Raw genomic sequence first — 1,153,433 nt, 5'->3', positions numbered from 1 at the left:
GTTGGTGGATAAAGTCCTCTTGGATGTTGGGGTCATTGGGGGCCAACAAGCTCTCCTATTACCTCCAGTAAGTCCCACAGAGCGAGATTGCTGAGAGGACTTTGGAGGTCACGCCCCCTTTCTCCACTACTCTGCAAACCATGCTTCCTGGAGCACTGTTGGTTGGAGGACAAAGTCCCCTTGACTATAGAGTGTCTTTGGGGACCAACAAGCCCTCCTGTTACCTCCAGTAAGTCCCACAGAGCGAGATTGCTGAGAGGACTTTAGAGGTCATGCCCCCTTTCTCCACTACTCTGCAAACCATGCTTCCTGGAGCACTGTTGGTTGGAGAACAAAGTCCCCTTGACTCTAGAGTATCCTTGGGGACCAACAAGCCCTCCTGTTACCTCCAGTAAGTCCCACACAGCGGAATTGCTGAGAGATCTTCTGAGGCCATGCTCCCATTTTCCACCACTCTGCAAGCACTCCTCCTGACGCATTGCTGGTTGGTAGATAAAGTCCTCTTAAATGCGGAGGGTTCTTGGGGCCCAGAAGCCCTCCTGTTATCTCCAGTAAGTCTGACACAGCAGGATTCCTGAGAGCTGGTCGGAGGCCCTCTCCCTTTCTCCACCACTCTGCAAACAAAATTCAGTTAAAAAGAAAAATGGTTTCCGGGATGTTATAATTAGGAAATAGAATTTGAAAAACCTTAGCCATTCACTTAAAACAGGATTAGACCAAATGTGGCAGGAAGCTAGATCTTGGTCTGTAGATTATCATATTTGTGATTTGGTGTAAATCCGTTCAGTAGTTTTAGAGAAATTAAGGTTTAAATATATTTCTAAATCTGGACAGTTGGGTCTGCGAAAAGCTATTGAGAATTAAAAAATAGGACGTTCTGATTGGCCCAGTAGGTTTCTTTTCCCTTGGGCATCTTCTCACAGGAGAGAACGCTCTCATTGGGTGCCAGCTACATGAGAAAAATGTTTCTGGCAGCCCTTACAGGAATCAGGGATTAGTCCACTGTTATGTTATGTTATGTTACAAATGCTTGTAAAATGCAGCGGTTACCCTAAGGTGTCCTGGCGCTAGCTAGATATCCTGAAGTTAAAAAAAATGATTTAAGCGGGCAGAGTAGAAATACCCAGCCCTCCTAGACTCTATTGGGGGGGGCCTGAGCTAACAAAGTAAATCAGCAAATTTTACCTCGATCCTGCGGGATTCCTGCAAGATCGCTGCAATAAAAAAAAATGCTGGCCACCATTTTTAAAATATATATATTTGGGGGGCATCAGTAGGGCCCCACTCCCCAGCCATTTTAAGGCCAAGGGGACCTCATCCCCGGGGTCAGTATATTTAAGGGCAAGGAGGTACGTTGCCCCCTCCCAAGCCGTTTTCGGCCTCGGGGACCCCATCCCACAGAGGCCCTAAAAAGTTGTTCTGAAATAGGCAGAGCCAATCAGAAATAACATGCATCTTCCATGCATTAGTTCTCGGTCCATCTGCTCTGGTCTGTGTCAAGTGCACAAATCAGGACTCTCCTGATCCCACACTTGCCTTGCAGTTATGAGGATTCGTTCCTCCCTCAGGCCCTGTCATTGAGTGATGTGGCATTCCATCCCTCCTGAGATATTTGTAGTACCAAAAGTTAGAAGACAGGGACCAACAAACACAGGGGTGGCCCAAGAATTATTTTGTAGAGCAATCTGGGATGAAAACGGATGTAGAAGCATATACTTTAGAGGCATGTGATCAGTCCTTGTATTCTTCACACTTTCAGCTTGTTCTTTACTCACATACAGTACATGGTCTCCAGTTTACTTATGTTACTGTCACCATGTTTAGCAGATTAGTGTTTTGATTTTTCTAGGCTGGCAGTGAGCTGGATAACGGTGTGCTCTGGGTGGGGGGGCTTCTCTAATCCCTGCCCAGTTGATAATGTCTCTTACATGAACCTACTACTATAGTACAGATTTGTCGGATAATACCCTCGAGTCACTCTCTGCAGGAGGTTACTTTAAAAAAATGTATAGGCTTTTCATAGGTTAAAAAGTTGTATTCACTGGGCGACAATTTAGGCATATCCATTTGAGCAATTAAATAGCATGGCAAACATGCATTATGTCAATCACAGTTACATGCAGTCTTCTTAGTAAGTATTGCATTTATTATATACATAAAAGTATTTATAATCGTCCTGCAATACTTATAATCGGTGGTTAAGTAGAATGTGTGTCGCTGGCTAGGTACATGCACAGTGGTGACCAGATATTGTAGTATGGGTTAACCACTCCCTATGTACAACGCTAAGTTAGCATAACCTCGTCGGCTGTTAGAAAGCCAGCTTGCCGCTTTTGCTGCTTTTGCACGCGACACTATTGTTACATGTTATTCATTCGAGAACTGCTGACTCGACTTTGCTTCACATGAGAACCGTCTGTTGTTTAACATCCTTAACAGTGAGCAGTGACCTTGGTCTGTACACCGTGTAAAGAACGAGTCTGGGTCACTAGACGGTACAGGTTGTTGTGTTCAGGTTGATCGTACCACTTCTTAGCCATAACATACATACAGCTGCCAATACCTGAAAGACGAGTCCTTTAATATTGCAGAGCAGCATGTTTTCTGTTACATTCGAAACGAAGAGCTGTTGCAGGAGAGAGCCTAGCTGATCCTGTGATGTGATTCCACTAAGCTGATCTATAAGGTATGGGGTCCCCCATGCAAGCCTAAGAGACCTTCTATTAGTCTAATAATAACCTATTAGTTGCTAGAGAAAAGAGGGTGGTCGCTTTCCACTTTCATTATTATTATGATTGCTCCTTTCATTTTCTATGGTATTGTAACAATTCTGATGGTGCTGATCTTAACCATTTGTCTGCTTGTGTTAGCCAAAGTACTGCATCTTAGGACGCGAGGTTTATAAAATAAACTCTTTAAACTTTACCGTGTCTTTGTTATTCTGTTGTGGACTGATATATAGCTACCAACGGGTATTTCGGATTCCCACCACTCCTGAGAGTATCTAAGTCGCTTGTTCTGGGTTGTCTATACATTGGGACCGCCGAGCTAAATCTCGGATAACGAATGTGACACTGAGCTAGTCGGATAGGGGTTCTTGGTTCTGAGGGGAGTTTCTGGTACACCACAATTCTCTGAGGTCCTGGTTTCCTGCGCATAGTTCTGTGCATAAGCAGAATCCCTGCAACAGGGCGCACCTAACGTTTGGTCTTTTGATCTGAAACACCTTAGTAGTGCTTTTATTAGTCCACAGCGCCCTCACTCTGGTTTCCGGACAACGGGAGTGACGGCTTAACCTACCTAGGTTTCGACTAAAGGTTCTTTCAAGCTTGATAATTAAAAAGGTTTTCTTTTTCTGAACCCCAGTGCTACTGTAGAGCTTGTTGTTGTTCTTCTGTGTGTCCCGATGGCGGTCAACGTTGCCGCGCATAGTCGGGTTCCCCTGACCGCACATTTACGGGTCTATGGGGTTCCTGATGATGGGTTGGCTGTTATTTTTGTGATAGCAGCATTCCCGTATGAGTTGTTTTACTCTTGGGTGACGTTCGATGCAGTGGATGCAAATGACAATTTGTTCCACGAATATACTGCCACAGCGATTCCTGCAGCCTATGCCCCTTATCGGACACTTGAAATTCCTCTCACTGCCTGGCAGCATACTATTTGGTTTAATGGCGCCCTTCCCCATGCGGTAGTACCGGCGAGAATGGGCCCGTTGTCTATTGCAGGGGCCACATGGCCGGTGCTGGCCGGTTATACACTCCATCCCCCCTACATGACTGTGGCGGTGGCGGAGTTGCGTGTGCTACACACTGCCCTGATTACGGTCCATAGGACGTTAGTGCAGTACGTGTCTCGCAATGTACAGGTGGGGGCACCTGTGGTTGCGGGCCACCCGACTGACTATCACGCGGTGGTCATCAGTCCAGTTATGGTTAATGCGGTTGTCGGCAAGCGCCCCCAAAATAAGGATGAATTTCCTTACTGGCTTGCTGAAAAGTTTGATCAATTAGAAGCCGTGTTTCCGCATACTTCTCCTGTGGATAAACACAGGATACTCACTATTACTTTGCCGAAGGACCTGGTCCCGGATATTGTCGACTGTGACAATTGGGGCAAGGTCTTTGCTGCGACCTATGCGAAGTGCTATGGCACTCCGTCTATGTCCGTACTACCCTCTGTCATCAAGAAGGTCCAGGACAATCATGGTGCAGAGGCAGCAATTGAGTTGGGAATGAGGCTTGTCGACAGCTTTGATGTGGTGTGTTCCATGGTAATGGGCAACCTCAAAGGAGATGCCATGCAATTCCAAGTGTGCAACATGTTGGCGCTTGTGGATCCGGCCGACAGGCCAAAGGAATTCGCTAAAATTATAGCGAAAGCCTACAGAATGGTGGGTCGTAGCGCCTTGGGTGTGAAGCCCACCGTGATCATTCCTACTGTAGTACAGCAACCTAAAGTGAGTTCGTCTACCAAAGACGAAAAGCCCAACTTTCCAAAACAAAGTTGGCGAGCCAAAAAACAGGGGAAACAGCAAGTGAAACGGAGGTCTCGTTCTGCGTCGCCGGTGCAGATACAAAGTGAACGCACTTATGATTTGCGCGATCGTTCTAATATTAAGTCACCTGATAGATTTCAGGTTCCTGAACAACGCTCTCCTCGTTCTTCACAGGAAACATCGGCTTTTCAATTCGGTGGCAGAGATCGTGGGAAAGGAAGGGGTGCTCAAGGTCGTGAGCAGCCCCGTCAGACTGACGGTAAAGGCAAGCAGGACGAATCTGCACGTCAAAGACCCCCGTTTCAGAAGAAAAAAGTTGCTGCTCTAACTGCGAGATATGCCTCTTATGGTACGGACACAGCTTCTGAACCAGACATGGGCGCTAACGCTGCTAGACAGTGCGGCGGAAGTTACAGTAGTGCGACAAGCGCTGCGTCCATATCTGGAGGCGACAGCAACTGATACATTTGTAAGTGTTGAAACTGCTGATACTCGCGTATCTCCCCCTGAACGGATGTTTGAAATTGTCCTTATAATTGAGGGTGACATACAACATAAAATTAAAGTGGTATTTTGGGATAATCTAACCTCCACCTATGATATCCTTTTGGCGGAGGCGGATTGGCCCCCGGCTTTCGTTTTAGATGCTCCTAGAGGGGAGGTAGTGATCCTCACGTCCTTTGGGCACACAGTGCCACTGGAACATTCTAACAGGTTAGCCGGGGAGTGGGCGCAGGTGCTCGCGCCTGCGTTGTACCTTACTCAGGTGGGCTGGGACAAATTTTCTCCCAATCATACGATTCCGTTGCGGTCAGAACCCCAGCCACAGCCCCAATACCCCATGCGTCGCGAGGCTCGATCTCACGTCGTGTCCATCCTTGAACAATTGGAATATCAGGGAGTAATTGAAACATGTGTGTCACCCATGAATAATCCTTTATTCACTGTGACGAAGCCTGACGGATCGTACCGCCTAGTTTTGGATTACCGGCACTTAAATTCGCACTGCCGGACATGTGCGGTACAAAATACTCATAGTTCGGCTCTCGTCGACAGTCTAGTGAGAAAACGGTTTAAAACCACACTTGACATCTCCAATGGCTTTTATAGCCATAATCTGTCCCCTCACAGCTATGAGTGGACGGCGTTTACCTCGGGTGGCAAACAAAAGAAGTTCAAAAGGCTCCCGATGGGCTATAAAAATAGCCCCGGGGTCTTTGCTGCTCGTGTGGTTTCTCTCTTGGAGATGGTTGACCCGGAAGCATATTCGTATGTAGATGACATCTACCTAACGGACGACGAGTTGCTTCCACACCTTGCTCGCGTGGATAACATAATAACTATGTTTGCTGACTTCGGTTACAAGTTCAACTTTGCGAAGTCCCACATTGCCGAGTTCACAGTGTTGTTCTTGGGGTACGAACTCAATCATGAGGGTCGAGGCTTGGCTCCGCAGTTCCTTGAGAAATGCGCACGCCTTAGTGCTCCTACGACACTGAAGAAATTACAATCTTTGCTGGGTTTTCTGAATTTCGGTCGTTCCTACATTCCTGATTATGCCCAGCGTATCAAGTCGCTTTATGCCTTGGTACAACCTACTTTTACCAAATCTTGCTGGCTGCCTGAGCATTCAGCTGCATTGCAATCTTTGCAGTCTGATCTTCTTGCTTCGAAATTCTTACAAACTCGTGATAACCACACTAACCTGGTCATTAGAATCGTACCGGGTGCAGTGGGTTTCACCTACTTGATGTTCAATGAGGGCGACACCGTCCCCATTGCCTACAAATCTCATCTGTACACTTCGGCTGAGCTGCACTTCTCCGCTGTCGAGAAAGTGCTGACAGCAGTTCAGATGGCGATCCTGAAAGAGCGAGCGCTATCACAGGGAAATCCCATGCTGGTGGTAACACCGTACCCTGCTCTTGAGGCGGTCACTAAGGCCAGTGTACCGAATTCTAAGGCTTTGCATCCAAGGTGGATACAATGGGCAACCTCCTTGACCTCGCCTGACGTCACATATATCTTTGACGCAGCATTACAGACACAGGAGTTTTTGGAGTATGAATTTGTTCATCCGGCTCCTCTGACTTTGCGCCCCCTCGAGGAGTACCATTGTGTCATTTACACTGATGGGTCTGCGCAACCCGCGACTGGATCAAAGCACGCCTATTCAGCGGCCTGCGCAATTGTGGTGGGTACTTTTGTGAACGGTGAGTTCCAATCTGATGTCATGCATACGCAGTCATTGGGTGATTGTACCGCGCAGTTAGCAGAACTGAGGGCTCTGGTGCTTGCACTGGAGTTTGCTGATCCTCGAGTCACTACTCTTATAGTGAGTGACTCGTACTATTGTGTTCAATCATAAAACGAGAATCTACTCTTTTGGAGTCACAATGACTTTCGTGATTCGAAAGGTAGCACAGTAAAGCACAAAACGCTCTGGGTTCGAGTGGCAGAACTTAAAGAAGGTTTGCCCCTCGTGAATGTAATTCACACTCTTGGTCACCAACGGGTTGGTGTCTATGCTGTCGGTAACAGTTTGGCTGACGAGGCAGCAAAAACCGCATTGGCGACATATTTAGTAGCAGCAGTTACAAGATCCAAAACTAAGATTGATGATGACATCTTGGCAGCTATTGCTGCATCCAAGACAGGGACGGGCTTTCCGAAAGGGTTCCCTTCTCGCTACCATTATCGCTTAAGTCCTGATAACGTCCCGTTAGTGAGGATTAACGACGTTGGTGACAGATTGATTCCCAACGCGGACAGCAGACCATCTCTGATTTCAGCTGCCCACGAAGGTGTTGCGTCTGCGCATGCCGGCGTTTCGGCTACTGTATCTCTTTTACAGCAACGTTACTGGTGGTATGGTTTGTACAAACAGGCGCGAGCTTATGTCCTTTTATGTGACATTTGCCAGCAGATTAAACCTTCTTCTGTCGCGCGTCCACCACAAACGCAGCTGTATATATCTAATCAACCACTTGCGTGTGTTTATTTAGATCACTGCGGTCCTTTTTCCTCTGATACTGCGTACAAGTACATCTTGGTTGCAGTGGATTCGTGCACACGTTTTCTGTGGGTGTGGCCGCAAAGGAGTACTGATGCCCAGACGGTCATCAAGGATTTGCGTGTCTTTATTGGGAGTTTTGCATGTGGTACCCTTCATTCTGACCAGGGCCCTGCGTTTGCCTCTAGGGCTTACAAAGAAGCCATGAGAAGTTTAGGGGTCCAAGTCAAATTTTCGTCTCCATACCGGCCTGAGGGCAATAGTGTTGTGGAGCGATTGAACCGTGACCTAAAGCAATCTTTGACAGCAAGGGTTTTAGGTACAGGCCGAAGCTGGCTAACCCACTTGTACGACGTGCAACGTACACTTAATAATCTCCCTAGAAGGTCTCTGGGTGGGCGGACCCCATACATGATGCTCTTTGGAGTACGAATGTTTGTTCCGGACCTTGAGGGTCTAGCCATGGCGGCGGCTGCCGCGCCTTTTGACCTAGATGATCACTGTGCTGTATTGCAGAATCTTCAAGAAGCCAGAGACACTCTAGCAAAGGAACATGTACCCTCTACATGCGAAGCTGAGCAACAGATTCCGGTAGTCGGCTGGCTACCTCGAGTTGGTGACCTGGTCCGTGAGAAGGTGGAGAACAAGAAGGAATTTGGCCCCTCTTATCGTGCACCGGTCCTGGTGCTTGGAGTCCAGGGTACACGTACAGTTATTTTACCTCCACTTCCTGGTCGCAAGGATAACAGGTACATCTCGATTGACAATGTCAAGCTACAGCGGGTGGCCGATTCTCCATAGTATGACACCTTCAGTTTCTTGCCCTTCCATTCTGCGAAATTCTGTTGTGATGCCGCCCTCGAACATCATGCCTGAGGTTGCTGTTGAGATGCATGCAGTTACTGCTACTTCTATGCCGCCTACTGCTGGTAGTTTGCCTGATGATCCTGAGTATGCTTATCCTGCAGGTGTCCCGTTGCCTCTGTTACATTCGACAGCGATTAACCAGTCACGTTCTTCCTTTGACACTGAATCAATGACTTCCACTGCCCCTTCCAAAATTTCTGTATTTTTTGCCTGGTTCAAGAGACATTTTTTGGTGGCACCATGGACTTACATCTGGCTGGTGCTAATATGTATTTATTTGTTCATGACAATTGGCTTTGTGGTAGTGTTTTTTAAACTTATCAATGGACACTACCTGACTGAAAGATCTACGATTAGATTAATTGATGGAACTTTGGCCCCTCATTCCTCATCACACATTATGAAAAGGGACCAAACTTTTGGGAACATTACTGCCTGGCCTGTGCGTGATGGGATCGCTTGGGATGCTGTTAAATTTCAAATTCATGGACCTACCGAAGTGATTGATGTGCCTAATGTCTTTCGTGTTTATATGGGTGATGTAGTTAAACAGAATATCCGATCTGATGATTGGGATGTACAAGCAATAGAGGCACTATTTTCTGATCTAAAATATTATGCTGCATTTGATGCTGAAGATTTGTATTTAAATTCTGCTAATTATGGTGAACAATTTTGTTAACAACATTATGGCACACATTTCCTACACAGAGCAAATACCTTTCGTAATTTTGTTAATTACACCCAATGGGAACACTGTCCGGCCCCTTATTATGGCAGTTCTGCCACATTAGTGAACAAGTTCACATATTTTTCAGATTTTAGTGTGTCTAGTCCGACCTCCTTTTATTTTAAAGTGGCGGCTGAGACCGCCTCTAAGGTTAGGTTGACACATACCAAATTGTTATATTCCAAGTCCTTTATGGACGAATTGGCTATTGGAGGCTATGAGCTATGGAAAGCTACTATCGATCTTAAATCGGTTTGGGGTACTAAACCATGGCAGGTTCAGGGAACAGAAGCTTTGCATCGCGCTTGTCTTATCCCAAACCACATTTTGTTTAAACGACAAAATTGATCTAAATGATTTTATTAAAGGTCCTGCAACTGGCAGGTCCAAAAGATGGGTATATGCTATTTACAACAAAGTTTGGAAAATGTCGCAAATTGAGGCTGCGTCCAGACTACGTGCTATTGACCAGGCCAATATGGAAAAAGTATTGGCTGTGATTGATAATAGTATAAATACCTTGTCTTCTAGAATTTATACTTTAGATAATATCGTTTCATCTGTCGTAGACATTGTGCAGGATGATTTGTCTGTATTGTATCATGGCCAGAATCAGTTGCGTTCTGTTATGCAGTTTGCATGGACTTTACAAACGTTAAAGGCAGGGAAGGTCCCATGGGATTACATGAATGTTTCCTCTTTGTTCCTCCCTTTTAATTTAACTGCAAAACAACAGTTTATGTCTATGAAGGATGCTACTTATTCATTACTGCACATTGAGAAATTAGAACCATTGCCTTTCTCTATTGCTGAGTTAAATTCGGCCGTGTGGCTTATCCACGGAGTGATCACTTTACCTTTTCCGCTTTTTAAGTTTAGTTCGTGCATGAAACACTATGCTCTTGGCAGATATGAACAACTTGGTAGTGCGTTCCTGCACAAAGTTTGGTCGCTCCCGTTCACATATAGATGCATGCGGGAGGGCAAAGAGGTTTATTTGAAGGGTGAGGAATGCACTTCTGCTCCTGATAATTCTGTGGTGTGTAGGCACATACAATTACATGGTGCTTGCAATGTACACGCTCCTAATTTGGCTTGCGTCCTGAAAGGTACACCGGTGCCGGTAATAACCCCTTCATTCACGCTGCTTGCTAACGGTAGTTATTTGCTTTTAAATAATGAGGATTGCTGCGGGATGCTAAAGGGCATACCATACATAGTGACTGTTTCACAGCGTGTTGTTTGCTGTAAAAATGTCCTTTTCCCACCCCGCATGGCCGGCTCGATGTTTCTATCTGGCCTTCGATTCCAACCTTGAACGCAGAGTTCAACCAGATGAGCAGAATAAGGGCTCTTTTGTCTCAAAGGGAGGTCGCTTTGACTTCGTCCCGTGAAACCTTTCTTCTTCACGTGGCAAACACCTGCAGGCGCTTTTGAATATTGACCTCCCCTTCCATTTTGGAACATTGATACAGACTATCTTTAATGCCTCGTCTACGACTGGCATAGTTCATTTTTTTAAACTTGTGGGCTCTGGCCTCGTGACCTCCTTTCAAACTATTTTTGGTGTGATTCCCGCATTTTTTCATTCTATTTTTTCCAGTGTCTTCAGATGTCTCCCTTTGCTTCTCGCCCTTATAGCTGGAATACTTCTATTGGTTTGCGTACTACGCAATGGCTGCGCAACTTGCGTACCAAGACAACATGCCCCGGCTGTTACATCTGCGTAACCGGATGCTTGAATACTATGGCACCTTACCCCTGGCGACCTTAAGTGTCGCATATGGATTGTCCTTCCGGTTTCCATTCTTTACTTGTGTGCAGCCAGTCTTTCACTGCCTGGATTGTCCATTCCAGTGGGCTCTGGATTTATGCCTGTCAAACTCGGTGTCACCTGTCCCGGATTTTGGTCAACTAATGGGCCCCTTAACGGCTCATGAGTTTGAATGTTCTGGTGTCGGGTTTATGGCCTTGGGTGCGGCACATGGAGTCCTTGGAAATTGGGCCATCGAAGAGGCTGCGATTGACTTCCTGGAACGAAGTTATGTCGAGGAACCTTCCTGTTGTCCTCGTGTGATGCTGGAAGCTCCAATTGTGAGTGAACATGTGTGTTCCTTTCCCTTGCTGGATTGGATGGCGGATAATTTTGAGGAACGCTCCAATGATTTCCTCTTGGAAGCTGTTGCAACTATTTGTGCCTATACCTTGATGGATTGACCCTTTGTCTTGGTCAACTCATGGTGCATCCATCGATGTCATTTTTCCCCATTTTTTCATGGTTTTTTCACTGACGACATCATTTTTCCATTTTGACATTTTTTTTTTCTTTTCAAACTTTACACTTACCTTATATGGACTTATAGTTCATGCCCTTGGTTCCGTTCTTTCTAACTTGAACTCTGCGTTCTTGATAAGTGCGCCCCTAGTGGTTAGTAGTCCGATCAAGGGGGGGTGTAGTATGGGTTAACCACTCCCTATGTACAACGCTAAGTTAGCATAACCTCGTTGGCTGTTAGAAAGCCAGCTTGCCGCTTTTGCTGCTTTTGCACGCGACATTATTGTTACATGTTATTCATTCGAGAACTGCTGACTCGACTTTGCTTCACATGAGAACCGTCTGTTGTTTAACATCCTTAACAGTGAGCAGTGACCTTGGTCTGTACACCGTGTAAAGAACGAGTCTGGGTCACTAGACGGTACAGGTTGTTGTGTTCAGGTTGATCGTACCACTTCTTAGCCATAACATACATACAGCTGCCAATACCTGAAAGACGAGTCCTTTAATATTTCAGAGCAGCATGTTTTCTGTTACATTCGAAACGAAGAGCTGTTGCAGGAGAGAGCCTAGCTGATCCTGTGATGTGATTCCACTAAGCTGATCTATAAGGTATGGGGTCCCCCATGCAAGCCAAGAGACCTTCTATTAGTCTGATAATAACCTATTAGTTGCTAGAGAAAGGAGGGTGGTCGCTTTCCACTGTCATTATTATTATGATTGCTCCTTTCATTTTCTATGGTACTGTAACAATGCTGATGGTGCTGATCTTAACCATTTGTCTGCTTGTGTTAGCCAAAGTACTGCATCTTAGGACGCGAGGTTTATAAAATAAACTCTTTAAACTTTACCGTGTCTTTGTTATTCTGTTGTGGACTGATATATAGCTACCAACGGGTATTTCGGATTCCCACCACTCCTGAGAGTATCTAAGTCGCTTGTTCTGGGTTGTCTATACATTGGGACCGCCGAGCTAAATCTCGGATAACGAATGTGACACTGAGCTAGTCGGATAGGGGTTCTTGGTTCTGAGGGGAGTTTCTGGTACACCACAATTCTCTGAGGTTCTGGTTTCCTGCGCATAGTTCTGTGCATAAGCAGAATCCCTGCAACAATATCTTTGCGTCTCGAGTGGACAGGTATAAGTATGCAAATATTGCCCGAGATGGTGTTGTAGTAAATTGCGGCCATTATTTATAATTTTTTCATGTAGCACAACGCAGCAAGCCACCTTGCTGCATGAAAGGGCAGGAATGCACCGTATTTAACATTATATGGCGCATTCCTGCCCTTTCCCAGCGCTGGCGCACTTTTCGCTGCCTAGCACCAACACAAGCACCCTTGCATCATGCTTCAGAGTTGTTTTTGTGCCGGAAGGAGCACCTTCCGGCACAAAATTAATTATCATAAACATTTCCTCTGTCTATGTGTGCTGCAGAATACAGCACATTTAGAAGTAGAAACAATGAGGAGAAAAAAATATATTTTTCCTTGTTATGCCTTACCTAGCGAGGCATGACATTTTGACGAAGTCCAAGGTCCACCACTAATGACAAATCTGGGAATGCGCCAAAATCTATGGGTGGGTGCGTGGGGACACCCCCACTTCACCAATGCAAAGGCATCCTGGGGCAGAGTAGTGCAAGGCAGCGATTTGTGCTGCTTTACTTTTGTGGCTTGATAAATCTCGCCCTTGAACCCCTTTGCATGGTGCAAGAGCAATGCAAAACCTTGATAAATCTGACCCTAAATCTTTAATCCAATCGGCAATTGTAGTCACAGTGCATCTTCCCCAATGCATTACAACTCTCCATTTAGCTACTAGCAAGTTCATAGCTGTGTATTTACGTGTTGGAGCTGGTTTATCTTTTTTTTTTGGTTTTGCCTGCACAGTGCTTGCGCTGTGCTTTGAAATCTATTGTTTTTAATATAAACTTAAAAGGGGCTTACATCCTGCCTCCTCTCTTTCCTGGCTTTTCATTGGTTCCTGTGCTTGCCACTTACTTTTCCTCCGTTTCTATTGGCTGTACCATATTTTCCTGTAGTTACTAGTGCTTGTTCCTTGTCTGCTTCTCTTATCAGTTTCCCTTGGCCAAAATACTGTTAACATCTTCTTTGGTGGAACTATTTTTTCATAAAGATTTGCCTCTTTATGGTTCTTTGCCTTATGTGGTACTTAAAATGAAATTGGCAGCTTATTAAAGCGTAATATATCACCTGAAGAGCCACTGAGATTCAAACCTGGATCCCCAGCTCTCATGTCAGCAGCTCTGGCCGCGGCGCCACATCCTCTCCTCTCCTGTGATACTTGTTTCTTAACATTTTGCCGATTTCTGGTTTTTTGTCTATTCAGTACTTTAAATTAAATTAGCAGCTTTATATAGCCTAATTTATCACCCGGAGAGTCCCTGAGGCTCAAACCGGGATCTCCAGCTCTCGCATCAGCAGCTATGGCTGCTGCGCCACATGCTCTCCTCTCCTGTGATAATTGTTGTAGCCTGCACTCGCTATGTGTTGGGCTTTCTCCTAGTCTCCGGACTTTCTAGTCAGAGACCAGCAAATAGGCGTGTCAGTTACATCCGTAGTGGGCTTTTACAGAGACATTCTACGTTGGGTGCTTCTCAGCCATTGGCGCTATCCTCGCCTTGCTGAAAAAGCTCAGAGGAGAGCTTATTTTTCAGTGGGACTCCACCACCGACCGTACTCTGTCACATATGTATGGGATGTTAAGACAGAACAGCGCCCGTACTAAAAGCGCATACCTACAGGGCCTCGTTGAGATTTCGGCATTTGGGGTATTTGGACACTGTTGCCTAATTCCTGCACTGTCGAGAGTAAAGGCACCCTCATGGACAGAGGTGGAACTAAGATAAGTGCTATGCAGTGTGCACGCACACAGCGCTACTTTCCGCTTGTACTGTAGGGGCCGTATATGGTTTTCCAGAAAGTAGGATCTCTGTGATACAGGACTTTAGTGTTTCCTCTCTCTTTGTCTTGTTGTCCTGTTGTCCTCTAAATGTCGTTTTGGAGTTCATATACCCTGTGGTCACGGATAGTCATTCTGTCCATTTTCGTTTCTAAGGACAGCAAGCTACACCACGCGAAGACTGAGCAGTCAGAGCACCTCCTCCTCCACTCTGTATGCTTTACTAGTTGCTCAGTTCTTTTCTTACTCACCGGAGTGAGTCTTGTGGCCTCTAGGTCATCCCTGTGCTCAATGTCTGTCCTCTGCACAGAGCTGGATATTCATTGCAGGGGATCTCCTGAACTTCTGTATTCCCCTTACCCTTTGCCACTGCATCGTTGGTTGGTAGACGAGCACTTCCTGTTTACTCACTATGTTCATTGTAGTCCTCTCATGCCTGGAGCTTTCTATAGTGGCTCCTACTGGATGCTCCTGGTGTGGTTTCTCCTCTGGGGTATCATGGGAATGCAGCCACCACATCACAACGGCTGTGTCCTAAAGCTTCATTTGTCTTTTTAAGTTGAGTCTGCAACAGTACATGTGCTCTTGTTTGAAAGAGGCATTGTTTACAATAAAGTGCTTTGAGCGCGCCCATTGCTTACCATTCGTTGGCTTCATTGTTACTATTCTTTCCAGACTCCTAATTGGCCAGCGCATGCCAAGCATCACTTGCTTTTCATTCAGTGGAGGGTGGACTAAGCACAGATTGATTCAACTTAATCAGTGCCCATCTGCTGCTCACGCTATGTTTGAGGTTCTATTTCTTCTTCCTCCCATCCACTCCCCCTGGTGCATGGTGCTTCTTTCCCCTCTCACCTATCTCTTCTCCATATTGCTGCCCTTCATCTTGTTCTCCCCCCCTCCTCCCTCGCTTTTTTCAGTGATGGGATCTGAATAGGAGTAGGGACTCCCCTGTGCCATAGAGAGCCGCCATATTGAAGGTAACAGGCACTCTAGTTGTTGGTGGGGGATGTCCCTTGAGTATTTAAACAGAACTAGTGTGCAGACGCTCACCAGGTTCGCTGCCGAAACCTACTCTCAGAGACCGCTCACCCTACACACTCACCTACCATTTACTCTGCACAGTCACCCTGACATTGCGCTGGCAGTCAAATACTGCTCACTCACCACTCACACAGTGCTTACTGTACTAATACACCACTGACATACCTCTCACCCAGCGCTCACATTCCTCTCAACCTCCACCCACACCTCTCACCCTGAACTCAAACTGCTCATCCTGCACTTATACAATTGACATTCCCCTCACCCTATAGTTGCACACCTCTTACCTTCTACAGGGTAACGGCTCTTAGCCTGTACACTCAAACAGTTCTCATTCTGCACTGAACACTCATCAATCACATTTAGGCACTTTCACCCTGCACTCAGGCACCTATCAACCTTCATTCATGCACCATCCACCCTGCACAAAAAGTGCACCATTCTCCCTGCACTCATACACTGCTCCCAAACCTCTTAATTTTAATCCCATAGGCGAAAACCAAAGCATTTACCAATTTTTGTTTTTAACTGTGTTTATTTGCATTTCAGTAGTACAACTAAACATAGACTCACATTTCCAAATGTGCAACTTGTATCAGAAGTACATATAGAAGAGGAAGTTGCGCGACAGTTACACTACTCGCAGTTCCTGCATCCTTTGGCCTTGTTAGGCTGGTGTATCTTTAGCGTATCCCAGCAGTGTCATGAGAGGAACAGGTGTTACATTCACATCTATCGTTTTCTGGGAGTCCAATAACTGTACATGTCTGGACATGTCCATTCTAGGTCAGAAAGTCTGCAGCATCTGCGCCACAGCGCTGACACCTTGCGTCCACTCTCGGCCAAATCTATGTGATCTAGTTGGACTGTAGTAGTATCAGTACAGGTATATGAACTGCAATAACATATGTTTTGCATTCAAAGAGATATTTTAATAGCCGGACAACAGAATCCCCATTGTCCATCTGTAATTTCGCCATCTATTATGTCATTCTGCCTGCCTTGTCGTGATCTTGCAAACATTGGGGGCGTAGCACTCCCGGACAGCCATAGAGGTGAGAAATCATGTTTCAATGAAGTGCTTTGTGTAAGGAGTTTTAATAACTGGAAAGGATCAGGCTTTGAGGGAAAATCTGGTGGCAGCGTGTGGGGCGTACTGCATATCCTGACGTACAAGAACATGTCTAACGCAGTGACGTCATATGCTAGGCTCCTGAGCTGCTCTAGGATCATGAAGTTCATAGACAGCCGTCTGATACTTTCTACATGGAGCTTTGCAAGTATCGTTCGCATACCTGCCAACTTACAAAGTCACTTCAATGTGTCAGGAGTGGGTGGGGCCTTGGAGTGGGCGGGGCCTTGGAGAGGGTGGGGCCTTGGAGAGGGCGGGGCCTGGTGCCGAGAGTTATCTAAGAGGCACTCTGCCCCTCACCAAACTCCCCACCCCGTCCCAAAATCAAATCAAAACAAAGGGTCATTGAGGCTGTCGCCGATGTCCTGGGGTGTTTTCACACCTTTTAATCAGTGGTGGCTCGGAAGAGAGTTGCCCCACTTCTAGAGCAGGATTAAGGAAAAATAAAATTATATTAACTCTGTTATTGTCATTTTATTTTTTACTACGTGCTGAGTTGGGGTGGGGCGGGGCTAGTGGCACGGGGGGAGTGGTTTGCACACTCCAAGTGTGCATGACTGCTTAGCTGGCCGTCTTGGGCTGGCCAGTCATGCGCACTTTGCATGTTCCCCAGCATGACACAGCCTGGTGGGGAACATGCCCAGCCTCTCATTTCCCATCTGAGTGCCAAACCATGGCACTCAGACCAATCACAACGCTGCATTGGAGCATTGTGATTGGCTTAGGGGCAGGGCCGGACTGGGAACCAAAACCGGCCCTGGCAAAGTGCTCGGCCGTTTGGGGGTTTGGGGGTGCCGCCGAGCTCTTTGCCAGGGCCGGCGTTCGGCCGATTTTGTTACAGGGCCGATTTTGCAGCTATGCTGCAAAAACGGCCATGTAACAAAAACGGCCCCCAGGGGCCCAAAACCGGCCCCCACCCGTGCGGCGCACCGGGGGATTGCCCGGTGCCCGCTACGGCCAGTCCAGCCCTGCTTAGGGGAGGGAGCCTGGGTGCTTCCTGATTCCAGAAGCTGAGGAGCGATGGCGGCGTCAGAATGGACTGAGACGGTGGTAGGCAAAAGGTAAGTGTTCTTTTTTTAAAACAATTGCCCCCACCCCGCCATTACTGTTACCTGCCAGCTGCCACTGCTTTTAATGGACATTGGCAGTTTACAATCTCCGAAAGCGAGCTGGTAATCCACTGTTTACGGTGGTTTCCCGCTCATTCTCCCTGCCACCGTGTGATTTCGGCTCCTCACCCAGTGACTGTGTGAAGGGAGCGTGACACGGTGGCGCCGTGTGAGTTGGCGGGTATGCGTTCACGTCTCCTTTCCCAACCCACCGTGAGCCAGTCACACAATTCAGGTCGTGCGTGCGGGGAATAAAGCATCTTGCCCCCACATCTCCTCAATAGTCAATGCCACCCATATACCGTGTTACTTACCAAATCTATGCTGTTGAACTTTCCAGAGGGTACCTGAAAAAACTCTTGGGTCAGCATTGTCCCTGTTCATCCACAAATGTGAATGATCAGATGAGGGACGTAAGATTGGGTCCGAACAACATTATAATACCTCTCAGTCTGCAGATTACTTATCACATCACTCAGAGGAAACAACCACTCCAGGCCTCCCCTCTGTGGTAATGCAGTTAATCACGAACATAACTTTCCTACTAATCATGATGAAGTGAGAGAAAAAGGCCACTCAACACTGGCCACTTTTGCTTTTCCAGGCAGCTCCGTGAAGCCCCTTGCAAACGGACCCTGGGGATGGCGCAGGACAGTGGCTGTGGGTGATGGCGGATCTGCTCGACTCCAGCTGCGAGTTTCCCAGATTGCCCGCATTCCTCCTCTTTCTGCTCTAAAGGTTGTCTTGCGCCGTCCCCCATTATCCTTCCACTTACCAGCTGCTGGCGACCCCTCTGATGAGTCTCCTCCCGCATCCCTCAGTCTATTCTTAGTCTCGTTCGCATCGGTGCAGGGCGACATGACCTCAGGTGCAGGCCTCCCCTATCCGCGGACCTCAGCTCGATACAATACAAGACCCTGGCAGGACGAAGAGCTGTGTATATCTGCCCAATATATTCATGCATCAAAGTTATTATACAACGAGGCCATTCAGCATTTAAACTCATCTACACGGGCCAAGCTGATTAACCATTTCACTCCACCATGGCTTCCGCACACTAACTCCTATAAACTACACAACGCTCTAGCAGCAGAACATATCACATCACTTATCGAAAACCGAGAACCGCTCTGATCCTCACTTGGAGGGCACAACCCCTCCAACACTCATTTCAGCACGGATGTGACATCACACACAGAAGATAATTATGTAAGGTCTCATGTGCAGAGGACACCACGTGACCGAGAGGAGGCAGTCACCAAGAGGAGACAACTTAGGCAGGCGCACACGTTGGAGGGATACCGCCCACCAAGTGGACACAACCAATCCAGGCCTGACGTTTGTGGCTCAGCACCACGTCCAGGGGTGAAAAGTTTATTTCACCTCATGGAGCTCCCACTTCTCTAGCAGGAGGCATCCACTGGGGTCTGCTGTCTATAGCAGCAGAGCACTTCACTCACAGGGGCCACGCCCTGCTGAAGAATAGACATCAATATTCAGAGGGGCCAAGAGTGTGTGTCTTCAGTGACAGGTGGGTTTACATGTCTGAAAGTAGACAGCCTCTCAAGCTCGATTTGGAGCTGGAGCTGAACGTGCATTGATTTGGCTAGACAAAATGTCATCTAAATCCGTGTTTTTTTGAATATTTTGGGAATTAAATAAAATATTAACACGTTTTGAATTCGTTGGACTTATGTGTATGTTATATAATATATCTGACTACCTTCCTTCACTGCAAGGCCTGGCGTGTGACGTCACTAGGAATGATGGATTGAATACTGAGAGCTGCTCCAGGTGGCTTCTGTGTAACTTGTAACCTGTTTAAATAAGCATATTTGTGCGTGATGGGCGGGCCCCGGCACCGACGAACTGGGGCGTAGCTTCCACTGGGACAGCAGGTGCAGTGGCACCGGGGCACAGAGGACTGAGGGTCCCATTGTACCCTGATTATTGCTGTAATTTGTCATTCAAACAGCAGCCAGTGGGAAGAAACAGTTTGAGTTTAGCACCTATAAGAAGAGCAGAGGGGTTCACCAGTGTCTAATCACATCTGACAGGCTCACCAAAGAACCTGTGGTTCAGCAGATGGTGAAACATTGGCTAAACCAACTGCTTGAAGTGAAGGTTGACCAGCTGGGGAGTCTGCCTATGGTGCAAAGTAAGCCTCAGCAACCCCTGCGGTGGGGTGGTTCTGCGGCCCCTATTTTGGGCAGTCATTGACAAAGTCCTTTATATATGTGTGTGGAGGCCAGGTTAAGTAATATATTAGGGACTCTACACTTATATTTGTTGGGAGGGCATCATTTTGAGTTACATCAGTGGGTCTGGCTAAAGTTGACGAACGTACCTGGATGGGGCATTTCCTGCACAGAGCTTCAGCGGTAGCTACGGAGTCAAAGCAAAGCCGGGCACTGAGCTGGCAGTAAAGCAGGTGATGCTACTGAGTTCAGAGTGAGATTGCAAGGCTTCTGCCTCAGATCAACAACTTGACTGATGTGTGGGATTTCTATATGGTGACCAACACTGGTGTTATGCGGTGTGGCAGGTGACCACGTCTCGAACTTGTCCTGCTATTGGTGAAGTTCACGTGACATGTCTTCAACAGATTGGGTGCATTAGGAGTGCACTCTATCACCTCCCTTCCAGGATGTTCTGCTTGAATTCTATCCTCACCAAGAAGACTTTGCTGAACTACCCATGATGGACACCGAGAATTTACTTTACTCTCTTGAGGCACCTCTAGGCCCTTATCCTGCTCACATCTTCTCCATTTCAGCTCCATTACATCTCTGCAACCTGTCCCTTAGGACCGCCTCAGTCCCTCTTTACTGGAAGCATGCTCAAGTCATTCCTACTGTTAACAACTTTAAACTGCCCCGGCCAGTTAGGATCCTCCAGAAAGCAGTAAACAAACGGCTGTCCTTTTATCTGGAAAGCGACGGTCTCCTTGAAACTGCCCAGTCTGGTGTTTGGGAAGTCAGATCAAATATCAAAACTGCCCTGCTTGCTGTTACAGAAAGCCTTAGGTGCATGCTTGATGATGGCAAAATGGCCGTTTTGGTCCTACTGGACCTCTGTGCTGTGTTTGACATGGCCTCTCTTTCCACTCTCATCTCCAGTCTCTTCAGGACGGGTACCTGCAAGAGGGTTCTGAAATGGCTTGGCTTTCATCTGAGTGACAGAACTCAAGCAGTTTCTCTTCTCCCCTTTCATTCTGGCACTCCTTGTCTTCTGTATGGGGTGCCTCAGAACTCATCCGCAAGCCACACCTTTGGTGTTTACATGCAGCCTCTGATCACCATCATCCATTTGTTCAGAATGTCTTATGCTGATGAAACAGATTCGTTTTGCCATCTTTGAAGATACTTCCAGCACAGTTCTAACTCCTGTGCCTGTGTGGAAGCAATAGCCTTCTGGATGAACCAGAACTGTCTTTTATTAAAGAGAGACAAAGTAGGGATAGTGCTCTTTGGCGAAAGTACCATTAGCTGGTCCCCATCCTGGTGGCAGCAAGAACATGGCCTGCTCAGGTTTCCTCAGAGCATGTAAAAGACCTTGACTTTCTGATACGTCAAAACTTTCTTTTCTCTAAATAGATCAGTCTGCCCCTTGTTCCCTCTTATAAAAATTCTGAGGAATATGTTCCCTCTACTTCCTATTGCCACACGGACCACTGCCATCTACGTCCTCATCACCTCTAGGCTAGATTACAGAAACACTCTTTATTTGGGAAATCCCTGCCTGTTCATGTGGTCCAAAACTCAGCTGCTAAAATTGTCCTCACTATTCCCCTCAGCTAGAAGTCTCCGTAGTCTTATCCCACCACTTTGATTTCGACTAAGCTTAAAGAATTTCGCTGGTTACCTGTTAGGAAACGTTCTATCTAAAAATCCTTTGTCTTATCCACCACGCGATACACAAGAAAGGCCCGCTATTCTTACAGGCTAAATTTCATATTCATATGTCTAGTTGAGTCCTATACTCTGCTTTCAGATTTCTTCTGCCGATCCACCATGTGAAACACGCCAGGCCCAGTGACCGCTCATTCTGCTATCTTTCCAGCAAGCACTGGAATTCCATGCCCAGCTCAATTTGGTCTATCTTCAATCTCTTGACTTTCAGAAACCTTCTCTAAACTTGGCTATCCTAACATTTCTATTACACATATTTCCCCTTGGCCCCACCACTCTACTTTTGTATCACCATGACGCCCTTGGGATATTCGCCACTCTCCATAAAGTCCGACATACATAACATACATGATGAAGAAGTATGTGGATACGTTTAGATCGCGTACTTTTTGACTGGAAGGGAAGTTTGGTTGTGTTCTGCGTTTTTTTCAGTTCATCCTTTATCAGTTATGTAATTTTTTTCATAACATATTTTATTCAATTTTCTGCCATAGTATTGCCCAACAGAGCCACAGGTATATAAGGAGACAAACATATATATCAGCATAATGTCACCAATTGAGGATACAAACACTGAACAGTGCAACATGCTGTTATAAAACGTGTCTGAGTCTCTTCTCTTCAACCCAACACTGCAACCCCACCCTTCCAGGTGTCGAACAATATATCGTGTTACGTATCCCACCTAAACCACCTATATGATCGAATCTCCACATCAAGTGTTAGAGCCATCGATGGCTGAGGCTCCAAAGTGAGACCACTGTAGTTTGCCCATCTATCTGCTTTTGCAACTGATATAGTTAGCGAGTAAGGGATAGCAGCGGCAGTCCTGACCAAGATCTAATCTCGGTTTTGACCCTATCTAATATTGGATTTATGCTACGTTCTCAGGACACCCACTGTGTATCTGACAAGAAAAGTCCCAGATACCTCGTGCCCTCATTGGTCTGCAGCAGATCTCTCGCCCATCGGCCATTGCCGAGTGCCCCCTCAGTGGCCAGATGATGGATTTTCCTACATTCATGAATAAGCCCGACGTCTCACCGAAGAGACACATAATCTGAGGGATCCTAGGACTGGATCTTATCAGTTATATTTTTAATGCAATTTTTGGGTCTATTTGTGATAATTCATCAAATCAGTCCTGTGGCTTTCCAGGTGATGTCGCCTCGTACCTGGAAGATTCATTTTGTTTTCCGTTCTTTTCAACAGCCCCCACTCCTTATCCCTGACATCCATCTAAACCTCCTCAAGAAATTGTACTAGGACATCCTGAATAAGAGTTTAAGAAATGTGTGACTCAGAGGTTTCGAGGTAAACTGAATTTCTTTTGGAAGAGGAACCCTCCAAGTGGGGATTCTTAGATAGATGTTTCATTCCCCTCTCTTAATCTGCCGTCTCTACAGCCACAATCCAGATTAGCCTGGAGCTTCCAGAGGGCACACATGGGCACATATGTTGGGATGACAGTACCAAGAATTCAGCTAAAGCCAAAAAGATTCAGAAGAGGAATACCATTTTGCAGGTTTCGCATCAGTTTGTTGCACAACATGTTGTCCAGTCAGATCAGATGCCGAGTCCCCATCCCCCCAGGAGCCTCTCCACCACCTTTCAGAGCTTACTCCCTTCGAGTTAAGTTGAATCGCTTGCGCGATGTTAGGCCGAACTCAGCCACGCCCCTTTCCTGGGAGGGATATATGTATGTATGTATGTATATATATATATGGATGTATGTATGTATCATGTGTATTACCTACTGGCGGTCGCCAGTAGGTAGTTATAGTTAGGACCCTGTTTCCATAGGAAATCTGCAACATTCTATTTGGAATAACTTTGGCGCCGGTCGACGAATCCTCGCGAAATTTTCAAAATAGGTGGGGCGCTACGCTCCGCTCCTACCCTGAAAGTCTCGGGGAGATTCGTCAAGCGGGGGCTGAGAAAAAAGGGGGGTCCCAAAACGCGTTTTTCCCATGCATTTTTCCATAGGACCTTTAGACACAGCTACAGCGCGAACGGCTGAACAGAGTTACTTGAAATTTGGCAGAGAGGTAGTCCTCAGGTCAAGGAAGTGCCTTTTGTAGGTCTGGTGTAAATCTGTTCAGTAGTTCCTGAGAAAATAGCATTTAAATCAATATATATATCTGAGCCAGCTTACGGTGCGCTTACCGTGCGCTTACGGTAAGCTTACCGTACGCGTACAGTGACGTGCGCGAGCGCGATTCTGATTGGCTGTTAGATCTTAGTAAACATTCGAATCGGTCGAAACCAGGAAGCGGCGGCCGTCATTTTGTGTGTTTCACTCAGAAAAAAAGGGTGATAACTTGAAAAGGGGGCAAGGAATATAGTTACAGACCCCCTAACATTTGAAAGGGGGTCAAAGAAGGACAGAAAAGTACAAAAAAAACATTTATTAATTTTAAAAAAAAATCGCGGGGTACGCGTACGGTAAGCTTACCGTAAGCTTACCGTACGCGTACGGTAGAAAAAAAAAAGAAAAAAGAAATAAAATTCAGATTTAAGTGTTTAGATATTAGGGGGCTCTAAAAAGAGCCGTTGTGTTTATGAAGTGATTTGGTTTTTTAGTGGTACCTACAAGTAAGTACCGATGCAGAGTCTAAGGTTCAAGAGGAAGACTCTGTTCCCTTCATCATTGAAGTGTACACCATCTCCTCTATAAATGTCTTGCATGTCGTAACGCAAGTTGTTGTGGTAAATGGAACCCATACCATAGTCTCGGAGGAAAGCAGAAACAGATTTGTTGACGTGCTTTCTTGCTTTGTCAATCTGCGGACAAAATTGATTGGACCAGTTCCATTTTTGCCTTTGGCATATGTTAGAATACACAAAGGCAGTTTTAGGGAAAAGTGAAAACAGTTGTGCAAAGGTGTCCTTCATAAGCATTTCCAGACCTACCCCAGTCAAAGTGCCTAGGTCATTGCCACCACAGTGCACTATTATGAGGTCAGGGTGTTGGATTTGCATGAAGGATTTCACCAATGGCATCAATTGGTGCCACTTTAACCCTCTCTGACCAATCCATTTAATGTCTACATTTGGCAAAGCAAGGTCTCTCACCATACCTGTTTTCTCTGCATACTTTTCACTCCAGAAGACATAGCTGTGTCCTACAATCCACACTGTGAACATCTTCCAAGGAGATAGGGGTGCACTCAGGAGGTGTAATTCAGTAGAATGGTAAAAAGAAATGAAAGACAGTTTGGAAATGGAGGCATACATATTTTTTTTTTTTAAAAGAACTGATTGGCTGTTTCATACCATTCTACACTAAAAACTAGGCTGTATGTGTAAATTTATAGAAGCATGTTTTGTATTGGTACAGAAAAATGTGTTACCAAAGAACAGTACTATGGATTTGCTGTTAGGTTTGAAAAGTCAAGCACTCCTGCTCTTTGGAAATGAAACATTGTGTGGTGAACTTCTGACCTAACTCTACACAGCAGTGTTTCAAGAGCAGTTGCTATGGTAGCAGGCAGAAGTCAAGTTGGGGGAAGGGTACTAGGCTGAAGTCAAGTTGGGGGAAGGGTACTGTTGGAAAAGGGTTGGTTTTCAACCAATAGAAATGTGTGATTACATTTGAAAAAAAGGGGGAAGCACTGAGATTTGAAACTAACATGTATATGTGTGGAAAAAGAGAGGGAAACATTGCCATTATCTGGTTCTGCTGAGAGGAGAGAGGTGTACAGAACAGAGATCCTGGCTCAGATAATCTGCTGTTTGAGTGCCACATTTCTTTCACAACTAACTAATTTTAAAGGTGAGTTAAGAGTTTGAGAGGGGATGTATATGGTAAATTAAGAAATGAATAATAGAATTGGAATTCCTTTTGTTGAAGTTGTGTTTATCATTTTGTGTTTTGGGAGAAATTTAAATGTGAGGAACATGTAAAATAATATGGACTATGTTTTCACCATAAATTAAGGTGTACTGGTATAAATGAGGAATACTTTTAGGGTTTGAGGTTCAAGTCAGTAATGCAAATACATTCAGCATCACTAAGGCTGGTTGCCCTTGCTGGAGTGTAGTCAGTCACCCAGGTTACACATGTTGCTGGTCTCAGAAAGCTGTTTGGTATTGCTCTGGTGATTTTACATTTGCATTAGATGGAAAGGGGGAGCTATTTTTTTATGCAGAAGCAGACTCTTAGCACACACCCAGCTGCTTATCCTGTGGAGTCATGTACAGTATTTACAACCGAGTGGGGTTTGAGGTTGCAGTCAGTAATGCAAATACATTCAGCATCACTAAGGCTGGTTGCCCTTGCTGGAGTGTAGTCAGTCACCCAGGTTACACATGTTGCTGGTCTGAAAAAGCTGTTTGGACATGTGCTTTTTTAAGAATCTGAAAAGTGGATTCAAAATGTGTCAGACTGTAAAAGTACTTATCACTTGCCAAAAAAAAGAGTAGTAAGTGTGCTTTCAAATTGGCAAAGAAATTTCGTTTTCTGACTAATATGAAAACATGACTCTGTGTGCACAGAGGAATTATAGACAGAGATTTATTGCGTATTGCTCTGGTAATTTTACAGTTGCATTAGTAGGAAAGGGGGAGCTATTTTTTTGTGTAGAAGCAGACTCTTAGCACACAGCCAGCTGCTTATCCTGTGGAATCATGCACAGTATTCACAACCGAGTGGGGTTTGAGGTTGCAGTCAGTAATGCAAATACATTAAGCATCACTAAGGCTGTTTGCCCTTGCTGGAGTGTAATCAGTCACCCAGGTTACACATGTTGCTGGTCTGAAAAAGCTGTTTGGACATGTGCTTTTTTAAGAATCTGAATAGTGGATTAATAATGTGTCAGACTGTAAAAGTACTTATCACTTGCCAAAAAAAAGAGTAGTAAGTGTGCTTTCAAATTGGCAAAGAAATTTCGTTTTCTGACTAATATGAAAACATGACTCTGTGTGCAAAGAGGAATTACAGGCAGAGATTTATTGCGTATTGCTCTGGTAATTTTACATTTGCATTAGATGGAAAGGGGGAGCTATTTTTTTCTGCAGAAGCAGACTCTTAGCACACAGCCAGCTGCTTATCCTGTGGAATCATGCACAGTATTCACAACCGAGTGGGGTTTGAGGTTGCAGTCAGTAATGCAAATACATTCAGCATCACTAAGGCTGGTTGCCCTTGCTGGAGTGTAGTCAGTCACCCAGGTTACACATGTTGCTGGTCTGAAAAAGCTGTTTGGACATGTGCTTTTTTAAGAATCTGAAAAGTGGATTCAAAATGTGTCAGACTGTAAAAGTACTTATCACTTGCCAAAAAAAAAGAGTAGTAAGTGTGCTTTCAAATTGGCAAAGAAATTTCGTTTTCTGACTAATATGAAAACATGACTCTGTGTGCAAAGAGGAATTATAGACAGAGATTTATTGCGTATTACTCTGGTAATTTTACAGTTGCATTAGTAGGAAAGGGGGAGCTATTTTTCTGCAGAAGCAGACTCTTAGCACACACCCAGCTGCTTATCCTGTGGAATCATGCACAGTATTCACAACCGAGTGGGGTTTGAGGTTGCAGTCAGTAATGCAAATACATTCAGCATCACTAAGGCTGGTTGCCCTTGCTGGAGTGTAGTCAGTCACCCAGGTTACACATGTTTCTGGTCTCAAAAAGCTGTTTGGACATGTGCTTTTTTAAGAATCTGAAAAGTGGATTCAAAATGTGTCATACTGTAAAAGTACTTATCACTTGCAAAAAAAAAGAGTAGTAAGTGTGCTTTCAAATTTGCAAAGAAATTTCGTTTTCTGACTAATATGAAAACATGACTCTGTGTGCAAAGAGGAATTACAGACAGAGATTTATTGCGTATTGCTCTGGTAATTTTACATTTGCATTAGATGGAAAGGGGGAGCTATTTTTTTCTGCAGAAGCAGACTCTTAGCACACAGCCAGCTGCTTATCCTGTGGAATCATGCACAGTATTCACAACCGAGTGGGGTTTGAGGTTGCAGTCAGTAATGCAAATACATTCAGCATCACTAAGGCTGGTTGCCCTTGCTGGAGTGTAGTCAGTCACCCAGGTTACACATGTTGCTGGTCTCAAAAAGCTGTTTGGACATGTGCTTTTTTAAGAATCTGAAAAGTGGATTCAAAATGTGTCTGACTGTAAAAGTACTTATCACTTGCCAAAAAAAAGAGTAGTAAGTGTGCTTTCAAATTGGCAAAGAAATTTCGTTTTCTGACTAATATGAAAACATGACTCTGTGTGCAAAGAGGAATTACAGGCAGATATTTATTGCGTATTGCTCTGGTAATTTTACAGTTGCATTAGTAGGAAAGGGGGAGCTATTTTTTTCTGCAGAAGCAGACTCTTAGCACACAGCCAGCTGCTTATCCTGTGGAATCATGCACAGTATTCACAACCGAGTGGGGTTTGAGGTTGCAGTCAGTAATGCAAATACATTCAGCATCACTAAGGCTGGTTGCCCTTGCTGGAGTGTAGTCAGTCACCCAGGTTACACATGTTGCTGGTCTGAAAAAGCTGTTTGGACATGTGCTTTTTTAAGAATCTGAAAAGTGGATTCAAAATGTGTCAGACTGTAAAAGTACTTATCACTTGCCAAAAAAAAAGAGTAGTAAGTGTGCTTTCAAATTGGCAAAGAAATTTCGTTTTCTGACTAATATGAAAACATGACTCTGTGTGCAAAGAGGAATTATAGACAGAGATTTATTGCGTATTACTCTGGTAATTTTACAGTTGCATTAGTAGGAAAGGGGGAGCTATTTTTCTGCAGAAGCAGACTCTTAGCACACACCCAGCTGCTTATCCTGTGGAATCATGCACAGTATTCACAACCGAGTGGGGTTTGAGGTTGCAGTCAGTAATGCAAATACATTCAGCATCACTAAGGCTGGTTGCCCTTGCTGGAGTGTAGTCAGTCACCCAGGTTACACATGTTTCTGGTCTCAAAAAGCTGTTGGGACATGTGCTTTTTTAAGAATCTGAAAAGTGGATTCAAAATGTGTCATACTGTAAAAGTACTTATCACTTGCAAAAAAAAAGAGTAGTAAGTGTGCTTTCAAATTTGCAAAGAAATTTCGTTTTCTGACTAATATGAAAACATGACTCTGTGTGCAAAGAGGAATTACAGACAGAGATTTATTGCGTATTGCTCTGGTAATTTTACATTTGCATTAGATGGAAAGGGGGAGCTATTTTTTTCTGCAGAAGCAGACTCTTAGCACACAGCCAGCTGCTTATCCTGTGGAATCATGCACAGTATTCACAACCGAGTGGGGTTTGAGGTTGCAGTCAGTAATGCAAATACATTCAGCATCACTAAGGCTGGTTGCCCTTGCTGGAGTGTAGTCAGTCACCCAGGTTACACATGTTGCTGGTCTCAAAAAGCTGTTTGGACATGTGCTTTTTTAAGAATCTGAAAAGTGGATTCAAAATGTGTCTGACTGTAAAAGTACTTATCACTTGCCAAAAAAAAGAGTAGTAAGTGTGCTTTCAAATTGGCAAAGAAATTTCGTTTTCTGACTAATATGAAAACATGACTCTGTGTGCAAAGAGGAATTACAGGCAGATATTTATTGCGTATTGCTCTGGTAATTTTACAGTTGCATTAGTAGGAAAGGGGGAGCTATTTTTTTCTGCAGAAGCAGACTCTTAGCACACAGCCAGCTGCTTATCCTGTGGAATCATGCACAGTATTCACAACCGAGTGGGGTTTGAGGTTGCAGTCAGTAATGCAAATACATTCAGCATCACTAAGGCTGGTTGCCCTTGCTGGAGTGTAGTCAGTCACCCAGGTTACACATGTTGCTGGTCTGAAAAAGCTGTTTGGACATGTGCTTTTTTAAGAATCTGAAAAGTGGATTCAAAATGTGTCAGACTGTAAAAGTACTTATCACTTGCCAAAAAAAAGAGTAGTAAGTGTGCTTTCAAATTGGCAAAGAAATTTCGTTTTCTGACTAATATGAAAACATGACTCTGTGTGCAAAGAGGAATTACAGGCAGAGATTTATTGCGTATTGCTCTGGTAATTTTACAGTTGCATTAGTAGGAAAGGGGGAGCTATTTTTTTGTGCAGAAGCAGACTCTTAGCACACAGCCAGCTGCTTATCCTGTGGAATCATGCACAGTATTCACAACCGAGTGGGTTTGAGGTTGCAGTTAGTAATGCAAATACATTCAGCATCACTAAGGCTGGTTGCCCTTGCTGGAGTGTAGTCAGTCACCCAGGTTACAGATGTTGCTGGTGTCAAAAAGCAGTTTGGACATGTGCTTTTTTCAGAATCTGAAAAGTGGATTCAAAATGTGTCAGACTGTAAAAGTACTTATCACTTGCCAAAAAAGCAGTAGGAAGTGTGCTTTCCAATTGGCAAAGAAATTTCGTTTTCTGCCTAATTTCAAACCATGACTCTGTGTGCACACAGGAATTGTTTTTAGATATTTAATTTGTGAAGGTGTTATTGTGATTTTCACTTGTAGGAAAGGGGTACTTAGTATTTTAAGATTTGAAAAGATCATAAAAAATGTAGTAATATATTTAAATTAAATAAAGGAATTTTTTTTTAGTTTTTTTCAGGTATTGCTGAAGAGCAGTGAACAAAATTTAAGATGCCTACAAAATCCAGACTAAGGAAAAACCACAAAAAAAACTATATTTGAAGACAACTGGAGGACCTAAGTTAGTTGGAGATGCTCATGTTGGGAAAAAGAGAAAGTCTTCTGGTAAGCAGACAAAAGATTTTTTAAAGAACATCTTCAAAAAAAGGAAAAATGTACAAAATGTCCGTACTGGAAAGAATGTTTTAAATAGAAAAGAACAGGAAAAAATTGAGCATTTAGTTAATGCAAATATACCTTCAGAAATAATAAAGATTAACTTAAACAGAAAAACAGCGTTTAAAGAGATACGTAGAAAAATGTTTCAGAGAAGAGTTATGTCCAATTTGATAAAGGATGTGAAGAAATATAAGCAAAAGGCTAAATTTTATAAGAGAAAAAAAGAAATTGAAGCCATTGCAGCTAAGGCATTAGAATTAAAAAGGAAACTATTCATTTTAATTTTGAATAGGATGCGTACATTAGATAACATGGTTAATGTACTGAAATCACAAAGCAAAAGGAAAAGAGTAGTGAAAAGAACAAACTTTTGTAAAGTGTTTTTAGGAGAATGGATGCATAGTTCAAGTAGTGAACCTTTTTTTAATGAAGAGAGTTATTTTCAAAGTAATAGTTTGCTGCATGCAGTTGACACCAGAGGTCGTGCTTATGAAGTGAAAAATGGTTGTATAATGGAGAAGGAGAAAATGGTTCCAAGAGATGAGGTACAAGTGATGGCGGATGAGGCTATGGGGAGACGTCCTAAAGCCCCAGTGTACACTTGGAATTGTAGTAGTATTTGCACTGTGCGTCAGGAATCTATTGATAAATTTCGTGAGTTTCTAAGAGAATATAGTAAAAAAAAGTGTAAAACAGAAGATTAAGGTGCTTCAAAGTCTAGATCCATGCAGAGTGAGAGAGAATACTGGTTTGCAGGGTCATTCTCTGGCTTGTCTATCTAGAAAAGTGTGTAAAAGTGTTTTTCATCATTTTAGGATGCTGGCTGTTCATCATACTGAAATGAGAAAGTTTGTGAGACGGTTGTATTTTGCTAAAAGTCCAGCAATAAAGTTAGATGAATTGAATAGGGCTCTGTTCCGTGGATCGGTATCAGATGTAGAGAAGGTTACTGATGAAATTCAGTTTTGTTACTTTGGTCCTGAACAAGACAGTGCAGAAAAGGACACAGTAAATGAGGAAGAAGTGGAAGAGAATGTAGAACCCTCTGTAAGTAAGACATTTAATGATCACATAACAAAATTTGCAATAATCTCTAATGAAAGACCAAATATTACTTGTATTTGTTGCCGCAGAACTCATTATAGAAAACAAACTAGGAATGTTGATCTCTACAGAAAAAGTGAAAATGAAGATAATTATAAGTGGAAGGATTTTGCCACATATATATTTCTTGAAAATTGTTTTGAATTGGGTGAAGATCAGCGTATTTGTAAATACTGTTACAACAAGTTAGAGGAAAATAGAATGCCGACCAGAGCTGTACATAATAATTTAGAATTGGATGTTATTCCTGCCGAACTTTCTGAATTAAATACATATGAGTCTATACTTATTCAATGTGTTCATCCGTTCCAGACCATAGTACGTATGGAGCCCAAAACTGGTAAATTACCTCCTTCAGATTTACTGAGAGGTTTAAAAGGAAGAGTGGTGTATTTGCCCTTGGATTTGAAAAAATATATGGAAACTATTGATGCAGATACTTTGGAAACTGAACCATTAGTTATTCTGGTTAATGGTGTACCTACAAAGAATAAGAAGATTTGGCAGGAGCTGGTAGATGTACGGAAAGTACAAAGAGCAAATTTGTATTTGAAAAGGAATAACAAATGGTATGAATCAATTTATATAGAAGAAGAAGAAGAAGATTTACAAGAAGACACAGAAACACCAACTGGACAAATTGAAAAAGTGGACAAGTCAAAGGAAGAAGAAATTTATGAACATTTTAGCATACATCCTCTTCATTCAAAAGAAGTTATGGGAGACAATATTGATCTGTTTCAGATGAAGTAGCAAAAGGAACTCCCGTGAGTGTATGGGAGGAGAGCTTGGAAGCTCGATGTTTTCCCCAGCTGTTTCCTACAGGAAAAGGAGGACGATACGATGAACGTCCAGAACAGATTCCAGCTCCTGAGTATCGAACTACAAGACTATATGCAGAAGATCCAAGATTTCGACAAAGTATTCCTTATTTGTTCCATCTTTTATTTGAAAGCGACTTGTCTGCATTATCATATGCAGTAAATCACATTTTAAAAAGTGGAGTACATTTACAAAATGTGTCTGCTAAGGATTTTATGGAGAAAGTGCAGCACCGAGATGATCATTTGGAAACACAACTGATCAATCTGATGGCTTGTCAGCGTGGGACAAATGAATATTGGTACCGACGCCATGGTGAATTAAAATGCATGTTACGAAATTTAGGAACACCAACATGGTTCCTTACTCTAAGCTGTGCTGAGTACGCTTGGGATGATTTACTGGATTTTCTACGAGAGGCAAATTCAAACATTAAAAACATTGAATACAAGACAGCAGGAGAACTGTGCTCATTGGATCCGGTAAATGTTTGCAGATATTTCAATCATAGATTTGAGGCTATGATGTCCTTCATCTGCAATAAAAAAAATCCACCTCTTGGAGAAGTAGAGGATTTCTTTTGGAGAAAAGAGTACCAGGCAAGAGGTGCTCCTCATATTCATATGCTGTTGTGGATCAAGGATGCCCCAAAGTTTGGAACAGATACTGATGAAGCAGTGTTATCTTTCATTGAAGAATATGCAACATGTGCTATACCAAAAAGCACAGAAGAGAAAAAGTTAAAGGAGCAAGTTTTACGTTTCCAAAGTCATCGGTGTGGAAAATACTGTCGACGGAAATACAAGAGCAAAGATAAATACTACACTAAATGTCGATTTGGATTTCCTAGACCTGTTCTTTCAAATGGAAGAGTAAACAGTTTTATGTCATCTGTGAGACATACTATTACAAGAAAATCACCTAAAAATACCTACAACCTTAAAAGAAAAGAAGAATCAAAAAATATAAATGACTACAACCCAGTCATTTTATCCATGTGGAATGCTAATATGGATATACAGTATGTAGCTGACAATTCCATTGCTGTTGCTCGATATGTAACGTCTTACATTACTAAATCTGAAAAAACTGAATTGAAAGAAATGTGGGAAGAGATTTCTCACGAGAAGACTGTCAGTAAGAAGCTGTACAGTTTCAGTTTAAAGATGTTATCGCATCGAGAAATTGGATCCTACGAATGTTCAGATAGGTTATCTTCTGCAAGTCTTTACTCGAAATCCAGAAGAATAATTTGGGCAAGTTTAGGCCTTGCAGCAATGAGAAATCGGGTACTGAAATCTGTTGGAGAAATTGAATATTTGGCCGAGAATGACCCAGAAAGTACAGATATTTTGAAATCAAACATGTTGGACACATATTATGCCAAGAGAAGTCATCATCTGGAGAACATGTGTCTCTATGAAGTGCTGCAGAACTACATTTATTCACGGAAAGCCGCAGAAGACATCAACAATGGAAAATATAAAGTCATTGGTGAGGAAGGATGTTTGGTGAAGCAAACAAAAGGAAGTTTGATAAATCACAGGAAGCTGAGTTGCGACACTACTGACAAAAAGGAATTTTACTACTTGGCTCTTTTACAGCTGTTTAAACCATGGCGTACAGAGGATGAACTACTGGGAGAATTTCAAAGCTATGAAGATTCATTTAATGCTTGCAAAGACAGCATAAAATGCAGTACATTCACAAATTATGTGCAAATGTTAAATGAAGAAATTGAACAGGAAACTACAATTGCAGCTGAAGTAGCTAGAGGCAGTTCTAAAGACAGCCAAAGTTCTGGAACGCTCAGTCAAGATCCCCTAGGACAACCAATCGTAGAAAATGAAGCTGCAATAGCTATGACTGAAGTGGAAACGGCTATGAATCAAGCTCAAGAAGAAATAATAGACTTACCAAATTTGGAAAGACAACTGAATGAAGAGCAGCAACAAATTTATGAAGAGATCAGAAACAAAATTGATCACGGATTACTACATGAAAAAAAAGAGTGCTCATGCACATCATTTCATCCAATCAGGATGTATGTAAGCGGACAAGCTGGAACTGGAAAAAGTTTCTTAATAAAAGTCATCAGAAGCTACCTACAGCAAAAAACGGATTCTACTTTGTCTTGTGTGGTTACTGCTCCAACTGGGTTAGCAGCATATAACATAAAAGGAATCACCTTACATCGTTTGCTAATGTTACCAGTGGAGCATGAGAACAAAATACAATACCACAAGCTAACTGGAGAAGCATGCTTGGAAGTTTCAAGAGTATTGAAGAAGATGCAAGTTCTCATTATTGATGAAGTGAGCATGGTATCAAACTTAATGCTTGCCTTTGTGCATTTAAGAATGCAGCAAATTCTAAGGACAGACTATGACGTGTTATTTGGTGGAAAACATGTCATAGTTTTTGGGGATCTTCTACAGCTTACTCCAGTTAAAGGACAACCAGTGTTTAATACTGTGACACATGAAGACACAAAGAAGTCATTGGGAAGCATTGGTAATGCAAATATTTGGTCCTTCTTTGAGTACAAGGAACTTACTACTAATATGAAGCAAGCAAACGATGAAGAATATGGAAGTATTCTGAAAGATATCAGAATTGGATTACTGACTGAAGCTGGCACAAAAGCATTACAGAGTCGGTTGCTACATATTTTTTTCCAAAGGAAGAAATAGTTGCAGAGAAGATATACAAGAACATTGCAGAAAAGAAAAGTGTTATCTGCTTAATGCCAACTCTACGTGAATGCTCAATATTCAATGAGGAGCTTTTGAAATTGGAAAAGGAAGATATCAGGAAATTGGAAGCAGTGGACAAAATTCAAGATGGAAGAATTACTATCACATTAACAGGCAAACTGAAAAATAAATTGGATTCACTAGAGAAGAACATTTCCAAAACTGCTGGATTAGAAAAAAATCTATATGTTTGCATGAACTGTAGAGTATTTTTAAGGAGAAATTTGGATGTTGAAAAAGGTTTAGTTAATGGAGCTATGGGAAGAGTTGTGGGTTTTATTAATTATCAGAAAAAAGATGGAATTGAATGTTTAAAAATAAAATTTGATCAGATAGAAGAAGTTATAGACATTTGTCGTTGTACAGTTCGTTTTATGCTTGTGAAAGACTTATATGTACAAAGGAAACAGTTTCCGTTTTCTCTAGCATATGCTGTAACTATTCACAAGTCTCAAGGATTGACTGTAGATTGTGCATTTGTAAACATTGGTTCAACTGTGTTCAAAGAAGGTATGGCTTATGTAGCTTTGTCACGAGTGAAAACATTATCTGGTTTATTCATGATAGACTTTGATGATTCAAAAGTTAGTGCTGATACAAATTGTGTAAAGGAGTATAATAGATTAAGAAGAACCTATGCTCCTCATTTAGGTCAGTATCCTGTGTTAGAGAAACGTGTAGTTTCTCGTAAAAGGAGAATTGAGAATATCTGTAATGAGGATGTAGAGAGGAGGAAAAAAAAGAGGAGTGATGTAATTGCAAGCAAAAAGAAAAAGGAAAATGAAGAAGAGGTTGTAGGATGTCATTTTGAAAATAGCTCTGGTGTCAACTGCTACGCTAATGTAGTGCTGAATGTTGCATTTTATCTGGAAAGTTTGCAAGAGCAGATAATAGTAAATCAGAGAAAAAGATTCTGTTCTGAGTTGAGTCTCCTTTTTCAAAAGCTGAGTAATGATAAAACTCAAATAGAAAGTGCTACTGAAATTAGAAAACTTTTAGATGTATGTTCAGGACGAACACAGTTTTCTCAAAATGTACAGCAAGACGCACAGGAATTCTTGATGTATTTTCTTCAGGTACTGGAAGAAGAAGGGGTTCCCATTGAAAATATGTTTGGTGTCTCTTATAAATGGGAACATAGTTGTGAAAACTGTTACAATACATGTGGCTCTAATGTTGATTCTGAAAGGTTTATTTATTTAACATTGCCAGACAGTAAAACAGTCACTTTTGCTAAATTAATTAAAGATGCTAATCATAGCATGGAATGCGGTGAGTGTAAATCTGAAATGTTTTCAACGTTAATTTTAAAGGAATACGGACAGTATGTAATTTTAATGATGCAACGATGTAAAGCTGATGGTTCAAAATTAGATACTTTAATAAAGAAGTTTACAGGACAGCAATTATCAATTTCAGGAAAAACTTTTGTAACAGTTGCAATAATTTTCCATGAAGGACCTACTGTTACTTCTGGACATTACACAGTTTATCTTAAATGTGAAAAAGGCTGGACACTGTGTAATGATTCCCAATTGATTTTCAAGCAACGTTTGCCTTTTGATTTAGCAAATTCCTATCTAATCTTCCTGAAACCAAAATTTTAGAGAGACTTGGCAAGATCTGTACAAAACAATTTTACCATTTTATTGGATTACCATTGGAATTTTAAAAAAAAAAGATTTTTCAAATTATCATTTGGCCTAATGGAAAGGTAACCAATTGTAATGTGGACTTTTTTAATTTTTAATGAAACTTTCGAAAACCAAAAAGTTAGAGAAAATCGGTAACATCTGCACAATTTAAATTTTGGAATGTTATTGGATTACCATTGGAAATTTATTCAAAAAAGATTTTTAAAATTACTATTTGGCCATAAGGAAAGGTAAACAATTGTATTGTGGACTTATTTAATTATTAATTAATCTTTCGGAAACCAAAATGTTAGAGAGAATCGGTAAGATCTGTACAATTTAAATTTTGGAATTTTATTAGATTACCATTGGAAATTTAATCAAAAAAGAATTTTAAAATTACTATTTGGCCTAAAGGAAATGGAACCAGATGTATTGTGGAGTTATTTGAGATATAATATTTTTGTGATTATGCTTCTGAAACAAAATTGTCAGACGGTATTTTATAGAAATAATTATTGTTATTAGATGATATTTTATTAGAATATTATGCATTTCTATAATGTTATGCTTAAGTAAAAAGAGATTGTGGGCTTTTTTAAAACAATCTTTGAGAATGTTATTTTTTTTTTGCCCGCTGTTAAGTGATGAATGCAATTGCTTTCACAATTTATAGTGAGATGCAATATATTCTGAAAACAGCAAAAAAAAGGCAAATTTTTTGGGGGGGAAAATATGTAAATACGTGTACTGTGTTATATAATGATTTATTAAATATTAATACTTTTTTCTTTTTTTCAGATTGTGAAAGAAAATTTTCGAAAAAAACCAACCATTTTTTCAAGTAATTTCAATTACATTTTAATTAAAAATTAAATTGTTGGGTGGGTCAGGTAAGTCAGAAATTAGATGGTCCCTTTCTTCCACTTTATCTCAAACAGATTTTTAGTATTTAGTTATTAATTCCTCAAGGATCTTGAGATGTGGTAATTGATTTTTAAAAAAAAACAAAAAAAAAAAATACGCTTACCGTACGCGTACGGTAAAAAAAAAAAAAAAAGTTTTAAAGAAAAAATAAAAAAAAGTTGAGAGGTAAGGTTGGCTCTTAAAAGAGCCGTTGTGTTCATGCAGGGACAGAGGAAAGGAAGAATGGGAACATTAGCTGGTAGGACAAATGTGCTGGTCTATTTTGTTGTTAATGAGGGGAACACTGGTCTCCCTATGAACAATTAGACCATGGCAAAATGAACACCGCATAGTAACCCTCGCAAACCGATGGTTTGTTTCCACAGGATCAGAAAAAGGTGAATCTGCCCCCACAGATGAAGGGCTCTGCTGAGTTTCCGAAGAAGAACTCGGCTGAGCTGCTGTGGATGTGCTTGGTTGACTTACTGAAGGGTTGCCTCTAGTATGTCGAGCATGTGTCCTAGGGTGTACATCGTGAAGGTGTCTCAACATAGTGTGATTCCCGAAGGAATACTTCTTGTTGGGATTACCTCGCGAAAGTACACGCTGGCACAGCTTGCAAGTCACCAAGGCAGCATTGACTTTTTTCTCACCCTCAGGAAAACTAAAATACTCCCATATAAAAGAGCTCTTCTGTTTCCTCCTTCTCTGCCTGATGGTGGTGCTGCTAGCCTCACTCTCAGTAGAAGAGTGCTGGTCTTCCATCGTATCACAAAGACAAGTCAGCTCCTTCTCCTAAAGGATCACAAGCAGAAATGAGGGGAATGGGTGTGGTGTAGGAGAGTTCTAGAACTGAAAGTAGTTTCAACCAATCAAAAGTTGTGTTTCATGATCACATGACCCACCGCGCGCGTACGTTACGCTTACGTTCCGCTTACGGTGCGCTTACGGTGCGCTTACGGTAAAAGTACGCATGCGCGTAAATAAGACACGCGCTCGCGCGCATGCGCATAACAGTCACTCCCCAACACTTCCGCGTAACGTGCGCGTGTAGCGTACACGCTTACGCGCCCCATACGTAGTACGCACGGCTACGCAAATTGCGTATCTATATGCAAAAAGAGTAGATAAATTACGAACATTACGTAAACCGTACGCTTACCGTACGCTTACCGTACGCGCACTAAAAAAAAAAAAAAAAAAAAGATTTTCTATGTTATACTAATATATCTTACCTGTTTGGTAAAAAAAAAAAAAGAGAAAAATTGATATATTGCAGATTTTTTTATAAAAAAAACATAGTGTTTTAAGAGAATAAAAAGTTAAAAAAAAAAACTTGCTTTTTTTTTTAAAAAAACACATTTAATATAAGAATTTATAATAAAAAAAATCATACAAAATCAATAAAAAAACCATGGGAATCACATATGTTATAGGTAAGAATTAGCATTTAAAAAACCATACAAATTCACTGAAAAAACCATGGGTTTCACACACGTTATAGTTAGAAATTAGCATTTAAAAAACCTTGCAAATTCACTGAAAAAACCATAGGTTTCACACATGTTATAGTTAGGAATTAGCATTTAAAAAACCTTGCAAATTCACTGAAAAAACCATAGGTTTCACACACGTTATAGTTAGGATTTAGCATTTAAAAAACCTTGCAAATTCAGTGAAAAAACCATAGGTTTCACACACGTTATAGTTAGCGGACATTTCACTCATAAAAAACCATTGAAATTCCCCCGTTATAGTTAGTTAAGCTAACTATAACTCGCGCACCCGCAATCCACTGCTGATGACGTAACATATTACATCACTCATGACATGGTCAGTGACATCACTCATGACATCACTGATGACATCTCAAATGACATCACTGATGACATCATCCTTGTGACAGAGTGGTAGACCTCCTCTCACCCTAATATAACGTTTGATACAAACATTCAAAAATAGAGACGGAAATTTTCAAAAAAATGGACATACCAATACCAATTACAACAACCTCTTCAATAATTCTAAGATCCACATACACATCCACTCATTCACCAACAGTCCTGTACAGTCACTCATACGTGTACTCACTCATCATATGTACTCATACACCTATACATCCTGTTACACAATGCCTCTCATCCATAGAGTTACTCACACACATAGTCACTCATGCTAATAAAGAATCAAACATACATTAACTTGCATATACAGTTATACACACACCACCACACTTACTTCTACGGAAACTTACACATACTTACTCTTTTAAATAATCACTTATAAAAACACATACTTATTCATACAGGAACTATTTCAATCTCTCACTCTCACACATATACACACTTATATACACCAATAGTCAAATATACTTCTTAAAAACATATTTAGAAACTCATAAAGACACAATTGAGACAGTCATTCACTCAATAACACACCCATACACACACTCATCCACCCATACAGACATGCACACATGCTGTCTTCAAAACATACAACCAGAGAGTCAATCATTCATGCACCTATGCACTACGTAATACCCCCCACCAAACCATGCAAACACTCACACTGATACTCAAAAAAAACCTAATATCCTATATAAACACCCATGTAGCTACTCACCAACCCATGCAGACACTTATACACAAAGTGAGAGACTGATACAGATAATTACATATTTAAACATTACTCAGTAAGCCATGTATTCACTAAGATACACTTAATCAGTCAGTTACACAATCAATTTTTCAAAAACAAATCATCCTTTTAGACACTTATATACCCATTTATTCTTCCATCGACCTTGAGATATACATATATAAAACATATTTAATTTTTATAAAAACACACATTCACTGGATGATGTCATCAGTGATGTCATTTGAGATGTCATCAGTGATGTCATGAGTGATGTCACTGACCATGTCATGAGTGATGTAATATGTTACGTCATCAGCAGTGGATTGCGGGTGCGCGAGTTATAGTTAGCTTAACTAACTATAACGGGGGAATTTCAATGGTTTTTTATGCGTGAAATGTCCGCTAACTATAACGTGTGTGAAACCTATGGTTTTTTCACTGAATATATCTATATATCTATATATATCTATATATATATATATATATATATATATATATATATATATATATATATATATATATATATATATATTTCAACCAAACCCGACTTCCTTTGAAAAAATCAGACACCGACACTGGAAATGCTTTCAGCCATCCGGCTTAGGTATTTATTTCTTTTCGGAACGCGTTTCGGCACAACTGCCTTGCTCACACAATTTAACGCGAACAGATCAGTTTCTTTTAAACCTAAGTCACATAGTCACATGGTTAGCTCCTCTCTGAACATGGAAGACAGACTATTACTGCTGTAATGCCGATTTGTTACTCACTTGTTTGTTATTTTGACATAGTGCCAAATTCTCTCTTATCATGATTTGCTTTAATTTAAGTAAATCAAATGGATTAGATTTAAAAAAAGTACATAATATTTCATATATTTACAATTTAATCGAAGCATCCACTTAAAGAAATTTATAGAGAGAATAGCATTATTTGAAACACAGTTGAAAAAAAAAAAAACTCTATATCATGATTCACTAATATAAAGTATTTGTAATTCCATACTCAACATTAATTGTAAAATCATTATAGAATAATTTTAGAATAATTTTTGGTGAGTGCCCCTTTCCCAATTTTCATTTTATCCATCTTTCTTTGGTCGGGCAACCCACGATGACTATTTCTTTTCAATCCACTGTTGGGTCCTTAACATCCAACGACGGAGGAGAAAAAGGAGAGGATGACATATAATAATAATATCTATATATGACACATATTTCATGATAATAAGTACTTTCAATTCAATAATAATAAAGTGCTAGTGCTTTTCTCAATACAAACATATGTGCAAACAATGCTAAATAAAGTGCTAGTGCCTTCATTTGTGCAAGAATTGCAATATAGTAGCAATAAAGTGCTAGTGCATCACAGTACTTTACCTTAAAAACAACTGTTAGTAAACTTTTTATTTTGTGTCCTATCAATATTTAAAACTCTCCTTAAAACAATGATTTTACAAATGTATATAAAGGGAGCAATCTATTCTTTTGTGACTTAGTACAGATTAAAATTGAAGATAAAAAACTTTTTTTTTAAAAACAAAGTGGTTGGGATGGATACCTCTATTTCAAATGTACATGTAAATCTTCTTCAACATTCATTCCATGTGGGCTTTTCGTATTAAACATAAGAATATATTTAGACTCCAGTTTCCTTAATTTCCCTTCTCTATCGCCCCCTCTTTGATCCTTAGGGATTTGGTCAATAGCAAAGTATACTAGTTCACTAGTGTTGCCTTTATGGAATTCGTTCATGTGGCGAGCAACTACATAATTTTTGTCATTGTTGCCTACTGCCCTAAGATGTTGCAAGATACGCACGTGAACCATATGAATGGTACTACCTACATACATCTTAGGGCAAGAACATCTCAAAACGTAAACAACAAAATCACTCTTACAATTTAGAGGTTTTCTTATTTTCCAAGGGCTGTTCAAAAGAGGAGAGATTACTTGTTGTGTAATTTTTACCATGCCTACAGGCCTTACACTTAAAACATTTATGGAAACCTGGGCTTACTTTTAGCCAACCACCTCCTTTTTTGGTTTCCAAATTAGTTTTAAACAAATCATCTCCCATTGATTTGGCACGATTGAAAGTCACCAATAGACTTCGTGAGATTTTCCCTTGTAGAATTGGATCCTGTTTAACAAGGTGCCAATGTCTACTCAGGCTGTCTCTCACCCTAGCCTGGTATGCACTAAAACCTGTAATCATACGAATCTGATTTTGAGTGTGTTTCCTCTTTTCTTCAGCTTTTTTAGTGTCTGGTTTTAATAATACACTTCTGTCTATGCTCTCTACTTTCAATTTTGCCTGACTCAATGTTTCCATCTTGTATCCTCTTTGAAGGAATCTGTGTGTTAAAGCTCCCTGGGCCTGCCCCAGAGCATCCACCTCACTACAGTTTCGCTTCATTCTTAGATTCTCTGCGTAAGGGATACTCATTTTAGGTTTAGAAGGGTGGAAACTAGCCGCGTGCAAGATTGAATTTCCAGCAGTTGGTTTCCTGTAGGTACAAGTTTGGATTGAATTCTGTGCAATGTAGACCTCTAAATCTAAGTAAGTTACTCTCCCTATACTTATTTGCTCAGTAAATTTTAGATTTAGCTTGTTAACGTTAATGCTTTCAATGAACTGTTGTGCTGATTCTATAGATCCGTTCCAAATGATGAATAAATCATCAATGAATCGGATCCACTTAATAACATGATCTCTCCATTCACCGATGTAGTCAACTCTGAGCACCTGCTCCTCCCACCAGCCCATGTGTAGGTTGGCATAGCTGGGGGCGAAGCAGGTGCCCATCGCCGTGCCCTTGAGTTGCCTATAGGTGTCACCTCCAAAAAGAAAATGATTAATATTAAGACACAACCTACACATCTCCAACAACATATTAGTATGTTGGTAGAGGTTGAGCGGTCTCAAATTCAAGAAGTGCCTCATTGCCCTTAACCCATCCTCATGGGCAATGCTGGTATATAGGCTCACGACGTCTAGTGTTATGAGGAGATAAGAATCTTGCCATCTTACGTTTTCCAATTTATTCAAAAAGTCCCTCGAGTCCTGAATATATGCTGGTAGTGCTCTCACATGTTGTTGTAGGAATGAATCCAGGTATTTGGAGGTTGGTTCAAAGAGACTGCCTATGGCAGAGATAATGGGTCGTCCTGGTGGTTTATCCTTATGCTTATGGATTTTCGGTATCAAGTATAATATAGGTACCACTGGTTTATCCACTCTCAAAAATAAATATTCTGATTGATTAATTAAACCAATTCCTCGCCATCTTGCAAGGTCCTTTTCGTATTTAAGTTTAACTTCAACTAAATTACTGTGAGGGACCAATGAATAACAATCTTTGTCTCTTAATTGTGAGGCTGCCTCACAGTTATATGCTTCAAGGGACCACAATACCAAATTACCTCCTTTATCTGCCTGCCTTACTACTATATCTTGTCTACTTTGTATTTTAACCATCACAGATTGGTATTTTTTATCAAAACCTGTTTCATTTTTCAAAAATTCTTTACTAGAGCTTAGGGATATTTCCTTCAAGTCTTTAATTACCAGGTCAGAATATATGTCTAGTGCATCTTTAGGGGTGTTTGGGGTGAAAGTCGATTTTGGTCTAAACATGGTCGCAGAACTATCAAAGACATCAAGACAAAAAAGTTCATCTGCCTGACTAATTTGGTCTACCACATTCTCACCATCCCCTTCTCTTATAAGTTGCTGACAATCAAATAGTACCTGCATATCCCCAACATCAAGATTGCCAGGTTCTTCACTGACCACTTGTTTCCTCTCCTTTCGGTTAGTAATTTTCGTATCAAAGAATTTTTTCAATTTAAGTTTCCTCACAAATTTAAAGAAGTCAATACGCGTTTGCGTATAGTTGAAATTAGTACGCTTACAAAAAGAAAGACCAAGTGAAAGGATTCTCGTTTCTTCATCTGTTAGTATAAGATCCGTTAGATTTATCACCGTTGGTGCTACTTCTTCCAACCCTTGCGCTGGAACTGCTTCTTCTTCCCTGATCGCAACTCCATGCCTGCCCCGTCGGTTTTTTCGTTTGCGTAGTTTTCTTTTTTCTGAATTTGAAATGGTGGACGTTGGTTTTAAGTCCGGTCCTGATAGAAAAAACCAAATTCTTCAATCACAGACGGGGGGTTTGTCATTGCCAATGGTTGTGATGCTCCATCTTCAGAAAGTGAGTCTACATCAGAGCTTGCTAATGAGCTTATATCGGAGGCTTCACCTGGGGTATTTGATGACACAATCATTGTTTGTTTGCTCATAGATGCATTCACCCTAGAAAGACGTTGTTTGCGAATGGTGTCAAAACGACGTGCAAATGTGTAGATCTGGCCAAGCAAGTAATCTTGTCTATCCCGGTGAAATTTTGTAGCTTTTCGTGCTGTTATTGATTGTTCATATTTAGTAAGGCGGGTGTTGAGTTCGGACTTGAATTTGTTTATCTCCTCCTCTCCCAAACATTTTAATAAATCCGCTTCCAAAGTAGCGATTTCAGCTAGTATTTTCTCCCGATCTTTCGCAGCATATTTAATCAAGATTTTCATCATGTTCTCCGATGCATGCGCGTTGTTCATTGCCCACTCCTTGAGCATTTCAGGATCAGGGTTTTCATACGTGGGGGCTGTCAGTACTCGCAGTCCTCGGGGAACCCTCCCCACATCCAGGTATCTGCTTAATGACTTTACCTCCCACCACTTTGAAATCTCGCTCCGATGTAGTTTTTCTATCTTTTTCTTTAACGCATGAACGTTATCGTTTGACTCCTTCTCTGTCGAGTTCATTCCTGGTTTTGAAATTACCGCTGTGTCACTCCTTTCGCTAAATATGGAGTCAGCGGTTGCCTCACGTTGCTGGATTAAGGAATCCATTCTCAAACATTCGTTCAAATGAGAGCGTTCACTTGTTAAGTAAATATTACGCTGAAAATAACCTTCGCCTGCTTAGCATATTCCGCCTGGCTTCATTTAGCCCTGGCTCCTCTCCCCGCTGCCTGAGATTACTGACCGTTGCTCTCCTTAGCGTTTCACTTCAGCGTCCCGCTTCCGTAGAGGCTCGCCGCTTTCAGTAAAGTCACTCGGCACACCGATCACAAATTCAAAAGGGCGGCTTGGAGGGGGCTTCCTCGTAGTGTTAACAACACTCCATACCAAATTAGCCAGAAAGTCGAGGATGCACCTGAACGAGGTCGCGTCGGTTTCTCCGCTGTTCCAGCAATTCAACGGCTTAGTATTTCAACCAAACCCGACTTCCTTTGAAAAAATCGGACACCGACACTGGAAATGCTTTCAGCCATCCGGCTTAGGTATTTATTTCTTTTCGTAACGCGTTTCGGCACAACTGCCTTGCTCACACAATTTAACGCGAACAGATCCGTTTCTTTTAAACCTAAGTCACATAGTCACATGGTTAGCTCCTCTCTGAACATGGAAGACAGACTATTACTGCTGTAATGCCGATTTGTTACTCACTTGTTTGTTATCTTGACATAGTGCCAAATTCTCTCTTATCATGATTTGCTTTAATTCAAGTAAATCAAATGGATTAGATTTAAAAAAAGTACATAATATTTCATATATTTACAATTTAATCGAAGCATCCATTTAAAGAAATTTATAGAGAGAATAGCATTATTTGAAACACAGTTGAAAAAAAAAAAAACTCTATATCATGATTCACTAATATAAAGTATTTGTAATTCCATATATATATATATAGGTGTATATATATCTGATCCGCTGCTGTTTATTGGGACAGCTGTGTGAGTGAACAGGAGGCGCCTGGTATTGGGGAGCTGTGGTATTCTCAAACACTGAGAAAGAACTTTTATTTTGGAAAGGTGTGAAGAGATCCACAGGGGTTTCCTTAATTGTAACAGGCTGCCAGTCCCATAATCCTTTGCCACGGCGTGAGCTTTCCACCGGCCCACATGGGCGTGACTATCAGTTTAAATTTTGGGGCATAAACTGAAAGCTGTGTTTGGTCGTCCAATCGACATTTTGCCATAGAAGAAGGGCGCAGAAGGCCCGAAAACGCATCGCAAGAGACTGTCGAGTGTTTTTGGGTACAGCAGCTCTTTAGTGGAACCACGTCTCTAGGGAGTGCTCTCCACAAAAGGCAACCCTACTCTCCATATATGTATATAATTTTAACCTACCTTAATCATTTTTACAAAGTGTATACCTTTACCACGAATGCCTTTGCATTGTAATGGCATGCGTGGTAAAGGCACATTCGTGGTAAAAGTATGCGCTGTGATGGTAGATAGTGGTAACTGTATTCGCGTAGTAATACCCGCGTTGTTATGGCACGCGTGGTATTAGTATGCTATGTAACATGTCCTATTCGAGTCAGATTCCAGCGGGAGCGAACACTTTTGTTTGGCTTCCAGCAACATGAGAAAAATGGTTCTGGCAGCCATTACAGGACTCTGGGATTAGCCCCCTGTCCTGAAGTTAAAAAAAATTATATAAGCGGGCAGAGTAGGGATACCCTGCCTCCCTTAGGCCTCAATGGGGGGACCTTCCTGCACAAAAACAATTCTCAAAAACATTTTCCTCTTTCTATATGTGCTGTAGAATGCAGCACATGTAGTGATAGGAAAATTGAGGAGAAATTAAGATGTTTCTTCTTGTCACACCTCATCTAGGGAGGCATAGCATTTTGACGCATTCCCAGGTCTACCACTAATGGTAAAACTGGTAATAGCCAAAATCAATGGGTGGATGCATGGGGACACCCGCGCTCAACTCATGCAACGGCTCCCTGGAGCAGAGTAACGCAAGGCAGCGATTTGCGCTACTTTGCTTCACCCTAAATTTATCAAGCCTTGCAGGGCCACGCAAAGTGGCCTTGCGTGGCTGGATAAATGTCACTAAGGTTTTGAGTCACCCTTGCACCCCTTTATGTAACGCAAGGGCGATGTCAAACCTTGATAAATCTGGCCCTAAATCTTTAATCCAATTGTCAATTGTAGGTACGGGACATCTTCCCCAACACATTATAACTCTCCGTTTCGCTTGTAGCAAGGCCATAGCCATGTATTTAAGTGTTGGGGCTGGTGTATCTTTTTTTTGTTTAGGTTTTGCCAGCATGCCTGTGAAATCTATTGCTTTTAATATAAGCTTAAAAGGGGCTAACATCTGCCTCCTCTCTTTCCTGGGTTTTATTGGCTTCCTGTGCTTGCCACTTACTTTCCCACCATTTCTATTGGCTGTAAGTTCCTGCATTTACCAATGTTTGTTCCTCATCTGCTTCTCTCATCAGTTTCCCATAGCCAAAATACTGTTACCATCCGCTTTGGTGGAACTATTTTTTCATAACATTTTGCCTCTTTCTGGTTTCTCATCTTGCGTGGTACTTTAAATTTATTTAGCAGCTTTATATAGCCTAATTTATCACCCGGAGAGCCGCTGAGACTCGAGCGGGGATTCCCAGCTCTCGCATCAGCAGCTCTGCCCTCTGTGCCACATCCTCTCCTCTCCCGTGAGACTTGTTGTAGCCTGCACTCGGTATGTGTCGGGCTATTTCCTGATCTCTGGGACATGCTAGCCGTAGACCAGCAAATAGGCGTGTTAGTTACGTCCGTAGTGGGCTTTTCCAAAGACATTCTACCTGGGTGCTTCTTCGCTGTTGGTACCTCCCTCCCCTCTCTGAATAAGATCAGAGGAGAGCTTATTTTCCAATGGGATTCCGGCCACCGACGTACTCCGTCGCAGACGTATGCGGTGTTAAGACCGAACCACACCCGTACTAAAAGCGCATACCTACATGGACTTGTTGGGATTTTAGTGTTTGGGGTATTTGGACACTGTTGCCTCATTCCTGCACTGCCGAAAGGAAAGGCACCCTCATGGATGCAGGTGGAAGTCAGATAAGTGCTATGCAGTGAGCACACACACAGCGCTACATTTCTTTTGCACTTTAGATGCTGTTTGTGGTTATCCAGAAAGAAGGATCTCTATGGTACAGGACTTTTGTGTTTCCTCTTTCCTTGTCTTGTTATCCTCTAAACATCATTTCCGGGTTTCTTATCTCCCGTGGTCACTGTCCATATTTGTTTATAAGGGCTGGAAGCTGCACCACGCGAAGACTGAGCAGTCAGAGCACCTCCTCCTCCACTCTGTATGCTTTACTAGTTGCTCAGTTCTTTTCTTACTCACCTGGGTGATTCTTGTGACCTCTAGGCCATCCCTGTGCTCCATGTCTGTCCTCTGCACAGAGCTGGATATTCATTGCAGGGAATCTCCTGTGCTTCTGTATTCCCCTTGCCCTTTGCCACTGCATCTTTGGTTGGTAGACGAGCACTTCCTGTTTACTCATTGTGTTCTTTGTAGTCCTCTCATGCCTAGGTTTCTATGGTGGCTCCCACTGGATGCTCCTGTGTGTGGTCTTTGCCCTGTGGCCTCATGGGAATGCAGCCACCACAATACAATGGCTGTGCCCTAGAGCTTTATTTGTCTTTTTAAGTCGAGTCTGCAACACTGCATGAGCTCTTGTTTGCAAGAGGCATTGTTTAGAATAAAGTGCTTAGAGCCCGCCCTTTGCTTACCATTCGCTGGCTTCATTGTTACTCTTCTTTCCAGACTCCTAATTGGCCAGCGCATGCTAAGCCCATCTTGCTTTCCTTTCTGTGGAGGATGGACCAAGCACAGAGCGATTAATCTCAATTAATGCCAATCTGCTGCTCAGGCTATGATTGAGGTACTATTTCCGCTTCCTTCCATCCACTCCCCCTTGTGCAAGGTGCTTCTTTCCCCTCTCACCTATCTCTTCTCCGCATTGCTGCCCTCCATCTGGTTTTCCACCCTCCTTCCTCGCACTTTTCAGTACCGGGATCTGAATAGGAGTGGAGACTCCCCTGTGTAATAGAGGGCCGCCATTATTTTGAGAGTAACAGGCTCTCTAATTGTTGGCGGGATGTACCTTAAGTATTTGAACAGAACTAATGCGCAGACGCTCACCAGGTTGGCTGCCTAAACCTACTCTCAGAGACCGCTCACCCTGCACACTCACCCACAATTTACTCGGCACAGTCACCCTGACATTTCGCTGGCAGTCAAATACTGCTCACCCACCACTCACACAGTGCTGACTGCACTCACACAACACTGACATACCTCACACCCAGCGCTCACATTCCTATCAACCTCCACCCACACCTCTCACCCTGAACTCAACTGCTCCTCCTGCACTTATACTATTGACATACCCCTTACTCTACGCACACCTCTTACCTTGTAATGGGTAACGGCTCCCAGCCAGTACACTCACACAGTTCTCATTCTACACTGAACACTCCTCAATCACTATGTATTTAGGAACTTTCACCCTGCACTTAGACAATTATCAACCTTCATTCATGCACCGCCCACCATGCACAAGAAGCATAACATTCTCCCTGCACTTATACACTGCTCCCACACCTCTTATTAATAATCCCATGGGCGAAAACTAAAGCATTTCCCAATGCTTGATTTTTTAACTGTGTTTTGGGGCATTTCAGTAGTACATTAAACTAAACATAGGATCACATTTCCATACGTGCAGCTTTAGTATCAGAAGTACATATACAAGAGGAAGTTGCGCGACAGTTACACTACATGCAGTTCCTACATCCTTCGGCCTTGTTAGGCTGGTGTATCTTTAATGTATCCCAGCAGTGTTATGAGAGGAACAGGTGTTATATTCACACCTATCATTTGTGGTAGTTCAGAGAACACTGGAGTCCAATAACTGTATAGGCCTGGACATGTCCATTCTAGGTCAGACAGTCTGCAGCATCTTCGCCACAGCGGTGACACCTGGTGACCGCTCTCAGCCATATCGATGTGATCTATTTGGACTGCAGTAGTATCTCTACAGGTACTTGATCTGTATTAACCTATGTCTTGCATTCAAAGATACATTTTCATAGCTAGACAACAGAATCACCATTGTTCATCTGTAATTTCGCTGATCTATGTCAGTCTGCCTGCCTTGCCGCGATCTTTCAAGCAGTGGGAGTGTAGCACTTCAGGACAGCGTAAAGAGGTGAGAAATCATATGGTTCGAAGAGGTGCTCTGTATAAGGAGTGTTAATAACTAAAAAGAGTCAGACTTAGAGGGAAAATCTGGTAGCAGCGTGTGGGGCGGACTGCATATCTTGACTGTTTAAACTGGGGGTCTCTAGTTGGCAGAGGTAGGTACCTTTGACCAAATAGGGACCCTTGATTCTAGTCAGGGTAAGGGGGTACACTCCTAAAATCACCCCCTTGGTAGCTTGGCACGAGCAGACAGGCTTATCTCATAGGCAGTGTGTAAAGCATTTGTGAACACATACAGCAATCCAGTGACAACACTACAGATGGACACCACACAGGTTTTATATAAAAAATGAGTATTCTTTATATAGACTTATCACAAAACCACAAACGACAAAAATCCACAATGCTGTACTTTATAAATGGTATAAATAGCTTAGTTCTCTTAAGATGGTAAATGCGACATTTTAAGTTTAATGTACCTTTTGGATGCGTAACACTATATAATGAAAGTGTTGCAGGGAAGGTGATGCGTCGGTTCCTTACACGCAAGAATGGTGATGCGTCGGGTCCCTACTGATGCGTAGGGGATGCGTCGGTTGTTCTCGGCGTGGGGAGGTGATGCACCGGTTTCTTACTGCGCTTCCGTGGCAATGCGACCAGCAGCCGTAATGCGATGAAGATCCGGTGCAATGAAACAAAAATGGTGTCTTCTTCTTGTTGCGACATGATGCGTGCACGCCCGGTGGCCATGCGGCGACTCAACGATTCTTCTGAGCCGCGACAGGCCCTGTGACACACTTCTCCGGTGATGCGACGGCATCTGATGCGATGGCGAAACTCTTCCCCATTGATGCGAGATGCTTCGGCAATGCGATGCGACAGCTGCAGCGGAGACACCCATCTTCAGTGATGCGACGACAGCAGCTGCGGCAGCGACGCGCTTCTCTGATGATGTGACGGCGTCTGATGCGACGGTGACACTCTTCTCCAGCGATGCGAGGCACTTCTGCGAAGCTACAGCGGCAGCAGCGACACCCTTCTCCAGTGATGCGGTGACAGCGGCGGTGGCGACACGCCTTTTCTTCGTGAGTCGCGCTACCAGCTCCTTGCGACACGCAATCCCTCAGAAGGCCCGCACAACAGCAGGCACTTCAAAAGAACTCTTGGGGAGCTGGTTGGTGAAGTCTGTTGTCCCCTAGACTTCAGCAGGAGGTAAGCTCTATCTCAAGCCCTTGGAGATCCTTCACAAGTTGATTTGAAAGTAGCACAAAGTCCTTTCTCCTTTCTTTGGCAGTCAGGCAACCACTGCAGGCCAATCCCCCAAACAGCACTCAGCTAGGGATAGTCTCTTCCTCAGTTTCTCTGCTTCCTCTCCTCAGCAAAGGTTCTTCTTGTTTCCCAAAGTGATCTAAAGTTCTGTGGTCTGGGTCCCCCCTTTTATACTCATTTTCTCTTTGTTCTTTGAAGGCAGAGAGGCCTTTGCCTAGTCCAAACCAGTTCTGGTCAGTCCTGGAGCACTTTGTTGACAAGACTCATTCTTTCCTTTCACAGTGTAGGCCAGGGACATCAGACGCACCACAGGAGGTGGAGCCAGCATTGTGGAGAGAAGGCACACCCCTATTCAGGTCCCAGGTGCAACTCCTCTCACCCATCTACATGCAGATCTCTCTATTCAGCCCTGTGCTGACTCACCCTTTCTCCTGGAATCCCCCAGCCCCTGTCACTCAAACTCCAGACAATGAATACACAACCTAGCAGAGGCAGGCTTGGATAGTTAGGCAAGAAAATACCTACTTTCTAAAAGTGGTATTTTCAAACACAGAATGTTAAAACCAACTTCACTAAAATATGTATTTTATCATGCTGAGTTCAGGCATACTAAACTTGAATTTCTACCTAGTTCCCTGAGTCAGTTAGGATTATAAGATGTAATAATCAAACTGCCCATTCTGGCCTACGGGGAACAGGTAGCCTTGCAATAGTGAAAAACGAAAAAATGGCTGTAATTCACTATCAGGACATGCCACACACACCAGGGTAAGTCCTACCTGATACCTACAATGCACCCTGCCCTTGGGCCTACCATAGGGGTGTCTGATATGAAGAAAAGGGAAGGTTTAGGGACTGGCAAGTGGGTGCACTTGGCCAGTCAACATGGCAGTACCAGACTGCACACAGGCTCTGCAATGGCAGGCCTTAGATACATTTTACAGGCTGCTTCTGTGGGTGGCACAGCCAGTGCTGCAAGCCCACCAGCAGTATTTCGTTTACAAGCCCTGGACACACTCAGTGCACTGTACTAGTGTTGAACTTGGCCCTTTTCCCCTAAATTTTTTCGCTTTTCTACCTAGCCTTTCTACTGACAGGGTGTGTCTGAACTGAAAATGATAAATGCTGTGCAATGGTGTACGCACCTTTATTTCCACCATTGTAGAAATGCACCTTTGTAAAATGTCACTTTTAAAATGGACGCCATTTCTGTCTGCTTGTGCCGCCTGCCTGGGGTGGGTTGGCGGTCTACTGTTCGAAGCGTTTGAAGTGACAGGGTGCCCTACACCTCCCCCACAGTGACAGTTGGGACTGAAACTACCCGTAGCCTTCTGGAAGGTTCTAGCCCTTTATGGTAGGTGGAAGGAGGGGGGCATATATAGGGGGGCTGTGCCACCATGTGCTCAGTCTGAGCATGGACTTGACTATGAGGGGACATACTGCCAGGAGGTACCGCCGCAATGGCCTGTGTGCTGGCCCCTGTGCCCATCTGTCCCCCCTCTACGGTCCACAGGGCTAGTGAGAGCCCCACTGCTGGAGTAAAGACTGCTGTACCAGGGGGAGTGCCACGTTACAGAGGATGACACGTCCTAGGAGTTGCGGCCCTGTTCTGATGAGTGCCCACTGACCGCTGATCTTGCCCAGTAGTGCCTGCTGCTCTCCTGCCTAGTGCCTCTTGAGCGCTACCACCCTGCTTCGTGGGACCTAGCGCTATATAGTGGACTGACCTGTACTCCCAGGAGGTGAGGAGCGCTATCTTTTGTCCCTGAGGCTGCTGGTGGGACCCTACGCCTTGTGAGCGCAACATCTAAAGTGCCAGGAGAAGAGGAGCACTGTCTGTTGCCCCTGAAGCTGGTGGTGCTGCCTAGCACCTGTTGAGTGCTATCCTTCATCACCGTAAGGAGGTGAGGAGCGTGGGCCCTGCATTGTGGTTTGCCTGGGAGAGCTGTGTCTTAAAACTAGCGGGAGCCTACCCCGCATGTGTGGTCCTTCGCGGGTGCCCGCCCCGTGTTTATCCTTCTAAAGACGGCGGGAGCCTACCCTACGTTGGTGCGCTTAGGTAACCCAGCGGGAGCCCACCCCGCGGGCTTGGACACTTACAAAATTATTCTCAAACCAGCGGGAGCCCACCCCGTGGTTTTGACGCCCTGAGACTAATTTGAACTGAGCGGGTGCCTACCCCGCACTTCGCCGAATCTAGCAGGTGCCCAACCCGCGCTGTGCACCCATATCGCGGGAGCCTACCCCACATGTAAGCTGCCCAGAAGAGCGGGTGTATTTGAACTGAAGGCGGGAGCCCACCCCGCGCTTCAGAATTGAGCCAGGAAGCCAACCGAGGAGAAGAAGACGTCTGGAGCCACGTGGGCTCTGCGCCGTAGTCCCGGGTCCCAGGAGGGAGTCCGGGTGAAGCCGAGGGAGGTGCTGTCGTCGGCAGGGCTCCCTGTGAGCAGAGGAGAGCCCTGCACGTGTGGAGAATCTGCCGGAGCCCTCCAGTGAAGGCGAGAGAAGCCCCGGGCTGCTGGTGAGTGGGGCTCCGTCTTCTGGTGGTGGTGGGGGGAAGTGTCGGGGCACATTGCCGGTGCCCGCCCCCGGTGCCAGTGGGTCAGTGGTCCTCAGCAGCGCCTCAAGTGCGGGCCACTGCAACGTTGCCATCTTTTCTGACGGTAGAGCCCCGGGAGGGGAGCTCCAACTTGTGGCCAGGACTAGGTTGTTTCCCACAGCAGCCCTCCGGACAGTGGCCGCTGCAACGTCTTGGGTAGTTCTGTACTTTCCGAGCCCCAGACGGGGGGCTTCAATCTCCTGGCCTAATTTGCTGAACCCAGCTGCACCGTGTTGGGGACTTTCATTTTGCGAGACTTGGAGGGGGGCTCCCATGAGCCCAGGGTAATGCGTTTATATGCCTCAGGATACGGCCCCTGTGTCTCCGGGTTAGGTCTAATGTTTGCGTGCCTAATAAGATGCCCCATGTGTCTATGCTAATGGGAGTGGGGCCTATGCTCACAGGTTTGATGCTCATGTGTAGGTCTCATGCTGATGGTGTGCATCTATGCCCAGGGAGGAGCCTCATAATTTGTCTAATGTGACCTACGCTAATGAGATGATGCATGCTCTTATGTTGAGGCATATGCTAATTTTGTGTCATGCCTGAGGTATTGGTTAGGCCTAATGTTTTCCTTCCAGGCTTGCGCATAATGTGTTTATATGCTGACCTTACGTTCTCATTCTAGGTTCATGGTTAATGCCTCATACCAATATGGTTTATGCCTAGGGATATTGATCAATGCTAATCAGGTTAATGCCTAATGTTCCTCCTCTATGCTGTATGTTTAGGCCTACTTGATTTATGCCTCCTCCCCACGCTGTATGCAAACGTGATCTATGCCACGTGTGTGGCCTTGCCAGTAGCTGCTGGCTGTGATACATTTATTAATGAACTGTATATTTATTCGTGGACTCAGGATGGTTCTGGCAGCGGCCCGATTGGCCCTGCCCTGTAAATAGTCCCCTTGTGTATTGCTACCTGGTGTCAGTTGGCACCGTGTTCGTACCTGTGATAATATCCTAACATGTTTTGCATTATACATATGTTTTTTTTTCCACCTAAACTGGTGTGGTCTCTTTTTGTAGTATGCATTGAGTGCCGCCTGTATGTGCTGCGCGGATGCTTTACACATTTCCTCCGGAGTTTGGCCCACCCGCTCTGCACCGCGCTACTCGTTTCTAACATTGGTGTTCAGCGGTGGGATAGGACTTGTGTTTGCGCAGTACCACAGCGACAACGGGTTGCACTGCAAACTGAGCATTTAAAATAATCACAGATTTGGGGATTATTTTGTCTGACTGTATTTCCTCCTGAAAGTGTTGTTTTTGAATTGTGTTCCCCTGTTGCACTGTGGGTGGTGTATCCCGGGTGTATCTCGCCAGGATGGGGTTAACCTACAATGAGGATGACCTTGTGGAGAACACTGAGCAGGAGGTAATGGAGCTCTGCAGAGAGAGAGGGATACCCATGGTAGGCAACATTCGCAGGAAATTGTACCTCTATGAGGCCCTCAGGGGGGGGACCCTTAGAGCCCTGTGGGGACCTTTCCGATTACCCCTATGCATATTTAAAGGGTGGATTTTGAGGAGACCAGGAGGAGGACCTCAAGTGTGAGGAGGACTCTGAGAGTGAGGGTTCCTAGTCCATAACCCTGGAGGGTGGTGATACTGTGGAGGAAGAAGATGAAAGGGCGGAGACGCCAGTAGCGAGTGAGGACACCATAGTCAGGGAGTCCCGTGCTGGGTCCAGTCCCAGGGGCACTGCCCCATCCCTTTCCCTGTCCCTGGAAGAGTGGGTAGATAGGAGGGAAGAAAGGGAGCATCAGCTGGCGCTGGAAAAGCTCAGAGTGGAGCTAGCGCGGCTGAGTGTGGAGGAGAAAAGGATAGAGACCGAAAGGGTCCTAGCGCAGGAAATGATGGCGGAGGCAGAGAGGGCCTTCGCCAGGGAGAAACTAGCTCTAGAGGGTAGGTTGTCCCCTGAGAGTGGTTTCAGGAGTCTGGACTCACCAGGGAGGGTGGGGTCCAGTGGTGGCAGCGGAAGTAATTCCAGTGGAGGAAGTCCCCCTCCCAGAGCCCGGGACACTGAGCCTGATTCCCAGGATGAGGGGAGCAGGTTGGAATTTAGGGGCGGCAGGAAACTGTCCCATCATTCTTGGGGGGAGTATGTGGACGTGTGTTGGACTGCACTGGAGGAGTGGATGGTGTGTGGCACGATGATTGATTGGGAAGGGCTGTTCCATCGGATTATCAGGGAGCATGTGCTCAGGAGTTGTTTTCCCAGGTTGCGCCAACACCTGTTGCAGTGTGGGTCCTCTGACCCCAGGAGCTTGCACGGGAGGCAGACCTTTGGGTGAGTGCCAGAGAGTCTGAGAGGGCATTGGGGAGTGATCCTGAAGGCAATGGTGCAGGGATCTTCCACCCCAGCGAGGTGGGAGAGGTGCTGAATAGCCCAGCTAGATCCCAGGGTAGTGAGAGGGTTGTAGGGCCTCACGTCCTATCTACAAGAAGGAGTGAGACGGGGAGGTGTCCCGAGGTGCCTCAACTGCAGTCACAGGACCTGGAGAGTTCCATAAGGGAACCCCAGGTTGAGAGACTAGGCTGTCCCATTAGGCCATCCATGGAAGGGGAGCCCCTAGTTTCAGGAGAACCCGGGGCATCTGTAATCAGAGCTCCAGAGGTTCTGGGGTCTGCTCAGTCGCAGGGTTTAGATCCTGGGCTGGGATGCCATGTTCAGGGACTGCCTGACCTGGAGGGACCTGTAGTCAGTGCCCCCACCAAGTTGACTTCTAGGGGTACTCCTCCAGGTGGGAGGGTGCGGAACTCTGGGAGAGGGTGCAGAGGTAGGAAGGGCTCACCTCTGGTACCGACTCAGCCACAGGGCTTAGATCTTGGGTTGGGAGGCCAGGGACAGGTACTGCCTGACCTGGCGGGTGGGACATCTGTGCGCAGTGTCCCACCATAATTGTCTTCCAGGGGTACTTCTCCAGTTGGGAGGGTGCGTAACTCTGGGAGGGGGTGCAGGGGGAGGGAGGACTCGCCCCTGGCACCGGTTCAACCTAAGGGTTTAGACCCTAGGTTGGGGAATCAGTTGCAGGGTCAAGGCCCTGGACTCGGGAGAGAGTGGTGGTCTGAGGGTGCCTCGCATGGGAGGAGGGTGAGGAACCCCAGAAGGAGAGGTAGGGGGAGGAGAGCCTCACCCCTGACTTCTGGTCCACCTGAGGGAGCAGACCCCAGGTGGGAGGACCAGTGGCAGTTTGGAACTGCAAGGAGAAGAAGGAGAGTGGCCAACGGGTACTACAGGCCTGGGGCTACTGCCCCCCACTCTGTGAGACGGCAGGGACCAGAGACATCTGGATGGCCTAGCGCCTGGTCCTGGCCGCGGACAACTAGGGAGCACCAGTGGGGTGGCTTAGTTGGTCCAGGGAGGTGTGAGAGAGGGAACCATCGGGTTCCAGAGTGGCGGAGAACCTGCGGTGCCCCTGCAGTTGCGGGACCGTGTCCACGTTTTCTCGCCCCAAGCAGGGAAGCCCATCAAGGCATTGATCGGTCTACCCTGGCTTTTGGCTGGGAGGGGGTTGTGTTGGACTTGGCCCTTTTTCCCGGCATTTTTTTGCTTTTCCCCCTAGCCTTTCTACTGACGGGGTGTGTCTGAACTGAAAATGATAAATGATGTGCAATGGTGTACGCACCTTTATTTCCACCATTGTGGAAATGCACCTTTGTAAAATGTCACTTTTAAAATGGACGCCATTTCTGTCTGCTTGTGTTCGAAGCGTTTGAAGTGACAGGGTGCCCTACACCTCCCCCACAGTGACAGTTGGGACTGAAGCTGCCCTGAGCCTACTGGAAGGTTCTAGCCCTTTCTGGTAGGTGGGAGGAACGGGTATATATAGGGGGCTGTGCCACCATGTGCTCAGTCTGAGCGTGGACTTGACTGTGAGGGGACATACTGCCAGGAGTTACCGCCGCAAGGGCCTGTGTGCTGGCCCCTGTGCCCATCTGTCCCCCCTCTGCTGTCCACAGGGCTAGTGAGAGCCCCGCTGCTGGAGTAAAGACTGCTGTACCAGGAGGAGTGCCGCGTTACAGAGGATGACAGTTCCTAGGAATTGCAGCCCTGTTCTGATGAGTGCCACTGACCGCTGTTCTTATCCCAGTAGTGCCTGCTGCTCTCCTGCCTGGCGCCTCTTGAGCGCTACCACCCTGCTTCGTGGGACCTAGTGCCATGGGAGCGCTATATAGTGGACAGACCTGTACTCCCAGGAGGTGAGGACGCTATCTTTTGTCCCTGAGGCTGCTGGTGGGACCCTGCGCCTCGTGAGCGCTACATTTAAAGTGCCAGGAGAAGAGGAGCATTGTCTGTTGCCCCTGAAGCTGGTGGTGCTGCCTAGCGCCTGTTGAGCGCTATCCTTCATGACCCTATGGAGGTGAGGAGCGTGGGCCCTGCATTGTGGGTTGCCTGGGAGAGCTGTGTCTTAAAACTAGCAGGATCCTACCCCGCATGTGTGGTCCTTTCTTGGGTGCCCACCCCACGTTTATGCTTCTAAAGACGGCGGGAGCCTACCCCGCGTTGGTGAGTTTATGTAACCCAGCGGGAGCCCACCCCGCGGGTTTGGACACTTCCAAAATTATTCTCAAACCAGCGGGAGTCCACCCCGTGGTTTTGACGCCCTGAGACTATTTAGAACTAAGCGGGTGCCTACCCCATACTTCGCCGAATTTAGCGGGTGCCACCCCGCGCTGTGCACCCTCATCACGGGAGCTTACCCCGCATGTGGGCTGCCCAGAAGAGTGGGTGTATTTGAACTGAAGGCAGGAGCGCACCACGCGCTTCCGAATCGAGCAAGATCAACACCGCTGCCGGGAGCCGCTGGGAGCACTGTCCGGCCTCCCCGGTGACGACAGGAGAACTTCATCGGGGGCCGGAACCAGGAAGCCAACGGAGGAGAAGAAGACGTCTGGAGCCACGTGGGCTCCGCGCCGTAGTCCCGGATCCCAGGAGGGGGCCCGGGTGAAGCCGAGGGAGGGAGATGCTGTCGTCGGCAGGGCTCCCTGTGAGCGGAGGAGAGCCATGCACGTATGCAGAATCTGTCGTAGCCCTCCAGTGAAGGCGAGAGAAGATACCGGGCTGCTGGTGAGTGGGGCTCTGTCTTCTGGTGGTGGTGGGGGGAAGTGTCGGGGCACATTGCCGGTGCCCGCCCCCGGTGCCAGTGGGTCAGTGGTCCTCAGCGGCGCCGCAAGTGCGATCCGCTGCAACATTGGTAGACCCCCGGGAGGGGGGCTCCAACTTGTGGCCAGGACTAGGTTGTTTCCCACAGTGGCCCGCCGGACAGTGGCCGCTGCAACGTCTTGGGCAGTTTTGTACTTTCCGAGCCCCAGAGGGGGGGCTCCAATCTCCTGGCCTAATTTGCTGAACCCAGCTGCACCGCCGGTAGCGGCAGCTGCAACGTGTTGGGACCTTTCATTTTGCGAGACTTGGAGGGGGGCTCCCATGAGCCCAAGGTAATGCGTTTATATGCCTCAGGATACTGCCCCTGTGCCTCCGGGTTAGGTCTAATGTTTGTGTGCCTAATAAGATGCCCCATGTGTCTATGCTAATGGGAGTGGGGCCTATTCTCACGGGTTTGATGCTCATGTGTAGGTCCCATGCTGATCGTGTGCATCTATGCCCAGGGAGGAGCCTCATAATTTGTCTAATGTGACCTACGCTAATGAGATGATGCATGCTCTTATGTTGAGGCATATGCTAATTTTGTGTCATGCCTGAGGTATTGGTTAGGCCTAATGTTTTCCTTCCAGGCTTGCGCATAATGTGTTTATATGCTGACCTGACGTTCTCATTCTAGGTTCATGGTTAATGCCTCATACCAATATGGTTTATGCCTAGGGATATTGATCAATGCTAATCAGGTTAATGCCTAATGTTCCTCCTCTATGCTGTATGTTTAGGCCTACTTGATTTATGCCTCCTCCCCACGCTGTATGCAAACGTGATCTATGCCACGTGTGTGGCCTTGCCAGTAGCTGCTGGCTGTGATACATTTATTAATGGACTGTATATTTATTCGTGGACTCAGGATGGTTCTGGCAGCGGCCCGATTGGCCCTGCCCTGTAAATAGTCCCCTTTTGTATTGCTACCTGGTGTCAGTTGGCACCGTGTTCGTACCTGTAATAATATCCTAACATGTTTTGCATTATACATATGCTGCTTTTTTCACCTAAACTGGTGTGGTCTCTTTTTGAAGTGTGCCTTGTGTGCCGCATGTATGTGCTGCGTGGATGCTTTACACATTTTCTTCGGAGTTTGGCTCACCCGCTCTGCACCACGCTACCCGTTTCTAACAACTAGGGTCTGACAAGTGAACCAAATTAGCCAATCATGGAGTCACTCATCCATACATCAATTTATAGTAGGGAGAGCATATGCACTTTAGCACTGATCAGCAGTGGTAAAGTGCCCAGAGTCATAAAACCAACAAAAACAGGTCAGACAAAATACAGGAGGAAGGCAAAAAGTTCAGGGATGACCCTGCAAAAAGGGCCAAGTCCAACACTGGCGTGCAAGAACGTGTTTAACGCGGTGACGTCAGGCTCAAGGATGCAAGGCTCCTGAACTGCTCTGGTCTCATGAAGTCCACAGATAACTGTCTGATCCTTTCTACGTGGTGTTGCCGCTCGACAGGACAGGTGTACTTTGACCTCACCTCCGAGATACGGACTCGGGTATCTCTGACCATGTTATAGCTGCCTTCACAATTTGGATGAATATTGATACTGACCTCCACTATTTTTGTCAAGCCGCATCTGGGCCAATCAACAGACAACTTTGTTATTCCGATTATTTAGTTCTTTACTTTACAATAAAAACATTGACTTCTATCTCCAACAATTCTGATAACTGAGTTTAAGAGGGAGCGGAAACAAGAAATTTAGAACCCGAAGACTGTGTCAATCCCTCACAAGCTTTCTTGCCCTGAAGAAGTCCAGAGGTGGACGAAACGCGTCGGCTGCTTTGGCTGTGTTTGAAAATTTGTTTTCTAATTGCAATATTCACTGCATAATAAAGAAGAGCCTTTTTTGAAAAACGAAAAAAACCTTAAGAACTTGGACTTATTTAAATTACATTGTTTAAGTGGTGCATTTGGTGTTGTTTATGTACATGCTTTGCAAGTAGTGTTCGCATACCTGCCAACTTACAAAATCACTTCACCATGTGAGGAGGGGGCGGGCCTTGGAGGGGGGCAGGGCCTGGTGCTGAGAGTTATTTAAGAGGCACTCAGCCCCTCACCAAGCTCCCCAAACTAAAACCAAAACAAAGGTTCATCGAGGCTGTCGCCGATGTCCTGGGGTGTTTTCACACCTTTAAATTAGTGGCTGCTCTGAGGAGCATCGCTCCACTGCTGGAGCAGGGGAAAGGAAAAATAAAATGATAATCATCATCATCAACTTTATTCGGTCACAGACCACAAAAGTACAATATACACGACCACTCATACACTCCAATTCCCATGATTGGATGGACATAAAGTGTTATTGCAATTTCATAAATACATTTATCCAGTTTATTTGTTATTGTCATTTTATTTTTCACTCTGTGTTCAGTTAGGGTGGGGCGGGGCTAGTGGCACGGGGGGGAGTGGTTTGCACACTCCAAGTGCGCATGACTGCTTGGTGGGCTGTCTTGGGCCGGCCAAACAGTCATGCGCACCTTGCATGTTCCCCAGCATGACACAGCCTGGTGGGGAACATGCCCAGCCTCCCAGTCCCCGTCTGATTGCCGAACCACGGCACTCAGACCAATCACAATGCTGCATCGCAGCTTTGTGATTGGCTTAGGGGAGGGAGTCTGGGTGCTTCTTGTTTCCAGAAGCCGAGGAGAGATGGCAGAGTCAGAAGGGACCGAGATGGTGGCCGGCAAAAGGAAAGTGTTTTTTTTTTTTAACCAACTGCCCCACCCCGCCGTTACTGTTCACTGCTTTAATGGACATCGACTGCTTACAATCTCCGGAAACGAGCTGGTAATCCACTGTTTACGGTGGTTTTCAGCTCATCCTCTCTGCCACCGTGTGATTTCGGCTCCTCACCCGGTGACTGTGTGAAGGGAGCGTGACACGGTGGCGCCGTGTGAGTTGGCGGGTATGCGTTCACGTCTCTTTTTTCCAACCCACCGTGAGCCAGTCACACAATTCAGATCGTGCGTGCGAGGAATAAAGCATCTTGCCCCCACATCTCCTCAATAGTCAAAGCCATCCATATACCGTGTTACTTACCAAATCTATGCTCTTGAACTTTCCAGAGAGTACCTGAAAAAACTCTTACCGCCACTGGAGGGGTCAGCATTGTCCCTCTCCATCCACAAATGTGAATGATCAGATGAGGTACGTAAGATTGGGTCCGAACAACATTATAATACCTCTCAGTCTGCAGATTACTTATCACATCACTCGGAGGAAACAACCACTTCAGGCCTCCCCTCTGTGGTAATGCAGTTAATCACGAACATAACTTTCCTACTAATCATGATAAAGTGAGAGAACAAGGCCACTCAACACTGGCCACGTTTGCTTTTCCAGGCAGCTCCGTGAAGCCCCTTGCAAACGGACCCTGGGGATGGCGCAGGACAGTGGCTGTGGGTGATGGCGGATCCAGCTGTGAGTCTCCCAGATTGCCCCTCATCCCTCCTCATTCTGCTCTAAAAGTTATCCTTATTTTTTTTTATTTTTGTTACATATTTATATAGCGCGAGCTCGACCCGAAGGTATTGGAGCGCTTTACATAGCACCGTATTTACATTACACATTCAGGCACGGGGAGATTAAATGATTTGCCCAGAATCACAGGATGTGGACGCGACCTCGAGGCTCGAACCCTGGTTTCCAGCACCAAAGACGGCAGCGTAGCCGACGGACCACATCCTCTCCCTATTCACGTACCCGCTGCCGGCGACCCCTCTGATGAGTTTCCTCCCGTATCCCTTGGTCTATTCTTAGGCTCGTTCGCATCGGTGCAGGGCGACATGACCTCAGGTGCAGGCCTCCCCTATCCGCGGACCTCGGCTCGATACAATACAAGACCCTGGCAGGACGAAGAGCTGTGTGTATCTGCCCAATATATTCATGCATCAAAGTTAGTATAAAACGAGGCCATTCAGCATTTAAACTCATCTACACTGGCCAAGCTGATTAACCATTTCACTCCACCATGGCTTCCGCACAGTAACTCCCATATATACTCCACAACGCTCTAGCAGCAGAACATATCACATCACTGATCGAAAAGATAACCGCTCTGATCCCCACTTGGAGGGCACAACCCCTCCAACACTCATTTCAGCACGGATGTGACATCACACACAGAAGATAAACACACAGAAGATAATTATGTACGGTCTCATGTGCAGAGGACACCACGTGACCGAGAGGAGGCAGTCACCAAGAGGAGACAACCTAGGCAGGCGCACACGTTGGAGGGATACCGCCCACCAAGTGGACACAACCAATCCAGGCCTGACGTTTGTGGCTCAGCACCACGTCCAGGGGTGAAAAGTTTATTTCACCTCATGGAGCTCCCACTTCTCTAGCAGGAGGCATCCACTGGGGTCTGCTGTCTATAGCAGCAGAGCACTTCACTCACAGGGGCCACGCCCTGCTGAAGAATAGACATCAATATTCAGAGGGGCCAAGAGTGTGTGTCTTCAGTGACAGGTGGGTTTACATGTCTGAAAGTAGACAGCCTCTCAAGCTCGATTTGGAACTGGAGCTGAGAGTGCATTGATTTGGCTAGACAAATGGCATCTAACTCCGTGATTTTTTGTATATTTAGTTGTTTGGGAATTAAATAAAATATTAATATTTTGTGTATTTGTTGGACTTAGGTGTATGTTATATAATATATCTGACTACTTTCCTTCACTGCAAGGCCTGGCGTGTGACGTCACTAGGAATGATGGATTGAATACTGAGAGCTGCTCCAGGCGGCTTCTGTGTGACTTGTAACCTGTTTAAATAAGCATATTTGTTCCGGATGGACGGGCCCCGGCACCTACGAACTGGTCGTAGCTTCCACTGGGACAGCAGGTGCAGTGGCATCGGGACACAGAGGCCTGAGGGTCCCATTGTACCCTGATTATTGCTGTAATTTGTCATTCAAACAGCAGCCAGTGGGAAGAAACAGTTTGAGTTTAGCACCTATAAGACGAGCAGAGGGGTTCACCAGTGTCTAATCACATCTGACAGGCTCACCAAAGAACCTGTGGTTCAGCAGATGGTGAAACATGGGCTAAACCAGCTGCTTGAAGTGGAGGTTGACCAGCTGGGGAGTCTGCCTATGGTGCAAAGTAAGCCTCAGCAACCCCTGCGGTGGGGTGGTTCTGCGGCCCCTATTTCGGGCAGTCATTGACAAAGTCCTTTATATATGTGTGTGGATGCCAGGTTAAGTAATATATTAGGGACTCTACACCTATATTTGTTGTGAGGGCATCATTTTGAGTTACATCAGTGGGTCTGGCTAAAGTTGACGAACGTACCTGGATGGGGCATTTCCTGCAAAGAACTTCAGCGGTATCTATGGAGTCAAAGCAAAGCAGGGCACTGAGCTGGCAGTAAAGCAGGTGATGCTACTGAGTTCAGAGTGAGAGTGCAAAGCTTCTGCCTCAGATCAACAACTTGACTGATATGAGGGATTTCTAGATGGTGACCAACACTGGTGTTATGTGGTGTGGCAGGTGACCACATCTCGAACTTGTCCTGCTATTGGTGAAGTTCACGTGACATGTCTTCAACAGATTGGGTGCATTAGCAGTGTACTCTATCACCTCCCTTCCAGGATGTTCTGCTTGAAGACCATCCTCACCAAGAAGACTTTGCTGAACTATCCATGACGGACACCAAGAATTTACTTCACTCTATTGAGGCACGTCTAGGCCCTTGTCCTGCTCACATCTTCTCCATTTCAGCTCCATTACATCTCTGCAACCTGTCCCTTAGGACCGCCTCAGTCCCTCTTTCCTGAAGGCATGCTCAAGTCATCCCTCCTACTCTTAACAACTTTAATCTTTGATGCCCCGGCCAGTTAGGATCCTTCAGAAAACAGTAAACAAACGGCATCCTTTTTATATGGAAAGCAACGGTCTCCTTGAAACTGCCCAGTACGGTGTTTGGGAAGTCAGATCAAATATCAAAACTGCCCTGCTTGCTGTCACAGAAAGCCTTAGGTGCATGCTTGAATGGTGGCAACATGGCCGTAATGGTCCTACTGGACTTCTCTGCTGTGTTTGACATGGCCTCTCTTTCCACTCCCATCTCCAGTCTCTTCAGGATGGGTATTTGCAAGAGGGTTCTGGCACTCCTTGTCTTCTGTATGTAGTGCCTCAGAAATCATCCACAAGCCACACCTTTGGCGTATACATGCAGCCTCTGATCACCATCATCCATTTGTTCAGAATGTCCTATGCTGATGAAACAGATTCGTTTTGCCATCTCTGAAGATACTTCCAGCACCGTTCTAACTCCAGTGCCTGTATGGTAGCAATAGCCTTCTGGATGAACCAGAACTGTCTTATATTAAGGGAGACAAAGTAGGGATTGTGTTATTTGGCAAAACTATCATTAGCTGGTCCCCATCCTGGTGGCCACAAGAACATGGCCCGCACAGGTTCCCTCAGAGCATGTAAAAGACCTTGACTTTCTGATAGATCAAAACTTTCTTTTCTCTAAATAGATCAGTCTGCCCCTTGTTCCCTATTCTTAAAATTCTGAAGAAAATGTCCCCTCTACTTCCTATTGACACACGGACCACTGCCATCTATGTCCTCATCACCTCTAGGTGAAACTCTCTTTATTTGGGAAATCTCTGAATGCGTGATCCTGCCTGTTCATGTGGCCCAAAACTCAGCGGCTAAAATTGTCCTCACTATTCCCCTCAGCTAGAAGTCTCCGTAGGCTTATCCCATCACTTTGATTTCGATTAAGCTTAAAGAATTTTGCTGGTTACTTGTTAGGAAACGTTCTATCTACAAAATCCTTTGTTTCATCCACCATGAGATACACAAAAAAGGCCCGCTATTCTTACAGGCTAAATTTCATATTCATATGTCTAGTTGAGTCCTATACTCTGCTTTCAGATTTCTTCTGCCGATCCACCATGTGAAACACGCCAGGCCCAGTGGCCGCTCATTCCGCTATCTTTCCAGCAAGCACTGGAATTCCATGCCCATCTCAATTTGGTCTATCCACAATCTCTTGACTTTCAGAAACCTTCTCTAAACTTGGCTATCCTAACATTTCTATTACTTATATTTCCCCTTGCCTCACCACTCTACTTTTGTATCACCATGACGTCCTTGGGATATTCGCCACTCTCCATAAAGTCCGACATACATAACATACATGATGAAGAAGTATGTGGATACGTTTAGATGACGTACTGTTTCCTTTTTGACTTGAAGGGAAGTTTGGTTGTATTCTGTGTTTTTTTCCAGTTCATCCTTTATCAGTTATGTAATTTTTTTCATAACATATTTTATTCAATTTTTTGCCATAGTATTGCCCAACAGAGCCACAGGTATATAAGGAGACAAACATACATATCAGCATCATGTCACCAATTGAGGATACAAACACTAAACAGTGCAACATGCTTTTATAAAACTTGTCTGAGTCTCTTCTCTGCAACCCAACACTGCAACCCCACCCTTCCAGGTGTCGAACAATATATCGTGTTACGTATCCCACCTAAACCACCTATATGATCGAATCTCCACACAAGTGTTAGAGCCATCGATGGCTGAGGCTCCAAAGTGAGACCACTGTAGTTTGCCCATCGGTTCCAGATTCTCGAATGTTTCTGAAGACATACCCTGGCTCAGAAAAGTGCCACCTCCAGCCCCATGCAGAAGTCCATACCTCTCTTCCAGAAACCCACCAGGGGCAGCATATCTGCCTTCCATAGTTGGGCTGCATCACACTTAGCAAGTGTGAGGCCTAGAAACAGGAGGTGTCCTCTGTACCGATTGCCCCGATTCCTTCAGTATTATGCAGTAGAGCTCATCTGGGAGATCAAGGGACTTCTCACCACAGTACCTCCATCATGCAGGACAGCATTCCTTTCCAAAATCGCTCTAAGATGGTGCAGGTCCACACCATATGTAGGAAAGTGCTGTCCACTCTACTGCACCGCAGACAAAAAGGGAATGCCGCCAATCCTGCCCTCTGGAGCTTATGGTGTGTAGAGTAAGCCCTATGTCGATTTTTTAATTAAATGAGTCGCAAACCTGACGAGATTGCCGCCCCCTGAGGGATTCCAGGGCCTTCATTTAGTCATCATTGTCGATGAGGCCGAGATATGACTGGTATTTGTAAAATTGACTATGGGGCATTGAATATTCCGCTTGCAGCTCTTGGAATGATTTTAGTGTGCAACCATGTAAAACATCCCCTAAAGAGGAGATCCCAATCTGGTCCCATCCCTAAAAGCCTTGAAGGTCTGCCAGCTGAGGAAGAAGTCTATTGCGACATAGTGGGGTTTCACGCGTGAGGCGACCCCACCACCCCATCTGACGAAGAGATTGATGCCATATTGAAGCCAACCTTAGTGGCTGGGGGAAGGGCCCGAATATCTGATCTATCATAGAGGTACGCATATAGGGTAGAGTCCTCTAACAGCCAACGTTCCACGTCATAGGCTTGGTCGTCACTAGATCCATGCCACCAATCATTCAGCACTTGGAGGTGTGCTGCTCCATGATATGACTTAATATCCGGTGCTGCGATGCTTCCTCAGTAGGTAGAATGAAAGCAGATCCGTAGAGCCACCCGAGAAGCACCCCCCTCACAGGAATATGCTCACCATGACTTTAACCTGCCTAAACCATGACAGGGAGATGGGGTATGGATGCTTTTGCAACTGATATAGTTAGTGAGGAAGGGATACCAGCGGCAGTCCTGACCAAGATCTAATCTCGGCTTTGACCCTATCTAATATTGGACTTATGCTACGTTCTCAGGACGCCCACTGTTTATCTGACAAGAAAAGTCCCAGATACCTCATGCCCTCATTGGTCTGCAGCAGATCTCTCGCCCATCGGCCATTGCCGAGTGTCCCCCTCAGTGGCCAGATGATGGATTTGCCTACATTCATGAATAAGCCCGACGTCTCACCGAAGAGACACATAATCTGAGGGATCCTAGGACTGGATCTTATCAGTTATATATTGAATGCAATTTTTGGGTCCATTTGGGATAATTCATCAAATCAGTCCTGTGGCTTTCCAGATGATGTCGCCTCGTACCTGGAAGATTCATTTTGTTTTCCGTTCTTCTCAACAGTCCCCACTCCTTACCACTGACATCCATCTAAACCTCCTCAAGAAATGGTATTAGGACATCCTGAATAAGAGTTTAAGAAATGTGTGACTCTCAGAGGTTTCGAGGTAAACTGAATTTCTTTTGAAAGAGGAACCCTCCAAGTGGAGATTCTTAGATGGATGTTTCATTCCCCTCTCTTAATCCGCCGTCTCTTCAGCCACAATCCAGATAAGCCTGGAGCTTCCAGAGGGGCACACATTGGGCACATATGTTGGGATGACAGTACCAAGAACTCAGCTAAAGCCAAAAAGATTCAGAAGAGGAATACCATTTTGCAGGTTTCGCATCAGTTTGTTGAACAACATGTTGTCCAGTCAGATCAGATGCCGAGTCCCCATCCCCCCAGTAGCCTCTCCACCACCTTCCAGAGGGGTCTCCCTTGGGCTACAGAGGGCACGGAGGTTCATAATGCTGCATTGCACACACGATGTGAAACTCAGGCTTAAACTCCTGCTTCCAATGTGACATGGAAGCAGTGCTTAATTTGTAAAAACATGAGTGCCGGGGCCCTCATCAGGAGTCCATTGGAACTTGCACCACCCATTGCCTCTACCAGTACTGTCAAAGACAGCACCAATACAACTACCACCAATCACAGCTTTACAATTATAACAATTCAGACAAATCCCGGTCCCCAAACCTATAACAATGGCTTGGGAGGCAGGTATTAGTCATTTTAATACATATTGAATTAATGAGCAACGGTTGTTGTGCTAATCTCTAAATTAGACAAACCGCGCCACCATGTGGCAGACTATCAGAGGTGCATTTCCTCATGCATGACGCTGTTACCCACAGAGGTAGATGGTTGAGCAGTGGGCAATTTGTTTGTTAGTGCTTGTCTCTTTACATTATAAAATTTACGGGAAACAGTAAAAACTCTTCCTGATGCATAGTCATCCCGATCCCAGGCAAAGTTGAAGACTTTTCGGGTCTTTATAGTGTGCTCATGTTTTTTTAGTTTAATATCGATTTCGGCACGACCTTTAGACACCCAATCCTTCTGTCGCATTCTTCAAGTGCAGCAATTACCTGATCTATCTCTTTAAGAATGCTGTTCCGATCGATCTCGGCATATTTTAAAAGCATTTTAACTATGTTCATGGAAGCCTGGAGGTTATTGGCCGCCCATTCAGAGAGTATATCAGGGTGAGGATTTTTAAAAGTGGGCGCAATTAACACTCGCAACCCCCGCGGTACTCTCCCAGCATCGTGGGACTTCTCCAAAGACTTCTTCTCCCACCATTTAGTGAGTTCATTTTTTAATTATTTTTCCAAATTTCTAAATAAGCTTTTGATGTCGTTTGCATTTGTACTGCCAATCTGAAATACTGTCTCCGCACTGGCAGCAGGTAAATGTAAGAATAGCGCCTCGGCTGCAGCCTCCCAGTCACGCGGCGTGTCATGGGTTGACATTGGAGTGGTAAAAAATGAAATATCAGGTGAAACCCAACGAAGATCGATGTCTGTGTGGAGATGCAGAATCTCCCAACCCGTTAATATAGCTAACAGTATCGTTGCCCCATACCAGCAGTAGTCCCCGGTGACAGGAGTCCTCCGACTACACAAGATCCGACGACCAGCAGCTAGTCCCACGGAGATAAACAGGAACTGCTTGATACGCAACGGGGCGTGGCCAGCTTACTCCCTTCGAGTTAAGTTGAATCGCTTGCGCGATGTTAGGCCGAACTCAGCCACGCCCCTTTCCTGGGAGGGATATATGTATGTATGTATGTATATTATCTTACTGGCGGTCGCCAGTAGATAGTTATAGTTAGGACCGAGTTCCCATAGGAAATCTGAAAATTCTATTTTGAATAACTTTGGCGCCGGTTGACTTATCTTCGTGAAATTTTCAAAATTAATGGGGCGCTCCGCTCAGCTCCTATCCTGAAAGTCTTGGGGTGATTCGTCAAGTAGGGGCTGAGAAAAAAGGGAGGTCCCAAAACGCGTTTTCCCCATGCATTTTCCTATAGGACCTTTAGTCGAAGGTACAGCCCGAACGGCTGAACAGAATTACTTGAAATTTGGCAAAGAGGTAGTCCTCAGGTCAGGCATGTGCCTTTTGCTTAAATGGTGTAAATCCGTTCAGTAGTTCCTGAGAAAATCAAAAGTAAAATCACATATATATCTGGGCGGAGCCTAACCACACATCTCATCGTGAGATCTGATTGGCTGTCAGCACTTCATCCAAGAAGTGTTGACAGCCATCTTGGGACCAATATACATGATAGCACCTCATTAAAAAGCATTGCAGTTAATAGAAGGTTTTAAGACTTTAGTTACATTATAAATCATTTATTGATGGTACCATACTCATTTTAGGAATTGTGGTGTGTTCTAAGGTGATTTTACCATGTGAAAAAGCCTTCTGCTGTGATATCATGAATCATGTTTGAGAGAAAACTATTTTCTCATGCTTTTCCTACAGAGGTTTGGAAGGTGATCTATAAGCTAACTGAGAGCATATTTTCTGTACATTCACATTATCTTTCTCAGTCATGTGAGAATGAAGTCTGACATTCTCAGTAAAACATGTACATCCAACAAGGGCAGAGACTGTCAGTTGATTACTTTGTGTTCTACTACAGCTTCCCAGAGCGTTCTAAAGAACAACTAGAGCGCTAACAGTCCTACTTATGACAAACGTATGGCACACTTGAAGCCATCTTGGTTGGAATAAAGTGGTAACACTTAAAACATTTAATTTAAAAAGGAACAAAATGAGGGGGTTCATTTTGGCATAGAAAGTATGATTAGAAAGAAAAATTAGGGCACATTTTGAGTTACTTCTCAAATCCTCTTCTATTTCATAACAAACTTCTGACATGCAGACTGAAACATGCACTTTCAATACCAGCAGCAGACTTCCCTGGTGAGCAGTAGCTTTACTACAGTGATCTAATAAGCAACTAGAGTGCTAACATTCTGAATTTATGGCAAATTTGTGACACATCTGAATGTCTTCTTGATGGAATCAAAGTAAAAAACTGAAAGTATTTCCTACTGAGGAGACTGTAGTAAATGAGGAAATTAGGAAACATCATAACAAATAAGTCTCCCAAAATGGCCACCAGAGACAAAAGAGCCCAAATATCACCCAGATGTAGCCCAAGTATAGCCCAATGACAGAATGTCCCAGAGCGTTCTAACGAACAACTAGAGCGCTAACAGTCTTACTTATGACAAAAGTATGGCACACCTGAAGCCATCTTGAATGGAATAAAGTGGTAACACTTAAAACATTTAATTTACAAAGGAACACAATGAGGGGATTCATTTTGCCATAGAAATTATGATTAGTGCTGCAGAAAGAAAAATTAGGGCACATTTTGACTTCTCAAATCCTCTTCTATGTCATAAAAAAATTCTGACATGCAGACTGAAACATGCACTTTGAATACCAGCAGCAGACTTCCCTGGTGAGCAGTAGCTTTACTACAGTGATCTAATGAGCAACTAGAGTGCTAACATTCAGAATTTATGGCAAATGTGTGACACATCTGAATGCCTTCTTGATGGAACCAAGTAAAAAACTGAAAGTATTTCCTACTGAGGAGACTGCAGTAAATGAGGAAATTATGAAACTTCATAACAAATGAATCTCCCAAGATGGCCACCAGAGACAAAAGAGCCCAAATGTAGCCCAAATATCACCCAGATGTAGCCCAAGTATAGCCTAATGACAGAATGTCCCAGAGTGTTCTTAAGAACAACTAGAGCGCTTACTGTCTTACTTATGACAAAAGTATGGCACATCTGAAGCCATCTTGACTGGAATAAACTGGTAACACTTAAAACATTTAATTTAAAAAGGAACACAATGAGGGGGTTCATTTTGCCATAGAAATTATGATTAGTGCTGAAGAAAGAAAAATTAGGGCACATTTTGAGTGACTTCTCAAATCCTCTTCTATTTCATTAAAAAATTCTGATATGCAGACTGAAACATGCACTTTTAATACCAGCAGCAGACTTCCGTGGTGAGCAGTAGCTTTACTACAGTGATCTAATGAGCAACTAGAGTGCTAACATTCAGAATTTATGGCAAATGTGTGACATATCTGCATACCTTCTTGATGGAATCAAAGTAAAAAACTGAAAGCATTTCCTACTGAGGAGACTGCAGTAAATGAGGAAATTAGGAAACTTCATAACAAATAAATCTCCCAAGATGGCCACCAGACACAAAAGAGCCTAAATGCAGCACAAATATCACCCAGATGTAGCCCACATGTAGCCCAATGACAGAAGTGTGCAAAACACTTATTTTTTGTGTATTTGCAGTTTTATATAGTGCAGACTTGTCAGGTATTGGAATGCTTTACATGAGCATTGGTTACATCCCACAAGATCAAATTCATTTTGGTTGTAGACATGGGGAGATTAAGTGATTTGACCACAATCACAAAATGTTGAGCTGAAGCAGAAACTCCAACCTGGTTCCCCAGTTGCAAAGTCTGCAGCTCTGGAAGTAACAATACATCCTCTCGCCAACGTGCAACATGTAATCAAGTGGTCAACTGGATAAAAAACATAAAGATTACAAATAATTTAAAAGTTCTTTGTCGCTATTTGAAAACTCAGAAAATATGTTCTCATTTTAGTTTTTTAGAGCACTAACCATATTTTTGATGCAAATAAGACCCTCTCATATATGTAATTTCTAAAGGAAATACTCTAGGTATTACATTTTTAATTACATCAAGATGACGTCAGGCGTTCCACACTTTTGTAATAAATATAGAATGTTAGCAATCCAGTTGTTCATTGGGATACTGTTGAGAGGCAGAGGCCATGGGCACGGGCTCTGAAAATTGAAGGCAGGTAGGAGGGTGCAGAGGCAACAATTTGACCATACTGGGCAGGCAGGAAGGGCGTGGCAGCACAACAGACTATGGAGGGCAGTGGAAAGGGGGGCAGGGGCAACAAACCAACAATACAGGACTGGCAAGAGAGGCTGTGGCAATATAATAGACCATTGTGGGCAGAAGGAAGAGGCAGTGGTAGTACAACCATACATGCCAACAGACCCGTTTCAGCCTGGAAACGTCCAATGTTTTTAAGCTCAAATGGGCTTTATTTGATCTGTCTCCTGTCTACAATCTCCTCTTTTTCAATGTAACTCAAAGGGGAAAATCAATACCCCAGTTTTTTTTCAAAATCTCCCTCTTACCAAGTTCAAAATGTTCGCAAGTATGGTACATTGAATCATGGTAGGCAGGAGGAATTGGGGTAGGGACATGGACTCGGATAACAGAGGACAGGAGGGACATGGAGAGGTGCACCAAACTGACCCTACAGGTCAGGCATCAGGGTTTGCAGCAGCACAATACACCACACAGCGCATGCGGGACGGGAGTGCAGCACAACAATCCATAGAAAGCAATAGGGAGGGGACAGGACCATGCACATGGACAACAGAGAACAGATGGGAAAGAGGCAATGGTAGCTAGCTGACCATAATGGACAGACAGGAGAGAAAGCTGCAGCATAACAGACCATAAAGGGCAGGAGGGACGGATCAGAGGCATTACAATGGAACAGACAAGCCAGGAGGGAGGGAATAGGGGGTCTGCACATGGAAGCAGAGGGCTGGGGGCAAGGTGGCAGGGCAGGAGCAGCAAGATGACCATGGAGGTCAGGCAGGATGGGCACTAGAAACAAGACACACCATGGAGAGCAACAATGAGACTATGGTGGCACACACACAGACCATGGAGGGAAGGTGGGAGGGGTCAGGGGCAGCTAGCTGACCACACAGGGAAGGTGGGAGGGGCCATAGCAGCACAGAAGACCATGTATGGCAAGCGGGAGGGTTAGTGGCAGGACAATGGCTATGATGGGCAAGAAGGAGGGTGCAGGGGCATGCACAAAGGACCATGGAGGATAGAAGGGAGGGTCAGGACCTGGGCGCAGACAAGAGAGTGCAGAGGAAGGGGCCACACAACAGACCGCGCGGGGCAGGCAGGAGGAGCAGTTGCAGCACAACAGATCAGGGAGGGCAGAAGGGTGTGGCAGTAAAATGGACCATGGAGGACAGGAGGAAGGGGATAGGGGCATGACATGTGGACAGGCAGGGTGGTGGTGGCAGGGACAGGTTACAGTCATCTGACAATGCTAGGCAGGTGGGAGGGGAGTGGCAGCTCAACAGAACACTCAGAGTAGGCAAAAAGTGGGCAAAAAGGATGGAGCAGGGGCATGCACAAAGACATCGGAGGGCAGGGGAAAGGAGAATAGGGGCAGCAAGCTAAGCACAGAGGCTAAATAGGAGGTCAATGATGGGCCATAGAATTGGGCAATGGAGGGCAGGAGGAGTGGACTGGTACATCATGCTAAATGGAGGGCATTGGCAGCACATCAGACCATGCATGGCAGGAGGGAGGAGGCTAGTCCATGGATTCAGACAACAGAGGATAGGGAAGAGGTGGATGGGGCAGCAAGCTAACTGTTCAGAGAAGGTGGGTATTAGGAACTTTATTGTTTTTAAAATGTGTGTCTGTGCGAACTACAAGTATGCAGCATAATCTCACTTTTATTCAGGAAGAAGAGGACGTTTGTGACTGTGACTCCGGGCTCACTTGGCAGAAATACCCCCTGACCCTCCACCCCCATCGCAAAATGTAATGTCCGTGAAAAGGGTAGGTGGACGCAGTGTTCTATAGAACATAGTCCTGAGAGCACGATTGAAAATGAAAACTAGATGTAGTATATGGTATAAACTATGCACCAAAAAGTGTGATATAAGATGAACCGGGGCGTGAAATATAATATGCAATACATTGTGCGCAATGACAGATTCATTGGAGAGCGCGAGATAGCACAGGCACTAGCGCGTGCTATGCGATATGCGCCTTGGAGTGTAATATGCACAGGGCAGTGTTGTGTAACATAACTAGTCTCTAAAGTTGTAATATAAAATATGTGCTGGGGAGTGTAACGTTGCATATGCACTGTGACAAAGATATGGATCCCAGATTGTAATATGTATGGCATAGCGCTGTGCGTTATAACATACACATCGAGGAAGGCACGTTAGATGGGGCAATATAACCCGTGCGAAGGCAAGTGTGGTATGACATATTCACGGGGTGGTGTTACAGTGCACATGGGCTAGAGAGTGTCATAGCATACGCACTAGCTGGTGGAATACAACACAGAGGTGTGAGGCAATCGGCGGGCACTGGTGGGTGTAACACAGCATTGGGCTCAGCCAGGAGCACGCTGTGACTCTCAAGTGAGGTTCGTCTCCTTTCCAGAGAGTAAAATAAAAAGTATTACACATCCGGCGGTGGATGTGTTTTTTATTAACCGTGAGGGGGGTTTCTTGCATAGTTTGGTCGAATTTTTGTCGAATCCCCTTTGAATGGCTTGGTGTGCGTGTATATTAAATGTGCCCGTCAATAGCTACCCATGTTTGTATAAATAAACGACAAGGGTGTCTACTTGAAGAGTACCCACCGGCGGGGGCGCCGGGATTAGGCACGATAGGGCGTCAGACACTTCAGAGCTTCACCAGCGGTGTAAATACATTCCATGTGGATTCATTCTATGCATAGTCGCCTTTTTATGAATATCACGCAAATCGTCATGGTGATAGGTACATACGGTTTGTCCAGCATGTCCTAGGTGTTTCTATAAATATATATATTTTTAAAATAATAAAAAACAAAGGCCAGCCCCGGGGGATGGGGTCCCCGGAGCCATAAGTGGCCTGAGGAGGGGGGCAACGCAGCCCCCTCCTAAAAAATTTAAATAAAAAAAAGGCCATGACCCGGGGGTTAGGGTCCCCGGGGCCGATTAAGGCCTTGGGAGGGCCAAATTTATTTTTTTCAACAAAAAAAATTAGGGTGCAGGCCCTGGGGATGGGGTCCCCAGGGCCAGTAAATTAGAAAAAGAAGGGGGGCCACACAGCCCTCCTTTTTAAAAAAATAAAATAAATAAAAGACCGGCATCGCGCTGGAGGCCACACCCCCTCCTTGCAGCACTCTGCAAACACGCTCCCTGGCCAGTTGTAAGTTGGGGAATTAATTCCCCTTCAATACTGAGGGTCCCTGAGGGCCAACTAGCCCAACAGGTATCTCCAGTGTGGCCAGGGAGCTGCGCCCCTTTTTACACCTCTATGCAACGCAGCTCTGTGGCGCTTACTGGAGGTACCTAGTGGGCTAGTTTGACCCTAGGGACCCTTAGGATTCAAGGGGACTTAATCTCTCAAATTAGAACGGCCACAGGGCGCGTTTACACAGTGGTGAAGGGAGGGGGCGGGGCCTGAGGTGACGTGTGCAAACACGCCCTGTGGCGCGTTTTAAGTTGGGGAAATAATTCCCTTTCAATCCTGAGGGACCCTGGGGGCCAACTAGCCCACCAGGTGCTTCCAGTAAGTGCCACTGCCCTGCCTTCCAGAGAGGTGGTCCAGGCCGTGCCACTTTTTACACCTCTCTGCAACACAGCTCTGTGGCGCATACTGGAGGTACCTAGTGGGCTAGTTGGACCCTAGGGACCCTCAGGATTCAAATTAACTTAATCTCCCAACTAAAAACGGCCACAGGGCGTGTTTACACAGTGGTGAAGGGAGGGGACGGGGCCTGAGTTAACGTGTGCAAACAAGCCCTGTGGCGCGTTTTAAGTTGAGGAAATAATTCCCCTTCAATCCTGAGGGCCCCTGGGGGCTAACTAGCCCACCAGGTGCTTCCATTAAGCGCCACTGAGCTGCGTTGCACAGAGGTGGTTTAGGCCGTGCCACTTTTTACACGTCTCTGCAACGCAGCTCTGTGGCGCATACTGGAGGTACCTAGTGGACTAGTTGGACCCTAGGGACCCTCAGGATTCAAATGAACTTAATCTCCCAACTAAAAACGGCCACAGGGCGTGTTTACACAGTGGTGAAGGGAGGGGACGGGGCCTGAGTTAACGTGTGCAAACAAGCCCTGTGGCGCGTTTTAAGTTGGGGAAATAATTCCCCTTCAATCCTGAGGGACCCTGGGGGCCAACTAGCCCACCAGGTGCTTCCAGTAAGCACCACACCGCTGCGTTGCAGAGAGGTGGTCTAGGCCGTGCCCCTTTTTACATCTCTCTGCAACGCAGCTCTGTGGTGCTTACTGGAGGTACCTAGGGGTCTAGTTGGACCCTAGGGACCCTCAGGATTCAAGGGGACTTAATCTCCCAACTTAAAACGGCCACAGGGCGTGTTTACACAGTTTGGAAGTGAGGGGACGGGGCCTGAGGTGACGTGTGCAAACACGCCCTGTGGCGTGTTTTAAGAGGTACTTTCAATCCCCTGCCCTATTATATACTAGGGGCTTACAGAGGAGGTCATGCTGATCACAGGGGGACCCCAACGCATAGTGTTCCCTAGTGTATGTAGGTGTTTTCGCTGTATTCTGAGTGTCTAGAGCACTGGCTCTAGGACTGGTTAGTCAGACTCAGTTACCACCAGTATCCGTCTGAAAAAGTTGAGGGTACAGGATGATTTTGCAACAAGGCTTCTTTCTGCTCTTCTGTTTGTTCTTTCTGCACGTTATCCTTCTTCTTGCACTTTTCTTCGTCTTTGAGGACTTCTGTTGCTTCTTTCTGCATTTCTTTTTTTTCTTTCTGTGCGTATTTTCTACTTTCTTCACATGTCCTATCTCTGTAGCCATAGTTAGAAATTAGCATTTAAAAAACCTTTGAAATTCACTGAAAAAACCATAGGTTTCAGGGGTGTTATAGTTAGCTGGACTTTTCACTTGTACAAAACCATTGAAATTCCCCCATTATAGTTAGTTCAGCTAACTATAACTTGCGCGCCCGCAATGCACTGCTGATGACGTCATATATTACATCACTCATGACATATTTTTTTTTAAATCGCGGGGTGCGCGCATGGTGCGCGCACGGTGAAAAACCTTAAAAAAATATATATAATAATACATACATAACTTAGCATTTAAAAAACCGTACAAATTCACTTAAAAAACCATAGGTTTCACACACGTTATAGTTAGGAATTAGCATTTAAAAAACCTTGCAAATTCACTTAAAAAACCATAGGTTTCACACATGTTATAGTTAGCTGGACATTTCACTCGTAAAAAACCAATGAAATTCCCCCGTTATAGTTAGTTCAGATAACTATAACTCGCACGACTGCCACTCTATCACAAGGATGATGTCATCAGTGATGTCATGAGTGATGCCACTGACAATGTCATGAGTGATGTAACGTCATGAGCAGTGGATTGCGGGCGCGCGAGTTATAGTTATCTGAACTAACTATAACGGGGGAATTTCATTGGTTTTTTACGAGTAAAATGTCCAGCTAACTATAACATGTGTGAAACCTATGGTTTTTTAAGTGAATATATATATATATATGTTAGACGGCGACCTCAGAGGAGCCCGGAAAGGGGGTCCAGACTACCCTGAGACCCACCCTCAAAGTATCGTAGCCGGGCACTGGCGGGAGACTCCTCAGGAGGAGAAATCTCGTATCGAGGATCGTACTTTGGTGCCCGGGATTTTCCTGCAGTCCCGGAATCGCTGACGGTACATCTCGGGGGTGAGACCGTACCGTGTGAGTAGAGCCTCTTTCATGTGGCTGTAGGAGGTCTGCAGAGAGAGGGGTAGGTCGAGCAGGGTGTCTCTTCCTTTGCTCAGAAACCATCCCCACAACCCTGCCCCCCAGTCCTTCTGCGGGACCCGATGGGAGGTCATGGCGACCTCGTAGGCCTTGAACCATTGTTGAATGTCATCGTTTTTATAATATTCCTTGACCACATCCTTGGGGATGTGGACCTTCTGCTCCGCTGGGGAGGTCGCCTCTCGGTTTCCCGGGGGCCTCCCTTCCTCACTCCTGGCCTTGAGCTCGATTTCTTTCAAGCTGCGTTCGTACTCCAGTTGGAGCTTCCTTCCTTCGTGCTCCCGTTGGAGCTTCTTCTCTTCTAGCTCGCCTTGCACGCGCATTTGCTCCACTGCTAGCTTTTTCTCCGCTAACTTTAATTCGCCTTCGATTTTGAGTTTAGCCAACTCGAGTTCGTGATTGCGGCTTCTCTCTCTGTCCGCGAGTTCTTCCGGGGATAGGCCCCCGTCTGGTACGATGCCTCGCACCCGATTGCTGCTGCTTTCGCCTTGGGGGGGTTCGGCCTCGTCGGGGCGCTCCCCCGTGTCTTCCGGGCGGGAGGCCCCGGTATCCACCCAGGCTTTCAGTGCTTTCTGCAAATCTTCCTTGGTGTTGAGACCGGTGGTAGCGATTCTAAGTTCTTTGCAGAATTGCTTTAGTTCTTTGTGTGTGTATTCTTCTAGTTGTTCCACCTGGAACACCCTGTTGGCGTTGGTTTCTGCGGGGATCATGGCGTTTCCTTCTGCCATCTTTGTCGGTAGTGCGTCCGTTGTTCACGGTACGATCTCTCGGTGATGGGCCCGAATCCCGTCGCTTGCCACCAATGTTAGACGGCGACCTCAGAGGAGCCCGGAAAGGGGGTCCAGACTACCCTGAGACCCACCCTCAAAGTATCGTAGCCGGGCACTGGCGGGAGACTCCTCAGGAGGAGAAATCTCGTATCGAGGATCGTACTTCTGGCACCACACGACACAGAAACACCACACCGTGCGTTCTTAGGACCCAATCTTTATCAAACAGGTTAGCACTGCAAATATGTACAAGGAGAGCGCGGGCTCAATGAGTCTCGGAAGGGATAGGGGGTAGCGGGACAGTCTCTGGCAAAAAGGCTCAAGGCAAGGGCGTACCCGGCGCACAGCTCACAATCCTCGAGCTGGGGGGTAGGCTGGTTGTCGTGGGGTCCGGCGGGACCGGTGGAGTCTGTGGAAGCCGCGAGTCACTCAGCGGGCTCAGGTACAAGTTCGGAGGTCTTATGATCTTCAGGGAGCCGCGAGTCACTCAGCAGGGCTCAGGTACAAGTTGGGAGGTCTTACGATCTTCAGGGAGCCGCGAGTCACTCAGCAGGGCTCAGGTACAGTTCGGAGGTCTTACGATCTTCAGGGAGCCGCGAGTCACTCAGCAGGGCTCAGGTACAGTTCGGAGGTCTTACGATCTTCAGGGAGCCGCGAGTCACTCAGCAGGGCTCAGGTACGGTTCGGAGGTCTTACGATCTTCAGGGAGCCGCGAGTCACTCAGCAGGGCTCAGGTGGTTCTAAGTTCCAGGAGCCGCGACCGCGTCAGCAGGCTCTCGTTGTTCCAGCGTCGAATCTGCCGGACAGTCCCAGAGCACCCCTTGTTATAGGTCGACCCCTCTTTGATGTCCGGAGTCTGTGCAGGCAGGGGTCTTGTCACCTGGGGGCCGCTTGTCGGGGTTTCCTGCCATTGTCTTGTGATCTTTTCAGGGCCGGGTCGGGAGGAGCCCCAGACACCCAGCAGGCGTGGAGCCAGCCCTCAGGGAGGCCGGAGGGCCGATCGAAACCCATCGTCCCAGGGGAGTTCAGAGGTGCGATAGAAACTGCTCCTCCCTCTCTCATCCCCTGGAAGCGTGATGTCCTCCAGCCGGAGTGGCGCCTCTAGGCCCGGGTCGCGCTGGGGCCGGGCGGCCATCTTGGTGCATGAAGTGGGCACGCGAACCCGGGGTGGCCGAAGGGAGAGAGGCCATGGACGAGGATGTCCGGGTCGGGTGCGTGTGTTCTGGTGGAAAGGATCGGGTTAGGCCGGGGGATTGGGGCTGCGGGTACCAGGTTAGGTGGTGTGGGGACCAGTAGAGCCATGTTACGAGGCCGGGGCCAACACGCGTCCCCCCCAGCTGAAAGCCGGAGAGAACTGCCCATCATCTTGGGGGGTTCTCTTCGCTGAGGCGGAAGAACCGGGAGAGGCCATCGGCGTTGGCGTGGTCAGTCCCAGGGCGGTGTTCCACGGTGAAATCCATCCCCTGGAGGGAGATTGACCACCGCAGTAGCTTGGGGTTTTCTCCCCGCATCTGCATGAGCCATCGCAAGGGCCGATGGTCGGTTTGGACTTCGAAATGGGTGCCGAACAGGTAAGGGCGTAGTTTCTTGAGTGCCCAGACCACGGCAAAGGCTTCGCGCTCAATGGTGCTCCATCACTGTTCTCTGGGCAGCAGCCGCCGGCTGAGGAAGGCGACGGGCTGGTCTATGCCTTGGCCATTCATCTGGGACAGGACGGCCCCAATGCCATGCTCGGAGGCATCGGTTTGGACTACAAACTCCTTGGAGTAGTCGGGAGCCTGGAGGACGGGGGCCGTGCACATGGCCTTCTTTAGGGCATCGAACGCCTCTTGGCAGGCGGTCGTCCACTGAACCTTCTTTGGCTGTTTTTTGGATGTGAGTTCTGTGAGGGGGCCGACAAGGCTGCCATACCCCTTGATGAATCTTCGGTAGTAGCCAGTGAGGCCCAGAAAGGCTCGGACCTCCGTTTGGGTGGTGGGGGGTTCCCAGGCCACGATGGCGTCGATCTTTGGCTGTAGAGGGGCGACCTGGCCACTCCCGACCTGGTGCCCCAGGTAGACTACTGATCCTTGCCCAATTTGGCACTTGCTGGCTTTTACTGTGAGGCCTGCCTGGCGCAGGGCGGTTAGCACCCTCCAGAGGTGCTGGAGGTGCTCACTCCATCCGGAACTGAAAACGGCGATGTCGTCCAGATAGGCCGCGCTGAACTGTTCTAGCCCGGCCAGGACTCTATTCACCAGTCACTGGAAGGTGGCCGGGGCATTTTTCATTCCGAAGGGCATTACGCGGAAGCGGTAATGCCCATCTGGGGTGGAGAAGGCGGACCGCTCCTTGGCCCCCTCGGTGAGCGCAATCTGCCAGTATCCGCAGGTGAGGTCGAAGGTGCTGAGGAACCGTGCTGCCCCGAGTCGGTCAATGAGCTCGTAGGCTCGGGGAATGGGGTGGGCATCGGCTCGGGTGACGTCATTGAGCCCCCGGTAGTCCACACAGAACCGGAGCTCGGGGGCGACACCGGGGGCCGCTGCCTTCGGGACCAGGACCACTGGGCTGGCCCAGGGACTGTCAGATGGCTCGATCACCCCCATGGTCAACATCTTTGAGACTTCAGCTTGAATGCAGGACCGGACCCGGTCTGGGACCCGGTATGCGCGGTGTCTCACCGGCGGGCTGCCCCGGTGTCCACGTCATGGACACACCAGTCGGTGACTCGGGGGATCAGGGAGAAGAGGTCGGCAAATTGTCCTAGTAGCTGGCGGCAGTCCTCTTGTTGCTGGGCAGTGAGAGCTGGGGAGAGGTTCACTCCCTCCACGGAGCCATCCTGCTCCTTGACACACAGGAGGTCCGGGAGGGGATCGGACTCATCTTCGGCCCTGTCATCGGTGGCCAGCAGGAGGCTCAGTTCTGTCCGCACGAAGTGAGGCTTGAGGCGGTTCACGTGAAGGACCCGGAGGGGATCCCGAGGCGACTGGACGTCCACCAAGTATGTGACTTGACTCTTCCGCTCAATCACTTTGTAGGGCCCGGTCCACCTGTCCTGGAGGGCGCCTGGCTTCACGGGAGCCATGACCCATACTTGTTGGCCCGGCTGGAACTCGACCAGAGTGGCATTCTGGTCATACCAGCGCTTCATCTCTTCTTGGCTTGTCTCTAGGTTGGCCTCGGCCAGTGCTCGGAACTTCCTGGTCTGGTTCCGGAGGGTCAGAACATAGTGGAACACATCTCGTGGGGTGGTCTGGGGTGCTGCCTCCCACCCTTCCTTAACCAAGCTGAGGGGACCTCGGACGGGGTGTCCATAGAGCAACTCAAACGGGCTGAACCCTAGGGACTTCTGGGGGACCTCTCGGTAAGCGAACAAGAGGCAGGGGAGCAGGACGTCCCACTTACGCCGGAGGGGCTCTTCTAGGCCGGTGATCATCCCTTTCAGAGTCCTGTTAAACCTCTCTACTAGGCCGTTCCCTTGGGGATGGTACGGGGTAGTGAATTTGTAGGACACTCCGCATTGTTGCCACAGGGACGTCATGTACCTCGAGATAAAATTAGTGCCGCGATCGCTCACGACCTCGCGGGGAAAACCTACCCGGGAAAAGATCCCCATCAGGGCCCGGCCCACTACGGGGGCCGTGACGGTGCGTAGGGGGATCGCCTCAGGGTATCGGGTGGCGTGATCCACCAGGACCAGGATGAAACGGTGACCTTGGGAGGTGGGGGGGTCCAGGGGCCCCACGATGTCGATCCCGACTCGTTCTAAGGGGGTACTGACGACCGGGAAGGGTTGGAGGGGAGCCTTGCGCTTCCCCCCACTCTTCCCGCTACCTTGGCACGTGGGACAGGACTTGCAGTGGGCTTCTACAGCTGCTCTCATTCTAGGCCAGTAAAAATGGGTCACGAGACGGCTGTAGGTCTTGTCTTGACCCAGGTGGCCGGCAAGGGGGACGTCGTGGGCTAAGCCCAGGAGGAAGTCTCGGAAGCGGAGGGGTACCACCAGCACCCGTCCGGATCCCAGCTCCACCGACTTCTGCTCACTGTACAAAATGCTATTCTCCCAATAAATTCGGTGCGTGCCAGTTTGGTCGCCTGCGGCTTGGCCCTCGGCCTGGCGCCGCAGTCCGACCAGGGAAGGACAGGTGGCTTGCTCCCGGCAAAACTCCTCCCGGGTGGGCCCACCCTCATGGCGCCATTGGGCCAACTCGGGTAGATCGCCTAACTCAGGGACCGGGGCGGTGCCGGACAGTGAGGGCTCGTCGCTGGCGATGGGCCCCTCCGATGGGGGGACGGGAGGACCCTCGGGGGTTACTTCTCTGACTTCTTCGGTCGGGGCGTCTTCGACTTCTCCCAGGGGGGGAAGTCGAGCTGACATGGATCGGGTGGTGGCGCATACCCACTCGGGGAGCCCCATCATCTCTAGGTGGGTCTTGCGCTCGACGTGCTTCCAGGGAGAACTCTCCAGGTCGTTCCCTAAGAGGCAGTTGACCGGCTGGGAGGTTCTTACGGCAACCCTTAGTTTACCTATCACTCCACCCCACTCAAACGGCACCAGAGCTACCTGACACATACTCTCTCTATTATCTGCGGAAATTACTGGGCAAAAGACGTTGGGGAGGATCTGCTCCTCGGGGACGAGGTGCCTGAGGACACCGGTGATGCTGGCCCCGGTGTCCCGCAGGGCCTCTATTTGGTGGCCATTGATCTTGACGAGCTGCCCGTATTTCTTCGTGTTGGAGGGCAGGAGGCTACCAGGGACCATCTCCCTATCTCCCAGGGATACTAGGGCCATGGCTGCGGGTTCCCACTCCCCGGTTTCCTCAACCTCCTCCCCCAGAGCTATGTTGGCTATCTGTCTTGCGGGTGTGTTTTGGGTGGCCATGGGGCATTCTGGGTCATTGGCGTAGTGCCCGGGCTTCTGGCAACGGAAACAAGTGACGGTTACCCTGTGTCCCCGTCGCCCGGGGGGTCCGGTTACTGGTGGGGGGGGGCGCTGGGAAAGGTGGAGGTTGGGTCTTTGGGGGACTAGGCTGGGACTCTCTCTGGCCTCCCTGGTTCCCCCCTCCTCTCTGGCGGGGTGGTCCCTGACTGGCTCGGGGGAATTCTCCTACCATGCCCCGGGTGACCCGGGTGTTGGTCCAGCGGTCTGCTTCCACCGCCAGCTTCCTGGGATCTGTGAGTTTGCTGTCAAGCAGATGCTGGCGTAGTTCCACAAAGCAGTTCGCAGCCAGGTGTTCCCACAACAGGAGGTCGGTGAGTTCCTCAAGGGTGGTGACTTTGCTGCCCTTGACCCACCCATCGAAGGCCCGACTAAAAAAGTTTACATATTCCACCCAGGTGGTGCCCGGGATTTTCCTGCAGTCCCGGAATCGCTGACGGTACATCTCGGGGGTGAGACCGTACCTTGTGAGTAGAGCCTCTTTCATGTGGCTGTAGGAGGTCTGCAGAGAGAGGGGTAGGTCGAGCAGGGTGTCTCTTCCTTCGCTCAGAAACCATCCCCACAACCCTGCCCCCCAGTCCTTCTGCGGGACCCGATGGGAGGTCATGGCGACCTCGTAGGCCTTGAACCATTGTTGAATGTCATCGTTTTTATAATATTCCTTGACCACATCCTTGGGGATGTAGACCTTCTGCTCCGCTGGGGAGGTCGCCTCTCGGTTTCCCGGGGGCCTCCCTTCCTCACTCCTGGCCTTGAGCTCGATTTCTTTCAAGCTGCGTTCGTGCTCCAGTTGGAGCTTCCTTCCTTCGTGCTCCCGTTGGAGCTTCTTCTCTTCTAGCTCGCCTTGCACGCGCATTTGCTCCACTGCTAGCTTTTTCTCCGCTAACTTTAATTCGCCTTCGATTTTGAGTTTAGCCAACTCGAGTTCGTGATTGCGGCTTCTCTCTCTGTCCGCGAGTTCTTCCGGGTATAGGCCCCCGTCTGGTACGATGCCTCGCACCCGATTGCTGCTGCTTTCGCCTTGGGGGGGTTCGGCCTCGTCGGGGCGCTCCCCCGTGTCTTCCGGGCGGGAGGCCTCGGTATCCACCCAGGCTTTCAGTGCTTTCTGCAAATCTTCCTTGGTGTTGAGACCGGTGGTAGCGATTCTAAGTTCTTTGCAGAATTGCTTTAGTTCTTTGTGTGTGTATTCTTCTAGTTGTTCCACCTGGAACACCCTGTTGGCGTTGGTTTCTGCGGGGATCATGGCGTTTCCTTCTGCCATCTTTGTCGGTAGTGCGTCCGTTGTTCACGGTACGATCTCTCGGTGATGGGCCCGAATCCCGTCGCTTGCCACCAATGTTAGACGGCGACCTCAGAGGAGCCCGGAAAGGGGGTCCAGACTACCCTGAGACCCACCCTCAAAGTATCGTAGCCGGGCACTGGCGGGAGACTCCTCAGGAGGAGAAATCTCGTATCGAGGATCGTACTTCTGGCACCACACGACACAGAAACACCACACCGTGCGTTCTTAGGACCCAATCTTTATCAAACAGGTTAGCACTGCAAATATGTACAAGGAGAGCGCGGGCTCAATGAGTCTCGGAAGGGATAGGGGGTAGCGGGACAGTCTCTGGCAAAAAGGCTCAAGGCAAGGGCGTACCCGGCGCACAGCTCACAATCCTCGAGCTGGGGGGTAGGCTGGTTGTCGTGGGGTCCGGCGGGACCGGTGGAGTCTGTGGAAGCCGCGAGTCACTCAGCGGGCTCAGGTACAAGTTCGGAGGTCTTATGATCTTCAGGGAGCCGCGAGTCACTCAGCAGGGCTCAGGTACAAGTTGGGAGGTCTTACGATCTTCAGGGAGCCGCGAGTCACTCAGCAGGGCTCAGGTACAGTTCGGAGGTCTTACGATCTTCAGGGAGCCGCGAGTCACTCAGCAGGGCTCAGGTACAGTTCGGAGGTCTTACGATCTTCAGGGAGCCGCGAGTCACTCAGCAGGGCTCAGGTACGGTTCGGAGGTCTTACGATCTTCAGGGAGCCGCGAGTCACTCAGCAGGGCTCAGGTGGTTCTAAGTTCCAGGAGCCGCGACCGCGTCAGCAGGCTCTCGTTGTTCCAGCGTCGAATCTGCCGGACAGTCCCAGAGCACCCCTTGTTATAGGTCGACCCCTCTTTGATGTCCGGAGTCTGTGCAGGCAGGGGTCTTGTCACCTGGGGGCCGCTTGTCGGGGTTTCCTGCCATTGTCTTGTGATCTTTTCAGGGCCGGGTCGGGAGGAGCCCCAGACACCCAGCAGGCGTGGAGCCAGCCCTCAGGGAGGCCGGAGGGCCGATCGAAACCCATCGTCCCAGGGGAGTTCAGAGGTGCGATAGAAACTGCTCCTCCCTCTCTCATCCCCTGGAAGCGTGATGTCCTCCAGCCGGAGTGGCGCCTCTAGGCCCGGGTCGCGCTGGGGCCGGGCGGCCATCTTGGTGCCTGAAGTGGGCACGCGAACCCGGGGTGGCCGAAGGGAGAGAGGCCATGGACGAGGATGTCCGGGTCGGGTGCGTGTGTTCTGGTGGAAAGGATCGGGTTAGGCCGGGGGATTGGGGCTGCCGGTACCAGGTTAGGTGGTGTGGGGACCAGTAGAGCCATGTTACGAGGCCGGGTCCAACAATATATATATATATATATATATATATATATATATAAATATATATATATGTATATATATATCGGGTCCGCTGCTGTTTATTGGGACAGCTGTGTGCGTGAACGGGAGGCGCCTGGTATTGGGGAGCTGTGGTATTCTCAAACACTGAGAAAGAACTTTTAGTTTTTATTTTGGAAAGGCGTGAAGAGACCCACAGGGGTTTCCTTAATTGTAATAGGCTGCCAGTCTCATAATCCTTTGCCACGGCATGAGCTTTCCGCCGGCCCACATGGGCGTGACTATCAGTTTAAATTTTGGGGCATAAACTGAAAGCTGTGTAGAAGAAGGGCGGAGAAGGCCCGAAACGCATCGCAAGAGACTGTCGAGTGTTTTTGGGTACAGCAGCTCTTTAGTGGAACCACGTCTCTAGGGAGTGCTCCCCACAAAAGGCAACCCTACTCTCCATATATGTATATAATTTTAACCTACTTTTAATCATTTTTACCAAGTGTTTACCTTTACCACAAATGCCTTTGCGTTGTAGTGGCATGCGTGGTAAAGGCATATTCGTGGTAAAAGTATGCACTGTAATGGTAGATAGTGGTAAATGTATTCGCGTAGTAATACCCGCGTTGTAATGGCACGCGTGGTATTAGTATGCAATGTAACATGTCCTATTCGAGTCAGATTCCAGCAGGAGCAAACACTTTTGTTTGGCTGCCAGCAACATGAGAAAAATGCTTCTGGCAGCCATTACAGGACTCTGGGATTAGTCCCCAGTCCTGAAGTTTAAAAAATGATATAAGCGGGCAGAGTAGGGATACCCTGCCTCCCTTAGGCCTCAATGGGGGGACCTTCCTGCACAAAAACAATTCTCAAAAACATTTTCCTCTTTCTATATGTGCTGCAGAATGCAGAACGTGTAGTGATAGGAAAAATGAAGAGAAATTAAGATGTTTCTCCTTGTTACACCTCATCTAGGGAGGCAAAGCATTTTGAGACATTCCCAGGTCTACCAGTAATGGTAAAACTGGTAATGGCCAAAACCCATGGGTGGATGCGTGGGGAAACCCGTGCTCAACCCATGCAACGGCTCCCTGGGGCAGAGTAACGCAAGGCAGCGATTTGCGCTATTTTGCTTCACCCTAAATTTATCAAGCCTTGCAGGGCCACGCAAAGTGGACTTGCGTGGCTGGATAAATGTCACTAAGATTTTCAGTCACCCTTGCACCCCTTTATGTATCGCAAGGGCGATGTCAAACCTTGATAAATCTGGCCCTAAATCTTTAATCCAATTGTCAATTGTAGGTACGGGACATCTTCCCCAACACATTATAACTCTCAGTTTCGCATCTATTGCTTTTAATATAAGCTTAAAAGGGGCTAACATCTGCCTCCTCTCTTTCCTGGCTTTTAATTGCTTCCTGTGCTTGCCACTTACTTTCCCACCATTTCTATTGGCTGTAAATTCCTGCATTTACCAATGCTTGTTCCTCATCTGCTTCTCTCATCAGTTTCCCATAGCCAAAATACTGTTACCATCCGCTTTGGTGGAACTATTTTTTCATAACATTTTGCCTCTTTCTGGTTTCTCATCTTGCGTGGTACTTTAAATTTCAATTTCAATTTCAACTAAGCTTTATTCGATTTTCAGATCAAAATCATAAAAGCATACATTAAAACGTGCAATAAACATTAAGTACAGTTAAAACTGTCACCTAGGTTGGAAATATTGTTAAAATATCTGTCATGTGTAAATCGTATAAGTTCATTTAAAAAGAAGCTAGTATTCCTAAAGAACAGCAAAGTCTAAAATATAGGGTTGGTACTCATAGTGATTGCATTGAATTCCGAAACCTGATGACCAGTTTTAGAAAGCCAGATACAGCATAAATAACAGATTCATTTTCTAGCTGTAGTAACCTGGTTATAGCTAATCTACACGTACGAATACCCCATGCCTTTAAAATTGGTTTCAGAAAAGCCCCCCTTGGCGCCTGATAAAATTTACAAAATAAAACACAGTGAATATTTGATTGAGCAGAAATGTCATCACATGGGCATACTAAAATTTCGTTTGACCAATTATTACAATCTGGAAAGGTGGTCAGGAGAAAAAAAGTGCCTAGTCTAAAACGGGTCAATAGCATTCGAGCATAGCAGCTTGACTGAATTGAAAGGTACCCTTGAAGCCCTTCATGGATAGTGATTTGCTGATATCCAATGACTGCGGTTTTAGTTTTTTCCAGGTCCCACCTAATATTAGTTAGATGGTTGAGGGCCAGCTTTTTTAGCGTCTTTCTGGACACCGTTTCCATACTTGATGGCCTCACAAAATATTCTGGGTGTCCGAGGTCAGTTAGCATGTTCTTTACATAGGTGAGCCATTTGATATTACTTATTCCATCGAGTTTAAGACAGTCAGTGATTAAATCTCTGTTTAATGAAGTCTCAGGGGTGACCCATATCTTGTGCCACAATAATGTGGGCGCAATTTTTATGACATCTGAAATGTATGATAGACCCATCTCAATATGTACAATGTAGGTGGCTGATGATTTGGGGGCCCCTAATAGATAGCGAAGGAACTGATTTTCAGTTTTTTGTATCAGTTGTGGGTTTTCAATACCCCAAAGGCCGGACCCATAAGTGGCTGTAGAGATGCATTTTGCCTTATAAATTGAAATCAGTTCTTTCACAGGTCTGCCCCCTAGTTTGGCCGCAAACATTTTCAGGGCGCCTATTGCCCGGGTAAAAGCTAAATGTCTGGCATTCAGTGCTGCATGCCAGTTGCCCTTCCTATCAAAATTTATTCCGAGGTAGGAAAATCGATCCGTGGTCTCGATCCTCCTGCCATCAAGGAAGATTGGACAGGGGGCTTTCTTTGTCCCGGGGCCACATGCCATGGTGTATGTTTTTGTGGTATTGACTTTTAACCCTCTGTCTCTCATGTAATTAGCGAATTTCAGGACGGCCCTCTGTAAGCCAATCCTAGTTCGAGACATGATAGCGGCATCATCAGCGTATAAAAATAGTGGCGCTGATGTTCCCAGGATAGTTGGGTAATCGTACTGTGACTCCCTTAGGTGTTGACCGATGGAATTTATATATAGGGTGAAGAGAAGGGGTGCTAAGATGCACCCCCTGTCGCACCCCTCTCCTGATAGGAAACTTGTCAGAGCACTCGCCCATATTGCCATAGCGTACCCTGGCACCTGCATCCCTATATAGTGCTTTAATAAATTGGAGAATATTAAAACCTATACCCATTTCAGTTAATGTGGACCATAGTTTCTCGTGGTCCACACAATCAAAAGCGGAACTCAGGTCCACAAAGGTAACAAAGAGATTTCCCTTTTTGGCCTGAGTATACTTAGATAAAACTAAGGCCAAATTTAGTCCCTGCTCTATTGTACCTTTACCCGATCTGAATCCATACTGTAGGTTTGAGACTACGTCGTTCTCTTCTGCCCATAGTTGTATCCTATTTAAAATTATCCGGCCGGCTACCTTCATTAATGCATCGAGTAATGATATTGGCCGGTAACAGGTAGGGTCGTTTCTGTCTCCTCTTTTAAAAATTGGGACGACTATAGCTTCAGACCAGGACGATAAAAACCCATGTTGGTTTGAGTGGTTTAAAACATTTGTTAACATGGGAGCCCAAAGATCAATCTCAGCTTTGTAGACGTCTATTGGGACTCCGTCCGGGCCCGGCGCTTTACCTGAAGGGCTTTCTTTGATTGCCTTAATGACCTCCTTACAAGTAAAAATAATACCTAGCGGGAATGTATTCGGTGAGTTTGTAATATATTGGGTGCCCGTCTCATCAGTCATGGGATTGACGGGGTCAGAGGGATTAACTTTGTCGTACAAGTGTTTAAAATGGTTGACCCAGATTTCCCCGTTGATGGCTATGTCTATAATGTCTGTCTGTTTATTCTGTAAATAAGGAGCACTTACCGCTTTCCAAAAAGCGGTATTGTCCTTGGATTTTGAGGCTTCATACAGGGCCGACCAAGCCTCTTTCCTCAGAGATACTTTCCTAATTTTAACAGCCGACTGGTACAGCTTTCTAGCTTGGCGAATCTCCACAGAGCATTTTGGTGATGCATGCAATGCCCTTTTTAGGGCTGTGAGTGCTTTTGTACAGCTGTTGTCAAACCAACCGTGGGGGCTATTTGAATTTGGTCGATACTCCCTTGTTAGAAGCTTTTTCAGTTCCAGTTGTATTTTTAAAAACGAGCCCATAATTTTTGGTGACTCCTCAGTTTCTGACAGACAAATGAGCATATCATTTAGGGTTGTTAATGCTAAATTATATAGAAATCCTACATGGTCTACCCTGTCCCATTTTATGGAATAACCATTTTTAGTAGCTAGGTTAATGGTGGGTTGGTATATAAATTTATCCACTGAGGTCTGTTGGCACCCTTTAATTTTTAAATTAAAAGAGATTGGGAAGTGATCGCTGAAAACAGCATCAAGTGTTTCCCATGTTAGTACTAACCCTGCATGAGTTGTAGATAAAAGAGTCAAATCAATTGTTGAGTTGCACCCCCGCCCGTGAAAAGTTGGCTGAAACGGAATATTTGGAGTGCATAACTCGTTAATATAGGACAAATTAAAATGGAAGATGATATTATTAAACATATTTCCTGGGTTCGAATGGGTGAAATGGGTGGGATTGTCATCCTTATGTTCACCGAGGCCACAAATACCCTTAGAACCGTTATCAAATCAAAACCATCTCACCTTCTATCTGGTCCTTAAGAGTATTAACACTATGCATAAGTTTATCAATTACATTTTCTAAAATGTTTATTGGCACATTATTATAGAAATTTATTAGGGTCAGATTCTTTACATGACCCCAGCTGATTGTTAAAATCTGATAGTACTCAGTGGTCATGTATCTGAGTACTTTAATTTCCTCTATAATAGAAACTTATATACACAGGCCCCCTTTATTTCTCCCCTGTGGGCTTACTAGTGCGGGTGTATGAAAGGTCTGAAATCCAGGTATGTGCAATTCATCTACAGCCCACGTTTCCTGGAGACAGAATATACTATAATTGGTAACTATATCTAACCACGGTTGATAGATCACTTTATTTGTAAGACCTGCAACGTTCCATGATAAAATGTTATGGGTAGAATTTACCCTCCTAGGGGAGGAGTCGTCAGTACTATCTCTGAGTGTGACCACTATAGTTGAAAGAGGAACTAACTTTGTTTGATGTTCAGGTTGAGACATGGAGTCCATATATATTTTATCTAGATCATTCTGACCCTGGTCATTTGCTGCCTCTTGGGTTTTAATTCCCTTGTCCCAGTTTTTGTTCCCATCCCTACCTAGGCATGCATTTCTATGCTGGTCATTGGGGGCCACAGAAGTAGTTACATGAAAGTGGCCCTCCAAATTTTTCCTCGTCTGTCAGTCCAAATCGCCTAAACCTGTTAGTGCCTCAAAGTGATTGGCTAGAGGAATGGACCATTGTGGGTACTGGGCTGTGTTTTGTAAACTGTGATGTTGGTAGGGGAAGGGCCTATCTACATGTGATGATAATGGATAAGGGTCTACCCAATAGCTGGATAACCTAGAGGGGTATATCTAGAGTTCTTAAAAGTCTCACAAGTTGATCTATTGTTACGGGGGATCAAGAGAGATTGAGGGTAAAAGTAGCTCAGATCACGGGTTGATATTCCTCCTCCTCCTCTCTCCAGGTACCAATCTACTATATGGGTAACTACCCTTCGGTCCTTGAAGTTAATGATTAAGATGTCCTCCTCTATATCTTTGGGTCTATGCCCTACCCAGGTTAGTCTTCTCACAAATAGAATTTCGCCATTTATGTTAGGGGGCAGAGGTCTATTTTTTCTTAACCAGTAAATTACTTTATTTTTAAGTTCTTTAAACCCCTCCGTCTTCCCTGCTGTCAACTCTGGGACTCCTGTAAGTACTATAACATATGGAGCCGCCTCGGGTGGCAGATCTATATGCTGACCCATTCCTTTCGTGTTCCTATCCGGGGGAGGTGCCCTAGTGGTGGTTACGCTTTTACTTCCTTGTGTATTCAGGTGTGCTGATGGTCTCACCGCCCCTGTTGTAATAGGCGCACTGACAGTGTTGACCAGGATCAATGTTCTATCTATAGATGGCGGTAAGATGTCCCCAGTAGTAGTGCAATTAAAGAGTTTCTGACCACAGGTGGTATAAGGTTGAATGTGAGTAGCCAGTTCCATCAATAATTTACTATTAGATGAGGATACTTCCGCTAAAGTGTCCAATTGTTCACTCAGTTTCTTAACTCTCTCAAAAAGGGGCAATAGTAGGGATTTTACTAGATGTTCTATATTCTCTACTAGGCCCTGGGTCAGGACAGACATAGGGGGTGCTTGAATGTTTTTAGCCTTTAAAGGGCTTATTCGTAATCTAGGTGTTTTAGCGCGTCTGCCTTTAGTCCCCTCCCCACCCCGCTTTCTCTTTGATGTGACCCCTAGCCCTGATATTTTGTATGGGATACAGTTTTTCTTGTTCCTAGGTTTAGGGTTAGGTAGAAAAATTGGTGAGGACTCCTCCAAAATAGATTCTAAAGTAGGATCCAAGTTTACAGTGATGATATCAGCCCCCCTAAAAGATTCTATAGTTGGCGACCGATCTTGTAAGAGTAGAGGAAAACCGGAGTTACTATTTAGATTTTTTTCAGTGAGTTGTATAGGTGGAGAGATCGCTGTTTGAATAGAACCCAGGGATGAGCGTTTGTTAAAATGAAGGTCTGAGGACATGCGACGTTCGGTGACAGCTATCTCATGATCTAATTTCAAGGCAGCCTTAGTCAGGAAGTGATCTAGCGTCCCTCTAAGGTTTCCTCCCACCAATGAATTCCTGCCTTTACTTAAACGTGTCGTCAACTTTTCAGACATTGTGTCCACGTAGCTTACAAAAGATCAACAATATGGAAATGTAATAGCAAATGTCAATTCAATTGTCAGTCCCAATCACAGGGCAAGAGTCTTACTTCATGTCACGGAGGAAGAAACCAAGAGGTATAGCCCGGCCCGGCCTCGTCTGGCCCCGGACGGCCACAGACGGTCCCGCCCTTGTCCCGGGCTTCTCCCGGCGCAACCCGCGCGTGATCCCGCGACGCGGGGGCTGCAGGCAATTTGTATCTCCTCCGGGGGCGGGAAAGCTCGTGGGCGGCTCTTCGCCGCTAGGCAGCCTGGATGATGCAGTCCCCCTCTCTGCGGCCGTGAGTCTTAAATGCAGCGGCGGGAGGACTGCGGGCGAGGGACAGCAGGAGCTGTCATCAGAGCAAGTAGTGAGGCCAGCGGTCAATGGGAGACCCGGTAATCAAACGGCAGCAGCACCCGCTCCACCGGGGCTGCAGGCAATTTGTATCTCCTCCGGGTGCGGGAAAGCTCGTGGGCGGCTCTTCGCCGCTAGGCAGCCTGGATGATGCAGTCCCCCTCTCTGCGGCCGTGAGTCTTAAATGCGGCGGCGGGAGGACTGCGGGCGAGGGACAGCAGGAGCTGTCATCAGAGCAAGTAGTGAGGCCAGCGGTCAATGGGAGACCCGGTAATCAAACAGCAGCAGCACCCGCTCCACCGGGGCTGCAGGCAATTTGTATCTCCTCCGGGGGCGGGAAAGCTCGTGGGCGGCTCTTTGCCGCTAGGCAGCCTGGATGATGCAGTCCCCCTCTCTGCGGCCGTGAGTCTTAAATGCGGCGGCGAGAGGACTGCGGGCGAGGGACAGCAGGAGCTGTCATCAGAGCAAGTAGTGAGGCCAGCGGTCAATGGGAGACCCACAGGGACCCAGGGGCAGGAACAGAGGGAGAAGGAATTAGTGGTTAATCTCTCTGATAGACCCTTGAGCTCCTTGGAACAAGAGGTCCTTGAGAAAGGACTAGGTTATGTCCCTACACCCAGAACAGACAGATTTAGAGATAACTGTGAGATTCATGAATTCTTCAGAAAAATACGCTTGAAAGCTTTCTTCCAAGATCAACCAGCTATTGAATGTACAGACTCTGGGTTACGCAATCCGTCTACCTTCACTCCGACCAACAATATGGTCCCCCCCGAAGTACTTACATTTGAAAAAGCTGTTCTTCGTGAGCTAAGTACGATTCCCGCTAAGCACACTTTCCATAACATGTCTAATGCGGAATTGCTAGCTGCGAGAACCTTAGCCAATGACACTAACATCACCATTAAACAGGTAGACAAGGGGGGTGCCACTGTGATTCAAAATACTACTGACTATGACCGTGAATGTAAAAGACAACTTGACAACACAAGATATTACACTCCAATCTCTACTGATCGCACAACAAGACTTACCACCAAAATTGCCACAATAATCTTTGAAGCAGAAAACAATGGGTGGATCAGTAGAAAGGAAGCTGAATTTCTCACTACCAAGGACCCCAAGATTCCATACTTCTACACACTTCCTAAAATACATAAGGGCACCACACCAGTCCCTGGGCGCCCCATTGTATCAGGAATAGGTTCAATTCTGGAACCTCTTTCCAGATTTGTGGACCACTTTCTACAACCCCTAGTCAAGAAAACTCCCACTTACATCAGGGATACTACGGATATCCTACAAGTCATTGAGGCCATACACGACACAAGTAACATTGACTTGTTGGTCACGCTGGATGTGGAAGCGTTATACACTAATATCCCCCAGCGTGCCACCCTCATGGCAGTTGAGAATGCTCTCAGGAGAGAGGAATGGACTTCCCCTACCCCCATCTCCTTTATAATGGAATGTGCCACATTAGCCCTCACGGAGAATTTCTTTGAGTATAACAAACAACTGTTTCATCAATCGCAGGGCACTTCGATGGGGAGCACCTTTGCCCCTAGTGTGGCCTGTATTTACATGGCCACCTTTGAGGAAGAAGTCATTAGGAACCCCAACAATCCTTACTCCAACAACTTAACACTGTGGAGACGCTTCATAGACGACATTTTAATCTTCTGGAAGGGCGACCAACTAACTTGCTTAGCCTTCTGTGAATGGATCAATGTCCAAAATCAATTTCTGAAGTTCACTCACACCATCTCCGAATCACAGGTACCTTTCTTAGATCTGATGGTTACACTAAATGACACAGGCCTCAGCACTACACTATATAAGAAGCCAACCGACAGGAACAGCCTACTTCTATATAGTAGTCACCATCCAAGGGCGCTTAAGGATAATCTACCCTTTGGACAGTTCCTTCGCGTCAGGAGGAACTGTAGCTCCACCACTGATTACATAACTGAAGCACACCGTTTGAGTTCCAACCTTAGACATAGGGGTTATCCTGAACGTCAGGTTAGAAACTCACTAAAGAGAGCACGCAACAACCCACGAGAGACCCTACTACAACCTATCACTAGGGAAAGTACAGAGACTTTGACTTGCATCACATCCTTTACCCCTGATTCCACACGCATAAAGAGCATAATTAAGAGACATTGGGGGATCCTGACTACGGGTGACCTCACCGTTCCACCTCCACGGTTTGCTTTCAAACGTACACAAAATTTGAAGGACATTCTCATCAACACAAGACCTAGACACATTGACCAACTGGAACAGAGAACCCTATGGGATCGTCCACCAGTAAAAGGTCATTATCCTTGTGGATCTTGCGTTGCATGTAACCAGACCTCAGTGACGAAAGAGGTGGTGTTTTCTGACTCTTTCACTTGGACGATTCAGAGACACACCAATTGTAATACTACACATTGTATCTATCTTATCATCTGTCCGTGCGAAATGAGATATGTGGGGATGACCATGAGACCAGTCAAGACACGGATAACAGAACACAAAAGCAATGTGAGATGTCTGAAAACTACCACCAAACTATACACTCACTTCAAAGAGAATAATCATAAACCAGATTCTCTTAAATGGTTAGTTCTTGAGGCCCACCCTAGGATCACACAAAAAGCTCTGTTCAAGATAGAACAGAGATGGGTACATCGCTTGAGGGCTGACAGTGAAGGTCTCAACGACCAAATCCCATGGGCATCACTCACGGATAGATAACAATTAATACCACATTGAGCTGCAAGCCTCGTTGACCTTTAATATGAGGGTCTGTCTCTGGCTTCCACTTTCTCCCATTCCTAGCGAGTCCATCTGAAACTTTCCCGTTACAGCCCTTACCTTAGAGTTATATAATTTTATCCGATACTTCATTAATGTTTTTTGTATCATACATCCTGGTGGCCTACACGGTCACTATCGATACATTGTTGTTGTGTAATCCCCCCAAGTCGCCCCACTGAGCCATTGATTTGTGTCTAATTAACATTACCACAACCACTTGCTAAGATGGCCGCCATGAACGACAATTCTATAACGGACAAACTTCCTCCTTATTCACGCGCTAACGTAGAGTGACGTCCCGTCAAGCTGGCCCGCCCCCCTTTACATCATTTTGCATATCTATGCAGGAACCGAGTGGAGCCACCATTCCCGGTTCGTGCGGCGCCAGGGTAGGTTACCGGCCTGTCCCAGCAGCAACCTTGACGTAAGTGTGTCTTTGTCAGCCCGGTACTCCCGGGGGATTACCAGAGGTCCGCAATAGCGGCATGAGTGTATATCCGTGACTAGCAGGCACGGCGGTATTTCGTAGAGTGAGTCCTACATCGGACTCGGGGACGCTGGGAGAGACATGGTGGTCTCTGCTTCAACTCTTGGCGGTGTTATGATGTTGGACTAGCTGTGTACCATCACAGCGCGCATTGCTCGACCACCACTTGAGGATCGCCGGGTCCCGCCCGGTCGCGCATACTTGTGATCCTGCCCCCACATTGTGGGCTCTTCGGACACACGTGATATGTGCAGTGGACGTACCCTGTGATCCTCTTGGGGGCCTCGATTAGCACGCAATGGGGCTCCCTGTGACGTCCAGACGGGCATAATTTGTACCGGTTGGTGGTTGATTGCGGAAACCCATGCCTCATTCTGACTCCCACCCTAGTCCCTTGTGGGGTTTCTCCGGTTACTCAAATAACCCCCTGCCTGTACCATGGCTTGTTATACTCCGCACCGCCTAATGGGATCATACCACGGGCGTCAGTTCCTTGCCAGTGACAACAACACAGGTTGGGTGTGCTATTTACTATTTACTGTTCGTTTTTCCACCTTATCTTTTATTATCATCAGTACACCAGGAGTCTGGTGCTACAGGTGGCGCAACGAATACGGACTGAAGCAGGGATACAAACCCACTCAGGTGAGTTCCCTGGTTTTTCAGAACGTGATCACTAGTCCTCCTGACTATACTGTAGTGAAGAGTTTATCCCCTGCCTTCTGATTTTTAAAGTGTTTCTTGTTTTAATCTCACCTTCACGGAGAGCACTTAGAATTGTATAGTGTGTTGCTCCACAGTAAGTCACTATTATCAGTTCTATGTCATATCGTCTAGGGAGCGAGACCTTGTGTGTGACTATTGTTTGAATAAACGGTCGATTACCAACACTGACCGATGTCGGGGTGACCTTATATAACACTTTTCTTTTCTTAGGTTCCCCCTTACATATGGTGAGACCGTTGTCCCTCAATACACGTGGCAGGTAACTATTGTACTTCCCACATCGTGTAGATAGTTTTTATAAATTAGGTCCTGAAGAATTGCCACGGATCATCAGACCACTAGGCATGAAACATGTTGACCATCACAGAAGAGCATAGCTTAGCTGAACCTTAACGTCAGTCAGCTGCCACTCTGTCTCTTGTTTTTTAATCAAGTGGATAGCCATTCTCAATAAAGCCCTGTTCGTGGACTATCCAACTTGTTTTAATCTCACACACACATCCACATCTACACCACTAGACCCCACACACACACTGCATCATACGGCCAGGAACAAAAGATCTCCGCTAAAGAGCCCCTTTAAGGGTGCCCGTCGGGGATTGCAGCGCCGTCCCGACGAGGAGCAGGTCCATATGATGAAGCATGACACCTAGCTTGCTGGGTGTGTGAGGACCCTAGTTCCGACTAGAGGAATTCCCTTCCGTCCACACACGGTCTCTATTTCACACTCTCACTCTCCCCTTGTTTTGAGGAACTGCATACTCTATTCTTCTGACAGACCTGGTAATCAAACAGCAGCAGCACCCGCTCCACCGGGGCTGCAGGCAATTTGTATCTCCTCCGGGGGCGGGAAAGCTCGTGGGCGGCTCTTCGCCGCTAGGCAGCCTGGATGATGCAGTCCCCCTCTCTGCGGCCGTGAGTCTTAAATGCGGCGGAGGGAGGACTGCGGGCGAGGGACAGCAGGAGCTGTCATCAGAGCACGTAGTGAGGCCAGCGGTCAATGGGAGACCCGGTAATCAAACAGCAGTAGCACCCGCTCCACCGGGGCTGCAGGCAATCTGTATCTCCTCCGGGGGCGGGAAAGCTCGTGGGCGGCTCTTCGCCGCTAGGCAGCCTGGATGATGCGTGCCTGAAAGCGCCCTCTCACTGCCGTAGGATTACAACACCCGGCAAGAACAGCACGACTACCAGCCGCTTCTTCACCACCGATAACTATACCTTCTGATCGTGTGACTGTAGTTGGAGAGCTTGAGAAAAACATCCCACTCTTGCCGACGCAATGCCCAAGAATAAAGGTAAGGGAGGTAAAAACAGGCGACGAGGTAAGAATGAAAATGAATCTGAGAAGAGAGAACTGGTGTTTAAAGAAGATGGACAAGAGTATGCCCAGGTGATCAAGATGTTGGGAAATGGCCGGTTGGAAGCAATGTGCTTTGATGGTGTCAAGAGGTTATGTCACATTAGAGGGAAATTACGAAAAAAGGTTTGGATAAACACATCTGATATCATATTGGTTGGTTTGAGAGACTACCAGGATAATAAGGCTGATGTCATCCTAAAATATAATGCAGATGAAGCCAGAAGCTTGAAAGCATATGGGGAACTTCCAGAACACGCTAAAATCAATGAGACAGACACGTTTGGTCCAGGTGATGATGATGAAATCCAATTTGATTATATTGGAGATGATGATGAAGACATTGATGATATCTAAATCGAGCAAATATTCCATTCCAGTGATTCTGCAGTGTTGATTTTTGGCAAAGTCCTCCCCTTGAGAAGACGGCTTTATTACTTCATAAAAGTCAACTTTTCAATATTTCTTTTAATGTATTTAAATTTCGAAGAGGCCGGCTCAAACTGGATAACATGAAAGCCAGAACATCCTGGATGATGCAGTCCCCCTCTCTGCGGCCGTGAGTCTTAAATGCGGCGGCGGGAGGACTGCGGGCGAGGGACAGCAGGAGCTGTCATCAGAGCAAGTAGTGAGGCCAGCGGTCAATGGGAGACCCGGTAATCAAACAGCAGCTTTATATAGCCTAATTTATCACCCGGAGAGCCGCTGAGACTCGAGCCGGGATTCCCAGCTCTCGCATCAGCAGCTCTGCCCTCTGTGCCACATCCTCTCCTCTCCCATGAGACTTGTTGTAGCCTGCACTCAGTATGTGTCGGGCTATTATCTGATCTCTGGGACGTGCTAGCCGTAGACCAGCAAATAGGCGTGTTAGTTACGTCCGTAGTGGGCTTTTCCAAAGACATTCTACCCTGGGTGCTTCTTGGCTGTTGGTGCCTCCCTCCCCTCTCTGAATAAGCTCAGAGGAGAGCTTATTTTCCAATGGGATTCCGGCCATGACGTACTCCGTCGCAGACGTATGCGGTGTTAAGATGGAACCACACCCGTACGAAAAGTGCATACCTACATGGACTTGTTGGGATTTTAGTATTTGGGGTATTTGGACACTGCTGACTCATTCCTGCACTGCCGAAAGGAAAGGCACCCTCATGGATGCAGGTGGAAGTCAGATAAATGCTATGCAGGGAGCACACACGGTGCTACATTTCTTTTGCACTTTAGATGCTGTTTGTGGTTATCCAGAAAGAAGGATCTCTATGGTACAGGACTTTTGTGTTTCCTCTTTCCTTGTCTTGTTATCCTCTAAACGTCATTTCCGGGTTTCCTATCTCCCGTGGTCACTGATAGTCACTCTGTCCATATTTGTTTATAAGGGCTGGAAGCTGCGCCACGCGAAGACTGAGCATTCAGAGAACCTCCTCCTCCACTCTGTATGCTTTACTAGTTGCTCAGTTCTTATCTTCCTCACCTGGGTGATTCTTGTGGCCTCTAGGTCATCCCTGTGCTCCATGTCTGTCCTCTGCACAGAGCTGGATATTCATTGCAGGGGATCTCCTGTGCTGTATTCCCCTTGCCCTTTGCCACTGCATCTTTGGTTGGTAGACGAGCACTTCCTGTTTACTCATTGTGTTCTTTGTAGTCCTCTCATGCCTAGGTTTTCTATGGTGGCTCCCACGGGATGCTCCTGTGTGTGGTCTTTGTCCTGTGGCCTCATGGGAATGCAGCCACCACAATACAACGGCTTTGCCCTAGAGCTTCATTTGTCTTTTTAAGTCGAGTCTGCAACACTGCATGAGCAAGAGGCATTGTTTAGAATAAAGTGCTTAGAGCCCGCCCTTTGCTTACCATTCGTTGGCTTCATTGTTCCTCTTCTTTCCAGGCTCCTAATTGGTCAGCGCATGCTAAGCCCATCTTGCTTTCCTTTCTGTGGAGGATGGACCAAGCACAGAGCGATTAATCTCAATTAGTGCCAATCTGCTGCTCAGGCTATGATTGAGGTACTATTTCCGCTTCCATCCATCCACTCCCCCTTGTGCAAGGTGCTTCTTTCCCCTCTCACCTATCTCTTCTCCGTATTGCTGCCTTCCATCTGGTTTTCCACCCTCCTTCCTCGCACTTTTCAGTACTGGGATCTGAATAGGAGTGGAGACTCCCCTGTGTCATAAAGGGCCGCCATTATTTTGAGAGTAACAGGCGCTCTAATTGTTGGCGGAGATGTACCTTAAGTATTTGAACAGAACTAGTGCACAGGCGCTCACCACGTTCGCTGCTTAAACCTACTCTCAGAGACCGCTCACCCTGCACACTCACCCATCATTTACTCGGCACAGTCACTCTGACATTTCGCTGGCAGTCAAATACTGCTCACCCACCACTCACACAGAGCTGACTGCACTCACACAACACTGACATACCTCTCACCCAGCGCTCACATTCCTATCAACCTCCACCCACACCTCTCACCCTGAACTCAAACTGCTCATCCTGCACTTATACTATTGACATACCCCTTAATCCATAGTCGCACACCTCTTACCTTGTACAGGGTAACGGCTCCAAGCCATTACACTCACACAGTTCTCATTCTACACTGAACACTCATCAATCACTATGTATTTAGGAACTTTCACCCTGCACTTAGACACTTATCAACCTTCATTCATGCACCACCCACCATGCACAAGAAGCACAACATTCTCCCTGCACTTATACACTGCTCCCACACCTCTTATTAATAATCCCATGGGCGAAAACTAAAGCATTTCCCAATGCTTGATTTTTTAACTGTGTTTTTGGGCATTTCAGTAGTACATCAACTAAACATAGGATCACATTTCCATACGTGCAGCTTTAGTATCAGAAGTACATATACAAGAGGAAGTTGCTCGACAGTTACACTACATGCAGTTCCTACATCCTTTGGCCTTGTTAGGCTGGTGTATCTTTAATCTATCCCAGCAGTGTTATGAGAGGAACAGGTGTTATATTCACACCTATTAGTTTTGGTAGTTCAGAGAACACTGGAGTCCAATAACTGTATAGGCCTGGACATGTCCATTCTAGGTCAGACAGTCTGCAGCATCTGCGCCACAGCGGTGACTCCTGGTGTCCGCTCTCAGCCATATCGATGTGATCTATTTGGGCTGCAGTAGTATCTCTACAGGTATTTGATCTGTATTAACCTATGTTTTGCATTCAAAGATACATTTTCATAGCTGGACAACAGTATCACCATTTTTCATCTGTAATTTCGCTGATCTATGTCAGTCTGCCTGCCTTGCTGCGATCTTTCAAGAAGTGGGGCCGTAGCACTTCAGGACAGCGTATAGAGGTGAGAAATCATATGGTTCGAAGAGGTGTTCTGTATAAGGAGTGTTAATAACTAGAAAGAGTCCGGCTTAGAGGGAAAATCTGGTAGCAGCGTGTGGGGCGTACTGCATATCCTGGCTGTTTAAACTGGGGGTCTCTAGTTGGCAGAGGTAGGTACCTTTGACCAAATGGGGACCCTTGATTCTAGTCAGAGTAAGGGGGTACACTCCTAAAATAACCCCTGCTCACCCCCTTGGTAGCTTGGCACGAGCAGACAGGCTTATCTCATAGGCAGTGTGTAAAGCATTTGTGAACACATACAGCAATCCAGTGACAACACTACAGATGGACACCACACAGGTTTTATATCAAAAATAAGTATTCTTTATATAGACTTACCATAAGACCACAAACGACAAAAATCCACAATAGTGTCATTTAAAAATGGTAGAAATAGCTTAGTTCTCTTAAGATGGTAAATGCAACACTTTTAATGTACCTTTGGATGCGTAACACTATACAATGAAAGTGTTGCAGGGAAGGTGATGCGTCGGATCCTTACACGCAAGAACGGTGATGCATCGGGGCCCTACTGATGCGTAGGGGATGCGTTGGTTCTTCTCGGCGTAGCGAGGTGATGCGCAGGTTTCTTACTGCGCTTCCGTGTCGATGCGACCAGCAGCTGTGATGCGATGAAGATACGGTGCAATGAAACAAAAATGGTGTCTTCTTCTTGTTGCGACACGATGCGTGCACGCCCGGTGGCCATGCGGCGACTCAACAATTCTTCTGAGCTACGACAGGCCCTGTGACACGCTTCTCCGGTGATGCAACGGTGTCTGCTGCGATGGCGAAACTCTTCTCCGGTGATGCGAGACACTTCGGTGATGTGATGCAACAGCTGCAGCGGTGACACCCATCTTCAGTGATGCGACTACAGCGTCTGCGGCGGCGACGCGCTTCTCCGATGATGCGACGACGTCAGATGCGATGGTGACACTCTTCTCCGGCGATGCGAGGCGCTTCTGCGAAGCTACAGCGGCAGCAGCGACACCCTTCTCCAGTGATGCGATGACAGCGGCTGCGGTGACACGCTTCTTCTTCGTGAGTCGCGCTACCAGCTCCTTGCGACACGCAGCCCCTCAGAAGGCCCCACACAACAGCAGAGACTTCAAAAGAACTCTTGGGGAGCTGGTTGGTGAAGTCTGTTGTCCCTTAGACTTCAGCAGGAGGCAAGCTCTATCTCAAGCCCTTGGAGATCCTTCACAAGTTGATTTGAAAGTAGCACAAAGTCCTTTCTCCTTTCTTTGGCAGTCAGGCAAACACTACAGGCCGATCCCCCAAACAGCACTCAGCTAGGGATAGTCTCTTCCTCAGTTTCTCTGGTTCCTCTCCTCAGCAAAGGTTCTTCTTGTTTCCCAAAGTGATCTAAAGTTCTGTGGTCTGGGTCCCCCCTTTTATACTCATTTTCTCTTTGTTCTCTGAAGGCAGAGAGGCCTTTGACTATTCCAAACTAGTTATAGTCAGTCCTGGAGCACTTTGTTGACAAGACTCCTTCTTTCCTTTCACAGTGTAGGCCAGGGACATCAGACGCACCACAGGAGGTGGAGCCAGCATTGTGGCGAGAAGGCACATCCCTATTCAGGTCCCAGGTGCAACTCCTCCCACCCACCTACATGGAGATCTCTCTATTCAGCCCTGTGGTGACTCACCCTGTCTCCTGGAATCCCCCAGTCCCTGTCACTCAAACTCCAGACTAGGAATACACAACCTAGCAAAGGCAGGCTTAGATAGTTAGGCAAGAAAATACCTACTTTCTAAAAGTGGTATTTTCAAACACAGAATGTTAAAACCAACTTCACTAAAAGATGTATTTTATCATTCTGAGTTCAGGCATTCTAAACTCGAATTTCTACCTAGTTCCCCGAGTCAGTTAGGATTAAAAAATGTAATAATCAAACTGCCCATTCTGGCCTACGGGAATAGGTAGCCTTGCAATAGTGAAAAACGAAAATGGCTGTAATTCACTATCAGGACATGCCACACACACCAGGGCATGTCCTACCTGATACGTACAATGCACCCTGCCCGTGGGCCTACCATAGGGGTGTCTAATATGAAGAAAAGGGAAGGTTTAGGGACTGGCAAGTGGGTGCACTTGGCCAGTCAACATGGCAGTACCGGACTGCACATAGGCTCTGCATTGGCAGGCCTTATATACATTTTACAGGCTGCTTCTGTGGGTGGCACAACCAGTGCTGCAAGCCCACCAGCAGCATTTGGTTTACAAGCCCTGGGCACACTCAGTGCACTGTACTAGGGTCTGACAAGTGAACCAAATCAGCCAATCATGGAGTCACTAATCCGTACATCAATTTATAATAGGGGGAGCATATGAACTTTAGCACTGATCAGCAGTGGTAAAGTGCCCAGAGTCATAAAACCAACAAAAACAGGTCAGACAAAATACAGGAGGAAGGCAAAAAGTTCAGGGATGACCCTGCAAAAAGGGCCAAGTCCAACACTGAAGTGCAAGAACGTGTCTAACGCGGTGACGTCAGGCTCAAGGATGCAAGGCTCCTGAACTGCTCTGGTCTCATGAAGTCCACAGATAACTGTCTGATCCTTTCTACGTGGTGCTTTGCAAGTAGTGTTCGCATACCTGCCAACTTAGAAAATCACTTCACCATGTGAGGAGGGGGCGGGCCTTGTAGGGGGGCAGGGCCTGGTGCTGAGAGTTATTTAAGAGGCACTCAGCCCCTCACCAAGCTCCCCAAACTAAAACCAAAACAAAGGTTCATCGAGGCTGTCGCCGATGTCCTGAGGTGTTTTCACACCTTTGAATTAGTGGCCACTCTGAGGAGCATCGCCCCACTGCTGGAGCAGGAGATAGGAAAAGTAAAATGATAATCATCATCATCATCAACTTTATTCGGTCACAGACCACAAAAGTACAATATACACGCCCACTCATACACTCCAATTCCCATGATTGGATGGACATAAAGTGCAATTGCAATTTCATAAATACATTTATCCAGTTTATTTGTAATTATCATTTTATTTTTCACTCTGTGCTCAGTTAGGGCGGGGCAAGGCTGGTGGCACAGGGGAAGGAGTGGTTTGCACACTCCAAGTGCACTTGACTGCTTGGTGGGCTGTCTTGGGCCGGCCAAACAGTCATGCGCACTTTGCATGTTCCCAAGCATGACAAAGCATGGTAGGGAACATGCCCAGCCTCCCAGTCCCCGTCTGATTGCCGAACCACGGCACTCAGACCAATCACAATGCTGCATTGCAGCTTTGTGATTGGCTTAGGGGAGTGAGCCTGGGTGCTTCTTGTTTCCAGAAGCTGAGGAGAGATGGCAGAGTCAGAAGGGACCGAGATGGTGGCCGGCAAAAGGAAAGTGTTTTTTTTTTTTTTTAACCAATTGCCCCACCCCGCCGTTACTGTTCACTGCTTTAATGGGACATCGACTGCTTACAATCTGCGAAAACGAGCTGGGAATCCACTGTTTACGGTGGTTTTCAGATCATTCTCTCTGCCACTGTGTGATTTCGGCTCCTCACCCAGTGACTGTGTGAAGGGAGCGTGACACGGTGGCGCCGTGTGAATTGGCGGGTATGCGTTCACCAGGGGCGTAACACAGGCCCCCGCATCCCCCATAGTGCGGGGGGCCCCCAAGCTCAGGGGGCTCCCTCAGCACTGCACTTCGGCTGGGGAGCTCCTGATAGTGTCCGGAGGGGGCCCCGCCACGTACCTTGCAAGGGGGCCCCCTCAATTATTGTTACGCCACTGGCGGTCACGTCTCCTTTTCCCCAGCATTACACAGCCTGGTGAGGAACATGCCCAGCCTCCCATTTCCCATCTGAGTGCCGAACCATGGCACTCAGACCAATCACAACGCTGCATTGGAGCTTTGTGATTGGCTTTGGGGAGGGAGCATGGGTGCTTCCTGATTCCAGAAGCTGAGGAGAGATGGCGGCGTCAGAATGGACTAAGACGGTGGTAGGCAAAAGGTAAGTGTTCTTTTTTTAAAACAATTGCCCCCACCCCGCCATTACTGTTACCTGCCAGCTGCCACTGCTTTTAATGGACATTGGCAGCTTACCGCCTCCGAAAACGAGCTGGTAATCCACTGTTCACGGTGACTGTGTGAAGGGAGCGTGACACGGTGACGCCGTGTGAGTTGGCGGGTATGCGTTCACGTCTCCTTTCCCAACCCACCGTGAGCCAGTCACACAATTCAGTTTGTGCGTGCGGGGAATAAAGCATCTTGCCCCCACATCTCCTCAATAGTCAATGCCCCCATATACCGTGTTACTTACCAAATCTAGGCTGTTGAACTTTCCAGAGTACCTGAAAAACTCTTGCCGCCATTGGAGGGGTCAGCATTGTCCCTCTCCATCCACAAATGTGAATGATCAGATGAGGGACGTGAGATTGGGTCCGAACAACATTATAATACCTCTCAGTCTGCAGATTACTTATCACATCACTCGGAGGAAACAACCACTCCAGGCCTCCCCTCTGTGGTAATGCAGTTAATCACGAACATAACTTTCCTACTAATCATGATAAAGTGAGAGAACAAGGCCACTCAACACTGGCCACGTTTGCTTTTCCAGGCAGCTCCGTGAAGCCCCTTGCAAATGGACCCTGGCGATGGCGCAGGGCAGTGGGTGATGGCGGATCCAGCTGTGAGTCTCCCAGATTGCCCCGCATCCCTCCTCTTTCTGCTCTAAAGGTTGTCTTGCGCCGTCCCCCATTATCCTTCCACTTACCAGCTGCTGGCGACCCCTCTGATCGAGTCTCCTCCCGCATCCCTTGGTCTATTCTTAGGCTCGTTCGCATCGGTGCAGGGCGACATGACCTCAGGTGCAGGCCTCCCCTATCCGCGGACCTCGGCTCGATACAATACAAGACCCTGGCAGGACGAAGAGCTGTGTGTATCTGCCCAATATATTCATGCATCAAAGTTAGTATAAAACGAGGCCATTCAGCATTTAAACTCATCTACACTGGCCAAGCTGATTAACCATTTCACTCCACCATGGCTTCCGCACAGTAACTCCCATATACTCCACAACGCTCTAGCAGCAGAACATATCACATCACTGATCGAAAAGATAACCGCTCTGATCCCCACTTGGAGGGCACAACCCCTCCAACACTCATTTCAGCACGGATGTGACATCACACACAGAAGATAAACACACAGAAGATAATTATGTAAGGTCTCATGTGCAGAGGACACCAGGTGGCCGAGAGGAGGCAGTCACCAAGAGGAGACAACCTAGGCAGGCGCACACGTTGGAGGGATACCGCCCACCAAGTGGACACAACCAATCCAGGCCTGACGTTTGTGGCTCAGCACCACGTCCAGGGGTGAAAAGTTTATTTCACCTCATGGAGCTCCCACTTCTCTAGCAGGAGGCATCCACTGGGGTCTGCTGTCTATAGCAGCAGAGCACTTCACTCACAGGGGCCACGCCCTGCTGAAGAATAGACATCAATATTCAGAGGGGCCAAGAGTGTGTGTCTTCAGTGACAGGTGGGTTTACATGTCTGAAAGTAGACAGCCTCTCAAGCTCGATTTGGAACTGGAGCTGAACGTGCATTGATTTGGCTAGACAAAATGTCATCTAACTCCGCGTTTTTTTGTATATTTAGTTGTTTGGGAATAAAATAAAATATTAATATTTTGTGTATTTGTTGGACTTAGTATAACTGTATGTTATATAATATATCTGACTACTTTCCTTCACTGCAAGGCCTGGCGTGTGACGTCACTAGGAATGATGGATTGAATACTGAGAGCTGCTCCAGGTGGCTTCTGTGTAACTTGTAACCTATTTTTTTTTTTTTAATAGATTTTTATTTTTTTTAAACAGTACAGAATAATATTTGAGTATACAGTTTTTCTATAGCGCAGCGCAGTACAGCACATGACATTACATCCAGCCCCTTGAAATCACTTCTATGCAATTTTCCATCTCTGATATCAACGCCCCATACGCCGGCCCCATAATCCCTCTCATCAGTCTGTGTCTGAGGTTTCATCCTCCTGCGCCGGTGGTGGATCGCATATGTCTCCTCTGAATTTATTCCATGGCCCCCCATACTCTACCCCATTTACGGGGGCATCCCCGCCTGATGAACACCAATCGCTCAGCTAGCATGGCCGCGTCCATGTCCCTTCCCCATGCGGTCAGCGATGGTGCTTCCCCCGTCCCCACTTGTAACCTATTTAAATAAGCATATTTGTGCATGATGGACGGGCCCCGGCACCAACAAACTGAGGCGTAGCTTCCACTGGGACAGCAGGTGCAGTGGCACCGGAGCACAGAGGACTGAGGGTCCCATTGTACCCTGATTGTTGCTGTAATTTGTCATTCAAACAGCAGTCAGTGGGAAGAAACAGTTTGAGTTTAGCACCTATAAGAAGAGCAGAGGGGTTCACCAGTGTCTAATCACAGCTGACAGGTTCACAAAAGAACCTGTGGTTCAGCAGATGGTGAAACATTGGCTAAACCAGCTGCTTGAAGTGAAGGTTGACCAGCTGGGGAGTGTGTCTGTGGTGCAAAGTAAGCCTCAGCAACCCCTGCGGTGGGGTGGTTCTGCGGCCCCTATTTGGGGCAGTCATTGACAAAGTCCTTTATATATGTGTGTGGAGGCCAGGTTAAGTAATATATTAGGGACTCTACACCTATATTTGTTGGGAGGGCATCATTCTGAGTTACATCAGTGGGTCTGGCTAAAGTTGACGAACGTACCTGGATGGGGCATTTCCTGCACAGAACTTCAGCGGTAGCTACGGAGTCAAAGCAAAGCCGGGCACTGAGCTGGCAGTAAAGCAGGTGATGCTACTGAGTTCAGAGTGAGATTGCGAGGCTTCTGCCTCAGATCAACAACTTGACTGATGTGTGGGATTTCTATATGGTGACCAACACTGGTGTTATGCGGTGTGGCAGGTGACCACGTCTCGAACTTGTCCTGCTATTGGTGAAGTTCACGTGACATGTCTTCAACAGATTGGGTGCATTAGGAGTGCACTCTATCACCTCCCTTCCAGGATGTTCTGTTTGATGACACACAATCAAATGAAGGAAAAATATAAAAGCGGGTGGGCTATATTTAACGAGGTCCAGTATACAAGCCCTGAAGTAGTTAGACGGAGAGGGTATACAGTTCCTCTATTTGTATAAGAGTGTGCAGAGTACACTCATCCTTGGAATTAAGACAAAGTGTGGAGCAATGTCTAGTAAGCCTGAAGGGGTACTAGCTTGTGTAGGGTGGGGGAACCCAAATTGGTGGAACTAAAACCCTCACACACCCAGCAAGCTAGGTGTCATGCTTCATCATCTGGGTTTTGCTCCTCGTCGGGTCGGCGCTGCAATTCCCGACGGGCACCCAAAGATGGGGCTCTTTGGCGGAGATCTTTTGTTCCTTGCCGAAGGTGAGTGCAAGTGAGGGCCAGGTAGGTGTAGATGTTAGTGAGTGTGTATTAAAACGGGGTTGGTTAGTCTGAATATTGGATTTTATTCGGTCAGTAAACCACCCTATTAAAAATGAAATGAGAGGCGGTGGTCTTGACTAAATGGGTCAGGGACTACTCTACTCTGCTCAGGTGGTCAACATGTTTCATGCCTACAAGGTCAGGGGGATCCAGCGGCAATTCATCAGGACCGGTGAAATGAACTATCTACAAGATTGTGAGGGTGTGTAGCTAATTATTTACAGTGATATCTGGATAAAAACTACCCTAGGTAAGTGTCGGAAAAACTAGACACTTCCGTTATGGATTGGCCTATAGGAAAAGGAAAGAAGAAACAAAACAGGCCAACAAAGTACATTAAAACACACACTTAGTCATATCTATACATTTCGAAATGTGGAGCCGAGGACTCCTCATATGCATGTCCACTATAAAAAGCAATTGCGCTAAACAAGAGTGATCATGCATAGGTGGATGCATTGTGCAGGTACGTGTCAAGTGATCAAAATCGGAACCACTCAGATTCTTACGTTAATGAGATATGGTTATGCTCACCTAACATATTAGAAAGTGCCGCTCCAGTCGGTACGTGGCGAGCCTCTTGGGGTGGCGTGTTAGCCTACTGTAAGTAATAGTACAATGTGAAGAGGCGAGAGGCTCATACAGGTAGGAGAAGCACACTCACTGGTGCTATGTCCAATAGGGCAAGGATAGCAAGGTCCCCCGAGAAACGTGATCGGAAAACCGCCGACCGTGGAGCGACGCGACCCCCGGCCCCGGGCGTCTCACGGGAGGAGACATGAGGAAGCCTAAGGATCGGCCCGCTGCCACAGCCGCGGTCAGCCGCTCACCAAAAACGAGGGGGTCTCTGCTCGTGCAATTTAGTCTTAAGGACGGGAAGCAGCTACTTACAGTTTTGTCGCCCAAGGGTGGTTTGTAGACCTACCCCGCTCCGCCGAAACCGGGAAGTGTGGTCTGCTTCCCGCTGATCAGTTAAAAGCCAATCCGGTCAGGTGTCGGCGAGTACTGATTGGGTATTTGAAACTGACGAAATAGTTCGAAAAGCAGCCTCGTCTTCAAAGGGTGACTACGGGCGCCATCTTGGAATGGGGTATTACGCTATGTAACAGATCGTGTAATTGTATCTAAAAGGTCAGAGGGTCCTTAAAAGAAAACAGTGAGCTACAAGAAGTCGTCATCTGATATATCCCTGTCAAAAGCCTAGACAGGTCACGCATTGTATGTGAGATGTCATAAATGAAAATCATATACATACAAAGGTATGCGCATTAAAACATGGTGTTAAAGCAGGTCTAGCGGGAGGCTTCGACATGTCAGTGTATGTCAGTGATATCTTATAAGGGTTGCTGGGTATGTCTGCTCACTGTCACTATTATGAATCTGTGCCCCTCCCTTTCTTTTGTCTTTCTTGAGGACAGGGACAGTAGTGAAGTGCAGGCATATATCTAGATCTCAATGTGTCAGGGTACCCCATGGTATGTCATCATTCAGACCTCGTGTATCAGAAGCCAATTTGTGTACCCATCTTTGTTCTAATCTGAAAAGTGTTTGTGGTGTCATGCCTGGATGTGATTCAAGAACAACCCATCTTAAGGAGTCTGCTGTGTGGTGGAGATTTTTAAAATGGCAGTACAATTTTGTGGTCTCCTTAGAGCATCTGATGTTACTTTTGTGCTCTGTGATGCGTGTCTTGATCGGTCGTGTCGTCATCCCTATGTAATTCAATGTGCAAGGGCACTGTAACAGATAGATACAATTCTTAGAGTTACAATTTGTATGACGTACCAATTTCCAGGTTAAGTTATCGGACAAAATCAATTCCTTGGTGGTCATCGTCTGTTGGCAGGATGTGCAATTGCCACAAGGGAAATGTCCTGTGACTGGTGGAAGTCCCCATAGGGTGGCCTGGGTATTCTGCGCTGTTTTTTTAGGTCTAGTGTGGATCAAAATGTCTTTAAGGTTTCGCGTTCTCTTAAAGGCAAACCTGGGTTGGGGTAGAGATAGATTCCCAGCAGCTAAAATGCCCCAATGTTTCTTAATTACTTTTTTCATGTTGTTGGAGGATGGGGTGAATGAAGTGACACATGTCAAGGTTTCGATTTGTTCACGGGTCTTGGTCTCAAGTAAAACCTCTCTAGGGTTGTTCCTTGCACGTTTCATGGCTTTTGTGATGGTAGCGGTGGGGTACCCTCTCTCTTTTAAATTGTTTGCCAAAATATCTGCCTCTTTCTTGTAGTCCGACACCGAACTGCAATTTCTCCTAACACGGAGAAACTGGCCAAAAGGTAGGTTGTCCCTCAGTGCTTTGGGGTGGTGACTGCTATACAGCAACAGGCTGTTCCTGTCTGTTGGTTTTTTGTAGAGGCTAGTTGTCAATACTCCGGACTCTAATCTGATGTCTAGGTCCAAGAAGGCAATGTGGGAGGGAGAGATGTGGTTTGTAAATCTTAAATAGGGGTTCTGGGTATTGATCCATTGGCAGAACTCTTCACATCTGCTCAAAGACCCCTTCCAAAGGATGAGGATGTCGTCAATGAAACGCCTCCACATAATCAGACTCTCATTAAAGGGGTTGGTCGGGCTCTGAATGATCTCCTCCTCGAAGGCTGCCATGTAAAGGCAGGCTAGACTAGGGGCAAATGTACTGCCCATAGAAGTCCCTTGGCATTGGTGGAACAATTCGTTCCTGAATTCAAAGAAATTCTCCGTTAATGCTAGGGATGCTAGGTCCATAATGAAAGACACAGGGGTGGGTGATGTCCAGTCTTCCTTACGAAGGGCCTCTTCGATCACAGTTAGGGTGGCTTGTTGTGGGATATTTGTGTATAACGCCTCCACGTCTAAGGTGACAAGGAGGCTGATCTCCCCATTGGGTGCAAACCCTTCTACTGTTCTTAAGATGTCACTGGTATCTTTGATATAAGATGGTATTCTTTGGACCAGGGGTTGTAGGAAGTGATCCACAAATCTGGACAGTGGCTCTAGGACCGAGCCAATCCCGGACACAATGGGCCTACCTGGGGTAGGAGAAGTTCCTTTATGGACTTTTGGCAAAGTGTAAAAGTATGGTGTTACGGGGTTCAGTATGTTAAGGTAATCAGCCTCTTTCTTTGTGATCCACCCATTGGTCTCAGCCTCCAGCGTGAGGCTATTGATAGTGTCCTTCAACCTGGGAGTGGGGTCTAAAATGATCGGAGTATAGTATTTCCGATCACCTAGTTGTCTCTGACACTCTCTCTCGTAATCAAGGGTGGACTGGATGACTGTAGCCCCACCTTTGTCTGCTTGTTTGATTGTGATCGAGTGGTCGTCAGCCAGGGCCCTGGCTGCATTCATTTCCTCTTTAGAGAGATTGTAGAAAGTGTTAGACCTATCTCGTGTCACGGCTAAATCCTTGAGTATTGCTTTTTCAAAGGTTAGGACTTCTGGGGGGACCATACCAGCGCTGGGAGTAAAGTTTGATGGATTGTGTAGCCCAGTGTCTGTATGTTCTGTATCATTAACAGTTTTGTTGTGAAAGAAGGCTTTTAGGCGAATCTTTCTAAAGAAACTATGCAGTTCGCATGCTTCCCTGAATTTATCAATCTTAGGTGTGGGTACAAAGCCTAGTCCTTTGCGAATCACTCGTAGTTCAATGTTGTTGAGTGGTCTTTCAGAGAGGTTAATCACTAGGTCCTTCTGCCCCTGCGTTGGCTCCGGGTCTCCATCGGTGGCTGAACTTGGTCCTGCCACTGGACATGCTGTGTTCCTCGCCTTCGCCCTCTTCCTCTGCCCCAGCCTCTGCCTAAAAAAGGTTGGGGGTTGGTTCCTGGATAGAATTGGGGAGGGCACGGGGGAAACATCGGGTATTGCCAAAACTGAGTTTGTGGTGGACCTGGGAATATTGATTCCCCTTGATTGTAAAAGGGACGGTTGTTCTTTCTTCTCTGGTTAGGAATATCCCAACTACCAGAGCTCGAGTTGCTGTTGTTGGAACCCCTCCTGCTATTGTTACTAGATTCTTCGTCGCTGGAGTAATTGTTCCTGTTAGGTGTAAAATCTGGTTTCAGGTAGGGGAAGATTTTTTCTCTGTCAAACCTCGAGATGTCCTTCTGCAGCTTTGCTATCTTCTGTTTGAGAAGATACTCTCTATTCTCCGTTATTTCTGAGTTGATCTCAGCCAACTTGGTTTTGTAAGTGCTGTTGGGCACTGCAGATTTCATATTAGACTCAGCGGCTTGTATCCGTAATAGCAAAGCATCAGCGAGTCTTTTCGCAGTGTTAATTATAAGGACTAGGAGGTCACGAGTACATTTCCAAGAGACTGAGGACCAATCCTTCTTGAATGGGGGATCCTCCAGAAATAAACGGGGAAAGATGTTCACGATCAGTCCATTGGGGGCAATGTTAGCCCTCAGATACTCAGTCATAACAGCTCCATGCATTGTTATTCTGAGCCATTCTTTTTTGAGGGATACTAAGTTAGACCAGTCCTCCAAGTGGGACACGTTTGCTGTTGCACCGTCTATTCCTAGGAGTGACGGTGTTCTGAGGATGTCTGTGACCGCATCCTCGCCATAACTAATCCCTAATTCTCCATCCATTGTGTGGAAAACGGGGAACAATGGCCACTAACCCAACGTAGGGGATTAGTCTGTTGTGGGGTGGGCCTACCAGTGTAAATTGACACTGTAGGTAACCTCAATATTTTCCTACGGTTTTCCAACCGCGCAAGGAATCACAATCAAATGAAGGAAAAATATAAAAGCGGGTGGGCTATATTTAACGAGGTCCAGTATACAAGCCCTGAAGTAGTTAGACGGAGAGGGTATACAGTTCCTCTATTTGTATAAGAGTGTGCAGAGTACACTCATCCTTGGAATTAAGACAAAGTGTGGAGCAATGTCTAGTAAGCCTGAAGGGGTACTAGCTTGTGTAGGGTGGGGTAGTTCCACCAATTTGGGTTCCCCCACCCTACACAAGCTAGTACCCCTTCAGGCTTACTAGACATTGCTCCACACTTTGTCTTAATTCCAAGGATGAGTGTACTCTGCACACTCTTATACAAATAGAGGAACTGTATACCCTCTCCGTCTAACTACTTCAGGGCTTGTATACTGGACCTCGTTAAATATAGCCCACCCGCTTTTATATTTTTCCTTCATTTGATTGTGATTCCTTGCGCGGTTGGAAAACCGTAGGAAAATATTGAGGTTACCTACAGTGTCAATTTACACTGGTAGGCCCACCCCACAACAGACTAATCCCCTACGTTGGGTTAGTGGCCATTGTTCCCCGTTTTCCACACAATGGATGGAGAATTAGGGATTAGTTATGGCGAGGATGCGGTCACAGACATCCTCAGAACACCGTCACTCCTAGGAATAGACGGTGCAACAGCAAACGTGTCCCACTCGGATGACTGGTCTAACTTAGTATCCCTCAAAAAAGAATGACTCAGAATAACAATGCATGGAGCTGTTATGACTGAGTATCTGAGGGCTAACATTGCCCCCAATGGACTGATCGTGAACATCTTTCCCCGTTTATTTCTGGAGGATCCCCCATTCAAGAAGGATTGGTCCTCAGTCTCTTGGAAATGTACTCGTGACCTCCTAGTCCTTATAATTAACACTGCGAAAAGACTCGCTGATGCTTTGCTATTACGGATACAAGCCGCTGAGTCTAATATGAAATCTGCAGTGCCCAACAGCACTTACAAAACCAAGTTGACTGAGATCAACTCAGAAATAACGGAGAATAGAGAGTATCTTCTCAAACAGAAGATAGCAAAGCTGCAGAAGGACATCTCGAGGTTTGACAGAGAAAAAATCTTCCCCTACCTGAAACCAGATTTTACACCTAACAGGAACAACTACTCCAGCGACGAAGAATCTAGTAACAATAGCAGGAGGGGTTCCAACAACAGCAACTCGAGCTCTGGTAGTTGGGATATTCCTAACCAGAGAAGAAAGAACAACCGTCCCTTTTACAATCAAGGGGAATCAATATTCCCAGGTCCACCACAAACTCAGTTTTGGCAATACCCGATGTTTCCCCCGTGCCCTCCCCAATTCTATCCAGGAACCAACCCCCAACCTTTTTTAGGCAGAGGCTGAGGCAGAGGAAGAGGGCGAAGGCGAGGAACACAGCATGTCCAGTGGCAGGACCAAGTTCAGCCACCAATGGAGACCCGGAGCCAACGAAGGGGCAGAAGGACCTAGTGATTAACCTCTCTGAAAGACCACTCAACAACATTGAACTACGAGTGATTCGCAAAGGACTAGGCTTTGTACCCACACCTAAGATTGATAAATTCAGGGAAGCATGCGAACTGCATAGTTTCTTTAGAAAGATTCGCCTAAAAGCCTTCTTTCACAACAAAACTGTTAATGATACAGAACATACAGACACTGGGCTACACAATCCATCAAACTTTACTCCCAGCGCTGGTATGGTCCCCCCAGAATTCCTAACCTTTGAAAAAGCAATACTCAAGGATTTAGCCGTGACACGAGATAGGTCTAACACTTTCTACAATCTCTCTAAAGAGGAAATGAATGCAGCCAGGGCCCTGGCTGACGACCACTCGATCACAATCAAACAAGCAGACAAAGGTGGGGCTACAGTCATCCAGTCCACCCTTGATTACGAGAGAGAGTGTCGGAGACAACTAGGTGATCGGAAATACTATACTCCGATCATTTTAGACCCCACTCCCAGGTTGAAGGACACTATCAATAGCCTCACGCTGGAGGCTGAGACCAATGGGTGGATCACAAAGAAAGAGGCTGATTACCTTAACATACTGAACCCCGTAACACCATACTTTTACACTTTGCCAAAAGTCCATAAAGGAACTTCTCCTACCCCAGGTAGGCCCATTGTGTCCGGGATTGGCTCGGTCCTAGAGCCACTGTCCAGATTTGTGGATCACTTCCTACAACCCCTGGTCCAAAGAATACCATCTTATATCAAAGATACCAGTGACATCTTAAGAACAGTAGAAGGGTTTGCACCCAATGGGGAGATCAGCCTCCTTGTCACCTTAGACGTGGAGGCGTTATACACAAATATCCCACAACAAGCCACCCTAACTGTGATCGAAGAGGCCCTTCGTAAGGAAGACTGGACATCACCCACCCCTGTGTCTTTCATTATGGACCTAGCATCCCTAGCATTAACGGAGAATTTCTTTGAATTCAGGAACGAATTGTTCCACCAATGCCAAGGGACTTCTATGGGCAGTACATTTGCCCCTAGTCTAGCCTGCCTTTACATGGCAGCCTTCGAGGAGGAGATCATTCAGAGCCCGACCAACCCCTTTAATGAGAGTCTGATTATGTGGAGGCGTTTCATTGACGACATCCTCATCCTTTGGAAGGGGTCTTTGAGCAGATGTGAAGAGTTCTGCCAATGGATCAATACCCAGAACCCCTATTTAAGATTTACAAACCACATCTCTCCCTCCCACATTGCCTTCTTGGACCTAGACATCAGATTAGAGTCCGGAGTATTGACAACTAGCCTCTACAAAAAACCAACAGACAGGAACAGCCTGTTGCTGTATAGCAGTCACCACCCCAAAGCACTGAGGGACAACCTACCTTTTGGCCAGTTTCTCCGTGTTAGGAGAAATTGCAGTTCGGTGTCGGACTACAAGAAAGAGGCAGATATTTTGGCAAACAATTTAAAAGAGAGAGGGTACCCCACCGCTACCATCACAAAAGCCATGAAACGTGCAAGGAACAACCCTAGAGAGGTTTTACTTGAGACCAAGACCCGTGAACAAATCGAAACCTTGACATGTGTCACTTCATTCACCCCATCCTCCAACAACATGAAAAAAGTAATTAAGAAACATTGGGGCATTTTAGCTGCTGGGAATCTATCTCTACCCCAACCCAGGTTTGCCTTTAAGAGAACGCAAAACCTTAAAGACATTTTGATCCACACTAGACCTAAAAAAACAGCGCATAATACCCAGGCCACCCTATGGGGACTTCCACCAGTCACAGGACATTTCCCTTGTGGCAATTGCACATCCTGCCAACAGACGATGACCACCAAGGAATTGATTTTGTCCGATAACTTAACCTGGAAATTGGTACGTCATACAAATTGTAACTCTAAGAATTGTATCTATCTGTTACAGTGCCCTTGCACATTGAATTACATAGGGATGACGACACGACCGATCAAGACACGCATCACAGAGCACAAAAGTAACATCAGATGCTCTAAGGAGACCACAAAATTGTACTGCCATTTTAAAAATCTCCACCACACAGCAGACTCCTTAAGATGGGTTGTTCTTGAATCACATCCAGGCATGACACCACAAACACTTTTCAGATTAGAACAAAGATGGGTACACAAATTGGCTTCTGATACACGAGGTCTGAATGATGACATACCATGGGGTACCCTGACACATTGAGATCTAGATATATGCCTGCACTTCACTACTGTCCCTGTCCTCAAGAAAGACAAAAGAAAGGGAGGGGCACAGATTCATAATAGTGACAGTGAGCAGACATACCCAGCAACCCTTATAAGATATCACTGACATACACTGACATGTCGAAGCCTCCCGCTAGACCTGCTTTAACACCATGTTTTAATGCGCATACCTTTGTATGTATATGATTTTCATTTATGACATCTCACATACAATGCGTGACCTGTCTAGGCTTTTGACAGGGATATATCAGATGACGACTTCTTGTAGCTCACTGTTTTCTTTTAAGGACCCTCTGACCTTTTAGATACAATTACACGATCTGTTACATAGCGTAATACCCCATTCCAAGATGGCGCCCGTAGTCACCCTTTGAAGACGAGGCTGCTTTTCGAACTATTTCGTCAGTTTCAAATACCCAATCAGTACTCGCCGACACCTGACCGGATTGGCTTTTAACTGATCAGCGGGAAGCAGACCACACTTCCCGGTTTCGGCGGAGCGGGGTAGGTCTACAAACCACCCTTGGGCGACAAAACTGTAAGTAGCTGCTTCCCGTCCTTAAGACTAAATTGCACGAGCAGAGACCCCCTCGTTTTTGGTGAGCGGCTGACCGCGGCTGTGGCAGTGGGCCGATCCTTAGGCTTCCTCATGTCTCCTCCCGTGAGACTCCCGGGGCCGGGGGTCGCGTCGCTCCACGGTCGGCGGTTTTCCGATCACGTTTCTCGGGGGACCTTGCTATCCTTGCCCTATTGGACATAGCACCAGTGAGTGTGCTTCTCCTACCTGTATGAGCCTCTCGCCTCTTCACATTGTACTATTACTTACAGTAGGCTAACACGCCACCCCAAGAGGCTCGCCACGTACCGACTGGAGCGGCACTTTCTAATACGTTAGGTGAGCATAACCATATCTCATTAACGTAAGAATCTGAGTGGTTCCGATTTTGATCACTTGACACGTACCTGCACAATGCATCCACCTATGCATGATCACTCTTGTTTAGCGCAATTGCTTTTTATAGTGGACATGCATATGAGGAGTCCTTGGCTCCACATTTCGAAATGTATAGATATGACTAAGTGTGTGTTTTAATGTACTTTGTTGGCCTGTTTTGTTTCTTCTTTCCTTTTCCTATAGGCCAATCCATAACGGAAGTGTCTAGTTTTTCCGACACTTACCTAGGGTAGTTTTTATCCAGATATCACTGTAAATAATTAGCTACACACCCTCACAATCTTGTAGATAGTTCATTTCACCGGTCCTGATGAATTGCCGCTGGATCCCCCTGACCTTGTAGGCATGAAACATGTTGACCACCTGAGCAGAGTAGAGTAGTCCCTGACCCATTTAGTCAAGACCACCGCCTCTCATTTCATTTTTAATAGGGTGGTTTACTGACCGAATAAAATCCAATATTCAGACTAACCAACTCCGTTTTAATACACACTCACTAACATCTACACCTACCTGGCCCTCACTTGCACTCACCTTCGGCAAGGAACAAAAGATCTCCGCCAAAGAGCCCCATCTTTGGGTGCCCGTCGGGAATTGCAGCGCCGACCCGACGAGGAGCAAAACCCAGATGATGAAGCATGACACCTAGCTTGCTGGGTGTGTGAGGGTTTTAGTTCCACCAATTTGGGTTCCCCCACCCTACACAAGCTAGTACCCCTTCAGGCTTACTAGACATTGCTCCACACTTTGTCTTAATTCCAAGGATGAGTGTTCTGTTTGATGCCCATCCTCACCAAAAAGACTTTGCTGAACTACCTATGATGGACACCGAGAATTTACTTCACTCTCTTGAGGCACCTCTAGGCCCTTATCCTGCTCACATCTTCTCCATTTCAGCTCCATTACATCTCTGCAACCTGTCCCTTAGGACCGCCTCAGTCCCTCTTTACTGGAAGCATGCTCAAGTCATTCCTCCTACTCTTAACAACTTTAAACTGCCTCGGCCAGTTAGGATCCTCCAGAAAGCAGAAAACAAACGGCATCCTTTTATCTGGAAAGCGACGGTCTCCTTGAAACTGCCTAGTCTGGTGTTTGGGAAGTCAGATCAAATATCAAAACTGCTGCTTGCTGTTACAGAAAACCTTAGGTGCATGCTTGATGATGGCAAAATGGCCGTTTTGGTCCTACTGGACCTCTGTGCTGTGTTTGACATGGCCTCTCTTTCCACTCTCATCTCCAGGCTCTTCAGGACGGGTACCTGCAAGAGGGTTCTGAAATGGCTTGGCTTTCATCTGAGTGACAGAACTCAAGCAGTTTCTCTTCTCTCCTTTCATTCTGGCACTCCTTGTCTTCTGTATGGGGTGCCTCAGAACTCATCCATAAGCCACACCTTTGGTGTTTACATGCAGCCTCTGATCACCATCGTCCATTTGTTCAGAATGTCCTATGCTGATGAAACAGATTCGTTTTGCCATCTCTGAAGATACTTCCAGCACAGTTCTAACTCCTGTGCCTGTATGGAAGCAATAGCCTTCTGGATGAACCAGAACTGTCTTTTATTCAAGAGAGACAAAGTAGTGATAGTGCTCTTTGGCGAAAGTACCATTAGCTGGTCCCCATCCTGGTGGCCACAAAACATGGCCCGCTCAGGTTCCCTCAGAGCATGTAAAAGACCTTGACTTTCTGATACGTCAAAACTTTCTTTTCTCTAAATAGATCAGTCTGCCCCTTGTTCCCTCTTATAAAAATTCTGAGGAATATGTTCCCTCTACTTCCTATTGCCACACGGACCACTGCCATCTACGTCCTCATCACCTCTAGGCTAGATTACAGAAACACTCTTTATTTGGGAAATCCCTGCCTGTTCATGTGGTCCAAAACTCAGCTGCTAAAATTGTCCTCAATATTCCCCTCAGCTAGAAGTCTCCGTAGTCTTATCCCACCACTTTGATTTCGACTAAGCTTAAAGAATTTCGCTGGTTACCTGTTAGGAAACGTTCTATCTAAAAATCCTTTGTCTTATCCACCACGCGATACACAAGAAAGGCCCGCTATTCTTACAGGCTAAATTTCATATTCATATGTCTAGTTGAGTCCTATACTCTGCTTTCAGATTTCTTCTGCCGATCCACCATGTGAAACACGCCAGGCCCAGTGGCCGCTCATTCCGCTATCTTTCCAGCAAGCACTGGAATTCCATGCCCAGCTCAATTTGGTCTATCTTCAATCTCTTGACTTTCAGAAACCTTCTCTAAACTTGGCTATCCTAACATTTCTATTACACATATTTCCCCTTGCCTCACCACTCTACTTTTGTATCACCATGACGCCCTTGGGATATTCGCCACTCTCCATAAAGTCCGACATACATAACATACATGATGAAGAAGTATGTGGATACGTTTAGATCGCGTACTTTTTGACTGGAAGGGAAGTTTGGTTGTGTTCTGTGTTTTTTTCAGTTCATCCTTTATCAGTTATGTAATTTTTTTCATAACATATTTTATTCAATTTTCTGCCATAGTATTGCTCAACAGAGCCACAGGTATATAAGGAGACAAACATATATATCAGCATCATGTCACCAATTGAGGATACAAACACTAAACAGTGCAACATGCTCCGATAAAACTTGTCTGAGTCTCTTCTCTTCAGCCTAACACTGCAACCCCACCCTTCCAGGTGTCGAACAATATATTGTGTTACGTATCCCGCCTAAACCACCTATATGATCGAATCTCCACATCAAGTGTTAGAGCCATCGATGGCTGAGGCCCATCTGCTTTTGCAACTGATATAGTTAGCGAGGAAGGGACACCAGCGGCAGTCCTGACCATGATCTAATCTCGGCTTTGACCCTTTCTAATATTGGACTTATGCTACGTTCTCAGGACGCCCACTGTTTATCTGACAAGAAAAGTCCCAGATACCTCGTGCCCTCATTGGTCTGCAGCAGATCTCTCGCCCATCGGCCATTGCCGAGTGTCCCCCTCAGTGGCCAGATGATGGATTTGCCTACATTCATGAATAAACCCGACGTCTCATCGATGAGACACATAATCTGAGGGATCCTAGGACTGGATCTTATCAGTTATATTTTGAATGCAATTTTTGGGTCCATTTGTGATAATTCATCAAATCAGTCCTGTGGCTTTCCAGGTGATGTCGCCTCGTACCTGGAAGATTCATTTTGTTTTCCTTCTTTTCAACAGTCTCCACTCCTTATCACTATTATCCATCTAAGCCTCCTCAAGAAATGGTATTAGGACATCCTGAATAAGAGTTTAAGAAATGTGTGACTCTCAGAGGCTTCGAGGTAAACTGAATTTCTTTTTTTTTTTTTTTGTCCTCATCTCACCATATAGCACCTGCAATGAAAAGCAGTAAGCCAACCGATATCCTGAACTCCCCCTGGCATCTGCATTTTGCATTAGCTATAGGCCTGCCCAGGCCAACTTCTTTTGAAGCTAGGTGTAATCATAGGACCTGGGGGTACTAAATCAATCTCAGGTCTCTGCCCCAGCTTAAGAGTGGTGACCAAATGCTGGATTCCATACCATCCAAGTGACCAAGATCTAATCGGGCAGCACTGAATGAGGCCCTCAGCCATTTTTCGTACAGTGGGGGTGTTGGATCTTTCCACAGTCTACATATCTCTCTTCTGGCAATAAGTATTAAATACATTATCAAGCCTTTTTGCGTTACTGACATCCAGTCCATCAAGTCATTATTAATACCAAATATTACTAACGGAAGGCTCAGGATGATCTTGACTTTAAAGATAGCATAAAGCGCATATTCCACTTGCTGTCAGAAGGGCCTTAATTTTCCACAATCGAAAAAAATGTGTAAGTCATCAGCCGGAGAAAAATCACACCTTGGGCATTTAGCAGATACATAGGTAGCAAACTTGGCTATTTTCTTAGGGGTGTAATATAGTCTGTTGATAACATAGAAATGGTTCTTTTTTAATGAAGCAGGTTTGATTAGTTTATACAGTATATGCAGAGAGGATTCATATAACTCTACAGCAACACTGTCCAAGACAGATAGGTTCCAAACCGACTGCTGTGGGGGAGACTTGGCCAAATCAGTTTCCAAAAGTGTTTTATACCAATGGCCTGCCTCTTTTTTGATAAGATTCGTGTTTTGAAAAAGAGACTCTATTTCCCAGTTTCCACCTATATGTTCTTTCTCTGCAGTAAACCAGGAGACCAATTGGAGATATTTAAATCTTGAAAATAGGCTGCCAATTCGGGTCTTTAACACCTCCCATGGATGGACGCCTTCTGAGGAAATAAGGTCAGACCAAATCATAAGGCCAGCATCCTTTATAGGTTTCGCCAGGCAGTCTTTCAAACAAGCAGGTAGACCAGGGGAGTCCCAAATGGGGGCAAAGTCTGAATAATACCGGATCCCCCACATTCTCCTGATCTTATACCACCCATTTAAGGCTGTTTTTAATACCTTTAACCGTACTTTTTTGAAATACCTTTGGGCTCCAAACTTATATAAGAAGCCCCCTCCTCCTCCCTCAAAAATAGCCATTTCTTTCAAAATCATCCCCCAACTAGAATCACCCGGAGACATAAGTAATGCCCGAACATTTTTAAATTGGAACGAGTGGGCATACCACAAAAGATCAGGAAGGGCCAAACCTCCCTTCAGAAGCTTCCGCCTTAGCTTCTTCCAGGAGAGTCTTGATGTTTTATTTGACCAGATGAAACTGCCAATTTTGCCTTGTATTTTGCTGATATCTCTATCTGAGAAACCAAGAGGAATGATACTGAATAGATACGTTAACTTTGGCAGGATTACCATTTTTATCAAGTTAACCCTTCCATAGATGGTTAAGGGCAAGTTCTTCCATCTTAAGAATAGATGTTCGATCTCATTTGACACTTTTTTCAGGTTAATCTTAGGGATATCATCTATATTCCTCACTATAGTAACCCCAAGATATCTAAATTCCTTGCTAATACGGCCAGCCCAATTCTCGATGTTCCAGCACATCACCTCCGTTTTTGAGGAGTTGGAGAGATAGCCTGAAAGAGCTCCAAACTCCTCCATAATTAATTCTACTCTAGGAAGTGCCTCATTTGGATTACTGGTATAAACCAGCAAGTCATCTGCATATAGGGCTACCTTACTTCTATATAGATTAACACTAAAGGGGGTAATTGCCTCATCTAATCTTATGGCTTGGGCCAGAGGTTCTATATACAAGTCAAACAGCAGGGGTGAAATGGGGCAACCCTGCCTTGTACCCCTAGTTATTGCAAAACTGGATGTTAACAGACCATTTAGCAGGATTGTGGCAGAGGCACCCTGGTAGCAGTTGGTCAAGGTCTGGATAAAGGTTAAGCCCAATCCCATTGATTTCAGTAGTTCCCAAAGGAAGATCCAGCAGACGCGATCAAAGGCTTTTGCTGCATCAAATGCAGCAACAGCCAGGGGCTCCGACCTTGCTATTGCTAGATCAATGCTACCAATTAACTGCAAAGTCTGATCTTGAATATATCTGCCGGGGATAAAACCCTTTTGGTCCCCATTTATCAAGAAAGGGATTACCTTGACCAATCTCCCTGCCAAAATACTCATAAAGATCTTATAATCAGCATTTAGGAGGGAGATTGGTCTATATGAATCTGCTTTACGGGGGTCTTTCCCGGGTTTTAGTACAAGAACGATCGTGGCCTCTTTCCATGAGTTTGGGACTCTACCATTTGGACTGTATATAGTGTTAAATAGTTGGCACATCCCGGAGAGCAACTCGTTCTGTAGTATTTTATATATTTCACCCGGAAGGGCATCTGTCCCTGCGGCTTTATTACTCTTGACCCTGCTAATATATAGTTTTACTTCTAGCTCTGTTATAGGGGCATCTATAGAAAGACAGCAGCTTTCAGTTAAGATAGGTAATTCTTTGAGTTGCAACCATTTTTGAATATTATCTGAGTTTGGTATGGTCTCCTCTCTATATAGATCTGAAAACAAGGATACAAGACAGCTCTGCATGTCCTCCCATTTTCCTGAACTCTCCCCGCTCTCGTTAATTATTAATTCATTAATGTTATTTTTGGCACGGTCTGCCCTTGCTTTCCAGGCTAAGATAGCCCCCGCTTTTTCGCCATACTCAAAATGCTGCATATTTTGGACAGACCACTGTGCCTTGATTTTTACCTCTAATTTTCCACTGTAGACCTGTCGTAGATGTTCAAGATCTTTATAAACTTGTGTCATTTTTTCATTTGAGTACTGGGGATTGTTTAACCTTTCGACTTCCAATTTACTTATGCTATTTTCCAAGCTTTTGAAGATTGATAATTCTTCTCTATTTTTTGAACAAATCAAACTGTGGAGTTGCCCTCGTAAGTTTGCTTTAAAAGCATCCCAAACAAATTCCAGGGAAGTGGAGCCTAGATTAAGTCGGAAATATTCTACTGTGGAGGCTTTGAGAACATTGATTATATCGGTGTTAGAGAGCATTGCCCGTTTTAATGTCCATCTAGGATTGGGGGTTCTCCTTCCCCCTGAATATAAAAAAGAGAAGGATATAGGAGCATGGTCAGAGAGGATGGTGGGTAGGATCGAGATATCAAGAATATTCTCCAAGATAGTCCTATCAGCTAACAGATAGTCAATTCTTGAAGAATGACCATATTTCTTACTGAGAAAAGTAAACCCTGTCTTATCTCCATGTTTTGCCCTCCACACATCAGCTAAACCAACCTCATGCATCATATTAATCATCCCACGGCGAATATTAGGGTTTCCAACGTAGTGGCTTTTATTGGACCTATCCCTAATGGGGTTAAGAAGAACATTGAAATCACCTCCTATGATTATTGGGGAGTTGGTTTCTATTAGCTTAGCCTGTAGTTTATAGATATACGCTGGATCGTCGAGATTTGGTCCGTAAAATGATGTTAAGGATAACTCTCTCCCTTCAATTACAATCTGGGCGGTGATCCATCTGCCCGACTGATCTGAGGAGACTGATTTAATATCCACTCCAGCACCTGTTCTAATTAAAATAACCACCCCTTTAGTGTGGCCTACTTGCTCAGAAGGATAAAATGACTCAACCCAGCGAAATTTACCAAAAGAGATGCTGCTCTCCAGTAGGCTCAAATGAGACTCCTGGAGGAGGAAGATCTGGGCTGTAGTTTGTTCGAGATATTTCATTACCAATCTAAGCCTTCGTGGGCATCTGAGACCGTTAACATTCCATGAGATAAAGTTTATACATCTATTCATTGCAACTACCCCTTAATCCGACTTTTAATCAAACATTCCATATACTGCTTTTTTAGCGCCAAGTTAAACAGGTTTCTTTGAGATTGAGGATATTTTTTTGACTTTTTTCCCCTTGCAACCCCACCGTGTTCCCCGTCCCTCCCCCCCCTTACACCTGTGACTCTATCATGCCCCAGTGCCCCTACCTTACTACCCTGGGAAACCCTCCCTTCTCTTCTGAGCATACGCTCATTAGGGCGAGACCTCCCTGACACTATACATAGATAGAAAAAGAAAAAGAAAAAAAAAAATTTGATTTCCTAGACCCTTCAGTGGAATACCAACACTAAGTAAGTGAGCGTGTGATATTTTATTGACAGATATTACAAAGAAGCCTCTCCCTCTTTTTCACTTCTTATTTTCCCGATAAGGTCATCAACTTCCTCAATCTGATGCATATTATACATATGATTATTCCACATTATCCGTAGGAGGGCTGGGAATCTTAATTGAACCTTAACACAAAGGGCGTTTAGAGTTGTCATCCTTTTGCCTAACTCCCATTGTTTTGTGGCCGTAATATGGGAAATGTCAGACCTGATGATGTAGGAGAACGAGCTGGAGTACGAGCTGCACTTCACAGGGCCTGATTTCAACGCAAGAGATAGAATTTTCTCTTTTGATGTGTATGTGAGAAAGTTCACCAGGATTTTCCTCAGTTTAGACCTTGTTGGATTCCTTCTGTAGGGGTCACGATGAACCCGTTGAATATCAGAAGATAGATTTAGATCCGGAACGTCCTTAAGGATTGTTCCCTTTAGAAGTGCAATCACGAATTCTTTTATATCACTTCCCTCCAAGTCTTCCGGGACATTCAAAATTTTCAGATTGTTCTTCCTGGCATGATTCTCGAGTCGTTCAATATTATCTTTTAATTCTCTATTTTGAAGTGCTAACTTATCCATTTCGGCAGTAGAGCTGTGTAGAGCCTCCCTTAGTTTTGGGATCTCCCCCTCTAGAATATCGGTCCTTTTGGAGACCTCTTCAATCTTTTGCGCCAAGACCTCACAGGAAGATTTAATATCAGCTTGGTTAGTCTCAGAGATTGAAAATCGCCTTCCAATGTCGTCCTTTAAGGCCAAAAGTATATCCGCTAAAGCCCCAACTCCATCATTCTTATTCCGAGGAATATCACCCTCTGGTATATGGGCAGTTCAGCATCAGCCAGCGGAGTTATCTCAGCTGAAACAGTTTCCGCTGTTTTATCTGTTCCTGTTCCTGTTCCTAGAGAGGCTTCCTGATTTTCACTACAGGCTGAACTACCTAAGGCTCCTAAAGCCGAATATCTGTTCGACACCCTGACCGAGGGATGTATATCTACGAAGGATACTGCACTGTCTCCCTCAGCTAATATCAGCTGGGTGTCTTTCTCTGGGGATAGAGGTAAAGGTGATTTCTCGGGACTCCTGGATCTCGAAGTCTGTTTGTTAGGAGAGGCCATGGTACTTTTATTGTTTACTTCTTTACCTCTGTCCAGGGGGTTGGATAATACCTTATAAAAGGACTTTAACGAAGGAGTCACTCTAACTTTGGATGAGGGGGCTTTCTTTGCTCTCCCTCTACCTTTTCCCCCTTCTCCGGAGGTACCCTCCGTGGCTGCTTTTCCCCCTCCCTGCCTAGCAGAGACTTTAATCTTGACAGTTGGGGGAGCACCAGCAATAGGATAGGCAGTATCTGTGTTTATATCCAGCCTTGCCACTCTGTTCCGCAGGGTATATCTACTGATTGGAGATATGGTATTAACGTTATTGTTATTTAAGGTTACACAATTCTGCACAATAGCGCTACTAAGGGCACTCTGGAGGCTGCACCCCCCGCTATCCATACACTCCCGAGGTGCAATATTTGAAATAGTAGCTCCTCTCGCTTCCTTGAGAGCGACCTGTCCAGGTTCCAATACAGCCAATCAGAGGCGCCAATGTTGACAATTAGGCGGCACCAGCAACACCCTGCTCAAATTAAGTACTGGTTGGAAAGAGTGCTATAAACTTTTAATGAGGGATGGCACTAAGCCTTATAACAATCTGAATGGCAGTAGCAATGGGCCGTGTGGGGGCTTCCATGACGCTGCGTAATTTTGTGCTGTGCACGTGAGATTTTAAAATGGTAAATAAATGTTTTGCATCACTGTGTGCAACACCAGCGAAATTAAACCACCATGCATGGTAATTGTGGGCTGCACAACATTACGAGTGACCCTTCAACACACCAACAGCTGAAGGGCTTTGAATGTATTATTGTGTGTAATATATTCATTTTCTCCACTTCAAACTACCATGCAATGAATAGAGCATGATGCATCTTAACCAGAGGGCTGTTGATTCTGCCACTCAGACCCATTTACGATTAGACATGATTTGTCGTTGTCTATAAATCTGTAATAACCCCAGTTTCCTTAAAGATTTGATTACAACAGGAGCGCACCCACGCCCTTTAATGGGACTTTTTTATTTTCATGAGACCGTGCCAGTATTACTCAGCAAAAACGCTACAGTTCTCATTGAACAGTACAAGTGCCTGTCAGCAAGGATGCAACCCTTTCAGTGGCACAGTGCGAGCTGTCAACATTGCACTGTTAATGGGGCAGCACTAACACCTATTAAAGGCCTGCTTACTTTTCATGGCACATTGCCAGCAGTTCCCAGCAGTGTGACATGCATGATCAGTGGTACTCTCCAGCACTGCTGCACAAGAAACCTGTCCCATTACTCTGGCACCCCCAGCATGTCTCGTTAAGACTGGTGCAATTTTAAAGAGGCCTCTGGGAGAATGATGTCACGATATGTCTCAAATCCCAAGCATACATCATCAAGCAAAGCAATATGCCAAAAACGGCTATTTTTGACGACTGTGTGTCATAGATGATGGAGGTGAAGGCATGGGGGTACAGCGTCACCCCAAAATAACCATGCTGGATTTCATAAGTTGATTGAGCAATAAAGAGGGCTTTAAATTTTGTTTTTATCTTATCACAGTTCCTGTGCGTTAAAAGACAGAGGTCATAGGTCAGGCAAGGTCTTCCATAACAAATTGTTGCTTATTATTTTCACATGGAAATCATTGTTTACTTTTCTTTCTCTAGCTGCAGAGTAAGAAGATTTTATGATTTTGAAGGATGGATCAAGCTTGCTGGTGTGAAAGAAAAGACTGTAGGATGTAATTTTCTTTCTCACACAACAACATGTAAATACTTACAAATAAACTGTATAAATATTTCAAATGATATTAGCAGTTAGTAAACCACAAATTAGACGTTTTTGTTGTTCTGAAGTTGGATGGAAATAAAGATTTTAATACGATCAGAACAATTAAAGACACTTTATTTGGTGATGCGCAAATGCCAAATTTTTGTTGAAACCTGATTTCACAGATTATTGTTTGCGCAATATAGTTTATCAGCAAAACTGTATGTGTGTACACTACAGAATGAGTACCTACTACAATGTGCTGTCTGTAAATGCCAGTGCGCTACCACAGCATCCTCAAAGTAATGAATCTGTAAAACTGCCTGACGCTGAACTCTGATAAAACAGAGGTTATAATTTTTGGAAATGCTCCAAATTTTTGGAATGCTAATTGGTGGCCTGTTACTATGGGGAATCTTCCAGTCCCAGTTCAAAAAGTAAAAAATTTGGGAGTAATTGTGGATGACAAGCTGAATTTGGGGGCCCAAATGAACTCAGTTTCCTCCTTTACGACTTTTGTTTTGCGGACAGTGAAAACAATTCTGCCTTTCCTGCCTGCAGGGAGTCAGAAAACAGTGGTCTCTGCCTTGGTTATGTCAAAGCTAGACTACTGCAACAGCCTCTATTTAAACATTCAGGAACGTTTACTGAACAAATTACAAAGGCTACAAAATGCAGCTGCCAGATTGCTTACCCCCTAAATTTGCGGCGATCTCCAAGGAAATTCAGAAGCTGCACTGGCTCCCAGTCAGGAAGAGGATACTTTTTAAAACGTTGAGTACTGTTTTTAACTCGTTCCGTGCTCATGACGGAACCACGCCGTCATGAGCCACGGTTGCCGTGTGCTCATGACGGAGTGGTTCCGTCATGCTGCGGCTGTTGGCGGCCGCGCCGCCCACGCGGCGCTAATTCCCCGCCTGTGCGGGCGATTAGCGCTGTGGGCGGAGTCATGACGGAACCACTCCGTCATGAGCACAGCCCAACCGTGGCTCATGACGGAGTGGCTCCCTCATGAGCACTGCGCCACCGCGCTGCCCCCCCGCACTCCCCAGCGCTGCGGCGGAATTTCCGCCGCAGCGAAGGGGTTAAAGCACTTCATGGGACCGGGCCAGATTATCTGCAGAAGCAGTTAAAATGGTATACACCTACAAGAAATCTGCGTTCGTTAGGTACTAAAACGGTAATGGTCCCGAAGATAAAAAAGGTTTCCTGGGGAGGCCGAAGATTTGTTTTTGGGGCAGCTAAGGCGTGGAATGATCTCCCGGCTCAGCTCAGAAATATGCCAGATCTGTTGTCCTTTAGAAGGGCATTAAAAACCTGGTTGTTTATTCATTAAAGTTGCTCAACTATAGTCTGACTCCCTGGTAATTGGCTAGTAGGAATTGGTAACCAGCGCCAGGACACCCCAGGGTAACCGTTGAGCTTTATAAATTAATTAACATAACATAACATAACATAACGAAGCAGCTGCTCCAACATGCAGCAGCCCCTGGATACCAGACCCTCACCACTGTCATGCAGAATGGGCGGGGCTCGTTTGCGTCACTTGTTCTTTGTGAATGGCGTGGAGTGTTCACACTCCTTGTGAGTCCAGGGGTGTAATATTGATGGCAGCGCCCCCACTCGTTGAAACTGGTCCAGCACCACTGTTGAGAGTGATGCAGAACTAGACAAATGTAACGTTTTTTTATTTTCACCAGATGGTCCTTTTAATGGGCCAGTACCAGCAATGCTCAGCATGTTATCAGTGATTTGTAAAGTCACAGGAACAGCAGTTCTTTTCAGGTCTGCAATGTCTTTTAATGAGCTGTGACATTTATTAGGAGACTTGCTAAACTTTTCATGGCACATTGCCAGAACTATTTATTGGGACAGTCCCACCACTGCTTCACACAGCTTTTCTTTTAATGGAAGGGGACCAGCACCACATGTTTAACTCTTGGGGGCATATTCTCAAGGAGCTATCGGCGAGTTAACGGCACTGTATCGTAGCCAAAGTTGCGATAAATTAATCGCCCCATTCACAAGCTGGTGTTAACAGCCCATAACACCAGTTTACCCGTGCTAGTAGCCGCAAAAAACATCGCCACAGATGACCCCGGCAACTATCGCTAATGAGTTGCAGAGTAGGCATTCCCGTGCAAAAAGCAGTGAAAACACCACTCCTCAACATTCTCAACGACCAGCCACATCGACGAAACATGCGATAATGCGCTGGTGTAACGTCAGACGACAACCGGCAGAAGAAAAGGGAGCCCAGAGCACAGCCACACCTGAAGTCCAACAGATGCCATGGAGCCACTGATCATGCAGATCGGACCCCCAAGAGGGCCACAACATCCACCGCCACCACACCCAGGACCACAACCCCCCACCCCCGGACCACCACAGAGGCAGTGCAGACAAAGACAGCGGACCCACAGGAAACGCACCAGCCTCACAGACTTAACACCAGAGGATGTCATTGCCCACTACCGGCTCAAAAGGACAACCATCCTCTGCATCCTGACCATCATCGCCCAACAGGCCGATGGCACTAACACAGCAGACAACCAGCATCCCACCCCACACAAAGCTGCTGGCTGTGCTGCACCTGTTGGCCTCTGGTACCCCCTAACCAACACCCACCAGAGTCGGAGGAGTCTCACAGCCAGCCGCATGCAAGTCCCGCACACCTGTCCTGGATGCCATCATCAGACTGGTACCCCAGTATCTATACATCCACCACAATGCGCAAGATCCGCTGGAGACCAAGCAAGGACCATACCCCATAGCTGGAAGCACGCACGTGTTGGGGGCAATCTACAGCACACATGTCTTACTTGTGCCGCCTGGTGACACAGCACACAATCAACACAACAGAAAGCACACGTCTCACATCAATGTGCAGGCACCATCCGAACACCGTGGAATCTCCACCAACGTCATCACCAAATACCCAGCCAGTGTGCATGATTCCTTCATCCTCCGACAGTCCATCATCACCCAGCGCTACCAGGATGGCACCAAGGGAAATGCACAGCCCCCGGGCAAGTTCCAATTGAACACCCCACACACCTCAACTCCACAACCATGCAACTCACAACTCTGGCAATGCATACGTCACAAAATCATATACAACATGCAAAACATCATGCCCACTCACTAGACACAACAGAACAACTTACAATGGTAACCTGGGCAAGCCGTGAACATGAGCCATCAACGGCATGGCACCTCAGCCAAACAGTAGCGGAATGTGGGTAGAGGTTGGAACCAGGCATGTGTGAAGGAGGCAGGAGAACCATGATTGGGAAAGTACACAATGCCAAGAGTGGCGGAGATGTGCTGGACAGACTGCAGTATGCAGAACACACCCATATCCATGGCAACATACACTGCTGGTGTATGGAGTGTAGTGGACAGTGGACGCAACCATGTCACCCCAGTGGGGGGGTTAGCGGAAATGTTGCCTGTGACGTCCCCCCGTAAGCGTGAGCGGAGTGGGATGGCCCGGCATACACCAGGCCAGCGCAGGGGTGTGAATAAAAAGCACATAGCCCTGGGTGTGGTCCTCTTTCGGAATGCCCAATGTCTCTGCCAGAGCGGCGCCTCTCACCTCGCCACGAGGCCGACGCTGCCCTCGTGAGCGGAGTTGTCTGCGATCCTGTGCGCCTGCCGTACCCCAGCCCGCTGGACCCCGAACCCGTCGACCCGCCCCTGCGCAGCCAGGCTACACTGATCATCTGCCGACACCGGCGTGTGTCAAGGCGGGCCCACCACGTGCCGGCACAAGCTCCAAGCCCGAGGCCCCCGACTTTGGCAGCCTCCTCAGACCATCACGGCCTCCACGACACAGGCCCGCTTTACTCCTTTCTCGTTGACGTACTCTACTGCTGCATCCGGCCTACAATACGGTCAAGTAGGTCACACATTTGGAACTGAGTCTTGATTACACGATGGCAGAGTACATATGTTTATGGCAGATTTTTTATCAGTGTACTCTCTTCGATGTGGTGCCAACAACTCTGTGCATGGCATTCTTACGACACATGTCTGTTGTCCCCCGCTGACTACTGCCTTCGGCCTACACTACGGACAAGTAGGTCACACATTTGGAACTGAGTCTTGATTTCATGATGTCCGAGGCCATATATTCATGGCAGCCTGTAATTCTCTGTACTCCCTTTGATCAGGTGGCAGCAACCATGTGTATAGCATCCCAACGACACTTGGCTGTGGGCCCATGTGGACCGCTGCCTCCAGCCGACACTGCTGCCCACCTGGGCTCACACGTCAAATCGAGTTCTGACCGGCCCGGACGTCGCATCACCGCAGGAGGCACACGCCACCATCGCCAGGACCAACCCCAACCGCCAACTGCCAGTGTCGAAACGGTCGTACTGGCAGACTGACAGAGTTACTCACACCTGTCATGGATGCCATCTTCTGCCTGGTCCCCTGCTCAGCACTCCCGGTGCCACTAACTTAGTGCACCACGAATCATCGTCCATTACTGTTTTTGGTATGTGCTGTGGAGAGTTCACGCTGCAATGTCAGCTCAGGCAGTGTGGGAGACCTGTGACAACGATGAGGAAGATGATGCAAGGGTGGCACCCCCCCACTGCAGCTGCATCAGAAATGTCCCAAAGGGATACAATCCTAGATATTTTCTTCACATGAGCGCGCTCAGCTCTGGTGCCCCAAACTCAGTGTACTGCAACTCACGGACACTTCTGTTTGCTCATTGTGTGATCTCTGGACTTGCTCCGGCTACCTCCATGATGCTCCGCAGTTGCTGGTGTTGTCTGTTTCTGTATTCATAGTGTTCACTGTTGTATTTGTTGCCAGCACCAACAACTCCCTGAGGGCTGGCTTGCACTCACCCCACATCCATCCAGCACAGGCGTCACTGTACATGTGGCCCTGCCAATAAAGGGGCCGGGCGCACGTGCTCGTAGCCGGTTCAACATAATATCTGCGTGTTTCCCTGTGGTCTTGTTGTATGCATGAGGGCCCTGGGCCCTGCGACATTACATTGTGCTGTGTACAGCGGATGCAGACATGTCACCGCAGGCAGCGGCTTGGAGCTTGGACATGTAGCTTTGTCGTCACCCACTCAATTCGTAAGGGGAGTGGACTTTGCCGTTGTACGCAGAGCCAACGTGGGTGTGTGACTGATATGTGCGTGCCCCTGGGCATGGTTCTGTACTCGGAATGTGCATCTGCATGTGTCTCTATGGCAGTGTGGATCTCCTTTGTGGGGTGTAGGTGGTCCCTGAAGGGTAATGGCCACCCACGTATGTGTTCTAGTTCGGCTTCCATGGGTTCGGACCACACCGCACCTGTTCGGCCAACTCCTTTTGGCATTCTGACACCTGGCATTGGGGTGCCATGTGTGGGTCGTTGAAGTGTTGTGGGCCAGCCGTGCTTGTGGGTGCTTTATGCTGTGTGGTCTGTTGCAGGGGCTGGCTTCTTCTCTAAGTAGCTTGTCTGCCCTGGTGGTGAGTTGTGTGGGATGTCCATAGGCTGTTGTTGGGCGTCGTTGTCGGCGGTGTGGTGGTCGTCTCCAGAATCACTGATGGCTTGTCTGGTCTGACCTGCTGGAGGTGTTGTTTATCCCTCTGCAATGTGAAGGGGAGATGCATGTTGACATTGTGTTGACATTTATGTTGGCACATTGTTCTTGTAGACATGCAGACTGTGTGACAATGTACATTGTGACTGTTTGGGCGGTGCTTGCAATTTGAGCTGGGATAGTGGACATTTGGACTACATGAATGATGTGAGGTTGTACCCGTACATATGCATCTCACAGTTCCCTGCTCTGTCAAATGTGATTGGCCTGTTTCTGCGCATGGGCGGACCCAGTTGTGTCCCCTGTTCTGCAGTGTCGGTGTTGCACTTTGTACCACATTGTCATGGGATGTGCTGTGATTGCTATGTGTGTGTGCTGCAGTGTGCCACAGGGATGTGGGACATGATCCTTGGTAATTGTGGGTGTGCAGTGTGCTACACATCATTGTGCATGTGTGCCATTGTGCCCATCTCCTCCCGTCCACCCAGTCCCTGTTTGATCCTCACCCTGCTGTTGTTGTGTCAGGTCCTCTCGGGCTGTGTCCTTACTCCTGCCTCCTTGCACCGTGTCCACACTGATGACTGGCCACCATTTCCTCCAGCTCCTCCTGTGGTACAGGACTCCCACCTCCTGTCGCCGTTGCTGCCTTCCTGTTGGCAGCGGCTTTGGGCCTGGTTTAGGTTTTCACGTCATGCCAGCGCCTCTTGGCCTCCTCGACACTCCGGCTGCATTTAAGGTGGTCTGATTGTGTGTGAGTTGCTGGTAGTGTTCTGTAAACCTTCCTGCGGACTGCACGCCGTCTTCCTCTCCCTCTTCTCCTTGGCCTTCCCCTACCCCGTTGGTCCTTGCTGGTGGTCCGTGGGGCTTGTGGGATTCACGTAGGCTTCTGCGCTCGGTCAGGGTGCATCCATGTTGCTATACACTTTGGATTCTTTCTGGTGTGTTTGTTGCTTTTATGGTGTATTTTCCCACCAGACGCGTGGGATTTGCAGGTCTGCCGCTGGTTTTCGCTGCTTTTTGTATCGCGATTGACCTCATGGCAGCTTTTTTGGCGTTCGTGTTTTGCATTTTTGTGGTGTGGTGCTGATTAAAATGGGCCATTTGACGGCGTAAATTACCCGCGATGGACTGCGATGTTGGAGGTTGCATTAAGTTACTTTTGCGATGGTTATCACACGTTCTTGAGAATATACCCCTTGGTGCCGCACCAGCGCCTTACAGCAGGTATAACCCATGTTATGATAGAACAGTAGCAGAGCGTGCCCGCATGAGTTGGCAGGCAGAGGCTGCTTGAAGTCTGAGGACTGAATGTGGATTGACTGAATTTTGCTCCCACGTTGCTGAGCAATGTGGGAAGCTTGCAGGGACAGACCAGGCCCACCAGAGCAGGTCTGCTATCAGTGTAATGAAAATGCACCAGCATTTCTCAGCAGGGGTAGCATCAGTGCTTAATTTGTAACAAGCATTTGCAATGCAATCGGTCTAACCTTTAGGACCTCATATCTATTTAGCTATGCAGCACATTAGCCTGGGTGCTGAAACATCTACTGTTCTTTAACATGGAGGGAAAGTAAGCACCAAACTGCGTGACACGCCAGGTACGGGAACACATGGAGAGAAATATTGCCTTTCAGCGGGCACTGGTATAGTCCAAAGCTCTGTTGTTAATATAAAAGCAGGGCCTTCGGTTGTCATGTCACTGAAAATACAAGATTTGAAAAAAATATTGTCTACGGGTGCTCGTGGAAGACAATTTCTATGGAATGGAATCTAGAGAATGCTAAAGCAATTTTGGTATTTTACTGACCTCTGTTGGTCGTTTTGTATCAAGACAGTTAAATAGAGGCAGTTGAACAGAAAAAAGGTCCCTAAGCGGAAGCAGATAAGTCCTAGGGCTGATCTCCAGAGCCCACAAAGTACATACACATATAAGTATATACTAAAGTATATATACTAAAGTATATACAAGAGGTCTCGAATGCTTGACCTAACAAAAATAAGTGCCAGGGCTCTTGCCAGGTGGCCACTGCAAATTGCACCAATTGTTGCCTCCTGCCAGGGCTGTGCACTACCGCGCACATCTACTTACACATCACACTTCTACAAGTGTGACAATTAAGACTATTCCAGGTCCCCAAAGCTATAAGAATGGCATGGGCGGAAGGTGTTAGTAGTTTTAATGTATATTCAATTAACGAAAAACTGTTGCTCTGCTCCTCCCTAAATTACACAAACAGTGCCACCATGTGGCAGACTGGCAAAAGTGCTTGTGTTCACATTTAAATGGCGGTGCTGAACACCGGAAACCACAGGCACAAATTAAGCATTGGGTAGCATACTTTGAATGAAGACAGTGAAGCACTTGTCAACAAACTTGCTGTATTTTACATTTGCCAGCACAGACACTTCTCAACTGGATTATCCTATGGTGGGGCAGCAAGCACTTCCTCTGTGAGTGGCATCACTGTAAATTAGACAAGACTGGCACAAGGAGAGATGACAATTCTGGCTGAAGAGCACTGACTTATCCACAAAGCTGAGCTGCTTATGGTGAAGACACCAGCAGTTCTCGGAAGGCACCACAGCTATAATGGAATAAAACTAATGCTTCTCAACAGAGGGCACTCTTTCATCTCTGTAGTGCTGCCATACTTCAAATGAACAATTAAAAGCTCTTCAAATGAATCCTGTTATAACATAATGGGACAGGACTGGCACATCTCAACAGAGCTGCTATTATTATGTTAAACAACAAGATGATGGATGCAATACTTGAATTAATCTCAGCGTTCATCGCCACTTTTCAGTCCATCATTTGTCATCCAGTATGCCACTCTAAAGAAAGGCCTACCTTTTGCGGCGGCCGGCACAGGTAAGCGCTTTGGGGCTGGGTCGGAGGGGGGGGATGTTAACAGACGACGGAAGGTAAAATAAAATAAATAAATAAAACCTAGTCCGTCGTCTGTCGACTTCCCCCCACCCCGCCCGGCTCCACCACCTCACCACGCTTACCAACACTGGCCGCGACTGCGTGCCTTATGCAAATTAGTACTAACCCTGCTCCTCAAGGGAAAAGGCTATACCAAACTACCAGGTAGGATCCCTTCCAGAAGTGAACACAGGTAATCCCAGACTGGTTTCTGCTTATCTGGGCGTCTTCAGTAAGATGCAGCATAAGGACTTCAGCTTGGTGAGCAAGGGACTCATGTCTGGGCACACCTGTTGCACTTTTTTATTGAGGTACTGGCAGCGCAATGGGCTTCCCCATATTTACAAGGCCATGTAAAGTCAAGCTGCATGACTTTTAATGTCCTTGTAAAAATGTTTCCTTTTCTCGCATAACTCTGCATGAAAGGGGCGTTCCATGAGTGTTGCTGTGGATGTTCCCACGCACCATCTAGGTACTTGACACATTCCCAGATTTACAATTTTTGTAAACCTGGGAATACCTCAGGATCCTACCCCTTCCCTGGGGAGGCATAATGAGGCACAAAGAGGAGAAATGCTTTTATTTCTCCTTGTTTTTTCCTATTTCTATGCGTGCTGCAGCACGCATAGAAAGAGGATAATCTCCCTAATGATTGTTTTTCCTTCCTGCACAAAAACAATCATCCCCTCAGCGCCGGCACTCTTGCAAAATGACACAAGGGTGTCTGCGCCAGCGCACGGCTGCTGTTTATGCACCGGCGCAGGGGAGAAGGACAGGAATGCGTCGTATTTTGTAGAAATTGTGAATTCCTGCCCCTTTTATTTTGACACACGGCTGCGCAGCAGGAAGGCTTGCTGTGCTTTTGTGCGTTAAAAATATTGTACGTGCGGCCCTTGGAGCATAAACTGCAACAAACAACAAGGTGGTGGCTGGAATGCGATTGACTGTGCTGCAGCTGCGTATTTGCCAGTGGCTGAAATGTATTCCAGCTTTCCACCCATCACTTATTTATTTCCTTCAGTGCAACACCCTAAATGCAATGGGTATGCTTAGATTTTGGTGCCGTGCTCACTGTGCCATAGCATTTTTTATGAAAGGATACTCTTATAAGCACCATTATGGTGGATCTGTCTCTGTCTTGAGCACCTCTTCTGAGTCAAGAAGTGCTCTTGAGTTAGATCTGCCCCTGTACTGGAGCATTTGCTTCTGTCCTTTCTAACCACTACTCGACTGAACAGCACTCCTCAATGGAAATAATCTGCTGTAAGGCTGAGCACCTATTCAGCATAATGAGAAATAGCATATTTTAGATAGATTTTTCTTGCCAGCATCTTTTTAAGTGCCATGTGGTTGTACTCAGAAGAAGGAAAATGTCACCCCCCTCTACACTGGATGAATATCACATGTTTTTGCTTTATATCAAGTTCATGCATTCTTAAAACAGCGAAAGGGGACTAACTGATTGCACTTCTTTAGTGCCACTACCCTTCCTATGGAAACTATTCTCATTAAAATCCACATTACGGTGAATAGAGAAGGGCACTGGCTCTAAAAGGGCTCCAGACCAGTGTGTCCAGTTTTAACCAAGGTTCCTGCACCTGAGCATTTTATAAAAAAAATATTTGCACTTCGTTTTTCCAAACAGTCCTATCACAGGCTTTGCAATTGTGAAATGGCTTTGTCCCCTAAATTTAGTCCTACTACCATTTTTACTAATGTTACACCACCTCTTACCCACATAAGACTCCGTTCCCAGAAGAAGGTCCTAAAATACCAAGCATACACTGGCAGCAGTATTGGTGGGGGAAGAATTAGTATTGGAGTAATGAAGATTACTGGTAAGTAATTGGTACATTACCTTTGTGTCCTCTTGTTCCTCCTCCCAGACCTCTCTTTGTGAGGATGTATCAAGCTTTAATTCGGCTGTCAGCCCCAAAAATATTCTCCAACACATTTGCTAATGATCAATAACTAGAATAATATAAATTCTAACACAAGGATTGACACAACAGAAAAAAAACTTTTTGGGAAAAGCTACCTGGACAGTAAGCAGAACTACTCAAATGATAATGTTAGATAAATATGTGCAAGTATCCCATGTAGGTACCTACATATCTCGGTCAAGGAAACCCCTTTTGCTTCAGCCCACGATGTTGCCATAACCCTATTAGATCTTCCCATAAGACCTGAGAGAATTAGTTAACCAGATGCTTTATAAGCTGAGGAAATAGCCAATTTGACCCATCTTATGATATGGAAGCGTAAGGTTTAAGACCCTTTCTACTAGAATTGAGGGTGACCAAGAGAGACTGAGGGGAATGACACAATGGCATTCATTCCAGGTATAAAAGTAAAGCTCTTCGGACATCTAGTTTATGTAATTCCTCCTCCTACAAAGATGAAAGAGACTGGAGGAAACTGTGCAACCCAATTTCTTGCTCCAGATGGAATTTAGACAGGAAAAGTGTGCCCTATCTGTAATAGAGTCCCAGGGGCCTCAGTGGCTCTATTAGAGATAGGACGCACATTTTCTGTTTACACCACGGGTCACCTTTAAATAGGTGCTCAGTGTGTAAACAGGAAAAGTGTGCCCTATTATGAAGAAGGCGCTGACTGCAGGGCAGCCACAAACTCATTAAGGGAAATACGGATTGGCTGCTTCAAAGCTGCTCCGTGTTTCACTGTATAGGCAGCAACCCACCTGCAATGTTAAGAGGGATTAGCGATCCCCTTGCAGGCAGGTGCATTGGGTGACTGCACCTGCCTGCAAGGGGATGTCTGGGAGTCCATGGGACCCCCCTTACTCCCCTTTAGAGGGCTGCCATCAGGGGGCACACTGACAGTGCGTCACCCTGCTCCTCCTGACAGATTCTTTGCCTTTGCGCCCGTGTCCATAATACATTATGAACAACAGTTGGTCCTGACGTGCCTCTGTGGGCAAACCACAGAGGGAATTTCCTTTTGAAGTTAATTCACCAAGCCATAAAAGGTTTATAATGTGTCGTATTAAATATGGTATTTTCATCAGTGAAAGGAATATAAAAAGAATTTGTTTCCATATAATTTCAGTTGTTCTGTTTCTTTTTTCTGGTATACCACTGAAGAGTATTTACTCTTGCATTTGAAATGAACATTCATGAACTTTTCTATGACTTAGTGAATTAACTTCATAAGCAAATTCCCTCTGTGGTTTGTCCACAGAGGCACGTCTGTACCAATTGTTGTTCATAATATATTGCACCCAGGTCCACTTGACGTTTTCTCGGTTACCCCATTCGTTTGTTATGGTGTATCCATAATACAGCACGGGTGCAGAAGTAAAGATACTCCCTCTTTTTGCATGGGGCCACACCCTCATACAAATGAAGGCATGCCCTCTTGCAATAGCGCTGGTGTTACATGTGTGCCTGGTTTGTGCACCCCAGGACACTTTGGTATTACAGAAGGGGCCACAGACACTTGTGTGGCCCCTTCTGTCATACAGATAGCACTGACACACATGTAGCACGGGTGCTACCACTAGCAGGGTGTTCCCTCATTTGCATGGGGGTGTGGCCCCATGCAAATAAGGGAATCTCATTTCCTCCGTGCTGTGATATGAATGTGGGGACAAAGGCGAATAATCTGTCAGTGTGCCCCCTGCTGGAGCGGAGAAAGGGGGTCCCATGGACCCCCAACATCTCTTTGCAGGTGAGTGCAGTGACTCACTGACTGACTTCCCTAGTATAAAAACGATACCCGTGAGTGTTTGTGTCTAGAATGGGTGGAATATAGCAATGGGTTTCATGACCTGAAGAAAGCCGTGGACCTTGTAAGAGGCCGCTAAAAAAGCTGAAACATGGCAGTCTGTAGGATAAAGGATTAAAAAATATCACCAACATCCCTACTCCCAGTACTTTTTAATATCCCCATAGAATCAGCAATAAATTTTACTTTGGTCCTTCTAGAGGAAGTGTTAAACACTCACGGTGGATCCCAATATCACCAAAAAGAGGTAGTCACACCTCCATTTTTAGTACTCCCTAATATTTGGGAGGCCCTCCATCAAAAATGTTGGATGGATGTGGAGCACACTCAAAGATGTCCAATGATGAAGCATGTCACCTAGGTTACCTCCATGTTTCCAGTGGCGTAGCAAGGTCAGGTGGTACCCAGTGCGGAAAATTTCTTGTCACTCCCGGCTTGACAAAATGACAAAAATATGTGTTTAAAACACATATTTTTGCCATTTTGCCACCCCCCTCAGTGATGACACCTGGGGCGGCTCGCACTCACCGCACCCCCCTTCCTACGCCCCTGCATGTTTCTTAAGAAACCCATATCTTAGGATCAAAATTGTCCATACAACACTTTGTGTGCTCTTCTGGGTGATCCCACCACGGATTGTCTATTTTGATTTGATAGTGTCTTCAAGGAAGGATACAATCTTTGGACATCCCACTCCTCTCGTTTTCTGCTTTGCTTATATCAATCAAAATAACATCATCACTTGGTGAGGGGCAGAGAGATCAAGACACTCAGAAGCTCAGCCATTTATTTACTGCAAACCTCACTTTCCACTAGCCACTCCATACACCGTCACGTCCTTACGTTTGTACACAACGGCCATCTAAGGAGTAGGGTACCCACTGCAGATGATGCTGCATTGTACTGACCTGCTGCTGGGATACGCAGCATGATGCGGTATAGTTGTTTTTCCAGTGGCAACTGACACTGCAGCTGTTGTCACTTGTAGTGCTGTAGGGTGAGCTGTGGGAGGTGGACGGACTGTAGGAGAGCTGGTTTGTTCTGGGCTAGTGGGCAATAACAATACATCTCCAATGCAGTATTTGTGGCAACTAAAGGTTACTGTCTCCGGTGGAAGTCTTTTATCTCTGATGTCCTTGGGCCACTTAACTATTGGACCCAAAATAAGCTTGAGTACACCCTCTAACATTTAACCCTGATAGTTGTGTGGCACGTCAAGGCTTAGCGAACTGGTGTGAATTAAAAACTCTGAACTCTGCAAAACATGCACTAACCGTTCATAAATCAATGTCTAGCAAGTGCTTTTACTTCTAAAAAGAAAAGGTAATTTAATTTACACACAACTAAACAGTAGTCATGATATTACATATATACCCAATGAAGACCAGTCTTTTTTACCTCCCCATAGTAGAGATCTGTTAGAAGATATCTTAGTAATAAACTATGTCAAGCGCTTCCTATAGTATTTGTCAAGGAGAGTATAAGGTAAAACCTCTTCCTGTTGTACTTATCAGCATGTTCTAGGTGTAAAATCTCCTTTCTACTGTATTTGTCATAAATTTGACAACGTTAACCTCCTTTGTACACTATGTGTAAGGGTTACACCATGCGAAGCGCCCTCCACCTGCAGATGACATGATTCTGCTTTAAGAAAGTCTCTAAGCTCTGGGCACAGGCATTGCAGGGGACTCATGCTGCCGTCCACGTGTCGCTGGTGAATGGCTTTGCATAGAAGCGCGTCTCTAGCGTCCACCCATCCCTTGCTGCTTTTAATGGCCTTAGTGAAAGTGATGTGAAGGATAAAGCAAATTAAAAAATAGTTCAAAGGCTTTTGTAGTGTTTGGTTGAATGGTGGAGTTGTGGCACAGAAGACAGGCCTTGGGAAGCAGCAAACCAAGGGCATCCTCCTTTGATAGATAGTCATTTTCACATCTATTACTTAGACAAATCATGCCCTTTGTTAAGGGCCCGGATGGACATGGTGTCATGAGACCAAGATGATCAAGTTTAAGAGGCAGAAGAAACAAGGCTGGGATCATCAGCAACAGCATCACGGCCAGATGAAGCCGGAGCACAATTCTTTGACAAAACAATTGTGTGTGATGGTGAACTTTCAACATCTGTATCAAAGGGCCGAGATATGATCCCTTTATCCAGCACTTGATGGGGTGTTACTCTCATTCATCCCCTGTCATCAAATGAAAACAACATATACAGCACCTTATGGATGAAACACAAAAACACGACAAAAAAACGAGTTCTGATGTGGTATAGACAACGTCATGTATCAGATATTGTATCAAGCAAATCCTATTTTCTTATTTTTATTTTCTTATAAGCCGCCCAAAGCGCATTCAAAACACATAATAAGTCAAACAACATGACTTAATGACATGGTGGTGCATGGTATGTTGTTAATTATTGTTGTGTCTATATTGTAAATATTTCTTTTTTCACCATGCACCACCATGTCATGAAGTCATGCTGTTTGATTTATTATATGTTTTGAATGTGCTTTAGGCAGCTTATAGGAAAAACAAAATAAGAAAATAATATTTTCTTGATGCAATATTTGATATATGACGTTGAATATACCAAATCAGAACACATTTTTTGTTGTGTTGTTATATTATTTCAATACGGTGTGTGTATTTTGTTTTCATTTGATGACATGGGATGAATAAGGGTTACACCCCTTCTTGTGTTGAATAAAGGGATTGTATTTCGACCCTTTGATACAGATGTTGAAAGTTCAACATCACATAAAGTTCTTTTGTTAAAGAATTGTGCTACCTGACAGAACACGCTGTAGCTTATAACTCTATAGCCAGGTTCTGAGGGACACTGGGCAACCCCATTTTATTTAATGGTCAGATGGAGATATTAGTAAGAATGCTAAAGTAGAGACCAAAATCATTTGCAGAATGCCAAAATCCACAACAATAAACCTTCTCAAACCAAATACACATTAAAAAGGTCTGTAACTCTAGTGAGTAAGAAAATCCACCCTCAGTGTATGAACAGCAAGGAAGGGCAATGACCCAGGGAGAAATTACTATGGAGTTAAGGAAGGATTTTGAAAATACTAGGAGGCTTATTTACAAGTCCCTTGTGCCGCCAATACGTCACTTTTTCTTATATTATAAGTGAAGCACCAGCGGCGCAAGGGGCTTGTAAATAAGCCCCTATGTGTGTATCGGGATCTGTACATCAGCAAGTATGACGAGGAGAGCCTAGAAGAAGGTGGACATTGGACAAGAGAGGATTCTCACTTCTTCTGAGAAGTCGAGGATGCCGGCGATACTCATGAAGTTCTGTTACTCTCTCAGACTTGTCTCTCAGACTCTTATCTAGCAATGCTGGGAAGCACCAGTTTCTTTCAGTTTTGTAAGGCACCTCCATCTCTTTCTGTGAACAAGCGGAAGATATGGAAGCAACAGCTTTTGTCATTGCTTGTGCCTGAAGGAGCGGTGATCTGCAAGAAGGCCAATGTCTATGTCAGTGAACCACTAGTGGGAAGCAGCTACTGGAAAGAACACTCATCATCAAAAAAAAAGTCTATGTAAAGTAAATATTTTCAAAAAGAGGAAAACATCCTTCAGGATTTCCCTAAATGCCAACGAAGCACCCCAAAGTGTCTGGCTAGTTTGGATAAGATAACTACACAGAATAGTATTCAGGAGATTGGAGTTCTCATTTGCAACCAAAAGAAAAAACGAATATCTGACAGGTGCACATTGACAGGTGTGAAGGGACTATTGCTTCCCTAAACCTTCAATAATGATGAAAATTGTAATGTTTATCCCTTGAGATGAGCATATGCAAGGAGACTACAGCATTTCACGTGATTCATAAACAGAGGAAGCAACCTCCAATAATCATTGCATAATCATAGTCTTGGTCTGAACTAACATGAGTCTTTGATGGGCCATAGGGCTCAATATCCAGCCCTCTCCCAACCATAGAGTCCTCACACTGCTCCAAACCGACCTCCAGAAGGACCCAAGTAGAGCCCTTATCATCATTTCTTGTCTGTTCTACTGTAGCATCATTGGCTTCCCCAGCCAAAGCTCTCATTGCCAGGCTACAAAGGTTAAAAAGGTACAAGACCAGCTCCAATGTGCCCTACCCTTCAGAGATAGGCCCGTATGAAGCCTGCTCTAAAAGGCCAGGTTAGGTCTCTAACAGTCAAAGCTAGGTTCAGATTCAAGGTGGTCTGCACCACCAATAAAGAATTCTGGGAAAATACCCAGAATATCTGGAGAAATGAGCTGCAAGCCACGTCCCAGCCAGAAACCTCTGCTCATGACCTGCTGATTTCATTCATCAATGTTGGGTCAAGCGGATGAAACACGGAGGAAGATCCCTGCTAGTGTGAAGGTCAGCACTGCGGAATGACCTCACCTCTCCCTGAGAACTGAATTCCATCACTAGTGTTTCATGAAAACTGCACCATTCAGACTCATTCACTGGAATGTTTAACTATATGAGTCTCGATTGCACAACATCAGCTGTGTGAACACAACTTACCTGATTAGAAAGTTACCCCCACCCTTCTCCCCATCAAAAAAATCACATTTCCTGCTGAATGAATACCATTTGACATCTCATCTCTAAAATGTCCAAACAAATAAATTCTCATGCTTGTGCAAAGAAAGTATTTGAGCCGACCTCATCCACCTGTGCTTTTGAAACATTCATAGTGGGGTGGTACCAACGTGGTTAACCGTGTATAACTCATAGATATCTGAGGGTTGCCATGAACCTAAAAACAGAGACACTATAAATATAAGGCATGAAAAGCCAGGCAATTATTAGGAAAGCTATGATTACAACTATCCTAATTGCCTTTCATGCAGTATTGTATAGTTTCCACATTCCAACACTCAGGGCAACACTTATTCCAACACATAAAAACATAGGCTGTCGTGAGCATACTACTTGTAAAATTCCTTTGTGAATTGCAAAAACCTGTAGACTTACACCAAGGAGTAAGTTTACCTTTGTTAAAACAGGCCCTCAAAGTGAAATGAGAAAAAAGAGTGGCAGACGGACCTCAGCATTGATTTGCATATTTCTGAGAAAGTCCTTGTATAAAGGGCTGGTGCTTGCCTGCTCTCTGTTCCTTCTTAATGGAATCTGCATTTTTGACCTTTACTGAATATTGAATTGTACCCGAAATATCTCATCCAAGGCACTGAATGTACTTTCAATGCATCATTATTCCTAGTGTAGTCAACAAACCTTTTTTTATATTCATGCAACAGATTTTTCTTTATTATTTCATCTCTAACTTGCTTTGGGATGGATATATTTCTGTGGTTGATAAAGCTGTTGAAATCCCGCCTCAGGATATGACAGAGCTGTGAAGAAGCTTTTTGCACGAAAAGAAATGACCTTCACAGTGAACACGGTTGTTCCCCTCTAGCCCTTTAACTTTGTGAGTACCCTCAGTGAGCTCTGAACAGTTCCGGTTCCGGGAGATCCAATGGAAATAAACAAGCTGGCTCATGTATATTCATGAGCTAGTCTCCAGTAATGCCCACATCCTTTCTCAGGCCTTACCAGTAGACTCGTCAGAAGCTTTTGCGGGCTCAGGTCACAATTCTGATGCGGGGCCCTCCTCTGGATGTATGGGAATACCTTGTGGTGGAGCAGTTTGCCTGCCTTGTCGAGAAAACGTCACAAAAGCTGTCTATTCCTGCTTTTTTGATATACAAACATGGCACTGCATACCAGATCTCAACATTGGCACCTGTGGCCTGATTCCAAAAGCTTTTTACAGGCCTAAATCACATTCAAAATGGGGAAAACGTTCTAACTAGGGTTTAATGGTTAATTAACAAAAGGTGAAATTAGTATAGTGCATGTGATCCACGCGTGAGTAATGTAACAGGTCTTAGTATGTATACGTGGTTTGTTCCAACCAGCGAGTACTCACAGAATAGTGTTAGAGAAACACAGGGGCATATTTACAAGGGGGCTGCGCCACCAGTATGTCACTTTTCTTGATTTGCGGTGGTGCAATGCCCTGCCCCATATTTACAAAGTGGCTTTAAGCCACTTTGCATGGCTTAACCCTGTTTTGTAAATATGGTAAACTTCCACACAGGTATCTGCGTAAAAGGGGCATACAATGGGTGCTGCTGTGGGCGTTCCACCGCAACACCCATTGCTTTTTTACACAGCTACAGATTTACATGGAGGTGTAAATCTGACGCAGTGCCAAAAACTAACGCCATCCAAAATCAGGAGCTAGAAGGGCGCAACAAGGAGAAATACTTTTATTTCTCCTCATTTTATTTTTTCCTAAAGAGCAAAATGCCATTAATGATTGTTTATGTGCAGTAAGGTTTTCCTTCCTTCACATAAACAATCATTAAATAATGCAGATGTGCTGCTTCCATGAGTGCTGTAGAGTGCAGCAAACATAGAAGTAATAAATCACCATTATTGATTGTTTATGTGCGGGAAGGGACACCTTACTGCACATAAACAATAATTCTGTGCAACACAGGCACCTTTCCACTATGACGCAAGGGTGTCTGCGTTGGCACTAGGCAGCTATTTTTAGTGCCAGCGCTGGGGAAAACTCAGGGGTGCGTATTGTTGTATATACGGCGCATCCCTGTGAATTGTTAAAGGTGGATCGTGGTGCTGCAAAATTTACAGCAGCTCCGCGCTCTGTCATTTCCTTGTAAATATGCCCCTTAGTGTAAATTAGGTGAATTCCTCCCACACACTCTTACTTGGATAGTTGGTGTACAAAAACAGTTTGCATTGAATTTCCCATACATACAAGATTCGAGCTTAAGTACTGCATTAAGTGAGGGAAATTGCATCTAATTTGTGCACATAGTGTGTGTGTAGACCCGGCTGGCCACCTAGAGTAAAAGCATTTTAAATGATAAGAAAAAGTTGAGCATAAGAAAAAAAACATGACCTTCCACAACTTGTAATGCTACACTTTGGAATGGCACAAAGTAGGTTGAGTATCCATAGGTCTCACCCATCCCAAGACCAATGGAATTGTGTATGTTTGGAAGTGCCATTGTTTTGGGAGTGCCAGGACTTCCGAGGCATGGAGAGCTGGATAATCGAACCCATCCATAGTTACCCATCAGGAGCCATACTGTACCTGGAGGAATGCCTCACGGGAAGCGCAGAGAAATGCCCATGGATGCCACTTCCAGTGGATGCAAATCCACCCAGAGAAGAGTAATCCCTTGGAGTGCCAATGTCTCCTGTGTGCACGGGTGAGCACCCATATTCCTCTCCTTCTTCATGGAGCACCAGTACTTAATTTGTGGCAGTGGCTGCAGGTGGTGGTCACCGGCATCCTTTTTGGGAGTGAGACTTATTTTTCATCAGGCTTTTACCCAAAACAAGAGAAATAATGGCAGAAAAGGCAGAACGAAGGACAAGTAGAAAGATAGTAATACAGTGACGGAGGAAGAAAGCAAGAAAGAAATCAAAGTACATGAGTGAGAAACCTAGATAGGGGCCAAATCACATAAAGTGAGCACTGGAAGTGCTAAACGAAGGCGCGGCCACTGCCCCAGTTTTGGGTTGACTGGTGTCTTAAGTAGTTGAAGAGCTGGTGCAGCGCTATTTATTCTCCTTTCGACCTCATTACGAGTGAATTGGCATATGTGCTGTAACTGCAGTTATCACACATATCTCAGTTATGGGCTTTGTCATAAATATCAGCATGTCACACCTGCTGATATCTATCGAAGGGAAAAAGCCCATTGTTTACTGGAATATGTGGATTTTCTTGTGGTAAGTGCCAACATGTAAACATGGAATACAAAATACACCTCCAAAACTTGCTCTAGCAAAGAGTCAACAATATATATCTGACCACACAGAATATTTCAAAGCATTGGAAAGATTCTGGATGTATTTTATTTGTATTTAAAATTTATTTTTTTCCTGTTTTTTTCCCCTTTGTTTCTTTCATCACATAGGTACTCAATAAACATACATAGAATACTTCATATATTTTTCTCAAACAGTCTTAAACCTCCCACCCTTCAATGTGTGAAACTCACAAACACTCACATATCACACATACCATCCATAACATGGCATTTCAGTCAATCATTCATATTGCACAAACAAATTGTTTGTAGAGCTATACCTAAGAACATCCTTTACAGTCTATCTATCCAACAGTTGTTAGGAAGACCTATTAACAAAGACAATTTCAAAGGAATGTCAGTAGCCCATCAATTCTAATATCTTAATACATATAACATATATCCTCTATTTTGTTCCTTCTTTTCCTTTTTTTCACATGTAGGGTAAATCTTATACAGATTGGGATTTTTGATTGGTGCCGACGCGCATTTTAGTGCTGGCAGTCAGCCGACCACCCACCTTTTTAAGAGCACACAGTGGTGGTTTATTATTAAGAAACCATTAAAATCCTAGAAAGGAGGGAGGAAAACAGAATGGCGAACATAGATACAATCTGTTTGTGAGAAACAAAAGAGAGAATATATATTAAATGTAACTGACTGGGTGTAGCTGACAGTTGGGCTTTGTGTATTCCTCATAGACAGCCACACCCAGTAGAGAGCTTAGGTGTGCCTGGATGGGCTATCACTGGCAGGATTGGAGGGCAGAGCTGGGAAAAGCCTTACTTACACTTTAATAGGCTGTGTCCTGCCTCCACACAAAGGTCTGCATACTCCCTGTGGTTAGCCTGGAGCCACGACAGGGAAGGCAGGATGCCTGGGGATTTCAAAGTCAAACCTCTAGAAGCTTCTCCCACCTTCCAGAGAGATGGCACCAGGTATAAATATTGGACCTCAGACACCACCTATTCAGTACATTTCTGGAATTGTGGATACTTGCCTGGTAGAAGTACTGCTGTGCTGATGGAAGTACTGGCATTCTGCTGGACTGATGGTTTGAAGGAACTGTTGACCTGCTGTACTGACCTGCTGCCCTCTTGCCTGGGTGAGAAGAGTTGGACCTGCATCTGTTGAACCCAGGACCCCAAAGTACCTCCAAGCGCTAGTTGGCTGGTCTCCTAACTTGAGGCTCAGAGACACAGGCTTTCAACAACCTTGACCCCAGCACCTGGACTTTGTCATCGGTGAGTCTGCCCTGCCAAATGGTGCCACTATTTTGGGCAGTGTGGTGGGCGATTTGGACCGTGTCTGTGCTGGTACAGATGCCGCCAGCAGCCCAGTGGGGCCCTGAGTGGCATTTCCAGAGGCAGATGGTCCTCTATTACTGCCCTTTTACCAAGTGGGCGGAGGTATCATTCCCAGTCTCTCACTGGGCCTGTCCATTAACGTATCCAGATTGAGCATTGGCAGGAGGCCTGAGCATAAGTGGCCTCGCTTATATTTAGGTGTGGCTCACCATTGTGAACTAATTCGTGCACAAAGAGTCCTGGCAACATTTACAGTTTTATTATTCAATGAAGTTAAGAAAACATTATACTTAAAACACGAAGCAGTGCTTTTACAAAAAAAGGCACAATCCGCAAATGTGGGCCTCTTTTTTTTAGGGTGCCCGGGCCTATTTTTGATCCCAATCTAACCTAGATTTTTCCACTATTTAGTGTGCAGTAAAACAAGCAGTGCAAAGAAATGCAAGCACCTCGCTACGAAAAAGGTGTGATTGATGTTTATTTTACCTGTTATTTAATAATGTATTGAATTGTCTTGAGAGCACCTCACCCAACAATTCTCCCCAGGATTATTGGTAACCCTCAGTTTCAGGCATTAATATCCACCCTGCAACACTGGCAGCTGATGATTTTAGGATGGAGGCTGCTTTTGAATGATTAAACTGATGTATTGCCGCCAGTGCCACACCGGCATCAGCCAGCGACGTGGCCCAGGGCAAGACCAGAGCACAGAAAACAACTAGCAAGGACACATTTCTGGAGTCTGGGGACACACAAATATAGTCTTCTCCTCCCGGGCGAGATGAGCGAGTGATAAAGGCTTCTTTCTAAGGACAGGTCAGTCAGCTAATTTCAAACATTGTAACAACCCCCCCTCCTCACTAAGCAACACCAGACCCACCCCACAAACTTGCACACCCATAAAGCGGCCGTGACCAAAAAACCAAACCTGACCAAAAAAGACATCCTTAAGGGGTGGGTGGGCGAGACACGCTTGCCCTACACTTCCCCACAGGATTAGGAGTTCACGAGGACCCGAGTTCACGAGGACTAAGGCCAGTAACTGGCCCTCAAACTCTTAGAAACTTTTCTTCTCACCCCTACATCTCCCTAGTCAAGCCTTCTCTCGCTTGCTGTGGGCCGGACCACACACCTGAAGATTTTCTGAACCCGGCTCAAAGCCCGCCCACTCTCCCACCACCCCCAACCGCCAACACTCAACACAGTATCAGGGTGAACAATGTGAGTATCCCGGCTCGCTAATACTATCAATGAAAGTAAATCCAACCATTCTTAACCCACGCTAACAACCCCCACAGACATCACCATCAACTTCTCAACCTCACCCATACACAACTGCTTATTAAACACATCTAATCACTGCGCATGCGGATGACGGATCGCGGGCGGCAACAGAGCTCCACGCTGCCCGCTATCACCCTGGTCTCACCCAGCAGCCATTGCTTCCCCGCTTCCACGGTAGAGGCTTGCTGATATTTCCTAGACAACAACTGTGCGCTTAAAGAACCCCGATAGTGTGACGCAGAGCCAGGGGGGACTGCTGAAATATCCTGGCTCTTACATTCACGATGGAGCCAAGATGGAGGCGCCATTCTGATCGCAGAGGCTGTCCTGATTGCACCGGCAGCCGCAGCAGTACATTTTTGCTGGGGATGTGTCACCTTTCCGGCAGACTACTTCAGGGGGGCCATGGACCTGGGAGAGCCCCCCCATGACTCACCATATATACAGTAGTGGCAGCTGGAGCACGAACATTTGGCCCTGCCCAGAGCACTTGGACTGTCCTTTTTTACCGGGGGCGGCAGCAGTGAGTTGCAAGGGGTCTTTTGCTGCTGCTGTAGGGGGACCTGTGGATTGGTCGCCCCCCCTCTCCAATACCCTCAATACCTGCTGCCTACAGCCCTAGCATCAGGACTAAGATGGTGGGCTCCCTTTGATCGCGGGGGCCACCCTGATTACACCCGTAGCCACAGCAGTGAGTTCCTTTGAGGGAGACGCCCCTGCTCAGGTAGTCACTTTGGAGCGCACTGCCGAACCAATAACTACCTTTACTCCATTTACAAACTCCCTTACACCGGCTATGGAGCCTTCATGTCCTACAGCGCCGAGCTACCTCCCTTCCCATAGTTGGCGCCCAGTACGAGCTCAAGAACAGCCCAAGGCTCCAGCACGCCGCCTTCATCTATTCTATCCCTACGGCAATCACCAGCTCGGGAGCCCTCCAGGCCCAAGATCACCACCTGTGAGTACAACAGCACCCTGAAGGCCTGGCTGAACTAGCACCACAAAAACCCCAGCAATAGCGAGAAGATCTTGCCCTGTAAATATGTAATATACATTTGTCCAACCGTAATCACTTCACCTTTTCTTGAAATGTAATCTTGAGTGAATTTGCACCTTGTATATATGTAACCATCATTATCTGTAGTAGATGTATGTACTTACTACCATTCTTATGTGAGTTTAAAGTTTATCTGTTTCGTATCTTTTATAAAATCCATGTACTCTGAAGTCCTTATATCATGTAACTGGTTCTATTGTAAAGCGCTCTGACACCTGTGGGTAAAGTTTGTGCTATATAAAAACGCATAAATAAATAAATAAACGTCAACAATCTTCGAAAGCCAGCCCAAGCCTTACTGCTCCTCTCTGGACTTTCTTTTCCAATTCCATCATCCATTCCTTCACATCTATTCGATATGCTATCCCATGGCCTGGCCGGAGCAGAGGTTACCTGATGGAGAGAGCTGTGAATCTGAGGATGATAGGAAATAAAGAGGGGGGGCTGGGTAAATCAGACTGAGCTCGAAGAGAGAGCAGATCAGTAAGCTTAATGTATCTGACCAGGGCTTCTTCGCGATCAGCTTCAAACTTTGCCTTTGTCCCGGTCAAGTGCAACCAGATGTCACAGAGTGGTGCTATGTGTTTTTAAGCATTATACATGTGGTTATCTTTAAAAATTCATATCTCTGGTTCCCTACAATGTATTTCTGTCAATTTGGTGTCTATTTGTTCATAATAATATTTCCTATTTTTATAAATTGGGGTGGGATTTTTATTGTGTGTATCTTACTTATTTGATGTATTGGTGTTTTAAAATGTTTTACACGCCTGTCTCCTAAGTGAGGCCTGACTGCTCGTTGTCAGCTAACAAGGGTTGAGCAAAGGGTTAAGTTACTGAGACCTTTACTGGACCCTACATCGGGTTGGAGGCTTTATTACTAGTAGTAGGTGCATACTTACCCCTAGCAATAGCCCACTTACCAACAATAGGATTTGGTGTTTGGCCAAAATCAGGGCCAGATCAATGAATTAAGACAAAATGTTATGTTTTGCTGGGTGCTGGTACACTCTCGGCAAGTATGTCTTTGGGAACAATACAGTGTTGCGGCCTGTGACGTAATTAATAAAGTCAATGGAAGTCCTCTAATTTCAGTAAGATGTGTGCAGTCACAAACCATGTGATACATCTCCACCCCTACCATATCGCATCAGGAGCAAATAGCCTGTGCATACATGAAAAAGGGGTTAATCTTGACGGGTGTGAGATATGCCCAATGGATAAAACACAAGTTTATTAATTTAAATGTTGTATTTGTAGAGACTTTCGGGACTTCATCTAACACCTTAACCCAGTCTCCATCTCCAATGGTGTCCCCACGTCCTCTAGATTTGTTTTTCAGTGCATTCAGGGGAGTAATCATGTCAGCCCTTAGGGCCCTTAGGCCTGATAAAGGATCGATACGGATTTATAAGTACATGTAGTAGAGCATATAGTATGGCTTCTTGATGGAGTTTAGGTTAATCCAGTCCTTCCTTCCTGTTATTCTTCAGTGCAGCAATAATCCCTTCATAGAGCAAAAAATGCCCTGGCAGGATGACAGTATCTGATTGGAGATCCTCTAAGGGGAGCAGTTCACGGCTCTGAATATGTCACCCAGTTTCTCAATACCGAGGCCAGTCCATTCTATTAGCCTACTCCAGTTACCCCTGTGTCATAGAACAGATAGATATCGTAAAGGTATGTCAGTTGAGTAGCGGCCCTAGGTATGGGTTTTTTGTAAGCCTCAAATCCAGCAGTGCTTCACTACTGTCGGTACCTTGTGGTGCTCTACCTAAGTTTATTTAGACTCAGATAGTACTTGCATCAACCACTGCCCCTCGAGCCTTCCAAGTGTGAACCCATCATGTAAGCCATTGCAGTTGTGCTGCCAGGAAAAAGGCTCACACTCTGAGGCTGCTAGCCCCCGTCTGTTACAGGTTGTTGAACCATGGAAAGCTCTACTCACCGTCTGCCCTTGCTCCATATTAAATTCGTAAACAAGATATTTAATTCCTGGAATTTCCATCGGGGGATCATGACTGGTAAGGTTGAAAAATAATATAGGAGTCTAGGTAAGGCCACCATCTTGGGGATAGCCACTCAACTTGCCACTGATATAGAGAGCGTTTTCCAAAATCTTATCCCAGCCCTCAATGCCGTGATGGCCCTCCATACATTACTTCCACAATGTCACCTTCATTCTGATGTATTCGGACCCCTAGTTATTTTAGAGATGTAGGTTCCCAGATCAAATCCTGCTGGACTGAGGCCTCAACTAGCGTTGGTCTAACTGAGAACAGGCAAGCTTTTTGCCAATTTATATGTAACCCAGAAATAGTCACAAACGTATTTAGTAAGTAGATGGCCATCCCCGGATCTGCTCCATTATCATTTAAGTAGAGCAGCATGTCATCTCCATACAGCGCTATATGATGTGTTGTGGTCCGGGCTGTTACACCTGTAAACTCCCAGACGTGTTTTACATGTTAGTGGTTCCACCGCTATAGCAAACAATAGTGGGGATAGTGGGCATCCTGGTCTTGTACCTCACTCCACCATATAGGTGTCTGTGATCACCCCTCCCTATACTCTTGCTGTGGATTCAAGTGTAGAAGTCTAGTCTAAATGGTAAATTCCCATCCCAAACCCATTTCCTCTATGACAGGATTGGGATATGCCCAGTCCAGGCCATCCAACACTTTTTCGATGTCTACTGACATCACTACAACTGTTGCATTAATGTTCGGGGCATGTCATCAATATAGTAAGCAGCCTCCATATCTTCATTGCAGTATTTTGGCCAGGTATGAACCCCGCTTGATCCGGGAGCCTAGTCATATATGATAATAGTTATGTAGCCAACACCTTACTGAATATTTTATAGTCAACATTCAGCATTGACAACGGCCTGTAGGCTGTCTCATCGTGGGTAGCCCTTACGGATCTGAAGTGCGGGATCACCAGTAATCCTCTCGATGAAGGTAGAGAACGTCCCTCCTTTACCAGGCGATATACCTCTGTATCTACACATTCTCTTCATAGGGTTGTTTCATAAAGAAAGTAGCAGCAAGTTGTAGGTTTACACAGTGGCACAGCCCCAATGCAACCACGGAAACCGTGGCCCTCTGCCAGGCCCATCTGGGTAGTAAAGGACAGACATAAATAGGGTGCGGCGTGCACCTCACACTCCTAGTCTGAGCTGACACTGCACCTTCTGAACTAATGATAGCGACACTATTGCTGCACAAATGGAAAATACAACCCCAAAAAGCCACACTACAGACGAGAAGACAGAACAGGTATTGATGGTTCAAAGTAAACCAATGCTTGCACAAGAACATGAATCATTCATCCATTCATACTGAGGAGCGAGATGTCCCCAGGCCTCAAACTTCAGTAATTAACCCATGCACCTTCCAGGAGAATCTGCTGTTTTGGTGAGTACTCGGCCTGGGAATACGTACTGCTGAGATCCCTGATGACATGTGCTTGTGCGGAGGGTCACATGAGGCTAGTCCCTCTGTGAGGCTGGGGCTGAGTCAGTTTCAGCCAAGAATATCAGGTCACTAAAATTGTAAAGGTTCTAAAAATCCTGGTGTTACTGAATGAGCGAGTGCAGTAAATGAGAAAAACCGAGTGGAGAGCCTGTGTTTGTGGCAAAAAAAGAGCTGAATAGAGTTTTGAGACCCTTGGCCTTGTGCACTTAATAAAATTCAATAACTTGACTTGACTTGACTTGAATCAGACTGCAGTCTGGGACATTTTTTTGCACTAAATGTGATTCAATTCTGCATTACGATGCAATACTATAATAATAATAATATATTGATACATCGTGGCACTTTTCATTAAAAATACAAAATTGTTATTTAAAAGAGACTGTTAATAAATACGAGTAGTTTTAGCCATCCTTGCAAATAAAGGTAAAAACATCTGTATTGGTTTGTCTTCTCACCCTACTTCAAACGTTGCCTGCGACCACATTCCACAATGAAAATGCTCACACTAGCCACAATTTTTATATTTATATATATTTTTTTAATCGGTGCCTTTTACGTGCCTCATTTGTTCATCTTCCATAAAACAAACACAAGAGTGGCAAGGGTTTTTTAGCAAATGCCAAGTTTTTGAAGCCACACTAGGGAAGTGTAAAAAACAGCATGGCAAGGAGATGTGCTGTGGTTTGTTAAAGGTTCTCTAGGCTCACCCTAATTTCCATTGATCTTTCAATCTCTTTTCATATCCAGCTAATGCTGTGAAAAGAAAACTGACTGAAAGGCCCCATTGTTTTCCATTATCTTTCTTTATTGTCTCCAGGTCTGCGGGCTGCTGCATCACCTGCCACGCCCTCACCTCCACCCTCCACTGCTCTCTCTCTGTGACACGATAGTGAGCAGCAGACACTGCTCTGTGGCACCGCGGAGCGGAGATAGTTCAAATTACAGCAACCAGAGATTTGCATCGGAATCCCTGCAACCAAACGGTGTGATCCTGGGCAAAGAGCTTCATCTCTCTTTTTGAAAGTGCCTAGCTATGATTCATTTTTCAGTGTGTGCTATTTATGGAAAATCATTAAAAAAAGAATCTGTCATGGAAGTATGAGGCATAGAAGTATGTGTAACAAGGAGGAAGCTGCAAACCTTGATTAGTTTGCTATTGTTTTTCTGTGTTCATGGTCTTGTTTCACATAAATGTGTTTTCAATAAGTATGAGAGTAGATCTGTGAAAAGAGATTGGTGTACTTTTTTTCCTCACCTCAATCGCAAGTTTGGCATGAGATAAAATGGAGTTTGAAAATTTTAATTTCCGGTTGTTTTTTTGCTGCTGGAACCCTGCAAAACATTTGCACCCTGCTTCTAGTGAACTGCACCCATGTATTCTCCACATATGGCAATTTGCAATTACGCCCTTTCTAACAAGCACTCGAACAGCGCCAAGGAATCTTATGAAAACTGGAGCTCTTCTGTAAATGGCCAAGGCCACGAAGCGCTATATAAATTATACTCAGCAATCGAGAAAGTGCCGTAGGCGTTGAAAGGCATATGGAAAGTGCTCATTAATGCCATACTCTAGGGCCCGTATTTATCAAGGTTTCGTGTTGCGCAAGGGTGATGCAAAACCTAAGTGAGATTAATCAAGCCATGCAAGGAAACCTTGCGCGGCCCTGCTTGGCTTGATAAATCTAGGGTAACGCAAAGCAAGGCAAGTCACTGCCTTGAGTTACTCTGCCCAAAGGAGACATTCCATGCGTGGGGGCATGGGTGTTCCCTGCATCCACCCATTAGTTATTGGCGCATTCCCAGATTTACCATTAGTGGTAGACCTGGGAATGCGCCAAAATGCAACTTCTCCCCAAGTGATGTGTAATGAGGGGAAATATCTTTATGAGCATTTTTTTGTGTGCAGGAAGGTGTCCCTTCTTGCACAAAAACAAATCCTGCCTATAATGCAGGCACCCTTGCAACATGACACACGGGTGACTGCGTTGGTGCAAGGCAGCCAAAGGTGCGCCAGCGCTAGGAAAGGACAGGAATGCGCCGTATGATGTTAAATACCATGCATTCTTGCCTTTTCCCTTTCGCGCAGCGCAGCAAGGTGTCTGGTTGTGCTGCGCTGCGTGAAAGAATGATACATCTGCCCCTAGATGAGGAGTAGTATGGCCTGAGAAAAATGTGTTGCATTACAGAAATCTTTAGAAGCCACAATGGCTAACTTCACTGAAGGAATAGAACAAGCGTTAGCGTGCAAGTATGGAACTTATTTTTGATAAACAGAAGGTAAAGAACTTTTAGTTTAGTCAACTTTAATTTGTGAGATAGTTGGGTGGCACAGCACTTTTCCGCAAGCATTTGAAGCAAGGAAATAATGGTGAGGCTAATTTTTCCCCAAATGGAAGATTGTCCTGCAGAATAAAAGCAATTAAACCAGAGAGGCAGGAAGAGAATGTCAGACAATACCCGTTTGATTGGCTTAGCTTAAAACTTTCATCGGGTAACAAGGCGCTCATCAGGTCAGCGCCAGCAGACCCAGGGCTTTCAATCAACCTGGCTGGCAAGAAAAACAATCTACAATAATCGGACACTGATTAAAAATGCCTTTGATCATTACTCCGCATCGATTGTTCCAAAGTTATTACATCTTAATATTTTCAAAGGAAGGTGAAAAACTGCTAAAAAAACGCAAGAAATTGAGTTTTTCAGTTCATTTCTCTGCATCAAGATCCAGTAATTATGTGTGGCAGGCCACACAGGGTTTCTCTGATTCCCTCCCCGCAGCTCCCACCAAACTGCAGCGCAGACGCCTCACTCCAAAACCTCCTCTCAGGCAATTACACGCCTGCTTCACTGCATCCCAACTTTTGTCTGAAATGACAAAGCCGAGAAGTTACTGGGAAATCATTTAGTTTTCGGTCAATTATGCGTGTCAGATTCAGAGCGTCTTCAATGACTGCCTGACACTTCGCCTCCCCTAGTAGGCGGCTCTGCACGCGGATATTTATATAGGGTTTCGCATCAGCAGAAAAGCCCTTCCAGGGCTGAGGCGGGAGAAAATGGCTGACGTAAGGTCCAATTCACAGGGATTTTGCTGTGAGTAGGTGGGGCTTACTCTTGTAGGGTGTGGAATGACCTGCCCTACAAATAAGAGCCTCCTCCTCACTTCTGAAATTCTGCAAGAAGCTGAAGACCTGGCTTTTCGAGTTGTCCCACTAGGCCCTAGACAGACCCCCCAGGATATTGCGGCATAGATTCGCAAATTTTGCAGCACAAAAATTGAAGTTTTGCGGCTTAATTGTGGCCCTTTAATTTACCCGCAATCATTCCTTTTCAGCCTGAAATCAAAGGAATCTGTTTTAGCAGAGTATTCCACTTTGAAATAGGCATGTATGAAGTGTCTGAGAGTGGTAATCCAAGCACGACACCACAGGGTTGCTAGTCATCTACTGTCCTGTTTTCTGTAGCATTGTGCTGACTAAGGGCTAGCAGTTCCAAGTCCCAGAGCCATCTGCTGTAGGACACCAAACCTCTTCCATAGGCACCCTAGGGCGCAGGATTGTAGTGGGTGTAGGTGCATTGCCACGGCTCATAAAAACATGGTAAATATTGCTCTAGGCAGATCAGTGGCATGGGGTGGGTGTGAGTCCTTTCACAATGCAGCCCTCACCTCCATGTGACTTGCAGGTGCTGTGTGTGCAGTCTACACCCCGAATATTAGACTATTCCCACCACAGCCCCTCCAGTAGTAACACCCGCTCCCCAGGCTATTCATAACAGTAAATGCCCTTAGCAAAATGGTAAAAGAATGTTATTACCAAAATATTGTTAGACTGGAAAATTTGCTATGCTAAATTATCTGCGGTGATGACCTCAGTGCATCAGGAAGGGTTGTCAGTGGCAATGTGAAAAATAGGTTTTGTCAATCTGGAATGCCTACAGCCGTAGTTGCTATTGTTGTGGCACCAAGGTAATAATATTCATAATACATCTCTCTATCGCTGCATGACTCAGCATTTAAATATTAGCTTTAAAAATGTTTTGGAAATTCAAGCGTTCTCCTCCATATATCTTTTGAGTTCTGACAATGCACACATTTTCATCTTGAATACACACTTTTCAATGTTGTTATAAATATATTCAGCCAAGAAAAAGCTTTTTTTTCCCAACCGTCAGCTTATGAGTTCTGAAAAATACGCACTTTTCAATTTGTGTATGCATTTATTAATTTAGCCAAACAAAAGCTTCTAATTTTGTAAGTGGGTAGCACACAGGAGAGCTACTCACAGGTAGCTGGAGAGCCACCAGTAGCTCACAAGCTACTCACTGGAGAAGCCTGCTCTAGATTAATTACCGTGGATCGGTCCTGCACTCTGAAGAAATGTGAAGGGGCGTCGGGTGAGGCGAGGGGACAGTCTCACTTTTCCTGCTAGAAAAGCTTTCTGTGCTTAATAGGCAAGAACATGAGATGTATTACCCAGCAGCGCTTACGACGGCAGAAAAACAACATCTCTGCTGCTCTGCATGGCTAAAGCCAAGAATTTGGCTAGAGATCCCTCGCGTTTCCCACCAAAAGCACAGACTCTGTCCAGGGAGGGCCGCAGGGACGTTTTAAGTGCTCCCACTCCGACCCTCCGAGCGCTGCCTATTGGCTACGTTGTCACTATACGAATATCACTACCATCTCAGGAAGGGTGGAAAACTATCACACATGCAGGGCCGGACTGGCCATAGCGGACATCTGGCGTTTTCCCGGGAGGCTGGAAGAGTGGGGGCCAGTTTTGTAGCGGTGGGGGGCGGTTTTGTCACTGAGGCCGGCTTTGCAGCGGTGCTGCAATATCGGCCCCCAGTAACAAAACCAGCAGCAGTGCTTCACACTTGCCCCCGAGGGAGCTGGCGCGAGGAAATTGCCAGGGCTGCTTTGGGCTCCCAGGCCGGCCTGCACATGTGCCTCCACTTCCATTCTATTGAGAAGACACCTCCACACAGCTGTCGCAATGTGCGATAGACACATCAGAACTGTTCTGGAAACGACACCTGAGGATCTTTCAAAATCGATGATATGCCACGCTGATGGCAGATCGCTGCTCTCTATCCAAACGTACCTGTCAACCTGTTGACTCTCCAATGAGCGTGACATCACATTTAAGAGGGTGATTTCATTCAATTGAATAGAGAAAACAGTTTTTGAAAGGTGAACCACTGAAATCTAAGGCGCTGTTTTGTTTGTCAGAAGGGTGAATAAGAATGAAAAGGGGAAAAAAGCCTCCGATCAGGTTTCGGTACATGGTCAATACAAGGCAAGTCCATGGCACGCACTGCAGGTAGGGCAGGGTGCCTCCATACTTCCAGGAGCTTCTATTTAGGGCCCCCCTGGCTCCCCAGGGAGAGAGCCCTGCAGCTGGAGGAGGGGCTGGAGACCTCCCAGCATAATGTGTGGCAGACACACACTGGCTGGATACCGATCGTGCATCACAAAGCAACGCAGGCAGGAGGGGGCATCTGTCGGTGTGGTACGACCTCTGAGGAGCTTGCAACAGCTGATTTCGCAGGTACTTTTGTAAAAAGCGAGCCTTTTTACACAATTGCCGATTTCGCAATTATTTTGCAAATCACAAAATCCTGGTGGGTCTGCCTAGATGTGCCTAGACTCACACCTGCTCAGCGCCAGGTTACCCTCCCGGGTGATAGTGCGCTCTACAAATCTGCATAACAAAACATAGCATAGCATAACATAACACAACATAACATAACACAATATAACATAACATAGAATTCCTGGCTTAACACCAGTACATGTCACCCCTGTGGCGCAAGTGGGTCAACCTCGAGAAGCCCCTCAACCCCTCAGGGGGCCCCCATTTAGCCCAAGGACATATCTACGATATTGGAGACTCAGGGCCCCACTTTACATTCTGCAGCGGTCCCCATCATTTTGCATTCCACTACTGCATACCCCTGAAGTTCATGGATAAGCAAAGATTACCCCAAGTACATTACAGCAAATTCATTGAGCCCATAGGGACATTTTTACTAGGAAGTGGCGGAGCGCGGCATTAGCCACTTCCAAAACTTCGGGCTGCACCGTATTTACAAGGATACGGTGCAGCCCTGCGTTTCCCCCTGCATTGGCGCTAATTTTAGCTGCCTAGCGCCAACACAGACACCCTTGCACCATAGTGCAGGGGTGTAGAGGAAGATTGTTTATGTGCAGGAATGTCTTCCTTCCTGCACATAAACAATCTGAAATGGCGTTTTGAAACTTATATGAGTGCTGCTTGACTGGTGGGTTTTAAAGATAGCTGTGAGGTCATACCTACATTCAAGGGAAGAGGGCAATGCTCCATCATAGACTACATAGTTGTCTCTTACCAATTTAGGGATTGGATAAATGAAGTAGGAATTGAATGGAGCATATTCAGTGATCATAATCCACTAGTACTGAATATTAAGAATTGGTTCGCCCGAAATGTGAAGAAAAGGACCGAGGTCATTAGCACAGTGAGGGCAACTGACCAAGGGAGACGCCTCAGATGGGCAAAAGTGGATGGGGAGGCCTTTTATAAATCCCTAATAGAGAAAGGCAAAGAGATGTTTGGGGTGTGCTTAGAGCCATCACTTAAAGGTCCTGTTGTGGTCAAAGCGTTTGAGTCTATGGAACACCTTATAGATGGCTTACTAAAGTCATCTGCGAACCCGGTAGTCAAGACTTTCCCTAGGTGGTTTGACAAAAACTGTTCTCGGGCCCATAAAGAGCTAAAAGAATGTTTAAAAATAGTTCCAAAAAATAAGAGAGATATTGCAAAGTGTAGGATTGCATATAAAAAGGCAATCAAACAAAGGAAACTGGCATTGCAAACACAGGTATGGGAAGACTTGCGGGATGCAGCTGATAGAAGAGATTCAAGTGCATTCTGGAAAATAATTAATAAACCTTGTTTCCATGACACCGCTGCCCCAGTAATTGGTACATCTATTCTCCCAGAGCAATGGTCCAAACACTTTGAACAACTGTACAATCACTCGAATGCGAACTCGAGGGGCGATGGAAATCTTTGCCCATGGGCATCTAACATCGAATTTACATTGGAGGAAATAGTAGAGGGCATTAAAGGTCTTACAAAAAATAAAGCCCCTGGCCCGGATGGAATCCCTCCTGACCTCTATCTAAGTAGGGTTGAGCTCTGGGCCCCAATCCTCACAAGAGTAATAAATGCAGGAATAGCAACCGGTTTGCCACGATCCTGGTCCGAGGCAACAATAGTTCCAATTTTTAAAAAAGGGAAAAAGGACGACCCGCAGTGTTACCGGCCTATATCGCTAATTGATGTGACAGCTAAAGTCTTGGGGCGTGTAGTTTTGAATCGCCTATTAGACTGGGCCACTGAACATCAGATAATCACGGACTTGCAATATGGGTTCAGGAGCGGAAAATCAACAACAGACCAATGCCTGAATCTCTATTTAATAGTGGCCAAATATACTATTGCAAGTGATCAGGCGGTGTATCTGGGGTTCATGGACCTTTCAGCCGCTTTCGACCATGTTAATAGGGAAAAGCTCTGGGTTCTGATGATTAGATTAGGGGTTGAGCAGGGCCTAGTGGATATCCTAAGAGCACTTCACTGGAACACTTCTGCTAAAGTGCGTTTTAACTTGGAGGGTGATACGACAGCATCCTTCCCTTGTACAAGTGGGGTGAGACAGGGATGTATTTTGGCCCCGTTCCTGTTCTCGCTGTACATAAATGAGTTAGATCGAGCACTGTGTGAATTGAATGTGGACACCCCTAGACTAGGTTCCCGTGCTATTGTACGCTGATGACGCGGTACTTTTAGCCCGCACACCTAAAGGTCTTCAAAGCCTGTTAGATGGGTTCGTTAGCTTCATGGCCAGCTTAGATCTATCGGCCAACCTAACCAAGTCTTATGTGATGCTGGCTGGGTCCAAACCCTGTAAAAGATTTTCATATAAAATAGGCACACATAAAATGGAAAAGGTTGAAACCTTCTCTTATCTGGGTATACTTTTTGATGGGCTTTTAAATTTTAAACTTTTAACTGAAGAGCGGAGGTCAAAGTTAGCGGTATCTACAGTAGCCATAATGAGTTATGGGCGTAGGCTGGGCAGGTGGTCCCCTGAGCAGGTTATGCACTTATATGGCTCAATCTGTTGCCCCAAAGCATTATACGGGGCAGAAGTGTGGGGTTTCGTAGGTATCCAGCAAATACAGATTGAGGAGAATAAATTTCTGCGAAAGATTCTCCAAACCTCACAAAGTACATCGGCCCATATCTGTCACCACGAATTGGGTAGAGTATACATGGAAGATCTGATCAAAATCAGACCTATTATGGCCTGGCTAAAAATCTGGACCAATCCAGAGGCGGGACTGAGTAGATAAATAGTCACTGACTGCATGGATAGGGATAAGGGAATGTGCATACCATGGCTGAATTATGTTAGGGTCACCCTGGAGAGTTTAGGGTGTAAGGGTCTTTTTTTTAACCCACTAACAATAATTCCCGAGGACAAAATTAGAATTAAAAGAATGTTCTTCGAAAAAGAGACTACACGAAGAGCGGTCCTTGAGGAAAGCAAGCCTACAGTCCGCGCCCATTTAATGGTAAAGACAGTAGAAGGTATGGAACCGTACCTTGCCCTCATACATAATGCACAGGACAGGTTCCTAATTACACGATTCAGGTTTAACCTTCTCCATCACCTACTGGCTGACCCGCTTGGTTTTACTGTTACAGTCGAACAGAAGGGTACCTGCGGCTGCGACAACAGGTCTCCGCAGGATACCCTTCATTTCGTTTTACTATGCCCTTTTTATTCGATACCTAGACGCAAATATTTAGTAAGGATTCTTAAACAAATGAAGTTTAGACATGCTAAGGTCGCTCTTTTATATTTACAAAGATCGGAGAACCCACTAGCACTGGCTTGCACTTTAAACTTTATCAAAGTCGCAATAAGACTTAGGAACACCAGGGGACTTCCTTGAACGAACTGTGAATTTGGAATGAATTGATGATAATGGTCTGTGTAGTTACTAGTTTTGTAATGAACTGAATGTTGTTTTTTAATTGTATATTTGTACTTTTATGATATTTTTTTAAAATATCGAATAAAGGAATTGAAATTGAAATTGAGTGCTGCTTAATGCAGCACACATAGAAGTTGCAAAACGTCATTTTTTTAAATTGATAATTTACGTGCAGGAAGGGTCACCTTCCTACACATAAACAATCAATGGTCTTTTGCTGTTTCTATGTGTGCCGCATAATGCAGCACACATAGAAACAGCAAAAACAAGGAGAAATGAAACACTTCTCCTTGTTCGCCTGTTTAAGACCAGGTTTTCCCAGGTCTTCAGTTTTGGCGCTGCCCCACATTTATGCTGCCCTTGTAAATATGGGACAGCGTCAAAATCAATGGGTGTTAAAGCGGAACGCCCACCGCAACACCCATTACACTCCCCTTTCACGCTAAGTACAGCATGGAAGGGTGTCTTATTTACAAGGTAACGTTAAACCATGTTAAGTGGCTTAACGCTGCCTTGTAAATAAGGCGAAGCCCGTATCGCCATCACAACATCACTAAAAGTGATGTTCCTGTGGCGATAGGGGCTTGTAAATATGCCTCATAGCCCACAGGAAGGCATCAACTCCTAGCTAACTTAAATCCACAAATGGTTTAGTTTTACTGCATAATCAAAACTGGTCCTATTAAAAGGCCATAATGACTGACAGAAATGATATAGCGTCCACCACCCCAAGAGGAGTATCTGGGCTCTGGTCCAATGCACTGCACAGCCAAATAAGGTTTCAGCTTTTTCCTGGAGCTTAACAGTTTGGCCGGGAGTAGGATATCAAAGGGTAGTGAATTCTACAGCATGGGTGTGTCTGGATGGAAATCAAATGCCTCCTGTGTATTCAGATTATATTTAAGGAACTTTTGATTGGCATTCATTTTACTGGGCAAATCCCAAGTGCAAACATGGCACTTGGTTTTAGAAGTGCTGTGGCATGAGCTGGTGGAGAAATGCAAATACAGTGTAATGTGAGCAGAGGCTGGGAAGCAATGTAGGGCTCCTTTGTTTTTACCTCGGCATTCAAACCTGGATCTCTGTAGCTTACAGAACCTTAGAACATTTGCTCCTGATGCAGAATTAACTTAATGGGCCTAGATGGGCCGAAACAGTTATGCTGGGAGTGGGAGTCCAAGGTTTGTCCCTCCAGTGGACTACCCACATGTCCTGTGAGAAGCTCTGCCCTGTTAGTAAAGACCAGGAAGTCATGTTTCCCTTGGACCTTTCCTTGACTGTCCCTTATTCTCATCGACGACAATCCTAATTTCGACGCAATTCAAAGTTTACATCCAAATCAGGTTTACAAATAGGACAAAAAAACAATTTTCCCCCAGCACAAAGTTCACTGGAAGAAAGTGACAGAATTTGTATGGGACCGCAATATTCTGAGTTTTACCGCAAGTCGAAAACATGCCATAATACCGCGTAACACCCTTTCTGAGGCATGGAACTCGAAATGGAGGGTTAATACCATACCTGGCAAGTACTGCGCCTTCTAGCAGCTGATATTACGAAATACCATATCACTTAGAAAGAGGGATACCATGGCACTTTGTATCCTAAACAATATCCCAAAAAGGAAAGAGGGAGCCTCCCACATCTATTGTTGAGCCAGGGTGTAGTCGCAAATGGATTGTGGTGGCTACTCCAAAGAATCAATAGACAAGCTGTCAGATTGTCTGCAAGTAGCCGAAACAGGTCGCACAACCTGCCTCACAAACACTTCCAGACAGACCAATTGGCCTTCGCTCTTGAGTGTCTGCTGCTAGGATCAAGCGGGAGGAGGCGGGATTGGCCATAGCTTTAGAATGAAAATGTGCTTTGATCTTGAAAGAGTGGAATGGCTTGACCAAGTTGGTTTTGCCAGTACCACTTGTAAGAATCCCAGCGACCTCCTGTAATAGGGCCTTCCTCGGAACACTGGAGCCCTATCTTTTTAAGTGGTTGGAGAAATTCATCCCATTCGAGCAGAAAATCCATGACCTTGTCCTGAACCTCTAGCTTTGCACCTGAAGACTTAATTTAGCAGCCAGTAGAATCGTCCAGTGAGATAAATGCTTGCTGCTGTCATCTACTGTGATCTGCTTGTCACAGGTGTGAACGCTGGCAACACTGGCTCATTCTTCCAAGGTTTCCTTGAGTCAAGGTAACATTAAATCGACTAATGTGAATGCCTAATATTTAGAATACACACAAAATACGTCTGGTTATGCAAAGGGGTGGAAAGCAGGACATAAAGGGTCAAAGGGAGCGCCCCACTTTAAGGACAAGGATCCCCACCCAAAAGTGACATGCTTCATCATGGGGTTCCCTTCTCACACTAAGACCGCAAGGTGCTTGATGTGGGCTACAACTCTCCAAAGGAGAGGAGTAGAGGGGTTTTCTATCAGATGAGCAGAGTAAAGGTTCTAAGTGAGGGGAAGTGTTCAATATATGAAACTACCTACTGGTGGACTAAACCTGTACTTTCTTCTGGTTCCCCCAGTGGATAGGGTTAAAACAAAAGAGAAGACCAGGGGGTTGGAAAACATTCCCCCTCTATATGGTCAACATGTTCCTGCTCATAGTTGACCCACTATGGGGTTCAAAGGCCTTCATCAGGACCATGGTGAAAATGTCACTCTGCAAAGAGAATAAGAAAATACCGGCCTCACGAATGTAAGACGGTGGTTATGGGTGGCGGCCCCCCTTGAGTCTCAGGTTCCACCGTCGTACTAAGAAACAAGAACAGAAGATTCATTAAACCCGCTCATACAGTATGACACATAACTTGCCGATTGCACTACCATCTGTAATTGGTAAACTACTGTAAAAAGGTGAGTGTCGTGCCCGTGCTCTATGGAGAAATGAAGGGTACTCTTACCCAGAGCGTTTGGGTTGATTCCACTCTCAAGCCTCAGACAGCTGCCTACACCACAGAGCTGTATGTGCAATAAAAGTAAGCAAGATTCAGTTCAACATGAAACCAACAGTTATCCAAAATTCACCAATCAGGGGAGGAATTGAAACAACACACAATGGAGGCATTGAAGGGAAATATATTGAGAGCCACTAACCAACCTTAGAAGGGTAGCAGGCTGAGTGTGAACCTCTGATCTTGAATGAAAAAATGAGAGATATTTACCAGAAGCACATGGTTGCCATCTTAGTATCCCCTGGCGCTAAGAAGATACACCAAAGCAGAGTCTGAAAGCGAACTCAGGAAACATGCACATCTTGAGTGACCAAAAATCTGGGACTTTGTGACAACAGGATCTTGAAGGAGATGAGCTGCGCTGGAAGGATAGACTCCTGGGTAAATAAATGGTTCTTCTTATGAAGAGCCCAATAGGAAATGAAGAGAGCTTTAAAATGGGCACCTGGCCACAGAGAGGCAATGATGGGGGTACTCGAGGAGCAGGCGTGAAGACGCGCTCTGGCTGTGAGCTGCATTTGGGTCTGGTGAAGCCTGTGGAAGGTTATTTAGGATGGCTTTAGAAGTGGCACATCACCAACTTGCAGAAAAATGCCCTCATTTTTCAGTAGGGGAACTAGTGTCTCAATGGACTTCGATTGAAGTACTTTTCTTCTGGATGCATTCCTCCGTCCGCCCAGTCTCAGCGTCACTGTCAGCGTGTGGATTCTGGTCAGGCGTAGTACACCTCCAGTCCACATGTTTAGGGATTCTTAAATAGGGCCTTTTAGGGTCCCTGCAAGGTTCGACATGCATGGAAGAGAGACAGAGACTGGTGCAAACAGAAGAGGGACTTGTAGAGGTGCAACAGGCAGTGGAGCCGAACCCCTCTTATTTTTCTGCCATGGCCCTTCATTTATCTCACAAGCGGTCTTAGGTTTGCCTGAACCGAGTGGAACTTGAACCATGGCGAGAAGGAGGAGCCTCGAGCTTGGTGAGGCTTGTCCAGGAGGAGACCCTCCTGTAGTAACCACGCTCGCTCCAGGTTTGCTTCTTTGCCTCCTTTATTACAGGAACATCTTATCACAACGGTGACCTCCAGCTATAATGATAAAGAAACAGCTTTTTGACAGAACACCTCTTGACACCCCATTCCACCTGCATCATCAATGCCACCACAACATTCCACCTTGCAGTACATCTCCACACCTCCTCCCCTTTGCCCTTCCAGACTGGACCCTGAGGGAACACGTTATTGGGCACCATGGGAAAGGTGGTTATGTGGCTTTGAACTTTAACCCACTTCTGGAATGCCAGTGATTAGGCAGCCCAGAATAGTTAAGTGTTTTGAGAATGTGTTGCTTGTTTTTCTTCTTTAAGTTTCATTACAGTGACCAATCACCATTAAGGCCCTAATTGCAAGTTAAGGAATTAATTCTGATCCCAGCGCATGTTTTCTCGGAAATTAGAATTTTGATTTGTGTGATAATTATTAGTTTTACCCTTATAGATTCCAGCAGGTCATGCCTGCCAACATTTACTGAGGGAAAAAACCCAATAAAAAAGGCAAACCCTGCAGAATTTGTGGTGTTAAAACCCGAGTCTGCATGAGGTGCCTCATTTTGAAACCTCAGAACAGTGTGGTAAATACCGCACCCCGAGGCAATGGTATTGACCTCAGAATAGTGTGGTAAATACCGCACCCTGAGGCAATGGTATTGACCTCAGAACAGTGTGGTAAATACCGCACCCCGAGGCAATGGTATTGACCTCAGAACAGTGTGGTAAATACCGCACCCCGAGGCAATGGTATTGACCTCAGAATAGTGTGGTAAATACCGCACCCCGAGGCAATGGTATTAACCTCAGAATAGTGTGGTAAATACCGCACCCTGAGGCAATGGTATTGACCTCAGAATAGTGTGGTAAATACCGCACCCTGAGGCAATGGTATTGACCTCAGAATAGAGTGGTAAATACCGCACCCTGAGGCAATGGTATTGACCTCAGAATAGTGTGGTAAATACCGCACCCTGAGGCAATGGTATTGACCTCAGAATAGTGTGGTAAATACCGCACCCTGAGGCAATGGTATTAACATCAGAATAGTGTGGTAAATACCGCACCACAAGACAATGGTATTGACCTCAGAATAGTGTGGTAAATATCGCACCCCGAGGCAATGGTATTAACATCAGAATAGTGTGGTAAATACCGCACCCTGAGGCAATGGTATTGACCTCAGAATAGTGTGGTAAATACCGCACCCTGAGGCAATGGTATTAACATCAGAATAGTGTGGTAAATACCGCACCCTGAGGCAATGGTATTGACCTCAGAATAGTGTGGTAAATACCGCACCCTGAGGCAATGGTATTGACATCAGAATAGTGTGGTAAATACCGCACCCCGAGGCAATGGTATTGACCTCAGAATAGTGTGGTAAATACCGCACCCTGAGGCAATGGTATTAACATCAGAATAGTGTGGTAAATACCACACCCCGAGGCAATGGTATTGACCTCAGAATAGTGTGGTAAATACCGCACCCTGAGGCAATGGTATTGACCTCAGAATAGAGTGGTAAATACCGCACCCGGAGGCAATGGTATTGACCTCAGAAAAGAGTGGTAAATACCACACCCTGAGGCAATGGTATTGAGCATGTGTGCTGAATCTGCCACCCTGCTTCGCCCAGCTTTTAAATGGAGCCTAAGGTTTCCTAGGCTAGAAAGTCAAAGACATTAAGATGAGTTACTTATGATTTCTTCTGCAATTGTGTAATTATTTTTGATTTAACATTTATTTTGCTGGGGGCATGTCCTTGCGCCCAACATTGTGGGCTCGTCTCTTGAGAGCACCAGCTGCTCACAATAGTATCTTGTGCCAGTAGCCCAAGAACAATTGCATCTGAAATATGAAATATGAACTGAAATATTGCAGTGGTGATGGAGACCACTACCTTCCACGTGGCTATGTGCAATCAAGAAGGGGCTCAGGTGAGCCAAGCAGGAGCCCTCATGGAGACACTAGACCCTCCAGAGATGAAGAGTTAGGAGGCATACTTGCAGAGTGAGCTACTACATTTACAGTTGGCTTTTGCCTACATATTTATCCCTGTCAACCTACAGATAAATTTTTTTGGGGGGATATGTCTTTTTTATTGACCTTTAAAACATACATAATTTAATGGTAAACGTTCAAGATGCAAGATATTGACGACTATGCTTTATCTTCAAACCTTTGTGACCATTGTTGAACCAAAACAGACAGAAGCCAATGGAAAGCCATGTCTTCCCCATGTGGAGCATTTGTGCCTCATAATCCGTTTGGTAGCAGCCCAACCATGGTTATCATCATAAATTAGTGGTCTATTGATTCATCTCCCAGCTCTATTTGACTGATGAACAGGTGTCCCATATTTGATCAAATTCTGTGGATTTATTTTAAGAGAGCCCAAGGTGATCTTTCCATTGCCAAGAGGTCCCAGAGCCCTTGATGCAACTGTGCCAAAGATGGTAGATGCCTGAATTTCTAATTCTACGTCGACACCAACTTGGCGGCTTTCAGATAGTTTCACATGAGTGCTCTATCTGATTGTTTTTGTCTTTTGAGTATTCGGGAGGGTAATGGTAGGACCAATGTGCCCCTGTCATTTGGTCAGAGATAGCCAAGGATAGTTTGCAAATATGCTGAAAGTTGCAGAGGTGCAATGCTTAATTTGAGAAACAAAATGAAGGCAATATAAAAAAAAAAGAAGTGCATGTGCTTTGTTAGAGGGCAGCCACTTCCTCCCCCCACTGGCACTACCTACTTCCACTATTGGTACTACTCTCTTCCACAACTGGTACCACCAATTTTATCCATTAGCACCACTCACTGCCTACGTCGACACAGCCTCAACTTGGATCATCTAGGTGAGTGGAGCAAGCAAGCATGTCTTCCTCAAGGGAAATATGTCAACACTTCAGTGTCCAAAACCGTAGTAAGAAACATTATCTCTTTGAAGATACAAATCACATATATGTGGCCCTCAGAAGATTGCTTGACCCCTAGAAACACTGGATCCATTTCAAAGTGTATGTACCAGAAATTAAAATGAAATGACAAATGCTTATATTATAAGGATACTGTCATCACATGCCTGGGTGCTTCCAATATAAGACTGAATACGCAAACACTCATAGTATAATGATACTTCCAACATGTGCGGGGTGCTTCCAATACAAGAGTTAATATGCAAATGATCATATGCCAGGGTGCTTCCAATAAAAGAGTGAATATGCAAAGGTTCATATTATGCCATCATATGCCTGAGTGATTCCAATACAAGAGTGACTATGCAAAGGCTCATAATATAATGATACTGCCATTATATGCCTGAGTGATTCCAATACAAGAGTGACTATGCAAAGGCTCATAATATAATGATACTGCCATCAAAAGCCTGGGTGCTTCCAATACAAGAGTGACTATGCAAAGGCTCATAATATAATGATACTGCCATTATATGCCTGAGTGTTTCCAATACAAGAGTGACTATGCAAAGGCTCATAATATAATGATACTGCCATCAAAAGCCTGGGTGCTTCCAATACAAGAGTGAATATACAAATGCTCACATTATAAAGACAGCTCCATCATATGCATGCGTGGTTCCACTATAGATTGGGAAGATTACACCCGGTTTGAGACAGAGGGCTCTTATGCTCTGATTTAATCTGACTGTGTTTTTTTGTATGTTGAACCAATGCTATTGCTGAAATCTCTCAATTCGCTGTCCTCTATTTTGTTTGGCTACGACACTGCTTCACTCTGATTGGTTGGTTTTGATCAATCAGAGGCGAGCCTGGGAGGACCCAGTTGAGACCTCTGGGTACTTGATGCATGCAGCAGCATTTACGCGCCGCTGGCGTGCCAAAAGAAAGCCCGTCTGCACCCGTCCGCGCCAGGAACTCACCAGGAGCCAGGCATGCTGCCTCTCTCAACTCCCACAGCCTGGTTTACTCGCAAGAGCAGCTGCTTGCTCTTAGCCATCATGCTACTCCTTGTGGTGAGCATCGCTGGTTCCCTGGCGAATGCCCTTTGCACTGCAGCTCCTGCCAGTTTAGGGCTAGGATTGCCGACCCAACTGTGGTACCTTTCTCTCACTTAATAGAATATAACCCTTTGTTGGTCAAACACCACACTGAAGTGTTTTACCTGCTTCAAAAAGCGACCCCAGATTTTTTGTTTTTAACTGAGACATGGCTTACCCAGGACTCCTCTGTGATTATGGCTTTGACCCTTCCCCAAGGCTACGCTATGAAGTACCTCAATAGAGCGGGTGGGAGAGGAAGGGGTATAGCAGTGATATTTAAAGAGTCCTATACATGCAGTTTTACTCCTGAGAATATTCCAGACTGTGAGAATGCTCTCTTTAAAATTGCACTCGATAATTTTACGTACTCAGGGCTGTTAATCTATCACCCTCCGGGCCCGGGCAAAGCTTTTAAAATCTTAGGGGATCTTAAACTACACCTGGAAGTGGTTCAAGACATTGACATTGTTAATTTGGGTATCTGGTAGCATGTCAATTGATGCAACATGTTCCTGGTGGTACGCATTCTGCTGGACATCTTCTTGACCCTGCCTTCCCTAATATCCCTTCGCTAAAGGTTTTTGTCCCTCTCCCTCTGGCTGAGTCGGACCACTTTCTTATTTCTATGACAAACTGTCTTGAAGGCTCTAAAACATGGCCCCATCGCACTCTCTCAGTTAAGCGCCCTTGCCATAAGCTTCACTCCAACACATCTGCGATCTTCTCTGTATACAAAGCCCCAAACTGTCTGCCAATATGGAGGCAGCAAACAGCTTCCTCCATAGTTGGATCACTCACTCCCTAGACAGCTGTTTTCCAGCAAAACCTACACATAGTAAAATAACTCAAGCCAACCCCTGGTTTGAGGAGTCTTTGACCTCATCTAAAAAAACTGCAAGGTCCTAGAACATGCCTGGAGACGCTTCTATGAGCCCGCAGAAAAAATATGTTACAGAGCGGCTATCAAGGTTGATCACAAACAAATTCGGAAGTCGAGAGTCAAATATTTTGCGAACAAAATAAAAAACATCAATAATCCCACTAACATGATTTTGTCCCTCCTGAAGGGCCTGATGAAACCCACACTGGCAGCAGAACCTATCATTTCTTCTACTATCCAATGTGAAGAATTAGCAAAATATTTTATTAGGAAAGTAAAACATATCTATGAGAATTTTGGCCCAGATATCAAGAACTAGCACTCAGAGCTGCCTATTAGCTATCCTCTGACACTCCTAAATTCCCTGTCCCCTATGTCCTTTGTAGATCTTCTACTTCTTTGCAACAAAGTAAAGTCAGGTTCTCCTGACAACCCGCTTAGGCTCGGCCTATTCCTAAAGTTTCAGGACTGCCTGTTTCCTGCCTGTCTGGAATCGATTAATTTGTCACCATCGTCGGCTTCAGTGCAAGCTATGTGGAAATATGCTAAAGTTATCCCTCTAGTAAAGAAACCTGCGTTGGATGCTTCCAAGCCAGAAAATGTCCGTCCCATTTCTCTGTTACCTTTTCTTGCCAAAATAACTGAATCACATATAAATGTAATTCTAACTAATTTTCTGGAGTCTAATAAGATCTTAGACTCTTCTCAAAATGGCTTCAGACCCCAACATAGTACTGAATCCGCATTGCTAGCTGTCCGCTACGTAAAGAAGCACTGGTTGCCAAGTGGGGAGGAGCCCCCGACACATGAGCTAACACACACTGTCTACCTGATGGGCGAAGGGCGCCATTTAATTAGATAGCTGTACTGGGCATACGGTTACACGCAGGGACATCCCTTATAAATCTTAGAGAAAAATGGGTTAGAGATATCGGAAAGGACATAACGGATAAGGACTGGTTCTCCATCCAGGAGAACCCCAAAAAGGTGTCTCGCAACGCCAAATTCAAACTCATCCAATATATGATTCTTCATAGAGCGTACCTCACCACACATCACCTCAATTGCATATATCCCGATGCAAGTGTCTGCTGCCCTAGATGCCAGGCAGAGGACGCAGACATACTACATATGTTATGCGTGTGCCCACGCCTCGGTGGGTTCTGGTCCTCAATTGTGCAAATGGTAGGTGGCATAACTAGTATACCTGGAGCAGTGCCTGCTGGGACTGCTCCGGCGCCCTAAGTCAAAGAAAGTACGACTCCGCTTCGCTGACATGGCCCTTCTCATAGCAAAGCGTTCCATTACAATGAAGTAGAAGTCGGCCTTTCCCCCTACAATATCTACTTGGCACGAAGAGATGGTTCGGTGGAGTGGAGCCGAAAGTGCAGCTCTTAGACGGGAGGATTACCGCGGGTTACACAAAACACCCATCTCCATGGAATGGGACCAGATGCTGGAGGCTCTTAAGGCCACCGACCCCCTCACGCCTCACAGCGCATAATACACAACGCCCCCTCCCCCAACACGTCACGAGACGATACTGGCCCATCTATCCTTCCTGGCTGCTGTGCCAGTCCACCCGACCATCGTCTCTACTCTAACGACCCTCACATGGCACACATGCGAGCAAATGATAGAACCTTAGGTCTGAATCCTACCATCTGGGGATGAGCGGGATCAGAGGTAGGTCAACAAATATTATGTTTTCGTTTGATTTTATTGGACCATACACACTTGAATTAGCTGATGCAATATGTCGAACCTGAAAATGTCAACACCCATAATGGGCTATTATCTGATTTTATCAATGAAAAGTTAGAATGATAACAATGCAATTACTTGTGTAAGAAATGCGAGAGCTATATACCAATGTATCCCTGGCTGAGGCGCCTCATGAACGCGCCATACTGTGCAAAATCAATAAACTATGTTTTAAAAAATAAAAAATCACATTGGTATTCTATGCTGATGATACGCAATTAGTGATCTCATTCTCTAATAATTCTATGCAGAACTTAGTCAAATTCCAAGAGGACATGGCGGCCATTGCCGAGTGGATGGCAGCCAATTGCCTTCAGCTCAACTCAAGCAAATCCGATATTCTTCTTTTAGGGAGGGACTTCCTTCTATGGAGTGATCACTCTTGGACTCCCGCACTAGGTTTACCTCTGCAGCCCAAATTAGCAATAAAGAATCTGGGTGTCTGGGTTGACAATGCGCTGTCTTCTGAAGCCTAAGCGAAATCGGTGGTAGGCATCTGCTTTGGACTCCTACGAGGTTTAAAACCCATTTTGGGATTCTTTGACTCCCACACTCGCCAGATGATTGTCCTGTTCACTATACTCTCTAGGCTGCATAACCGCAATGTGTTGTTTTTGGGTTCCAATAAGCCAGTGATCAAAAGGCTTCAGATAGCCCAGAATGCTGCGGCTCAGCTTTTATTCGCCCTTCCTGAGTCATGCTCAATCTCTGGCTTCATCCAAAGGTTGCACTGGCTCCTGGTGGATTAGAGAATTTTCTTCAAAGCCTTATGTATTACCCATAAAATTCCAACTCATCAGAGCCCTCCGATTTTAGCCAATTTGCGCTGTCCGTATGTTCCCTCCCAAGCCTCGCACTCTGCTAAGTTACATTTAGCTTATGTCCCGCGGGTGGGAAGAGAGAGGGCAGGAGGCAGCTCTTTCTTTGCGAAAGCTCCCACCCTGTGGAATACTTTGCCTCTGTCCATTAGGACTATTCAGAATCACTGGGCTTACAGAAGAGCCGTGAAGACCTGGCTATTTTCCATATAACCTCTGCTCCTTCACCGTGAAACTAGCGCTGGGACGCCCCGTTGAGGGGTAGCCATGCGCTATTACAAATATTTTAACATAACATAAAAAACAAGAGTGAATATACAAATGCTCATATTATAAGGACAGTGCCATCATATGCATGTGTGCTTCCAATACAGGAGTGAATATACTAATACTGCCATAATATATCACGGTGCTTCTAATACAAGAGTGAATATACAAATGTTCATACTACAATGATACTGCCAAATGCATGTTGTTGTGCTTCAATAAGAAGAGTGAATGTACAAATGTTCAGATTATAATGATACTGCCATCATGTGCCGGGGTGAATTTAATCCAAGAGTGAATATACAGTTGGTCATATAATAAAACTGCCCTCATATATAGGAGAGCTTCCAATACAAGAGTGAAAATACAGAAGGAGGAGCCTAGCGCGCAACCACGATGGCCGCGTAGGTGCGAGGCTCCCGAGGACCACCACGACCTCCTGAATTAATCCTGGCTATATCCTGTCCTTGTTGAGGGGACTGCATCGGTGAACCCGAGCTGAGGCGCCATCCGTTTTTCCTTTTCGAATCGGACCCCGGACACCGGTGGGAGCACCGATTGAAGGTTGCGGCCTTCTCCGCGCTGGCCCCCCGGATTGGAGTAGTGGGGCGATCCGGGGACAAGGCGAACAACAGCGGCGGGCAGGGCTGGGCGACTCGCGTATCCCGTGCTTTCACTTTCGCTTTTGCGCTCTCCTTGCCCTCAAGCGAGATAGGGTTGCGGAGCGGGGTGCGCTGGTGTGGCCTTGTCCAGGTGTCCGGCTGACCCGCCGGCCGTGAGTCGTCCTGCGGCCCAGTGGTCGCCCTCCCCCCCCCCGGAACCCGTGAACTGGTTTACCGGCCCTTTCGAGGAGATTGGCACGACGGTGGGAGAGCAGGCATGTCCACCAAACAAGATGGCGACCGGGCGAAGGTGAAGACGACCCGCCGCGGCCCGGCGCCTCAATCCAACAGTATGGACCGCTACACCCTCCAGAAGGGATCTCCGGAGACATCGCGCACATCCCCGGCGGGCCCGACGGAGGCATCTGCTCAACCGGTGGATCTGACCCTCCGGGACGTCATGGGCGCCATCGCAGAGATGAAGGCCTCGGTGGACCAGCGCTTCGACACCTTAGCGCAAAAGATAGACTCGGTCCTGGTGGATGTTAGCCTTGTGAGGGCTGACTTGTCCAAAACCAACGACCGGGTCGATTCCCTGGCCCACACCACAACGAGCCTCACGACGGACGTGGTGGCCCTCCAAAAGGAGGTGCGCCGGCTTGGCCAGGTGAGCGCCCTGATGGACCGGCGACTGGAGGATTCCGAGGGTCGGGCCCGGAGGAATAACGTTCGCATTGTGGGAGTGCCTGAGGGACGAGAGGCGGAGGCGGCAGATCTTTTTGTGGAAGAATTGATCCTTACCCATCTTCAGCCCCGGGGGCTGAGTAAGCTTTTTGCGGTGGAACGTGCTCAACGGGTCCCTGGGGGCAGACCTAAGGCCGGTGCCCCGCCGCGGCCTCTCATTGCCCGGATTTTTAATTTTCGGGACAGAGACGCTATCCTGCAGACCTCCAGGCAACAGGGACCGGTCAAGCTTGATAACATGGATGTGCATTTCTACCCAGACTTTACTCCGGCGGTCCAAAAACTGAGATTGAGTTTTCTCGGAGTTAAACGTCGCCTACGGGACCTGAACCTTAAGTACTCAATGCTTTTTCCAGCTAAGCTAAGGGTGGAGGTGGATGGGCGCACGCACTTTTTTGACCGACCCGAGGCGGCTGGGGACTGGTTGGACACTCTGCCTGGAGACCGGGGCCGAGGGGGTGGGGGGGGTGCGGTTGGCGGGGAGGGCCCGCCGGATCAGAACTGAGGGGTGAAGAATAGGCCTTGCTCTGGACAACATTCCTTTACCATTTACTGATCGTTTATGTTCCCCTCCGATGGAGGTCGTGTGGGGTCTGTTGGGGGCTTCCCTCCTCCTCTGGGGGACTAGTTAGTTTTTCATCTATGGGGCGACAGGCACACTGCACTTTGGGGGGGCTGTTTGGGCTCATGCAGGGGTGCAGGGAGGGGGGAGTTCTGTTGGGATGGGGGGGTGGGGGGGTGTGTCGTTTGTTTGCACCGCAAGGCAAGCCCTTTACTGTATTGTTGCTCTCGAGATGCTCTGTGGGGGACGACTGATTGCTTCTACGTATGATGGGGGGTAGGGATTTGACTGTGTTGTCATGGAATGTTAACGGCCTGGGGGACAGGATTAAGCGTGGTGTGGTCCTGCAGTACCTGAAACGTATCTCACCAGATGTTATCTTCCTGCAGGAGACACACCTCATAGGTAACTCCTTTCATGCCATGAATCGGCGAGGCTATCGTTTGGTGGCCCACTCGGGCTTCACCTCGGGCTCGCGGGGGGTGGGTATCATGATTAAGAACTCGCTCCCGTTGGAGATTGATGAGGTGCGCCATGATGAGAGGGGACGCTACGCTGTTCTGGTGGGTAGAATGGAGGGTAGAGTGTTTGTTTTTATATCAGTGTACGTCCCGCCTGGGTTACAATCTACTACATTTGCGGATTTGGGGCGCCTCCTCCTGGACCTCCCGGGTGGCCTGCTGGTGGTTGGGGGGGACTGTAATGCGGTAGTTTCTGGGTCTCTGGATCGCCATCCCCCTAGGGACCTCCCCCGGGCACAGGCCTGGCTGTCCGGCCTTTTAGATACTCTGGGCCTGGTGGATTGCTGGCGACTAAAGCATCCCGCGCAGCGGCAATACACCTTCCACTCGGGTGCCCATGGTAGCCTCTCGCGGCTTGATTACATCCTTGTCCCGGCGGCCCATGCTGGGAGGGTGGGAGAGGTGTGCCATCTGGCGCGGGGCATTTCAGATCACTCCCCAGTACTGTTACATTTCGATGTCTTCCCTAGGGGGGGGGGCAGGGTGGCTCCAATCAATGCTTGGTACTTGCGTGACCCCACTATTCGTGCCGACTTGATCAAATCCTTACAGCGATACTTTGATGAGAATGTGGGGTCTGTCCCTTCGGCCATCTCCCTGTGGGAGGCTTTTAAGGTAGTTCTCAGAGGGGAGGCCCTCTCCTTTATCTCCCAGGCCCGGAGGCGCGAGCGGGAGGAGGTAACCCGGGTGGAGGCCGAAATTGCGGAACTAGAGGGTGACCTGGGGAGCGGGGTAACCGACGCCAAGTTGCATGTTCTGCACCTCAAGCAGGCGGCCTATAGGGCCCTCGTCACGGAGGCGGCCAGGGGCCTCAGTAGAGAGCAACAGGGGCGACTGTATGATGTGGGTGATAAGGCTGGTAAATTGATTGCGTGGTTGGACAAGAGGGAGAGAGCGAGTCGTGTGGTTCCTTTGATTGAGGGGATGGATGGTGTGCCTGTCACCGAGCCGGAAGCCATTGTCTCCTGCTTCGCGGATTACTTCCGCGAGGTGTACTCCCCGGTTTCTCCCTGCTCGGAGGAAGATTCCCATGCCCTGCTTCGGGACATCGCGCTGCCCTCCCTTACGGTGGAGGACAGGGATTTGCTGGACGCTCCTCCCACCTCGGACGAAATTGCCCTGGCTATTCGCTCGGTCGCATCCGGCAAGGCCATGGGCCCCAATGGTATCCCCATCGAGCTCTACAAGCTACGACCGGATGTACTGGCGCCCCACCTGCGCGCCATGTTCCTGGCGGCCCACTCGCAGGGTTCCCTCCCGCCGGACCAGCGTCTGGCCACAATCGTGGTGATCCACAAGGAGGGGAGACCCCTTGAGCGGGTTACATCCTATAGGCCTATCTCGCTCTTGAACGCGGAGCCCAAAATCCTCGCCAAAGTGCTGGCCAACCGGCTGGTTGGCGTGGTGGGCGATTTGGTCCACCAAGACCAATCTGGCTTTATACCCCATCGCAACACGGCTCTTAATCTGCGACGCTTGCATGGGGTGCTCGCGCGTGTCCCGTTTGTGCGGGAGCCGGCCATCTTGGCGTCCTTGGACGCCACCATGGCGTTTGACACGCTTGAATGGCCATACATCTGGGCGATGCTGGCGAAATTTGGATTTGGACCGGGATTCATTAGCTGGGTCAAATTGTTGTATTCGGGCCCATTGGCGCAGGTGGTGGTGAATGGGCGAGTCTCGGCCCCCTTCGCGCTGGGGCGGGGCACGCGTCAGGGTTGCCCCTTGTCACCGCTCCTGTTTGCATTGGCCTTGGAGCCCTTGGCGGAGTGGCTGCGGTGGCACCCCTCCATCCGTGGTCTCCGCTGGACCCCCGAGCATGAGGACCGCGTGTCCCTCTACGCCGATGATATCCTTTTGTATCTCGCCTCCCCGCGCAACTCGCTGATTGTCCTGGTTGATGTTTTGCGCTCCTTCGGTCGTAACTCAGGCCTTGTCATCAACTGGGCGAAATCCTGCGTGTATGTGCTCTCCGGGGAGGCTCCGGCCCTACCACGGGACTGCCCGATCCAGATTGCCTCCCAGGGGTTCCGGTACCTGGGTATATATATTACTCTAGACCCGGAGGTCCGCTACGAGCGGAACTTGCTGCCCCCCCTCCAGCGCTTGCGGGAGGACGTTGCGCGCTGGCGGCGTCTTCCGCTTTCGCCGCTTGGCCGAGCGGCCTTGTTTAAGATGATGTCCTTGCCGCGCTTTCTGTATGCGCTTCAGAATACTATGGACTTGGTTCCGGCGCGCTACTTCCGTGAGGTGGAGAGCCTGCAGCGGCGCCTGTTCTGGGACGGGAGGCCGCGTATTGCTCTGGCTAAATTGACGCTCCCGTGGTACGATGGGGGGGTCGCCCTCCCGGACATTAAACGGTATTACTGGGCCTCCCAGCTAGCTGCAATTAATCATGGCCTTTACGGGCCCGCCCTGAACCCGGCATTTGAAATGGACAAGATGCTCCTGCCCGGTGGCGACTACAATCGAGCGCTCTACTCTGGCGCGCCCGACTCCCGTCTGACGGGACCGACGCGTGTCATGGTGCGTGTCTGGCACGCGGCTAATGCAGCGATGGGGTGGAAGGACCGTTTGACCCGGGCGACACCGCTATATGCGTCTGAGAGGTTGGGCTCCCTGTGGACATCGAAGGGCTTCGAGAAGTGGGACACGATCGGAATCAGCACAGTGGGAGATCTCTGGACGAGGGGGGGATTCAAAACTTTTGAGACGCTGCAGACGGAGTTTCAGCTGCAAGGCAGTGAGTACTTTCGGTACTTACAAGTCCGCCATGCGCTGGGCTCCGTCTTCCCGGATGTCGCGTCCATTCCGGAGTCTTCCCCCCTGGAGGACCGAGTGCTGGATGGCCATGTCCCAGACAGCACGATCTCCCTTATATATAAAAAGCTGATCAACGACAGATCGTGCCTGCTGACTAGTCTCCGCGAGGCCTGGGTCGCCGACGGGTTGGAACTGGACGACGAGGACTGGATCTCCGCGGTGGCCTCTCCGAAGGAGGTGGCCATCCCGGCTCGCCTTCGCTTCGTCCAGCTTAAGATACTCCACCGGGTTTACGTGACGGGGCCAAGGCTTCTACGTATGGGCTTTGCTGGTGACGGATTGTGTAAGCGTGGCTGTGGTGCTTTGGCAACTTTCATGCATATTCTGTGGGAGTGCCCAAAGGTGGAGCGATTCTGGCGTGGTGTGCATGAGGTCCTGCGTGTGGTTACGCATGTCGCGCTGTTGCCTGAAGCGAGGAGATGCTTGCTGAATGTGTGGGAACCAAATGACTATTCGGTCCCGCAGAAGCGGTGGGTGACTCTGGGATACATGATAGCTAAGCGTGACATTGCTCAATTGTGGGGATCCCAGAGGCCCCCGGCGGTGTTGGCCTGGAAAGAACATATGGATTGGTGTATGTTTCGTGAAAAGGTAGTGTATGTGGCGAGGGGTAAGCCTGGGGCGTGGGTGAAAATCTGGGGCCCCTGGAACGCCTATCGCGGGGGTATTTGTGAGCCGCCACTGCTACCGGCCGCCTCACCAGCTCCGTCCCCCTAGCCGACCCCCTCCCCTAGCCGCGGGCATGTGGTTCCCCTGTCCTTGATCTATTCCCATTCCCCTCTTCAGAGTTTGGCTGCTGGTTGGGATCCCCCACTTAAGGAGCACGTGCTGTCACTTTGGATTGCGGGTTGCCTTGCGGGTGTGGTTTTTTGTGTTGTTCTGTTTTGAAAAAAAGGAAACCGTATTGTGGGCTTGGAGTTATGTGGCCTGCGCCATTGATATCTCCTGATTTACCGATCTGCACCGCCAAGAGACTTTTACTGTAGGTATGTCATATGCTTCTGCCACTCTAGCGGCCGGCCGGATGGTTGTAGGCCCATACCTGTAACCTTTTTTAACATGTAATAAACGGTTTCAAAAAAAAAAAAAAAAAAAAAAAAAGAGTGAAAATACAAATCCTCATATTAGGATACTGCCATCATACGCTAAGGTGCTTTTAAAAAAATGGGTTGAAAATAAATGGACAGAAGACAAAAACAATGGTCTTCAGAAAGAATAGAAAAAACAGTAATACCTTCAAAACAAAAGGTGCAAGCGTGGAAGAAGTAATTAACGTAACCTATTGAGTGCTTTCACTAATGAACTCTCTTAAGTGGAACAACCATATCAATTCAACAACAGAATAATCAGAAGGTGCCTTAAATTCGCGGGGGCAGATGTACAAGCTCCTTGCGCCACTGTGCGTCACTTTTGGTGACGTACCGGTGGCGCATTTTACTGCTCCATATTTACAAAGACAGGAAAAGCCACCCTGCGTGACTTTTCCTGTCCTTATAAATATGGCCCCTTTGCATGCAGCACTTTGTGTGAAAGTGGTGTTCCTTTAGTGTTGCTGTGGGTGTTCCCACGCAACACCCATGGAACCAGACACGTTTAGAGATTTACGAGGAACCGTAAATCTGGAAATGAGTGTGAATGCTACGCCTCCCCAGGGGATGCGTAGGCAGGTGCAACGAGGAGAAATATATTCATTTCTCCTCGGTTTTTTTTCCTCTTTCTATGAGTGCAGCATTCTGCAGCACACATAGAAAGAGGAAATCACCTCTAATGATTGTTTATGTACAGGAAGGTGTCCCTTCCTGCACATAAACAACCATTGAAACATTGACTTTTTCAACTTCTATGGGGCATATTCTCAATAACGTGTGATAACCATGGCAAAAGTTACTTAATGCAACTCTCAACATTGCAGCCCATCGCGGTAAAATTACGCCGTGTTAACTAAGTATTTACAACACGGCGGTACCATGCAATAGTCACCAGACAACGCGTCAAATGGGCGCGTTAAAAACAACGCCCTGCCGCAAAAATGCGAAACACAAACGCAAAAAAAGCTGCGATGAGGCCAACCGCGATACAAAAAGCTGCGAAAACCAGCGGCAGGCCTGCAAATCCAACGCGTCTGGTGGGAAAATGCACTATAAAAGCTACAAAAACAACACACCAGAAACAATCCAAAGTGCGTAGCAACATGGATGCACCATGACCGAGCGCAGAGACCAACGCAAACTCCACAAGCCCCGCAGACCACCAGCAAGGAACAATGGGCTCGGGGCAGGCCTAGGAGACGAGGGAGAGAAAGACAGGGTGCAGTCCGCAGGAAAACAAGACCAGCGTCACGGAGGTGACAGAACACAACCAGCAACTGACCCACAATAAGACCACCTTGAATGTAGCCGGAGTGTTGAGGAGGCCAATGGAGGAGGCCAAGAAGCGCTGGCATGATGAGAAAACCTAAACCAGGCTCAAAGTCGTTGCCAACAGGAAGGCAGCAACGGCGACAGAAGGTGGGAGTCCAGCGCGACAGGAGGAGCTGGAGGAAATGGAGGCCAGTCATCAGTGTGAAGATGGTGCAAGGAGGTGGGAGTAAGGACACATCTCGAGAGGGCCTGACACAACAACAACAGGGCAAGGAACAAACAGGGACTGGGGGTACGGGGGAGATGGGCACAACGGCACAAATGCACAATGATGTATAGCACACTGCACAACCACAATTACCCAGGGTCATGTCCTCCATCCCCGTGGCACACTGCAGCACACACACATAGCAATCACAGCACATCCCATGACAAAGTGGCACAAAGTGCAACACCAACACTGCAGAACAGGGGACACAACTGTGTCCGCCCATGAGCAGAAGCAGGCCGAATCACATGTGACAGAGCAGGGAACTGTGAGATGCATATCTACGGGTACAACCTCACTTCAGTCATGTAGTCCAAATATCAACTGTCCCCCCTCAAATTGCCAGCACCACCCAAACAGTCACCATGTACATTGTCACACAGTCTGCATGTCTACAAGAACAATGCGCAAACATAAATGTCAACACAATGTCAACATGCATCTCTCTTTCACATTGCAGAGGGACAAACAACACCTCCAGCAGGTCAGGCCAGACAACCCATCAGTGATGCCGGAGATGACCACCACACCTTCGACACCGACGCCCTACAATAGTCCATGGACATCCCACGCAACCCACCACCAGAACCAGGGCAGACAAGCTACTTAGAGGAGAACTCAGCCCCTGCAACAGACCACACAGCATGAAGCACCCACAAGCACGGCAGGCTCACAACACTTCACTGACCCCCACATGGCACCCCAATGCCAGGCGTCAGAAGGCCGAAAAGATGTGGCCAAACAGGAGCAGGTGTGGTCCGAACCCATGGAAGGCGAACTAGATCACATACATGGGTGTCTATTACCCATCAGGGACCACCTACACCCCACAAAGGAGACACACACTGCCATAGAGACACATTCAGATGCACATTCCCAGTACAGAACCACGCCCAGGGGCACACACATATTAGTCACACACCCACATTGGCTCTATGTACGACGGCCCAGTCCACTCCCCTTATGTGTTTAGTGGGTGACGACAAAGCTACATGTCCAAGCTCTAACCCGCTGCCTGCGGTGACATGTCTGCGTCTGCTGTACACAGCACAATGTAATTTCCTAGGGCCCTCATGCATACAACAAGACCACAGGGACACACGCAGAGATCATGTTGAACAGGCGTCCGGCCCCTTCATTGGCAGGGCCACATGTACAGTGACTCCTGTGCTGGATGGGTGTGGGGTGAGTATAAGCCAGCCCACACGGAGTGCTTGGTGCTGGCAACAACTTGAACAGTGGACACCAGTGCATTGGAAACAGAAGACACCTGCATAACAGTCAACTGCTGAGCAACATGGAGGGAGCCGGAGCAAGTACAGAGGTCACCCAACATACAAACAGAAGTGTCCCTGAGTTTCAGTGCGCTGAGGTTGGGGCCCCAGAACGGAGCACGCTCATGTGAAGAAAATGTCTAGGATTGTGTCACTCCTGGACATTCCAGATGCAGCTGCAGTGGGGGGGTGTCACACCTGCATAATCCTCCTCATCATCGTCCCAGGTCTCCCACACTGCCTGAGGTGACATTGCTGCGTGAGCTCTCCACAGCACATAACCAAAACATGGACGATGATTCATGGTGCACAGTGCTAGTGGCACCTGGAGTGCTTAGCAGGGGATCAGGCAGAAGATGGCATCCACGACGGGTGCGAGCAACTCCGTCAGTCTGCCAGTACAACCGTTTCGACACTGGCAGTTGGCTGTTTGACTTGGCCCTGGCGATGGTGGCGTGTGCCTCCTGTGGTGATGCGACACCCGGGCCGGTCAGGACTCGATTTGATGTGTGAGCCATGGTGGGCCGCAGTTGAAGCCAGAGGCAGCAGACAGCGCAGGGCCACAGACACATGGCGTTGATGACCCCAAGGCAATCGCCTCAGAGCCCATCAAATATCTCAGAAGAAGGTGTCCCGGACCTGACCAGCACAGAGTTAGTGGCCCCGTATGCACTGCGGCCAGCACAGGCACTCCACCATGGGATAGTGACTTGCGGTGCAGTCAGATGGGCCACGCGAGCTGAGTGGGTCCTCATCAATGTCCAAGGTGCACGTGGCGGAGGGTTGCGGGGGACTGTGGAAGGTGTCCACCAGGGAATGATGCAGAGGGTGGAAGCTATCCGGAAGCAGCAAAGGGAGGAGTGGAATTGTTTTAGCCACAAGGTCAGTATCACCGACATGATGGCGACAAGAACCCCAAGTCCATGGACTCAGTCGCCACCAAAGTTCAACCAGAAAGTGTCCATGGGTCTCGGAGAACACATTTAGTGGCACCGGGGCTGAAAGGGGATGCAGTCTGCGTTGAGGCCTGTACTATGACATCAAGTCAGCCATAAATAAATAAAGACTGAATTCGAATAGTGTGACCTACTCGCATGCAGCATAGGATGGAGGCAGCTGTCTGCAAGGGCCCACAGCCATGTGTCGTTGTCTTCCGATGCACAGTTAGTGACACCAGGGAAGTTGTCTGTATTGTTCGATCACCTCCGTAAAGATGATCCTTTTACCCTCCGGACTGAAACGTGTCATCCTCTTACACCTCTCATTGCGTGCAATGATATGTACTCTGCCTTTGAATGATCGATGTTCAGTTCCAATTCTGTGACCTACTCGAGCGCAGCGTAAGCCGAGAGCATTAGTCTGCGTGGGCCCACAGAATCTTGCGGATGTGATGTACCACTAAGTCCTGGTGGCACCACATCGAAGGGTGTATAGTGACATACACTCAGCCATACTTAATGTGCTCTGCCATGGTGTTATCAAGACTCAGTTCCAAATGTGTGACCTAGTTGGCCGCAGTGTCGGCCAGAGGCAGCGGTCAGCGCGGCCCAGACGCAGTTCAGAGAACTCCTCCTGGATCTCTCACACACGAAGTTGGAATGGCATTTGTATTAAATTTGTGGATGACTGGTAGTGGCACCAGAGCTGTGCGGGTGTTCAGTCAGCAACAATGACGTGTCCAGCCTGGTACGGACTGGAATGGATTGGCGTGAGGCCTGCTGTGACGCGGTGTAGGCCGACAGCGTAGTCATCAAGGACCCACAGACACATGTGGTTGGGATGCCAGGCACATCCTTGGTGTCACCACATCAAAGGGAGTACAGTGAAGTAAACTCTGCATTAATGTGCGTACTCGGACAATGTATGATCAAGACTGAGTTCCAAATGTGTGTCCTACTTGTCCGCTGTGTATGCTGGTAGAGTACGTCAACGATAAAGGAGTTCCGCGGGCCTGTGTCACGGAGGCCTTGATGGTTCGAGGGCTCTGAGCTTGCACCGGCACGTGGTGGGACCTCTTTGACACACGCCAGTGTCCGTAGGTGGGCATTAAGGCCTGGGTGTGCAGGGGCGGGCAGGACTGGTTCACGGACCAGTGTCCCGGGGTGCAGCAGGTGCACAGGATCGCTGGCAACACTGCTCGTGGCGTGGGTCTTTTGGCAGGGTGAGAGGCGCCGCCCTGGCAGAGACGTTGGGCATTCTGAAAGAGGACCACGCCCAGACTTACGTGCCTTTTATTCACACCCCTACGCTGGCCTGGCGTACGCCGGGCCAGCCCACTCCACTCCCGCTTACGGGGGGGGGACTTAACAAGCTACATTTCGGCAATCGTCCCCACTGGCTGGGGGGACATGAATGCGTACACTGTCCACTACACTCTAAACACCAGTGATGTGTGTCCTGCAGTCTGGCACACACATCCACACCACACTTGGCGTAGTGTACAGTCTCATTCATCGTCACTTGCCTCCTTCGCACATGACTGGTCCCCACCTCTTCCAACTTTCTGCTATTGGGTGGCCGAGGTGCCATGCCGTTGATGGCTAATGTACATGACTGGACCAGGCTTCCACAGTGAGTTGTGCTGTCGTGTCTGGTGGGTGTGCATGTTGTATGTGAGCTTGTGACGTGTGCATTTCCTGTGTCGTGTGTTGCATGATTGTGGAGTTGAGGTGTGTGGTGTGTGCATTTGGTATTGGCCAACGAGCAGTGCATTTCCGTAGGTGCTATCCTGGTGGTGCAGGTTGATGATGGACTGTCGGAAGGTGTGGGAATCATGCACACTGGCTGGGTTGTTTGCGGCGGTGTTGGCGGGGATTCCCCAGTGGTCTACTATTGCCTGCATCTTGGTGGGATACGTGCGCTTTCTGTTGCGCTTATTGTGTGCAGTGTTGCCAGGGGCCACTCGTGGGACATGTGTGCAGTAAATTGCCCCCTGACACGTGCGGGCAGCCAGCTGTGGCGTACACGCCTTGCTTGGTCTCAGGCTGTTCCTGCGCAGTGTATGCGAATTATAGATGGTGGGATACCAAGATGATGGAGTCATCCATGACCGTTGTGAGAGACTTGGATTGGCCTGGCTGTGTGACTCCTCTGTCTCAGGCGGATGTTGGTTGGAGGGTACCAGAGGCCAACAGGTGCAGCACGGCCATCAGCTTTGTCTGAGGTGGGATGTTGGTTGTCCGCTGTGTTGGTACCGTCAGACTGAGGGCAATGGTGGTCAGGATGAGGAGAAGGGTTGTCCCTTTGAGCATGTAGTGGGCAATGACATTCTCTGGTGTTGGGTCTGTGAGGTTGGTGCATTTTTGGAGGGTCGCTGTCTTTGTGTTGGTCGGGGGGCAGTGGGTGTCTGGGGGTGTGGGGGTGGTCATGGGGGTGTTTGCGGTGGGTGTTGTAGCCCTCTTGGGTGTCCGGTCTGCATGTTCAGTGGATCCATGGCATCTGTTGTTCTTCAGGTGTGGCTGTGGGCTGGGCTCTCTTTTGTGGTGCAGGCTGCCATCCGATTTTGCACCAGGTCAACGCAGGTGTTAATTTCCTGCAGCTAACGCGCCTTATCGCATGTTTCGTGGTCTTTTCGCCGATCCGGCTGGTCGTTGAGAATGTTGTAGAGTGTTGTTGTTGCGGATTTTTGCTCAGGAACGCCTACTCTGCATCTCATTAGAGATAGTTGTCGGGGTCATCTGTGGCGATGTTTTTTGTGACTGCTATCGCGGGTAAACTGGTGTTATGGGCTGTTAGCACCAGCTTGTGAATGGGGTGATAAATTTATCGCGACTTTGGCTGAGATTAAGTGCTGTTAACTCAGCGATAGCTCCTTGAGAATATGGCCCTTTGTGTGCTAATGCAGCACACACTGAAGTTGAACAAGCATTGGCATAGCCAATAGGTCTCGCATTTGGGACCTTATAAGTGCTTAGCCATGCAACACTTGATGTTGTTGCACCAAGGATATTGTGCTGGATAACTAAACACTTATAAGGTCCCAAAGGCGAGACCTATTGGCTATGCCAATGCTTGTTACCTTTGTCCTGGAGGTTCCTTTGTAATGTTCCCGTTTTTTTTTACACAGTTTGAGAGGCATTAATCCCTCCCCCACACCCTCCCCCAACGGCAGAACTGTTTCTCCTTCACAACATGGCTTGTGTACCTTAAGATCAGATAGGCCTAAATTTGGTTTGCCTGCCCTGTATATTCGAGAGGTTTTCCTCGAGCCCTTTACCAAGGTAACGTTTGGTGTCAGATTTGAAAGTTTTTGGGTTACAACATGAGAAAATGAGGTACTACGTAGGGACTACTAAGCCTATTAACAAATAAAAAGTCAAAATTTTAAAAGCACAGTAACAGGAGCCAATTGAAAAGACGGGCGGAGCTTCAAGTCCATACCTAAATACAGCATGTCTCAAAGAGACAGCGCAAGCGCTGCCTAAGCAAGACCTAAAAAACGTACAGCAACTTCATTAGTTAGTCAGGTCACACAGTCAAGCTTACGTCACTCAATAATCGAAAATCTCATCTCTCAACTGTCAGACTTTACAATAATTAGTAGCATGAATGAAAAGAGCTGAGAAAAAAATAAGCTGTCACCCTAAGCCAAAGTCTAAAGTCAAATATCACCTGCACATTGGTAATCTTACTATTGGTTACTTTTACATACAAAACCACTCTCCCACAAACTGTTTCTCAGGCACACTGTAGACGCTGACAGCATTGTAACATTCCAGCAAATAACTGTATCGAGCAAATGTTTATTTATTAACCCCATTAAGAAAACGCTCTCATATTTTATAACTGCCAAACAAGATAAAGCAATCGTACCAGGCAAACGTTCAATTGATGTCTATTTGCTCGCTCCAACTGACAGCAGAAATGACATTTTAAAGCGAGAGCAGGATTTTGCACAACTCCGACAAGATCCAGAGCCTATCACACTGCCTTTGGGCAACTTTGCCAATAAAACGCCGCTTAAAATAATAAGCAATTGTCTGGGTCCAAGGTTTAGACACTGAACGGTGTCACATGTGCACAATCATTCATTTCACACCACAGTCAACATGCTTAATACCAGTTTACGACGCTTATAACACAAGTGTGGACACTGTCAGTGAGATCTTGATTTACTCTAACCATGTTTGCGACGTATGGTTTCTTTTCCTTTAATGCTATCATATGTGTCTATGTTAGACCTTGCACCTTGGCGTGGGTTTCCCTTCCATTTTTTGCTGTTGCCTCAGGTGTTTTTGCTGGTGTTAGATTCTTTGGGCACTGTGCCACTGCTGTCCAGTGCCACAGTGCAATTGCTCCCTATTGTAAATTGATGTATGGATTAGTGATTCCATGATTGGCTGGTTTGGTTTACCTGTCAGACCCTAGGCCAGTGCACCAGGAGTGCCAAGGGCTAGTAATCCAAATGCTGCTGGTGGGCTTGCAGCAATGGTTGTGCCACCCACAGAAGCAGCCTGTAAAAGAGTGTCTAAGGCTTGCCATTACAGAGCCTGTGTTCAGTCTGGTACTATCAGGCTGACTGGGCATGTGCACCCACTTGCCAGTCCCTAAACCTTCCCTTTTCTTCATATCAGACACCCCTATGGTAGGCCCAAGGGCAGGGTGCATTGTAAGTATAAGGTAGGACATGCCCTGGTGTGTGTGGCATATCCTAATAGTGAATTACAGCCATTTTCGTTTTTCACTATTGCGAGGCTACCTGTTCCCCATAGGCCAGAATGGGCAGTTTGATTATTACATCTTATAATCCTAAGTGACTCAGGGAACATGGTAGAAATTCGAGTTTAGTATGCCTGAACTCAGAATGATAAAATGCATCTTTTAGTGAAGTTGGTTTTAACATTCTGTGTTTGAAAATCCCACTTTTAGAAAGTAGGTATTTTCTTGTCTAACCATCCAAACCTGCCTCTGCTAGGCTGTGTATTCCTTGTCTGGAGTTTGAGTGACAGGGGCTGGGGAAATTCCAGGAGACAGGGTGAGTCAGCACAGGGCTGAATAGAGTGATCTGCATTTAGATGGGTGGGAGGGGTTGCACCAGGACCTGATTAGGACTGTGCCTTCCCTCCACAATGCTGGCTCCACCTCCTGTGGTGCATCTGATGTCTCTGCCCTACACTCTGAAAGCGAAGAAGGAGTCTTGTCAACAAAGTGCTCCAGGACTGACCAGAACTGGTTTGGACTAGGCAAAGGCCTCTCTGCCTTCAGAGAAAAAAGAGAAACTGGGTATAAATATTGGGACCCAAACCAAAGAACTTTAGATCACTTTGGAATACAAGAAGAACCCTTTGCTGAGGAGCAGCACCAGAAGAGACTGAGGAGAGACTATCCCTAAGTTTGAGGGACTGGCCTGCAGTGGTTGCCTGACTGCCAAAGAGAGGAGAAAGGACTTTGTGTGCACTTTATTCAACTTGTGAAGGATCTCCAAGGGCTTGGAAAAGAGCTTGCCTCCTGCTGAAGTCTCAGGGACAACAGACTTCACCCACCAGCTCCCCAAGAGTTCTTTGGAAGTGCCTGCTGTTTTGCGAGGCTTTCTGAGGGACTGTGTGTCGCAGGGAGCTGGAAGCGCGACTCTTCGAACAAGAAGCGTGTCGCCGAACTGCCGCTGCCCACCACGAAGCGCCTCGCATCGCTGGATAAGGGGATCGACGTCGCAAAAGACGCCGTCGCATCACCGGGAAGAGTGTTGCAGGGTCTTTCGCGGCTCGCATCGTTCTGGAAGCAACTCACATCGCCAGGGGAGAGGATTGACATCACAGCAGATGCCGCCGCATCACCGGGAAGCGTGTCGCAGAGCCTGTTGCGGCTCGCATCGTGTGGAGACCTCTCGCATCGCCGGAGAAGAGGATCGACGTCGCATCAGACGCCGCCGCATCACCGGGAAGCGTGTCGCATCAAGAAGAAAGCGCCATCTTTGTTTCTTTGCACCAGATCTTCAACGCATCACCGTCCTTGCAACACTTTCGTTGTCTTGCGTTACGCATCTTAAGGTACATTGAACTCTGAGTGTCGCATTTACCATCTTAAGAGAACTAAGCTAATTCTACTATTTTAAGTACAGTATTGTGGATTTTTGTCGTTTGTGGTCTTGTGATAAGTCGATATAAAGAATACTTATTTTTTATATAAAACTTGTGTGGTGTCCATCTGTAGTGTTGTCACTTGGTTACTGTATGTGGTCACAAATGCTTTACACACTGCCTCTGAGATAAGCCTGTCTGCTCGTGTCAAACTACCAAGGGGGGGAGCAGGGGTTATTTTAGGAGTGTACCCCCTTACCCTGACTAGACGCAAGGGTCCCTATTTGTCAAAGGTACATACTAGAGACCCCCAAATATAACATTGGTGGTCAGCGGTGAGGATTCTGGACTTGCATTTGTGACTCATGTACAGTGATTGGTGAACACTACTAGTGAGTGCAGACCAAAATGCGACCACATACTTTTGGTAGATTGTTTTTTCTGGGACTTTCTATTTTTGCAAAGAACTGCCAAGTTTAACAACCATGGAGAAGCAGCATCCATAGCATCAGTTGATAATGATTGGGAAGAGGAGAAATTGGAATGCTACACCGTTACCCAGCTCAAGCACTTCTGCAGGAGGTTCAAAGTTTCTATGACTGGTATCTCCAGAAAAGAGGAGTTACAAAAGGCGCTGAGGGCCTGGATGGAAGCTAGGAATACCCCTGAGAATGAGGAAGGGGATGAGAATGCAGATGGACAGCTGGAAGGGTCATTGGGTCCAGGAAGGAGGAGAGCAGTCTCCCCAGCGGGTAGCAGTGTTTCTGCCAAAAGCCAGAGGAGTTGGAGGACAGGGGAAGATGTAGGGTGCATGAGATGGAGCTGACCAAGCTCAAGTTAAATGGGCAGTGGGAATTTGAATTCCAAGCTAAGAAATTAGCCCTGGAAGAGAAGAAAATGCAGTTTGAACATGAGAAGATTTTGAGGGAGTTGGAATTGAAGTCCAAGAGCTTAGAGATTACTCCCTCTGGTGGCAGCACACCGTCAATGCCTGTTGAATCCAGGGTGTATAATCCCTAAGGATGTGGTTAGAGAGTTTTATAAGAATGATGACATTGGGCAGTGGTTCAAGGCCTATGAGGTAGCCATGTCTTCCCACCGGGTCCCTGAGAAGGATTGGGGAGCGGGGTTGTGGGGACGGTTCCTTAGTGAGGGGCAGGATACACTGTTATACTTGCCTTCTGATGTCCATAATTCTTATAGCCACATAAAAGATGCACTAATGTCCAAGTATGGTTTGACTCCTGAATTGTATAGACAGAGGTTCAGAGGGTGCAAGAAGATAGAGAACAGTACCTAGGTGGAATATGTCACTTTTTTTCTGCAGAGCATTGGATGGTTGGGTGAAGGGTAGCAAAGTTGATTTTCAGGGGATCCTTGATTTGATTGCATGACAGCACTTGTCCAGTAATTGTTTTCCAGAGCTACGCCAGCACCTGATTGATAGTAGGCTGACTAATCCTAGGAAGCTTGCTGAGGAGGCAGACCGATGGGTCAGTACCAGGGTCCACAAGGGTCACGTGGGAGATTCAGCCAAGAGTGGGCAGGGTACCCAGCAGAAGAGTGGGGGGATAAGGGTAAACAGAGGGAGTTCCATAGAAGGCCCCAAAGTAATCCCCAAGGGAACCAAGGGAAAGGTTCCCAGCCTTCCACCCAGAAACCGTCAGGGGCCCCGACAGGTCCACCTGTTCAAGGGGGACCCCTGAGATGATACAAATGTGGGGACCTGGGTCATAGAGCGAATGATCCCAGGTGCCGCCAGTTTGGAAAGACAGCACCTCCTGGTGCAGCCCCCCTGCAGATGGCTAGTGTAGCCCTGGGTGAGAAGATGGGTGCCCAAGGTGGGTGGGGTCCCGCAGAGATGTCCCTTGTCTCTTTAGGAGACTGTAAGGTGGTCCCCAGGACCCAGCTGCCTGATAACACTAAGAAATACAGGCAGTGGGTGACCACCAATGGCCATAGAGTGGACGCTCTTAGAGATACAGGAGCCAGTGTGACCGCTGTCAAGTGTCACCTGGTATCTCAAGAGCAGGTTGTCCCCAATGCATTCTATCCAGTTGTTGCCGCTGACAACACAGAGAGCCACTGCAAGGTGGCTCTGGTTCCCTTTGAGTGGGGGGGGTCTCCGGTACTCTTCAGGTAGCTGTGAGGTCCGCCATGCCTGTTGACTGTTTGTTAGGGAACGATCTGGAGAGCTCACCTTGGGCGAAGGTGGAGTGAAGTGCTCATTTGGAAATGTTGGGTCTGCCTGACTGGGCGTGTGTCACCACACGGTCCATGGCAGCCAGTAGGGGTTCTCAAGATGACCTGGAGCCTTAGAGGGGGCCCAGGTGCATGCCTTAGAGAGAGGAGGGGGCGCAGGAAACCGCCCCCAAAGTTCCCACGGTCCAGGAGGAAGCCGACCCTGAGGGGGATGCCCTGGAGCCTACAGGGGAACAGGTAGCTGAACTGGGGGACCTGCCTGAGCTGACCCATTGGCAGCAAGAAAGAGGACCCTCCAGAGAGGAATTCTGTGAGGAGCAGAACAAGTGCCCTTCTCTTGTGGATTTGCAGCAGCAGGCTGCAGACCAGGCAGCAGGTGATCACTCTGGGTCACATTGGGTCTACTGGCAGAATGGTCTCCTGTATAGTGAGCCGAAGGTTGCTGAGCCTGGGTCAGCCTGTGTGCTGGTGGTACCCCAGCACTTCAGAGCCTTTCTACTGGGTCTGGCTTATGATGTGCCATTGGCAAGACATTTGGGGGAGGACAAGACCTTTGAGAGGCTTGTCACCCACTTTTATTGGCCCCAAATGAGCAGGAGTTCAGACACTCACTACAGGACATGTCAGACTTGCCAGGCAAGTGGAAAGAGTGGGAGGAAGCAAAAGGCTCCTCTCCAGCCATTCCCTGTGGTCAGCACCCCCTTTGAATGGGTGGGTATTGACATTTTGGGGCCACTGGACCACAAGACATCCATGGGCAACAGGTTCATCCTGGTCTTGGTGGACCATGCCACCCGGTACCCGGAAGCCATACCTCTGAGGACAGTGACGGCGCCCGTGGTGGGACGAGCACTGATGGGAATTCTCTCCAGAGTGGGATTCCCTCGTGAGGTAGTGTCTGACCGAGATACCAACTTCATTTCCAAGTATATGAAGTCCCTGTGGCAGGAGTGTGGGGTAACCTACAAGTTTACAACTCCTTACCACCTCCAAGGAAATGGGTTGGTTGAAAGGTTCAACCAAATCCTAAAAGGCATGATTATGGGTCTTGAGGAACCTATGAGGCATAAGTGGGACGTCCTCTTACCATGCCTGCTCTTTGCTTACCGTGAGGTGCCACAGAAATCTCTAGGGTTTAGTCGCTTTGAGCTTCTCTATGGACACCCAGTGAGAGGACCTCTAGGTTTGGTCAAAGAAGGCTGGGAGAAATCTCCCAGGAAACCTCCCCAGGATGTATATAGCTACATGCTGGCCTTTAGGAACCAAACTAGGCATTTCAGGCAACTCACTGAGGCGAATCTGGAAGCCAGCCAGGAGGAGATGAAGCGGTGGTACGACCAGAATGCCACTCTGGTAGAGCTTCAGCCTGGTCAGAAAGTGTGGGTCATGGCCCCAGTGGAGCCCTGCGCGCTTCAGGATAAGTGGACCGGACCATTTCAGGCTGTGTAGGGCAAAAGTCCGGTTACCTACCTGGTGGACTTGCGGTCTCCCAGGAACCCCTTGAGGGTCCTGCATGTCAACCGCCTGAAGCCCCACTTGTAAAGGTCCCCAGTGGGCATGCTCTTAGCGACAGATGGTGGAATGGAGGAGGAGACCAAGCCTCTTCCGGACCTCCTGTCGGCGACAGAGCAAGATGGGTCAGTGGATGGTGTCAACCTCTCTTCCACCATGACCCCTGAGCAACAGAATGACTGCTGCCAGTTGCTGGGACAGTTTTCTGATCTGTTCTCCTTTATTCCCGGTGTCACTGATTGGTGCGTCTATGATGTGGACATTGGAGATAGTACACCTGTGAGGCACAAAACCTACAGGGTGACTGACAGGGTGAGAGCTTGTATCAAGGAGGAGGTCTCCAAGATGCTTGCGTTAGGGGTGATTGAGTCCTGTAACAGTCCTTGGGCCAGCCCAGTAGTCTTGGTCCCAAAGGCTGCCGCACCGGGTGCCATGCCAGAACTCCGGTTCTGTGTGGACTACCGAGGGCTCAATTCAGTCACCAGGACTGACTCTCACCCCATCCCCAGAGCTGATGAGCTCATAGATTGGCTAGGGGCTGCATGGTACCTCAGCACGTTTGACTTAACGTCTGGGTACTGGCAGATTGCCTTGACTGATGGGGCAAGAGATAGGTCAGCATTCACCACACCAGATGGGCACTACCAGTTCCGGGTTATGCCCTTTGGGATGAAGAATGCCCCTGCCACCTTTCAGAGGTTGGTCAACCAGGTGTTGGCTGGACTGGACGAGTTCAGTGCCGCCTACCTGGATGTCATCGCAGTGTTCAGCACCAGTTGGGAAGAACATCTGCGCCACCTCTGGGAAGTGTTGATGGCGCTGCGGAGGGCAGGCTTCACTATCAAGGCGAGTAAGTGCCAGATCGGGCAGGGTTCCGTGGTGTACTTGGGACACCAGGTTAGGAGCGGCCAGGTGGTGCCCCTGCAGCCCAAGATTGAAACCATCCTGGCTTAGGAGTCCCCCAAAACCCAGACAGAGGTGAGAGCCTTTTTAGGACTCACGGATTACTACAGTAGGTTTGTCAAGGGTTATGGCAACATTGTTGCACTCTTGACCGCGCTGACTTCCAGGAAGCAGCCCAAGAAAGTGATTTGGACTGACACCTGTCAGAAAGCTTTTGAGCTTTTGAGCACATATCAGTCTGAAAACTGATATGTGCACGGCGCCCGTGCACCTGGCACCCAACTTCTCCAGAGAGTTCATAGTACAAACCAACGCTTCAGAGCATGGTGTGGGGGCTGTTTTGGCACAGATGAATGAGGAGGGCCTAGATAAACCCGTAGCCTTCATCAGTAGGAGGTTACTTCCACAGGAACTGAGGTGGAGTGCTATTGAGCGTGAGGCATTTGCTGTGGTCTGGGCACTGAAGAAGCTGAGACCCTACCTGTTTGGGACTCACTTCTGGGTTCAGACAGACGACAGGCCCCTCAGATGGTTGATGCAGATGAGGGGTGAGAATCCAATGCTGTAAAGAATACTTATTTTTTATATAAAACTTGTGTGGTGTCCATCTGTAGTGTTGTCACTTGGTTACTGTATGTGGTCACAAATGCTTTACACACTGCCTCTGAGATAAGCCTGTCAGCTCGTGCCAAGCTACCAAGGGGGTGAACAGGGGTTATTTTAGGAGTGTACCCCCTTACCCTGACTAGACGCAAGGGTACCTATTTGTCAAATGTACCTACCTCTGCCAACTAAAGACCCCCAAATCTAACAGTCTACGTCACCTATGAGGTCTTGGATAATCTAAATATTTCATATGAACCTTTTGGGCCGCATGTCAATAGTCCTCGTTGAGGGTGGGGACTTAAAGATCAGCAGCGGCGGCGCTGTTTGCGTCTCATGCTCTCTACCCGGCTTGCGCTATTATGATTTGTGGTCTCTCTGCCCTCAACCCAAGGCCCGGCACAGCCACACTGCACATATGGTAAGGAGGAAGCCGAAAACTGCGCATGAGCTACAGCGTCCCCGATGCGTGCTGATGACGGAACCGGGAATCCAGCGCTAGCTGAGACAGATAGAGCGTGTCCTCAGTTCGAATGTTGACCGCGGTGTATGTACTACGCTGGAGCTCCGGTTCTGATGGATTTAAAAGATAAACCAGGCAGGGGAAGAACAGAAGGAACGAGCCGGGTGCACATGCGCACCTAGCTCAGGTTTCGTCAAAATCCTGCGACACTGCGTGCGTGGTGCAAGTGCTGTGACAGTGTTTGAATTGAAACAGTAAAGGATCGAGGTCTCGAGATGACTAGATTGTGTCGCCATGTTTGGTGAGGCAAGTGCACATCCCATTTCCAACTAAATGGGTTTTTCTGTTAAACAAGCCGTGGCAGGGCGGTTATCTACAATTTGAACAGGTTAAAGTTGTGCAATACCAGTGCTGGCATTGTATACTGGGCAGCAAGTGACTGTAACGCCTCCGAAAGATTTTCCCAGTGGTTGACGTATGCCTGGCTTTAAGAGCAGGCTTCTCTCCGCAACATTACATTGACCAACTCGAGATGAAGCTATAAAAGCAACACATTTCAAAATGTAGGAAACTAGAAACTAAATAAGCGCGCGTGCCTCGCGCTAAAAGTGAAAGGAAAAAAAAACAAGTGACGAAGAGAGGAGGAGGCAGCAGGGGGAGGGGAGAGAGGAGGGGGTCTGCGCCTGTTTCCCTTGCGGGAGCGAGCAGGAACCATCTGTTAATTACAAACAGATGGTTTCAAAGCTCGCTCCCGCAAGGGAATCGCCAAACGTGCACGCGTTGCCATTGAAAGCAATGCAATGCGTACAGGTTTTTGGCCCAAAAAGTGATTCAATTACTAAAGGTTTCCTCCTAAGCAGCGCATGCGCGCTGCATAGGTGAAACCTTAAAACTGCATTTTAGATTGTTTTTGTGCAGGAAGGGTTCCCTTCCTGCACAAAAACAATCTCCCCGCAGGGCGCAAGGATGCCTGCGCCGGCGCATGGCAGCAGTTTGTGCGCCAACGCAGTGGGAAGCACAGAGATGTAACATATTGTTGTTAATATGTCGCATCCCTGTGCTTTGAAAGTGACTCAGTGCGGCGCAGCTAAATGACTTGAGTGAAATGAGTGAGTCACTTCTTTTTAATCTACCCATGGTCCGCAGTAACGGCTCATTACATACAGGCCGTGCAGTTATTGCAAAATTAGGAAGCCAAATTGCCTTTGGCGCTGAGCTATGGGGCCTAGACATCAATATGGGAAAATAGGAATCCATAGAATAAACTTCTGGAGGTCCCTCTTGATAAACCCACAAGGATCACCTCCGTTGCGCTGAAATGCAACGTGGGCTGTACCTCTATCCAGAGCAGATGCCAGCCGGCCCCCATAAAATACGGTCAAAAAAGACTGAAATCAGCAAAGGAGGAGAACGGGGTCAAGCACGCCTGAAGACATCATTTGATCTAATTTATACGTCACAATGTGCCACTAGCTGTGAGAAGGAAACAAAGAGGCTTGGCCGAGTTGTAACATTGGAAAAATGGCTCTGAGATCACTGACGAATAAAACGCTGAAGTTACTTTTAAGTGAGCAGTTTGACAGGCTACAGATGGAGAGAACAGACAAAGCGTTACTATCATTCCATCTCATAGGACACGCAGGGTTGTTTGATCCTGCACAGCGAGTGCAATCTCACCCAATCACACTGACTAACGTCCGGGGAAGAAGGTTGTTTGCATGAGCAGGAGTGGACGATTGCGGCTAACAGCCTTATTGTGGGAGAGAAACCAAGGAAACTCTCACGCCAGCCAAGGTGGACAAACTGAAGATCTGACCAACGTTCGGCTAAATTGACCAATTCATAACTGGATCCGAGATCATACCATTAAACAGAGATTGGAAAATGAACATCGAGAAAATGGCCAAGATTGTCACTTCTTTTCGGTTAGTGACATCTCAGAGGAAGTAACTCGATGGCTGGGAAGGTTTCTTTTTTTTTGCAGATTTATAAAGCGCGAACTCCACCTGAAGGTATTGGAGCGCTTTACATGGGCACTGGTTAAGTTACACAAGGACACATTCATTTTTATTATTTATTTATTTTTTGTACAAAGCTGGGACACAGGAGAAAAGTACATGAAGACTGAGCTACAGTCTGGCATGCACACCGTTACCGCGGACGAATGATGTTATAGTGAGATTTAAGAACCTCTGGAAAGGAAGGACTTCTCAACTCATCAGTTGACACTTCATTTTGAAATAGCAGGAGGTGGCTAGTAATGCAAGATATGCAGTGTTTCCCCAGAAAGCTAAATTGTCGATTTTTAAACAACTGGACTGAGAAGAAAAGCGACCCAGCCGTCAATGGTCTGTCTTGTAGAGTTTTCTTTTGGACTTTTTCTTTCTTTCTGAATTTTATTACCTTCTTTGTAATGTAAGTATTCTCGTAGAAAAGGCAGAGGTATAAGCATCAGTAAACACATTTAAAAAAAATCATATCATCATGATCCTGCCATCATGTGACTAGTTGCTTGCAATATAAGAGCCAATATTACCTATATTCCAATGTGCTGCCAATAAGATCAGGGTGATGCTGAAAAATACTGCACAGTGGTGCAATTATAATTAAGGCTCCCAGTTTTCGGTTTTCGCTGATTTTTACAGATAAATACAGACAAAAGACAATGTTTTCCTGTCTGTATTTATTTTTAAAAGTGGAAAAATACAGAAAATTTTGCTTTTTGTAAGGGACTCTACATGTTGTTTTTCGTTCATTCAAAGTCAACAGCTAAGCACATAAACAGCATGGAGAGTTGAAAACAGGATGAGATTTTCCTAAATACAGACATATGTTTACATATATGTGTAGTGTAATGCTAATATTTATCTGGTGATGTAATGTATTGCTATATTTTGCTGCTTAACTTGCTAAAACATGACCGGCATCAAAGTATGAGTGCATGTTAATTAGTTGCATAAATGTAGAAGTAATCTACCATTTTACGACTTCATTTATTCAAAAAATACAAAATAAACATGGATAAATGCCAAAAGGATGGCCCAAAAATAAAAATGGATAAATACAGACAGAAATGTTGAAAAATTACATACCATAAAACCGGGAGCCCTAATCCTGAATGAGCCAGACTGGCAGAAGTAAAGATTAAATTCATCCGGAAGCCAATCACCTACCAGAGTTCTTCAGTGCACCTCCCGTGTTTCTGCTAAACTTTAGATTGCTTCAAGAGTAATATTGACACCGACCATGTGTGTCCATCCTCCATGTAGAATCCCATCAATCACTTACAACATCTCCACTCACAAAATCGAAGAGAGCCGCCTCTGGGTTAGAAGGCCTGGCACCGGCAGCTGACTGTGTTCCAGGAAGAAGTAACTTATAATATTTGGTTGGAGCCAGTATTCCAGATTCACAGATACTTAAACTGCAAATAGGAGAATATAAGACATATAAAATTCGATGCAAGCTTCTTCAAGCAGAGAATATAAAACGGTACTCGTTAGTTTCTGTAGTGTCTGACATAGTTGCCTATCCTGTACATTATTGCTACGATTTATTCCGAAATTAAAAAAGACACAGTGCGAAGTGATCCGCCCAGGACCAAACAATTTGAGAAAGTGAAGGAAGCTGGGATGATAGACAGGTCTCCTTCTTGCACATCTAGCAGTCCCAGTACTGTATCACAGTTTCACTCACACACAGGACTGGCACGAATGTATCACTTATGAAAAATAACTCACTGGCAGATTTTGTTATATTTTCGAAAGTCTTGCCACTTATCTGCCAATAAATAAGATTTTCTAAAAAAATAAAACGTTGCATATTCGTTCCTCCATTTTGCTGTCACCCATTTTACCCTCCTTTACCAGTTTATCTTTTGGCCTCCCTCCTCTACCATCTTATCTTTTAATCTCCCTCCTTTACCAGTTTATCTTTTGGTCTCACTCCTTTACCAGTTTATCGTTTCATCTCACTCCTTTACCAGTTTATCTTTTCGTCTCCCTCCTTTACCAGTTTATCTTTTTGTCTCCCTCCTTTACCAGTTTATCTTTTCATCTCACTTCTTTACCATCTTATCTTTTCGTCTCCCTCCTTTAACAGTTTATCTTTTCGTTTCCCTCCTTTACCAGTTTATCCTTTGGTCTCTCTCCTTTACCGGTATATCTTTTCGTCTCCCTTCTTGTCCAATTTATCTTTTCGTCTCCCTCCTTTACCCGTCTATCTTTTCATGCTACCTTACCCATCGTATTTCCCTTTGTGCACATCCACAACTCCCTTTAATTCTCTTTTTTGCTACTGACTGTTGTGCTTTTAAATTCCTCTTGCAGCTCACTTATTTCCACTGCAAGGCCATCAGGAAGAACATACTAGCCCAATCTGAGAAGCACAGCTAGCATTTTATACCAAGAATAGATCCTCCTCAGTTAACAGTGATGCTGAGGCAATTTTCAGAGTGGGGTGCTGTCCAATAACGTCATCTCACACAAGACACAGGGGTTGTGAAAGAGGAAAGTGTGTACTAAACAGACACACAACTAGAAGAACATGCATATTGAGGAGACTCTGGTGATACAGCTTGAACTGCGTTTTAACAAATATGTGACTGAATAGTGTGGCAGGGTAATTTTCTATGAGCCTTCAGCCCCCAAGTGAATAGTCTCTTTCCCGGCCGCCACCTGTTGGGTTCATGTCTACTTATTCATTTGACTCTGTTATCTTGGACACTAAGGGGCAGATGTACAAGAAACTGATGCATCTGTAGAGATGCGTCAGTTTCCCTGCGCCAGTCTGCGATACCCTTGCGCCACCATGGATGCGCCATATTTACAATGCGCAACAAAAAACAATGTCTCAACTGGAGGTTATTTTAAAAGAAAGGCAATTCACATGGTGTGATAAATCACAAAGGAGTAGGGAAAAGAAGGGCTGCATCAGACGTTGTACCTTTTGCCGAATCCCCGGTTAATTAACCGCTCGTAGTCGGATTGATTTACTCTCGACTACCGACACGCACCTGACTTTCCTGCTTTGCTCCACCTGGGACTCTTTCACAAACTATTCCCTCGCACCCAGCACCCGTTACCTTGGATTCGCACCACCCCTCCCAACACCCGCTTTGGCCTTCGTGCCAATACGCGTGCCGCTGCCCATGGAACTTCAAGTTGGAACCTACGAATTACACAGCGTCATCTACTTAATTATCTACTACTAGACGCGAAGCTCTGGCTCTCTATCAGAAGCACTACCCCCTAACTAATGACCTATGTCCTGATGATGACCTGAAATTACCCAGGTTGAAACGCCGTCGACTACACAGCCTAAAACTCAGACATTTCTGTGGTCAACTAAACCATCTAAATAATTTTGTACATAATTGTATATATCTGCATATTTTGTTGACCATTATATTTCTTTTTCAATTTGCGCCGTTCAAGCTGTCTTTCGCACCTTGTGTCACTGCGTCGTTCACAATTCACCAGCACGTTCAGTGCCCACCTTGTGTGTTATGGTCATTGTACATACATGTACTGTAGTGCTCCTTAACTACTTACAGAATTGTATAAACACTCCAACCTGTCTACTCTCACCCCACGCTGTGGTCTCCCTTCTTTTCCCTACTCCTTTGTGATTTATCTCACCTTGTGAATTGCCTTTCTTTTAAAATAACCTCCAGTTGAGACATTGTTTTTTGTTGCATATTACGCCCGGTCTCTTGTGGGTTAACGGGCTTTACTCCTGTTCATTGTTACAATATTTACAATACGGCGCACCATGGCGCAAGGATTGACAGATGTGCCAGAAATTCTGATGCATCTGTTGGCTCAAAAGTCACGCATTGCTGGAGTTGTGTCGCAAGCATGATGCAACTCCAGCAATGCATGTTGAGGCCTATACTTATTGTACTGTGTCACTCCTTATGCCTGCTTTAAGCAATGGCGTCCTAGAAGTGGCGCAGTGAAATCTTTTCGATTTCACTGCGTCACTTTTACAAGGCTTTCCTGCGTGAGAACGCCCACCCTGCATACATTATACCTGACGCAGGTATGATGTGATGCAGGGCTTTACAAAATGACGCCTCTCCCTAGATGCCTCACGTTGTAAAATGGCCGCATTGTTTACGCTGCATCACAAAAGTGATGCATTGACGGCGCAAACGTGTCGCAAGGGGCTTGTAAATCTGACCCATAATTGCCAAGTTTGACCAGTTGGCCAGTCCAAGTTTCTTCTTAGATGTATGGAACCTGTAGTCTTATTTAACCCAGTTTAAAAGCAGGACTGCAAATCCCAGAATTCTAAGAAAGAAATCTTGGTAGATATGCTAATTTAGTTAGCACTGCTAAATCAGGAGAACCGCAACAGCAAATATTACATGTCTGCTGGGCTTAGCTTCCCCATCTGAACTCTTAGTTAAGATAAAAAGTTGGCCATGTCTTCTCAAGTAGCTTTGGTTCCAACTTCTTTTTGCCGTGCTAAAGTCCAAGTACAGGAAGACACAGCACTTTGAAGAGATGGAATGATGGTGAACGGGGAGAATCTTAGGAATGTAAAATGTAAGGATCTGCTATTCCACAAAAACAGCACCTTCCAGTGACCAGCACTACATGGCCCAATGGTCTTAAAACTTTTTACTGTTGTGCCCCAACTCGCGTAAAATAACTTCACATGGGCCCCCTAAAGTGACAAGTTTTCACGAGTATTTAAATGTTAAACACTGCAAGCAAGTTAAAGAATGTTACAGGGCTCGAGTGCCCACTTTCTAACAAATGCAGACAAAATTGATTTGCAATAGTGCTTTTCCACTTCGCACACTAAATATATGACAGGTAAAAAAAAGCACGCAAGGCATTTGAAGGGAGAATGTCCAGATGTTATCTTCTGTCTTACTTCTTTCTTAGAATAAATCCTATGTGTGAAATAGAAAAATATATTGTAATCAAAGGAGCCAAAATGGGTAATAGGCTTAGTAATCCCGTCCCCCTGATATACCTTGGTAAAAGAATTGTTGTCCAGACATTTTCAGTTTTGATTTATTTTTGGATCATTAGAGAAGTAATTTAGCTTGTGTAGACATTGCTGATCCGGGCCGCATTTTTCTAGACCACATTTTTTAAAATGGCAGATGTGTTGCAGTGATGATGTACTATTGCAGGAACCATGAGACCTATATACTTTATTTTGGTGTCAAAACATAGGTTTTGGGGGTTAAGTAGTCTTATAGAGACAGAAAAAAACTCCTTGAAGCAACCCATCATCCATTTTCAAAAATGGTGGCTAGCATAGGGGAAGAAGAGACATATACAGAAATTAAACAAATAATGTTTTTTAATCCTTTTATGTATACGTCAAAAAATGTTTATGATCTGAATATAAAGAATAAAAAATGCATATCACTCCTGTTTTAGACACATTTTCATAGTTCCCTTTATTTATTTGTTTTCGCAATCGCTTGTGGTACATTTGAGAAGAGCATATCAACAGGGACATCTTTTTGTAGCACAAGTTTTGCAAGTACATGTACGTGTAAGTTCTGTGCATAAAGGCTTTAGAAATTTCATACGTTTTAGCACCCCATCAATATCTTCCCAACCAAATTCACACAGATCTTTCTCTGCATATGCATGATCGAAAACATTTACACTTCTTCTGATCGAGTAGAACGGTCTTATATTCGTGCATGGACACATTAAGACATCGGTGGAAGGTCACTTAATGGGACTGATCTCTTGAACTCATCAAATGAGATCGTCAAATGTGTGACAGTAAGAACTCATTTTCCATACATGCACAAGGTATTTTTCTTTGTCTTTAAAGTCACATTCTTCTTCTGTCCCAGTAAATCCTTTTAGAAACTTCACAGGTTCAGTAGTTAAAGCTTCAATCTTTGTTCCAATTTTGCTCATAATGTCATCACTCATAAGAATATGTGCCTTGATAAGAACACTATCCATTTCTAGGTCACGTTTCTTGTACAGAATATAAAGCGGGATTAAGTGTCTTTTCTCGCCTGTTCCATAACGTACCTATAACTCTGACAATCCTTGACTTATAAACATTGCAACAAATCTAAGTAGCACAATAATAACATCTGTGCCATTTGACAGTACAATGACTCTTCCGGAACCATTTCAAGCAGCCCACTCAACATGTGGCACAATACGAAGGTCAGCTTCCTCCAATTTGCTGTTAAGTTCTTGAACAATATGGCCCGTACCTTTTGAATATTTTCTCTGCAAGCACCAACACCTCATTGACAATCATTCAAATTGCAATAATTGGAAATTCTGTGTTCACTGAAACATCAGCAATGTTTTGTCGAGTTAACATCTCTAAGTTCATCTTGTTCAATGTTGATGACCAGAATTTATCAAATTGCACAGGATTAGGTGTTTTTATTTTTTTGATGTAGGCAAGGACAATTGTTCCACTTGTAGACATTGTCTGATTCTTCAGGTGAAAGGCTTTCTTCAAGCTCTCGTACGAGTTTGTGCTATACTGGTTTGATTGCAGCATCTCCATCAAATAATGCGCTTGTTGGAAGAAAATCATGCAACAGAATTTCCTTGATAAATTCACCCCTTTTTTTTGCTACGTCAATCTCTCTATGTGCTTGCAAAAGTTGTTTTTTTGTAACCCGTTTTGTAGTGGCTGGTTGGCTGAAACTCTTACCATGGCAATTAACAGGGCTGGACTGGCTGTAACAGGCATTGGGCGTTTCCCCAAGCGGCTGGAAGGGTGGGTGCCGGTTTTGCAGCACTGCTGCAACATCAGCCCCAGTAACAAAAGCAGCAAGCTAGTGTTTCCAGCCTCCTGGAGCCAGGCAGTGCTTCCCCAAGGGCTGGTTCGAGAAGATTGTCAGGGCTGCTTTGGTTTCCCAGTCTGGCCCTGGCAATCAAAGTGTGGAAGTTTAGCTTTAGTGATTATGTCAAAAAGCTTTTTCTCTTTCAATACAAATCCCTCCTGCTTCTGTTCTCCGTATAGTTTTGATCCATGTTCCAGGACATCTAGTAGAAGTGTCTTCATATCGTTATCCACATATTGTTTGGTCACAAAGTTGTGCAGTCTCACAGGCTCAATCATTTCAAAGGGGTTTCCTTGCTGCTGCATGAAATAAAGAAGGCTGTCAACATGTTTACTGAAAATGTTCCCCTCTCTTTCCCACAAGTTCATGGTGAGGAACAGTTTCACAATGGTTCATTAATTCTGAATTAGTCATTTCTCTGAAACATTGCAAATAGAAAGGACTCCATGGTAAACTAGCTGCCATTGAGCTTTTCTGTGATCTCTGGCTCTCTGTAGAGGTATGGTTTTTACACCCCTAGCTTCTTCACTCTTTCCAAATACATGGGCCCATATCTCAGGTAGTTTATGCAAACAAATTCGTGAAATACAGTAATCAGTGACTCCACAGTTGTCACATGCATCTCCCAATCACCTTCCCGATCAGCATGTACCAAGTTTTTCACTAGGGCTATCATGTGTAAAAAATGTTCCCAGTACTTGCAAAGTTCAAATTTTTGTATACATTTTTTCACGAACTCTACGAACTTGGTTTTCTGATTTTGAACTGAGCGTATGGAACATTGCCTGACTTTGCAATATGTCTTCTGAATGAAGTGCATCCTGTGCCTTGATCACTTCTGAGATAGGATCTGCAAAATCTGATTTGTCATTCTTGTTCCAGAAAGCATTCCAAATCAATGTGTCTGTAACCTCAGAAATGAGGAGAATGCCTTGCAACGAAGGACATAATGATTTCCCTTACATACTAACTAGACAGTTTTGCCTCAAAAGATTTCAGCCTCAATAAGTGCATCGAATATGCGGCATCCACTGTGATAACCTCCTGCACTCTGCTATGCAACTTCTGTCAAGTGGAATATGCCCATCATTGGATAAAGATCATCAAATTCTACTGGATTGCTCATAAAAATGTCAGCTACAATACGGAAAACACCTTCATCGCAGAAAATTGACAGGATAGGCTCGTCTTCAATCTGAGCAAGCACATTTTGCAAACTTTTTAGGCCTGTGTATACAGTTGGTTTTACTGGTAAAAACCCAACCTTCTTCAGTGGGACAGTATGCTGGGAGATCAGAGCACGAGTTCCAGCCCACGGAGGAACTGGCTTTTCTTCATCCTTCAGTCGGCATCGAATAAGCGATATGATAAATTCAGCTTAATCAGCTTTGTGGACTGCAGCATCAGGTAAAAGCAGATGTATGTCCTTCGTCACTTTGAAATCTTTCGGTAGACTGGGAAGTGTTGAGTTATAGTGATTTTACACACGTTGGAAAGGCAGTTGGGTTTTAAGTTTGCAGCTTTGTTTGTTTATGCCTGTAGCTGAAACAGTTTGTTTTCCAGCAGCTACTTCATTGGTACAGTCTTGAAAAAGCACTATGGCAGGATCATATGTGCTGGATGTTCCAGACAAAAAAGAGCTGTCTTCGAATTCAAAATGATCAAGAGCAGCAATTGCCATCCACCTGTCTGCGACGTTATTGGACTGAACACAATACCTGTGGGTACTGGGGGGACTTTAACACAGTATTGGATGCAATGTTAGATAGATACCACCCTCCCCTTCCGGGTACGCCAGGCTTGAATGTTGCGACAATGGGTAGATGGTTGGGGGCTTCTGGAAATATGGTGCAGCCATAATGAGGGCCTGAAGGAATACTACTTCTATTCTCCCCCACATATGCTTCACTCCCGACTTGACAGATTCCTCGGCCCCACATACCTCCAGTCTAAAATAATGCATGCAATATATCCAGGAAAAACTATCTCCGACCACTGCCCTCTGGAGATAACAATCACAGGGGTCTTCAGAGAGACCATCACTGTGACCATTGATGACTACTCCTCAGAAAACTCCTGGACTGCCGCATCTCCCTTGGTGGAGTGAGAGGCCTTCAAAGTGGTGGTACAAGAGAAGTGATTAACACCGTGGTAGGTGCCAGGAGGATGGCTCTCGGAGAGCTTGGAAGCCTTGAGGAATCCTTGGGATCCTTGGATAGGAAGGCAATGGAGAACGCTGACCATGTAGCTCAATTTCCAGGAGACCGGAATAACGCATGCAGAGTTGTTGGAACGACTCAGGGTGATAGACTACAGGACATATACCCAAAGGGTGCATACGGAAGAGGATAAATCAGGCACATGGCTAGCATGAATAATACGCCCTGACCCATCTCCCTCGCAGATCCTAAAGATCACTACACCTGATGGTGGAACCGAAGTGCCGCAATAGGAGATCAACAAGGAGTTTCGGAATTTTATTCGGGTCTATATTCAGCCCCACCGCCCTCCCGACCGGGTTGAGATCATGACATTCTTACAACAGGCGATGCTGCTGAGAGTGCAGGTGGCTGACCATGAGGTACTAGCCTTGCCCTTACGGTAAATGAAATCCGGGGTGCCATCAAAGAGCTAGACTAAAATAAAACATCGGGTTCTGATGGACTTCCAGTGGAATTTTATTCCACATATGCTGCCCAACTGGTCTCACACCTTGAAAAGCTGTGCAATGCCTGGGTCAGCAGTGGCTCACTCCGTGGTTCCACTAGGGAGGCAATAGTGATGTCTTTTCTGAAACCCAATAAATCTCCTGCAGAGCTATCTTCATATAGACTGCTGTCTCTGTTCAAACACAGAATACAAAATATTGATCAAGATCCTGGCCAGGCAACTGCTACAGTTGTTACTACAATTGATTCAGTATAGGTCAATGCAGATTCATTCCACAACGCAACACCTCATTAAACCTGTGGCGGCTGTTTAAAATAATGGACGCAGCCTGGAACCCTTATCGATTCGCTGGCTGCTTGTCCCTGGATGTCCGTCAAGCCTTTAATACTCTGGTGTGGGATTTTATGCTGGCGTCTCTGGTGTATTATAAGATACCTCCCGTCTACATTAAATGGGTTAAACTACCTTATTCAGCCTCCACAGCCAGAGCGAGGACGGGTCCGCACATCTCAGATTCATACCGGGTCTGGTGGGGTACACGCCAGGGATGCCCTCTATTCTCACGCTTCTTCATACTGGCGATTGAACCGCTAGCACAACGGATTTGCCAGGAAGCTAGACAACAAAAATCCAAACAAGTACTACAATTCATACTATATCGCTCTACGTAGATGATATGAAACTGTATTTTAAGGATATTTGTGAGGATCAGACAGTCGTGGCCAAATAGCTCTCCACTTTTGGTAGATTGTCTGGTTTACGTCTCAACGCAGATAAATCTTAAGTCAACCCTTTACAGACACATACATAGCGGCAGTGTTTCCCCTGGGAGCATTCAGATACCAATGGCCACACGAACCTTCCGGTATCTTGAAATTCTGGTCTATATAGAGGGCCCAGATCTGTTGGAGGGTAACCTGGATAGCCTTCTGGATCACTTTGCCCCTTTCAATGTTGGTTGTCTAGCCGTGGTAACAATGGTGATGTTACCACACCTACTGTACCATTTTTCAACCTATCTCTTTTCATACCATCATGGGTGTTCAAGTTACTAAATACTCTCCTTATAGACTTAGTGTGGGGACATAGACACCGCAGAGTTAGCCTGGTGAAGTTACAGTTGCCTTCGGATAAGGCCGGGATGAGAGCCCCTGATTTTAAAGCCTATTCCATAGCTGGTCAACTGCAGTGGTTGTCTTATTGGTTAGCAGGGCATAATTTGATCAAAATAGATTACACAACGGCCCAAATTAGCCAGGGTTAGTTACACAGATTAATCTGTCCTGCCACCATACCGATTTATGTAGATTCATTACTGTTGCGTACAGTATTAAAATACTGGAGGATGGCTAAGACGTATAAAGCCACAAAAGTGCCTACAAGACATATACGTGCTTTCTATATTGATGTTGGTCTATTTTTCTACTCATGTAACATACTCCTTTCCACGGAACGTGATGTATGTATGCTTATATTTTTAAATGCCAATAAAAAGAATATTCAAAAAAAAAAAAAGCCACAAAAGTGCCCTATGCCCAGAATATATCACTCTGTGGACTACCTATGTACATTGCAGCACGCAGTCTCGGCCCATGGGAACAGGGGGGAGTAACGACGGTGAGGGCACTGTTTGCAGATGGCGTGTTAATAACCCATGACTATTTTGTTTAGGCTGAGGGAAACCATGTTCCTAACCCATGCTACAATAGTCCGATACATTCACAAATATTGGGCAGTGGATTGGTGGGAACCTATGGCACATGAATTTCTGCAAGCACTCTACACTATGAGTCATGAATGCAATCTTGTGCATTGGCTATACCGTGGGGTCTGGGAGCATCTTATCGTACCACTCACAGCACAAAAAGCCAAATGGGAGGTGGACCTTGCTAGGGAAATCTCAGACAAGGAATGGGCTGGTGTGATAGAATACACCAAGCAAATCTCATTCAATGCCAGATTCAAATTCATTACATTTTCAATACTACATTGAGCATACTTAACACCCCATAGACTCCATCGAATGTTTATGACGGCATCCTTGGAGTGTCCCTTTTGCCATGCCCAGGAGGCCGACATGCTGCCCATGTTATGCGGTTGCAACCGAGCGTCCACTTACTGGGAACGAATCACGTCAACTCTGGTGGAGCTGACAGGACTCCACCAATGGAACATCTCTGCACAGTGAATTCTGGGATTGTCCCTTAGACCCAAGGTCTCTGAGTTAATAACCTGGGTGACGAACATTGCACTGTTGTTGGCTAAGAGGTTAATAACAAAATGGTGGAAATCCTCAATGGCCCCTACGGTGGAGGACTGGCGTGAGGAGGTTCAAAGATGGGGCCTTGCCGAAAGTGAAGCCATCAGATGGGAAGAATATAGAGGCCTGTGTAAGATACCTATCAGGTAGGGTCTGAACCATGGATGGCTCATGGGTGTTGGCCCCTGTTTAAGGACAGGTTTGGACATAGTGTAACGGACACCCTATCGCTCTGTGCACTGGTGGCACAGTTGTATCACCCTGGTTCATACAACACAACACATATTCACGCTGCACAGACTTGAGATGTTGAGCATCATATACCAATCAATACACACACAAAATACCCCCTGAACACATTCAGGCAACATTTATTTATTTAAAAAAAAATATTTTTATTACATTTGTCCGTCAGCACATCAAAACCAACAACATATAAAAGACTCATCCCTCGATGTACATGCCAGAAGAAATCCGTACTACCCACGTTTCCTCCCTAAGGCCCAAACCCCCCACCCTCTCTACCCCCACCCCTCCCTGCCAGTGTGCCCGCGTCAACCCCTCCTTCACTTCTGCTGGGAGGGACCCAGGGTCCGAGAAATCCAAGCTCAAGGCAATCAAAAGAGCACGTCCACTGTTCTCAAGAGACCGGAGACCCCCCCCCCCCGCCACCCATCCAGACCCCAGCCGCCAACCACGACTATTCGGCAGTTTCCAATACATTGTGCAAACGCTGAGTCCTCCACAGGTGTACCTAAGTGGCCCTATTCAGTGCGGTCTCCCCAGGCGTCTCAGAGGGCCCCACCCCGGGTTCCACACTCCTATCCCTGTCCACAGGATCCCTATCCTCCTCATTCAACTCCTCCAAGGATCTAAGCCCTTCCACCAGAGCTCCCCACACCCGTGCCGCCTCCAGCGCTTTATCATTAGACGCGCGTCTGGCCAACTGCAGGCGCAGCGTCCCTTCGCTTCCCGCCCAGGACAAAAAGCTCGCCTTCCATCTCCGAAAGCTCGGCCCAGATCTAGCCTTCCAATGCATAGTGAGCTCCCTCTTCGCCATTATCAATCCTAGATCGTAAAACTCACATTCAGGCAACATAATAGGTAACTTTGCTTAGGCCCTTAGTTTTTGGGTGGGAGAGAGTAGGGGAATTTAATCAAATTCTGTATGCCAACTATGTAACCTTCTAATGTCACAAGAAAGATGTAAACTGTATTCTTGAAACAACTTATCATTAATGAGGACTGCAGCAATGATTGATTAATGGGTACCACATGTATTACATTTAAAAATGCAATCAAATTTGTGTTAAAGAAATCAAAAGCAGCAATAAAGTGACTTGGAAGTGATGTGCTGTCGGATTCACAAGATTTTACAACATGAACTGCTAACAAGTTTCGCTTTGTACTATGTTCTTATAACTTGTTGATACACCAATCCTATTCATTGAAATATTAGCTCTCTACTTATGCACTTGTCATAGATTGCGTGGGCAGTCCTTATGTGTAGCGAAGTTTTCTTTTTGCCATGATGTAATTCATAATACATGATTTGGAAAAGACAGTATATTTGCACAGCATAAGCCTGTCGGTTCATAGGATTGGCTTCCACTTCTTCACTTATATCTTCAAAGCCATCATCAATGTTGTCTGCTTCGGTTCCAAACGTTTTGCTTTGCTGATATTAAACAATGATATGAAAAATGTTAAGACAACATCAGGCATTCTTATCGACTCCCATGATTTGCGGAGCTCTGGAGCTTCACAAAATTTGTCATTAAGTCCTAAATATAAATCTTTCAGGACGTGGTTCCTGCTGATTTTACTGCATCCTGTGATCTTATTTTGACAGCAAGAACTTCAGGAGTCAAACCAGCTGAGAACACTATAAGTGGCTCATTGTTTATGTTAGACTGACAAAAATGAATTCTGTCACTGTACATTTTCACTAGTGGTGATCATTATTTCTCTGATATCACAGAGTCTACACCCTTAGCCAGCACTCAAGAGTGGCTTTAAAACTTAATTTGCTTTTTCAAAGAGTCCAAACTTAACTGAAGGCTGTCAGTTACATTGCAGCTTGGAGCTCATTGTACATTAATATTTTCGAATGTATGCACACATGCAGTTCGGGTGAGCATACAAATCCAATGCAAATACATTCACCTAGCTGTTTAAATCAGCTACTCGGCTGAAAACTTCATCTTGGAAGAAATTAGCTGCAGATAAAAACATGTTTACCCTTTGAGACTAACATACTGTGTACTTTGTTCTTTTGTCAATCCATTTGTACCTTGTTCTGGCTAAACCGCAGATAATACATTGAAGATTCAGTGCTTTCTGATCAGTTTCTGGATGTGGATGAGGGGTAGCCATTGATCTTTTAAGTGGATGGGCACTGGGTTTGGTTGTTGTTGGTTTCTCAGAAGACTTGTATTCTTGTTGCGATTCACTGGTTTCTGCTATTTTTTTGACACATTTTTTCCAGGCTTTTTTCCGATATATTTGACATGTAGTGCTTGTTGTTACAATAATAAAATATTTGATCCTCTTCACCCATCAGTTTCAATCTTTTGTGAACTTCGTCTTGCCGTATTTCCAGAGCATTGTGAACTCTCTTCTGTCTAGCCACAGTTGATGTTAGCTTTTCTTTCTGATTAGTTTGGCATATGATACATTTTGGAGTCCTCAGATTTTGGAGTTAGCAACATTCTGTAAGGAGGCAAGATCCTCTGCTATCAACTGACTCGCTCATGTTTACGAATTTGAATCAACAGAAAACCTGAAACAAAAACAATATTAAAATAAACAATCAATTTGAGGGTTAAAACACATAATGCCTGAGCCACCATTTTGGGAATTGGCAGAAGGGTTGCTCTGAGGAGTCATTTTCTGTCACTATAAGATCATGTGACCCCCAAAACCTATGCTTTGACACCAAAATGAAGTATGTAGGTCTCAAGGTTCCTGAAGTGTTAAATCGTCACTGCAACACATCCACCATTTTTAAAAATTACGTCCAGAAAAGTTTGGCCCGGATTAACAATGGCTACCCAAGCTTCTCTAATCTAATGATACAAAAACGCAAATCAAAAATGAAAATCTCTGGACAACAATTTTTTTACAGATGTATATCAAGGGGCCAGGACTATAGGAGGGCGTCAAAGAAATATTTAGAAAAATTAATGTGTATTTCTGTTTTTTATTTTGTCACATTATCATACGTTTCTGGCAAGTGGTCAGACACATCTTGCATAGCTGCTAAGTTTACAGATTGCCTATTTGTGACATTTCCAAGATTCTTATGAGTAACATTCTACTGCTAAATGTGTGACACTTAGAGAGACATTTTCTCACTTGTAAAACCAAGCAATGAAGTCAAGAAATTCGCAAAAATATTACTAAAGCATGGTGTGGCAATGCACTGTCAGTTGCAGGCAGCACATTTTCCATTGGAATGGCCACTAAATTTGCAAAAACCGTTTTACTGATAAACCAATGTAATGTGCATACTATAACGTGTGGAAATCTGGTTTCACTGAATGTTTTATTTGTGCTTGTTTTAATCCTACTAAAAAAAATAGCTTCGCCTCTGCTTTTCTAATTACTGGTACAGTTTCACAAAATGGCACAGTTCATTTGCATGTATTTAGGTTTTTTTGTGTATTAGGGAAAACATGGCATTTTACAATCTTCACTTTCCAACTGATTTCAGTGTGAGAAAGAAAAGTAAACACCAAACTGTCTTTTAAAAGAATAAGCAGCATTTTGTCATAAGACATAGCCTGACATGTAACCTCTGTCATTGAATGAGCAGCAAATGTGACAAGATAAACACAATTTAAAGACATCTTTATTCTTCTACCCCTTCTGAGCTTCAGCATGATTATTTTGAAGGTGCTGCAGCACCCCTGCACCCCTACTTCCAGTGTCTATGGTTTTAATTACAAAAGCAGGCATTATGGCATGGATGCCACCTCAGATGGCTGACTGGCCGAGCTCTCCACCACTTGTCGGAGCCTAAGCCCCTTTCTTTTTGTGACTTCTAACATGCTTTGAAGTGGGGAACTGGCTTCCCTCCCCCTCTGGATCGTCAAGGAATGGACTGCTATCTTCTGAAGCTCAGGTGAAGCTCTATTTCTTCACTTTTCTCCCGCCATCATTGCTGCTGAGGTACTTGCGGCCACCATCTTAAATCACCGCTTCTCACTGGCAAACGGCTACACGCTAATAATGTACAGCTCACCTCTTCTAACAACCGGATAATGCAATCTCTTTTCCTCTTGCACACTTGCTCAATGTTGTTTCTCCATCACACTTTAAATTTTTTCTAAGTACTCCTCGTATTCTTCTCTGCATTGACTGCTGTTTAAATTATATTTTTATCCAAACATCGCCAGTTATTTTGTGCCTTTTCCAGCATATTGCTACGCTCATAAAATATTGTTGTGGGAGTTACCTCCAAACTGTGCCTGAATAACTTGAGATTTGTTCATCATTTATATTTAATGTGGGTCCAGACTTAATTATTCTACCTGCAGATTTTGAATGGAACATCTTCCAAGACCCACCAGGTATTTTAAGAATCTTTTAAACATGCTGCTCCTTGAATAAACATTGTGTTGATTGCACTGCTTTCAAGGTGTGCATGACTATTTTACCACTTCCTCTATAGAATTGCAATCTATTTGTTACTACAACAACATTTACATCATCTATATACAGCTGTTGTATGGGCAGGCTAAAGAAACCACTCTTTAATATCAGCTCCAAGGCTCAGTCTCCCCAAATATCATTTGTGCAATACTCTTCAAAGAGCTCGTTGAAGAACATGGCACAGTCAGTTACTCCTCGCTCTGTATCTACATCTGATTCTTCTGTGAAGGCTCAATCGCCTTCTTCCACAAATAACAGACTTAAAGAGGACCCCGTTTATCTGAAAACTCACCATCTCCTATATTATCAGAGATTTTATTGGATGAAATTCGTGCCCTTCATCCTTTTGTTGAGAAGACCAACTAACGTATCCAGCACCTTGATGATGAATGGTCCCTCATGGAAACACGTATGTCTTTGGTGGAGCAGCGGATGTGTGATTTACAAGATGAATCCAACAAACTTGCAATTATGGGGAAAGAAATTAAAGAAACACTCTGAAGACTTGAAGAATAGAAACAGACATAATAATCTTTTTGTGTATGGTTTTCATGAAAGCACAGGGGGCGAAGATCCTGTCTCCTTTTTTGTCACAGTTATTGGACTTACCTCTATCAACCAATATCAATGTATAGCAAGCTCATGGACTGGGTCCACGTTTACATACTTCTGAGCCAACTGCTAGACCTAGAGGAGTTGTTCTCTTCTTTTTGGAGTTTTCAGACTTTCTCAAAGTTCTCAATGAGACCTAATCAAAAGACAAATAACATGATCGGGCAGAAAGATTTTTATTTCGCTGGATGTCCCCAACGCTAGGGTCAACATACGAAAGGACTTTCTCAGTCTTCATCTGGCATTGCAAACTTTGGGTGCTCGTTATGGCCTCTTTCATCCATGTCTCTTTACGGTCACTTACCAAAATAAAATCATCTCGAACTCAAGAAATTCATCAACCTTCATTTGACGGACAACATGGACATAGTTGGTCCCTCTTCATGCTAGCATATTTCTATTATGTTAATGTTTTTTACAATGTTATTGTTCTCTCATTTAAGAATTGAATTGGCTGCTCCTTTACCGGATACTGCTTATATAAGAACATCCTATGCATATGAATATGTCACCTAATAAAGTATTGTTCACTCTGTATCACAATGAAAATGAATAAAATTGTGTGAAAAATATTGTTTCTTCACCTTGTGGATGTAAATGATTTGTTTCTGCAGATATCATATCTTTTTAATGTCTTTCACTCATTTCCTTGCAGATCCAGAACATTTGTTCACCTGTTTGTTTCTCCTCCTTATGTCCCGTTCTGATGTAGTGAGTGGCTCCTTTTCAGATGTGCCATCGTCATCTGTGTCAACTTCTTGTACTTTATTCAGATATGTGCTATCAGTCTTCAATTTTTGACATGTTCTGACTCTTTTGGACTTTCTTCCTCCTCTTCTTTTCCTTCTCCCATCTTCGTTCATTATTCCTTCTCCTATATCTCTTTACTGCTATATATTGCGTTGTAATCTCATACCATAATTGATAGTTATATAATAGTTCTAATGGTTTATGTGTTTTTTCATTGTTATAAAGTTCAGAGTAACATGGAACATAAAAGGTTTTATTAGTCCTATCAAAAGACGAAGAGTATAATCCCCTTCAGCCAAATCAGACCCAGATTTGGTTTTACTCCAAGAAACTTATCTCAATCATTCCAAAGCTTTAAAACTTAAGCGTAGCTGGGTAGGCTAGGGTATTCATATCCTCTACTGATTATAAGACAAATGGTGTTATAATTTTGTGAAAAAACCTTAACTCTTGCTGTCCTTTCGCAATACATAGATTACAAAGGAAGATGGATTATTCTAAAGCTTAGTCAACAATATTCCCTTAACTGTGTTAAATATTTATGCCCCAACACAACCAGTTTATTCATTTTGGCCTGCAATCTCTCAAAAATGCATACAATATATTGATACCTATTTTATTTACAAGTTATAGACCCATTCTAAAATAGACAGTCCTTGGTCCAGTTAGCTCATAACAAGATGCATAATCCATTCCATTTCACTGTTTCCCATGGTTCTTTTATTGATTAATATAGACTCTCCAATCCCAATTTCTAAAGACTACACTTTTTATTCTGGTACACATGGTACCCTTTAAAGAATAGATTATATTGTTGTTTCAAAACCTTTTGCACAACATATAGCCAAATCTTTCATTAGTCCCATAGTACTTTCAGATCATGCATTGGTGGTTACGAATTTGGTCCCCCTCCACCCCCCACAGCCTCAATCTCATAGATGGAAATTTAACAACTCATTGTTAAATGATGCAGAGTTTTCAGTGTTCTTTACCTCCTTTGCTACAGATGTTTCCTTAATTAATGATTCACCCACAACTTCCCCTCCTCTGGTTTGGGATTCATTTAAACCAACTGCCCGCTGCTTTGTCATGGACTATGTATTAAAAAAAATAACATTTGAGCTAAAGAATACAAATCTTTATTTTCCTCCATTAAGACTTTGAAACAAAAATATTTCTCATCAAAATTAAAACTGCTAAAAGCCAAATTACATTGCAATACTCTCTCGACTAATGACACCTCTTTCATTGTGTTAAAAAGTAATGGTCATTCTTAAAATGGGAGAAATAAAGTTGGTAAATTACTGGCCAATTATATTAAAGAGAAAAAAACTCTGATTTAAGATAGATTTGATAATTAACTCACACAGCGCTTCTGTGACTAAGCTTAAGGATATTTTAAAGGAATTTCTTAACTTCTATAAGACATTCTATATTCCCAAACCTCTTGTTCAACATTCTCTTATCGATGACTATTTATATCAAACCCATAACTCTATTTCTTCCCACTTAGGCTTTGCATCTTTGGAGGTAAATCTTACTCCCAATGAGAGTCTCCAGGCTCTAAACTCATTGAAAAAAGGGAAAATATCGGGGTCCGACAGTTTTACATTAGAATAGTTTCTACATTTTGTCAATATTTTTATTCCTTGCTTGTTATACTTGCTTAATAACTTTATTGATTCAGGGTCTACTTCAGGTACTTTCCAGGAAGCCACAATATGCCTAATACCTCAAGAAGGGAATGTCTCCACTCTATATAAAAACTGCAGGCCTATATCTGTAAATATAGATTATAAGATTTTTGCAAACATTTGAGCAATTCTTCTAGAAAAAAATTATTTGCCATCTTATTGGGAAAGAGCAGTTAGGTTTCATAAAAGGTAGATTAGTGTCTGACAATATTAGACAATTTCTTCATGTACTCAGTAAAGCTTCTTTTCCGAAAACTCTACTGACATCAATCACAATAGACGCAGAGAAAGCATTTGACAGGATCAATTGGGACTTTAAGGTAAAATCTTTGGCCTGGCATGGTTTTAGTCCCAAGATAATTGCTCTTATCTCCCACTTATATCAATCCCCACAGACATCTGTGCTGGTTAATGGTATAGCTTCTCCATATTTTCCTTTATAATGTGGCGTTCAACAGAGTTGTCCTATTTCTCCGCTATTGTTTGTTCTTGCTCTTGAACCTTTCTATTCCCGTATCAGCGTTCATCTCTGGTTTCTCATATGGTGACCGTCAACTAAAGTTAGCGGCTCACGCAGATGATGTTCTTCTTTTTCTCTCCTCCCTGGAGGAATCGCCAACTCAGAGATGCAGCGAGCACAAGGTAAATAGTTTTATTTATATATTTACTTACTTTACTCCATTCCATTGTAAGTCCGAGTCCACTACCCTCCCACCCTGGCCCTCCCCCACCATGCCTCACCGCCGCACAGCACTCCCTCTGCGAGCCGCCACTGATAAATTCCTTTCTGTTTACCTTGATATTTAAATAAAGTCTTTTAGACGTAATAAGAAAAGCAGGGATGCACACATATGTGCTTGTAACCAATCCCCCAGGAAGAAACATTACCAAAGAGGGGTAAAATGCTGCAGCTGCCACAAGCCTTGCATTAATATACAACAGCTGTACTAAATCACCTCAAACATGATGCTGCTGCTGGGGTAGTGCTGGGAGGCAGTCTCTCTCACCTCATGGGGCTGGGGGGCTTCTGTTCTTTAAATTCTGTCCACGGCGTTGGAGGAGTCCTCCGAGTCAAAGCCGGAAAACAGAAAAATTGAGTCGTTTTCATGGGGGGGGGGGGGCCTACAAATATGCCTCAGTAGTTTCTCTGCTTGCAGAGAGGAGCTCTTGTGGGTTTAGTGGAACGGCACCGCTTTACTTCATCACTGGTTCTTTATTGCCCGTTTAGGGTTTATGCCCATAAATAAAATGCAAGTTACAGAACTATGACAGCGTAACTTCACCCTGATCCATGTGAGGGGAGAGACTGCGCCATTCAGATTTGTTTATGATGCTCTAGGCTATGACCTCCCGCTGAGACCAATCACTGGTCCGTTCAGAGACTCAGTAGTTGGATGGCACTTGACAGAAGCCGGGCTTGTACCTACTTCTCAGTACCCGTTTAAACAACAGAGATGCGCCAGCGCATGATGTGTAGGTCCCTATCTGCTTTGAAGGCAGGGTCCGTCCGCGGAACATGAAGCCACTGATTAATTACTTTTAGCTGCGCCGCCCAGTAATAGAGCTGGATATCTGGCAGCGCTATTCCTCCGTCATACCAGCCGCGAGTTAATTTGGACTGCGCTATACGTGGAGGTCTGCCACCCCACAGGAGGGTAGTCACCTGCGCCGCAATTGCGCAGAAGTATTCCGGCGGTATGCGACACGGCGTATTTTCCAGCACGTATACGAATCGAGGCAGGGCCATCATTTTAAATAGGGCAGCTTTCCCCAGTAACGTGAGTGGCAGCGTGCCCCAGTGACGCGAGTCGCATTTGAGACGGTCTAGTGGGGGTTGCAGATTAAGTTTTAGAAAATCCGCAGGGTTCGCAGTAACATGAATACCCAGATATTTAAACAACCCCGTCGCCGTTTGAAGTGGGCAGGCCGCGGGGAGTCGAGGAGGAGGGCCTCGCAGCACATACATTATCGACTTTGACCAGTTGATAGTATAGCTGGACGCTCTCCCGAAGATTTCGCAGATGTTAAGTAAAATGAGGATTGAGCGCCTCGGGGAAGACAGATAGAGCAACACATCATCCGCATAAAGGGAGATGCGGTCTTCCCAGTCATTCGTCCACCTGAGTCCCCGTATCAGGGGCTCCCAGCGGATCCATGCCGCCAAGGGCTCCAGCGCGAGGGCGAACAGCAGGGGCGACAGGGGGCACCCCTAGCGAGTGCCACGTGTCAGGGGAAAGTCTTCAGACATATGCCCGTTTGCGGCAACATGGGCCATTGGTTTAGTATATAGAAGTCGGACCCAGGCACAAAACTTGGGCCCAAAGCCCAAGTGCAGTAACACTGCAAATAGGAAGGGCCATTGGACCATGTCAAACGCCATTCGCGCATCCAACGAGAGCAGCACTGCTGGCTCCTGTAATTGCTCTGCTCGGGCCAGCACACCGTGCAAGCGCCGCAAGTTAAGGGCCGTGCTTCTGCCGGGCATAAAAACCAGACTGATCTGGGTGTAAGATGTCTAACAAGTGCGGTGTTAGTCTGGACGCCAAGAGTTTCGCAAGGACCTTCGCCTCTGCATTCAGCAGCGATATAGGACGATAGGAGGTGCACTCAGAAGCAGGTTTGTCGTGCTTCAGTATGGCCACTATGGTGGCTGTTCGCTGGTCCTGTGGGAGTTCGCCCACACGGAGACTGTCCGTGAACATGTTAAGCAAGTGAGGGGCTACCGTCCCATCCGATCGCTTATAGAACCCGACCGGTATGCCATTCGGTCCCACCGCTTTACCCGATTGCAGCGCACCGAGTGCCATCTGTACCTCTTCCACTGTGATGTCAGCCTACAAGGCACTCGCCGCCTCAGGTGTGAGCCGGGGCATTGCCAAATCCTTCACACATGTCCCAGCCTCCTCCACTGTCATGGAGGAGGCGGAGGAGTATACCCGCTGGAAATGGCGCGCAAGAGCGCTCACTATCGCACCCGGTTCCGTTAGTGTCTGGCCCTCCTCGGACTGGAGTTGCGCTATCCACCTGGCTCCACCCTCCCGTCTGTCGAGCCATGCCAGGAGCTTCCCAGTCTTATCACCCAGGTCATATATCTTGTGCCGCGTGGCTATCAACTGTTGTTTCGTGTACTCCGTGAGATATGCCTTATATTGGCCAGGGTCCTTTTTTAACTTTAATGAGGAGCAGGGCCACGTGGCCCCCATCCCTGATCCTTCTTAGTCCCTTGGAATCCCATCACCCAAGGCTGTTTATTTTCATTAAAGGAAGGGGGCTGCATGGCCTTCTCCCTGAGCCTTCTTAGGCCCTGGGGACCCCATCTCCCAGGGCCTTTTTTTAATGAAAGAAATGGGTGGACACATGGCCCCCTCTCCCCGAGCCTCGTTAGGCACTACGGACCCCATTTCTCCGGGGCCCTTTTTAAAAAAATTAAAGCGGAGGGGGGCCGTGTGCCCCCACTCCCCGACCTTTGTTAGGCCCTGGGGACACCATCTCTCAGAGTAGAAAGTTTTCAAAATGGGGAGCCTCTAAAGGCTCTGGGGATCACATTCCCCGGGGCCAGCATTAATAAAAGAGGATGCTTTTTCCAACCAGGGCAGTCACCATACATTTGTTGGGGGCTGCAGGGGGAGCCCTGTAGCCCCTGCAGCCACAGCCGGCTATCCGAGTTAGCGGCTACTAATGGTCCACTGTGCGCCTGCTGGGCGGGAGAAATATTTTGATCTGTTTCCTTGCCCACATCAGTGGGGGCAGGCAAACAGATCAAAAGTCTGTACCCAGCCTGCGGGTGAATTGTCAAAGCTCCTGCTGACTGGGAGCAGACTATGTGTTTAGTCCTACTTGATGGGAGATTCAAAAATGCTTGTGGGAGCAAACAAGGGTTTACCTGACTGCGGCGGACGGGGAAACCACTTTGTCCGGGGTGGGCTCACCGGGACATACCATCCGAGCCGGGCCCAGTGGTGGGCTTTCCTGGGCAGGTCTCCCCGGGCCATTAGAGGCTCAGGGAGGGGAGCTGTGTTACTCCCCATTTTGCAAAAAGCTTGACCCCCGGGGGGGGGGGGGGGTGGCCTCCTGGGGCCTCCCTCCAATTATTCAAAGATTTCGGCCAAGGGGATGGGCTCTCTGGGGACTCTGACGGCTCAGGGTGTGGGAGGCACAGAACCTCTCTTCCCTTATTCAATGTTTTTGGCCCCAGGGTGAGCTCCATGGGGCCTCTGATGGCTCAGGGAGGGGAGCGTGCACCCCCCGCCCCACATATATTCATTTTGACCCTGAGGGTGGGCTTCCCAGGGCCTGTAAATGATAGGGGATGGGGCCTGCGTGACGGTCTCCCATTATTAAAACAGAGTGGCAGCGGCTGCCATTTTTTTTTATGAGTACCAGAGGATCGCAGCAATGTTTGCCGATTCCATTTTATTTTTGGCCCGGGGGGAGGTCCCTCTGGTTCCCTTCCATAGGGCCTTAGGGGTCATAGTATCCCTACCCAGACCCCTTACTTTTTTTTTTTTTTTAAACATGTTTAGGACAGGGGACTAAGTCCTGTAATGTCTGGTTTGCCAGCAACATTTTTTTCATGTTGCTGGCAGACAATCAGATAGCCCGAGGGAAATAAAACTCCCTGGGCCAATCAGAACGCTCTATTTTTTAAATTGGTGCTTCTGTACACTTCTCTTTTGGTAAAGTCAAACCAGCCTTGGCAATGGAGGATAACACCTCACACAAAGTTTCATTATAAGCAGCAATGCTGTCTCCAAAGACCAATATGCCGTCCTGAAAAAAAACATTTTTGACACCCGACAACCCAGTTGATATTAATCTTTGGAAAATGATTGAACGCAGATAACAAACCAAAATGTAACCTTTTAAATTGAAATATACCCTCATTTGTGATAAAAGTTGTTAAACGCCTGGCGTCTGGGGTAAGCTTCACTTGATGATATGCCCTCCTTAAGTCAAGCTTCATAAAATACCCCCCAGACAACAACAAAGTTAGTTAGTTTATATTTGGCAGGGGGATCATTCAGAGACATTACTTTCATTCAAGCTTCATAAAATAACCCCCAGACAACAACAAAGTGAGATAGTTTATATTTGGCAGGGGGGGGATCATTCAGAGACAACACTTTCATTCAGGCTGCAAAGGTCAACACAAAACCTGAGCAATCCATCCAATTTTTTTGTTATTATGGCAGGTCACAACATTCCGTGGCCTATACTGGCTCTATGACTCCATACCTAATCATCTGTTAAAGAATCTTTTTTATTTCTTGTCTTACAGCCACTGAAACTTTCCTCGCCACATGTCTTACCATCAAGGCATTCTTCCTCAATGTAATTCTGTGCTAGTATCCCTTGACTTCAACCAATCTATTCTCAAAGACAGATTCAAATTACTTCATCATTTCATCCAGGTCACCGTCTTCAACCACCATCAGTTGGTTGACAGCTCTGGGATTCACAATTATATGTAAATCATATGGATGCGACCAACCCAAAATGGGTGGACCATCTTTAGCAATGTACACCTTACCACAGGTCTCCCCACCTTCAAATTCATCTTTGCCGGAATGTAACTCATCACCTCTCCCTCCACTCCTTGGTAACCTTTCAAAATTACATCAGTGAATTCAGGAACCCCTATGGCCATGTAACATGAAGCAGCTGTTTGGGTATTATGGTGAACAGGACCCCGAGTCCACTATCTCTGATCAAATCGCTTTTTTAATGTATTTTCCTCTTTAGTTAATCCTTTACCCCATTGAACATCTCATCACCCTCCGTGAGCACTTTGTGTTCTGACTCCTCACATCCATCATTAATCATGGAGGCACAATTGTTGAAAGATTTTCACACACAAGCAAAATGCCCTGTTTGCCACATTTATGACAGTTCTTCCCAATGGTAAAACAATTTTTCAAATCACCCATGTATAAATTGCTACCACATCTGTGACACATACAAGGTGACACCTTTCCTTCATGGTTGAATGCTCCCATAGGTCTCACATTGTTGCCTCTGTTACGGCTCCCATTTGCTATAGGTAGTTTTTTCTTTACAGCATAGACCAAATCAGAATCGTCATCCACCTCAGCCACTTCACCCACACTTTTGCCTTTGGCTCTCTGCATGACCCTCACGCACATCTCTGACCACCTTAGCTATATTTATTGCATCCTTCAGAGTGGGATTACTGGCAGCCCACAACCTTTCTTGCATCTTCCTACTACTGCATCGTACAATCAATTGATCCCTGATCAACTCCTCAGTCATTTGACCAAATGGACATTTTGCTGCCAACTCATGCAGTCTGGCTATGAAATCATACACTGACTCTGTTGCTGCAGATGGGTGTAAAATTTGTGACGCCGCATTACAGTGTTCACTGTTTAGCCAAACCTAGTTTGTAATCATAATTTGGCCTCCTTTTACACATCTTCCAATTGATTTCCAAGATCATCACGCACAGGTGGTAGATATATAAAGCCATGTTGACCCTCTTTACCAAATGAGGTAAGAAGTGTTTTCCTGACAGGAGAGAAGTCCGTAGCATCTAGAGCTTGAAATAATTCTCAAAACTGTCTAGCCAATCTTCCCACTCAATTGGGGGATTTTCAGGTAGGTTTAAAAATACAGGGGAATCACAATAGATTGATTTATGCTCATGTGAGAGGTCTTTAGAATACTACTCCACACTCCCAATAGCACAAAACGTATATAAGGGTTGTACATTAGAAATGAAGATGTATATGGGAGTTTGATGATAAAAAAATAAAGAGTATCACAGTGATGTGAAAAAAATATATCAGATGAACTGTATCTGGCAGAGGGTATGTGTCACAGATTAATTTCCCAGGATTTGTATAAACAAGAGTGTGAGCAACAAGTGGCGCTGTAGTGAAGAGCAAGCTGAAATTTGGAACTGGTCCACCAGAAAACTTAAGCCTGTGCAGGTAACTGAAAGATAGGAGGCCATGCACCCTCAGATAAGCTACACTGCTATAAAGTTGCCTTGTGAGCGAAGGAAATTGCATTCAAGCATTGTAAAACTCCTGCAAGAGGCGGTAGCGAGTGTGAATAGCAGGAGGCTGAAGCTTGCACAGGGAGCGCTAGTAAAAGTGACCACTTGCTCTTGCTTGAGGTCGGGCTGGGGCCATGGCTGTGCTTTGAATCGTGCTCTGAGATGGCGGCCTGAGACAGAAGGCGGGATTTACCAAAGTGCAGGTTAAACAAGCACAGAGCAGATACCTTGAGTTTTCAATCCTGGAAAGCACCGAAACAGAACTGATCATTGCTTCAATCTGCTACCTGATGCAAAGAAAGCACCGAACGCTGCCATCAGGGTTCAGCTGACGGAATGGTTGTGCCTGGCCAACTTGTCAAAATATTGTAGTAATATGGCGGCAGATACTGTAGAGCTTGAATACAAGTTATCTTTATTTGTCAGCAGAAACCCAGTGACTCCATCAAGACAGGCACAGAGAGCAACTGCCAAACCTTTCAGCTCTCCTGGAAAACAAACACCAGACAGAACACAATGATGTCATAGCTACATTACAGAGTATACATTCCCCTGGAGCGGCACATGGCTGAACAGCAGTGAGTAGTACAGTGGGGTTAGTACTTAGGTGAAAATTTCAGTTAAAACAGAACATTTTAAACTCAATGAAAAACACTAAAATTTGTGACATTGATAACTCGGGTAACTATACCGTGCACCTCTGCCATGCACATCAATGTCATCAATGATGTCAGTTCAAATGTCATCAGTGATGTTATCAATGATGTAATAGAACATGTCATAAATTATGTAATATGTAAGGTCATAAGCAGTGCATGGTGGGGATGCAAGTTATAGTTACTTAGATAGATCTAAGTCAGCTGCTTCATTAAAGTCCAGCAGGCCCCAGTCCTCCCTATGCTTGGGTTTTCGCAGAGTCGTATGTGCTAATCGTGAGTCTAATCCCTGCAGTATGAAGTAGATGAGGATTTGCTTGAGCTCCTAAAGATTTTTTTCTCTCCACTGCAAATTTAAAGGGACTGAAGTAGACAGAGGAGCACACAGCACAATAATAATTTTGATTACGTTAATTCACCCCATTCATGATATGTACGAGGGGACTCTGCAGCAATGCTATAAACTGCAGGTAATGTGCTCCATAGAAGTCGCAAGATACTGATAACTAGATATTTGATTGATTTGCTTACCCATTGAGTTAATGGAGTCAGAAGCTATGTGTTAACAGTAGCATCACTAAGGGTTAGGTTAAGGAGTTCATATCTGCTGAAATTGACCCCTTCAAAACAAAGCAGGTGTGCTATTAGAGCCAGGTGTAAAGTCTCAGTGGAGGTCAGGGTCGACAAAATATCATCTGCAAACAGTGCTATTTTAAGGGTCTGGGGACCAAAAATAAAGAAACACTCAATATCTATCTCCTACCCTTCTTTGAATAGCAAGTGGTTAAATAATCATTGTAAGTAGAATGAGAGAGAGAGAGAATACAATTACCCGGGGGTATTTTTACAAGGGCATTGCGCCAACAGAATGTCACTTTTTTAGATGCTCCAGTGGCACTGTGCCCTGCTCCATCTGTACAAGGCGGCGTTGAGACACTTTGCATGGCTAAACGCCGATGTGTAAATATAGTCCTTTTTCACGCAGATATCTGTGTGAAAGGGGATTTGCAATGGGTGTTGCTGTGGGCGTTCCACCGCAACACCCATTGTTTTTTGATGCTGCCCGAGATTTACAAGGATCTATAAATCTTTGAAAGTGCCAAAAACTAATGCCACTGAATAGCAGGCTTTAAACTGATGTAACTTGGAGAAATACTTTTTGCTCTTGAATCACCTTTAAAGATTGTTTATGTGCAGGAAGGTGCCCCTTCCTGCATATAAACAATAATCCCTGCAACACAGGCACCCTTGCACTATGCTGCAGGGGTTTCTGTGTTGGCGCTAGGCACCTTTTTTTAGTGCCGTATTCTTGTAAATATAGCACATTCCTGTGTTTTGGAAATGACTCAGTGCGGCACTGCTAAATAGTGCTGCACTGCGCCATTTCCATGTAAATATCACCCCTGGTTCTCTGGCATAGAGGGAATGGTATTGGTAGATATATATATATATATATATATATATATCCATATAGACCTATGCAGGATGTGGGGTTGCAGTTTCCAGGGACTGAATTCCTTTGGACCTTTCCATCCAGATGAGTTACTTTACACACTGTTGTGAGTTTTGTTTGCCATGATAAAGCCCGATTGATCTGGGTGAATTAGTCATGGCAGGATCATCTCCTCATCATTAGGATTTTTGTGAATACATTTACATCAATGTTCTTAAGCGTGATGGGTCAATAGAAGAGTTTGGGGTCCATTGCAGATTTAAGTATACAGGTTCTTCCCCCCCACAGGCAGAGTAATCCTGCCCATCTCAGCAACTTTGCAGAAGAAGGTTGCCAGCATGGGGTCAAGCGTGTGTACAAATATTTTATATAACTCATTGTAAGAAAACAAAGCTTTTTGCAACTGTCCCCATACTTTTGACCCCATTTGGAATACTAGATGCTGGTTTTCAACTCCGATAGTGTTCTGAAACCTGCTAACGTGGCGCCTGTGCTCTTTCCCTGAAACTGTTATGTCGACTTGGTAATCTGAAATCGGCAAAGACTTTATCACCTTATAAGTGCCTTGTAGATGTTACCAGGGGTACCCAAAGCATTGGTAGTAAATGTGTCCCTAGGGCTGCAGCACAGGTTTGTGCCACCGGGGTGTACCAAGCAAAGTACTGATAGCAGGCCTGCCATTGCAAACTGCAAGAGCAGCGCAAACTGCTCAAACTCAAATGTGCCCTCACCATGTGTGGCACAGTCACATACACCGACTCTAATATATGTAATGCACCTCTAAATTAGGCCTCCTCAGTGCAGGATGCAGTATATTAAGGGTGAGGACATATATGTGCAAGCCTATATGTCCCTACAATGGCCTTCCCCATTGGAAATTACTTTAAGAGTTAGCATGCCACAGGATAACATGGGCTGCCAACCGGGTACTCTGAGATGGACAGCTCCATTATGGTACCACTAAAATATGTCATGTTTGTTATCAAACAACGTGCCTTCTAACCCATGCATGATTCTGGTGACATGGCATGCACCCAGGTCGCACCTTAGAGGTTGCCAACCTGGTTGCCTCAGCTCAACTATGCTCTGGCTGACCAGCCCGCACTTTCCCACGTCCTTGCTGCCAAGACAGGATTTTTACTTTCTGCCAGGCAGTGTGATCAGGAGTCAGGAACAAAGGCTGGGCAGGAAGGAGGTCACACCTCTCTCCTCCCCAGCAGGCTAGTGAATTGGCACATCAGAGGGGTGGGATTCAAAAGCTTCACCACCTCTGATATGAATCTGGGATGTCCCCCTGAGGAGGAAACAGCCCTCCACGTTCCCCAAGCATGCTTGCACCTGGGCAAGGTGGGAAATTAGCTATGCAGGAGGTGTACACCCACAGGAAGGCAGGCCACACCTCTAGGGTGGGCAGCCTGATCTGTACACCTAAAATCGATTCTGCCATCTTTAGGAGAGCAGAAATAGTGGGTTCTGGGTACAAACGGTAACCTACACCGCTGGATGTGGTCACCTCAGGGACGGGCTAGCTGTAGGGACTCCTTCCTACACCCTTAACTCCCCTAAATCTAGGATTTAAGGCCCCCCCTCCCCCCAACACCAGAACATGAGCTCTGAACAACTTACTTCAAAGAAAGACCAAGAGGAGACCTGTGTGGCCGATAGAATAACTTTGCCACAGCACAAAGCATAAGAGGGATACTTTATCCTGGAGACAACAGACTTGGAACTGAGTAAACGACCCTCATCTTTGGTTAAAACCGAACACTCCTGAATAGGGGGAGCCTTTTGGAAGCCATAAGCACCCTCGGAATGCCCTGGACTAGTGGCATTAGTCCACTGCAAACTACAGGTAAAAACACAAACCGGATCCAAAGGATTGAGGGATTGCCCAAATCCTGGGGTCCAGTGCATTGTGGGAGTTGTAGTCTCACCAGCCCCAAAGTTTCAGGCTGCTACGTTACTCCCCCGGACCCAGTGAAGTTCCAGAAGCTTTTTACTGTGCTAATCGCTCTCAGGGCTTGTTGGTCACCAATCCAGTAATCGACCTCCACACTCAATTGTCATGTGTGTTACTTAGGCCCGGGGAGAAACGCTGCCATTTTACCATGTACACAACCTAAGGTGCTTTCTCTTTCACACAATGACTTTTGACACAAATTTGAGTGTATGACAATGCAGATTTAGTTTCTCTGAATCTACATTACTCAAATTCCACTTAGTAGAAACATTATCACAACAGCTTGAGCATTATGTACAAGGCCTCGAGACACATTGTGCAAATGTCTATTTGTTTTCATCCGTAAGGCAACACAGCTATCAATAGATCATAACAATTTGTGCCAGACTAAGGCCTCGGCTCGAGAGCAAGGATGCTTAAATAAGCAAGCATTCCGGGTTTAGGCAGAGAAGCACTTGCATCATTGCGAGGTCACTACATGCTGAAACCTCAGCCCAGCTGCTTGTTGCTCTCTCTGCGAGGAAGGATGTCCAACCTATGACCAAGATGTGGACTTACATTCATTCCATTCATGTAATGGGGTTGGATCATCGAAGAGGGGATTCTTGACAGAATGCACATACACACACCCTAGATGCTTAGGTTAGGGAATGCATAGCAGTAGTATGCTATCTAGACATTGTTTTATCTGCTCACAGACAAATTGTTTTAGCAAGATGGTGGAACTGTTCATTCTGTTCACAGCACTTATATTGCTAATCACTTTCATCTGCTTCTGTCTATTATTACTGCAGCACATATATTCTTTACAAGAATCACAATAGTTCAACAAATATTGAAAAACACCCCTATGTGTATTTCTTGTATATTTTTCTGAAAGAAAAGATATTACGAGTGACTGGGTGAAAGGGTTCGAGATCTTTTACCATGTTCCCTGGGGGGCTCAGGGTTGTCATGTTCTGTGGTTTCCAAAACCATTTGCTACAGGTCTAGGGGGAATATGGTGGCACTATGACCTAGCTGATCTCTAGGAAGACATATCTTGTAGGGGTGCATGGAATCAGTCTTGTACCATCCCTAGGTTTATGTTGCCTAACAAACAAGCAGTTCCTAATGGAAAGTGGGGACCTACACAACACAATACTGTACCTACAGAGAACCCTGTGCAACCATTATCCAACGTCACCAGCAGTGTACCTGTTGTTTTTGCTTTTTGTTCATTGCAGCACTGTGTAAGTGGTAAAAACAGCACCACCCGCGGCTCCCGCTCAGTCCCAAGAACAGCCAGAACAACTCTTCACCCAGACTCCACGGGCTAGGTAAAATTGATCTGACTGTTGTGGCTTGGACCTGGCGCCTGCATGACCTTACCCCTATAAGAGATCCGAGTAACTCGACCTGCAAGTGACCGATTGTCACTAGTGGATTTTGCCATTGACCACAATGTAATTTTGTCTATTTATTTTACTGCAGTTGTTTAATATTGCTTTACAAATCTATAACCCCGACTATATGTATGCAATTCCATCCGTTTTGCGGTCTAAATTAAAGATAAAAATGCACTTTATTTTTATAAATTGATGTCGGATTTCTCTCGAGTCATGTAAATCACAAAGTCCGTCTTGGTACTCTGAAATGCTTAACACATGTTCCTCTGGTAAAGCCGGACTGCTTTTTTCCACCCTACCAGGAATGAGCTAAGGATTTATTCGTGTGAATCCAAGGACCATCTTTGGAGTATTGTGATAATATTACATGGGAAGGCTACCCAGGCATACCCCATAATATTTCACCCACTCTCCTACACTCTTCCTGTGACTCTATTAGGGCCAGGGGACTTACCCACGCTTGAGGTCTGATTGGCCCCAGTTAGCACTTTGGTTGATGTAAGGGCCTCTAGTGGTTCCCAATCAGCAGAAGAGACACAAAGCACGAGGGTGTTATCTAAGTAGTTCATCTCAAGACGATCAGGTAGTACATTATCAGAGCAGAGGTGTGTGTAAAAAGTGCAAAACTCCTGCAGTCTATCTTTCTACCTAATTAGCGCATTAACTTCTTTAGCACTCTTCTGTTACTGGATGCTTCTCATGAGGGGCAATAACAAGCAGCAAACGTGTACCCTCATCTACATTTTGGTCCTGTTTAACTTTATCCCAATCCTCGCATTATTTGGACATTAGTTGTGGAACAGTATTTTGATTTTGCAGAATGCACATTTGCGCCTGCATTGAGTGGAAAAGAAAAAAGCTTGCACGAGCTTAGAGATGCTGACAATGGAGCGCCGTGTTTCTGCAGATCTGGGTAGCATTCTTCTGTGTGCTTTGTCAAGGGCTCGAGCTGTGATTATTTCCAATGAGGGCTCAGTAAAAGCCCTGGTGAAAGATCAAGGCATGGAGTCCAAAAGGAATCCTGTGAGGCCAGCGTCTGGTGAAGTTCACTGTCCAAGCCTCATCCTATTTAAGGATGATGTCATAAAGGTCAGACTGCACAGATGCCTGTGGTGATGGAACCTTGGTTTGTGGTACATCACCTTGGTTTGACTATGATAAACAGAACTCCTGCAATTTTCTGTCTAGCTGAAGAAATCAGGCACTCTAAATGTAGGCCATGCAAGGAGAGCACACAGCTCTGTATTTCTCACATTTCTTTGTCTAATGGAGGTGGTTGTCAGGCAGTGCTTAATTTGTAAGTAAAAAACAAATAAATAGAAGGGCCAGGGCCCTCTTTTCGCTTGCATCGCCCATTGCCTCCGTCAGCACTGCCAATAACAGGACCAACACAACTACTAACCATCACACACCTACAAGTGTGACAATTCTGACTATTTCAGACCCCCAAAGCTATAAGAATGGCTTTGGTGGTAGGGATTAGTCATTTTTAAAGTGCATTGAATTAATAAACAATCGTTGTTATGCTAGTCTATAAATGAGACAAAGAGCACCACCATGTGGCAGACTGTCATAAGGGAAGGTGTTGACAATTAAGTGCCAGTGCCGAGCACCTGAAACCACCGGCTCAAATTAAGTAGTGTTGTCAGGTAATATAACTTGAGAATTGCCTTCTGACATAGGATTGTTTATTTTTTTCTGTGATGTCCTTTTGCAAGGTTATTTTTCAGTATAAGTACTGTGTGTTCTGCGAAAAATTCCATGTACAAAATTGTTGCCGGAAAGGGTTGTACAAAGAAAAGGTTTACATTCATGCAAGACTCTCCTGTGTAGGGAGTGTCATCAGAAGCTAAGTATTTGTAGGACCACGGCGTTGCTCATTCAAAATATACATTTAATGTATTGATGTTGCAAGGGAGCCCACCTATATTCTCTGATATTAGGAATATATGTTTAGGCTTTAGAGTGAGTGTTGTCTTATTTTTGTTCAGATTCATAAATGTTGTGTTGAAATTGTTATTGTTACATTGATGTGGTGGGTTTTATGGTCAAGTTTGTTGTATGTTTGAGTGATGCAAATTAGAATGGCATTCGATTTCCGTTTGGTGTATGGAGATGTGTATGTGGAATTTATTCTGAAATGTGTGAGGTGTGTGTGAATATTGTACAAGTTTTTAGTCAGGACGTTTGTCCTAGGGAAATACCTTGTGAGAATCGGGTTCCATGTGAGTTTTTGTAAACACTCTCCATCGATATATCTGGCTCAGCGATTGTGTGTGCAGACATGTGGGGAACAGGGAACCCATATGCTGAATGAGGTCGCAGTGTTCTCCTTCTGTGGCTACTTTTACTTTGTTTCTCTGTGTACAGCATGTTTGTAGGTGTGCACCTCATGTCTGAGGTAGCTTGCGGGTCTTGGGCTGTTGAAAGGGTTGTGATTACCAAATGTTTGTTGGCATGTGGTTTATGGTTTGACATGAAGTTGGGGAGCCTCGTTTTTATTGAAACTTTGCTAGGCTTTACTCGAACTGCTCTGGAATGTAATGTGACTGCTTTATTATTCCTGTGGTGTGTGTGGTTGTGAAAAAGTGTGAATATTTGTTGCTGGGTAACTAGCAAGGGAGTAGCCAGAAAATTAATATACCCCGCCCAACTTTGGACCAAAGCTCTTATGGCAACAAACAGGCAAAGAGAGTCATCGCAACCCTCCTCAAAAGAGCTGGTTTATCTCTTGCATCCAAGTTTCTATTCCTTCACCCTTCCACTCACCTGCTACAATCCACCATTTCATTTTTAGTTCGAGCCTGTGTCAGCCCCCATGCGCTGCTCTGGCAATCTGCTGTAGTAGAGTATCGGAGAGAAGCCCCACTCACTCTCCGCCCATATTTGTCTTTGGCTTCTGTCTTTATCCTTCATAAATGCAGGCTTCTGATTCAGTAATCGGTTTGCTAGTCCATTCTTGGTACTGCTTTTTCTTCATTTTTAACCTCCCATGGCAACTAGCCCCTTTACTTCTGTTGTTAGATGGTACATGTTTATTAGTCTGTAAGCACTATTTTCTTTTTTCCCCATTGGTCTGCCGCCACAAGAGGAAACATGAGCAGTTCCCCCATGTGCACGCATGCCAGCCATGCCGATCCTGCCCCTCCTCCAACACCCAGAGGTAGGGCTTGGTGCTCGGGAATATGGGGCCGACCTCAATGCTGCTGCCACAAACAGAAAACCAAGCAGGCTGCCCCATGCATGCGCACACAGGCAATCTAGGAAGCAACCGGCAAGGAGGTGAGCCTTTCGGCTTAGGAAGTACCAAAGCCACCGCCACAAGCGGAAACGTGAGCGGCTGCCCCCAACCGCACACATGCCAACCCTGCTCCACCCAGACAACCAGAGCTGGAGCTTGGTGCTCGGGAATGTTGCTGAGATCACCGCAGTTTTGGGAGGGTGTGGGGGGACGGGTTGTTCGCACCGCCACTGGAACACTAGTGGCTGCCCACTAGACGCGGCTGCCCCTGACGCATTTGACTATGTCAGCTCCCATAACAATCACACTGGACTGCAGCTTCGTGAAATCCACTGCTGCCGCCCTCCATGTGACCGCGGACACCCTGTGGCACATCTGAACTGAGGTAACCATTTGTTTGGTATTGGGTGTGGATGCCCAGAGAGGTGTGGGTGTAATTCAGTGCGGTTGATCCTGGGGAGGGGGGAAGGGGGAGAATGTCTGAGGTTGTGGTTTGGAGTTGGTTGATATTATACGAAGCACCGGGTGTGTTCTTGCCCCGCACCCCTTTCCATATGCTGACATCCCCACTGTCAGACTGGCAGCGCACCCGACATTCTGAATTTAACTGCAACGTAGGTGACAATTGCTCACGAGAATAGTACAGTACTGATTTTTCAGGTGCGTGTGCACAGTGCTTTGGTGCACACATTGTAAGTCCAACTGTCAGTGTCTGTCACAAACTTTCAAAAGTCAACCAAAGTGTTTCCTAAAGAAAATATTCGGGAACTACTACCCACTCACCAAGGATATGAGTTTCCATTCTCTTTCTTGATGAACTTCTGCCAAGATTAAATAAAATACGAATGACCGCCACTGTAAAACGTACATTTTCCCACGAATAGCGTGTGGGGCGGGGCCAATCCCAGAAGATTCCAAGTAGGATGCAAGATGTCTGCCTCCATTGGTGCTGAAAAAGCAGTCACCATTCCACGATGGCCGCACACTTGCATCTCTCCTTTCACAAACGACTTCTGGAAGAGATGGAGCGGCCTGGAAGAGATCCCATTCCAATGTGTCTGCCAAGGTCCATGCATCCCAGAAGTACTGCCGTTCTGCGGCTCCCAAGGAAGGCAAGGGCTCCTCCAGGTTTCCACTGTTGCATGCTCCTTGGCCAGGAAACCTGAATGTTAGTGGTTTGCTTGGTTAACAGCAATACTTTTCACTCTGAAGTCTTTCCTAAACTGATATCTCACAGTGGTAGAAGTCCAACCTATTATGACACTGCCTCCTTAGCAAAAAGATTGGACGACCATAGGAGGACTATCACTCAATGGCTTTAATCTGTTCATGGATCAAGAGAGGACAGACTACCTGCTTACATGTGACCTCCCCCCCCCCCCCCCCCCAAGACCAATGCGGCTGTAGATCTTTCACCCTTGCCCGCACATCTCCTGTGGGCAGTTCCTCCCCACATCTCCTACAACCTCACTAACTTTGCTGTGTCTCCATGCAGATTAACCTCAGCGTCCCACGGATTTGTGTGTGATTTTGTGTGATTTTTTCAGTCCAGGGTCCCACAATTGGGTTGTAACCTCAATGCAAGGTGACTGCTTTGAACTTCCCAGAAGTGCACCCTTGAGTTGGACAACTGAGACAGTTAAACTGCTAAACTCTCACCTCACCAATGACAACTACAACTTGTCACCACACCCTCTAGTGACAGAACTGGACAACCTAGTTAGACTATTGATAAGTTCTTGACATTTCCGGATTGTTTATTTAGCAGAGACGTTTCTCCGATTTTTGGTTTAGGCTATGACTCGGTACTTGTACATTTATGAGCTTTGTACACGCACAGGGCACTTTGCTCTTAAAAAGGTGCCAGAGGCTCTTACGTGGACCTTCAGTAACATATTCCACGTTTGTTAAATGTGCGCTGGTTCGATCAAAATGGGGCAGTCTTTTGTTTGTGTGGGGCTGTGGCCCCATGCAAATCAGTGGATCTTTTGCACCAAGTGAAGTATTATAGATGCAGGCACAAAGGGAAAGAGTCTGTCAGGGGGCGTACTGCTTTTGTGCTTAGAAAAGAAGCAGAAATAGCAATTTACCCCCCCCCCCATGCCCCATTCCCAAGAACACATTTTTCATTTGGGGAATAGAGATACTAGGAACACCTCAGGTATCTGCCTGCAGGAGTGTGCCAGTACTCAATGCACCCGCCTGCAGGGTGATCCCTGCCCCCATTTGCAGGCCTGTTGTTGCCTGCACAAAGAAAGGCAGACAGGCAGACTCAAACAGCTGCTCATTCCACCACTAATGGGCTGTTCCCAGTGCAGGCACAGGTTGGTGCCTGCGCTGTACACAGCCCATTCGTTGTGAAACCGGGCACTGTCTCGGGTGCACCAGGTGCAGACTTGAATATGCACCAGGAAGCAGAGTGCGACAGTGCACCATATCCATAATATGGACCTCAGACTAACTTCAGGGGCAATGTCTCGTCCTGAGGCGTGGTTGAAGGAGCTACTCATCAACAAAATACTTCATTTCAGATGCACATGGACCACTCTTATGGAAATGCTGTGAGGATTTATTTTCTTAACTCTTGAACTGTTCCCAGATGTGACTGTTACCAGCCACTATGGCTGGCAGCACATACTTGTATATTAGGCAGGGCAGGCTACTCAGCAACGACACGTATTGCAATTACTATGATGACATCACAGGATTGTTTTGGTCCTCATTGAAAAAGTGACACATTTGTGGAAACATCCATCAGAGGAAGTCCCTTACCCCTGTAGCAAGACTACTGGTGGATACACTCTTCTCACAACATCCTCAGCGCCCTCCCACTTCCCCTGGTGGCAAGAGAAATAAGAACCCCTGGTATGCAAACATGTTATGGGCTGTGGTTGTCACTGCCCTTGCTCACTTGGTTCCTCCCCACATGCCTCGATGGGACGTGTTGATAAGAGAAGTAGGGGCAGGAGCTTCAAGGCACCACCGGCGTGGCATTGGAGAGCTGTTGCTGGGGAAAAAACTTGCCTGGACCAGTCTGAAGCCTGGTAGGATCATTCTTCAGGTGAGGAATCTGCAGGCAGGTGTATCCATCAAAATCAAACTTCTGATTCAGCGGTCTACATTTTTGATGTGCTCCTTCGCAGGTTGACTTACATACACGCAATTCTCTCCTCCTTTAGAAAATAATCAGTGATAACCTTGTGCACCACTGAGAAGAAGGCCCATGCTTTAGGAGCCCCTTCTAGCAATGGTAACTCGAGGCAATTCAACAGGCGCAAGGGAGGTTATCGGCCAACGAGAAAAGAGCTGCACTATACACTGCCAAAGGGCAAGTTGTTCAAGAAAGCCAATCCAAACAAGAACTAAAAACAGAAAAGCTCTTTACTTGCAATCTCTCCGTTCTAGTCAGTAAATACTCATATCGTGGCAGGGCCTGCAGAGAGGACTCGTGCACAGAGACAGTAGGAACAAATGGCACGTGGGAAGAACATCTGGACATGTTCAGGGCTCTTTTGTTCTTCCGCCTCTGACAATCAGGGGGCATATGCGATGCCTCAATGGGCAATCTGGCACAAGCCATAAACGAGGATGGCCTAAAGAAATGCGCTGCATTGCCTTGGTGAAGATCTAGAAGATACACTTCTGTCCATTACTGGGATGAGTGAAAGTAAGAATAAAAGGATTTTCTTGGTCTCCGACTCATACTGGTTGAGCCATCACAAGTGTTTGTTTGAGTAGCATCTTCTTAGGCAGCAAGAAAATAAATAAAACGTGCAATAAAGGCGTTTCAACCAGGTTTGGATTGGGATTAAAAATTGGCCCAGGCACGCTAATAAAAAGTGGCCCACATTTGCATATTCACTTTCAGCAAAACACTGCTTCAGCGAAGTTTTATAAACACCTGAAAACAAGTGACGATACTTCTGCTCAGACCCCCGCACAATCTGCATACATTAATTGGTCGGCCCAGCGAGAGAAAGGGAGTGACATCTCTGCCCATTGAGGCCACTCAGGCACCTACTGGGCCTCTGGCGACATCTGAACACACCAGACAGCTCAAATCGGCACACAGGCTGCAAAAAAGGCAGCCCACAGCTGGAACGTGTACACCGGCCCCTCGGCCATTGCCTGAGTGCCCGCCTTACCAGTCCGACCCTGGTTTCAACCCATAATGGCCAGGAAAGAAACTTGACATGCGCTTTGTGGTCCCTGCTAAAATCAGTTTCTGAATGTTGTCTTTCTTCAGCGTGTTGTAAAAGGTCCCCGTTATGTTTCTGTCTGAGGCTAGCAATACTAACAACTTTGAGCAAAGGCTTTAAAACCAGATGGAACTTTTCCTAGATTTGATGACATGTTGCAGCTTGCGTACAAATTACCCTCAGCATGGGTGATCTTGAGTGATCGAACTTCACAGGATCCAGTGGTTACTGCTGGTACCAATGGGCACCACATAATAAGGGCTTTTGTTCATGTTAGAAGGAATTAATTACCTTCCCCTTAAGGAGGGCAAAACCCAAAAAGCCTGATCCAACCTAGGACATCTTTGTGTGGAGGGTGGCTGCACTAATTAAGAGGGTCGGAAGCTGCAAGAGTGACGTCAGTCCAGATTAGACCCGCATGCCCCTCCCCTCCCCAAAACACACGTCACACCTAGATGTACAAAGGGGAGCACGGAAGAGGGCAAAGGTGATGGGCTTGCTCTTCCAATAACAAGCAGCGTTAAAAGCTGTGATGCATTGTGTACATCGTCCAATCGCAGGCCGTATTTGATTAACCAAGCCATGTTGGCGTCGTGCAGGAAATTACTTATTCAGGGAAGATAACGAGCCTTTTAAAAGGCTTTTCTGCACCTTGCTAATTGTTTACTTCCATCAATGGTCCATCATTTTCATTTTATGACCCACTCCCATTAGGCCCGATTTAAAAGCCCTCGTGCTGCATTCTTTGACAACAAAACCATCTGGTGAAATTTATCTGGTGACCAATTAGAACCATCCCAATTAAAACGTAGAATTTGATGGAAGACAAGAACTGCCAGTCCTGTTTGGTCTGTCCGTGCTCGTGCTCCCTGTAGCCGGGCTGCTTTGGCACTGGCGGCGCCCCCTGTGACCATTTTTGTTGATACACAACCCCATCCGACCTCCCCCTCAAAACGGCCCAATTTGCGAACAGGGGCCACTTTTTCAGCTCTCCAATTCATTAATTGGGGCCTCTTTTATTTTGGTGCCGGGGCCTATTTTCTGTCTCCGCGCGACTCTGCCCACAAGGATGGACAGACTCCAAAAGAGTGGCATTTGGAGTCATGTATGTGTTTTTTTCTCTTTGCAACTCCTATTTCCTTTTTAATTTCTTTCCTCTTCTACCTCCATTTACGAAAATGTATTGACTTTGAAGTGTTTTATTTCGAATAACGCATGAAATTATTGCCTGCTAGCTGATTTAAAAATTATATACATAGCCTATAAAGAAATAGGTTACGAATACTTAAAATGTGAATACCTTCAAGGTTAAATAGTTAGAAAATAATGTACTTGGTCACAAAAACACCTAACTGCAAAGCCGAATCACAGAAAAAATACACAACATTGAGGTATTAAAATCAGCTGTGGAACTAAACAAACTTCTTTCCTTTCATTCCCTGTTTCAGTACCTTACTAAGTTGTTGGGGGCTTTTCGCTGCATTTTAGCTTGTGCTCTCATAATACTGTAGGATGCCGACTACATATAAAGAAATAGTAATCTAAAGGGGGGCTTTAGCTGTTGCATAGCAGGTAGCTGATATCTGCACTCTACTCGACAGAGGAGAATCAGCCGCCCAGATCCTATCTGACCTCTGTACAGCTTTCGGCACAGTCTCTCCCCACACACTCATTCATCGACTATGCCAGATTGGAATCACAGACAAAGCGCTCAGATGGATGGACATCCTTTCTTATGGGGCACTCAGGGAGTTCGCCTCCCTCCCTTCACCTCGCAAGCCAAGCTCACCATTTGCATTGTCCCCCTAGGCTCATCCCTCAGCCCAACCCTCAACGTCTATAGGACACCGCTCACAGACATCGTTAGATCGCACAACATCAACATCATCTCCTATGCTGACGCAACTCGGCTCGTCTTCTCGCTCTAAGTGGACCCCATCGCAGTGAAGACCAACTTCCACAGCTGCATAAAGGACATCTCAGCCTGGATGAAGGATAACTGCCTAAAGCTCAACATGGACAAAACTGTTTTAGTTCTAATCTACAGCAGACACTCCACCCTCTCGAACGACTCCTGGTGGTCGTCAGAACTCAGACCCACCACCACGCCGAAAGACCATGTCGTAACCTCAGCATCATCCTCGACAGTGAACTCTCCATGAAACGTCAGGTCAACGCCATCTCCTCAGCCTCCTTTCACGCGCTCCGCAAAGTTTAAGAGGCTCCCCATCAGCACCATGAAGACGGTGATGCGGCCCGTAACACCAGCTGACTGGACTATGGCTATGCACTCTATGCAAGCACCACCACCGAACTAATGCAAAGACTCCAGACGATCCAAAATGCAACCACCAGACTGATCCTCAACTTACCCAAGAGAACCCACATCACCCAGCACCAATAGGACCTCCACTTGCTCCTGGTTCAGAAGAGATGCCAATTCAAGCTCCTGACCAGAGTCTACAAATCCCTTCAATACCAAGGGATCACCTTCATGAACCACTGCCTGCATTTCCACCGACCTCCAAGGATCCTCCGCTCACCTTGCCCAGATACCTCTCATATGCCGCTGCTACTCCAAAGGATGCTCATTCTCTCATCTTGCCGCAAAAGGTTTAAACACCCTTCCCTTCCACCTCCACACCGCATCCTCGTTGATCCACTTCAGGAAGGAGCTCAAGGCCTGACTCTTTGACTAATACCAACAGCAAGCGCCTGGATACGGTCTAGGGTGACAAGCTGCGCTATACAAATACGAATTGATTGATTGACATACCACTGAAATATTTGGTTTCGTTACACTACAAGTACATTTTATATTTTTTTAGTTCACTTGCTGGTACTTTCCCAATTTGTAAAATACTCGGATCAGAAAAATAAAATCATGCATTATAAAATAAACATCTTAAAATTAAAAGCTTTCTTTATGTGCTTATGGCTGAATAACCATACTTATGGCAATTTCAGGAATGCAGCAGCCATTTCAAAACACAATGGCTACTCTAATGGACTGCAGTTTGAAACATTGTTTAGAGGCCGAAACACGTTACATTTACCCACAAGGGCCTTCCTTACTTTTACAACCTGCGAGCACGGTGGAAATCACTAATCTACATATTCAGCCTGCTGCTGCGAGAAGTGAGGTGTCTAAAGATGCTGGGCCCAGCAGCATGGCTCCCACTGCTCAGGTAAGCACCCCAGTGCATTAAAACTTTGCTGTCTATAGCGGCATATTCTGCAAGCGAGACATACTAATGGGGGCGATGTGCCTCTAATGAGTCTCTTCTCAGCATCCATTCAGGATAATTATTATTGACAGTCTCAGAGGCAATGAAAATGTAGCATTTTTGGTACTGTATGTCTGTCCGAGTCAAAAGACTACTAAGAATTGGAGAGAATGTGTGAAAGTTGCTGCCATGCCAGTTCACCCAGAGGTCTGAAGGCAGGCAATGTGGGTGGGGAGTGTACTCTTTTGAAGAGTAACAGAGGGCACTCTAAATGAAGAATGTCTGTTCATCTGCTCTGGTGAGTTTGCATTTGTCATCCATGCCCAGGATCATTTTGTAAGAACATCTGATTAGTTAGATACAGCAACAAGCAATCTTTCAGGCTTTCTGGAACTACTGAAAGGAGGATGTATGAACCTGTTCTCTACACAAGACCTGCTCTAACGAATGGAAGGTGCCCTTTCTGCACTGAGGACATTATGCTTCCTAGATTCTGTGTAGGAAGCTGGGGTTTTGTTGCAGGTACACCCCCTACACATTTTTTGCCTAGTATTTGACGCAACTTTGTAGCGCACTGGGTTCCTGCTAACCAGGTCCTCAGTGCCAGTGTTCTTTCCCAAAAACTGTGCAATTGTTTACCACAATTGGCAATACCTTTAGCACTCTCTGCAAGTCCCTAATAAATGGTTCCCCTGGTACCTAGGGTCCGAGGTACTAAAAAGGGTACCTAGCGGCTGCAGCACGAATTGTGTCACCCTAAGGGACCGCTCACCAAACACATGCAAGGCTGCCGTTGCAGGCTGTGTGTCTTGGTCCAGAAAAAAGTGAAAACACCCCATGACACATCCCTGTGTGCCATGTCCCCTAACACATCATGTAATATTTGTAAGTCACCCCTACAGCAGATACAGCCCCAAGGCAGGGTGCCTTGGATTACACGCAAGGGCATATCTGAAAAGCCACTTTAAAACGTGCTGGACACTGGTGAAAAAGAGTTCCCCAGCCACATGATGGCTTAACTTAAAAGAGGGATATCTGGTATCAAACATCTCGTATTAATAAACCCACACTGATGCTAGTGTCGGATTTAGTAATACCTGCACACAGAGGGCACCTTAGAGGTACCCCCTGACAACTTACCAGCCCCTGGTGTTGACTCGCTGGCTTTCATCAGCCTGCCACCTGAGACGAATGTCTGATCCCCAAGGATGAGCGCAGTTGCTCTCGGGAGGCTAGGAACCCGGCCTGCTTGGCCAGGGGGTGTTTTCACCTCATCTCACAGGATGACCTGCAGATTAACATTCCAAGGCTGGTGAGCTTCAAAGCACCTACTGCCCTTGGTATGTAAATCTGATTTCTCTCACATCAGAAGAAGCTGACCCCCTTTGTCCCGAGCCGTTTGGCACCTGGACAGGCAGGAAAATGATCTAGTCAGAAAGGCATACACACCCTCAGGCTAATAGCACCCCTAAAGTGGGCTACTTGAAGTTGAGGCGACTTTTCAAAGTTAGCTATATGGGTGATAGCATATTCAGGAATTCTGGGACACGATTATGACCACCTCCCCCAGGAAGTGGTCATATAGGGAGCATGTTGACCGCAAGGGTAGGTAGCCCACTGGCTTTTACCCTCCACTCCGCTAACTCCTCTAGAATCTGTATTTAGGGGAACCCTGGCACCAGAGAATCAGATCTGGCTGACCAGAAGAAGAAGGGCTAAAGAGCCGCGAACGCAAGAACTGCAGAAGAAGCAACCAACTTGGCACCAGTCCTGCCAGCCTGTTCGCCTATTCTCCACAATTGCGCCAAAGTCGTCGCGCCCTGCAAGCTGCTAATTCTCCAAACCCTGGGAGGACTGCCAGCACTTCCCCAAAGACTCAGGAACTCCTGTGGAACAGCGGAGCTGTTTGCCTGCATCTTGCATGTACCAATTCTGAGCTGTGAGGCTTCAAGACAGCGAAAACCGAACACCGGAAGGCATCACTGCACCCGAGCTGCCTTTCCAGAGCTGAAGTGGGCCAACTGTGCCAATGTGGTCCTGAGATCTTGACTATCTAAGAAAGAGGACACTGAAGAGCTGCGAAAGCAGAAGACTGAAAAAGGGCAACTGACTTAGCCCCAGCCTGTCTGCTGCTCCCTGTTGAAACTGTGCCAAAGACATCTCGTTCTTCAGCTGTTGTGCCTCCAAAGCCTGGGGGGACTGCCTGCCTTCAATAAAGACTTGAGAACTCCTGTGGAGCTGCTTCCCTGCATCCTGCAAGCACCCCAAAGAAGACTGAGTGCTCTGGACCACATGAACCTGACACTGCAAGGCACCACTCCACCTGGGCTTCCCAGCCCGTGCTGAGGTTGGCTAACGGTGCCAGCGTGGTCCGCCGGCCCCCCAGAGATACAGCCTACCTTGGACTTGCTCACTGTTGACTTCCCACTTTACAACTACCAGCAATTCTTACAAGAGGAACAGCTGAGAGTAATAACTTCTTAATAGTACAAGAATCATATAAATGGTAAAGCAACCATAAATGCAATAGTGGGTACCGGTAAAGCAACAATAAGTGTAATATTCCCCCCTAGAGCCCTCCTTAGGGGATGGAGAAAAGTAGTGTTGATACCAGGTAATCAACCGCATATAGATGGGGTCTAATTTGATTCATGAAATGTGCCTTCTGTATGTTTCTGTTTGTCAAATGTATGCTTTCCTGTGTTGTAGTTTTATCTATATTACCAGTAGACATATAGGTATAGATATATATTCTTGTACCATAAAGCATGTTCACCTTTTTTTTTTTTACCTCCTGGCAGCCAAAGAGTCTAAGGTAGTACACATCTAACATTATTTGGACACTGTTGCCGAAGTTGTGGGCAAATTTCAACCGAGCGAAGATGAAAAACTGCCTGGTGGAACTATTTCGCAGGATTTAGGGTCAAGGAGTATACACATATTAGTTTCAAATAAATGAGCAGAAGGAAGACATATTGAGTTGAGTGTGTTTGAAGAAAGTGTTTACCCATCACAATCCCAAATCAAGCATTGTGCTGCAGAGACATCACTCTAGAACACAGGTACTCATAGTACGGCCCGCGGGCCGGCAAGCCCGGGCTGCCACACGCTCGGGTGCGGTGACAGAGGGCGACAGACAGAGGGAGGAGGGCGACAGACAGAGGAGGGAGGGCGACAGACAGAGGAGGGAGGGCGACAGACAGAGGAGGGAGGGCGACAGACAGAGGAGGGAGGGCGACAGACAGAGGAGGGAGGGCGACAGACAGAGGAGGGAGGGCGACAGACAGAGGAGGGAGGGCGACAGACAGAGGAGGGAGGGCGACAGACAGAGGAGGGAGGGCGACAGACAGAGGAGGGAGGGCGACAGACAGAGGAGGGAGGGCGACAGACAGAGGGAGGGCGACAGACAGAGGGAGGGCGACAGACAGAGGGAGGGTGGGGGAGGGGGGAGACAGGGGGAGGGAGACAGGGGGAGACAAACAGAGGGAGGAGGGCGACAGAGGGTGACAGAGGGAGGAGGGTGACAGACAGAGGGAGGAGGGCGACAGACAGAGGGAGGAGGGCGACAGACAGAGGGAGGAGGGCGACAGACAGAGGGAGGAGGGCGACAGACAGAGGGAGGAGGGCGACAGACAGAGGAGGGAGGGCGACAGACAGAGGAGGGAGGGCGACAGACAGAGGAGGGAGGGCGACAGACAGAGGAGGGAGGGCGACAGACAGAGGAGGGAGGGCGACAGACAGAGGAGGGAGGGCGACAGACAGAGGAGGGAGGGCGACAGACAGAGGAGGGAGGGCGACAGACAGAGGAGGGAGGGCGACAGACAGAGGAGGGAGGGCGACAGACAGAGGAGGGAGGGCGACAGACAGAGGGAGGGCGACAGACAGAGGGAGGGCGACAGACAGAGGGAGGGCGACAGACAGAGGGAGGGTGGGGGAGGGGGGAGACAGGGGGAGGGAGACAGGGGGAGACAAACAGAGGGAGGAGGGCGACAGACAGAGGGAGGAGGGCGACAGACAGAGGGAGGAGGGCGACAGACAGAGGGAGGAGGGCGACAGACAGAGGGAGGAGGGCGACAGACAGAGGGAGGAGGGCGACAGACAGAGGGAGGAGGGCGACAGACAGAGGGAGGAGGGCGACAGACAGAGGGAGGAGGGCGACAGACAGAGGGAGGAGGGCGACAGACAGAGGGAGGAGGGCGACCGACAGAGGGAGGAGGGCAACAGACAGAGGGCGACAGACAGAGGGAGGAGGGCGACAGACAGAGGGAGGAGGGCAACAGAGGGAGGAGGGCGACAGAGGGAGGAGGGCGACAGAGGGAGGAGGGCGACAGAGACAGACAGAGGGAGACCGAGGCAGAGGGAGAGAGGGAGACAGACAGAGGGAGACAGACAGAGGGAGACAGATAGAGGGAGGAGGGCGACAGAGGGAGACAGACAGATAGGGACAGAGCGAGGTAGACAGACGGAGACAGACCGACAGAGGGAGGGAGACAGACGGAGACAGACAGAGGGAGGGAGACAGAGGGAGAGAAAGGGAGGGAGACGGAGAGAGAGGGAGACAAAGAGAGAGGGCCACAGAGTGAGTGAGACAGAAGGAAACAGAGGGAGACAGAGAGAGGGGGAGAGAGAGAGAGACAGAGAGAGAGAGGGAGACAGATAGAGAGACAGAGATAGAGAGACAGAGATAGAGAGACATAGAGATAGAGAGACATAAAGATAGAGAGACATAGAGATAGAGAGACATAGAGATAGAGAGACAGAGAGAGAGAGAGAGATGTGTGTATGTCGGGTCTGGTGGCTCAGTGGATGAAGGCATCCGCTGCAGGGGCCCGTGTTCAACCTCATGATCACAGGTTTTTTTTTTGCTCTAGCCCCACCCCCTCCTCCACTGACCCCGCCCCCACCGGCACGGCCCTCGACCCCAAACCACACTGTAAATTTGGCCCCCGAGAGAAAGTTTATGAGTACCCATGCTCTAGAATAAGGGCTAAAAAGGAAGTTGATATAATGGAAAATGTCGCAATCACCCAGAGGAAGCTAGCATCGAGGTAATGTTGGAGGCTACATACAAGAACGTATGCTTGTACCAAGGGGTGTGAATGGAGGAGACAAAGATGCAAGACTCCAAGTTAACATGTGAAAACAGATTGTAAAAATATCTTTTGCAAGATCTCCAAAAAGCTCTCCTCAAAAACTTCAGTCTATACTTAATTCCTGAAGCCAGTTAAATGAACTTACACATATTAAAGTTCGTAGCTACTTTCCAATTCCATCTCAGGACATATTTGGCGTTATTTTTGCAAGGAGATATTTATGGGCGGTCATGATTTTTGGTTGTCTGTTTTTAAGCCAATATTGAAAAAATAAATACATTTTTGCCGTGTCTGTTTTCTTATGCTACAGGGCGACGCGTTGAAAAACTGTTTTGTTTTGTCTCTTGGGGGAGGGAGGAGGTAACATGGGAGTAACACGGGACGAGACAAAACACTTGTGCATTTAGAGTATGTACTTGTTGGTGTCTACATGCAATACATAATTCACCTTATCAGATAGGCTGGGATAACACCAGCATGGAGAGAGATGCTTTATATAGATATTTAACTTACTAAAAGGAAGTAACTCACAGTATCAAAACACTCTTGATTTCAAAATATTTATGAACACCATGTTACTGACAAAAAATGTTTAGTCTTTGTACACAAGATAACACCAAGGAAATAACATCATAAATACATTTAATTGAGTACTGGAAATGGATCATGAAATATACATTTCTGGCTTCACTCTCACTTTATAGTACTTCCACATTTAGATTTTTCAAGTGACCACGTTAAATTTGTATAAAATGATTTAAAACCCAAAAACGTGTCTGATGGGACTCCACAATAAACTGGAGCGGTACCAATTTTACAATTTAATTAAAATAAATTTAAGAAACATCAGTTTTCTGCTAATGGAAATACTACAAAAATGCCATACAAAATAGTAATGAGCGACTAAGATAGGAAGTCAAGGGTGGCATCAACAAGAAACATTAACATGTCCAGTACCCTTGTTGACCATGCAATGCAGATGGTGGCAGTGCAGGAAAGCTGCTCACGGCCATAGCATGACATCCTTGATAGACAATTTTCAAGGTAAATCCACCACTGTGTTGAAACACTGCAGCTTGTGTGGCATGTTGATTTGTTTTTGAGTCACCAATGATTTTTTAAACAAATTATTCTGGATCAGAACGCAGTTTTGGCTACAGCCTCATCAAGAAACTCATAATTTATGTGGTTTGTCGCAACACAAAAGTAGCAGTAGACACTTCGAAGTGGTGGCCATTTCTTCCCAATGAGTTCCAGAAAAGGGGAACCAAGGTCTTATTTCAGAATTGTGCTTCAGTGCAAATGAATGTCACTGCGGAACCTGTCGGCTAGCAGGAGCAGTTTCCGCATCCCTTGACGCTGTTGATAATTTCTTCCTGTAGTTTTTTCCTCTCCTCGTCCTTGGATAACTGTTGGCTGGTACCTTTCTGTTGCTTGATATTGGTGTTCTGCATGCGGCTGCTCTGCGTGTGCCACATCTCAGAGTACAGACTGGAAGGTTTAGCGAGAAGGTCAAAGTGCTTCCCATGTTCCACCACCTTACCCTGTAGAATGCAAAAATACATCAGATGGTCAGCGAGTGCAAGTCCATCTAGGAAGAGTTGGCTTCTTGCAGACAGCTAAAACAAAATGTGTTTATCTTTATATTTGTATGATGGTCCATACAAAATAACCTGGTCAGAATTTAAATCAAATACATCAATAAAAACACACCGAAGACTCTCAGACCAAAATACCTGCCCACTCCAAAGGAGTGTAGTAAATGAAGAGGTATATTTTCATTACTTTTATGAAGCTCATAAAAGGGGGATTTGTTCTTAGATGAATTGGAAGCAATGCATTATGTACAAATAATCCGTCTGTTTAAAAGAAGTGTCTGGGAATTTTAAACTTTCTGAAGGCCACCTCATCCTTGCGCGGCTTTTAAAAGAAAAACTGCTGCGATTTATTGTTTTTGATTCATGTATGATCCAGAGTTAATTTGCTTCCTTCTGATAGCTGCTCATGAACAGGCTGGATAACAAAACGAGCTCCTGTCAATTTTATTGGTACTTATGGTAGTCAGCCCTGAACAAATCTCCTTCTAAAGAACACAGCTTAAAAAATGTTTTCATTTTTGAAAAAAACAGCCACATATTTTCTTGACCCCAGGCAGTGCGCACAAACAAGCAATGGTTTCTTGAAATATTAGAACACATGGCTCAGCCGGTAATCTGTGCATGTATAGGTGGGCAGTTGTGGTGGGCCGTAAAGCAATCGCAGAGCATGGTTTGTGCTGTTGTGAAGGACCAGACACCCCAATGACCCATCCAACACGACATGGACGTCTATTTAACAAAAATGACCATGGTAGTTGAAACTGACAGCATGCTACCTTTGGTACCACTACAGAGGTGAAAACAGACAACGCGACACCGATAACGACATATAAAGTAACATCACATGACCTATAAGCCACAGGACATCACAGGGAGTGATATTGCTCGAGTAAAAAGTAAACATACATCGCTAAGGACCAAGGTTATAGTTGTAAACAAATAAGATCACCTTGTGCATATTCATCACCTACAGCTAAAGAAACAAGAGAGGAATATTGCTGAATTGACAAAGCTCATGGAGGGTCAAATCGTTTATCCTGAAACAAATTGTGTATATGGTACAAGGATTATGAAAGTTTAAGGTGCCAATGTATATGAATATAAAAAAGCTATTATGACATGGGCTTACAATGTTAACTAAGAAAGACTGCTACATTCACATCACTCAAACTGAAGAAACCTAGTAGTGCATTTAGAAGAATGTCAGGAGCCTGCATTAATCCGTAGAAAATAAAAGTAACTGTACATCACCACCCCGAGACCTAGGGCTGCGTGGACTCCACAGCACCCCCTTATGGATGTCTTATTACCCACCCAGCAGGTGGGGGGAGGAAATCTCCAATTCGTCCCGCTTGCATTAAAACCATCCTCCGATGTCTACTAACCACCCTAAATATCTAACACTCGCTCATACAAACTTGTATGTAATTTGGAACATTTCTATTTATTATTCACATGGTGCCAGGTTTGTAGTATATCGACTCTAAAATGTCTCCTAATATGGAAGTATTATTTCCACTGGTAGGATTTATGAAATGAGGACAGACCCTAGTCACCTTGTTGTGCCTCTATTTAACCAAAGGGAGAATATTACCAGAGGCAACAAAATCCCTTGATCGCAAACTTTAAACTCTCAAGCTCGATTGTTAATGTCTTATCAATCCAGGTTCACAGAGTCGGTGGTAAACTCAAATGTATCAGCTTTTGTGGAGGACTGTAAACTCCTCGACAGCGCCCAGGTAGGTTTCCCACCATCAGACGAGAGGTACTAGAGTGGTTCTGACTGCAGCCCTAAGTGACATAAAACTGATCTCCGCCACCTTTGTGCTAGTAGATCAGAATAAATGTTATCTTCCGTCCCACCGACTTAGAGCATGATAAAGAGTTTGGCGTGAGGGATCGTTTCCCGAGAGTGGTTGGAATCCTTCCTCAAGAAACATTCCCAAGCTGCTCCAATCATGTCGCACAATAAACGCATTACATGCGCGGTACTCCATAGTTCAAGCCCTAAGCCCAACCTTAATCAACAGTTGTTATTCACGGACTAACTAACATACTTCTGTGGCCTGATATTCTTTGCATATACATGCAACACCCAGTTGAATGTTGGGTAGCGGAGGATAGTGAGTAGCATCAGCTCCACTTCAATGGCTATGGTCTATTGCTGCCTACGAGGATACCAGTTATTTCTGCTTCAACACCAACAAAATTGAGATTTTGGTTTTTGGTAATAACAGAACCTCTTGGCTCGATGCCCAGTGGCCTACTGACTTGGGCCCTCCCTCAATCCAGTTTATAAAGTAAGGAATCTGAGTTATTTTTTACAACAAGCTCCGCTTCACTGTTCATGTGAAAAAGCTTACCTCTTCTTTTTTTGTTTTACTCCTTAAAGAGCTGAGCAAAGGTCTCCACTTACTTTCTCCTTCTCAGAGAGGCTCATCGTTCAGTTAACCATCAGGTTAAGGGTGGGCGAGTTGCAGTCCTTTCTTTTGTGGATGCTTCATTATTCCATTTGAAGACTACAGCTCATCCAGAACTGTGGCCCGACTTATTATGGGCCTCAGCTGCAGGTCTCACAGTTTGTTGTATCTTGTCACCTCCAATGGCTCCTGGTAAAAGGCGTTCTATAGTTAAATCACTGTGCAAGGCCCATCAGGCCTTCTACAACCAAGGCCCCTATCTTCATTTGATGGCTTCTTAAGCCTCATGTACCTTAGGTCGCTCTTGGATATTCCTCCACTTGCTTTACTGCTACTCAACAAGGCCTATATGGTTGGCCGAGCTTTCTCCTCTCTGTTTCTGAAAGCCTAGAACAAACGTTACTGATGAGCAACCGACTGCCATATTTTTTATATTGGAACCTGTTCAAAGCAATTTTCTAGCAGTGCACGCTAAGCAATAAAAAGTGTATACAGAATATGTACTCTAAACATACCGCTGTGAACTGTTGACTGATGTGGGAGAATGTATGGATGATCTTCATCACCCTAAAATAATGTTTTCAAGAAAAGCTACACTCTTGCAGTTTGGGAGAGCTCAAAGGAAGCTGAAGGAAAGAGTGTCTGAGGAGATGGGTGATCAAACCATAAACTGATACCCACATACCTGCATACATATATGAGATCTATGTATTCAACAATAAATGATGATTTCCAACTAGTTTCCAAGAGGGATCCTCAATCATTAGACCTGTGAATGGATTTAGCGGTTTACTGTTACGTGTAATGCTTTGTTGCCATCAATAAACTCACACTGCCAACACATTCATGCCCTATGAACCGTGAGAGTCCATATTATTATTTGAAATTTTGGATAGACAGAGGGATCACTGACCCCCAAGAATTCACTGGAGTTTGGTGGGAAGGAGACTATGAGGAACAAATTTAATCCCCTACCGAATACACTGAACCAACTGGGGTGTGCAAAATGAGGCGTCTGATGGCTCGAATGACAAATGTATCTATCTCCTGCAGGGATCTGTCTATCTTTATCCTCATGGTCACCAAGTCAAATACCAATGGTCCACACAGCCTGTCCTCCATCGAAGGTTGATAAAATGAGTATCACGGAGTTGAACACCAACAAACACCTGCTATGTGGCACTAAGAACCCGTCGTGGGTGAACATGTGTTGTGTTATTATTTTTTATAAAGCAAACACAAGGAGATTATGGCCGGAGCGCTGAAACTTTTCAGACGCTCACCCCCAGTCACAGATTTGAGCTGAATCCATCATCGTTCTTTAGCTCACTTCACCACCCCAGTTCAGACCCAGCCATATGCAAATCAGTCTTGACCCTGTGCCTCATGGGAATAGTCCAGACCGAACTGCCAAGTCAGGTCTTCCTTGGACTGGAAACAAGCATTCGGGGAATCACCCCTCATCAGCCAGGCTAGCTTGAATCCAGTGGCGAAGTGAGCAAGGTACCCACGTCTGGGCATATCCTGCCAACTTAGGGCAAACAAAGCAAACACAAGGAGATGATGGACGGAGCGCTGAAACTTTTCAGACACTCACCCCCAGTCACAGATCAGTCAAACTGTGTGGTATCCAGACAGCTGTCCTTCTGTATGTAAGCAACTAAAACTCCGATGTATTGCACACACAGGCTAAACTCTATTCTTTCCAATGCCGGGACCGACGTCGTTCGCTCTATTTTTTGTTTCCTTTTTCTTTTAATTGTAAGTGGATGACTCTCCTGATCATTTGGATGTATTAGCGCAGCCACACATCCCTTTCAGCGTGCATTCCTTTCTTCAAATGCACTGGAACGGTGCTCGTGCAGAATGGCAATCTCTATGACACCCAGTGTCGTAGAGATTGCCATTCTGCACGAGCATGGTTATTAAAGAATAAAAAGAAAAAGGAAACAAAAATAGAGTGAACGACGCCGGTCCCGGCATTGGAAAGAATAGAGTTTAGCCCATGTGTGCAATACATCAGAGTTTTTTCAATAGAAGGTACATGAGCAGGAGGCGCCCAGAGTCTTGAATTAGATAAAACTAGCTCTTGACAGCCGATACCTTGAATGACTGCTCAATTTACAAGGATTATCGACACTCCGGCTGGAGTGCATTGACGTGACAGCTAGAAGTAACCGTTAAGATTGTGATTTTTAGATTCCCCATGGCTTCCCTCTAAAAGAAAAAAGAAATAACGAAAGAACCGATAGCTCCTGATGAAGATGGAGATAATGCTTTCAATCCATTGAAACATACGTCGGCCTGAGACTATGATGTCACAGATATCAGCATAGCATTCAAGGGTTATTGGTTTTACCCTAAACACAAATTTCTGTTCATCTGTGTTTGCGATGTTGGGCTGGGGAGGATGAATGTGTACAGTATGAGTCAGTATGAGTCAGTGATACGAGTGTGGATTATGTGAAAGAGGTATGAATGTGGGGCGAGTATTTATTGGTATAGGTTTCCTAAGAGAAAAAGGATTTATCCCCCAATTTTTATTTCTGTGTTTTTATTATAAATGTTTTCTCTCTACACGGATTGAGATGACTATTTAAGAAATGTATTATTGAAATTTGTTTATACATGGTCAGGAAACAACATTGTTGAAGGAAATTATGACAATGTGATCCAGAATTGTTACTTGGCAGTCTAAGCGAATAATGAAATAAAAGATAAATAAAAGTATTTTTATAAAAATTAAACTTATGTGTGGAGAAATCGTAAGTTAATGACCCGCTTCTATGCTATACAGTAGCAAGCATTAAAGCAATTTAGGTCACGTAGGAGGTCGTTCATTGATTTTGGTCTATTACCCCTTACTCCCAGACCATATGAATTTAGCTCTTTAGGGGGCGTTTTTCTTAAACAGACGTACCACAGGTAATGGCTGCACTGGCATCCACCCAGCCCGGACTCAGAATCAGACTACCCCATGTCCTCACAGAACCTACAGAGATCAGCTGCGGAGTACCCCAGGGCTCCTCCCAGAGCCCCACACTGTTCAGCGTCTACATGGCCCCCCTTGCAGCTATCATTAGAAGCCACAGACTCAAAATAGTCTCTTATGCCAATGATACCCAGCTGATCCTCTACCTCACCAACGAACCCACAACTGCCAGAACCAACTTCCACAGTAGAATGAAGGCCGTTGGCACCTGGAATTAAGACAGCTGCCTCAAACTTAACTCAGACAAGAGCGAAGTGCTCATCCTGGAACCCACTCCGTCGGGGACGACGCTTGATGGCCAGCCGCTCTGGGATCGCCCCCAAGCCCACCCCGACGGACCACACTTGCAACCTTGACATCATACTGGACTTTTCATTCACAATGAAACGCCAAATAAATGCAGTTTCCACCTGCTCCGAAAGACATTCAGATGGATCCCTATAAAATCCAGAAAAACGGTCACCCACTCTCTCACCCTCAGCAAACTCTACATCGGCAACGCACTCTACACCGGCATCACCCAGAAACAGCTCAAGAAACCACCGAACGTCCAAAATGCCACAGCCAGGCTGGTCCTCGACTTCCCCCGCAGCAGCCACAACACGCAACACCTCCGACCACTCCACTGGCTCCCAGTCAACAAGAGAATTAACTTCAAGCTCCTCACACATGCTTACAAAGCTCTCGACGACGAAGGACCATGATGCCGGAACCACTGCCTGGCATTCCACGTTCCCGCCAGACAACTCCACTCTGGTGGAAGTTCTTTCTCCTACCTAGACGCCAAAACCTGGAACACCCTGCCCCTCCACCTGAAGCAATCCGCGTCACTGACCCAGTTCAAGAAGGACCTCAAGACCTGGATTTTCGAATTATCCTACACCCAGAAGGGCCAGCAGCCCCCACCACACTTTGAGACCCTCACGGGTGAGTAGCCACACTTTACAAGCCCTGATTGATTGATTGATCTAAGAAGTCAGTCCGTTCACATTCTCAGTTCTTACCTGTCTGGCTATCAGCCACAGTGTTGTACGCGAATAGCAGGGTCTAAGACTCTGTTCTGGGCTGTGACCGGCGTGGACGGGCGCAGACGAACTTGCCTTCGGCGTGCCATCGGCACGTACGCGATATGCATCTTTGTAAATAAGCTACCATTCCCCAGACGGCCGTGACAGAGTTGTGGCTTGTTTGCAATGGACACGACGAGCCAATAGTAAAAACATGGGAGGGAAATATTTAAATATAAACGGGGTTCAGCATCCCCTAAATGCTTTACAAAATAGATGTACAATCAGGTGTTTTGCACCATACATACAGACTCAGGTGTGAATAGTGGGAATATTCAGCAGGCAACGGCTTGTTTAATTAATGCGGGTCTGGACGAAAAGAGCCAACAAAGCCAATGAATAGCTGACACGTCATCCGACTGCTTCATGTGAAGGGTGGATAGTTATTACTTTGTTCTTCCAAGGATACACTCTCACATGAGCACTATGTAAACCCAGGGAGCCTCTGCTGGGCCATCCATTAACCCTCCATCACAATGATGGGAAACCGCGTGCGAAGCACCACATATACGCCAACACAACGTCCAGCCTACTGGCCAATTCCCATTTAGGGAAAATATAATGATCAGTGCTTAAGGTAATATGGACAAAAGCTAAATATTAAAGTGTAGGCAGGATTGGTAGCTCTAAAAACGAAGGGGATCGACTTGCACACAACGTTCACATAATATACACCACATGAACAGCAGATTCATCACAATTATCCTCTCACCCCCTTTCTAAAAATATAAGTAAAAACAAAATGGAATTTTATCAAACAAAATCCGGGGACCAACTGTGTAAAATGTCCCAACAGACCTCATACACTGCTAAGACAAAATTGCAAAAATCATTTTGGGGTCTACAAGAGTCAGAAGTGTTCAGACTAGAGCCTGACGCGAACCCATCAAGAATGTAAGGAGGCCGTAGCTGATCTGTTACTCAGGGCATCATGGTCAGGCACGGAGCTTTTAAACATTATGCCAACAATTTACCATATCTAGAGAGTTAGAGATAGACTCCTTGTGGTGTGAGGAGCAGCTCCCTTGAGGCAGATGGCAGTGACCTGAAAACTCACTGGAGAGCTGCTCGTCTCCCACCTTGCTGCCACCCACTAGGCAGCCCTACTGGTTTCTCCTCCTTCCTTTCCTGCTCCATCAAGTGGCCTCCAGTGACCTAACCTTAGATCCGGGTGGCCACGACAGACGACAGGTTCCTGAGGGCTGGATACAGGGTATATTATCAGGATTCCCACATAAAATTAATTTACACCAAATTCATCTACATATAATTAATTTGCATATTTTGGTGCACGGTCTGAAATTCTGGCACGGATCTAGCCCTCCCAGGCGTATGTATACACACCTACATTAGATGAATCACTTTTCTGTCACTAAATACCGGAAACAAATTATTTTCTTTAATGCGTTTCCTAAAGTAGTTTCTCTTTCTTTCGCTTTTGAATAGCTCGGATAATTTTAAGTCATGGTAAAAACAAGCCTTGAAAAAGAACGATCATACCTGCGTGGCATGTAGAGGAAATGTGTAGGGTAATTTGTGAAACAAAAAACTGGAATATTGCAAGCAGCAGGTGATACATTTCAATACGTGTTTCAATTAAAAACAATATTCAGCATCCCACAAAAACAGGAGTATAGTTTGTAAGTAATTTCTTGTTATAAAATACCATCCTGTGCCACGTGCTAACTAGCCTTCTATAGTGAATGGCACACACTACCTCTGCAAGAAAGGAGTTATTCCACATTACTGGGCGCTTACCTGCTAGAACTAGGCAGGAGATGAAAAACACGAATGATTAGACCGACAATGACCAAAAACTGCCGAGATCAGAATAAGACACCTCTACATCTAGAGAGCCAGAGATACCTACAGTTCTGGCTACAGACCAGAACTAACAAGCACTGACAAATCCAAAAGGACTCCACTCTAAAAGGTTTTCCTTGCTTGTGCAAGCATGTCTGACAATCTTGCACTGGGTTACCTATTACAGAAAATCAATTCCATGATGAACGCCTATGCGCGCTTCACGATATGCAAGGGCGCATGCTTTACAAAGCACGCATGAATTGTGGAGCATGGCAGCAGATTTGTTATTTTTAGTTTACTTGTCCAACACGGCAAATGGCCGTGAAACCAAATAAAAGTTAAACACAAAGTGGAGACAAGAGCAGAAAATGAAAGTGAGCAGCCCACAGCACTGGGCGGCGGCTAAGCCTTCATAGAAATAAAGAAAGTATTTCAAGTGGGGAGAAGGAAGGAAGCGTCTGAGTGAAAGAGAGGCAAAGAGAAAACACGGGGAGGCAGAGGAACAAGCGAGGTGAGAACAAAGAAACACATGCATTGACTGAGTGCTAACGGTAAGGAAAAACAAAGTCGCGGGGTTAGCGGTGGAGAGATACAACTCATCCCATCAGAACACAGCAAGATCGAAATGCTCCTGGATAGAACTATCACAAGAACGAGGAAGAACGCCATTGAATCAAGGGCAGACAACTTAGATAGACAACAAAGCCATCCAATCATGAACAGGAGGCTGACCTAAAGCCCACTCTAAGTATATATTATGTACTAGAAACAACAGGTCTGCCAACAAACAGCTAAGCGGTCTGTGACAGACAGTTACAAATACACCTGTAGGGTTATTAAGCATACACAGACTGGTGCTACTTGTCTTCAAGCAAAAGTGGCAGACAGGCGGCAATACCCAGCACTCAATGAACAAAAACAGAAACTACAAGAAAGTATTATATAGAAATCTGCCAAGGTACCAGAATATGACGAACCAGATCGATCAAATCACCAACCAAACTCAGGAACATACATTTTAAGCACCTGGAGCAATCCTCAGACAGGCAATGCACCAGCTACTGGAAAGCACAGCAGGAAATGAACTGCTCTCCATCCGCGCACAGGACCTACTGGCCAGCAGTCTACCTCCCAAAGTCAACAAGGGAAGATGCTGACCTGAGCCAGGCTTACTCACCACAAACTGGAGATTGCAATAATCTGAACCAAACGGCAATGGAAGACCAGAGGGCAGAGTCCGCAGCCAATGCCATAGTGAAGAACCTGGAACTGAGGGAAACTTTGTCTGGCGTGGTGCAAGATACAGAGCTATCACAAAGAACTATTTTCTGAAGACAGGAAAAAGGAAACAATCTCCCAAGAAAAACAAGCATTTGCAATGCAATAGGTCTCGCATTTACGCAAGTTAAAGCTATTGGCATTGTAAATGACAATGCCTTTTATTTATGTTTAAAAAACGAAAACAAAAATAAAAAGCATTGTCATTTGCAATGTCAATAGCTCAAACTCGCATAAATGCGATACCTATTGTATTGCAAATGCTTGTTTAGAGTGTAAGGTTGGTTTGTTTTTATGCATCATTCTGTCTAGTGCCATGAGAATGCCAGGAGCATCAGAGTTTGGAACTCTTCAGATGGTTCAAGGTCACAATAGAAATTGCCGTAACCAGTCGTAGATTGAGAATCTCTGTGGATCTCAGTAGAGCTGTGATGATGCCTGGTACCACTGGGCTTTTTACCATCCTGAGGGAGAAGGAACGTGAGCCGGGGGGAGGAGGGGGAGTAGAGAGCAGGATAATGGTAAGATTGATGGGGTGGGCTTGTCAGTTCTTCTGCCCCATTCCTCCTACAGACTGGTGCTGCAGGGATGGAGCAGTGCAGATGCTAAGAGAAAGTTCTCACCTGCAAATCCGGGATTTCTGTGGACAGCCTGTCCTCCTTGGGTCATTGTGAGGCTAACACATCATAAGATGCTATGGCTTGGGATGTGGGGGCCTTGCTTGAAGAGAAGAACAGCTTTCCGCCGTGCCTAGACCTGTTAATATGTGGCACACTTAAGGATGAAGAAACTAATAACTGAAGGCAACAAACACCTCACTATGGCTCTATTGCATCCAATGAGGCAGACATCTGGATGGATTATAAATGCCTATTACTGAGAGCAGGTGACCCATTTAGTCCTCAGCGCCCTAAAACTGACCGCCGTGTATCTGGTGAACCGCCAACCCGGAGGTGGTGACAGACAAACAAACAAACGGAGGACCTGGTACCTGTGCTTCAGTGTTGAAACCAGAAACGAGGGGTGCTGTTGCTGCCACGTGCCTCCAGGCAATGCGGAAGCCCACCCCCTCGACAACTGTGGAACTAGCCTGTACCAGTGAAAACAAGAGGGGGGCGGGGCGCAAGAAATGCGGAGCTAAACCGGCATGTCAGGCTGTAATGTCTGCGTGCGTCAGATCACTATGGAAGACACTGCCACGAGTGCGAGGATCAGGAGCGGGGCGGGAAGCTTGAGAGGCAGTGCAGCAGGTTGAGGGAAGCGTGGCAGGACTCTGAAGGAGAGTCCATGTAGTCGCGACGGGAGGTGCAGCAATGAGGGAGGGAAGCATGGCAAGGCTCTGAAGTTCCACAGAGTTGCGGCGAGAAGTACGGAAATGAGCACCGTAGTGAGGCGTCGAACGCGGAGAGCGGCCGGGAATGGAAGGACCGCTCTGGATTGGGTCTGAAAAGCAGCATGAATGTCCTACGGCAAGGGAGTCAGTGGGATGGGGCAGCGTGTTAGAGGAGTGCTCCATGTCAGAATAGCGGGGCGGAAATCCACAGGAACAGAAGTACACTGTGGGGTAATGCTTCATTTGTATTTGCAGCTTAAAAGCAGTGGAGACGCGGGGAGTAAAGAAAGTGAAAGCACGCCGTGCGCTCGTTCTGCTCAGATGCTGCTATTACAGGAAACGCCAGGGGAACTTTGCAAAATGAAAGCAAAGCAGTGCATATGTCCTGTCCAGGAGCGTTCACATGCTGTGTCTGGGCAGGCACGCCGAAGGAAGACAGGGAGGGAACCAAACATGCTTCCCTCCCAATCGAAAGCACGGATTTAGCAGGCACTCCAGTAAGAAGCGTGGGTGGAGCTTCCACCCTCGCTTCGCAAGCCAAAGCGATGACAATAGATCTCGCCAGGAGCGAGCAGCGTATGCGCTGCGTCGCTAGGCGAGATCTAAAAATGAAAAATAAAAAGTGTGCATCATAACAGAAACAAAGATAGAAGGAACAACTGCCATCACATTTGCATCACAGCTGTCGATCTTAAATCTAAACTACACCTTATTTTTAGGAAAACCAATTTCCATGTAATTTACTTATATTCAGATTCACTGCATACAATTTTTGCAATGATGGCAGTGTTTATATACCGCTCCAGGTTACCTAAGCCACCTCAGAGCACTAAAAAACATAAGCAAAATCAGATGTGGCAAGAGGTTACGGTCTACACCAGCTCCCTCCGCTTGATACTTAAGGTCATCAGTATGGCTAGCCGGTCAGGTTCAACTACCAAGGCTAGTAGGGTGCAGTGCTCCTGTGCAAGGCTGAAGCGATCATAGTGTTTTGTACTGATTATAGGCTTCTCTGCGCTAGATTCACCACCATCTGAAAAGACAAGACTGCCCTGAAAGAGGTTCCACTCTCAGTTAATTGTTTAAGTTTTGAACGCAGTCTGCAGATGTCAGACGGTAGAAGTAGCCAAAACCAGAGTCAACTCAAAGGAATGTACATCTTGGCACTGGATGTCATGAGAGCAGACGGTCCAGAAGATGAAATCCACTGGCAGAGGGGAAAGCAATGGTTAGTCTGAAGAAGACGGGCCGCTTAGGTGTGCAAGGTTTTCAGGAATTACCTCTCCAGGCAAAATCAACAACAGTGACCTCTCCACTATGTTTAACTGGAAGGGGGACTAAATACTTGTTAGATGGAGAGCAACTGAATGTTCCACTGACTCGGGGGAACGAGAAAGACACCTGCTGCTCTGCGCGTATGCGCACTGCCAGAACAAGAGGTATATGGACTAGTTTTAAATGTGCCATTTCAAGCCTGCTTAGGATAAGGTGCCTGTTGTACGTAGGGAGACCAACTGGCATGGGTGCAAATTCAGAAACGTAAGTGTAAAAATTCAGGACAAAGGGTCAAAATTCAGGACAAAGGGTCAAAATTCAGGACAGAAGGTCAAAATTCAGGACAAAATTTCGGGACCAAAGGTAAGTTTTCAGACCCGTCAGAGGATGTTGCGCAATAGTATAAAAATAAGTAAATAGACAACCACTTAAGTGCAAGTCAAAATAAGTTTATATTAGGTCGAGACAATCATGCACTTCATGGTTTTCAGTATGCCCACGGCTTGCTACCTAAGACGATTCAAAACTGGCATCTCGCTGCAGCAGGTATATTAGTCACTAGACAATGGTGAACCACACCTGAATACAAGTAAGGCCGCCTTTATTGTTGATTGAAAACTACTGGATATACAAGGAACTTTGCAGTGCCAGCCCCCCGTAACAAAACCACCCCCCCCCCCCTTCCAGCCTTCCAGGGAAACACCTGATGCCCGGTCTGGCCAGTCCGGCCTTGCGCTACCACCCTCCAATGGTGCCCCTCATCTTCACATAGACCGTCTCTCATGTGTATTTAATTTCTTTTATAGTGTTACTCATCCCAAGTATGTAGGGCAGGGTGTCAGAGTGCGTAACATCACACACATCATATAGAGACAATCACTCATATATACGTGAAAGTCAATGTATAGGCAATGTTACTTAGGGTAATGGAAGCAACAAGGTGTAATCATTCTTTTATCTATCATTCAGTCTTTCACCATTAATTCTGTTATTCCATCTGTGTGCCCATCGATATCCAAACATTCAACCATTTGCAAACCAATCCACCCTGTATCCTTCCATCCATCATTTCACTCATCCATCCCTCCATCCACCCTTTCACCCATCCATCCATCCATTATTCATCCATCCACCCTTTCACCCCATCCATCCGTACACTCATCCATCTACTCTTTCACCCATCCATCTATTCAGTCATCCATCCAGTCATTTACCCTTTCACCCATTCAGCCATCCTTTCACTTACTCATCCATCCACCCAGTCACTTATCCTTCCACCCATTCATCCTTTCATTCATCCGTTCATCCTTTCACTAATCTATCCAGCCATTCACACTTTCCTTCACTTACTTACTTACTCACCCACCTTTTCAAATTATTATTAATAGAGTTGCAGACAGAGGAGGCCCATCAAGAACTTTACCTTGCTGTTATTATTATTATTTTTTTAGGAGTTCTATATAGCGCTAGCCAGACCCGAGGGTATCGGAGCTCTTTACAACAAAAATAATGGTGAAATCAGTCAGAGAAAAACAATATAATACAGTTGAGTCATGGCGAATCAAAAGTCTGAGAATATAGTATCACATTCTTGGCCTAAGAACGCATTATATGGGAGTCATAAAAGAAAGAGAAAAATCTCTTTTGCTTTAAGTGAGGACCTATTTCCGGAGGGGAGGTCCAGGTACCGATCGGATGGTGGGTGAGGTAGAAGTCTTGATGCTCAGGAGTGCTGCGGAGTGCAGGAGTTTGTGTTTGTGCAGCGGCTATCCATTCGGAAGTGATCGGTTGAGGAAGAGGTCTTTGAGTTGTCTTGTGAAGTTAACAAAGGAGGGGGTGGTCCAGTAGAGCCTCAGGGAAGCTCCACACATTAAAAGGCCTAGCATCAATGTGTTCAATTTGTCAAAAATGAATGGGAGTGACTTCACAAACTATATGTAATGTTTGTATACAGATATCAGACATATTATTAAATATCAATAATTCAATAAACATTGAAAAGCATGCTTACGTAATGTAAACTCTAATTGTGAGCCAATGTGCCTATTACATTACTGACCAGGCTTGCTGAGCCTACATTAAGTATTAAAGATTTAAAAAACATGGCGCCCTGGGCACCTCCCCAATTTGGGGGGGGGGGGGAGTACAAGCAGTTCCTAAAGCAAGGGGTGGAGTGTGGTGTGGGGAGGGTTCACTATGCCCGTGCACACATGCAATCTGAAAACTTAGAAGTCATGAGTCATGCATGATGCACAGTGCCAGGACGTGAGGTGACTGACATGGTGTTTCCAGGGCCTTAAGTGGGGTAAAAAAACTGGGGGGTCTCTTCAAAGGGGGTGTTCGATGTAATTAAGGGCGTGGTTTAAAACACACAGGCTAAAAATATGTGCTTAGCATAGTGTTCCGCCAGACTGGTATTATGTTGTTTCTGTCATTGCATCCAGATATATAATACAGCAAGTATCATTGCACCAACAAGCCAGGACTATTGGCTTTGTCAACGGTTGTTAGTTGCTTAAAATAAAAAGCAGCAACCATGGCTTTGTTGAATATAATATTTAAAATATGTCAGTTCTAAAATGATGAGACAGTGAAAGAACTATAACCCGTTCTTTTTTACTTGTTTCACAGGCTTCTTTATATAAACTGTTTTCTCACGTTGCAGCATGGGCGTCTTACCTTTAATCCATGTAACAGAAGCCCTGCTGTGCACTGAGGCAGGAGGAGGCCACCATATGCTTTAACAGTCCAGACTGCCCCATTGACATTCTGTATGTGGCAATTAGACAGCACACAGAATGACAATGGGCGGGGTGGGGCTGCTCTTGTGCTCTAGGAGGAGGGCGAGGTGGTCCCATCAGGGGGCTGAGGCTTCTCGCAGGGGAGGGGTGCTGCTCCCTGTAATGGAGATAATTACGGACAAAAGGCGTCCGTAAAAGGGATCCTCATGGACAACGGACGTGAGGTCCAAATTACGGACAGTCCTTGAAATGTACGGACGGTTGGTCACCCTAGTTGCGCGGTAACCATGTGCCCCTCTCATTGCCTGGATAATGAGTCACGGTCATTCATGGTACGCCACTACCGCCCTGACAAATTCTGATATGCCACGTAATGAACAAGTTACTAACCTTCGGTAACGATGTATCTGTAAGAAACATTAGTTAGTTAGATTCCTCACCTTAGAATATCCCCAGGCGTCAGACTGGATCCGGAAGATTTTTCGTCAGCAATACCCCTTGCGCGTCGCTAGGCGTCGTCTGCGGCTCCGCGTCCGTCGTCGGCGTCGTGCGCCGGGATGACGTCGTCGGAGTACTTAGACGCCGCCCTCGCGCGCTGACGTCAGTTCTTGTACATAGCCTTCCGCGCCAGGAACGCAGAGCCATGCAAAGACCGACACTGGTGCCAAAAATAAAATCTAGGGGCCTGAAAGGACAACCTTAACCCTAGATGTCAGTTCGCAGAACGGGGAGGATGGGTGGGTCGGTGAGGAATCTAACTAACTAATGTTTCTTACAGATACATCGTTACCGAAGGTTAGTAACTTGTTCATCTGAAAGAAACACGTTAGTTAGATTCCTCACCTTAGAATAGATACCCAAGCAATACCATCCCCGGTGGTGGGTCTGCGAACCAAGATCACACCAGAAAGTCCTGGAGGACAGAACGGCCAAAGAAGCCATCCCTCCGGACTTGGCTGTCAAGGCAATAATGCCTGGCAAACGTGTGTAGCGAAGCCCACGTCGCCGCCTGACAGATGTCCTGCAAAGGGACTCCCCGTCCCAAGGCAGTAGTAGCCGCCGTGGCCCGAGTAGAATGGGCGCGCAGCCCAACAGGAGGGTCCTTTTTAGCCAAGGAATAGCAGATTTTTATACACAAAACGACCCACCGAGAGATGGTTCGTTTGTGCACAGCTTTCCCCTTCTTAGCGCCCACGTACCCAACAAAAAGCTGGTCGTCCACCCGGAACTGTTTTGTGCGGTCCAGATAAAAGGAGAGCGCACGTTTTGGGTCCAGACGGTGGAGCCTCTCTTCCTCTTTGGAAGGATGCGGAGGCGGAAAGAAGGTGGGCAAGGTGACAGACTGCCCAAGGTGAAATGGAGTCACCACTTTAGGAAGAAAGGAGGGACGAGGCCGAAGGACAACCTTGTCCGGATGAACAGATAGAAAAGGAGGCTTTGAAGATAAAGCCTGGAGCTCACTCACCCGTCTAGCCGAGGTGATGGCTACCAGAAAAGCAGTCTTTAGAGTTAGAAGACGAAGAGGGCAATTGTGAAGAGGCTCGAAGGGAGCGCACATCAGGAACGTCAAAACCAGATTCAAGTCCCACTGAGGCATTACAAAAGGGACAGGAGGGAACGTGTGTGTAATGCCTTTGAGAAAGCGTGACACTACAGGGGACTTGAAAAGAGAAGGCTGATCAGGAAGCCGCAAGAAGGCGGAGAGGGCAGCAAGATAACCTTTCAGGGTGCCCAGGGCAGAGCCCTGCCGGGCCAGAGAAAGAAGGAAGAGGAGAACCTCAGAAAGAGGGGCGGAAAGGGGATCCACAGCCTTTGCTGTGCACCATGCCACAAATTTGTTCCACCGGCAGGCGTATACCGACTTTGTGGAGGGACGCCTGGCTGCCAGAATGATATCACAGACTTCAGGAGGCAAGTCAAATGGCATCAACTGCCGCCGCTCAATCTCCACGCATGGAGGTGGAGGCTGGACAGGTTCGGGTGGAGGACCGTCCCCTGCTGCTGCGACAGAAGATCCTCCCGAAGGGGCAGACGTATCGGGGGATCGGTCAACAGACTGAGTAGCTCGGGATACCAGTATCTTCGTGCCCAATCCGGAGCCACCAAGATGACTTGGGCCCGGTCGCGCCTGATCTTCTTCAGCACTCTGGGCAGAAGTGGTATAGGCGGAAAGGCGTACAACAGACCGCAACTCCACTCGTGACGAAAAGCGTCGCCGAGCGAGTGCCGCCTTGGAAATTCCAACGCGCAGAACTGCTGACATTGCGCGTTCTCTTCGGTGGCGAATAGATCTAACCAAGGCTCTCCCCACTGCTGAAAGAGGCCTTGCACCACTTCGGAGTTCAGACGCCATTCGTGATCCATCATGCACCGGCGGCTGAGTTCGTCTGCTCTGGCGTTCAGAGAGCCCGCCAGATGTTGAACCACCAGGGTGACGCCCTGGTGTTCCAGCCATGTCCAGAGGCGCAGAGCCTCCTGACAAAGGGTCCACGACCCCACCCCGCCCTGTTTGTTGCAGTACCACATGGCGGTGGTGTTGTCCGTGAACACCTGCACGACACTTCCCCTGACAGAGGGAAGGAAGGCTTTCAGTGCAAGCCGGATCGCTCTCAACTCCAACAGGTTGATGTGGAGACGAGACTCCGCCGGAGACCAGAGGCCTCTGATCTCCGCCTCTCCCATATGGCCACCCCATCCCAGGAGGGACGCATCCGTCACTACGACATGCTCCGGTTGGGGAAGGGAGAGGCTCTTGCCCTTGACCCACTCGCGGTCCGTGAGCCACCACTGCAACTGCTGTGCAGTACCCTCCGAGATCAAGACATGGTCGGACAGGTTGCCGTGATGCTGGGCCCACTGAAACTTCAGGTCCCACTGCAGAGCCCGCATGCGCCGCCTGGCGTGATGCACTAGTAGGATGCAGGAGGCCATCAGCCCCAGAAGCCGCAACACTAGCCTGACCGAAACCCGGGATAGAGGCCGAAAGATTGGAATCAGGGCCTGTATATCCCGGACCCGCTGTTCCGGAGGATGGACCCGGAACTGCGCCGAATCGAGAACCGCTCCGATGAAGAGGAGCTTCTGAGAGGGACTCAAGTGTGACTTCGGCACGTTGATGGAAAACCCCAGCAAATGCAGGAGATCCGCCGTAGTCTGGAGGTGGGAGACGACTGCCTGGGGCGAGCCCGCCTTCAACAACCAGTCGTCGAGATAGGGGAAGACTGGGACCCCTGATCTGCGCAGATGAGCTGCGACCACCGCCATCACTTTCGTGAACACCCGAGGGGCACTGGTGAGGCCGAAGGGGAGCACGGTAAACTGAAAGTGCTCTTGGCCCACCGTGAACCGCAGGTAACGCCGGTGGGCCGGCAGGACGGGGATATGGAAATACGCGTCCTGCAAGTCCAACGCTACCATCCAGTCTCCAGGGTCTAGGGCAGCTAAGACCTGAGCCAACGTTAGCATCTTGAACCTTTCCTTTCGGAGGAAGGCATTGACGTTCCGGAGGTCCAAGATAGGGCGCAGGCCCCCCTTGCCCTTCTTGGGAACCAGAAAGTAGTGGGAATAACAACCACGACCTACTTCTGGACTCGGAACGCGCTCCACGGCCCTCTTGGCCAAGAGAGCCGAAACTTCCTCGCGGAGAAGATCCAAATGATCCCCCGAGATACGGTGGTGCTGTGGTGGCATGGCTGGAGGGGTCGTCTCGAAGGGGAGGGAGTAGCCCCCTCGGACGATTTGCAGCACCCACCTGTCCGATGTTATGGACCGCCAGTGGAGCAGGTGATGGCGAACTCTGCCGCCCACTGGCGTGGTATGGGCCTGAAAGCTCGGACTAGGAAGGCTTTGAGGCGGATGCTGCCGGGGTGGATGTGGGCTGACCACGTCGTCCTCCATTTCCGCCACGGCGGAAGCCACGTCCGCGACCGCGCGCAGGTTGGTTCTGCGGCTGGTGGCTTTGCGGACGTGAGGAGGCGCCCCTTCCTTGGCCACGAAAGGGGCGAAAAGCGGAGGTGTGCGCCCGCGGAGCCGAGAGGCCCAAGGACTTGGCCGTAGCCCGGGAGTCCTTAAAACGGTTCAGCGCACTGTCCGCCTTCTCACCAAACAGGCGAGTGCCATCAAAGGGCATGTCCATGAGGGTGTTCTGGACATCCCCGGAAAATGACGTGGACCGCATCCAGGCGTGGCGGCGGAGCGCCACCGTGGTGGAAATCGCCCGACCTAGCGAGTCCGTGGTGTCAAGCCCACATCTTATGGCGTGCGGTGCTGCATCCCTCCCATCGGCCAAAGCCTGGGTAAGCCGCGTCCGGACCTCCTCCGGACACAGGGGCAGCACATCCTCCACCGTATCCCACAGGGAATGGGAATAACGGTCCAAGAGACAGGCGGTATTTAAGGACCGCAGGCCCAAACTAAGGGACGAGAACAGTTTCTTGCCAAACTGCTCGAGTCTCTTGGAATCCCGGTCCGGCGGAGCGGTCGGGAAGGAGGACTGGGAAGTAGAGGCCTGGATAACCAGACTCTCGGGGGTGGGGTGTTGGGACAGGAAACTGGGGTCGCCCGGAGCAGGGCGGTGGCGCCTGGCAACGTTCCTATCCACAGGAGGAACTGTGGAGGGCTTGGACCAGGTGCCCTGCAGAACGTCAGTGAGGGCCTCGTTGAACGGCAGCAGAGGCTCAGTGGAGCTTGCTGAGGTTTGAAGCACCTCAGTGAGGATGTTGGTCCTCACAGCCACGGCAGGCAACTCGAGCCCAAGGGCCTCAGCCGCCTTGCGCAGCACCACAGAAAATGCTGCACCCTCCTCCGAAGCCACGGTCGGAGGAGAAGTGAATCCAGCGTCTGGCGAGGTGTCCAGGCCGCTGGCCTCCCCCAGTTCATCTGCCCAGTCCTGAGAAAGCTGTGACTGAACAGCCAGAGGGTCCTCGAACCCCTCCCAGTCGCCCCCTTCTTCCGATTCCTGATAAACAGGAGGAATGATCGGAACCGGACTGTAGAGATGGTAGGTCTCAAGCGGCGTCGGATGCGGCGTCGGCGGACGCCGTGCCGGCGTCGGGTCCGGATGAGGGCTAAACCGGGGCGTCGGCGTCACAGGCGTCGGCGTCGGCGGCGCCGGTGACGGCGTCGGTGGTTCAGGCGTCGGCGCCGGTGGAGGAGTGACAAGGTCAACCGGCGTCGACTGGGGCCCAGGCAAGGGCCCCGCGGGGACCTGCGGCGTCGAGACCGGAGTCGTCGACGGCGCCGGGGCCGGAGCCGCCGGCACGCGAGGTCGCCCAGTCGAGTCCGCGGGGCCCGAAGGCGCGCCAGCGGGCGTCGACGGCGGGGCCAGGCTCCTCATGGCCGAGAGGAAGGCACTGATCTCCGCCGGCGCCGCGTCAGCCCCAGGGACCGGAAGGTATGGGGGCGGACGCGGCACCTGCGGCTCCGCCGGAGCCGCGGGGGTGGAACCACTTGGACCCTCGGCCGAGTCGCGCGACCGGCGAGGGGAGTCCGAAGAGCGATGTCGCCGCTTCGACTTCTTAGAGTGTTTAGACTTACCCGACGACTTGGAGCCCGACGAGCGATGGTGGCGTCGGCTAGGGCTCCGCGAGCGATCCTTGGACCTCCTCCTGGACCGGGATCGCGCACGACGCGGAGCCGAGTGGCGAAGCTCCAGAAGCTTGCGGGACCGCTCCCGCCTAGCCTTCGAAGTCAGGGCCTGACAGTCGTTGCACGACTCCGCGTCGTGGTCGAGGCCTAAGCAGTAGAGGCACCGGCGGTGGTGATCGGTCACCGACATCAGTCGATGACAATCTTCACAAGCCTTGAACCCAGGCATCCTACCGGCACCAGATGTCGACAGACAAGGATCAAAAATGATCAAAAAGATTTAGTCAAAAAAGACTAAAAGGGGTAGCTCTCCCGGATCTGCGCTTACTGGCGCGGAAAAAAGAAGAACTGACGTCAGCGCGCGAGGGCGGCGTCTAAGTACTCCGACGACGTCATCCCGGCGCACGACGCCGACGACGGACGCGGAGCCGCAGACGACGCCTAGCGACGCGCAAGGGGTATTGCTGACGAAAAATCTTCCGGATCCAGTCTGACGCCTGGGGATATTCTAAGGTGAGGAATCTAACTAACGTGTTTCTTTCAGATTAACAGTGCTGCTGTCATTACAGGATACATGCATAATTGCAAGGGATAAGCAGAAACTCAACATTTAAAAAATGTTCCTATGGAAACTCAGAATATGTGCTATTCACCAGCCCTGTGTCAGTATTTGATAACAACTGGACACTCGTAACCAGGGCATAGGTTTCTATGAGTGCAGAAGACCGATAAACCTAACTGGATGTTTGAGATTTAACTTTCAAGTTAGGTAACTGCTTGCATACCTGATTGTACAGGTGGTCTTCTGTCTGCCTTTTTACAAACAATACATTAAAAACAAGCATTTGCAATGCAATAGGTCTTGCATTTTCGCGAGTTTAAGCTATTTGCATTGTAAACGACAATGCCTTTTATTTATGTTTTAAAAACTAAAACAAAAATAAAAGGCATTGTTATTTAAATGTCAATAGCTCAGACTGCGTAAATGCAAGACCTATTGCGTTGCAAATGCTTGTTAGATTAGTGAGTAGAAACGCTCCCTTTTGCTTTTGGCCCACCCGGCAAATTAATTAAATAAACAACCACGGCCGCTAAAGTGAAAGCGGACCGCCCTGCAAATAAAAAAAAAATAGGGCTTACCAACTTTTGAAGGAGACCGTGTAAAGCCACAACTATAAGATTCAGTCCTCATGGGAGGGAACAAATGGAGACAGGGTGGTAACAAGGAGGGACTAACAAGCCTTATTATCACTCGGAAGCCAGCAATTACCAAGGGCAATGACACCAGCCAATCAAAAATATGGGCGGAAAGAATATATATATATGCCCACTCGCACAAACGTGTGATTATCTATGTTACACCGACAGTTCAGCCCCTCAACAATGTAAGTAGATTGTTTCAGGAGGACAGTGGAGCCGGTGGGGAGGATGGCTGAGGCCACCTCTGTCCACCAGTGACCCTGCTTCAGCACACTCGAGGCCCGGCCTAGCAATGTGAACAGAATAACAATGGACCGCCGTCCGCTCCAGCACTGACACCCTGGCTCTGCTATCATCATAACATTTATAAGACACATAAAAAACACATTCTTACTCGGTACAAAAAAAGTCAGGTGTTTCCATTTTGCAAGAATCAATCGCAGGCGGCCTCGCGTTAGCATTTATAGATGCAAGAGGAACACTTTAACAAGGCTTGACATTTGCGAGAGGGTTTGAAGCACTCAGGAAGGCCGCCGCTTGATTTCTTGACAGAATTGGGAAGCAGCAAGCAGGTGTGACAAGAGCATCCTTCACACCCAGTGTGGTCTGTGGCTGCATCCCAATGACAGAGTGTGCCATCAGGTCTGCAGGCTGAGCCTTAGCAAAGCAGGCAGCAGACTCAATCCAAAACACAGTGCTGTGCCTCGTCTTGGAATCAATGTACAGCCTTTGGTCTGTAGCCTATGGAAACGAGGATCTTTAACACCACCACAACGGAGCATGTAATGTTACTGCCATTTACAGAGCGCTAACAACCATCTCACGTCACTACAGCGCCTTCTCACTAAGCGCCCTTTCACAGGGAGCAGCGAAGGCCAATAATTCTGTTTGATGGGGTTTCATTTGAGAGATTAGTGAAGAGTTCTGTGCTACACTGACTGAATGTAACTCGATGTAGGTATGACATTCAAGCTACATTATTCAGTTAGATCTATGAAGCGGATGCTGAGCCCTCCAGACCTGGCTGGTCGAATAAGCCTCCAGGACCTGCAAGCGCCTGGATACCCTATCGGATGTTTAGCCGCGCTTTATAAATCCTGATTGATTGGTAGAGGAGGCGCTTAAGAGAATAAACCTATCTGAGCATATCACTTCTACGCCTGTGTACATGAATCTTCATGTACAAGTATGTTCAGTGGTTAGTCCATCAGTGATCTCGGTAGGTCAGTGTGGAGGTATACTATGTTCAGTCTTGGGAGTTCTTTATGGAGTGTGCATGGTTGTGTGAGCTGAATAATATGCGCTTTTCCGCATTGAGTGGTCAGTTGTTCATTGCTCGACCAGCATAAAGTATTGAAAGCAACACTGCTCAGGTAGCTACCTGTGAAGCAATACTCTGCGAATCAGGAGCTGCTGTATTTATGCTAGATTTGTTCACAGTACCTCTACTGTGTAGGTTACTACGGTGTGTCACACTGCTGTTGATTTGTTTGACTGTTTTGTGTCATTGTGACAACTATATGCCCAAGTTGCTGTGTTTTGCACAAACATCTGTTAAGGATTCTAATATGTGGTATATGAGGATGCCCATCTGAACATCTGTCTGGATTAACTGCTATTTTTCCGTCAAGAATGGTGATAGAAATCTGATGAATCCTGGAATAAAGACTAGTGGACAGAGGTGGGTGCAACAAGACTGAATTACTGATCTTCTTTAAGAACACCTCCCCATGTGTCCCCAATTGGTGACCGGCTGAAATCTGACTTGGATCTACACCAGCACCCATGTCAGGAACCGCAGAATCATCACTGACATCAAACTGGACATGACAGCACAAGTCAACACCTTCACTGGATCCTGCTTCCACACCCTGAAGAGGCTGAGGAAGCTCGTCAAATGGCTCCCAAGCAACACCAGAAACACTGTCACTCACACCCTAGTCATCAGCAAGTTGGACTACGGGAACACCCTCTACACCAGGATCACCAAGCAACTCACCGAAAGACAACAAACCATCCAGACCATGGCAGCCAGATTCATCCTCAACCCCCCACACGGAGCTCATATCACACCACACCTCACGGAGCTCCACTGGCTTCCTATACACAAATGTGCTCATATCAAACTCCTCACCCACACATTAAAGATGCTACACAACTTAGGCTCCACCTAACTGAACAGTTGCATCTCCTTCCAAGAACCTCCCAGAAACCTCATCTTTGCGGCACTCCTACTCACACACATCCCACGCATACACAGAACCAGATCAGGAGGACACACATTGTCCTACACTGCTCCTAAAGTTTGTTTCCTCTTCCTTCCCCTGCGTGACCCTTTGAGAGAGAGAAACAGGTCACTAAAAGCATATTAGAGATCTTTGGAAATGAGAGGGTAGAATGTGAGTCAGGAAGGAAGAGAGACACTGCAGTAGGAAAGAGGATAATTGATACTTACTAGTACTAGCACGTGCTCCTTAAGACATCAACAGGGCATAATGTTGCCCACTTTCCCTAAACCCAGCTATACCATGTAGACACACTTGTTAGAGTCAAGAAAATGAGGGTGATGCTTTGGGAGAATACACTTTGCTTCAGTTCAGGTCCGGCAAGTGCCTCGCATTCCAGCACACATGTTCCATGCCAGTTGTATGCTCCAAAATAGTAAATCGCAATGCACACACAGACTCAACACAACAAGCTACATTATATTAATCAATGCTCCCCCTTGGAGGTGGGTGGGTGGAAAACAGACCTTCTCAACATTAAATTGTATACTCAACGTACTTTGTACTCAATGTACAACATCACCAAAGTATGGATACCTCATCTCATCCCACATTGTCCATCTGCATATTACAGATGCACCTGGCATGTTCAACCACAACAGGAGGTCATACACAGAAACTCTTGGCCATGACCAGCTCTCATGTCTACACCCACAACTACCTTCAAAGGAGCTCAATCTTTTATCACCTGCGACCCTCGCACTCCTCTGGAAGCTACCCTAGTTCAGCAGCTTCCCAGAGTCAGCAGTCTCCACTATGTTAAACACCAACTCCACCTTCCTTAGGGACTTTAACCACCAAGGAGACTGCAACCAAGAGCAAAATAAACTTTCCCTCATGTCTACACTTATTTTTATCAAACCACATTTAAAGCACATGGGTATTCATGTCACTGCCCTCTTCCACCAACTTCACATCTGCCTTCATTTGGAACCCCTAGTCCATTCACATCCACTCGCACATAATATACCCTTCGACATAATAAACTACTACAGAAAGGTCAACTAACGCCAAATAAAAAGAAAAACACAATCACCCAGTGCGTAATTTGTAAAACAATAAGCGCTGGGTTAAAAAGAGTCTTCATCAGAAGCCCGCAGCCTGTGCTCTTGAATGTTAGGGGTGCAGATTACTAAAAATGCGTAGTCCTCATGCCACTTTCATCTACCACCAGACTCTCCCTGCCCCTTCATCTCACTCTTGCAGCTTCTTTTTTATCCCTGCTTTTTTTCTTTGTCACTCTTTTTCCCAGTCTTTCTCTTTCGTCTTCTTTGGCCTTTTGTGTTTTTCTCTCTCTTGCTCTGGGTTCAAAGTTTGAGGAGGAAAATTCAGTGTCGGTCCCCAATAATGAGTGGCGGTGGGCCACCCCGGCACAAATTAAGCACTGGAAGTACCTTTAAAAACTTATCATTATCAAGTCCAATAAGCAAGGATCTTACTCTCAGATGCAAAAACACAAACCCTGTTAGGTGTGATTTCCAACATCAAACACAAACTCCTAGATGCTTCCGAGACAAGCAACTAACCTTGAAAGAAAAATATGCAATGTGAAAACATCTAAGCACACGCCACAATCACACTGAGCAGCATACAAAATGAAGACCGTAATAACATCTTTTGCAAACAAAACACACAAAAAAAAAGGCTCCAACTTACACTGCCTGAAAAAATTCGCTGCCATCAAATCTCATGATCAAACTTTTGCCACCAAACAGGTTAAGACTGTAGATAAAACAGTAAACTAACCAAGTCCTAAAACATGTTAAGAGGCTTTTGATGGACTTCGCAATAAAACACAAGCTGAACTTCGTGCTGGGAAGTATTTATGTAAGGTCTATATTTTTGCCATCTACATGTTAGAGTTTGTTTTTGCAAGAGATGTTTTTAAGTCTAGGTTTTCACAAGTAACTACAGAAAGGTGTTAGTGCTTTGAAATCAGCACACATCAAACGCATGGCATTGCAAAGATGACTTGTACCTGAACATTACACTGCACATCCACAGGCTAGCCATACCCGCAAATTGTGTCCTAAACTCCTTGACACAAAATAAGCAGCTCCTGACAACCAGTGGGCTGAAAAATGCTGCTGGTCCACTAGTCATCTCTTGTTTAGTCTTTAGCAAGACCATTTTAGCTGCTGTTCACCAGACACCAACTTCCATCAAGGGCGTAATTCCAGTATTGCGTGACTCTACAAAGAGGTAATTTGACCACATCTCACCAGCTTTGAAGGAACTACATTGGATCCGTATAGCGCCCATAATGACGTTCAAAATCTGCGGTCCCAGGTGTGAGGCTCTGGAGTTTGGGTATCTCACCTTCTCCGGCTTCATTGAGCACTATCTCCAGATGACTGACAGGATGAAGGACCAAAGAAAACCTTCAACTGGAAACTTTAAAAATTACTATATCTCCAACAAAAAAGTTTCATGGCAAGGCACAGAGACCAGTAGAATGCCATCTTAGAACAACCTGAAACCTTGAAAACATTTCAAACTCTTTACATCCATAGAACAAGCATCGGTCTTCATTCTTTTCTTGCTGCTCATGATCTGGTAAGTACTCGGAGTGCAAGGAGAAGATGGATCTTGGCTATTTCGAAAGGCTGATTACTATGTTATGTTATGTTATTTGGTATTTTTATAGCGCACAGCTGCCCCAGCAAAGGGGCGTCCTGGCGCTTTGACAGATGCTATAACATAACACACAATAAAAGGAAAGAGATTAACTAGATACCGGGAACAGGAAGGTTTTAATCGCCTGCCTGAAGGTGAGCAGATCTTCAAGAGCACGAATGTGTACAGGGAGCGAATTCCATAGGCCTGCCGCTAGCACCCTAAAGGAGCGGCCACCCATTCTGCTCAGCTTGAAGCGCGGACAGATGGCCAGATGAAGCCCCTCCGATCTCAAGGATCTCGAAGGCATATAGGGTGTAAGAAGAGGAACAAGTGTCGGCGGCGAAAAAGATTTCAGAATTTTAAAGGCCAGGCACAGCGCCTTGAACTTAATTCGCTGTCTGACCGGGAGCCAGTGCAAGGCCGTGATGGTGCCAGACACTGAACAATGTCTGGGAAGGCCCACAATGGCACGTGCCGCGGCGTTTTGTACTCTTTGGAGCCTAGAGGCCTCCGCTTGATTCACCCCTAACAGCAATGAGCTGCCGTAGTCCAGCCGAGAAAGTATTGAGGCCTGGACTACAAGCTGTCTGGTAGGGGGATCAAAGTACTTTAAGACCGGCCTAGTACCACGCAGAATTCCGTAACACGTAGCAGCCATCTTCTTGGTGTGATCTCTGAAGGTCAGCGCAGAATCTACCCATACTCCTAAATTTCTCAGTCCAGCGGCTGGAATAGGAGTGACACCAAGCTCCGATGGCCACCACTGATTTCCCCATAACTCCGCATGCTTACCTAGGACCAACACCTCCGTTTTGGTGGCATTCAACTGAAGGCAGTTGGTGCGAAGCCAACCGGCTACTGCCAAGAGACCCGCACTAGTCGCTAGCATTAAATTCATTTAGGGGGGAGGCGTGTTTTTCTTTTTAAACAGTGTTTTAGTGATTGCCTGCTAAATTTCTCAACTGATGGGTATTTTATTTTTGTTTATCTGTCAATGAGAATCATTGGAGAGCAATAAAATGACGTAAAACATTGGCAGTTCGCTGTTTTTTAGGTCTCGTGCCTAGCGTTGCAGTGCATAACACTAGTCGCGCAGCGCGAGACCTCATGTAGGGGGTTCTGAAAGCTAACCACACGGTTGTGCATGTGGTTTTGCTTTCGTCAACTGCAATTAGCTTTAGCGTGTTTTTAAAAAAAAAATAAGGCACGCAATTGGGTTGCTCCGCCCATTCCCATCGGTGTCTATTACGCGTGTTCTCCTCGCTGCTGTGCTCCCTCGCCCCCGCACCACTGGTTTCGATTCCGTGCTTGGATTAAACGTACTCAATGGCCTCCCCTTGCCCATTTTTTTCAAGGCGTAACCAGAGTTTGTTTTATGAATTGCTAAAAGTTGTAAATCAACATCCATGATCAGTTGTAAACCTCCACGTGTTCATCTACCCGTTTTCCATACATCAAGGAGCTAGATCAAAGGGGAAAAAACACACAAGTTCTCCGATGAGTTATTAAATAACTTGCAACACCTTTATGCCGCAAATTGCACTGTCAGCATGATCAAGTATTCACGACTGGCTGACTTGATAGTGGTTGGTCCACATTGCTCCAAAACAATTATGAAGTAACCAAAATTATTTTAATCAAGGAGAATGAGTAATCAGCGTAATTAATGTTCCTGGCATGACCTGCTGTGGGAATGAAGGTGCAGGGCAGAGAGTCAGAAGAGGCCGACTGAAGGTTCGCTAAAGTATCAGTATTTACCTACCCCCTCCCCGGCCACACACACTTCACACACAAGCCCTTCTGTTCCATCCCGTTACGTCGCCTCCCCTGTAGACACAAGATACGGAGCAGAAGACATACTTTACTCTGAATAATTTTCACCATGGCAGCAGTAGGGAGCAGTTTTAGCGGAGAGAGGAAATTAGCTCCAAGAGGTGCCGAAGCGCGGAGATAGAGCGGGCAGGAGGCGCAGCAGCAGCAAGTACACTGCCCAGCCCAGAGAGGGTTTTTATCACCAGAGAGAGCGTGGTGTGGTGAGACTGGGCGGGAACTGGAGAGACACCGTCTTCAGTCTCACAGACACACTAACTTCTTCCGTAGAAGAGCAGCACAGTGTTTGTGGTGAAGTGTTTGGTTACGTATGAGTCGAGGGGGTCTGAGTGTCTACTTTGAATAGTCTTTTTACCCAACAGCATGGCAGTAGCGAAATGCATGACCCTTTTAGCCAGATGCAACAGTGTACATGTGCTGTGCAAAGTAAAACAAACCGATTGAGCAGCGAAGCCCTGCTAGCAGTAGGGACGGATGTCAAGCGAGCCTGGGGTCAGATTGTCTCCGAACCAGCCTTGACTTATATACAAATGTCTGTTTCATCGATGGGGAGTAAAACGTCCCTTAGTTTGTAGCACCCTCTCTCCTTTTGCAAACAGACTTTGAAAACTGACATCGCCCCAGCCCTATTGCCGCATGCCCCGGACACCTGTCACCCCCACCGTGCCTGTACTGTTGAATGTGCAAAGAGATCCGCACCGGGCGCATCCTTGAGACCTGGCAGCGCGTTCGGAGGCGGGTAAAATGTTTGCCAGGCTAGGTTGCCTGAGGCGGCCAGTAGTGAGTCGACTTCGAGTGAGTGAGAAAAGTGCTGTGTAATGGTGATCATGATGTTTTTACACATGCCCTTTCCTTGTTCAAGTCCTCATTCTGGGTTCCGTTTCACTTCAGCCTAGTTACAAGGGAACACTTCACAATACAACAAATCCGTTAAAGAAATGTTCGGGTATGAGCCTGAAAGCTACATAATCCCTGTGATCAGTGGTCGAAGTGGGGAAAAAAAGTAGGGGAACTGTGGGTGGAGAATCCTAGGGATTTCTCAGTGGGCGGAGTTAAAAGTGTGGCCAGAAAGAGCAATACATCCCAATTTTTTGTATTTGCCATTTCACGGACTAGTTACAGCTTATTATGTTATTTAAGTGATCCAATGGATATGCAAGTTAATTTAAAGTTTTTGGCATTAAAATACATTCACAAAGTGGGATGGGTTTCCAACCATAGAATGTCCCAAATTCACTTAAAAGTGGAATCACAAGCAATTTGTTTCCGGACCATGAAGTTTGTGTCATCAGCACTTCTTTTTTCCGCAAGAGCAGTTCAAACATGAATAGCAAAATATCCTAGTTTGCAAATGTTTTCCACATAATTATGGCTCTGCTATATTTGCCACATAATACATCGTCTGCTGCATAAAATGATGATTTTAACTCAACAAATTGTTTGTAGCTCAAACGGATCAAAAGTTACAAAAAATGTGACTTGTGTTGCTAAGAAGTAGACTGCCCTTTGCAAAGCTCGGCTGGTCACCTTTCTCACTGCTGCATTTGTATGTTACACTGGTACTAATGAGGCAAAATCTAGGGAGAGACTGTTAGTATGTGTAAACATTTCAAAATTATAAAGTGTCAGTATCCAAATGAATCTAGACTGCAGAGCAGTTGATATCCCTCTCGCCAATACAGCAGTTTGAAACTGGCATGTTGAAGAGATTTTTCTTCAAACAAGTGGAACCAGAGGCCCAATATGTGCCCACCACATTTTTGGCAAGGATTTACAGCAAAGCAAGAACAAAATTCTTTGCCACACTGTTTCATAGACTGGTTACCACACCTGTTTGGAGCAAAGTTCTCCCCCACCTATAAATACAAACATGATTTGGCCACAGCATAACATGCCACATTTTTATAGTCAAATTTACTCAGTGCCTCCACCACCACACCATCCACCACCTTTAGCCCCAATATCTGCACCAGAAAGCCCTATCAACAATTCCATGGCCACCAATTCTCAACAATTCCTCCACCAACTCATCAACTTTTGCACACACCAACTCCCATCACTGCCCCCTCCATCAATCTCACTTCTTCCATCTACTTCAACTTCCTACTCATGTAACCCTTCATATTCATCAGTGCCGCTATTATTCTCATCAATGTCTCCACCACTATCTCCACATCAGTCCCCACATTTTCAGAGTCCTCCATACTCAGCAATGCTTTTACCGCCTCCAGCACCTCCTCCTGGTGATTTCACCTCATCTCGTCTATCTTGGTCTTAATGGAGACTTTCCTCAGAGAAGGATGAGGAGTTAATTGCCACCCCCAATGAAATGTGTTTGTGTGATCTGCTGCCTTTTTGTTCAACCTGGTTATTCTTTCCTTCCTATTCAATATAATCATTTACAGGTCAAAATATAAATACATAATCTTTAAAGTGTGAACGCTATATTTCCAGAATATTTGCTATCAGTAACTCATTTTTAGGTCTTGCATAGAGCAGCGCATGCGCTGCCTCTACGAGGTATCAAGTAATCAGTATTACTACTGAAACTCCACCCATTACATTTCTCTTTGTTTTGTCGCTTGCCATTGGTGGAATCTGGCATTGCTGTTCTTATCTTGCTCATTCTTGGGTGGTGGTCCGATACATCACTTCCTTTTTCTTCCTTTTCTGGAGGAAGCAGCACCGACCAACTAGTTAACTTCCGCTGCTGGCTGTTATCTTTTTATTTAGGGACTACTTTTTTTCTTTGCTGCTCGCATTTCCTTACCCGACGAGGCTCGAACCCTGTTTTCCTGCTGCAAAGTCGGCAGCGTTATATGTTGAGCCACCTCCTCGCACCGTTTGTATCATTTGTTTTTTAATGGCTTTGCTACTGTCTTTGCTTCCATCCTCCCACCACTCTCCAACTATCAATCAGCTGCTTTCCACCAGCGGCTATTGATCTCCGCCTGTCTCTCGCTCTGTTTCCAGCTCCCTGCTCCGTTTAATCCGCATCCCTCTGACCGCGATTGTTTATTTGGGTGATGGCTTGTTTAACTCCCAAGTGGCAAGCTTTTATGTTTTTCCAGTCAATGTTTTCGTTTTGCAACGGAAAATAATTCTCACAATCGCCTTCTCTCAATGTAGATGTGTCTGTAATTTTGCTATGGCGAGGGTATTTCAATCACCTCTTCTGCAAAGTATCAAGATACAAATATTGAAGCGATCTTGAAAGAACGTATTTCAGCAAAAAAATATCACTGATGCCAACATACAGGCTTCCTCCTGCTCTTTCACGTAATCTAGCGAACTGTAAAACGCAGGTAGTACATAGGGTCTCGATAAAGTGAATGTTTATTCTACTCCGTAGCCCCTCCCACCTCTTCGCCTTAGAGCTGCGTGGCCGTAGTTTGAAAGTCTGGGGCAGAGGAGATGCAATAGCCTTGATTAAGAAGCTCAAAAAGCAGTGCTCTGTACCCCCTGCGGGTGAAGCTAACATTTCCCTGCTAGATTGCTGCTTCGTGACTCCGTCCTTAGTGGATGTTAAAAACTGTGCATTTCAGACTTGAACGCTGATGTTTTCATTCTTTATTTTAAACGTGTTCACAGACTTGTTTATTTTCAAACACAGCGTATCCCTCCCCCCAACTATACCGTGTGCATCGAGTGAGGCAGCACAAGCCCCGGGCACCCTCAGCAGCGTTTATTCTTTATTTCGGTGATTGCTTGTTCAACCCGACTTGCTCCAAGAGGGCCGTTAACAGCGCTGTTCTTATCTGGACTGTTACTGCAGCATATGACATCTAGGAGGTCCCTTTTTTAGAGAAAAATAGTTAATAGTTTTTAAAGGAGTCCTCATTCTTGTTTTCACAACTCCGGTTCAGGTCCAAAGACGATCTTCTCTCAAGGGCAGCATTTGCTCATCAGCCAGAACTGGCTTTTTAATTTGGAAGAGGAATCTGTGGCACTGTGCTGTGGCCACATTTAATTGTTTTTAGTTTTACAGTACCCTCGGATAGAACCCCATTAGCTCCTGTGCACTAAAAACACAGTTTTCTGATATTTACTAAACTGTGCAGCTTGTCTCCGGTTGCAAAATTATATTTGTATATACCTCGAGGCTAAAAAAAAGAAACGGAGGGCAGTGCTTTGTTTGCATGAATAATGCGTTTTTCAAATCAGAAATCCCCCCATTGTTTTAAGCTTCCGTCCATGCCTACCATCCCCGCATGTTTAAAACGTAGACTCCATTCTATTATCCAATCCATTGTCGCATCTTGCTAAAATGTATGTCTTCGTTTCCCCCACAACTCCCCCGCAAACTTCCTTGTCCTACATCATCAAAAGCCTTAAGTCGCGAAATGTAGTGATGAGAGTCAATCAATCAATCGAAAATAAGTTTATTATGACCAACTGGTCTTTAAACTACATATACCATCATAAAACAGCTAAAAGTACAATAATTAAGGTTTGTAAAAGTACCTAAAACCAAAAGTTCATTATTTCCAGTTATCATTTCTCCAGCTATTTAACATAAAATGCACAGACTCGTTTTGTTTCAGGTAATCCATATCAATTTGTCTAGATTTTTCATTTCCCAAGGTTTTTAGACCACTCTTCCGTCCTTCAATACATAACGACTCGGTCAATTTTCACCTTTAAATTATCACAAATGGAGTGGAGTTTCTTTCTAGTAGCTTTTGCCCAGTTCAGTTCACTCTGTTGGATCTCCCTCCTACACCAACAAGACACTTTCTCCTCCTCTCCGGATCCTAGCCGTTTCCAAAATCTACATAGATTTACCTGGACTTCTATGTTCCATACTGGCCAATCTAGTTCTAACCTAATGGCCTGTATTATTGAAGAGCTGGGCAATGAAAGGAGAGTTTTTAAACATTTCCCTTCCTCGTTATCCCATGAACATTTCCCCCCTAAGCACAAAATGTCTGCACCATATTGCATCTGCGGGGGGATCACAGCCTTAAAAGCCTTCAACACCGGTCTGTGCGACATTGCTCTGTAATTACTGTTACATTTTTTAAACCCACAAATTCCTGCTAGGCCTTTTGTTTTCTGGGTCTGTATGTGCATGCCCCAATTCAAAGCTCTATCGAACCATATTCCAAAATATTTGTATTCATTAACAACTTCTAATTTTGTCTACCCCATGAACCAACTATATTTATGATTTTTCTTTCCAAAACACAATATGTTTGTTTTTTCCATATTTACTGTTAGGTGTTTGGATAAACAATATGTCTCAAATGCATTTAACTTTCTTTGCAGTCCTAGTTCTGTTTGATCAAAAATAACTAGGTCATCTGCATACAATAAACACGACAGACGCTTTCCATTTTCCTTTGGGCTTGCTCCTCTTTCTGTTATTAATAATTTAGGTAAATCAGCAAGAAAAATTGAGAGAAGAAGAGGGGCCAATACGCAACCCTGTCTTAAACCGTTATTGATTTCTATCTCGTGAGTCAAACCTCCTTATCTTTAATAACCTGTGCCCAATTTTCACTATGCAGCCCTTGGATGACTGCTAAGAGGTCTTAGGGGATATTATATCTTTTTAACGTCTCCCATACGCATTTTCTATCTACTAGATCAAATGCAGCTCGGAAGTCAACAAAACAGCAGTATAATCTACCCTGCTGCTCCACGGACTTCCGAGCCACAGCCCACAAGGCAAAACAATGATCGAGTGTAGAATGCCCTCTTTGAACCCTCCTTGTTCTACAGGGACAATCACTTTTGATTCGACCCATTCCTTCAGTTTTCCCAGGATTATTTTGGAGAACACTTTCACACCAATGTCTAGTAGATTCATTAATCTATAATTCTTTGGGTACTTTCTATCCCCTTTTTTATGCAATGGCCTGATTACAGCTCCCCTCCATGATTTTGGAATTATACCTAAGGTTAGTACGGCTGTAAACATCTTTGAGAAAAATTGGGCCCACCAGTTTAGCTCTGTTTTAATTATTACTGCAGGTAAATTATCAGGCCCTGCCGCACGAGTTAGCTTTAGTTTCCTAATGGTATTCTTCACATTTTCAAGGGAGCATAAAGGGATTAGATTTTTTACTACATCCCGCATACAGGTTCTCTCCTCGCTAAATTCTGGCCCATTACTAGACATGTATAATTGGTTTAGGTGCTCCTCCCATGAAGCCTCATCGACTTCACAACTCATTGGTCCCGTAGATCGACCCGCTGCGTCTTGGATCAACCTCCAGAAACCTTGAATATTTTTACTTTCAATGGTTTCCAGTAGAGAGTCCCAACATTTTGCTTTAAAACTTATTTTCTTGGATCTCATTAACATTTTGTATTCCTGCCTCAATTTTAGTAAATGATTATAGCCCTCCTGATCATTACTTAACTTCATCTTTCTTTCTTCTCTCCTCAGTAGCTTTTTTTTCTCTCTACATACGGAGTCGAACTAGCCCATTTGCTGTCTGCCACCCCCTTGCAGAATGAGGAGAGTCCATTGATGGAGGTCGGAAAACCGTTTCTACTTTACTAAATGGTAAGGTTAATCAGTCCAGCCTTGTACCTCAGGCTGCTCTTCTTCACACTCCCCTTCCTTGTACCCCCTGCTCCTCTTCTTATCACTCTCCTTCCTTTTGTCTCACACTGCTCTCTTCCTCCTCAAAGTCCTTCCTGATGCCGAACGCTGCTCTTCTCCTCACTCTCCGTCCTTGTGCCTCCTGGTGCTCTTCTCCTCACTCTCCGTCCTTGTGCCTCCTGGTGCTCTTCTCCTCACTCCCTTTCCTTGTGCCTCACGCTGCTCTTCTCCTCACTCTCAGTCCTTGTGCCTCATGCTGCTCTTCTCCTCACTCTCCTTCCTTGTCTCCCATGCTGCTCTGCCTCATCCTGTTCTTCTCACACTCCTTCCTTGTGCCTCACGCTCCTCTCCTTCTTACATTCCTGCCTTGTACCTCCTTAAGCTCTTCTCCTTGCACTCCCCTATTTATGCTTCATACTGTTCCACAACTAACCATCCCAATACAACACACACAATTCCACTACACACCACTTTCATACACTCCATAACACATAGATAAAACACATTCCCATTTACAACGCCAAAAGCTCTAACTCAAATAAATGCGCGACCTATTGCATTTCCAATGCTTGTTCTTTATAGTGAGGAGTGTTTAAGGGCTGACCTTATGAGGTTGTGGATTTCTTAATGTGAATGTTGGTTTTTCGGTTGGCAATGGTTGGGTTTCTCCACTTGCGCAGTAAGCTGGGACTGGCAGTGTATACACATGCAAGGGTGCCCGAAAAACAATCCCTGTTCATTGTGGAGCAAGCAGATCAAAGGAGGCATGAAGCGGGTGTAGAGGAGGGCACATGCGTGAGCGTGAGGTGTGGATGTTCGGTCAGATTGAGCTCCAACTGGATTGACGCGGAGGCAATTTTTAGAGAATTGGGATCCTCTAATAGACTTGTACTGCAGTTGATTCAGCTATATTTTAGGATGTTATTGGAATGTTGCTGGGCAACGAACAGAGCTTATTTTTGTCAGCTTCAGCGAGAAGTGCGATTCACGATGGAGGGGCAGCAGAGCAAGGATTTGGATATGATGGAAGTATCAGTAAAAAAAAAAAGGGCAGGAGATGCTATGGCTAATAAGATCCCTGGTGAAATGCAATTAGTTGCAAGGTTAGATATGACTCAAGGGTCCCATCAGATGGAGAGGAAAGATTTTGGTCAGTGAGGGCACTGATTCGGATTTGCCTGGTCACTCTACGAGGGACAAGAATATGGCTGGCAAACGTATAAAGGGATAAAAAGGGAAGAGGGGAAGAAGAGCTGAAGGGTTCTGTACGGATGGGAGGACATGGCGGTCCAAATAAGCTTGGAAAGGCTGCTGTTTTGATGGACCATAAGGGGGAAGATGGACAGCAAAAGGCATACATGAAGGTGGAAAAACAGAAACCTACACGTTTTATATAATTCCTCCTGTGGTGGTTATATGAATTTAAGCTGTTCATCTGATTTGAATAATGTTGAGGAGATTTTGCGAGTCAAAAATTGTAAGGTTTTAGATGAGAAGGTAAAGGTGAAAGAGCAATATTTTAGTGGACCACTTGGTAAAGAGATGTTAGACCTGTTGATGATTTACCATCCTTTATCTCATGAATTGTTTCTATTTCACAATGTGATGGATTATGAATCTTACTGGATAAGGGAACTAATTCTAAAAGACGCAAGGAGGATGCGTTCAGAATGTCCTAGACCTTCTTTGCCTGATAAGGCTGCTTGTACTGCTGAGCTGGATGCCAGGGTGTTGACCTTCCTAATTAAAGTAACAGATTCAGAAGGAGTACTAAATTAGACCTCTATGGAATTGCCACAAGACAAACCTCAAGGGATGGGCACCACCTCCTTGACCCCACAGGGAGGTGGGAGCAGGAAAGTCCTGCAGGAAGAGTTGTGCATAGATAGACCTTTGCATGAATGGCCACCAAAGGCAGGTCAGCATTAGGCTGGTTCTGAGCCACAGGTAGGCAGATTCCCAAGAGCTACTCTAGCCCCTCGTCAATTCTGCCGTGCAGGAACACAGTGGTGATTACAATTAGATACGCAGAACCTGTGCCCACTAGTCTTGTAACAGGCAGTAAGAGGGTCCGAGTGGCAACTCTCCACTTAGTGGTTGAGAAGGGCATAGGCGAATCTCATTCCAAGTCTTCTGTGAAGGGTCCTGCATGTAAGCTGGCACACAGATATCCTAGTGTAGGTTTTCCTCGTTATAAGCAGTGCTTAATTTTTAAAAGAACAAGTGCAGGGGCCCACAGACTTTCTCAGAGGCCCACCGGCACTGCAGCCGAAGGTTGGGGTTGCCTTTCTTCCATTGTCACCGTTTTCCATCTTCCTATTTCTTGTTCTTTCGCACTTTGCTGCCTTTCTCACTCTTACTCTGGGTCAAAGTCTGTTATTGAAAAATATGTAGCGATCCCCAAAGACTGAGTGCTGGTAGGCCCCACCTGCGACCACCATCTCAAATTAACGGCTGGTTATTAGTATGTCTACAAGGGACACAGAAGAGTTCTGCTTCCAGTTCTAAGACCTGGGATGAAGTGAGAGAGACTTCTTACGGAAATCCTCTTAGGAAGGTATAAGTTCCTAGCAGACTGAGAAGAAACGCAAATACATATTTGCCCTAAATAGAATAATTATAAAAAATGATATCTATTTGTTTTTACTGCAGCAATGCTGTTTAACACCATATATCTGTAAGAATTACAGACTGTACCTCAAAGAGGCCTACATGAACTTAAAGAGCCGATATGAACATTTATAATTAACACTCAAAGAACAGTTCTTGTTTGAAAATAATATACAGTACATATTTAAAATATCACACAGGATTTACTTACGAGAATGGAAAATGGTCACAGAACAGACGGTGAGTGGGAGGAGGTAGCTGAACAGTGATTATTAATAGGCAAATACAGACATAAGGGGGGGAAACATTTTTTTCAGGTTTGCGAGTTAGAATGGAGTGGAGTGGCCTTGAGAACAGGAAAGCTATTACAGCGAAGGGCTTCACAACAAGGGAACGATGCGTATATTGGACACACTAGAGCTTTTTCAACTGAAAAGGAGGGGATAACAGCGAGAAGATAGACAAGGAAATGACCCCTCGAGCAGCAGGATGGAAAGGAAAAGTGAATACAAATCTGGGCTCCGCTGAACGGAACAGAAAAAAACTCCCAAGCGATCGGAAAAAAATGGCACTGCACCTTGACCCAATCTAACCTAAAGCAAATGCATAAAAAAATGATCTTGCTTTTTAGTATCTTCATACTCGACTTATATTTTAGGTGTGCTGTACTCCGGCTGAATTTAGAATAAAAGTATACATTTAAAAAAATATATATTTAGTAGGCTTCTAGTGAAGAAAAGCAGGTGAAAAATATAAGGCACGCACATTGCTTACATGAAATTATCAGGCCGTAATTTGAGAAAAACAGCACATTTTATGAATTTTGACTCGCCCCGAGCATAATGTAACATGAGGGATGAACAAAGGCCACTATGGAGGGAGACAGAGGGGGTGGGGCCATCAGAGAAGTACACCATGGTACATTAAACAACCCCTACCAGTTCCAGTTCGCGCCCACGACCATCGGAATAACAGAAAAAAATCACAGGTTTCACGGACAATTCCCCGACCAAAAGTCTGGGTTCACCAAAATGAACATCACACATTCTCAAGTAACAAATTAATCATTGCTTTTCCCCCTTAACATCCGAGACGACTGCTGTAGCAACCTCTTCTGAGGTAGAGACATACTCTTTACATTGGATGTCGCTCTCAGCCTTGCATGTAGGCCAAACAGGACTCTACGTTCAGATCATTCAACACTCTTCACTGTGAATGAGACGTTTCGATTGCGTTACAGGTTCCAGGTCGTAATAAGTGGAACATATTTAGCGGATTGCCACTGATGGAGCAAGGTTTTGCATTAAAAAGAAACTTGCTCGTATGCAATCCTCTCGAATAACCTGTAACATTATAATCAACCTGTCTGTGAGTACTAACAGTGCACCACATTTTACATTTGTATCCAGGGGAAGCTTTCCTATGTGCTTCGCTAAGGATTAACCCGAGTGTCCTAAAAATGGCCGCGAAAAACACGGGAACTCATCTGCGCATGCGTCTACTACATCCACGTAGTATGATGTTTTCTGTCGCTTTTGGGAAATCTTTGCAGCTGCGCAATAGCTTTAAATATGGCTGCTTTACAGTAACGCACTAACGCACATGCTGTGCTGAAACTAACCTATGCAAGTTTTACTAAGCCATTAATGCAGAAGATTTATTAAGTAAATGGGGTTAGAGTAGAAGTAAGTGGTATACAGTGAATTCATTTAATTTTGTATTCTAACATGTTCTTTTCCGACTTTATGAATACTTCGTATTTGGGCCTGGGAGTGTGACCGTGTCTCTGATTCCTTGTGGCTTCTACACATGCGCAACTCCTGTCTGTCCTGAACAGGTGAAGTAATTGACTGGCAGCCAAACCCTAAGCCCAGCAAGGACATGAGAAAACCAACTCTTGACCCCACGAGAGGAAGAGGACGCAACATTGTAATACAGACTTACCGATCCACATATGAAATGCTTGTGGGAATAAAGCTTGTGGGTATTAAAATTAAGGGGCAGGGAGCTAGACAATAGACTAAAGAAAAATATTGCACTTAGTATGGTGTGATGTCCTCACCCCACTGCTTGGCCCAATCAAATTGCGGGTGAACATGTAATTGAAACATTTGGGGGTGGATCATACATTTGAATTGGTATAACAGAGGTAAGTTCTAGATAGTTAGACACACTTGATGCTGAGATGCTGATGCTATGCTGAGATGCTACCTGATTTTGCTGCAATCTGACTAAAGAATCCAACACTAGGGAAATTCGCGGAACAACCAAGGAGGCACATCTAGGAAGGGGTCCGGACGAGCCCAAGCTGGAGAGAGTAGCACCAGAGAGGGGTGTAACGCTGGCGTTACACTAGAAGAGGTCACCTTTCCCCGTCCTGAACCTGTCCTGAATCCTTGACACTCTGATGTCAGGGTCCTTACACCATTCTAGGTAAATATAACTGTAGGGTTAATGCTCCGTACTTGCTCTCTATTCTTTCTCGCCTCAGGTGCTGTCATTGCAAGAAATTAATTAATGCAAACTGATTATAAGCTAACTGTACTATTTTTCCTGATGGAGAATTCTGGCATATCCATGTGTATTCTGATTTGACTCACAAAATTATTAATTCAGATAAACTTTTAAAACTTCTTCTGAGTCTGTGGTTCTTTAAATAAAAGTTAAATGCATTATTGTATTTTCCTCCCTATTCTAATCTACTACTACATATTTCGAATTGTTCATTTACTCAGGAGACAGGAATGGTAAGAATACTGGTGTAAAGGTTTCAAATAAAATTGATGACCAGTGGATATTTACTAGCTCATTGAGTGTATGAATGTATATGGGCCTAAATTGAGTGTTGTGTGAATGAATGTGTATAGCTGGTCAACTCTGCTGCATCAGTTTTACTTGGTAGTAGAGGCCTGGTTAGTATAGTTAGATGAGGATTGTATTTGAAATTTTGAATTATGGATTTATGTTTTAACCAAAACCTGTTATGTATTGTTTTACGTTGTCTGGAAATTCCCGGGAATATTGAATAGAGGGTGGTGAATGGAAGCCACACTGCAGTGAAGTTATTGGTCTAGATCGAGAAAGTGCTGAAAGTTATGCAGGACTAGAAGCACCAAGTTAGGGAATCATTTCTTGTATGTTAGTGAGAATAATTGGCAGCAAGGAGTTCGCTGGTGAAAGTTTGGTATGATATAACCTAGAAAGGGTAATACTGAAGGAGTAGCAGGTTCTCTGAGGCTTGTGTGAAGCGGAAAGGTTTTACTCGTAGTGTGTGAAGAGTAAGCGGAAGGGTTTTACTCGCAGTGAAAGAAATCTTACTATTCTTTGAATTAGTGGGTCAGACACAATAGAGAATGTTTATATGTTGTTAATTAATGAAATTGTGTGAAAATTTTCTGAGAAAATACGTTTTTGCATTACCTTGTAAAGGAGGGGTCAGATGCGGGTGCTGCACTGACGTCACTGAGAGCCGAGCTGGGATTGGTTGAAACAGCGGGCGTGTAGTTGATGCGAATTGTAAAGGAGGGGTCATAGTAAGGAGTGATACTGACGTCAAAGAATAGCTGCGCAAGCATTGGCTGAGCGAGCGAGCAGAGTAGAAGTTGATTGGTCCTCAGACTAGAAAACGCACTGATATTGGGGAATTTTTAGAATTAAAGCAAGCGTCTGATTGGTTGAAAAATTAGAGATCCCGATAATAATAATAATAGATAGAGGAGTTTGTATGTACGATCCAACTTTAACGGGAACTCGACCAGATAGAAGATTTATAGGGTTTGCTTACGAGCAGTACTTTAACAAGCACAAGCACGCAATGTATGGAGAAAAGAGAAAAATGACATTTATGCAAAAGGTTAAGAATTATTTCAAAAAGGACAAACCCATTAAGAGTAGATAGGGGATTAACATTCCTCCTCCAAATACGCCTGCATCATACATGATGATGGAGAGAGGCTATCATACCTGTGTATGGTTATAAAATACGGTAGAATACACAAAAGATTATGGTATATTAGCATTTCCTGAGTACGGAAGTTTTAATGGAAGAATATTGTACAATTTAAGAACACGGATGAATGAGTTAGAACCCAGACCTAGATTGACTCAATATGAGGCTTTAAAAGAATGGGAAATAGAAGCCTTTGAACGTGACAGACCCAGAAGCAACAGGACCTTAAGTAAATATTATCCAAAATTTCCCCAAGAGACTAGAGATAGTCAAATGAAACAATGGAGACAGGCCATGGTGGCAGAAGGTTTATATCCTGTGTTAACATCAGAAGAGCAGATGGGAGGTAAATGTACAGAGAAAACCAAGCACTTAACTATGATAGATAGCAGAGAAACAGAAGAAGGGTATTTAGAGGACGTATTGATGAAAAGTCCTCCACCTTACAATGATGGATTTGATAGAATGACCCCTAGCGCCCCAATGGTAAGTACACCTTTGGTTCCACAAATAGTACATGACACAGCCAACAGGGTACTTCAAGAAAAGAAAAGGGAAGCATTAAATAAGAATAACTATGAACTGATCCAGAAAATAACTCAGATGAATATACATCCTGATGCCTTGACCATACCCATGGCCGGCTTTAGAACTGGTGGCGCCTTGTGCGACAATGTTTGTTGCCGCCCCCCCCCCTCCCCAAATGACCACCTTGCCACGGACTCCATCACTACCACCATTTGACAATGCCCCTCAAGTCTCCATAACCACTGTCTCTTAATTCATTTAGTTTTATAGTGCCACTCATACCAGTGCAGGGTGTCAGAGCACTTTACATCACACATACATTGCACGGAGACAATCATACATGTGTAATTTAGTGTATAGGAAATGTTACATAAGACAGAGACCTACAAGGTGGAGGAGTCACATATCATCCATTCTAGTAGGCAGTATAGTTTAAGAGTCCTTGGTCTGGAAAAGCATAAATTCAGAATTTTAAGTGTTACACCATTGTTAGTGGTTTCCTTTAATAATAAGAATTGATTTCTACCCAAATGAACCCTTTTCGCAATATTAGGATAAGGAAAGACTGGGCAAAAAAACATGTAGCTGTAATATATTCCTTGCAGTTTGCATGCAGCTCTTGAGGACAGTTAATAGCTCACTGTTCTCATATTCAGATTTTAACTTTTAAACTGCAGGTAACCAAAGTATCTCTCTGACAAAGCGACAACCAAGTGCCTATTTATAGTGTATGTAGTTTGTGATCTGAATGGGACACGTTCTTTGCAGCAGGCATATTAACCCTCTGCACTATGATGAGTCAAAACGTTCTCTACCATACAAAGCTCCGGTCTGTCCACAGGAAAAACATTAATCACTGCAGTTAATGTGACATTTGTATTGATGCTTCAAAATTGCTGGGGCAAGGAACGTGGCATCTGGTGCTTCTTAAACAATAAACATGGCGCCCCCACCCCAAGTCAGTGCCCGGTGCGGTGGCACCGATCGCACCGCCCTAGAGCCGGCCCTGACCATACCAGTGACAATAGGTCCAGTAGTCCCATTGTATGGTGAAAAATCTAATTGTCCTAAAGTTCCTGTAATGCCTAACCCAAGTATAGAACCTAGAACCAGTTGTTCAAAAGATGTTAGACTAGAAACATCATCAGGAACTAGAAGTGCCACAATAGTAACCCCAGAAGATATAGAGAGATGGTCTCAAGAAATAGAGAAGCCAAAGTCGCAGCCAAAAATATTAGACATTTTTAAATTGAGAGTAGAATTGGAAGAAATGGTTGCTGGAAATGTGGGTCTAGACAGGTTAAACACATACAATGAAGAAGAATTACTGTTTATTTCTAGAAGCATTACACAAAATACAAAGGCATTCCATGAAAAGCTGACAAATCTGGCATCGGAAATGGTAATTGACATAGGGAAATCAAAGATGCTGCAGAAACCACATAGAGCTGAATTTTCTGATAAGGATTTGGAAAACATGAATGTGTCTGGAAGAAAGTTGCAGATCAGGGAATTGTTATTTCTGTTGCAAAAATGGTGAGATCTTGAAAGATGGAAAGTTAGATGGGCAAAGAAAAAGGAAGAAGCACAGGTAAATCGAACGACATCTGAATAGGTTATGAGAGAAACAGAAAAGGCTGAAAGGTTATATCTGATGAGAGAAGTACCCGGAGGGGGATAACGTACATGTGCCATGGAATAGACAGGACATTTTGTCGTTAACAAATGATTTCCCAAAATTGAGAGAGAAACCAGTGGAGTGGTACAGACAAGTTGAGAGGTTTGTGAAAGTTTCAAAGGTTTTGTTAAAGGATCTGGATGGTCTGTTTGACATAGTAATTCCTGCAGATTTGTGGACAGAGTGTAAGATTACTGTGGATTGGCCTACTGAGGAATATCCAAGAGACTCAAAATCAGGAGCCCCGTCTGAGGATGTAAAGAAAAAGTATCATCAAGTAATCACTTTTCTAAAGAGTAAAATTCCCTGGAAAGAAACAGATTGGGTAAAGATAGACAGAACAACCCAAGAAAAGGATGAGTCTGTACATGCCTACTTAGAACGTCTTTTACAGGTGTTCAAACCGTATAGTGGGTTTGAAAGCTTAGAAAATAAAGACATGACTCATTTTGTGTATCGATTTGTGTCTTGGTTGAGATTGGATATATCTCAAATGATTAAGCAGCACATGCTGTGTTGGCAATCAAAGCCCATTGACAACATTTTAAAATATGCTAAATATTGTGGGGACGAAATTGATAACAAGCGAAAAGCTTTAGAAGAAAAAGTAATGTGGGCTCAAGTAAAATTAGCTGAACAGCAAGAGCTCCAATTAAATAAACAGTCAGAAAATCAAGGAAGAGGACAAGGTCAAGGTGACAATAATGTGGGAAAGCCACGGGGAAGGTTAAATCAGGAAGAGGCAAAGAAAACATTTCCCTGTCACGGGTGCGGGAAGTTGGGGCATTGGAAGAACGAGTGCAAAGCTATACAAATTAATAATTCCCCGAATCAAAATTTAAATCCACAGATGCAGAATGAGGTGTTAATGAAGCATCAGCAACAGGGTATAGATCTTCAGAGTCAATTGCTACCTGCCCCCAAGGCAAATTTTGTGAGTCAAGCCAAGTACAGTGTGGACGCCGGATTTCCAGAATAAGTGGTAGGAAATTTTTTGTAACATCACAGTTTCTTTTGCAGGACCCACTGATTGATTATGATCAAGAATGACGTGCCTGAGGGGGGAGGAAGGGGAGTGCGTACTTGGCGCATCTCTACAGGTAGATCAGTCAGGTCCATACATAGAAGGTAAGGTGAAAGGAAATGATATCACCTTCTTGTTGGATACTGGTGCTATCAGGTCTACTGTGAGAACAGCAGGCATTCCTAACCTGCCCCTCTCAGGAGAGAATATCCAAGTTGCAGGTGTTTCAAAAAATCGGATTAGCACTCCAATCATAGAACCCATGGAGGTGCGAATTGGTAATTTTAAAGAAATGCATAAGTTTGTGGTCTGTGACTCAAGCCCTGTAAACCTGCTTGGAAGAGACCTGTTGTGCAAGATGAATTGCACTATATTTTGCACCGCGGATGGTGTAGCAATACAAACCCCTGATGCAGATGGAGTTTATAAGTTCATGTTAGCCAAACAAGGCACAGAAGTAAGTGAATTATATTCAATGATGACACAAAATGAATTACCTGCCGAAGTCAAACTGACTATAAATGCAGAGATATGGGATTTTACTGGAAGAGAAATAGGATTAATGGCAAATGTAGATTCTGTAAAAGTGACAGTGAAAGAAGGTGCTTTTTATCCGAATACCCGACAATACAAAATGAGTCCAGAAGTAAAGGCAGGTGTTGCAGCAGAAATAGAGCGATTGGTCGAACAAGGTATCCTGAAAGAAATAATGAGTAATCCGTGTAACTCACCTATAATTGGCATTAAGAAACCTAACGGACAAAACAGGGTGGTTCAAGATCTAAGATTGCTGTACCATGCTGCCCAGTAGTGCCTAATCCAGCTGTGATTCTTTTTCAGATACCATGGAAAGCAGGATGGTTCACAGTAATAGATTTATGTCATGCATTCTTTTCTATTCCATTACATCCAGATAGCAAGGTTTTATTTTTGTTCAAATTTGAAGAGCATGTTTACGTCTGGAATCGTGTGCCTCAAGGGTACACTGAAAGCCCTTCAATCTTTAATCAGATTCTCAAAAGAAACCTTGAATCTCTTGTATTGCCCAGAGAGTCAGTCCTGGTGCAGTATATTGACGACCTATTGGTGGCGTCAAACACCCGAGATGACTGTTACTGATTCAATTGCATTGTTAAATCATTTGGCAAAGGGTGGACATAAAGTGTCCCCATAGAAACCTCAGTTTTGTAAAAATTCAGTTAAATACCTGGGACATCAAATAGAAAGAGGAGTTAGAAGGGTGACTTCTGAAAGAATCAGAATAATAAGACAAATGCAGTTGCCACGAACCCAAAGGTAAATAAGAATGTTCCTTGGAGTTGTAGGATATTTTAGGCAGTGGATTGTAGGGTTTGCTTTACTAGCCAAACCTCTGATACAAATGACCAGAAAGAGAGCAAAAGATCCTATAGAATGTGATGAGGAAAGTATAGGATCTTTTAGGAAGTTGCAGGAGTATTTGTGTGAAGCACCCGCTTTAGGCATGCCAGACTATTCAAAAGAATTTGCATTATTCTGCTATGAGCGGAGTAATTGTGCGCTTTCAGTTCTGACACAGTGACACGGAATAATGAGAAAGCCAGTGGCATACTTTTCTGCTACCTTGGATCCTGTGGCCTGAGCATTACCAGGTTGCCTGAAAGCTGTTGCTGCAACTTGTGTAAGCATAGAACAGAGTGAGTCGTTTGTGATGGGACACCCTGTGTACGTTCCTCATGCAGTGGTGATTTTACTGACCAGGACCCGAACACAGTACCTTACTCCCAGAAGACTGACAAAATATGAAAGAAAAATATTGGGAGCTGAAAATGTGACACTAGTGAGGTTTACCGTTCTAAATCCAGCTACCTTACTACCTGATCCTTATGAAGAAGAAGTGAGAGATGAGGGTGAGCATGAATGTCTTGATGTGACTGAACTTAGCACCAAACCACGTCCTGACATACAAGAGGAACCCTTGAAAAACGCAGAGCATGAGCTGTTTGTAGACGGCTCATGCATGAGACACGAGGAGGGAGGATTGAGTGCTGCTTACGCTGTATGTACATTAACTAGAATAGTCGAAGCATCCTATTTACCAGAGGTCAGATCTGCACAAGTAGCTGAATTGATCGCTTTAATTAAAGCATGCAAAATTGGGAAATATTGGAGAGTAACCATATTTACGGATAGTCAATATGGTTATGGTGTTGTGCATGATTTTGGCCAACTGTGGATGCAAAGGGATTTCCTGACTTCTTCAGGGACCCCTATTAAAAATTTCATTTTTGTGAAAGAATTACTTGAGGCAATTCCATTACCAAAGAAGGTGGCCGTGGTTAAGTGTGCTGCTCACAATTCAGGAAATGACTATGTGACAGCCGGTAACAGATATGCTGACCAGGTTGCCCAACACTGTGCAAGGCATAAAATTGCCTTAAACAAGCAAATCGAAACTTGTGGAATCAGCTGCCAACTTATGCTACTTGCAGGAGTGGGGACCTGGGAGGAGGTGAAAGATCTGCAGGATGCAGCACACATGAGAGAAAAGGAAGAGTGGGTGAAAATAGGATGTCAAAGAAGAGCAGAAGATGGTGTGTGGGGTTGTTATCATGGCAGACCAGTCATGCCAGACAGTATGCTTGCATCCATGGCTAGAATGTACCATGGAAACACACATGTGGGCAGAGATGCAATGATTCGACTTTTCAGACAATATTGGTTGAACGTAAAGTTCAGGAATGTAGCAGAGAGCCTTTGCCAAAGATGTTTAATATGTCAACAAATGAACCCTGGCAGGAACACTGTGGTCTGTATGGGAAAGATTGGAAAGGCAGAGGGTCCTTTTGTGAGACTTCAATTAGATTTCATTCAACTGCCTGCTTGACGAGGGCTAAAATATGCACTTGTCATAGTTTGCCTATTTTCAAAGTGGGTGGAAGCATACCCGACCCGAAGAAATGACAGCTTGACAGTGGTCAAACTTTTATTGAGAGAAAGCATTCCTAGATTTGATTTTCCAGTAACGATTGAATCAGATAGAGGGTCTCATTTTAATAATGAAATAATTCAACTAATTTGTGAAGCATTTAAAGTCGAAAAAATTGCACTGCGCTTACCGTCCAGAGGCTTCTGGAGTGGTAGAACAATTGAATGGCACAATCAAGTCAAGACTCGGAAAAGTGTGTGCATCCACCCTGCTGGAATCGCCTGATGCTTTGCCTCTTGTTCTGATGGGACTCAGAAGTATTCCAGACAAAAATACTGGATTGAATCCCCATGAAATACTTATGGGAAGAGCAATGAGACAAGCATGTGTACCAGGACACAAGCTGTTGAATATAACTGATGACTTGGTCTTGGAATATTGCAAAGAGTTGGCCGACAGAGTGTGTTCTCTCTCTCATCAGGTTGGGGAAGACTCTTTCAACAGTCAGCTGAGCCACTCGCATGATCTGAATCCCAGTGACTGGGTAGTTGTGAAGAATCACACTCTAGAATCGTGCCTAGCACCAAGGTGGGATAAACTGAATCAAGTTATATTGACTACCTCAACAGCTGTAAAGTGTGCAGGGTTGCCTAATTGGATCCATGCAAGTCATACCAAAAGGGTACCAGCTCCTGAAGAAGAGTTACAATTGAAACAAGAAATTGATGGTGCAGAAGGTTGTGCAGCTGAAGAACTTCCTATAGAAGATCCTGAGGTAGCTGCCCAAGATCAACCAAGCACTTATCAGGACGACTGGATCCCAGTGGTGGACATACCTGAAGTACTTATAAGAACTAGGAGTCAAAAACAGTTAGATAGACAGGAAAAGAGTGAGGACCAGACAGAGAACTCGCTCAGGAAAGTAGGGAAACAACTGTTAGGGAGCCTGAGCAGGAACAGCTAAGGAGAGAGCAATATACTCATACAGAAGAGACTCAAAGCCCCATTCCGGAGTCTGAGGAGGGACAGTTAGGACTTAGAGAAAACGTTCAGTCAGAAGAAGGTAAAGAGGTAAAAAGACCTGAACAGGACCAGATAGGCATAGAAACGCAAGTTCAAGATACAGAAGAAAAACCAGATATCACTAATCCTGAACAGGGTCAGATTAAGGTAGAAGAACCCATCCAGGCAGAACAGGCCAAATGAATAAGCCCTGGACAAGGTCAGATAGAGATGAAATCTGAAGACGAAGCTGATCATGTTGTGCCAAAATCTAAAGAAAATAAAAGGAGTCTTGAAGAACTTGGCAGTGCAGTGAAGTTTAAGAAAAGTCGAAAAGGTGATAATTGGCCAAGAATTATCAAGAGACTAAGATACCGTCTTAAGACAATCAGTGAAGAACCTGATCAAGTAAATTAATTAACTAGTCAATCTGGACCTTCCAAAGTAATACCAAAGCGAAGGAGTCAAAGATTGAAGACATTGAATAACAAGTTCAAAGGTCCAGAGTGGACATATGTTATTCCTGAAGACTTTGAAAATCTTGACTTAAATGAAGAAAGTGACGAAGAACTGAATGGTGAACGAATTGAAGAAGAAGTGAGACCGACCTGAAAGAGAAAAGACGCTTAAGGTGTTATCTCATACCAGGTTCTGAAGTTAAGATGATATAATCTTCTTGTCCAAAATTTCTGATAATAAAGTTACTGGAAAACCAAAACAAAGCTGTATAAAGAAGTTTTGTAGGATCTGTATATGTAGTTTAATATTAGTCATAATATGGGTGATATTAGCAATAGCTATTCCCTACCTGATGGTTACTGACAAACAAAATAGTACAAACACACATACAGAAGTTGCAAACATTAAAGGAGATAGAGTAGACTTAGAAACACCAGCTGAGCTAGATTTACATCACACTGTAGATAAGAAAGAAACTGATTTAAATGTATTTGCAAATCTTTCAGTACATTATGTAGAAACTATGGAAGTTAGTGATTGTTATGTTTGCATGAAATTGCCAAGCTCAGTAGCTGAAGGGGTATCTTATCATCATATACCCTTGACATATGGTATTTCATGTAGTTAGCTAATTTATTCTATAGAACTGGAAAACTGCAGTATTATTATTCAAATGTAGATGTAATATTTTCAGAAGTTGCCATGCGAAAGAGCATGAACCCTGTCCTTAGTACTAGAGACTCACAATTTATGGGTGAATATTTCCTAACAATGAAGACAATAGATATAGCTGATGCACATAAACGCAACCTAACATGTAAATTACATGAGGAAGAAAATATATTTTTAAATTTAGTAGAAAACAGGAGACAGGATTTCCAAAGAAGGGCCTCTGAACCGAAACCTCAGATACCCAAATGGGCTGAAAGGGAAGACCTTTTAGTAACTGGCAAGACTCATGCTACTATGTCTCTGGACTTTGAAAAGAAAGGGAAAATCTGTCTCCATAGACTTAAAACAGAATATAACAATGTATTTATTGGTTCCAGTGAATGTAAACATAATTTCTTAGTAGTTGGGGGTTGGGGACTAAAAGGAGGAACCGATCCAGTATTTCTTGGAATATTTGTGGAAAAAAAGCCTATTTTAGGTTACCTGATCACTGGTATGGGAGTTGCTATTTCGGAATAGTATTCCCTAAAATCTATCATGTTAAAAGAATCACTGGAAGCAATAATGACAGTAGTGGACTAACAAGATATAAAAGAGCTAGTTTTTCGAAAATAGTAGGTGATATATTTGGTGCATGGATACCTTCAGTGGGGGTTCTGCTGAATTCTCGAAAAATCTATCAATTGTCAACAGTAGTTGATCGGTTATCTACTGACACTGCTGGAGGATTCTTACTGATCAATACAGAGTTAGTTGCTGTTAGATCTATGGTTATGCAAACTCGACTTGCCCTTGATATCCTATTGGCAAAAAAGGGTGGAGTCTGTAAAATGCTGAAAGCACAACATTGTTGCACATATATACCTGACAAAAGTGTAGAGATTGGCAGGTATATTAAAAATATTACTCATTTGGAAGAGAAACTGAAACCACTGGAGGTTGACTGTATGAAGAAAATAACAACTAGTTTTTCGAGAATCAGTAATTTGTTTTCTAACATAGGTAAAAGTATCTTAGGTCAAATATTATTGCCAATCATGGGCATAACTTTAATAGTTTTGATGATAATGTGTTGCCACAAATGCAGTGGGAAAAGAAAGAGGTACGAAGTGAGTGAGAAGGGTAGGAAAGAAAATTAGAAGAAATAAGACTTGAAGAGTTGAAAGGACATATCTACAAAAGAATGAAAGGATTTCAATTTAAGAAAGATAAAGGAAGGAATACAAGATTTGAAGACATTGAAATGGTAGAATGCTAAAGTTGGCATCTGATTTAATAGAATTTAGTGATGGCATAAAATGCCATCAGAGAGGGGATTGATGGAGCAAGGTTTCACATTAAAAAGAAACTTGCTCGTATGCAATCCTCTCGAATAACCTGTAACATTTATAATCAACCTGTCTGTGAGTACTAACAGTGCACCACATTTTAATTTGTATCCAGGGGAAGCTTTCCTATGTGCTTCGCTAATGAATAACCAGAGTGTCCTAAAAATGGCCGCTAAAATGCGGGAACTCATCTGCGCATGCGTCTACTACATCTACGTAGTATGACATTTTCTGCCGCTTTGGGGGGAAATCTTTGCAGCTGCGCAATAGCTTTAAATATGGCTGCTTTAAACTAACGCACACGCTGTGCTGAAACTAACCTATGCAAGTTTTACTAAGCCATTAATGCAGAAGATTTATTAAGTAAATGGCGTTAGAGTAGAAGTAAGTGGTATACAGTGAATTAATTTAATTTGGTATTCTAACATGTTCTTCTCTGACTTTATTAATAGTTCGTATTTGGGCCTTGGAGGGTGACCGCGTTTCTGTTTTCTTGTGGCTTCTACACATGCGCAACTCCTGTTTGTCCTGAACAAGTGAAGTAATTGACTGGCTGACAAACCCTAAGCCCAGCAAGGACATGAGAAAACCAACTCTTGACCCCATGAGAGGAAGAGGACGCAACATTGTAATATAGACTTATCGATCCACATATGAGATACTTGTGGGAATAAAGCTTGTGGGTATTAAAATTATGGGGCGGGGAGCTAGACAATAGACTAAAGAAAAATATTGCACTTAGTATGGTGTGATGTCCTCACCCCACTGCTTGGCCCAATCAAATTGCGGGTGAACATGGAATTGAAACATTTGGGGGTGGATCATACATTTGAATTGGTATTAAAAAGTTAAGTTCTAGATAGTTAGACACACTTGATGCTAAGATGCTGACTCTATGCTGCGATGCTGCCCGATTTTGCTGCAATCTGACTAAAGAATCCAACACTAGAGAAATTCGCGGAACAACCGAGGAGGCACATCTAGGAAGGGGTCCGGACAAGCCGGAGAGAGTAGCACCAGAGAGGGGTGTAACGCTGATGTTACACTAGAAGAGGTCACCTTTCCCTGTCCTGAATCCTTGACTCTCTGATATCGGGGTCCTCACACTGTTCTAGGTAAATATAACTGTAGGGTTAATGCTCCGTACTTGCTCTCTATTCTTTCTCTCCTCAGGTGCTGTTATTGCAAGAAATTAATTCATGCAAACTGATTATAAGCTAACTACTATTTTTCCTGATGGAGAATTCTGGCATATCCAAGTGTATTGTGATTTGACTCACAAAATTATTAATTCAGATAAACTTTTAAACTTCTTCTGAGTCTGTGGTTCTTTAAATAAAAGTTAAATGCATTATTTTATTTTCCTCCCTATTCTAATCTACTACTAGACCTTTCGAATTGTTCATTTACTCAGGAGACAGGAATGGTAAGAATACTGGTGTAAAGGTTTCCTAGGGTAAAATAAAATTGATGACCAATGGATATTTACTAGCTCATTGAGTGTATGAATGTGTATGGGCATTTACACTTGCATGATTTCACTAAGAGTAGTAACGTTTTCTCCAGGTTACCTTGAAGCCCAGCATTCGTAATCTCTGCCTGGACTCCCAGGGCTCTCCAAGTCGCTCCTCTCCGCATAGTCTTCATCTTGGTCATCACACTTTCCACCACACACAGGTTGGGGGTATCCATTGCGGCATGCTGTGTAAAAGTTGCTAAATCCATCTTTCCCACATCATTTTTTCGGGAATGATGGTCACTTCCAATGTCACACACATTTGCTCAATCTCACTCATGCATTGCAACAGCCTCGGCAGTTTTACCTCTAGGGCTTTAACGATTGCATCAGATTTAGAGGCGAGATCCTCATGGAGGGTATGATTTGCTTTAGTAACGCCTTCTCATCAGTTGTACAGTAATACTCTTCTTGGCTTGCCTGTGAGGCAGTTCCCTTCAGATGTTTTCACTGTGCAGCATTCCTGGTTTAAAAAAAAGAAACTTCTTGCTTAGCATCATTCTTAAAGATCAGCCATTATGACTCTTGACAATGGAACCAGCTCCAGATTGTTATCGCTTCTTCAGAAGTATCCTTCTCACTGGGCCACTTCAAGGCATCTCAGGGGAAGCAAAGTAAAAGCAGAAGTTGGCAGCGTTCTGGCTCCATCTAACAGGCTTCAGGGTGGAGCAGCAGTCACTAGGTCTATGCACCACTTTTGTTCTTCAGTGACCTCCAGGGCTCTGGCGATGCCTGAGGCAGCTGCCATTTTGCCGCAGGCCCAGTAGCTCCATGCTTCACAGCAGTCCAACCAGACCTCGCTACCTGAGCCTCCAAAAGTTGATACTCCATGGCCCTGGCCCAAACATCTATGGAAGGGACTGGATACAGCCTGCCATTCGCACACCCAATGTGTGGCACACGATTTAAGAAGGAATCACTAGGCGTCTTCCACACTTTTCCAGGAACTCTCCTGTGCCTGGCCTCTGAACAGCTGTAGTGGGATCACCCCAGCTGTAGTGGGATCACCCCAGCTGGAGGGCACAACCCCAGTGGAGTCCTCAGATGGAGATCCTGAGTAGTGAGGTCCCTAGGAGACCAACAGTTATTTTTTCACTGACAAAACGATTCTTTGAGAAGAGATTGTCTCGCCTAACGAAAACTGCCTTACTGTGATTAAGTAATATGGAACCAGCTCCACAAATCTGGTCTCACACATCAGCAAGGAGCAATTTACTCATTTACCAACTGATTGCCTTCACGCATGGGCCAATTTGCTGGGACAGTACGCCGTACTGGTAAGGGGTTGTTATGAAGAGAACAGAGGCCATTTTAGCTGAGTACTTGAAACAAACCTGCTATAACAGGGAGAGGGGCACATTTTCAAGAGTCCACCAGAAGCTCAGGATCTGCAGGTCGAGGGCAAAGGTCAGCAGATACAATACTACGTGTGGTTAGTATGGTTCAAAGGCGTAATATCTTGGTCGGAGGAGCCAGACCTCAAGGAGAATGAGACGGTGGAACTGAGACTATAAAACCCTACTTAACATTTAAATATATATATATATATATATATATATATATATATATATATATATATATATATATATATATATATATATATATATTTTCTTTCATAGCAGCGTTCAGATTCCACTACATAGTTATGAGGCATTGATGAATAAACTGGGGGGGATGATAACTGGGTAGGTAACTGTTTTTTCCCCCCCTCTCAAGTTTCCAGTTGTACGTTGTGGCAGCTGTTGTAGGAAACTGCCTCACAACATAGTTTTCAATTTTACACACTGGGGCTACATATAGGGATCTTTTTTCCTGTGTTTGTGGTTACTGTATCTTAAAATCTTGAGGAAACTGTTTATGTGCATTTAAAAAGCTCACTTGAAAGAATCTTTCTAGACATTAGATTTTTCTTGCCCGTTTCAGGTCGGCGCCTTCTCAGTAGGGTCACTTGACTCGGGTCAAGAAATATACGGACCTCTGCTTCTGACATTTCGAGATCGGAATTGCAAGCAGATGTTCTCATTAATGGCAGCTTCTGCCTGGCATTAGATAGTTTCCGTAGTAATGTGCCTACATCCTACTATTTCCCTAAGTGTCTCGTAGTAGGACTGTATCCCACTGGCTTGGATGACATGAATCCCAGGTACATATTTTTGAAGGAAATACTCTTTGTGACCAACTGCGTTCACTTTTACTCCAATGGAGTGAGCAAACACAGTATTCTGAAGAAGTTGGTATTTCTCTCACTTTCAAGAAATTCCACTTTCGCCTGCATCTGGGGCACCAAAGCACCTGCACTTTGCTCAAATTGATCTGTATTTAGATTTAGTCCAAAAGTCTTCTGTGATTCCAAAGACAGACATCAGATCATGTGTCTACCACCCTGCTCATTCTTCACTATAACCCCCATAATTTTGTACACTACCTACTTATTTTGGACTTGGTTCACTGGGACATGTGCAAGCCTTTTAAAACAGACATCTTTTCTCCAAGCCGTCCCTCTTGGGGGTGGACGATGCTGGGCACAGGCATCATGGAAATCGTTAAATCTTCTTTGCCTGCTCTCTTTCAGAGACATTCTTCTGACCAGAGGTGACAGCTCACTTTTAAAGGGGATGAGGTTTTGTTTCTCCCACTGTCAGAATCACTACTTCCCCACAGTTGTTATATATGTTGTCAAGCGTCATGCAGCCCAATTGCAACTTCAGGACAGTAAAGTCCATCTCCTCCTCTGCAGTAGACATCTTCTCCAGGCTTTACGATTGCCTCAGCTTCAGAAATAGCTGTAGGTGCTTCTGTGGGAAGGGCGTGAGTAGTTGGTCGGCACTAGAGAACCGAGGCAGTCGACGGTTCGAGAGGCTCGAAAGCAGAGGGCAGGTAAAGTTAGTCACAAGATGACGTAAACCCCTTTACTTTTGTCAGGAAGGAAGGAGCTTCGGACTCTCTGAAGTGATATCTGCCACAAAAGAGAAGATGTCTAGAGGAAACCCAGTTCTAGCCACCACAGGAGGAGAAGAACAGATGAGAAAAATGGCACGGTACTCTGACCAGGAGGCTTCCTAAGTGCACTGAGAGAGCAGGGCTGATATTAGAAATATGCAGCGAGACAGAGGGGCTGAGGAGCACCGAGTGCTAGGGAAGGCAGGATATTTGGCCTCTGGGTGGGGCAGTGGGCATAGTTGGCAGATCCTTCAGAAAGTCAGTGGGGATGGAGGGGCGAGAAGTGTGTAGGGTTAAAGGAAGACACGGTAAGCTGACGCTCTACCATCTAGGGGCAGCAAGAGACCACCAGACCTAGGGATGACCTACACATCAGAGGTGGGGGGGGCATGGAAAATCGTTGCAAGGACAATGAAGAGAGTAGGTGGTTGTAGGCCTAAGATAACATAACTGTAAGACAGGTACAGTGGTGGCATGGGAGAATAGAAGTGGCACTGCCTGAGCCTGACGCAGATAGGAGCAGCAGTGTCTGAGGCCAGAGGGAAGCATGGAAGCCCTCTATTGTCATTGGCAGGGTCAGCCAGAGGCTTATAGTCAATGAAGAGGTATGTTCAGCATTGTGTCCACTTTCCCGATTTTAGAAATGTACAGCTTTGTCTTTTGTCATGTTGACTGTAACTCATCTGCTACTGTTGTGACTCTAATCCCAGCTGATTAAAAGTGGTAGGGCAGCACAGAAACAGCCATAACAGTTGCGACTCGCCAGGCAGGTGGAAATCAAATTCTGATTGGTGCACATTACCAGAGCTAGATGGTTACCAACCAACGGTTGTATTTCTCTGCTCCTCGCCACCACTGAGAAAGACTCGCTGCTGTCCCTCTTGTTGCCCCCCACCAGCATCTCCTGCTCCTCAGCATCCAGTGGGGCAATAGTTCCAACTGAGTTTCAATGGTTATGTGGAGGTCAGGGACTTAGGCCAGCGCCACCAAGGCTGCATCACATATGGGTACTGAGAGGCAAGAGGCGCCATCGGAGGGCAATTAGGATTCAAAATGAAGGTTACTCAATATCCCAATATTAATTATAATGTGAGACTCATAGCACCTCTCCTAGAAAGAATCCCCTCTCATCTGCAAACCCAGGTGGATACTTCTTGCTTACATGCTATGGAGAATCTCAAGCGCTGTCATAAAGGAGCTAATGTAGTTCCGTTAATGGTTATTCTTTTAAGTTAATGGTTTTCCAGTCACATACTCTTGGGTACGCATGGTTATGATGTCAGAAAATGTGTTATTCAGAGGTGTCCATTGATACTGGATCGGTGAGGCAACAAATACCTTTTATTATGGAGGCACTTAATATGGATACTGTTACCATGCCAGCAGAGAGTTAAGAAAACAAAAGCATGAACCTAGAGCAGCTCCATTAGTCTCTCTCCCCCAGTGTATGAAAAGAAGTATGAGCACACTAAATAAGTTCTTGGTACCTCCGAAAAGAATTACAGCCATTCATCATCAATATTATTATCTTTATAGAAGGAGTCTTCCATCGAATGTGACATTTGAAAGGTGTCAGGCATTTCTGGAAGTTAGCTGCAATTATTCCACTCCGACCATGCGCACCAAAAAAAGTCAGTATCACATAATTCAAACCGTCCCCACATGTAGTACCCTGCAGCCCTCCTCCCTCTCTTCACCACCTAAAATCAACCCCCTTGCCCAGTTCCTTTTGCAGTACCAGATGAACTTCTGAATGTACGCCTATGACCCTCAATCCATTTCTGTTTAGAAAATAGGTCGAAGAACCCAGCCAACATCACTTCTTGCCTGGACCATAGGCTACACAGAAGCAATGTGAGTTTCTTGAACCGTGTAATTACCAAGATCCTAGTAAGCAGTCAACAAGTCCAATTCTCTACCATTCCAGAAACTCTCAATCCTTGGAACCGTGCCCACCATGCCAAAAGTGAGGAACTTGAGAATTCTTTCTGATGCACACCTCTTTCGTGTTTCAAAAGAACACTGTAATAAAAGGTGTAAACCTCTACCTTTCTCTCAAACAACAGCCACAAAGTTGAACTGACTCGAACCCTAATCCTGGCCAGATGCCTACACTGTAGTATCATCTGCACTGTCCTCCCCCCAAAACCCCTGCCGGGCTCCCAAAAACCTCAGAACCAGGAAGCCAGAGTTTCTCCTAACCTTTTCAGGCACAACAGCAGCATACAAAGCATTCCACTGGCTCCCTGTCTATGCCAGAATCAAATTCCAGGTCCTGTGTACCATCCATAAAGCACACTGGGGAAAAGTCTTGCATACCAGTAGAAACGCCTCACCCAGAACCTTTGTTCAATGTATCCCCTTTGGATTAGACAACGGTCATTCAAGAGGATGAAACATGGAGGGAGGGGAACGGGGGGGAGAAAAAAGAAAATAAATAAATAAAAGAAAAAAAAGAAATTAAAAAAAAAAAAAAAGAAAATCGCTGGAATGTATAAGGACCTGGGCTCTGGAATGCACTAATTTCAGGTCTGAACCCAACCATATACTTTAAGGAAACTTTAGAATATAGGTAAGTCAAAATAGAGCAGTTTTCAAACTCGATGCAGGACAGAGCATACAACCGAAGACTTTTGAACATGGTTAACTGTCTATCTGGATTCTAACCTCTCCATCAGTGGCGGCTGCTAATCCAAGGTTTGTCATCACGGAAAAAATAAATAATTAAAATATAAACTTACCTTTCCTGCCGGCCGCCACAATCTTCTGCTCACGCGTTGCGCCTCGTTGCTCCTCTGCTCTTGTCTTAGCACTGCAATTCCATGAGCACAGGCTCCCAGACCCACAGCAATCCCCTTGCTTCTCTATTACTCCCAGCATGAGAGAAGCGCTGGGATTGGCCAAACCGACATGTCCACTTTCAGTGCCTACCACTCCTCCTCCCCCTTCTGCTGATACTGCAGCATGGCCCCGCCCTATACTCCTGACTGGAAGTGAAAAATAAAGTAAAATGACAATAAAATAGATTTTGTCATTATTTAGGTCTCGCCTGACCCAGGGCATGCCCTGGCCTGGCGAGACTGTTTGAGAGGGCTCCAAAAAGTGCTACCAGGCCAGCCTAGAGCTACAGTGCATGCGCGTGGGCGCGCGCGTCGCGCTTTACCGCGATTGCTTTCACTTTCGCGGCCGCTTTGATGTTTGATCGTGATCGCGATCACTTTCGCGGCCACTTTCGCGGCCGCTTTGCATAGCCAATAGGTCTCACTTTGGGGACCTTTATAAGTATTTAGTTATGCAACTGTTGCATGGCTAAACACTTATAAGGTCCCAAAGGCGAGACCTATTGGCTATGCCAATGCTTGTTTAAATTCTGTCTGCAGCCTTTCAGCAGTGGGGCGAGGCCCCTCTGCCATAGCAGAGGAGCCACCCCCGCTACCCATCCTACCTCACTGCTGTACCCGGTCAATCACTCTTATGTAACCAAAACAAGACACATGGCACTTTATAAAACGTTTAATAAATAATAGACCGAATAATAGATGGGTAACAGTGAATTACAGGGATGTTATGCACCATGGGGTTCGAAGTGACAAGAGCAAAGCACATGTTGACTCTGAACTCCAAGGTGAAAAACATTGCAGTAATTCTCTTTTTACTCCTATAATTATGTTATGTATGGCTCCCAAAATCATCTGTCCTTGCATTCAGCTGCTAACAAATGGCAGAGGAGTAATAGGGGAGCCACACATAACAAAGCCTCTGCTATGTATTTATGTCCCAAAGGTAAACAAAAAAAAAAACACTCCCCCGAACAAAAGCACAACCATACCTGCACTCCTTGACCAGCCCAATCACCTCCCCTGCTTTCCTTCCCCCTCTTGCCACTGTGCTTTCTGCTTTCCGTCAAAGAAGACAAGCATTGCGCTAACAGGCCCCCAGGAAGGGGTGTCAGCCTGGCCTGTAAGACCTTCATGACATCACAACAGTGGGCAACCAGTTTTGTCATCAACTGTTGCTACGTCATAGCAGTAGGTTATAAGATTCAGAAACTGAAATAAATGATAGAGTCTCTCTATGAGAGTCATATATAACAAAATAACAATCAATATGTATTGCATGCAAAGTAGGTGGCCTAAAAAAACCTCCTCAGACACAATTCTTGCAAAAGAAACCATCGAAAGGGGCACCTAACACTGCTTTAGAAAGCTGATTAAAAACCCAGACACGTTTTGAAACAATTTGCACAAATCAATTCCACCAACCTTTCTACACAAGAATGCTAATGGAGGCGGCCACGTACACATCCAGCACTTACAGATCTAGTGATGACTGTGAGGATCTACTTCAGGACCTCACCCTCCCTACTCTATCAGACGACAACAGGGTTGCCTTAGACCAAGACTGGACAGTGGAGGAGGTAATGGGGGCCACTGGAGAGCTGCAGTCTGGCAGGGCCAAAGGGACTGCCGGTGGAACTCTACAAGTGTTGCAAAGCCCAGGCTATAAATGTTCCAAGCAGCCAGAGAAGCTGGCTGCTTGCCAGAAGAACAGAGGTTGGCTACCATAGTGGTTGTTTCTAAAAATGGTATGCTGTCCATGGCCTGCAGTTCAAACAAACCTACATCCCTTTTAAACTTGGAGGCCAAAGTATTGGCGAAGGCTCTGGCGAATAGGTTGACAGCTGTAATAACCACGGTAGTCCATCCGGATCAATCCAGATTTATGCCATACAGAGGCACCCAATTAAATCTGCGACATCTATATGGGGTACTGCACATGACCACATCCCTTCAAACTGAGAACGATGTGCTATTGTTATTGGATGCAAGAATGGAATTCGATAGCATAGCATCTAATCGACCTATATATTTGCTGACCTGCCAGACTAGAATTTGATCCATGGTTCTGTGTTTGGATTAAACTCCTATGCCAGGACCAGTTAGCAAGGGGGAGCATGAACAGCACCCTGTCCCACCCATTTGCTCTACATAGTGGCACGAGGCAGGGTTGCCCCCTATCCACAATGTTATTTGCGCTTGAGCCCCTGGTGGCCTGGGTCTACCAAGACCTACTTCTAAGAGGTTTTGGGGATGAGGGGGACTGGGAGGAACAAATCTCCCTATATGCCGATGACATACTGCTGTATTATACTCAACCGCGCCTCACAGTCGACAGAATTCTACACATCTTGCAGCTCTTCGGTGACGACACCAGGTATTAGGTCAACTAGGACAAGTCCCTTATATTTCCCCTCGCCATCGACATACATGTCCTGCTATCCAGGTGTATGTCCCCGATAGTGCAAGATGGGTTTCAATATTTAGGCATCTATGTTCCCCCAGCTAGAATGGCTACACAGTGATGTTGCCCACTGTCGTACGCTTCCGGTGTCCCTGATGGGTAGGGATGTCCTCTTTAAGATGATGGCCCTCCCACACCTGCTTTATGTGCTGCAAAATACCCCTTGCAAACTACCACCCTACTTATTTCAGAAGGTCGACAGTAAATTGTGTAAACTCCGATGAGACAGGGTAGTACACGAATCTCGCTCTTCAAGCTCCAAAAAGGTGTGTTTGAAGGGGGACTCGCAGACCCAGACATATGCAAGTACTTTTGGAATGCCTGGTGGGCCACAATCAACGATTGAGTGCTCACAGACAGGTATGAATCTGCATACCGGGTGGATCGACAGGCTATGGGTGGCAGTGACTATCCCTTATTGTAGTATAGGAAAAGGGAGGAAGGAACAATACCGACCCACACTCAGACAGTGGTAAGAGTATGGCGAGAAGCCACCAGATTTTTGGGATGGGACGGTAAGCTGACAGACAGGACACCGTAATGGGATATTGACCTCTTACGGGGAGTTCGAAACCTGAGAGGATTTCGTAAATGGGCGCTGGTCAGTGGCGTAGCAAGGGGAAGGTGGTTTACCCCAGGCGGCACGAGTTTTGGGGGTGGTGGCAGGCACCCCCCCCCTTCTAACCTGTAGCTGTTGCAGAGCAGCAAACGCAGGAATCGGCAGCACCCCCACACCCCCTGCGCTTTGATTCGGCTGACCTGGGCAGCAAAGGCAGGGCCCGGCATGGGCGGCAAAAGGTCTAGCTACACCATGCGGCTGCTAGGCATTGACTATCTTGGGCACATATGGTGAGGACAGGTTCTGATTACCTTTGAAGAGCTACAAAGTACGAGATGGAAGATTCGGAGCGGTTCGGATATCTAAAGTTTGTGCATGCACTGAGGCAACACATATTGGTGGGAGAACAGTTGCCAGAGTCAACCCCTTTAGAGGATCGACTGCTGTTGGATCACATGACAAATAAAGCATCCTCCCTGACTTACAGGAACCTAGTGAATAATTCCCCTGACCCTCTGAAGACTGATGGATGCCTGGGAGGGAGATCTGGGATTAATCAAAGACGATGAGTGGACAGAGATAATCCAAAGCCCCAGGGAGTTTGCTATCCATGCTGGCATCCATTTACAATAACTGAGGTTACTGCATAGGCAATATTACTCCAGATCACTCTTACACCGCCTGGGGAGAGGCGACACAGCACTGTGCGTTAAGGAATGTGGCATGCTGGGTTCCTTCTTCCATATACTGTAGGAATGTACAAATCTCCCAAAATACTGGATGGGTGGGACACAAGTTATGACCAGAGTTGTGAGCTGCACTGTGCCGACAGAGGCTTGGTGGCTTCTCCTGCATATATTGGGTGAAGAAGTGTGGCCCAAATATCAGAAAATATGGTTCATGTCGGCAGCCGGGGTGGCAAAACGAAATATAGCAAGGGCCTGGGGAGCTAGTAGAACGCAGAGTGTATCTGACGGGGAAACCGATTTGGACTGGTGCCAGCAGGCGGAGGAGGTGGGATATCAAAGTCAGGAGTACCCCGGAAAATGGGGGAAGGTTCTGGGAGCACAGGAGCGCCTACAGAAGATAGAGCGCGGTTCCCACAGAGGGGCGTGTATAGTTCTAATCATAGGATTTATGGTGTATGTTAGCCTGTATCGTATGGTAATTGGCATGCACATGGACGGCATAGGCCTTTACCTACTACCTTCAGATGCTTTGAATGTACTATGTCTTTCTCACTGTACTGCCGATCCAGCGTCGGTCAATCAAGTATATTATTGTACACTGAGCAATTGTTTAATAAAAAATTTTCAAAGAAGTCAACGCACAATAAGGAGCAGGATGTATAGAGGATGAAATGCCTCTTATCTGGCTCCATGGTCTATCAGCCTGTTACTCAGTTACACTTACCAGATCTCCATCCTTTTTTGTTGAACTACAGCGCTATTTGCACCTATTGCAGTCATGGTCATGCAAGCAGCCGTAGTCGCAAGGGAAACACATTTGTAAACCAAGTTGTTGGATTGCCCCTTTCCTTTTCTTGCATTTGAAAGTTGAATTTTTTGTTGTGTCTTCCTTAGCGACTGCAAGCTATTGACAGTTCTAATCTTCACTTCCATCAATCTGTATCAAACCACCTAGTCACACTTTATAATAGGGGTGTCCAACCGAGGACCACAAGGCCTTCTACAAGCCAGATCTTCAGCAGGACCACCGATGATGAATATTAGTTTTATTCACATTCCTTTTCATGCAAATGGATTTTATTTGGACATTCTGAAAACATTTGGCATGGATGCAGCCCTCCTAGATCTATGGTGGACACCCTGATCTAGGACAATATTCTTATAGTTAATCCATCAGCAGCATACGCCATTTCCTCTACTGAGATAAATGCACTTGAAATTATGCGACCGCTGAAGGACTGACAAACCAGGCGCATGGAGAAAAAAAAAGCTCAAGCATACTGAAGAGACAAAGCTCCCGGCCTGTCATTCTTGGGTACAACTGGCAGAGGATTCTCAGCATTTGCCAGTAAATTTACTGACTATGGAAATATCCCCAGTTCAGAACTATTCTATGCAAAGAACACTAACATTCATTGAGGAAACCCTAAGTGACAACAGGGATTTGTTCAGTGTGGGTAATAGGGATGTATGGCTGGGGTAGTTTAATTAAATATTTATTGCATGCACACAAGGCTGGGGAGCCAATAGGGGGGAAGTTTTCATCTGAGGACTGAATGTCTAAGGTTAGTTGTACCCCACTGATGAGGTGTTTGTTCGAAGATAATAAGGTTAGAGTGAATCACAAAATGCATAGGACAGTACGGTGAATTCTTGATTGCATGGGATGTTTAGACCTACATTGCAACGTCTCATTGCCTAACCGATCTCCCTTTCCTCGTCACCTAGAACCGAACAGAACTCTCTAATCACTAACGAACATGGAATGCTGGCTCAGATTTGCAGGCGTGGAGTATCTGAGCTCATGTTAAACAAGCCTCTTTGAACAGATGCACACGAACGTGCCAGAGAAGCAGCAGACGGCAGGTGCACAGAGGTCCCCACGCAGCGCCGACTCACCTGGTCCAGGACAATGATCTCATCAGCATCAACCACCGTTGACAACCTGTGGGCGATGAACACCGAGGTCCTGTGTTTCACCATGTCCCTCATGGCACCCAGGATCGTCTGTAGGTGTGAAAACAAGCGTATTTGTCAATGTGCAAAGGAAAAAAGAACTGCAGTTCAGCAAATCACACACGTGGGACAAGCAACGACACTAAGTGGAAGTGCACAAGTCTTCGAGGACATGAAATGGATCTACTGGATTCAAAAGAGCACAGATTCTGCTTTAAAAGGGCCATCCAGGGTAGAGAAATAAGCACAGTTCTCTTAGCCCAGCTCTGCATCTCGAACAATCACCAGCAGTCACTCCAGAAGGCCCGAGGACGCCAGCTGGGGTTCTGAGATCATTAACTGTATAATCTTCAAGTCTATAACACACATTAAGAGTCCTGCAATATGGAGGGGAAATAGTGCTCTAGTGAAGATCCTGGTGAACATCTTGTACGAACACCTGCAGAAAAGATGCAAGGGAGCAACAGGAAACAGGGCTTACAAATTCAATCCAGAAGCGCCTACACAAACCTCTACCTCTGCAACCCCATGGCAGAGGAAACCAGAATCGCCATTACAGCTGGAAGGGTTGTAATTAACCGTTACTGCCCGCACCCGCAAGCAATAACGGCTGTTAATTACCCTCTCTGTGATCACTGACCCGAGGTGCCAGCGAGGGCACATAAAGAGGGGAGTGGAGTTAAAAGTGGTTATTGCCCCGCAGGTAAGGGCACTATGGCTATTGGCTCCCTTTCCCTCCCCCCCAAGCGGTGACATCATCTCACCATGTTGAGGGGAGGGGTGGCTCCAGCCAGGGCCACAGCAGCGCAGGCCCAGCTCTCTGTAGAGCCAGACCCTCCCTTCCTTAATCGAAGGGGAACTTAAGCATGAAGAGTGACTGAAAACTAGAAAAACAAGCACTGGCATAGCCAATAGGTCTCGCATTTGGGACCTTATAAGTGTGTAGACATGCAACAGTTGGTGTTGTTGCACCAAGGATATTCTGCTGCATAACTCAATACTTATAAGGTCCCAAAAGCGAAACCTATTGGCTATGCCAATGCTTGTTTTGATTAGTTGCCTGTTATTTTGCATTTATCACTGTTTTGACTTGTCTATCCTTTGTGTTGTGTTTCATTTCTTATACATGATTGTCCCGAATTTTCCTTCTTTCTTCTTATGACTCACTGTCCTTTGTTGGCCCTCAAGTGCTGCCAATCTGAGGATTACGCACGGCGCATACGTATTTAAACTCCATTTTACACAGGTTGTTTTCAACCTATGAGAAGAAAGTTTGCGCTAAATAATCAGGTTAAGATGTTTATAATGCTCGTGATAGTATGAAGAAAGGACCACTGTTAAATATGCATCACAGTCACTGCCTTTTGAACACAATGAAATAAAGAACTTGTTTGCGGCATCAATAAAGCGCCAACACGCTTTATGGACAAACTACATGAACCAGCATCCTTTGTGTAACAGCTTCACTGACAAGGGGCATGGATTAGGAAGTCCACTAAAAGGAAATAAACTGAGACAAACTGACAGCTTTCCAAGAATGCCTTTTAAACAAGATGAAATAAAGAACTTGATAAAGGCAACGGCAATATGGATTAGGAAGTTCACAAAAACGAAATACGCTGAGATGAACTGCCAGCGTTCCAGAATGCCTTCTAAACTTGTTTCAGGCAATGACAATAAAGTGCAGACACGCTTTAAAAACTACATGAACCAGCAATCTTTGCTCAATAACTTTATTGACAAGGGAAATGGAATCGGAAGTCTATTTATACGTAATGAGCCCAAACGTAATGACAGAGTTCCAGAAAGCCAGCCGAAAGCGGGAAGAATGATTGCAGATCGGTATGTAAAACGCGAGTGATTCATCGAGAGTGCTACGAAATATGTGATTTGTAGCGTTTGAAATAGAAGTGCAACAGCTAACGTCCCAGTTCGTGCTTTAACCTTTAACTCAAACGCCACTATTTAGACCAAGAAAAACAACGATCCTTTTCCCAACTGCTACGGAGAGCACCAACTGGCAGCAGTAATTCCAATTAGCAAGTAAGTGCCTAGACGAGCAAATAAATACTCACACGTCAAACTCTCGGAAAGCTAAAATCCTCTGGTTTTACAGTAGATAACAACTCTGTGTCTGCAGGCAGAAAAACAAACCGGCCCTGATGGAACGTTTAACTTAACAAGCAATGGCCGCGCTGCCGTGAAAGTGACACGGCCGCGCGGCGCTTACAGCACAAGCTCCAGATGGCGCCTTAGGCGCTGAAAGCTGCCGGCTGTGAGCATGCACGCTCGCGTGAACGCAAGCGCTAGGCCGTGTGGCAGCACTTTGAAAACCCGTACACTAAATGTCTCGGCAAGACCAGCGCATTCGCTGGATCAGGCGAGACCTAAAAACAAAAAACACATCTTCATGTTTTTTCTGCTCGACGCGTGGGCTTACATTACCCTCTACTGTAAGAAAGGGAGGGTGTGGCACAGCACGACAGACAGAGCCATGCAGCTGCGGTGCTGGAAAGGAACAGCTCCACCCCTAGCGTAGTAACAAATTAAGCAAGCAGTGGCAAAGTCAATAGGTCCGGCATTGGCTGCCAGTCTTTTCAGCCCCGACCGCTGCAGGTAAGAGCGGTAGGGCCAGCTGGGGAGATTTCGAGAGACGACCACAAGGGAAATTTAAATAATTAATTTTCCCTCATGGTCGTCTCTCGAAATCCCCCCCAGCCAGCCCCACTGTTCTTCCCTGCAACGGCCGCGCCAGAGTATTTTTTCTTTGTCAATGCTGGTTTTGTTTTCTCATGGTTGTTGCAAGACTTTTTTTGTTGGGGGAAGCTCTCGGGTCCCCGTCAATGTTTAAAAACAAAAAGGTATATAAGAAAATATTTGTCTCCAAAAACACACATGGTCATACTAGAACCTGGAAGTGAAGGGAACTACTTTGTGTGTAGTAAGGGCAGACTGCTGCCACTCACAGTGAAGTTAGCCAATGGCTGAAGTGGGCTGACCCTTTGCCTAACGCTGGATACTGTCGCTGGCAGAAAACAAATGTGAATGACAGAATAACAAATCAATGGATGAAGAGGGCTTGATAAAATACCTTATAAGTAAGTATATTACACACATACATTTAGTAAAATCAAAAGATATTGGCTAACTCCAGACAAACAGTAGGTTGTTGGAGTAGGGAGCTGGCAGTCAAGGAGTGCTCCCTTCGGTGACCGGCACCGGAAACTGTGGCTCCCAAAGGGAGTATTCCTGTGGACTGACTGGGCCATCATTCCATACCAGGTGCTAATGACGAGACTGCCTAAACTAAAGGCGTCAAACTGCACTTCAGAGCATTTAACACCACTAAAACAATTCTCTTTATTGGGGAAACTTTTGGTACTAGTCTCACTGCTATTTCAAAAGCAAGTAACCTTTTTAGTTCCAGATCCGGATGAAATAGAGTAATTTATCACAGCGTCCTCCAGGTGCAAGGGAGTATTTTGCACAAGTTCAGTCTATTTTGAGCCAAGCAGGCCGATTGAAGCAGGAGCCATGGGGTCATTGGTCATAACTTTGCATGTTGACATCGATATCCCAAGACAAATGAAGATAATTTGCAAGTATAATACGCAAGGTATTGTATTTAAGATCAGGCAAATATTATTCTGCACATTTGATTCGAGGGTCAACACGCGATCCATGCTGTAAAACCTGTACCCCTTTTCCTCTTCCAGAGAGCTTTGTAATCGACATGTGGTCCTACTTAAGGGGTACCACTGTGACCCCAGTGTGGCATTACCTGGATATCTGGAAGCTCCTGAAGAGTGAGACACATGCATGGGGGCAGCAGAGCAGGTCACACAAATACCTGACTTGCATCCCCAGTGAGATTACCACAAGCGAGCAGAAGATTTTCAATTTGCATGAAGTCGGAGTTATTTACATAAATTAATGTAATGAATGCTAAAAGGCAAGCATTATTAAAATGGATCAAAGAACTTGGGCTGTACATGCAGACTCAGCAGCAGACAGGCCATCATCGCACAGCCCAGGCCCTCAAGCCGAGGACATCATTCTGGACAACAGGAGACTGTTCAGGAGTAAATGGGAATATCCTCGCAGTTCAGACGTGATCCAGCAGGAAGGTCTGAGAATCTGAAGACATGTTTCTTCCCGGCATGTATTCCTGTAGCACTGCCAGGTACTGCAGGGGTTCCCTTAGCACCTCGAGATCGACAGCAGGGACGACCCCAAATATTCAGGACGCGCCCACTTCAGTATTTCAGCTGACCCGCAAAGCAATCACTTACTTATACTGGGCAGCTGGGAAATAAGGAAGGCAACACTTAACACGGAACTGTGCCGACGGAAACCTTTTTACAAACAAGAAAAACTACTCGGCATCCTCAAAGTGTTCCATTTAACTAGGAGTTCTTGCAACAACAAAAAAATGCAAAAAGAATGGGAGTATAATTAGGTTGTGTATAAATAAATATTGATCAAGAACGCATGCGAACTTGAAAGAAAGTGATAAGTCTATTATTAAATTACTTAAAGAAGGAATCTTACTGACTAATACTTCGTCCCAACACCTCTAGTCTGGTACACTACGGGATGAAAATGTTGTTTTTCCCTTTTAGGAAACGGAATATTAGCCACACACATGATCTTCTGCGAATCCAGACCACCAGATGCCAACTGGTCTCTTACGAGACAATGGCGGTAAACCACGGGTTAACATACAACATATAACATACCAGAACAGTTATGGTGAGCGGCCTGTCTTTGCTCATACATCCCATTCCATAATAGCAAGAACTATTCTACAGACGAGAAGATGAAGCGCACAGTGAGGAGGGCTCTACAGAGACAGCTTGGCCAAACCCGCCATGGTTTGACTGAAGAGCGTCTACGAGCCCTAGTACTCCTGTGAGAAGAGCGGTGATTCCAGACATTAGCTCCAGATCACAGACAGTCATAGGCTAAAATAACTTAGGAGCTCAGACAGGTTAAAAAACATCCATGGCCAAACTAACCCACTTACCGTAAATGGGCATAATTTGGGAAAGGGATCAAGATGATGCTTAATGGCAGAAATCCACCCCCTAAGTGCAAAGTTTGGAACTGTCATCTTTTCGCCACTACTGGAGCTATGAAGGTCTATACTTATGACCTCTCCACACAAACAGAGGAGAAGCACAGTAATGGCCGGTCACATCAGGGCATACAAGGACCCGGCAAAAAAGGAGAAGGCCAGCCAACATGGATTCCGTTGGAGGGGCACGCAGAGGTGTATAAGACTGAGGTACTGGCTGGAGGAGAAATTTCAGAGATCGGCTCTATAAAGAATGGAGGCAGTCCAGGGCTTTGAAAGCATAATTCTCAAAATGGCAAGACCAAAGACAGGAAAACCAGTGGATGCCTTATCTATGACTTTTCTGAATATAATGTGTCTTAGGGTTGAGACTTCAGACGGGTCACAAAGGGAGAGAGGGAGAGAGAAAGAGAGTTTGTGTGTGGTGTGTGTGTTGCACGTGTGTGTGTGTGTGTCCGTCCATGATGGTGCTGATGCCATGTGGGCCATGCAGGGCAGTTAATGTTTGTTCACATGAGCCAAGAGCGCCATCTTAAATATTAATGATGCTTGCTTCTCTTAGTAAGGAGTAAATAAGCTCTTTACAGCGCATCTCTGTTTAGGTCTTGGCCCGCTCGAAACATGCCTACGAATCAGAAGCCGAATCAGCGGCAACATTTTTTAGTACCAGAAGAGGGCTTAGTATGGTGAAACATATCGGGATGAGTCTCAAAACCATCGGTTGTGATTATATTCTATGGTAACCTATTTGGTGGGGAAAGGAAATGTCTTGTTAGAGGCTCTAGGTGGTAGACTTATGCAGGGTATGAAATGCTGTAACAAAAAAAGTACAGTGCTAGCAGGAATTGCATTGCTACCACGCACAATAATCTTCAACACTAAAATGCCAAGGATTTATAAGTGCTGCTAACATTTACAGAGATGTCCTTTAAGTAATTTCTTAGAAACAGCTCTTCTGTTCTGTAATGCATTAGCAGATTTTTTTCTCAGAGCCTTCACTTTCTCTAGGTGGGAATAGTCACAAACCTGGTTATCCAAGGTTACAAAGTAAGACAAAGAATCCAAAACATTACTGCACACCTGTTTGTTTGAGGTCAAGTTATCCTAACCCCCAAGAATAGCCCTAATCCCCTACTTGTAGCTTAATTCCCCTGGGATCAGGTATGCAGCATGAACACCTTCTTAATAGTGTCTGTCGGCCAAAAGGCCTATTAATTATGAGGGTGATGGACACTAATCAAGACCTTATTAAAAACATAAGATTCTAGGGTGTGGTTTAATATCACAGTAAGATTTGAAATTAAATGAAAAGAACATTTGTAAAGCGCATGACTACCAGAAGGCCTCTCAGCGCTAGGCAAAACTCCAGATTAGATGAAACAGCAGAATTTAGGGGAACAGAAAGTTTTGAGTTGTTTCCGGAAGGCAAGATGACCAGTCTCTTTCCGGAGGTGAAGGGGCACAGCGTTCCAAAGTCTGCCGGCATTCAGGGAGAAAAGTCTACCGCCACTTCTGGCTCGTTTGATTCTAGGGATGTTGACCAGGTGAAGTTCATCCAAGCAAAGTTCTCTCCTTGCTTTATATGGCTGAATTACAGCCGAGAGAAGAGGTGGACCAATCCCCTGCAAGGACCTGTGGATGATACAAAGAGATTTAAAGATGACTCATTTTTTCACTGGGAGCCAGTATAGGAGGCGAAGGGCTGGTTTTGCGTATAGGAATTTGGGTGTTCCCGTCAGCAGTCTGGCTGCGCAGTTCTGGGCAATCTGTAGTTTATTATTCACAGAGCTAGGGGCTCCCAAGTAAAGCCCATTGCCATAGTCCAACCTGGAAAGTAGGAGAGATTGCACCATAGTTTTCTTGGCTTCGGGAGGGAGAAAGGGAAGCACTTTTCTGGCCATTCTGATCAGGCCGAAACAAGTTGCTATTGTCTTTCTAGCTTGCATTTTGAAAGTCAAACTACGATCTAACCAGATGCCCAGGCTCTTTATTTCTGGCTTGGGTGTGGGTACCAAGCCCATGCATGCTGGCCAGAGTGCTCCAAGTGTTGTGTTGTCGAAGTTGCCCAGAGTCATGATCTCGGTCTTTTCTCCATTTAATTTCAGATGGGATGACCCCATCCATTTTACAACTTCCGTAAGGCATGCTTTCAGAGTCGTGGAGTAATGTGTGGGTTGATTTAATGCTACGACCAATTGGGTGTCGTCGGCATTGGTGACCATATGGATCCCAAAAGGAGCCACAATTGAGGCTAGGGGGGCCATATATGCATTAAAGAACGTAGGGCTCAACGATGAGCCCTGCGGTACACCGCATCGGAGAGACCTAGGTTTGGAGCACACGCCTTCTCCAAAGACCTGAAATGATCGTCCTTCCAGGAAGGAGCGAAGCCAACTTAGAGCAGTTCCGGCTACTCCCAAGTTGATGAGACGATGAATCAGAACTTGGTGGTTTATCGTGTCGAATGCCACGCTCAGATCCAAAATTATGATGGCCGCTGAGCCTCCAGCATCTAATATTCTCCTGCTTTCTCCACCACTGCTAGCAGGGCAGTTTCCATGCTCTGCTGAGGGCAGAAGCCTGTCTGGGACGGATGCAATAGATTACAAGTTTCGAGGAAATTTGAAAGAATGTGATTAGCATATTTCTCCGTGATTTTTGCGAGTTCAAGTAGAAGAGAGATAGGGCGATAGTTGCCCAGGTCTGCAGGGTCTAAAAGATGTAAACTAGCAGAAGACATGAGCTCCATGGGATGTAACCTTTTAAACTCCTGGTTTGCCAGCCACGGTACAAACTGGTGTTCTTGTTAGTCAGTTCATTGTTGGTCATGGGTAACATGTTAATGAAAAGCGGGCACTCATCACAATTCTATTATGCATACCTTTTATGCGACCTTCAAAAGGGTTGGTGTCGCTCTTTGGCTACTATGGTCCTTGAAAAAACATCTAAGGATAATGGCCAGTCACTTGAGAACTGATCGAACTTTAGAATATACCTGGATAAATCATGACACTTAAAGTGGAGCCAGCTGTGAGACTGTCCAGGCATCCTTTGGAAAAACCAGAGAGGGTCATACAACACAGTCTCATGGAACCAAGGCTGGGTTTGGGATGGTTGGGCACCTTAGGGTGGAGCTGGGCATCCGGACAGCGAGAACGATGTTGGGTTTCAAAGGTGCCTCAGTGTAAAAACATTAAAGCGTTTGCAACGAGAAATTGATTGCTGACTGCATCTCCTCCTTCCGAAGCCAGAATATGGCCTAGAGGGGAGAGAGGGCCTCTGTAAAGAAAAGCCGAGACACCTTTTACACAACAGACTTACAAGAACTCCTGCAGATGTTAGAACCCAAACATATTGGTAAATCAGGTCTGAAATGAAATACACTGCATATAGTGCAGAGGATGCTGAACATATCGGCTCTACAAAAAATACTTTTAGGGATCAGCCTTAGAGTTAAGAGCAGCGGTCACTGAAGCCTTTGAAAGCACAGGGAGTAAAAGAAGCTAGGAGGAGGGAACACTTGGTCAACCACAATAAGCTCAGAAGTGACAGAGTCGACAAAACGGCGTGGCATCTGTGTGTCTGGGATTTCAGGAGAACGAAGGGCACATCTGGCATGGCTGTGGGCACTGCCACCTGGGCAGAGCGACTACAAAGTGGCTGTAATGTGAACCGCCAGTGCTTTACAAAGCAATTAAATAAATGCATAAATTAACAAAATTTAGAGCTACACTGTGAACTACCCTGCCCTTTATCGCAGAAAGGTGATCGCAACAGAGAGGGGCACTGGATTAAAAAATATTTTTTAAATGATTAAACATGGAATTTAAGATTCCGACTGGATCACAGATTATTCTGGTCTAACCTGCCTTTCAGTGATGAGTCAATGACATTGCTTTAGTTCACTTTCTAAAGGGGAGGGTCTTAATTAACACTGTTTGGCTTCCTCAGTGGCTGAAAAGGAGAGGGCCACCGTGTTATTATAGAGGTTCAATGGAGCGGTGCTCTGGGCTGCACTAAAGAGGCTTTAGGGAAAGCCTGTGAAGGTATGAAGGAAGATGGTGTTCATCTTTCATAATGGTCTATCCATGTGTTGATCACTTTTGGCAAAGCTCTGGCTCACTGTGCCAGCAGCATACACAGCACCGCCATAATCCCCAATTTTAATTAAGTGCCATTCTGGCACGGATGTCTATTTACAGGCAGCTGCATGTTTGATTGATCCTTCTTCTTTCACACAGGACTGGAACTTGCTTAGCCTCGGTATTGTACTCTGTAGCAGAAGTTATGACCCAAAGGTTCATTTATTTTCTGGCAACCAGAATGGACCCAAACATCTCTGTTGGAAGCCAGAAGGCAAGCAGTCACCAACCCTGTTCGGCATCTAGATAGAAGTTTGCCAGATCACTTCATGCTAGAGCACAGTTGTGGTGGTCAGCCATCGCATTGACTACCGAGATTGCATCTATTTGGGCCGACTGAGCTCAAGATTTACAAAATCATGTGCCCCATTCTATTTTTGGCCCAAAACACAAGGATAACACCTCTCCAGCTTGTAGGACCATTGGTCATATTAGATGTGTGGATAATCACACTACTCAATGGTTTCCATTTCGTTACAGAGCCAGCCTAAAATATTAGATAAAGAGCACACCTACCCCCCGTGTCCCCGTGTGTAGGAAGATGGGATGACATTTATTTAATCTTGGGCGACAGACACAGAAATATCGTATGAAACTTACAGATGGCTCACGCTGCTGAGCCTGGGCAGTTGTGGTCTGCATACAAGATTATCTTAAAGAAATTGGTTGTTAAGAGGCTGGATAAGAAGTTATTCCAGGGATGGTAAACCTCCTAATTAAGGAAACCCCATGGTTTGAGACAGACCCTCAGAGAAGCACAGAATGGCTGCATCTCACTCCAACTAGATACTCGACATGTACATTATCGTGGAATAACTGTCAAAGGAGTAGACTACTCTTTTGGGCGCACTAATCGTCTCCATTCTACTCATAGCTTCTTCAGCTGATTAGGATTGAGAAGTATATAGGAGCACATTTTACTGTTATTTTATATATGTATGAATGTGACTTAAACATAGGAAGCGAAGCTGAAAGCCAGGGGGCCTGTGCCCACCAGGAGTTTCAAAGCAGCTAGTGCAGATGAAGTAGAAAAGGGCCGGTAGGGCAGAGCAGAGAACATTAAGATGGAGGTCTACAGTGTGGAGAAGGGTGCTGGGTTGAGGCTCAGAAGGATGATCATGCAGTGACTGTGCTGCGGATGGGACAGAGGGTGGAAAGTAGTGGTTGGAACTCTGCAAGGTGGCCCAGCTTAAGTTTGATGGTTACTGATAATTGCAATAATATGCCAGAATACCTCTTGATGCCCATAAAAAAATGATCTACATGCAAACAAACTGATTTTAGTTTGTAAATAAAGAAATCAGGTTAGATTCGAAATGAACATATTTAGACAATGTCTGAAAAAGACGGTAATAAGCCAAATTTCCAATTTTCAGTTGGAGCTTGTTCCACTTAAAGAAAAAAAAAGTAGGTTATTAGGTACAAGCATGCACCGCACATCTGAGGACCTCCGTGGATGAATGACCATATAGAAAGGAAGAAAGAAACCAAGATCCAGTTTGATAGTAGGCCGGATACGCCATACTCAACACCTCTTTTCGCTGCTAGTTTGAGCGAAGAAACGGATGTGAGGATGTCTTCTGGGAATTAAACATTCCGTAGCATTTTGGACACATGTAATGGATTAAGTATTTTGAAAATCTGGTATGAGATGGCCTTTGCCAAACGGTCTCCAATTCAGTATTCATTGTCAAAAAACCACAATAAAGAGTGCAGAAAACTCAAATAATAACCACAGGACGTTATTACATCCATTATTTGTGGGGGTGAGGTCGGCCCCCAATTAGGATTCAAATCCTTTCCCTACGCTACTGGTGTAGAATCATTTACTATTTTAACAGCCCATCTTTTGGACGACCATTGAAGTTTACCAGTGTTCCATGCCCCCAGGCCACCATCAATTCAGTATTAGCAGCTTTTGATTTTATCTTGTTTGTTGCCATTCAATCTCCAGCTGACAAACATTTAAGTTTTCCACATTTTTAGGTGCCCTTCCTATAAAATCTGAAAAATAGCTGAATTCCTGCAAGATGCTTATAGCATTTGATACCAAATGATCTGCCAAATGGAACTAGGGAATCAAAAACAATAAGTATACAAATAAAAAATAAATAACAAAAAAATTGACTCTTTGGACTGAAGAACAAGTTACGTAATGCTCTTTCTGGTGAATACTCGAACCACAAATTCCTCACCTTTTGAATATCCCTAGGAGCCATACTGGGTCTGAATATTTTCAACTAATTGCTCCTGCGTGGCAGCAGATGGCTCTATCAGATTCCATGGCAACCCACACTGCCTCCAGAAGTAAAGATGCAGAGCCCTAAATATAGGTGCTACCCCTGCATGCAGACATCAGTTACCCTGAACACTGCCAAGCCTTGAGACACAGTAACAGGAGTCTGCTCCACAAAACAGGGAGGAAGGATATGGGTGATAGAGTCCTCCCCTTTGCATAAATACCCAAGCAGTACCTCCCAAAATGTGGAAGGTCTAAGGAGTGGACTCTCACCAAAACGTTCTGCAGTAATGAGTGGGCAAAATGGGCCCCTCTGTGAACTGGACTGTCCGGTCAGTTGAGTTCAGGGAATATATGCCTGGCCACCCATGTAGCAGCCTGGCAGATGTCTAAAATAGGAACACCCCCTGCCAACTCAGTTCAAGCAGCACTGCGCCTGGTGGAATGAGCTCAAAGACTTCATGGGGCTCCATCTTGGCCAGGGCATAACATGTCTTTACACACAGGACGATTCACTTGGGCATGGTTTGCCTCGGCTTCGTCTTCTCCTTCCAAGACCTGTCAAAGCCCATGAAAGTTGGTCATTCACCTGTACTCATTCAATAAAAAACCAGAGCTCTCTTCAGAAATAGCCCATAAAGTCTCTTCTCCCTCTTAGTGTGGGGAGAGAAAAAGGTGGCAAGGGTGACTGTCTTACCCACATGGACCGGCAATACAACTTTCAGCAGAAAGGTCTCCAGACAGAGTACTCAACATCAATCTATTGGGAAAGGAAGAGATGCATGCAGGTTGCCCTGACAGAACCTGCAGCTCACGGACACGGTGCTCAGAAGTAATCAAAAGCAGAGTAAAGCTGTAGTAATTAATGTTTTTAAAACTGTTTTCTCCACATACGTTTAATCAAACGCTTTGCTACATGAGCATGTGATTGCCTTGCAAACACCCATGAGTGGGGTATAGCCCAAGAAAACCATGGCTGCCCCTCTTTTGTGATGTGAATGAGCTTGTGGAATGTCCGAGAGTTGTTTGTGTGGTGAATAATGAAAACTTGAACGCATCGCTCAACTGCGCGAGATATGCCTCCTTTGGAAAAGGGATGCCAAAAATGTGAGGGCACAAAGGAAACAAATAGCTGTTTGTTTGGTGTAAGCTCGTTTCTCTTTATGTTGTACAAGAGAGCGTGTTTGATATCTACTGAACAGAGTGCCCTCTCCGCTCTGCTTTAAAGATTCGGAAAGAGCGTTGGAGGTTCAATGTTTTGATTGAGGTCAAATGTTGATAGAACCAATTGGACACAATTATGGATGCATGCCTACGACCACTTACACTTTCTGGACCTGGATGAAAGATTGTTCCACTGTCCGTGATCAACTCTGAGCAAGGAAGCGACTGCTATTATTAAACACAATGTATCCTGTTATAGCCTGTAGAGGGGGAGCCATAGCAGAAGTCTTTTCAAGACTATACAGCGATCCTAACTAGGTACCGGTTGCGCTCTCAGTTGAATAACTTAATCTTCCCATGAAGGCTTTAATGTAAGGTATTTTCCAAACACAGCTGGCTTGTCCGCAGCTGTAGTCAGTAAATGTACTGGAATAGAATGCTAGGCCTGCTCCCCTATGGGGATAGAGGTAACACGCTAACGGCCTCCTTTAAGGTAGAGCACTATAGCCTTGTGGGGATCTCTGTGCCTTCACAGGAGCTGTCGCCACGGTTTGATGAACGTCAGGCTTGTTTCCAACGGGCGCACACCAAACCTTTTTGCTTTTACTCTCAAAGCGGAAATCTGTTTCTGAAAAAAATAGCTCCCACACCTTGGGATTTATTTATTTTTTGTAATGTTTCCTTCTCTTGGTGAACACCGGATACTATCTGGCAGAGATGGACATCAGATCATTAGCACTGAACAGGGTAGGGAGTATGATGCCCTTTTTACTCCCATGGGCCACTACTCTGTTGGAGTAAGTTTCCTGATGGCAAAGGCCGCAGTGGCACCGCCATGGGAAAAGCGAGAATCCTGAGTCCTCCTGACTCAAAACAGAGCTGGCGGATCAAGGGCTTGGCAGACCCGGTACTCTCTCACATTTATAACGGAATACCCTGTCTGCTAAACTCTAAATCCGTCCCTAAGCAGGATGCACGCGCAGTGAGTGTATGCACAGGGGCTAGATCACAGTAATATATAAACAGTTTCCATTTTGCAGCATAACATGCCCTGAATATTCGTACTGTATATTCATATTTTGATGGTAAATTAAGTTAATTAAATTCTGAGATGTCAGAAGCTAAACTGTTGAACTGAATGACTGAGACCGTGGATGGTACATTTGGTTATGTTGCATTGCCTCATAATTCTCACCACTTTGGAAATCAGTGAAACACAGTGTCATAGTAAAGCACTAGTTTACCCGGAAGGGTTTCTTGGAACTGAAATAACATATGCTTATTGTCACCCAACACAAATATACTCATTTGATCGACCTTGGAAGGATGAAAGGATGAGTGGGCCTGCCAGAATTGGAACCAGTGACTATAGAGGCAAATACAGACCCCTGCACTGAATGCACCAGTCCACTGAGACATCAGACCTGGGTAGTGGTTGTAAAGCCTATGGAAAGATCAACGACCAGATTCTTCAGACAGTATTCTCTTGGGAAAGAGGCGGTGGAAACTTGGATGCCAACCGGGGTATTTTATTGTTTTAGAGTGACTGATGAGAACTGATCTGTCAGGAGTGCCCCACCTTAGAAAGTAGGAGTTACGATTGAGTTCCTCTAGAGGATGTTTTCATTGTAATTGTTGAGTAGGTCTGCTAAGTCATAGTCGTTCCCTGGGAGGTGTTCTGCCAGGAGGTGGATGTGGTGTTAAAAGTCCGATACAATTTCTTCTGCAATTTGAAACACAAGTAGGTGCCTCCCTGTTTCTGTAAATAGTACAAGATCATTGTTTGGCTGCAGGTTTCAGTACATTTCTGTCCCTCAAGTGTGTCTGGAATACTTCCAGTGCTAGAAACACTGCTTTCAACACCAGCACTTTGAGATGAAAAAAATATATATATATACATATCCAACCAAAGGGAGACATCAGTATTAAGTGTTGCCTGCGGCTGGGGTTCTGGAAGGGGGCACCTAACAGTGAGATTGTGTGTCCCACAATAGACGTTTGTGCTTGATTGGAGGTCACAACAACACTAGTTCTTCTTAATTCCCACATGCCTGTGCCCACTGTGACAGCAAACCAGTGGCTGGAGAATTTCCCCACAAGTTTTTTCACCAGTAAAAGAAAAAAAATGATAACTCAGTTATTATCATTGTATTTTTTTCGTTTTCGTGCACATCAGCTCTGGGAGGCGGGCGGGGCTGACAGAGCAGTTGATGAGTGGTTTGCTCCCAGTCCCAAGTGTGCAGTGACTGTTAGACGGGCCCTCTCGGGCTGCTCAAACCAGTCATGCGCATTTTCCCTCTTCTCCACCCATGCCCTGTATGAGCGCCGAGTCATTGCAGTATTGTGATTGGCTCAGGGGAGCATGGGTGGCTCCTGGCTGCTCCCTGTTCCTGCTGGAGGGAGGAGGAGAGACGCAACAAGGAGGAGTTGTAAGGAGGAAATGACATGCAGGTAAGTTAAATAAAATAATTATTTAACCTATCTCCACCCCACCTAGCGCTACACCCCCCACGCCCCGCTGCCCCTCCAACCCAATTGGTGCCGGCCACTGTGGCACCAAACACTCCTGCAACGGAGGCATCTGCAAATGTGTTTTAAGAACTAAATCAAAGCGCAAAACCATCACGCCAAACAAATAATCACCATTCCCACTGTCAGACTGCAAAGTCTGGAACACAGGAATCAGCCTATGAAATGCCTGGACTCTCTCCATTGTTTGCTAGAAAAGTTTGAGCTAACTGGGTATTCAGTGTTGCTCACTGTTAATTGCGAGTCTGCAGTGATTGCAGACGCACTTTTTTGATATTTCTGGCAAACCCCACCTGAAAAAGCAGGGTTACTGTTGTTTGTGATTTGGGCAGGCATTGCGGAGCGGTCTTCTCCTTTAGCAACAAATAGTCCACATAACTAAACCATGAACTACTTGGCAGTGGAAGTGAGCCGTCAACAAGGAAAAACATTTAGTTAACACCCCTGGTGCTGAATTTGTGCAGAAAGATAAAACTGAATATTGATAATGCTTTGTGCTCACTATAAAGTGAAGAATGCTTTCAATGACTTGCAAGTATCACAAAAGGTTAGTAGGTGCTTTGAGGTACAGTTCCGCCAAGTTCTCGATGTGAAGAAGAGAGCTCACTCACTGTAATGTTGTCATCTTGATAAGAATGGCTTGAAGGGAGGTATTCAGTCCCTGCAGAGCCACTATGGGAAGCAGCGTGCCGTCCTTCTTTGGTTTAAGGAAGTACATGGACTAGTGATGGCGCGTCTATTGTCTAACAGGGAGGCAATCGCTTCCAGCAACAATGGTACATGAACACTATTGATTTTGTTCTTTCTTGGAGGTATATTCGGGGATAGATGCCTGAACTCCATGGTGTAGTGGTGCTGCACAATTGACAATACCAATTTATTTGATTGTTACTGCCTTCCACTCCCGAGGATAATAGATCATCCTCTCCCAGGCCAGAGCCCTGTGATGGGGGCATGCGTGCAGAGTCAGTGCATGTTCTGATCTAAGTCCTACCCTGCTGGAGGAAAAAAAGGTGACTACTCGTCCCTGGTAACCTTTACAGGAATCTGAAACATTACAACACAAACCTACAATATTCAGTATGATACTTGTCAAAATGCAACCAGTAAATTAGTTTTGGCAAAATCGCCAGCATAGGTACTGTATATCATAGACAGAATTTGTGCATGGTATGCATGTGCTTTTCAGCCAGGGCTTAGTGGCCTATTTCAGTACACACTTGCTTATGCCAGCTTCTACTACTTTTCCCTTCCTAAATGGGGCAAAGTGGTCTTTGTCTATCTTCCACTTAATGGCATGCACAGCTCACACCACCAGCTATAGGAATCTATACCCTCCTTGACACAACATTGGTTGTTGTGGAGGGATGACATTGCTATGTGTCTATGAGTCTCCATCTCTGTACACAAGAGTTAGACTTAATAGTGAGCGGTCCTCTATCGCCTATGCTCTTCACACCCAATAGCAACTAGATTTTGATTTCAGAAAATATGGCTGGCTCTAGAAAGAAACTCATATTGTTTTTAGTTACTGCTGTTCCATACGCTTCCTATCGCTAGACACAAATGAGACACCAATCCATGTACGCTTACGTTTTCCTTTTAAATGATCTTTTATGGTATATTGTGGAAGCCTTTAACAGTCTATGGTGACTTGTGTGGCCCCACGTGATTTCACGTTACACTACAATGGCCACCGCAACACCATCTTATAAAAAGCCAGGAATAGGAAAAGCAATCGCGAATAACACTACTAATAAGTTGATGAACTGCCACAGACAGGGGGCGCTCAGCAGGAATGATACAGAATAAGATGCTTTGCATTAATGGACAGTCTCAATTTCAAAGTACAAAACCATTTTAAAAAGAGTGAGGGACTGTGGCCCCTCAGCGTCAAACATACCTCTTCAGTGATTGAATCCAACGATGAAGTTGCTTCGTCATACAGAATAATAGGAGGGTTCTTCAAGATAGCGCGGGCAATAGCAACTCTCTGTTTCTCTCCACCTACAAATTAGGAATGAACAATTTTATGAATTACGTACATTTTATTTTATTTACCGGTCTATCTGTAGATGTGTTTCGGACATTTAGAAATAATACAATAAAACAACTAGATTATCAACGAAGTCTCTAGCATCAACACCATCCCACTATAGACTTCGAAGTCTACAACAGAGGAAATTAATTCAACTACAAAACGTCCCTGAACCCCCCAACAAAACGGTAAAACCATTTTTAGGCTAGCTCATATCTGTTTTGAGGAAACTCTGCTTCTCCCTAGCTTTGAATTGTACAGGATACGACACCCCACACTATTCCATTAGTTTTAATTTAGAAAACATATATGCTCGATGGAAAAATATATGTAAGATCAAGTTATAGTTTTAGATATTGAGAATTATACCAACCTTATTACAGCAGGAAAAAGACAAAATGATTTTTCAGTGGAATATGTGTGCCAGGTAAATTGAAATTGATGATGAATTGGATCATGATTGTTTGAAAGTGACAGAATTATGCACAAAACAAAGATGAGACATTAAAGAAATTTCTCTAGAAATGGCTGAATTGACATTGTTTGTCGATAGTTCCTTCTTAATATGGAGCATTAAAGGCTGCCTATACAGTATGCTCTATGTCAGAGACACTGGAATTGTCTCTTTTACCAAATACGACTTCAGCAGATTGCCTTTTTTAGAGCTAGCTACTTGTCTAAAAATGTTGATGTGACAACGTATATAAATAGCCAATATGGTTTTGTTCATGAATATATCAACTCAAAAGGGGTTCAAGACATCCGGGGAAGCTCCAATAAAATTAGAATGAACATATTGTACTTGTTAGGATCAATAAGGAAGCCAAAGGAGATAGCCTTGGTCAAGTACACAGCCCAGAACACTGGCAATGAAATGTTCACCATTTTTTCGGGCCAGATTTTCAGCCCGTGTCAGGGTATATCTTGTATCTAAGATGCCCTTGTGTTGTGGGAGTTGGCTGAGCTGGGCTGCTACCTACAGAAATTAGGAGAAAATGAACTGACTGGAGTTAAGGAAAGCAGAAACAATGGAGGTTTGTAACCTGAACTCTCTCCTTACACATTATTATGGTTTGGGCGGGGGTCGGTGCGAGAATGTCATTTGTATATTAAAAGTTAAAAGGATTGTTACTAGACTTCCTAAACACAGTTAGAACATACAGAAGAAGGGTGGGGCACACTGCCTCACATCTCAGCACTCAATTCGCTCCAATGCAACACGGTAAATGCAGGGAATGATGACACTTACTTCAATAGTACTCTTTCATTTTTCATCCTTGTTGGTACAGCCTGTGCTGTGTAACTCTAGGCAAGTCAGCTGAGATTTGAGGAAGTGTGCTCCCACTCTCCTACTGTTTGAAAAGGCTCCCTTGCGCTACTGAGCTAACAAGCTTGTGTTGATGCACCTACGCCCAGTAAGTGGTACAGAGAGCTGAGAAAGCTTTGGGCAGCATTTCTAGCACCCCCAAAACGACTTGTTCTCTACTGATGAAGGAATGAATCCAGAAATACTTGCAGAGTTGCACAGCACAGGTTGCACCAACAAGGTGAGAAATGAAAGACTACTTCTGAAGTAAATGTTATCATGCACTGCATTTACCATGATGCAATGGGGGCGAACTGAGTGCTGTGATGTGAGGCCCCGCAAAATATCTGGCCCATGGCCCCACAAAAGCTTGTGGTATGCTTACTCTGCATTGAGAGTTACTGCAAAGATTGCATTGAACGGCAGACCTAACATCCAACCTCTCCTGCAAGTCAATGCATCCCACAGACTGTGACGACATATTGTTATTGTTGTGTTTGAAATGGAAGCTCTCAACTTGTGTGTGGCTGAGGAGCAGGTGGAAGCATCTACTCATGTCTGCTTTGGTAAAGGGGTCTTTACAGCACAGAGTAGGGTTGTTATCTCTGTGACCCGAAGATGAAAAACTAGCAATTGTTTTGCCTCGCTCTGCTGCTGGGTGGCTTACCCAACCTCCACATCCATTAATGCAGCCACTGCTACAAACCTACACAGTGCACAGATACAGAGGCCTCCGGATGCCCAAAAGGATATGTTCACTCTCTCTTTTTTCCACAAGAGAGCTTACTAGGGTTACATTATTGATGGACAGGCCTGGGGTCTTGCCTACTGCGTAGATCTGGGATGGAAGGAAGCCCTGCTTGCTCCTTGTCTTTCTCGAAGTGCACAGACTTTCCCGGAGCTGGGCTCATGTCTGCCTAAGATTCCAGATGTTCAGGCAGTGTCCGTAAACATTACTCCAGGTGACACTTCACAGTTTGGTGGCAACATGAGGATATGCTCAGCAATGTATGGAGCAAACAGCATGGAGTTACTTCGTGGCCCAAGGGCTACCGAGTTTATGTTTGATTATAACCATCGCATGCTTTCAGTTTTGCTGAAAATGTACCTTTATATTATGAAAAAATAACACAGGTTAACATCTGGGAGTTCCAGCAGTCCGGTACCAGCCAGCAGCACTCCGTTCATTATACGTGTAATGTAAAGCACAAGCCGCAGTGACGTCCTGACGCCACAGCTGTGTGTAAGGACCACCCCTCCCTGCCAGTCCAGCAGCCCACGCCACCTGTACGGAGCATTTAGGCAGAGAAACCACTGGGGGGGGGGGGCATGTGCTATCTAAAGCACAGGAGATTATGATGGGAGGGATTAGGAGTTTATTGAAGAACAAAGTTAGTGGTAACTCATGTCCATTTGTTTGTCACATGGATTTTCCCTAACACATGTATATGCACTCTGAACATCAAACCTATTCAGGAAGGGGCTGACATAATGTAAATTAACTATTTCAACATTTGACCTCTACAGTAACAACTACTAATGTTATAACTGGTTGTGTACCTAATCCAGCGAACTAACTTGGCCTGACATTGCCAACCCAGTGAGGTTCTGCGAGGTAGAAGAGTTGTCACTTTAATGGAGGGGAGCCAATCAAGATCGAGCATTATTGGCAACGCATGAGGACGCAGCCTGGAGACAGGACCGCAGCCAATGACAGTCTGTCCCTGGACACACAGCATCACTGGCCCACCTGCACCTGCTTGATGCCTTGGCACCGGGCTCGGGAGCCTAATTTAGTCTTCCCATCACACCTGGATCTGGCCGGCCTCCCCCTCGCAGTTTTAGGATCAAATGAAACATTTACCTGACAGCTTGAGCCCGCGCTCTCCAACCTGTGTGTTGTAGCCATGTGGCATCCGAAGGATGGCTTCATGGAGTCCGGCCAGCTTTGCCACCTCATACACCTCCTCTTCCGAGGCCTGGATGTTTCCGTACAAAAGATTATAGTACAACGTATTGTGGAAAAGTACAGCATCCTAGGAGGAAGGAAAAGAGTCTTTCAACAACCCCTTCTCGTGCAAGCTGCGTCCCTCCCACTGGAAGAAGACGCGCATTTCTAAAAACATCGACAAGCTTTTTAGAAAAAAACACACACGGGCTCATTTTAACTCGGATTCTTTCAAAAAAGGCTTAATTAGATGTTCCGATACATTAAACAGCGATGTTATAACAAAGCAATTCTGCCTGTATATGCGAGGGAGAGCGACCTTCTCCGCACACAACGGTTTGGTGGGCAGCATTGGAAAATGGACAAATAGAAAAAAAAAGCATTTGGTAAAGCCAAGAAGTCCGACCTTAATAAACTGGGGGATATTTATTGCAAGCAATACGCAACAAAAACAAAAAGGAGAAAAGAAAATAGGCCGCTGTCTAAATGTTGTATCCATGCACTTAGGATGAAATGTTGACATTTTAAAGCTATTCACCATGAGATATCATTTTAGCAGAACAATATCAGCGATTCCTAGCAGGCAGGTGTAGTTAGAAAAGGTGTACAAATCATTTTTGCTTCTAATCCACGCTAAAGGAGAATACGTTTTCTTTTGGTGCCACCGAAAGGTACGGGTGGCTTTGAATGACAGTGACCTGGAGACATAGTTTAAACACACATGGATGTCTAAAAGAATACAAAAGGATCAAGAATGGACGGAAAGACACACTGGAAAGTAATGTATTAGCGCCCCAGTAATGGCACTGAAGTGCGCCTCTCTTTAGCTGCATGTGGACCTGGTGCCATCGGAGCGCAAGACAGCCAATGGCTGAAGTGGGCTGAGCTACTGCACCTTCTTCTGTGCCTGAATGGGCAAACGCTACATGTGAATAATGGCCCAACAGATCAATAGACGAAGAGGGCTGACCTAAGGCCACTCTGCGAAGATATAGCTTTTAAAAAATGTGTTACTATTTGTTTATCGCATGAGGCTGGAGAAACCGCTAAGCAGTAGCTAGGCCAGACCCTAAACACAAAGACAAGTCAATAATTAAAACAGGTTTTCATCTTGAACAAAAACAAACAAAAAAAATAGTTTGTGGCCAAGAAGAAGGGTTGCTTTGCTGTTAACCTTGCCATACTAACAATCTCTTAAATAACTTGCGTGGCTGGACTTGAAAAATCTACCTTTTAAAAACTCCAAATTTATTCTAGGCAAGTGAAGCAATGGGTTTCGTAAATAAAAATGTGGTCAAAAGGTGTGGGAGTTCCATTCTTCCCCCCCTCCACTGACCACTCAAATACGAGATGCACTTTCTAAAAACACGGACAGGTAGTTCGAAAATAAAAAAGCCACGTTTTCGCAGATATTTTTAAAATATGTAGGGTGTGGAGGTACAACGAGTAAAAACTTGCAGCTGACATCTGCAGCAACTTGCACATCAGAAGACTGAACCTCAGCAAGTCCAACTCCGCTTTCGATCCTTAGGAGTGCTAAACTGAGTACCACTAAAGAGGGATATTAGTAAAAGATTATGGTCAGGGCGTATAAGGCGCAGAACTGTGGTACGAAGTGCAACATAAAAACATCATTCTTATTATTCATAACGTAAACGTTTTGAGCACTAAGTTCCACCCTGGGGTTCAACCGTAATGTATCGCTCCAATGTACTGTAGCTGGAGAACGTGTGGACCATGGTCGATACTGTACATCAAAAGCTCATCCATACTATACTAATTAAAGCAATGGATCCCAACCTTCTCGCCAGAAGTTTCAGAGGTTCACCACCAGGACATTTTTGAAAAGGGGCCAATAATGAGGATTTTACAGCGCAAAGTCAGACAAATCTGCTAAAAAGCTTCACTTGTTGAATTCAGCTCTGAAGGGCATCCACGGAATACTACAATTTGATCCTGGTGTGCAATTAAACCCGGCTCCTCCACATGGCAATGTGGAGAGTATGGTAGTGGTCGCCAATGGGTATAGTTAGGCCAGTACTTCTATAGGAAATGTGCTGTTCGTTTCCAAAAAAAGCTGTCTAGTTTGTACACAGAATATGTCAGGGTAATCTTTTAAGTGAAAGTTGAGAAAAAAAGGGGGGTTCTCAAAACGCAAATACCCCATGCATATTCTATAGACTTCATAAAGAAGCACTACGGAATTACACCAAATTTGGCAGGAAGCTAGATTTTTGTTCACAGATAGTGCCTTTTATGCTGTGCCTGCACAGTACTTGCGCTCTGCTTGTGATATCTATTGTAATAAATATTTCTTAAAAGAGGCTTACATCTCTTCAACCTGCTTTCCTTGCTTCTCATTGGTTCCTGTGCTTGCCACTTAGTTTTCCTCCATTTCTATTGGCTGTAGCATAGTTTCCTTCATTTATCAATGCTTGGTCCTAGTGTGCTTCTCTAATCAGTTTTCCATTGCCGAAGTACTCTTTTTATCCGCTTATCTGTTTGTTGTTCTTCGTGTCCCGGCAACAGGCGCACAGCGAGCATGCACAACAGCAGTCACAGCCCCTTTCGGTTTCTTCACCTTCCCTACTCTCACTTTCCAGCTCCCTTCATCCGGGTCCATCTCCAAATTAACATCGACAGCCAGGTCTAACTTTTCCAGAGGCAAAGCTAAATCAAGGCACACACATTGCAGAAATATTAACTTCATATCACTTTGCATTTCTTCGTTCCTTGATGCACTACTTCAGTTTGCCTTTCATTTGCTGCTTTTTAATTCCATTTGTTTCCTCGCAGAACAGTGACCAAAAAAATAAACCCACGAAAAGCAAAGCTGGGCTTTGGTGTCCACTTGCAGGAGCTGCAGTGCCAGGAGACAAGCCTGCAGAAGTCGCTGGAGGAGTCCCAGGCCATGATGCTGCAGAATGTCCAGGTCTTGGAGAAGGCAGTGGAGGCCGAGCACAAAGGGGAGTGAGGCCAAGCAATCTTCTGTTGTATTTTTTCCGTATCCCCCATTCCTAGTCTTTTTTGCCATTCCCTTTTCTTAGTTTCTTTCTCTTTACGTTTTTAATATCGGATTTCTTTCCCTTTCCGTGGGCCTCCTTATTTCTCTTATGCTTTACTGCTTTCCCCCCTGTTCTATTCGCCTTGTACCTTCCTATTTCTCAACCATTTAATGTAAGTTCACTTCTCTCTTTCTAATTCTCTCACCCCCGGCTGCCCTCTTCTCTACAGGTGTTACAACTAAACTAGCATGTTTTCCTTTTCTCTAGCCATTTCCTTCCACTCTGCCCTCTTTCCCACTGTCTCATTTGCTGTCACTGATCACCTTTTCTCTCTACCCTTTTTTCCATCCCCTGCTGAGACTCAAACTCAGCTCCCCAGCTCCAAGGTCGGCATATCTGGCCCTTATGCCACATCCTCTGTCCTGCCCCTTCTCTTTTATTTCCAGTACTCTTGTTTTTATTCCAGTTCGTGGCTTGTTAAATACTGCTGGGACCTTGCCCTACCTAGTCTTCGCATTGCACACCAAAGCAGCTGTTGATCAAAAAGCACAAACCCACAAACCAAAAACAATAACAAAAATTACCATATGTGCGAATAACACTTAAAGCCTTAGAAAGTGCATTTATAAGTAAAAGAGTAAGAAGTTTCGCACGTAGTTGAGCAGCAAAGAAATGTGGCTGGTGTATTTCTGCCAAAGTCGATGACGCGGACCACTGATGAATTCATTAACATGAAAGTTGCATACTGCGACTGTGCAGTTAGTGACTCTGATAAACAAAACGACATTACTCAGGATTCACAGATAGAAGCAGTATCACCTGACACAGCTTGCACAAAGCCTCCAGATTTCCTGAATTTCCAGGACAGCCTGAGCTGAGCTCAGGCTGTCCTGGGTTTCTCAATGGACATACTTGAACAAGGAAGAGCTAATAACAATAGTGCTCTACCCTAGCTTGTCCCCAACTTCCCTGCAAAGTTATCTGCCATTTCAGAGTGAGCACAAATGAAAATCTACATCGATCACCATGCATTCAGGCACTTTCACCCTGCACTCAGACACTTATCAACCTTCATTCTTGCAACACTTACCCTGCACAGAGCATACACACCATTCTCCCTCCACTCCTACATTGCTCCCACATCCCTTATTAAAACCTTATGCGAAACCTAATGCATTTACCAATGCTTGTTGTGATTTGGTGTAAAGCCATTCAGTAGTTTTTGAGAAATTAAGGTTTTGAAAGATTTATCTGGATGGTTAGGTCTGCGAGAGTCTCACAAGAGTCTTGCAGGAGCACTAATTTACAAATATAGACCGTATTGATTGGCCCAGGGAGTTGTTTTTTTTTATAGGTGCTCTCGCTACTGGGAGCAGACTTGTGTTCTGTTCCCCCGGGAAGTATAAATACCGGCTACCTTCGGGCTGAAGAAATGCCAGCTTTTGCTCCCTTTTTAAATAAAAACGCGTGGCCCCAGGGATGAGGTCCCTGGGGCCTGAGAAGACTCTGGGGAAGGGGGGGGGGGGGGGGGAGGAGGGCATGCAGCCCCTCCTCCCCTTTCTAATAAAATATGTCCCCGGGGAAAGGGGCTCCTCCGAAGCCTATCAATGATTGGGGAGGGGGCCACGTGCTCCCTCCCCTTCATAGTGTAATGCAGGATATTAGGATCTGTGGCCTATTAGGGCTTGGGGAAGAGTGCCCCCCCCCATCCCTTTTTCATTGTATTTGGCCCTGGTGAAGTAGGGTTCCTGGGGCCTATTAGGGCGTGGGGCTGCTCGCCCCCTTCTCTTAGATTTTGGCTCCGAGAGGTGGTGTCCCCAGTGCCCAAGAAGGCTTGGTGAGGCGGCAATGCAGCCTCCCATCACATTTTTTATTGTATTTGAACCCAGGGATGGGGTCCCCTGGGTCTATAAAGGCTCAGGGAGGGGGGACTGCACCCCCTTCCTCTTAGATTTTGTCCCCGGCTGGTTAGGTGCCAAGGCCCAAGCAGGTTTGGGGAGGGGGGGCTGCGCGCACCCCCTTCCCTTTATTATTGAATTTGGTGCTGGTGGGGTACCAGGAGCCTATTAAGGCTAAGGGGGAGGCTACGTGTCAAAGGCTGTGCCAAGCTCAATGGCCATACCCCGCTGTCACGGCCGAAGGCTGTGCTCAGTGTGGGGTTGGTTGCCTGTGGGGTAGGGGTTTTTGCCGCAAAGCATGGCATCCCCAGAGACATCAGTGATGTCATAAATGATATCAAAGAACATGTCATGAGTGATGAAATATCTGAAGTCATAAGCAGTGCATGGTGGGGGCACAAGTTATAGTTAGTTGGGCTAACGTTAACATGAATTTTAATTTCTTGAGTTAAAAACATTTCCAGAAAATGTCTAAGTTTTTGTTTCTCTCTCTCTCTCTCTCTCTCTCTCTCTTCTGAGACTGAGAGCCATCTGTTCTGCTTAGGTGGGAAAATAAAAATTACACAGATCGAAATATCAGGCTGAAGCGGTTTAGGTTCCACAACGGTTACAGACTCAAACAACAGCACCAATTGCTTAGGTTACAGGGATCTAACATTACATGTTCAGACGAAAAATAAGCCTTGGGCCCACAATCTACCAGCTTAACTCTGACAATGTGATGATTAGCTCATAAAAGTGATCAGCATAGATGAGTGGCAAATAAAGACACCGCTCTCCCTCACTCTACCACGAAAAGATCTTGATTTTTCTTGATTTTCTGTAAATACACTAATTTCGCCATCGAATGCTAGCTTTAAATCTCACATGTCAACCTCAGTGAAAGATTTCCAGAGGCATTCTGCCCAATGTCTATCCTGTTTGCATGAACATCAACAGATAGTATAGTAGAGACAATGTCTAGGCGAGACTTCATCAAAACACTTCAACAATCAAACCTAGAGCTGCATGAGCTAGTAGGAAAGCAAGATCCTTCGATACAGAGCAGTACTTCATGGCAGTCTGCCTGTTTACTCTTCATGGCATAATATGCATTGTTTCATGTTACCAAGCAAACTCAAAAACATCATCATGGCAGAGAGGAATTCATTATGAATGTAGTCCTGCTTGCAAGAGGACGTCCATCAGTCTGTTAGTTTTGACTTTCAAAGCAGCAAGAGAATTCACAAATATCACTGCAAACGAAGAAACCCCCCAAAAAACTGTATTATGAGTAGGCTGTCCGGTTTTAGGTTTACATCTATAATAACTGATAAAACCCCACCGGAAAGGAAATAGCCCTCAACAGTGTACACATATAAACACTGAAAAAAAACCTGCACAACCACAAACTAAATGCCATTCAAAGAAAGGAAAAGGAGAGTGAAAGAGTAATTTGTATTTCTTCCTCAATGGGCCAATACAATGTAACTTTGTTATATAAGGAAGCAGTAAGAAAGACTGGGCTAACATTATTCTACTTGAGTTTTGTTGTTTAGGGATGTCACTAAAATATTGTTCTTCATCCTTTTTTCAGTTTTGTGGTCTTTGTTCTAAAGGTACAGGGGTTAGAAGCATGTTTTAGGTGTTGTTGATTTATTTTATAAACTGTAGAGAATCAGGAAATATCTAAATCAGATTTGATTTTTGGGCTACGTTTGAGTCTTTCACTGATAGGAAAAATGTAGGTTTCATAAGAATCTTTCCCAATATGTACCATCACATTTACCCATAGAGAATGGGTAAAAACCCTTAATACATCAGCCACCTTTTCTAGTGAGACAGTATTGATAGTAGGTGAATTGCCAAACACCCCAGGCGTAAAACATTCAATGCAAGGTATAGTGCCAGGTATATGTGAAAAGAGTGCAGTCACAAAGCATCTGGGATACTGGTGAAAGCATGACACCAGACTTTTGGAAAACATGGAATGCAGTGTCACTTGGAATGCTGCTGCAAAAAGTTCCTACCAAGTCCAACAAAGATTGGAGTGATATTGTTGGTATTTTGCAGTGATTGGTCTACGTATATGAAAGAGTTGTGTGATGGTCTGTCAAAATCGATACCTGAGCTGAAGTGCTTCCCTGTAAGAGATCCTTGCCACTTGTTAGATGAAAGTATCTTTACAATCTTCAGAGTTAATGAAGAATGCTATTGACATTTTAGTCCATTCTGGTGCTGTGTTTCATTATGCGTGGGAACTAAAACACAAATATTTCTCATTTTGTGCTTTGTGTGGCATCAAAGAAAGTCATCTCAGCTGTCTCACTTAGCTGGTGGTTCTCAGTCCTAGAGGCCATGAATACTATATTATCCATGTGGCAACCGTTTACAGAACTTTTGCTGAATGATGATGCAAACGACAAGAAATGTGAGGATCTTTGGTCACATATTGATGGTGATTTGAAAAAAGTACACTCTACTGCATTCTTAGATTTTTACAGGAAAGCATGACTGCTGTAGTGGACATAATAAAAAAACAAGTCTGAAAACACCCTTGTCTGCCAAGTGTTCAGCATAATTTGTGTAGATTTGAAACATCTCCTTGAGAGCAAGCTGGGTGACACTTTTAGTGACTTTGGCACTGCAACATGTTCCATTGCCACGTGGTAAGAAAAGAAATGTTGAGGAGCAATTCAGGATCTTTCATTTTACAAGGTATGAGAAATAGCCCTTCACCAACCATGGCAATTGAAGTCAATGAAGCTGCACTCTGGTACTCTGCACAAGTTATAGGTCCCTTCCGTAAAGGGAAATTTTCTCAGGAGTTTCAAAAGTGCTGCCTCATTTCTGACAGCTTCAAAACCTATATGCGCCCAGTTCAACACATATGTTGCAGAACCTGTCCCAGAGAATCACAATCTTCAGGTGCACCAGTATTGGCATGGAAAGCTATGCCAGTGGCCAGAGTTAGAAAATTGTGTACTGGCTATTTTGGCGTTGGCAGTCTCAAGAGCCAATGTTGAGAGGGCCTTTTCACAGATAAAAGTTTACATGAGAAGGAAAGAGCGAGTGTGCATGACCTAAGACTCACTGAAGAAGTATTGTATGGTGTACTACAATAATTTTGTTTCGTAAATATGCATTTGGACCTCATATACACTGTACGTACACTGTCTATATACCATGCAGTATCAGTGCAGAAAGAAAGCAATAATAAAAGCAAAAAGTTCCATAAACACCGGAAAAACACTGTTTCTGTTGTTTTTAATGGCGCAACAATGTGTAACCACTGATAACCACTGTTTTTTTAAGGTATTGAAATCACTGGAATACACTGAAAAAACCCCACCAGAATTTACCAAAAATAGAAACTGAAAACCGGAAAGCCTAATTATGAGTAAGGAAAGACATCTGTGGTGGTGCCAGCCCTTTTGCAGCATATGAATCAGAATAAAATCCAGTGTCTAAAACCATAGGCAGAATTCGTGTTAAATGGTGTCTTGACCCCAGTTCCGACTTACCTTGAACTGGTCCTCCGACCAGTCTAAGGCGCTTCTGGACCCAGCCGTCTTGCCTGAGGACCCACATCTCTGCATTCTTCTTTTGCATCAGTCTGTCCCTGTGCTTGGCCTTATGTTGCGAGTGCCCTCTTTAGATGCTGCTGTGCCTTGTCCTTTCATCGTTTATACTAGTTTTTACCTCTGCGCCCAATCTGCCTTTTTAGGTCCTGCCTAGGCAGTGCATGCACTGTCTATTTGAGACACGCTTTTCATTCGTTCCTATGTGTGTCCTTCAAAAATCCCTGCTTTTCTATGGTGAATTGATTGTCCTGCCTTTTGCTGTGTTGCTCCCTTCCATGCAGCCTAGCCCTATTACAAGCAGCATTTATCTTCTGGCCAATTGTGTTTGTTTAAAGATTTGTTCTTCTTTTGCCTCGGCTCGTGTTTTAGGACTGTTGTGTTTTTGGCTTTCCAAACAAAACACGCTCAGCAGACAGCATTTTTTGTGTTGCAAACAACCAGCTAACGTACATGGCGATCTGCAGGACATTAGTTTCTTGTATTCATGGCCCGTAGATCGCCGTGTATGTTGGCTGCATGGTCGATACGATCCTGTCTAGGCCGGGAGGCGTTCGGGCGTGTACCACAGTGGCAGGTTGGAAGGCAAAATCGCAGTGTAAGTTGGTAACTCTCCATCACCACATCGGACACTGGTAACATTTGAAATACTTCCAAGACTATTGGCTAGCTTGACCAAGTATCATTTGTGTTAACCTGGTGCTACTGAAGAAGGGTAGAGAATCATTTTGTTCCTGTTTTAATACAGATTTAAACTCCATGAAAAAGAAGGAATTAACGTCCGCTGTTGTACAGTGGTTTAACATTCCAGATAAAAATGCAATTGCTAAAACTGTAAAGGATTCTCTATTGTTGAAACTAAATATGGTGTTGTTCTCTCTCGCTGGTGAGCTTCAATCCATGCCCTCCGAAATGCTCTTACCCTTGTTTTTGCTGTTTTTTGCCCATAACATGAGCGCACATAATTTCAGTTGCTCTTTTCCTGTTCATCGTAACATTTGCTGGGACAGATGTTGCGCCGAGCTGTTCCTGTTTATCGTCACATTTACCATGAGCTCTCGAGTTTTGAGTCACTCCGTTCCTGTTTATTGTCACATTTGCCAAATGGTTTACATTATGTGTTTTAATTTAGTGTTTTACTTTCTTTTAAGCATGGAGTTTTATTTTTAAAATGTTGCTATTCGCTCATTTTGATCCTCATAACGCTCGATCCATTAGCAAAACCTGAGGGCCTCAGAGGATCGTTCATGGGAGAGGCGAGGCAAGCACCCAGCACACTGCGCATGCACATAATTTGTGCGTGGCTCGTTACTTCAGCAGGCGTTGGTGCGGTAGCCAGTTCCTGTAATGGACAGTGGACTGCTTAAAACTTTAAGGCTGCCTCAGACAGCAATACTTTGAAAGCAGAGGGGCTGCAAGTGAGTCCATTTATTCTGCTTATACACACAGCGATGAGGATTATAAGTGTGGTGCTTTACTTCTGCCCACTTGCTCCCTGTTTTTTCAACCGTGTCTTCTTCCACCTACCTCATCTATGTTTTTTCACTACCCACGTTAGCCACCCCCACCCGACTGACATAGCCAAAAGGTCTCCCATCGGCATCTCACCTCCCTCTCTACTTACCTACTTCTCCTGCAAGCCTTTTCCCGATGTTCTGCTGCACCCTCCAGAGCCCCCCCCCCCCAATTGCGCCTCCTCTCCTAGGATCTACTTAATCGCGGCCATTGAGCGACCCCATTGACCTGGTGCCTAGGCCGCAGTTTCCACTTACGCTGGACTGGACCTCTGACTCGCCTAAGGCCCTTACAGACCCAGCTGTCTTGCCTGAGGCCACGCCTCACTACACTCTTCCTTCATGCTTGCCTGTCCCTGTGCTTGGCCTTTTGTGTCTGATGTTGTGAGTGCCCTCTTTTACTGCTCTACCTAATCCTTTTGTCTTTTCTACATGTTTTTGACTGTGTGCCCATTTGGCCTTTTTCGCTTTGTACTAGTTTTTACCTCTGTGCCCATTTTGTCTTTTGTACTTTGCTTTTTAGTGCTCAGTCTTTGTGCTCCCTTCCTCCTCCTCTCCTGAATTCTTCACGGTTCCCTCCTTCCACTCTCCTTAGCTGATTCTCCCAAATGCCTTTCTTCCTGCTGCCTTTCCACCCTGTGCTCTTTCCCTATTAGAACCTACTAATGGTGGTCGCTGCACTATGGCACCACAGGCGCGAGAAAGGCAAGCTAGTCTATGCCTGGACCACATCCAGCGCCAAAGGCCATGGTCTGTCCAACCGACACTGCTACAGCCCCGCCAACCATTCAACACTGAACTCCACCACCACACCACAGTTGGCCCTAGACCACTGCATTCACTGCCTCTTCTCCTGCAGCATCCACCATGCCACCCTCCACACACACCTCAACCCATATCACCTGCATGCATCTACACAACAGATCCCAAAGCAAGCATACCACTGAGATCTGGGACCTCGTCAACACCCACTCCCATGACATTCTGTTCATCACTGAGACCTGGCTCAACCCGTCCTCCACCTTCACCCCCACCATTGCAATGGCCATCCCCCTTGGATTTAAGATCATCCACCATGACAGACCTAACAAGCCAGGAAGAGACCATGCAATCATCCACAAGGATACCATCTCTTGCACCACCTCTCCGGATGAACAAACCACGCTCATGGAACACCTGCACTTCCAACTGCAGATCAGCCACTCCACAACCATCACTGGCACCTTCGCTTACCGACAGCCAGGACCCGCACCTCCTTCAGCAACCTCTTCACTGACTTTATCACCCCCTCGCCATCCCATCCAACAACTTCCTCCTACTCAGAAACCTCAACAATCATCTTGACGACCCCACAGAGGGCAAAGTTAGTGACCTTCTAGAAATCCCCCAACAACATTGTCTTCATGCAGCTTGTACGAGGTCCGAGTCATGCTCCCAGACGCACACTTGACTCAATCTTCAAGTCCAGCAACAAGATCACCTTTGGACACATCTCCCCGCTCACATGGACAGACCACTCCATTGTACACTTCTACATCAATGCCTCTCACCCCAATTTACCCAAACCGACCACCAAACTCAGTTGTGACTGGAGCAACATGACAGATTTAGACTTGACCTTCACCCCCAGATCCAACCAGCTAACCCTCACAGGTGACCTACAGAAATACTAACCCACCTTCGACAACTGGATCTCAAACTGCACCAATATGGCCCCAATCAAAAAGATCAGAGATATAACTCATACTCAAGCATGTTGGTACACAGTGGACCTCAGGGACTCCAAGCGCCAATGCAAGCAGCTGGAAAGAAAGTGGACGATCAGCCAAGACAACAATTCCATAGACACCTACAAATTCGCTCTCAGAAGATACCGCACACAGATCAAAGAAACCAAGAAAGTGACCCTTGTGATCAGACTTGAATCCTGCTCCAGAACTACACCATCACCCCTTCACAGACCCTCTGAGACCTTTCTGACTTTTCACAACAAAATCCTCAAGATCAACTCCAACTTCGCACCCCAGCCTACCATTGAGGACATCACAAGACATCCGCCCACCGGCACCTGGAGCTCAAACCTCCTAACAACCTGGTGCACATACACCAAAGAAGATACCACAAAAATCATGCAGACTATCAGCTCAAGGTCCCCATCAGATCCTGCCCTCACTATGTGTACACCTGGGAAGCACACTGATCAGTGCCAACCTCACCACAATCATCAACTCTTCCATCCTCCATGGATATTTCCTGGACAACTGGAAACACTGGGACGTCACCTCTCATGGACTCCAGTTAATCAGGATTCTGCAGCAACCACAGCACAGAGACCGCACTCTTAATGTCAACAGACACTTGCTTAAATCATGGACAGAGAAGAAACCACTGCACTCATCCTGAACAACCTCTCTGCAGCGCTAGACAGTCTCCCAAGAAACTCTCATCAACAGACTTCAGGTATCAGGAGCCCAAGTACTCGCCCTAAAATGGATCTCCTCCTTCCTGTCCGAGAGGACACAGCAGGTCAGACTCTCCACTATGACCTCCGAACTCAAGAAGCTTGTCTGCAGAGTCCCCCATGGCTACTCCTTCAGCCCAACCCTGATCAACATTTATATGGCACTTCTCACCATCATCATAAGAACCCATGACATCAACATCGTCTCCTATGCTGATGACACTCTGCTCATCCTCTCCCTTTCTGACACAAACAACGCCACCAGGAACAAATTCACAGCCTGCATGTCCAATATAACAAACTGGATGCAAGAGAACTGCCTTAGGCTCAACACGGATAAAACAGAGGTCCTGATCTTCAGAAATAAGAACTTCCCCTGGGACGACTCCTGGTAGCCAACCAACCCGGGTCCTATGTCCACCTCCACTGTCCATGCCAGAAACCTCAGAATGATCCTCGACTACAAGCTCTCAATGAACAAACAAGTCAACAATGTGATCTCATCCTTCTGCCACATCCTCGGAATGCTTCGCAAAAACTTCAAATGACTCCCCAAGCACCTTAGACGCATGGCCACCCTGGCCCTATCATCACCAGCAGACTACTACGGCAAAATGCTTTATGTTGGCATCTCCAGTCAATTCACTCAAAGACTCCAAACCATTCAGAACACTGGCACCAGACTCATCCTAGACCTCCCAAGAGGCTCACACATCACGGCCTATCCCGCAGAACTGCACTGGCTAGCCATCCAGAAAAGCTGCAAATTCAAGTTTCTTATCCATACCTACCTCAACAACAGACTAACTATACCAGCACTCCAGACACCTATGCTCCACTTCTCTCTGCCTCGCACAAGTCCCCCTTCATCCGCAGAAGCAAGACAGGAAGTTTCGCTTTCTCCTTCACTGCAGTCAAACACTGGAAGAACTCACACTATACATCATGGCCACCACTCCACTCAACAACTTCCACAAGAAGCTGAAGACCTGGATGTTCAACTAGGAGCACCTCTAGACCTACACGCCTGCTCTGGTGCCTGAATACCCTCATGGGGATAACATAACATAACAAAGAATTTACTCATCATGAAAGTCCTAAGAAATGCTTTCAAGGGTCATGAAGACAGTTTTCCTCAATATTTGTGAGGGATTAATTCTTGGTCTCTACAGCTAGCTTCCTCTTCTATACTTTCTCAGCAAATTTAAAATGAGGACACAGACTAGCCATGAAGGTCGTATGAAACCCTGCACAAAGCATGGCATCCTAGTCTAAGGCACAAAGACCTTGGACATAAAGGAGAAGCAGGTGCCCTTTTCTGCAGCATGGTTACTTGACAAACAGCCTCCTCCCGTTTCGCACATGAAGAGAGGGAAACATTTATTAATAGGATATTTTATAATACCAGCCTAGGCACAGCCATACAGGTTTTTTATTCCATAAAGCAATTCACTGGTGGGCTGTAGCCCTTGGAGGATGGTTTTGAAAGCCCAGGGCTAACCACGGTGCCTCTTTGCCCAGCTCCTCAAGGTTAATTGCAGTACGCACAAAGGCGTTTCTAGTGAGGGAGGGAGCGATAGAGAGGGAGGCAAGAATGGAGGGTGGTAGAGATAATCATATGAGAGATGGAGAGGAGAGAAGGCAAGAGGGAGAGGATGGATGGAAAAGAGAGGTAGATGAAGGAAAAGAAGAGAGAAGTGCTAGTTTGAGCATTTTAGCCAGGGCTGCTTTTGGTTTCCCAGTGTGACCCTAGGTCCGGGCTCAGTAGACAAGGATGATGACTTCAGAAGTGCCAGGCAATTTCTCTGCTTAAACCTGTCCAAACCTGAACTTATAGGATCAGAAGTGATGGATTTTTGTTTCCTCTGAAAAAATCATTCTATTCTAATCATACCCTTACCAAACTAAACCACTCCATGCATAAACCCCCTAAATTACCCTTACCACCCTGTACAAGTACCCACCCCTAAAACCTAAAATTTCCATTGCCATCCTATGCCACTACCCACCCATAACCCTAAAATGACCCTTACTTGACTTAGCTTGTGGGTGGAGTCATCTGCATGTTGCACAGAGGCTTCAGTAGTGTGAAATTATCAGGGCCATCTTGGTAGAGAGGCGTTCTGTTGTAATAGGCAAACCAATATTAATGCTGGTAGAACTCCACCAGTGGAAATATCATTCTGCTATATTTACATTTCCTCCCTCTTCCAGAATAATGCCTTCTATGTTTGTTTTTCCCCAATCAATAGCACTACTGAGCTAGGAGGGGCTCAGTGTGGCAACTTGGCTGGGATAGGAAACAAGTTACTTACCTGTAACTTTGATTCTCCCGTATTGGTAACTTTCATAGATTCCCATAGCTTGTATCATTCCCCGTCGTCGGAATGGGAGTCTCGGTATTCCAAATAACATAGCAGTAGGTACAAAAGAGAAAGAAAAAAGGCCTAGGCCTCATTCCCTTTTGTAGCATATCTACCTCTTTTTGTAAAAGAGACCAAAACAAAGCAACAACCAATCAGATTAGCCTCACCCCACAGAACCTTCCTGAGAGAAGCTCAGAGCCTCAGATTTTCGTAGCCGTTGTGTAACAGTACAACCAAACCTGCCGAGGGCTGAGCTTTCCCAGGGGAGGAGGGTGGGCGCATGGGAATCTATGAAAGTTACCAATACTGGAGAACCAAAGTTACAGGTAAGTAACTTGTTTCTTACTCCAGTATTGGAACTTTCATAGATTCCCATAGCTTGTATCAGAGTAGCTAGCAGTAAGAAACACATTTTGCCTCCCTGAGACATCTCATTGTCTATAACTATATATCACCGTACTTTACTTTGTTCTTTTTCTTTTTTTTTGCAAACATAAAAGTACCATGCAATCACATAAGAAAAGTACATAGCAAAATGTGCAAGAACCATACAAAGGAAGGAAGGAGGGAAGAAAGGAAAGCTCACCACTCAATGGAAGAGGTTCCTCAGGACTGCTTGCCCCACAGCCGTGTCTTCCTGTGCCAAGGTCTGCAGACAGTAATGTCTTGTAAAGGTGTGCACGCTGCTCCAAGTCGCAGCTCTGCAGATGTCTTTAATCTGGACCCCCGCAAAGAGCCGTAGAAGAAGCCATGGACCTCGTTGAGTGTGCTCTAATTCTGCCCCCTAGAGGCTTGTCCGCTGCAGAATGACGGAACTGGATAGCACTGGAGATCCATCTAGCAATACCCTGCTTGGACAGGGGTAACACTTTGCGGCGAGCACTGAATGCAACAAACAATTGCGAAGATTTTCTAAAGGCTTTAGTATGGTCCAGATAAAATTTCAAGCACCGCTGCACGTCCAGCGAATGAAGTGCTCTTTCCGCCGGTGTAGACGGTTGAGGAAAGAAAGCCTTGAGAATCACCGGCTCATTTAAATGAAAGTCCGAAGGCACTTAGTTCGCAGAATGACAGTATTCCTTTTGAATTGGAGGAAAGGTGTCTGAATTGTAAGAGCTTGCAATTCCCCAATACGGCGTGCTGACGTGAGAGCAAGAAGGAGTGCCAATTTCCATGAGAGGAACTTCAGATCCGCTCGATGAATCGGATCAAAAGGAGGCTTCATCAGCTAGGTGAGAACCAAGTTCAAATGCCATGTGGGAGGCGGAGGCCTCACGGGAGGATAAACTCGAAACAGTCCCTTGAGAAATGGCTTGACAATTCTAGAGGACCAAAGAGACGGTCCAGAGGCAGTGCGTCTGAAGCGAGAAACTGCAGCCAAGTGCACCTTTATTGAGGAATGAGCCAAACCTGCCTTAGCCAAGGACAGGAAATAAGGAAGAACTTGATGAGGCTGAGACAAAAAGGGATCCACACCTTGCTGATGGCACCAGAAGCAAAAGCGTTTCCATTTGAGACGGTAAGTCTTGTTAGTGGAAGGGGCTCTAGCCTGAGAGAGAACATCTCTTATTTCGTTCGAGAGAGGAAGATCTAGGAACTCTCGCTGTTCAGGAGCCATGCTGAGAGGTGCAAGGAACGAGGATCCGGATGCCAGATCTGGCCCTGGGACATTGTGAGAAGCTCCGGAATCGTCCGTAGAGGACGAGGAGGGACCAGAGAAAGAAGGTGAAGCTCCGTGAACCAAAACTGCCTCGGCCATGCCGGGCTATTAAGATCATTTTGCATGGTTCCGCCTTGATCTTCTTGAGTATCCTTGGTATTAACGGAATGGGGGGAAAAGAGTACACAAATGCGCTTGACCAAGCTATCGAAAGCGCATTCCCCAGTGATCCGCGATGGTGAACCTTGCTTGCGTAAGACTGGCATTTCCGGTTCGGTTTTCCGGGGTGGCGAAAAGATCTATCAAAGGTTTTCCCCACTGGCGAAAAATGTCCTCCAAGACCATCTGGTTTAGTTCCCACTCGTGGCTGATGGATGAAAGCCTGCTGAGTCTGTCCACCTTTTCGTTGAGGACCCCTGGAAGGTGTTCCACTGTGAGAGATATTCAGTGGAGGATCGCCCATTCCCAAATCCTCTGGGCCTCCTGTGACAACGGAAGAGACCTGGTGCCCCCTTCTTTGTTGATGTAATGCATGGCCGTGGTGTTGTCCGTGCGGACGAGAACCGCGGAACCCTGCAACCGCGGCAGAAATGCTTGAAGAGCCAGGCGGATCGCTCTGAGTTCCAGGAGGTTGATATGAAGGAGGCGGTGCTTGGGTAACCAATGCCCGCTGACCTGCAAGTCCTGAAGCACCGCACCCCAGCCGTCCAGCAAGGCATCTGCTGTGACAACATGAGGAGCCAGATTGCTTACGAAGGATAGACCGGGGGACAAATTCTCCTCCTGTGTCCACCACAAGGCGGCGTCCCTCATTGCCGCCGTAATCACCACCTTGTCGTCGAAAGAGCCGTGAACTTGTTGCCACTGCATATCTAGTTGCTCTTGAAGAGATCGCATCTGTAATCTGCAATGGGGTATCAGAGGGATGCATGAAGAGATCACGCCTAGCAGGGATTTGTAACGGCATACTGAAAGACACCTTCTTCTCAACAGACGTGCCAAGGATTTCAGCTTTTCTTGCCTTTCGACGGTTAGGGAAGCCTTGTTGAGAGACGTGTCCAAGATAGCACCTAGGAACCGTGCCCTCTTGGACGGACAGAGCGACGACTTCTCTCTGATGAGAGTCAGACCCAGATTGTTGAACAGAGCTGTACACGCCCCGACTGTTTCCTCCGCGAGGAGCCTGAACGGAGCCTTCAGCAACCAATCGTCCAGGTAGGGGAAGATCTGATAATGCTGCTTCCTGAGGAAAGCTGCTACCGGTGGCAGCACCTTGGTAAAGATCCTCGGGGCAGAACGAAGTCCAAAGGGTAACACCCTGAATTTGAAGTGGCTCTTGGCTACTGTGAAGCGTAGAAACCTCCTGTGGGCTGGATGAATAGGGATGTGAAAATACGCATCCTCGAGATCGAGAGTGGACATGAAATCTCCCGGGTTGAGGAGACGTAAGATATCCTGGAGAGACACCATCCATAAGGATTGACAGATGAGATAGGTGTTGAGCTCCCTGAGATGTAAAATGGGTCGCCATTTCTCCGGCGGCTTCTTGACCAGGAAAAACCTGGAGTAGAAACCGTCCCTCCTCTGAGACTGGGGAACCGGTTCCACTGCTCCCTTGAGGAGCATCTGATGTACTTCGAGCCTTAAGAGACGCAGATGTTTTGAAGGCATGGCGACAGGGGGCTTGGAAGGTGGCATATGAAGAAACTCCAGCGTATGACCATCTCGAATGATGTTGAGGACCCAACGGTCCGATGTTATCCGGGTCCAGTTGTGGAGGTAATGGGACACCCTGCCTCCCACAGGTGTCAACGGGGAGGCTACAGTAGGCAGAGCCAGAACGCCGCTATTGTCTCTTGGAGGAGTCACATCCCTGGCGAGCCTGTTTCCCTCTAGTGGTTGAGCGAGAGAAAGACGAGGACTGGCCTTGTCGTTGTTGGTACTGCAGCAGATATGACTGGGGTGTCGAACCACAAGAAGAGTACCTTTGTTGTTGATACGAGCCTCTGTAGGACGTGGTACTCTTCCCTCTGGCCCCACGGAAAGGCACTTTACGATACTGAAGAGTGCCTAGAGACCTCGCCGTCTCCGTAGCTTTTTTAATGTCCTGGAGGGTGTCATCGACATGTTTCCCAAACAATGCCTCCCCATCAAACGGGAGGTCCAAGATCTTGTTCTGAACCTCCGGTCGGAACCAAGTCCTGCAGACGAAGAACAGCCGCACCTGCCAGTGCACGGAAAGCTGTAGTGGCGATGTCCATGGCGCAGTCAATCACTTCCGCCGACGTAGCCTCCCCCTCCTGAAGAATTTTCTTGGCCTCCGTCTTGGTTGGCCTCCGATGGAAGTTGGTCCAAGTAAGGCGAAAGGTCGCACCACATTTGGCGATCGTACCTGCCAAGGATCGCCAATGCATTAGCTGCCCTTACCAAAAGACTGGCCATAGAGGAGAAACATTTCCCCGCATTATCAAGGCGCCTGCCTTCTTTATCCGGAGGGGTGGTGAGTGGTGCCGAAGGGTTACGTGACTTGCGTTGCGCCGCCTGGGATATAACCGAATCCGGCTTCGGCTGTCCAATCAAGGACGCTGGACTGTCCTCAGGCGCCTTGTACTTCTTTTCGAGGCGCAGCAAAACCGGAATCACCGTAGCCGGGTTCCTCATAGCCTTCAAACCCTCGTCCCAAAGATGGCCAACAATGGGAATTGAACAAACCACTTTCCTGTAGGGCTCCTTAAAATCATACAGGAAGCATTCCGCTGGGGCCGATGGCATAGGAAGCTGGAATCTACTGGAAGCTCTTTCCATCAGCTTGTGGAAACCCCCAATATCTGCCGGGGAAGAATCCACCGGATCAGGAGTAGGTGAAGCCGGATCCAGAATGACATAGTCCTCCCACTCAACACACTGATTAGACGTGTTGCCAACATCTTGATCCTCCTCAGAGGAATCATCCGGAACAACCTGGATCACTGGAGGCAACCCGGGGCTGGAAACTTGCAGGTGAGAAACCACCTGAGGTGGTTGCCCTGGAGAAAATTCTGTATGAGCCGATGGAGTAGGCACAGTATGCACTGCAGACAAAGTCGAAGACGGAGGAGGAGGAGCGTGAGAAAACCTCTTCCGATAATCATGTAACATGCCCTGGAGATATGCCAGGAGTGATGAAGGAACCGCAATCATACCCAGGCCTGCGCTGTCCTGACGCCCATAGGATGGTGGATAGGAGTACCCAGGCGTGTAGTCGCCCTCTGAATCAGTGTCCTGACACTTCACCAGCAATTGTGAAGGACTATGGGCATAACCACAAGAATCCTGATCATCCCCATCAGAGTCTTCTTCTTCTAATAACAATGCAGGAGGCAAGGGGTCACCCTCCTTGGTGATGTCATATCCGGTGTTATACGCCTCAAGGAAATTGTAATCCTCTCCGTCGACGAGGTCGTCGTCGGAAGCTGCACCGTCGACGACTGGATCGTTGACGAAGATATGGGCGTCGTCTACACCGTCGTCGACAAGACCGCCGACACTCCCGCCGTCGTCATAGTCGACGTCGTCAGAGCTCTCGTGGACGACACCGTTCCTCGCCACCACTGTCGTCGACACAGTCGTCGACACCGTCGTCGACACCCTCGTAGACGCTGGAATCGGCGTCGACACTCCCATCGACGCCGACGTCGATGCTGGAACAGAAGGCACCGTCGACGAGCCCGTCGACGGCTGGACTTTTTAAAGTTGAGGTTTAGAAGCCTTCGTCGACTGAGTCTTCAACTGTGTCATCGACGATCTAGAGTCCTTTTCTGACCTCTCTGAAGATAGAGAAGAGGGCTTCTTGAACACCAAAGTGGATACCACCACTGCTGGGGCAGTAGAAAGTCCTTCCCTCTCCTTTGCATCGTGGTTAGGAGATTTACTCGGACTCCGGCTCTCAGACTCACGGGGGGTCTTTTTTGAGGCCTTAGCAGGGCGGTCAGAAGATGGCGAAGGGGAACCCCTACCCCTTTTCACTGACCTGCGAAAGGAGGTGCCAGATGAAGAGTCCTCACTGTCACTGGATGTAGCACCCTTCCGTGACAATCTTCTGGAGCCACATGAGAAGGCGACCCTGACGGTCGCTAAGGGTCTTTGTAGAAAAGGTGCGGCAGATCTTGCATTCCGCAGCCTTATGTTCCAGGTACAGGCAATAAATACAATCCTTATGCCTGTCCTCCACGTAAAGCCGTTTTTTGCCACAGGTGGAACAAGGCTTGAAAAGGGCTTTCTTCTCCTTGTCAGACATTCCTGAAGGAAAACAGCAACAAGTTGGAAAAAAAATATTTTGAAAAAAGCAGTCAACAAAGTTGAAGTGAGCAGAGCGTGCGGTAGAAAATCTGAGGCTCGGAGCTTCTCTCAGGAAGGTTCTGTGGGGTGAGGCTAATCTGATTGGTTGTTGCTTTGTTTTGGTCTCTTTTACAAAAAGAGGTAGATATGCTACAAAAGGGAATGAGGCCTAGGCCTTTTTTCTTTCTCTTTTGTACCTACTGCTATGTTATTTGGAATACCGAGACTCCCATTCCGATGACGGGGAATGATACAAGCTATGGGAATCTATGAAAGTTCCAGTACTGGAGTAATTTAATGCTTTCCACTAACCACTTGAGAAGTGTTGCTATTCATTGAGGCTCACAAAACCAGGGAATAGGAACAACACTGCACATGGAAGATGATGAACAGGGATGGTGCTGCCTGCCAAGGACTGAGGCCTTGATCCTGCTCTCCCTCCGATGAAGGCTTTAGAAGTGCTTCTCAGGGTCACGTTTAGCTATCCTCTTGTAATCCTAGGTAGACAAAAGACAAGGAAAGCCTATTTTCAGACAAAACTGGCAGACCAGTTGGGGTTGGACTTTGCTGGCGCCCAGCAGAAAAAAAGTAGTTTAGCATGTCTACGACTGGTACCCTAGGAGCAGTTCCTAACACTTTGGGAGCTGGGAGTGACCAGAAGGAAGCTATTGAACTACTTGAGATGTTTGGACCTGGAACATTTTTGGCTATCCAGAGGAGAATAAGGAATGAAGACTACCCGAACAAGACCTCGGCTAGCAAAAGTTCTTAGTTCGTCCTGCTTGAGGCTATGAAAAGAGAAGTTCAAGACTCCAGGGGAAACAGACACCAGGTATCTGACCTTATGAAGCCTTGTGTAAGATGAAGGAACTCCAACCCAAATAAGTCACCTGTAGCTACAGGCCCCTATCCTTCAACTTTGAAGTACGAGCAGGCATACAGAAATAAAAAGTAGTTCGACAAAGAGGCTCCCTATAGAAGGCTGAATCCCGATGTGCAGATCAATAAAGTCCCAGCAGGCCATATAGCCACAGAGTCAGAACAAAGAACCTCCTCATCAGGCACATACCCTCCAGAAGGAGGTATTAAAATGGTCTGACAGGAAGGATGAAGAAGAAAATTACTGTTTTGGTCTTTTGTGCAGCCCTTGAAGCCAGCGCTCCCTCTTTGTAGCTACAAGGAGTGATAAACAGCTGCCAATCGGGTCAGAAGTGCTAGCAATGCATGCAAGACTGTAGCCCTGTATAGCTTCTGCATATCTATTGCACCTCACGGGACATACATGTAGAAGATGTCAAATCCCAAGATCGGTCACTGGCATGCCTCCATGTCATGGTATCCAAGGCCAAAGAAGTCAGCTCACCAAAGAGGTGAGAATCATCAAAGGGTGCATCCTTATTAGACAGAACAGCTCCAGCAACCTCCCAGGAGAGCACACAGGCATGTTCTACGAAGGGCCCCAGAAGAGCCTGTGAACCTGCCCACTGATATCTGCCCTAAGAAGTTAAGAAGCCTATAACTAACACAAACTACTTCTAGAAAGTGTCCTTTCATGTGGTCCAGTACGGGGGTACTACCATTTGTACTATCTCGCAGAGAGCATGGAAATAGTGCATCAACAGATATGTGATGTTACAGATATGATGAGCCAGGCTCCTTCAAGAAAAAACTTGTTTCCCACAGTTTCAAAACACTGAGGGTTCTCTGTCAGAAGAGGAGGAGGGTTGAGGGCCTCTATTAAGAAAAACAGGCACTCCCCAGGGAACAGAGGAGTACTGACATTTTGGATCACCTGGAGTCAGACAATGATGAGCAACTTGACAGTGATGACCTGCGCAGAAGCTGGCCTAATCCAGGTAGACCTAATAGAGTCTAACTAAACATCATTAAAAGGCAACAGTGGCTCTGATATGTAGGAGCCAAACTGGCAAATTTCCGTCAAAATATTTGCAATATCTGCAACTGGTGAAGGTAATCCTAGGACTTCAGCTGCTTTGCTTAAGGCTACCTTAAAAGAAAGAAAATCTTCAAAGAGAGACCTCTGAAGCACAATCTCAGAAGAAACAGTGAAGACATTGCGATTCTAGAGCCACAAAAGTGATCCACAGAATAAGAGTGAAGGAAGCCTGCCTCATAACTGACCTTATCGACACAAATGCTCTTGCCTAAAAACTGAGCAAGGTGCACAGGAGGCCCAAAATAAGCGATACCCGTGTGTTGTTCTGTGTCCAAAATCAGTCCAGCAAGGAACAACATCAAACACGTAGCTAAAGCCATACTGTAGACTGCGAGGAGACTACTTAACTCATCAGGGCCTCCAGACTAGAAATATTCCTCCCAGTCCTTACAGACGTAAAGAAGCAAGAAGCAGACCTGGAAACATGCACAGGATTCAAACTCCAAAGCCAGGTGTCATTACCACCCGAACTTCAAGAGTGATAGGAGCAACACTTAAGGAAGCCTGACCTCTTCGTTGGGTCATTGTCCTAAAGGAACTGCAAAAATAATATAAGGAATGAATTTTAACACAGAGCAACTCCGGATCTGCGTTGGAGAGAGAAAAAAAAGTTATTGACTTCAGAGCACTGGAGTGGCGCTATATACAGCTCCATGGCGTTATTTCAGGGAAGCACTAGAGTAGAAATATAGCCAAGGCATCAGTTGCCAACGAAGGACAACTATTTCAACTTTTCCTGATCCAGCGAGGAATCGGAGGTAAATTATCCATCAGAAATTGCATTAACATTCTACTCAGCAGTACACTATTCCTTTCCCTGACATTTTTAAACTGCTCAAAGTGGTTAATAAATCTGAGATTGATTCCCTTTCTAGAGTTCAACCTTTTATAAATGCCAATACTGACAAATTATTCACAAAGTAGTGCCTCACGGACCATGGATTTGAATGAAATTCAAAATAGGGACCTAAAAATTCTTCCTATTTTCGTCCATAAAAGGATTATCCTTCTCAAAACATTTTCAGATACATGTTTCTACCTGCAACTTTTTTGTTCTCAAAAAAGTTTTGACATGCTTGTTGCCTGTTTGTAGTTTGTCTTTTACTTATTAAAGTTAAATACACTTTTTATACACACAAAGACATGTTAATTTATGAGTTGCACCATAGAAACATAAAATAACAGTTTTTTTACACAACGTAATAGACTTTAACACATACAAAACATAGTGGTTGGACAACTATTACATTAAAGGGAACACAAAGTAACTGACGATATAGATCTACATTATTTATCTACAAAACATATTTACAGATTCCTCCCATCTCAATATTTCTGAGGGTAAATCCACAATATCGCAACCTTTTCTTGCTGTATTCTTAACTTGTGTCCTTTTCGTAGTTAAGATGGGGACCTGTTTCTTGATCCTCTTTATATCGTGTTTATCCCTACTACTCTAAGGCCCTTGCGGGGTGGATTCCCAACTTTTTTCTCCAGTTGAACGTTATCGCTCCTAATCGGTGTGCTTCAGTGAATGGAAGCTCTTGGCCTCGGCAATGTTAGGGCCAACGCGTTTCGACCTTCTGGGGTGGGCCTGTGTTGTGGATTAAAGGATGGTCTTCTTCAGGGCAGAAGTTTTCTTAGGACACGTTTTCCTGAATGGTGGTCTTTCACCCTTTATGTTAATGTTGGGTTGGTCCCTTCAGGGGATCCTGTCTTATTGTGTACGCCTTGCCGTGTTTGTGGGGCTATGGGCTTTATTGGAGGGACGGCTTGAAGAACTAATCATTCGATTTCCTTTGATCGGAACTCCTTAGTCTTCAATCTCTTGTTTTCTTCTTCTACAGCCTGACAGCCTTGATCTGTACGCTTGCTTTCCGCGGCCTTAAGGTTGAGGGTCTCCACTCTTCTAGCTTTATCATGATCTCATTGACAAATTGGACAAGGGTATCTCAAATGGTAGAAATCTGATAATGCACATTCACAAAATTAATAAAGTGAGAATCAGATGTAGGGGAACTGGATGAGGAGGAGGCATGGTAAGCTGGGGAAAGGGGGAACTTCCTGCACTCATTTTAGAGCTCTTGCACAACAGAGAAGCACAACGTTTGTGAGGTGGCTCCGTACTAACCACGTTTCCGAACTCTGCTCTAGAGTTGTCTCCCCCCCCATATTTCGCTGTGATTTTACCATATTGAGACAACTCTCTTCAATAGCTGCATATAGCCAATAAGGTAGTGAGGTTTTCCGGTTGTGTGCATTACTATGTCACTCAAAGTTCTTGGATCCGGATTGGAACAACCTTCTGCATTTTCCAGACAATGTCCAATTGCATTTGAAATAAAAAAGACTTCCTAGCTCATACGGAGAGTAGCCCCTGCCCTCCTGGTCTTGTGTACTGCTCCACCCACAGCTGCTGCCACAGCTGCCTGGCTACACAGACTGTGCTCCGTTTCTCGGCCATCGAGGCCCTCATGTGAGTGACCGCTTGCCTGGTACGCCACTACATTGCATGCTGCTACTTTTGAATTGGACCTGGTTTACTGGTAATTTTAATTTGGTAACTGTTGTAATATAGTTTGTACTTGGCGTTAGTCTTTCACCCTTCTTTCCCTCTCCCACTCTGTTCTCCGCCCCTTGGTATCTCCCTCCTTAGAATCCTGGCAGTGAAGCTCAACTTAGAATGTTCGCACTCTGCCTGTCAGTTGGTGCTAGAGAATCAGATGAATAAACACCGTTACTTACCTTCTTGGTGTCTTTGACAGCTCTTATCCATGCTTTCCAATCTGCTGCAGGAGTGGAAGCAATAAGGAGAGCTGCGCTTGGATTTCAGTTCCCTTGTCAGCTGAGGAGTTTTGGTGTACACCTTCACCACATACGGCTTTCTCCCCAGCAGGTGGCAGTGTTGTCATCACGGCAGCTGTAGATCTCTTCTTTTATTCGTTGTTTGTTCGTTTAAACTTTATTTCGGCAAATGTAGCCATAAAAGCCAAGACAAGAATACAGCATACATATATACAATTCACAATTGGTAAATAAGGCATAATACATATGATTGACAAAAATAGTAGATTTCTCCATGATTGAGCAATACCGCCTATAAAAATATAAATAACGGTTTTTAAATTAGTTAAAAGCCAGAATAAAAAAATTAATTAATATGGATCGAAGGAAGCAGTGCATCATATACCTATACAAAGAAGGGAAAAGGCGGGCCACCTTTTAGATATTACAATTTATAACCCAATCGTTTTCTGATAAGGTACACATTAAATAGAAATCTGCTCGTGCCAAACACCACTAGTTGTGAAGTATTAGACTTGAAGATACGCTCTGCTTCTTTGTAGGATCTAACCCCCACATATTTACAAACGGGTTTGATCCAACAATCCCTTGGTTTCTTATATATTGGACAAAAGAAGAGTAGATGAGCAGCATCTTCTTTAGCCCCTAAAATGCAGAGAGTACACAAATAAGAGCCTTTTGGCCTTCTCCAGCTGCATGTATATGCATTAATCTGTAGGACCCCGTACCTAAACTGTAAATATAGTGTTTTTGCCAGTGGAGGACCAATCTCATCCATGAATTGTTCGAATTTAGGTGTATCTTTTATATTCAAAAAATTCAAAGTCAATGTGCCAGTCGATGAACTATGTAATAGCTCTCCGTTGACATAAGACCAAAAGGTGTCCTTTACAAATTTCCTGGTAGACATTGTCATATTCTGAGGGACTTTCCATAGGTGTAATAAACCTAGTCTCTCATACCACATAGATACGTTTTTTAAACAATGAGTATTCATATGGCCATCTATCAGAATCAATTCGGTCAAACCACTCCTATAGTCACTCAGCTCCGGGATTACCCATAACCTGACCCAATACAGCAATGGGCTCAGTATTGCTTGATAATCTGTTCTTTTAAGATTAATATCAAGAAATACTGGGACTAGAGGAGTTCTAGTCGGTATTTTGAGTAGCCTACGCACGAAATGATTTTCCGCTTTACTAAAAGTATTGTTACAATAATAGCCCCAGAGCTCAGCACCATAAAGGGCGGCCGATTGGGCCTTTGCTTTAAATACTTCAAGTGCCGGTAAAATTGCTTTGGAATGACTAGCTCCATGTACTTTTAAAATAGGCATTGAATTTTGTTTAGGGGATAGAATGCTTTTATCCATCTGCCCTTTCCAGGACAAGTTACTATCCAACAATAGCCTCAAATAGTTAAAACTCCCTACCTGTTCCAATTTTTGATTATCTAAGAACAGATTATTTCTTTTATTCATTTCAGCTGCAGGGGTTTACGCATACTTCGAAGATAGCTACCCCAGCATTTATCCTACAAAGTGCCTTCCATCGCTGCTAGGCACAGCTTTCCCAGTCGTTTGAACATATTGGGAGCTACCACGAACTTGAACTTAGTGTGTTCCATGTCTTTGACTCATAATTTGCCTGGCTTATTGCTGATAGGCACAGCACCTCTACTACCTTTGGCACCGAGTAGTTATATGTTTAAAGGAGAATTCTTCAGCATTGTGTTTCTTTTTTTTAATCTTTTCTTCTCCACAGTTTCATTTTTCCTTGATATAATTTCTGTATTTTTGTCTCTTTTTATAAATTTCTTCTACTTACCTTATTTTCTCTTCTTTCTCTAACCCTTCTTTTCAATTCTCATCTCCTTCTGTTTTTCCTTGTCATGGCTTATTTTGCAATGTCTCAACCTCCTTCTTTCCTTAATGAGGAGGGTGAGCCGCTTATTCCTTAGAAGAAATGGGTGAACCTTTTGGAGTCAATTTAAGATCATATCAAACCTGTTGTTCATAAGGCCAGATCTGTCCCATTACTTGTACGTGACCCTTTAAAAGAAGAGTTGAATAAATTGGAGGCTAATGGAATTATTGAAAGAATTGAGAGTTCAGAGTGGCTTGCCCCCATTGTTATAGCATCCAAGGAAGGGGGAAAGAGCATCAGGTTGTGTGTCGACTTAAGAGACCTGAACGCCAACATTTGGGTTGACAGACATCCCCTCCCTAACATCAATGAGATGCTTAGCGTAATCCAAGGTGCCAAATATTTTAGTGTTTTGGATCTTTCGTCAGCATACATACCATCAGGTAGCTCTTCACCCTGACTCTAAGGCTCTCACGTCTTTCATTACTCCATTTGGAGCATATCAGTATTGCAGGATGCCCTTTGGATTAGCGTCCACTGCAGCTGTATTCCAGCGTATCATGCAGCACATTTTACAGGGCGTTAATAAAGTTCTATGCTTCCAGGACGATATCCTTATGTATGGCGAATCGAAGGAAGAACACAACAGCGTTCTTGAGGAGGTTCTTAAGACACTGAGCAGAGCAGGATTTACCACTCAGATAAATAAATGCAAAATTGGTGTACAATCCGTGGTTTACCTAGGCCTTACCATTACCAGTGAAGGGATAAGTCCCAAGCCTAGTCTTGTTGATGCAGTTAGATTGGCCCCTGCACCATCCAACAAAGAAGAACTTAAGTTGTTCTTAGGTTTAATTGAATATATGTCCAAATTTGTGAAGAATTTCGCTGAGTGTGTACATTCCCTAAGATCCTTGTTAAAGAAAGGTACCACATTTGAATGGAGTGATTGCCAAAAAGAATTCACACATATCAAACAAGCCATTTCTGAAACTCCTTTGTGAAGCATGTTTAAACCCAATGCTAAAACCTTTTTAAGCACTGATGCCAGCATGAAAGGCTTAGGGGCATCTCTCACTCAAAGTGTGGATGGTGAAGAGAAAGTTATAGCCTTTGCCTCCAAAACTCTTAGTGTCCCTGAGCGCAACTACTCTACTATGGAGAAGGAGGCTCTTGCCTGTTTTTGGGCAGTTAATCATTTTACATTTTTTCTGTGGGGCGTTCCATTCTCTATAACAACTGATCACAAACCCCTGCTACCTCTGTTCTCCACAAAGTCTATCGAGAAGGCCACACTCCGCATCTCCAAATGGGTGTTGGGTTTACAAGGGTTCAACTACAATATGATTTTCGTACCGGGTGAAAAGAATCTGGTTGCAGACTGTTTATCCAGACTTCCTATAGAAGTTGAGGGTGTCCACACAGAACTCTCGGACTGTGCCATTCTTGCTATTGACATTCCTGCAATCAGTAAAGATGAATGGACGAAATGTACATGAGACGATGACACTTTTGTCCCTCTCGAAGAATTCATTTGTAAAGTGTGGCCTAAAAATATTAAAGACTTTCCAGAGAACTTAAAGTCTTTTTGGATTGCAAGAGACGAACTATCCATAACTGTTGAAAACATACATAGGTGCAATAGGATTTTACCACCTAAGGGCATGTATGAACGCATTATTCAAATTGCTCAAGAAGGTCACCCCAGCAGAAGTTTAACCAAAAGCAAGATTAGGAAAGACTACTGGTTTTCCAACATGGACTTTTTTTCAGAAAAGGTGGTAAAGGATTGCTTAGCCTGTGGGTCAAGTAATAAATTCAAAACTCATTCGCAATGCTCCTCTCCTTCCCATACCTGTTCCTTCAAAACCGTGGGACAAATTAGGACTTGACATTATTGGTCCTCTCAATATACTTAAGTCACAGCAGATTCATGTTTGTACTGATCGACTATCATTCACATTGGATTTGTACAAACTTTGTCACTTTTATCACTACTTCTACTCTTATTGAATTCCTCAAGGACACATTTTTCAATGAAGGGATTCCTAACACCATTGTCACCGACAATTAAGTTCAACTCACTTCTGAGGATATGAAACATTTTATGAACACTTTGTCCATCACTCATATAAAATCTCCTATCTACTGTCCCAAGGCCCATGGGTTAGTTGAAAAGACCAATAGAATGATAAAAGACACCATCCAATTGGCTTGTATCGCCAAGGAACCAGTAGGTGAAGCCATAAAGAAGATTTTGTGGTCCTACCATACCACCCCCAATAGCGTTTCTGGAATTTCTCCATTTACTTCTCTCAAAGGGAGGAATCCTGGATCTAAGTTAACTCCTAACTGGCTTAATGTGGGATGTCCTGTTTGGGTTGACAGATCAGCTGTTTCGGACAAAGTTGCTGACCACCAATCTGTGTACAAATCCAAATATGATCAAAAATGGGAAACAAGTGACAGGGAATGGCATACAGGTCAATGGGTGGCAATCAAAAGACCTTATGTGGGTTATTCTAAGGCTTTGTCTTTCTCTAAACCTTTGAGAATTAAACAAGTTAACAAAAACTCTGTGCTAGTGTAGATGGAAGTACTTGGAGCATGGACAATGTAGCGATTTGCCCCTATGTATTCATACCTGACTGCAACAGTCCTGAAGAATCTGGAAACACTTTTCCTATGGGCAAACCACCCAAAGATGTCCGGAGTCGCCGTCTTCCTTGTTGGCAAAATGACTATGAAATGTCATTTCTTGTTTTGCATTTTACAATTGTATTCTCCTTGTTCTCTTGTCTTCTCTTGCAAGAGAGAAGTGTTGTAATATAGTTTGTACTTAACGTGAGCCTTTCACCCTTCTTTCCCTCTCCCACCTCTCCCCCCTCTGCTCTCCGCGCCCTTGGTATCTCCCTCCTTAGAATCCCGGCAGTGAAGCTCAATTTAGAATGTTCGCACTCTGCCTGTCAGTTGGTGCTAGAGAATCAGATGAATAAACACCGTTACTTACCTTCTTGGTGTCTTCATTCTTCAACAGTAACATTGTAGTCTATTTTTACTTATTGGGTGGTATTTGGCATCTTTTGTTTAATTTGGTAGTTATTGCTGTTTATTGGTGTCCCTGATTTAGCTTGTAGCCCTCTCCGCTCCCGCAGGTTCCCGCTTCTCGCACTCCCTTCCAGCCTCTCCCACGACTACTTTGGCAGGCTGCTGCGCAACAGCGCAGTGGGTGCGCCGCCGGCGATCCAAAGACAAGCCCATCTGCCCTGTCTACGCCTCAATTGCATCCAGCGTCAGAAACCCTGGCTCTTCCACCCCAAGTAGCTACACTGTTGCCGACCTCTGAGCACGGGATCCCGGACGCATCGACAACTAGTGCTGCCACACAGCACCAGATGACTGTTCTCCAACTGACACTGCCGCTTCTTCTGCAGCACTGAAGCAACCAACATCACCAGAGACACCACGAACGCGACCACACCCACCATGCCGACTGTGACCACCTCAACACAACTCCAGTGCATTCTACTTAACACACGATCACTCTGCAAGTACATCACAGAGATCTGGGACAAAATATACCTCACACTGGATGTCTTTTTCCTCACAGAGACCTGGCTGAACACCACCCTGCACCAGACATCGCCTTTTCTACTCCTGAAGGCTACAAAATAGCATTCCGGGACTGAACCAACAAGCACGGTGGTGGAATCGCCACCATCCACTGCACATCCTCTGCAGACGAATCAACCCAGATTATTTAACACATCAACTTCCAACTACACACAGATGGAAAAAGCACCATCAGGGGCACCCTCGCCTACAGACCACCAAGACCACGCCCTAACTTCTGTAAAGCCATCCCCGACCTCATCACCCTGAACTCAACCGACTCCAAGCACTACTTTTTCTTAGAAGACCTCAATTTCCACCCCAACACCACCAACATAACCGACCTCCTGGAAAGCATGAGCAACATTGGCCTAAAGCAGCTTGGTCACCGACTCCACCCACATCACAGGACACAATGTTAACCCCATCTTCACCTCCAGTCACAGAGTTCAATACAACTACATCGCACAACTCACCTGGACCGACCATTTCAGCATCTACTTACCATCACAGGACCTACCAACCCCAGCACAGCGCAACCCAGCACAGCACCCCCCCAGCTCCAAGTGCAGCGACTGAAAAAAGGATAACAGAAGACAAGTGGAACAACACTCTCAGCTCCACCCTCCAGACTCAACACCCAACCCAGAGCCGACAGCAAAATACTTTTCCCAGTGGATCACGGAATGCACTGACAGAATCTCCCTTAAGTGAGCAAAACCCAAAGGGCCCACCAAAAGATCCAGCTGGTACACCGAGGACCTAAAATCTACCAGGTGCAACAGTCAGCAACTCTAGAGGAAGTGGTGCACCAGCAATGAGACGGAAGACTGCACTGCCTTCAAAACAGCACTTAACCACTACCATCACCTCCTGAAAGAAACAACGAATAACGCCCTAGCAGACTGCATTGAAAGCAGCACAAACCACTGCTGGGAACTCTTCACCATCTCGAAGGAATTCTCCAAACCAGCAGCCATCATGAACGACATTACCACCTCACAAGAACTGTTTGACACCCTGGCAGACTTCTTCCACGACAAGATCTCAGCCATATACAAAAACTAGAAGCCCCAACCCCCCGCCACTAACAGCATCTACCTGCTCTCACCCACAAACATAATCCTCGAACACAGGCTCACCCAGTAGGACCTTCTCACCACTCAAGCCACAATCTCCATAATGAACTCAGTACACTCAGGAGCACCCACAGACCACTGTCCTCACCAAGTCTTCAACCTTGGAAGCAGACAATTAACAACAAACTCAGGAAAGTCTGGAACACTTCCATCACCTCTGTCTCCTACCCTGAGCACTAGAAACACGCTGAAGTGAAGCCTGTCCTGAAGAAACCAACAGCAGATCCAGCCGATGCAAATAACTATCATCCCATCTCGATACTCCTCTTTCCAGCAAAAGTCCTCGAGAAAGTGATCAACTAGCAACTTACCAAACACCTGGAAAACAACAATCCCCTGGACCTCTCCCAATCTGTTTTTCGAGCCAACCACAGCACACGGCGAAATGGCAACCCTCATCCTCCTGGACCTATCTGCCATTGACACAGTCTCCCATCACATCCTGATCAACAAACTCCACCACATTGGAAGCCTGAGAGACGCCTTCAAATGAATTGTTTCATACCTCATCGGAAGAACTGAGAGAATCTGGCTCCCACCGTTCACCTTGGAACACAAAAAGATGATCTGCGGCGTACCCCAAAGATCGACCCTCAGTCCCACCCTCTTCAACACCTACATGACGCCGCTAGCCAGCACCATCAGATCACAGAGACTCAACATCATCTCCTACGCCAACGATACTCAGCTCAACCTCTCGCTGACAGAAGACCCCTCCACCACCAGAGCCAACTTCCACAAATGTTTGAGGGACGTCGCTGACTTGATGAAGGACAATGGTCTCAAACTCAACATGGACAAGATGGAAGTCCTCATCTATAGGAACAACACCTCGCCATGAAACAACGCATAGTGGCCCTTGGAACTCGGCTCACCCCCACTTGACACAGACCATTCCCGCAACCTTGAACTCATCCTTGACAGCAAGAGTTCTTTGAAGAAACAGGTCAACGCAGTCTCATCTGCCTGCTTCCACACCCTAAGCATGATCCGTAAGATCATCACATGGCTTAAAGTCACCACCAACAGGACCGTGACCCAGGCCCTTGTCACCAGCAGACTGGACTATAGAAATACTCGTTACGTAGGAATCATCTCACCCCTCATGAAGAGGCTACAGACAATACAAAACTCAGTGGCAAGACTAAGACTGCTTGGAAACACCCCCGTCCCACACCCACAGACCACGAACGAAACCTCGACTTCATCCTGGATTCCTCGCTCACCATGAATTGCCAATGCTGTCTCATCATTCTGCTCCCACAAACTACACCTGATTCGACAGATCTTCAAGTGGATCCCCACTGAGTATAGAAAGATGGTCTACCATGGACATCAGCAGCAGAATAGACCACGGCAAAGCACTCTATGCAGGCACCACCCAGAAACTCCTCAAGAAACTGCAGAACATTCAGAATGCCTCCCCCAGACTCATCCACAACATCCCCTGACGCAGCCAAATCACCGGCCACCTGCGAGCGCTCCACTGGCTCCCAGTCAACAAAAGACTCACCTTTAAGCTCCCCACACATGCCTACAAAGCCCTACACGACGAGGGACTCACGTACCTTAACCACCGCCTCACATTCCACGCACCCACCAGAAACCTCTGCTCTGCCCAACTGGCCACCGTCCCATGCATGTGCAAGACCACTGCCGGAGGAAGATCCTTCTCCTGCCTCACAGCAAAGACCTGGAACACCCTGCCTCTCCACCTCAGGCAAAACAGTCAGTCAGTCATTGCCTCAATTCAGGAAGGACCTAAAGACCTGGTTCTTTGACTGAACCCCAGCACCTTCAACGCATCAGCAGTCCCTCCCCCCCTCAGTGCTTTGAGACCCTTACGGGTGAGTAGTTGCGCTTTACAAGACACTTGATTGATTGATCTTCGACCTCCCCAGAAGGACTCACATCACACCCTACCTTAAGAAGCTACACTGGCTCCCGATCCAGAAGACATACCAGTTCAAGATACTGACCAACGCATACAAAGCCTTACACAACAAAGGACGCGCATACAAAGACAAATGTCTGACCTTCCACAAACCTACCCGACACCTATGATCTGCTGCCCTCTTACTCACTGACACTCTCTGAATCCGCCAAACCAATAGTGGAGGGCATGCCTTCTTGCACCTGGCAGCCAAGGCATGGAACTGCCTTCCCCTGCACCTCAGAACCACCTCATTGATCAGGCAATTCAGGAAAGAAGTCAAGACCTAAATGTTAAATAGCAACTGTAATACATGATTTGTACACAACGCAAACCACTGGTATTTAAAAATGTAATGCATGGACCACAGGCAAGTATAACATTCTGCAGAGTGGGTGGTGTTTCGCCGCTTCTCCCTACTTCAGCAATGAGACCGCCTGCACTCTCACTCAGTGGTGAGCAGGGGTGCCTCAATTTTGTTACTGCACATTGCTGAGTTAGAGATATCCAAGGGAAGGGATCTGAAAATCTCATGATAGAGTTTACGCTGGTTCTATTGCACGAAAAAGATGCAGAGCCTTTACTCAGGACTGCATAGTGGAAAGGATACAGAATTGTTTTCCAATATCTAGCCACTTTCTCTGGCATTTATCAGTTGAAAGATCTCCTTTGTTGTGAAAACCATTTATAGTGCCAATTTGTGCATGACTATTTTCTTGTCCTGAACGTTTCTCATGTTGCATAAGGTTGTTTTTTCTCTTTCTGGTCTATTGCTCATTTGTGCCATGGTAGCAGTATCATTATTGGGTGCTTGTTATCTGGCCTGCATCATCTTTTCTCTCCTCTCCCTGGCGTTTCACTGGTTGCTTAACTTTAATGCTACGACTGAGCCTTTAAAGTCATTCAATGGTGCACTTATGGGCCAACAGTGCCATCAATTCAGAGCTATCCAGTTGTCTCTATATTGGCTCCTTGGTAGACTCCAGATAATACTCGTGTGGTGTCATCAAGGGTTTGCTCCTGGGTACTTTCCACATACTAATCTTGGTTAGCTTAGCAGTGCTACCAAGGAGGTCCCTCATGGATGGACTTGACAATATTCTTGGATGGTTTAACAGTGCCATCAATATCTTGCTCCCATAACGTCAGGCAAGAACTATCAATCCACCTTGGTTAGTCTCTCAACACTGTAGCAGCACCAATGCTTAAAGTGTTTTGCCACTTAAAGCTGGCATCTTTGTGGACTTCATAGTGCCCATCCCAACAGGTGCCACTTCTGTTACTCACCAGTTTCAAATTGGAGACTCTGAAGTATTAAAGATTCTTTGAGAACATCAACAACTCAATTAGAGGTGACTGTAATACAGGCCATTCAGCGGATCTCGGTCATCCCTCATCTCCAGACTACAAGATTTACAAAGTGGATTCTGTAAGAGCTGTATCCAGCACGGGAGGTGGATTATAAGTCTTTCAGTAATAACCATAAACCCAACAAGGGACCTGCAGAGTAACCTACTGCTAATGCAACCTGAACACACTCAATCTCTCATTCTCCTACCTCTACCATCCTGCCAAGTACTGTGACCCAAGGCATAAGAACACCACTCTGGTCACTCATCCATGACACCAACACTCTTTCCACACTTGCCCACTGCTAGTACAAACCCTTTAAACCAACCATTTCCTTATGGCATAGCATGCTACCCCTCCAATCACGTGCTTCAGTACTTTGCAATGTTGAATGAAACACAACACAAAAGCAACTACAATAAAGTTCAATTAAAAAGTGGATGTTAGAAATGGGGGTCTCTAGTTGGCAATGGTACACACCTTTGTTAACAAGCATTTACAATGCAATGGTCTCGGCATTGTTAAAGTTAGAGCTATTGGCATTGCTCATGACATTATTTTTGTTTTTAAAACATTTAAAGAAACGGCATTGTTATTTAGCCACCCACACACACAGAGCCACCCACACAGAGCCACTCACATAGAGCCACCACGCATAGAGCCACCTACAAAAAAAGCCACCCACACACACAGAGCCACACACACACAGAGCCACACACACACAGCCACACACACACAGCCACACACATACAAGAATAGACAAGGTGCAGGTAATGCAGGTGGAGTGAATTTACATGCGCAGGCACCTAGACGGTGCAGGCAGTTAGAGTGCAGGTGTAGTGGTGCTGCATACAGTATAGATGAACAGTGTACAGGGAGAGCGAGCGAGCAAACTGCTGCTGCTTGCGGAGATGCCCCGGATAGGAGGGGTCCAGGTGGGGCACACAGTGTTCGGGTGCATGCAGAAAGGCATAGTGAACCCAATTCAATTCAAAAAGCTTTATTCGGTTGGAAAAGTACAACCATATAAGCACACAAACACATAAAACAATTTTTAAAATTTACATGTAATATAAGAGGACCTGTTACATAAAATACACTATATTTTATACACAAGTATAAACAGATTTGCATGGTAAAAATAGAAGGTCCTTCAAAGAAAGTGCAAATACACATAAAGTAGCAAAGTGCCGTGCATAAAATATTAAAAAAGCAGTAAGGGCCAAAAGTGCAGGTGCAGCTCATACAGACCTCAAACTATTAGAGTGCATAGAGAATTACAAACAGTACTAAACAGAAGTGCAAAATACGCAGAACAACAAAAATTATACTGGAATGACTATATACTTCCTTATAAAAACACATTTTATCATATATGTTGCAGTAAAAAAACAAATGTCAGGGCTATCCAGAGTAGTTAATAATTTCAGTGCAGATTTAGTGGACCGAACATTATATTTTAAAAAGATGGGTTTTAGATAAAATCTCCTAAAATGGGTATAAAATTTACAAAACAATAAAAAATGACAGCAGCTTTGTTTTGAGACATTGTCGCAAGGGCACATCTTATCAGATCTAATTTTCATATGTGGAAAAGAGACTAAGTGATGGGCTATCCCCAATCTTAAACGCGTTCGCACAAAACGGTGGGAAGTGCGTGTGACACAGGAAAGGTAGGCCTGGAAGCCTTTACTTAGGTTCAAATCATTATACTGTACAATAGTTGTTTGATTTCTAGATTGCTTCTCTCTGGTTGCATTCTTGTGTGAGAGAAACTTCAATTTTAGGTCTTTCTTAGATATCAATCCTGAAGCCTCAGGGTTCAGGCGGACATTACATTTGAATAAAAGATCGAACCAATAACAGATGTAATTCAGCCAGGGTATACATGATGAGTTATCAAGCCTCAAACAATCTTTGATAATTGATTGTGTAAAGATCGTTTCTGTTTTAGACCAAATAGATCGCCAGAGTAATAATGGGCGTAAAGAAGCTAGGTCCGCAACATAATCAATACCTACTTCCTTGTGAATCAACAGGGTAGAAGCTGATGGGGGAACACATAAAAGTTTTTTTAAGAACCTGTTTTCATCATTCTGTAGTGCATTTACACTATGGTGTCCCCACACGCCTGCCCCGTATAATGCAGCAGAAATACATCTAGCATTATAAATTGTCATCATTTCTTTTATTCTCCTTTGACCCAATTTGGCAGCAAATCTAAAAATACTAGTAGTATTTCTGATCATCTTGGATCTAACATTTTCATCTTCTTGGTTCCATTTCCCATCTCCTGAAAATGTTATTCCTAGATAACAGAACCATTTGACAGTTTCAATCTTGGCTTTATCAATATAAAAGGAGGTGGTGGTTGATTTAGCTTTCCTCCCGCATGCCATTGCAAATGTCTTAGACTTGTTGACTACCAATTTTCTTTCTTTAATGAATGTCGCAAATCTGTCCATAAGACGTTGTAGCCCAACCTGTGTTCTTGACATAAGTACCGCATCATCAGCGTACAATAAAATTGGGGTTACATTCCCATTGATAATAGGAGCATCCTAGGGTAGTTTACATAAAATTGAGTCGATCTGATTAATAAAAAGTGAAAATAAAAACGGTGCTAAAACACAACCCTGACGGATGCCTCTTGCGACTTTAAAAAAGGTGTGCATTCGCCCTGGGGGCCATAACGAACCTTGCAGGATAACTGAGAATAGAGCCGCGCCAGAAAATAGACGCACTCCTTTGGAGCATTTAGTTCTAGTAAAACGTCCCATAAAATTTGATGATCCACAAGATCAAAAGCGCTGCTCAAATCAGCAAAACAAAGAAATAAATTACCCTCCTTGGCAACAGTGTATTTATTGATCAAAAGATCAAGATTTACACACTGCTCCAGGGTACCCAGGCCTTTCCTGAAGCCGAAGGCATAGTGAACCCATATATAAGAAGGAGCACAGAGTGCTCGCATAGTGTTGCATATGCATGGGGCACAGTGAAGCTCTGGATAGACAAGGAACAGGCAATTCAGGCACATGGATGTTATATGTTGTTGTGCATGGGTCCATGAGGCTGCACGATAATCTGTCATCGATATTGTAGCAGAATACATTCGACTGTCAAGGTCACTTAAATAATCTACATGCAAAGAAGCACAAATAATGTCTAAGTAAGATGGGTGGTAGAGAAGAGACCTTTGTTTGCGACAATATATGGGATTATAAGAATAATATACTGCAGACTGCTGACTGGTGCTTACTCTGTGGCGATAGTTTCTGCATGTAAAAATTATGCAATTTTGCTTTATAAAAAGTATTTTTTTTACATAGGCTGGGAGGATGCGGTGCAGGTAAACAGCTGCTACCTGCAGGGAGGCACATGGCATGTCTGGATAGGCTGTGAAGTGGTGGTGTGAGCAGAAACTGTACGAGAATCTTTACCTCCCCAGGTAAAATTCTGTTTTGACCCTGGAGCATTCCCCATGCAAAGAAAAAGAACATTTTACTGTCTCTTGCTGTTCTTGGATGCCCACCCCAGCGCAAAATAGGCCTCACACATACAGAACAGATGCATTCCCTTTCTAAGTATTAGGGCACAGAGCGTGCGGCTCATGGTTGGCTAGATTGAGGAAGTGTAGGAACACTATCAACCTACCTTCCAGAAGCAGATTCTCACCCCCAGGAGGGAGTTTCTGGGATCAAAACCGGGAGAACTATGTGTTGCCATTGATGCGGATATTCTAGGAGGAAAAAGTTAACAAAAGGGAGAAAGCCAGCATTTTTAACAGCAGGCAGTAGTGACGGCCGTTGCGCTGCGTGCACCAAATCAAAAATTGTAATCATGATGATTCTCACGGTCTCTGACGGTGACAATCTTCATGATTAACATTTTTGATGTATTGCCTGCAGCCGCCCCGCGATGGTGCCAGGAGCAACTCAAGCCACCCGACATCTCACAAACATCCACTGTGCAGATTAGAACCGGGCCGGCCCTATACCTTTTGCTTTGTTTTAATCCTGGGCCCGGCCCTCCCGCCCAGTACCCACTGCCTATGATGATTCGATTGATTGCAGGCCGGACAAACAATTGTTATGTATTTTCGTCATTGATCCCTGCCCTTTCACTCTGCCGTGACACCAGCCGCTACTGGATGTCATTAAACTATCTGGGGGTTGAGCAGCCGACTTCGAAATAACATTTGTATAGTGGTACAACGGGCCGGAATCTCAGACGGTATTACTGAATCTAAATCTGAGGATTACAAGTTATTTCCCGAGGATGTGGAACAATGAATAGAATGTGAATCTGGGGATACAGGGTCCAGATTCACAATTGTCTCCCTTTTTAAGGGGGAAATAAAGCGCTCAAATCTGCACCCATTTACCTCTGGCTGAAGCAAGTGGTAAAATAGGTGTGGTTGCATTTGCTGTGTGGGTTGATAGGAGGCCGGCTGGAGTAGGTGAGGAGTAGCGTTTCCCGATAGACTCATGCTGTAGTTAAGCGGCATTTGCCTGCAGCCCCCTCAGCTCTGCTCAAAGGGTCAAGGTGGTGCCCCCGGGCCTGAATTATCAGGTATGGACTCTGCAGACTGGGTAAGTGTGGCTTGGATACACTGGGAAGGTTAGAAGGGCCCACAGCGGTGTCCCCCTGAAGCTACAACTCTGATCATCTCGTAAGTCCTGAGGCATCATACCCCCATTCTTTGAATTCTTGCTTAGTTCAATAGAATATGTAGACAATATCAACACCTGTGTCTTTTGGAAAGATTAAGTTACCCCCCCACACTTCCAAATACCCTATCATTAGTAAGCCCGTGCTGGCATTTCATCTTGTCCGAACGGTAATTTTGCATAAAATGCAGTTGCCAGCTACAACACCTACATTAAATCAGTGCTCATTACAGCGAGCTACGTCTGTTTTCTATCCTTGGAATTAAATAGGCATCTTAATATTTTATGCGGCCATAAATCTCGATGCAGCGCTGTAAGATGGTTGCACGAAGCTGGATGGGGTTGTGTAAACCACGACTGCTTCCATCTCCCGTTGGTTGCATCAGTGTTGCAAAGTAAAATGCCCCACACTGTGGCCAATATAGACAAGGCGTTCGACTCCCTTAGTTGGGAATACCTTTTCCGCCTCCTCGAGGCAGTAAACTTTGGTCCCCAATTCCGGACGTATATCAAGCTCCTATACACGGGTCTCACGGCGTTGGTCCGGGTGGCTGGTCATCGGTCGGCCTCGTTCCCGCTCCTTCGTGGCACCTGACAAGGATGCCCATTTTCCCACTGTTATTTGCGCTTGCTATAGAGCCACTAGCCGAATGGTTGAGGAGGGACGCAGTGATGCGTGGGTTGTCATGGACTCCGGACTACACAGACAAAATAGCCCTGTACGCGGATGACGTACTATTTTACATGGCTGACCCACGGGTCTCGGGGCCTAGGGTCCTTCAGATCCTCCGCATCTTCGGTGAGACGTCTGGTCTGTGCGCTAATCCTTCTAAATCTATTTTATTCCCGGTGTGCAGGGACCTAGGACACATGGCTTGGGCAAACCAGGTGACTGTCGCTACCGGCGGGTTTAAATACCTCGGGGTCTACGTGACCCGAGATCAAGATACGGCGTGGGCTCGGAATATAGCCCCTCTTCTCCCGGCGGTGCGGGACGACACAACGATATGGTCGCAACTACCCCTCTCCCTCTATGGCCGATCGGCGATCTTTAAGATGATTTCACTGCCCCGCATGCTTTATCGCCTCCAGAATTATCCATACCCGATCCCGCAGATGTGGTTCACGCAAGTAAACGCCCTGCTGAACAGCTTCCTCTGGCAAGGGGGCGCTGTGCGGGTGGCCCTGGCGACCTGTGTACAATCTACATACTGCAGGGGAATAGCAGCGGCGGATATGCGCGCCTATTACTGGGCATCCCAGCTGCTAGTGGTCAACGACTGGTGGTATGGGTCGCTCCAAGATCCGGCGTATGCGGTGGAGCATTTAACTCTCCCTCACACGCGGCTGCTACACTTACTATACGACTCCTCTTCAGTAGCCGGTCATCCTCCGGCATGCGGTATGGTGATTCAGATCTGGCGGCGCGTGGTGCGTATGATGGGCTGGTGGGGGAAACTTACCGGGATGACACCCCTATGGCGCGGCGCCTTCATCCGGCCGGTGGCGGCCCTGGAGGGATTTCGGGAGTGGGATACCATAGGAATCTCCACGTTGGGGGATGTTATGCGAGGGCCCACAATTAAATCCTTCCAACAACTACAAACCGAATTTGACCTACACAAATCCCAGTTCTACCGATACTTACAGCTTCGACATGCGTTGATGCCGGCGGTGCGTTCACTGACGTCCCTATCAGAATATCACCCCCTAGAGAGTCGCCTTTTGACGGGGGACCTCGGCCCTCATAAGATCCGACAAATCTATCAAACCCTTACAACACGCGCGCAGCACAATCTCAATAAGACACGTGAGTGATGGCAGGCCGATCTCCCTGACCTTACAGATGATGATGATTGGGCGGAGGCACTGGCGAGCCCCCGCTATACAGCAGTTTCCACTAGATATCGCCTGATCCAATATAAATACCTACACAGGGTCTACTACACTAGAACGCGATTGTGGAAAATGGGATGATTCAGTCCTCGATATGTTTACGTTGTGGCGCGACCGAAGGCACGTTCTTTCATACAGTATGGCTCTGCATAGCGATACAACCCTATTGGCGCAAGGTCCTTGGGTGTTTGGGGAACGTTCTGGCCTGGGAGCTCCCACTCGAGCCAAGACTCACACTCCTACATAGCACCGAGGACATCGGGGGGAACAGATATAAACGACACTTACTGTTTCTGGGGCTCGTGTTGGCGAAGCGGGATATAGCGCAGAGCTGGAAGGGGACCTCCCCGCCCCGCCTAGGCAAGTGGAAGAAAGCCATGGACCAATGTATGATGGCGGAGATTGCGGTCTTTGTGGCACGTGGCTGCCCCCGGAAACATGGGAAGATATGGGGAAAATGGGCCATATACAGGGGTGTGGACCTGCCACAACTTACTCCAGACGATTCAGGGGATCCCATAGAACGCCTGTTGAGACAGGAGAGATAAATACAAGGTGTGGGGTGACTGTGTACAAACATATTAGGATAATAGTAATGATGCCATCCCGGAAACGGATGGGACTACGTGTTGACACGGGGTGGGTGGGGTGGGTGTGGGAGTCTGATGTTTGCAGACTAGGGGTTGGGGGCGGTAAATCAGCACAATGTGCACCCTGGGGAATGTACTTGCACCATAATCTCTGGATAACTGTGCTGGTTGTTCGTTTAATAAAATCAATAAAAAATGCCCCACACTGGCTGTGCTGTGGGCCCGCTCCCTTCCCCGGGGAGCCAGGCGCCATTTCTGCGGCCTTGTGGCGCTGTTTGTTTTGAAACGATCCGGAATGTGCCACAAATAAGCAAACACGGGGGTTCCCTATGACAAGCGGCAGACTGAAAACAGAGTCAGGCACTTTATTGTGAAGAAACAAGAGGAATTTCAAGTTCCTGAGTGCAAAAGTAATTTACTGAATCAAAGACTAAACAGGTGAGGGAGGAAGGAAAAATAAACACCTCACCGAGACAAGCCCATGGGGCTTGAATTATAAATGTAAATGTAAATGTTGTAGACTTGTAAAGCGCACAGCTACCCCAGCAACGGGGCGTCCCGGCGCTGTAGACTGCTGGGGAACCCATCCTGGCTATCCCTGTGAGATGGTCCCTTTCTGGGTATCTCCAAGGTGAAACCAGGCATCCCCGGCGTCTGTGGGGGGCCGTTGTAGAGATGAGGCAAGCTTAATGCCCAGAGTTGCCGAGTGTGTTCCTGGTTAGAGTAGGTACGGAGGCGAGAATTATCAAGTCCGTTTTGACCCTGGTCCATGACCCTGCCGCGTCGGGAATTGAACCCTGGTCCCTGGCCGATTCTCTGCTTACGGGTCTGCCGCCTCTAACTAGTGAGCCACACCTCTCCAATAACGTCTGTTATAAAGCACCTGATAAAGCACCGGGAGAGACAACAGAGCCATTCATTGCTCTTGACAAGGGTTATTTAGGCACAGAGAATGCGGGAGTGAGAGGTGTTGAACAAAGGCTGTAAAAGAGAACTTCTCTGAATTGAGACTTATATGTAGGACATGGGGAGGGATAGCGCATAAAAGGGAGGAGTACGTAACGAGGATTAGGAGGTTGAGCCTCACCCACGGGCTTGTGTCCCAGCATGGCGTGGAACAGGCAGACCTCTACTTCAGGGCTCCAGACAACCGGTTCCTCGATCAGGGTAGCGGGCGGATCCAGTGGTAGGGAGCCGGCGGTTTCTCCGCACCTTCGGTTTCCGCTTAACCCATAGTTGGCCGTTACGGTGCTTTTCAAACCTGATAGAGGCGCGAGGCCGACCAAAGCCCCGTAAATGCCTTGGGGTTCCGCAGCTATGTTCTACAGATAGCGAAGAAGGACTGTTACACCGGTAGCCATCTTAGAATGGGACTCATGCTGTGCAAAAGTGAACCACATTACCTTGTTACACTGTGCCCTGGTTTTCTAGGACACTATTACCTAAAAGCACACAATAACAGACACTATTACCTAAAAGCACACAATAACATGAAAACGGTTGTGAATATTTCAACTTTCTTATTTATCAAAGTGATCATTCGACCATCGCCGCAGTACCTATGATCATTTTAATAGTTTAGCATATTCGTTCTATCGAAGGTTTGATCTAATTTACTAGTGAAAGAAATACATCCTTTAGAAAACTTAACGACATGACTACATTACAATACAAACAAGTACTGGCAAAACTGTTGCCTTACCTTGCGAGAGCCATGAACACTGCCGCCTTTCTCCGAGGCGAAGCAGAAATGCCTCGGAGAAAGGCAGCGGCGGTTTCGGATTCGGGGGCGTGTTTTTCTTTTCTCTCCTCTTGCCATTGGCTGGAGGAGAGAATGAGAAAAGTAGCAAAAAACACGCCCCCGAATCCGAAAAGGACAGGGCCTGTTCGGAGAGAAACCTCTTTTCCAATGGCTGGCCAGCATTCAAGAGGCCAGCCAATGGAGAAGAGGGGAGAAGAGGGGCGGGTTCAAGCCCGTCTTCTCCAAGTCCTTAAATCTCGCGAGCGAGACTGCGCAAGCGCAGCCTTCGCTAGCCGAGACCTAAAAAGGGACCCTTGCTTCTAGTCAGGGAAAGGGGGATACACACCTTAATAACCTCTGCTCACCCCCTTGGTAGCTTGGCACGAGCAGACCGGCTTATCTCAGAGGCAGTGTGTAAAGCATTTGTCAACACATACAGTAATGCAGTGAAAACACTACAAATGGACACTACGCCAGTTTAGAAAACTAAGTAATCTTTTTTTTTTTAAAGCTTTATTTAGATTTGCAAAATCAAACGGTACACAAATGTTAGCTGTGCAATCATCGATGACAAAGTATAGAGGTACATCAAAACATTTCCAGCTCCCTTGCAATATATGTAAGTTATGAGTGGCATCCAACATCAGAACCCCCTTGCTCATTCCCCCATCCGTACTTGTCCAACCTGAAACAGAGGAGATTGACAGCGCCCATTCATGCCCATGGTCCCCAGCCACCCCCTCCCTCCACGCACAGTCCACCACCCATGTGCATACCATGCCAACCCCCCCCCCACAACAAACGCCCCAAGGGACACACCATTCCAGTCCGACCCCGACTTCCCCAGCCTCCCAGCGCCCATGTCATCTCGCCTACCCTACTCCCGTTGGAACTATGCCGGAATGTGTGGGCGACGAGGGGGAGCCGGGGAGGCCCGCAATGTACGATTTGTAAGGGCCCCAGATATCCTTAGGACGCGCTGTCGCGGGAAGGAGACCGGAATAGAGTTCGCTATTCGTGCTGCAAAACGCCATGGCAGTGAGCCACGATTGGACCGTAGGGGCCCGTCTATCCCCCCAGTGCCTGGCGATTTCTCGTTTAGCAAGAAGTAGACCCATAGCGGCCAACCTGCGAACGTTTTTAGGGAAATTTGCTGTGTAGCCCAACAACGCCACCTCTGGAGTGGGAACAAGTGTAAGCTCTAACATGTCTTCCAAGACCTTGTAGACTTGTATCCAGAATGTTTGCAGCCTCGGACAGGTCCAGGACAAGTGTGAGAAGTCTGCATGTGGTGCTGCGCACTTCCAACAGAGGTGAGGACGCGCAGGGTCAATGGAATGGAGTCTGTCTGGGGTCACGTACCAACGGCGGAGGAATTTATAGTGAAGGAGTTTGTGACGACTGTTCAAAGATACCGTAGCAGTAACCTTACAGCAGGCCGTCCACTGCTCATCTGTGATAGGCCTACCCAGGTCCGTCTCCCATTCCGCCCGCGCCCGGTCCTCCGCACAAGGGAGCAAAGCCGCACACGCTTTGTACAGCCTCGAGACTATATGGGCCCCCGTCTCTCTGTCAATAATAATGGTAAGGGGTTCAAAGGAAGCAGGCTCAAGGGGGAAACCCTCAATTGCCGCCCTGGCCGCGCAATAGAGTCGGCGCAGAACGAATCTGTCCATGAATGTAGCCTCGCTAAAGCACGCCTCTTCCGACGCCGAGAATATGTGCCCTTCCGGGTATAAATCTCCCATCCTGGTGAGGTTAAATTTACTCAACGTTCGCTGCACAAGCGCCTCGTCCGTGCCCGGCAGTATTCCCGGGTTTCGAATAGGAAGCGAAGAGGAATATAGGCGAGGGTGAGCTAAATAGCTCAAAAGTTTCTTCCAGGCCCAGCTAGTGGTGGACACTGTTTGGATATCTACTGGGCTTCTGGGGATACCCTTGGGCAAAACGGCAGCCAACTGACCTGGGAGCACAAAGTCTGCCTCAGGGCGCAAAAACGGGATTCGAGCGTCCGGATGGTACCAGGCATACGCATGCGCACACTGCGCGACCAGATAGTATAGGTACAGATCCGGTATGCCGAGGCCTCCCCTATCCTGCGGGAGTGTGAGAGTCTTCCAACGAATCCGGGGATGCTTCCCGCCCCAGACCAGCCGGATCAGGAGGGACCTCAAGGTGGAGAAGAAAGACCGAGTGAGGGGAACAGGGATATTGTTAAAAAGATACAAAAATTTGGGGAGCACAATCATTTTTATGATGGCTATTCTGGCCGACATGGAGAGCGGGAGGCGCAGCCAACCCTCCACCTGCGTCTCCAACCGCGCCACCGCGCGTCCATAGTTGAGGCGGATGATTTAGTCTGTGCTCAAATGGATCTGAATGCCTAAGTAGCGTACTGAGTCAGAGCACCACTCCAATGGGAACTCACACTGCCACGGGGAGGTGCCGCTAGTCAATGGGAATATAATAGATTTGTGCCAAGTTATGCCCAGTCCAGAGTGGCCACCAAAGCGCAGGATCTCACGAATCAGGGGGGCAAGATTGACCTGTGGTTCCCTTACATACAGGATAGTGTCGAAAACTAAGTAATCTTTACTAGACTTGACACAAGACCAAACGACAAAAATCCACAATACTTTAATAAAAATATGACTTTAAAATGGTAGAAAGAGCTTAGTTCAATGTAGATGGTAAATGCGACACTTTACTCTCAAAGTACCTTGTATCGGTCACGCAAACAAAACAAAAGTGTCGCAGGGAAGGGGATGCATTTGTTCCTTGCTTCGGGGGAGGTGAGGTGTCGGTTCCTTACTGCAGTGCAGGGGAGGTGATGCTTTGGTTCCTTACAGGAGAGGAGGAGATGCGTCTGTTTCTTACTGTGATCCGGTGCGATGCGACGATCCGGTGCGATGCGACAAAATGGAGTCTTTGATGCGACGCGACAACGTGGATGCGATGCGTGCACGCCCGACGGTGGTGCGGCAAAATCGAGCCACGACAGGCCCTGCGACACGCTTCTCCGGTGAAGGCGACGGCGACCTCTGCGGTGGTGGCACGCCTCTCCGGTGATGCGACACTCTTCGTCTGCGATGCAACGGCGAACAGCTGTGGCGGCGGCACGCTTCTTCGGCGATGCGACGGCAACTGCTGCGGCGACAAACTGTCTCTAGAGGTCCTAAATAGCTGCAGGCACCTCTCTGTGGCTTAAAATTCCCAGCAAGGAAATTCAAGGGGAGCTGGTGGTGAAGTCTTTGTGTCCCTGAGACTTCAGACAGGAAGCAAGCTCAGTTCAAGCCCTTGGAGATCTTCAAGATGACAAAGCAAACAGCAAAGTCCTTTTCTCCTTTCCTTGGCAACAAGTAATCACTGCAGGCCAAGCCCAGACAGCAAACAGCACAGGGGCAGTAATCCTCCTTCAGCTTCTCTGGTTTCTTCTCCTTGGCAATGGTTCCTCTTGATTTCGCAGAAGTGATCTAAAGTTCTGGGGTCTGGGTCCCCCGTTTATACACACAAATCCTTTGTCTCTGAAGGCAGAGTGTGTCTGTACCTAGTCCAAACCAGTTCTGGGTGCATTCTGCCAGTGCACAACTTCTTCCTTTGTAAGTGTGGGCCCGGGTCATCAGATGCTCCACAGGAGGTGGAGCCAGCATTGTGGAAGGCAGGCACAGCCCTATTCAGGCCCAGGTGCTACTCCTCCCATCACTCCCAATGCAGATAGGTCTATTCAGCCTAGTGCAGACTCACCCTGTCTCCTGGAGCCACCCCAGCCCCTGTCACTCACAAACCAGACATGCAATACACAACCTAGCAGAGGCAGGCAGGATGGTTAGGCAAGAAAATACCTACTTCCTAAAAGTGGTATTTTCAAACACAGAATGTTAAAACCAACTTCACTAAAAGATGTATTTTATCTTTCTGAGTTCAGGCATACTAAATTTGTTTTTCTACCATGTTCCCTGGGTGAGTTAGGATTATACGATGTTATAATTAACCTGCCCATTCTGGCCTCTGGTAACAGGTAGCCTTGCAATAGTGAAAAACGAAATTGGCTGTAATTCACTATCAGGACATGCCACACACATCAGGCCATGTCCTACCTTTCACATACAATGCACCCTGCCCTAGGGCCTACCTTAGGGGTGGCTAACATGTAGAAAGGGGAAGGTTTAGGGACTGGTAAGTGGGTGTACTTACCAAGTAAACATGGCAGTCCCAGACTGCACACAGGCCCTGCAATGGCAGGCCTGAGACATATTTTATAAGGCTGCGACTGTGGGTGTAACAACCAGTGCTGCAAGCCCACCAGCAGCATTTGATTTACAGGCCCTGGGCACACATGCTGCACTGTTCTAGGGTCTGACAAGTAAATCAAATAACCAATCATGGAACCACTAATCCATTACATCATTTTACAATAGGGAGCACTTGCACTTTGGCACTGAACAGCAGTGGCAAAGTGCCCAAAGCATCTAGACCAACAAAAACAGATGCGGCAACAGCAAAAAGTGAAAGGGAGACTCACGCCAATGATGCCTAGTCTAACAGTGGACATCTACTAAAATAAAATATATGAGATACAAACATGAAAAGTTAACAACTTCTTAAATAGCAGAGCATACCATCGTTTATTACTGTCAAACATTTTTGATTTACTTTCATTCCTTCACATAACTATCAACAGACAAACACTTTGATTTACCACTAATAAAATATTTTTGAAATGTAAGGGTATAGGTATAATTAACACACAACTCAGAAGTAACTGTGACTACAACACTAGACCTGTTTTATATGTATTGGATACAGCACAAATCTAGCACCAACGATCAGCAGAACGCCACATAGAAATTTTTTATTGCCACAGAACATCACAAATATAAGATGTCGCACACACAACAATAATCTGTACCTGGGTCTGAGGTTCTGTGGCATCAGGTAACGTAAATAAGGATATTTTCACACATTTGAACATTAATCTGCAGTTTGAGGCATTAGAATCACATGATTTTTAGTCAAGTGCTTACGTCAGAAAACCAGGTTTTAGGGAAGGTAAGGAACTGAGAGATTAGACCAAATCTCCTTCCTGACCATAAACAGGAAAATTAGGTTTATTTGAGCATCTTTATGGCAATGACGGCTCAGAAAAGGAAAACTGCAACAATATCCAAAGCACAATAGCAAATAAAATAGAGCAATACCTGGGGAACAACACCAATGGACTTCCGCAAACTTTCTAAGCTGACGTCTTGTATGTTCTGACCACTCACGTAAATGTTTCCCATCTGCGGTTCATAGAAGCGAAATAATAGCCTCACGATTGTGCTCTTCCTAAAATTTTGAAAACAGATGTTACACAGACTCCAAAATGATTAACGTTTTTAGACAAATAAGTGTAGATTATTAAAGGATGCGGATTAACGTCAGTGTGACTTCGTTTGACGGAAGCAGTGCAAACCTGATTTCAGGTGTTTGAGCGAGACAAAATTCAGTCTGAAAGCAGAACCTAAAAGCTGTTCCTTCGCTATGCCTGCTCCCTCTCACCTTTCTGGGCCAGTGATTCAACCAGCCCATCGCTATATCTTTTTCTGCATGTAAATAAAGGCTATGGGTCAGAATGTGTCCACCTGCGGTTTAAAAATCGTTTGTATGGAAAAATACATTATACAGCTCCCAAACCAGAGCTATTTACCTTATGTAACTTTTTTGTGATGAATAAGGTACCTCTCACCAAATTTACTATCTAATAAAATATCCCAAGGAGTCATACTGGATCCAGAAATTCTATTTCCTAAAACTAGGTGTATAGTGGCAGTAAATTGTCACAAGTTATGATGACAAGGCTCAATAAAGGCAACATCCAACGCCCATGACACCAGTTCCACCAAACATCCCGCCTCAAGAGAGGCTGGGAGAAAAAGATGGCATGAAATAGAAAATACAATGTACATTTTTTTTAATGAAACTAGAATACCCATCAGCTGAAACTGTTCCAAATGCATTACAGGGGGATCCTGTTTAGAGACTCTCATAGCAAAGGCCAAATCTATCTGGAAGTAATGTGTATGGAAACTATTTGCACCAGTAAATCCTACCATCAGCTAGTCCCCTGAACCGTTAACTTAGAGAAGTAAACCTAGAAATTAAAAGGGCCTTAAGTGTCAAAAAACTTCTCTCAATGAGCTTTGAATGTCAAGCAGGGGAGAAAAGAAAAAGATAACATTAGTGACAATTTTTCTGGTGGATTTTACATCTTCCTACAGATTTCTCATCTTCTAACTACCCTCCAGGTGCCACACTTTTTTTTGGGAACCTTTTCCCCCTGGAAATGGCTACATAAGGCACTGGACTAGTATGCTGATGTCAGTTCCCTGTAATTTTTTATAGCTTCATTGAGGTATGTAGGGAGGAAATGAGAGAGCATAAACAGAGCAAAAAACCTTAGCCAACACACGGCATAACTTCGGATCCTACTGATAATGTCACTAATAGACAGTGGTGAAGAGAGCAATATTAAAGGTACATTTGATATAAGGGATGACTGACCAAACGTCAGAGGTGTGTATACTATAGTCTCTTGAAGGTTCACTTCTGTGAGTCTACATGGGGCGGACATCATCCGATGAACTAGAACATAGCCATAACTTAATGGCTGATCAGTGTGAGAATAAATCTATCATTCTAAAAGCATTCCTGGCTTTCTTAGTATATGTGTGAAAGAGGGCCAGAAGTCGCGGATTTAGTAACAAGTGGGATGGAAGGGGAGTACAGGAGAGACAGCTTTGCTCTTTTCCACAGGCCCTAATACGCCTAGCCGACAAATTTGACCGTGTTAATCTCCACCCTAGGAGCTCTATAGGGTAGATATAATGCTGTCAAGAACAGACATGGGGTGGCACTGTCTGTCTCAATGGCCGTATGTGGTTGCTATGGTGCTGGGTACAACCAGAAGTAAAGAAATTGAGCTTGGGTGCAGTGAGCGTATAATGTCATGTGCACCCAGCCCACCTTGTGCAAGTGGTGAGGAGTGCCCAGGAGACCGTGACTGTTTGCCCGCCCATAGTAGAGTCAATATGTTAGATTTCAAACTTTAGAAGCTGTGAGTGGGAGGGGGATATAAAGGAAAAGGTAGAGGAATTTAGGAAGGATGATCATCTTTGCTGTTGCAATGCGGCCAGCTAGGGATAAGGGTAGTTTGGAACTTACTTTGGGAGGCATTCAAAGTTGTAATACGGAGTGCCTGCATCACTTTGTCCTCCAGCAAGGTCATGGCCGACCGTAGTCTGCTCTCCACAGTTTTTCCATGTTGTGACTAAGCCATATGCCCAGGTATCTAACCAGTTCCAGTGCCCATTTCAATGGGTACTCAGTTGGTAATCGTTTTGTACCATCAGCAAGGAGGAATAATAAATATTTAGCCCAATTAACTTGTATGCCTGAGTAGCCGCCAAATTGCACCACCTCACGAGTCAGGGGAGCTAGATTTCCCTGTGGGTCGTATGCGTATAAAGTAATATTGTCTGTATATGTCGAGACCACCAGTCCCCTGGTGGTGAAGCGAATGCCTCTATTTGCCTGGTGTTGCTGAAGCCGCGCTGCCAATAGCTCCATCGCGGTGGGGAGAAGGAGCAGTGACAGCGATCACTTATGCTGCATTTCCCGGGTAACCGTGATCAGAGATGAGCCCATTTAAGTGCACCGGGGTGGTGGGTAGAGTGCCTCATACAGCTGAGTAGCATTACAGTTAACACAGGGTATTCAAAGCAAAAATCAGGGTATATAGACAGAAAGCAATCGGCAGATCACAATCAGATGGAGACCGCCGCCAGACCCCCAGAACCCGGGGGGGAAAGGGGGGGAGCGGGTAGAGGCAGGGACCAAAGGCCGTCGGCACGGCTGCCATTTAATCATGGTCACTAAGTTGGGTCTCTGCCAAGGTATTGGCTGAGTTCCCCTGGGATTGTTTCCCCTTAGTTACATGTTTATCAAATTTTAGAGCAGATTTGGCATCTGCAAACAAAAAGTGCATTTTGCCCTCGAATGGGACCTGCAGCTTAGCCAGGTATAGTAGTGCATAGGGTATGTTAGCTTTTTGAAAGGGCTTTTTAGCTGGTAAGAAGTCACGGCAGGCCACCAGTACGGACGTGTAGTCTGGGTAAAATGAAACGTTATTACCTTGATATTAGATCGAGCCACGCTCTCATGCCAGCCGTAGGACTACATCCAGATAGTTCAATAAACAAGCAACAATGGGGCGAGCTGGTACACCCAGAGGTGGCAGAGGGCCACGAGTGCAATGGGTGTGCTCGACAATGAAGACTGCTTACAGGCCCTCACCAAAAAGATCACACAACAAGGTCTCGACAAAGTCCTCCATTTTGGAGATAGCTATAGATTCTGGAATCCTGGTAATCTGGAGGTTATTACGTCTGGACCTTGCCTCTAAATTCTCATTTTTTGGCTTTGATGAGGTCAAGAACCTTGTTCATACATAGCAGATGTACATTGGAGTTCATCTGGAGGTCATCCGCATCAGACACCTGGTTTTTCAAATGGTCCAGTCTGGTTTCATGTTTGTCGACACTTTGTTCGATGTGGTTTAGCCGGCTGGTAAGTAGTTGAGTTTAGGGTCAATGGTTTTCAGACTTGTTTTCACATTCATGAGTAGCGCTCGAAGGTCAATGTCTTGTGTGCCATCTTCCTCCTGGTGGGCCTCACTGGCCTCAGGATCTCTGCCCTGCTCTGCGTGGCAAGTGAGTCACCTACTCTCGAAGGAGAGCTTTTGACTGCTTGGTGTTGTGCTTGCCTATATTTGTGGTAAGTAGCACAACCGGCAGGGTTGATCAATGAGCAGTTCCTCACCGGAGAGAGAATCCAATGTGGCCGATAAGCCGTTCAAGGCGGTGTGTTGATCTGTATTATTCAGTCAGGAGTTGCCGGCAGTAGTCACAGGCTGAGGAATCACGGAGCCTGGCTCGCCCTGGGCTGTCCTCCCTCCACCCCAGGAGGCACTAACAGGCTCAGCAACAGGGGAATTGCTGGGCCCCCACAGTAATAGCAGGAAGAGGCGAAGTGATGGTGTGAGGAGAAGCAGGTGGGTCGATCAACACCAGGATCTCTCAGATGTGGCGCGGTGGTACAGGAAGCCTGGGGGCCCCACTCACCAAAGGATCACAAAACGTTAGGCTGACAACAGTGGATCAGTTTCTCAATGCATGGGTGCTCAGGATGGGGCACCCAAGGCAATATGCTGCCCGGAAATGTTTTCAGCTACGGGGCGTTGGTGGAGTAATGTAGAGAAACAGTAGTGGCTGTTGGGTTAATCAGTGCCCTGGATCCAGGTCGGCAATCCCCAATGGCATTAGGGGGTGCCTCGATGCTTCGGCCGCATGCCATGAGGCAGGGTCCCCAGAGACAGTGCTGATGCAAATAGAGTCCCCCACAAGCACCAGGCACACCTGCTCCAGGGCCTGGGAAGCACACAGCTAGGGGGCACAGCAGCTGGCAAGGCTGCGCCAGCCAGGGACCAGTCCCTGGGGGAGGGGAAGGTCCGCCACCCCAAGCCAAACACTTACCAGCCGTCACAGTCAGATGCAGGCACACTGACTCTGTCTGTCCTGGTCCTGACTGCTGATGCAGCCGTACTCTTCAGGCCCAGGAGTTGTAAGCCAACCACATGCAAGCAACAGCAGCAGTGTGGAGTCACGGGTCAGCTCTCTCCCCAGCACGGCTCTCTGGCCAGAGGCAGCTGCCAAGCACGCAGCTATGCCGTAACGCAGGTCTAGGAGAGTAAGGTCAGAGGTAGGTGCAGTCCCTCAGTGTGTGCTGAGAAAATTTAAGGGGAAGAGTTTGAACGGCATAAAGAAGTCTGGGAAGGAAATCCATTTTCAGACATGTTATACCAGCCCCTACTCACTAAACACTTTTTAATTGAAAAAATCATTACCATCAAGACCAGTATACCTGCTAACTCCACCCCCATCATCCCCCCTAAAGCTCAGCCAACTACGCTCAGGACCTCTCACTCCCTGGGGCAGTTTCCTACTATCAGCACAGATGTTTTTTTTAACAATCTAATGAAGGTCAGATCTGGTTCTCCGGGGAACTGCAGCCTCCCACACATCTTAAGGGAAGCTTTCCTCACATGTCCTGACGTTCCTCCCTTGCTATTGAGCTCCCTTACTCTTGAGGCGGTTCATAAAGCATTTAAAGAAGCAGAAATATTTTCCATCATGAAGAAATTAGGGGCAGATCCTCTAGCCCTTGTGAAATATCGTCCCATCTCCTTGCTCTACTTCTCAGCCAAGGTCTTGGAAGCCCACGTTGCTAATTGCCTTTGCTCCTTTATCGAACAATCTCATTTTCGGACCCTCATCAGGCGGGCTTCCGACCTTCCCATTCTAGAGGCAGTTATCTTGACGGTTCTAGACGAACTAAGGAAAGGGGCAGACACGGGCGCTACTCAGGCCCTGGTGCTTCTTGATATCTCTGCTGTGTTCAACACGGTCAACCATGAACTCTTGGTGGACCATGTCAGTAACACAGGGATACAGGCCCTGGCCCTTAAGTGGCTTATGTCTTTTCTAGATGATCTCACTCAAGCTATACGTTTCGCCCAATTCTCTGCCTCTAAAGTCAAACTGACATGTGGGGTGCAGCAGGATTCCTCCCTTGTCACCACACCTTTTCAATCTGTACCTGTATCCTCTAATGCAATCCTTAGGTGAAAGGAAGGTATGCACTTTCAAGTACGCTGACTATCTTCAATTGATCTTTAACATCGACAAGTCTGCTGCCTCCATTACTAACTTTCAAACAATCATGCGACATTTAAGTAGCTGAACAGTAACCACCTGAAATTAAACCCAGACAAAACAGAACTTATCTTAACTGGAGGGCCCTGGAATTCAAATGTTTAGCCCACTGAGTTGGGAAACCCACCCCTACTATCAAGATCAACTAAAAGCCTTGGCATCACAATTGACTGCAAGAAATCCCAGATTGGGACGGTGGTCTCTACCTGCTTCTTTCAGCTCCAGAAGATCAGCGGATTTCTCACTCCTGAAGCTCTTACCTAAGTTGTTTTAGCCCTAGTCATCTCTCATATGGACTATGCTAACTCACTCTACTTTGTCATACAGGCATATCAATTAAAAAGACTGCAACTGGTGCAAAACTAGGCATCTAGATTAATCTATCATCAGCCAACATGGCAGCATGTTACCCCTCTTATAAAAAAGTTACATTGGCTCCCGGTAGTCGAACACAGTGCATTCAAGTTGGGATGCCTCATCTTTAAAGCGCTTCATGGCAACTGCCCAGTATTTGTATTTACTCGGGTCCAGAGATATATCCCCCACTCGGGATCCTAGGTCTTCCCATCTAAATCTCTTGGCTACGCCGTCCTTTAAACACAAGAAATTGGGAGGGGACTAAGATATGCGGTTTTTGCCCCTCAATTTTGGAACCCTCTTCCTCTGGACATTAGATCTATGACATCATATCCTCAATTTAGGAAACTTTTAAAAACCTGGCTATTTCGCCAGGCTTATGAATGAATTACTTAGTGGCAGGACCTCCTAGACCCCAGCGCCAAGGAACTGTGTGGTGTACGCGCACTAAGTATTTTTAACATAACATATCCTCCCAAAGGTATGTTCTGGCCTATTCCATCCACAGACGTCTTAATATAAGGTATCGAGCAAAGGGAGGACAGTAACTGCATATATTTTGCGTTCCTCTTTTGGCATGTAATCCCATCTATACCATATTTTCTCAAGACTGGAACACAGCTTAATATAACAAATTTCCACCTGCAATCCAACCACTTTGCAAAAATGTTATTTAAAACATTAGAAAAAGACTGAAGCTCTGCTAGAAGTGTCAGAGCACAACATTAGTCATGACACATAATACATGATCTGCACAGTGGACCAAATTCTACACATGTTGTCAAACCTTGATATCTCTTATGATGGAAATTGGTATATATTTTGACTGGCAGATCTTAATGCAAAGACTAAATGTCGCAGCTTGCTGCATTGTTAATTGTGTCATTAATGTGTGCGAGCTGCACATTATGTCGGTATTTAAACTACTTTTGAGCAATTTGTGAGAGCTTTTTTTATCATGGGTTCCGCGAGTAGTTGGTCTTCAGACCATTATGATTCTTTTTAATTATAATTCCTTGACAGTTTTATCATTATTGAAAAAAAGCTTTCAGCATTGTGTTTTCCGATCAGAGTAGTCGGTGGCATCAACTGTTTCTTTCAGCATGGTGTAAATTTGTGATATGTGCTTTGTACCATGAAGTGTGCTAATCCTCCACCACCACCATTCATGTAAAAGGTTGGGGAGCCCACTATGAAATAGGACAAGAGGTTAAGGTTATTTAAACAATACCTGTTAGATAGATCAGGTAAATCATGTGTATCGACTCACAAGAGAGAAGTATTACTAAATTTGCTGAGGGTGGAGGGGGTAGAACAGTTCAAAGCATTTACCACCTCCTCTCGTAGTGATGGGGATTTAATGTGTATTCTAATGCTTTAGGAAAGCAAAAATGAAATTTTACAGAGGAAATGCAAGCTGTAAGGGAGACACAGTTTCTACACCGTATGCCAATTTGTTTAAATCTTTAGTTTGCCCTAAACAATTGTACATTTTTGTTGGTCTGCTGATCAGGAATTGCTGTTTCAAGCTTTCAAGTCAGACACTCTGAGAATGTATATGTCTGAGGATAAGCTATTGAGGGAGGTTAAGCCATTGGTTGGGATAGGGCAGGCTGTAAAAATAGTTCTTATTCCTGAATTACAAATATCCTGTAAAATAAAATAAAAGTTATCTTTTGAAGCTGATGTTTTTATGCGAGGGGGATTCATTTATACTATCCATTTAGCTCAGGGATAGTATTATTGAGTTCACACTCTAAGGAAATTTAGGAGATACTTGTATTGAAAACTTAAAAGAAAGTTAGACTAACGTACTGTAGCCACTGATTGAAACAACACTGTCAGACAAAGGGCCTTATATTGGAGTTTGGCAGAAGCGGAACATCCTCCAGAAAGTGGTGGATGTCCCGTCCACTTAATGTAGAGAGCATAGAGCACTTTAAGACAAGCACTAGTTATTGGATGATGTCCCGCATCTGCCAAACTCTAATAAAAGCCTCTGATAGGCGATAGCTGGAGCTTTCTTTGGATTTTATATTTGCCTCTCCTGAGTTTATTGGAAGAGGGAAAATGTATTTCGTTTTTCTAAGTGGGCTGAGTATCAATTAATCAAGTGACTTGTAAAGCGCGACTAATCACCCGTAAGGGCCTCAAGGTGTGGGGGTGGGGGGGTTTGACTGATGATACGCCAAAGGCACTGTGGTTCAGTCGAAGAGCCAGGTCTTGAGGTCCTTCCTGAATTGAGGAAGTGACGGTGAATTCCTGAGATGGAGAAGCAGGGTGTTCCAGGTCTGAGGGGTAGGAGAAGGATCTTCCTCCGGCCATGGACGTGGGACGATCGCCAGGGCCAGTTGGGCGGAGTCTAGTCTGCTGCTGACGAGTGCGTGGGTGACCCTCTTTCTGGACTCAGAGGGGATCCACTTAAAGATCTTTCGGAGCAGGCGTAGCATGTGGAAGCAGGATGATGAGACAGTGTTGATATGGCGGTTCATGGTGAGCGAGGAGTCCAGGATGATGCCATGGGTTCGTGCGTGGTCTGTGGGTGGGGGGGGGGAATCTAAGATCTGTAGGCCACCAGGCGCCGTCCCAGGTGGAGAGGGGAGCTCAGAATGAGGACTTCGGTCTTCTCTGAGTTGAGCTTGAGGCAGCTGTCCTTCATCCAGGTGGCGACAGCCTTTATCCCGTAGTGGAAGTTGTTCTATGCGACTGTGGGTTCGTTGGTGAGGGAGAGAATCAGCTGGGTGTCTTATAAGTGGTTGTATGAACCACCAACTACAAAACTGATTCTTTTTTGCATTTTTTTTTCTTTAGAGATGGTATTTCGTAGGAAAGGTTAACTTTACGGGGGGTGGTAATGAAAAAAAAAAATCACTTCTTTGCCAGCCGTGCTCTTGGTCCTCTTCGCCCGCTTCCAGAACTCCAGGGACAGCAAGCAGTAGGCACACAGGTTCCCAGACTTCCCCAGCCAATCACAACGCTGCGTTACAATCAATCAGGGAATTGTGAAGCATGCTACTCACCCGTGAGGGTCTCAAGAAGCTGGGGGGGGGGGGAGCAGATACGGGTCAGTTGAAGAGCAAGGTCTTCCTGAAAGTGTGCAGAGTGGGGATGCATCTGATGTTGATAGGGAGCTCGTTCCAGGTCTTTGCCGCGATGTAGAAGGCTCTTCCACCTGTTCTGGCTCTGCAGATGCTCTTGGTTTCGGCGAGGTCGGCGGATTGGAGGTTTCTCTTGGGTACGTGGAAGGAGATTCTTTCGTTGAGATATTGGGGTCCGGTGTTGTGAAGGCATTTGCAGACGTGGGTGAGAATCTTGAAGGGTACTCTTCTTGACGGGGAGCCAATGGAGGTCTCGCAGGTGTTGGGACATGTGTTCATGTCGAGGGATGCCGAGGACGAGTCTGGCTGATGTGTTCTGTATGGTCTGGAGCTTGCAGAGCAGGGATTTGTTGATTCCGGCGTGGAGGGTGTTTCCATAGTCCAGTCTGCTGGCTATGAGTGAGTGGGTTATGGTCTTCCTGGATCCGGGGGGGGATCCATTTGGAGGTCTTGCGAAGGATGCAGAGGGTATTGAAACTGGTGGAGGCAACGGGTTTGATCTGCCGGTTCATAGTGAGGGAGGAGTCAGGTATGATGCAGAGGATCCGGGCGTGGTCCCTGGGGGTGAGTGGACTGCTGAGGGCAATGGGCCACCAGGTGTTGTTCCATGCAGAGGGGGAGGGTCTGTGGACAAGGACTTCTGTCTTCTCCGAGTTGAGCTTCAGGCAGCTGCTGCTCATCCAGGATGCGGCGTCCTTCATTCCTTCCTGGAAGCTGAATCTGGTGGTGTGGGAGTCCTTGATGAGGGAGAGGATGAGCTGGGTGTTGGCATAGGATACTATGCTGAGTCCATGCTGTCTGATGATGGCAGCAAGGGGGGCCATGTAGATGTTGAAGAGCGTGGGGCTGAGCAACGATCCCTGGGACACTCCACAGTTGATCTCGGTGGGTTCGGAGAGGATGGGCGTGAATCTGATTCTTTGGGTCCTGCCGGTGAGGAAGGAGCGGAGCCATTTGAGGGCGGCTCCCTGTATGCCGGCGTCATGGAGTCTGGCGGTGAGTGTGCAGTGGGAGATGGTGTCGAAGGCTGCAGAGACCTCTAGCAGCATCAGGGCTGCAGTGTGGCCTTGGTCGAGGAGGGTGCAGATGTCTGTGGAGGCGAGTAGGGCGGTCTCGGTGCTGTGGTTGCTGCGGAATCCCGATTGAGAGAGGTCGAGGATGGAGTTCTCTTCGATGAAGTTCGTTAGTTGGGTGTTGACGATCTTCTCGGTGACTTTGGCCGTGAAAGGGAGGAGGGAGATGCTTCAGTAGTTTTTGAGGTCCGTCGGATCTGCTGAGGGCTTCTTGAGAAGGGGCTTGACTTCTGCATGTTTCCAGTCATCGGGGAATGGTCCTGCTTCGAAGGTGGCGTTGAGGGTGTGTCATAGTCCAGGTGCTATGGCGGTGGCAGCTCTCTGGAATATGTGCGGAGGGCAGGGGTTGTTGGGGGCTACTGAGTAAATGCTATTCATGGTTGAAGCGGTGTCTTCGATGGTGACTGGGGCCCAGGAGGAGATGGTAGGCTGGCTGTCGTTGCTGGGAGAGGAAGGGGTTCGGTGAAGTTGTTGTAGAGGGATCTTATCCTCAAGCAGAAGTAGGAGCAGAGTTTGTTGAAGAGGTCCTGGGAGGGTGTGATGTCCGTGGCTTGGTGAATTCCTAAATGATGCAGAAGAGTTCCTTGGAGTTTGTGGCGTTGGCATGGATTTTGTGTTGGATGAAGGTCCCCTTAGTGGATCTGATGAGTCGGTGATATTCCGTTAGGGCGTTCTTGTATGTGTTACGGTCTTCAGGGGTTCTGCTGTTTCTCCATAGCTTTGAGACGTCTGCAGGTGTGCCTGGATTCTTTAAGATCGGCGGGGACCAAGTGGCCTTCCTGAGGTGCAGTTTGTCAGGGTTGCGGAGGGGGGAGAGCTTGTCTGCGCAGTTGGTGATCCATCTGTGGAGTTCTTTGGCTGCGGAGTTGGCGTCGGTCGAGGTAGGTGGGGGATCGTGGATGAGGGTGGAGTTGAGGTGCTCCTCTGTGACCTTGCTCCAGTTCCTTCATAGAGGGCGTGGTGTAGGTTGTGGGGCGGTGGCTTTGTTGAAAGAAGTCTACGCAGTGGTGGTCCATCCAGGGTGGTTGTGTGATGTAACTGAAGTGAATGTTGTTACCTCCTGCGAAGATGGGGTCAAGGGTGTGTCCTGCTTTGTGGGGGAGGGGGTGGTGGTGACGAGCTATTACAGTCCGAGGTTGGCGAGGTTGTCCAGGAGGGTGGCGGAGTTGGGGTAGTTGAGGTTGTCAAGGTGGAAGTTTAGGTCTCCGATGAGTATGTAGTCCATAGAGGCGATGGCGTGTGGTGCGAGGAGGTCGGCGATGGTAGTGAACGTGGTCCGAGGTCTGGGGGCCTGTAGGCAAGGGTGCTGCGTAGGGTCGTTCTGGGGCTGGTCTGGTTCTGGAAATGGAGGTTTTCGGTGGTGGATGGTGGGGGGAAGGTTCGTTCGTAGTGGAGATGGTGAGTCGGAGGGAGCCCTTGTGTGCGATGGCGAATTCTCCTTCTTGGCGGTTGTGGCGGTGCTTCCTCTAGATCTTGTATCCATCTGGGACGGCAGTGGCGATGTCAGGGACGGAGGTGGAGTTGGTCCAGGTTTCTGTGAAGAAGGCGAGGTCTGGCGAGATGGTGTCGAGGAGGTCCCAGATCTCTACAGCATGTCTGTGCAGGGAGCGCACGTTGAGGAGGCTGCACCTCAGGGCATCAGGAGTGCTGGCATCCGGCATGAGTGCAGTGGTCATGGGGGTGCGGAGGATGGTGAAGGATTGTCTGCAGTGTTGGCAGGAGAACTGGCCGTGGGTGGTGTTCGACGTAGACAGCTGGCAGTTGTTGTTCCTTTCGGGATTGAGTGCATGGAGGGCAGCTGAGTCGAGCAGTGGGTGGTCTGAGAACCAGGGTCCCTTGGGCTGGTCGCGGTCGGGCGCAAACAGGCTTTCTTTTGGCACGCCAAAGCGGCCGCCATTAAATAGGGAAAGGGGAGGGAAGCACAGCTGGGAGGTGGGAGCGGGAACCGGCAGGGGGAGGGGCCGCGGTGGCAGCAACGGCAGGAAAAGGCAGTGAAACGGGCACCAAGGACACAACAAAGGCACATGTACAATGAAAAAAATTAAAAACTGACAAAAATAAACCGAATACAGAAATGACAATTACAGAGGCACAAACAACAAAAAAGACAGACAAGAGACAGAAAATGGGCACAAACACAAAACAGACAACAGCGGACCAGTAGAAGAGCAAGGCTCTCCGACTGGACCACCAGGGATGAGGTGCAGGCAGGAGCTTGCGGGTAGAGGAGGGCCTCAAACACCTACCAACTCAGAGAGGTGTAGGGGGCAGCGGCACAAAAGCTGCTAGGGCGGAGAGCAGAGTCCCTGACCAGGAGGCCAGAGGTCTTGTCAAACCATGGCGCTCAGAGAGGGACTGGAAGGCTGTGCATGTTCCCCACCCAGGCTGAATAGTACAGCCTGGGTTGAGATCATGCAAAGTGCGCATGACTGTTTGGCCGGCCCACAACGGCCAGTCAAACCGTCATGCACACTTCAGATAGTGCCTACAACTCCTCTCCTTTGTGACAGCTCAGCCCTGCACCTAACCAGCTGAGCAATGCCGGAAAAATAAAACAATGCATTTTTTCCTTTTTGACCTGCTCACTGTGCATTGGGGTGAAGCTCTTCCATGTCGGCGGAGGAGCAGCCCCAGATCAATCCTGCAGAACCGAGTCGCACTCACCGCACATGAATGGCTTTGTAGAAAAGCTCAACATAATGATTGTGGACAGCGGGCACTTTGTGTTATCTTCCAATTTGAAAGTTGAAGAGGAATGAAAAATAAAGTATAGTGTTACTATTGTTCACCACACAATACTACCATTAGCTCTCCATTTGAAATATAGAGGTCGGTACCGAATTTATGTGCTTACTCCTGGGCTGGGCGAGTAGAAGAACTGGGTTTGACACAATGTTAAATTGAGACTAGGTAGATTTGTTGGTAAGTATTGTGAGACAACTGAGAAATGTGTGAGCAAGGTGTCAAGATGAACAATCATAATTGATCTTAGCTGGTCTAAATTGGTCTAAAAAAGGCTGTCCACATTTTTCACAGTCAAAAGAGTAATGATAGGAGAGATAACCTCTGTTATATTTGAGAATGGAGCACTGTGAAGTCTGAATACAGTGGTGATAATTGATGACTTGCATGTTTTTGTTAATCTGTTTATTGAATCTTCATATCAACAGATCATCGAATTGCATTAAGATATTATAGTTATGAAACATGGCCACAATTTTAACCATGTGGTCTGTCCTGAGGTAATAATGTTTAAGGTTAAAGCAGACATTATACTCAAAGAAAAATAGTATGCAACAACTCTAACTTTGTAAAGTAGCATAGAAGGATGACCAACAACATCAGATCGATTTCTTAACTAAAACACAAGATTAAGAAAAAAAGGAATACACAAACCAAACAGTCAAATGTTTCTCAGTGATTCCATATACAGAAAATAAGTGCTCTGCAGTCTTCCCCCCCTTTTTTCCTGAATAAATCAAATTCTTGGTGAATTCCTATATTTAACAAGATGTTATGGGGGTGAGGATGGGTAATGCATAAATCTAATCTTAGATCTCACTTCGCAACACTTCCATTTGGTTCATCTAAGGGTTATCAAAGGCAAACAAAATCTCGTCTCAGAGAGGTACTATGGGATGCCTACATCTGGCATTTCTTTCTTCCGCAAGCAACACCAGACTCTCACTTCTAGCCCATAAGCTCACATCATGGAGCCATTTGCCAAAAAGAAGGGAAGATTATGATCTTCAATGCATTGCAATACACTTTTAGGAAGAATGAAAACCAAATCGATGAACCTTTTCCTAGCTCGCTTAGGCTTCAGAAATTCATGAAATTGGGCCAATAGGCAGGTCTCAGTGGTGTGTATGTCTTGCCTATTAAGTAAAACATTTAGGAGACAAGTTATTTGTTCAGAACATTTGGGCAGAGGCACACAACTACCCCATGTGAAAATAATCTGAATCAGAGAGGTCACATCTAGGGCGATGCAAGTCAGCCGATCCTCTACTGCGATTCAAGCGTCCAGAGGACATGGAAGTGATGTGTAAATAATTAAACTAGACTTATTTAAATCTCATTTAGTTCCTATTCTATTTCTCTTGGACTTGCATCAATTGAGGTGTGGCTATTTTAAGTATGGATCAGTATAGCCACATCATTGAACTATTGAACTATGGGCATTGTCTATCATAAAGAGCAATTGCAGCACTTCATACGTATTTGGCTCAGTGTGACAGGCACTCCAATTTTTCTTCATAGACTGAGTTATAGAATGACAACTTACTTATCTTCGGTAACTTCTTATCTGGTAGAGACAGAATCTAGCTGCAGATTCCTTATCTTAGAATTCGCCAGACTGGATCCGGAATTTCTTTCAGCAGTAACTCTGCGCGTCATTAGAGGACGTTGAGCGACTCTTAAAGAAACAGTCTCTGGAACAGTGAGCCAAAAAAGGAAACATCTTGTATTGACAAGTACAGATTAAAAGAGCTGTAGTAGTATGCAGGGAGGGATCTTGGAGACAACAGGGCCCTCAGTTCGCAGAGCGGGTAAGATGGGTGGGCCGATAATGAATCTGCGGAGCCTCGTCAACATCCCTGTGAGAAGCGCGGGGAAATTACCTGCTTCGTTGGTTCTTGTGGTCCCTGGCTGAGTCGTTGCAGAACCCCTGGGCTCATCGCTGGTCTCCCCCGCCGCCTGCAGCCCCGTGACACCTGAGGGCGCGGCCGCTGTGTGGGGAGACTACACTACCCAGGAGCCTTAGCGGCCGGACACCGTACACCGCCAGCTCGCGCTCAGTGGCGCTTAAATTCGAAACTGGTCTTCGGCCGAGTGGGAGCCTCGTCAACATCCCTGTGAGAAGCACGGGGAAATTACCTGCTTCGTTGGTTCTTGTGGTCCCTGGCTGAGTCGTTGCAGAACCCCTGGGCTCATCGCTGGTCTCCCCCGCCGCCTGCAGCCCCGTGACACCTGAGGGCGCGGCCGCTGTGTGGGGAGACTACACTACCCAGGAGCCTTAGCGGCCGGACGCCGTACACCGCCAGCTCGCGCTCAGTGGCGCTTAAAATCGAAACTGGTCTCCCGCCTCGCGGGACGCGCGCGGGCGGCGCCGGGAGAAGCCCGGGACAAGGGCGGGGCAGTCTGCGGCCGTCCGAGGCCGGAGGAGGCTGGGCTGGGCCATCCCTTTCGGCTCGCTCGTTCAAGCTGGTCACCGTTCCTGTGCCACTGAAAGACTGCCGAGAACGCAAAGATAAGTCTGGGAGGGGTGTGTAGATCTAACACTGTCAATTGGGTGAAGTACCACAGCTGGGGGCACAACACTGTGTCTTGTTTTGTCATACCTCACTGCAGCCATCGCCTGTGTGTCACCAGCGTAGGGCAGTCTCTCACTGTAGTGGGCAAGCTAACACTCTGTGGACTTTCTCTGCCTGGTCAGCCTCAATCGTCATTTTGAGAACATGGGGAAATCCAGAAAAACACCAATTAGACCTGGGACGGGAGTTAGGGGCACATTAGATGCATTCATCACACGTGCGGAATCCCTGTTGACACATGAGATACAGTTGACGGAGCGTAGATTGTCCCTTGATTCCTTACTGGCACATAAACGCTCTTCGTTGGGGACAATAGCGGAATGTGGCACACCTGGAGTGAGCACATCGGCAGGTCAGGGTCCTTCCTTGCTGAGTAAAACCCAGGGCTCTACATTAGCACAAGTCCACACAAATAGGCAAAGCGACGGGGATGACGAGCTACCGCTAGTGGTGGGCCCCGCGGTAGAAATGGAGGTTAGTGGATCTGGGGGTCTACAGGTGGATGCCCAAGAACAGAATGCGATTACTCCCGGGGATGAGAGGGTTCTTAACGCTTTAGTGGAGAAAGAAAGGGTAGTAGTTACCCGATCAAAAAAAGCCTTAATAGCGCCAGACCCCCCCCTGAATGTGCCACTATTGAGAGTTTGAAGTCCTCAACCAGGGCACAAAATAAGGGGACAAGTAAAAAGAAAAATGACACTAATGCAAAAAAAGGTGGTTCCAGAATAGACCCTATAATAGTCGAGGATGAAAGCAATAGGCCAGCTTGTTCCCAATGTCATTCCAGCCCCCCTGTAAACATGGATTGGCCGCAGGAGATATTGAAAACACTTGATTTCAAGTTGGAAGCCCTTTTCCTTAAACACTTGGCCCCTTTGGTGGAAGATATAAAGAAAATTGAGTTAAAGGTCAATAGGTTGTTGGAGAAGGATAAATGCGTTCTCCCAGTCCCCCAACAAATTACGATACCGGATGGGCAAGAGATTGTATCTCATCCGGGACGAGCAGGGTCAATGCAGAGGGTTGATCGCAATGTGAGCGATGATAGTGACACACACCCTGTTCAGGCTCCTGTGAGTCCCCAACAAGAGGCTAGTACAAAAGCCCAGATAGCAGCCACCGGTTCTCATAATGCCCAGGTGCTGAGCTCCCCGGGCCTCCAGACGCTAGACTTGCCCCCTGCATGTTGCCCATACACAATAGTTTTAGCAGGGGTTCCGGCCCAAAATGGGGAAAGAGAAGAATCTACAGTTTCCTTGATAAACAAGGTCAGTCATTGGTTGCATAATAACGCGAAGGAATCTAAGCAGTGGAGAACGCATATTCTCATGGCAAGGAGGGTAGCTTGGATTGGTCCCTCAAAAAAGAAGTTTGCTGGAGATTGCGTCATTGTCAATTTTAGACACCGAGAGCTGGTAAAAGAACTGTTGGGTTATAGTTATGTGGCTTTTGACAGTGGGACGACTATTAAAATGCTCCCTCTAAATTTTTTCTATAGGGACCAGGCAAAAGTACCGCGCCAGGGGACACGAAGTAGAGCGGAAGTCCCGCTAACAAGATTATATAGATTAGGGTCAGTCTCTAATAGGTTCAACCCATTGTCTGATGCGGCAGTGATGGATGAACTAGATTGACAGACTCAAGTAGAAATACCGGAAAATTCATTACCTTCAGACAATATTATGCCTGGGGAGAATGTTGGCTCTATAGGAAATAGCCTTTTACCTGAAATCCCCCAAAATGAGGTTGTAACAACTCAATTAGCGACTAGTTCTGCAGTAGATCAGAGTAGTCCAGCAGAAGTGGGATCCCAAATTCAATATTCCCAAGCAAGGAACGTGACCACTCCGGGGAACGAGGAACTTAGGGTAGTATCGTGGAACATTGCTGGAATCTCTCCCAAATTAAGAAGCAAGGAATGGTTGGAGTATAGCAAAAAGTTTCACATTATTTGTTTACAAGGAACATGGGAATTGGATAGTAATGCCCCCCATCTAGATGGGTACAAAATGTTTTTTGTGCCCGCCCAAAAATCCATGATGGGAAGAGCGAAAGGGGGACTAATAACGTATGTATCTCTGACGCTACAAGGGATATGGGAAGGCATGGGCTGGAATTCGGAACATATTCAGGGTCTTAGTTATAGTAAAAAGGGGACTAAATTTGTTTTGATAAATTTTTATAACGCGGGCTAATCAATGCAGAGGTTGGCTGACCTGAAGGATAGACTGGCCGACTTGCATTTGAGGGGAAAGCATCCCCCAAATATAATTTTGGTGGGTGATTTTAATTGTCACCCATGCTCATATTTGAAATGGGTCGGGGGAACATGGAATTCTTGTCCTTCTACGAGCGATTGGCACCTTGAACACACGCAGGAAGGCAGTGAATTAAGCAAGATTCTGGGGATATACAATCTCGTCCCTACAATGGACCTGATTAAGCCCAGGTTCCCGAACATTATAAATCCCACGTTTAAAGGCAGGGGAAAAGAAACTATTATTGATTTTATCTTTATTTCTTATGGGTTTAAAAGTAGGATCATAGATTTTAACATAGAAATCAGTATTTTTAGTGATCATAACCCACTGGTGTTATCATTGATGGACGCAGTCGATCCCGTGCAGTTAATGCCTCGGACGTTAAGGGGAAATTTGGAAGCAACTGACCAGGGCAGGCGGCTACGCTGGTCCAATACTGATGGGGAAGTATTCTATAAAAAACTTCTCGCAAACCCAGAAAGCGGGATATGGTTGTGCCTAAACCAAGAAATTAGAGGCCAAGATCTGATAAACGCATTTGAAAGCATGGCAAGGGATATTGACAGACTATTGAGGATCAAAACACATGCACCGCTCAATGTCACACCGAAATGGTTTGATAAAGCATGCTCCAGAGCCCAAAAAGAACTAAAACTGGCACTAAAAAAGGTACCGAAGGACAGGAGTATGATAGCGGAATGTAGGGCCCACTACAAAATGGCCATAAAAAAGAGGAAAAAATCTATCCACTATGAAGCTTGGGCGAATTTAAGGGAGGCAGCCGAAATGAGAGATATGTCACGGTTTTGGAGGGTGATTAACGATCCTAGTTTTCAGCCCCCAAACAGTGTGAAGGTCTCCTGCAATATCTTGCCAGAAGCGTGGGTCTCCCACTTCAAAAAATTGTATAACCAGGGCAGCACCATGACTCATTATATCTCTGATGCAGGCGTGTTGCCAAGCTCATGGGTCCAGTTCTCAGTGGACGAAATTAAAGTTGGAATTCAAGCCCTGACAAAGAATAAGGCCCCGGGCCCAGATGGGATTCCTCCTGATCTATTCTTATCCCAGGTTGACCTGTGGGCTCCCATACTCACTAGAGTTTTTAACACAGCAGTGGAAAGGGGTATGCCCAGGTCTTGGTCAACTGCCACTATCGTTCCCCTCTTCAAAAAGGGCAATAAAAGCGATCCCCAATGTTACCGCCCGATTTCACTAATTGATGTCTCAGCAAAGGTTTTAGGGAAGGTAATTCTAAACCGTCTGATGGACTGGGCTGAGGAAAACAAGATTATCACAGATACCCAGTACGGTTTTAGAACGGGTCGCTCCACTTCAGATCAATGTCTCAACCTTTATAACCTGGTGGCTAAATATACTCTTGCCGATGATGGGACAGTTTATCTTGCTTTCATGGATCTAACGGCAGCTTTTGATCGGGTCAACCGGGAAAAACTATGGGGAATTTTAGAGTTGCTTCGGGTGGACCCTAGTCTGATTTTTATTTTAAAAACTCTACATAGGGACACAACTGCTCAGATCAGATACAGCAACGAGGGGAACTTAACTGAACATTTCGCTTGCACTGGGGGGGTGAGACAGGGTTGTATTTTAGCGCCCTTTTTATTCACGATATATATAAATGGCTTGGATAAAGCCCTAGGAGAATTGGAGGTGGACTGCCCTAGAGTAGCCAACAGAAGTATACCTGTTCTGCTATATGCGGACGATGCAGTACTCCTCGCACGAACAGGGAGGGGTCTGCAGGCCCTCATTGATGGCTTTTGTGGGTTTATGGCATACCTAGACTTATCTCCCAACCTAACAAAATCCTATATCATGGAAGCTGGAAAAAGACCAATGAGGAATTTCAGTTTCAAAATTGGGGGTCATAAGCTTGAGAAGGTTGAGGTTTTTAATTATCTAGGAATCATTTTTGACAAACACTTAAAATTCACGCCACTAGTTACAGAAAAGTTTAAACAGCACACAAATATAATGGGTTCAATTATGTCACGCGCCACGAGGTTAGGCCACTGGTCCCCGAACGAAGTATTGAATTTATACAATTCAATTTGTTGTTCTAAGATCATGTATGGAAGCGAGGTCTGGGGCACTAGAAACACCTCCATGATTCAACAGGAGGAAAATAAGTTTCTTAGAAGGATCTTGCAAGTACCACAAAGCATCCCGGCCTACATCATACACGAAGAGCTAGGGCTCCCTTACATCTCTGATAGAATAAGCCTTAAACCAATAATGTGTTGGATTAAAATTTGGACTAATCCTGATGCTAGCTTCAGTAGAGATATAATTACAGATTGTATTAGAAGGGAAAAAAGTCACAAAATTCCATGGCTCAAATTCGTGAAGGATAAGTTGAAGTGGCTGGGCTTTGTAAGATGTTTTGATGAACCCACCTCTATGACGTCCCAATCAAAAACACTCATAAAAGCAGAATATTTGAGGCGGATAGCTTGCCATAGAGAAGATAGTGAATTATTGAAAGGTTCAGTGCGTGCATATATACTCACGAAATCCGTTGCTGGCATAGAACCTTACTTGGCGCAAATCTATAACAAAAATGACAGATTTTTAATGACCAGATTTAGACTGGACCTTTTACATCACATTTTAGCTGTTCCCGCGGGATTCACAAAAGATATTGGCTCAAAGGGTCCCTGTGGCTGCGATCTGGGATCTCCACAGGATACTCTTCACTTTGCATTCTTTTGTCCCCTATATGAATTTCCGCGGGATGTCTTTTTAAAACCCATCCTAAAAGCGAATAAATTCACCCACGTCAGGGTAGCTCTGTTATATCTAAAACTATCTGCGGAACCTCTTACACTGTTTTGTACTGTGAACTTTTTAAGACTTGCTGCAAAATTGAGGAAATCGAGAGGTGAGACATAAGTTATCCCGTTGTCAGCGTATAGGAGGTGGTGTCTCGCCTCATGTTATTTGATCCGCACTATGCAGAAAACAGCAATAATATCCCAAGAAGAATGTAAATGACGTACTGGATGATCATCGCATCAGGGATGTTATATGGTATTTTTAACGATAAAATTTTTTTTTTTTTATAACAAGTGTTTTAAGCTTCTATGATCGTATATTTTATTATGGACAAGGGTTTTTTCTTCTTTGCACTATATAGTTCTTGCACCCTGCACTTTAATGATTAATATTTGATGAACTTATAGCCAGCCAGTCGTTTTGTATAATCTAGTCATCGAGACTATGAACAGGACACTCAGAATCGACCTATTTCTGCATTATTTCCACTGTGTTAATGAATTTTTATATGCGAAGTTGTATGTAATATTATGCTGTAACATGTGTAATTATTTTGTTCTTTTCTTGGATGTTTTCATATCCGAATAAAGATATTTTGATGATGATGATGAATCTGCGGCTAGATCCTGTCTCTACCAGATAAGGCGTTATTGAAGGTAAGTTACATGTCCATCTAATAGAGACATCTAGCTGCAGATTTTTTGTCTTAGAATCAGATACACAAGCAATACCATCTTTGGAGGAGGGTCTGCAAACTGATCTCACCAAATATCCCCAAATAGAAGCCGGTACAAAAGATAGAAAGGGACCAGACTATCAAAAGATTACAGGTGAAGAAAGATGCTCACAGAAAAGACTGATCTCCAAGAAGGACTATGGGAAGCCTGAAGTGAGTAGAAAGCTATAAGACACTGAGTAATACAGTAAAGAACAAGGAAAAGAAACAATCCTAAAAGGGGACATAACCTAAGGTCGGGGAATGCAAGGGGACCAAGGACAATAGTCCATAGAGTCCAGGCTCAAAACCAAATGGAAGGAGTACACAAAGCGTGGTCAGCCACAGCAACACATACAGCAAATAAAGAGCACCCACTGATTGTCATGGAAACTATCCTGAGAAACAGATTCAGAAAAAAAATAGACCTCGAATTATAGGATGATGGAGATAAGAGAAAGAGAACAATGAATTCTGAAGAGCATCGCTAGGAAAACATCAAGAACGTTAAACAAACTGCTTTTACACTGAGAACCTTGAAGGCATCCTCCGAAATAATGTAACAGAGATGCTCACTGAAGAGAGGGAAGGAAAAAGACAAGCACAACACAGAAGGCTGAACCATGTTACCAAGAAGGGTGTTGGTAAATGCAGCAATGTACAGCCTATAGAAGGCCAGACGACCATATGTGCAAAACACACACATAGATGTCTGTTACTTCAGGTATGTCTAAACAAGATCCATTCAAGAGATAGGTATAATCATGCAGAGACATATACATCCAAAGATAAATGTATATAAGGATAAATATGCATATAAAAAACATAGAAATTCCCGTAAACACACGTTATATATGATAAGCAAATGTATATCCACTCAACCGAAGGAAACCCACACCCGCCGCCAGTGAGCGGGAGGACAAGAAGTGGAGGAACAAGGGATACTCCAAGAACGGAGGTAACCAAGGAAGGATAGAGATAATACATCCAACCGTGGTAAAGAAGTTACGCCAGTAACAAAGGTGGTGACAGAAAGACGGGGCAGGAAAACAGCATAACAATGCTACATAAGAGTGAGAAAAGTGGAAGGCATTACCCACTACAGGAAAACAAGGGCAACCATCCAAGTACCAATGCCACCGACTGAGGAAGGGTACCAGCAGGCGGTAACAGTTGGAACAAAGAATAAACAGCATGTGGAAGTCCACCATGAAGAAGTTGACGACCGCCAGGGTGAAACAAAAGAGCTGGCGGAAACTAAGGGCAACATATTGTCGATTTTGACAATCACACATTGTGTAACCCAGGACTCACACGGCTTGAACACTGAGAACATTGAAAGAGAGTAGAATAGGGCACACTGCCCGCTAACGAAAAAACGTTAAGTAGGTCAAAAAACGGCTGAAGGAACTGCAGTGGGTTGCTTAGCATGGAAAAGAAGGAACTGATGTCATAGCATCAGGGAAGGGCTTATATAGACTCCATTGGTGCAACATTTGGGAGAAAACTTCGCTACGGAGTTGCTAGACGCCCTCTGCCAAGACGCCCTCTATTGCTGAAAAAAAATTCTGGATATAATCTGGAGCCTGGGGAGGTTTCTAAGAAGAGGAATCTGCATCTAGATGTCTTTATCAGATGTGTATTTTAAAAATTGTGTCGGGTAATCACCCCAGTCCTCTATCAGGGCAAAATGACAAATAATATGGGTATCAGAAAATAAGTCACCCACATCCAATAACGCTAACACAGTCCATCCAGTCAATGCCGTGTGACAGCTCAGACAGTACGGGAAGCCAATCAAGGGAATCATGGGAGCATACAAGGGACACAATGTAATATGGGCACATTTTGCCCCATATCGGAGGGCCATCATCACCAACACATAGCTTGCCAGAAGTTTACGTTTGGGCTCTAGTAGACAAGCCACATGCTTGCCCTAGTAATTATTGTCTCCAAGTGTCCCAGCTCATAGCTCCTCTGCACACCCACTCTGGCAACTATTGGATCTCGGCCGCCAAGTGATAAATCTCAATATTGGGACAATCCACACCGCCCTCTGCTAAAGGGAGCTGCAGTGTTTTAGTAGTTACTCTGTGTCTATTTGATGCCTAAATAAAATCTTGCAAGAATTCACTAAATTTCGGAACCAGTTCACCGGTACCCAGAATAGTAAGTTACTAAAGTAGTGGAGATGTATCGCCAATGCCATTTTAATAGAGCAATTTTGTCCATAACCGACAGCCGGAGGCTTCGCTAGAAGACCACATTGGATTTCAAGTTTCTCATGACCAAACCCAGGTTGCCCTTAACCAAATCGTTAGGGTCATGATAAATCCATACTCCGAGGTATGGAATCCCATCCTGTAGCCAAGGAATCCCCCATTAGATTAGAACTCGTAGATCGAGATGCATACTTCTGCCTATGTTTTAGTGCATATTTTAGACCAATTAGCTCACAATCCCAACAGTCCACCAGACTCCTGCAAGCACCCGATCCTCGATGATTTAATGTTGAAGAGAAGGACAATGAGATCAATGGTGATTTAATGTGTCAGTCCTGAATGAGGGCAAAAGCAAAAAGCATTGTAGCGAGGAAGAAGTGAAACATTTTGATTGGGAATCAAAAATGTGTATGGAGAGGAATAACAATGTGACAGCATCTTAAAATGCTTGTAGATCTCAGTTGTCAGTGGCAGATGAAGCCAGTACAGCTGCGTAGAAAGGAAAAGTTCTAATTCCAAGGACTTCATTTAGGACAAAGATCTGCCCTAAGAAGCTAGTTTCTGCTTGGCACAGAAGTAACTTTAATGGGATGGAATCTATGCAATTACTTATTCTATATAATGAAATGAGGGAACATGTTTGGGAGAGAGATGGAAAGGTCAGCACAATTTTTGGTTTAAGTGCAAGGCTTTAGTAAACCACTGGTTTAACGGAGTATAACACCATGAAAGGTGGGCGGAGGGAATGGTCTGTAAAGTAATGCAGAGCAGAAATACATCCATAAAGGAAAACAATCTCAAGGGGCAACTCAGTGTGGGCTCCAATGATTAACTCATCAAAAAGTAAGCACCTAATTTAAGTCCCACTGAGGCATGACAACCCGTGAAGGAGAGAGAACGCGAGTCAACCTCTTCAAAGAAAACAAGGATGACGGATTTAGCAAACAAACATGACCTGCAGCTAGAATTGAGGGGCCCAAAATAGCATGAAACGTTAACACATCTGATGAAGTTTCCCAAAGAGAACCCACCTCCTCATGCAACGGCCATGAGCAAGTTTAGCATAAGTACAGCCTGCAACCAATACAGCATCCAAAGCCTCAGGAGATAGAGCTCCTTTGAGCGGACTACCCCATTTTTTCAATTCCACTATTGAAGCAACATAAAATGGAAGTTCACAAGAAGGATCTGCTCCTCCCATCGCAGAAGCAGATCAACAGTGAGCAAAGTGGTTGGAAAGGACTCAGGAAGATGTCTAGCAAGCTTGCATGGTACCTTCTTCATGGCCAAATCGGTGTGATCAAAATCACCGGCTTCATCACCCGATTAAGCTTCACGAGAACATGAGGAAACAGCCAAATGGATGAAAATGAACCTCACAGAGGCCCTTGAATCAGGCAGTAAAACAGCAGGGGATCCCTACAAGATAAAATGGGACTGACCCACCTCCAGGTGAAGACACCAGTGTAGTCTGTACTCACGCTGAGCGAACCTACCAGATCAACGACGGCCAGTAAGTCCTTGTAAACCCAGGCCCAGCAATGCAGAGCATGCTAGAACAGGAACACAAGCCAACGCAGCCAACTTGTTTGAGCCATCTCCCAAAATATCAAGAACATGCCCTAAATACCACCTACCCTTGCAGAGGAAGGAAGGCCCTGAAAGCATTTGTGTCCAGTCCCACCATGAGGAAGAGAAGTTGTTGGCTGGGTTGAGGATTTAGAGCAGAAGAAGAAAGTCCTGGTGGAAGACTTAGATCAAAAGGGGATGGTGTGATACCAGCTGCGGTGAGCTACCATCAGCATCCTTTCATCAAGGCACAGGAATACATGTATGCCCAAACTACAAACATGTGCTACAACCAGTGACGTGGCATTCATAATGACACAAGGTGCTGACATTAAGCCAAATGGCAGAACTGCAAACTGATATCAAGAGAAGCTCACTACAGAATGCTGAACCCATTCATGAATGTAGGATCAATAAATGGAACATGTATCCTGTAAATTGAGTGATCCAGTCTTTAAACTGTAAGGCTAAAAGAGCCTAAGATGGACAACACTGTGCACATTTCAGTGTGAATAAATAACTTCAAGATACAAATACCAGTCTGGTCAAGACATCACTCTTGGGGACTAGGGAAAACAGGAGTAGCAACCCTGGCCGCACTTGTTCTCTGAAGCTAGCTCTTTTGCAACAGAAAAGCGAGAGACTCTTATTAGAAAATAGGGAATGGTTAGCTTAGGGAAGAAAAAAAAAAAAAAGAGGACGGAGAAGAGGTATTAACTCCTGAAAATAGGGGTGTATAATGTGTTGTGATGGATTACTGACTGGGGGAAGCCGGGGAGAAGGAAGAGGTATGCTGACGGCCAAGGTAACCTTCTCTCGTAGCCTTTGAAAAACTAATTTACTCAGCTATCTATCAGGCTGAGAAAGCAGGTGTTGCGGAGAGGCTGAACTCTTGAGTAGCTTTTGAATTTTTCATACTACTTTTGGAACCGGCAAGCAGAAGAATGCAAGCCTCGAAAGGGAGTAGACACATGTACTTGTACTTGGGCCTTCCCATCTCTGCAAAGCCATTCAAAAAGTATCTCTATCAGGTATGCCTGAACATTTCCTCAGAGACCAGTAGAACACCTCCAAGATATCTACTTATGGTCATAGAGTAACCCGTAGACTTCACCACCAAATCAACAGTGTCAAAACCAGATCCAAGAATGTGCTGTGCAGCCCCAAAACCATCATGAACGTGCTCACATTGTCCATTATAAGCAGAACTACTATCTACATCAGCAGGCAAAGGGCATGGGAGTAGCAAGTCAAAAAGCATATGGGATTGCACCAATGAAGAGCCAGGTTCTCTAATGAGAACACTTTTTCTCACCAATTTAATCCATTTCGACTATCTGTTGGTTGGAGTGAAGGGAAAAGAATTTGGGTAACTAAGCAAGATAAACTCTAATGCACGGCCCGAAGTGAAGGGTGAGATGATAAAAAGTTTGAAGCACAAGAGTGGAGGCTGGATTATTCCTTGCAGCCATACTAGGATGGAGGAGGGGCTCAGTGAAAGAGCAAACGGGCTTAGATGTGGAGAACTGGATTGTATGACTTCCATCCACAGGTTAGTTTTAACTTCTGCAACTTACAAAAGCAAATCTAGAACCTCCGCTGACTTACGTAGGACTGACTTAAAAGTAACACACTTTGAAGGGTGTCCCATGTGACAGACAAGCTCAATCTCTAGTTCAAGCCACAAGGTGTTCTGGAGGCCCAAATAGAGACCTCCACCAGAATCCAAAACAGATAAAAAGTTGCCCACCTTGCAACGGTCATCTTTATGATGAAAAACTCTGCCTGCAATTTGAATTAATTTTGAAGAGTACCCAAGCTGGCATTCCTGGTGTGTTTCACTCGAACCAAAACGGTCCATTTCCTAGGGAACTCCGATAGTAGATCCAAAACTGGCACCATGGATGGCAAAATTAGGAAGGACTTCAATAGTAATAAATGGGCTGCCAGGGCCAGAAAGGCATCAGAAATATCGGTCAATCAACACCAGGGGTGAGACATCAAACATACAAAGTAGTTTAAAAAACAGTCCAGTCTTGGGTGAATGCCTCCACTCGATTGAGGTAAGTGCCATGGGCCAGGAAAGTCAGAGGCAAGTCTGGCACCACTGTGTGTTGAGCTGGCATCCGGTGGCAGACCTATGTCTTTCAGAGCCAAGCCTGAAGACCACATTGAGATCAGAGTCAAGAAATGGGTCTCATGAACAGGACGGATGTCAAAAGAAAGACTAGTCTCCCATTTGCTACTTACGATATTTTTTCCAGGAGGATTTCTCTGAGGATGTAGTCTTCTCCTTGTACCTACCTTGAGAACCAGATATAGAACAGGACCTGGAGAGGCGATGACACTGTAGTTTTCTGCAGGCTTGATTTATGAAAAGAGTCAACTCCTGTTCCATGATGACTTATGTCATGTTTAGGTTCCATATTACAAAAACACATGTCATGGTGATCCAAAATAGACTTGAGTGTGAAAAGACTGACATCGTTTAGAGCCTTAAACTTTTGGAGGTGACACTTTTGGAAGTGCAGTGCTTATTTTGCCTAAACAGCACTGTAATCACAATTTAGAGTTACATTTTAGTGGAGAGCAACTCCAGACCAGTGTCGAAGGAAGTGGTAAAAAGGCAACTGTGGCATAGCAGTGAGTGGCACCATACATGGCTCTATGAAGTCACATCCAGAGGAAACACAATGCTAGAGTTAGAGCAAGGGCAATATCTACTGGCCCAGGAGAGCTTTTTAAAAAATCTTTTCTGGACTGAACCTTATGCCTAGAGGGTATTGAAGAGGAGAAAAATGTGCAGGCAAGTATCCATAAGAATGAACAGATTCAAGAGGAGGATGTCAAGGATGGGTCTCAGGCTACTATCTTTCTTGGCAATCAAGACAAAGGCAGCAAAATCCAGTGCCCCTTCCGACAATGGCACCATCTCTATGGCCCTTTCGTTCAGCAGAGCAAGAATCTCTACCCCCAAGATGGGGGCGTGTGCCAGACAGCATGTCTTGGTTGAAGCAAGGTGGGTCCAGAGGGGTAGCAAGGAATGGTAAGTCTTAGCCCCTGCAAATAAGCTGGATCACCCAGTGATTAGGTGTGATAGTTTCATAGCTGGTAGGGAAATGGGAGAGCCCCCGCACCCTCAAGAACTGGTGGCGTATGGGGAAGAGAGCAGTCCAAGAGGTTTTGAAACAACACAGCATGCCTGCGGCCACGACTCTATAAATCACTCCAGCAAGAAATCAAGTCTTTCACCGTCATGCATCAAGTCCATTAAAGTCACTGGAATATTTCTGAAGAAGCCTTTAGAGGAGCACATCAAAGCATGCCAGGAAGGGTAGCAGCTGTGGCCATAGACTGAACCACTGTCAGCGGAACGTAAGTTGTACTTCATGGTTTGTTCGTAAGCACCTAGGCCATTATAGGTCAGTCCTGACAATGGCGTTTTCATGTGGTCAATGGTCACTTTCACCAGCTCTCATGAGAGATTAATGTAGCAGCTGTGAAGGCGGGTGTCAGTTGTGCGAAGAGCTAAACTATCAGAGACATAGACATTTCGACCCACAGAGTTAAGCTTCTTAGATTCTCGGTCTAGAGGAGCCACATAAAATATATTAGCGTTCAGTTTCGTGGGAGAGGTCTGAACCATCAGACTATGGTGAAGGATGCAAAGACAGAAACTTTGGATCCAAAGGTGCCGGCCTGTGTCATCGTTGAGTCCAAGGAGGATTTCTCCCAAGCAGCCTACAGCAGCTCCAAGAATGCCAAGAGTAGCAGCGTTTGAGACCACAGAACATGACTGCAAAATGCTTGCCAAAATTTTGTATTTTCCCTCAGAGTTGGATATTGATACTTCCAAGGCCTAGGCAGCCTTTTATACCACCAAAGTGAATAAAATAACTTACTTTAAAGGAGGGCAAGAGGGTTACTAACTACTGTCAGCTCCTGAAAACATATGGAGGGCCGCACCATTTTCTTAGACCAGAAAAAGACCAGCATGAGTGCTGTAAGATGGGAGGATACTAATTATCATCCTCTGTGTAAACCACTGTCGTAGTCTGTCACAGGGAGGAAATCGTAGTCCGATTTAAAAGGTTCTACAACCTGCGAGACTCTTTTGATAAAGGTACTTTGCTAGGCGTCGATAATCAACAGGCACAGACCCGGTATCTTTCCCCCTGGTTTTCTTCTGACTTTGAAGACAGAAACAGCATCACGGTCAGACACAAGGGGGACTCTGGTGACGGCACTATAGGTTGTGCCAAAAGCACACAGGATGGTTCCTTGGTAGACAGTTTTCTATGGAAGTTGTGCCATGCAGGAGTCTCTGGGGGCACATAGTCAGATAGCATCAGTGCCAGGACCACTGGAATTGGCAAACCTATGGAAATAGGCCCACCCTAGCGGAGAAGTCCAGAGGGTAGTAAGGCCACCCTGAATTGGTCTAGCATGACCTGATGAGAATTTGACCTGCAGAGGCCCAGCAGACTGAGTACAGAACTCCAACTTTATCTTCTTTAGTAACAGAACCTGCTCCAAAAAAGAGAGGTAACACCTGGAGATGGAGCACAGAGGCTGGACAGTTGGAGAGAGGCTTGGCGGGTGAAGGTCTAAAAACACCAAGCATTTGCAATGCAAAAGGTCTCGCATTACTGAAAGTTTGAGCTATTGTTGCATTATTATTAAGCCAATAGCTCAAACTTTCAGTAATGCGAGACCTATTGCATTGCAAATGCTTGTTAAGAGTAAACTCCCGCACTGAGCTCCACCCCGGTCAGAAGAGATACAAAGGCACAGCAAAGAAAACCAGAGAGGAATAAAGGGCAGCCGACCTGGGCTGGAGGACTGGCGTCATTTGCCACACTGTGCACACATCAGCATTAATCCCAGCTCTCATTATGTAACTGTTGAACGGGTGCCAGCCAGTGAGCGCTGAGGAGAGATGCGGTATTTTCTGTTTGGAATAACACTGACCGACAACAGAACTGCTTTGTAATCGCAGGGTGTCTATGTTTGCTTTTATGTAAAAAGCCTTCTTTGCTTCATAGCTGGGTCACTCAAAAGCACAAAAACACAGAAAAGCATATCGGTGGGCTTTATGCTTCTGCGAAATGTAGTGTGCCTAGAAACCAGATAAGCACCACTCGAATTAAACAAAAAATGCTGAACCAATATCCAAACCTGCTTCTACATCTGATGAAGGACCTTCAAGACCCATTGCATTCCCGGAATATTTGCCTGGGTAGAAGTGAGAGTTAAGTAAGTGGGGTGGGCTTGAGGGTATTTGTGTGGAACCCTTCGCACTTAAGGTTAAATTACCAGGGCAGTTCTAGCCACCCAAGCCACAAAGTTGCTGTCCTGGGTTTTTTGTTTTCCAACTCATTATTTTCAGGGGTACAAATTCAATTGAGTCAACTGAAGCGAACGAGGACAACAACTTCCAGAATGCACTAGGTAAAGTGCATACCGAGGACTAAAGCATCAATGGGGGTGTTTTTCGGGCACACAGATATTCTGGGAGCTTTAATCTTTTAAGGCCACAATACATAATTCTTCCTAACTTCTTCAAATAGTAGCAATTTAACGGGTGTTTAATACGGACAAGCCTGCTAGGGGTCCCTGGTTACAGCGAGCCTCACTCTGTCCTCTGAAGAACACTCGGGTAGGACTGGGGCTTCCAACTTTCACATATAAAAAATACTGACCATGTGCATGCGTTTTGATATTCTGGAAGGGCCTGCAGGTGGTACATAAATAAATGTCTGTGTGAAATACTATGTATTTTTCTTTAATGCAGCAATTCGGTCTCTATTTATATTTGTAAACACCGTTTAAGAATAGTTTAGCCAGCACTTAGATTCTTTCGAGGTATTTTCATTCTGCTTCTGTTGCTTTCAGTGTATAGTTGAAACTGAAAGTACAGAATTCATTGATTTTCCCGATAGGGCTCCGTTACCCGTCTGCGCCGGCCAGGAAAGCGCATGAGCGCGCGGCACTGCGAGAAGGACGCTTTCTTCCGGGCCCCGTCTCAGAGCGCGCGGATATCTTTAATCTCCGGATAAACAGGAGTAGGCCGGGCTCCTCGCGCTGCACACATAATTGGTTTACTGCAGGAAGAAAGGACGAGCTATATTTGATAATTAGTCCATATGTGCCTTCAGTAATATTCCGGCTGTGCTACCAGGGCTCGGCACTGCATCGCCAACTAGCACGGTGCTCGCTCCCCTCATGTTTTTTCCTTCCCCAGACAATACGAACCAAAACATGGCTGTTCCACCCCACACGCTTGGCAGCTCTATTGAGAGCAGCAGTGGAGCCTATGAGCGAAGGGGAGATGCAGTGACAGGAGAGTGAAGGTTGTGGGGCTTTTCAAAAAGACACTGGTTCGACCATTCACTGCAGCCCACGCCTGGGGAGTTACCGGGAGCACCAGTGAGAACAGAAATCCTGCGTCCGCCACTGGAGAGCATAGAGCCAGCAGGCCAGGAGAGAGAGTCTCGAACACCCGAAGGCCTAAATCATTTCAGGAGTGCACCCCTCTGCAGCCCCACAGAGGCTCGAGGTCAGAGGAGGCCGCTATGAGCCTGGCTGGTTGCCCATAAAGATAAATGCTATGCAGTCTTTATCGGTCACAATCAAATGAACATTGAACGCTGTACCCTGCATGGTAAACTTCCACGTGCAGGGTGCAGGTGCCTTTCCGTCCCAGGGAACGAACTGCCAAAACGCTGTTTTCCTAAACCCTCTGGCGCAGCTTGCGCACAAACATTCTGAACTGAGTAAACAGAACAGAGTAACCGGAAAAGCTTAAGACATGGGTACCTGTGTGCTCCTAAAGCAAAGAACGTAAGCAAACCTTCACCTCCGCACAGTCGCCTGATCAGACTCTGAGGAGGAAGCGCCACCCTCTGCAGGCCTGGCACTGCCCGCTGACCCTGGGAGATAACTCTGCTTGCAGCCTGGCCAACAACACCTGGGTGTGGTGAGCAGAGATAAGAGTCAAACCGATTCTTCTAATTATTAATATGGTGCTAGCTACCCACAAACAAACTAGTGATCTTAAAAAGAACATGGAAGCTAAGGGAGGAGTTCCTTGTGCATACGCTCTCTGAGGGACATCTGCACGAGGTTTCAACGTGCAGACTGGTAGCGCGCTCAACAGAAGGGACACAAGCTCTTCGCTGCGAGCAGTCGATGCGTTGTGGGCCGTAAGGGGCTCGGTCCACCTGTCCAAAAGTAGCTCCAACCCTTTGGGTGAGCCCAATGGTAACATGTCTACTTGGGCAGTGCCTGTAAATTTTAGTCAGAGCGGGGATTTTGTTTGTATGAATGATTCACCAGAACACAATGTGACAAAATAAATAAAGCACCTCTTCTTGATGTACTACTAAACCACTGTCAGAAATACCTCACAGAACCAGCATTCACTCAATACGATGTGTGGCAACAAAGTAACAAAATAGCCTGGTGGCGACTGAGAAGAGGCCGGCCCGACTTGCTTCCCTGGGAAATGGATCCAAAAACAGAACAGTCCCGCGAGTGGTGCGCGCGTGCCACAGCAAGACATGTGCTTTCAATTACCACGCCCCTGTCTGGGCACGATAATTGAAACCACATGGCCTTTGGTGCGCGTAATAGACACCAGTAGGCCATGGGCGGAGCAATGCGCCCGCCTTTGGCCTATTGCGTGCCGTCTTTGGGAAAAACACGCATGCAAAGGCCAATCGCGGAAGACAAAAGGAAAAGCACACACACAAGTGTGTGCGATTCCAGGCTCCGTTTTACAACCCCAGACAAGAGGACTCTGGCTGCGCGAGCAGTGCTACGCACTGCATCGCTAGGCGCGAGACCTAAAAAGGAAAGAAAAGAAATCAGAGGCACACCCTCACACGTAAAGGAAACCAGAACAAAATATTTCACTGGCCTCTGTAAGCATGAAAAGAAATGTTTACCCTGCAAGCTGAAGAGAGGACTTTATCAGTGCTTCTGTAAACAGATACTCTCAGGATAAAAGCAAACCCTGTTTTCAAGCTGATGGCCAGGAAAGCAGTTTTCCTTCACTATGAAAGGAAAAGCTGAAACACTACCAAAGCAGTAACTATGCTATAAAACAATATGTTACAAGTGCTCTTAGCAGCAACATATATTTGATTGAATTAGCTCTTGATTTATGAAAGAAAGAAAAGGGAATCTTTATTGTGTATGCCAAAAATCAGAACTAAATATTCTTCAGCATTTTAAAGTTGCATTGGGACTGCATTACTTTACGTTTAAATATATATGTGGCACTCCGGCCTTACCAAGAACTTGTTTTCGAAAGCAATATATATATATGACTACTGACATAATGAATGAACTTGGAGTTTGTTTATATGCAGATATTAGTAGTAGTATTAGCTAGAGATACTGCAGTTAATTTAGGTATCCTGTTATTTTTTATGTAGAATGTTTAGTATCCCGATAGCGGCAGCTATATTGATTACATTAGTTATTTAAACAATGTAAGTTGGTTAATGCTTACATCATTAGCTATCACTTCTATGGAACCACGCAGATGGTATTGTATAAGCATTCCACGTGGCTTACCCCATAGTGAATAAATGTTACCTAAGTGGATAGAGGCTACCATTTAAAAAAGAAAATAGGTTGTTCGTAGCGCTTGTGTTGCATAGTATCTAGGTCCTTAAGTGTCACTTTACCTGCATAGGGAGAACTCAGGATAACTAACTCTCAGAAAAAGCTGAGGAGAGCCCAGAAAAATTTAAACTGTTTGAGGTATAAAATGGGAAGTGGCAGTATCTCCAGTCCTACACAAAGCCAGTGACCCCCACTCCCCCCCCCCCCCCCAAGAAGCAGAAACCTAGGCCAGAAAGAGAGAAATGTGGCACAAATAAGTCATGTCGATCTGACAAAGACGTATTATTAAGGTAACTGCTGCAGAGTTTAAAACGGAAACTTTAGGTAGAGACATCTCACCTAGTCAAAGTTGAAAGCTGAGTATTTTCGTCAGTGATGCACCAACAGTGCTCTAGACTCACTCTGATGAGGTGGGAAAAAGAGGAACTGACTTCAGCATGCATGCATGTTCTAGATGTCCTGACATCCTGGGTGGGTAGCATTGTGGCCGAGGCAGCATGGAGCCAGCTGGCATCGCTGGAGATCCATTGCAGAACAAAAAAGTTTCCAGATTCAAACTGGGATCTGAAGGATATTCATTGTGTGAAGAATCTACAAGAACAAGTATCCATCAGATTAACTTTTTTTTAGGACTGGGTTTACAAACTCACCTTCAGGACATACAGATGTCTCAACACAACCCAATTGCATAATAAGGTGAAATGTGATTGACGGTCAGAAAAACACTGTATTCAATATCAGAGACCTCAAATCACCCCAGTCTCAAACAGCTCATCCATTATGAAATACAGAGCCAAGTTATGGTCGCATCAGGAGGACCACTGCTAGGAGAAAAAGTGTCCGGAGCCCCGTAAGAGAGCAGACAACCAAGAGAACTTTAGAAAGCAAACTTTGCATCTGGGAACACTGAAAGGGCAACTTGCAACTTTCACAGTACCCAAACTAAAGTCTTAGGGCAGGGTGAAATCCAGATTTAGCATAACATCCACTGACTTGGCATTTCAGCCATAATGCCAAGTGATAAACACTTAAACAGCAGGCACAGGGATGGTTACATCTGCTAGAGGGCCACATCTGCTGTCCTGTTTGAGAGAGACCACCAAGCCCGGAAACGCCAATCAGTCGTTATCCATGCAAGGCTAGGTATGCTTAAACAGGGATACAACATCATCCATTTCTGCTGGAATAGGCCCAGTCTCATTAGAAACTAAAAGGAAGCAGAGTAGCTCAGTTGCAGAAGATGCAAATATCAATTCCCCCTTGCTTTGTAAAATCTCAGTTTCAGCAGAACAAGATGAACAGAAATTAATGGAAGCGTATGTGGATCATACCTCCTCCGGATGCCCACCAGCCATTAAGTGAAATTCCTTTGCGCAAACCGGAGGGGCACTCATTGTTTACAGGAGGGAAATGTGTTGACGTCTGGCAGAGAGAAAATGTTCACTACTACACGTCAGCTGAGGACCCCGTAAAGTTGTTAGGTGCTTCCACACAAGCACTGAACGAAATAGCTCAATGAGTTATAGACCAATTTGTGAACCAAAGCCCAATTAGACAGGCCCAAGCTCATGGTGCACAGCAAAAGGATCCCACATTCTCTTTTTGTTGATATAGTGCATGACTGTTCTGAGGTCCTTGACGACCGGTACCACACACAGTACCCCCTTGCTCAAAGGGGATAAACACCTCAGGGACTAGAAAACGCCCTTAGCCCCAGGAGATGACGCTGTTGTCTGGTTTCTCGGAGAAGCTTTTGGACTGAGGACAAAAGCATCCCAGGCTAAGGTGCAAACAGTTAAAAAATGGTTCTCCATAAGAAAGCTGTCCAACTAACTCAACCACTGCATGCAAACACATACAACCTACAACTCATCTCAAATAGAGATCCATTTTCACCTGAGGTTGCATTAGAATAATCCTCCAGCACATCTAATGAACAAGGAAAATCCAAAATGCTATAAGGCTCAATAGCATCGAAAAAGAAAACCTACAAGTCAGTTCCCAAACCAATATATTGAAGTGCAAACGCCCTCCCATTGAAGAAATGTCTCCAGCAACACTCTGATTTATTGGAACCTGAAAGTTATCAAGAACTCAGGCATATTGGCTAAGAGCGAGGTTTTAACGCATAAATGATGCCTGGGGAAGTTGGTCAGTAACCAGGAATGAAAATTCACCATAAAGACCCAGGAATCCAAGCACTGGTAGATAAAGAAAGTCAAACTGCCCAGATGAAACACCATCGACACCACGACCTTACTGTGGGCTCCTGGCACTGTTCTGCTATTTCAATACCTGAATAACCTGGGCCACTATTTTGAACTTGTCCTTCTGCAAAGCTATGTGCACCTAGTCCAAGCAATGAAGGTCTCTCACTTGAATCTCTTACTGATGTATCGGGTGTAGTAGCATAAGCCACCATGCTGCAGTTGAATGAAAGTTTGAGCGTCTTGTTTTGGAGAGATGCTTGAAACACCATAAAATAATCATCAAAATAAGAGTGACTGGTTGATTGGGGCCAGGACTGATTCCTAATGCAAAGCAAAGAGGTACCACTTCGGATTATCTGCAGGACCATCAATCAAATCAATCTGAGGTTACTTCATTTAAGGATTTTAGAAAGTAGAACATTTTACATTTTTCCGCAACTGTGGACGCATGGCAGGGTAAGGAACTGCAGTAAAGTGGTAATAACATAGTAATGTCTTATGTTGCTATTCACCAACATCTAGTTATTGCACTTCACATAGGTTCTAAAGCTAGACGTTTGTGCAATGTGACCCCAGCAAACAAATAATAAGCAAATACAAAAGGCCCTCACAAAAATCTAGTGCAACATTTTAAGAAAAAAAAAACATAACAAGGAGAGGTCTGCATCCCAGATTCTTTGGAAAAAGAAAACTGATGTTATAAGCAAAGGGTGGAGCCTTTATGGAGCAGTGTCACCCTATCTGGTGATGCCTTCAAGATTCTGCAACCAGAGTTGCTTTGGTGCTATTGAGTGCACATTGCTGGGATGAGAAAATGTTCTGTGCCTAGTCTGATATTCAGGGGATGTTTCAATAGTATAGGAATTTATGCAAATTATCATTGGTTAGAAACATGCATTCTAAACGGTGCTGGGACTCCAAACCTCTGCTTGCTCCACTAACATGTTGGGAAGAGGCTGGAAGGGAACAGGCTCCAATATTGACGCCTTAAAAAACAGACGGGAAGGGCATGTGCAACACAGGGGGCTGTGGAGAAGAAATGTATACTTTTCACAATATTTTAATTATTTTTGATTTAAACACAAAGTTCGAAAATGGAGGCATGGTGTGCTTCCCCAAAAATAAAATGCAGGTATAGTTGACAACATCTACTACTTATGGGGAAAAGCACACAAAGTCAGAGATGCGCTTTAAACTGCAGAGAGAGCTGATGATATATACCGAATGAGTTGATGCAATGGGGAAGACATGATCAATATGTATGGGTACACGTTAGCATTATGATATGACATCAGATGCCTGATTTTGATGTTTCTTGTTTTCTATGCGATGTTCTTGGTCATTAAAAGCAATAGAAAATAAACAAAACTGTTGTATCGGGTCTCAAGCAAGTAGCCACAGCACTTTGCAAGCTGGATTTTCTAAATCTATATTAGGGTTGGAAAACACTGCAAGTAAACTCCTTTTTGCCAAAATGTGAAGTCTGACTGCAGTTATCACATGACAATGGGCTACTTTGCAGCTATTGATGCAAATGATCAAGGCCAAAAGGCGAACATCCGTGGCAGTCTTTCCGCGTTTCAATATAGAGACTGGTGGAAGAAGCCTGTACACTAGTTAGTATGGAGACTTCGAGAGGGAGAGAAAGACCAGCAATGGACAAATGGGTGGGAAGCATCTCAATTTGGTTGGGATGTAAAGCAATATGACTATGAGCTACTCTACCGGCCACTCAACAAAGCCAAATCTAATAAAGCTGCAAATTACATGCAATCATACAAATTTAAAATCAGACCAACTATCTAGAAGCTCACCCGGATCCACTGCCTCCGACAATCGCCACCTTGTGTCCTGCAGGGACTTCAAAAGACAGCCCGTTGAGTACCTTCTGACCCTCCAGGTACTCAAAATAGACATTATCGAATGCAATGGTGGCTGTCTGTGGGGTGATCAGCAGGGCTGGGGCCAGCTGTTTGTTCTGTTGAGGAGGGAAAAAATATACTTAAAATGTTGATTGTGGTTCAGTTTTAAATTATCATAAATAGGAGAATAATTTGTTCAGAAAGGTAAAACAAAATGATAAAACAGGACATCAAAAACAGCCCCCTCAGGAACTGTACATAATCACAAAAATAAATAGCCAATCAAACTCACACAAGCGCTCAAGGCCACGAAACATACAGATAGTGCAAACGATTACTTAAAGTAACACCCCAATATGAATGGAATAGGAAATATTGTGCTCCTTCAAACATTTAAAAAATCATGATTAATTAAAAGGAAATCAACGCTTTCAATGCAATTAAAATCCACCTCGGTAAGCTCTACAGGCATTTGTGATATTCTATTTAATATTGGAGGACAGGGGTGTGGCCGACTGGCAAGTAAGCAGTCGCTCACTGCACCAGGCATGATTGTTACCAATCCTGCACCTTCTGATGTTTGCCACTGCTGGAGATTGAGGCAAGGTGGATTCGAGTGGAGCAGGGAAGAGAGGACGAATCCAGATGGCTGACTGCTAGTAAGAAATTGTGTTACTGGTTGAGAGAGCAGCAGCGACCACAATCCTTGTCAGGATGAAGTCACAAGCAACCTTAGATGGTCCTGTCCTCAACCTCTAGTAGCTTGGAACAGAGCAGTCAGGTTTAACCTACAGCAATGTGTAAAGTATGTATGCAGCACTTCCAACAGTAATAAAGTGAAACATAACAATAAAAAAATTTTTTTTTAAAAAAGCAAACCAATTTTGAAAATGAGAGTACAATCTTGTAAATAATTTATGGACAAAGTGACAAACATCCAATCAGTAGAATCGGAGATAGGCAATTTCGAAGATTTAAGTTAAAATAGCGTCAAAAAGCACAAAAAGCCAACTGTGGTTATCTGGTAGTGCCAGACCGGGACACGTGCTCAGGCGGACTACGATGGAGTGCTGGCAAGCTACAAGGACTCAGTTAGGCCCGCTGAACAAGAGTACTTTAAATCCTGATTGCAGGGCGTTATGAGGTCTTCATCAAAGATCCATTGTGCAGGCGATGCGAGGTACTGATTTGGAGATGCGTTGCATAGTAGTGGTTACAGGAGGCTACAATGTGAGGTCCTGCATGGTCGTCTGCATTGTTGTCAAGGATGACGTAGCCAGGGGTTTGCGATGTGAAAGCTGGAGTTGAGGATGCGTTACGAACCGGCTGGCTCTGAAGAAGCAACAGGCTTTCAATAAGGATTCCTGTGTCATCGTTGAGGGGCTTGCAATGTGAAGGCCTGCGTCAAGGATGTGTTGTGCAGTGGTGGTTCTGATGAGACTGCGATGTGATATTCAGAGTTGGGGTTGCGTTGCACAGCAGTTCCAATGCAGAGAGGCGATGCGACGGGCATTGGCACTGATACAGTTTTGGCAGGGCAATGAGGCGCGCTGTGTATGTTCTGCTGGGACTGCAGTTGGGCTGGCAGAGCACCTCTAGACCCATTTTCAAGGGGTCCACGACTGGGGTGGCACCACTTAGAAGGGTAGGACTCTCAGCTGGCAGAGTCCTGGTGCTGGATACAACGTTGCTGGAGCCTGTTCTGTTCTCGAGGCTCTGATCAGAAGGCCAGTCAACTGGCCCTTGGAGTCGCTCTGGTGGTATTAGGTTCAAGATGCAGGTCCAGTCCTTAACTCAGGCACCAGGGCTCCAGAGTAGCAGGGCTTCTGAGTCTTCCACAGGTCCAGAAGTGTACTGAAGAGCTGGGTCTAAAGGTCCATTATTTATACCTGGTGCCCACTTTGAATTAGAAGTTCTGTAGCCTTCCATCCCCGAGGTGATTTGATTTTCCTGCTTCCCTGCTCTGCTCCCAGCTCGTCTGGTGACACAAAAGACTAGTGAAAAATCCTTTGTGAGAATGTTCAGGCAGAGTCTTTGTGATGTGCAAATGTGGTAGGTGACAGCTCTTCCCCTTAATTAAGACCAACAGCCAACTACACCTAGCCATGTGCCCCAGGCACAGGCACCAAATGGTCAGGACAAGAAAATGTCAACCTTCTAAAAGTGAATTTTCAGTATTGTGACTTAAAATCAGACCTTACCATTAAAGATGCGTTTTAATTATAGTTCTTCAGACACCAAAATCGAGCCTGTCTACCTGCTCTCAATTGAAAGTTACCACTTATTAAATGTAATAAGGAAACCCAATGTTAACCGATTGGACAGGTTGGTCTTGCAGTAGTAAAAAAACAAATACAAGTGTTTCTCCACAGCAGGACATGTAAAACTTAAAGGCACATGTCCAACTATTTAAATACATGACACCCTGCCCTATGGGCAATTTAGGAGCTACCCAACGGGTGATTTATATGTATTAAAAAGAAAGCCTTGAGTCTGGCAAACGGCGTATTTTGCCAGGTTGAAATTGATGTTCACAACTGCACACACAGGCTGCAATGGCATGTCTGAGACATGTTTAAAGGGCTACTTAACAGGGTGACATAATCAGTGCTGGAGGCCCAGTAGTAGCATTACATTTACAGGCTCTGGGTAAATATAGCACCACTTTACTAGGGACTTACGTGTGGATTAAATGTGCCATTTGGCTGTAAACCGATTTTACCATGATTAGAGGAGAGAGCACAAGCACTTTAGCACCGGTTAGCAGTGGTAAAGTGTGCAGAGTCCTAAAAGCCAACAAAAACAGGTTCAGAAATCAGGAGGCAAAAACTTTGGGATGATCCTGCAGAGAGGGCCACATCCAGTAGTGGTGATGTACGCCAGTCAGGTGGGAGGCGGTAAATAAACAATCTACCTGATCTTGTAGAGCCTTCGAGGAACATCACATCAACAATTTCTTTGCATGTACCTTCATGGACTTGAGCACTACCTGTGAGCTCGTTGCACGCTTATTTACACTTAAAACAAAAAATGTACGTTCAGTATAGTCACGAATTAAAACTGAAAAAAACACTGAAATTCGCAATTATTCATTAGAAATGAAATCCATCTTTCCCACAAAAGCCATGCAAACCATACCTAGGCCATGGTTACTGGTGGTTGGCTATAACTATGCCCTGCACCTAATCTGCTGTAGCCATGCAGTGAGGATTAGACACAAGACCTGGTCTGTGGCCAGTCCTTCAACTAATCCACCATGAGTAGCCAAAAACTACAGCACACAGATAAAAGCCAGACACAACAGGAGTTGGCCCTGGGCAAAGCCTTTGGCCAGGCCCAGGACCCAAACCACCATGGGCAAATATGCAATGCTATGCAGAAATTGTTTATTTGTGGCTCTCAAAATAACTTTTTGGGGGGTGTTTTAAGGGTGTTTTTCACTTTTTTATTTCACAGTTTTTTTGTGTTGGAAAGATCCACCTATAAACGTTTGTTTTTATTGAGGGGCTGCTTTATACTAAATCTGTCAAATCTATCTAATGTATAAATCATCTTGTTCTGTTCACCACACAGTACAGAGCAAAAACCTTCAGGCTCGCCTTATTCTGTTCTCTGCTCAGCATCTCCTCTGAAACGCTTGGCAGAGTTTCACCATCCTCAGCGGTGGGCCTCTCCAACTGCCACCTCCACCTGCCACCTCAGGTGTCACTGCATGAACCGAAGGAGAACAGTTATCGGTGGCCGTTGAGCTACTATTTGCATAGCTTGCAGATCACCATGCAAGCATTACATTTCTTACTGACTAGGAAATGACTGAAAATTTCCAAAACAATGGAGTCTTTCAAAGCCTTCTTTGCTTCCACAAGCTCCGTACTGCAGATCAGTCTCAATCTGTTATAGTCAACTGTTGCGCACTCTTTTGCTGCACGCTGTTTAAAACAGTCTAATCTGGATTTCTGTAGTGTCGCCGAAACAACTGCTCAGGTCTCCATTTCTTTTCAAAATGGTGAATGTGCCTCTTGTTGCCAAGGAAAAGGCAGTTTATGAAGAGATGTGAAAAATCTAAGCTCATCTCCAACCGGCCAATAAGAAGCTCAGACAGGCCTTTAAAATGTAAAAACATCAACACTAGTCAGGTCAAGGACTGTGAATTGTGTTATTGGCGTGGGTCCTGGGTGGGCTAAAGCAGGCTCGTACAATATACCTCTGTGCTCAGTGCTGAAAAGGTTCTGCACTGATCACAATCAGTGCAACAACACTCTAAATTCAAGCCAAACGATTACAAAGGGGTCAAATACAAATGCTAACACAGAGTACATGCATGCATCTGATGACTGTTCTCCAAACAAAAAACGTTACGGGTAAAAGCGAATGCAAACATCCGATGAACGCACACATGGTATTAAGCCCGATAAAATAAACGAACAAATCTGCAGGTTATACGTTCACCCATGGAATGCTTTTGATGCTATTGACAGATAATGTATATTTATCGTTGCCCAACACAATATTACTCATTTTAGAGGACTCAGAAGAATAAAAGGATGAGTAGGCCCGCTGGGATTCCAGCCTGGGATTACAGGGGTCTGAAACAGGCATATGGAGTGGATGCATTTTTAGGTCGAAGTTTACCAGTTGCGTAAAGATTTCTTGTGGGTATTCTGAGAGCTTCCCTGGGAATGCATTCCACCCACTGTTTATAATTGGCTTTGTGGTTTGTAACTCACATTTTCTGGCTTTCTATTTGCGGACTTTATTAGTTTTAAATTGTTCAGCATGTCTGTCTTTGTCCCAAGGAGCACAGCCTGTTCACCATCGCTACTTCTATTCTTACATGAGTCCACGCTTTCTGTAAACAGGCCCTTAACTTTTCTTCTTATCTTGTCACATCTGCTGTGCGTTCAAAGATAGAGGTCAAAAGCCAGGCTCTGTCTTCTGAGGGAGTTTGGTGTTTACTTTTCTTTCTCTGACTTCAAAGTGAGAGGATTTATACGACAATCTAGCAGATACTGGCAAAGAAAAGCTTTTTTCCCTAGCACACAACAAAATTTAAATGTCTGTAAATTAACTGTTGCAAATATTTCAGAATATATCAGGAAAGCACAACATAACATGTTTTTGTAATTCAGAAGTGCGGTGAAAACAAATATCCTAATACGATCAAAACAAATCTGTAAACTAGGTGATGCCTTTTCCATACATTCTCTTTTGTGCGCCGTATAGTTTTATCAGTAAAACTGTATGTGAAAATATAATGGTCTTTTCAATTGAAAATGTTTTGTTTAAAGGCAGGACACTACCACACCATGCATACTGCATTCTACACCACTACACTCTCCGACATGACAACACTCCACTCCAATCCACTTTAGGCCACTGTATTCCACTCTACACCGCTCTATTCTGACACTCTACTTTATTCCACTCTACTACAGTACAGTCAAACCAGTCTAATCCTCTCTATGCCACTCCACTCTACGTTACTCCATACCACTTTACTCCACTTTACAGCACTCCACTGAACGGCCCTCAAATCTACATCCCTTCAGTGACTCTGTACTTGACTCAATTCTACAACACTACACCACTTCTTTTCACTCTATGACAATCTACTCCACCCTATGCCTCTCCACGACCCTACGCTACTCCACTCTTCAATTATATGCCATTCTGCGACACTCTGCGGCATTCCACTCTATGCCCCTCCACTCTACTCTACTCTACTCCACGACACTCCAGTCCATAACACCACAACACTCTACTCCCCTCTTTGACACTCCACTCTATGACACTCTGCTCTATGCCACTAACTTTAAGGCATGCTGAACAGCAGCCATGAATGTGTTCACCATGGCTAAAACACATTGGCAAATCCAACTGCTCTTGCATAGGTGAGACCTATTGGCATTGCCAATGCTTGTTCTACTAAGCCACAAGACCTGGACGCCCAATTTAAAGACATTTTGACAAGCACAAGAATAAAGATGGTTAATTTAAATATTGTGTGCATAGTTCAAGCCACAATGGAGGGGTGATTTGTCATTTCATGCAACATTTTTGGTGCAAACACGGCGTCAATGTTACCATTCAGCTTTTCAATAGGTTTAGCATTCCGTACAAAACAGCAGGGGATCATGTGTAGGAAGAGCGGTAAACCTTTGGAGTTGGCACTTTGAGCACTAGTTACCATTGGTGCTTTACTGATAATGATACACAGATTCTTCCACACTGTGGGGCAATATTATTGCATTACAGATGCCGCACTGTCGCATAATGGAACTGATTTCCTGCATCTTTCAAAATGTGCTCAAAATGAAAAACTGTGCGATGATCACACATTGTCCTGTTTGTGCAGTTTTGGAAATGTGCACGCCCTCACTTTACATGCAGACAGATCTAAACATAGATCTGTTGTTCGCTGGCTTAATTACACCTAATCATAAACTACCTTTGAACACGCACCAAATGCTGGAGGAAAAAATATAACTTTGGAGCTCTCATTACTGCCAATTCTCCTGCTCAACACCCACTGCTGAGGGAGCCTTGCTAGACCCTGATCCTGCTATAAAGAAATGCTTCATTAGCAAATCCTTTATTTTCTATTCTCAGCTACAGGCTATTGCTAATTTAAGACCGCACAAGTGTGTTAGCTATCAACAAGACCCTGGCCTACTGGTGATTCTTATAGGTTTGCTTCCTTATCATCAGAAGGGTTATCAACTGTGATTTACCTTACCATTATTTTGGAAGTCTCTGACAAATCGACATCATATTTTAAAACCTAATGAGCATCACTATACGTGGTTTGATGAGGACCGTAGTATCAAAAAGAAAACCTGTGAAGAAGCCCAACGAAAGCGAGATCAGACCACACGCTTTTCGGCTAATGATGCACTTCGCGAAGCCTTCCCGAAGCGAACAATTGCGTTATCTCAAATCTCAAAGAGGTTACTTGACTGGCTTGACTCCAGGTAGTTTCAATCACTTGTTGCCTGTGGTGATCACCAGCTATACCCCCATGTGCATGTTGAGGTATTTATGTAGAGCGACTCTCGTGGTAGGCAATATAGCACTGTAAAAGACTATACATGATCATATGACTCAAGTGGGGACCTGTTAGTTATACAAGAATGTTACAAGTATTTGCATTTGGATTACATTTCACAAATTTACAATTTTTAGGCATAGGCAGACTAGGGGATTTGGCACAATCGCACAAATTTCAGATGAGTGCCATAGTCAGAATCAGAAACCAAGGAACCTAGGATTCAAGTCAGTAAATGATCAACTTGCCACATCAGCTGACTCCCACATGTGTAGCGATTATAGGGTGATATTTGTTGATGATGTGCATTGGGAATCCTGCTGAGTTTGTCATCGAGTCTATGGAGCACACAGTCTCAGGGGAGCCATTGATTATTTTCTTAAGTGGTTAAGGTGGTTACCTCTCCCTCAGATTGTCTACAGCACAATTTGAATTAGCTGTGTGAGGATATAAATTGGACACATTCAAAGGCTTGGGGTCACCTTCAGTGCTATTTTAAGCTACTAGAAAGATATATTCATCTGTAAGGCTTAAGCTAATTCTCATTTTTAAAATGCGTTGATATACCCTCACATTCCAAATTTGGCCCATCTCATTGATAAGTGCTATGACAAAAATATTTGGGAAAGTTGTCCTTGATCACACTAAATTCTGACTAGAATGGCAGTATTGTTTTACCTCTCCAAGTTTGGTTTACAAAGAGAGTGAGAACACTAGAGGCTGGCTGCATGTTCCAACTTCATGCAGCAAGAAATGGTCTGGTGCCCTGTAACCCTCTCCACTGACGTAAAATGTGCATGAAGGGGACCGGGGAGCATATAGTGTTGCAGTGGCGGGGGGGAATGCACACTCATCTATTTGCTGCCATGCTAAATACATCAGGGGTTGTATTTGGGTAGTGGAGGCCTCTCTGTGCCCAATGTTATGAGGCTGTTTCTTGGCCAGAAGTCCTACACGGTTTGAGAAAACATTCTTGAGGAAATCCCAATCACGCAAAGGACAAGGTAAGGAGAAACATGGGCATGGATGTATGAGAGGGGTACTACTATGAGGGTGACAATTTTGAAAATGCAGAAAGTCAGAATGGATGGGCCTAGTAGAGGTGCTGTGGCTTTCTCGTTATAGACTTGCTTGTAGTCTAGCATAAAAGGAATGTAGCAAAAGGAAGCTTGAATATTCACTTAGTATAGATAGAGCTACCTACTGCCTTTGTGCTACCATGAGCATTTAACATGAAGCCAGACACCCAACCATCCACACGAATCTCAGAGACTGGTTAAAGGTTTGATGTTCGTAAACTTGTGAAAGCAAAAAATGTTCTCAGAATTAAGAGAACCTGCAGAAGTAGTTCTAGACCTCCGACAGTCAATGGCAGTAAAATCAAACTGACAAGTTCACCTTGCAGTGCATCCTTTTAATGGGAGAATTCTTTGCATTAACTCTTTAGGATCACCTCCAATCCATGGCACCAGTAAGAACTGAGCCAATGACGCAGACGTCTTAAAGAATTCTAATTATCAATTCCTTTAATAAAAACATACATAGAGTGGGCCTAGCTCCATCCAGAGCACTATTACTCTCTCGCCTCATGCTACTGGCCTTTCAGAAGGGCTTCTAGTGGGATGTCTGAGTGACCACTTCACATCTGAAAAGTACAATCAATCGTCATGGTGTTTGTCACGATCAATTCCCCATCTCACAGGCACTCTATACAGAAAAGAATCCGTTTTGCTTCTTTATTTCTCAGCACCTCCAAAGCCAGCAGGTTAAGTTTTGATATGATGGGCATCGCGCTCTGTATTCATGTATGCATCTCTGGCTGAGGACTATTCTAGTGCTTCAGGTTGCTTGAAAAGAAGTCTCAGAGAAAGCTGTCTCCAGGTTGCACCGTAAGTATTCATGCATTTCCTTTGCTTCATTAACCAGCTCATCCCATACAGTTCTTGATCAGTTTCAGATGGTTCATGAGACATTTTGCATCTTTAAGGACTTCAAGTGTTCCTTGGCAGCAAACACGTCCTAAAGAAGATATTGTTTTTCTTCCACCTTCACCTTTCACTTGGCAGGTCCAGCAAATGCCTAGCCCTCATGGAAAAGTTCCAAACAAGCTTGAATACTTCAAATGAAATCTTCGGCATAGTGAAGGAATTTACAACCCCTTCGGCCAGTTCCACGACCATCACCCTTTCACAGGAACTTTGCACCCAACCCTTGCTCTACTTTCCAAACAAAATCAATACAGCCTACAACAACTTTGCCCACAACCAGACCTCTTCACCATCGAAATCCTCCACTCTAATGACAAAAACTACCCAGAAACCATCCAGATCTGCAGGCCGGTCATCATCACACTAGAAACTGCAAACACTATGTGAACCTCCACTCAAGACAGAGCCCCTTATTATCCTTGACCACACTTCATTTTCACAAAAGGACTGGATCCCATTTGCTTAGCCCTCACACCCATTCTCAATGCCTCTCTCTCCGCAGCCACCTTCCTGGACTTTTGGAAAGAAACTACCAACCTACCACTCCTTAAGAAACCCTTGACCAAGCCAAGAACACTGGCCAACTACAGACCTATCTCTCTTCTCCCCAACTAGCCAAAGTCCTAGAAAAGGTCATCTACACCAGACTGACCTCATTGCGAACCACCTCCTTGACCCTTCCCAATCCAGATGCAGACCCAGCCAAAGCAAAGAGACTGCTTTAGTTGCTGCCACAGATGTCATCTGCCTCATCATGAACAAGAGGCACACAGAGGCATTCATCTCTACTTCACCTCTTGGCTGCATTTGACACGGTCTTCCACCGCATCCTCATCAAACGCCTCCATGAGACTAGAATCCGTGGCCCAGAAATTCAATAGATCAACTCCTTCCTCTCAGAACACACCCAGTCGGCTAGTTCCGTATTCATCAACCACCTGCAACTTGATCTGTGGCATCCCTTAAGGTTCCTCACTAGGCCCCACTCTGTTTAACATTTACATGACTCCATTCACCAGCATCCTTCACGCACACAAACACTCCATCATCTCATATGCCAATGACACACTTCAACATCTGCATGTCAGGGGTTGCGGAATGGATGAAAATCATCTGCTTAAAATGCAACACTGATAAAACATAAATGGACCTCTTCGGAAAAAATACCTTTCTCTGGTTTTCGGCCTACTGGTCACCAGAGTTAGGACCATCTCCATGTCTGTCTAACCCGGCCAGAAACCTATGCATCATGATTGACAACTGAATCTTTATGACCAACCAAGTCAACACAGTTGCATCCACCTGCTTCCACACACTCAAGCAAGTCCTAAATTGGTTCACACTGGACACACAAAGGTCCATCAAACAAGCTCTCATTACCAGCAGACTGGCCTACGAGAAAGCCAGCATCACCTCCCATATCACCAAGAGGCTCCAAGTCATACAGAATACAGCTGCAAGACTCATGCTCAAACTACCACACAGTGACCACATATCGAAATGCCTCAAGGACTGCCACTGGCTTCCAATCCACAAACATGCCTTCTTCAAACTCCTCACACACACCTACAAAGCACTTCAGAACCAAGGCTCACCATACTTAAATAGCTGCATCCAGTTCCAGACAAAGGCCAGACACATATGCTCAGCCAACCTCTTCCTCCTCATCCGTCGAGCCAGAACCAGGCACGGTGCCATTTCCTACCTCGTCCCCATGGCCTGGAACAATGTCTCTTACCACATAAGTGCTGCAAGCTATATCCTAGAGTTCCATAAAAAATGGAAAACCTTGCTCTTCCAATAGGCCGCAGACAAGTCGATACCCCCCTTCTAAGGCGCCAGGATACCTTCCCAGGTGATATGCGAGTCATACAAATAGGCATTGTATTACATAACAGGGCAGAGGATCCTTGCCTACATTCCTGACTACGCATACCTGGTCTTTGATTTCTATGAATTTCACCGCCTTTGTTTCTATAGGTGGAAAAGGCTGACAGAATAGGTGGATGGGAGATTCACCATACCCTTGTTTCTTTTTACTTGTTACAGCCTGCAGAATTCTCTCCTCACACTTAGATCTAGTACAACAACCAGCATCATTGGGCCTCCATTTCCCTTGTGGTGCACGTTTCGATGCGGTCATCCTGGGACAATATTCAAGGGGGAGAGCGGGAACCTGGGGTATGCGCCCTAGCATCTTTGCTGGACTCCTGCCTACAAATGTGCTGGGGTGCAAACGCTCACCGCCATCGAAAGATTTGCCTCATTTTCTATCCTATCTTCTCCAACCATGCCTCTGTCTACCTATGGGTTTTGCTTCATGTCACCTGGTCACAGAGTCCATGGCTCTGTCCCATCCCTTTGCTGCTCCAGACTGCATGCAGTCTTCTGAGTTTATTTCTTCGTCTTCTTGCATTTGCACCACAGAATTTAGCTTATGAGAATCAGTGCGACGGTGGGACCTGCTATCTATTCTTTTGCAGGAGCGTCAAGATAAATGACTTGAAGTACGAGGCGGTCCCTTCTGGGGACATACCTTCAACACAGTCTAAAAGCTGCCACGTGCCTTTCTGCGGAATGAAAAGTTCCAAACTGTCTTAATTTGTTATTTTTTTGCCCTGTTTTGGATTTAATCACTGCCCCCCACCACTCACAATTGGGGCTGATAATTTTCCTTGTGCACCCACCCCTCTGAAGTGGGTGCCCAGAATTTTAAATGTCTAAATTACATTGCTGACTGAATTAAGAAGTACCCAGAAAGGCATGCGACTATTTAAATGATGAAATATGGACAGCCAGTTAGAAACTTTCTGCCTCACTGTGCCAGGAAGACTCACATTTCGATACCTGCATCGAAGCAGAACCCCGAAGGCCCTCCTCAAATCACAAGTCCTAACCCCGACTGCCGAAGACTGTCCATTTAAGACTAACAAACGAGTAGGGGTCGTGTGCCTGGAAATCATGAAACTTAACCCCTTCGCCGCGGCAGGAATTCCGCCGCGGCGCTGGGGGGGGGTTTGGGGGCAGCGCGGTGGCGCTGTGCTCGTGACGGAACCACTCCGTCACGAGCCACGGTTGAGCTGTGTTCATGACGGAGTGGTTCCGTCACGTCTCCGCCCACTGCGCTAATCGCCCGCACAGGCGGGGAATTAGCGCCGCGTGGGCGGAGCGGCCGCCAACGGCCACAGCATGACAGAACCACTGCGTCATGAGCACAGCGCAACCGTGGCTCATGACGGAGTGGTTCCGTCAAGAGCGGGGAAGGGGTTAAAACACATTAAGAGTAATTGATCACCGGCAAGAGGATGCTTGGTCAATTTAATCCGATGCTTCGCTGCCTCGTCCGGTTCAAATGTGCTGCCAGCATGAACCTCCCCCTGGCGAGCAGCCCAATGTCCACCTCTAGAAACGACTCGAGCTGGGCAAACATCGCAACACTAAATAATCTATTCACTTGGAGAGCAGAAACAGTTGTTCTGCAGCACACACAAAGTCGGATTATCCACTCATGAAAGGATAGTACTGAATGTTCCAAGTATTTCCTCAGAAGAGCCCTCTGCGCTTGGAAAAATGAAAACACGGGCGAAAAACTTCTGCTGTGAAATTACAGCTTTCAAACTGCACATTTGAAAAATAGATTATTATTCAACATAATGATCAGCAGCTATGATTGCAGTATTCAAGTGTACATCTGTCTGCTTCTGATGCAGTCGTAAAATGCTATGCACCAAATACATTTCAAACCATCGATTTGCACGGTTTTAACAAGACGTGCATCTGCACAGGAGTTGGAAGCATGGTCCGACAGCTAACGGGAGTTAAACAAGGTGTTTTTTCCCATTGAAAAGCATGCACCGAACTCTTGACACCAGCCTTTCCAGTTCTTCACCTTCATGGGACAAAGGTTACGTAAGCCAGTGAGAGCAAGACCAAAAATGTGGACTTGAGGCAAGGGAGTAGCCAGAAAATTAATATACCCCGACCTTGAACAAAAGCTCTTATGACACAAAACAAGCGAAGCAAGGCATCACAACCCTCCGAAGAAGAGTTGCTGGTCTGTTCCATCCAAGCTTTATCCCTTCATCCACCCACCCACTAGCTGCTATCCACCATTTCATTTTTATAATCGATCATCCATCAGTTTTTCATCCATCATTCAGTCTGTTACCATTCCATCCATCCATTCATCAGCCCATCCATATCCAAACCTATCCATCAAACCATCCAGACATCCATACATCTCCCTTCATTCACCCATCCATCCATCCATCCACTTATCCATCCCCCTTTCATCCATCAATCCTTTCAATCAATCCTTTCACTCATCCATTCAACCGCCCTTTTATCCAGCCATCCATCTACCCTACCTTTCAGTCATCCGTCCATCTTTTCACTCATCCATCCATTCACATTTTTACTTGGTCCATCCAGCCTTTCACTCCCATCATACGTCTTTGCACTCATTCATTCATACTTTCACTCACTAATTCATCCTCTCTCTCATTAGCCATCCCTCCACCATTTCTCTTATCCATCCATGCCTTTCACAAATCCACCCTTACATCTATCCTTTCACTCGCTCACTCATCCACTCATCCACTCATCCATCCATCCATTCACTCACACATCCATCACTCACACATCCATCACTCACACTCCCTCCCTCCCACCCGTTCATGTTACTCAGGAGCCTTTATCTGCCGAGCTGCAGACAGACGAGGCCCATCAAAAACCTCACCCGCGCTGTAGCTGCTAAAGCAGGGGGTTGACGACGCCCCTTACTTGGGATGGGATGTTTGGTGGAAATGAATGTGCCAGTAGGAGGTGGCTCCATCGAGGTGCCTTCGGAGCAGGGAACGCTGCAGGCTGCTAGGATCAGGGATGGCTGTGAGCAGCCAACCTTCTTGAAAGAGATTCCAGACTGAACAGGAACACAGTTTCACGCGGGTTCAGTTTCAGGAAATCGACTGTCACTTTTCAGGGCCAAGGATCTTGAGCTCCCATTTGATTTTGTGGATTTTTGGTGCTTTATGATTTACTGTCACTGGCGTGCTCTCATCAAGGGTTCTATGATGAGAGCAAGGGAGGGAAATGCTAGTGATACAATAAAGAGGCCTTTGCAGTCAAGTAAGCTGCACAGACACCATGCCAGACACTAATTTGCATTCTTTTGGGTGCAGATGCCATTTTAGCGTGTAGTGTCCATGCAAAGGATAGAAGCAGCAGATCAGGTGATCTTCCAAGCAAGGATGACCCAGAGCAGATCAATAACTCGGAGGAGCAGATTTCAACGCTGCTGAAGGGTTTCAAACAGATCACAGACCTTCCTCAGTTCGAAGCTCCATCTGTTTTCTCTCGGATGTTTCCCATGTAGCAGAGGTTTGTGATGGGGCAGTAGATCAGGTGGTGAGAAAAGAGTCAGACAGCAGTTTGGCATGAATTAACTGGAGCTCACCCAAAAAGAGGAACAGAAAGATCCATGGCTGTCTTCCTAAAAGAACATGGGCCTAACACAGCTGGTGGAATGGAGGAGCACGTTACTTTACCAGCTCAAGGGAAAAGGCGTGAAAAAACCCAGAAAACCAGTGTTTCATGATGAATTCGATACTGGAGTTGTGGGGCTGAGAACAATGATAGTCTCAGAGTTTACTCTGATAGAAGAAGGGTTGTTCGGTAGGTAGGGTGGTTAGAGGTGCCTTGGAGAGTATGGGAGATCTGTGAAGACTGCTTTAAGCCCTATAGGTTCCTTGGTAGATGTAAGCTAATTTTGTAGTGATGGGAAAATTGTCAGATGGCGAGAGGTTAGGCTTTTTCACTACCGTCCTTTAAGGCACGTGCTTTGAGCCTATGCCCACGCAGCAGATGAGTAGAACAGGTTACCCCTCCCCCCCATGCAGTTGTGGCAGACTTGGCACTGAAAGTGTGGGCCTGCAGGCCTTCGGGGTGGTTCTTGGCCAGTGCATGGCAGAGTTTGATACAAAGGACTACCCACGAAGAGCTGAACATCCATGTGATGATCATTCATACAGTCGATGTAAAAGCTCAGAGCTCTTTTAGGATCTATGTGATGGAGCCTCTCCTCTTTCAAGGGGTGAGGCAGAGCCAAAAAAGCTGGCAGGGTAATCAATTGGCAACATGGAAGAGAGTCACAACCTTAGGAAGAAAGGAAGCTCTGGTCTACAGTACCAATTTGTCGGAATAAAGGTGGTGTTCGGTGATTCCACCGAAAGCACCTAAAGGTAACTCACTTGACATGCTGACATAATTGCAAAGAGGAAGGCGGTCTTTAGAGTGAAGAGTCATAAAGAACAGCTGTACATCAGCTCTAAATTCATGACAAATGCTAAGACCAAATAACATCCCATTGTGGCACAATAAACAGTTTGGAGGAAAATATGCGAGTCAAACTATTAATGACACGCATAACAACCAGAGACTTAAACAATTATGGTTGATCAGGAAACCACAAAAAAGACTGAAGGGCAGATAGACAACCTTCCAATGAGCACCTCCAAGACCTCAACGGGCCTAAGAAAGAAACAACAAAAAGGAAAATCTGGCATATAAGGGGTCAGTGTAACAGGCCCCACACCAGGCAACAAAATTGTCCCACCAACCAGTCAAAACATATTGGCAGGGCATCTAGCCGCAAGGATTACTCTAATAGCAAGCTGAGTATGTGCGGGCTTCATGTTTCCTCTCAAAATTTCTGCTGGGCCCAATAAAACAAAACCAAAGGGGATGATGGACGGAGTGTTGAACATTGCAAGCACTCACCCCCAGTCAACTGATCTGGGTTTAATCCATCACCATTCTTTAGCTCACTCCGCCATCCCAGTTCAGACATGGCCATATGCAAATCAGTCTGACCCTGTGCCTCATGGGAACAGTCCAGCCCGAACTGCCAAGCCAGGTCTTCCCTGTGTCGTACTTTAATATTCGGGACCACGTAGGGAACAGGGCCCTACCCCTGTCTATCTTGGTATTAGCGAACCGCAAATGGTAAATGCGGCATGTACGAGTGCTTTACTTATCGTTCTAGCTATGAATGCACTGTGTACACGTTATTCTGCTGCACTACGCGGGTTCCATTTTGGAAGCAGTGGCCATCTTGTCATTGCCCTCACATAGGCTATAATGGAGCAAATACGGGCCTCACAGTACATGGGCTTCTTCTCTGACTTCTCTGTGACCTGGGCAGCTGGCTCTGCTGCCCCGGGTCAAACTGGTCTCACGAGCTCCCCTTCCTCTCTCCACCTGTGATTAGCATCAGGGCTTGACCCGTCATAAAACCCTTTCATTCTACACAAGCCCCTGGCTAATCTCTTTCGCACCTGGCTGTTCCTGCTTTATGACTTGGTTCCCAAAACAGGAGATGCTCATGTTTATTGGGGGGATCTGTTTACATGTAATGTGGGATCTGAACCTTGTTGTATAAATCATTGTGGGCTGGCCGAACTGGAATGTGGGATGGTCATCATGACTCTGCCTTTCCTTTGTAATGTACACTTGCATATTGCCGTATCATAAAACCTAGGAATGTATGCTTGAGGCAGGAAAAAGGGTATTTAAGATGAAGTCCATTCCTATGATTTTCAGCAGTCTCCTGAGAACATACACGCTGTTGTACTTCTAGGATACCTGTCATTGGTCTGCAGCCAATAAACGATTCTTTGACTTCACCCAGAAGACTCTGTGTTTCTGTAGGTCCGGAACAGGGTGAACCCAGAAGTCATAGGGTGTGTGTCCCTGCACCGCTGGGTCTAAATTACCCAGTACTTCAGTTTGGCGCCCAACTCGGGACGATTTCAGCGGTACCAGTCCAAGCCAGAGGTTCGTGAGGAGCTTCGTGTGGAAATTCCGGAGGAAGGCCGCCACTTCATCGACCCCTGCATGTCGACGTGGTCCGAAAGTCTTTTCTGCGAGGTTCTCCGCGTCCCGACGGCTACGAAGGACTGCTGCCCTGATTAATCGACCTGTTTTGGACCCTTGACGAGTTTGAGAGAGCGAAACAATCGAGAGAGTCTTCTGGCGACGCCATCGATTAGCAATATTCAGTTAAGTATACGTGGAGCGTCTCCCATTTGTTTTGGTATCCCTCGGGATCGTTTGGTTTGATTTGGTAATAGGTGATTTGGTGTTTGCAAACCCCAAAGCCAGAGGACTCGTGTATTCACGAGAATATCGTAATCGATAATCCTTTGACGTTTGGATCTAGACTAGTGAGCGAAGATGCCTGGTTCTAGAATATTTGGTAGAATATTTTGTTTGGGTTGTGGAAGAGATTTCCAGCTGGAAGAATCATGCCCGGTTCCTCCGGTTGGAACTCCAACTTATGAGCTCTATGTAAAACATGGCGTAGGCCCCATTGCATATAACGAAGTATGGATCCACTACACCAGAACAGACGGTGTTTTAAAATGGCCCCAAAATGGTAGTTTTGATACCGATATTTTAGATAATTTGGAAATTAAATTGTTTAAGAAGAAAGCCCGGCCGGCGATGTTTGACTCTTTCCGCTTATGGCGAAAGGAAGCCAAACAGAAGGAAATTAAGCTAGCGAAAAAGAATAAGAGAGAGAGAGGTATGTCAGTAATGCAAGCAGCTGTACAATTTAAAGACAATGAGGAGGAGCAGATGAGCGAGCAATTACACAGGCAGCGTAAGTTAGGGATTGACAAATGTTATCCAGCTTTGCCACATTCTAAGCAGGATGAGTCAGAAGAAAAGGAGAAAGATCCCCTGATGTCACATTTGTTGAGTTCGCCACCCCCGTATGCTCAAACTGCCACGGCGCCTCCCCAGCTTGTAAATATGCCACCTCCAGTGCATATACTGCAAGCCTCGCCGCAACCGCCAGTTGCTTTGCAACCAGTTCCTATTCCTGTAGCGCAGTCCTCTCAAGCGCCTCCGGTAGTGCTTCCAACTGCCCCCGCACTTCCTGCGACTTTGCTTAATCCAGTAGCTGCCTCCCCTAACACTCTTCCTTGCACCACTCCAGTACCCGTTTCTACATCCTCTTTTCTTCCCTCTGTTTTTCCCCCTGTTTCCGCTTCAGCTTCTCCTTCAGCGCGACAGCGCTTAGCTAATGTGGTTACTACATTAATGTCGCCCCTCTTTGAGTCATCTGGTGCGACTCCTGGTTTGCAGCGTAAGCAGTTGCGCAGCCAATTGCCTAACCCTGATGAGAAAAAGGTAATAGACAGCATGGCGCGTAGATGGATTGTTTTCCCTTCATTATATGATGTGGAATCAGTTGTCAGCGTTTTCCATCAATGGGATGCCCCAAAACAGAGATATGTGTTTGAGAAAATGTGCGAATTTCTCTGTGAAGAATTGGAGGATAGTGGTAAAAATCCGAGCCCGCAGGAGTTGTGTAGAGTGAGGTTCGATTTTGGAACTGGTATAATTGTGGACCGCGAAGTAGATAAAGCAGTTGCGGTTGTATTGTCACTTAGGAATGACGATTGCCAACAGTCATTGTTTGAACAAGAGGTCCTTGTGGGGAAAAAGGCAAAAGCGCGACAATACCCCATGAGAGAAGTTCCCCCGGTATGGAAGGAAGCAGTTGCAGCTGTCGGTAATAACCCCGCTGTGCCAGCGCATTTCCAACGTGTTTGGGTGCATGTTCCATGGAAGCGCTCTGAGGTGTTAGCGCTTAAGCAGACATTACCCGATCCCCGTAAAAACCCAGCAGGTTATTATAAAGAGTTGTCACAAACAGCAGGATCATGCGTTATGAATTTGGCAGACATAGACATGTTGTTTGGTAATGTTGTTCCACAGCCTCTATGGGGGTCAATACGTAATGCAGATCACGATGCAGAACTAGGGGATACATGGGCTAACATTATTGCTGCTGATACTAGACAAACTGGTGGCGCGAAACCTGAGCCTTTAGTAGCTGAACTGCCTGGTAGAATCATCACATATATGAAGACATTAATGCCTGCAATGCGCGTAAATTGGGACAAGTTATCTGCGTGTAAACAGAAGAAGGATGAGACAGTGTCAGACTTCTTTACTAGGTTTGAGGAAACGTTTATTGACCACAGTGGGCAGGATATGAGTACTGAGGGTGGCCAACGGTTATTTGTGGATAAGTTTGTGCAGAATTTACTTCCTGACCTGTGTAAAAAGTTGAAAGATTCAGAGAGTTCTTGGGCTGTTTCTTCCTCAGCGCAAATACTGGCTACTGCACAGTATTATGAAAATAGAGATAAAGACGAGAAAGATAGGACAGAGAAGAAAACAAAGGAATTAAAGACAAAGGTCCTTTTACAGCAGGCCTATCCACCACGTGGAGGTCAGAATAATTATAGGCAACCCCAAGGTGTTTATCACCAACCCCAACAATTTCAGAACAATCAGCAAATGAATGGGTATTATCAACCACGTGTCCCTGTGGGTCCCAACCAATGTTCATACTGCAAAGAGGAAGGTCATTATAAATATAGTTGCCCTAAATTAATGCAACGGAACGGTAATGTGTATGGCGCTAGAGGTAGGGGTGGTCAGCAAGCTCCTAGAGGCAGAGGGCGTGGAAGTGTTCCCCAGAACGCGCGTCCTCTTCCGCCCCAAAGCGCCATTAATAGCTTTGATCAGCAAGCTAACGCGACTAGTAATACGGCCCAGTATTACAATAATGATTATTATGTGGAGGACGGTGATGCAGAAAGTAGTGATTACTAGGACAGCCATAGACAGAGAGAGGGAGTTGTTTCAGTGCCAGTGGATCAGAGTGGACCGTATGTTGATGTGACTACAGCAAATGTAACGGAGCCTTTTCTGCTAGACACTGGTGCTGCAAAGAGTTCAATCATGCATTCAAAACTCCCTGGCGCACCTTTGTCTGGCGATATAAATGTTTCAGTAGGTTTTTCTGGCGCCCCGGTTAGGAACCCGATTTCTAGTCCCATGTCACTTTCTGTTGGGCCTTGCGAGCTGAAAGCACCCCTGATTCTGACAACAGGTTGTGGTGAGAATTTGCTGGGATTAGATTTGTTGAAAAGATTGCATGCTACACTGTACTGTTCTCCTTCAGGAGTACAACTTACATTAGGCAAGAAAGTGATTTCCCCAATGTACTTGTCTAAAAACACAATGCCACCTGAATTGTCATCCCTTCCGGATGCCCTTTGGGCTACTGGTCCCAATGACGTGGGCCTCTTGGAGATACCGCCATACGTGGTGACTTTAAAGACTAATGTCAGACTGCCACGTATTCCCCAGTACAAAATCTCTAATGAAGGCCAGAAAGCATTGTTAGACATTGTCGGCGACTTGATTAATAAGGGTGTGATTGAAGAGACAAGAGGCAACGTTTGCAATAGTCCGATTTTACCTGTCTTAAAACGAACGGACCCTTCACAGCCACCTGTTTACAGATTTGTGATTGATCTTAGAGAGGTTAATAAGATTGTTGTGCCACAGTTTCCGGTTGTCCCTGATATAACTGCCTTGTTAACGATGATTCCAGCCTCTGCTGCATGGTTTTCAGTGATTGATTTAAAAAATGCTTTCTTTAGTATCCCAATTGCAGAAGAGAGCAGAGACATTTTTGGTTTTAGTCTGGGAGGCCGAAGCTTCCGCTTCAAACGCGCTCCCCAGGGCTACTGCGAGAGTCCATCCATATACAGTCAAGCTTTGAAAGCGCAGCTTGATGCACTTGTCTTACCTAGTGGCGCTATCCTGATTCAGTACGTGGACGATCTACTAATCGCCGCGGATACTGAGAAGATCTGTAAAGAAGCCACATTGTCACTGTTGCGCCATTTATCTGCTTTCCATCACAAAGTGTCTCTCTCCAAGCTGCAATATTGTCGACAAGAAGTGACCTACTTAGGTCATCTCTTATCGAAGGAGGGAAGGAAACTGACCCCAGAAAGAATTCAAGCCATTGCACAGTTGAGTGTGCCAAAAACACAGAGAGAAGTGCGTGCTTTCTTGGGCATTACTTCATACTGTAGGCATTGGATTCCTAGTTTTTCTTTGTTGGCAAAACCTTTAGTAGCCTTAACATGTAAAGACACACCGAATCCTATCCCATGGTCTGAAGAGTGCCAGAAAAGTTTTGTGGAATTGCGTAATGCATTATGTTCAGCACCTGTGTTGGGTACCCCCGACTACAGTAAGCCTTTTACATTGTATGTTCACGAGAAAGATGGATGTGCGTTGTCAGTGTTAACACAGCCTTTTGGCGACAGACCGCGCCCATGCGCATATTTTTCATCAACCTTGGACCCTGTAGCAAGGGCATTGCCAAGCTGTCTGAGAGCGACAGCTGCTGCAGCGATGTCTATCCGACAATCTGCTGGTCTGGTAATGGACAACACATTGATCGTTATGGTCCCACACGCTGTAGACACATTATTAAATAGGACCAAGACACAACACTTGACTAGTGCGCGATTATCAGGGTATGAACTCACACTGTTAGCGAATCATATACACATAAAAAGATGTAATACGCTGAATCCAGCTACGTTATTGCCAATTCCAGCAGACTCAGATGAGATTGAGCAACATGATTGTCTGTTCAGAACAGAAGAAGAGACGAAAGGGAGAGTAGATTTAAAAGATACTCCCCTGACTGAGTGTGATGGTACTTTATGGGTGGATGGTTCATGTTTTAAACTCCCTAATGGTGACACGACTGCTGCATATGCTATCACGACTTTACACACGGTCGTGGAAACTGCACGAGTGCCACATAATTCGGCCCAAGCAGCAGAATTAATTGCCCTCACGAGAGCATGCGTGTTGTCTGAAGGAATGAGAGTTAATATATACACAGATAGCCAGTACGCCTTTGGCGTGGCTCATAATTTTGGACGACTGTGGAAAGAGCGTGGGTTCCTGACGTCACATGGAGCTAAAATTCAGAATGGCAAGTTGGTGAATGATCTCCTTGAGTCACTGACCCTACCGTTGCAAGTTGCGATCATGAAATGCAGTGCGCACAGGAAAGTTACAGATGATGTTGGACGTGGGAATGCGTTTGCTGATGAGACCGCGAAAGAAACAGCACAAAATGTGAAGACTAGAATGTATGTTGCAGGCCCCGCAAGATGGGTTAATGATGTTGGAATGTGTGAGAACACAATAGAGAGTGTGAAGTCGCTTCAGGCTGAAGCCACAGAGGAAGAGTTAAGCAAGTGGAGAGAGAGTATGGGTAAGTTGGATGAGAATGGTTGTTGGATTGATCTGACAGAACATAAGCGATGGTTGTTGCCTGATGCATATGTGCTTCCAGTGGTTACTATGGCACATGGAATGGCACATATCAGTACGAAAGGTATCTGTAAGTTGTTGGCTCCAGTATGGCAGAATGCTGGGATTCCCAAGTGTGCAGAGAATGTGGTCAAGAATTGCATGGTATGCTTGAAATACAACCCTGGTAGGGGAACCCCAACTCCAGCCGGTCACTTTGCACCCCCATCATGTCCATTCGAAGTTTTACAGCTGGACTTTATTCACATGGAAAGATGCAACAACCTGAAATATGTACTGGTGGTTGTTTGTGCTTTCTCAAAATGGATAGAGGCTTATCCTCTGAAAGATAACACTGCCCTATCCACAGCCAAAGCCCTTGTGAAAGAGTTTTTCCCCAGGTTTGGAATGCCAAGAATGGTGTGGTGTGATAACGGAAGTGAGTTTGTGGGTAAAGTGATGAAGAATGTATGTGAAGGGCTAGGGATAAAGCAGAAGTTCCACGCTGCAAATCACCCCCAATCAGCTGGACTAGTAGAGCGCTACAATGGAGCCTTAAAGCTCAAGCTGGCCAAAATCCAGGCGAGCACCGGTCTTAAATGGCCTGACGCCCTGCCTTTAGCACTCCTGTCCACCAGAATGACCATACACTCACGAGTGGGACTTAGTCCCTATGAAGTAGTCTTTGGCCGTCCGGCCAACGTATGGGGTGTGCCAAGGCCTACGAAGTTCAGTGAGATTGAGCATCCAGTACTGCTCGATTACCTGTATGATTTGACTGTTAAACTGCGTGTTTTGCACCAACAGGTACATGATACTCTTCCCCAAGCTTCTGAACCTCCTGGACACCCTATCAACCCTGGTTCGTGGGTCCTGGTCCGGAATTTCCAGCGTAAGAGCAACGACGAGCCTCGCTGGATCGGCCCTCATCTTGTGCTTCTGTCGACGAGATCAGCGGTGCGAGTAAAAGGAAGGAAGCATTGGATACATGGTACCCACTGCAAAATAGTCCCCTTGCCTCTGCCATATGACCAGTGGGTCAAGGAGGGTATCGCCGACACTGAGACAGACACTGTACCTCGTTTTGTACCATTCAGTGACGCACGCCTAAAAGACACAGCTTCAGTCCAAGAGAGTGACAATATTCTGCAGGAAGCTGTGCCGCCATCAAATCGACTGGACACCACTGAGCCTGAACTTTTGTTCCAAGACCAAACGGCACTTGGCCATCTCCGCTATAATTTGAGACCCAGGCCCATGGACAAATAAAGATTTCCTTACTATTTCCTTTTTGGACACTTTTTGCTCTCCCATCTGAAGGACTTTCTTGATTTTTGTTTTTCGAACCACCATCCGGGTTCTGCCGCAGGGTCGCGGTGCCAAGACTTTGGGGTACAGGCCGAAGACGTTAGGTCAACGGTTCTGGTTGGTCTAGGGCGTTTCCCTGGACTGACAGGCGTACTCCTTAGCAGAAGAAACTCATCCGCCGCGAGCGGCCCGAGTAGAGGATGGAGTTTTTTAAGATGGAGAGACCGATTGAGGAAATGAACTTTAAAACCAGAATGTGTAGAATTGAAAAAAGTAAATGTTTTGTCTTTTTGTGCCTTTTTACACTGTGTAGTATTATGATGTTTATTGTAGGATTTGTGTTTTTCTCCACTCAAAAGCCCATTGCACCCACTGAACAGCCTATACCTCTTTCTACTGCCTCCTCTCACTCTTTTCACCCTTTGCCTGAACACGAACAGACCAGACGATCGGAGTTTGTAAATAACTCGTTTATCCAGCTCTTGCACCAGCACCAACTAGTAGTGAATACGACCAATTGCTGGGTGTGTGGGTTAATGCCACATACCATTAACAAGGGTATTCCTTATTTGGTGCTGCCATATAGTTATAATGGATCGTCATGGGCATTCCAGACCATGTTTCTCTACGCCCTAGAGACATACTCCCCTCGCCAACCGCGTTCCATCAGACCTGGTACAAATAATAAAGCCTTAGTGAGAGGAATTGCCGATATGAGTAGGGATATTGATGCATACTCATCCATTCCCAAAGAAGAGTTGAGACCTTATGTAGGATGGAACGCGACGGGGTATAGTATTAGTCTGGGTGAAAGACAGCGAAAAATCTCATCTCCAATCTGGGTCGTACCCCACATGGGTCGGTTCTGCTTACAGGGTAATGGTCAGAACCCTAGAGCTCAACTGGGAAGAAGTGACTGCACTGAAACGTACACGTTCCCGTCACAGTTTTCCCCTGCGTTTTTAACTGCCAAGGGTACATATTTCATCTGTAATGACCGAGCATATACATGGTTGCCCCCTGATTTCTCGGGCACATGTTATATTGCGAATCTGCTACCGCCTACATTTACTGCCGCCTCCGACTATCACAAGACCAGAGTTGTGAGAGGTGTGATTAGTAAGGAGGACACTGCCGGTCAGGAAGCGGGAGACTTCTTCTTGGGTTTCCTGCCGTTTTGGGGACCTATGGTCAATAGTAGGAACCTGAGACAGCTGACTCGTGTGGTTGAATCCACCGTTAATGTAACGGCTGGTGCCCTTGGTAATTTGACAGCTGAGCTCCAAGCGGATCGCCTTATGACTTTGCAGAACCGCATGGTTCTAGACGTTATTCTTGCAGACCGCGGTGGGGTATGCAGGGTTATCCAATCCAGTTGCTGCATTTTCATACCAGATAATGCTCCAACAGTGTATCAAGCCATCTCCAAACTCCATAAAATATCTGAATCCATACACGTGGATAAGGGAGATTGGTCACTGGTGGGGTGGTTCTGGGAACTGATATCTGCCTGGGGTTGGAAGGTTCTGATGGTCATTGGAATGATCTTAGCCATTCTTTTCCTGTTCTGTCTGTGTATACAGTGTACTCCTGCGATATGTGGCCTCTGTGCTACCTTATGTGTAAGGAAACCTGTATCGAGGGACAAGCTAAGTAATAGGATGATGCTACAGCAACATCTCCATGACTTCGTGAACATTGACCTAGACTCGGATTAAGATGAGTATAGTGATTGCCTATGTAAGGGCAAAAGGAGGGTCTGTCGTACTTTAATATTCGGGACCACGTAGGGAACAGGGCCCTACCCCTGTCTATCTTGGTATTAGCGAACCGCAAATGGTAAATGCGGCATGTACGAGTGCTTTACTTATCGTTCTAGCTATGAATGCACTGTGTACACGTTATTCTGCTGCACTACGCGGGTTCCATTTTGGAAGCAGTGGCCATCTTGTCATTGCCCTCACATAGGCTATAATGGAGCAAATACGGGCCTCACAGTACATGGGCTTCTTCTCTGACTTCTCTGTGACCTGGGCAGCTGGCTCTGCTGCCCCGGGTCAAACTGGTCTCACGAGCTCCCCTTCCTCTCTCCACCTGTGATTAGCATCAGGGCTTGACCCGTCATAAAACCCTTTCATTCTACACAAGCCCCTGGCTAATCTCTTTCGCACCTGGCTGTTCCTGCTTTATGACTTGGTTCCCAAAACAGGAGATGCTCATGTTTATTGGGGGGATCTGTTTACATGTAATGTGGGATCTGAACCTTGTTGTATAAATCATTGTGGGCTGGCCGAACTGGAATGTGGGATGGTCATCATGACTCTGCCTTTCCTTTGTAATGTACACTTGCATATTGCCGTATCATAAAACCTAGGAATGTATGCTTGAGGCAGGAAAAAGGGTATTTAAGATGAAGTCCATTCCTATGATTTTCAGCAGTCTCCTGAGAACATACACGCTGTTGTACTTCTAGGATACCTGTCATTGGTCTGCAGCCAATAAACGATTCTTTGACTTCACCCAGAAGACTCTGTGTTTCTGTAGGTCCGGAACAGGGTGAACCCAGAAGTCATAGGGTGTGTGTCCCTGCACCGCTGGGTCTAAATTACCCAGTACTTCACCTGGACCGGAAGAACAAGTTACTTACCTTCGGTAACGATGTATCTGTAAGAAACATTAGTTAGTTAGATTCCTCACCTTAGAATATCCCCAGGTGTCAGACTGGATCCGGAAGATTTTTGTAGCAATACCCCTTGCGCGTCGCTAGGCGTAGTCTGCGGCTCCGCGTCCGTCGTTGGCGTAGTGCGCCGGAATGACGTCGGAGTACTTAGACGCCGCCCTCGCGCGCTGACGTCAGTTCTTGTACATAGCTTTCCGCGCCAGGAACGCAGAGCCATGCAAGAGACCGACACTGGTGCCAAAAAATCTAGGGCCCTGAAAGGGATAGCCTTAACCCTAGATGTCAGTTCGCAGAACGGGGAGGATGGGTGGGTCGGTGAGGAATCTAACTAACTAATGTTTCTTACAGATACATCGTTACCGAAGGTAAGTAACTTGTTCATATGAAAGAAACACGTTAGTTAGATTCCTCACCTCAGAATAGATACCCAAGCAATACCAACCCCGGTGGTGTGTCTGCGAACCAAGATCACACCAGAAAGTCCTGGAGGACAGAACGGCCAAAGAAGCCATCCCTTCGGACTTGGCTGTCTAGGCAATAATGCCTGGCAAACGTGTGCAGCGAAGCCCACATCGCCGCCTGACAGATGTCCTGCAAAGGGACTCCCCGTCCCAAAGCAGTAGTAGCCGCCGTGGCCCGAGTAGAATGGGCACGCAGCCCAACAGGAGGGTCCTTTTTTGCCATGGAATAACAGATTTTTATACACAAAACGACCCACCGGGAGATGGTCCGTTTGTGCACAGCTTTTCCCTTCTTTGCACCCACGTAGCCAACGAAAAGCTGGTCGTCCACTCGGAACTCTTTTGTGCGGTCCAAATAAAAGGAGAGCGCACGTTTTGGGTCCAGACGGTGGAGCCGCTCTTCCTCTTTGGAAGGATGCGGAGGCGGAAAGAAGGTGAGCAAGGTGACAGATTGCCCAAAATGAAAGGGGGTCACCACTTTCGGTAGAAAGGAAGGACGAGGCCGAAGGACAACCTTGTCCGGATGAACAGATAGAAAAGGAGGTTTGGACGATAGAGCCTGGAGCTCACTCACCCGTCTAGCCGAGGTGATGGCTACCAGGAAAGCAGTCTTAAGAGTTAGAAGACGAAGAGGACAATTGTGAAGAGGCTCAAAGGGAGCGCACATCAGGAATGTTAAGACAAGATTCAAGTCCCACTGAGGAATTACGAAAGGGACAGGAGGGAACGTGTGAGTAAAGCCTTTAAGAAAGCGTGACACTACAGGGGACTTGAAAAGAGAGGGCTGATCAGGAAGCCGTAAGAAGGCAGAGATGGCAGCAAGATAACCTTTCAAGGTGCCCAGGGCAGAGCCCTGCCGGGCCAAAGAAAGAAGAAAGAGGAGAACCTCAGAAAGAGGGGCGGAAAGGGGATCCACAGCCTTTGCTGTGCACTATGCCACAAATTTGTTCCACCGGCAGGCGTATACAGTCTTTGTGGAGGGACGCCTGGCTGCCAGAATGACATCACAGACTTCAGGAGGCAAGTCAAATGGCATCAACTGCCGCCGCTCAATCTCCACGCATGGAGGTGGAGGCTGGACAGGTTCGGGTGGAGGACCGTCCCCTGCTGCTGCGACAGAAGATCCTCCCGAAGGGGCAGACGTATCGGAGGATCGGTCAACATACTGAGTAGATCGGGATACCAGTATCTTCGTGCCCAATCCGGAGCCACCAAGATGACTTGGGCCCGGTCACGCCTGATCTTCTTCAGCACTCTGGGCAGAAGTGGTATAGGCGGAAAGGCGTACAACAGACCGCAACTCCACTCGCGACGAAAAGCGTCGCCGAGCGACTGCCGCCTTGGAAATTCCAACGCGCAGAACTGCTGACATTGCGCGTTCTCGTCGGTGGCGAATAGATCTAACCAAGGCTCTCCCCACTGCTGAAAGAGACCTTGCGCCACCTCGGAGTTCAGACGCCATTCGTGATCCATCATGCACCGGCGGCTGAGTTCGTCCGCTCTGGCGTTCAGAGAGCCCGCCAGATGTTGAACCACCAGGGTGATACCCTGGTGTTCCAGCCATGTCCAGAGGCGCAGAGCCTCCTGACAAAGGGTCCACGACCCCACCCCGCCCTGCTTGTTGCAATACCACATGGCGGTGGTGTTGTCCGTGAACACCTGCACGACACTTCCCCGGACAGAGGGAAGGAAGGCTTTCAGTGTAAGTCGGATCGCTCTCAGCTCCAACAAGTTGATGTGGAGGAGAGACTCCGCCGGAGACCAGAGGCCTCTGATCTCCGCCTCTCCCATATGGCCACCCCATCCCAGGAGGGACGCATCCGTCACTACGACATGCTCCGGTAGGGGTAGGGAGAGGCTCTTGCCCGTGACCCAATCGCGGTCCGTGAGCCACCACTGCAACTGCTGTGCAGTGCCCTCCGAGATCAAGACATGGTCAGACAGGTTGCCGTGATGCTGGGCCCACTGAAACTTCAGGTCCCACTGCAGAGCCCGCATGCGCCGCCTGGCGTGATGCACTAGTAGGATGCAGGAGGCCATCAGCCCCAGAAGCCGCAACACTAGCCTGACCGAAACCCAGGATAGAGGCCGAAAGATGGGAATCAGGGCCTGTATATCCCGGACCTGCTGTTCCGGTGGATGAACCCGGAACTGCGTCGAATCGAGAATCGAGAACCGCTCCGATGAAGAGGAGCTTCTGAGAGGGGCGCAGGTGTGACTTCGGCACGTTGATGGAAAACCCTAGCAAATGCAGGAGATGGGAGACGACTGTCTGGGGCGAGCCCGTCTTCAACAACCAGTCGTCGAGATAGGGGAAGACCGGAACCCCTGATCTGCGCAGATGAGCTGCGACCACCGCCATCACTTTCGTGAACACCCGAGGGGTACTGGTAAGGCCGAAGGCGAGCACGGTGAACTGAAAGTGCTCCTGACCCACCGTGAACCGCAGGTACCGCCGGTGGGCCGGCAGGACGGGGATATGGAAATATGCGTCCTGCAAGTCCAACGCTACCATCCAGTCTCCAGGGTCTAGGGCAGCTAGAACCTGAGCCAAAGTCAACATTTTGAACCGGTCCTTCCGGAGGAAGGCATTGACGTTTCTGAGGTCCAAGATAGGGCGTAGGCCTCCTTTGCCCTTCTTGGGAACCAGAAAGTAGTGGGAATAACAACCACAACCTACTTCTGGGCTCGGAACGCGCTCAACGGCCTCTTTGGCCAAGAGGGCCGAAACTTCCTCTTGCAGAAGATTCAAATGATTGTCCGAGATACGGTGGTGCTGCGGTGGCATGGCTGGAGGGGTCGTCTCGAAGGGGAGGGAGTAGCCCCTTCGGACGATTTGCAGCACCCACCTGTCCGAAGTAATGGTACGCCAGTGGAGCAGGTGATGGCAAACCCGGCCTCCCACTGGCGAGGAATGGGCCTGAAAGCTCGGACTAGGAAGGCTTTGAGGCGGATGCTGCCGGGGTGGATGTGGACTGACCGCGTCGTCCTCCAGTACCGCCTCGGCGGAAACCACGTCCGCGACCGCGTGCAGGCTGGTTCTGCGGCCGGTGGCTAGGCGGACGTGAGGAGGTGCCCCTTCCTTGGCCACGAAAGGAGCAAAAAGCGGAAGTTTGTGGCCGCGGGGCCGAGAGGCCCAAGGACGTGGCCGTAGCCCGGGAGTCCTTGAAGCGAGCCAGCGCATTGTCCGCTTTCTCACCAAAAAGGCGAGCGCCATCAAAAGGCATGTCCATGAGTGTGCTCTGGACATCCCCTGAAAAGGACGTGGACCGCAGCCAGGCGTGACGTCGAAGCGCCACCGTGGTAGAAATCGCCCTACCCAGCGAGTCCGTAGTGTCGAGTCCACATCGGATTGCATGGCGCGCTGCATCTCTCCCATCGGCCAGAGCCGAGGAAAGCCGCGCCCGGGCCTCCTCCGGGCACAGTGGCAGCACGTCCTCCACCGTATCCCACAGAGAGTGGGAATAACGGTCCAAGAGACAGGCGGTGTTCAAAGACCGCAGGCCCAAACTGAGCGAGAACAGCTTCTTACCGAACTGTTCCAGTCTCTTGGAATCCCGGTCCGGAGGAGCGGACGGGAAGGAGGATTGGGAGGTAGAGGCCTGGATAACCAGACTCTCGGGGGTGGGGTGTTGGGACAGAAAACTGGGGTCGCCCGGAGCAGGGCGGTGGCGCCTGGCAACGTTCCTATCCACAGGAGGGACTGTGGAGGGCTTGGACCAGGTGCCCTGCAGAACGTCAGTGAGGGCCTCATTGAATTGCAGCAGAGGCTCAGTGGAGCATGCGGCAGACTGAAGCACCTCAGTGAGGATGTTAGTCCTCACAGCCACGGCAGGCAGCTCAAGCCCAAGGGCCACGGCCGCCTTGCGCAGCACCACAGAAAAAGCTGCACCCTCCTCCGAAGCCACAGTCGGAGGAGAGATGAATCCAGTGTCCGGTGAGGTATCCAATCCACTGGCCTCCCCCAGTTCATCTGCCCAGTCCTGAGAAAGTTGCCCCTAAAGGGCCATAGGGTCCTCAGACCCCTCCCAGTCACCCCCCGTCATCCGATTCCTGGTAAACAGGAGGAATGATCGGAGCCGGTCGATAGACAATATGTGTCTCTAGCGGCGTCGGATGCGGCGTCAGATGCGGCGTCGGGCGGCGCCGCATCGGCGTCGGGACCGGACAGGGGCTGAACTGGGGATCGACGTCGACCGGAGTCGGGGGTGGTACCGGTGTCGGCGGAGGAGGCGTAACGAGGTCCACTGGCGTCAACAGTGCCCCAGGCTCGGGCCCCTTGGGGACCTGCGGCGTCGGGCCGGAGCCTCCAACGGCGGCAGGGCTGGAGCCGCCGGCACGCGAGGTCGCCCAGTCGAGTCCGCGGAGCCCGAAGGCGCGCCAGCGGGCGTCGACGGCGGGGCCAGGCTCCTCATGGCCGAGAGGAAGGCACTGACCTCCGCCAGCGGCGCGTCAGTCCCAGGGACCGGCGGGTATGGGGACTTGCGCGGTGCCTGCGGCTCCGGCGGAGCCGCGGGGGTGGAACCACCTTGACCCTCGGCCGAGTCGCGCGACCGGCGAGGGGAGTCCGAAGAGCGGTGTCGCCTCTTGGATTTCTTGGAGTGCTTCGACTTACCCGAAGACTTCGAGCCAGACGAGCGACGATGTCGAGTGCGGCTCCGCGACCGATCCTTGGACCTCCTCCTGGACCGGGATCGAGAGGGGCGTGGAGCCGAGTGGTGAAGCTCGAGAAGCTTGCGGGACCGCTCCCGCCTAGCTTTCGAGGTCAGGGCCATACAATCAGAGCACGACTCCACGTCGTGGTCGAGGCCCAAGCAGTACAGGCACCGGCAGTGATGATCGGTCACCGACATCAGTCGGTGGCAGTCGTCGCAGGCCTTGAAACCAGGCATCCTACCGGCACCAGAGTCGAAAGTGTCCAAAAAGAGTCGAAAAAAGTTAGTCAAAAATTGACTAAAGGGGTAGCTCTCCCGGATCGGCGCTCACTGGCGTGGAAAAAAGAAGAACTGACGTCAGCGCGCGAGGGCGGCGTCTAAGTACTCCGACGACGTCATTCCGGCGCACAACGCCAACAACAGACGCGGAGCCGCAGACGACGCCTAGCGACGCGCAAGGGGTATTGCTACAAAAATCTTCCGGATCCAGTCTGACGCCTGGGGATATTCTAAGGTGAGGAATCTAACTAACGTGTTTCTTTCAGATACAAGCATCCTGGGACCGGTTTCGGGTTCATAACCCTCATCAGCCAAGCTATCTTGCATCCAGTGGCAAAGTGAGCAAGGGACCCACGTCTGGGCATACCCTGCCAACTTATGGCTAACAAAGCAAAACCAAAGGAGATGATGGACGGAGTGTTGACCATTGCAAGCACTCACCTCCAGTCAACTGATCTGGGCTGAATCCATCATCATTCTTTAGCTCACTCCGCCACCCCAGTTCAGACATGGCCATGTGCAAATCAGTCTGACCCTGTGCCTCATGGGAACAGTCCAGCCCGAACTGCCAAGCCATGTCTTCCCTGGACAGGAAACAAGCATCCTGGGACAGATTTCTGGCTAATCAGCCGTCATCAGCCAGGATAGCTTGAATCTAGAGGCAAAGTGAGCAAAGAACCTTAAGACGCACACGTTTGAAATATCTTGGGGCCCGAACTCATATAGAAAACCTTCTCCTCCACATCCCCCCTCAGCCACGGCCATCTCACCCAGGAGCCTGCCCCATATTGTCCCATCGGGGTTCGAAAGCAACACCCTGATGCCCTTAAAGTGGAAGGCAATTAAGTACCATCTAATGTCGGGGAAGGCCAACCCAACTTTAATGAGCCTCCTGCTCAGCTTTTTCCAGGACATCCTTGCACCAAAGGCCACCACTGCCAAGGGATCTGCTCTTACCAAGGCCAAGTCGATGTTCCCTATCAACAATTGTGTCTGTTCCTGGATGTACCTCCCTGCAATAAAGCCCAATTTAGCTAATCTCCCCGTCAGAATGCCCATAAAGATCTTATATATCGGCATTCAGCAGGGAGATCGGGCGATAGGAATCAGCCTTTAGTGGGTCCTTTCCCGGCTTCAAAATCAAAACGATGATAGCTTCCTTCCAGGAACTAGGGACCGCACCGGTTAGACTACAGACTGAATTAAATAAAGTACATAGTGCCGGGGTCAATCGTCCGATAAAAGTTTATAAACTTCGTTTGGAAGAGCGTCCAGACCAGAAGCTTTATTATTTTTAGATCTTTTTATTTGATTCCTAACCTCTTCTACGGTGATAGGGGCATCGAGAAGAGCCCGACTAGCTTCAGATAAGGTGGACAGGGATTTGCCCCGTAGGCAAGATTGTATTTTGTCCTGGGAAGGTGCCAGGTTCTCCTTATACAGATCTGAAAAGAGAGAGAGAAGACACCTTTGCATGTCTTCGGCCTTGCTAGATTTATCTCCATTGTTGTTAATGATCAATTAATTGATGTTATTTTTTGATCGGTCCATTCTGGCTTTCCATGCTAATAGGGTACCAGCCTTTTCCCGTTATTAGAAATTGTGCATATTTTTGGCTAACCATTGTGCCCTACACTTCTGATCCAGGATACTCCTAAGCTCCCGCTTAGCCCCCTCCAGTTCTTTCTAAACTTGTACCAGTCTGTCTAAGCTCTCCTGATTGAGGCGATTCGTCTCGGCTTCTTATTCCACAATCTTTACCTCAATAGAATGTAGTTCCTGTGCCTTATAACCCTATTTAGTGTCAAGACGAGGTCTTTCAGTGTCTTTAAACAACATATGGCTGGCAGTTTTGTTTTGGCAACCCTACTTTATATTCCTTTTCATGAAATGCATTCTCACACTACAGCAGTAAAGGTAAATTTCAACTGTAAGGAATAGGCAGAGTGGAACCAGAAAATAAAAAAGACGTCTAGGTAACCACTTTACAAAGGTATGTAAATATGCAAATGGTCTCTAGGCAGTTGCCTTCAACCGCCTTGCTTCTGGGCCTGGTACCTTTACACTAATAAACAGCCTTTGATACTGTCTATCATCAGACACTACAACTGTGACTTGAGAAGCTGGACCTGTAAATAAATGATTACCTCAGCGACAGATAAAGCTTTGTGTCTAAATCAATATTTACCTCAGATGCTCACATCCTGCTGTGCGGCATCCCACAAGCATCACTCATTTCACCAGTCTTGTTCAACCTCTACCTCACCTGATCAGATCAATCAACCTCACTTGCTACATTATGCAGATGACATGTAGATTATTCTAAAACTAGGAGACCCTACAAGTATCAATAGTCAGATTTTCTGTCTTTAAGGCACTTTACAGTTCCATAGAGACCTTCTAGGGGAAGGCACACAGTAGCTAACAAGTGAAATTCCAATGATACAGAAAAGGACAGTACAGTAGAAACTAGCACCTCAACTCGTCGCATCTGTTAATTAAAAAAAGACTACTGGTGGAGCTACATTCTCAGTACAGGTGGAAAACACTCGACCTCCTTGCCAGCAAAGATACGAAATCTACAAGTCCACCGTAATTTCAGGAAGGAAGTAAAAACCTGTTTCTTCCAAAGATTAAAACCACAATAAATGGGACCCTTGACTTCAAAACTAATTAACGGAACAGAAGAGAACACTTCAGTCAAGCATTCCGAAAGTCACAGAAACACCACCATTAGATTGCACGAGGAGTGGCTGCACACCGCGCAGGGTACATGAGAATAGTGCTCAGGTAGCACTGGAGTCAACACAATTTGATTCTATCACTGCTGAGTGTAATGATTGCAGGCTGGATGCTAATTATACCCTCTCGGTGGTGCTAAAATGTCACAGGACCATAACCATTGCACTGCCAGCTGCAGGCTGAATGGCAAGTATACGGATTGCAGCCAAGTATTACCATAACAGATCGGAACTGCAATTGGACACTGTCTGGAAACCACCACCAATCCACCTGAACCAAACCACTCAATACCAAAGAGGACATGCGCCTAATGCGTGAAGAGATATGCCATATGTGGCTGCCATTACAGCCGCCACATTGACCCTCTGCGCTATTTTTTAAAGAGGAAAACTGTGACGAGAATCACATCTTGCCAGCCAACAGAGACCAAACACCTTATCCAGTTACTGAGGCAAACGCCCATCTCCAGTAACATACCCATGGAGTCACACTTAATTCAATGAGAAGTACACTCTCCTTCACTGATAAACACCACCCTGTAGCGGTGTCAACATAACCAATCTCCTTCACAAACAAAACACACCCCTTGAATAACACAGTCCCACTCCTTCATTTTCAGGACCACCAGCTTCTTCGTTAATAGTGCATCTCCTTCCTTCACCTTCAGTGACAGAAATTCATTCCTTTAGTAGCGAAAATCCACTTTCACAAGCGAGAGCCAGATTTTTAGTGAGAGGAACCTCCATCAACATTCAGTTCACAGACTCCGGATCCTGTTTCCCAGCCTAGTGTGATACAAGGACCATACCCATCCTCCCGTGAAACACCCAAGCCCCTTCTTTACCTATCCAATGAGAGCATTGTACCCAGTGCTTGAAATGGAAAAACAGAAGTGCAGGTACCCTGTACCAGTGTACCCGTTTGTTTCAGAGAAGTGCCAGTAGTCTCCAATTAAAGGTATTACCCCTCTCTTGAAAAGTGCGGGAACTTTCCCGCTCAAAATAAAAAAGTGCCAGTTCTCAGAACTGGAACATTTAAAGCACTGATCGTACCCCCAAACAGTCCCTACCTTACTGAGAGTATGTACTGATGAGAGGCCAGGCCTCTGCTCCGTGATATTGTATTGTATTGTAATTGCATTTATATAGCGCTTACTACACCTGACGAGGCGTCAAAGCGATTTATCGGTGAGTACCACGCAACTCTGGAACTTATAATGAATTAGTACAGTGAAATATGAGAGTAATTTGAGTGGTGAATATGTTAGTTATTTGGATAGAGAAAGATAGTGGAGGGTTAGAAGATGGTGCTTGTTGCCTTTCATGAGGTGTTGAAGTGCTTTTCGGTGAGTAGCACGCTACCCCGGAACCCAAACAGGGTGGAGACAGACAGACACTCATGAACATACCATCAAAGTGTGTGTAAGGCCTGTCACAGACGTTTTAACAGGCTTTCAGACCCTCATCCACATACAACACCTGACATTGTGTGTTAGGCCTTCATCATTCACACACAACCTCATGCAATTAGCCATTTGGTGTATTATTCTGCCTTCCAGGAACTCCTTCCATTGGAATGTATGAGGGGCAATTTTACATCTGAAAAGTACACTTCAATATCTCGCTATTTGTCAGATTGAATTCTTTATCTTCTATATGTGTTCTGTACAGAAAGCCAATACTTTTGGCTGTTTCCCCCACCATTAGTAAACCCACAAGGTCAACAGAATTTGTGCATGCAGAGCATGCAGGAGCCTTTGTGCATGCTTATATTTGCTTTCATTCGCTCAGGTAAGCCTTAACTAATGGCTTTTGCAGGTGTGTTTTTCTCTCTCTTCTTGTCAATCACTACTCAGAAGGAAGGCTTGAGGTTGCAGTTCAAGACTTTTTTTTACAAAGATGACAAAGATGACCTGAGCCTGTGTGTCCTGCCTCTCACAGACATGAAACTAGGCTGTGCATTAGGCCTCTCACAGACATGACCGGGGGCTGTGTTAGGACTTTCAAAGGGTGGTATGTCTGAATTTCGAGTTTTAAATATTGTATCACCAAAATATTGTAGCAAATACATAAGTGTAAGTGCAAATAGGTAAGTATAGAATTCCTCTTCTTAACTCCACTTCAAAGTACCTTGAACTCACTTGCCTTACACCCACCCGCTGCATCTGTCCGATCACCCCCTCTAGCTGCACAGCCATCCATCTCCAGCTATGCACTCACTGCCCTTTAGATACAGTCACCCCTCTAGCTGCACAGTCACTCCACACATAGTTCAATCACCCTCTCTTGCTGTACATTTGGCCCATCTCTTTCTGTTTCCCCCATATTTTATCTTACAATCGCCTCTCTCCTGCTTCAGTCCGCCTTCTCTTGCTGCAATCACCGCTTTCTAGCTGCTCAATCACCCCCATTGCTGCAGTCACCCATCTCTTACGGCACAATCACACTTCCATTTCTTCCCCCCCCCCCCCCTTCTTGCTTCCCAGTCACTCCCCTCCCCCTTGCTGTGCATTCACCCTTCTCTACCTAGCTGCACAGTCATTCCTCTCTGCTCTGGCTGCACAGTCACTCCTCTCTTTTTTCCCAGTCACCCTTCTCTAGCTGCACATCCCCCACTTTCTTAGTCATCCATCGCTTGATGCACATTTCCCCCCACTGTACATTCAGCCACACTCTACAATACTTTCACCCCGCACTGTACATTCACCCACACACTCTTGCACAAAGTGCAGTTACAGTCAAACACATTTGCACGCACATGCTTATAGACAAAGCACACACACACACACACACACACACACACACACACACACATACACACACACACACACACACACACACACACACACACAAACACTTTTGAGATGCATGCCAACATTTTGGAACAGGACAGTGGAAGATTTTGAAAATAAAATCATTGTAACCGATTTTCTCCTCTGACTACTACTGAAGCAGAAGCAATTTTAGGAGGGAGACAGGTGAAACAAAGCATTTTTTTGGCTTTAAAATCTAGTCTCCCGCCTGAATCAGGTCTATTCTGAAGCATGCGTTTAGCATTTAATTCCAAAACTATCTCTTCAGTCCATCCTAACTACCTCTATCGCCCTCCGGCCATAGTCGCGCTGGACAAACCACATAAATAAATCACAGAATTCCCCCGTGTATTATCTTGAATTCGCGTAATCTCGAGAGTGTTTTGCTAGTTGCGATTTACTTTAACTTGATGATAAAAACGTTTTCGTAAGGATGAAAGGCTGGCTCCTGAGTATGCCGCTTTGCTAATGCAGCCTCATACAAACAGGAGGTGGCACTCCTCATTATGTGCCGTGTCAAACACAAAACAAATATCACCTTACTGGTGCAGGTCCAGGGTACTGCATTGCTCAGCCTGTAGATCCTTTGTTCCTCAGACTATAAAGCAAGGCCAGATGGACGTCCTCTAATTATGAGCGACCCAGGGTCCTTATTCTCCACTGGCTCAGAATTTTCTCTTATGTGATTAGTCACAAGTACTCTAACTTTTGGACAAGCCTTATTTGTTGCCGTTCCTGGTTTCCACATTGGTCCAGACTCTCTTGGGGGCAGGACAGCAGCATTCAGCAGGGCTGTCATAGGTAGCAGTTTCGCGCTTTGGATGATTGACAGCCCTGCTCTGCTGAGTTCGGGAGCTACATAATCATCATATCAAATCTAAATTTTGTGCACACAGGGAAAAATAAAGCCCAAGTTTCTGCACTCCCCCAGGAGAGGTATTTCCCCGCACAAATGGGAAAAGTATTGCCCATTTGTGTGGGGAAATAGCCCAATCTGGCAACACTGCCAGAGGCCCGGCTGCCGGCCGAGGCCCCAGCCTGAGCACCAATGATTAAGAGGCCGGGGCCCAGGCGTGCACGCCAGCACCTTCATTAATAAAGAGAAGATGCTGTGGCGTGCAGTGCGCGCGCCACCATTTAATTAATGAGGAGGCCGCGTGTGCACCATTTAGGCTGGCTGCTCCACTGAGAGTGAGGGGCCCCTGAAGCGCAAGGCCCCCCCGCACTGCGGGGGCCTGTGTTACGCCCCTGCCTCCGGTCTCTAAAGGCTGTGCAACACAGGTGGTGGTTTTCCACAGCTCCCGAGGCCTGCCCTGCCCTCTTACCAAATTTGAGGCCAGTATCCCTCGTGGGGGTTGCAATAAACGAACCCCTGTGCACTGCGTCAACTTGCAGTTGCAAAGGCTTGTTGACTTCCTTCATTTGACATGGTTTCTCACAACCTGCTCCTTCAAAACTCGGGTCGTGTGGGATTGAGATTAGCCCTAAAATGGATGACTTCCTACCTCCACGAGCACAGCTTTCAAGTTGCGCAGTGTCCACATATTTCGGAAAGTACCCCACTCTCACAAGTGGTCCACAATGTCACAATACTGAGCCCAACTTGCTTTAATCTTTATATTGGACTCTGTGCAGGGATTGTTGAAAAACACAATGTCACCATTGTTTCCTATGCGTGCGACAAGCAGCTGATTGTCACCTTATCCCATAACTCGGAGGAAGCAGCTAACCAGTTTTCTTCCTGTTTGAGCGACCTTGCCACCTGGATGACTTGTAACTGCCTTAAATTGAATGGCAGCAAGACCAAATTGCTGATCGTGGGGGGACCCCCTCAATCTGGTCCCCAGCATGGTGGTCTCAGACTCTGGGACCCTCTCCTATTCTGAAGGAGAATACTAAAAATCTTGAAGTCTGGTTGGACCCCAAACACTCCTTTGAGTGTTTGGGGTCACACGGAAATGCTTCGGAATCCTTAAAATACTGAGAAAAACCTTGGATATTCTCCCTTTATCTACTAGAAAAACCTTGGTGTATGCCCTCGTAACATCTCAGCTAGATTACAGTAATAGTTTGAACCTTGGAGCTGCAAAAAAAGGCGTCTACAAGCTGCAGCGCATCCAGAATGCGGCTGCACAGTTGGTCCTCAATCAGCCTAGAAGAGCTTCTTCTACGAAAGCCCTAGACACTTTTCATTGGTTACCAGTTGAAAAAAAGAATACTCTTTAAATCCCTATGCTACTGTCATCGGAGCTTGCAGGGTAAAGGCCCTAGCTAGCTCCATCATCTTCTCATTCCTCATCATCCAGCCACCATCTTAGATCAACTGGAGCCCATCTGGTCAAGGTTCCTAAAGTCCAAAGAGCCAGAATGGGTGTGCAATCGTTCGGCTACTTGGCTGCCAAAAATGGAACTCACTACCTATCTTTATTTGAACAGAGCCTTCGGAAAACATTTTCCAGAAAAAAAACTGAAAACCTGGCTTTTCGAGCTTTAAGTCCTGTGCACAACTTTTTCCTGCTTAGCAGCTTTTTGCTCCTCGTCTTGGTCCCCTTCCGGAGGATGGTTTTCCAGCGCGGGGACACACCGGTCAGTTTAACCAGGCACTATACAAGTGGAATATTATTATTATTATGTTGATGCAACTCAGTTGCTTCAGTGCATATGTCATGTGGTTAGACTGTTTCTGGGTAAGAAGGTGGGTTTTCAGAGTTGTGTACTTGAACGATCATACCAAACACATCAGTATTTGCCTTGTTGGGATAGATGGAAGAACTACCAAAAACATACAGACACTTCAGATTAAAAACCATGACATTGAACTGTGTTAAAAGGAGAATTACTATGAAAAGGCTAAGTCGGAGCAGCACTTTACACAGATTGGATCAATAACATGTACTTTATAATGAACAAAACCACACATACTTGATGACGATTACCCAACAGGCCAGACCGAAAGATTTTTGGAAACCATTAAGGCGATACCTTGCACAGAACAATATACAAAGTAACATACACAACTCATTATCCAAACAAATAGAGAGATCCTTCACCGGTACACAAACGGGCCACTATAGCAGCAATCTATTCAGGCAAACTCATTTATAATAGTACGCCTTCACAGTCTTGCTACTCTAACGCTGAGCACTAAAAGTAAACATGACAATTATAACTTAATATGCAACTAAAAGTTTTTTGTTTTTTTAAAATAAAAGTTGTGATCTTGCAACAGTATAGAGAAGGTTGTGAGAATCAGTGCGGTCTGCTGGCACAGTGGTTGCAGTAGGAGTAGCACTGCACAGTACAAGCCGAGTTTTAAGGACTCATTTTCGATCAATTATTGACCTACAACTTTTCTTCACAGATGATTATCATCAAGTTGTGAAATCATTTTGAGCAGGTGGTGGGGTGCCCATGGGGGAGGGTAAAAAGAAGGAGAAAGGAGGGTTCTTCAGTTATGTGAGCAAGACCTGCATTTAGAAAGGATCAGAGTACAGCCAGATGCTGCCTATCATCTGTGGAGGTCTGGGAGTGTCTCTAATCTTATAGCATTTCTCTGGTTCACCAGATACAGCTATGAATTTTGTCATAACCCGCACACATGTAACTGCCAAAGCTATGTACAACTTGGTGTTCGTGGAAGCAACAAGCTATCTTCGTAGTCATAATTGGGAAGCCAATGACACTGGCTTAGTCGGTGTAGTTTGACATCTGCGTCTCATAGAAGAATAGTAAGTGACAGAATCAAATAGGAGGCAGGTCAGTGACAGGCAGGCCCCTATGTTAATTGGTTTGGATGGGGAAACATCAAAGGCTGCAAAATGTATACCCGTCTCTGCCAACCAAAACAGTTAACTAGGTATGGGACAGAGTCACCAGGAGGTCCAAATACATGCCAACTCCGAATTCACACGAGGGCTCTGGTAAGAGAACTTGAGAAGGTAGCATGATGGGGAATGTAGGACCCCATCAGATCTCTTCCAAGATGGGAAAATCAAGGAATTTAGCAAGATCAAAAAGGATTTTAGCTTAAATGAGGTGGACTACAATACCTTCAGATCAGGCATTGCGTGTTGTGTCCCGTTAACAAACTAGCTGCCATAAAAGATCTTACTTTATTAGAAAAATTTGTAAGGACGCATTATGGGTCAAGAGGGTTGATAACAAGATCCTACAAGTGGAACAGCACAAAACTGTTTTGTGATACTACGGAAGGTGGTAAGAAGTGCTTGGCAGAGATTTAACAAATTATTTTAAAGGGTATGGAGGGATATTCATAAGCATCTAGAGACATTTCTACCAGGGAAACTGCTTACAAGGTCTTGTACAGTGGTATAAGCCACCCCAGAGAGACTCCATCGGATATTCCCCGAGGCCATACCAGCCACCTGGAGATGAGGGGGACACACTGGTACAATGCTGCCCCTGGGGGATGACTTTCTGGAAGCAAGGTCTGGCCCATACTAAGGCGATCCTCGGAAATTCTGATCAGGAAGAAGCAGGTCTGTTACTATTGAGTATAAGTCAGGATAACCATAAACGGGTGCATAATACTCAGGGGTCTCCTAAATCATTGTGCAGGTGCAGACACTAATTGCCCTGTAATGGAAAGAACCAGAGGCTCTACCTATCAGTCAATGGTTTGATAGGTTATCGCATCTACTGATGTTTGATAAACTAACATTCGCACTACAGGGTGAAGAAAAGGGTTTTAGAACTAAACGTAAACCACTGATCGACTATTTGAAAGTATCGGTTAAATCTAAGACAAGCGCCTGGAAACACTATCAGGTGATTAGTGCGCTATACAAATCAATATAACATAACAGAATAATAGAACACTGTGGAGAGAGCTATGAACTTGAAGCCTCTGTTGGGGGGAGCTACTGCAGCGTTAAGATTTGGCTGTACTGTGCAAGCGGACAGGTAATGGGGCAGGTTACCGCGAGCTGGGAGTACATGAGATTTGGCATTTGTTTTCTGTTTTAACTCCATTGTTCTGATGGAGGTTGTTGCAACTGGACAATTTTGGCTTAGGTGGAAGGGCGGGTTTTATGGTGACCAATGAGCTTAGAGATTGCCAAATCTAAAGAACCTGGTAGGACAAGAGGATAAACTCAGCAAGCATGACCGGTCACTGCCAGGTCTCCTCAGACTGGCGATAAAAGCATCACAGGACAAGGCCACAGGGTCACTGCAGAGTCGTTGTAGGGGCTGCAGTAGGTGGGCTACTAAGAAATCACCCTCCATCTAAGCGGTGCATCAGTACAAATGTAAGCAGATTTGTTAGCGATCTTTAAAAACATACCATGTCCGTGTTATCTGCTTTCTAGTTCTATTCTTTAAAACATAATCCCAAGCCATCTCCAGGGGCTCGAGTGCCTCAAAGCCCTTTCCCTCTTAGAGGCAATGACGGCCTTCCAGAGTTAGCACACATTCCACACGTCCCCCACCACCCTACCTGCATCTGTCACTGAAGACCTCTTCACCTGCTCCCGCACGCAGGATGCCAACCGTACCTTTCTGATGATTAACAGGCATCCTGACATCCCCGGTGAGTGACTACCTTGGCACAATATACGGCTGCTGTAATTCTACCGACATCTGCTCTAATTTCCCTACAGGCTGCACGCTTATTATCAATGTCATCCTTCTTAGCACTTAACTACCTCTGAGCCCTACTGTTATTTTTAGCACAATTGCAAGCCGCACATCCTTGAGGTTTTAGGAAATAATATTTTAAACATATGCTCTGTAGCTTCCGGTTCCAATAAAGCATTGCAACAGGTTCTTTCACTTGAATCGCACTTGTTATCGTTTACACAAGATCAGACTCACAGTTTCAGCCATATTTCCCCAAACCCCTGCCGTTTTTGTCTTTAACTCCATACATGGTTTTATTTGATTTATTGGATCCTAAACGATTCAGGTAAAACTTTTAATGCAGCCCACAAGAAGTGAGACGGGGCTCTATTAGCTGGAACAGCTGCTACTCGATGGATTGAATGAAAGAGTTAGGGAAGAGTCTTGCCTAGGGAACTGAGTTTAGCTTTCTCACTTCACAAAAATAAGGCTGAAAGAAAAGAAAGTTGAACCTGTGCAGAAAACACCATGATACAGCCGTGTGATGGGACGCCTAGGCCACCTAAATCCATTACAGCTAGGAGACAGTAACACGTCCTATCTAGACAACAGGACTCGTTTCTTATGCTTCACCCCAAATATGGCATGGGACTCCGAATGGGTCATACAAAGTCAATGGATCCCGCAGCCAGGGCTAGTAAAAGAACCAAAGAAAGCCCGGCAGGTGAGCTTCTTGAGTCGCCCTTTTTTAGAAAGGTCAAACTGTATTTCATTCCTCTGAAAGAATTATTATGAAAACAAGGCAACGCCGCCAAAAAATGTATGTTTAACAAAGTAAAACGATTCCAAAGGATCGGAGAGCTGGTTCCTGTAAGAAGGCCAAGTCACTGGGCCGGATTCTCAACAAACTCCATCTAGACAGCCACATGCGAACTATCACCCATGTGGCATAAGGTCAACTCGGGCAACACCTCATCCTAAAACAGATACAAGCTAAGGTCCCAAACATCAAGCACGGGGACGTAATCATCATGGGGTGCCTAAATTTAGATCAGCACCCCACAGGCAACAGTTGTACACCTAGTAGAGGTTAACACGCTGGTGGGATCTCTTGAACCCAATGTTAAATGATCGCCTTTGGCACCCACTTAAAGTCAGATGACTTTTAATTTGACTTGTATAGCAACAAACACTCAAAGAAGACCTAGGACAGAAGCATAAATTATGTGGAGGCGCTCGCTCCTCCAGAAGCGTAAGATGTGTGGAGGTGCTTGCTCCTAAAGATGCATAAGATGTGTGGAGGTGCTCGCTCCTCCAGAATCGTAAGATGTGTGCAGGTGCTCGCTCCTCCAGAAGCGTAAGTTATGTGGAGGTGCTCGCTCCTCCAGAAGCGTAAGTTATGTGGAGGTGCTCGCTCCTCGAGAAGCATAAGATGTGTGGAGGTGCTCGCTCATCCAGAAGCGTAAGATGTGTGGAGGTGCTCACTCCTCTAGAAGCGCAAGATGTGTGGAGGTGCTCGCTCCTCCAGAAGCGTAAGATGTGTAGAGGTGCTCGCTCCTCCAGAAGCGTAAGATGTGTGGAGGTGCTCGCTCCTCCAGAAACAGAAGATCTTCACCTAGGTCTTCGATGGAGAGGACCTCAAACTCTGGAACTAATGTATTCCCTCCATAAAAAAAAAGTGTTATCACAGCTTATTCAACTTAGATTTAGTTTATTTCAGATTATTAAAAAAAAAACATAAAAGTATTGCATACATAAATAGATTAAAAAACATTGTAACATACAAATCAATTCTCAGCGGTATAGAAGGAACCTAGAAGTGGCAAAATCAATTTGCTCCTAGCTTCCCAGTGGTGTATTGTACTCAAAAGTTTGCAAATTGGGACAATACACCTTCTCCTTGGGGAAAAACAGTGCTCTTCAGTCTCTGGTAGAGTCGGGCAAAAAAGGCAATGAATAGAGGATGTGGTGTTCCTGTCCGATTTGCATTTGAAGGATCTGAGTGGTAAAGTACCAATTCTGAATGTGATGAACAAACTTTTGGCTAGCGAGGGTCTGATCCTATTCAGATAATGCTCAAAACTGGGCATACATTTGTGCTGGAGGAATTTTTCAGTTATACTCCCCTCTTTTGTATCATTCCATATTCTGGGAAGTATAAGCTCCCAAAAGGATTCCCTCACCTTAATGACTATATCTTTACTCATTTACAGTTGGGGGTACTATATTTTATTAGCAGCACAGAGATGTTTAACCTTCTTAAGCCATAGAGTGCGTGCACTTATGTCTACACGAAGGAGTTCAGCTAGTGAGTCGTTGTAAGATGTCAATTTGCATGTTGTCCAAAGGCATATCAGTACATAAAGGGTTTCAGATAGACCGCAGAGTCTACCTTACTTAGTGCCAATTCTAAGCGTACAGGTGACAGACAGCAATGTGAGCAGTGACCTGATGAATTTGTTTTCTGTTAGTACAAGAGAGGACACATCGGCACAACCCCATACGTCTGCTCCGTATGTAGCCCCACCAGGGCAGTAGCCCTGTAGACTTCAAGAGCGGGGGATAATGACCCACTGGAAGTCTCCTTATGTTTCCTAACAACAGTTGTTGCTTTTCGGTGTAGTGTGGTTTGGCTTTTTTTCTGTCTGGGGGGCCCAGGACAGATTGTCAGCTAGTCTGAGGTCCAAATAGTCGAAGTTCTTTCACTTGTTCCAGCGACTCCCCCTCTACTCCGCCATACTGCTTCTAAAGGAACTATGGGGTTTCAGTGACTTAAATTTTGATTTTGTGGAATTTATTTCTAGGCCCATAAATGTACAAAAAATGTAAAACTGTCCAAGAGGTACTGGAGGCATAGGGGAATTCTAGAGAGGAGTAGCTTGTCGTCTGCGAACATGAGAGCAGGGGTAATAATGCATGCAGGTTTTGGTGCATCATGTTTACAATTTGCCAGTCAACTACTTTATTAATATATAGACTAAACAGTGTGGGAGCGAGCACACAACCCTGGCTTACGTCATGGTTTATTGGTATCCTGGGTATAAGAGAAGACCCTCCCCCAATATTCCACCTGACCTGGGCAAAGGTCTCAGAGTACAGGGTTTTCAGAATTCTTAGTAGTTCATCAGGGATATCATACATTTGTAGCACCTTTCATATGTTATCCCTAGGGACCACATCGAATGCGGCCATCAAATCCACGAAGGCCACGTATAAGTGATCTCGCTTCAAGGTAACGAATTTCCTACATATCGTCTTAAAGCGTAACACTTGATCCAAGGTGCTAACCTTGCTCCTAAATAGAATATGGTGATCTGTTATCCATGACAGGAGTCTGGACAAACCCTGCCTGCAGATGATTTGCTAACTGTTTCGATAAAGCTAATTGGTCTATAATCGGAGGGGGCATCCCGGCTTCCCTTCTTATAGATGGGAACTATGATAGCTCCATGCCAAGCGGGTGGAATATCCTCCCCACTCATAATGGCGTTACTCAAAGTATTCAAGTAAGTGGGCCGGTTTTTGGTTTGGGATAAATGCATGTCTCCTGGGATATCAACAGGGCGGGCACTTTCTCCCTCTTCATTTGATATAATGCCTGTGCTGTTTCTACCAGGCCAAATTGTCTAGTGGCTCCACCCTAATTCTCATCCTCAGGCTCTATGTGAGCCATTATGGGTTCACCGTCACAGGAAGATGGGTCATGGGCCCACATACTGGAGTGCTCTCAGAAGTAGGCGACCCATAAGCCTGGTTGTAAAACCGCATCAGGATGAATATCTATGGTGCAACTACCAATGGCTATTATTTTCCAGAATACCGTTATGTTCTTATTATGAAGTGATTGTGAGGTTGGCCCATTGCGCCACCTCCCAACTGCTTTTGCACTTAACCAAAATTGCCCTGTATCTTCTTCTGGCCTGAATGATCACTCTGCACTCTCCTTTCTGGACCGATTAGAGTACAGCTGCTTTGGCAAATCTACATTTTCTCCCATACCACCCTGGACAAGTTCCCGCCAAATGACCCCTCCGCGCCCCCTCACCCCCACCCCCTTTGTCAAATAGGTTTTAGTTGGTCCATCAATTCGCAGTGAATGCTCACAAAGGTGATCAGGATTTTGTCAATTAGCTCGTATGGGCCTAGTATTCCCACAAATGATTGATAGATTTGGGGCATGGTTGTAACATTCTCTGAAATCAGGGCCCATTTTACATTAGTTCTATTATTCATAGTAGCAATCATACTAGAAGGAATGATGCGCTTGAGACACATGTTCTTCAAAGGACCAGCTTGGATTTGGGTGTAGTGAGCTTCATAGTCATTGTCCAGTCTAGGGACCACTTCCATGTCGACCTCGTGGGGCCAAAGTTTGGTGTAAAGGAAGATATAATCAATGTGGCTTGTATACAACCCTCTTTTAAAAATAGGGAGGTGAAAAGTCAGTGGGAATATGCCCGTTTAGTGCCCTCAGCCCATGTGGCTGTCAGGTCAAAAATTTGTTCAGGAACTTTTGACTGTCTATGGTCGGTTTTTGTGACAGCAGAAGACACTGCCCAGAACGGATGCTGTTCGTCGATCAGGGCCAGAAGTATTGCAGTCATCTGCGAATATTTAGGTCAGTTGTGATCAACCATACCAGAGAGTTGGTTTATAATAACGGACTGTGAGTTCAATGGAAGAGAGTATATGTAGATGTTTATGATGGAAATGTGACTAAACTTACATTGCCGGTCTTTGGAAATAACTAAGCCCAGTATATCTTTAGTAAGTCAAAATTCTTTTAATTGTGGGAATCATTTACATTTTTAGCCATATTAGCAAGCCGACAGAGGCTCTGCCTGCTGATGAAGGTATATCATTTGTTGTAAATGGAAAGTATCCTGATCTAAGGATCGGCTCAGTTGCCCACATCTCCTAGAGCAACACAATATGATGTTGGTCTTTAATGGATCCCCCATTCTGGATCATTTACCTTGGCTCTTAACCCTTGCTACATTATAAGATAGTACCCCTATGGTATCAGTTGAGCAGGAAAACTGCCCAGGGTTGTGAGCGTTTGAGTCAATACACTGAGCCTTAACCGCCTCTAGAAGAGGAAGAAAAAGCAAGTGGTAATTGCACCTTTTCCCTGCTAGCGTAAACATCGCGCACAGGGACGGTCGGTGGGGTGTTTAAACTATTAAGAAATGTTTTTGCTGGGATGGTAATACAACACTCTTGCTCTTGTGATTAAGTAGTCAATCGACTCCTGATAGGTTAGCTGGGCAAATGGGGGGAATCTTCATCTGGCTGGGGACAAAGAAAAGACTTAGAGCTACAGGTATAATAATGTCAGGTGTAAACTGTGGAGGGTTGATCTTTGGGCTTATGTTCCACCCGAGAGTGGGCCTAAACCTGTGTTCCACTGCTATAAGTCCTTCAACGAGCTCTCAATTTACAAGCCATAATCTAATAAAGTCTATAGTTGTATGTTTATCTGTGAAGCGAGAATAACTTAGTATATCCTCCCTAATGATTGACCCAGAGCCTCCAACTTTCCTAAGCCAGTGTACAGTTTGTTAATGAAAGATTTTTCCGATTTCCTGCACTGTTGCTAGTTGTGGGATGTTAGTCATAAACATGACCTGTTGCTTCATACTGACCCCTGGTGACCTGGGTCTTGATTCTTTAGCCTTCAACGTTGGCATGTTTGGACTGCTGTTGGCAAAAGATCTTGTGTCCCTGTGGGTTTAAGCTTCCTCTCTCACCCTGTGGTTGTCCTGAGATTACTGCCCATATCGAGGGGAGGCAAACAAAAAAGTTGTTGCCTGCTCGAAGACTAGCTGTCACTTGTGATCTAGGGTTTTGCGCTTTCAGGCGTGGTGCTAACCCAACAGATTGGATGGTTCTTGTGTCCTTAGTCGGGCTGGGGCATGAGGGGTTGTCTCTAATCTTAGCTTGTTGAAAGTTAAGGTTTAAGTTCAGTAACAAGCTTGTCAAGTTATCCATTTTATCTCTGCAGGCTTAGACCAGGCTACCCCTGCAGTGCATTAGGCTTCTTATCTCATTCTTTTGAAAGTTTAGCTGCGTGTTTGTGTATTTATTAGGTGAGACAAGGGTGCTCTTAGGAGGACCGGCCAGCTGTGAGTTGTCATCTATGGTCCCCAGGATTTCAAACCGGTTATTACACTCACTACGAAAAACAGAGAGTGAGAAAGACAGAGAGAAAGGGATTTAAAGTGGAGCCACTCTTGGTCCCCTTAAAATCAATCAAACAAAATAAGAGTGATTCCAAAAGATAAACATTGCATGAGGAGTCAATCAAGAGTTTGAAAAAGAACCCTCACTCACCAACCTAGTTGGAGACATGCTTCACCATAGGGTTCCCACCCAAGAGGCAGAGAGCCTCTTGGGTGTGCTTCAACGCCTGTTTAGGTGATGGTGGATGTTTTTGCTGGTTAAATTGGCCAGTTACATCCAGACGCCCGCTCGATACCTAGTGTGGAACCGATCAGGGACCCAGCGGGCGTTTGATTTTGGCATATGTGCGACTCTAAATCAATGCCCTCCCCCTCCCCCCGCTTGGATCCATGGGGTAGAAATTTGCTACAGCCCATAATTTGATTTTCTTTCAGACAATGCTGGAAGTTTTGAAACTGTAAGTTTACGGTCACTACTGCCACAGGTGAGGGTGCACCTTAGCGTGTGCATACCCCTGTGACAGATTTGGTCCGGACGAAAGCCTCGCAAACTGTGGTAGGAGGCTGAGACATGTAGACCAGGTATCACTTCACAAGGATGTAACTGGCCAAAAAAATGCATCATCACCTTTTTAATCTTACCTTCTCCACGATTAAATATATTTAGGATAAGTAAAGGTAATTTTATCTATCACGGTATCACTTCACACATTTAAAAAAAAAACTGCTCCGCTGTAAACAGGCGTTGAAACACACTCAAGAGGCACTCGGCCTCTTAGGTGGGAACCCTATGATGAAGCATGTCACCAACTAGGTTGGTGAGTGAGGGTTCTTTTTCAAACTCTTTTGACTCCTAATACAACGTTTATTTTTTGGAATCACTTTTCTTTTGTTTATTACAATCACTACCCACATTTGGTGTGATGGTGCCCATAACCCTCCCATGCTCAGGTGGACAACTATGTTGGTTGGCCCAGTGGGGTGAGGACGTATCAATAGTCGTCCCTGTGGTAGTAGTAGCGGTACTAGTGGGCGCGGGGAGGTTGTTGAAAAAATACTTCGTTTTCCCTTAGTCTTTGGGGCTAGGAGGTCCTTGGCCTCTTCTATCAATATATTCATTTCGTCCAATGTATAATTGTCGGCCGTCTTGGTTGCTTCTTGGCCTTTACTAGGTCTGGTAGTTTGTCATTTTCCTTGGATTTTACCATAATGGCACAATTGGATTCCTAGGATATCCCTAGGATCCTTAATTGGAATATGACAAGCATCTTGCAGTGCAAACCCAGAACGAGAGCTTATGGCGACTATGGTAAATCCTCCCACCTTAGCAGATGAGATCAATATACCAGTCAATAAGCAAACCATGCCTAACGAGAAGCATGACAGACAAAAAGCCGGAGGGGACCTTAGTGGGTTATAAAAAGTTATAAATCTGCTCTTCCCCCAGCAGCTCTGCCTCTGGTCCCCCCCGGCAGTGTTCAAGACCGCATCTGGCTGGTGCCCATTGCTGCGTTGCCCCTTGCTTGCCGGTATTTCTTTTTCTCTCCCTGCATCGTCGCCCTTACTATTGTCACTATTTTTTTATTCTTGTAAAACTTTTTTTATTATTTAATAACAAACATCGCCATTTCAATCACATTGCAGAGGAAGTAACAAAGCAAGGCTTCACAGGAACAATAGGCAATTCAAAAATTACATTATAGTCCTTGGATTCTCTAGGGTGAGGGGGGGGGGATCTTCTTTGTCGAAGGCGAAGGGCGGTTGACATATATATCCTCAATAGGAGTTCCACAAGCCCCATATTCGGGTCCACTTCTTAGGATAACCTCGGGCTACATATACTGTTTTTTCACGAAACATTGCCCAATCCAAATCCTTCTCCCAGGCACCCACCGTAGGAGGGAGTAGCGCACCGCACCGCTGAGCAATATTCCTCTTGGCTACCATGAAACCCAGGGAGGCCCATTGTGTTGTGTAGTCATTCAGATCTGTCGGCTCCCAGATATTTAATAAGCATCTACGGGCTTCTACGCGGAGACAGGACAGCATTGATGATAGTGTATATTACGCCAATATGGTTGAATAATCTCACATTCCCAAATTATGTGCATAAAGGTGCCCAACTGACCACATCCCCGTCTACAATCCCCTCCATCTACCCTCCCCATCCGTACCAATTGGGGCCCGGTCACATAAACCCTGTGGAGGATTTTTAGTTGGACTAGCCTGAGACGAGCTGGTATTGCCACTACTCTAGCCGAGGAAACAGCCTCCTGCCATTCCTCATCGTCCATTTCTATGCCATTGTTAGTCCATTTCTCTCGGAGGGTTTGAAGAGGGTCTGGCCTGTTTACTAGCTTTTTATATATCAGTGAAAATGGTCCTATCAGGGATGTGACCGTCCAGTACTCTATCTTCTAGCGGGGAAGATTCGGGTGGTGAGGCCATTCGTTGCAAATGTGTACAAAGCGTGCCTAACCTGTGTGTAGCAGAAGAATTCAGAGTCGGTTAATTCGAACTGTAGTTGCAATGCGGTGAATGACTTAATATCCGATTTGTCCCACATATCACCTATACATGAAAGACTTATAAGATCCCACTTGTCAAATCCCTTACTCTTCTACAAACTAACTAGCCGTTCTGAGTTCCATAATGGTGTCACGAGTGTAAGCCTGTGCCCCCAGCCACGACTGTTAGTGGCGGCGTGCGAGACATATATGAGAGTGTTTGGTAGGGCCAGTGAGTGTAAAGTGCCGCAGCTTAGAATAGAGGGCTTTATTGAAGTTCCCCCCAGAGAGAAGCCATCTGTCCATTCTATAATCCGGGTTCTCAGGTAGGGCGTAGGTGCAGTGATTAACGGAGGACAAGTGGGCCGCTCAGTAGTACATTTTAATATCGGGGAGGCTGATGCCTCTATCATACCAGTTCAGGGAAAGCTTATTGAGAGCGATACGCGACTTGCCATTCCATAACAGGTCTCGCTGCAGGCCTTCCACCTCTCTGAAGTAGGACGCAGGAATCGGGTCTAAGGAGTTCTGTAGGACATATAAAAATCGGGGCAAAGACATCATTTTAAACAGGGCTGTCTTTCCCAGTAGGGAAAGGGGGAGTGACTTCCATCTGCTTATGTCTTTTCGCAGCCTGAGCAAGGGGGGGTGCAGGTTATGGGTACAGTTTAGGGAGGGGTCTAGAGAGAGAAAGATCCCCAGGTAGTTGAAGCCCCCAGTGCATGTCTGTATGGGACACCCCTGCGGCGGGATCGGCGGCTCTCCTACCACCACAAACAGGGATTTATTCCAGTGGACAGAGTATCCGGAAAATCTGCCGAAGACAGGGAGGATATCTAGGACCACGATCAAGGACCGCCTTGGAGAGGTCAAATAAAGCAGGATATCGTTCGTGTAAAGGGAGATACGGTCTTCCCATTCCGGGGACCAGCGCATACCCCGAATCATCGGGTCTCTGCGTATCCAGGCCGCTAGTGGCTCCAAGGCCAGAGCAAACAGGAGGGGGGACAGCGGACATCACTCCGGGTCCCCCGACCCAACTCAAAGGTGGCCGATTTTTTGTTATTGACTACTACTTGGGCAAGGGGCTTATTGTACAATAGTTGCACCCATTGAATATACTTCGGGCCCAAGCCCAACTTCTCCAACACCGTCCATAGATACGGCCATTCAATGGTGTCAAAAGCCATGGCGGCATCCAGGGTCAGATTCCAGCTGGCTAATCTCTGTCTCTACGGCCACCATCTCCCTCCGATGGTCCTTTTTCTTCCCCGAGATCAAGGAGAGGGCCTGACCCCGAATCACCGTCTTGAAGGCCTCCCATAGTGTCTGCGGGAACTCTACCGAGCCTTCATTATCAATAAAGTAGTTGTCTATTATCGCGAGGAGTTCCTTACGAATCTTGGGTTCACAGAAATACCACAGGTTAAGTGGGGCCACCCGACCCACCTGTTTATAGTTAAAAACCACATGAAGCCATATTGGTGAATGATCAGAAATGCCTCTAGCGAGGTGTTTAGTCTCCTGAACGTGGGTAATTTGGGATGCGGGGATCAAAAAATAACCTATACGGGATAAGCTCCCATGTGCCCCGGAGTGGAAAGTGTGCTGCAGTGTAATAGGCCCGCCAACTGTCTACCAGTCCCATAGACTCGAGGAACTCGGGAAGCCAGCCAGAGGAGTGTTTAAGTTCACGAGGGGAAAGTCGATCTAGTGTACCCGAGACGACTGAATTGAAGTCTCCCCCTAACAACAAATGACCCTCTGCGATGTCTAACAATATTGTACCTAGGTCCCTAAAGGTGATGGCCTGGAGGCCAGGGGGCACATAAACTGACAAAAGTGTAATGGGGTGTCCCTCCCATGTGCCCGAAACCCCAATATACCGCCCCCTGTCGTCTGTCCAGGTCGCCTGCACTACAAGAGGAAAGGACTTCCTCATCACGATACCTACCCCTCTGGAGCCCGAGGTGAATCCCGCATGGGTCAACATGACATAGCCCCCTCTGTGCAATGCCTTGCATGTATTACCAATGAGATGAGTCTCTTGAAGCAGGACAAAGTCAGGGGCCTGATGTATTGGAAGACAACACTACATTTTATCATGTCCCCCAACCCATTGACATTCCAGTTTAACAGTTTAATCCCACCGTCCCAGTGCGCAGCCATAGTAAATTAAGAAATTTCTCCTCTTCCTTTACAGAAAGTACAGCACATGTTACTACTTCCTCTTCCAGAATTGCAATAGAAGTCGCTGATGCAATGAATGCCACAAAAACAAAACAAAACAATCCCACCCAACAACCCCCCACCCCGCTGCCCTGCACTCTGGGCCTAGACCTGCCCATCGAAAACCTGCAGAGTGCCTGTCGCCCCTGTAAAAAATTCAAGATAGAAAAGAGAAAAAAAGGGGGGGGGGGTGGAATTAAAGCGCTCCACATCCTCCTCCCCTACAAGGTCAAATATACCACTCTACGAAAGTAAATACCTCAGGTCCAAATGAGTCCGTAATCCCCAAGAATACGAAACAAGAAACCCCCCCCCCCCGTCCCAAACCCACCCCATTCCAGGCCCCAATTACTCAGTTCAACATCAGCTGCCAGCCAGGTCTTTATTTCAGGCAGGGCGACTGTCCGCACATTCTCTGCCACCGTGATCGTTCGGGCTCCTCGGTCCACGGCGTTCCACCCATTCTGCCACTGCTTCAGGATGTTCGAAGAACCACGGTCTCCCCTCCACTTCAACCCGTAAACGCGCCAGGAACAACATTGAATATTTCAGACCCCTCTCTCTGAGGTCGCGTTTCACTGATAGAAACGACCTCTCTGCCGCTGCACCCTCTGCGTGAAGTCCAGAAAAAAGGACATTTCTGCTGTTGTCACCATTTTTAACGCAGTTTTTTTAATGCTGTTCCCCGTGATATTCTAATTCCTTCCCGTTTTTTTTTGGGTAACTTCTATAAACTCTAATTCTGTTGCTGTCTAATTAATGTAATTCTGTTGCTGTTTAATTAATATATGTCTGTTGCTGTTCAATTAATGTAAGTCTGTTGCAGTCTTAATCTGTCTCCCCGCTTTTGCTGCGCCCTCTATTTTCAGTCGTGTTCCCGCCGAAACCTCTGCCCCTATCCGCCCCCGCCTCCCAGCTACAAGTCCCTCCCCCCACCCCTACTTAATGGCGACTGCTGCGTTCCTAAGGCAAGCCCATCCGCGACCCGCGCCAGGAACCCTGGATCTCCTACCATCCAGCGCTACGACACCAACAACCTCCTCACACTCAACCCCGGAAGACACACAGACTACCAACAGGCCTCACCGAACACATCCCATGGCCTGTTCTCCTGCCTCCGCTGCCACCGGACCTTCACCACCACCCCAACCCTGAACACCACCAACACCAGCACCGACGACACCCTCAGCTGCATCCTCCTCAACGTGCGCTTCGTACACAAACACGCCGTGGAAATCTGGAACCTATTCGACTCTGTCACCTGACGTCGCCTTCTTCACAGAGACCTGGACCAATGCCGCCTCTGCCCCCATCAACCACCTTCAAAACGGGCACCTTCCCATCCTGGACGGCTACAAGATCCAGAGGAAGGACCGCCCCAACCACCCAGGAGGAGGCCTCGCTATAGGCCACAATAGCACCCTCCGCCTCTCCACATTCAGCAAAACCGTCCTCTCCGCTGAACATCTGCATTTCCAGATCAAGACCAGCCCTAAGACCACACTCTGTGGGACACTCATCCACAGACCCCCCGGCCCCTGGACACCCTTCGCCACTGCCATCACCAACTTCGTCGCACCCCACACCTTCGCATCGAGCTACATACTCATTGGTGACCTCGAGAACCCCAGCGACCCCAGCTCCACCATCCTTCGTGATAACCTCGCCAACATCGGACTAAACCAACTCGTCAACACACCGACACACAGGGAAAGGTTCACCCTCGACCCCATCTTCGCTGCAGGAAACAGCGTCCACTTCAGTCACACAACGCAACCAGCTTCGACCGACCACCACTGCGTCCACTTCACCGTCAATAAACCCAAAGCACCTGCACCAGCCCCACGCCCGCCTCGAAGGAACTGGAGCAAGGTCACTAACGAGCAACTGAACTCAACCCTCTCCAGAGACAACCACACCTGGGCATCCGACGCAAACACCACAGCCAGTGAACTGGCACAGACTAGCTTGCCCCGCTACGCAACCCCGGCAAACAACGCCCCAGAAAAGCTGTCTAGTTCACCACCGACCTCCAAGAGGCCAGGCGCACCTGCAGGCGCCTGATAAAAAACTGGAAGAATACCAAGACAACCGACAGCTACTCCACCTACAAGGACGCCATGACAGACTGTAGGAGAGTAGGGTCTGCTTTCTATGTTCACCCCCACTTTTTGCTTTTGCTTTACTGGTTTTCGACTTAGATGTGGCTGTGGGCCTGCTAATCAGACCCACAGCCCTGCTGTTCTCTCTCTAAATTAATACTATGTACTTTAGGTGCATAACCCATTTGGATAGGATCACCTTATTGGCCCCTGTACAGTGTACCCTAGGTACCCAGGGCATAGGTGTACCCTAGGCCTACCAGGGGCTGCAGCATGTATTATGCCACCCCTGGCCTGGCCTTCCATTCTGACACAACTGGCTGATCACTCAGCTGGGGCAAGGTCGTGTAATCACCCCTTGCTTAGGTGTAGTATTCCTATACCTAACTTACATATAGACACATGTGTACCTATCAGTCACTCCTATGGCAGGCCTTAACAATCCTGGAGGCAGAGTGCTTGGTAACATGTGAGATGGTGCTCTAGCATGAGCTGAGCCTGTCTGCAGCTTTCGGAACCATGTCCTTATAGCTGCTCTATGATATAGCCTACCATATACTCTTAAAGTGCCTTATAATCTTAAACGGTTATGGTAACTATGGTTTGGCTTTATCGAAACATGTCGTGTAAGGTGTCTAACACTGTGGAATAATACCCCCATGCCATTTCTGGACATGAGGATATTATTCCCCCCTTCTAGAGGGAAAGACATGTTAAAATCATACTTCACTGTTAGCCTCTGACCAAAGCCTCAGCATCACAAAATGGATGCTGCTGCCACGACACAAGTCTGACCTCCTGCAGCTGGGAGTGATCCCAGCCAGGGAGGCCTGGACAATAGGTTTCCTGCTTGGGGAGGTGCTAGCACCTCCCCAGACAGCCTTTAGTGTATTGGGGCAGGGTGAGCTGAAAGGAATGAGACATGCCTGGGGCACACAAGGTGTTCCTTGCATAGTCCAGTTCAAACCGGCGCTGGGGCACTCCAGACCCAGCTCTGGCGCGAAACTGGAGAAAGGGAAGTGGGTGTAACCACCCCCTCCCAGGTCCCACCCATAAGGCGTGACCTAGCAGGTATCCCAGCCCCCCAGATTAGTATAAGAGTGGGAGTTGGGCCTCAAGACTTTAGATTATCCTGAACCTGCAACTTGAACAGAAACTCTGGACCTTCGACATTCGACGAAAGAAGAAGACTGAAGAATCTCCCTTGTGGCCAAGGAGTGGCTACCCTGTGCAAACAGGCACCATCAAGAGACTACCCTTTGCTTTGCCCACGTTCTACGAGGAACCGACTGCAGAGCCCGACCAGAGCCTTGACTTCCAGACTTCTCCGACCCTGATCCACATCCACAGCAAAGCTGAGATCCGTGGAGGCGACGAGCGACGTGGGACCGGCTACCTGGGAAAAGTGGCTAGTAACTTAAAGCGCAGCTTCTGAGGCACCCTCGAAGTTGTGCACCGGGGATTGAGAAGCCCCAACCCCAAGCACCATCTGCACCGAAGATCAGCCCCCCACACTCCACGAGTCCTGCATGGGGCCCTTCTGCATTTTCCTGCTTGCCGCGTCTGTCCGGTTGCTTGCCCGCTGGCTAGTGGCCTTTGTGACGACGCACCCTGAAATCTTCTGCGCTGGTTTGGCTCCTCCAGACTGGCTCCCGCTTCTCTGCAAAGAAGAAGCACCCCAGACCTTCCTGGTCTGCACCAGAAGCAAGTCCTCCGTTCTTCGTGGGTTCCGCTTGCCAAGGCTTGGTGAGTCCTAGTCCAACTTCGACGCCGCCGACAGCAAGAGCCTTCGTGGGACAGCTCGCCTCCTGGTCCTGGTCGTCCTCGACGCTTCCTGGTCCTCCTGGCTGCAGCGACAAGCTTCACCTTCACCTGCAATCTTCACGACATCGCCTGGTTCCTTCCTGGTTCCACGTGGTCACTGGCTAGTGACCTTGACTCTGTCCCTTCTGCTTGCAGGTCTCCTCTCTTCTTGATCCCAGCCTTGGGATCCACCGGACACTCTTCACTGACTGCCTGTCAGCATCTTTCTTCAGGCATCCATAGGAGTCGACGACGAAAACCGACGCAACTTCACCCCTATGCACCCGCAGCCTGTGGGCTAGGTAACTTGGGTACTCCGGTGCTCATCAGGATAGTGACTATCCTAGTGTCTAGTTTTCCAGTCTCGACTTCCTAGCTACTCCGGAAGTGTCCTAAATCTATCGTTTTCTAAACTGTACTATTGCTAGTGACTTTAACGCATTACGCGTGAGTGTTTCCACTCTGCACACGAATCCCGTGGGCCTCCCACTTCCTAACTAACGCTAGTGTAGTGTAGCCCCAGCGATTCCCTAGGCCTAGGCCTATTCTATTTCCGTGACAGTGGTCCTTATACCACTTACTTAGTATATGGTTTGCGTGGCCCCTAGGGCCTAACTGTATTACTTACCTGTGTGATTTAATGTATGCTTGAATAAGACTGTGTTGTACTTACCTCTAATCTCATAAAGAGTGCTGAGGGTTTGACTAGAATAAATACACTTTATTTTATATATATATCTGTTGTGGTGTCCTTTCATTTGGTATTCAAGGGATTATATATGGTATCACAGCTGGCTTCACATGCCATTCAGAGTTTAGCCTAAGACTGCTCTTGTCCATGCTACCACTAGGATAGCTGGTCTATAAGGTTGACTTTACAACCAATCACCATAAGGGTATTTGGACTGATATAAGGTGTACACTAGAACTAGTGACATCATACATCAGGCCAACTTCTCACACAGACTACCATAACCAAATCATAATGACCAAAAGGAACTTCATCCACAACAAAATCCTCACCAACTCCAAGGAACTCTTCAAAGTCATCCAGGAATTAACCAACCCATGCAGTGAAACCACAGACATCACCCCGTCCCAAGACCGCATCGACAAGCTCGGAACCTACTCCCACCTGAAGATCAGAGCACTCTACGACAACTTCACCAACCGCCCACAAGACACCGCAGCCAGCCCCCCCGCCTCCCCGAGACACCAGCCCGCCCACCATCTCCGAATGGACACCAATCACGACCATGGACACCGCCGCTGCCATGAAGGGCATCCACTCGGGGGGCCCCCACCCACCCCTGCCCCTCGCACATCTACCACAGAGCCGCAGACACCATCGCACCCCAACTGCAACACACCATTAACACCACCTTCAAAACGGGCACCTTCCCAGATGACTGGAAGCGCGCCAAAGTCGCACCCTTGCTCAAGGAGCCCAAGGCCGGCCCCACTGACCTCAAAAACTACCGGCCCATCTCGCTTCTCCCCTTCGCAGCCAAAGTAGCAGAGAAGACAGTAAACAGGGAACTGACAATTCATCGAAGAGCACGCCGTCCTCGACCTTTCCCAATCCGGATTCCGAGCCAACCATAGCACTGAGACCGCCCTACTCGCCACCACAGATGACATCCACATCCTCTTGGACCAGGGCCACTCTGCGGCACTTCTCCTCCTCCACCTGTCTGCAGTCTTCGACACAGTCTCTCACCGAACACTAATCACAAGACTACATTACGCCGGCATACAAGGAACTGCCCTAGGCTGGATCCGCTCGTTCCTCACCGGAAGAAGCCAGGGGATCAGACTACCGCCCTTCCTCTCCGCTCCCACGGACATCACCTGCGGAGTCCCACAGGGGTCATCTCTGAGCCCGACCCTCTTCAACATCTACATGGCCACCCTCGCAGACATCTTCCGACAACACAGCCTCAACATTGTATCCTACGCCGACGACACCCAGCTCATCCTCTCCCTCACCAAGGACCCCACCACCTCAAAACTCAACTTCCAGGGAGGAATGCAAGAAGTGGCAGTCTGGAGACCAACAGCTGCCTGAAACTCAACGCCGAGAAGGCAGAAGTCCTCGTCCTGGGAACCACTTCTTCAGCATGGCCCACCGCCCTCGGAAGCCCACCTACCCCCTCAGACCACACCAAGAACCTCGGCATCGTACTCGATTCATCACTCACCATGAACCGACCGGTCAGTAGCGTGACTTCAAGCTGCTTCAACACCCTCCGCATTCTTCGAAAGACCTTCAAATGGATCACCCCAATTCGAGGAAAACTGTCAAACACGCACTCATCACCAGCAAGCTAGACTATGGCAACGCACTCTATGCCGGCATCAACAAGTCCCTACTCCGCAAACTGCAAACAATATAGGACACCGCGGCCAGACTCGTCCTCGGCATCCCCCGGCACGAACACATCAGCCAACACCTGCGCCGACTCCACTGGGTCCATGTGGAGAAGAGTCACTTTCAAGATCTTCACTCACGCCTACAAGTGCCTGCACAACAACGGACCCAAATACCTCAACTACAGAATAAACTTCCACGTTCCCAAAAGAAACCTGCGTTCATCCAACCTCGCACTGGCTGAAATCCCGGGCATCCTCAGAGCCAGATCAGGGGGAAGATCATTCTTCCACATCGTAACCAAGACCTGGAATGAGCTACCAGCAGACAGACGTGCCCCTTCCCTGAAAACCTTCAGGAAGACCCTGAAGACCTGGCTCTTCGGATGAACGGAGTGGTTCACAGCTAAACGGAGCGGCATACCCCCCCTCAGCGCCTTGAGACCCTCACGGGTGAGCATCACGCTTACTTTTTCCTGATTGATTGATTGACTAATAGCGCCCAACTTGCGGCTTGGTAGAATTCTGGGGCTAGAGGCCTCGCCTCGCTAGCGTCAATTAACAGGCAATCCAAGGGAGATATTGTCAATACAATGTAAGATGTAGGAGTAAATGATATTAAGTATCTTACAACAGGTGGAGAGGGATGGCCAGTCTCAAAGCTAAGGGGGTGGCCATGCCTCTTCCTCGCCATGATGGGCCCGCCCTTGGCCTGAGCTTAGCCCGGGCGTGACCCGTGCCGCAGGAGATGGTAGTGCATTATTAGGCGTGGTGAAATCAGTGTCAGCCCCTCCTTCCTTGCAGTGGTGGCACTGTGGGACAAGGAGTCCCCCGGGCAGCAACAGGCACACTTGAATGTCCAGAGTGAGGTGGTAGGGCGCCATTAAGCTCCATGCATAGGGAAATCATTCTTAGCTACTCCTTCCACTTATCGGTGGTACTGTGGGACAAGGGGGCTTTGAGGAGCAACAGGCACTCCTAAACTTTGCTATTGGGCCTGCGGCAAAATCACCAACCAGTGTTGGTATTGTGGGACAATGAGTCCCTCGGGTAGCGAAAGACTCTCCTGAACGTCTCTTGCTGGAAGTGGCTGGGTACTATTCAGCGTGCGGCAATCCGTGTCAGCAGGGTCGGATTGCGATCACAATATGACCCTGGCACTGGTGAAAAAAGTGGTCCACATTCGCGGAGCTTGGCCTACATTCGCAGGGCGTGGCCCACATTCGCGGGGCGTGCCCTTTCATGAAACACACAAGGGATGTAAGTGGGAGGATATTGTTCTTGGGAAGGACACAGGGCCAAGGTGACAATGTCCTACAAGCTGAGCAACTGAAAAACAGCGAGGCCCCTTTCTATAACAAAATTATTCCCCAGACTTCCAGCGCGGGAGCACCTGAAAAACAGGAGGCCCCTTTCTATAACAAAATTATTCCTCAGCCCTCCGGGGCAGGAGCACCTGAAAAACAGCGAGGCCCGTTTCTATTACAAAATTATTCCCCAGCCTTTCAGCGCGGGAGCACCTGAAAAACAGCGAGGCCCCAGCTATTTGTAAATTACTCAGCCCTCCCCAGCCCTTCACTGCCCTGGGGCAATGGCCTGGCAGGAGAGGGGATACATCAAAAACACAGCTGCTGGGCCATCCACGGGAGTGGGAGGGGAGGCTAAGGTGAAGATGGTGCCAGTTTTCAACATTACCTGGCCCCCACAGAGAGACCTATTCTTCCTCGCCCACCATGCCCTGTATGAGAAGGGTTAATGCAGAGACTGTTTCATGGCTGCGTGTGCCCCAGGGGGGCCGAGGTGAAAATGGCTCAATGGCCTGAGCAACACCTGGCCCCCTGGGAGGCCAAGTCTGGCACACACTCACCCCTCCCCAGCCCACCATCAGCGTGATTGCTTGCCAGGGCAGGGGGTCAAGGAGAGGCCACAGCTGATCATCGCTGAACGGCCGCACAGCGAAGCTGCTTTCCTCTCCCTGTCCAGTGCTCTCTGTGGACTGGGAAAGGGGGGAAAACGGCCCACAGAGGGCACTGAGACACCGGCCCTTCGGCCAATGCCTGTGTGCCCGAATTACCAATCTGTCCCCGAGTGTCAGTGCCTTCTTCCTCGCAGCAGTGGTACTGTGAGAAAAGGAGTCCCTTGGGCAGCAACCAGCACAGCAGAACGTCCCGCGCTGCAGGCAGTGGTAGGGCGCTATGAAGTACGTGGCACAGGGAAATCAGTGGCATCCCCTCCTTCCTCTCAGTGGTGGCATTGTGGCACAACAAGTGGTCTGGGATGCATCAGGCACTCTTGAATGCCCAGTGGGAGGTGATAGGGCGCTATTAGGCACGCGGCATGGGGAAATCAGTGTCAGCCCCTCCTTCCTCGCACCGGTGGTATTGTGGGACGAGTCTCCCAAGAAACAACAGGCACTCCTGAACTTCCTGCGTCGGGGGAGGTGCTAGGGCGCTATTAAGTGCTCAGCGCGTGGAAGCCATTGGCCACTGCTGTGAGGAAGGAGGGGTGGCCACTTGTTCAGTCAGACAGGCTGGGGCTTGGGACAGGGGATGGGGCTAGGGAGCTCCACATGTCAGAAAAGGGATCCTGCTAATAAAGACAGTGGTTGTGATACATTCCATTTCACCTAATTTTTTTTAGAAAATGATAATTTTACACGGTTGAAAAGAACAATTTCAAGACTTAAAACATACTTAGTGTGCACACAGTGGAAAAGGCTCCACTCAAGCCCAATGCTAAAAAAAATATGAAAAAACCTAGAATAATTGTCCTAGACGCTACGCATACTACTGCTTTGCACTGGCCGATACAGGAGACACCAGTTGAATGCTGGGCCTAAGCAGCCCATCCAGAGGTTAGAATTTATTTTGAAACGTTGTAACAGTATGTACTAAGCGCCACTATTGGGCACAATTACCATAGCGATGAACCACCTTTTCATCGTTCACTAGGGGTATGATTTTTCATCATTGTTAAACATTGCATGTTGGGACACTCATCTCGCTTATTTTCGCAATGATTATTCCAGCAATGGACTAACACAGCACATCGGGACTGGCAATTTTAATGGAGATGTTGCTTTGATTTTTGAATTTTTTAGTTATACACCAGTACACAAGGCACTTTTAACACAGGATTTGTTTAATTTATGCTTCTCCAGTAGTTTATTCGGACTTTCCACATCTCCTACCTTCATATTTATTCTCTCTCTGAGTCTACTTTTAGGGTAGACTTTTACAAGAAGTCAAATAACATACTTCTCATAAGTTAAAGCCGTATCATTTTCTGTTTGTAGTGATCCCTGATGGACGGTCTTTCAGACCCAAAATCCATTGGGTTTGCTTGAATGGACATTAACAAGCAATAATTGTAACTTTTCTCATTGGACCAAGCAAATGTTGATACAACATTTGCGAAAAGATTCAGTTATCTACAATCAAAGGATTTAAGAACTGATTTGGTTCTCCTTTCAAGTTCAATCGTTTTTTCTTTTGTGGACAGAAATACAGTTTTGGATTCAGAGGTTTACAAGAAAGCCCTATGGCGCAGTAGAGCGTGCAGCGTCTAGGACAATTGTTCTAGATTTTTCGAGAAAAGGAATCCTGGCATATTGGACGTGAGAAAAATGGTGTATCCTGGGATGCCCATATGCCACAATTTGTAGGAAATGGTCATTACATGGGAGGGGACCTGGTAGCCCATTGGATACAAACCACATCCTGCCCTGAGGGTATTTACTGATCATAAGTAGGGTACCCCTGGCACCTCAAGCACAGATCTCGACTGGACAGGAAGAAGAACCAAGAAAGGCTGCCCTGCTGCATCATGGAACCAGCAAAGAGAGGATACACTTATGTGGACTGCAACTGCTGCATCTTGTGGCTAGCAAAGGAGAGGGCCTGTGCCTGCCATGTCTTGTTCAAAGAGAAGACATCTCCAAAGGCCAGCCAATGCCAAGAAACTCCAAGGGACAGCTGACTGGCTTCCTGTTTGCAGCAAAGGGGCACAACAGCCAAAGAAGCCTGCTGGGGCATGTTGGCAGCCCAAAGTCCTCAACCCACCGCCTGCCAGCTCCTGCCACAGGACCTGATGCACAAAGTTGCACCCATGTTTACTGAACCCAGGAGTGTCATCTGAGTGCAGCTGAGACCTCCAGGGGACGAGTTATCGACCCAGAAAGGATTGGCTTGTGACCACGATACTGGCCAAATACTAGTCCAGTGGTTATTATTATTATTTGAGCTTATAAAGCCCAAGCAGCTACCCACAACAGGGTTTCCTGGCGCTTAAGACAGATCGGGTGCAGTCGCATCAAACTACACAAACAACCCCGTTTTCAACAATTTCCAAAACAAAGACAAAGAAGTGCAGGCTCTCAAAGTTAGCGGAAAGCTGTTTAAAACCTTAGGACCCATACAAGGGAAGGAAGGTCCTCTCAAACCAGTCTGTTTAACTCTTGTAACAATGAATAGAGAAAGATCACTAGGTCATAGTGAATGAGTTGAAAAATAAGGTTTTGCTAGTCCATGTAGGTAGCGGGCCAGTTTCTGATCCAGTATGGGGCACAAAGCAGAGAGTTTTAAATTGAATACACTTCTCCACCTTAAGCCAGTGTAATTCCTTCAGGATAGAAGCCAATGCACTTTTTGGGAGTCTGTAAACCAGCCTGACTGCCGAGTTTCGAACCACCTGCAGCCTTTTTAGACAGTCTCCATCAGCTCCAATTTGGATAAAGTAAGGGCCTGAATGAGTATCCTTTGAGCAGAGAAAAAAAGAATCCAAAGGATTCTCTGCAGCCATTTCTGAGTGTCAAAGTATGTGGCAGCCACCTTTGCGACCCGAGGCTTCATGGACAAATCATGGTCCAACAGAATCAAAGGTTTTTTACCTTTTGGACCAATGGAGGAATTGCACCTAGGCTTTGAGTCCAATACCATGTCCCCAAAGGGCCGGGTTCTTTCCCAATACCAAAACCTCTGTCTTTTCCCCATTGAGATTCAAGGAGTTTGAGTTCATCCACAACACAACCATGCCAAGCGATCTAGATATATATATATATATATATATATATATATATATATATATATATCTAATCCCATTAGTTCACTTTGAAAGATTAAAGAAAATACAGTACCTTAAAAAGGACATTAAATGAAAGAAAAGAGACACTTATAACATTTCCGTCACAAAGCCCTTTCGTTTTTCTTTTAGGCAAATGAGAGTGAAGAATACGGCAATGTAATTGTATAGGCTGCAGCAACGTAAAAAAGACAATAGAACACTGTGCATTTAAGGGCACCCTGACCTCCAGTGTCCCATCATGCCCTGTAGGTGGCAGAAAAGTAATAAACTAAAAGTAAAGTATAAACTAAACTTTACCTCTTCCACCAGGGAGGAGGGTGGATTAGTTATAATTTAGGGCATTCGGCAACGGGGTCTGGTTGATAAAACCTCGAGGCGAAGTCTGGACATTTCTTGTTATCTTGGTTTGCAAAGAGGTGTATTTGAGGGAAACCCCAACCGCAAATAATTTAGTTCAAAAGAGCATTGCTTAATACTCATTCGCTGTTCTTTTGAATGGTTCTGCTCAGAGTGGCTGCTTGCACATTCTGCATGCCTGGCAGATGGATAGTCATATTCCTGGACACTAGCCATTTCCAGATTATTTGAGCATCCAGGAACAGCGCTCTGGATGTCGTCTCTCCATCGTCTAGATAGAGGTAAACTAATATTCTCAGCCTGAGATGTGCTCAAACCACGCCATGCATTTTGAAAAGGTACTGGGTGCAGACTTCAGACCAAAAGCAAGGATTTTATGGATAATGGGCGCTTCCCACTGTAAACCTCAGGAATTTGCAGTTTTTTTCTGTATGTGGAAATAGACATCTTGCAGATCTATATAGCATAGCCAATCCCCCTGATGGATTTCTGGGTAGAGCTGATGTAGTGCCAACATTTTGAACTTTTGTTTGCAAATCCACTTGTTGATCTAAAATGGGTCTGAACTCGTTCTTTCGTACTTTCCTCTTCACCAGAAAGAAAATGGAATAAATTCCCATTCCGTTGTGAAGAAATTAGACCTTTTCTACAGCATGTTTTTGTACAAGGTTGGAGACTCCTTTCTGATGTTGCCCCAGATGAAAAGAGGGTGATTTCTTTTAGGAGGAACAGCTTTCCACTCTTCTGGAATGAGTAATGGAAAAGGGAACCCATTGTTTGCCGGTTGGCAGATTTAGTGGCTGGGGCACACTGTTCGTGACTTCCTCTGCCTATGGACTGACACCTCTGTTGATGCACTGTTGCTGCCATTGAGGCCAGTGAGGGGATTAAATCCTTTCTAGGTAATATTGACAGTTGTAGAGTTTAAAGGAATGTTTCCTGCATTCCTTTCTCTTCTCCAGTACCACCACCTGCAGTGTCTAGTTCTGTTTTTGTGTGAGACCTCTCGCAATCAGCATGTGATCCAAACAACGCATTGCCTGAAACATGCAATTCAAGATTCTTTGTGGTACCTCAGGATTAAGTCCCATGAGTTTGAACCATGGGAAGCGACGTGAGGCCAAACCAAGACAGTATACATGGGTTGCTACATGGGATGTATCCACAGCAGCACCAATGACTTAGTTGGAATCCATCATTCCTTTATTTATATCTTTGAAGGCTTCACATCTGTTTCTTGGCAGGTTGTCTATGAACTGTTGTAATGAGTCCCAGAGCAACCTCTCTCATACCTCCCTAGGAATACAGACACACTGACTGCTTTCATAGTGGTGGTGGATGTGCCACATTTTCCTTCTTATTGATCCAGTTGTTTGCTCTCCTTGTCAGGAGGAACTGTAGAGGATGGAGCTGTGGCCTGAAGCTTATGAGTGGCTGAGACCATCACTGAGTCAGGTGGAGCACCCGAGCGTAGGAACAAAGGTTAATGGTGAGGCGGTCTGTATTTCTTCTGTAAACATGAAAGATCTGCCTTCAAATAGGCTGGAGTCAAGAAAAGATCAATGGCCTGTTCAATGAGGCCTAGGAACACAGGAAGTAATTCCCTTTAAGATGGACCATTGGTGTAATGTCTCCAGAATTACGCATGTCAAGGTTGTAGTTGCCGGAAGCGGAATATTCAACTTTTTGGCACCTCTCATAAGGATCTTGTGGAAGGTACTGAGGTCATCCACAAGAGATAGCCTGGCTGCAGGAGAATCTTTAAATGTAGGTGAGTAATGGTTAGTGGACGTGGTCATTTCACAAGACCTTCAAAACCTTGTCGGGATGTAGAATACAGTCTGTCTTCAACAAGACCACTTAGAATGGTATTGGCAACGATGACCTGACCGATGGCGATGTCTGGTATGTTGGGAACAAGACCTGGAATGTCTTGGTGGAGGTGTTAATGGAGCAGGTGCTTTTGGAGTCTCAGGACGCATGGCTAGAGAAATTTCCACAGGAATTACAGAGGTGACAGAGGAGGAGATTTTGCAGGTGGCTGAGGAGGAAGTGGCGCTGCAGATGGTTATGAAGGAGAGGCTGATAAGATCACTGGCGAAGCCAGTCTGGAGCACTCGGAATCTGATTCAGACATAAACCTGCATGCTTTCATACTCGAAAGACACTCCATCTTCTTTACTGCACTGTGAGAGTGTCTCAAGGTCAAACCATGTCTCGACATTGATGAAGTCTTCAACGTCTTTGGAGTACTTGGTACTTACCCAGCTCTTGATGTCTAGCAAGTAGGTGCTACACCTCTACTCGACATCTATGTCCTTAATGTTGAACGGGAACGTTGCTTCTCACCATGTCTTTTCTTTTTGGATCTCCCCCTTACAAGAGTCCATAAAGCATGAAGTAGACTGAGCAGCCTCTCCTCGCCACTCCGACATCTCCAGCCTTGGATTTTTGCTTTTTTAACTTTTTTTTTGGCCATGAAGTGCATCTTCTTAGGCTCTCTCAGGGTGCACCTACGGAAGGAGCTGCTGTGACTACATCTTCTGTGGTCACGAGAATCTGGCTAACATACGATGAAGAACTGGCGAGGCCCTGTTATGGCCATGTTTCTACCACAATCTGACAAGAAGAAATAGCATTTTGCACAAAAAGAAAAATATTTCCAATCACGCTATTACAGAAACATAAGCTCTGCCCCAAAGGTCGTTAAGTGAACCACTTTAAAAAAGATACTGAAATGATTTTAAGAGGAACAAAAACTTTAAAAGGTCAACATTCATGCTCCAAGAACCTGTCAGCAGGAGCTGGCAAAAAGAACTGCGATATTCAGGGTATGAAGAAACACTGGAAGCCAGCGTGCCCTTAAAGGAGAAGTGTTCTCCTTTCTTTCTTACATTTCTGTCTAGTAGGAGTATTCACTTCACATGAAAATGAAAAGGCTGTACAAAAGATGTTTAAAAAGAGTCACTTTTCTTTCATTTAGTGACCTTTTGAAGGCTTACTATATTTTATTCCATCTTCTAAAGTAAATGAATGGAATTGGCAATATAGCCTAGCTTAACAGGCCTAAAAAATAATCATAGAAATGTTAGCAAACTTGCAAGCCAAATGATTTGAATAATCTGCTTCACCTAACTGCAATGCTCTGACCCATAAACTGGTCTAAAATAGTGTGATCCTGAGCAGGTATTTTATTTCACAAAGTCACCTATTTCTTCATTATCACATAATAGAGCTCCTTCAAATATGTGAGTTCTGCATGCTTGCTGTATAAAAAGCTATTTTGTTTTATTGAATAGACTGAGCTTTTGCTCCATGTCTCAAGCCCACATATAGTGCACGCATGACCCCTGACTTGGTTCACTAACAGTGGTATCATAGGAACAGGGGCAGGAATGTTTCCCGGTTCATGTTTAAAAACGATTACTTTTAATACATATATTACTAAAGTGTGATGTGGAAGCCCAAGGTCCCTTACAATTGACGGAGAATTGAAACACTAAAAGCAATACAAGTCAAATAAAATACAAATTCTTCAACTAAGATCAAGGGGAAGTATTTAAGCACAGTCTAACACGGGGCAGGTGTCTCACACTAGTGAAATCGTTTGTTTGGTATTTTTAGGCAGCAAGACACCAGTCCCGCTTTAATACAATAATTATGACAAATAAAAAAAACTGTACCTGCATTATATATTTTACTCAAAACAAGGCTGAAATAAAACCTAGTGGGTGTAGTAACTGTATTAAGTTCTCGCCTTGCAGCTCTAGCCGCACTTTGGTCATGTTTAAAGCCCTGCAACAGTATTCTGGATTTAATTTCATCTGGTGTAAAATACACCCATTAATGGCCTTTTCTGTTTCCTATATCTTTCGTGGACGTAATCCAAGCGTATTCAGAACATTTCATTAGTAAAGGGGAATGCACAAATCATATATGTTAAATAATGTATTCTGCAATCTACACAATACCAATAACAATTTGGGGCGGAGAGACAAAAATAAGCACGCAGACAAGCACGTGCCCTCCTGCAGAAGGCAGACATCTTCCTCCCAGCATCCGACCGTGATGCACAGGATAAAAGGACTCGACTTTAAAGGTCAGATGTGGATTATTACATCCTTCACTCCGATTTTCTGCCCCCAATGACGTGCTCGGCTGAAACCAAACATTTTGAAACCTCCCCGTCATTCCCTAAGGGAGAATACCACAGATCAACAGATGCTGCCTCTCGTCTCTAAGGCACAGTGCGAAATAACTTCGAAGTTATGAAAAATATGGAGCAGATATACATGGGAATATTAATAGAACTCTGTTTTTAGCTGCTTCAGTTGCGCACCAAACCAGAGCCGGTGTTGGATGAAGATTCAACCACATGCCCTCGTTGATTCATAAAGACAGCCCTGTTCAGGCACTTACACACACACCCAAGGCGTTGCTGGTGTTGAATTTATTGTTCAAGCATCGACAAATTACACGAAAAGACTAAAGATACAGATACACTGTATGGACAGGATTCCTTTGCTTGAAATTGGAATATATTGTATAGTATCCTTGAAAATGAGTTGTGGAGAACTCTGCAGTCATCATCTTGTGTTTTGTATTTTTGTTCTATGGTCGAAAAATGCCAATAAAGACATTAAAGAAAAAAAAGCTACAGATATATACAGCATGCAATACAAAGGACGAAGAGTGGTAAGGGTTTTATTCAACCTCAGAACCTCCACTCACAAAATAAAATCGCCGCCCACAGCACCCAGACAGCTGGGTGAGGTCACTGTGCTCTACAAGATGAGCCTGGAGCAGGGTGGCTCCATTGGCCAAGGTGCCAGAGATGGGTCTTCAGCTTCATGACCAGCCTGATCCCTGTAGAAAGGATTCAGATAAACGTTGCCTCACAAAGTAGAGTCCCACCGACTAGCAGCAAGCATACCTCATTAAAATAAACACAGAACCAACATCCCAACACATTTCTCATTTTATTTCTTCTCTGGAGTAGATGAAAGCCACGTTATTCGAATGAACCGTCACTCGAGTAAAGTGTCGGTGCTTACAAACGTAAAACTCACTTAAGGTGACTTACTTTGTAGTGAGGCTACACTGGACACCACCAACCAAAAAAAGAAAAAATCCGATGTCCCCATTCTCCACATTACTGGTTCTCACACCTTATTTGAAGGTGGGGAAACCATTTGGTTTCCAACAGGAGAGCCTCTCTGCCTTTTGCCACTTGCCTCTTATCTTCTTTACCTTCTTTTCATCTCTTCTATTAGTCACTTTCCTTCATTTTTGTCATTTTGTTTTTTTTACTTTCCTCCCATTGTTTCTGCTTTTGTCACCTTTTTTCACTTTTGTCACTTTATGAGCCTTTTCCTCTCCCCGTCCCTGTGGCTTCTCGTCTCCCGTGGCCTGCCCCCCTCCAGCACCCCTTTTCCGCCTCCCAGCTGTCCTGTCCTCCCCATCTCACTACATAATGGCGGCCGCGCAGGACACCTAACGCAAGCCAGTCTGTGCCCATCCGCCCCAGGACCGAGCCCAGTGCCACGGACCCTGGTCCGCCGACCATCCACCGCTACGACAGAAGCACCCTCCCCGCCCTCAACACCAGACACCACTATATCTGCCACCAAAGAACACCCAAAGCCCGTTCATCGGCTGCAACTGCACCTTCGCCGACCTACGAACACCAGACCCATCGACTACACGACCCTCAAAAACCAGACCTGACCACCTCAGATGTATCCTACTTAACATCCGCTCCCTCAAAAGGCACACTGTGGAGATCTGGGACATGCTCGACTCCATCTCCCCAGACGTCGCATTCTTCACAGAAACCTGGATAAACTCCAGCTCAGCCCCAGACATTGCAACCAACATCCACGATTCCTACAAAATCATCCACAAGGACCGTGTGAACTGACCGGAAGGAGACATCGTCATAGCACCCAAAGACACTCTCCCCCGCACATCCAGCTCCGACAACCACTCACCCGACATAAGGCACCTCCACTTCCTGGATCCAGACCAACAGGAACACCACCCTCCGCGGCACCCTTGTCTATAGTCCTCCCAGACCCGGCCTCCTCCTTCAGCGATGCCATAACAGACTTCATTGCTCACCATGCTCTTGCATCAATGGACTACATCCTCCTCCGCGACCTCAATTTTTACCTGGACAACCTCAAAGACCACACCACCTCATCCCTACCGGAGAACCTCGCCACTATCAGACACAAACAACTGGTCACTTCTCCAACCCACTCAGAAGGACACGCACTCAACCCCATCTTCTCCACAAGCAACAACATCTCCGTCAGCCACACTGGACCGATCACCACAGCATCCCCTTCACCGTCACGAAACCCACAGCATACCACCACGTCCACCGCAAATCTCGTAGAAGGTGAACAAGGTCACCGAAGACCAGTTCACAACCTCCCTCAGATGGAGGAGCAGTAAGATCGCAGCAGACCACGCAGCCTTCAAATCCGCCTTCACCAACTACCACTGCCTCATCATAACAACAAAGAAAGCAGCCATCCAGGAACGCATCAATGCCAACGCACACAACAGCAAAGAACTCTTCGCCGTGGTCAAAGAATTCACCAATCCCAGCACAGAGACAGCAGGCATCCCCCCCATCCCAAGAACTCTGCAACAAACTTGCCACCTTCTTTCACCACAAGATCAAGGAGATCCAGGATAGCTTTGCAACCCAAGGCTCACCCACCCCACCCGCAACCACCGCACCCAATGGTTCCAGCCCCCAGCAGACCCTGACCAACTGGACTACCCTCACCTCAAAACCCTTCAGGATTATGAAGAGCAAGTATCCACTCCGGAACCCCCTCAGATCCCTGCCCTCACCACATCTTTGTTCGAGCCAGCACCTCCATCGCACCCGAACTCTCCTGCACCATCAACAGCTCTATCGAGTCTGCAGCCTTCCCAGAAGAGTGGAAGCACACAGAGATAAACACCCTGCTGAAGAAAGTTACTGCAGACCCAACTGACCTCAAAAACTAACGACCCATCTCTTTGCTCCACTTCCCAGCCAACATCATTGAGAAAGCCAACCACGCCCAACTCTCCAAGTTTATCAGAACGAACAACATCCTGGACCTCTGCCAATTGGGCTTCAGAAGCAACCATAGCACTGAGACCGTTCTCCTCGCAACCACAGACGACATCTGCACCCTCCTCAACCTAGACAAAACTGCAGCCCTCATCCTCTTGGACCTCTCAGCTGCATTCGACACCGTCTCCCACGACACCCTCTGAGCAAGACTCCACGACACCGGCATCCACGACAAAGCCCTAGAATGGATCCGCACCTTCCTCACCGGCCGAATACAGAGAGTCAGACTTCCACCGTTCAAATCTGAACTCACAGATATCAGCTGTGGAGTGCTTCAGGGATTCTCCCCGAGACCCACCCTCTTCAACATCTACATGGCCCCACTTGCAGCAATCATCAGAAGCCACAGACTCAACATCTTCGCCTACGCCAATGACACCCAGCTGATTTTCTCCATCACAGACAAACCCATAGCCCCCAAGAGCAACTTCCACGACAGGATGAAGGCAGCCCAGTCGCCACCTGGATGAAGGACAGCTGCCTCAAGTTTAACTCAGACAAGATCAAAGTCCTTGTCCTGGGATCCACGGACGACTTTTGGTGGCCCGCAGCGCTCAGAATCACCGCCCCCAAACCCACGGACCACACACAAAACCTCCGCATCGTCCTAGACTTCTCGCTGTCACTTTACCACCAAATCAACGCAGTTTTGTCCTCCTGCTTCCACACGCTCGGCCTTCTTCGGAAGATCTCCAAGCGGATCCTCACCAAGGCCAGGAAAACGGTAAAACAGGCGCTCGTCAGCGACAGACTTCACTATGGCAAAGCAATTTACACTGGCACCACCCCGAAATTCCAGAAAAAACTGCAGACGGTCCAGAACACCGACACCAGACTCATCCTGAACATCCCACGCCGCAACCACATCACCGGCCACCTGAGAAACCTTCACTGGCTACCTGTCAACAAGAGAATCACCTTCAAGCTTCTCACACACGCCTACAAAGCTCTCGACAACGCCAGACCTACATACCTCAACCACCATCTCTTCTACACTCCCACCAGACATCTACACTCCTCTCAAATGGCCCTGGCCACCATCCCACGGATCCGCAAGAACACAGCTGGAGGAAGATCCTTCTCCTACCTCATTGCGAAGACCTGGAATTCCCTGCTGCTTGCATCACCCATTGGCCCTGACAGCACTGCCAAAGATAGCACAAACACTACTACTAACCATCACAATCCTACAAGTGTTAGAATCCAGACTATTCCAGGCCCCTAAAGTTACAAGAATAGGTAGGGGGGCGTGGCTACGCTGGTGAAGATGGTGGCCGTGCTCTGTTAGAGCTCCGTCGCTCACCCCTGAAGATCCGGAAATGTACTGTGCCACTTGCTGTCCTGGGACCACCCGAGAGCTCCAGGAGGTCCGGGGTGATCCGTGGCTGACCCTCGTGGCCTGATTTAACTGATGCACCTCCGTGTGGCGGCACTGTGGAATCCCGGCCCAGCTCCGCTGCACGCAGGACACTGCCTGTCGCTGCTGGAGGGGGCAGGCTCTGCGCGACTCGGGAGTGCTCGTCGCGCCGGAGCTTCGGGGGACAAGGAACCGCGACCCTCTCTCCTCTCTGGGGCCTCTGGATTTGATGTTGGCTGACTGTTCGCCTTCCATAGTTGCGTACTCTCTGGGAAGACTGCAGACCTAATAATAAACCCCAACCTACCAGATTCTAAATCTGCTAAACTGCAGAAGGGCGCCTATTATCCCACCTACGGAACACTTACCTGCTTGATTCTTGACTGGAACGCACACTCACTGAATTAACGTGGGTCTCGCTCGCACTTACTCGCTGGGAGTCACACGCCACACTGTACGTCTCATAAGGGTTGTCTCAGGGCAGGTACTGGAGGTCTATCGAGGCCACCACCTCCCTCCCGCCTCCAATCAGACAAGATGCCTAGTGAGGCACCTACATACACTATGTCCAACAAACTTGATGCAGTATCAGCCGCCGTGGAGAAGTTAAGCACCACAATGGAGCTGGCAAGAACCTTGCTCGAAAATAAAATTGACAAGGTGGCATTGGACCTTAATCTCTTGCATGCCAATCATCGGAAGCTTACAGATAGAACATCCGCTTTCGAGGCAACCGTAGCTGAGCCCTCACCACAGGCATTGAGCACCGAATAAAATGCCTTAAAGATCTTATGAAACGGGTGAAGTACCTTGAAAGCCGAGCAGAAGACTCTGAGGGCCGCTCTAGAAGGAATGATGTACGCGTCATAGGCCTGCCAGAAGGCGAAGAGGGACGAGATACAACTACATACACAGAAAACTGGATTCAGAGCCTGTTGCCTGAAGGGATCGCTGTCGCAACACTGTCATTCAACGAGCGCACAGGGTACCAAATAAACTTCTTCCTCCTGGTATGGGCCCCAAGACCTTTCCTGTTCTGTGTGCTTAACTTCAGAGACAGGGCCGCGATATTACAAGGAATTTACAGAAGATACAAGTTGCGAACAACGCGGTGATGTTCTTTCCAGACTATACAATCAAGAAACAGAGACACTGCTTCCTGGAGGTAAAACGCAGACTTCGCCAGTTAGATCTCAGGTACTCCCTTTTGTTCCCCGTCGGTCTGTGTATCATTGCAAAAGGCAAATCCCACTTAATTGAGACTCCCATTTTTGCACAGAAGTGGCTAGACGCTTTGAGTCCCGCGGAGGAGGGATCACCTACCTCCAGTACAGTACAGCCACATTTGATGAATGGTTCCAGACAGTGCAGGAGGGATTAAAGACGCAGAAACAAAACATCATCACAGACTCTTGGACCAAATCTAGAACAAATGATGATGGACCAACGCAATGCCCTACAAGTTGCAGCTGAGATAGGAAACACGCAGGTTGACTCATTGTCAGACACCAGCATTCCAGACAGAGCCAGTGATGCCGAGTCCATGGATGAAACCCTACATTCGCAGAACTCGGATACTCTCCCGGAGGTCACGCCTCAAACTGTGGATGACAATCTAGCCCACTGAATACTGACTGAGGGACCTAGATTGAGGGACTCCAGCGACGTCTACGCAAATATAATGGGACTCATGTATAGTTGCTGTAACATATGCTCACCTCACAACCACGATATCCGTTCCCCCTTTCATATGTCATAAATACTGTAACTATAATCAAACAGACCAGAGGCATCCTTTTCACACGTTAAAGAAGGGGATCATCACCTCCCTCAGAACCACCAATAAACATCGTCTGGTGACCTCGCCCCCTGTTCACTGACTAAATGTCTTCCTGTTGTATGGTTTGGACGACTGCTTATTGCATTCTTGCCTTACTGGTATTATTTGTATCAGGTTTTATTAGATTAGTTGCACAACACGCACTAGACAAACACATTATCTGGATTGGCACAGTAAATCTACACTAACTGATATTGCTCCTGAACGTTACCCTGAATTTTACGGTTGTCCCAACACCCATCATAGGTATTGAAGTTGCGCTACCACCTATATCATGTCCAACATTACGATATGTACATGGAACATAAGGGGGATACACACTCCCTGATATATCTGATTTATTCCTACCTTATGCGCCACCGGGTCCAAATTGCCCTCTTACAAGAAACCCATTTAACCAAATCTATGGGGTTGAATCTATATAGGAGGTGCAGAGGGCAATTACACGCCACAGGTTATTCAGCTTACGGGAGAGGCTCTCTGGTATGGGTAAGACCGCGGACCCCATTCAAAGCAGAGGAATCACTCGTCGATGCAGACGGCGTTATGTTATTGTAAAGGGTAGACTAAATGGCAGTCCTGCCGTGATAGCATCAATCTATGCACCCAACACTGAGCAAACACTATTTTTAGACTCCCTATCAAGTAAATCATCGATCGTGCATGACATCCCATTGATACTTGGCAGGGATTATACTTGCGTTGTTTACACCTCTCTTGACCGATCCTTTCCCACACTACCTGGGCAACCTCGATTGCGGCCATGAAAGCATTAAACATCTGGATCGCCCATTGGCACTTAGCAGATGCCTGGTGACACAGAAATCCTACACATAAGGTTTAGTCCTTTTATTCAGGAGCCCACGACTTGCATGTCCGACTAGACAGAATACTAGTCTCAGAGGGCTTACTACCAGTAAAAGCAGAGCCTCAATATCTTGGAAGAACGCACACTGATCACAACCCGCATACATTGGTATTGAACTGGGGTTTTGACATTCCACTAACCCCCAGATTGCACCTACAAACTGAAACAGAGGACTGGTCATTCCGGGACTCCTTAGAGGATGCTGTGACAAACAATTTTGCTGAAAATGCAGTCTCTGCATCCTCAGCTTTGATAGAGTGGGACGCTTTCAAATCTGTAATAAGGGGACACTGCTTAGGTGCACAGGCCGGCATGCGCAGGTCACTTGAAACAGGACTCACTAGGTTGGAAAACGGCTCATCATGCCTCGAGAACCACGCCACCACTGATACACGACTTGGCTACAGGACACCAGGGCTGAACATGTACTCTTACTGGAAAGACTTTGTTGCCTTAATTACACAGCTCATTCGACACGTATGCACAATACTGAAGATAAGGCCGCGAAGCTGCTCGCATGGCTCATTAGACATGATGGTGCCAGGTCCCCTCAATTATTCGCTCCTCCCAAGGCACATTATACTATTAACAACAGGACATTCACCGGGAATTCACATCTCACTACGTCACTTTATACAAATCTGCAGTCAATATAACGGCGAACGAGATTCGCCAATATCTGACTGCCATCGCTCTCCCCAAAATCATCCCGGAACAGAGGTTTGAACTTGACGGTACAGTAAATATAGAGGAAATACTGGCAAGTATGCACACGTTAGCTACGGGGAAGACCCCAGGCCCAGACGGGTTTCCATCTGAATTCTACAGAGCCTATGCGGACATACTAGCACCACGGCCCAAAAGAGTATTTGACGCTCCACTTGCAGATTCCACACTTGCAGGGAAGCCTTACTGGTCTCTCTCCCCAAACCATGCAGGGAACCTACATTAGGTTCTTACAGGCCGCTAGCTATACTTAATACCGATTATAAAATTTTAGCATCTATAGTTGCTACACGATTAGCCCCACTGGTAAAATCCTTAATACATTCAGATCAGAAGGGTTTTGTCCCCACCCGTAACACCTCCCTGAACATACTCAGATTCTGTAGGATTCAGGAGTATGCTACAGTCGACTGGCCTAGTTTGGTCTGCATGGCCCTAGACCTGGAAAAGGCATTCGACTCACTTGAGTGGCCTGATCTCTTTGCGGTTCTACACAAATACGGGTTCGGAGATAACTTCCTCCAACTGATCAGACAGCTTTACACACAACACACCATCAAGGTCGGCACAGGTAAAATAACGTCAGAGAGCATAACCATTAACAGAGGCACCAGGCAGGGCTGCCCCTTGTCCCCATTGCTGTTCTCATTGGCGATGGAACCGTTGGCAAAACAACTGCGTAACTGGTGAGAGGACTGGGGTATTCAATTGGGCGAAGGGATACACGTGGTTTTGCTATATGCGGACGATCTTTTATTATATCTCGGGGACATACATAATATCCCAAATTTTATAGCAGACACATTGGGGTAGTTTGACACATCAAGTCTGAAGGTGAACTGGGCCATGTCATGCCTTTACCTTTTCAGAGGCGAGACTCGGAACCCAGAGGTCTTCATAAATAATTCACTTCTTAACTGGCAACCTTCCACCTTCAGGTATCTAGGAATTTTTATTTATTGCCATCCTGCTGACATCTTTGAGGGCAACCTGATCAGAGCCATATCCTCCATTAGGACACAAGTGAAATTTTGGAAAACATTACCCCTGAATGTGATGGGCAGAATTGCCTTAACCAAAATGGTGATGCTACCTAGGCTCCTGTATTATTTTTCTAACCTCCCAGTTTATGTACCCACCAAAATGTTTCACGAACTGGAAAAACTGATTAGGGGCTTTATCTGGAACTCAAGCCATCCCAGAATAGTATTTTGGAAGCTATACGCACCTCCAAAAAAAGTTGGGCTGGCTGTCCCACACATGGAGCTTAATTTAGCAGACACAGCCTCGACACTGCCACCATAGTCTCATTCCCAGGTTCATCATCTGTTCCATCCAATGAACTGACTCCCAACTCCATCTCCGACTTATCTGGCCTTGGCCCTTAGATGTCGCAAACGCAGTCTATATCTCACCAAGAACAAAATTCCATATGCCCCAACACTGCCCCTCTTGGGGACCCCGAGAAACAAAACTGGCACCCCCAATAATGTGCTCTTACTCTGGCATACAGCCGGGATACACTCACTTGGTGATCTGTAGGACGATGTTACTCTTATACCTTTTGACAGACTGTCTTGCGAGTATGAGTTGCCAGCAGGTCAATTCCTCCTACATAATTCAATCATCAGAGTCAGCATGGGGGACATGAACACCGAACCTGAAATGCATCTCCTGATTCAGTACTTGCACGTTATGGGTAATAGCAGGCCTTGTTATCCCACACTTTACGTCACTGCGCCCGTGGTGGGAAGAGGATAGGGGCACTCCATATACGGATTGCGAGTGGGACACTATTCTGGCCACCCCCATGCAGATACCACGAAACGCCAAATTATGCGTTATTCAGACCTACATAATACACAAAGCATATTTATCCCCTCATAAACTAAACAGTTATTTTCATTTAACCAATTCTACCTGCCCGAGATGCATGCAGGTAGATGCCAACCTGCTACATATGCTAAGGTCCTGCCCCCAGCCATAGACATACTGGCAAGAAGTGACAACGGCGCTGGCGGCATACACTGAGAGGCCCCAATTGCACACATGGGAGGAATGTATATTAGGTTTATTTCCTAGACCCAAGAAGCACAAAGTCACTATCAAATTTGTAGACTTAGGTCTTATTGCAACTAAATGTCTGATCCCTAAGTGATGGAAAAGCAAGCACCCTCCTGCCCTTAATAACTGGAAGAACTCACTAATGTTATGGGCACAGGCTGAAATCAAGGCACTGCACAGGGAAGAAATTGCTGGTTGGCGTAAATACCCCATTGCACAATACTGGGACACGATATAGTTGGTGTTAAAACGATCAGACCAAGACCCGGAAGTACTAATTCACCAAACAGTGACAGGGCTAGGTCAATTGTGGCATCCTGAATGCTCCATGATACAGATATCGTGCACAACAACTTGGCATTGATATCACTGTCTTTGCACTGTTGTATTTCGGAACTGTGCTGACTCTAGATTTTCATCTATTCTATATCTCACAGTGGTGGGCTTCGGGACGGAGGGATGGGTGTACACATGGAGCAAGCACCAAACAATAACTTTGTGATCCTGGTGTGTTGGTTTGTTGTGATTTGTTTTTATTATATTTCTTTTTTTCTCTAAAATGTATATTGCATTATTACCTATAACAGCTGGACATACAGGTACAGCTGGTTTGCAATGGGCGTATCTGTTTCCATTTTCGGTTGAGACATGGCACAGGTTAGAAACCAGTAGTATTTACAGCAGTCATTACCAGACACATTGGCCATCCTATAATCGTTTCTAATGCAATGTGAATCTAAACCGCTTATTTAAAAGGATGTGCCTAAATTGTCATGCACTATTATGTTTAATTGTAAAAATGGCATGAATCTGATCTCCATTACAAAATAATGGGGTAACCCAATAATCGCCACAAGACTTGGGTACAATGCGATATGAAAAAATGGTCCGTGACTGACTTTAGAAAATCTCCAAGAAACATGGTCTGTTCTCCAAGAAACATGGTCTGTGGATCCACTTCACATAAACGGTTTTAAGACCTTCCACACACCTGCCATTCCGTCAAGTCATGGAAGGCCTAAGGGGGGTCTTAGTATTTTCATCTCAAATATGTTGAGCACGCATAAAACATTACTCATGAAGTCAGAAACGTACTATCAAATTGTGATCTTAAAGTTGGATAACAGGAATTGTTTTGCGCTGATCAATTTCTATAATACTGCTCTAAAGGAAAGTGTGGTGGTTATTTTGAGAACTCATGAAAGATGTATATGAAATACAGAACGATCAGGCAGATGATGTTTTTATTGTTTGGGGGGGGGGATTTTAATACTGTACTGTGCTCATTGGTCAATGATCTTACTTGTGGATTAATGGACAAAAATCATTGTAATCTACCCCATTTCCCACATTCTCCATATGGGGACTTCCTACACAGAATTATATCTCCACTAGACCTGGATTTTGCTAATTTACTATGTTCACCATCGATTTCCTTCACTCAGACCTTCAATGGAACAGGCCAGAGCTCCGTTATAGATTTTATACTCGTCCCAAATAGATATGCAAATAGACTTCTTGACTATAAAGTACACAAGAATGTTATGAGTGATCACTTCCCTCTGAGCATGATTATATCTAAACTTACCAAGGTGCGATATTCTCAGAGAAAAAGGAATACAAGCGCAGAAGGGAATACAAGTATGCCCTACAATTACGTAAAAGCGAACTTAAAGATAAGGCGTGGGCGGGCTTACAAGAGGCTAGCAAAAACAAGGATAGCACCGCCTTTTGGCGGGTTGTGAAATCCCCCTTTCTTGAAACCAATGAGAACCCAAGTATAAAAATTGCCATTGAGGAAGGAATTTGGGTGGAGCACTATTCTAGTATTTACAGACGGGCTGAGGAAGTAAAGGGCATGGATTTTAACCCTACTTTACAGGCCCCAATGCCACCGACATATTTTCCCATAACCCTGACTTTTACCCTGCAAGGAGTACTCCACGCAATAAGTGTCAGCAAGGGAGGTAAGGCACCAGGACCAGCTGGGGTACCCATAGGGCTCTTCAAGTCTAACACCGACCTATGATGCCCACTTTTAACGCAAGTGCTTGCAGCTTGCTGTGAAACAGTCCTCATTAAAACTTGGACAGAATCCACGGTGGTCCCTATCTTTAAAAAAGGCGATTGGCAGAATCCAGCCTGCTATCGGCCTATCACACTGCTTGATTCTCTGGCTAAGGTGGCAGGCTGGATAGTACTCAATCGGTTGCAATCATGGACGGAGGCCAACGATGTTTTATCCGACCTGCAGTTTGGGTATAGAGAGGGTCTGGGCACATTAGAACAGGGCCTCAACCTTAATATTTTAATTGGTAAATATACAAGGTCAAGAAAGAGGAAATTGTTTCTGGCATATGTAGATCTCACGGCCGCTTTCGATTGTGTTATCCACGAGAAGTTATGGTACATTTTAGCTAGCTTGGGAGTGGAGGATCAGCTAATCCAATTTTTGAGACAGTTGTACACTAATGCGACTGCCTGGGTCCGGTATGGGTCCAAGGGTGAGTGTTCGGCACCCTTCAAGGTAGAGAGGGGGGTTGGCAGGCCTGCATTTTGACTCCCTTTTTATTTACTTTATACACTAATGGGTTAGAACAGGCGATGGTAGAAAAGTGCCGTGATCTACCACAAATAGCCAGCCGCCCCCTGCCTGCCCTCCTTTACGCGGACGCCGCCATAATAATAGCTCACACTCCACTGGGCCTACAACGAGCCCTTGATATATATATATATATAACGAGTTTCTGAAAAATCTGGGCCTGAGAGTGAATACCAATAAAACTTTTATAATGAGTTGCGGGAAAGGTAGTATGAAGACTAGACACATCCACATTGATAGTAAAAACGTAGAAACTACCTCCACATACCCCTACTTAGGAATTCTATTCGATTCCAAGGGTTCTTAGCGCCAGGCTATAAAAACCAAAAACCTCCATTTTATGAGAGCAACTTCAGCCTTGGTCAACTTTTCTAAAAAATTGGGCAAAAGCCCCCCGGCTGTGTTGCTCCATATTTACAGAGCAAAATGTGTTAGTACAGCCATATATGGTGCAGGGATTTGGGGTTATTGTGATGTAAATTTAATCCCAAAAACTGAGAATGCATTTTTAAGATTTTTGTTTGCAGTCCCACGTAGTACCTCGTCTTATATTTGCCACGCAGAATTGGGAGTTCTGTATACAACTGATATAATTAAAGCACAACCGGTCCTCCTTTGGCATCGGATCTGGTCTACAGTCAATACAGCATTTAACCGTCAAATCTTAACAGACTTAAATTAGACCACGCACTAGAAATACGGTGGTTAAAATATATAAAAGATTTCATTAGTGACTTGGGGCAACCAGGCTACTATGACGATCCCTCCTCCATGGGTTCTATTTCCAGAAAAAAACTTTCAAAAAAATCACGTATGGCCCATTTGGAGGCACAGACTCGCTGGGGAGGCTTCACACCCAACGGTACTCTCTCAAACCAAATGCTGCTAAGTGCTCCTGGTATTCAGTCATACTTAACTAACATGACAAGTGGGTACGACAGACTAGTTTTGACCCGTTTTAGACTGAGTTTTTTTCATCGCTTGGTCAGTTTCCCAACAACAAACAATTGGTCCAAAACATCATGTAAATGTCCGTGCGACGAGGCCTCCCAGCAATCCACAATGCATGTTCTTTTTTGTAAGTTTTATAAGGCAACAAGGAGGAGATGGATCATACCTATTTTAAGATTATGGGGCTTGAAGCAATGTCGCCCAGCGTTTATTGCATTGCAGATTTTGGAAAATGAATGTGTTACAAGACAGATAGCTCTGTTCTTAAAAGCCTGGAACAAATATTGAGAATTTTATCCACATACTGTAAAATGAATAATGTAGTATTGATTGATTTTAGTTTTTTTTTAAATATTATGACAAAATGACATTTGTATTTATTAAATTCTGTATGCTTTAATGATTTTTATGAAGCAAAAATCTAATAAAAATTCATTTGATTTGACTTTAGAAAATCAAATTACAATTTGTCATATGTGTCAACCACTAGTAATCAATACAATTAGAATGCAACTTCATACCCTGGAAGAGGAGAACGGAATAATTCAAAACATACATCTATGTGAAACAAAGGATGTACCAACACTTTAGTTCAGTATATTCATTTTATATATACGAGTTTGCATAAGGTTAATTGAAAACATGAAATCTTTATCATCAAGGTAATTGAAGAGTTGCTCTTGAAAAGGGTGTGTGGGGTGTATGCTCGTGATGGATAAGAAGTGAAATTCACTAGGTTCAAAATATACACACACTTTAATATTTTAACAATGAACTGGTTAATTAGACCAGTACAAAGAGGCCTGTCCAAAGCAAATTATTTACAACATATTTTACAGTTTTTGTAAGTGCATAAATGCAACATCAGAATGTAGGGATGAGACGCGCTACAGGGCCTGGGTGGGTGGGGAGCATACAATACATAGATTGTATGTTTTGAATTATTCCATTCTCCCCTTCCAGGGTCTGAAGTTGCATTCTAATTGTACTGATTACGAGTGGTTGACTGGTATGGCGACACATACATGACAAATTGTAATTTGATTTTCTAATTGCAGGTATTAGCAATTTGTAATGTATATTTAATTAGTAAACACTGTTGTGCTCATCTCTAAATCAAACAAACAGCGCCACCATGTGACAGACCATCATACGTGCAGATGTTGACAATTAAGTGCTGTTGCTAAGCACTGAAAACCACTGGCTCAAATTAAGCATTAATGACACCCAGTCACCGTCAGAAAAAAACCAGCGTGTAAGAGACATTGCAATTTTCATTATCGAGAAAAGAAAAAAAAAAACTTGTTTTGGGGATTTGTTTCTCCAGAACAAAAAAAGCAAAGACGACAATGTGGTCAAGACAGCATTCTATCTTTATCTTTAAAAAAACCTCCAATCGTGTCAGCAGGGGCAATAAATGGCAAAACCCCCCAATCAACACAGAGGGGCATTTTAAATGTTGATTGCTGGCCTCCGTTGGGTCAACAGGAGCAGAGTTTTAGCCACCCCATTGGCTTGGTGTCCAGCCTGCAGAGGATTAAATGACCCCCCTTAGAATAAGGTATTGGAACATATGATCTTAAAGTGGCCCAGAAAGCAGATTTTTATGAATATTGCCTTGTCAAACCAGATGCCTTGTCTTTACCAAATGTAGAGGTAACCTATTATCTTTAACCTACCATTTAACCCACCACTTAGTTGAGACAATAATAAAATCAGCAAAGGATAGGAGACTTTAGTAGAATTCACATGTAGTTTCCCATTTTCCCTCAAATCTGAACAACATTTTTGCGGCTCAAGCGCCAGTGTAGTGAGGTAGTCAAAAAACAGTTTTTAATTAAAAGTGCTATTTGAAGTGAAACACATTTCAAGTGGATTTAGATATTTCTATTTGTCTATCAATATGGTGCCCTTACAATCACATGATGGCCAATGACTAGCACTTTTATAATTAAACAAAATACGGACCTGACTGACGACCGGTTCAGCTCATTTTTGCAAAAGCCCAAGATGGGAATACTTCCTGCTAAACTGAAGCCTGCAGGTCACATAACACTAAGCAAATGATAGTTTTGTCCAGTCCCTTGCAGGCATTTTCATGGGTGATGCTGCGTTTCGTGTGTCCCTCCTTATCTGGCGATACACAGTCATCTTCTTCCTTCCATGACCTTTCTTTCTGGTACTTCCCCCGAGGGTAAGGACAGGTATCGGTCTCTTCTGATTTACTACAAAAGTGTTAATTTTCCCCACACAGAACGTGAGTGTAAGAAATGCAGAGGCACACTGACAGACTACAATGGCTAATGACCAGGGCCAATGAAATGGTATTGCAAAGAAGAAACAAATTATGCAGAGGATGATCAAACTGTGTGGCAAGAAAATACAAACTATGCAGTCCTTTGGGGCACATACTGAGGCAGTTGTATTTTCTACTACTAAGTCATAATAACACACTCTCAAAGCTATGAAAAATAGAAATGTTACTGAGAAAGTAAAGTATGCACATTCAGCAGACCCTACTGAAAATGTTATTCAACAAATAATGTTTTTGTCTTTCATGAAAACTGAATAATAGCATTTGATTAACATGGTCCATTCTTAAGTAAAAAAAGGCATGCCTCCTTTATGCTGTCTACCCCAGTTCTGTGTTAGAGATGGTCTTCAGTTGGGGGTTTATTCTGTGCCCACACATTGGGCCTCCAGAAGTACCTCCTTCAGTTGAGAAATAGACCTGCATAACAGAGTTGTACACTACATAGGTTTAATTTAAGCATTTAGTTAAGCAGCACCCTAGGAAATCAGGCTCTGTAAGACACCAGACCATAACATAAATGCTGCTTTGACAACTGCTGCGTAATATGAATTTGCATTAATAATGAAAACATCTGTCAATTCATGTCAAAAAAGGTATTATTATTTCCATTCAGTTTGAATTACGTTTAGTTAAGTAAAAGTTAATTTCATGCTGCAGTACAGTGCATCAGCTGGGGCCATTAATATTGACTGGGCAAAAGTTTATTCTCTTCAAGTACCAGTTCCAATTTATAATCTAAATACAGCTGCCAACAACTGAAATGTGATCAGTTAATTTATGCAAAATACTTGGCTCTGTGCTACATGCAGAGTGCCACATTTTTACGTACGTGCGAGGCAGAAACACCTTTTCTGGTTTGATATCTGAAGATTATGCAGCAGGTGGGGTCTTATGTGAAAAGTAATAATTATGCAGAAAACACTGAAGCTGCCTAATTGTATAATTCCATAAGCACTGCTTACATTTACAGCCAGACTAGTGAGTAGACCCTCCATAGTCAAAGCTGGCATGTCCTATAAATATCTTTGCCACAACGTTAGGAAATATCCAATGGGTTACTCTTAGAAGTGCGTGATGGGAGCAGTGTTGGCTAAACTAAACACTACAATAACAAGCATTTGCAATGCAATTGGTCTCGGCTTTGGGACCGTATAAGCATTTAGAAATTGCAACAGATTATCTTTGTTGCTACATCTACTGCTCTTTAACGTGGAAGCTTTGACACTACTAGGCCCATTAAAGTACTGCAATGAGAAGTACTTATCTAGAGCGTTATTTGTGTACAATTTGACCTCACATGTCTGAAGTGGTTTCCTACCCAAATTTTGCATAATAAGCAAGCCAGGTGTGTTCAAATAAATAAAAAATAAACTGGTAGTACGGGAAGGCAATAGTTGGGAGTAGTACAATCTCTACAAGGCAATCCTAAAAATGTAACAAAGTCCAAACACAAACAGTGAAGAAAGAAAAGCGTTCCTGTTTCTGTAGGCTAGAATATCTGTAACGGTTTGTAAATGCAGAGACACCCTGACCAGGCAGGGAGATTTGCACTTGGCATCGTTCTGTGTTTGATGCGTGGGGCAGTGAAAGTCCAGACGTGGAAGTGTTGATTACCAGCCTCTCCACAGGTAAATATGTCTGTAAAATACTTCTGGTGAACCATGTGATCGGCAGACTGCTGAACGGTCTATATGCCAGGAGAGGGTGGCTAATGAAATAAACCGCTTCTTTGTTCACCTACAAGGTTATTAGCCATAAAATTAAGAGATACCAATAACCAGCCAACCACTTAGTCGGGCCTTTCTTCCGTGCCATTTTCAGTGTGTATTCTGAGATATCTTTCCTACAACGTTTATTCTTATTCTACCTGTGATTAATTACTAAGGGAGAAACAATTTGACAGCACCTTTTACCCACTTACTGTTTGCGATAATGACCCCGTTTTGTATTGAGTGGCTCATAATTGTCCCACCTCTCGCCGACCGGTATTGCGTGAAGTCTTTCTAGAAGGGCTAATGCTGTTGTGGCCGTAGGCAATTCAAGTAAGGGCATAGCTTAAAATATCTAAGCTAAACATCTGTTTTTACAATGTTAGTTAGCTCGCCTCTTCCATCCACAGCAGCGCGCACAGTGGCGCAGGGGCGGGCATAGGGCTGGGTTGAAGGTGCTCTCGGTAGCGCGCCGCTGGGTCCTAGCACCCGTCCCCACCTGGTACTGCAGGCCAGAAGAGAGAGAACCCGGCTCACCTTCTAGACTCTGCAGCAAGGCGGGTCACCAGTCACCTCAGAAGAGGAGGGGATGTGAGCCGATGAGGATGGCTGACTCGGCACCTGGAAATAAGCTCAGCAAAGCAACAGAATGCTTTTGGTGGCACGTGAAGGGGTAGGCAGACCATTAAAAAGTACATCTTATCGCGTCTAGAACTTCGGAAGTTATATATTCACCGGAATGAATATGCCTGCAAAACGGATAGCAATATGTAGAATTGTCAATTTTGATTTCCGCTCGAAGTTATCAGCAAAGAACGTGTACCCTGTTACAGCAAACCAATATAAAACATATACTCACTACCGATGCCGGACTGTTAAAAACTGACCTGTGGGAAGGTGTGGACTCATCATGGGGGCGCCTGGGCCGTGGACCCGGACCGGACACTGCTGCCGGGTCAGGTGCGGACGGCAGGGGTGTATTGGGAGCGGGAGATGAGGACACCGAACCCGGCTAAACGGAGCACACATAGGCGGAGCCACGAGTGGGGCCCTATGTGGTGTGTGCATAGCTCGTGTGGTCTGAGGGAGCGGACCGGACACCGGTACTGTACTGGGGGTGCGTGCGAGCCCAGTATGTCACTGGAGGAAGCAGCGTGAGCCCAGCAGACCGGACCGATATCATTAGCATCAAACTCTTAGTGGGGAGATGGGGGGGGGGGGATGAGAGCAATGGAACCGGGCCGAGCGGGGGTAGTGGAAGCGGGGTAAAGATGGTGTGTGTGAGGTGGCCAGGCCAATCACAGGTACCAAGGATAGAGGTCACAGGACGCTTGATAAACAAGGAAGCAGTGAGTCCGGGACTGTGTTCGGCGGCAGGGTTGCGCGCGCATGCTAATGCGCACTATTTTAAAATAAAAACAATTACGCTGTGTAAGCTAGGATACTGAAGTTAGGCTGTGCTGCTTCCGGAATGAACGGAAGTTACGTATGGCATGAAGAACCAATAATGAGGCTGATCACAAAAAAAATGCACAAGATAACGAATCGCAAGCCACGAGAAAGTAACAAGCAATGGGCGGAGTTTCAACACCCATATGGATTACCAGATGTCTCGGAGAGACAGCGCATGCGCGCTGCCTAGCCGAGACCTAAAAATATGTAAGTTCCACACCATTTAGATAGAAAAAAATAAACAAGAGTTTTTTCATAAAAGACAAGCAGAAAGTAATATAGAAAATGTTAAAACAAAACAGGTTAAACAATTTCCAACAAAAGTCAAGGAAGCAACTGCTAACATGGGCCACTAATGAAGGACTAAGCCGCTCTTAACCCCTTGAGCATAAAGTGCTGAGCCCTTTTTTGATATTTGGAATTGCTCAGTCCCGAAGTCTCCATAAGCTTTTTCTATATAAGATACAGAGGACAGTTGCATTTCTTTTTCTCACATGTTAAGGATTTTTAAAACCATTCATCCTTTTATGATTAAAGCAACTTACAAATAAAGAAATACAGTTGATGAAGATCCCACCAAGCTGAGGAAATTTATTTCTGAATGTAAAATAGAAACGAGGGGAACATTTGAATCCACAGTAACCTGAACATTTACTTGCAGTATTTCTGATTTTGCCCATGATCGCTTCAAGCTTCTGATGAATGCTCTGCTAATTTACCTAAACCATATTAGTACATTTATGCATCATTCGTTTCTAATGACTTTTTTTTAATCTGTCTAGGTCCTGATGGTCCGTGGGGTTCCGCTGTTGACATGTCGTCTTTACTTGTGGTGTCCTCACCCTCAATCTATTGATGTGTTGTATAGTTATGTCTTTTGGTAATTTCTGCTGTTTTATTGTTCTTTTCTTTCTATGGGCAATTGTTATGCTCTCTTATCATTTTTTTTTAACAAATGAGCGTTGTGTGTTAAATCAGAACTTATTCAAACTGCCTTTTTGCACTTTTTAGGTCTCGTTGAGACATGCAGTATATGATTTAGTAGGTGAGTCCTCGCCTCCTTTTTTTCTATTTGTTATGGAGTGTGTCTTTCAAAATGTACTACTTGCTATTGGCTAATAGTGTTTCAAGTCCCTCCTTTTTTCCTGTTATGCACGCCTATGGGTATTGGCCCCTTTACTTGTATTAGTCCACTTTTTTTGGTCTGTTGTTTTGGGGAGATCTCTTTTTAGATCTCGCATAGAGCAGCGCATGCGCTGCCTCTACGAGGCTTCAAGTAATCAGTATTACTACTAAAACTCCACCCATTGCATTTGTCTTTGTTTTGTAGGTTGCCATTGGTGGAATCTGGCATTGCTGTTCTCATCTTGCTCATTGTTGGCTTGTGGTCCAATACATCGCTTCCTTTTTCTTCCCTTTCTGAAGGAAGCAGCATGGACCAACTACAGTTAACTTACGTTGCTGGCTGTTATCTTTTTAATTAGGGACTACTTTTTTTCTTTGCTGCTCGCATTTCCACATCTAGCAGCTTCCTGCACTTACCCAACCCTATTTATTTACGTTTAATTTATTCATAATTAAATCACACTTAAATGATGCAGCCCACACTGAGGCTCGAACCCTGTCATCCTGCTCCAAAGTCAGCAGCTTTATTTGTTGAGCCACCTCCTCGCACCGTTTGTTATACTTGGTTTCAGATGCTACATTTCTCCATCTCAACTGTGTTTTTTTTTTTATGTTACTGTCGCCCCCTCCATGTGTATTATTTTTTTAATTTGTCTCTCTCCACCCCCACTCTGAGGTCGCTGTTTATTTTTAAATAATTAAATAATGCAGCCTACGCCGAGGCTCGTTTTAAACTATACGAGGCTGTGAGAAATGTTTATATTTTAATGCCAACAAAAGCATCGAGGGAAATATTTAAATGACAAAGAGAGAGCAGCGCGGCAAACGTGCATCCAAAATGTGCTAAAAATCTCTGCAAACGTACATGCAAAGTCTGCTTAAAATCATACATTAATGTTCATGTATGAGTTTCTAAACTATAGTATAAACAAAGTGAAGATTGAAAACACAATGTACAGAAGGTAGCAATGAAATGTATGTGTATTACATTACGTCTACCTCCAAAGAGACTGATGTCCTGATTCTAATCTAAAACAAAAGATCGTTATGCTTCTTGCTACAGCCAAATGGCGACATGTTTCATACAGCGCTTCATTTAAATTCAACAGAAATGTGGGGCGGGCAGCTATGTAGTTCGTGTACACATGACTTTCTATTGCATGTTTTTATCAACACCAACGTTTCCCAATCGGTAAAAAAATCAGATTGCATCTGGAATCAAGCACATTAGTTGCAATTTGAAAGGTTGTTGAAATGGGACCCTTTTCGACGTGTTCCTGTTGAAGGAAAGAGGCAGACGCCATTGCAAAATGCATGTTCGCACGCCCTGTTTGAACGTCATCATATACCAGACATATGAGCTCCTGCCCATTGTAGTCTGTATATTAGCATGGGAGGTGATCATCTGTATATTAGCATGGGAGGTGATCGTTACGCAGAAGGTAGAGTGGCCGAGGGGTCTAAGGCGCTGGATTAAGGCTCCAGTCTCTCTGGAGGCGTGGGTTCCAATACCACCGCTGCCAATTATTTTTGTTCTATTGCAATATCCATAATGTTTTTCATTGATTTAAGTGATCGTACGACATTTTTATGTTGAAAATATTAGGATCTGGTCTCGTTTCATCAGGAAGCTACATTACAAAACATTTCTACTATTATTAACAATAGTGATGCACGAAAAAATATGGTTTAGGCGTGCAGATTTAAAGTCATTTGAGTTAACAGGATTCTCTCTGCCCTCAGATAGAACTGGGATACATTACAGGTGTTACTTTTGTAGCTGTTGCTTACCACAAGCTAAGCTGTGAAAACGTGTCCTATGTCACTGGACTTTGAGTCAGAGTCCAGAACCTCTTCAGAATCTGTCCGGATCAACAGTGCAGAATTTGTGCCCTTTGAATTTTTTTTTAGAATAAACAGCTGCTACCGTCAAAAACGTGGGTGTTTGCCTTGGAAATGAAACAAATTTTATGCGGTCTGTCAAATCGGTTTGTGACCACTGGCATGTGTAGCGAGGAAAAAGAAAGAGACTTGCCGTTTTAGAGGTGGGAGTGGGGCGAAGGGCTGAAGAGTAAGAGTTTTGCTGTAAAATCCTGCCCCATTTTGTAAGTGACCCAGAGCATATTAGTGCAGCCAGGGTTAGGGAACCCATTACACATCAGTTATTCCTCGCTTTTGCTACTTATTCAGTGACTTGAGGCCCATTTTTTTTTTATATTTCAAAAGTGTGCATAGCAAAAGAAACAAACAGTTGTATTGCAATTGTACATTTAATGGTACATTTACTTATTACATCGATACCTGTTAACGGTTTCCATGCACAGCATTTGTTACCTTTTTCTTTAGCCCCATTGTTTTTAGGTCGAGGCTGGCCAGCGCATGCGCTGCTCTGCAAGGCGTGCTGGATTTAGGTAGGGACTTAAAGCTCTGAGCACTCTCCGCCCATATTTTTCATTGGCTTGTGTCATTGTCCTTTGTAAACTGTAGATTTTCATTGGTCAATGGGCTCAGGAGTTCCTCCTTCATACCGCCTTGTTTTATCTTGTAATCTCCCCTAAGGACTGGCCCTCTTATGTGTGCTGTTACTCAGTAGGCTTTAATTAAAGCCTCCGAGCACTATTTCCTTAAATTGTTTTCACCTACCTGATGTTGCAGGCAAGACACCTCTCTCCTAACTTTTTTTATTTCTTTTAATAACACGGCAGTGCCTTTGGTTTATTTGCCGCACCGAACGCGACCACATGTTTTTGTTTTGTACTATTTATTTACTTTTGTTGTTGTTTACAGGCCCCCATACCACGGTTTCGCCTTAATAGAGGCCACACCCACTTATTTACACGAGCCGCATCTAAAGAAAGGTCTGCAACCACTTAAAGTAGCAAAACCGCGGAAAGGGGCACTTTTACAAAAAAAAAGCATTTGTTTGTCAACTTGGGAAGCCAATGCTTTTTTTTTGTTTGGTAAAATCGCCACATTATGCGCTTTCACTTTAATGGCGGCCGCATCATTTTCTTTAGACGCGGCTTGTCTAAAGAAGAGGGTGCTGCCTCTATTAACGTGAAAGCGCAGCATGGGGCACTTGAAAATAGCAAAAGTAATTTGCACAGCAATAGGTCTCGCATTTGCGACAATTTAAAGCTATTGTCATTTGCAATGCCAATAGGTCAAACTCTCATAAATGTGAGACCTATTGCATTGCAAATGCTTGTTTAATGTACCTTGCTTTCTGACAGAATTGAAATGTTTCAGCCCGTGCCCAGTGTGTTGCCCGACATCGATAATATTTTTATATTTCGAAGCAAGCACGTGATATTCACATACTTCAAACGTTTAATCTTGTGCCCACGTTGCTGTGTTCGGCATTGGGTGCACTTTATAGTGCCCCTGGGGCACAAGCAGCGACATACTAAAGTGCTTCTCTATCAGAACACATTCTGCAGTCCCCCCAGGGCACAAGCAGGCATCCACTTCAGCGTGCCTTTCTTGCTGGGAAACCCGTGTACGGAGTTGTTTCCCAGAGACCAGCATGTTTCCAAAGGACTCGCGCTGCATGGATGGTGCCCGTTGAGTCCTCCAAGCTGCCTGCTGACATCACTGGCGCATTGGGAACAAGCATTGGCATAGCCAATAGGTCTCGCTTTTGGGACCTTATAAGTATTTAGTTATGCAGCACAATATCCTTGGTGCAACTGTTGCATGGCTAAACACTGATAAGGTCCCAAAACCGAGACCTATTGGCTATGCCAGTGCTTGTTTAAGCGTTTTGACGGCAACGTCTCCGGGGACCTAAAAGGGCCAGGCTCACCAAGCCCAAGAAACAGATATAAGAATTTTTAAAATCCCGACGGTTATGGGCCAGCAAAGGAACTAGATTGTAGAAGCAGAAACAAAAGAAGGATCAGAGAGAGTTAAGAAGGTACACAGGGTTGAGTGAGGAAAATAGTATGTGATGTAATTTGCATTTGTATTGCGCTGCCCACCATTGTTATAGCATCTCAGCACTTTAAACGTTTGGACACTCTTAAGGATCTGGAAGTCCATCACTTGAGCTGCAAGAACCATTATGTGATAGTGTGTGAGGTTTTGTTGGCGTTTGGTTACACCTAGCTCCGGGATGTAGTTGAAGGAGAACAGAGTACAGAATAGGGGCGTTGGGGCAGAATGAAGAGGCAGGAAAAATGGACGGGGTGAAAGTGAAGAGAGGGCAAAGAAGGTAGAATGGATTGAGATGCAGATAGAGAACAGAATAAGGAGGGTGAAAAGAAGGAGAGAAGTAATCCGAATAGGTAGCGCGGAAGAATAAGAGAAAGAGATAGGTTGGGAGGAGGAGATTCAATAGAAAACCCGGGAGAACAAAGAGGGCAGAGTTAGGGGAGAAGGCAACAATGAAACAGAAGAGGAGAGGAAGCGTAACCGAATGGGAGAAGAAATCTGAATAGAGAGCTAAGGCAGAAATCGAATTGGGGTCAGAAAGAAATGGCAGCAATTAAAGAGAGACAGAATACATGGCGAGTGGTGGAAACAGAATGGAGAACTTGGGAGACATCAGACCTCGAGGCCAAAGAAGACAAAAGGAGAGATGGCAGAAATACGAACTGGGGCAGAATGGAGAGCAAAGGCAGAATGAGAAGGGGAAGAAAGGCTGGGTGGAGGGGTCAGATTGGAAAGAATGGGGGGAGAGAGGCAGGAGGAAGAGAAGGGAGACAGACAGGAGCAAGAGGGGAGAGACTGCAACAACAACGTAGAAAATCGGGACAGCTGGCAGTATACGAGTTGAGGTTAGAATGGAGGAAGGGGATAATGCAGTGGAAAGGGAGAGACTGCGGGGCAAAGACAGAGAGGGGAGAGAAAAGACAGAGGAGAGGGAAGAGCGAGAAAGGGAGAAAAGGGCCAGAGAAGACAAAGAGACAGACGGGTGAGGTGGCAGAATACGAGCTAGGGTCAGAGTAGAGTCAAATGGCCGGATGAGAGGGAGAGAATTCAAGTTGGATGGAGGGAACAGAATGGGTAAAGGACAGCAAGGAAGTAAAGCAGTGGTTTAAATGGGCAGGCACTGTCCGGTACTCAGTACCCGCACTTCTTTAATTTGAAAGAAGTGCAGGTACTGCATTTCTCAGCACTGCTGCAATACATTTGACGGGAAAGTACCAGCCCTTCTCTGGAGCAAACAGGTATTTTATATCACAGGTATTTTAAATCGAGAGTACCTGCATGTCTGCATTTCCATTTTAAGCACTGGAGTAAAGGAAGGCTGGAATGAAGTGGCAGGCAGATAAATAAGGGAGCGGCTGCACATACTATGGTGAAGACTTGGTACACTGCGAGATTCTGAAGCATCACAAAATAGCAAGAGTATGATCATCTCTGAAAAGGCGCAGGGGAAGGACATGAGCGGTGGTGCCAAGAGCAACAGAGCAGACAACTGCACGCCGAGCTGTGACCCGCAGCAACCCGGGCAGGGAGTGACTATTAGCAATAGACTGCTGTAAAGTGAAAGCAAATTTGTGTGCGTGCTTGGCGGGGGTGGGAGAGCGCATTCCAGGCGGGGGAGCGGACCCTTTGAAGTACGATGCCAAACGGATTGCATGGCGGCACGATGCACGTGATTGTGCGCATGCAATCCACTTTTGGGAGCCCCTTACTAGAGTCTCGCATAGCGATTGCTACGCAATAGCTAGGCGAGACCTGATAGCATGTAAAAACTACAAAATATAAAATGACAAAAATATTTATTCTCAAAATATCTATAAGCGGACTTGTCTCCCTACATAACGTTGACATGCACCCAAACACACCATAAAACATCTGAAACAAATACGCTAGAGTAAGTGTTAGAACAAAACAAACATCAACTCTGGCAAATAGATGGGAGAGGAGTTTAGCTGGATTTTGACAGGTCAACATTTTTGCAAAGATGTCTGGGATGCGTGGATATATTTCGGCAGTACACGTTCTTCAGTCTATGTTTATGCAGTACATGCATCCTTCAGTCTGTTTTCACATGGACCTTAGTAAACAAGGGAGCAATTGCCAACAGGGTTTCTTCTATTTCCACTGTCACGTCTTACAGACACCGTTCTACATAGTTTCTTAACACAGAAACTTCGTCTTCAATCTCCATTTGTTTTGCAGAACAAAATCCTCCAAACATTGTTCTAAGGAAATGCATTCCTGGTGTAGCAACCAATTTCAGAAGCATTGTGTGAAAGAAAGTGGTTATGCTAAAAAATGTGGTTGATCCAATGGCTCTGGAGAATCATTTTCATCACTCATTCATTCATTCATTTATTTTCATTACAGAGGATGCACGTCAACTTGGGCACAAAATTCACTTTCTAGATTAGCGGTGTTTAACTTTTGAGTTCTGTGTACTCCCAAGTGAATAACTACAGGAAGCCGGCCCCCCAACTAAGCAATTTGTGCGAAGTGAACCTCAAAACAATACACAAAAACACAGAAGCAAATTTTCACCAAACGAGTAAACAAATTATGAAATATGTTATTCATTCATAAACAAAATATGCAGAAATTAAAAACTAAATGGGAAGGTTGGAGCTTTACGAATTTGTATTTTTCAAGACGAAGCAATATGCTAGACTCCAGTATTTCACTGTCTTTCTTTTCTCTTCAAGCATGCTCCTATCAGTGCCTCAACTGATGCCCACAACTGTCCCAATTAAATTATGTTTAATGTACATGCACCGTCTGCTCCCACGGATCAAAATATGGATACCGACTTTATTTTTAGCGTCCAATTTCCAGTTCCTTTACAGAGCATTTTAAAATATACAGTCTTCAAAGGTGCTTTTTATGTACTGTATCAATCTGCTAATATTATATTTTGTAAATGATCGTTGCCCATCTGGGCAGGCGCCGCGGACCCCAAGGAGTACATGGGCCCCAGTCTCCCCAGATTAAGAACCACCGTTCTAGATAAATAGATCAATGACCAACACGTCCACGTTTAAATAAAATCCTCACTGCTTATGCACTGTCAGAGCTGAATGGATGGTGACAGAGCTGAGAAGGACCGGTGCAGGGCAGGGAAGACCGGCGCAGGGCAGAGAGGACCGGCGCAGGGCAGAGAGGACCGGCGCAGGGCAGAGAGGACCGGCGCAGGGCAGAGAGGACCGGCGCAGGGCAGAGAGGACCGGCGCAGGGCAGAGAGGACCGGCGCAGGGCAGAGAGGACCGGCGCAGGGCAGAGAGGACCGGCGCAGGGCAGAGAGGACCGGCGCAGGGCAGAGAGGACCGGCGCAGGGCAGAGAGGACCGGCGCAGGGCAGAGAGGACCGGCGCAGGGCAGAGAGGACCGGCGCAGGGCAGAAAGGACCGGCGCAGGGCAGAAAGGACCGGCGCAGGGCAGAAAGGACCGGCGCAGGGCAGAAAGGACCGGCGCAGGGCAGAAAGGACCGGCGCAGGGCAGAAAGGACCGGCGCAGGGCAGAAAGGACCGGCGCAGGGCAGAGAGGACCGGCGCAGGGCAGAAAGGACCGGCGCAGGGCAGAAAGGACCGGCGCAGGGCAGAGAGGACCGGCGCAGGGCAGAGAGGACCGGCGCAGGGCAGAAAGGACCGGCGCAGGGCAGAGAGGACCGGCGCAGGGCAGAGAGGACCGGCGCAGGGCAGAGAGGACCGGCACAGGGCAGAGAGGACCGGCACAGGGCAGAGAGGACCGGCACAGGGCAGAGAGGACCAGTACAGGCAGAGAGGACCAGTACAGGGCAGAGAGGACCAGTACAGGGCAGAGAGGACCAGTACAGGGCAGAGAGAACCAGTGCAGGGCAGAGAGAACCAGTACAGGGCAGAGAGAACAGTGGGAGCAGACAGGATGGTGACCTAGATAAAAGAGTATAAGGACAGAAAAGAGAAAATCACGGGGGAGAGAAGAGAAAAGAGAAAATCACGGGGGAGAGAAGAGAAAAGATTATAGGGGGAGAGCAGAGAGGATAACAACAGAGTGAGGGGGACAGAGTAAGGGGGACAGGGGGACAGAGCCAGGGCCAGACTGGTAACCAAAACCGGCCCTGGCAAAGTGCAGGGCCGGCCCCCCGGGGCTTGGGGGTGCCGCGCCGAGCTCTTGGCCAGGGCCGGTTTTCAGCCGATTTTGTTACAGGGCCGATTTTGCAGCTATGCTGCAAAAATGGCCCTGTAAGAAAAACAGCCCCCAGGGGCCCAATACCGGCCCCAACCGGTGCAGCGCACCGGGGGATTGCCCGGTGCCCGCCAGGGCCTGTCCGGCCCTGGACAGAGCAGAGAGGTTCATGCCATAGAGTGGTGAGCAGGGAGAGCGGCCGCAGGCAGAGATGACTATGGAGCAGAGATAACACTAAAAGAGGACTATGGTGATAAAAACGAAACCGAGGACCACTCTACTATTACCACAAACAATGATGATGATACTACTGACGATTAAAATAACCTCACTCTATAAACACTTCAATTATAAGGAGGACTACTGCAGAACTCCATGATACTCCATTTCATTGAACACGATATCACGAAAGGATGAGCCAGCCGTGACTCTTGTGGACGCCGTCACCCACAGATTTTTATTGTTGGCCCTCAACCCACTGCAGCAACGTAAACGGTTCTACTACACCATTCCTTAGAGAGACAAGTCACCACACATTTCATGTTGTAAAAGCATGCGGGCCGCCTAGCACGTGTGAGGTAGAAAGAAAGCAGCATAAAGATAGCGCCCGCCGCAAAAGTGAAAGCAAATTTGTGACGTGGCGGAGCGTGACTTGTGCGCGCGCTTGGCGGGGGAGCGCATTCCAAGCGGGGGAGCGGACCCTTTGAAGTACGATGCACGTGATTGTGTGCGTGCTCGCCATGCAATCCGCTTTTGGAAGCACTTTTGGGAGCCCCTTACTAGAGTCTCACATAGCGATTGCTATTGCAATAGCTAGGCGAGACCTAAAAAGGTATTTCAGGTTTTGTTTTATGTGCTTTTACATTGTTCTGCTCGTTTAGAACTGCCGGTGACCCGGCCCACTTAAAGCCCTGGTAACTTCCTTTGTTGTGCAATGCATTTACACTGTAAGTATTCAGTTTTCAAAGCTGCTGTGTTTCTAGTCTTGGCGAATGCTATTGACCTCAAAAAGCTTTAGTTTACCAACATTTTGGCAAAAATTATTTCAATAATCTGCGCTTCCAAATCTCAGGGCCATACTGCCTTTTGCCTCCAAAGCAGCACTTTTCCCCGCCAGTGGCTCCGTGGCGCCCGCCTGTTGGTGCCAGCCATTATCCCCAACCTCTGGTACTCTCCCAGTGCCAATTTGTACCCCTCCCCCGCTTTGTTCGAGCAGCCACACTGCAAACTCCAAACCGCAGGGCACAGCAGCAAACAGGAGGCGACGGAAACTGACACACTTAAGTTATTATTGCACCTCACTGCCATCGGCCCTTCCACATAGCTTTTTATTAAGAATGAATGGTATTGTTTTCTAGCTGTTATCTAGAGCTATCAGTCACACAGGCATCTTCGCAGATCCAGTCTCTTTCGGTTGCCCGCCCCGACAGCCAGCTACTCCAACCCAACTAAACTGCCCTTCCTAACTGCGAGACACTGATCTGCTATCTCTCTATGCCAGAAACTGCACTCATGTTTTCCAGCCCTCATCCGAGCAATTGTTGGTGTGGGGCAACACTCAACTCTGGAAGCATATAGTGGGGGCGTGGTCAGCCCCACCCCCCCTCCATGAGTTCGATGGCCTCTCGTACCCTTCCCTATCAGGGCTGGTAGCCACACCCCCCACATCAGCCTGGAGTGCTTCTGAGGTTTATCCATGCAGCTTCTCCAGCCCTCGTCACCCTAACGGCCCTACCTCCTTAATGAAACACAGGTCACTAACATAGGGTTTGATTGCAGGAAAGCCGCGCTGGATAACATAATCGCTCACCATGTACCCCGTCACAGTAATTCCGTTCAATCCAGGAAGTGCCCTGGTAGTGTTGTACACACCACAAGGGAGGCGTGTCTCCCTCCTTTGCAGCGCTGTAGCAAGAACGCAAAACAAAGAAAAAGAAAGTTCTGCTACATGGGAGACATACTCCACTCCAGTCGGGTTCCTAGGATATACCCAGAACTGAGAATTTTTCAGTCTGATGTTAGACTTGATCGAATGGATTTCCCATGGGTATAATTTGGTGTTGCAGCTGTCTACGTGCACTTCGGCTATCCTTTCATAGGATCTTAACTAAGAGAAACTCAACTGCCAAGTAAGGTGTGTCGAGGCAGACGTAGTAGAAGAGAAGGTAATAGGGAGATAATTAAATGGGCACACTAGCCATATTGCTGTCTGACACGTGCTATTCTTAATAGATGTCAGTACAGTTTATCTTCTTGCCCCTGTGCTTTTTCCTCCTATGTGCTCCCTCCCTTGTGAGTTGTCTCCACCTCCCCTCTATTGCTCTTTGCTCTGTGTCCCCTCCAAGCCCCAGCTCAATTGCTTTCATGTTTTCTCCACCTCCCATGTTTTTTTCACAGTTTTAAGTAGCGCAAACACAAAGGTATCCGACCGTTTCTACATTAGCACCAGTTACATTCATTTTGTTTTTAGGCACGGGGAGATTAACTTATTTGCCAAGAATCATGAGGTGTTCAGACAACGCTGAGACTCCAGCTTGGCTTCCCAGACAGCAGCTCTGAAGGGCCATATCCTCTCCTGTTGTGTACACACGCTCTCTGCCCCCACCCCAGGGTGTGTAATTATAATCAAGGCTTCAGCCATGAAAACAAAGCGCTCGGGTGGCAAGCAATGACAACATTTGGTGAAAGGTTTGATGGGCATTTTGTAAACTACAAATATAATTTAAATGGAGAACTACTAAAGACTGAACAACGCCCATAAATAAAAACTCAAGAGTACACGGCATCTTCACGTTGATGGCGATGGACACAAGTACTGCAGATTTGCTGCCAGCACATGGCAGCTCTTAGCAACACGCGTGGCGGAGATTTTTGCACCAATTAAAATATTCATCTTTAACAGAGACATTTTAAGGATTTTGGGGGCCCCTGTTTGGAACAACTTTCAATTTATGTAACCAGTTTCGGCTGTTTTATGCCCTCTTAGGCCTAATCACTGACAGCGCACAGACACACTCCTATTTTATTTGCAGTGTTTGTGTAGCACAGATCTAGCCATGTAAGACAGTGGAGTGTATCACACAGCACAGTGAGCGTGCATCATCATCGCGTGTGCATTTAAAAATAATGATCAAATGTTTTCACTTAAACACTTTATTTTCAACATTTTGATTTGCCACCATCCTGTTTAAAAGCGTTTGTCAGCACCCCCGCCTACTAGCAACACCAGAGCAGAGGGCGTTAAAGAGGTTGCCTTAACTGTAAGCCCATGTCGCACACACATAAACCTCTTTGTATTCTTCAGCTTTTCCAATATTTCTACCTTTCTCTTTGTGCCTGCCAGTAAAAGTCTCTGCCCTTGTCTCTTATTTCACTTCTTTTTATACTATGCATATTTCAGTCTGCCCTTGCATCTGTCTCTCTTTCTCTCCTCCGCTTCCATTCTTTTTCCATCTGTTCATCTTTATTCCTTCGGTTTCTCCCTGTCTGTGCCGTTGTCTTTTTCTTTCCTTACCACTATTTTCGCTGTCTCTCCTACTCTCTCTGTATGTTTCAGTCTCGCTGCACCTCTCTCTCTACCTATCCATCACTTTCTCTGCCCGTTCCTACTCCCCTTCACTCACTCTCTACTCTGCCCTCCCCTCTACTGAGTTGGCATAAGGATGGAAAGGCTCCCTAGCGACTAACAACTCTAGCAGTTTTATCAATGCTCTAGTTTTGAACGGGGGCCACAGAAAAGTTGCCAAATCGTGATTTGTACGACTTTATACTGCCATTGCCCAAGACATGACTCACCTGCCTGCATGGCTTAATGTGCATAATGGACCTCAATAGATGACACCTCAGGTGCTTTGCAGTTTGTTTCTTGGCGCTACCGTATGGTTGCTGCACACATAACTAAGTTATTGCAGTGAATGTCCAAAGGGAGTGGGAACTAGATACATTTTAAGCCTTTAAGTTTCAAACAATTTTCTATTATGCTGATTTTATGCATTAGCTGCTTTCCCTACAACTTGCACAATCTTAAGAAATGAAATGTTTCGTTGATCTGAAAGGGGGGGATTTCATGGAAATTAGAAACCTGGATTGGCGATTCACACCTTTCGGCTCCATTTCATCCACCTTGCTATTTTCTGTTTCGCTCCGCTTTGATTTGTCATTTTCTTCTCCTGTTTCTATTTGTTCGTCTCTATTCCCTGCTTTCTTTACTTAGTTAATCTTTGGACATTTTTGCTTTCTTTACTTCTCTTTTTCAACATTCTATCTTTATTGTGCCGTTTCCATTTCCCCCCCTATTTTCTTTTCACCCAGTCCTACCCTTTTCTCAGTTTCGTTCCATCTAGGTTTCATTTTCCTCCTTTCTCTAGCATCCTTTCTGTTGCCATATTCTTTCCTCTTTCATTCCTTTGGTCGGTAAAAAACATTAACAACGCCAATATCTCTAACTCTCACAAAAGCGAGACCAATTTGCATTGAAAATGCTTGTTAATTCAATGCCTTCCATCATACAGTGTAGAAATACATTTCTTTATTTTTTGCTACATATTTATAACTCCGGTTCATTACATGGAATGTTAGAAGAATAGGTAACCCTATCAAGAGGTACAACGTGATTTCTCTTCTTTCCAAACTTAAGGTCGACAATGCTCTTTTACAAGAGAGACATTTGACTACTGACGAATCTTTAAAGCTAAAAAGATTTTGGGTTTGTAAGATCTTTTTATCCACCCAGTGTAAAAAAGAAAAATGGTACTGTGATTTTATGCAATAAGCATTTAGGTATTGTGGCATCATCTCAAGAAACTGATTCGAAGGGTTGTTGGATTAGAGTTGAATTAGTGATAGATCACATACCAATTAATATTTTTATTGTGTATGGTCCTACACAACCCGACATTTCACTTTGGCCATCCATTTATTATTTACTACTGAGAGGAAATAATATCCAAATTTCTGATAATTGTTTTTGTAGACAGAAATTTGAGAGTGAAATATATCCCTAATAAACCTCAAACACTTCCGGTCTCTTATCTCAAAATACCTTAATAGATAACTCGAGACTTTCAAACCCAACTTTAAAAAGAATCGTTTTTATTCACCCATGCATTATGCACAATCTCGAATTGATTTTATCTTTACACATAAAAATCTCTCAGACATTAGTACAAGCCAAAATTTGAGCAATATTTATTTTGGATCGTGATCTTATTCCCTATCAAAAGAATAAAGGCAGGAGGAGATTCAATAATGTTTTACTAGATGAGCCTGCTTTCACTAACAAATTTCATTACTTTATGATCTAATCTTTTCTTGACAATACTTCTGGCACTTACATTTGAAGCATTCTGGGATTCATTTAAAAAGTGTATACTTGGAGTTTTATCATTCATTTTGAAGCGATGAAAAAGAAGAAATTAAATTCACAAACGAGGTCTTGAGGAGAATTAAAAATATGGGACATAAAATGTGTAACTCTAATTCTGAGGCTACTTTACATGAACTGATTCCCCAAAGTCTGAAAATAACGTTTGTTTCGAATGCTTGCCCTTGAGACGTATGCGTCGCTGGCCCCGAAGTGAGTATCGAGAAGCTGCTGTCCCCCCTTGGGCTGCGCAAATAGGAAGCTAGGCCTGTCTCCCGCAGCCAGGGGTGGTGATGTCCACGTGGAGGGTCAGCAAACTGCCTCGGCGGTTGCAATTGACTGGCTCTGCCCCCGCACATATCACCACTACTCAAGAGTGACACACTGTTCCACCGTCCTTCGATCCTGTGGGGGCTGCTGGTGCAGAGGCTTCCTCTACAATTTTTGTACTGCAAAGACACCTGGCGGTAATCCAAGTGTGACTATGGGGAAGGCCAGAAAAAGGTCAGTGGGGGCTCCCTTGCCACAGGAGGACGACCCCTGAATGTTTTGATTTGTTCTGCATTCCGTCCATCAATTGTGTGTCTTTTGCTTTCTCACCCTAAGTGCGCTGGGTATGCGTATACATAGGTCCAGGGCTCACTGTGCCACTGGATTCAAGCTATCCTGGCTGATGAGGGGTGAAACCCCGAAGCAGGTCCTAGGATGCTTGTTTTCGGTCCAGGGAGGACCTGGCTTGGCAGTTCGGGCTGGACTGTTCCCATGAGGCACAGGGTCAAGGCTGATTTGCATATGGGCAGGTCTAAACTGGGGTGGCATGGTGAGCAAAAAAAGAAAGATGGATTTAACCCCGATCTCTTGACTGGGGTGAATGTTTTGATTTGTTCTGCATTCCGTCCATCAATTGTGTCTCTCTTGCTTTCTCCCCTTAGACCTCCAGCAGCCGAACACGCTAGCTCAACCGCCAATAGACCCGGTGCAGCAGCTGCTAGCCAAAATCCTGGAAGCCATAGTGGACACTATAGCTACGCTGCATCAGGACATCAGCATGGTTTCTGTAGGCCTGGGGCTCCTCCGAGCTGAACACCACAAATAATCCGAAAGGGTCAAAACAGCGGAATCGTCCATAACCGACCTAGCTCCAGGGCAAGCGGCGCTGTCCCACCTGGTCGCTGACCTCTCGTCCAGAATGGACAAACTTGAGCGAAGAGTGGAAGATGCAGAGGGCCGCAATAGAAGGAATAACATCTGCATGGAGGGGGTTCCTGAGAAAGTGGAGGAAGGCGAAATGGTTGGCTACCTTGAGAAATGGCTTCAAACAGTGGTCGCGCCGGAGGGGCTGTCCGCATACTACATGTTGGAGAAAGCGTATCAGGTCCCGGGAAGTCCCCCGGCCCTGGGTCACCCCCCACGCCAAGTGGTGGCCAGACTGTTACACTACAAAGACAGGGACTTGCTCCTGCAGAGGACATGGTCTGACGGCCCGTTCACAGTGGATAACAGCAAGGACTCCATATTCCCTGACTATACGCTGGAGGTCCAAAGCAGGAGGGCATCGTATTTGGAGATGAAAAAAGCTCTGCGAGATGAAGGTCTTCAATATTCGCTAATGTTCCCCGCCCATCTCCGCATCATGCTAGATGGCCAATCCCACTTAGACGATGACCCCAAAATGGCATGGGACTGCCTGGAGGTGCATAAAACTGGTAGGCCAATGGGTGGAGAAAGTCAACCCCAGAGACAAAGTGAAAGAGACAGCAGGAACAGACTCAGGAGATGACCGAGAAGGGAGCGGTCAAAAAAGCACAGAAGGCCGTGGCACTGCGGGCGGTGGCCGAGATTGTGCATAATGCTAGGTTCCCATCGGAATTAGGCTTGGTATCGGCCAAAGGAACGGGGGGGGGCTCATAGCGTGAGGCCTCTGGGGTCAACAGCGTCGTGCTTCAGATGGTTACCCCTGGAGCTGTGGACGACATTATCTGATTAATGGCTTGTGAGACGCCACTCTGCAACTGGCAGATACGGGGGACTGAGACCCTGTGGACATTGGGGCAGCAGCTCCGGCTCAGTCTATGTGTTCTGGGCTGATGCCACGAGATGAGGTGCTAACGTTGTTCTACTGGCTGCACCACCCTCCTCCCACCTCCCCCCGACGGTTGGGTACCATGATGGTGCCTACCCCACTTGGGTGGTTAGTGAACTGGGTAAGGTTTGGGCAGCCGACCGTTGTCGAGCCGCTCTGGGATCAGGGAGTTGCAAGAAGTCGTTTTTTTATGTTCTGTATTTTTTTTACATTGAATAAGGGTTGTTACTGAGACACCGGGGTTGCTGGGAGGGTGTAGCGGGGGCCGGGCAGCTTTTTATTACCATCGACCATGGCAGACACCCCAGGTATTATTAGATTTCTCTCCTGGAACGTAAGGGGACTGGGGTCCATGAGTAAGAGACACAATGGGCATAGTTACCTGAAGAGAAGGGGGGTCCAGATTTCCTTACTCCAGGAAACACATCTCATACAAAACGAAATTACGAAACTGCATAGAAGGTGGAGAAGGCAGATATACGCAACAAGCTATTCGTCTTTTGTTAGAGGTGTCCTGGTATGGGTACGGCCAACACGAATATTGATAAAGAAGGGAGATATGTCCTGCTTACTGGAAAACTGAGTGGCAGGGACATCACCATTGTGAGTATCTACGCCCCAAACTATGACCAGTTGGCTTTCCTGCGTGGGCTTTCAGCTCAATTAATTGATCAGATGCCGGGAGCCACAATAATAGGGGGGATTTTAACTATGTGACAGATATAGTGCTAGATCGCTCACACCCTCCCCTCCCTGGGACCCAGCCACACCGCACATCAATAGGCTTCTAGGAGTAGAATAATCACTGCAGATTGGTTGATCCTTGGAGGGTGCAACAAGCCACGGACAGGGAATATTCATACTTTTCTCCCCTACACCAACTGCATACTATACTAGATGCGTTTCTCTGCTCTGCAGATATCACTGAGACGGTCACACGCACTGAATATATGGGACGCAGATGCTCGGACCATAGTCCGCTGCTGCTGTTCCACAGACCCTTGGGAACTAGACCCCCTGATCCCTCTGTGAAGGTTCACACCTGAGATGTTGGAGGACGACCTCTTTAAAGAGTCTCTAGACTCCTGCATTGCGTCCTGATTTGCCACAAACACACACTCTGCCTCCAAGGAATTGATGGAATGGCAAGCTTTTAAAGATGTGATCCGAGGGCAATATCTGAGCCAGTCAATCCGAGTGTGTAAAGCCCATTGCAGAGAGCTAGACGTGCTTGAGGAGCGCCTGTGTACACTCGACAACATTCAGGGAACGGATGCAACAGTGTTTGCAGCCCTTTTAGATGCCAGATCCCTATATAATGAAACGCTGGAACGTTTACGTAGGTTTGACTATAAAGGCCACTTAGCAAGAGTGCATGATGAGGAAGGTAAATCGGGCAGATTGTTAGCAAGGTTGATCAAACCGGAAACACACGGATCCCACATCACACATATCAAAAATTTTACTGGCAAGATCGTACATAAGCCAGAAGGGGTTAACGTCCTGTTATGTGAATATTATGATAGGCTATACACCGCACCACCCCCAGGGCACAGTTAGGGACTTTTTGGAGCGCTTGCAGCTAGTAATCTTAGATAGACAATACCGAGAATTATTGGGAGGACCTGTGACACTGTCAGAGATACGGCAAGCCATAGCCTCAATGGCCACAGGGAAAACACCGGGGCTGGATGGTTTCCCAGCTGAATTTTATACTGTCTTTGCATCCAAGTTGGCGCCCTGCTTAGAGACCCTGTATGCCAAATCATTAAGGCTGGGACGACTCCCAGACTTTACGCAAAGCACCATAGTGATCCCGCTCCCTAAGTCAACAATCCCTGGGGCCCTGGTAGAAGAGTACAGACCACTATCCATGCTTAACATGGATTTCAAGACCTTAAGCAACGTACTGAGACTGCTCGCGCATATGCCCACGCTAATCCACACAGACCAGAATGGGTTCATACCTTCACGGAATGCCTCCTATAACCGGAGACTATATTCAATACTATGCCACCCTGAGGCAAAAACACATGAGCATGCCGCAGTGCTATCGATAGACCTCTATAAAGCCTTTGAAATGGTTAGCTGGAATTATCTATTTGAATGCATGGCAAGACTGGGTCTGGGAACAAGACTGGATAAAATGGGTTAAATTATTTTATGCCCACCCAACTGCGAGAGTCAAAACGGACAGGATGGTTTCTGCCCAGTAAGGGATTTTTCATGGCACGTGACAGGGGTGCCCATTGTCACCTGTACTGTTCGCTCTGGCGAAGGAGCCGCTTGCGGCTCGGTTTCGTCAAGGAGGGACTGGGCTAGGGCTGATCCTGGATGGGAGACGACCTCTTGATTTATCTTCATGAGACAGTGGCTGGATTGGCCACGGTTCTCGGCTCTTAGACAGATTTGCCATCCTGACAGGACTACGAGTCAATAGGACCAAGACCTACCTCTTCCCGATACCGGCACTCCCAGAAGTTCTTAACTTGGCCCAAACTACGTTCAAGTACTTGGGAATCCATATCCATCACTCCCTGGTGGATATGCGCAAGGGTAACCTGGACAGAGCACTTTGTTAGCTTAGATCCTGTGTAACATTCTAGAGCTGACTGAAGTTACCTGTAATGGCGCATATATCATTAACCAAAATGATTATGTTACCCAGACTACTGTATTACTTTGTAAATCTCACACAGATTTTGCCCAGAAGCTGGTTCATCCCCCTGGACTTACCCCACTTTGAATTCTATTATCTAGCCTCCCAGACACAATGGTTGGCGCAGTGGCTGGAGGGGGCAAATGTAGAGGGAACGTCCCTGGACGGGTTAGGTGGTAACCCCACCCTGCTGCTAGCCAAGATCCTAGATCATAAAGTGGCGCTCCCCTATAGATCGACATTACAAAACATTGCACTATAATGCTGGAAGAGGAGTATGTCTAGGCTATCCGAGGTCTCTATTCACCACGGCTCCCCTTGGTGGGTCTTCTGCATGGAACCCCATGCCTGGTATTCACCCCTGAGCAGCTAACGGAGTGGACAGAGGTGGGCTTAAAGACTTTGGGAGACTGCTAACAAGAAAAAACATGTATCCCCTTTGTGGAACTAGTGGAACAATATGGATTACCTGTCGGCCAGTTCTTGCAACACGAAGCCTTGATAGCACATTTGGTGATCTATGGGGTAGAGGCAGGGATGAACCGGACACGCACCCCTTACTGCAGGCACTGCTCTCCCTAGGAGCTGCTAAGCACCAGGTGAAGTGGTTCTACATGGCACTGGTGGAGACATCGCGGGGACCCCTACCTAAAATCAGAGATCGCTGGGAACAGGCCCTAAGTAGGCAACTCGCAGACAGAGATTGGGAGAGAGTCTTAGCTTCCCCAAAGTCAATATCCCGCAACTCAAGGCTGTAATTTGTCCAGTTTAATTACATACATATGACCCACCTGATTCCGCACAGGCATAGAATAATACGGGGGGGCAAGGTGCCAGAGGTGCGACAAACGGGATGCAGACTTTATCCACATGGTGTGGAATTGCCCATCATTGACTCCCTTCTGGGCTAATGTAGTGAAATTGACAAGGGCGACACTAGAGAGAATGCTGGATAGCTCTGCAGAGGTGTGCCTATTGGGCCTGTTTCCTCGTCCACCGAAACGGAAGGTAGGAAACAGATTTATATGCTAAGTTTCCTGATGTAAAGAGGTCCCTCAACTGGAATGTCATCAACCTGCTTTAAGAAAAAACAGTGAATGCTGACAAAAGAGTTACAGAAAGCTCACAAAGGGGAGGATTTAAGAGTGTGAAGAAGCAATAGGCAAGATCCTGGATGCAAGAAATGTGGAAGATGGCACATATATTCATCGTAAAAAGTATTTTTTAATAAAGTTTAATTAAAAAAAAAAAAAACAGATCTTTGAGTCTTTTGTAAAAATATTTTTCAAGTTACAAAGTGTAGTCAAGAACCAACCACGAGGAAGCTCTGCTCTCATTCTGAAGAGCACAGCGCTCCAGCAGGGAGTGCTTTAAAAAAAATAATAGGTAAACTCTCCTTGAGTCATGGATTTAATGGAGACTTACAATTGGTTTGTTTTAAATTTTATGTTGCTGGGGGCTGTGGTACCCCCTGCAGCCCTCCCACAACATTAAAAAAAGATGCTTGGTGGTGCCCTCTCCTTCTAGGAGTACTACTACGCTCCAAAGAAAAATCAGTAAAATTTCCTTGCAGGGCATTATGATGTGCTCAATGCTGGAGCAGTGAATAATATATGAGAGGCTTCGGCCACTAATCTAATATTTGTTACTATCTTTTTTATTTTTTGGGGTGCATGATGCTCACTGGGGACATGCACATCTTTAAATTTAGATGGGGTATACGGGGGTAGGTCTAGGACCCCCACAGCTCCTGCAAGCAGCCTCATGGACAGCTCAGGAGCCATCAACAAGTTTTTTTTTTTAATTACGTAAATAGGGTGCCTGTGTGCACCCAGATCATTTTTTATTTTTTAATGGTGGGGTGCCTCGAAGCCCACTCGGGCACCCAACAACATGTGCCACATTGAGGACTGTGGGTGTTTTAAAAAAATGTGTTGTACATTTTTTTTTTATAATTGTTTTTGGCCCGAGTCCTAAAATGACTGCTGGCACATCTTTGTTGATGTGGTGGCAGTCAACCAGATCTTACCTAGAGATCTGTCAGTTCTGCAGATCCTCTGAGTCGTAAAAGACTGCTTTTTTTTAGCCTTATTTTCTAAATAACTATTGAACAGAATTACACCAAACCACATAAAGCATGCTTTCTGGATCAAGATCTAGGTTTCTGCTATATTTGGTGAAATTCCGTTCAGTCGTTTTAGCTCTAACTATGCCTAATTTTCCTACAGAAAAAAAGAATGTGGAAAACCTGTTTCGGGACCCTTCCTTTTTCTCTGCCTCTGCTTGACGGATCACCCCGAATCTTACCAGAAAGGAGCGAAGGTGGAAAAACATTTTATTTTTTTATTTTTTCGTGCAGATTTGGCAAAGGCTGGCAAAGTTATAAGCAAACCAAAAATTGCATTTGTGTCTTTTTAGTGAATTTCTAGTTTTTTGTTTTTTTTACGTAAAGGAATATTTTATTACCATACTTAAAGACAACCCCCATCTCACATGGCCTTCGACAATGAGCAGTGTAGGGTTGGCCACAGGGCCTGGACTGTGACCAACAGCCCCCCTCCCTATTCCGCCGCAGTCAGCCAACTTTTTTCCCCCCCACCTAACACCAATGCATAAAACAGATCTATCATCTTTCTCCAAAACATTACCAATAATTGTAACCAAATGTATAATTCAATAATAAACACTATAAAATGTTTATCTTACTTGATTACTTAAAAACTATTTAATTAAGTTTTAATTAACCACATACGTCTGTGACTCTCTCTTTACAACGTTTTTCATGATTACATTTTTGGGGTGAAAAATTTAAAAATAAGTAGCCAGATATATAATTTTTTCTTTAAAAAAAAAAAAAAAAAAAAAACTCATAATCTACCCTTTTAACAATATACACTCCAAAAGATGCAATCATAAAAACAAGCATTTGCAATGCAATAGGTCTCGCATTTACGCAAGTTTGAGCTATTGGCATTGTAAATGTCATTGCCTTTTATTTACATAGATAAAAGGCATTGTCATTTACAATGTGAATAGCTTAAACTCTTGCAAATGCGAGACCTATTGCACTGAAAATGCTTGTTTTGTTTGGCAGGGATCACAATATTGTCGTGTGACCAAACTACAAAAAAGACCCATTCAGAATATCGGCTAGTGCTTTATCACAAAGGTATTTTGTAGATGCGGAGCTAAGAATAGTAAATCACAAGGTAAGCAGATGCAGTGCTTAATTTGATTCTGTGGTTTCCAGTGCTTGGTACCAGCAATTAATTGTCAGCAACGGCACTTATAACAGTCTGAAACACGGCGGCACTGTTTGTCTACTTTCAAGATGAACACAACAATCATTGTTTATTAGTTCAATATACATTAAAAGTGACTAATACCTGATGTCCAAGCCATTCTTACAGCTTTGAGGGCCTGGAATAGTCTGAATTATTACATTTCTGAGAGTGTGAGGGTTAATAGTTGTGTTGGTTCAGTCATTGGCAGCGATGTTCGGAGCAATGTGTTGTGCAAGCTGCAGCGGGCTCCTGATGGGTGCCCTGGCACTTAAGTTTATACAAATTAAGCACTAAGTAGATGCGGATGAAAGAATAGTGAATCTATACGTCCCTCTTTATATTTGTCATCAATATATGGCGACACCGGGCATTGCTCATGGAATACTTTTGTAAGTCGATATTTCGACCACAGTTTGGTGACGTATGCCCAGGTCTTGCCATTGGGTGGCCACAGCTCTGTGCTTCCACGCGCCTTTGTCATTAAAGAGAAGCCGTACGATTGTTGATGGGCAGAGCTTCCTAGCGCTTGAAAGAATACTCCAGAGTTAAGGCGCTCTGATAGTGACCGCCACACGTGCATTGGCTGCAGGGTCTGATGCGATGTCTGCGGCACGTACACCATTCCCAATCACTGCAGACACTGGTGCCAGACACGCACGTCCGCGGAGCTGTCCGTCAGCTCCAGCGCCCACCCTCCCCGTGCCAGGCTGCAGGCGCTACAGCTCATTCATGAGGCGCGTCAGCTGACTGCCTGCTGCCAATCCAGGGGCGATGGGGGCTGGCACTCCGCTGCTGCCCGTGTGAGCTGGCAGAGAAGGAGCGGGGTGTCAGGGGGCACCCTGCAGGGCTGTAGAGGGGCACCTACAGCAAACTCTCGTGCACGGCTGAACAGGTGGCACCCTCAGTGAGAACCGAGCTTTAGTGGAAAGAAGACCTCCGGGGTGAGAGTTGTGCAGGGGCGGGGAGGAAATGCCTTCAGTGAGTGCCGAGCAGGGAAGCCTCGCGCCAGCTCCTAGGGTCGAGCGGTGGCTGCACGCGCACGCCGCCATGCAATGTAGGGACAAAAAAATGCGCGCGCGTGTGCACAAAGATGGCGTCGGGTTGTCCACATGTGCATGCATTTTTTTGTCCCTACGCATGCATGTTTACCATAGTGAATGGCGAGAGCAGCCATTTCTGTCCATCGGTAAGCGCGTGCATTCAGCTTTGGCTGAATTGATTACAAAAGGTGCTCTCCATGGCGAGCAGCGCATGCGCTGCTTTTCTCCAGGCGAGACTTAATAACTATATAACGGCCTTGCATTTTGTGTGATACGCTGCATCATTTAAAATGCAACCACACAAGCAGTCCCTAGGTGGAACTGCAGTCCCACTGTAGAGCAAAAGCTCCAGCCTGGGAAATGCTTTTGAATAATATAGTAGGTTCTCCTGGGGGTCATGGTTTCAATGGCCCAGAAGACTTATGTTTTTTTCTAGTGTTGCTGGGGGGCTGCAGACCTCCTCACAGCACCCCTAGAACATTAAAAACATTTTTGGTGAGGTCCATGCCCCTTCTAGGGACATCACCAAAACCAAAATATTTGAAAACAGTCCTCTTGGGGTATTAGGGGGCGCTCCTTGAAGGCGCAGGGAACAATAAATGAGCGGCTATGGCCACTCATTTATTATTCACTTTTTGGTTTGCAATTTATTTTCCTGGGTGTCGCGGTCCCACCCGGGAAGCGCACAGTTTTTTTTATTTTTTTATTTTTTTAACTAAAGGAGCTGCGGAGGAGCATCAGGGTCAACACTGCTCCAACCCCGGTGGAGCAGGTTGGGAGCAACCAAAGCATTCCCCTGCCCACGAGCACTGGTAGGGAAATGTTTTCTTCTCCCACCGGGTGGGGACAGCTTTGTGCTCCCACCGGGCGGGGGCAGCTTTGTGCTCCCGCCCGGTGGGAGAACTTTAAATTTTCTCTTCCTGTGCCTGTGTGGCAGGGAAATAGATGGTGTCCCGGGGGTTGGGAACCCTGGGTCACTGTCACTGAGCCAGCCCCGGGGAGATGGGGACCCTGCTGACTTTATATGGCTTAGGGAGGAGGGCAGAGGGGCTCCCCTCCCCTTTATCTAAAAGACAGACCCGTGGCCTCTGTTGGGTTGGGGGGGGGGGGGGCTGCGCGGCTCCTCTCCCCTTTAAGTTATCGCCCTGGGGGATGAGGCTAAGGGGCCTTTTAAATGCTTGGGGAGGGGGAGGCCACTAGTCCCCTTCCCTCTACCAGCCCACCAGGAGGGGGGGGGGAGTTGGGGGGGGGGGGGGACTTTTAACTGCACAGGAGCCCGCAGTTTAAAAATAAAATGTTGCCACATAATCTGCAGTGTATTTTGCAGCAGACTCCGGGACTACACCACCAGGCCAACGGGGGTCAGGGTATCCCTACGCTGGCCCCATGTCGGTTTTTATGGCTTTTATTAGGACTCAGAACTGAGTCCAGAGTTCTAAGATGGCTGACACCACTTCCTTGTTGATTTAGTGGCAGCTAATCAGATCAAGGCAGGAAATCTGTCAGATCCACGTCCCTAGACCTACAACGTTTTTGAGCATTCATTCCTCAAAAACTACTTAACGGATTTACACCAAAACACAAACACAAAAGGCACTCTTTTTGGACCAAAATCTACATTTTTACCAACTTTGGTGTAAATCCCTTCAGTGGTTTGGGCTGTAGCTGTGTCTATAGTGCCTATGGTAAAATTAATGGGGAAAACATGTTTTCAACACTGAAAATATGACATGTGCCCAGAATATGTTAGAACATTTTACATTTAGCACGTGGCCACTTTATTATTCACTTGACACATCGTATATACTAAACTATGGACTGTGTTTGTTTTGCTGGTGTAGAAAATGCCATTATGGAAATACATGAATACTCACCACAGCACACAGCGAGAACTCTATCGATGCAGCCTGGTACTTGTAGGTTTTGGCTTCAAGGTCACATGGTGTAGCAGATTTAAAGCACACGTGTGAGGGCATTGTGAAATTTCAACTATTAATAAGGCATTATTGCCGAAACGCGTCAGAGGAAAGGAAAGATTTTTCATTCTACTGCCACTCTTCACTTGAATATACAATGCGGTGACACCGTAAATTGGCTTCAGCACTTCGTTTTTGTGCTTTATTAATGGGGTGCTTCATACACAAGAGCTGAGGCCGCCCAGCAACGCGTTTCGGTTCTCTCCTCTGACCTTGATCACGGGATGACATCACGTGATCAAGGTCCGAGGCGAGAACCGAAACGTATTGGGCACTGTAACTATTTTTTGTACAATAAAGTAAATCGCAGCATATTCCCTGTATTCCCGTGATCAAGGTCCGAGGAGAGAACTGAAACGCGTTGGGCACTGTAATCGTTTTTTGCACAATAAAGTAAATTGCAGCAGATTCCCTGTGATCCCGTGATCACGGTCCGAGGAAAGGCCAGAAAAGTGTTGAGCATTGTAACCGTTTTTTGCACAATAACGTAAATCGCAGCAGATTCCCAGTGATCCTGTGATCTGGTACAGGGAGAGAAACGAAACACGTTGGGCATTGTAACCGTTTTTTGCACAATAAAGTAAAGCGCAGCAGATTCCATGTGATCAAGGTCCGAGGAGAGGACCGAAACGCATTGGGCATTGTAACCGTTTTTTGCACAATAAAGTAAAGCGCAGCAGATTCCCTGTGAGTGTGTTCCTAATTAATCGTATTTAGTGCGAGGAGGAGAAAATAGCAATGGCTTGGCCCTGCCGGTGGACAAACCACCCACACAGAGTGCTGTATCCGACCTGAGGGACCAAAACGGCATGTATATATGTAACTATTATATATCAGTACATGGATGATTACATTTCATACATTTTAAAATGCTGGTTGGACCATCAATAAACCCTCATGTTGATCACTGGAATACAGCCTATTCCTTAATCTCTATGGATTTAAACTGAGCAAAATAATGTTGGGTTTCTCAATAACGCACATATAATAGCTGCTCTCTTTACTCATTTCGTCCTTGGTACAAAGCTTGTTGCAATGTATCTTGAACACTTGGATGCAAGGATGACAGTAAGAAGCTACTTGTTGCCAGACAAGTACAAACACAGTGAAAGCAAACAAAAGATGGTCCCGTCTAGACTCGACATCAGAGAGGCATGCACCATCTACTAACCTACTTTGGCATGTAAGCACTGTACAGTTGTATGATGACACTCTTGGTAGAAATACGGCTATAGGTTAAACTATGGCTGGAAATTAATGTTCCGTAGTTCACTCCCCTGGCCCGCTTGTTCCGTGTCCCATTTTTAGGTGTATCCAAAACAGCTGTATCCCATGGTGAGGCATACATAATTTGAAAGACTTACTTTAATTTTTGTGTCCACACTTAGTAGTGTAAACAAAGTGTTCATATCAATGAGAGCTTGTCGAGTTTCTCTGTACACAGTTCCGAGGAAGTTCAATGGCAGAGATAGCTGGAAGAGTAGCCCATTCACCATAACCAAGTCCCCAACCGTCATATTACCTAAAAGAAAAATAGAGGTTGTGCTAATAAGAGCACTGGACAACAGTTAAGTAACAGTTTAATGTATTCACAATAACACGTTCCCTTCTTGTACACATACAGCCCTGTGTACGAGAACCTTATACAACCAAGCATTCAAGAGCTCAGGAATCCTTTGCATCAGCTGGGACATGTAGAAAGTTATTGTTACCATGTTCCTACAGTGCCAAGGCCCTTAAAAGCTATTTTCACTGTGGCAGGCCTACATAGAAAATCAGAGTAGAGATTTAACTACTAATACTGTACCTCAGGGATGGGACCATCTAGAAAAATATTGAAACAACTATTTAATAGCATTAAAGGTCTAATTTATTGGCCAAAATGTATGCTAAGGCAAATTAGCATACATTTTGCCAGCTCTCAGCCTGTGCTGAGCCTTGAATAGGTGTGGAAAAGGTTTGAAATGACTACCAGAAGCAAACAATCGGCTGGCCTACCACAGAATATGCAGCATAGGGGTTGTGGGCATCCTTTTTCACCTTACAGTATCAGATTCTGCTTGACAGGTCTAATGAGCCACATGTAACACTTGGGGCACACTTGAAAGGGACCGAAGAGGATGCCAAGACAATTCTTGTGTCTCCACTGTCTGGTTGCTGGTGGACTCTGCTTTGCTTTTGTCCTATCAGATGTCTGTCTCTGTGAGTACAGAGCCTGCCTCAAACTGGATGTAGATAAGGGAGGGTACTAGGATTATAACACAAATGTTTCAACAAGAAACCCTTGCTTCTCGAACCAGAATCCTGCCATCCCAGAGTAGACATATTCATCAGATGTGCATGCTTATGTAAAACATAAACAAAAAAAACATGCAAGATACTGGCAAAACACATATCAGTCTGAAAGCATAACCTCGTTAAATGGCCATGGAATTTAAGTTTAAAAAAGTATGCATTTTCACACTCCTTTAGTATAGATCTTTAGACAAACGTCAGTAGCATTGGGAAGGTCTAGTGGCCGATATGGCCAATGTGAATAGTCCTCTAAACTGTCTTGCAGCTTTCAGAACTGATTTGGCTTAAAGGGTTTTTTGCATTAGCAATGAGAATTGGATTTGCTGTGACAGATTGCACATAGAGCTGTCAGTCAGTGAGGCACTGATGGTTCCTCCACCTAATTTCTATACTACAATTGCCCTGCTTCATAAGTTTTACTATCAAACACAATCAGAAAGCAAGGTGAATCTAAATTGTGGAGAAGCAGAACTTTAATCATCATAGTGTGGAAAAAATGGAAATCATCACTACAAGGTCCTTTATGTTTAAACACTGTAAAGAAGAACATTGGAGACAATTTATTGTATGAATTCCGTACTTAGAAATAATCAAATAATTTGAAACTTGAAAAAACGGGTTACCTCAAAATACATGCTGGCAGTTTTTGATATTGCATCATATAAATTTGATGAAATGGACTGAGGATATTCTGATACTCAATCATAAGAAATTGATTACATTTATTCAAGAATAAAAGAAAATTATTATTTTGAAAGAAAAACTAGAGGGAAGCCTCTTTTTTATGTTTGGACTTTGCATTGGATTCCTCAGTGAGATCTTTGCTACACCATTATATATTCTGCAAAGGGTTTCATTATTTTGTGTTGTGCCACTGGACAACACACTTGCATGAAAGACCTAGACCCCAAAGATTAAACAAAGCCATGCTACCTCAAAATCCTCAGTCTAATATAATGGAAAACAGATCTTACAGATCACATCTGTAGAGCACACCACAAACCTACCCCATGAAGCTGATCACGCACTATACGGAAGTTAAGGATACTATCACGATGGTAACCAATGGTTGGTGGAAACTATGCAAACAAGTAGGATTGACTGTACTCTATTCCCCCATAAATGTTGCAGTTACACTATTTCCCCCATACACCACTAACACAGAGACCCGTGCTACCACTGACTTTTGAAATTACAGTGCTAGATAGACTTGGGTCAAGGGACAGCTCTATGTAAATGGCCAATTAACTTCTCTGGAGCAAGTCAGATCCAGGGGCCGAAATAATGCATCTGACATATTACTAGGTTATAGAACTAATGTGAAAGCATGGTATGAGAAATGCCCACTGGAGCCCACAAAATTTACACCACTAACAAAAGTAATAACTACAGAATATAGTAGGGCATGGATCTCACATCTATGTAATATTTATAATAACCCATGCACCTCAACACAAAGGACAGAAATCACTCTATGGGAAGAAGACTTGGGTGATCTATGGGATATACATAAGTGGGCATTCGGCGCTGTGTAATTACAAATCATATCCATGAACCACAGGCACAAACTGATGCACTTCAACTTCTTACATAAGATATATTGCACACCCAGTGAAGTAAACCGCATTGACCAGGCCAGACCACATGAATGTAAGAGTTGTTATGCTGCACAGATAGGTTTTCCACATTTGGCATGGAATTGTCCACAAATTAAAACATTTCCGGGCAAGGTGGTTAAAGTAATTGACTGACAGTGGGAGTAACAGTGGGGCAATCACAAGATGTTTCTCTGGTGCAAGTCGAAAAAATTCCATACGGGGTACGCAAGCTCATGCCAAAACTCTTATTAACAGAGAAAGCGCTCTGCATCGGAAAAGCGGCCCGAAACAAACAGAGGCTAAAGGGCTTAAGAGCGTTTCCACATGCACCATGAACATAGAAACATTTGGTGAAATGCTGCCATCAAAAGCTAGACCGCAAGACATCTGCCTGTCATACCACGGCTATCTAGCTGAAGAAGCTGCGGACAACACTAGGGAATAGTGATAACTGGGATCACTGCCATACTAAATGTATTTTCTACATATAGTGATTGATGATTCTATATATGACACGTCGGGAAGGAATAATGTATTAATAACAGAACTGCCTGAAACAATTTTCGTAATGTACACGTTCAATTATGTTAGCACAAGTGGGCCATGTAGTGTTACAACAATACGTTGGATAAGTATGTTTTTTGTTAATTCATCATAAATAAAACTTAAATAAAAAATAGATCACCTCTGCATCTGCAACAAGATCAAAGAAAATAAAACGACTAAGGAAGAACAGAAACATGTATGTACAAAACAGGCAACTATGTCTGCTAAGATATTTTTTTAAATGATGTAGTACTCCATAATAAACTTATACTAGGAACATTTGTTAACTGTACTCAAAATAGAACAAGAGATGGCAAACTCTTCACAAATATTGAACAGTAACTAGCTAAGCACTTATATTCCATACCTTCCAATATTCCACGACTGGCGAGCACCATGATAGCAGTTAAACCAACACTAAAAATCACACTTTGTCCAAAGTTCAACATAGCCAAGGTTGAGGTAGTCTTGAGTGAGGCGTTTTCATAAGTCTTCAAATAGCCATCATATTTCTCTGCTTCAAATTGTTCGTTATTGAAATACTGTGCAAACAAAAAAATAACAATATCACACTGACAAATAGTCTTTTTTATGCATACATCAAACATTTGTTCAACTAATTGTTAACCTATTTACTCAGGTGCATCCAATTTCACTATAGTGTTGAGTCTCTGTTTAAATTATTAAAGGCTAAGTACAATAAAATACCTAGAACAGTGTCCCTATTGAAAGGAAAATTCAAAGAATTTCAATATTTGTACTGTTATAAATCAAAATCAAATAGATATTGGTGAGAAGGACCAGAGAGGAAGAGGAGCAGTTTTCCGAATAAAATAAGTAGGCAAAGATATATACAAGTGGCAGAAGTAGGATTATATACCAAGAATCAAAACAAATGTTAATCACTGGACCAATAAATAGCTGTCTTTGAAAATAAAACAGACCACTTCTTCTCATGTCGACGATGTTTTGACCCTTCTGGACAATTGCATGTTCCTTGCTCGCAATGCTACTGGATTCAGGCTATACTGGCTGATGAGGGTGGTACCCTGAAACCGGTCCTAGGATGCTTGTTTCTGGTCTAAGGAGGACCTGGTCAGACAGGTCGGGCAGGACTTTTTCCTATGGGGAGCAGAGTCAAGACAGATTTGCATATGGCTGGGTCCAAACTGGGGTGGCGTGACAATGGATTTAGGCCCAGAGAGTTTAACATTGTTCAGCATTCCGTCCATCAATTGTTGTTTTTGCCTTTAACAAGGCTAAACAACAGTTGCAGTGAGAGAAAAGTACAGAGTATGAGAAAATAGGTCATCACAATCTAAATCCCAAGTACTATTAGCCTTGAAGATAATTTGTGTTTCTCCAGCATTTATGTCTTTCATAAGTTAAAGCAAAACAGATCTGTGACTAGGGGTGAGGGTTTGAAAAGTTTCAGCGCTCAGTACATCATCTCTTTGTGTTTGCTTTGTTTGCCCTCAGTTGGCAGGGTATGCCCAGACGTGGGTCCCTTGCTCACTTTGCTACCCCGAAACCGGTCCCAGAATGCCGGTTTCTGGTCCAGGGAGGACCTGGCTTGGCAGGTCAGGCTGGACTGTTCCCATGAGGAACAGGGCCAAGACTGATTTGCATATGGCTGGGTCTGAACTGGGGTGGCGAAGTGAGCTAAAGAACGATGATGGATTCAACCCAGATCTGTGACTGGAGGTGAGTGTTTGAAACATTTCAGCGCTCCATCCATCATCTCTTTGTGTTTGTTTCATAGGGTAAATGCTTGATTAAATGCTGGTATATTAGTACAACAGCAGTCTAGGAAATTGCATTCATGCAAAGCAATACCCCACAGTACACCCAGCTCACTATTTAGTCCTCCACTCCAAACAAAGATGTTAATGTGCCTTGAGTTCCAGTTATCATATTTTCAAAGGTGCAAGCACTGAGACAAAGAACTTTTTAAACATAGGAGGGCAGTCACCTGTGATTCTGCAAAGATACCAATGTTGGAGAATTGTTGTTTACTTAAATAGAGTACTAAACAGAGTCTCATACAGCTCATTACCTTGCAAAGCACAGTTTGGAACTTTTCAGACATTGTTCCTTCAGCCAAGAGCAATGAAATATTAGTCCTTTGCATTACAGGCGTTTCTCCTGCTCACGTCGAGTAGGAATGAAAGCAGATTGGGTAAACAACACATTCATTGACATGGTAATTCAATACAACTTTCAGAATGAATATCAGATTTATTCAAAGCCCATCAATAAAGAAATGTAGGCCTTTAAGCAGTAAAAGGACAGTACTTCACCATTCGCCTGGAGGACATCACTGCGAGAAGCAAGGGTTTCTTACATGTTAGAAAGGTTATGTTTGTGAACATATAGGTTAATGGGACTACACAACACTGTGTAATTTTCATAGATGTGCTGGTTTAGATACCAGTAGGCTAGAGTGAACAAACCTCACACAAATGCTTAATCACTGAGAGAACAAGAATGACTCTTTCACTTATCTCCTTTATCTAGTAGCTGTTTGATTTTTTTGTGCACTACAGGTGCCCAAAGATACAGAGAAATGGACTTAAGAAACTGGGGAACAGTACTGATATTACAAGCGGGTTTGAAACACTGATATCTCCAAAGCCACGCAACAGATTATAATGTTGTGGCGGCATCTAGCCAACACATTATCCCCAGGCCAGGAGATTATTTGGAAGGAAGGCAGCAGTATGGTAACTCTCTGACCCTGTAACTTCGTATTTCCTTAAATATACTGATGTATGGTTCTTTTCTTGGCCATCAGGGCTCCTGGAACAAAGTATTATTCAATCTGGTAAGGTTTTATCCTCCAAGTTCTCTTAAGTATTTCATTGTTTTAAGAAGACTGCTGTAACCAAATGCTGTGTGCCCACTGCCACGGCGGCGGACAAGAAAACGAGGTACTTACCTGTAACTTCAGTTATCCAGTATTGGTATCGTTCATAGATTCACATGCCTGAATCATCCCCGCCATCGAGGAGGGAGTGTCACGGTACAATAAAAATATATATACAATAGTAATAAATCATCATACAATAGGCTATAATGGACTATTAAGTCATTACACTAGCCTATCCTTGTCCTTTTGTAAAGAAAGAACCACATTTTGGAACCCAGCCAATCAGGATCCAGCACCCTCTAGAACACACCACATAGAGGTAAGTCCCTCAGATTTTCGTAGCACATGTGACAGTAAGTATAACATAGCAATAAAGGACACCTCTCCGGGGAGGAGGGTGGGTTGCATGTGAATCTATGAAAGATACCAATACCGAATAACTGAAGTTACAGGTAAGTATCTTGTTTTCTTATCCAGTATTGGGGTATCTTTCATAGATTCACATGCCTGAATCAGTATAGTTAGCAGTAAAAATCTTCATCCCTTAGCGGATGGTGGGTACTATATAGACCACATTAGACACGCTGTGCAAAATCATTGTAAACAAACTTATAATATATGTCACATCATATGAGAGAGATATTAAAAACACAGTAACAATTAAAAAGACAGCATTAAAAAAACATGCAACAAGATAGCCACCTCTCAAAAGAGGCTTACCTTATTTGAAAAGGTTACCTAACACTGCTTGACCAACAGCTGACTCAGCTTCTGTAGGCAGATCCAGACAGTAATGCCGTGTGAATGTATGGATATTCTTCCAGGTTGCAGCACGGCAAATTTTCTCCAATTGAACTCCGGCAAACAGCGCTGTCGATGATGCTTAGGCTGCACAGACAGAGGACTTCCAGCTTTAAAATGGCAGAATTGAATCGCTGATGCAATCCATCTTGCAATCGTAGACTTCGTCACTGCTGTACAGGGTTTTTGACCACCATAAGATACAAACAATTGATCCGATTTCCGGATGGATCCAGTTCTTGATAAGTAAAACTTAAGGCACCTTTTAATGTCCAAAGTGTGTAGGGCCTTCTCAGCCGGGGTAGATGGACTGGGAAAGAAAGTCCGTAAAATAATGGGATCATTAAGATGGAAAGAAGATGGAACTTTTGGAATGAATGTAGAATTCGTTCTTAAGAGAACATAGTCATTGGTGAACCTTACGTATGGTTGTTTGATAGTAAATGCTTGAATTTCGCTGACTCTCCTAGCAGAGGTAAGCACCAACAAAAGAGCAGTTTTCCAGGCGAGATATTTAAGTTCAGCCTTGTGCATGGGTTCGAATGGATGCTTCATGAGCTGAGATAGAACGAGATTCAGCCTCCATTCAGGAGGAGGAGCTCAGATGGGCGGAAAAGCCCTGAAAAGACCTTTCAAGAATTGCTTGACCAAACGGTTGGAGCAGAGAGATGGGCCGAAAGCAGAACGTCTGTAAATTGAGATTGCGGCCAGATGCAGCTTAACAGATGCGAACATAAGTCCAGACTTAGCTAATGAGAGAAGATAGGGGAGAACCTTCTTCGGAGAACAGTCCAGGGGATGTGTATCATTATCACGGCACCAACAACAGAAACGTTTCCATTTCAGAGAATAGGTTTTTTAAGTAGAAGGAGCTCTTGCTTTTGCAAGTATATACCTACAGTCTTGTGGTAAGTCTAGCTCCTTGAATTCAGTGAGCTCAGAAGCCAAGCATGAAGCTGCAGAGGGGCTGGGTGTGGGTGGAGAATGTGGCCCTTGCTCATTGTCAATAGAGTTGGAGACACAGAGACGAAATGGACTGCATTCTGAGTGTAGGGGAAGCTCTGTGAACCACTGCTGACGCGACCACCGTGGGGCAATGAGAATCATTCGACACGGTTCCAGTTTCAATTTTGTGAGAAGCCTCGGGATCAAAGGAAAAGAAGGGAACGTGTAAGCGAAAATCCCCGTCCATCTCATCATGAAGGCGTTTCCCCAAGAGCCCTCCTCTGGATCCCAACTGGCATAAAATGGGCATTTGCGATTTGTTTTGGAGGCAAAGAGATCCAAGTTGGGTCGGCCCCACATCTGAAATATGTGATCCACCACTGACTGTTCCAGTTCCCATTCATGGCAAGAATTTGATGTGCTGCTCAAAGTGTATGCCAGAGTGTTGTCTACTCGTGGCAGATGCTCCACCTTTATCGTAATGTGATGAGAAAGGAGCCATTCTATATGGTCTGCGCTTCCTGAGCTAGGATGTGAGAAAGTAGTGTTGTCGGTTCTTATGAGAACTGATGACCCCTGAAGTCTTGGGAGAAAAGACTGTAGAGCCAGAAAAATAGCTCAAAGCTCCAGTTGATGTGCATTCTTGATGATGCCTTTGACCATTTCCCTCTTATGCAGAGATCTTGGAGATGCGCACCCCATCCTTCGAGAGATGAGTCTGTAGTCAGAATGAATTCTGGTGGGGGAGAAAGAAAGGTAAGCCCGGTCGAGACATTGCTGTAGCGCTGCCACCAAAGCAGAGTCACTCGCATGGCCGGGGTTATCCTCACCAGGTCTTCGAACGACCCTGTTACCTGAAGCCATTTACTGTCCAGTTCTTCTTGGATAGGTTGCATTCTGAGACGTGAGTGAGAAACCAAAAGGATTGCAGAGGACAACATTCCGAGAAAGGATTTTATCACCCTCACAGAAGCGAACCTTCTTTTTCGTAGGTCTGACGCTAGGGAAACCAGATGCGATTGTCTTTCTGCGGACAAGGATGCTTTGTCCTGGATAGTGTCCAAAACTGCCCCCAGAAACGGAATCCTTTGAGATGGGTGAAGAACTGATTTTTGGGAGTTGAGAGACAGCCCCAGAGATTGAAATATGCGAAGCCAGGTGTGCGTTGCTTCTGAACCCTGCCGAAAGGAAGGAGCTTTTATTAGCCAATTGTCCAGATATGGGAAGAGCTGCAGCCCCTGCAGCCTGAGGTGAGCCGCAACTGGAGCAAGGCATTTTGTAAAAACTCTTGGAGCTGAACGCAGGCCAAAAGGAGGAACCTTGAACTGAAAATGCGCACCTGCCATAGTAAAACGGAGGAACTTTCGATGTTTGGGATGGATCGGGATGTGGAAGTATGCGTCCTGCAGATCTAGTGTTGTCATGAAGTCTGCATGGTCTAGGAGATGTAGAATCTCTTGAAGAGTAACCATTCGAAAGGCTTTCTTTTGCAGGCATTTGTTCAGCTTCCTCAGATCTAGGATTGGTCTCCATCCCCCCGGCTTTTTCCTAATTAAAAAGAAGGGGGGAGTAAAAACCTTTTCCCACTTGGGAGCGAGGCACCTTCCCTATAGCTCCTTTTAGTAGCATACTTCTTGCCTCTTTCCTGAGAAGAGCTAGATGTGGTGGATGCTTCCTTAAAGGTAGATGAGGAGGAGGGAATGTTACAAATTCTAAGGTGTACCCAAATTTGATTATTTCCAAGACCCACTTGTCCGAGGTCAGCTTTTCCCATTGGTTTAAATGACGAGAAACGTTTGGCGTCTTGGTGTTGAAGCGTGACCGAACTGTCACAGGTGTTAAGGAAAGGTCACTGTTTCCTACCATTGTCTCTGCCCTGTTGGGTCTGTTTCCTTCTGTTCTGTGGCCTGTATGTGGCAGTAGGGGGCGCTCTATAAGACTGCTGTTGTTGCTGTTGATAACCATATCTGCCCTGATTATACTGGGGTTGGTACTTTTGGTAACCTCCACGAAAGGAGAAAGACCCTCTTCCATGGGCGCCTCGAAAAGGAATTCTCCTGTATTGAAGCGTACCCAGGGGCCTTGGCAGTGTGTCTTTTTAATATCTTGCAGGGCATCATCGATGTACTTTCCGAAGAGCGCATCCCCATCAAAAGGCATGTCGAGAATTTTGCTTTGAATCTCCGGGTGGAAAGTGGTAGATTTAAGCCAACCCTGGCGACGTAGGACTGCTGCTCCCGCTAGTTGTCAGAATCCAAGGGAGGCTGTATCCATGGAACTATCGATCGTTTCCGATGCTACTCTCTCCTTCCAGGAGAATCTTCTCCGCCTCCTGTTTTTTATCCTCAGGTAAAAACTCAAGATATGGAGTAATATCGGACCACAATTGGCGGTCATATCTTCCAAGGATCGCCAATGAGTTAGCGGCACGAACGGAAGCACCTGCCATTGTGGTAAACCTCTTGCCTATATTGTCAAGCGTCCTACCATCCTTGTCAGGATGCACAGTGATCGGTGCCGATTGATTTCTTGACCTGCGCTGTGCAGCTTGAGAGATGACTGAGTCAGGCCTAGGGTGCTGGACTGTTCCCATGAGGCACAGGGTCAGACTGATTTGATTTGCTCAAATGCTCCGTCCATCATCCCCTTTGGTATCGCTAGGGTGACCGGACAGGAAAGCAGGGGCATCATCCGGGGCCTTATATTTCTTATCAATCCTGGGAAGAATTGCCGGTACCGATAAAAGGTTCCTCATAATCTTGACGCCCTCTTCCCAGATATGGTCGATTATGGGAATGGCGCAGACAGACTTCTTGCTCTAATCTTTAAAATCAGAGGAAGCAATCAGATTTGTTAATAGGCATAGTTAGATGAAATTGTGTCGCTGCTCTCTCCATGACCGCATGAAAACCTCCAATGTCCTCTGGAGGGGAATAAATTACCTGAGGAACTGGAGACTATGGCGTAGGGATCACGTAATCCTCCCATTCATCCATGGTTGTTGGTGATTTAGGGAGCTCGCCCTCTTAAGCGAGCATTTCCATGTCGTCATCATGTATCCCTAGTTCTTGTTGTGTAGGTACAACATCTTGTGACTCAGGAGCTGGGGCAGATGAACTTGAAGTGTGCAAAACAGATGGAGTTGAAAACGGTCTCTGAACAGGTTCGGCCGCAGTCAGAAAACAAGTGTGGTAATCTTTCAGCATAGCTTCCAAGTCCTCTACCAACGCCACGGGCATCTGCACCACAGGTTCCTGATGAGGCAATACAACTTGAGGCCTTTGCACTGTTTGATAAGGCTCATAATACTCTTCTTCCTCATCATCCTCCTTGTATTCAACATGAAGCTGAGAGGGGCTGCGTGCAGGACTGAACAGTCCATCAGCCTCTAACTCTTCCAAAATATGGCTTGGAGGCAATGGTGAAATGTATGAAGGGTCGTGGTAGTAGCCTCTCGCAGATGGGAGCGAAGACGCTAATTTTGATGTCAAAATAGGAGTTACTTGTAGTGAAGTAGGCCTTTTCCGCGTGATCGTCGACGAGATGACCATGGAAGGAGAACAGTGAGAGTTGAAGCTGCCATCACTGATGTTAATGTCGACGTTGTCGATGTCATCGACGGAGGACCCGTCATCGACGATAAAGTAGTCGAGGTCGACGGTGGAAGCGTCGACGAGCAAAGAAACATCATCGACGGTGGGAGCGTCGATGAGAGTGGAACCGTCTTCGATGGTGGGAGCGTCGACGAGAATGGGGCCGTCGTCGATGGTGTTGTCGACGGAGGAGAGACTTTGATCGTCGGCGGTGTAGTCGACAGAGGCAATTTAGTCTTCGACGTCGAAGAAGGATTAGTTACTTACCTGTAATCCTAGTTCTCATCCAGGGGTATACTCATCAAAATCATAAGCTATGAATAATCCCCGCCCACGTGCGGGATCCCGGAGCATATAGAAAATACATATATATATATATATCCATATATGCTTTACTGGCGATACACCACACCAATCTCTTCACCCCAAATGAAAGAGTGTGACCAACTCCGGAGGTACAAAAAGCAGCTTTATTTTCGTAGGTGAGCAGAAGGTCCCTGAAACGCTAGGCAGACGCGTTTCAGACATAGATTGTCTTTCTTCAGTGCCCGTCTCAGATGTGTCCTTCTTGTTAACGGGGGTCCATTACTCGATGTTTAAAAGCATTGGCCCCTCCTTCGCCTCACAGGTGTAAGGCACCTCGCACTACTCCTGCTGCACAGCTGCATGCTGGGCGCTGTAGTTCACTGATTGTGCTCCTCCAGTGTAGAGCCCTCAAAAACAGCCAGTGCTGCCAACAGTGATTTCAGGTCGTCCCCGCAGTCACGCAGCAGGTAAGAGCAGCCCTTTGTCCTCCTTATCAAGCAGATCGATTCTGCCTCCTCTCTCCCCAGGCGCCTGTCATCACCATATGGGAATCCGGCATCAGGGGGCGACGCAATTGCAGTTCATGCAAACACCAAAAGATGCAGGTTTAATGCGTGCTGCTCCATAAGAAAAGAGGACATGCACTGAAAAGTTGTCATACAACAATCCTTTATTGCTTTAGAAAAACTTGTAATTGCAGGCAGTTGCCAGTAGGCTGCATAGCAGAGCAGTAATGAAACAAAAAAAACTGACACCTTGCCTTTAAGGCCTCCAAAGGTCTTGGCACCGTGCCTTTACGACCTGCCAGGAGACCCTTTGCTCCCATCATGCACCACAGGTGACAGTTAGGTCAGTTCTTTTGACGGTGCATTGTGTAGAGGCACTTGAGTAGAGGAAACAATTAACATAGAACAACTCCAGTAATGCTCGCCCGGGGAGGAGGGAGGGTCGCTTGTGACTTGGATGAGTATACCCCTGGATGAGAACTAGGATTACAGGTAAGTAACTAATCCTTCTCATCGAGGGGATACTCATCAATAGTCATAAGCTATGAATAGAGTAGCAAGCCCATACCCACTACCTCGCGGACGAGCAACAGAGTATACAGAATATGAACAATATTACGTTCAAAATAGCAATCATGCAAACAAGTTCCTCAAAGAGGCCTGCCCAACCTGGGCATTGGCCTGTGCATCAGAATCTAGAAAGTAATGGCTTGTGAAGGTATGCAACGATCGCCATGTAGCTGCCTTACAGATCTCAGACATTGGAACATTGAGAAGGAGAGCTGTGGTAGACGCTTTCCCTCTGGTAGAGTGTGCTTTAGGTTTACCCTGTAAAGTCTTGTTAGCTAACTGGTAGGAAAAAGCTATACAAAAGACAATCCATCGAGAAATGGATCTTTTAGATGCAGATAGACCGGTGTTAGTGGAACCGTAGTTGACAAAGAGCCGGTCAGATTTCCTAAGTGTGTGAGTCCTGGCAAGGTAAAACTTCAATACTCTCCGGAGATCTAAAGAGTGTAACGATCTCTCTGGAGGAGTGGAAGGTTTAGGAAAGAAGGTGGGTAGAGTAATCACCCGATTGATGTGAAAATCTGAGACCACCTTAGGAAGGAAGCTCAGATGTGTACGTAATACCACCCTATTGGCATGAAACACAGTATAAGGCTCCTTACAGCACAGCGCCTGAATCTCGCTCACCCTGCGGGCTGATGTGATTGCTACCAAAAAAGCAGCCATCCAGGTCAAATGCTGCAAAGATGCCTTATGAATAGGCTCGAAAGGAGCACCCATCAGTTTAGTAAGAACAATGTTAAGTTCCCAAGGTGGAGAAGGAGATCTCACTGGGGGATAAACCTTCCTGAGTTTATGTTTATGTTTGTTCTCATTTGTATAGCGCTAATCACCAAAGGTCTCTAAGCGCTGCCTCATAGACGACAAACCTAACATAGCAGCAACGCTAAATTAGCCTAATCCTAATAAGTCTAAGCAAAAGCCTCCAGAAATAACATGGTCTTCAGCCTCCTCCGAAATGGGAGTAGTTTTGCGTCCCTGCGCAAATCCTCTGGGAGCTTGTTCCACATCTGGGGTACAAAGACCGAGAAGGCTCGACCGCCAAGCGTCGCCATGCTGAAACGGGGGCAGGTAAGAAAACTGGCCCATGAGGAACGAAGATGGCGGCCCGGTACATAGGGCTTCAAACGATCTATGATGTACTTGGGAGCTTCACCAAACAGGGACTTGTGCACAATGCACAGGCCCTTGAAGCTTACCCTTTGTTTAATAGGTAGCCAGTGCAAATGACACAGCATGGTAGAGCATGCATTTTTCGGGGCAGCTTAAATATCAACTTTGCCGCATCGTTCATGACCACCTGTAGTTTCCTTAAGAGTGATGCAGGGAGGCCAATATAAACTGCATTACCATAGTCTGCCTGCATGGTGGTGGATGACAAAAGGACAGATAATTTTCGGAGCTGACGCAGTAATCCGATACAGCTTCCCACCACAGCGGAAACCTGGTTCTTCATGGTCAGTCCAGTGTCTAGTTTGATACCTAGGCTTTTCACGGTCGGCACTGGTGTAGGTGAGGCCAAAACAAGCTGGACCAAGGGGAGGACTCTGGAAATTGTACCAAGACTTCGGTCTTATCTGGGTTCACTTTTCAAGGTCATCCAGTTCATGGTGTACCTAAGAATGTTCTGAACATTCCGTTGTGAGTCACAGGTGTGATCAATGCGAACTATTAGCTGGGTATCGTCCGCGTAATTAAACACCTGGCAGTCTAACTTAGCTAGGGCCTCAATCAGGGGTTGGAGATAGATGTTAAAAAGCAGGGGGGAAAAGGCCGAACCCTGCGGAACCCCCCAAAGCAGTGTGCCCTGTTTAGACACAAGGTCACCCAACTGGACTTTCTGTTGGCGGTCTTCCAGAAAGGAAGTGAGCCACTGAAGGGCTATCCCTGTAACTCCTAACCGCTGCATACGAGTGAGTAACCTCCCATGATTCACCGTATCAAAGGCGGCTGAGAGATCAAGCAGAATTAAAGCCGAAAGGGTCTTTATCTGCTGCAAGTCGTAGATCGTCCAGGACTGAAAACATCACCAACTCAGTGCTGTTGTACACCCGAAACCCCGCTTGCCGATGGTGCAGCAAGTGATTTTGTTCAATATTTGATGCAAGAACTCTGAGCACATGCTGTTCAAGGACTTTAGCCAGGAACGGGAGTTGGGAAATGGGGCGGAAGTTCTTCAGATTTCTAACATCCGCCACTGCTTTCTTCAGCAGTGGAAGTACTATTGCTTCCTTAAACTTCTGAGGAACCTTTCATGAAATCAAAGATGAATTCAGGACAGACAGTACCTCAGGCTCAACCAGAGGGATGATCATTTTGAACACCTTAGGAGGGCAGAGGTCTTCAGGAGACCCGGATTTCACCTTAGCTACTATACGAGCCAGATCCTCTGGTTCAAGCACCGGGAACTGAGAAAAGGGGGCATTCAAGTAATTGAGGGGCTCTTCCTCAGCTGATTGTGGGCAGGGGGCAATATGCGTATTCTTAATGGCCAGGATGATCTCTTCAACTTTAGTTAAGAAGAAATTCTGGATTTTGTCACATTCAGCTTGATTAGAGATCGTTTTTTGTTCGGACAACTTACTCAGTTCCCCGAGTATAATAAATGTCTCTTTTTGCGTGTCTTTTGCCTCACTAATCCAGGCTTCTTAATAGGCTGATTTAGTTTTAATAAGATAGGCCTTATAGTGGGCTAGTTTAGATTTAAATATCTCCTTGTCACCTGGAGCGAGAGATTTCCGCCATAGGTGTTCAGCCTGACGGAGAACTTGTTTTTCCCCTCTAAGCTCACTTGTATACCATGGAACCCTAGTAGAACTATGCGAGATCTTAGTCCTCCGGATAGGAATGACTTCATCAATGGCTGTCTTCAGCCGGAATGAGAGTACTGCAAGTTCTAAACCTGGGTCCAAGGACCAGGGCCTAGGAGCGGACGTCCTACTCAGGGCGTCTTCTAGGACGGCAGCCTCTAGTTTACTCCCAATTCCGAAATGACTTCCACCCCACTGGCGCCTGCTGAGTCCCTCCAGAAAGTCCTTGACCACTGGCATTTGAAAGAATGACCCCTGGTTCGGAGACTTCCTGTATGCCGTTATTGCAGCCAGGTGAACCCTGATGGAAGAATATTGCAGGCCGGACGTAGCTAAGTATAACAAGTAAGGAAGGATCACTTGCTCCTGACCCTTGATCGGATCATAAGCGCTGTCCTTACACCACAGGTAACATCTCTTCCACTTGAAAGCATAAGATCTCCTGGTGGAGGGCCTCTTTGCTTCCTTGAGAATACTCATACAGTACGCTGAGAGGTCTAAGTGCCCGTACTGGATGACCTTAGGAGCCATGCTGTCAATCGCAGGGACGAGAGATTGGGATGAAATACTCTCCCTTCGTTCTTGGCCAGCAGGTCAGGATGGCAGGGCAGCCTCCGGTGTGGGGCTTCGGACAGCTGTAGAAGACCCGGATACCACCACAGGCGCGGCCACTCCGGAGCTATCAGGATCATTCTGGTGTTGGTCCTGTAAAATTTCTGTATGACCACTGGGATCAGAGGGAGCAGTGGAAAAGCGTACAGCAATATCTGCAACCACTGGATCAAAAGTGCATTCCCCCATGATCCTTGTGGGAATCTGGACGCGAAGATTGGGCATTTTGCATTTGCCGCGTCTGCGAACAGGTCGATGTCTGGCACTCCCCAATGCCGAAAAATGTCCTGAGCGACTTCTTCGTTTAGAACCCAATTGTGCGCTTCTACGAAATCTCTGCTGAGAGCATCTGCTTGCACGTTCAAGGTTTTTGGAAGGTGGACAGCCACGATCGTGAGATTTCTCGCCAGAAGCCAATGCCAGATGGTCTGGGACTCTAGAGACAGGACCCTTGACCTGGTGCCTCCCTGCTTATTCAGATAGAACATTGTAATCATGTTGTCTGTCTGAATCTGAATGGAACTGGACTGGAGAGATTGGTACAGAGACTTGAGAGCCAGATGAACTGCCCTTAGCTCCAGGAAGTTGATGTGATAACTTCGCTCTGTCTCAGACCAGAGACCTTGTATCTGAAGCTGGCCCATGTGAGCTCCTCAACCCTGCAGTGACGCATCCGTAACAATAGTCTGGATCGGAATGGCCTGGTGAAAAGGGACCCCTTGTAGAAGATGCGATCGTTCATCCACCGTTTGATGGAGTCCCTGGCAGCCTGAGGAAGGACCACACGATCTTCCCAATGGCCTGACCGCTGTGTCCACTGATCTTCGAGGGACTGCTGCAGAGGCCGCATGTGTAGTCTGGCATTGGGAACAAGGAAGATACATGAGGCCATTGATCCCAGCAGCGACGACACCTGCCTGGCTGTAAGATGTAGAGCACTGAGAAGAGCGCGGCACTTGATCAGCATTGATGACCTCTCCTCCGAAGGACACGCGCTTGCTCTTACGGTGTCCAGGGAAGCGCCCAAGTAGTGTATCTTCTGTGTGTTGGATTGAGGACTGATTTCTTGTAATTGACTTGCAACCCCAGGGAGTGAAGAAGTTGAAGGCAGTAGGTGAGATGGCTCTGGAGTAGTGAAGGTGTGGAACTCTTTAAGAGCCAATCGTCTAGGTAGGTGTAGACGAAGATTTTCTGCTTGCGGAGGAACGCAGCCACCACCGCTATGCACTTGGAGAACGTTCGGGGGCGGATTTGAATCCGAACTGAAGTACTCGGTACTGATAGTGCCGTTGAGACACCTGGAACCTGAGGAATTTTCGATTCTTCACTGACACAGGAATGTGAAAGTAGGCGTCCTGTTGGTCGATGGCACACATCCAGTCCCCCTGGTGAAGATGTGGGAATATCTGATGCAGGGCTAGCATCCGAAATTTCACTTTCCTTATAAATTTGTTCAGCAGGCGCAAATCGAGGATAGGTCTGTACTCTTTGGTTACTCCTCTCTTCTAGACCAGGAAATACCGTGAGTATACCCCTTGGTTTCGCTGGAGGAGAGGGACCTCTTCTATGGCTTTTTTTTTTTATTTATTTTTTTTAACTTTTTATTTTTGCATTTTCAAGGCAACATACAGCTCGGTCAAAAGGGTGCAACACAACACTAATTAACAGCATTATTACCAGTGCAGAAGCAGGGGGAGGGAAGGCATAGCAGATGGGCACAACAGGCCTCGACAGCAGTCAACGAGGCAGGCAGTAGCGTCAAACAATACAATGGAACGATCGACAGGACACACAGATGAGCCTCTGAGGATGCATTAGGCCAAGCGGTCTCCTACGCCAGCCATTCGCAGGCCCATACCATGTGTAACGCAGGCACGCGGGGGGGGGGGCCTCGGTGCGACGTATCCCGCCATCCTCCATCCAGATGGCACCGACCCAAGACAACCTGCTCCCAGTGCATGCGGGGCAGCCACAGAAAGGGACCCTACTCTGGCAGCCCTACCTCCTCAGCGGCCCCCTCAGCCAAGAGGTAACACCGCAATGGAGCCCAGATGTCTGTGGGGCGCGAAGTTGTCGGCAAGAGCTCAGCGTATGTGCAGATCTGTTCCTGGCAGTAAGTTAGGTCGTGCAACCAGTCCTTGAACTTCGGGGCCCTGCCCCGACCCCAACGACATGCAACTCGTCTCTTCGCAACCAGTAAGGCCAGTGCGATGAATTTGCGGTGCGCCGCCTGTATGGGCTCCACGTATCCCAGCAGGGCCAAGAGGGGTGAGGGCTCAACCACCGAGTTGATCATCTTGGAGAGAGCTTCACAGACATAGCCCCAAAAGCGGTGCACAGCCGCGCAATCCCACGCCAAGTGCAGAAAGTCAGCCCCAGGAGCGTGGCACCTATCGCAGCGGTCATTATCCCTGAGTCGGAAACGACACATACGCACGGGGGTGTAGTATAATCTATGAATGAACTTGTAATGTATGATTCTGAATCTGCTGCTGGAGGAGATGCGCTCTGTCTGCAGTAGGCAGAACTCCCACTGCTTGTCCGTCAGCGGGGCTTGCAGTTCTCGGTCCCACTTGTCCCTCGCCGCCAGTCTCGGAGCGCTCATGCTTGAGTGCACCGATCTGTATATTTTAGAAACTAGTTTGACAGGGGTTTCATCCAGAAGAATTCGTTGCAGCGGCGCCATGGGTGGGGGTTCCCGTGGAAAGTCGGGTGTGAGCGCCCGTATTCCCTGACGAAGCCGAAGATATAGGAATACGTCTAGAGGGGAAGGCTGTATGCCCTCATAAAGGTGGTCCATCGTCCGGAATTCGCCATTATGATATAAATCTCCCCACGTCACCACACCGACAGCCCGAAGCAGCCTCCGGAAGCCAACCTCCTGAAGCAGGGGCATGCCAGGGTGATAAGCGAGGGGCAGAAGCGGTGCATAAAGTAAAGCCAGCCCCATCTTGGCAGTCAATTCGCTCCATGCCGACACCGTGCTGGCCACTGTGGATGGCGTCTTATCCCTACCCGCCACCGGGATATACAATGCGCCCTCAATAGGAATCGGGTGTGCTAGCCAGTGTTCGGCAGCTAGTTGGGGCATGTATCTAGGCTGCCGGATCCAAAAATAGGCGTAGTGCGCCTGGGCCGCGCGATAATACAGTTCAAAGTCGGGGATGCCAAAACCGCCCTGATTGTATGGCTTAATGAGGGTCTCCCACCGTAGACGGGGCGATTTTCCGCCCCAAACGAGTCGGATGAGCTCAGCGCGTAACTGTCGGAAAAAAAAGGACCCCGGGTAAAAGGGAATATTCAGAAAGAGATACAGCAGCTGCGGTAAGATCACCATTTTAATCAGGGATGATCTGCCCGCCATGGAGAGGGGCAGAGCAATCCAGCGCGTAATGCAATCGGAAATGCGAGACATTGCCGTGCCATAATTGGCCCTCAGGAGCTCCTCCCTATCTTTTTCAATGTGTATGCCCAGGTATTTAAAGTCACCATCACACCAGGCGAGGGGGTAATCTAACCCAAAGCGCCCGGTGGAGGGCGTCAGGGGAAGAAAGCAAGACTTGCTCCAGTTTATCTGGACCCCGGAAATCCTGCCAAAGCGGATGAATTCCCGAATAATCGGATTGAGATTCTCTCTAGGATCGCGCACATAAAGAGTGATATCGTCAGCATACATAGAAATCAGTATCTGTCTCTGGAAGCATCTCAGCGCTCTGTCTTTATGGTGCTGCCGCAATTTAGCTGCCAGGGGCTCCATGGCTATGGCAAACCCCTGGTAATGGAGAATGCATCAGAGAGCCGGCCATTCACCAGTACTTTCGCTCTAGGGCCGATATATAATAGCTTAATCCAGGAAATAAATATCTTAGGGAACCCCATACGCTCCAGTACCTGGAACACATAATCCCATTCCAGGGAGTCAAACGCCTTCGTGGCATCGAGGAAGATTGCGGCCATCGGCTGATCGTCATGTACAGAGTTCAAAATGGAAAAGAACGTGCGCAGATTATGTGACGTTGCCCGACCGGGCACAAACCCAGCTTGGTCAGGGAGTATCAAGTTGGGAAGGAGCAAGTTGATGCGAGTGGCAATAAGTTTGGCAAGGATTTTAACATCACAGTTAAGCAATGAGAGAGGCCGGTAAGAGTCACAGCTAGTCGCCGCTTTACCAGGTTTAAGGAGGGACGTGATAAGGGCCATGCGCATCGAGGGAGGAAGACTGCCCACCTCAAGGGCGTCCTCATACACCTCCCGCAAGACCGGCGCCATGAAATCAATGTAGGTCTTATAAAATTCAATAGGTATCCCGTCCAATCCAGCGGCCTTGCCAGACCGCATGTGCATTATGGCCTCCCGCACCTCATCCAATTGGAAAGGGGTGCCCAGGAATTCCCTCTGCGCATCACTCAGCCAGCCGAGAGACACATCCTGTAGGTATTCAGGTAAGCAAAGCTCGCCCTCCCTGGCCGAAGTATACAGTCCCCGATAATGCGTAACAAAAGCATTGAGAATTTGCGCAGTATCTCTGTACAGAGCACCATCCTCCCCAATGAGTTCCACAATGCAGTTGGAAGGTCGCATCAGCCTCATCGTTGCAGCCAGGGCCTTGCCTGGCCTCTCGCCCTCGCCATACCGACGGGAGATCCAATACTTGCCCCTGAATTTCACCTCCCGAGCAGCCTCGGCAGTATACTCTGTGACTTTGTCACGAATACTCGCTAATGTGGCCTCGTCAGGCTTATCAGCCAGCGATGTTTCAAGCGCCTTAAGGTCCGTTTCCAGGAGGCGTAGTCGCGCAAGTATGCTCCGCAGGACCCCCAACCCTTTTGCAATGCACACACCACGTAGGATCACCTTAAAGGCATCCCAGATGGTTGCAACATCTTTTACTGAGTCCTTGTTCCGACGGAAGAAATCTAGGCACTCCTCGCGCAGCTCCTCCTGAAACGCGGCATCCAACAGCATCATAGGCTGCAAGCGCCAGGCCGACACCGGGGGGCCAAGATCCGAAGCTCTCAGGGTGACTCGTACTGGGGAATGATCCGAAAAGGTAAGGGGGAGGTGACTTGCCCGGGCCAGCGCCGCATGGAAGCATGGGGCAACGAAGACATAGTCCAGCCGTGCCCAGGTCTTCGCCTGTGCCGTGATGTGAGTGCCCTCCCGCCTAGTCGGATGGAGATGCCTCCAGGCATCAATCAGACTATGCTCCATAAGTATCTCCAAGAGTGCCTCACGGGAAGTAGTGTAGTGATGCGGAGCCGGGTGGGACCTGTCTATCTGAGGATTAAGTGTGGTGTTAAAGTCTACCCCCCAGATGAGGTGCTGTGTGCCTGCGCCTATTATGTCTGCGCCTAGGTCTGCAAAGAACTGCGGGTCAACCACGTTGGGGCCATAACAGCAGGCAAGAGTAACCGCCATATGCCCCAGCCTACCCCATACCAAACAGTACCTGCCTTGGGTGTCGGACTTAGTGCCTGCCATAACAAAGGGGGTCCCCTTTTTCACCAGTATTGCAACCCCACGGGAGTTTGAAGAATAGGATGAGAAAGCAGTGTATTTAGCCCATCTGCGGGCAAAGGGCTGCGCTGCGTGTGCCCTAAAGTGGGTCTCTTGTAAAAACGCTATGTGGATGGCGTGTCGATCTAGATAGGCGAGGATCTGCCTACGTTTCCTCGGGTCCCCCAGACCCCTAACATTCCACGTGAGTATGTTCAAGTCAGAGTCTCCCATAGGCAGGCCGGGAAGTAAATGAAATGTGGGCCACAAGCAAAGAGCCTGCAGTCCAGCGCCACTGCAGAGGCACGCATGTCGCCTGCACAACTTCTATCATCCAGATAGCACTAGCCTGTTTTGTATGTCGCACGCACGGGCCGCCTCGCAGCCCCATGGAATCCCTCCTCCTCAACTTTGTCAACAGCATCCATATGACATCAGCTGCACACAACAACACCACAACAAAAACAACCCGGATGATCTCCCCGCTCGTCCCCGCATCCATCCCCACTGTGCAGTGTTCGTCTTGCGCCAATACAGGCCTGACAAGGGATGCGGAGTTACCAATCCAAGACAGTAAGGAAAACAAGGCATCAGTGTAATGTTCCAAAATGCAAGGTATCAAAGCAAGAAGAAAACCTCCAATCCCCCCCCCACCCACTGAAGCAGCCCCAACGTGCCAGAAACCTCAACCCGCCCCCCTCCCAAAATTTCCACCCAACAGCTCAACAGGAGCAACTTAGTCAATTTGTTCATTGGGGTACACCCTATAGGGGTCATCTAGGGGCCACATACAGCCACCCTCTACACCCAGCGCCCCAACTCCGTTAGGGGAACTAGGGAGGGTGGTGCCTGGAGTATAGCACCAGCCGCCGCCAAACTCCCGGCTAGGACAGTCTTGAGCATCATCACTGCGGCCGTGCAAGCGGGCACATGCGGTGGACATCAGGTCAGGCAACAGACACGCTGCCCCCAGGAGCAGCAGCAAGCACAAGAAAGCAACAGGCTAAAAAGTTACTGGTCATCATCATGGTCAGTACGCTCCTCTAGTCGTCGTTCAGCCCGCGCACACTTCAGAGTTTTCAAAAAGTCCTCCACTTATTGCGGGTTCGTGAAAAAATGTTGCTTAGCTTGGTGTGTAACGCGCAGCTTCGCTGGGTAGAGCAGCGCGTAGTCGATTTGAAGAGCACGAAGTTTTTTCTTTACCTCAATGAATTTACGCCGCTGTTCCTGAACGACAGGTGTGAAATCCGGGTAAACGGTAAAGCTGACACCGTCACAAGAGAGTTGTTGGTTCTGACGCGCAGCCCTCAGAGCAGCGTCCCGATCCCTGTAATTAAACAGTCGAGCAATGATGGGTCGCGGTGGAGCTCCGGGCCTGGGTCGCGGCCCAAGGGAACGGTGAGCTCTCTCAACAATGAATTGCTTGGAAAACGCCTCCGGCCTGATGGAAGTCAAGTGAATCTTTTCCACGTAGTCCTCCATGCGGCCCGTGTTGGTAGACTCCGGCACCCCCACTACGCGGATGTTATTGCGCCGGCTGCGAGCCTCCAACTCCTCATTCATGGCCGCAATAACTCGAAGGACATTGTCCATTCTCGAGAGCTGGGAGGTGTGCGAGACAGCGAGATCGTCAGCATCGGAGATCCGTCGTTCAGCCTCCGTGAGGCGCTCCTCATGCACATCCATCTTTTGTGCAAAGGCATCCATGCGAGAGGAAATGCGATCCACTTTATCAACTACAGTGGCAAACCCTTGCCTCATCTCCTGCATCAACTGCTGAAGTTCGGGCGTCGGAGCGCCCTGGCCCGTGGCCGCCGCCGGCGGGCTGCTCGAGCCCTCCGCATCCTGCGTGCTGCGCAACCCCTTTTTAGCCGCTGGGGCTTCGAAACTAAGCTTCGGCTGTCTACTGTCCTGCTTGCCCATCCTGGGCCCGTTGTTAGAAAGGTGCCGCCAAGGAGGAAGTGGACACAGTCCGCAGGTCACCCCCAATCTCGCAGGGCCGGTGCTCCAGGTCCTCTAATCACCAGAGCCCAGAAACAGCGGCAAGAACCCGGGCCGGGGGGAGGTCTCAAAGGGGCCCAACGGCTGCAGGCATGGCCGAGTAGGGAGAGGGCGAGCCCAAGGATGCCACCAGCCAGCGGGGCCAAGACTGCCCGGTCCAGACCACCGTGCCCCAGCCAGGATCGCCACCGGGTGCGTGATATACCGCCGCAGCTCAGCCTCCGATCGTCCACGAGGTCTGGGCAGGGCCCCAGGTCCGGGGGGGGGGCCAGCACCGCAGCGTGTACCGGTCCAGAAGTCAGCGATTAATTCTCCAGAAGCGGGGGGCCCCGCTGCTCAGCACACGCCAGGCACCCCGCTCCGCAGTCCAGCAGGCACGGCAGTCAACTCACCAGAAGTGGGGGGGGGGGGTGCCGTCCATCCAGCACTCGCCATGCAACACACCCCGCAGGTAGGCACCGACGTGTTGATAGAGCAAGGTCGAGGGGGGGGGGTCCGCTCCCACCAGCACCTCACCGCCCCCCGGAACCAGGCGAACCGCACCAGCAACGGCCTCCGTACGTTCGCTGCTCGTGCTCACATAGCACACTCCTCTCGCCGGCAGAATACAGTCCTCGAGGCCCAGGGGGTCCCGCTGCGGCAGCGCTCTCTGCAGGGCCTACCTGCCTCGTGGCGAGCCTCGGCCTCGCGTAGCTCAGGGGTCCGGCCGCGCGCTGCTCCTCAGGCCGCCGAAGGCTCGCTGCGAACCCCACTGCCTCCAACTCCGTCACGGGAGGTCCCACATCGCCCAAACTCGCACCGGAGCCTCAGGCAAGCACCCGCAGCAGTATCTCATACTTTTTCAACGGGAAGGCGGCCAGCTGAAAGGATAAACGGAGGATTTCTGCTCCAGGCGGCAGGAGCCTCACAGAAGTGCGGCCATTCTGCGTGCGCGCCCTCTAGCGCCCCCCCTCTTCTATGGCTTTTTTGGAGAGAAGGGTATACACCTCGCCTTGCAACAGACACGTGTGTTGTTGTGGAAGGCACTTCAATTGTGGAGGCACCTGTGGGGGAGGAGACTTGAACCTCAGCAAGTAGCCATGCTGCACAATATTCAGCACCCATTTGTCTCTTGTTATGGTTTCCCACTCTTCTAGATGAAAAACGATACGACCAGAGTGGCGAACGGGCGCGGAGGAAGCAACGCTTGAGTGCTTTGGAGGCTGCTTGGTGGAGGACTGCTGCTGTTTGTTGTTCCCCCTTCCTCTGCCAGGACGCTTTTGCTGGAATTGTGACCTCTGCTGGTTTTGGGAGGACCATTGAAGGGGAGTTTATCATACTGACGAAAATGCTTACGAAACTCTTTCAGCTTTTCCAGTCCAACTGGTTTGACCGTATTCAGCTTGGTCTTCATCTTTGTCATTTCCTCATCGGCGTGAGATCCGAATAGTGAGGAACCATTGAAAGGCAGGTTGAGAATCCTCCTCTGGGCGTCAGGTTTAAGGCCTGTGAGGCGCAACCATGCTGTGCGCATAACCATGCGCGGCGAGGTCTGATGCGTCTGCAGCAGCGCTGATGACCTGGCTTGCTACCAAACCATCCTCCTGTAGCATCTCTTGAAAGTCCTGTCGATCTTCTTTGGGAAGCTTGTCAGTAAATCGAGCCAGGGAGTCCCAAAGAGACTTGTCATAACACCCTAGGAGGGCTGATGCGCTTGCAACTTTCATAGTGGATGCAGCCGTACTACACATCTTCCTGCCACAAGAGTCCATTTCTTACTGTCCTTCTCAGGGGGGACTGAAGCCGATGAGGCTGCGGAGTGCTCTTTCCTGGCGGCTGCCACGATGACTAAATCTGCCGGAGGATCAGACCTAAGGAACAAGGGATCTTGGTCTGAAGCTTTATATTTTTGGGCAATCCTTGATGGAACTGACCCCACTGTGGTAGGAGTGAGGAACGTGGTCATAGTTGGCTCTAAAAAACCTGGCACCAGAGGTAGCAGGGGCCTGGGAGCCGTACGATGGTGCAATGTCTCAAAAATGACTAAAGTGGGAACCACAGGAGTATACAAACTGATATTCAGTTTCTGACCTCCTCTGCCAAGTACGTCAGTGAAAGTACCAATGTCATCTATTGGAGAAACCCTTGAAGGCGGTGTAGAAGAAAGGGTTGGAGAGTAGTCCCGGACAGAAGACCTAGAGGACGAAGACCAGGAGGATGATCTTCGGCGCCTTCTCTTATGTGTAGAATCGTGGCGCGAGCTGCGACCACCTCATGACCGTGACCGGCGATGGGAATACGATCTGTGTCGTTTGGAATGAGACATTGAAGGCCTCTCCGGAACGCCTCTCTCAGGGTCTTTTGTGGTCCTAGAGGGTGAGTATGTCTGTGAGTAGTCCGAGCCCGGACGCCTCCCTCTCCGAAGTCCTTCAGCCATCGTGGCGACAGTCCGAAAACCTCCTGTTCGCCACCTCTAAGAAATCTCTCTGGAGAAATCTGAACAATATTTAGCCCTGGGGATGATGAATGGGCTCTCGACTTCGATCGGGACCTCGATGTCGATTTGCGTCGAGCCTCCTCAAGGCCGCTGCAGTTTTATCCCTCGACGTCGAACGCCTCGACGTTGACAAGGTTTGAGCCACCTTCGTCGTCGATCTATGCGGCGATAAGCTGTAAGAACGCAGTCTTGTTCTCTACGTTGGTCTCGACGTCGACCGCCCACAGCGATGAGGGGACCTCGACCTCCCATGGCTCCTTCCTGACATAGATCTCCTCGACGTCGAATGCCTTGACTGCGACGACGTTCGACGTTGACAGTCTGTCCACTTGCGGCAGGGCCTTCGCCGGCGAGTCTCTTGACGCCGACCCTCTCGAAGGTGGCGGAGAATGCCTCACCGTCGACGGAAGCCTCGACATCGACGGGGCATTAACTGGTCTCTCTGGACCCACAGCCTTCGAGCCCGAAGTGCTGTGCCTCGACGCCGACTTACTGGCATGCGGCGGAGGGTCTCGACATCTAGATGATGACTTGTCCCTCGATGCTGAAGAGTGCCTCAGCCTCTTCGATGGCGACCTCGACGGCGAACATTCTGTCACCTGTTTCTTCCTGGAATCAGGGGAGGTGGAATGACCCCATTTCCGATGTTGCTTGCTGGAAGAGGAGTCTCTGATGTCTCCATGGCCACCAACCTGATGGCTTTTATCCCTCTCCAGCTGGGCATGAAGCTTGATGCGTTCTCAGTTACGCAGTGTCCTTTTTGAAAAGTTCTGGCAATGATAACACTGGTCAGGGTTATGTGAAGAAGGAAGGCACACAATACACACAGAGTGTGGTTCTGACTGTCATTTTCTTGCCACAGGAAGGACATTTCCGAAATAAAGCAGGCATTCTGACTGGAATAAATTCAGGAAAGTCAGTAAAACTAGTCAGAAATACATCAATGAATCAAGAAATGTCGAATTTTCAAAGAACATATCGAATATAATCAAATTCAGTCAAAAACTGAAGAGCTCAAAACTCCAGGATCCTCTCAGAAGGAGCCGGAAAAAAGAACTGACCTGTCACCTGTGGTGCATGATGGGAGCAGAGGGTCTCCTGGCAGGTCTTAAAGGCATAGTGCCATGACCTTTGGAGGCCTTAAAGGCAAGGTGTCAGTTTTCTTTGTTTCATTACTGCTCTGCTATGCAGCCTACTGGCAACTGCCTGAAATTACAAGTTTTTCTATGGCAATAAAGGATTGTTGTATGACAACTTTTCAGTGCATGTCCTCTTTTCCTTATGGGTTAGGAGGGTATTTTCTTACATTGCAAACCTATGTAATTTCGGCATTTTTGCCACGTTGGAAACATTTTAGGCTGCATGTATATGTTTTCACATATGCATATATATGGATATATATATATATATATGTATTTTCAATATGCTCCGGGATCCCGCACGTTGTCGGGGATTATTCATAGCTTAGAACTTTGATGAGTATCCCCTGGATGAGAAGTAGATTTTACCTGTTCCCTCGTCGACAGAGTTAGCGTCGACAAACTCGGAGGTAGTTACGTCGTCGACGGGTCTTTTTTTGACGACGACGATGATCTGAGATACTCTGACTGAGTCTTGGGCTGTTTCATTGTCGCTTTCAGTGGCATTTTTGAGGTTTCCACAGTTTTTCCCTCAGAAGAGAAAGAAAGCTTCTCTTTTCTAGAGGAAGAGTGGCCAGTCTCCTGATGAGACTGATGATTTGCCATCTCTTTCAGGTGGATCTTCAGATATATCTCTCTTCTTTGACGCTGAGATACTCTCAATATCATCCTCTTCAGAAACCACCTCAGATCTCACCTTCAGCTTTTCCAGCCAGATCAATAACCTTCCCTCTCTATCCTTTAGGGTATTTGAAGAAGAGGTTCTACAAATCCTGCAGTCCTTGACCTTATAAAAAGGATACAAACAACATATACATTCCTTATGGGGATCCTCAAAATGTAATCTCTTTTTTCCACAGGAACCACAAGGCAAGAATAATCCTTCCTTTGCAGATTCAGACATCCTGTACTCAGAAACAGTATTCAGCAAACTTTGAGAAAAAACTGAGCAGAGCTCAGGGATACTCCCTGTCACATGACATGCGGTAGAAAATCTGAGGGACTTGCCTCTCTGTGGAGTGCTCTAGAGGGTGCTGGAGCCGGATTGGCTGGGTTCCAAAATGTGGTTCCTTTTACAAAAGGACATGGATAGGCTAGTGTAATGACTTTATGGTCCATTATGGTCTATTGTATGATATTTTACTACTATTGTATATATATTTTTATTGTATCGTGAGACTCCCACCTAGACGGCGTGGATGATTCAGGCATGTGAATCTATGAAAGATACCCCAATACTGGATAACAGAGGTCCTTCATCAACTGTTTCAATCAGCTCAGGTACAGATACTTATTGGGTCCAGACAGCAAGATGTAGGGGTGGAGATAGGAGCACACTGGCAAAGGCAATCAGGGGTGTGGAATTTAATAAAATATCTACTTGTCCATGGGGCAGGTTGCTTCATAAATCTACTTGTCCTGTAACAAAATCCACTTGTCCCTTTTGTTCCATGTAATGTGGCGACAAATTACGGCAGCAATCTCATTAAGCAAGAGTTCCGATAAAGCCTCTCTAATTATGCCAGGGCTTGTACCATAGTAGGGTTTGAATACTAGCAATTCCCTTATGTTGCTACGTTTCTGCAGGTCTACATACTGGGGCTGAAGGTAGTGGTAAGCAATAGTTCAAGGGTTGGAATTACCCTTTTGAGTCTGTGCAAACCTACTAACTTGCATGTTTTAAGGGTTTTCACTAACTTTTTTTCTAATCTTTTCCCATACTGAAAAAGGTTGGAAATTTACTCCTGGCAGTGGCAGACATAAAACTTCTTCAAGGTTGGGGTAAAAGTGGTTGGAGTAAAAGTGAACTTGAAACATTCAGATTTTCACATGAGTAAATCTACACAAGCACATTTGCTCATGCTAAAATGCAGTTCACAAATATTTTCTAGGAGTACTATTTCTTGGCCTACTTCTGTAAATTCTTGTAAATTCATGGAGACTGTATATATGCACGTAACGCATGGATATATACCATGGATGCACTTTTGAGACTTTCTTTAATAATTGGGCCTCCAATTAGGCCTGGGGTTAACCATGACCTTTTGTGTTTAGTAAAATTATGTGTCTCTCTCTCCTTCTCTCGGTCTATCAGTTGGCTTCACTGTGAGTGACAATATTCTGCTCTATTACAAGGAGCATATTGGCACACAAAGTAGTTTTGTTCAGTGCCTGGAACTGCTGTGGCAATGTGTGCTTTTTAAAACCAAAAACAGTTTTTTGCTTTTTCCAGTGCTTGTTAGAATGGCGAGGGCTCTGCAGCTCCCACACAAATAAGGTTTAACAAAAACCATGCCTAAACAAGTCACGCATTGACAAAACCAAAAGCCTAACCACCAATTTCAGACCTACTGGCTTTGCCAATGCTTGTTTATTTTTGTTTCCCACAATCGTATTTTAACTGGTTACACTGATTTTCCATTATGAATATTTTTGGGAAATACAAGCATACATCAACATGTTACTAAATGATGCTGCAAAGATATGGTACCTAAAATCTTACAGTAGTTTAGCAAAACATTTTTTTCCTTCTTGCATTTTTTTGTGAACATTTTATTTTGAAAGCAAAGAATCACTGTTGCTTTCAAGCTTCTGCAAATATTTGCATATAATCAGAAAGCATTCTGGGAGCATTATACATAGCCTCATATTACTAAACTTTGAAAACGTGTGTACATGTTTATACTGGAACCACCATCAGTAGTGCAGGCAGAGCTGACAACATTTACTTTTAGTGCTCACGCTAATAATAAAGGCTTTGCATTAATGAACCATAAATAAAAGTTTGAACAGTGTTAACACAGGGACACACATATTACCTTAACTGTAGACAATGCCCTTCCTTGATCCATAATGTGGTGTTGTAAACTGGCAGCTAAAGGGTTTGTGCTGTTGGGGGTTGGGCCTACTTGTCCCAAGGACAAAATAGACATTAACACTTGTTGCCCTTGTCGCCAAACAATAAGTCCCGTGCGTCGGGCTATAGGAATTGCACATCCCTGGGCAATGCAGGCAAAATACTAAGGAAGGAATCGGACAACCCCACCAACATGAACCTATAACTATCAACTGAAATACTTTGGCAAGGTGAAGGAATGCAAAGGTGCAAACTTCAAGGTCAGCAGAAAGTTTACCAGATTTTCATAAACACAGTTACCCAGCACCATACACACAGTCTTCATACACCTTTCATTCATATCGCAAACATGGAAGTGAATTTTGCCCAATTTAGGGAGACCAGCAGAATCTATTGGATAGGAGGGCACAATATGCACCTCTCTTTGAAGGAGAAAGGTAAAAAAAGATCTGATCCTTTACTACTAAACACAGTTTGAACACCGACAATTTTAGAATTATTTCTAGAAAGGGTTTAGCTGTGGGTCTTCTGGCTCCCCTATTGTGGGATTCCTACCTGGGTCTGTTAAGCTAACCTGCCACTAGCGTAGTTGTCCCCTGCATGTTTGATTTATTAAGAACCCTAATCCTCAATTGCTTAGTATCATAACTGCTGAGCTTTTACTGACAACTGCTTTGCACTCATGCCTTCTTGTTTCTGGTGTAAAAGTCAACCTTGTGTTGTCAATTTTGATCTGCACTGCAGAACCTTCCAAATGCAGTTGGAAGCTTCAGGAGATACACAAGTGTGTGTCCTGGTATATTACAATCCAGTGATGTCAATCTGCAACACTAGAGACCACCTAAACCACATGAACCGGAGTCTATTTATGTTACATGGGGTTCCTCCAGAGTAGGTATGGTGACCTGCTCAGGAAGGAAAGAAGACCCTGCACTTACAATATTCTGTGTGCATCCCAGATGAACTGAGACTTTAGACAAAACACACTGCGCTCCATACTCCCTCAAAGGCACTGTATGCGGTTTACCTTTGTTTTGTTTTTTCCTGCAACAGCCAAACCAAGAAAGAGGCTGCAGTTACAAGAGATCAAAGGCTTCAGGGGACTGTCGGTAACAGTGAGTTAGTGGGTTCAAGCATTAAGTAAATGGAAAAGGCAAGATTTCCCTATGTCCAAAGGAGTAAATAAGTAACTTTATTGTATATGATTAATTAAAACCATTACAAAAATAAGCAATAAAATCATGTTTAAAAGAACTAATCAAAGGCTGTAAGAGGGGAGTCAAATCCGAGTTATTAAGTTCACAAAAGTCTGTTGTTTGACAGCCTTGACTGCTGTGTGAATAAAGTCAAAGAATTTAGCAGCGGCTCGCTTCCCAAAGGAGAAAGAATGGTCTCCCCCCACTAACACTAGTCAATACGGTTGAGGGGATGGGAAAGAAACAAAGGAGTTGGACCAGCAAACCCCGAAAGCCGCCTCTCTTACTAAAAGCTATCAAGAAACAGAGTGGCTACCTGGACACTGGCCTGGCCACGCACCTTCTTCCATAATGGCAAGCAGAGGATTTAACAGTTAGGAGGAAGTGAGAGAACTATAGTATTCTTGGACTACCAAGGATTTGCACAACTATCACGGTAGGAAGACTGTGATCCACCAGTTGAGTTATGGCAAGGATACATTTTTCTCACTCAACGCGCTGAGGATCAGTTTTAATATTTTGTATTGTATGCTTACCAAACAGTATGTGTTCAATATATGGCATGATTCATTTTTTTGCTTGCAATACTGAAAGAAGAGATTTACTATGAAACATTACTAGAAGGATGTCTCTTTTCTGGCAGCACTGGCTAGTTTGCAGAATCCAGATGCAAAGCTATCCATGACCGTATCAATAACTGCTGTGAAAGCTAACTACAGAGTACCTGCAAGGTGTTTTGAACGTGACTAAAGAAATCTGCTGGTATGGGTATTGGATAACTGAGAAAGAGGATAGGCAAGATGATAGTATGCGTCGCCCTGCTCCTCATCCTCATCTTTGAAGTATGAGGAGGTGGTAGTGCAGGAGAAAGTCAATGAAGGTGTCAGCGAGGTCTTTGCCAATGACAATGTAATCGACTATGTCAGAGACACTATCTCTCTTAGTTTGATTGGCATTTGATAGATGTGGATGCTCATGACAGTTGTGGAGTAGTAGATGGGTAAGGTGTCATCTTCTACTGTACTGCACAGGTGGTTAGTAAGATGTCCCAAAGCCCTTAGGTTTGAAAAACACGAGAAAGCAAAGATTGCTTTGTGGGGATCCAAGTAACGTTTTAGGAGGCCACATAAATTGCAAGGCAGAAAAGACATTTCTATTCTTTGTTCGTGTGACCTCCAGTTACAAATAGCTATGTCTAGATGGACTGTGACCTAAAAATTGGGCAAAAGAGGAAGCAGCTCATCTATGCCACAGATGCTGAAAGTAATTGTCTTGTTTAAGAAAATAATGAAAGTGGGCACTGCGATCCAGCAATTCTTCTTAGGGTCAAACAAATAGTTGCAGTATACTCCCAGATTTACAGCATAAATGTGTATGGATTAAGTGACCATTTTGAAATCCAAGGTAGCACGAATAATACAGATTGTGGCCATAGCAAAAGGGAGTTTAGGTAAATTGTTTACACCTTCTGGTGTCATGTAAAACTATGTGGTGAATTATGGAAGTGAAACAAAAGAACAGGTTACGGTTGAATCATTTGATTTATGTCTTATAGTGTTATTCTTAATGTTTACATTCTATGCGCCTACAGCATAACCGGAATTGCACCTACTATTGCATGTTTATTGTCCTAAGGATAGTAAACCTCAGAATAACAAATATGGGTTCTGAAGACTTAGGGTGGTTTAGTGACTGAAAGCCTCTTTCCTATGCTCAAGAAGAGGGGATGGGCATTTAATGTAGCTCCATTAAGCCATTGTTTCAAATGTAATCTCAAATGTAATACCCCCCTTGGAAACTTAGTATGAACTTTCAACAATTCTAGTAATGTGGTTCTGTGACCTTGCTCGATCAGTCATTGTATGCACATACTCGCCTTTTTACGCTTTCTCATCTAATCCTTTTCCAATCTCCTCTTGAGGGTCACGTTCCCCACATCTTGTCCCTTCCAACAATGTGCTTAGTGTTGTTGTTACTGATTGGCTCCAGAGGTATTCCCAACACATAAATAATTATACGATTGAGATTACCATTAATCTGAATGTTAACCACTTACCCACTGTCAACTCCTCCTATTCCATACTTTTCAATTCAGAAGCATCATTTGCTTCATGTAACTCCAGAGTCTAAAAATAGTAACTGTTCGCAAAAAATTAGTTACTTACCTGTACACTATGGTTCTCCAGTATTATCTTTCATAGATTCACATGCTTGTATCTTCCCCGTCGTCATGGTGGGAGTCTCACGGTAACAGAATGACCACAGCAGTATCAGAAAAACTGCATAGCAAAATCCCATAGGGAATTATCTTATTTGGTAACCAAACCTCATCATTATGTGGTCCAAGACTTAGCCAATCGGCTGCTAGCCCTGCCCTCACACTCCCCAGCAGAGCCTTCCTGCCTCAGATTTCCAGCCCCGAGTGTGAGACTAAAATACACCTAGAGACAATGAGGTTCTGCCTGAGAAATGGGGAGGTGGGCGGGCCGCATGTGAATCTATGAAAGATAATACTGGAGAACCATAGTGTACAGGTAAGTAACTAGTTTTTTCTCCAGTATTGAATCTTTCATAGATTCACATGCTTGTATCAGAATAGTAAGCAGTACTTATCCCAAACTGCATTTCCAGGCTAGAACCCCCAATAACCGTGGGCTCTGCTCTTTTGGATAGAATGTTAACATACATTGCAGTATTTGAAAAATTTGTGTAAATATACATATATCTGTACATACATACATCGTTATAATCCATGATAAATACCTTAATGAAATAGGTGCCGTAGAACTGCTTGTCCCACTGCTGCATCCTTCCTCCACGCTGCGTCCAGACAATGTCTAGTAAAGGTGTGCGCATTCTTCCATGTCGCAGCTCTACAAATGTCTGGCAATGGCACCCCTGCAAATAGGGCCGTAGAAGTTGCCATCTTCCTCGTGGAGTGCGCACGTACTTTGGTTTGCAAAGGTTTTCCAGCTTTGAAATGACACAAGGATATTGCTGACGATATCCACCTCGAGATACTAGATCTAGAAATTGCCACCCCGTTCCTGGGGCCCGCAAAGGCTACGAAAAGCTGATTTGTCTTTCTGAATGATTGGGTCTTGTCGATATAGAATTTGAGACATCGTTTAATGTCTAAAGAGTGCAATGCTCTTTCTGCCGCTGTTGACGGGTCTTTAAAAAAATGTAGGCAAAACTATTGGTTCATTCAGGTGAAAACTGGAATGGACTTTAGGAATAAATTTGGGATTCGTCCTGAGAATCACTCTGTCCTGCCTGAATTGTAGGAATGGTTCTGCAATCGAGAACGCTTGAATCTCGCTGACCCTTCTTGCCGATGTGAGCGCTAACAATAACGCTGTCTTCCATGAGACAAATTGTAACTCCGCCTTATGGATTGGCTCGAAGGGCGGTTTCATTAACTGTGTAAGAACTGTATTCAGCTGCCAAGGAACCACTGGTCTTTGAACAGGAGGGAACATTCTGAAGAGCCCTCTGAGGAATTCTTTAATAACTCTTTGAGACCAAAGAGAGGGCTGATCAGGCACTCTTGTGTACCTTGAAATCGCGGCTAGGTCTACTTTTATGGACATATGATAGAGTCCAGATTTTGCCAATGCCAGTAGATATGGGAGAATCTGATCAGAAGAGACCCGAAATGGATGCAAGTTGTTAGATGCACACCACTGACAGAACCTCTTCCCTTTCGCCGCATAGGTTTTGTTTGTGGAGACTGCCCGGGATCGTGATAGAATGTCTCTGCAGTCCTGAGGGATCTTTAACAGGTGGAATTCATGCTCGTGAGGTTCCATGCTGACAAGCTGAGCGATTTCAAATTTGGATGCAGTATCTGTCCGTTGTTCATCGTTATCAGATCCTGCACTAATGGGAACTGTATCCTGGGTGTCATTGAGAGGCTGATCAGTTCGGAGAACCACGCTTGTCTCGGCCACGCTGGTGCAATCATAATCAGATGGCACGGCTCTGATTTCATTTTCCTTAAGACTTTCAGTATTAGAGGAAAGGGGGGAAAGGCATACGCAAACATTCCTGTCCAGCACATCTGTAGCGCATTGCCCCACGATCCCTTCTGCGGAAACCTGCTTGCAAAGTTATTGCATTTCGAATTGTGGCGGTCCGCGAAGAAGTCTAGCCTTGGCGTGCCCCATACCTTGAAAACTCTGGAAAGGTGCTTCCAATGTAGTTCCCACTCGTGAGAGATTTCGTGAGATCTGCTCAGAATATCCGCTCTTGTGTTGTCCACTCCTGCAACATGTTGCACCTGAAGCGAGATGTTGTGAGCTAGAAGCTATTTCCAAATGTCTTGTGCTTCCTTTGATAGAAGTTTCGACCTTGTGCCCCCTTGTTTTAGCAGGTAAAACAGACGTGGAGCTGTCCGTTTTCACCAGAACCGTAGATCCGCAAATTCTGGGTAGAAAAACCCTGAGTCCCAAGAACACGGCCCTCAGCTCTAGCAAGTTGATGTGGAGCTGCGTTTCGGCCTTTGACCAGTGGCCTTGAATTTCGAGCTGCTGGAGATGCGCTCCCCAACCCTGAAGAGAAGCATCAGTCATCATCACGAAATTGTAGACCTGTGATTCGAAAGTTAGTCCTTCCGCTAAATGATCCCTGATCTTCCACCATGACAGGGCGTCTCTGATTTGAGGAGTGATTACTATCCGATCCTCGAAGGATCCCTGCGACTGAAGCCATTGCTCGTCTAGCAGTTCTTGTATAGGCCTCATGCGGAAACTGCAATTTGGGAGTAGGGGAATACACGAGGACATCATTCCCATCAATGACTTGTAGATCCTTACTGAAACAGACTTTTTTGTTTGCATTTGTGTTGACAACCGTATGATCTTTCGAATACGCTCTTCTGACGGGTAAGCCTTGGCCGCCTCCGTGCAGATTAGAGCACCCAGAAATTGAATGGACTGCGCTGGTCTGAGATGGGACTTCTCTAGGTTGACTCGGAGACCTAACTGATCGAAAAGCTCCATGCAAACGTGAAGGGAGCGATGGGTGTCTCTGAACGAACTTCCTTTGATAAACCAATCGTCCAGATAAGGAAAAATCTGGTGACCTTGTAGTCGTAGGTGGGCCGCAATTGGCGCCATGCACTTTGTAAATATTCTCGGCGCGGACTTTAGTCCGAAAGGTAAGACTTTGAATTGGTAATGACGTCCCGCCACCATGAAGCGTAGAAATTTTCTGTGTTTTACGTGGATTGGGACGTGAAAATAAGCATCTAAGAGGTCCAGGGATGCCAAATAATCTCCTCTGCCAATCAGGAGAAGAATTTCCTGCAGGGATAACATTCGAAATGATTTCTTTTGAATGAAATTGTTTAGACCTCTCAGGTCCATTACCTGTCTCCATTTTGATGTGTCTTTCTTTTTTATGAGAAAGAAATGCGAGTATTAGCCTGTACCGCGTTGATGCCGTGGAACTTCTTCTATCGCCTCCTTTTGTAATAACGCTATCACTTCTGCCTTGAGTACTGATAGATGTTCTTGCCTCCTGTGTATAGGAGGCTGAATTGGAGGCTTGTCTACGAATTCCAGAGTATGGCCATGTTGTATTACATCTAAAACCCATCTGTCCGTTGTTATTGACAGCCAAGCTGGGTAAAATGAAGTCAGGTAATGGGCGCTGCTTCTCGGACAAGTGTCGGATGTGTTGGAGAAGTCATTGTCGTCGATTGGACTGCTGCGACTTCCCTCTCGTAGATGATCTTCCCCTGGACTGTTGGTGATAGTTATTGGAAGATCGAAATTGTTGATTGCTCGAGTACTGGCGAGATCCCTGCTGCTGGTACGGCTGATATCTGTTCGATTGGAACGAGGATCGTTGTGTAAATTGTCCTCGGGAGCCTCTCCTCCGAAAGGACTGAAACCTGCCCTGTTGCAGAGATCCCAGCGCCCGCGCTGTATCTGTGTCCGTTTTGTTACTTTGGAGGGCTCATCGACATGCTTTCCGAACAGGTTCTCTCCATCAAATGGCATGTCCACTATTTTGGCCTGTACCTCAGGTCTGAACGAGGTGGCCTTCAACCATCCTTGTCTGCGCAGGGCAACTGCACCTGCCATTTGCCGAAAAGCCACTGAGGACAAATCCATAGCGATGTCGATGGATTCAGATGCTGCCCTAGCCCCATCCTGTAGAATAGCAACCGCTTCTTCTTTTTATCTTCTGGAAGATGGGAGAGCAAGGGAGCTATATCGCACCACATCTGCCGGTTGAATCTGCTGATGAGGGCTTTATGGAAGACGCTGCCATCACTGCAAAGCGCTTCCCTGCGCCGTCCATTCGTCTTCCGTCTTTGTCCGGGGGAACCATTGTTGTTGAAAACGGATTTTTTGAGTTTCTTTGGGCGGCCTGTGTCACCACAGAGTCTGGTCGAGGATGACCAATCAAACAGGCCGGAGACGATTCCGGAGCTCTATATTTTTTGTCTATTCGAGGAACTGAAGCAGCCACTGAAGCCGGGTTCTTCATAATCTTCAAGCCTTCCTCCCAAATATGGTCGATTATTGGAATGGATCGCATAGACTTGCGTGACTCCTCTTTAAAGTCATAAAGAAAACATTCGGCTTCCTGAACTGGAATGGGAAGATCAAAGCGCTTTGATGCTTTCTCCATGATGTCATGGAAACCTCCTATATCTTGCGGCGGAGAGTTCGCAGGTGTTGGAGATGGCGACGGCGTAGTTGGGAGAATATATTGATCCCATTCATCGTCAACCTGCTTATCTTGAAGGAGCTCTCCTTCTTCCAGTTGATCGGCGTCACTGTCTTCTAAGTCATCTCTGATTGTCATAATCGGTAGAGATCGGATCTTCTGAGTGGAAATTTTGGGAGAAGAGTGAGGTGGTCGTACCTGCGTCGGCTTCTCCACCGTCTGTGGCGCTTGAGAGTTTGCGTCCGGGAAACGCCGATAGTAATTGTTGATCATCAGGCGTAAGTCAGTCACCAAGGACACCGGCATGGAAATAGAGTCCTCTCTAGAAGTATGCTGAGGCTCTTCCTCTCCCTCGTAGGCATAAGACTCCTGAAAAGATTCATATCTCCGTGAATCTCTCGGAGGACGATCCTGAAATGAGAAGACTTCTTGCACCTCATGAAATTCTTCCTCATCTGTTTCCTGACTCTTAATGCGAAGTTGGGAAGGACTATAAGCCACTTCTGAAGACTCCTCATCATCGGACTGTAAGTCTAGTAAATTTGAAGGCGGAAGTGGGGAAATTTTTGTCCATGTTGTAAAATCCGTAGACTTAGTCTGCTTCGTCGACGAGCCCGTCGACGACGCAATAGACTTCAATGTTATTTTCTTTACCTTAGGCGATTTAAAAGTTCCCGTCGACGGGACTGTCGTCGACGGAGTAAGCTGTATTATCGTCGACACCGTAGTCGTCGACGACGAAGTCTTCGTCGACGAAGGTAATGTGGCCGTCGACGGAATAGTCAACGGGCTTTTCTTCGACTACGAGGTTTTAGTCGTCGTCGATATGGTGGTCGTCGACGGAGTCGTCGTCGATATGGTGGTCGTCGACGGTTTCAAAGCAATAATCGCCAGCGACGCCCTAATTTTCGTCGACCGGGCTGAGGAAACTTCTCTTGACTCTTTAGATTTTTTAAGAGGAGTATGAGGTAATGAAGACGCAGGGGCCCCTTTGTCTTTTGTCTTCTGCTTTTTCATTTCTGAAATATCTTCCGAAGTTGAAGATTTTCTCTTCTTTGAAGACTTAGAATCCTCCTCAGAGTCAGAATCTGAAGTGACCTTTTTCTGAAGCCACAGCAGAAGACGTGCCTCCCTGTCACGTAGGGTCTTCGCAGAAAAGGTTCTGCAATGTTTACAGTCCTTAGGCACATGTTTTGGGTGCAAGCAATATAAGCAGTCCTTATGTGGGTCCTCAGAGAACAATCTAGGCTTTCCACAGGATCTGCAGGGCCTGAAAAGCCTCTTCTTAGAGCTTTCAGCCATACTGAACAAGAAAAGGTGAAGCACAATACCTTAAACCAGCCAGAAGAAGGTAATTCTAGATGAACCAGAGGTCAAAAGTTCACACAGGAACAAAACTGAGCAAGGCTCAGGGAGACTCCTCCTCACACGAAGGCGGTTGGAAATCTGAGGCAGGAAGGCTCTGCTGGGGAGTGTGAGGGCAGGGCTAGCAGCCGATTGGCTGAGTCTTGGACCACATAATGATGAGGTTTGGTTACCAAATAAGATAATTCCCTATGGGATTTTGCTATGCAGTTTTTCTGATACTGCTGTGGTCATTCTGTTACCGTGAGACTCCCACCATGACGACGGGGAAGATACAAGCATGTGAATCTATGAAAGATTCAATACTGGAGAATAAGCTCTAACACTTCCAAACTTCACTCTGCCAAAGAGCCCCAATATTGTTAGGACGTATGCTTGTTCCTAACTTTACTAGCCCTGACCATAAACTCCTTTTCCTTCTGTCAAATGTTTCCACCCACTTGTGCCTCCTCTAGTGTACTTGTTAAGTTTTTTACATATCGGGCACACAGAAATCCTATTGTCACCTCCCAGCAGTTGATGAAATACCCAAATACGATGCTACCAATTATGATACCAATCTGTTCCAGGTTTGCCAGCATCCTACTCTAGTTTGCACCACTTCAAGGTTTCCTCATCGTGGGCCAGATGTACAAAGATGTTCTGGGAAACTTGCTTGGACATGACCGGTAGTATCTCCAAAGCGACGATTGGTGCTGCCTAGTGATGGGACAGACTACGTGGCTGGACATCCGCATTCTTCTATGTTCGGACCTATACATCAAAGTAATCGATCATCCTTGGCTGTAACTTGAAGGTTTTATGCAGCAAAATGTAATCTAATTAAACTAACGTGCTTATATATCTGTACCTGTTCTTTAGTAAAGCGCTCTGACACTTATGGACCTGCTGTAACTACAAATAAAATTAAAATATAAATAGAGTAAAACATTTCTATAGCTAAGCAATCATTTTGGCCATGAGTCAGAATAGCTATGCAGCTTCAGTGCACTAAAGATCCATTCATCAATAAGACACATGTTTGGTCCCTCCTCTGTTACTGGCAGCCCCCAATTCATTCACCTCAAGGCACTCAAGCAACGACCATGGCAGACCACATTTTACTGTCTGTATATTGCCCAGAGGTCAAACAGAAAGCTTTATTCTTGCATTACACTGACTCAGAGCAACCAGGCCTCAAGTGCCAGCATCAGCTAACATGGTGCTGTGTGCATAAGGAGGGCTGAAATACATCACATTCACTTCTAGATTAATAGGAGTGCCCAGCAAGGAGTGTTTCTTGTATAGACACCACAGCGTGCAGATATGGCATTACAATACACGTACAGAGAAGGACCCAATCTACGCACAAAAATCCACGCGGGTCTGACCATAGGGCATCACTAGGTTGCTGTATAATCCTCCAAGCATGCACACTGCCTTTCATTGAGTCATATGTCCTTCATGCACTTTAATTTAGATGCGACCTGACACAAAAACCATCTCTAAAGCCCTGTCCTCGCTCCTAACCAGGAAATTTACATGCACTCACAGAGCGACGTCAATGAGAGGGAGAGTGCGAGTCCGAAACCTCACCTTCATCAGTGATTGGTGTCACGGGAGTCCAAGGCAAAAGGAGGATACACATTGCACTTACACCATGAAATATAAACCGAGTATGAAGCAACCGATTGCAAAAGTACAATGAGGTAGAAGGAAAAAGATTCAAAAGGGAAGGCTCAAATCTCATAAAGGGAACACCTCTTCTGGGTACAGCTCAACAAACCTTCAGCTCTCCTCTTTCTGGCTATCCCACTGAATTACGGACCTTTCATTCCTCCATTTTACACTTCATCTGCTACATCACAGCTACATCCGGCCCATTTACAAGAATCCAATGGCTCATGGTCATTGCAGTTATTGATTGGGTCATATGTCCTCACCTTTTGCTTCAATGTAACTTCTGAAAAGCATTTTAACCTATTTGGAACTCCTCGGACAAGAGGATCATTGTTAGTTTAAAGAAAAAATATTTTGACCGCACAATGCTCATGGTAAGCCACACTCCCTCCCCCGGTGTGTCAAACCCAGCTCCCATGAAGACAAAAGTGACATCCAGAACACAGAGGCAGTAAGCAATGCCAGTTACGTCATTCTCCTGGGAGCATTCCTGCTTGTTCATGTTGGAAATGGCACAAGGACATCTCAGTTTGCAGATCTCTGTGCACTCAATGGATGTCATTTCCGCAAGCCATCACAATGGCTCCTTGAATGAAGGATGCTTGAAGGTCATGCTTAAATGTGGGTTTGATGAAATGCAGATTAAATGAAATGCTACAACAAACAAGGTCAACCTAAGGCTGTTAGACCTACAAACAGACAGAGGATAAGAGGTTGGCAGCTGACAGAGTTGCGTGTTCGGAAACATTACGAAATATAGTGCACCATTACTGTGCTTCACTGACGGTGCTGGGCCAATAAATACCTGGTACTCACGTTGCACCAGCACCAGCTATAAACATTCCTGCATTGCACCTCAAAGCATCAGCTTCACCTGAGTGATGCTGTTAATAGCAGGATTCTGCTTGCCGCATTTGAATGTACTCGGGGTGCTGTTCTTCTTGTGTGTGATAAGTGGTGGTTTTTCTGGGGTTCACTACTGTAGCCTATAGGAATGGGTACATTAGAACTTACCAGTCCTACAATGTGGTCAACTGTGAGCAACAGACCAGCATGGAAAAAGACAGGGCCAGACAAAGCAAAATGAGAGAAAGCAAAAAGGGTTTCTTTGTGGGAGGAGTAAGTTTTAAACCAGAAGTGTCTTGGGCTTCTTGCTCACGATGGAGAGCGCCTTCGATGCTTTGATCCTGGTTGACGGGGGCCTAGCACACCCTTTCTGGACAGTGGGGATGACGGGAATATTTGACAGACTGCTGCGGTAGCCTGGTGCCGCTGGAGGTTGCACCGGGGTAAATCAGGTCCTTACTCAAGCCAATTTGCAAGCATGTTTAACTATACAAGGGTTGTAACTCTGAGTCAACAGGTGTGATATGATGGTCACTGCCTTTGGTCCAAGATTTCAAACTAAAGTTAACGCATTAGCACAAACTTGGAAAACCTTCCTGGAGTCCAAAGAACCAACGGAAGCAAGGAGAACTGAGATTGATTCAGATTAATACGCTCCTCAGATCAATTTACCAGAAATTAATACATGAACTTCATCAATGCTCTTTCTGGTGGATACTCTATCTAATCTCAGATTCCTCACCTTCGAATACTTCCCAGATGCCAGACTGGAGCCAGAACACCTTTCACGAGCAATGCCCCCGAGGGCCGCCAGGTGGCACCATGCGGCTCTGCACTGACTCCGTTGCGCCCTGGAAGTAATGGAGCAGAGCCGCACTTAACCACCACCCCTGCGAGCTGATGTCAGTTTCTTGTTCGTCTCTTTCTGCATCCTCAGACGTGAAGTGTGAAGAAAAGGTAGCATCAGTGTGCAGATTACTAACTTGGGATCGTTTTAGCTGTTAGAAAAAGGGACCACTCCACAGAACAGGGAGGTAGGAGGGCAGTGAAGAATCTGCATTTAGATGGAGTCCTTCTGAGGGATACTCTAACTGCAGAATCCTCACCTTAGAAAAAACAGAAAAGACGTACCTCCAGAAGAGAATGGTCTGAGTAGTGGACTCACACCAAAACGGGGACATAGCAGGTGAAATGCCCCATTCTACCAGACCTGGCTGTCAGGGCAGGTGTGCTTTGTTAACCTATGTACTAAAGTCCATGTCGCAGCCTGCCAGATGTCAAGGACAGACGCTTCACATGCCCAAGCAGTAGCAGAACCCTTAGTCCTAGTGGACTGGGGTCTCAGTCCATCAGATGGCTGCTTTTGGACAGTGCATAGGACAATTCACCTCGACAGGGTTCTCTTCTGCACAGCCTAGCCTTTCTTCACCTGGGAGAATGCCACAAAAACAGATCATCCACACTGTGTTCCTTGGTACGACCAATATAAAAGCTTTAACCTCCTTTTGGGTTCCAATCAATGATAGATTGTCCAGCGAGGGAGTTACAATTTAAGGGAAGAAGGCCGCCCACGTCCCCATTAACAGTCTATCTGGAAAAAAGGTAATACAGAACAGATGCAACATCAGTGCCTGAAGTTCACGCATGCGACAAAAGGAAGTGATCGCAATGAGCAAGATAGTCTTTAAGAACAACGAGGTGCAGCAAGCAACTAGGCATCGAATGAAGGGCATTTAAGGGGGGTTGTCTGATATTGCGATCCTGTTTTCCACGCCGGGGATATTTAAAATCGTGCAGAGGGCGCGCCGGTGGAGCGCCTAAGGTAAGCCCGTCTGCCCCGTCAGCATCCTGGAAGCGGCCAGCACCAGCCATGCTGCTTGCTGCTGCTCAGGTCAGGGTATTAGACTTCACTACACTGGGGATGCCCTGCCGGCCCTTAATCCTCACACCTGCCACGCCCGAGGAAATTGGGATGTAGATGTCTGCAGCAATAATGTGTGCCAGACCTGTAATTTCAGGTTGGGTCGGGGACCTGTTGTTGAGGAGCAAGTAAACATATCTCTTCATAGTCCTTCTAGGGCCCCCCCATCGCTACAGCTTTGATCAATGTTCGCTCCCTTAGGAAGCATCATCCGGAAGTGTTTGATCTCCTTGATGATGGAGCGCTTGATCTACTGTTCGTGACGGAGACCTGACTAGACTCTTCGTCAGACCCCGTCGTTACCCTTGCCACGCCAGAGGGATATAAGATCATTAGAGCAGACCGCCCAGAAGGAAGGGGGGGGGGGGCGGGGGGGGCCATCTTTTATAAGAATAAGTGGGATCTACGAAGGGGGGTGTCACCCTATGGGGAAGTGGGGAGGTTCTAGACTGTAGTATTTGGTTCTCAGACCACTTTTCTGTGGGTGGCTTTCATTTATAGGCACCCCGGTCCGGCTAGTTCATTCAATCAGGCCTGTCGGAAGGCCATTGTGTCTAGGGCATTGAGATTCTCTCATTACATTTTATTAGGGGATCTCAACATTCATCTTGACCACGCTGATGCCAAGGATCCGTGTGAATTCCTAGATGCCCTCCATCTGGCCCAACTAGTCCAGCGGGTTAAGCTCCCCACATATCAGGCTGGCCACCTACTGGACCCAATTTGTAGAAATGTTTCTATCTCGATCAGTGACCCATGTCCGGTCTCTTGGTTGGATAATTTTATTACATATTTTTCATGGACATGATGAACGGTGAACCGGTAGCACAAGCTTTTTGCAAACCTGCCTTTAGTAGAATTGCCCCAGGTGCGTTCAAGCTAGTTTTGGAGTCCACTAGACCTACCCTATCAGGTGGCCTTGTTGATCGCCTTGATGGCTTTACCAGTTGGCTCTCATAGGCAGTCACCACACTTACTCCACAGTGCTCTTCTAAGCTGTCCAGGGAATCTCCTTCCAAACCCTGGTTCAGCCCAGAGCTTAAAATACTTAAACATGAATGTAAGATTCATGAACGAGCATGGCGCCAGTGATTACTGTTCGGCTGCCAAGTTGAAGCTCAGAATCAAACAGAAAGTCTACTACGAGGCCATAGCGGCTGCCAAAAGGCAATTCTATTCTAGTAGAATTGACTCCGCTACAAACGTAAAAGAATTTTTGTTCGATTGTTCAGAGCTTCACATCTCCCTCGGCTCAAGCTATTGTACTATTACCCTCTAACACCTGGTGCGATACCTTATCGGACTTTTTCCTGGATAAGGTCCGCACTATTCAGGTGGCCTTCTCACACGGTTATAATGAGACTGTGGTATGTGTCCTGCCTCTAACTCCTAGGGCTGAACATTGCCTGGATGCATCTAAGATAGTGGATCTGCAGAACTCTCTTAAAATCATTAGGAGCTTAAAATCTGGCTCACCCTCTGAACCTTGTCCTGCTAGACTGCTTGCCGCAGCAGCAGAAACGATCAACGCAGAGGTAAATAGCATTGTTAATTTATCTCTACAGACAGCCAGTGTTCTAGCGGCCTGGAAGCAGGCCAGGATTTTGCCACTTATAAAAAAAAAAAAAACATCAATTGATCCCCTCAATCCGGGAAACTATCGACCTATCTCCCTTTTGCCGGCGCTGGCTAAAGTGTGTGAGAAGGTTGTCAATAATCAACTCACTGAGTTCATTGCACAATCGGGGTTCTGGGCTGCCCATAGAACTGAGTCGGTCCTGGTGGAGGTCGTGGAGGCCATTCGAGAGTGTTTGGACGCCAGCGGGAGGGCAGCACTGATCCTGTTGGACCTCTCGGCGGCGTTCGACACGGTCCCGCACTCTCTTCTCCTCTCACGACTCGCTGAGAAAGGTGTGTCGGGCACTGCCTGAAACTGGTTTAGATCCTTCTTAGAAGATCGGGCCCAACAGATATGGTTACCCCCGTGCTCCTCTTCTACACAGTTTGTGACCACGGGGTGCCCCAGGGGTCTTGTCTTAGCCCCCTTCTTTTTAATATTTATATTACACCCTTAGTCTACCTGGCAGAGAGCTTGGGTGCCAAGGTGATGGCCTACGCTGACGATACTCAGCTGCTATTTACTTTGGACAATAATGGTCGGTTTCTTCGGTTCATCATTGCCTCTCATCCATTTTTAAATGGTTGGCAGCTGCACAGCTAAAGTGCAATGAGGAGAAGTCCGAAATCCTCCTCTTGCCAACCTCTCTAGGGAGACCTGCCAAGAATTTGGGGGTATGGTTTGATGAGAGCCTGTCATTTTCATACCATATCAAGAAGCTGACGGTAATTGTTTCGGCCTCCTTAAAACTTTGAGGAAGTTTTTCCCCCATCTTCCCCAGGCAGCAAGAGAAACTGTGACCTGCGCACTCATTTTGTCCCGGTTGGACTATGCCAATGCACTATACATTGGCATTCCAGGTTACCTGCTGAAAAAGCTGCAGGTTGTCCAAAACGCGGGAGCCAGACTACTTCTGGGTAAAAAATACGGGGTCACATCTGCATGGGGTTTTGAGACATGCTCTAGTGATGCCTCTCAGATACATTACGGTCCGGATTAACGAACAATCTGCACAGAAATTATGATGCACTCTTTTGGACTAATAATTTAGTTCCATTGACACACTGAGCGCAACTCAATAATGAGACATTTTTTGCTCACATTAGAAGTTAAATATTGGGCTTCTATGTTTGATTAAATGTGAACTATGGAATTAGTGTAATGCACTGTGTTTTGTCTCCTTTTCAGGTTGGATATCCCTAACTGATAACGCCTTACTTAGGATAAGTATATCCACATGGCATCTCTATGATATTTAAATAGTTTTTTAAATTATTTGTCTGCTTTTCTGTTCTTCTGCAGGGAGGGAATCTGTTTTCATTTGTGCCCTGATGAAAGCCGGGGACCCATAGGGCCTTACACTGGCTGAAACATGTTGACATACATAGGGTCGTAGGACCAATCATATCCTGGGGACACCCTTTTTCTGAACTTTTAATAATCACTATCTCTCCATATTAACGGCATACCTGGAGTAGATAGTGTTTTTTTACTCTCTAACCCCCTTGTCCATTTCTCTCAAGAGCTCTTTGGAAAACAGTTGAGCCCACCCTGGCCTGTAGGAGCCAGGGTGCCCCTATGACGAAGCATGACACTATTAGAGTGTGTGAGGGGAATTTAACAAAGAGGTTGTACTCCCGAAGGGGTAGTAGTAAGTCATCATTCCTCATTTTGAGAATGGGCCCACTCATTAAACTTTATTTCCTTTGGTTAGTTTGGATACTTTTTGTCTGTGGATATTACTTGGGAGGATGTATCCTTTCCCCCTTCCCTGGTGTGGAAGTACCTCTTTACCCTTGAGGCCTGAGGGCCAGTTTTGTACAGTGAAAAGATCTAGCCAGGGTTGAGGTTCCGTATGACACGGGACCGCAGTTTTGAGTGGTAACGAATATGGATGAGTTTGGTATCTACGAACCGCAAATGACGAGTATAATGGGTGTACGCAGTTTCGCTATGCAGCCACGTATGGTTCGTCTCATTTTTGGGTTCGTTCATCTGGACCCTCGGGTTCCATTTTAGATACAGCATCCATTTTGTTTCTTGCCCTCAGGTAGCCAGCGAACGGGCTTCTTGTCCGCTCCGTGACCCTGGGACTCTCAAGCTTACACGAAGGACACGTGTTTCTTTGAGGTGACTTTTACGATGAGGGAAACGACACGACTAAGGCAGATGGCCCCGCTCGAGGCTCATCTTGCCGCGCCGGTCTATTGTTTCAGCCATGCATACATTAGACATGAGGTCTTTGACCCCTCTATCAAGTTTCCTTTATTGCCCCCAACACTCTTTTCTAACCTGTTGTGCATCCTTGTCCTTTCCTTGCATCTGTTTTTCGTCCTTCCTCTTAATGTGTTTATGGTTAGGATGGAATGTGTTTATTGCGGAGGAAATATGTTTTTACAGTTGGGAACCGGCAAGACTGTCGTAATTATGTTCCGGCCCCCTGAGACATGAACGCGACCCTTTTGAAGTTTATTGTGGGAACTGAGTTGTAACCTTTGTTCGCCATACTGCGCTATGGCAAAAACCTGTATAAAAGGACCGACCCACTTCTACGAATTTGAAGCAGTCTCCGAGAACCTACACGTTGTGTACTTCTTGTGACCTCTGTATCCCTGCAGTAAATAAACGCTGATCTCTGACGTCGCTGGAAGTGTTCCGTGTCTCTGTGTTTAGTACGCCAGAACAGGTAACCCACGAAGGTTTCAGGTGTTGTTCCCTGGCACCGCTGGGTCTTAAGAATAACCCAGTCCTTCAGGGTTCTCCCCATTGTGGAAGATACCCTGCGCCACTTTGGGATGTATTTGCTATCTATGGTCTGCCAGACGCCGTGTGCTCTGTCATTCAAGGACCCTGGTTTGTGATTAGGAAGATGCCCAGATGCTTCAACTCAAGAGGTGCAGACCCATCTGGAACAGGACCCCACTTTGCTCTGTTTGTTGCAATACCACATGGGTGTGGTGTTGTCTGAGAGAAGTGCTGCCAGCTTCCTTTTGATGATGGTAGGAGGACCTTCATGGCCTAGGAAAGGGCTCACAACTCCAGCAAGCAGATATGGATTTGGGTTTCCATCAGAGACCAGAGTCCTCTGATCATCTCCCCCAGATGAACTCACCAAACCAAAAGTGACGTGTCCAGCACTAACGTCCACTCTAGATGCTGAAGGGTGAGCCTCCTGACACTTATACAAATATGGCTGAGTGGCCACCGCTGAAGATCGTGCACTGTCAAAATCTGAATGGTTTCTGACAGGTTTCCTTGGTGCTGAGCTCACTGGACTTTCAGAATTTCCTGTAGAGCCCACACTTGTAACCTGGTGTAGTTAACAATGGGGATGCAAGAGGCTAAGAGGCCAATAAGCCTTAGAGCAGCTCTCACAGAGATCCAAGACTTGGGCTGAAATATCGTGATCATAGGAAATGTCCTGGGCTTGTTGAAACAGAGGACAGGACCTGAACTCTACCATATTCAGGACAGCTCCAACGAAAGGAAGCTACTGCCATTGAGTCAGGTGCAACTTTGGCTCATTGATGGAGAACCCCAAAGCTGACAGTAGGTTTGCTGTTGTCTGGAGATGGTTTACAACTGATTGAGGCATGCCTGTCTTCAACAGACAGTCATGGAGGTAGGGGAAAAGTAGAGGTCCGAACTCTGAAGAGGGGCAGCGACCACCGCCATCTCTTTCATGAAAACACCAGAGGAGCACGGATGAAGCAAACTGAAAATTCTCCTGGCATACCTTGAACCGCAGCTAACGTCTGTGGGACTGCAGAGGGTGTATATAAAAATATGTATCCTTCAGGTCTAGCTAGGGCTGCCATCCAGTTGCCCGATACCGGGCAGACAGAACTTGGGCCAGTGTAAGCATTATAAATTTGTACTTTCGCAGGAAGGCCTTCAGAAAGTGTAGATCTAAAACAAGACAAAGCCCTCCATCCTCCTTAATGAAGAAATAGCAGGAGTAAAAACCCATCACTATTTCTGAGGCCAGCATCCTCCTGGTGGCCCCTTTGGCCAGTAGAGCTTCCACATCTTGCAGTAAGATGGACAGGTGCTCCTCCGAGAGGATATCGGATGTGGGCGGAACCTGTTGAGGGTCGGAAAGAAACTGAAGGGCACAGCCCTGCTGGATCATTTGGAGGATCCATCTGTCCGATGTGATGGACTGCTACCCTTGGAGAAAATGTCAGATCCCGCGTCTCACAGGGAGGTTGTATACCGATATGGGCAAACTAATGTGGTTTGGAGGCTCTTTCCACAGGGGGGGGTGACTAGGAAGATCACTGCCCATGATGACCTGCACATTGTCTGCCTGATCTTTGGCCCTGGCCATGAAACGGCTGAGGTGACTACTGCAGGAGCAGGGAGGTCTGAAGATGTCTAAAGTTCAAACCTCTGGAGTAGCCTCGGAAGGACGAAAACTGATGAGAAATTGGCTGACATGGGTCAAAAGGTCCAAAGTGTGCGATGTGGCCTGTCTCTCCTTGAAGTGCTCCAGGGTGGAATCAGCTTTTTTGTCAAACAGACGAGACCCATCAAAAGGCATGTCCAGAGAAGCTTGTGGATCTCATTCATGCATGGCGACGTAGAATCACACTAGTGTTGACTCCTCATCCCAAGCACTCTGTACTGTACAGACCAGCCCGAATCACATATTGTTAGACCTGGTATACCATTGGCGTGAGTCTCCCTTCCATTTTTCACAGATTGCCTCCTCTGTTTTTGATATGTTTTGCTGGTTTAGATGCTTTGGGCACTGTGCCACTGCTATTCAGTGCCACCGTGCAAGTGCTCTCTATGTTAAATTGATGTATTGATTAGTGACTCCATGATTGGCTTATTTGATTTACTTGTCAGACCTTAGTATAGTGCACCATGTGTGCCCAGGGCCTGTAAATCAAATGCTGCTGGTGGGCTTGCAGCACTGATTGTGCCACCCACAGAACAGCCTGCAAAGTGTGTTTGAGGCCTGCCATTGCAGAGCCTGTGTGCAGTCTAGTACTTATGTACAAAACAACAGGAACTGGGGGTCTTATAACAGACAGCATAAAGGTAATAGGTGAAGATAGACTGTAGTGCAACAGACCAAATCAAAACTGGCCACGAGCAGAGCATGGATTACCATCAATCTTACTCGGAATACAGAGCAAATGGTGAGAGAAAGGTGGCTCTCATGATCAGTAATATCATTTGGTGTTCCAACTAATTGGCAGAGGTATGTCCCATGATCATGGGGACTGCCCCGCTAGTTTGGAGCTCTGTTGTTATCTCAGGCTGGTAAGTATTAGCCAGCAACACAAAGTGTAAGAGGTTGTGAAAAACAAGGAACGTGATCCTATAGTGTGCAGTGCAAGAAATAGAAAAAGTGAGAACTAAAAAAGGTTGTGTAGAGAGGACAAATCTTAATGTGCCAAGTACTCCACACACCTTAATTAAAAAGGTGTAACAGGTTATAGCAGTACTAGCAAGTGACTACTATTTAAAGGTCAACATGTTTCAGCCATCCGGGTTTGACTCCCTACGGCTTTCGTCAGGACCTGTGTTGCACTGAAACAAGCTACTGCAAAAAGTACAGAAAGTACATTACTAGGTGTTAAAAAATCACACTTATCTTCAGTTTAGGTTGACTAGAATTGGAAAAATACAACCTTCAAAGCTCAAAATCCTCAGAGGCGTAGAGTGTAATCATCACCTAGAAAATAAAGCACCCGTTGCACATAGTCCAAAATACACCAAAACAAAAGTGCTGTCATTTTAAAGCAAGACTCTTTCTTGACATTATCAATCAGCATATCAAAATTGCTTACCCAACGTGCTCTAGGATAGTACCTCACCTACCCTGGAACCATGCTCGGGTGTAGGAGGCCCCGCTCTGTGACGTGGGTAACAAAAAAGCAAAACACAAGCAAAGAGATTTTCTTAAATTTTCATTGTTTTGTAATTATTTCATTTTTTTGTATATTTACAATTTTTTCGATCAACCGTGATTATTGGTTTAGCTTAGAGGCGCTCCCCTAGTGTACCCCTGTGTAGTTCTGGCTTAACATCCAGAATAAAAACACACTGCACTCTCACTACAATTAAATCACCCTGAGGATAATCCTGACTACCAGTTTAACATAAAGCTACTATTTAAATCAGGCTGCAATCTCAGCCAAGCGCTATTAACTAAAAAACTAAAGAACTAAAAAACTAAAGGACTAAATACAAGGCACCCGGTCCAATGAGTCCTCTGCTTACAATACGCACACACCTTGCGAAGGAAAACGCATCCATTCTGAATAGATAGGAACGCTTACCTCTCCGTCGTTGCCCCAGACCTGGTCGAGCTGGGTGGGAGGCAGCGAGTAGACTGAGGAGTGCGCTTAAATCATGTTGTCTGTCTCGCCTCGTAACGATCAGCGGTGGCTGCCACGCCCACTGAGGTCATCCCTCGCTGTCTGTAAGTGGCGCATATTGAGAACTACAAAGTGACGTCATGCTGCTAGGGAAATGTAGTTCTGATGGAAGGAAAGCCTGTCCATACTTCGCCGCTAAGATTACACATGATATGTAATGCGCAATGCTCAATGTCATAGGGCTGAGTAAACTACAATCAAGTAATAAATTCAAATAATGAAGTGATGAAATCTAAAAGTAATGAAATGAAGTAATGAAATTCGCCCGTTGCTAAGAACCTGCAGCGTCTGCTCGAGGCTGCTATCTGCGGACAATGTCACATTAATAGTGTAAAGCCTTGAATTATAAGCGGACCAATAGTGTCGAGGAGCTGTATTTATCCTACGCGGTCCGGTGGTACTTGTCGCATTCTAATATGTGGGCTGATTAAATGGTCCCCACCAGAACAAAACCGCCAAGTGATAACATACAGAACAAAAGCGTAGTTCAAAAGGGAGTCATAAATGTATATACTGACTCCTTTGCTCCATTATAGTAATACCTAATACTGCATCACATACAAGAAAAAATTGTTTAAAAATGCTCTAAGACTAAGAGTTTTAAAGGGGCATCGAGTAATAGGGGTGTTATATACAGCAGCCATCCGGTCGTTCATACTGGCAAGCTAAGAATTGTACCCAGAAGAAGGTGTTAGGCATTAGAAGTTCCTCACACATACAGATCTCTAAGAATCAAGTTTAAAGATTATATCTATATGTCGCCAGTAGCTATCAACCCCAGGAATCGAGTGTTATATACCCTGTCAGTAGTTTATGAAGCCCTTAATAGTCTTGTGTTCAGATGTTCTTTTAATCAAGAATTTTCATCACAAGTTTATGAACTGTGTATCTATAGGCTGGTCCAAGGTATATCATCATTTAGACCTAGAGTGTCACTGTGAAGTTTGTATACCCATTTTTGTTCTTTGATAAACAGGAATCTGGAAACATCACTCATATGTAGAGGTATGATAGGTTTTTCTAATACCGTCCAGTGAAACTCTTCTGCAGCATGGTTCGCCTCTACAAAGTGTCTAGTAAGTCTGGTTGTAAGTTTTTTGCACCTGAACGTGCTCTTATGTTCAAGCATGCGTGCTCTCACTTTGCGAGTGGTCATACCCACATATCGGATGTGGCATGGACATGTGAGTAAGTAAATCAAGTTACTACTATTGCAATTAGTAAATTGATTCTGAATCCAAGGGCTGTCGGAACCAATGTCTATGGTAGTGCTATGGGTGGTTTGTGGGCAAACCGAACAACCCCCGCATGGATGATGTCCAGAAACTGGCGGTAAATCCCAAAGAGTCCCCAGTGGCCTAGGTAGGCACGCCTGGGGACGTGTATGTACCAGTCTGTCTCTTAAATTGCCTGATCTTTTGAAGGCAAACAATGGTGGAACTATATTGTCATTGCAGCTATTTAAGATACGCCAATGTTTTTTGATACTCTTCTTGATACTGTTAGAAAGAGTGCTGAAAGTGTTGACAAACGTCAACCGTTCAAGGATCGGTTTAGATATAGGTATCTCTAGCAAAGCTTCACGGTTATTGTTTGAGGCTCTCTTACATGACCGTTTGATCAGTTTGTGTGGATAGTCTCTCTCTTTGAGCTGTTCTGTTAAGAGGTTTGAATGTTTTGCAAAGCCCTCTGTTGTAGAGCAGTTCCTTCGGACTCTTAAAAACTGACCGTAGGGTAAATTATCCCTAAGGGCCTTCGGGTGCTGGCTGTCATATCTCAACAGTGAGTTGCGTGCCATGGGTTTCCGGTACAATTCGCTTGCTAGGCCTTGTGGTGTTACAAAGATGGATAAATCTAGGAAGGCCAGACGCTCCTTGTCACTCTCTACTGTGAACTTCAAGTAGTCATTGCGTGTATTTAGCCAACGATGGAATAAGCCAATTGACTCTTGGTCACCACGCCACACCACCAACACATCGTCAATATACCGCTTCCACAAGCGAATCGATGTGAGGAAGGGATTGGTGGGGGCCAACACATGTTCCTGTTCAAAGGAATGCACGTACAGGTTCGCTAAGCTGGGCGCGAAAACGCTGCCCATGCTGGTACCTGAGACCTGCAAATAAATGGTGTTCTCAAATTTGAAAAAGTTTTCTTTCATTGCTATGCGTGCCAAAGACATAATGAAATGTACTGGTGTAATGGACTGTAAATCAGTGGCTTCCAAAATAGTGCATATTGTGTCGAGTGTCTCATTTTGAGGGATTGATGTATAAAGAGACTCGACGTCAAAGGAGACTAAGAAATCTGTCTCTACGACGAATTTAACTTGTGGAAGCAGTCGCAGGACATCCTTAGTGTCCTGTAAATATGTTGCCATTTTCTGGACAATGGGTCTTAGAAAATGGTCCACGAAAGTAGACAAAGTTTCCAAAAGGGAACCTATGCCAGAGATGATGGGCCTCCCCGGAGGTGGCCTCATGGGCTTATGCACCTTGGGTAGGACGTAAAAGTACGGAATAACAGGGAATTTTGTTTGTAAAAACTGTGCTTCGCGTGTTGTTATCCACTCTTCCCGCTGTGCTTCTTCAATAAGTTGCCCAATGGTGCTTTTTAGTCTCTCCGTGGGATCCTGTATCAGGACTTTGTAAGAATTCTCATCACTCAACTGACGAAGGCATTCTGCCCTATAGTTGGTGGTGTCCAGAATGACAATGGACCCACCCTTGTCCGCAGGTTTGATAGTGATCTCATTGTCTTTGGCCAAAGTGGTGAGTGCCAGTTGTTCGCAACGTGGTAGGTTGTAAAACCTTGGTTGCTTCTATTTGTATAGGGTAGTGACCTCACTAGTCACAGCTTTTTCGAAGGTCAAAACTTGAGATGGAACCATGTGTGTAGGAGGATTGAAAGTCTATTTCAATCTGAGACCCGTATTTTGCTCATTCTCAATGTTTTCAGTGAGTGGTTTGTCCCTAAAGAAATAATGAAGCCTGAGTTTTCTAAAGAACTGTGCCAGTTCACAAGGAGTCCGAAAGGGGTCACCTTCAGAGGTGATTACGAAACCTAGACCCCTATTAAGAACGCACTGTTCCGTCTTGGTGAGAATTCGTTTGCTCAGATTGACTACTAGGTCTAGCTTGGGTTGTTCTCCACCGGAGCTGAGTTTTTCTTGGTATTGCTCCGAGTCCCTGAGTGGGGACCTGTCGCTGGGTCCCAGTGGACCTGCGCCTGCGCATTTCTTCTTCGGCCTCTGGGTCTTGATGGGCCATACCCTAAAAAAGGCTGATTGTCATATTCGGGTTGAAAAGGTGCCATGGGAGGCTGGTATGGTTGTTGTGGAAAACCCCACGGAGTGGGAGGCCACCACTGTGGAAACGGCGGTGCACCGTAGCCATATCTCTTACCATTCTTTGAAAGAATGGTAAGAGATATGGCTCTACCTACTCAGATTCAAGTTCCGACGATGTCTCCAGTGACAACGAGGGATCAAATGTCCCTAAACCCAGATTCAGAGGCAGAGGGAGATACCCCAGACCATATAACCAAAGGGGTTACGGTGCACCGCCGTTTCCACAGTGGTGGCCTCCCACTCCGTGGGGTTTTCCACAACAACCATACCAGCCTCCCATGGTACACAGTTCATAAACTTGTGATGAAAATTCTTGATTAAAAGAACATCTGAACATAAGACTATTAAGGGCTTCATAAACTACTGACAGGGTATATAACACTCGATTCCTGGGGTTGATAGCTACTGGCGACATATAGATATAATCTTTAAACTTGATTCTTAGAGATCTGTATGTGTGAGGAACTTCTAATGCCTAGCACCTTCTTCTGGGTACAATTCTTAGCTTGCCAGTATGAACGACCGGATGGCTGCTTTATATAACACCCCTATTACTCGATGCCCCTTTAAAACTCTTAGTCTTAGAGCATTTTTAAACAATTTTTTCTTGTATGTGATGCAGTATTAGGTATTACTATAATGGAGCAAAGGAGTCAGTATATACATTTATGACTCCCTTTTGAACTACGCTTTTGTTCTGTATGTTATCACTTGGCGGTTTTGTTCTGGTGGGGACCATTTAATCAGCCCACATATTAGAATGCGACAAGTACCACCGGACCACGTAGGATAAATACAGCTCCTCGACACTATTGGTCCGCTTATAATTCAAGGCTTTACACTATTAATGTGACATTGTCCGCAGATAGCAGCCTCGAGCAGACGCTGCAGGTTCTTAGCAACGGGCGAATTTCATTACTTCATTTCATTACTTTTAGATTTCATCACTTCATTATTTGAATTTATTACTTGATTGTAGTTTACTCAGCCCTATGACATTGAGCATTGCGCATTACATATCATGTGTAATCTTAGCGGCGAAGTAGGGACAGGCTTTCCTTCCATCAGAACTACATTTCCCTAGCAGCATGACGTCACTTTGTAGTTCTCAATATACGCCACTTGCAGACAGCGAGGGATGACCTCAGTGGGCGTGGCAGCCACCGCTGATCGTTACGAGGCGAGACAGACAACATGATTTAAGCGCACTCCTCAGTCTACTCGCTGCCTTCCACCCAGCTCGACCAGGTCTGGGGCAACGACGGAGAGGTAAGCGTTCCTATCTATTCAGAATGGATGCGTTTTCCTTCGCAAGGTGTGTGCGTATTGTAAGCAGAGGACTCATTGGACCGGGTGCCTTGTATTTAGTCCTTTAGTTTTTTAGTTCTTTAGTTTTTTAGTTAATAGCGCTTGGCTGAGATTGCAGCCTGATTTAAATAGTAGCTTTATGTTAAACTGGTAGTCAGGATTGTCCTCAGGGTGATTTAATTGTAGTGAGAGTGCAGTGTGTTTTTATTCTGGATGTTAAGCCAGAACTACACAGGGGTACACTAGGGGAGCGCCTCTAAGCTAAACCAATAATCACGGTTGATCGAAAAAATTGTAAATATACAAAAAAATGAAATAATTACAAAACAATGAAAATTTAAGAAAATCTCTTTGCTTGTGTTTTGCTTTTTTGTTACCCACGTCACAGAGCGGGGCCTCCTACACCCGAGCATGGTTCCAGGGTAGGTGAGGTACTATCCTAGAGCACGTTGGGTAAGCAATTTTGATATGCTGATTGATAATGTCAAGAAAGAGTCTTGCTTTAAAATGACAGCACTTTTGTTTTGGTGTATTTTGGACTATGTGCAACGGGTGCTTTATTTTCTAGGTGATGATTACACTCTACGCCTCTGAGGATTTTGAGCGTTGAAGGTTGTATTTTTCCAATTCTAGTCAACCTAAACTGAAGATAAGTGTGATTTTTTAACGCCTAGTAATGTACTTTCTGTACTTTTTGCAGTAGCTTGTTTCAGTGCAACACAGGTCCTGGCGAAAGCCGTAGGGAGTCAAACCCGGATGGCTGAAACATGTTGACCTTTAAATAGTAGTCACTTGCTAGTACTGCTATAACCTGTTACACCTTTTTAATTAAGGTGTGTGGAGTACTTGGCACATTAAGATTTGTCCTCTCTACACAACCTTTTTTAGTTCTCACTTTTTCTATTTCTTGCACTGCACACTATAGGATCACGTTCCTTGTTTTTCACAACCTCTTACACTTTATGTGTTGCTGGCTAATACTTACCAGCCTGAGATAACAACAGAGCTCCAAACTAGCGGGGCAGTCCCCATGATCATGGGACATACCTCTGCCAATTAGTTGGATCACCAAATGATATTACTGATCATGAGAGCCACCTTTCTCTCACCATTTGCTCTGTATTCAGAGTAAGATTGATGGTAATCCATGCTCTGCTCGTGGCCAGTTTTGATTTGGTCTGTTGCACTACAGTCTATCTTAACCTATTACCTTTATGCTGTCTGTTATAAGACCCCCAGTTCCTGTTGTTTTGTACATAAGTTATTAGTAGGGGAGTGGTACTTGGGCAGGTCTATAAACTATATTCCCTTAGACCCCTTTTTTCACTAGGTTTATTGATGCAGTCTAGTACTGCCATATTGACTTGATAAGTGCACCTACTTACCAGTCCCTAGACCTTCCCTTTTCTACATATCAGACACCCCTAAGGTAGGCCCAAGGGCAGGCTGCATTGTATGTAAAAGGTAGGACATGCCCTGATGTGTGTGGCACGTCCTGATAGTGAATTACAGCCATTTTCGGTTTTCACTATTGCAAGGCTACCTGTCCCCATAGGCCCGAATGGGCAGTTTGATTATAACACCTTATAATCCTAACTGACCCAGGGAACATGATAGAAATTCGAGTTTAGTATGCCTGAACTCAGAATGATAAAATACATAATTTAGTGAAGTTGGTTTTAACTTTCTGTGTTTGAAAATACCACTTTTAGAAAGTAGGTATTTTCTTACCTAACCATCCAGCCTGCCTCTGCTAGCTTCTGTATTGTATGTCTCGTTTGTGAGTGAGAGGGGCTGGGGAGACTCCAGGAAAGAGGGTGAGTCAGCACAGGGCTGAATAGACCTATCTGCATGTAGAGTGGTGGGAGGAGTAAAACCTGGGTCTGAATAGGGCTGTGCATGCCTTCCACAATGCTGGCTCCACCTCCTGTGGTGTGTCTGAGGACCCTGGCCCACACTGACAAAGGAAGAAGGTGTACACTGGCAGAATGTACCTAGAACTGGTTTGAACTAAGTACAGGACCCTCTGCCTTCAGAGGACAAAGTATTTTGCAGTATAAATATTGGGGCCAGGACCCCAGGACTTTAGATCACTTCTGGAACAACAAGACAAACTTTTGCCAAGGAGAAGATCCAAGAAAGCCGCAGGAGTTTAGACTGCCCCCTGCCAGTGTGCTGTGTTGCCGGGTTGGCCTAAAGTGGTTTCTTCATTTCCAAGGAAAGGAGAAGGACCTTTTAAAGAACTTTCATCATCTTGTAGAATATTTCTCCAAGGGTTTGAACTTGTGCTTGCTTCCTGCTTAATTCTCAGAGACAAAAGACTTCACCACCAGCTCGCCTGCTGGGAGCTGGAAGCGCGACTGAATGAGAAAAAGCGTGTCGCAGTCGCAGTTGTTGCCGTCGCATCGCCGGAGAAGCGTGTCGCGGCTGCAGAGGTCGCCGCCGTATCACCAGAGAAGCGTGCCTGCCTCGCAGTTGTTTACCGACGCATCACCGGAGAAGCGTGTCGCCACGAGGGTCGCAGTCGCATCACCTGAGAAGCGTGTCGGAGGGCCTGTCGCTGTTCCAAAGTTACAGAGTTCGCCACACGGGAGTCAGGCAACATACATCGTCTTCACGTCGTCACATCAAGGGCACCATCTTATCGCATCGGATTGTTGCATCGCATCGAGGTGCCATCTTGCCGCATCGTAACCGGAACGCAGTGCGAGAATCAATGCATCACCTCCTCTCCGGTAAGGAACAAGACGCATCCTCTACTCTGCGCAAGCATTGTGGAGCGACGCGTCGCCTCCCCCGAAGCAAGGAACCGACGCATCACCCTCCCTGCGAACCTTTTGTTTGATTTGCGTTACGCATCCAGGTACTTTTGTGAGAAACATGTCGCATTTATCATCAACTTGAATTAAGTTACTTCTACCATCTTTGAGTCTATTTTGAGTACAGTATTGTGGATTTTTGTCGTTTGTGGTCTTGTGTTAAGTCTATATAAAGAATACTGGTTTTTTTATAAAAACCTGTGTGGTGTCCATCTGTAGTGTTTTCACTGTATTACTGTATGTGTTCACAAATGCTTAACACACTGCCTCTGAGATAAACCGGTCTGCTCGTGCCAAGCTACCAAGGGGGTGAGCAGGGGTTATCCAGTAGTGTAATCCTATTTCCCTGACTTAGAAGCAAGGCCCCCATTTGGTCAAAGGTACCTACCTCTGCCAACTAGAGACCCCCAGTTCTAACACATATTTAGCTGAATCTTGGCATGTTGAATTGTTTGAGCAAAGGAGGACATAAACTCTTTGGGGACTGTGAGATCTTGCTGACCATATCCTAGAGGGCATGTTTATAATAGGCCAGTAGGCAAAAGACATTCTCCGGCCTCAAGGCTAAGCTGGCCAAAGACAACAAAGTTCCCCAAACCCTCAATCCTTTTTAACTCCCTGTCGGGGGTAGGGAGTCACGGGAATGAATTGGGTATCACCTTGCTGAGGAAGCTTGGATCATCAAACTCTTAGGAGAAGGATGCACAGTAAGGAAATCCGGGTCACCACTCTAGTATGTGCTGGCAGGAGGTGGCCTGAGTAAGGTTCCCTAAACTAGTAGAGAAACGCATGCCTGTTCAATGAAGGTCTGCCTTGGAGACCAGATTCTCGCAAAGTGTTTGGTAAAACCTGCTAAAACTGCACCTGCACCAAAAGCAGATAGTCTCAAATCTATTTTTAACAAAAACCACAAGTGGCAAAAAAATGTAAGCAAGGCGAAACAAATGAAAAGTAAGTTCATAAGTCGAAATAACTGGAAAGGTACAGCTCAAACTGCAGTTCTGTAGCTGACATGGGGGAGCTGAATGGAGCAAGAGGTGTGCAAGGGGTAGTTCATGCTTGTGCTTCTAAAGCTTTAGGAAGTTAGACTTTCTTCACATAGATTGCAGGTACCTCAGAGAGATGGCAACATACCAGGGTCAAGCTACCAACAAGTCAAAGTCAAATGATTGCTTACCACCGCTACTCAGAAAGCAATGGCTGTAAGGGTACTTCATACTGTTATGAAAGAGTACTTGTAAAAATTCAATTCCAGAGATGCACCCTTCCTCGTTCTCTCCACGTGGCACCACGGGCTTGGAGGTGAGCCATACTTGGCTTCACTCTCCGGGATTCCAAGCTGTTTCCACATTTCCTTCCTTAAGGATGAAAGCTCACCAAACACTTCTCCGACTCAAGACCGTGCTGCAACAGGAAACCGAATGCTTCAACTACAGGAAGCTAAGGACGGACACTGAATGCCCCGTATTCTAGTTTATGGCTTTGTTCAAGATTACTAGAAGCACACCAGGGTCGGATTGGTGAGGCGGGAAATGGCCGAGGGGCCGGTATCCGAGTTGCAGCAGTGGGCTGCTTTTTTGGGCCTGGGGGCCAGTTTGGGCGGTGTCTGTGTTGTTCGGATGCCGCCACCAGCCCAGTGGGTGCCTGAGTGGCCTTCCTGTAGGCAGATAGGTGTCCATTACCTTCCTTTTATCAACGGGCCTTTCTCTCGCTGAGCCGGCCCATTGATGTATGTATATTGAGCTGGGGCAGGGGGCTTGAGCAAAAGTGGCCTCACTTGTTTTCAGGTGTGTTTCGCCAGTGTGAACTAATCAGTGTAATGTTGCTGTGTTCTGCCTCAATAATAACCACCAGACATGAGGTTGTAACCACAAAATATACTTTATTTCGTTACAGCGGGAGAGCGCCGGGAAAGACGCGACCTCGCGGTCTTATTCTCCCTCGCGCATGCGCAATCGCCGCATTGCCGCTGTCCTCGCGCGCTACGTCACCATGTAGCCCGCGAGGACTAGAGCGCAACACTACATATCTCCCTCCTTTTATTTAAACAAAGAATTAGTGGTCCATAAGGTCCCTCGGGTTGCTTAGCTTCCCTCTAGTTCAAAGTCTCGGAAGTGGCTTGGTCTTACCACCACTCTGCCCGCTGTAGTGCGCCTTACCGGAGTGGAGAAAGCTTCTTGGGTACCTTCTTCTGCGGGGCTCCCCACTTTGTCTCTCGGTGTGCCCAGCTCCTCTCTCCTCGGGGTCATACTCACCTCTCCCCGCTGTTCCTCTATCTCAGGTGTTACTTGCTCTCCTTGCTCCTCGCTACTCCCTTCTGCTCTCCTGTCCCTTTCTACGGCTGCGTTACTTCCTTCATTTTCTCTTGGGTTGATGTCTTGTTGTGTCCTTTCACTCTCCTCTGGGGGCCATCGTAGGATCTTGTTACATTTGGACATGCGGTCTTGGGATCACACGTTCCCGTCACTGAGCAATGCTGCCCTATCATACACTTCTTTTACTTGTAGAGGTAGGCTGTATTTGCTGTCTCCTTTCCTTTTCCGTATGGCTAATCTGACTCTCACCCATTTCCCTCTCTCCAGGGTTGTTGCCTTCACTTTTCTCCTCGGATTGTAGTATTCCGTACATATCCTCTGGGCCTTCTCTAGATTGTGCTGTACTACTGCAGGAGACCATTTACTAGTTATCGTTTTTTCTCTCCATGTTACATTGTCTTTGGTGAATGGATGTCTTCCTCTGAAGATTTGGAAAGGGCTATACCCCGTGCCTGTGGGGATGATACTGTATGCCCATATCATGTTCTGTATCTCCTTCTCCCAATCTTTTCCCATCATGATGGCTGCTTGGATGGATCCCATGATGACTATTGAATCGTTCCACCTGTCCATTACTCGACGGATGATACACTGAGGTATGTTGTATTTTGATTCCTCTCTGCATACTTGTACCACTTTTCAGATGTTAATTGCGGTCCGTTATCACTCAGGATGGTTCTCGGGATCCCTTCCCTGAGGAAAACTGAAGTTAGGAACTTAATCACTGTCTCCGCATCCATTACTTCTTGGGCGTGTATCTCCGGCCACTTCGAGTACTTGTCGACAAGAACGCATAGATATTTGGGCGTTCCTTGGCAATCCAGCACAGGTCCTAGAATGTCCACTGGCACTTCTTCCCACGGGTCATTCGGTAGTGTGAATTTCCCCAATGCCGGTCTTAAGGGATTCAGTGTCTTGTCTGCTCTTTGGCATTGGTCGCATTCTCTTACATGTCTCTCCACCTGGATATCCATTCCGGGCCACCAGTACATGTGCTTCGCTCTCATCTTGGTTTTCACTATTCCTAGATGTCCTTCGTGCAATAGCACGACCAGTCGAGATACTAACGCTGCCGGGGGAATCACCTCTGTAAAGGAAAATCCCTCTGTCTCCCACCGACAGCTCTCCTCTGACTTCATAGAATTTCCTGAGCGCCTCTCGCAACTGTCTTTTCTCGGGCCATCCATGTATTATGTGCTCTTTGACCTCCCTAATCTCTCTGTCGTCTTCGTACGCTTGGGTCCACTCTTGATTACTTATCACTCTTTCTGGGTCTTACATCACCGATACCATCTCCTCCTCTTCTGTTGCTGGGTAGGGGGCTTCTTCCATCGCCGCCGCTCTACTGAGGTAATCCGCTACTTTGTTTTGTGTCCCTGGTATGTACTCCACATCATACCTGTATTCTAGTAACTTTAGTGTCATCTTGGCGATGCGCGGCGTGGCGCTTGCATGCCCACTCGAGGTGAGTACTTTGACTAACGGCTTGTGATCACTTTTGAGTTTAAACCTCGTGCCCCATAGGAATTGGCGGAACTTCCCCATGGCCCACATCACCGCTAGCATCTCCTTCTCGATTACACTATATTTCTCTTCTGTGGGTGATAATGATCTTGATGGGAAACTGAGGGTCTCCGTCGTTCCTTCTCTCCTCTCTTGCATGAGGACTGCACCCAATCCTTTCTCGCTGGCATCCGTCGTCAATATCGATAGTCCAAGCGGGTCATATCCCTGCAGTGGTACGGCTTGGCTAATGTCATTCTTCAATGCCTCAAATTCTTTTTGTGTTTCTTCTGTCCACTGTCTCGGGTGGTGTGTCTTGGTGGCAAAGTGTTGCACAAATTTGCTATAATATTCTGCCATCCCTAGGAAGGATCTCACCTCTTTGTTGGATGGAGCCATAGCATTGCAGATCGCTTTCACATTTTCGCGTTTAGGCGTGAAGCCCTGTCCTCCTATTTCATGCCCCAAATATGTGACAGACGTCATTCCTAGTCGGCACTTTTCCCATTCTGCGGTCAGGCCGTTGGTTTCCAGCACACAAAGTACCTTATCTAGCTTCTTATCATGGTCTTTCCTGTCTGTCCCCATCACCAGTATGTCATCCTGGAAGTACTGAATACCCTCGATGTCCTTGAAGAGACGATGCATTAATTTCTGGAACACCGCCTCTGCTGAATCGAGACCAAAAGGCATTCTGCGGAATTGATAGCATCCGAAGGGTGTTATAAAGGATGTCAGTTTCCGGCTTGTTGGATGTAGATCTATCTGATGATATGCAGAAGTGAGGTCGATAGTGGCAAACCACTTAACCCCTTACGTTTTGGACAACATTTCTTCAATGCGCGGCAATGGGAATTTTTCCACTACTATGCACTTGTTCAGTTCTCGAAGGTCTACACACAGGCGGACTTTGCCATTGGGTTTCATGGCCACTACCAAGGGTGCCAGCCATTCCGAGCTGTCTATAGGCTCTATTATTCCATTTTCTTCTAGCCTGCGTAGCTCCAGTTGTACCGGCCTTGAGTTCTCCTTGAGTACGATCTTGTGTGTGAATTTCTCTAGTTTGCCAACTTTCCCGCCAAATACCTTCGGGAATTTGCTTTTCATTTCTTCCAGTTCTGGCCAGCTCCCAGGAGCCGTCATGAGCACTTGCGTGTCCCCTCCTGGGTCTAACTTGATCCCTAGGTCCCCTTGATCCATCCATCCTAGGACGGATGGGCCCTTCTCTGCTACGTATAATTTGCACTCCGCACTTCTTCCCTTAAATTCGAAGTTCAACTTCCTGTATCCCACCATGGGAATGGATTCGCCTGTGTATGACACTGGTAGTATATCCGGTGGTTCTAGCCTTGATCCCAAGCTGGGCTCGAATTCTTCCTTCCACACTGCTCTTTGGACGATAGTGTATGGAGATGCCGAGTCTACTACAATCTTGATTCTCACTCCTCCTATGACCATGTCGCATTGTGGTTTGCAGGAGCGCTTGCCCTCGATGCCTAGCACTTGCTCGTCCACGCAGAATACACCATCTTCCTCATCTTGTTCTTCTTCCTCCTGTTGGTCTTGCATCACGTACTTCACCATTGGTCTCTTCGTTTTCCGGCGACAAACCTTTTCGTAGTGACCCATTATGCCGCAGAACATACATTTCGCTCGGAACGCTGGGCAACGTTTGTCCTGGGCTGCATGCGCTTGACTTCCGCACCTGTAGCACGTCGTAATGTTGTCTCTATTCTGCTTCCATGTTTGTCCCGGTTTCCCTTTCCACTTATTTTGTCCTTTCCCTTCGGGCGGCATGGCTTAACTCCTTCCTTGTGGTTCAGCGTCGTCCACCTTGTTCACCATGGTCTTCTGGAGGGTCTCCCTTTTTGCTGCGTCAGCACACCTTTTCGACATTTCCGCCTTTTTTACCATGGCAATTACTTCTTTCAGCGATGCCTCACTGTTTGTCCACAACTTGTCTTTTCTGTTTTGTTGGTGGTGTGTAGAACTATTTGATCTTTTATGAATTCGCCATTCAGGACTCCGTACTTGCACGTCACCACCAACTTCGTCAACGCTGCCACATAATCCTCTATGGATTCGAGGGTTTCTTGTTTCCTTTGCTGGAAATTATACCGGTCAATGGAAACGCACACCGCAGGACGGTAGTGGGTGTCGAGATCTTCTATGGTGTGTCTGAATACGTCGTCATCTGCGTTCGGCCTGGGTGCGGGTACCAGATTCTGAAAGACCCTTATGCCTTCCAGGCCTAGATTGTGCAGGAGAATCCTTTTCTTCCTCGCGCTGGGGAAGGCCTCCCCATTTTCGTCTTCTAGGGCTGCAATGTAGTTCTTTAAGTACTCTCTCCAATCCTCCCATTTCATTTGAGGTTCCCCTGGAACGGGATTGACGTCGTCCGCGAGGAAGCCTGCACGCTCATCGTGGGGCGTCCTTCTGGTACCGCCCCTGGGCCTTTCGGACTGCCTGGCGCGTCTGCGCTCTCACCTTGCGCCTGATCTTGTCGGGCTTCACCTGCTCCCCTGTCTCTGCGTGCTGCTGCTTCCACCAGGGTCCCTTTGGATTGGAGATGTTCTTCGTCCTTTTATTGCTCTCTGCCCCACTCCTGGTACTTCACCTTGTGGGTGGCTTCTGTTCCTTCTTGCCGCCCCTGCCACGCTCTCCCGCCGTGTTGTGCTCCTTGGTGGTAGTTTTCCCTCCTGTGGTCCTCTGCAGTGCCTTCCCGGCTGGTCAGTGCTTCCTGGTGAGGTGACTAAGTTCTTTTTTTTTTGTTCTTCCTCACCACATTTTCCCACAAAAATCCCTTCACTCGTCGCCACTGTAATGTGGCTGTGTTCTGCCTCAATAATAACCACCAGGCATGAGATTGTAACCATGAAATATACTTTATTTCGTTACAGCGGGAGAGCGCCGGGAAAGACGCGACCTTGTGGTCTTATTCTCCCTCGCGCATGTGCAATCGCTGCATTGCCGCTGTCCTCGCGCGCTACGTCACCACGTAGCCCGCGAGGACTAGAGCGCAACACTACAATCAGTGCATTTTTTTAAATCTAAGTAAAGATAAGAAAACATGCCTCTGTCAGAGACATCCCCCCCCCTCCCCCCTTCCTTCTTTTTATAAAACTTCGCAGAAGCTGTGTTTTGCCGAAAGACAATGTGCAAATGTGGGCCACTTTTTTTTTTTGGCGTGCCCAGTCCGATTTGTAATCCCAATCCAACAGTGAAGCACACACATTTCTTTTATTGTGATCTGTAGGGGAAGGGACAAGTGTTGTACCAAACAGTAACTGTGGCGAAAACACACAACGTTAAAAAAAAAAAAAAAAAACTCACCTTCACAGTTTCATAATTCAGCATCGAATCTATGGCAGCGTTGCCGGCCTCATTGTCCGCTTTGTTCATTTCAATTCTGAACTTAGTCCTGCAAAGCAATTAATTTACGGTAAATAAATTCATTCTGGTGTCAGAAAAAAACACATTTTCGAATGTGCTCTACTGGATTATTACAATTAGGATATACTCGACCTCCACTGGGTGACTCCTATCGTGAAGGCAGTGTACGCTCCCAGCGTCCCCAGCGAGACTAACGCGAAACTGGCGCCACATTTGAAATACTAGAAGAGAAAAAAAAAGTAATATAATAAAACGTTTGCTTGGATTCTAGTAACATCTAAAAACTGACATGCTGCGAACATCTTGTTTCTTTCCGCAATGATTTAATGAAGTGTTTGGCACGGTGGCTTGACTGATGAGTAGGAAACAAAAGGTTGTTAAGGGTACAAAGTTATTATCCGGGTTCACAAAGCCATTTACGAACGTTACACATTACCTGCACAAATTGCAAGCTTTACGTGTGCAAGGTATTCACGAATATATACCTTGTACTTGTAAATGCGTTTAATCCAGCATATTATCCTGCGCTCAGGTAATGTTCCGCGGGACGTCATCCCACACGAGGAGTAGACCTTTGAAGGTGTGCCATGTCTTGAGAGTTTGTGAATGCCCACAAACCCGTCGCCCAATCTGGTAACGTCAGAGATTTTTGTTGCTGCCAATGACTGGAGTAAATATCTTTTCAACGTGGGACGGGGAATGGTACACCCCCAAACTTCGCTGAAGTTTGGGAGAAGAAAACAAGTTACTTACCTGTAACTACAGTTATCCAGTATTGGTATCTTTCATAGATTCACATGCCTGAATCATTCCCCGTCGCCGAGGCGGGAGTCCCCGGTAAATAAAAAAGTAGTGCCAAAATGCTAGTAGCAGTAGTAGGCCCAAAGAAAAGGCCAAAAGCCTGTATCTTAGCAGCCTATCTACCTCATTATGCAAAAAGAACCAAGAATTTGGTAACAACCAATCAGACACCAGCACCCTTCTAGAACCCTCTCGGCAGAGCCAGTTCTCCTCAGATTTTCGTAGCACAAGTGGGAAGTGAACGTCCCAAATCATATAGAACTGACTCTACGGGGAGGAGGGTGGGTGCATGTGAATCTATGAAAGATACCAATACTGGATAACTGTAGTTACAGGTAAGTAACTTGTTTTCTTATCCAGTATTGGGGTATCTTTCATAGATTCACATGCCTGAATCAGAATAGCGAGCAGTATACCAAGTATACAGTCGTTTGCGGATGGCGGGAGACTAGTGCTGATACTCCCTAATTGCATCCACAGCTTGTTAACAAGAGGTATAAGAAAAGATCTTAAAATTCGAAATATGCCATCTATAAAGAGAAAAGCATGTAAACATGAAAGCAAATCATCATTGTAACACATTGCATTGTTATATTAAAGATATCAACATCTTACATATTAAAATATGAAAAAAGGGTACCTGAAGGTATCTTCAAAGAAACAGATGTCGTAGTACAGCTTGCCCAACTGCTGCATCATCACGATGCGTAGATTGGAGGCAGTAATGTCTGGTAAAAGTGTGGACATTTTTCCATGTCGCAGCACGGCAGATATTTTCTAGAGTCACACCAGCAAACAATGCTGTAGACGCTGCTACTGTCCTCGTGGAATGGGCCTTGGGTTTCCTCAACAAAGGCCTGTGAGCCTTGTCATGGCAGAAAAGTATTGTAGATGCTATCCATCTGGCAATGGTGGATTTTGTAACCGCCTTTCCCAGAGTAGTTTGGCCATAAGCCACGAATAATTGATCGGACTTTCTAAGGTTCTTTGTTTTCAGAAGATAGAATTTAAGACATCTCTTGATATCGAGAGAATGTAAGGCTCGTTCCACTGGGGTGGATGGATTAGGAAAGAAAGCCTTTAACGTCACTGGTTCATTAAGATGAAACTGTGAAGGCACCTTAGGGATAAACGTTGGATTAGTTCGGAGGTGCACGTAGTCTTGAGTGAAGTGTAGAAAAGGTTCCTTTACAGTAAACGCCTGAATTTCACTCACTCTTCGAGCTGATGTTAAAGCCAGAAGTAAAGCAACCTTCCATGTAAGGAATTTTAGGTCAGCCTTGTGGATGGGCTCGAATGGATGCTTCATTAACTGCATTAAGACTGTGTTGAGTTCCCATTCCGGTGGCGGAAGTCTGACCGGTGGAAACTCTCGGAATAGTCCTTTCATAAACTGTTTAATTAAAGAGGATGAACAAAGAGAAGGGCCATGAGCACCCCTCCTGAATCTGGAAAGTGCAGCTAAGTGGACCTTGACAGAAGGGAAAGAAAGTCCAGATCTTGCCAGGTGTAACAAGTAAGGAAGGATCTTTTCTGCAGGATCGTCCACCGGGTGCACCTGGTTTGCTTCACACCAGCAGCAAAACCGTTTCCATTTTAGACGGTAAGTTTTTATCGTGCTCTGAGCTCGTGATTTTGTTAATATATCCCTACAGTCCTGAGGGATATCCAGGTCCTTAAACTCTAAGAAGTCAGGAGCCATGCGTGTAAATGTAGGGACTGAGGGTCCGGGTGGAGAACCTGACCCCTGTTCCTTGACAGCATTGTGGGCGTCGGGCGAAGACTGATCGGCTGGTCCTGTGATAGCAATAGGAGCTCCTGAAACCAGTACTGGCGTGGCCATCTGGGTGCAATCAAGATGAGACGACAGCCCTCCAACTTCATCTTGCGTATGACCCTCGGTATCAGGGGTATCGGGGGAAAAGCGTAAGCACAAATCCCTGACCATCGCATGGACAGGGCATTCCCCCTTGAGCCCTGTTGAGGGTATCTGCTGGCATAGAAGCGGCATTTCTTGTTCTCCTTCGTGGCGAACAAATCCAGCGGTGGTGTTCCCCAAGCTCTGAATATTCTGAGCACCTGAGCTTGCTCTAGCTCCCATTCGTGGCAATCTGATTGGGATCTGCTGAGCGTGTCCGCTAATGTATTGCAGAGACCTCTGACATGTTCTGCTCTGAGGGTTATGTTGTGGAGTGTGACCCATTCCCACAACTCCTGAGCTTCCGTGGACAAAGTTGCTGATCTTGTTCCTCCTTGTTTGTTCACGTAGAACATGCTGGTGGTATTGTCGGTTCGAATCAGAACCGAAGAACCTGCAATCTTCGGAAGGAAAGCTTGCAGAGACAGAAAAATTGCTCGCAATTCCAGACTGTTGATGTGTTTGTTTTTGTACTCTGGGGACCACTTCCCCTGTATCTGTAAATCTTGGAGATGACCTCCCCATCCTTCCATGGAAGCATCGGTAGTGAGGACAAAGTCTGGAATCTTCTGAATGAAAGTAAGCCCTTCTGATAAGTTGGGAATATGGGACCACCAACGTAGAGCGCTCTTCATGCCTGAAGTGACTCTGATGATGTCGTCGAAGGAGCCCATCACCTGCTGCCACTGAAGGTGTAACTCCTCTTGCAAGGGTCGCATGCGGAGCCGCGCCAGAGGAACGAGGTGTACTGCAGAGGAGCACATCCCTAGCAGCGACGCGAACATCCGGACAGAAACTGACTTTCTTTTGGAAATTCGGATTGCTAAGTTTTGAAGACGAACCTGCCGTTCGTGAGACAAGAATGCCTTGCAGCGGACGGTATCTAACAGCGCGCCCAGAAAAGGAAGGATCTGCCTTGGTTGTAATTGAGATTTGCTCCTGTTGATCGTAAGCCCCAGAGAATGGAACAGACGAAGAGATGTTGTCACGGCAGTCTTGACTGAACTTTCCGAAGGACCCTTTATTAACCAGTCGTCTAAATACGGAAAGACTTGGATACCTTGGGAGCGCAACACTGCTGCCACTGGGGCTAGGCACTTCGTAAAGATCCTTGGGGCAGATTTTAACCCAAACGGGAGCACTTTGAACTGGTAATGGGCGCCAGCCACTGTGAAGCGAAGATACTTGCGATGCTTCGGATGTATTGGGATGTGAAAGTAAGCGTCTTCCATATCTAAGGAAGCTAGAAAATCTCCCTCGTTGAGGCAACCTAGAATTTCCGCCAGAGTGACCATGCAAAATCCCTGCTTCTTGAGGAATCTGTTCAGATTGCGAAGGTCTAAGATTGGGCGCCACTCCCCTGATTTCTTCTTGATGAGAAAAAAGCGGGAATAGAAACCTGTCCCCTTTTGAAGCGCAGGAACCTTCTCGATTGCGTTCTTGAGGAGCATTGTTAAAGCTTCTTTGAATAGTAAGTGAAGACGAGGGGGAGGGGGTCCCTTGGGTGGTTTGTTGGGTGGTTTGGTGACAAACTCTAAGGTATGACCGTTGTGAACCAGGTCCAGAACCCACTGGTCCGACGTAATTTCTTGCCACTTGATCGCAAAAGTTGAAATTTTCGCACTCACAGGGAGGGGAAAAGGAGTGGAAGGCGCCCTGCAGAAATCATTGCTTCCGTGAGGTGTCTCTTCCCTGATTCTGCGATCTTTTTCGTCCGCCTTGACGAGAGAAACCAGATGTATTGGTCTGTCTGTAGGAAGGCTGATATGATTGTCGATACTGAGGCTGGTACCTATTTTGTTGGGTATGATAACTTCCTCTGGAAGAAAATCCACGGCCCCTTGCTCCTCTGAAGGTACCTCTTTTGTATTGCAAGGAGCCCAACGATCTTGCAGTATCAGTATCCGTTTTAATTGCTTGGAGTGCGTCATCTATGTGTTTTCCAAACAATGATTCGCCATCATAGGCCATGTCCAATATTTTTGTCTGGACTTCTGGTCTGAACGTGGTAGCTTTCAGCCAACCCTGGCGCCTAAGAACCGCAGCCCCAGCCAACTGGCGAAAGTTAGTATTCGCAATATCCAGTGCGCAGTCGATAGTCTCTGAGGCTGCACGCTCACCCTCTAATAAAATCTTTCGGGCATCTTGCCTGTTATCCTCTGGGATGAGGTCGATAAAGCTTGCCATTTCTAACCACATCTGGCGGTCATAACGCCCTATTATCGCTAGGGAGTTGGCTGCCCTGATGGAAGCAGCTGCCATAGTTGAAAATTTTTTCCCAATTAGATCCAGTCGGCGTCCTTCCCTATCCGGTGGTGTAGTGACCGGTGCTGCCGGATTCTTAGACTTTTGCTGGGCTGCCTGAGATATAACCATGTCTGGACGCGGTTGACCAATGAGACAAGAGGGACTGTCGGCTGGAGCACGGTATTTTTTGTCAATCCGTGGAAGCACCGCTGGTACTGATGCCGGGTTTTTCATGATTTTAACCCCTTCTTTCCAAATATAGTCAATGATAGGGATAGCTCTCGTAACCTTTCTTGACTCTTCCTTAAAGTCATGCAGAAAACAGTCAGACTGCTCAATGGTAACCGGCAAGTTGAACCTGGTCGCCGCTCGCTGCATAAGGTTATGGAACCCCCCTATATCTTCTGGAGGCGAATCAGATGGTAGAGGGGTAGGTGGCGAAGGCATAGGGATTATATATGAATCCCAAGGGTCTGCTGGGTCTGGCAACTCGCCCTCTTCGTATTCCTCCTCCGAGGTTGTATCCTGATGCGGGTCCTGTGGAGGATCAGGCAGTTGAGGCATTGGGGCTGGACCCTCAGGCAGAGGCAATGGGTCCGGCTGCGGCGCAGTCTGTGGAACCTGTGGAACGTTTGGCTGCGGTGGAAAACGCTGCTTATAATCTGCAAGCATGGCTTGTAGGTCTTGTATCAAAGTAGGAGGCAGATGCGACATCTCGTTCCTACGAGGTTGTGTGTAGCAGGGTCTATGATGCGGAACGACTATGTCTTCCTGATAGTAATGCCCTTGATAATTGTCATCTTCCTCATCATCATCGTCCTCCTGACATTTGATGTGCAGTTCCGAAGGATGGCGAGCAATCCCAAAGGGCCCTTCGTCCTCGTCGTCCACATAATCATCATCGTCACACTGCACATAAGTTTCCAGAAGATGCGAGGGAGTAAGCGGTGAAATGTCCTGCCTTTGAAAAGACTTTAGTTGAAAAGTCCTGGTGGAAACTGGAGTAGAGATCATCGTCGACGAGGTCGTCGTCGACGGGGCTGTGGTAGACGGGATCGTCGACGGGATCGTCGACGGAATCGTAGATGGTGCTATCGTCGTCGACTGAGCCGTCGTCGACGGAGCCGTCGTCGACGGGCTCGACGTCGATGGAATCTTCGTCGACGAGCTCTTCGTCGACGGGCTCGACGTCGACGGGGTCTTCGTCGATGGAATCTTCGTCGACGAGCTCTTCGTCGACGAGCTCTTCGTCGACGGGCTCGACGTCGACGAGCTCTTCGTCAACGGGATCTTCGTCAACGGGATCTTCGTCGACGATGGAATCTTCGTCGATGATGGAATCTTCGTCGACGAGCTCTTCGTCGACGAGCTCGACGTCGACAGGCTTTTTAATGGCGGAATCGTCGACGGCGGTACTGCTGACTTCGTCGACGAGGACTTCGTCGACGACCCCTCGACGGCGGGCTTCTTTGAGAGGATAGTAATCTTCGTAGACATAATAGGAGAGGTAAGCGCCGTCGTCGTGAATGTTTGCGTCAATGAAGAAGCAGACGAGGTGACAGAAACTGAAGATTGAGAGTAAGCCAAAGATTTTGAAAGGCTTTTACTCACAGTTTGCTTGACTGTAGACTCCTGAGGAGAGTGCGCATCAGAAGTAGAATGATGCGATTTCTGACGCTTCTTCCCTTCGCTGGAAGAGCTGTCCTGCGATCTAGCTCTCGCTAGAAGTAGAGGCTTTGTCATCCTCCTCAGCCGAAGAGGATTTAAGCCACAAAAGCACTCTCGCCTCCCTATCCCTGAGAGTTTTTGTAGGGAAGGTGCGGCAAATCTTGCAATCTTTTGCCTCATGTTTAGGGTAGAGGCAGTAGATGCAGTCTACATGTTGATCATCAACATGGACTCTCTTCTTGGTGCAGGTCCTGCAGGACTTCAACAAGGCCTTCTTGTCTGACATGCTGAAGCAAGTTGAAAGAAAACTGAGAGGCACTAAGGGAGACTCCCCTTCCACACGACGTGCGGTGAAAATCTGAGGAGAACTGGCTCTGCTGAGAGGGTTCTAGAAGGGTGCTGGTGTCTGATTGGTTGTTACCAAATTCTTGGTTCTTTTTGCATAATGAGGTAGATAGGCTGCTAAGATACAGGCTTTTGGCCTTTTCTTTGGGCCTACTACTGCTACTAGCATTTTGGCACTACTTTTTTATTTACCGGGGACTCCCGCCTCGGCGACGGGGAATGATTCAGGCATGTGAATCTATGAAAGATACCCCAATACTGGATAAGGGGTTTCTCCACAGAGTAAAATAAGCATTTTCTCAGTGGAGAAAGTAAAAAATAAATAGCGGTCTTCTACCGATGTAGAATTGTACTCGGTGTTTTAATCACCATTGGGGAAATACCAGTGCAAAAAAAGTAACGACTTTCACAGGGTACGCCTGGAAACAGAGTGGAAACAGCATGTCTAGGCCTAATTCTGGAATGTGAACAGGTAAACGTCATATCTGCACTAGGTTGTGAATCAGGCATACTGTATCTAGAAGGGCGCAATTAACCTGAATTAGAAGTTAGACATTGTGTGAGTTCATATGATGAACCAACAGTACAAAGTACAGGCCATAAAATACCACAGCATGTCCAAAAGGCTGCAGTAGATCAATTACTTCCCCCAGTCCCCCAAAACCTGCACAGATGTTCAGTGTAGCAATAAGGATTGCAAGGGAGGGAGAGGCAGGATTAAGTCCAGCTTCAACATTCGGAGAGAATATAGAATCATTACTTTCCAGAGAGGGAATTACAACCAAAGGAAGACTGGGGTTAAGAAACAAACCAGCATGCACCCCTCTGCAAAAACACTGCTTGTTGAAATCATCGCACATGAGAGACAAGGCGGGAAAGTAAAAAAAAGCAATGCATCACCCTAATGCACCTTGACCCCCCCCCCACCCCCCCGCCCCCAACACAGAAAACCAGCACAGGCAGAGCTATTTTTTTTGTCTTGTAAATACTTCTAGGTTGTTCTGCATAGAAGCTCTTCTGTTTTGAGTGAGGGAGTGCGGCTAATTTTTGCAAACATGACTTACACGCAGTCAAAAACAATCATTGGCAAAGCCAATAGGTCTCACCCAGTGCTTAATTTGTAAAAAAAAAAATAATAATAAATAAGTGCCAGGGCTCTCGTCAGGAGGCCACTGCAGCTTGCACCACACATTGCCCCTTATATACTGCCAATGATAGCAACAAAACAACTACAAACCTACACTCCTACAAGTGTGACACTTCGTACTATTTCAGGCCCCCAAAGCTATAAGAATGGCTTGGCGGCAGGTAATAATTCTGAATTCAATATACATTAAAAATGACTAATTGTTGTTGTGGTCATCTCTAAATTAGCCAGACAGCGCCACCTTGTGGAAGACAGTCACAACGCTGTTGTTGACGACTGAGTGCCAATGCTGCACACTGGAAGCCACTGGCTCAAATTAAGTACTGGTCTTGGCAATACGAGAACTATTGGCATGGTCAATGTTAATATCTTTTAGCCACGTTGATTAGCAGCACGTCTGGTGTTCAGCATGGCTGAAAGCGAAGTATTAAAAGCATGAAGCCTGAGCCTGTAGAAGTGAAGAAAGGCTGTAGGTGTGAATTAACTGGGTGCATAATAGTGCTTTAATTGCAAAATAATTACAACAAATAAAATCATGCCTATTTAAAATGGGTTCCAGAGTATTCAGCAAGAAACCACATTTTTTGTTGTTGTTTTATACAGCACAAGCTCTACCTGAAGGTATCAGAGCGCTGTACATGAGCACCAGTTACATTCATTAATTTTTAGGAATTGTGAAAGTGATTAGTTCAGAACCACAGAATGTTGAGCTGATGTAGAGACTCTAACCCCGTTTCCCAGCTCCAAAGTCGGCCGATCAAACTGTTAGCTCCCTAAGTGCTTATAAAAGCAAGTATAGGGGAACAGTAAAGAGGAAAGCTTTTAACAAACTAGGAGGCAAGATTTTTCACTGAACACACTTATAAAAGAAAAACAAGCATCGGCTGTGCCAATAGGTCTCGCCGTATATTGGAGTTTAGTATATAAAAAGTATTAAAGAGCAGTGAAAGTATCAAAGAGCAGTGGTAGCAAAACGGAAAACAAACACCAACAAAGCCAATGGAAAAGGAAAAAAGAAAATGATCAACCGTATTTTTTAATAACACGCAATTCTTAATATTAGTAAAATAAAATACTCCGTGTTTTTTTAATATCATTTTTAAGTTTTACTATTTGATATAGTTGTATTAATGAGCCCAAGAGAACCAGCTTTAATTGGCCCGGGTCCTTCCGGTGCTCACCATCGTTAGCTCTAAAAAGCTGGTGCCGAAACAAGTCCATATGCACTGCGATTTACTTCCAGCCACACCCTACATGACTCCAGTATCTCTGACCATGTCCCCCGGCAAAACGGAAAACAAACCCCGACAACGTTAACAGAAAAGTAAACTAAAAATGCTCAACCGTATTTTTTTTAATAACACCAGCTTTAATTGGCCAGGGTCCTGCCGGTGCTCACCATCGTTGGCTCTAAAAAAGTGCATATGCACTGCGATTTTCTTCCAGCCACACCTTACATGACTCCATCATCTCTACCCATGTCCGCTGGCAAAACGGAAAACAAACCCCAACAACTTCCTCAGAAAAGGAAACTAAAAACACTCTACCGTATTATTTAATTAATAACACGCAATGTTTAATATTAGTAAAATAAAATGCTCCGTGGTTTTTTAATATAATTTTTAAGTTAGACTGTTGGAATAAAAGTCATACTGCAGTTACCATCAGAATAATTCGTAACAGATGCACATTAAAACAAACAAAGGCACAGGGCTTTTTTAGGTCGGAATTGAAGTGAAACTGCAGTTACGATAAGGATAATTGCCAACAGATGCTTGCTGAAAGAGAAACAAAGCCACAGAGCTTCTTTAGGTCAGAATGCAGTTACGATAAGGATAATTGCTAACAGATGCACGTCTCTGTAAACAGGGGCCATCACACGCTACACAGTGTGATGGCCAAACGAAATACTCACGGAGTGAAATCGCCGAAGGAGAGAAAGGAGGGACTTTTACAACCCAACGCCAATACAAAGGCTACATTTTTGAATGGCACAGCCAACAGCCAATAGAAAAGTTAATTTTATAATACACATAGAATACAATCAACATGTCTCGACCTAAAAATCAAATCAACAAAACATGTCGTTTGGAATCCCTGGTGGAATTTTAAACTGTTGACACGATCGAAACCTTCCTCGTAATTCAGACTGAAACGAGTGCGCATTGAAATCGGACTTGAGTTGCAGAGGCATAGCGCAGTCATGGTCCCTTCACATGTGCAACTGTTATCAAGGAGGGCGAGCAAGTCAAGGAACAATAAAGCTTGCCATACGGTTGGGACAGTAAAGCAAATAACTGGATATCGCGTAAACAACGTGGGGTGCTCAATTGTAAATAAAGCAAGCATGTCAAAGGAGCAGTAAAGCACGTTGTAAAGTTGGAACAGTATTGGGGAGGGGAGTGCGGGTTGGAGGAGGCGGAGCTGGAAAAAGCACGAGCACTGTGTATAGTGCTGAAAAACAAAAAAAGTAGGTCCTAATACGGACAAATGGTGACAAAGAATATGAGAAAGACAATGGAGCGAGCAAATGGGAAGCCGGTGGGCGGGCTGAAGCCCACAGATTAAACATGTCTCTTCAAAACAGCACATGAGCTGTCTGTGGCAGCCTGAGTCAACTTGACAGAGGCTTCAAGCAACAGAATCCTGGATTTTATTCCTCTGTCATTAAGATTATGAAATCGGACATGGCTTTACCCATCAGAATCCAATCCACTTGACAAGAGGAACAAATATGCACTAAGCCTGAAAGTTATCTATTCTTTTTTTTTGTAATTCTTTTAATTAGTTTTCCACAACACAAGGAGCAATTTGCATTAACATTGTTGTATAATCATATCGCGCACAACATCATAATACATCCTATTATTAGCATTCCTCCAGTGACCAAGCATTAGAGTATATAGGAGGAAAAAAATTGGGGAGACGTGCGCGTAGGATATGCACCTATTGCAGGCAATGGAGTATCCGACCATGTAGTCAGTCTAGGCGGGTCGGGGCAATGATGTCTGGGGGGCAGCAGTATCTTGTTCTAGAGTGAGTAGATAGTCGCGTAGAGGCTGCCAAATATCCACAGGGCGAGATGTCGGGGGTTGTGAGGAAGCAAAGTCCATGCTGGCAATGTCGCCGTGTATCATAGATTTAAGCCAGGCAGTCGGGGGGGGGGGGTGCTGGACTGGCCCAGCGCACAGATATCTCGCTCTTTCCCAATAGTAGGGCCTTGGAAATGAATCTGCGTGTTAATCTGGTAAGGTCAGCTGTGTGTCCCAAAAGTGCCATTACTGGTTCTGGGTGAAGTGTAGTGTCTATCATTTTCACAATGTGCGAATGTTCCGATTGCCAATACCAGGTGATGGAAGGGCAGGTCCATGTAAGGTGTGCAAAGTCCACGGCCGGGGCCTGACATTTGAGGCAGTCAGATCTGCTAGTATCATATTTAACTATGTCCACCGGTGTAAGATATGCTCTGTGCAGCAACTTGAACTGCAACAGCTTGTGCCTATGACTGAGTGATATTTTCTGTATCTGCATGCAGCAATATGACCACAGGTTGTCGGTCACGGGGGTCCCTAGGTCGCGCGTCCATGCCTCCCACGTCCTAGTGGTAGTGTCAGCTTTCAGTGCTGTGCATGCGCGGTAGAGTCTGGAAATCAAATGAGCTCCATCTGCATCCATTACTGCAAGTGTTAACAGTGAGAATTCTTCTGGGATCAGGGGATATGTGAGCATCTTGGATCTCAGAGTGTCAACAATTCTCTGGAGTACAAAGTGGTGCATGTAGGGCATGTTTTGGAATCTGGAATTGTCCGCGAGTTGCAATGCATGGCTATCTGTGAAGAGGTCCCCAATTGTGTAGATGTTATAGTTTGATAGTGTGCATTGTACTAGTGGTTCGCCCATGAGCGGCAGCCATAGATTTTTTTAATGCTATGCCAGGGCTCCATCCAGTCTGCTCTGCAGTGTGTGCCATGCCCAGCAGGTCGTGGATAGTGTCAAAATATTGTTGGCATCCAGTGGCATTCCCCTTGGTAATATGGCAGAATTGGGGAGTCCTTCCAGTTGATCCATCTCGGGCTTTAGGTATGGAATGCGTGCATTGGGATGGTACCACGCTATGCACGGTGGCATTGGCCTACCAGGTAATACATCTGCAGGTCAGGGACCACTAAACTGCCCCATTCGTATTGCTGCGTCAATGTATCCCATCACAAGCAAGGTCTAAAATTATCTATTCTAAGGCAGCGATAATGAATAATCAGCCCCAGGATATTACTAAGCCGTTCCCACAAAGAAACCTCCAGGTGGGCAGCCAAGCTTCTACAATGACCATTAGCTGGTACAGGAACATTAAAAGTATTGTTCCAGGGAGAATCACAACTTAGAAGTAACCATGTCTGTTAGAAAACAGTTTAATCCAGAACTCATCTCCTATAACTTGGGCTGTCCATTAAAGCACTCATGTAATGTCCTCCTCTTGACAACATTTAACACCTAAAAATCATGATGCTCCGTGTGTTAAGTGATTAAACATTGGATCATCATTAATATATACGAGCGCAAGGTCAAATAACCATCAGCCTTTATGTGCGAACGATTCGGACACCTGGGAAAACATACAGCATAGCACTAGGGAGGAACTGACACAAATTCTTACACAAAGGTGACATATCGGAAAGCAACACAGAGTGTTGCCCACCTCCAGAGCAGAGTGTGTCGGATTGGAAACTATGCATCCCAAATTAACTAGCAGCCAAATACTCTGCTAAACATGCCTTCCCTCAGTTGAGAAGTGTTCGACAACAGGTAGCAATTTGTGTCAATTTCATACAGAAAAAATATAAAGGTGGCCATAAATAACATGGTTTTCTGCGTTTCTGCAGAACAGAAGCAGCAAAAGATGTATCCTTGAAAAGCGTAATGCCGGAAATAACTCTCACTCTACTGCTAAATCATTAGAGTCTGACATCTTTGATTGGTCACTGAAGCAAAGCAAGTTCATAATAATCCAAGGATACGATTTTATTAATAAGGGTGTACTCCTAGCTCAGAAGTACGACCAGCCCGGGCGAGCCCAGCCTGTAACTACCCTTCCTAGAACCCCCAAGCAATGTTCTGTATTCCCACATTTTATGAGGAGTTCTACATATATTAAAAGACAACACATCCCCCACCTATAGGAAATTTACAATTATAACATTTAAGAATTTAAGCATATAAACTATTATTCACTGTGTCACGATCTGCACCAAAAGCAACCATTCTCCTAAACCTCTGCATCAACTCGTCCAAATGCTTTGAAAGGCTTTCAGAGTTGTGCAGTGTGAATCTATCATCAGTTTCTGAGCACAGATCAACTACCAACGTTGCAGTCCTGAAGATTATTACTAACCATCGCTTTTAATGTTAAATCAAAATAAATAAATCGAGCAAATGAAAATCTAGAGGAGAAAGGGCAAAGGATTGCCGGGGAAATAATTTTCTCTGTGACTCGTATGTAAGAGCTTCGCTGGAGTGCCTGCCCTTGTGTGCTCTTATACCCTTCCACAGGGGTGTAGGTACTCTTGGTGCAGTGTCACCAGAGCCCAGCTCCCCAATGGGCCCATCAAACTGATAATTGCTGTATTTTACCTCTGACAGCTGCCAAAGGGACAATTTTCCTTGCCTGCACTAGGGCCGATGACATCCTTAGTAGCTACTACCAAATCATTTTCCTCCATCTTGTGAGTTGCATCCTACCTGTGCCCCAGATTGCAGTGAGCATAGTCCAGGAAGTGGTAAGGAGGCAGACTAGTTCGGTCTCTTTCCTATAAATGTTAAAAAAACAATTTTCCCTGCCTGTGATTGCATCATCTTATTTTTTTCTTTTAAAATTGCTTTAACTGTCTTTGCCTGTGGTTGTAACAGTTTAAAATTGTAGTCTTAACCTGCCAGTGATTGCATCATTTATCCCATGTTTTTGTGTTTAAGCTTGTGTCTTTGCCTGCCAGTGACTACTTCTATATAACCTGTTGAATTGTGGGATTTGCAGTTCAAACTCTGTAGTTTTTCCCTCTCATTCCCCATGACTATCGTTTTTTTCCTCCAAATGTCTCCTTTGCTCTGTGCTAAGACCTGTATGTTAAAGCAGTGCACCCCCAGCGACCATTTTGTGTTAACAAGTCAGTGAAACCAGCCCACTCCCCCCACCCCCCCAACAGCAACAGGGATATTCTAAATCAGAGAGTGCTCGGAGACAGCAGTAATCTGCTGTAAAATGCTTAAACTGTGTTTAATAGGGACTGTGCACTTCATCACTTAATTTTTTGGTCAGGAGAGGGAGTAAAGTTTTATACAAATAGTGTTATTAGAGGACAAGTTTGTTAGGCCCTTACCCGCATAAGTCCAAAGTGAGGATTGAGCATGTCTGTCTCCTAGGAGATTTCTGAATAGAGGAGCAGCTTCCAACTCCCTGGCCAGCAAACCTTGTCTGAGGTAGCTGAGACCTTATATAGTCTGCTATTGTTTGGTACATGTGCACAATTATTGGTGGTTGTATCTGGTGTTTCTATTGGATTAGGGTTAGTGTCCTCATTGGTTGAGTATTTGAGGGTTCTGATTGGTTTCTGGGTCTGGATTCAATCAATGTAGGGTTGGGGCTAGGGCTAGGGTTAGGATTTCTATTGGAAGTAGGGACTATGGCTTTCTGTGTTATTGGTTATTGGGACTAGGGTTAGGCATTTAATTAGATTAGCGATTAAAGCTTTTAGTGTGATTGGTTGCTGGACTAGGTGTGGGACTAAGAGTAGGGTTAGGCTTTCTATTGGAAGTAGGGACTAGGGCTTCCTGTGCCATTGGTTGCTCAGACTTGAGTTGGGACTACAGGTAGGGCTAAGTCCTCTATTGACGTAGAGATCAGGGTTTTTTAAACTGATTGGGTGCTTGGACTAGGGCTAAGATTGGCTGTATGGTCCTGGTGTCCTATTGGTTCTAGATTTTAGGGCCAGTGTGATTGGATAGTGTTAGGGCTAGGGTTCCCATTGGCTGAAGGGGTCACCTGACTACTAGGGCTATGAACGGCCAAGGCTTAGGGCATCTCAACCCGGGCGTCGAGGCTAAGGGGAAAAGGGTGAGTGCTTGTTTGAGCCTGTTCGGGACCAGGGCCAGAAATGTTGCCCATTTTCCCATTCAGAAATACCCACCCTATGTATGTGTCCCTCTGTATGTAAGCGTTTATTTTCACTATAGATATGTACCTATCTTTGTGCATTGCTCCGTATAAACATGTAGAATATTTATGTTAAAAAAATAAAATAAAAATCAGCTTTGGTGTACATGTACTTGCTTCCATTGTGCATCTATGTACCTTCCATGTACGTGGATCTGTGTGTCTGTTACTTTTTCCCTGAAAAAGCATATCCAATGCACTACCCTATTTCTCATCCTGTACCTCTATCAATATCTTTAATTTATATATACTTACCTCCTTTATGCATCCATATACTTTCAATGTACTTTTGGATCTATATATTTATCACTTTCTTCTAATTTAGCATTTCCAAAGAACTACCCTATTTCTCAGCCTATACTTCTCTCAATATATCTTCTAGCCCAACTTTCTGACTTATCTCAAACTTCTTTGTACTATTTCCAATGCACTATCCCATCTCTAACCCGATACATCTATCATTATATCCTCCATATCCACTCTCTCATTTATCCCAAACCCCGTACCACTACTAAGATCCCCAAAATAACCCTTTCTAGACTCTCTCCTACTCTACCCCTCCTTGCACTAATTGACACCTCTTTTACAATACTGATCCCCCAAAACAAGCCTTCCTAAACTCTTCCCTCTGACTCTTCCCCTCCAAAAACCCTTTATACGAATCCAAACCGCTATAACCTAAAAAAAGAAATCCTTCACTCTTCTATCCCTCCACTATCCTTTTCAATCAAAATAACAGACTAACATGTTCACTTCTTTAATTCCATATTCCACTATACTAATTCATCACTAATCCTTTATGGGTTCCAGAGTAGCGTGCTACTCGCCAACAAAGCGTTTCAACACCCCATCAGGGTTACAAGTGCTATATACATGCAAACCTTTTCCCTTTTCTTCCCCTCCCCAACCCTTCTCAATCCAAATAACTGACTAACATATCCACCACTCAAATTACTTTCATATTTCACCATACTAATTCACCACTAAACATATATGGGTTTCCGGAGTAGAGTGCTACTCGCCCAATAAAAGCTCTTCAACACTCCATAAGGGGTAAGAAGTGCTATATAAATACAAACCTTTTTTCCTCTTCTAACCTTCTGAATTCAAATAACTGACTAACATATCCACCACTTAAAATGTACTTGCATGTTTCACAATACTAATTCAACACTAATCCTCTATGGGTCCCGGAGTAGCGTGCTACTTGCCGAAAAAGCGCTTTGACGCCTCGTCAGGGGTAGTAAGCACTATACAATTACAATGACAGATTTATCACAACAATATATAGTTAGAAAATAGAATGAAGAAATAATAATATAGTCAGAACAAACTTGCGCCTCTCCAAAAAGTACTGTGTACTTGCCGACTACCTTCACCCTTCTCTGCATCGGCCATTTAGAGGAACCCTTCATCACTTCTGTAAGCAATCTACACCTCACCTCGTCTCTCACCCTCCTTGAGCATACAACCTCTCCTTCCAAATCTTGACATCCACTCGGAGTATACCTCAACTGCTTCTCATGCACCCTTTTTCACAATTAGACCCACTAACATGTTCCACCTTGTTATGACTCATCCATTCTGGAACACCAGTCGTGGAAGGTTTGCGGCCCTTCAGCAACCCGAAAGGTAACTCTACTGTTATGGAATTAGGAGTTGTCTTGGAGCTCCATATCAGTTTCTTCATCTCTTCCCTTCAATCCAAACAATTATGTAAGAACAACTGCACATTCCCACTTAACACCCTGTTGAATCTTTCTACAAGGCCGTTTTCACTTGGATGTACAGAAGCAGTAGTTCTATGCCTTACCCCACAGTACTTCAAACACTTCTCAATCTCCTCTGACACAAACTGTGGACTATTATCATGAGCATTTCTTTGGGGTAACTCTTTCTCCTGAATATTTCCTCACAGAAATCTATAATGGATCTTAACTTTACTTCATTCACTATACTCACTACCGGCCATTTTGAATAATAAGCCATGAGAGCAATTGCGTACTTCTTACATGTATTCTGCAAATCAAAAGGACTGCACACATACATAGCCACCTTTTGCCACACCCTCTCTAGATACTCAATGGGCACTTCCAGGCTTTTACCCCCAACTAATGAGATTTAGCACTACATGCACAACTTACACAGCCCATCACAAATTTCTCCGTATCACAATCCAAACCTGGCAACCAAAAATCTTCCCACACCCCTCATGCCAGATATCACACTGTTCCCTTCATGCAAAACCTTCAAAATCTTTTCACGCAACACCACAGGTACTAGCAATAGGTCCCCCCTTCTCAAGACACCATCCTGATAAGACAGTTCATGCCATTTAGATTTAAATCACCTAGAGGGCATATGCATCAAGCCCTTTTCCCGTTTGCAAACGGGCCAATTCTCTGAATCGGCCCTTTGCGAACGGGAAAAAGTCTTTTGGGATGCATCATCCCAAAAGGACCTCGCAAAATAGGGAATCGCAAAATTTGTGATTCCCTATTTTGCGAATGCATTTAAGGAATCGAAAATTGCGATTCCTTAAATGCAATGTAGGAAGCACCCAAGTTGTGTGATTTTGGCTTAAGAAATCGCAAATTACCACCAACTTGAGGTTGGTGGTAATTTGCGATCTCTTTGAAAAATGCACTTTTTTGCATTTTTCAAAGTGCCATGTGGCACGCATACATGCCCTTAGGACATGTGTGTGTGCCACATGTGCAAACATACATGTTTCAGGGGTGCTACAGTGCTAAGGACACCTTTTGACACCCTTGCACCCTTGAAATTGCATTCGCAATTTGCGAGTACCTAATGGGTACACGCAAATTGCGAATGTCTTCCCATTCATTCCTATGGGCCTGTAGTCCCATCGGAAGGAATGGAAAGGTATTGCTTAATTACGAATTGCAATTTGCGATTCGCATTTAAGGAATATGTAGGAATCCCAATTATTATTGTGATTCCTACATACATACATAGCATTTTGCGAGTCCTTAATAAAGATTCGCTAAAAATCGCTATTAAGGACTTGCAAAACGACTTTTTCATACATATGCCCCTTAGTTCTTAAATCACCTCGACAATCGGCATTGACATTGATGATGTAAGGAACATAATTGGTGACAAAGGTGTACTCTTGCAAATGGTACAACCATACTCCAAAGCGAGAAGTCACTTTATTTGTCCTCTTTGTGGTGAACATGACAAATAAGGGCTTATGATCTGTTCTTAACTCTAATTTGATATCCCAGACATAGTTCCTAAAATGGTGCATCCCCCATCAACAAGCTAACGCTTCTCTCTCTAACGTTGAATAATTAATTTCAGCGTCTTGCAAGGTTCTCGTTGTGAAGACTACCACCCTTTCATGCCCCTTATGTGATTGCATCAGCAGGGCGCGTAGATCATGCATACTAGCATCTGTTGCCACTATGTTATGATCACAGACATTAAAAGAGTTAAGCTCTACAGCATTCACAATACAGTTCTTAATCTTTTCAAATGCTTTTTGGCATTGTAGAGATCCAGGAAAGCCCTCAATTGATCCTTATCCTGGGGACTAGACACATCCTCAATTGCCTTTAACAACTTGACCTTTGGTCTCACCCCAGCCTTGGAGATGTTATGCCCTAAATATTGCACCTCTCCCACAACAAACCAACATTTCTTGATGTCTATGGAAAGAAAGGCCCCTTCCAAAATGCCAATCACTTTTTTCAACATCTCATCATGACTTTCTTGGTCTCTTCCCCATTCCAAAACATAATTCTGGAAGAATCTAACATTCTCCAAATGTCCCAACTGCTGCTGCATGATCCTTTGAAATATAACCGTGGCGAATGCTAATCCGAAAGGCATATGTACAAAACAGAAAGCACCTTCTGTTGTGATGAATGAGGTTAGATGTGTAGAGTCCTGGCGCTACTTAATTTGATGAGATGCATTAGATAATTTTAAAGTACAATAGAAATTCCAAATTCAGGGCTCGAAAAATCCTAAAACTGTTACTAGACCTGCAGGTCTAGTAACTTTAACAATCTACTTGACCTAACTGTAATGTACTTGACCCGTGAACTGGTCTCAAATTGTGTGATCTAAGGCAAATATTTTATCTTATGGAGCTGCCTTTTTCTATATATTCAAATAAGAAAGCACCTTCAAATATGCAAGTTCACTATTTCTGCTGTACAAAAATAAACTTTATTTACTAGACTAAATGTTTGCTCCATGTTTAACAAGAATTGAGACCATATATAGGGTACACATGATTGCTGGCTTGCCTCTTAGTTCACTAAAAGCATTGTCATCTGGGCAGGAGCAGTAATCATTTCCAGTTCATGTTTAAAAAAAATTACTTTTCATAAATATATTACCAACGCATGATGTGGTAGTGTATTGTTATTTACGGATAGCACATTTTCCATTGATATGGCCACAAAACTTCCCACTAACGTAGTTTTACTGATAAGAGCGCATTTTTGAAAATTGGGTTTCAGCAAAAATATTTTACATTTTCACATTACCAAGTAAAGTGTTCTACGTTGTTTTGATCCTATAAAAATATCTTTGTCACCACAGAATTACAAATTGGGTCTTCATAACTAGTGAAATATATTTGAAATGTTTGAACAGTTCACTTAGCTATTTCAGTGTTGTGTTAGAAAAAAGCCTGACATCTAACAGTCTTTCATTTAACATGCTTTGCACAGTTCAATTGTCACACAGTTCACTTTACAAAATCCTCTAACTAAAGTCACAGAAGAAAAATAAATGTAATAAGATAAGGTGACTTTTGACCTCTGTCTCTGAAAGCCAGCAAATGAGACAAGATAACAAGATTTAATGGCATTTTTATTGCTCTTTCACTTTGTGAGCAATAAAGATAGCATTAAATCTTATCTTGTCACACTTGCTCTGCTTTCAGAGACAGAGGTCAAAAGCCAGTTTTTCTTCCCTGAAGTTGGGGGATTTTCAAATAGCTCATCCTGCTCGACAATGTGAGTGGGCAGAGTGGATTTCCAAAGCCCTGAATTTAATTTATTTTGGGCAGCGGATGGCGGTCAACCCCAATTTTTCTCTTGAGCTCTCACAAATCTACACACACCTGAACTTTTCCATTATGTTTGCGAGCAATAACGACTGTACTCAGCCATTTAGAGGCCTCTATAAGCTCAATAATATTGTTCAGAGTCAGCCTATCCAATTCACACTTCAAATCCTCTCTCAAGGCCAATGGAAAATTACATACTTTGTGCACCACCGGGGTAGCACATTTATTCAGAACAATTTCGTGTCTGAAGCTTCTCAAACAACCCAAATCTATTCCGAACAACATTGTGTTTCAGCTGATTCTAGGATCAAAACCTGACCCCTAGCATTGGGATTCAAAATCATCCTGAGGCCCTTTGTTCACACCACCCTAATAAAGTCCTTCCTTTTTTCACCACATACACTCAACCTCGTGCAGACCTCTCTTTGAAGCTTAACTCAGTTTCAAAATAACCAATTATAGAACACTTACAATATCCTTCACACACCAGACTCCTGCAATTTTTCCCGATCCAACTTACTCCATGGTTCCTTGTCTATGAGGGTGTAAGGTGAACAAGATTACACCCACATTGCGATTCCATCCCACCCATTTCTACCATGCATTTTGGCGGATGGTATGTCCCAATATCGGTTTTCCCTTTCAATTTAGTCTCCCTGATAATATTCATAATATTCACAGATCACCAATACGTCCACATCATCTGCTTCCAATTCCCCCCCCCCTCCCCAGCTTCTTTGGCCATCAATATTCCTTCTTGTACAGCATTCACACTCTTTTGAATTTGCACCTCCTTTCTTACACTCTTGAATATTGTCCAATTCTCTGGCAACTAATGGATTTTCCCTTTAACGCTGGACAATTTCCAGAAGTTGCCACATGTTTTACACCTCTACATCCATAACAAGCTCTTTTCCTACTCCCAGCAGTAATTTTCCACTTGCTCTTTTTTTTCTAGTGGACGTTTCTGTAACTTGCAATATAGACTGTGCCCCCTCACCTTTTCTTCCACAACCATTATCTTCCACCCTTAGTCCGTCCACATAACACAATGAACTTTCTATGCGTTTGGTCACTATTATCGATTTCTCTAAGGAAGGTTCTTTCAAATCCAACAACTTCTCTTGAATTTTCATGTTAGAGGCACGATTACTCAATTGGTCTTAATTATCTATTCCATGTAGCTCTTTAAAGTTGGACGTTGCAGCCAAGGCTCGCAACACAGCTACATACTGGTCAACTGTTTCACCCGGCAACTGCGCACAATAGAAAAACTTGTGTCTCTCTTCTACAACACTTGCTTTTTTCCCCATAGTTCTCTTCCAGAGCTTCTAAGGTGATTACAAACGTGTCATCCACCTCCTCATCCATGTCGGATCCATCTATGTGAACAAACCCCGGTAAAGTCTTCAACACCTTCCTACCCCTCCACTCCTAATGTATGCTTTAGTAATGCTCTTTGCAACAAACATTTTACCCCAAAGGCCGCAAAATATGTTTCAAATGTTTCACACCAATCCTCACATGGCATAATGGGTTCCCCTGGTGCAGACTAAAACATGGGTGGAGGCGTACACGACTAGAGGGTGCCTAAATTAGAACCAACCACAATACCCCAGCAGAACACTAAGGAAGTACAATTTTCATTAACGAAACAAACCTACATTAAAAGAGTAGTCATTGTCATCTGATAGATTCCAAAATAACAATATAACATAATAAAAGTGGTCACCGACGATCACTTCTGCTGAGGTGCTCGTTTCCTTGAGAAACTTCCCGGTGTTGGTCAATAAGAAGCTGCCTGTGATCAGCCAATGACTCATCTTCCTAACAGCCAATCAGATAGTTCCATGCAATCATTGGTGTCCGATGACTTCAGTAAGATAAAGGAACGGGATTGTCTCACCAGAATCCAGATGGTAAGAATTACTTTCCTTTTAAACTACAAAGAGAAATGTCTGCCTTAAACTCCCATAAGTACACACCAATTGTTAGTGTGCATGGATCCCGCTGACAGGGCTCAGCGCGATTGCGCTGGGGAGCTTGCACTTATTGCTTGTGCTCAGCATGAAGGGAGAGTAGTATAGCCATATCACGAGTGATCAGCTTGGTTTCTTGTAACGGTAGCTCGTGCACAGCAGGAAGCACGAGCTGTGCCGCTCCAATCATGTGATACATAATCAAATGATGGATGGAATGTTCAATAAATCATACATTAACCTCCCAGTCAAGAGATCTGGGTTAAATCCATTGTTCTTTTGCTCACTATGCCACCCCAGTTTGGGCCCAGCCATATGCAAATCAGTCTTTTTTTCTTTTTTTTTGATTTTCAAAAAACCTTTATTTCAAAGAATATGCACAGTACAATTACATAGTCAGCACAAATGCAAAAAACAAAGCGCATCAATACAGTGCAGCACAGCGAAGATAATTCCACGTTCATGTGACAACAAAGACGATGTCCTGAAGAGTTGCCAGAGGCTCAATGAAAGAAGGCAAGAGCAGACACCCAGGGGGAAACACCATATATAGGGGAGGCAGGCAATAAGGTCGGGAGGTTGTGGATCAGAGGGGACCAGCACCGGCGGTTGCCCCGGGCGGGGAGCGCGGGAGAGGTCGCCGATTGCTGAGAAGTGTGGCTTGCGAGATAGGTGACTAGTGGGCCCCATATATCTAGAGGACGGGTTTTAGGTGGCAGGAGATCCCAGAACTCAGAAAGGAGGGTGTGGCAGCGAGAAGCATCTTCTAGCCAGAGCGGCCCCAGCATATGGAGACTCTGCGCCTAGCCAGAACAAGCAGCATGGCCGTCAAACGACGGGTGGCGTCGGGGCAGAATTTTACGAAGCCCAGGAGGCAGATCGTGCGGTCAGGCTGCATTGGTGAGGAGGTGATTTCGGAAATGATTGCAAGGTGAGAATTTGTGCCCTGTTTTATGCGCAGTTTGGCTGGGTACGCTAGTGAGTAGGGGATCTCATGTTTGTGCAGGATCCGTTTGGCCGGCAGGAACTCACAGCGAGCTGCCTGAACTGTGATTGTGTAGTCCGGGTAGAACGAGAGGGTGTTGCCTTGGTGGCGAATGTCCCCTTTTTCCCTGGCAGCCCAGAGGATGGCATCACGGTCCCTGAAATTCAGAATTTTGGCAATGATGGGACGTGCCGGCAAACCAGGGACTGTGCGGGGGCCCAGGGAACGGTGGGCGCGCTCTATGATGAAGACTGGCGAGAGCACGTCGCCAAAGAGCTCTCGGACTAGCTGTTCCACAAAGTCCTCCATGCGAGAGATGTTGGTGGATTCAGGCACTACTGTGATGCGAAGGTTACTGCGACGCGAACGCGCTTCCAAGTCCTCGTTCTTATCGCGTATAACAGCAAGTAGCTTGTCCATCTGCAGAAGTATTTGGCGGTCCTGGATGGCGGCGTCCTCCGCGTCAGACACTCTGGTCTCAACATATAGGAGTCGGGCATCGTGGGAGCCAACTCGGGCCTTCACCGTGTCCAGGCGGGCCGACAACTGATCCAGCTGCGTCGCTATGGTGGTAACCGTGGACTTAACCTCCAGCATGATGGCTTTTAGATCATACTCGCGAGATTGCGCCATTACAGTTGTAGCCAGGGGGTCAACGCCGTCCGCCCCAGCACCCTCCTGTGGCGTCTGGCGGCTTGGTCAAATGCAATCTTTGGCAGCTTGGGGTCAGTTCTGCCCATGGCCAGTGATATGTGGGACTGAGGCAGCTAACGGTAGGTTCAAGGGCCGCAGGGAGAGGGGCTGCCCAGTATGGGCAATATGCAGCCAGACAGTGGAGGCCGTAATGGGCTGCCCATGAACAGAGAAGGAATCCTATGGCCTGATGGTCCGGAACCGGGGGAGCGCCACAGACGGGCGATCACCCATCCAACGTGGGGCACAGCGGTCATGTCAGGCCCCAGGTGTGCCGGCCGCAGGAGTCAGCCCCAAAAACAGGTACAGCAGAAGAAGGTTGCGCCAAAACAAGCGTGGAAATACAGGCAGCTGAGCCAGCAGGAGGCGAGGCAGCTGAGCCAGCAGGAGGCGAGGCAGCTCGGTCAGGCTCCATACCGGAGGCAAGCTGGGGAGCATCACTGGCACAGACTACAGAGGCGCGCCGCAGGCACAGAGCAAGGCACAGCCGGCGTAGCGCGGAAGGGCCGCGCCTCAGTCAGGTACTGCAGGATGTACTTGCCGGTCCCTGCGGAGTGAGGCAGTAGGCCGCGTGAGGCAGAAGGCGGGAAGTGCCACAAGTCCACCGCAATGAGGGCACCAGCGACCCCCCAGGGTTGAGTCCGTCACTGGGGGCCGCGCGCAGCAGGGGGATCAAGGGAGGCGCGCCGCCCGCTTCGCCATGCCCGATGGCAGAGGCCCAGAACCCGGGCGCAAGCAGACGAGCAACCGCACCTGGGAGATTGTGGGTCAGAGCAGGCGGTACGGCGAGCGTGCCCCCAGCCCCACCGCAAGACACCCCCGCAGCAGCGAACCTGCCGGTTCAGACGTCCGCAGGGTGTAGGCGCCGCCTCGGGAGTTCTCCAGTCCAGGTCTGGATCTCGCAACTGGCTCCGGAAGGCCAAGATGTCCGCGCACTCCACAGAGCCCAGGCCCGGGCCTCGCGCATCATCAGATCTCGGCCCAGCAGCGGCCCCGGGAGGCAGAGAAGGCCTCAAAATACACCATCGGAGCAGATGATTGGCGGAGATGCAAGTTCAGGAGGCGATTAGTCAAATACCTGCAGGATGGTGTAGGATGATGAGCTTGGCCTGCAGAGCCCACTTAGAGTGCGGCCATTTTGCAGCAGGCCAAGCCACGCCCCCCCCTATGCAAATCTGTCTTGACCCTGCTCCTCATGGGAAACGTCCAGCCCAAACTGACAAGCCAAGTCCTCCCTGGACCGGAAACAAGCATCCTGGGACCAGTTTCGGGGTATTATCTCTCATCAGCCAAGCTACCTTGAATCCAGTGGCACAGCGAGCAAGGGACCCATACCTGGGCATAACCATCCTATTTAGGAGGAAAAGTGATACACAAACAAATGATGGACAGAATGATGAATAAATCATACATTCACCCCAGTCAAGTGATCTGGGTAAAATCCATCATTCTTTTGCCCACTACGCTCGAGCGGCTCGCAATGGCACGTCGAGCTGTGTCTGCCACGATCATTAATATACCTCATTTCGTTTATTTTCTTTTATCCTTCTTTTGGACGTCTCCTTTCCCAGTGGCCTTGGCTGTATATGCGGCCTCTGATGCGGTAGTACCCACCGCAGATGCGCTCACTATAAAAACCAGCTGAGGTCGCTTGCCCCTGCAATCTGTATCCAGGCTGGTCCAGTCCTTTCCTCTCGCTCGTCGTCACTGAAGCAAAGCAAGTTCATAATAATCAACGGAGATGATATTATTAATAAGGGTTCATTCATAGATTAGGTGTACGACCGGCCCGGGCGAGCCCAGCCTGTAACTGTCCTTCCTAAAACCCCCGCGCAACATTTTGTACCCCTACATTCTACCAGGAGTTCCAACCAACCTGCAATGAAATACAACAGTTTCCAGATAGGCGATTTACAACACACAATCCTCATAGGTTTCCACCTGCTATAATAGGCAGAAAAGGAAGCACAGATTTCAAGTGCAGGTGTATCTGCTGTGAAACATCTTTTCAAAGGCTTTATGAAACTATGCAAGGTGTCTAGACTCAGTGTCCCAAGGTTCACATTAACCATAACAACCAAAATACCCATTCCGGGTTCAAGGCATCACATGCTAGGATTGGAAAAGCTGTGCTAGTAATGCAGGTCGTAGTTTGTAACAACACAAACTGTGTGTTGCAGGCTCCCTCTCAATACTTTCAACCCCTGTATTATGCATGAAAATACTTCTGCATTAGCTACCATTTAGCTCATTCCTCAAACTGAAGAGAAGGTCTAATGTGACTCATACTTATTAAAATGGTTACTAGAAGCACCCAGTGGGTTCTTGAGAGCTGCAATGCTTTGACGAAGCTTTAACCCATACGGTCTTTAAGGAAGACGTGAAAACAGAACAGCGTGCACCTATAACATCTGTAGGCACAAAGGTTAAAAAAATCTACAGAAACAGGTCCTTCGCCATGTAACCAGTAGTTTCAACATGCACGTATGGGTTGAAACGGACAGGTGTGTGTACACTTTGTACGGATTTTACTGAATATTTCCAGTTTTAGAAGCACTTTCCATTAATGTGGTCCGTGATTAAGCATTTACTCGCTCTATGGAACACAATGTTTCCAAGGGATGACTTGCCTGACTGAGAGGCCTTTGTTAACATCAGGATATTTATTTATTCAGGATTTTTCAATAGTGCTACCCTAGCCACAAATGCAACGAAGCGCTTTTCAACAAAGCACAGTGACGGTCCCGATAGTGAGCAGGAACAGAAATAATAATTATAGATATGGCAGTATCTAGATTGCAGGGTGCAATTTAAAAAAAGTGGGCCTTTCGGAATGTAAGCAAATTGGGTAGATCTTCGAATTGAAGTTCTGTGATCTGATATCTTTGCACCTCTGGCAAGGTAAGCTACCACACGGGGACTGGTTTTGACAGGTGCTGGGGTGAAGTTTGGGATCAAGGTGAGAAAGGACTAGAGCAGCAATGATGTTCTAAAATCAGTCAGGATGATGTAAGGTTTTAGTTTCTTCACTAGGAATAGTTGGAAAGGGTAGTTTTTGCAAGTCTCAAAGTGAAGTACCAAACTGAGATATTAGTTGATAGTGAAACGTGGCACATTGGTAGATGGGTCCATTTTTAGATTGGCATGAAGTTTCCATGGCACAGAAGAGGCAGAGTTAAGTTTTTCCAGGATTTAGTTTTAGGGAGAAGGAACTCAACTAGTTTGTCAGTTTTCAAGGATGGCTTTTAAGGCTATACAAGGATGTAGAAGAAAGGGTCGTCGATTTGCAACTCAATGGGAAAACCTTACTATCTTTTACTATGAATCAGATTTTGCACCACGAAAAACTGGATCTTTCACTGCAGAATCTTTATATGGCAAGTCTTTAGCTGCCTTCTTGTCATTTGCTCTTTCAAAAATGCTATACGCATCTAAGGTTTTTAAAGGACTGAGGCCCGTTAAATCTGAATTGCTTTACACCTCTGAAAGTGAATTTTGCTAAAATGTCATTCATGCAACTTGAAAGATACATTCAGAGTTTGCATTTAAAGATAACATACATGAAAAAAATAAGAATCATTTATGAGCTTCGCTGCTAAAACTGTTCCTAAAAAACACTATTGTGGGTCCTCTTAAGATGTCCAATTAAAAGCCAAAAGATGTGAGTGCCTTGCTAAAGTATGGACAACCTATGACTTTCTCAAGTGCTGCTGAACAGTCCACAATACTGTTTTAAATGAAGAAGAACCAAAGTAGCTGCTCTAATGACTTTCTAGAAATTACATTACGCGAGATCACTTTTGGGCAACCGTCACAACTTAATTGTATAGCTTATCTGGACTCGGAGACAATGGTGTTTCTACTGCTTGTCAGCTAGATGCCAATATATTAATTTAAAGGTATTCACTATAATGTATATTTTGTCATCAGTTCTCATAGTTGAGCCTTACCGGTTTTCTCAATCTCCCATTGCACCCAAAATGGATCCATAAACATATTTTTTTCAGCATCCTGATCAAAGCAAGATTCTCCAGCTAGAACCTTACTTTCTAACCAGACCACTTCTTTATCACAGAAACTTAGTTGGGAAAAGATGCCTCACCTATTTAAAAGTCAACCAACCCAGATAACAGGCCAGGAATGACAGTGATATATAAAGAGACTCCACTTGCTTCCTGGTCAGCTGCAGAACACGTCTCTCACCATGCCTTTCCAGATACCTTCCTAGATTCTATCTCTAGCAAATGCACTGAACACCAGAATCTATGCATCATCAGAGACCACAAAATCTGGTTCATCAAGCCGGAAGTACATCACACCATAATGCTCATCTTTAGCCCATGATTTCCACCAACTAGTCCACATTGCACAAGAAAACCTGGCAACCTTACTCATTCTTTTATAAATTCATACAAACTTTCATGGCTCAGAGAAAGTGGGTCTTCTTTATATTCAAATTTTTATTGACAATCAACAAATTCATAAAGGTGTTTTCAGCCATATATATGAAACTACAGTGTCCCCTAAGTCAATAGTACACATTACTATAAAGATTCAAAGAGATAGTAAACAGACAGAATTCATACCAGTCATATCATGCCAAAATATTCAGCAACATTCTCATCCTTCAATAAAATCACATGACATCTAACAAAGTACCAATAAGGATAGATCTTGTGGATACCAACAACAATGATTTTACATCTTCAGTCAATTTTTTGTAAAACAATTTATCTTTTATGTGTCTTGATATACAATAGATTAAATTTCAGCTCTCACTATTGGATGTTCTTTCTATGTGGCTTATGTTCTTAGTCTTTCATATCTGTCTACACGTGTTTCAGCAACACAGGGTCTTCTTCAGGAAAAACACCTCCAAACCTTTTTCTTGTAGGTATCCTATCCTATTGTTCAGGATCCTCAATGTCAGTGGGTTTCTATATATTGACAGAACAATGTCTCCAAATTTGGAAACAACTAATAGCACTAAGATACAGGCCTAGGATCCTTCATTCATAGCAGGGGGTCCCCTTTCTTTTTCCATTTTACCACCAACTACTCACCTGACCAACCCTCTAGGAAAGAAATACTCTCAAAGGAGTCAGAGGCATAAAAAGACTGATTTCCTGGACAGGAAACAACTCTCTGGACTGACCACTACATCATGAACATCTCTCAAGCTGTCCATCACACCGCCTCAACACTACAAAATTAGACTGACTAGACCACAGAAAAACTAAACAGACGCTTACAAGTAGAACTGTCAGCAAAAAAAGCCTTTGGATCTTCAGATGGTTAATTACCAATGGCTCTCCAAGATCTTAAACAAAATGTTCAGACTCAGAAAATGAAGGCCCGACTGGGCAGTACAATGGCCCTTGTCTTGACCAGTCCTAGTAATTTGGGCAATTTTATCAACACAAAAATCTGAAAAGCGTAACATTTTTTCATCATATAAAGACATACCAGGAACTTTAAGTGGATTCTTCAATTTGTCAATAACACTGAACATATGTCATGAATATGTAATGGTAGAAACTTTAAAGATACTTTAGAGTACCAAACAGGCTTGCATTTTATAACAAACTCTATAAGCTTGATTAGGTTTAGCCCATTCGATTTTTTGGGCAGGGCGTTAATCACAATGCCAACAACGTTCAGCAAAATTTAAGTTGCATTTTACAGCAGCCAGCTCTTTTAAAAACCACTTAGTGGAGGTGCGAGCACTACCACTGAGAAACTGTTTGAGGGGGCTGACGTATCAAGCATGTTGTAATTCATGTATAATAATCTTGTGTTAGGGCCTCAGAATGAAAATCCTCTGAGGTAGAGACCTCTGGTAGGAACAGAGCCAAACCTTCGGCAGACACACTATTCCAATTTCATTGTTCATGAAAGAGTTTGGGAAGGACATTTTTCTAATGGACATTCGAGTAAAACTGGAAAATGGGACTCCAAAATAATCTGTCAACGGAAGAAGAAAAGGTCAGGAAGTCTGGCAAAGCAGAGTGGAAGTAAATGCTACATCCACACAGTGTCCTAAGCAATGAGTAGGAGTGGAATATAATGTGTCAAATCACAAGACATTATATCACAGAATTTACAATAAAACAGTGTTCAGCAACTTTAAATTGAGAATTAAAATCATCCAAAGCCACCAAGTGAGCAGTGCCAGATGCTACTTTGGAGAGAGTTTGACTAAAGCAAATCAAGAGCTTTATGACCCCTGCCTTCAGAAGGGAAGGTACTTAACTAAAACAAAAGACCAGTAGGATCCAGAAGGTCTTTAATGTTTACAATCAAGACTTTCATGTCTTAAGAACAACTAGAGTCTAACTTAATACCTTTCAGATTCTTTTTTATATAAGAAAGGCCAAGCCGCCACCTTTTTTTCCAGAGCAATGCAGTGTACGCAGTGTAATTTGGTGGTGTGAGTATCTTTAATATATCCGGCATACCCCCCCACAAACCAGGTTTCAGTGTGACAAGTAATGTCAACTTTGAGATCAACAATTCGGTCTCTAGTACGCATTATGTCGAAGACTCACACGGTTTGTTATGACTGAAAAGGTAAAAAAAAAAAAAAAAACATTAAAAAAAACAAGAATTTGTGTATGCTTTGTCCTCTTCTCCGCTGCCCCCCACTGCCACCTCCTGTCAAGAGTTATTCCAGATAATGTGGATCTTCCCCCGTCCTGGGGAGCGCACGCTGCTATTTCGGACTCTCATTGCCTTGTTTGTGTGTTATTGTTTTTTTTTTTTTCTTCTATTAAAAAATATGAAACCGTCCTTTTTGATCGCACCTTGGACTGTGGCCGCGGCCTGTTATATGCGCTTACGAACTACCGGGAGCTTTTGCTTCTGGCTCATTTGAATGTATGGCGCTGCCTTGCTGGCTCCTGAGCTTTCTAGCGGCCGGCCCTTGTGGTTGTAGGCCCTTGTTTGTATCCTTTTTAATGTGTAATAAAGGTTTCTTATAAATAAAAAAAAAAAGAAAAAACAAGAATATTGTTGATAAGGCATCCATTTACTAGTTGGCTCACCAAACGGAGTCTTCCTGGGTGCGATCTGGGCACGGTCGGGCTTGCCTTCAACTTTAATGTACTGTACACAATGCACACATCCTACTGTTGTATGTCCCGGCCTTACTTTACAGATTCGATTTCCCGCCCAACAAATATGTCTATTCTTCAAGGCAATTTCTATAGAACTGGAAATGTAATATGGATACAGCTGCATTGTCTTGTTAGGCAACTATCCATTCGCCCATTCTCAATGACTGAATGAATTCAACGTTGCATTGGCCACTCATTTTGTCATTAATGAGGGCTAACTGCGATGGGTAACATGCTATGCAAAGCCAAATGAAAACTAGTCTAGTATCGCCAACCTTTTTCATGCTGGCGTTTGGTTTGTAGCAGTGATGGGGTCCTTGGACTGTTGTGCTACAGTGTTCATTCAGAGTAAGTTTTACATCATGAACTGCATCAGGCTACATGCCGCTCATGTTTGGACATTTCAGTGGCCCAAGCAAAACATGAGCTGCTGTAACTTGGTTAATACACGCACTGTTTCTCAGTCTTAACTGGTAAGAAATGGGAAACATCCGGAACAATGAGGCCAGATCCACAAGTTCCGAAAGCCCGCAAGCGTACCCACGCTTGCCTGAACAATGACTTTGCCTTAACCACGCACATGTGTGGTTAAGGCAAATGGGCTGTTCAGAATGGGCGGGGAAAGAGGAGCTTAGGGGAAGCGGATGCGGAAAGGTTAGTGGGGCTAGAGCCGGGGGTGTTTGAGGTAGTTTTGTAGGGTGGTGGGGGTTAAAGATAGTTTTAAGGGGTGGTGGGGATTCAGAGTAGTTTTTGGGTGTGGTGGGGGCTCGTGCAAGTTTTAGGGGATTGCGGGGCTTCGGGGTTGTTTTCAGGGGTGGAGGGTTCGTTTTTTTTTTCCAGGGTTGGAGGTTCAGGGTAGTTTTTAGGGGTGGGGGTTTGGAAAGTTTTTATTTAATTTCTTTTTTTAAATTCAGATTTTTGCAACAGCATACAGCATAATCACGATCCATAAATACACTGCCATACAATTACTTTCTGCATAAAAACAACATAACTGAATCACATAAAAAAAACAAATTGGTTGGTATCTTCGTCTGATTAGCATATAGCATACACGTACATTTCCCGCCCTGCTCTCCACACAACAGAAACAGATCTGTCAGCCCGAGAGTCTGTGAGTACCCTTTAATCATTCCCTACAATTTCAGCACATTCAACATCTATGTCCGTCTGTGCCAATAGATAGGTTCTCAGAGGTGTCCAGATATCTGTAGGTCTGGAAGTTGACGCCAGTTCTTCAGCATATAATTCCAGCTGGTCTCGACAATATATCATGTCTTTTAACCACCCATCAACCTTTGGCACTAGCCTGCTTTCCCACGTGAGCAACACTCGCCGCTTTGCAAGTAAGAGGACCACTCGCACAAACCTTCCCACCGCAGCGTTGAGCTGGGGGACATACCCCAAAAGGCACTCTAATGGCATACATCGTAAAACCTGTCCCGTCATAGCATGTATGGTAGCCACAACAGTTTCCCAATACTGAAATACCGGACCACACTGCCATGCAAGATGAAAGAAATCCGCACCTCCCTGACCGCATCTCCTGCACGTGTCGGAATCCCTAAGCCCCATTTTATACAGCTTATCCGGAGTGTAGTATACTTGATGTATAAACTTAAAGTGTATAATTCTCAAATTGCTGTTGGAGGTCAGTCGTCCCGTCAGCGCACAGATCTGCTCCCATTCCCCATGAGTGAGCGTGGGGGTCAGTAGCGCATTCCATCGCTCCAGACTCCTGTCCGGCCTGTGGACTGTTTCCCCCTGAACCGCTTTGTATAACTTGGTGATCAACTTTTTCCTAGTTGGTGCTACTATCAGGGTCTGTAGTGCCTTAAGTGGAGCAGGCTCAGCAGGAAAAGTGGTATAATGGTCCCTCACCGCTCGCTTCAATCTATAGCAGGTGTACCGAAAGAGCGGGTTGAGGTTTTGGATGTAGTGTAAATCATCCTCCGTGATGTACCGTCCCCCAGCGTAAAGATCCCCCATATGGGTGATTCCAACCTCACGGAGAGCGGCCATGGGTCCATGTTCACGTGCCACAGACATTGCCGCATGCCCCTCGATAGGCAGCGCCGGCGCACATAGAGGGAGCTTGTGTGTTCGCCTACCAATCGCCTGCCAGGCCTTAACAGTAGTGTCTATTGTATTTATCTCCTTCCTGGGCATTTGTCTATGAGTATGTGTGATGACACCCCTCAAAGGCACAGGGTGCGCGTTCCCCTCCTCCACAGCCACATGCGGCATATACTCATGGGGCTTAAACCAGTAATATGCATACTGCGCCTGTGCACACAAATAGTACACATAAAAATCTGGAGCGTTAAACCCACCTTTCTCGTAAGTCTGCGTTAAGAGTATGCCAGCTAATTCTGGGCTGTTTATTCCCCCACACCAGCCTCAGTAATTGAGTTTGTACGGTTTTAAAAAAAATGTTTTGTTAGCGGGATTGGAATATTGTAGAAAAGATACAAATACTTAGGGAGGATGACCATCTCAATCACAGCTATGCGATCCACCAATGACAGCGGCAGACGGGTCCACCGATCAACCTGCTGTACTTAAGTTTTATAAGCCTGTCCATAGTTCACCGTAACCACCACCTCAGGGTCTCGATGCACCCATACCCCAAGGTACTTGACCGGTTCATCCTTCCATACCAGTGGGTATTCCACTTGTGGTGGGGCCGTAGCTGGCGTTAGAGGGATGATGACAGATTTTGCCTAATTTATTTGTAGCCCTAAGAACAGCCCAAACCTGATATATTCTCGTATGATCTCGGATAGGTAACGCTGGGGCTCCCGAACAAAGAGGACCATGTCGTCCACGTATAGGGAGATCCCTACCGGTCGATGCCTAAAATTGAGGGCAGCATCCCTATGTCTCTTGCTTATCCTGCATGCCAACGGCTCCAGCACAAGGGCAAATAGGAGGACAGAGGGCAGCCCTTTCTAGTACCGCGCGCTATCTGAAATGGACCTGAAGTGAGGCCGCCCACTCGAACTCTCGCCGAGGCATCTGTATAAAGAACCTGTATCCAACGAGTCAAAATGAAGGGAAACCCCATTCTGTGTAATACGTGCAACATATAATGCCATTCTATAGAGTCGAATGCTTTTGCAGCGTCCAACAAAACTGCTACAGCCGACATGTCAGGATTAAGCACGTGGAACATGGCAAAAAGGGTGCGCAAATTGTGGGAGGTGGAGCGCCCGGGAATAAAACCAGATTGATCTGGGAGCACCAAGAGTGGCATCAGCGGCCATATCTTAGTGGCCAATACTGTTGCTAAGATTTTGGCATCTACATTAATCAATGAAAGTGGACGATATGAGTCTCAGCCCTCAGGAGACTTATCTTTCTTAAGGAGGGTGATGAGCAGTGCCTGGCGCAGCGAAGGAGGCAGAATCCCCAATTCATGCGCCTCCGCATACATCTCTAGTAAATGCGGTATGAGAAGGTCCGCATAGGTCTTGTAAAACTCCGCCGTCAGGCCATCTGGCCCCGGAGCTCGATTGTTGGATAGGGATAGTATAGCTTCTCTGACATCTGTCTCATCGATGGGCTGGCTCAAATACTCTGTGGTTATCGGAGAGCCATGCACAGGCCGTGTTCTCTAGGTAGTCGTAGAGCTGCGTCATCCATGCCGCCATAAATATCTGCATAGAAATTTTTTAATTGTTCCACTATTTCATGGGGATTATAGTGTGCCGTCCCGTTACAATCTATAATATGATCAATCGGGGGATTATCCGTTCTTGAAAACAATTTCCCAGCTAGATTCCTACCCGGTCTCCCCCCTTCCCCGTAGGCTCTAGCTACCTGATGCTTGGATAGATACCTTATTTCTGTCTCTGCTAATTTCCTGTGTTCCTCTAGTTGTTCGTGAATTTGCGCCAATTGAGCCACAGTTGGTGCTTGCTGATACTGTTTCTCAAGCTCCCTTAGCTTCCCCTCTATCTTTGTCAACTGCCCCCTGAGGTCCCTGAGAATCCCCGCTGAGAAACCTATACACACCCCTCTTATCGTCACCTTGAATGCTTCCCATAGTGTCGCCTGACTGTCCACAGAGCCCACATTCAACTCAAAGTATTGTACAATAGCCTAACAGTGTTGTTGTAGATCGGTTCTAACAAAGCCTCTGCTCTAAACCTCCATGTAAAGGGGCGATGCGTATTGGTGGGAATGGACACCTCAAGGACAACCGGGTTGTGATCCGATAGTGTGCGTGGGAGTATACGAACTCCCTCCACCCATCCATTGGCCTCCTCATTCAGCAGCCAATAGTCCAATCGCGACCAGCTACCAAACGCAGGCGTTATGTGTGTGCCCTCCAACACTCCCTCATTCCGCAGTCGCCACACATCTACGAACCCCATCTCCTCCATTGCATCTCTCACACATTGTGCCACCCTCTGGGTCCGCGCCCCCGCTGGATTCGACTTATCCACTAAGGGATTGAGATGGGTATTAAGGCCCCGTCCCCAAAGGATCGCCGATGCAGGCCAATTGCGCAGCGCAGTAAGCAGCTGCAGAAGAGGCGACGTGTCATCCACAACAGGACCATACATATTCACTATTGTAACCAGCGTCGCTCCCAGTTTTCCCTGCACCATTGCCCACCGGCCCCCCGCATCTACACAGGTATGTATTGGCTGGAACGGTACCCCCCTCTTGATGAGAATGAGAACACCTCTGGAATATGTAGAGTATGAGGATGCCAGCCGATAAGTCGCCCATCTGCATGCCACCCTATCCTCTGAGTACTTATTCAAGTGAGTCTCTTGTAAGAGAGCGATCGACACAGTGTGTCTATCTAGTTGTGCCAGTACCTGCCTAATCTTCTTTGGGGTGTTCAATGCTCGAACATTCCAAGTTATGCATTTATACATTGTCCCCGTCATCTGTGGTGAAACGACAAGCAGCCTACAAAACGCAACATTGTCCCGTCCATGCACACACAGCTATATACGATCTCAATAGCATTGCACTTCCATTTAAAGTACCCACCATGCAATAAACAGAAAACACCCACCCCCTCCCCTACCCACTTCAGCAACCCCAACCTGCCAAAGACAAGACCCTCAAGAGAAAAACAATCCCACAACAACAACAACCTATCCCATGTCAAGTGGGGTATGCCCATTGGGGGGGTCGTAGCGGCGAAAATCTACTCCCCGATCTAGGTGGGAGGGGGCCGCCGAGCATTACGTCTACCCTCCCATCTGTGGCCAAGCCACCGGCACCACACAGGAAACACATCACAGGGCAGCAAGGATATACAGAAACCAGCAGTCCCATCATCACCCTTTTAGGGAAATCCCACTCCCTCTGCCATGCAGCACTGGAATCTCCACAGCGCCCCCCGTGGCCCCATTATCATACTAACAGTCCTGATCAAATCAGTGCGTCAAAGGGAGGATAAGCTCCCCATTCCGGACAGGACACATGAAAACAGTATGTTCCGTATGCGTCTCACCAATCGCCCATAGCGTGTCTCTAGGCATTTGCTTTGTACACCCCCATACCACCACCCAAACTGTATATAGCGGGCACAGAGCCCCTTACTGCTCAGTCATCAACGTCCGAAGTGTGGACCGGGGTTTTTTGCCTCCGACGCAGAGATCTAGCATAGTCCATGGCCTGTTTAGGGTTGGCGAAAATCTTGGCATCACCTGCCTCTCCTATGCGCAGCCACGCTGGATAAAGCATTGCATACTTGATCTGTTCTTTCAGTAGTATCTTCTTCACGTCCTGGAATTCTTTCCGTGCTGCCTGCACCGTCGCCGTGAAGTCCGGATAAAATGAAAGCTCATTCCTCTGGTGTTTAATCGTGCCTTTTTGACGGGCAATGCATAACACAGCGTCCCGATCTCTGAAATTTAACAACCTGACAATGATTGGACGTGGCGGAGCGCCGGGCGAGGGTCGCGCCGCCAGGAATCTGTGAGCTCTTTCCACAGCGAACATGGATGTGAAGTTATCGGCGCCACAGACGTCCCGCAGCAGTGTCTCCATGTAGTTTTCTAAGCGACCCACATTGGTGGACTCCGGAAGGCCCAAAACGCGCACGTTATTGCGCCGAGACCGCGCCTCAATATCTTCAGTTTTCGCCTGGATAACAGCAAGCAGTTTCGTGATGTCGGATGTTTTCGTGGCAACCTGCTGCAGCCCATCCTCAGCATCGGAAATACGTTGCTCGGCTTCTCCAAGTCGCGCCGCCTGTTTATCCAATTTTGCCGAAAAATGATCCATTCGGCCATTCAGGGCTTCAATCTTGCCATCTATGGCCTGCAAGCTAGCCTGGATGGCAGCCAATGATTTTTCGAGTGCTGTGGGGGTCGGAGATGTCGCATCTAGTTCAGAGTCTGATGTTGCAGCTGAAGTGGATTTACCCCCCTTCCGTGCGTCAAACTTGAGCCGCGGCTGATTTTTATCTGTTTTCCCCATCTTGTGCGCCTTGGCTGAGAATTCCTGCACCAGCGGAGCACAGTGTTGCAGCCGTGCACCAAGAGTATAAACCAAACTTCAAATGCCCACAATATCCAAACAGTGGTGCTTAGCGCCTCCGCGCCATGCCTCTCCGCACCGCACTCTATTTAGGATCAACTTGCGCGGCCCCTCACGGTTCCAGCAGCCACAGCACCCAGGAGTCACAGCCCCCAGAAACGATGCCCACCCGGCAAGCAATGTCCCTGTGGCAGCGTAGGACAGTGACCAATGTCTCCAGTTTGTCTTTAGTTTCGGTCCCCGCACCACGGTTCAGCCAGTATTACACCAGGGTGGCTCAGAGTTGGCCCCCCAGATCCTGTCCTGTCACAGGCCAGTTATTGACCGGGCTTCTCAGCAGCCGTGTCACTCTGCCGTAGTCTCGATCCCCAACTCCTCCGCAGCCAGGCTCACCTCAGCGCCGGGGCACAGAGACCTCTGAGGATGCAGGCTTAATTAGATGTCTGCCCCCTGTCCCGGGATTGACGATCCTCCGGGGGGGGGGAGACACCGGCCTCCCACTCAGGCAAGCTCCGCCGACAGCGCGCCCACCTCTGTCCCTGTGTGCGGCCTCTGCTCAGGATCGAAGCCGGCCGCTCACGTAGTGCGCTCACCCGGGCTCCTCGTGCGCGCTGCTTCGCACAGCCGCCTCACCTCTCCGCTCCGAACCCCAGGATCCTCATATGCATGCCCGCGAATCCCCGCTTGTTCTCTTTCCTCCGATCAGCCCGCGACAGCGCACCTCACCGTCCGGACACCGCCACGGAGCTCCAGAGTCGCGACTAGTTCGTTTCTGTAGCTGCCATTTTGTCAGGTCAGGGGAACGCCGCAATATTCATCGGCACTTCTGGGGCTCCGATTTCAGCGGCAGGCCTCAGCGTTAATTCCCTCTATCCCCGCAGCATCCCCCCTTCCGATGCAACAGCGCATGGCCCGATGGAGGCAGGATAAATGCAGGATTTCAGTCGGCGGCCGGCAGAGCAACACTACCGTGCGGCCATCGCACCAAGCCACGCCCCCGGGTTTGGATAGTTTTATGGGATGGTGGGGGTTCATGGTTGTTTTCAGGGGTGGGGGGCTCAGGGTAATTTTAGGGGTGGGGGTTCGGGGAAGCTTTCAGGGGGAGTTCGGGTATTTTTTTTTAAAGGGGTTGTTTTAGGACTCAGGGAGAGGGATGTGTGTAGTTTTAAGGGATTAGGAGAGGGTGGGTCGTTTTTAGGGGGGAGGGGGGGGGGGAAGAGGATGGTAACCTTAGCCACGCATATCCCTTTACCATTCATGTCATTACCACAAAAAAATCGCAGTAAAGGCATGAGCGGTAGAGGAATGTGTGGTTAAGACGCAGTCGTTACATAGACCGCGTTTTTCAGTTACACAGGGTTGAGGAACTCTTAGTTCTGTCATACAACCGTAAGAAATGTGTGTCAATGGGCTCATTTTCTCACATGCAGTCTTGAGGGCTAGATGGTTGTGTTGGATTTTGGAGAAGAATCTGGAGTGTGCTGCTCAGAGACGAGAATGCTACATATTTTTGCAAAGCCCAGTTGTAACGTCTGTTGTCACCCTTCCTGATGGAAATAGACGGCCGTTGTATCGTATATCTCTGGGTGTTCAGACACAGTAGAATACTATCTTTTGATAACATGTCGCCTCTTACCTCTAGATGGGCTATAAGTACATCCCCTTTTGTCCTCTGTGAGGATATAAGTAGGCGACGGCATAACCGATCAAGTCTGCGTCTATCACAATTTTCCCTAACTTATTTACTGCCACGTATTCACATTTGTGCACCTTCCTTGTCGTTTTCCAGATACCGAATCGTGCCCTGAGTTGAATATCCACATTCAGTCTCAAATCGCTGACCCTTCAAACAATTCGAGATTACTTTAAGCACGATCGCGTCCGCCTTCTGGATCCTTTTTTTCGGATACAAATACAGTGGAACTCAATATGTAGGTGTTTTTGCGCCTTTACTACCAACACGTGCACCCTATGTATAACTGGGTTCACAAGTGCAGTAATTATTCTGTTTCTCTCCCTTTTTAACGTCCAGCTCCCCTGATTTTGCCCATTAGAATTATCTAAAGGCGATTTCTCCGTTCCTGAAGGTACCACCAGTGGCATTTGCCATTCCGTGATCTTTCTAAAAGGATCCTACTACCAGGTATCCCATGGCACTATATATATATATATATATATATATACCCTTTGTTGGTGACGGGGGACAATTTGTCTCACAAATTTTTTTTTGTTATTTGTTTGTTGTTTCTGATCACGCTAACTGGGCGTTTCCTTATTCTTTTTCTTGCTTATTTTTCGGAACTCTTTTTCATTATTCTCTTTGGTGCGATATCCTACCTGGTGAACCACACGGCTTTGAGGACTATACACAATTATCTGTTCATTCACTACATCGTTTCGTGTGATGATTTATCTTTATACACCAGTTTTATTGTTCCTTTGGTATTGCATATTTATAGCGCAGTCTATTCCAGTTTCTCAGTATATTATACCCATCATACGTGTGAGCCTTGTCCTTTGTGGAAGACCTGAATTGAGAAATTAACTTGTTGAGATTTGAATTGAGAAAATCAACTTGTTAAACATTGAATTGTTGACTTTGAATGTACAAACTTTATTTTGAAATTGTCCATAATTTTTTTTCTTATGATTGTAGGTGTGCTTGTCCCACACTATTGATCCATCCTCGCCCTGATGAAGGTATAGCCCCGGCTGGGGCTTGACACCGAAACACGCGTTGGCGTTTTTTAAAGGCTACCGGGTAGCTGAAACTTCACTACCCGTTCATTGTGGATGCCTACTGCCACCTGTGTTATTCAATTAATATATGGCAGATTCATTATGTTGATGTCTTTTTTATCTCATGAATATAATTTGTGTGTTTATGATATATAGAATGATGTTGTTGTGGAATGTATGATAGTATGATTGCTGTTTTTGAATGAGATGTGTGGGACAGAAATATTATACTCAGTTGAATTATTGAATGATATTTTGTAATACACCGATGTATACATGATATAATGGGTTGGAAAACACAGAAAAATAAATGTAACTGATCAGTTTGATTAAATCTCACCTGTATTGGACTTTTGTTTGTCTCAATTCTTGTTGTCGGTCTGCCACTCTGGGTGGCCATTATTATTAGGATCCGAATTAGGGCCTTTCTTTAATTACTTTGGCAGGTATTTTGTTTTGTTTGTTGGATTTTGGAGAAGAATCAGGAGTGTGCTGCTCAGAGACGAGAATGCTACATATTTTTGGGAGCCAAAAAAATAGACCCTGCGAGCACTGAGCAAAGAAGCACCAATCTCAGTATCAGTCTGCTGAACGTCTCAGCAGGAAGGTACAGGCCTTATATAGGTAGAGCCAGGTCACAAACTGAGTGCAAATTGCGCACTAAAGATCTGTGATATGCCTGTCATGTTGCAATATGACCTACAGGTCAGGCTCAATATAGGTGCTCGGACAGGGTCTCGAAGCACTTGACTAATGAATATAGAAGGTAGATTGTTATTAGCAACCCCCTTTGCAAAGCTGCAAATGCAGAGCTGGCAGCCTGAAAGGTATATCAGACCATCATTCTTGCATTTCTTTTCCCAAGCTGGAAATATTTGTTTTGTTTTTTGAAACAGCATGTACACCTTAAAAGGACAGGTGCTGCTTAAACTTTTTTCCTGTTTAGTAATAAAATAGAGGTCCCCTTGGCCATATCGACTGCCCTGGAGGCTGTTTGCCATGATTGACAAAGAGGCTGCTGTACCACGGTGACCGCTTCCCCTTTCCATAACAGATACCATTCTCTTTGAGGTGTCGGCATCTGATCACTGGTTTTGGCTCCTATTTTAATTCGAAGTGTGGTGCAAAATCCCTTTTACGAGTCAGAAAAACATTTTAGACTTATAAAAGGGCTTTGATACCTTGTAAAAAGGTATTTGTGTAGTTCAAGAAGCTGTGTTTTTGCAAATCACAGCTTGCAACTGCAACATAAATGTGTACAAGAGTCTCCTAAATCTCCTACATCTTGCTCACCAATAGAATCACAACCAACAGGAAGGTGTTCGTGGTACTCACATCTTTCAATCGTATGTTGTCAGAGCCCCTTTCAGAGGGCCACTGGGCACGCAGAGCACAACCGTTTGGGTTGAGGCCTTTTACGCCCGATGTCCCTCAGCCAGACCTACTATGGATCCTAAGCAACCCAAGTACGCCTTCTGCCCTTGACCCTCAGGATAGCGCGGTCCGAGCAGTTCAAAGCTCCCTCGGGGAGGAGGTGGATACAGGACCACGAACACAGGCTCACAACTCAAAATGCACGCAGCAGCAATAAATCAATGCCCAGTAAAATAGTCACTTGCATGAAAAAAGTATTTCATTCTTACCACTATCCATACAAAGGTAAAAAGATGACATGCACAAACAGTTACACAATCTTCCCCCCGAGGTTGGGTGCCAGTTTTTCCTTTGCGGTTCCCCGTCCCACTTGCTCCAGCCTGATCATCATGGTGAAATTCTCCCCGACGGCCCCTCTCGGCATACTGAGTCACTGCCTCACCACTACACACAGGTTTGACAAGCAGACAGGAGCTGGTCTTGGATTCCCAGGGTGATGTCCCTTCACCCAGAAGGGAGACTAGCAGGGTTTGACCCCTGTTCTGGTCACAGCAGAAGTCTTCCAAAGCTTCCCCTCCTCACAAAGCCTGTCTGGCTGCTTAGCAGATGAGCCTTTTTGGTATCTCAAACTCCCTTTCTTATAGTCCATTTCCAGACACAAAATGTGCTTTAGGGTCAGAGACTTTGAAGTGTTTTGCTGGGGTTCTGCTTTTGAAGTGTCCACTACTCGGCTCCCTTTTCCTTTTGAATAGCAGTCTGTTACAACAGGAGTGTCTCCAAAGCAAAGAGTCGTAGGCCATGGGAATGACTACAGTTCACACCTGGATGTCAGCCACAGTGATATGTGCATTAAAAGATAAGCCCAGGGCTGGCAGGCCTACTTTTTATGATTATCGTATTAGCCCCATCTTCTTCTTGAGATGTGATGAGGCTCCTTCAGTGTGACCTCTCAATGAATCAAAGAGCACCCATTGAAGTGAACAGGGGAAGGAATCCTGCTCTACCCTCCCCAGTGTGTGTTCCACCCATCTTACTGGAATGCAGCAATATACAAATCTGGGGGCCGGGGAGTCTCTACTTCCTCTCCATTTTTCGCCATTCAGGCCTGGGTCTCCCAAAATGGGACCGAGGACCCTACATGTATTGTACCATCCAAAGGCACAAATACACCTAGTACATGCACAGTACTGTACCCGCCACGTACTGTACCACTCATAGGCACTCATGTATTCAGCACTGACCAGTACTTAATCATTTATATACAGAACTACTCCCAGCGCATGCATTTAACATGCACACACTGTCCTTCACGTACTGCAGAATTCATAGGCACATATACATCCAGCACATGCATTCACCATGCACGCACTGCCCAGTACTGCATTATCCCTGTATTGTACCCTTCCCAGGCGCGCACACACACACACACACACACACACCCAGCACAGATAAACAACTTCTGCAAAGCACTTCACACCGAACAGATATGGGGCAAAGGAGAGTTAAGCAGACAGCAGCGGAACTTTATATGTTAATGAGCCTGTAGGCCTTACTCCAGTGACGCTGGTTAAAAAGGATTTGTTCACTCCTACTGATCACTATACAGTATGCAGCTACCATTGCACTCATGCTGCTTAACTCTTGGTGAAGGCTATAGGTTTCCACCACAAGACGGGTCCAATAAGACGGCAATCCGTTAGATAGGCCTATGTCTTGGTGATGGAGCAAGGACTCGTAGAAAAGAGACTTGCTCGTACGCAATCTGCTCCTTTAACTTACTAACCAGTTATTACGTTATTTGTGTGTAAAACTAACACACTACACAAACACATGAATTAGTGAAGCTTGCCTATGTGTTTACTAACGTTAACAGAATGAACAAAGGACTAAAACGCTCTAAACGGGTAATCTTTACTGCGCATGCGTCAACTGCATCTACGTAGTATGACGTTCTAATGCTTGGAGGGAAATTCTTGAGCATGAGCAGAAGGCACTAATATGGCAGCTTAAAGACTCGCATGCATGGGATCTGCTTTGCTGAAAAGAAAACAAGCTATTTACTAATGCTAATGCGGGGAAAGTAATAAGAAGTAAAAGGAAACAGAGTAGAGGTGGGTGGTATACAGTGTGACCACTTTATTCTTGAAACTAATATTTGTCTTTTGACTTTATCACTAGTGCGCATTTGGGCCCCTTGTATACGTCTGAAGAGAGCTGGGGCACGTGGGTTTTGCGCATGAAAACTGAAAGTCAGCCTGAAAGAATGACAGGTAGGTCGGGAAGAGGACAAGGTCGCAGTATACCTGAGCCTGAGAACCAGCAGCGAAAATTCTAAATGAATGAGACTACATGTTCAAATTAAACATTTGTTGCAGATGAAATGTGAATGCGTGTGGGAAAATAAAACATGACTAGAAATTAAGGGGATGGGTTTGTTAACAATAGGCTAACTGAAAAAGTCCTATGTAAGCATGGTATGATGACCATCCTCCCCTTGCCTGACCAATTAGATTTCGAATTTTTACAATATTGAAACATTAATCGGTGGAACAATCCTGAACGAAAGGTATAATTGAGGTAACTTAGTCAGTTAGATGAAGATTTGCTGAATGCTGCTAAGGGGAGATGCTGTCGGAGTAACGGGTGATGCTGGGAGGGATGCTGATGAAGAATCAAATGTAGAATCTGAAGCAGAACTTATTTTCCTAATTTAATTGGGTTAGAAGAAGACTTGCGGGAGAATCTCGAGGAGGAAGAGTGTGTCAGAGAGGGCTTCGGCGCAAATCGTCGATGTTAGATGTTCCTGTCCTGAAGTCTTTGTCGCCAGAACTATCCCGGGGGACCCTTACCAGCCCTTTGGCCAGGGGGTTGGTCTTCACACCATCCTTGCCTAATTTTATTTGATAATATTTGCAGATCTTTTCTCTCTGTCCTCTCCCTTTCTGAGCACGAGTCATTGCAAGTGTTCGAAGTATGTGTTGATGATTAATTGAATTTTCTCTCCTAAATAAGTGAAAGCGACAGTATTGTATTTTTGAAGTGGGTCACATGCTCAAAGTTTAGATAAAATTTTAAAACGATAAAGGAGTCTGTGGTTATTTCAATTTAAAGTATAAGGAATATGCTACTTACCAGTATGCATCTGTTCTTGGCATGTAGAGCTGCAGATCTACACACTTTTGCATAGATCGCCATCTGGTGTTGGGCCCGGATGTTTGCAGTTTGTTTTTCCTCTTGGAAAGTCTTTTGGAAGTCACGAGGTCGGTGACTCCTCCTTTGGATCGTATTGCGCATGGGCTTCAGCTCCATCCTCAGATTGTTTTTCGCCAGCAGGGAAAGATGGAGCGTAGTAGTAACAGTGAAGAAACCCATGTGTGTTGTATCTAAATAAGATAGACTGGAACAGATACAGGTAGCCGGGGAGGCGGGTGGGCGTGTGTAGATCTGCAGCTCTACATGTCAAGAACAGATGCATACTGGTAAGTAGCATATTCCGTTCGAGGCATATGAGCTGCAGATTACACACTTTTGCATAGACTATATAGCAGTTCCCAACCTTAGCGGCGACCCCCGGTATTTGTTGCAGTGGTTTGAAATAGTGTTTTTAGTACAGCCTGGCCCACACTAGCTTGTGGCTTGGTTTGCACATCTACACAGTAGTGTTTAGTGAAAGTGTGCGGTGTTGACCATGTAGCTGCTTTGCAGATATCATCTAATGGGATGTTCCCTAGAAAAGCCATAGAAGCCCCTATCTTCCGTGTAGAATGGGCTTTAGGGGGAACGGATAGAGTTAGTTTTGCTTTGTGATAGCAAATCTGGATGCATTTTACAATCCATCTAGCTATCCCTGATTTTGAGATGGGGTTGCCCTTGTGTGGTGGAGAGAAAGAGACAAACAGTTGTTTGGTCTTTCTGAAAGGTTGTGTTCTTTGGATATAGTAAAGTAAGGCTCGTTTGACATCTAGTGTGTGTAGAGCCCTTTCTGCAACAGTCTGGGGTTGCGAGAAAAATACCGGTAATTCTACAGATTGGTTTAGGTGAAAAGGGGAAATGACTTTAGGTAGGAATTTTGGGTTGGTACGGAGAACAACCTTGTTCTGGTGCATTTGAAGAAAAGGTTCTTGTATGGTAAGTGCTTGTATCTCACTGACCCTTCTAAGGGAAGTGATGGCTACAAGGAAAGCTGTTTTCCATGTGAGAAATTGCAGTTCGCATTCATGCAAAGGTTCGAAGGGAGGCCCCATTAGCCTTGTGAGAACGATATTTAAAGTTCCACACAGGTGAGGGTGGTACTCTGGGGGGAATTATTCTTTTTAGGCCATCCATGAAGGCTTTAATGGCAGGTACTCTGAAAAGTGATAGGTGCTGCCTGTTTTGTAGGTAAGCTGCAATTGCTGCGAGGTGTAGCCGAATGGAGGTATATGCTAGATTATACTTTTGTAGGTGGAGTAAGTAGCATATGATGTGTTGTATAGACACGTCTAGAGGATTGATTGTGTTATGGCAATAAACAACAAATCTTTTCTACATATGGCAGCGTAGCAGGCTCTAGTGGTAGGGTGTCTAACTTCTCCGATGACGTTCATACAGTCAGGGGGAAGGTTTAGGTATCCGAATTCTAGGATTTCAGGAGCCAGATCGCAAGGTTGAGCTGAGATGGGTCCGGGTGCCTGATCTCTCCATGGTTCTGGGTGAGGCATGGTGAGAGGTGCAGCTTTTGGTGTGGTACTACCGAGAGTTCCAGCAGCGTGGTGTACCACGGTTGTCTGGCCCATGTTGGAGCTACTAGGATCAGCGTGAGGGAATGCTGTTGTAGCTTTCGCACCACTAATGGAATTAGTGGGAGAGGTGGAAAAGCGTACGCAAATTTGCCTGACCAGTTCATCCATATCGCATTTCCTTTGGACAATGGGTGTGGGTATCTGGCGGCAAAGCTTGGGCATTTTTTGTTTTCGTGGGTGGCGAATAGGTCTATTTGTGGATGCCCCCACGTTTGGAAGAACGGGTGAAGAACCTGCAGGTGAAGTTCCCACTCGTGGATCTGCTGCGTCTGTCTGCTGAGCAGATCTGCCATGGTGTTTTGGACTCCTGGGACATGTTGGGCTAGGAGAAAGATTTTGTGTGGAATTGCCCATCTCCATATGCTCTGTGCTAATTGAGAGAGCTGTGGAGAGTGTGTGCCGCCTTGTTTTTGAATGTAATACATGGCCGTCATGTTGTCTGTGCGAATGAGGACTGCCTTGCCTGAAATCTGTGTCTGAAAAGATTTTAGGGCTAGAAAGATTGCTAGTAACTCCAGATGGTTGATATGGAGTAACTTTTGTTGCGGCGTTCATGTGCCCTGCACTGTGAGGTGTAATAGATGAGCTCCCCAGCCGGAGAGCGATGCGTCTGTTAGTATTATTTGTGGAAACGGGTCCAGGAACGGTCGAACTTTGGAAAGGTTTGTGGTGTTCCACCACTGCAGAGAGCGATGGGTACGACCGTCTACCAACACCAGATCTGTCAGTTGCCCTGGGCCTGGTTCCATTGGCGCGCTAAGCACTCTTGGAGTGGACGTATCTGGAGTCTTGCGTGGGGCACTATGAAAATGCAAGAGGCCATCATCCCGATCAGTTGCATAAACACTCTTGCTGGAAGGGAGTGTTGAAGTATGAATCTTTGTGGCAAAGCCTGAATGCTTGCAATCCTGGCTGGATTGGGGTAGGCTATTGCTTTTGAGGTGTCTATGGTGGCACCGAGGTATTGTTTTATGTGGGATGGTGTTAGCTGGGACTTTTGGTGGTTCACCCTGAAGCCTAGTTGGTGAAGTAGTTGGATTGTAGTGGCGGTGTGGTGTACACATTGGTTGTAGGACGTGGCTTTTATCAGCCAGTCGTCCAAGTATGGGAAGACGTGAATTTGCTGTCTTCTGAGGTGTACCGCCACTACTGCTAGGCACTTGGTGAATACCTGTGGTGCTGTTGTGACTGAATGGGAGCACCTTGAACTGGTAGTGCTGCCCGTCCACTACAAATCTGAGGTACTTTCTGTGAGCATGGTGTACTGGAATGTGGAAGTATGCGTCTTTCAAGTCCAGTGTGGTGAGGAAGTCGTTCTGGGAGAGGAGCGGAAGCACCTGCTGAAGCGTTACCATGTGAAAATGGTCTGAATGTATGTATGTGTTTAGGGGCCGGAGATCTAGAATAGGTCGTAGAGTCTCGTCCCTTTTTGGTATTAGAAAATATAGGGAGTAGACCCCTAAATTTTGCTGATTGACGGGAACTTGTTCTATTGCATGTTTTTGTAGGAGGGAGATTACCTCCTGTTTTAGTAATGTGGAATGTTATTGTGACATTGGGCGTTGCCTGGGTGGAATGTTTGGGGGGGTAGATGTTAATTCCAGGCAGTATCCTGACCGAATAATTTGGGTCACCCACTTGTCTGAGGTGATGGTCTCCCAGACCTGAAGGAAATTTTGAAGTCTGCCCCCGACCGGAGTGGGATGGTCTGGAGGGAGCAGGGGGAAGTCATTGGGTAGGCGGTGTGGCAGAGCGGGCGGTATTTGTTTTGCCTCTGCCTTTATTAGTTATTATTATTGCCCCTATAGCCTCCTCTTTGATAACCCCTTGTGAAGGTGGACTGAGTGGGGGATTTGTAGGAAGTGGACGCGTTATCTGACGCGTTATCTGAGGAGTTGCCTCTAGATGTACTCCGAAAGGAAGAGCGGCGAAAAGAGCGCCTAGGAGGGTTTGACTGCAGGGCTCCCATGGACTTCGCCGTATCGGTGTCCTTAATTTTTTCGAGGGCCTCATCTACCTTTGGGCCGAATAGGTGTTCTTGGTCAAAGGGATGATTCAAGTTTGAGGCTTGTACCTCTAGATTAAAACCGGATATTCTTAGCCAAGCATGGCGACGGAGGAGGACGCTAGTATTAATGGCCCTGGAGGCTGTGTCTGCTGCATCTAAGGCAGAGCGTATAGAGTTGTTCGTTATTGTCGTACCCTCTTGAATTAATTCATTGGCCCTAGTTTTATATCTTTCAGGGAGGTGGTGCATTATGGTTTCTAATTCATCATAATGTGCCCTATCGTATCTGGCCAATAGCGCTTGGGTGTTGGCGATACGCCATATATTGGCTGCCTGCTTTCCTGATGCGTCCAGTAGCTTTGACTCTTTGTAAGGTGGTGGTGCTTCGCCTGACACCTGGGAATTTGATCGTGCAGTGGAAACTACTAGGGAATCTAGTGGCGCTGGCCCTTTGATATAGGCAGGATCTGTGGGGGCAGCTTTGTATTTTTTCTCTATGCGTGGGTTAATGACCCTGGCCCCGACTGGGTCCTTAAAAACCTCTGGCGCATGTTTTACCACCCCCTTAAGCATAGGTAGTATGGAGGTAGACCTATGTGTGGTATCAAATGTGTCGAGGAGGAAATCCTCCTCCACTGGGTCAGTGTGCAACTCTACCCCGTGATAGTGTGCCGCCCTTTGAAGTAGGTGGTGGAAACCTAATGAGTCTTCCGGTGGAGATGGCCTGGAAGGGTAAAGGTCATCTTGTGGGACGTCGGGAATATCTGGGTTATTGTAGTCGTCCCATGGGTCTGGAGATCCTGTAGGGGTGGGGTCTTAAGGGAACATCCCCTGTATCGTGATATGGGTCCCCCTGATCATCATCGTCTGGAGACTGGGTCGGAGAGCGATGAGGTGGGGGTGGAGAAGGCGGAGGGGTCGGAGGTGGGGATGGTATTCTGAAAGGGGAGGTAGCAGAGTCCTTCCTCTTTGGAGGTGGAGGCGGAGCCGGTTTGTCCAAATGTCTCTTTTTGGAAGAGAGTACCAAATGTCCAGTTTTTGGATCCCTGGTGAGAGTTTTTTGTAAGGGATCCGGTGTAAATAGTTCCTGTGACAGTGTTTGGTCCGTCGGCGCCGAAGTCTTCGGGGCCGATGACTTTTTAGGCTTGTCCGTGCCAGTTTGCTTAGCACTGGGTTTGGGACCCTCTGATTTCTTGGTCGGCGCCGAGGTGGGCTTCGGCTTGGAAGTGTCGGTGCCGAGGGCCTTATCGGGTTTGGTCGGTATCGAAGATGGCGTCGGTACGGAAGCGCTGGGTTTCGACCCCGAGGGCTTCGGTGCGGAGCTCGGTGTCGAGGTGGAGGCCGGTTTCTTTTTCGGTGCCGAAGTGTGTTTCTCGGCACCGCTGGCAGGCTGGCTCGAGCCCGAGCGGCCGGAAGGCTTATTTGGCTTCTTCACCGGGCCCCAAGTTGGGGTGTGTGAAGCAGTGTCTCTGGTCTTGCCTAGGCCCGGAGGCGAAGGCGTGACCAAAGCCTTTTTGGGTGTTGGCGCGGGTGTGGGGGGGGGGGGGTATATTACTCACGATCCTCTGCGCCGGAGTGATGTCCTCAACATCTGAGTCGTCGGCCTCGGAAGCACTGACGAGGTCCTCTTCGGTGCGCTGCTGTCCCGGATCTTCAATGTCATCTCCGAAGATATCGACTGGAACGGAGGTCGAGGAGTGTGCCATGTTTAGTCTGGCTCTTCGGTCCCGAATAGTCTTTTTCGATCTGAAAGACTTACAGGCCGGACAGTCTTGAGCCTCGTGTTCAGGGGAGAGGCAGAGGTTGCACACCTCATGAAGATCGGTGTGGGGGAATTTGGACCCACATCGAGGGCACTTCTTGAATGGAGTTCTTTCCATCAGCCGGGACCGGAGCTTGGGTAGGCCCGAAGGCCGCCGTCGTCGACTGGAACTGAAGATTTGTCGATGAGAAGGTGCGTTGATTGAGGAGATCGCGATCGAAACAATACCACGATGTGAGGTGGGGATTCCGCTTCGATTGGCAAACTGGAAAATGTTCGGAACCGGAGCGCAAAGATTACATCCGAGCCCGATGGCGGAAAAAAAACAATCTGAGGATGGAGCTGAAGCCCATGCGAAATACGATCCAAAGGAGGAGTCACCGACCTCGCGACTTCCAAAAGACTTTCCAAGAGGAAAAACAAACTGCAAACATCCGGGCCCAACACCAGATGGCGATCTATGCAAAAGTGTGTAATCTGCAGCTCATATGCCTGGAACATAAGTTTGTTTTATGTCATTATCACCATCAATTAGTTCAACTAATGGTCGATCGACCAGAGGAAAGAACTTCTTGATCGGTGAAGGGTTAGTGAAGGTATTCTAGACTAATCCTGAATATTTGTGAAAACATATAAACTGGACACCCAGAGGTTATACAAGATTGTGTGTTTTATGGGCCCAGGTGAGTATATGATAGTAGAGTATATGTTGTTAGTAAACCCCTGGATCAGTTTTCTGGTAGCAGAGCTATGGTTATTATGGACTAGTTTGGAGATACTGATTATTGATTAATGATTTTTGTTTAACAAAAGAGTTAGCGTCTTGTTTTATGTTGTCCAGTATTACCGGGAAATTGAATAGCGGGTGGCGACAAACCACACTGCAGGGAGGTTACTCGTTTGTTAGAATAACACTGAGAAGCTAGGTAGGGCTGGCAGTGTTAAACTAGGTACTATATCATGTAAAAGTAGAGTGCGATTGAGTGCGATTGATAGCAGAGAGTTCGCTGGTGACACTTTGGTCTTATATCTCCTAGTAAGGGTAACACTGAAGGAGTAACAGGTTCTTCCGAGCTTGGACGAAGGGTAAACAGACGTTTTTACTCGCAGTAAAAGAGGAGTAATTCTGAAACTCCAGAATAAGTTGAAATCTACCCCTTTGTTTAGTGAAACAGGCAGAGTAGCGAATGTTTTTATGTTGTTATTAACAAAGAATTTAATGAAAAAGTATTAAGAAATATGTTTTCGGGAGGAGGAGCCTAGCGCGCAACCAAGATGGCCGCGTAGGTGCGAGGCTCCTGAGGACCTCCGCGACCTCCTACGTTTATCCTGTCTTCATCCTGCATCGGTTGAGGGGACTGTGTCGGTGAGCCTGAGCCGAGGTGGTACCCGTTTCCCGTTCTCGAATCGGACCTCGGGTGCCGGAGTGAGCACCGATTGAAGTTTGCGGCCTCCTTCGCTCCTGACCCCGGACTCGCGTTTGGGGGCGACCCGGTGGCAAAGTGAACAACGGCGGGCTGGGCCTGGCGAGTCGCGTACCCCGCACTTTCACTTTCACTTTCGCGCCCCCTTGCCGTCTTTGCAAGTGGGATCGCGGCGCTCTTTGTGTTGGGGTGGCCTCGCTGGGTGACCCAGCCTGCCTGCCTGCTGTGGCCCGCTCCGCCGTCCTGGGGTGACCCCCCGGACCCCGTGGCCTTGATTGCTTGCCTTTTACTGCGTGGCTGGTGAGGGGGTGAGACCCGCGACGATGGCCACGAAACAAGATGGCGATCGGTTGAAGGCCAAGTCGACCCGGCGTGGCGCCGCACATCAGGCCAACATCATGGACCGCTACACCCTCCCGAAAGGATCTCCCGGTGGACCGCACAAGTCCTCTGAGTGCCCTCCGGATGCCCCGGATTTGCCCACAGAGTTGACTCTGCAAGACGACATGGGCGCCATTGCTGAGATGAAGGCCTCGGTGGGCCAGCGGTTTGACACCTTAGCCCATAAAATCGACGCGATCCTAGTGGATGTCAACCTGGTGAGGGCTGATCTCTCCAAGACCAACGACCGGGTCGATTCTTTGGCCCACACCGCGTCGGGCCTCACGACTGAGGTGGCGGCCCTTCAAACGGAGGTGCGCCGACTTCGTCAGGCGAGTGTGCTTATGGATCGGCGCCTGGAAGATTCCGAGAGTCGGGCCCAGAGGAATAACATCCGCATCATCGGAGTACCCGAGGGACGGGAGGAAGCGGCGGCGGATCTTTTTGTAGAGGACCTGATCGTTACCCATCTCCAGCCTAGGGGACTGAGTAAATTCTTTGCAGTGGAGAGGGCCCACAGAGTTCCCGGGGGAAGGCCGAAGGTCGGAGCCCCTCCGCGGCCTCTCATTGCCCGGATTTTTAACTTTCGGGACAGGCAGGGGTGTGGAATTTAATAAAATATCTACTTGTCCATGGGGCAGGTTGCTTCATAAATCTACTTGTCCTGTAACAAAATCCACTTGTCCCTTTTGTTCCATGTAATGTGGCGACAAATTACGGCAGCAATCTCATTAAGCAAGAGTTCCGATAAAGCCTCTCTAATTATGCCAGGGCTTGTACCATAGTAGGATTTGAATACTAGCAATTCCCTTATGTTGCTACGTTTCTGCAGGTCTACATACTGGGGCTGAAGGTAGTGGTAAGCAATAGTTCAAGGGTTGGAATTACCCTTTTGAGTCTGTGCAAACCTACTAACTTGCATGTTTTAAGGGTTTTCACTAACTTTTTTTCTAATCTTTTCCCATACTGAAAAAGGTTGGAAATTTACTCCTGGAAGTGGCAGACGTAAAACTTCTTCAGGGTTGGGGTAAAAGTGGTTGGAGTAAAAGTGAACTTGAAACATTCAGATTTTCACATGAGTAAATCTACACAAGCATATTTGCTCATGCTAAAATGCAGTTCACAAATATTTTCTAGGAGTACTATTTCTTGGCCTACTTCTGTAAATTCATGGAGACTGTATATATGCACGTAACGCATGGATATATACCATGGATGCACTTTTGAGACTTTCTTTAATAATTGGGCCTCCAATTAGGCCTGGGGTTAACCATGACCTTTTGTGTTTAGTAAAATTATGTGTCTCTCTCTCCTTCTCTCGGTCTATCAGTTGGCTTCACTGTGAGTGACAGTATTCTGCTCTATTACAAGGAGCATATTGGCACACAAAGTGGTTTTGTTCAGTGCCTGGAACTGCTGTGGCAATGTGTGCTTTTTAAAACCAAAAACAGTTTTTTGCTTTTTCCAGTGCTTGTTAGAATGGCGAGGGCTCTGCAGCTCCCACACAAATAAGGTTTAACAAAAACCATGCCTAAACAAGTCACGCATTGACAAAACCAAAAGCCTAACCACCAATTTCAGACCTACTGGCTTTGCCAATGCTTGTTTATTTTTGTTTCCCACAATCGTATTTTAACTGGTTACACTGATTTTCCATTATGAATATTTTTGGGAAATACAAGCATACATCAACATGTTACTAAATGATGCTGCAAAGATATGGTACCTAAAATCTTACAGTAGTTTAGCAAAACATTTTTTTCCTTCTTGCATTTTTTTGTGAACATTTTATTTTGAAAGCAAAGAATCACTGTTGCTTTCAAGCTTCTGCAAATATTTGCATATAATCAGAAAGCATTCTGGGAGCATTATACATAGCCTCATATTACTAAACTTTGAAAACGTGTGTACATGTTTATACTGGAACCACCATCAGTAGTGCAGGCAGAGCTGACAACATTTACTTTGTGCTCACGCTAATAATAAAGGCTTTGCATTAATGAACCATAAATAAAAGTTTGAACAGTGTTAACACAGGGACACACATATTACCTTAACTGTAGACAATGCCCTTCCTTGATCCATAATGTGGTGTTGTAAACTGGCAGCTAAAGGGTTTGTGCTGTTGGGGGTTGGGCCTACTTGTCCCAAGGACAAAATAGACATTAACACTTGTTGCCCTTGTCGCCAAACAATAAGTCCCGGGCGTCGGGCTATAGGAATTGCACATCCCTGACAGGGACGCGATCTTGCAAGCCTCCAGACTGCAAGGGCCGATTAAGCTGGAAAATATGGAGGTGAACTTTTATCCCGATTTCACTCAAGCGGTCCAGAAACAGAGACTGAGTTTCCTGGGTGTTAAGCGCCGGCTCCGGGACATGAACTTAAAATACGCCATGCTCTTCCCGGCCAAGCTGCGGGTAGAGGTGGATGGTCGCACGCACTTTTTTGATCGTCCCGAAGCGGCCGGGGACTGGCTGGACACTCTGTCTGGGGGTAGTGCTCGGGATGGTGGGGGGGGGGGCGGCGGGAGGAGACGGCCCACTAGATCGGGACTGAGGGGTGGATATTGGACCTCACTCTGGACGATTATGATGCCACTTTCGACCAAAGCTTCTGTCTTTGTTCTTTCCCCTCTTTTGGAGGTTGTGTGGGGTCTAGAAGGGGTGCTCTTTCCTCCTCTAGGGGGTCTAGCTAGTTTCACTATATAGGGGCGACAGGCACACTGCAAGTTGGGGGGGCTGTCTGTGCTCATGCAGGGGTGCAGGGAGGGGGGAGTTTTGTTGGGGTGGGTGGGTTGGGGTGGGGTGTTGTTCGTTTCTACCACAAGGCAAAAGCATCGTTGTATCATTTCTAAAGTGCTCTCTCGGGGACGAGTGATGACTTCTGTTTATGATGGGGGGTAGGGGACTGAGCTTGTTGTCCTGGAATGTTAATGGATTGGGGGACAGGATAAAACGAGGTGTGGTCCTGCAGTTCTTGAAGCGAATCTCGCCCGATATAGTTTTTCTGCAGGAGACACACCTCATTGGCAACTCCTTTTGTGCCATGAATAGACGGGGCTACCGCCTTGTGGCCCATTCGGGCTTCACGTCTGGTTCAAGGGGTGTGGGCATTATGGTTAAGAACTCGCTCCCGTTGGAGATTGATGAGGTGCACCATGACGACAGGGGACGTTACACGGTTTTGGTGGGTAGAATGGAGGGCAGAGTGGTCGTTTTTGTGTCGGTCTATGTCCCGCCGGGGCTGCAGACGACCACCTTTGCGGATCTGGGGCGCCTCCTCCTTGGCCTTCCGGAGGGGATTCTAGTGGTGGGGGGGGGGACTTTAATGCTGTGGTTTCCGGAACTGTGGATCGTCACCCCCCTAGGGATCTCCCCCGTGCCCAGGCCTGGTTGTCTGGCCTCTTGGATACCTTGGGGCTGGTGGATTGTTGGCGTTTGAAACATCCCACGCAGCTGCAGTACACCTTCCATTCAGGGGCTCATGGTAGTCTCTCACGGCTAGATTATGTCCTGGTTCCGGCGGCGCACGTTGGGAGGATAGGGGAGGTGCGCCATTTGGCACGGGGTATTTCGGACCACTCTCCACTCTTGTTACACTTTGATATTCTTCCGAGGGGAGAGGGTAGGGTGGTCCCGATTAATCCCTGGTACCTGCGTGACCCCACCATTCGCGCAGAGCTGGTTAAATCCCTTAAGCGCTACTTTGACGAGAATGTGGGGTCTGTGTCATCAGCGATCTCATTGTGGGAGGCGTTCAAGACGGTACTCAGGGGAGAGGCCTTGTCCCTTATTTCCCATTCCCGGAGGCGCGAGCGGGAGGAGGTGACTCGTATTGAAGCGGAGATAACCGAGTTGGAGGGTGATCTAGAATGTGGGGTGACGGATGACAAATTACATGTTCTTCGACTCAAGCAATCGGCTTATAAGGCCCTCGTCACGGAGGCGGCCAGGGGCCTCAGTAGAGAGCAACAGGGGAGACTGTATGATGTGGGTGACAAGGCTGGTAAATTGATTGCATGGTTGGACAAAAAGGAGAGAGCGAGTCGAGTTGTCCCGTTGATTGAGAAACAGAATGGTGTGTGTGTCACTGAACCAGAAGAAATTGTCGCCTGCTTTGCAGACTATTTCCGTGGGGTGTATTCCCCGGTGTCCTCCCGCTCTGAAGAGGATTCCCACGCCCTGCTCAGGGATATCGCGCTGCCTTCCCTTTCGGAGGAGGACAGAGTGTCGTTGGACGCTGCTCCAACTTCCGAAGAAATTGCCCTCGCCATACGATCGGTCGCTTCCGGCAAGGCCATGGGCCCTAATGGTCTTCCCATCGAGTTGTATAAATTGCGACCGGATACGCTGGCGCCACATCTCCGTGCTATGTTCCTCGCGGCCCACTCGGCGGGTTCCCTCCCGCTAGACCAGCGTCTAGCTACTATCGTGGTTATCCATAAGGAGGGGAGGCCACGGGACCGGGTCACATCCTATCGGCCTATTTCTTTATTGAATGCAGAGCCCAAAATCCTCGCCAAGGTGTTGGCCAATCGGCTGGTCGGCGTAGTGTGTGACTTGATTCACCAGGATCAGTCCGGCTTCATCCCTCATCGCAATACAGCGCTTAACCTGCGGCGTTTGCATGGGGTGCTCGCACGTGTCCCGTTCATACGAGAGCCGGCCATTTTGGCGTCCTTGGACGCCACTATGGCGTTTGACACGCTTGAATGGCCCTATATTTGGGCGACGCTCGCGAAGTTTGGGTTTGGCCCAGGATTCATCAGTTGGGTAAAATTGTTGTACTCCGGCCCGCTGGCGCAGGTCGTGGTCAACGGTAGAGTGTCGGCCTCGTTCGAGCTGGGCAGGGGCACGCGGCAGGGCTGCCCGTTATCGCCGCTCCTTTTCGCGCTCGCTTTGGAGCCCCTGGCGGAGTGGCTGCGGTGGGAACCTTCTATTCGTGGTCTCCGCTGGACCCCCGAGTATGAGGACCGCGTATCTCTATATGCTGACGATATCCTCCTGTACCTGGCTTCCCCACGTAAATCACTGATAGTGCTGGTTGATGTATTGCATTCATTTGGTCTTAACTCCGGCCTTATCATCAACTGGGCTAAATCGTGCGTCTATGTTCTCTCGGGGGAGGACCCTATCCTTTCGCGGGGCTGTCCTATCCAGATCGCCCCGCGGGGATTTCGGTACCTGGGTGTCTTCATTACCCTGGACGCGGAGGCCCGATATAGTCAGAACTTGCTTCCCCCCCTCCAGCGCCTGAAGGAGGATGTTGCGCGTTGGAGGCGCATGCCGCTCTCGCCGCTCGGCCGGGCGGCATTGTTTAAGATGATGTCGCTGCCGCGTTTCCTGTACGCTCTGCAGAACACAATGGACGTCGTCCCGGCGCGCTACTTTCGCGAGGTGGAGAGTTTGCAGCGCCGACTGCTCTGGGAGGGTAGACCGCGTATCGCCTTGGCGAAGCTGACGCTCCCGTGGTATGACGGGGGGATCGCCCTCCCGGATATCAAACGGTATTATTGGGCCTCCCAGCTGGCTGCGATTCATCACGACCTGTACGGGCCAGCTCTAAACCCGGCTTTTGAAATGGATAAGATTTTACTGCCGGGTGGTGATTATAACCGAGCGCTGTACTCCGGCTCGCTTGACGCACGTCTGACGGGCCCCACTCGTGTCATGGTACGAGTGTGGCACGCGGCTAATGTGGCGATGGGGTGGAAAGGTCGTTTGACCCGGGCGTCGCCACTATACGCATCTGAGCAGTTGGGCTCCCTGTGGACCTCGAAGGGCTTTGAAAAGTGGGACATGATAGGCATCAGCAGGGTGGGTGATCTCTGGACGAGGGGGGGGATTCAAAAAGTTCGAGATGCTACGGACAGAATTCCAGTTGCAGGACAGGGAGTACTTTCGGTATATGCAGATCCATCATGCGCTATGCTCCGTATTCCCGGACGTTGCCTCCATCCCGGAGTATTCCCCTCTGGAGGACGGAGTGCTAGATGGACATGTACCGGACAGCACGATTTCATTGATCTATAAAAATGACCGCTCGGGACTGCTGACTAACCTTCGTGAGGCATGGGTGGCCGATGGATTGGAGCTGGATGACGAGGACTGGGTATCGGCGGTGGCCTCCCCGAAAGAGGTGGCCATACCGGCCCGCCTTCGCTTCGTCCAGCTCAAGGTACTCCATAGGGTCTATGTCACGGGGCCAAGGCTACTGCGTATGGGATATGCTGTAGACGGGTTGTATAAGCGTGGGTGTGGTTCTTTGGGGACCTTTTTCCATATTTTGTGGGAGTGCCCGGAGGTGGAGCGGTTCTGGCGTGGTGTGCATGAGGTCCTGCGGGTGGTTACGAGTGTGTCGCTGCTGCCCGAAGCGAGGAGATGCCTGTTGAATGTGTGGGAGCCAACCGACTACTCGGTACCACAGACGCGGTGGGTGACTCTGGGATATATGGTGGCCAAACGCGACATAGCTCAACTGTGGGGTTCCCAGAGGTCCCCGACTGTCTCGGCATGGAAGGATAACATGGATTGGTGCATGTTTCGGGAAAAAGTGGTGTATGTTGCGAGAGGTAAGCCTGAGACATGGGAGAACGTATGGGGCCCCTGGAACGCCTACCGCGGGGGAATCTGTACCCCGCTGTTATTGCCCGATCCGTCACCGGCCCCATCCCCTTAGCCAGTTTATCTCCCCGGTCCCGGGCACTGAGTCCACCTAATCCCAGTCTTGCCCTTTTTCCCCCCCTTGCTACTCCTATGGATTGGTAGGGTCCCCCCTGCTAGGGGAGCACATGCTGCTGTTTCCGATTGTGGGTTGCCTTGTGGATTTGTTCTTTTGTTGTTATTAATATTAAAATGAAACCGTTATGTGTGCCCGGATGGTGTGGCTACCACCGCTTCTAACTCCTGTGCATTTCCCTTTGCCGCGGCATGGGCGCTATGGTTTGTATCCAATGCTCCTCTTGCTTGCTAGCGGCCGGCCTGAAGGTTGTAGGCCCATCTCTGTATATTTTTTGAATTTTGTAATAAACGGATTCAAAAAAAAAAAAAAGAAATATGTTTTCGTATTACCTTGTGAAGGGAGGGCCAGTTTCCAGAGTTCCACTGACGTCAAAGAGAGCCGCGCTGGGATAGGTTGAAACAGCCGGTGTGAGACAGAAGCAGCTTTGTAAAGGAGGGGTCAGTAGTGAGGAGTAATACTGACGTAACAAAAGGTCGCGCTTGTATTGGTTAAACCAACAGTGTGAGTCCAAGTCTGATTAGTTAGAAAGATAGAAGCCGCGTTAGGACTGGTTGAAAGAGAAATTGTATGTTGGATTCCGATTTGACTGCTGGTGTGAGACGCCCAGAAAGAATATTTTCAGGGTTTGCGGAATACAACTTTATATATCGTTCATCCAGAATGTATGGAGAAAGTCGAACAATGTCGTTGATAAAGAGAATTAAGAATTTCTTTAAGAAAGATAAGCCAGTGTTGACTAGAGAGGGAATTCCTATTCCACCACCAAAAACACCTGCTCCCTTTAGGATGATGGAAAGAGGATATCACACTTGCGTATGGTTGGAGAATTGAATAGAATACACGAAAGATGATGGAGTGCTAGCTTTTCCTGAACATGGTACGTTTAAAGGGAGAATTCTTCAGAATTTGAGAATGAAAATGAATGATTTGGAACAGAGACCTAGATTAACTCAGTATGAGGCTTTAGAAGAATGGGAGACTGAGTCATATGAACGGGAAAAGTGACGAGGTGGGAGATATAAAGGATTTTTCCAAGATATTTGCATGAGTCACGTTAAGGTCAGATGAAACAATGGAGAAGAGCTATGGCATCAGAGGGGTTATATCCAGTGTTAATGGCTGAGGAACCATCTGGAAGTAAGTGTAAGGAGAAAACAAAACACCTGAATATGACCGGATATGGCGAGTCGGAAGATGAATTGATAGAAGACATGTTAACTAAAAATCGTCCTCCGTACCAAGAAGGACCCAGTAGAGTCACCCCAAGTGCACCAGTATTAGGAACAACCTTAGTTCCTCAAATTTTTACACGATACCTCAGTCAATAGGGTACTTCATGAGAAAGAAAGAGGCATTGAATACAAATAGAGATGAATTAATACAGAAAATAAATCCGTTGAATTTAAGTGCTGAAGCTTGACAGTACCAGTGACAATAGGCCCGGTCATTTTATTATATGGAGATAAAACGAGTTGCTCCAAACCACAAATTATAACTAATCCTTTAAGTAATCCCAGAAAGGAAATAGTAATATATGAAGACCAAGCTAGTGAGTGCGATTCAGTCATTTCATTAATGGACCTTCCTATAAGGGAGCCTGTAATTGGAGCCCCAAAAAGAGCCACACCTGATTTTTTGAGAGAAAAGGAGTCAATAGTACCTATGAGGACCAGAAGCTCGACTGCGGTCACTCCGGAAGATCTGGAAAGGTGGGCACAGGGAATAGAAAGACTAAGTTCAGTGCCAAAGATTTTAGACATTTCCAAATTGAAAGTAGAGTTGGAAAGAAATGATACCTGGAAATGTGGAAACATACAGGTTGAACCATTACAATGAGGAAGAATTGTTGTTCATATGTAGAAGTATAACCAGAAATGCAAAATTGTGTCATGAGAGATTGACAGAGATAGCCTCAGAGATTGGAGTGGAAATAGGATCAAAATTGTTGCAGAAACCATAGAGTAGATTTTATGATAAGGATTTGGAGAATATGAATGTGTCTGGTAGAAAACTACAGATAAAAGAGTTAATAACCATTTTGCAGAAATGGGGAGACATCGACAGGTGGAAAACTAGGTTGATAAGGAAAAAGGAGGAAGCACAAGCAAGGAAACGTCATCTGGGTTTTACTAAAAGAGTCAGAAGAGGCAGAAAGATTGTGTCCAATGAGAGAAGTTCCAGGAGGTGGATATGTTCATGTAACATGAGCAGACAGGATATTTTGTCATTTACAAACGATTTCCCTAGGTTGAAAGAGAAACCAGATGAAAGATTTGTGAAAGTTTCCAAGGTTCTGTTGAACGATCTGGATGGTCTGTTTGATATTGTGGTACCTGCTGATTTATGGACAGAATGTAAGATTACCATTGATTGGCCAAGTGAGGAGTACCCCAGAGATTCTAAAACAGTGGCATCCTCAGATGATGTGATGAAGAAATATCCTCAAGTGATTACTTTCCTGAAATGGAAAACTCCTCCTAAAGAAACAGATTGGGTGAAGATAGATCGAACAACTCAAGCGCTAAATGAGTCTGTACATGCATATTATGAGCGGCTGTTACAGGTGTTTAAGCAGTATAGTGGTTATGAGAATATTGGTGATAAGGAAAGGATATGGGACATTTTGTGTATCGGTTTGTGGATGGTTTGAAACCAGATATTAGTCAGGTGACTCAACAACACATGTTGTGCTGGCAGAGCAAGACGATCGATGACATTTTGAGGTACGCAAAGTATTGCGGAGATGATAATGAGGCAAGGTGTAAAAAGCTAAAAGAGAAAATGATGTGGGCACAAGTAAAATTGGCAGAACAACAGGAAAATTTATTGAATTTAACACCGAGACTGATAGTCAGGTAAAACAGCAGAATCAGAATGATCAAGTGGCGAATGGTGGTAAATTAAGAGGACAAATGAATAGAGAGGATGCGAAGAAGAAGCTTCCTTGTCATGCGTGCGGAAAGCTTGGACATTGGAAGAACGAGTGTAATAGTATTCAGAATAATAATGGGCCAAATCAAAATTTAAATCCACAGACTCAGAATGAGGTGACTTTGAATCAGCCGCAGCAGATAGTTACTCCACAGTATCAGGTGCTACCAGCTCCTATGCCAAATTTTGTGAACCCTCAAAGGTACAATACAGACGCTGGATTTCACGGAGGAAGTGGTAAGAAAAGTTCTGTGGTTTCACAGTATCTTTTACAGGATAATAAAGATGAATCAGAATATGAGCAATGACGGTGCCTGGGGGGGGGGGGGGGGGGGGGGAGAAGAGGAGTGCGTGATTGGCGCATCCTTGCCGTTAGATCAGTCAGGATTTATGGATGGGAAAGTGGAAGGTAATGAGGACACTTTTCTATTGGATACTGGTGCTACCCGGTCTACTGTGAGAACAGCAGACATCCCAAACCTACCCCTCTCAGGAGAAAGCATCCAAGTAGTCGGAGTGTCAAATCAACAGATTAGAACCCCAATCATTAAGCCACTGGAGGTACATATTGGGAATTTTAAAGACATGCATAAATTTGTAGTGTGTGATTCTAGTTCAGTAAATTTGTTAGGGCGAGACCTGCTGTGCAAGATGTACTGCACAATTTATTGTACACCGGATGGTGTCACTTTCCAAAGACTGATGAGGATATTGTATATAAAGTGCTATTAGCCAAACAAGGTACAGAAGTAGATGGAATGTTTTCATTAATGACTGAAAGTGAATTACCAGAAGAACTGAGAGACACAGTGAATCCTGGTGTTGGGGATTTTTCAGGAAAATATATTGGGCTCATGGCCAATACAGACCCAGTGAAGGTAACAGTAAAAGAAGGAGCAGTTTATCCAAACACCCGACCGTACAAAATGAGTCCAGAAGTAAAGGCAGGAGTTGCTCCAGAAATTGATCGAATGATTAAACAAGGCATTTTGAAAGAAATAATGAGTAGTCCTTGTAATTCACCAATCATGGGACTTAAAAAGCAGAGTGGAAAGTACAGAATAGTGTAGGATCTGCGAAAGATAAATAAAATTGTAGTGCCTTGTTGTCCAGTAGTACCAAATCCAGCAGTGATTCTTTACCAGATACCATGAAATGCAGGCTGGTTTACTGTAATTGACTTATGCCAAGCCTTCTTTTCTAGCCCTTTGCACCCAGACAGTCAGTATTTGTTTGCCTTTAAGTTCGAAGACCATGTCTTGGCATGGTGCAGAGTTCCTCATGGGTATACAGAAAGCCCCTCAATCTTTAATCAAATCTTGAAAACGTGTCTAGAAACGTTGGTCAAGCCCAAGAATTCGGTTCTGGTTCAGTACATTGATGACCTACTGGTGGCATCAAAATCGCATAAGATTGTGTCACTGACACAAATGCATTACTGAACCATTTGGCTGAAGGAGGACACAAGGTGTTTCCAGAAAAATTGCAATTTTGTCAGCGAGAAGTAAAATATTTGGGCCACAAAATAGAAAGAGGAGTAAGAAAAGTTACCCCAGAAAGAATAAAGATAATAAAGCAAATGCAGATACCAAAGACACAGAGAGAGATGAGAATGTTCCTTGGAGTAGTTGAGTACTGTAGGCAGTGGATTTTAGGATTTTCCCTGCTGGCAAAACCATTAATTCAGCTGACTTTGAAAAAGGCAAAACATCCAATTGTTTGGAATGATGATTGCGTGGAAGCATTTGTGAAGTTGCGAAACAGTTTGTGTGAGGCCCCTGCTTTAGGCATGCCTGATTATACGAAGGAATTTGCACTGTTCTGTTGTGAGAGAGAGAGTTGTGCACCTTTAGTTTTGACTCAAAGACATGGACTATGCCGACGTCCAGTAGCATATTTTTCAGCTACTTTGGATCCTGTGGCTTCAGCTTTACCTGACTGCTTAAAAGCAGTTGCTGCTACTTGTACGAGTCTGGAGCAAAGTGAGTCGATTGTGATGGGACATTCAGTTAAAGTCTATGTTCCACATTCAGTCGAGATTCTTTTAACAAGAACTCGAACACAGCACCTTACCCCTTGTCGGATGACTAAATATGAAAGAGTTTTTCTGGGAGCAGAAAATGCGACAGTAATCAGATGTACAATAAATGAACCCCGCTACCCTATTACCAGACCCATGTTGTGGAGAAGTGAAGGATGAGGGGGATCATGATTGTTTGGATGTGACAGAAATGTGTACTAAGCCCCGACCTGATATAAAGGAAGAGTCCCTGAAAGAGCCAGATCATGAACTATTTGTGGATGGCTCTTGCATGAGCAAAGAGGAAGGAGGATTTAGTGCAGCTTATGCTGTATGTAAGGTTTCAAGAGTCATTGAAGCATCCTGTTTACAGGGAGACAAGTCTACACAAGTAGCCAAATTGGTGGCCTTAACAAAAGCATGTAAAATTGGGAAAAATTGGAGAATAACCATATTTAGGGATAGTCAATATGGTTTCGGGATTGTGCACGACTTTGGCCAGCTCTGGATGCAGAGGGGATTTCGGACTTCTTCAGGATCTCCCATACGTAATGGCAAAAATGTAAAAGAATTATTGGAAGCAATACAATTGCCAGAAGAAATTGCAGTGGTTAAGTGCGCTGCTCACCAGTCAGGAAATGACTATGTGGTGGCAGGTAAAAGATATGCTGACCAAATTGCTCAGTATTGTGCAAAGAATAAAATGGCTCTTAACCGAAAGATTGAAACAAGTGCAATCAGCTGCCAATGTATGCTTTTCTCACCTCGAGGGACCTGGGATGAGGTTAGACAGTTGCAAGATGAAGTTGAGGCAAAGGAAAGGGAAATCTGGATAAAGTCAGGTTGTGAAAGAAGGACAGAAGATGATGTATGAGTGTACATTGATGGCTGAACAGTCATGCCAGATTGCTTACTCTCTCAAATGGCAAGAATGTATCATGGCGACTCGCATGTTGGTAGGGACGCCATGATTAGACTATTCAGACAAAATTGGTATAATCCAAAGTTTACGGTAGTCGCAGAGAGCTTATGCCAGAGATGTTTAATTTGTCAGCAGCTGAATCTAGGCAGGAAAACAGTGGTCAGTTGGGGAAAAATTGGGAAGGCAGGAGGCCCATTCACAAGATTGCAATTAGATTTTATTGAGTTACCCCCACACCAAGGAATGAAGTATGTCCTTGTCCTAGTGTGCCTATTCTCGAGATGGGTAGAGGCATATCCCACTAAAAGAAATAACAGTCTCACAGTTGCTAAATTACTGTTGAGGGAACTGATACTACGCTTTGGTTTCCCAGTGACTTTGGAATCAGATAGAGGACCTTATTTCAATAATGCAATAATCTGATCAATCTGTGAAGCATTCAAAATCAAACAAATTGCACTGTGCGTACCTCCCAGAGGCTTCTGGAGTGGTTGAGCAATTAAATTGCACAATCAAATCTAGATTGGCAAAGGTGTGTGCATCCACATCACTGAAATGGCCAGATGCATTGCCTCTTGTGTTGATGGGACTCCGAAGTATTCCTGACGGAAAAACAGGATTTAGTCCCCATGAAATCCTCATGGGAAGGGTAATGAGACAAGTATTCGTACCTGGACACAAGTTGATAAATATAACTGATGATTTGGTATTGGACTATTGCAAAGGATAGGCTGACCTAGTGCGTTCTGTCTCTCACTAGGTTGGAGAAGATGCAGTTGCCAGGCAGTGTAACGCCCTGAACGTCTCAGGATCGTTTAACAGACACGACAATGAGGACGCAACCACTTGTGAAGGGTTAGTTCTTTTAATGAAGGCAAATAAAATACAAAGAACAAACAAAGGTTATAGTCACTGGAATCCTCCAGGCTAAGTACGTTACCAGCCCACAGCACGGATGGTCCTAACCGTCCTCTGCATATACGCCGATCCCGGCGTATGCCAACAGAGGGCAGAAATGAAATGGCCGACAATGCCAATCGGTAGGCTGTGAGGGGCACGAAGAGTGTTGGGGAGAATCGAGGAGTCAGGGAAACACCCAGCCGGGGTCTCTACCTGAAGGGAGCAGCCGCTCAACCTCTTCCTCAGACTGCACCGGGACGCGGAGTCACCTCCTGGTGATGCGTCACCGATACCCCAATCACAAGCAAGAAGACTGAACCGAGAGCAGCCGCTCGATCGATCCTGTGGACTTCCGAGTCTGTAACGCGGCAAACACCTCCTGGTGTGCGTTACAGCTGGCAGTCCCTGTGTCTCTGGTCGGGCTGGGAGTTACGACTCCAACCAGCAAAAGCGCCACTGCGCTTGGACTCAGCCGAGTCAAAAAGCGAAGCTCAATGGTTGACCGGTAGAGCTTCCGGGTCCTTCACAGGTGACGATGGGGCAAGACACGGCCCAGGGAGTAACGACTCGACCTACCTCCGTTCTTGCCTTACTGGAGCACCACTCCGGAACACTGCTCTTCACGAAGCAGGTACGTCGGTGTAAACACAATATCCGACAGCCTTGTACCTCCCGGTTCCTCCCTTTATAGGGCGTGTTTTCATTGAGTTATGTAACAGCTCTCCTGTTTACATAAGGGCGTGTTTCCCTTGAGTTATGTAACAGCTCTCCTGTTTACATAAGGGCGTGTTTCCCTTGAGTTATGTAACAGCTCTCCTGTTTACATAAGGGCGTGTTTCCCTTGAGTTATGTAACAGCTCTCCTGTTTACATAAGGGCGTGTTTCCCTTGTATGACAGGAATTCTTGACAGGCAGTCAACGCAGGTGCATGATTTGAATCCTGGAGACTGGGTGGTAGTGAAGAAACACGCCAGAAAGTCGTGCTTAGCACCCAGGTGGGATGAACCACGTCAAGTCATACTGGTCACTAAAACAGCAGTGAAGTGTGCAGGTTTACCCAATTGGATCCTTGCGAGCAATACCAAAAGAGTTCCAGGCCCCACTGAAAAGGAACAGCAACTGATAGAACCAGTTGAGGCTGCTGAAGGTTGTGAAGTCGGAGAATCTAGAGTGATAGATTCAGAAGTGATCTACGAAGAGCAACGGAGCACAAGTCAGTGGGAATGGGTACCAGTGATTGACACACCTGAAGTTGTTATTCAAACGGGAAGCAGCACCAGATTAGAGAGTCTGGAAGATAATGAGAAACAGATAGGTGTAGAAGAACAAGCTCGGGTAGAAAAGAACAAAACTACCGGAAACCCGGAGCAGGACCAGATAAGGAGAGAAGAACATACTCAGGCAGAGGTGAACAGAAACATTCACTGACCTGAGGAGGGACAGACAGGTGAAGAACACGTTCAGGCAGAAAAAGAACAAATTATATTAAGACCTGGACAGGACCAGTTAGGAGAAGAACAACAAGTTTGGGCATGAGAAGAAAATCAAATTGAAACAAGACCCGAAAAGGAACAGATAGAGGAAGAAGAACACATTCAGGCGGACAAAATAACAGCAACAAGACCTGAACAGGAACAGTCAGAAAGTAATTCTGAACAAGAAAGGATTGTGCCTAGACATACTGAAAATAAAAGAACCCTAGAAAAAGACGAAGAGGGTGAAAAAGCAGTTCAAATTAAGAGGGTCAGAAAAGGTGACTACTAGCCAGGTGGAGTGAAAAGATTAAGATACTATCTGAGGAAATCAAGGAAAAGACCAGAGCAAGTGAATGAAGTTACAAGTCAAACTCAGTGAACATAGTCGTATGTGAGAAACAATGGAAGAAGTCCAAGACTGAGAAATCTAACAATAAATACAAGGGTCCCGAGTGGACCTATGTAATTCTTGAAGAATTTGAAAATTTAAGACTGAAGTGAAGAGTCTGAAGAAGTAGGTGCTGCACAGATTGATGACGGAATAGGGAGGCCTCCTTGAAAATAAAGCTTGAGATTCCAAGCAAAGAAAGAGAAGAGAAATCTTCTTAAATAAAAATGTCGAGAAATGAAGTCACCGAGCGACCAAAACGAAGTTTAAAGCAAAGATGCTATAGATCTTGCATATGTAGTATGCTATTAGTGATCTCAATATGGCTATTACTAACAGTAGCGGTGCCTTATTTTATGATAACAAGCAAAAAGAATGAGACAATTACCAATGGAAAAGCAGACACAGGTAAAGGAGACAGAGTAGAACTGGAAGTATCAGATGAGGTAGATTTACATCACACAGTATTAGATAATGATACGTCTTTAAATGCATTCACAAAGTTATTTCAATATGTAGACACAATGGAGATTAGTGATTGTTATGTTTGTATGAAATTATCAGTGTCAGAGGGAGACACATATCACAATTTACCTTTAACATACGGTATATCATGAGGTGTTCTAACCAGTCTGTTTTATAAAACAGGAAAACTTCAGTATTACCATTCAAACTTAGATGTAGTATTTTCAGAACTTCCTATTCGAAAGACTATGAATCCACTACTTAGTGCTCCAGATGCACAGTTTATGGGTGATTTTTTCTTAACAATGAAATCAATGGATATAGTAAAAGCACACAGATAATCTAACATGTACATTACGTGAAGAAGAGAAAGTGTTTTTGAATTTAGTTGAGGAAAGGAGACAGGATTTTCAAAAGAAAGCTGCTGAACATAAGACTGATGTACCACCCTGGACTGAGAAAGAGGGAATTTATACAGCTGGCAAGGCTCATGCTGCGATGTCCCTAGACTTTGTGAAGAAAGGGAAAACCTGCCTCCATAGATTAAAGACAGATTATAATAACGTATTTATTGGGTTCCAGTGAATGTGAACATAGCTTCCTGATTTTGGGAGGTTGGGGACTAAAAGGGGGAACTGATCCAGTATTCCCTGGAGTTTACTACGTGTGTGGGAATAATGCTTAATATAAGCTGCCTGCACGGTGGTGCGGGAGTTGCTATTTTGGGATTGTATTTTCAAACATTTACCACGTAAAAAGAATCACAGGAAACAATGAAAACACTAATTGACTAACACGAAGAAAGAGCTAGTTTTTCAGAACTAGTAGGTGATATATTTGGTGCATCAATACCTTCAGTGGGAGTCATCCTGAATTCACACAGAATTTGTAAATTGTTGACAGTAGTTGATCGTCTTTCGACTGATACTGCTGGGTGTTTCTTGATTAATATAGAGATGGTTGCGATTAGATCTATGGTTTTGCAAAATCAACTTGCGCTTGATATCTTATTAGCAAAAGAGGGCGAAGTCTGTAGAATATTAAAGTATAACATTGTTGTACTTACATTCCTGATAAGAGTAAAGAAATTAGAGGGTATATTAAGAATATTACAAGATTACACGAAAAATTGACACCACTGTAGGTTGACAGTGTATGGGAGAAACTAACAAAAGGTATTTCTTCAATAGGTACTTGGTTTTCTGATTTAGGGAACGGTATTTTAGGTCAGATAATCATTCTAATAGTTGGAATAATAATAGTAGTTTTAACAATAATGATTTGATGCAAATGTTGCAGAAACAAGGGAAGAGGAAGGAAATACGAAATTAATGGAAAAGGAAGGAAGAGGGAATATGATGAAATCGAGTTGGAGGAAATGAAAGGGAGAATCTATAAGAAAAGGAGGGATTTTCAAAATAAAGATGAAAAGGAGAAAGCAAAGGAGGAGAATGAGAATTGCTAAAGTTGGCATCTGGTTTGGGATGGGTTATTTTGTGATGGCTTTGAAATGCCATCAGAGAGGGGATTGATGGAGCAAGGACTCGTAGAGAAGAGATTTGCTTGTACGCAATCTGCTCCTTTAACTTACTAACCAGTTATTAAGTTTGTTTTGTGTAAAACTAACGCGCACCACATAAACACATGAATTAGTGAAGCTTGCCTATGTGTTTACTAATGTTAACAGAATGAATGAAGGACTAAAACGCTCTAAACGGGGAATTTCTTTTTTTTAAAATTTCTGTTTATTGATTTTCAAACAGAGTTAGTACAGAAATCTGCCATGTGACGGTATATTATCGATCACAACAAACAACACAACCAACTAGAAGTGATCAATAAACGGGGAATTTTTACTGCTCATGCGTCAACTGCATCTATGTAGTATGACGTTCCAATGCTTGTAGGGAAATTCTTGTGCATGAGCAGAGGCACTAATATGGTGGCTTAAAGACCCGCATGCATGGCATCTGCTTTGCTGAAAAGAAAACAAGCTATTTACTAATGCTAATGCGGGGAAAGTAATAATAAGTAAAAGGGAATAGAGTAGAGGTGGGTGGTATACAGTGTGACCACTTTATTCTTGAAACTAGTATTTGTCTTTTGACTTTATCAATAGTGCGCATTTGGGCCTCTCGTGTATGTCTGAAGAGAGCTTGGTCACGTGGGTTTTGCGCATAACAACTGAAAGTAAGCCCGGAAGAATGAAAGGTAGGTCGGGAAGAGGACAAGGTCGCAGTATGCCTAAGCATGAGAACCGGCAGTGAAAATTCTAAATGAATGAGACTACATGTTCAAATTAAACATTTGTTGCAGATGAAATGTGAATGCGGGTGGGAAAATAAAGCATGAATAAAAATTAAGGGGATCGGTTTGTGAACAATAGGCTAACTGAAAAAGTCCTATGTAATCATGGTGTGATGAACATCCTCCCCTTGCCTGACCAATTAGATTTCGAATTTTTACGATATTGAAACATTAATGGGTGGAACAATCCTGAACGAAAGGTATAATTGAGGTAACAGTCAGTTAGATGAAGATTTGCTGAATGCTGCTAAGGGGAGATGCTGTCGGAGTAATGGGTGATGCGGACGCTGGGAGGGATGCTGTGAGATGCTGATAAAGAATCGAATGCAGAATCTGAAGCAGAACTTTCCTAATTTAATTGAGTTAGAAGAAGACTTGCGGAAGAATCTCGACGAGGAAGAGTGTCTCAGAGAGGGATGGTGCGCAAATCATCTATGTTAGAGAGGTAACTATCCTGTCCTGAAACCTGTCCCGAAGTCTTTGTCGCCTGAAGTATCCCGGGGGACCCTTACCAGCCCTTTGGCCAGGGGGTTGGTCTTCACACCATTCTTGCTAATTTTATTTGATAATATTTGCAGATGATCTTTTCTCTCTGCCCTCTCCCTTTCTGAGCACGAGTCATTGCAAGTGTTCGAAGTATATGTTGATGATTAATTGAATTTTCTCTCCTAAAGGAGTGAAAGCAACTGTATTGTATTTTTGAAGTGGTTCACATGCTCAGTTTAGATAAAATTTTAAAGCGATAAAGGAGTCTGTGGTTATTTCAATTTAATGTATAAATAAGTTTGTTTTATGTCATTATCACCATCAATTAGTTCAACTAATGGTCCATCGACCAGAGGAAAGAACCTCTTGATCTGTGATGGGTTACTGAAGGTATTCTAGACTAATCCTGAATATTTGTGAAAACATGTAACCTTGACACCCAGCGGTAATACAAAATTATGTGTTTGATGGGCCCATGTGAGTATATGATAGTAGAGTACCTGTTGTTATTAAACCGCTGGATCATTGGCACATACGCATGATACAGGTTTGCCTCTGAAAATAAACAGCAGCATTAAGGATCCAAACAATAGTACAATTGGGCACTCAGGGCAGGGGTGCACATCCGTTATCACGCAGAGGACTTTTCCGTCCCAATATATGTTTTATATCTGCCAACAATCTTCCCAATTTAAAAAATCTCCAGTGTGTGCATGATGTTTGCCAATGCCCTGTTCTTTTCAAAACAACCCCCTTGCAGAGACCATAAATCATAAATATAACAACTTGCAGGGCAGGTCCTGGATTCAAAAATATGTTTATGAATTAGAGGGCAGATTTCACCTGTGTTTTAATCTCACTAAAAATATTGTGAGAATAATCTTCTATTCACCAGTCAGAAATATTGTTGGCTTGCAACATAGATGCTTGTAATTCAGCTTTCCACTTTCAAGAAAGTCGGCTTTGTCTTACGTTGTACCAACTGCTATGCTAGTTTTTCAAACAGTCACAAAAGAAAGAGTGCCCCTGTAGAGCTAATGAACCAGCAGGACCAGGGGAAAACCCAATATAGCAGCCAAACAAAAACCTGCCTGGAAAATGAATACAAGTAATATATTTGGTGAAACTTTTGAATGACAATAATTAATAAATTTGATGCTCTCAATCTCTCGAGAAATATTGAGCTGTGAGATATGTTGTGATCTTCCTTTTTTGGGCTATATTGTGACTTTTTGCGCATTCTAACGTTTGACCAAATATATTACTTTTATTCATTTTCCAGGCAGGCTTTTGTTTGTTTACTGTAATGCTATTTTTTTCAAGCCAATCAAAAACAGTTATTTTGCCTTCTCCTTGTATGTTTCATGTTTGTTACAACAGGAGTCCTACACCGGTTTCTTTGAGTTCAACAAAACCGCAGTCAACACATTTCAGTTGGATTCTACATTCAAAGCTCAATCCGGATGAATGATTATATGACAGTTGGTCCAAAACCCTGCAAAACTGTTCCTTAATTTTGATCGCAACTTTAGTCAATAACAATATGAATGTAGAAATAAGAGATTTTAATCGCTATTGGAATATTTTCCACAACGAAAATGACCTATACCCAACAGACAACACATTTTGCCTCACTTACCAAGATGCTACTGACAAGTGCTACTTCAAAGAGGGTTGGCCCCAGATTGAACACCAGAGCACTGAGGACGAAGCTGATGCCTCGTGTTCCACGGTCAATGGCCTTGGAGAGCGCCCCAGTCTGTCTTGTCAGGTGAAACCCCAAATCCAGATTGTGGAGATGAAGGAAGACATTCTTGGCTATCCGGCGAATAGAATTCTGGGCTACTTTCCCAAACACCGCATTCCTCATTTCATTAAATAAGGCAGATCCAGCCCTTGATAATCCGTCTAAAGCAGAAAAGAAAATAAACATAAATTAGGATATATTCCATTTGCTGTGGATGTTTTTTTTAATGTTAAATTCATCACATTGTTGTAGCTCTTGATTAAAGTTTTCACAGCTAAAAGGCATTTATTTTTATTTTGTGCTAGATCAGCCTCCTGGGGCAGTTTTGACCAGCGAAGTGGAAAATATTCAGTTACTTACCTTTGGTGATGCCAGGGCCGGCTTTAGGGCAGAGCGGCAGGTGTGGCCGCACTGGGATCTGACCTGTGGGGGCGGGGGGGGGGGGGGGGGGTTAGGGGGGACGCTGACCTCAGGGGGGCGGTGCTGTGTTTGGCAATTACTTCTGATTGGAGAGATGAGGGTGCACTTTAGCCTGGTAATAGTGAGAGAATCCGAGGAGGCGGTCATAGGGTTTGGGGGGCACCAAAAGCTGGGTAATGCCATTTCTGGTGGATACTTTTCACCTAGAAGTAGCTCTCTAGTGCATGTAGATGGCACCATGTGAATCCAGTTGCGGGTCCACCTGCCACAGAAGTGAAAACACGAGCCAGTATACAGAGTCACCTGGGGCACAAGCGTCAATTCCTTCACTTTTTTCAGACACAACTGACATTTACAGAGAGGAACCAAACAATCTAAATGACAGGAGAATATGCTACACCAGAACAGAGAAAGGAACCGTGCAAACATGCAGATGAAGATCAAGTTGCCATTCTGCAAATGTCAACCACCGCAAGGCTCCTGGCCAGGGTTGTAGATGCTACAGCGGGCCTCAAAGTTTCCTCAAAACCGTAACTGCCTATGAGGAAGAAGGAGAAAAACTAGGTGTTGAGGGGCAGAGATTTACACAGAAATCAAACAAACTTACGCAATGAAGGTAGGCTGGATCCTCACAACAACCTTGTGCCTGTGGAAACGATATATGGCTCCTTAGAGCATAGGGTTGTATTTCATATATAATGGTCACAAAAAAAGCAACATTTCAAGAAAAGATGCTGCAGACCGCTTTTGTGTTTTCCTTTCACGGGTGAATGGACTTTTTCTATCAAGGCAAAGATCTTTGTAGACTTCCCAGAAAATTCATAACCACTGGAAGGGTAAAGAAAGAAGTGTGGGAGAGGCTGTTCTTTACTCTGCATTGGCTGACAAGTGAACTGTTATTGAATAGACTACAGACCACATTTTCCTTACAATGTGTCAAATAGCAATACAATATTCTCCCGGCCGTGAAAAGTTTCACTGACGGTATTCAGTCGAGTGAATAAATAAACAGATGCTAAAAGGGAAAGCATACACTTCGCCACCATGGACCTCAGCAGAGTGTTCAACACAGGGGTTAGATCAAACTGTGGACTGTGCAGAGGGACATGGGGGTAAGTGAAGCACTTGTAGCTTTTTTGCACAATGTGCACATGGGTCTTGAAGCCTCTAAGGTATGGTCCAGCAGGGGAATGCAATACGCACTTTCATTCAGGGACAGGGGTTCGGCAGGGCTGCATATTGGCTCCCAGACTTTTTATCCTATATATTAATCAATTCGATCAGGTTTTAGGAGTTTATTGCAAAGATGTTTCCAAGGTAGGAAAATAGAATGGTCCCAGCTTTGTTGTACGCAGACGACTGTTCTCAGACTGATTTTATGGAGATTTTGGGGCTGAAAAGTTATTATACTAAGTTTTATACTATGATATTAGGACCAAAAAATTGCAACACTAAAACTTGTAGAATTAAGGATCATTGTATTGGAAATTTAGACGAGTTTTGTTATTTAGGTATTTTACTGGACCACAAATTGAATTGGGCCACCTTGTTGAAACCACATGTTCAATCTTTTAACAGGGTACCCATAGCATTCATGCTTTTTCTGGGCGGCTATATATAAAGTCCTTATTACATCTCTATGAAGCAAAATGTGTCCCAACTGTAGCTTTGGGGGCAGAGATTGGGGATATAAAGAACAAGTTACTTACCTTCGGTAACGCTTTTTCTGGTGGATACAGTATCTGCCTGTGGATTCCTCACCTTGTGAATATCCCCTGCGCCAGCAACATTCGGAAACTTTTGTAGCAGTCCACGCCGATGGGGGTCGAAGACGACGTCACAGAGACACGGCTCCGCTCGCGACTCCGCTGACGTCACCGGCTCCATAAGAAGACCTCGTCGGCGTGATGACGTCAGTTCCGCCCCTTTATTCCGTGCCTTCGAGGCACACGGACAGCAATATATATATATACAGTATACACAGTACACAATATGCATATCAACACACTCAGTGTGGAAAATAAATAAAGCACAAGAAATAACATAATGCTTTTGACAGTGATAAACACACTTGAAACCCATCAATAGAATTACAGGCATAGAAATACGGACAGAAGTATGGACAACGGGGAGGCGGGTGGGTCAGTGAGGAATCCACAGGCAGATACTGTATCCACCAGAAAAAGCGTTACCGAAGGTAAGTAACTTGTTCTTCTGATGGATACATCTGCCAGTGGATTCCTCACCTTGTGAATAGATTCCACAGCAGTCCCCACTCATGGAGGAGGGTGTCCACCCTTCTATACCAGAAAGTCCTGAAGGACGGATCGCGCAAAGTGTCCGTCCCTCCTCACTTCGGTGTCTAAGCAATAATGCTTTGCGAAGGTGTGGAGGGAGGCCCAAGTTGCCGCCCTACAAATATCCTCCACTGGAACACCTCTAGCTAAGGCAGATATGGAAGACTTTGCTCTCTGGTAGAATGAGCCCTCAAACCCTCCAGAGGCTCCTTACCAGCTAGGGAGTAGCATATCTTGATGCACAAGACAATCCACCTGGAAAGTGTGCGCTTGTGCACCGCTCGACCTTTCCTGCAGCCAGCAAAGCCCACGAAGAGCTGGTCATCAATTCTGATGTCCTTTGTCCTGTCCAGGTAAAAGCTCACCGCCCTCTTAGGGTCCAAACGGTGAAGTCTCTCCTCCTCCTTGGAAGGGTGAGGGGGAGGATAGAAAGAAGGAAGGGTAATAGATTGCCCCAGATGGAAGGGAGTTACCACCTTAGGCAAAAACGCAGCCCTGGTCCTAAGTACCATTCGTTCAGCATGCACAGTCAAGAATGGGGGTTTTGAACTTAGAGCTTGAAGCTCACTTACCCTCCTTGCCGAGGTGATTGCAATGAGGAATACCTTAAGGACAACAGCCTCAAGGGACACTTGTGTAAGGGCTCGAAGGGAGAACCCATAAGATAAGTTAATACAAGGTTTAAGTCCCATTGAGGCATAACAAAAGGAGACGGAGGAAACTTGTTTGTAAGGCCCTTTATAAAACGAAGAACAATAGGTGATTTGAATAATGACGGCTGATCCGGCAAACAAAGGAAAGCCGACAAAGCCGATAAGTATCCTTTCACAGTAGCCACAGCAAAGCCTTGCTGAGCCAGAGAAAGAGCAAACTGTAGAATATTAGACAGACGAGCCTTCAAGGGATCAATGGACCTCTCTCCGCACCAAAGCACAAATTTAGACCACCTATATGAGTATATAGATTTGGTGGAGTGTCGCCTGGCCGATAAAATAACATCCACCACATCTGGTGGGAGAGAGAAAGAATTCAGGTTGCCCCGTTCAGGTTGCCCCGTTCAATCTCCAGGCATGAAGGTGTAAGCTCTGGAGGTGGGGGTGTAGAACCTGCCCCTCCGACTGCGAGAGGAGGTCTGCCCTCAGCGGGAGACGGAGCGGAGGGCACGAGGAGAGGTGGAGAAGATCTGTGTACCACACCCTTCTTGGCCAATCCGGGGCGACCAATATAACTTGGGCCCGGTCTTGGCGAATCTTCCTCAGAACCCGAGGAATCAAGGGTATGGGAGGAAACGCATAAAGGAGTCGTGAACCCCAACTCAACTGAAATGCGTCCGCCAACGCTCCCTGCATCGGATACTGGAGACTGCAGAAAGACAGGCAGTGAGCATTCTCTTGAGTGGCGAACAGGTCCACCCGACGAGTCCCCCACGTCCGAAAGACGTGACGAACTACCTCTGGATGAAGCCTCCACTCGTGGTCGGCGGAGAACTGCCGACTGAGACTGTCTGCACGAACGTTTAGAACCCCGGCCAGATGATTTGCCATTAAACAAATCTGATGGACCTGAGCCCAGGACCATAGACGCAGGGCCTCTCTGCAGAGACAAAGAGACCCCACTCCTCCCTGTTTGTTTATATACCACATTGCGGTCGTGTTGTCCGTCAGGACTTGAACAGATGGACCGCGAAGGGAAGGAAGGAAGGCCTTGAGTGCCAAACGTATCGCCCGCAATTCCAGAAGGTTGATGTGAAGCAACCTTTCTTCTGGAGACCAAAGACCCTTGACCTCCAGATCCCCCAGATGAGCACCCCACCCTAAGGTGGATGCATCCGTTACCACTGTTGTCACCGATGGAGGCAGATGGAAGGGCTTTCCTTGGGACAGATTGCCCTCCACGCTCCACCAAGATAGATCCGCTGCAGCTTCTCCGGAGATCCTCACAGACTCCCTGAGATCCCCTTTGTGCTGATACCACTGCTTGCGGAGGCACCACTGGAGCGCCCTCATGTGCCAGCGTGCATGGCTGTCCAACAGGATGCAGGAAGCGAACAGACCGAGCAGGCGAAGGACCTTCAGAACCGGAACGACCGCTCCGCTGTAAAATAAAGGAATCATTTCCTGTATGTCGAGAATCCTTTGAGGAGGAGGGAATGCTCGACACACAGTAGTGTCCAGTATCGCACCTATGAACAGGTTGCGCTGAGAGGGCACCAGGTGAGATTTGGGTAAGTTTATCGAAAAACCCAATTTGTACAACAGCCGAGTTGTATCCTGCAGATGACGCAGCACCTTCTCTGGCGACTCCGCTTTTATCAGCCAGTCGTCCAAATAAGGGAAAACCGATATCCCCGTCCTTCTGAGATGGGCTGCCACCACTTCCATCACCTTCGTGAAGACTCGAGGTGCTGAAGTAAGACCAAACGGTAGGACCGCAAACTGATAATGTTGCGACCCTACCATAAAACGGAGATACTTTCTGTGCGACTTCAGGATGGGGATGTGGAAAAACGCATCCTGCAAGTCGAGCGACACCATCCAGTCCTCCTGATTCAGCGCCTGAAGAACCTGCGCAAGGGTGAGCATCTTGAACTTCTCCTGTTTCAGGTAAAAGTTCAAAATTCTGAGGTCCAATATCGGACGCAACCTGCCGTCCTTTTTCGGAATCAGGAAATACCGGGAGTAGCATTCTTGACCCCTTTCCTGCTCTGGAACCACCTCTATCGCACCTTTCTGAAACAACTTCAGGACTTCCTCCTGCAGGAGAAGACGGTGGTCCTCCGAGCAAGCCCCTTGGCAAGGAGGGTAATTTGGAGGGAATTCCCGAAAGGGAAGGGCGTACCCATTTTCTACAAGATCCAGAACCCAGAGATCTGTAGTTACAGATTCCCAATCTTGTAGCAAATGGGTAAGCCGGCCCCCCACAGGACCAGCATGATCCGGAAAGTCGAATCTAGGGCTGCTTTGCAGTGGTGGGAGGGGCTGAGGAGGAGGAAGAGGAGGAGGAGAGCTGACGGCCACGTGTGCGACCCCTAATTCTTCCTCTGTAACCTCTCGACGAGGAACCTTGCTGCTGCTGCTGCTGGGACGGTCTATAGGAGCGAAAAGTCACCTTTCCAAAGCCCCTATATCTTTTAAAAGAACCTCTCGGCTGGGATTGAAGGCCCAACGACCTAGCCGTAGCCTTACTCTCCTTGAAGCGTTCGAGAGCAGCATCCGCCTTCTTCCCGAACAAGCCAGACCCATCAAAAGGCAAGTCTAATAAGGTCGACTGCACATCCGAGGAAAATTCAGAGGACTTTAGCCATGCACCCCTCCTGGTGGCAACAGAAGACCCCATGACTCTGGCAACTGAGTCTGCCGTGTCCAGTCCACTCTGAATGACTTGTCGAGCAGCCGCCTGGGCATCAGTCAGAACTTCATTGAAGCCAGCCCTATCCTCCTCCGACAGCTTCGGCGCAATCTTCTTTGCCGAATCCATTAGCGCATGGATATAGCGCCCCAATAAACACGTCGCATTCGTGGACTTGAGAGCCATGCTGGCTGATGAAAAGACCTTTTTGGCCGATTGGTCCACCTTTTTGGCCTCTCTATCTCCTGGAACCTGAGGAAAGGACCCCTTTGACCTTCCCGAACAAGCCGCCTGGACCACCAAGCTCTCAGGCGAAGGGTGCGAAGTTAGAAATTCAGGATCCCCTGAAGCCACTCTATATCTCCTTGCGACTGCCCTGGAGACCGCAGGAGCTGAAAAAGGCTTGCGCCATACCTCTAGCACAGGTTCCATAATAGCCTCATTAAAGGGTAACAAAGGCTCCGAGACCGCTGTAGGTGAATGCAGCACCTCAGTAAGTAAATTAGACCTGTACTCCGTGGACGGCAACTGTAGGTCCAACAACTCTGCAGCTTTTCTGATGACCGCATGATAGGGCGCTGCATCTTCAGAGGGCTCATCTGATGGTGGAGTGATTTCCCACTCTGGAGACAAATCCAGTCCACTTGCCTCCTTCAGTTCTTCAAACACCTCATCAGATTCGACTAACTTTCCCTCTTCAGCCTCTTCCAACAGAAAGCGTCTCTCATCCACCACTCTCTGTGCTTCCCTTCTGGAACGAATCCGCACCAGCGGCGTCGGCGGCGCCGTGTTCGAATCCGACGGCGCCGGCAGCGGCGTCGAACGCGGATCCGCAGGAGCAGCCGGCGTCGAACGAAGTCGAGTCGGCGCCGGTGAAGAGGGAAGCGGCGTCGAAGTTCTCGGCGCCGGTAGCTGCCAAGACGGCGTCGCCGGAAAGAATGGCATGAACGGAGCTTGAGGGTAGACCTGCGGCACTCCCAAATTGAAAGCCATCGGACCCATCGGACCCACAGGTGCACCAGAGGTATACATGGCCCTTGAAAACACCCCGTACATGGCATTAAGATAATGCGAGGGGTCTTGTCCTGGACCAGGAAATGGAGGATACTGGTCAGGCAGCACCGGACTCGGGCCTGGCGGCGCCGACGGTGGTAAAGTGGCGTCACAGTCTCACCCGGAGCTTGAAGATCCTCACCCGGGGCCGGAGACGGAGCCGGAGAATCAGCTGGAGCCGGAGATGGAACCGGCGTCGGGGAGGATACCGGCACCGGAGATTCAGCCAGAGAAGTCACCGGAGAAGAGGGAGCTGGAGGTGAAGCCGGGACCAGAGAAGGAGACACTGACTCTCTCCGACGTCGAGTAGGCGACTTCGACTTCGGGGCCGAACCTTTGTCGGAGTGATGATGTGAAGAATGCCTCCTCTTTTTCTTATGCTTCTTACTTTTCGAAGCATGCCCCGAAGTCGACTTGGACGCCGACCTCGACCTGGATCCAGACCTCCTCCTTCCTCTTTTTTCCTTCTTCATTCGAGCGATGAAGAGCTTCGCTTCTCTCTCCTTGAGAGCCTTCGAGCTCATCTTGCGGCAGCTGGAACAACCACCCACATCGTGGTCGGATGAAAGGCACCAAACACAGTCCTCGTGTGGGTCGGTAATAGACATGTGCTTGCCACATTCTCGACAGGGCTTGAAACCCGACTTCCTTGTCGACATCTTCGAAGAAAGACAGAAAATTTTCCGAAAAATACACAAAGTAACAGGTAAAGCTACTAGTAACGATTCCCGAAATCCATTGGCGTCGTCGGCGCGGAAAAAAGGGAACTGACGTCATCACGCCGACAAGGTCTTCTTATGGAGCTGGTGATGTCAGCGGAGTCGCGAGCGGAGCCATGTCTCTGTGACGTCGTCTTCGACCCCATCGGCGTGGACTGCTACAAAAGTTTCCGAATGTTGCTGGCGCAGGGGATATTCACAAGGTGAGGAATCCACTGGCAGATGTATCCATCAGAATCTTGCCTTCCCATACAAGTGGTAGAAAATAAATTCTTCAGAAGAATGTTGCGGATTCCCCAGAGTGTTGCGGCAGAGATCGTGCATAGTGAGCTAGGAGCAGGCTTTATTGCAGATTAAATACAATTGTGCCCCATACTCTTATGGTTTTCCATACGGCTCAAAATGAGCTATAGTTTAACAGGAAGATCCTGAGGGATTTCCAGAGTATGGAATATGTTCCGCATATACCTTGGTTGAGCTATATAAAATGTACCCTGATTGTTATGGGCAAACCTCAGCTCTATAATTCCCCAGAGTTGATTTATAAATCAGATATTGTGTGGGTTAAGGGAGCTTCTAGGGCACATCTGCAAGCCTTAAACTCTCAGCATAAAAGCAGCTACACCCACTATAACATGGTGAAATCTACGTATAAAACAGATCTATCTTTAACATTGGATATGCTGGTTTTGCACAGAAGGTATTTTATGTATTTCCATTTGAATTTGTTCCCTCAGCTATTCGCAGAGTGGCACAAGCCATCCGACTCTCTCCCCATCCCACTGCACATGTGATATGATCTCTGCACTAGACACTTTGCATATTGTTTTTATCTGCCCTAAATGGGCTGGTTTGCGGCAAGCATATTCACCCTCTTCTCTTTCCTTTGAATTTTAAGCAAACCAGTTCAGCTTTATTGTATTTGCAATTTCTGGATAATCCATATGTATGCCTCTGTTCATGTAGGATCTTATCTGGGGAATTTCATGCTAGTTAGTGAAACAGTACTTTATGGACGGAATATGAATTCATTGATGGTTTTACATTGTTAGGTCTCGCTGAGCCCAGCGCATGCGCTGGCTCGGAGAGACATTTTGTATGTGCGATTTTCAAAGTGCTGCTGGCTGGCCTAACGCTTGCGTTCACGCGATCGTGCACGCGCGCAGCCGGCTGCCAGCAGCACTTTGAAAACTCGTGCGTCATCGCGATCACTCTCGCTTTCAGAGCGATCACGATGATGCACGCGCACACACAACTCCCGCTTCCCCCCCTCCCCCACCACATATTGCGTCTCCGGCCGCACTCTGTACGATAAACAAACAATACACGGCCCAACATAGTTTATTAGCCTGCAAGTTTTATTTTTACACTGTAATCTTAGCCATCTGCGAAGATGTGAATTACAAGTCGTCCTTTTTTGATGCAGCGGAAGTGCCTCGTTTTCAACCGGAGACACGTTTTTAAAAACATTACAAAGTGGGAAGATTATTGAGGTCTATAAACAGTATTTTAGATAAACCAGCACGGGCAACCACCTAATCTACCATGAACGACCATGAATAATCTGCTCGACTCTTCAGCAGATCGACGTATGAATGATGTTAAATCCTTCGATTCACAACTCACTAAAGACGTGACATGGTGAAGAGCCTACATATCCGCTGTAACCTCGTCATTCTGAGGGCTTTCCTCCCACAGAGCTCAGTTTTGTTTTTTATTGATTTATTAATTGGGCTTGTACCAGCCTAGTTAAAGCGCCAGTACTTTCGCATCTGCAGATTAAATGATATCACAATAGTAATCGGGGTTTATGGTTTGTCCTTGACCGGTTTCCGTAAATATCAGAAGACTATGAATTTAGTCTTTTTTTTATTCTTTCAAACCATGCAATATTATTTGGAACATTTTTGTCTTGTAAATCGCAAAAACGGAAGTTATTACGTTTCTAACGTTTATGTAAATTTGAACTTTCAGAAATTGTTATTAACTAAACACACTTCTGGAGCGCTGGTTCTCTATATAGTGCACTAAAATGATGAACACTGTGCAGAGATTCCAGTTTATCCCCAATAGGCGTGCATAGTCAAAAGCAGTTAATTCTAATGTTCTCTGTTTGTGGTAGTGTGGGCGAGCAGTTAGGATTATCAAAGGTGTAGTGTTAAGCATTTGTTGTCACACCCAGAGGCAATAAATGAGACACACACTAGAATAAATCCGAGACCAATTAGGAAAGAAACTTGTATCTTTATATTTATTTTTAGAAACGAAGAACTTCGTTAATCAATTAATAATTGCTTGTTATGGCAATTGTTAACCAAATGCATCTACAAATAAGGTACAATAGCAGTGTGGGCCATAGGACGTCACACTACCGTATAGTAGTATTCATATACATCTAGTTTATGCTCAACTTCACGTGACCCCACTGCTCATTGATCACAAATATGCAAAGACCCACAAAAATGAAAAGGAGCATAACATTGTCAGATCAATTAGCTGCATTACAACAAATTCCATGTGATGCTCTGTCCCCAAACATTAGTAATTCAACATCAAAACAAATCAATTTCCTTAGGAGTCTTGTGCATCAGTTTCAATCCACATAATTGAAGTTTTATTCATTATAACAATTGCACATTAGACCAGCCAACGCGTTTCGTCCTAGCAGACTTCATCAAGGTTGGGTTATTGCTCAATTCAGAATACTGTTCGGAATGCAGAAATATAAAAAATAAACAATGTCCAGTGCAAGTTCCGGGTAGTATAGTACCCCCTGTTCAATCATAATCATTCCAGTCAGTTCCATGCCAGGCCGTCTTTCTCCCGACATGAAACTTGGACTGGAATGATTAAGATTGAATAGGGGATACTATACCACCCAACCTACTAACTGGATCTTGCACCGGACATTGTTTTTTTGATATTTCTGCATTCCTTGTAGTATTAGGAACTGAGCAATAACCCAACCCTGATGAGGTCCGCAATGACAAAATGCTTTGGCTGGGATGCAATTGTTAAAATGAATAAAAGTTCAATAAAGTGGTTTGAAAGGGGACAGTGCTGCCCGCACTCTCACCACTGGAGGACAGACTGCTAAATGACAACAAGCATTGTCATAGCCAATAGGTCTCGCCTTTGGGACCTTATAAGTGTTAAGTTATCCAGCACAATATCCTTGGTGCAACAACATCAACTGTTGCATGGCTAAACACTTATAAGGTCCCAAAAGCGAGACCTATTGGCTATGCCAATGCTTGTTTTTATTCTGTTTTTAGGATCACTATTTCAAACTGAATAAAGCTATTTGGATTGATTTGATAGATATTCAGTCAAGTTAGCCAGATTAAATGCGAGGATGGAAGAAATTCAAGGTCAGACAAGTTGTAAAGCAGGAGCCAGCTTTGCTGCATAGATAGGAGATCAGGTCTGCCTGGCAATCTCCTAAAAAGTAATAAACTATCTCCATTGAGATATTCAGAGATATTTCTCTACCAATGCCGTTTAGGGCATTTGAACAAAGGCCTTTTAGGTCTCGCCTACCAGACAGCACAGTGAAAGACCTATTGTGAACTTGCAAAGGGCTTACAGCTCACCCATTGCTTACCATTGGTTGAGTTTACTGTCACTCTCATTTGTTTGCTTCTTATTCGATGGCTTGCCTTCCCTCCTCTTGTGGTGGTTCCTCCCCTAGGAAGTAGCTTCTTTAAGATCCTTCGATTGGCTTAACCTTAGGGAACAACCTTTTTCTTTATCATTCAGCAATCCATGAGAGTAGATGTGTTTTCTAGCCTTCACCCTCAAATGCTGCTTCACTCACCACTGGGCTGTGTTTGTCCCCCATCCCTCCCAGCGTGCCTATAAAAGCACATCAAAAGGGATATTTTTGCTAGGGCATGGAGACTTTATGGGTTGTTTTAGGTTTAGCCCCTGTATTCCACATATTGCATGAAAGCACAAGCTTTGCAAATAATGGCTGCTGCACTAAGTCAGCTGGCGTCTTAGGAGGATATTGTAATTAGCATGGGACTTCTCCTTGAGCTCCATAAATCTGCTACCTGGGCTACTGCACCACTGATGGATTCCTATAACTGATGGTTCCCTGAATTAGACACCATGGATATGTTTATCTGGTATGGATACTATTGTTTGTATATTTTTATCCGTATGACTCATAGGGAACCACTGTTTTCCCTTCTCCAAGAAAACATACAAATAACATCAGGCTCCTTGCAGCAGCAAAAACACAGAACTCCGCAACTGAGTGAGAAGCTAAGTACTGTTTGGATATTGGTTATTCTGAGAAAAAAAAAAAGCGCTTCTGGACCATTGTTGCTGTACAAACATACACATCTGTGTCTCAGTGTGAAGCCAGACACTGTTTCTATTTTTCCTTATGGTAAGGAAAAATCGAAACCGTGTCGGGCTCGGTTTAAACTTTTTCTTGTTATCCTACTACTATCTTATTTTCTTTTTATCTGTATATAGAAGCCAAGAAGAAAGATATGTCATCCTGCACCTACTTATGTCAACAATTGCCCTCTCTTAATGCACCAAATAATTTTTCAATGAGATTTGTACCCCTTCCTATTTGTTAAGTGAAGGAATATTAATCTCAAGTGCCCAACCTGTGGTGTATATTTTCTTGAAGTTGAGAGGGGAGTAAAAAGATCGCCTTGTCTGGGTAAAAGGAGGCACGTCACCAAAGCAGCCTTGGGTCACAATGATCAACTCATTCAGTGCTCCGGGCTTGTCATCATAGGCGTGCTCCTGAGAGTGACAGTAGGATGGGAAGGATAAAGTAATGTTTCTCTGAGTTAGCTGTGTTGCCATCATCATCAAACTATTTTGCATCAGTAAAAATGCATAAAAGTAAAATAATCAATTTCTTTCCACGTTTCAAAAAGATAAAAACTGACATATGAGGAACCTAAAAATCGTAAAGTTGCTATGTTCTAAAAGCATTTGCAGATTACAATCCATCAGTAATACAAGAAGTCTTAGGAAGGCATAATTAATTACTCCATCATATGCGGATACAGTATATAAAGCAAAAACTTGAAAAAGGCAAGCTTAACTATGAGAACTACAGTTAGAGAGTGCCCCTACGTTTAAAGCTGCCCAAAGAAAAGATGCAAACATGATCATCACCTAGTTGCTGAATAAAACAAAGGGCTGGTGCACAATGCCTAAAATCATATCTGGGTACTAATTGAATAATGTATTTTTTCCTCTCATACCTATATAAAAACAAAAGAATAAAAGATGCATGTTGGACTGTCTGGATCTTCTGTCACAAGAACAGGGGGGCAGCTGGTTCAGTGAATGGATGTTTTTTGGAAAACCAATCATGATTGGGATAAGGCTTAAACGAAATTGGTCCAAAATAAATAGATGTAGTGAGTTATAAAAACTACCCAAGTATGAAAATGCATGGCCATATACAGAAGGTAAAGTCTGATGTACTGTAAATGTGCTTTTTGCCCGATTTTGGGTTCTCCTATCATTTTCTGCCTTCAAGTTTAGACTTCGGGCAGGTGTCGCACAAAGATAGTCATACAATTTGCACAAATCTAATGATGTCAGATTAGTCTCTATATATCTCAGCTTGGGAATTCTACGTGTATGTTCCATTTTTAAACAGTCCCTTACCAATGATTGGTTCGAACCAACACTGTCCCTTTTCCAAATTGAATGTTGTGTACTCTAATGAGCTGTATCCCAGTTTGTTCAATATGTCACAGTCGCCCCTTTTATTATAGTGTTCATCTTAATAAAAACAACAATTAGGTTGAAGTACGTTTTAAAATGCGTCTATGATTACATAAAATGATGTTCATTTGTTTGTGTCACATAGTACTTTGTTGTAAACAATATATCATGTTTTGAGCTGATAGTTAGGACTGCCCAAAATCTTTCATTGCTAAGACATTTTTGGTAATTTCATCTGGATCTGAGGACCAAGCCTGTTTAGAGTTGTGAAAAACCATAAGCTTGGGCCCAGCATAGAACTTCTTTCCAGTGGCCTCAATACACAGGTCTAACACAACAGAGAAGCCAATAAGCAATGCTGAATTCTACTGGTTTGTAATCCCTACAGCGGGCCCATGGTGATTGGCTAAAGTCTACTTAAATTGAGCTTTTAAAGCAGAAAAGCAAATTTAACTAAAATGTACCTATGACTCTGATCACATCCATTTGAGTATAAAAACAAAGCACCATGTTGAAAGCCAGCCAGGAGCTTGCCTCATCGTTTCTATCTCAAATCACAGAGAGAAAAAAATTAAACTAAAAAGTATCAAGAATAAGCAAGGCTTACAAATATCACAAAAAAAAAAATTATGTGAAGCCCTTTATAACAATAACAACTATTCCAATCCAGAGAAGATAAATCAGTTCTTCTCAACTACACGGAAGCTTTACACAACCAGAAAATCCTACTGAATTTATTGTCCCTAGAGGGAAGATCTCTTTTTAAGATATCAAAAACAGTATCGGAGGTCTCAAAAGTATAATAATGCACCAGGACTCAGTGGTTTCCCGAGAAGAACTGTATTAAGCATGCATTGAAATCCTACCAGTGGAACTCCAACTTCCATTTGAGTACTTTCGCCTTCTGTTGATATCACTAAAGCAATAATGAAGCTAATTCATAAGAATGTTTAAGATCAGCAAATTCTAAAAACTACTGCCCAATATTATTAACTCCAACTGCAACATATTCGCCAAGATCCTAGCCTCGCATTTAAACTCCTTTCTCGTCTCCATAGTACAGTCCGATCAAACCAGTTTTGTTGTGGCCAGAATCTCAGCATTAAAGGCTAGATTCCATGAAAATATCTCACTAGCCGACACTGCTGACCAAAACACCTGGTGCGCAACAGGTTTGGATACCGAAGGCCTTTGGTTGCGTTGAACAGGCCTACCTCTTTAAAGCCATAGAATGGGATTACATCCCTGAAGAAGTCATAAAATATAATGGCACCATTTATATGAAACTGCAAGCATCAATATTAGTCAATGGTTTGAACTAAGGAAAAATCAGGTTAACAAGAGAGCAAGAGTGTACCCTCGCTCCCTTCCTCTTCATTTTTGTTATCAAACCATTACTGACAAGACTCTGACTAAACCTAAAAATAGACAATATTCAAATTAATTTGCATAAATACAAATTGACTTATTTTGAAGATAACTGTTCATGAAAAACATGGAAAACTCAATCCCCACCCTTCTAACTGAACATAATATTTACTCCCCTAGGTCATAAACCGGTCTGCCCGTGCTGTATGTTCCCTGTAGTCATCACTATTTTCCAATTAGGCAGGTGCCATGCACTCTGCTAGGTCATTTATTTTGTGTGCTCCCCATAGTGTTTAATTTAAAAGGCAAAGGCATGCTATGCACTTTGGTTTGTGTGCTCTGTAAACCAGGGGTGTAACACAGGCCCTGCATACTCCACGGTGCGGGGGGCCCCGGAGCTGCAGGGGGCCCCCTCGGCACAGTACTTATGCCCGAGCACTCCAGAATAAATCCGGAGCGGGGGCCCCTCCGTGTATATTGCAGGGGGGCCCCTTGAACTTTCGTTACGCCACTGCTGTAAACTAGTATGTTTAATGAAGTACAACTGCTTGGTATTTTTGTTATAACAACATCCATTGATTGCGGAGCAATCAATTAAAGGCTGTCCTCATTTCCTACTGGACTATCTGGTATTTTTGTTTGTATAACAGCTGCAGACTAATTTACACTGCTGAGCAATTAAATACATCGGTTTCCTGCTGGTGTGGCTGGTATTTTGTTTTTATTTGTAGGACTACTGCTAACTAATTTTGGGCCTCTGTTTCCAACAGGAAACTGTCTTCTGATTGGCAAGCAGTACTCTCCACTTGCAGGACGGGCTACAAATACCAAGTCCAACGTATGTCGCCGCCCGCTTTGCTAATCCGTTGGCAGAGAGTGCTGTGTCACCGGTCAGCAAAACCCATGGGTTCTGAGCCCTGCAGGCTGCCACAATAGCAACACGGACACTATTGCCGGTAAGATGGGGCTTGCAACCTCTCTTGGAATCCCGTCCCTTCGAGTTGTGTTTCTAAAACATTGAATCCTGAAATCTGATCATTAAGCGTCTCCCTTGCCTTTACTACGACTACCATTCTCTCAACGCTAATCAACGTTACATCTACTTTGGCCCAGTACGAAACTAAGGTTAATGCACAAGCTGCACGCCTCTTGTTTTTGGTTTCGCCTTTCTTCAAGGACACCTGTACAGTTTGAACCTAAATAGGGAAGTTTTAGCAGAAGAAAAAGGACAAATCGTGTGAGTTGTGTGAAGGGAGTCAATGTAAAAACAGTTAAAAGAATTGTTATTATCGAGGAAGAAACTAAAAATCTGAGCTCAGTTACAGGGGCAGTTCAAAGGACCCCCATGTGGAATCTGATTCCTTTCAGTAATTCTGGTGTATTTTCCCCAAGTACTCTCACCCAAAAAAACTCTCAATTTGTTGGGGGAAAAAGAGCTATTGTTCGCCCAAGTCTAATTTTACCTTACAGATAGTAGAAGAGTAAGCTCAATTGTGGTCTCTGCAACTAGGGATTGTGGAGGTAACCCACAAATAACAGAAGGGGGCAGGGCGAAAAAAGCATGCTCAAGCTGATTGTAAAGCATACATGTATGGCTGCCAAAAGCAACTGTATTCTTTTCTCATACAGTAACCTCTCCTAGAAGAAGGAGTAAGCCTTACCACTCAAGTGAACCTTGTCACTAGACTTGGAAGGGCCCAGCTCAAAAGAATCAAAATACACCAGTCATTCTTTCGACAGGAGCTCCAGGAACATCAGAAGCACCTCTCTCTCCACAACTCTTAATACCCCCACGTTCAGTCATTGGTGTCAGTCATCTCTTCTGATATTAAAGATTAACCTCAGGGGGAAGTGGTAGAAGATCTAAGCTTCCGCAGATGTCCTTGGAATTCAGGTAAGTGGCCCATGGTGTGGTACTCTAGCTCCGGATACAAACTCAATCAGAACAAATCTGAAATTCCCCTTTTAGCTAGGCTGTGGCTAAAAACCTTTTAACCAATTGAAATTTCAAATAGCACCCTTCCAAAATAACATATTTGGGCATAGTATTCTCAAACAGATTTGATCTCTGTCTAACCTCTATATCAGAACAAAGTGGTTGAAGAAATAAAAGCGAAAATCACTAACTGGATCCCAACAGTTTTCTATACATGACAATGAAATTAAAGAACGAATCCTTTTACACTTGTCCTTATGTGACAAAAACTCATGAAATTAATCGGATTACAGGTTTTCCCCAGATTTCAATCATATTTATCCATTGCTATATTAGATGTACTTCAGAGGATCTGTTGTGCCATATATGTCAATGTTATACAAGGATCAGGACCCCTACTAAGTTTGTTGATGTGCTTCTTTGACAATCATAGGAAAGCTTCCTTAGGGCTAAGCGGGCTTACTGTAGTTAATACTGGTGGTATTATAACTCAATTAAAACACCAATGAAAGAATAAATTACCACAGTCGAAAGGAGAGTAACAAGAACCTAAATAAATCAAACTTGTAAAAAAAAAAAAAAATCCTGGTCATGATTGATCAGTATTTCAAGAAACATGGCAACTAGCCAAAGCATTCATAATACACAGCGATCAAAGGCTACTCACGATGTACTACTGTATTCCATACAAAGCTATATGCATCGCATCTAATCAGGGCATCATGAAACTGTGCATGATACGAATTCTTGCCACACCCAAGTGGAAAGGGGACTGACTCCTTAATCATCTAAAAACTCTTAGTAAACAAGTAAAAAACACACATGCAAAATATGTAGGCATAATTAATGTTGAAGCTGAGCTGCGAGTACCAGACCGATCAATTTGAAGCTACAAGCTCCAGTTTTCAAGAAAGTGTAATGACTCATGATGGAGCGGAATTCATTTTACATTGCACAGCAACTGTACAAAACCTGCGTACATATCTACTGCATGATTTTGAGAGAGACGAACGTAAGCCATGTAATGGATATTTTGTTAATGTGCAAGCAACAATTCTAAGAAATAGCAAACTAGGGAGTGGATTCCAGCTTATGCTCATAGCAGTGAAACCACCTCCCCATACACTGTGCTGGCAAATATAGATGAGAAGGTAGAAGGGAGGGCTTGACCTCTATCTGGTTAAGGCACACTGATATTCCTGCATGCTTGTTCCATGCCTGCATGCTTGGGCCATGAAATGGTATACATATTGCTCTTGTAGGGGCTCCGATTAACCTACTGTTTCTCTTGCATGACATGTTTCTCTTGCAGATGCCACCCAGACAACAGTTTCCATCTCTGACAATCTGCAGGAAACGCATGACCGTTTCTCTGCTTGCAAGCTAGCCGTCTTGGAATGGATGAGTTATAGTTTCCTACAACTCAATGCAGAAAAAATAAGAACATTTTTTGGGCATTGATAACTCCAAGTGGTGCCCCAAATAGTGGCCACGAGCATTTAGACCTATACCATTTACACCCATCTGTGCCAAAAGTGTGGTTGTGCTCTTAACTCTGGCCGGTCTTTTGCTACCCATATCACCTCAATAGACTTTAAATGTTTCATGATGTTACGAGCAATCCAGATTCCCTGCCCATTTCAGCCACAAAAACTACTGTCTTGGCACTGAGCTCCTCACACCAAGACTATACTAATACCCAGTATTTAGGATTGCCTACCTTTCTTCTGGATAGACTCCAGTTCGTTCAGAATGCTGCTGCCCATGTCATTTTAAATCTTTCTCGTAGGATTTCTTTTGAATCTTAACTGCCAACTCTCTACTGGCTGCTGATTCGTCAGAGATGTGCCTTCAAGGCTCACTTCTTGGTTTAAAGCTACAGCAGCCGTTGGCCCTGTATATCTTTCAAGGAAGATCTGTGGGTAGTCTTGCAGACACACACTTAGCTCAGCCAGAGCTAGACCTTCTGCAGGTCTCTAGACACAGATGCAGTGGAGGGCACCTTTTATTTTAACATACTACCAAGCTATGCAATTCCTTCCCTAGACTTGGAGATTGATTTTCAATGAGGTTTCTTTCAGAAAGTCCCTCAAAACATGGTCATTTCAACAGCTGAAATTTGCATATCAACCTAATTAATTAGCCCTAGTGCCAGGACACCACTTAATTGGGGAAGCAGTGTGTTTTATAAATGCTTTTCAATCACTTGTGATGTAATGGGTCACTAAGAAGTCTACTGTAGGGGAGGAGCCAAGATGGCGACCGGGACGGCAGCGTAGGCTCCCGGCTCCGTGAACCTCCGCATCCCGCACAGATATCCTGCATGAGATCCTTAGCCTGCGCTATATGCCCGTGTTGGTGAATGAGAGCGGCAACCGATCGTGTGACTCCGAAGTTTCTGGCGGCGGTACCGCCGGAGAAATGTCCATTTGAAGTTTGCGGCCTGTGCCGCCCTGGAACCGGGACCTCGAGTGGACAACATGGCCGGGCGGCAGTTCAACAACAGCGGCCTTTGGTGACTGGGTGGAGTCGGACTACCGGAGCGGTGCGAATATCAGCCTACATTTCGCCGTGGTCGTTCCTACCACTAAGCGTAGCGGAACGAGTGCATGCCCGAGGTGGCAATTCCAAGATTCTCCGGTGATTGCCTCAGCCTTCGCCGGTGAGCTGCCCGGACGCCGCCCGTCACTCGCCCTGATTCTTGCGGGCTGCTCCCGGATTTTCGCGGGCGCTGGTCCGTGGTGGGGATGATTGTTGCCCGTGACCACACACCGGATATATTTTTTGCCTGCCCCCGGAACCCTGTTTCCAGTGACGTGGACCTTGAGGCGCTTGTCCCTGAGTCCCGGTCCCAATCTGGGTTGGATCTACCCGGCGGCCATCTTGATAGGACGAAGTCTACCATCCTGTACACTGGGTCGCGGCAAGATTGGGAGTGTGCGACTATGGGGAGCGTAGCGGAGCGAGCGCCGGGAGCTGTGCTGGGGTACGGTGACCTTCTCGAAGCTCTCGGTGCCCTTCATTCCACCTTGGTTCACGGCGCCTGGGTACTGGGGAGTAAGCTTGATGGTGTGGCATCAGCGTCGGAACAGTTGCGGCCTGCTTGTCCCCAGGTACACAGGGACTTCCTACACTGCACACAGGAGGACAGTGTCGTGGCCGCCCCTGTGAATAGTGAACAGCTGGAAACTCCGGACTGTATACTAACGTGTGATCGGCTGGCTGTGGGTCTGGTCTGTTCCGGAGGTCTTGGACCTGAGTGGGGGGTGGTGGCCTTGTCCCGTGCGCGGCCTCCGGCGACCCAGGCAATATTCAAGCAACGGTCGCCTGCTCTGGCTGATTCCGCCTTCCTGGACCTTGTGTGCAGTGCAGATCCTGGGGCAGCACTGGGAAAGACGACCCTCCATGATGCTGACTGTGTTGGTATTCAGAGACTTCCACCCTACCTGTGTGTGTCGCTTCCTGGTCTTTTTTGGACGCTCCTCTTCCTTGTAACATTGGACATGGCACTGGGTCGATGGGTATGCCTGGGTAGATTCGCAAAGAGTGGCCAAGGATAAGGTTGATCCTTCAGAGGTGGTCATCTAATAGGCGGGCGGGCACAGGGGTTGCGTGCTCTCACGGCATAACTGTTAGTGTAATAGGTGCATAATGTTCCCCATTTTTCTTTGACATGGTCGATTTTGTGTTGTTTATTGTTTGCTTTGGGGGAAGACATATTGTGCGGGAGGGAGAAGCCGGGGGCATGTTTTGAAGGCCCTCCTCCAGTTTATGAATACTCTCTCTACCCCCCCGTCTGGTGGGGTTTCTTTTCTTACTCCTTTTTCTCTGCTTCTTCTATATTTCGGGTCTGGTTCCGGGGCGACAGGCACACTGCTGGGGGGGGGGGGCCGTACTCATCTGCAGAGGTGCAGGGTGGGGGGTTGGGGGAGGGGATTCTTTAGTCTTTAACCCCTTTTTTCCATGGCCTCCTTTTTCTTTTCTTATTCTTCTTTGTCTTTCTTTTCTGGGATCAGCATGGTAGAACTCCTTCGTTGTTAATCACTGCTTTTTCATGTGTGCCACAATTTCCGTGGTGTTTTCTGGGTTTTAGGGCAGGGGACTGCAGGCGCAAATGGCCGTGATATTCCTCCACATCCTGAACTTCCTGTTTCAGCGCCATTGATTAGATAGATTGCTGTTTATTGTTGACGTTTATTATTCCGCCTGCCATTTTTCGCTGCTGGGAAACTGTTTGGCACCTGATCCTTCCATCCTCCCTTATTATAAAATGAAAACCTTTTGTATCCTGGTCTCCTACTTGGGCTGTTCAGTGGCCGAGAGTATACTAGCATGGAGATTCTGCTCCCCGAGGTGCTGCCTGTGATAAAATTTGATCTCTGTTACTCTGACTGCTTAGCGGCCGGCCCCGGGGGTTGTAGGCCCATACTTGTTATTGTTGAAATGTCAATAAAGGTTTTTCAAAAAAAAAAAAAAAAAAAAAGAAGTCTACTGTATGGCGTCCTTCACTTTTCCTCTTCAGAAATTCATAGGGAAATGTCAAAGTTCAGAACCGCATTGCAAAAGGGTCAACTGGTGGGAATCCCAAGACCCAAACATTTCTCACCCTTCAAGTGCTTTTATCAATCAATCAGCATTTGTAAAGCGCAACTCTGTCACCACAAGGAGTATCTGGGCGCCATGCCTCTGTCGAAGAGCCAGGTCTTGAGTCTCTTTATGAAGTCTGCCAGAGAGGGGGCCATACAGAGCTGGAGGGAAAGGCCGTTCCAGGTCTTGGCTGCGATGTAGGAGAAGGAGCGGCTGCCGCTGCAGGTGCGGCTACTGTGTGCGAGGGCAATTGAACAGGAGTGTAGGTGTGTAGCGGGTTGTTGCATGTTCAGTCGATGATTGAGTTAGGCAGGTCCTAGGTTGTGCGAGACTTTGCAGGCATGCATGAAGTTCTGGAACTGCCATCTTTTCTGGATAGGGAGCCATTGGAGGTTTCTCAGGTGGGGAGGCAATGCAGGTTCGTTTCGGGAGGTCCTGGATGAGTATGGCTGCAGCATTCTGTATGGTCTAGAGTCTCCTGAGGAGCTGGATGGAGATGCAGGCGTAGAGGACGTTGCCTTAGTAGAGGCTGCTGGTGTTGAGGACCCGAGTGACGTTCTTTCTGGTTTTGGTTGGGATCCATCTGAAGATTCTGCGGAGCATGCACAGTGTGTGGAAGAAGGCGACTGCATTAACTTGTCGTTTCATGGTCAGTTGGCCGTCAAGGATGATGCAGAGATTGTGTGCGTGTGGTCTGTTGGTGTGGGTCCAGGTTCTGCAGGCCACCAGCTGTGGTCTAATGCAGAGAGGTTTATCCTGAAGATCAGTACTTCCGTTTTTTTGGAGTTGAGTTGGAGGCAGTTGTCTCTCATACATTCGCCTACGCTGGTCATGGCATTGCAGAAGTTGGTTTTGGCGTTGGCGGGGTCCTCGGTGAGCCAGAGGCTCAGTTGAGTGTCATCTGCGTAGGAGATTATGTTGAGTCAGCGGGGTCAGACGACGTCTGCGAGGGTGGGTCATGTATATGTTGAACAGAGTGGAGCTTTTACGTAACCTCCAGTTTGCTTTACAGCAATAACAATGTGCATGTTTAAGTATATTTAAGGTGTTTACAGATTTGGTTGAGGGATCCCTGGCTGCCAAGAAGCCATCAATGACCTCAGGATGAAGGTCAAAAGCACTCAGCTCTGTCTGCTCAATCTCCAAGCATGGAGGTGGAATTTTCACAGGTTTGTATTCAGAACACTGCCCTGCTGCTGTGACAGGAGGTCCTCTCAAATGGGGCAGCTGGATTGGATGGACAGAAGCTCTTGTCCAGGAGATCGGGATACCATACACTCCATGCCCAATCCGGGGCCACTAGGATGACTTGGGTTCAATTGGTCCTGATCTTCTAAGGAACTTGGGGCAGGAGAGGTATTGGTGGAAAGAGGTAAAAGACTCCAGATTTCCTCTCTACACAGAACGCGTGTTCGACCGAGAGACGCCATGGAAGCTCCAACATGCAAAAGAGCTGACAGGGTTCTCCCCATTCGCAGAAAATAAAATCAAGCGCTACCTCTGGATGCAGTTGCTTTCCATGATCCACATGGCGTTGATTATCCACTCAGGTGTTCAAGGAACCCACCAGGTGGTGCTTCACCAGAAACATTGCCTGACAGTCCAGCCATACAACTCCTCTTGGCACAGGGTTCATTATCAAACCGCACCCAGATTGTGACAGGACTACATGGCGGTGGTGTTGCCCATGAGCACCTGCACCAGCTTCCCTTTGATGGATGGCAGGAAGGCTTTCAATGCCAAGCAGTTGGCCCTCAGCTCCAGAAGGTTAAAATGTAGCCAGGCCTCCACTGGAGACTAGATACTTCTGACATTCACCTCCTCCAGATGGCCTACCCAACCCAGAAGCAATGCATCAGTCACCACTGTCAAATACGGGTGTGGTAAATATAGTGTCTGATGCTGATCCAATCGCGGTCTAGCAGCCACAACTGCAGGTCTTTTGCAGTGTCCTCCAAGATCTGGTCCAGATCTGAAAGATCCCTTTGGTGCTATTTTTTGCAGTGCAGATGGGACACAGCTAAGTTGGTGGAGACTTATGGGAGAGCTGGACAGGAAACATGCCACTTTGGCAGGGCTTTTACAAGTACCAGACAGCATATGGTGTTTGAGGCAAAGTCCCATAGGCTACAGGTCTGCAGTACAGGAATATGGGAGTGGTGAATGGGACACAGCACTGCAGAAAGAAGGGCAGTAGGGCTAATGGTGGGTGCCAATAGGGAAGTTAAGGCTTGACAGTGGCGGAACCAGCAAGTTTCTATAATCCTACACCGGTGCAAACATCACTCACCTTGCATAAGTTGCTGTCTATTGTACTAAATGGATGCTTCACCATCCAGGCATCACAAGGAAAGCACTTCCCTTACTTATTGCAAAGCAGAGATCCCATGTAATGCCAGAAATTGGGGAAAAATCCACCAGTTACGACCTGCAGAGGTCATTCACCTTGGAAAATAGAATCCAGTAGTTACTGCCTACTGGCCTGTGTGCACAACTAGGTCAAAACATACAAAAGCATTAGTGAGTCTGATGAGGGCACATCACATCTCTGTGTCCTATAGCGAAAGACTTTTACATCTGATTCTGTTCCGCCAAAAAGACACGGGTGAGTGCCTACAAGCCCTTTGCTGGTATGCATGGGGTAGGTTGATCTGACCAGAAGGAAACAAATAACATCCTTTTTTAATCAAGGGAGTTTACCTTGAAAGCTCTGTTGTGATCATAATGTCTCATTAGAAGTTCTCCCTTTCATACCATTTTTCAATGCAAAACAAGCTCTGAGACCTGGAGAACGACCAGGTATTATTAATGGCTTCTTTTATTAAGCGACAATGAGGTTCATGAACTTTAATGTTATGATGTTTATTTTCTCCAACTTATGTTGGCCATAAATGCTTGCAACAATTGCAAAAGAAGGAAAGTCTACAGGTGCCCCTTGGTTCAGAAAAAGTAAGGATGCATACCTCTAAAAATGCAATCATGTCCAATAGCACTCAAAAGCCTAGAGAGGCTGGGGCAAAGTCAGGGTGAGTGGCGGTTCAGGCAAAGCCAGCCAGTTACATATTTCTAGGCTTCCCTTTGGACCTTCGCATCTGTGAATTTGTTATGTTTACATCAGTGAATATATTTAGACAGGAAAGTGTAAAATGCAGGCCCTCTCGAGGAGTAGGGCAGAGCACTACAGATTATCATATGGAGGGGAGAGAATGGACCCTATGGTACTCCAAATTTCCTGGATGTCCTGGATAGCGAGACGACCTAGATGTGTTACCAGTGTCTGGTGGTCCTCGGTGTCTAATGCTGCAGCTAGGTCCAATGACATGAGGGTCCCACGGATGCCTGTCTCGGAGGCTCAGGTTACTCTAATCCCACAACAACCAGTATCTCTTGAATGCATTGGGTGGAACAGATCTTACCATCGAACCTGTGGAACAATCAAGAAGCTGAAAGCTACACAATGTATCAATGAAGTCTTGCATTAAATACCAACTCCTGATTATTTTATTAGTAAGATGAGAGAAGGCGAAGCGATATGTCACATGGTCAAGGATGGATGAATCAGTGGGTTAACAATGGATGAGTGGTTGAGGGTAAATTGACATGATCAAGAGTACTGGGCAAGTGACCACAGTAGACAGGGCAACTGACCGAGTGGAATGGGCAAGAGAACTGGGAGGGAGGGGATTGAGTGCAGGGAGTTGCATTAATGGTGGGACGTGATGGATGGGCCATACAGTAATAGTGGATGGAGGTGAGTGGGAGGAAAGTGACTGAGAATTATGATGAAGTTCAGCAGACTGTGAATGAAGCCAGTAAATGTAAAATGATGCGCTTTTATTTCCGCAGATGTGTCTTCAGTTCAGCTCATCTGAAATGTACAGTTCCAATACAAAGAGATGCATTAGAACAGTAGGGAACCTTTACATTGGAATAGCCCTTAAAAGCACGTGAAGAAATAGAACATTAATTAAAATGTTGAGAGCTCCACTGAAGACAATACCTATTGTTAAAGGCTCTCTCCCCGGTTATAGGCCCTCGCCTCCAGCTTGGGCTATATCTTGGGTACTTGGTCTTTAACTACCGGTACAGTCAAAAGCACCAGGTTATAATGGTATTTTAGAACATCGGAATGGGAGGAGCTCCACTGACTGCAATAGAGTTCAAGAGGGCCAATAATGCTGGTAAAGATCTTCTCCAGCATTCCAATGTTTGCTTTTCTATCATTTTAATTCAGAACATTATAACCTCAGTGGATGCAATATCCTAATAACATGACAGCCCAGTCTTAAGCTATGCTGGTCGTTAAAGGCCCTCTTCCTTGAAAGTTGAGTAGAGATGTTTAAACAGTTTGTATAGCCCACGGCAGAGCGCAATAGTGCTATTTTAATATGAGGAATTTTGCAGATCTAATCAGAACTTTTATAAATATCTGGAACTTTGACAGACTCAAGAAAGGAGGAACCCTCCTTCGCTTCGCAAAGCTGGTCACATGAAGTCTTACTAGAAGGATTATTGGACTCAAGTTGATAGCCACAGGGTACACACCCCTGAATCAACCCGAGAAAAACTTGAGCTAGGATGTAAACAGATAAGAGCACGAGCAACTCAAAGAGATCAAGAAATCTTCTTACGAGCTCACACCACGATACTTGTATAATCAGTTCTAACCCCGTCAGAGATGGACTTAGTCAGCATGCCCCAAACGTACCGGCCTGACAGTCATGCATCATTTTCCGCAGGATCAAGGAGACTCTAAAATGAGTCACTGATTCGAATTGAACAGCATCCCAGGCTCGGGCCACCTCGACTAGAAGAATGTTGCCCTCAATAGGCCTGGACGCGACCAGAAACAAAGTAGTCAAGCATGGAAGGACTCACCGCCGCTGGACAGCTGGAGGCTGGTCACGGACACCTGACAGGCGATATGTCAAGAGGATCTGCACACATGGCAAATGTTCAGATGTCTATGGTTGAGATACTTCGCTGTTCAAAAACTGGATTAATGCACATTTTTGGGCATAAAAAAGGCAGGAGGCAGTGACAGTGTCTGGAAGAGGAATATGCGATCCGTATTTGACTGGAGCACTTCTTGGTGTTGAACCTACTCTTACAAATAAGTCAAAGAAGCTCTCCACAATTATTCAATGTACTCTGTTATTATTAAGACTCAACAAAGCACAGTTTGGTTGATTTCTATTTTTACTTTATTGGTATCTGGACGTAAATATGCAAGTTCTACACATGTTTTTATTTCGAATATTTCAAAAAGTCAGACTGTTTCTGCATGACTTAGTAAAATGAAAAATAAATAAATCCGTTTTAGAAAAGAAAAATACATCTAACTCTCACACATTAAGCCATTCACAGGAATTTTTCTCAAACAAATGCAGCCAGCAATGCGTTTCAAATCTTGCGGTAGCTCTGAAACTGCAAGACCTTCGATTTCTAAATCCGCACTATTTTTGCGGCGGGGATTATTGTGGTTGGCAGATAATAAGGTGCTTCCGCCAGTCAAGCATCATTATTGACCGATGGCTGGGCCTTTGTGTTCCAAGCCTTCATTATCTGCTTTTTTTTGCGATTTATAGTTAGAAATGTTTTCACGCTGTTACCGAAGGTGATTCCTTGATGAAATGACAAAAGGTATGACAGATGATTACGCGTGGACATAAAAAAAAAATCATCACAGGAAATTATTTTGATCCAGATTACCCCACAAAAATGATCAAACCGCGAGGTAATAAAACGTGAGCGCAATAAAGAGGAATAAATAGACCTTCAAAATGCTAAAGCGTTAGTCGTGAAAAGGTCAGCAGTCCCATAATATTCGGAAACCTTTTATGAAGAAAGTCAACACCTGCCGACAGATTAGAGAGTCGCACTTACAGCCAATCAGAACCGCGGTTGCCATGGTTGCCACCGTATTAGGCGCATCACTCAGGTTCAGCATGCTTCCAGACATCTGGTTGAGGCTGTCGACGGCATATTTAAACATGAAGGGAACCACTATATTTGTGCCCTGCAAGAATGAAAGCAGCAATTAGCCAATGGTACATTAAATTGTTTATTTATAAATAACAAATCAATACGGTATGTCTCGCCTCCATTATAGTCAGGAGTGTATGGCTACATCTCACCAGCTCCTTGTTTAATGCTACATTTCCTATTTTGAGTGGCCCTCTAAAAGCACTCATTCATTCATTCTAAAAGGTTTTCAATAAGCGGCAGCACGGCTGAGAGCAGCGGTGAATGGGCTGACTCCATCTGCAGAAGGTTGTCACACAGTTATGAAAAATCCTCGTCGCCAATAACACCACACTACAGGAAACTTGGTTTTTAGAAGGACGCAAATAGAGCGCGGGGTAAACAATTCAGAGTAATGCACACACACAGATTGACACGTCTCATTATGAACAAGTGCCTTAGGAGAAAAAAAAAGTCTTTACTCATATGGAGCATCATGGAAATTTTCATGCAACGGTACATTTTTGAGGACATTTCCTAAAATACATGCACACATAAGGCTTTATCCGTTTTTTTTTAAATTTAGTGTCACTTTTTCGGAGTAACTCTTTTTTTTTTATTAAGGTTTTATCAAACATGATGACACATGAGCTCTGCAATGCGAACATTGAAACATCCCTTTCAAATGCACGCCCCAACCACCCACCCACCTTCCCACTGACGCAGCTACGAATTCCGCAGATGTGGTCCTTGTGATGGGCTTGGAGCGGTCCCTCCCAATTACAGCTCAACATCCACCACCAGGGCCCTTAAACACCTCAAGTCCTAGGAAAATTCATAGAACTCTCAACCCAGGCGGTGAAAAGCAAAGATTCTCCATGCGTCACATACAGTCAACTGAAGGGCTACACATTTTTGAAAACTTGTCCCAGTATGCATGATGAGGTCGGTTCGTTTTTCGTTTTTTAAAGACCAGTTTATGACGCCAGAGTGCAAAGTCCGGAGTATCATTCCTAATACAGTTTAAGACTATCAGCATCCTGGCTACTACCATTGCTTGCCATAACAGAGCCCTATGCGTGGCACGTACATCCTCCAATGTCGGTACCTGAGAGTACCCTACCAAGATCTTAAGGGATGGGGTACCACACCACACCCCTCAGATGGGACTCAAGGCCAAGTTCCAAAACTCCTTAAATTGTCCCACCTAGGTGGGATGCCTTCCTGGGCCCACACCTCTAGCATGTGAACAGTGTTGTGACATATATTATGCAAACTCTCCGAGTCATTTACCAATGATATCACACCATACACTCCCATTCTATAAAATGCTTCTTTATGTCTTGGCTATACCTCATCAGTAAATGCTTCACTTATCAGGTGCGATGTCCCTACCCAAAACTTTGTTCGTTAGATTGAAAAACCATGTTACTCCTCATGCATCTTAGCGCAGTCTTCTGTAGATGCCTGATACCAGGCCCTTGGAAACACTGTTGCAGAGGCCTTTCTCTTTCTAGCAGCATCAGGTCCTTATTCTCCAAATGGAGCACCCAATGTCGAAGCTGCAGGCATTGTAATCTATTTTTTTTTCACAAAAGAGAGTGAGAGAAAAAAGCAGCACAGTTGCAATCTCCCAAATATTATATTGTCACTCAAGGCAACTGTAGTTTTACTGTTATCCCTCGTGGGTATACAGTTTTTTTGAGAAGCCAGATATCATATCAAGTAATCCCTGGACAAATTGTATGTCCTCTCGTCACTTAGTATGGTGGAATATCCCAAGATATTGGAGAAGACGCCTCACTCACTAACAGTGACATGCTTCATCATAGGCGTCTTTCCACACCCAGGTAAGATGGTACTACCTGGGCGGACTCAACCAAAGATGTTCTGGGAGTTCTTATATAAGATAACAACTGGTTAAGCAGGGAACCAGATACGTGATATATTAAAAGTACCTACGGGTATACCCAAATGTGGTACTTTATTCTTAGGGTACCCGTGGAATAGTTAAAATCGTGAGATGGGGTTATTTTGAAAGCAATTTTTTCAAATATACCCTCTTTATAATGCCAACATGTTTCGGCCCTCGGTGCTAGCCCTATCGGGTCTGGGGCCTTCGTCAGGGCTGTAATATCTATTCCTTTATTAAAGGTCCCTGCCTTGTATTAAGCAAATATTCCATGCACAACAATCATGAGGCCTATTGCACTCACCTAAATTTTAGAAGACGATAACCAGTAGATTTTCTACAAGATAAAAGGGGATACAGACATATACAAACAGTTTAGTGGTTTTTTGATAGTATACTATCACTATGATGTTCCTTTTATCATTTACATTTGCAACATCTATATATCCACTCAAACTAAGTGATTGTTTTTACTTGGTGTATTGAACAACCAAAGGGTCATTACCCGTGCTACTACCTCAGTGATTTTTATTGCCTCTGATTTCCGTCGGTACGTTATAATTGATAACAGTGTGGATCATAGTGATTTATCACAATATCAACAGAACTGTGTGCAACTTTAGTAAACTCACACGCGTGTGATTCGATCTTATCTCGAGCATGCTTAGTGGTACACACATTCGTGGTCTGGATCTAGCCCACTCCCATACTAACAGTGCTTCTTCTTGTGTCATGCCAGCAAGGCTAGTATTTATATTTTTGTTTTATATCATTTATGGTCTCACCTACTGGATGATGCTATTGGGCACCATGCGGGTCTTGTGTGTCACGGTGGTGTCTTGTAGTCACACACTAAACACAGGTGGGGGATCAAAGAATTAAGGAATAAAGCATCGGTACATCGTAGTTAAGAGGCTCGCTGTATTGTTGATAGTGATTTTCTACTTTTTTTTATATATGTCTAATCAATGTTACTTATTCTCATATTCTAAAAACAAACACATTATGATTCTGTTTTGGTAATGTTATTACTCCGAGTTTTCCCTGATTGTCACTTGATAGAGCACTCACCCACCAGAAGCAATTTTTTGTTTTTATGTGCATCGTTTAGTACTCGTTTTTCGTATACAAAATTTCAGTCATCGAAGCAGTTTTATCAAGTGGGAACAGTAAAGGCACCCTTAAGTCGATAGCAGGGGGCCTAGGAGCCACAGCCGTCTCAGAAGTCTAATCTGAGGCTTGTTCGCAGATCTCAATTTTGTGTCTTCAACTTGTAGCCATTCAGTGGCGCAGGGCAGGCACACACCAGTAAGACCTGCTGTTCTCAATGATTAGTCACCTGATGGCAATTTTGAAGTAGACTCCCCATAAAACACAATCAAGGAGCTCCCCTGATAATTGAAGCCCATCCTGGTTCATTAGGTACCAAGGATGAGGACCAGAGGATGAAACATGCCACCAATATTTATGGTGGGTGAGTGTCCTAAAAAAAGAATAGGTTCCCTCCTAACCCCACCCCCCCCACCACACTATCAGGAATAAAATAGCAGTAGGGAGGCATACATTTAAAGAATTACAAGTTCTCTCATTTGTTGATTAGGTTTTGGATAGCAATGGGAAGTCGAGGGAACCCGTAACAGTAATTCTCATTTCTCCCCTTTTTTATATTTGCTCCATGATCAGTCCCCACCTCTGCCCAGGCAAGCGATTGTCCTCCAAGGGATCCCCTGGACCCCAGACACCTAGGAAGAACAAAAGTTACTTACCTGTAAACTGTGGTTCTCCAGTATTGGTATCTTTCATAGATTCACATGCTTGAATCATTCCTCGTCGTCGGAGTGGGAGTCCCACGGTACATAAAAATAGCAATAAATATGCATAACATAGCCATATCATATGTAAATTAGAACCAGGAAGTAAAATAGCTAGAAGTTAATAGGAAAAAATCTTCCACTTTCATGACTCGTCCAAGTCATTATATATAGTCCAAACTACAGCCAATCAGGCAACAGCACCCTCCAGAATGTTCTTCCCAGAGGCTCGGGCTCTCAGATTTTCCAGCACAAGTGAGATATAAGAGTAAAGTAGCCAAGAGAGCCTCTGAGGGGAGGTGGGTGGGTTGCATGTGAATCTATGAAAGATACCAATACTGGAGAACCACAGTTTACAGGTAAGTAACTTTTGTTCTTCTCCAGTATTGGGGCATCTTTCATAGATTCACATGCTTGAATCAGAGTAGATAGCAGTAACTCCATAATGATGCTTGTGAGATCATCAAAGAAATATATATTGTCATGTGATCAAGGCTCAAGCGAGCCGAAACGCGTAATGGCGACTGAGGTATAAAGAAGATTTTTGCACTTATATTTGGGTCCGTGTCCATCTCTTGGGAGAGCCGCCATTGGAATTTAGCGGTTGAATACTTGTGATATATATATATATATATATATATATATATATACACACACACACACACACACATAAAATCAAAAAAGATATGTACATAAGAATGCATCAAAGAGGAGGAGGGAAGAACAGAGGCTCACCTTATTTAAAAAGATTGCAGAGAACCGCTTGTCCCACAGACGTGTCTGCATTGCCGGCAGCTTCTAGACAGTAGTGCTTGGTAAAGGTGTGCCTGCTGGACCATGTTGCAGCTCTGCAGATTTGATGAAGAGGCACACCAGCAAAGAGCAGTAGAAAAAGATTGCTCTAGTAGAATATGCTCTCGGAGTTGCCTGCAGCCATCTACCCGCTTGCTGATGACAGAAAGATTGCAGCAGAGATCCAACGAGCTATGGTCTGTTTGGTTATAGGGTGCCCTTTGCGCATTTTTCCATATGTAATGAAAAGCTGATCAGATTTTCGTATTGAGGATGTCCTTTGCAAGTAAAATTTTAGAAATCTTATGACATCAAGAGTAGGTAAAGCCCTTTCCGCAGGTGATTGAGGATCAGGAAACAAAGTCTATAAAATAACTGGTTCATTGAGGTGAAAATCGGAAGGCACTTTAGGCACAAAAATGGGGTTAGTGCGGAGCACTACCTAGTCCCTGGTGAATTGAAGGAAAGGCGGTTTAATAGTGAAGGTTTGAATGTCACTGACCCGCCTGGCTGATGTGAGAGCCAACAGCAGAGACATCTTCCACGACACAAACTTCAAATCAGCTCTATGAATAGGTTCAAAGGGGTGTCGCATGAGTTGTGCCAGAACAATGTTAAGATGCCAGGGTGGAGGCGGATGGCAGGAAACATACAAAACAATCCTTTGAAGAATTGTTGAATGATCCGAGAGGAGCAAAGAGAATGTGTACCATCTTGTCGGAATCTTGAGATAGCCGCTAAGAATACTTTAAAAGTAGAATGGGAAAGGCCTGACTTTGCCAAATGTAAAAAGAATAGTTGTTCCGGTTTTGCACGTACTGGGTGAATATTGGCGGCTTGACACCAGAGGCAAAAACGCTTCCATTTGAACATGTAGGTTTTTATTGTAGAAGGCGCTCTAGCATTAGCTAAGACCTCCCTACACTCCGAAGGAATGTCTAAGTGGGCAAACTCAAGGTGTTCAGGCACCAGGCTGCTAAGCGCAGAGATGCAGGATCCGGATGGCAGATCTATCCGTTGTGGATGGATAGGAGATTCGGTATTGGTTGCAACTGAATGGGATCGCATTCAGATAGGAGGAGTTCGGTAAACCAGAACTGGCGAGGCCACCTGGTAGCTATTAAGAGTAGGCGACAAGGCTCCTTCATTTTCCGGAGAACCCTGGGAACCAACAGTATCGGTGGAAAAGGGTAGGAATAGATCAGCGACCAATTCATCAAAAACGCATTCCAGCACGAGTCTCGTTGGGGAAGCCAACTTGTGTAGAATAGGTATTTGAGGTTCAGACTGGTCGCGAACAAGTCCAGATCGGGTCGACCCCACTTCTGAAATATACGATCCAACGTTGGTTGATAGAGCTCCCACTCGTGATTTGACACTGTCGACCTGCTGAGGGAGTCCGCCAGGATGTTGGATACTCCCGGAACATGGACTGCTGAGACAGTTATTTGGTGTCGTATCGCCCAATCCCAAATTTGCTGGGCTTGCTTTTTGTTTAGGTAGTGCATACTTGTTGTGTTGTCCGTCCGGATCAACACGGATGCTCCTAGAATGATGGCGCAAAAAGATTTTAGGGCCAGGAAGATAGCTAGCAACTCTAAAAGGTTGATATGCCAAGTCCTTTGTTTAGCATCCCATTTGCCGTTGACTGTTAGTCCTTGAAGGCGCGCTCCCCACCCTTCGAGGGAGGCGTCGGTGGTGATGACGAAACTTGGAGCTTCCACTAGGAATGAGAGGCCTGCTGCCACGTTCCTCTCGCGAGTCCACCAGCGCAATGCCTTTCGCATCAGAGGAGTGATGTGGATGATATCGAAGGACCCGGAGACCTGTAGCCATTGGTTGTTGAGCTCCTCTTGCAGGGGTCTCATCTTGAGACGACAGTTGGGGACCAAGGGAATGCAGGATGATCGCATCCCTAGAAGTGACTTGAACTGTCGGACAGAAACACACATTTTTGATCGTAGTAGTTGAGCAAGCTTCCACAGCTTTTGTTGTCTTTCGGTTGAGACAAAGGCTTGTGTCCGCAAGACTGTCTATGGTGGCTCCTAAGAATGTTCTTGTTTGTGATGGGATAAGTTGAGACTTGTCCAGATTGATGGAGAGACCCAGAGACTGGAAGAGTGACAGACATTTCTGAGTATGGACGTTTGCGACTGCGAAGGAATTCGCCTTGATAAGGCAGTCTTCTAAATAAGGAAAAATGTGTATTCCTTCCAAACGAAGGTGTGCAGCCACCAGTGCCAAAACCTTGGTGAAGACACGGGGTGCGGAATGTAGTCTGAAGGGAAGGACTTTGAACTGGAAGTGCCTGCCAGCCACTCTGAATCTCAAGAACTTTCTGTGTCTGGGTAAAATCGGTACATGAAAGTAAGCGTCTTGGAGGTAGAGTGTGGTCATGTAATCCCCTGCAGAGAGGAGTTGAAGGACTTCTTGCAAAGTCAACATCTGGAAGGATTGTTTTTTTGAGATATTTGTTGAGGGACCGAAGATCCAAGATGGGGCGCCATTCTCCTGATTTCTTTTTTATTAGAAAAAATCTGAAATAGAAACCGGTGCCTCTTTGTAAATTCGGAACCACTTCGATTGCTCCCTTTTTAAACATCAAATTGATTTGAGAGAAAAGCTCTGTGAGATGAGCTGGTGGCAGGCCCTTGGGAGGTGAATGTGGAGGAAGCTTGATAAACTCCAGCTGGCCGCAATGTCCAAGACCCATTTGTCTGTCGTTATAGCAGACCAGGTTGAGTAAAAACAGGAGATCCTTCCTCCAACTTTTGTAGGATTGAGCGGTAGAGCAGGTGGCAAGTGGCAGTTGTCACTGCTTCTCAGACACATTTCATCCGCAATAAGATGACTTATTCCTTCTTTGTGCATAAGACATAGTTGGTTGTTGCCTGAAGGATTGTTGTCATTGTGAGGAGTAACGTTGGTTACCCTAATAGGACTGGTATTGCCTTGACTGATTATAGCCTCCTCGACTGGAGAAGGATCCACAACCTTTAACGCCACGAAAAGGTGGTTTTCGAAACTGAATAGTACCGAGAGATCTCGCTGTCTCGGTATCCTTTTTAGGTCTCGCCTGAGCCAGCGCTTTAGCGCTGCTCTGGCGAGAGCTTTAGTAAACGGGGGATTTGGAAGTGAAAACTAGTGCTTTCAGGCCTGCAAATACAGTGCATGTGCGCCGGGCACGCGCACCATTTGGCAGCCTGCGTGATCATTTCGCGGCCGCTTTGATGTTCACAGTGAGCTGCGCGGCCACTGAGAACATCAAAGCAGCCGCGAAAGTGCTCACCATTTGCCAGCCTGCGTGCCTCTCTCCCCTACCCCCTCCCTTATCCCACTTCCTGCTTGTTCTCTTTGTGTTACTGCAGCCCACCACTGCGCCGGTTTCATATTTTAAATTAACGCGGTTGCTTCTAAGCGTTGCCAAAGAATACAAGGTGCTGATATCACCTATTTTATCACAACTGGCCGAGGGACTTTGTTTAAATGTCAGCATGGATGTTTAAAGAGTGGGTCTGAAAAAATAAAGCAGTGTTGGGAAGAGTCATTTGAAACTGTTACAGCGCAAACGGAATGGAAACTTTCGAACAACATTCTCATCTCAGTAAGAAACTTGCCAGCTTGCTGTTGAAACAGCATCCATATGTACAACTTTATGAAAGCCACATTACAGCTCCTACCAATAATAACAATCTTTACCACGAGGCGACATTTCTTTTTATTGTACCACTGCAGACTCGCAGGGTGCCATCTGCGTGGGTCATGTTACAAATGTTGCTTTCAGTTTCGCGGACTTGTTAAAGCTGGAAAACACCTCCCCGCCTCCTCCTCCCCTACCCCTTCCTTTCCTCCCCCGGCTCCTTCCCGCCTCCTCCTTTTTTGGAGTCAGAGCTAGTAAACAAGCGACAAAGCCACTCCACCCTAAATTAACATCAGTACAGCGCCCAATAACCCTCCTAATTCACCCTTCACTGTGAATGCAAACTTACATTTTTAGGATAAGTTTTCCGATATTGCAGCCAATAAAGTTCACATTTCATGCTTTGCTGCTCCTCTCTTCAAATTTACCTTCACATTAACAATCTCCCCCAACCCCCCACCCTCGAACTATTTTTCGTATGGGAACGATTCCCCTTTTAAAACACTTCCACCAACATTCACTGAAAAGCACACTACAGTTAGAACATCGTGCCCTATAAAACTAAGCTCCATATAGAATCGACCCTCTTAGAAGCACACCACCCTCAAACAGTCCTTCTGTGCCTACAACACACAAGACAATTTATCCTATGAGAAAATCCACATAATACACATTCTCCTGCAGCAGCATCCTTCCCACATTACTTTTTCTGCAGGGCCACTCACCTCCAGCTTTTTTTATTAAAACTTTGCAACATGCTGAACACAAGCAACAATACTCCACAATATAGCTTAAACACATTAGCAAAGCCAATAGCTCTGGCTAAACACTTATAAGATCCCAAAGGCGAGACCGATTGGCTTTGCCAATGCTTGTTAATGGCTTGTAGTGCTTCATCAACATGCTGACCAAAAAGAGACTCGCCGTCAAAAGGCATGGCGATTATTTTCGTCAACTTCCTGACGAAATGATGTGGATTTCAACCAGCCCTGTCGCCTCAGGACAGCCGCACCTGCCAGTTGCCGAAAACCCGTAGACGCAACATCCACAGCAGGATCTATCATCTCAGCCGAGATTAGTTCTCCCTCTTGAAGGATTTTTAGCGCTTCCACCTTGGAGGGCTCAGGTAACATCTCGATGTAAGGAGAGATGTCGGACAACATCTGTCTATCATAGCGGCCCAAGATGGCCAGTGAGTTAGCTGCACGGACAGTAGTGGCCGCCATAGTCGAAACCTTTTTTCCAAATTGTGTCCAGACGTCTCCCATCCCGATCCGGGGGAGCAGACAATGGAGAAGAGGGATTACGTGCTTGGCGTTGCGCTGCTTGGGCAATAACAGAATCTGCCTTAGGCTGGCCTATCAGGCATGCTGGTGAGTTATCCGGTGCCTTGTATTTCTTCTCAAGGCGAGGCAGGACCGCCGGAATGGAGGCAGGAGTTAGCATGACTTTCAGTCCTTCCTGCCAAATAAAAGTCAATAATAGGAATACTTTGCACTGGTTTCCTCGGCTGGTCTTTAAATCGTAAAGGAAACAATCATCCTTCTTTGTTTCCATGGGAAGAAGGAACCGTTGTGCTGCTCTTTCCATTAGAACATGAAAACCTCTGATGTCAACTGGAGGCGAGTCAACAGGAGCAGGTGTCGAAGGAGATGGCGTTTGTATTTGATAGTCATCCCATTCTGTAAGGAGTGATCTGTCATCCAATTCTCCTTCTCTGTCATCATCCGGGGTGTGGGCTTCCTGATGATGAGACATCGAAGGTACCGGAGAAACTGGTCTGGGCGACCTCAACACTATTGAAGATTGAGGAACAGGTGTAGGTGGTACAGAAGAAAACGATTCAGATGGAGGAAATCGGCGGTAATAGTCATCGAGCATGTACTGTAGATTGTTTAGAAGAGATAGAGGCAATTGTGCCGTAGGGTTTGACTCTGGAGCTGGAGGAGCAGTGTCCAGATAGTACCCCTCTTCTTGAGCTACGTCTTGGTATTTAATGAAGAGTTCAGAAGGGCTCCTGGCAGTACGAAACCTGTCATCTTCCTCAGATTCATCCTCATTTGCCCCATAATCCAGGAACTGCTCGGGCAACACAAGAGGCACTCTACTGTGTGAATGGGAGACAAGACCTGCCTTTGAAGCAAGGAAGGGGCTGTCGGCGGCAATAGTGTAGGCGGCACCGCATATGTCCTTGAGGATGCCATGGCCGTAGACGACGACCAAACTTGAAGATTAGTGCAGGAAGATAGCAGCGTCGACGAAGCAGCCGTCGACGAGGCCATCGCGGTCGTCGAGGCCATCATCGTCAACGAGGCAATCGTCGATGAGGAGGGCATAGACGAAACAACAGTCGACGAGGCAACCGTCGACGAGGCCATCGTTGACGAGGTGCTCTTATTCTTCGTCGACGGAGGGGCGTCGACGATAGACTTCAATTTCTTAATCGACGAGAGGGCAGTGACTGACATGGTTTGTCTCACGGAGACGGAAACCAGCATCGACGGCGAGGAAGCAAACAACAGTATCATCTGAGGCTTTGGAGACGAGAAGTTTGCAGTAGACATCGTCGTTGCGGCGACGGTAGGCTTCGTCGACAAAGACGTCGTCGAGCTCGTCGATGACAGAACCCGTTTCTGAGGTAAATCTGTCAGAAATAGGTTTAGAAGCCTGAGACTTCACAGTATTTCTCAGGGGCGTAGAGGGCAAAGTTTTTCCCTTAGTAGGTGGAGGAGCCTTTTTGAAAGTGGAAGGCAACTCAGCACTCATAGAGGTGTGCTGTCTTTTCAGCACCCTAGCCCCTGGAGAGGTCAAATCCGTGTCGCTAGTCCTCTACCTAGAGGAAGCAGACTTGACAGATTAAACACTTCCAACTTCAGATAAAGGGTTGTCTTGATCCTTAATCTTCTGTAGCCACAGAAGTAGATGTCCCTCTCTGTCCCTCAGAGTTTTGTGAGGGAAAAGTTCAGATTTTGCATTCTCTTACTTGGTGATCCAGATAAGCAGTAAATGCTTATGGGGGTCTTCAGAAAACAACCGGGGCTTCCCACAAGACTCACAAGGTCTAAAGAGAGATTTCTTAGAAGAAGACATCATGAATGAAGAAATTCTAAAGAAAACCTGAGTAGTACTGAGCAAAGCTCAAGGAGACTCCCTTCACACGACGTGCGGTAGAAAATCTGAGAGCTTGAGCCTCTGGGGAGAACATTCTGGAGGGTGCTGTCGCCTGATTGGCTGTAGTTTGGACTATATATAATGACTTGGATGAGTCAAGAAAGTGGAAGATTTTTGCCTATTAACTTCTAGCTATTTTACTTCCTGGTTCTAATTTACATATGATATGGCTATGTTATGCATATTTATTGCTATTTCTATGTACCGTGGGACTCCCACTCCGACGACGAGGAATGATTCAAGCATGTGAATCTATGAAAGATACCCCAATACTGGAGAAACAAATTGTTCATCCATGAAGTAGCAGTACTCTGGGTTTGCTTCAGATTTTCTGAAGTGTGTATATGTTTCTCTGGCGCAGCATTGAGCTGGTGTGATCATCAGTCTGTAAGGCAACTTTAGAATCTTCAGTATATATCTGCTGGTGTGTGATTGAAAGTTTTGGCAGCTAGAAAATGAATGATGAAAACAACAGGACATGCACGGTTAGTGAGCCCTGTAACGTTCTCTTCCTTTAAAGGACCCGGGGTATTACATGCTTAAAGTCTTGCATGGGCCAGACTTGTGCTACTACGCCGTGAACCAAACTGTAAGGGTTCAGGATCCAAGGCGCCTACCGAGCGTCGCCGGACTACACGTCCCAGCAAACACAGAAACAGGAAGTGGGCGGCTACTTAAGTCCGTCACGCACGCCTCCTGACGTGCGTTATTTTGCATCTATGGAGAACACCCTGTTCGTCGCTCGGAGTGAGGCGTCCCGGGGAAACAGGAAAGAGGACTAGAGATTTCTCTTGCCCGTCCCTCGGAGCTTGGCGACCAGGCGGGGAGAGGCTTTGCAGGCTTCGGAGGCTTTTCCGTAGAAGGAAGCAGGTGAGAGTGTTGCAGCTCGGCTGAGCTACCCGGGAGAGGTTTTGGTCCTGGCGAACCTCAAGACCCTCCTTCCCTGATTTCGAAAAGTTCCGGAGGGAGCATCGACGAGAGGAGGCTCCAACCATGAGCCGTTAACTTTGATATTGTGAGGTACAGCTCCTTGAAGCGGTATCGAGTTGGGTAAAAGGTGAATAGGCGGATAAGCGTGGAGCAACGTTATCCGACCGTTAGAACATGGTAGCGCAAGGAGCGCTCTAATCAACAGGCCACGGAGAAGGGAATAGGTCAAAGTGTGTTGATCTCCCCGGTGGGAAGGAGCGCTGCAACGTAGGTATTTACGGCGGCGGTGTAGTCACTGTGGAAGCCGATCATCAGAGGTAGACTGTATCCGTGACTGTGAGAAGTGAAAAAAGACTGAAGGTGTTCTGGGTTGCTTACTATGGAGGAATAGAGTCCACCCGTTCATCTGAGAACTCCCTAGGGCCATTAGCGAGACCGACAGAGAGTAGACTGTGGTAATGCTATAATAAGTTTGGGTTTGGATAACTCCCGTTTTCATGTAGCGAGACCGACAGAGAGTAGACTGTTGTTATGCTATGAGTTGTTGGTATTTGGAGAAGCTTCCATTTTCAGGTAGCGAGACCGACCGAGAGTAGACTGTTGTTGTTATATTGTCTTGTACTTGTTTTCTCGTTTCAGAACCCAATCCCTGCTGACCCCCACCCCTTTCCTTTCCCTCGCCTGATCACTTCTGGGCTCCGTAACCTTTTGGTTGGAGTCCGGGGAGATCGGGAGGTGGAACTCTATATCATCACTCGGATCCTGAGGAGTTCTGCAGATCGTGACACAAACTTGTTTATCAGTTTTAATTTTTACTAGTGAGATGATCAGCTTGCGGTGCACTCTTAGAAAATGTGAAGGCACTGTGGCGAGACAGCTGGTCAGCAAAAAAGAATGAATAACCGAGTGAATGAAGTTCGTCAATAGAAATAAAAAAGATACTGAATGCCTTCAAAGGTTTAAAGTGTGAATCAAGATTAAGTGAACAGGCAATTTAATAGGTAAAATCTTCCAAAGTGAGAAGGCTGTAAAAAACTCTAGATCACCCTACATGGAAGTCTTCATCCATTCCTAAGCAGGAAGAGGAATCATTACCAAAGCTTTAAATGCAGACCTCTTCACAATATCCAGGGACATGCATAGAAAGAACTGTGTGGCTGCTAAGGAAGACCAACTGGCTTCTTGAGTGTAAGCAAACAGGTCGTGGAAACCTTGCTTCTGAAAGGAGAACAGAAATAAATTATTCTCATAGTTGCTTTGAACAGGTGAACTAAAATGAGAAAAACAGCCCTTCCATGAATCACAGGGATTCCAGGAACTACTTTACATTACTGCTGGATCCCAGGCTTCTTGTGCTAATGCCAAGACTGAGCTCAGCTGATAGGGCTGTGTGAGCCATGGCATGGCTGGGTTTCTTTCACCCCTCTCCGCTTTAGTATTCACCAGATTCCCCCGCTTTAATACGCAGCCGCTAAGGAGTGGAGTAAGCAACCAGATAATGGCCAAGCTCCAGGGCGAGTTCTTGAGATTCGAATTAGATCTCAAGCAGGGCTTGCCTCCTCTCACTGACACTGATTGGATGCACCATCTCATCCCTAGTCTGAACAATGGTCCATGAACCAGATGGTGCTGCCTACAGCTGCCCAGTGATCAAGGTAATCTGGCTGATCATGCGTTGAAGGAGGCACGAGCAATGTGAGGTGCCCCTCACCATTTAAAACAAAGATTATTCTTGTATTTGCAACTACCTTGTATGTTGCAAGATAAAATGTTTTCAAGGGCCGGGTGGTTTGGTAGTGCATATCGGCTACAGCTGTCCTCTTCCTCAATTTCATGGCTAATAAACATGATGAGCAGATGATGGATCTCTTCTCCCAGGTTAGGACAAATGCTCTGTTTAAGCCTTGATTGTCACTCACCTGGAAGCTGGAGCACCTTATAAACAAATATTATAATGAAGCAGATTTGTTTGTGCCAATGCATTGAGTGTAGCCAGCTGGTAGATAAACCGTTTGGCTGCAGAGAGCTGAAGACAGGTGGCAGGTCACTTCTAGGTCTGTTACAGAGGGTATATGTGTGCTGGTGCTTGCAATGGCAGGATACGGTTTCTGTGGTGCTATAGCAACAACAAATCAATTGAGCATTTGGGATGCCAGGTGAACTTGAATACTACATGACCTTACATGTGCAGGTGTGCCACGTGAATTTCAACCCATCAGTACCAAATGTGTTATCTTTGAATAGAAGAAAACAAAGACTCTTGGTGGTTGACCAGGATGGGACCTGACAGACTATGCACTGCCCTTGCAGCAAGTAGTTACTCAGTGCCACCACTGCATGGGCAGCAGTGCCCAGCTCAAGAACAGCACCCACTTTGCACACCTGAACGCCCCCAGAGGTTGTGGTAGAATTAGAGCTGAGCTCTCTCTTTTCCAAGTCCCAGGCGGATGGCTATCACCATCCTCAAACCTTTTCGGCCCTCACCTGCTGTAGATCATCATTCTTGGGAAATCGTGTGAGAGGAGCTAGCAATAATACAAGCATTAAATTGAAAGGAGACTTTAGCCCGGAGGTGGTTCTGACTCAAATGCTATTAGGACCCCCGTGTGCCAATCTAATCCTGACATTTGTTTTTATTGGCAGACTGAATATTGGTTTTTCCGGGAGGATCTCTCGAATTTCACTCATGAGTCTACAAACTGAAATTGATGGTTGCTCCCAGTGTGTGGTTTTTGTCCTGATGATGACCCAATGATTTACAAGGTTTTAACACCATCAACGCCTTCCTTTGGGCAAATTAAGAGGAAGTATATATTGGATTTGTTTCTGTCACTTGACTTATTTTTATGTTAATTTTTCCTCTGCCATTGTCTTTTGTTTACACTATTGTCAGTATTTTTCATTTGTGTATGTCTTGTGTAACCCTGTGAGCACCAATTGATTATTGTAATTGTCTTTTGTGTTTTAGGAGTATATTTCATTAACAAACGTCTTTCAGATAACTATTTCATCCTTTGCAATTTTTCTTTGATTAATTGTCCTTTATCATTTGTATGTTTTGTGCTAAAAAGCAAATTATTCCCTGAACTATTGTTGCATTAACATTCAGTCTGGCTCCGGCTGAAATCGAGCTCCCATTCGAACATCGAGCCGACCTTTCATTTGGCTTCTGCCTGCCACCCACAATCTAACCTCATGCAGAAAGAGGTAAAACAAAGCATTAAGATTTGAGGTAAAAAAGGGAAAAGGTATACACCCAATTAGTGGCTAATTCGTACAAAGTGAAACCAGAAAATCAGGATTAAGACTTCTCCGCTTTTGTATTAGTCTAACCTATATTATGTTTGTGTATTTTCTCCTGTGACTTCTCCGCTTAACGAAATTGAGTGATCTTAGGCAAATTTTTAATTTTACTTGTACTCCTTTTTCTCCACTAGCGTATATGAAAGCACCTTCAAATACATGAGTTTAGATTACCAGCTATACTAAAACATATTGTGTTTGATTTAATGGACTAAAATGTGGCTGTATCTACAAGAATCTGGGCCACGTACTGATTCACATGACAAATGTCTTGCCCCTTCGTTCACTAATGACACTGTCGCCAGAGTGGAGATGGGGCGCAGGAATGGTTCCAAGCTCATGTATAAAAACGATCACTTTTTATTTCTTTTTATTTATTTTGAAGGTTTTGTATAGCACGAACAAGACCCTTGCGGGTATCAAAGCGCTTTACAGGGCAAATATAGTTGACAAAAATACACAAACATAATATAGTTTAGACTAATACAAAAGAAGTAGCTATCACAGACTGGCAAAATATATACACAGTTGTATAAATAGCTCAAGTGGATATATACACAGTTGTCTAAGTAGTTCAAGTGAATTTGGCCCAGAGAACCGATTTCACTTCTTTTTTGAAAAATGCAGTGGATGGGTTCTGTCTCGTTTCTGGGGGAAAGGCATTCCAACTCCTGGGAGCCATTCCTGAGAAGGTCCTGTTGTATGTTTTTTTCTTGGTAAATCGTTGTGGTTTCAGTAGAAGATAATAGGAGCTCCTGGTGGTTCTGTTACCACCTGATAGTACTAATTTCTCAGTTAGGTATCTCGGGGTTTTGTGATGTAAAGCCTTGTGCGTCATACAGGCTATTTTCAAATGGATTGTGGCCTCAAAAGGTAGCCAGTTGAGGACACCAAGGTCAGGGGGGATGTGACAGTTTCTTTTGGAGCCTGGGATGAGTCTAGCAGCTGTGTTGATTGAGGCTCTTAAAGGGGCCGTCGTCGATGTGGGAAGGCCGCAGAGAGCGACACTCCCATACTCCACTCTGGGGATTACTAGAGCTTGAACTGCCGGTTTGAAGTCATTTGCGGGCAGGAAGAGTTTCAATCTCCTCAGGGTGTTCATCTGAAAATGTACTCATTTAGTCACGGCGCTGATGTGTTTCTGCATATTTAGCTTATTGATGATGAGAGGCTGACGGTTAAGTGCAGTTAGGTGTTGCATCCACCCGAGGATGTTGGTCGATTGGCTGGGGGAAGCGATTAAGAGGAATTCAGTTTTGAGGGTGTTTAGTTTTAAGTGGTCACTGGCCAACCAGGTCTGCGTTTCTTGGAGAGTTGAATTGAGAGATTTGATGTCCTCAAGTGAGTGGATCTTTATGTAAAGTTGTGTGTCGTCTGGGTACATGTGATAGTGGACATTCGAGGAGCGGAGAAGATCGGTGAGTGGTTCCATAAACAGGTTAAAAAGTGTAGGGCAGAGGGATGATCCCTGCAGTACTCCTAGAGTGACTGGGGTGGGCTTGGATAATTCTTGATTGACCTTGAATCTTTGCGTTCTATTTTGAAGGAAGGAGGTGATTGTATGACTTTACAACGCATTCCGTTGTAACGCATGCCTTAACCACGCATGCATTACAACGCGAATGCCATCAACACGCATATCCTTTACCACGAAAATGCCTTTAACACGCAAACTTTTACAATGATTTTCGTTGTTAAATTATGCATGTTAATGGCATTTTCTTGTTAAAGGATATCACACTAAAAATCTACCCTTTAAATGTACCCCTGCGCGACACCACCCCCTCATTCCCCCTTACCTCTCCTCGATCTTCCTTGGTGACGTTCCAAGTCGTTAAGAGGAAGCTGAAGTGTCCTTCTGTTTCCTCGAATGACGCCGATTGCCTCCACATCTCTTTCTTTAAATGGCGGAAACAGGTGCAGTTTTTTTATATTTTATTTTGGGGGGTGCCCCCCAAACCCTCTTTTTTAATCCCACGCTTTTTTTTGAGGGGGGGGGGGGGGGGAGACCCCCAACCCCCCCCTTTTTTTTTCTTTTAACTTTAGCACACATGCCTTTACTACGAATTTCGTAGTACAGGTATGCGTGGTAAAGGCTTTTCGTTGTAACCACGCATGCGTTGTAATGCATGCGTGGTTATGGTTATGCGTGGAAACGGCCGCGTTGTAGTGGCCGTTTCCCAAGGAGGTGAACCAGTTTAAGACCGAACCAGATAGTCCCATTCTGTGTTTCAAGAGATCGAGTAAGTTGTCGTGTTTGATGGTGTTGAAGGCAGAGGATAACTCGAGCAGGATTAGTAAACGGGCTTTGTTTTAATCGAGGATTTTTAATGCGTCATCTAGTATGTGGGTCATGGCTGATTCGGTACTGTGCCCTGTACGAAAACCTGATTGGAATTGATCGAGCAGGTTGAAGTGGTCTATGTGGTTGCTAAGCTGTGTGCGAACACATTTTTCTAGTAGTTTGGCCAAGGTGGGGATGTTGGATATTGGGCGATAGTTATTCAGGTCTGATGGGTCCGCCGATGGCTTCTTTAAGATGGGGGGTACCTGACCTGCTTTAAGGATGTCTGGGATGGTTCCTTGCAGGAGAGAGGTGTTTATAACCCTCGTCCATAGAGGCACTAGCATTGAGATGAAGTCGTTTAGGTGGTGTGCTGAGAGAGGGTCTGAAAAGTGATTGGAGGGATTCAGGGCCGAGAGCGTTTTTAGGATAGTTTCTTCACTGTAGGTGTTGAAGAAGGCCCAGGATGCGTTGTTTTTGAGGTTGAACTTTGCAGCACCACTAAGAGGGGTCACAAGCGAGGTCAATGAGGGGATCCTATGAGGGTCTGTATGGGATAATAGATCATTAAGCAGGTCTGTCTTTATGTTTTCTGTCTTTGTTGTGAAAAAGTAGGCAAATTCCTCGCAATTGGGCAGTGTGTCTGGATTAATTTGGGACGAGTGGGAGAGACCCTTCGATTGAGATTTGATTAGTTCAAATAACGTTTTGGGGCGATTCGTGGCTTGGTCTAATTGTTTACTGAAGAAGTCTGCTTTTGATCATCTAATCTTTCTGTAATAGGAGTTTCTCATGCTTCTTAGTAACTTGAGGTGTTCAGAGGATGGTGCCGATCTCCACTATCGTTCAATTACTCTTAGTGATCTTCTGTCTTCATTTAGCATACCATCATACCAGGGTTTTGAGTCTTTTGTGGTGACTCTTTTCAGGTGTAGGGGAGCTAGATTGTCTAATGCCATGTTCATAGAGTGGAAGTAGTGATTAGTCAGATCACTGACCTAGTCTAACCCTTCTGGTGGAGAAATGAAGTTGGGATTAGAGGTTGCGGGTAAGTCGGGACCGACGTTTTTAAGGTTCCTCTTCCAGATTTTCGTTCTCGTGCGTTGGATAGAGAGTGGTTTAACTGATTGATTGATATGGAAAGTGATGATGTGATGGTCAGACCAATGACAGGGGAGGATCGCTTCAAGCTGGCTGGAGTCCGCTTTGGAAATGACTAGATCAAGGGTCGAGCCTTTCTCATGGGTGGGGCTGTCACAGATTTAGGACAGGTTAAGGTCTGATAGGAAAGCTATGAGGCTATTGACCTCTGGGTCTCGTACTTTTATTAAATATTTCTCAGTGCAGTTCTATAACATCAAGTATTAATGTTGAAGTTTCCACATGTCACAGAAATTCATTTTGTGGGGTTTGTGAAGAGAATTCATCATATTTTAAGAGGCCTTTGTTATATGATTTACATGGCAAACATTTTCAGGACTCGGCTCCAAAACGGGCTCGAAAAGTCAAGCCAGACCCTTCGCTCGGCTCATCCTATTAATTTGTTGGCTAGCCCACCTCTGCGCAAGTCTTAGTGCTACAACTCATACCATGGGGTACGAGCCCATTCCTATGGATTGTCTACTTGCTTTAATCGTGCTATCAAAGTGAAAACCCAAAAGCTATTCTCAACTTCTATAAGAAAATTCAATCAGTCAGTCAACATAATATTTAAATCCATGTGTTTATTGTTCAAAGTGCATTAAAGACAGTGCAAGTGGGGGGAGCCACAGTGCCTAGCTCCAAGATGGCCACACTCTAGTGAAGCTCCTTGTGTCGGAGCAATTTATCTGTTACAATCCAGGCAGCATCCTTCATGTCATAGAAGACTTCCCACAATGTTATTGGTAGCTGCAGCCACCGAAGGCCCACTGACAGCATATATGGGGCGGGAAGGAAGATGTCTATGCCGATCTCAACATGGCGGTGCCCTCTGTGCAGCGCTGATTGATCACCGATGACCGCAGGTCGGCTGCGCTTCCGTCGCAAAGACCTTCCATATTGCTCTGGCCCTAACCCTGTGTGCAAGGGGCACCCGAGGGGCTTTGTCAGTAGCCACAGCACGACCTGAGGGACAGCAGGCTTGAGGATGGTGTGGGCAGTGCAGGACCCGCTGGTGGATGCAATGGCTTGATGAATGACAGGACGGGCCGCGGGGGCCTGCTCATGCCTCCTGGTGCCGTAATTCACCCCCTCTGTCTCATTTGGCAACCGCAGGTGGCAGCAGCCCCGGTGGAGATCCTATGTGTGGACAGTGCGCAGGGATGTGCAATTCCTATAGCCCGACGCCCGGGACTTATTGTTTGGCGACAAGGGCAACAAGTGTTAATGTCTATTTTGTCCTTGGGACAAGTAGGCCCAACCCCCAACAGCACAAACCCTTTAGCTGCCAGTTTACAACACCACATTATGGATCAAGGAAGGGCATTGTCTACAGTTAAGGTAATATGTGTGTCCCTGTGTTAACACTGTTCAAACTTTTATTTATGGTTCATTAATGCAAAGCCTTTATTATTAGCGTGAGCACAAAGTAAATGTTGTCAGCTCTGCCTGCACTACTGATGGTGGTTCCAGTATAAACATGTACACACGTTTTCAAAGTTTAGTAATATGAGGCTATGTATAATGCTCCCAGAATGCTTTCTGATTATATGCAAATATTTGCAGAAGCTTGAAAGCAACAGTGATTCTTTGCTTTCAAAATAAAATGTTCACAAAAAAATGCAAGAAGGAAAAAAATGTTTTGCTAAACTACTGTAAGATTTTAGGTACCATATCTTTGCAGCATCATTTAGTAACATGTTGATGTATGCTTGTATTTCCCAAAAATATTCATAATGGAAAATCAGTGTAACCAGTTAAAATACGATTGTGGGAAACAAAAATAAACAAGCATTGGCAAAGCCAGTAGGTCTGAAATTGGTGGTTAGGCTTTTGGTTTTGTCAATGCGTGACTTGTTTAGGCATGGTTTTTGTTCAACCTTATTTGTGTGGGAGCTGCAGAGCCCTCGCCATTCTAACAAGCACTGGAAAAAGCAAAAAACTGTTTTTGGTTTTAAAAAGCACACATTGCCACAGCAGTTCCAGGCACTGAACAAAACCACTTTGTGTGCCAATATGCTCCTTGTAATAGAGCAGAATACTGTCACTCACAGTGAAGCCAACTGATAGACCGAGAGAAGGAGAGAGAGACACATAATTTTACTAAACACAAAAGGTCATGGTTAACCCCAGGCCTAATTGGAGGCCCAATTATTAAAGAAAGTCTCAAAAGTGCATCCATGGTATATATCCATGCGTTACGTGCATATATACAGTCTCCATGAATTTACAGAAGTAGGCCAAGAAATAGTACTCCTAGAAAATATTTGTGAACTGCATTTTAGCATGAGCAAATGTGCTTGTGTAGATTTACTCATGTGAAAATCTGAATGTTTCAAGTTCACTTTTACTCCAACCACTTTTACCCCAACCCTGAAGAAGTTTTACGTCTGCCACTGCCAGGAGTAAATTTCCAACCTTTTTCAGTATGGGAAAAGATTAGAAAAAAAGTTAGTGAAAACCCTTAAAACATGCAAGTTAGTAGGTTTGCACAGACTCAAAAGGGTAATTCCAACCCTTGAACTATTGCTTACCACTACCTTCAGCCCCAGTATGTAGACCTGCAGAAACGTAGCAACATAAGGGAATTGCTAGTATTCAAATCCTACTATGGTACAAGCCCTGGCATAATTAGAGAGGCTTTATCGGAACTCTTGCTTAATGAGATTGCTGCCGTAATTTGTCGCCACATTACATGGAACAAAAGGGACAAGTGGATTTTGTTACAGGACAAGTAGATTTATGAAGCAACCTGCCCCATGGACAAGTAGATATTTTATTAAATTCCACACCCCTGAGTGCGGTAGTGTGAAGCTGTAACATGCAGACCTGCATAGCCCAACTGGGCCACCACCGATGCCTTTATCAAAAGGACCTACAGCGACAGCTGACCTGCCTGCCCTCACCAGGACTATGCTAGGAGGTGAGGTACACATAGGTGGAAATTCTGCCCTTACAGCCCTGTTGGCCAGAACACCCTCTTTTCCTCCTCCCCTGTAGAGACCCCATGTGATCCTGTGATTAGCCTATGCAAGTGGCATTATGGCCCCCTTAACATGACCAGGTGTAATACATCCTGCTGAGCTGAGCCGCTGCCGGGACCCCATTCGTATGAACCTTGCAGTACAAACTGGCCTTTTGTCCCAGCTCAGAACTTTGAAAGGGGGTGTTACACACAACTGCGGAGCTCGCACCCTCGCTGCTCAATGTGTGGACCAATGTGAACGCCCACAGGCTGCTTGGGGGTCCTTTACATACTGTCTACCCTGATGCAGGTGGAGTGCCTGTGATTGGGCTGAGTGTCTTGAATGGCTGAGCAGACCCCTGGATGGCACACCTCGAGCACACAACTCACTGTAGAAAGACCTGTCAAAGATGGGGAAGTCCAACACCAGGCAGGCCAAGTTGCACTTTGATGCCTAGAACAGGAGCAGAACACAATCCAACGAGGGGTCATCCGTCTCTCAGGGTCACTCATCAGACGCAGAATAAGTTGATTTGTGGACACTGATTCTTCAAATAAAGAAACGTCTCACTTTGATAGATACCAAGATGGAGACGCTTACCACAAGAGTGAACAAGTTAACTAGTGCACTTCACAAACAAGAAAAGTATCACTATCACAGCAGAAGGCAGCAGTTCCCAATTAAATGAGGACACATCTGGCTACAAGGAGAAGCTACTTGACAGGAGCAAGGTACCTAACTTCATAAGACCAAATAACAAAGACCTGGAAGCCAGTTCATGACGCAACAACCTGCAAATTGTGGGACACCCGAGCCGACTGATAGAAACAACATGGTCAACTATGTGGAATCCCTGACTTTGAAAACATTTCTGTATTATCTTGTTCAGTTTCACATTCACTTTATTGACATAGTACATACAGAATCCACCACTAAGAACATGCAACCATAATATAACCGAAAGCCATATATATCAAGTACAGATACAAGACCATAAGTAATCAACTGCATAAGAAATGCACAATCATAAGAAAGGAAAAGCAGTGCTGCATACCTACTATGACCAGTAACTAGGGCTGTCTGGGTGGTCGGTAAGGTACAGGGGTCAACAACGTTGGGGCTGCATGCATCCACAGTTTTCCCTTCGAAGGTCTGTAATGGGCCTAGCCACGTACAAGCATGTGGGGTGGGATGGATTCAGTGCCCAATTATATAAAATGTATGTAACACTACTAGTGCCATGACTGTAGCACGTATATAATGAGGCGCAAAAGCAGGGGTGCCTTCCGTCCTCTTTGAATGAATCCATACTTATTACCCTTCCTAAACCAGGCAAACCATGTGATAATCCGGACTCATACAGGCTATTATCATTGATAAATACAGACGCTAAAATTGTGGATAAGATACTAGCCAACAGACTGTCTCTTAGTAACCGATCTGGTCCTCCCAGATCAGTTGGGTTTTAAACCTGGCAGATCCACAGTGCACAATTGAAGGTCCCCGTTTGCTCTTATACACCGGCTTAACTCTACGCTTGTAGCAGAGGCTGTCTTCCTAGACGCAATCAAAGCGTTAGATTCATTAGAGAACCAGTACCTTTTTGCCGTCCTATCATGCATGGGTATCCCACAGCACTTCATCAAGTGGATACAGCGGTTACACACCTCCCTGGCATCCTGGATACAAATGGTTCCCTATAGGATGGGGCCCTAAAAAGAGCTGCCCACTACCCCCCTACACTCCATGCCATTACCTCAGATCACCTGGCTTGCGCAATAGGTCAACTGCATCGGCGACGGGGACTGGCACTCTCTCCTCAGAATCAAATAGTCGATGACATTACACTGTATCTGACAGATTTGGGGCAGAATCCGATTATACGAGAGTTCACCCTATTTCAGGCGGTCTCGAGGCAAGCGATAAACTAGAACCAATCCACAATATTCCCACTCACTCAGGCCATGCAGCCCAAAACAATAGACTTCCATTTAAATTGGGCCACACATTCCCTTAAATACCTCGGGTCTGGATCCATTAGGATTAGGAAATGATGATCAGGGAAATTTATGGGACCACTATGACCCTCACTGCGCAACTGGTCTTTCATTGGAAAATTCGTCCACTTACATTGATGGGGCAGAGAGCACTTATTAAAACAATCATGCTGCCCAACTTGCTTTACCTATTCATCAATATCCCCATACCATTGCCTATGCTCTTGTTTAAGACCCTTAAGTCACAGCTGATCATACTGACCTGGGCAGGGCGTCAACCTCCGGTGTGGTGGTAGACTTTGACATTGCCCTAAAAAGGGCTGCCTTGTGGCCTCTAACTTTGAGCTCTACAATTTGCACGCGCAGGCACACTTGCATACCTCTGGCATGACCCTCCTCCATAAATGGCGTGCCTAGTGATCGAGCACGACTGTGCTCATTCCACTCCACGCTTTGTTTTACTGGGTCATGTCCCAAGATGCAGCCAGGTAGAGATAGACGCAGTGTCCAACACACAATTAGCCTGGGTAAAGATCCGGAAGAGACTTAACTTCCGATCCTTTACTCTCCCAAACAGTCGCTAATCCAATTCCTTGTAATATCACTCACATTTAACAAAATGCTTCTACAGCAGATGCAAAAATGGGAACTATTCAGACTAGGTGACCAAATGGGCTCAAATAACCCCTGGCGTCCAACACACTGTCCATATTTCTTACTGCCCCATTGGTCAGGCACATTGTGATCAATCTATACTCCTCTATATACAGGCAGAGGCTCCAGCACTAAATCCAAGCACTAGAACACAATGGTATATAGATATAGAGGATGCCATTTCAGTCAGAAGCGAAATGGGAATATAGCTGTAGTCCAATAGGAGAACTATCTGTCAACATAAGACTATGCCTTATCCACTTCAAATACTTCCACAGAATTTGCCACACCCCCAACAATTGTTTTCACACAAACTAAGAGTACATAGTCACTGGGCCCAGTGTGGCGAGTCAGAGGCAGGCTACTTGCACCTCACGTGGCAATGCCAGGTGATAGCAGAAAACTGGGATGGGCAGGGCACTTTCGGACATGATTGCAGTGGACATTGAGCGAACAAAGAGGATGCCCTGCTGGGTATTACGAAATGGGTGAAATGCACCGTGCAGCACTTCACGTCAGTGGCGCTCTTGCTGACCAAAAGGCAGTGTTCTATGTGTGGGGCAGTAGCTGGTAATCTAGGGTGCAGGACTAGTTGAACAACATGTCGTATTGCAACGACTAGCTGGAACTCTATTATTCAATGATTCCTCCAACCTATCGCCCTAGAATATCTTGTACTCCCTACAGATATACTTGCTGAGCCATTACATTGAACAAGCTAGCATCACTCAGAAGGGCAAAAGGGGCAGGAACAGATGCATGCTGTGCCCATAAGCCATGTGCTACCGACTCATGTAGGACATATGACAGATGAATAGAACAAAGTCATGGCGGGGAAGTACTGTCAGCCTTGAGGGTTCTCTTTCCATGATGAGGATTGAGGCTTCACCACTGGACAGGTTGGGGAAATGCTGCAGAGATCCCATTTACACTGAAAACTGTTGAGCACTGTATACACTAAAATGGCATGCTGTGCACCTATAAATATCTATATTTTTTAAAGCGCAAGTGCTCCAGTGCAAACATAGAAAGTGAGCAAGGCACTTCCATACGACCATCTCATTCACCTCCCTGGGTTTTCTCAAGGTAAATATGTGTTTTCATTTTAATAGGTCTTTTAGTGTCTGCTTCAACCTGCACTTTCCTAATGTGCTTTTCCACTTCATGAAGTCATAGGTTGGGATGGTCTCCAGTTCATGAATATTGTTCTTTTCGCCAAGACCAGAAACAGGTCAGCAAATTTATAGTTAAGACTTATTCGCCTTCACTCTGGTCATTAATGCTAGACATCATATTTTGGGGTTACTTAGGTTTTGTTTACTTAGCGATTTTGTTATTTGAGCCTGAGAGGTTTAAACAGGTGTCTTTCGAAGAGCAGACTGTCATACTTGCTGCTCAGCCTGTGTGAGTGTGGTGTGGAATATTCGTGTGGAGGATGCTGTGGAATGTTGGATGAGTGAGGCTGTCAGTTGGTGTATGGGCTGAGCAGCAGGAAGGCTGCTCCTGGTGGGGTTTTCTGTGCTTCTACTCCTAAACTTACCATCATAATAAATACTACCTAAAGATACCCTGGAGTTGGAGCATTAATTAGTTATAACATTTTGGTGATGATTTTTAAAAGAACCTGCATGTGAGAACTTTATAGGAGTTAAGACTTAGTGAAACTTAACCTGGATTGGAATTTGAAGCTTGAAGTAACTCCTTAACAAAGAACCTCCTCTTGAAACTAAGCGCAATGAGTTTAAAACCAGATTGGCAGCCCTGAGCACAACCAGTGACCACAAGACCGGTTGGCCACAACCCGGGCGTGCCAGTCCCTGTTTAGCTTTCCATCTACATATTTGGGAAAGTGTCTTCCCGTCTAGGAGTTCTCTCACCCAGTGTGGTGACGTGCGTCTGGAGAGCTTCAACGTTCAAGAACTGTCCCTTTCGTGAAGAGCAACGTGTAGGGTAGAGCAACAAGTGCTAAGAGCTCCATGTGGAAGTGTCACTGGCAAGTGTCCCCTGACTCCTAGTCAAGAAGAGCTTCAAGTCCCTGAGACCGAAGGGTGGGAGAAGACCCGCTGTTCCTGTTTGTGAGCCGAGGAGTTTCCTGTCTCCCTGACAAGAAGAGGAGCAACGGTCAATGGGGTATGGAGGTGTGTCAGAGCTCTTGGGTCCCCAGTGTCCGAGTCAATGAGCAACATGAGGTAGAAGTCCCCAGAGTTCGTGCTACTAATGGCGTTATGGTGGAGGAGTTCCCTCACTCCGTGTGCGAAGGACAACTTGAGCGGTGCTGCAAGGTGAACCCGCCTACTTGTTTTCTTATACCAGCACTGAGCCCATGTGTTTTATTGCACCGTCTGTGTTAGCTAGTGGTGCAGCGTATGGGGCTATTGAGGCAATTGTTCTGTACTCTTGGTTAAAAAGATCAACCGCTGTGCATGTTTTGAAAATAACGTTGAAATCTGTTTGCTCACCTATCTCCAACTGTCTCTTCTCGAGCGCGAGTCCTAGCATCGGGCGCTCGTGCAGTGGTGAGGAACCCTTACGCAGTACAGCAAGTGCATGCTTGGAGCCACCTGGGACGCTCCTAGTGTACGTGCTACCTACGTGCCGCCATCTTGGATTTCTGTTCCGTGCTGTTCTGCACTTGGAGGTCGTCATGGGTCTGCATTGCACACAACTATCGGTGGTGCAGACCTTAGTCTCTTAGAGTTAGTTGGCGTGATTTTCTTTCTGCAGTGGCGTGGATTTGTATACGGGACGGTCTATCTCCGGTAAGGCATCTCTTTAACACGCATCTCGATTTAGCTGGACATGTCGTTTGAACGCGGCACTGCGTACCTGGAATTACTCAGTGTTGCCTGTCTATGAGCATTGCTTGAGTTACACACTGTTTGACATTTCGACATGTGCACCGTCGTCATGGTTTTCCCTGTAAACGTCTAAGTCGACACACTCTTTCTTTTGACTTTGAGTGAGAAATCGGGTGAGGAGTTGCTCACCGAGGTGAAGGATCAGTCTCCTGTTTCACAGTGAATGTTTTGTTGCTGGTTTAGTACTGCCATCTTATTCAAGAAGTTATATATATGTTTTCTCTAACCACAGTTTAAAATAAATGATGTGCATATTGTAATTCAAATAGGGTATGAGAGTAATGAACAAAGGAAAAAAATAATAATTGCCCTGAATGAATAAATTAATGCATTTATATTTGTATAACGCATGGCTACCCTGGGTCCTCCCAGCGCTGAGGACAGACGCAGATGAAACACAAGCCAGAGAGTTAGAGTAGGTCCTTGAAGAGATAGGTTTTCAGAACGCTAACAGGTTCGGCTCCTTCCACAGATTTAGAGGTAGCGTGTTCCAGGCATTGTGCTTCATTTTGCTATTGTTTTGGGCATTAGATCGTGTGAGTGCTAACCCTCTCTGGTCTCCCTTGATTTTTGTGGGTACCCCTCTATTTTGTGGTTATGGGTTTATTTGGTTAAATCACCCTGTTGGTGTAGTGTGTCAGATTTACCACCATAGTGTGGTTGTGGGTGAATATATGTGAATCCCTCACGGTCAGTGGTGTGTGCAGGTGACTGCTTTTACGTGTGATGTATTGGTGTTACTTCCACTCTTGTGTGGTTGCGGCATGGTATTACGTTAGTATATTTGTGTACTTTTATTGGCGATCCTTCCACACTGGTGTGGCTGCGGCAGGATTACCACCCTGGTGTGGTTGTGGGTGGATATATGTGAATCCCTCACGGTCAGTGGTGTGTGTGATGGTTTTTAAGTGCAAAGCCTCTTGGATCTACCACTGTTGTTGTAGGTGTGGGTTGATTTATAAAATTACCCTTTTTGTGTGGTGTTTGGGTTGACTGGGAAAGAGCCACTCGCGTTAACCACCTTTATTTTGATGGTGGTTGATACACCCACTTGTATTGGCGTTCCTTCCCCTTTTGTGTGGATGTGGCTTTTTATTTGTGCACTTGTATTGATGTTCCTTCCAGTCTTTTATGGTTGTGGCATGATTTTTGTTTGGTTCCCTGTGTGTTCATGTCCATTTCATCCTGGCCAGCTGGTATGTTTGTGGCATAAGGGGTTTGGTCGGTTATTCGTGGTGTAGTAGATGGCGAGCTAGTTTGGTTTTGTGTGGAAAGGTAGAACATATGTGTCTGTTTTGTATAGAAAGGGAGAGTATGTGTGTATGGGTAGTCTTTTCTAATCTTTTTGTTTTCTTAAAGTCAGTTTTTATCTTGCCGAGTTTGTTGTTTTCATAAATGTGAGTACATGGGTGGGCATTGTCCATTTCTATCATTTATCATCTTTTGTTAACGTGCAAGCAATTTGTTACATTCTTATGTGCTTTCTTTGCATTCTGTTAACTTGCATGCCCATTGTACTGTTCTATATTTGCTTTTGATCTTAACTTGTATGCACTCAGTCATTTTCAGGCCTTTGCAATGATTTATCATGTTATTTCCATCCATGTACATTTTACCAGTGTATACTTTTTCCTGGACCATTGCATTGTGTTTTTGTTTACCATAAAGAAAGGGGATGTGTCATACTTGCTGCTCAGCCAGTGTGAGTGTGGTGTGGAATGTTCGTGTGGATGAGGCTGTGGAATGTTGGATGAGTGAGGCTTTCAGTTGGTGTATGGGCTGAGCAGCAGGAAGGCTGCTCCTGTTGGGGCGCTCTGTGCTTCTACTCCTGAACTTACCATCATAATAAATACTACCTAAAGATACCCTGGAGTTGAAGCATTGATTATTCACAACACAGGCCAAACCTCGCAGCGTGCACTCAATGAACAAAATGTAGCTATGCTGGCCTTTAGGCTCGTAGCTCCGCCAAATCTATCCTATTAATTTTTTTTTTTGTCAAACCATTTTTATTGCAGGACGAAATATATACCGTATTACACTCAGGACAATTGTCATTAATGCAGGTTTCCCGCCCCCCGCAACCATTTATCCATGCAGTATACACAGCCGTTCTGCCCACATCCCGGAGGCCGGGCGGCACCACTTAACCATATGGTACACCGTTACAGTACGTGCAAGTACGGTCGTCTAGTGGGGAGATCCGCTGCCCGCTTTTAATGTTAGCCCCCCTCTTCCCCAAAGTCCCATGAATCTCACATACTACTTCCATTAAGTTTGATCCTGTAATCCCTCCCTCTGCCTTCCCCCCCCGCCCCCCCCCCCATAGCGCCTAGCCAGGAAGAGTTAGTATATGTGGTGGTTAGCAGGAAAGATCCATTAAGCACTAAGCGTGTGTGACTGGCAGGGGAGCCGGTATCACGACTACATCGGCTGCATCATCAGAGCCCTCGTCTTCCTCCCCCCTGGTTAGACTGTCTCGTAGGGCCTGCACTAACATTTCCCATTCCATTGCCGCTGCCTGAGCCCGCTCATCCGGTTTGCGGTGAGCCAGCTGGTACCTAAGTGTGCTCTCGCTAGCCGCCCATTTTAGGAATTCGTTCAGCCATCTCCGGTGTGTTGGACCTGCCTTCGACTTCCAGCCCTTAGTCACCTCCCTCTTCGCCAGTATTAAGCCCATGTCTATAAATTTGCTGGATATTTTATTCTTGGGCGTGTGCGGGAACCAGTGGAGTATACTAACGTCCGCGTCGTACTGTAAGTCCCTGTCTGCTACTTCATTCAACGTGCTGCCAATCTCCCCCCAGTACTCCTGCAGGTGTTGGCAAGCCCTCAACATGTGGATCAGGTCTGCTCCTATCGTGTTACATCTAGGGCAAGCAGCCTCCTCAGCCCCAAAGTATTTCCTTATTTTGTCTGGGGTAAGTTATGCTCTGTGGAGCACGTAGAAATGAATCAGTTTAAATCGTGCATTTCTCGTGCTTTTTCTGGCTCTACGCACTAGTTGTGTCCACGTGGTGTCCGGGATTTCCACCTGCAGGTCCAGTTCCCACTTGTTTTTTAACGCAGCCAAGGGCTGAAGGGTTTCATTTAGCATCCGTGAGTAGAGACACGTCACTGCCTTGAAGGTGCCAGCTGACATCATTACATATTGGCACGCCAGCGTCGTCGCGGGCTCAACCAATCCCTCCCCCCAATGCGCCTGAATGGCTCTCACTACTGCCGTGTGCAATAGGTAATCCCCTCTTGGGAGGTCGTAGCGATCTTGCAAAGTCTGGAACGGGGACAGCACGCCGTCATCGTACAGGTCCCCCACCATCTGCAGTCCCGCCTCCTCCCACAGCTGCAGCCTCGACCAATCACCCCCATGCGGGAGCGCTATCACCATGCCCAGTGGGATTTCGGGCGCATATGGATGTCTGACTCCTGCTCGCCTCTGCGAACTGTTCCAGCACAGGCGGAACGTGCGCTCCTCCTGGGTCAGATCCCCGAGTGCCAATCTCTGTTGGAGGGTGATGTAAGCCAACAAATGACGGGGAGTGCCAACGTCTCTCTCCCGCTCCGGACCGCGGTATACCCTCGCTACCTCCTGCGTGAAGGACTGCAGTTGAGCTGCTAGATAATGGAGCTCGAAATTCGGGACCGCCAGGCAAATCTATCCTATTAATGTAGTATAAATGACAGCCTTTTCCTCAGGTCTCTGATATATAGCAACATATCATACACACGTAGTGAGATGATACAGTGCTGATAATTATGCTGATTACCATCTGCCGTCCTATTTGTCTCATGTGGCAGGCAAAGGGTTCCATTGCCAGATCAAACAGTCAACAATAGAGAGCAGGAACAACCTTGCCTTGCTGTATGGACCTGAGGTCTAAGATTGCATTACATGTTTTAACTTGTGCTGTGGGCTGTATGCATAATGACTGGATTTATTTTATCAGATGCTCACCAAATCCCTTACCTTCTAGCACTGTATAAAGATATTACCAGTCTTAGATGTCAAAGCTCTCCTCCATGCCTACAGAGGCGTATCCTGCATATGAGGGGAACGTCTCGGAGGACATGAAAACAGTCTGCAAACATTGGGGCTGGCGCTTCTGCCAAGTATGAAGTCACACTGATCGCTGTGTATTAAGGGCGGGAGCACCCATAGTATTCGATTCGCTAGCACCTTCTCAGTATCTTGCAGTCTAGGTTAAGCATATGCAGTAAGCTACATTTCCATCAGATGTTTAGTCATTTGTTGTTTCAAACACTTTTTAGAATTAAGGTAGCCAGTCAATTCCTGGTGTTTTGCCAGTTGACCTTTGGAATACAGCTGCATCTATTTCTGACAGGGGTATTTGTACTTAAAGATCCGCTATTTGCTCTTGGATCAATATGGCCATAATTTCCAGTGCGGGGTACCTAAGCATACCAGTCTACGCAACAAACAGCCTGTTTTGTTACCTTCAAAAGTACACAGTGCTATGTACCTTCTAGTTAAACAGACGTAACCTTTCGAGCAGTTATCTGTGACTGCCTCTTATCTAGAGGTTCTTGGCTTTTAGCGGTCTAGGATAATTGTGTGCTAGAGGACCGGTTTCTAGTCTCTGCAGGTAGCCGTTCCACATTCTATTACTGCTTTGATATTTTGATTGATATATATATATATATATATATATATCTCCCAAATACAGACTTTAAAGGTTTTCCATACTGATAATAGGTTGCTTACAGTCTTTTTTGGAGCAGAAAAATAGTTTTCTCTTTTGCCAACATGGGTCTAAAGACCATATCCTCAAGCATTGTGGGTTGCAGATGCCATGTTAGATTTTCATAGGGAGATATCCCATTGCAAACGAATTAACAGAGGGTTGACGTGTTAGCCACGGGATTCCAGTCTACCTCCATTGTGTTGCCCTCTCTTTGCACTAAACAACTGCATGTCCTTCTCTTCTTCATTTGAAACTTCCTCTCCTACATTCATGCCATGAGCATCACCATACCCACCTTAGGCATTTCACTAATTGTGATTCCTTCTAATGTCATGAGACTTCTATCTTGCCTCTGCCTTTCATTCACTGCATGGAGCATAAAGTGTTCTCCGTCTCCTAACACAGTCTTCTTCTATAAATGTTACTACTCTTCTAAGTACGCCATATCCGTCTCTAAATTAGCTCACCAGTCACCAACTGCATGAGAGCCTCTCCACTCGTTCATTGACTGGGCTGAGCACTAGCCGTGCTCTAGGAATAGATGTTTCTACCTCCTACTCAAATTAATCAACTAATTTATAGCGACAAATTATATAAAATTGATCAATGAAATTCAGATGAGCAAGGTTACTGCCTATTTCTTGGTCTCGGATTTGAAAGGTGCTCTGGAAAAAGTTCACATCTGCTGGTTCTGGTCTTGTTTTTTAAAACTGCAATAGCATATCTAGTCCTACCACGTACCCCATATGCCTTTAGTCCAGACAACACCTGGCAGGACATAAAATCACAAGATCTGAAGTGATATTAGGAAGGAAAACTCTTGCACATTAATGCAAAGTGTTTTGTGAGTGTGGATGCTGCTTGTCTGTGCCAAGAGCGTATGGAAACATTTTGTACAACCCAAGGAAAAATGAGACCTGATGAAGAGGCGTTATCAGGACACAGAAGATGGAGGTTTTGAAGAAACCTAACTCCATACCCATAGCTCTCAGCCAAATCTTCGAAGGCGGTCACTTGGTAGAAAGCTTGCAAAGCCTTCCCAGAACTATTCCACATGATGACTTCTGCAGACTTCAATGCATCCCTCTAATGCCCATAAACAAATGAAGTAGTTTGGAGTAACAATGGGTGCAGGAAGCCAAGGGGAGGCCATTGTGCTTGGTAAGCTGAGGAACCACCAATAAGGTTGAGGGTATAGTTAGTATGCTGCAGGGCAGAGTGCACTCTTTCTTTTTTCCTATGGTCCTTGCAAAAAAAAAAAAAGTTACATTATAAAATTTCCTTTACAGGTGGCATGATGTGTCATTCAGGGAGATAAGGTGGAAGGAGGATCCCTCAGAAAAAAATATTCTAATCTAAAAACCAAAGGCTAAATTGAAGGCCAAAACGAAAGCCTTTGATAGTCATTATTATAAGAGATAAGCTGTTACATAAGTCAATACTGGAACCAATATAGTCAATGAATAAAAGCTCCCCTTCACCACTCTTTTTTGGAGCCAGTAGCTTAAGCAACAAGTTCTGCACAATGCTCCTCCAATAGACCAAACTGGTGCATAACCCTTCAATAGATCAGGAACATACTGATAGTGAATGATGCAGTAAAGGAACTTAATCAGTGACAATAATAGCATCCTACTTGTAAGAGCCCTAAAACTACAGCTCACAAAGCTTGGAGGATGCTATGCAATAATACTCGGGTCTCAAAAGGAAAAATCGACACAAGAATGATCAGTTCACTGATCCTGAATGTTAAGTGGTCGAAATAAGAAGTGCTATTAACAACTGCGGAACAAGGGAGGGTAGGACTCTGGCTCTCTCTATAGTGCACTAAAATAAAGTACATTGTGCAGAGAGTCCAGTGAGACCCAGATTGGTATACATATGCAAAAGTACATAAGTCTAACACTATATGTGGTTGGGTTAGCGAGCAGATATAAGAGGGTATTGTTAAGCATTTTCTGTACTCACAGAGGCAATAAATGAGACACACGCTCAAGAATAAATCCGAGACCAATTTAGAAAAATAATACCAATTATGTAGTTTTTCAAACCAAGAACTTTGTTCTACAGCAAGTCATTTTTAAGAAATGAATTTTTCAATTTCTCAAAATAAATCACGTTGTGTGCAAATATGCACCATTTTAGTAAATGGGAGAAAATAGAAAAATGCATATGAAAAAAAAAGAAAAAAAAAAAAAATCACAGTTGGTTCTCAAGGTTCACCTTTGGGATTTAGGTAAGTAGCAAGGCTAGACCCAATGTTTCACCAGTGGATTCTGGGGAGCATCCCAGATTTGGTTGCCATAATGCCTATGTCGTTGGTAGCTGGTGCACTACGAAGAAGGAGGCCACTTGAAAACACACTGCCAAGGGGAATTAAAGGCAAGTCCGAGGGGTCCGATTCGAGGAAGCAGTTCGCAAAGGCCACAGGACTACAGAAGCACAACTGGTTAACCAGTATCCAGGCCGGGCGGGCTGGGTGCAGAGCAGATAGGTCTGCAGGCGGCATGCGTCAAGATGTTCTCGCAGTCAGGAGGAGGCAGCTTGGAGAGGTGATTCCAGGTCAGCTGGGCCACTCACCCTGCTCGGCTGCTTCGCCCGCTCCTCGCGCTCACGGTCTCAGGCTGACGCGCTGGAGGGAGGGCTTGCCGCTGCTGGGCTGGGTTTAGCCCCTCCCTCTTCTACCCCTACATAATGCAGACTTTGTCCCGACGGCGCAGCGGGCGCGCCAAAGGCAAGCCCGTCTGCGCCCGTCCACGCCCTGAGGCGCCCTGCGACCCGTTACTCTGCACCTTTGGGTCCCATTATTGATCATTTAATATCTTATTCCTCTGTGGAGCTCTATAGCTTTAATGTCACCTCCCCTTCATGTACCTCTCTGGACTGCTCTCTCCCGGCGCCCTTAAGATGCTTGCACTGTAACCTCGTCCTCTCTGGCCACACCTTGCCTCCAATACCATCTATCCCCCCCTACAAGTTCTGGAGCATTAATTGCCGATCCTTGCCCAAGCACAGTGAACATATTTTTGATTTTTTGTCCTCCACCCAGCTAGATGCCGTGTTCTTGACGGAAACCTGGCTTCAGCCGATCTCCGGTCCTGACATTGCATGTGCCTTGCCACCCGGCTACGTAATTGTCAGGCAAGACAGAGCTACCGGTAAAGGTGGGGGTATCGCGATCATTTTTAAAGACATCTATTCTGGCTCCTTGGACGCCGTTCCCCTGCCCTACTGTGAAGCTGCACTCTTCAAGTTAGTTGTTTCTCCCCGATTAACCTTATCAGCTTATTTACCGCCCCCCTGATAAATCCACACAGTGGCTAACCTCATTCGCAGATCACATCGCCCCCTTTGTTATGAAGGCAGCCAACTTCACTATCTTAGGAGACCTAAACCTTCACCTAGAGGACCCACTGAATCGATTGAGCAGCTCACTTCTATCCGATTGTAAAGCCATCAACTTAACACTTCTTAATAAAGGTCCCACTCATCAGGCTGGTCACCTACTTGATCCTGTCCTTTCTAATATCCCGCTTGACTGCTCCCATTCTGCCCTTCCCCTCGACTGGTCTGACCACTTTGCCATTCATTTTACTTTACCCGCTGATTTCAATAGGTGCCCGCCTTTTCCTGAGACTAGAAACCATTTCAGAGCCTGGTCTAAGCTTGACATCGCGGCCTTTAACGCCTCCTTGACGGCCAGCTGCCCAGACATCAATCTTGGGTGTATTGCTTTGGCTCAGGAAGTCTCACATTGGCTTACATCTAATATAGATCATCACCTTCCACCACGTCTTAGGCCACCCACCGCTCATCTTGTTCCCGCCCCGTGGTTTACCGATGCCCTAAAAGTCAATAAATCCAAATGTAAACATCTGGAGAGGCTATGGCGGAAATCATACGTACCAAACGACAAATTAATCTATCGTGCAGCACTCAGGCAATACCACCTAGCCTGCCGTAAAGCAAAAGCACTGTATGTATCACAGTCGATCATAAAGGCCATAAATCGACCAAAAGCCCTCTTTGCCATGGTCAAGAAATTGGCTGGCTCTAACACTGCCCCCACACCTCCTGTGCTAGGGGAAGCTGAATGCAATAAAATAGCCGACTTCTTTTTATCCAAAGTCGAGGCTATCTATAATACATTGTCTCTTGCTTCCCCTGCACCTTTGTCCGACCCTTCCATCCGGGCTCCACCGATTCCATCAGCCCAGGATACGCTGCTTTCCAAATGGCCTCTGATGGACTCCAACTCACTGTCAGCCTGTCTCGCTAAGGTCAATTCAGGCTCTCCCTTGGATCCCATTCCGTTGAGCATCCTTCGTCAGCTCTCTCCTGATGCTCTTCTAGTTATCCAAGAGCTTCTCAATTCTTCCCTGCGGGAATCCATTGTCCCAGACGAATGGAAAAGGGCTCTGGTGGTGCCAGAAACCTGGTGCTGATCCTAAAACGCTCGCCAACTTCCGGCCCATTTCCTTATTGCCCATGTTTTCAAAAATCCTGGAGCGACATATCAATCTGCACCTCACCTCACATGTGGAGTCCACTGGGTTTTTACATCCTTCCCAGTCTGGCTTCCGCGCCCAGTTTTCCACTGAAACTACTCTGTTGGGGGTCACTGAGAACCTTCGTATGCATCTCGATCTCGGCCAGACCACGGCGCTTATTCTTTTAGATCTAAGCGCCGCTTTCGATACGGTCTCACATACCATCCTTCTGAGTACTGAGATGTGCAGGGGTGTCTGGCCCTGCCCTTGACTGGCTGTCCTCGTTTTTAGACCATCGCACCTTCCAGGTTGTCTCGTCCGGTTCCTCCTCCTCGGTTCGTCCATCGGCATATGGGGTTCCGCAGGGGTCCTCACTCAGCCCACTGCTTTTCAACATTTATGTGAAGCCCCTTGCCTCCATCGTTCAAGACTCTGGTCTTTCTCTATACTCATACGCCGATGACACCCAGATCATTTTCTCTCTTTCCTCTGCTACTGCCAATTCTCCCTCCACTCTTAAACTCGGACGAGTTGCAGAGTGGATGCAGGCGAATCTCCTGAAACTAAACGGAGATAAAACTGAGGTGCTCATTCTGGGTAAGCAAAAACACCTCTGGGGTCCTTCACACTGGCCGGCTGGAATGGGTCCCCTGCCTGTTCCAGCGACTCAGGCCCGCAATCTCGGTTTCATAATGGATGACTCGCTTTCCATGCGTCATCAGGTGTTGAAGGTAGCGGCCACATGTTTTTCTATCCTAGGATGGCTGCGTAAAATCTTATGGATGCTTCCAGAAGGATCCAGACGCCAGGTAGTCCAGGCCTTAGTCACCTCTCGCCTGGACTATGGCAATGTACTTTACCTTGGCATCACCCAGGAGCTCAAGCGAAAACTTCAGCTGGTACAGAGTTCCGCTGCTCGCCTCCTCGGCAAGGTCCCGTGGAAATCCTCAATCTCCCCTTTTCTTAGTGACCTTCACTGGCTCCGCATCACAAACCGGATTAAATTTAAGGCCCTTTGCTTTTTGCATAAAATCAAGCAAGGGCGCGCCCCTGGCTATCTTTTGGCCCTGGTCCAACCTTACTCTCCCCCACGCACCCTCAGATCGCCCTCACAGGGCAACTTTGTGATCCCTCGTTTCAAACTGTCTAGAATGGGTGGTTGTTCCTTTTCTTACATCGCCCCCAGATTGTGGAACTCTCTCCCGACCACACTGAAATTGGAACCATCTCTCATCAAATTCCGCAAAGACCTGAAAACTTGGTTTTTCTCTGCACAACATCTCTGACGGGTTTTTTCTTGAATCTATTGGCGCCGGGAGACCCCTTGTGGGTAGCTGTGCGCCCTACAAATTCAAATACAAAATACAAAGTGAGTCTCAGGGGTCTAGATGTCTCTCAATGGGTGCTTGCTTCCTGGGCAGTTGGAGTCCAGAGTGAACTCTTCATCTTGGTGAATACTGCAGAGGGTCCGGTACCCTGGGTATTGGTGTGGCACAGCTCTGGTAGGTCTTGGCGTTCCCAAACTTGGTGGGGAGACAGATCTGACCCTCTGGAGTAGGTGTACCACTTATGGTTAGAGTACTGCGTCTGAGTCACCGGGGAGCAGCAAGTCGGGAAACTGGATCCTGTGGGTTGGTGTCTACAGACGAGTAGTATCTCTACTCCAAACTCTTGGCGATTTGTAGAAGGCTGGAGGAGCTCCAGGGTTCTTGGAGGCCTCACAATTGCAGGACGCAAAAGCACACCATGATTGTCGAGTTCTTAAAGCAGCAGGCAGGGTATGGAACCAATGTTCTGCAGCAGGGCTTCAGTAATTGGGTCAGGTGCTCTTCTTTGTCCTTTTCTTCTCAGTGTCCGTCAAATCTAAGTTGCAAGATCCACGAATGCCACCTAAATACTACATTTAGGGGTGTTAAAGGGGGTGACGGGTAGTAGCCAATGGGCTACCTAGCTTTAGGGTGTATACAACCTCTGAGTGACCACTTCCTGTGGGAAGGGGCGCTACCCTGACCCTAACTGGCTAATTCCCTCTCAACTCAAGATGGAGGGAAATAAAAAATGGGCTCTACATCACCTGCCCCCCCATAGGGGTGGTGCTGGCTGAATGTGGACCCACCTCCTAATTTGTCTAATTATACCGCCTGTCGTTCTGCCAAATGTGGAGCAGGAAATGAGGGTTGGCATCTTCACTATCTGAAGATGTCTGGATCGCATTTCAAAGGCAGCATTGCCTTTGAAGCTTCACGCTCTGGAAGGCCATTCTGGCCTGGAGGAGGTGTGTAACACCTTCGCCCAGAGCAGGCTTTGTTCCTGGCCTCTGAGAGCACCGGTTCTCACCCCATGAGGTCAGAAACATGTCTGGTGGTGGCAGACTGGCTAAGACTTGTCAGAGATCACATCTGTGTTTTGTAGGTTCTCAGGGGACCTTATAAAGGGTCTTCTGTGTGCATTTTTTAGTAAATCTAATACTGGGATAAGTGAGGATTTATTAAGATGAGATGTTTGGTACCAAACATCTTAAGGTACAGTAAAGCCATCATGGAGCTATGAAACTCGCAATGACAAGTATCCAGCCCATGTACTCTCCATGGCTTCCCTGCGTGCTTACCATATCTAAGAATGGACTTCGATAATATAGGGTCATATCTGCTCATGCAGCTATGTCCACATCCTGTGCACCCTGCCTTAGTGCTGTAAGGCCTGCAGTAGGGGTGACTTACCTATAACTCATTCAGTGTATGGGGCCATGTCGACTCTTCGGTTTTCTCTGCACCAACACAGGCAGCCTGCAATGGCAGTTTACATGGTCTAGGTGAGGGGTCTGTGGGGTGGCACAATTGGTGATGCAGCCCCAGAGGACCCTCTTCAGTACCAAATCCCTAGGTACCAGGGGTACCATTTGCTGATATTTCTGACAATTGTGCTACAGTTTTTAGGCAAAGAACACTGGTAATGGGAAACTGGTTAGCAGTGAGCCAGTACACCTCATCAAAGTTGCATCAGAAAACAGGCAAAAAGTGAGAGTGAGAGAGTGAGTGAGAGAGTGAGAGAGTGAGAGAGAGAGATGCAACAAAAACCCAGTTTCACACAGGAAGAAATCATGTTGAAAATGTCATTTGTTTGCCCAATTTGAACTGTCAATTCTTTCTACCCCTTCCGAAGTGGTCTCTTCAATAGTGAAAGACCCTCCTAACACCATTCGGTTTGATCTGGCTAGTATCAGTCTGCCCTCTGTGTTAACCCTAATTGATTTTTCTCAATACTGTGTATTGTGAGCGGTGTAGCCGAAGCGGCTGAAATGTGTTTTAAGTAATATAGCACCTTCTTCCAGTTAGGTCATCTCAAGAACGCATCGGTTTTCAGTGCACTCTTTTCTTTAGGATCTGCTTATTTCTCTACGGTCCTCTACATCAAAATTCAGAAGGAAGCATTGGAAATTCTTAGCTCTTTCCAAAGTTTGCCAATAGATAAAAGGTCGATCCAAAGCTTCTATCAGTTACCTCGGTGAATGGAACTTGGGACATTCAGCTATAATTTGAATGTGAATCTCGAGACTGCACAGCATTAAACAACTTAATTAAATGAAATCCAGGTTTAATGATATTTTCTGCTTCTGGAGCGCAGAGTGGCAGTGAAGCACAGTGATTATCCCAGATCAATAAGGCTTTGGAGATCACCACAGTATGCAAATGAGCCCTCAGATCGTTCTATACTTTGTTTAGTTCATGCAACTGGCCTAGTGGGTGAAGCGCCCAATTCATACAAGGCCCTTAAATAGCTTCTGATTTATACAACAAAGTCCGGTTAGGGTGACCACTGTAGGCCATGTAACCATTAATGCAACTACACAGGACCACCTCCACACTGGTCTTGAAAAATGAATTAAAGTTCTACTTCTATGTGATTAGATTTATTTTCCTAAACACTTACTAATGTTTTTCTGAGTGAAGCTCCTATGACGGAAGGAGTTCGCCACGTAATGGAATCTGACAATCCTCGAAGGATGTCCAGCTTTTCAGAATTATTATTTTCGATCATCTAACATGGGAGAATGCTTTACCTTGTGGCTACGTGCCGCGTATGAACCTGGAAGTATCGGTTCTAAGCTCGGTTATATAACTTGACAAACAACTAATGTGTCTGAGTAAATTTACTCACTGGATGTACCTCAAACTGAAAACATTTGTGATGAAAACGTATGAAATCCATCAGTACATACAGTGTAGTAACTAGAAGCGCTACAGGTTGCCACCCTATCTGGGTACTGAAATCCAATCCTAGCCAACCACTTCTTTGTAAAGCAACTCGTGTTCGAGGTGCTCCTTGCACAACTAATCTGTTCTCTGTAAAACACTTTACTACTGCTTGGAGCAAGGGTCGAGGCAATATCAAATGTGTAAAATAATATAAAATAAATAAATAGCCACTGCGGATAGAGGTGCACTCGTGCAAGAATAAACATTTTTAGTTATCACGTACATCTCATTTCCTGGCAGTCTCGAACGCTTGGATCAGGTAACCTCGGGCAGAGAAATAGACAAAGTACAGTGCCCATGGTGAAAGATGCACTCGCAAGTACTGAAACTTCTACTGAAACTGACAGGCAGAAAAAAATAGTTCCAGGGTGATCAATAAGTGCAGCAGCCGTGGATTGATACACTAAATGTAGCGAAATGCAATAGGTGTGGAAAGGCTTCCAGGGAGTGGACCTAACCACACAACCTCCACTTATCTGTGCTCTTCCTCTGTGGCACTCTATCTTCCTGTGTTTGTACTCGGTGCACCGACTTCTTCTGGCATATAGAGTTTTGGGATCCGATCTCTTGTGAAATGGGATGTAATTACTTTTTTAAATTATTTTATCAGCTTTTATATAACTGCATTATCACAAACCTAGAATGGTATAAATAGTGCATGCATATTCCTAATAGTTACGAATGATGGTGGCTTACAATAAAATGATGGGCATAAGAGGCCTTAATTAGTAAACAGATTAGTACAATACTCAAAGTATAAACAAATCAACAGTGTAAACAATTAATGTTTACTAATTATGTATTCTTCACCAGAATGTATTTTTCCAGGGGTATTCACACAGTGAGCGAAATAATGAGTCCTGTTCCTATAAGGCATCTGAGATAAGTGGAATCTGTAGAATTGAGTCTTATTATAATAAGCTGAAAGTTGAATGTATTCCAAATAGGAGGTATCATATAGCCTCGTCTCAACCTTCGTCTTCGAACTGCCCCAGATCAGTAGGCCATCTATTCCCCATTACTTCAGACTATTATGGTAAATTATGAGTGATGACCTCACATATCCCAGAAACAGCCCCTTTCTCAAATTCAGCCATTAATATTTTACTTTCTATTGGAGAGTGGTCTGGTGCTGTGCCCCAGTAAATCCCTTTGCAAAGAAGCCTGCACTTCACCTGAGAGTGGTATAGGAATTTAAATGTAATTAATTCACATTGCAACTGCAATTCCAGACAAACTTTGCGGCCTGCATTGCCACATATATGAACACAAAAGATGAGAGAGGCATTGCTACACAGGGAAATATTCATAGAGTTTAAATCCCACCGCGGAAGTTTGACTGAAGACAGAAATAGTAATTCTTTCACATTGGTGGTGTTGTGGATTATTTTATTCAATAGTTAAAAAACAGCAGCCAACGCTTTTCACCCAGGCGGGCTTCTTCAGGGCTACAAATGACAATACAAACAATCAAAAAACCACACCATTTTAAAACATATTTACAAATGTTATTTTTCTGGGATATACATCAATATAGCCCTAGACAAGTCTAGATCTGTTATATACAGAACCCAAATCGAAATGCAACTGTATAGGATGACCAAGACAGCGTCTCTGATGAAAGTGTCACAATAATGTCCATTAAAATATATACAGTGATTAGTTACAAAATTGTATACCCTATTAGGTTTACAAAAGGCTAACCCCTCACAAGGAAACCTATAAAAGAATTGCTTCCATATGAAAAGAAGGGAAACATTGATTTTACACATACATATTTAAGCCACCTAAGATCAAGAAAGGGCAAACTAAGAGAGGAAGGAAAGAAAAAAGCATGAAGGTATAAAGCAGCGAAAAGCAAAGCTGAAATAACACCTTAGTGGCACACATTTAAAAGAAACTCAAGAAACAAATTGTGGAGGAGAGAGAAGGGTGTACGAGTCAAACAATATGTTACCCACCAAGGTAAGTGATTCACACATACCAGAAAGGGGGGGGGGGGGGGATTTCGACGGGTATTAGCCCAGGTCAGTCAGCACTTGCTTAAATAATTATTTTGGACGAGGAACCTAAAGAAAAGTAAGGTACAGATCCATTAACATTCTAAGAACCAATTACACAACCACAAAGTCCGCGTGCACTAAACCGTATGAGAATCAAAGTACACAGTATACCTGAAAAATGTCTGATCTATGAAGATCCGTAATATCTGACCCCTTCAAGGACCAGGGTATATCTACTGTAGCATGCTCAGTCGCAAGCCTGCAAACAAAGCAAATGTGCACAAAAGAGCGCTGTGGCTCACATGTCTCATTGTACACAATTACGGGCCAAACTTGCCCAAAGAACTTAAAAAACTCCTGGTCGCAAAAAGTATATCTAGCTAGAGGGTGATCAAATTTACTAAATCAAACTGACAAAATACAGTGTCTGTTTACTAACACGCTGCGCCATTAAGTTTTCAAGAACACGCACCCAAAGCACATAGCTCCAAATCCATATTGCAGCATTCTGATACTAAACAAACTAAAGTTAGCCAAACAAGTCCATGGTGAACTACTAACATTTAAAATGACCCCTGCATAGTATGCATCAACCACAACACATCCGTTTTTTTTTCTCTCAAATTTATGTTTATTAAATTTTAACAGCTTACAATCTGAAATAGCACCATCACATGTTCCCGCGCAGAGGATCAAAAAGTCTCAGCAAGAACATAACAGTTGGACAAAATGCATTGATCAAATAAACCACCTCCTCTCCCCATTAACTAGCCCGAATGGTGGATACAGTCTCTCAACGTAATGGATCGTAAAAGAGTCTTTGCCGAAGTACAATGTAGGCAAGCAGCTCTATAGGAGGCTCAATTTCCTCCTGCGACAGTATTGCCCTAAGATGCTTAATGAAAGTGCTGTATAGTAAGTACCAAAAACATGTACAAACGGTTCCCAACAGGGGATAATGTAAGTAAACATGAAAACAAAAACAAAAACCACAACCCACCCTACCCGTGGTGGCGGCAAAACTTATACAACCAAGATAATGTTCAACACTGGGACTCTGATCAACACTGAAAGAGATGGAGGGCTCTTATGAAGGAGGGACACACAGCCGATGGGAGGCCTCTGGAGAGGAAGGAGACAAGGGGTCCCCATTTAAATTCAAAGTTCTTATAGTTATCCCTGATAATGTCAGCCATACGCTCTAAGCTAAGCAATCTCCATAAACGGGAAAGCCAAAGGGAGATAGCTTTGGCCTCCCTCCTCTTCCAAGCAGCCGCCAAAGTAACCTTAGCCGCACCAAAGCAAAGCCACATAATCATTTTGTCAGCTCGAGTCTGGTGTTTTAAGGAGGAGTCACGAAGCCCCAAAAGGACAACCCCCATGGTAGTGGGGATAGGATATCCCAACATATCTTTTATATGAGCCAGGATTTCTTCCCAGAAGGGGCGAATAACCGGGCAGTCCCACCATATGTGCTGGAAATCCCCAAGGAGTCCACAACCCCTCCAACATCTATCTGAAGTGGTGGGAAAGATCTGCAGACGCTTGGATGGATGCAGGTACCAATCCATCATGGTCTTCAAGTGCGCCTCCCTGAGTTCGGCGGAATGATTGAAGCGTACTATGTCAGACCATAGGTGTGACCATTCCTCATCGGAAATGGGACGATGAAGCAGGTCTTCCCACATGGACATATGCCTGGGACGTGGGGATAGTGCCGTTTCAAGTAGGAAGCTATATATAAACGAGATCACCCCTCTCATAGTGGTAGTCTTAGTAAGGAAGGGTTCAAATTTAGTGAGAGGCCGAGTGGCAGCGTCCCGCACCTGAGGGGTAAGGGCCCAATTCATCAACTGCGCATAGTGATAGCTTTCTGTGTGCTCTAGGGCATAGTCCCGCTGACAGTGGACGAAAGTAAGAGGGTCAGAATTATGAAACAAATGTGTTAGAGCCAAATAGCCTCCCTGTCTTCAAGCCTCAAAAGGTCCCTCATTCTCGGCCGGGGGGAATGCCGGATTAAAGTGGAGCGGGGTAAAGGGGGACGGGAAGGAGGTCCACCTATCGTCACCCAAGATCGAATCCCAGACCTTTAGAGTGGTGCGCGTGGGAGTGCTGATGTATGCGTTCTGGGGCCTGTCCAACACATCCGTTTTTAACCTTACCTTTCACGCGGCCATGAAGGAGAATCCTGTCATGACGAGTGTTTCTAGTAAATGCCATGCCATACCCGGAGTTTAAATCTCCATGCTGTTTTACCAGCTGTGTTTTGAAAGGCAAGTAACAAAGCACTAAAACGCCAACCTCTGCAGCCATGTTACAATTCCTAAATTCCGAAGAGTGCATCAAATCATAAACCCAATTTTATGAAATTAAAGTATATTCACTTTTAGTTGCGCTAAAACTTTTTCTTATTTTCTCTTACAATTAAAGACTAAACACCTTATTGAGAGGATGTATTGTTTACAAATATGAATACTCCTCCCTATCATGCAAAAAACGAGGGGACTCGAACCCTGTTGATGCATACGCTATTCAACCCTGCTCAATGCGCTGTGCTATCTGACAACTTCAAAGTGATTGTTTCTCCTTGTCTATTTAGGCACATATACAGCCAATCACTAGTTCAAAGAACGCCGCAAAAAGACTTATGGCATCGATTCCAAACTAAAAACTATTCTCCTTTGAATTTTTTGATCAAATTAGTATAGTTGTATAAACAATGAAGGAAAAGCAGGACTCGAACCCTGCTGATGCTTATCTTTGTCGACCTGGCTCAGTGTGCAGTGCTATTCGAGCCCATTGAAAATACAACTACTTCCTGGTTGTTTCTCCATAAGTCCACCCTGTAATTTAACCAAACAACGACCATTCTTACAGTTTAACCACTAGACACCTTTTATGATTTTTGAAGAAAATCGAGGGATTGGCGGGACACGAACCCTGCAGATGCTTAGCTTAGACAACCTAGCTCAGTGTACTGTGTTATCTGTGCCCGTAGAGATCACAGTCGCTGCCTTCCTATTTCTCAATGAGTACACCCACTAATTAACAAAAGAAGACCATCACATGAACAAAACTAAGAAACTGCTATATATAATACAAACGACGGTCGGTCTCCATCTCAAGCCCATCCAATAGCTAATTCCCACCGAAAATCCTTGCATTCGCACATGATCTAAAATGAAACCACATCAATTCATGTACATAACAGAGAGATCACAAAGAGTTGTCTGATACGTAGGAAGACAGAGAAAGACGCATCCCATTGCCAGATGCGCATGGAAACATAGACCCTTCTTAAGTCTCACTATTTCTTGATGTACAGGGTGTGGCATCACATTTTTTAACTAAGGAATGTTTAAACGATGTCCAACATTAGTCAATGACAAACCTATCTTTTACTGATGCTATCACAAGTAGACAACTATTGGTTCATACAGCGGTGTCATTAGAAAATCTATTACAGAAAGTCATGCATTTCCGTGTCTAAATTTAGGGCCTCATTTGTTGATCTCAGCCAAACAGATCCATTTGGCTTCCAACTGGCATAGGCACAATTCTCTGTCATCACCCCTCTGCAAAGGGGGTACAAAGTAAATAGCGTGGAATTTAAAATTAGACCTGTTTCTTAGCAAGGTGCACTCATGGGACACTAGTGCGTAGGATATGTCGCCATTTAGACATGCTTTCCTATGTTCTTGAATGCGTGTTTTTAAGGGACGTACTGTACTCCCTACATAAATCTTATTGCACATGCATACAATAACATAAATCACAAATCGTGTTAGGCAGCTGATGAAATGCCTGATCGTATAGGATCTGTCAGTGGTCAGTGTTGTATTTAAAGATTTTGGTGATTTGTCCCAAGTTGCAGATGTTACACCCGCCACAAGGAAAGAACCCCATCGGGCGCGTCAACCACATTTCGTGTACTTTTTTCATCGGTCGTGTGTAACTAGGGCACACTGCCTCTCCGATGGTCCTACACCTTCTGTAGACGACACTTGGCTTGTTCTGTACAAGATGGCCTATCCCAGGTACACCCTTTAACAAGTGCCAATGTTTCATGAGGATTTTAAATACATCTTGGTTCAAAGCAGAGTTTGTAGTGATGAACGACATACGTTCCCTGTTAGTCCTTTTCTTTGGTTCTAATGTTTCCACACATTCCAGTTGGTTTTCTCTCTCTAATGCATGAGAGAGAACAGGATCCCTGTACCCCCTATGTTTGAGGCCTTGTATTAGCTCCTGGCTGTGATTTTTATACTGCATTTCGTCACTGCAATTTCTTTTTATACGTACTAACCCCCCATAGGGAATAGATCTCTTTGTACTCGACGGATGCGAACTCTGGAAGTGGAGTAAACTGATGACAGATGTTTCTTTTCTATAGAGAGTGCTCTGCAAGATGTTATCCTGCACATATAGAGAAAGGTCCAGAAATTGGATCCTTGACCTAGACATGGTAATTGTGAATCTCACGTTTAGGGAGTTGTTATTCAGGTAGGAGAAATATGATTTAAAGGTTTCCTCGGAACCAGACCATATGATGAAAATATCATCAATAAAGTGCCCCCAGAAGTTTATGTACTCCGTCCATGGTGCGGCCATCTGGGCCCATACGTATACCAACTCTACCCACCCCATGAATAGGTTGAGATACAAAGGGACAAATTTGGACCCCATAGCAGTCCCTGCAATTGTCTAAACCAGGTGTTGTCGTACAAAAAATAGTTATCCAATATCAGATGTATCATGTCAAGTATCATTGCTTTTTCTTCATTGTTTATACAACTATACTAATGTTTCTCAAAACATTCAAAGGAGAATAGTTTTTAGTTTAGAATTGATGCCATAACTCTTATTGGGGCGTTCTTTGAACTAGTGATTGTCTGTATACGTGCCTAAATAGACGAGGAGAAACAATCCCTTTAAAGTTGTCAGATAGCACAGCGCATTGAGCAGGGTTGAATAGCATATACATCAACAGGGTTCGAGTCCTCTTGTTTTTTGCATGATGGGAAGAGTTTTCATATTTTTAAACAATACATCCTCACAATAACGTGTTTAGTTTTTAATTGTAAGAGAAAATAAGAAAATAATTTTTAGCTCAACTAAAAGTGAATATACTTTAATTTCATAAAATTGGGTTTATAATTTGGTGCACTCTTCGGATTTTAGGAATTGTAACATGGCTGCCGAGGTTGGCGTTTTAGTGCTTCGTTACTTGCCTTTCAAAACACAGCTGTTCTGAGTTGGTAAATCCGCATGGCTATTTAAACTCCGAGGGGTATGGCATGGCGTTCACTCGAAACACTCGACGTGACAGGATTCTCCTTGATGGCCGTGTGAAAAGGTAAGGTTAAAAACGGATGTGTTGTGGTCGATGCAGGTGTCATTTTAAATGTTAGTAGTTCACCATGGACTTGTTTGGGTAACTTTAGTTTATTTAGTAACCGAGTGCAGCAATATGGATTTGGAGCTATGTGCTTGGGGTGCGTGTTCTTGAAAACTTAATGGCGCAGCATGTAAGTAAACAGACGGTGTATTTTGTCAGTTTGATTTAGTAGATTTGATCACCTGCTAGCTAGATATACTTTTTTGCGACCAGGAGTTTAAGTTCTTTGAGCAAGTTTGGCCCGTTATGTGTACAATGGGACATGTGAGCCACAGCGCTCTTTTGACTGTGCATTTGTGCACATTTGCTTTGCTTGCAGGCTTGCGACTGAACGCGCTACACTAGATATTCCCTGGTCCTTGAAGGGTACAGATATTACGGATCTTCATAGATCTAACATTTTTCAGGTATACTGGGTACTTTGATTCTCATACGGTTTAATGCACGCGGAGTTCGTGGTTGTGTAATTGGTACTTAGAATGTTAATGGATCTGTACCTTACTTTTCTTTGGCTCCGCGTCCGAAATAACTATTTAAGCAAGTGCAGACTGATCTGGGCTAATACCTGTAGAAATCACCCCCCCCCCCCCCCCTTTCTGGACTGTGTGGATCACTTACCTTGGTGGGTAACATATTGTTTGACTCGTACACCCTTCGCTCTCCTCCACGATTCGTTTAAGTTGGTTTTAAATTTGTGCCACTAAGGGGCATTATTTCAGCTTTGCTTTTCGTTGCTTTATACCTTCAGGCTTTTTCTTTCCTTCCTCTCTTAGTTTGCCATTTCTTGATCTTAGGTGGCTTTAATATGTATGTGTAAAATCAATGTTTGTCTTTTCACATGGAAGCAATTCTTTTATAGGTTTCCTTGTGAGGGGTTAGCCTTTTGCAAACCTAATAGGGTATACAATTTTGTAACTAATCACTGGATATATTTTAATGGACATTATTGTGACCCTTGCACCAGAGACGCTGTCTTGCTCGTCCTATAAAGTTGCATCACGATTTGGGTTCTGTATATAAAAGATCTAGACTTGTCTAGGGATATATTGATGTATATCCCAGAAAAATAACATTTGTAAATATATTTTTAAATTGTGTGTTTTCTTGATTATGTTTGCATTGTCATTTGCAGCCCTGAAGAAGCCCGCCTGGGTGAAATGCGTTGGCTGCTGTGTTTTAAATATTGAATAAAAGAATCTACAACACCACCAATGTGAAAGAATTACTATTTCTGTCATCACTGTCATCCTTCCGCTGTGGGATTTAAACCCTATGAATATTTGCCTGTATAGCAATGCCTCTGTCATCTTTTGCGTTCATGTGTTGCATTTGAAACCATTTTTGTGTGGCTGGTTTCGGGAGGTGGGCATTGACTATCAGCAAACCATATGCAGTACTTTCGAATTCACTGATTTTTACCTAGAAATAAACAGTGGTAGTTGATGCAGCAAGACATACCCTTCCACCGTGTCTGTATGCAGTAGATTGTCACATATATCCTTAATTTGCTAATTCCCAAAAAGATTCCACACCCTTAGTTTTTTTTAGCAATTGTTGCTGTCTTAAGAGAGCCACCACACCATAGAGGTGTTTCTCTGTTAATTGTCCCTGCCTAATTAATAGGTTCTAGCGCCAACCTGACAAACTAGATATAAACCCGGGTAGTTTCACCATGTATAGTTCCCCATATATTAAGCGCCAGTATGACTCGGAGCCCATATCCATCATCTCCACTCTTACCTAGGGTTCACCCCCACAGCAAATAAAAGTTATTCATGACCACTGATTGAGTTGCACAATAATAGCCCGTGATATATGCTACACTATTCCCCCATCAAACATTGGTGCACTGTAACTTGGACATTGCCATAACAGGTGTGCCACTGATCCATACATAGCAGGTGTGCCGCTGATCCATAGCAGGTGTGCCACTGATCCATACATAGCAGGTGTGCCACTGATCCATACATAGCAGGTGTGCCACTGATCCATAGCAGTTGTGCCACTGATCCATAAATAGCAGGTGTGCAACTGATCCGTACATAGGTGTGCCACTGAGCCGTACATAGCAGGTGTGTCACCCATCTGTACATAGCAGGTGTGCCACCCATCCATACAGAGCAGAGCAGGTGTGCCACCCATCCATACAGAGCAGAGCAGGTGTGCTACCCATCCCTGATCCATACAGAACAGGTGTGCCATTTATCCAATATCAACAAAGGAGGGGGGGACGAGGAGCTATTAGAAAAGGTCCTGTACCAGGGCTCCCAAGTTAAATGCAACAGCAGTATGATGGTAACAGTTCCTAAAGAATAAAGTAAGAGAGATTCAGAAAGCCAGTTAGGCTTTTGAAGAATGTGCAGTGTCTCCAAGATGGTTAGAGTGTGCCGAGAAAGAGTGAAGGTACTCCTATGTGGATCTGTAAGTGCCCTCACACACCCAAACAGGTGTATAGCATCATCATCGGGCTGGTGCTCCTCGTGGGGGTGGCGCTGCAGTCCCTCACGGGCCCGTTTGACGGGGCTCTTTGTCGGAGATCTTCAAGGAGTTTGCCGCATTTGTGCATGGGGGTGTGTGGGGCTAAGTGTAAGTGGTGTGGTGATTGAGTTCTAAAAAGAGCCCAAGGACACTTGCAATTTATTAAGGGTGTCCTCGGGGTCCGGATAAAATATATCACGGGGATGGAGAAGCAATCTCAGTTGCCTGTGTGAGAGGGGAAAATGAAAAAATACAATCCCTCTTCTCTCACCCGTGTAGTGAATAAAGTGAGTGTGTCAAGGGGTCGACATGTTTCGCGCCATAGATAGTCCCTAGTGGATCTGGGGGCGCTTCATCAGGACCAAAAGAGTAAGGTATGTCAAATGGGAGTCGGGAAAGAGACACCCTATAAACCCATGAGTCCTAATTGTAGGAAAGGTAGTTGCAAAACAAGAGATAAGAGACACGTCGTCTAGCGTGTCCCTTGTTACGGCCCTCCCTAGTTCCAGGTCAGGCCTCGTCAGCTTAGCCAAATAGCAGTGAAGGCAGTGCGTGCTCTTCTTCTGTGCTCCGGAACACCTACCCGGTAGCTTCGGCTGCTGGCTAAGCTGACGAGGCCTGACCTGGAACTAGGGAGGGCCGTAACAAGGGACACGCTAGACGACGTGTCTCTTATCTCTTGTTTTGCAACTACCTTTCCTACAATTAGGACTCATGGGTTTATAGGGTGTCTCTTTCCCGACTCCCATTTGACATACCTTACTCTTTTGGTCCTGATGAAGCGCCCCCAGATCCACTAGGGACTATCTATGGCGCGAAACATGTCGACCCCTTGACACACTCACTTTATTCACTACACGGGTGAGAGAAGAGGGATTGTATTTTTTCATTTTCCCCTCACACACAGGCAACTGAGATTGCTTCTCCATCCCCGTGATATATTTTATCCGGACCCCGAGGACACCCTTAATAAATTGCAAGTGTCCTTGGGCTCTTTTTAGAACTCAATCACCACACCACTTACACTTAGCCCCACACACCCCCATGCACAAATGCGGCAAACTCCTTGAAGATCTCCGACAAAGAGCCCCGTCAAACGGGCCCGTGAGGGACTGCAGCGCCACCCCCACGAGGAGCACCAGCCCGATGATGATGCTATACACCTGTTTGGGTGTGTGAGGGCACTTACAGATCCACATAGGAGTACCTTCACTCTTTCTCGGCACACTCTAACCATCTTGGAGACACTGCACATTCTTCAAAAGCCTAACTGGCTTTCTGAATCTCTCTTACTTTATTCTTTAGGAACTGTTACCATCATACTGCTGTGCCATTTATCCATACATAGCAGGTGTGCCACTGATCCATACATAGCCCTAAGTGGGATGGGTATTCCCAGACGTGGGACCCGTGCTCACTACGCCACTGGAGTCAAGCTATCCTGGCTGATGACGGCTGATAGCCAGAAACCGGTCCTAGGATGCTTGATTCCGGTCCAGGGAAGACATGGCTTGGCAGTTCGGGCTGGACTGTTCCCATGAGGCACAGGGTCAAGACTGATTTGCATATGGCCATGTCTAAACTGGGGTGGTGTAGTGGGCAAAAGAACGATGGATTTAACCCAGATCTCTTGACTGGGGGAGAATGTATGCATTGTCAGCATTCCGTCCATCATTTGTTTGTTGTAACGCTTTTCGCCCTAAGTGGGATGGGTATTCCCAGACGTGGGACCCGTGCTCACTACGCCACTGGAGTCAAGCTATCCTGGCTGATGACGGCTGATAGCCAGAAACCGGTCCTAGGATGCTTGATTCCGGTCCAGGGAAGACATGGCTTGGCAGTTCGGGCTGGACTGTTCCCATGAGGCACAGGGTCAAGACTGATTTGCATATGGCCATGTCTAAACTGGGGTGGTGTAGTGGGCAAAAGAACGATGGATTTAACCCAGATCTCTTGACTGGGGGAGAATGTATGCATTGTCAGCATTCCGTCCATCATTTGTTTGTTGTAACACTGATCCATACATAGCAGGTGTGCCACTGATCCATACATAGCAGGTGTGCCACTGATCCATAGCAAGTTTCTAAGAATGTCATCCGTCTGCTGAAAGAAAGATTCAGTGATGCTGAATGGTGCATTCTGCATCAGATATAGGAACTTTGGCAGAGGGGGCATCATGAACAGTTGCCCAGTAGGAAGAGTGGCAATATACTCCATTGTGCCACATCGTTCGCAAACTCCTTCATTAGATTATTGAGTTAACAATCATGAAAAACCTCTTGAATCAGAAGTCACTTTAATCCAGAGGGATGGAGAGCTTGGATACTGGACTGCCATGGGATTATCAATCTAATCTATGCGTTCCCACAAATCTGAAAGGAAAACTACAGCTTGAACCCAGATAATGGAGAAGGTGGAGTCGGGAGCCCAGAATTTGAAAATGGCAATGTTCTACAATTCATGGAGTTGGCTCGTAGGGAAGAAACCTACCTGATGTCTCAAACCACTTTGCCAGGATTATTGTCCACCCTTTCACTGGTCACATTGGGGCCATGCTCAGACTTACCTGTTAGAGAGCTCGGTCTCATTTGGAAATTGCCCCTGGTCTTTGTGGAGTATGGCATCTTGATGACAACACAAACTAAAGAAGAAACAGAAGAAAGAACCATTTCCCCTATTCCAGTTCACTGCCTTTAGTGACCACTGATGGCCATAAATATATAATCTATCCCGAAGTCACTTATAAAGGCGTGCAATCGATTCCATATGCAAGATGCCTCAAGAGCACTTCCAGGTCACAGAACGAAGTGTTAAGAAGGAATACTATGCAAGGCAAGTAATGTTTGCAGTTCCCTTTTGTAGCAACACTCAGGAATACCGAATCTTTGATGTGCTCAAAGCCTGATGCATTGCAAGACCTGGTTTCTTCTTGTGTTTATTACTCAGATGCTATTGATTGAGCCTGGTCGACCTATGAGGTATGAAATCAGACCGATCCGGTTAAATGAGATATGGCAGCAGGGGGGAGTAAGCTTTCCTTAAGGATATTCGATTTTGGTCTCGCCATTCTGGGTCTTGTAAATATCACCCATTTGGGCCAAGGGCTTGCCAGATTGCAGTTGCCCAAGCACGGTTTCTCTTTGATTGTCAGGTCTCCTTTGGGTAGTAATTTTTAATCTTCTATCAGACACGCCATACGTCAAGTCTCCCTCCAAGACGCTATCTATATTATCTTCTCGTCTAAAGCCCAGGTACGGAAACTATGCAGGGTTTCACAGTAGTTTAAAAATTCCTGGATTTTTCTTTATCTGAAGCTATAAGTCTACCTTGCCCATCCTATACTGAATCCTCCACCCCCAATCTTGTGGCCTCGTCTCTCCAACTGAGCCAAACTAATATCTTCCCCAACTTGCTTTCCCTCTCATAAATGAGTCTTTTTCCTCACAGTAATGCAAGTAACCTAGATTGTTGCCAATTCCCTATGGTCATTCTGTAAATGGTGTTGTACTCTTTTAGAACTACTGATAGGTTTCTCTCGGAGGACCCTTTCAGCAGAGATTATCGCCCCTTCAATTTCTTTGAACACGTGCCATATATGTGACAATAACAAAATAGATTGACTGTGATTTTTTGACTTAAAAGCTTCCCATAAGGTGACCCCCAATTTCACTGATTGATTGTTTTTATTGCAGTTGCCTATGGCAATCAGCTGTTCAACAAATAATCTGACTGTAAGCTCACGTGCGTTTAATCTCCATAGGTCTTTGTCTCTTCGTAAACTCCCAAACGTCAATACCATTGGCGAGTGATCCAATATATCTTTGGCGAGGAAGTCAGCCAAATGCACAACAAAGGGGCATGTAAAAAAGGGAAAAAACAAACAAAGTTGTCATTCATTGATAAGGTACAATGTACTCCCCTAGAAGGCGTATTCAGGCTCCCAAGAGACCCATCACCATCACAAAGTTTTCCTGATTAGTAAGCAGAACTGCCCCATACAGCTGTGATCCCCATTGATACCCCACAGGATGCATAACATGATTGAATTCACCTCCCAGTAACAGATTTGCCCCAGATGTGTCCAAGAACAGTGAGCTAATTCCTTAGAACATTATTTTAAAGGTTTGTTGGAGGTGGGATGACAGAGAAACAAAGAACCATAACTTCTTAGTGTCCCCAAGTATAATAAGGCATAGTGTGGCATCCCTCAGAGTCAACCCATTTCAAGGTCACTGTAAACCGAAATTAACATATAGGCGACAACGCACTCTATGCCGACGTCACACAGAAACTCCTCAGGAAACTACAGAACATTCAGAATGGCGGAGCCAGACTGGTCCTCAATATACCCTGCCGCAGCCACATCACCGAACACCTTTGAGAACTCCGCTGGCTCCCAGTCAACAAAAGAATCACTTTCAAGCTCCTAACACAGGCCTACAAAGCCCTCCACGAGTTGGACCCGCATATCTGAACCACCGCCTCTCATTCCACATACCCACCAGACACCTCCGCTCCCCCAACTGCCCCTGGCCACTATCCCATGGATCCACAAGACTACAACCGGAGGAAGATCCTTCACCTACCTCGCTGCCAAGACCTGGAACATCCTGCCTCTCCACCTCGGCAATCCCCGTTGCTGACCAAATTCAGGAAGGCTCTCAAGACCTGGCTCTTCGACTGAACCCAGCACCCAGACGAATCAGCAGCCCACCTTCTCCACCCTCAGCACCATGAGGCCCTCACGGATGAGTAGCCGTGCTTTACAAACCCGATTGATTGATTGATTGCGTAAATAGACACCTCTTAGGAGCTCTTAGAATAGCCTCATGAGCCAAGATAGTGTATCACTATTGTTCGACAAATTGATATTCAGTGGCAACCATGTGGTCTTCTGGAACAACACAAGGTTGTCATGTTTAATTTTGTCCAACAGCCCACTAACATTACACAAGAGCTTTTTCCTGCAACCCTTAGATCCATATTCCATCTCACCCACCATCATCCCAAAGTATACCTCTATTTACTGTGGGACACATCATACAACCTGATCTACTGATGTGCCCCATGTAATCCAAAGAGACGGCGTGTGCTAACTCTAGAACTATTTTCCCAACTAACCCAGCGCATCCCACGTTAAAATATTTAAAGACAGTATGTCTAGAACTACCTCCCCCTAAAAGTACCAGCTACCCAACACCCCAATATGAGAAACCAATGTTTTAGTTTGTTTTTTAAACCATCAACACGTCCTGAGCCCGAACCGACAGTGACTAAGGAAGAAGAGGCTATGGGACTCCCACTGCCTTTTGTAACCTTTCATTATTTCTCTGTGGAGGCTGCTTCACATCTGCATAGATTCGAACCATCCTAGAGTCTTACCAAGGTTGCTTTTAGTTCCAGGGTGTAGGGAGAGGCAGATCTTTATGGATGAGACTTCTAGCATGTCCTAGCTAAAAGATCGCCGTCACGTCTTTGTTTATTTTATAGTAGGGAACTGTGGACAGGTTCTTTGTAGTAGGCAAGAATGAGATTGGGAAGCATCTACATCCTTGTCTTCCACGTGAGCTCAGTCAGTGATCAACTGTGTAGGCTGAACGCTGTCTGTTCTTGGATTTTTAGGATCCTGCTGCTATCAGCTATTGAGCTAGTCCCATACCTTGTCGACTGACTGAAATGATCTAGTTTGCCATCTGTGATGATTCTGAGCTTCGCTGGGAACATCAACATGTATTTCATCCTTCAGTCATTCATTTTCTTTTTGACAGAGTCAGAACTTTGCTTTTGCACTGCTTTTGTGAATAAGGCGAAAGAAATATCTTAATATATTAATATTGATCAGGCACCATCTGCTTGCACATTGCAAGATGGCATCCCTGTCTCTATAATCTTGCAGTCTTCCTATTAATTATAAAAGAGGAAGCCCCTCATCCCCCTTTATTGGAGCAGGAACAAGACTGATTTGCATATGGCTGGCCCATCTAAAGCGGTCTGGCGGGACAAAAAATAATGAACTGGATTGTGGCCCAGAATAATTACCAGTGACTGAGATTAATTCAAACAATACCCCATTACTTTTCACCTGGGTGCCAAACTGAAGCTTGGATCTTTGAATCTAGCAATGATTACCTACAATTCTGCATTAGCATCTCCATTTTGAGAACCTCGGGAAAAAAGTGTAGGAAGGGTATGATAGACAGATCATTCTAATCTGGTCTATTTTTTCAAAACAGCTTTTAGGATTGCCTTTCTAGTTAGCATGATCAGAAAAGTCTCTTCACATCTGTGTACTTCCTTGTTAAAGAGTCTGAACATATTTCTGCCAGGTTTACCCTCAACGTGATGTTTGCAACAAGACATTCCATGTACTCTTATGTATGTATCTCACTACAATTTCAGGAATTTGTAACGCCCTGAACGTCTCAGGATCGTTTAACAGACACGATAATGAGAACGCAACCACTTGTGAAGGTTTAGTTATTTTAATGAAGGCAAAAATAATACAAGGAATAAACAAAGGTTATAGTCACTGGAATCCTCCAGGCTAAGTACGTTACCAGCCCACAGCACGGATGGTCCTAACCGTCCTCTGCATATACGCCGATCCCGGCGTATGCCAACAGAGGGCAGAAATGAAATGGCCGACAATGCCAATCGGTAGGCTGTGAGGGGCACGAAGAGTGTTGGGGAGAATCGAGGAGTCAGGGAAACACCCAGCCGGGGTCTCTACCTGAAGGGAGCAGCCGCTCAACCTCTTCCTCAGACTGCACCGGGACGCGGAGTCACCTCCTGGTGATGCGTCACCGATACCCCAATCACAAGCAAGAAGACTGAACCGAGAGCAGCCGCTCGATCGATCCTGTGGACTTCCGAGTCTGTAACGCGGCAAACACCTCCTGGTGTGCGTTACAGCTGGCAGTCCCTGTATCTCTGGTCGGGCTGGGAGTTACGACTCCAACCAGCAAAAGCGCCACTGCGCTTTGACTCAGCCGAGTCAAAAAGCGAAGCTCAATGGTTATCCGGTAGAGCTTCCGGGTCCTTCACAGGTGACGATGGGGCAAGACACGGCCCAGGGAGTAACGACTCGACCTACCTCCGTTCTTGCCTTACTGGAGCACCAATCCGGAACACTGCTCTCCACTAAGCAGGTACGTCGGTTGTAAACACAATATCCGACAGCGTTGTACCTCCCGGTTCCTCCCTTTATAGGGCGTTGTTTTCCTTGAGTTATGTAACAGCTCTCCTGTTTACACAAGGGCGTGTTTTCCTTGAGTTATGTAACAGCTCTCCTGTTTACATAAGGGCGTGTTTTCCTTGAGTTATGTAACAGCTCTCCTGTTTACATAAGGGCGTGTTTTCCTTGAGTTATGTAACAGCTCTCCTGTTTACATAAGGGCGTGTTTTCCTTGAGTTATGTAACAGCTCTCCTGTTTTACATAAGGGCGTGTTTTCCTTGAGTTATGTAACAGCTCTCCTGTTTACAGAACCTCTCAACCGCTAAGCATCCTGGGAGATGTAGTCCGTTTTCGCTGGTTACCGTTTTCCTCCCCTCGCATGACAGGAATTCTTGACAGTACATCCTCCCTCTCAGCGGCTCCCCACGGGTCCAGCGCTGGCAGGAAAACGCCGATGGAACAAGGAGACCAAGCGCGGAGCATGAACCCCTTCAGCCGGTTCCCATGACTGCTCCTCCGGGCCATAGCCTTTCCACGCAACCAGGTACCACAGCTTCCCCCTGCGCCATTGGGACGCCCGTATGCCCGACACTTCATACTCCACCTCCGACTCCAAGCATACCGGCCTAGGTGTCCCAGACGGCTTGGAGGGTGCTGGTTTGAGCAATGATACATGAAAGACAGGGTGTATCCGCAATGACTGGGGCAAGCACACCTTCACGTTCACGGGACCCATACACTTGGTAATTCGATAGGGGCCCATGTACTTGGGATGGAACACACTGTTCTTTCGAAACCTCATGTTTCTTGTGGATATCCAGACGTAGTCTCCAGTGCGGTACAGTGGCCCGGGCCTTCTCTTCCTGTCTGCCGAAGCCTTGTATCTTCTCTTGGCCTCTATTAGGACAGCCCTGGAGCGCGTCAACGTGTCTTTTATGTGTGCCACCCTGTCCGCTGTGGCGGGAATCCTGTCCTCTCTGAACGGATGTAGAAATGGCAAGAACCTGGGATGTTGGCCATAGTTGCTATAGAACGGAGATGACTGTGTGGAGCTGTGAGTGGCGTTGTTATAGGCGATCTCTGCAACCCATAGCAAGTCGACCCATTCTTCCCTGCCCTGGTCCACAAAACATCGCAGATACTGTTTGAGCGTTTGGTTCAGGCGCTCGGTTTGGCCGTCCGTTTGAGGGTGGTAGCTGGTGGACAGGGCGGTCTTAACATGCAGCGCAGTGCACCAAGTCTTCCAGAATTGCGCAGTAAACTGCGACCCCCGGTCCGACACGATCACCCCAGGTAATCCATGCAGTCGTACCACATTCTTTAGGAGTAGTGACGCCAATTCCCCGGCCGTAGGGACTCTCTTGCAGGGGATGAAGTGCCCCATTTTCGTCAAGTAATCCACCACCACCAGTATTGCCGTCATCCCCTGGTCTACCGGTAGGCCCACCACGAAGTCCAGTGATATGCTATCCCATGGTCTATCCGGGGTCGGAAGTGGATGTAAGAGCCCTTGGGTTCGGCCATGGTCGGCCTTCATGGTAGCACACGTAGGACACTCCTGTCCCCACCTCCTGACATCCACTCTCATGGTTGGCCACCAGAAATGCCGTCCCATGCTAGCCACCGTTTTTTCAAAGCCCAAATGACCTGCGCATGGAGAGTCATGGCACCAGATGAATGCTTGTTTCCTTAGCCTAGGCGTGGGTATCAATAGGCACCTGCCCTTCAGGGGTATCCCGTCCTTCAGCTGCCATTCTCTGTGACTGAGGAGCCACCTCCGCCATGCGAATGACCTGATCCCTCTCTTTATTCCCCTCAGGAAAGTATCCGGTTGGATAACCCCCAATACCATCCTCGGGGAAATGATGGAATGCTCGGTCGCAGGCAATGGTTCCTTAACTGCAGATTGACGGGACAGGGCGTCCGCCTTCCGGTTTTCCGTCCCCGGCCGATATGTGATGCGGAAGTTGAACCCCGCAAAGAAGATCATCCACCGCAGCTGCCTGGGAGAAAGGTGTCTAGTGGCCGTCATGAACTGTAGGTTCCGATGGTCCGTGTACACCGATACCACATGTCTTGCCCCCATCAACCAATGCCTCCATTCGGTGAAGGCGTCCTTGATTGCGAGAAGCTCCTTCTCCGCAATATGGTAGTTGCGTTCGGCGTCGTTGAGTTTGCGGGACATGTACGCAACGGGATGAAGCACCCCTGTGTCGTGGTTGCGTTGGGACAAGATAGCCCCCGGCGCCACATCCGATGCGTCCGCTTCCACTACGTAGGGGAGATCCGGATCGGGGTGAGCCAACACCGGTGCCTTACCAAAGGCGCTTTTCAGGGCCTCAAAGGCTTTGTTCGCTTCAGGGGACCAGACAAACTCCTTGGACTTCCTCAGTAGCTGTGTGATTGGGGCCACCAATCCTGAAAATCCATCTATAAACCGCCTGTAAAAGTTGGCGAAGCCAATGAAACTTTGGACGTCCTTCACGCTTTGGGGCACCGGCCATTCTTTCACCGCCTTGATCTTTAGTTCTGCCATCTCCTGTCCCTCTGGACTCAGCATCACTCCGAGGAATTCCACGGATGTGACGTGGAAGTCACACTTGCTGAGTTTACAAAACAGCATGTTTTCCCTCAGCTTTTGGAGCACGGCTTTGACGTGGTGTACGTGCTCCTCCACACTGGACGAATAGATGAGGATGTCGTCGATATATACGACCACGTAGATATCCAACTCCTCTCTGAATACCGCATTCAAAAAGTACTGAAAGGCTGCCGGGGCGTTGCACAGACCGAACGGCATGACGAGGTACTCAAAAAGGCCGAACCTGGTCTTAAAGGCGGTCTTCCACTCGTCTCCGTCCCTCATGCGCACCAGATGGTATGCCCCTTTCAAATCCAACTTGGTGTAGATACGAGCTTTCTTGACCTGTTCCAGGAGTACACTGATAAGAGGCAAGGGGTACCGATTCTTTACGGTTATCGCATTCAATGCCCTAAAGTCCACACAGGCTCTCAGCTCCCCATTAGCCTTCGGGATGAAGAAGAGTGGCGAGGCGGCCAGAGACTTGGACGGGCGGATGAATCCTAGCTTGATGAGTTTATCCAGGTACCCCCGGAGATGCACGTTTTCAGGCTCCGTCAGGGCATACAGCATGCCGCTGGGAACGCTGGCCCCTGGCACCAGGTCGATCTGGCAGTCAAACTGTCTATGTGGTGGTAGCACTTCCGCCTTCACCTCATCAAATACATCCTCAAAACTGTGATAAGCCTGGGCGAGAGCCACATCTTTTTCTGCCGCTGTAGCCACCGTCTGACTCCCGCTCTCATCTGCGTCAAGGGATTCCGTTCCTATTCCACAATGCAGGATGCAATACGGTGACGTCAGTTCGATGCGATGTGTTGGCCAATCCACAGAGGGGTTGTGTTTCTGTAGCCACGGCAATCCCAATATGACGCCATATTGGGGCGCTCGGATGATGTTAAAATCGATTTGTTCCAAATGGTTCCTCCCACATCTCATCGGAAGGACCCCCGTGTGCTGCCCGATGGGCCCCGTCACCAATCGCCTTCCGTCTACAGCATAGACTTCTTCGGGTACAGCTTTGGGAAGAAGCACTAGCCCTAGCCTGCATGCCTCGTTGTGGTCCATAAACATGCCAGTGGCCCCTGAATCCACCATGGCCACAACGGGTATCCACTGGTCATGCACTCCCACGTGCACCGTGAGAAACAGGTGTCGTTGTCCCTTAGTGACCGAGTTGGAAAGTGAAGGGATGGAGGAGTGACTCCGAGATGCCCCTTCTTTGGTCTGGGAGTCCTCTAGTTTTCCGCCGGTACGTCCACCACGGCTGTTACCGACCGGTTGGCCCGATAACGTGACGTCTTCGGTTTGGCAGGGCATTCACGTACGTAGTGGCCTTTTTTGCCACAATATAGGCACAATCCTTGTTTACGGCGTGACTCTTTCTCCGTGGCTGTGAGGCTCGCTCGTATTGCGCCGATGTCCATGGGTTCTCCCTTGGATGCGGTGGAAGTTTCAGGACTTCCCACTGTCACATAGGATGGAAGGGATTTTCCTTTTCTCCCATGATCCCCCTTTCTTTCACTTAGCCTATGTTCCAGCCGTAATACCAGGTTGATAAGGCCCTCACATGTCTTGGGTTGTGGGTCAATATGAGCCACGGCGTCCTTGAGCTCATCGCACAGCCCGTGATGGAAGAGCGCCGTCTGTTTAGCAACAGGCCACTTGGTTTCCGCAACCAGCCTTCGGAACGCGTTGAGATACTGCACCAGGTCGTTGGATCCCTGTCTCAACTCAAGCATTTCACGGTCCGCCGTGTACGAGTCAGCCCTTCTGTCGAAGACCTTCAGGAATTCCTCGCGAAAAGCACCCCAATCACATAAGATGGGGTCGTCCCTGCTCACCAGAGGTACGGCCCATTGTGCCGCGTTTCCAGCCAAATAGGATATAAGGAAAGCCACACGAGCCTGACTCGTGGGGAACGCCCTTGGTTTGCACGATAGATGTAGCGCCACTTGTGTGAGGAATACCTGCACTGTGTTAGGATCCCCACTGTACCTCTCTGGTGTTGCCAAGGGGACGGCTACCGGCATTTCCACTACTACCGCAGGGGTCTGGTTCGTGAGGGAGGTGCTGGGCGTGAGCGGGTCCAATTGGATAGCATCCAGTCTGGCTTTTACATCGGCTGTTTCTTGCCTGGAGGCAGCCAATTCAATTTGCACGGTCGCTAAAGCAGCCAGCACATCATCAAGTGTTGCCATGTCTGTTATCGACCGGGAGACAGTTAGTGTTATTAAGGTCGGATATTTTGTAACGCCCTGAACGTCTCAGGATCGTTTAACAGACACGATAATGAGAACGCAACCACTTGTGAAGGTTTAGTTATTTTAATGAAGGCAAAAATAATACAAGGAATAAACAAAGGTTATAGTCACTGGAATCCTCCAGGCTAAGTACGTTACCAGCCCACAGCACGGATGGTCCTAACCGTCCTCTGCATATACGCCGATCCCGGCGTATGCCAACAGAGGGCAGAAATGAAATGGCCGACAATGCCAATCGGTAGGCTGTGAGGGGCACGAAGAGTGTTGGGGAGAATCGAGGAGTCAGGGAAACACCCAGCCGGGGTCTCTACCTGAAGGGAGCAGCCGCTCAACCTCTTCCTCAGACTGCACCGGGACGCGGAGTCACCTCCTGGTGATGCGTCACCGATACCCCAATCACAAGCAAAGAAGACTGAACCGAGAGCAGCCGCTCGATCGATCCTGTGGACTTCCGAGTCTGTAACGCGGCAAACACCTCCTGGTGTGCATTACAGCTGGCAGTCCCTGTATCTCTGGTCGGGCTGGGAGTTACGACTCCAACCAGCAAAAGCGCCACTGCGCTTTGACTCAGCCGAGTCAAAAAGCGAAGCTCAATGGTAGAGCTTCCGGGTCCTTCACAGGTGACGATGGGGCAAGACACGGCCCAGGGAGTAACGACTCGACCTACCTCCGTTCTTGCCTTACTGGAGCACCACTCCGGAACACTGCTCTTCACTAAGCAGGTACGTCGGTTGTAAACACAATATCCGACAGCGTTGTACCTCCCGGTTCCTCCCTTTATAGGGCGTTGTTTTCCTTGAGTTATGTAACAGTTCTCCTGTTTACATAAGGGCGTGTTTTCCTTGAGTTATGTAACAGCTCTCCTGTTTACATAAGGGCGTGTTTTCCTTGAGTTATGTAACAGCTCTCCTGTTTTACATAAGGGCGTGTTTTCCTTGAGTTATGTAACAGCTCTCCTGTTTACAGAACCTCTCAACCGCTAAGCATCCTGGGAGATGTAGTCCGTTTTCGCTGGTTACCGTTTTCCTCCCCTCGCATGACAGGAATTCTTGACAGAAATGCAGCACTCTCAGATTAGAAGCTCTTGCTATGTCGTCCTGTCAACTTGAACATCCATTTTGTATTGGAGCATGAACTTTTCTATATTTCTTTTCATCATCTTGGTCTACACATCTATCGTGAAAATCTATTTAGAGCTTTCAGCATGAATTCAGCATCTGGGACTTTATAGCTTAGGCCATCCAACTTCTCAAGTTGTCGGTTTTCCTATGCAGTGCTAGAGAATGGGTGAAATGTTACAAACATGACGAGATAAAGTTACAAAGATCTTTATTTCAGGCCTGGCAATTGAAGCAGACAACAACAGGAACTCAGTGGTGTAACTGCTGCAACATTTGCCTGAAAGGACAATTTTAATGAGTAGCGGCGGGATTCACCTGTACATTTAAGGAGGATAACTGCAAAGCAAATTTAGCCTAATAAAAAAGGTAAAGTAGTTGTGTTTCTTTTGGGGAAATTCTCAGCTCTCTCTGCTTCTCTAGATATCCTAAACAGAACCACTTCCACTTGAAGGCATAACCGGGCTTTGATGAAAGAAGTTGTACTTCCTTTAGGATATTTATGCAGTCACCTGGGAAGTTCAGATGTCTGAAGGGAAGGTACTCGGGATTGAGGCCGTCACAAAATGGTGGAATGCTAAATGGAAAATCTTGCCTGACTTCACAAGAGAGTAGTAGTAAAGTTTATTTATTAATCAAAGGATTACAATAAAAAGGTATAAAAGCATCACACTCAATATAAATATCAGAAAATGTCAAAAGGACTTCTAAAATAATAGAATTATAAACTTACGACATACAAAAGACCAATTTCTTTGCATGTAAACTCATGGCATATAGCTCCAGGTATGGGCATAATATTTAAATCAAAAAGTTAATAATTAGTGCATCCAATTTGAAAATGCCATTAAAAATAAAAACTGCCAATTCATAAATACACATTTTCTGAAGTATACTAACGTCCTACGATATTTATTTTGCACTTATTTAGTAGCTGTTTGCATGGAAGTTGATACAAGCATAATCGGCAAAGTGTAGACATTTACATATTTACAAAAGTGAAGCTGTTTGAATCTCAACCAATAGCATCACTAGCCTTATTATTCGTACTGTTGGCCACAACACTTTCAGTCTCTTCCTTCGATCTTGGTTGGCCTACTAACTTTTCCTACCAGCTCCGATACGGTGCAAATGTGCAAACATGTGCAAATAGGCATATAAGTTAAACATGTTGTGTGCAAACAGATAGATTTCCAGAGACAAGAGAGCACATCCAACCTATCAGAAGTCTCCTCTGTGGGTGTATGGAAAGCTCTAGTAGGTATTGTTAATAATGTGCTTGGCTAGGTTATGGTGACGGTCTGGCGGTGGAGGAGGCCAGGAAAGATTAAGTCGTAGGCGAGTATGATGTCAAAGAAAAGGATTTAAAAGAGGTAGTAAGCAAGATCATTTTTTTCATATACTAGTCCTTTATGGCACCTTTTTTTTGAGCAGCCAAAGTAGTCCATAGTCGGCATGGACGGCGTGAAAAAGTGGTGTGCATTATACCCCTGGAGAACATCTGTTGAAGTTTCTTTCAGCATTTCGCCAACTGGACAATGAGGCTAAGCAGGATTCCTCATTTGACGGTCTGTAATCACGGATGACAGAGAGTCGCTCTTTAATGACAAGAGATACATCTTTTAGGAAACTCTAAACATTGGCTTCTTTCATTTTCCCAGTAGAGTATGACTTGCAACACATTTAGGGAGGCTTCAAGAAACTGAGGGGGTGAAAGCAGTACTTGAAGTGGGATGGAAAATGTGTGAGGCGGGGGGCACACAAAAGGAGTGTGGCCGAAGAAGTGGATCTAACAAACCTCCAGTATAGCTGAGGTCTATGTAACTAAGGGCAAGGTCAAATAACCATGAAACAGAATCCAGTCCTTAGCAAATTTATTAAGAAGAGTCTTAATGAAAAAAGAATAATGAAACCAGAAGGTAACAACATATTTATACAACTGTTTACAAAACATCATTTTCCTGTGCCTCAATAAAACAATTGACCAGAAACTTTAAAAAAAAGATAGCAGTGCATTTTCAGTCCTGTGACATCAATGCTAAACAACAGTATCTACCATGTCACATCATCACTGAGACAGAGAGCCTCCAGAAATGGAGCTCCCCGTAAGGCCCTGGTTTAATGTTTGTATTTTAGGTTTACCAGGGCTCAGCCCTGTCCCACTTGGAGCACTGGCTGAAATCAACAAATGCATCAGCAAAAATCTTTGCTTTAACCACAGGTGTTCCTGGCCCTCAAAAGAGGAGAGAGATCAGCCATGACAGAGAACAGGAGAAACAAGAAATCTTTAGACACAAATCTTTACAGGCAGCGACCTAGGGACATGCTCTGATGTGGAAGATCTAAGGCAGCTGCAACAAGGAAGTATGGAGACTGTCCAAAATATGCATCATCTGTCTGCCGAAGTCTGTTGAAAACTTGCAAAATTCCCGTAGAAAATAATGTGTAAAGGACTAGAAAACAAGAGCAAGCACATCTCTCAATGCGTAACACCGTAATTGAGATAGAACATCTAAAGATGCCCTTCTTGAGGCAGGGTTTAGGCTTTTTAAGCACAGGTTGAATTGTCCACACCCATAATGATGTGGATAGCCTACATAGACTCAGGTATTCATTGTATCCCCTTAAAAGTATATTTGTAATGCAGAAGTGATTTAAGCATGACAAACTGAAATTATTCAAAGCAGATGCATCTATGAAAGGTCAAATGCTGGAGAAATGGATTTATCAGCTTTTATGCAAGGATGTCAATTCACCAACAAGCATTTGCAATGCAATAGGTCTCGCAGTTGTGAGAGTTTGAGCTATTGGCATTGTAAATGGCAATGTCTTTTATTTACGTGTTGGTTTTCAAAACATAAATAAAAGGCATTGTCATTTACAATGCCAATAGCTTAAACTCTCGCAAATGCGAGACCTATTGCATTGCAAATGCTTGTTTATTTATCCTTCTGCGTTTTCCCCTTTTTTCCTCCTCCTTTTTCTTACAGATGTTGTTACTTTTGTTCTTAATAACCTTTCCCTAATGGGAGAGCAACCAACTTTTAGTCCTTCCTCTGTAGGCTGCTTAGGCGATTTTACACCTGTTTTTAGGAAGATAGGGAAAACCTTTCGAATTGTACTTGAAATTGTATTTTCCGACTTAGCTTGAGGGAGGGACGTGGGTACAGCCACTGTATCAAAAGACTCGGGATCGAAGAGCTGCTGTAAAGTAGAGGAGTGTAATTTGTCAAGTATGTCTTCATTTTCTATCATTTTGGTTTTATTTTTTCTACTAAAGAAAGGCTTACCAGCCTGAATGCCAAAGTCCCGTCCTTTAGCATATGGAGTAGAGTCTGTTTGAGTAGGATATAGCTTGTAGGAGTTATCCTCCAAAAGTAGGGGAGTGGAAGATCCCTTCCCTAGATTAGGCAAACGGGAGGGATGTATCCCAGCTTTGCCAGGCGATAATTTTTGTTCGGAGGCTATAAACTTTGTCAGGGCAAAAATAAAAGTCCAGAATAAAGTTGGAGTTACTTACTGATTTCTCCATTAAGGCTAAGATAGAAGACAGCACTCTTTCCAGGCAAAGTAATGATTCCGACATCAACATTTTTGACTCTGGATTATTAATTAAAGGAAGAAAATTTGGGGATAGTTCAGACGTTAATGAGCCCTGTGAATCTAATTAGCTTGTTCCACTGGGTGTACTACTGTACAGTTGCATTTTAACAGGGCAATCCTTGGAGGAAAGTGAAGTAGCAGGAATAAGTATCCTAGACGATTCTATATTATATGCATGAGACATCTTAGGAGACTGATCTAAATTAATGTCAAGTAGCATATAATCTTCCATTGTGTGTTCTCTCACTTTTGGCACTAGTTGAGGTACCCCTTCGGGTTCAGAGACTCCGTTTACTAGGGAGTGGATGGTTAAATTTGCCGGCAATGAGTCACCCACCCTAGATTCCGAGTGTTGTCTAGCTATAGACCATGGTCCCCCATTTTCGGACGATAAATTGACAGGAACTACTGGCAATGGTTTTCCGGAGAATACTTTAGCCTCTACATGATCTACATGATCTTTTTGGGTAGACCCCTGCATCCCTACTGATTTTAAGCTTATTTCTTTTTTTTTTAAAAGAAGGAAGGGATGGTATTGAAACTCTTCAAAATGTTTATTTGCAGTGAGTTGTTCCTTAGAGGGTTAGCTCTAGTTTTTTTGCAAGCTCTTGTATACACCAATCTGCCAGAGCGCAATTTTTTTGCAGTCATATCTTAGTTCTTATATATAGAATATTAAAAGACCCTTAGCCAGGCCGGCCTGCATAGCCAGAGAGGTATAGCTCCAATGCGCCAGTGCGTTGATGCGCCGCCCATGCAGCACCGAGCGCTGGGTTTCCACTCTCCAGCGCGCAGCTTTGCTCGCAGTCTTACAGTCTCGCAGTCTCACGAGCTCGGGCAGAAGATTGTATTACAGGCTGCCAGCACAAGGCACTAGGGGGGGCAGGAAGGCGCCGGAAGGGAGCTTGTCTCCTTGTCTCCAATAGTCAGCGCGCTCGTCTCCAATAATCACAAGTCACTACAGGCATACACGACAGGCACCCTCTGTCTCCTGCATACCTAGAACAACAACAAAAAATTCTGAGGGCAGATTGCAATTGTAATTTTGGTACTAAGAAGTTTGATAGAATCTTTGGCGAAGTTGTTGGATTAACTGGATCACACATACTAGAGGCGCAGACAATATCGCCCTCCAACAGTCACCATAGAAATCTCCAGTCAGACATATCTGTGACACGTTAGACGACTACTTCGCCTCAAACAAACCACCTTAAGCATTCTTACTGGCATGCACTAAATCACTAAGCTCCGTCGCAATTAACCCCATAGATACACTGGTAGCCGATGGTGGTTCTTCCTCCAACAACCTCTCACAACCGCACTTTGCAATCGCGCACACTGAAGATTAATGCGCATATCCCAATTCACATTAAAGTAATAGTTCCCTCCTCTCTCTCCTCGCTACCTCTTTCTTCTCACCTATCTTATTTAAATTTGCAGGCCACTGGCCACAAGCCAATTAGTGATATGTATTATTATTTTTTTTTTGTATTATGATTGCTTGTATTATTGTTTAGTATTATTGCATTATTTTATTGCTTTGTATTTTTGCCTAATATATTTATTAATGTATTATTCGTGTATTATTTGTTTCCCAAAAATCAATAAAAATCATTTGAAATCAGGAATACACAATATGGGTTATTCAACTATATGTTTTGCTAATGCTTGTAATAGGAAAAGTCAATAAAATGATGTTTGAGAAAAAACTGCAGCGTGCGTGAGCACTGCGGTATAGCAGGGAGCCAGGCACCTCTCGATTAATGGCAGTGCAGGTGCCTACAAGGAAATAAAACAGGTGAGTTCTCAATGCCTCAGATCTGCGCAGATGTGTTTTGGAAGTCTTGAAATAGCTTACCGCTCCTGTGGGAGGTGTGGCAAGGTGTGGCAAGGTGTGTTGGTTCCGCGCACAGCAGCGTGTCAAGCATCAAAACATTTGGGCAAAATCAAGAAAGCGTGACTAGCAACCCCTGTAATCAGTTGCAGGAGCCCCTGCAAAACTGACTACTAGTGGTAGAGTAAACGTAATTAAAGGAAGTTGAAAAAAAGCAATACATAAAACAATTCAAAATGAGGAGTGCAGCGTTCGTGAGCACAGCGGTAAAGCAGGGAGCCAGGCACCTCTTGATTAAATGGCACTGCAGCTGCCTACAAGGGATTGAAACAGGTGAGTCCTTAATGCCTCAGGGCTGCACGGACGTGCTTTTGAAGTCTTGAAATAGCCCGTCGCTCAAGCAGGGGCGTGGCAGGGGGTGTGGCTTGGGCGCGCAGCAGCAAGTCAAGCAACAAAACATTTGGGACATTAAAATCTAGAAACCGGTGTCCAGCAACCCCTGTAATCAGTTGCAGGATTCCCTGCAAAACTAAGCACTACTGTTAAAGTAAAATGTAATTAAAGAAAGCGGGGTGAAAGCGATACATAAAACAATTACAAGCATCGGCATAGCCAATAGGTCTCGCTTTTGGGACCTTATAAGTATTTAGTTATGCAGCACAATATCCTTGGTGCAACATCAACCGTTGCATGGCTAAACACTTATAAGGTCCCAAAGGCGAGACCTATTGGCTATGCCAATGCTCGTTTTAATTTGCAAGAATCACTTGAAATTAAGGGGCACAACTTGGAAAAAATAAAAGAGGAAAGAAATAAAACCAGGGATAGACTAGCTATACAATAACTCCACACTGGGTCGCGCAGAGTGATTTAGGAATGCATGCTTGCTTGATACACGGAATAGAAAGTATCATTTAAAGTTACCAGTTTTAAATCTTTTGCAAAGGACCCCCTGCTGCCCCGAGCCTTGAGATGGTCAGGCCTGCTTGTTATCATTATCAGTAAACAGTACAGTCTGTGGGTTAAACCTGTGTGTGGTGCATTCTAAGAGCGGCTGACAGAAGACAACAGTGATGTTTTTACATATCAACACCTTTCACGATATACAGGTGTGAAAGGATGCTATAAAACCTGACAAAACAGCGGAGTGTTTTATTAATTCATTCATTATTAAGGGGTTTTGCACAGCGCTCGACTACACTTACCCTGCAAGTGGCTTTCTTCCCCCACAACAGATGCATTTACTGTTATGTTTAGCACGTGTTTGCGCCTCCCAGGCCCAATTGCATAAAAATACTGAAAGGAACTACCGAAGAAACGTAAAAAGGGATCCATTTATTTAATTAACATAACCAGCTGCCACCTTTTGACCTGGGGAACGGGGTTCGAGTCCCGGCACAGGCTCTCCCTGTGAGTCGGTTGTTGGCATCAGCACCACTTATGCAGCAAGTCACAAACATAAGTGACCCCCTCATTTCCTTTAGAGTTGGCACTGCTTTTATCTGCTATGCAACAAGCTTATCTGCCTGGAGCACGGAAGCCTTTGATGCATGCAGCGGCTGAGCTCGGTGAACTGACACCATGCTGTCATTGTGGGCATTCAACAGCTTCAGATTAAACCTGTGCCTCTACCAATGCTTGTAATAAGAGACAGTTCTGCACTCTGAGACGCAGGCGCTACTGGGTCCAGCCACCTTCACCCTTGGCCATCACCACATATATCCATTTGGTTATTCTGTGTGTTGGAGCCGTCATGTTCGTAAACAGATGGAATCAGGTAAAAGGACGGCAGCCCATGAGCCTAGGCTGGAGGCCTTTGACCTGTTAGCAAGTGCCTCACGGCCTGGGAGGCTGCACTTGACCCCTCTGCTTCCAGTCTCAGGGGCTGCTCTGACAGGACTACAGTGGGCACCACTACCAGCCCCATGATGCCCCAAGCCAGTGGAGAAGAGCCTTCTGCAAAAGAGTATCGACATGGTGCAGTAAAAAAAATGCAGCATCTATAGCAAGTCAGAAAGAAAGAAAATAGAGTGAAGAACTCTAAGACCGGGCCGCTTCCCGACTGAGAGCACCGCGGAATGGATTGGCGAGCCCCTGCACCCACACCCAAGCTTTCAGAATCAGGGCCCCGTTGGGGCACCAATAACCGAGAACCTCCCCCACTGTGCTCCCCCAAGGGGCATACCTCACCTTGGCAGGTGCACCGCTGGAATAATGTGGTGCTTTTCGTTTGCATGGCAAACGCACCCCTGGAATAATGCAATGCTTTCCGGTACCGTGGCAGGTGCGCCCCTCGAATAACGCTTTCTGGTACTGTGGTAGAGACACTCTTGGAATAATGCGGTGCTATAAGGTGAAGGGGAAGAGCCATGCCCAGAATAATGCAGGGCTTTCCAGTATCATGATAAACACACTGCAGGAATAATGAGGTGCTACCCATAGTGTGGCAGACGCACACCTGGAATAATGCAATGCTTTCAGTACCATGGCAGACACCCATATATAATTATTCCTGCCTTAACTGAAATTTAGTCACGGAAAAATGGGCACACGATTGGTGTTTCCGCTTTAGAACCTAGTTTCATAAAGTAGAAACAAAACAAGTCTTAAACAATGGTACATTTGAACGCGAAGAAAAGACACCATGATGTTGTTAATTCCGTTGTCTGGCATCAGCGCCCCAGACCGACTCATGTAACAACTACAGCTGAGACATACAACGGGGAAGGCTCTTTCAGCTGGAGGAGCAATGGGAGGAGGGAAAGCTGGAAGACAAACAACTAAGCGTTAGGAGAATGGGAACAGAGACAAAACAAGGCAGTGGGGAGCAGAAAGTGGGCGAAACTAAAGCACAAAACAGAACGACAAGCAGTGACGGGGATTTGGGATGAAAGTGGCGATCTAGCGGAGGTAGTGGGGGCGGGCAAGCAGAGGGAGGGGGTTGCGGAGATGAGTGAAGGTGCTGCGCTGCGGCAGGAACAACTTGCCACACGCAAGGGAGCTCGAATCAGCCCGACAAAGAAAAAACGAGAAGGGAGGGGGGAATGCCAGCAACAGAGGAGCCCGCGAAAGTGAAAGTGATCGTGATTACGATCGCTACGGAGGAAAGACACATGGCGCTGTTCACGTGCACTGTAGCTTTAGGCCACGGCAGCACTTTGAGAAGCCCACATATAAAATGTCTCTTCGAGCCTTTGGCTCGCGAGACCTAAAAATGCCAGGGTACAGCAGAAGTGACATTACACCCCCTTTTGCCTTATTGACATCCCAAGAAGTGACATCACTTGTCCGTTGACTCACGAACATTCCTACGAGGTGCTATCAAATGACCTTAGCTCTTATGACAACACAAAAAGTGACATCACTTAAGTTCCTTAATAACTGTATGATACATATAAAAATGCAGCACAGACAAATTTCTTTTTTCGAGAACACCTTTATCAGGGTGCTGATATGATCTATGAAAGTGGTGGACAATAATAATTGTGCAGAATTGTGGAGAGTGAAGCAAATGAGCCAGACCTCATGCATAGCATGTGCAGGGGGTTATCGCGCCAAGCAAATATTTGAAAAAGTGGGTTCAATAGTGCATTTCAAAGCACATTTTTCATATAAATTTGCTAAAATGCCATAAGCTCTGAAAGGGCACTCATTAAATATTAAGGTCCTTCCATAGTCTGCCAAGTCAACTGCCAAAAAAACAAGGTAATGGATGGAATGCTTGAATTATTCTCAGCCACGAACAATCACTAAAGGTCGAATGCCAATCCATTGTTTTTTTTGCCCACCATGCCCAGCCATATGCAAATTAGTCTTGATACTGATCTCCAGGGGAACAGTCCAGCCTCGAACTGCCAGGCCAGGTCCTCCATGGACCGGAAACAAGAATACTGGGACTGGTTCGGGGTATCACCCCTCATCAGCCAGTGTAGCTGGAATCCAGTGGCATAGTGAGCCCAGGATGCCATTTTTTCAACTTGTGCTTTGGGATTAACACATGTAAAAAATAAACTCCATTGAGCCGTGGTCAGCATATTGTGATACCCCCGCCCCCCACTTCCGACTATATGCTAAAAATTACAGTGTCAGGATTCTGGTATTAATGCATCCATATAGAAGGGGTTACCCGTATGTTAAAAATTATCTAGCATTTCAATGACCATCGTTTGATCACAGTTACATCCCTCCCATATGCCACAGTTGCCTCCCTTATGCCTGGTATTATCTCTAATGTGCTAGCACCTTCATTTTGCCACAGGTGCCCCGCCCCTTATGCCAACAATTACTTCTAGGATGCCGGAACCAGTGTTTTACCATGGGCCCCATTACGCCAAGAATTACCTTTAGTGTGCCAGTAGCAGTATTTTGACACAGATGACTGTCATGATAGAAATGCTTTCAGTAAGAAAGCACCAGTATTTCGCCATGGGTGCCTCTTTAAGCCAAGAATAGTATGCCTAAGCCAATCGCAGATGCACAAGGATAACACCACATTCTCAATCTTGCTCCCTTACCTTCACTCACTCACAATCCTTCTTACACAGTCATCCTCACTTGCCTCTTATTCACTTGCACTTATTCCCTACCTCTTGTACTCTTACACTCACTCATTTGACTCTCTCACTCCGATTCGCTCATTCTTACTCTGTCCTTCATTTGTACTCACTCTCGCTCATTCAGACTCCTTCTTTCCCAGTAATGCTCACTCAGGTACACTCTTACACACCAATACACTAACTTGTAAACTTTAACGCACCAAATCACACTTATTCTCATTCCATGACTCAGTTACACTCACCGTTACTGACTCATTCTCACTCTCAATCCCTCACATTCATTCTTGGATACTCACTCACCCACTAACTCACCTTCAGTCACTGACTCACTTACTGATACTGAATCTCATTCATTCTCATTCACCTGTCAGTAACTCTCGTTCACTCACTCACACACACGCTCACACAGAAAAATGCTCACACCATACACAAGTTCTCTCATACAAACTCCTGCAAGCACATGCACGACCTACTTTCAAAAGCATTTTTTTTACTTACCAGACTAAGTTCTATTTTTAATAAAAAATTAAAAGAAGAGTGGCATCCTAATGCACAAAAGCACAAGTCGCTCTGCATGGATTTTCCACCTCAGAGGTCAGGCAGACCTAGACTGGGAACCAAAATCAACCCAGGCAAATTATGTCATATCAGTCCAGCCCCCATACTGTTTTAGACTGGGTGAGCACTGTGAGATAGGGCAACAACCTCAACATTAGTTTATGGGAATTCTCCACCCAAACATTTTTTGAAAAAATGTGAGAAATAGTGCGTTACACCACACATCTTTCATCACGTACTGTTATCCCCATCTCCTTTCTCCACCATTACTCGTTTGGTCTCTCATCCTTTTTTATAAATCCTCTCTCCCTTTCCCTAATCATAACACTTCTATGACTTCTGCCATCAACCTTCCTTTCTTCTCTCCTTCTTAATATCACTCTTGTTTTCACCTTCTTTCTTTCATCTTCCCTCTTCTCTGTCCCCTCTAGCATCCTACCCAGCCTGTAATCAAGATAATGAAACCAGGTCTGGTATCGGAGACCTCTTTTAGTGGCAACAATTCCCAATGTCCTTTATGGGCCACTTAAATTATTTTCGGTTACAGACTCAGGAATTAGAATTCTCGAACGTCGTAGGATAACTCTTTCCTGAGTTATTGACAGTGCATCCTTGACATTTTTGTATTTTTGATATCCACCATAACTAGTTTGGGGTCGAGGGTGTTGGTTTCACGACAGATGTGCAATTTTATCATTGAGCTTTAACAGGTCACTATCATGGCTCATGGTAGTGATAGTCAGGGCTAATTAAATCGCACCTGGTGTGTTTGATTTTACAATGAAATTGATATAAGCCTTCGCTGTCGTGGAGGAAGTCCCATGACCTAGTATAGGTACTCTGGAAAAGTAGTCGACAGGGTTCTGATGCAATGCACAATGGTGTAATTATACTCGTATAACCAAGTCCCCATCCTTCAATGAGAGGAGACGTTATGGCCTTTGGATTGCCAAATATAGTCAGTAAAACTTGATGATCTGTTAATGCTGTAACAGGCTTTCCGTACAGGAGTACATGGACATTTTCTCAAGCTAAACTTTCTTTTCAGGTTATGAGTAAGCACGTTTTGTTTGAGACAAACTTCGACTTGCATATGCCATAATATGCCTTCAAGTATTCGGGTGCTGTGCAAGGATAGCAACTATCCCAATTGGGCAAGATTCAACAACCGCTGTATGAAGCTTCGGATTGACGTATGCCATTTCAGTAGCACGCTCAATGGCTAGTTCAATTTTCTTAAAACGTTTCTCACATTCATTTGACCAATGAAATGAAACATTCTTTTGTGTCAAGTCTCAACGAAGCATTTACAGTTGCAAAGTCTTGAATATATGTGTGTAGGAAGCTGGCTCTCTATATAGCATACTAAAATGAAGTACAGTGTGCAGAGAGTCCAGTGAGACCCAGATTGATATACAGAGGCAAAAGTAGAAAATACTAACACTCTATTTTTAGTAGTATGGGTGTGCACTTATGCTTTCAAAGGGTAGTGCTAAGCATTTGTTGTACTTACAGAGCCAATAAATGATACACACACTCAAAAATAAATCTGAGACCAATTTATAAAAATAACACAGATTTTGTATATAATTTCAGACAAAGAACTTCGTCCCACAGTAAGTACTTTTCAAGATATGAATTTTTAAATTTCGTAAAAGAAATCGCTTTTGTAAGCAATTACGCACCATTGAAATCATTGGGAGAAAATAGAAAAATGCATATAAAAACATACCATTGGATTTTGGGATTCACCTCAGGATTTAGGTAAGTAGCAAGGCCACGCCCAATGTTCCACCAGTGGATTTTCAGGAGCATCTCAGATTTGGCCGGGATCAGGGTGCTGAGGCCGTTGGCAGCTGGTGCACTACGAAGAAGGGGCCACCTGTAAACACACTGCACAAGAGGACATAGAGGCAAGTCCTAGGAGTCACACTCGAGGGAGCAAGAAGCAAGGGCCTCGGGAGCACAGCTGGTTCGGCAGTACCCATGCCAGGCGGGCTGGGTGCAGAGCAGATAGGTCAGCTGGGCGGCGTGCATCAAGAGGTCTTCCAATTCAGGGGCAGGCAGGTTGCAGGGATGATTCCAGGACAGCTGGGCCACTCACGAAGTGGGTCTCAGGGGTCGCGATGTCCATCACAAACGGCCAAACCAACATGTGCATGCTTTTCCGAAGTAAACAACGACATGGCGCAATCATTTTTTGATCACTTTCACTTGATACTGATACAGAAGAACAGTTTGATGATGATTTAGACGGCAATAGACTTCATTCAGTGTCAATTTTTCTCAACTGATGTCACCGCTTGGCCTTGTGGACGAGCATCAAACCTGGCTTCTTGAATGTTCTGGCAGCAATTTTGTATTCGCAGAGTCCCACAGCCTTTGCATATCTATCCAAGAGCAAGACATTACTTTCAGATGGAAATGAAAAATCACATTTTAAAACACAACTTCTTCTTACGTGTAGTCTTTTGTTTTAGCTTTAATTTCCACATTCATGACAGATTCGTTCAAAGCAACGCCGGCCTCCAGCGTGTCTATCAGCAAGCACGCTCTTCAGCTCTGGCAACCATTAACACTCGCTCCAGACTAAGTTTCTCTCAGCATTTGTCCTCTGAATAAATCTGACAAGCAGCCGTCAACTCTTAGACGCATAGCTTCTTCATCGTTAAATTAATTGAACTTAGAATGTCTTATGAGTGTGTAAAGTCTCTCCACAAATTAATAAATGGTTTCACCAACTTTCTGGCATTCTTGGTTCAAGATGTATCATTCGTAATCAACATTTGGTATTGGATTAAACTTGATATTTAAAACTCCCTAAATTGATGATGCCTAACTTCATCAGTTCGTAGCATTTTCTTTTTGACTTCTTTTACACCATCACGAGTTTTTAGATACTTGATAATCTTTTTATCAGTCTCTTCAAAGTGCATCAATGAAATCATCAAATGTCTCCATCGAAGCAGTCCATCTATCGCCAATATTTTGCTTTTTAGCAGTATCGAACGGTGGTGGTTGTTTCAGGAAAGCAGCAGTGATGTGGCCATTGCTAGGAAGGGTTGATAGAGGGAGGAGCTCTCTCCGGCTCCCTCAACGGTTTATCTTGAATTGGTTCATGTAAGCCATCTCCACGACCTTGAGATGTGCTGCGCTCCGGATCATCCTTGATGACTTTTGTGAAGACGTGCTCAGTCTTTGCCTCCATTGGAAAAACAGCTTTTCACTATTCCAAAGACTTCGGAGTGTTAGGTGTTGTGTGTGACAGGCGTGCAACATCACAAATGGACGGTCTGGGTTGCAGCGCATGGTGCTGAGGTAGTACTGGCTCACTTTACTCAGGTTCTGGTGAGTAAATAACGGTTTTATTCTTTGACGTCTTTGAGTTCACTTTGTCTTCACCACTTTCAAATTGTAACTTTAGCTTGTAACTTGTGATTATTAATGGCACTCTTTGAAAATCTGGTTGTATCTACCTTTAACATTAATGTCCGGATTACATATGACTGTATATTGCGTAGCAGCATGGTACCTTGACGTATGGTCTGACCAGCAGGTTCTTGGTCACACATTTGTTGTTTTCTTTGCAATGCTTTAGTAGTTTTCAATTTCTCTACAGTGTCTGGAGTTGCACTTTGACTCCGCACGAGTGAAGCGGCAATTCCGAACTTAAACTGCAACACACGTTGCACGCACTAGCAATTTGCTTGGACCACGGCAAACTCCGGGAGAGTACTGTCGATCTTTGGGTTACTCATCCCCCAACTCGTCTCCAGTTGTAATGTCCTACCCAGCCTGGGTACCTGCTAATGACTAGGCCACACACGGAGCTTAGTTTTACATGTATTTATTCCTCCGTGTATAACTGCGAACTCAACATTCTAAACAGGCCTTCAATACATTCCGCTTTAACACTTACGTCACAATTCTACGGAGTACCCAAGGAGACAAAAGGGTTCTATAATTTTTTTTAACGAGCAAGACAATACATCCCTTTATCCGTCTTATTGCTCCCATTGCTTCCTTTCTTTATCCCCTAGGATTTGTAATCCTGTCACCATCATCCATTCTCTGTGTTGCTTGGTTGAACCTCCTCCTTTTCACTCCCTTTTTCTGGATATCTTACCTCTCTCTTCACCTGCTTTCTCGTTTCCCTTTCTCACCTTACCTCCTTTTTGCCTCACTTTTATTTTTTATTACTGTCTCCCATTATTTCTTTCTCTCTTCTAAACCTTCAAAAGCACAAGCCATTATCAATAGAGGTAATGCATTTGAGGCCTACGCCCAAGTAAGGAAGGGTGAAGCAGATTACCATGTACAATTTGACAGTATAAACAGGCTGGATATTAGATGGTCCTAAGACAGATGCGAGGAATTGTGCTAGAAAAAACGAGAGGGTAAACCTGAAGACATCATACAATTGGTAAGTAAATAACAGGTGTGGATAGACAGGTGGGATGTAATGCCTTCTTAAAATTGAGAGTGCTAAGGAAGAAAAAAACAAGACTTATTCTGCTTGTTAAATGAAAACTACAAAAAGAACAGTTGATGAACAGACTGCTGAACAATGTCAAACCTTCACCCCAGTACAGAGATCTGAGCCTAAATCCATTGTTTTTTTGCTCTCCATGTCATTGCAGTTTCAACCCACCCATGTGCGAATGAGTCTTTACCCAGTATAGAGAATCCCCCCACTTCAAAGGCTGGCACCAGGCATAAATATGAGCTGTCGTGAGTCACCCATCAGAACACTACTGGACTTATAGACACTTCAAAAGAAGGACTGCCTTTCTGCCAGAGGACTGCCTGCTGCTTGAGGACTGCCTTGCTGTCTGAGAAGGAAAACTGGACCTGCTTCCTTCGTCCCAGGCTTACTGACCAACTCCAAGGGTCAGCAGGCTGACCTTCTTCTGAGTTACAGGGACACAAGCTTCAAAGGCCTCTCTGCAACTGCTGAGCTGAACTACTGCAACTGTCCCTGCCTGCGCCCTCCTAGAGTGAGTTCCTAATCCCCAAGAATAGCCTACCCAGATCTGGGCCCTTGGTTAAATCAGTTGGGATTCCCCCTGTAAAGAAAGGGAGTAATCTTGACAGTATTGGGCTCTTTGCTACCGCAAACAGGCCTGTTTGTGCTGAGACTCTACCACCCAAGCCGCCAACCAATGCAAAGCTCCAGTGAACCCAACTCTTCGCACTATAGGGACTACCAGCAATGACCAGAAACAAGAGGCTCGCACTTCAAGCTACAGCAACGACAGCCTGCGGTGACTCCTAATGCAAAGCGCCAGTATTTACCATCCATAATGCCTGGCTGCCACTTCGCATTACAGTGATGACCATCAACATTGCCAGGCCTGCTCTTCGTGCTACAGCAACGACCATCAGTGACTATCTCCCTGCTCCTCGCGGTCCCCCCACTAAGGCAAAGGGAACTCTTCGGGACGGACTTTGAGAAGGAAACTTTTTCATAGAGATTAATCTGGTCCCTGTATCAGTCTTGTGGTACATAGCGGTCAACCTGAACTGTGGCTTACTCCCGATCTAGCACGACCAGGTGGCACGAGTGGTGCTTTGTGCTTTTAGGCACTATACTTACCTAAAACTTTAAAATTGTTTTTCTCCGGTTCTACCGATTGTGTTTTTGTCATTTTGGGGTTCATTTAATTTATAAAAATGCACTCTATTTTTCTACATTGGTCTTGGATTTTTCTTGTGTTGTGTTTTCACTTTGTTACTTGAGTGCAGCAAAAAATACTTTATACTCTGTCTCTAAGTTAAGCTTTACTCCTTTATTCTAAGCCAATAGAGGGTTAAGCACAGGTTAATTTTTTGACTTTTGTGGTAAATATACCAGAGCTTTGTTCCATTGTGATAGCTGGATAGCACACTTCTCTGATATCTTTAGAAAATGCACTAATGATGCCAAAATGGAACTTAGTGAAGTGATTTCCCAATTGGAGATTACGAACGATGAGGTTAAGTTAGCGTTACAGGATAGTGTTGGAAGAAAGGCCCCTGGAACCAGTGGGGTACCGGTAGATGTTTTTAAATCGGCTACCGAACTCTGGGGGCCTATCCTCACTCGGGTGTTCAATGCAGCTGTAGTCAATAAGATTCCACCCTCATGGGGAGTTTAAATAATTTTACCCATTTATAAAAAGTTTGACAATGCAGACCCGAAAAATTATCATCCCATTGCTCTCTTGGACTCATCAGTGAAGGTAATGAGCAGAGTTTTATTATATAGGCTGGAGGAATGGGCACACGAACACTATTTTATCCCCAGTGCAGTATGGTTTTAGAAAGGAAAGCAGATGGGCACTATAGAACAATGTATAAATTTGAAACTGCTAATTGGGAAGTACACCAAGGCCAAGTCGGGAGTTTTATATCTTTGTTTTGTAGATTTGAGCAGCGCTTTTGATTTTGTTGACCATAATTTACTTTGGTTAACACAGATTTCCCTATGTGCACCCAGGCTAATAATCGGGTTTCTCTACCGTTTGTATGAGAATCTATCTAGCAAAGTTTCCTTCGGGCTGAAGGCGATGGCTCACCTACGTTTAAAGTAGGGCGAAGCATTCAACAAGGTTACATGCTAGCCCCCTTACTGTTTTCTTTATTTATTAATGGGGAGGCTATCCATTTGCAGGCCGTACAAGCCGATGCACCCCGGGCTGAGGACGTCCAATTCCAGTATTGTTATACGCCGACGATGCTGTTCTGCTGTCTAGGACCCCGGTTGGCCTACAAAGATTAATAAATCTTTTCGGGGAGTATATTTCCTCTAAGAAAATGGTGATTAAAAAATCTAAAACATTCACAAAAATTTGTGGGCCTAAATAAACAACCTAGAACTTTTTATATTGATACTACTCCAATTGTTCCAGTAAATTCCTTTTGCTATTTGGGCATTTTATTTACAAGTAACGGATCTTGGGGCCAACATATCATAAATACCAGAGTTAAAATGAGCAGGGTTTCGCAAGGGATTTTTTTTTTTATTTCTTTTGATTTAGAAATAAATGGCAGTATGAAGTTATACATTTATACAACGAATGCGATACATTTTCGTTCTTATTTGGCAGTCACCTATCGCAGTTGTTATCAAGACATTACATACACCGTGTATCACCTATGTATATTCATATATGTCATGGTTAAGTTCACCTTAATACATTTCATTAGTCGGCAGTTCACATATTTCGCCCCTGTAGGTATTCAAACCTCCCCACAAATGTATCCACTTTTTTGGACACCCCCTACTTACATACGCCATCTTTTCCGCCACCATGGCCATATCTTTGCACCATTCCGTGTGAGGGGGGTGGCCGCTACACCCCAGTGTTTGGCTATGTTTCGTTTCGCCAGCATCATTCCTAATGTCGCCCATAATTGCGCCATGGCAGTAAGATCTGTTGCCTCCCAGATGTTTAACAGGCACCGTTTGGGTTCCCGGGGGACAGGGTGCACGCTGACTCTCGTAATGGTTTTCATGACAGATTTCCAGTATTGCATTATGGCTGGGCAGGCCCAGAGTGTGTGGAAGAAGGAACCAAGCGCCCCACATTGTCTTAGGCAGAGTTGGGTATTCACTCTGCCCATCTTATAGAAAGCGGTTCTCGTGTAATAAGTTTGATGAAGAATTTTGAGCTGCACGAGGCACAGTTGGATGTAATCGCTACCTCTCTGGGTGATGCTAATGCTTCCTGCCATCTAGTCTCGTCAAGGTCGCCTACCTCCTCCCCATGTTTCCTGTAGCTTTTGCATGGGGTCAGCCAAGTTATTTATGATCTTTCGATATGTCAGTGAGATTACTTTGGTGTGTAGATGATATGTTAGCAATCTGTCCTCTAATGGTGAGGCCTCGAGCGGAGTAGTGTTAGGGGGAATCGCTGCTTCTAGGGCGTGTCTGATCTGGTGATAACAAAATTGTTCCGTGGGTGCCATCTCATATTGCTCCTGGAGCTGTGTGAAGGGGATCACCTTTCCTCGTGCCCAGAGATCTCCTACCCTGGAGATTCCAATATCGTCCCAACGTTTGAAGCCTTTGCTCTTTCCCAACCGGCCCAATTTATCTGTAACCCAGAGGGGCGTTGCTAGTGTGATCTTTTTATGCCAGCCCAGATTTTTGCGCGTTAATTTCCATATCTGGAGTGTGTGTTGCGTTGGGCCTATCAGGTCCGGGTCTAGTTGTAAAGTGCTCGAAATAGTCCCTCCTCGCCCAGCTCAATTCTATCAAGACCGTAGGCCGGGTCTGTATGGGAAACATGGAGCCATTGATTGGTAACGGTTAGTTGGGACGCCCAATAGTATGTCTGTATACTGGGGAGTGCAATGTCACCATCATACCATGTTCGGAACAGCTTTGTCATAGCTATTCGGGCTGGTTTATTATCCCAGAGGAGTTTGGTGACTTCTGCTTCAATGGCTCAGAAGTAGGACGGTGGGGACAAGGAAGGGTGCGTTTTGCAATGTGTATAGAAATCTCGGGAGCACCATCATTTTGAAAAGAGCTGCCCTCCCCAAGAGCGTTAGAGGAAGCGATTGCCAGTGTTTCGTGTCCCTTGCAGTCGTTGCAGGGGAGCTTGGAGATTTAGAGTCATAAATACCTCCGGATCATGTGTGATATGGATTACCAAGTATTTGAAAGTATCCTGCACTATTGTTACTTCACAGCCCGTTGGTAGTGTTGGTGTAGGCCCGTGTAGGACATATAGGAACGATTTAACCCAATTGATCGTATATCCTGAGTGTCTGCCGTAGGAGCTGCATATATCTAAGAGACATGAAAGGGAACGCCGGGGAGAGGCCATATACAGGACGACATCGTCTGCGTATAGAGATATTCGATCTTCGCAGCTTTTAGTCCAGCGGAGTCAGCGAATGACCGGGTCTTGTCTTACCCAGGCCACCAGGGGCTCTAGTATAAGGGCAAAGAGGAGCAGTGATAGTGGGCAGCCCTGTCTTGTGCCACGGTGCAGTGGGAACTCCCTAGAGGTCTGCCCATTGGCTACAACATGCGCCATGGGGGTTGTACACAGCAGTCTAACCCAGGAACAGAATTTAGTTCCCCCTTATCCAAGCTGGCCTCGTACATCGCCGCTAGATGGGGTGTAAGTGCTGTTATATTTTGTTTGTACCATTCTATTGGGATACCATTGGGGCCTAGTGCCTTTCCTGACTGGAGTTTTCCGATCGCTATCGCTATTTCTTCCGCGGAAAGGTCTGCCTCCAGTGATTGGGATTCTTCTTCTGTGAGCTTGGGGAGTTGGATATCACATAGAAAATCCTCCGCCTCTTTTTCGGTTATCGTAAGCGCGGAGGTGTAGACTTGCTTATAGTGTTGTGCTAGGGTGTCTATTATGTCCTGGGGTTTTGATGTAACACCGCCTGTGAGGATCTCAAGCTCTGCAATCCACCTGTCTGCCCTCTCTCGCTTATCGAGCCAGGCCTGGAGCTTGCCAGCTTTATCGCCGACTTCATATTCTCAAGGGATTTTTGAATTTTCTTCTAAATTGGGTAGCCGCCCCATTAAGGAAATAGTTGAAATTTATAAGGCTAGAGAGGTGTCCACTGATACTTATGGGGCTGGTCTCTGGGGCTATTCTAATTGCACTGCCCTACAAGTGGATGAATATAATTTTTGTTAAACGGCTACTTTGCTTGGCTACTTCTGTCTCTACCATGATTGTTCATCAAGAGGTAGGCCTGCAGTACTTAGACAATGTACTTCTTATAAGACCTTTGTTATTAGGGTTATCATTATGGGCTAAAGAGGATTTCTTTTTTACTAGATCTATTATTTTAGATTGTTTAGCCTTGGATAAGGCATTGAGTAGCCCATGGTTATGATGTATTAATTCCTATTTTAGTATGTTATTTAACTTGCCCATCTGATCAGACCCTGTCCAGGTGCTAACACAGACTAAAAGGAAGATTAAAGATACTTTTTTCCAGTACAGATCTGGACAGCGTTTGGCTACTAAAAATACAAAATCCTCGGTCATCCTATTTATGTCATCACTTGGTGGCTTTTCCAACCATGAAATCCTGTCCTTCTGACCAGACTCCATGTCCATGTGATGGACGAAGTAAGCAAAGTATGATGCACCATTTAATGTTCTGTAAATTTTATCAGACTTTAAGGAGTTTTTGTCTCAAATCTATCTTTGTCAGACACAACAGCCGATCATACAAAGCTGCTATGAAATATTTGATTGGACTACGCGAATCCTTTGTGTGTTACAATGTGGCCCTTTATATTCTTAATGCTATCTATATAAGGAAAAGACTTTCGTATTAGATTTTCCTTGATTTTAAATTGTCTTCTGTATGGTTTTTATCGATCTTATAGTGATGTGATTTTATTGGTATAATTATTTTATTCAAATGTACTTTTATGGCTGTTTCGACTAGCCGAATAAATTAAGATCCGAACCAACTTTTGAGGTGCACCTTGAAAAGGATTGTGGCTGTTGCTTGAGAAAGGCTTAGAGCCCCCCTCAACCAACAACCCAATTTCTTAAGCTGGAACGCACAAATTTAGCAGACACCATGCTTTTTCATTGTATGCGCTTTACTAACTTGAGGACTTACAATTACATAACCTTCAGCCTGAAGTTTCAATGAATGGTTGGTATCGGAGCTGTTCAGGAATGGCTTTTTTTCTGCACGTCAACAATACTGTTATCTAATGGCTCCGTGTTTTTATTTGCCTACAGTGAAGCTGTAGCTTCTATGAGCATAGCTCGAACTTGTCTTCCAATGCTTCAGCACCTTTAATTGGTCACTACCTAGAATTATCAGCTTTATTAGTATTGAAAGGGACAAGAACAGTACTTGTTAGCTGTGTTCATACATTCAGTGAGACAGTGTCTGCGCTTGTTAGCAATAGTGCTATATTGTAATGAGACTCTGCCTTTGCTGTTGTGTAACATTTCTGCTACAACAGTGTATGAACATCTATGTAGAAATGTTTTCATTTTAATTGGCTAGTTACGTGCATTATCAGCAATGCTGTGATATCTGCATGTATACTATTGCATAACACTAACTATACTTGTAAGCATGGGTTTTAGGCAACATACACAATTACCCATTTTAGTATTGATAACACACCAGAGAGTGGATGAGACAGGCGGCAGATGCCCATATGTAGCCCCCACCCAGCAACATGCAGCATACTTGCCAACATTCTGTGACAATGAAAAAAGTGAGCATATTCCAGGTTTCACAACCATTACCACTGTGATGATAATAATGAGGTGTGGGAACCATCTTTCCTTGGCATGAATGTTCTCAATATGGTAAGAATTGTAATTATTATTTGCAAGAAGTGTGTCCTTGGTGTATAATAACACTGTGTCCATGTCTGATAATTATGAGTAAATTCAAATAGATAAATCACTACTGTTTATTGTTTATCAACTGACAAAAACCATCAGTTCTCTTCTGACCAATTGAGCTGACTTGTGAGCCAAATTCTTCTAGAAAACACATGGACAGAGCACTGAAACTTTTCAGACACTCACCCCCAGTCACTATTAGATCTGGATTGAACCCATCATCTTTCTTTAGCTCACTTTGTCACTCTTGTGCACTATGTCTAGGTTTCACAATTGAACAGATCGTATGTCCCCTTTTGTCTCCCATCATTTAAAGTCACCTAGAGCACCACACTCCCCTTTGCCTGAGCGGAACTGCGTGTGCAAGGCTGCAATAGCAATTTGTGCTCCGCTGTCTTTGGAAACTGTTCTGGCTGTGTTCTACTCGAGCTCGGATAGGAGTCTGAAAAGTGGATAGGTGGACATAAGGCTGAAAGGATTGAGGGAGCAGTGACCAAGTGTACGTGGCCTCTTGAGGAAGGGCATACATGCCAACGTTTTAGAACAGGAAAGTGTGAGATTTTGAAAACAAAAACAAATCGGGGAACGTATCTTCCCCATTGAATTCCATTGAAGCAGAGACCATTTCTGGCAGCAGACAGCTAAAATAAAGCCATTTGTGGCTTAACTAATCGAAGTCTCCTGCCTGAATCTGGTCTGTCGGCGTGTATGACTTGGAAGACAGCCCTCTGTATCCTGGAAGAGTGGTGCTTCAGACAGGATGGACCTTTTAAAATCATGGCACTGCCGGGTGCTGTGCCAAGGACCAAGGAAGAAGGTGTACCTTCATTAACAAGAGTGCCCACGAAACAAGGCAGGAGTGGGGTTTTGGTGTGTGCTTGGGTAATTTTTGCAAAATGCTGGGGAGCACCACGGTTAGGAAAATATACATTTATTAGAAAATAATGCTGACGCCGCACCTGAATGGATGGAGGAAAGAAATAAACCAGGTATTCCATATTCGAAGCAGCCAGCTTAATTTACTGAAGTGAGTAGCAGATAGAAGCAATGTGCATGAACCCTGGGCGGCGCATGTACTTTCGCTTTCACTCCTGCTAGGATGACTTCAGACACATTCTTGAATATAACCCTTCAACGTGCAAGGCCTTGGTTTTGTGTGTGTGGTTCAGTGCAGAAGGAACGGACTTGCCAAGGCCTGTTGCAACCTCAAGGACTATACCTGCCTGGAAAGATACGGCATCCCCCCCATTGCTTTCCATGATGCATTCTGTGAGAATACTCCATGCTGGGTAGCCGAGTAGCAGGCTGGGTCTTCCTCCAGAGCTTCAGGAGGAGGAGTTGTGGATACTACCAAGTGCGCATGATGGTTTGGGAGGCCGTCTTGCACACTTCGCATTTCTCCACCTAGCTGTGTTGTCCAGCCGGGTGGAGAAAAGCCACAGACTCCAGGACACAGTCTCAGTGGCAAAGCAGGCCGCTCAGACCAATCCCAGCACTGCTCTCATGCTGGGAACAGCATTCCCAGCATGAGAGCAGTGCTGGAATTGGCATCTGGGAGTCTGGGCAGTGTGTGTCATTCCAGGGTCGGAAGACGAGGAAGATGGAGCAGACGCAGCATCAGCTAAGTTGTATGAAATATATATACTTTGTTTAGTGTATTTAGGTCCCCCCCTTGCCACCCTACCTAGTCGCTTCAGGAGCAGCCGCCACTGTACAGCTCACTGGCTGCCCATCAGTTTCCCTAGATAAAAGGTCCACAGCATGTGAAGTATAAACCATAAGCTGCCTTTGGATCTGAAACTCACTATAATAGACCAAGACTTAGAAAAACTACCTGTTTAAGAACGCATGGTGATGCGGCATTTGGAGCAATGCAAGTGTCAAGAGTAAAGAAAGACTGGTCAAAAAACAAATCAACTTGAAAAGATTCACAACACCAAACCAAAAGAAAATACATAATGCTTTCCCGTCCTCTCGGACAGACTTAATTTCAGTTTCATTTGTGTACAGGAGGTAGACAGAAAGCACAAATGCTGCATTAAATTCATCTTCATAAAATAATATGTTTTATGTTTCTTTGAGTAATAAAACCGACAAACACTCATTGTTGTGTGGATTAACACAACTCTGCTAACCAGGTAGTTGGGTGTAAAATGACGTTTGCTATCCTTACCTTGGCAGCTGCGAGCAGGCCTAGGGATAGAGCAACTCTCGCACGCAGATCTGGTCGGTCTTTAGGCCAAACATAAGTTAACATCGCTTTTAAAATCTTTCTGGAATCTATTTCTTTCAACTGTTAAAGGAAAAACACAAAAACGATCAAAATTACTAGGGGAAAAAGGCAATGAAAGCAAAGGATATTTTGAAAGTGTGCTAAAAGGATACATTAAAGAAACATTCTCATTGTTGCCTTCAAACTACTGTGAATGTCTTCTATTCTGATCGTTAGGCCCTCTTCGTCCAATTCATAAATTAAATACTAATGTCCTGTGATGTCTCGTTCGAATGCATGGAATTCGTAAACCTTTATTGTCTTTTCAATATATTCCCAAACTATTTCATAGTCTGAGTGGAAAACATGTCAGTGGGAGTGTGTTCATTCACAACATTAGTGCACATCATGAGTTTCCACAAATCAGTATGTACTCCACTGATGCAAGCAGAAGATCCAGTTCTTTGCGGATACTGGCTCTTTGTGCTTTTTTCTCTACTGTTGTCGTTTGAAAGTGGACTTGCAGTCGTCTTCTCCATGCCTGACCCTTGAAACTAGTTTTAATAGAGGCATTTTGCTTTTGTTTGGTCATCTGGACTTCTTTTTCACACTATTAAAAATACCTTCTATTAATTTTGTGTGAATCTCGATGAGTTTAAGCCAGGTCTGGAGGCTTAGTGGACTAATGCATCCACTGTAGGGGCCTGTGTTCGTCCTCATGGTCACAGGTTTAAATCCCAGCGGGTCCACTCAGACTGTCATCTTTCTGAGGTCGATAATAGGAGTACCATTGAGTTGGGTAACAAACATTTGCTATTTATCTCAAACATACTCTGGGGTGAATGTGCACTTTACAAATACACACTCTCTAATGTAGTATACAGCATGCGTCTTAACACTATTCACCAGATGCCGTTCTATTTACATAGTATATATTAAAATGTATTACTGCTGATGTCTTGCATTGTGTTTAACACTGATCGTCGACTTATGTGTGTTGATTTAAAGCATGTAGTTGCAATTAGTGCATTATGACGTTACATGTTCTCAGAAGTACTGAATTCCATAACCCACTGTTTCTTGTTACTTTGACTTCTCAGGTTCCTGGTCCAACGTTTGGGTTCACACTTGTGTTATAATAGAATAAAAGTGCAGCTCAATAGAGATATGCAGTCAACAGAAAATGCTGTCCCATGTAATAGCACGAATTACAAGTTCAGATCCCAAGGGAGATTCGGCTTTTCATCCTTCAAAAAAATCATAAACAAGCATTGGCAATGTCAAACGGTTGACTCATGAATGAAAGTGCCTTTTGTGTCATTGATGGGTTTAGGCAAGTAAGTCATTATACCCTCCGTGTCTCACCTTTGGACTAATGCACTCACTCGTCCACCCACCGACTCATTCTTTCTTCACCCTCTGACAACTACAACAAAACACACGCAAGCTCAACAACATATGCAAGATATAAGAGTGAAACTAGGAGAAAATAAAAACATGCTGCCGCCTTAACACAGTGGGGATACGATTGTAATAACAAAAACTAAACATAGAAGCAGATGTCGGTCTTCCAGAACATTTGTTAATGGTCTATCGTTATTTTAAAGTTCCAGCATGGCCACCACGTTTAAAATCAAGGTGTTGACCATCTTAGAACGGTAAAGTAATGATGCAGTATGGACGGCATAATGTTATCTTGGTTTAGAGAAGGGGTCTCCAAATTCGGACCAGGAGGGCCGAATCCAAGGCAGATTTTTAGCATATACCCATTTAGATAAATGTAGTCGTCTTAAAAATCTGGCATGGATCCAGCCCTCAGGACCGACTTTGGAGAACCCTGGTTTAGAGGAAGTGACTGTCGGGTTTGCTGCACTGCGTACGGCAGCAAAGTACAACACAGCCTAGCTCCCGACACTGAACACTTCGCATTCTAGTGTTCCAAGGGTACGGCTACACCTGCTTCCTGTTGACGCATGTCCTCTTCCGCACGGTGGCAGCTGAGTCCTCCTGGTTTAATGGCTTTTTACGGTTCTCTCGTCTCTCCTACTTACGTGCTTCCAGTTTGGATCCTGGGTAGTGGCGAGGATTTCCTGGCGATCCTGGCAACGGCAGTGATTTCCTGGCGATCCTGGCACCGCCGGTGAATGCCTGACGATCCTGGCAGCGGCGGTGTCTTCCTGGCGATCCAGATGATAGCGGTTACTCTCTAGCAGTTCTGCTTTTACTTTGGGTTTTGGCGGTGATTCGGGCATATCGCACCGATTTCTGGAAGCGAGAGGTAACTTCCTGGTGCCCCTGCATTGTCTCTGGGTTGCAGCAGCAATTTCTGGTATCCCACATTGACTCCTGAAAGTGGCTACGTGTTCCAGACATAAAACAAACATCTAGTTTCCCAGTCTTACGGTAATCGTGTATGCTCGCCATCTAAGTCTTATCTTGAACATATTACAGTATTATACTTCTCTAAGATTGTTGCCCTCCTCTGTGGAGGTCTGCTTCTTTTGTTTTTTAACCTCAGTTCCTGCAAATGAAAGGGACAGCATTACATTTTCTTTATTCCAAAACTTAAGGAAAGTCTATAAATAGTTTTAGTTCTAGTTTTCTATTTTCACTTAGTGTAAGCGGATGTTAGGAGAACGGTTTCTACATTGTGCTGAAGCTTTTTAAGAGAATATCCCCAGAAAGATATAGGTGGGTGTCCTTAATTTCATTATTACCTCCTTTTATTCTTTAAAGCTTTATTAGGCTTCTAATATCATGCACTCTTTCTCATTTTAAACCGACATACACGTTTCATCTACCACCCAGTTCTGCAAGGAATAATTGGAATAAGAAGTTACAAGGTAGTTAGTAAGAGATCTCTTACTTGTATAGTTAGACATGCTTCTGTCTTTACACTCTGTTAAATATTTACACACTTTCTCTTTCCTTTTAGGGTATCCTCTTACTACACGGTCCTGTGCTTGAGCTGGGAACATTGGTCAACTCTCCCTCTGTTTTCTTCCCTTCTTCACCTGGTTTACTGCTGGCACTTTGACATTGTTGGGTGCGGTGAGTGACTAGTGGGGTGTAGGGACGTGTTCTCAACATATCGCACCTGGGAAACTGTAAGTAGCCTTGATAGTGGCCAAGTGGGATGCGGTGCACTGCAGATAAAGTGAGCGGCAAGCCAGTGACCTATTAGAACTGCCTGGAGGGATGTAGTATCCTTTAAGAAAAATTAAAGTGATAAGAGGTGAATCAAAGAAGTGAAAGGGAAACTATAAAAGGAGAACACTGAAAACTAAAGGACTGGCCAACCAGCCCTTACACTGAAGTGTACTCATTTTCAGGTGGATGTACACATATGATCAGAAAATGCAGTAATTAACAGGGCAAGAGAGCCAATCACTGATGTGGACTGAACCATTACCCCATGCAGTATGCTATAATGGGTGGAAGCAGAGTGTAAATACTACTCAGACCAACCAACGGCAGAAAAGAGCTGGCCCACAGGATATATATCAGTGCGGGGGGGTTTGTGCACTAATAAATAACTTCTGATAAGGATCTGCAAGAGCTCTCCTATCTATGCTGCTGAAGTTGCTGTGCGTGTGGAAAAATATATATATATTTAATGTTGCTTTATTACAAGATCCTGTCAGGGGTACCCTGCGGGGAATTCGCTGCAGTAGGGAAATGGTCTTCCAAAGAACAAACCCTCTGTATAAAAAGCTGTCCTTCTCAAAATGGACAATGTAGTGCCAGTCTGCTATGCCAAACATCTCGGGGGGGGGGGGGGGGGGGGGGGTTGAATCAAAGACAGTATCAGACCTAGCCCGAAACTTCTGGACTTACTGTCTGGACAATCAGATTTCGGTCAAGGTAATTGGTGGATTGGCACTCACACCACTGGCAGGATGTCTTCCTTTGGCAACTCAACCCACGAGTGTTTCAGGAGATACAGTCCAGAAGGTTTCCATTTACTATGGACCTCTTTACCTCTCACCTTGACCACCAACTAGAGAGATACTGCAATTGGACACCAGCTCCCAATGCAGTGAAAACAGATGCCTTTTTGCAAGATAGGAGCTAGGAGACGGGTTTGGCATTCCCTTCCTTTGCCATGATCATGAGGTTGTCTACTCAAATTCAGAGGCAGCAGGTAGATCTGGTAGTGAATTATGTGCTGTCAAAGCTGTAAAGGCTAATAAAGCCATGATGGAGGATCTTCATCCTCCAGGAAAACATCCACTTTTGATTGCTCTTAACAAACCCCATTAGGCGGTTTCTTCCCCTACGATTGCCAGATGGGTCAAATGGGCAATGCAAAAGGCTGGTAGTGACATAATTGTTTGGTGCTCACTCAGTCAAAGGAGCTATGGCCTCGAAGGCTTTTTCTTTGGGTGCCTGCTTGGAGAATATTCTCAATGCGGCAGATTGGTCCTCAGTCTCTACCTTTAAGAGGTTTTATTTTCTCAGTACGAAACCTGGCATCTCCACAGGTGGAAAAGGTTTAGGCCAGCCTAATCCTCGCCTCCGGTTCCAGACATAGAATTCAACATTTCCTATCTATCGTAATCAAATGTTTCAATTCTATTAAGGAGGCGAGGATTAGCCCACTCTGGTCTCGATTTGGTTTCACACTCTCCCACTTTGAAGTGATATGAAGTAAGTGATATGAAAGCTTCATTAGACACATGGGAATATGACATGATATACACTTTATTGATTATTTATTGTGATATAATTATACAGTGACTATTTCTGAATTGCAATTCTTTTCCTGCAGAGAAACTTTATAGTTTTGAGACAGTAGGACCCTGGCATTGTGCTTTTTCTCAGGTGCGGATTCTGGTAAACAAGAGTGAATCCCTAAACCTCCAGATATGGTCGCAGGAAGAAAGAGGGAGAAGGAATGTTGGCAGGAGAACTTGAAGGACGCCGCAGATTGTGGATTGGAGGGACTGTTTCCCTGTGGTGAATGGGAAATTTAGTTTTCCTGTGGAATGTTGTTGCTTGAATCACAATAATGTTAATGGCTTCAGGTTAATGAAAGTGAAGAGATAACAGCCTAATCCTCGCCTCCATGTCCTTAATAGAATTGAAACTTTGTTACGATAGCTAGAAAAATGTTCATTCACCCTGACCAAACCTTGTATTCAGAGGAACCAGCGTGTGGTAGAATCTAATCCTCTGTGTCAGTAGTATTCTGAAAGCTCTTTTTTGTTGATCACAAAGTAGGCAACAGTTGCACTGTCAAGCAAGACCTAAAAATCCATGTTGAATAATGTAGTCCCCCCAGACAACTCTCACTGCTTTCCAACACAAAACGGCACTAGGAATCCTAAAGATAATGATGAAAGTGGAGGGTCCTAGGACTGCAATACATTCCTAATGACTGCCATCCTCACCATCTGTGCTGTTGCCAGAGAAAAAACATGCACCATAAATTATCTAGTTATTTAAGACACTAACAGCATTATAATGTCATTTATTGGCCCTTGAAATTTCAAGCTCGGAGAGCCATACTGCTGCTGGCTCAGGCAAGTGGATAAATAAAATAGTCACAGCTACATGGAGGGGGAAGCACTTTTTTCCATGGAAGCAGACAACTTCTGCCCAATCAAAACATGTACTCTTGCCTCCCAACATGTGGGCGGTACCGAAGCGCTCCCTATAGTGCTCCTGAAAGCTCTTTTTTTGGTTGATCATATTACGTCTGGGGACAGTTATGTTGATAAGCCAGACCTAACCAATTACAAAACCGACCACGGGCGCAGAGATAAAGGACTATTCGCAGAAAAAAAAAAAAAGTCATTTAAACAGATGATTCACACAAAAAAGTAATTTAAACTGAAAGAATATCAACAAATGCAAAAACTATTTTTTATATTATATAAAACAGTCTGTAATCATCTTCTTCCCAACCGCTCTCTGTCTAAAGATAGAGATTCAAAATCTGATGCCAGTGGGGATAGAAATACATCTCCAGCTGCAATCTGAATCCACTTCTGTCCATGACATGCCTCAATGCGCTGGATTTAGAATTATATGATCCTCTTTCACTCGCAAACTAACTGCCGGGGTCCCAAGAGAGTACAGTGAGATAAACTCATTCAATCCATATAACACTTATTTCCAGCACCTCTAAAGAAAACAAGGGCCTTCACTGAAAAGAGCGCGGCGGGACCTAAGCCATCATCAACAAACCACAGCAGGGCCAATAGGGTGTTAGCAGGCAACCTGGCTGTGCTCCTTGGTTCACATGTGAGCTTTTTTTATCATACCCTTAAGCAAACCTCTCCAGTCCATCCCAAAATAGATAAACAGTGTGAGTATTGACAGTTGGAAGATGGGCTGAGCAGCAGGCAGGCTGCTCCTGGTGGGGCTGCTACCACTGATGTTATGGACATAATAAAAAACTTTCAAAGACGCTACTCGGCTACGTCTACTACTTCACCTCTACGCATGAAACTTCATTACTACTCATTCCAACTTTAAGGATGCCCGTGGCCAACTGGGTGGGTGGGTGGGTGGGTGGGGCTCACAAACCTCTTGCGTGGAAGTGAATCATAGTGTATGGAAAGTTACAAACAGGCTACTGCACGCAGAAAAATGACAAACACTATCGCCTTGAGTGGGCTGATCTACTGGGAAAACAGAGAGGAGCGGTGAAGGGGTGCTGAGCATTTTCCACTCCTTTAGACTCAGCTCTATGGTCAATCCACTGCAAACTTTCACTGACAGCTACACCTACATCATATTTGTGGTACGTTTGTACCACCAGGAAACCGTTTTCGACGCAACAACAATTATTATTATAGAGCGCTCAACATATGACAGATTGTTTCTCAAAGCGATTCTCTGCTCACCTCCATTTTCTTGCCAGGATGCCTTTTGTCACCTCCCATCCTCCTACAGGCTTCCTATTCGGCTGACAGACATATACGGGACATTAGTCGAAAACAGTTTCCACACGGTGATCAACCAAGGGTTCAACATTGGCAGAAAACGAAAACAGTCACTCGGAGTTAAACCGGTTTCTACTTTCCTCGAATACATCAAACTAGAGTAGTGTTTAGGTCTCCTCCGATGTCCTTTCACGTCATCTATTCAGTCTAGAAAAGAACCCAGGTGTTCAGGACATTCTACAAGTGCCTAATTTGTAAAAGAAAGAGTGCCGGTGCCCGACGCTCTGTTCAGAAGCCGAAGCAGGTGCATTTAAGTGTTGCGCGCCTCTTTAATCCATTGCCAGACACTCACTGTGCCTTCATCTGGAACTTACCGGTTCATGCCTTCTCTCTCTGTCACGGTTTTGCAGTCTTCATCTTCCTCCTTCTTTCCAATCTGTATGCGTTTTACTTACCTCTCGCGCTCAGAAAATATCAGTTGCCAAAAATAAGTGCCGGTACCCCCCACCGGCAACCACCTGCTCAAAGTAAACACTGGATCGGACTGCAATTTTGAATCGACCAAGCGGTAGGGAACGACTGAACTGACGGCGTTTGCCAATCCAGAAAACACAGACACTGAGCAAATCAGGAGTAAAAAAATGAAACTTTTACGCACAGTGTCATCCGCCTTAATTAAATTGGTGTCGGACAAATGTTGCTAACTATCTTGCATCGGGACAGATGACACTTGCTGTGTTCAGCAAACCCTCCCTGTTAATGGAGATGGGCTAAAGTTACGTATATCTGCAGGGACAGCTAGCAAAAAACAAAGAAAAGGGCTGTCCTGCCAAATTTAGGACAACTAGGCACCCAACCTGAGAACAGAACAACGACGAGTTCGGATAGAAAATAACAACGTTTAATACAAAATATAAGACAATGGACAAAGGAAGGAAGGAATGTGGGGGCCGGGGAAAGAGAATCCACAGGGCGTAAAAGAAGATGTACACTAGTGTCTATTTTAACATACTAAAGATAACAAAACCCGCAATCCTTAAAATCTCAAACAAATGCTTAAGAAAGAAATTGTGATGGCCTTGATATAGCTCACTTAGCACCACGGCGTTTGCCATTCCACCCAGGCCGCTCATCTCCTCCACCTCCTTGAGCACAGTGATCGCCCAGTGATCACGAGTGGGCTCAACAGTGAAAGGAGTGGGCTCTCAACAGTGAAAGTCCCGGGCTTCTCAGCTTTTCGATCAGGCATGGCTTGGGTCTCAGATTCAGTCACAGCTCCCATGAACTGAGCTTTGCTATTTGCTGCTGTATCCGCCGGCTGAACCATCAATCAAACAAGACTTGTAAAGCGCGGCTAATCACCCATGAGGTTATCCAGGCGCTGGGGATCTTGCTGCGGAGGCTCAGTCAAACAGACAGGTCTTGAGGCCTTTCCTGATTTCCAGCAATTACGGTAAAACTGACAGTGGAAAAAAGAAAAGAAACAACACACCTCGGTGGCACTAGCAGCAGCGAGCGGGAGCTGGCCCAAGGACCTGCGCCCTTTCAGCAGCTGGTGCTCCAAACAATTGAACCGGCCAAGTGTCAGCTAGTTGACGCGTACCCTCAGTCCGCTTGCTGCATACTGGGCCAGAAAGCCTCACCTTTTCCAACTTTGTGATCCCTATTGGCAGCACAGCAACTGTTCTACGTCAACCTGCCAATAGCACGGCTCTCCTTAACCAGGGCACCGCCTGCTCCTTCGTTGCCCCTGGGTCAGCTCCTGTACTTGTCTTTAGCAGTAGGGGGTAACAATGATTTAAAAGCAAAACTAAAAGGGCAGGGGTTTGTGTGCAAATAGTGCTGGGAAACATGGCCGCTGTGCGAGACGCCATATGGCAGCCTTGCAGCCCAAGCACCCAGCATTCTGCATCCAGCTGGGCCGTCATGCATCAAAGAACAGGATCATGCAACAAAAGGATGTAAGTTTGTAGGAGCTGCCCGGGGCACGAGACTGAAGCAAAAGAGAATGAACACATTCGACACTGAAGTAAAACTCACTGCTTTATCAATTCATTCCTACCCCTCGGTGGAGTAGCACCTTTTGCTCCTGAGAATTCCAAGGTAGTAATCAACTTGTAGTATCCTGCATTTGTTATGCAATGTATTTTACACCTCCTGCTCAGCCAGTGCCTGTTGCTCTGTGCTCAATAGAATGTTGGATTCATAAGAGCCCCCTGCTTGACCGTCTAATATACCGATAGCTTGGATCCATTTTTAACCTTTATAGTAGACGTCACTTAAGTATGTCTTCCACAACGTTTACTTGTGCTGGAATACCGACGCGGTTATTATGCTTCTGTACCATGACAGAACACTGCACTTTTAAGTGCTGTAGTCCGGCCCTGATTCGTTGAAGCCTTTGATGCATCACTACAGAGAGAGTTGAATAGTAATCCGTATGGCTGTGACCACAGAGTGCTCTTCCGGTCTTTTGACATGAGTATAGAGTTTTCGGGATTAGATATGGTGTGTTTTTTAATAGAACAAATACATCTGTGTATTTTCTGCAGTTTTCTGTGTTCTCTCACTTTTCCTTCACCATCAAGCGCATGTGTAACGATTTCACAGCACTTTTTTGGATCACCATTGTACTTTATTGTACCACGAGTGCTGTCTGACACCACTTTGTGTTTATAGTACATGAGGCTTACAACCTGTTATAAAATGTTGCTTTTTTATTGCATGCCTGTTTGTTTTTTATTTCTCTCTTTCAGGTGCATTTAGGTTGTTCTTCAACATAACTAACCACTTATTAGGGTGCTGTAACAGTGGTAAGTGCTATAGTTGGTGCTATCACTACCAGCAAGTGTGTGAAATTCTATTTCTTGGTCCTGATGAATTGCGGTTAATCTAACCAGTGCAAGAAACATGTTGACCTTTGTAGCGCCGTCCTAACTACCTTACTGCAGGGAGGCGCACTTTTTGGTTTTAGTCAAGAGAGGGACCCTGCTTATTAAACTTGTGTTATTTTGGGCCCCTACTACTTGTTTTAAATTTTCTTTTGAGCACACTACACTTAGGGCCCTCACCCGCACTACACACACCGGCATAAAAGGAATAAAGATCTCCTTCAAAAGGCCCTGATAAGGACGCCGATCGGGGATTGCAGCGCCGCCCCGATTTGGAGCAGACCTGATGATGAAGCATGACATCTAGCTGGCTGGGTGTGTGAGGGTCTTTTTCCTGAAGGAGGAAATTCCTCCTGACTTTACTGACTAACAGTCCATTGTAGGCCTCTCTTTGTTTAATCACACCCCTTAGGAACAGCATACATCTCTATACCTAGACTTGTGATTGGGCCTCGTGTGCTGGACCTGCTCAAAATAGCCCAGTGTTCCTCCTATTATATACAACGTTCAGCACGGGGAATCCCTCGTAGGAACTGATTAGGATACCAGGGACACTCACCATTGTGAAGCCCTGGCCCAACCGTATCACAAGAGGAATAATTTTTGCCTCTCCTTTTATATTCTTTCTTCATTACCTCACCTCTACCATGGATGATTTCCATGGTTTGAGTGTTGGTGATGATATTGCTGCAGAAATTTTACGCACTCCATCACTATTGGGGCCAGATAGCAATGCTACTACTGGAGCACAATCAGATGACTTTATGACGCTCGCTGCCTTGAAACGAGAGTGGTTAAAGATAACGTTACACGGGGCTATGATGACAGAATATCTCAGGGCTAACATCGCCCCTAATGGACTAATTGTTAAGAACTTTCCCCGGCTGTTCTTGGAGGACATGATCTTCAAGAAAGAATGGTCCCTGGTGTCATGGAAGGGCACCAGGGACTGGCTCAAACTCATTATCAACACGGCCAAGAGACTAGCAGACGCAATTCTGATTAAAATCCAGAATGCAGAAGGTGCAGTCAAAGTCACTCTGACCACCGCAGTGTTTAAAACTAAACTATCTGAGATTAATAATGAAATAGCAGAGAACAGGGAGTTTCTAATGAAACAGAAAATATCTAAATTACAGAAAGATATTAAGAAATTCGAAAAGGAGAAGGTCTACCCATCTCTAAAGGCCGACTATACATCAGTGAGCAATAGTTATTCCTCGGATGATGAATCAAACAGCTCCAGACGTATCTCAAATACGAGTAGTGATTCAAGTAACGGTAGCTTCTCTAACAATCGTGGTAGACAGGGTCCACAACACTTCCCTCCCTACCCTATAGTGCCTTTTCAGGGACAGTATCAACCAGTCCCACCATTTTGGCAATATACCAATTACCAGCAGGGTCCTCCTCCACCTCCCTTCTACCAACCGGGCCCCCCTTTTTTAGGCAGAGGCTGTGGCAGAGGAAGAGGGCGGAGAAGAGGAGACGACAAGAGAGTACATTGGCAGGACCAACCATCAACCTCAATGGAGACCAGGAGCCAAACCAAGAACAAGAGACACTAATAGTGAATCTCTCTCATAGGCCGCTGCTGGAAACAGAGAAACGAGTACTCCAAAAAGGTCTAGGCTTCGTACCAACGCCCAAAATTGACTCCTTCAGGGAGATGTGCGAATTACAGGCCTTCTTTCGTAAAGTACGCCTTAAGGCCTACTTCTATGACGATCCTAGCGAATTGAGTGAGGACTCTGGCCTCCACAAACCCTCCACGTTTACACCTCATAGTGGGATGGTTCCCAATGAGGGGTTGACCTTTGAGCAGGCGGTACTAAAAGATTGGGAGAATATTAGCCCTGGTACAGCTTTTCGCAATATCTCTAATGAGGAAGAGGCAGCAATTCAGTCACTGAATGAAGACCCCTCGATAATTATCAAGCAGGCAGATCAGGGGGGAGCCACGGTGATTATGTCCACCACTGATTATCGTACTGAGTGCGAGCGACAACTCAGCGATAGGAGGTGTTATACTCCGATTAAGGAGGACGCCACTACTTTGATTACAACCATGGTTTTCCATGCAGAGACCCAGGGATGGATAACGACGAAAGAGGCAACATTTCTGGTTACCAGTGAACCCAGAATCCCCTATTTTTATTGCTTCCCGAAAATACATAAGGGTACTTCCCCGGTCCCAGGGAGACCTATTGTCTCTGGGATCGGGTCCCTTTTGGAACCCCTTTTTAGGTTCGTGGATCATTTCCTCAAACCAGTAGTACAGGGGACTCCGTCTTTTCTGAGGGACACTACTGACGTCCTCAGGCTTATAGAGGGTACTCAGCACCAGGGGGAAGTTGACTTTCTCATCACCCTGGATGTTGAGGCCCTCTATACCAATATCCCACAGAGAGCGACCCTGGATGTTATTGAGGACGTATTAAGTGGGTTGGATTGGGAATCAGTCACCCCACGTCCCTTCATCCTAGAATGCGCCTCCTTAGCCCTTACAGAGAACTTTTTTGAATTTGAGGGTCAACTTTACCATCAGATACAGGGCACTTCGATGGGGAGCACCTTCGCCCCGAGTGTGTCCTGCATCTACATGGCGGCTTTTGAGGAAAGAACTATCCAGTGTGCCACTAATCCATACAGAGCCAACATTTTACTTTGGAGGTGCTTCATCGATGATATTCTGGTACTTTGGAAGGGGGATCGAATTCACTGCGAGGAGTTTTGCTCCTGGATTAATACTCTGAACCCCTACTTGAGGTTTACTAGTACCATCTCTGATCAACAAATCCCGTTCTTGGACCTTCTGATCCGATTAGATAATCATATGTTGAGTACCACGCTTTACCGCAAGCCCACTGATAGGAATAGCCTCCTACATTTTCAGAGTTACCATCCTCGAGCCCTCAAACAAAACCTCCCATTTGGACAGTTCCTCCGGATTAGGAGGAATTGTAGCTCCGTGACTGATTTAAAAAAAGGAGTCTAAAATCCTGACTAAAAATCTTCTCCAGAGGGGGTATCAGTCTGGATGTGAATAAGTCATTCAAACGTGCACGCAACAATGACCGGGAGGGGCTACTTGAACCTAGCGAGCGACATACGGATGACTCTTACATGTGTGACAACCTTTACCCCCAATTCTTATCATTTAAAGAAAATCATTAAGAAACATTGAGGGATCTTACAAACTGGGGATCTTACAATTACTACCCCACGCTTTGCCTTCAAATGAACCACTAACTTGAAAGAAAGACTCATACATACGAGACCCCAAAAATCTAAGGGTAGTACACAGTCCACATTATGGCACCTTCCCCCTGTTATGGGCCACTACCCTTGCGGCTCGTGTGTGGTCTGCCCCTTGACAAAGATCACCAAGAGTATCACTTTCCCCAATGGGGTTACCTGGGAGTGCAGGACACATACCAACTACAATACCTCGAATTGTATTTATCTAATCACCTGTCCGTGTAACCTCACTTACATAGGGATGACTACTAGACCGGTTAAAACAAGAATTATTGAGCACAGGAGCAACTTCCGGTGCAATAAAGTGAACACAAAAATGACGACACACTTTAACGAAAAACAACACTCCCCTGACTCACTTCAATGGATAGTCCTCCAGTCTGTTAGGAACATCAACAAAAACAAGTTGTTCCAGTTGGAACAGAGGTGGGTGCTGAAGCTGTCAACGCACAGGGAAGGGTTAAATGAGGAAATCCCATGGAGTAGTCTCCTAGGTCACTAAACTTAGGAAGACGATCGATTCCCCTTTGTTTTTGACTGTCACCCTTGGGCCTACTTCATATCATCCAGAACTATGCCCTTTATATGAAGTTAATCGTGATACACCCTCTGGGGACCCTGCGCCCGCCCCCCCTAATACCGACCTTCAACAGCTCATAATTAGCGCTGGTATACTACCTCCCACTTTGGGATCAACCTTTAACCAATGGTCCCGCCCCCTGTGCGTTGGGATTGACGCGTTACTTTCCCTCCACCGAGACGTATGCGAAAGTGAAGCTTGCGCTCTAGTTTCCTTTCGAACAATGGACTACACCGATTGGCTCTGGTTCCTAATTTAATATCCCCTTCAGCTCTTGGCTGAGTCCTCCAAATCGGCTTGGACGGAGGGTAGGAACCGATGTGTCCTGTATCTAGGAAACATGTAAGTACCCGGCTTAACTCTGCGCGTTTTTCGGATAAACTCCTTTCAGTAACTCTGCTCACGTTGGTATTTTGAAATGAATGGGCTGTTGGAAGTTGGGTGGAAGCGTGACGACATTACTTGACATGTGGGACTGATGTCGCCTTTACCGACTTGGGATACTCAAACCCACCTCCTTTCTATTTGTTCCTTCTTAGTCCTGCCCGTGTTCGGCTTATTACAAAATGTCGCATACCGTTGTTAATACCCACTTGATAACTAGCGTCCTTTGGTAGTTTTTAACCGTCGAGTCTTTCTGGTCAAACTTCGAGAGCAGTCGACGTTTTTACAAACCCACACAATGGGGGATAACGATTGTGAGCCCCTTGCTTGACCATCTAATATACCGATAGCTTGGATCAATTTTTAACCTTTATAGTAGACGTCACTTAAGCATGTCTTCCACAACGTTTACTTGTGCTGGAATACCGACGCTGTTATTATGCTTCTGTACCATGACAGAACACTGCACTATTCAGTGTTGTAGTCCGGCCCTGATTCGTTGAAGCCTTTGATGCATCACTACGGAGAGAGTTGAATAGTAATCCGTATGGCTGTGACCACAGAGTGCTCTTCCGGTCTTTTGACATAAGTAAAGAGTTTTCGGGATTAGATCTGGTGTGTTTTTTAATAGAACAAATACATCTGTGTATTTTCTGCAGTTTTCTGTGTTCTCTCACTTTTCTTTCACCATCAAGCGCATGTGTAACGATTTCACAGCACTTTTTTGGATCACCATTGTACTTTATTGTACCACGAGTGCTGTCTGACACCACTTTATGTGTTTATAGTACATGAGGCTTACAACCTTTAACCTGTTATAAAATGTTGCTTTTTTATTGTGTGCCTGTTTGTTTTTTATTTCTCTCTTTCAGGTGCATTTAGGTTGTTCTTCAACATAAGTAACCACTTATTAGGGTGCTGTAACAGTGGTAAGTGCTATAGTTGGTGCTATCACTACCAGTAAGTGTGTGAAATTCTATTTCTTGGTCCTGATGAATTGCGGTTAATCTAACCAGTGCAAGAAACATGTTGACCTTTGTAGCGCCGTCCTAACTACCTTACAGCAGGGAGGCGCACTTTTTGGTTTTAGTCAAGAGTGGGACCCTGCATATTAAACTTGTGTTATTTTGGGCCCCTACTACTTGTTTTAAATTTTCTTTTGAGCACACTACACTTAGGGCCCTCACCCGCACTACACCAACCGGCATAAAAGGAATAAAGATTTCCATCAAAAGGCTTCGATAAGGGCGCCGATCGGGGATTGCAGCGCCGCCCCGATTTGGAGCAGACCTGATGATGAAGCATGACATCTAGCTGGCTGGGTGTGTGAGGGTCTTTTTCCTGAAGGAGGAAATTCCTCCTGACTTTACTGACTAACAGTCCATTGTAGGCCTCTCTTTGTTTAATCACACCCCTTAGGAACAGCATACATCTCTATACCTGGATTCATTAGGTGCCTCAGAATGTTGGGACACAGTGAGGTGAAGTGACAGTTGAGCATGGGCTGAGCAGCAGACAGGCTGCTCCTGGCCGGGCTCCCCTTCACAACTCAACTACCTGTTGTCTGGAACTATTCAACTTGTTACCTGCTTGAATAAATCATCTTTATTTACAACCTTTCTGCGTGGACCTCCTCACGAAATTTATTTGGCGAAAATCTTGGAGGCTTAAACACGATGTCACTTTATTTATACAGAAAAATGGCACAAGAGATAAGTGGAAAACTGTAAGACCAGACTAGAGTCAGATGGATGTCCCCTTCACCGCAAAGCAAACGGCTAAGACGCGAACGTGCCAGCTTCGGCACCGTAGCGTTGTGCTCTATCCAGATCTGGTGTGCAGACAACAGTAAAGAGCTCCATAGAAATTACGATGGTGGGACACTGGTCATACGTGGACGGCACTAATGATAAAGAAAAACTTCAGCATAACGATCTGTGAATGGCGGCACGTAGAACACACAGCGCCGGGTGGCTCCCGGCGCACTGAACTGTGACCTCAGAGAGTTGTAAGCCGTTGGTGGTCGTGTCGTCATGGAAGGCTGTGGTGGAAACAATATTTTGCATGCTTCTGTGTGTGAGGTAAGCGCGCGCTGAAACTGTAAAAACGCATGGAAGTCCAACCGCAGGGTAACAGTTTAACGGCTTAACGGCCCAACATACGGTGCGCAACTGCCAAACTGTAAACCGGCCCAACTGCAATGTCCCCTCACCTGTCAACACAAACACAACTTAGGCAGGCAGAAAAGCAGCTCGAATAGAAGCTGACTCGTCAGCAAAGTCCCACACCAGTGTAAGAGCCGCAACGTAGGCAGTCATGAGGAAACGTGTAAAAATCGTGGTTGCTTGAACACGGCAATAAGGGACTGGTGGTGAACCTAAGACTCGAAGAGTGTGAAACAGTGGTTAAGAGACAAACTCTGTACTCCACCAAAACGATGCAACACATGTCCCCATAGTGCTTCTGAGTGGCTGAGTGTCCTCTTATAAACCAAAACACCATAGAGGCAAGTTGTAGCTAAGTATGGAGCAGATTTGCGTCTCCCAAGACAGGAACACTGTAGGTGAAGACGGGGGCCAGCGCGATGCATGAGGTGAAGGTTACTACACAACTCTAACCATAAACCGGAAGACAAAGCAGGATTCTCAGGAGATTAGCTTTTAACTGCAAACACTTGATACTAGGATCTTGTTTTCTTTTCCAAAAGGCTACAACCTTTATATTCTGCGCTTCGAATAATTTACCCAAGGGTCACCTTTGGTTTATGTTTGTGAGCCGCGTAATGCAAGTATAGTTTTGGCAGATGTACTCACGCGTGATCAATTACTGACCTTCAACACAAGTTGTGTGGAAGCGGCTCCAAAATAACTATTTCTACCATGGCATTGTATTCCTGATTTCCATCTTTACTGTACGTAGACCTATTCAAGCGAGGGGACATTAAAATGAAGCTCTTCCGGTACAAGGTACATCTGGAACGACATTCCATCTTTAAAGGAACTGGGACAACGCTCACAACTGATCTAATCCCAACTTTCACCACAAGTACTTTAAGCAAAGCTCTGACTGCTCAACCAGGTTACCCTGGAGTGTTCGAGGAGACTTGGAAGGCGTACTTTGTACTGGCTAGTACATTTTTCAAAATTACATTTTAAAAGGCAAAAAAAAAGTGGTTTTGACTTGCAATATTTTTCATGTGAGCGTGCACTTCAAATGAAAAACTCATAAGATTGGCACGTAAATGACTATCTGAAAATTTCTCTCCGAAAGAGATTTTCTGCATAAACAACACATTTGCGTGCAAAAAGTTCCACAAAAATTGTGACGTTTGAGAAAATCGGAAATTACACGAATTTTGCTGTCATAGTTACCATTCCACCCAGGCCTAGGTCTGAGCCCTGGTGAATGCGGATAACCCTGAAGAAGGCATGTACGGTACGGTGCTAGAGGGAAACAAGCCGTGGCTGGTAAATTTGATGCACCCGGAGACATCACAGATCTATTTTGCTCATTAAAAATCGTTCTGGGAGAAAGCTTTTAAAGGTTAACTATCACGCTCCAACAAATTGCATTTATTTAAAAGTGTGTACGAAAGGACATTTAAACTGTTTCCTGGTTACCTGACGTGCTACAAGTTGAACATTTAGTTCCATTAAGTGCTCGAGCGTGGCATTAAAAATATTCACAGCTACTTTAATCCGACTCCCAGTGGTGTCACCTTGACTCTGCAGCTTTTTTCCTTACTTAAAGATATGTAAAAAGAATGCCTTGGGGTCCTCTCTCAGAACAGCATCGATGGTAGCACTGGCTATGAAAGCAAAGTGATAGGAACCTGGAGAGGCAACAGAGACTGAAAGCAGAAACACACAAAGTAAAAGCAAGCTTCTCCAAGAAGTAAACGCACACAACTAATGTAAGAAGTAGGAAAGCAAAGAGTAAAAAAAAAAACTAGCAGGCAGGCAGAATATTATAATAGGGTTGTGCGAAAAATATTAAAATGGAGTATCAAAATAGCCTAACTATATGAATATCACTGGATAAAATAAACATAAAACAGTTAGGTCCAGGTTACGACTCGGCTGTTAAATTCCGATCCCTGCACAAACCTATTTGTTGTAGGGGTCGGCATTTATAAGCTGCGGCAACAACTGCATAACCACGGTTTTCCTCTGGTGAATTTTGGCAGGTGAAACCAGTAAAAATCTACCAGGAGAAAAATATACTGTATATTCAGATACAAGCGGAATTTGGAGCAGAACATACCAAAATTCATAAGTAATTCCTCATTTTCTAGAGGAAAACTCTGAATATGACGTAGTTGCCACATTCAGTTAATAATTATCCCCATCATTTCTGGATTAGGTGCATTCTGCATTATCACGGATCTTAAAAGCAGGTATAGAACAACTGGACAGAAAAACAGAAGCATAGAGAAAAGATTGAGCCCTACTTACGACTGGGTTTAACGTGTGTGTGTGTTTAAATTGTAAGTGCTGTCACTTAACAATAACTTACTTTCTGTTCAACCCTGATAAGTGGTGAACTAATGATTAATCAATCAAAAAAAAAAAAAAAAAAAAGAGGGAGAGGAATAATTCGTTTTCAATTAAACAATTTTTTCACAGATATAGATCTTTGCAACACGGGGCAAATTTTTCTTCAAAAAAACATTTAATATAGACACAGTTAAGAACAAGGGAGGTACAATCAGATATCAACCAAACAGAATGCTGGAGGTGTCATATATTAACCTACAAAGCAACCATGTGTACATCTATTCCATACAATAAACAAGGAAAACGATCAGACAAAACAGAAAACGATTCCTTAATATTAACGAATATATGAAGAAATAGATGTTGCAGTCGACATTTCGGTCTGTATTGGCAATAAGTCCATCAGACCATCTTCAGGACGTGAGGTTGATTGTAAGACCAAGAGATATACTTCTAGGATTTCTTTTAAAAGGAGTTGGACCCAGAGGAATCAAGGTAAATGGATACGTTCTCCGTCAAGTTTTGGAGAGTATCTACTGCGACCAATTTTTTGTCGTGCACACATTCAATTAAAGCACGCAGACAGCAACTTGTGGCCAAAATAACTTATCCGATGAGGTTTTCACAATTAAACATTATCCGTATTAGTGCACCGAAACTTCGACTGCAACATCTATTTCTTCATATATTCGTTAATCTTAAGGAATCGTTTTCTGTTTTGTCAGATCGTTTTCCTTGTTTATTGTATGGAATAGATGTACACATAGTTGCTTTGTAGGTTAATATATGACATCTCCAGCATTATGTTTGGTTGATTCTGATTGTACCTCCCTTGTTCTTAACTGTGTCTATATTAAATATATGTTTTTTTGAAGAAAAGTTTGCCCCATGTTACAAAGATCTATATCTGTGAAAAAATAGTTTAATTGAAAACAAATTATTCCTCTCCCCCTTTTTTTTGTTTGATTAATCATTAGTTCACCACTTATCAGGGTTGAACAGAAAGTAATTTTCTTTACAAACAACTACTGAACTAAGTTCAGAAACTAAATCCATTGTAGGCACCCTTCAACTTACTTTTAGCTTCATTGCCCAAGCCTCCAAGGGTATATTGGGTTACCCACTCCCCTTGATACGACTTAACAGCAACGGCAATCTAAAAATTCATATTAAGCAAATATAACAAAAGGAGGCTATTGGGAGAACAGTTGAAACTATTTATTTATAAAGCGTCTGAATCATCCCCGAAGGGATATATCTGCGTTATGGGAAGCATAGCAGAAAGGCACAAACCAGAGAGAATTAGTTAAAGCTCAGTTTTAAGAAGTTTCCTGAATGGAAGATAGTCTGAGCATTTCTGAACGTGGAGAGGGAGTGGATTCCAATAGTAGGGGGCTAAATAGAAGGCGGCTTTACCACCCATAGGGGCTTTCCTAAAATATGGAATCACAAGCAGGGATTTCTATCCTGATCGTAGAGATCTATTTGGCTGGTAGGGAATGAGTTTTTCCATTAAGTAGCCAGGTCCTCTACCAATCAGAGCTTTATGTACAATACAGCAGATCTTCAACTTCCCTCTCTTGCATATCGGCAATAAATATCAACTAATATAAACTACCAGTACTTTAAGAGCTGGTCACAATGGTCAAAGCACTCCATTACTAATCCCAGAGAACTAACAATCCCTGTAAAAGGCTTTAGTTTCACTGAGGAAAACACAAAGGTGATCGGTATTTCGTCAAAATAGCAAGTATCCGGCCCTGGCAGTCATAAAAGCGGCATTCCAGTATACTGTTTTCTACTGGCTATTTCAGAACTCCCACCCATTTGCAACTCAGCTTTGATTCTTCCTTTTCCAACAGAACAGGCCATCCCAAACCAACGTCGCGGCTGAACATTAGCACTAGCCAACCAAGACCTGTTTCAGCCAAGATAGCCCTCATCGGTGAAGCACAGCCCACGCTCTGTGCCACTGCAAGCACAGGACCAATATCGGGCAAACCAGTTGTACTTAGGGGGCTGAAATGCAGGAAACACATAGGTAATAGCTGGCTTGCTTGCATACGTTTGAGCAACTGGCAATAACACGGGACACATTCCAGTCCAATTTTTGACCACTATGCCACTTTAGCGAGCAGCCATATGCAAATAAGCCTAGGTTCAGCTCCACTAGGAATTATTTTTACACTATACATCTAGAAGCTAAAATATTGGATTATTATTCTGAAATCTCTTCCAATATTTGAACAGCACCATACCGGCTACAATTAAGATTCAGGAAGAAATTGTAACATCTCATCAGCCAGGATGACTACTCACCCCTTTCATATTAGCACTACCTCCAACCTCTACCCTTGCCCACCCAAATGTCCTCACTGGGGTTTTCCCCCGTACAGCGCTCTGTTGCTAACCAGTTAGCTTCCACTTCAGAAATACCAAAACATACTTACTTTGTCATTTAAATCCACAAGAGTCAGCATCCACACAAGTTTTTGGTGGATCAATGCATCATCCAAATCACAGCACAAATTGATCAGTTCAAAGGTGCGATTTTTTGGAACCAGAATCTACATAGGTACTCAGATTTCCCCAATGAAAGCTTTCCACATTCCTCAATGACATTGGTCTATAGCAACATTGCATTAATCGAATCTGTGATATTAGAGGGGGCTGATCTGACCACCTACCTCATCTACTTTACGTCAGCTCCCTCCAAATCAAGGTTTCAGGGCACTGTTTGTGGTTTTATAGAGCAGAGCAGCCCAGACTGGACAGGACAGAAGTGAACTTCACATAATTACACCAAATCTAGAAAATGCATAAACTAAGGTTTGGGAGAGAGTACAAGAAAGTATCTTGAAAGTTTCTATGGTGCTGGAGGTATCAATCAAAATTTGCGGACTTCAAGGTAGTGCTGCACCACAGGAGGGAGCAGGAGCACAAGAAAGATTAGAAGAGAGAGCAAGACCATAAGCTGAGAGAGGGAGAGAGACAGTGGAGTTCAAATAGAATTGTCGGCAGTCTGGAAGGTAGCAAGCAGACTTGCCGGAAGGAGGTGTAGAGTAAATTAGGTATTTGAATATAGAGAAAAAAGGTGCAAAGCGAGAGTCAAAATATTTTCACGTGGATGGCCACAGCTTGGATAATAATTTGCTATTATTATACAAAGACATGAAAAATTCAGCTCTGAAATCGATACAATCTGTCCACAATGAATATTGGATTTGTGGGAAACTGGTAAGGTACTCAAGGAGACTCCTAATCAGCGAGTGAAGTTATCTGGAAATAACATAAGGTCAGTATTTTGCCAGCCTCTTCAGGATCAATAGCAGTAGTCCAAAAGGAGTGTTTTAGGGTAGACTTGACTCTGCGCTTAGCACCAACCCAATAAAATCAGGGTAAGAATATTAAAAGCCTACACCTAAATAGGTATAATAAGATGGTGCTCTTGGATATAAACTTCCTTTGCTTGAATGCACTCAACCCACAGTAAATGCAGTGCCCGACTTACTCCTGCATATCAGTTTGGGTGCTGGGAGAATTGGACCATAACCTAACGGATCACTGAAGCATTATAAATTCTGGGGGAGTGTGCTGCATGATGTGGTCTTAGGGTGGACCGTGCTGTTGATTGTGGTTCTTCGATGTTGCAAACTGGGCGATGGATCATCTTGTGAGGGATCAGTAGTAACTGTGGTAATGCTTTTCTACTCTGCCTCCGTGGTTTTCTGTATGCTTGATCCGTGCACCGATTATTGCCTCCGTGTTTTAAGTATCTCTGTTTTTAGTTTTGTGGAAACTAATCCAAATTAATAGAATAAAAAATACATCCTTTGCTTTCTCCTTTGATAACTGAATATCCATCGTCATCATCTATCATATGGTGCCATTTACGAAGGCCACTCCGTAGAACTTTAAGGATTATAGAAAAAAAACTCTTTGAACCTTTCACATAGGATAACAAAGAAAGACTCATCCCAGATACACTCGACAAACTATGAACTACCAGAAAAGCTTCCAATTTAATCAGACAATTGATGTGCAGGGGTGTTGGATTCCTATCACCCAAAGCCCAGGACGAATTGTTGGGTTCATGGATAACCAGGTTTCAGGTTTATTTTGCCCACTGGACATGTAGGCCCAATCGCCTGCAGGACAAACCACGTGGCTGCCAATTTACGGCGCTACAGTGTGGATATGAAAATGGATTGTCTGCCATTAAGACAAGATTTATATGCAGATGTATAAGTTGTTCACACTTGTCTATATGATTCATTAAAGCAAAGTATTTACTTTTTGGGCATGCATTGAGCTGTGAGCTCAGCTTGAATTTCAGACAGTATTTTCAGAATAAAAATGAAGTGTACTCGAGTTTGTAACAATTTGCTCACAGTATATTCCCTGACAATACCTTAGAACATGCAGAAGCCTGAAAGCAAGATGGACATTTACTTGCTTCCAAAATAAAATGTGCACCAAAGAATAAAAAATAAACATTTTTACTAAACTACTGTGCACCATTTTATCGTATTTCTCTTTGGCATCATTCTGATAAAGATGTTAGATGAATACCAAGATTAAAGAAAAAAAGATTAATAATGGAGAATCAATGTAAAACTATTATGGGCAACATTATGGGCTACATTAAAAAAAATTAAGTGCCCATTCTTAAAGTAAAGTAAGTCACAAAGTGCACATGCGGGTACAGGTCTTTGCATTGAAGCACATTTGAGGCTTTCAGGAATTCAAAAGAGCTAACAAAGTTGTGCCTGAAAACCGTACTCCAACCACATTCTGTGAAATCTGTTTTCACACAAGTATACAAATGCAAAAATCTGCTAAGAGGTTGCAAATTCACTTTCCTTACATCTCATTTTTCGCCACCCTGAAGAAAGCTTTATTCCCGCTCTTGTCTAGAGTAAATTGCCAGCCTTTTCTAGTGTAAATGGAGTGTAAGAGCAGATTGAAGAGGAGTTGATGAATACCCTTAGACATGCAAGCATGAGTATAGCTCGGTTGAGGACAAAAATATGTATTCATCTGCATACTGCAAATGTTTAAGGGTTCGTTAAGGTGTCCAAGCACCACCTACGAAATGCCTGTTCCTAGGGTGGTATTCTGTCCAGTCGGGCAATCCTTAACCAGAATATTCCTGTAATTCTGTGTGGATAGCTTGAGGACCAAAATACTTCCATACCTGCAATCAGAGTAGTTATTTACAAGGTGCCACAGGGTTTGTGGTATGAATACAAGATGAGACTGATGTGCCTTGTCCAAAAGGTTTTATTGGTAATAAATTGTAGCTCATTTAACAATTCATCATTCTTCAAATGTTTTCACTGTAAAGATAACCTACACGCTTTCACCCCTTAGCACTATTTGTCTTGGCCTTTATCAAGGCTCTATGAAAGCTTTAAGGCTCTGTCCTGTTCTGTAAGGTGTCCATTTTAGTAGGATGCATTAAGCCTCTGGTATGGTTTTCTTCTACTGTGGCTGTGTATTAGGTCTGTGTTACAGCCCCAATGGTGGTACGTGTAGGAAAAGATGTGTTAAGTCTCCATGTCATGTCCACCGAAGCAACAAGTTAGTGCAGGGCATGTTCAGTCCTAAGCGTAATGCCAGACTCTGATCTCCTTTCGGGTCTGCCCTCATAATCTACAATTTAGTACCAATAAAACCTTTTGGATGTGGCCCAGGAGTCATCTTGAACTCATACCACGATCCTGCGATCCTCATAAATAACTACTAGGACTGCAGGTGAATAGGTAATTTTGATTTTCAAACTGTCTATGCAACATGACATGAATATTTAGGTGTACGGTCGCTTGATTGGACAAACTGCCGCCCTAAGAACAGGCATAACAAAGGTGGAGTTTGAACATTCAAACAAACCTTTGAAAACATATGGTATGCAAGTTTGTGTGTGTGTGTGTTGTGTGTGTTGTGTGTGTGTGTGTGCACGCACAGACCTGCAGAGAATTCCATCCCTGGAGCTACTGCTTACTGTCTACTTCAGGCCCCTATATTGTGAATGGAAGAAAAGTGGCAAAATCAGCCTTGCTAAAATCCAAACCCTGGTAGAATAGGAGCACAGACATACTGCCTGGAAACAAAAGCGGAATGGTTTTTCTTTGTTTTTTTTTTCTTTTTTGCAGGACAAATAGCTTCCCGTCCCTTGGATAAGTAGATATTTTACAAAATTCCACACCCCTCGATATATCAAAACTATCACCAGAATCTCTTCTAAGTATTTATGCATGACTCAAATTCTTGTCATCTCTCCACTGGACTAAAAAGTATGCAGAAAAAAGCCCAAGACAAAGGAAGAAGTCTTTTCTTATGCAATCATAACCGATCCAAAATCTCATCCGTGGAAAAACCTGTGGTTGCTGCAAAGTGGCAAAACATCACTCTACTTTCTATGGACTCCTACCAATCTGCCCAGATGCAAAAGCGAGTCAGTTCCACCTCTGCTGGTAAATTCAAGTTTACGATTACTTCCGTGGAAGACGGGAGAATTTGCGAAAGCCTCGAGACTGGCTAGGTTATTCCTCTAGCAGGACTGAAAGTTGATCAAATTAACTAAAATTAGGATAATACCTTGGTAGATGCTGACCAATCCGGCTTCAGCCCACTCTGCAGCAGCGAAAAGGCTACCATGCAAGTTATAAATCATGTTTGACACATTTTGGACCAAGAGGTGTCTCAGCAGAAATCTAACAGAGGAAGAGAAGATCTATTGCAGCAACTTCAAAGGTGCTCTTTTTCTAAGCTCGAACTTAGGCACTGAAAACAGACCCCTAAAACCGGTACCCCCAGCATGCCACCCAAGGTTCAAAGCTCCCAACTCTCCTGTCTAACCTTTAGATAAGAGTCTCTCACAGCTACCAGAGAGCACAGCTAAAGCAAACAAAGACTAACTATACCTACGGGTAACGACAAGATAGGACTCTCCTTTCCGACTAGGTTACCAGGTATAGATCAGGCAGACTGAAAAGAGAAACCTGGAGTACCTGGGTCACTAGGCCCTCTTTCAACTCCGCAGCACTTGGACATTGGTGGAAATTACAAGGAGGTGCAACAGTAACCTGGTCTCACCTCTGGGTGTCATTCTTACCTTTGAAGAAGCTAAAAGCTGCAGGACACATTGTGCAGGTAACCAGTGTTCAGTGTTACAGGCCCTTATTCCAAAGTTTTGAGATGTATCTTCTCACTAGAGTGCGAAAGGCTCCCGTATTTAGGGGTTGTTCGTACTTCGAGTCCCAGACATGCAAATGCCATGGTTGACAACAGCTATTATTTTCGGAATAAAGTGTGTTGGTGAGCTTCCCACCAACCCAAGTCTCTTTCCAAATCTACTCAAACTGGGCCTGCCCAGCGCCCCAGACTGACCCTGTGAAGCGCCTTTTACTCACAGACCTGTCTATATAATGAAATTGTGTCTGATTTTCCTCTATTTTCGCATCATTGGCTGCAACCCCCAGAAGTGCCGAGATGTAAAGGTCCGTTTCCAGGGGAGCCGCATGGCGGCTGCAGGCTTCCCAGCATCCCTCCTCTTTGCATGGGGATTAGAAAACAAACTCATCGTAAGAGGATGGACATTAAGTACCACTGATCGCCCGTGCTCGCTCTGGGAGAGAAGGGGCAGTGGGGACTCTGTAAACACAGGCGTGTATCCTTCCTTTCCTGGGCACAAAGGGAACGGCCTGTACAAAGAGCTGTATTGTGTGGCAGACGCAGTGGGGAGCAGGCCTTTCTGCGGCTCTAGGGGTTGAAAGCAGGGCGGGCGCTGGCGTGGCATAAAGGCCGCTACTGAGTAGAGTGCTCGTAATTACAGACTGCTACTGACCAGTCGCACTTACACAGGAGGGCTATTACACAGGAAAAAGGGGGGACCGGCTGAAAGCTACAGTTACGCTTCTGCGGGCATTTGAAAACACAAAAAAACACGCATAGCTAAATGGACAGGGCCCAGGGAACACAGCTGCCATAAAGCACGCGCAGTCGAGCTGTCAAAATGCTTTTTACTGTAATGTGGTTTCCCACTTGAATGATAAAAAGTCAGTCCCAGCCCAGTGCTACTGCGCCTGGCCTCAGAACTGTTGCCAGCAGCAAACTCGTTTCACTTTACTGAACACTTTGTATTTTCTTGGTCTTTGAGATCTTTGATATTACACAAACTCAGGGCGGAAGTAGGTAGATCGCGTTACACAAAGAGCATTTTATTTGCGGCAGCAGCATCTCACACAAGGAGACTGGTGTGCGTTGGATGGGAATGTTTAATTTGGACAGTGCTAGACAACACATTGTATACATTTTCTTTGTACAACAGACATTTACTTTACAAACCATTGCAATTTAAGGCAGAAAGGGATAAGACACTTACTTACCTTCAGTACCGATATTTCTAGTGATTACTATACATCTACCTGCGGATTGCTCACCCCTTGAATACTATTTCAAATGGCAAAATGGTCCGGAAAATTATTTTACAAAGCTCTTTACTGACAGTAGGGGAGCCTGACACCATTCGATGGTGCAAGTGACATTCCTGTGACGTCATCGACTCAATAAAGTGACCTCACTGACCTGCCAATATCAGTTGGCCATCCATTTTTTCTGCACCACAGAAGCAGCTGGTCGAGAATGACATCAGTCCTGTCAAGTACCACACATCAGGCGTTAGACTAACGCATTTCAGTGTGGTGCTCTGCATCACCGCACTGAAATGAATTGTCACGCATAATGCATATCGCCCCACTGCCGTTAGCGCTGCCTGAATTATACTATTACTGTGTTACTAGAGTGGCAGCTAGCAGCGCACCGTCCCGCGCACACGCTGCTCCTGCGGTTCGGCTGGCTGCTGGCAGGCTGCTATAATGTATCAGAATTAGATTGCTCCCCCCGGCACAGCTTTCATCCCAACGTCACACCGAGGTAGTGCCCAATGGCTACTACTGAGACATGACACAGACCAGTCAGCCAGATGTGTGATACAACAGTCTCTGGCAACACAGGACGTCACTCCCTGTAGCCAGTGTAAGTTAGTTGTGGGAGGGACAGCTCCAGGCTGTCTACAGATAGGCAGCAATCATGGTGCTCGCAGCACTGCCCGAGTCTTGTTCGATAGAATCAGAGTCTTAAGATACTGCACAATGCATTCAAAAGGTAAACGTAGCCGTGGTTGGTAAAGCTAATTCTCTAAAGATGATAGACAGGAACAGATAAAAAAAAAATTAAGCACAGTAAAGATTGTACATATGTTCTTGATCATGATTTATACGGAAAATCGTTCTTTGTGTTAACTTTTAATTTAGATATGCAGAGGGATACACATTTGGAAATCTCCAATGCCCTCATTCTTTTTCGCAAGTACAAATTGGTAGGCATCAATCCGGTGGAGGCATTCCTCTGGGGGGATATTTTGCTTATGGGAGAATAGGCAGCAATAACACGAGTAAAGATAATAGTCTTGTGGTAGAACAGATGCTTGGTTCCGGCTCTGCACCGATCACTATGGTACAGCATTGCCCGATTGAGGCCGGTCTCAGACACTGAGGTCCCGTGTGGGCTGGGCTGCACGGGTTGGTATCAAATGGGCTCCAGTTATCCAACGAATGCCAGCAGGAATCCTTTAAGGGGCACGGGCTAGGCTTCATAACCTCTATGTGAGACAGCAGAACAGTTTAGTGTTAGACAAAAAATTGTCCCTAAAAAAATGGAAAGAGGCTATCGTCATCCCCCTAAAAAAGAAACCGAACATTAGCATGAACCAGCTGGAAAATCTTCGTCCCATTTCTCTGCTGCCTTACTTTGCTAAATTAGCAAAGAAGGTGGTTAACATCCAATTGACAGCTCACATTAAATCACCATAACCTACTTCACCCTACTCAATCAGGTTTCCGTGCCACTTATTCTACTGAATCGGCACTGCTCTTATCTACTGAAACCATCCGTAGACATGTAGATAAGGGGACAGACGGTTGCTCTAGTCGTTCTTGATCTCAGTGCCGCATTTGACACTGTTGCGCATCATACGCTACTTCAGCGCCTAAGGAAAGAAGGCATGGCTGGTAGGGCGGTGGAATGGTTAGAGTCCTTTCTACATGACCGCAGCTTTCAGGTGTCGCAGAAACCCTTTCACTCCAAAAGCGTTAAGCTGGAATAAGGGGTCCCTCAGGGCTCCATACTTAGCCCCACCCTCTTTAATTTCTACATTACCCCCCTGGCAGAGATTACAGGGAAGTTTGGTGTCAGTGTGGTGTCATACGCTGACGATACACTACTGGTGGGGACACTAACTCAAGACTCTGAGGAGGCAGCTATTAATTTCTCAACGTGTCTTCAAGAACTGGCGTCATGGATGGCTGATAATTGCCTTAAACTTAATGGCAATAAAACAGAGGTTCTAGTGATAAGTAAGCCTCCCTCGATCTGGTCCTCTGCATGGTGGCCTCAGACATTGGGTCCAACCCCATCCCCCAAGGATCAGGTAAAAAACCTGGCGATGTGGCTGGATACCAAACTATCTTTTGAAACTCATACCAGGCGGGTGACGGGAAACTGTTTTGGGGTCTTGCGTAGTCTCCGGAAGACATTAGACCTTAGATGTTCTCCCTATGTCAGCGAGGGAAACGATGGTCCACGCTCTCGTGACATCACATTTGGACTACGGGAATGTTCTTTATCTAGGAGCAAATATTAAATGTGTTCAGAGACTCCAGTGCATCCAGAATGCTGCAGCGCGTCTCGTTCTAATGCTCCCGAGGAGAGCCTCATCCAATAAGGCCCTGGCTTCCGTTCATTGGCTTCCGGTGAGGGAACGAGTACTTTTTAAAGCTATGTGTGTTAGCCACCGCATTTTGCAGAAGAAGGGGCCCTCCTATCTGCATGACCTTCTTACCCTGCACGTTCCCATCTGCTGTTTGAGATCTAGTGGGACGGGTCAGGTCAGCATTCCGACCATCAGGAGAGCTAGGATGGGCGGGCGTTCCTTTAGCTCTTTAGCGGCCACACACTGGAATAAACTCCCAATAGGCCTCCGGCTGGAATCCTCGGAGATTATTTTCCGGAGAAAGCTCACGACGTGGCTTTTCCATCTGGAAATACTCCTGTTTTCTGCTTTACCTCTCTGCCTGAAACTGGTTCTTGTCGCAGCGCGGGGTAGCCATGCGCTTTATAAGCTTGTTTATTATTTTATTATTAGACAGGGAGAGCAGTGCTTCAATGGGAACTGGGGGTGCACGCTAACGAGAGAGAAGTTGTGAGCGCTGCTTTGCCTGATGTTGCACAAAAGGGATATACTCTTGTCTCTCCTTTTGTAGTGTGAGCCCCTGTACAGAACAGTACTCTGCGCACGAATGACAAAGATGGCCTCGTATCATCAAAAGTTTACTTAATTTTGATTACTTAAATACAAACATAAATCCAAAGATACTTAACATCGTATGAAAGATTCTCGTTTTATTAGCTGTGTGTAGCACGAGAGGTTTCACATCAGTGACGACTCCAGGTGATACCTCTGGGGTAAAGAAGGCGTTTTGAGCGACCGCCTTCTGCTAATGCTACCTTCAACTTTTCTTTCTGGTGATCTCAGATTCAAGTCTTGTCGGGGCAGTGGGGCTTATCTCAGGTGGCAGACTGTGCCTGCCACTGCATCATTAGCACACAAGTGAACTGACCGAATGATGGGGAGGGGACGGGAGGCCCTCTGCAACAGTCATGGCTCTGCTCACCATCGACTGTTTTTGCATTTGTCACCCCGAGTGAGACGGGTATGCCCAGACGTGGGTCCCATGCTCTCCATGCTACTGGAATCAAGCTATCCTGGCTGAAGAGGGGTGAAACCCCGCACCGGTCCTAGGATGCTTGTTTCCAGTCCAGGGAGGACTTGGCTTGGCAGTTCGGGCTCGACTGTTCTCATTGGGCACAGGGTCGAGACTGATTTGTATATGGCTGGGATCAAACTGGAATGGCATGGTGAGCAAAAAAACGATGGATTTAGTCCCAGATCTCTGTACTGGGGTGAATGAATGACATTGTTCTGCATTCTGTCACATCAACTGTTGTTTTTGCATCCGCTCACGATCGGGCCACTCTGAGCCTGGAACAGTTGTTGTATTACAATAGGGGCTGCTACCGGCCAGGTCACTCCAGCAGTAACTTCGGCATTTCTTTGCAATGGGATCCATAGCCAAATCCATCGGACAATGCTTGCCCCAGGTGTTTCGCTGTCAGTCTAATGGAAATAGTGATGCCAGACGCCACAAGGCACAGAGAAAGATGTCACACAGATTTCTCAAAAGGTGAAGTAGTGAGACAGTGTGCACTGTACTAAGCCTCCCACGGCTGAGTGTGTGTGTGTGTCAATTAAAATCCTTAGCAGCGGATGCCGGCCGTACAGTGTGTGTCACATTATAACAGTTACTCTAAGGTGACAGTTTCTAGTTGCTCAAATGGGTGTAATTGGTGTGTATTTATAGGTTACCCTCGCCTTCATTGCTTGATTTTGCTTGTGAGAAGTGTCACTTAATCACTGAAATGTTCTCATAATTACACTGAAATTATGGAAATGTTAGTCTTAGCAATCTGATACCGTGGCAGCTATGTGATCATCAACAGAAAACCACCTTTTTCTGGTTCATCTGATCTCCAACTCCTCCAGTAGAGCATTCCACTCAAGAGTAGAGACCACCTACACTACCATGGCCACAGATGGAGAGGGCTGAAAGGACATCCCTTTGGAAAGGTTTTCCTCAACCCCACAAGGCAAGCTCCATTGCAGTGTCTTCTCTGGAGACCACAATGGAGTTACAAGGTCTTCCCTATGCTGCAACCACCAACTGTGAAGACCCACTGGAGAGCCCTCAAGTACCAGCACGCGTACATGATCCGAAGAATGCAAGGATCCAGCAGACCTTACAGGTGAAGGATACATAAGACTGGAATTTAAGCACCTTCCTGGAATTGTCCCGCATTCTCTGGTCCGATGAGAAGGCTAGTCCCAAGATGGTATCAAGTACTGCTCCAATGAATAGGAGGTGCTGAGAGAGCTCTCATATTTGGGTACATTGATGGAGACACACAAGCTGTGCAGCAAGGATGCCGTCGACTACAGATGTGACCACTTTATTTGCGGAATCTGGCTTTAGGAGGCCAGCCATCCAAGAAGGGAAACACTGGAAATTCTGAGTTCCTGAGATGCCACAACTTCCATCACCTTTATGAAGACCCACGGTGCCAATGTTACATCAAAAGGAAGGACCGAAAATTGTTAGTGAGTCAAGCCCACCAAAAACTTTAGGTACTTCCTGTAGAACTTCAGGATTGATATATGGAAATACATGTCCTGTAAATCGAGTGACCTCATCCGGGCTCATGTTCGAGATCCAAAAGAACTTATGCAAGAGGCAGTATCCTGTACGTCTCCTTCTGAAGGAAAAGATTCAAGAACCTGGGGTCAGATGAACAGAATGGGGGTTGGGAGCACACTGCCTCACAGTCCCAGCACAGTTCGCCCCTTTGCATCCTGGTAAATGCATTACACTGTTCAAACTTACTTCAAAATTAGCTGGAGTTTCACCAAACTTGGTGCAGTCATTGCTGTATATCTCTAGACAAGTGTTTCTGGGTTGAGCCCGTCATCAGTAGAGAGCAGCAGTATTATAGAGCAAAGAAACATCATCTGGGGTTGCTGGAAATGCTGCCAAGTTCCTCTCAGGTCACAGTACCACTCACAGGCACACAGGTGCATCTCCAAAGCTCGTAAGCTTGCTGGCTCAAGGGAGTCTTTAAAACAGAATGGGGGTTGGGAGCACCCCCCAAAAAAAAGTGTTGCTCTCTACTGAAGGACAATTATCCTGAAACACGCGTCTAGAGATACACAGCACTGGCTGCACCAACAAGGGTGAAAAACTAAAGCCTGACACCAAAGAAAGTGTTATCATGCACTGCATTTATTATGATGCATCGGGGCAAACTGAGTGCTGGAGTGTGAGGCAGTGTGCGCTCACCCCCTCCTATCTGGGGTCAGATGAAGACTGCTGTCCTTTGGAACAAGGAACTATCGGGAATAACATCATTGGCCAATCTCCTGCTCTGACACCAACTCCAAAGTCCCTTGTGGAGTAAACCCGCCACATGTTGCTGCAGAAGTAGGTGTTCATGCAAATGTTCCAAGTTCCACGATTTGAAGGTCTCACTAGTCAGAAGTTATGGCCTTCCAAACCTGTGGAAAAAGGGTAACCCGTCCTCCCACCAGTCTCAAAAGGGCTGACAAGGTGAGAACTAGATCCGCCATAAACTGTATCACTATCTCCCAACAATTCTGACAACCTATCCAACTTCTCCCACAACAAAATTGCAAACATCTACAGCAACTTTGCACACCAACCTTACCTCAGAGAACTCATTGTCAAACTACCCACCACCAACCATGACAGGCCAACCTAACCGTATGAACAACTCTCACCAGAAACGACACAGGGGCAATCATGCAGACTGTCCACTCATGGGCCTTCAACTGACCCTTGTCCCCACCGCATCTACTACATGAGAACATCACCAATCAGCACCATTCTGACCCAAATCATCAACAGCGTCATCATGTCTGCCACTTTCTTGGATGAATGGAAACTTGCTGAAATCAACACCTTACTCAAGAATTCTACAATCGACCAGAATCAACTGAACAACTTTAGACCCATCTCCCTGCTCCCCAATTCAGCTAAAGTGATTGAGAAGGCAATCAACAAGCAACTCACAACCCAACTCAAGCTGCATCAGCTTCGAGATAACACCCAAACAGGATTCAGAAAGATTTGTAGCACTGAAACACTCATCATGGCCACAGAATACATTCGAGCCATCTTGCAACGAGAAGAAACAGCGGCCCTCATCCTACTTGACCTCTCTGCGGCCTTCAACATGGTCTCCCACAACACCATCATCAGAAGACTCCACAAGATTGACATACAATGATCTGCATTCAAGAGACCAAGAACCAGATATGCGAAGTAACACAGGGATCGTCCCTCAGCTCCACCCTTTTCAACATATACATGACAAAGCTCGCCAACGCCATTCAATTACAAGGCATTACCATCATTTTCTACACAATTGACACCAAACTCATCCTCTCCCTGAGGGACAAAGCAACCACCAGAACTAACTTCAGCAACTGCATGACCATGATAGAAGACTAGATGCGAACAGCTGCCTGAAGCTCAAATTTGACAAGACAAAAGTACTGGTATTCAGAAACAAGACTTCCCCATGGGACTCCACCTGGAGGCCGTCTGAGCTAGAAACAACGTCCACAGACCACACAAGAATTCTAGGGATCATCCTAGAAGCCAAGTTCAACATGATGTCACAAGTCAACGCATTGAGCACCGCCTGTTTTTAGATCCTAGATATGCTGTGAAAGATCTTTAAATGGGTGCCACAGAACACAAGACAGATTATCACATAAGAACTCATCACCATCAGGCAGGATTGTGTCAACACTCTTTACGCCTCAATATCCAAACTCCTACACAGACTCCAGACCATAGAGTACGCTGCCGCAAAACTCGTACTCAACCTCCCACACCACACCTCCATCAGCCGCACCTCAAGAAGCTTCAATGGCTCCCTGTTCACAAGCATAGGGAATTCAAACTTCTCATACACACATACAAAGCCCTATATAACACAGGACACACTTTCACTAGCCTGCCAGTCCTACATTCTGCCTCACTCTCACACACTCCTGGCATCCGCAAAAGCAGAGCTGAAGGGTGCTCTTACTCTTACATGCCACTCAAAACATGGAATGACGTCCCTCAACATATCAGTGCCTTATCACTTCTCGAGTCCTCAAGAAACTGAAGGCCTAGCTTTTCGATTAAACATGAGGTTACTGCAAACCTGCACACATACCCAAGCCCCTGGATACCCACACAGGGATGTGTGCGCTATACAAATTGACATAACATAAAAAACATACCAGAGCTGCTTCCCTACAATGGTGGGGGTGGTGAAGGAGGTAGTGGGCTGGAGGGTCTCGCCCTTTCCACAATGTCTGCCTTGATGCAAGATGAGGTTTTGGGCTTCTTGTTGTGTGAGAGCTGCTTGGTGGAAGTTAAGGCCTCTCCGAAAGTCTTGAAACTCTTTTCTTTAGGGCCGCACACCAGGGAATGTTGCAGATGAACTTGCCTTAAACCGTTTCAAGGATGAATCAGTCTTCTCCCTGAACAAGTTTGTATGTTCTAAGGATAGGTCCATGAGCATGGATTGAATGTCTGACGAGAAAACTGAAGTTCTTAGCCAGGCATGTCATCTGACAGCGACGGATGTCCACATAAATTTGGGAACTAAACAGGCCATATCCAGAACGGACTGAATAATTTGGCTAGATGTTGCCTTCCCATCCCTGATAAGGTCTTGAAAGTGTGCCTGAAGTTCTAGCAGGCGATTAGGGAATAATGTACCAGCCATAAACCCGAGGAAGTGAACACAAAGTTGTAATAAGCATGTGGCCTTTAGTGACTTGAGAAACAGGGTTCCAGCCGCAAACATCTTTTTTCGTCCAGGCTTTAATCTTTTTCCACTTCCTCTACGAAGGAGCAGTAGGGAAATTCCCAAGAGTTAGTATGGGTGAGGCTTAGATGACAAGTCTCTCGGAGATAGGTGCTGAAATAAAAATATTAAAAAACAGGGGATAACCAGGAGCAGGACAATATCTCCTGGTAACAGTGCAGTTTACCGAAGAGTTTTAGCCCATGTTGACAGCACTGAGCCTCATTAGGTGGGAGATGTTGCTTAGATATGAGGATCAAGGGCTAAATACCTCCGTGAAGATCTAGCTTTAGCCTTCACAGAGGGTAAGGGAAGTCTAAAATGTCCGCTGCCTTGCAAATAATGGAATGATAAGAGGATACACAGGGAGGGAGGAGCCCCAATGGGTCTGCAAATTTTAGTTCTGGAGAAGTGTCTATACCACTTACGTCCCTTAGGCCCTGGAATTCCTGCATAGGGCTATCTTACTCTGAGTCCATAGCAAACAGGTTATACACTGAAAACTGTTGTTCTTTAAGTAAATGTTGTCTCTCGCTCCTGGAACCTTTGAACTGGAGGTTGGGAGACAGAGGATGACTCTGGTGCCGACAGCATCAGTTCTACAATCTGAGTCGGTCTCGGAGCTGTGGCTGGAGATATTGGTGTGGAAGGTTTTGCTGGTAGTGGTAATGATGCCAGAGGTGACACCATTTGTAAAGGCACAAAGGGGTTAAAGGGAGCTGAGGGAAACCCATCAGCATGAACCGATACTTCATGTCCAGTGTTCCCATGGGTCCCGAAGGTGCTGCAGAAGGGGCAACTGCAAGATGGAAGACCTCAAATATGGCGGCAGAGTGGCTTCAGGCACTGGAAAGGTTGGCTACAGCTGACAGGCTAAACCCGGGGATAGCAGAGCTGGCGGCAGTTTCTCCAATGGCGTCTGATCTTGAAGGGGGGGGGGGGGGGGGGGAGGTGAGGCGGGGTGAAGTGGAATAAGATTTCTAAGAGCTCAGAAGTGAAAGGAATAGTTTAAACTGCTAAGGACGGGATCCTAAAGGGTCAATGAGTCGCAGTGGCCAGTCTAGATTTACGCAGATAGTCCCAAAGTAAGTCTCGCTGTCTCAGGCACACCAGTAAAGGCCTAAATTAGAGTCCAACTCAGAAGGAAGGGAGAATAGGCAGACAAGCAGAAAACGAGTGAGCCTGGGAGCAGCACGAGTTAAACGACAGGGACGATCAGGGAAGCAACCTCCCTACCCTTCAACAAGTACTTGAGCGGGAGGGGGCTAGATCGCACTGGAGACACCAGCGGCCGGATTAGCCATCAGAAACTCCAGCGGGTCAATGAGCGAGAAAATTATGGGCAATCAGAGAACTGTTTTTTGCCAAGAATAGGTGACTTTCTAATAAAATAGGTGGAACACAGCTCACTGTAAAGCACAGATGAGTGTAAAAGATCACCAGTGTGTCAAGCTTACAGCATGGTGCTCTACGGAGCACTCTTTGGTGGGAGGCGAGATATGTGAAGCGATGCATTTCTATCTGCACTTGGGGTCCCCATCTCTTGCAATGCTGCTGCAAAGCTTAAGTAAAAGAGGGGAAAATGTGCCAAAATGCACACAGGTAAAAAGACAGCATTACTTTAGCAGGCGAGAGTGGGCACAGGATTTGAAATGGTAACAAATGGTTATGGTTTTGGAAATACAAATGTAAAGTGCTCCGATACCCTACGTAGGGTCATGTTCGCACTATAGAAAACACCAAATAAATAAAGTTAGAAAAGCATTTTTTTAAAAAGTAAAAATGTTTAAGGGCATGTATTCGATACAGTTTTTCTTTACAAAAAAGAAAATAAATCTTGAAGTGTGTGCACACATACAAATTCGCTTTTGCCTTTATAACACGTGTTCATAAGACTTACCCCATGTTTGGGATCAGTGTGGAGGTTTGCACCCGCCGTGCCGTGCCAGCAGTTCCTTTTATCAATGAAGGGCCACCTCGGGAGAGTCTGCCAATGAGAATACAAATGTATGCAGTGAGCTGGGAAAATCAACCACTTAGGGATAGGTCACCAATGTGAAAGGACATGTTTGGAAAAACTGAACAGCTTATAGTGATACATAATACATTTAAACACGAGACCAGGAAAGTAAAAAAGATCTATTGGTCTTTCAAATCAGGTTTGAGAACAACGCATGGCCAAATCCAGAGTATGCCGCAAAGGGAAGTCTGAAAGCTGCTGTCCAAGTAATCCTTGCCGCTATCGGTAACCTGGTGATCAGCTGTAGAAATGGATCGTATATAGTTGCATGACAGACCCTAAAAAGGTTTACCATTCTGAGTATTCTGTCTTTCCAGTTTTCTCAACCCAGATTTAGATTTTGTATTAGAAACATCACTTCAACTGAGTGAACCCACTGAATGTCAAGAAAGGAAGGTGTAAGCCGGGACTTCCTCTCATTTGCGCTGGAAGGAAGGGACCTTCTGGGTAGATGCCTACAGTATAGCTGGGCGTGGTCAGTTGCACCAGGGCTGGGCAGAGGGTGCAATAAAGTAACCTTTATTTTTACATCAAGTCTACAGGATCATTCAAATCAGTTGCGTGTGGATCACTTTTGGCTCTCGTGGCACGACTGGAAAGTGCTTCAAAAGCTTTTCATTCGGAGCTCAGTTCAAGGATACAGTGAACTTAGTGTGCCGTCTACTGAGCTTTCCTGACAGCTATCTGCCTGAACATCCAAAGGTGACAATAAGGGATACGTGTACTGAGTTCTTCCCTTTACCAGTCACCAGTGACAGAAAGAGACTTGTCCAGCAGAGTTCTACTTCTCCATACAGGTCTCCAAAACCACATGAGCTAGGCGAGACATCCTTCACTGGCCTGCAACCAGAGGCCCCGTTTGCTAGATCTCTCTGTGCAACTGATCTACAAAACCATGCCCTGAAGGAGAGATGAGCTCAGTCTAACATAGCTTGGCATCTCCTCTCCCAGATAAGGAGCAGGGCTCGGCCAAAAATGCACCGAGTCACTGGAGATAGGGTTGAGTCTCCATAGGCCTTAGCTCAAGTGTTCTTGATGCTCATTTCTTGAACCTCAACAACTGCATCCTGCTGCAATAGGTTGCTCGACAAGAGGTGAAGGGGGAAATAATCAAACAAACCCGTGTTTTTACCTCTCTAAGATTTACTCACACCACTTATTTAGGGCAGTGCTGGTGAAATACTCATGGGACAAGGCAGAATCCAGGATAGTTTGCCTCGCTACGTAATCAACAGAAAGGGTACACAAGACCACTTGTGTGGCCAAAGTCCTAGAATCACTTCCTGATTTTTCCTCGTTCATGAAATCGAACATCTCCCGAGGGACATATGCAACCCTGCTCTGCATGTTAGCCAGGAAGTTCCAGAAAGAAATTGTACTGATGGTAGCATAGAGTACTGGCATGTGGGGTGTCCGCTTACCAAGAGACTAGCAATCAAATTTACACATCGATTACAAAAATCTAAAAAGAATTGGGCCCTGAACTGCAACTTCAGTATTTCCTCTCCTGGATGAAGTGTCAAGCTAGAGCCCTTCTAGGAAGTTGCTAAGAATTACAGAAGCAGATTCTCACCATCCAGCCAGAAATGGAGAACTTGCAGCGGCACATAGGTGCCACAAAGAATTAAGGGATGCTGCGTAGAATGCAGGTATGATTGCACACAGGGTAGCAGAGCCTTAAAGAAACAGGTTTTGAATCATTTTCTGGTTCTGCCAGTATGTAGCAAGGAAGTCAATGATGCAGGACAAGGCCACAGGAGTAAAGTTGGAAGAACAATGTTCGAAAATAAATAAAATGAATGGGTTATCAAAATTATACTGGTGGTATAAGGTGGACTGGGCTAAAGGAGATCTCTGAAAGGTAGGTGAAAAGTATAGGGAAATATTCATGGATATGAAGGCAGAAGCAAAGAGAGTAATCAGATATGAAGATAGCCCCTATTTTGCTAGAAACATATTGGTGGTAGAGTGAAAGTTTGATGGGGGAATGTGGGATTTAAATTTAAGTAAGCACTACAGAAGGTGTTTATGGCTTTGATGTGGCACCGTGACAGAAGCAGGGCGGACTAAGAAAACATTTGGAGTGCCCGGAGATATAAATGGGGCTAAGCGGTCATGTAAGCACTATGGAGCCAGATTCACAAACTGCCTTTTGTAGTACGGATTTACTTACTACAAAAATGCAATTCACAAATCTACAAGTGTAAATCTCCCCCTCCTCTTATTTCAATAGGGAGATTCTCAAACATGAAAGTTTACTACTTCATAGTAAATGTGGGAGGGATCTGGGAAGAGGCTGCAAAAAAGGAATACTTACTACTACATGGGAGATAGGGTATGAGTAAGGCTATTGCTACTTCCACCCTGAACTTCTAAAGTTACTAAAGCCAAAAAGAACCCAAACGAGTAGTAAACTTACTCCAGCTCAGACCAGGAGTAAGTCCAGCGCCACACATGGCCAACTACTGGAACTGCAACACCCGCCCATAGAAAATTATGGAGGCAATGACAAAGTAGAACCACATAGGCAAATGTTAAAATAAATGTCTTTATTTTGACTTTATAAATAAATAAATATACAAGTTTGTATAAAAATAAATTTGTAATAAAATAAAAAGTGTTTCCATTTAAATAACAAATATAAACATTTTCAAATGAATTAATTCAAATGCATTCTATACGTAACGTTTTGTAACCTAATGCCTAATGAGTAATTATAAAAACATTTTACTTCAGGTGGGTTTTAATAAATCTTTAAAAAAATGAATTTTAGATATTTAAATTAATTATTTAATTCAAAATTGAATTCATACTACTGAAACGTATTTTGTTCTACAGTTAAGACATATTTAAAATTGTTTAAACTAATATGAACATAAAAAGTACACAAAAATATCTTAACATTTTCTCTCTACTTAGCAGTGACTCCGAATTCGACCTACATGTGAAAAATTACTATTTGTAACTGTACATAATTAACTTAATTTTAAATAGTTCATTCATTTAAATATATGAAATTAATTATTAAAGTTTTACAAAAATCCCAACAATAGTAAAATGTTTATATATACTTATGAATTAAAAATTATAAAGTTATGTATAGAATTTATTTATTTTTAAGTTTTAAAAGTTATCAAAATAGATCCTAACATTTATTTTGTATTTATATATAATTTTTGTAACTGTATACTAAATGCATATATATATATATTTAAAAAGTCGAAATATATTAATTTTAACATTGGGTTTGATTTTAAGTCCTTGGCTCCGTTCTCTTCTATGGAGGATGTTACAATACCACTTTGTAGCCATATGAGGACTTAACTTACGACTTGTCTTTATTTGGCTGTAGTAACTTTACAGCCAAATGGGGGCAGAAACATGCAAGTCTACACTTTTTAGTAAATTTATACTTGGAATTGGTGAATAGCCAAACGTAGTAAATTTACGTAGTACAAGAGTTAATTTGCACGTGTATATATACTTGCATACAAAGTGAACTTTGTGAACAGGGCCCCATCAGAGATGTGTTTAAGGTTACGAAGTAGGAATGCGGCAGAAAGTGGTAAGGAGTGTGTTGTTTAAAGTTTACCAGTGAAATGCAGATAAAGGAGTCAAGGAGAGCACTTGGATGAATGAGAAGGAATTATAAACCATTTAAGTAAAGAACCTTTAAAAAAGGTGTTTCAGACTCATAAAGGCCAGGTAATAAAGGTAAAGAGCTAGTGTACAGGGCTATAAAAAAGGCTAGAAGCGGATTTAAAAACGTATATAGAGGCAACAATGATAATAGTCAATAAGAAAAGCCTTAAAAAAATGTTTTTGAATTTGTTGAAATTTTAATTTACGATTCCTTCAATCTCATTAACTTCTACTTTCTAACTTGAAGCTTTTCTCAATCAGTGGCTGTTTTAAAGTATTTGAGAGAGATGTGCACCTCAACTTGAAATAATAGCTGCAACAATTGTATACCATCAACCACCACATTTATGAAGCCCAGCAAGTTGTTTGAAGATTTGGGTAGCTTGGAAAGCGGTTGGCTAGGGAGGCAGACAAAGTTATTGTTTTTGGTTTTTTACCTGGTGCTGGTGTTTGCCCGTCCCTTCTTTCTGACTCTTCATAAACCCCCTTCGACCTCTTACACTGCCATCCCCCTCAAAGGTAAAATCTTTTGTAGACGACTTTTTGTTGCAGCATAAGCATTTCCTCAAGTGTTGAAGGTTTACTGAACAGGACAGGGCCAATCATATTCCTAAGAATGTTAAGAAAACTCCAGAAGACATCCAAACTATTGATGGTTCAACATTTTCTTTAGGACCGATACAACAAGCCTCTTCTACATCGATAGTCTCACTTGGGGATAATACAGAAGTGCCATATTGCGACCATATCGTTTCTGCTAAATTGAAGAGGTACAATACATATGTAATTTGGTCTAATTGAACAATAGTTTTGTTATGATCATTGCTATGCTCCAGGAAGTTATTGGTTACTGAAAGATGAAAAAGCACTCTACATCCAATTTAATAGCAGGTAACCTTTCGACAGTACCACTGAACATCCGGGAGGACCGGGAGCAGTTACCCAGGACGAACGAGGGATTCTTTCCTGAGACAAATGAACAGGAGTTTCCCCTCCCCTCCCCCCATGTGGCAAGTAGTTTTTTCAACTAGGGCTTGACGTTTGGAAGCCATTTAGGAAGCGGAGTGCGGCCTTTGCCACACCCGCACAGTGGTACTTTCTTGCCACCAGTTGGTAAGAACGGAGCCCCCCTGTTTACACTTAGGTCCTGATGAATGCCCTGGACCCACTTGGGCCTACATGGCAGAAACATGTTGACCATTCACGAGACGTTTAGGGGACACTAAATACCCCACCCACCGTCTCATGTTTTTAGTATCATAGTTATTAGCCACATTAAAACTGATTTTCTGGTAACTATAATGATTTTTAACTTCACATTCCTTTTCACGGGCCCCCACTCTTTAGTTTAGAAGTGCATCCCTGTCTTCAGGTGTATGCCCGCCCTCTATCAAACGAAGGTTTTAGAGGGCGAGGACTGGCCGATGATGAAGCATGACACCAGGTGGTGTGTGAGACCAGTCCGTTACTTTTTGTGAGATGCCCCCACTCACAATGGTTTTATATCTGTAGTAGGGTCACGTTTCACTAGGAGCAGCTTTCTGAGGTAAACAACCACTGTAGTACCACCCTTTTTCTCTAGTTTTTGATAAAACTAAGTTTGTTTGTTTCCGCTTCACAGGAATATGCTTACGGCATACCAACCAAACTTGGCGCTGTTGTGTCTTTTATACATATTTATTCCTTAACAGAGACAAGATGCTAAAGGCTTATTAACTGGGTAATGTACCTAATAGTTTAATTGTAGCATCTTCATCATCTGCTGGAACACATTTATTACTTGTACTCAATCAAGATCTCCAGTCTTGTATTGATTATGGGGCTTACATCAGATTACCATAAAGGGTATATATGCTTTGCTTGTTATAAAATACATTTTGCAGTCATTCCATGGAGCAGGAGCTTTTACTAAACTTGATCCATATGGTGTTTATAACGTTTTGAGGTAAGGCACGAGTGGAAAACTGATTTCAACATAGCATTTGGTCATTGTGTAATGCCATTTGGATTTTGCACCTTCCCTGACATTTTTCAGCTTTTTATGGAGTCAATAATCACAGATGTCCTCAATCACTCTGTATTACTCTACTTGGATTATATTGTAGTTCTCAACAACTCAGGAGGAATATCTAGAAAATGCAAGTTCGGAGTTTATACACTCAGCATCATTTTTTTACATTTTTTTTTAGCAAACCATACCAACACCTAAAGTGTTTCTAGAAGATGTAAGAAGTTAAGTACCTTGGGTTCAGGCGAAGCTTATAGCCTTCATATGGATTCTCAGAAGATCTCAGTTATTGTGGATTGGCTATTTTAAACTACTTTAAGGCAAATTAAAGTTTAGTTGGCTGCACAAACATTTAGGCTCTGTATATGATGTCGGTCAACATCATCGTGGATTCGGGATCGACAAACTCCGGTCGGCGGCCCCGACCGCAATAGTACAAGTCAACTGCACATGGTGCAGTCGCATGCTCCCATTTCTCTGTGGGAGTTTGTGCTGCAGCCATAAACCAGCCGTAGCGCAAGGTCCCATAGAGATATGGGAGATTCTGTTAATCCCTGCACCGTGTGGCAGGCACCTCAAGGTGCCTGCCACACGGTGCAGGGATTAACTGGGGAGCACCATAGGTACCCCCTCGGCCCCTAACCGGAGGCCACAGGGAGAAGGGGGCCCTGCTAAGGGCACCCAAAGTCACTTTCGGACAGGCTTACCATGTCAGAAAGCCCGACATGGAAAGCCAGTCAGAAACAGACATCGTAAACCCGGTAAAGGAAATGCCGTCGTATAGGGATTAGGTGCTGGTTACGACTGGCTGGTGGGCTCCTTGAGCCAGTCAGAAGCCAGCTGGAATGACAAGCTGGCTTTAATTCCTACCTCCTAGATTAAAGGTCAGAATTGAAACTGTTGATGTTGGACAGAAAGCCTCCGACCTGTAGTCAGAGGCTTTCCAACTGACATCATAATCAGGCCCTTATTAGTTGTTCAAGATTTTTGCTGAAATATCCAATGATCGAAGAAGAGATTATGAAGAAAGTTTTCTCCTGTGGCAATCGAGCTGAAAAGGCTTTTAAAAACACTTACATACATATTTACTTACACATTACCATTATCTACTTCTGACACTTTAAAGAAGATTATTGTGGAAACAGATTACTCTGTTGCAGTTGGAGGGGAAACATCGGTTACAACGCGGGGATTACATCGCAATGCCATTACATCGCGGTTTTTACAACGCAAGTCGTTACAACGACTTGCGCTAGATGGCGCTCTAGGACAAGGAATAGTATAATTTACTATCCAACACCTTCCCTACTGCACGTAGACTGGAGTTGGAATAGTAAATTATACTACTCCTAAGTCCAGCACCCTCCAACGCAAGTCGTAATTTTAAGGCATGCCTAAAAGACATCCTAGGCTGGATGCACAAGAACTGCGTGAAATTAAACATTGAGAAAACGGAGGTCCTGTTTTTCAGCCGTGCGCCCCCTCCTCCACACAGTTTGTGGTGGCCGTCAGAATGTAATCCTCCTCCACCTCACTCAGAGGTTGCCAGGAATCTGGGAATTAGGTTAGACAAAGAGCTGTCCTTTGCCACCCATATACAACATATTTCGTCCATCTACTTTTGGAAGAGGAGGGCCATTAGGAAAATGATGCGCATCCTGCCGGAAGTTCATCGGAAGACAGTAGTCCATGAGTTAGTCACGTCCTCATTGGACTACGCAAGCAGCCTTTATCTGGGGCTACCTACATACCTACTGCGCAGGCTCCAACTTATCCAAAATGCCACAGCAAGGTTAATCAGGCAGGTACCTTTGCGCCACATTTGAGGCAATTTCATTGGCTTCCTATAACCAGAAGGATCACATTTAAATCTTGGACCCTGGTACTTAGGGCCACCAGAAACCTGGGACCGGGGTACCCCCAAAAAAGGCTGCAGCTGTACCAGCCTGATCGTGCCTGGAGATCCAATAATCAGCGACTTGTTGTTTTGACCAGCTTCTCAGTTTCTTCCTGTTCATACATGGTCAATTAAATTACAACCACAATTTATTGGACCATTTGCGATAACTTAAAAAAATCCATCTGGTAGCCTTTCGGTTAAAATTGCCTTGTACTTGGAAGATTCATCCCAACTGAAGCCATGTGTTTCTGATACTCATCAGTGACTTTCATCTGAAACTCAGCAAGTTGTGAAACAAGGTCAACCAGAATGAGGGTCAAGAAATTGGAAATATTCTGAAGGTTTAAGGTCATCCTTAACTTCTCATCCATTGGAAAGATTATCCTCCTTAATAACATGAATGGGAAAATGCTTCAATTCATGCACACTTGTTTGTTCATCAATTTTTTAGACAGCATCTTGATAAGCACGGAGCTTCAGGAGAGTGACATCAAAGGGGGAGAAAGCAGGCCTTGCTGTCACTGCTCGAGGGTGTCTACCACCTACGATCCTCAGGAGCGAAGCCAGGTCCCACCTTCCCCGAGGATACTATAAGCCTCCTAATTTTGACATAACCGGAAGCTCATATATATCCCCCGGGAGCGATGAGAAGACTCGGAACTTCCAAGAAGGAGACACAGCGCAGGAGTGGACAGTGGACTAGGAACCAACTAGTAGGTACTGAAAAAGAGAAAGGGAAGTGCAATCATTAGTACAATAGAACTTGATATATTACAGGAGGTGATGTATCTATTCTTGACTACTACCATGTATAATTGTGTATGGTCTCACTCACCTGTTGTATCTAAAGAATCGGAACAAGCGAAAACAAAAGGCAAGAGAATAGGCTCCAAGTGAGGGCTTGTACACTTAATAGTCTAAATGCTGATTCAGTCTGCTACACTTGTAGCTCAAAGGAAAGGTTCCACTATGCAGTATCAGAAAGGCTGGGTCCAAGGGAGAATGAAGGATAAAGATCCTCATGGGGCGGAAGTACTGTGAGATAAACAGTGTATCACGGGCTTGCAATTCCGTAGTGAGATTTGCCGTTATAACTCTAGGAAACAGCAGCGGGAATAGACTTCACCCGGAATGGTTTAAAGTTCCACAAAAATAGGTCCACTCACTACTTTGGTTACTGGAAGCGTGTAATGAAGCCGGCTAAGCAAATAATACGCTACTTCCTTCTGCAATGAGAGAATGCCGGTTTGTGAAGGTTTTTTAGGAACGAGTCTGCTCGCAGCAGCTTTCAGGAATGAAGGTGTAGAAGGTTTTTTTCGAGCGAGTCCGCTCGCAGCTTTCAGGAATGCATTGCAGCTGAACCAAGGGATAAGTCTCGTTCCGGCCTTAAAGGGTAACCGACTTGACAAGCAGTAGCACTCGGTAAAAAATAAACGGAGATTCAAGTCGGAGTCCAACAGGGATACTGTAGCCAAAAACCTCTTGGAAGTTTGCAGGATACTGAACGATGACGCCTCACGTGGCGTGCCGGGATTCAAACTCGATATAAACGACAAACAAGTCGAAGCACTCAGGACAGGCAGGGTTTCCAACGGAATGGAGAAGCCAAGCAATGAATGTGAGGGGCGGTTCTCTGTTTGAAGGATACGAGTGATCTGATTCGTCGTCAGGCATCATGAGACCACACACAATCATACTAACCATCCCAATGCATTGTGGTAGTGGTAGTGATATTGGAGAATATGTGGCTACGCTAGGTGTGTGAGGTTTTGCAGGTAACACTTGCACTGCTGGCCAGCATATTACAGAATGCCTAGCTCAGTGCGTAGCTTACCATATACGCCACATGGGCCGCTCTGGCATCTCTGTCTCGCAGTCACCCAAAGGTGTGTCAGCTTCAAGCTCAAAGCATGAGGGTGGATGGAGCCTAGCACAAACTGAAAGATGTCCAATTTGTGCTTCTTCCCCAATGTGGCTCAAGGGGCAGAGCGGCCGAGAAGCGGGGGAACAAGGTTCGAGTCTAGGGGGAGGCTCAAACATCCTGTGATTCTGGGCAAACAACTCAATATATCTGTGCCTAAAAAAAAACAAAAAACAAGCATTCGTATAGCCAATAGGTCTCGCCTATGGAAGTGTTTAGCCATGCATCACATTATTCAGGCTGGTGCAATTGTAGCTTATAATATGTGTAAGATTATATCAAGCCCAATTTGGAATGTATGGAAGTTGACGGCACTGGGAGCAGTGTCGGGTAGCTTGCAGTGGTTTAGAGGCAGCAGAGGGAAGCTTGCAGAAGTGAGGAAAGTATGGAAGCTCGCCGCATTGGGAGCAGTGGCAGGTAGCTTGAAGTGGTGTAGGGGCAGCTGAGGGTAGCTTGCAGACACAGAAGTGGCAGTCTATCATTAACTTAAGCATTGGTAATACCGCAAAATCAATCACTGACAGAAACTTCGGTGATCTACGAAATAAAATCAGAACCTTGACAGTAAGCAATGCTTTGAAACACTTAGTCCTTTCCTAACTTCAAATCACAATAGTGAAACAAGTATCGATGTAGTGGGGCATGTGGTGTTCTCATATTGTGTACGGCTCACGGTAGACCTGCCCACACCACTACGCCTAGGTTATAGAATTCAAACTGAAACTCTTTTTTATCCGTGTACTCAAAAGCATGCAGGGAGCATGTTGCTGTGAACACTGCAATTCGGCTGCCAAACAGGTTGAGAGGTAATGAAGCTCGCACCGCTAGGTGATTGTTTCGGGCCTCCAGTAACATTACCCCCTGCACACAAGATCAGCAGGTTGCCAAACTCAAGGAAGAAATGTGCGCGGCCTACAGCAACAGTGTGCCCTAAAACCATAGGTTCAACCAGTCGGGGGAAGCTGGAGCACCGGGGCCTGCGTCTCCCGCAGCCCCTCCTAGCACTACATGAGGACAGGCTCATCAACACCGCCTCCAAGAGGAGGAAGCAGAGGGCACTGGAGGATAAGCCAACAGGCCACAAAGAGGGGACTGCAGCAAGACTACAGGGCAGAGGGTAGTAAACCAGGCTAAAGGAAACATAACCAGGATGTCTCAGTGCACAAAGACTGCATCGCAAAGATTAACAAGCATTTGCAATGCAATCGGTGTCGCCTTTGGGACCTTATGTATTTAGCTATGCAGTACATTAGCCTGGGTGCTGAAACATCTACTGTTCTTTAACATGGAGGGAAAGGAAGCACCAAACTGCATGACACGCCAGGTATGGGAACACATGGAGAGAAATATTGCCTTTCAGCAGGAAATGGTATAGTCCAAAGTTCTGTTTTTAATATAAAATCAGGGCCTTCGGGGTCATATCACAGAAAATACAAGATTTGAAAAAAATATTATTGTCTAAGGGTGCTCGTGGAAGAATTTCTATGGACTGGAATCTAGAGAATGCTAAAGTGATCCTGGTGCAGACAGAAGCTACATGAAGGCTGGGTTTGTTTTGAGAGTGAGGTACCAAGAGCACCTCGAGGTGAGCCACAGCTAGACATCTGGTTTGAGCTGGACTCGAACCTTTTGTGGCTCACCCACCTCTATCACATAATGGCAATTTAGAGGACTAAGGCATAGGAAGAATATGATTTGAACCTCAAAATAACTTCACGACTCACTGCCCACGCCATGTACATGCTCTGATTCCCCCTATGTCCTCCTTGCAGCACCCCTGACCCACACCCTGATGGCATCAGTGCGGTATTCGGCCATGCCACAGGCTGTACTTTTTTGCCCCTTTAGAATTGGTTTTAGCTATGTTTTGGAGCCACTGTTAATCCAGCTATATATAGTAAAGTGAGGTTGAAGACTACACGATGAACGCAACAGTATGGAATGAAAGAATGTGAAAGATATAAGTAAGATGGAATCAACAAATAATACAGGAAGGATATAAAATGGACTGGGAAAAATGTAATTACTGATGGAAAAAAAAAGTATGAAAAGAATTGAAAAAAACAAAAACATTGTAGTTAACATGAGTGCTAGGGGCTGTAGTAAAGATTAGCCAAGCTATAGCTTATAATGAGAGTGCTGAGATGACCTGCTACAGGCCCCAGGAATCAAACCCGTGAGCCTTGTGCTATGAAGTTAGCTGCTGTAGCTGCTGCGCTATAATTCATGTCAATAGAGCATGGCAAAACATAAAAGTTTAAATAATGCCGCATGAGTAAAAGCTCTTTAAAAAGCGTACGCACCTAGTAACAAAAAGCGAAAATTTTACACGTTATTAAAATTCTGTGGCAATGTTAACAAGACTTGTTAACCTGCCAGCTGCACGCATACACTGTGTTTAAAACAGTGTTAAAACAGGCACAAGATCCTGTAAATAAGCTGGAGCTTGTGGCCGCTGCGCTAAACTTCATGTCAATGAAGGCACGGTGAAATTAAAGTTTAAATAAGGCTACACAAGTGCAAGTTTTTTCAAAAGCGGACGCACCTTGTTACAGAAAAGCGAAACGTGTGCATATGAGAAACATTTTTGTGGCAATGTTTAGTTCCTCCTAATCACAAATAACTAAAGTTCCCCTGTAGGTAACAAAAAATCTTTTTTTTATAAAAATGCTAGGCATAGTAAAAACTCTACATGTAGCATACACGGACGCTAACGTCAAAAAGCACCACTTAATACACCTATTTTTTTTATTTTTCCGGTTAATAGTGGGGTTAGGTGGGCACAAACGCTATTGTGAAGGTAATTTACTTACTTTATTGAAAGCTCATTGAAATGCACAGTCACCTTCTTGCTAAAAGAAACAATTGTGCGTACGCGCCAACAAGTCTGTAGCAGGGAGAGACGTTGCTGCCTTGTGTTGCAATGTTTGTAAAGGTGTTAATGCGTACATATTTTATTGTTAAGAGATGAGATTGGATGATACGAGAAGTCTGTGATGGTGTGAACGGGTTAAATGGAGTCTGCATTTGTTAAGAAAAAATTTCCTTTGGAAAAAAAAATGTCACTATGCGATGGGTATTATTGTTAACAGCTGCACGTGCCCCAAAAATACTTGATGACGGTATTAAAAGTGGTTATACAAAAGAAATGCCCCAGGTGCATGCGTACACTGGGTTTAAAACCGACAATTGCGGAAAAATAAAAAGGCAAAACTTGCACTGTATTTGCCAGCTGCACACATACACTGTTTTAAAACAGTGTGAAAACAGAGAGAACGTAAATAAGCTGGGGCTCGTGAGACAGTGAGGAACATCAGCTATATGTGATTACTTAGTGTCTAGTGGAACACATTAGACACATTTCAAACTATTATTATATATAAAAAAACACATCTAGGAAGCACCAACTTATTGTAAGCAGCTAAGGACAATGTGTTTTATATTACATAAACCTGCCAATAAAATTATAAGGCCGGTGTTGTTGTACCAAGAGCTACATAAAAAATAGCAATCCCGAGCATTACCGACCCCCTCCTTTGGGGCCCACTTGTTCCAGTGCCACACTATTAAACCAAACAGCCTTTATTTGCAGTAACATTAGGTTCTGAAAGTTTTTAGGATTGGTTTGGTATATTTTGGGGCTGCTGTTAATCCAGCTTTACATTGCAAAGTGAAGTTGAAGACTGCACAATGAACGCAATGGTAACAAATAAAGGAATGTAGAAGATAGAAGTAGGGTGAGATTAACAACAAGAATTGGCCGTGCGGCCATGAAAGTGACACGGCACGTAAAAGTAAAACTGATCGCGATCGCGCGAAACACAGGTAAGTAAGGAAAAAGACTGCAAAAGTGAAAGCAGGGGTGCGCGCGCCGGCAAACACGCGAGTGGTGCACGCGCAGCAGAGCCAAAAGTGAAAGTAATCACACTCCAGATGGCGCCTCGGGCGCTGAAAGCTGGCAGCTGTGCACGTTCACACGCGCGGCCACGCATGCTTGAAGCCAGCAAAAGCCAGTGGGTAGCACTTTGAAAACCCAATTACTAAATGTCTCGCAGCGCATGCACTGGCTCAGGCGACACCTAAAAAGGAATGTGTCCATCTGTAATGCAACTGGTGCTCATGTAAAGCATTCTGATAACTTTAGGGCGAGTTTGCGCTATAAAAAACTGCAAAAATAAAAGTCGTGACTTTCTAAAAAAAGAGGGCATGGTCGAGCCAATATTACCAAACTATTTCCAGATGGTAGTTTATCTACAAGATGTTATACGAGGTACCCAATCTAAAATGAAATAAGGTCTTTTCCTATGATATCAGTTACTCTGTTTAAACCATGTATATAAGGAAGGCTATCATGAAATGAAGGTGCTTCGCAACGGATTTGCTCATTCTTTCCTCATGTTCTTTGCCCTTTGCAACTATTTTACCCAGATTTCTGCTTATAGGAGTTTGATTTACAGAATTTCACATCGGAAAATCTCTTGCTCGGCTCCATTCTCCTCCATGGTATATAAGGGTGTTCAGTACCTTGCAAATTTTTTCAGTAGATGTCTTTCTCACCCATCAAGAGCTATGAGACTGCAGGGAGACTTTTTCTTACTACCTTGGACCCTCTTAAGGAGACTTGTGACACGTATGACCAATACTCTTCTGTGCAGGGTGGCACTGTGGCGATTCACCCTTTCCATGGCTAATCAAGAAGGGTTCTTAACAGACATTCTTGGCATCCAGTCCTTGACACTGACTCCATTGTGGCTGTCTTTAGGGTTACTTCAGTTTGGAGACAGCCCCAGTACTACTTGCTGTGAGAGGTATCACTCGACGCAAAGGCTGTACCTGGAGATCAGCCTGAGAAGAACATTTGAAAGGAGAACCACCTCAAACGGTTATGAAGTCTGGACAGTTGATCCACATCCACTTTCTAGAAAAGATGTGCAAAAGTTGGAACTAAAAGTCCCCAATTTGCTTTAGTTCCAAGAGCTACAGAGTTCTCAGAAGACTGCTGTGCAACCCGGGCTGGTGTATGCCTGATAGCCAGTCTCCCAGAATTCAATGGACATTATCTTAAGTCTGTACTTTCGAGGAGAGGAGAACTAAGTCTGCCTGGCCGGGGACGGATAAAGACTGAACTCTTGCCTAAAACACTTGGCACTGAAGGGTCTGGGCAGATGCAAAAGAATCCTTTTTGTAACCCTTCGGTTTTTCCAAATCTTCTAGTCCCCCATCTCTCTTTGCTGTGCCATTATCTGCATACCTGGCAAGCTGGTCCATATCATGCAGGATCTAGAGCCAATTCTGCAGTTTTACCCACTTTGCATGTTTATCTTTGCTTAGAAAACAAAACCATAAGAAACAGAATGCAATTCACATAAGGTGAAAAACCAGGACTGGCAGCAAGTATAAACTATGAGCTACTTGGAAACACTTGGAGTGCACAAAGTTGTTTCTCTCCCTCCATTGGGAGGCCTACTTATACCTAGTTCCACCACTTATAATTCCTCCCCCTTCATCTGTTCTTGTATTACAGCCTTTTCCACCCCACTGGAGTGCTCTTCATCTCCGTTTTGATGTTTTTGGCTGCACATGGTGAGGACCGTGCCCGTAACTCTTAAAAGTGGTACGTGGGTGGCATGGGGGATTAAATCCACAGGTGGTAGAACTGCTGCAAAATTGGTAGGATTGGTAAGTATGCCAAAGTGTGCGAGGCTGGAGAAAATTAATTATTTGTATAACTAGTTAAAAAAAAAAAAAATAAGGTGATCTTGTGTTTACCCAGGTCACCCATTAACAGTTTCCTCTCTGGGGGGCTCCGCTGGCCGAGAATTAATCCTCTCATTATCCGTATGCCTGGAGAGCTATTGCTATATAAACAGCGTTCCCAACACAGACCGGAACGCGGGGAACCGAGAGAGCCAACTCCCATCCCTGGGTTCGGTCCTGGAATGGAGCGGTGTGCCCCGGCAGATGAGGGCCTGCCTACAACCTCTGGAGAAAAGGGTGCGTGGCCGGCTGTAACGAAACCTGAGCCCGCGGCGCCCCATGTAAGGTAGGCCGTGATCTGCGCGGAAGACTCCCAGCCTCCTTGGAGACCGGGTGAGGAGTGCGGAGCCCTGAGCCCTTAGGTGGCCACAGGAGCGTACCGGCTCCCTGACTGGCATCGGGTTCCGCCGCATCGGCCTCAGCGCTGTGGCTCGTGGCTGGGGCGGTGGAGTCGGGAGGCTGACATGAACGGTGCGGGCCCAGAGACCCTGTGAGATGCTTGCAGACTCTCTGGCCCGTAATTGACACCCGTGTGGCTGTGCTGTGCACCAGAATTGCCGACAATGTGTGAGGGACTGAAGCCTCGGGAGGTGCAGAGGCGGTCTGGCTGGTTGGGAGCGGAGGTGCTAGACGAGGGCCTAGTGCACCATTTTTAATTCCTGAGGATGCCGCACCTATTCGGTGAGTGAGGCAGCCTTCATGGGGACACTGCGCTGTGTGCATTTAGGCACCTGGTGGTGGAGTGCACCTTGGGAGAGCACAGGAGAGCGGATCGCGCTACATCCTCTGGCTGCAGGGCCATGTCGGAATTTGTTATGCCGGAGGAGTACGCCTAAATTCAAGGTATTCTTGCTAACTGCGACCCATGCCAGGTGCAGAATAAGCACAGACAGCGCTGCATCGGAGGCGGCTGACCCAAGGAGGATGGGACTTGGATGCTAATTCGTTGACTGCACACATGAATGGTCCTATGTGCCTGTGCTGCATGCAGGCCACACTCCACTTTCGGGGGTGACAGTAGACGAGCCATTGGCGCAGAGATTCGACGGCTGTCCCCATGTGTTTAGACTGCTGAGGCCGCGCCGCGCCTCGCCGGAGGATTTTACGAGAGCCCCTGTGACAACTGGCACGCCATGGACGCGAAGCAGCCGAAGCGGACCTTTGATCAGAGCAGGACCACCAGACTCAGGGAGTCGGATCCAGAAGTTGGCACGGAGAGGCCGCCGGAATCGCAGACGGACGACCCAGGAGAGGATTTGCACACCTTGATGCTTGAAATTAGGTCCAGTCTTAGGAACATAGACACCAAGTTGGATGCATTAACGTCTCAACTAGATGTATTCAAAACGCAGGTGGGTTCGCACGAGACCCAACTTAATGTGCTTGAAAACCGGGCTTCCGACTTCCATGAGTTCCAAGTTGAAACCAAGGAACAGCTACTGCATATGGATAAAGTGTTAGACATCATCCGCGCTAAGAACGAAGATTTGGGATGCCCGGTCACGCCGCAATAACCTTCGAATTACTGGCATACCGGAGACGACCGTTATAGGCAAAATGGAGACTTGCGTAGCGGATCAGTTTCATGAGCTCTTTGATCCAAATCTATCCGCAGTGGAGTGAGCACACCGCGCCTTGGGCCCCAAAGCTCCAGGCGGAGCTACACCCAGACCCATCTTGGCTAGAATTCTGAACTATCAGGACTGTGATCTTATCCTGCTCCTGGCCCGGGGAAGGGGACTATCACGCATAAAGGCAACACCATTTCCTTATATCCAGATTTTACACCTTCGGAGCAGTCGGCGAGGCAGGAGTTTCTCCCTGCTAAACGAATCCTGATGCAGGCCCAGACTCCCTACTCGCTACTGTACCCTATCAAGCTCACTCACGATGGGTCTGCTTATTTCTTCACGGATGCCAAGTCTACCCTTAAGTTTGCTAAACACATTGGTGGGAGGAAGTCCAAACAACACTCCAAGGTTGCAGACTCAGCTGAGGACCGACTGAGTGACAATGACGGACGCGGCTACAGCCAAGCTACTTTCCTCGCGAGAGTTGTTACGCTTTGTATCGGGGTCTGTGCGTTTCTGACTAGGTAGGGGGGGATTTCTTTTCACAGTTTTGTATGTCTGGTCTTTTTTCTGCAGGTGTCGGACCTCATTTAAAATATTTCTTGATTGTGTTTTGCTGATTACATGGCGGACTGAGATGGGCTGGGACTTATGGGATTCTTGTTGTTTAGGTCTACACAGCCTGGGTATGTTTCCGATCTGCTAGTCCTGATGTTCTGGGTTTCTTTACATTACTTGTGGGATAAGCACGGCTCTCCGCAGTCTTCTTGGCTACCCTGTGTTGTCAGGGAAGTACGCCGGCAGTACAGCGCCCCCACAGGAGAGCTCCCACTTGTTGCTGACTTCTTTATGATGTTTGGGGTGGGTATTCTACAACCTGATTTGGGGGTAGGAGTGGGTGGTGGGAAGGGGGGGGGGTATGTTGTTTGCCAGGCCATTGCTTTTCATTTCAGGTTATTACCTCTGGGTGCTACCACTTATGCTACTGTGTTTCGCTCCTACTGGCCTTTCACACTATACTGTGTTAGATGTCCTATGACCAGTTTACATTTTTTAACATGGAACATCCGAGTGATAAACAACGGCAGGAAATCTAGGTTAGTCCACTCATATTTGATAAGACATCACATAGACATATGCGTGTTACAGGAAACCCATCTAAGTGTCACATCTTCTCCAAGACTATGACACAGCAGATGGGGCTCAGTATACTCATCAATTTACTCAAATTACTCCAGAGGGGTATTTCACCTTCCTTCCAATCAGACAGGGTCTTGACTGGAAGCAAGGTGAAATACAAACTGACTCAGAGGTAGATAAGTCCTAATACTAGGCGCCCTAGGTGGGATTCCAGTTGTGTTGGTTGCAGTATATGGCCCCAATGTTGACTCCCCTGGGTTTTTTCAAGATATGTGGGCCAGGGTGAGGGCGATAAACTGTGAAACCATTATCTGGGGTGGGGACATCAATGCCATTTTCAATGATGAACTAGATAGGAAAGGGGTATCTTGAACGCTACACCCATCAGCTAGCGCTGCGTTGAATGCCATTCTCTCAGACGGGGATCTTGTAGACATCTGGAGACATACTCACCCAACAACTCAGGAGTGGACGTGTATTTCTGAGTACCATAAAGCGTGGTCACGACTAGACTTCTGGTTAGTGTCCCATGATGTGGTTACGTGGACCAGGGAGGTCTCACATCGCCCTCTGTCAGACCACGCGCCTAGTCTTTTGCACCTAGAACTCCCAAACTCTATTCCACGGATGTTTACATGGCGGCTACCGCAGGATGCCCTCTTAGACAAGGCTTTTAAGGAAGAAATTAGGGGAGATATAACTGACTACTTTACCCTCAACACTGGATCAGTAGATACTGTGGCTTCCTTATGGGAAACTTTTAAGACAGTAATACAAGGTATCTGCATCGCCTGTCAGGCCGGGGTGTTGAAAGCCATTTGAGGAATGCTTGCGTCTCTGGAAGCTCAGATTAGAGACCTAGAAACACGGTTCTATTCCTCTGATGATCCCAAGATGCTGGCCCAATTGAAGGAGAAACTGCTTGAATTTGAAGCAGAGGCGAACCGCAAAGTTACATTTTTGGGAAAACATGCCCAGGCTAGGAGGTACAGGTAAGAGAGAACTCTGGCGGCGATGATCTGCGCCCCAAGGTCCACAGCTTTTGTAACGGAGTTGAAAGATGCACATCAGTCTGTAATTAGAGGTCAGAGAGACATCCTAGATGAGTTCTCCCGTTTTTATTCTGAACTATATACCACTACAGAGGGATCTAGCCCAGAGGGCCTGCTACCCTTTCTCGATTCCCTGGAGCTGCTCTGGCTGGGTCAAAGGTATTGGGAGTATCTAGATTTCCCATTTACGGTGGAGGACGTCACTCAGGTCATTAAGAGCTTACCGTTGAAAAAGGCCCCCGGGTCGGATGGTCTAACCACCACATTTTATAAGACTTATGTAGAGGAGCTGGTGCCGCATTTATTAGAGCTTTATGAGGAGTCTCGAGATTTGGGCGATCTACCACAGTCGATGCGCGAGGCAATAATAATCACCCTGTTAAAGCCCGGGAAGCCGGAAAATGAATTGGACTCATACAGACCGCTGTCATTAATAAACGTGGATGTGAAAATATTGGCGAAGCTGATTGCGAATCGGCTGCAGCCTTTACTATCGCTGATCGCTCACCCAGATCAATCAAGATTTATTCCCGGGAGATCTCCTTCTCATAATCTGCTAACCCTATTCTCAGTATTGCATTATTTACACCCGCAGTGCAAGCTGACGCAGTATTCCTAAACGCTACAAAGGCGCTTGACACTCTTGAGTAGCAGTACTTATTTGCCATTCTAATTCGCATGGGGTGTAGTCCGCTGTTTATTAATCTTATTTGTCTGCTTTATACTAGGACGACGGCTCGGGTCAGGATGAACGGGCTTATATCACTACCGTTTAGTATCTCGCGAGGCAAGAATGCCCACTATCCCCTCTACTATTTGCAATAGCGATGGAGCCACTCGCACCACGCATCACACCGCCAAAGGGATTGGGTTTAGTGCTCGAAGTCTCTTAATTATTTCACTGTATGCTGATGACATCACACTGTACGAGACTGACCAGAGTCGAACCTTGATCCAATACTGCAGGAATGTATTAGATTTGGTAGCCTTTCTGGCTCTGTGGAGAGGTGTGGCTCACTAGTTAGAGGCGGCAGACCCGTAAGCAGAGAATCGGCCAGGGACCAGGGTTCAATTCCCAACGCGGCAGGGTCGTGGACCAGGGTCAAAACAGACTTGATAATTCTCGCCTCGGTACCTACTCTAACCAGGAACACACTCGGCAACTCTGGGCATTAAGCTTGCCTCATCTCTACAACGGCCCCCCACAGACGCCGGGGATGCCTGGTTTCACCTTGGAGATACCCAGAAAGGGACCATCTCACAGGGATAGCCAGGACGGGTTCCCCAGCAGTCTACAGCGCCAGGACGCCCCGTTGCTGGGGCAGCTGTGCGCTTTACAAGTCTACAACATTTACAAGTCTACAACATTTACATTTACATCTCAATTAACTGGGCCAAATCAATTATTTTTCCTTTAATGGACGCCACCACCCAGACTCCCTCTGAGTTTCCTCTTCAATGGGCGGACGAGCCGGTGAAGTATCTGGGAACATGGCTCAGTATGAAAATGCAAGATATATAGGACATGAACTACGGACGAGCCATAACATGGTTGGAAGGGAAAGTCACTGCGTGGGCTAAACTTCCGCATTCCCTAGCTGGGAAGATAGCATTGGTCAAGATGGTGGTTCTGCCTAAATTCCTTTATCTCTTTGTCAACATTCCTCTCCCTATCACGTAGGCCTTTTTGAAAACTCTCTGATCCCTGCTGATCTCCTTGGTCTGGGCGGGAGGGCAGGCATGAGTCTCGTGGGATCTCTTGACACTCCCTCTACATCAGGGATGTTTGGGGGCCCCAGATATGCAATTGTACGCATGGAGTGCTCAGGCTCAATTTCTACACCAGTGGGTGCATCCAACCCCTTTTCAACCTCATGTGGCTGTGGAGATGGATGCTGCGGCACCGATCCCCTTGCCAGTCGCGTTATATCAGGCTTACATGCGTCCTAGAGACGGCATAGACACAGTGGAGGCCTTGCGGTAGGCATGGGATAAGTTGCGTAAGAGGGCTGGCAGTCCTATTCTCTATGCCCCGTCAATACCCCTAGCACATAACCCTATGCTGTTCGCTATTGGCAAAGGTATTAGCAAGGATTTGGCACAAAAACTGTGCCTCCGTACTTTCGCAGACCTTTATCCAGAGGAAGCATTTTGGCCGCCCCGATATCCTCGGAGGGTCAGACTGTGTATTTTTCTGAACTATTCATATATTACAAACTTAGGGCTGCGTGCCGGTCTCTTCATGCCACTTTTCCGGACGCACCGCCATCCCTGAAAGCGTTGGAGAACGTGCTTAAATCGGATTCACCTCGCAGATTCATTACCCGGATATATTATCACATGCAAACATCAGCCCCTTTGACACAGCCATGGGCACTTCCAGCATGGAATGAAGAACTTCAACTTCCACTTACGGAGGACCAGTGGGCTTAGTGCTGTTGCCAACTTACAGCATTGTCCCCCAACTATAAACTTAGTCTCATTCACTTTGAGTTCTTGCATAGATTTTATGGGACACCCTCTAGTTTGCATCGCATGGGTCTGAAAGATGACGAAAGCTTCTGGAGATGCGGAATTGCTCCTGCTACTTTTTTACATATAGCATTGAGCTGCCCGCGGTTGGCAGCATATTGGTCCAACGTATTTACTGTGATACACCAAATAATTGGCATGATCGGGGATCCCGACCCTGTACAGGCGTTGTTGGGTTATGTCCAGGACACACCTGTCAAGATTCGCAAACTGCACGCACTTTTACTCCTATTTGCTAAACGCCGAGTTGCCATGCACTGGGGACGTATGGGGGTTCCCTCTAAAAATGATTGGATTAGAGATGTTACCTTTGGAAACTCACAACTGACCACCTTTTGGGAACTGATGCCTTCAGCATCGAGGCCCAGGGACATCTGGGAACCCTTTGTTGTGTGGGCCCGAGAGCATCAGGAGGCCGCTGGAGGTATGACGTCATGACTTGGGCTTATCAGGATGGGTGACCAGTGGGGTGGTCCGGAACTGGGGGTTGGGCGTTTCCTGGAAAGAACTACGCAATTGTTTGTTGCTGGGTCTACTTAATTGTGTGCCCCAGGAGGTGCTGCAGTGGACTCTTTCTTCAACTGTCTTTCGGAATGTGACAACTGTGGTTCATTTTTATGATAAGATGTATTTTCTCCTTTTCAAGTCCTATGCTGTGGAGCGAGCATGCATGCAATGATGTTTGTAATTGACATGGTGGACCTATGTCGAGCTAATTATGTACCGATTAGCAACTGGCTTGTTGTTTGTTTGGTTTGTAGCCTTGTTTTAAAATGCCAATAAAAACAATTGGAAAAAAAAAAAACTGTTTCTTCTCTAACACATTCAACTCTGGTAAATCTCTTATATAGTTAATATGGGCAAATGACCATGTGTCTTAGTTGCAAATACCTAAAACACCGACACTTATGCGAATCATAGTTGCCTTGTAGGTCTCCGAATTTGCACTGATTTTTTCCAACCATCGACAGTAATGGGGGATTTTGTACGGTTAACTCTGTAGTTGGTATAGTATAAGTGGCAATTATGGCATCTTGAATATGGCTTCACTCCCCAAAAAGAAAGAAGCCGGCAGTACAATAGTTCACCCCAGTCTTCAACCTTTCTCTGTCTGTGGTGCCAAGATGTGCGTGTATGCAGTGGGCCTGTCCGCTGATACATCGATGGCCAAGTATCAGAAGCCATCCTCCACCACCAGCCCTGATGTCCACTGGAAGTCGGATTCATTGGCTCTCAATGGATGAACTACAGATTTGTTTAAGTTGATTGTGAGTCCGGAGTTTTTGCCAAAGATGCGGCGAATCTGAAGCAGGTATGGCCTGACTAGGCAGGATCTTGCAGGTATACGAGAAGATAGTCAGCATTTAACGAGACTATGTCAAAGTCTGCATGACCATTCAAACCCTTTCACCAAGGTGTCCCTTCTAAGCCACTCTGCAGAGGTTCAATGGGGATGGAAAAAAGGAAGGGGGATAGAGGGAAGCCCTGTGCGCTGAGAATGATTGTGATAAAGTGCTCCCAACCCCCAATTCAGCTTGTAACTCAGGTTTGTGCATAGTAGGCAAGGGTAATTTAAGCCTGAAATTCTTCCTTGCCAGGAGGGAAGTGATTTCGCTATCTCTGCCGTCACCGCAGGAAGGACCGGCCCAGGCTTTGGCTTTATATAAGGTGTATGATTTGGACATGCTTCTGCAGAGTAAGGTGAGCTCCACAGTCCCTTCGTCCATAGGTAAGGACTCAACGCCAGCCACGATGTTGCCTAGGTGCACCATGTCACCTTAGAGTCTGATGTGTCTTTGTTAGAGCTGCCCTCCTCTCCTGCCTGGATCAGGTTAGTCTTGGAGGTAATTTTATGATGCCTGGTTCATAGTCTACGGTGGAGTTACCCACTCACCGATAGTCTTTGAGCAGTTCCCACCCAGGCTAGCTTCAGAGATTCAAAGAAGTCGTTTTTGCCAGGGAAAATGATCTTGAGCTTGGCCAGGTACATCCACGTATACTTGAGAATCATTATTCGCAGCATTGCCTTGACCTGCTCAAAAGAATTCATTTGCTTCTCGAGTGCAGTCTGAGAACACCATGATCCTGTATGATTCAAATTGAATTGTAACTACTATTTCTCCCTTGTTAATTTCACTAATGCGCCCGATCTCTATAATTCAGGAGCCTTGCAATTAGGGGGCTTGCGGGAGTCACTTGGAGCAGTCTGGAGCCAGGGAGCTTTGTGTCTGTTCGATCAGTAAAGTTAAGGAAAACTTCAGGGTTCTGTCCCTCTGAGTCCTCCGAGAACCACAAAAACCTGAGGTTAATAAAGCAGGAGCACTCAAACTGGATCCTTCGCCTGCACCGCAAGTTCTGTCAAAGTCTGCTCTGAACTTTTCACATCTGCTCTTTCACCGTGTCCCCTAGTTCAAAGATTCGATCTTTGACATCTGTCACACAATCAACTTTGCTGAGGTCCTAGCGCAAGAGAGTCATATTTAATGGACCTTATTCCAGGTGGAATGGGGTGTGTGTAAGAATTAAGCAGTTCTCATGGTGTCCGCTACACTGTAGAACTAGCTTCAAAGATGGGTAGAAGCCGCTCTCCTCTTCCCTTTGGATGTATTACCCTGTTGAAGGGAACCATAGGCCCTTACTCACCTGTTTCACAGAATGATGCACCTCCAAAACCTCTCAGTCTCCCATTGTCTTTGCAATCAGTACATGCCACTGGGCTCTAGCAGTATCGGTGGGCCGATGTTAGGACAGAAACAGCCTGCCACACAGCACACGGCGCTCTCGGATGTCTGTCACACTGCTGCTTCAGACCAACATATGGACAACTACCTGTCACAGGGCCACGGACAGCCATGCTTCCTCCAGCCACAGCCCATTCAGCAGCCCCTGCTCGAGCTATTTTAGGGACTGACATGCCCAGCTTACATCAATGCCACCATCTTTGGCTCAGCATCTTGGGGGCCATAAACTACTCCTTAGAGGCCATGTCAATCGTTCCCACTCTGGCTCTCAGTCTGGCGCTTGTTTCAGTCAACGTTCCCATGCGCTTACGTTGGAAGGAGACCTTCTGGCCGCTTGACGGTGGAGGATATTGGGTGCCAGGGTGGGGGCACTGAATTATCATGCGTCCGCCATGTTTGTGCATTAAACTGCGTCCTGTCCTTTGTGTTTTTTGTTTTTCTCTACACTGCTGTAATGGGTAGTTCTGTTTGCAACATTACCAGGTTTCACTTGCTTCCTCATCTAGATTATTTATCCATCTTTGATGATCCAAGTTCCTTGTCTTGTGCTAAGAGTGTGCATTTATTTTATTGTGAATTTCTCTCAACTCTTTCGCCTTAATCATATATCAGGTTTCCTTCTTCCTCTGCTCTCCTATTCTTGTTCTACTGCTTGGGTATGCAGTGGAAAAAGGTATACGAAAGATGTAAATATGAAGTTAATGAATGAGTAGCCTTCAATTGTAGCCTCCTAAGATTGGAAGTTAGATGCAAGGTATCTATATTCGCCATCACCACTGACTTTAATATGACATTTCAGGATATGTTTTTATGTAATTAAAAGGAAAATCAAATAAATATCAAAATATGTCCATAAAGACCCTTTCCTCTAAACAAAATCCTCTGCTCGCATCCAACGAAATTAGTAGCATTATTACTGAATGTCGAAGGTCTGCTGAAAATGAGGTTAGTGTAAAGGATATGTGCTGATAGGGTAGACAATGGGTAACCCTGTTCCGGTTTGAGATATGTTTGGAAGAAAATTCTATGGATGGTTATTTAGATATATGCTTTGTACCAATTTAACCTAATTCTGGCTGGAAAAAATAAATACATAAAAACAACCACAATATTCTACAAACCTCAGTAGGCCATAGTACAGAGACCAACTGCGTTAGAATGCCAGTCCATTCTATTAGCCATGCCAGTTTCAGAAATGCTCTAATCGACTGACTGACTGCATTTCTATGGCATGCACTACGGAAATATGTCTTAGTGCCAATATGTCACGTAGTCTGATGTACATCAGGAATTTAGAAGAGGGCCAAAGAGATGAAACCTAGAAAGACGATCTTAAGCCTGCATAATAAGTCACAGAGAAAAGGGTGCCTCAACTTTATATAAGTTTATAGAACTTGATAGAATTATAAGGACACTCAAAACTGGAACTAATGATCTTCCAACATAACTCATCAAGAGGAGCATGCCAATATCTCATATATATATTTTTCTGCTCTCTGTCGGTCGGTCTTTCTTTGGCAGTGACACTGGATGTTGGCCAAAAGGGGACATTGGGAAGGCGCCGACCCTTCCTCTTCATCTGAAAACAACAAACACTAAGTGGGTAAGTGGAATAGCTCTCATGCAGGATGATATGCAGCATACCACATAGATCAACGCTCATTCAGCATATATGTTTGGCCATGTTTGCCTATGTTCGGAGGAGATCTAGGAGGCTTGTACAACCGTAAGTGAACACTGGCAACACAGAAAGTCACTTCCAGCTGAAAAATCACCCGAAGAAGTAGGTAAAAATCCCCTCAATCAAGAGTCACATATTTAAGGGGTGAAAGAAAGCTTCTTTTGAAGGTATGGGGCCACAACAGATATTCTGGTGTTGAAAGGAAGATGCCAATAGAGCTCTTGTTCACCCAGCACCAGTTAATTCTGTAGTCACGGATGTGAACAAGTAGCTTTCCTTAGTCTGTTAAGCCTCTCACTGCTCCAAAGCACCCACCAGGTTCAAATGACGAGAACCCCTTTGATGGCAAGCCTATATTACTGCATCATCAACTAGTGTGGTCTTCTGAGAAAACTGCAAAATGTACAAAACCAGCTTCTCAAAATGTACTTCAAACTTTGAAGCTGCAGTTACCTATAAGCAGTTCCAAACGTTCTTCATTAGTTGCTATGCACACAGGGAACATATTTAGAGTCTTCTAAAGCATGCACAAAGACTACTGGGGCAGGTTATCAGTTTACCCCAGCACACAAGCAAGCACAGTATATGAACACGTGCTCAACAATACACATCTGATCAACAAATTAGTATTCTTGCAACTAACAAATGGTGGTAGAGTCTAGGGAATCTAAGGTCACAGGATGTGGAAAGCGTTTAAACAAGAATCGCCACTGAAGACTACCTTACCAGCTCAACCACTTTCATTTGAATGGATTTTAACTTCCCCCATCACTACATGCTCACACAATCTCTGATAAAACACAACAGCAAACTGAAACCGTTCAGACCTTTACCAAATTTCAAAATAAATAGGTGGACAAAAACTTAAATCAGTCCTGTAGGAAGCTGGCTCGCTATACAGTGAACTATAATGAAGTACACCGTTCAGAGTTCAATGAGACCCAGATTGGTATACAGTGGCAAAAGTCGATCATACTAACGCTCTACTTGTGGTAATGTGGATGAGCAATTAGGCTTATCAGAGAGTAGTGCTAGGCATGTGTTGTACTCCTAGAGGCAATAAATGAGACACACTCGAGATCACATTTGTCAGACCAAAAACTTTGTTCTTCAGCAACTAATTTGAGATATGGATTTTTCAAGTTCTGAAAATAAATCACTTTTGTGAGCATTTACGCACCATTAAAGTCAATGGGAGAAAAGAGAAAAATGCAAATGAAATCATATTGTTGGCCAAGGCCAAGTCCAATGTCCCACTAGCGGATTCTCTGGAATGTCCCAGATTAGGACAGGAGCAGAGTGCTGAGGTCGTAGGTAGGTGGTGCGCTACAAAGAAGGGGGCTGTCTGAAAACACACTGCAGAAGGAGACTAAAAGGTAAGTCGGAGGGGGTCCCACTCGAAGGAGCAGGTAGCAAGGGCCTCAGGAGCACAGCTGGTTCGTCGGTACCCATGCCAGGCGGGCTGGGTTAAAGAGCAGATAGGACAGCCAGGCGGCAAATGTCAAGATGTCCTCGCGGTCAGTGGCAGGCAAGTTGGTGATTATGGGATAGCTGGGCCACTCACGAAGTGGGTCTCGACCTCCTTTGACGGGGTGCTTGCTTCGTGGGCAGTTGGAGTCTGGCTTGGAGTCTTCATCTCAGTGAATGCTGCAGAGATTCCTGTACCCCAGGAATTGGTGTGGCATGGCTCCGATATATCCTGGTGTCTCCACACTTGGAGGAGAGATACATCTAATCCTCCAGGACTGATATACCACTTTTGGCTCCAGTGCTGCGTCTGAGTCGCCGAGGAGCAGCATGTCGGGAAACCGGCTTTGGCGGGTTCCGTGCATGCGGACTGCAGGGGAGTAGTATCTCTATTCGAAGGGAGTTCTTCGGCGATTTGTCAAAAGTTGGACAGGCTCCAGCATTCTTGGATACTTCACAGTTGTAGGTCGTGACAGCACACCACGATTGTAGAGTCCTTAAGGCAGAAGGCAAGGTTTTGCGTCATTTTTCTGCAGCAGGGCTTCAGTCCTCGGATCAGCAGCTCTGCTTTGTGCTTATCTTCTTTGTGTCTGTTGAAATTAACCTTCAGGGTCCAGGGATGCCACCTAAATACTAAATTTAGGGGCCTTAAAGGGGGTAACAGGTAGTAGCCAATGGGCTACCAGCCTTTAGGGTGTCTACACCCTCTAAGTGACCCCTTCCTGGGGAAAGGGGCACTACCCTGATCTTAATTGGCGAATTCCTTTTCAAACCAAGATGGAGGGAAATGAAAAGTGGGCACCACATCACTTGCCCCACCTTAGGGGCGGTACTGGCTGAATGGGGACCCCCTCCTAATTTAACTAATTCTCCCACCTGTCCTCCCACAAGGGGGATAGCATCCTCCATAATCTGGAGATCCCTGGGTTGCATTTCAAAGACGGCATCACCTCTAAAGCTTCCCACCTCAGAAGTCCATCCTGGCCTGGGGGAGGAGTGAAGCACCTCTGCCCAGAGCAGGCTTTGTTCCTGGCCTCTGAGAGCACCGGCTCTCACCCCATGAGATCAGAAACATGTCTTGTGGTAGCAGGCTGGCTAGGACTAGTCAGAGACCACACCAGTGCTTGGTAGGTTTTCAGGGGACCCCGAAAAGGCATCTCCTGTGAGCATTTATTAATTAATCAAACACTGGCATCAGTGAGGATTGATTAAGATGAAATGTTTGGGACCAAGAATCAAGAGTACAGTGTAGCTCTCATGGAGCTAGAAAACTCATGATGACAAGTATACAGCCCATGTACTCCCTATGGCTTCCCTGTGCACTTACAATATCTAAGAATGGACTTAGATATTATAGGTTCATATCTGCTCATGCAGATATGTCCATACATGGGATAGATTTAGTGCACCCTGCCTTAGGGCTGCACGAACTGCAGTAGGGGTGACTCCAGATACCTTGTGCAGTGTCTGTGGGCATGGCACACAGGGATGAGAGCCATGTCGGCTCTTCAATTTTCTCTGCACCAAGACATGCTAATTGCAATGGCAATGTGCATGGTCTTCGTGAGGGGTCCCTAGGGTGGCTTAATTTATGCTGCAGCCCTAGTGAATCATCTTCAGTCCCAACAATGCGCTAGGTACAGGGGTACCATTTACTAGGGACTTCTAAGGATTGCGGAAGTGGTGTCAATTGTGGTATAGTTTTAGGGAAAGAATACTGGTACTGGGAACCTGGTTAGCAGGGACCCAGTGCACATTAGTCAAAGTTGCATAAACAAACAGGCAAAAAGACGGGGGGAGTACTGCAACAAGACCCCTGTTTCTCACAAGTTTAATTCAACAATTGAGTAACCCGACAATTTGTGAGATGGTTAAATTAGTATAAATCAAGAAACATCAAAATGTGAATTTTGTGGAAATATATGGTGTGCAGTTTCTTCTACTCTACAATGTCGTTTAAGAAAAACGACTAAATTATTGAAACGCTCGCAAAGACAGAAATACTAAGAAAATCTGATGTTTCAGGGAAGAAAGTAGAATTTAATAAAGGCAAGGCAGAGAACAAGCTCGATAAACTCAGCCTGCTGGTCCATTTCAAAAGGGCAAATTGACAACTCGTTTTGTAAATGGGGGCCAGTGTGTCTTCTAGTAGCTCATGGAATGCCAAACCCCTCTGTTCTGATATAAAAACAGCATTTACAGAGTAACCGTCATGCCCGATTACACTTTAGTGTTAAGAGCAGCCCAACGCACGCCAATAACAAGGTAAATACCAGTCTCTTTGGTAACCTCTTACAGTTAAGAGCCTTAAAAGCTTTCAGAAGGAGAAAAGTTGACCTGTAAATTACTGAAGCCTTGAGGGAGGGTGAAATATGGAGACACTCTCTGGCCAGCCATCAACGTAGAAAACAGAGACCGAGGGAAGTGAGGCCTTTGCAAAGCTATTTTGCTAGAGCACCATTGGTTTTGATAAGTCGAACCCCAACTTATATAAAACAAAAACAGCTTACCTTAAGGACTTGCCAATTCTGTCACTGCCACAAAAATGAAGGCTCTGGTCTTCTAATCCATCTATTGCTCTGCAATAGATGGATTTGTATGGCAGCGATTGGTATTATTTGGGTTGGTAGAACACGGATGTGGTTACAATGGACCAGGACGTGGGTATCCGACACACAAAGTAATAAGAGGTTTAGGACGAGTGGAGCTGTGGGCGAAAATGTGGTTGGGTGTTGCTGTGCTGTATTTGCCAGGTTACTGAATACAGCTATGTTCTTTACAAAGTGTGCACCCTCTTGCAGAAATGGTACGCACCTAAAAGAACCCCAAAGTATTCCACTGGCTTCCGTGGACACAAGAAATATGTTTAGTGGCCTCCACGGCATGCATAACAACTAGAGGGGCAGGATACCAGTAGAAACCAGCACTCACGTAAACACAGTTCTGGAACCTGTGCTCAACAGAGCTTATCTGATCAACAAATGAGTGTTCTAGCATCTAAAACATGGTTGTAGAGTCTAGAGAGTCTAAGGCAGGGGTCTTCAAACTGTGGGGCGCGACCCCCAGGGGGGCCATGGAGTGATGCAAAGGGGGTCGCGCCTTCCCAGTCACACTTCTGCCCAGGCCCAAGGGCTTCAGCACCCCCCCCCCCCCACTTCCCCCGTCCTGTGTCTCAGCCCGGGCTGCTGCAGTGAAACTTGAGCTGCTGGGGGCTCAGCTGGGCAGTGTCTGGATTCCTATCTCCGGCACCCCGTGTTTTTTCACAGGTCCTTAAAGACCATTTGCATTTTAACATGCCTTTGTAAACTGGTTACAGAGGCTTAGGTTTTTTTGCTGGTTCCAGTACCCCCTGGGTCCCCACTGTGCCTATTCCTTACATTTGGATTTTACATTCACTGCCGTAGTGTGAGAATGCATTTCATGGAAAGGAATAAAAAGTTGGCCTGGGGGCGCTGTGTGTGAAAGTTTATTGTGCTTTTGAAGCACCTGCTGCAGCGTTTCTTTCCCCGGCAATTACCAGGCCTCACATAAATGTCAAGATAACTTCCTGGAGAGAGATCAGAATTTTGTATAGTTGAGGTTTTGACTTAGGTGAAGTTAGTGCAGAGGGTTAATATGCCTGCTGCAAAGAACGTGTACCAAGTAGATTACAGAGTGTGTATGATGTGAAGAGATCAGCAGGTTACTGCTTTCAAAAGAGACATCCTTTTGTTACTTGCAATTTATAACTTAAAGTCCTAATATAGAATAGTGAGCTATTAACTTTCATCCTAGAACAGCATGCACACTACAAACAATACATTATTAGACCATTGATTAATGTTGCAAAAAGGGTTAATTTGGCTAGAAATCAATTCCTATTATTGAAGGAAACTCCCAACTATGCTGTTTCTTTTTCGACTCTGAGTTTGTGCTTCTCCACACCAAGCACTCTTGAACTATACTGCCTACCAGTATGGATGACATGTGACTCCTATACTTTTAGTCCTTTGGCTTATGCAACATTTCCTATACACTGATTTACACACTTATGATTGATTGTCTCTGTGTAATGTGTGTGTGATGCAACGTGCTCGGACACCCTACACTGGTATGAGTGGCACTATATAACTAATTCAATGCATCTGAGAGTGTGGGGTTATGGAGACTTGGTCACTGTTAAAGGGTGCTAGTGAGAGAATCCGTGGTGGGGGTGGTCATTGGGGGGGCACCAACAAACATTGTCGCACAGGGCACCACCAGCACTAAAGCCGGCCCTGGGAAGTACCGCAGTCACCTAAATACCGCTTTAGGTGACTGCTTTTTTTTGTACCGACTGGGCCATCAAAATAATCTGCTGGTAACCCTAACCATAGGACTGGAAGTTTGTTGCAGGATCAGCACATTATTTATTTCCTTCACCCTTGATCCCCGATTAATGCCGCAATAGTTTAACTTGGATCTTAAAGTCTACGCCCCCGTCAATAACATGCTGAGTTACTTCATGGGTCTGGGAATGCACCCTGCATTCAGACAACTCATTCCTCATTCTCGCCCTTTATTGTCACGCTCACCTTGCACTCACAGTGATCACAATGCACTCACTGATCACCATGCACTTGCACCATTCACCCGCTCACCTTACACTCACAGTGATCACTCTGCACTCAAAATGCATTTGTCCTTCTCACACTATACCTCAACCTGCAGTCACACGAGTACACTACTCATCCTGCACTCATGTGACACTTCACTCACCTGTCCCCCTAACTACTCAATATGCAACTCACTCAAACAAGCCCATCAGTAATCATACATTCATTCATCCCATTCTGAACTTGCATCCGCACCCAAAATGAGAGAGGACAGCAAGGGAGTGAGAGAATTTGATTGAAGAGGTCAGGGATGAGGAGAAATGTGAATTGCCGAAGAGAAGTGTGGACACGCAAGAAGTGAGTGTGATCCAAAGGTGAGGGCTTCTGTTAGAACAAAGGGGAGATGTGAAAGAGGAATGTGGGGACTGGAGAGGTGTAAGATACAAATAGACAAAAATTTGAATGAAGAGACGAGGTGAATGAGAAGTGCTGCGGGGCACGGGAGGTGACAGGGCCAGAGAGGCCATGAGATAAATGTGAGAGACTGTTAGAGATGAGGGCAGTGAAAGGACAGAATGGCAAGAGGTGATTAAAGGTGAAGTGAGAGGTTGAATGGGGAGAGTTCAGAAGTTGTAAAAAGGGGTGAAAGAAAATGACCTGCAAAGTGAGAGAGGGATCCGGGGTTAGGAGAGGAGTGAGGGATGGAAGGGAGGGGGTGAGAGGAAAGCTGCATGGGTAAACGGCTTAACTCTACACAAAACCGCCAGGTTTTTAAGGGACCCCTGCTTCTTCCGGTCAGGGCCAGGTGAGCTTCTAATGTGGCAGCACGTATTGCTGCAGAGTGGAAGGCCCTTCACAAAGGTTGACTTGAAATCTTTCTGATGATAATTGCTGTATTTTGGTTATAAATGGGTACTGATTGGGTGAAATCTTTCCTCAGCGTTACTGTGTGTAACAAATATCAAAATAATGAAGCAATGCTATCCCAAAATACGCGGCATCACATAACCTCATTTACATTTTCATCCCACGCAATTTAGTCAACAGGTTTAGACATTTTTGTCAGGAGGGGGTCCTTACGCCTCAAAATGTTGACAGGGGGGTCTCGGCATCCAAAAGTTTGAAGACCTCTGGTCTAAGGTCACAGGATGTGTGGAAAGCATTCAATCATGGATCACGAAAGAAGACTACCTGACCAGGTTATGTTATGTGTATTTGGAGAGCAAATAACTCACCCAGGAGGGTATCCTGACACTGAAAGAAGGAGCTACGTAGGCCAAGCAAGGGCCATGGCTTAGATGAAGAGCTGTGCATCAATCTTGCAAAATCCAAGAATCGAGAAGGCAGCTCTGGTTTGAAGAGGTAGGTAATTCGAGGTTTTGGGGGGAGAAGTAGGAAAAGGAACTGCTGCCGGACCTGGTTCAGCGTATAGAGGCATGTGTGTGAGTAGGAGTCTAGCTGAGCAGAGATGCCTACTAGGTTTGTATAAGTTGATGCAATTTTTGAGGAAGCTGATGTGCAAGGCTTAGTATGTGTGCATGAGGAGTTTAAAGCGTGTCCGTTAGTGGACTGAGAGCAGTGGAGGTCTTAGAGGTGCGGTGCGATGTGGGAGTCGGGGATAGTCTGAGTGTGAGTCGGACTACTGAGTTCTATATGGTCCTCAAACTTCTGGTCATTTGTGCGTTGATTCCTACATAGAGCGTGTTGCCGTAGTCCAGATTGCTGATGATGAAGGCAAGGGTTATGGTTCACCCACATTCACTTAAATGCCTTGAATGAGCCATAATGTCCCCATCACTACATGCTCACACAATCTCTGCTAAAACACAACAGCACTCTAAAAGCATGCAGGCCTTTACAAACGTTCTAAATAAATAAATAACTAAAAAAATGCAGATTCAACGACTTTCTTTGGGACAAATGTAAGTGTACTCCGTTCATCTGCAATACCTACTAACTTTGTTAAACAATGAGGTGCTTTGTACTGGGATTCATTAACTGGCAATCATTAAGTAATGACTGTTGCCAGTTGGTTGCCTACGAGCCAGTACTTGATCAATTCAAATGGAAACAAGATGGGGTGCAAGGATAGTAGGATTGAATGAGTGGTCATGTCACATCGAGTAGGTTGGCTGTACATATACACATACATATACATATATACATACATATATACATACATATACATATATACATACATATACACATACATATACATATATACATACATATACACATACATATACACATACATATACATACATATACATATATATATATTCAGCATAAGGTTACAGACAGCTTCAACAGTAACCACACTGCACTCCAAGGGTTTTTTTTTCCATTCGGCTTTTCTTTATTGATGAGTTCACATCAACGAGTTTCGATGGCCTCTCGCCACCTTGTTCACGATCGTGAACAACCATTCGTTTCTCTTTTTTAAAGAAAACATGTGACACACATAACATAGATGAGGGACTACTCAATTTTCATTACATGGTGAAAGGTAGGGAAAATACGGCCACCATTTTGAAATGTTCTTTATATATAAAAAAATATTTTTCTTTTTTTTTTTTGCAGTATTGCGGAAAGTCACCTCGCATGTCAGACATTTTGGCAACTGATCTGAGTCTGATCAAGGAAGAGAGTCTGCACGACCCCACACTGGGTCACGCTGCACGACCGCACTGGGTCACGCTGCACGACCTCGCAGGTTGGATATTTTGATCGGAGCAGGAGTTAATTTAAAATGAGATGCTGCTGAGCGAGTCTATTCCTTTAAGGGTGATCTGAAGCCAATTTGCATTTAATTGTATTGGCTATGATTGCATGGCTCACACTGTATTGTAGCCTCCAGCTACAATACAACAAACGCTCGTGTGGCAGTAAAGTGAGATTTTATCTTCCAGAATCTGCCTACCTGTGTTACGGTTTGCATAATCTTTATTTTAATTTCACTGCATTGTGAGGTTTGCATCCCTATCAACCTAGTGTTCAAGTGTGGACAGGGAACTAATCCAGTACACTGGTGAAAGGAGGACACTGCATAATGTCATTGTGTATTGAGGAGATGAGCACCACAAACTTCACTAGAAGCCCACTGCAGGCATTTTGGACTTTTGAAGTGAAACCATCTTTGAGATGGGAAGAATGGAAGGAGCACTTTGTGAATTACATGTCTGACATTGATGCCTTCAGAATAAAAGAGGATTTTACTGCATTCTCTTGGACTTATTGGTCTGACTGTTTATAATCCTATAATTAATGCAGTGGATGTGGCCGATACTAATGTTTTTAATTGTTCTTTAGAAGACTTGAACAAGTACTTCACATCAAATGTCTGAATAGGAATCATCAGATACACTTTTCTCCAGAGCAAAAAGGGAAGTTACAGAAATTAGCTTTGAACTACAGATCTGGAATCTTGCATGATGAGTTAATTCAAGACCAAGTAGCCATGCATGGATGTAAAGCAGCTATACAGGAGTGTTTATGGGTATATGGCGATTCTGCTCTGAATGAGGTGTTGGTGATTGACAATAAGGCTAATGTTAGTGAAGTGCACCAGTGAACTGAGTAATGAAGGCAAGGAGTGTGCCAGCCAAACTGTGAGCAACATAAGTACGTAAGAACATAATTTAAACGGAAAGACTACAAGGAGCAAGGATAAGATTATTGGTCAAGCCAGATGCTATCGGTGTGATAGTAAAGAACATTAGGCTTTTAATAAGTTTTGCCCTAGGTGAAACAGAAATGAGGGTTTTGTGGCATCACAGGCTACTATTTGTATGAAGGAAGAAAAGAGACAGTGTAAAGTGTTTTAAAGAAGATATTGAGGAAAGTATCTGCTGGTGAAGAGGAAAATGGTCAACAGTATAAGGGGGAATGTTGAGCTGAACACAGTAGAAGACTCGAAGAGCAACAGAAAACCTGAATGCTGGATGAGTATTGGAGGAGTTGGTCTAAAAATCTATGCAGGTTCAATTTTTAATAAGGATGTCTTTCCTGAGGATTACATTAGAGAGAAAAGTAGATATATAACATTTTAGACCTCCTGAAATCAAATTCAAGAATAGGAAAACTACTTTGAAGTTATACGTGACAAAGAAATGCTCCCCTGTGCAAGGTTGGTATGACCAGAAAAATCTGTATAAAGTTTTGGATAATAACTGCAAGGATGAAGTTTTAGTAGTAGATGAAGAAACGGATGCTAGAATGATGTTAAGTAAGTTTCCAAAGTGTTTTGTAAATCAGAGTTAGAAAAACTAGTTTATGGTGTAATTATTAAGCCAATTAATGCCTCGGGTAAGATTTCCCCTTTGGTAGAGGCATAAAGCAGCAATGGGAAAATCCGATAATGCATAGACCTTCACCATCTTAATGATAAAATGTTAACTGACAGATTTCTAATCCTGACTATCAATCAAATGTTAGCCTCGGTCAAGAGAGCAAAGCGGTTTTCCACTCTATAATCAGCCAACCACAACATACCTTTAGATCTGGATTCAATGAGTTTAAGTGCATTTATCATTCCTGAAGGATGCTTCCTGTATAAAATGAAGCCCTTTGGGTAAGCATTGGTTGCTAATGTATTCCAAGGGCTGGTGTTCCCATCCCACTTCTGGGAAGAGAGGAAGGTATAATGATCTTCCGTGACAAAATTTTGATTTTTGGTAAAAACCAAATTGGAACACAAGGAGAAATTTTGAAAATACTGGCTATTATCAAGCAGGAAGGACATACAGGTATTCTGTAAATGCAAATTTGCTAAGAATAATTCCACATACTTAAGTGATTTGTGATGAAGGGGTTAAACCGAAACCTTTGCTATTGGGCACCATATGTAATTCCACATACCTGACATGCAAGGACTGTAGCATCTTTTCACATGGTTAGCCCCCACTTTTTTTCTGGGATATGATGTGATTTTGAATTGAAAGAGCACTGGGTCCCTGCCAACCTGGTTCCCAGTGCCAGATCCTTTTCCTAAAACTGTACCACAATTGGCACAACTTCAGTAACCCCCATTAAGTCCCTAGTATATGGTACCGCTGGTACCTAAGGCATTGATGCTGAAGAGGGTCCTCTACGGCTGCAGCACAGATTGTGCCACCGCAGATATCTCTCACCGAGACCATGCACACTGCCATTGCAGGCTGCGTGTCTTGGTACAGAGAAAACAGAAGAGTCGACATGGCACACAGCCCTATGTGCTACAACCATGGACACTGCATGACGCATAGGTAAGTCACCTCCACTGCTGGCCGTCTTAGCCCAAGCCAGGGTGCACTATAGCCCATGTGTAGACATATCTGTATGATCAGATGTGACCATGCAATATCAACTACATCCTTAGATATTGTAAATGCACAAGAAAGCCATAGAGCGTACATGGGCTGGATACTGGTGCTTACAAATTTCCCAGCTCCATTCACTGTACCCCAAGATGTTTGGTACCACACAACTAATCTTAATAAATCCTCACTGATGCTAGTGTTGATTTATTAATAAATGCACACCGGTGACCCTTTAAAGGATCCACTGAAAACCTATCAAGCACTGGTGTAGTCTATGACTAGTTTTAGCCTGACTGCCACTGTCAGGCATGTTTCTGACCTCATGGAGTGGGGGACAGCATGCGCAGAGGCTGGGAACAAAGCCTGCTCTTAGCGGAGGTGCTTCACATCTTCTCCCGACATGGATGGTCTTCTAGGGCAGGAAGCTTCAAAGGCGATGCCACTTTTGAAATGTGACCCAGGCAGCTCCAGCTAGTGGAGAATGCCAACCCCCCATTTCCTGATCCACATTTAGCAGAAGCACATGCAGGAAAAATTTTAAATTAGGAGGCTGATCCCCATTTAGCCAGCACCACCCCTAAGGTGGTGCAGGCAATGTGGACCCCACTTTTCATTTCCGTCCATCTTGGTTTGTGGAGGAATTAGCCAATTAGGGTCAGGGTTTTGCCCCCCATCCCACTGAAGTGGTCACTTAGAGGGTGTAGACAGCCTAAAAGATAGGTAGCCTATTGGGCACTACCCTTCTGGACCCTAAACTTAGATGCGACTAACACAGAGAAGAAAAGGACAAAGAAGAGCTGCTGACCCGAAGCCAGAAACCCTGCTGCAGAAAACTGGTGCCAAACCCTGCCTCCTGCCTTAAGAACTCGACAATCGTGCTGTGCTGTCTCGTCCTGCAAGAGTGAGGCCTCCAAGAATCCCAGAGCTCCTCCAGCCTTCTGTAAATTGCCAGAGAACTCCCTTGGAGTAAAGGTACTACTTCCCTGCAGGCACCAAACCCACCCAGTCTGGTTTGTCGACTTGCTGCTACCTGGCGCCTCCGATGCAGAACCCAAACCAAAAGTGGTACACCAGTTTGAGGATCTCATCTGTCTCTCCAGGACGTTTGGAGACACCAGGCTCAACCAGAGCAGTGCTGCACCAATACCTGGAGTACTGGACTCCCTTCAGCATTCACAGAGACAAAGAGTCCAGTCCAAACTCCACTGTCCAGGAAGCAAGCAACCGTCGAGACCCCTGAGACACACATCGAGTGTGGCCCAGCTACCCCAAAATCACCTCTCCAAGCTGCTTGCTCATGAAAGCGAGGACATCTCGATGCACGTTGTCCGACTGACCTATCTGCTCTGCACCTGGCCCGAACGGTCTTGTTAATGACGAGCAAGCTGTGCTCCTGTGTTCCTGAGGCACTTGTGACCCGCTTCTTTGAGTGGGACCCCTTGGGTTTATCTTTAAGTCCGTCAGTGTTATTTTTATAAATTGGTCTCTGATTTATTCGAGTGCTTCTCATTTATTGCCTCTGTGACTACAAGAAATGCTTAGCACTACCCTCGGATAAGCGTAAATGATCACCAACACTACCCCAAATAGGGTATTAGTATTATCTACCTTTCCCTCTGTATACCAATCTGGTTTTCACTGGACTCTCTACATAGTGTAGGTCGTTTTAGTGCACTATATAGGAAGCCAGCTTCCTACAAGGACGATGTATGTTTTTTTTCTTAGGTTTAGCTGAATTTGATGCTATTTCACCAATTGTTTTTTAAATAAACATTTCATGTCAGGCAGGTACTTATGGGTATGAGCAAATTTGTGTGCTCGAGTGGGTGTGATACGCTTTTCCAGATTGTTAAGGCTCCTGCTGCAAATGCTTCTGCTTTGAAAGGTTTCGATCCAAAAGCATAAAGTATCATTGTTACTGACGTCAGTTACAAAGATGTGGGTACGTTGTTATCTCAGAAAAATTTGTTTGGTGAGGAAGTGGTAATTGCATAGGACGCCTGATCATTACCATCGACAGAAGAAAAGTACTAGGTGAGAGAAAAGGAAACGCCTGCATGTGTCTGGCTGGGCCTTTGAATATTTCCAAGCATTTCCCAGGTGGAAGCTTTTCAAAATCTCATTCGATCACAAACCATTAGTGAAAACTGGGACTACTGAAGGGTCTATAAATGCTTTAGCTAGAATTGTCAGATTGGCTATGTGTTTACGGGATTTTTGTTTTAAGTGTGTAGGAACAGGAAAGGAGAATATTACTGCAGATTTTCTTTCTAGGACAGCAACACAAATAAAAGTTTGCAAGGTTGAAGAGTGGAATGAGTATCACGATGCATGGGTGCATGGCCGTGGTTTCATGGCTAGCAACAAGAGAGAGTGGGGCAGAGGATGTGATGTTTTTTCAAGCTGTTTTGCAGTATGTGGAAAAAGCCGGCCCACATTAGGAGTTAATGGAAAAATCATTGGGAGAGATAGGGTTGTATCTCCGTAAACCTTAAGGAACAATGTTCAGATGGAATGTAAAGGGCATTTTGGAATAGTTAGGACAATATGAACTGTGAAGAAACTATTTTGGTGACCGAGAGATAATTCTTCCATTGAGAGTTGTGTGTACCAGCTGTTTTATGGCAGACAAGTCAATGAAAACCTTGAGCCATTTGATGTGTAAGAATCTGACCCAGATGAATTCTTGTTAGTCGGTGGGGATGGACATTCTGCGTCGAGTTGGAGCTCAGCTTGAACAACCCAGCCTGGAAAGGTATTTTTGACAGTTTACCATGTGAATAAAGGGGCAATTCAATTAGCTTTGAGACGGGTTGTTGTGCTACAAAACATACTATAAAGGGCAGTATGTGAATCAGTTATACATAAGTATAGGTAAAATGTATATTTTTTAAATACATTTTTTAGTATGTTTTTGTAGCTTTTACAGGTTATTTGGATTGGGGAACTCAACTGGCCAAAATGATATGAGTTTATAGGATTATCAATAATAAGGAATAAGTGAATGAGGAACGATGAATAAATAAGGATGGATGGATGAATGAATGAGGATGGATGACAATGAGGATGGGTGGGATAGACCGATGGATGAATGATGGATGGATGGATCATTGAATGAGGATAAATCAATGAATGAGGATGGGTGAAAGAATGAGGCTGGATGGATGAATTAGGACAGACGGATGAATGAATGAGGCTGGATGTAATAGATGAATGAATGAGGATCGATGGATGGATATATAAGTAAAGATCAATTAATGAGGATGGATGGATATGAATAGATGAATAAAGAGGAATTGAGGAGGATGGATGGATATGAAGAGATGAATAAAGAGGAATTGAGGAGGATGGATGGATATGGATAGATGAATAAAGATGAATTGACGAGGATGGATGGATAGATGAGGATGAATTGATGAGGATGGATGGATAGATGAGGATGAATTGATGGGGATGGATGATATGTAAAGATGAATAAAGATGAATTGATGAGGATGGATGATATGTAAAGATGAATAAAGATGAATTGATGAGGATGGATGGATAGATGAGGATGAATTGATGAGGATGATGGATATGGATGGATGAGGATGAACTGATGAGGAAGGATATGGATGGCTTAAGATGAACTGATGAGGACGAACGGTTGAGGACGAACGGTTGAGGACGAACGGTTGAGGACGAACGGTTGAGGACGAACGGTTGAGGACGAACGGTTGAGGACGGATGGTTGAGGACGGATGAGGACGAACGGATGAGGACGAACGGATGAGGACGAACGGATTAGGACGAACGGATGAGGACGAACGGATGAGGACGAACGGATGAGGATGGAGGAGGATGGAGGAGGATGGAGGAGGATGGAGGAGGATGGATGGTTGAGGATGGTGGAGGTGGGTGGATTGGTGGAGGTGGGTGGATGGATGGAGGAAGTTGGATGGATAGATATGGATGGATAGATGAGGATGGATGGATAGATAGATGAGGATGGATGGATAGATATGGATGGATAGATATGGATGGATGCATAGATAGATAGATATGGATAGATATGGATGGATCAATCTGGATGGATCAATATAGATTGATGGATAGATGAGGGAGGATGGATAGATATGGATGGATAGATATGCATGGATGGATATGGATGATGGATATGGATGATGGATTGATGGATAGATGAGGGTGGATGGATAGATGAGGATCGATATGGATGGATAGATATGGTTGGGGATGGATAGACATATGGATGGATGGATAGATATGGATAGATATGGATGATGGATAGACATGGATGGATCGATAGATGAGGATGGATGGATAGATAGATAGATGAGGATGGATATGGATGGATAGATATGGATGAATATGGATGGATAGATATGGATGGGTATAGATGGATGGATGAAGGATAAGGTTGGATGGGTAAGGATTGATGACTGAAGGAGGATATATAGTTGAAGGAGGATGACAGGGATGGATGAATGACTGAGGATGGATGGATGGGCATGAATGAATTCCGATGGATAGATGCATTAATGTTAATGGGAAAGGATGGATGCATGCATGCATGTGTAAACGAGGATGGATACATGAATGGGGATGGATGCATGAATGAATAAATGAGGATGATGAATAAATAAATGAGGATCGATGAAAAAATGTGGATGGATGAATTTATGGGGATGGATGAATGAAGCAGGAATGAAGAATAAATGAGGATGATAGGGATGGATGGATGGATGAATGAATGAGGAGGGACATTAAGGAATGCCGATGGATGCATGAATGTCGATGGGGATAGATGGATGCATGCATGCAAGAATGAGAACAGATGGATGCATGGTGACGGATGGATGGGAGGAATGAGGCTGGGTGGATGAATATGGATGAATAAATGAGGGAGGATGGATGAATAAATGAGGATGGAAGGATGGATGAACAAATGAGGATGAACAAATGAGGATGAATGAGGATGGATGAATGAATGAATGAGGGTGGATGAATGAATAAGGATGGATAGATGGATGAATGAGGGTGGATGAATGAATAAGGATGGATGGATGAAGATGGATGGGATAGATGAATGACGATGGATGGATGGATGAATGAGATGGGGATGAAAGAAAGAGGATGGATGAATGAATGAGGATGATAGATGAATAAATACACAAGGATGGATGAGGATGAGTGAATGAGGATGGATGGGATGGATGGATTAATAAAGGAGGATGGATTAATAAAGGAGGATGGATTAATAAATGCGGCTGAATGAATAAATGAGGATGGATACATGCCTGGGGATGGATACATGCCTGGGGATGGATACATGCCTGGGGATGGATACATGCCTGGGGATGGATACATGCCTGGGGATGGATACATGCCTGGGGATGGATACATGCCTGGGGATGGATACATGCCTGGATGAGGATGGATGGCTAAGCATGGAGGGATTGAGATGGATGGATTGATGAATGAGGATGGATACGATGGAATTGGGGTGAATAAATGGGGATGAATGAATGAATGAATGAGGATGGATGGGATGAATAGGGATGGGTGAATAAATGAGGATGAATAAATTAATGAACACGATAGATGGATGGGGTGAATGAACGAGGATAGATGGATTGGGTGAATGAACGAGGATGAGTGGGGATGGATGGGGATGAATGAATGAGGATGGATGGGGATGAATAAATGAGGACGGAGAAAGGAGGATGGATGAATGAATATGGATGGATGGATGGGTGGGAATGAATGAGGGTAGATAGGGATGAATGAATGAGGATGGATGGATGGATGGATGAGGATGGTGACTGAATTTGTAAACCGCAAACTATTACCCTGAAAAGCGCATCATAGTGCTAGCAGACTGAGAAGGCAGCGGGCCTAGGACACACAATTGTGGTAATAGCCATGTGTTTAATCCTTTGCAAAAATTCAAAAACGTATTTCCCCTTCTAAGATGACGCACGAGGGCATTCTATAGGGGCAAAAAAACGAGAAGCTCTGCCCCACTTCCGCATCCGCTTTATTCGGAGAACCATAAAGGAAGGAGGCCTTTACAGATCAAAGTGAACGGCTGGGCAAATACGCCCTGAAGCGGTCAGCTATAACTTCTGGGTCTGATACCCATGCAGCTCCTGTGGAATGCATAGGTCTGAAATCTACTTGAGTTTTATTTAATATAGTATTAGTCTATAAATGCTTTCTCAGCTGTCTGTCAATTTCGTTTTGTAACCTTTAGCAATGAAAGATAATCTTGAATTTGGTACGTAATTGGGTAGTACATTAGGATCAAGAGTCGATTTCTTGAAGAGTGGCCATTTGATATGAACGAGTGTTATACCATAACCAACGAAACCAGCTTCAGAGACTTTACCTCAAAGTACCATAGCTGTATATCTCGGTTGAGACAAATTCCATTTAAAAACAGAGGTAAAAAATCTACTTCTATGATGCAGCACAACACAGGTTATCCAAGAGGAAGAAAGAAGGACTGAAACCTCACCACAGAGTCAATCAAGAATAGATTATTGAAATTCTTAAAGATACATCCGATCAAGAACATTTTTTTTACTCCTTAAGAATTATTTTATTTCCAACACTTAAAAGTAGGGAATAAAATAATCTTAACTTAAAAACCCTATATGTAGCCATGAACAATCCTCTAAACCACTGTTTGCTTTCTTATATTCTAAAGGCTCGGCAAGCCTCGCTTTCACCCTTTTACTACCAGAAAATCAGCACCAGTAACCAAGCAGCAAAAAAACAAACAAGCCTACAACGAATCAGAAGGCAGGATTTGAGACAAGCCAATGAAAATGATGGGCGGAGAGTGGGCGGAGCTTCCACACCATACTGTATACTGCATGCCTCGCAAAGCAATGGGAGCGCATTCGTGCTGCAACGCTAGCGAGACCTAAAAATCCTGTATGCACTTGGATTGCTCATTTCCTTTTTAAATATACCATTATTTATACTTCAAAAAAAAAAATTAGAAATGTTAAGGGTGAAATGCATGAATTATTCTCTGCCGTAATATTTGGCTCACTGCGTCACTACAGACATGGAACATTCCAGTCTGACCTGCTAGGCCACGTCACCGCTCAAGAGAATCCTTGGCACCTGAGCAGTTTTAGCTTCATTCACCAGCGAGGTGTAGTCCCTATGGCACAGTGAGCTACTGGGCACATGTCCACTACTTTGTCCTGTGTACAAGCAAGGTCCTGGTCTTCAGGGCTCCTCTCAGGTTTCAGCAACAGGTTCAATCTTATACTGATCTTTCACAGGTTCAGAAGATGTTCTTAAAGGGGCGCATGGAGGTGCTACATTTAGGCCTGTCACTAGCTACTAGGTAGCAATGCCTCCTGGACAAACACTAACCAATGTGGTAAAAGTTCTCTGGGCTAACCCAACCTACTTTGGGCATTTTCAAGATAACAAACATTTACGTCCACACTACCTTGGTCTCCAAGGAATGGGGGGGGGGGGGGGGGGGGGGTACTTAGGTAATCCTAGTGTACTCCCACATGTAACAAAAAATCCAGTTTAATGCTGCCATTGTAGCCACCTCAAACCCAGAGACAGAAGTCTGATAAGAAAAAAGCAAATCTCTTCAGCAATCAGACAATGGAGCCACAAGAATTGTCTTGCCATCCCGTTCTCCCCCCTTCCAGGTGCGCCCCAAGAATTATGTGAAAACCCAGAGACTAGCAAAGTCCTTCAGCAACCAGACAGTCTATCCATAAGAGTTGTTTTGACTTCCTGTCCTCTCCCTTTTCAAGTGTGCCCCAAAGGTAATATGTGAACTCGGCCGATGTGTCAAGCAGGATTTGACAGTGGAGTATCAGCAGGATGGGACATCCCCATCCAAACTACTGAGCTCAAACGAGTTATCCATGCCCTTTCAGGTGGACCTGTTAACCACGACAACCTACATTGTACCTTCTGGGACGAATTTCACACCCCATTCACATCTTATTAACGCCCGGTACAGGCTGGAGTAAGCTGGATAATTAATGTGAATTAATCACCAGGAACCACTTCCATGGAAAAAGTAACCTTTTTTTAAAGTTACATCTCCATAATATTTATTAACAATTAACCTGAACCACTAAATTGGATTTGTAAGAACTATTTAAAATAGCTGTTTCATTATTTATTTAGCTATCCCCTTTCCTGAGATAGTATTAGAATTTTATTCTGTACTCTGATTTTCTACATAGAACAGCTAGTTCTAGTCACTGTAACGACTTGTTAAAATTACATTTCTACATTTCCTACTTGTAAATACCATGCACCCTGCCTTCTGGGCTACAAGGTCTACATAGGGGTGGTGACTTAATATTTAAAAGGGAGGTTTTCACCTGTCAAAAAGGGTTCATTTTGACAGGTCGAATTGCAGTTTTTACATTGCTACAGTCAGGCTACAATGGTAGGCATGAAGTCATGAATGCACTGCCACTGTAGTGGATGACACATTAGATGCTGCACTCCACTAGTGGCATTTAACTTCCAGGTCTTGGGTACACTTTGTACCATACACTAAGCATTTGCAGACAAGTTCAATATGTCAATTAGGAATATGCAAATGTGATCATGTTAAAAAGGGGAGCACAGGCACTTTAGTACTAGTTAGCAAAGGTAAAGTGCACAGAGTTCTATAGCCAGCAAAAAATAGGGTCCAGCAAAAGGATGATTTCCTACACTGCCACAATTGAGGAAAAATAAAAATAGGATGAGTGTAAGGCCTCAAATAATCTCACCCACTGGAAATTATTGTGGGCCATGCTATAGTTCTTTTCTAAGCAGTCATTGTAAAGACAAACTCTCAGCTTTTTACAACGGCTGCATATCCCGTTATGGTTGTGTTTGGATACCTTTTGCCAAGTTTCGTAAAGAAATTTGTCTGTAACTTAACTTTTTTTATTTTTTTATTCATTCACTGTAAATTTTGCAAGCGGTTTTTTCTCTTGTATCTATATTCTGGGTTAGTTAGTGGTGTAGATTACAACAGGGAAAATGGGAAATATTTATTTCTGGTGACCAAAAGATAAATATTCTATGGATACCTGGAAGCACAGGTATACATGCATTGAAAGCTACATAGCAATTTGGTACATTTGGGATGCTTTAGATTTTGTTTCAAGACGTTAATCTCCACTCTTTTGAAGTTTCTTAATGGAATTTTAATTCGCAGAAACATAAGGCAGTCCTTTTCCTTGCTAGTGTGCGACTTATTGTTGCTTATAGTTCTTACAGAGTTTGTGTATTTACATAAGAAAAGTGCCACAATCTTTGCCAGTACAAAGACAGTCAGAGTATGCGGCTCATCCATGCCTGGCTAAACAGATTTCCTAAGCATAAACTGTGCAAAATCCCTCCCTTCTACGAGTTAAATTCAACAATACACTCGGCCAATATCATTTCTGTTCATACTCTTCAAAGGCCAAACAGACATTTTGAGAAAAACTACAAATGTTAATGAATGTAAAAGGTCCGATGATAGAATATACTTACAAATATCTACAAAATATTAATAGGTAATTTCTGTTGCCTTCTGGTTAAGAAAGAATAATCAAAATACCATTGATTACTAATAGAGGACTCTTGCCTGGTCCTCATGAAAACAAAAGTCATATTTTATATAAATTTGGCCTTTCAGTGTATTATCAATGAATTAACAACAATCAGGAGAATGCTGATGGCAGATATTCGGAAGACGCATTTGGCAGCAAAATGTGTATGCAAGGCTTGTATTAGACCCTAATGGGTGAGTAGATGAGCTTTACAAACCCCTGATTGATTGATTGTTTGATTGGCACTGGCCCAATGGGAATGTGGTAGCAAGACTGGATCTGGGCATCTCAGTTTGTCGAATGTAAAATGAAGATATAGCAAAAGTGAGGAGGTAGCACACTATGTGGCCTACTGGCACAAAATTCGCCCAGATGCACAGAGGTAACTGCAGTTCATGATAACACTCACTTTAGTTGAAAGTCTTTAGTATTTACCATTGTTGACGCAGCCAGTGCTTTGCATTGCTGAAAACTTGTTACAAGATATTTGTCCTTGCATTTGGGGATGCTGGCAATGCTGCTCACAGTCTTCACAGGTTTCCCGAACACACCCACAACACAAAAATATAGCCTGTGTGCCAAAGACCTTCAGGAAGACTGTGTTGGCCCAGTCTAGCCAGCTCTTAAGGATATTTGAAGTCACTCCTTATAAAGAAAACCAACAATATTCACCATTTGTTTGATAGATCGTCACGCTGTACAGCAATCATCAGATCTGTTTTCACCTTCTTGTCCGAGAATATCCTTTTATAGGCTTTTATGTTGATTTCATATTATATTTCGTGTATCATTGTATTACGTATAAGTGTATAATCATGCACCACGTTTTAGATTTCTAAAACCTGGTTAACCTTTGGACACCACTATTTAACTGTATGTGCATACATTCCTCAAGCCCCCCACAATCAGTCCCTAGTTTGAAATGCGAGATTGGTGTTTGGACAAATCATCAAATTAAAAATATCGGCAGACAAATATCCAAAATTAAATATCGTGACACAAATATCGTGATGCACAAATATTGTTGACAAGAATATCGTTTTTGAGGTATGTAGTATACTTACGTTTTTAATATCGTTTTCACGAATATAGTAAAAAAAAATTATTTGAATGTGTTTTAGTTGATATATTAATTGTTACTATTGTTTATACAAATCTTATGAATTGTTTTTAAGTGGTTTAGATTTTTTTTATTAATAGTAATTTATAACGCAGCAGGTTGTTGGATTTGTAGGGGGATAGGGCGGGAAGATAATTAGGTAATAATTAATAATTATTTCATACATTTTATTTAATTATGATTGATATTGATTAAGTAATTTATGTAATATTTATTTTTCTTATATGTTATTTGTGAGTTTTTAGATTTCTAGGGGTATAGGAAGGGAAGTTAAGTAATTAACAATTAATTGAATAAATATCAATTATGCAATTTATGGAGTACTTTTTTTTTAACATATTTTGGGTGCGGGCTGCAAGCACTGTAAGGTGGAAAGCTAATTAAGTAATAACTATTTAATTGATTTTTAGTTATGTAAATTGTGGAATACTTATTTATTTTTCATTCATGGGGTTACTCATATATGCAATGTGTTTGAAGTAAAGTATTTGTCCTACTATTGCTTTGACTAGAGTCGGAAAAGTATAATAAACTCTTTACAGTTCAACACTTTCCCTACTGTTGCGAGTGGCAATAGTAAATTTTACCCCTCCAAAACCAAACGCTTACCCTACTGTTCAGCTGTTTGGAGTGGGAATACTAAATTTCACCCCTCCGAAGTCCAATGCTTTCCCTACTTGCACTGACTGGAGGAGGAATAGTAAATCTAACTAATCCCAATATTCCTGTAGGGGTTCAGACCTCAAACACTATAGGTTAATACTGACAAAAGTCAGCTTCTATTCATCACAACTTCTCATGACTAGGGTATTGCCACTGGGATAGGTTATTGGAATGGACCCATGCTTATATTGAGAGATCAGTAAATGGTGGTGGTATCAGTGTATTTCTTAATCAGAGCCAAACAAAATGGACGAGAATAATAAACTAACTGTGGTTTAGAGTTTGAATCAACCTGATGCTGCAAGGTAGACAAACTTAGGGTAAACTGGGTGGAAAATGTTCCCCAAGGTAAATCACTCTCATTGCCATCCCACCCATCCTGGCAGCTAACCTTTTACAAAACACTGCGTAGGGGGTGTTTCAGCCGTGCCAACTCACCCCATGCTGTGGCTTCCCAAAATGGTGATCAGGTGAGGGGGAATTGGCAGAATAACTGTGCAAAGGCCGGGGTGGGCTAACGTGGGGCCATCAAAGACAGAGCAGGATCGTGCTTGCTTCTGCTTTGTACAACACATGAGGGGGTGTTCAACCCCTGAATTACAATCTACCGTCAGATCCAGAAAGGTAGGTATTTTTGATCAACCAGGCCCAGACTGGTCCCCCACACAGCAGATCTCGACCCCCTCCAACCTAGTGAGGGGTGGACAGGGTGCAGGACTTCTTGGGAGGGGGCGGAAGAGTGCAGACAAAAATAAAAACTAAGATCCAGCTCACAAACTCCTTGGAGGGCAGAGTGGATAAACAATAGGTGAATAATTTAATGTTGATGTAAACTGGGGACAGTGCCTTCATCCAGACAGGACGGAAATAGTGCACCAGAGGATTATATATTTACTTGCAACACATTGACTGTCATATAAATATAATCATCATACGCAATTAAAAAAAAAATCAATAAAACTGATTTGTTTATTGAAAAAAGGCATGGGGGCAGGCCTTGATCACACTACAACCTGAGAGCTGACCAAACACCAGCCCGGTGAGCTTGAAATCAAACTATGCATTTAACACTGGGCAGGAGTTCCCGAAAAAAAATCTACAAAACTTCACTGATTTTGCCTTGGTCCTTAAAAAATCTGAGGAGATCTCAATCTGCTTCTGAATGCCTCTGGAGGCAGACGCCAACAAAGACCTGGTGGAATTCTAGAGTTATAAGTCGAGGGGCAGACCTGGCTGACCGACCTGGTGGATACACGGCTTACCAGACATCCTTTTACCATAAATGTTTCCCACCACTCCGCAGCACATCCCACATTCGATAATCAACTTAATTTTACTAGATAACACACAAGCGCACTCCTTAAATGAGTTTGGGCAGCTTTTCTAAATGCTCTCGCACCATGGCCCTGTAGAGCTCATGCTTCAATGGGAGGGGTCGGTGGGACCTGGCAACTGAATGATTTATTAGTGAAAGATCCTGTAGTTTGGTCATAAAAATCTCACAGAATATCTAGCCCTTAATGAGACAGAAGAGGTAGGGACAAAAGTTGTTTGGGACACCCATGTGATGGTCATTAGGGGGACCCTTATTCAAGAAGTGGCAAAACATAAGCACATGTGTGACATCAACAGGGCAAATATAGCAACTGAACTCATACAGTAGGAACATTAACACAAACAGACTCCCTCAGACATGATTTGAAGGAAAGCAAGGACTATAAAGGGCCAACTCCGTACTCTGGAATTAGGCTGAGCAAATTACATACCCTCTATATTGAAGGCTTGCTTTCATGATGGGTGAAATGAACCGGCACATGGCTGCAGGCCTATCAGACACGCCGACAAATTTGGGAGATGAAAGATCCAACAGACACACTATGTACCACAAACAAGGCAAAGCTACGAGCCTTCCATACATATTATCAATCCAGATATACTGGAGTGCACACCTCCCAACCACCATGAGCAGCATATTTGGACTCTCCCCTAAACTACCCTCAGAGTCCTCTACCGAGCTCTATACACCCATCGCCTCAGCCAAGGTCCTAAAGACGATCAGGCAACTGAAATGCTTTGAGGAGCAAGGCCTGATAAGTGAATGGCTCTTTTTTTTGTTTTTACAAGAGTTTCGCCCCCAAATTCTTTCCATTTTAACTGCGCTACTCAATGACTTAACTGTAGGCAGTGGCTTTTCCACAGGAAAGACCAAGGCCAGCATCACATTTCTCCCTAAACCAGGCTAAGAATTAACACTCTGTCCCTCATATAGACCAATCTTCTTGATAAACCTGGACTTTAAAATACTCACTAAAAACCTGGCCAATTGGTTGGATAAATTCTTGCCCGATTCCATTTAAAAAACAGTGGTGTTCTAGTTCACCACACAGTAAGTGATAACACAAACAAAGATCCTGCATGTCGTAGACATTGCTGAGAAAAAGAGGAAGGATACAGTCTTCTTCTCATTGACCTCAGAGTGTTCAATAAGGTGTACTGGGGAACGCTGTTTGGAGGTCTTGAAGCGATTTTGCCTGGGCACCCGATTCTTGGTCTGAAACACAGCTCTTGATCACAACCCTCAGGCAAGGATTAAAATGGTCAGTCCTCTGAAGTTCTACACAAAACCAGGTGCATGCAACAGGTATGGGTGATTTTTTACATAGTTGGTATACCAGACACATACGGAAGAGACCGTATATAAATAGTGAAGATGTAACTATCTGAACCCATAATAGCATGTTTCCTCATACTTAAAATGTGTAAAAAAAAAAAAAGTACCGAAACCACAACAACCCTCCAGCCAGCATTTAACCTTTTAGACCCCCCCTCCCAACCCCCCACCAATGTACGCTCTCCCCTCCCCTTTGATCCCTCTGCAGGTCCTGCCATCATAAGACCGTATTTCCTCACCTAGGAACTATGGTGTTCAACTTTGAGAGTCAACACCAAGGCATTGTACTTCAAACCAGCACATATGTTGTAATGATTGAGTGAACAACCTCTAGCACTGTAGACCAGAATCTCTATGCTCATTCAACAATCTAGCCCACGTTTCCACTGCTCCAAACACAGAGAGTCTTAGTCATTCCAGGTCCTAGCATATTACTTTTTGCTACCACCAGACCCAGCCACAACAGGGCCATGTGTCATCTGTCATGGTCTAGCTCTTCCATGATCTGAAGGAATACCAGCTCGGGGTCCCGGGCAGTACCCAACCCAACACTTATTCTAGGCAGGACAACACCCCCTCTCAGAAGGGGGCCAGTCCCGCACAACAAACCTGTATGGAGAAAGACACCCCGTTCGGAAAGACAGCACAGGCAGGTCGGTGTGGTCACCGCCCCCACCTGCATAGTCTCTTCCACATATAGTAAACCCTATGTAAGTACTTGAACTGTGTTATGCAAAACTGTGAGGCAATAGCAGTCTCACAAGGGAAGGCGCAGGCCACTATTCAATCATCATCAGTCAGTTGTCCCAAGTTTCCTGCAGAGGCGTAAAAAGACTCAGTTGTGTTAACCACAAAAGACTGATACACCTGCGAGATATTGTGGTTGGGAAGTTCCTCTATGAGGATTTTATTTTTGACCTCAAGTGGGTTATAAACCGGAATATACAAGAGTCCCTTAAAAAGTGGGAGAGGGTGTGCCTTGGGTGTAGGTAGCAGAGGAATTGTGAGCCATGCAGGTCGTATTCTCCATGCAAGTCCAGGTAGGATTTCAATGTGGAGCTCGACAGGACATCCCTCAACTCAGAGATACAAATAACATCCTAAGAATTGAAGCACTCCAGGGTCGTAACCTGTGTCAGCTTGGTCCCCTGCCACAACAAAATTTCCTTTGTCAGGCGTTCCACACAGCCAGGGCGCTACGAGTCCCCCTTCAAAGCTGGAGAGTCACTTTTGTGGCTGCAGGAATGTGCACTGGAAAAGCCCCCCTGCACAGCAAATGCAAGGGGGTGGAGGGTGTCCTGCATTGCCCACCACTCAATGGCAAAGATGGGATCTGCCATGTAGTTGAACCACCATTCATTCATAACAATAAGATGAGATGGCCTGCAGTAGAAGAATATATCTGGAGTAGCAATGTACCCACCGTAATGGGATTTATAACACTTAGAAACGACGACCCTCGGGACATGGTGCTGCCACAGGAAGTCCCGCAGCACAGTCCATTCTATTGAAGACTGAGGTAGAGAGCAGGAAGCGATAGTTCTGCAGCTGGTACACAGATGGGGCAGAACAACAATGTAATAAATAGCCGACCTCTCCAGAATGGACAGCGGCAGTCTCATCCAGAAACTAAGATCTCGGGACACCCGGTCTAGGTGAGGCTTAATGTTGTGGACCCAAGCCAAGGAGGGAACATTAGTCACGTACACTCCCAAAGAGTGGAAGCCCGAAATAAGTCCAAAACATTCTCATTATCTGGAGAACTCTGGGTCCAGACTAAGGAGATGGTCCAGAAAAATGAGATCATCATCAGCATGTAGTGTGACCCTGTCCGAGATCTCCTTCCCCCCCCCCCTCCCCCCCAGTGCTCACTCCAGTCCCCTTTACAGGGTATCTATAACCATCCTGCTAGGAGATCAATTGCAAAGGCAAACAGGAAGGGTAGCAGGAGGCATCCCGGTATATTGGGAATTGGGAAGACAGCAAACCTCTCACCCTCACTTGCATCTGGAGATCGGTATACAATAGGCGGGCCAGGCGAGAAATCTTGGCCCAAAGTTAAGTTTTTGCAGCAGGCAGAACAGGTAGACCCATCTGACAGAATGAAACACCTTGTGGAAGTCCACTTGGCGGAGTGCATGGGCTTCTGGAAGCCTAGGAGCTAGTGACAATGCGTTGTGCAGACACCGGATGTTATGCCCCGTGGCCCTCTTAGGCATGAAGTCAGTTTGGTCAGTGTGACTCAAGGTAGTAATCGCAGAACAAAGTCTGTTGTCCAGGGCTGTCAACCATACCTAACCCCTCCCCCTTCTTTTTTTTTTTTTTTTTTTTTTTGTAAAAACCTTTATTCTGTAAGATCAGTGACACAGCTATTCAGCCGACAACCCGGAGGTACGGCAGCTTTAAAAACACAACACATGCTAGCGTCAACATTCCAATGACAGGAGAATCGAAGGTTCTGTTTTAAATAAACACAAATCCAAACCTAAACACAAGCAAGGCGATAAGTACTGTAAGCACCAGAAGGGGTTCTCATCAGGGGAAGCGAGCCCCATTTCGTCTAACAGGCACAGGTCTGTAGTAAGGGAAGGGAGGGGAAGTCAGAGACTCAAGAAGACATACACATATCAGCAAGAAGTTCAAAGCCGGAAAGAAAGCTAAGGGGAAAGCTGCTCCTCGGGCGGATCCGGGTCCGGGGGCAGGCATATGCCCCCTCTGTACTGGTTCCAGCGCCCCCATACAGAGTGCCATTTCCGAGGGCGCCCTCGAGCACAATACACTGTCTTCTCCCTAAACATGCTCCAATCCATGTTTTCCATCCATGCTGTCAATGTAGGAGGCCCATTAGAGCCCCACAGACGAGCAATGTCGCGCTTGGCAATCATGTTACCCAGGGTCACCCACTGAGTCTGTGCCGCGTCGTGGTCAGTAGGACCCCAAACATTCAGAAGACAACACCGCGCCTCAGGCTGCATGACGATGCCCGTCACCTCCCCCATCACCTCGTGGATGCGCCTCCAAAACTCCATAATCGCACCGCATTCCCAAATAATATGTAGGAAGGTGCCCACCATACCACAGCCTCTCTTACATAAGCCCTCCTCAGAAAAACCCATATGGACCAGCCTGGGCCCCGTCACGTAGACCCTATGGAGTATTTTAAGCTGCACCAACTGCAGGCGCGCGGGGATCGCGACCTCTTTGGGAGAGGAAACTGCGTACTGCCAGTCCTCGTCATCTAGTTCAAGGCCATCCCTGGTCCATTGAGCACGTAACCCTAGAAGAAGATCTGCCCGAACATTAATAAGTTTCTTATAAATGAGCGAGATCGTACTCTCTGGCATATGGCCATCCAGGATCCGGTCCTCTAACGGAGAGGACTCAGGCACCTTCTCCCCTTCTACAAGAACTGACCGCAAGGCGTGGAACACTTGAGCGTATTGGAAGAACTCCGTGCTCCCCAGCTCATATTCCTTCTGCAGCTCCTCGAATGATTTTATCCTACCCTCAACCAAGAGGTCTCCAACCCTGGATATGCCGATCAGGTCCCATTTCTCAAACCCTTTTGTATGCCAAAGCTTACCCAGAATATCGAAGTCAAACAGAGGGGTGGCGAGGGTAAGCTTACCCTTCCAGCCCAGTGAATCCGTCGCAACCTTCCATACATGCACAGCCACCCTGGTGGGCCCCGTTAGGGTTAAGTCCAACGACTTCAAATACAGCGCTCTGGAGTAGTTACCCCCACGTAGCAACCATCGGTCCATGGCGAAACCAGGGCTCAGCGCCGGACCATATACACCATGGTTAATCGCACTCAACTGGGTGGCCCAGTAATAACGTCGGATGTCCGGAAGCGCAATACCCCCGTCGTACCACGGAAGCGTCAACTTAGCAATCGCTATACGCGGACGCCCTTCCCACAATAGCGCGCGCTGGTGGCTTTCAACCTCACAGAAGTAACTGGCCGGGACCCAGTCAAGAGTATTCTGCAGGGCATAGAGGAAACGGGGAAGAGACATCATCTTGAACAGAGCGGCACGGCCAAGGAGGGAAAGCGGCAACCGCCGCCAGCCCGCTACGTCCCGCCGCCGACGCGCCAAGGGAGGGAGCAAGTTCTTCTCGTATCGCAAAATGGGATCGATGGAAATATAGATCCCCAAATACAAAAAGCCCTGCTGGGCTATCTGGAGCAGGCAGTTGCGCGGGACATCACAACACAGGACATACAAGTATGACTTCCCCCAATTAATGACAAGACCAGAGTTTCTACCAAAAGAAGTCAAGACGTCACAAACCACTATCAGAGATTTCTTAGGCGAGGCGAGGTATAGCAGAATGTCGTCGGCGTAAAGTGAAATACGGTCTTCGTGGTCAGGCGACCAGCGAATCCCACGTATGTCCGGGTGCCATCGTATCCACGCCGCCAGCGGCTCAAGAGCAAGAGCGAACAATAACGGCGACAGGGGACAACCCTGCCGGGTGCCTCTCCAGAGCTAGAACGGTGCCGACGCCCGCCCGTTCACCACGACGCTGGCGAGAGGTCCCTCATAGAGCAACCTCACCCAGCCCACAAATCCAGGCCCAAAGCCGAACTTGGCTAGCACAGCCCACAGGTACGCCCACTCCACCGTATCAAAGGCCATCGTGGCTTCGAGGGACGCCACAACAGCCGGCTCCCGCATCGTGCCCGTCCTGGCAATCACACCATGAAGGCGTCTAAGATTCAGTGCAGTGTTACGGTGCGGGATAAAGCCCGACTGATCCGGGTGGATCAAGTGGCCAAGCACCCGGACCAGGCGGTTAGCAAGGAGCTTAGCAAGGATTTTCGGCTCGGCATTGAGAAGTGATATCGGCCGATAGGAGCCACACTTGTCACGGGGCCTACCGTCTTTATATATTACCACAATCGTCGCCAGTCGTTGGTCGAGCGGAAGAAACCCATTCACCCGCGCCTCCACGAACATGGCGCGCAGGTGAGGAGCCAACTTATCCGGATGAAGCTTATACAGCTCAACCGGCAAACCATTTGGGCCCGAAGCCTTACCGGAGCGCAACGCGCGGATAGCACCCGCCACTTCGTCGACAGTTATATCTCCATCGAGGTCATCCCTATCAATGGCAGAAAGGCAGGGCAGAGCGATATCCCGCAACAGGTCACACGAATCCTCAGTCGGCCTATCCGAGACCGAGGTGTATACCGTACGAAAATGGTCCGAGAAACACTGAACTATACCGTCAGGGTCAGTAACAACCTCTCCCCCATCCGTAGACAACTCCGGCACCACTCGATTGACACGCTCATTTTTGTCCAGCCACGCCAGCAATTTCCCGGCCTTATCGCCGACATCATACAGTAGACCCTGCTGCTCCCTATGAAGGGTCTTAGCAGCGTTCGTCACCAGATCCCTATATTCCAGTTGCTTCAAGCTCAAATTATGCAGTGTGGCCGGTGTAACATCCTCTTCCAAGGCCACTTCCAAAGCCGCTATCTCGTCCTCTACTTGCGTCACCTCAGCATCTCTCCGCTGCTTGGCGGCCACTACCAGGGAAAAGGCCTCCCCCCTCAATACAGTCTTAAAAGCTTCCCACAAGGACACCGCAGATTCAACTGAACCCTGATTCTCTTGAAAATAGCGGTCAACTGACTTCAGCAACGTACTGCGCAGCTTGGGGTCACGAAAATACCAGGGGTTAATGGGAGCCATCCTGCCCCCCGCCACCCGGCCAATATTCAAGCGGGCCCACACCGGTGAATGATCAGAAATGCCCCGTGCCAGGTGCCTAGCCTCAGATACCAAAGAGGCGTGCGCAGCCAGAGTGAGCAAGTAGTCAATCCGGGAGAGACTCCCGTGGGCCCCGGAATGGAAGGTATATTGTCTCTGAGTGGGGTGCCGTAGCCTCCAACAGTCTACCAGACCAAAAGTGTCTATAAAATCGGGAAGCCACTTCTGAGCACCCCCGGTGTCCCTGGGCGGACACCTATCAAGCATTCCAGAACCAACCGCATTGAAGTCTCCTCCCACCACCAGCATCCCTTCGGGGAGTTCCAACAAGGCCTTGCCCAGATCAGCAAACGTGGAGGCCTGCAGGGCAGGAGGGACATAAACAGAAACCAATACCAACGTTCTGCCCTCCCATCTCCCCGCTACAGTCACAAAGCGCCCCCTGTCATCAGCAATGGTGGAATCAACCTCGAATGGTAGGGAAGCTCTAACAAGTATGCCCGCACCCCTGGAGCCCGAGGAGAACCCCGAGTGAGCAATGAATTTATAGCCCTTTCTGTTGAGTGCATAACACGTATTCCCTATAAGATGGGTCTCCTGCAGGAGGACCACATCTGGCGAGGTCCGTTTCAAGAATTGCAGGACTATCCCCCGTTTAATACGATCCCCTAAACCATTAACATTCCAGCTGATTATGCTTAAGCCCCTATCCCCCATCCCCGAACACAAAGAGACCTCCACCCCCCCCCCGGAGAACCACGATCGGACAATGCTGACAATTGCTACGCCTTGCAAGAAAAAAAAACACACCCCCCAACAACAACCCCAACATCCCAAATCCCCCCCCTCCCTGCACCCCTGCGTCAGCTTACAAAGCCCCCCCAACTTGCAGTGTGCCTGTCGCCCTATCAAAAACAAATCTACAAAAAGTACCCCAAGGGAGGAAAGAGCACCTATCTTCCCCCCGCCGCCCTCCCATTACTGCAGGAAGGTGCGAGTCACTGTCCGGGGCTGAGTCAATACGTGCCAACACCGGAGGTATCACTTCTGTCCATCACGATCGCCTTCCGCTCCGTCCACGCTGTCCCGGCCGGGCTGCCGCCGAGGGAGCGCATCCAACCAGTCCCCTGCCATGTCCGGTGATTCGAAGAAGAAAGTCCGGTCCTCATACACCACACGTAGCCTGGCGGGGAAAAGCATGGCATACTTCAGGTCCATATCCCTGAGCCGCCGCTTCACCCCCAGGAAACTCTGCCTCTGTTTCTGCACCATCTGGGTGAAGTCAGGATAAAAACTCACAGAGGCGTTCTGAAAAGGGACCGGGCCTGTCACCCTCGATGCTTGTAGGATAGCGTCTCGATCCCGAAAATTAAAGATCCGGGCTACAATCGGTCGCGGGGGGGCTCCCACCTTAGGCCGTCCTCCAGGCACTCGGTGAGCCCGCTCCACCGCAAAGAACTTGCTGAGGCCCTTAGGCGCAAGATGATTCACCACCAAAATCCTCGACGAGTAAATCCACGGAGAGATCCTCTGAAGTTTCCGGGACCCCAATAAGGCGCACATTATTGCGCCGGGCCCGACCTTCGAAGTCCTCGAGCCGGCGGGCGGAGAGGTCACTCGCGGTTCGTAACTTACGAACCTCAGCCTGAAGTTCCGAGACATCGTCCGCGAGACCAGTGGTCTTGAGGTCCAGGGACTTGACCCGCTCATTGGTTTTGCCCAGGTCCGCACGAATCAAGTTGACATCAATCAGAATCATGTCCACCTTGTGCGCCAGGGTCTCGAACTGTCGCCCAATCGAAGATTGCATCCCATCTATCGCCCCTTTGATATCCTGCAGCGATAGCTCCGAGGCAGGGGATGAATCGGCCTTCTGCGCTTCCAGCGACTGTCCCGATCCACCAGGCGACCCCTTCTGCTGGCATAACGATCCATATTGTTGGATTGGGTATAGCCTCCCCGCCGGGTAGTCTTAGACTTCGACCTGTCCGCCTCCGATTTGGTCGACATCCCAAACAGCAGGACAATCAATTGCCAAAGGACGTCCCTCACGCAGCTAGAGGAAACAGGGTCAAATAGGACTACAACAGTCAGTCAGGACTGAGTGGAAGTCCTCCAGACAGAGGAGGATATGCGTGAAGCACTCCCAAGCCAGAGCAAACAAAGGGCGAGAAAGTGAAAGTGCAGCGGCATCCGTCCGTCAGTTCACACCTCCCAGGGCCGCTGTTGTTCAATTAGTGGCCGGGCATCCTGCCAACGCAAGCCCCTGGCATCCTTCGGAGGTAGGCCGCAGTCTTCCGCCATGCACAACTTCGGTCCCCGGTGGGCGATCTTCGCCCGGACAGCGTCAGTCGCCCCAGCTGTGACTCATCTGCAGGATTCCGTGCATGAAAATCAGGATTTAGGACAGGATAAGTGCAGGAGGGCGCGAGGGTAGCGGGAGCTCAGGGCTCACGCGGCCATCTTGGTCAAGCGCTAGGCTCCTCCCTCCCCCTTCTTTTTGATCGTTTTCTGGAACCCACTTTTCCAGAAAATCAGATAACACCTGCCGAATCAGATGCATCTCCTTTTGCCATGATGTATTTAAACGGTCTTCCTTTGCAGACAATATCATCCTCACCCAGCCTATGTAGTCGCTTCAGATCTTCACCCCTTATTAGAGGGGTTTAAGCAGTGAAAGGTCTTTAAATCAAAATGACAAAATCGTATAGCTCTTGTTGGTGGAAGGGAGCGGCCCGGTCATGAGATGGCGCACTAATATATTTCATTCATGGTTTTAGATTCCTTGCCTGTACCCACTGTATCTTCCTAAAACCACTGAATTGAGTAATTCCACTCCCACTCTTCCAGGGGGAGTCCCTCTACCAGATGAGCTGCCCTCCAATCTATCAGTTCATCTCATCTCACCCCATATCATATAATAATTAGGGTACGTCTCCTTCCTTCTCAGTTCATTCTTTTGGATTGAAACACTTAGGAACCATCCCATCTCGTACATCCGTACCTTTGTGGACGTGAGCTGTAGACTGTTCCCCCGGTCATTGGATTCTCAAGCCTTGCCAGAATACTCCCATGTAAGGGCCCCCCAGTTTTATTTTTTCTTTTACGGGCCAATACTGTCTAATACCACTTCTTTTTTTGCCTTCTCTAAAACTATAGGTACCTATGAAACCTTCCAGGTACTTTTCATTAGTCCCTCGATTACTTTAGGTACCTGCTAAACTCTGTACTTGAATCTTTATATCTTCTGAAATTTGTTTCACCCATTAGGCAGCTATCATCTAAAGTTGTGTTTATGCCCTGATGATTACCTCCAATCATGAAGGCCGAAACGCCGTCGACTTGCAAAAGTTAAATTTGGACTGGGAATTATGACTACATTTTACAAAACGTTCTCATTAATGTATAGATTCATGCATAACTGGGTTTTGAATTCTGGCCTAAGCTGTCGCATTATGTAGCTTTTTTTCACTTGCGCCATTTAACATGAATTCACGAGCACAAAGCGTTCACCTCCACATTTAGAACGCAACTTAAGAAGCAGGGGTGATTCTGCATTTTGATTTGTGAGATCTCATCTGCATTTCTTTGCTGATGTTGTAATTGCATTTCACGGTGTTCCTGGGACTATTTGTCATTAACTAATTTATGCTGTATAATTAATTATTCTTTGCATTACATCCTCTCATTGATTCCCGTTGAGATTTTCTCGCATATTACTGGTTATGAGGTTAACACAGATTACACCATTTCACTGGCCTCAAGTCAGTCCTAAATACCTAGCCATTCTGCTGAGGTCTAATCTACTGGCCTGCACCAGAATGAATTTTGAATTACTGCTGAGCGAATCCATTTTGCCGACTTGGAAAAATCACACTCTTTCCTGGATGGGTAGCATAGCTGCTTTAAAGATGACGCTACTACCACAAATCTTGTATATGCTGCAAACTCTACCACTTACCCTGAGAAAAGAGAACATTGCATGGCTAGAAGCGTTTTGTTCAACATATATTTGGGCAAGTGGAAAAGTATGGTGAAGTGCCAAAACCTGCACTGCATTACTACCGAGCCTCTCAGCAAAGATATAGGATTGAATAGCTCAAGAGGGAAACAGGCAAGTAGTGGTGCTTTATCCACCAGAACCTGGCTTCTAGGCCACCCTTGTACATGTCTACCCAATAACTAGAGCAACTCTAGGGGTATGGGACTCGCCTTAAGGAGGGTCTCATCACATTCCCATCATGTCTCTCGCGGATAGTCAGGAACAGAGATTGATACCAGGGATGGGAACAGATGAGCTTTGAATACGGTGGAAAAAGGATTGCTTTAGGCTCTGGGATTTCTATTCAAACGGTGCACTGAAATAATTTGAAGATATTAAACCGGTATGAGATACCTGAAAATGAACGCTTTCATTACTCACAAAGTAGACATTGGATATCCCAGTGCAGCGTCAGAAATGGGGCGACTAGGAAACTAACACATTTTGAATAATTCCTCTACACATCCTCTATTAAATACACAGTATCTAAAATATATGCATTCCTCAACGCACCAGTCAGCATACACAGGCTCCTCTTTTAGGTTCAATGGTAAAAGGACCTCTGCATCTCCCTTAATTGTCAAGTAGTGTCAGGAGATACTCACTCGCACCAATAAGTTTCCCTTATGTGCTCGGGCCAGCTGGTGCGGCTATTAGCTAGAAAAACCCCGACACTTGGAGAGACTTGTGGGGAGGTAGGATCTGAGGTGCATATTCTTTGGCTATGCCCACGCAGGGAGGACTTTTAAAATTAGAATATTCATGGAGGTTTCACAGATTCATGGGCATACTATAGGTAAAGTGCCAGAATTCACTCTGCTGGAAGACGAGCAGAAGACATATACCCCCACGTCCCCCGCAGGTATATTACACCTCCTTTTGGCCGCTAAACATACTATTTTATCATTTTGTGGACAAGCCTCCGCTCCAGTCTATGTGTTTTGGTTGCATAAACTTTAATTCTTATTGTGCTATGAAAATATCGCCTATAATTTGTCATGGAAGCCAGTCAGTTTAATAAATTATGGAACCAAGTCCTGCCATACATGAATTAAGACCATAAGGGTACACGTGCCGGAGGTTGCTTTGAGCCCTAGAACTTGTTGATTATATGAGGTTTTTTTTGATCTGGGTCGGTCAGGACTCAGCAAGAGTGAGCCGCGATGAAAGACTGGTTGCGTGGAGGGAGCTAATTCGTTGGGGGAGGGGGGTGTTCAATGTTGTTGGGTGAGCCTGCCTCATTGTTGTGTGTTCATTTATAAAATGTGCAATAAAATAATTGAAACTAAAAAAAAATAACCCTACAAGGTGTTTCAAATCATTTCTCTTGGAAGCATGGGACGTTGCACACAAGTTCCCAGGTCAGGAGCTCCACAGTTAACATCCATCATCTTCGGCTCCTAACCATGCCCCTTTGGTTTCCATATTTTCATATCCGTCTACCCCTCACTATATTTGAGGGACACCTTTCGGCAATAAATAGCATATTTTTGAAAATTATTTAATCATTTTAGATTGGAGTAACAAGAAATCAGACCCTCCTAACCCCCCTCCACCCCTATAGCGTGCAGAGCGGTGTTCACTAGAGGGGTTAACATTTATGCGGAGCTGATATTGCTCTCTTAAAGATGCAGCTTAACATGCTTCTAGGGATTTCTACAAGATGCTCAACCAGCTCCACTTAGTCTCATAGAACATGTATGCACACGGGTTACTTTTCCATGGTCGTCAGTCACCTTGCATGTGGTGTCTAATGGGGCGTCATTGGCTAGTATGTTTTCAGTAAGGCGACACACCTTATTGTATCCTGTAGAGAGCAAGACCTAGGAATGGTGAGACCTTACAACTGTCCAGATTCTGACTGGAACTCCAGAAAAGGACACCTCATTTGGGACATATTGGGGGGAAGAAGTGTTACCACGATGCGTACATTGGATAATATACATGTAAACATGGCATGGCACCAGCCTTTCTACAGTTTCCGACAGTTTTAATTATGGTATCCTTGTGCGCCCATTAAAAATCCCTACGAGACATCACTCTCAAGAAATTTCAACTAGAATGTTACCATTTTTGACCAATACATTTGTGTATAAAGTGCCCAAAACCCTTCCGAATATTTAAGCAGTCTTGTAGAAAACACCGATACTCCTGTGAATTTGTGCTCTAATATTACTTGCAAAAGCACCATACTCACAACAGGCTGCATAACAAGTATGCATATCTCCTTCCTACATTATAAATCTCTCATATTAAGTTATTTTTTGTGTTTGTTCATGCTTCAGCGTGGCTCCTCATATATTTGTTTCCTTTCGTACGTGTATTACATGGGTTAATGTTGGCCTTTGTGATGACTTCGGATAAGCAGCTTTATCAGGTACTTACACTGTTTCAAGATGGCAGCCAGCAGGTACACAATCTTAATAATTTTGCTTGCATGGCCAAGTTCCATTCTTATCAGAAAAAAGTGTAGTGCGCGCACTACCTGAAGGTTTGTCAAATGTTAATAGATATATCGTGCTCCGGGGTATCACTCTCCGAAAGGGAGTGTAACTGTAAACTTCAAAATGCACCCCCAAGACTTGGGGTGTGTCCCCCTTTTTTCGCGCCATTTTCCTCGCGCTGTTTTCTACACCTTTTACGATTCTTTCCCCTATATCACAATGCATGGGTGTAAACAAATCCTCGTACACCGTACTCATTACAATATTTATCATTTCTAGATTTCCCCTGACGAAGGCATAAATGCCGAAATGCATTGGGAACATGTAGCAAAACTGTCACGCAAACGTGTATGATTTTCACAATGGATTAATAAGCGAAACCTTCAATGCCGATGAATAATTTGAAAAATTTGAATGTTCAATAAAGTTTTTGGAAAACAAAAACTTGCAACAATCTGATTACAACATTGGAAACCTCTTTCGAGGACTACAATCAGTGCCAGGGGGACACACCCCAAGTCTTGGGGGTGCATTTTCAAGTTCCATTCTTAGTCAGGTCCAGCAAAGCACATGCTGTAGGTCATAAGTCTCAGGTACAGGTGATCACTGCTATGATGTTTTACATCCTGCCAGCAGTGTGCTCCACCGCCTAGCTAATAGCATCATCCTGCTTGCTAGTGAGTGTTTAACTTACACTGCATGAAGCAGTCACATAGAGAGGTGGCAGCCGGTAGCCCCTATGCTATCCCACCTGTGTCAGAGCATTTCAAGATGCAATCGTCTACTAACAGACTAAAATCAGCCACAAGAACAGAGTGTGCAGGCGACAGGTGTTAAAAGGTCAGGCTCCACTGAAGAATCCATCAAAAGTGTGGGACCCAAAGGCAAATTTACAGCATTTGATCCACCACTTCCACCAATAAGCACAGGCAGTTTAAAAAACACATATTCAAGATTGAAGCCAAAGATAGCTTAAATAATGAAATACTCCAACATGTGCAAGAGCGAGTCTAGGAACCATCATCACAAGAAAGTGATTTTATCATCATATTTTGTTTATGGATAAATGAAGACTGAAGATCGGTACAGCACAGTTCCCTATAAATGTCTAAAAACTCGAACGATTCTCCTGCTGAACATCTAGCTCAATTAAAACCTAAAGTGATGCTGTAAAAATCATAAATTGTGCACATAAATATATTCGTATGCAAAAAGAAACAGGAAAATTGTTAGCCCTGTAGGGTTTAGCAAAAAGGAATTGCTGAAAGCCATGAACTGTAACAAGCTTATACAAGTCAATGCTACAGTGGAACAAAAGCTATTGGATGAATGCAAGTGTTAAAAGTCAGCAATTATGTTGCATAAAGGATTTTTCAACACCTTACTCTACACTAGCATTGATTTTAAGCAACCAAGTACAATTTGTGAAGCATCAATACAGCAGCACGGTTTTGCATGTTTTCAAAGATAAAAAGATTTTTGCCTCTCAAACAAGAGCAAAACAGGAAAAAGCATTGTGTAAAAGATGTAAAAATAAGTGCCGCTCCATAGCTCAAATAACCATCTTCCTGTTAAATCGTACCTTTGCGCTATTCAAGATGTTCCTGGAATGGTCGCCTCCCAAACCGCGTCTTGTGCCAGACCTTAGGAAAGGTTGTGGGATCTAGGAAACAAAGCAACAGATACAAATCAGGGTATACTCAACGTTACCCAACAACTGTTCAGAAACATACCTATGATGAAGAAATAATGAGTAGTTGGTATTAAGAGACATTAGGTCTTGCATCAGAAGACAAGCGTTATGCAGGGCACAAAAATAAGATTGCCCCAAGAGATCTGCGGATTACGTGTCAGGGTCCCCAGAAATGCTCCTCACACCGGACCACCAAAACCCTTCCCTATTGTCCCAAAATCTCACTTCGCAGCACAGGTATACACCCTACTGTGGCACACAAGCAAACAATTTCAGGAAAGCCACACAAAGGAAAAATTGTAGAGTAGTGGGCACGATTCTTATTCTACCACAATGGCCCATTTTTCCAAAAAACAACTTGAGGACACCCAGTAGTTACAATAAAGAACAATTCAAATGAACAGGTGAGCATGGTGTCTGGATCCAGCCTCCCATCAGCATTGGCCACTGACTCCATAACCACTGCAGGATTATGCATTTAAGTAGAGACCGATACCCAAGGGAAAATGATTTCAGAAGAACACCATGTAGGGGACTGCTAGGACTAGTATAGTTCCAACTGCACCACTCTTGCCTTTTGCCCCTGCCCGACAATACCCGTGTCAACCAAGTAATCAGTGACATAATGCGAAATATTCAAGTTAATATGAAACCTACTGCCTGCCCTGTCAACTTCGTCTGATGAAATGCTCACAAAATTCCCAAATAAACTTGCTCCCTAAGCCTTGGAGCTAATCAAAAGATAAATGACATAATGTAATACGCAAAACTCTGCAAGAAAACCTCTATTAAAGCCTGCTTTAAAAAGTGCCCTCTTTAGACACATGCAGCTCGGTAATTACAGAAATCTTGCTACATTACTCATTCCCTCTAAAATCATTTAAAAGATAGAAGTCAGTCAATGGCAGCAACTATTTGATTAATTCTCCTTGGGTGACCACAACTAATGGGCTTTTTGTCCCAACCACGAACATCCTATTAGATGATACGAGAGGACATGGTTCTAACAAACTGATCAGGGAAGACTAACCATACATGTGCCTGCTGGGCCTCAGTATTCCCTCTGACACCGCAGACAAGCCTTTCTGGGTTGGTTTCCTAAGGTAGTAAGTACAAGTGTATTCCCAGGCAACAGTGAATTAGTTTGATGGCTTGGACATTGGGTTTTAGGAGGTCTAATTCTGTTCACAAAGGACTCTTCCTTTTTCCTACCACGTGGCCAATAGGGTTCAAATAAGACACACCTCTGTTCACTGCAATCTATAAAGTTTTAATGAAACTACTTCTTGTGTGTAGTTGATGGAACTCACCATTTCATTTTTACGCTGAAGAAAAGCAGATGATATTGCACAAAGATGGCAATCCAAGACAAAAATATGAGTTTTTTCTTAACATCCACAAATTGATAGCAACAAACACAAAGAGCTGGTGCCAAATTAATTAGACAAAATAGAGGTCACAGACTGCAAGATTCATCATCGATGCCAACGAGCAGCAGGTATGTTTGAATCAATCAGGTTGCTCAACACGATTGATTCTCTCAGGGAAAGTGAAGAGTGAACAAGTTACTTATCTTCCATAACACTTTTTCTGGTGGACACAGTATCTAGCCGCTGACTCCTCGCCTACTAAATATCCCAATGCACCAGCATTACACAAACTTTTGACAGCTATCCCATGTCAACGCGGAAGTCACAAAGCCCCTGGCTCCGCCTGACGTCACTGGAGTCATAAAAGGCACTCACTGGTGAGCTGATATCAGTGTCCACCCATTTTTTCCAAGCCTTCGAGAGGAACGGGGGAAACCAACATCACAAATGCAATATACATATTCTAAAGTTTATAATCTACATTATATATTTTTTTTTCACAGAAAAAAAAAACCACAGGGTTCAGGGAAGTTATAGTTAGAAATGAGCATTTAAAAAACCTTCGAAATTCACGGAAAGGTCATTTGAGATGTCATCAGTGATGTCACTCACCATGTCATATGTGACGTTATATATATATTTATATATTCTCACGGAAAATAACAGGATTCAGGGAATACGGTTAGAAATTAGCATTTGAAAAACCTTTGAAATTCACGTTCTAGTTAGGCTGACCTCTCACTCATACAAAAAACAAAGAAATTCAGCCATTCTGGTTAGCTAAGCTAACTATAACTCATGCCCCCACAATGCACTGCTGATGACGTCACATATTACATCACTCATGCATGGTGAGTGACATCACTGATGCCATCTCAAATGGCATTTCCGTGAATTTCGAAGGTTTTTTTAAATGCTCATTTCCAACTAGAACGTCCCTGAAACCTGTTTTTTTAGGTTTCGCCTTGCTATCGCGTAAGCAAAGCGAGACTATAGAATACGGGTTTCAAAAGTGCTCCCAAAAAGCGGATTGCATGGCTAGCACACGCACAATCACGCGCATCGTGCCGCCATGCAATCCGCCTTTTGGGAGCACTTCAAAGGGTCCGCTCCCCCGCCCCCAAGCGCGCGCGCGCCACGCTCCGCCGGGCTTTTTTTTTTTCTTTTTCATTTGCAGCGCCGTCCACACGCTTGTAATGGCCGCTCTGAGAGCCTCTCCTGCTTCAGCCCCCCAGCCTCGAAAACAGTGAAATTCTGCTGCATCATCAACTCACCCCATCTCTCAAAGCTGGTTTCCCCACACAGCCGTTTCTGGACTTTTAAGTTTGCCCTAACCTTCGAAGCCAGGTTTGTCACAATCTCTTCCTTGTTTAATGCGCCTCCAGGGCTGCTACTACAACGTGTGACCAATCACAAGCTGCTTACAAGCTTGAGCCTGCTGCAGCTGTAGACAAGAGGAGCAGACATTATTTGGGGCAATCAGTTCGCGCTGGCCTGGGGGCTTATTTGAAGGCATAAAAAGACCGCTTCTCATCACAAAGAACTCGGCATAAGAAGAAGAAACTCAGGCTACATAAAGCGCGGATGAAGCACGAGATAGACGGGCCACTGAGGACACAGAGACGCCAGACCGCTATGTGTTGGTTTTAGGGGCACCGCAACAACATATGCATCTAAACTCTAAAGGGATATGGTCGGTCAACCAAAACATATATGTATGTAGGTCGGTCATCATCATCAACAAAATAGACACAATTTCAAAATTCACTCGAGTCTTCTTAATTATCAGTGGCTGGCTAAGCGCTCAACGTTGTTTAACTTAATCTGTTACAAGTGTGCGAAAGGGAGTGTGCGTAGAAAGTAACTTGTTTGTCTTTAAAACTTTTATGGCATTGCTGGATTAAAGGAGGCATCAGTTAAACCGAAGAGGAATAATGGGAGTACAGTGCAAAGATGGCCGATTTTCATTTTTAACCCACGTCTCTGGGGCACCGATTCTATCGTTGGACTGAAAGGCTTTGAAAACCGGGCTGTCACGTTGGGACTAACTTGCATTATACGTTTTTAAGGCATTGCCGAACTATTTCAGTATCAAATAATCGCATTTACAGTTTAGCAGTCATGAAACGTTTCAGCTTTTTCGCTACTCCGTATCCGTGCTTTAATCTTTTTTGTATGACAGTATTTAAATAAATAAATGTGAAATACATATTTTCTTTATGATTATTTCTCAAACGAAGAGTAGTTAAATTGATTTGAGTAAAGATTTCAAATTCTCTGAAAATGATGCTAGAACAAGATGGCCGCCATCACTGCCTTATTCCGTTCAGCTGTAGTCCTGCTTAAGTGACGCCTATTTCTATGGCAATTGTGGGCCGACCTGTATTGGGTGTGAAGGGTCAGCGGTGGTTACAGGATAGTCTTATGACTGTGGCAATATCGTTACTGTCAGTGCCAGTGGAATGGATGTTCATAGGAGACGTGACAGCAGCAGCCACGGAGTGCCCGAGGTACATCACGTTATCATAATACTTTTTAGGAGTGGCATCAAACCCATCAGTGCAACCAGTCTTTCTGAAACATTGAACAAACCCCTTATGCACTGCAATAACGTAGATCTGCTATTGCAGGACCGCTATATCGATTCGTACAGTGTTAACAGAAGAGAAACATATTCATCTACAGCACAGCTCTTTCCTGCAGCACAGTCATACTTACCTCCCCCCCTCCCCTTTTTCCAAGCAACACTCCCTTGCAGTCAGCAAGTACCCTCTAAAACATACCAGAAATCTGTATCTCATGTTTATAATTGGGTCTGTGACTTCCTGATGCCCTCATGTGGACAAGTTTCACTCGACTTGACTGGTCTGTACAGAAGGCATGTACATAACCCGTTTTTGTGTTTAACTCAAGCTTTTGTATAGAAAGTGGGGAAAATGGTATACTGCAGTGTGAAAGTTGTACAACATGTAATACGTTTCTCCTGTGACTCGCACTCTGGTTTGTAAGTTTCAAGTTGGTCTGTGTATCTTGGACCTTTAATGGCAGGGGGACAGATGAGCATGTAGTCAGCAGTAACATACAGAATTTGACTTTGTGTGCTCAGGCACCCCCTTCTATTGACTGTTGATGCAGTGTCAGGGCGCATTGATGTGTGCATGACTTGCCCCGGGTTGCACACTTCAGGGTGGAGTGATGTGTACCTGACTTCTGAGGGGAGGCACCCTATATTCCTTCTCGACCGTTTTTTCAAAACTAACATCAAACAAAATCAAACATGTTAAAGCATACATGAACAACAATTTTCAGTTCTATTAAGAACTCGGAGGTGAGGATTATACAGGCTTTTCTTCACTTTTTATTTCTAGCAGCTGCCTACCAATAACATATAAACACAAGGAATAAAGTAAAAAAGAAAACAAGCATTTGCATAGCCAATAGGTCTCGCCTTTGGGACCTTATAAGTGTTTAGCCAGGCAACAGTTGATGATGTTGCACAAAGGATATTGTGCTGCATAACTAAATATTTATAAGGTACCAAAAGCGAGACCTATTGGCTATGCCAATGCTTGTTTTTCAGTGAATTCCTAAGGTTTTTTAACTAGCAGTCCCGTTTGCAGAGTGGTGGAAAAAGGGGTCTAGGCCTCACACCAGCACTCAGGAATTCCGATGCGTCGGACTTACAGGAGGTACCAGGAGGGCTTCTTGGCCCCCAAGCTCAATCTGGAGTAAAGTGGACTTCACCTTCCAACCAGAAGTGCGCCAGGAGGCGCATTTGCAGAGTGGTGGAGAAAGGGGGCGTGGCCTCTGACCATCTCTAAGCAATCTAGATGTGTGGGGCTTACTGGCAATAACAGGAGGGCTAGTTGGTCCCAGGGACCCTCAAGTGGCAAGGGGACTTTATGCCCCAACCAAGAGCTCGCCAGGAGGCACATTTGCAGAGTGGTGGAGAAAGAGGGCATGGCCTGTGACTACAGTTGCGTGAAGGACCCAAGGAAATGTCTCCAGTGACCTTGCGTGTCTGTAACTTTTCCACCGAGCGGGAAACACGCTGGGGTGCTTTCAGTAAGCGGTCCTTCATTCTGGGAAAAGGTCAAGAAGACGTTGCATACCGTGGATGTATATGGGGCAGGGCCAAATGGGTGGGGCTTCTCTGCAAGTTTACATGCCTGTTATAAAAGGTTATAAAGAGAGCTTGGTACAACGACCGAAATGCCCTGCTTGAAGTGAAAGCTAAAAATAATGAACCAGAATTGGTTTGTGTCACCACATTCGGCACAGAAACTAACAGAATCAAGAAAATTGTTAAGAAACATTGGTCACTTCTTTCTGCATTGCCTGAGTTCACCAAGGAACCACTCTTTTCATTTAAAAGAGGCACAAACATCAAAGATCGACTTGTACATGCCTACAAAATGATAGACCAAAATGTAGTTAATGACATGCGTCAATTAACACCATTAATTGGGCACCACAAATGTGGTAAATGTGCAGCATGCCCCACCACTACAACCACTAAATCATTTGAGTTCCTCGGTGAGAACTACATGGCCAAATCCTTCTCAAACTGTAATACCACTAATGTGGTCTACTGTATACAATGTCCTTGCAATCTTAAGTATATAGGGAAGACCACACAAATGGTCAAAAAACGGATTCTGCAACACCAATCTAGAATCAGGTGTAAAGTAGAAACTGCACCATTAGTGGAGCACTACATAAAACTAAAACACACTGAGAAAGAAATGCTTTGGTGGGTCATCGAGGTTGTCAAACCTACGATACGACAGACCAATGTTGAACACACATTGACTCTCAGGGAGAACCGTTGGATCTGCCGTACTGATAACATCAAAAAAGGTCTGAACTCTGCCACTGAGTGGCATGCTTTGGCCTGTCTCAGCCATCGCTAGCTGTATACCTCAAGTCAAAGTAGCAATTCATTGTCACCTTCAGATAAGTAGGTTCTGCAACTAAGTTTCAACCGCTCTATTGAGTTTCCAACACGGTTGCCCAATTTTGCACTCCTCAAACTTATATTATTGCATTGCTCTTTTTGCTGAAACCATCAATGTAGCCTTTTATGTACATTGTTTAAGACTAAACATCTGGATGTTAGCAACTCACAATCACTATTGGTTCAATGGTTGATTAACACAGGATCGTTTATTGATGTCGATAACCATGTTAGATTTGTCATTGTATCACCTAAACCATGTCTGTGTTGAATATAACGTGATAAATAGAATGGATATAGGCAGGACATCTATATATATATCCAAGATTTTCCGTGCAATTTCCACCACCACAGATATATTACTGATGTATTTGATATGTAGCTCTGTAAAATATATCAGCAAAGAATCAATACATACGCGCTTTAACATTTGTTGATCATGGAAATTTATCGTACATTACAAATCAATACCTAGCTATAAGATGATTCGCGATAGTATTAGGGGTCCGCTATTAGGAGTGGCTCTTGATCTTGCTCGAATCATGAAATTGTCTTCAAAAATATTGTATATGAACGATAAACAGCAATACACCCATTTAGTAACGTTTTGACACTCCAAGATGGCGGGCGAAATCTAAGGTTTCGTTGAGTAGGACCAGACTATATGAACGGTCGGTCTCTAACAATCTCACTCATTCGCTAATATATAACCATCAACTAACTCTTTTGGTGAGCCACAAAAGTCAGTATAATCGTTAGACTACAGTGAGAATAGCGCTACCAATTGTAAATAAGCTTCTTCAAGATGGCCGCCGCCATCTGACACGGACATTGTGTCCATTTCCTGGTCGCACAGCTGTGGTGAATTGCTGCCATTGACCAGCCTTTAAAAGCACTGGGCAGTGCAGCACATAATTAGGCTGTACCGATGCTAGCGGACCCCCATCTGTGTTCTGAAGACTGACGCCAGAATAGTAAGTTGTCCATAATCTATGCATCACTCATTAGTTAGTCAACGACGCGTCTTTGGTTAATTTGCGCGCAATTCAAACAGTGTATTTGCTTCACTTTTTATAATAAGTAAAGCCTTTCACTCGAGTATATATTGTTTAAAATAACCTTTACGGGTACTCTAGGTAACTAGGCAACCACTTTCCCTCATTGAACCACATCACGCTAAATGTTTGACAACAAAGATCTACTACTCACTTTAGCGATAATCTAATTGCTCAGCTCGCACAGGACAGCAACTAATGGCTGCTTTAGCCTAACGCCGGCGCTTTGTTTACTTTTTTAGCTCACAACTGTGTTGAACTGCAACTACGATTATTCCTTAAAAGCACTTGACAGTGCAGTGCGTAATCAGGCTGCCCCTGAATCAGACGGATCACATTTCGTACTTCGAAAACTAACGACGGTAAAGTAAGTTAGAATTTAATGCACTTTCTGCCCATAGATCTGTCAGTAGCATATTCCATCAGCTATATGCAAAACATTATCTTTTGATGAATTTTGAGCATAGCCTCATTCGATTTATTAAAATTCTGTTTAGATGTAGATTAGTGAGCCAAACTGCAACACTTTCTTTTCTGTGCTGGTTATATCAATCATTTAAACTTTAAGAACATATTGATCCTATGTACCAATTGTTAAAGACTAGGCAAAGAATTTGGTTTTTAATAAAACCAACACCTTCATTGTTACCTATGTTAGAATAAGAGAAATAACATACAGGTGAATGAATAGATAATTTATGACTACTCATTTTTTGTACAGCAATAAAATCACTGCAGGATTGACTTCCGCAATAACACGAACTGGCAGTCGCTGTTGCTAAGCTCTACATGGTAGGATACTATTCACTATTTCTCTGGCATAGCATGATTAAGTGTTCTTCTTGATTCGTAGCTCAAATGTCCACATGATTTCAAACAAAGTTTAACGTGAGAACGCCACGGATACCTTTAAGTAAACATGGCTACTGATGAAATTTATGTATCTCTATAGAAAGTAAATTGTTGAATTGATTATGAAATAATAATTTTTTTCTCGATATCAGATTTTGACTTTGTCCCCTCTTTCTGATAAATGATACTGACAATTGTCCTGTTCGCACACGGGTTGAAGTCTAAATTTTTAAATTTTGTATATTGATTTATTAGTGTGATTATGTTTACTTTCATGTAACTATTTGCATTGTATTGTTTAGGAGTCCTTATATAAGCAATTATTGTCCTGAAGATGGTCTGACGGATTGACTACACCCAAGACCGAAACGTCGACTTTACCATCCAATTCCAGTTTACATGTTATGTACAGTAGATTGTATGCTCAGAAAGAGTTTCATCTCTGTTTAAACCGCCCAGGAATTGATGTGTATATTCAGATGAAAAGAGGACTTAATTCCGTTCCCTGTTTTCACGATAAATTGCTCTTATTTATATTCCTTTTTGTACTCTTTTTTACTTGGATAAAACTATAAAAATCACTGTGATTAAATCACAAAAAGAAATCCCCGTGTGCGTTGTCATCATTAGATATTTATGATGTTTAGTTCATGGAATTGATTTCATATTGATGTTAATTCATCTTAACATACTTATTGATTCAAATCACTTAAATTTAGAATTAACTGATCACCTTAAAGTAAATCCCTTGTTGGCACATTGACCTTTCCGTGTTATAAAAGGTCAGCACACTATATCATGTCTCAGCAGCAGATGACGAGAAAGTACCTTCTGGTCACAGGAACTGCTTGAGGTTTTGTGCTCGAGAAAAGCAAGGATGCAACCACTTTCATCAAGGATCACAGCGATCTTTTCATGGTGGAAATGAGGAGAAAGCATACCTTCTTAGCCATGACCATGCCCACGAAGTTAGGCTGATAAATGCCTTACAGAAGTGGCGCTTCAACTTCAAAACTTTCAAAATAAAGCCCACGTGGCCCCCCACATTTAACCCCTTCAGTGCCCATGACGAGCTGGACTCGTCATGGGCTGCGGTGGCGCTGTGCCCATGACGAGTCCAGCTCGTCATGAACTCCGCCCGCTAATGCAAAGCGCGGCACTGGGCGGGGAAAGGGGCGGGCATGCAAGGGGTTAATATACACAGCCCTGGGGAGGTGGCGGTCCCTGGAGCATGCGGGGGCCCGCGCCAGCCCCTGCATCACTACTTTTGATTGCCCCAGTACCTGGCCACTCGGGGCTTAAAGAAAACGAAGCGCGGGAGTCTGCGCTTCGTTTTTTTAAAAGGTTTTGGCCAAATTCTTTTTCTTAAATGCTTTTTTGGCCCTTTGCAGGCCTAGGGGGTCAGCGTGTTTCTACCCTGACCCCTTTTCTGTATTTTTATTGTTTTTTAACCTTTTACCATGGGACTCGGTTCAACTGAGTTACAAGATGGCTGCCAACACTTCCTGGTTGAAACTGTTGGCAGCCAATAAGATATATGGATATCTGAGAAATGTTTAAATTTCTCAGCACCTACAGAACAGATTTACAACACTTAACAAAAACAGTGCGTTCTGGACCAAGAGCTACCTTTTTATGGCTGTGTTTAAAGTTATTTCTGGAGATTAACATGGAGAAAACACATTTTGGGATCCCCCCCTTTTTTCTCGGCCCCCGCTTGACAAATCACCCCGAAACGTTCAACATAGGAGCTGACTGACCGCCCCATTAGTTTTGAAAATTTCGCAAATATTCGTCAAGCGGCGCTAAAGATATTGGCAAAAGAATAAATGCTTTTTGAATAGAAACAAGGTCCTAACTATAACTACCTACATATATATATATATTCACTGAAAAAACCATAGGTTTCACACACGTTATAGTTAGGAATTAGCATTTAAAAAACCTTGCAAATTCACTGAAAAAACCAGAGGTTTCACACATGTTATAGTTATCTGGACATTTCAGTCGTACAAAACCATTGAAATTTCCCCGTTATAGTTAGTTCAGCTAACTAACTCGCGCGCCCGCAATCCACTGCTGATGACGTCACATATTACATCACTCATGACATGGTCAGTGACATCACTGATGACATCATCCATTGAGTATGTGTTTCTGAACAATTTTAATATGTTTAATATTTATAGTGAAAGGCCTGTGGAAGAATGAGTGGGTGTACAAGTGTGTAAATGGATGATTTTCTGTGGTGCGTAACTGACTCTATAAGTGAGTCATTAAATGTATCTTACTGCAGACTAGTGACTAAACTGTGTAAATGTTTGTATGTGTCTGTATGTTGGTGTATAAGTGGCGGCATGGTTTTGTAAATACCTATATAAGTGTGTATATGAGTTATTGATTTCTTTTCTCAGTATCTGTATGGGTTGCTGAGTGTTTGTGTGGGTAGGGTGTGTGTGACTCTATGCATAAATGTGTGAGTGTGTGATTCTATGGGTGCATGGTTTTAAGAGTGCATCTGTGATGGACTGTATGGTTGAGTGAGTGTATGTATGGGTGTGTTAGGGATTGAATGCATATCCCAGTGGTACATTTGTCACTAACTACATATGTGAAAGACAGTATATATGCGTGTAAGACTATATAAGTGGGTAGATGTGATAGTGTTCGATTGTGAGAGTGACTGTATGGATGAGTGTGTGCTTGTATCAATGATTCTATAAGAGTGTAAGAATGTGATACTATTTTTATGAGTAAGTGAACTTGAACCGCATAGGTGAGTAAATGGGAGTGTGATTATTTGCATGACTGAGTAGGTGTGAGAGTAGCTCTATGGGTGCTTGTTAGTGTGTGTGTCTATATAAGTGTATAAATGCATATGATAGTTTTGTATGGAGTGACTGTAAGTATGAGTGCCTGACTGTACAGGTGAGTGAGTGGAGGTGTATGTAGACCTAAGAGTTAATAAGTGGGTATGTAGTTATTGGTATTGCAGTATGTATGGTTTTGAGAATGGAACTCTTAAATTTTGAGTCGGTGTATCAAAGGTTATATTAGGGTGTGAGAAGATGTGGTAATTTATCACATGGATGACGTCATCAGTGACGTCATCAGTGATGTCATTTGAGATGTCATCAGTGATGTCATGAGTGATGTCACTGACCATGTCATGAGTGATGAAATATGTGACGTCATCAGCAGTGGATTGCGGGCGCGCGAGTTATAGTTAGCTGAACTAACTATAACGGGGGAATTTCAATGGTTTTGTACGAGTGAAATGTCCAGCTAACTATAGCATGTGTGAAACCTCTGGTTTTTTCAGTGAATTTGCAAGGTTTTTTAAATGCTAATTCCTAACTATAATGTGTGTGAAACCTATGTTTTTTTTAAAGAATTTGCAAGGTTTTTTAAATCCATTTTTTTTTCTTATTTTTTCTTTTGAGATTTTTTTTTTTTTAAACAATATGCTACCTATGTATATAATCATTGATTTACTGTATCCTGCAATATGGAATGGTTCACCTTTTTTAAATAAATGTTTAGATATAGTTGAACAACATAGTTAATATCTTATACTTTTTTTTTTTAGGATTTTTTACCGTGCGCGTACGGTAAGCTTACGGTACGCGCACGGTACGCTACAAGTACGGTGCGCGTATGTAATATCTATGCTCCGTGTGCGCATGCGTACGGGATTTACGTACGCATCCGTACTTCGTATGCGACGCTTATGCGCTTGCTTCCTACGCGCATGCGCGCGTGCACCTTACGCGGAACTGGAGTACGCGCATGCACGCGTGCCTCTAATGCGCATGCGCGCGTGCCTCTAATGCGCATGCGTGCGTGCCTCTAATGCGCATGCGCGTCTTACGTACGCGCATGCGTACTTTTACTGTGCACGTACGGAAAGCGTACGGAGCGCGCACGGTAGGTCATGTAATCCAGAAACAACACTTTTCATTGGTTTAAACTTCTTTCATTTCCAGAAACTTCCAACACCACACCCATTCCCCTCATTACTGCTTGTGATTCCCTAGGAGAAGGAGCTGAAGTGTCTTTGGGATACAATGGCAGAGCAGCAGTCCTCTTCTAGGAGTGAGCAGGACAGCATTATCAGACAAGAGAAAGAGGAAACGGAAGGATTCTTTTGTCTGGCAATATTTTACATTTCTAGAGGGGCAGAAGAAAGTCAATGCTCCATTAGTCACCTGCAGACTTTGTGGGCGTGTCTTGTCTAGAGGAAATCCAAAGAAGAAGTATTCTTTTGGAATCTTCACTATGTTCAGACACATTAGGGATGTACATCCCAAGACTTTTGCTCGAGCTACTGCAGCAACCCCTTCAGCAGCTCAGCCGAGCACATCCGCAGCTGCTCAGCCGAGTACACCTTCGGCAGCTCAGCCGACCACTTCCTCTGCGGTGGGAGCGTCACCCTCTTCTGCTCCTCTGGACATTTACCCTCGGTTTCAGAGTGTACATATAAGGTGCAATACTTGCTACGCTCTTATTGCTTATGGGGAGTCTAGTATTCCTCTTATTGACAATAAGATTGAGCAGCACAAGTGCGGTACCTTATAATATTGCCATTCTTTCCTTCCTCTGTCCCTGTATTAACACAACGGCTCTTTTAAGAGCCACCCTACCTCACAATTTTTTTTTATTTAATCACTTTTAAAAAAAAAGAAAAGAAATTTACGCGCACCCATTTTTTTTTTTTTTTTTTTAAATACAATATTTATTTCACCTTTCAATGTACTTGAGGGACCACAAGGGAAATGAGAAAAGCAGAGTGAGGAGAAGTGAAAAAAAGGGAGTATGAAAGTAAATGTGTGATAAATACAGATATTTCAAACTTACCTGACCAACAAAATAACTTAATAATCAATAGGGCTCCCGGTTTTATGGTATTTATTTTTTTGCCATTTCCGTCTGTATTTATCCATATTTATTTTTGCCACAAGCAAAAGGCGACGCTACAGCTAGTATTTTTCCACATTTATTTACACCATACTGCCCCACTGAGAGAAACTCGCACTGCCTTCAGCACAACTCAATTGTGCTGCGACTAAATTCAAATTATGCACTAGACAACAGTAAAATGCTGTCTGAAAAAAAATGAATAACACCCTGGAAAAAGCAAACACTCATAGGGAATGCAAGAATAAGCAAAGCATGTGAACTGTAATCAGAAAAAAACATGGTTACCTTAACGGTTTTAAACTCATTATTCAGAAATCAGTAAGTGATTTTGCCTGAAAAGTTCAAGACATGGCTACAGGACCAGGAAGGGACCCCTTTCAATGTCCATTGCTTATATCCTTTCAAAATGTATGCAGTTTGGTTTAAAAAAGACCACATCCCCAAACACAGAGCCGCATTTTATAAGCTAAAATAATTAAAAAGTTGAAAACGATCATATTAAACGTTTCCACTCTACCCATCAACCAGCTATTGCAGTCCCTTTAGGAATGGCACACTTACCCACCCTGGGAAAACATTGTTGTTCAAAGAAAGAAGATAAAAAGAAAGTAGCGCTTTCACTGGCAAACTCTGTAATGTGGCGCTAATGTGTGTGGGTGTAAATAACAGTCTGGCCTGTCTGCTGTCCACTCTGTATTGCTTTATTTAGGTATTTAACTATTTTTTCTCTCCATTCCGAGGTTTTTCTTTTCAATAGAAAACGGTCAGAAAATGAGGACATTTACAGCCAAAGTGTTCAGCCTTTTTTGGATCAATTTCACAGGGGAACAAATAAAGAAAAGGAGAGGCAAGAGAGAGTACCTTAAGAGCTGCCTCTTGAAATCAGCAAGTAAGCAGGAGCGAGACAGAGACAGAAAGAGATGGAGGGATAAAGAGAGGAGGGCAGCCGCCAGAGGCAGATCAGGAGTAGTGGACACGGTCCTTGCCATGAAGGAAAAGAGACAGCGTTTATTTTTTCTCCGTTCTCTGCCCTTCCCAGAACGGCTGAGCCTTCCTGCAGCATAACAAAAGGCAGAGGGCGGGTGGCCTCTGACTCCAGGCAGGACAAGTGCAGGGCCATTAGGTAGCGCTTTCGCGTGCTAATGGCCAGCGAAACTTCACTACGGTCGGAATAATGGAAATCCGAGCGCTGCGCTACTGGTGAGAAGCTCGAGGCGCTACAAAAAAAATCTGAAACTTCCACCCACCATTGAGCCCAGTTTATAGTGCCAGCAAATAAAACAGAACTGCGAAACGCTCTAGATGACGCTTTCAGACCCCAGGTGATTGCATTTGATTCTTATAAACAGGAAGTTTGAAAAACAATGTTTGTCTTCGCATGCCCCCGCGAGACCCGTGCCCCCCCCACCGTAAAACAAGGGGCCTCTGTCAAATAAAAGGGCACACACACAGCCGCCCCGAGCACTTCACAGGTCTTTAAAAGACCATTCGCTTGTTAATGGGGCTTTGTTGGTTGTTGGTTGTTCACCCCTTCTAGAGCCCCTGCATCGCCACTCCGACTATTGCTGGAAGAATTAGCACGTTACACAATACTGCCCTGTCAGCTGAAACCCAGAGGCATCGGGTTTTTGCTTGCAGGAATCGGGAGGCGGGAGACTAGCGTGGCAACATTTACTCGTATTTTACCGATTATAAATATAAATACAGACAAAGGAAATATCGATTTCCGTCTGTATTTATATGTATAAATCCGTAAATACGGAAAACCGGGAGCCCTAATTATCAATAAATGTTTTTTTTTTTTATTTTAATTGCTAGAAAAAAGTATTAATTTTCCTAAATGTTCTTTCTCAATCTGTAAAAAAAGAAAAAAAGTATTAATATTTAACAATACATTTTAGAATACAGTACACATTTTCTTATTTATAAAAAACATTTTTTGCCCTTTTTTTGCTGTTTTCAGAATATATTGAATTTCACTGTAAATCGTGAAACCAATTGCATTCATCACTTAACAGCGGGCAAAAAAATTAACAATCTGAAAGATTGTTTAAAAAAAGCCCTGAATCCCTTCTCAGTAAAACATACCTTTATAGAAATGTAACATATTCAATAAAAACATCATCTAAAAACAATAAATATTTGCAATAAATATCGTCTGTAAATCTTGTTGCTTAAGCACATACACCAAAATAATATCTGTCCAAAATAATATCTGTCAAAGAAGTCCACAAGAGAAATTTTTACCTTTTCATTAGGCCAAATGGTAATTTTTAAATTCATTTTTGATGAAATATCCAATGGTAATCCAATAAAGTCGCAAAAATGATTTGTTCAGATGTTGCAATTTGTATCTAAAATTTTGGTTTCAGAAAAATTAAATAGGAATTTGGTAATTCTGCAGGCAAACGTTGCTTGAAAATCAATTGAGAATCATTACACAGTGTCCAGCCTTTTTCACATTTAAGATAAACTGTGTAATGACCAGAAGTTATAGAAGGTCCATCATGGAAAATTATTGCAACTGCAACAAAAGTTTTTCCAGATATTGATAATTGATGTCCTGTAAACTTCTTTATTAAAGTGTCCAATTTTGAACCATCAGCTCTACAACGTTGCATCATTAAAATTACATACTGTCCATATCTCTTTAAAAATAAAGTTGAAAACATGTCTGATTTACATTTACAACATTCCATGTTGTGATTGGCATCTTTAACTAATTTACTAAAAGTCACTGATTTAGTCTCTGGTAATGGTAAATATATAAACCTTTCTGAATCAACATTAGAGCTGCATGTGTTGAAACAGTTTTCACAACTATGTTCCCATTTATAAGAGAGACCAAACATATTTTCTATTTCTACCCCTTCTTCTTCCAGTACCATAAGGATATACATCAAGAATTCCTGTGCATCTTGCTGGACATTTTGAGTAAACTGTGTACATCCTGAACATACATCTAAAAGTTTTCTAACATCAGAAGCACTTTCTATTTTAGTTTTATCAATACTCAGCTTCTCAAAAAGAAAACTCAGCAGAGAACAAAATCTTTTCATGATTTACTATTATCTGCTCTTGCAAACTTTCAAGATAAAATACAACATTCAGCACTACATTAGCGTAGCAGTTGACACCAGAGCTATTTTCCAAATGACAACCAACAACCTCTTGAACATTGTCCTTTTTCTTTTTGCTTGCAATCACATCACTCTCCTTTTGTTTTCTCTTCTGTACATCCTCATTACAGATATTCTCAATTCTCCTTTTCCGAGAAACAACACGTTTTTCAAACACAGGATACTGACCTAAATGAGGAGCATAGGTTCTTCTTAATCTATTATACTCCTTTACACAATTTGCATCAGCACTAACTTTTGAGTCATCAAAGTCTATCATGAATAAACAGATAATGTTTTCACTCGTGACAAAGCAACATATGCCATACCTTCTTTGAACACAGTAGAACCAATGTTTACAAAAGCACTATCTACAGTTAATCCTTGAGATTTGTGAATAGTTACAGCATATGCTAGAGAAAACGGAAACTGCTTCCTACGTACATATAAGTCTTTTACAAGCAAAAAACGGACTGAACAACGACTAATGTCTTTAACCTCTTCAATCTGATCAAATTTTATTTTTAAAAATTCAATCCTATCTTTTTTCTGGTATTTCACAAAACCCACAACTTTACCCATAGCTCCATTCACTAGACCTTTTTCTACATCCAAATTTCTTCTTAAAAATACTCGACAGTTCATACAAACAAAGATTTTTTTCTAATCCAGCTGTTTTCGAAATGTTCTTCTCTAGAGAATCCAATTTATTTTTCAATTTGCCTGTTAATGTAATAGTAATTCCTTCATGCTGAATTTTGTCCACTGCTTCCATTTTCTTAATCTCTTCCTTTTCCAATTTCAAAAGTTCCTCATTGAATATCGAGCTGTCACGTAGTGTTGGCATTAAGCAGATTACAGTATTTTTTTCTGCAATGTTCTGGTATATTTTCTCTGCAACTATTTCTTCACTTGGAAATAAATTATGTAGCAACCGACTCTGTAATGCTTCTCTGCCAACTTCTGTGAGTAGTGCAATTCTGATATCTTTTAGAATACTTGCATAATCTTCAATGTTTGCTTGCCTCATATTGGTAGTGAGTTCTTTGTACTCAAAGAATGACTAAATATTTGCATTACCAATACTTTCTAATGACTTCTTCGTGTCTTCATGTGTCACAGTATTAAACACTGGTTGTCCTTTAACTGGAGTGAGCTGCAGAAGATCCCCAAAAACTAGAACATGTTTTCCACCAAATAACACGTCATAGTCTCTTTAGAATTTGCTGCAATCTTAAATGCACAAAGGCAAGCATTAAGTTTGATACCATGCTTACCTCATCAATAATGAGATCTTGCATCTTCTTCAACACTCTTGAAACTTCGAAGCATGCTTCTCCTGTTAGCTTGTGATATTCTATTTTGTTCTCATGCTCCACTGGTAACATTAGCAAGCGATGTAAGGTAATTCCTTTTATGTTATATGCTGCTAACCCAGTTGGAGCAGTAACAACACAAGATAAAGTTGAATCTGTTTCTAGCTTCGGATGACTTTAATTAAGAAACTTTTTCCAGTTCCAGCTTGTCCACTCACATACATCCTGATTGGTTCAAATGATGTGCATGAGCACTCTTTCTTTTCATGTAGTAATCCATGATCAATTTTTTTTGTGACTTCTTCATAAATTTGTTTTTGTTCTTCATTCAGTTGCTGTTCCAAATTTGGTAAGTCTATTAAATCTTCCTGAGCTTGATTCATAGCTGTTTCCACTTCAGTCATTGCTATTGCAGCTTCATTTTCTACGATTGGTTGTCCTAGGGGATCTTGACTGAGCGTTCCAGAACTTGGGCTGTCTTGAGAACTGTCTCTAGCTACTTCAGCTGCAATTGTAGCTTCCTGTTCAATTTCTTCATTTAACATTTGTACATAATTTGTGAAAGTACTGCATTCAATCGTATCTTTACATGCATTAAAGGAATCTTCATAGCTGTGAAAATCTCCAAGTAATTCATCCTCTGAACGCCATGGTTTAAACAGCTGTAAAAGTGCTAAGTAGTAAAATTCCTTTTTGTCAGGAGTGTCGCAACTCAGCTTCCTGTGATTAATCAAACTTCCTTTTGTTTGCTTCACCAAACATCCTTCCTCACCAATGACTTTATATTTTCCATTGTTGATGTCTTCTGTGGCTTTCCGTGTAAAAATGTAGTTCTGCAGCACTTCATAGAGACACATGTTCTCAAGATGATGACTTCTTTTTGGGTAATATGTGTCCAACATGTTGGATTTCAAAATATCTGTACTTTCTGGGTCGTTGTCTGCCAAATATTCAATTTCTCCAACAGATTTCAGTACCCGATTTCGCATTCCTTACCCAAATTATTCTTCTGGATTTGTACAGACTTGCAGATGATAACCTATCTGAGCATTCGTAGGATCCAATTTCTCGATGCGATAACATCTTTAAACTGAAACTGTATAGCTTCTTACTGACAGTCTTCTCGTGAGAAATCTCTTCCCACATTTCCTTCAATTCCGTTTTCTCAGATTTAGTGATGTAAGATGTGACATACCGAGCAACATACTGTATATCCATGTTAGCATTCCACATTGATAAAATGACTGGGTTGTAGTCATTTATATATTTTGACTCTTCTTTTCTTCTTAGGTTGTACGTATTTTTGGGAGATTTTCTTGTAATAGTATGTCGCACAGCTGACATAAAACTGTTGACTCTTCCTTTTGAAAGAACAGGTCGTGGAAATCCAAATCGACATTTTGTGTAGAATTTTTCTTTACTCTTATACTTTCGTCGACAGTATTTTCCACACCGATGACTTTGGAAACGTAAAACTTGCTCTTTTAAGTTTTTCTCTTCTGTGCTTTTAGGTATAGCACATGTTGCATATTCTTCGATGAAACTTAAAACTGCATCATCAGAATCTGTTCCAAATTTTGGGGCATCCTTGATCCACAACAGCATATGAATATGAGGAGCACCTCTTGCTTGGTACTCTTTTCTCCAAAAGAAATCCACAACTTCTCCAAGAGGTGGATTTTTTTTTTGCAGATGAAGGACATCATAGACTCAAATCTATGATTGAAATATCTGCAAACATTAACCGGATCCAATGAGCACAATTCTCCTGCTGTCTTGTATTGGATGTTTTCAATATTTGAATTTGCCTCTCGAAGAAAATCCAGAAGATCATCCCAAGCGTACTCAGCACAGCTTAGGGTGAGAAACCATGTAGGAGTTCCTAAATTCCGTAACATACATTTCAATTCTCCATGGCGTCGGTACCAATATTCATTTGTCCCACGCTGACAAGCCATTAGATTAAACAATTGAGATTCCAAATGATCATCTCGCTGTTGCACTTTGTTCATAAAATCGTTTGCAGACACATTATGTAGATGTACTCCAGTTTTCAAAATGTGATTTACTGCATAAGATATTGCTGACAAGTCACTTTCAAATAAAAGATGGAACAAATAAGGAATACTTTGACGAAATCTTGGATCTTCTGCATATAATCTTGTAGTCCGATACTCAGAAGCAGGAATCTGTACTGGGCGTTCATCATATCGTCCACCTTTTCCTGTAGGAAACAGCTGGGGAAAACATCGAGCTTCCAAGCTCTCCTCCCATACACTCACGGGAGTTCCTTTTGCTTTTTTCTTCTGAAACAGATCAATAGTGTTTGCCATAACTTCTTTTGAATGAAGAGGATGTATACTGAAATGTTCATAAATTTCTTCTTCTTTTGACTTATCCACTTTTTCAATTTGCCCAGCTGGTATTCCTGAGTCTGGTAGTAAAACTTCTTCATCTTCATCCATATAAATTGTTTCATACCATTTATTATTTCTTTTCAAATATAAATTTGCTCTTTGTACTTTACGTACATCTACCAGCTCCTGCCAAATTTTCTTATTCTTTGTTGGTACTCCATTAACCAGAATAACTAATGGTTCAGTTTCCAATCTATCAGCATCAATTGTTTCCATATTTTTTTTCAAATCCAATGGCAAATAGACAACTCTTCCTTTTAAACCTCTTTGTAAATCCGAAGGAGGTAATTTACCTGTTTTTGGCTCCATACGCACTATGGTCTGAAACGGGTGGACACATTGAATGAGTATAGACTCATACGTATTTAAATCAGAAAGTTCTGCAGGAATATCAACCAATTCTAAATTATTATGTACAGCTCTGGCTGGCATTCTATTTTCTTCTAACTTGTTTTAACAGTATTTACAAATACGCTGATCTTCACTCAAATCAAAACTGTTTTCCAGAAATATATATGTTGCAAAATCCTTCCACTTATAATTATCTTCATTTTCACTTTTTTTATACAGATCAACATTTCTGGTTTGAATTTTGTAATGGCTTCTCCGGCAACAAATACAAGTAATATTTGGTCTTTCATTAGAGATGATAGTAAAAATTTTGAAGATCAAATGACAAAATTTACTAACAGTGGGTTCTACATTCTCTTCCACATTTTCTTCAATAACTGTCATTACCTGCACTTTCTTGTTCCGGACCAAAGTAACAAAACTGAATTTCATCAGTAACCTTCTGTACATCTGAAACAGATCCACGGAACAGAGCCCTATTCAACTCATTTAACTTTTGTGCTGGACTTTTAGCAAAATACAATCTTCTCACAAACTTTCTCATTTCAGTATGATGAACTGCCAGCATACTAAAATGGTGAAAAACACTTTGGCAAACTTACCTAGAAAGACAAGCCAGAGAACGTCCTTGCAAACCAGTATTCTCTCTCACTCTACATGGATCTAGTCTTTGAAGCGCCTTAATCTTCTGTTTAACACTTTTTTTTACTATATTCTCTTAGAAACTCACGTAATTTATCAATAGATTCTTGTCGTACAGATACTACTACAATTCCAAGTGTACACTGGGGCTTTAAGACGTCTCCCCATAACCTCATCAGCTATCACTTCTTCCTCATTTCTTGGAACCATTTTCTCCTTTTCCATTACACAACCATCTTTCACTTCATAAGCACGACCTCTGGTGTCAACTGCATGCAGCAAACTATTACTTTGAAGATAACTCTCTTCATTAAAAAATGGTTCAGTACTTGAACTATGCATCCATTCTCCTAAAAACACTTTTACAAAAGTTATTTCTTTTCACTACTCTTTTCGTTTTGATTTGTGACTTCAATACATTGACCATTTTATCTAATGTACGGATCCTGTTCAAAATTAAAATGAATAGTTTTCTTTTCAAATCTAAAGCCTTAGCTACAATTGATTCAATATCTTTCTTTCGCTTATAAAATTTCGCTTTCTTCTTATATTTTTTCACATCCTTTAGCAAATTGAACATCACTCTTCTCTGAAACATTTTTCTACGAATGTCTTTATATGCTGTTTTTCTTTTTAAGTCAATCTTTATTGCTTCTGATTGTACATTAGCATTTAGTAATTTCTCACTTTTGTCCTGTTTTCTACTTGAAACACTATTTGCAGTGGGGACATTTTTCAAATTTGTTCTTTTTTTGAAGATATTTTTTAAAAAATCCTTAGTTTGCTTACCAGAAGACTTTATTTTTTCCAACATGAGAATCTGTCAGGACTGTCAAACCAAGAGTATTAAGGAAGTCATCAGTCAGGGTCAGGGTTAGGATATTAAGAAATAATGCCCTGAAGAAGAAACGCTGTCCTTCTAGTTTATGTAGAGACCAAACGGAACCCAAGATGGCTGCCGGTATGGGATCGTTAGAGCAGCAGGTTAGCGCACTAGCAGTTCGTGGCAATCATGATGTTACAGGTGCAGAGCCGTTACAGCGGCGCACTTCACCAAGTTCCTGAGGAGAGTAGTTCGAGTTTCAGAGACGCGTCGCGAAGATTAGTCAGGGTTGAATTTTCGTCGCGTTCTTAGCATTAGAGGTTTTCAAAGAAGAGTCCAGTGAGAAGAATTATCGAGGAAGAAGAAATTCTGAGTGAGAAGAAGTTTGAAGAAATTCTGAGTGAGAAGAAGTTTTCCAAGTAAGACTGTTCCAGTTATCAGAGTTTCCTTGGGTGCAATGGAACCTTTTTAAGACTGTTAGGCTTTTGGAAAAAGTAGCGGGCTCATAGGAAAAGAACTGCGCTGATAAAAAAAATAAACCTTTTGAGTAGCCAGAGATAGGGCATTGAACACTAGGAATAACTGAGCATTCACCGTAAATAAGGAGAGAAGCGAAGTTAGCACTGAGTTGCATTGAGGTGCTAGGCTTGCACAGGAGTACTGAGGAGAGAATATTACCACATGTATATAAGAGAGAAAAGAGAATTCCTACACTATATATCTAAGGACACCGTCGTATTAGGAAGTCTACTTACCTACAAAGAATCCAGTAGAAGAGCACAACTAGGGTCCGAGGGTAAGGAGACTCCTAGTTAAAAAGAATACAAGAAATTAGAAGGGTAGAGATGAAGCAGAATTTGAGTAACGATATTCAATTATAGTTGCAGACACAACCAGGAAAACACCCAAGATAGCAAACTAAAGAAAGAAGAGGAGCATTGGTCACAAAAGGATAGGGTAAGGTACACAGAGGGAGAATTCACGACACACAAGTAAAGATAGAATAAGGAGATATGAGGAGTGTAACAAATCCTTTTCTTTTGTAGAGAAGACTACACCTATCCAGTCCTAAAAGAAGATAGAAGGGCGTTTACCCGAAGAACCGAGAAGGTTGAAAAGTGACTGTCTCTTCTCTGTCCAATTCCCCTTTCCCCACTCAGAGTTCCTCAGTGTCATCGCAAATCTAAGGGCGTTGAGCACTGGGAAAGCTGGGAGTGGCATTGGGCACTTGCGACATTCTGCTCCCGAGCGTGTTGAGTAAGGTGATCAGGCACCCCTTGACAGGATCTTCAACTAATTTGGGTCCTCCAGTTGTCTTCAAATATAAATGTTTTTTCTGTTCTTTTCTCTTTCTTGATTTTATAAGCATCTTTAATTTATTTCACTGTTGGTCAGCAATACCTGAAAGAAACTAAAAAAAAATACCTTTATGTAATTTAAATGTATTACTATATTTTTTTTGAGCTTTTCAAATCTTATAATACTATCTACCCCTTTCCTACGAGTGAAAAACACAATAAAACCAACACGAATTAAAGCTTCCCCTTTCCTTCAAATGCAATTCTAAAAGAACCAGAGTAACACAAATTAAATCTCTGACAACAATTCCTGTGTGCGCACAGACTCATGTCTATTCTGATTCCGATTCTGATTCTAGGCAGAAAACGAAATTTGATTTGCAATTTGAAAGCACACTTACTACTGTGGTAGAGCAAGTGATAATTACTCTAACAGTCTGACACATTTTCATTATAGTTTTCAGAAATAGAAAAGAGCACATGCCCAAACAGCTTTTTTATGCTGAATACAAACCATCACAGCTCTAAAAAACAAGCTGCCCCTTTCCTACGAATGCCATTCTTACAGAACCAGACCACCACAAATTAAATCTCTGACAACAATTCCTTTGTGCACACAGACTCATGGTGTGATTCTAGGCAGAAAACAGTATTCCTGGGTGATACCAGTACACCTTAACTTATGGTGAAGACATACTCAATATCTTACAAGTTCAAGACAGTTAAATATCTCCCAAAACACAAAATGTGAAACACAACTTTAAAAGAAGAATCACATTTCTATTATTTATATCAAAATGCACCACATGCATCCCCTCTCAAATTCATAACTCACCTTTAAAAGTAATTAGTTCAGAAAGAAATGTGGCACTCAAACAGCAGATTATCACAGCAACAATCTCTGAGCTGTACACCTCTCTCCTCTCACCAGAACCAGTTAATGGCAAGGTTTCCCTCTCTTTTTTCACACATATACATGTTAACTCCAAATCACAGTGCTTCCCACATTTTTTTCAAATGGAAACACACATTTCTATTGGTTGGAAATTTCAACCCTTTACAAATGATTCCTTCCCCCAACATGACTTCTGCCTGCTACCATACCAACAGGTCATGTAACACTGGTGTGAGCAGAGAGGTCATAAGTTCAACACACAATGTTTCTAATCCTTAGAGCAAGAGTGCTTGACTTTTCAAACCTAACAGCAAATCCAAAGTAATGTTCTGTGGGTACACATTTTTCTGAACCAATACAAAACATGCTTGTAAAAATCTAAACATACAGCCTAGTTTTAACTGTAAAATGGTTTGAATCAGCCAATCAGTTCATTTTTTTTAATAAAAAGTATGTTAGCCTCCATTTTACAACTATCTTTCTTTTCATATTGCCATTCTACTGAAAGACACCTTCTGAGTGCATCCAGATCTCCTTGAAAGATGTTCACAGTGTGGATTGTAGGTCATAGCTAGGTCTTCTGGAGTGAAAAGTTTGCAGGAAAAAGAGGTATTGTGAAAGACCTTGCTTTGCCAAATGTAGACATTAAATGGATTGGTCAGAGAGGGTTAAAGTGGCACCAATTAATGCCTTTGGTGAAAACCTTTCTACATCTCCCACAGCCTAACCTTATTATTGTGCACTGTGGTGGAAATGACCTAGGCACTTTAACTGGGGTAGGTCTGGAAATGCTTGTTAAGGACACCTTTGTGCAATTGATGTCACTTTTTCCACAAACTGCCTTTGTATATTCTAATATATGCCAAAGGGGAACTGGTCCAACCAATTTTGTCCGCAGATTGACAAAGCAAGAAAGTACGTCAATAAGTCTGTTTCTGCTTTCCTCAGAGACTATGGTATGGGTTCTATATATCACAACAACTTGCGTTACAACATGCCAGACATTTATAGAGGTGACGGTGTACATTTCAATGATGAAGGGAACAGAGTCTTCCTCTTGAACTTTAGACTCTGCATCGGTACTTACTTGTAGGTACCAAAAAAACACTTCATAAACAAAACGGCTCTTTTTAGAGCCACCTAACATCTAAACATTTAATTTTGATTTTTTAATTCTATTTTTTTATTTATTTTTTTTACCGCTGTACACGTACCGTACGCGCACAGTACGCGTACTCCACGATTTAAACTCTCTACCTTCCCACCTTTTCACGTTCTTGACCTTTGTTTTTCAGTGCGAGACAAACAAAATGGCGGCCGACACTTCCTGATTTTGACCGACTGGAATGTTTACTGTCATGTAACCACCAATCAGAATTACGCTTGCGCACGGCAGCGTGCGCGTACGGTACACGTACGGTACGCGGCTATAGATATGCATGTACTTTTAACTGCAATTTTCTCAGGAACTACTGAACAGATTGACACCAGATATTCAAAAGGCACATCCCTGACCGGAGGACTTTCTCTTTGCCAAATTTCAAATAATTCTGTTCAGCCGTTCGGGCTGTACCTTGGACTAAAGGTCCCTATGGAAAAATGCATGGGGAAAACGCGTTTTGGGACCCCCCTTTTTTCTCGGCCCCTGCTTGACGAATCCCCCCCCGAGACTTTTAGGGTACGAGCGGAGCAGAGCGCCCCACCTATTTTGAAAATTTCGCGAGGATTCGTCAACCGGCGCCAAAGTTATTCCAAATAGAATGTTGCAGATTTCCTATGGAAACACGGTCCTAACTATAACTATCTACTGGCGACCGCCAGTAGATTATATATATATATATATATATATATATATATATATATATATATATATATATATATATATATATATATATATATATATATATATATATATATATATATACATACATACATACATACATACACACACACACACACATACACACACACACCCTCATCCAGTGTGACAACAAACCCTCCAATTGCTTGAGATTTCAAATGATTTTATTTGTCAGAAAAGTCCTTCAATCATTACGCGTTTTGACCTTGTTGCAGATCTTAATTATATGCATCTTAGGAACTAATATTTACTTTGCTTTTGACTCTAGTGCATAAAAAATAAAGGAGGACTTCGAACATCTCGTGGACTCTTTAGATATCAGATGTTCAACGGCTCCAATGCCTATAATGTAATGGAGCTTGTAATTCATTTCAACTTCGTCCTCCAACATTACTGGTTTCAAAGAGGTAACAATTTTTCTGCTTTTCAAACTTCATTAAATACACAATCTTTTCAGCTTCAAAAGAAATTTAATTTGATGCAGGCCAATTACAAAATATTCATCGCGAAGTTCATGGCAGCACACTCCTGTACCGCAATTGGTGATAATGTTAGTTTCTCACTTGGACAATTTCTGCCAACCAACAATGTCCTCACACGGTATGTGCAGAGTTTAATAAGCCAGCAAACTCAAAACTCGTCTGTCTCAAATGGCTCATAAAATAACAGGTGGGCCTCCATTTCACCAGTGGCCCTTCCTTGAATTATTCAATTCGGCACTTCAAATACCACTGGTGGGCATCCTTTGAAAATATCAATTCCAAGACTTGTGACACAAGTAAGATGTATCACCAATTTCAAAACTGGAGTGTGCTGCCTGGAACTTCATGATGAATATTATGCAATTCACACTACATGAAATTGATTTCTTTTGAGGATGGAAAGATTATGCAAGACTGAAAATTTAGATGAGAAACATGCAATATATACATAATGTACCAAAAGATTTCTTTTTGATATATGCAGACAAAGCAACGGGGAGGAAAGTGGGCCAGTGAGGAATCTGCAGGTAGATACTGTATTCACCAGAAAAAGCATTACTAAAAGTCAGTAACTTGTTGTTCTGATGGATACATCTAGCTGTGGATTCCTCACCTTTTGAATAGGAATATAGGCATTAGAGTAGCCTTGGAGGCTCTCAGGATTTTGAAAACTAACACTGATGACTTTATTGTCATAGCAGTGGCCAAATTTTTGAGCTGGTTGTGGGTTATTCGAGCAAGAAAGTTAAGGACTTGTTAACACAACCTTTCCCCGAATACATAGTCTCTGCCCCTTTTTGTAGCAGCTATTTTATCAAATTGTCACAATCGACAGTGATCCAAATGTATTATGTTCAAATTTGTTTGTCTTTTACGCCGGTTGTATGATGTATAATCTGTTTCTACAGTTAATCTGAGATAATATTATACTGTATGCAATTTTTATTTATTTTTTTAGGTAATTTTAACGGTTTTACTGTTTTTGTATACAGTGGTCATTGTGATACTGTGCTAAGCTACATGTTCCATTGAAGCACGTTGTCTTTTATGATTCTTTGTTAATCGAAATAAAGACATAAATAAACTGAAACTGAATAGAATCCCCAAGCAGTCCCGTACTCCGAGGTCGGTACCGGTCTGCCTGTGTAAAAATATCTTTGAAAAAAGAACGAGCAAATTGACCATCCCGTTTCACTTGAGAGTATAAGCAATAATGCTTCACGAAAGTGTGGACAGATGTCAACTACAGGAACACTACTAGTTAAAGCAGAAGTAGAAAGCTTAGCTCTAGTGGAATGAGCTCCAATTCCGTCTGGAGGTTTTTTGTGAGCCATGGCATAGCAGATCCTAATGCAAAGGTAGATCCATCGTGATAAGGTCCTTTTATGCACTGTTGGATAGGTGTGCACAATAAAAGGAAAAGCAAACAGCTGATTCTCTAGACAGAGATCACAAGTTCTGTCCACATAAAAGCTAAAAGCCCTTTTGGGGTCCAACCAATGAAGCCTTTCCTCCTCTTTAGATGGATATGGAGGATAGAAAATAGGAAGTGCGATGGACGGGCCCAAGTGGAATGGTGTAACTACCTTTGGCAGCAAAGAAGCCCTGGTTCTCAAAACTAACTTATCCTCATAGAAATTTTTGAAATGGGGCTCAACACCAATGTCTGCAGCTCTCTAACTGATCTAGAAAACGTTATAACCACTAGAAAAATTGTCTTAAAAAGTACATAGTCTTAAAGGACAACTATGTAAAGGTTTAAATGGAAAACACATAAGATAAGAAAGAACAAAAGTAAGATGCCACTGAGGCATAATGAATGGAGTGGGAGGGCAATTGTTAGTGAGTCCCTTACAAACCCTCAAGGGAGACTTAAACAGATGGTTGATCAGGTAAAAAAATGGAATGCCGAAAGGGCAGACAAAAAGCCCTTAACTGTGGCAACTACACAGCCTTGCTCTGCCAAGGAAAGAGCAAACTGTAAAATATCAAACAAATGGGCCTTTAAGGAGTTTTTAGAATGGTCTCCAAACAATTTCGCACACTTAGCCCATCTGCCAGCATAAACAGATTTGGGGGAGTATCTTCTGGCCGATAAAATAACATCCACCACATCAGGCGGGAGAGCAAAAGAACTCAGGTTGTCCTGCTCAATCTCCAGGCATGTAGATTCAAGATTTTGTGTTGGGGTGTAGAACCTACCGCTGCAACTGCAGGAGAAGATCTGCCCTGTGAGAGAGTCGGAGCGGAGGGAAAAGTGAAGGATAAAGGATGTCTGCGCACTACACCCTTCGCAGCCGGTATGGGCTGTTAATTCGACTTGGGCCCGGTCTAGGTGAATCTTACTCAGAACTTAAAGAAACGAGGCATGGGAAAAAAAAAAAACCTAAAAAAGGTGGGGTTCCCAGTCCAATTTAAACACATCCCCCAATGCTCCCTGCATCGGATAATGGATGCTGCAAAGTGACGGGCAGTCGGTGTTCTTGTGAGGGGCAAAAAGGTCTATCTGAGGGGTCTCCCAAAGCCAGAAAATGGGAGGAACCACTTCCGGATGGCGATGCCACTGGTGATCGGCTGAAAAATGCTGTAGGACTGTCCGCATGCACGCACAGCCAAGTGATTTGCTATGACCCAAATCTGATGATTCTGAGCCCAGGGCCAGAGTTGCAGAGCTGCTTTGCAGAGGAGATACGACCCTACTCATCCCCGTTTGTTTATGTGCCACATTGCATTAGTATCATCTGATCAGATCTACAATGACTGAACGCAAATGGAAGGGAGGGAGCCCTCGAGAGTAAGATGTATTGCCCCGCATTTCCAGCAGATTGATATGAACCAATTGTTCTTCTGGAGGCCAAAGTCCTTTGATCTCCAGATCCCCCAGTTGAGCTCCCTACCCTATCCGCATCTGTGGCCACTGGTGGCGGGGGGGGGGGGACTACATCCCTTGAAAAAGATTATCGGACACACCCCATCACTGATGATACGCGGCAGTGACCCTGGAGATCTTGACAGCCTACTTGAGATCACCATTGTACTGAAACCACTGCCTGCGGAGACACCACTGTAGGGCACTCATGTGCCAGTGTGCATGGGTGACCAACAGAATGCAGGCGGCTTTCAGACCTAGTAGACTCAAGACCTTCAGGACTGGAACCAAAGCTCAATTCTGAAACATAGGCAATTGCAATTGCAGATTAGGGATGTGAAAATACGTATCCTGCAAATCGATTCAGACCATCCAGTCTTCCTTCTCCAGTGCAAGAAGCACTTGTGCTAGGGTCAGCATTTTGAACTTTTCGTGCTCGAGGAACCAGTTGAAAATCCTGAGGTCTAGGATCGGCAGCAAACGTTAATCTTTTTTTTAAATCAGGAAGTATCAGGAATAGCACCCCTAACCCAGTTCCTGCCCTGGAACCAACCCCTCTGCACTCTTTTGAAGTGGGGGCTGGATCTCCTGCTGAAGTAGTAGAAAATGGTCATCGGAACAAAATCGTGTTGGATAGGAAAGGGTAGGGGGGAATTCTTGGAATAGATCCAATTTTATGGATCTCAACTGTGGTGGAAATTGTGACACCCGTCCTCCCGCTGGAAAAGCATGCTCTAAGATGGGAAAGTTAGGGCTGCTTCCCTGTAATGTTGATAGAGGAGGAAGATGAAGAGGAGGATGATGATGATGAAGATGGCTGGCTCCTCGCAGTCTGCCCCTGTTACGCCCTCTATAACTCCTATAGAGGAAATTGTACGGTTGCTGTTTTTATTGCTGCCTTCGTCGAAAGGAGTTGTTCTTGCCAAACCCACAATACCTCCAAAACTGCCTGTAATCCCTGAGCTGCCACTGAAGGCCCAAAGATCTTTCCATTGCCTTGCAATCCTTAATTCTTTCCAAGGCCGAATCTGCTTTGGCACCAAACAGTCTATACCCATGGAAAGGCAAATCCATCAAAGTATTTTTGACGTCCAGCGAGAAACTAGACCCTCTCAGTTATTCCTGCCTCCTTGTAGCTGCTGATGTCTCCAACGCTCTTGGAACCAAATCAGTGAGGATCCAGGCCCAACTGTATGACCTTTTGAGTTGCAGCCTGACCATCGTTCAACAGTTCGGTAAAGTGTCCCTGAACATCCTCAGGTAGTTTCAGGATCACTGTTTTAGCAGAGTCCATCAGTGCATCAGTGCATGAATGGACCATCCCAACAAACAAGCTGCGTTGGTTGACCTCAATGCCATGCAACTAGAGGAAAACACTTTCTTCGCCAACTATTCCAATGTTTTGGACTGCCTTTTTGCTGGAGACGTCCGAAAAGACCCAGGGGTTAACTTGGAAGAACAGGAAGCTTGTACCACCAAACTCTCAGGTTAAAGATTAATAGATTAAAAAAATAGTGGATCTCCTGAAGCAGGCTTGTATCTCATTGCAATTGCCTAGAGACTGCAGAAGAGGACATATTCTTCTGCGATATCTCTAGCATTGGTTCTGTCAATGCCTCATTAAAAGGCAATAAATGCTCTGATGTGGAAGAAGTAGAATGTAACACTGCTGTAAGTAAATTAAACTTAAGATCAGTAGATGGAAGAGGCAGTTCCAACATGTCAGCTGCCTTCCACTTAAAGGTAGGTGGTAACCTCTGGCAGAGGAATGCCTTTTGGTGGCAACAATAACCAAGCGTTGACGCGCAGCGGGCGCGCCGACTGTGCGCCGAAGGTGCGCCAAAGGTAAGCCCGTCTGCGCCCGTCCGCGCCTGGACCGCGCCCAGTGCCAGGACCCCTGGCCCCCGTCGACACCAGCCCACCCGCCGGACCTACGACGCCACCGACCTCCACGCACTCAACACCGGTCGAATCCCGGGCTGCTATCGAGCCACCCCAAAACGCACCCACGGACCCTTCTGCTGCCACTCCTGCAAGTTCACCTGCAACCGGACCTGCACTACACCAGCACCGACCAAACCGAGCACCAGCAGCAACCACCTCAAGTGCATCCTGCTTAACACCCGCTCCATCCACAGACACGCCGTCGAGCTCTGGAACCTGCTCGACACCACAGCCCCAGACGTCGCCTTCCTCATGGAAACCTGGATGAACACCTCCTCAGCGCCCGACATCGCCATCGCCATACCGGACGGCTACAAGATCATCCGGAGGGACCGCGTCAACCAGACAGGAGGAGGCATCGCAATCATCCACAGGAACTCCATCCGCATCACGACCAACACCGACGACACCCTCGCACCCGCCGAACACCTGCACTTCCAGATTCACATCAACCCCAAGACCACCCTCAGAGGCACCCTCATCTACAGACCCCCGGGACCACGCACACAATTCAGCGAAGACATCGCCGACTTCATCAGCCCGCACGCCCTCCCCTCCGCTGACTACATCCTCCTCGGGGACCTCAACTTCCACCTGGAGAACAACAACGACCACAACACCACCACCCTGCTGGACAACCTCGCCAACCTCGTCTCAAGCAGCTGGTGACCACCCCCACCCACTACGCCGGACACACACTCGACCCCGTGTTCTCATCCAGCAAGGACATCGCCTTCAGCCACGCCACCGGACTCCACTGGACGGACCACAGCTGCGTCCACTTCAGCTTCAGAAGGACCACGATCCACCACCACCAGCAACAGGTTGCACGCAGAAGCTGGAACAAGATCACAGCCGACCAACTCGCGACTTCCCTGAGCATGAACCCTCCCACCAGCGCAACGAACCCAAGCCAGGCGGCCACCAACCTCGCGAAGTGGATCAGCAACTGCGCAGACGACCTCGCCCCTCTGAAGACCCTGCCTAGCAGACCCGGCAACAAGAAAGCCCCATGGTTCACCGACGAACTCAAGAGCTCCAAGAAGAACTGCCGAGCCCTCGAGAAAGCCTGGCGCAGAGACCCAACACCGAACAACATGACTGCCCTCAAGCTCGCCACCCGACAACACCACCAACTGATCCACGCCACCAAGAAAACTGCATTCAAGGAACGTCTGGACAACAACGCCCACAACAGCAAGGAACTCTTCAACATCGTTAAAGAGCTCTCCAACCCCAACGCCGGAAACAACGACATCACCCCTTCGCAAGACCTCTGCAACTCCCTCGCCTCCTACTTCCACAACAAGATTGCGGACATACACAACAGCTTCAGCACTCAACCGACGCACGCCACGACGGAACCACCGCTCCCCTCCACCACCCTCCGCGCCTGGACCCCGATCAGCACCGAAGACACCATCCGCACGATGAACTCCATCCACTCCGGATCTCCGACCAACCCCTGCCCTCACCACGTCTTCAACAAGGCAGACGCTGTCATCGCACCCCACCTGCGGGACATCATCAACACCTCCTTCGACACCGCTACCTTCCCAGAGAGCTGGAAGCACGCCGAGCTCGGCGCTCTACTAAAGAAGCCATCAGCCGACCCCACCGACCTCAAGAACTACCGCCCCATCTCGCCACTCCCGTTTCCTGCAAAAGTCATCGAGAAGACCGTCAACAAGCAGCTGGCCGCCTTCCTCGAGACGAACGGATCCCTCGACCCCTCGCAGTCTGGCTTCCGGGCCAACCACAGCACCGAGACCACCCTGATCGCAGCCACCGATGACATCCGAGCCCTGCTCGACAATGGAGAAACAGCGGCCCTCATCCTCCTTGACCTCTCCGCGGCCTTCGACACTGTCTGCCACCGTACCCTAGTGCAGCGCCTCAGCAACGTCGGAATCCAGGAGAAGGCACTGGAATGGATCATCTCGCTCCTCGCCGGAAGGACACAGAGAGTCCGCCTCCCCCCGTTCAGATCAGAAGCCACCGAAGTCATCTGTGGCGTTCCTCAAGGCTCCTCGCTCAGCCCTACCCTCTTCAACGTCTACATGAGCCCCCTCGCAGCCATCGCACGCCAACACAACCTCAACATCATCTCCTACGTCGACGACACCCAGCTGATACTCTCCCTCACCAACGACCCCGCCACCGCCAGAGCCAACCTACACGAAGGGATGACAGACGTAGCCAAGTGGATGACGAACAGCCGCCTGAAACTGAACTCGGACAAGACGGAAGTCTTCATCCTGGGATCTTCACCCTCCGCCTGGGACGACTCCTGGTGGCCCCCCGCCCTGGGCAGCGCACCCAAACCAACAGACCACGCACGCAACCTGGGCTTCATCCTGGACTCCTCCCTCTCCATGACCAGACAAGTCAACGCCATCTCCTCGTCGTGCTTCAACATCCTGCGCATGCTACGTAAGATCTTCCTGTGGATCCCCACCGAGACCAGGAAGACGGTCACCCAGGCCCTCGTCACCAGCCGTCTGGACTACGGCAACTCCCTCTAAGCCGGAACCACCGCCAAACTCCAGAAGAGACTTCAGCGGATTCAGAACGCCTCAGCACGACTCATCCTGGACATCCCCCGTCGCAGCCACATCTCCGGACACCTGAGAGATCTGCACTGGCTCCCGGTCAACAAAAGAATCACCTTCCGTCTCCTCACCCACGCACACAAAGCCCTACACAACCAAGGCCCAGGATACCTCAACAGCCGCCTCAACTTCTACGCTCCCACATGCCAGCTTCGATCAACCGGCCACGCCCTCGCCACCGTCCCCCGCATCCGAAGAGCCACCACAGGAGGAAGGTCCTTCTCCTACCTGGCCGCCAAGACTTGGAACTCCCTCCCGACCCACCTCCGCCTGACCCAGGACCACCTTGCCTTCAGGAAGCAGCTCAAGACCTGGCTGTTCGAGCAGTAGCGGACCCCCCCTCCCCTAGCGCCTTGAGACCCGCCGGGTGAGTAGTGCGCTATATAAATGATGATTGATTGATTGATTGATTCCAAGGTAGTGTATAAACCACTTGCCTCTTTCAAACCATCAAGTTTTTGATATAGTGACACTATTTCTCCTTCTTCCAGTTCACGATCTCTTCTCCAAAACAAGTACTGCTCCTCCTCAAGAAGCCTCTGAACTTCTCTTCGAGATCTATGCCTTGACTTCAATACCTGCAAAAGAAACAATTGATGGATGGAGTGCTGAACAATGCAAATATTCACCCCCAGTCACAATGATCTGGGCATAATCCATCATTCTTTTCCTCACCGACCCACCCCACCCCAATTTGGACCCAGACATATGCAAATCAGTCTAGACCATGTTCCTTATAGGATCAGTCTAGCCCGAACTGCCAAGCCTGGTCCTCACAGGACCGGAAACAAGCATCCTGGGACCGATCTTGGGGCATCACCCCCTCATCAGCCAGGCTAGCTTGAATCCAGGGGCACAGTGAGCACAGGACCCACGTCTGGGCATACCCTTCCCACTTAGGGCGACAAATGCGAAAAACATTTGATGGACAGAATGCTGAACAATGCAAACATTCACCATTCAATAACTGCATCAGTAAAGCCCCTATCAGCGTCGATGTCGGAAATGGCGCTAGTGACTTCGGAACCTGAGTTGAAGAGGCTAAGGGACCTGGAATAGAGTGATGCGACGCCAGACTGGATCCAGCCAATGTCGGAGAGGGTGAAACTGGCACCGGTGACTCCTGCTGAACTTCTGCTAGCGAAGGAGTTGCCTTCCTCAGCCTCGGAGGCCAGGATACCTGGGCCATCAGCATAAAGGGCAAGAACAGCACCTGCTGATATTGCACTGGAAAACCTCCCAATGAATAGGATAGCGGACCCATGGAGCCTGCAGGCACGCCAGTTGAAGTCATCACCTTGATAAATATACTGTACATCGCATAAAAAAAATTTGAAGGGTCAGAGCATGGACATTTGTATACTCCTACTTCTGTCGAGGAGGTGGAGGGGTAGACAGAAGAGGAGGAGGAACTAGATCTAACTTTGGCTCCGGATTAGAATGTCCAGGTGAAGTAAGTGGAAGCCTTGAACTCGACGGTGATGCCAGAAAGGCTTCTGGAGACGGAGTCACCTCAACTCGATCTGCATGCGACTTCGGGCATGCAGACACCGACCTTGGAGACTCATCCCTCAAAGACCGACAGCGGGAACCATGACGCCACTTCTGATGTTTCCTCTTCGATGACTTTGAGGAATAGGGAGACATCTTGGCCAAGAAGAGTTTCACTTCTCTCTACTTCAGCGATTTGGGGTTCATCTTTTGGCATGATGAACAGGCATCAACGTCATGGTCTGAACTAAGACACCAAAGACAATCATCATGAGGATCAGTGATTGACATTTGACCCTTACACTTTCTGCATGGGTTGAAACCAGATTTCCTCGGTGGAGACATTTTTCCTGCAACAAGGTTGCAATTTCAGGAAAAAGTCGAAAACACCCAACTCTATGAAGAGCCAATCGAAAAAAATGTAATGATGCGAAGGAAACTTACGTCAGCATGTCGACGTAGGACTCCAATGATATTAGGCGGAGGCATGTGCTGATTCATGGGCATTGTGACATCTTCATCAACATGGGAGAGCTGTCAAGAAAAGTTTCCATGGAATGCTGCCGCATTCGGATGAAGGTGAGAAATCCGAAGGTAGATGCATCAATCAGAAGCATGTTTACTGTAGAAGAGTATCTAGGCACTGATCTACTGCTGCATACTAGTGGAAGAGGTGTGCCTGGGTTAGAAGTTTAGTTTTAAAGTTGACAAATTGGAGCGAACACAGGTCTGAGCAAGCACAGTATTCCCTATAAGGCTAGCCTGGACTGAAAGTCATTGTCTTTCCTTGGAGCGAAGACTGGATCAGGTGTGGTAATTCAGTTTCCAGTGGAACGAGTGACTGACCGCGAGGGTCCAACATATCCTGGCAGCAGTATCTTGGGACCACTCAATGAAGGCTTTTAAAGGGTAATAAGGCTTTTAAAGTGGCTAAAGAATTAATGTACAGACATCCTTACCAGAGATATGAACTCTCTGGAGCTGGAAAGGTGTGGGGGGGGGGGGGGGAGGGAGGGTGGAGCAGGGGGGGAAAGGGCAGAATAAACAGCATTGGCATAATAAAAACTGCCTCTTCTTTTAAGGGCTGGATGACAGAAAAAAAGAGAACGAGGAAATTTTCAGTGAATAAATCTGAGAAAAAGCAGGTCCTATCAAGGCATATTGAGAGACACAGAAAGATGTATTAAACTAAATGATTATACTTTATTTTTTAAGCTTTCAGAGCTGTGGTGATTTCCAAGCCATAGAGAGGTGGCAATCTCAGATTAGCAAAAGGGATCTGCCCTTCAGGTCAAAGAAAATTGCTTCGGTCTTATCAGTGTCCAACTGGAAGAAGTTAACAAGCACCAAAACTTGGACTGCATAAAGACAGGACATATGGGAGTGTAGATACAATTAAAGCCTGTGCACCATGACACAAAATTAGGTTTCAGTTTATGATTGGCATTCAGATTCAAACCGTAGATTGAGGAGAAAGTGATGCCAGGAAGGTGTTGAATGTACCGACAACAGAGGCTACTGGCTCTCTCAAATGGAAAACGGCTAAACTTACCCCTTCGGGCATGTCAGGATAAAGTGTAACCACCTTCTGCTGGAGGGAGATTCAGTAATGGGGAGCGCCTTATCAAATATACGAGGTCCATGGTATCCAATGCCGCTGCATGATCCAACAATCAAAGAGCTGAGTTATCTTTCATCACCCATCTTCAAGGCTTAGCCAAAGAACGTGTGTGGTCTTCCAAGTCTCAGTCAGGATGTCGTCCAAGGAGGTCCCTGTCCTGGGTGAAGGATCTTGTTCCTGCAGCACAGCAGCTTGCTTAGCTGTTGCAACCACGCTGCGTTAGGTTTGAAAATGTTGCCGAGTTTTTTTTTGTTTTGCTTTTTTACCAGTCTTGATCGGATGCTAGAGACAATCACGTGCGAGCTAGGAACTGTTTGGCTTGACTCTCGAGGCTTGAGGAAAGGGCCAGGTTCAACCCTGTAATTCCAATATACGAATTGGAATGACAACATTAACCAGAGTTGCTCTTGGCAATACATTTACATACTGCTCGAAGGGAGTCATGGGTAGTTGGCTAGAGTTTGGTGGTTTCCTTGCGTACAAACTTAGCAAGGTGCTTTCTACAAACATGAGTGGATACACTTGTTTGACTTAACCACCACACATTTCAGTTTTAGGTTTTAAAGTAGAGCTAATCACTCATAAAACTGAAAGACCTTCTACAAAATGTGGGATAGCAGACTGTGATAAAAGGTGTTCTTCAAATGTTTCTGAAAAGGAAAAATTTCAGGAGCAAACAATTGCTAAATTGATCAAATATCGTTCCCTGCCTCTTTCTGCTCACACTTTCAAACCGTCATAGGATGAACTAGCCTGGGGAAGATGAGGGTCATAGGGGCAAAATAGCAAAAAGCTTCAGAAGCAATTCACGTGTGCACTCTCTTCGGAGCAGATTAGAACTCTGCTTGTAGTAACAGTGCAGATTAGAACTCTCTGCTTGTAGGAACAGTATTTAAACAGCAGATTAATTATGCCTTTAAAATGTAGGCCATCAGAAAGACAGAAATGGAACCAGCAAAAACAGAAACCCTCCTCCAGCCCAGATGTATTCCCTACAGGGCTGAGCCCAATCCGGTTCTCTTGATATATACCCCCATCTATTGGCTAATTCTTTGTACTGCACCTTTACCATTGTTTTGTCTTTCTCATGATGTTGGCCTGTTTAGGTCTCGACCTTGCTATCGCGCAAGCGATCGCAAAGCGAGACTATAGAAAGCGGGTTTGAAAAGTGCTCCCAAAAAGCGGATTGCATGGCTAGCACGCGCACAATCACGTGCATCGTGCCACCATGCAATCCGCCTTTTGGGAGCACTTCAAAGGGTCCGCTCCCCCGCCCCCAAGCGCGCGCGCGCCACGCTCCGCCGGGCTTGCTAATCCCAGCAACCAAATGTGAGTGCCACTCTTTCAACCACCCCAGCCCCCACTGTGGTCATACATACTTTATTGCGTGGTTTCACGTTCACTGTTATTTTCAGGCACGGTTGGTTAATGGCCACGTTTGTTTATGTATTGTGGACATACATACTTTATCAGAGCGGCGCCCGTTATGCTTTCATTGTTGACTCTCTCTTCTCCTCCACCTCCACTCTCTGTGCTCTCAGTCCCCCCACTCTTCTACCCCTCCCTCCCCCCTCCCTCCCTCCTCCCTCCCAATCAGTCCCCGGGCTCCAGCTTCTACGCCATTTGCTAACCTGCACTTATGTCTATTGAGGTTACCAGTGCTATTGTGCGACAGCCAACCCTACTGAAACGCGTTTGTGCAGCAGCAAAGTATATTAAGATCCACAGGATGGAGTTTCAAGTTAACGGGCAATTGTAATGTCTTTGGTCTCACGGACGGCCCGTGGGGCCACATTAAGCAAGGTGCATCATACAGATAATGCCCAAAACTCTAGCATAGAGCACAGGCAATAAAACGTTTAACTGCATGTAGCTTTAAAATATGACGCACTCTTTTCGTCTATTTTCGCTTTGATTAAAATTGCTGGACCAGGTTCCACAGAGCCAAAGTCGTCAGCTTGCTTTGTTTGTTACCCTGCAGACACAGTTATGATTGGCCCCCAACCCGGACTCATAAGATGCTTCCGAGGGCACACACGCCATTTACATCTCATCAGACAAGGGTGCGGTGCACTTACCCCTCCCGCTTTTTTAATGTTGCTGTCATGGTCATCGTATTTTGGAGTGAATTCACAGTTTGAATCCGCTCGCGCTACGGTGGTCCAGCACATTAGATAGAGGCGAGCAGTTCTGGGCTGCCGGTAAAGTGCGTGTGGCTCTAACTAACCAAAACCTTTGAAAGTAAACATGTTGTTCCTGACTAGATTTCACATGCTTTACTTAATCTTGCATTACCTATGTGTTTGTTTTTTCAATGATTTTGTTACTTATTTTTCACGCACCTATCACTCTTGTCTCCCCTCCCTTATAACCTATTTCCAGGTTCTCCAGCGCCACAACGTCATAAATGGCAATAGCGCTATGCAAATATAATCACTCCTCTGCAAATAAACAGACTAAAGTAAAAAAACATTAGATTTCAATGCTATAAACTCTAACTTTCACAAATGCGAGACTGCTTCCCGCCGCACACTGCACACTGCTGCACGCCGCAAACTGCTGCACGCCACACACTGCTGCATGCCGCACGCCGCTGCAAGCCGCACGCCGCTGCAAGCCGCACGCCGCTGCAAGCCGCACGCCGCTGCACGCCGCACACTGCTGCACGCTGCACACACTGCTGCATTACACACTGCTGCACGCCGCATACTGCTGCAAGCCGCACACTGCTACACAAAACACTGCTGCACGCCTCACACTACTGCACGCCTCACACTACTGCACGCCTCACACTGCTGCACGCCTCACACTGCTGCACGCCTCACTGCTGCACGCCACACACTGCTGCACGCCACACACTGCTGCACGCCACACACTGCTGCACGCCGCACACTGCTGCACACTGCTGCACGCCGCACACTGCTGCACGCCGCACACTGCTGCACGCCGCACACTGCTGCACGCCGCACACTGCTGCATGCCACACACTGCTACACGAAACACTGCTGCATGCCACACACTGCTGCACGTCGCACATTGCTGCATGCCGCTGCACGCCGCACACTGCTGCACGCCGCACACTGCTGCACGCCGCACACTGCTGCACGCCACACACTGCTGCACGCCGCACAATGCTGCATTACTCACTGCTGCATGCTGCAGGACACTGCTGCACGCCGCACACTGCTGCACGCCGCACACTGCTGCACACCGCACACCGCACGCTGCTGCACGCCGCACGCTGCTGCACGCCGCACACTGCTTTTATGCAAGTTTATGCTACTGACACTGTAAATGACAATGCCTTTTATTTGTTTTAAAACCAAAACATAAATAAAAGGCATTGTAATTTTACAATGCCAATAGCTCAAACTCTTATAAATGCGAGACCTATTGCATTGCAAATGCTTGTTCACTTTGACATTGTTCGACTGCTGGAACAAGCCACCTCTTGCCCCGCCCCCGTGCCTTTAGGCACTTTTAAACACACTGGGCTTTAGCTCCTACACCCCCCAACCCCCCACACCCCCCGTTGTGTGTGTCAGCCCGGGCTGAGACAGTCCGGGGCACACACAGCCGCACCCGAGTAATTCACAGGTCTTTAAACAAGCATCTGCAATGCTATAGGTCTCGCATTTACGCGAGTTTGAGCAAATGGCATTTTAAATGACAATGCCTTTTATTTATGTTTTGGTTTTAAAAACATAAATAAAAGGCATTGTCATTTACAATGCCAATAGCTCAAAGTAGCGTAAATGCGAGACCTATTGCATTGCAAATGCTTGTTTTATTTTGCGAGGGAGAGTACCAGTACTTCTCAAGAGAAATCCTATACTTTTAATTGGAGAGTACTGGCACTTCTCAGAAACAAGCAGGTACTCTGCTACAGAGTATCTGCACTTCTATTTTTCCATTTCAAGCATGCTTCCACTGCAAAGAGTGCTTGTATTGCTCAGTTGGTTATGGTGTCAAATCAGTGATACAGACTACATGGGCCTGCTATGGCTATACTGAAAATGCATGCTGCAGGCAGTAGGCCGGGCAGATTTCTTGCGGAAAGCATTTGTGCATTTAAGCATAGATTGTTATTACTCTATTAAAGCCGGCAGAGAAGCATTTAGTTACACGGATCGTCACAGATTACTTTAACAGATGAGGGGTCTGGCATTCGTCACCCCCTCTGATCAACCCAGGGGTAAAATACTTTCACAGTGCTAACACTGGGCAGGCCCTTTTGAGAGTGGTTAGGTATCGTTTTTTCAACTGTAATTTTGTTATCAGGTTATGCACAGTTCAGAAGATAGTTTTGTGTTGGTTACGAAGACAAGCCAATGGTAAAGGCGATCGCCTATATCAGTTCACTGGGAAAACACGTCAGATTCCGTAGGCTTGATCTGTTTAATATGAAAAGTTATGACAGAGACGGCAGGCCTGACTTATGACTAATTGCAAAAAGCTTGGTTAAATCCAATAGGCTTTAAATGGTAGATTGTTATTATCCTGTGCTACAGCCTGTAGGCAGGTCCCCAATTACATTGAATCTCTCCTATTACCACAGTAGGCAAGGGTGTTGGTGATGGACTCAAACCGGAAGGATAGAAGACTTGCACTAAGATAATCCTTATTTTGCTCTCCTACAAGAAATAATATTATTTTGAGAAATTTTATTTTGTACATATTTGCAATTTAATTACATTGTATCTGATGGTTGCCTTCTGGGAAAACTTCTGCTCAATACAGTACCCTTGAATGGGTTACGGTGAAATGTCCTTATACCTTAATGAATCATTAAGAAGAGGAGTGGGGCAGGGAGAAGAAGCAGGCCCTTGTGGGACTGCAGCTAATGCGCCCAAAGGCTCCCAAACATACAGGCAGTATGACATGGAAGGGAAAAAAGTGAGGGGATGGGGGTGAAGAGCTGGCCAATCAGTCCCCGGAGAGGCTGGCATACGCACTCGCCCCCTCCTCTCAGCTTCAGCAGGTAGCAGTACTGTGGCGCAGGACAATCCGGTGCACAGTATTGGTTAATGTCTGTTTGAAAGAGCTAATACCTGGATGAGGGAGCACCCTCCTGGAATAAAAAAAGGCGAGGCTTGGGGCTCAACAGTGAATTGCTGACCGCTAGGTCTCAGACTCATATTGAGGGTAGGGCAGGTGGAGTAAGTAATGGACAAAAGGCCTGGGAGGACCAGGTAGCCCATCCGGGTGGGTTAAGATAATTCACATGCTAGATGTCTAATCTGGCTATTATGAAAAAGTTCAGATAAATTCAAATGGCGCGTTTTCCTTATTATTAAACACGTTACAACTAGTAGGCCTTAAAGGATGGATTGTTTCTGCACAATGTTAAAGTCTGCAGACCTGTATTTTTCTACATGAAATTCCACAGATTACCGCTGTAGGCAGTGATTTTTGTGGGGATTACCACCTTTGACAAACCCTAAAAATAAAGGATTTGTACTGTAAGAAATTCGGATATCTATCCATCCACCCTTCCAACCATACCCACCCATACCCATATACCTAGAGGAGCTTTTAGTTCAGCCTTTCTCTGCCACTGGTCTGTATGAGTGTAATTAACAGGCTTATTGCCCCAAACTGTATACTGTCATGGATGGAATAAGTCAGCCCACTTCAACCACTGTCTCTCTTGCCCTTTGTGTGACCATATTTATCTGATCACATGTTATCATCCACCTGAAAACAAACGTGCTTAATGCCAGGGCTCGTGTGCCAGTCCTTTAGTTATCCATTTTCTTATTTTATTGGCTCCCTTTCATTTCAATCCATTATATATATATATATATATATCTACTGGCGGTCGCCAGTAGATAGTTATAGTTAGGACCACGTTTCCATAGGAAATCCGCAACATTCTATTTTGAATAGCTTTGGCGCCGGTCGACGAATCCTCGCGAATTTTTCAAAATAGGTGGGGCGCTACGCTCCGCTCCTACCCTGAAAGTCTCGGGGGGATTCGTCAAGCAGGGGCTGAGATAAAAGGGGGGTCCCAAAACGCGTTTTTCCCATGCATTTTTCCATAGGACCTTTAGACAGAGCTACAGCCCGAACGGCTGAACAGAATTTAATGTAATGTGGCAGAGAGGTAGTCCTCAGGTCAAGGAAGTGCCTTTTGTAGGTTTGGTGTAAATCTGTTCAGTAGATTCTGAGAAAATAGCCTTTAAATCAATATATATATCTGAGCCAGCTTACGGTGCGCTTACGGTGCGCTTACCGTACGCGTACGGTGACGTGCGCGAGCGCGATTCTGATTGGCCGTTAGATCTTAGTAAACATTCGAATCGGTCGAAACCAGGAAGCGGCGGCCGCCATTTTCTCTCTCGCACTCTGACAGGGGGTTGAAAAACAAAGTGCAAAAACATGTAAAGGGGCTGTTTAGACAGCTCCCAAGCACCTAGCCATGTCGAGGGAGTCCCCAACGATCCCCCAAGTGTAAAAAGGGAATTTTAATTTTTTCGAAAATTTTGCCGATTACGCTTACCGTACGTGTACGGTAATAAATAATAAAAAAAAATAAAAAAATCCACATTCTCACCACCCCTTGTGCAAATGGTGCCCGAAGGGCACCATTTGTGCATGGCATATTACAGATGAACAAAATATATATTTTATCTGTCACAACGATGCTCATCATATGTCCTCCATGTGCGCACGGTGCGCGAAGCGCATCGTGCGTTCATGGCCTATCTAGCGTAACGTGGGCACGCGGTGCGCGAAGCGCACCGCGTGCTCACTGTGCGCGCACGGTGCGCGAAGCGCACCGTGCGCGCACGGAACGAACTGCGTTAAGTGGGCGCGCACGCCACAAATGGCGTAAAGTAATTTAGCATTTAAAAAACCTTGCAAATTCACTGAAAAAACCATAGGTTTCACACATGTTATAGTTAGCTGGACATTTTACTGATTAAAAAAACCAATGAAATTCCCCCGTTATAGTTACTGTAGGCAACTATAACTCACGCGACCGTAATCCTCTGCTGATGACATATGTGTCTTTATGAAAAAAAAATATTTGTAATATATGTATAGCTAAAATTTAATGGAAGAAGACATGGGCAAATAAGTGTCTAAATACAGTATTAGCATCAGCAGAGGATTACGGTCGCGTGAGTTATAGTTGCCTACAGTAACTATAACGGGGGAATTTCATTGGTTTTTTATCAGTAAAATGTCCAGCTAACTATAACATGTGTGAAACCTATGGTTTTTTCAGTGAATATATATATACATACATACATACATATATATATATATAATTCACTTTAAAAAACCATAGGTTTCACACATGTTTGGTTTTTTACGAGTGAAATGTCCACCTAACTATAACATGTGTGAAACCTATGGTTTTTTAAAGTGAAATATATATATATATATATATATATATATATATATATATATATATATATAATTCACTTTAAAAAACCATAGGTTTCACACATGTTATAGTTAGGTGGACATTTCACTCGTAAAAAACCAAACATGTGTGAAACCTATGGTTTTTTAAAGTGAATTATATATATATATGTATGTATGTATGTATATATATATTCACTGAAAAAACCATAGGTTTCACACATGTTATAGTTAGCTGGACATTTTATTGATAAAAAACCAATGAAATTCCCCCGTTATAGTTAGTTCAGATTACTATAACTCGCGCGCCCGCAATCCTCTGCTCATGACGTCACATATTACATCACTCATGACATTGTCAGTGGCATCACTCATGACATCACTGATGACATCACTGATGACATCATCCATGTGATAGAGTGGCGGTCGCGCGAGTTATAGTTATCTCAACTAACTATAACGGGGGAATTTCATTGGTTTTTTACGAGTGAAATGTCCACCTAACTATAACATGTGTGAAACCTATGGTTTTTTAAGTGAATTTGTACGGTTTTTTAAATGCTAAGTTATGTAGGTATTATTATTTATTTTTTTTTTTTTAAGGTTGTTCACCGTGCGCGCATCCCGCGATTTTTTAAAAACCAAATAAAATATTTTTTTCACCCTTCGTGGTCCTTCAGGGATCCCCTGACAAAGGCTAGCGGGTCAGGAACTCTCTACCATGCCCCCTTTTCACGTTCGCCACCTCTCTTTTCACTGTCGCACCCAAAACAAACAAAATGGCGGACGACACTTCCTGATTTCGACCGATTCGAACGTTGACTGACATGTAACCACCAATCAGAATTACGCTCGCGCACGTTAGGGTGCACGCCTATAGATATTTATGTACTTTTAACTGCAATTTTCTCAGGAAATACTGAACAGATTGACTCCATATATGCAAAAGGCACATGCCTGACCTGAGGACTACCTCTTTGCCAAATTTCAAGAAATTCTGTTCAGCCGTTCGGGCTGTACCTTCAACTAAAGGCCCTATGGGAAAATGCATGGGGAAAACGTGTTTTGGGACACCCCTTTTTTCTCAGCCCCCGCCTGACGAATCACCCCGAGACTTTCAGGGTAGGAGCTGAGCGGAGCGCCCCATTAGTTTTGAAAATTTCGCGAGGATTCGTCAACCGGCGCCAAAGTTATTCAAAATAGAATTTTCAGATTTCCTATGGAAACACAGTCCTAACTTTAACTATCTACTAGCGACCGCCAGTAGATAATATATACATAACTATAAAAGAAATAAAGGTCGCATTAGCAAGAATAGCTCCGGGTAAAGCTCCAGGTTTGGATAAGATACCCGGAGACCTCTTTAAGAGTGAACCTGCTATTTGGGCTCCATATCTTTGGATGCTTTTTAATTCAATTATGCAAGGCATGAAGATTCCTTCAAGCTGGCTTGGCGCGGAAATAATTCTGATTTTTAAAAAGGGCTCCCCACTCCTCCCAGCCAACTATAGACCTATAAGTCTAATAGATATTTCTCAAAACATTTTTGCGCAAGTCTTGCTCCTTAGACTGCAGTCATGGATGGAAGAGAGGAATGTTTTGTCCACCCTCCAGGCCGGGTTCAGGGAAAAATTGTCGACCCTTGACGAAAGTATTAAGATTACAACTGTTGTATTGGAAGACTGTATATGTGCAGGGGGGTAGTCTCTTCTTAATTTTTGTAGATTTGAGATCTGCGTTTGATTTAGTACCAAGGGAGAAATTATGGTCGGTTTTGGCCGAGATGGGGGTCCCAGTTTATTTAATTAGACTTTTTAAACGTCTACATGAATGTAACTATGCGCAAATTAGGTATGGGAAGGGTGGTAATCTTACAGCCCCCATACCCATTAACCGTGGTGTTCGCCAGGGGTGCGTACTTGCGTCAACTCTATTTAGCCTCTATATTAATGGCCTGATTGATGCCTTGCTTGCAGAAAAAGACCTTGATGCCCCCAAGCTAGCCTCCCGTAGAATCTCGGCAACGATGTTTGCCGATGATACCCTACTGGTTGCCAAATCGCCTATGGGGATACAAAGGGTTTTGGATAAATTTGAGATGTTTTGTAGAGACAGAGGCTTAGAAATTAACCTACAGAAAGCCAAATTTATGGCATTTAACTGTCCAAAAAGTACATGTCCTAACCCGTCTTTAAATGGCAAGCCTCTTGAGAGTGTCATCCTTTGTGTATTTAGGCATTACAATCACCGAGTCTATGGAATGGGGGGCTCATATTACAAAATCCACACTTAAACTAGCACAATCTTCAGGTGGCATCATGAAGGTTTTTAATAAGTCCAGCAAAAGAACTGTTAGTCCAGCAATTGAAATCTATAGGGCTCAAGCAAGAGGTGGGGCTTTATATGGCGCAGAGCTATGGGGCCGCCTAAATTTGAAAAAACTATCACAGGTGGAGAATCAGTACTTAAGACAGTTATTTAGATTACCTCGTAGTACCCCGTTGATTCTGCTACGTCTTGACACAGGTATAATACCAATAGCTGAAGTAGCGAGTCTTAAGCCCATAATGTACTGGCGTCGCCTTTGGACCTCCCCCGAACTTAGGGAGGAATTACTAGAGGTATTGAGGTTTCGGGGTGCTGTAAAAATTCCGTGGCTTGACCACATAAAATCCCTGTTAACTAGCATGGGTTTAGGGGATTGCTGGTCTGAACCTGAGTCAGCCTGTTTGCTAATAACTAAGGGCCATATGAAGGCACGCTAGAAAGAATACAGATTGACACAACTCCATACCCTTCCTGGGACTGGGAAATGCACTAGTGGTTTTTTAGAAATAAAAGATTTTCCTTGCTTTGAGCCGGCAATAGATCTCATCACGCCACCAGCAGCTAGGAAGCTCTATTTACAGTATAGATATGGGGTGCTTCCACTTCGCTGTTTTACAGCTAAGTGGAGAGACCAACAAACGATTCAGTGCCCGGCATGCGACCACCCCGAGGAAACTGAGCTCCATGTTTTTTTTTAGTTGTTCAGGCTACCAGAAGGCAAGGAGACGTTGGTTGGTTCAGATTTGCAGGAATCTTGGCAGTAGGCGCTGCCTTGAAACATTTAGGATACTGAAATCTGACACAAGCATTCCAATAGTATACTCGGTGGCTGGTTTTCGGTTTTCAATGTGGTGCACTAGAAGGGTTTACCTGAGATCTCGTGATAATGTATCGATTGCCCTATAGCAAATGTGACAGTACAGTAGTTCATAACCTCCCTCATGTTTCATGTATAGTTTTATATATAAGAGCTTTTACTTCTTTTTATACAGAGGTTTTTTTTTAAATTTCTTTTAGCTAATTTATGTATTTATTGCACCATGCACTTTTCAATGTCATTGCGTAACCTTTGTCCAAATCCTATATCCCAAATGCAATGTATTCCTAAATTGAAAATGTGTGTACAATTATCACTGCTTTTTTTCTTTTTATCATGACTGATAATACGATGAAATTTTAGATGTAAAAAGTTTGCTCTGTGATGTACTTTTTAGGACATTTTGTCCGAAATAAAGCTTTTTTTGATTATTTTTTTTTAATATATACATACATATATACATCCACACACACATACACATATATATATATATATATATATATACACAGATTGACACACACACACACACAGATATATATATATATATCACAAATTCACCCACATTGATCCTCCTCCTCCAACCCAAGTACACGGCACCAGTCCAGAGGTATGGTGAAAAAAAATAAGTTCATTTAGCACACCCAAAGTGCATACAGAATAAAAGGGACGGTCTACGTGTTTCGGCTTCACAGCCTTCCACTGGACCACGGCTGAATCGTGGCACGGCCACTCCCTCCAAACCAGGTGACCATCATGGAATGGTATTGCACGTGCCATGTTGGAACTTTAAACAATGATACACTATTAATAACATTGCCACGCGGCCACCCGCTGTTATGTTTAATTTGATTAGCAATTGCAAGAATATGCCTATAATGTTTCTTTTTCTACTTTTATTCATTTAATTTATCTTGCATATGTTATTGAGTGTGTAGTGTGTTTTATTGTGGTTGTGTTAGTGGGTGAATGCAAGAAGGAGTCAGCGGGTGGGTGAATAAGTGCAAGGATGGTGTTTCATTGAGTGCTTAAATCCATCAATGGCTGGAAGAGGCACTTTAATTTACAAGCCAATTGGCATTGCCAGTGTATGTTACAAGCTCATTCTTTTTTAAGGAAATTGGCTGAGGTCTTATCTCACTTGCACTGGCTTTAAGGCGCATGTTTGTCCATTATAAAATCGTATTGTAGTAAAAGAACTCTGCAGAGCAGCAAAGTGTTGATAGTGTTGGGTATTTTCATAACTAATGCACGGTGTCTTTTCAATAATGTATGTAAGTAGCAACAACACAGTCTAATCACCAGGCAGGCCAGACAAAAATATGCTGACAAACTAAGAGCGAAACCCAAAATTCCACAACATGTACAATTCTAGGTGGGTAGGAACTAATAACAGGATAGTTTTCAGCGGGAGATTTATGGTCACATCAGACTATGAGATGACACACAAGCTAAAAGTAGGGGAATACCAGAGCCACCAGCTCATCCTTGAAATCCAGACGAAACTGAAAATCAGGCTCCTCCATTGGGCCCCCAGATATTCCAGCACTCCCCCTTCGCAGGCATCAGGATACTTCTGCAGAGTGATATGCACGTCCTACAAATATAAACAACATTATGTCCTGTGTCTATGGCTAACCACAAACCTCAATGTCAAAATTACAGCTTTTTGTACGTGATGCATGACTAGGTAAGAACGTTTTATAAATTCGACGACAATGAAAATTACAGCAAAGTACAGGCGCATAGCAGGCCTGCTACAATGTAAGATTTTTTTTATGAATCGCACCCCTAGAAATAAACCTTCTCTAAATTTCGAGGACTAAATTACAGCCCTTCCAAAATACTATGGGCTTTACGAAGCATGGAACATAACTTCTTTTACCAAAAAGAATGACATCCACCTGTGGGTCCCACTGTGTCAGAACCCTCCTTCTTGCCCGGACAGGTTAACCGGCATGTTAATAAATGAGACAGATAAAAAAACTCCGTTCTGAAACTTATTTGATGAAATACACTTAATCTGGACAGGTCCTGCGTCCAACTAGCGACAATCATATCCCGCTTCTCCACCCCCCCCCCCTTTCAATTTTTCGACATCTTGGAATTTACCCACATGAGAATGCCCTAGAGATTAGCTTTCATTCTTAACTCCTCTCCCAAACATTGATCACTTGAGGCATTGTTCTAACCGCGTTCTAAAATTGTTCCGAAAATATAAAAAAAAAAAGCTTTGACCCTCCCAAACCAACAAGTCACACAACCACTAGGTCCCTTTCAGGCACAGCAACAACTTGCTGATCAAAGAATTTGCCTTTCACACTCCGCAACTACTGCATGATCATATGCCAGCCCTACAGATTTAGGCTGTAGGCTGCTTTTGAAGCAATTGTACCTCCTGCGGATTTAATCCTCCCTTCTTGCCACTTCTATAGACCTGGGGAGGACACAGTAGTTCCAGCTCACACACATTGAAGAAACTGGAATTGACTAAGCCAATAGGGGATTCCTTTTGGACCTATTGGGTTTGCCATTGGTTCTACCCATGCTGCACAGCTTTCGAGATGGCTTTCAGAACAAGCATTTGTAATGCAATAGGTCTCGTATTTACTAGACATTGAGCTATTGGCATTGTAAATGTCGATAGCTTCAATTCTCGCAAATGCGATACCTATTGAATAGCAAATATTTTTTGTTACCAAGCGCCCTATGCTGTGCTTGCACGTGAATAGGGGCCACACCCCTTTCTTTAGACGAGCAGTGTCTAAAGAAAGGGGCGTGGCCACCACTTAAGTGAAAGCACGGTATGGGGCGTTTTTACCCAAAAAAGGTTTGGAAAACAAATGCTTATTTGTAAAAGCGCCCTAAACAGCGCTTTCATTTTGAGGACAGCCACGCCTCTTTCTTTAGATGCGGCTCGTCTAAGGAAAGGGGCGTGGCCTCAATTAAGTGCAAACGGGGTATTTGGCGCTTAGAAACAACCCAAAAAAATAGATATTTGCAAAAAATAGTCTTGCATTTGTAAGAGTTTAAGCTATTGCGTGAAGCACCCTACTCTACCCTTCCTTGCACCATTTGACACCTCTTTTACTATACTTGTCCCCCCAAAACAAGGCTTTTTTAAACTCTTCTCTCCGACTCTTCCCCTCCACATTCTTTTTAGGTCTCGGCTAGCGAAGGCTGCGCTTGCGCAGTCTCGCTGTCGAGATTTAATGCTTTCCAGTAGTGGGGCTTGAACCCGCCCCTCTTCTCCATTGGCTGGCCTCTTAAATGCTGGTCAGCCATTGGAGAAGAGCTTTGTCTGTCAATTCAAGCCCAGTCTTTTTCGGATTCGGGGGTGTGTTTTTTCGCTTCTTTCTCTTTTTTAAGCCCCGTCCCTTTTACACTGGTTGGCGTGTTTAAAAAAAAAAAAAAAAATTACAGGGACGTTCGTGTTTATTCGTGTCTCTTGCTGGGTCGGGGAAGGACTCTTCCCCGACCCACAGCTGACTGACAATCAATGTGGCCTCACCCCGAGCATCGAGAGAGAAGTCCCTCAGACACCGCCGCACAGATTCATGCCAGGATTCGGTACGCGATTACTGCTGCCTAGCTCTGATTAGCTGAACTCCGTAGGCCGCCCCAGCATCTTTCCAAGTCACCGCCGTGAGCAATCAGGCCGTAGCTCTCCTTGCTGGTCGCCTGTGTGGCGACATATATCGCAGTTTCCTGGAGGCTTGTCTCCAGCCGCTGTGTACTATGGCTTTTGGGGGTCCCCTACTCACTATTGGTCTCTATGGGCTTAAGGTGCCGTTTGGTTTCGGTCCCCGCACACAATTTCAACGGCCGTCGCCCGGGCAGACGGCCGCGTCTCTCTTATTACCTATATTGCCGCCCAGTGCTCTTTGTGTTTATGCTGTTCCCGGCCACCCCGCCCACCAACGGCGATTCGCCGAGGCCACTGTCGTCGTAGTCGGTTCACCCTCTGAGGTCCGCAGAACTCTGTAGGCCGCCCCAGCTTCTTTCTTGCAGCCGGTCTCGCTGCTGCGCAGGCCTCCCCCTGCTGCTCCCGACAAAGGGGTTGTTGCCGTCGGGTGCACTGCGCGGACACCTTTCGCGGAGAGCGCCCTCGGCACCGCCTCCTCGTCTGTCGATGTCAGGACACTTGGAGGCTCAATGATTTCCACGCCCTTTTATCCTTTTCTCCGACACAGCCGCCAGGCTCAATGTCCGCACCCCGCCACCATCTTGGGTCGCTGGAGTCGCTCCCGGCTTGGTCGTCCACAGACACTCCTCACAGGGTATTAGTCTTCTTTTTCGCCCTTTCGCTGCAACCGCTATACACTAGGGTACATCAGGCCTCCTTCTTGGTTAATTAAGGGGATCACGAAGGCAGGATTAGTACCAAGATTAGTTCGGGGTTGACTGAGCTGCCCAACAGTGCTGTTACCCGGCCATGTCACTAGCCATGCCCCAGAGCATCAGCTTTTGATGCTCACATCGATGGAAACTGGAAACTGCAAGAATGGAGGTTCCAGCACATGATTGCCTGACCTGAAGGAGCTTGTAAATATAGGGCAAAGGCGGCACATCACTACTGGAGCCTGAGCGTCACGTGTCTGTTCTATGGAACTGTATCTTTGTATAACCATGCCGTTGTGTGTGTGTGTGGCTGGCCCTTACAGTGCAGTGTAGACCAGGTCTGTTTCTCCACTGCAGTGAACATGCGTCTTTGATACGGCCCAGAAACTGTTCAGACAAATGGCACATTCTTGGCCTTTGGTGTGCAGCCAGGGTGCTAATGGACAGCAAGAACAGGGCAATGCCTGTGCATGTCGGCAGTGGTGGGGCATCACTACCCACATTGAGAACTGACAGGGAGTTAGTGGCTGGGCCTACTGCAACAACGTGCGAGTAGTGTCCAGAACAAAATGCAACAATGGACCATCACAGCTGGTCCGTGCAGGGGTACCTTGCAGAAAGAGGCAGTTAAGAGTCAGTGTCATTATATATTGCTGTATGGCATGCAGGGGGCAAGAGTTTAAGCTATTAGTATTGTAAATGACAATGCCTTTTATTTATGTTTTAAAACAAAAACATAAATAAAAGGCATTGTCATTTACAATGCCAATAGCTCAAACTTGTGTGAATGCGAGACCTATTGCATTGCAAATGCTTGTTTATTCATCCCAAGCCTCCCAATACTTTTATGACCTCCAGGGAGAAAAAAAAAAGTCTAAACCCTTCACTCTTCTATCCCTCCACTATCCCGTTCAATCAAAATAACAGACTAACATGTCCACTTCTCAAATGTCATATTTCCCTATGCTAATTCAACACAAATTCTTTATGGGTTCTAGAGTAGTGTGCTACTCGCAGAAAAAAGCTCTTCAACACCTAATTTGGGGTAGCAAGCACTATATAAATGCAAACCTTTTTCCCCTCTTCTATCCCCCGCTATCCTTCTCAATCCAAATAACTGATTAATATCCACCACTCAAATTACTTTCATATTTCACTATACTAATCATAACTAATCCTTTATGGGTTCCGGAATAGCGCGCTACTCGCCGAAAAAAGCGCTTCAACACCCCCATCAGGGGTAACAAGTGCTATATAAATGCAACATTTTTTCCCTCTTCTATCCATCCGCTATCCTTCCGAATCCAAATAACTGACTAACCTATCCACCACTAAAATTACTTTCATATTTCACTATTCTAATTCAACACTAATCCTTTATGGATTCCGGAGTAGCGTGCTACTTGCCAAAAACGCGCTTGGATGTCTCGTCCGGGGTAGTAAACGCTATATAAATGCAATTACAATACAATACAATGCCAATAGCTCAAACTCTCCTAAATGCGAGAGACCTATTGCATTGCAAAGAGACCGCCATTGTCCCGGCTGCTTGGAAAGTGAAAGCGTGAACGTAGGGTCTGCAGTAGGACAAAACTCACAAAAAAAAAAAAATAGTGCCTATAGACTAAATAACACAGACTGTGTAACAAAAGTAAAAGGGCCAGACCTCATGGGAGGTTACAAATGAAGACAAGGCGGTACTAAGGAGTGACTAACAAGCTGATTACCGAATCAGAAGACAGCATTTACAAAGGACAAAGACACAAGCCAATGAAAAATACAGGCGGAGCTTCAAGTTCATACTCTCTACAACATGCCTCGCAGAGCAGTGCAAGCCCTGCCCAGGCTCAGCCTGAAAATAAGAGCGTCTACGGCACAATCCACCGTCATTTTTCATTTTGCTTCAGGAGTGCGCCTCAGGTTTTTTTTTCCATTTTGTTTACCAATCCAAGTCAGATCGTTACAACAAAACTAAATAAAACGTGGGGCGGCTGGGGAAGTAACAGGGAGGAGAGGGGAAGCAAAACAAAGGGAGGAAGGTGGAGCAAAGCAACACCAAGGAAGGTCATGCGGGTGGGCAAACAAAACGGAGGGTAATTTAATACAGGTTGGAGGGGGCAAAGCAACACAAGGAGTGTGAGAGCAAAGCAACGGAGGAGAAGGATGTGGGAGTGTGAAGTAACAGAGAGAGAGAACAACCTGGAGGGAGCGGGTTTGGGTGCCCAAAGCAACATAGGAGAGTACAAGGAGGGAGACTGCGGAAAGACTTACACACTATAGCCGAGCGATTAAACAAAATGAAAAGTAACATTGGCAAAGCCAATAGGTCTCGGCAATGGAAGAGCTATTGGTTTTGTCCATGTGAATGTCATTTAGCCATGGTGGTATAGCACAACATCTGCTGTTCAGCATGGCAGAAAGTCATGGAAAAAAATGCTATGACATGGCCAGCCATGGCCACGTTACAGCGCTTTTCTGTATAGCAGGAGAGGATGGACAATGAAATCAACACAGGTGGGCAAAGAGGCAGCAGATGCGCGGTCTAGCCAGACTTAAAAATGAAATTTCCTTGTGTAATGTATAGGTTAGTTTTCCAGTTTTATAAAAGCAGGAACTGATCTAAGAATCAGTTACATTGCACAAGGAGACTGTCATTTTTAATGCGCACGGGGAGATCAAGTGATTTGGCCAGAATAACAGAATGTTGTTCCGATGTCGAGACTAGAACCTCCGTCTCCAGCTCCAAAGTTAGCAGCTCTAATCTTACATCACATATCCTGCATTTAGGGTCAACATCACAGTTCAATCACGTACAACCTGCTAGAAATACTTGTAGACTGAGGTCTGGCTTTGTATATGGTTTGTGTAATGTCTTTTTTGAATTGCATCAATGAACAAGTTACTTACCTTCGGTAATGATATATCTGTAAGAAACATTAGTTAGTTAGATTCCTTACCTTAGAATATCCCTAGGCGCCAGGCTGGATCCGGAAAGATTTTTCGTCAGCAATACCCTTGCGCGTCGCTAGGCGTAGTCTGCGGCTCCGCGTCAGTCGTCGGCGTCGTGATCGCCGGGATGACGTCATCGGAGTACTTAGACACCGCCCTCGCGCGCTGACGTCAGTTCTTGTACATAGCTTTCCGCACCAGGAACGCAGAGCCATGCAAGAAACCGACACTGGTGCCATGAATCTAGGGCCCTGAAAGGGATGACCTTATCCCTAGATATCAGTTCGCAGAACGGGGAGGATGGGTGGGGCGGTAAGGAATCTAACTAACTAATGTTTCTTACAGATATATCGTTACTGAAGGTAAGTAACTTGTTCATCTGAAAGAAACATGTTAGTTAGATTCCTTACCTTAGAATAGATACCCCAGCAATACCAACCCCGGCGGTGGGTCTGCGAACCAAGATCACACCAGGAAGTCGTGGAGAACGGAACGGCCAAAGATGCCATCTCTCCGGACCTGGCTGTCCAGGCAGTAATGCTTAGCAAACGTGTGCAGCGAGGCCCACGTAGCTGCCTGACAAATGTCTTGCAGAGGGACTCCCCCGTCCCAGGGCAGTAGTAGCCGCTGTGGCCCAAGTGGAATGGGCCCTCAGCCCCACAGGAGGTTCCTTCTTAGCCAAGGAATAACAGGCCTTAATGCACAAAACGACCCACCGACAGATGGTCCGCTTGTGCACTGCCTGCCCCTTCTTAGCGCCCACGAAGCCAACGAAGAGTTGGTCGTCCACCCGGAACCGTTTCGTGCGGTCCAGATAGAAGGAGAGCGCACGTTTTGGGTCCAGACGGTGGAGTCTCTCTTCCTCTTTCAAGGGATGCGGAGGCGGAAAGAAGAAGGGCAATGTAACAGCCTGGTCGATGTGAAAGGCAGTTACCACCTTAGGGAGAAAGGAAGGACGAGTCCTGAGAACAACCTTGTCCAGATGGTCAGAGAGGAAAGGAGGCTTAGAAGAAAGAGCCTGGAGCTCACTCACCCTTCTGGCTGAGGTGATGGCAACCAGGAAAGCAGTTTCAAGAGTTAGAAGACGAAGAGGACAATTATGAAGTGGCTCAAAAGGAGCGCACATCAGATAGGTTAACACCAGGTTCAAGTCCCACTGAGGCATTACGAAAGGGACAGGAGGAAATATATGACTAATGCCTTTAAAGAATCTAGCAACAACAGGGGACTTGAAAAGAGAAGGCTGATCAGGAAGCCGTAAGAAGGCAGAAACAGCTGAAAGATAACCCTTGAGGGTGCCCAGAGCAGAGCCCTGCTGGGACAGGGAAAGAAGAAAGAGGAGAACTTCAGAAAGAGGGGCGGAAAGGGGATCCACAGCCTTTGCTGTGCACCATGCCACACATTTGTTCCACCTGCAGGCATATACCGTTTTAGTGGAGGGACGCCTGACAGCCAGAATGACATCACAGACTTCAGGAGGCAAGTCAAATGGCATCAACTGTCGCTGCTCAATCTCCATGCATGGAGGTGGAGGCTGGACAGATTCGGGTGGAGGACCGTCCCCTGCTGCTGCGACAGAAGGTCCTCCTGAAGAGGCAGTCGAATCGGGGGCGAAATCGATTGACAGACTGAGTAGCTCGGAATACCAGTATCTTCGTGCCCAATCGGAGCCACAAGCATGACTTGGGCCCGGTCGCGCCTGATCTTCTTCAGCACTCTGGGCAGAAGTGGTATAGGTGGAAAGGCGTACAACAGACCGCAACTCCACTCGCGATGAAAAGCATCTCCGAGCGAGTGCTACCTTGGAAATTCCAACACGCAGAACTCAGGACACTGCGCGTTCTCTTCGGTGGTGAATAGATTTAACCAAGGCTCTTCCCACTGGCGAAAGAGGCCTTGCGCCACGTCAGAGTTCAGAAACCATTCGTGATCCATCATGCACCAGCGGCTGAGTTCGTCCACCCTGGCGTTCAAAGAGCCCGCCAGGTGTTGAACCACCAGAGTGATGCCCTGATGTTCCATCCTGACAAAGGGTCCACGACCCCACCCCGCCCTGTTTGTTGCAATACCACATGGCGGTGGTGGTGTCCGTGAACACCTGCACTGCACTTCCCCGTACAGAGGGAAGGAATGCCTTCAGTTCAAGCCGGATCTCCCGCAGCTCCAATAGGTTGATATGGAGCCGGGACTCTGCCGGAGACCAGAGGCCTCTGATCTCCACCTCTCCGATGTGGCCCCCCCACATCCCAGGAGGGATGCATCCGTCACCACCACATGCTCCGGTTGGGGTAGGGGGGAGGGATCTGCCACTGACCCAATCGCGGTCCGTGAGCCACCACTGCAACTGTCTTGCAGTGCCCTCCGAGATCAGGACGTAGTCGGACAGGTTGCCCCGATGTTGAGCCCACTGGAACTTCAGGTCCCAATGCAGAGCCCGCATCCACCACCTGGCGTGATGTACCAGCAGGATGCAGGAGGCCATCAGACCCAGGACCAACCTGACCGAAACTCGGGATAAAGGCTGAAAGATCGGAATCAGAGCCTGAATATCCCGAACCCGCTGTTCCGGAGGATGGACCAGAGTCCAGAACCGCTCCAATGAAAAGAAGCTTCTGGGAGGGACTCCGATGCGACTTCGGCACGTTGATGGAGAACCCCAGCAAATGCAGGAGGTCATCGTAGTCTGGAGGTGGGAGACGACTGCCTGGGGCGAGCCCGCCTTCAACAACCAGTCGCCGAGATAGGGGAAGACTGGAACCCCTAATCTGCGTAGATGAGCTGCGACCACCGCCATCACTTTCGGGAACACCCGAGGGGCACTGGTGAGGTCAAAGGGGAGCACGGTAAACTGAAAGTGCTCCTCGCCTACCGTGAACCGCAGGTAACGCCGGTGGGCCGGCAGGATGGGGATGTGGAAATATGCGTCCTGCAAGTCCAACGCTACCATAAAGTATCCAGGGTCTAGGGCAGCCAGAACCTGAGCTAAGGTGAGCATCTTGAACTTCTCCTTCCGGAGGAAGGCGTTGACGCTCCTGAGGTCCAAGATAGGGAACCAGAAAGTAGTGGGAGTAACAACCCCAACCTACTTCTGGGCCAGGAACGTGCTCAATGGCCCCCTTGGCCAAGAGGGCCATAACTTCCTCCTGCAGAAGTTGCAAGTGATCCCCCGACATGCGGTGGTACTGCGGTGGCATGGCTGGAGGGGTCGCCTCGAAGGGGAGGGAGTAGCCCCTTCGGACGATTTGCAGCACCCACCTGTCCGACGTGATGGTACGCCAGTGGAGCAGGTGATGGCGAACTCTGCCTCCCACTGGCGTGGAATGGGCCTGAAAGGTAAGACTAGGAAGGCCTTGAGGCAGATGCTGCTGGGGCAGATGTGGGCTGACTGGCTCTCTGTCCCCCTGCCCCGCCTCGGCGGAATCCACGTCCGCGACCGCGTTGAGGCTGGTTCTGCGGCCTGTGGCTAGACGGATGTGTGGGGGCGCCCCTTCCTTGGCCGCAAAAGGGGCGAAACGCGGAAGTTTGCGGGCGCGGGGCCGAGAGGCCCAAGGACTTGGCCGTAGCCCTGGAGTCCTTAAAGCGCTCCAGCGCACTATCCGCTTTGTCGCCAAAAAGGCGACGGCCATCGAAGGGCATGTCCATGAGGGTGCTCTGGACATCCCCGGAGAAATTTGTGGATCTCAGCCAGGCGTGGCGACGAATCGCCACCGTCATCGCAATCGCCCTACCTAGCGAGTCCGTGGTGTCAAGCCCACATCAAATACCGTGCTGCATCCCGCCCCTCAGCAAGAGCCTGGGCGAGCCGTGTCCGGGCCTCCTACGGACACTGGGGCAGCACGTCCACCACCGTATCCCACAAGGAGGGGGCGTAACGGTCCAAAAGGCACGCGGTATTAATAGACCGCAACCCCAAACTGAGGGAGGAAAACAGCTTCTTCCCAAACTGTTCCAACCTTTTGGATTCCCGATCGGAGGAGCGGACGGGAAGGCGGTCTGGGACGTAGAAGCCTGGATAACCAGGCTCTCAGGGATGGGGTGCACCGACAGACAGTTGGGGTCGCCCGGTGCAGGGCTTGGACCAGGTGCCCATCAGAACGTCAGTCAGTGCTTCATTGAACTGCAGTAGAGGATCCGAAGAGCTTACTGGCGGTTGAAGCACTTAAGTGAGGAGGTTAGTCCTCACGGCCACTGCAGGGAGCTCCAGATGAAGGGCTTTGGCAGCCCTGCGCAGCACCACAGAATAGGTTGCACCCTCCTCCATAGCCACGGAGGGAGGAGAGATGAAGCCAGTGTCAGGGGAGGTTTCGAGACCACTGGCAACCCCCAGGTCTTCTGCCCAGTCCTGATCAAACTGGCACTGCTGTGCCAGAGGGTCCTCAGACCCCTCCCAGTCGTCCCTCTCATCTGACTCCTGGTAGACAGGTTGAAAGGACAGAGCCGGGCGGTAGATGAATTGCTCATTCATCGGCGCACCATAGGGGTCGGCGCTGGCGGAGGAGTCGTAAGGTCAACCGGCGTCAACCGGGATCCAGGCCTGGATCCCGGGCATCCCTACCGGCACCAGGAGTCGAAGTCGACTCGGAAGATGAACCAAAAAAGTTTAGTCAAAAAGTGACTAAAGGGTATGCTCTTCCCGGATCTGTGCTTACTGGCGCGGAAGAAAGAAGAACTGACGTCAGCGCGCGAGGGCGGCGTCCAAGTACTCCGACGACGTCATCCCGGCGATCACGACGCCAACGACGGACGTGGAGCCACAGACGACGCCTAGCAACGCGCAAGGGTATTGCCGATGAAAAATCTTTCCGGATCCAGCCTGATGCCTGGGGATATTCGAAGGTAAGGAATCCAACTAACGGGTTTCTTTCAGATTTGCATTTTAACTAACTAGCATCAAGTTCCTTTTTTGTTCCACTAGACATTCGTAATCCACTAATGTGGAAGTGTCAATGCTGCATCAGGGGTGAAAGCCAGATTGGAAGTAGGTCACCAGGTAGTTTTTGTTGATAAAGTTGGGAAATTATATCATCATCATAGGCTAACAACCCAATTTTCTACAGTTCGCTATGAGTACATGGCTCCTGAGAAGATTTTAGAGGGGCTGTGTAAGTACTGCCACTCAGACTCAAATGAAAAGGGATGGCTACAAAATATTTTTCTGGCTTTCGTTTCTGTACAGACAGATGGCAGATGGAGCTAGTAGCATTGGAGTTGGGTAAGTATTTCAGTTGATTGTCTCATGAACAGTAACATGAGTTGTTACATGCATCTGCAGCCATTTGGGATAGTTTCAAAGAGCGCAGGCAGGCAAGTGCACATAGGCTATACAAAGAGAGGACAAATGACCGCTGCACCCTCCAGACTGCACTCTGATAGGGAGACCTCAGAAGCTTCAACTCTATCAGGAGCAAGCCTTAAGAGGATACCAGAGATATCAATATCTATGTGTGCTTAAAAGCCTCTCCCGAGCTCTACCTGCGTCCGTGCCCCATTCCCACCTACTCCCCATTTTCAGTTGGTAAATGTGCATTTTTTTGCTTTTTTCATTTTAAAAAGGGTGGCCGTACTTTCTTTTAACAGCGAAACCCTTTTATGGGTAATATTGCTCAATTTTGCTTTCGAAAAGCACTAAAATTCACTTTTGTTGCAAGTGTTGCAGTTTGTATTTATGAAATTGGTTTTGGGGTGTAAATGTTAACAGAAGTGCATTTTTAAAAGTGTTTTAGCAACTGCTAAATCATTCCTTATTGTTTGGTATGTTTTATTCTTGCTTCTTCAAAGAGGGCCACTCTTGTTAATTGTTTTTGTGAAGAAAAGGGGTCCGTCCAGTGCGTAGCAGATTGCGTAATGGCCACTGGTCTGGGTTGCAATTTGCTACGTTGATTTATCTGACTAAATGACATTGCTGTAGCCTTTTTCTTAACATTTTCTAGGCTGTTCTATCACCTTAGCATTCTGTGGTTAAGGGGGCCCGAGATAAAAATGGACTCCAGGAGTGATTTTCCAATTTGGGGATGGTAGGGCCTCAAAGGCTCTTGAACCAGAAACACTACTCTCGCAACAAGTCACACCACTCCCACAAAGAACCCAAAACAGCCATTGTCTTCAATATCTTCAAGAAATAGTCATCTGCCACGCCCCTACCCACCCATAAAATAGTCTGGTGAAGTATAATATTTCTAACAATCTTGAATGAATCTGGAAACCTTTTTTATTTTTGATAGCCAATTTTATTGATTTTAGTGAGAATAAAAACATACATATAGAAAACGGAAGACCAGCAGCAAGGAAAGACATCAATGCACAGCAGAAACATAATGTCGTTTTGGCATCGAATATGTCCTGGATAGTCATAGAACATGAAGGAGAACAGAGTAACGTCACCACAGGCCCACAACCGCTCCAGGGGAGTTTCAGTCCTCCATCACCCCAACCCTTTTGCGCCACATTTTGCGATATTTCTTTGGGCATCCCCTGGCTTCATACAAGGGCTTTTCCTGAGCCGCGTACCAATACACCCCCCTGCGCCATCATGTCGTGGTGGGCACAGTCGTGTTCAGCCAGTTCGCCGCAATGTCCCTCTTGGCCACCATCAGGGCTGTGTTCAGAAAGAGTTTGTTTGCCCTGGAGCCATCCAGCCCTTCAGTGATTCCCAGGAGAACATTCAGTGGATGAAGAGGAACCTCCCAGCCCAGGACCTCAGTGAGTTCCCCCACCACCAATTCCCAAAAGCGTGCAACAACAGAGAAAAGCCATACCATGTGGTAAAAATCAGCTTGTGGTTGGCTACAGCGGGGGCATGATGCATCAGGTCTGAGGCCTGCGTGGTGGCAGCGCAGCGGTGTAAGGTAGACGGCGTGGAGGTAGTATATTTAGACTAAACGGAGCCTCGGCAAGGCTGTAATTATTTTGGGTGTCATTAGCGCGTCTCTTCAATCATCATCCTCCAGGGTCCCGAGCCATCCCTCCCATCAGTCTCGGAGTCGGTGTAGTGTGTTGGGAGTGTTGTTCGTGAGGGAGCGATAGATGCGGGAAATCCCCCCTTTCCCCAAGTTGCCGGTCATGATTTGGGCTTCAGGTGGGCTATACTCGGGTAAGGAGGTGCCCTCTGATATGTGGGAGTGAAGGGCGTGACGCAAAAGTAAGGTGGGTGGTTTAGAGGATATATAAGCACCTATGTTTGAGAGTTCCTTTTTAGGTCGAGCCTAGGCAGCGCCTATGCGCTGTCTGCAAGTCCTGCTATAATCACTAAAACGACTTTTTTTCCTGCCTGCTGCTTACGATAGGTTGATTCTAGTGTCGCTCTTCTTTGCTGCCTCCTAACTCGTTCGTGTTCCAGATAGTGACTTCCGTCGAAGGCTGAGGAGCACCGGCCAAGTACAGTTTCCTTACGCTTTTAGGGCATATCTGTTGTTTGGGAGAACGCTTTTCTTCTGCTGACCTTCCATTCACTACAAGCCCAGCCCGCGTGTTCAGTGCCATGCGTGTTCAACTTAAGCAGTCATTTTTTTTTAATTTTTTTTTTAAACGGGTTCCTGCTCGTTGCTGCCTAATCTCTCTGTGCAGTGCCCTCCTCCACCACCTCCGGGCGCTGCTTGTGTTTATTTTTTTGTTTTACTTCGGCTCGTGTATCAGCACGGCGCCTGCTTCACAGACGCCGCTCTTTATGTTTAGGACAAGCAAGAATGTTCTATTTATTTGTATATGTTTTGTCACAATGGCCATCTCTGGTCCAAGCAGATTGCATGGATTTACCTGCCTTACAACGTTGTAGGGGCCCCTTTCTGAATATGGGGAGCCCCACCCCTCTCCCCCTCACCACGCTCATCTCACACCGCCCATCGCCCTACAGTGTTCACTTCTCCTGCTCTTCTGCTGGCAGTGCCTCCCTCTCTGTTCCTTTTATACCCCCTCTTTCTGTCTCCGTCTCGCACTTCCGCACTTGCTGAAAACCGTGACATCAACAAACTGCTCTTACCTTCTCTTTCCTTTATTTGTTCCCCTTTGAAATAGAGCCAAAAAAGAAAAACACTTTTGCTGCAAATGCTGTCTTTTTGTGACATTTTTCTATTGCAAAGTGCAGCCCCTGGACTTGGAGAAACAAAAAGGTTCAAATACGGAAAATAAATAAATAACTAAATATAGCAAGACAGAGTGGTCACAAAGTGGCCAGATTGGTTTCAGCTACACCCACACGCGCCACTTTGCAGTTTGCCAGTGAAGCACTACTTTTGTTTTCTCGTCTTTCTTTGAACATCACTGTGCACCATTCCTGGAGGTACTGCAATACCTGGTTTATGCATAGAGTGGAAAGCATTTCATGTGATTATTATCAGCTGTTTTTCTGATTTGAGTTTATAAAATGTGCATCACAGTGTTGCAGGGATTCTGCTCAGTAACAGAACTTTTGATCATAGAACATTGGCGTGTGGGACTGATTTACCATATCTACTCAGTACCTATGAGCCAGAGTTCAACTAGCTATAGTGCCTCGCTTACCCTCCTAACCTTACCAATGAAAGAAGTGAATAGCCCCCCCACCCCCCCAAAACACAACACTCTCGATCCTTTCAGGGATCGCGGTAAGAGGACACACCTTTTCACTCTTTCACTTGTACTCGTCCACAGTAAAATAAACGAGACAAAAAGGAAGTTTAAAATATTTATTCAAACAAATGCAGTATTTTTTCCACAATTCGAAAACAAATGCATACTGAAAATACTATTAGTATGGTCAATAAACCCTAGATCATAAAAAGCCCTGTCATGTTATATATCCTAAACCCCCAGTCCCTTCTACTGAAGCAAGAGGATTATAAATTAAAAATCTGAGCTTAGTGGACCCCGTACCTTAGGTTACACAGATGGACGTTCTATGTCTCAGCTGACATAGCAATCTTGTTCCAGAACCCTGGCTAAGTGTGTCTACTGAAACTCTTGTGCTCAGTTATATGACAAAACATGTGGGCCCCTAAAAAGCAAATACTGGACCTTGTCTGAATGGAATGCAAATCAGGCATACATCCCAATGAAGACTTGCAAGCGTCAGCCGAGCGCTGTGGCCAAACCCAGAGGAATCCGAGTCAAGAATCAACTTCAACCAAGTAAAATTTGAATGAAGTATCTGAAATTGTTGGACTTCAATGATCCAGGTATATGCAGCCAAAAGGTTTATTAGAAATAAAAAGATGTGCTTGTGGTGGACAAGACAGTAGAACTTTTAATCTGCTGGCAGATGTCACAACAGAGAACTTATTTTCTAGTTCGCTGGTATAAACCCTGCCACCAATAACATTACTGTAGGATCAAATTGGCGCATGAGCGGAAGCTACACCTTCATGTGCAGCTACAATCAGATGATGTTGGCGTTGGGTATCACATGATCGCCAACAACTGGAATAGTGACAAAAGGAACATTCTTGTCATTTAAATGAGAAGAATATTTAGAAGGAAAGCCCTTCATAAAGGAGTGACATGCTTGAAAGCATCCACGGCAGCCAGGATATCATTGTCGATACACTTTTAGAGTGTGTTTACGCTGCACTTTTAGCTGTGGCTACTGCTGATTTGGCTGCTTCATCAGCCACAGAATTCCCTACAGCATGTGCATCCACACGTTGAGGAGTCCATGTATATATAACATTAGTTTGTGACAAACTATCCTTAAGATCTGGCCCTTTGACCCAAAGCAGTCTGTGCTTGATAGTGCGACCCTTGGAATCTAAGAACTCATTTTGGCACCAAATATGTAAATTATTATTAAAGGATTGTACACAATAATACGAATCACACACAGTAAGTATGGGGAATTCAGAATCTGTATTTCCAAGTGTAAGAACCTGAGCCTTTAGTTCACCCAACTGCGCATTGCAGTCTCCTAGAGACTGTGTCCGGGTTGTTTGGGGGTAAAAACGCCATCTAACATAATGCCGAATACTGCTGCTTAAAACCTATAGCAGGTTGTGACGAACCATCAGTTAGAAACGCTAGCTTTAGTGACAGCCTCAAAGGCTGGCATTGGAAAAACGACAATAATGCTTTTTCCCCCCCGAGCAAGAAGCCGTTCTTTAAGAATGGCCATCTGCACAGCAGACAATATTTTTTCAGTAGAAGCAAAACGCAGTTTTGCAGTGGAATATAAATGAGATTTAGATGCTATTGGTAGTGTTTCACCTTCGTTAAAGGTTACATATGTAAATCCGATTGCACCCGGAAAACGAGGATGACTAAATTTGTGGTATGGACACGTGTATGTAAGTGGCATGTTTCAAGTAAGTCAGATTGTAAAGATATGAGTGTTTCACTGTGTTCCAATGTCCAACAAGAAGAGGAAAAGTCGGGGCGTCTTAAGGTATAGAATGATTTAACACATTGTGCATAATCAGGTATATATGTTCAGCTAAAATTCAAAAATCTCAGCATGGACTGTAATTTTTTAAGTGTACTTGCAAGCTGCAATTATGCCCATTTCTCCAGAAAGTGAGGGGCAGTACTCTTTACCTCATTGGTAAGTTCTTATCCTGAGAAAGGTAAACTCAAAAAATCTACGTTTGATTTTTTGATGTTGAACATGTAGCCAAGATCATCAAATCGCAATATTATGCAAACCACTCTCACCAAATGGGCTTTTAATTCATCGTCCGTAAAATTTGATACTTGTATAGCGCACTACTCACCCGCAAGGGTCTCAAGGCGCTTGTATGAATACCGCTGTGGAACCCATCCTGGCTTTCCCTGTGAGGCGTCCACTCCTGGGCACCCCCAAGGTGGAGGCCAGGCATCCTTAGCGTTGTGGGGGCCGTTGTGGAGATTAAGCAAGCTATTGCCCAGAGTTGCAGAGTGGGACTCCATGATTGGAATGGCACCGAGGCGAGAATTATCAGGTCCGTGGAATTTTTTGAGCCCAAGACCCGCCGAGGCGGGGAATTGAACCCTGGTCCCGGGCTAGACCTCTGCATCAGGGTCTGCCGCTCTAATCATTGAGCCACACCTCTCCACGTCAGATTTCATCTACGTAGAACAGAGCATCAGGGTCAATTTCATGAAGAATCGACACACTTTGCACCGCAAAAACTTCCGGTGGTTTTTATAGCCCATTGGAAATCGTGCACAGCACATTTAAAAGCCTAGGGCGCTAATGGTGGACCTCTGACAAGCAAAATTGTGACAAAAAAATTTTTGGAAATGTCCAAAGTGGCTTTATATTTTTACGCACTACGTTATAAATAAGAGCCGTACTATGTGTATTTTGCACTGCAAATGTGCATGTTAGACTATTCAAATGCCCATAGTCTAAGATTATGCAATAGGAATAATCAGGTTTCAGATCAGAAAAAAAGAGGATTATTCATTTGAGAGACATTGTTAAATTATTCCCTGGTACTCCAGTTGTGAAAGGATTTCTTTAACGGGCGCTTTAACATCCTGTTTATTAGGATACTGTGGTTGTACCGGAGGTGTGGATCGTATAGGAATAACAGAAGAGGAATCCTTACCCCAACTAATATGGTTACGATATATAGCAGGGGGCAAAGCACGGGCCCATTCGGATGCATAAGGCTGCTTGAGTTCGTCTGGGACTATATGTGAGAAAGAAAGGAGAATTACATCCTCACCCTGGGGGCATGCAAGAACAAAAAGGTGGGGGCCAGACGACCTCCGCCAAGAGAATGTCATAATATGTAGTTAAATTATCCTAGAATTTTGCTTTTATTCTGCGTTTAACATCACCTTCAATATGAATGTCTAAAAGATATAGTCTGTCCGGAATGGCGACGCAAGTGTCCTCGGTTTCAACTGTAATAAAGGTTTGTTGCTCTTGCCACCAGAAATTGGTGGAGATTACGGTGTACTATGGTGACTTCTGCCATGCTGTTGGCGAGAGTCACCGCCTAATTTCTGTTCAGGAGGAGGGTTCTCACCATCTGTGGCATATTTTTAAGTAAAGCTGCAAATTATTATTATTTTTTTTTCAGGCGGTTTATATGGAAGAGGCCTGCCCTTCTTGATCTTCACGTCAGATGAGCGTTGTATCTCCCTTGTTGGTTTCACATACTCTTCTTGTCTGCGATCAGATCGCCCCTCTCTGTCGTACTGTTAATCAGATACATCCTGAAAGGAACGAGGAGAACTGAGATCAGGAATCTGATTCCCATCAGGGGTTTTGATTTTAGTGCGATCATGCAACTCATATCTTCTTTGATAGGACTCCGGGGTGGAGAACCTTCATATTGTTTACCTTTCTGTTGTTGTTGTTGTTCAGATTTATCGATGTGGTTTCTTCGTAAAATCACGGGCTGGTCTGGCATCCTGGTCAGAGCTAGGCTAGCCCAGTGGATGTACCGAAGGTTTTGTTCCCAAACTATTATGCCCTAAAGACGTATATAGATCATCAATTATGACAGAGAACTTGCAGTTGGCTACCACCACTGCAGCAAAGTCACTGGCGTGTAGCCAAAGAAGCTGCTTCTCCTTTAACATTAGAAAGAGTAATTTCAGAGACAGCGGAAAAATTACCAACAAGTTTCATCCCCAAATCTAGGGCATGACCTGCCATAAGTTCATTCTATATTTGCTTGAGGATGTTCGGTAGAACGGCCACCGAGGGAGTGGCATGGCACAGAGTGTAAGTCCCCCAGGTGTTGCAGTCAGCCAGAGAGGGAACCAGTCCAGTGGGTAAGCACAGTTAAAATTATGTGCTTGTCCTGTGGTCCCGTAAGGGAAAACACAGCTGAAGTTAATAGATTTTTTGGGCAATCCAAAACAGGATCTCTTCACAATTAGTGGGCCTTTTGTCCATAACTGAATGAACAAGTACATGACTAATGACAGGGGATGCGGGCAACTGAGCTTGCGCTTACAGGCAAATTCTAGCTGGAGCAGCTAGCAAAGTACATGAAATATACAGAGTAGGATATCTATATAGGACGACAAGAACATTATACAAAGTGTGAGTTTGTACCAAATTCAAATTACCTAATTCTGGATATAGGGAATAACCTGCTAATGCCAGCCACCCAGCCCCTTTGTTACTAAGGTGGCCCATTCGAGCTGTCCCAGGCACAATGGGAAGGGTGCCATTAAACCAAGTCTGGTGCTCCTAGACGGTAAGAGGAATTTAAACAAGTGCATATGGGCGATATGCAGCGGGTGCCTGGGGTGTTGTGTATTCATGAAAAGTATTATCATTTGCGTCAACAGCCAGAAATGTGACCCAAGAATAAAAAACTTCAAAGTGGAATGCAGCGTCTGCTTCTACAACAAAAAAATCACAGGAACCCCTGCTGCGGGGACTCCATGTTATATTAAATGTTGCGTTATCGCTGGGCTGCAGTAAATAGCAATAGCGTCATAACAAATTTCAATGGATTCAAAGAGTAGCACAAACTGGGTGTGAACCTTCAAATACTCGCGCTTGAAACACCAACAAAAATTAGGTGTTCTCTAACAACTGTGGAGGACAAATCCCCAACATCATGGACGTCTCTGACAAAAGGTGCAAGGGTATTGTGGAGAAGCACTACTCAGGGTTCCCGCAAATAAGTACCGAACCAAAACATGGGTGGCAGGGATTCTGCTCAGGAACAGAGCTATGCTTGGGATCATAGAACATCTGCGTGTAGGGACTGAGTCACCATACCAACTCAGTACCTATGAGCCCAAGTCTGACTAGCTGTAGCGCCTCACTTGCCCTCCTAAACTTACTAGAGAAACAAGTGAATTGGCACCCCCGAACACAACACTCTCGATACTCTCAGTGATCATTGTAACAGGACTAACCCTTTCGCTCTCACTCGTACACAGTAAAATAAACATGAGACAAAAAGAAAGTTTAGAATATTTATTCAAACTATCTTGTCCTAAAATGCAGTATTTGTGCCACAATTAGAAAACAAATGCATACTAAAAAAAACTATTAACATGGTCAATAAACAATATATTATAAATAGCCCTGTCATGTTATAAGACCGAATATCCCAAATCCCAGTCCCTTCTACGGAGGCGAGAGAATTATATAGCAAAGATCTCTTGGATTAGTGGTGGACCCCATACCTTAGCATACACAGATTGATGTTCTACATCTTAGCTGACACAGCAATCTTGTTCCAGAACCCTTGCTCAGTGTGTCTACTTAAACTCATGTGCTCAGTTATTTGACAAAACATGTGTGGTCATAAACAGCAGCTGCATTCTCGGGTTACGTCTAGGTGCTAGTGCCTGACCAGAACATACAACATGGGACATTGTTGTTTGACCTGATCAGTGGTGTTCAGACTAAATCCCAGGAAAAGAACAGAACACACTAAATCCCAGGAAAAGAACAGAACACACTAAATCCCAGGAAAAGAACAGAACACAAACATGTGCAATTTTCGTGTGAAAGTACAATGTGGCACAAAAGCAAACGTGTTTATATAGTAACGTGTGCAAAAGAAAAGGCGGCCTACAACATGCACAATTAGGCTAACATAGGTAAAACTATAATGGGCCACGCAGGAAACGCATGACAATGGCTATGTGCTCCGGGATGTAGTCTTCTTAAATCATACTGATACTGCTTAGGTTTTTTGTAAGGATTTAAGCAATAGACATTGAAACGGGTCCCTTCCAGGCCCTGTCCTCATGCCCGCAACTTTTTAGGCAAAAACACTCATCGATTTCTAATTAAGAGTAAAAGCGATAAGGTAACCATGTTGTTCCTGCTTACATTTCACACACTTTACTTAATCTTGCATTCCATATGAGTGTTTGCTTTTTCCAGGATATTATTACTTTTTTTTTTTCCAGCCAGCATATTACTTGTCTGGACTCCCTCATAACTTATTTCCCATTTTCTGGTTCTCCAGAGCTGCAAGGTCACATAAATGACAATAGCGCTATGCAAATATCATCACTGCACTGCAAATAAAAGAACAAAAGTAAAAAACATTGTCATTTTCAACGCCGAGAGCTCTAACTTTCACAAAAGTGAGACTGATTGCATTGCAAAGGCCTGTTTTTCTTTGGGTACTTCAGAGAGTAAGGTTTGGCTGAAATAGTTAAGTTATTGTTGGTAGTACAATGAAAACGCCCCACTTTAGGGATGATGTCATTATAGATTTTTAGTAAAGGGCTATTATATGTAGACAAAATGGGGCGATTGATTTTTGAAAAAAAAGAGTCAGAACAGCTTTTGGTGTTAACTTTTAGTGGATCTTTCCAAACTTTAAATAACTTTGACAACTTTGAGGGCCTGGTCTGTGGAATATGAAGGGATGGAACATTTTCAAATTTTGGATTAAAGTGATGGGTGCTGAGCAATCGAAGACAGAAGCTTCTTCACTTATAAAATCTAAACTTCTTTCTTTGTTGTAAGATGTGTATGGTGCTGGAAGATTTGGAAGGGATTCAGGGAGCTGAACAATTGGTAACAATCCTATCCTCAGTCAACAATCAAATCCTCTGAAAGATGTTATCAGTGGGCAGTCTTGACTCAGACCACGTGTTCTGTTATCTGGTCAGCGACATTAGACTGGAGCTCAGGCAGATGATAAACATGTGATAAGTGCTGCTGCAGGGTGACAGGACAGCAACCTTGAGACACTCAAAAAATGTAGAGGCAGTGATGGAAATTGAATTATAAGTTTTCATCTTTCTGAAAAATCACAATACTACATCTCTTCACGAGTTGCAGCCTTGAGGCACTGGTAAATTAATGATCAGCTTGGCGTGAATGTTGAGCCAGAATGTTTTGAGGTAGAAACGGTCCAGCTTCTGACCATGAACGCTATATGCGACGGGTACTAGAAAATCTAGCAATGAAAAGCATGCATTAGGATGTCACCATGGATCAGTGGTTGGTTCGGAGGTTAATGGTGCTTTGGATCCGAATTAGGCCTGCTTAAGGTGATGGGGAGAAGCAGGAGTTCGAGATCTGATGGATTGTTGCACAGGACTGAACCATGAAGATGTGCACTGAGAGGGCCTGTGCACTGTTAGAGCATTCCTGATAGGTAAGGTAGGAAGGAACTGGGCATAATTAGCAGTACCTGAAAACTCCACAGAGTGGCAATCTACAATAAAGCCATAGAGGATAGGTAGCTAGGCAATACAACTGCAAAAAAGGCCAAAGTAATAAATGGAATAGGCAGGGATGCCTTCCTCAGGAGTGATAAGTGGCTAAAGGTAGGGGAGGTGCCTAACGTCCAATTGAGACACTTGTTAAGTAGGAAGGCAGAGTAAACTGAGCGCCGAGATACGATCATATGCTGGAATGCGTAGAAATATTGACCAAGCACCAACCAGATCAGTGTGACCATTTTCAAAGTTGGGAAGAGTATCCTCAGAACAAATCTCGGAGGATACTCTTCCCAACTTTGAAAATACAGGGGAAGAGGTGTGGCTTAGCGACAGATTTTTTTAAAAGAATTTTATTGAGTTTTCAAATCAGTGCACCAAACAAACCAATACTACATGCAATAGCATCTTATATAAGACCCAACCATCGATGTACAGGTCAGGAGAAACCGGTTCTTCCATGTTGTCTCCCTAGTTCCTCCACCCACCACCCTCTCTACCCCCACCCCCCATGTCAGTGTGCCCGCGTCAACCCCTCTTCAACTTCTGCATTTAGAACCCCGTGGTCCGAGAAATCCTAACTCAAAACAATCAAAAGAACACTTTCACCGTTCTCCAGACACAGGAGGCCCCGCATTGACACCCAACTGCACCCCACGCTCCCACCGTGACTACCCGACAGCTCTCAATATAGAGTGCAGTCGCTGATTCCTCCCCGAGTGTACCCAAGTGGCCCCGTCCTGCGCGGTCTCCCCAGTAGCCTCAGAGGGCCCCACCTCAGGCTCCACACTCCAGTCCATGTCTACAGGATCCCTATCCCCCTCATTCAACTCCTCCAAAGAACGAAGTCCCTCTACCAGAGCCCCCCACACCCGTGCAGCGTCCAGCGCCTTGTCATTAGATGCTCGCCTGGCCAGCTGTAGACGAAGCGTCCCTTTGCTCCCTGCCCAGGACAAGAAACTAGCCTTCCATCTCCGAAAGCTCAGACCGGCCCGTGCTTTCCAATGCATAGTGAGCTCCCTCTTTGCCATTATCAGACCCAAATCGTAAAACTGGCTCGTAATTTTGGTACTGGGGGTGTGCAGAAACCATAACAAAAGGCAAGTCCCCATCTCCACCTCCAGCTCGCGCTCAGTCACTTGATTCAGACACGCCACCACATCCACCCAATAAGAGCCCAGTCCCAGGCAGGACCAAAACATATGATCAAAATCAGCACCTTCCACTCTGCACCGGGGGCCCGGCGATTGGGAGCCTCCGAAGTACCGCAAAATTTTGACCGGAGTTAAGTAAGCCCTGTGGAGAGTATAAAATTGGACCAATTGAAATCTAGCGTTTTGCGTGCCCTTCCAGGCCCGCCGCATCAGCTGCGACCACGTCGTCTCAGGAATGGGCTTACCAAGATCTCCCTCCCATTTACCCCGCAAGGCATCCATCGGTGGCAACCTCTCCGTGGACAGCCGCCTATAGAGACAAGTGATGGCCCTGAATGTACCCGCCGCCATAGTGACGTATTGACACCCCAAAGAAGTCGGGGGTTCCGACAGCCCCATCTTCCACTGTTTCTGAATCCCAGACACCAAGGCGGCGTGCAAAAGATAACCACCCCCTCGGCAGATCATACGCCCCCTGCAAATCATGGAATGACAACAAAACGCCATCTCTGTATAAGTCCCCAATCATGTGGACCCCGCACTCTTCCCAGCCTGCCAACGCCGACCAATCCCCGCCATGTGGGAGGGCCGTGCACATGCCCAAAGGAATTTCCGGGGCATATGGGACCACGAAGCCTGCCCGTTTCGGACTACGAATCCAGCATAGCCAGAGTGTGCGCTCCTCGAGGGTAAGCTGGTCCAGCCTGAGCCTCTGCCGAAGCACAATGAATGACAAGTGGCGCGGGATAACCCTACCCTGCGGGCCCTCAGGGCCTCGAAACTCACGCGCCACGGCCTGTGTCAGCCACTGCAGCTGTGCCGCCAAGTAGTACCATTCAAAATCCGGGGCCGCCAGCCCCCCCCTCCTCCCTTGGCCTCATCAGAGTTGACAGTGCCACCCGCCGTCTTCCAGCTCCCCAAATAAACCCTGTCATCAATATTCGAAGCGTCTTAAACAAGGTGACCGGGATCCATATCAGCAAGGTAAGGAAAAAGTAGAGCAGCCGTGGCAACGCTATCATCTTCAGCAGCGCTATCCGCCCCGCTACCAAAAGAGGAAGAGTGCGCCGGAACGCCATACTACCCTTGAGCCCCCTCAACGCGCCACCAACATTCCCCTCAAAAAGGTCGGTGGGGGTGTGAAATATGCGGACACCCAGATACGGTAAGCAAGTAGGCTCCCACCTCAGGTCTGCAAACTCCGAGGGCATCTGAACTCCAGGGGACAAAGGAAACAGGCAGGTCTTAGTCCAATTCGCCAGCAACCCCGACAAGCGACCAAACTCCCTGAGCAGGGTTCTGGCACCCCGTAAGAAACCGCCCGCATCAGCCAGATACAACAGGAGGTCATCCGCATACAGTGATATGTGATGGAGCTCCCCACGCAGCCGAACGCCCTCGTAGTACCGCCCTAGCCGCAAGAGGTTCAATTGCCAGCGCAAACAAAAGTGGGGATAGAGAACAACCCGGACGAGTGCCTCTCTCCACCTTGCAAGCCGCTGAGATGGTACGTCCCGTACGAACCCTAGCTGTGGCGGAGCTATACAACAGACTGGTCCAACGCACAAAATCATCGCCCAGGCCAAACTCCTTCAGCACCCGGAACAGATACGGCCACTCCACACTGTTGAATGCCTTTTCGATGTCCACCGACAGCACCACGGCCTCCGACGTACCTCCCCCTCTCTCCCCCAGGATCCGCACCAACCGCCGAATGCACGTCGCATTATTCCTAGCGGGAATGAAACCCGATTGATCCGGGTGTACCAGGGAGCACATGTGACCCAAGAGTTGCGTGGCCAAGATCTTGCTAAGGATCTTATAGTCAACCGAGAGCATGGAGAGCGGCTGGTATGCCGTCCGGGAGGTGGGGACCCCGCCCTTCTTCAGCAACGGCACTATGATCGCCTCTCTCATAGTGAGCGGCAGCCTGCCCAGATCCCACGCCTCTCTATATACCGACTATCTGCGGTGCCAGAATATCCAAATACGTAGCATAGAACTCCACCATGAGGCCATCAGCCCCTGGAGTCTTTCTCTGGGCCATATGTTTAACCGCTGCCCTGATTTCTCCCAGGGAGATAGCTACCCCCAATGCAGATCCCTGTACCGGATCCAAGTGGGGCAACCCCGCAGCCTCTAAATAAGCCTCCCGACGTGGCTTAGTGACAGATGTGGTGTAAAGGAAGGTTTATGGTTCATTTGCACAGATTTCGTATATGGGAAGAGATATGGTTTAGTGGAGATGTATGCTCGTGATGGGCATAGTTTTAGTCTAAGAGAATGGTCTTGTATGAGATATGGTTTTGTGTCATAGTTGTGACATATTGGAGGGGATATTATTTCAAGACTGAGATATGGTATGTGGCAACAGATATGTTTCAGGACCAACGACATGGTAAACCGGTTGAGAGAAGACATGATTTAGAGGCAGACATACGGTACATGGGAGAAGATAAAGTGTAGTGGTAAAGATGTGGGATGAGGAAAGCGATGTACTTTATTGGAAAAAATAAGGTATATGGGAGGAGATGTAGTTTAGTTGATTAGATGTAGTCTGGAGGTGGATGCATTTTAGTAGAGGGAATGTGGTCTAATGGGAGACCTTGTTTAGAAGAGGATATGTGGTGTAGGGAAACGTGTTGGTTACTGAAAGGGAGGTTGTCTAATGGGGGGTGTGATACAATGGGGGAGCTGTAGCTTGATGGAGAAGTCATGGAGAGACTTGATCTAGTGGAGGAGATGTAGAGAAATGGTCTAAAGAAGAGACGTAATCTAGTGGTGGGAATGTGGTACCTGGAGCAGATGTTACTAGTGGAGCAGATTTGCTTTTAGCAGTCCACTCTAACTCAGTGATGTGGCTTCTTGGAGAAGACATGGTTTAACAGAAATGGGGACAAAATGAGGAGTAGCTGTGATCTAGTAGAAAAGATGCGGTTCGAGCAGGAGACGTGGTGTTATGGAGATATGGTCTTGGAGAGGAGACGTAGTATTGTGAAGGTGGTGAAAGATGTGGTCTGCTAGCAATGTGGTCTAGCGGAGGACAAATGGTGCAGTGCAGATGTAGGGGTCTGGAGATGCAGTCAAGTGCTTAAAATGGAATTATGAAAGTGATGGTACTCGCTATCCAGAGTATCTGTTTGCTCCCGAGACAGTAACTCCCAACAAACATATTTCGACAGTCATGAAAAGTGCTGGTACTCTCCCTTTCAAATGAAAGAAGTGCAAGTACTAAGGACCTTCCATAGAACACCAACACACCCAGCCGATACAGCGCCGCTCCACCCCTTTCAATCGAATTACTCTCGCATCTGCAACACGTGACAAACGTGAAAAGCTACGTGTGCACGGGAAGATACTCCAAAAATCATTTTTCACTTCAAATTCCTTAACCCTCGGCGGAGGGCCTGGGTATTGCATATCCCGCTGCCCTACATAGGCACAGTTGGTCTGTATACACCTCATTAAAAGTCGCTATAAAGACGGACACAGCCCATAGTAATAGGGCTAAAAACAAAGCGATCTGGGGAAATGGCCCCGCCTACCTGGTGGAGAGACTCACCACTACACTCCACACCGGACCCTGCGCTCCAGCTCCAAATCGCTCCTAAAAGTCCCCAAGATAAAAAAAAAGTAACAGGAGGAAAATGCTTCTCCTACCAAGCCCCTCGCATATGGAACCAAATCTGCTCGCCTTAAGACAATGCCCGGACCACTGGAAGTTCAGGAAGGCTCTAAAAACTGCCCTGTTTCTAGCCTGAAACCCCGATCAACGCTTCACTGCTACTCCAGAGCGCTGAGATACCCTCCCGAGGGTGATTCAATGCGCTACATAAACAAATAAATAAATTAAAATAAATAAATAAAATATTATAAATAAACCAAGTGCTTTCGCCTTTCCGATTACAACTGGCTTCCGCATCTCCGAAATTCCCCCAAATTTAACCAGGTCCTCCTAGGTGGCACAGTTCATAAGAGCCATCTGCTGAGTACAGGCAAACTATGCTGGCACCGCTGTAGAACGGCACATTTTGGACACGGAGTAAATAAACATTCTCTGGCGACGAGTGCCAGCTATCATATAAACTGGAGCGACACACGAAGGACTGCAACCGTCAGAGGAATAAACGCAGGGGCAGGATTGCTGCTGCTCGGGGGAGCCCCAATAAACACACTGCGGAGGACCACAGAGCCCAACTATGAGCACTGGAGGAGCATTCATGCAGCCACTTAACACAAAATAACAACCGTCAGCAGAACTAGAGTGAAAAAAAACAGGCCAGAACAATAAAGGAGGCTCGTTGCATAACATCACTACTATTGGCTAACGCACAACCAAGAACTAAACGATGCTAAAATGTTCCAGTGCAGACACCCCCTTTGTTCATCACATCGCGCCCTCCGAGGCTTCCAGCGCGGCCCGCCATGCTGCGCGCAGGGGGGTGGGCCCTATCGCGCTCTGCACAGGGCGGCTGCAGCGCGCAGATAATGCTGACAAAAAAGCCTGTCATTTTCTGCCTCCACGTGCGCGGTTTGAGCCGCTGCCGCCGAGCCGAAAAGAGACCACAAAGCGTTTCTTCACTTCGAGCCGTTCGACTGAACCCCGGCGCGGCGGGAATGTTGGCTGCGATTTATGAAACAAAGTCGATGCCTTTTTATCTGCAAGTGGAGTTGTGCACAGGACGAACGGCGATGCCTTCAAAGGCACCCCGGGGCGTGAAATGAAAGCAGAACTGGCGCTGACAGCTCAGAGCGCCAAGCCAGCAGGCGCGATTAGCATCGCAAATCAATATGTACAGCGTGCCGGCGACCCGAGGAGGTAAAGCACACAGAATAAATCCAGGGTACCCTTACGGTGGCTCAATTGGCTGGCAGGCCGCAGGTGACAACTGGGCAATGAACTAAACGTCTGAGCATGCAATGCCTTTCTTGGAACGATCCCTGCTTTATAAATGGGTCCAAATACCCCTACCTGGTGCGCAAACATTTAACCAGAGCCCACAAAGTATGGTCTGTGGTGTGACCGAGGGCCGCCCAGATGTCAGCAGCGTGGCGTGTAGGTGATATGGGGTTTATAAGGTGGGTGTAGGCAGGGGCGCAACTCAACCCAAACATTCGGGGGACGGGGCTAACACTCTCAGCCAGGTCTGGCCCTAGCACTGGTCGCACGCGGTGCAACAGTCTTTTTTGGCGCCCCTTCCCTCATTTACTCCTTCTCCATGAATTCCCTCACTACCACTCACCAACAATGCACCTCATCTCTATATAGCACCTTTCTGACAAACATTTTTTTTTTTTTTAATAGCGCTACTCATAGTTTACTCCCACTCAGTTCCGTGATCTGCATGGTACAAGTTCTTTGTAGCAGGCACATTAACCTTCTCCGCTGTATGGGTGGCAGGAGTGCCCATGTGAGTGCACAGTGAGCGATGCAACAGCGTGAGAGTAGGGTAAGAAGAGTGACTGCAGGGTGAGGGAAGTGACCCTATGAATTTGGGTGCAGATGTAAGTGCAGAGTGGGAAGAATGAATCCATGGTTAGTGATGGGTTTGAGTGAGACTGCAGATTGAGCAGTGAAGGAGACAGGTGAGTGAAGTGTCACATGAGTGCAGGGTGAGTAGTGTTCTCGTATGACTGCATGGGGAGGTACAGGGTGAACAGCGCAAGTGCATTTTGAGTGCAGAGAGATCACCAAGTGCACGGTAAGCGGGTGAATGGTGTGAGTGCAAGGTGATCAGTGTGAGTGCAAGGTGATCGCTGTGAGTGAAGGGTGAGCGTGAAAGTGAAGGGCGAGACTGAGGAGTAAGTTGTCTGAATGCAGGGTGCATTCCCAGACACTTGAAGTAACTCAGCTTCTTATTGACGGCGGCGTAGGGTTTCAGATACAAGTTAAACTATTGCTATTATGGCATTAATCAGGGATCGAGGGTGGAGGAAATAATGTGCTGATCCTGCAACAAACTTCCAGTCTTATGATTAGGGTTGCCAGCTCATTATTTTGGTGTCCCAGATGGTAAATAAATAAGCAGTCACCGAAAGCCATATTTTCAGCAGTTATCTGTGCATACTTCTAACAGCAACTATAAATAGAAAGCACTTTTAATTGTGTTGTAGGCCTGCCTGAATGATCCACGAGTGATAATTAAATAGAACAAAAACAGACAGAAAAGTCACATTACAAATGAATCCATACGGTTTTATTTCCAACCCTATTTAGTGTCAAGACGAGGTATTTGCAGGCCCTTTAAACAACACATGGCTGGCATTTTTCTTTTGACAACCCTACTTTATATTCCTTTTAACAAAATGCATTCTCCCACTACGGCAGTAAATGCAAAATACAAATGAAAACAATAGGCAGAATGGGGGCCGAGGGGGGGTGCTGGAACCAGAAAAGAAAACTAAGCCTCGGTAACCAGTTTACAAAGGTATGTAAATATGCAAGTGTTCTTTAAAGACCTGTGAAAAACTCAGGCGTGCCGGAGCTACGACTCCAGATACTGCCCAGCCGAGCCCACAGCACCTCAAGCTGCAGCAGCCTGGGCTGAGGCACGACGGGGGGAGGCTGAAGCCATTTTAGCCCAATGGGCGTTGCACGCCTGGGTGTAGGGAAAGCGAAGCATGTACATGTAGTGACTGAATTGCACAGAGGGAAACCAGAAAACCTGGGACCATTTCTGGCTTCATCACTTGACCAAACTGTGTGTGATTCTAAGCAACAGGTCTTTTTTCCACTTTGCCTCCTTTTCCCTTTCCTGTGTTTGATTTAATAAACTATGATATTGTCTATTTACAATAGCAACACAGGCCACCCAGAGGGTGCACCTGACCACTAACTTGCCTATTCGTTCACTATTGGCATTGTTGTCTGGGTCAGTGGAAGCATGAATGTTTCTAAATTCATGTTTGAAAACTGTCATTTGAAAAGGGAAAAAAACCTTTCAATGCAGTGATATAATCGGATAAACGAAGGTGAAAAGGTTCTTCTGCAGGTCAGTGAATTACACGTTTTTCAATTTTGACGGGACTTTATCATGTTTTTACACGGTTGTTGTAAGATGTCTTTTAAAAATGATGGTGGTTCTAGAGTTCAGTGGGGCAGGACGCCTTAGTTACTTTCATTCTGAATGTTAGTGCTGAGTCAAGTGAATATAGTAAAGGTCAGGAGGACCGCATGCGGCCCCCAGGCCGTACTTTAGGTATCGTGGATATAAAGGAACGAGGCCACATGCAAAGTTCTTTTATACGAGTATGGAATACCGAGGTGACTCGCAATATCCTTGGAATCTACAGCAGATGGTGTTTCATTCCTTATAATTCATAGCGACACCATCACCGCTCTCTTAACGGTGCAAGTCTTTTGTCTTAGTCATTCATCCAAAAAAGTATATTTGCAGCCATGAATGATAAAATCAAAATCTGCGATATAAACACATTAAAAAGTAGTTAGTAGGTTGTTGCAAAAGCAAACCAGAACCAGCTTAATGTAAATCAGATTTTTCAAACAAAAGGCTGGAGCTCAGGATTAGTAATGTGCAGATAGTCTTCTTTTCCTGTAATGAACTACAGAATGCAAAAAATGTTTCCCTTTTGGTGATCAATATTCAGTTTAGAAAAACAGATCATAAGAAGGGAAACTGTTGATCTCTGTAATGATGCCCGGTGATCTGCCTTTCACATTGGCTTCTGCCTCTGGAATCTGGCATTATGGTGTCACAACTCAACTGTAATCAGTTATTACAGATACACAGCTACGTCATTTTCATATTGCAGTTGGATAGAGACATCAAAACTCCACTGGAAATTCAAACAAGGGACATATAATGACCAGCGAAGTGCATACCATGGACTACATGACCGAGGCAGTGCCGTCTAAGGAGCACGGACTGTTGAGTGTGCACACGTTACCGAGCCAGACAACTAAGCTTGTGCGTGCCAGGGGCCCTGCTGGCCAGGCTAGTGCACACCAGGGACCTCAATGATGCAGTGTGTGCATCCCTGATGTACACAGCACGCACGAGGGACTGCTCAGTATGCACACACAGGGTCTCAAAAATGGCATCTTTTTGAGAGATCTCATGTCACCAACAGACACAAACAGAGGGCGTTGGGTCAGCCCTTCTCAACCATTGGGAGTGAGTGTTGTCCCTGAAGTCAGGGCTTTTCAGGAATGGCTATATGGAATGCTCGATTTTCCCCTATGTAGCCTCTCCAATGCTTTGCCACCCCCATCCCATCAACATTCCCCCTAAAGCCATATTTACCCATCCCCCTCCCAGTGCAGGAGGATGCTCCTGCTGTCCTTTTTCACACACTTCTTCCAGGGAGGCGTGCTACCTGACCTGGCAGGCTTCACAAGCATTGGAAAAGCCAAACCACTCGAAACTGGCAGCTATACATGTGCATAACGAAGCAGAAGATCCAGTCAATGGAGAGCACAGACTGCACTGCCAGCCTCCGACTCAGAGCAAACACCAGTGAGAAATGGCACTGAACCCCTCCACACTCCCCAGCTCTCTTCTGAATGGACAAAGAGGACCAAGATGTCCTACGCCCGTTTGTGCTTCTGGACAATCATCACCAGCTGAGGAAACCCAAGAGCTCTTTCTGCTTGCTCCTTTGATAGAAATGAAGCGCATGGCTGTGTGTCCTTGTAGGTTGGATCTGCTCTTGCACATGGCCAGTCGATACTAGGGGAGTTTGTGGGCATTAGACCCTTGGGAATGTGAAATGGGAATTGACTTTGTAATGGTTTGTTACTGAATCCAAATATATCACACAACAGCAAACATGCGCATCAAGCAAGCCAGACCTAATGGCTTTGCCAGTGGCTGGTACAGCTATCAGACGAAAGAGTGACAGTGATTTTTTTTGGGTGAATAGTCAGAACTGAAAAGGTTTGAATTTCGAAAATATGGAAGTCTGAATTGAACATTTGGTGTCATGAACACCAACCCACAAACTGAACACACCCACACACTTAGAAGTGACCCACTTTCGACTATACAGCATGCACTGCACAAGAGTCATTTTACATGGAAAAACACTACAGAAACAGCACCTAGTAAATACTCATAGGGAATGCAAGATCAAATAAAATATATGAAATGTAGATAGGAATCGCATCCATAAGGAATCGCATCGATAACTCACATTATTTTAACAGTTTTAACAGTCATTGTTGAGAAATCGTGGAGGGATTTTACAGTAAAGTTTAAGGCATAAATATATTAGGAAATCATTCAGTGATTTTGCGATGAAGTTCCGGACGTGTATATAGGGGCCAGTAGGGACTCCCTCCTCTTAAAGCCCTGTCAGGGACACCATGACCAAAACTGGCCAGGAGAACCTTTATCTGATGCACATACTAAGGAGCCCCAGGTTCCGCAATGACGAGGGGGTTGCACACCGGAGACCAGGTACCCCTGGTGGCTGAGACAGTGCATGCACTAAGGCCCTCTAGGGTGCAATTAAAAGGCAGGTACAACAGCAGTCAGCAAAAAAAATCAGACCGAATATTAACCGCTTTTATGTGCTGGATGAAGTATTCATGCCCACTGTATTACCTCTAGTGCTGTGGGTGGGAACGGTTCGTCCTCTGCATGGATTGAAAAGATCCCTTCGGTGCGATAACCAGAAGTATCTTCTTAGAAACATAAATAATATTGGTTGCTGGACAGGCTTAAAGTGGATGTTGACCATTGGCGCTCCCTGCCGATTACAGTACTAGGAAGAGCTACCATGTTCCAAATTACATCCTTACCTAAGTTCCTGCATGCCCTTCGAAACACCCCATTCATGATCCGTACTGATTTCTTTAAGATATGAGAGGCTACAATCGGACTAGTGCTGTGGAAAGGGAGGGTGCCATGTATCTCTCGAAGGAAATTGACAAGGAGGATATATGTGGGAGCATAGCTCTCCCGGACGAGAAAAAGTATTACTGGGCCACCCTGTTGGCAATAATCACCGACTAGGTATTTGCATCATAGGATGAGCCTGCGATCAGAGTCGACAGACATGCCATGGGAAGGACAGGATGCCCAGCAGTGCTATACAGACAAAGACCACTGACTAGTCTGTCTACCCATACAAAAAGAGAGGTAAGGGTATGGAGGAGGGATGCCACAAGATACCTGGGTCAGGAAAGGAACATCACAGAAGAAACTCTTTTGTGGGATAGTGACTTATTGCAAGAGGTGTGCAACTTCAAGGTATTCCTGGGGTGGGACCCAATAGGTATCAGTAAGCTGAGAGATGTATATGGTCAGGAGATGAGATGGTCTCCGTTTCTTAGGCAGAAATATCAGATTCCAGAAACTGACTTTTCTGATACATCCAGGTTAGACAAGCCCTGCATCTTACATTAAAAAAGGGCACCGCAATGACTGGTTCCTCTGCTGGAGGACAGATTATTGAGCCACTCCCTCTGTAAAAAAAGGAGGGTCACTCATCCATAAAAATATAATAATGAACAATTCACCTGATATTATGTGGAAACTGAAACATAGCAGGCAGGTAGATGTGGGGGACCTTGAAGACTAGGAGTGAGAGGAGGCACCGAGAACCCCAAAGGAATTGGTGATCCATTGAGCTTCAGACTTCTACAGTTACGGATTTTGCACAGGTCATACTACTCCAGAATGATGCAGACGCAAAAGGGGAGGGCAGAATCCACGGAGTGCATCAGAATAAGTGTGCAAGTGGGGCCCTTCTTCCATATTTTACGGTCATGACCTGGGATGATATAAGAATGTATGGGAGTGGTGACAGGAAATCGAATGAGGGCCTATGTGAAAATGGGTGCAATTAATATTTTGAAGAAACGGGTGACCAAAATGTGGGTGACTCTAGGCTGGATTGTCGCTAAGCATATTATTGCCAGGCACTAGGTAGCAAGAGATCAAAGGGCCGGCCAGACCAAACGACCTGGAAGGAAGAAATGGACTGGTGCATGCTGGTGGAAACACAGGTCTATAAACGTAGAGGACGCCCCAGGAAATTGATAAGATATGTGTTGCAGGGCAGGCTTACTGAGGGTTGCGTATAACTTAGTTGTGTATGTTGACCAAAACAATTTTTTTTTTTTTATAAAGTGTAACATGATGGAAGAGTTTTCTTGGCATCACAACATTTTTTTTTCCAATCACAACGACATGCAGTACACCAACATCAAAGTGAATGAAAGTGAAACCAGTCAGCACCAACTGGTTTCACTTTGATCGGTGCTTAAGGGGCATAACTCTGTCCCCGAGAACCAATTAAGCAAGAGAGGTACTGCTGGAAAGGGGGCCTCTCTATAGTTGATACCCATTTAGAATATCGCCCCAGGACTGATTGCCAAGCAGGGATCCACCCACTAGACAGCAGGAATTTGTTGTGGGTGGGCCACTTGCTGATCACCAGAGACAAGAATAATCCACACTGACTTAGTTTTCATCTATTCCTGTTGTGGGACATAAGCCCGCCCACCTACAGAATGGATGAAATGCTGCTACTACCCACATCACAAAAATGGGTCTAGTTTTATGGTGAAAATATTTTGTCTCCCCATCAAATTTTATGGCTTTTTTTCAGGGGCAGGCAATAGGAACTCTGCTTGCTCCTGGAAGGTGATATTCTTAGCACCGAAACTCTTATATTGATGCTATTTTGTGGAGAGAAAAAAAACAAATATGCTTTTTGCACAGCACATCTTTTCCCATGTTTCCACCAAAACGTTTTGCTATATTTTGGCTATTTTCTTGGTTCCCTCCGGGTGAAATTACAAACCCTGGTTACCTTTAGAATTACCCCACATAAAAAGGATGTAAATTTAGCCTGAATACACAGTTAAAAAAAGCTATTTAGAGGTAAGCGTGAAGCGTTCAGCACTGGGGCGAGAACATCCTCAGCAGCTAAGGGGTTAAGGAGCACAAACGCGAGAACGCACAATTGAGGACAAAGTCAAACCAGAAAATGCAAGCATGAAAACTGGGCATACTCCAGGGAACATGAGGGCAAAATGAGCGCAAGGTCAGTAGGCAGACAAAAGGAATTAAGAGGGCACAGCACACAAGCACAGTACGAGAGACGAGCACAAGCCCAGAGCCCTTCAAAGGGGCATAGGGGCATGTTGCAGAGAGCACAAACCTCTAAGCATATAGAACAGGAAATGCATTAGACAGAATTCTTCTTTTACCCATAATTACAGATTTACCACACTTGTCACTTAACCATCTACTAAATTAGTATATTCAGACTATACAAATTTGTCACTAGCTCAACATGACCAACACTATACACACCGAGTGCAATTCAGCTTTGGACATTTTGCAGAATTTGACAGGCGGTCTTTCATAAGAAATTGCTGCACTCCGGGCATTAATGAGGTGATAATTCTGCTCAGGTGTTCTAAATATCCATAAGAGGCAGACTGGGTAAAGAGATTTAAATGCGATTCAAACAGAATGATAAATACACATTTTAATGTAATTCACACAGCTTGGAAAGAACGATTCCTTCTTTGCATAAGAATGCTTTGGTTCACTATTCATGCAAATCTATGCTCTCAGCCCGGTGTTTTAAAAACGGCAGCTATTTCCAGAAAAGTTTAAGGAGAATTGTACCACTTTGCATTCCTTTTTAAGGTCTGACGTTTTAAATGTACAAGTGCGTTCTAAAGAGGCTATTGGATACCAAACACATAATGTACAATCACATTCTGCATCACGGTCGCCCCACCTCATCATTTCTGCTGTGCTCCTTAAAGTTTTTGGCATGCAATTAATTCGTAAGTACCATGATAGTAGTATTTCTATGTGCCTCTCAATCTGCGGAATTGAACCCTCAATCAATGTCCTTCTAAAGCTAGGAGGCCTTCCTCCAGTCTTCCCATCTCTTCTAACCTCTGTTTTTTCTTGCAAGCAACTATATTTTGCACCCTATCCCAGAGAACTGTCTTGTACGCCTCCCACAGTATCATAGGGGAATCGCCAATACCCTTGTTTTTCTTACATTTCAGTGTCTGCCCCGATCTCAGCCCTGCTGCAGGATCTCTCACCTCCCATGCATTTAGCCTCCAATGGCTCACACCCTTCTGTGACCTTCACTCCAGCTTTACCACCCGGAGGAAGTGATCCGAGATCCCTTTTAGCAGCTCCGTCATTGGGAAGAAAGCATAGTCTGGCCTAGGGAAGGTTTTGTGCACCCCAGAATAGTAGGAGTATTTCCAATCTCTCTAGTGCTTTAGCCTCCATGTAACACTTGGGTCCATGGACTGGAAAATTGAGAGGTTTTATATCTGGGGTACATGTCATTCTCGGAGTGCTGTGGTCATCCGCTGGCAACATAACATCATTAAAGCCCCCTCTGCGTATATGCAGTGGAGTCAGCGTCTAGCAGCAAGGCATCACTTTGTCAAATACTCAGTGGCATTCTGTAGGGTGCATAGACCTGGATTACGGTAGTTTCTTGCTTCATATTCAGGTCAATCTAATGTTTATTTTCTGAGAAGGTAGAATTTTTCTTGCCAAGATTGGTTATCCACTAGAATCTTTGAAAATGCCTGAATATGCCAGGAAGATGTGCTGGCCTCATCACAAATACCTGCAGTCCATGCCCAGCAGGTGTGTTTCTAGAAGTAACATGAGGTCTGGGGTATGGCATCGCAAATACTGGGCCACTACCCCCCTCCCCCACCACCCCACTTGACTTTGATTCCAAGGGCATTTACATTCCAGGATTATATTTCAATCAATCAAGAGAATTTGTATCGCGCACATATCACTCGAAAGAGTCTCATGGCGCTTGCAGACTGCTCAAGTTGGACAGGCCGGGCTAATTAACATAGAGCCAGGTTTTCAGCTCCTTACGAAATTTACCATGTTCTGGTATGCTACGAAGATGGAAAGGCATTTTGTTCCAAAGCGATGGTGCCAAAAAGGAAAAAGATTGGCCTCCTTGTCTGACAGTGTTAATTTTTAATGGAATTAACAGTGCCGCATCACTGGAACGTAGCATTCTAGATGGATGATACCACTGCAACTCTTTTCGCCAATATTTTGGACCGGTTCCATATATAGACTTATGCGTAAGACATAATACTTTGAAGTGAGCTCGCTTTTTGATCGGGAGCCAGTGAAGGGTGTGAAGACAGGCTGCAGAAGGGGACCTGTATGGACCGTCAAGAACCAGTCTAGCCGCTGTGTTCTGTAAGACCTGAAGTTTGTCAATAAGATCTTCGTTTATTGACAGCAGTAGTGCATTACCATAGTCCATTCTGTTTGTAATCAGTCCTTGTGTCAGGGGTTTCCGAGCCTCCATAGGAAGCCATCTAAAAACCTTTCTAAGGCTACGCATGACACCAAAACAGGTGCCAATTACGTGCTTAACATGGCTACGCATGGATAGACAGTCATCCATGTGAAAGCCCAAATTGCGAACCGTATTCTTCGGAACAGGGCAGAGGCAAAGCCTAGAAGGCCACCAGTCCTGTGACCAGTGGTTGATAGCTTTACCAAAAAGCATAATCTCCGACTTAGCCCCATTTAGCTGGAGATGATTTACTCTCATCCATTCATCAATATTTATAAGACAGTTTTTAAAATGATTTTTAGTGTCGATTGGATCGGAACCTGCGTGTCATCTGCATAGGATAGGACGTCAAAACCGTATGATCTGAGAACCTTAGCCAAAGGAGTCATATAAAGATTAAAAAGAGTGGGGCTCAAAATAGAGCCCTGTGGGACTCCCATTTTTACTGATCTTGCACAGGAAACAAAATTCCCCATCTGGACAGTAGTGGTCTTCAATGCACTGATCTAATGCAGCCACATTCAAAAGGCACCGCTCTAACTCTCTTGTTGCACATCTCTCACTGCCCTCGAGTCTGCTTTGATAGTATTAGTTAACCCTAAGAGTACTCATTCCAACTTGGAAGAAAATCATCCTACCTTCACTTCCCTCCACCATCCCCCATCTGTCACCACTCCCCCAACAACTCCCCACTCAGTAGAGCTCCCAAACACACTGTGTCCTCACCACTCCTCTACAGTGTCTTTCAATAACTTTCAACAGTTCGTAACTACAGATGGAGGCATAGATCAGGACGAATGCCTCCGTCGCCGCTGGTTCACTTTTGATGCATAGTATTTTTAACAATTTAAATTTACTTGGTCAACCAGGCGCTGGGTCAATCCTGGTCTCCTCCTCCTATCCCAAATCCCTACCCCACCCCTTCACAAGGATTGGTCCTATTATTATTTGTCAGTATTTTCAGGAGATGTGTATAATGTACATTTCTTCCAGGCCGCCATTTCATCTTTCTCCCTCTTCCGCCATGGATTTATCAGAGATCCCCTTATGCAGTATTTCTTCTCCTGACTGAGCATCTCTGTACATGTCTGATGTCTCCACTCCTAATGGTTCAGGATGGTCTTGACCTTGCTCGGCGATCAAATCAGACACTGATTAGGCAATCGATTTTCCTCGGGTCAAGCTACTGACAGCCCCAATGCTGTTCAGGCACCATCTCGGTCTGGCTATCGCACAGCACTGGTGACTTCAATTCCGGGCCAAGACTTTTCCAGAGTATTGAAAAATGGGTTTTAGCTTGAAAAATAACTTTCAGCTTGGCTGCGAAGATTCGCATATATTTGAGTCCAAAGGCCCTAGTCTTCTGCTTCACCTGGTCGAAGGTTTTCCATTGCTTCTGCACTGCTTTCCTATAGTCCAGGAATACTATTTTGTTTGACTCAAAGAGCACCGCTTGTAAAGTCTGGCTTTCCAAAGGATCATATCTCTAGCTTGATGATTGAGGAATCAGGAAATCGTTGGTCTTTAGGGCCGCCTGCAACTGTCAAGCCACCAACACCTTATGTGCCCTTTTAATTATAAAGCAGTGGAAAAGGTTTTTTGCTTCTAAGACGAAGGTCCGCCAAGTTTTCAGGAAAGGTATTGGGTCTATTCCTTCAACCATTTCCAGGAATCCAATGATGCAAAGGTTTTTTTCCTGAATGAGTGTCCCGCTGCATCTTAAAGCTATAAGAGTCAGTTCTCTGAAGGTCTTTACTGACCGAGTCACTGTATTTTTAAGATCCTGTACAGTATCTTCCAGCTCAGTCCTACACACTGGTCACCCTCTTCACCACATTTCTGAGAATCTTGTCCACGAGCATCACCGCTGAACCCACCTCCCCAATCCTGTGCTCATGTGACTTCTTAGATGCCTGTATTGCCAGATAGACTACACACAGAAGTTGGCTACCAGAAAAATCGAACACCCCTCCTTTTCCCCCTCTTAACCCCACGGTTGCTTCCGCCCTCTGCTTTAATGAATGTATCCCTTTCTATCTGCTAGGACGGCCAGTGCTCCACTGCTAAAACAAGTTCGATTAGTGCAAAATCGTAATGCATGACTAATGCTGGGTCTCAAAGCCAGCTCACACCATCCCAGCCCAAATAGCATGCACTGGGTATTGATCAAAATAGAGAGTAACCTTATGGATGCCATGTGTTACTTCTGACAAAGCATTCAAGTTGAGCCTGAAAATACATTCCTTACCAAATCCTACAGACCTCCACACCTCCCCAGATTGACACATGGTACTAGGATTATCTCAAAGCTATTTAACATGAAGAATTCTTTTGAAGTCCAAAGTAATGGAACAGCAAGCCTCTAGACTAAGATTTGTGGAACAGTATGCCTGCCTCTGGACTAAGAGAACGAAAAGAACCCCTTAACGTCAGAAGAGACCTTAAAACTACCCTCTTCTGCCAGGCTTGACATTCCTCACCCTGTAAAGAACCTGAACTGTCAACTGATGAGATAGAACCTCAACAAACCTACAGCACACTGAATGAACGGATCATGGATCTTCCTTCTGCCTCATGGTCTTTTTTCCCCAAATGGAATTTTAAGCTTCTGCTGAGAGCTGTGAATCTTCTTGTGATCCCATTACTTGTCGCCGCATACTATCCCCCTTGCACTGTGAAGCATCTTCTAGCAGCATGCATACCAGTATACAACTTTTCAAGAAATAAATTAGACCAGCGAGCACAACCAACAGGACACGCAACAAGAAGCAAAAGAAGCACTGGCAAAGCCAATAAGTCTGGCCTATGCAAGAGCCAATGCCTTTGTCAATATGTGTTAGCCATGCTGTACACCGGCGTGGCTGTTGCTGCATGGTCGTATAGAGCGGAGTGGAGGGTCGTATAGAGCGGAGTGGAGGGTTGTATTTGGCAGAGGGGGGGGCGTATTTGGCAGAGGGGAGGGGCGTATTTGGCGGAGGGGAGGGGCGTATTTGGCAGAGGGGAGGGGCGTATTTGGCAGAGGGGAGGGGCGTATTTGGCAGAGGGGAGGGGCGTATTTGGCAGAGGGGAGGGGCGTATTTGGCAGAGGGGAGGGGCGTATTTGGCAGAGGGGAGGGGCGTATTTGGCAGAGGGGAGGGGCGTATTTGGCAGAGGGGAGGGGCGTATTTGGCAGAGGGGAGGGGCGTATAGAGAAGGGGGGCATAGAGATGGGGGCATAGAGGAGGGGGGCATAGAGGAGGGGGGCATAGAGGAGGGGGGCATAGAGGAGGGGGGCATAGAGGAGGGGGGCATAGAGGAGGGGGGCATAGAGGAGGGGGGCATAGAGGAGGGGGGCATAGAGGAGGGGGGCATAGTGGAGGGGCGCATAGTGGAATGGAATGGCGTGGGTGTCGGAGTTGTGTAGAGAACCAGGCTTGACCTCAGCACCGACGCCTCACCTCCATGACACCATGCATCGTCATATACTTCATTTTCCAAGGCACTCTTTGTTTGGGGGGTTCATGTGACTCCATGCCAGACGCCACACACCTCACGGTCGACGCGGTACTTTGAATTTATTCACAGCGTCATAATAGCCCCAGGTGGAGCCATTTATTTTCTACAAGCTTTATTTTGAAAATAAATGTTCTGAAGTGCAGTTTTACTACGTGTATGGCGGATTTTTGTTGTTTTGATCTTGTTTAGTTTAGATAAAGATATTTTTCTAAACTGGTGTGGTGTAATCACTGTATTACTGTGTGTTTGGAGTACAAATACTTTACACATTGCCTTTGGGATAAGCCTATCTGCTCATGCCAAGCTACCAAGTGGGAGAGCGGGGGTTTTCCCTTACCCTGACTAGAAGCAAGGGTCCCTACTAGGACAAAGATGCATACAATTGCCAATTTGAGACCCCTGTTCTAACAAGCCAGCAAATAGAAAGAAACCAAATGTGTGTCACAAACCACAAAGCCAATGGTAAGGAATATGCAGAATGCATTTGTAGGTCAGCTTCCAGAATGTCCCTAAGAAGTCCTTAGCAACGGGGGCGCTAGGTGGCGCACGAGCGGAATGGCCGCACTTGTGTGAGGCTCCCGCAGACTGACTTCAAAATCCGACATTTATCCTACTCCACTCGGAGATTCTAACCTGAGGAAAGACAGGATGTGGTCCTGCTAATATGAGGGACTTAGCAGTGAACAGCGGTGGTGGCCTTGAGCTGATTGGCACCAGATAGCGGCTGCTGAAATCGCCGACCGAAGGCAGCGGTGATTATCCTGGAGCCGGGGAGCGGCAGCGCTGACTACGAGAGCGGCGGGATTTGCACGAGGCGGACAGTCCGCGGTGCAACAGTCGCTGTGAGCGCGCTGCGCTCAACGGCCCTTTTCCGTAAACATCGCCCGCTACTGAAAGTTGCTGAGTGCACACCCGCACATATGGCGAAAGAGGTGGGGAGCGGATTCTGGCTGTGACGACGGAGGAGAGGCATGTACTGATTCTGCCCTGCGGTGTTGTGGAAGAGGTGAGAGGGGCTCCTGCGAAGGGCGGACATCGGAAGGTGTGGGGCTGACTGGCCCGAGCGACAGGAATGGCATTGCGCTCATGCTGGGACACTCGCAGGCATCGCGGTGGTAGCGAGCTGCGCCGAACCGGAGTACTTTCTTGGCGGGCAGCAGAGTTGCTGAGGTGCGCCGACCGATAATTGCAGGCTAACGGTGGGAGGCATGCAGCGGAGGAGAATGCGCCATTTCCTTGCTACCTGGGCAGCGAGGGTGTCACAGTCTGCATGACTGGTGCCTGAGCCAGGAGGTGTCGCGGATTCAATTGCTGCCTACGGCAGGATCTTCTGGGTCCTTTCAGTCAGGGAGTGTGGATACGAGGGGGGCCTTCTCACCAATGGTCTTGGTGCGCTGTGGACAGTTGGGTGAGAATTGGTCTCATTAGTCGCGCACGAGATTGGTGCATGAACTGGTGCGCTGAATTGCACGTACAGCAGCAATATCTTCTACATAAAGAGGTGAGTGCAGCGCCTGCTCCTTCTTACAACACGGAGAACATAGCCTACCCCTCAGACACTGATGCTACCGGATGGTGGATATGGATGCACCTAGCATGAGACGTAGTGACGCAGCCGAGTGAGCACTGCTACACTACAGAAGAACGTGCGAGGGTCTCTGTGACCGGGGGCAGGGACACAGCGGCTAGACCCGCCAAGCCACGGAGAGCCCGCAATGGACCACTGATGCCTCTGTGACTTGTGATGTGGTGAGTTGTGCGTCCTACGCTACCCTCCGGAGCAGCGCAACTATGTATCTTTAACCTAGCTCGGTGGGTTTGCAGGTTGGGGAGGACCCAAACCCCCCTCGTCCTCATACGTGGTCTAAAGATGGGGAAGACGGATGCCCGTCAGCAGAGACTGACCTTTGATGCCCGGAAACCGGCCAGACAGCAACAGATGGAGACTGGTTCGGAGGTAGAGCCCTCACAACAAGAGCAGGTGACAGCTCCAGGGGAGAACTTGAAAACTATTTTGTCGGAGATGCAGCAGGGATTCGCGTCATGGCAGGTAAAATGGACACGATGCAACCCGCATGGATGCGATAGCCCGGAAGATCGAGGGCCACGAGACGCGATTCAAAGAAGCGGAGCAGCGTATTTCCACTGTCGAAGACACCACTGATCACGTGCTAAAAACAACAGAACAGCTTGATAAGTTGCTTAAAGTTATAGCTGCTAAGAATGAGGACATTGAGGCACGTAGTCGGAGAATCAACATACGCGTTCTGGGAATACCGGAGAGCACAAACACAGGCAAATTGGAGGATTATATCAAAAAGCTCCTGACAGCTGTGGTGGGAAAGGACTCTCTCTCCTTGCAATTTATAGTGGAGCAAGCTCCCTGATCCCTTGGGCCTCGACCGCCTCCTGGCAGCACACACAGGCCAATTATTGCTCGCCTGTTAAATTACAGGGACAGAGATGTTGCGTTGCATGTGGCCAGGGAGAAGAAACAATTGTCGTATGAGGGAGTAACTTTCACAATGTACCCGGATTTTACACTAAATGTGCAGGAGGCGCATCATCGATTTTTAGCATGAAACAGAAATTGAGGCAGGCTGGGATTGATTACGCTCCGTTATACCTCGCTCGTCTCCGTGTGACCCATCAGGGAACGCAAAAATTCTTCAATAATCCTCACCAGGTGGAAGAATATCTGAAGCAGCTTCCTAGGCAGAGCAGAGCGTCGACACAGCTGGAAGGGTCAGCGAGATCCTCATCACCAGAAATGGACTGATTGCTGCCACAGAAGGAATTGGAGGGAGATGGCGGCTAGAATCAAGGCGCATGGATCTGGCACTGCTTGGAACACTAAGTGGGCTAGGACAAACACCGTTGTGGCCAATGGGTGAGGCTTTACCAAGGTAGCGTACTGAGGGAGGAGTATAGTATACTGTTACAGCCAGCCACCCTCGACATCTATCCAGGGACTAACGGAGAGGGACGCTGGTCCTGGACAGACTAGAGGTATCCGTGAGCCACCCAGATGCATAGCCTCACCGGGAAGTACCCTATTCTCGTTCTCTATTGTTCTCCGCTTTTCCATATGTACTTCTCAAGTTTGGAATGGGAAGAAGTTGACATGATAACTAGAATGGAGAAGCTGTTGGGTGTTGGGGTGGGGGGGGGGGGATCTCTAATTCTGGCATGTTTGGGATGCTTCAGTGGGCGGGGGAGGTAGAGGGTGGGGAGTTTCAAAGGTACGGTAATACATGGGCACAGACTGTTTTTGTACATGCAGGGCATTCTGAGTCTGTACATGATGGCCTACATAGGTTTACAAAATACAGGGCAATTAGAGATGAACAGCAGTGATGGCGCAGGGGGATAGGACCACGCTCAGGGTGCTGTCCTGGAATGTCAGAGGCCTTGGGGATCCGAGGAAACGGAGACAAATTCTGGCATACCTGGATAGGCAGCAGATACAAGTGGCCTTATTGCAGGAGACTCACCTGGACCCAAGGGCTATAAATCATTTTGCATGTAAATGGGCAGGATGTCACTTATTCTCCTCCTGTTCCTCATATGCCCGTGGGACAGCAATCCTCCTCAAAAAGCAGATTCGATTTGAACAGGCAGGAGTGATTGAAGATACGCAAGGCAGATATGTTATTGTATGGGGGCGGCTGGACAAAGACTCTGTAACGATAAACTGTTATGGTCCTAACACGGATAGCCCGGAATTCTTCACCGACTTGTGGAGTAAAATACTAACTGTTGGTTCCACTCACATAATAGGGGGGGGGGGATTTTAATGTCGCCTTACAGCCTCACCAGGACAGATCTAATGTAGCTATGCACCACTATACCAAATCAAGAGAGGCGTTGCAGGGCATCCTAGAAGAAGGGGGGGCTCATTGATAGCTGAAGACATTTTCATCCACAGGAGAAAGAGGGTACGCACTTCACGTTCCACAGGGTAACTTGGGCGAGGATAGACTATTGCTTCCTGTCCAGGGGGCTGGGGTCCAACATCCGCAATGTGTCGCATTTGGCTAGAACATTCTCGGACCATTGCCCGGTAAAGGTATCGTTCACCCCACCAGGTTATGATAGCCCTAGGCCAAGTTGGAGATTCCAACCCACGGCTTTGTTAGATGCCGTTTTTCATGCGGAATTGGGGGAGGAGATTCGGGATTTCTTTTTTAGAAATAAGGGATCGGTTAGTAGCGTGGAGGTGATTTGGGAGGCTTTTAAAGTGACCGTCAGGGGGATAAAGAAAATGGATTATGAAAAAACAGCGCAGCACGAACTAAAATTTCGGGGACGCTATTGGGTAGCCCGCAGATATGGTGAAGGGGAGAGACCCGGGAAGGCTTTGGCAGAGGTGACACGGCATCCTCGATTTAACACACACATATTGGAGGTGCGGGGCCCTGGTAATACATTGCAGCAAGACCCATTAGACATATTGGAAACGTTTATCACACACTATAGTACGCTATATACGTCCCAGAGACAGGGGGTCGCTTGAGCTGGAGGAGTTCATGGGAGAGGTGGCGCTCGGGTGGCTTGGAGATGCGCAACGAGAATTTTTATGTCATCCCTTCGAGTTAGATGAAATTCGAGAGGCAATTATGCAGTTGAAAAATGGGAAGGCGCGGCTGAATTTTATAAAAGCTATATTGATGTAATGGCACCAGTACTAAAAGAAGTGTATGAGGAATCCTTAGAGGTGGGGACACTGCTGCCCTCGATGAGAGGCCATGATCACATCCCTGCTGAAGCCAGGGAAACCCCCTGAATCTTGTGACTCATACCACCCACTGTCACTAATAAACTGTGACACAAAGATATTAGCAAAAGTGCTGGCTAATCGCCTGTCCCTTCTAATGGACAAACTTGTACTTCCGGACCAATCGGGGTTTGTGCCGGGCAGATCGACATCGCATAATCTCAGGACTTTGTTCTCATTGCTGCAGACAGTAGACCTCGAATTCCCACTGGCCGCTGTGTTCCTTGATGCCACGAAGGCATTCGATTCTGTGGAGTGGGATTACTTGTTTGGGGTTCTACAGAAGATGGGATTTCCACGTTTATACCTCTCCTGGCTCAAGCTACTGTATCATCAGGCCACAGCAAGAATATTGATAAATGGCCACTTGTCCCGACCGATAACTTGAAGAGGCACCCGACAAGGGTGTCCGCTATCCCCATTATTTTTCGCTATCGAGCCGCTGGCTGCTCGGCTGCAGCAGGTTCATAAAGATAAGGCATTTCACTGTTGCCTACGACAAATATTGATCTCGCTGTATGCGGACGATATTACGTTATATGTTAGGGATCCGCAAAGCAACATAAATCCCATACTGCGAGACTTCATACGGTTTGAAGGCTTTCCGGTGTGGGTATTAACTGGGGGAAATCTCAGGTGTTCCCTCTAACGCCGGTAGTGACCCCGTTTCAACTTGGTTTTCCGCTAGAATGGTGCCACGCGGACTTGAGGTATCTCGGGGTTCAGATAACTAGAGACAGGGATGAAACCATAAGGGCGATCTATGGCACAGCCATTGAGCATTTAAATACTAACACCACACGTTAGATAGCGCTGCCCCGGGCTCTGGCAGGCCGAGTGTCGCTCATAAAAATGGTAATACCCACGCAATTTCTTTATCCATTTCTCAATATCCCCTACCACCCTGGGCGGCTTTTTTTCACCACACTGCGCTCTGAGCTCATACGATTATTGGGGGGGGGGGGGGGAGGCAGCCACAACTAAAATGGTCAATATTAACCAGGCCATATGAGCAGGGAGGTTTAGATGTCCCTGAATTTGAGGTCTATTTTTAAAGCGCTCAGGCGCACTATGCCTATTATTGGGTGTATCCTTCTCGATATATGCCCCAAGTGGCAGTAGAAGATTGGCTTGTGGATCCAGTGCCGCTCAGTGGCATCATATATGGTCCTGCGCGCACACGGGCGGCAACTCCCACCACTATCACTAGTACGGTTGAAGCATGGCATCAGATAACAGCCCTCCTAGGTGCGTCATTTCTTTACTCCCCTAGCTTACCGCTCTCTCATCTCACTATTACAGGAAAAGGGTTCCAAGACCTATGTAAACGCGCACATATTAGTACATGGAGAGATCTTTTTCATGAGGGAACTTTCCGCACATTAAAACATTTCCTGCAGGATGTGGAACCCACACCTCTGGGTGTTTTTTTATATGCAAGACTGCGGCAAGGTATGCGGTCGATCCTCCCAGACTGCCCCCGGGAACCTAAGTGCCTCGGGCCCTTGCATCGGATGTTACGATCCGGTGATGGCAGACATCTGGTGTCGGGCTTATACACTACAATACGAGCACATAGATCGGGGGTAGATAGTCCGTCCAGAATACATTGGGGTGGAAGAGTTGGAGAGAGAAGTTACTGATGAACAGTGGCAATATTGCTGCCTTCAGACCGCACAAATATTGGCCAGCAGTAGGCTCCGCGTAATACATTATAAGTTCCTGCACCGCTTATATTATACGCCGGTAATGAAGTTACGTTTTAAATTAGCGGACAACGATAGATGTGAGAGATGTAGACGGCCAGGGGCGGGCTTCCTGCATTTAGCTTGGGAATGCGAGAGAATACAGGAGTATTGGGAGCAGGTGTTTGTAGCATTGGAGGAAATGATAGATAGTCAACTAGAAAGATGTCCAGTCCTTGCGCTACTAGGGTACACGGCACAGATACCCAAAAAGTACAGGAAATATGTCGCTATATCATTATTACTGGCAAAGCGAAGGGTTGCCTGCAGATGGGGCAGAGGCCGAGCCCCGAAATTCAAGGAATGGATGGCGGATCGAATATATTGCCAAGAGCAGACTAACACCTACACTGAGTTACTACCACAGGCTTCTCAACCCAAGGACATATGTGCGCCGTTAGCCGAAGCAGGGTAGAAAATGGACTCTCCTTTTTTCCTACTACTTAATGCTACTCGGCTGGGCGTGATAGAATAGATAATAGCCAAAAAGGGTCTCATTTTTCTCTAGTGAAAATGGGAAATGTCACTGAGGATTCTGTGCCTGTTACACCCCCAGGCGGTTTGAGCGGGAAAGTTTGCTCGTGTTCTTGGTTATCCTGTACCATAGATATTTGCTTGACTTGTAAAAATTTGCTAAGAGAGGTGAAGGCTCTCATGTTAACCAGTAACACGTTCCTCAGCTTGTTCAAACTCATTGCCTGGGTGGACTCCTCAAGATATCCTCCCATTTGGTTGTCCTCCAGCTGTGGAATTCTACACCATGGCGTATGGGATGGCACAATGAGCTCACTGAGCAGACTCTCCTGTGGATAGGCACAGTCCTGGTCCAGGGGGCCAGTCTTGAGGGCTTTCAGCAATGGGACTTCATTGGAATTACTTCAATAGGGGATGTAATGGAGAGCATTACCCATATAGACCCTATGACTATAATTCAAACTCCACTGTAGCAAATTCTGCCGCTACTTACAACTCTGATACGCTTTGACTCCCTACAACACAGGATTGGGAGCATTACCCAAATTCAACCACCTTGAGGCAAAGCTACTCATGTGGGCATTGGGGAACCACAGGGTGTCACAGTTCTACCGCACAATAATACACCATACACCGGATTCCTTTGGGGTCCTCCACTCTGTCTTGGCATGAGACGTAGGTCCGCTCACTGATGAAGAATGGCAAAGGCCAGAGCCGCTCAGTGAAATTCAGCAGTTTCTACCAGGTTGCGACTAGTGCAATACCTCTATAGGGTATACTTTACTAGATGCAGATTATTGAATATAGGTATGATAGCCTATCAGGACTCCGATGCCTGGTTCCCTGTGGTGACCTGTGGAGCTGCCCCAGAATAGCCCCATTCTGAAGACAGGTGATCTCTTGCTTTTTAGGGGTCCTGGGGTGAGACGTACAATTTGACCCTAAGCTATCCCTCCTACACAAACACCACTGTAGGAGTGAACAGTCCTAAACAAACACTGCTTTGGCAGGCACTCACAATAGCCCCTCCATTGGGGAGTGGAAAAGAGGAATGGACTTTTGCAGGAGTATGGAGAGACCAGTTTATGACGCTTGGGGATGCCCTAGAAAATACATTAAATATGGTGATCTTGGGCGGAATACCCTGGTATCACAATCACCCCTGGGATGGAAAGGGCTGAAACTCTCAATGAAGAGATATGGAAAGATGGAAAGGGCTGAAACTCTCAATGAAGGGATAGCAGCAGGAGGTCCAATCTGACTACCTGGAGGTTAGAACCTGCCTGGGAAACGTTCACTGTGAGAGTGTGGCATGGAGGTAAATGGGGAGTGGGCAGGAGGATGCGGATACGCGCCTTTTTTCTTTTGTGTTAGTTTTCCTTCTGTTAAATTTTATTGTAGAATTAATCTGAAAGAGACTGTTTGTTATAGATTCCTTACCTTAGAATTACCCCGAGGCGTCAGACTGGATCCGGAGAAATCTTTTCTTAGTAGTACCCCTGTGCGTCGGTAGGTGGAGTCGATCATCTCCACATCCGTCGTCGTGTTTGCCAGGATGACGTTTCGGTGCCTACTTACACGTCGCCACTGCAGGCTGACGTCAGTTCTTTCGTTTTCCGCACCTGCCTAGTGCAGATCTGGAGAGCGCTACCCCTTTAGTGACCTTTTGTCGACTTCTTTTTCGAGCCTTCGACTTCTGGTGTCCAAGTGACAGACCAGGTTCAAGCCTTGCTGTGCCTGTCACAGGCTGATGTCTGTGATGGACCTGCGCCGGGACACTCCTTGGAGTAGCCGCACGCTCTACAAATCACAGATAACATAACATAACCTGCACCTCGTGTGCCTTGGTGTCTGGAGCGTGACCACGACCCGAAATCATGCTCCGACTGCCGGAACATGAATCCAATGTCTTGCAGGAGCAGTCCCGAAAGTTCTTGGAGGCCTGGCATTCAGCTCCGCGTCGCTCCCGGTCTCATTCGAGGAGAAGGTCTCAAGACAAATTGCAGAACGCCCACATCTCATCGAACTCATAGTCTTCGAAGTCCTCGGGTAAGTCAAAGCACAGGAAGAAGGCAAAGAAGCACCGGCCTTCTCCCAGTCGTTCAGCAGATGCGACGCGGGACCCAGAGTGTTGTTGTTCTAAGGCTCTGTCTCCGGAGCCTACTTCAGTAATGACTCCGCACCTCCCCCCACCCCCATTTCCAGGAGCCGGAGCGTCCCTGCCCAACTTGGTACATTTTACAAAGCCATCCATTGCATCTTTGGGCAGCCCGACTCCACCAGTGTGCCTTACGGCCCTGCGGAGCCGGTCGGGGGTCCTGGGCCTTCGATGCCAATGGCTCCGGCCCTGGCAGAACCCCTGTGGATCCAAGCCTGGATCCCGATTGACACCGGTCAATCTTACACGACCTTCCCTGGTACTGATCCTGGCAACGACGCCCTGACGCCGTCCCCATCCTCAACCCTGTGATGGACCCAGACTGATGTCGGATCAGACGCCAGAAAGTACTTTTGTTCTCCTGTTCATCTCTGGTGTTCCCCATCGCCCAGAAAGTGGTGATGAGGATTGGGAGGGGGTCGCTGGACCCTTTAGCAGACTAGCTGGAAGAGCAAGACTGGAGAGAGGACCTGGGTGACGCCAGTGGTCTGGACAATTCCCCAGACCATGGCATGCTTTCTCCCCCTACCGTGGCTACGGAGGAGGGAGCTTCCTACATTGTGGTGGTGAGAAGGGCAGCGAGGTCTTGGCCCTTGAGCTCCCTTCAGTGGCAGTCAGGACTAACCTCCTGACAGAGGTGATTCAACCTGCGGCATCCACGTCCAAAACCCTATTGCCCTTCAATTAAACCCTCACGGACATCCTTCTGGGCACCTGGTCCAAGTCCAGTACAGGGGCTCCTGTGGAAAGGACGATTGCCCGCTGCCATCAACTGTCCCCAGGGTGACCCAGTTTTCCTCACCCAACACCCTTCCCCCGAGAGCTTGGTGGTCCAAGCCTCTTCGTCCAAGGGCGCATTCCCTTCTACTCCCCAGATAGGGAATCCAAAAAGCTGGATCACCTTGGGAAGCGCATGTTCTCTTCCTCCAGCTTAGAACTGCGGTCTGTGAATACAGAGTGCCTCTTGAGCCGATAATCCCATACCATCTGGGACTCGGTTGCACAAGTGTTTCCTCAGTGCCCGGAGGAGGCCCGGGCCATTCTCTCCCAGGCAGTGGTGGATGGGAGATGCAGCCAAATTCGCAATAAGATGTGGGCTGGATACCACAGACTCACTAGACAGAACAATTGCCACGTCGGTGCCCTTCGATGCTTTGCCTGGTTTAGGACATCTGGCTTTTCGGGGGGATGTCCAGTCTACCTTGATGGACATGACATTTGATGGCCATCGCCTCTTTGGCGACAAAGCAGACTTGGCACTGGAGCGCTTTAAAGATTCTCGGGCTACGGCCAGATCTTTTGGACTCACTGCTCCTTCTCGTCCACTCCAGTCGGCTTTTCATCCCTTTCGTGGCTTCGGAAGGGACACCCAGCTACGTCCGTCCCATTCTAGCCACCGGTTCATGCAAGCTGCCCAGCCTCTGTGTGGCCGTGGACATGGGACCCAGCGACCTCACCGGTCTGGGAGCCAGAGGGCGTGCCAGTCCACCCTTTCCTCCCTGCAGCAGCCTCCAAGTCTTCCTAGTCTGACCTTTCAGGGCAATCAATGGCCAGTGGGCTGCAGGATTCGCCGTCGCCTTCCCCCCTGGCAATCAATCACATCAGGTGAGTTTTGCAAACAAACGAAGGGGCTACTTCCTCCCCTTCAAGACTACTGCTCCTTTCAACCCACCATCTTTCAATCGCATGTCAGAGGATCATTTAGCGCTTCTCCGCCAGGAAGTCTTGGCTCTCTTGGCCAAGGGAGCTACTGAGAGGGTCCCTGCACCAGAAGTAGGTCGTGGTTGCTATTCCCGCTACTTTCTGGTGCCCAAGAAGGACAAAGGGCTGCATCCTACCCTGTACCTCAGGGCCCTCAACCGCTTTCTCGGCAAGGAGAAGTTCAAAATGCTCACGTTGGCTCAGGTCCTGTCGACCCTTGACCCTGGAGACTGGATGCTGGCGCTGGACTTGCAGGATGCCAATTTCCACATCCCTGTCCTGCCAGCCCACAGACTACCTACGGTTCGTGGTAGGCCACGAGCATTTTCAATTCACTGTGTTCGCCTTTTGCCTTGCCAGTGCCCCTCATGTGTTCACGAAGGTGATGGCGGTGGTCGCAGCTCATCTGCGCAGATCAGGGGTTCCAGTCTTCCCCTATCTCGAAGACTGTCTGTTGGAGGCACGCTCGCACCAGGCTGTCATCTCCCACCTCCAGACTATGGCGGACCTCCTCCATTCGCTGGGGTTCACTATCAGTAGTCCGAAGTCACAACTAAATCCCTCTCAGACGCTCCCTTTTATCAGAGATGTTCTGACAGTGCAGTTTCGGGCATATCCTCCCGAGCAGCAAAGTCTGAGATATTCGGGCTATGATACAGATGTTTCAGACTCTCACGGATTTTGGTGAGAATGACCCTACGGCTGCTGCGCCTCATGGCCTCCTGCATCCTGCTGGTGGATCATACCAGATGGCATATGCGGGCTCTGCAGTGAGACCTGAAGTTCCAGTGGGCGCAGCATCAGGGGAATCTTTCCGACTAGGTCCAGATCTCGGTGGGAACTGCGCTACAACTGTAGCGGTGGTTAATCAACTACACTTGGGTCAGATCCCTCTCCCTTCCCCAACCAGACCTCACAGTAGTGTCAGATGCATCACTCCTGCGATGAGGCGTCCCTCTGGGAGAAGCAGAGATCAGAGGAGTCGGGTCTCCAGCAGAGTCCGAGCTCTACATCAACCTGTTGGAGCTCCGGGCAATCCGCCTGGCAATGGAAGCATTTCTTCCCTCTCTCAAAGGGAAGGTGGTGCAGGTGTTCAGAGACACCATCACCATGTGGTACTGCAACAAACAGGCAGGGTGGGGTCGTGGACCCTATGTCAAGAGGCTCTTCACCTCTAGACATGGCTGGAACATCAGGGCATGATCCCTGAACGCCAGGGTGAACGAACTCAGCAGTCAGTGCCTGGTAGATCACGAATGGCGTCTTCACTTGGAGGTGGTGCAAGGTCTCTTTCTGCGGTGGGGGGAGCCTTGGTTAGATCTGTTCACTACCAAAGATAACACGCAATGTCTGCAATTCTGAGCGTTGGAGTTTCCAAGACGGCTCTCACTCGGCGAAGCTTTTAGTCACGAGTGGAGTTGTGGCCTCCTGTATGCTTTTCTGACAGTACCACTTCTGCACCAAGTGCTGAAGATCAAGCTTGACCAGGCCCAAGTTATTCTTGTAGGCCCGGACTGGGCACGAAGGGTCTGGTATCCCGAGCTCTTGAGCATGGCCATCGATCCTCTGATCAGACTGCCCCTTCGGGTGGATCTTCTGTCGCAGCAGCAGGGGACGGTTCTTCAACAGAACCTCCACCTCCTCGCGTGGAGATTCAGCGGCGACAGTGGACAGCTTTTGAACTCCCACCCAAAGTCTACATCATCTTGGCAGCCAGGTGGCCCTCGTTCCTTCTTAAAGTGGTTGCACCTTATCACATAGGACAAACTACCACTTTGCCCACCTTTTTCCCACCTCCGCACCTCCCAAGGAGAAGGAGAGACTCCATCTGGACCCTAAACGTCCGCTGTCCTTCTACCTTGATCGCACAGAGGATTTCCGGGTGGATGATCAACTCTTCGTTGGCTATGTAGGTGCCAAGAAAGGTGAGGCTGTTCAAAAGCATACCATCTCTCAATGGGTGGTTATATGCATAAAGATCTGCTACGCTTTAGCGGAAAAGGAACCTGCAGTGGGGCTACGTGCTCATTCCACTAGATCTATGACAGCAACCACTGCATTGGCACGTGGATTCCCCCTTCTTAACATCTGTCAGGCAGCCACGAGAGCATCCTTGCACACGTTCACCAGATATTACTGTCTGGACAGCCAAGTCTGGAGGGACGGCTATTTTGCCCGCTCAGTCCTCCAGGACTTTCTGGTGTGAACTTAGTTTGCAGACCCTCCTCCGGGGGTGGGTATTGCTGGGGTATCTATTCTAAGGTAAGCAATCTTTAACTAACAGTCTCTTTCAGATGAACAAATTTGACCCTGAACCTCCGCCTGGGAAAACACCTGTTGGCCATCCGCCGTTGGGAGCCCACCCACCCCTACAGACCTCGCCCGGAACCTTGGCATAATGCTGGACTCCTCCCTCTCCATGAACCGCTAGATCAACGCTGTTGCGTCCACCAGCTTCAACTGCCTCCACGTCCCCCGCATGGCCTTCAAATGGATCCCACTCGACTGCAGAAAGACCGTCACCCACGCTCTCATAACCAGCAGACTAGACTACGGCAACACCCTCTACACTGGAATCAACAAAACTCTTCTACACAAACTCCAAACCATCCAAAACGCAGCTGCCAGGCTCATCCTAGGGACTCCACACCACAAACATATGACTAAACACCTCCAAAGCCTCCACTGGCTCCCCCGTTGATAAGAGAATCACTTTCAAACTCGCGCCATGAGACCCTTACACGGGTGAGTAGCACGCTCTATAAAATCACTAATTGATGGAAGTTACTTACCTTCAGTAACTATGTATCTGTAAGAGACATATGTTAGTTATAGATTCTTTACCGCCCACCCACCCTCCCCGCTCTGCCAACTGACTTCTAGGCATAGGGACTCCCTTGCAGGGCCCTCGTTGGTGTGCAACAGTGGTCAGTGTCTTTCATGGCTCTGCGCTTCTTGCATGGAAAGTCGTGTCAGAACAGACGTCAGCGCGCAGGGGCGGTGTCTAAGTAGGCACCGCGACATCATCCCAGCGACCACGACGCGGAGTCCACCGATGCCACCCAATGATGCTCAGGGGTACTGCTAAGAAAACATTTCTTTAACAGGGATTCAAATTTTACACATTTACACTACATTTCAATATTTCCTCACTTCTGTTTTTGCCCCTACTAACCACCTTTCAGTGATTAGCAACTGCTTCTTTGGAAGTGCTAGGGCATAAATCCCCAAGTGAGTATCCTTCCTTCTGCGTTGGTTGGGGAGAGATCTCGCTCAGGTAAAATGTTAAAATAATGAGGCCTAAAAAGTGCACTTTAAAGCTCAAGTTTCAAATGTGTTAGCTTGAAATCCCTAGGTTATGAAGGGCCACTCAGTAACTATTCCAATACTTTAATATTCATCCGCCAGACCACATCTCACCTGCCCTAGAAGATCTTCATTGGGTTCTCATCGCTAGATGTTCAACTTTCAAGATTCTGTCAATCACCAATAGGGATATAATGGGGGGGCATTCAGCTTTCACACAAATAGAGATCAAGAGATTTACAACAAGGATGACTTATTCTAACCGACTTGTTAGAATGGAGAAGGAAGGATGTGTGTACATGGATTTACTTTCTTTGCCCCTCTCAACGAACAAGATGTAATGTTAATATACCTCTTACAATGTTGTGCACTGACTGAGATGATATTGAAGCAGGGTTTTACTGAAAGTTATGTAATATATTTTTATTGGAAGATAAAATAATAAAGATTACAACCAAAGATCAGAAGACATCCATAGAAGAGAACACTCAGCTCTAGGCTGCTACCACAGCTAACTATCGCTGCTTTTCAGAAGAAATGCATCAGGGGGGGCAGTCATTCTCCGTACAGCAGGCTAAACTCCAACTCCAGAAGTCTCTTCCAGCAAAGAGAAGAATAACAAAAAAAAACACATAGAATTCAAGAAGGCTGTGAAGAGGATGTCAGATAAGCCTAATGAAATCCATGGCTCAGAGAGAAACAATGGGAAATTATGCTGTTTCTGAATCGACTTTACAAAAGTAATTCCATGGTTCTTCCATGATGCCTGAAGCTCAAAGCCACCGAGATGGTGTCCAATTCCCTTGAGACTACCCTAAGAAGTTTCTATCAATGGCAGGAAGATCCTGCCAGATGCTAAACCACCCCTCCCATGCACCAACTATATCCCAGCAAATTTACATTCTAGGAAATGTGCTCTGTGCGCAATGCTGAATAAAGGAATCCTTTTAAAGATCACTTTGAACTGAAACATATATTTGGACTGTTCACAATGAGGGTACAGCTCACACAAAACGTGAAGTATAACTTTCTGTATTTGCAGGACTACAAGCTCCTTGTGACCACGCACTGTGCACCTTCTTTTCCTTTGATCAGAGCCTAAAGGTCACTCTTCTTCAGGCTGCATTACTTCCCCTTTCAATTGGTCCCTTTAAATTAGTCCCATTCCCAGGGTGTCTACCATCTACTTCGGGTTTCTGATCACTCCTTTGAGCTGTACAATCTACTTGGATTGCACAATCACCATTTCACAGTGGACCCACACACCCTTGTATGTATAAATTTATTTTTTCTTTTGCCATGTCGGATTGCTTTTGATGGATTACACCATCTTAGCTCCTGGGTGGTCTTCTGATAAATTGCGGTTTACGTTTTTTTAATATAAGGACTGGTGTTTACAAACTCCTCTCACTTTGCAGTCAGAGAAAGAAAAGTAAAGTGAATTATGTGACAATCTTGCAGGGGCATAGGGAGTGTGAAAGGAAAGGCTGACATTTTTAGTAAAACAAGAACACGCAAATGCCTGTAAATTAACTGTACACATTTAGCAGTTAGGAAAGCAAAAATATGTGTTTTGTAATTCAGAAGTGTGATGGAAACAAAGATTTTAACAGGATCAAAACAAATGAAGAGACTTTCCTTAGTGATGCACAAATGACTGTTTTATTTTTTTAGCCTGACCATTCCCTGGAGATTCTCAGTCATATATTAAGACTCTCCTAAGAAGGACGGTATGAAAATGCAAGGAAATGAATAAGTCACTCCATTCTGCAGAGTTAGACAGAATATACAGCTCCGTACAACAGTGCTACTTAGCAGATCAAATCAAACATCAAGTATGGACAGCGCACACATGATATCAGTCCTACAGTCAGTATCCCCAAAAGCAGTAGTAAGAAGCATTCAGCTTCTAAGATATAGTTGAAAAAGCTACAATTGTCCCTAAAAGTCAAATTTGCAATGTATAAAACTGCACATATTTTGGTACAAGTCTTATTTCTTAATTAGGAATAATAAACATTTCCCAAAAAAAAATCTAATTTGCACGCAATTAGCCGGATGTATCAGATGCTCATTTTTCGCACATAATGCTGCCCCATGTGCCCATGTATCACCATCTCATGCCATGGAAGTCTACAATATGTCCAGACTAATCCCAAAGGTTGCTGCACTCTGCGTAGTAATGTTCATATATATGTATCCGTGGCTCAAGCATCAGTCCACGATGTGCTTGTAACACCATGCGTTACAGAGGCAATGAAGGTGTGGGAGAGGGTTCTGCATAAGACAATATTAAAGTGGCCCCAGCATGCCAAGGGGTAGCCTGTGCATGACAGATACAATGGGACTTGGACAACAAGCAGATTAAAGGATGGCAGTGGTGGAAAGCAGCACCTGCACCTGTATTCGGGGAACACAGCTGATGTGACAGCCTGTGCACACTCCCACTTGATTCTAGTCTGACAGCGGCAGCAGCTCCCCGATGGCTCTCTACTGGAGGGAGACCAGTGGCGTAGCTAGAGCTTCTGGCGCCCGGGGCTATCCCCCAGATTGCCGCCCATGGCAGGTAGCGGGTGAGGAGGTGTGCGGGGGAGAAAAGACGGTGAGCAGCGGGGGTGGATTGGCTGTGTTTAAGTTATGACGCCACTCTCTACTCCACTGCAGGTGAAAGCAAAGGTCGGAGAGGAGGTGCAGCAAGCCCAATACTAACCTCGCATCCCAATGCAGGGTGTCAGAGAGATTTACATAACATACAGATTGACAATAAATCACGCAAGTGTGTAAATCAGTGTACAAGATGTGTTGCATGTGTCAGTGAGGGTTAAAAGGTGTAGCAGTCACATATCCTACATAGCTCCCTGTGCTATATTAAAAGGCTTAGTATTTAAGAACTGCAAGTAACAAAAGGATCTGTGTTCACAGCAGTAACCCACTTAGCTAGCTACATCCCCCCCAAAAAATATACAGTTCTGCCATCTGCATAGTACATGATGTGCTTTGCAGGCACATTAACCTTCTATACTACTTTGAGTCAGATCTGGGACTACACAAACAGAAATCTCTCCAAGAAAAATGTTAATCTCCAGGGTTATTTCACCAAGTATTATCCCCCGACATCTACTGGGCACCTCTGCAGCAGATGTCTAAACCCTATAAAAAAATATTAGAAAACGCAGACTTTGTAACCAATTAATCATAAAAGATCTACTAACATGCTTCTCCTTGTTGCCAATTTCTTTGTGGCAGGGTTTTAAAAAATGTGTAAAATTAGTTGAGACGCAGATTTTGCATCGGGATTGCGGCACTTTTTTTTTTTTAGCACAACCCCAAAGCAAAATCTAATTTGGTAAATCTCATGATATACCTAATAAAAACAAATATGTGAGATCACAATATCTGATGTTACTTCTTGTGCTGTTGGTTACTGTGATGCCATGTGCGATGTCATGCATTGTGACATCACTGACTGTGATGGCACACACCATGATGTCACTTGCATACTGACTAACTAGGTTAGTTCCCACCCATGTGTTGGAGCTGCAAGACAGTCCACAGCTTCAAGGCATTCCATTTTAGTACGGAAACATTTTACCCCAAAACAAAACCTGCTTTGCCAATGTTCTCCCAAAATTACCCCCCATTACTTTCAAGAGTAAAAAAAATACAATGTACCTATTTTTGCCCACAGCGCAGGCAGTTTCATGCTCTCTCATCCACTTGCTTCCAAAGGCCTGCACTCCTGTTAAAAGAACTGTATAACTTCCAGTATTGCTGAAGTAACAGAGGTCAGTGACTAAACAGTCAAAACTGCGAGAACTACTCTCTTCTAACCTCGGAGGGGGGCTCATTTGTTAAAGGTTGTTTGCCTAAAGGCTACCAAGAAAGGTGTTGGGCAGAAGCAATAGGAGCTCTAGCAATAATTTAGACATGGGGTGGTGGTGGGCTCGAAAGTTCCACCGCGTGCTTTATGAATGACACAGTGCGCTATAGGAAGGGGAAAAAGGATGTGTTGGGGTGCCACAAACGTCACAGATCACCCATGCACAAGGGGGGGAAGAGTGTGAAGGGCCCCGTGAAGGTAAAGGGGGGGGTCGTCGTGAGTGGGTGTGTGGAGGCAGGCAAAGGTGGCTGGTGATGGTTTGAGAGAAGAAGAAAAACACGTGAGAGATGAGGTCAACTGTAACAGAGGTCAGGAAATCTATTACTGAAGGAGAGTGGCGCGGCTCGAATTCAAGAAGATTACGATTTAGAAATTAGTTAGGGGTGTGGGGGTGCCGGGTTGGGGGAGGTTGAGAATAGGAGACGCGATGATGCTGTTTAAAGGCGGCTGTTTAGGATGGCTGAAATGGAGTGTGGTCTAGGGTGGCTAGAAAAGATGAAATCGCACTGGACTCGAGCGCGCCAGCGGCCTGGCTGCAGGTGTTTGGACTCCCTAAGGCCTGGCTCCACCCCAGCCCTGAGTCTCGGGATGTATCGCTCTTTCTCACCCCGACCTCCCTGGGAGCCTCGCACATTGATCCCGGACCAGGGGGTTGCTTTGGGTTGCTGCGAAACAGTCTTCAATAAACAGGTTGGTGGTGGTGCAGAGCTCAGGGTGTGTTTGTATATTACTTAAGGGTTCAAAAGTCAGCGATGCCCTGCTGCAGGCCCAAAGTTAAACACGAGGCCGCGGGCAGGGCTCAGGGCTGCTGTCCGCCTGCAGATCGGACAGCCCCGGCTCGTCTCTCACCGGACTGTTACAGGGAGCAGCAGTCGGCGCTCCAGTCCCACCTCCAGCACGGACTTCATAGCTGCCAAGGTTTCAGATTGCTAATGTGTGACATTTTCGTATTTTCAATGTAATTATTTATGAGTGACATTCAACAACTATGAGTAACACTTTCTCACCAGTACAAATCAAGCAATGAAAATGAGTGAAACATATATATCAGAAATTACAGCCATTTGAGCAACGAAAAACTCTACAATCATCTTAAACTATTGCAAAGCACCAGAAATGGAAGGGCACTATCTGACATGAAACACAGACTGCATAGCTGCCACATGTTAAGAGTGCTTATGTGTGACATTTTCAAGGTTTCAGGACACCTATGAATGACATTCAACTACTAAATGTATGACACTATGTTTCGAGCAAAATCAACAAATTAAGTACATGGAAACAGATAAACGTTAAGAAATGACACTTATTTGAGAAAGGACAAGTTATGAAAAGAACTTGGAACTGCTGCAAAACACCTGATCCTACTGTAAAACGATTATATACCCACAAACTACTCACATCTTACATGATTTTACACTTGTAATCATTACTGCTTCTTGCAAAGCCACAGACAAATTGGTTACATTTGACAGTGTAAAATTGAAGGATCATGTTTGGCTACGGAACACCTTATCGTACTTAGTTCAGCAACTCAACTCATTTTCTTATTGCAATCTGAACCTTATTGCGTGCTCTCTTCCTAAACAAAAACATCACTGCACTGATTCTAGTGTTTCGCGCCGTAGTGTTACAGGCCACTTACCAATGGAAAAATCCTGCCTGGGGCTGTAGTTTCTAAGCTGCAGTGGCAAACTCACTGCTGACAGCTGCTCTGCTCAGCTGTTCACAGACAGTGCTGTGCTCGAGTCTGTGGGGCAGTCCATACACCACGGTGCTCTGACCCGGGCAGAAAGGGCAATGCTCTCAGCAGCAGAACTGCAGTGTGCGCGGTGGGTGTCTTTTAAAAACAGCGCTCACCGTAACGTACTTTATTTTGCCAAGGCCCTACCAGGGTCGCAGCAATGTCTTCCTGGGGGCCCGGCAGGACATGTACAAAAATACCTGATCCTGTCTGGAGTTAGGTTTATGATATTAACAGTTTCCCTCCACTGCGGTGTCGGCTTATAATTGGCAGTCATCCCTCATTTATTCACTATATATTTCAGTATTATGGTCCTTCGGACTCATAAATCACTCAGCCTTTTAGGAATAGCGTCAAACTTCTAGAGTGAAATATGGCTGTTTTTAGTAGCACTGTTTAGGGACACATACATTTATCAGAACACAAAAATTGTGAACAAAACAGAAAAAGGAGGAAGACACAGTTATTTGCTTTAAATCCATGTATTTGAAGAACATGATGATTGCATCCACATTGCAAACTCAGTGCTTCATCTTATCCTCTTAATACATATACTTCTTTACATACATGTGATTGGATGATTGCTAACTAATGAATACAGACACCTGTGTTTGTGTGAAAACTGACATAGATCCTCGTAGTAATAGCAGACAGTGCTGTATCAGATGTTTAGTGCGGTGAATGGGCGCAGTGTACACTAAGCGACAAATGGCATATCGCTCTGTTCAATGTAAGACAGTATAACTGATGGCGACAACACATGTTGTAATAAGTCTTGTGTGGGTCACCTCTTAAAGGCCACACGGTCTAATAAATGGCATTGAAATTAAATTGAAACACTTCAGTATTCCATTGATTGAATGGCATTTCATGCAGTATTCTCATGTTTATGTCCTGAGGGTCAGACGTGTGACTAACATTGACGTAAGTCTGAGACAGTATTAGCTGCCTCAGAGCTCATACAACCTATACTGAGTAACTGTGAGCTGATTACCCCTCAGCCATAGGCTTTTGTCAGTATCCTAACTCACATTCGATCTGTCACTGGTTGTCTGTAAGCCAGTCATGACGTATGGAGGTTTTGCCAATGCATCAAGTCATTAGCTCCTTTCATTGGTGCCAGCAATTGTAAATAATGATCCACATTTAGTACCTTACAACAGGATACCGTCTGAAATACGCGCACCCTTTTCACCTTTCATTGTTTACTCTGCACTCAGGTCCCCGAGCCCAGTTGCAGTGCAACCTTTAAAAGTGCATTTTTGTACGGAGCTTTTCTTGAATTTTCGTTACTAACATCATTATTACACGACCAAAGTCATGCGCCATCGCTGACGGAGTCAGCCAGTCTGTGGAGGCATGCATGAGTGCACTGAAAGGAGCCTGCCCTACCCTGACAATAAACGAGATTTATTTATATTCTAACAGTTACCGGCCGGCGGCTGCTTATTTATTTAAATTATAACTAACGAAACAAAAGCGGAGCATTCCCTGCTCTACTTACTTTTTTGCTGCAATTTAAAGCTTCGGTAAAGTGCACTTGTGGCCGCAATCAGAAGTATGACTCCGATTCTCCCACGGGCGGGCCGCAGAACGCCGGGCGGGAGGGCATTCAGTGCGGTTCACCTCTACACAGCCTATAAAGTTAAGAGCATAAAATGGTTGTCTCACAGGGATCTATTCTATCTATCCCCGCTTCTTTTTACCCTTCAAAAACGATAAAAGCTGTTTGGCATGAAATCTCAAGTCGGCCTGGAAACGTGCGTGCAGCTGCATTCGCAAGCATTTCCGCTTGCACTTCATACACGTGTGCAGCGCAGCGCCGCCCCCAAAATAGTGCCGCCTGGGGCGGACCGCCCCCACCGCCCCCCCCTAGCTACGCCCCTGAGGGAGACACATTCCTATGCAGAGCTGCAGCTGAAGCTTCAACCGAAGAATTTACAATTCATGACGCTCATATTGTGACAGCAATGCGCGGGCTGATGGGAGCTTCAGTCCTTTACATTTCATTCGGTATAATAGCACTCCCACAACAGGAGCTGAATAAATGCCCCGGCAGCCTCCTCGCAGAAAAGCTGCACAGATCTCTGAACTAGCAACACCATGCAAGGTTCATCAAGCACCTTTTAAGCCATAGATTACAAATCTCCTTTTTAGCCTTTTGTGCATCAGGTCCAAGCAAACACCATTCTCTCACAAACCTATCCATTTGTAAAGCCCATTTCAAGTTGAATTTCCTAACCCAAGACTACCTCGCTCTCCAAGGGTTCTCTCAGTGAGTGCTCCAATCACACTAAACCCCACTCCCACACCGAATAATTCTTCTGCCGGGTTCGGAGCATAAACATTAATGAGAGTAACAAATCTCTGAGGAAGGGAAAGCTGCACTCTAACATAGCATCTCCAGGTATCCCCTTTCACTTTAATCGTATCCCTCACAATGCATGCTGCTTACAAGGGAATGCCACTCCCACTGTCTTGATATCTGCTGAGCGCCAACATTTCTCAGAGTATGTTCAATGTTTTATACAAAACTGGTCCTTCTGAAAAAATGAGTTCCCGTTTCAAAAAAAAAACAAGCATTGGCATAGCAAATAGGTCTCGCTATTGGGACCTTATAAGTATTTATTTATGCAGCACAATTTCTTTGGTGCAACAACAACTGTTGCATGGCTAAACACTTACAAGGTCCCAAAGGCGAGACCTATTGGCTATGCCAATGCTTGTTTGTTGAATGTCCCCACATTGAAAATGCTTTTCATTGCTGGAAACGCACTTCCCGTACACCTGCACTAGTTTGGGGGTTATGCCCTTCCCCTTCCCACCTTGGAAAGGTTTTACTCCTGCCTTTCACAAGAATAAATCTCCGACCATTTCCATGGTAGAAATATTTGACAATAACCACAGGCTTTCATGTTCATGGGTGTTCCTACATTTTCCAGAATACCCAGACTGTGAACCCCTTTCTTATGTGTGGGATATTCTGATGTACACCATCGTAGAGGGTAAAACGGCTTGTGAATAAAAGGATTACTTTCAAACATACACTTTATGAGCATTAATGTTTCCTAAATGGTTCGCCACGGATATTGAAATATTTAGAAACATAATCTTAAATTTTGCTGTTGCTTTCTCTCCTAGAAAGATTGGATAGACTTGGGTAGGGGTGATGCTCTTGACACCCTGCTCAAGGGCATCCATTTACTGATGAACGAGGGCATAATGCGCCATCTGAATGTACCATACCTGGAGGCAATCTCATAGCACCGTGCAGAGAAATAGCAAACAAATGCAATATAAAAATGTGGAAATATATGCATTAATAAAGTAGTGGGGTCTGGCTACACCTCCGATATGTCTGCAAAATGAACCTTCTGTCCTGCAATGTTATCCTGAATTTTGATCATTTGTCATTCATTTTTTACAGTCCTGTCCTGCATTTGCCTCCACGCCAGGTGGTCACCCAAAGCACACATTCACGGCATTTTAGTTTTCCGTCGCGTTCGGCAATCTCAGCCTCAACACACAAGCTCCACTTTACACAACCAAACGAAGGAGACTGGGTTTGGGATTTCTGTAACAAGGGAAGCTTTGCACGGGATGTTGACTGCATTACACCGAGCCCTGGCGAAGCTCGCTTCTCTTTGAGAAGAGCACGCAGGCTATTCTGCGGTGTTTTATATCAATCAATTGCAGAACAATACAATGATGGGTTTTTACTACTAGCTTAAAATCTAGGGAGCTTCTCTTGGACTGAATTAACTCATTCATTTCGTGATGGGCCTGCAAGCTGGCACCTCATGTATTTAAACCAGTAGATGTCACTGCATTAATCAAATTAGCACAGCTTTGATGACACTACACTGCACTGGTGAGGCAGGCACTGCCCCCTAGACCTGTATGGGGGAGCGTGAATGCACGTGTGAGTGCCAAAGGTTCGTGAGAACACGCGTAGAGGGGTGCTGGCACTTTAAATTGATATTATATATAGAGCGCAACGAATGACCAGGGGCGTCTTGGCGCTAGTATAGATAGACGGCATGGTGCTGGGTATGATAGCTCATGGAGGCTGGCACTGGCACACGCAAGCACGGATGGCGCCTCAAGGGGACACGGGCAGATCTGGACGGCACTAGTTCAATACAGGACAGATGCATGCCACCCTCGCTCAATAACTGGCAGGCTGCTACCTGGGTACTGAATCAGGGATGGCATGGCCGAGACATCAGTGACCAAGCTCAGGTGCGCTGGCAATGATTTAGAGCACATCTGGAATGACACTATCCCAAGAAACAGCTCTTGGAGGGGCACTTTCAACTTAAGTTACAGCTTGACTGTAAGTGCAATGATGATGCACAGACTTTAAGGCGCTGAGGCAATAGAGCACACCTGCTCACGATAAAGGAAACAATGGAAGTGGCTGGGATATTACGGCACAGACTATATGTCAGGTAAACATTGCTGCACAGCTGGGGTAGCACTTCATTACACTGTGAGGGACACTGGAATATTAAGGCACCGGTGACATGGCAGGGAGGCATTAAAGAATAGACGATAAAGCGCTGCATTACAACATAACAGTTGCTCTGACACCTTCGGGTAATGTTCGCACTATATAAAATCGCATTACATAAATAAACAGGCAATGGAACATTCCTGCACACATAACAAGACACTGAGCCATTCATGCATGTGTATAGCGCTGCATGAGATCACTGAAATATTAAGGCGCAGATGACATGGCACCCAGTCACTATCAAACGGACGGAATAGCGCTGCATTACACCATGACAGTTTAAGGCGCAGATGGCATGACTCTGAGCCATTAATTCAAGTGTATAACGCTGCATGACAGTCACTGAAATATGAAGGCGCAGATAACTTGGGAGTGAAGCATTAATGTACGTCTGGCACAGAACTGTTTTACAATTTGAGCGGCGCTACAATATTAAGGCATACGATGGAACATGCAGTGTGACACTAAGAAACGCGATCAAACATCAAAGCGGCCATGCGGCCGCGAAAGTGAAAGTAATCGCGGTCAAGCGTGGCGCTGCCTCCCGCGCACATGCACTGTAGCTCTAGGCTGGCCTGGTAGCACTTTTTGGAGCCCTCGCAATAAGTCTCGCCAGACCAGCGAATGCGCTGGGTCAGGCGAGACCTAAAAAAGGGGAAGAGGTGATATGTGGATCTTGCAAACTCAATGACTGTTACGCTAAATGAGCTTCATTTAGTCTCACGGAGTAAGAAAAGCCATCCCTTTCTCTCGCTCCTCTCTTTTTTTACCACCAAGAAACACACTAGGGAGCCCTCCACCCCCATGCAGAAAATAAAACAGAGTCAACAGGGCCTAAACAAAACCTCTAGCTGGTACACCATTATTGTTTCTATGGGAGACAAATAAATTGTGCTGTCCTCTTTTTACAATGGTATAAAGGTTACCATAGTCACTGCGTAAGGGAAAAATTAGCTTCACGCCTGGTACATCTTACTTCCTCCAATCCAAATCAATTCCTTCAGCTACTCAATTCCAACACAGATAAATAAGTTCCAAATGTTAGTCATAACTCTAGGACAAAACGTGGATGAGCCAAGGTTGGCAGTGAGTTCATCTCTTCAGTCTACTTAGTTAAGTAATCATGGCTTCTCTGGCAAGCCTTCAGTAACAATAAATGTAAGGAAAAAGAAAAAAGCTGAAGAAAAAAGGAAGAAAACCCAGTTTAAGAAATTTTAGTAAAGTATAAAAAATTTTATTCAATATATAATTTTTTTTTAGGATTTTTGTTAAATCATGCGCTCAGAAACATACATGTAATTATATAAAGGTCGAAACGCCGTCGACGCATAAGTGGCCATAACTAACGAAGGACGCATCGTCTTGCTTGTTGTTGTATCAGTTTTTGTCCTGAACTTCCCTTGTTATGTAATCCCTTCTGTTTGCCACCTGTCTGGTTTTTGTATTTGATATTAATCCTTTTGTGCACCAATGTATGTTTCTGAGCACATTATTTAAAAAAAAAATACTCTAAAAAAAATTATATATTTAATAAAATTTGGTATACTTTCCTAATATATCTTAAACGGGGTTTCTCTTCCATCTTTCTTCTGCTTTTTTCTTTTTCCTTACATTTATTGTTATTGAAGGTTTTCTAATTTGATATGGATTGCTTGAGCCGTCGTTAGGAATAAATATGGATTGCCCCTGGTTCAGGTGTACAGTGCTGCCCCTTTTGTTGGTAATGATTCTCTGGCAAGTCAGCAGTGTGCGACTATGAAGATTTTATCCTTTTTCATGATTACTCCGATGGCCCCTCATGGATTTTGCCGTAACGGTCACCTCGGAGTTGTTGCTCCGACCCTCATCAGGCTGCTAGAGTCATTCAAGTGAACGTTGTCTTTTGCGCGCAACACTCATGCCCTCTACAGGGTGAAGACCATGGTCTCTAGCACTTGCCAAGTGATTAGCAGCCCAGTGAGTTATAGCGGTCTGTAAGTTGATTGTAGGTTCTTGCATCACCGGTCAGAGTTTCTTGGGCTTTGCAGGGTACTTGCAGAAAGATCATGGAAAAGAACCTAGGGGCTCATTATCATGGCGGGCGGACTTCATAACGGGGATGGGACCAACCGCCAGACGTGCGGTGGTCCCACTTGTCCAATTAGGATGCGCCCACCATGCTGTTGGGCGCATCCTGTCCTTTTACCATTACGGGTGGTGTGCTGGCTGCAGCACCGTCCGCAATGGTGAAAGTGTATGCACAGCATTTCCGTGCACCACGTGGCAGGCACCACGCGGTGCCTGCCACTTGGTGCAGGGAACTGCAGGGGGGTACCATGCGTCCCCCTCTCCCCCCCTCAAATGCAGCCCCTACCACCGGGGGCCCGCACCAGGCCCCCCAAAGCCGAACCCCGCCAGCCTCTCCTTGGCACCATATTGCTGGCCCAGCTCCGCCCAGCCCGCAATCGTAACGATTGCCGACCGGTGGAAAAGCGGCGGATAGACTTTGAGTCTGCAGCGATACCCGCGTAACTGTCGCGATCGTTACGCCATCGCCATGTCCATTTTGTTTGCTCGAAGCATTATTCTTCTTTAAGGCGGGGGCCAGCCATTTTTGCGAGGATGTTGTGTGGTGTTGCATTTGAGCCTCTTGATCACTTTCCCACCCTGTATGCTCTCACAATGCTGAAAAATCAATTGCACCCAGCAGCACTCCCCTGAATAGCTCAGTTAGACATGCATATATGTCTTATCCTTCAGTATCTTTCATGAGGTTTCCGAGATGGATGTTGTCTCTTCTGGATCAGTTTTCAAAGTCTTCACTTTTTTTTTTTTTTAGAAACTTGAATTTGTGCTCACTGTGGTTTGTAGAAGGGGTTCAGAATTTGTGTTTGCATTCAAATGTGTCTTCACCGTCTTCGTCCTCTGGTTCAGGGAGTCCGAGTCTCATTTAATGTTGGCTACATCCTGAGAGAGTCCCGATGCCAAGTGGTCATTAAACATTTTTTGAAAAACCACTTTAAGTCCCTCCAAATGAGCCCCTTATGTCATCCTTTGTTAGAGGTCCTGCCTGCTCAGATGCCATATTCTCTCTATTTTTGCCAAGCTGCATAAGTCCAGACTGTTGCGTATAATTTTGGTCTTATTGGACGGCTGCAACATAAAGCAAGCCTCTACCTCTTGAGAACTATCTCCGCCAGAAAAGTTGTGCAATATGTTCAAGAGAGCATGATCTTGGAAGCTCCAACATGCAATCTTGGCTCTATTATGAACAAAGGCTGCTAAACTCTGCCACCAGATCACGGACTCCTCAGCAACATCATATCTAAGTTCACCCATGTTCTTAGCACAACAAGAGGGCTTCCCGTCATTTCCATAGCCCACGTGTCAAAGCACCCTTTTGGCTCCCCATATTATGGACTGCAGTAATTTGCTCCGCTTCTCTGATTCGAACAGTATACTAAGTGTATACAAGGCACTGTCTCCTCCAACAAGCCACTAACATGTGCCTAAGGAAGGCTACAAAAACGGTTGTCGCTATAAGTGGCAGTGCTTTTGTCACCTCAGAGTCCAAACATTTTAGATCCATGCAGGCTGGCCAGAGCCCTGGGATAGCCCATTAATGCCAGTAGATACCATAAATAAAGTCACTGATAAGCTATAGCATATAAACTGTTCCTTATATCATGCTGCATGTCATATCAGACTTCAACGGCCTGCCTCAACCAAGTAAGAGGGATCATGGGCTCGCGTGGGTGGTGTCACCGTATGCTGCTCCTTCTGCCAGAGGGCTGCCAGGAGGAGATCCCTGTGCGCCCTTAACTTTGTCATATTTTCAACACTGCAGCGTGTTGGGTCGCTCAAATTCAGCCTCTGGTTGTCTTGACTTGAGGTCTGAATGGAAGATACATTAACAGGAGGTTTGCAATCTATTCCCAGAGCAAAGCTGAGAGAGCGCCCAGATGCTTTCTCCCACTGGTGCTACTGTCCGAGCCACCCCATTCGTGCAGTAGGTGGGGCAATAACATTTCAACAAGTGTCATCTTGAACATAAGAGTTTGGTGCACTATCAGCTATGGTAGGTGGACCTGCTGTAAGACATCTGCGACACCACCACAGCTCAGTCCCAATAATAGGGCATTGGCGAGGAATCACACCGTACGTCAGTGCAGGGATGCTCCACACACAGTGTAGGTGTCTTGGAGTGGCACAGTTCTGCTGTTGCCATGCCATCATCCTAGGAGGGACTCCAGAAAGGCTAAGACCAGGCAAAAATCCTCAGCAACCCATATAGTGAAAGGAGAGATTTTTAGGTGCTACCGACACGTAGCTTTTAGCTGTCAGTTTAAGAAAAACCTCTTGTGGACCATACCAAAAACATACAGTGGACTTGGAGCCAGACCACGGCTTATCATTGGTTGGCTTTCCTGTCTATCTCAATTGCTTGCTTGTTATTCAATGGTTTTTCCTTCCCATCCTTGTGTTTGGCCCTCCTCTGGAGCCAAGATGCTTTACCATATTTTTATGAAAGATTTTTATCCTTTCAATGCTCTGATAAAGGAAATTATTTGTTTTTATTTTTCTTCAAGCCTTGATCACAGTGCTTTTGTTTACATGCTCTCTCCCTCGTTTGTTGCTTTCCTCTTCAAATACTCCCCCTATCACATATACCCTTCTCCACACACCCATAGCTCCTTCAGCATTTCCCCGACATTTTATGTACTGCTCCCAGTGGCATGCACCATCTTGAGATGGTTAAAATCAAATATGAAAACAAGCATTGGCATAGCCAATAGGTCTCGCTTTTGGGACCTTCTAAGTATTTAGTTATGAAGCACAATATTCTTGGTGCAACCACATCAACTGTTGCGTGGCTAAACACGTATAAGGTCCCAAAGGCGAGACCTATTGGCTATGCCAATGCTGGGTGTGGTTGTGCGTGGTTATGTGTGCGTGTGTGTGGTTATGTGTGCGTGTGTGTGGTTATGTGTGCGTGTGTGTGGTTATGTGTGCGTGTGTGTGGGTGTGTGTGTGGTTGTTATGTGTGTGTGGTTGTTATGTGTGTGTGGTTATGTGTGTGTGTGGTTATGTGTGTGTGTGGTTATGTGTGTGTGTGGTTATGTGTGTGTGTGGTTATGTGTGTGTGTGGTTATGTGTGTGTGTGGTTATGTGTGTGTGTGGTTGTGTATGTGTGTGGTTGTGTATGTGTGTGGTTGTGTATGTGTGTGGTTGTGTGTGTGTGGTTGTGTGTGTGTGGTTGTGTGTGTGTGGTTGTGTGTGTGTGGTTATGTGTGTGTGGGTGTGTGGTTATGTGTGTGTGTGGTTATGTGTGTGTGTGTGGTTATGTGTGTGTGTGTGGTTATGTGTGTGTGTGTGGTTATGTGTGTGTGTGTGGTTATGTGTGTGTGTGTGGTTATGTGTGTGGGTGGTTGTGTGTGGGTGCGGTTGTGTGTGGGTGCGGTTGTGTGTGGGTGCGGTTGTGTGTGGGTGCGGTTGTGTGTGGGTGCGGTTGTGTGTGGGTGCGGTTGTGTGTGGGTGCGGTTGTGTGTGGGTGCGGTTGTGTGTGGGTGCGGTTGTGTGTGGGTGCGGTTGTGTGTGGGTGCGGTTGTGTGTGGGTGCGGTTGTGTGTGGGTGCGGTTGTGTGTGGGTGCGGTTGTGTGGGTGGTTGGGTGGGTGGTTGGTTGTGTGGGTGGTTGGTTGTGTGGGTGGTTGGGTGTGTGTGTGGTTGTGGGGTTGTGCGTGCGTGGGGTTGGGCGTGCGTGGGGTTGTGCGTGCGTGGGGTTGTGCGTGCGTGGGGTTGTGCGTGTGTGGGGTTGTGCGTGTGACAGTAATACTAAAAGCATCTCAAAATAAAGGAACACAAACATCGAGTTTGTGGAAAGAGAAAGCCCGTTGTAAGTCCAACGGGCACATTAACACAACAGCAAAACAAACAAGATCACTTAGCGAAGACTGAGTGCTGATAATGGATACACACAGCCCATCATCTTAAGAGTTCGATTGCAGCCAATGTGCATCAAACCTGCCCCCTCCTTGTGAGTTGCACCCCTTATTTCATGAGTTGTAACTGCTGCACCCACCATAGCGCTTTTGAGAACTAAAGTGCTACATAGGTCTAAACGATTAACCAGTCGCCAACATGCTGTGCTATTAAAGAGAATGTGCCAAAAGTTTCCAGCTTCCTCATCATGTCCTCATGAAAGCGCCAACGAAAGGACTCCCTGAATGGTGCAACGGACATGAAGCAGCTGCTGCGATCAGAAATAAACACTGTGAACGTTGTCCAGTTTCACAGTAACATTTCCTTAACCCTTTTGATGCGCATGACGGAGCGGTTCCGTTATGCGCATCGGTCGCGCTGTGCATATGACGGAACCGCTCCGTCACGGCCCCGCCCGTGCAACGAACCTTCAGCACGGCTGAAAGCACATTGTAAGTCAAACGGGCGCAGCAAAGCATTAACACAACATGTTCTTTGATGTTCTTTGAACGAGAACATCAAAGGGGCGTCGCGAAAGTGATCGCGGGCGAAAGTGAAAGTGATCGCGGGCGCTTAATGAGCATGACGAGGTTTGTCAGCCTCTGCTCCTAAGCGCGCGGCCGCGCACATGCACTGTAGATCTAGGCTGGCCATGGTAGCATTTTTTGAGCCCTCACAAAAAGTCTCGCCAGACCAGCGTATGCGCTGGGTCAGGCGAGACCTAAAAATGGTACCCACATCAATCTTTAAGTGTGTGCATGCCAACACATGCACGCAAGTCATCACATGTGCACCCATAATGACGAAACCACCATCAGAATCATTAAAATATATGTACTCATTTACACATTTGTGTCAGGGACTCTTTCTACTTTTATTTTGCTGATGCTGCTCAGGATCGGCAAAAAGCATTGGCAAAGCCAATAGGTCAATAAGGAGCAACCTATTTTCTTTGGCAATGCATGTTCTGTGTGCAGTGTAGATTGGCAAGTTAACTTTTATTCAATAGAACTGTACAACGGACTTTGGCAATTACAGGATAATTTATAAGATCAGTAAGTTGGTAAAAAAGTGGAGAAATGCCTTCGATCTGGTCATTTAAATACAATTAAATGGACCCTCCATCCTGAAAACTGGATGCGAAGTCTTGGCACATACACTATGCTTTTGGCCCTTGTACAAAATTCCGTCTGGCGGTTTGACAAGCATTGGAATATTTATCCAAGAAAGTCACTGGAGATGCCCCGAAGAAAGCTTCTCAGTCTTTGGCCTACCGGGGTTGGGATTCCTACTGCTGATGCCCAGGACAAATTGTTTGGAGTGAATGATAAGATGTCATGTTTATTTTAGCCCTGAACAAGTAGGCACACACCTCCAGCAACACATACCCTTTGGCTACCTATTTACAGTCTACTACTAAAGAACAATATGCAATACAATTAATAAGATATGGGTGGAGAGCTCATAGGAAACACAATGAGCAGTAAATTCAGTTTGCTTTTCGGACAAGGTTTCCAAATTAAAAACATTTACATACGTTTCCAAAATATAACTATTTGTGGCTAGTTCTAGTGTTTGTTATAGTATAAAAATACACGAAGAATGGTAGGAGGAATAGTGATATTTGTATTTAAAAAAAATATGTTCCCAAAATTTGGAATTTGAAAAAAAACAAAGTGGATGAAGGTTACAGACACTTTTGCTAAACGATGAAGCAGCTTTTAACCCCTTGTGTGCCCCGCCCTTTCCCCGCCCTGTGCCGGGCGTTGAATTAGCGGGCGGGGTTCATGACGAGATAGTCTCGTCATGGGCACAGCGCAACCGCGGCCCATGACGAGACCATCTCGTCATGGGCACTCAAGGGGTTAAAGGACAACTTGTTATTCCATTTCTGTACGTCCGGTAAATTCTCAAGGTGTTACCTCTAACACTTAACTAAGAACAAGCAATGGTACAATTAGAAAAAAGGTTGTACATTATGCAATAATCGAAAGTCTGGCATAATGAAAGATCTGTCTTATTTAGAGCACTAACACGTTGAAAGCTGGCCACAATAATCCCATTCACAAACTGAGCCTCTGCATACACAGAGCCAGTGATTATTCACATATTTGACTTGACACCAATATAGTCCTGGTATGTTGTTAATCTGATATAATCAGAAAGGTGGCATGCTCAGAGTTCTGCTTGAATACAAAGGCTGACAATGTGAACCCTCGAAAGTGGATTTCTGAAGCCTTATCTCCCCTTGGACAAGTATATCCATTATAATTAGGGCTCCCGGTTTTATGGTATGTATCTTTTTGACATTTCCGTCTGTATTTATACATATTTATTTTTTGTCAACTTTATCTGTATTAATCCATATTTATTTTGGGTTTTGTGAAAAAATATAAGTGTGAAACTGGTATATTTCCACATTTATTTAACCAATAAATATACAGTCATGCTTGAATGCCTGCCAGGTTTCAGTGATAAAAACCTGCAGAAGATAAATCTATGCACTTATATGAAATTCTGCACATTTCAGTATCAGCCTTGTGCATACCTACTGCTGTTCAAGCCTCTTTACTAAAATTCCTTTTTTTTTGTAAACCCGCTTACCTATCAATCCACACAGTTATTGGCCTGGCAGTCATGGCAACGTGTTTTTAGAATCACTCAAAAGCACCCGATTTCCGTTTTAATCCACATTTAAAAAATAAATACAGACAAGAAGATAAATGGTTTTTTGTCTGTATTTATCTGTAAAAACGGGAAACAGGGAGCCTTAATTATGATATATTTCACATCCCTGGGCCTAATGTTCTATGATAAACTTGCACCTATCTTTGCACATATTAAATTGCCAGTTTTATATCACACGTTCTGAAACCATATTTATAATGCACTCCTATATTATACCTAGTCTTCGATAAGGCATTCTTAAGCAAGAAAATTAGAATCCTGTTAACTACACGGAGAAGCCTCTGCCTTGTATCGTTAATCAAGGATCTTTTTTAGGTATCGCCTAGGTAGCACATGCTTGCTGTCTCAAAGACATGCTGGATCTGATGTATGGGCTTTGAGCACTGCCTATCTTTTTTGATTGGTTTCTCTTACTGTCCTTCGTAAACTCTGGCTTTTGTTTGGTGAATACGCTTGCTAGTCCCTCCTTGTTGACTTTTGAAACCTCTCATGAGGACTACCCCTGAAACGTGTGCTCTTACTGTTTTTTATGCTACTCTGTGAGCACTCTTTTTTTGGTGGCTTGCCAGCTGCCCGTTTTCATTCCCCAACAGCAACGCACTTATCTGGTCTTTTTTTTAAAAACTCTGTTTATTTAACATAAATAAACCTTGGTCATGTTATACAGTTTCGTATCTCACAGAGTATAATTGCATCAGTTTTCACACGTGTCAGTACATACTTTCTAACGTAGCGGGCAGAGTTACATTACATACATTGCAATTCACACTGTACAGTGGTCCTCTGGGGACAAGACAGCCGGTGGTTCACATATTCCCCCCCCCCCCCACTTATCTTGTCTTGTTTATTTGTGGCTTGCCTCCTGCTCATTTTCATTCACCAACAACGCGGTCCACACTTATCATGTCTTGTTTAGTATTTACAGGGTTTTTTTGTTCACCGAAAAGGAGTTTAACCATTGCCGGCTTCTGTCCCTATTTCGAGTCTGCCATGGTTTTATTTTATTGTTACAATAGGCATTTTTTTTTGTAGGCACGGGGAGAGCGGAGACTCAAAGCTGGTTCCCCAGCCAAAGTAGGCAGCTATGTAGGTTACACCACATCCTCTCAAGCCACTAACCTGAAAAGTAAACATGTTTTATTCTATTGAGAGATTTCCTTTATAGTGTCATAATAAAGTCATTTGGTGGATGGGATTTTTTTGGGCTTCTTGTCCTGGACTGGGCTTATTGTGGATTTTTTTTATTTATGAATGTTAATGTATACCATGGCCACTAACCCAGATCCCAAAATGGCCACGCTGACAGTGGACTGCCTCGTCTGCATTTTTTCCTACCTAAATGCAAAATAACTGCTTACTGCAGCCATCATCAGCAAGGTAACTATTCATGGAGGGGCTGAGCAGGTTCCACAACAAGGGCGTTCTAGTGTCCCATGCAATAAAGTCAAAAAGATTAATTGTGCCGAATGCCGAGGTAAGTGCCAGTGATTGTCCCATGCCAGTTTGGTCCATCCCAGTCTCTCTCTCAGTCTTCCTCCATAAGAATAATTTTCCTTTTGTAAGCGATCATGCATTGGTACTTGGACTGCTCAGTGTTTACTTTAGATGCGTTGCTCGTTGGGGGCTATGAGTAAAAACATTGTCTCCCCGACCCCCCATCCACCCCCCAACCAGACCCTTCCTGTTGCTTGTTACTTTTAAGGTCACCCGAGTATGCTTGGGCAGGGTATAATTTCTCCCCTGGTGTGCTAAACCCCCTTCCTCTGGGCTGCTTTACATTGCCTCTGCCACAGGGCAGCTTGTTCTAAGGGGAGAGGCGAGCACACTGCAGGTCTCTCACCATCCACTGCTCAAGTCACACTCTCGGAAGTTGATGATCTTCCAGGGAGGGAGCACACTTTGCTGAGCAGAAAGCGGATCAAGTGGTTTTTGCTGCAGTAGCACCCAAGATAACGAGCTGCATGGCTAAAAACGTACAAGGTCCCAAAGGAAAGACCTATTGGCTATGCCAATGCTAGTCTGTTTTCTCACGAGAATCTTGGGCATCTGTCTTGGCTCATGCTATCTGCAGCTTTCCTTTAATCATAGAACTTCTTCTATGCCTATGTGAAGAAAATGTATAAAAGCAATGCGATCTCTAGACAGGTTAGCATTTTATGCTCAATAACTTTGTGAGGGTGAAGCTATGTTGGTTTATTTCGAAATTACTAATTAATGTTCGACTTTGTGTAGTCTGAGAGGGAGATTTAATTAACACTATGAGGGAGGAAACAGACAGATTTTGTGTTTTTAGTGTGAAAAGGTGCATAAAACATAAGCTTTTAGTTGGCCAAGGAGGACATTCTGTATTACCCAGGGACTCTGATCTGAACAGAGCGTTCTGGCCACAAGCACTTAACATCAGATCAATGAAGGATGTGCTCACCATCGCTGACCTAAGGAGAGGGTTTTAGGGAGCATACATCTTAACCACATCAGAAGATTTTCAAATGCAGGCTCCTGGCAGCTCCTACATGTGCATTCGGAGTATTTGCTTATCCTAATGCTTTACTAATATACATCACAATTGCCTTTCATCTAGATTGGTCTAGCTTGGTGTACCATTACATATCGCAAAATATAATACATTTGGTATTGGCTTTCCAGAGTAGAGTATGGATCCCACATATCTAGATTTACCACACCGACTGTCTGGTGGGTTGGAGGTGGACTCCATGCTGTTGCATCCTCGTGAACTATTGGTTGGTGAAACCACTGTCCATTTTTCCTGCTCAGGGTGCCACAGACTAGATACACAGGTCTAAGTGCTAAGGGAAAGGATACATTTTACATCCTCTTATAGAATAACAACATTTCAGTGGTCTGGCATATATATATGAACCACCTTTATGGCACAAGGTCCCAGCTATCAGAAGGCACTTCTGTTTAACTGGGGGATTTTGATAACGGTGAAATCTATCCAGGGAAAGAATCTTGAAATAAGACTACTAAGAGCCTTGAACAAAACGCCCCCTTTCAGAGGATTTCCAGAAACTGACAGCTTGACTCCGCAGCGTTTGTAGTGACAATGCACCAGTGGGAACCTTGTGCCAGAGGCTTGTTTGCTTCAGGGGGTTTTTCAGCTGGACACCAGACCCAGAAGGAGCAGAGGATGCATTAGGACTGGGTTGGACGACCTCCCAGCATTATGCTCCGCCACTCAGGCCACCTGATATAACGATCCCCATAGTCACGACTCTGATGAGGATGCAGATAGTGGACATGGTTTTGGTGAAACAGTTTGGAGATATGAAGCTACGTCTTGAGCTCTACATGAGCTTTCCTGGGATTTTCACAATGGAACCAGTATCCTTTACAGTGTCTAGAATACTAAATGCCACACTCATTATCCTGCTCTTCAGTCAGCCTTAACTTTCTATAATGTGGCGTCTCAAGTGGAGACCCAGGTCAGCCATGTAGCTGCTGATCTCCTTTCGAAAACCCTTACACCCATGCTCACTGGCAAGCTCAGTTGGGCTATGCAGGTATGGATTCTACCCGTTTTGGACCTCACTCAGCTGGGGGAGTAGGGCGCCTAATCCCTTCTTTGTTGTGCTTTAGATGAGGATATAGAATGAAAGCAGTATGACAGCACAAGTTCTATAAAGTACAGAGAAACAACGATTATCTCACCAATCTGACCGGATGTTAATTTTCTTACACTCAACACTTTTGCTGGCTGTTATTTTAAAGTGACAATGTTCGCTTCTGTTTGCAGACGATGCTCCGCACATGGGACACATCATTAAAAGTTGCACCTTCCTAAAAGTGGAGCGAAAACAGAAGCCGATGTAGGATTTTCTGCATCATTGTCTGCAGTTTGTATGGTTCTTGAAGACTGTTTTATGAAGAAAGAGTTGAAGCTATCATGAACTAATGGTTTCTTGTGATTATACAGTTATTGGTTTGCTTTCTTTCTTGTGATCGGAAGATATCATGGGCTTATTATATACTATCCTCCGTCTGCTGCTGTATTCACGCAGTAAAGAAAACAAAATGTAATTTCTGACTTCATGCCTTATTAGAACTGTAACTTCCCTTTTATACCACACAATTAATACTATAAGCATGTTCAAGAATTAACGTCCTGAACCACCTTTTTCAATGGACTATGGCATCGAAGAACTCAACTTCGTCATTCCCCATCTTCAACTATGTGCTCTCACAAATTTCACCAAGGCAGAAATAGGTGTTTTACCATTTTCTTAACAGGAAGTACACCAAGGTCTATTACATCAAGTTTGCTTTATAGCTTTAAGAGGAATGTCAGACACTTTTTTCGCTATTTTGAGGACACTGGAACACTAATGGGTATTGATCAATGGTATCCTTCGTCTGCATTTTAGAAAGGCTGTAACCCTTTCTAAACACGCATAACCAATAGGTAAAGGAAGAATACACTTGAAGGCACATGCCTAACATGGAGACACAGGTATGGCAGGTAATATATCCTCCTCATAGTAGAAAAGGAGTCCGCTTGAACTACTTGAGGTTTGTCAAGTTTAACAGATACAAAGGATTTCCTATAAAGCTTTATTTGAATCTCTGTAAGCATGGCTGACAATTAAATTGAATTACCTCAGAACGTGTGACATAAACTCACTGCTTTAGTGCCACAAAATGCAGGTGGATGAAGGAGTTTGCTATGAAAGCTGACCCAATTTAAATTATGGAGGTATTTTATTCTTGGGTTGATATAGATGCAGCTGTAGCGGACATTAGATATGTAAACGGGTAAAGCTTTCCACTCACTTATGATGAGCATCAAAATGTTTAATGATAGTCTGAATGGGTCTCTCTAGAGGGACAGACACAGCCTGTCTTGGCTACATATAGTCAGAGGGTGGACATTACTACAGCTATGTTGATTTAAGTAATCACCATATACAGACATCTGAAACAATACATACTATAGATTAAAAGTATTGCAAACTTGCCTGCTGTGCACACATCGACTAATGGAGGCATTAACTCACAGGCTATAAAAGCGGTTGTAGTAATCGGTCCGACAGTTCAAGAAATAAAATCCCTCTTGGGTTGCGCATAAAACACAGCAACTGCAATATATCCCAATAAAACCCTATTCTAACTAGACTATCGCAGTTTGGAGTTGTTAGCAATAATATTAATCTGAGGCAAAAATAATGCATATGCACAGTTTTTAGAAATTAAAATAGATGCATCATATTAAGATCTATAATCCCAGATCTTTTACCCCCCTAGGAGAGATAAGATTGCTTCCCCAATACATGCTGCTACATTTCTTGGCTCGGGTGTTAAGCATCATGGCATTCTTCGGTTGACACTAGTCCAGCAGCATCCTCGTTCAGTCACAAGAGCTCTCCTCTCAGCTTCTAAAAGAAAGGTCCCTCATAGGGTACTCAACTACTCCTTTTAATTAGGGATGGATACCCTCCCCTCTTTCAGGTATCTCATAGATTCAAATTCAATTAAAATCATCTCACCCTCAGATCGATATTACATCATACCTGAGATCTGCTTATGTCGTTGAACATTTCAATTCATCTTTTACTGATAAAAACATCCGAGTGATATAGTTCAACTCAAACCAGAAAACATAACCTTTTGCTGCCTTATCTGTACTGGTGTGGTGTTGGTTGTACCTCCGTCATATCAAACCTTGGCACTAATAAAAATGGGAGGAGCCAAGATGGCGACCGAGACGGCAGCGTAGGCTCCCGGCTCCGTGAACCTCCGCACCCCGCACAGATAGCCTGCATGAGATCCTTAGCCTGCGCTATCTGCCCGGGTTTGTGAACGCGAGCGGCAACTGATCGTGTGACCCCGAAGTTTCTGGCAGCGGTACCGCCGGAGAAATGTCCGACTGAAGTTTGCGGCCTGTGCAACCCTGGAACCGGGACCTCGAGTGGACACCATGGCCGGGCGGCAGTGCATCAACAGCGGCCTTTGGTGACTGGGTGCGGTCGGACAACCGGAGTGGTCCGAATATCGGCCTACGTTTCGCCGTGGTCGTTCCTACCACTAAGCGTAGCGGAACGGGTGCGTGCCTGAGGTGGCAACTCCAAGACTCTCCGGTGATTGCCTCAGCCTTCGCTGCGAGCTGCCCGGACGCCGCCCGTAACTCGCCCCGATTCTTGCGGGCTGCTCCCGGATTTTCGCGGGCGCTGGTCCGTGGCGGGGACGACTGTGGCCCGTGACCACACACCGGACACATTATCTGCCTGCCCCCGGAACCCTGTTTCCAGTGACATGGAACCCGAGGCGCTTGTGCCTGAGTCCCGGTCCCGATCTGGTTTGGACCTACCCAGCGGCCATTTTGATAGGACAGTGTCCACCATCCTGTACACTGGGTTGCAGCAGGATTGGGAGGGTGCGACTCTGGGGAGCGTAGCGGAGCGAACCCCGGGAGCCGTACTGGGGTACGGTGACCTTCTCAAAGCTCTCGGCGCCCTTCATTCCGCCTTGGTTCACGGCGCCCGGGTGCTGGGGAGTAGGCTCGATGGAGTGACATCAGCGTTGGAACAGTTGCGGCCTGCCTGTCCCCAGGTACGCTGGGACTTCTTGCACTGCACACGGGAGGACAGTGTCTTGGCCGCCCTTGTGAATAGCGCACACCTGGACACTCCGGACAATATATTAACGTGCGATCAGCTGGCTGTGGATCTTGTCTGTTCCGGAGGTTCTGGACCTGAGTGGGGGGTGGTGGCCCTGTCCCGTGCACGGCCTCCGGCGACTCAGGCAATATCCAAGCAACGGTCGCCTGCTCTGCCGGATTCTGCCTTCCTGGACCTGGTGTGCAGTGTAAATCCTGGGTCAGTACTGGGAAAGACGACCCTCCATGGGGCTGACTGTGTCGATCTTCAGAGCCTTCTACCCTACCTGTGTATGTCGCTTCCTGCTCTTTATTGGACGTTTCTCTTCCTGGCAACATTGGACATGGCACTGGGTCGAGGGGTATGCATGGGTAGGTTTGCAAAGAGTGGCCAAGGATGAGGCTGACCCTTCAGAGGTGGTCATCTAATAGGAGGGCGGACTCGGGAGTTGTGTGCTCTCATGGCATAACTGTTAGTGTACTAAATGCGTAATGCTCCCTACTTACTTTGACAGGGTCGATCTTGTGTTGTTTATTGTATGCTTTGCGGGAAAACATATGGTGCGGGAGGGAGCAGCCGGGGGCAAGTTTTGCAGGCCCTCCTCCAGTTTATTAATACTCTCTCTACCCCCCCATCTGGTGGGGGCTCTTTTCCTACTTCTTTTTCTCTGTTTCTTCTATATTTCGGGTCTGGTTCCGGGGCGACAGGCACACTGCTGGGGGGGGGGGGGGCCGTACTCATCTGCAGAGGTGCAGGGTGGGGGGTTGGGGGAGGGGATTCTTTAGTCTTTAACCTCTTTTTTTCCATGGCCTCCTTTTCTTCTCTTCTTCTTCTCTGCCTTTTTCTGGGATCAGCATGGTAGACCTCCTTTGTTGTTAATCACTGCTGTTTCCTGAGTGCCATAATTTCCGTGGGGTTTCCTGGGTCTTAGGGCAGGGGGTTGCAGGCGCAAATGGCCGTGATATTCCGCTCGATCCTGAACTTCCTGTCTTAGCGCCATTGCTTAGATAGACTGCTGTTTATTGTTTACGTTCATCATTCGGCCTGCCATTTTTCGCTGCTGGGAAACTGTTTGGCACCTGATCCTTCCATCCTTTTCTATTATAAAATGTAAACCTTCATTATCCTGATCTCCTAATTGGGCCGTTCAAAGACTGAGAGTATGCTAGCGTCGAGATTCTGCTCCCCAAGGTGCTGACTGTGATAGAATTGCTTTTTGTTATTCTGACTGTTTAGCGGCCGGCCCCGGAGGTTGTAGGCCCAAACGTGTAATTGATTGGAATATCAATAAAGGTTTTTCAAAAAAAAAAAACCTTGGCACTAATCCCAAAATCATAGAATACTATTTGAGCATACTCAAAGTATTCTTACAGCATGTTCTGCTCTAAAAGCATTTGCAGATGTCCTAGGACTTCCACGGCTCCAATGATTTAGGACAATAGCCAAGGCTATCGAGCTCAGACCAATTGAGGTGATGCTGCGACGGATCCTAGAAGTATGGACTAACAATCAACTTCTAGATATTCTACAACTATAAGATACAACAAGGGAAATACGGATAACGGTGTTGCATGCTTTCAGCATGAGGTAAAATAGAAAGAGGCAAGGGGAATGACGGAGTTTAGGAATAATATACTGTCTCCTCGGACTTTGGACTATTGGAGAGGAAGGCGGGTGTGAAGGGAGAAGGGATGACAGAGGGGCTTTTGAGTTACCTTAGCAGGTATGCCCACTAGAAGCTGTAATGTTTATTTTCTTGTTAACCTTGCAAACAATGACAAAAATAATGAAACATAAAAATCATCTTCTGAATAACATTTCATTCATATAAGCAGGTTAATAAAAAGTGCACTATACATAAAAAGCACTCGTTAATGCACAAGGACAAGGTGTTATGGGTTAATACTGTAATAGCTGCACCATGCTATCATGAAAATTTCAACACAGAACAAAACCACAGGAAGAGATACCTCCGGCCACCTCGCTGTTGGTGTAGGATAGCAATCTTCCCTTGATATCTGTGTGGCATACGTTAAACGCAAATGCAAAAGCACTATCTATGCAATGACTTTGACCTACAAGTTGACGTGCAGAAACTAGCAAACTATGTGGTTGCACTAACAAACGTAGGCAGCTCAAATAATCTAATTGAGGAGGCAATAAACAAAGTTCAACTTTCCTCCTTAGATTGTACTTGCTCAGTTTCCCACAGATGTTAAGCAGATTGTAGTTGCTGTAGTTGCCGATTTAAAAAAAGAATTGCAACACCAAGCTAGTCCAATAAATGGTGGCAATATTGCTAATGAGACCCCAAATACTATTGGATCGGACAGCTCATTGACAAATATTTTGGGGAGCTCACACTATGAACTCGGGGAGTGTTGTCACGGATTCATTATCTGAGACTGCCGTTGGATGAGGAGGGCAACTGCCCTCGGATCACTCAAAAAATGTGAGGCTCGCAATCTGCCGAATTTTTGCTTCATATGGGGCCACATACAAAAGGTGAGGCCCCACATTCCTACTGCTACTCCTGATAAAACCCAAGCTGTCCAATGTACTGTAGTTCCTATTGCATAAATGCATACCATGACGAATGCCCGCCACTTAAGATTACCAGCCCTTTTAATTAATCAAATAAACCCACATGGGACGTACTAGATGCAGGTCAAATAGGAAGTGAAGGTTCATTTACGGCAGGCAATCAAATTAATTATGTTTAAAACTAAATTTGCAGTCGGTCCACGCCTAAAACGTTTTTCCAAGTGATTGGAATTTGCAAGGAAACCTATTAAAACTAATAATCTTGAGGTCAAGGAGCTATCAGATTTCATGGCTTCCGACTGACAGAAAGGTTAAAGGCAACCCTTCGGCCATACACTGTTGATAGGAAACAGCAAACCGATGCAGATAGGATCCCTTCAATTTGCATAACGGAGGTTAGAGCAGACGAGCCACATCAGGAAAGACAGAAAAATATATATATTTTTTTAAATCCGGTTCTCAATTGCCAGCAATTAAGGCAACAAAACTTATTGTGCCCTCACAAATCAATTGTTGTTAGTTTTGCTGTTACTGCCTTAATTCATCTTTTAATCCTACTTTAAATTCCCACACGTGGATTTGAAAACATCCAAATGTTATAAATAAGATAATATCGGCAAGCAGATACTATAAAAACCCAGTTATCGGACCATTAATTAGAGGGCCTTCGCGACAACTAGCCTCAGGCGGAGGCAGCTCTGAGAGCGGTGCAGAGAGCTGGCTTTCAGCCTTCCATGGCTTCTTACTGCAGGGCATAGGGAGTAACTATTTTTCAGAAACATGCTAAAGTTTGTCCCCGTTTTCCACTGCTATTTTTGACTGGGATGTTCAATTACAAAAGAGGTTTTGAAATCCCACTGTGTCCCTGCACTTAACCAGTGGAGCTGATCATGACCAGAATACATTTCCTGCATAGCACTTCTCGGTAGGTTGTGTATGGATTGTAGTTCAACAGTATTTCCAATTTGTATTGGTGCACTGAAGTCCTAGCACCAGGGGGTTACAAAACTGACCACCTACAGCTCTGAAGGCGAGGGGCAAATCATGACAACTTATGCTGGAAAGTAATTTGTGGAGATAACGCACTACTTAGGGCTGCAAGATCTAAATGGTGGTTTATTTCTGAAGCATCTGCAAATTACACCAACTACAAAAAAGTAAACGGTTAAATCCCACCTTGTTCTTTAAGCAGTGACTTCCCGCAGGCTCTCTTAATTTCAATATTTCTTAATTAAAAGTCAAATAAAACATTACAATCATTATCAAACTAACAAACTAAAAAAAATTAATGCACCCAGTCATACAACGGTGTGTTTTAAACATCCTGCTCACACAGTCACTCAGTGAACAGGTCTGGATTATCTAATCAATCAATATTTTATTTATTGTGGTCATCAATTTTCCTTACAATATAAAATCATTTCTAAAAGCAAATAACTATACAAATCACACATATGATTTTAAAGGATTCCATAAAATCCTTAGACAATACGATCATAATATTTTCGGTAGAATACATATGCTGGCTTATAAAACCTATTTAGTCCTCCAAGTAATTTAATTGTGCTAAAGTGGTCATATAAAAAGGTATATAGCTATATGCAAATAGCAAATTTTGACCTCTTGACTAAACGTCCAAAGAGATACAACTAAAACATTAGCATTGCACAGTTGGCGCTGCGGTTCAGTTGCATATGCAACCAATAGCTGTACTATTATCCTGGATATAAACAACACACATATTTAATTATCCAGACTGATAAGTCTTCCAAAGAATCTATACACTAGTAGTGATTTTACTACTGCTGCCCCTTGGAGTAGCACCCTAGCTTGATTGGTAAGACTATCACAGACTGTTAGTACTTCAGATATTTAAGTTATACAAATGATAACCATAATCAGGAAAATGTACCCATTTGCAAAATAAAAAGAAACTGCATGAAATTACCAGTATTGCCCAACATTTTTCTATGGTCACTGCCTTCGTATGGCCTATTGTTGAGATCAATTAAAATCTTCTAGGCAAGGATTCCATAAACATGCAATTGGATCTTGGAGCATATACCATAAGCCTCATGAACCAGCTGCATGTTGAACGAATGACCACACTGCCCATAGATGTGAGGAAACAGAGCTAAATATTACCTTGTCATCTGTCCTAGAATAGAATGGTAATGCACTCTTTGCTGACCTTATGCTGTAGTGCTTAAACAAGGGTAAAAGCCACCATTGGCTGGCTCTCGTAAACTTAGTATCTTACATCTTTTGATATTTTGTATGATCGTTCCCACCAAAAGTAAAATCACAATATTCACTAAACCTTACAAGCCTTGCACATCTCACTAGATATTCTCTAGTAGGGAAGGTCATTGTTCCAAACTTAATGTACGTGGTATGTTTCAATTCTGGCTGTAAAAGGTGGAGATAGTTCTTGAAACCCAATTCCATCCTATATGGAGGATATATTGCCAACAAACTACTTGGTCTTATATTGGAGAACTTTGACACCAACTTTAGGAGATGGTATCGTACTTTTCCAATTTTAGATGTGTCTGGGATGACCAAACTTGAGTGGATGCATAGATTCCCTTGTTGGAGGTTGGTTAATAGACATTTGAAATGCAGCCGCCATTCTACTGCATTTCGCTATCTCGGACCATTACATGCCACTTTAATGGAGGATAAGCCTAAAAGCTTCCTGGCCAGTAGGGGTAGTCAATCTTGGGTAACACATGCCTGGTACACTGGGAGTATGTTCCAACACAAAATACATATAAATTAGAGACTCTAGAAAATTGGCAAACAAGAAGGAAACCCCACGTTAACCAGCAACAATAGAAAATTGAAAGCATAATACAAAAAATGGTCTTCCAAACATCAAGCCAGGGAGAAACAGTAGCTTGACCTTGTTGCTATCTGCAGGAAAGACAATCCTTGCAGAATTTGGAACTTTGTAAACTGTTTTGACTGGGAGAAATAGTGATGTAGAGCACTGTATTTTGCTTAGGAAATGGTACCCCTTTATAAGAAAGATGTATGTGTCAGAATCGGCCTTAATGATAAATGCTGTTGCAAGGTAGTGGCAAGCTTTACGTCCAAAGAGCCCCATATCCTTCATTTCAATGTCCCACCCCTGCACCTTTAGGGCCACGGCACGTGGAAAATAATTTGTATTCTAATTTTGAAATGGTTTTAACTATGCACATAAAATAAAATTCAATACGTCACTGTACTGTTTTTACATAAACTGTAAAAACCTTGTAGATATTAAACTAGCCATTTAGTACAGGAGTCTGGTAATTAATCTACTTGGCAGATCTCCCTAAACAAAATATTATTGATGATTTCTTTAGAGAGTTTTCTGGTAAAGATAAAACTATAGTTATTTCTAACTGTCTTGATGAAACTACTGAAATAGCAAAAGCTCCTGGGGGTGCAGGATGAAAACAAGAGGAACGTACATTTGGGTAAACAGCAAGTTGTTAAAACTACAGCGACCGTTACCAGCAGATGCAAAATATATATGAGTGCAATTCCTTCAAAAAAGCCTAACTGAATCACCAAGTAAGGATCATATAGCATCACACCACACTCATAAGTCACCGGCTGCCCTGTGTCAGTTAAAACATCTGTTATTCCCACTTTAAAGATGGGCTCCTTTCTTTCATGGTGAATCCACTCTCAAACAATCTGTCAATGATGAGTTTTCGTATACAGGAGGAATACCAGTGCCTATGTCCAGGTTGTCTAGCGTTTTATTATCCACCTTCCAACTACTGAATACACAATTAAGTCCTCAAGACCACAGTGTGGACATTATAATGCAACTCTGAAAGCAAAATTTCAGAAATGTTAGGATGATGCTTAAAAACATGGTTGTTCTAGACCGTCCTTCCTATGCCTGTAAAGCACAGCACTGAGATACTCCTCCGGGATGGAGTCGTGCGCGATACTAAGCACCAAAGTAAATACTCTGGATAAATCCCAAAACACCCAGCACAATGTATAAAATAATTTGCTTGCATCAACTATAGAAGCTCACAATTTGCATGTTTTGGGAATTACATAAATCCTCTGTCAAACAAAGAAAAATGGTGCAGATAATAATGTCTGCAATTCAGAATAATATGGTCACACTGCTTAAGACTCGATGGGAAAAGGACATTTGTATCACTCTTTCAGTACAAATGCAAGACAGCAACTCCTTCCTTAAAAGCTAAAGCAATCAAATCTGTGAATAAATTATTCTGTGTCAGGACCGGAGGCTCAAATTATGCTGCTTTATCTTTACTGCAAAACGTACAACAGCCAATAAAAACACAGTCAAATACAAACTACAGTTCCCATAAGTCTATCAAGCAATCAGGGGCCGCCAAACCCTATATTACAGACAATCCACGAGTACTACTTTTTCTTTGCAGTTGCGTGGGCCTCCTTGATAAGAGCCTGCTTAGTGTTCCTGCAGTCAGGCGCAACTTCGTCTCGACTCACGGAAAGACAAAGTCCAGAGACCGACTAATTTGGCCTTCACCTAAATACCAGGGCCCGGACCAGATTGGGCCACAGGAACCACTCTGTAATGAAGCACTGCTCGCCACTACTAGTAAATCTTCACGCTTGCCCTGAAGAAGTTCAACAATTGAACGAAACGCGTTGGCTGATGCTTTGCATGGACAGTTTGATATAAAGACTTGTATTTTTGCAACAAAGACACTGCTCAAGCTTCGTTATTGACATTATACTCACCTGGTAGTGCACCGCTCCAGTGTTCTCAAAATACTGTATATCTGCCTGGCAGTTGGCATCTCGCAACGGCGGGTGCCGGAGCGGATTGTGCACACCGATTCTTACTATACTACTAATCTATCACTTGGAGAACACACTGAGGAGGTACGGCAATTGGAGTCCGCCGTTGGTTCTCTTTTCTCATTTTTTAAAGGTCATCACTGGCTTAAAAGACCTTTTTTGCTCAAAGCTTTGAAATTGCTGGGAATCAATTGAGTTTCCGATCTAAGCACAACAATGCAATGTCTGAGATTTAAGTGGTGTTGACTCAACGAAAAAATGCAGCATCCATTTAACAAATACATTGCTTGTTCCATCAAGGAAGGTAACTGGTCTTTAACAAACTAAATTTCATTTAACAACCTTATTGTAAATTGACAATCATCCTTACTTACTGCAGGATTCTAGAAAATGTCCCTGTCCGCATATCATGTATATTAGTTTACTGACAACAAATATCCACCAATTCATCTGACCTGAAATCAGAGGGATCACCATCAAACCCAAACATGCTCAATAGAAAAGCTTCAAACAACATTATACCTTACCTTTCGAGATAAGCACCGGACATCTCAATTGGTAAATTATCACAAATTTCCTATACATTTAAAACCTATTTTTCTACAGCAATTTATTCCGTCCCACTTCCAATTCTAAATCACTTATACTGTTTCACCAGGAAGCCAGTGTTCTCAGTTATTCAATATTTAGTACTGCTTCCAAACTGGCCTTCCGACATTTAGATGTTTAGGCCACTTCTTAGACTGATATTTTCTTCTTAATTTAATCCAGTCGCCTCAACACTTACCATCAGCTTTCACATCTCCATTTACATAGCAGCATTGATTTGGTATGTAGTATTCAAACGGCACAAACCACATTTGGTTTTTTGTATGAACAGGCAAACAAAAGCTCACCAACTGACAGACACCATGAATTCAGGTGCAGCCGTCTGGGGAGCCGAACAAACCACATATTGACAATCACGCACACACATACATACATACCCACATGATAATGCATAAGCATATCCGGAGAGAAGCTAGTTCATACATCTTGTCACTCATTCACATCATCAGCTCCAACTCTTACACACTAGGCACAGACAGATACAAAAGAGGAAAGGCCATTTACTCAGAGGTCATACAATGCATTCGCAATCAAACTCGTGCTGCCGGCATGTAAACTGCAGTATGTGTGGTTTTAGATGCACAAGAATATTGAAAATATGATGATATGAGTTTATCAATAACACCAGCTCATTTTCAACTGAGTCCAGAAGCTAGATGTCAAAATGCTTGTCACTGGACTAAACCTGCAACTTTGACCTTCAGGACTCTGCTGAAACATGAAGAAGCATTAGCAACGCCAAAAAGGTATTGATCTAAAAGTCTTAGCTATTAGCTTTGCCAATGCTTTCCTCCAATTGCATGCATCAAGACACAAACACAAGTAGGCCTCACAATCATAGAATAGGTTATCTATTAAAAAAAAAATAATAAAGACTGTTGCAGATGCACAAGCACATGTTGTGAGGAAGGCAGTTCAAATTTACTGCACGAACATGGTGGAGGGCCAAGTTAGAGCGGTAAACAAAATGTTTAAAAAAATAAAAAATTGAAAGGGAAAACAAGTCACGCGAAAATAGAGTCAACAGCACAGCAGCATTTTGCAGTTCCTGGGCTTTCGTAATAAAAAAATGTTTTTAAATGCAAATAAATACTTTTTTTTCAAAACTTAACATGAGGAGCAGGTGGGTTGGGGAGGCAATGGCAAGTGGGTGAGGGCAGGTGCAAACTGAGCACACACTGGAACTGGGCGAGAGGAATGGGGGAAGAGAGCAGGAAAACATATGCATGCACATGAAGTACTAAAAGAAATAGTAACACGTATTAGTAAATTCATTTGGCTTCACCCATTAGATTAAGAATAAGCTGTTTTTTGTTGGAAGCTGTAGCTTGACGAGTAGTTGTACAATATAAGTTAGAGAAAGTTTGTTAAAGTGTTATGATTTGTTTATTTACATAAAGGCAATGTTACTAGTGGTATAATACAGGTAATAGTAAAATTAAGAAAAATTCAATGAAATAGGGGAAATAGAATTAATTGATGCAATATTATGTGTTTAGAGACGTTCTGACAACTTTTGGTCCTTGTGCCACTGCACCATTTAATCATGATCCTAGTGCCTCCAAGGTAACTGCACCAGCGACTGCTATATTTAACTACTAAAAAAGCAATGTTTGGTGTTTAGAGGCGTTCTGCCGACTTTTGGCCCCAGTGCGACTTCACCTGCAGCACCATTGAACTTATAGCCCTAGTGCCTGCTAGATAAATGCACTGGACTGCTTTATTAGTAGTTAAATATAGCAATATTATGTGTTCAGAGGAGTTTTGACAACGTTTGCGCTTGGTGCTACTGCACTTGCTGCACCATTCAAATCAGGACCCGGTTGTCTGCTAAGTAACTGCACTTGTGGTTGCCTGTTTAGGAATTAAATATAGCAATATTAGGTGTTTAGTGAGGAGCCTTGAGCGTTTTGTCCTGGTGCCACTGCACCTGCTGCACTATTGAAATTATAACCCCAGTGCTTGCTAGATAACTGCAGTTATGACAGCCTGTTTAGTTGTAAAATATAGCAATATTTAGGCGTTTAGAGGAGTTCTGACATCTTTTGGATCTGGTGCCACTGCTTCTGCTCCCTCATTCAAATGATGACTCTGTTGACTGCAAGAAAACTGCACATGTGAAAGCCTGTTTAGTAGTAATATATAGCAATATTCAGTGGTTAGTGGAGTTATGACAACTTTTGGCCCCGGTGCCACTTTACGTGCTGCACCATTCAAATCAAGTTCCTTTTAACTGCAAGGTTACTGCCTGTTTAATAGTCAAATATAGCAATAGTATGTGTTTAAAGGAGTTCTGACAACTGTTGGGCCTGGTGCTACTGCATCTGCTGCACCATTCAAATCATGACTCTGTTGTCCGCAAGGTAACTGCACTTGTGGCTGCCTGTTTAGCATATTAACTTTATTTTCAACATGTAATGTTTAATACAACAATAGATTAAGCTGAATAGATTAAGCTGAAAAAAATCAATCCGATAATGCCTACAAGTGCAAACAAAGGTACTGAGGCATGAATAGGAAATGCCTTTTATACAACGAAGTAATAAAGACAAGCATTCTAGCATATTGTTAGAATCTTTCTGCCTTTTCAGTAGGAAGAGATCTGATCTTGACAGTAAATGGGGCATAAACAGTATCTTTAGCTTTAGTAGAGTGTCGTAAATACGTGCGGCCAGGGGATGTTAAAAAAAAAAAAAAAAAAAAAAAAAAAAAAAAAAAGTTCCACTCAAAAGTGAATGAACACAGCAATTTGACCAGGAGAACTGATAAGAGTCCCCTTTTAATAATCAGAAACACACTACATATGAACCACCCCAGCCCAAACAAGGATGCAGAAATACAGAAAGAGCTTTCTTATAGGACTGCGCAGGGCTGGCTTTAACGGTGGTGGCAACCGGTGCGGCAATCCTTTTGGCAACCCCTCCCCACAAGACCTCCTTCTCCACAAATTCCCTCACTACCACCCTCCAACAGTGCCCCTCATCTCTCCAAAACTCCTGGTTGATATACATTTGTTATTTTAATAGCGCTACTCATAGGTCACTCACACGAGTTCTATGATCTGCATGGTACATAAACCCTCTGTACTACTTCAGGCTAAGACAAACCTGACACTAGACAAAACTCCAATCACTCTCCAGCAGGAATATTACTTACCAAAGCTACCTTGACATTTTTATTGTTGCATGTAAACAGCTGGATACACAAGGAAGCCTGCAGCAGGTGCGTTTAAAACCATGTTATTTTTCAACAGTCTCTAGTAAAAATGAATAAAGAACAGCACAGAGCAACAACTGACCAAATAAAACAAGCATTGGTATGGCCAATAGGTCTCGCCTTTGGGACCTTATAAGTGTTTAGTTATCCAGCACAATATCTTTGGTGTAACAACATCAAGTGTTGCATGGCTAAACACTTATAAAGTCCCAAAGGCGAGACCTTGTTCCATGTCAATACCAATTTATAGAGACCCACTGTACGCAGACACCGTCAGCTGCTGGCTTCATAGTGGAATCTGCAGATCGGTTGTTAGTGAAGAGTAAACACCAAGTGACGCCCATCCATACAAGGATGGTGCACGTTACGTCAGTTTTATAAATACAACCGCCACTGATGTAGTGTACATCACTGGCCAATCATAGTGTTTGCGCATGTCTGCTTGTTGTATATGTGTTTGAGTATTTTCATGATTATGTACATACACATAATAGGTGCGTGCTCACATATGTTGGTATGTGATATAGATATATATATATCTATATATACACACACACACACACACACACATATATATATACACACACACATATTCACAAACATATTGACATGAATGTTTGTGTGTATGTGTACATATACCCATATGTATTTATGTCACATATTTGTATGTTTCTAAAATATGTACGGTGCACTAACATTGTGCATAAAAGATGTGCGTTTGCATTCTATTTTAGTACATTACGTGTAGCCATGTACACCCACACACACATAGTTTGATGAGCGCCATATACTGACAGATACTAAGCTATAAATGAATGTAAAAAACCGAAGGATGGCATTTAAAAGATATTTACAGGGGCTTATTAACATATACGCAGAAGCGTCTAATCGAACAATAAGAATGATCGGGAAAATACGGATGGCCAAATAAATGTTTTGTACCACATTAATTGAAGCCATGCAAGGAAACATCTTCAAATCAGCAAACTGTTTAATGTTCCTGTCCTCAGCTCCTTAATAACAAACTGTGGACCAAAAGCGCTCATCTTCAGCAAGAGCGGCCTCGGCAGTATATGAACAATATATCGCTTAGTTTGCGGCAGCGTGTCCTTCATGTGCGTGTGCTTACGAGATGCAAGGACGTTCGCTCGGTTTACTTCTCTGGGTTCAAGGGTTTGCGTGAGCACTGTGCCATCTTTTTTTATTCCCGCCTTTGATGCGTTGGTAACATTTAATTTATTGGCGCCTATTAATTTTTAGCCACAGAGAACTGCGGACGGAGTCGTGGAGAATGTTTGGGCTCAAAGGCTCCGCAGAGACAACCACAGGGGTGTGCCACACACTCTTTCAGCCTTTCAGCTGCTTCAGAAGGCGAAGCTTTTCCCGTAAACACTGGAAAATGCTCACCTGGAGTAGTGAGGCGGTGTACATGATGTGGAGTTTGGGAACTCGGGAACCACCCGTTCGATTCTTGGTGTCAGCTAAACATCTTGTGATTCTGGGCAAATCACTTAACCTTCACATGCCCTTTTTTAATGTATCTGGTGCTCACGCTCCAATACCCCTGGGACCAGTTCACTCAATATAAAACTACAAAAATGAACTAAAAACGGGATCAATACATTCAGTGCAGCCCATGTTTTTTAGTACCTTCTCTGCTTCCGTTGAGACGTGTAGGAATAGTCACCAGTGCGTAGCCACGGGACCCCATGTGCAAATGAAACCTAGAATATGCGCGAAGAGTGGACAATCGCCAGGGAAACTTCGGCGAAAAATATGGAGAGTGTATGTGATAAAAGAAGGAGGAAACTGCAGCCCTTTTTATCCAGCCTGTGAATAGTATCATAACATACAGCACACATCATTTTGTCGTTCATTTGCGCTAAGAGTAGGGATTGGCTCAAGTTGGGAACTGTATAAACTGAAAGTGCTCAATTTGGGCAATATGAACAAGCATTGGCATAGCCAATAGGTCTCGCCTTTGGGACCTTATAAGTGTTTAGCCATGCAACAGTTGCATAACTAAATACTTATAAGGTCCCAAAAAGCGAGACCTATTGGCTATGCAAAGCGGCCGTGCGGCCGCAAAAGTTAAAGTGATCGGGATCGGGATCACGATCAAACATCAAAGCGGCTGTGCAGCTGCGAAAGTGAAAGTAATTGCGGTAAAGTGTGGTGCGCGCGCCCGCGCACATGCACAGTAGCTCTAGGCTGGCCTGGTAGCACTTTTTGGAGCCCTCTCAATAAGTCTCGCCAGACCAGCGCATGCGCTGGGTCAGGCGAGACCTAAAAATAAAATGAAAAAAAAGATCACTAACTGAACTAGGAAGAACTGATTATTGACTAATTCACTAACATTCCCGTCAGACTACCTAAATGTCTCACTCACTCCCTCATCCCGCTGCTCACAATTCCCCTGTTCACATATTCCGATGCACATTATTTTTCCAGGGATCGCAAAATGCTTATAATACAACAAACAAACTGGTGGTGTCGGTATTAGTGTCCCAAATAAAATGATAATTTAAAAAAAGTTACAACAAAAGAAAAACTCAAGAAGCCCAGTGTGTTTAGTGTCAAAAATCGTAATACTGATTTAGACACCCTAGTAAGCTTTTTGGTATGTCACAAACCAATCCACTTCTCCGAATCCTAGAGAGGGTAGCAATATTATAGTCACACACCAAGCAGGTTATATTCACTTTGCTTCATTCTTTCACCTCTTTTAAGCGCAGGTCCACGTTTTATAACCATTAGGCAACTTGTGCTGGGGCTTGATCGGGGCACACGTGAACTGTGAGGCACAATCAACAGTATACGACCAGTCAGAAGCCTCTCTGGTCTCTGCAGAAAGGAGAGGCAAGAGAGGGCTGGCGTCAGCGGGGTTTGCTTAACAAAGCCTCCTGGGATCTCCTCACCAAAGCAGCGACACCCCTTCCTGCATCTCACCCTACAACGTGCCTGCAGCGCAGAGTGTACCTGTCGAGGATCAGACAGACTCTCTGCTTCATCTCACCTCACAGGAAAACAAAGCACCCGCTGCAAGTGTGTCTGTAAACAGAGGGCCCAGGCTCCTCAATCAACAGTACGTTTGAGCCAGCTGAGGAAGTGCCTTGAAGTGGCGAGTACATGCTACGCTCGCACACTCATGCGCCCTCTCTGATGTGACGTCCGCGATAACACAACTGGGGTACACGCCGAAACGTCCGGAACTGAGGAATTCCAAAAGCAACTGCAGGGCTGAAGAGAGAGGGACCGAGAGAGACATAAAACGCAAACACGGTGGATTACGGGGAGGGTATTGTACTGTACTGGGTCATTGTTTGCGGTTTCATGCGCATGGTGACAGAATAATAAAGAGACAGCTTCAGGGAGACGAAGAAAAACAAAGACAGCTTTAGAGGGATGGAGGAACAACACAGACAACTGGCGAGAGAGGAATGCGGGGTAGAGAAGAACAGAGTCCGAGGAAACAGAGAACAAGCCCGGGAGTGGTACTAAAAGGAATTTAACAAGGAATGACTAGAAAGGGGAGGAGAGGTGGACACGGGGACGAAACGAGATGCGGGAGCTGCTAGTGTGCACGTGCGGTCGCCACACCGAGACATGTGTTTTGAATTATCGCGCACGCAACAGTGCACGATAATTCAAAACACATGGCGCCCGTGCGGGTAACCGCAACCAATAGGCCATGGGCGGAGCAATGCGCCCACCTTTGCCCAATTGTGTGCTGTCTTTGTTAAAAAGACACAAGCAAAGGCCAATAGCCTCGGACAAAACAAAAAGCACACACACACACACGAGCATGTGCGAGTGTGAGGTGAGATTTCAAAAGCCCTTACATAAAGTCTTTGCCAGAACAGTGCAAGCGCTGTTACAGGCTCGACCTAAAAAGGAGGAAAAAAAGTGCTGATGTTCAAGCATACATCATGTACCGAAACACTGGAGTACTGAACTCAATGATACCAAGACCCTCTTTAAAAAAAAATCATAGTACATGTAAAAACAAGATCAAATAAAAACATTGAAATAATGCCCATTCACAAAGTCATTCTAAAAAGGGAACACAGTGCATTTTTAAACGTACTTAAAGTGTTCAGTGAGATGCCTCAGGACTACCCATACGAAATCTTTTTACCAGACTAGTACCCACGCCAATGCAGGCGATAGTACCTTACAGTCAAGAGAGCGTGCTAGAAGTCAATAAAAAGTTCCCATTACCGTCACAACAAGGTATGGTCAAACAATATTTTAGGACCCAGACATGAAAGATATACAGACTGCGGAATATGGCGCACTGAGTAAGCGTTTATGCCTTTGTACCTTTGTTTGCTGTGGGTAATCCACGGTGTACTTTAGCCTCTGTTAATGTAAACCAAAGCGTGTAATAACAATAATAATAATGTGTTTACTTTACTGTCTCCATAGTGCCGGAGAAGGGGTGGGAATCTGACGTCACCAATCAGTGCAATAGCACGGAAGACTATTAGCAAACGAGTCACGACAATAAAATATAGACCGATAGAGGATAGAAGAAAATACTTCAAGACATCACAGAAACCGCCAAATCGACAAAGGATTCATTCATATACGAAATTGCAGAAGGAACATTTTAATTTTTTCTGGAAAGGCGACAGTCCCATAACAACTTTAAGGTAGATGACCAACAATTTCACAAATTTAACTGAACCCATTGGCGTTAGTAAGAATGTTTCCAGAATGCAGGTTGCATATGTCTCAGGCCAGCGGTTCGTAACTTTGGGACTTCTCTGGCGCCCCAACTGAATCACTCCTGGAAGGCAGGGAACCCGGACTAAAACAATTTCTACAATTTGAACCTCAAAACACCACAAAAACAAGCATACCAATACGCAAATTAATAAACGTGTTATTTAATTCACAAACAAAAAAATACAAAAATATAAATCGAAATTTTAATGGGAAGGTTGAACCTATTACAAATTTGGTTTTACGGCTAAAACACAAGGCAAAACCTAAACTTTAGCATATCATCTTTTTTGCTCCAAATGCATGTTCTCTTTTTTGTCTGCACATACCAGTGTTTTAATTGAGGCTACCAATCGTTCATACTAAATACTGTCTGCTGTACTTGTATTGCTTCTACAAATCAAGCTAAAGATATCAACTTTAAATGTTAGCCTCTAGCTTCAAACTCCTTTACATTTATAGAGCGTTTTGGAATGTTCAATTTTGCATTTGGCACATATACATGCACGCACACACACACACACACACACACATATATATACATACTAACACATACAAACATATGCATACACACAAATACACTTTACTAGTCTGCTGATAGGATTATATTTTCTCAACGGTCACGAACCCTCTATGTAGGAGTCATGTCTCCAGGACAGGAGCCACTGCCTTGGACTATTGACCCTCGAAGCATAATCAATATCAGTCATACGTCAGCTGATCCTGATAAATGGTAATGTACTTTACTTGCCTGGCAGCTACGTTAACAGAAAATCCTTGCTTATGTAGGAAAGGCACACAGAGGGAGTATGAATGGGGTACTACAGTCTAGAGTCAGTCTAGCTTCTTACTGCGACAGGCCCCTGTAATGCCTGGCAATTTGGACACAATGTCCTTCTGTGAAAAATGTGTCATTTCTTTGTGCCAAGTTCCAGGCACACAATTGTCCTCTGATAAATTTATTTTCTCTGGTGCAGGTCTCACACAGACACACTTCTCTCTCCCTCTGAGATGGTATGTATATAGTGCTTTCTACACCAGATGGGGTGCTGGAGAACTATTGCAGACAGGCAGCATGCTACTTCATGGGTACCCAGGATCAGTGATTTAATCACAGATAAGGCTTATGGTTTGTCATGCTGTTTTCAAGCAGTGTCATGCATTGTGCATTATGCTTCTCATGCACATTTATATGCAAATTCCATATATGGATGTTAAATTGCCATGTACTGTAGTTATATTGGACACACACACACCATGAGTCACTTTTGTCAAGCTTATGGATATTGTTGTGTGCTGTTGATAATCTAGTTGTCATGCCATAGTAGTTCACATACCACTATTTGGGGAATAGATTTATGTTGAATGGTCTACTTTAGAGGGTGAAGCAATGAGTGCTGCAGGGCCACTAGTAGCATTTCATTTACATCCCTGGGTACATATGTAGTACCACTTTACTAGGGATTTGCAAGTAAATTACATGTGCCACTTGGGTGCAAGCCAATTTCACCATGTTAAAAGGAGCGAGCACAAGCACTTTAGCACAGGTTACCAGTGGTAAAGTGTGCAGAGTCCTAAAGCCAACAAAAACGAATTCAGCAGAAACAGGAGTAAGACAAAACGTTTGGGAAGACCACCCAAAGGCTGACCGGACTAACTAGTAACAATCATAATTTTATAGCAACCAGACACTGTAGAGTATTTTACCCATCTCTGTGATACCCAAAGAAGATCATGCAACCACTTTTGTCATCATATCCCTACTGGTTTATGCTAAAGGCTTTGTACTATGCGGTCTCCGTTTCACGCTCGAGGTGCCTCCAAAGAATTCACAATGCCGTGGTGAGTAAAATGTATACATGTATACCTACTACATGTATACCTACAAAACCATATTTTTCCCATTTAAAGGCCCTTCGTCCTTGTTCCCTGCATACTTATTGTATTCCCTTTCATCTATGACCATAGACTAAGTCAGTAACTCAGCCATACAGTTGAAAATGGTTGATGCGCAGGTTGAATTAATAAATCTATTCCCCAAGTAGTGGCATGTAAAATACTATGGCATGACAACTAGATTACCAACATACAACAGTATTCATATGCTCAACAAAAGTGACTGATGTTGTGCGGTGTCCAATATAACTACAGTACATGGCAATTTAACATGTACAGTCTTCGCACCTCTGCTGTTGATAATTTATCAACATTATGATGCGGTGTGTAACCGGCTTACACTGGCAAAGTTGCTCCTTCATTGTTGTCGGACCAAGTCTAACATTTGCAGACGGGTGTGGAAGGGTGCCTTTAAACCAATTTATGTGTTCTTGGTAGGTTAGAGGTATTTCGATTTATTCATATGGAATATAGTTATCCGTTATTTCATCCTCAGAGAGGAGGTGAAATAATTGTGTAATGTCTGCAGCCGGGAATATAACCCAAGAATAAAACAATCCTGTCATAAATGCTTTGTGTGCCTCAACTACAAAGGTAACAGCTCCACCCCTGGGTGTGAGACCATGGTGTAATAGTCTCAGAGTAACCACATGTCTGCAGTTCTCAGCTATGTTCAATGCCCGAAGATCTTCGTCTCCAGACATAATAAAAAATGAATTACAGAGTGGTTAAACAAAGCGGGAATCAGATTCTTTAAGAGTTCAAGCTTGAACAGCCTACAGCCAATATGTAAAAGTTACCTACACTGCGGAAGATAATTTTCCCTACCACCACAGATGTCTCCGGTTAGGAGGTAAGTAGGGGTCTCTAATAAGGCACGATTGAACTACTCAGGCAATCCAATAAAATAAGAACCCAACCAACGTTGGCGGCGCCATGTCGTGTAGTTTCCACCCTACAGTAGGAACTGCACGTTTGTGGACAGCATAACCATTAGGATGGTGCCAGGCCGATTTCATGCACCCCCTAGGATATGTCGTCCTATAGGCCAGCTAGCTCAAGTACCTCGAAACCTAGGCAGGTAGCAAATGGTTCTGGGAACCACTGAACATGACAACACTGATCCCCCGTGAATCGTGGTAACAGACCTAGAATCCTTTTGCTCAGTCACTCGTGCTCTCTTCCTCTCAGAGAATTATACAATGAATACACAGTGGGACATTTTTAATATTTATTGACCCTACATGATTCTTGTATAACATATGTGCTGCGTACACCTTTCAACATATCTCAGGCCTGCCATGGCAGCCTGTGTGTGCAATTTAAACTGCCATTTCTATCTGGCAAAATAATCCTTTTGCTATCCCTAAACATTCCTTTTTAATACATATAAGACACCCCTTTGGGTAGTCCCTAAACAGCCCATGGGGGTTAGTTAAACCCACTCTTTCATAGCTCCTCAACACCACCTTATGGATGTGGGGTCTGTGGTTAGTGATGTCTTTAGAGAGGTAATGCTTTGTAAAAAGGAATACGAGCCAAACAAATTAAAAGGCTACAAAAAGTACAAATTGCAGGAGGAAGCCCAATTATGGGAATTACTTTATTTTTCTAAATTTGAGGTGGGATTTTATTATGTTGTTTTCACTTTAATTCTCTTTGTGTGCTGCATAAATACTTTGCCAATTGCCTCGAAGCTAAGCCTGACTGCTTTTGTGCCAAGCTACCAGAAAGTTATGCACAGGTTAATTCAGGGTTTGCTTTTATTTCACCCCAACAAGAATTGTGGTTGCTGCTTGAGTAGGGTTTTACCCCCTCAACCAGTAATCCCATTTCCTACATTGCTTGATTCATGATAGGTCTTCATTTCTAACTTATTTTGAAATAGTTAGTGGTGCTCCCATCTCTTTAAGCCAAGTTGATAACGGGTCTTATTTTTAGCAGTCCCAGTGTGCCACATTCTCAATTTTGATGTGTTCCCTTTAATGTAGTTTGTCATCAAATATTTTATAGTACAGAGGCAATCATGTAATTTTGAAGCTTTAAAATCATTAGAGGAGTTGAATTACCTAGGTATCATCAGCGTCACTGTAACAAGTGTGGTGAAAATAATTTGTGTTCTGAAAGAGGACTAATTCATATGTTGAAGAGGAGTGCTGAGGTGATTAAGCTTATGTATTTCAGCCTTCATGCTGTATGGTGTAGAAGTGAAACAAGATACTGAGAAATTGTGTGATCCGTCCAGAAGGTAGAAGATCAGGTCCACCATGCTTCCTCCAATGCCAATTTGTTTTAGTCTATACAGTAGTGATTAATGACACACAGTGTAAATGGCTTCTGAAAGGTCAAAGAGTAATAACGCAGCAATCCCATTTTTATCTACTGTGATTTTTAAATCCCAAAAGCAGATGAAGGCTGATTACATACATTGGCTGTGCAGACATATTTGCCGGTTGGAAAGAAGTATGTTCTCTTCTAGAAAGTTAACCGAATAGAAGAAAGCTGCCCCTTCTGTTAGATTTTTGAGTAACTGTCAGGCTGGTCAGCAGTTGTGTGTATCTGCTAGTTGCAGAATATTTATTTTTCTTAATGAGTGGTTCTATATAAGATGCATTGAGTTCTAATGTGGTTAATGAATTGTCGATTAGGTTAATTGCAAGCATTGTAAATGAGGGGGAGAGCAGAGCTTCTTGAAAATTTGTGGCGGGTAGGGGTCCAGTGGTGTGCCAGCTGACCCACTTGCTTTCCAAGGTCCTGGAATTCTCAGAGGCAGAGTTTCTTGAAGGAGGTTAGAATTGTCGACATCCATTTCGGAGCGATGTTGATTGATTTGCTAGACAGAGCTGTGATATTTTTGCTTTGGTGATGAAGGGGCCTGTCATTATGTCACATAAATATTGTGCTTGAGGCATTGTTACAGAGGTGTATTCTGGATTACAAGTCTGTTAGCATTTTGGGCAATATTTTAGTACCACACTTGCTGTTGTAAATTTTGTTCGACTACTGGGCTTCTGTCTAAATGGCTCTTTGATTGTTGCCATTAGTGTCGAACAGTCCATTGCTGCATTCTTACCATTTTTCTTTTTCATCCACAGTGTCTTTCATTTATTTTGTGGCTGTGCTGAATTTCTGAGTTGGATTAGTCTGTTTTATCCTTTGTTTATCCTGTTGTAAATTTCTTTACAGTGGCTATCTGTTCAGAATTTCAGGCCAAAGTCAGGCGCACTGGAGTTCTTACCTCTACAACTTGTTCTATTGTCAAGAGGAAAGGTGAATCGGCCCTGGCCTGAATGGGGTATCAAAACAAACAGTAATGAGATGATGGATGCTCCAGAGAACAGAGTCATCTCCTTTGATCTCGACTGATTCTGGATTGTTGACAACACCCATCATGTGTCCAGCTGTGTGGGTAGGTCTCGAGATTAGCTAATGGAGGTTGTAAACTTACAAGCTAGTTATAATGTTATTTTTTTTTTTGGCAAAACAGATGTTCCAGTGATACAGGACACAGTGGTCGTGGTATTTGATGGTACTTGTGTCTAGGAGCATCTCTGTGAATTCTCCATTACTTGGTGGTAGTAGAAAACTGCAGGAGAATGTGTGCTTCTTTTAGTAGCCAGACAGTCATAGCCTGACAGTCATCTAGCTTCGATTTTTGCAGCTGTGATGGATTTCTTGTACATCACAGCTAAGCTTCATCTGGGTTTGCCTTGCCAAATCTATATAGGGTGTCAGTGTCCAGGCAGGATATCATTGTGGAGTGCAGGTGCAGTTTCAACTACCCACCAGGTTCCATTGATGAAAAACAGTTTTAGGCTTGACTCACATATTACGTCAAAGATATTTTGTCTATTCTCGGACAAAAATTGTGCATTCATCAGATGGCAGCTCAAATGGTGGTTATGGTGTGTGTGGGGGAAGAGGGTGGCAGTAAGGGGTGATGGCAGAGGAATATTTTGAAGCTAAAGCAGTGGCAGTGTAACAACGATAGGCATCACACAATGTACCTGTGACAAGCCCAGCATGCCTGCTAGATACTCCTTCTTTAGCCATCTTCTTTATGTGGCAGTCTTCTCTATGTGGCATGCATCCACACTTTATTTGGTATACATTCCCTCTTCTTGGTAGACAAGTTTGAGTTCGCACCAGTGACTCTCTCAAACCTAGAAACGATGCAGGTGAACCCTTGTCTCCCACTATTGCAGCTGCTCACACAGACATACTCGTCAGTCAAGTGGCAAGAGTCAATAACAGAAGCCTCACTGACGACAAAGTCTATAGTGCTCTCAACTGCTGCTTCTATACTCCCTTCTTGAGAAGCACACTCTAGACTCCATAAACCCCACCAACTACTGTGACAGAACAGGTTCTCAATTAATCTCCAAACTACGGGGGGAAAAAATGGTCACTATCCAGATCCAATAACAAATGGAGTCTCGTGACATGCACCAATTTGGGCTCAGGCCTAAAATGGAACAGACAGTGCATAAGAGAATGCCTGAACACAGTCTACACAAGGTAGCAGATGAAAGATCACCAGCAACCTGGTACAGCAAGTCCTTTCAGCCAACATTTGAAACTGTAGACCACAACACCCAATTCCAAAGACTCCAGTGGCTAGCTAGATGCTTTAAATCATTGCTTGAAAAATGCGCATAAACTGTAGGGATAGGAAAACTCACCTCACCCGCCCCCAAGGTTGTTTGCAGCATTCCAAAGCTCTCCTCTTTGACTCGCCTCCTTTCACCATCGATTTTAACGTCCCTTATAGATCAGCTCCTCATCGACCATCGTATATGCGCAGTTGACACATAATTATACCTCAGAGTCACTGGCATTTGTAACCACGAACAAGGTTTCAAAAACATTTTAGGCATGGATAGGGAAAAAAAAACCTCTAAATAAATGGCTCAAACACAGAAATCCTATTCCTAGGCCAGGCATGCCTCCTCAAAACCAATGACACAAAGTGTCCCCATTAAAACCAAAGTATATAACTTGGGAGTGATATTAATTTCGATCGGAGCCTAAATGCACAAGTAAGTGCAGAAGTCAAAGCACACACCCACCAAATTAAACTCCTAAATTAAACCCACTCTTTCATAGCTCCTCAACACCACCTTAAGGATGTGGGGTCCATGGTTAGTGAAGTCTTGACATTATTATTATTTGCGTTTTATATAGCGCATGGCTGCCCATGGGCTTCCCAGCACTAGGAGACACACAGATAATTGACTGGACATTAAAGGCATTGTTTAAACAGCCATGTTTTAATAGCTTTGCGGAACTGCAATTCATTGTCCAGGGACCGATATTCCCGTGGATGTGAATTCCAGAGTTTGGGAGCCAAGTGGGAAAAATATCTTCCTCCTCCCTCTCCCTCCTGGCATTAGTAGGTTTTAGGAGTCCCTCAGAGTCTGATTTCAAATATCTATTTGGGGTGTAAGGGAATACCAGACCCCTGATTTTCCTGAGGCCCCTATTATGTAGAGCTCTGTGCGTCATAACTAGAATCTAAAATTGTATTCTGGCCTCTACTGGGAGCCAATGTAACCCTTTTAGGTGTTTCTTTATCGATTCCCGAACCGGGATATTGCACAACAACCTTGCTGCAGTGTTCTGAAACACATGCAATCTATGGGTTACATATTTTGGTGCCCCTAAGAACAATGAGTTCCCATAGTCCAACCGCGAGGTCACCAAGGAATGAACTACTGTCTTTCTGAGCTGGATTGGAATCCTATCTAGGATTTTTCGAAGACTTCTCAGCAGTCCAAAACAGGTAGCTGCAACTTTCTTAGCCTGTGTGGCCATAGAGAGATCCTTGTCTAGCCAAAAACCTAGATTCTTGATTATTTCTTTAGGTATGGGTGAGCTGCCAAGGCTTTTGGGCCAGCTTATGGAGGGCCAGGGACAGATCTTGTTCCCGAGGATCATTAGCTCAGTTTTATCCCCATTTAATTTTAAGCAACATTTTGTCATCCACTCCTTGATTTTTTCCATACATGGTTAAAGTCTCTAAAAGTTTCCGTTGTTTTTAGGGTCCAAAGAGATGACCAGCCGAGTATCATCGACATAGGACGTCAATGAGATATCAAACTCTTGGACAATCTGAGGCAGTGGTTCCATATATACGTTAAATAGTGTGGGCTTAGTGAGGACTCCTGTGGCACCCCACACCTTGGTGCCATCATTTTCGAGAGGGTAGTAACCCCCAATACTTGGAATGTTCTTCCCTCCAAAAATGACGTCAACCATTTAAGCATGGTACCTTCTACCCAGATGGAGGGGAGTCTCCGTCGTAATATATGATGATCTACCGTATCGAAAGCAGCACTCGGGTCCAAGAGAAGCAGGGCGGATGATTTTCCCTGGTCTAATGATGATCTAAGCTGCTCCACCACCACCACCAACAGAGCAGACTCAGTGCTGTGCCCGGAAACCCATCTGGGTGGGGTGGAGGCATTGATCAGTTTCTAGGAAGTCTGACAGTGATCTGTTGACATGCTTTTCCAGTAATTTGCCAACAACAGGTAACAAGGAAATGGGACGATACTTACCAAGTTGCAATGGGTCTGCGTTAGCTTTTGTTTAGCAAAGGTTTCAAAATAACGTGTTTCCATGAAGCTGGGACAATGCCCATCTCCAGCGACTGGTTCATGACCTTAGTTAGGGAAGGTAGGATGACAGGTATAACTGTTTTAAGGATATGTGGTGGGGCTGGATCTAAAAGGGAGCCAGACTTTACCTTGTCCATCAAAGCTTCTACAACTTCTGCTACCATTGGCAGGAGGTTGGTGATGATGTTTAAGGGGGAAGGAACTTTTTCCTGATCCTTTTCCCACTGTGAGGTTAATTCCCCATTTACTTTAGAGGAGATGTATATATCTGTTACTTTCGAGAATAAGTGGGTGGCTAAGTCATTGCACCTCTCTTCTGATGTTTTTGATGGAAGGAGGTTCTGGGCTGGCGTAGTTAAAGCCTTAACTATCGCAAATAGTTCCCTGGAGGAGTTCTGGGCCTCATTGATTTTCTTCTCGAAAAACTTTGCCCGAGTAGTTTTAATAATGTTGTGATAGTTTCTAATGGCTAATTTATACATCGTTTTGAGGTGTGTATCATAGTTTTTCCCCCAGTCCCTTTCAATTTCTATGCAATTTTTCTTTAGCAACAACAGATGAGGATTAAACCATCCATCCTCCCTTGGTCTAGATTTTGGTTTGGAACTAACCTTAAGGGCTACTTCCTCCAGAGATTGAGTGATCCAGGTTTCCCACCTAGAGTATGCTTCCGCCACCTTTGGCGAATGTTCAGTGTCAGATATAATTGTATTTGTTAAGATGTTCCCCCATATTTCTGAGTGGAGTTTAGCCCAGCGTCTTTTCATGGTTTTGGCATTGGAGATATTTCCCCAGTACTCTCTCCCTTTCTTTTCCAAATTGAAGGGGATGAAATAGTGATCTGACCAGGGTACAGGTATTGGAGGTGCAACCTCGATGTTTGGGTCATTGGAGATTACTAAATCCAATATATTACCGTTAACATCCGTGGCTGTCCTTACAAACTGGGCAAGTTGTAGACTTTCTAGCTTTCATGCTTTGTACACTGGAAAACGAGCCTACCAAATTAAAAGGCTACAAAAAAGTACAAATTGCAGGAGGAAGCTCGATATGGGAATAACAGTTGAACCAACAAACGGGCCTCATGAGCCTAAACTGGATTCAATAAATAAAAGAATCACATTCAAGATCCTCTGCTTTTCGTATAACTGCATTGAAGGCACAGCACTCAAATACTTGCAAGAAAAGTTTCCACTATACACCCACAGTCAACTTGTACGCAACAGACCAATGTCTTCTAGTCACTTGCAGAACCAGATGCAAGCATAGCACTGACTGGCGCTCCGCAGAAGCAGTCCCTAGCCTCTGGAGTAGTCTGTCCGGGCATATCCACCAGTACCAATCACTGACGCAACAGCAGAACAAAACATAAGACACACATGTTCTAATCCTATGAAACTATCCACCATATATCTTACCAATGTATACAGTGTAGTATACTTTGCAGATGCCTACTGCACGTGGTTACTGTTACCAGGACGAACAGCCACGGCATCAAATTGGCATGACCACGAGACTTGTTATCTTAATCTGTCCTGTCCATGTGTTCGACCTGGCTATGCCTACTGGGCACAGTCAATGCAGCCAATACTTAACAGTTTAGCACTAATCAAATGTCCTGCGCTTTGTATGTTGATTCTATGCTCCATCATCATCACCTAGAAACAACTGAATGTTACAGTGTGCACAAAGCAATAAAATAAACACATATCCTAGGGCAAGCCTTGCAGGGCTCACAATCACACTTTCTCTGTGAATTGCATGCCAGGCACACGTCTCCCTCCGAAAAGCCAGGAGTGCATCACACTCACTCGTTCTGTGAGAGTCCTCCTTTCTCCCAGGCAAGGTGACAGTATTTAATCCGTGGCAAGCCGGGTCGCTTCAACCGAGCACTACTCGCAAAGGTTCTACATGTGGTAAGCTAGCTGTCCTAAAAATGCCTTCCGTGGCAAGCTTTGTATATTTTATATATGAAGTTGTAATCACACTTTGTACATAGTTTACAAACAATATACTTTAACTATTCTCCTCGTTGGCTGTGGTTTTCATTCCAGCGTGCTTTCTAAGTCTCACATGATAGTTCTTCGAGTTCTCCATGGCAGGACTAAGTCCTACTTGTATAACTTCTCATGCTCACTGCTTGTCAAAGTCAGCATTCTCCTGTTACTCTCCTCTTGAGCCACACTCCCTGTGTACCTCTGCCTGTCACAACTACCCTGGTGGCTCCTGACCTCTCTCCTGGAGCACAGACAGTCCGTACCTGGCGTCCTGCGAATCCTTCCAGCCTGCTCCGCTCCTCAGATATCCTCCAGTGATAGCCAGACACTGACCCCCGCAGGAGTTCGGCCAGTCGCCGCCTTTGAACCCTCGCCCCACATCCCTGTAAGAGCAGCACCTGCGCCATGATGGCCCGGGAAAGGAAACAGGCAGGGTGGGAAATAGCGGACTCTAAACTTACATAGACACAGAGGAAGGACAAAGCAGCCGCTCAAAGTGACAGCCATCGACATAAATAAAGGACTGCAGCCGAGGTGTGTAAGAGACACCGAACATGGAGCAGCGGAAAGAGCAAGGACAGATGCATGTGACGGAAGTACTCCGACACTTGTCGGCGAGTGTGAAGGTCGGGAAGGAAGCTGCCTTTGTCTTTTAACATCTTTAAAACGAGAAACTCTTACAAATTGTTCACATATAAAACCACGCGTCCTCGGTGGTGACGGTGAAGTCGCCTCAATACAGTTAGTGGGATGTAACCGTAAGAAAATAAACGGAGAGAAGAACAGATATTGCCAGATGCGTCAGAGGTCAAACTGAAACGAGTCTACAAGCTCGGTGCCATCTTCCGAGTGCAATGTTTCCCTGTAAATAAACGTGGGACCAGCTTGCCTTCTAAATAATCTTTCCTGTTATGGTAGCGACATGTGTTTGGCGATGTGTTCTGATGTTTCGAAACATATTTGAAAAAATTGAGATTTAAAAAAAAAGAAGCTCTAAAACATAGAGATTGATTTTTTCTTGCTACAATATTCTACAATGTTTAGATTTCACTCAGATCTATTATTGAAGCTGGTTTCTTTGTAAAATTCCTCTTTAATAGAAATGTACTAGAAATTAATGTAGTTGTAAAACGCCCCCTGCGTTGATGTTTCTCCCACTTCCGCCTTTCAAATAACCATGGTTACTAAATTTCCAGCATTCTCGACCTTCTCTTTAAACCGCTGACACGGACTTTTCCTACACGGACTTTCCTACCAATCACGTAGCAGTGTTCACATTGCACCCTCCTTCTATTTGTTGTTCTGAATACCGTACGAGAAAGCCTTTCTGCAGGAGCCCCCGCTACTGTTATTGAAACAAAGCAACTTGAGTTTTTGACACTGTTACAAATCTGTATGAGATTTTAGCGCTTCAAAACCAGATATAGGAGCCGCCACTACATTCCATTGTAGAAGCTTTTTAAACTATAGTAAACAGAGGAATGTATGTATTTATTGTAGTGTAATATTTATATAAAGCTTATCAGCCCATGGGGCTGATAAGCTTGCCTGCTCAGGTGTATGGTTTGAAGGATGTCGCCCTTCTTTTGAGCTTACGTGGGAAAGGTGAAAAATTGGATTTTTGGCCGATTGGGGGTGAAACCCGACTCAAGCAACAGCCACAATCCTTGTCCGGGTCAAACACAAAAAGTCACTAAATTATCCTATGCCTAACGCCCTGGTAGACTGTCACAAAAGTAGCAAGGCTTAACTTGGAGGCAATGTGTAAAGTATTTATGCAACACCTAAACTGCAATAAAGGGAAACCACAATGCAAGTTCTACACCAATTTAGAAAACTTGAGTACATTTTAATAAATTATTTGACACCAAAAAAAGAAAAATCCAATCAGTAGAACTGGAATTGTAAAATTTTAAAGTGAAAAATAGCGCATAAACGATAAAAGCATCAGCTGCGGAAATCTAGTCGCACAAAACTGGGGCAAAGTCGAAAGTTATGGTCGACCACGATGGAGCACGATAACCCCTGCCAAGTACCACACATCAGAAGTTAGACTAACACATTTTGGTGTGGTGGTCCGAATCACCAGATTAAAATGCATTTGACCTCCTTACAGCACATCCCAACACACACCAGCACTTCCCGGAACACTCACTCGGGCCGGCTGCAGCAGCTTCAAGTGACGAGTCATCATGTGGCTGGTTGTCACAGACATAAAACAGCAAGAATAACAGCCTGGAGTCATCAACTCTGCCAGTGATGTGGTCCCACCACTACTCGGCTACGGAGAGCTGTGCCTGTACGCTATATATAACAACTTGACAGTTTCATTTGCTGCCTGAGGTCTGAGCCCACAGCATTTGTACATGTAAAAGATAGTTCTACTGTCTCATGCCCAGAAATCATTTCGAGGGATTCAGAATTTAATTCTCATTTAATCATTTCAACCCCACCTGCCATGGACGTGTCCCCAGCTTTCCAGGCTGACCCCAGTGATCTTTCTTTATCGCCCTCCCCCTGTGCATCAAACTCCTTCTCTGGTTTTCACCACTCCTGACTCGCAGCAGTCTCCACTACCAGATCCCTGCCTTGAGTACCTCTATCTGCCATTATCAGGATTCTGACAGCACACAGCTGCCCACATGAGAAAATGAGAAGTGTCGTAGCCGCAGCGATAGTGGAAAATAAGGCTAACCACAAGAGAGAAACAAACGCTGTGTAGTAAGAGAGGTGGAGGGAAGTGTCGCCCTAGCAACTGAGTGTTCTAGCAGGCACAAACTCCAGTGCCACTTTGTTAAATTCTGTGTTAGGCCACTTGTTATATTAAAATATTCAACAAAATTATCACCCTGCGCTGGACACTTGCACAAAGGGCTTTCATGGTAATAAAGGCACTCTTTCCACAAGAGTGCAGCTTCTGAAGGTAGCAGACATGATGTTATGCAGATTGTCTGCCAGTCAACATTTATTAGCAAGAGGGGTAGGCAAAAGAGCACAGTCTTGGGCGTTTATTAGCTTTAAGCCTCAATGGAAGTTTTTAGATTCCACTCTCCTCCATTCAGAATGTTGTAACAGCATTATTGGTATAGAAAACAATGGTCCTAGACTACTTCTGATTGATTTTTAGCTCTGAAAAGTATTCATTAAGTCAAAATCCATATACATGGTACACAGAACTAAAAATCAACTAGAAGTAGTCTAGGACCTTTGTTTTCTATACCAAACGTTACCCTAGTCTGTGGACTATTGTGGGTCACCCCATTATTTCATAATGGGTGGCAGCATGTATTGAACATTTCAAAGGGCATTATTGCTGAGCAATTGCCCTTCACCTCCATTATGTGCCATCGTCTTTATATTGAGACAAATAAGTGTGACACACAAGTGGTGCACTATTGTCTCATGATGATGCGCTCTAGAATGTTTATTAATGCTAATTTATTCAATGTGTTTTAAAATGTTTTGTCCCATGTTGTATGGCATGGAGTATTATGTAACAATATCAGTGGTGTGTGAAGCAGGCATTATCATGCTGGGTGCCCTCCTCTCAGACCTGACCTCAAAGATATCTGTGCCCGGCCAGTATTGGCACATTGCAGTCCATACTAGTGCTACGTGGTACGGAACATGGTGACATGACAGTAGCGCCAGCCACTCTACATACAGATGGCAGCCGCCAGCTTCTCTGTATCTCTGAACAGTTTTTCTGGTAAAGATGGTTCCTACATACCCAGTGACTGTTTGTAGTCATATAACTTGTGAAGTTTGTTTCCGCACAAACTATGAAAGTGTGTAGACGCACAGCATCTGACAGTTTGTAGTTGCACACCATGTGAAGGTCCCAGGTCAGATTGTCTGTAACAGTTTGTAGGTTTGTAGTTGCACATTGTATGAAAAATGTAGTTGAATACCTTGTGGAAGTTTATAGTCATACACCCTGTACTTTGCTTGTGGGGACTTGTAGTTTTCTCTTTTTCCTATCATACAGAATGAACATGATACAATTCCCAACATGCAAAGCACAACTGGATTAAAAAACACAAAACAGAACTTTGCGATCAGGTGGGCTTCTTCCTCATTGCACTAGTAGAGTATGAGGAGCTCCAGGGCACGTGTAACCTTCCATTTCAGGTGCTTTGCAATAGTTTCAAGATGTTTTTTAGAGGTTCTCATTGCTCAAAATGGTGTAATTTCTGATATTTCCTCTTTCCATGGACTTCATTGCTTGGTTTTACTCATGAGAAAGTATCACTCTAAGTGTCACACATTTGGTAATTGAGTGTCACTCATAAGTACATGGAAGCTGTTGGAAAATGGCCCTCTCTAAGGGTCACCCCAAACGTTTTTACTATCCTCCTCCTCTTTTTCTGACCTCGTTTCTGCTGGCTTTGGGTCTGCGCACTGTACCACTACTGACCAGTGCTAAAGTGCTTGTGCTCTCTCCCCTAGACATGGTAACATTGGCTTATACCCAATTGGGATATTTAATTTATTTACAAGTTCCTAGTAAAGTGCACTACAGGTGTCCAGGGCTTATAAATTAAATGCTACTAGTTGGCCTGAAGTTCTCATTGTGTCACCCACATAAGTAGCCCTTAAACCCTGGCTCAGGGCTGCCATTGCAGAGCCTGCCTGTGCAGTTTTTAACTGCCGTGTCGGCCTGCCTAGGCAACCTTCTTGCCAGGCCTAGCCCTTCCCTTTTTATACATATGTCACCCCTAAGAAAGGTCCTGTCTACCCACAGGACAGGATGCCATGTATTTAAGAGGCAGGACATGTACTTTTAAGCTTTACATGTTCCAGTAGTGAAAAACTCCCAATTTCGTTTTTCAGTACTGAAAGGCCTATCTCTTGTTTAGGTTAACTTTGTGATTACCTTTCAGATTTTTTAAGTGTAACTCCCAATTGAGAAAATATAGAGCCTTCAAGTTTAGTGTCACTGAACTCACAATTTAAAATAACAACTTATGGTGAAGTTAGATTTTTAATTCCAGTTTAGCAAATGCCACTTTTAGAAAGTTGCCATTTACATGCGTTAGCTATTTGGTGCTTGCTGCCTGTTTCTGAAATACACATCTGGGGTGGGTGACAACTGGCTGCCTAGACTCCCGCTAGTCAGCCACACACAAAGGAAGAGTAGGTGTGACCGAGTGGTCATCTGCATACTGATGGATCATCCTGAGGCAGGATGAGAGGGAGGAGCGGACACCAGCACTTGAAAGGGCTGGGTCCTAAACCAATACAAAGGATTGATTGCTCCCCTGTAGTGTGTCAGGAGTAAGGCCAGGAATGCGGAACCTATGTGCATTTCAAAGCTTTTTTTTGAAGTCTCCCTAACATCAAAAGCACCACTGGGTGTAAGTATTGGACCTCTGGCACTAACATATCAGTACACTTCTGGATCTTTGACTACTCTGCCATGAAGAAGAACTGCTGTGTTGCTGAAAGGACTGCCACTCTGCTTAACTAATGCTTTGATGGACTCTGACTTGCTGTGCTCTTGCCTTGCTGAGCTACCCTGCTGCCTGCTGTTCCCCTGCTTGGGTGAGAATGACTGGACCTGCTTGACTACAAGGGCGTGCCTCCTGTTGCCTAAGTCTCAGGGACACAAAAGACTTAAAACCTGTGTGCTCATCTGCTTATGAGTCTGTCCTACCAAGTGGTGCCACCCCAGTCCTAGACCCTTGGAAGTGGACCTAAGGGTTTGATCCAGTGGAACTGACCCATCCTCTGCTGCGGGAGTGGCATCGACCCATCGCTGCTGTTGCGGGAACCAGCTTGGTGCATTGCACTCAGAACCGCCGCATCGTTTCTGGAACCACAGCTTTGGAACCAACGCATCACCACCACTGCATGGAGAAGATCGACACATCACCCCTCCAGCATGGACAAACCTGGCGCATCGCCTTTGGAACCACCACACTCGGAACTGGCGCTTTGCTCAACAGAACCGACGCATTGCCGCAGTTGCGTGGAGAACTCTGGCGCAACTCAACAACTGCGCGGCTCATCCCGTGCTGTGACAAGGATTAAGGTACTCTTGCTCAGCGGGCCCTGTTTGGGTCCTGTTGCCGGCCTGCGCTCTTTTGTAGACGGCCTGAACTCTTGACTTTGTCCCGGTCCAGTGCTACCAATTAACTGTTGGAGTGCTATTTGCTATGTTTTGCATTTAATCTTTTAAAATTAATATCTTGACTTCTACTGGATGGTTTATTGTCATTTTGAACTTATATTATTTATAAAATCATAATATGTTTTTCTAACCTGGTGTGGAGTCTTTTTGTGATGTTTTACTGTGTTACTGTATGAGTTATTTACACAATGCCTTTTAAGTCAAGCCTGTCTCTTCTGTGCCAAGCTACAAGAGGGTGAGCACAGTATAATTTAGGTTATGTTGTGACTTACCCTGACTAGGATTGTGGTCCCTACTTCTACAGGGTGCATACATCTGCCAACCAGAGACCCAATTTCTAACATTGGTGATCAGTGGTGAGGATAGGGCTTGTGTTAGTGCAGAAATGTCACACATAAGCAATCTGAAAACTTGGCAGCTATGGGTTCAGATAATCGGTCTCCACTTCTCTTTGGGCGTAAGAATTTTTAAGGAAAAATGTCTGAGAGGTAAAGTTTAACGGAGCAAGGCAGCTGACATTGGATGAGGAGGCGTGTCTTTTTTGGAAGGCGAAAATCTACAGCAGGATGAAGCTGCAGGCTGTAACCGATGTGGGCTCCATGAGACTAGATATTGTTTCTGCGTGAAGTCGCTGAACAGGATTTGCTGCTGCAGAGAAGAACGTAGCGGGAGCTGTTGCGAAGTCAGACCGACCGGATATGCACCTCGCATGGATTGATGAGTAGGTATACCCCAGTCTCCTTTTGGTCCTAGGAGCACTTTTTGGCTGAAAATCTTCTAGGTCCCAACTTTTGGATTTGGGCTATCTGGGCACCTTTGGAGGGTCAGGTCTCACTCAGGCTAGGGTTCATGTGCAGGTTCAACATTTTTGGAGCCTTTTCTGTCCCTGAGACTGACCAGGAGCTAGCCAACTAGCCCGTGGAGTCACTCTGGAAGTCTTCTGAGGACGCAAGGCAGGCTTCAGGGCAGTCCTCTTGGTGCAGCAGGCATCTCTCCAAAGTACACTACAGGTTATAGGCAGCAGGGTAGTCCTCAGAGTCCTTACACAGTCCAGAAGTGAACTGAAGAGTGAGACTGAGGGTCCTATTTTTATACTTGATGTCTTTGAGTTGGAAGAAACTTCTGGAGTTCTCCCTCCACAGAGGTTTTTGGAATTTCCTATATGCCCTAGTCCCAGTCTGACTGGATGACAATAGGTTAGTGTGAATTTCTTTATACATGAGCTGAGACAGGGTCTTTGAAGTGCAAGTAAGGCTGTGCACAGCTCCACCACCCCATCCTGCTTGGATGCCTCCATCTTGCCAATACCCAGACACTCTGTTGTGTGGCTGTCTGAGAGGAATACACAAAGGCCATCTACACCTAGTCACATGACCCAGGAAACAGGCTGCAGGCACCAAATGGCTAGAACAAGAAAATGACAACTTTCTAAAAGTGTTAGTTTCAGAATTGTGACTTGAAATCCAACTTTACCATTAAAGAGGATTTTAAAGTAAATTCTGTTAGATGCCAAACATGACATTTCTACCTGCTCTCAAACAAAAGTTATTACTTATTAAATGTAATAAGGTAACTCAATGAATGAATTCATAACTTTATTGTTCAGTTAATTGAAACTTACAATTAAAGAGCTTCAAAAACAAATATCTCATCATTAAAAACTACAATAAAAGACCAACTTTCCATATATTTTAATTCCTCAGTGCCAGAATCCATGTTCTCGTTAGCGGCATTTTCATAAGCTGTTTCTTGTTTTTATTACGTGAAAGTGCCTAGAACATTTCCAACTACAGTCCGAGGATAAAATTAGGCGGGTACAAGCATCTAACTAAGAATTATACCCGTGATTTTTGAGGCTTACTAAATAAAGTGCTAATTGCGTTCGCGAAATACAAGATAAATGGGTAAAAATAAACGCTGCTACAGCGCATTAGCAATAAAGGCTCACAAAATAAAGTGCTAATTGTGTTTACAGATTACAAGGTAGATGGACAGAAATCAACAAGGTGCAATCAGTGCATTAGTGATAAACGTTTGTGTACTGTCACTGTCGATTTTACTTGGGCAGTTTTTTTTGTCAATGACATAAATTTAAAGAATTTTCTACAAAGCACAAAATCATCCCCTTGTATACAGGCTGTTACTGCATGCTGGCACATACACATTCTGTTCCTTAGGAAATGGTGTTTCAGGAGTCTCTTTCGCTCTTCTTTGAATGCAGGGCATGTACAGACAATGTGGCAAAAGTCTTCCTTTGCATATTGGTATAGCCAACATGCAGTCACTATGATTTCTCTCAGCCAAGAAGGGGAGTTGCATAAGGATTTTAAAGCTGCCCAGCTGATAGCTCAGCAACGTCAGCATTACCCTAAGCCCAAACAATTCTCCTAATAATGGTTGTGGTTTGAGGAGGCCATATGAGACTATTATCATCCATGCATGTGATCTTTTTGTCAGCAAGGTTTTGTCAGTAAGGGAAGAAAGCTTCTTAGCTGCTAAATTGATGGCTCTGTTAAAAGCAGTTTGAGTGAGAGATATAGGCCCAGAATAGCTCAGCCTGCAATGTTTTTCGAGCTAGGCTCATATATTCATGTGCCTGAGTGTTATCAGGATCAGATATAGCATTCCACACAATAATACAACTCAATATTATCCTATGGGAGAGGTAGGCCTCACAGTAGTGAAAAACATATTTGTGAGTTTTCCACTACCAGGAAATGTAAAACGTAAAAGTACATGTCCAGCTTTTTAAATACAATGCATCCTGCCCTATGGCTGTTTAGGGTCGACCTTAGGGGTGACATACTTAATAAAAAGGGAGTTTTAAGCCTGTCTAGGGGTTTATTCTTCCAGGTCAACTTGGCAACACTGCATACAGAATGCAAAGGCGGGTCTGGGACCTTGTTAGCATTAGGGGTCTCTAGTTGGCAATGGTTTGCACCTTTTTTTGTGTGGAGTTTTATATAGAGCGAAATAGACCTGAAGGTATCAGAGCGCTTTACATGAGCACCAATTGCGTTACAGACAGACACATTCATTTGTTTTTGTTAGGCATGGGGAGATTTAGTGATTTGCCCAGAATCACAGAATGTTGAACGTCCCTGCCGAGACTAGAACCTGGTTCCCCAGCTCCGAGGTCGATCGCCCTAGCCGTTAGGTCACATTCTCTTCCTTTGTCCAAGTAGGGACCCTTCTTCATAATCAGTGTAAGGGAATTGCACTCCTAAAATAACCCCTACTCACCCCCTTGGCAGCTTGGCACGAGCAGTCTGTCTTATCTCAGAGGCAGTGTGTAAATTATTTGCACATAACCAACAGTAGCGCAGTGAAAGCACTTCAAACGGACACCACACCAGTTTAGAAAAAATAGCCAATACTTTATATATTTAAAACAAGACCATAACATGGCCTTGAGTTCTGAATGGGGTTAGAGATCCCTATATTTAAAGCCAGGGGCTGCCCGCAAAAACATCCAAAGATCTGGAAGCGATGGTCGGACTATCGGGGTCTCTACCTAGAGCCCATCCCCCTAGTGGATGCCCCGACTCTGGAATAGTTGTCTTGGTCTGTAAAGTGAGGGACTATGGATATGATGATGACCTTTGTTTGTCGGTTTGGGGGGTGGCTTGGCATCTACAATATAGTGATGGAACAGTGCAACGGGGGGGAGTTATATTGTTTACGTTCTTTTGTTTCTGTTGGAAATACGTCATCTTAATGTCAATGTCGCTATTCGGCAATATATATTGTGGCAGAAGTCTCCTGGGTTACAGGGCTCTGCATTGTATCTGTTATGTGACACAATGAAATCTGTTTCTAAAAAAAAAACAAGACCAGAACGATAGAAATCAAACATACAGTCCTTAAAAATATGTACTTCGCAATAATAACACTGAAAATGCAGTTCCTTGGAGTCGGTAGCGCCGTCCAGTGCTACCGCGATACTGGAAACAACAGAATCCAACAGTTCCATCTGACTGCGTCGTTCGGGGTGTCAGCAGACTCGTAAACATTACCTTTTTGTTGCGGCCGACACGTTGGTGCAAGTCGGTCTTGGCAGCCATCGCGGTTGTGATGCGAAGCGTATCGGTGCAGCATGTGGTGCCCTCAAGGCGTGGTACAGGCAGCGGCTCGGTGACGGTCGTCCAGCGGTGTCAGTGAGACCAGGGCAGCGGTGCACAGTGAAGCGGGTGCTTGATGCAGTGCTGACAGATCACGGTGCATGCAACAGAGCAGGTTGCGGGAAGCTGGCGTTGGTCGGTCCGGACTGCGGTGTGGGATGGGGCGGTGCATCGTGAGACTTATTAGCGGTGCCCCTAAGTCACGGTGTGGTCACGGGTGTCACAGTCAGCAGGCAGCGACTGCGTCAGTGAGACCCGTGCGACAAAGTGAAGCAAGGCGGTACAGAGTGCGGTGCCCAGAGGTCATGGTGCAAGCAGCGGCTTGGTGGTGACGGCATCTGTCGTCGTCATTGAGACCAGAGTTGCGGTGTGTAATGTGGCGGTGCCCTCTGCGGTGCCTTCAGAACACAGAGCCAATGACGGAGTCAGTTGCTTTTCCCCCTCTGTGGCCACTGAAATCACGGTTCCAGAAGCAGCTCCCAGAGGTCGATGAAGTCTTTGCGGTCCCTAGGACTTCGGAATACGAGGCAAGCTCTACTTCAATCCCTTGGAGATACTGAGCACAAGTAAAGAAACTTCACTCCAGTCCTTTCACTACCCAAGGCAGAAGCAGCAACTGCAGGCAAACCCAACAAAGCAACAACACAGCAAAGGGAGGAGGTGGAGACAGCATTGTCTAAAGCAGACCAGGCCTATTCAGGTACAAGGAAATCTCCTCCCACTACTCTAAATGTAGCCAAGTCTATTCAGCCTAGCCCTGATTCATCCAGGAAAGACAGGACACACCTCAACCCCCCCAGTGGCTGTCTGAAGAGAATGCACATCCCCAGCTCCTGCCACTCAAAAGCCAGACAGTCAATCCACAGACCCAGCAGAGGAACACAGGATGGCTATGTAACAAAATCCTACTTTCTAAAAGTGGTATTTTCAAGCACAGAACATAAAAATCATCTTTACTAAAAGAAGCATTTTTACATTCTGAGTCCAGGCATACTAAACTCCATTTCCCTATCTTGTGCCAATGGGAAGTTATGCTTATAAGATGTTATAAGTAAACTCCCATCCTAAACTGTGGGACAGATAGTCTTTTCATAGTGAAAAACGAAACACACTGTAATTCACTACCAGGACATGTCACACACACCAGTACATGTCCTACCTTTAACATACACAGCACCCTGCCCACAGGGGTACCTTGGGACTACCTTAGGTGTGACTTACATGTAAGAAAAAGGAAGATTAGGGCCTGGCAAGTGGGTGCACTTGCCAGGTCAACATGGGAGTTCCAACCTGCGCCCAGACACTGCAGTGGCAGGTCTGAGAACCCTTTACAGGGCTGCTTGTGTGGGTGGCACAGTCAGTGCCCACTAGCAGCATTTGATTTACAGGCACTGGCAATCTCAGTGCACTTTACAAGAGACTTACTAGTAAATCAAATAAGCCAAACATGGAAACACCAGGAGCACTTGCACTTTAACACTGAACAGCAGTGAGAAAGTGTGCAGAGACACTAAACCAGTCAAAACCGAGAAGGTCAGAAAGCAAAAAGACAGGGAAAACACGCCAAAAGATGCCAGGTCCAATAGACCTTTTTTAAGGAGCTATTTAAGTGGGTAATGCAACGAGTGCTGCGGGCCCACTAGTAGTATTTAAATTACCAGCCCGTGGTATATGGTATACTCGTTCACTATCGACTTATAAGTAAAAGAAATATGCTGATCAGGTATAAGCCAATATCACGATTTTTTAGGGAGGGAGCACAATCACTTTAGCACTGGTTAACAGTGGTAAAGAGTCCTAAGGCCAACAAAAAATAATTTAGCAAAACAGGATGGGTGAAGGCAAAACAGTCTGAGGAGTGACTATGCAGAGAGGGCCAAGTCTAACAGGAACATTTTCCATTTTGTGCATTGATGATCACGAGGTATAACCTGTCACCGTGCAAAGAGTTTAGTGGTGTGATGGCTGATGAGGTGTGAGAGAATACAAGATTATAATGGGATTATCATCATATTTGTTGAGGCAACTTCTATATCATAATTCTGCAGGTGAAAATAGTTCTTTGTCTTATTGATGGTGATTTGAATAAGTAAATTCAAGTAATACAAACAAAAGAGAAAAGGCTGCAGGCATGCACCACTTATCATCGTGCTACCTTACCCTAAAAATTCGTAGGAGGCACTGCTTTTTTAGTACAAACGAGCAAGCTCTGGAACTCACTACCAGTCAGCATTAGAAGCATTCAGTAGCATAAACACTTCAGAAGAGAGTTGAAAATTTGGCTATTTCCAACCTAACTACACCTCTCCACAAACCAGCAACAGAACCCAGAAAGACAGTCACACCCTCAAGCTCAATCTTCAGCTTAAAACCGACAGATTGGTAACTGCCCAATCAGCAAACTGCTCATCATATGCAGGTAAGCTAAGAAAGCCTGATCTATAGTTCACCTGGGTCCTATATAGTTATTCAATTTCATATAATAACATTTATGGCCCACAATATTACCTCTCCACAACCAAACTCACCTTGCTTTACAACTCAATTTTTTTTTTTTTTTTTTTTTTTTGAAAAGATTTTATTGTGCATAAAAGGGTTACAAACACGGGCCTACAACCACCAGGGCCGGCCGCTAGTAGTCAAAGTGTTCCAGCATATCAGAAAACAATGGCTGGCCCACAGGGGCTCCACACTATCACAGTAAATCAGACTGCACATAAAGGAAATCAGAATACACACTTTTAGTATAAATAACAACAAAAAAGAAAAATACAAAAATACAACAAACAAGGCGAAACGACTTATGAAGGGCGGCGAACACCAGCCGGGGGAGTCAACACCCAACCACCTGAGGGCGGTCAATAAAAGAAGACCTGAGAGGGAGGGGGGGGCAACGAGAGAACCAAATCTGTACTCCGAAGTACGAGATGCACAAGGAACCCTCAAGGATCAGGAGGACGAGGCAACCCCGGACGTATCTACCAAAGGGGGAGCACAGATAGACCCACGATACGCGTTCCATTGCCCCCAAATTTTACCCCAAGCCCCCGGTTTACCACGGGCCACATACACCGTTTTCTCCCTGAACATGCACCAGTCCATGTTTTCCTTCCAGACGGACATGGTGGGAGGCCGCTGGGAACCCCAAAGCTGCGAAATATCTCTCTTTGCAATCATGTTCCCCAAGGCCGCCCACCGAGCCTGAGCCGCATTGCAGTCATTGGGCTCCCATACATTCAGCACACAACGACGCACCTCCGGCAGCAGAGCGACCCCGGTGACTCGTCTCATAATATCATGCACCCGGCGCCAGTATTCCGCCACCTCGCGGCATTCCCATAGGATATGGAGAAAAGTAGCACTGAGCCCGCAGCCACGCTTACAGAGTCCGTCGTCTGAAAACCCCATCGAGACCAGGCGGGGGCCCGTCACATATACACGATGGAGAATCTTAAGCTGGACCAGGCGGAGACGGGCCGGGATGGCCACCTCCTTAGGGGATGACAGTGCAGTCTGCCAGTCCTCATCGTCCAGCTCCACCCCATCTCCCGTCCATGCCTCCCGAAGACGCACCAAGAGGTCAGCCCGATTGTTTATCAGTTTTTTGTAAATCAGGGAGATAGTACTGTCGGGGACGTGACCGTCGAGTATGCGGTCCTCGAGAGGCGAAGAAGAAGGGACCGTGGTCCCCTCCCCAAAGACCGAAATCAGGGCGTGCCGGACCTGTGCATAACGGAAGAACTCTCTGTCACTAAGCTCATACTCGCGCTGAAGCGCCGCGAAGGATTTAACCGCACCTTTAACCCACAGGTCCCCCACTCTGCTGATGCCGATCGTATCCCAGCGCTCGAAGCCTTTCATTGTCCAGAGGCTTCCCAAGCGGTCTGAGTCGAATAGAGGAGTGGCGCACGTTAAACGCTCACTCCAGCCCATCGCAACGTTAGCCGCCTTCCATACACGGACCGCAATCCTGGTAGGGCCCGTAAGGGCCCCACCAGCAGACCGCGAGTAAAGCGCTCTGTTATAGTTACCGCCGGGGAGCAGGAATTTATCCATCTCATATGCCGGGTTCGAACCAGGAGCGTACGTAGCATGATTAATGGCAGACAGCTGGGAGGCCCAATAGTACCGTCTAATATCAGGAAGCGCGATGCCCCCGTCATACCAGGAAAGAGTCAGCTTGGCCAACGCGATACGCGATCGCCCGTCCCAAACCAGTCTCCTCTGCAAACTCTCCACCTCCCTAAAGTAGGCCGCAGGAATGACATCGAAGAAGTTCTGGAGTGCATAAAGGAATCTGGGAAGGGACATCATTTTAAACAGCGCCGCGCGACCAAGCGGAGACAAGGGCAGCTTACACCACCGAGCCGTGTCTACCCTCAAACGCCGGAGTGGAGACAGGAGATTCTGCTCATAGCGGACCGCCGGATCCAACGAAACGTACACCCCCAGGTATTTAAAGCCGGACTGAGATATTTGGAGCGGAAGCCGAGGCGGCAAGAGAGGAAGACCACCAGAGATAGGATACACACAAGATTTGGACCAGTTGATTATCAGACCCGAGTTTTTCCCGAAGGAAGTAAGGACATCAAAGAGAACATTGAGCGACTTCCGCGGTGAGGTGAGATACAAGAGAATATCATCCGCGTACAATGAAACCCGATCCTCGAAGCCCGGGGCCCACCGGAGCCCTCTAATCGAGGGCTCCCAACGGAGCCAGGCAGCGAGCGGCTCCAGGGCGAGAGCAAAGAGCAGCGGGGACAACGGGCACCCCTGTCTAGTTCCCCTCCCGAGAGCGAAAGGCCGAGAAACCCGCCCATTGACAACCACCTGAGCCATTGGTCCAGCATAAAGGAGCTTCACCCAGCCAAGGAACCCCTCCCCAAACCCAAACTTCGCCAAGACGGCCCAAAGAAATGGCCATTCAATGGTATCAAAGGCCATCGTGGCGTCTAGGGAAACCAATATGGCCGGTTCAGCCAAGTACTCAGCCCTAGCAAGGACGCCGTGCAGACGCCGTAAGTTGAGAGCGGTATTACGATGTGGGATGAAGCCACATTGATCCGGATGTATCAAGTCACATATAACGCTCAGCAAGCGATTAGCGAGGACCTTAGCAAGTATTTTGGGTTCGGCATTCAGCAGGGAAATAGGCCTATAGGAGGCACAGCGGTCACGTGGCTTACCCTCCTTGGGAATCACTACTATAGTAGCCAGACGCTGGTCGTCAGGAAGGGAACCCCTCTCGAGCGATTCCTGAAACATATGACGGAGGAAAGGCGCGATTTTATCCGGGCGCAACTTATATAGTTCAATCGGCAGGCCGTTGGGGCCCATAGCCTTGCCCGAGCGGAGGGAGCGAATCGCAGTAGCTATCTCTTCGACAGACAAAGGGGCATCCATCAGCTCGCGGTCCTCGACGGATAAGCCGGGCAGGGCAATATCCCGAAGCAGAAGACGAGAGTCGTCCTCATCTCTATCGGACACCGGGGAGTACACTGCACGGAGGTGGTCAGCAAAACACTCAACAATCTCACCAGGCTCAATCACACACACTCCATCCGACACCCGAAGCTCCGGGACCACACGATTCACTCTCTCCTTCTTGTCCAACCAGGCAATCAGCTTACCCGCCTTGTCTCCGGCGTCATACAACCTGCCCTGCTGCTCCCTATATATAGTCTTGGCAGCATCAGTGACGAGAGACTTATATTCAAACTGCTTCAGGCTGAGGGCATGCAGCCCATCCGGGGTGACACCCGCCTCCAAGGCTGCCTCCAGCCCCGATATTTCAGTCTCCAGCGTCACAACCGCCTCTCTCTTGACCCTCTTGGCCTCCACTATCTGGGACAGGGCATGCCCGCGGAGCACTGCTTTGAAAGCTTCCCACAGGGACACCGAGGACAACACCGACCCCTCATTCTCAGAAAAATATTGATCAATCGACGTAATCAGGCTATCACGGATCTTGGGGTCTCGCAGGTACCAAGGGTTAATAGGAGCGATCCGCCCAGCGGACCGCGACCCGGTGTCAAAAAGCAACCACAGTGGGGAATGATCAGAAATACCCCTGGCCAGGTGTTTGACCTCTCGAATCCGAGCAGCCTGGGCCGCGGGCATAAGGAAATAGTCCAGTCTGGAGAGACTCCCATGGGCCCCAGAGTGAAAGGTGTACTGACGCTGTGTCGGATGCATTAACCTCCAACAGTCCACCAGACCGAAGGTCTCCAGGAGCCCGCCCAGCCACGCCTGGGCAGCAGGGAGGGCCCTGGGCGGATGACGGTCCAGGTCACCCGAGACAACCGAATTAAAGTCCCCACCCATAAGCAAAAGACTGTCAGGAAGCCCAAGCAACATACGACCCAAGTCTGAGAAGGTGGAGTTCTGGAGGCCCGGGGGAACATAGACCGAGATCAAGGAAAGGGACTGCCCCTCCCACCTCCCAGTCAGAGCCACATAGCGCCCTCTATCGTCTGGGACCACCCTGGTGATCTCCAACGGAAGTGAAGCTCGCAAGAGAATGCCCACCCCTCTCGAACCAGTGGTGAAACCAGAGTGGGCCACAAGTCGATATCCCCCCCTGTTCATAGCCCGACAAACATTGCCAACCAGATGCGTCTCCTGTAAGAACACCACATCAGGAGTCAGACGACGCAGATATTGCAGCACAACACCCCGTTTGATACGGTCCCCCAATCCATTGACGTTCCAAGACATCAATCTCAACCCGTCCCCCCCATCCCATCCAGTAGATCAAGGGCCCCCTAGCAAAGAGCTCAACACCCAAGGATGAACCATAGCCAATACTTCGCCTTGAAAACAAAAAACACAAATGCAAACGACCCCACCCACCCACCAACCCCCCCCCCAACTCCAACACCCCCCACCCTGCACCCCTGCGGTCCAAAAAACCACCCCAACTTGCAGTGTGCCTGTCGCCCTACAAACCCCATTCTACGAAAAGACCCCGGAGGAGGGAAGGGACCCGTCCCCGCCCCCTCCCCACACACAACATAGTGAAACAAAATGCACAAAAGAAGTAGAACCCAGCCGAACAGTACAACCTGGCAGAGTCCGGGACCATAAGTCACTCCAAAGGAGACCCACCACCCTCGGTACCGGCAGAGGGCCCAGTCCGGTCACCCCGGTCTGGCAGCGAATCCAGCCAGTCACTCACAGTCACAGGAGAGTCAAAAAAGGTAGTCCGATCTTCATGTTCCACTCGGAGCCTTGCAGGATAAAGCATAGAGTACTTGAGACCGAGGTCCCGGAGCCGCCGCTTCACCCCCTGGAAGCCCATCCGCTGTTTCTGGACAAGTTGGGTGAAGTCCGGGAAAAAGTTAATGGACGAGTTCTCATGTCGGACCGGGCCATGAACCCGTGAGGCCTGCAGAATCGCGTCTCGGTCTCTGTAATGGAAAAGTCTCGCAACGATAGGCCTCGGGGGGGCACCCGGTCGCGGCCGGCCACCTGGGACTCGATGGGCCCGCTCCACAGCGAAAAACTTACTCAGGCCAGCGGGAGCAAGATGTTCGAGGATGAGCTCCTCGACCAGGAGATCAACCGGGCGGTTATCGGAGGTCTCCGGAACGCCTATGACGCGGATGTTATTGCGGCGGGCCCGTCCCTCGAAGTCTTCCAGCCGCCGGGCCATCAGATCATTGGCCGACTTGAGATCGCCGAGAGAGGCCTGCAGGTCCGACACGTCCGTACCAAGGGAGGACGTCCGCACATCCAGCGATTGAACCCTCTCGTTGGTCTTAGAGAGATCTTCCCGGATTAGGGTAATGTCAATGGCCACTGTGTCGATTTTACGGGCCAAGGCCTCGTACTGTGTAGCGATGGTCTCTCTGATGCCCTTAATGGCGCCCATGATGTCCTGCAGGGACAGATCCGGAGAAACGGACGGGCCACCTGTGGTAAATAATTTAATTACCGGAACTTAATTTGATGCGGAAAATTAATAATAATAGCTCAGTAAAATAAGAGGCAGAATCCGTGGTATTAGAGGTTCGGAACGGGCTTTATTCCAAAATCAATTCGAATTGATGGACTCCATATTCCATCACCACGAAGGTTCAGGAAGTGAAGGGGCCAACTTTATTGACAAGTAATCATTTTTATACAGAGGCATTATAGTGAAAACAGATGCAGGAGGCGTAACAGTTGATAACAAAGATAAAACATACATGCGTAACTAAAATGGGTGTAACTAGGCATAACTAAAGAACGTCATTTAGGTATGATGTCACAAATGGGTGGCACCATGAAAGAATTTCGCAATGTCAGCAGAAATACTTGGCAGAAATGCGCGCGCAGCAGCATGACGTGTGATTGACGTGCAACTAGGGGGTGAAGGGGACTTGACATTTAGCTCTACATGTGGAGACAGAAGTCTGGGGTTATGTCAACCTAATCCCGAATCATATCTAACATCCTATGTTTAAAGAACTATGTTATCCAAAAGGAAAGGTCTCTCGAATAAAATCTATTCTATACTGACTGTGAGTGCGTGTACAAGCGTCTAAGTGTCTACACTAGATGCGAGGGCAGAAATCTTCCATAGTAACAGGGCTATGAATTACTTGCATAAAGACAGAGAAGCCGGGCCTTTTGCTCGGTAGCTGGAAGAATGTTTACTTAAACTACTAGACAGGAATGCATTGGGTGGGGAGCGGAGCAGAGCAGATAATCTTGAAGGTGAAATACAGTTTTTGGCAAGCAGACAGGTCGAGTCAGGCACCGTTAGCCGCGCAGGGAGTAGGACAAAGTTCATGGATACAGATGCGAGCTCAGACTGGAGCTTTCAGAGGCAGAAGGCAGGAAAAAAGCTTAATGGTAGAATCAGGGCCTACTCGCCTGGACTGTAAAATGGGATAAATGAACCATATAAAGCCGGTGGCCTTTCATACTTAGGAATAGAATATCCGGCCCATTCATGGCGGATCTGAAAGAGGACATGTTGACGGTGGACGCACATGTGTTTGCGTCTTTATAACTGGAACTGGAGGAAACATACATGTATTTGTGATTTATACATGAAACCGTTGGGGTCCAAGATAGGGGACATAACTGATCATAAAAATCCATATTTCCACATTCCCTCCTTGTCCCCTACTTGCCCTTAAGAGATATCAATCTTCATCAATCCGTTGATCTGTTCATATAGCATCATTTGTTCTTCTTTCTTCTTTCGGGATGAATGAAATCTTGGTGGTGGAATACACGATGTGGCACACAGACCACAAATCGCTGGTCCACATTGTAGGCATAAGCAGCAACTGAATAGTATGAGAAAGCCAATACCTAGGAAGGATAGGACCCTCCATCCCCAGGCTGACAATACACCCCAAAACCAACCGGACCAAGTCCAGGTGCCTGGATTCTGGTGTATCTGGCTTACAATCTTATGAAGGCGAGTTATGGCTTTATATACTGACGGCGAATTTTCTGGTATGAAAATGCAACAACTTGATCCGATGACCCTACAAGCTCCGCCCCTATCGGCCAGGATGACGTCAAGGACAAGACGATTTTGAAGCACAACAATCCGCATAGCAGACTGCTCTTCTGTTAAATTGCCTAAGGCGGAAATAGTTTCATTCACTACTGCTTCAAGGGTTCTGGTTAATCTACGTATCAGCTTACTATTGGTAACTGTACCTATATAGGGAAAGAGACCTTTATTGAAATCTGTGTATTTTTCCCATGCTGTTTCAGTGTAATCGACTATTGGGAGATCTCTCCGTTCTCTATTGTGTACTAAATGAGTATTTCTGTGATAATCAGGAGGAGCTAGGAAAACAGGTGGCAAAAGGAATCCGATGTAACAGGTACCATCCCAATCTAGAGGCAAACGTATATATGCAGTCTGACCACATATGAAGTAGGAATGGCGAGAAGCTCTAAATGTAGACTTGCCTTGATTACTGAATTCTATTACAGTGGTGCATCTACTATGGCCCATATGTATGGAACCATTCTTTCTTACACATAATTCACCTTTAACTGGAAATACTGACATAGCGGGCAAAATTGGTGCAGCTTCAGATTCAACATTCAGGATCATGAGATTAAGCGTGAAATTCCCTAATCCATATACTTCATTTTCTAGATCAGTTCCTGTTCTTTTGGGAAGTCCCTCCTTGTTAGGGTAGCAGACTTTAAGCAAAGCTAAGTTCACGTTTCCCCATACCCAGTTGTCTTGATAAGTTACTGAGTTTGAATCGAGGGAATTAATTAAACTAAACCATGCTCCACAGGAGCCATTGTGTGTGAACGGATATGGAAAGAGAGGCAGAATTCCCTTATAGTTCTGATAGGGAGGGAGTCGGCCACATATCCAACAATTTGTAGCATTGCTAGTCTGATGGGAATGATGTAACATACTAATAAAAGTGTTATTGCGCAGCGCAAATCTATAGGACAACTCATGCGGGGGTAATTCACTAAAAGAGTGTTCAGTAGTAACATTGTAAACATGTTTAGAAATAGGATAATATATGTGCAACAATATACTTGCAGCAATTATTAAAAGACTTAAGAAAAACAAAATTAATAACGTCACTGTGCAATGACTACGCAGTGATTTACAGTACGCATGTTGTTTCAATTGCATCTTTCGGTTTCTTTCTCTATTCAGGTCTAAGGAATACATGTCAGAGACAAATTCGACCGATTCACCTTGGAGAGGACTTAAACAATCAAATTGTCTGACTTGTTAGACCGTAGTTTTAGTTTGTATAGTTCCTTATTACTCGGTTCAACCAAAGGAAGCTTTGAGTCAATCGGTGAAGACACGCGAGGTGTATCGTTTACATCAGACGGAAGTCCATGAAATTTCTTGATATGACTTGAATGTATCCAGCCTTTGCGACCTTCGATCTTCACGGCGGTCCTCGTGGTGAGCAGTACTAGTTGAGGCGATTTCCACCTAGGATCCAGCTGAGACTTCCGGTCAAAGTTCCTCACTAACACCAAGTCCCCGGGAACTACGTCATGGGGTTTCACCTCGGTGTTGTCGGGAAAGGCTGCAGCTACCTGTGAACGACAAGATTGTAGTGCAGACATCAAGGAAGCCAAGAAATCTGTCAGCATATTACAGTCAACATCAGTTATTTTGCGTGGTATAGGCGTCCCCCACATATTTGGTGGTCTACCGAAGATCACCTCATAAGGGGATAGCCCTGTTCGAGAGTGCGCTATCATTCTCATGTAAAAGAGTGCAACTGGTAAGGCTACTACCCAGTCGACACCTTTCTCTCTACATATTTTGGACAATCTAATTTTCAGAGTTTGATTATGTCTTTCCACGAGACCTGCTGCCTCGGGGTGTCGGACACAGTGAAATCTCCACTGATAGCCTAACAAAAGTGAAACGTGTTTCATTAGTTCGGATGAGAACGGCTGGCCGTTATCTGAGTAGACAACACGTGGTAAACCGTACCGTGGGAAGAATTCTCGAACCAACTGTTTGGCAGTAGTCGGGGCAGTGTAATCTGAAACCGGGTATGCCTCTGTCCAACGGGAAAGAGCACAGACAACTACAAGAACATATTTGAATCCTCGACATCGTTCCATCTGGATATAATCCATCTGGAGGACTTCAAAAGGGTGATCAGGAGGCTGAAATCCACCTTGTTCTACGGGAATGCTTTTACCTGGGTTAAACTGACAACAGATCATACAGGTACGAACTTTTTGTTTAGCTGCTGCTCGTAAATGTTTGTTGAACCAAATGTGTTGAATGCTGTCTAGCATAGCTTTTTCTCCTAGGTGCGCTGGACTATGTACAGTATTAATGATAACTTGGACCATTGAATCAGGAAGGAACCATACAGATTTTTCCTTCGTCATCCATCCTTGATCCGTTTGGATCCCTCCTAATTCAGTCCATTTCTTTATTTCCTCTGGTGTAGCATGTGTCTGTATGTCAATTACGTCAAGAGCGGGATCCTTAACCATCATGCAATGTGTTGGTGTCGGGACTATTGTCTTTGTCATGTCAGATGTGTGAGTTTGAGCAGTCTGTTTAGCTGTTCTGTCAGCTAGATCATTGCCTTGGGAAATGATATCAGTAACTTTCGTATGAGCTTTACATTTCATAATTGATATTGCAGTGGGTAGATGTATTGCATCTAATAAGGCATGAATGAGGGGTCCGTGCTGAATGTGGGCACCGTGAGAAGTTAAATAACCTCTCTCTCGCCACAGCACGCCGAAGTCATGTACAACTCCGAATGCATAACGTGAATCAGTGTATATGTTGACTTTTTTGTTTGTGGCTTGAATACAGGCTTGTGTCAGAGCGATGAGCTCTGCTGCTTGAGCTGACAAAGTGTTAATACAATTTGTTTCAATGACTTCAGTGTCTGTTGTGACTGCGTAAGCGGCCACTAGCTCTCCTGTATTAGTTCTCATACATGAACCATCTACATACAACGTCAGGTCTGGGTCTGACAATGGGACGTCTGTCAAGTCTTGTCTAGGTTTCGTCGTGATAGTAATAACTTCAATACAATCATGCGCTAGTGGGTCTGTTCCGTTTACTGGTAACAGTGTGGCAGGATTCAATGTACTACAACGTCTGATTTCTATGTGTGGCTGAAACAATGTTAATTCGTAACCGGTGAGTCTTGCTATAGTCAAGATTTGTGTTTGTGTGCGGTTCAAGAGAACCTCTACTGCATGTGGTACTTGTACTGTCAATTGGTGTCCTAACACTATGGCATCGCTTTGTCGGATTGCTAAAGCTGTCGCTGCCACTGATTTCAGGCACGCAGGCAGAGCCTGAGCTACGGGATCTAATGTACTAGAAAAATAAGCACATGGTTTATGTGATCCTGCTTGTTCCTGTGTGAGTACTGACAAAGCAGTACCTTCGCGTTCTGTAACAAAGAGTGTAAACTGTTTATTGTAACATGGTGTTGCTAAAACAGGTGCTTGACATAAAGCTTTCTTTAGGCTTTCAAAAGCTTGTGTATGTTCCTGAGTCCAAGGGAGGACAGTCGATGTGGCTGCCTCCTGTGTTGTCAACTGAATGAGTGGTTTTGCTAGAAATGCATACTGATGGATCCACTGCCTACAATATGAAGTGAGGCCTATAAAAGCCCGCACCTCCTTTTGTGTCTTGGGTATTGGCATGTTAACAATTAACTGGATGCGATCGGGTGTAAGCTGCCTTCCCTCCTTGGACAGCGAGTGCCCAAGGTAAATAACTCGCTGGATACAGAATTGCAGCTTAGAAGGGGACACCTTGTGCCCCTTTTCGGCCAAAAATTGTAAAACCGTCAGTGAGGCTTTTTCACATTCAGGTTCGCTTCTAGCGGTGATCAGCAGATCATCGACATATTGAAGCAGGGCAGTGTTGACTGGCATGTGGATACTATCAAGTTCTCGTTTCAGTGCTTGGCTATAGATGCTGGGGCTTTCTGTGAATCCTTGAGGTGCGCGTGTGAATTTAAAGCTTCGTCCATTTAAACTAAATCCGAACAAGTATTGGCTTTCCGGATCTATTGGGACGCTGAAAAAGGCATTCTTGAGATCAATTACAGTAAAGAATGTTGCTTCGGAATCAATGGCTGTCAGTAATGAAGAAATATCTGGGACTACGGGGTATTGTGGTACAATACATTTATTTAATTCGCGCAGATCAATAACCAATCGATATACTGGCGGGGCTGTTGGATCAGTTCGTTTAAGAATCGGAATTATCGGGGAATTACATACATTGGAGTCGGTTTCCACAACCACTCCTTGGGTAATAAGCTCGTCAATGATTTGCAGTAAAGCCACTACAGCATCTGGGGGTAACTTGTATTGTCGCATTCGTGGTAGTACCACTCCTGTCTTTAGTGTGACTCGATATGGTGTAATGTTCATGCAACCAACATCTGTAGGGCCTTGTGCCCATAAATGTGTGGGTAAAGTCTGCAGTCGGTGATCCATGTCCCGGGACACATAGTGCCCTTTGAAATCACGTAGAAACAATCTTATTCCTTCCGGAGAACAACATATTATAGCTCCTAGAGCTTTCAATGTTTTTATGCCTAACAGGTTTTCTGGACATGATTTAGTAAGCAATAAATCTGTAGTTCGTGTCAAGGGACCAATCGTAAGGGGAAGAGGCTGTGATACTTCGTTAATGATAGGTTTTCCTGAAAAGCCAAGGGAAATATTCTGTGAGCCTGAGAGGGGTGCCCCTGGAACTTCACTACGTTTTATTGTTGTTCGGCTTGCCCCTGTATCAAGTAAAAATTTTCTATCTTGGCCTAATAGTTCACTGTGTACATAAGGTCCTTCTTGATCTACAGGGACCTCGATAAGGGGTAAGCCAACTTCCCTCTCTAGGCTGTTTCATGAGTATCGTTGATAATCGGGATAGTCATACTGTGCGGTCTGGTACATCTGTTGTGTCGTTGTTTGTGTGGCAGCAATAGGCTGCGGTGGTGGAGCTGGCATAGACTGTTGCGGAGCCGGCATAGACTGTGCATGCTGCGGAGCTCCTTGTTGGTTCTGCTCCTGTCTAAGTGGCCGTGGTCTTTCTTTTGTATTACCTATGGCGATATTATGTTTTAAAACTGGACAATCGTGTACATAATGACCTGGCTGTTTACAATAGTTGCATGTCCCTTTTACAGGACCTGCTGAAACACTGGACTGTGTCATACCCTTTTTATGACCGTCAGCTGGAACTGTCTGAGAAACTAGCATTTTCATTTTCGTGTCTTTCATGCGTCTTTGTTCATGTTCTTGTTCTTCTCTAATTCTATTGTGATGGTACTGTAGCATTTGTAACATTTGTGACGGAGTGTTACCTTGCCAGGTACTCTCGAATTTCAATACTCTATTCTTAACTTGGGGCAAGGAATTTTCAACTAATTTTGTCACAAACAGATGTGGATATGATTCGCTACTTGCTTTTATTCCACTATTTATACCAAAACATTTTTCGAACCGGGCATAGAAATCACTAGTGTCTTCATCTTGCTTTTGTTTACAGGCTGAGATTGCACCCCAGTCTTCCTTTTTCGTAGTTAATAAACGTGGCAGTACCTGTACTAATAAACCTGGTAGTGTTTTGGTCTTATCCCCAAGCCCTGAACCTGGACCTCGAGCTTTTTCTTCGTTTTCTAATGCTGTCCAATCTATCTTTTGGTCTCCCACCTCCCAATCCTTTTCCTTGAGTTTTTCGTAAATGCCCGCAGGCATTAATACCTTCAATATTTTCATAATGTCGGGATAGGTATACTCTCCCATGAGCAACATGTCTTTAATTTCACGGTGGAAACCCGCTGGGTCTTTGTCATGACTGGGTACCACTTTCTTCATTTCTAATAGTTCTATTTTAGATATGGGTGTGTATACAAACACACGTTTAAACTGATTGTCATCACCTTTTATCGGGTGCACTTCGCGTAAGGGATTCTGTCTATCCATATAATACGTCGTTCTTTCCTTGATGGGCAGTGAGACATGTTCGGGGCATACAAACAGAATGTACTGCTTTCTGGATTCTAGTATTTCTCTAATTAACTCCGTACCTGAACCTCTCCATTTATTCGTGAGTAATTCAGTCAATATATCAGGTAAGGGGCCAGGATCGGAGTGTTGGCTTTTATATAATATAAGGAGTTGTTGAATCATATAGATACCAGCTAAACGCTGTTCATCTGGGGTGAGGTTCAAAAACGTGTGTGCTAGTGTATCATCACTATATTTTCCGGGGCTGTTAACCCAGTGAACGGCTGACCTGGCTAATTCTTGTTCGTCCATAGAATCGAGTATATGATAACCCCTTCGTTCTCGGAGTAATTTGTCAGCGGCTTGGAACGAATGTTCGGGGGACCTTATATTTATTATAGGTGTTTGGAAATTTCTGTTATGGTCTGGACGTATCGGACGTATCGGATCAGTAAAGCATCTAGTATTATTGCAAGATCTTCCTCTACCTACATAGGCCATGGTTTCTAACTGTCCTGTGGGCAGTTCTAATTCTTCCTCCTCCTCGGTTTGTTCAGGTTGGTCTACTGCTAATCTTTCTTCGTGTATTCGTTCTATTTCTTTGCGGATCTTTCGGCACATAGCTACTATACTTAATCGTTTATCATGTCTCCCCTCTGATATATTCCGACTCCATGTGGTAAGAATTTGCATTTCTTCCGGATTTACCCCTGGTCGGTCTTGATTTCTGATCACACAATTTATGAGGAAACGTAACAGTTCCCCCTGTATTTCCACTTTCTGGTACTCCATGGCTCTATTAATACTCTCAGAATCTCGTCCTGACTGGACAAAGTGATATATGTTTTCTAAATGTGTAGTCATTCCTGGTAGCCTCCCTAAATATATTGCAGCTCGTCGGATACGTAATGATGCCAGCAGCATTTCGTCCTCCTTGCCGGGCACAGGGTCATATCTACAATCTATTAGAAGTTCCTTAAGCATGTCGGGAGTTACTAGTTTGGGCGTACGTTGGTGGGCTAATTCTTGAAAGGAAAGTTTATTTACTCTGGGTGGCGTGGAAAAAATGTTTGATGTACCTCCTGTAGCACCACCTGGGGTGCTGGATGTGAAAGGATTCGTTGAACGTGATATAGCAACCATAGGTGTGGATACAGCTGTAGAAACAGATGTGCTTGCCGGAACTTGCGTCGGAGTTTGTTGTTGTGGAGGTACAGACGGAGGAGGGTCTTGGCGTTGAACCCCCTCGGCAGGCGGTCTATGTGGCGCAGCATTAGCATACTCGGGAGCTGCGTCGTCTAAATAAGAGGAAAGAAAAACATCTTCTGCGGTTTTGGAATGCCCTTTGGGATGTGCTTTTATCGGAAACAATGGGGGTGGCAAGTCTTTTGGTATCTCCGGAGTAGCCTTAGGTAACCCTTCGGCCAGAAGAGGATACATACCATTCATAAGGGCATTTCTTTGTCTGTCTATTTGTTCTGATTTTACTCGAGTACCTTCTTCAATTAATAGACTTTCTCGGACTTTATTTGAATTCTCCTTACTTTTCTCTTCCTGTCTGAGTGCTTTTTCTGTACGTCTATATGATTCTTTACGCCATAATTCAATGGCATCTTTCTGTGATTGTCTAGCTTTCTTTTTCCATAATTCTTCCTCTACTTTCATGATGCAATCTGCATCCCAGGTCCCAGCTGCGGGCCACCTCTGACTTTCTGGTAATTCCTTGGTGTAGTCTACCCATAAATCAAGAAATAATATGGCGTCTAGGCCATGTTTATGATACATGAAGTACCCCGGAGTGTCCCTAGGAGGAATGGGAACAGCTTCTTCGAGTACCCCTTTTCTAGTTTTGATCTGTCTTAATTTCGAAAAGAGCGGCATATTGAGAACTGATCTGATACCTAATTTTGAACACGTTTAATACAACAAAACACAATAATGAACAGTCATTCACACCACAATATGCAGAACGTATTTAAAACATTTAACATTTAACATTTAATGAACAACAATGATGGCCATTTAGGGAACTAGTCACTAAGCATAATACTCGGCACTAACTAGGTAATTCTGAATTATATACTAGACATACTTGATATACTGCTAAACAGTACAGATACACTGCTGAAACAGTGCAGACCGGATTTGTGTACCCAAACCCGTCTTGACCGGCACAACCTATGTGCACGTCAGAACGCCTCCCCGACAATGGTACTCACCGGGTAGCTCGGAACGGAAGGCCTCGGAACTGAACTGAACTGGACTTGAACCGGACTGGACTCGACTCGGAACTTCGGAACCTCGGAAACTGGTGGGCCTCTGTATACCTCGGATCTTGCTCTCTCAGCTAGGCTCTGGTCGGGATACTTCGCACTTCTCACCGCCTCGTCTGGGTGTTGATCGCAGCCTCAGTTACCCCCGCTCGGCAGGAGGGAGATACAGGAAATCCTGTGGGTACGCGTTGTTGTCCGTCCAGCTGTGGCAGGAGACTGGGCCTGCAACGCACCTCCGGCGCGTGAGATGAGAAAGTGTCCCTGTTCGGGCGCCTTATATGTGGTAAATAATTTAATTACCGGAACTTAATTTGATGCGGAAAATTAATAATAATAGCTCAGTAAAATAAGAGGCAGAATCCGTGGTATTAGAGGTTCGGAACGGGCTTTATTCCAAAATCAATTCGAATTGATGGACTCCATATTCCATCACCACGAAGGTTCAGGAAGTGAAGGGGCCAACTTTATTGACAAGTAATCATTTTTATACAGAGGCATTATAGTGAAAACAGATGCAGGAGGCGTAACAGTTGATAACAAAGATAAAACATACATGCGTAACTAAAATGGGTGTAACTAGGCATAACTAAAGAACGTCATTTAGGTATGATGTCACAAATGGGTGGCACCATGAAAGAATTTCGCAATGTCAGCAGAAATACTTGGCAGAAATGCGCGCGCAGCAGCATGACGTGTGATTGACGTGCAACTAGGGGGTGAAGGGGACTTGACATTTAGCTCTACATGTGGAGACAGAAGTCTGGGGTTATGTCAACCTAATCCCGAATCATATCTAACATCCTATGTTTAAAGAACTATGTTATCCAAAAGGAAAGGTCTCTCGAATAAAATCTGTTCTATACTGACTGTGAGTGCGTGTACAAGCGTCTAAGTGTCTACACTAGATGCGAGGGCAGAAATCTTCCATAGTAACAGGGCTATGAATTACTTGCATAAAGACAGAGAAGCCGGGCCTTTTGCTCGGTAGCTGGAAGAATGTTTACTTAAACTACTAGACAGGAATGCATTGGGTGGGGAGCGGAGCAGAGCAGATAATCTTGAAGGTGAAATACAGTTTTTGGCAAGCAGACAGGTCGAGTCAGGCACCGTTAGCCGTGCAGGGAGTAGGACAAAGTTCATGGATACAGATGCGAGCTCAGACTGGAGCTTTCAGAGGCAGAAGGCAGGAAAAAAGCTTAATGGTAGAATCAGGGCCTACTCGCCTGGACTGTAAAATGGGATAAATGAACCATATAAAGCCGGTGGCCTTTCATACTTAGGAATAGAATATCCGGCCCATTCATGGCGGATCTGAAAGAGGACATGTTGACGGTGGACGCACATGTGTTTGCGTCTTTATAACTGGAACTGGAGGAAACATACATGTATTTGTGATTTATACATGAAACCGTTGGGGTCCAAGATAGGGGACATAACTGATCATAAAAATCCATATTTCCACACACCACTGGTGTCCTCCGGGGGGACATTGGCTGTCCCGGGGGGTCCTTTACCCTGAGTGTAGCGGTCCATGTTGTTCGTCTGGACCGGTCCCCCACGTAGGGGTGTCTTGGTCTTACGCCTCTCGGGGTCTCCCTTGCCTCCCATGAGAACCTCGATCGCCGAAGGGGACCACCGAGGAAGCGTCGAGGTGGCACAGGCCAGGCAGACGCGTGTCGCACCACAGGCCGCAATATGGCGGAGCGAAGGGACCACCGTCAATGAGCACACTGGCAGCAGACGAAGCCACCGGCATCAAGCGAAGGCAAAATGGAAGCCCAGTCGCACCAAGCAAGTCCACAGTCCAGCCCCTCAAAGACCAAAAGTGAAACCGAAAGTGATGAGACGGCCACTGGCACCGCTCCGCTGCCGTTGTTGTTCAACTACGCCCCCGCTCCACAGATCACCCTCGCATCGGGCACAGCCGTAGGGTGGGCCTCAAAAGTTCAAACCACCATAACTCCGGATTGCCAGGTCCGATTTGATTTCCGAAAGGAGTTTAGTGTTCAGCCAGCATTCGTCTCCCAGATTCCATCAACCGAGTCAGGATAGATTCAGGATAAATTCCGAGGAGCAAACGTACACCTGGGGGTGTACGTTTCGTTGGATCCGGCGGTCCGCTATGAGCAGAATCTCCTGTCTCCACTCCGGCGTTTGAGGGCAGACACGGCTCGGTGGTGTAAGCTGCCCTTGTCTCCGCTTGGTCGCGCGGCGCTGTTTAAAATGATGTCCCTTCCCAGATTCCTTTATGCACCCCAGAACTTCTTCGATGTCATTCCTGCGGCCTACTTTAGGGAGGTGGAGAGTTTGCAGAGGAGACTGGTTTGGGAAGGGCGATCGCGTATCGCGTTGGCCAAGCTGACTCTTTCCTGGTATGACGGGGGCATCGCGCTTCCTGATATTAGACGGTACTATTGGGCCTCCCAGCTGTCTGCCATTAATCATGCTACGTACGCTCCTGGTTCGAACCCGGCATATGAGATGGATAAATTCCTGCTCCCCGGCGGTAACTATAACAGAGCGCTTTACTCGCGGTCTGCTGGTGGGGCCCTTACGGGCCCTACCAGGATTGCGGTCCGTGTATGGAAGGCGGCTAACGTTGCGATGGGCTGGAGTGAGCGTTTAACGTGCGCCACTCCTCTATTCGACTCAGACCGCTTGGGAAGCCTCTGGACAATGAAAGGCTTCGAGCGCTGGGATACGATCGGCATCAGCAGAGTGGGGGACCTGTGGGTTAAAGGTGCGGTTAAATCCTTCGCGGCGCTTCAGCGCGAGTATGAGCTTAGTGACAGAGAGTTATTCCGTTATGCACAGGTCCGGCACGCCCTGATTTCGGTCTTTGGGGAGGGGACCACGGTCCCTTCTTCTTCGCCTCTCGAGGACCGCATACTCAACGGTCACGTCCCCGACAGTACTATCTCCCTGATTTACAAAAAACTGATAAACAATCGGGCTGACCTCTTGGTGCGTCTTCGGGAGGCATGGACGGGAGATGGGGTGGAGCTGGACGATGAGGACTGGCAGACTGCACTGTCATCCCCTAAGGAGGTGGCCATGCCGGCCCGTCTCCGCCTGGTCCAGCTTAAGATTCTCCATCGTGTATATGTGACGGGCCCCCGCCTGGTCTCGATGGGGTTTTCAGACGACGGACTCTGTAAGCGTGGCTGCGGGCTCAGTGCTACTTTTCTCCATATCCTATGGGAATGCCGCGAGGTGGCGGAATACTGGCGCCGGGTGCATGATATTATGAGACGAGTCACCGGGGTCGCTCTGCTGCCGGAGGTGCGCCGTTGTGTGCTGAATGTATGGGAGCCCAATGACTGCAATGCGGCTCAGGCTCGGTGGGCGGCCTTGGGGAACATGATTGCAAAGAGAGATATTGCGCAGCTTTGGGGTTCCCAGCGGCCTCCCACCGTGTCCGTCTGGAAGGAAAACATGGACTGGTGCATGTTCAGGGAGAAAACGGTGTATGTGGCCCGTGGTAAACCGGGGGCTTGGGGTAAAATTTGGGGGCAATGGAACGCGTATCGTGGGTCTATCTGTGCTCCCCCTTTGGTAGATACGTCCGGGGTTGCCTCGTCCCCCTGATCCTTGAGGGTTCCTTGTGCATCTCGTACTTCGGAGTACAGATTTGGTTCTCTCGTTGCCCCCCCCTCCCTCTCAGGTCTTCTTTTATTGACCGCCCTCAGGTGGTTGGGTGTTGACTCCCCCGGCTGGTGTTCGCCGCCCTTCATAAGTCGTTTCGCCTTGTTTGTTGTATTTTTGTATTTTTCTTTTTTGTTGTTATTTATACTAAAAGTGTGTATTCTGATTTCCTTTATGTGCAGTCTGATTTACTGTGATAGTGCGGAGCCCCTGTGGGCCAGCCATTGTTTTCTGATATGCTGGAACACTTTGACTACTAGCGGCCGGCCCTGGTGGTTGTAGGCCCGTGTTTGTAACCCTTTTATGCACAATAAAATCTTTTCAAAAAAAAAAAAAAAAAAAAAAAATTTGAGTTGTAAAGCAAGGTGAGTTTGGTTGTGGAGAGGTAATATTGTCGGCCATAAATGTTATTATATGAAACTGAATAACTATATAGGACCCAGGTGAACTATAGATCAGGCTTTCTTAGCTTACCTGCATATGATGAGCAGTTTGCTGATTGGGCAGTTACCAATCTGTCGGTTTTAAGCTGAAGATTGAGCTTGAGGGTGTGACTGTCTTTCTGGGTTCTGTTGCTGGTTTGTGGAGAGGTGTAGTTAGGTTGGAAATAGCCAAATTTTCAACTCTCTTCTGAAGTGTTTATGCTACTGAATGCTTCTAATGCTGACTGGTAGTGAGTTCCAGAGCTTGCTCGTTTGTACTAAAAAAGCAGTGCCTCCTACGAATTTTTAGGGTAAGGTAGCACGATGATAAGTGGTGCATGCCTGCAGCCTTTTCTCTTTTGTTTGTATTACTTGAATTTACTTATTCAAATCACCATCAATAAGACAAAGAACTATTTTCACCTGCAGAATTATGATATAGAAGTTGCCTCAACAAATATGATGATAATCCCATTATAATCTTGTATTCTCTCACACCTCATCAGCCATCACACCACTAAACTCTTTGCACGGTGACAGGTTATACCTCGTGATCATCAATGCACAATGCCTTGTCTCCGGCGTCATACAACCTGCCCTGCTGCTCCCTATATATAGTCTTGGCAGCATCAGTGACGAGAGACTTATATTCAAACTGCTTCAGGCTGAGGGCATGCAGCCCATCCGGGGTGACACCCGCCTCCAAGGCTGCCTCCAGCCCCGATATTTCAGTCTCCAGCGTCACAACCGCCTCTCTCTTGACCCTCTTGGCCTCCACTATCTGGGACAGGGCATGCCCGCGGAGCACTGCTTTGAAAGCTTCCCACAGGGACACCGAGGACAACACCGACCCCTCATTCTCAGAAAAATATTGATCAATCGACGTAATCAGGCTATCACGGATCTTGGGGTCTCGCAGGTACCAAGGGTTAATAGGAGCGATCCGCCCAGCGGACCGTGACCCGGTGTCAAAAAGCAACCACAGTGGGGAATGATCAGAAATACCCCTGGCCAGGTGTTTGACCTCTCGAATCCGAGCAGCCTGGGCCGCGGGCATAAGGAAATAGTCCAGTCTGGAGAGACTCCCATGGGCCCCAGAGTGAAAGGTGTACTGACGCTGTGTCGGATGCATTAACCTCCAACAGTCCACCAGACCGAAGGTCTCCAGGAGCCCGCCCAGCCACGCCTGGGCAGCAGGGAGGGCCCTGGGCGGATGACGGTCCAGGTCACCCGAGACAACCGAATTAAAGTCCCCACCCATAAGCAAAAGACTGTCAGGAAGCCCAAGCAACATACGACCCAAGTCTGAGAAGGTGGAGTTCTGGAGGCCCGGGGGAACATAGACCGAGATCAAGGAAAGGGACTGCCCCTCCCACCTCCCAGTCAGAGCCACATAGCGCCCTCTATCGTCTGGGACCACCCTGGTGATCTCCAACGGAAGTGAAGCTCGCAAGAGAATGCCCACCCCTCTCGAACCAGTGGTGAAACCAGAGTGGGCCACAAGTCGATCTCCCCCCCTGTTCATAGCCCGACAAACATTGCCAACCAGATGCGTCTCCTGTAAGAACACCACATCAGGAGTCAGACGACGCAGATATTGCAGCACAACACCCCGTTTGATACGGTCCCCCAATCCATTGACGTTCCAAGACATCAATCTCAACCCGTCCCCCCCCATCCCATCCAGTAGATCAAGGGCCCCCTAGCAAAGAGCTCAACACCCAAGGATGAACCATAGCCAATACTTCGCCTTGAAAACAAAAAACACAAATGCAAACGACCCCACCCACCCACCAACCCCCCCCCAACTCCAACACCCCCCACCCTGCACCCCTGCGGTCCAAAAAACCACCCCAACTTGCAGTGTGCCTGTCGCCCTACAAACCCCATTCTACGAAAAGACCCCGGAGGAGGGAAGGGACCCGTCCCCGCCCCCTCCCCACACACAACATAGTGAAACAAAATGCACAAAAGAAGTAGAACCCAGCCGAACAGTACAACCTGGCAGAGTCCGGGACCATAAGTCACTCCAAAGGAGACCCACCACCCTCGGTACCGGCAGAGGGCCCAGTCCGGTCACCCCGGTCTGGCAGCGAATCCAGCCAGTCACTCACAGTCACAGGAGAGTCAAAAAAGGTAGTCCGATCTTCATGTTCCACTCGGAGCCTTGCAGGATAAAGCATAGAGTACTTGAGACCGAGGTCCCGGAGCCGCCGCTTCACCCCCTGGAAGCCCATCCGCTGTTTCTGGACAAGTTGGGTGAAGTCCGGGAAAAAGTTAATGGACGAGTTCTCATGTCGGACCTGGCCATGAACCCGTGAGGCCTGCAGAATCGCGTCTCGGTCTCTGTAATGGAAAAGTCTCGCAACGATAGGCCTCGGGGGGGCACCCGGTCGCGGCCGGCCACCTGGGACTCGATGGGCCCGCTCCACAGCGAAAAACTTACTCAGGCCAGCGGGAGCAAGATGTTCGAGGATGAGCTCCTCGACCAGGAGATCAACCGGGCGGTTATCGGAGGTCTCCGGAACGCCTATGACGCGGATGTTATTGCGGCGGGCCCGTCCCTCGAAGTCTTCCAGCTGCCGGGCCATCAGATCATTGGCCGACTTGAGATCGCCGAGAGAGGCCTGCAGGTCCGACACGTCCGTACCAAGGGAGGACGTCCGCACATCCAGCGATTGAACCCTCTCGTTGGTCTTAGAGAGATCTGCCCGGATTAGGGTAATGTCAATGGCCACTGTGTCGATTTTACGGGCCAAGGCCTCGTACTGTGTAGCGATGGTCTCTCTGATGCCCTTAATGGCGCCCATGATGTCCTGCAGGGACAGATCCGGAGAAACGGACGGGCCACCACTGGTGTCCTCCGGGGGGACATTGGCTGTCCCGGGGGGTCCTTTACCCTGAGTGTAGCGGTCCATGTTGTTCGTCTGGACCGGTCCCCCACGTAGGGGTGTCTTGGTCTTACGCCTCTCGGGGTCTCCCTTGCCTCCCATGAGAACCTCGATCGCCGAAGGGGACCACCGAGGAAGCGTCGAGGTGGCACAGGCCAGGCAGACGCGTGTCGCACCACAGGCCGCAATATGGCGGAGCGAAGGGACCACCGTCAATGAGCACACTGGCAGCAGACGAAGCCACCGGCATCAAGCGAAGGCAAAATGGAAGCCCAGTCGCACCAAGCAAGTCCACAGTCCAGCCCCTCAAAGACCAAAAGTGAAACCGAAAGTGATGTGACGGCCACTGGCACCGCTCCGCTGCCGTTGTTGTTCAACTACGCCCCGGCTCCACAGATCACCCTCGCATCGGGCACAGCCGTAGGGTGGGCCTCAAAAGTTCAAACCACCATAACTCCGGATTGCCAGGTCCGATTTGATTTCCGAAAGGAATTTAGTGTTCAGCCAGCATTCGTCTCCCAGATTCCATCAACCGAGTCAGGATAGATTCAGGATAAATTCCGAGGAGCAGCGAGGGTCCGGGGAGCCCTGTGCTCACGCGACCATCTTGGATGCGCGCTAGGCTCCTCCTCCCTACAACTCAAATTTGGTGGCTATGCTTGACCAACTAGCTCCTCTAAAGCTAAAAAAAAAGCCAAACCATTCCGTCCAGGTCATGGTTCAACACTGACATTAACTCCGAAAGGAGACAACTAATAGCCAAAGAAAGAAGCTGGAGGAATAACCCCACTACCACCCTCCGCGAACAACTCAAAACAGCTCGCAGGAAGCACAACAATCACATCAAGAACAAGAAATCCAAGTTTTTCCGCTCCGCACTGGACTGTGCTAAAAATAGACCAAAAGAGCTCTATAACATCATCAGGCAGCAAACCTCCAAGCCCGCTACTTCCTCAATACAGGCGTCCAAAGAACTCTGCGCCAACTTCGCCAACTTCTTTAATGACAAGATTACTGGGATCGAACTCTCACTGGACACCAACAATACCCTCCCCACAAAGAGCAGCACTTCCGGGGCGTATGATATCGCCCCTTGTCCCTCTAACAAATCCTGGCTAAGCTTCCGCCCTATTCAGGAAACTGAGATAATCAATCTTATCTCCACCTCCAAATCCTCATCTCATGTCCTTGGCCCCATTCCCCCCCAACTGACCAAAAAGCTGAAGCTCTCCCTAGCACCGCTCTGGTGCACGATCATAAACAGCTCCATGAAAAAGGGAGTCGTTCCAGCCTGCCTTAAAGTAGGACAAGTCACGCCTTTGCTGAAAAAACCCAGCCTTGACATAAAGGATTTGAATAACTTTAGACCTGTATCTAACCTTTCTCTTCTGTCCAATATTGTAGAAAGATGCGTACTCCAACAACTAACCCAACACTTGGACAACATCAACTTCCTGGACGTCCATCAGTCTGGCTTCAGAAAAAGCTGTAGCACTGACACCGTGATCCTCAACATCATCAACGATATCCATCAATCACTAGACTCTGACCAATGCTGCCTCCTCATTCTCCTAGACCTATCGGCAGTATTCGACACGGTAGACCACAAACTCCTCATTAGGGCTCTCGAAGAAAGAGCCGGACTTGGCGAGGTGGTCCCTCAATGGCTCTCTTCCTTCCTACACAATCGCACTCAAAAAATCAAAATCAAAAACTGTACATCCGACCTTCACCCAGTCAATAAGGGAGTCCCTGAAGACTCAGTGCTCTCCCCGCAACTCTTCAACATCTGCATGGAACCTCTCACCAAACTACTCAAAAAAGTCAACATCCGCTTCCATCTTTATGCTGAAGATACCCAGATCTACTTGTAAACTGCCTCCATCAGAGACATTCAGAGACTCAATGACGTACTGAGAGATGTTCAACACTGGCTGGCATTCAATCACCTTAAATTAAACCCCGACAAAACCGAAGTACTCCTCATCTCGGACAAAGAGGAGAACCCCCAAATTCCGGAATGGCTAAAAGCCGTCGATGCGCTCAATAGGAACCTCACCCTGGCCGACTCTGTCAAATCACTAGGCATCACGCTAGACCCGAAACTAGACATGACCATACACATCAAGAACTCAGCTAAGAGTGCCTTCCTTAACCTAAAGCTCCTGAACAAAATAAAACCTTTCATTCCGCCCAGTGTTCTCAAACAGGCCACCCAAACATTGGTGTTGTCACGACTGGACTATGGGAATGCTGTCCTCTCAGGAGTACCAAAATCACATCTGGCTCCCCTCAAAACAACTCTCAAAGCGGCAGCCAGAATGATCACCGGAATTATGAAAGTCGATCATATTTCTCCCATACTCAGAGAACTTAGTGGCTCCCAGTCGAAATGCGGGTTAGATTCAGAACAGCCTGCCTCACACACAAAGCCCTGCACACCGGCAAACCCGAATATTTGGCGGCCAAACTCAAAAAAGACGGTCTGGCCAGGAACCTCAGAAGCTCAAACTCCCTCCTACTCATCCCGACAAAAAACTGCGACACGGTCCTTCGCCGGGAGCGCCCCTAAAATTTGGAACCCTATCCCCCCCACATCAGAACTATTCCATATTTTGTAAAATTCAAAAGCCAACTCAAAACCCTGTTCCTCGACCACTCCCTAGAGAACCGATAGGAGTAGTCGGAGCAGGAAAGCAGACATCTCGCACTGCTTCGACTCCTTGTCCCCAAGACTTCGAAACTGATCTCCCCACCATCGACCTGCACTGCTAATTGTTTTTTCTTTGTTGTGACTCAGTGCAATGTATCTGTTGTAAAGCGCTCCGATACCCTCGGGTCAGGCCAGCGCTATATAAACAACACAGTGCAGTTGCCAGCTAAGCAGACTATAGTCATACGAAATACCATAAAGGTACCTGCAGAGTTGTTCAAAGCTGCCAGCACTCACTTCATGGATGCCATTATGTAAACAGAATGGTTCATTTAAATACATACATAGCATTGCTTACTTGGCCAAAATACCAAAGTAATTTTTTCTTCCTGCCATAAATGTCTGTGCTCTGAAGTTACAGCCCTTTACAAATAAGCATTGGCAAAGCCGGCATGTCTCTCCTATGTGAGCTATATATATATCTATATATATATATATATATGTCATTTACACATCACCAAGTAAAGTGTCTTGATTTGTTTTGATTCTTTTAAAATCTTTTTTTCCGTCACAATTCAGATTACATAAAAATGTGCTTTATTTGTGCTTTACCATCTGCTGATATATTTTAAAATATTTGTACATTCAATTTAGAGGTATTTTATTTGTTGTGCGTTAGGAAAAAGTGCCTTTCTTCACCCTTCCCTTTCATACTCAATGTACCCCAGCAAGATTGTCAGATAGTTCACATAAATCCGCTAACTTTTCAGTCAGAGAAAGAAAAGTAAACATCAATCTTCATGTTTAAAGAATAAGCAACAATTTGCCAGAAGATACAGCTGACATTTGACCTCTATGTTTGAACGCACAGCAAATGTGACAAGATAAATTCAAAATTTAAAGGCACCTTTATTACTCTGTCATCTTCTGATCTCTAGCATGGTTATTTTTGGGGTGTTGCAGCAACCCCTGCACCTTTACTTCCAGCACCTATGACGAATAGGCTCATCTGCTGGCTCTGACTCTACAAATGTAGGGGACTGTGAGCATGCAGGAGATCAGCTGATTGTAGATTTTTGATCCGGGTGTGGAAGGTGACATGGCTGTTGAGGTAATCAGGGCCAAGTTTGTGCAAGGCTGTGTATGTGTGGGTGAGGAATTTGAAGAGTGCACGTTTGTAGACGGTGAGTCAGTGGAGCTCTTTGTGGTGCAGGGAGATGTGTGGGGTGGGATCATTAGTGTGAGTCTGGCCTCTGCATTTTTATGCCCTGACGTCTCCTAGTCAGTTGAGTCATGATGCCAACAGAAAGTGCTGTGCCATATTCTAGTTTGCTAGTGATAAGGGCCTTGGTGACGGTTCTGTGTGTGTTGATTGGGAGCCATTGAAGGTTTTTCTGGGGATCTTTAAAGTGTAGCAGCAGGATAAGGCAATCTCATTGACTTGGCTGGTCATTGAGTGTTGGCTGTCCATCACTATGTCTAGGTTTTTGGCTTGATTGGTTAGGCAGGGTGCTGGTCCACAGTCTGTTGACCACCAAGTAGTGTTCGATATAGAAGTGTTCTTGCCGAAGATTATCACTTCTGTTTTGTCGATGTTGAGCTGTGAATTGGTTTCAAGTATGCTGACTGGGTGTGTGAGAGAGGACGCAACCAAAGTGAGCTGCACTTTATAAGTTCAGTTTATCCGCCAGTGGCTTCCAGTTCCCTGATGGTGATGGTGTATCCTGGGTCACTTGCTGTGTCGACTGCAACCACCTCAATGAGCACAGATACCATTGTGCCTTTCTTCACTGCTACAGTCTCCAGATGCCACCTCCTCCACTGTAACCATGCCTCATGCATGAGCATTTATGTAGTGCCTGCAAGGGAGGGGGATGGTAGGCAACAGTGGCTGCTATCGGTTATCAGCAGTGGGGTGGGGATGTAGGAATGGGGAGGAATAAGTTAAAAAATAGTCTTACCTCCTGGTCCACTGGCTGGCCTGCTGTCTGTCGCCTCTTCTACGTCCTCTTCCTGGGCTTCCTGGGGTAGGGAGACAGGTAGCAGGAAGCACCAGGGCTCCCAGGCTCCCTGCAGCCAAAAATCAATGCTGCAATGCAGCGTTGTGATTGGTCTGAGTGCCCTGACACGGCGCTCAGCCAGGTGCTGGAGGGGTGGGCATGTTTTCCATGCAGGCTGTAATGCAGCCTGCATGGAAAACACAGTATGTGTGTATGACTGTTTTGGGCGCCCCGAGAGGGCCAACCAAGTACTCATGCTCACACAGGGAGTGCAATCCACTCCTCCCCCTGCCCTGGGAGCAGCCTGCCCCACATAGACGTCGTAACAGGGAAAACTAAAATGAAAATAACCTCAGGTTATTATCATTTTATTTTTACTTTTTGTACTCTGCAAAAAGCAGTGGGACGACGCTCCTCCGGCTTAGCAGAGGAGCCGCCACTGATGGTAGGGCAATCACAATAGCGTTCAGTCCTAACACCATGTCTATTATGAAACAATAAACTAGACCAAATAAAGAGTAATATTAATTAATCTATGTGTATAGAGTAAGTAAAGAAATAAAGTAAATAAGCAGTATATCTCTGTCAAAAAGTAGCCTAAAAATACAAAATCTTGGGAATGAGCACAAAGTTACCCACTGATAGCGACCAGGTAACTCTTAGTCTAATCTTCACCGAACATTTGAGCTCTGAGGTGATGTTAGTTTGCACACATTTTCCACACCTTTAGAACAGCGACGGCTGTAATGTCCCAGCCTGTGGAATAATCAGCACTTTGATGCAGATCATTGGGATTAAAATGTTGCTATTGTGGGCTTTTCAACACAGATCACACACATTACTGGTTCAATACTCTAAGAAATGTGGTTATTAGTTAAGGGGAGTGAAATCTCTACTCAAATAATTAACACAGTCCTAGTCAGTGTGAACCATAAATGTCACTAAATAAACCTGTGCTTACCCATCTGGTAGTTTGGCACATAGGCTTAATTTAGAGGCAATATGTAAATTACATAAAAAGGGTCCAAGACATCACTACATGTAAAAAGGGTCCAAGACATCTTCCTGGCATCTATCGCCAAATGGCATTGCTGGACGCGGTAGGGAAAATATTTGTTAGGGGTATCTTGGAACACCTTACAGAGTGGGTCGAAGAGGAAATCAATCAATCAATCAAAGCATTTATATAGCGCACTACTCACCCAGAGGGTCTCAAGGCGCTAGGGGAGGGGGGTCCGCTACTGCTCGAACAGCCAGGTTTTGAGTTGCTTCCTGAAGGCGAGGTGGTCCTGGGTCAGGCGGAGGTGGGTCGGGAGGGAGTTCCATGTCTTGGCGGCGAGGTAGGAGAAGGACCGTCCCCCTGTGGTGGCTCTTCGGATGCGGGGGACGGCGGCGAGTGCGTGGCCGGTCGATCGAAGCTGGCGTTTGGGGGCGTAGAAGTTGAGGCGGCTGTTGAGGTATCCTGGGCCTTGGTTGTGTAGGGCTTTGTGTGCGTGGGTGAGGAGACGTAAGGTGATTCTCTTGTTGACCGGGAGCCAGTGCAGGTCTCTCAGGTGTCCGGAGATGTGGCTGCGAAGGGGGATGTCCAGGATGAGTCGTGCTGAGGCGTTCTGGATCCGCTGGAGTCTCTTCTGGAGTTTGGCGGTGGTTCCGGCGTATTGGGAGTTGCCGTAGTCCAGACGACTGGTGACGAGGGCCTGGGTGACCGTCTTCCTGGTCTCGGTGGGGATCCACCGGAAGATCTTACGTAGCATGCGCAGGATGTTGAAGCACGACGAGGAGACGGCGTTGACTTGTCTGGTCATGGAGAGGGAGGAGTCCAGGATGAAGCCCAGGTTGCGTGCGTGGTCTGTTGGTTTGGGTGCGCTGCCTAGGGCGGGGGGCCACCAAGAGTCGTCCCAGGCGGAGGGTGAGGATCCCAGGATGAGGACTTCCGTCTTGTCCGAGTTCAGTTTCAGGCGGCTGTTCTTCATCCATTCGGCTACCTCTTTCATCCCTTCGTGAAGGTTGGCTCTGGCGGTGGCGGGGTCGTTGGTGAGGGAGAGGATCAGCTGGGTGTCGTCGGCGTAGGAGATGATGTTGAGGATGTGATGGCGTGCGATGTCTGCGAGGGGGCTCATGTAGACGTTGAAGAGGGTTGGACTGAGCGAGGAGCCTTGAGGAACGCTGCAGATGACTTTGGTGGCTTCAGATCTGAACGGGGGGAGGCGGACTCTCTGTGTCCTTCCGGCGAGGAGGGAGATGATCCACTCCAGTGCCTTCTCCTGGATTCCGACGTTGCTGAGTCGCTGCACTAGTGTACGGTGGCAGACAGTGTCGAAGGCCGCGGAGAGGTCTAGGAGGATGAGGGCTGCTGTTTCTCCGTTGTCAAGCAGGGCTCGGATGTCATCGGTGGCTGCGATCAGGGCGGTCTCGGTGTTGTGGTTGGCCCGGAAGCCAGACTGCGAGAGGTCGAGGGATCCGTTCGTCTCGAGGAAGGCGGCCAGCTGCTTGTTGACGGTCTTCTCGATGACTTTTGCAGGGAACGGGAGCAGCGAGATGGGGCGGTAGTTCTTGAGGTCAGTGGGGTCGGCTGATGGCTTCTTTAGTAGAGCGCTGAGTTCGGCGTGCTTCCAGCTCTCCGGGAAGGTAGCGGTGTCGAAGGAGGTGTTGATGATGTCCCGCAGGTGGGGTGCGATGACAGTGTCGGCCTTGTTGAAGACGTGGTGAGGGCAGGGGTCGGTCGGAGATCCGGAGTGGATGGAGTTCATCGTGCGGACGGTGTCTTCGGTGCTGATTGGGGTCCAGGCGCGGAGGGTGGTGGTGGGGGGCGGTGGTTCGGTCGTGGCGTGCTTCGGTTGAGTGCTGAAGCTGTTGTGTATGTCCGCGATCTTGTTGTGGAAGTAGGAGGCGAGGGAGTTGCAGAGGTCTTGCGAAGGGGTGATGTCGTTGTTTCCGGCGTTGGGGTTGGAGAGCTCTTTAACGATGTTGAAGAGTTCCTTGCTGTTGTGTGCGTTGTTGTCCAGTCGTTCCTTGAATGCAGTTTTCTTGGTGTGGCGTGGATAAGTTGGTGGTGTTTTCGGGTGGCGAGCTTGAGGGCAGTCATGTTGTCCGGTGTAGGGTCTCTGCGCCAGGTTCTCTCGAGGGCTCGGCAGTTCTTCTTGGAGCTCTTGAGTTCGTCGGTGAACCATGGGGCTTTCTTGCTGCCGGGTCTGCTAGGCGGGGTCCTCAGGGGGGCGAGGTCGTCTGCGCAGTCGCTGATCCACTTCGTGAGGTTGGTGGCCGCTTGGCTGGGGTTCGTTGCGCTGGTGGGTGGGTTCTTGCTCAGGGAAGTCGCGAGCTGGTCGGCTGTGATCTTGTTCCAGCTTCTGCGTGCAACCTGTTGCTGGTGGTGGTGGATCGTGGTCCTTCTGAAGCTGAAAGAATACTCCCTATTGAACAAGCGGGTTTCAGAAAGAAACAGTGTACACGTCATAACATATGTATGCTGAAATTTAAAGCGGAAAAGTATACCTCAATCCGAGGGCTTAATGTATACGTGGCATTCATAGATTTTTCTACGGCTTTCGACAAGGTGGGCCATCCAACATTATGGAAAAAAATAAAGTAAGCTAGGTATGCCCAATATTCTCCTTTCATTAAAAATCGCCCTCCACTCCTCTACATAGTGGCAGCTGCTACTAGGAAGGGATCGAGGATTATCCTCAATAATTACAACAAAAAAAGGCCTGAATCAGCGTTTTGTGCTGGCCCCACTACTTTCTCATTGTATGTCACGGACCTTCCTGACTGCCTTGTATCTAACAAAGGCGATGCTCCTATGATAGTTTGTTGTCCTTGCCCTTGTCTGGTGTATGCAGACGATGATGCAATTTTGGACCTAACTCCCAAGGGCCTGAGTGATAGGCTAGTGTCTTTAGTAGACCACCCTACATTACTTGAAGATCAACGTCTCAAAGAGCAAGGTATTAATTGTAAAAACCAAAAAGTCTGGGAAGACCAGTAAATATGGCTGGGGTTTAGGTTCAGAGAAGTTGGAGATTGTAAACTCATATCCTTATCTAGTGAAAATTGTAGTAGGTAATAATCTGGAAAAAGCACGTATTGAAAATATTTCCTCTAAGGCCTTTTCGCATGCCAATGGGTTACATAACTTTTATAACACGATGGGGCGAATACATTTTTTTTACATTTGCTATCCATTTTAAGGCGAAAGTCCCTCCGACTACTATATGCCATACAGTCTACTAATGTGACAAAATGGGACTTTCTAGAGAAAATGGAAGGGCAAATTGTACGTAAACAGTGTAATTTTGAATCATCCATTTCGACCCCAGCAATGAGGCTGGAATTCAATCTGATAAGCTCTTATGTACAAGGGTTGGCCAGTGGGATTCGGTGGGACTTTAGGCTCACTAACAGTGAAAAGGACCCAATGAGGGGGTTTTATAAATCGTGAAGTTTTTGGCTCAGAGCCTGGTAAATATGCATTATACTGGGATTTTGCCTTGGCGCTATGATATCTTGAGCTGCAGGAAGAGGTACTGACTTCCCTCTCTCCCACACAATTTAAAAACTACTTAAAGGATCCCTCTAGCTCGTCTAGCTATCAGATAGACTTTATGCACTGTATGTCAAAGAAAAGTCTGGAAGTGGTGACTTCATCCTGCCACCCAAGGTAGCTCAGCAGTACTTGACCTGGAATTTGGACCATGGCCTCTGGCGTTTTTAGACACTATTTCGGATGAACTTGTTTCCGCTAAATGCGCCAACGGAAAACTGTTCCTCTTCTGGAAAAACAGGGAAGGTGTAACTTGCGTAACTTGGGGATCCAGGAGCTTAATGTGCACTTTGTTTGTCCTGCATCGTCTCTTCAACGCTGCCACCGCTTAAGGCCAATGTTTTTAAAGAATAATTTTCATATCAGCTGAGGGGGCATGTAAGTTCCTTCTTCACCCAAAAAATGAAGTAATTTGCACAAAAGAGTTTACATCTTTTTAAGGCTTTATGAATTTATATTACCTCAGATTCAGGATTGCTGTGGTGGTATGAGAATGTTTTGGCTGTTAGAAATTGGAGTCATTTGCACAAAATGTTTAATATTTTAAGGTTTTACAAACTCTGTGAGAAAGTGCCCTCTTTCTTTTTTGGCTGAATTGCTGATGTTCCTTGACTGAGTGTGCCCTGGGCTCCTGCAAATCAGGTACCCAGGGCCTATGTTCCTTTGCTAAAACTGCATTGAAGCCTAAAATCCAATTGGCATCTCTGGCCACATGTCAGCCCCTGGTAAATGGTACCACAGGTACCCAGGGCACTGTGACCAGAGAAGGCCTCTAAGGGCTGCAGCACTTACTGTGCTACCCTTAAAGGCCCTGTACCTTGACACTCACACACTGCCCTTGCAGGCTGCGTGTCTTGGTGCAGAACAACGTGAAGAGTCGACATGGCACACATCCCTGTGTGTCATGCCCACTAACCACTGCCCTGGCATACATCAGCCACCCCTCTAGGTGGGTGCCCTATGCCAGTGGTGAGGGTACAGGTGCATGAGCCCTGTACCCCTACAGTGCCCAAGTCCATTCCTGGGCACTGTAAGTGCAGTGCTGCCATTAAGAGTATATGGTGCTGGGAGTTTGTTATTACGAACTCCACAGCACCATAATGGCTACACTGAAGACTGGGTAGTTTGGTATCAAACTTCTCAGCACTTTAAACCCACACTGATGCCAGTGTGGGATTTAATGTAAAATGCACAACAGAGGGCATCTTAGAGGTGCCCCCTGAAACCCGGCCAACTTCTAGTGACCTGACTGAGTGGCTGCCTAGGCTGCCACTACCAGACATGTTTCTGGACCCCTGGGCCGAGAGCTGCTGCTCTCGGGGGCCTGAAAAATGCACATCCTAGGACAAGGTGCCAAGCCTCCTCCCCCAGGATGGGCAGGGTTCACGAGGGAGAAGCTTCAAAGGCATGCCGCCTTTGTGAGCCTCTCCAGACCATTTGCTGCTTTCAGCAACTGGTCCCCACTGGTTCTATCCCCCACTTTGGGCGGGAGAACTGGCGGGAAAAACAAGTGAGGAAAAGAGGTGTGCCCACCTCTGCCAACTCCACCCCTCAGGTGGGGGAGGCAAGGTGAAGCACACCTCCAGTCTCCACTATCTTGAGGATGGGGGGACCCAGCCAGCCAGGGACAGGCTCCTGCCCCTCTCCCACTGGACAGTGGCAGAATAGGGGGTGTACCCACCCCAGGGAAGGGACTCATTGGTCCCTGGCCGTTACCTACCTGTAACGCCCCTAAATTTAGTATTTAGGGGGCACCCTGAACCTTGTTTCCTCAGATTCAGGCAAGAAACAAGAAAGAAGATAAGAAGGACTGAAGAGCTAACAAGAGGACGATGCCCACTGACTTGGCCCCAGCCCTACCCGCCTGTCTCCCCCTCGAACCTGCTCCTGCGAAATCCCGGTGTGTCCTGCATCCATCAACCTCAAGAAACCCGAATAACCTACCTGCCTTCACTTCTAAAGACTGCATCTCCCGTGAACACCGGATTTGTTCATGGTGCCAGCCAGAGACCGCGAATCCATCCCACTCTGCACCCGCCGAACCCGGCCCGAGCTCGAGTGAAAAAACACCACGAGGAGGTCACCCCACCGATCCTGACCCGAGATCCGGCGACCCCTGACCTGCCTCAAGCCTCCTGCCAACGCCTACAGCCTAAATCCAGAAGACCCCCCTAACCGCGACCAGGAGCTGGTAAGAAGATCCGATCCCAAAAGGCACCCCTGCATCCGACGCCCCACAGCCTTGTGTGCCCAAATCAACGGTGCCTAGCCAACCCTTAACTTCCCAACTTACCTCTCCAAGTGGTGGTCGCACCCAGAAGTCCTTTGTCTCCCTGCCTGCAGTGCTTTAGCAAACCGGAGGTCCTCCATAAAAAACAACAGGGCGCTCGACGTCGAAACAGCAATCTGCACCCGGCCGCCCCTGTGCCGCGGAGGGTGCACCTTTTGTGCTACTTTGTTTCCCCATTTGCCCTGACCTAAACCCTAGGAGCTTTGCTCCCACAACCCAGTGGCCTGCTTGCCAGCAGCCACCAACTGGAGGCCCCATATCCCCCGTTGGATAACATTGGGCCTCAATACTCTGCACCCGGCCGACCTAGTACCGCTGAGGGTGCAACAACAGTGTGGAGTTTTGAAATCTAAAAATATTCCTTAAAAATCGCACTAATAACCAAAACGTGTTAACTCACCTGTTTGCAGGAAGTATCCAGCACTGTGTTAGAAAAGTAACGTAAAAAGTAACTTACCTGTAATTTACTGAAAAAGCCTATTCGTTTCAATGTACTGCATTTGCTAAGTGTTGCATACTACTGCTCCCCTATAAATCAAACAAAGTACAATTTCTATTGCATTTTCAAACTGTTCTATATCCAGTAACTTATTACTGAAAAGTATTTAATGCTTACCTGTGCCAGGCTTCCTTGGTTCTAAAAATAAACAACAGTGTATTTTTATACAAAAACAATTAGCCTAGAATTCAGTTCTTGAGTGTGTGAATTCATTTGCTGACTGAGTGTGTACATCAAATGCTTAACACTGTCCTCTGATACTGCCTTACTGCTCAACCACTCTACCACAATTAGAGAGTAAGGTTCTATCTAACTTTAAACTCTGCCTACCTCTGGGGTCACTTGGACTCTATACACACTATACCTCATTTTGGTGTAGTATATATAGAGCCAGTGTCTTACAAACGCATATCAATTTGCATCCAGGTTGCTGTTACAGGAAATGATTTTATGTGAACAAATGTTTTAAAATATATATATGTATATCTCTGTTTTTCTAATGTATGTTTTTTAAAGTTTGGCTTTTAATGTGTTTTACATTCATTATCCAGTCTTGTCTTTATGTGGATCACTTTTGAGTTCCAAAACTAAAATTAAAGAATTGAATTTTGTAAAGTATTTATGCAGCACTTAAGCAGTAAAGAAGTGAAAACACAACACAACACAAGAAAAATCCCATAATTTAGAACAATAGATTAAATCTTAATAAATAAAATTATACCAAAATAACAAAAAGTAGTGACAGTGTTATGAATTTTTAAAGTCTTACGTAAAAATAACAACAAGAAGCATAAAGCACCAATTGCGGTTATATGGTTGTGCCGGACCAGGTCAAAGTTAAAAGTTTAGGGTGACCGCAATGTAGTGTCGGCTGGATACAGGGACCAGGTTCGTTCCGATGGAAAGTTTACCTTCTTCTGTGGACCCTCAACAAAAATGCTTACATTTGAATGTTTATTAAAAGATGCAGCATGCTGTGAGTTTGTGTTCAAGTATAATCGTGAGTCTTATACCTTTCAGGACTTACCAACATTATATGTTATGACCTGAATTTAAAGCTAAAGCATGTGGTCTGTTGTATGGGAAACACACAATCTCAGGACTAATAAAATGCAGACTATAGAATATGCATTTCTTGAATTTCTCATGTTTGTGTTCCCTAAACCGTTGTAAAGTGATAGTTTCATTTCAAATTTCATTTTTTTTCTTTGTATGCATATCCAGAAATTAAAGTGACTAAATAATTTTTGGCTAGATGTACGAACATTAGGAATGGCGATTAACAAAGAACGTTTTTTTTCGGAATCTCTAATGGGTAAACGCTATTCTTAACTAATGAAAATTTTGTTATTAAATTAGCGATTTCTATTGGGTCGCAAATTGACCTACCTCATGAATATTAATGAGGTAGGTCACAATTTGCAACCCATTAGGAATGATGGTGTCACTGGGATGGTGCATGTATGTGATTGCTTTTAAATAAAGCAAACTTTTTTTCTTTAAATGTAACCCATTTGACCTAAAGGAAAACAACATGCATTTAAAAACAAGCATTTGCAATGCAATAGGTCTCGCATTACTGGAAGTGTGAGCTATTGGCGTTGCAAATAATAATGCAACACCAATAGCTCAAACGTTCCGTAATGCGAGACCTGTTGTCAATAGGGACTATTTCTGCAGGGTAGGCTTTAGTTACATAACATAAGTTATAAATATTCTAAAAACTGCATGCAGTATTGTGAAGGCCATATGTTAGAGCCGCTGTTGTGACTGTCCTTGTTCTGCCGTTGTAGCAGGCCGTGCCTCTGTGCTGTAGGAGGCCAGGCCTCAGTGTTGGAGCAGTATGTGCTGTAGGAGGCCAGGCCTCAGTGCTGGCGCTATAGGTGCTGTAGGAGGCTATGCCTCAGTGCTGGCACTGTAGGTGCTGTAGCAGGCCAGGCCTCAGTGCTGGCACTGTAGGTGCTGTAGCAGGCCAGGCCTCAGTGCTGGTGCTGTAGGTGCTGTAGGAGACCAGGCCTCAGTGCTGGCGCTGTAGGTGCTGTAGCAGGCCAGGCCTCAGTGCTGGCGCTGTAGGTGCTGCAGCAGGCCAGGCCTCAGTGCAGGCACTGTAGGTGCTGTAGGAGATCATGCCTCAGTGCTGGTGTTGTAGCAGGCCAGTCCTCAGTGCTGGTGCTGTATGTGCTGTAGGAGGCCATGCCTCAGTGTTGGCGCTGTATGTGCTTTAGGAGGCCAGTCCTCAACGCTGGTGCTGTAGGTGCTGTAGCAGGCCATGCCTCAGTGCTGGCGCTGTAGGTGCTGTAGCGGGCCATGCCTCAGTGCTGGTGCTGTAGGTGCTGTAGGAGGCCATGCTTCAGTGCTGGCGCTGTATGTGCTGTAGGAGGCCATGCTTCAGTGCTGGCGCTGTATGTGTTGTAGGAGGCCATGCTTCAGTGCTGGTGCTGTATGTGTTGTAGGAGGCCATGCCTCAGTGTTGGCGCAGTATGTGCTGTAGGAGGCCAGGCCTCAGTGCTGGCGCTGTAGGTGCTGTAGGTGCTGTAGCAGGCCAGGCCTCAGTGCTGGTGCTGTAGGTGCTGTAGGAGACCAGGCCTCAGTGCTGGCGATGTAGGTGCTGTAGCAGGCCAGGCCTCAGTGTTGGCGCAGTATGTGCTGTAGGAGGCCAGGCCTCAGTGCTGGCGCTGTAGGTGCTGTAGGAGGCTATGCCTCAGTGCTGGCACTGTAGGTGCTGTAGCAGGCCAGGCCTCAGTGCTGGTGCTGTAGTTGCTGTAGGAGACCAGGCCTCAGTGCTGGCGCTGTAGGTGCTGTAGGAGGCCAGGCCTCAGTGCTGGCGCTGTATGTGTTGTAGGAGGCCATGCCTCAGTGTTGGCGCAGTATGTGCTGTAGGAGGCCAGGCCTCAGTGCTGGCACTGTAGGTGCTGTAGCAGGCCAGGCCTCAGTGCTGGTGCTGTAGGAGACCAGGCCTCAGTGCTGGCGCTGTAGGTGCTGTAGCAGGCCAGGCCTCAGTGCAGGCGCTGTAGGTGCTGTAGGAGATCATGCCTCAGTGCTGGTGTTGTAGCTGGCCAGTCCTCAGTGCTGGTGCTGTATGTGCTGTAGGAGGCCATGTCTCAGTGTTGGCGCTGTATGTGCGTTAGGAGGCCATGCCTCAGTGCTGGTGCTGTAAGTGCTGTAGCAGGCCATGCCTCAGTGCTGGTGCTGTAGGTGCTGTAGGAGGCCATACTTCAGTGCTGGCGCTGTATGTGCCGTAGGAGGCCATGCTTCAGTGCTGGCGCTGTAGGTGCTGTAGGAGGCCATGCCTCAGAGCTGGCGCTGTAGGTGCTGTAGGAGGCTAGGCCTCAGTGCTGGCGCTGTAGATGCTGTAGCAGGCCAGACCTCAGTGCTGGCGCTGTAGGAGACCAGGCCTCAGTGCTGGCGCTGTTGCAGGCCAGGCCTCAGTGCTGGTGCTGTAAGTGCTGTAGGAGACCATGCCTCTGTGCTGATGTTGTAGCACGCCAGGCCTCAGTGCTGGTGCTGTATGTGTTGTAGCAGGCCAGGCCTCAGTGCTGGCGCTGTATGTGCTGTAGGAGGCCAGCCCTTAGTGCTGGCACTGTAGGTGCTGTAGAAGGCTATGCCTCAGTGCTGGCACTGTAGGTGCTGTAGCAGGCCAGGCCTTAGTGCTGGCGCTGTAGGTTCTGTAGCAGGCCAGGCTTCAGCCCTGGCGCTGTAGGTGCTGTAGGAGACCAGGCCTCAGTGCTGGTGCTGTAGGTGCTGCACCAGGCCAGGCCTCAGTGCTGGTGCTGTAGGTGGTGTAGGAGACCATGCCTCTGTGCTTGTGTTGTAGCAGGCCAGGCCTTAGTGCTGGCGCTGTATGTGCTGTATCAGGCCAGGCCTCAGTGCTGGCGCTGGAGGTGCTGTAGCAGGCCAGGCCTCAGTGCTGGCGCTGTATGTGAAATAGGAGGCCAGGCCTCAGTGCTGGCGCTGTATGTGCTGTAGGAGGCCAGCCCTCAGTGCTGGCGCTGTCTGTGCTGTAGAAGGCCATGCCTCAGTGCTGGCGCTGTAGGTGCTGTAGCAGGCCAGGCCTCATTGCTGGCGCTGTAGGTTCTGTAGCAGGCCAGGCTTCAGTCCTGGTGCGGTAGGTGCTGTAGGAGGCCATGCCTCAGTGCTGACGCTGTCGGTTCTGTAGCAAGCCAGGCCTCAGTGCTGGCACTGTAGGTGCTGTAGGAGATCATGCCTCAGTGCTGGCGCTGTAGGTGCTGTAGCAGGCCAGGCCTCAGTGGTGGCGCTGTAGGTGCTGTAGCAGGCCAGACCTCAGTGCTGGCACTGTTGGTGCTGTAGGAGACCAGGCCTCAGTGCTGGCGCTGTAGGTGCAGGAGCAGGCCAGGCCTCAGTGCTGGTGCTGTAGGAGACCATGCCTCGGTGCTGGTGTTGTAGCAGGCCAGGCCTCAGTGCTGGTTCTGTATGCGCTGTAGGAGGCCATGCCTCAGTGCTGGCGCTGTATATGCTGTAGGAGGCCAGGCCTCAGTGCTGGCACTGTAGGTGCTGTAGCAGGCCAGGCCTCAGTGCTGGTGCTGTAGGTGCTGTAGGAGACCAGGCCTCAGTGCTGGCGCTGTAGGTGCTGTAGCAGGCCAGGCCTCAGTGCTAGCGCTGTAGGTGCTGTAGCAGGCCAGGCCTCAGTGCAGGCGCTGTAGGTGCTGTAGGAGATCATGCCTCAGTGCTGGTGTTGTAGCAGGCCAGTCCTCAGTGCTGGTGCTGTATGTGCTGTAGGAGGCCATGCCTCAGTGTTGGCGCTGTATGTGCTTTAGGAGGCCAGTCCTCAACGCTGGTGCTGTAGGTGCTGTAGCAGGCCATGCCTCAGTGCTGGCGCTGTTTTTTTTTTTGTTTTTTTTTAATTTGACTTATAAAGCGCTACAGTTGCCCTGAGGCGTCCAGGCGCTGGAACAGATGGGGCCCTCTTGAGGTTACTAGCTAGGCATTAAACAGCAGGGTTTTTAGCTGTTTACGAAAAGTGGTCAGGTTGGGGTTGTTTCTTAGCTGCAAAGGGAGTGAGTTCCAGAGTTTGGAAACGTTATACGAGAAGGAGCGTCCTCCTGCTCTAACTCTGCGAGTTCTGGGGATCTCGGCCAGGAATGCTGTAGAAGAGCGGAGGGATTTGTTCGGCCTATAGGGAGAAATCAGGGGTCGATTGATGTCTGGGCCCGTTTCCCAGAAAGTCTGGTGGGCAATGCAGAGCGATTTGAATCTTACTCTGTCCCTGATAGGTAGCCAGTGCAAGGTCCTCAAGCTGGTTCTCACTGAGGTCCTCCGGGGGATGCCCAACAGTGCTCTGGCAGCACAGTTTTGGGTGCGTTGGAGCTTCTGTAGGGTGTAATCCGGGGCTCCCAGGTATAGGGCGTTATTGAAATCCAAGCGGGATTGGATAAGGCCCTGTATAATTATCTGTTTGGCCTCGAAGCAGAGGAGGGGAAGGACTTTCTTGATCACTCTGAGGAGGCCAAAACAGGTGGCTGAGATCTTAGTGGCCTGTGTGTTAAAGCTCAGAGACTTGTCGAGCCAGACCCCTAAGCTTTTGATGTTATCTCTGGGGGGTGGAGCCACTCCCATGCTTGATGGCCAGCTCGGCTCTATGGAGACGGGGGAGGCTGTGCCCAGGATCATCAGCTCAGTTTTGTCGTCATTCAACTTTAGGCAGGAGCTCATCATCCACTTCTTTACGTCCTCCAGACAAGCCGCTAGGTCTGGTGGTGCCTGGAGGCCGCTCTTCTCTGCCAGGGAGACCACCAGCTGGGTGTCGTCCGCATAGGAAATGATCTTTACACCGTGCGGACGGACAACCTCAGCCAGTGGCCTCATGTAGGCGTTGAAGAGCGTAGGGCTTAAGGAGGAGCCCTGGGGGACTCCACATCCCAAGGGACGAATGGATGAGCGTGATGTGCCATCGAAGACCTGAAAGGTTCTGTTGGACAAAAAAGAATTGAACCATGTCAGGGCATCTCCGGTCACTCCTAAGTTGGCAAGACGAGTTAGCAAGATCTTGTGATGCACCGTGTCAAATGCGGCACTTAGATCGAGGAGGATCACTGCCACTGATCCTCCTCGATCCAGGAGCCGTCTTACCTCCTCAGTCACAGCCAGTAACGCCGTCTCAGTCCCATGTTTGGTACGGAAACCTGTTTGGGAGGAGTCGAGGAGATGGTTTTCTTCAAAAAACATTGTCAGAGTGGTATTGACATGTTTCTCCAGAATTTTCGATGCCCAGGGGAGTAATGAGATCGGACGATAATTGCTAGGATTAGCTGGGTCTAAAGAAGGCTTTTTCAGCAGGGCCCGCACCATAGCATGTTTCCATGTTGGAGGGACTATCCCACTGATTATGGAGGAGTTCGTGAGCTCCAGGAGCGTGGGGAGAATAGCAGTACTGGCAAGATTCAGTGAGCCTGGGGGGGCAGGGTCGCACGGGGAGCCGGATTTTATTTTTTGTGCCAGTGTCTGTGCGGTTTCCAAAGTTATCAAGGGAAAAGACTCTAGGCACTTGGATGAATTAGAAGGCAGGTGCAGGTTCTGGCCAGGGGAGTCAGAGGGGGGATTGGGGAAGGAAAGATAGATTTTATTAATTTTTTGGAAGAAGAATTCCGCCAGATCATTGCATTTGGTTGGTGAGTTGTTGTTATCTGTGACTGGGGGCGGGGGTTTGATCAGGGAGTTAACTATGCAGTAGATTTCTTTGGGTTTAGATTTTGCCGTGGTTATTTTAAGGTTGTAGAAGGCAGCTTGTGAGGATTTAATAGCCAGTTTATAGTTCCTGATCATTTCCCTGTATGTGGCCTTTACTTCAGGGTTGTATGAGATGCGCCACTTTCTCTCCTGTTGTTTGCAGAGACGTTTGTGGTTCCTGAGCTCTTCTGTGTACCAGGGAGCTGTTTTACTATGTCTCTTAGATTTGGGTGCGTATTCTGGGAGGACCTGGTCCAGCGAGGTGGTTATCCATTCTTCATATTTTTTGTTATTAACAATTGGGTCTTGGGAAAGGGAGGGTTTCATGGTGCCTAGAGCTTGTACCCAGTTGTCAATAGGGAGTTTGGACCAGTTACGGGTTTTCCTAATAGTAAATGAGGAGGAGGGTGGTTTGCTTGTGGTCCAGTTGAAGGCTATTAAGAAGTGGTCTGACCAGGGGAGTCTGGTTATATTTCCCACTTCAAGCTGGTCACAGTTGCTGAAAATAGGATCCAGCAGATGTCCTTTTTCATGTGTGGCAGATGGAACTCGTTGCTCGAGTTGATATGCAGCCAGACTTGACTTGGTCTCTTGTGCCGACAGGTCTAGTGAGTTGTCAAAGTGAATATTAAAATCTCCAAGTAGGGAGAAGTTGGACGGGGAGACAACCGACTGAGAGGTCACAGAGAGCAAGGAAGTATTAAATTGTCCTATAGGACCGGGAGGGCGGTAGATGAGAATGCCAGTGAAGCAGGCGTTGGGAGAGAATTCGATGGCAAAAGAGAGGTTTTCGCAGTCCTCAATATCTTCCGATAAGTGACGACAGATGAAGCTTTCTTTGTATATAATTGCGAGGCCGCCACCTCTGCCCTTAGGTCGGTCTGCGCGTGCTATCTGGTACCCTGGGATGATAGCTTGTGCAAGGTCTGGCTGAGAGTCTTGGTTCAGCCAAGTCTCAGTCAGAAACATAGCATCTGGGGAGTATTCCTCTAGTAATAGGGAGATCTCTAGACAATGTTTTACGAGGGACCTACAGTTTAGAAGAAGCATGGAGTAGGTCTTTAGCTCGCCTGATGGTTTGGTGGTTGGAGTGCATAGGTGTAAATTACAGTACTTACAGCGTCGAGGAATCTCCAAAGGGTGTAATGGGATAGCGCATTTAGGAGAGATAGGTGGCCGTAGCTGGCATAAAAGGTCTCGGCTGTATACCAGTCTGTCGCCTCTAGGGAAACCAGAGGACGTGGCCCCTGGGCCCGGCCGGGCGCGGACGAGCGCAGACGAGCTTGCCTTAAGCGCGCCTTCGGCGCGCAATCGGCGCGCCCGCTGCGCTCGTCCGCTGCGCGTCCTATGGTTGCACATATCTATAGAGGAGAGGAGGAGTCGAAGGGGGCGTGGCCTGTAGGGTGGGCGTCCCTCCCTCCGCGACAGCTACCAATCAGCTGTGCGAGGTGCTGGGTCAACGCGAGTGAAGTGCTTTTTAAAAACGAAACACAACACAAGTGAATACAGGTATACAACAGCACATACAGCGCCAGCACTGAAGCATGGCCTCCTACAGCACCTACAGCACCAGCACTGAGGCATGGCCCGCTACAGCACCTACAGCACATACAGCGCCAGCACTGAGGCCTGGCCTGCTACAACACATACAGCACCAGCACTGAGGCCTGGCGTGCTACAACATCAGCACAGAGGCATGGTCTCCTACAGCACTTACAGCACCAGCACTGAGGCCTGGCCTGCAACAGCGCCAGCACTGAGGCCTGGTCTCCTACAGCGCCAGCACTGAGGTCTGGCCTGCTACAGCATCTACAGCGCCAGCACTGAGGCCTAGCCTCCTACAGCACCTACAGCGCCAGCTCTGAGGCATGGCCTCCTACAGCACCTACAGCGCCAGCACTGAGGCATGCCCTCCTACAGCACATAAAGCGCCAGCACTGAAGCATGGCCTCCTACAGCACCTACAGCACCTACAGCACCAGCACTGAGGCATGGCCTGCTACAGCACTTACAGCACCAGCACTGAGGCATGGCCTCCTAAAGCACATACAGCGCCAACACTGAGGCATGGCCTCCTACAGCACATACAGCACCAGCACTGAGGACTGGCCAGCTACAACACCAGCACTGAGGCATGATCTCCTACAGCACCTACAGCGCCTGCACTGAGGCCTGGCCTGCTACAGCACCTACAGCGCCAGCACTGAGGCCTGGTCTCCTACAGCACCAGCACTGAGGCCTGGCCTGCTACAGCACCTACAGTGCCAGCACTGAGGCCTGGCCTCCTACATCACATACTGCGCCAACACTGAGGCATGGCCTCCTACAACACATATAGCGCCAGCACTGAGGCCTGGCCTCCTACAGCACCTACCGCGCCAGCGGTAGGAGGCCATGCTTCAGTGCTGGCGCTGTATGTGTTGTAGGAGGCCATGCTTCAGTGCTGGTGCTGTATGTGTTGTAGGAGGCCATGCCTCAGTGTTGGCGCAGTATGTGCTGTAGGAGGCCAGGCCTCAGTGCTGGCGCTGTAGGTGCTGTAGCAGGCCAGGCCTCAGTGCTGGTGCTGTAGGTGCTGTAGGAGACCAGGCCTCAGTGCTGGCGCTGTAGGTGCTGTAGCAGGCCAGGCCTCAGTGTTGGCGCAGTATGTGCTGTAGGAGGCCAGGCCTCAGTGCTGGCGCTGTAGGTGCTGTAGGAGGCTATGCCTCAGTGCTGGCACTGTAGGTGCTGTAGCAGGCCAGGCCTCAGTGCTGGTGCTGTAGTTGCTGTAGGAGACCAGGCCGCAGTGCTGGCGCGGTAGGTGCTGTAGGAGGCCAGGCCTCAGTGCTGGCGCTATATGTGTTGTAGGAGGCCATGCCTCAGTGTTGGCGCAGTATGTGATGTAGGAGGCCAGGCCTCAGTGCTGGCACTGTAGGTGCTGTAGCAGGCCAGGCCTCAGTGCTGGTGCTGTAGGAGACCAGGCCTCAGTGCTGGCGCTGTAGGTGCTGTAGCAGGCCAGGCCTCAGTGCAGGCGCTGTAGGTGCTGTAGGAGATCATGCCTCAGTGCTGGTGTTGTAGCTGGCCAGTCCTCAGTGCTGGTGCTGTATGTGCTGTAGGAGGCCATGCCTCAGTGTTGGCGCTGTATGTGCTTTAGGAGGCCATGCCTCAGTGCTGGTGCTGTAAGTGCTGTAGCAGGCCATGCCTCAGTGCTGGTGCTGTAGGTGCTGTAGGAGGCCATGCTTCAGTGCTGGCGCTGTATGTGCTGTAGGAGGCCATGCCTCAGTGCTGGCGCTGTAGGTGCTGTAGGAGGCCATGCCTCAGAGCTGGCGCTGTAGGTGCTGTAGGAGGCTAGGCCTCAGTGCTGGCGCTGTAGATGCTGTAGCAGGCCAGACCTCAGTGCTGGCGCTGTAGGAGACCAGGCCTCAGTGCTGGCGCTGTTGCAGGCCAGGCCTCAGTGCTGGTGCTGTAAGTGCTGTAGGAGACCATGCCTCTGTGCTGATGTTGTAGCACGCCAGGCCTCAGTGCTGGTGCTGTATGTGTTGTAGCAGGCCAGGCCTCAGTGCTGGCGCTGTATGTGCTGTAGGAGGCCAGCCCTTAGTGCTGGCACTGTAGGTGCTGTAGAAGGCTATGCCTCAGTGCTGGCACTGTAGGTGCTGTAGCAGGCCAGGCCTTAGTGCTGGCGCTGTAGGTTCTGTAGCAGGCCAGGCTTCAGCCCTGGCGCTGTAGGTGCTGTAGGAGACCAGGCCTGAGTGCTGGTGCTGTAGGTGCTGCACCAGGCCAGGCCTCAGTGCTGGCACTGTAGGTGGTGTAGGAGACCATGCCTCTGTGCTTGTGTTGTAGCATGCCAGGCCTTAGTGCTGGCGCTGTAGGTGCTGTAGCAGGCCAGGCCTCAGTGGTGGCGCTGTAGGTGCTGTAGCAGGCCAGACCTCAGTGCTGGCACTGTTGGTGCTGTAGGAGACCAGGCCTCAGTGCTGGCGCTGTAGGTGCAGGAGCAGGCCAGGCCTCAGTGCTGGTGCTGTAGGAGACCATGCCTCGGTGCTGGTGTTGTAGCAGGCCAGGCCTCAGTGCTGGTTCTGTATGCGCTGTAGGAGGCCATGCCTCAGTGCTGGCGCTGTATATGCTGTAGGAGGCCAGGCCTCAGTGCTGGCACTGTAGGTGCTGTAGCAGGCCAGGCCTCAGTGCTGGTGCTGTAGGTGCTGTAGGAGACCAGGCCTCAGTGCTGACGCTGTAGGTGCTGTAGCAGGCCAGGCCTCAGTGCTGGCGCTGTAGGTGCTGTAGCAGGCCAGGCCTCAGTGCAGGCGCTGTAGGTGCTGTAGGAGATCATGCCTCAGTGCTGGTGTTGTAGCAGGCCAGTCCTCAGTGCTGGTGCTGTATGTGCTGTAGGAGGCCATGCCTCAGTGTTGGCGCTGTATGTGCTTTAGGAGGCCAGTCCTCAGTGCTGGTGCTGTAGGTGCTGTAGCAGGCCATGCCTCAGTGCTGGCGCTGTAGGTGCTGTAGCGGGCCATGCCTCAGTGCTGGTGCTGTAGGTGCTGTAGGAGGCCATGCTTCAGTGCTGGCGCTGTATGTGCTGTAGGAGGCCATGCTTCAGTGCTGGCGCTGTATGTGTTGTAGGAGGCCATGCTTCAGTGCTGGTGCTGTATGTGTTGTAGGAGGCCATGCCTCAGTGTTGGCGCAGTATGTGCTGTAGGAGGCCAGGCCTCAGTGCTGGCGCTGTAGGTGCTGTAGGTGCTGTAGGTGCTGTAGCAGGCCAGGCCTCAGTGCTGGTGCTGTAGGTGCTGTAGGAGACCAGGCCTCAGTGCTGGCGCTGTAGGTGCTGTAGCAGGCCAGGCCTCAGTGTTGGCGCAGTATGTGCTGTAGGAGGCCAGGCCTCAGTGCTGGCGCTGTAGGTGCTGTAGGAGGCTATGCCTCAGTGCTGGCACTGTAGGTGCTGTAGCAGGCCAGGCCTCAGTGCTGGTGCTGTAGTTGCTGTAGGAGACCAGGCCTCAGTGCTGGCGCTGTAGGTGCTGTAGGAGGCCAGGCCTCAGTGCTGGCGCTATATGTGTTGTAGGAGGCCATGCCTCAGTGTTGGCGCAGTATGTGCTGTAGGAGGCCAGGCCTCAGTGCTGGCACTGTAGGTGCTGTAGCAGGCCAGGCCTCAGTGCTGGTGCTGTAGGAGACCAGGCCTCAGTGCTGGCGCTGTAGGTGCTGTAGCAGGCCAGGCCTCAGTGCAGGCGCTGTAGGTGCTGTAGGAGATTATGCCTCAGTGCTGGTGTTGTAGCTGGCCAGTCCTCAGTGCTGGTGCTGTATGTGCTGTAGGAGGCCATGCCTCAGTGTTGGCGCTGTATGTGCTTTAGGAGGCCATGCCTCAGTGCTGGTGCTGTAAGTGCTGTAGCAGGCCATGCCTCAGTGCTGGTGCTGTAGGTGCTGTAGGAGGCCATGCTTCAGTGCTGGCGCTGTATGTGCTGTAGGAGGCCATGCCTCAGTGCTGGCGCTGTAGGTGCTGTAGGAGGCCATGCATCAGAGCTGGCGCTGTAGGTGCTGTAGGAGGCTAGGCCTCAGTGCTGGCGCTGTAGATGCTGTAGCAGGCCAGACCTCAGTGCTGGCGCTGTAGGAGACCAGGCCTCAGTGCTGGCGCTGTTGCAGGCCAGGCCTCAGTGCTGGTGCTGTAAGTGCTGTAGGAGACCATGCCTTTGTGCTGATGTTGTAGCACGCCAGGCCTCAGTGCTGGTGCTGTATGTGTTGTAGCAGGCCAGGCCTCAGTGCTGGCGCTGTATGTGCTGTAGGAGGCCAGCCCTTAGTGCTGGCACTGTAGGTGCTGTAGAAGGCTATGCCTCAGTGCTGGCACTGTAGGTGCTGTAGCAGGCCAGGCCTTAGTGCTGGCGCTGTAGGTTCTGTAGCAGGCCAGGCTTCAGCCCTGGCGCTGTAGGTGCTGTAGGAGACCAGGCCTCAGTGCTGGTGCTGTAGGTGCTGCACCAGGCCAGGCCTCAGTGCTGGCACTGTAGGTGGTGTAGGAGACCATGCCTCTGTGCTTGTGTTGTAGCAGGCCAGGCCTTAGTGCTGGCGCTGTATGTGCTGTATCAGGCCAGGCCTCAGTGCTGGCGCTGGAGGTGCTGTAGCAGGCCAGGCCTCAGTGCTGGCGCTGTATGTGAAATAGGAGGCCAGGCCTCAGTGCTGGCGCTGTATGTGCTGTAGGAGGCCAGCCCTCAGTGCTGGCGCTGTCGGTGCTGTAGAAGGCCATGCCTCAGTGCTGGCGCTGTAGGTGCTGTAGCAGGCCAGGCCTCATTGCTGGCGCTGTAGGTTCTGTAGCAGGCCAGGCTTCAGTCCTGGTGCGGTAGGTGCTGTAGGAGGCCATGCCTCAGTGCTGGCGCTGTAGGTTCTGTAGCAAGCCAGGCCTCAGTGCTGGCACTGTAGGTGCTGTAGGAGATCATGCCTCAGTGCTGGCGCTGTAGGTGCTGTAGCAGGCCAGGCCCCAGTGGTGGCGCTGTAGGTGCTGTAGCAGGCCAGACCTCAGTGCTGGCACTGTTGGCGCTGTAGGAGACCAGGCCTCAGTGCTGGCGCTGTAGGTGCAGGAGCAGGCCAGGCCTCAGTGCTGGTGCTGTAGGAGACCATGCCTCGGTGCTGGTGTTGTAGCAGGCCAGGCCTCAGTGCTGGTTCTGTTCGCTGTAGGAGGCCATGCCTCAGTGCTGGCGCTGTATATGCTGTAGGAGGCCAGGCCTCAGTGCTGGCACTGTAGGTGCTGTAGGAGGCCAGGCCTCAGTGCTGGCGCTGTAGGTACTGTAGCAGACCAGGCCTCAGTGCTGGCGCTGTAGGTGCTGTAGCAGGCCAGGCCTCAGTGCTGGAGCTGTAGGTGCTGTAGCAGGCCAGGCCTCAGTGCTGGCGCTGTAGGTGCTGTAGGAGACCAGGCCTCAGTGCTTGCGCTGTAGGTGATGTAGCAGGCCAGGCCTCAGTGCTGGTGCTGTATGTGCTGTAGCAGGCCAGGCCTCTGTGCTGGCGCTGTAGGTGCTGTAGCAGGCCAGGCCTCAGTGCAGGCGCTGTAGGTGCTGTAGGAGACCAGGCCTCAGTGCTGGCGCTGTAGGTGCTGTAGCAGGCCAGGCCTCATTGCTGGCGCTGTAGGTTCTGTAGCAGGCCAGGCTTCAGTCCTGGTGCGGTAGGTGCTGTAGGAGGCCATGCCTCAGTGCTGGCGCTGTAGGTTCTGTAGCAAGCCAGGCCACAGTGCTGGCACTGTAGGTGCTGTAGGAGATCATGCCTTAGTGCTGGCGCTGTAGGTGCTGTAGCAGGCCAGGCCTCAGTGGTGGCGCTGTAGGTGCTGTAGCAGGCCAGACCTCAGTGCTGGCACTGTTGGTGCTGTAGGAGACCAGGCCTCAGTGCTGGCGCTGTAGGTGCAGGAGCAGGCCAGGCCTCAGTGCTGGTGCTGTAGGAGACCATGCCTCGGTGCTGGTGTTGTAGCAGGCCAGGCCTCAGTGCTGGTTCTGTATGCGCTGTAGGAGGCCATGCCTCAGTGCTGGCGCTGTATATGCTGTAGGAGGCCAGGCCTCAGTGCTGGCACTGTAGGTGCTGTAGGAGGCCAGGCCTCAGTGCTGGCGCTGTAGGTACTGTAGCAGACCAGGCCTCAGTGCTGGCGCTGTAGGTGCTGTAGCAGGCTAGGCCTCAGTGCTGGAGCTGTAGGTGCTGTAGCAGGCCAGGCCTCAGTGCTGGCGCTGTAGGTGCTGTAGGAGACCAGGCCTCAGTGCTTGCGCTGTAGGTGCTGTAGCAGGCCAGGCCTCAGTGCTGGTGCTGTATGTGCTGTAGCAGGCCAGGCCTCTGTGCTGGCGCTGTAGGTGCTGTAGGAGGCCATGCCTCAGTGCTGGCGCTGTAGGTGCTGTAGGAGGCCAGGCAGGTCTCATTGCTGGCGCTGTAGGTGCTGTAGGAGACCAGGCCTCAGTGCTGGAGCTCTAGGTGCTGTAGCAGGCCAGGCCTCAGTGCTGTCGCTGTAGGTGCTGTAGAAGGCAATGCCTCGGTGCTGGTGTTGTAGCAGGCCAGGCCTCAGTGCTGGCGCTGTATGTGCTGTAGCAGGCCAGGCCTCAGTGCTGGCGCTGTATGTGCTGTAGGAGGCCATGCCACAGTGCTGGCGTTGTAGGTGCTGTAGGAGGCCATGCCTCAGTGGTGGCACTGTAGGTGCTGTAGCAGGCTCTGTCTTCGTGCTGGTTCTGTATGTGAGGCCCTGTGAGGGAGACACTGGAGAGTGTATGAGGCCCTGTGAGGAACAGTGGAGAATTCGTGAGACCCGGTGAGGGACCCTGGAGAATGTATGGAGCCCCATGAGGGAGACATTGTAGAATGTAGAAGGGTCTGTGAGGGAGACTGGTAAATGCATGAGGCAGTATGTAAGGGACCCTGGAGAATGCATGTGGCCCTGTGAGGAAGACACTGCAGAATGAAGAATGCGCTGAATATGGAACACTGGAGAATGTATTTTGCTCTGTGGGGGAAACATTGGAGAATGTGTGATGGACACCGGGGAATGTATGAGGTTCTGTGTATGAGGCACTTGGGAATGCTTGTGAAGGAGATACGGGGGAATAAATGAGGCCTTGTGAGGGAGATACTGGAGAATGTATGAGACACTGGAGACTGTATCAGGACCTTGAGGCACGGACACTAGCCACCAGAGAACAGAGGAGGGCATGAGGAGAGGAGAGCAGGTCCGAGGCCCAGTGTAACTGGACACACAGCTCTTAAATCATTCAAATAAAAGTATATTGCATGACCGGTCTGGCTTATGTCAGTGATAAGTTAAAAAAAACACGCGCTTCTGCGCATGCGCCCCCGAGATCTCAACCAACTGACGCTGTCCGAGATCTACTTCTCTAAAGCCTCATTCACAGCAGAGCGGACCCTGTGACCTTTAACGCCTTTCACTCTTTCACAAGTACCTCCTCCTAGGGGGTAGCCTCTCATGCTGAGAGACTGCGGGTGGCTAGGCCAAACATCAGCCCGAGAACACCGGCAGCCACAACTGTCAGATGTAAAGTCAGCACTCCAGTAAAGGTCACCCCCTCCCCAGGCGGGCTAGAAGAGCTGGGACTGAGCCAGCCACCACACTGAGCCAGAGGACAAGACCAGCGACGTCACCAGGGGCATGCAAAGCCACAAACTGAGCACCAGGAGCACGACCACCCACCAATCCACCCAGGGCAAGCATAGACACACAGCGGGTGCACACACTGAAGCCAAGCACCAGAACCAGGCACGTGACGTACCTTGGCCCGGACCATGGTCAGTCCAACATCACTGCATGAGTGAGGGCAAGGGCAGGCCCACACTGAAGCAAGCCAGAGGAATCACTAGCCCTTGCCCCTCCTACCCCTACAGCCAGGCACGAGCGTGTGCGATTCCTAGGTCAGTGCTGAAACCCCGTTTTTCACTCACTAAAGGTCTCGCGCTGCGCGAGCACTGCTGCACAGTGCAACGCAGGCGCGAGACCTAAAAAATTGTGAATACTGTAAGTTTAATTTTTTAAGAGTAGACAGTAATCCCTAGGACCACTGCCTACTCTTAACAAAAGTTTTTGTCAACATTCGCAAAGGCCAAGGTGTTCCTTGGGGACCAATTACCGTTTGCGAATGGCTTACCACCTCCTTCACTGCCTACTCTTAACAAAGGTTTTTGTCAACATTCGCAAAGGCCAAGGCGTTCCTTGGGGACCAATTACCGTTTGCGAATGGCTTACCACCTCCTTTATGGAGGTGGTTAAAAGATTAATGTTTTGCAACTAGAATTCAGTCAAAAAACATTAATTCATACTGTTCGGTACTTGGAAAAGCCACCCTAAACATGACCCTTCCAAATAACAAATTGGTATTGGGTCGCAAACCCAATATCTTGTTACCAAATTGCAATTTGAGTTTTGTGTATCAGAAAAGCCATTTTTGCAATCGCAAATGGTTTACGACTGCAAAAATCCTTTGTACATCTAGCCCTTAATGCGTAGAAAGAAAGACACAACTTTGATTTTCATACTTCTCATTATAAAAATGTGTGCCTGGATCAAACTTGGCTATAAATTCAAGTGAATTGTCCAAGCTTGGGGTAGAGCAGTGCTCCCATTAAAATTAAGGAAGCGCCACTCTGTTGGTGTTAGATAGATGTAACAACCAGCCTGCTCACCTGTTAAAACAGTACATTGTAATAAGGTGTACTACAAAGGATCACAGCACGCAGAAATGAATATATGAAAGTCTATTCTTTATGAGGGATATAAATCAACTCCATCGCGTAAGCCTGGGCCAAACCGTCTGCCCTGGAATTCGGAACACAAGCTGTGTTCCAGATTCCAGGCGATGTCAGCAAGACACCACACATCTCCCTTCGTTAACAGATAAATAACAACAGCATAAATACAAATAGAAAAAGAACACACAAAAGAAGCAATAAAAAAAAACAATGCAATACATAAATGCATCACATGACACTTATAATAAAATGCAAAGAAACATTACTTGTAAATGGATTACATGACAGTAATAATAAAATGCAAAGAAACATCACTTGTCCAACAGATAGTCTTTACACCAGACTAGACAATGACGTTGCCTTTGCACACGATGCCTATTAAGATTGTCCACCTGCTGGGAAACAGCTTTTCTCCAATCCAATTTGTTCTATTGCTCGAAAGCCTAGGAGACTCCTTAACAGGCAAATCAACTGACTTCTCAGGAGGCCATTACCACTGAGGAACTTTCAGCACTTTGGACTTAACAGGCAAATCAACTGACTTCTCAGGAGGCCATTACCACTGAGGAACTTTCAGCACTTTGGACAAACTCCAAACATTCCCGTCAGACAAATCTACAACCTGACGACCCACGCTGACCACTTTCAAGGGATTGGAAAATTGAGACTCACCAAACCTAATGATCCTACCTTTCTTCACCCAAACCCAATCATCAACTTTCACAGGAGAAGTATCACTGCGTTGACAGTCACAAACAGACACAGATCTATCGTTTTTGTTACACAACAAATCTCTCATCCATGCCTGACTCAAGTTACACACACACCAAAGAATGTCTTTGATGGCTTGAATGCAATTTTTCCCATTAGAAATGGCAAGTTGTAACCCTTCTTTGAACACTTTGATCCATCTTTCCACAATTCCATTGCTCTGTGGATAATATACAGATGAACGTTTGTGAACAATGCCATGACCATCAAGAAACTTTTTCATGTCAACAGATGTTAACTGCACCCCATTGTCAGTAAGAAGGGATTGAGGAAATCCTTCTCTTTCAAAAACATCATTTAAAAACTGAATCACAATTTTCAAAGTAATATTGAGAACCAGTTTAACTTCAGGCCACTGAGACAGTTGATCAATAAGTACTATAGCATAGATGGGATTGTGGCCAAGACACATCGGACCAGCAATGTCTAGGGAAACACTTTGCCACACACGGAACCAGCGGCATCACTATGGGGGTGCGGGGAGTGTGGACCGCACCGGGTGACACCCTCACATGGGGTGACACCAACAGGGCCGGTGTGCTCAGAGCAACCTAACCGTTTAGGAGGAGGAGGTGCCAGTGCGCAGTGCGCACTGTCTCCTCTCCTTTCTTTTATTTGCTTCCCTGTGAAATGGATCCAAAAAAGAAAATCACTTTTGCTGGAAATCAATGTCGTATTTTTCTGACATTTAATTCCAAAATTCAGCATCGGGAATAAAAGTTTAAAAATAGGAAAAATAAATAACTAAATAAAGTAAGACAGAGTGGTAGCAAACTGTCCAGATTGATTTTATTCACACCCAAACACATTAGCGCCACTTTTACAGAGTTTGCCAGTGAAGCGCTGTTTTTGTTGTCTTGGCTTTGTTTTCCCTGGGCTTGAAACTAGTGCACCAATCCTGGAGGTACTGCAATGTGAGGATTGAAAAACAAAATTTGTACTGCTGCTCTGTATCTAGGGATGTTGTCTTTTTTTTACCATACTGCTTACGTTTTGTAAGGATATAAGCAATGGCCATTGAAATGGGTCCATTCAGGGCCCTGTTGTCATGTCCTTAACTTTTCAGGCAAAAGCACTCACTGATTTCAGAACAGTGAGTGTAAAAGTGTTAAGGTGACCATGTTGTTCCTGCTTACATTTTACATGGTTTGCAAAATTGTGCATTCCCTATGATTGTTTGCTTTTTACAGGATGTTGGCACTTTTTTCTTGTAGGCCACATATTGCTCTAGCCCAGTGCGTAATTTAAATTGAGCCGCATCCAGGTGTTTATAGCTGGCAACAATTGGGTTGTAGTTGAAGGCAGTCTGAGTTTTTCTCAGTGGGGCAGTATGGTGTTCGGTGGGGGAGCGGATGTGGCACTATGGCCAGAGCTGCTGAATTTGGAACTGGGGAACTAGGTTCAGCCTTAATAACCAGTCCGCCAGACCACTCTCCTGAGAGAGCACTATCTCATGCTAGACCTTAGAAGGCTTCGCAAGACATTAGAAGCCCCGGTGTCGTAGCACCAGCAGGTGGACCCTAGCATGACAAGTGTAGGTTAACCTTCAAGGCTTGTCCACCACTATTCATACTGAAGTTCACCTCCAGTCTTGCGGGCAGGCCTATGAAGCCGTACACCCTAGAACAGTGACCCTGTCACTGAGATCACAGGACCCTTGAGAAGGGCCAGCTCTAGGGCGGTGCAACCGGTGTGACCGCACCAGGTGCTCACTTTAGGTGGAGGCATCATTTTTGCAAGTATATTATGGTTCTAAAAGCATTTGCTGCCTCCTTCCTGGCCTCCAGTAATTTTCGGTAACAATAAAAATGTCATGATGACTCTGGTGATTAATGTTCTTCCTAGAGAGAGATCGGAATTTTGTCTAATGGAAGATTTGACTCATGGAAAGGTAGCTCAGAGGATTAATGTACCTGCTGCAAAGAACATGCACCATGCAGATCACAAAGTGCACATAATGTAAATAGGCCAGTGGGCTACTGCTTTTGTCAGAGCGATCCTTTTGTTACTTGCAGTTTATAAGTTAAAATCCTAACATAGAACAGTGAGCTATTAACTGTCATCTACTCCGCAGCAACACAAGTCACATTTTTTATTAACTTTTGATACGTTTGAGCACAAACAATTTATTAGTTTAAATGGTCAGATCATGAAGCAGATCTTGCATTATGAGGCAAATATGGCAGAGCCATTATTATTTAGAAAACCTTTGCAAACTAGGATTTTTAGCCATTCATGTTTGAACTGCTGTTTTGGAAAAGGGAGAAGTGCTGATGACAGAAACTCCATGGCTTGGAGACAAATGGCTTGTGCTTCCACATTTTATCGTATTTGGGGACATTCTGTGATTAGAAGCATATCCCACTTTGTGAACACATTTTACTGTCAATAACTCATTATAACCTTAAATAATCATGTCTATCCATTGGTTGCTAAAACTGGGCAGTGAAACCAAACGAATACAAAAAATTGGGATGTTTGCGCATTCTGGCCACGCCTCTGGCTCTGCCCACTGATCCAATCCTTGGGTTATTCCCGCCCTCTGATTCTCCGCCCACAGTTCCCCTACTTTTTTTCCCCCACTTCGACCACTGATATATCGTGTTGCTGGATAGTGGGAACACCACACCAGTAAAAAGTACCATACCTATGATATTATAAATTCCAATAAACTGTTGACTAGCAGGTAGCCCACTGTACAACCTGATTAATGAATCATTATCACACTGTTGTTAACAGGCACATTTTGTAAATATAGGACCTACATTTACAAACATTACTAAGGATTCTGTATGGTCCCGTTATTTGCCAACTGTGCCCACTGGCGGACTCGGGGCGGTGGAGGTCCATGCGGTAAGTCGTGAGGGGGTGACACCATGAGTTACCCGCACCGGGTGACACTAACCCTAGTGACGCTACTGCACGGAATGGTCTGGAGATGGGAAGGCGTTCATAAGAGACCGTCTTTTGAGATTTATCACTAATGCAACATTCTATGCAATCTCTGACCTTGCGCTCAATGGACTTGTGCATGGCTGGCCACCAAAACTCACTTCTAATCCTTCTTTTCATACTCGTCTTGCCAGGATGTCCTTCATATGCCATTTCTAAAATGACTTGTTGTAACTCAACAGGAACAACCAGTTGTAAACCTCTCATTAACACATCATTCTTCAAAGATAACTCATGAGCTGAGTGGTTGCTAGGCAGCGGAACAACGCTGTAATTGAATAACACGACCTCACGTTGGAAAGACGTGTCACGTCAAAGAAGGTTGACGTTGTTTCGTTACCTCCTCACTAGCAACAGCACATGCCGAACAGGCAAAGCTCTCGCTGGGTAGCGCGAGCCCCACAGAAGAGTTAAAGTTCCCAAACGCTATAAATTAAATTACTCCTCACTACAACCTCCAATAACGATGCGGGTTTCAGGAGCAAACGCACAGTCGACTGGATCAGAAGCAGAAGGCATCAGAAGATACTGGAAACTTGAACGGTCTCTGGATCTGCTCACCGCAGGGCTCCAGGCTTACCCAATGGTTCTCCAATCGTCGCCAGTGTAATAAGGTGCACTCCGAAGGATCACAGCACGCAGAAATGAAGGGTAGAAAGTTTATTCTTCATGAGGGATGTAAATCAACGCCATTTCATAAGCCTGGGCGAAACCGTCTGCCCTGGAATCCAGGACACAAGCTGTGTTCCAGATTCCAGGTGATGTCAGCTAGACACCACCTACATGTCTTTGTAGTTATCCCTATTCAGATACGGTTCAGCATCATAAAAAGAAACTTATGGCTATGATGAGCTATTGACAGTGTAGAAGCATAGTTGCATTTAAAAATAATTATGCTTAATCTAGGTTTGCATTAATTAGCATGAATAGGCCTTGAGTGGCTACATTGTAAAAGAGTGAACATTTATTTTCCTAGGCATGTATCATGCATTTTCATGTTTTCATTCTATTTCAGAATATTCCGATGGAAGTTATGGTCTTTGTTTGCTGAGCTTGTGAAATAACAGTTTCTTAGCTTTCAAGATAACGGGAGAAATTGAAACATTACAAGGCTTTGTCCATTTTTATGAACGTTGTAGAAGCAGCTTTTTGAGCAATGCTTACTTTCATGTGTATTTCCTCGTTTAATCAATAATAATCAATAGAAAGTAGTTGATAGCTAGGGCGTTATGCAAACTAATTTCTTGATTGGTTGCTATGCTAAGTAACATTTTAGAACAGACCATGCTATGAATTTATGTGTTTTATTGTCTAAAAACATTATCAAAAGACATGCAATTTGGAAGAGAGCCAGACTATCACCAAACCCCGCAATCGCAAAACTAAGGGCAGGCAACAAAATGATATTAACAAGTCAAATATAACATTCTCACATAATTAATTATGCAGTTACAGAATCTAATCTCCTGCTGGGTGGGATAGTCCTCGCCTCCGTATCCCTAATAGATTGAAAAGTTTTGTCACGAGAGCTAGAAAAGATTTCCTACTATGTCAGAACAGGAGGCTCAGATTATGTTTTAAACAGTTTAATAGTTGAATAAGAAGACCAATCTGATGCCTTGAGAATATCTTCTAATCTAGAACCCAATAGAGACACTTTGGAAGCCATGGCCCCTCTGTGAGCAATGATCACCAAATCTACTGATGTCAATACCTGCCTCTGCCATGACCCATCTAGCCAGCGTTGCAGCTGACACAAGTTTGTAAAGTTTCAACAGGGCAATCAGAAGTTGACCATTCGCGTCAGATTGAAACTGACAAGTACATTTCTCATAAACTTTTCAGCATTTCACTACACACAATTTCTCATTGTGCATAAAAGCAGCATACTCAACAATCTTAGAATTTTTTTGTGTGTGTTCAGAGATGGAAAAAGATTCTCCTTCCAGAGAAGGTACTTGCTAACTCCAAGACTTTAATATCAGATACTCTCCTGCATGACACCAAACATGATAACATGGTGAACTGAGACGATAACTGTTTCCTAGTCAAAAATGCATAATCCAGCCATTGTTCTAACAACTTTAACAGTACATTCATGTCCCATAAGTGTTTATATCGAGGTCTAGGAGGGTTAGCAACCCTAATAACCTCGAGTAATGTTTTTTTTTTAATTCTTCATTTTAAATTTGTTTTGCATCAGAAAACCAACAGTACACCACACTTGTACATACATGGCTGCAGTAGAAGAATAACATGTAGCATAAAATCACATACATCGGCCAAACACATGGTACCACATATCACTGTCCCCCCAACGCCAATCCCCAACCCTGCACATTCCAACACAGGCCGTACTCTCCCCCCCACAGGCCCCCCCCATGATCACTGTCAGCAAACAGTATGCCCCCTAAGGCATCCAGGCACCCCGCCCCACAGATGCAAGTAGTATTCCCAAGTGGCTCGCTGTAGCATTGCAGCAGTACAGTATGCAAGGGTAGCATCTCAAGCGACCATCCGCCACGCCCCCGCGCAGTCAACACCCCCCCCCCACAGCCCATAGGCAGGACGAAAGTATATGTCTCAATCCCCGAAAGGCCTGTACTAAGCGCCTCCCTCCCCGGTCCGTGCCAGCAGCAGGAGCTGCGCTCCTCAAATAGAAGCAGAAGGCGATCGCTGATCGCTATGCGCTGCGAGATACCGCGTCAGGGGCCCCCAAATGTCAGAAGGCCGGGACGCAGACGGAAGCAACTCCGAATACGACATGATATTTTCCTGGCAGGTGATCAGATCCCGCAGCCATTCCTTGAACCTGGGGCGTCTCCCACGTCCCCATCGACACGCTATACGGCGCTTGGCAAGATGCAGCGCACAAGTAACAAAACGGCGATCAGGCTTAGGTACGTCTCGAGTATACCCCAATAGGGCCTGTAAAGGAGAGGGCGACAACGGGGATCCTAGCATTTCCCCCAAGGCCTCATATACCTGGTTCCAATAGTCATCGACGTGTGGGCAGGTCAAAGCCAAGTGCAGGAAGTCCGCTCCGGGAGAACGACATCTATCACATCTATCGTTGTCGCGAAGATGAAACCTATGCATCTGGGCCGGAGTGCAGTAGAGTCGATGTAGGAATTTATAATGAATGACGCGGAACCGACTACTAGAGGAGATCATTTCGGTCTGCGAGCAGCAGAACTCCCACTGAGCATCCGTAAACTCAACGCCAATCTCGGTCTCCCAACCCGCGCGGGACCTCAACACCACCCCTCCATCGCATTTAGTTATCCGCCGATAGAGCGAGGAGACCATATGTAAAGGTGAAGAGGAGCCAAGCAAATAATGAAACGGTTCCAGGACTGTGGGTTCGCCCGGGTATGCCGGCAACAGTTTCTGCAACCCGCTGTGAAGCCGAATGAAGGCGAACACTTCCAGTGGGGTGGGGACAACGTCCCCATAGAGGAGCGGAAGATCACGAAATCTGCCTTCATGAAATAGATCACCCCAGCTCGAAATCCCCATCTTCAATTTTATTCTAAGGAACATCCCTTCTCCTAAAAGTGGGAGGGCCGGGTGATACACCAGAGGCCTCAACGGAGAGTATAGGAACGACGAGCCCAGACGGCCAGCTATAACATTCCAAGCATGTGCCGTGGCGTGGACAGGGTTGCGGTCCGCGCGGGACGAGGGCACCTCAGCGAGAGCCGCACCCTCCAGCGGAACCAGATCCGCCAGCCAATGCTCCACCGCAATCTGTGGCATGAAGGGGGAGGGCCGGTACCAGTAATACGCATAATGCGCCTGGGCACAGTTATAGTAAGGTTCGAAGTCCGGAATATCGAGTTCACCCTGCCCATATGGACGCGCGAGCACAGACCATCTAAGCCGCGGTCTCTCCTCCCCCCCCACACCAAACGGACGAGCTCAGATCTCAACTCCCGAAAGAAGTAACCCCCCGGATGAAACGGGATATTGAGGAAGAGGTAAAGCAGTTTAGGGAGTATAACCATCTTTATAAGGGAAATTCGACCGGCCATCGACAGCGGCAGGGTCAGCCACCGGACCACATGCGAGCGTACAGATTCGAGCATCCTACCATAATTCATGCGCATCACCTCCTGTCGGTCCCTGGAGACCCACACACACAGGTACTTCACGCTCTCGTCGCACCACTCCAGTGGGAAGTCAAGCGGGACTCTGTCAATACCGGCCGTAAGAGGGAAAACCGCGGATTTACCCCAATTGATGTGGATCCCCGAATACAATGCAAATCGAACAAATTCTCTAAGTATAGGATTCAGGTTATCCCGAGGATTCTTGATATAGAGTGTGAGATCATCCGCGTAGAGTGACAGTAGGATTTGCCGCCGTTGGCATCTAAGGGATGCCGCGAGGTAATTCTGTCGCAGGCGAGACGCCAGAGGCTCTATCGCCAAGGCAAAGAGAAGTGGCGACAGCGGGCACCCCTGTCGAGTACCCCTGGTTACCAAAAAAGGAGCAGAGACGCGGCCATTGATAAGGATTCGCGCCATTGGGCGGCAGTATAGGATCTGAATCCATCTGGAAAATGCCACTGGCATGCCCATATTTTTGAGGATCAGGTGTAGATAGTCCCACTCGACCGAATTGAACGCCTTGGTGGCGTCCAAAAAAAACGCCACCAGGGCGAGGGAAGGATCCGCATTATTCAAGATCGAGAAGAGTGTCCGCAAGTTGTGGGAGGTAGAGCGGCCCGGGATAAACCCCGCCTGATCCGGCAATATCAGCCCACCGATCAGGAGGTTAACACGATTCGCCAGTACCTTGGCCAGAATTTTCACGCCGCTATTGATGAGGGAAAGAGGCCTGTAAGAATCGCAACTGTCCGGGGGCTTCCCCGGCTTAAGAAGAGAGACGACGAGAGTCTCCGACATGCTGGGCGGCAAGAAGCCAGTCTCATTAGCCTCCTCAAACACCTCTTGCAGAACCGCCGCCAGTGGGTCGATTAAAGTTTTATAGTATTCAATACGAAAGCCGTCCAAACCTGGCGACTTACCCGACGCTGTTTGCATTATGGCTTCCTTAATTTCGGCTACCCCAATAGGAGCCGCCAAAAGTTCCCGCTGCGCATCAGAGAGCCATCCAAGGGTAAGCTCTGATAAGTACTCGGACATCTCCAAGGGCGATTCACGTTGGGATGTGTACAGAGCGGAATAGTGAGACACGAAGGTGGACAGTATAGAAGGCGTGTCACGCTGTATAGTACCATCCGGGGCCCGGTCCTCTAGTATGTGTTGGCATAATGCTGAGGACGAACTACTCCCGCCAGAAACCTGCCAGGTCGTTCCCCCTCACCATACGCTCGCGCAGTGAAGTACTTACCGCGGAAACGTACTTCCCTCTCCGCCGCGGTCTTGAACTCGGTGAGTTTGGCACGGTAGTCCAGCTGCGCCGCAGGGTCAGTCCAAAAATTTGGGCCAGTCTCTAGGGCCTGCAGGGCTCGCTCCAAAGTGGTCAACGTAGTGCGGAGCGAGCGCAGGACTCCCGAGCCCTTAGAAATACACACGCCCCGCATGGTGGCCTTAAAGGCCTTCCACACCGTCGCCACGCGGGCCACCGACCCCCGGTTCCGATCTATATACTCCGCGATCTCCTGCGCCATCTCAGACTTAAACAATTCATCCAGTAGAATGTTAGGCTGCATGCGCCACGGAAGCAGGTCACCAACCAGTCCGGTCCTAGCCAGGGAGATCAGCACAGGCGCATGATCAGAATAGGTGCGAGGCAAGTGTCGCGCCCCCAATAGGGAGGGTCCTAGAGTCCGTGACAGGAGCAGGTAATCTAACCGAGCCCAGGTAGAGTGCAATGTTGACCAGTGCGTGCCATCCCGCGTATCAGGGTGAATATGACGCCACGCGTCAAGCAACGAGTGATGCGCTATGAGGTCGAGAACATAAGCCTGTGAGTGAGGGTGATGCGCAGTAGCAGCATTAGAGCGATCCAGGGCAGGGTCTAAGGTAACATTGAAATCCCCTCCCCAGATCAAGTGTGTAGACCCAATGTCCAATACAGCTGCCCACAGGGAAATAAAGTGTGTGGGTCCGTCCATGTTAGGCCCATAGGAGGATACGATGGTGACAGTAGCATTACCCAGCCGTCCCCACACAGCACAGAATCGTCCCTCAGTGTCAGTTTTTTCCCCCAGAGGCGCAAACGGGATATGTTTTTTGACCAGAATGGCCGTTCCCCTGGAGTACGTGGAATATGAGGAAAAAAGGCTATATGCCGCCCACCGTGATGCAAATGTAGGCGCCCTGCGGGGGTCCGTATGGGTTTCCTGCAGTAGTGCTATGTGTATTTGATGGCGATCTAAATAACCCAAGACCTGACGACGCTTGCGCGGGTCTCCCAGTCCCCGTATGTTCCACGTCAAGACATTGATCCTATTATGCGGGTCATGTTGAACCCTTCGCTCCCCCATTGCCATTACCCGAGGGAACACCAATGGATGAGGCCAGACAGGCCCTGTAGACGAGCCTCTACGCCCCGCTGTCCAACCCGTCCCGCGCTAGGAAGACGCCGCGCCCCCACCCCTAGGCCCGATGCAGTGGTTGCCAAAATTCCAGCCCAAGTACGGAGCATTGTGTGAGCCAGTATTCAAGTGTGTTGTTACAAATACAAACCCTCCCCCTCCCAGCCCAACCGGCTTCCCCAACTCGCCGGAGGGAACCCTCCCTAGATACCATTTCCCTGCAGACACCTCCATCCCCCATCCCACCCCCTCCCACCGCAGCAACCCAATCCTGCCAGGATCCAGATCCCCTCACACCCCAGCCAGCGAACATAACTATTGAAATGGGGTACGCCCTCTACGGGAGACACCAGTGTGCCGGACCTACCCTCCCCAACCCCATCTTGCACCCACCGCACCTACACCTCAGCGGGCGAGGAGACTACGTGGGAGAGGGGGGGGAGTGCCAAGGCGAATCATAGCAGCAAGGTCCAGACCAGTACATTATAAACATTGAGCTGCCGCACATATGGGTCCTCAGATTGTACTGTCTTCTCATCCCCCACATCTGGAAAAGAGGTCTAAAGACTAGAGTAGCCCTTGCCGCAGTAAGAGTAATCACCCCCAGGAGTGAAGCCAGTCCAAATCCGCCGCCTAAGGACGGTCCAGACAAGAGGGGAAAAACAGAGGTGAAGAAGAACAGGCAGAGCAAAGCAAGAAGAAGGAGGAACAGACTCGGGAAAGGAAATTTAGAAGTGAACCCATGTCAACAGTACTCATCAGTCCAGAGCAGACGTCGGAGAGCGGGACCCCGATCGTGTCCCAGGGCTGCGCCGCTGAGAGGCCGCAGGAGACTGTTCTTTGAGGAAATCCTCCACCTGCTGCGGGCTACTGAAGAAAAGAGGCTTGCCATGATGAGTGACCTTGAGCTTGGCAGGATATTGCATGGAATAAGGAATGTCTCTTTGTTGCAGCTTCTTCTTCACTCCTACAAACTTGCGGCGGGCCTCCTGCCCCATCTGGGTAAAGTCGGGATAGAACGAGAGAGTGGTGTTTTCATGCAGGATCGGTTGCTTCTCCCTCGCCAAGCGCAATAGGGTGTTGCGGTCCCTATAGTTGAGGAATTTGATGATGACAGGGCGCGGCGGAGCCCCAGGGACCGGCCGTGGCCCCAACGAGCAGTGGGCACGCTCCACCACCAACTGCGGCGAAAAAGAGTCCCGACCAAATTTGTCAATCAGAAACCGTTCCATGAACTCCTCCATGCGGCCCCCGCCACTGGACTCTGCAAGACCAATCAAGCGGACGTTGTTTCGTCGGGACCGCGCCTCTAAATCTTCGTTTTTTTCAGCAATGACCCTGAGCAGCCGATCCATTTGGGACTGCTTGGCTGCGCCAGCCACCGCGCCGTCCTCCAGCTCCGATTTTCGTCCCTCCGCCTCCTTCAGACGCTCCCTGTGCTGGTCCAGCCGATGCACCACCGCATCAAGGCGCGTATTCATGGAATCAATTTTGGCCTCAATGGATGTGAGGCTCTTCTGCATGCTCACCAGGATAGTCTTCCAGTCCACCTCCTCCTCCTCCCCGGGGCCCACTTCCCCGCCATCCGCAGGCGGCGCGCGTTTTCTTTTTGGGGGGATTAAAGTGGAGCGTCGTCTGTTTTGCATCAGATTTGCCCATGTCAGCCGCAGGCGAGGGCACAGGTCAACCACAGCCAGGCCACCCAACGAGTTCTATGTCGGGGCGGTTATATACGCGACAACACCAGGGAGCCAGCCACAGTCCACCCCAGCGCCACCAAGCCCCAGTAGAATCCACCAGGCGACCAGTCCCTTCGATCCCCCAGAAGTATTCTGCCCAGAGAGGCATCCAGACGCATAGCCCAGCCCCCAACAGGAGCCACAGCACCCCCTTAGTCCCCCGCAGGGGACCGGGCCGCAAACTCACCACACCTCCGGCACCAGGATCACAAGCCAGGCGAGGAGCCACATGGATGTTCAAGAGGATCACCGTCTATGCAGGTCCGCAGTCGTCTCCCAGCGCAGGTACAAAGGGGAGGCCTCACCGCCAGCCCCCGCTCCGATGCAGCACAAGGTATCCCAGTCCACAGCTCAGGCGTGCACCGGTCCCAGGGCGTGCAGGCCAGGCAAATCGACCAGCGTCCGGCACCCCGCCCGCACCTCCGGCCCAGCAAGACACAGGGCCCGGGCCCCCAACACGATCGCCACCCCGGATATTCGCCAGCGGGGCCCTCCAGGGGAGGGGGGGGAGGCACAAGCCCTCCGCCAGCGCCCGACGGGGCGACAGCAGCGCCAATCGCAGCCAGCCACTCGCTCGCAGTCCACAGGGCCCAACGAATCCCCAGGCTCAATTAGGCAGGGGCCGCCGCTCCGCAGCTCCACACCACTCGATGCACCGCGCCCAGCGCCGACAACGGACGATATCTCCGCCGCCGAGTCACCAACAGACAGCAAATTTCCACTGGGTGTTCCCGCAAGGTTGGTTTGCTCGGCGGCGGCGCTGTAGTATTGTAAACTGGCCTGGAGGATGGTACTGTTAAGTTTAATTCCGCCCGGCTGGCAGGAGCCTCACTACAGTGCGGCCATGACGGTCCAGCGCCACCTAGCGCCCCCCAATAACCTCGAGTAATGTGCACACCAATGGATGCATGCATACCAACTTACCTTCCACTTTCACATGACCAGCAGAGATCGCTGATCAAAAATTATTTACTGATCTGGAACATAATCCTTCACTAGCTTGCGCTGAGAGAATATTAAGAATGTCTTTCAAATCTGTCTATACAGGATCTAAATTCCGTTCCACACACCAACCAACCATCACAATCAAGCAGCTTTGTAGCTTTTGTGTTTGGAAGGGGCCCAAGCCTGCTGGAAATAATTTAAAAGCTTGGTTTGAAAATCCTGGCACATTGCAATTTTGACAGAAACTTTCCAGGCCAGGAGACATAGATGGTTCTGCATTACCAGAGGGTGTAGGGAATGCAGGAGACCCTGCAGGTTTCAGAAACCTCTGTAATGCCAGAGGAAGATCTTCTACAATTTCCAGAAGAACTGGGAATTGTTATGTGCTCGGGCTAGGCCCATGTAGCAAAGCGGTTCATTTCTTACATTGTCCACTTTTTCACAATAACATTTCTGCTGTGACCTTTTGCATATATATGTGTGCATGACAATATTGGATTCGTTTCTCTGAAACTTCTTTGTTTACACATCTTGCTTCGCACAACATTATCACGATGCCTCGAACATCATGTACTAGGCCCTTCTACGCACTATGCACAAATGTCGTTCTATCTTCATCCACGGGGCGACGGGGCTATCTACATAGCCATAACATCACTAATCTATATGCACATCGCAAAGCTGCTTTAAATTATAAAATAAGAACATCCCAATAGATTAGCAGAGGAGGCATTTCAGCTGACACCGAGGGTCCCTGCATGCTGAGACTTCACCACGCAACAGCCTGACATCTCCATGAGGGGGTGTCCAGTTTGTGACCAAGACGGGCTCCTACATTCTCTCCAGCCAGGTAATGGGGTTTGATCATCCTTTGGGGGGATTCTTGGCTGCACACATATACACACTCTAGGTACACTCAGAGTAGGGTTTGCTTAGTAGGAGTACACCTGATTACTGCCTTGTTAATATTCCTGCATACATACACTGTTTTAGCACCTTGGTAAAACTATATCTACTATTTACGCTTTTGGTGCTTGCAATTATTTTCATCTGCTTTTGTCTACTGAATATCGCAGCACATGTATTTAATTCAAGTAAAACGTCCCAGTGTGTATTCTCTTTATATTTTTCTGAGCACAAGTAAGCATGAGTGACTGAGTGAAAGGTTCGGATCTGTTTCCACGATCCCTGAGGGGTCTGGGTTGTCATGATCAGTGGTTGCCTGAAACGATTTGCTCCCTGGTAAGGTTAGGGGGGCTTATGGTGGCACTGTGAGCTAGCTGGCCCACATATTCTGCGGGGGTGCCCAGAATCAGTCTAGGCACCTCACCCAAAGTTTCTTTTGTCCAACAAATGCACAGGACCTACAGATTAGTTGGAACTACATGACAGAACCAAGGTTAGGACATCAATATCAGGGTTACCAGGACAACCACCACTTTCTGCCTCCTCACTTGCGCCACCAGTATCGCTTTCATGGCAAAGGGGGAAAGCATAGTGCATCTCCAGAGAGCAGTACTGAAGAAAAGCATCAGTCACATTTGACAACAGGTCTGGTCTCCAACTGTGAAAATTCTGGAAAGTGTTCAGTCTGGACGCAAACAGATTGATTATGCATGGGCTGAGAGAGGTCTGAATGGTTTGAAATACCTGAGAGTGGAATTTCCAGTTGCTCGCATCCGTCAAGCATCTGGATTTCCAGTCCGCAGCGACAATCCTCTGCCCCGGAATGGACTCCACTATTACAGAGATTGTGTTTCAGCCAAAAATCCTTGTCAATCTCTGCCAACATTCTGGTACCCTCCAGTTTGCCCTGCCATTCCAAGAGTCCATATGTAGCATACACCAATTGAGTTCCCCTCTGGTCGTTTATGATAATCCGGCATACAGATGTCTGATCTTATCTGATTTTGAACTGAGTGTATTGTACAGTGCCTGGCTTTGCATTATGTCTTTGAATGAGGTGCACCCTGTGCCTTGTTCACTTCTGAGATAAGATATGCAAAACCTAATTTGTCATTCTTGTTCCTGGAAGCATTCCAACGCAATGTTTCTATAGCCACAGATATGATGAGCATACCTTGTAACAAACTAACATAATGAGTTCCGCTCAATAATGACTGGACAGTTTTGCTTCCAAAGATTTCAGCCTCAATAAGTGCATCGTCTATGCCACTTCCACTGAGATACCTTCCTGTACACCACAACACAACTTTTGCCATGCGGAAAACGCCCATCATTCGATAAAGATCATCAAATTCTACTGGATTAAAATAAAATGTCAGCTACAATATGGATAACACCTTCATCGCAGAAAATTGGCGGGATAGGCTGGTCTTAAAGCTGAGCATGCACATCTTGCAAATTTTTTAGAAGTGTGTATACTGTTGCGTAGTTTGTGACTGGAGATGGTATTACTGGTAAAAACTCAACCTACTGCAGTGGGAATCCGCACGTTTGCGGATTTATATCCAGAAGGCACATTTAGACCCCCACCAGAAGCTGTGGAAGATACAGCGGTGCCATTCTCAGAGCTGTTTTTGTATCATAAGCTTAGGGCTACATGTAAGGCCCTGCATGACACTTTCCCCAGTCCACCACCCCCATTGTCTGCTTTAGAAAATGTCCTTAAATTGGAATCCCTGCGCAGATTAATCACACACATTTACAACAACATGCAACACTCAGCCCCACTGACGCAACCGAGGGCGCTCAAGGCTTGGAATGAGGAGCTGCCAGCGCAGCTCACGTAAGAACAATGGGCCTACTGCTGTAGCCAGCTCACGGCCCTGTCATTCATTTACAAACTTCGCTTACTACACTTTAAAAACCTGCACGGGTTCTATAGAAACCCTCGAATAGATATGAAAAGTATGCTGTTCCTAGAGAGAGCTATTGGTGAGTAAAGAGATGTATGTGTCCCCGAGGTCAGGAGGAGAGTCCTCCTTTAGGAAAAAGACCCTCACACACCCGCTGTCATATAGTGGCTACTGTGGCACTTACCACACATACAGCACCCTAATAAGTGGGGACCCCGAGTCGGCGTGGATCAAGGGTAGGTGGGAAGGCGTCCTGTTCTACGGACTTCAGACACTGCACTATCCGGTGTCTGCCTCCAGCGCCAGCTCGTTGGATCTCGTAGCCCTGCAGTTAAGGGCATTGTACCTCACCTCCACTAGTCACCACTTATTAGGGTGCTGTATGTGTGGTAAGTGCCACAGTAGCCACTACCACTACCAATAAGTGTGTGAATCACCTGGTCCTGAAGAATTGCGGTTACTTTACTTAAGCAAGAAACATGTTGACCATTTATGACCACAGCGTAAAACAGTCATTTTAACTGTAATATTACGCACTCTATTGTTTTTAGAATAAGAGTGGGACCCCCGTCATTTAATAAACACTATTTAGGTTCCCCACTACTTATTTTTAATACACTCCTTCCACCACACACTTCCTCACTTGAAGGCCCTCACCTGCATTCACCCACCGGCAACTATGGAATAAAGATCTCCACAAAAAGGCGCCACTGGGGTCGCCGATCGGGGATTGCAGCGCCGCCCTGATTCGGAGCAGACCCGATGATGACACTTAACATCTGGGCCACATGCTGACGACATATGACAGCTAGTCTGCCGGGTGTGTGAGGGTCTTTTTCCTAAAGGAGGACTCTCCTCCTGACCTCGGGGACACATACATCTCTTTACTCACCAATAGCTCTCTCTAGGAACAGCATACTTTTCATATCTATTCGTTTGTATCTGGGCTATGTATGCTGGACCTGTCATAAACAGCCCCTGTTCCTCCCCTTTTTGAGAATCTATAGAAACCCTGTCAGCCTACATCGTATGGGCCGAAAGGAAGATGATGGTTGCTGGAGATGTGGTTCTGCTTCTACCTCCTTTTTACACATGGTATGGAGCTGCCCACAGCTTGCGTCGTTCTGGGCCAATATATTTACAAAAATACATGAGATCATAGGCACACAGGATGCCCTGGACCCCATTCAGGGATTACTGGGTTATGTAAAAGATACACCAGCAAAGAGTAGGAAGCTACACGCAATGTTGCTTCTATTCGCTAAAAGGTGTCTGGCAATACATTGGGGGAGGAAGCGGAAACCCAGTATAACAGAATGGCTGCGAGATGTAACATTAACCATGTTTTGGGAATTAATGCCATCAGACCTAAAGATATATGGGAACCATTTGTGTCATGGGCTCGGGTACAGCAGGGGGAGAGTGGTGAGATACTATTCTAAATCCATCAGTGATCCGTTTATCCCAGGAAAACTCTGATACGACCACTGGTAGTCTGAGTAATAAGACCTCATCAGCAAGCAAAGAATCGGATAATTTGGCCAAATTGGTGGCGCAGGAGAACGTTAAAGGTAAAAAGGGATTACCTTTTCAAAACAGCCAAAATCAGATTTCCAGGCCAATAGAAAGCTTGGGCGAAACTACAGTTGAAATAAATAAGATTGATAGGGGCTATGGTGACATGGACGAGGCAGTAATACCTAGTCATAAAGAAAACTCTACTGTGATGTTTTGGAATGTGGCAGGTTTAAAGCAGAAAATGTTTAACCCCTCTTGGGAAACAGCCATAGATGGCATGGATATTGTGGCCCTCCAAGAAACTTGGACTATAGAGCCCATACATTTAACTGGTTATAAAACTTACTGCACTCCTGCAGTAGGAGGGACACACGGGAGACCTAAAGGCGGTCTAATTACGTACCTCTCAAACTGTATATCATATGAGAGGGTCCGTTTCCACTCAGAGTGTAGTTTCTATCACAAAGTAGTGATAGATACTAAAGCTGGGACCAGTCTTGTTATTGTTAATTTTTATAATATTATCCCAAGTAGTGCAACTCAGGATATTGTAAAAAGGCTAAATGATGATTAACAAGGGGAGATAGATAGCAAGGAGAGGGAAGTAATGATTTTATGGGGGGCGGGGATTTTAACTGTCATCTTTGCAAAAAGGGTCAAAAAGGAATTTGTGGTTTAATGTTAGAGCAAGACATTAACCTTACACACTTTGATCATACTCTAACTGGGGATTTGTTAAATGAGATATTATTCAACTGTGATTTGGGATATGTAAACAAACTGGCCATGCGCCCAACACCATTTGTCCTGACATTTATTGGGAGGGGAGCATCGACCACCATTGATTTTATTATTTGTTCAAATACTTCTGGATTCAGGATCTCTAGCCTTAAGATTTATGAATTGCCACTGAGTGATCATTACCCACAAGTACTTGAAATTGATATCCCATTCACAGCATGTCAACATGATAAGTTGCAGATACAGGTAGCCCCGGATGTTTTGCTGGGGAGACAAAATGGGTATTCCCTTAAGTGGAGTAAGGTGGTTCCGGATGAATTCTTAGCTAAACTGGCTAAAACTTGTACAGATAGCTTTAGAATTTGCCTAGATGAAAATGCTAAGAGTGAAAATATAATAGAACATTTCAATATTATAGCAGCCACCATTAAGGAGAGCTTGAGGGCGGTTCCTAGGAACAGGCCCAAAAATGGTAGAAGATGGTTCGATAATGCATGTACAAAGGCCCTCACTGAGCTTAAACATGCCACTCATCGGGAACCCCGGGACCCCCCCCTAATAAGAGACTTAAGGAACCGTTACAATTTGGTACTGCAACAAAGGAAGAATACCATAAAGAGGGCGGCGTGGGAAGAACTATGTGATGCTTCATAGTCCAAAGATACATCTGCATTTTGGAGGGTAGTTAATGCGCCTCTCCTTTTTGACAACACCAAGGCTCGCATAGAAATTGCGATTAGTGAGGACGACTGGGTTACACATTTTTCCACCCTCTATATGTGTTCAGAACAGAGCCCTGATAAAGTTTCTACCTCAATATGTGAGAAAGGGATGGATGTCCAAAAAGTAGTGGTTACTCGGCCGGAGGTCTTTGGGAGAAAGGGGGGGTTGCCGAAAAAATAGTGGTTACCCTGCCTGAGGTTTTATTGAGTTTGAAAGCTACAAAGAGCGGAAAGGCAGCAGGTCCAGATGGGATCCCAGCTGACCTGTATAAAGCTAACAGTGACATCTGGGGCCCCATGCTGGTACAGCTTTTTAATGCAGCATTAGCGAGGGGCTTAAATCCATCATGGTTTACATCTATTATCGTTCCCATTTATAAGAAGGGAGATAGGCAAAATTGCGCATGTTATAGGCCAATATCCCTACTTGACTCATCTATAAAACTCCTCGGTAGAGTTATTTTAGCAAAATTACAAAACTGGGCGGAGGATACTGGGGTAATAAGTGACCTACAGTTTGGTTTCCAAAGGGGCATAGGAACTATTGAGCATTGCTTAAATGTATTTTCTATTCAGCAGAAGTATATATCGATAAAAAAGGAGCATCTATATCTTGCTTTTGTCGATCTTACTTCTGCCTTTGATTGTGTTTCCCATAATAAATTATGGGAATTGATGCAAAGGATGGGCGTGGATGATCCGATTATTTGCTTCTTGAGGGAGCTGTATTCTGGGGCCACAGCTACTGTCCGCTATGGAAAAGGGGGGGAATGTAGTAGATCTTTTGGGATAGGGCGTGGAGTACGCCAGGGCTGTGTCCTGGCGCCTTTTCTATTCCTGATCTACATTAAATGGGTTGGAGCGTCGTCTACTGCAGGAGGGCAGAGATGTGCCCATTGTTGGTAATCGGTGTATCCCTGCGCTCTTGTACGCGGACGATGCTGTTTTAATGGCGCGAACACCCATTGCCCTTCAAAACTTAATAGTATCCTTCAATAAGTTCATGTACAGTTTGGATCTAAAAATCAACTGTAGTAAAACCTTTACCATGAACTGTGGAACACGATCCAAGAAGCAAATGAAAACTATGTTAATAAATAATGCTCGCTTAGAAATCACGCCCACCTTTTCTTATTTAGGCATCTTGTTTCATGAGACTGGTTCATGGACAAGCGCTATAAGGGCAAGAACTCTTTTGTTTTCAAAGACTATAATGGCCCTAAAGAGTTTTATACAGACACTGGGAAAGCAGCCCTTCAGGGAAATTTTAACTGTTTATAATGCAACGTGTATATCGGTGGCTTTATACGGATCAGGACTATGGGGGTACGCCAACATAAACTCTATGCAATTAATTGAAAATAAGTTTATGAGGTACATGCTGTCTGTACCCGATAGTACTGCAACCCTTAACTGTCATGAGGAGTTGGGGCAGCCGTATATCTCAGATACAATAAGAATTCAGCCCATTTTATTGTGACACAGGGTCTGGACTGTTAATGAGTGTGTTGTTAATCGTGCCATACTTCAGGATGTGCTAAAACTTGAAAATGACAATGTTTTCAAATGGTTAAATTATGTGAAGACCTTTCTGACAGAAATCCGCTGTCAACAATATTTTGAGGATCCACTTTCTATGGCACACATCTCTAGGAAATTATTGAAAAAATTGTGTATGGAACACCTCAGGGAAAAAAGATTGTTAGAGGAAATGAAGAAAAAGACGGTTTGTTCCCATCAGTTGATATTAAGTGGTGCTAAATTACAACCATACTTATGCCTCCCTATGTCAAATTACGATAGATTTTGCCTTACACGTTTCAGATTTAATATTGTTTTTAGACTGTTAACTTTCCCAGTAATTAATTCCTGGTCTAATGAATTGTGTTTATGCCCATGTGAAGACCTATCTTCGCAATCTGATATTCACGTGCTGTTTTTCTGTAGATTCTATACCTTGCCCCGTAGGAAATGTATTGTCCCAATCCTTAAAGAGATGAAGGTAAACAGATGCCGCCCAGCGTTTTTAGAATTGCAAAGAATGGACACTGTATTTATTGTTGCTTCTTTGACAGAATTTTTAATACATGTTTTTAAACTTCGTAAATCGATGGATGAATAATTTTTAAATTGTCCTTAGAGAAAAATTTTGCACTTCTCCCCTGTTATAGCAACTGTGTAGTGAGCTATTTTTAACTGTATTTTTATTTTGCTGCTTTCATGGTTATTGTTTTTTAACCGAATAAAGTACATTTGACTTGACTTGACTTGAGATACAGGGGACAGCAGTGAACACACAGACAGGCGCTATGGATTCCGCAGGAAATGAAGGCCAGGAGATGGGGATCATTACAAGCAGGGTACCCTAGGCAAATGAGACGTGACTAAAGGCAGGAATGAGATGGGTCGGGAGGGTTGAATCGAGCTCCCAGCTGTGCCCGTTTCTATATATAGTGTCCTTTGACTGTAGTGTTATATAAGGCTGTACATCAGGTGGACGACCTACTACTTGCTCACACTTCGAGGAGAAAATGCACGTATGTATTACTCACTATGATGTTGGATATACATGGATGTAAAAGACTTGTTGCGTTAATCAGCAACTGGCACGTTGTTTGTAATATTTATGACATTGTTTGAAAATACCAATTAAAACAATAATACAAAAACAATTAATAATAAACCTTCTTCAGTGGGACGCTATTTGGGGAGACCAAAGCATGAATTCCAGACAACGGAGGAACTGGCTTTTCTTCATCCTTCAATCTGCACTGAATAAGCAATATGATACATATAGTTAAATCAGCTTTGTGGACCGCAACATGAGGTAGAAGAAGATCCTTGTCCTCAGCCACTTTGAAACTTTCTGGTAGACCGGAATGTGTTGCTGAAGTGTAGTGATTTTGCACACTTTGGCAATCCAGTTGGATTATAGGTTTTCAGCTTTGTTTGTTTATGCCTATAGCTTGTTTTCCAGCTGCTACTTCATCGGTACAGTCTTAAAAAAGCACCATGGCAGTATCATGTGTGCTGGATGATCCAGACACAGAAGAGCTGTCTTCAAAATCAAAATGATCAAGAGCAGTAATTGTAAATCCATTCCTGATAAAGTGACTTAGAAGTGGTGTGCTATTGGATTCACAAGATTTTACAGCATGAGCTGCTAACAAGTCCCTGCTCCGTACTATGTCATTATAACTTGTTGATACACCAATCCTATTCATTGAAATGATTAGCTCTCTACTTTTGCACTTGTCATAGATTACGTGGGCAGTCATCATGTGTAGAAGAGATTCCTTTTTGCCATGATGTAATTCATAAAGCATGATTTGGAAAAGACAGTACATTTGTATAGCATAAGCCTGTCAGTTCATGGAACGGTTTTCCACTTCTTCGCCTATATCTTCAAGCCATGATGAATGTTTTGGGCTTCCGTTCCGAATTCAAGAACTTTAGTTTGTAACAGTTTTGCTTTGCTGATATTCAACAATGATGTAAAAAATATTAAGCCAACATTAGGCATTCTTTTTGACTCCCATGATTTGCGAAGCTCTGGAGCATCTGAAAATTTGTCATTAAGTCCAAAATCTAAATCTTTCAGGACATTTTCGTAAACGGTTCCTGGTGATTTTACTGCATCCTATGATCTTATTTTGGCAGCAAGAACTTCAGGAGTCAAATCAGCTGAGAACACCATAAGTAGCATATTCTTATTGTTAGCCTGACAAAAACGAATTCTTTCATTGTTCATTCTCACCAGAAAAATCTTAATTTCATTATTATGGATCAATATAGTTTCATCAGTGTTGACCATTATTTCTCTGATCTCACTGAGTGGAAACCTGTAGCCACAACTTAAGAGTGGCTTTAAAACTTCATGTGCTTTTTCAAAGAGTGCAAACTTAACTAAAGGCTGGTGGTTATGTTGCTGCTGGGAGCTTATTATATATTCATATTTTCAAATGTATGCACACCTGCAGTTCGGGTGGGCATACAAATCCACTGCAAATATATTCACCTCACTATTTAGATCAGCTACTCGCCTAAAAACTTCATGTTGGAAGAAACTAGCAGAAGATGTTTGCCCTTTGAGACTTGCATACTCTTTACTTTGTTCGTCAATCCCTTTGGCCCTTGTTCAGGCTAAACCACACATAACACATTGAATATCCTATGCTTTCTGATCAGTTGTTGGAGGTGGACAAGGGGTAGCCATCGCTCTTCTAAGTGGATGGGCATTGGGTTTGGGTGTCGTTGCTTTCCCAGAAGACTCGGATTCTAATTGTGATTCACTGGTTCCTGCTATTTTTCTTATACATTTTCCAGGCTTTTTCCATTGTATATGACTTGTAGCACTTGTTACAATGATAAAATATTTGATCCTCTTCAATCATCAGTTTCAATCTTTTGTGAACTTCGTCTTTCCGTATTTCTGCAGCATCTCAAACTTCTCTTCAGACCAGCTGCAGTTGATGTTAGCTTTTCTTTCGGGTTAGTTTGGCATATGACACATTTTTCTTTGTTGAAGGAGTGCTCAGATTTTGCAGGTAGCAACACTCTGTCAGGAGGTAAAGATCCTCTGATACCTCCTGCTACGCTCATGTTTATGAATCTGAATCAACTGAAAACCTGAAACATAAAAACAATATTGAAATAATTTACCAATATGATGGCTAAAAGACACCATTATAGAGCTGCTGTTTTCGAAAATGGCGTAAGGGTTGCTCTGAGGAGTTATTTTCTGTCTCCACAAGACTACTCAACATCAAAACCTATGTTTTGACAGCAAAGGGAAGTATAGAGCTCTTATGGTTCCTGAAATATTACATCATCACTGCAACATAACAGCGGTTTTTAAAAATATCGTCCAGAGAAATTCGGCCCGGATCAGCAATGTCTACTCAAGCTAAATTACTTCTCTAATGAGCCAAAAACACAAATCAAAAATGAAACTCTCTGAACAACTTCTTTTCAAAGGTATATCAAGGGGCCAGGACTAAAAAGAGACCCAGGTGTAAAGGACTGCAAAAAAGACCACGTAAAAAAGTCATTTAAAACAATGCCAATAGATATGGCATATGAATGAAAGTGCCTTTTGTGTTATTGACGGGTTTATGCACATATTATGTCAGCATACATGCACTCCCTTACTTATCTTTGCACTTGTTCATCCATTCTTCCGTCCACTGACTCATTCTTTTATTCACCGTCTGACACAACTACAACAAAACACATGCAAACTCACCAACATATGCAAGATAATTTAAAAGACTGCAAGTAGACATGCTGCAGCCTGGAACTAAACATGGCAGCAGGTGTCAGTCTTGCAATGATGTTGTACATAATCGCTCAATTCAAGCATGGCCACCACATTTAGAACCACTTGTTGGCCATCTTGAAATAGTAAAACAATGATACATTATGAACAAGAGCATTGCCTAATGGTCGTCTGGTTTAGAGAAAGTCGCCACGCAAGATACGGCGTACTGCAGATGAAATGAGCAGGAAGCAAGCAGCCCAACAGAAAAGCCTGTGAAGCTGTAGTATCCTCTTAAGAACATTTTCAATAAAAAGAGGAGAAGCAAGGAAATGAAAGGAGAACTATAATACAGCCGAGACACTGAAGCACACTCATTTTCAAGTGGATGTGCACATGTGAAAAGAAAATACCATTATTCACAGAGCAAGAGAGCCAATTACTAATGTGGGATAGATCCAGAGTATGAATCATACTTGTATTGACATAAGACCCTCTATGTATCTATATAGATCTGTATTTAAATATATCGGGGTATGTATTATTTATAGATGTTGTCATTACAAAAGCCTGTTAGCCAGCTAAGCCTGCAAGGCATTCTGAAGAGATTCTAGCAACAACTATATTATTTATAGATGTTGTCATTACAAAAGCCTGGTAGCCAGATAAGCCTGCAAGGCATTCCGAAGAGATTCTAGAAACAACTATTAGTCTATCCTAGGGTTTGTGAAAGGGTGTAACCAACCCCAAAGATCTTCTCTACAGAGGTAATCTGTGAGATTTCATATTGCAAAATAGGTGACTGTAGATTTTAACACACCACAAAAACAATGCATCCTTAAAGGCTCATTGGTTTTACTATATATGTTACAGAGTAAATAAATCAGCCCTTAGCCTTTGTCGTTACTTTTCATAATAAACAGATCAGACTTGTCATCTGAAATACTTTTTCATAGTGAATCACTCAAACCTATGGTTGTTATGATTGGCGTGTCACCAAAACCGAAGCTGGCCAACTGTAGTGAGCTTAAGCTTTCACACAATGCAATCATCGGCGATTCAGTTATAAAATTACAAAAGTATATAAAATTACAGTTGGCAAAGCAAATTACTATCTTTCCTAAGACAGTCTAACAAGGATTCTCACAGTGCATATCTTCTATCCCCACAGTTTGTCAGAGGGGTTGACCAACAGCAAAACCCTTGCCTACTACGGAAATCCGAAGACTATATGTAATAAAATACCTATGTGTAGGCTTTAATATTGACTTTAACATTTACTTTACAAACTATGTCATGCCTACTGCCTTTATTGTAACTATACAAAATAACCAATTAGGACAACAAGCTTTATAAATGGCTTGCCACCATAACCAACTAAGACCTACTGTGTTGGACATAAGCTTTTCAACAAAGCAACCGTCAGTTATACCATAGTAAAATGACAAATATGTACAAACTTACAGTTGTCAAAACAACTTCAAATCCCTCCTAATAGAGCCTAATAAAGTTTACCATAGTGCAAATCTTCTAACCCAATAGTTTGTTATGGTGTGCCACCAACACAAAACCCTTGCTTACATCTGCAGTCTGCAAGACTCTGTGTAGTAAAAACATGCCTATAGTCTTTATCACAGTGTAATAATATCTCCACGCTGAAAAAAACTATTGCCTTTAACGCATGCTTTTCACAATAAATGGACTGGGCCTACTTGCTTTGTCATAACATTTCAATATAAAGAGATCACACCTAAGGAGTCTGACATAATCTCCCTAGTGAAACCATAAGGCCTTTTACGATTGCCAGCACAGGACAACTGAAGTGTGCATAAACTGGCAATCATTATGCATACAGCTATAAAATTACAAATATGTACAGAATTACAGTTGAACTCACACTTCTCCCTAGCTGTCACTTCTTTTGTGAGGCCTCCAACGAACGACACTTGATTTCGGACCTCTATGTTGCTCAGCGTGATGATGCATGCTTACCCCGTTGGGAGGAAGATCTAGGAGCCCTCCTCACAGATGGAGATTAGGTCAATAAGTGGGAGGCACACAAAATTTCCCCCAATGCTCACTTAAAATTCATCCTGCGGCTCCCGAGATGCCAGCATGAACGAGTAAGACCAGAAATCACAGAGGCCATGTGAGCCATGGTCATGGCCGCATAGGTAAACACAGAAAGCACCCTGGAGACTGAGGAAATGCTGGTGGCATGCATCATCATAAAATCAACTTTGACAAAGATCATTCAGGGTATTTTGGCAAAGTCAGTATGAGATATCTCCATCTGAAGAAAAATCAGCAGTTCTGTCCCACAATCAACCTGGATAAACTCTGGACTCTAGTGAGTGAGCAGACAAGGCTTAACTATGCGCAGAATCCTGAAGGACCAGTTCCTATCATCGATGTAGTAAACTCGGGCTACTACAAAGTCTTGGGGAAAGGCAAGCTACCAAAACAACCTGTAATTGTAAAAGCCACGTTTTTCAGCAGAAGGGCAGAAGAGAAGATTAAGGGTGTTGGGGGAGCTTGTATTTTCAGGGCATAGGTGTTGACTGCTTGAATTGGGTCTGAATAAAGAAAGGTTCTGTATAAAAATAAATAATATTGGAACAAATTCATCCATGTATATGTCCTCCTCTAAGCATACCTCCCGCCTTTGAAACTTTGAGTTAGGCAAAAAAAAGAGACAGCTGACAGACCGATGGAAAGACAAAGATTTACCAGGCAGAAAAATTAGAAAGGCACAATAGAGAAATAGAGGAGAGACAGGTGTAAAAAAGGGGTGAAAAAGAGACAGCCGATTAAAGACATAGCAGAGAGGGGTGACTGGTGAAAAAGAGGCATCTAAGAGATAGGTAAGAGAGAGAGAGACTGAAAGTAGGAGACAGGTGTAAGAGTTGTGATAAAGAAACCATGGTGCAAGAGAGCTCAGAGAGAAACAGAGAGAAATAGGGCATACAGATGAGAGAGAGGGGTTAATGGAGCGACAGGGGAAGAAACAACTGAGAGGTGGGGGAATGTACATGTGAGAAATAAGCAATTAAGAGACTGCTGAGAGAATTTTAGGGGTAGACAATCTAGAGAGAAGTGAAGCAGGTAAGATACAGCTGAGAGAGAGGTTGGTAAAGAGAAAGGTGCAAGGTGATGATATTGAGAGAGAAGTGTGAAAGAGATGAGTGAGAGAGTGAGTGAGACAGAGGTCTGAGGCAAGAGAAGTAATAAGGAGTCGGGGGAAAGACACGTGTCGAAAGAGAAAGCTGAGAGAGAGGGTGGGAGGGGAGAAAGGAGGAGATAATTTAAGGGGGAAAAGAGAAACTGATGCGAGACCTAAGAGAGGGCGACAGGTGAGAGAGTGAGCATTGACAAAGAGACAGCAGCTTAGATAAAAATAGGTTACAGAGGTAGGGAGGATTGATAGGTGTTATGTAGGTGGGATACACAGCTGCAAGAGAGGGGAGCCAGATGAGAGCAAAGACAAAAATGGAGCGCATTCTGAGAGAGTTGAGAGGGGAAGACTTAAGAGTGCATTGATGAAGACGCAGATGGATGTGGAAAAATAGCTGGACGAGAAAGTGAGACCGATGAGAGGAAGATGATAAAGACGTATCTGAGAGGTTAGGGGAGAGAGACACATAAGATGGTTGACAAGGAAGGAAAGAGATTTGAGAAAAGAGGTGAGAGGGAAAATCACAAAACTTGGCAAACATATTTGTTCATAATCTGGCTCAGTATTACACTTGTACCTTCCTCTATTATGTGATGATGGGCATGCATTCTGCACACCTTTACAAAACCACAGGCTGAGTGCCAGTCTATGCCAATGTGCACCTTTTGTGGGCATGCCCAGTGCTACCATAACCATCAATTAGATTTCTAAAACAATTCTCTATAAGCATCAATGCCAACATTTCACAACAGAAAAGAGGTAGATAGTGAAAGAATGGGGGAATTTATTTTCACCAATGGCCGACTATGAAACAGAGGCAATAATAGGCGGGAGACAGCTGAAAATAAAGCCTTCTTTGGCTTTGAAAATCGGGAGTCTCCCAACCTAGGGTCTAAACACTGGGGATGCACCGGGGTCAGAGGTGAGGACTCCCTCTCTCTGCACCCCTTTCCAGAGGGCTGCACCCCCCCCAACTGGGGTGGTTACCCTGGAAGCCAAACCGGTCAGGGCACTGGTTACAGATGTCCTTCCCTCCAGGTCAGGCAAATCCTGAACCTGGCCTCCCAACCCAGGGACTAAACCCTGCAGTTGCACACCTGCCTGGCATACAAGGACTTCTGGGGACTCAACAGTATCTCCCCGAGGGTGACACATGACTCATGTGTCTTGTGACAGTCTGCCTGGTGCAGATCTCCCGGCCCCTGTCCACCTGACAGTGCGCGAAGATCCCCCAGGACAGAAGTGGTGTCACCATGGTCACTCCTAGGGGACTGAGCCCTTCTGGCTGGTTCCTGACCCACTGGTTCTCCCACTGGGAACACATTCCCCTTTCACCCCTCAGTCTGGACTTCTGCACCCTCTAAACTGGAGCGGTACTGCCAGACACCAGAACCACTGGAGCTCTGTTTACAGACGCTCCAGGCTCTCCTGACACTAAGAGGTCCCCCTCAAATGGCCTTCTAGTACAGCCTAGGCCCCCGACCTGGTGTTCCCTTAAGGAACCCTCCAGGCCATGAGACTGGGTTTCGGGCACCTTGTGATCCACAGTCCCACACTCACTCCTTCTCCACTGAGACAAGACGTGAGCCCCTACACCCCTCCCACTACACTGGGACCTAACTGGGCTACACTGAACCTCTTCCACCTCACAGGTCTGGAAGATATCTGCACCACTCCTTTTGGGATCACTCCCCAATGCCTCTTCAGACCCTCTGGAATCCACCAAGAGGTCTGCCTCCAACGCAAGCTCCCTGGAATCAGAGAACTCCCACTCCACCGGGTGTTGGCATAGCTCTGGAAAACAGGGACTTAAAATATGCTCTCCAACAAATGAATCACACAGCCCCCTACAAGGGTTAACCAAACCATCCTTCACCTCACCATCCAGTGCCTTGCACACGTACCCCACACCACTCTCCTGAGACTGGCAAGACAGTATCTGACTGTCTCTGTCACACAACCCACACTCTTCAGGGTGGTCTTCACACTCACTCAGCAAGGTTTCTACCATGGGGGAACCTCTCTCCCTGCACCACTCATCTAGAGTCAGTAGAGTGTCCCTCCCACCACTAGGAATATGGTTCCCTGTGTCAGTTCCCCAATCTACTTCATGGACACTGCACACCACTGGAACTACCTCATAAAACTGAACCCCCTGGTGTGTGTCAACCCCCTCCCTCAAGTCAGGCGCCACATCTCTGGGTGTTTGTACCTCTCTCTCAGCAATATTACAATCTTGCTGCCACCATCTGAGCTGGACTCCACCTCCAACTCAGCAAAGCTCACTTCTTGAGCTACCCATTTTTCTTCTTCAGCTGAAACACTCATGGCCTCAAGCCTCTCGAGCTCCGAATCAAGCTCCCTCATCCTTAGCTTATGTGCCAAGGTCAATTAAAATTTTTCCAAGGCATACATATTCTTGCTCTCTTCTACTTTGTTCTGGGTTTCTATTTCCATCAGCTTCAACACAAGCCTCATGACTTCTAATTCATAATCTCTAACCCTTTGGTTTTCCTCCAACTCCTCTGGGGAAAAACTTCTAGCGGAATGGTTGCTGCCAGCCCTGGAGGCTGCTCTGGACACAGGCAGATCCTGTGACCTGAAACCATACCCTTTGTGCATCCTCATCCACCTTTGCACCATCTTTCTCCCCAGCCTCTTTGGCCTCCCACCTGGCCCTTAAGGCCTTCCGTAGCTCCTCCTTCCTGGAGCTGCTCTCCAAGGGACATCCAAAGCTCCTGCAGAACCGCTTGAGTTGACCTACTTTGTAATCACTTAACATTTCAATATCAAACTCCAGTTCTGCAACATCACTTGCTGGTTTACCCTTCTGAGACACGATGCATGGATGGCTCAAGGATCAGATCAAAAATAGAACCAAAACAAAACACAGTATGTGGTTGCGTAGTGGTCTGCACTAAACTAGTGATGTACACCAATTACTGTGGGTCAAGTACAAATACAAGTTCAAATCCTCACCGCTGACGACCAATATTAGATCTGGGGGTCTCTGGTTGGCCGAGCTAGGTACCAATGTCCAAATAGGGACGCTTGCTTCTAGTCAGGGTAAGGGGGATACACTCTTTAGATCACCCCTGCTCACCCCCTTGGTAGCTTGGCACGAGCAGACAGGCTTATCAAAGGCAATGTGTAAAGTATTTGTACCAACACTCACAGTAACACAGTGAAAACACCACAAATGGACACCACACCAGTTTAGAAAAATAAAATATCTTTATCTAAACTACACAAGACCAAAACAACAAAAATCCAACATACACAGTTCAAGAATATGACTTTAAAAAGAGTTCAAGGGTTTGCGACAAAATAATCCACAATTGCGTCATTTTTGGCCCAAAGTACCTATAAATGCGACAAAAGTTCCTAGCGGCAACTGTAGCGTCGAAAAACAAGCGATGCGACACTCCTGAGACCTTGGGGAGGCGATGCGACAACCCTGCTGCACGCAGCGGACGTGTTGTGACGAATCCGGTCTGTATGGGGAGCGGTATAATACCTTGTATTGATTCCGAGGCATAGGTTCTCCAGTAGAAAGCGACTCGCACAGGCACGATGCGACGATCTTCGGGACGGTGACGATCTCAGGTGCGGCGGCGATGCGCGGCGCAGCGCTGATCTTCTCCTCTCGCAGCCCCTCGATGCGATGGCTCTGCGACGTGATGCAGTCCGCAAGCAAGCGGTGCCACGATCTCACCCAGCGACGACAGGCTCTGAGACGATACTCGCAGCGACAGGAATCTTCCCACACCAGGTCGATGCGCTCCGCAAACGAGCGGCGTGTCGGGAACTTTCTCGCACTGTCGACGATGCGCTCCGCAAGCAAGCGATGCGTGGAAATTTGCAGATTTTCTTCTTCTTTTCTTGTCCAGCTCCCCAAACAGCAGGCAACAACTTCCAGAGGCCCCACAAATAGCTCAAGCACTCTAGGAAGGGCAGAACCCCCACAGCAGAGTTCATGGGGAAAGCTGGGGGTGAAGTCCTTTTGTTCCTGGGACTTCTTAACAGGAGGCCAGCTCTTTTCAGGACCTTGGAGATCTCATCAATCAGGGGAAACAGCAACAGCAAAGTTCTTCCCCTCTCCTTGGCAGCAAAGCAACTGCAGGTCAGCCCACAAACACACAGCAGGACAGTCCTTCCTCTTCAGTCTTCCAGCTTTCTCCTTGGCAGAGGTTCCTTCTTGATTCCGGGATGATCTAAAGTTCTGGGGTCTGGGTCCCAGTATTGATACCAATATTCTCTTTGTTCTCTGAAGGCAGAGAGGCCTTTGCCTAGTCAGAACCAGTTCTGGTCAGCCCTGGAGCACTCTGTTTACAGGACTCCTTCTTTCCTTTGACAGTGTAGGCCAGGGCCATCAGACACACCACAGTAGGTGGAGCCAGCATTGTGGAGGGAAAGCACAGCCCTATTTAGGTCCCAGGTGCAACTCCTCCCACCCATCTACATGGAGATCTCTCTATTCAGCCCTGTGCTGACTCACCCTGTCTCTGGGAATTCCCCAGCCCCCTGGAATTCCCCAGCCCAGTCACTCAAACTCCAGACAAGGAATACACAACCTAGCAGAGGCAGGTTTGGATAGTTAGGCAAGAAAATACCTACTTCCTAAAAGTGGTATTTTCAAACACAGAATGTTAAAACCAACTTCACTAAAAGATGTATTTTATTATTCTGAGTCCAGGCATACTAATCTCGAATTTCTACCATGCTCCCTGGGTCAGTTAGGATTATAGGATGTAATAATCAAACTGCCGATTCTGGCCTATGGGGAACAGATAGCCTTGCAATAGTGAAAAACGAAAATGGCTGTAATTCACTATTAGGACATGCCACACACACCAAGGCATGTCCTACCTTATACTTTCAATGCACCCTGCCCTTGGGCCTACCATAGGGGTGATTAATTTCCAGTAAAGGGAAGGTTTAGGGACTGCCAAGTAGGTGCACTTGCCCAGTCAGCAAGGCAGTTAGCAACTGCACACAGGCACTGCGGTGGCAGGCCCGAGACACCATTTTAGGGCTACTCATGTGGGTGGCACAATCAGTGCTGCAGGCCCACTAGTAGCATTTGAATCACCAGCCCTGGCACACTCAGTGCACTTTACTAGGGACCAAGTGATGAAACAAATCTGCCAATCATGGATAACCAATCATAGTAACAGTTTATACAGAGAGCATATGCACTTTAGCACTGATCAGCAGTGGTAAAGTGCCCAGAGTCCTATAGCCAACAACTACGGGACAGGAAAAACAAAGGAGGAAGAAGCAAAAAGTTTGGGGATAACCCTACAAAAAGGGCCATTTCCAACAAGCGCTATATCAGAAATCAGCGTATTTAATACGGTTCCCCGGAATACATTTGCAGTGGGGTATTATACCTGCTAAACATGAATACCTCTAACCACTCCAAAGTTGCCATCTCATCCAAATATTCAGTTATCTAGTGGGACCAATAAAGGAAAAGGCTCAGCATGCAGTATGAGGACATCATAGCCAGTATGCCTCTCACTATCAAAAGGGTGTTTCAAGGTTTTATGCCTATCCCTTACCGGCTAGATACCTTTGGTAAAGACTCCAGAGGTTTTTTGGTTGGTTCTGAGGAGGGAGCAGCTCACTATATAATTCAGTTTGTGAGTGACAGAACAACATGTCCCTAGACCATTGTGTAACAATAGGGGGAGGGCCCCGAGCCCAACGCATAGCCACTCCTCGCTTAGCGATCAATAGGCCTATATCTATCAATCTACGTATATCTTTCCGGACTTGCTTAGAGTAACCCCAGCAGGGCCAACATGGGGTCAGGTGTCAAATGCTCCTCTGTGATATCACTCAATTTTTTCAATATTAGAACCCAGTATTTAGCGATATCAGGGCACAGCCAGGCCAAGTGTATGAATCCTGCTTGATCCGCACTACACCTCTCGCATTATCTCTGAGGCCATATCTATGCAAACGGGCAGGAGTGTAATACACCCTATTCAGGAATTTAAAATGAATGAGTCTATGACGCTCATTCAACAAGACATGTCTCGTGGCCTCACAGCAATAGTGCCACATGTCGTCATCTAATATGACCTCCAAGTCAGTTTGCCATGCCAATATAGCCTTAATAAAAAGGTTCTTCCGGTAGTCTTGTACCATGTTATAGATCCTGGATACGTTTTACAAGGGGAATCTGCCTGCAACAACAATGAAAAGGGAGCTACCTCTGGAGGTTCCAGCATTTCCTCCCCCAGCATATTTCGAAGCGCATGTCTCACTCTGTAAAAATGGAATGTCGCCAGTGGAGTTATATCGCATCTATCCACCACTGTGTCATCCCAACTACGTCCCTTTCCATCCTCGAATAGTTCACCTATCTTTGAGATACCAAACATCGCCAGAGCGCGTACCACCTCCGGCTCACCAAAGATAGTCAGTCATTGGCACATCTCTACCGGGGCGAGCTGGAGTACAGAATTTAGGCAGCCTGCCGTTTGATTAAGTTCTGCCAAGCTTGGGAGGTAGCGTTTATGGAATCCAAGAGGCCTGAACACCGAAATGGGGCTTGATATAGCAAAGCAGTCAAGGAGGAGGGCGCAGCGGTGACCCTTTCGATATGCATATGGGGTGGGGGATTGTTGGTGTAGCCAATAAAAAGCCTGGGAGCATTGCGCCACTCTGTAATAGAGCTCCAAATCTGGAGCATCGAGTCCACACAATGAATAAGGTAGCGTTAGGATTTCCCATATGACCCGTGGCTGTTTACCAGCCCAAGCCGAGCAAATCTACAGCGACCTGATGCGTTTGAAAAAATGAGCAGGCAGGACCATGAGTATGTTCAAAAAAAGAAACAAGAATCTGGGCAACACCACCATCTTCATTAAGTAGTGATAATGGTAGTCATGCCCATCTGGTAACATCATCTTCCAATTTGGCAATTGCCTTTCCATAGTTCTCTCTAAACACTATTCCGGAGTTAGTAGGTACCTGTATACCTAGATACCGCACAGATTCAGCGGACCAGCTCAATGGGAAATCTAATTCTACCGGCTCCATGGCTAAAGTGAGGGTGAAAATAGTGGACTTAACCCAATTAATTCTGAGGCCCAAGAATTCCCTGTATCGTACTACTTCTATCAGCACCGGGGACACGTTGACCTCCGGGTCTCTGATGTATAATAAGGTGTCATCAGCATAAGTGGAAATAATTAAATTGTATCCAAGAAAGCGGATTCCGCGATGACTATGGTGCTCCCTAAGAGCACAGGCCAGGGGCTCAGCAACAATAGCATAAAGTAGAGGCAATAGCGGACATTCCTGCCGAGTGCCCCATGAAATTTTAATAGAAGTCACCAGGTCTCCCACTCTAACCCTGGCCCTAGGGGAGTTATACAGAACCTTTACCAGTTGGGAAAAGAGATCACCTACTCCCAAACGCATCAATACTGCTATCATGAAGGTCCATTCAACAGAATCGAATGCCTTTTCTGTGTCAAGGAAGATAGCGGCCGCTTTTATTTCGGGTTTTGTATGCTGGATAGTGCCAAATACTGTGCGCAAATTATGCGTGAGAGTGCACCCAGAAACAAATCCCGCCTGTTCGGGGCCAACCAGTTGCGGTACTAGAGGAGCTAGGCGGTTTGCCAGTACTTTAGCAAATAATTTGGTATCCACATTCAATAATGACAGCGGTCTGTATGAAGCGCATTCATCAGGGAATCTTCCCTATTTTAAGGGGTAACGATCAAGGCCTCTCGCATAGATTGGGGCATCTCCCCGCTCTCACCCATCTCCTCGAATAATGTAATCAAGTGAGGACCCAAAAGCTCTCTAAATTCTTTGTAGAAAGTGACAGTTAGGCCATCTTGCACCGGAGCGCCCCAAGATCTCATGGCTCTTAAAGCGACCTGGATCTCCCAGGCCTCCAAAGGCCTCATAAGGTATTCCTTGTGCTCGTCGGCCAACCAAGGAAGTTTAATATGTTCCAAGTAGTCCAGTATTGCTAACTCTTCTGCCACTCTTTTCGTGCGATAAAGATCAGCAGAATACTCCCTGAATTTATCCGCTATGGCATCAGGGTCCCGCAGAATCTGTCCCGATGATGAACACAGTTCTGTAATACTAGCTGTCTCCCGCCTACCCCTCAATAAGGCTGCCAATGTAGCACCCAGGCGTTCTCCCCCCCATATGTTTTCGCTACAGCATATTTCCCCAAAAACCTCTCTATCAGCTGCTTCATGGTATTCCTCCAAAGTGTTTCTGAGCTCTTCTAGGGCCTGGTCATTCCCATCCTCCCATGCCTCACGCTCCAGCGTGGCCAATTTCTTTCCCAGTGATTCCAATTGCCCTCTAATTGACCGTTATACCCCAGAATGTTTGGCCATCGCTATTCCTCTATAACATACTTTAAACATCTCCCATACCGTGGCAAACTGGGGGACGCAGTCAATATTTGTAGCAATAAAAGTTTCAATCGCTTCCGTCATTTCAGATTTAAATACTTTGTTGTAGAAGAGCGTAAGGCGGGAACCTCCAAGAGTACAGGGCTGGTCTTTTCGATGGGCTAGTAATATCCAGCTGAATAGGTGAGTGATCTGAAAATGAGCGGGGATGAATCCCACAACCACAAATCAACCCACTCAGGGATCTAGAAGTGAACCAGTAATCAATTCTAGTATACAAGTCATGTGGAGCTAAGTAGTGTGTAAAGCCTCCCACCCCACTCCGTCTCGAGCACTAGACTTCAACCAGGTCCAATTCAGCTATAGCATCCTCTATCGCCTTTGCCGCCAAAGACTTACGCTGGCTCGGCCCTCTTGAACGGTCCAATGCTGGATCTAGGACACAATTAAAAACCCCTCCCCACACCTGCGGGAACAATGGCAGTCTACGTGCGCGCCCTAGCAGATCTCGATAGAATTGCGGGTAATCAAAATTAGGGCCATAAACATTTACAATGAGGAAGTCTAACCCCTTTTCTTTACATCTAGAAATGACACATCTAGAAATGACATATCTGTCTCAATCACCTCTAGAGTGATGCCAGTTCGCGGATTTACCAGGTGGCTGCACCCCGTGCAGGAACAGAAAAACATGCAGCATGAAATAGGCTATGCAATCTCCTGCGCGTGAGCATAGGACTGTCAGCGGGTAGATGGGACTCTTGTAGAAGTGCCACGTCCACACTATATCTGGTGGGATAAGCGATTATCTTCTTAGTTTTCCTGAAATAATTTAGTCCCCTAACATTCCAAGTCAGCAGTCGCAGCCTATCCCCCATGGTCTAACTTAGGGATCTTATTTACATTATTATATTCCATCTGTACTTCCAAGGGAACTTTCCAGTTTTGGGGAATCACCTCTAGGATCGCTGGGCAAGCTATTTGCACTGCAACCATGACTACACAGAACAAAGAAAACGTACGACTTTCAATGCCCCCCACCACCCACATCATGCAAACCCCAACTCAGCACAGACTAATCCCCCGACCCTCCGCCCTTTCCCACAAATAAAGAACACTTAAATAGCATAGAGTGAGTAACACACAGGGGCAGATGTTACCTCAGCTCCGTAAAGAGCACTACTAATACAATACACCAAAGTGCCATCTAAATGTATCTAGTACATCCATGTAATAGCAGTTAACCTACTTACAGCTTGTCGGCAATGAGCAGGTCATACTCACCTCCTCTATGAGTTAAACGGTCTATTGACATAATGACAGGCTTAGTAAATCGATATCTCTCACATTAACAACAAATCGAGATAATTATAACTATATTTAAGATATTCAGAGTCCTTAAAGTCCTGAATGGGAATTCTGGTACTCTGGATGCAGAAAGCCTACTGCAGATAGTGGGGTAATTCTGAATTCAGTTCACATCAGCCCAGACCAGTGTGAGTCTATCTAGCAAATGTTACTTCAATCCTGCTCATCCATACCGCCACCAGTGGCCTTGTCCTGTCTTTCTGATTCTGTGTTACGCTCATCCACCTGGAAGTGTTCCTTTAAAGCCTTCTGCAACAATCTAGGATCCAGGAAAATCTTTGATTTACCATTCATAGTAACTTTGAATCTGGACAGATAAACAATGGTGTAATCCATATTTTGTTCCCGCAAACGTCTCTTCAGAGGAGCGAACTGTCGTCTGGCCTCTTGTACCCTCATTGTAAAATCCGTGAACAATGAGATTTTGGAACCCTCATACTGTAAGTCTTTCTTTTCTCTGGCCTGTTTTAGGGTGGCGTCCCTGTCCTTGTAGTTCAGCAATTTTGAAAACACCGGACGTGCGTGACTGAGCTCCCGGGGGAGGTTTAGGGCCAAGTGATCGATGGGCATATTCCACCACAAATATTTCCGAAAATGTTTCTCGACCTAACAGAGCAACCAGTAATTTTTCTATGAAGGTCTCCATGTCGCCCATTGCGGTGGATTCTGGCAGGCCCGTGATACGTATGTTACTTCTCCTGGACCTAGCCTCCAAATCTTCTGCTTTGTCTTGAAGCGCCATAATTGTTTTCGCCATTTGCTTTGGGGTTGTATCTACCTCAGTCTGCGCTTCCTCCACCTCTGACACCTACCGTTCTGTCATGTCGAGCCTCTCAGAATGTTTATCAATCGGCTCCGACATTCTGTCCATGCGATATGCCAGCGTGTCTATTTTCGCATCTATAGTTGCCAGACTCTTCTGCATCGCTGCCAGGATCTTTTTGATGTCTACCTCCATCTGTTTTGGTGCGTCTTTGTGCTCGTCCGAGGTCCGGGCATCACCGGCATCTCTGCATCTCGATTACTGTTGCTCAAATTGCAACTTAGGTTGCATCTTGTCCACTTTGCCCATTCTGGGACCCGATGGGAGTTGGGTTATCACCAGATCTTGCCCCTCGAGCGGCGCTCTGATCCTGCGCAATACCGAGTGTCTTATAGTGTGTGCTCAGGCACGATAGTGTCGGGCGTACTGGCAATAGGTGTGACTGGTGGACAACCTTATTCCCAGTAGGAGATTGTATCGGTAGCCTGCAGGCCAGGAGCCAGCAAGGTCTGGACCGAGGAAAGATCAAGGACTCCGTAGCAGGTATATGTCTGGAGTTCGATTTCGTGAGCGAGAAAGGCTCTCG

General features: G+C 45.8%; 2 protein-coding genes, 1 long non-coding RNA gene and 1 pseudogene across 3 annotated transcripts; 3 read left to right on the top strand and 1 right to left on the bottom strand.

Annotated features, from left to right (window-relative positions):
- Positions 1-99,725: 99,725 nt before the first annotated feature.
- LOC146829549 (eukaryotic translation initiation factor 1A, X-chromosomal-like) lies at positions 99,726-100,475 on the top strand. The gene has a single exon (XM_085608246.1). It carries the CDS (start codon positions 99,877-99,879, stop codon positions 100,309-100,311), a length of 435 nt encoding a protein of 144 aa, XP_085464372.1. The 5' UTR covers positions 99,726-99,876; the 3' UTR covers positions 100,312-100,475.
- A 150,277-nt stretch (positions 100,476-250,752) lies between these two features.
- Positions 250,753-1,051,851, bottom strand: ABCB7 (ATP binding cassette subfamily B member 7). The gene is made up of 16 exons (XM_085608245.1): positions 1,051,654-1,051,851; positions 895,603-895,683; positions 830,368-830,454; positions 793,364-793,483; positions 705,290-705,422; positions 677,859-678,127; positions 605,583-605,671; positions 605,391-605,478; positions 542,466-542,640; positions 539,024-539,181; positions 423,578-423,741; positions 385,895-386,024; positions 336,268-336,439; positions 332,963-333,066; positions 315,852-315,959; positions 250,753-251,750 (listed from the first exon to the last, which is right to left on the bottom strand). The coding sequence occupies exons 1-16, from the start codon at positions 1,051,795-1,051,797 to the stop codon at positions 251,535-251,537; spliced, it is 2,238 nt and encodes a 745-aa protein (XP_085464371.1). The 5' UTR covers positions 1,051,798-1,051,851; the 3' UTR covers positions 250,753-251,534.
- On the top strand, positions 899,414-904,487 carry LOC146829548 (uncharacterized). Its single transcript, XR_014962004.1, has 4 exons — positions 899,414-899,593; positions 903,338-903,462; positions 903,817-903,887; positions 904,250-904,487. It is a non-coding gene; the product is annotated as an uncharacterized LOC146829548 (long non-coding RNA).
- Positions 1,051,852-1,141,249: 89,398 nt separating the features above from the next.
- LOC146829546 (large ribosomal subunit protein uL15 pseudogene) lies at positions 1,141,250-1,141,723 on the top strand (annotated as a pseudogene).
- The last annotated feature ends 11,710 nt before the right edge of the window (positions 1,141,724-1,153,433 follow it).

This window comes from Triturus cristatus, chromosome 5_2 (assembly GCF_964204655.1).
Source record: "Triturus cristatus chromosome 5_2, aTriCri1.1, whole genome shotgun sequence".
Classification (NCBI taxonomy): domain Eukaryota; kingdom Metazoa; phylum Chordata; class Amphibia; order Caudata; family Salamandridae; genus Triturus; species Triturus cristatus.
The sequence above is the reverse complement of the archived record's forward strand: the minus strand, read 5'-3'. Positions and strand labels throughout refer to the sequence as shown.

Bases quoted from the DNA above. Each gene is read 5' to 3' on its own strand.
- LOC146829549 (XM_085608246.1), top strand. From the start codon at position 99,877: ATGCCCAAGAATAAAGGTAAGGGAGGTAAAAACAGGCGACGAGGTAAG.
- ABCB7 (XM_085608245.1), bottom strand. From the start codon at position 1,051,797: ATGGCGCAGGTGCTGCTCTTACAGGGATGTGGGGCGAGGGTTCAAAGG. The intron at 830,455-895,602 runs GTACGATTTAAC...TCTCATTGGCAG, and splicing joins ACATCTTGAATAGCGCAAAG to ACTCTCCCGAGGTGGCCCTT. The intron at 423,742-539,023 runs GTAAGTCTTTCA...CCTCCTCAACAG, and splicing joins GTGTGGACACAAAAATTAAA to AACAAACAGCTGGCCCCAGC.